Source organism: Archocentrus centrarchus, chromosome 10, assembly GCF_007364275.1.
Source record: "Archocentrus centrarchus isolate MPI-CPG fArcCen1 chromosome 10, fArcCen1, whole genome shotgun sequence".
In the NCBI taxonomy this organism is placed as follows: Eukaryota; Metazoa; Chordata; class Actinopteri; order Cichliformes; family Cichlidae; genus Archocentrus; species Archocentrus centrarchus.
Window position 1 is genome coordinate 25,860,291 of NC_044355.1, and position 1,076,143 is coordinate 26,936,433.

Consider the following 1,076,143-nt stretch of genomic DNA (forward strand, 5'->3'; position numbering starts at 1 on the left):
ATGTGCTGGATTTACAGAGACCATAAATAAACTGATTTTAAGTCTTTATAGCGCACGTGAAAATGAAAAACACAGAAACAGTGTGGTCTCTTGTTTGTAATGCACCACAAGGACTTAAAAAAATCACTTCAGTCTGGCGCTGTGTAAATGCAGCTATAGCCTGTGCACTGACACACACACACACACACACACACACACACACACACACACACACACACACACACACAGATGCCCTATTTACCTGCTTCACTTCCTCATTCACTCACACTGAATCATTCACAAGACACAAGAAACACTGTTTTCAGGAGTCACAGTCTGTACATTATTGTACACAAACATTATTGTTCGGTCAGGTAATGATTTTAAATAAGACTTCACAATAAGCTGTACACGTATACACACTAACAACACGACACAACAAATGCGGGGAAACGACTATAAGACGCCCGGCAGTTGATTTGATCTCATTAAGTGCTGTACAAAGTCACAGATATTTTTTTTTTTCTGACATCAGGGCAGAAAAGCCGATGTGAGATTTTCACCCTGTTTACTTGCTCTGCATGTGGGTGGGGGCTTAATTAGAGCCAAATCATACTGAATCTTGTAGTTTTTTCCCCCCAGTAAGTGTTTGACGCCTTAGTTGGTGGGTTACTATGGGAACTAGAACTGAGTGGAATTTCACAAAAGCGCCAAACCAGCGAGAGAAGAGCCAGACGGATGCTTTCTGTGATGGAAGAAAACCATCACAATCTGTAGGACCAGCAAACTGGGTGTTTGTTCTGGTAACTTACAGAACTGCAACTTGACCACGTACAAGCTCACAGGGCACTTTCAGATATTTTTAAAGCTTCATCTTATCATATTTGTAATTTTGTTTGCCATTTTATTTGGTCAGAGATCCTTATTTAAATGCATATATCTGCCGCTGTGTCCATTTTTAGGGAAAGATCGACACGGCTGTTAGTTTCCAGCACATGTAACATTCATAGAGCTTCACAACAGCCAGAAAAAGAACCAGTTCTAGTCATGAGCCCTTTTCTTATCCAGCTGTTCACCACTTCTGTCTGTTCTAACTATCAAGTAACAACAAAACCCAAATGTAGTGTGCGCTTTTTAGAAATTAAGGTTAATTGTGGCATAAAGGTCCTCCCTGAACTGCCAATAAATTAATTTTGGTATTATTGCAGATCACAAATAACAAGATCCCAAATAAACAAACCACCAGAGCATTACTGAAACTTTACATTCCTTGCTTTGCTGTTAATCAAACTATAAACTCAAGCTTCAGTAAATTGATATTTTGTAGTAAACTGAAATGCCATCACATCAGGCTGCAGTCACACTAGGGGGAAACGGTGGCTTGAGGCCAACCAGGCACATCGCTGCCTTTGAAACGGTTGCTTTGAAGACGGGGACCAGGTGTGCGGACGCTCACAGTCAGTTGTCATCTTCAAAACAACTTTGTTGCATCAAGATGGTGAAAAACGGCAATAAGACAGTCAGTCTGCTACCAGTTTGCGATTGACCGGGGTCAAGCTGTCAGTTACATGCAGTCTGTTTGTGATAATCCTGGGATTACTGGTGATAAATCGGTGAAAATCACAAATCTTTTGCCATCTGTTGCAAATCTGCTGCCATCTACATACACAAAAACTGACATTTACTACAGAATTTCATAGATTGGAAACAAATTCCTCCACAAATAGTCACACAGTTGCTGAAGGATGGTGATTTAACTGCAGAGTGACAGAGGTGCTCAGCAGCCTTGCTTTAATATGGGAATATAACCAGAAAACAACCAGCTGGCAACCATTTTAGTCGAGTCCCCCTGTTGCAAAGAGACATGTTGCAGATGAGTTGCGCAGACTGACTCAGATCGACTGCAATGTTTTGGCAGTCTGTCTGCACTTATAAATTAGATGGCAATCATTTGCAAACCCTTTCCAATCTGTCTGAGAGCGACTGCAGTCAGTCCAAGTTGGATTGCGACTGTTTGCCTCCCACCGGCAACCTGTGAGACTGCCTTGATCACCCAGAGGTTGAGTGTGGCAAAAAAAAAAATCAAAAATCAATGCAATCACTAAGCAACCACTGATTTTTTTTTTTCCTTGCCACAAAGAGGCTACAGGCCAAGTTTTCCCTCTAGTGTGACTGAGGCTTTAAGGATCTTTAAATGTAAAAAGTAGCAGTGTACTAACTTATAACTGTAATAACAACTCAGGCAAAAGTATGTTTCCCTGTGCATTAGACTGATTTTATACACAACACTAGCAGGTTCCAGCTTTTGGGCTGTTGTTGTTGAGGATTCCTCTTTAAAGACTGAAGATGGAGTGAAACAGAAGAAGTGCACTGAATTCAGCCTCCATTAATTCAGCTGTAGTGGTTGTAGCTGGGCCTCTTTACCAGTGTGGCCCTTAATTAATAGACTAGACTGGTACTTTTCCACTTGGATCAATATCAGCCGAAGGCTTTAATTCTAGTCCTCATCATCGACACATTTCTGGTCCACTGCCGGAGGAGACGACCCTCTGTTGAGCTCTTTCCCTCCGCTCAGCCTCACACCTATCCTTTGGAGACTGAACCCATCTTAGTAAAACCATTTTTTTCCTCTCGTCTTTTTTTCTGCTCAGGGAGATTAGGTTAGCAGCATGTACTGTCCCTTCAGGAGTTAAAGCTACAATCTCTCATATACTGTTGCTCCAAAAAAGCAGCATCAGCCAAATTGTTAATATGCTAATTTGTATTCTGTGGTTCACAGCTGAAATTTCCAAACTTAGTTACTGTTCACTCCTAATTACAGGTGATTTCAGCCCAATTAATCCACCTGGTGTGAGCCATTATATTAGCGTGCACGGTGTTGAGTCATTCAGAGGATCCCAGTGGGAACTGAAGCATCGTTCTGGGTTTCATCTCAATTGTTCCCCCCAGTTCTAGCTCCCGGCCCATTTGTTTTTTCTTATTCTTAATGTTGGCTCTGGTCCAGTCTTTACAGCAGGTGAGCCTCTATGCGGAGCCAGTGCAGTCCCTGCCTTACGTAGCGAACCAGCTCAGTCATGCTGCTCTGCTGACTCAACGGCTCCATCACTGAGTCCAGCTCCTGGAAGAAATCTACAGGAGGGAGAGAGACAGTGTTAGTTACTGCATCTGCTGCTGCTTGTGCTGAAACGAAACACAAAAAATACAGCTGGCATTTTTTCAGTGGAGCTGCAGGCAACATGGGGCAAAGGTCAGGCGAGTTTTTTATTCATAACTGGACCTTACTGTGGTTCCAGCACGTTCTACATGCCGTGAGTGCCTCCTGTTGAGTCAACAGAAGGCATGAAATGTATTTTTTTCTTTGAAAGATGAGCTGTAATTTTTTTTTTCACCCCAAAGGGAATTTATGTGGCCTGGAAATGCATATACAAAGTAAAAATATTAAAGCACAGTATACAGTTCTCTGCAAAGATATTAAGCGCTTGAACGATCACTTCCCCAGACACAGATCAAGTTTAGGGGCGTCCACACAGGAAGCCGTTCATTCATAGTAACCTGTATTAACCACTCCCTCTTATGTCAATCAGTGATATCTTTCACTCTGATTGGTAGTTGCTTCAAACGCACGTCTCTGAATTAAGAAAAATTTAACTCAGGACTGAATTTGTGTTATTTCGGTTTTGCAGTTATTTCACCAGCTGTCGGTCTAACTCATCACCGGTCACCTCAAATTGTTTTGTTGTTTTTCTTCAGACTAGCTTTAACACAATGATCTATTCAGACGTGGGTGAAAAAGAGGTCTAAATGAAAAATGATCCACACTGCACTCCAATAGGGTCATAACTTTTAAAATCACAAGATCAGCTGTCCCTGTTTGGGATGCTTCATTGATCTTTGTGACTTTAATGGAAACCATAATTTACAAAAGGAACATAATGTCATATCATGAGGTATTCAATAAGAAATCAATAGCATTTACTTTGCATGCCTGTCACTTTGATCTACGCTCAGGTTTAAAAGCTTTTATGTTGCTTAATGAGTGCTGTCAGGTGGGTGTTTAAATGCCTCCAGAGCATCGGTCTGACTATTGCAGAAGAGAAGACAGCAGTTCAGTACAAGTGAAACCTGCTTTAGAAGAAACTGACAGCAACAACAGATTTTTGGGGAGTGCGGTGCAGGAACACTACAGCCCCCCACCCACCCAAAAAAAAAAAACCCAGTTAACACTGACACTGTTTCCAGATGTTAGAAATATGAACTCATGGCCATGACAGTAAATATTCTGCAGTATGTCGGCGCTGATCTGGAAACACATCCATCGTATGCTGTCTCGTGTACCTTGGCTCTCAGCAGCCAGCCTGTCAGCCGTCTCCCAGTGTTCGTAGCTCCGCAGGATGTTGTTTGTGATGTTAACGTGACTGGCAGCCATGTGGTGAATCCGCTGGGGGATAGCAACGCTGCCCGATGACCCCGGCGCACCTCCGGATCCTCCTCCTGCTCCGCCTCCATTGCTGGCTGGGGAAGGGCTTAGTGACAGAGGAGATGGGGTCCCATTGACCCTGAAAATATGGAAATACAGTAAGCCCCAGTAATGTCATGGGAATTAAACAGGGAGCCCCTGCTGGAGCACTTTTTAGATTTGTTTTCAGTTTTTACCCCAGTTTAGTAATCATAGAATGTCTGTGTGTTTGTGTGTGCAGTTTTTATGTTGAGTTAAGGAGTCAAAAAGTCACCAGGTTCTGCTCTTAACTCAAGTTACATGTGATTTGTAGCTGCTGTATTTCTTCCTTGTACGATGAAGTAGTGAAGCAGTTTTGCCACAGACAGCATAAAAGGTGAATGTAGCCACTGTGACATCACCACAGTGAAGTCCTGCTATGAAGGCTTGAGCTGGAGATTTTCTCCTTCACCATCTCAGTGTTTTAAAAGCAGCTGTAATGAGTTTAATCGCGAAAGCCACGACACTGATTGCCCAATGGCACGCAGGATAATCCAGCCTTCTGACACTAATAAAGACCACAAATTTGAAAATAAAATTATACAATAATTTCCAAAATTATTTTTTTTAACGCTATAATAAAAGAAACTCTTGTGCCTCCAATGGTGTAGTGGTTAACACATTCAGTTGGTAAGGGAAAAGCTGCTGGTTTGATTCCAGCCATGGGGGGGGGGTATCTTGCATATAACTGCCAAATCAAACATAAGGAGCTACCTGTTGTGGCAAGGGAGCAGCTGATAGTAGCTTAGCTATAATATTGGAAACTGGTGCCTGAGTCCATAAAGTTATCTGGAAAGTGTTCACTGACGTCTACACAATCAGAAACTGTTTTGTAACCAGAGGAGACGCCTCCTGCTGGCCATTAGATTGAAATCACCTCACTTGTCAGGCCTAAAAGCTACATCCATCTTTTATACTGCGTATAAGTTTTGCAGGAAAAACACAAGTACAATGTGGAATGTGAAATATGTCATATTACAGAAGGCAGCCGGGAATAAGAAGCAACCTACTTGCAACATTAGTGACAATGAGATTTTTAAGGCTGCTCTTATTATTATTTTTCTGGTCATTTGTTGTCAGTGTGCTGTTTATAGCTTGTTCCACTGCCCGCAGAGCAGCATTATCATTGATTTGCAGCTGTGCTGCTGGTCACCAGATGAATGTATGTCTAAGATGCTTTCTCCCTTTAGCTCTGCGATCACCACCTCCAAATGAAAGTCTGACTTTTTTATCTGCTCGTTGTTAATGCTGAGTGCTGAAAACAGCTGTCTGAAAACATTATTTCTGAGAGAGCTCAGACTAAACCAAATCATTGTTTAAGGGTGGCCTCACGTCCAAAACGACGACCTGAAAGATTCAAGCAGGACATTTCAGACACACAGTAGGTCCATGTTTTGCTTCTGTACACCATGATTTAATTAAAACAATCAAGATGTAATTGAAGTGAGGACTTTCAGCTTTAATTTAAGGAGTTTTACAAAAATTTTTAATTAACTGTTTGGGAGGAGATTGCGAACTTGTCCATGGTGTCTCCTGCTTCTCATCTTATAGCAGCTAGAACAGGCTTCAGCCCAACCGTGACCCTGAATTGGACAAGCGGATTTCCTAACTGATGGATGGCTGTTTAGGAATCACGGTCATTTTTATGGATAGTTCCTGATTTTCAGAGACTCAAAAGTAACTGGAGAATTGACTGATCTCAACCCAACAGAGCAGCTTATTTAGTTACTGAAGACAAAACTGAATGCAGAGACCCACAAACAAACTGCAGCTGAAGGAGGCTTTAAAGGCCCAGCAGAGCATCTCGAGGGAGGACACAGTATGTAGTGATGTCCAGGGGTTCTAGATATCAAGGATTTCATCCAAGTATTAAAAACAGTCCTTATATTTCAAATGATGTTATTTTGAAGCTCTGAAAATGGGGGACTATGTATGAAAATGTCTGTGATTCCTAAAACAGTTCATGAAAAACTCTTATTAAACCCCTTCAATTAAAGCTTCAGTCAGTTTGATTTCAAATCCACTTGGTTCACAGAGGCAAAAGCACTCCCCAAATTCTGTCCCATTTGTCTTCATATTTTGAATTTGAATTTTTCTATATAAATATTAAAAGCCAGATGATGGCGTCATTTTTTGAAGGTGGAGTTCCTTTTCCCAGTTAGGAAATCATTTCCAGCTACAATGACTTCCTTGCCACAATTATTGGGAGCAAACAAATTCACCAGAACAATATTGTTACAATAGCTACAGTACCTTAAAAAACAAAGACAGACATTTTTTTTGGTTAAAACTTTGTTCCTTGTGTGTTTTCCCTGTTTTTGGTACATGGGATTAACCTGTTGGGTAAAGGTCTCGTGGTGGTCGTAGGTTAACCAGCGAAATACTCCGTCTTCTGTTTTTCCATTTAAAGGTCAGTGGCAACCAGCAGCACACTGTGTTAACACTGTCAGCTAGTGCTGGATTATTTAAAATACTATTACAATAAGAATATTTTATTTATTTTAATATGAGGGTTAGCATAAATTCAGATACATCTTTTTTTTCATGCCCTTGAGTGAAGCTGTTTGAGTGAATGCATAAAGGAAGTGTGTTCATTGACTGTGGGTGAAAGCCTTTTACACCTCCTGTGATTCATGGTCAATGTAAATGTCTTTGGTAGTGCAGCACCAGCACTGTGGTTTAGAAATGGAGAGTAACAGCTTAATAAACAAGGACACAGTAATAATTATACTGCAGCACATTAACTGTGTAGGAAATCAGACTAACTGTCTTTTGTTTTTAGCTTTGGCATTAAAGGGAAATATAGAAAATGTGACAAAGGGCTACAGTTTCCTGGTGTTTTCTGTATAGTAACAGTAGATATATTAGTGCAAGCTGCTCCCCATCTTGCACAGCTGTGTGTGTGTGTGTGTGTGTGTGTGTGTGTGTGTGTGTGTTTGCTCTTGACATGATGTAATGTCTGTGATGTGGCCTTGACCCTTGCTAACCCACAACTTGTGCCTGACTCAGTGCCACACACACACACACACGCACGCACACTGAGCCCAGTCCTGCTGTTGTGCAGCGTCATAGCTGTCCAAACTCATTAGCTTCACATCCACAGCTCCTCCACGCCTCTCCTCCTCCATCCATCATCACTCCTTCCATCACTCCTTCTCGCCTAGCACCCGGCAGCCCCTCCAGTTCTTCTCCTTCTCACATCTACAACAAATCAATCCCTTTATTTGCTTCCTGAGGGTTTGTTTGAGCAAGTGGCTGTCAGGGGCGACATGGTATTCTGCAGCAGAGCTCCGGTGAATTATAAATTCTCAATTATCAAGGTGAATGGAGGGGAGCGATGCCGCGTGTGTGTATCTGTGTATGTATGTGTACTCACTTTCCATTGGTCCTCCAGGGAGAAGGTGCTTGGTGGGAACTCTTGGCTGAATTCTGAATCACAAAAACATAAATGTATTAAACCGTGTTGTTTACAGCTCACCAGCTGTAGAGGAAGAAGTCAGCTCATTCACTTAAGTAAAAATACAACAATACAAATACAGGAACAGTCCTACCTTCAAAAGACTGTAGTTCTAATATTATTAGCAAAATACCGGTAAAGTTTTACAGCTAAAAGTAGTTTCACTGACTAATAAAAGGAAGGAGAATGAAGAAAAAATGTAACAATATTTTGTATCTCACAAGCTTTTTGTGAAATAGTGGACAACTTGACCTCTTACAAATTAAACATCTGAGAAGCTTAGAAGATCTGTACTGTATTCAAGTTTTTTTTTACTATTAATCTTAATTTGAAAACCATGAGTACCTACAGATGTCTGATTAGGTAAGTACCAGAGAATGGAAAAACTTAAAATTGTACAAAAGTACAGTATTTGAGTAAATGCTCTTTCAGTAATTAATGCTTAACATCTTCTTTGTTTAATTCACACAAAGGTAAAAGCGTAAAAGGAAAAAAAAAACAGCTTCAGTGATGAAATGAACACTTTATGTTTTTGCTCATTTCTACAAAGACGTCTTTTTTCATCTGTCAGTTTCAGTTTCTTCTATTAACATCTCTTCTCTGTTTGCGTGTGTCTTTTTCTTTAAACAGAAATTTGAAGGAAATTGTGACGTAAAGTCACAATTCATGTTGATAATTTTAACGTATGTTTAGACTGACAAATATATTTTACTTCACTTTAACAATACTGCCAGAAACTATAATACACCAGATCTCTGTCTGTCTGTTTGTCTGCAAAATCCTCGCACACAATCAGGAGTTGAGCAACCAAACTCGGCACACGGGTACACCTTAGGCCCCTAGAGGTTCCTATCTACATCAAATGTTATGTCATCGCGTTGCCTGGTAACCACACACCAATGCTAAAATGACCCATTTGTAGCTTATGCACCTAAAACACCTGATAAACCACTGCATCATTTTAATTTCATGACATCCATCCATTCAATTTTTTTTTACTTTTCCAATTCAATAACATCTAATTTAGCAAATACTGAATATACCCATCTTTGATATCTCCGAATTGTGATGTTTAATTGTGCCTACATGTTTACATGACATCATTTGATGCATTCCCTGATGACGTCAAGTTTACTGTATTTAGAGACTATATCAAAAGTTTAACGTCAGATAACTGTATACATTTACTTAGGTCAATGGAAATCTAAGCCATATTATTGATATGTACAGGTAAACCATGAGGGATGGAAATATGCAACCATGATGAAAGTTAAGTTAGGAAATCGTTTGGGTATATGGGCGTATATTTGATCATACAAATTCTTGCATACCAATTTTTTATTACACACCTAATAGGGGTGTACAGTGTCTGCCTGATGAGTATAATAGTACACTTTTTTTTTTTTTACACAGTGGATGATGACATGGTCCCTTAAATCATACATAGATGTAAATAGATTTTGCAGCAAATGTAGCAAATTTGCTAACAGCACAAACAGAACAAACAATATTGTAGGATGGGCATGTACTAGTACTATATAGAATACATAAACATTATATATCGCATTCAACATAATTCAGTGAATAACTCAGCAAATGTAGTTGTTTTTCTCTTTACTTTATGCAACCAATGCAAGTTTCTAGTTCATGGATTATAAAATGAGCATCACAGACATTCTTTAAAAGAAGTGTTTTTGCCAAGCAAAAATCAAGAAAAATATACATTTATTTGTTAAGAAAAAATATCTTGGCTGTTCCTCCCTGAGGCTGGTTCTGTCTGAGGTTTCTTCCTGTTAAAAGAGAGTTTTTCCTTCCCACTGTTGTCAAGTGCTTTTCACAGGGGGTCGTCTGATTGTTGGGGATTACTCTCTATTATTGTAGGGTCTTTACCTCACAGTATGAAGCACCTTGAGGTGACTGCTGCTGTGATTTGTTGCTATACAAGTAAAATTGAATTGAAACTTCTGTTTTATGGATATTAAAATCAAAGCTATTTATATCCTGGGATCTGCCGTACATTGATTTGGCTGTACCATTTTATTCAATTGTTTATCAGCAATAGTATCAATCAGGGCAACACAGCTGTCATAACTCACAACAATATCACTGGTGACTGGTGAATTTTTGGGTAAACTTCCAAGAGTCATTTCTATGGTGGCTGGTTAACAAAAGTTATGGGATATGAAAAGTTTTTTTGTTTTGTTTTGTTTTTTTTTTTTTTACTTGTATTTTGATATTGTATTTCTTGTATTTCTTATCTTCTGTAATCCCTTCTATAATTTTCTAATTTACACTGGATGGTCCCCATATGAGATGTTCCACCTGAGCCCTGCACTCAGTTACCATATCCAGGATCTCTTTCCCTTATCTTGCTTCACTCACCCTAACATCAGCAATCATCTAAGTTTATTGTGAAAGTCAGGAACAGGAAGGAGCCCTTTTCAAACAGGCAAACCTGCTGTTTTTAGCTCCTTTTTGTGTTACCATCTGTAACTGTGACAATACATAATAGCTTGTTTCTCAAAACGTATAACTATCAAAATGTCAGACTGAACTGTTAAACTTAAATGATTTAAGTTTGAGGCAATTAATATGTTAAAGTCACATTTTCTAATCATGTAAAGGTATTTTGGATTGAAACCCTTCAGTAAAGCATTTGGCAAAGGCAAAGCTAATATGATGTGCGCCTTAGCTTAACTCCTGGACTTTAAATAGGTTGTAATGCTAGTCAGCTTCAAAAATGTAAAATCAACATTAATGTGTTGTGCAGATAAGTGTATTACAGAAGCGGTTAGACTGCTTTTTTTGTGCCATTTTCCTTTTAAAATGAACTGCTCCAACTTTATGTCAACACTTACTGTATGTACAAAGACTGCGCACACATGCACAGATAAACCCCCCCAGTCAGTCGCTCCCCAGAAATCCAATCCCATCAATGCAAATGCAGCACTGTGATAATGACATCCTCAGTAATTAATTAAACTAAACATAATTAATCAAAACAAGCACATTAAACCCTAACAATCCACTGTGATGATTGATGGAGCTAATTAATACATTAATATCAAAGAGAAAGAATGGAATTTAATAACGCCATGCAAAATTAATGCACAGGCACCATGAAAATGAATATGAAATGTATTTGAGGGATTGTAATTGGCTTTGTGTGTTTTTCGCACAGAGAGAGAGAGAGAGAGAGAGAGAGAGAGAGAGAGAGAGGAAATGGGATCTGTGTCCAAGTGTGTATGCGCGTGTGTGTTACCTTGAAGTACTCCATGAGCGACCGTGAGTACTTGACAGCGTGGTCTTTCTTCAGATGGAACATCCTCAGATACAGCAGAGACAGACAGCGGTTACTATGGAAACAAAGGCATTAGGAGGCAGATGAGTCCTCTGTATAAATTCCCTTTAAAGATCTATCCTCAATATTATTTTCAAGTCATCTGCACAGAATGCACCCAGACTTCAAACATGCCCCACAAATCCTTGAGGATTAGGAAGAACTTCAGTGAAAAAAGGATTGTGGGAAATGTATAATACTATGAATGGGAGGAAAAAAAAGAAAAAAAAAACAATGGTTGTGTTTTACAGGGAGCTCACATAGTCTCAAAAAAACAAAGATCGCTGTGGGTAAAAATATTAAAAAATATTTATCATTTATGATAGACTGGTAATGGGGTGTACTCCACCTTTTGCCCTGTGACAGCTGGGATGGGCTGTCACCGGGTTCTCTCATGGAAATCACTGCACGGGCTCAGGAGCACTTCCAGAAATCACTGTCTGTGAACACAGTTCACTGTACCATTCACAAACGCAGCTTAAAGCTCTATCAGGCAAAGAAGAAGCCATGACACCATCTAGAAACACTGCAGCCTTCTTTGGACCAAAACGCGTTTAAAATGGACTGAGGCAAAGTGGAAAACTGCTCTGTGGTCAGATGAAGATTTGAACTTTTTGTAAAACTTGGACGCCACAGTCCCCAGACTAAAGAGGAGAGTGGCCATTCGACTTGTTATCAGTGCTCAGTCCAAAAGCCTGCATCTTTGGTATGGGGTTGCATTAGTGCCTATGGAACTGGCAGCTTGCACATCTGGGAAGACACCATCACCCAAGTGGTGGAGAACCTGCTCCACTCCTCCTGGACTCAGAGGTTAAACACACACACACACACTGTGTGTGTTCATCCAACTTACTCCAGAATTCCTCTTTCTCTTCTGACATCCAACCTGTGGGGTACACCCACTGACAGCATTCAGCATCACCCCTTCAATTTCCAGCTTCACTATCATGATCCTGTCTGACAGTCTTCACCTCCAACATGAACAAACTCTTCCTTCAAGATTCCTCTTACTCCATTTCTCTTCCTATCCATGGTACAACAGCTTGAAATCCCATCCAATGCTCCTGGTCTTGCATCCTGTCTATCTGGTCTCCTACAAACACAATCTACGTTCCTTCTCTCTCAGCTCTCTCTCCCTTTACCAGTCATAGCCTCTACATTTAGAGTCCTTGCTCTCACCTCCACACTCCTGCCTTTCCTTCTCTCTCGCTGCCTCCTAAACACACCTTCCATCCTCCTCTTCCTTTACCTTCGGCCAACAGTAGCACAGTTTCCACAGGCACCCTGTTGGTCAACAGCACTGGAGGCGGTTGTTGTTACCCCGCTCCCAGATCAATCTGGTATGGAAATCTTCTTCTTTATGATCCGCACATTTGATTTGGTCAAGATTTTATGCTGGATGCCCTTCCTGATGCAACCCTCCCCATGTACCAAGGCTTGGGACTGATGCCTTGTTGTTGCTCCTCCAGTGCACCTGTTGTCACCTTCATTTACATAAGATTATGACCAAAATGATTATCACAATTATTTTGATCACTATTCAGATCATGATTATTTATCACAATTATTCTTTTATTTTAGTGACATTCGTTTTTTATCGCACTGTCAAAGATAAAACTGCTTTCACATCCATGTTGTGCCGCATTCCTGCTATTTTGATGTAGAAGTCTTTGCATCAAAATAGCAATTGGTCCTTCTCATTCACCTAAATACAGTCCATCTCTTAGATGAGGAAAACCTGTGCTTTCACCTTTACAGCGTGCTACGTTCCACCTTTACAGACAAGTAAGGTGTGAGTACATCCAGGAAACCTCAAGCAACGCATCACTGGGAACAGCCGTGATTGGCACATGCAGGCGTGTCATCAGGCAGTGATTTCCTTTTTGCTTCTGCTGGTCAAGTATGCATTTCCAGTATTGGGCGTTTAATGTTCATTTAATTGTGGGAAGCCAAAATCCTGATTGAGATTAAAATTCAACTGATTGTGCAGTCCTAATTTTAACTGCCCTTCTTTTTATACTGCAATGATCGCGTGTTGCCTTAAATCCTGCGCCTGCTGTATTTTGCACAAACACACATACACAGTGGAAGAGTATCGTACCACAGCACGGCCAGTTTCTTCTCAGAGATGGTGGCTGAATGGCTGGTGAAGTTCTTCAACCTCATGGCATACCTACAGTGAAGAGATACTCGTCACTCATCTGTGGATGTTTGTAGACATTTAGTAGAACCTGCAGTTAATGATGAATTCTTTCTGCTTACCAGCAGCCAACTGAAACCTTGTGAAGTGTTCTTAGCCAAAACAAAGTTAACTTTCTCTAACGCTGTGGGTGAATACGGTCCTCCTTCGGCCAACCCTCGCTGCTCAGCGGCACACTTCATCAGTCAAAATCCAATTCAACAGTCATGAATCGACTGAGAGTTACACCTTAACACTTTATTGATCCCTGAAGGAAAACTCCTGTCCTTTCCTCCTCTCGGGGAGTTCAGAGGTCAGAGCCACTGCAGCTGGTAACAAGTCAGTGTTTAGCTCAAGGACACTTCAGCAGAATGGATGAGTGCAGACAAGGAGATCTTGAACCTCAGCACTCCAATTAAAAGACTCTGTCCCGCTACACCACCCTTTCCTCAACATGCCAGCTTTCATACTTAGCAGTTATTAGTTACTCTCAGCCTGCTGTCTTAAAGTTACACTCAGCAGCTGCACACACCGGCAGCTATCGAAGGATGAAAACCTGCAGAGTTCCTGTTATGCAACAAATTACACCCATTAACATCTGTGCATGTCGGTGAGGCTACTGGAAAACAGTCCAGCTATCCAGATGCTAATTTAGTTTTTATTTAAAAAGCTTTGATTTTTGACAGGCAAAAAGGTGATTATACACCACCGCATAATATCACTAAAAGGTCCCATATTACATCCCTTTGCAACAAGTTAATATCCTCAGAATATATCTATCTATCAAGTTTCAGCTCAAAATACCTCACATAACCTTCACTGGGGTGTGTCCACTCAGCCTCTGTTCACAGGCTGCTTCAGTATCTGTAGCTTTAAAATGAGCTGCTGCTGGCCACACCCTATTACTTAACTGTCCTTCAGAAGTGATGTAAATAAAAATAATTAAAATGACAGAGTGCTGCGAGTTCACGATTCAGACTTGTGTGTCAGCCAATCCTGTCCTGACATCACAATGATGTGCAAACCAAGACAGATCTCTGAAAGGCTCTCAGCCTTTTCTACGGTAAAGGAAAGAAACCAGGGGAGGATTTTTCTCATAACTTTGTGAGTGTCTACATATACTGAGGAGGCCTTAAAAACAATGCAAAAGAGGATTTTGCGTACCGATTCTGCAAATACTGTTATATTTGTATAGTATACATATAACATGTAACTACTCCACCTCCACAATGGGGTATATATGGAGTTGCTGACTTGAGTAACTGCTAAATATATGTAAAAAAAAATGACAGACCAGTTTTAACCTTGTTAATTTAAACATCTGTTTTGACAGTGCACACCTTTTTAGATAAGGATGTCAGCAGCAGCATATCAGGCATGTGTATCTGTATTTAGTATATGAACACCAGTGAAGGAAATGTCTTATTTTGGCCTTATTTGTTATAATGTGCATGACTTTAACCTGTATGTTTTTTCTTTACAGATTTAGTCCTTTACACTCACAAATCCTGCATTCATATAAATCTACAGTGTCCTTGTATCGAGTAGTTCATCAGGAGCAGATTGGATCTGTAGTCCACATACAGTAAGAAAAAAGATCATTAATCACTATTGATTTGAATGCATTTTTCATATTAGATTTTAATAGATAGTGATGGTCATAGTTATGAAAAACTACTAACATTTTTTTGCAAGCAGCTGTTCTCAAAAACATTGGGTATCACCACATGGTGCAGTGCTCTGAATGAACCTTTTCCAAATAAAATCTCTTATCAGTTCTATTCTGCACATTTGTTAGGAAACTAGAGAGCATTTATTGGTCTTTTTCTGTCCATCCCTACCTGATTAGCTCCACAGTCTCAGAGTACATCGTATATGGTGATTTGGCCTCTAGTGGATCTCGCTCCATAGCATTTCCACACTCTATGAAAGAGAGCGCGCCGTCTGCGTAGTTCACCGCTTTACCAAATTTGTCCATCTGCAGGCAGAGGGTAAGAAAGGAAAGACAGAAACGGAGACAAATATGAAATGAAAAGGGATGCAACAGAGGAGGGAGAGAGAGCGAGGGAATGTGAATAAGCGACGTCTTGACAGCACCGTGGCAGCAGCACAGCAGTCTCTGAATAATCTCCCACTGAGATGCAAATCCCCCCAAAAAATCTGAGGAAAGAACTCGTAAACACGAGATAAATTCCATGTTAAATAAATCTCATTTCATTGTCTGAAGAGTGCGGGGGGGGGGGGGGGGGGGGGTTCTGATAATACTTTTGATATTGTATAATCTTGCAGACATCATCAGTCCTTGAATGCAATGTCCCTTTATGGTGCAATAAATAGCACAAATTATACAGTACGGTCCTTCATATGAAATAGATTTTCATTCTGCAGAGACTTACAGTGCAAACAATATTACAGTCTAGTCTGTAGATGCTAACACTGCGCGCTTTCTAATCATTTGTTGCTTTTACTGTCTGTCTGCCTCCCATGCTTTAGCACAGAGAGCTCAATGTGTGTGTCTACCTGTATCTTTGAGTCATCGATTTTCAGTGAGCCACACATCTTACCAATGCATCGGCTTTGTGCTTCAGTCTCTTGGCCTCCTGCATATAGTAGTCGGCACTGTGGACCCTGGAAACATAACAGTGGGGGGGGGGGGGGGGGGGCATAAAGAGCATGTCTGCACTGACATGTTATTTAACAAAGACTGAAAACAACACCCTGCATCATAGAGAGAGATTTACATAATCACTGACTACAAGTAGCTCGCAGTGAGCTACACACAGTCATCTACTTAGGTATACATACCTCAGGCTTAGTGTAACCTTAGTATAACAACAAAACACATTGTTTCATGAATAATGCAGAAGCCTTTTGGGACGAATATGTAAGGTGATGTATCATCTTTCTACATTAACGCATATCTGGACAAATGATAAGGCTGGAACAGCTTTCCCCATCACCATACACTAACAGGCCTAGTATCTGGCACTTTACTTGAAGTTACAGTAAACAGGGCAAGTTTTGCTACAACAGACATGAGAATAGAGGGTCCCATACCCGAGATCCAAATCATTTTCAGCCTAACCAAAAATAAGGTCATAATGTCCCCTCCTGTTCCTGAGTTATGGCGCTGATTAATGGTCAGAAAAGTGTGTTTGATTTATGGCCAAAAACATGTTCTGTGAGGTCACAATGACCTTAACCCTTGAGGGCCAAACAGAAATCACTATATCTGAAAGTTTGGGCCAAACTGGAAGAAATTTCCTCGAGGTGTTTCTGAGACATCAGATCCATGAGAATCAGAGGGAAAGACGAGCACTGCAGCTGCTCCCGCTGGCACGATAACAGACTTCCCAAGCAGGCCAGTTAATAGCTGCACTGCAATTAATTATTATCTGGTAATGACTTACAGTTAGGCCCATATATTTTTGGACATTTACAAATCCTTTATCAAAACATTTTCAAGTTACAGTTATTATAACAAATTTAACGTGCAGACTTTCAGTTCAAACTGGAAGGGGTTCAACAAAAATATTACATTAACATTGAGGAACTGCAGCATTTTTAAATAATCAGTCCCCTATTTGAGAGCCATGAATGTAATGTGGTTTAGCGTGGTCTTCTCTGAAAATGACATGATGTGGATGGGAGCGTAGGCTCCTCTAAATCCTGGATATACCTTTCAGCATTGATGGTGCCTTTCCAGATGTGCGAGATGTCAATTTAGATTCGTGTGAATGCGACACAGTTTTCCACTTCACCTCAGTCCAGAGAAGACGGTGACGTTTCTGGATCGTGTGGCTTCTTCTTTGGGTGACAGGGCTTCAGCCTGTGTTTGTGGATGGCACGGTGAACTGTGTTCACAGACAGTGATTTCTGGAAGTGTTTCTGAGCCTCTGTATTTGCTATTGTGAAGTCTCTGTTATAGACTTTGATAGGATTGCGCCTACCTCCTGGGGACTGTTCTTCATTTGGTTAATGCTGTTAAGGGGATTTTCTTTACTATGGAAAGAATCCTGTGATCACACACTAACAATGTCCACTTTGTATGTTGCCAAGCTCATGTGTGTGTTTTTAGTCAGAATGTTGATTTTGCCACTCTTAATGTTCCTGCTACTTGTCAGATGGATTTCTTTGTTTTTTTGCAGCCCGCTGATGGCCTGTTCACTAAGAGCTCCTTTAGTGCGTACAACGGGTTCACAGAAACACCTTCCAAAATAAAATGCCACACTTGCATCATTTCCAGGCCTCTGACCTGACACAAAAGTGTAACTTATATGTTTTGGTAAATAAATAAAATAACCATAAATAAAGTAATGAATTATTAAATGTGTGATTTGTTTTTTAACTTACGTGTCACTATACGACAGTTTTGGCCTGCGAGGTTCTGCAGGGTCCATCAGAGGTTCCGACCACACCTCCGAGTCTGAATGGATGTTGGTATGGTAACCGTCTCCACTGGGCTTCTCGCCATGGGAATCCATTTCCTGCAGTAGACGGTTATTGAATCTGTGCTTCTAATTGTATTAATTAACTTTATATTGGTGGCTTTCAGTGACCAGCTACTTAAACTTTAGTATTGCCTTCTCATTCACAGTGCTAGATTCACTTTGCAGCTGAATTACCCACAGCAGTCGTGATCTCGATGTTTTACTCAGTCACCCTTTCCTATAGTGCAGTGTCATAATCTACAATGATACATTATTAAAAGCTGACCACCAGGTCTGTATCCACAGGACTGTATGTACTGCAACATATAAGTAGCAGTGACCTTCCAGTAAGCACTTACATTGCCATTTCTCACATGCGATGACGCCTTTCCTTCACCTCTCCTGTGTCTGTGCGAGGAAGAGGAGGTGGAAGAGGAGGAGGCGGTGCAGGGCAACATCCCAGCGGCGCTGCCCTCCTGGCTGAGAGAGGAGCTGCCATCGCAGGCTCGTTTACGAGGGGGGTCATCAGACAGCGGGGACAGGAGAGGCGGGAGCAGCTTCTCGTCGTGCCTTCGAGACTGCTTCCTGGTCAGAGAGCTACTGAACACACACACACACGCGCAAACACACGCACAAAGCAGTCAAATTATTGGTTTACTTGCACAGATGCACTGAATGCTTGATGTTTTGTGTAGGATCTGTCCTATAATACTGGATTTTAAAACGAATCCTGCTCTTATGGGTTACTCATGGTATGCTATTCTTAACGTAGCGCTTCCTGACACTTTTACTCCAAAGACACAGACTGAGTGTAAGGGTCCTGAAGTCCTCATGCGGGACTGTTTGCTACTTTTTAAGAGAGTGAGACGCCAGGCTGCCCACTGTGATACAGAAACCACTCCTATGAATCTATGAGCTGCCCCGTCTCCCTAACCTCCACCCAGCACCCTTCAAAACTGCTGTTGGACTTTTCAAGGACTCCCCTTGTGTGTGTACATTCAATTTATTATTGGATTAAGGCTTGATAGTGGCACAAAGAAACACTTTTACACAAGACAGAATTTAGGGACTAATTAATAAATGTACCTTATGTTTAAATCTGTAGAGTCCGAATGATATTTTTCCTTCTAAAATTGTTGGAATTCTACCTTCCCCGGTAGCACGTCGATGATTATTCCCTCAGCTGCCTTATTGTAGCTCTTGTGACTCATGCTGTTTGCAGCACAACAGATAATATTTTTATGTTTTTCCTCTCCCTGGAAACTCTGGGGGTTTGATGCAGCGAGAAAGTTGCTGAGCTCGCAGAACAGGGCCCCAGGCACCGACATTAGTGATAATAGACAAAATCAGGGAGACAAAGACTAATTAGTTGCTGTGGAGTGTGTGTGCATGTGAAGCACGAGTGTGTGCTTTTGTGTCTGTGTACCGCATAATTGATGCGTCTGAGGCTGTTTGTGCGTATATATGCTAATTTGCGTGTAGTGGTGTGTGTCTATCTTTAAGTGGATGCTGATGTGTGTGCAGGCAAGCAGGTGAGAGCACTCAGAGTTCTTTTAAAGCCATAATAAGTTAACAAATTGAGAGCCTCTTAGAATAAAATGACCACAGTATATCTGCCAAATAATTTCCTCTGTAATGCATTTGCAGTGAATCAGTGAGAAGATTTATACTCCAACAGAAATTAGATTTCATTTTTTTTGGTCTGATACGGCATTCACATCAGTCTTTAAATCACTTTAAATCCTTTGTGATACAAATTAAGAACCAAACAGCAGAATACCATAACATGTTCTGATTTGACTTTTTCAGTTTGTTGGGTGGACAGGCGTCTCCTCCACACGGAGCAGGGAAAAGCAGGATATCAGCAGCTGCCTCGGTCCATGTTTGCAAGCGAGTAGGATCTCCGCAGTTACGTCAGTACTGTATCAAACTTATTATCTGACTTGAGCTCCTCTCAGACTTGCTCTCCTTTTTGATCATCTAACTGCATCTGTTGGCTTTACAGTATGTATGAATGAGCACACTGGCTACTTTTCCCTAAAAGCACCAGCAATCTTTTAAAGTCACATCTAAAGTAATGACATCTTTGTACTTTCAGTGTGACTTTGTGTTGCATCCTGTCACACCAAGAGCCAATCTCTGGAGCTGAAAAATGAAGCCAATGCAGAACTGGCAAAAGCTGCAGTTCCTCAGGGTGCCACTTGAGGCAGGCGGGGAAAGAGAGTCAATCCCAGAGGCTCCCGTGTTAAAATGCCAAACTTTACGGCATTAAAAAACATATTTAAAGCCTGGTACAAAGAATGGCTTTGGTCCTTCTGGATAGATGCCCCTTCACAACAACTCAGAGGGGTTCATTTTTTTATAATTCATCCACCTGAACAGCTGGATAAGGGGCGTGGCCTTGTTCACTGACACATGTCCAAACAAAGGCAGCTGGAGTGTATGCTAGGCCTCATCCACTACTACAGTCATTAAACTGGACCTCCTCACTGTGTGGCATAAGCATTTTTAATGAATTAGCTGACTAATATTACACTTTGGTGTGAGACATCTGCTTTCAGTCACTGTTCTACTGTTTCATGCTGCCCAAACTAATCTAATGCCACTTAAGAAGACACCTCAAGCCCTCATCTTTATGAAAAAAAAATGTAAGTCAAACTGTTTTTGTCTTGCACACATTAAATTACTGTATTTCAACATATAAACGAAAGACAAAGTCCATTTAAGTTCTAAGAGGCACACACGGACCTCTTCAAAATCACTGAACAGCTTTCATATATGCTGAGTCTCTCTGCTCTACAAATGTACATCCAAAGCAGACTGAGATGTTTATATAAAGTACAGGTTTACAGCAAAGCTCCTAGTGCAATGAACATAAAAGTCTATGACAGGTCAGATTAACTGAAAAATGTTAACAGAAGCCAAATTCACTCGAAGCTTTTGACACACCAGCAGCAGCATCACATGAGAAAGACGCTTGCAGGACTTCATTAATTACTAATGATAAATTACCCATGACACTGATACAGGATCTAGCAGCAAATGACACTGTGGCTTTTATTAAAGTTTACTGATGTGTGTATGGGTGCAGCCCCAAAAGTGAACATGTAGCCTCACTAACAATCAAAGCGGCTATTAAACTCCTACCTCAAGCATTTCATGCCACTTATTCTACTGCTTAATCTTGTGCACAGAAATACGGCGCCTCGTTTCATCGATGTGTCCCAGCGAATATTAATGCAGAAGTGTCATATTACTGACTGAGAGAATGCCTGTCAGTGAAACCAGCACAGTTATGTGTCCCATGTATGAAAAGGGCTTTAGAAATAAAGCCCGACCAATGTGGGATTTTTAAAAGCAACACACGCATTTGGTGATTTAAAAATGGCTAATATCGGGCGACATATCAGTGTCACAATCTGCGGGTTTTGTTGTGGGATTTTTTTTATTTTTTTTTTTAGGTTATTGATATTATTGGAAGTGTTCTGTGCCTAGTTTCATCTGTTGTTTGGTTTTGAGTTTTCAGTTCTGGTTATTCTACACCTGCGTCTTGTTGCCCTTCCGTGTCCCTGATTACCTCTTTGTGCATAAACTGCCCTCAGTCTTTGTTTCAGTGCATGTTAAGCCTCTCTGTAGTTTCTCACTGTGTAATCCTGGATTTCTGTTTGCTGTCTTTTGGGATTTTTTTGACTTTGTGTTTTGGATTCTTGTTCCGGACTTGGTTATTTTACTTTTGAGACCTTAGCATCATCTGTAAGAAATGGCTCTCTTGGTTAATCAGTCTACATTTGGGTCCTCAATCCAGCAGTCTGTGACAATCAGTGGAACTCTAAAAACATAAACCAAAAAAATGCACTACTGATATCAGTTTGTTGATCATTAGTCTGCAGCACATTAAACAGCATGTAAATGTAGCTGTAAAGGCCTCTCTGAGGCCACTGTACCACTGCTAACAAAACTGTGTGGCTATGTGAGTTACAGCAACGGTTTGTTTACTTTGATGCTTTTACCTGAGATTAATATTAGCAAGCTATGTCAAGCTTAAAGTCAACGTTGTTTGTTTTTTTAAACCTGGCTAAATCACTGTGGTAACAGGGAGCAGGTTATGTTCCAAGTTTCAGTGTAAAGTTGGCTGACTCTTTTATTTAGAGCCTGTTTTAAGTAAAATATAGATTCTCTGCTGAGGGAATAGGTCTTATATGTGCAAGCTGTTCAACCGTGCCTAAAACCGCTGAATGAAGAGCAAGCTCTGTGTCGAATTGTCACGGGAATGTGCGTGTATTAATTTGGTGATGCAGAAAATGAATAAATGTTATACTTGATTCTAATCTGGTGCTAAGTCCTTTTACACTGATGGAATTAAAGCTACTAGAACACAAACACACACCAAGAATACCTGTTTAATTAAAATGAAATTCACTTTGATCTCCCGACAAACTGAAGTGATTTCCACGCCTCCTTTATCAGGCTGCGGGGCAGTAAGCTTTAATGTTTAAATGTATTAAAGTGTCGGAGCGCTAATGTCCAGCTGTCACCTTAAAAATGAACAGCAGCACTGAGACCGTACTCAGCCATAAAATAATTAACTTCAGTTAAAAATTGTATTTTACTGCTCTGCATGCTAAATCACCAGATAAACAATTTTCTGCAGGATTAATCTCTTATCTTATTTGCAACAGTGTTGCACTTTACTTACTTTTAGGTTCTTTGTAGATTTTTAATCACCTTTTCTTTTTTTTCATCACCATCTGATAGTGTTTCTGGAGTAGGTGACACTCACAGGGATCGTTTTGTGCAGAAGAAAAGTCACATGACACGTGAAACTTGAACATCCATGCAGACTGAAGCCGAACACCCGGCTTAACTGAGAAAGTTGATCACCACCTTTGTGATACCCGTTATCTCTTACTGGGGTTTTAGGTTGTGTCAAACCAGCTAACCCAAAGAAAGCTTGGTTGCGTTGAACTTTGTTTCACTGTTTAGCCCTCACAGCTCAGCTTGCAAGCTGCTGTCATGTCCCTTCAATTAGCTGCTTCCTTTTTATAATAAAAAAAACCACACTAACAAGTGACCCAGTTAAAATGGCTTAAATTTGCTCAGCATCAAACGGTTCTTCTGACCCACTTTTTGTGTTATTGTTTCTCTTACACTGTAAAACTATTGTGTTACATGGACCACAACTGGGCCAATTTGGATCCAGTGATTTTAGTGTGTAAAAACAATTATTAGAAAACACGGGAGATTTTCCATCATTCCAAAAGGGAATGATTAAAAGTGATTTCAGTGCCTTTCCGGGGTGAAACCTCAGTCATATGTGGGCACTGCTTATTATCTGTTATCGAAATATGACCCAGCTGATTAAAAACAGGTAGGATGATAACTGTCAAAAGTCACAAGAAACTGCTAACTGGATCTGAGGCGGATGATCACATCAGCCAATTTAGAGCTTCCGCAAAAAGCCTCCCGGATGATAAACAGGCTGCGATGACTACACCGGTGTCACGGGTTCAACTCCAGGTCACTCCCTCTTTTTTGGGGGCACCTCTCGCTGCTGTGTGTGCTTTGATAACGCTGAGATGCTATAAAAATATTTCCTCTGTAGCTGTCATGTTGAGGCTTATTTATAGCGACAGCCCGCTTAGGCTGTTTTTTAATAATTCACACGGAAAGCCGAGATTCATGGTTTGTCATTCCCATGTCACCGTGTGAACTGAACTCGCCTGTCTAGTGGCTTCATTGCAACATTCAAATTTTTAAGCCTTCCTAAAAATACCCAGTCTCCAGTAAACTTGTCTGATTACCTCTACTAGTGTCTATGACAGTCACAGGAGGATGAGGAGTTTTGCAAGCATACAGGGAAGATTGAATCAGGGAAGGCAAAGCACAGCCTATTTCAGCCTTCTGGAATCTCTTGAATTTTCATTCACAACAAACATAAATATACCTATTTCCTGAGCTGACTTGGACATATTTTGCTAATGAAACAAGGCTTAACAGTGTTTCCACGACTTTGTTAGTCAGGAAGGAAACTGCTTTGCACAGGGGATTTGCAAATGATAACCACGTCATATGTTGTAGTAATTAAACTTGTTCTAGAGAGTTAAAGGTGTTTTGAGAGGGTTTTGAAACAAAAGGAGGCCTTTTTCTTTAACCTACGACCATCTGGGTTTTGGATTTGGTGTCCACCCCTGTTCTAATGGCGGATGCTCATGTTAAACAGGGCCAAAGTTTCAAATAATCAAAGCATTTCCCAAACACAGGATAAATAAAGTGTTTCTTATTCTGGGTACATAATGCTAGTGTGCTGAACTCCAGGTGTCAGACTGCTCTAAACATTTGGTTTCATACACTGTTTTTCTACTCTTGGCTCTTTATGATGTCAGTAAGAGCCGATGTCTCTAAAACGGTCATCTCAGGCACACAGCTCATGCTGTGAGTAGAGAAGCCCCACCCACCCGCTGTTTAAAATTGCTGTTTACGAGGAGCAGCCAATCAGAAGAAAGCTGGCTTAAAAGAACAGTTTGATTTCAGACAGTGGCTGAACTGAGGGGGGGGGGGGGGGTGCAAAGAGTTTAAGATGAATAAGATGAATAAGAATTATTTTGAAATGAAAACAGTCCAAAATTAAAAAATATGGAGCTGGAAATCTAATGAGATTTTATCAGCTGTGTAAGTACACGCAGGTAAAGACGTGAAAAAAATACTCTTGATTTCAATAAACTCCAGTGTAAGAAACTGAAAAAACTGAATGCTTCTGCTGATTTTTCAAGTCTGTGCAAATATCAGAGGCTCTGAATTTCTTTGAGATGAAAGATTCCTTCAGTATCTAATGACCATAAGAGCAAGACATTTCCTCTAAAGAAAGAATGTAGTGTTGCATGAGCCAGAGAGCCTAATGCTCGCTTTTATATCCAGCAGGCACGACTGCAGCAGTGCTCTGGTCTTCTCTGCAAAAAAGTTACAGATCAATTGCAATTGATTCAGAAGTCTGCTGATCAGGACCAGGAGAAGAGAGAGCACATTATACTTTTGTATCGCCTTTTGTATCGATTTTAACAAACTTTTACTTGTCTTTAAAGCACTACGTGGTCTCGCACCAACCTTCTTGTCTGCCGTACTTCTAATCTATGAAGCAGGGTGGTCCCTCAGGTCCTCTGGCAGGACTCTTTTATTTATTTTTTAAGAGCAGAAAAAAAAGTTTTGGTTTTTGTTCTGTAAGGTTTACTGCACTGACTGAGGACCTGAGGGCAACTCTTAACTGATGATGCAGCTTAAAGCCAACCTATGTTGCTATGCCTCTTTTTTTTTTTTTTTTCCTTATCTGATACGAGCTGTCGTATCAGATGTCGTATCAGTCTTTTGATTGGCTGCAGTTTGCAAACAGAAGCACTGAACAGTAGGTGGGTGGGACCAGAGCTGCGCTCTTGAGATGAACATATCGAGAATAGCCCCTCTCAGTGATGACATAACCAGGTGTATCATAACCAGGAGTAGAAAAAACTATCAGGAACAGAGGGCTCAGAGCGGTCTGCAGCCTGAGCTTTGGGCTCACAGGGATTACTTGTACATGTGCTAATCTCATTACTTGAAACTTTGGTCACACTTATATGAGCATCCACCATTGTAACAATGTATATATGACAGAAAATAAGAAAAAGCAAAATAGGATGATACTCTTGTGTTGCATTCTGATCTATTGAGGCTACTGTTAGTGGATTGGAAGCAGCACAATTAGTAACAACCCCTTGGACATCTGGCTTGTTGATAATGAGGGACTGATGCCAAAGCTTGATCTATGTACTGTTTCACACTTTCATTATAGTACAATCTCTTCTTCATCCCACTGAGTCCTTTCACTGAGCTAATCTGCTGGGTGGGTTGTGTGCACTGTTAATGCTTACTCTGTTGAGCTGTTCTTGTGGTTGTGTATTGGAGAGATGCAGGGTGGGAGGAGCAGACAGTCTTTGTCCAATCGCAGCTTCTTGTTGCAGTTCACTGATGAGTCTCCGTGGTCCGACTAGGAATAGAGAAACCAGAATTCACAGATGTGAAAAAAAGGAGTAAAATAAACAACAGAATGGTTAGGGAGTTTTCTATGTGAAAAATGCTGCTTCACACCTTGTGTTTCCTCTTGCTCTTGCTTGTGTGTTTCTCAGTTGGAACCACCATGTTTGCAGCTGCCTGCCTTCTGTGTTTACCTCCGTTCTCTCCTCTCTCTGTCCTCCCAGCCAGCCTGGGATTATTCTGCTCTTGCACAGGGGTGTTGTCCAGGACCCCCAGACCTTGGCATATCTTCTCTCTGTCCCTCGCTGTCGTCCTCTCTCTCTCCCCAAGTCCGAATCGTTCCCTGTCCTCTCTGTCCGTCTGCCTCTCTCTCTCTGTTAATCTGTCTCTGTCACCTTGCCTCTCTCTGTCCTGCGCTAATTGCTCATTTTCTTCCTCTTGTCTCTCCCCTTTCGTCAGCTTCTGTCTCTCCCTTAGCCCTGGCCACTCTCTCTCTTCCTGTTTCTGTCTTTCTCTCTCTGCCACACCTATCCTCTCCCTCTCCCCCTGTCTCTCTCTGTCTCTCCCCTCACTCCCGTCCCTTTCTGCAATTCCCACCCTTGATCTTTCCCCCACACCCTGGCCAGGCACCCTGCTGAGCAAACTTAGGTCAATTTTCACCCATAAACTCTGGATCTCATGGTATTCCCTCAAGGGGGAGAGAGGCACCTCATGTCCAAGATTGGAAGGTGGTGACATGGACTCCAGGTCTTTGGTCTGCCCTCCCAACCCTCCGGGATCAGGAACAGAAGTGCCAAATGAACCACTTATGTTGCTAATGCTCAGGGAGTTACAGCTACTACTGCTGCCATTATTACCACCGCCGATGCTACTATTACTACTGCTGCTGCTACCATTAGTGGGCACACTGCTACCATCTTTGACTCGAAGTCCCTTCCCTCCAAATGTTCCCAGACTCCCCACACCACCAGCAGAGCCAAGGCATGGGAGAAGAGGCGCGTGTATGTGCGTGTTGGACAGAGTCTGTGTGTTAATCGCAGAGCGTGTCGTCTGAGGCGGCAAAGCTGGGATTTTGATGGCTTCCTCTGTATCCGACTGGCATTCTGATGAAGAGGAGGAGGAATCCGTTTCGATGAATTCTCTGGACTTGGGTGTGATCCTGGTGCTGGGACCTCTGTGTTTCCGCTTATCCTGAAGAATATATAGAAATGAATTAAGATAATGACAGAATAATAGATCAAATGTGGCTGCAGGTGTGCAAAAAAAGCCACATATAAAACACACAAAGGAAGCTTTTAATCTTTTTGAAAAAAAATTATTCTTATATGCCATCCACTGATGCACTTTTACACCCCGACAAAAAAAAACAAAAAAACAAACCTGCTGTAGACAAACATTATAATCAAAAGCAAAGCACATACAGCGTATAACAAAATGTGATAATATCATGCAAATTAGGCAGCACAAGTTGCCAGCTTGTTCCACTAATCTGTGAAGCAAAATGAAACATGTTTGACTGTCTCGTTTTGAATGTCAGTGATATTCGCTGCACACGAGTCACACAGTTGAGCGCAGGCGGTCTGTTTGTCACATGCAAATTAAAAGATGCATCTCACATTTCCTATTTGAATTCTTTCGGAGATGCAACTGCACAGTTCAAAAAATAAAGTGCATCTCTACATCTTTAACATATGAGCAGTGATCAAAAAACTCGGGGCCAGTTCATAAAGTTGGCCAGTGTTCCCTTAAAGATCATCTTTTTATGCCACTCTGGACCACTTCCAGCAAAGCAGCAATTTTTTTCCTTAGCTTCCTGAAAGTCATGTCCCGACCACCTGCACTGTGAGCTTGGTGGTCCACAAACTTGTGCAGAGAAAAAAAAAAAAATCTGCAGAAAACAGAGAAAATGTCACAGCAGTGTTTTAACCGTGCAAACACAATAATCACTTAATATCACACAACTTGCAAAAATTGCCACCCTGCAACTTTTTTCACTTCCCCAAAATGAAAAATCAAGTTGAAGGATCATCATTTTGACATACTGACAGAGATCCCGCACTCACGGTGAGGCACTTGTGCAAAGGGAGCGATGCACGTAAAGCGGTCTGGAGGTACCAAAGAAGACGATCTTGAACATCAGCCAAATTTAAATCGGGTAAAGCTTTTGATTCCCAGAACTTTGTGATCATATAATAGATTGTTGAGAGTCCACTAAAGGAATCTGACGACCTGACGAGGAGGGTTGGTCTGACTGTGAAACCGCACACACTTGTTGGCTAAAGACTCGTGACTGACAACTTGTTAGCCAATAAGCCAATTTTCAATCATCATCTAGCAGCTTTCAAGTAGAGCAAAGGTTTTCGGTCCTTCTGCATTGGCTTTGTTTTTCTGTTCTGGAGACCGTGTCCATGTTTTATACTGTGTTTTTTCCTACAACTCACCCTCTGCTGGATATTAGATTCAAAGCTCCTCCACATTGTCTTCAGAAGATGCTCCTCTTTCTCATCATTACCTTGTGGACTCTGAGTATCAGTGAAACTTCAGTTTGGTGAAATTTAATTTTAGTTATTTAATTTTATGTTATTTGATGTTTACTGAGTGACTCAGGATTTTGTACCGTACACGGTGACACGGTCGTGTTAGATTCTGATGTTTTTTGTGCTATCAAAAGGTTTTTTTTTTTTTGTAGCTTTACAAAATTGTGATACTTTAATAAACTCATTTAATACATTCAGAAATCCATTAGCTTACACTGTGTATGCTGTCTACCTTTGAAAATGGAAACTATTTGAAAGGGCAGAATAACTTATCATTGCAGTTTTTATCCCCTTTTCTTACCTGAAATATTTTTCTTGATTATGTATTTGAAAGAATACGCAATATTCTATATTTTTACAGATGTATCAAAGTCCAAAGATGCGATAACCTCTTTACTCTGTGGATTTCAGCCTCAAGTCCGGTTTATTTCTCCCACCGAAAAAAATCTTTGTAAACAAGTCACACACATATACAGGTCATAAAATTAGAATATCATGAAAAGGTTGATTTATTTCAGTGATTCCATTCAAAAAGTGAAACTTGTATATAATATTCATTCACTACACACAGACTGATATATTTCAAATGTTAATTTCTTTTAATTTTGATGATTATAACTGACAACTATGAAAACCCCAAATTCAGTATCTCAGAAAGTTAGAATATTACTTAAGACCAATAAAAAAAAGGATTTTTAGAAATGTTGGCCAACTGAAAAGTATGAACATGAAAAGTATGAGCATGTACAGCACTCAGTACTTAGTTGAGGCTCCTTTTGCCTGAATTACTGCAGCAATGCGGCGTGGCATGGAGTCGATCAGTATGTGGCACTGCTCAGGTGTTATGAGAGCCCAGGATGCTCTGATAGTGGCCTTCAGCTCTTCTGAATTGTTGGATCTGGCGTATCACATCTTCCTCTTCACAATAGCCCATAGATTTTCTATGGGGTTAAGGTCAGGTGAGTTTGCTGGCCAATCAAGAACAGGGATACCATGGTCCTTAAAGCAGGTACTGGTAGCTTTGGCACTGTGTGCAGCTGCCAAGTCCTGTTGGAAAATGAAATCTGGATCTCCATAAAGTTGGTCAGCAGCAGGAAGCATGAAGTGCTCTAAAACTTCCTGAGTTGAACTTGGACCTCAGAAAACACAGTGGACCAACACCAGCAGATGACATGGCACCCCAAACCACCACTGACTGTGGAAACTTTACACTGGACCTCAAGCAACGTGGATTCTGTGCCTCTCCTCGCTTCCTCCAGACTCTGGGACCTTGATTTCCAAAGGAAATGCAAAATTGACTTTGATCAGAGGACATAACTTTGGAGCACTCAGCAGCAGTCCAGTCCTTTTTGTCTTTAGCCCAGGCGAGACGCTTCTGACGCCGTCTCTTGCTCAAGAGTGGCTTGACACGAGGACTGTGACAGCTGAAACCCATGTCTGCATACGTCTGTGTGTGGTGGTTCTTGAAGCACTGACTCCAGCTGCAGTCCACTCTCTGTGAATCTCCCCCCACATTTTTGAATATGTTTGTTCCACAGTCCTCTCCAGGGTGCGGTTATCCCTATTGCTTGTACACTTTTTTCTACCACATCTTTTCCTTCCCTTCACCGCTCTATTAATGTGCTTGGACACAGAGCTCTGAACAGCCAGCCTCTTTAGCAATGACCTTTTGTGTCTTGCCTGCCTTGTACAAGGTGTCAAAGGTCGTCTTTTGGACAACTGTCAAGTCAGCAGTCTTCCCCATGATTGTGTAGCCTACAGAACTAGACTGAGAGACCATTTAAAGGCCTTTGCAGGTGTTTTGAGTTAATTAGCTGATTAGAGTGTGGCACCAGGCGTCTTCAATATTGAACCTTTTCACAATATTCAAATTTTCTGAGACACTGAATTTGGGGTTTTCATTAGTTGTCAGTTATAATCATCAAAATTAAAAGAAATAAACATTTGAAATATATCAGTCTGTGTGTAATGAATAAAAATAATATACAAGTTTCACTTTTTGAATAGAATTACTGAAATACATCAACTTCTTCATGATATTCTAATTTTATGACCAGCACCTGTAGTTTATGGCTGAAGCAGCACTGCAGGGCACCATAGTTTCAACCAAACGTCACTCAAATAGGTTAAAAATGGTAAATTTGTTGGGGGATATTTTATGTTCTGGTTACAGCAGCAGAAATGCCAACCTATTTAATGTTTTGGGGGTTTTGGATAGCAGTGGTTGCAGTTTGAGTTTATGGGCTTTGGCCTTATAGGCAGTAGTCATTAGAAGGACTGATTGATGGTTTGGTGCTTTTGATTTTATCTAACAAACAGGGAAAAAAAATCCCCTTCTAGCTGTTTGTGTATCATCAGTTTAACTTTCTGACAAATCTTCTTCTTTCTTCTTGTGTGAATAATGTGTGCCAGCTGGCAGAAGCAGCCACAAACCCCTCAGTTCATTTTCATTTTTAGTGCTGCGTAGCTACACCTGCATCCCCCGGCCTTGTCTCGTTCCCAATCAAAACTGACCCTCTGATGTTGAATGCTTAATTTTAGACATGTACTGATCAATTATCCTCAACCGAAACAAAGGCGAGTGAGGAGCAGCACTGTGTGTGCAACAGCAACATGAGGAAGCAACTACAGAGGCAGACGCAGTGAAGAAAACACCACTAATGTTCCCAGTCTTCAGCATAAACCCACTCGCTTGGCAGACGCAGCCCTTTGGAAACGTTCCAATGCATGTTGCCATCTGCAAAATCCATTCTCAGTAAATGCCATGTAGTGTTTTGCTGAAAAAGAAGAAAGGGGGAAACTGTCCCTTGCACAGAGCTTATTTACTGTGCTGGCAAAAGCTTTTCCTTTCTTGAGCAAAAGTCCTCTGGCCTGTTTTCTGGATGGTTCACCTCCTCTCTCTGTTGACATTAGCTGTCTTGCCAGCTGCTCTGTGCAACTAAAGCTGGCAGAGGATGAAATGTTCTGACAGCACTTATAGCACAGGTTGCAGATGTTAGCACTCATCTTGATTTTCAGGTAATTTAAGAAAGGTTATATCTAGTTGTAAAACAGGGAAATTTTCAGCTGTGTACACTTGACAGGAGAGGCACCTCTATATGTAGACCATAAAATAGCGTATGAAGTACGACAGCCCGCTGGATTTAATCTCAAAACCGTTACACCATCACTCAGTGTGATTCTGTCTCACAGCTCGAGCTTTGATGTGCCTTTAAAGTGGACCTATTATGCTTTTCTATATTTTCTATCATATATAATGTTACAGTGGTGGATGCTCAAATTAACATGGCCAAAATTTCAAATAATGAGCTCAGAAGAGAGCCACACTCTCAGGCTTCAGCCTACTCAAACTGCTCAGTTTTGGGGTTTTCTACTCTGTACAATGTGAATGAAACAGGATGACCCTAATATGGGCCTCTCAGGCACACAGCTATGGCTGTGAGCACAGCAGCGCCACCCCTCACCCTGTTTGTAAGGGGCAGCCAATCAGAAGAAAGGTATCTTACAGAGAGGATTCCTGTATTGAAGGGATTTACTAAGACTTAATATAAAATAAAAGAGGATTATTTTGAAAATAAGCACATTAGGGCCTCTTTACGCTGATACACAGCAGGTAAAATCTTGCAGCGGGAATATGTGAAAAGATATTCCGATTTTTTTATTTTGTTTTCCTGAAGTCAATCATTGTTGAAAAAAGAAAAGCAGAGCATGCTGATAAGTAGGCATTAAATTATTAATCAAATGCATTCATTCTAAGTACTGTGTGAATGAATTAAAGTTTGGAGCTCTGAAAGGCTGTCGGGGTGCTTGAAGCTCAGACTGCTAATGAAGAGGTGGCAGTTGTCAGAGTCGGGCATGTCGTGGTGCCGGGTCACTTTGCTAAGTCTTCTCTGTGGGCTGTGACAGATGAGCTGCGGTTTGCTGGTTACTGCAGTTTTCCTTTTGTAACCTCGTTGTAACATCAGTGACAGCTGTTAGTGTGTTAGTTGTTAATTTGCCGGCGGATGAGCTTTACAAGAATCATTTCCACTAACTGACAGCGCAACAATGGAGAGGACATTTGATCTCAAAGCAAAACAAGTAATGACGTGAGGCAGCAGTGTCACAGAGATCAACAAAAATCAAAACATCAGAATCCTGAAAAAAAAAGGGGAACAAATGTTGACATGCTTTGTTCTTTAAAGAGCATCAGTGTATATTACTTTACAATCTTTGCATCATTGTTAAAGCCACATGAGGCCAACATTTAGCACCCTGAAATTATATTTCTGTTTAACCATTTAACTCCTGTTTTTGAACTTCTGCTACTTCATTAAGTACACCTTGCAAGTACTGGATCGGACCCCCTTTTGCACTCAGAACTGCCTTAATTCTTCATGGCATAAATTCAACAAGATGCTGGAAACTTTCCTCAGAGATTTTGGTCCATGATGACATGACAGCATCACACAATTACTTCAGATTTGTTAGCTGGTGCTCTATTAGACTGAGATCTGGTGACTTTAGAGGCCACCCGAGTACAGTGAACCTACTGTCATGTTCAAGAAACCAGTTTGAGATGATTTGAGCTTTATGAGATGGTGCATTATCCTGCTGGAAGCAGCCGTCAGAACATGGCCATAACGGGACGGACAAGGTCACAACAATACTCAGGTAGGCTGTGGTGTTTAAATGATGCTCAGCTGGTACTAAGGGGTCCAAAGTGTACCAAGAAAATATCCCCCACACCATTACACCACCAGGAACAGCCTGAACTGTTGATATATGGCAGGATGGATCCACGTTTTCATGTTGTTTACACAAAATTTTGACCCTATCATTTGAATGTGGCAGAAAAAATTGAGACTAACATTTTTAATATTTCCTGTTGTCCAATTTTGGTGAGCCTGTGCAAATTGTAGCCTCAGTTTCCCGTTCTTAGCTGACAGTAGTGGCACCCGGTGCGGTCTTCTGCTGCTGGAGCCCATCTGCTTCAAGATTCAACATGTTGTGTGTTCAGAGATGCTCTTCTGCATACCTTGGTTGTAATGTTTGGGTATTTTAGTAACTGTTGTTTTCCTATCAGCTCAAAGCAGTCTGAGCATCCTCCTCTGACCTCTGGAATCAATGAGGCATTTTCACCCAGGGGACTGCTGCTCAGTGGGTATTTTCTCTTTTTCAGACCACTTTCTGTAAACCTCAGAGATGGCTGTGGGAGAAAATCCCAGCAGATCAGCAGTTTCTGAAACATTCAGACCAGCCCGTCTGGCATCAACAACCACGCCTCATTCTGATGCTCAGTTTGAACTTCAGCAGGTTGTCTTGACCATGTCTACATACCTACATGCTGCCAAGTGACTGACAAATTAGACATCTGCATTAATGACCAGTTGAACAGGTGCACTTAACAAAGTGGCCAATAAGCGTATGAACTGTTGATCTTTTGCTGTTTTAATATAAATATGTAGCATTACATTTATTTACTTGTAAAAACCCAATTTTCCTTTTTCATCACTAAGCTTACAATAGCTGTGTATGTTCATCCACTTTTACTGGTCTACTTCCAGAAGCCTCTGGGTTAATCTGCTGTCAGCCTCAGGGGACAACAGCCAATATTTTTTCAGTACAGTTAGTGGATTCCAGGCTAAGACTTACTGCTGTGACCAGGTTTAGGTCACTGTTTACAAATGCAGATTAATTTTTAAAAGCCAACTAATAAAAAGCTAAATCACTGTCAGATGATAAAAGATTGTTTTGAGATTGCATCTCCGCACTGACTGTTTTACCTGCATGTAATCAAAGCTTCTTCAGAGGGAATTGGTCAGTTTAACTCAGACTAGAAGGGATTACAAACAGAAACCTTCTTTCTATTCTAGGGAGGAACCATATGAGTCGGTACATTTGCACACTGTTTAGTTGCATAAAGTGATAAGTATATGGCACAGTCTGATACATGTGCCAGACTTGTTGGTGAGCTGTATTCCACATGTTTGCAACCTTCCTGCAGTACACACACATACACACATATCCAACCCCTAAAACTAACCTGGTTCACACTGACAGCAGGTACTGGCAGTGGGGTTTGCTGTAGCACTGCTGGTGGAGTGGCTGTGTTATTGTTTGAGTTGGTAGCACTGCGAGGTTCTTTCCTTGGAGCTGTTTTCCCACTGGGAGGTTTACTTCGCGGCCTCGGGGGGTTCTGATGCTCCAGGGTAGGGGGAGGCAACAGGTCCTTGTCCCTCGCTGCAGGGCTAGTAGGAGAAAACACAATAAGAGGAAACCTCACTATTGGAATTAGATTCACCCTTGAGCAAGGCAGTGAAGCCCAAGCTACAAGATATGTGTTGACAAACAGTAGAAGATGATGTTTGCCATGGCTAGCTCCAGGGGGGTGAATGTGTGTTCAAATGAAAAAAAAACATGACAGCATGAAATAATTGAAAACAGCGTGCATTCAGTCAAACTTGTTTGGATGTAGGAAGCTTAAAATGGAAAGAAGGAAGGGAAGAGGTGAGTGAGAGAGAGGAAAATACAGAAAAGAAGAAAAAGAATCAATGTTTTTTTTTTCCTAATTAGGCTAACGTCACGCTGCGCACGGAGTTTGACATGGTTTCCACTCAATCTGAGCACTTTTCAACTCAGAGGGAGTGACAGTCTTCAGTGGCCAGCTGCCAAACAGCTCAGTGATCCACTGGCAGTGTTAAACGGGGTAGTAAGGTTCCTAACAGTAATTGTAATAGTTTTGCCAATAACAAGCACTGTGTCAGTTACAAGTCAGAAAATAGGCTCTGTTTGTTTTGTTCCTCATAGCATCAGGCTTAAGTTGAAATGATGAATGTGTACCATTGTCTTCTTTACACACTGCTTTACAGAGATGGTTAAGATGAAAATATCCTGCTCAATTTTATTGATTAAAAGAGCTATCATTATTGTCAGATGCACACAAGCCCTGTCCTTGTACATCGTGGCACTTTGCAGTATAAACCCAAAAGGCACGCTTGGATTTTTCACTGCAGCATTATAATTATTATGTCAACACATCAATCATTAAAGTCTTCCCGCTCATGCAGTATTTTATTTTGATGTAGATGATGCCACACTGATGATGCCACATTAGGATAAAATCAGAGCAGAGAGTGTGTGAGTTGTGCAAGAATGTAAGAAAATTCATGAAACTGAGGAAAAAGCCAAAACTTCTTCTTAAGACAGTTTTTGCAAAGTAATTGTTTTGTAGATAACTGGCTCTCTGAGGCATTCAGTCAGGAGGGGAAATTAAGAATTTTGTGATGTTCAATTTTAATCAATATATGTTTACCCTGATTTGGATAAGAGGAAGAAAATGGACCATTAGATTTTTAGACCCTCACTTTGACTTAGAAAAATTACATCTTCTTACACTATATTACAACATATGAACTCTAACAAATATTAAAGCCATATATGATATAAATACAGAGCCAGAGAATGAGTGAACTTGTGGCAAAAGCCAACTCTATAGCCAACAATTGCTGTTAACTGGTTTAGACTGGAAGTAAAAGAACCCTACTGAAATTTACACAAGTAAGTACCTACTGTACATACACTATATTGCATTCACTCACCCATCCAAATCATTGAATTCAGGTGTTCCAATCACTTCCATGGCCACAGGTGTATAAACCAAGCACCTACTGTAGGCATGCAGACTGCTTCTACATTTGTGAAAGAATGGGTCGCTCTCAGGAGCTCAGTGATTTCCAGCGTGGTACTGTGACAGGACGCCACCTGTGCAACAAGTCCAGTCGCGAAATTTCCTCTCTACTAAATATTCCACAGTCAGCTGTTAGTGGGATTAAGTGGAAGTGATTGGGAACGACAGCAACTCAGCCATAAAGGGGTAGACCACGTAAAATGACAAAGTGGGCGCACAGTGCACAGAGGTCACCAATTTGCTGCAGTCAATGTCTACAGACCTCCAAAACTTCATGTGGCCTTGTGTGATGAATCGCACTTGTTCATCTGGCAATCTGATGGATGAGTCTGGGTTTGGTAATTGCCAGGAGAACGGTACCTGTCTGACTGCATTGTCCCAAGTGTAAAGTTTGGTGGAGTGGGGGATTATGGTGTGGGGGTGTTTTTCAGGAGTTGGGCTCAGCCCCTTAGTTCCAGTGAAAGGAACTCTTAATTCGTCAGCACACCAAGACATTTTGGACTATTTGATGCTCTCAACTTTGTGGGAACAGTTTGGGGATGGTCACTTCCTGTTCCAACATGACTGCACACCAGCGCACAAAACAGGTCCATAAAGACATGGATGAGTGAGGTCGGTGTGGAAGAACTTGACTGGCCTGCACAGAGTCCTGACCTCAACCTGACAGAACACTTTGGGATGAATTAGAGCGGAGACTGTGAGCCAGGCCTTCTCATCCAACATCAGTGTCTGACCTCACAAATGTGCTTCTGGTCAAAAATTCCCATAAACACTCCTAAACCTTGTGGAATGCCTTCCCAGGAGAGTTGAAGCTGTTATAGCTGCAAAGGGTGGGCTGACATCATATTAAACCATATGGATTAAGAATGGGTGGTCACTCAAGTTCATATGTGTGTGAAGGCAGATGAGTGAATATGTTTGGCAATATAGTGTATACAGGACATAAAAGTTTAATAATGGGAGTCTCCCAATTAGGACACACTGTTAGATAAGCATGACTAAGCATTTGCAGCATTGTAGTTGCCTTTATTCTTGTCTATCTTAGAAACACTGATTGCAAGGTTATATTTTTACGAGTGTATAATGACAACAGCAATTACTAAACAACAAGCAATGACTAAGATAGTGAACAAAATGTTCACTATCTTAGAAATAAAATCGAAGCAGCTCATACTTCTAAATTCAGCTCCTTTATCCAAAATGCAAAGGAGCTGTCAGTTTCCTTCTTTCTTACCTGTGCTGATTTGCTCTGTTCCATGTCTGGTTCTGATTATCCTCCACGCTGTTTGACCTCTCTGTCCGTCTGGGCTGTTTCTTCCCTGTGGTGTTCCTCCTTGGGGTTGTGACCTCAGGCCCGGACAACAGGCCCAGCGACAGCCTCATCTTTGACCTCTGGCCCTCCCCTGAGGCCTTCTGGCTCAGCTTGGCCTTTGCCTTCTCTCTGCCTGGGCTGAAGAAAACGAAACATATTTTTATACATGGTTAAGACACATTTTTGATTCTGCAACTTACGATCAGTGTTTCATTCATTCTTTCATTCAGCAATGTTATCTGAAAAGTAACTTTAGCAATATTCTAAAGAAACCTACCAGAAAGCTGCTCTTGTGTCCTTGTGCTCAACTGTAGGTGCAGCTGGAACAGGGGTACTGTTCGATCCACAGGGCTTGGTTTTGGCAGCCGTACCCACTCCTGGTGCTTCATTGCCTGGAGAGAATGTCTCTGGACCCTGGGTGATGGAGCCTAAGCAGTGGACCATTTGACTAGAATAGGTATTTGTAACCAAACCAAAATGTGTTTATCTAGGCTATCTAGCACACCATGTGGTTACTCGTTGACAGAATGGCTTTAACCTTCCATATCTACTAACCTGTGCCATGATGTTCTTGTTGTGGGGGAACCAGGGGTTTGGTTTGAGCTTGGACCTTATTCAACCAGCTGTCCAACTGCCACTTGTTAGTTGAAGGAGGCTCGGGCTAGAGGAGGAAAAAACGAAACTATTTATTCTGTTTGTGCTGTAGAATTTTTTTTTGTGTGTGTTTGATGGCACAAGCTTATAAAACCAGGCGGTGTTGAGCCATTAAAATAATGTGATAAATAATGTCACAATTTGTTTTTTCTGCAGTTGGAGTTTTATGACTTTCAGAGCACTGCAGAGAGAGTGTGGGAAGAGAGCATTTAATGTACAGTCAGATTCACACTAAAGTGGGTAGCTGTGAATCAGGGAGAAGTGAAAGGGGTTCTGTCTCTTTACAAAATCTAAATAAAATTGGAGACATTGTCAAAGCTGGAGACATTCATGGCCCCAGTATTTGTTATTGGTGAGCTGTTGTTGAATGAAACTACATTCTTGTGCAAAAGTCTTGTGCTACCCTTCATTTCTTTTTATTTTGCTTTCAAGGAGCCAGACTTGTACCTGACCACTTTTTGATTGTTAATCCACTTAACACTGACCTATGATTCAATCAAGCATAAAAAAGGCACCTAACCAGTGTTGCGTCTACACATAACAGACAACTTAACAAAGAACCAGTTTTAAATTGTATCTTTAGGCATTTTGTTACTAGCAGCCTGTCAAAAAATAAATAATCTGTTCCCAGTTCTTTAGTTGAATCTAAAAACATGCCAAAGATAACACAGTTTGACAGACATAAAATTGTATTTTTAAACCAACAGGGTGATTCCCAAAGAGAAGGCTTGCTGTCAAGAAGCTATTCCTAAGGAAGGGAAAGAGGGAGAAAAGCCTGAGGTATGCCAAATTACACAAGAACTGGACTGAAAATCAGAGGCAACAGGTCTGTCTGTAAAACACAGTGGATGGTCTGTTTGGGTGCTGCTTCAGCCAGTGGTGTTGAAGAGCTCATCAAAATTATGGAAGTAGGAACGTAGAAACGTACCATCTACATTCCACGTAATTCCACGTTCATAACAGTGGATCAAACTACATTCAGAGTTTGACCTAACGTTTAATGCCATCTAGAAAGTGTGATTGTAGCAGCTTCATTTTTCAACATGACACTGATCCCAAACACAATGTAGCAAAAAATGCACAATAGAAGACTATCAGTCATGGATTGGTCTCCCCAGAGCCCAAACTTCAACATCACTGAAGCAGTGTGGGATCATGTTGACAGAGAACAGAACAAAAGGCAGCCAACATCCAAAGAAGAGCTCTGAATGTCCTTCAAGAAGCCTGGAGAACTGTTAGTGAAGAAATGACAAGAAAGCTGCCTCAGAGAGTTCAGGTTGCGTTGAAGCATAAAGGTGGTCCTACCAGATATTTACTTTCAAGCCCATTAGAATTGTATAAGCTGTGTTGTTGCCTTATATGTTGTATTTCCATGTACAATTGCACATTTCAATAAATTGCTGCACCTTTTCCCCATTTTCCTAGTAAAACATAAAGAAATTAGGGGTGACTCAAGACTTTTGCACATTACCATCTATGTTACAGAAAGCAAAGCCTTTCATGACTCATGTACCAGCTAATCGTTTAATTTTTTTTCACAATACATTAAACAAATTAGTAAATATAATATTGACTCATTCATATTATTTTCAAGATTTTAACAGTGGTTAGTATTTTCTCCCAACAAAAAATTAGTCTGTTTACTCAGTTGTTACCCACTGTGTGCACACAGTTACTAGGAAATATGCATAAATACACACAAACACACATACGCACACCCAGTTGTCATCCTACCTCTGGAGTGTTTGTGCGGGAGGCCTGATTATACTCGCTGTCACTGGAGCTGCTCTCAGACTCGTCGGTGTCAGACTCTGAGCTGCTTTCTGATTCACTGCTGCTCCCTGATGCACCACTAAAAAAGAAAGACAGACAGAATGGGGGGAAGATGGGAAGGGAGAATCAACATGTCACAGTGGAACAAAACAAAATCAGTTTCTCTAGATGCTGAGAAAGCACAGCGACGGACACTGTCACCGCTAATGAGGTTACACCAAAAAGTTTCAGCACCAAGTTTCACACTTTGCGGGACTAGACACGGATGTCCACTCTCTCCCTTGCTTTTTGATTGTTTTTTAAATGGTCCACCTGTCAGCACTGTCTGTCAGAAACATAAGAGAAGGAATTCAGATTGCAAACTCTGAACAGTGGATGGGTCTTTATGTAGATGTTCTACTTCATCTTCAATCTTCCATAATTTTAGGACAGGAAATCATTTTTTATCAATTATGCCATAAACATCTATATGTCCTCTTTCTTAAACCCCCAAAATGCAAATTTTTCCCCATCCAAATAACATGACATCCACTATATAGGGGGGAAGAGGGGGGGGGGCAAGATTTTAACTTTCTGGACTGACTTCATATTCTCCAGCTCAAGTCAGTTATGTCTGTTATTGATTAAAAATTTTGTACAGCCTAGAGAACTCCATCACCAAAGTCACCTTTCTACTGGAATGAACCCAAATCCTTCCATCTGTTTAAATCTAACTTTCAAAACTCAACTTCAGGAAGTAAATTAGCCCTAACTGGACTCGAATTTGAACAAGCACATTAAAAATGTATTAGAGGTGCCCTTCTTATGTAAATATACTTTAACTTAGAAATGTGCATGACATGTGTGGGAGCAAACAGGTTTTGTTCACTGCTGCTGGATGAAGCCCTACAGTGTTTACTGACTCATCCTGCCAGTTAGTCTCAATCAGTGTCAGGGTTGTTTCAAGTACCTGCTGGGTCGTGACTTTCTCTCTTGTTTGTAGTGCTTCTCTGGCTTTAGTGTCAAGACTGTAGCTCCCTGTCAGTCTGGTTTCAATGAGATGAGCTGTGAGCAGGGATGGTTGTTCCAATAAAGTGGTAAGTAGGCTGCTAGAAAACCATTATTTATATACTGAAGGCACATGTGTGATGGAGATCCATGCAAAATAAATAGGAAGAAAAATGCAATTTCCCTCTAAATGCAAATGTTTATGCTTTGTTTATAAGTCCAAGTCAGATTGTGGTGTTCTGTCAGGTGTCCTTTGGTGACCATGCAGGTGACACACCTGCTGTAGCAATTCTGGTTACTGAAAGATACAGTAACACTTATACAGGAATATCCGTATTTGGAAGTTTCTAGGGAATAAAAGGGAGTCCACACAGGAAGCAATTCGCTTGTTGCCCATTGCTTTGTCACCAGCGGCTGATAGATAATTGACATTCCAGGGTTCAGTTGCCTAAGTGACCTTTTAATATGTCAATCAGCTGTATTCTCAACTCAAAGATGAGAAAAGTTTAATTTGCACACTTCAGTGGTTATTTTGGCAATCGTCACTTAAAGTTGCTGAATGTCACCGACTTTCTATGGTCTTTGGTCACCCCATCACTTCCTTGAATCACATGCATGTTGAAGACTGACTTTTTTTTTTTAATTGGCTGATTGGTTTCATTCACACTTCCATTTTGGTTTTTGATGGTTGGGTTTATGAAAAGATTGTAGTTTGGGTTAAATAACACCCCTTAACAACATTAACCCTGAATGTAAACAAACAAACAAAAATACCAGCAGTTTTGGCAAAGCAGCAGAAAATGTGAATGGTTTGATAAGTTTTTGAAGATTTTCATGCCTAATAGTATTAATTACAAAATACACTACCCATAAAAAGTTAGGGATATTTGTCTTTTGGGTGAAATTTCAGGACCAGCCTAAAATGCATTCAAACCTTTACAGGTGAACTTAATGTGACCTTCTCTAAGCTTTTGAAGGCACATGTCCAACTGTTAAATGTTTCAGAACTTTTTGCACAAGTTGCTGTTCTCTAATGAAGAGCTTAACGGCAAAATTCACAACAGGTGTTTGATCCTCGAATTGACCAATAAATGTCCTGGTTCAGGAGAGAGCTTGGTCCGTATAGCCGGTAATAAGTCGGATTTGTTTCCTGTGGGTGTTGGACTCCGTCAGGGCTGCCCTTTGTCACCGATTCTGTTCATAATTTTTATGGACAGAATTTCTAGGCGTAGCCAGGTGGCGGAAGGCTTCTTCCTTGGTGGCCTCAGAGTCTCATCTCTGCTTTTTGCAGATGATGCGGTTCTGTTGGCTTCATCAGGGAGGGGCCTCCAGCTCGCAGTGGAACGGTTCGCAGCCGAGTGTGAAGCGGCTGGCATGAGAATCAGCACCTCTAAGTCTGAGGCCATGGTCCTCAGCCGGAAAAGGGTGGAGTGCCATCTCCGGCTCAGGAACGAGTTCTTGCCTCAAGTGGAGGAGTTTAAGTATCTCGGGGTCTTGTTCACGAGTGATGGGCGAAGGGAACGGGAGATCGACAGGCGGATCGGGGCTGCTTCTGCAGTGATGCGGACGCTGCACCGGTCCGTCGTGGTGAAGAGGGAGCTTAGCGTAAAAGCGAGTCTCTCGATTTACCGGTCGATCTACGTTCCTACCCTCACCTATGGTCACGAGCTTTGGGTAGTGACCGAAAGAATAAGATCGCGAATACAAGCGGCAGAAATGAGTTTCCTTCGAAGGGTGGCTGGCCTCTCCCTTAGAGATAAGGTGAGGAGTGCGGCCATGCGGGAGGGGCTCAGAGTAGAGCCGCTGCTCCTCCACATCGAAAGGAGCCAGTTGAGGTGGCTCGGGCATCTGATTAGGATGCCTCCTGGCCGCCTCCTGGGTGAGGTGTTCCGGGCATGTCCCACCGGGAAGAGGCCCCGTGGTAGACCCAGGACACGCTGGAGAGATTATGTATCTCGGCTGGCCTGGGAACGCCTTGGGGTCCCTCCGGATGAGCTGGAGGAGGTGGCTGGGGAGAGGGAAGCTTGGGCTTCTCTGCTTAGGCTTCTGCCCCCGCGACCCGGCCCCGGATAAGCGGAAGAAAATGGATGGATGGATGGATGGATGTCCTGGTTCAGTTAGAGCTGGTGTTTAAACAGTCGTCCTCATCATGAACCAGGACATTTATTGGAAAACTGTGCCTTTTCTGGCTTCCTCTTTGGTCACAATTGTTTCAGTTTCTTCAGCTGTACTTTCTCCTGCTTTCTTAGCAGTGCAGGCTTCTCTTGCAGCATCATCATCATTGCTTTCTCTGCTTCACCTGAAGGTAAGCCTGTTTGCTTATATAGAGAAATGGGCGTGTGTCAGTATGCAGACAGTATGCAGACTGCACAAGCCCATTGGTTGAGAATATTTTCATTTACTACATATGTATGTCAGTAAGAACAAAATCTGATGGTGTGCATGTTTCATAAATCTGACAGTAATTTTGGATACACACTTCTTTTTTTTTTTCCACACACATATTGGTAAATGAATGACTATTACTCCAAACTGCTAGGGTGATGCAGTGTAAAGCAATCTTTCTTATCAGTACGAAGGGTCTTGGATTGTTGTCTGTCTTGTTTTCTTTCTTTTTTCCTCCTCTACAGTAGTGTAACTAATTTCATCTCAATTTATTTGTCTGTTTTTTTCTCTCACTCAAACACTCATAAACAGTAACTTTTTTCTTTTCTCATTTTACATATGCCTTTGCATATAGACACACACCTCCACACATGCATGCACACATAGACACCTTCAAAATTCAACTACACAGTAAAGACACAGAGTAATATACAATCTACAATTACATGTTAACACCAATATATACTATAATATAGACAATAAAAAACAGACTATAACTGTCTTATTAATGTGTTTATTTTGAACAATAATAAAACATCACACATCATGATGGAAAAGGGGAAGTAATGAATCTCAGGCAAAGCTTCTTTTGTGTAAGCCTTCTATCGTTTCATAACACAGCATCTCACTTTTACTTTGGATCTATTGTTATTCAGGGAATTCACAGGTGGTGTATTTGAATACTTTCTTTCTTCCTCGTGCTTGTATATGTCCCTATTTTGCACAGCCATGGGAACAAAGCACCAGCCTTCACAACTTTCAAGACCACACAATATATGCACTCCTCATTTGTGTCATCAAGGAGGGGTTAACAAGACCTATCACCAAAGTAAATGCAAAGCAAAGCTCTGAAAGCAGATCTCCCTTCAGGATGTGTAACTTAATCCGTTTTTCTCTTCGCTTCATATTTTAAAACATTTCAGCTCTTTAAAAAAAAAAAAAAATCAAAGGAGTCGACCACTTTATAATTGATTTGCAAAATATTAAGCACCTGTCAGTGGGTAAAGTAAAACAGCTACTAATAAATGCATAAACACAGCATTTTGAACCTGTTCAATTGTCTCATCTTCTCTGGTGCTTCAGCTGGCCTTGTGTTCATCCATCCTTCCACAGAGCTTTAAATGGCCTCCTGGAGGCAACACACCCGCTCGTCCCAACTTAAGAATACACACAAACGCTCTCGCGCACACACAGAAATTGCAATTATGTGTAGTTCCCTTTGTGCATGTGAGAGTGTGCACGTAATTTCAGTTCAAGGCTGCCATCACAGCAGGCACCAATCTGTGTGAGCAGTCAAGCAGCAAATCCATCAACTGTTCCTCAGGCAACACACACACACACACACACACACACACACACACACACACACACACACACACACACACACACACACACACACACACACACACACACACACACACACACACACACAGTGACAGATACTGTATGAATGCAGTCTCTGTCCTGTTTTTCTTCTATCATTACTCATCTTTTCTCTGTCTCCCCGTCCCTCTCTTTCAGTTTCAATTAAATTTTCCCCTCACTTTGCTCTATTAGCATACCAGTTGAAACAATATTGGCAAAGCACTGCGTTAAACCCCTTGTATACATGTTTGTGTGTGTATGTGTGTTACCCTATGCACACCCTACATCATGCAATCTCTGCCAGTTGTGTGTTTGGAAGACATATTAAGGCAGCCTCAGAGACTATTTTTAACAAACCCAAGAAAACTAGGAGTACATGTTTTGGTTTTCTTTGCTGGAGCTTGGCTGGTGAATCAGCATCACAGTAACACAGGAAATGTATCAGGGATATGATTCCAATTATTCTTCTCTACATTCAGTTCTTTTCTCACATGTACTGTGATGGTAATATATATACTGCTTAATGCCAGTGCTGCTTAAATGTCATTTGATAACCTTTCCTACGCCTGGGGGAAATTTATTGATGAGGCCAAATGCTTTCAGGTAACAATTTGCTGTATTAATTCATCTTCTGTTAACCCCTGGTAGGCACCTGGAGACACTATAAACAAACTGCCATGCTGTCACCTTAAAAGCTTATACAGTGAATATGTGCAACACATTTAGCAAAAAGAAAGAGCATTCATCTGTGAATTTTGAGTCATAGTTCTACTTATTTGATTCATTTAAGTCCAATAATATTATATCTTTTATCACTATTGTTGGTCTCCACCAACTTGTGGCCAAAATATTTGGGTCAAGGGGCAACCTCCGGAGCTGAAAAATAATCCTGACACTGAAGGCAGCACTGTAGGTGCGACTTGAGGTTGGCTCCAAAGGGGAGTCAATCCGATAGTCTTGTGTTAAAATTTCTAACTTAAGAGCATCAAAAAGATGTTTACGGGCTGGTCTAAAAATTGGTTTAGGCCTCTATGGACAGTTTTCCCCATTGAGTTAGGGTCAATGCCACATTGATTGACAGGAGTCCCAACACAGGCAGCTAAAGTCAGCTAGGCCTCATTTATTACTTTGGCATAATAAACCTGACCTTTTTACCGTGTTTCTGCCTTTGGGGCATTTTTTTTAAATGAATTATCTGACTAATGTTGTTGTTTGCTGTGTAGTACAAACCATCCAAGTAGCTTCAGTTGATCTGAAGCTACTGTGCTTCAGTTTTGGTGAGTGAAATTCTAGTCCATTACTTCTAGTCCAATATGTGTTTCTCTATACTGCACTTGCACAATTTATGAATGTACCTTGCTAACCAGGCTAACTTGCATTAGCTGAAAAGTTAGCAATCCATCCATCCATCCATCCATCCATCCATCCATCACTCCATCCATGCTTCCATCCATCCATCCCTTCTAGCTACAAAAAAAGTAACATCGCAATTGCAAAAAAGATAATGTTGAATTTCCACTGTTAGCTACCCGAATGGATCGCTATTGCCACAGTTAGCCAGTGGCACGGCCACAACCTTATGGAAAGCCTTCTCAGAAGAGTTGAAACTGATCAAGAATGGGATGCCACTCAAGTTCCTATGTGTGTGAAGGCAGATGAGCAAATACTTTTGGCAATATAGTGTATTTACCACACTAGATTTCTTCATTCCTCCTGGCAGTCACTTCAGTTGCTTGTTTTCTTCATTAACTTGGCACTCAGCCAGTTTGTGTTACCAACAGTTATTACACCTGACATCACTACAAGTTGCTGAATTTCACTGACATTCAAAATTTTTTATTCGCCTCATCGCTGCAAGCCTCTGGGGGGATTGCAGAGTTCAGAGGGTGATAATTCTGTGAGTGTTCATGAAAAACTTGACAGATTAAAGTAGAACAAAAATCAAATATTTTAAATCTTTAAAAATAAAAAAGATCATTAATCATTAAGCGTTCCCTATAGTTCATGCTGTTGTCAGTATGTTCAGATTTCAGAGACAATCAATTTTTCTGTCACCACTGACCGCTGTTGTCCTACAATGTCATTTTTACATCTATAATGCTGATATAAGACTTAATGTTTCCAGGCTATGATTACAGTGCTTTTGTCACACTGCTACAGTTTTCATGTTTGCATTACTCATTCAGTCCGTGATTAAAAATCATCTCATTTGTCAACTGACAGAAGCAAAGATGACAAATAATTTCTGTTTCTAACTTCTTAAATATGAGGATTTGAAGGTTTTCTTTGCCACACAATTTAACACTAGTTCTTGGATTTTATAATTCGGGTTTGACAAAAAGAGACATTTGAAGATATTACCTATGAGAAGATTTGTGACAGTGCTTTTTACTATTCGCTGTCAATTCAGTTAGAAGAATTAATTGTAAAAAAGTCAATTACCATGAAAACTCTTGTTGCTGCTCCAATTATTATTATTTTTTAAATTATCTAATTTTGGGTTTTATACAGGTTGGCCCAATATCACTAATTAAAGCATACTATCTGTTTATGTTGGACTAGTAAGTGCTGTGTCTCTAAGATGCCTGATAAGCAAATATAATCTGGAATGTAATCTGACAAATGATGTTAACATTAACTGAGATCTGGCATTCCTTGAATCAGCATTGTCAAACATGGTTTCAGCTTTTATAGTGAACAGCCTGTTTATGCACAGATTACTGGAAGACTGAGGTAGAGATGCCAGACAGATGATGACAGCAGACATAACCTGGACTTCAGTCTAAGCCTACTTTTTATGTCCCTTATTGCCTTTAATGAGCTTTTGATGTGTAACTAAAGAGAACCAAGTGTGTGTGAGTCAGCGGCACATCTCTGTCGCAGGGGAGGCTCATTAATATTATTGATTCAAATCCAAAAGACCCAGACTGTGGCACAACTACAGTATGCTACTCTTTCTTCATCTAACAAATGGAAAACTTTCAGAGTGGACAAAAGAGGCTAAAATGAGGCTTGAATCAGTGCTGCATCAGGATGCCACCTAATGCCCTGATGAACTGTATCTCTGAACATGAGAGTGCCAAAAACAAAATCTTTCCTGCTTTTTCCTACTTGGCTGCTTTACATTTTCTACAAGTATTGCACTTAGAGGTTTGGGTCTGTTTTCACAGTAATTACGTCCAGTTGAAATAGATATTTTCAGGAACCTTCCAAGGAAATTATTAAGTTGTTATCATTCATGCATGTCTTTTACCCCTAATATTATATTATGCGCAAAATTTAAAAATATTGCAGTGGACATGACCTGTGTATCCTCAATGGCAGGTAGTAGTTTTTAGTCAAAAGCAGCTCATTTCAACAGGAGTACAATCACTATCTGTCTACCTGCTGTGTTTTTGCTCCATGAAAATAGGAGGTTGCTTTCACATAAAGCACCTTATTATTTAATGAGTGTCTACTTTCTGACTCTGGGAAACGACTCACTCTCCTCGGTGAGCAGCTAGCCCACAGTGTCGATCAGACATCTGGCAAGAAATCAAGGTGAGAACAAACATCAGCTGAGCATCCGCTGCATCGAAGCCGGCTGCTCTTGTTGTCATTAGTGCTGGAAAGTAAAGATTTCTAGGAGTGTGGGCTCCCCCTGCAGAATAATTTAAGTGTGCCTGGGTGGTTTATTTTTTAATTCTTTTTTTGTGTTGTTATTGGAAGTATACAAGAGGAAATGTCTCTTTTACACAAAAGAAACTGTGCATAGTGGACAAAATGGTGTAAAGGGCATTTAATGCATCTGATGGCCGCCTTTTTTTTACAGTGTTTTATTTCAGCCTGTCATTTGTCAAAAGAGAAAAACTGCCTGAGACGAGTTTATGTTCCCCACTCTGATGTGTTTGTCTCTTTTGTTTAAAGAGTGCCGAGTGAAGTTAAAGGAAGGCGCGAGTGTCTTTTACTCTCAATGGGATTTTCAGTTGAGTGCTCTCTAGCCTATTTTATTCTGGCAACATAAACAGTATGTGTTGGAGGGATGAGATGAAAGGAGATGAGTATGCGTGTGAAAGCATTACATCTGGCTTGCTTTCCTCCTCTCTCCTCAGGAATCAGCCATCAAGCCGTCAGAAATAAATTAATGCCGTTGTCGTTGCCAAATTAAAATGCGGCGCCAGCTGGTGCAGACTGACGGAGCAGCTTTTAAGTGGACGTTTCGTGTACATGTCTCAGATGTTTAGCTCAAGTTAAGACATAGAAACTTCATCCAGGAGTGCATTAGTACGTCTGATCGGATGACTTGATGGACATCGAGTTACTACTTTTTCCAAACATATTCCCCTTGTTGTCAGTTAGAAATGGTAAAACATATGTCAGTTTTCTGTGAGCAAGCTGGAGATTAACTCCCTATTATTGATATCCTGTTTCCCATATTACCTCAGTCATGTATTTATAATAACTCACCTCAGGGTACAGTATATTATACTGCTGTACATAAAGGCCTGACAGAGCATACGTTTCCTATATAAAAACTATCCTAAAGATAATTTCCTCTTCAGTGTTTCCAATTAGTGTTTCTGTCCTTTTTTTTTAATATCATAAGAATCAAACCTGTTTGCTCATTTAGGGCACAGAGGCTTCATTCTTTTTTTTTTTTTTTTGTGTATGCCTGTGTCAACGTTGCATAAGTAACACAGATAAGACTTACAAAATAGCCTTTGTCAGATCTTCAGGCTCCAGCAGAAGCTTTGCTGTCTGTTTATTTGTGTGATAAAATCACAAGCACAACAGGGGAAATGAAAGCCTTACAGCCTTGACAAAATGATCCGTTGGCTTGATATGTCCAGTGGGCCTCACAAGATCCACATGACACCCACACATTTAAAGGGCTGCAGCCTTTTAAATAGTGACTCGACCAAGTATTCATGGTTGGAACTATCAACAGGGTCAAGGGGGAGAACAGGGTGTAAGTAATTTCTGTTTTTTTTTTTTTTTTATTATATCAAAGAGACATGCAGAAAATATGTATATAGGTCGGGTCAGTCATGTTATCAGTAAAAAGAGCATGGCCTTAGTAAAAAAATGTTTAAAGCTTTGGCTCCTGAAGCACTTTGCTGCTTGAAATGTAACGTTAAGTTCATTTTGACCTTGAAACACACAAATTCTAAGTAACTTTTTCCGGAGCTTGCGAATCTGTCTCACTGTCCTCCTCAGCACTGGTACTGTGTTACAGCAAGCTACAGATCATGTTGGTCTTTTAGTTTGATGATGACGATGTGTTTCTGGGTCTGACCTGACTGGAAAAACACAACAGTGGTTTCAAAGGGGGTCAAAATGACAGCTGTTTACACAGGCAACCGCTTGTGGTTTTCTGAGTCAGTGCATGTAAAATGTCTGAGCATTTTAGAGCATGGGAACATTGTGAGTCTTTTTTTTTTAACTGCAGTTATTGTCTTTTCCTAGAATTTAAGCATATTTTAGCTACAGTAGATCTGATTAATTTTATATTACAGTGATCCCTCACCTATCGCGGGGGTTACGTTCCAGAGAGTATGTGAAGATCCGCGAAGTAGCGGCGTTATATTATGTATTTATTTTATTATTTAGTTATTTTTAAGGCTTTATAAACCCTTCTCACACTCCTATAAACCTTTCCCACTCTCTTACTACAACTTGAATGATGAAGATGATGAATTATGTAGCTGTGCAGTACTGACTCATAGTTTGACTTGAAGTAGCTTTCAACATGTTACAAATAGATTTAAGATTACTATTCAGATCAATTTGTGCTTAAGTTAACAATACTTTAGTTAAAATACGTATTTAGGTACACTATATTGCCAAACGTATTCACTCGTCTGCCTTCACACACAGATGAACTTGAGTGACCACCCATTCTTAATCCATGTGGTTTAATATGTTGTCAGCCCACCCTTTGCAGCTATAACAGCTTCAACTCTTCTGGGAAGGCTTTCCACAAGGTTTAGGAGTGTTTATGGGAATTTCTGACCATTCTTCCAGAAGCACATTTGTGAGGTCAGACACTGATGTTGGTTGAGAAGGCCTGGCTAACAGTCTCCACTCTAATTAATCCCAAAGTGTTCTGTCAGATGGAGAAGTGCGATTCATTACTACATAGAACATGTTTCCACTGATCTAGAGTCCAGTGGCAGCGTGCTTTACACCACTGCATCCAACGCTTTGCATTGGACTCGGTGATGTAAGGTTTGGATATAGCTGCTTGGCCATGAAGCTCTCTACGCACTGTTCTTGAGCTGATCTGAAGGCCACATGAAGTCTGGAGATCTGTAGAGATTGAATTTGAAGAAAATTGGTGACCTCTGCACACTATGCTCCTCAGTATCTGCTGTGAATTTACGTGGCCTACCACTTCATGGCTGAGTTGCTGTTGTTCCCAATTGCTTCCACTTTGTTATAATACCACTAACAGCTGACTATAACTGACCAAACACAAATTTCCTTACTAAGTTTATTATGGACCCTACTGACTTTTCTAGTGAATTGTAAATAATGTAATTCATTACTGTAATCATTTCAGTGGTATTTACTGTTCCTATCTTTACTGCCTGTACCTCAATTATGGGTAATTATAGGTAATTATGTATATGGCTAATTATATACTTTAATTATATATAGTGGTATTTATACCATCTTTTTCCTCATACACTGATTTTCAGAAAGGCGGTATTGTTTTCTTCTCCAACTGCATCTTTAACTCCTCCAGGGTCCATCACCATTACACTGTGCTGTGGACTTTGGACCCTGTCACCATTAATTAACCAGCAAGAATTGAACACAAGGAGGACAATCAAGAGACAATAGGCAGCTGCAGATATTGTTTTTTCATGTTCCAATTGCCTCTGCTGTAAAACTGAATTGATCAGCCTCTTTAGACAATAGAGTGGATGGCTTTGAGCCAGGCAGGCCACCACTCAGATAAACTGCTGCCAGCAGAGACACGATGTAACAGAGTGTGAAGGAAAATGGATCATGCTGAACAGGTAACTACAGGTTTTTAAAATAACAGAAAAAGGGAGTGAAAATATGCACAATTATAACAGTATTATGGGACTGTGAAGTGAAGATGTGAGGGCCATCTGGGCTCAGTTCATCTGTCATCTTATCATCTGCCTTCAGCTCACTGGTTCTGCCCTCCACTTGGCAGCGCTTCCTGCTGCACAGCTGGCTTTACAATCTCTCTCCATCTCCCTCTCAATCACGTGTGTGCACGCTCCAGCATGTGTGTGCTGGCATGTGTGCTTGTTTACCTTCCTCATGTCTGTGTAGGATATATAGTGCAATGTGACATGATTTATGAAATTATTGCTCTGTGCTGGGATCCCAAATGCATCTCTGACTCACTAACATGGCACAGTTTCCTAATAGTATCAGAAGCAGAGGAGTATAAGTCATATGATAATGATTGGAAATTCTAATTTTATGTGGATAGGAATATTATTAGTTTAGTGACAGTTAACTGACAACAATAAGACTCGATCAAACTAACATTAGGCTTAGGTGCTTGAGAAATTATGAATTCCAAATATGAAAAATAAAATATTTTGTTTTCACCTTTTCACGGGATCCAGCATTCAGGAATATGTGCATGTGCATCTGTGTATTTGTGGCTTGCGTGAGAGTTTGTCCGCCCGAGGCAGTCCTGAGGGGAAGGCTATAATAGGTTCCCATTTCTACATGCAGTATGTAGCTTAATGTTCCCTGGCAGCAGCAGGAGTGACAGTGTTTGAAAAGGTGTTTTTACATTTGAACTTGTGTCAAACTGCATGCTACTGCTTAACCTGTTTAACTCGTCAACTAATTGCATTACTTATCGCAATGTCAGCACACTCACATCTGATGAGTTACATTACAGGAGAAAATAAATGAGACTATTTAGATGTAAAGACTTTGTTTTAAGGTAATCACCAACACCACTCCTGGAAGAAGACCTGTATAGTATTTTTTTTAAATCATTGATTTCATTGGACCAAACCATGTTTCAGGAGTAAAAAATCACGAGTTTTAGAAAAAAAAAAATCCCTGCTCAAAACATGGTAATCTTAAAGCTGCAGTAGGCAGAAATTTAATAAAGATGAAAAAAAAAAAGTCAGAATTTAAAAATAACTCTTCTCATTCTGTTCTAAATAATTCCAGCGAGCACAGGCATTTACACCTGCCTCATATGCATTCATATAAGTCAATGGCTTTTGGCTTCAACACATAATTTGAACTCTCTTTGAGGAACGAGTCCTCTACTCAGTTTATTACACCAGTGTCTTACTTCCTATATGGATTTACCGCTCCTCATACCGCTCACTTGAGCTTTTTTTATAAGGCTGGCGATAGTCTCCCATCGAGGTTGAAATCTTCTGAAGCTTGAATGCAGAGCCCAGAGGTGTAGAACACCAGCTCCTCTAATATTACTTGAATGAGAATGTACTAAAAGGTTATGAATGTATGATTTTTTTTTCAATAGCAAACCTTATTAGTAATGACTTCTGTACTACTAGAGAGACCAAAACAGAAGGACCTTATAATACTTTAACTTTCTTATTCTATAGCTACAATGCTTGGTCAACGATTTTTCATCCTTGTCCATTGTATTATAAAATACTCCACAAAAGAGGAATGATTTACAGGTTTGAGACAAGAGTTGATAATCCAGATATATAAAATGTATCAATGTGCTGCCCTATTAATAGTCAGCCTAGCAAGAATGCTAGTTCACAGTTAGCAAGGTAGCTAGCTCTACAACCCTGTCCACAGATAAAATGAAATGCTCATTGCACTTTGTAGAAGCCGTTTGTTGCTGTTAGACAACCAGTTGCTTAGTTAACTCTCTAGTGTAAATAGACCTTACTACCAGCTTGGACCACTTCTTGCCTTCAGAACTACCTTAATTCTTAGTAGCATTCAGCACGTTGCTGGAAAGATTCCTCAGAGATTTTGGTCCATATTGATATCATAGAATCACATGGTTGCTGCAGATTTGTTAGCTGCACATTCATGATGTGAAACTCCCATTGCACCTCATCCCAAATCTTCTCTATTTGATTGAGATCTGGTCATTATGAAGGCCATCTGAGTACAGTGAACTCACTGTCATGTTTAAGACACCAGTTTGAGATGATTTGAGCTTTGTGACATGGTACGTCATCCTGCTGGAAGCAGCCATCAGAAGATGTGGTCATAAAGAGATGGACTCATCAGCAAAAATGCAGGCTGTGGCATTTGAACAATGTTCAGTTGGTACTAAGGGGTCACTATTACACCAGCAGCAGCCTGAACTGTTGATATACATGTAAGGCAGGATGGATGGACATGCTTTCATGTCGTTTACGCCAAATTTCGACCCTACCATCTGAATGTGGCAGGAGAAATTAAGACTCAGCAAATTAGGCATTTCTCCAATCTTCTGTGAGTCCGTGTGAATTGTAGCTCAGTTTCTCAGTCTTTACCCAGTGTGGTCTTCTGCTGCTGCAGCTTCAAGGTTCAATGTGTTATGCTTTTAGAGATGCTCCTCTGCAGACCTTGGTCTTTATTTCAGTTACTGTTGCCTTCCTATCAGCTCAAAGCAGTCTGGCCAGTTTCTGAAATACTCAGACCAGGCCATCTGGCACTAAAAGTAGTTACTTAAACAACCTTTCTTTCCCATTCTGATGCTCACTGTGAACTTCAGGAGGTCACCTCAACCATGTCTACATGCCTGAATGCATTAAGTTGCTGCCATGTTTTTGGCTGAGTTAAAAAGCTGTTAAAAACAGGTGTACCTAACAAAGTGGCTGGTGAGTGCATTCACCAGTCATGTCACTTAAGGTATTTCTTTACTCCTAGTAAAGCCACTAGTCTTACCTTTGAGATTCATTTATTTCAGTACTCAAATTCATACATAAGCATAGATGCTGCACCATGCTTGTGAGATGCATCTCTGCCACTGCTTCTTTGCTCAGGGGGTCTGAATGTGGGTTGAGAATTTTGTGCTGATATTTGATGTTCCAATTAACAAAATGCCAAAACTAAGCTACAGGGAGAAAGACTGCACAGGGTAGAAGCTGTTTTACAACTTTTACACTCTCATCTGTGTGTTTAATTTGATAGCGATTAGCAGTCTTTCTTTTAAATTGACTTAATTTTAAATGATTCTTCTTACACCGAGTTCAGTTAATGCTGTCTTATGTAATTTAAAATGTTTGCCTTTTTTTTTAAGTAATGTATCACTGAAAATGATGTTTGTAAATCAGCTCTGTAGCTGGATGTCTCACACACGTCTCCTGAGCAATCCCAGCCCATTCTTCTTTGGTGAATCTCTCAAGCTCCTCCAGTTTTGATGGTCTGGCGTGGACCTTGGTCTTCAGTCCACCCCACAGATTTTTCACAGGATTCAAGTCAGGGCTTTGTGCAGACCAGTCAATAACGTTCACTTTGGTCTTCTGGAGTTTGTTCTTTATATACGTCATTGTCGTGTTGGCAGACAAAGTGATGACTCAGATCCAGTTTTGCTGCTTCACATATCCTTCTTTCTTCATGATTCCTTCCACCTTGTTGAGATTCTCTGTCCCAGACACACTGAAGTGTCCGCACAGCATAATACTTCCACCACTGTGTTTCACTGTGGGGACGGCATTCTTTGGGTTGTACACCTCTCTTTTCTTTCTCCAAATATAAGCAGCATCTCTGTGGCCAACGGGCTCTATTTTAATCTCATCTGACCAAAGGACGTGCTTCCAGTATGCATAATCTTTTTCCAGGTTGTCCTCAGCATATTTCAGTCTGGCTTAAAGATGTCTCTTCTGCAGAAGTGGAGTTTTTCTTGGTCTGCAACCTCGCGGTGCAGGGCTCTAGTGATTGTCTTCTTTGAGACTACAACTTCAAACTTGGCTGAGTCATTCACTGGTATCTTGGCAGCTGTTCTGGGGTCTTTAGACACATCTGTCACTAGTTTTCTTTCCAAAGTCTATGAAATCTTTCACTTCCTACCTCTGCCAGGCTTGTTCTGTACTCTGTGGCTCTCTTTGAATTTACTGATGATATTTCTCACTCCAGTTCTTGACAATTGGAAACGATGTGATATCTTTGTATATCCATCTCCTGCTTTGTGAGCGTCAACACTTCTTTTTCTCAAGGCTAAATGGATTTGTTTTTGGCACAATGCTCTCTCATGTGACGCCTCAAACCCTTGCTGAAGTTTTTATGGTGTGTGTAAATTGGATAACCCTCAGTTTTAACGTGATTTAAATTTGAAGTTAAAACACATCGTTGCTCAGCAGTGGTTTATGCTATGGCTCAATAAAAAGCTCAGCTCTTTAGGAGGCTAATAATATTGACCCTGGTCTTTTTTTTTTTTTTTTTAATTAACTTATTGTGTGCAAATAGAAATAATTTATGCTTTCTAAAGAAAACTAGCTGAAAATTAAAATTAAAAATGTCTTGCTCTGTTAAAAAAGCACTTAGGAAAATTTTTACAAAAACTTGAATTAATTAATCCTTATCTGTATGTATTCCTAATTATAATTAAATTATGTGGTATTAAAATCTGCTTTACTGTGGTTACATATACAGTATATATATATATATATATATATATATATATATATATATATATATATATATATATATATATATATATATATATATATATATATATATATATATATATAAAAGCATGCACAGCCTCATAGATACAAGAGAAAGTGAGGTATTGCCTTGAAAATTTGATTCAAAAAACACAAATAAGACAGGCTGTTGGCTATAAATTGCTAATACTGCCCAGTCATACGTAAGGTCCTAATGCCAATATGTGACCCACTTGCCACTGGGACACAAACTACAATACTAGAGCAGTAAATTTAGATCAGAGTAATGAGTAATATCACAAACTAACCACCTCCTATTACCAGTTTTAATTCACTTTTTAGATAAATACATACATTTATACAAATGTGTTACTATGCAAAATTTAAACTGAATTCCTGTTATTACTGCAGCCCCCCCTGCAGTACCCACACTTTGGGAACCACTGCTGTATCATAAATATAGTTCCAGCCTTTGTAACAAATCAAAGTGCTTGATTGTAATGATATTATGAGTTATAATTGTGTACATACCCCTGCCTCCCTAGAGACCAGCCTCCCAGTGAGCAATATGGTGGCTGTGTTCAAGCATCGCTCTGATGAAAAACTGTCCAATGCGGCATCTGTGTTAATATATCTACAGGACACCCCTAATGGGCTAGATCGACTGACTAGCTTTACAATGTTTTCAGGTGAGTAATTAACAGTTAGGCCATCAGCTACAATGCATTAACACTATGTTTCTGTGCTTCTGGGGCTGCTTAACTTGGCTGTGCTGCATTCAGATGTTACCAGTGAAGTAACTGAAGCTAGTCATGTTCAGCCAATCATGTGAGTGTGTGCGAAGTATTTGAGAAGCTGTTACTGTTTTCTCCACATTCATCTCCTTTTCTTCTTGCCTTTGTATGTTAATGAATTTAAGACATAAAAACTGAGAACAATTATTACTTTTGTTTGTTTGTTTTTTCTTGTGTCAGAACATTTTAAGCTCAGAAGGTCACATGTTCACCTAATTATACCGCCCAGGGTGAATTTATGTCTGCTTGCATCTCATCCTGACTTTGTCTGTAATCACGAACCCTCTAAAATGTCCACTCTAAACACTTTAAGGATATAACAGGGTGAAAGAAAGGCAGCAGAGCAGCTAGCAGAGGAATTAGGAGGCCTCATTAACTAATAATAACTTAACTAAAGTTCTTCTTCCGGGTCAAAGCATTCTAATAAACTTCCTGTTGGTGTACACAGCACAGAACACACTGACTTGACAGCCTGTATGAGCAGCCTGTTTTCATTACTGCTCATGCAAGCACATCCATCATTGTTGAGGTTTACTGTATCAGCATATTGATTTGCCCATGTCTGAATAGGTTTGAGTTATTGCTGTCCCCAGTTATGAATACAGAGGACCTGTACATCAAACAGCTCTCAGTAAACATCCATTCAACACCATTCACAGTATCACTAACTAAAATAACATTAGGCTACCCACCCAGAACTACTCAAGTGCTATTACTATTAAAATAATCACAATAAAAAGACCAGTTCATATCACTGGGGGCAATTTTCTTCACCAGCGCGATGAAAGATGTGGATTGGATATAACGCACAAAACAGAAGCAGCTAGCAGAGATTGTAAAGATTACACAGCAGTAATAAAAGAATGATACAGTCTAATATACACTGTGGTGGGATGATAAGGTGGGTGGTTGTATGTGTGTGTGTGTGTGTGTGTGTGTGTGTGTGTGTGTGTGTGTGTGTGTGTGTGTGTGTGTGTGGAAGGGGGGTGCAGAATAACAATTGGTATGTGGGTAAGGCTGTCAGAGCAAGGATTAAAAAAAATGTGTGTCTGTGTGGATGGTGTGAGGGGTGTGGGTGAGACAGTGTGTGTTGCTTTTCCACGGGGGATATAGCCAGTGGATCGCTCGCAGCATCTCTAGTCCCAGCGTCTCTGCAGATATCTGTGAGTGTGTGTGTGTGTGTGTGTGTGTGTGTGTGTGTGTGTGTGTGGTGTTCAGTAGATTGGGCTGCAGAGTGAATGGGCTCATTAGCGGTAGCAGAGTAACACATGGCCTGGGGCACACACACACATACACACACACAGAGCACACTCTCTCTTTCTGTCTTGCTTAACTGTCTCTCTCTCTCTCTCACACACACACACACACACACACACACACACACACACACACACACACACACACACACACACACACACACACACACACAGAGTCACACTCCAGACTTGAATACTAATGCCCTCAAATTGTGAACACAACGAGCCTCATTTATAAAAGATTCTTATATTCTAATGCACCAGCTTGGGCTTCACAACACATTCCAAGCAAAAGATGAACTTATGAAAAATTGATCTTGGTGCCAAAATCAGCTGTTTACATGAATTCTTTCCAATGTTCTGTGATGTTACAAATGCAACTAACATTTTTTTGCTAATGATGAAGTAGGTGATATGTTCCCCCAAGATGTTAACACTTAGGAAGAAGACAAAACTGGGGAGCCCACACAGCCCTGAATGATAAATGGAAACATGTTTTTAAAAAATGGAAATAGGCTTTAACACCTCCAGAAAACATCACTGATGACAGTGTTTCATTTGCAGTGTCTCTGCCTATTAGGTATAGGTTTAATGAAGAATACCAATTAGTGGCAGCAAGAGAAGCTCATACTGTTTCCCACAATTAGATTAAATCAGATGACAAAATTAAAAAGCAAAACCAAAAAGTGTTGTTTTGTTGGCTAACAAAGTGCTTCAAATGTGAAAACAGAAATTTAATGGCTTGAAATAAAAAATGAAAAGATTGTAATAGTCTGTAAGAGACTGTTTTTGGAGCCATTCATCCACCCCAGCCTCCTGCCATTGGGAATTTTATTGCTCTGTAACTTCATCGCTTTACAGTACCTCCTCCTTTGCTCCCATTGTAATACAACCACTAGATGGCACTGTCACAATGAAAATAAGGGTTGGAATAGACTGCTTGCATAATGGTGGGAAGCGACCAGTGTCCAAACAGTCACGGTTCGACTCAGACTGTCTCCTCACTCTCAGACAAATTGGAAAAGGTTTGCTAATAACTGCCATCTAATTTATAAATGCAGACAGACTGCCAGCTCACTGCAATCAATCTGAATGCGATGGGTGCAACTCGTCTGCGACATGTCTCTTGGTCACTGGGGACACAACTCAGGTGGTTGCCAACTAGTAGTATTTTGGTTGTATCCCTATATGAAAGCTTGATGTAATTCATGCCACTTTTTATGGAGGAATTTCTGTTATAAATCTATGAGGTTCTGACTCGACTCTGAATGCAAGTAGCTGAATTATTACAGTTCAGCACCACATTATAACACACAGACTGCTTGTAGTTGCCAGCTTGACCCCATCCAATTTCAAACTGAGAGCAGACTGATAATAACCGATAACTGTCTTGACGCACCAAAGTCACTTTGAGGACGGCAACTGCGAGTGGTTGCACACCTCGTCCCTCCTTTCAAAGCAACCGTTTTAAAGTCAGTGACATCACAAGTACACTGAATATGGTCACAGTAATTTTGAAACACTTAGCTCAGGGTGCATTGGTTAGCTCTGCCACCTCACAGCAAGAAGCTTCAAACCTGCCGGCCAGCCGGGGCCTTTCTGTGTGTAGTTTGAACCCTGGGTTATCTCTCAGTTCAAAGACACGCATGTTAGGTTAACTAGTTATTCTAAATTGGCCATGATTGGGAACGGTTGTCTGTTTCTCTGACTGGCAACCTGTCCAGACTGTCCCCAGCTTCTCACCCTATGACAGCTGGGATATGCTCCAGACCCCCAATGGATGGATGGCTGTGCGACAGCAACCTTAGCAGGAGAAAAGCTGCTAAGGTTGGGAAAAAATAAAAGAGGAACAATGTGTTCACTGACTATGCAGCTTTTAAATCATTTTAGATTACACACTTAACCAGCAGAATTAACAATAAGCTGTTAATTTACTACAACATATCACAGGATTATTATTATTACTGATGCCTGATGTACAATAACAACTGGCAGAAATATACTGTAATTGTACTAATGCACATTACATTGCATTCCCATAACCCTGAATAAAAAAATCTAACAAAAAAAAAAAAATGCTTGAAAAGTCTGAAAGCAATGATAACAAGTGTCGTACACTCGAATGAACAACAGAGACATTTAAATGTTAAATGTGTGTTAAGCTGTAATGAGACCACATTTATTAAAAAGGGCCCGAGGAAATGTTACTCACTGACCTTCAAACATAATGCGCGCATGTATGTATACAGGATTTTATGTCTCCTGCTCTGAAGCATGATCTCCATGCAGAGACCCTGAAAAGTCTCTGCAATACAAATAGTGAGTCCAAAAGACATCTGCTGCCTAAATGCGAATGCTGGAGCTGAGCGAGCGAGTGCAGGCTGGTGACTCTCGTTATCAAGTGGACACCTGTCATCGCAGATGTTTTAGTGAATTAGAGCCGCAACACCTGCAGGAGCCTTAATAGCGACTGTATTTGCAATTAACCTCGAATACTACAAAAATAAAAACCAAACAATATCCCACTGAAACGCGGGACATTTACCGACCTAAGACCTAAGACGTGTAGACTCACGCTGAGGGTTATGTGAGCGGCTCTGGCTCTGCAGCCACAGTGACGTCTTTGACCTTAACAGCGCTTTCAAAAACAACTACAGAAAAAAAGAGAAGCACTGACCACAGCTACCTCAATTGCATGTTTCAGGGCAAAGAACATTTATTTATAGCTTGTTGTTTGGCTGATATTGAAAGTCACACACTCCATTAACCTCACACCCTCTGCCAAAGACAGGCTGGCTGCCACGCCATATAGAAGGATGATGTCCCGGCTACTTGACTTAATGCAGGCCATATGTGTATTTCACTTATTTCTCTCCAACAAAACAACAAGTTACATCTGACTATAGTCTGACTATAGCATAAAATTGCTCTCAGTGGCAGGTGAACACCTTGCATTACATATTACTTACACACTGTGAGTGCTTTTTTTTTTTTTGGTGAGGCTGAAAAGGGGCTTCAAGTGTAGTCCATTCAATATACGGAATTAAGATGAACAAATCACCACGTTACAAACATGGTGACTGGTAATTTGTCTCACCTCAGGGCTGTGCCTCTGGCTTTGGGCTTGTCTGACACCTGTCAAAAAAAGAGAGAAAAAATCAAAAGTTATGTTCACAGATTATGTTTGAATATCAAGACAGTAACGGCACAGAGGAGAACAGGAGTAAATCTGCACGATGTGCGTGCCACATGGTAACTGTTCCTGGCTTTACTCGCTGCCTGATTAATATTCTCATTAAGAAACAAATGAAGGCCCGTTCATTTTTTAAAAAGCCAGAGTCTGGCTCATACAGTTATTCCACACTCAGCAGTGAGGAGCAGTGTGCTTCTATCGATCATCTAATGGTTTGATTCCAATCAATCCTCGACAGTGTGGATTAATTGATCAGTGTCTTAATTTGATTAGATTAAATTGGATTAAATTACATTAGGCACTGTGTTAAAATAAATAAATAAATCAACCAAAATCGGCACTGTCGGTGTTACCGTGTATCAGCTTTTAATGAGCATCAAAAACAGCAGAGGTAATATGTGTCACAGTAAGTGAAAAAAATAGTAATCTTTGTTGTACAAATAGCTTAAAAAAAAAAAATAAATAAATATATATATATATATATATATATATATATATATATATATATATATATATATATATATATATATATATATATATATATAAAATATATATATATATATATATATATATATATATATATATATATATATATATATATATATAAAATGTATACAGGCTCTTCCTAAATATTTTACAGGAAAAAGCTACAAACTGAACTAATTAATACAACTTGAAGCCACAAGCTTCAAAATCTTATCACCTTCTTTGCCCAACTTCTCCTTTTCTCTGTCAGTTCTCCTCTCCTCCATTAGAGAAAGGACTTCCTGTCAGGAAAACCTCTCTATTTTCTCGTTATCTTCTCTTCCTTTATCCCCTCCTTTCCTTGCTTCCTCCCTGCCCTCTCTCTTCACCCCGAGCCTCTGCTCACGCCTTTATTTCTATTCATACTTTTCCTCTTTTCAGCAAAAGAATGGGGGGTGATTAAGTATGTCAGTGAAGCCTTTTCCTAACCTCCACCCTTCTCCCTCATCCTCTTTTCTTCCCTCTGACACCTCCCAGTCATTTTTTTTCGCATGACTACATCAATTAGAACGACAAAACAAAAACAGTAAACACAATTTTTTCAAATATCATCCATTAATTTCTCTTCAAGCACTGTAACCCAGCAATTACAATGAATTACTCAAATTACTCAAACAAAAACAGGACCTTTTCTTCCTTCTGGCTTGTTGTTCTTCCTCCACCCCTCTCTCTAGGAATAAGGTGATTAACTGGACCAGTGAAGTTTCTGATAGATCGATGCGGAGCTGCAGGCTAGAACAACAAACCTCCTCAGATCTTTGGCTTTGGGAGGCTTGCAGGGCTCAAGGAGAGGATCTATGTGTGAATATATTTAGCTGGCTGGTGGCTTTACTTGGATTTAAATAAAGAACAAACCAACCAGCATTTATTCACACAATCTCCTCTGTTACAACACGGCTGTAAGCATTGTTCCCGACAAAAAGGACAAGCTGTTTCACCAAAAGCAACACGATTCAGATCGTAAAGCTTTTCCAGACGTATATGATTATATTTCCAAAATCCTCTCTTCGCTCGCCTTTCTCGTGTGGGTGCGAGACATCTCAATGTTTCACAGCGGGGCCGGCAATACGGTTTTAACAAGGCTTTAAACACCCCCACACCAATTTAAACAGGAAGTGAACAATGAATTCTTTGCTTGTCTTGTACGGTGTCACTTTACTTTGCGTGAGACACTTTGTAAAGCATTTCTAACACCTGAACTCAGTTCAAAATCTTGAATTTATGATGCAACTCTTGCAACTAGGTTGCATTACTGAAAATACAGAAGCTACTGGATTTTCACAAGTGGAACACAAAGAGACCGTATAGCCTGCATTTTATCATCCTTCCCTCTGCTGCCAGCTGGATTTGACACAGTGAGTCCACTGCAGACTGTTCAGAAATACTATCAGTCTTTAATCTGTCCTATTACATAAACAACTATTTACGCCTCTTTTCTGTGTTAGTCTGATGTCTGTAATTCTAATCATGATTAGTAGACAACTAAGAAAATGAACAACTGTTTTTCTTTCTGATGTTCTGGCCAAGATAAGGATTCTGTTTACTCAGCTGCCTTTAAGCCCATGTAGTCACTCTAACACTTTCCATTTACTCGGTAACCTTTTGAACTCATTGATCGATGCATTTCTATACTTCTTATTTGTTTGTGCTGACGGTCTGGTTTGCTCTGACTCGTTGTAACGCGTTATCTCTATTTCAAGGTTCATTGGCAGCCTCTGCACTTTCCCTTTTTTTTTATTGGCCACATTCTGCTGCTCTTCTGCAGGAAGTCTACCAACCTCCGACAGTCACACTTTAAGTAGCACAGAGGCCATAACATTAGACAATCTGCTCTCTGAGATCACACCTATCATTACACCAACAATGAACAGTTGCATTTGCTAGTAAAAACTGGTGATTATACGGGCAAAAAAGCTACCAAGTCTAAAAATAAGCATATTGGTTGCAAAAAGAAACCCCAGGTTTGAGCTTTAATTAAAGTTGTACTGAAAGCAGTGTTTTGACACTCGATAAACATCCACTGTTCACTTCTTTCAGTTTTTCTTTATTTATGAAGCCACACAATTAAACCAACCAGGACTGTGATTTGAGGTCACTCTGTAACTATGTGCTTTAGATGATTAATAAGATGTTGCCAAAGGTCAGGCCTGCTCACTTCAGCACCAAGACACACGTTCCACACATGCAGACTACACAGACTTAAAGGCACCCTGAACACTGGTGTGCTTCTTTAGTCGTAAAACTCAACGCTAATTAATCCGATTTCTTTTGATATTTTGGTCTGCATTTGTATCTCTGTTTTCTGCTTAGCATATATTCAAATCCTTGAGTATTACTATGGTTTTTACTGGATTTCAGAACCAAATATAGATCAGTTGAGGGGAATAACACCAACAGTAGGACTCTGTATTCTGTAGCCTGCATGCTCCGTTTGCATTCTCCAGTGCATTCTGAGTTTCAAGCTAATCAGAAACCCATTCACAAAAACACTGCTTCATAGTACTAGTAGTAAATGCTTTACTTCCTTTAGCTACACTCTTACAATTTGTGACCCATTAAGAATACAGATGATATACAGATGCATTTTCCTAAATGCTGGTGAGACATCCTGCAAAGTAACGTTTTTGCCTGGTGGGATGTCATATTTTCATGACTGTATTAGGGCTATATGTGGTCCAATAAATCTCAGACCAAATCTGACTAGTCCCAGCCAAATTAAGAAGGCTGATCAGATTTAGCCTAGAAAACTATTGCCAGGGGTATCTGGTGCTTGGTGTCACCATTATCTTGTCGACATGATATATTATGTAGCAAAGTTTTTGTTGATGTAGTGGCTCAGTCACACTAGAGTAAAAACAGTTTGGCACCCAACTTTGTAATGATGAAAAACTGGTAGTTACCTGGTGATTACAACACCCTCAGCCTCTGGGCGACCACTTTCAATCACAAAGTGCCTGCACAGGTGTCCTGGTGGGAGGCAGCCTGTCTCCAAACTATCACGGTCCAACTCAAACTGACTGCAATCACTCTCAGACAGATTGGCAAAGGTTTGCTAATAACTTCCGTCTAATTTATAAACACAGATTACCAACATGCTGCATTCAGTATGTTGGGGTTCAGTATGTTGAACTGTACTGTAAGAAAGTGTTAGACACTGCTTAAAGGCATAGAAAAAGCCAATGGGTCCATTTACCTTTGATCACATTGTACATAAGCAATGTTGCAATAGTGGGAAATTATACATTCATGACATACTTTTTGAAAGTAAAAAAAAAGAAGTATAGCAGCTTAATCCTATTTGGATGTTCCAGTTTCAGCACTCTTTATGCTGCTCACTGCTGCAGCATTATGCAGTGAATAGGACACAACTGTTGTTAATGTTTTTCCTAACTCCTGTGAAGTTCCCACGGCGACAAACCAAACTGTCTGCTGCGTATGAACATAGGGTGTGCATCAAGTTGAAGTTAGTTCGGGTGCATGCAGTTCTTTTGACCTTTGCCAAGCAGTTCCCTAAGGCTCAAGGTTATAATCTTTAAACCTGATTTCATCCATAGCTTCATCCTAAAGCTCCGCAGCCAAAACCGATCTCCTCCAGGTGCATTTTCTTGAATGTAATGTTACAATGCCACGTAACATTACACAGCCTACACTTAACAAAGCCTGTCTGCATTCAGTATTTTCGTAGATACTCACAGTACAGCAGACTCGAGTATTTAAGCCTCCCCTTCTGCTAGACATTTTTACCAGCTGCAACTGTGCTTTTATACAGAGACAGAACTTTTAAGCCTGACTTTGCTCCGACCAAGGTGATCTGTCATCACGAGCTCGCAGAGAAAAAAGAGAGAAATACAGGCAGATAGAGACAAAGGACAGTCCTGCAGCGGTAATTGGGTTGCTGTTTTTCTGTCAGTTTCTAAAGTCATTAGGAACATCTCTCTCTCTTTTCTGCTCTCACTCATTTCCTCTCCTCTTTCCCCATCTCCCCCTTCCTCTGCTCTTTCTTTCAATTCCCTCCTCTCCTCCATCTCCTTTTGCTCTGTGCCAAAAACATATTCATCATACTCCTCTGCTGCCCTCACAGTGTTGTGCCACGGCATACTAATGACATTGTGCATCTGTTGTGTGTGTGTTTGTGTGTGTGTGCTAGAGAGAGAGAGAGAGAGAGACACGCACACACAGTGTCAGCATGTGTTTATATTTATGTGTTTGCTGGTGTAAATGCTTGCGAGGTGACGTCTGCATGAGTACACTGTATGTGCATGTCTGTATGTGCGTGTGTGCAAATGCGTCGTACATGCAAGTGTGTGTGTGTTTGATTATGAATGTGTGCATGTTGTGTTTCACTTCAGGCTAAGAAAGCTTGATAATACACCGTGCACTCATTTGCCATAAGCCTGTTAAGAGCATGCACGGAAAATGCCACCGAATTCATCCCAGCCTCTCTCGCTGTCTGCCGTCTGCTTTTCGTTGCCTCTCTCTCCATCTTTACCTCCCGTCTGCTTTGTTTTCAGCCTGCTTTGTCTCGCTCCCTCTAACTTATTCATTTCTTTTCATTCTTTCTCACCTCCCTCTCTGTTTATCTAAATCAATCCCAATGTCTGTCTTGCACAGAGACCGACAACAAAATAAAAATACAGGGAGAGCGAGAGACTGAATATATAGTGAAAACAGTCAGTCTTGTGTCCTGTTGGTATATACTAAATATGATTTCTATTTTTATATCACAATGCACATTAAAAAAATGTTCTTTTTTGATCTGTCTTTTGACTCATCAAATTTGTACAATCAAATATGATTTCAAATAATGACCTATTGTAGTCTTAAACCCACAGATTTAAGCGGGTACTTCTGGGATAAGCCACACAAAGAAAACAAACACACACACACACAAAAAGCACTCACACGCTGCTGCCTTTCCCCTAGCTCTTTTTAATTCTGTGGGGACAATATGTCAAACACCAATGGGAGACCGCAAAACCATTTGTGTTTGAAACTTTGCTGCATAAACAAAGTCCATGAGGGATGTTTTCAGCCCCTTTCAAGGTAACGTCTGTTTTCTTGTTTCATCTTAGAAAGGTTCAATTAATTCAAAGTGAGACAGGTTTTAGTTTTGTTGTTCTTAAGTAAAGGAAGGAAAAAAATCCCACTTTAATGTAAAGGCATTCAGACATTTTGATTAGTGCTTTGTTAAAACACCTTTGGCAGCACCGACAGCCTCAAGTCTTCTTCAAGCAGAGGATTCTGTTTCTCGTTATCTGACATTTCTTCTGGTGCCTTCTGGAAAAATTCCAGCTGACTGAACAGTGGCTTCACATTTCCCTTCTGTGACCTTCTAGAAGGCTCTCCCATCTCCACATCCCATCTGGATCTCATAGAACCAAGAACTGGGCTGTTGATTACCCCTCTGACCACGGTCAGATTACTCAGTTTTTCTGAGTAGTCAAATCTAAGGACACTGTTGATGGTTCCAAACTTCTTATGTTTGGCACATTATGCGTTCAGTGCTGCAGGAACGGATCTGTATTCTTCCCCAGGTCCACACCTTCACACAATCCTGTCCCGTCGGTCTAAAGATAATTCTCTCAAGCCCAAGAGTTGGTATTCACGCGTGCACACACACTCTCAGTTGTGACAACTTTAAGGTGTGTGCCTTTCCTAATTATGTCCAATCAATTTGATTTGGCACATTTAAGTGAGGCTTTAGAAGTATCTCAAGTACAGTTGACAGAGATAGGATGCACCAAATGTCATGCCAAAGGACCTGAATACTTATGTATAGATTTATTTCTGCTAAATTAACAAAATAGTCTGCAGTTTTTGGCACTTCTGCCTTGGCTTCTTTTTTTTTTTAGCCTTGGAGGTCGCTGCTTGGGTCAGAGGTGGCTTACTGTATATGACACGCAGGACTAACTATAGATCCCCCAAACAAGATTAGTTTCTAAGGTGGGATAAAGGTGGGAAACCAAAGCAAGCAGTCAGTTGTATGTGTCATATTTTATGCTGTCTATTGATTCTACTACTAGATCCTACTGATCCATGTATACAGTCATGTGAAAAAGGAAGTTTTCACAGGACTCTATGTAGTCCTGTGAAAACTGAATATACCCTATGATTCAGCAGATTGTAGAACCACTTTTTGCAGCAATAACTTGAAGTAATTATTTTCTGTCTGACTTTATCGGTGTCTTATATTGTTTTGGCCCACTCCTCTTTCCAGTGTTGCTTCAGTTCATTCAGGTTCGTGGGCATTCATTTATGCAGCGCTCCCACCACAGCACTTCAATCAGGTTGAGGTCTGGACTTTGACTGGGCCTCTGCAACACATCGATTCTTTTCTTTTTCTGCCATTCTGTTGGAAACTTGCTGCTTGGGATCATTGTCCTGTTGCATGACCCAGTTTCATCCACACTTTAGCTGTCAGACAGATGGCCACACATTTGACTCCAGAATACTTTGGTACACAGAGGAGTTCCTGTTCCAGGTCCTCTGGCTGCAAAACAAACCCAAATCATCAGCCCACCACCACCGTGCTTAACAGTTGGTACGAGGTGTTTGTGCTGATATACTGTATTTTGTTTTCTCTAAATGTGGTGCTGTGCTTCAAACAGCTGCACTTTGGTCTCGTCTGTCCAAAGGACATTGTTCCAGAGGTCTTGTGGTTTATTCAGATCCAGCTTCGCAAACTTAAGCTGTGCTGCCATGTTCTTTTCAGAGAGAAGAGGCATCCTCCTGGTAACCCTTCCAAAGAAGCCACACTTGTTCTGCATTTTTCTAATTGTACTGTCATGAACTTTAACATTTATCATGTACATATAGGTACATTATACTCTACAGCCCTGTGATTAGGAAGCCACTCACTGCAATTCTGAATGCACACTAAGTATCTGTAATTAACAGTGCTACTTTCAGTAAAATTACACAAACTTAAATCATTATAAATGACCTGCCATCATTTATAATTATAATATCTGCCATCATGGTTATTATACAATCAGAAGGCCAGTTAAAAGGGGATGAGAGGAATCGGTATCTTCATTAACAGAAAACATCTCACAGACTCTTTGATGAGCACTGGTATCTGTCTGCACAGTGGGGAGGGGGCAGCAGCACGACCCCCACTGACTGCTTTGAACTCATCTCTGGCATCATTAGCGCATGATGACAGTGATTAGAGGAGAAAGGGCCACCATGCCAATTTCCATACTGAAAAACAAGACAGGAAGAGCAGGACAACCGCACGGCTCATATGCAAAGTGCCCCAGAGTGACAAACCTGACCTCTTTAGTCAGTGAATACCGCATAAACACGCTGATACACCCCACAACAGGACACATCACTGCTCCAAGGTTTGTAAACATCAGGCCAATGATGGAGAAGGTGCTTCAAAGACTGACATTTTGACCTTTAATTACTACTCTTGGTGTTTTTTCGCCCCAGAATTAGTGTGCAGAGCCTCGTTTGTGCCACCAGAATGCTAACTGACCTACTGTATTTAATTACAAAGACTTAAATTGAACAATTTACAAAGCTGTTACAGAATGATGAATTAAATTAGCATCTAAATGATACATTACAAAACTTAAAATAAAACCCATTATAGCTTCTCAATCTGTCAGCAAATAATAAGTCACTGAATAAAGTATTTCTTTTCTCAGTGTCTGCTTGTTACTTGTCCATCGCACTTTTCTACATGTCTGTCTGGCTTTATTGCATTTTAAGGAAAAAAAACAATCTCACCAGAAAGCACATGTTCCTGCAGTTTTTGCTCACATCGCACATTTTCTTCAACATGAATTTGCAAAGTGTTACAAACATGATCAAAAAAGGCTTTAAGTGTTTAGAGAAAAATGCCAAGTTAAACTTACAGTTCTGCCGGTTTTATGTATGATAGTAACAATGTGTTAATGCTGCTCAGAAAAAGCAGTCTTAATGTATCAGTGGATTATTATAATATATATATATATATATATATATATATATATATATATATATATATAAGTCAGGTCACTCCAGTCCCTGAAAAATAGTTCCTAAAAGTATGGCGTAGTCACAAGGGGCATCTTTCCCACAGTTTTTATGTAGTAAAACTTGAGCCCTTCCATCCTAAACCCTGTACGACTCCAGTGTAAACATGTAACTGAAAGCCGGTTTTATAGTACTTTGACTTGTAGCTGTTTGTGACATACTTGAGTTGTTACTACAGTGAGCTGGTAACTTGCAATTAGATTTAGTCTTCCTTTGCTCTCTCCTCATTCCTGAGCATCACAGTGTAATTCACGCAGAATAAAATAACTTTGGGTGCCAGCACCTGTAAACAATTTACAGAGGTGCATACACCTCCTTCTGATTTTCATTTTATACTGCTCTTAAATATATTTATATCCTAAATAATAGAGTCTCACCAGATTCTCTGAGGATTGCTTCAATGAATTTTGCAATGAACAAATTGATTTTATCTCACTATCAGTCAACATATCAGCACACTATTAACTGCAGTGTCTGCAAATAGTCAGGAATTGATCTTCCCATCTCTTTTTCCCCTTTGTCCTGTTTTCTTTTCCTGTTTTTACTGTGAACTAATAAAGGAATACATTTGTTCTTAATGAGGGAATGCTTTTATCTGAATAAAAGATGAATCCAAGCTGTACCTTACTATAATGATTATATCTCTTCTCCTTAATAGGTGGGCCAATCTGAATGAAACTTTATGGCACACTCAGCGATTATTAACATCTATATGTTTTTTTTAAACAGATGTATCATATGTGCAAATTCTTTTCATATATATTGTGTTCATGTAATCATCCCCCAGCAAATGTGATGTTACATTTTCCATTTGCATTTGTTTCACGTGTCAAGTTCGCCACCCGTATGTATCTTAACGGTCCCAAAAATTTGTATCTGTGACGGAATTTCGTTCAAGTCATCACTAAAGAATTCAAAAACATGCCGTGGACATACTTATATACTAGTACAAGTATGATATAAACACATCTAAGTCTGAACTGAAGTCATAGTGAAAGTGACTTAAACGTGCTTTCTTTCTGACTGCCAGCAGGGGGCGACTCCTCAGGCTGCACAAAGAAGGTGGCTACATGGACCAGGGTTCTAGCCAGCGGTTGATTGCCCGGCGCTGCGCCATGCTGAGGTCATCTTGTGTTGGACTGAGAATTTCACCGGTTCGCTATCAAAACTTTTTGTGTAAATTACCAGAGTCTGATTTTTTTTTCTCTGGCTAGATCGTTGCGCTATAGTATTATTTCGCTGCAATTTGCAATCTACCATCGGGCACGGCCAGTGTCGCTCACAATGTGCGCAATCTCACGATGACCCTGTTCATGCTTGAATGGCGACCAGCGTGAACTCGAGGGGGAAGAAGTTGAAAAGGGGAGCTCAAAAGGATAATTTCGGGCTTCATATTAACTTGGGAGATCCTTTAAAAAACTTACATTTGTGATCCTAAGGACAGACACTGTCCTCTTCCCAAAAACTGCTGTAAAAATATTATGAAGTAATATTTTGTTCCACTTTAAATGATCTAGTCTTTTAGAACTACTTCAGCCTGACACATAGATACCAAATATTATATACTTTTTGAAAAATTTTAACCCTTTATAGGCCCATTTACTTACACAGTGCCACTGTGTTTTTATGGACAAAAACAAGAAAACTCAAATAATTTCCATAAAATGTATTTTGGGGACTACTGGATTATTATTTTTATTAGGCCCTCAGATGAGTCACTGATTGGCATTAACATTTTTTTTCATGCATTTTTTGCTTTTCTACAGTATCAAGTTTTGTGAAAAACTTACATTCGTGATCCTAAGGACAGACACTGTCCTCTACCCAAAAACTGTTGTAAAAATATTATAAAGTAATATTTTTCCACTTTAAATGATCCAGTCTTTTAAAACTACTTCAGCTTGAAATAAATATATCAAATGTTACATATATTTTTGGGTATTTTAACCAGTCAAAGGCCAGTATTCTTACATACTGCCACTTTTTTTTTTATCAAACATCCAAATAACTCAAATAATTTACATAAAATACATTTTACGGAGGAGAGGAACATGGCGGTGCAAATGTTGGCACTGTTGGCACACACCAAGAAGATAAGAAGGTCCTGGGTTCAAATCCGCCTGGGGCCTTACTAGGTGGAGTTTTCATGTTACATGTCTGTGTGGGTTCTCTTAGGGACTCCAGCTTCCTACCACAGTCCAAAGACATGCAATTTGTAGGGATAAGTCATTTGGTGATTCTGAATTGCCCATCGATGTGAATGGTTATCTGTCTCTCTGTCTTGGCCCTGTGACAGGCTGGTGACCTGTGCAGGGTGTACCCTCCCTCTCACTCTATGGCACACTATGGCAGCTGGGATAGGCTCCAGACCCTCTGTGACTTAGAATTGGATAAGTGGAAGCAAATGAACTGAATATTTGATTTTTATTAGGCCATGAGACGGTAAATGAGTGGCAGCAATATGTTTTTTCATGCATGTTTTTGTTTTTCCTGCAGTGACAAATAAAAAAAAAATCATACTTGAGGTTCTGAGGACAAAAAATGTCACCTTCTCAAAAACTGCTGTAAAAATATAGAGCAAAAGAGAAAGACGGTGAGAGACAGAGTGGGTGAGAGACAGACAGAGTGGGTGAGAGACAGACAGAGTGGGTGAGAGACAGACAGGGTGGGAGAGTGTAGAGCTATGTGTCTGTCTGATTGTGAGAGTCCAGCTAAGGTAAAGCGGAGACTGCAAATGGACAGACTGTGGTGGTCTTTGCATGTAAAATTCCCATATTTGCATGTAAAATTCACGCTTCTTCTTACTTCTACATTTACTGATGAGAGCGGGGCCTGCAGCAGCACCTTGTAGATTTGAGTTGATTCATTTTTTGACCTGTAAACACCATGCCATGTGCTGTAAAATCTTGTCATCTCCAAAAGGGCTAATCCTGCACTATTGTTCATGCTTATAGCCATGGCTGCAGTGCAGGTGCAGAATCTACCTGAGCAAGAACCAGAACAAAGTCCAATTTTGTTTTGGTTCTTGCTGCTGAGGCCTCTTTGAAGCACTGAAAGGTCCCTCATTGTTTATTATTCTTGAATTAGGTTTATAAAGCAGAATCTGGCATTCAAAGAGAAAAGACTTGAAGTTGGACATCACACACGTGCGCACACACACACACACACACACACACACACACACACACACACACACACACACATGTGCACATGCATGCCTGTGCACACACATACACGATGATCCAACATCAATAGTGACACACACTTATTATTTCGGGAGCAAGAAATCTTTGCAGAAAACAGTAAAAAGTGTGTAATTTTGATGCATGCATTGAATGGTAAAAAAGTAGCACCACCTGGTGGACAAATATAAAAATCAAAAATTCAAAGTCAGTAGTCCAAAATAAAATCTTAATGAAAAAGATTGCATTGGTTTATGTGAAGATAAATGTGTGATCAAAAATGCAATTTTCAATGGTTTTGAATGGGACATTTTGTGTCCTTAGCATAACGAGTGTGACTTTTTGAATTGCTAAGCTAATTTAGGCTATTTTTAAAAACTGATTTGACAGTTCTAAAATTTGTTGAAAATGATTACCCTTTGGCAAATTTGAGTTATGTTCAATCAGCACAGACAAAATGGCAGGCAAATTAAAAAAAAAAAAAAAAAAAACGCAAAATGTCCCCAAGATCTCCTGATTTAAAAATAAAATTCCAGGAGCTGTGAGAGGCCTTGCAGAAAAAATTCCCAGCAAAATGATGTCACCTCCTGTTATGTTTAGTCGCTTGCATTAAAAATGTGATAGTTCATGCTGACAACATCATGACAGATATTCTAACGTAGGAAGTGCAGTTAGCAGCTGATCGGATCGATAAAACATCTGGATTATAATGTTTTTGTTTCGTGCGCTTTTTACGTAATTTCTGCAAACCTATTGGCAGAAGGAAATGGCACTCTGGGACATGTTGAATGCATGATATATAACTCTTCTGGTTTATATGCAAAAAGAATTATCGCTGTATCGATTGAACTGTTCAGCATCACTGCGATTAGCAAGCGGGCGCAGCATTTAGCGTTTAACATTAGCAAGCTTATTAGCATTAGAAAGCTAATTTCTTCTGGCTAGAACCCGGTGGACTGGTACTTATACAGTGCTTTTCTACTCTAACAGAGCACTTTCACCTACAAGCTACAAACACCCATCCACACACACATTTTATACGTTCAAGCTTTTTCTGTGGTAGATGCATCTGGGGGGGCAGTTTGGGGTCTTGGTATCTTTCACATACAGTCCACAGTCAAAGCTAATGCAGTTTCAGCTAAAACCTCTCAGGTTTTACGGTTTCAAAATAATTTTTTAAAAAGTCACGTCTTTTTCCTGGTAAACAAGCACTTGGTAACATTTTTACAACCATCACTTCTTGTTTGTAAAAACAGTTATGTATCTATATTTTAAGCTACTGTAATACAAGACATTAAGTGACAAATGGAAGGAAAAATGAGGACGAATTATGCCTTCTGAAACACTGACTGACTTATTCTCGACAGATGAATGAATTAACAAATGTGACACATCCACAGCTGAATTTACTGTGTGTTATGTTAGTAGCTGAAACACTGAAGGACAGATGGAGGGGAAGCCGGAGTGAGGGATCATATGCAGTAACTGAATAAGAGGACGGACAGCAGAGGGAGCTCACCTGTTGTTCGGCCTCTTCCTCATCGCTGCTGATCTTCAGGTCATCCTCCAACATTCTGCACAGAGACAAAGAGACGTGTGTTATTGCAGCCATGACCTCCTGTCTGCTCGCATTAGGTCGGTTATGGCAAGTTGTGATCTGCAATTCCCTTTCAAGAGCCTTTTTGGTGAACGGATTAATTACACAGCAGAAAGCAGCAAGCTGGTGGTTCATGTTGGGGAATGAGGAAGCGGACATTCACTGCTAAAAACCTACCAGATGTTCAGCTTTTGGAGCTCGGGAAGAAAAGCCAGATTGTTTTTTCACCTGGAAACTTTCTGTCTGACAACTGCTGACCTACAGCCAAGAATTCCTTGGAAACAAGAGAGGAGGTGCTCAGCAGACATGGGACCTTCATCACGATTGTGCACTGATTTTTAAGAGGTTTCTAATTGGATAAAGAACCTGGTTGTTGCCCTGTTTCTCCTATCGGTTGTATTTGTTTTGCTCCCCTCATGCTAGAGATCAAATTCCAACAATACAGCTGCAATGAAAGAGATATATAAGGTGCAGTCGATAACATGACCTCCCTCACAGCATCACCTGCTCCTTACCACACAAATTATTCAGTATTTATGTGCTGTGGATTGGCAAGTTCCCATGTTTTATTGCTTTATATAAACCCTCCACACAAACTACTGTTATTTTAAGCTTGCACTGCTATTGTTATGACAGGAGAATCCCCTAAAGGGATTTTTACTGCCTCACGAACCACTCTTGTCAGTGCTTGCACCGCTAAAAAATACTCCCCAGTGTTGTGGTGTTTTCAGATGGGGCCGTATGAGTCGTGAATAACTGAAGCACAATAAGAAAAAGCTTTGCAGATAAGGGGCACAGTGCTGCACACGGCGATGATAGATATGTTTGAATGAATGAATAATGGATTCATATTTTATTTCATAAGAAGGGACAGATGGAGAGAGAGATAGTGAGTGAGATGGAGATGATAATGATGGGGAAGTGAAGGGGAGCGAGTGGTGGTGGTGGGGAGGCTGAAAGAGAGGGAGATGGAGCCTGAATAGAATGAGACAGAGAGAGAGAGAGGAAGGGGAGCATGGCAGGGAAATGAATAAAATGCACAAGAGAGAATAAGGAGGACAGACGCACTCAGATATAAATGAGTTATGGACTAAAGCATCCATGACATGCAGAGCTTAGAAAGCAGAACATCACATTTCAACTAGGTGCAGATGCTCTTAATTGCCTTTATAAAATTGAGTCTTTTTATTGCTAAAAGTACAGCACTACTAGAGCTCCATCACTTGAGGAAGTTTGTCTGAGGAGATATTAATAATTTCTAAAAGCAAAATCAAAGCCACACTCAGCTAATGACTAATTACTCAATACTCTGCCACGGAGAAGTTCAGATGTGCATCTGCTCAGACTGCAAAACAAAACGTACGCGCAGCTTCCAGGACAAACTCTGAAGCTGAACAAGCAGCTCGCAGCTTTTATTTTCCCAACGCTGCTTCCGTTCACCCATCTGCCTGGAACGCAGCAGAGCGTTCAGCAGCTGAAGAGCCAGATATTTCCCTCCGGAGTCGGTGGAGACCAAAACAGCGTGTAAAGTGAAAATGAGATGGTGTAAACAGACAACAGCATGCTAACTTGTTCACCATTTGTCAGAGTTAAGTTTACATCTTCTTGTGTTGCTACAAATGGGAAAAACTACAAATTTGATGCAGCATGTGGAAACCGAGGTGAAGTTTCCATGAATCGTAAACTTAAAGATGTCAAACTGGTGTTCACTCTTTCAATTACTGTGGTTTAGTAACCATGCAAATGGTAAAGACTCACTTGTACCATATTCGTAAATCATTAAACTTCTGATTAAAAAAAGGGGGTTTTACAAAAAACAGTTTATAGATCACAAACAAGCAGCTTTAAGAGGGGGGAAGTCACCACACCCCTAGACACGTGTGGCTGTGCCTTTGGGGGAAGCCGACAGGCTGGACAATTGATTTGGGGCACAATAAACTGTTCAACAAGCTACATTTTTTTTCAAAAACAGTTTTGAGAGGCACGGCAGACAGTCAAGTTATGAATAATAAACATAATAAACAGTAATAAACATTGGAAATCCTGGAAGGTCCAGCTGTTCTCGATGGTGTCTTTTCCTGTGCTGCATCACAAATGTAGGTTTAATAAAACAGCATTAGTTAGCACATTTTGTGGTCACCTGTTTCTTGGTAGTGAGCCTTTTATAACAGATTTGATCTTATAAATATTGCTTTATGGAGAGGAGGTCGGGGCTTCTCTGCTTAGGCTGCTGCCCCTGTGACCCGGCCACAGATAAACAGAAGAGGATGGATGGATGGATGGATGGATGGATGGATGGATATAGTGCTTTATTCTTTCTGTGGTACGCCACAGTTCAGTTAACTGCCTGCAGTTCAGTGTAGAGGTCAACTACTCATGATTAGTCAGTAGTTTATCTACATTTCGCAATAACTTACCAGTAGCTCAACTGTATTCATATTTCCATAGTGATTAAAGGAGATCATTTACTTTTTTGCCATTTTTTTGTGTAGCTATAACCACTGCAACTATAAACTAAATTTTGACACAGAGTTTGAATCAGTTTGTTTAAGCCAAACTTCAGTATCCCAGGTGTCAATTATTAATGTATTGATCACTTACTGTGCATGCAGCTGAACACATTCTTTAACAGATTTTTCAGCTCCACTGTCTCAAGGACAGACAGAAAATCTTTACCACCTCATACCACAACATCTGCATGCTTTTAGCCTTAAGTTTCTTATTGCTGCTGTAAAGTATTTCATATTATTATTATTATTGGCATTTAAAGAGCAAATGTTGAAGGAAGTTTTTGCATGCTGCAATACCACCACCTTGGACCCCAGTTTTAGAAAGGTAGCTGGGTGCTGCATACAAAAGCAAAGGTAACACTTCCTTCACTTTTCTCAATAGTAATGTGTGTGTGTGTGTGTGTGTGTGTGTGTGCCACTTAATTAAGTGGCATTTTTGTTGTGAGTTTTTGTGCATTACATTTTAGTTTACTTTAAAAAAAAAAAAGCCCTTTTTTGTGAACAAATGCAAGAACCAAGGTGCTGTCTGTGTTTCTGAGCCAGCAACACTCAAAAACTGACTTCACTAGTTTTTCATGCATTCAGTTAAATGAACAACATCTGATTGGATCACAGTGTCATGAAACTCTTGAAGCAGGATGGTATGATATGCTCCTTACTCACTGCTCTAATGACTATAATGAAACAGCAGAAATTTTTCCTATTGGGCATTAAGGTATTGTGCCTGTTGGAGAGGGATTACAGCTGGATGAGTTTTCAGTAAAGCCAGACATAGTAAACATTCAGCAAAGAATATAGCAATTAGCCTAAACAGCTCATTTACTCTTGAATAAGACGAGGTAGGCCTATTCATTATCGAGAACATTTTACGCCTGTTGAGCATCACAGTGAAAACAGAGAACGGCCTAATGGCGGCAGTAAACTAGGCATTGTTTTTAACCAGTAACAATTATTTCACCCTAATAAACAAAGCAGCATTTATGTTTGAATACAAGATGGGGGGAAAAAATTACACTGTGGAGTATACATGAGTGATCAGCAGGAATAGGCTTATCAGCTTTGAAAGCGTAGCGTAAAACAGCACAAAAGGCACTACAGTTCCCACAGACACCCTCCTAATGGAGATAGAATTAACTATTTAACTGCATATCCAAACTGGAGGAAATGAGAATTTACATTTTGAGCTGGAACTTTAATCAAACCATCCAGCTGAATTACCGCTAACTTACGAGACTGCCTTCACTTTTTCTTAAGTTGCAGGATTTTTGCATCATCTTCTGCCCATCAAGTCTTTCTTAAGAGTGTGCTTTTTGACACCATCCTCACCAAATACCCTCTACCCTTATTTAAACAAGTTTTTTAAAATAAAATTTATAAATAATGCATTGCACTTGACACTTAAAAACTCTCATTAGATGGAGTAAAACAGGAGTTGTGCTTCTTTATATGATATAGTATGACAGCAGACCAAAATCCTCTTCCTTAGTGAAATAACTTTAACAAGGAGAAAAGCATTTGCAGAGCAGCAAGCAATAAAACTCACAATTATTAATACTATCAAACTACGCACAGACATATTTACCCACTGTGGTTTTAATTTCTGTCCTTTAAAGTCTGAGCACAGTTTTTTCTGGATAAATAACCTTTGTGGTAAATTTATGCCTCCTGCATATTCTCACACAGCATACATACAAGTTACAGCATGAGTGGGTTTTTTTTTTTAAAAAACAAATACACATTTTTAGGAATTTCTTTAAAATTTAGACAGAGGTTGAAAATCAAGGAGGCTAATCTTAAGCTGGGGAGCATCAGTTTTGGAAAGCCAGTCTCAGTCAGTCAGTCAGATATTCCCCACTCCATCTCTTATAGCTGTCACACTGAGTAACTACATGGGTACTCAGTAGAGGACATACCTCGCCTGGTAAAGAATTTGTCATACAAAACCCTGAATCCAGATCGTGATCCAGATCACCACCAAAAGATAACCAATTGTTTTTTGTACCACCCCCAAAACTCCATATATTTTCATTGATATCCGTTCATATTTTCTGAGTTATCCTGCTGATAGACAAACAGACCAGCGTGACCAAAAACATAACCTCCCTTAACCTACTGGCGGGCAAGATAAAAATCGGACGGCAACCTTCTTGAGACTAGGAAAAATCAGTGGTTGCCCAGAGACTGCATTGAATTTTTTCACTTTCTGCAACTGACTGCAAGTACTTGCAGTGATCAGCTGGTTGCCCAGAGTTTGTGCATACAACAGCCTCGATCGCTTTCGATCAAAAGGCAATATGTCTCCAAACAATCAGGCAATCACAACTCTGACTGTAATCACTCTCAGACAGAGTAGCGTGGGCCGGTATGCTGGCTGTAATCTGGTTACTTTTTGCTCTATTATCACAGATTGCATGTAACAAACTGGCCAAGTTGAGCCAATTCAGTTTCAAACTGATAGGAGACTGATAACCAAGGTTATTATTGTTAACAGTAATAGCAGCGGTCTGCCGAGAAAGCAGCAGAGTCCCATATCTTTGAGTACGATAGCGAGATAGATAGAAGCGAGTGTCTTGTTGTGGATGATGAAAACATGTGCAGAACACTTCTCAAGCGGAACGAAACACCAACATCAAAGTCCACCTGAGAAGTAGTGCGCACAAGGCAGCTACAGAAACCCAAAGAGGGGAAAAATCCCAACCGGCACCGCATATAAAACACCGGCACACAACCACAAGGTAATTAACACACATAATCCAGCTATACAAGCATGAATGTGGACATAAATGGGGGGGTTGTGTACAGAGGCTACAAAGACCCAGCGCTGAAGTCTGATTAGCGGGCCTCTAACAAGCTAGCTCACTGAGCAGCTCCAAAACAGAAGCAGCTCTATATCTATCTAGCTGTATGGTTCTTCCACATGCTACTGAGGGCCCTGTTTGTTAAATTAATAAACTGCTATATCACAAATATGTCTCATTTCTTCAGACTTCCATGATCAATCCAATAAACGACACCAAACAAGAGTCAATAGCAGAATAAGCTGTTTGGCATTGGCAGAGAGGATTTGACAAGTTTTTCATGGATGCAAACCCACATACTCATCTCTGCTGCTCAACACACAAATGCAATTTGCTTACAACTGTGGCTCCATTGAAGGGGAAATAAACAGGCTTTCCAACAGTATAAGATTTATTGCGAAGAAGCATCGTTACAACGAAGAAATAATCAACCAAACACAAACTTCCTCACTTTTTGTGCTAAGTTTAAATGTTTAACATAAATTTTAACATTCGTTAAAAAGGAGCTTTCGGGATAATATATATTTTCACTCCTGACTCATTACTCACTGATATTTGGTCACCACCCCCTCTTGTCACATTTTAACTCCCTGTGTAGCCAATTAGTGTCATTTCCCATCATGTCAGGTACAAGTGCAAAATACAATTATTCCAGATGAGGAGGAACAGAAACCAACAAAAAGCTGCATAAAGAGGCAGGTAAGCTGGTAGTTGGTAATCTAATGACTTCCAACAAGAAGAGAGAGATGTCTGACTTAGATCATTTTTAGACTTTTATTTTCACTTCATTTTCTTTTTCCTTATGTGTCACTTTTTAGTTAGGTTTAGGGTCCTGTTTAATGACTCAAAGCAACAGATGAGCAGGTGCTAGCAGGTGGATTATCCAGGTAGATGAGTTAAAAGAGTTGTTGTGACTGGGGGGAAACTATCCATAGAGGGCAAAACCACTTTTGTACCAGGCTGTAAACATGCTTTTTTAATGCTATAAAGTGTTCAAATGCAAACCTTACCAAAATCCAAACAGGTAAAAGGAAAAGAAGAATCGCCCTGCATACTGTTGTCATGAAAGGGGAAATTAGTTGTTGAGATCAAAATAGCTTTTTTGTACCAGGCTGAAAACATGTCAATTTAATGTGTGAAGATGGTAGTCTACAGGGATTGATTCACTTCTGGAGCCAGCCTAAAGGGGTGTCTGGAGAAACTGCCATTTTTTCGCACTTTACGTTGGCTTGATGTTTCAGCCCCAGAGGTTGCCGCTTGGCTTGCGATGAGTTGTGAGATCCAGTGGTTTGATGTTACATAACATTTTGAGTGATGCTGCTGAAATATGAACGGCCTCAAATCCAGATCAAAGTAAAAACAGGACAGAGTTGCTAATGTTAGCCTGTACTATAATAGCTCTGATATGAATCCAGGAGCAGCTGCTATGTGACGTGATTTTTTTCAGCATGACCTCTACCCCCTCAAAACGGAGTTAGCTACTAAAATGCTACTTGGTTTGAGGCGTAAAGTTAGGTTAGGTTTTTACTGCAGGAAGTAAGCTGTTATAATGTAAGTTTAGCACCTTACATTATAACAAAACCACTCAGCTGAATCCTTTCTTTCTCAGTTGCTCTCGTGTTTTTGAATCATTAAGCTTGTTGTGATCAAACACAGTGCAAGTCGGGGTCATAAAGCGGCCTTACAAGTCGAGATTTGTGCCTTTCCATTCTCATCCTGCCGTACAGCTCAGTGAGTGATGTGGAGTGGGCTGCAGCCAGAGATGTTGCAATATGCTCCTGGCTCACGTTAAATTAATGTAGCTGCACTTTCCCGCTCTGATCCACACAATCTTTTTTTTTTTTTTTTCCTCCTACCACCAGTGAATTTCATCCAAGAGTCAAGTTTAATTTTACCTTGAGGCAAACGCAGCAGCAGCAGCAGGTCAGAAATTCTCAGTTTATGTGCGTGTGTGTGTGTGTGTGTGTGTGTGTGCCAGAGAAAGAGAGAGATATACTCACGACTTCTGTGGTGCAGTTGGTGGTTTAGCAGCAGGCTTGTTAGCTGATACAGTGCATCGCTCTGCAACACAACAGAGGACATTCAATCACTGTATCACAGTTTTGCATGTGTCAAGACTTGTGTCTGTGTGTGTTGATTAGTGTTTGACAGGAAGCCAAACTCACATCACTGTAGACTCGTAGTACTGTCACACTGGAAAATATGACACTCTGTTCCAGTGTGTGTGTGTGTTTTCTTTGCTTTGCTAACAGGATTTTGGGTAAAACAGTATGTAAATGTCCTTTTGCAATAAAAGTCAAACTGAGACACACTGACGAAAACTTGAAGAGATTATTTATTTTCCGAGTGGATATAAACAAGAGTTTGTGAACAGAATCCTTTTGCTGTATTTCATATTCCAGTCAGCCGTATTTCTTCTTTTCTTACACAGAGAGGTAAAACCTGCCAGTGGGGAAATGCTTCAGCTTTATATACAGCACAAATAACTCAAAACACTACAAGCTGGATTTAACAAAGAGCAACAACCTTAGAAAAGCTTTTCATGATCGGATCAACCCCGGGAGTCAGAACTGCGGTGAGTTCTACATACAGTCATGTGAAAAAGAAAGTTTTCGCAGGACTCTATTCAATCCTGTGAATAACTAAGCGCATCGCACGATTCAGCAGCTTGTAGAGCCACCTTTTGCAGCAATAACCCGAAGTAATCGTTTTCTCTGTGACTTTATTGGTGTCGTTGTGGAGGAATTTTGGCCCGCTCTTCTTTACAGCGTTGCTTCAGTTCATTGAGGTTTGCGGGTATGCATTCATGCACAGCTCTCTTAAGGTCCCACCACAGCAGGCTGAGGTCTGGACTTTGAGCCACTGTAAATCGAAGCTAATCTAGTAGAGTCTAAGAATAAAAATACAGAGCTGGAAATGAGCAAGGTCCATTTTAATGTTTCTTTAAGCTGCTTTGCAGCTGATTTTGCAGATACAAAGAAACACAAATGGTCTCAGCAGCTCTCTGTACCAACCTAAAAGGAATAGTTTGTAAAAATTGATTGCACTGTCCATTTAACAGCCCAAGCCACTTAATTATCAAAATTACCGCAAGAAAAGCCAGCAAATACACGCAGTTAAAAAGCTAAAACTAAGAAAATTTGGTACTTTCAGAGTTTTTCAGCTGAACTTCTATATTTATTCTACAGCAGAGTATTCCAGTTTTCTTAAGTGCACCCTGTGCTTTGAGTAGATTTATACAAAAACTGAAAAAAAAAACTTCTGTCAGAGTGAACGTTACACAGAGTGAAAAAGTACCAGCTGTCTAGATTTCAGTGTATATAAACTGCCCATGTAAGCTCAGGTGAAAGGACCTTTCCTGTGGGAAAGTGTTCTCAGCGCTCGTCGCCTAGCTTTGCCAAGGCTACGTAAATGGTTTATAATGCAGAGTAGATGCAGCCAGGCACCACCGAGAGGCAACCCATTTTCTTAATTTTAACAAAAACATTGTGGCAAAACTGTTTTTCTTCTCATCCTGATAATATGCTCAAAAACGCTGAATGCACTGGATGGCTAGCTAGACTCGTGTACAGAATGTACAGAATGTTCTGTGGCAATGGATCTTTATTGGGTATAGTGGTATGGTGTATTGCTTAATTCTGATGAACTAATTTACTAATGACTTGTTTTCTGTGTCTCAACCGCTGAAAAACCCACACAGAGACACAAACACAAGGGCCAAGAGGAGACCTGTGTTTTTGGTGATTTTGAAGAAGCAAAAGTGAAACTGAAAACTGTATTTAAGGTATTTTTCCTAACATCATTGCCATAAACCAGACGTGTTTTCCGTCTTTATATGGTATATTTATTAGGTCTTAGGACTGACATCTATTTAAACCTGGTACTGATATGCAATCTGCACCTGGATACACTGTCTACATAATCACATCTGATCTATGGGTGTCTGCATTAACACCTTGTATTAATTAGTGTCTCATTATTTCAAATCCATCTGGAATATGATCAGATCTAGGTATGTAAATGAGTTAGGCCGGGCTGGCTGACTTGTCAACAATACAGAACATCTCTTGTCAAAGGAAGCAAGGCCAGGTTACTTTTTGCAGCCTCCACCAAAAGGTTTTTGGGTATCTAATTGTAGTTGAGGCCTAAATTCACTAGCTGAAAGAAGCCTTTTTACCTCCCTTGCCCCTCACTTGAAGGCCTTTTTATCTAACTGGTTGCCCCTTGAGCAGCAGGTGGGTGGGGCTTCTCTTTTCTTAGCTAGAGCGGTGCTTAAGATGACCATATAAGGATATCCCCTCTTACTGAGATCATACAGAACCAAGTGTAGGAAAAAAAAACAAAAAACTACCAGACACAGAGCATTTAAATAAGTGTCACAAGCTTTTGATTCAAAGGGACTTTTTTTTTTTTTTTTTACATATGCTGACCTCATTATTTGAAGCTTTGGCCATGCTTAATATCCACTATCATAACTGTATTTATGTGACAGAAAACCATAATAGTTCCCCCTGAAACTGCTTCTGTATGAATACATTTTCAAGAAAAAAACTGCTGTTCAGTGGTATGCATGAAATTATATACACTGTGACAGAACCTTTTATGTGCATTGCCCTTCTCTAATGTGATGCTGTCAGTTCAAACACAAGCCCCCGATTATCTGTCTGCGCTCCACTCACCACTTAATCATGTTTGTTTGATTACTTGCTCAGATGAACCCAGAAAGATAAAAGCAAAGGTTTTTCTGACTAACTCCTGTGGCTATGATTTCATTTCAACGTCAGCTGCTTTCTCACATTTCTCCTGGGCGGTGTTGCCTTTAATGGCCTCGGCTGCATTAATTATCACAGAGCTTATACGTGCGTGTTTACGCTGGGAAACTTACTCTGGGTGTTGTAGCCTGAGGTCACATGCTGCGACTCCTGGAGAGAGGGAGAGAAGGAAAGAGAAAGCCAGAGGGAGATGAGTTGAATGAATAAACCAACAGATGTCATTATTGATTTCACAGCAATACAAGGATGCCATTACACACAATTCAGAGCTTCTCATCTCCCCGCGTCGACGCTCCACCTCATTCTTAAAACTCACTGTGACGCAGGATTAGTGTGACGCTGGAGGCTGAAAGCACCCCAACAGTCCTTCCTGATTCATTAACTACTCGGTCAGATTTACTGCCTCTGTGTTTAGGTCCTATTTCACCTGACATCAACACCAATGAGGTGCTTCACTTATTAAAGGTAATTCATAAAAGCAGAAGGCAGGGGGGGGGGCAAAAAAAACACCCCCTGCTGCTTCAGTCAGAATTGTTATTGCCATCTCTGAGATAAATGTTCAATACAGCATTGCTGGTTCTTTTAATGTGACAAATATTCCCACTATTTACATTACAGGGCACCATAAATCTTCCTTTTTTTGTAGCAGCAGGTGAAACTTTGAACATCTATCTTCTGAGCTCGTCAGTCTGCTTTTATTGTGCCTGCACAGTTATTTCTGAACTTCATTCCTCACACATAAACAGTATGGGTGAGAACACACAGTCATTTTCCTGAAACCTCTGGTGACGACATTTCTGTAAATGACGTTTATTTCCTTAAATCTTCACTGTTCCTGTTAAATACCCACTTAGTCTTCTTGTTTTTAATGAATCATTAAACGATTAAGTGGAAAAGCATTTATATGCTTGAAGTGGGTTGACTACTATTGTTTTTTAAAAGGAGGAGTCAGGTACAGCTTTCTAATAAGACATGCAGGCCTTTAAGCTTTACAGCGGCTTCAGTCTCAATGCAAAAGCCCTTTATTCCAATGGAACTGGAATTGCTCATGCTATGCAGATCTTCAACATATTTTTTATTTGATGCATGAATTTGTTCTGGTGATTGTGGGCTGTCTTGTCCTGTGAGAGAGGTCATGGAACTGGTGAGTCAAAAACAGAGGACGCTGTTGGTGCTTATTACTGCTCAACAAAGGAAGGAAGACCACGATGAGTCAGCGGTAGAAATTAGTCTTCTCAATAAAGTACTGACCTTTGTGTCCTGTTACTGACTGAGCTAACAAACGTGTTAACTGACAGTAAGAACAGACTGTAATAGCCAAGTCATTGTTGAGTGAATCAATTTGCATTAAGCCCCCAATTAGTTTTTTTAATACCTCTGAAATCTGCCTGGTTTACTGACATTACTTTATTTTCATTTACTTTCTTCCATTTAATTGTTTTGGCTTTTTAAGCCTTCTAATTTTCTTCATTGATTCACCATTTTATACACGGTGGCTCGTGAACGGCACCGGACGACAAAGTTGATGTCAAATTGAGGCCACGTCCGCTGTCGCTAGACACCATTTCTGACAATTTCTTGATTTTTGTAACCCGGCACGTTGTGCTGGGTTAAAGACACGAGTGTATGATCGTGTCAGTTTTTAATGATATATCAGGACAGAAGCTCAGAGATTCACAGATTATACAAAGAGAGGTGCTCCAGCAGTTTGAAAAGATGACACTTTGTGGAAAAAAAGCTGAAAAATACTCGGCTATGTCTTCTGCTCCTTCTTTATCAGCGCTGAGGTGGTGGTATTGTCTGAGTACTGACACCTACAGTATCGTTCAGGAGAATACTGCAGTGGTTGTCTGCGCCTTAAAGGCAAGCATAAGTAGAAGTGGCTTTGTGATGGCATTACCGGCGGCACGCGAGGCGATCAATGCTCAGAAGGCACAACGCTGAAGGTGAATGGTCTCTGGTTTGCATCACACTCTTTCACTGACGCTTAGCACGTGTTTGTAGACAATTCAGCATCTTCCATGCAAAATGCAGTAATCTGCTAGCAGCCACAGCAATCACTAGGAGGTTTTCAGGGCAGCACCGTATACCTCTTTGCACTTTCACTGACCATTTTCTGCGTGACCGAGGTTTTAGCAATCAATTTCACAGCGACTACCAACAACCACTCACAACCAGTTGGGGAAAACTCACGTTTCCCTTGTAAACAGTGATTGCTAGGCAGTTGGTAACTGGTTGCCAACCAGTCTCTAGACCTGGGGCCTAAATGTGAGGGTTGAATCCCGCATGAAATCTGTGCCAATTCAGACATGTACATCCATCCCCTTGGCAAGTAAGGGAGCAGCTTACATTTTATTTGTTCTGTTTTCTTGCATTTTATTCTGTCTTATCAGTAAAGCACTTTGACTAGCACTAATCTGCATGAAAGGTGCTATACAAATAAAGTCTGATTGATTTGCAGACGGATAACATGGAGTTCCCCTTCTTCCAATAAGGTTATTGCCAAATTCATCAAGTAAATAATGCACAGGTTTTACACCTGTATAATGATCAATGTCAATAAACAGTGCAGTGTTGATGTCAACATGTTAGAAATAAATATTAGAGTTTAGAGCAGTCAATATAGCCATTAAAAAGACAAAAATATAAAGAAAACTAAGCAGGAGGAAAAGAGGGGAGGAAAATCAACAATAGCCAAAGGTGATTTTTTTTTTTAATTAATGCCTTATAACTGATCTGAGGAATCGACAGATGATTTTAAACATGAATACATCCAATCCAGTGCAAATTGTTAAATCTATAGTGCCTGTTTAAATTTTCCTACCTAGGTGAATCAAGCATGCAGTATTTAACACAGTAATTTCATTGGCTGTCATTTGTGCCACTGTGCAGAATGAGTCAACGGTAATGTGATTCTATCACAGCAATCACCGCCGCAGTAAATTTGTGAATCAGAGCTAATGAGCAGACTGAAGATTTTCAGTGGCAGACTGCAGTTAGTGTCACTGTGCCCCACCAATAAGTGTCACAGTATAAGTAAAGGGTTTTTCCGATTGTGTCACATCTTTTTCCGCTACTCGCTGATTCATGCTCCAAAGTGTAAATGATCAAGGCCCAAGAACATGATAACATTTAAAGAAGCATGCATCAGCAGGCTTGTAATTCATTTAGTTTAAAGGTTTAAAGGTTTTTGATGTGGTAGAAAGAAAAGACATACTAACCTTGTTTGGGATGGGAAACTTGGTCTGATCAGCTTTCCCAGGAGTGTGTATGGCTGTTAGTGGAGGAGGCCAGGAATGGGTCATCTCCTGAACACACAAACATACATTTTTATTTTAAATGAATATTGATAAGCAGCATAAGGATTTCTGTCATTATAGCCAACTAAACACAGGACACACAGTAAATGTACGTTTGCACTTGTGCTGCATTCACCTGGTGAATAATCATGATGACTAAAGTTTAGCAAATTGGAGCAAAAGGGTTTGCTTATGCAACATCTTTGGTGCAGAGGAGTGGAGTCAGCATCCAGTCAAGGTTGTGCTGCACCAGCACCCATCGGGGTGGACTTTAGTGTAAGTTTTAGTATAAACTGGAAGGTACTTCGGGAGTTAGTGACCCACCAGGGATCAGTGTACTGAGAGTGAAGTAAGTGCAGAGTTGTTGAATTACCGAAATAAAAGCTGACTCCAGTCGGCCGCATTTCATCTGAGCCTCACGGCAGCAGCAGAAGCAGAAGCATCCCCTTTCAATTATTCTAATCACGCAGACTTCTCAGCTGAATTCCGATCTCAGTATGTAGAAGCATCAATTAGTTAACAAGATAAGCATATGTGCACGAGTGTGTGTGTGTGTGTGTGTGTGTGTGTGTGTGTGTGTGTCACAGCTTTATAATCTGTCAGGTACTGGCTGTTTTTATGTCTCACAAACACTGGAATGGAGGTGCACATATTGAGAAAATATGCTCACAAAGCAAAGGGATTATATGGAAAATTACCAGGTAGTTTTTCTTGCACCTAAAAGCTGAATTCTTTGTAAATAGGGTTTTAATGACTAATAACTTATCTGCAACACGCATTAATAATGTTTGGTAAAGTCATTAAATACACATCTTACGTGCTCACACAGCTGCCATACAGTGGGTCACTATGTCAAAGGGCGTGAATGTTCCCATCACGCACCTATCCACCCCCCCCCCCCCCCCCCCCAAAAAAAAATAAAAAAAACAGGTGGAGGACTTCTATTCATCAGATGACACATGAATCTGAGAGGAGGTATGAGTGTGTGTAAGGGTGTGTGTATACCTGAGTTACACATTACTGAGGATAATTGAGTATGAGTCTGTGTGTATGCGTTTTCCCTCTTTACAATCATAATGCACTTGGCCTGACGACATATGGTGTGTTGCTAGGTAACTGCTCTCTGACATCATTAACATCATTGACTCCATCCTTGAAGAGCTCCTGTGCTTTCACAGGCAGGACACCTGACTGCTCCTGAATCTGTGTTTATACGCGTCTGTCTGCGATACTACAGCCCCTGCACACGAGTAACTCAGTCTGTCGTAATTAAACACAGACGGCTTCCCAGTTATCATCAATCAGTCGTGTTCTCCATTATCTACATCTATTACACCTCAACACAAATGTGCAAAATGCACATTTATCCACCAGTGTCCTCTGAAAACACGAGCAGATCTCGCTCTCTCTTGCTTTTCTCTTTAAATACAAAAGCAACACAGGACATTCACTCTTGTTTTGGCTTTTTGAAACCAACATTTTACATGTATCACAAACTTTTTTTATTGCTATGTTTGAAAGGATTATAATGATAACCAACTATCACTAGCCGCCTGTGTATTGACTTTTAGGTGAGTGACGCTGGATGAATTTTATGTGCAAATCCTAAAGACCTGGATGGGCCACTAGCAACCAACACACTCTGCTAGTGGATGATCCAGGCTCGGTTTGTTATTTTCTAGCCTTGCCTCTTTCCACAATGACAAAAAAAAAAAAACAAAATCTGATGTGGTTTCAGACAGTAATATGCAAGTGAGTGCTAAGACTACTCAGAAGAAGGGACAGTTTTATCTAATGAAATCTGTCAAACCAAATTACATCAAATAACTTCATCAGCTAAGATTATGAACCATCATCATATTTTTGCACTGTAGAGTTAGGTCCATAGATTTTTTATAATGCTGCTTCTCTACACCACTACAGAGGATTTTAAATCAAACTATCAAGATGTGATTGAAGTGCAGACTTTCAGCTGTCTATATATAAATATGATTGTTTTGAATACTTGGATAAAAATCCTTTGCAGTCAGTGACTGCCTGAAGTCTTGAAACCATGAACATCACCACGGTTTTCTCAGCTTTTCCTCCCTTGAGATGCTCTGCCAGGCCTGTAGCGTGGCCACCTTCAGATGCTGCTTGTTTGTGAATCTTTCTGCATTAAGTTGTGTCTTAAGTGGCTGAAAAGCATGCTCCATGTTTGACAGATAATGTGGTGTGCTTCAGATCATGAGCTGTTTCTCTCCTCCTTATTTTTCACTTCCCATCATTCTGGTAGGCTACAAGTTAATCTTGAGTTCATCTTTGCAAGTAATTTTTTCAGGAACTGTGCGGTCTCTATTGGATAAGTCTAATCTCACCTTCCTGTTCTTGAGTGTAACCAGTGGTTTGCAGCTTGTTGTAAATGTATTGTAAATGTAACTGTATTTCTATTCACAAAGGCATCTCTTGATTGTAAACTTAGACCTACCTCCTCGAGTGTTCTTGAATTGGTTAGATGTTGTGAAGTTGTTTTTCTTAATCATGAGAATAATTCCATAATCATTCACTTTAGTTGTCCTTTTTGGCATTTCAGGCCTTTTGGTGTTGTTGAGTTGGCCGGTGTATTCATTCTTTCCAAGAATGTACCAGCTTTTTTTTTTTTTTTTTTTTATTTGGCTGCTCCTAAAGCTTCTCCTATCTCTCTCATGGGTTTATTTTGTCTCTTCAGCCTAGTGATGACCTCCCTCACTTCCATCTTGGCATCTCTTTGGACATCATATTGAGTTCCACTGAAATATATAATAAATACCAAATACTAAATACAGCAATCAGAATAAACTCTTATCTGCTACGAAATAATGAGTACAAGTCTTACTTGGCCATAAAACGGTTTATCAACGAATTGACTAATTACTTTTGAGCCTCTGAAAACAGGGAATTATGTATAAAAATGCATAAAAATCCCTAAACAGTTAATGCTAAATCTTTGTTAAGAATTAAAGCTCAAAGTCTTCACTTGAATCACATCTTGACTGTACAGAGGATAAACAACAACAAAAGTGTCCGAGAACACATCTAATTGTAAGTTACAGCAAGCTAGCTGGCCTTCTTGCCTAGCATCATTGCTAGTCAAATTGTATCTAAGTGGAAATGTTAGTTGGCTAGTTTGCTTAATTATTTCACCATCTAATTTGATGATACTAACTTATGTATATTTTAAGGTCAAATCCTATTTATCACAATCAATCATATAATGTCACAAAGCAATGTCTATAATAATAACCAAATAAGGGGGTGGTTAGCCAGCCACCTGAAAGTTATCTTTGTTGCCATGATACTCATGATACTTTTAGTTGTACATGATGAGAGACATACATGTTAAATGCGTGCTAGCACACAGAGTGCGGGTATCTATGCTAACTTTCAGCAACAGAATACTTACTGCAGTTCACTTAATGCCCACGGGTGGGCGTTAGACTGTCTTTAAACAGACAAAAGGTACAGAAAGCTTGTTAGTCATGCTTTTAATTTGCTTCTGACTCACTGTGGACATGTAACAACATTTTTGGTAGGAGCAAAAAGGGAAAATGCTTCCAACTAATTATAATCATGACATCTGTGAGATTAGTTCATGTTTTCTTATTGGCTAGTCAGACAGCTCAGACACAGCTGATTTACCTTTCAAAACAATTTACACAATTAATGACATTTTCAAATGTACATGAACTTCAACGAAACCTTAAAAATGTAATCCCAAACTAAAGGCTCTCATTCTATCATATTTACCATTCCTTGAATAGCAGTTAAGTGTAGCCTTGTTTATCTTCTTTTACCCGTGGTAAGAATAGTGTGATTTGCTTATAGTCAACTTTTTTGCTGTGTTAACGATCTTTGAATTTTAGATCATGTTTCTTGTTTATAGTGAACTTCGCACAAGTGCAAACATTAGCATGGATATGATACATTATGGTGCGCCTGTGGTTCAAACACTGTAAAAAGTCAATACTCCTCAGAAGGATTGACTTTACTGTACACAACACCTCTGATGCACACCGTTACCTTGAATTGTGTAAACATGCAAGACAACAATGTTCCTGTGACAAACATCTTGTAGCTGTGTGATTACAGAAAGAGAAAAATGAAGCACAGGCCCTCTGCTCCGATTCACCTCACCTCACATTTTGAACTCCTTGATCTTTCCACTTGACACAGCTAAAAACCACAGACTGAATTCAATAGCGCACCAATATTATCGACAAAGGCTTTTCATGCAGCTCACAGCAGCCTATCTGTCACACAGCCTGTTGACCAGCCTATTGATTTGTGGAGGGGAGAGAGAGAGGGGGTGAATGACAGCGGGCAGAGAGGAATGAAGGGGAAGACAGACGCTGAAGAAGAGCGAGTGAGAGCACAGCAAGTGCAAGAAAGGAGAGAGAAGCAAAAGCGGTAACTTGACATAAAGAAGTCAAAAGAGGTCCTTGTCCTAATCTTCTGACTGGCAGTGACGGAAGATTAGTGGGGAAACATTTTTGTTTTGACATCACTCCCAAGAAGAGACGGGAGAGAGAAACTGTGGAAAAAATGTGTTGCTTTGTGCGATTTTGATGACATGCAGCTAAGGGGAAAGAAAAAGCAAGTAAAGGAGAGGATAGGACTGTGGAAAAGATTTCTGCATGATGTCATCCAACAAAAACATTTAAAAAAGAAAACTTGTATAATCCTTAACCTGAGCCAACAGATTGCTTTCTTTTCTCCCTCTCTGCCTTGCATTCCCCTCTCTTTCTCCTGCTCTCTCTTTCCTCTGTCCTTTCTTTGCAAAATCAGACTCTCTGGAGAGGGACCAAGCGCCTTGTGAGCAAACAGAAAACAGCTGATAATCAGTGCAATTACTGTGTGTGTGTGTGTGTGTGTGTGTGTGTGTGTACCCAAGCAACGTACCCGCAAAATCTCCTCAACACAGCTGGAGTCGTTTGGTAGGCTGACCTGGAGAAAACAAAGGAAGACAGAGAGACTGACTTCAGCACTATTTATAGCGACGTTACATTGCATGGGAAACAGCGGGGATAGAGTTTTAAGCAACAAAAACAAATAAAGCAGCTCCATCCACACCACAATTACAACCGACCGCGGACTCGCACGGCACATGCTACGATGACACCTGTGGCTGATTTACCGCTCAAACTCAATAAGGAGAACTTTTGAAGCTTTTAAACTGATTTTAGAAAGAGATAAACAAACATTGCCTTCTCATTTATAGCTAGCAATACATTTGTTGGATTTTGGCTCTGGGGGGATTTTATCATCTATTGTTAGTCAGCCAATTTAGATAATATTTGGAAAATAAATAATCAATCTATCCCCACTGGTTAATACAGTATTATTCTTGCAGGGTATGGTAGTGCAGACCTAATGTAGCCCATGGTGCGTTGCGGCGTCATGTCTCCCCACAATCAATTCCACTAATATCATTATCCAGTATCACTTTCACTGTAGCTTCTCAAATTGTCTGGAAATTGTTGGGTGTAAGCAGTAAGGGTGGACTTAGTTTTTCATTTTCATTCTTCTGCATTTTTTCTTCGTTTTTGATGACTGAATAATGACGTTGTAATATGCTGTTCGTGTGATGGTGTATTTACCTCATTTTAAGGCCTGTTTTTTGATGAAGTCCTGATACGTGTCTTTTTACTGTGAGTGTAACTCTCACAGACAAAATAAACCGTCAACATGTCCAACTTCATGATGTTTCCTTAAATGGGTTAATTCATTATATTGTGAATTTTGAGGTGTATTGACTGCACACATTTTGACAGGAAGGCTGCATCACAACTCTGTGTCAAATTTTCAAAACAAAGTGATCATCTGCGTATCGTTCAAACAGCCTTGTTGCTGTAGGCCACCATTTTTAAGGAGCTGTTGACAGGACAACCCTAGCTACCACTGAGTTTCAGTATTTGTAAAATCACCCCGCTGCACAGAATTTATGACTCTTGACATGCGTAAAGTCTAGAGGCCAACCCGTGGGCCAAAACGTTATTGTGCACATGCACTGCGCTGCAAAAGAGCAAAGCGAGACCCCAGAGACAGAAAACTTTTTTAGCCAACATTTTTATCAGCAAGCACCATGTTTGAGTCCTGCACTCACAGCAATGAGTAGACACCACAAAAATACTCTGACTGCAGCCTTACTTTGGAGCATGTGCATTTGTATGGATCTTTGGTATGTATATAATCAAGTTGATTAATTATATTCTCTTTAGCCTTGAAAGGAAAACTCAGAACAAGTTTACTGCTCAATCTAAAAGTAGCTTTTGTTAGAAATCAACATTTTTAACTGTTTCTTTCTCTTATGAGTACTTATTTAAAAAAAAAAAACGAGTAGACACCATAAACAGACTTTTTAATTTCCAAGAAGTGCTTTTATAATTGCACACAAATTTATGCATGCAGAGAAATCCAAAGCTCTACATGCCTCTCATGTCTGGTTCTGGTTATTCCACCCTCTGTGGTTCAATCAAGGTCAAAGCATTCATACGTCTCCAAACATTAATTTAAAATTCTCTTATTGCAGATGTAATCTTTAGCGTGTGTTAATGCAGCTAGAGTCAAAACATTTGTGTACTGTTTGTCTTAGACTATGTAGTACATGTAATACTCTCCTCATTATAAGTGATTGATAAACTTGTGCATGGGGGCAGAGGAAAGACATTAAGAAAAATGAGTTATTTCAGTTTTAAAATTCATAAACAGCCATGAAATGCCTGTGGTTTGGACTGTGCCGTGTGAACCGCAGGGCCATTTCAGCTCCACAACTCACTGGACTGCCGGGAGGTTTGAGGAGAAAGAAAGAGGCTGTTTGAGCTTAGACATATGCACACTCTGATTAACCAGTTGAGCGGCTGCGCACTGCTAATCTGTGTTAACATGCGCCCTTGTCAATAAAGTCTTCCTTTGTTAACAGGAGTAATCTGCACTAAGCACTAAAGCAACATTACAACAGATGCCCGGGATATCCATTCAGACAGGTCCGGCGATTCAGAATGGTCACAGAAACCTAAATTTTTACTCATGTCAAACTACACAAACAAACAAAAAAAAAAAAAAAGTTTCTGTAGCTTGAAGTCTTTGCTTTTTAGGTCAGCCAGTTCATATTGCTGGTCGCACAAAACACTACTAAGAGTTTCTCTTCTGTTTATTCCAAACAAATTGTTATTGTCACTGGTGGAAAAACACAACTTTGTTTGCTAAAACCTAAAAGACACGAGAAAGAAAAAAATGTCCACTGCCAAATTATTGCCTCACCAACAGTAATTGAAAAGAAAATAAAGCAATTCGCCGGGTCAGATCTTGGCCTAGATCAGTCCAACAAACAGGCTCATTAAAGTAGAAAGAGTGTGAGGAACCGCAAGATGAAGGCAGAACGACTGAAAGGCTCAGAGACTCTGAGGCAAATTCTCTGTAAAGCTCCAACATATTACACCAACATAACCTCTGTTACACACCATTACTAACAGCACTAACACGGACAGAGGAGCAATTTAGTATAACCATGATGAGAAGGATGACATCATATTCAGCATTAAATCACTGCCTGTTAAAACAACAAAATGGACTCTGGCCAGAGAGACTGCCTGAGCTCACCAACGAAACATCCATGTTTTCTAGACTTGAGCCGTTGCTCTGCATCAGCCTATTAATTCAGCAGTTAGTCAAGAGGAAACCTGAGTGGGAGGGTGAAGATTTTTTTTGATGATTTTTCCTAAAAAAAAAAGTCCCAGAGTCACTTTTTTTGCCAAAGGAAATCTTACAGACTTCTTGATGATATAAAGCAGATGTGCTACTTTTGCATTGTGTGATAAAAAGCCAACACCTGCATTATTTAACTAATGAAACAACTTCAAAATTCAGACCTCGTGTGTTTGCCATTAGATGGCAAACACACGAGGTCTGAATTTACTCTAGCTTAGAAAGTAGACTCAAAACATCACTTGTGCCACAAACATGAAGCTGCTCACACTAGACTATGAAAAGGACAGAAACTTCTTTGCGACTACAAGTGGTTACCCAGTAACTGCACTGAATTTTATTGCACTCTGCAACTGATTCCAAGCAGCTGTGGTGACTCTTTTCGACTGCAAAGCAATTGCACAGATTGCCTGGTGGGAGGCAGTCTAATCTAATTTTTATACAAAGACAGATCGCCAATACGTTGCAATCAATCTGAGCCAGTTGACGATCATAACTAGTCTATGACATGACTAGTTGGCAGCTGGTTGTATTTTGGTTATATTACTGTAAAAGCAAGGTTGTCATTCTGGCATTAAAATCACTGTCCTGCAGGAACTATGTAACTATCTCTGAGGTTCTGGCTGGACTCTGAATGTAGTTAATGTGATTTGCAACAGACGGTAACAGATTTGCAGTTTTTACAGATATAGTAAATCGCCTTATTATCACAGACAGATTGCATGTAATTGCCAACTTGACTTAATTCAATCACAAATTGATCACAGATTGACTCCATCTTATTGCTGTTTTATTGCCGTCTCAACACACCAAAGTCACTCTGAAGACAACAAATGGCTGTGAGTGGTTGCGGACTTGGTCCCTGCCTTTAACCGACCATTTCAAAGGCAGCGAGATTGTAAGTTCATAACATACAGTCGCAATAATTTTGGTCGTGCAGCTGTCACCAACCACTGCTTTCCCTTGTGTGACTGTAGCATTATACGTGACTTCAAGCTAAATACACTAAGGGAGATTCCTGCAGAGGTGATTGTCATTTGCCTCAGATTGAGACTTCTCCTCACGCTGTATAATTTTGTTCTCAGTGCTGAATTTGTGCTCTGCTTAACACTCACCAGAAAAGACTAAACTTTGGGAAACATTTCTTCTAGCCAACTGATTAGAAGTCAGCCAAACTCCCTGAATGTGGGACCACCTCATCTTGCAAGCACTTAAAAAAAAAAAAATCGGACCAAGTAACACTGTTCTGAACAATTACATGTTTATTTTCCTAATACAAAGCAATTCATCACACACCATATGCCATTAGTGTGTGTGAACGGTAAGCTGTGATTCACTGATATTTTGGTCTCTTAAGGGCTCCTTAGAAAGCTGGCACAATCACCAGTTTCCCTGAAGTACACATTACAAATTGTAAGTTACAAAATTACAAAGTGTAAATCACTGTTATTGTCATTGCTTTGCATAAAACAAAATTATTGCCTATTTTTGAATACTCGCCTGACCTTACAAATTACACAGTTTAAACTGCTAATCATACATTGGATTATACATATACATACACAGAATACTAATTGTGAAACAGGACACAGGTGAGGGCAGGGCATAGTAGGAAACAATTAATGAGGGAACGAGGGAAAAGGCAGAAAGTACAGTAAAGGTGTACCTCGGCATTGGGAGTGATGGCTCTCCTGAGTTGACTGTGAAAAACAGGCTTTACTTTGCTCCAGTGAAGGTAAAATTTAGTCATCAATACAAACCCTGCAGCACATTTACAGATAGAGCCTGGTCACTGTGCTGTATTGCTTATTTAGTGAGTCATAAGACACAGATTACAAGTGCTGCATTTTTATTACTGTTTACGCAGACTGTTGCCACCATAGACTGGTGTGACTTCTCCAACTGAGGATTTCAGCTGAAAAGTCTCAAGTCTGGACTTCCTACTTCCCAATTCAAATGGAACGCAGCATAAATTCAAAATGAGACAGAAAACAAGCCTTCACAATAAAACAGGATGTGACCAAGAGACAACTAACACAAAGAAATATGAAGCCTAAGAAGAAGTCAGGGACAAGGATACACAGACGGCACATGAACGAGACACAAGAAAAACAGACTGGGTGACAGTGGGGAGACTATGATTCACAATTTAGCAACATATTTAAAATTCTTTGCTAAATTGATTACAAAATAATTTTACTTTGTTAGATATTAGTACTTGATATTCTCATTTACAGTACCAGTTAAAAGTTTGGACACACTCACCCAGTAAGTATATAATTATTTTCCTTTATTGTCTTTATTTTGATTTCAGATTATTTTTTTCCCCTTACTAAGATATTTGTTGTTATATTAGATTTTATTGAGCTATAAAGAAATTCTACTTATTTAAACCGCTTATTATATTTTTTGTTTATAAATGACCTGCTGTAACAATGAAATTTACGAAAACAGGAACCCAATACTTAATGCCACATATCACAAAATTTAAAGCTACTTGCCTAAACGAGGCTATTAAAATGCACAATAAAACACATGTGCAGCAGCTTAAAGCACAAAGTAAGGCAGTGAAACGGACACATTCAGTACCAAAACAGGGTGAAGGTGATCCCCTTATGCAACCAAACATGCTTCCTTGTGTTAGTTCCCTGACACTGTCACACTTGTCCTATTTGATGGATGCAAACAAGTGCATTTAAATGTGATTTTCTACATTGGAAAACACAGCTGAGAGACAAAAATGGAAACACTCATATGATTTCAGGCTCACTGGGTCTGTTTATGTCTGTCTCTATCCATCCCTCTATACATCTGAAAGGAGAGATCCTTTCATCACTTTAGCCATCCCTGTCCATCACTGCTGCTCACTGAAGTGCAGCGCTGGCACTGCCAGGGTTTGTTTCCTGTTTGCATTATGGGGCCCCAAACCAGATGTCATATTCTGTGTATTATCATAAATATACCATTTAATCATTTAAGGGAAGTCTATTCTAAGTCCACTGAATGGAGACAGGCTTTAATGGATTTTAATGGACAGGTCACTTACTTGTAAATGTGCACGTGTGTGTGTGTTTCCATAATTGATCTTATTGTGAGATCATGGTTAATGTCAAGGACTGAGAGATGGAGAGAGCATAAAAGAGAAGTGAAAGATGAGTGAGTGCTGCAGAGTGTGTCTGCAGGAGGAGGAAGGACAAAATCCAGAGAGAAAATAGATACCAAGAAAAATGAGAGTGAGAGAGATTCAGGGGGAAAATATAGCTGAGGTAATTACTGAGGCAGAAATCCTCTCTCTGAAATAGCTGCTCAGATAGATAGACATACACACACACACACACACACACACACAGACAAAATACCCACATCAGTCACAAAGATACATGTGGATACAAAAGCATACACATGGTCACATTTAAACACACAGTTACTAAAACATCATTGTCCAAAACTATTATAAATACAGTCTTAATTTATTGATCAATTTTTTTTTTAGCGTATCAGAGGTTATTAGAGGTCATCAAAATGTTGCATTCTGTGTCACCAAAAGTTCAAATCTTAACATATTTCAGTTCACTAGCATAAATATCCAATCGAAAAGTAAAATAAAATTGTTAAAGTTAGAAGATGTAAATATTCAGTATTTATGCTTGAAAGCTAACGCACAGTATAAGGATCACTTTGGCAATCTATTACACAAATGTCTATTTCAAATCTAAATTATACATCTACTATGATTATACTGCAAGCAAAGACTTGTTTTCTAATTCAGTTACAATCCGGCCAAAAAAAAAAGTCTGTCACCTCGTGCCTACAGAATACTCCTCCTTCTTGAAGAGCGCTTCAGACATTCTTCTTAAGAACAGATACATTTTCCAGTATATATTACATTAACCGCTTCCCGAAGCATCAATAGAAATGACATTTCTCTGAAAAGCATTCACACCATCTGCAAGGTGCAAAAATAACACTTGTCTGCTTGTCCCAAATGAACCGAGAGGAAGAAACACAAAGTCACACAGACTGATGGGCAGTTCAGGTCACTGCACCATCAGACGTAAGGACTTTACACTACACACACACACACACACAAGAAGAAAGAGCTGACAATGAGCATTATTAATTAGTTCCAACTGGAACTCGGCCTTGAATGGTGTATGTTTTAATGAAAAACTGCCAAAACACATACACACACCTCCTCTCCACTTTCTGATGTATTAGGGGAAATCTCTGCACTCTTGTGTTTCCACTGCTACCAAATACTCATGGATTAAATTTTTCCAACCACTTATCCCTCTATTATTCCTTATGATTGCTCTCTTCACATTACCCAGTGGATTTAATGCTGGTTTATACTCTATTTTGAATGAATGCTAAAAATCACAAGAACTCATATGGCTATTTAATTTTTGCAAGCAGTACAGGAAAAACACAAGACTGTACATAAAAGATGGACATAAGACCAAGAATCTTGAAACAGATGGACTACAGAAGCAGAAGACCACAGATAATAAAATGCATTGCTTTGCATCTGTCTGTATATATATATACATATATATATATATATATATATATATATATATATATATATATATATATATATATATATATATATATATATATATATATATATATATATATTAGGGATATGTCTGATTATTCGTCTAGACGACTAGTCGTTGCTATTGTTGCTAGTCGGTACCAGGCGTACTAGTCGGTTAGCCTAATTATTAAGGTTTTAATTAACCCAGTGCTGGTAAATGCTTGTCCTTAATGTTATGCAGCCATCTGCCACCAGATAGAGCTACATCGTTATAGAAAAATGCCATAAAGTGAGCTCACCTCCAAAGAAACACCCTTCCTTCCCTGTATTTCGGGTTTGTACAAAGATGCAAAAAAAACAACAGGACAAATGTGTTTGCGCCTTAAAAAAACTGACCACAGCAAAGAGTAGGAACCATGGGAGGAAAAAAACTGCCAGCATTTTATGTTTCTGTCAGCCGACGCTGCATGTAAAACACCGGGACACGACCGAAAAGTGAATAACACATGCAATGCACCTCCACAGGTATACGCGCTGCAACAACATCGGCCACTTACGTAGTAGCAGCTTAAGTCTGAATCGGAGTAAGCTGGAGGAGGAGGCTGGGTGAGAGGGAGGTCTGATGACTGATGTCGTCCCGGATATGAGGAAGAAAATGGATGGATGTGTGTATTGTATTGTTTTGATGCATGTCGTGAATTGCAGTGACGTGCATCGTTCATATTGCGCGGCGCAATGCGACACACTTTTAAGTCACAATTTTTTTGTTTTCGGATGTTATTTTCTCATATTCAGTGATGCGTGAACATCATTTGCAGTAACATGTTTTCATATATTCATATCAATTGATTTTATGTTTTTATTCTTTGTTGTTTGGAGGATAACATGCAGTGTTCATAATGCGCTGTGCCGCATAGTTAAGCAGCATTTAAAGTGCGTTTCATCACAGATCAGATCATCACAGATTTAGACAGCTTTTGACATTGTCAATTAAACAGGCATAACATTTAATTTGATATCTGAGTGTTTCTTAGTTTTAGACATTTATATATATATATATATATATATATATATATATATATATATATATATATATATATATATATATATATATATATATATATATATATATATATATATATATATATATATTTGCTTTGACAGGTTGTTCAATTCTGCTTCTCTTTAGGTTTTACACTTTGAAGTCTGAGTACCACACTCACCATAATTCTCAATGATGATGATAAAGTTAATATCAACATCCTATAAATGCTTTTGAATAGTGTCAGTATCATTAAAAAAAAAAAAACCTTGGTTTTAACCCAAATATAACATGAATTATGGCCCGATACTGTATTCTGATTTGCTGAATTGCTGCTTATTATATTAATTTGTCACATTTGCGAGGAGCCCATTTACACTTCACAAGCAGTCACCTATAAAATTACACAACAAACACATTTAATGTGATTCCATTCAAATGATTTTCTTTTCATATGCCTGTGTCTTTTCATGTTTCAAATCCACCAGAGTGTCTCGTTTCTTTTATACTGGAATTAAAAATCATTAAGAGGTAATTACAGTAATGTGTTTAAGACTGAACAAACAGGCTCCTCTCTCTGCATTGGTGTGTATATGTGTGTGTGTGTGCGCGCGTGAGAGAGTGCGATGAATGACTCAGTGTATGCATGTGGGAAGACAAATTATGAATTAATAAAAAACACCCCAAAACACACACAGTCTATTCATATTTACAATAACAGAGACAGTATCATTTGACTTGGAGATTGGCAGAAACAGAAGATGAAAGAGAGAAAAGAAGAAAGGATAATGAGGAGAGAAAAAGAAAGCCGGAGTCAAACAGAATCAAATCCGGAGCCTGATTAATGTAAACATGTTCTCCTGCACTGTCCTCTGAGGGCTATTAACACATCACCGCATATTTCTGCTTTATTTTAGAACTGTTTTCTCAGGATATTTTCTCAGAAAGATGAGAAAGGGGTTTACTTCATTGGCTAAATTACACAAAGTACCTCGCTCCATCCCCTAACGCAGCTCTACGAGGCCAAAATATGCCACAGAGGAGAAAACTGTTGCGCTGCTGTCACGGAAAATGCCAAAATCAAATGAAAGCTGTCTATCATCCAGTCAGCGCGATTGAACTTCTGAGTTGTGTATGGTTCAGGCTGAGGTCCAACAGGGTTTGGAAAATCTTCAAGGATTTTCTTTTTTTGGTCCACGGGCTTCTCGTTTATTCAGTTTCATCTGCTCCTTTTATCATCCATATTTCAGCTGTTTACAGAGCTGGAGTGACCGCCATCACTGGGATTACCAGCATGCTAGATAGATCACAAGCACTGCCCTCAGAGGAGACTGTGTGTGTGTGTGTGTGTGTGTTGGTTCAACAGTTGTGTGTGTGTGTGTTGGTTCAACAGTTGTGTGTGTGTGTGTGTGTGTGTGTGTGTGTGTGTGTGTGTGTGTGTGTGTGTGTGTGTGTGTGAGTCACTGATACATGTACATGTTTATGTATGAGTCAGCCTGCCTAATAATCTGAGGATTGGTGAGTACATACAAGTACAGTAGGTCTTTCACATCGTGTGCCCTCTTTATGCATTTATACTGACTTCACCTCTCATGTAAGAAAACAGGGTATTTTCTGGGTGTTGTACTTCTTTGGTATTCTCATAAAAACAGATATTTTTATAGGCTGCACAAGATGTCCTGTCCTGTTTCTGAAGTGGTTTCCACCGTCCCCGTATTATATCCATTACTGCCTCGTGTTGTGCTATCAGCCTTCTCGAGGCCATATCCTGGTAACGCTGTAATTGCAGGGAACACACTGAGTGTACAGATGGACAAAAAGAATTTTACTAAAAAAAATTTTTTAAAATGGCTTAAAGTTTCTATAAATGCTTTTTTCTTCATTACAACTGTCAGGATTTCAAGCCAGTGCAACCCATATCAATTTAAGCTGCCATTGTAAATTATTACAACCACTTTTCAAGCCAGCAGGGGGTGTTACTCAAAAGCAGAGCCTGAACAATACAAGCATTTAGACATTCATAATAAAAAGCGAAAAAAAAAATAAAATTAACAATATAATGCGTGCTTTGAGTACATCGCATTTGCCCTTGGCTCGACACACATATACACTGTTTTCACATCAGATTACATTTATTGTTTGATTGTCCAACAATTAAATATGTACAGCAGCATATTAGTCATTCAAAAAAAAAGATTTAGTTTTAGTCAAGTTTCATATTGCCTGGTTTTAATCTTGTGGCAGATTGGTGTACATAATGTATACACAAATATATGAGGAAAACAAGATGTACACAAATTCTAAATAAACAAAAGTCAGTGCAGGAAAGGCAGGGAGCTGATTTAAATAAGGGAAAACTTAAACTTTAATATAATGCTTTGTTTCTTTCTTTCTCACTGAAACATTCAATCACCCCATTAAACATTCCCAAAATTGTCTTTACCGTACCCACTGCATCATTGTAAACTCCAAAATCTCTGATTGGACTGAAAGACTGAGCAGGGCTTCTCTGCTTAGACCTCGGTAGTCGGCTCTTTTTCATTTCAAAAGTTTAACTACCAGACGTATGAAGTATCCAACTCCTCTCCTAATGAGGCTTAAAATACTTACTTTAGCATAAATTGGGACTTCAACCAAATAAAATAATAGTTTCCAAGTCTTCATTCTACAAATTTGTGAGTTGTTATATTAGTGCCTGTCCAATTTTTTCCTCTTGGATGACCCTAATATACAATAATGAATTATTTAAGGTAAGCTATAGCCAAACATTAAATGCCCATAAATTATACACCAATTGCACCTGTTTGTTAAGCTCTGATACTAATGAATCTTATCAAGCCTTTAGTATTTCCCAGTACTTCAACAGTAAGTGACCAGCTCACTGTTGAGGTGCACGATATCAGCTCTTTCTACATTGCAGTAACTGCTCCACTGACACTTTGGCAGTTGGTTACCTTGTTTCCTCCTGGCCACTGACGGATAATTATTTGATGATAAGAAAGATGTTTTTGTTCACAAGTGAGGAGACTTCTCTGGAGGTGATTTAAAAAGAAAGGAGTAGTGCAACAAATTAAGATTTGGAGCTCATTAATCAGTAACTGTGAATCAGGAGCTCAAGTAGAGAAAATAAGGAGTTAAAGTTAGCATGTTCTGGCTAAGGAGCATAGGTTGTGGAAAGCTAGTTTAACAAATATTAAACTTGATTAATTTGGAAACTGCTAGGGCTACGTGTATCACCATATCAAATTTAAACATCCATGCATCTACTTATGAACAAATGGGTGGCTGGATCTATCTCAGCTGTTATGGGTCAAGCGGCAGGCTACAACGCAGAGACTCATGCACACATTCATCATCTGAGATGCATGTCTTTGGGCTGTGATTACGATTACGGTAACGATATTATCACCACATCAATAAAACATTTTTAAAAAGAGAAATAATAACAGTAATGCTATCAGTCAAAGTCAGCCCTGCTTTTGTTTTTTCTGTTGCCTTTTTTGTCAGTGAATTAAACTCAAAATATTAAGTTCAATTCACACTTATTTATTAAATTATTTTCAGTGCATTATAGGTCCAGTGTTTAACTGTTAAATAACATGCTTCTCATTAAGCATACAGTTATTAGACCATTATCAGCTGCTGATAAAACTTAAGGATTTCTGGCTTCTTGTTTAGTTATACTCATACAATGATGCAAAAGTCTTGAGCCACTTCTCATATCTTTACATTTTGCTTCTGAAGAGGAAGACTTTCTTTTAATTTTATTTTTTATTAAAGTGGTCTTAAGCAGTGTTTTTCCAGGCTTTCTAAACGGCTGCTTTTTCATTCATTTTCACTCCGGTCCTTGTACCTGACCATTTTTAGAGGATTGTTTTTGTTGTGGTTTGTTAAGCCACTAATTGCTAACTAATTGCTACTAGCAACCTTGTGCAAAAACATTTGTTCCAGTTTCTTTAGTTGAACATGCCAAAGATAACACAGTCTGAAGGATAAAACTGTATTTCTGCACCAACAAAGTGATTCTTAAAGAGCACAAATTTGGTGTGTTTCAGCATGATGTGAAGTGTGCCCTTAAGAAATCTGAGGAAACTGGACAAGTGGAGGACAAAAGAAGCAGTGGCAGGTCTAAGAAAAACTATCCACAGCAGATAAACAGTATCTGAAAGCCATGTCACAATGAGTTGAATCTAATCTAATTTCAATAAAGTGCTGCTCCTATTTCCAGTTTTTCCCGGCAAAATATGAAGAAATGGGGGGGTGGCTCAAGACTCTTGCACAGTACTGTAATTTAAATGATTTCTGAAAATGATGAAAGCTCAGCTTAATTCAGAATCAGTACCAGGATTTCACTTCATTACAACTAGATCCACTAATTCTAAAATGAGATGGTAGCTATAAGTTGATGTTTTGGGATTCATACTAATAAATGAATTTGCTGGAGAAATTTTAATATGGCATTGCTGTAAAAGCACCAATGCAGTTTCTAATGTTAACGAGTGCTGTGTTCAGTGTATGTGATGCTGTCTGTGAAACCTTGTATATCAGGCATGCTTGGTTTACACATGTACAGAGCAGAGCCATCATAATTATTTTCCCTGTGCATTTTTATAGTTTAAACTATTAAATGAGAAGAATAAACCCGTTGACCACTGTGTTATTCTACAGTGTTCTTGAACTTCCACAATGGACATCCATCATGCTGCTAGCATTCCTCTGTTGCTGTTTACCACACAAACTGCCTCTTAGCTGGGACCACTACAAAGTCCCAGAGTTTACACTGTCACTTTGGAGCCCAGTAAGGTTACATTAAACTGCTGTACACATACATACATACATAAACTCATACTCGTGCACCAATTTTACCTTTTCCTCCTTCACCGTGTGTCTCTCATCTCTTGTTTTATTTGCTTTTCTTTAGCTCACTCTCTGCCCCTTCCCCTTTCTCTAAGTGCCCTTTTCTCTCAGCAATCTCCCTCTCCTCCTCTCTCTCTCCCTCCATCTCTCACCAAGCTGCGGAGAGGCTGATAAGGAGTTGATTTACCGTCCAATTAAATGTCGTCATTGAAACATTGCTTCAAATAAGCCTCACGTTTTCACACGGCGCTAATTGGCCTTCCACTAGCATGTTCATGTGTTGGATATATGTGAGTTTCTGAGTGTTGTGTGTGCGTTTAGTCCTTCTGTGTGCCCTATGTAATGTTTAGACAAGGAAATTCTGGCTATAGCTGTTCCTCACTTTAAAAGAGGGTCATTTTAAGTTCAAACTAAGGAGTATGAGAGGATGTTTCGTCTTTGTTGTTACCAACTGTCCGATCGAGCCAAGTACTGAATAATGCCTATATGCACAAAAGGGTTAATTAGAGCCCGACTGATTTATAGGCTGATATTAACTATTTGCCAATCTATCAGTATCGGCATTTAATGATGGCCAATAAGTGAAAATTTTATAAGGAAAGGAAAGACGGGGCAAACACCCTTCAACCAAGTTATGAGTGTTCACATTGGAGAGTTTGTCTACCAGAGGGCACTCTGCAGCTTCCCTGCTGGCAGCACTCGTTTTTGGAACCACACAAACACAACAGTCAGGCAGAGCATAATGGAGGAAGTACTATATTCCAAAGTACAGCTTTTCTCCAAGCTCTCTCTTCTGTTTTTCCTGTCACTCTATAAAATAAAATGTGAATCAAACAACTCCTGGTGAGTCAAGCTAGTCCTCCATTTCTGACTGCTGGCAGGGTCAGGAGTTTTCAGATGAAAATGGTAAGGTTTTGTTGCATTTTATTCTGTCATTTACACGACAACAGCGTTTTAAGTCCCTGAAAACAGCACAATTTGAAAAGGGGTTCCAGAGTGAAACCTTTCACTCCGTCTCTGTGTAAATGGCTAAAACGCTACTTTTTGAAAACGGGAGATACTGGCACACTATGGTTGCAACTCCTATACACACATCGCGAACTTGTGGCCTAGCATGGGATCTACAGCGTTTTCAACATCTTTTGAGGTTCCGTGTGAACGGTTTTCGTTTTTAAAATGTTTCCGTTGGAACGCGTTCCTTTTCGTTCTAGTGTAAACGGGGCTTCAGATGACAGGCATTCGCGACACAATGTCAAGCAAATTTATTGTCAGTGTTCTAATGGTTTGAACTCATGGAGACTGATACTGGTTGCTATTGCAGGGTGAGAATTGGCACCCATTCACATCCTTGCTTAGATTTTTGTTTATAATTGCAGCTTGCATACCTAAAAGCTCTACAAAGCTACTATTTTAGCTTTAAAACAAATGCTTTTTATTTTAGTCTTGCCACTTACAAAGTATTGATTCCAAACATCAGTTTCAGCAGTTTTTAGTCATTGTTATTAGCAGTATGCTGCTATTTGCTACCTGTTCCACACCAAACAGCAGCTAAAATAGTTAGCAACTACCTGGTGATGAGCCAAATATTTGGCTAGCAGTTAAGAAGCTACCTGACCTGAAAATACAACTTAAAAATGCAAATAAATAGAGTCAGCATGACCAAATTTTTTGAATGGCTAAACATGACTTTAAATGAATTTAATTGTTGCTTGGCATCTAAAAATAAGCAGATATTAGCAAGACAAACCATGTTTTATGCTGTTTATCCATTGCTCTGTTAAATGGTTCTTCTACCTTAAAAGCCAAAAAATGGCCACTAATATAGCTAAGTTTGCTTCTAACAAAAGTATTTGGTATTTACACACACACACACACACACACACACACATATATCATGTAACAAGTCCATCTTTCTTTCATACCCACAAAAAATTAGGTTTTATAGAATTTTAATAAATCCATGGCAAAGTGCTCTCAAAACTCATTTATCAAACATTTAACACTGACTTGGCCATTAAAGGGAGAGAGAGGGAGAGAGCAGAATAGATTGAAGAAGAGGAGCTATGATCAATGCCAGTGGACCATATAATTGCACCAAGAGTGGGTTAGCTGAAAACATTAGCCTTGTTTTCTGATGGATCACATCCTGGAGCCAGCTAGCCAAGCTAAACGCTTCAATCTGTATTAGTACAACCCAGACTCATCCATCTTAAGAAGCTGTGCCACTAAAATTAGCTGAAGTTTTCTACAGTTGATGAGCTGATACCAGAAAAAACACTCTAATGCCAGTTTAGAAGCAAGAATAACAGATGGTTGTTATTAACTTTTTTAAAGTACTTTAAACCTAACCAGTAACCTTCTACTGCATCCCCCTTTTTCCACCGGGTATTTCTAGCTTACTCTTAACCCTTTTCTAACAGCTCTTCTCTGTAAACGATTTCAGCAGTGTGGCAATAGTAACCACAACTTCAGCAGGTGAAGGGTTATTTCACTGTGCCTCTACACAACTGGCCACTTGGTGTGTCAGCGATCTTATTATCGTGCTTCATCGTTACACACTCATCCTCTATGTTAGGGCTCAGTATTTATTGGCTTCAATTTGCAGTGCGTGCTTTAAGGTCCTACACTCCCACGCAGGTGTTTTTAATTATTCTCACTGATTGGGCTTCTGCTGGTTGAAGATGGATCAGAGCATGGCTGAAAATGAGTGTATTCTGTCACCAAACTCCACAATAAGACTGGCAGTAGTTAAATTTATCCTGTACTGAGATGCAACTAGTGAACAGGGGAATAAGAAAGATGTCGACTAAAAGTGCTTTTGTTCAAAATAAATAATATCCACAGGAAAATACATTTCAACATATGTCGAAGGCTACTGCAGGGGCCCGGGTTCATGTCTGCCCCAGACCTTCTCCCTGCTTTCCTCTCTACTTTCTACTAAACTGTTATACCAAAAATGAGTCTTTAAAAAAAAAAAGAAATAGAGTAAGCATGACGTGGATGTTATCCTGCCTAGGATGGGAGTATCCTGTGGGTTTAGAGTCCATGGTATCCTTGTTACCTCCATCAAGGAGAATATGATTTTGGTAGCGTCCGTTCATCATTCTGTCTGTAAACACGATAGTTTGAAAAGTTTTGAATTAATTCTGATAAAACTTTGTAGGGGTGTACAGTGCAGTCGTGTTAACAATCCATTAAAATTTGGCTTACATCCACCAAGGTCTTCAAGGTCAACTTAGTGATTTATTGGTCATAAATTGACAAAAAAAAAAAAGCCTGATAACGTAGAAACTATGATTCTTACAAGTGTGGTGTGTGTTGTCAACATGAGCCTATCTCAGCTGTCATAGGGCAAGAGGCAGGTTACACCCTGGACAAGCTGCCAGCCTGTCGCAGGGCTAACACAGAGAGACAGAGAACCATTCCTACTCACATTCACAACCCCACTGAAAGGAATAATATATGGGGACTCTAAATATCACCTTACTTTGGACCTCTGACCTCTCCTTCAAGGTCAAATAAGGTTCATAAAATCTTTTATTTTTAAAAATCTGCTTAAAATTCTGCTGCCTTTGTTAGTATTGGCAACATTTAGGAAATGATACTGGTATATGATTCTACACATCACATTATAATTTGCATCCAAAAATGCCACATTTGACCTCTGACCTCACTCTTATATTTCACATCTGCCTTTGATTCAAGTGACCCCAAAATGTGTTTAAATCTTAAAAGAAAGGATTGTGAAGAGAAAGAGAATTAGCTGCCTACTTACAATATCATATAATAAACTCAGATTATGCTGCCCTAAAGTAAATTCTGCCCAGAGAGGCGGAGATTTGTGCTCTCGGAGTGCTTCTTGTTCTATTTTCCTTTTTTTTTTTTGCTTTTTAAATAAAAAAAAACTTATAAAACTATATTTCACACACAGTTACTCCCCCATACTCATACAAAAACATGTCCGCTATAACGTGTCCTCCCAGTAAAAATACAAATTACAAGTTAACACCTACAACTGTCAAAGTCTTGTCATTTGTTTTGCTTTATTCTGTACTTTTCTCTATCTCATCTCCTCTTTCCCTCTGACACCTTTTTTTTTTTAACCTCCTCACCTGCTGCAATATGTTTAAAACAAAGAAAGTACAAAAAGTACAGTTGTGTTTGCTCACAAAGAAGAGAAGAGGTGTATTTGATGCCAAACTAAAGATCTGTGTGGGTGGAGTCAAAGAAGCATTGTTTTTACAAAGTCTGATAAATGACAAGCTCTTAGCATTCAGCAGAAATGGAAATAACTCCTCTGCTGGCTTATTATGTAGCTCAGCGTTTAAGCTCACATGGCTAAAACAGAGTTGGTATTTGTGGAGGGCATATTTTGTCACAGTGAGTTCTGTATTTGTTTCATGGTGTTTACAGTTTTGTGTTTTGTGATTTAAAAAAAAAAATCTGTTTAGTTTCCAGAGTAAGTTTGCTCATTTCAGTTTAAAATGTGCATTTTTTTTTTCTTTTTTGTTTTTGTTGTTTTCAGTGTTAGTTTTAGTTTCCTCAGTTGGAATCTGAGGGTATTTGTCAGAGGAAAAAAAAAAGTTAACTATGTATTACAACACAAACAGCCCTTTGTGAGGGCAGCAGACACACAATCATGTAGACATTCTGATTCTCAATAAATGTGTCCTCCAGATCAAAAGGTTGTGTTGCCAAAAGCGATCAAAAACTAAACATTTCCTTTTTTTCCCTATTTTTCTTTCATTTAATTTTCAAAGTACACGTTACTATTTCTCTTAGTTTAATTTTTTTTATTCATTTCAGTTAACTAAAATGTTTTTTCAAACTATAATTACCTTGGTTTACAATTCAGTGGCCCCAGTTGTGTTTTACTTACCTTTGTGTTTGATTAGCACAGCTGTGACACTATGGGTGCGGTGGGTTGATGGGTACCCCCATGTCACAAATATAGGTCTGTTCATAATGAAGCAAAACTCTACTGTCTTGCTGATCCCTGTCAGGGGTAGGTCACTGCTTGTCACTAATGTTTCATCCAAGATAAAAGTCACGTGTAATGATCCCCTTTAATTTTCTGTGAATACGTTCATTTGAAAATGTTACGTTATTGTCAAAAACTCAGGTAAAATGTTGCTAAAGACACTGTTCGCCGCTTTATTTAAAGTAGTCTTGCATAATCTGGTGAAACAAAAAAAGAAAAGCACAGTTTTAAATTTCTAGATAAGAATTTTTATCAGTGTGTGTAGTGATGATATAAAAAAAAAGCAGTTGTGATATGAGGCATTTCTTTTACAGTCTGAACTTGAATGGTCAGTTACATTTTTCTTCTTTCAGCTGCTCCCTTTAGGGGCTGCCACAGCAGATCATCTGCCTCCATCTCACCCGATCCCCAGCATCCTCCTCTGTCACACCAACCCTCTGCATGTCCTCCTTCACTACATCCATGAACCGCCTCTGTGGGCTTCCTCTTTCCTGCCTGGCACCTCCATATTCAAAATCCTTTGCCTAGTATATCCGCTGTCCTTCCTGTGTACATTTGCAAATGGTCAGCTATATTATGTGACTTAATCACACAATTTATTGCCTTTTTTCACTAGCTCAGTGTCACTGTGCTCATAAAAGGACTTTTCTAACCTCTTTTTGAGCTGTTGGGCTACTACTTCTGTACAAACTGGCAATGTCTGCTCTTTAAAAGCCATTTTGTCCTCTCTGTCCTGCTAATATTACATCCATGTCTCAAGCCACAGCTACTCTATAGAGAGTAAAACCCACAATTAGAAGCCATAATATACAATTAGAGCCAGGTGATGTGAATACTGCATTGTCAGTCATTTGCATTAATACAATAGGTACAAAAGGTTTTCTCGGTCCTTAAGCAGAACTTTGATGTTCTCACTTCATTTCCTGAATAGCCAAAAAACTACTGACAGCATCATTCAGGTTTGGCGTGTGTTGGTGGGTGACCTGTAGCAAAGGTCTTGGCCCATTGTTAGTCTATCAGTAAGCCCTATTATCTCTGTTGTGAAGCTCTCGGTGCACTGCCTATGAGTAAACTAGCGTGTAATACTGCTTAAAAACAGCCTCTGGAACATTTAATTGAATGCCAGATGAAATAAATAATAATGGTAGAACTCCTCATGCTGTAGCTGCAGTGTGGAGTTACTGCTGTGGATGACATCTATATTATACGACAAGGGGAGGGAGATTCACTACTGAGATTAATTGTGAACAGAACACCTCCTACTCACACCCCCGCACTCTCTATCTCTTTCTCTCGCTGTCTCATGCACACACATTCAATGGCAACCCCCCCCCCCTTTTTATAAATACACACTCTGCTATATTAATGGAAAGAAAAGGGCTTTATATAGCCACACACGCACCTCTGTTTTAATTAGCGGAAAGAGGAAGCGCGCACACGCACACATACACACTTTGAGGCTGCAGTCTAGCGGGGACAAGAGGATGACTGACAGTTGTATGTGTGTGCATGTGCAGAGGCAAAATTCAAGCTGAGTGTATTTGATTTGTTCTGTTGGCAGGACGTGTTTGAGTGTGCGTGTTTGCGCTCGCTGTGTGTGTGGTCTCTCTGTGTGGGGTTCTCAGCATGATGTCTGCGTACTAACTAAATAAGTGCCTCTTGAGAGGAGGGGATGGAGGGTGGAAGGTGGAGGGGTCCTTGGCAGTACAATAGGGCATCAAATGTGTGTGTGTGTGTATTTCTCTATACATTTAAGTCTATCCATGAACAACCAAACACACACACACACACACACACATAATTCCTGGAGGACTAAATAAATCCCTCTTTGCAGGCAAAACAAATGGCATCTTTTCAGCTAAACATTTGTTCTAACTTTGAAGGGATGTTTTTCTTAGATTACTTACACACTTCTGATGAAGAATTACATTTGGAGGTTTTTGAGCTTTTGGCTGTAGGGAAAGGATAACAGCACGGTGGATATGGGGCTTCGCTTTAAAATGCAAAGATAGCATTTTAAAAATGTGCGACGCTTCCACCTCAGATTGTTTAATCTTCAGTAGAGAACAAAGACAAAGCAGTTTGTTTGAACCAGGATGCAAGTCCCTATCAGACATTCACTCCTTTTTAAAATCCAACAGCATCTGAAAGTGTCGGCTTTGTGTATGAACGCACACACTGTGGTCACTTTTCTGTATCACTTTCAACAGAGCACAGGTCTTAATGGATGCAGCCATATTAACAGAACAAAAAAAAAAAAAAAGCACTCCCAAGATGCATGTGTCTCTTACAGTGCAACCTGCTGAGAAAACTAACTTGTTGGAGTGCATTTGCGTTACCAAATATGATTCTGGTTGTTGCCGTTAGCCTGCACCTGCTGGTCACATTGTTCAGAGGCTGTGCAGCCTGCCGTACATCAACCTCTGATGGTATTGACTTTACCTCCCCGCTTTGTTCGTTGATATTGGTAGTGTCTCCCTCCGCCACACAACCAGGATCAAACTTGTTAATTTGCTCACAGCAACATCTTTGCAAACAAAAAGCTAACCGTGAGAGTGCTGCAGCTGTAGCACTCACTTCACTCTCCTCCTCAGCAGGCCTCATCTCTAGTGCTGTGGAGCTTTGCAGGTGCTTCTTCAAAATGGGAAGTAGAGCTCCTTTGTACACAAATAAATGCTTTCTACAACGTAAAGGCCATCCTTTCTGCCATCAAACCAGCTGACCCGACTGACACAGTCATATTGGATAAGTTCTATTGTGCAGCTGGAGTCAAAGGAGTCCGTTTGTCCCACAAAAGGAAAAAAAAGGAAATCTGACATCTGATTTCTGACTGAAGAAGTAACTAAATGACTGATTAATCGAATTGCAAAAGTGACACATTTATACTACTATATTATACTTCCCTGCTTTTGAGCTGCTCAGCTCATTAAAAAATATGATTGTTTTGAAGAATGCCCTAAACAGCAGAAAAAAAATAAAACTTTTGGCACAAGATAGCGTTCAGCCTCTCTTTCACAGCCTTACTCAAATTTATTGCTCCCAGAGTAATCTCATAAAAGCCTCAAAGCCAGTCTTTTAGGAGGAAAAAAACAGCTTTATATAGTAAAAGGGCAATTTCTGTAAAGAGTAAAGCTTGACCAGTACAGGATTTTTAAGACAATACCTCTAGCAATATTTGGTGATTTAAAAATCTGATATTCTGATATATCTGCTAATATTTTTTTCCTCTTTCAAACACATGAAACATGAACAGATTTCCCTTAGATTTGCTACGTGTAGCTATTTATTTACTCATTTATGCTCTTCTTGATCAGCTGGTTGTTGTGATTGTGTGCCAATAGGGCAGCGTTAATTTCCTTTTTTTCATGATGAAAACGAGACGATTACTAAATGAAAAAATACCTAAAAGGATGAAAATGATGATGAAATTAATTGACACTTTTGTCAACGAATGAAATACGAAAATGTTTGGCGTGGACGACATCCATTCAGAACTTATTTAATTTTGTGAAAGGCAGGGACAAGTTAAGACAACATCCAATCAAACGGACAGTTGCACAAATTTCCTCTAAACCCAGGAAGACCAAACTAGCCTGTGATTTGTCTTTACTTCTGATAGAACTAAGTTATGTAAAGAATGTCAGCAGGGAGAAAGAGAAGAGCCGATGTATGGACACATTTGTCCTTTGACGTTGTGACAAACAAAACCATGTGGGGCGACTATCTCGGGTAAAAACACGACAACATCTGCAAACCAGTCACCCAGATCTCCATGCAAAGGTAAGCATTTTAATGTCATGCAGGGTAAAGTGTTTTTCCCAGTTTAGTGTTTGTGTTTAGAGAAAATCTCCACACTGCGGTGGATTAGCCTTTCCTAATCTTAGTCCTGAACACTGCCCTGTACCTTTCAGAGCGTGTCCTGCTGTAAAACGCTCGTATTATCTCAGTAAGGTGGTGTTAATGATCAGGTGTGTGGGAAGCAGGTGAAGCTAATGTTAATATTATTAATAATATTCCATAACTTTTAATAAATGTTTAATTTTCTGTAAGTGTGTATAATGACTAATTCAAGGGAACTGAAGAAAAAGCATTTACATTTTACACCCTTTATAATTTAGTCGACTAAATCGACTAGATTTAGTCGATTATATTCTTAGGATAATTCATCGACTAAAACTAGACTAAAACTAAAACTATTCAGATGACTAAATTATGACTAAAAATAAATTACATTTTCATCAAAAGACTATGACTAAAACTAAATCAAAACTTGCTGTCAAAATTAACACTACAACAGGGAAACTACAGAGTGCCCACTGGTGGACAAACTATGCAATCTCAACACTCACAACTTGGTTGAAGGGTGTTTCTCCCATCTCTTCTTTACTTGTTTAATTTTCACTAACTGGCTTTTGTTAAATGCCAATGCTCATCAAATCACAAAGTAATGTCATCCCACAATCCTGCTTACGTCCTCAACACATGCTTTTTTTTTGTTCATGGTGCAGATGTCAGTGAAGTTGTGGTAGTGCAACTTAAGTATATACCTATCAAGCTAGTGCTGCGAAACAGGACAGAGAGTACGCAGGGTAACTTTGTTTAAAATGGCAGGTAATTTCAAATGCAGTGTTTCAAACAGATCAACACAAACAGACACACAAATTGTGCAGTTTGGATCGCAGTGTGTCTGCATGCTAAAGACATACATGGTCGAGACTGCATTCCCCAGGGAGAGAAACTGTTTTTAACATGTGTGTGATAACTTGACTCTCAGAGACAGAGAAAGATGTGAGAAAGAGAGGGCAGGAGAGGAAGATGGGAGATCATTTTTAAAGGAAGGACTGCTCAGCAAGTGACATGTGAGCAACTGGAAATTTAAAGCTTATGTGTAAAACTTTATTTATAGATTTTTTTTTTGATCAGACAGTGGATTTGTAGGTGTGTTGCTAAAGCTTCTTGTTGTTGTTAAAATCTTTAAAGACAAAGTGAATTATGATCATTTTGTGTTATTCAAATGGCATGAAAATGCTGGGCAGCATAGTGTAGTTCAGTGGAGGCTTAGTTTGCAGTGCTTTGACGCACATTGTTGGACTGGGGTAGGGCAGGCTGTGGTCTTCATGGTCACTGTTAGGTTACCATGGTTCTCAAACCCTAATCAACTACTTAAACTTGTCAAATTCCACCTTTTGTACTGGCTTCAGTGCTTATAATGCTTATATACTGTTGAATTCAATTGTCTAAATCGACAAAGAGCAATAAACAGCACATCTCAGCTGCTCACAGCCTTTAACCTAAGAAAAATAATGATACATTTTGTTTTTTGTTCCAGTGATGCTGAACTGCTACAGCCAATCTTAGGGTTCCCCCACCTGCCAAATCCCACTTTATCCCCTCTCTTCACATATAACCAAACTACGGGACAGACTGAGTTGAATGATCTTAATGAGGCAGTACCTACCACAGGAGCACTGACACCTGTGCAGGACTTGCTTGGATCTGGCTTGCAAACCTAAATTTGACTGAATTTAGATGAAACGATATTAGCCAAAGTGACAAATACAGGATAGTGTGGAGAAGAAATAAAATCAAGCACTAATCCCTTGTTCGTAATCTAATTGGATTACCACTTGAAAATGTATTAGTAGACAATGTTGGATGGCCCAAGCGATATCTTGACTTACATCTCCTTGTCTCTCTTTTCTCTTTCTGTATCTCGCTGCCTGCTAGGAGTACCATAAAATGTGTTAAAGGATAAGCTACATCTGGACAGGTTTCCCAGCAGAAATCTCTCAGCAGCATCACCGGTGCCACTGTTGGCCCTCATCCCGGATGCTGACAACCACAGAGCTATAAAATGAGCAGAGACCTATGTGACTTCACAGGTGAGCTGCGTGTGTTTACACTGCGACCACAAGCACTGCTGCAGCATTTCACACCACGGTGGCGATGACAAGTGAGCTCATGACACAAAAACACAAACTGCACGCTGGAGTCAGTCTATTTCCTTAATCAGAAGAGAACAACACCTCGAAGTTTGATGCATGCATTTCTCACTCCTCTCTCACCTATTTGCTTAAATCACTTTAGCTGTTTCTTCTGTTTATTCCAAACACATTCTTCACTGTGTTAGAAAACGTGTGAATGCTTCAGCGGCATCGACTGTAAGTGAACACTTCTTCCTTCCACCTTGACACGTCTTCTGTTGTCTCGTCAGGCTGGCCCCTTCGTTTTTTTTTTCCCCCCTTCTTTTTCCCCTGCTTTCCTTTCTTTTTCCTCTCCTCCTCATCCTCCCTTCTTCGTCTCTCTTGCCTCTCTATGCAGTTTAAGTCTAAATCAGGGGATTTGGGGGTGTTAAGAGCTGAGGTGTAAAACACCGGCTGGCTCTCTGTAAGCTCCTAAGAGGAGAAAATAATCCAACACAAAGTCTTTTTCTCAACAGCAGCTCTCCTCCCCCCTAATCACCCCATTAGCTACCTCTTCCTCTTCCTCTCCTCTCCTTTCCTCATGGCCTAATGCTGCCTTGTTAATAGTCAGTCATGGTTGTTTGACTGACTTTCTATGTGTTTGCTTCTTCCCATATTAATGTCCATTTAAATCATCAGTGATGCAGCCGCCTGCACAGGCAGGGAAAAAAAAAAAAAAATGACGTGGCATTCTGTTGTGATTGCAGGATGCCTTTTGTTCAATCAACCAATCACGCTTCATGTTTATTGATACCGAGCATTTCCATTGTGCAGAATGAGGCAGGGGTTCGTGCGTCGCTGCCAGCCTCCTGCAATATCAAGGAACGCTACACAAAACTCAAAAATGCGAAACAAATGGCAGCAAGAGAGACGGAGAAAGACGGTGCCATTTAATCGTCTATCTGCCATGTAATCTCTCTGATGCATTCTCCCGTTCACTCTCCCTTAGACTTAAATAACTGTTGCGCATAGAAAAGGAATGGAAAATGTTTCCTCTCACTTTCCTCCCTGGTCATATCCCCCACCCCTACCCCCACCCCACCCCCCTCTCTCCTTCTGGGCTGCTCTCTCTCCCATCTCTCTCATCTTCCTCCTCTCCTTTTCCACCCTCCTCCCTCTCTCTCTTCTTTATATTCATAGGATTTTAAAATGTCTGTAATGGCCCTGGTAGATCAAAACACTCCTTCTCCCACTGTGTGTATATGTCTGCGCGAGTCCACTTGTGTGTGTTTATGTGTATTTGTGTGTGTGTGTTTACGTGTATTTGTGTGTGCACGTGTGTGATTTGCATATCGTGGCTATGCTCTGATTGGCAAACTGGCAATGCAGAGCCCAGCGGGGCATTTTTTATTAAAAGGCCCAACCACACACACACACACACACACACAAACACATACACACACACACACAAACACATACACAAAGTTAGGAACAGCCACTGGCCTGTATCAGAACCTAATGAATAATACTAAAGAGCTAGCAACAGGGGTTCTCCATGTATTGTTCTGTAATGCGAAGAGCAATAAAGATTTTTTATTACCATATTTTTATGGACAACAGACATAAGCTGTTATGGAATAGTCAGATATTTTATTAGTCGTTTGGATCAGTTTTTTATTGTCCAGAAGAATGTTGCTTTGCAATTTATTATATTTTACTATTTAAGATATTTAAGGAATAGCTAAGATGCTTTTTTTTTTTTTTTACCCAAATAACACTGAAACACAGAGCATTCAGTAACATATCAGCAGTGTATCTGGGACAACATGAAAGTACATAGAAAGTGAAAATAAGCCAGATTAAAAAAAAAAAAAATCTCAGCTGAATATGATCAGACACTAAGTTCTGTGGTACATTATGTGAAGCTGTCTACAGACCTATAAGAGGTATAAAGGGTGATCCATGCACTACCACTGGAGCAATATAAAATAGCTTTTTTTTCTTGATAGTAGAGTCGGCAATCCACTTTATTTGGCACCATGTGGGCACATAAAAGAATGAATGTACTTGCAGAACTGGATCCAATGAAATAATATATTGAGACATAACGAACAAAAAAGTGCTGTGAGTGGTCTACTGAAATGTGGACTTTCACCTTTTTTCCGAAGCATAACAACTGTGTATCGTGACTAGGAGTCGTGAGACAGTCGTCTGTGGGCGCAGTTTAACACATCAGATTCAGATGCTCGCTCGGTCCCTGACCTACACAAAGTATTTATGTAGGTCCTTGCACTTTAATGTTATATCCACATCTGAGGCACCTTCTTATTCAACTCTTACTCATAAACTCAACTTTTTTGGAGTTTCTGTGGCATTTTCTCCTTTTCATGGAAAGCTAACACTAGCGCAATTTGACAATACTTGCGTGTGTCTGTACTAGCTTGCTCATTGTAGAGTGGGCAAGCCACATCAGTGAGCTGAAAGACACTTAAATGCTCTGTGAAGCCAAGGGAAACTGCAGAGTCAGGTCATAAATGCCTGTGACAACGTTCACATTATACATTTACCTTAAACAGCCATTTAACGCATTGTTAATATCAAATTTGAATCAGTAAAGCTTTAAAATAATGTTCCAACCAAAAAGCCGGCACAGTGCTGTTTAAAGTGAACAATAATAGTCCATGATTAGCATTTGTTCATAGAAAACTTCACATTATCCTCTTTAAGTCTGGATTATCAGATGGTCTAAACAGGCAACTGCCCCATATCCCCAGGGTCCCCCAAAGCCTGCACATTCACTGCCTGTCAGGTTTTGGTGAAATGATTAATTGAACCACTGGGAATTTACACCATTCAAGTGCATTGCAAATGAAGCAGCAGCATGACCGCAGGCTTATGTCAAATACCATTTTTTAAAAGCTTTTATTAACGGCTGCTATTTCTCAGTAAAGTTGCACTCAATCAAATTACCAAAAGTAAGAGTAATTATTAAATTTTATTCCACGTTGGTGTACCGATCACAGTTGGTTTAGTGGGAACTTTACACGCGGCTCTGCATTCCCCTAAATGTTTAGAGCCACAATCCTCTAATGATACATGATAAACAGTTTTAATCGCATGCACTAAAATGATTATTTTTTTATTAAGTCAGTATTCACAATTATAGTCTATTGTCTATTACAGCTTCTTGTATTTGACATTTTTATTTCACTTTGCTGCTGACAGCTATACAGACCTTTTCTTATAACCAAACACTTTTACAGTGTCAGTGCTACTTCCACTTAAACGGATCCAAATATTTCTTCCACCACTGCCCATAATTATTTCATTAGAATGTCACAGACTCTGGCTTTAAACTACGAATTTCAGTCTTGACTGTGTGAACCCACGACACTGGCTACATGCTACTGCTGACACTCTAAACCCCCTCTAAATCACTCCAGCAGAGGCTGTGGAGGCTGCTGTGAAAGTGCAGGGATTGACTGCCATGACCCCCCCCCGGTCAACGATCACTAGGAGCTCGCTGTGTGTTGAGCGCTCTAGCCTGCACCGACTTGAACTGCGGACCTCGGATTCGCGAGCCATGCGTGGCCAGAAAATTTCTGAATTAGCACAGCACTTTTATCTGACCGGCCTCTTGAAAAGTGTCTTATTTAAATGGTGTGAAGGAGGGAGGGGGGGGGGGGATTTACTTAGGGGCGAGATGACTGCACTCTGAGGGGCCATAATACACACCATCAGCCTATTATAGTGCCTGCAGAGATCATGGCGGCTAATCCAGTAAGCAGAGCTATAATGTTAATCCTCAGGGTAAACAGTTCATCTGAAATCATATTCTGTCTGTTATAAACAGCATCTTAGAATAACTAACTACTCATGTGGCATCCGCATTAATTCACCCAATATACTGTGTGTGTGTGTGTGTGTGTGTGTGTGTGTGTGTGTGTGTGTGTGTGTGTGTGTGTGTGTGTGTGTGTGTGTGTGCTCGCACTTAGAATAAAACACTCTGTGAAATGTTAAGTAATGCAGCCACGCACCTCTGCCTGTTTGAGCTGATTCTGGTTGTTGTATGTTGTCACACAACATGACACAGCACAGCACCTGCTACCCTGTAACAAACCTGACGGCGATCTCGGGTGTTAGGATCCTGCCGCAGAGGCAGGCCCAGGCTGCAGCCCTCTCTTCTCTGTGATCTCTCTTATCACGGGGCAGCTATTGCTGTGATGACACCCCAGCAGCGCCATCATGATGGGAGACCTCTCCCATGCTATTTGTCTTTAAGTATATTTCTCCCCAAGCACCCTCTTCTCTGTCTTACTGCAGCCACTCAAGGGTAGTTTGATTCATAGGACTGTGCTCTTTGTTTCTAGAAGATGATTTTATGATCGTTTTATTATCAGCACAAAGGGTGAATCGTTTCATCTTCCTTTTTTGCAGAGGCAATTAGGCGGCTTTATGAAAATCAAATAAATTAAAACGTTAAAAAGCTTCCAGTGAGTCACAGAGAAGCTTTGAAATCACATGACTGATACGGTATTGCTACTTTGCAGAGGGAAAAAGAAAAATACATAGCTACTGATGGAGCAAAAAGTTGTATTATATGTGTGTGTGTGTGTGTGTGTGTGTGTGTACATACTGGTATATGTCTCGGTCGCAAGTTGACAGGCAGCCTCAGGGAAAGAGGGGCCTGATGGGTATTATGCAAATGAAGCCAGCTGTTTGCTGCATTGGCAGACTCCTCATAACTCTCTTCTAGTTCTGCTGGAAGTGAGAAAATATTTTATCCCTGTATCCCCTCGTCACCACTTTCTCTTGCCTCTTCTTTATTTCCTCAGAGAAGGTATTTCTATATACTGTAATTTTATACACACCCTTCTCCCCACATTCCTCCATTACTCCCCTGCGTCTGCCTGGCTATCCATCTGCACTGTTACAGTAATGAATGTACAAACAGGGAAGGCTTCCTTAAGCATTTGTTGACTTCTGCAGTATAAGTAAAGTAAATTGCTCTGTGGCTTGGAATACATAGCTTACTGAAAAACAAACAAATAGTTTTTTAATGGCTACTTCTCGCATCTCTTCAGATACAGAAAGGGCCAGAAGTATTGGTGCCTTTTACTCACAACAACAACACCAACAACAACAACAAAAGTACAATTTTCTCTGAAATAAGGTGAAACTTCAGTTCGCTACTCTCTAATCTTTAGCAGACACTTTGCTTTTGATTTTTTTCAATGTGTAAGATGTGATTTTAAAAAATACAATAATGAAAATGTCATGGACAAATATAGTGGGGGGGGGGGGGGGGGGGGGGGGGGGGGGGGGCTTTTGTGGCACACCCCGTCGAGGCAATCACAGCAATCAAGTGCTTCTTGTAGAGAGACTTCTCAGCTTGATTCATCTTGAGCAAACTGCTCCATTTCTCTCATGTTTGATGGGTGGCAGATGGGCTTGTAGCCTTTAACTTGACTGTGCTTGACAATTATTTCTGTCCCTATCTTCAGGGACAGCTCCCCTTTAAAGTTTTCCCTCTTGTTTTTGGTTAAACTCTGTTCCAACAGGGTGGATTCACTCAAAAAGGTCGTAGGGCAAATTCTTAAAGAAGCCAAACCTGCAACAGTCCCGCGGCTTATAATTTAACCCAACCTTTTAATACCAGTATACACACAGTGCTATTAAAGTATTAGACTTTACTTTGGCAGCCTGCCCAAGTATATTAATGGGTGCCAAAATGTAATTGGCAGAACCTTGGTAGCATTTTTCATTTTAGGTTTTTCTTTTTTTTTTTGTTCAATCCAAGAAAATGACGAGATTCCTCAGTCAATGTACTTATAGACAATCCCCCCTCTTTTGTTTTTGAAAGTTCAAGGACAGCTAGCCCTGGCTGTACCCATCTTGTTTTTCCTTCTCATCAGGCTGCTGTGGTGGTCCTTTTCATCCACCTGCCTCTCCTGACACTCCAAAGGGGCGTCCACACAATAAGGGATTCTCAATTCAATTCAATTTTATTTATATAGCGCCAAATCACAACAAACATTCACCTCAGGTCACATTATATTGTAAGGTAAAGACCCTGCAATAATTACAGAGATAACCCAACAGTCAAAATGACCCCCTAAGCAAGCACTTGGCGACAGTGGGAAGGAAAAACTCCCTTTTAACAGGAAGAAACCTCCAGCAGAACCAGGCTCAGGGAGGGGCGGTCATCTGCTGCTACCAGTTGGGGGTGGGGGGGAAGAGACAGGACAAAAGACATGCTGTGGAAGAGAGCCAGACATTAATAAAACTACTGATTATGATGTTCTCTTCTCATGCGTGACTTTGTTGTTGACGGCTGGCCGCTAGTGGCCATTCAAGGTTCTGGTTGGCTACGTAACCCTCTAATGCATTCACTACCATGTTAGGTATCGGTCAACAGCATTCACTGGTAGTTGCTTCAGTGGGAACCTGACCACTTCACATATCTCGCCCAATGTTGACTTTCTGGTCTCTGGTTGCCACGTTGCTACTAGTTGCTTCCTGTGTAGTTGCTCCTTAACACCGACTGCAGCAGGCGACTGACTCCATATTCTTCTTTGGAGGTATGCTGTTAGCTGGAGGGCCACTCTAACCAAAACCTGCTGCAGGTGGAGAACTGAGAACTGGTACATGTGTCTCTGTGCTCTGGGACTTTTGTTGCCAAATGCACACTCGCAAGCACATACGCACAGACACACAAATGGACTCTAATTCTCTGGAAACACTGGATTAGCCTTTATGTTCACTCAGCTGATGTAATTCCATTTTATCCTGCATTTGGAACTCTGTTTTGGTCTCCACTCTTTAGCTGCTCCACTATATTCAGCAGCTAATCACCGACTCTGTCATCGATTTGTCTATCGCTGGAAAGCCAGTGTAATGTGGGTTTGTCACTGAAAGCAGCATGGTGGAAACTTAACTGGAGCAGTCAGATTGTTAAGTACAGCTTTAAAATATCCCTTTACTATAGAAAGGTGGCTCAGTGCTGTTCAGATTGGTTAAAAAAAAAAAAAAACTAGCTTCATGTAAACTACCACAGCTAAAACTTAATGTTGCAACAATAACCATTTCCACCCATAGGAGGGGGATTTTAGTGCAATGACTCCACAAGCATTTGCTAATAAATCAGCACAGCTGCTGCTGAATCGCACCGGCTTATCTTCCTCAAAGATGCTTAATGTAGCAAAATAATATGCAAATTGGCATATAACATCATCTGGCATCTTCCAGCAATACTTATAGCCACTTCCCCTCAGGCATCAGTAACACACACCAGTTTAACAACTTTAACACTAGAACCGCCAGTGGGGGTCATTTTGAGCCCCTGCTGCAGCAACAGCAGTGATGGGAAGGGAGTCATTGCTTGAAGAAGTTAAGTTAATAATTTTCATCTAATTGTTCTCATTCTAAGTAAGATTTGACAAAGTTTAAGTTTTAGGGGTTTTATTATTTTAAAATGATTTTGATTATTTCATTACTGATTGTAAAGGTTAATATATTTTAAAAATTGCTAATAAACAAAGGGTACAAAGGGTAACACATGCAGATAATTTAAAAAGTAGATTTTAAATAAATTTAAAGTAAATTTTGGATAGCGAGTCATATTTAGTTATGCTAAATTAAGGAAAGTATAATATACAGAGCGCTCGCTGTGAAACAGACTGAACTGGTCACATGCCTACATTTTAAAACTGACTTCACAGTTAGCTACAACACAACAAGAAACACATTTTAATACATCGATTATTGTAAAAGGACAACAGCGAACCTGCTTCATCCCACCCACATCTGTCTCCTCTTTCACCAGACCTCCCTCATCCACCGTCCACACTGCTCTGTCTCAGCCTGCAGCCCTCCTAAACGCTCCTGCTCAGGCCTGATCTGCTCTGGATTTCATTCTTTATTTGCTCGGATTAGTTCTCCACACTCTGGACTCTCTGCTCAGTTCAGCACAGCCAGCAACTCGCCCGGTTCTCCGCAGATCCAGTCACACACTCTGACCTGCTCTGCCCCGAATCAATAACCCATCAGTGATCCACTCAGCACTTTCAGGGTAACCATGCAGTTGTGCTGTGATGGTTGTGAAAACTTTATTTATTTATTTTTTAAACACAGAATATCTTGCCATTTGCATGTACTTGATAGCATCTTGAATCTTAAACTGCTTTAAACTCAGTGTGAAACAGCCATGACCCTTTTCAGCCACCCATTCAGCACAAGAGTATATTAAAGTAAGCGTTTTCTGCTGTGCAGAAACGAGCTCGTGTGCAAACATAAGAACTTTGACTGTAGTTTAGAGGGAGAGAGGCAGGGATGTCGTAGAAAGCCTATCAAAAGTCAGTTGAACCAGCTTCTCGGGCTGACATCAATTTTTATAAATGTGCATTCCCGCGTTCCTTTTATCAAGCGACTGCGTTATATAAAGGCAGAATCTTTTCATCCAAAAAGGCATAAATGAATGCATTCTCTGAGAGCAGAATTGATTTGGTTGGTGTTAGCCTCACAGTGATTACTGACTGGAGGTCTTAGTCTACCCTGCTTCTTATTTACCGCTACATTAGTGGTGAGGCGCTGCGTGCACCTCCACACACGCCTCACGGAAACACCACAGCAGGCCTTCAAATCAGTGTGAAATTACATCAGCTCTATACTTTGAACTACATGTAAATGAAAGTTGTCACAGTGCTGTTGGAAATGCCACCTGTCACCTCCATGTTTACCTTTTTGCGGTCTTGCTTGCAGGGCCTCACAAATATACTTGTATATCCACTTGACTTGAACATTGTTTACCTGAACAAGAATGCAGCGGAGACTGGAAGCAGCTGAACGTCACTAAAAGCACAGTGACAGCTTGAGTGGTTTTTGAGGAGAAAAGACAAGTCATTTCCAAATAAAATAGTAGTTTTTGTGTAAGACTATTGAAGCTGCTGAGACCAGGGATTACAAATAGTCGCTGAATGACTAAAGTTTTTTTTTTCAAAGGTGCTTTTAAATGAAAAGTCAATACAGTAGACTTTTCGGTTGATAGTGTTGACAAGAAGGCTTGATCTGTCAGCTAAAACAAACAACAACTATTAAAGCTGCAATAACCAATATTGAGAATATTCAGGAGCTAATGGCTCAGTCACATTACAGTAAAAATAGGACGGCAACCTCCTTGCAACTCAATGATTGTTTTTTGTGTTCGGTGGCCGATTGCAAGTAGTTGTGACAACAACAGTAAGTGATAACTCAGAAGTTGAGTGTGCAGCACCTTCAACCTCTAGGGCAGCCATATTGATTGCAAGGCGATTGCACAGGACGCCTGGTGGGAGGCAGCCTGCCTCGCGGTCAGACTCGGACTGTCAGCAGTCACTCTCAGGCAGATTGGTGAAGATTTCGAAATAACTGCTGTCTAATTTATAAACACAGACAGATTGCCACATTGGACTCAGTCTGAGTCAGTCAGCTACAACATGTCTCTGTGCAAAAAGGAACTTGAATCAGCTGGTTGCCAACTGGTTGTATTGTGGTTATATTCCTATAACTGAGCGCCTGTTATATACAAATATGCCACTATTTATGGAGGAATCTCTGAATTTCTGTTTCAGATCTATGAGATTCTGGCTGGACTCTGAATGTAAGTAGTTAATGTGAATTTCTGTGTATGTGGACAGCATTTGGGACATTTGGGATTTTCAGTGGTTTATCTCAGCTAATTGCCATTTATTTTCAGTTGTAATTGCCAACTCAGCCTCATTCACTTGCAAACTGACAGCAGACTGATTGCCGTTTTATCACCATCATGACACACCGAAGTTGCAACGACTGAATGAGTGGTCGCTGACATGCTCCACATCATTGACACAATCATTTCAGAGGTGGAAAATGGGATTGCAGCCTTTACCTTATTATCTCCCTGCTTATCTGGCTGGTTCTAAGTATTACTGGGACAACTCTCCATTTTCTCATTTTTTTGATGGTGGCGGTTCAAATCTGACACAGCAGAGTGGATTCCCTTTAAAGCTGCGTCCACACAGAGAGCGATTCGTTCTTTCATGCACCGTTTACTGGTGAACAATTTTAAAAGTTCAGTCACAGCTAATCAGCTAGCCCCAGCCCTTCTCATCTCACGTTTCCCTCCCAGCAGGCTTGACATTATGCTGTCGCGGTGGTCCTAGGTATCATTTAGCTGCCTCTGTAGAGAGTCAGACACATTTGGGATTGCAGCAGGTGATGGTGCAATTATGGCGGCAACTGTAATTATAATTATAATTGTAATTCCTGCTTCTAAAACTGAAGTCATTGTGCCCTACAAATTTTAGAAACGGTGTCTAACCAGATACTTACTCTGGATGGCATTACCTTGGCCTCCAGTAACACTGTGAGGAATCTTGGAGTCATTTTTGACCAGGATATGTTCTTCAATGCACATATTAAACAAATATGTCACCTCCTCTCTTCACTCTCTCTCTGTTTATTCATCTCTGGCTCTCTTAAACAGTGTGTCTTTTGTCCTGTCTCCCTCCCCTCTCCGCCAACCGGTCGTAGCAGATGACTGCCCCTCCCTGAGCCTGGTTCTGCCGGAGTTTCTTCCTGTTAAAAAGGAGTTTTTCCTTTCCACTGTCGCCTGAGTGCTAACTCACAGGGGGTTGTTTTGATTGTTGGGTTTTTTCTGTCTTAAAGCACCTTGAGGTGACTGTTGTGATTTGGTGCTTCGTGAGGTGGTTTAAAGCAGGTCGTAGGTTGTATCATTTGTTACGCAGCCTGTGAAGTTGGCCCAATGCATAGGTTTTATTAAACATGTAGGATTGCCTCTTGTTTATATGTAAATTTAACAAGCTTCCTATATTATCATCTTGGTTTGTAACCACTTACTTGTGACAGTTTGAATGTAGGCTTGTCTGTTGTAGTTTATTTCTCTAATGGAACAGCGAAGTGAGGTGGGACACATGCCACTGCTGTCAAAGTTGGCAGTCTTTATGCTCTGGAGCCAACACAGGTTGTAGTATTGATATAAACTTAGTATAAATGTTACTATTTAAGTCTAAACTGCTGTACTGCATGTATTGTGAATTGAAGTTTTGAGTGGTTTGTGTTATGTTATTGTTGACTTGATGCATTTGGCTGCTTGTTTATGTGATGAGGCTATAGTAGTAATCACTAAACATAACAATATCTCAAAGTGGATCAATCCAAAGTGAAACCATGCAGTGCCTCACTGTGAGCTGCTGACAACTAAATGCATGTGTATGCGACCAGAGGTAGATTTAAGCCTACTGTAACTGGAAAGATCAATAGCGTTATCACTCTGTCTGTCTCTCTCTCTCTCATACACACACACACACACACTTACACACAGTTAGTTGGGGATAAAGCACACTAATCAATAATTCTATAGTGCTAACAGAACACTTCCAAAGCAGTTTAAAGGCTTATTGCGCACACACAAAAAACACTCAACAACACAACTATGACTCTAAAATTAAGTATTTCCAACACATTCATTGCACCTGAACTAATTTGAAAACTATTACATGGAAAAATCAGTCATGTTGATTCACTCCTTAGGGATCTCTTTCAGTGGAGACACATTAGAAATTCTGGCATTACAATGTAGCTTAAGTTTCAGTTCATACATTCACTAATCAAAAGGTACCAAAATGGATATTTTTTTTCCCCTCTCGCTTGCTGGCATGAAACGAGCAGCAGGATTCTTCAAGTCTTTCATTTGCTTTCTGGTTCAGTCCTCTGATTTGCTGCTATTTTGCTGTTTAAGCTGCAGAACACATCCAATAACTCATCTAACCAGAACAAATACAGCGATGATAAGGTGCTGTAATCAGTCAGTCATTGTCTTTCTCTATCCCCTCTTTCCTCTTTCTGCCCACCCTCCTTCCCTCCCTCCTCCGCCCCACGTTTCTCATCATCAGTCCCCCCTTTTTCCTCTCATATCCCCCCCCCCCCAGTTCATATTGAGTTTGCATTCTCTTTCCAATAAACTCTCGTCAGGATAAATATGAGAGGAGTGGGAAAAAAAAAAAAAAAGGAACTAAACAGCAAGCAGGCGATAACGGAGCATCCATGGATGTGTGGGAGAAAACAAAGTGAAAGAAACCACTCATGGCCATGAATGTACTCGCTCACTCTCTCTCTCTCACCCACCATAAAGTGTCGAAAGTATATTTTAATTCCCTCCTTCTCTCCCGTCTCCCCCTGCTTTCTCCTTCTCTGTGCCATATGCTCAAAGCTCCATCTTGGGCTCATTTGCAGTGCGACACACACACACACACACACACACATACACATACACACACACACACCAGCTCTATCAAAGCACAGGAACAGCTGGCTTGCTCGATATGGATGACTACTCGCCTGTCAACTACTAGTTTCACAGTGCACAAACACACACACAAACACACACACACACACGCACATCATCATCATCAAGCCCAGATACTGTTTGCAGAAGGTGAGTGAGAGATTTTGGTTTTGTCAGACTCTTTAAAAAGGACAATTAGCCTGTGTGAATATTCACCGTGATATTATTTAAGAAAACATTACAGGGGACTGGAACGGAATCAGGAATTGCAAACACGCACTCGGGCCCGTGACATCAGAAGCAAAATGACAGTATGTGTCGCTGTTAACTGTCTCACACAGATGCTCATGAATAATTTTATGTGTCAAGTTAGGAGGGGTCTATTTTATTATACACTCTTCGGCATAAGTAATACTGCAGTATAGAGTCATTAAAGTGATAACTCATTTTACAATTAGTATCAGTATTTATCTAATACGTGATTAAAGGCAGGATTAAATGCAAACTTCTAAAACGGCATTGTATCCATATGATTTACTAGTCTTACATTTTTGTATGTGGCTACAAAGTTCAGCATACGCAGGACATCTTTTCCTCATCTGGCTTCACTTGTTCTAATAGCAGTCACACAAAGGTGGTTATTAAAGCTGTAAATTTTCCACAAAAAAAAAAAGGCAAATTTATGAGATTAAAGTGTCAAATTTTCAAGAGTAGCAGTAAATTTACAAGAGAAAAGGGCAAATTTAAATGATTAAAGATGCAAATTTATGATGAAAAAAGTGACTAATTTATGAGATTAAAGTAGTAAATTTACAAAAAAATATGTTTAGGGTTTGCTATAGCAAATAAGACCCTTTTACCTCTTTTGTTTAGGCTGTAAAAGCAGCAGAGTTAAAGGTAGCTGACTTGATTTTATATAATGTCAATATGTACCAATGCTGTGGTGTCCCATTTTAGGATTTCTTCACTATTTTAAATTTATACAGCAGTTAAATTCCTTTAAACTTGCTTGAAGCCAATGGAGGGGTAAACAGTTGCTTTACGAATCTACATTTCACATTGATCCTCTTCAGGCAGAGTAATTTCTGTTTCTAAACAGGTTTCTAAACAGGACAGACCCTTTTCATGCTAGTGCACTAAGATGCATGCAAGTCTTCCCAGAACAGTGACGCTAATTTTCCACAGAACTGAAACAGTGGTTTGTATGTGTTGGTCTGTTATAAGGAACATAACCTGCTCTAGAGCAGGTTAGGTATGCAGAATAAGTTACCATGAAGATGTACCTGGGTAAGGAGTGAAGCAACTTTGTAACTGTGAAAACCCTGGATTAAACCTGAGCCCCAAATTCTGCTCTGTAGTACAGATCTCACTTTTATATATTATGATAAGGGGTTACTTAAAGGGACTGAAATCCTATTTTCTCTTTCAGCTTTTTTGTCCTGTTGCTGCTGTTTTTACAAGTGATGTTCTGCATCCTTTTGTTGGAAAAGGTTGAGTTATCAACAAAATTTCAGTTGTAAGCATTGTGATCTCTTACATTTGGGATCATTTTATCTCATTTTTAATTACTTCAAAGCTCCTCAATGCTTTAAAATGGATATGGGTAACAAGTTACAGTAATTTTTCTCTTACCTCTCCTGTGTGGTTGAGACTCAGCTTGGGCAGTTTATTCTTCACATTTCCAGAGTTTCCTCCATAAGCCTGGCTGTTGTTAAATCCCTCTGTGGCCACTAGAGGGGGTTTAAGCTGGGGCGAGTCACTAGGCGCCTGGTCTTGCCCATCCATTGGTCGAACATATGCTGTAGGCTTCTGTTGCACAGCTATCGGCTTCCCTGACAGGCTACCAGGTGGGAAGGTGGGCGTGGTCAGTCCAGATGTGGGTGTGGTTAGACCTGGAGTGGGTGTTGTCAGAACTGATGTGGAGGCCAGCGGGGAGGAGGATGTACAGAGGTGGGAGCCTGTCTCGCTTTCAAATGGGGAGGATTTAAAATGTCCACCATTTTCTGTATTAGTGGAAGACTTGAAGTGGCCGCCATCCATGGCAGTAGATCGAAAATTGCCACCATCTGTAGAAGAGAAGGGAAAAGAAGACAACAATCAAAAGTAAAAACTAAGTAAAGACACACCTGTTACCGTACAATATTGCTTAACTCTCTGCTGGCAAAACATAATGAAGGTTGAATGCTGAAAACTCCCTCTCCCAGATGGATGTAGCCAATCATAATCAAAGCAAATTATGTGTTCCTCGGTGTTTCTGAAATCAAATGCAAGATGTGGTTATCATAGAATGCAGATGTTAATTTTCATGAATTCCCCCAAAAGGTGACAGAGTCTGTTTGTTGCTGAAATCATTCATTCAAATATTCATCCCATGGCTCAAGCAAATACAAAGAAACAGTTTTTGTTGAGTAACACCTACAGTTAAGGACTTTCTAACATACAGTTACTGGGGTTAGGTTAATTGGTCACTCTAAGTTGCCCATAGGTATGAATGTGAGCATGAATGGTAGTCTGTCTCTCTGTGTTGGCCCTGCGACAGGCTGGTGACCTGTACAGGGTGTACCCTGCCTCTCGCCCTATGTCAGCTTAGGCTCCAGCCCCCCCCCCCCCCCCCCCCCCCCCACGACCCTGAAAAGGATAAGCGGAAGAGAATGGATGGATGATGCTAAACCCAGCAGTGTAATAGCTGAGGTTAGTATAAAGAACGGAGTGAGGGGAAAATAAGTAGCATGACTCTGAACAAAGTTTTTTTTTTTTAAATCCAATTCTCAGCACTGCTTTGACCAGATAATACGATATAATAAGCCCCGGGGGTCTAAGTTGGCCTCCAGCCAGAACTAAGTAGTTTTTTTTTTGATAAACTCTACAACTATTAGCTAATGCAGCTTATTAGCCTACTTATTAGCCATTTTAGTCATAGCATATACAGTAACAGTTTGGAATAAATGTAAATAAGCTAAAAAAGGGAATAAAGAATCTGGTAAATGTCCACTAACTGAGCAATTAGCATCATAGTAGGTGGATAGTGTTATATTTATCAAGTTTAACAACTTTACAGCTGGAAAGCCTGCTTAGCATATGATAAGATGATATAGCCATGCTAGCAGGGAGAACCTTTCACAAAAAAAGTTAAACTAGTTAAATTTCTTCTTTGAAAGCTTTTTTTTTTTTATTCTTGACTTACCAGTGAGTGGATGGGTTTTGGCTGGGTGGGAAGAGTGCCTTCTAGAAGAAGAAGAGGAAGAGGAAGATGACGAGGAAGAAGAAGGGCTCGAATCTTCTTTTAGACCAAGTTCATCTTTGAGTGAGCTGAACAGCTCTTCGTGCCTCTGCTGCTCGTCCAGCAAAGACATTTTCCCTCTGCTGCTAGTAGCTCCTGCTGTGACCTGCCCCTGCCCATTCTGCCCTAACCCCAGAACAAGACCTGTCCCCTGGGTGCTCTGTCCATGGCCTCCCCGTGACCAGTCCATGGAGCCCCGGGACTTTTTGGAGTTCTGATGTGGGATCGCTGTTGATGATGATGTGGTTGAAGCAGGCGGTTGCATTGAAGCTGAAGAGGAAGAAGGTGCATTTCCTGTCTTCTTGTCCCCACCTGCCTCTGCTCCTCCTCCTCCTCCTGCTCCTCCTGCTCCACCTGTTCCTCCTCTCAGGGCTTCATTAAAAAGCTGGGATGGCTCCATGGTGGGTCTTTCTGTGGTTGAAGTGGTCGGGGTTTGCTGCAGGTTGCTGTTCGCTGTTGTTCCCTTGGGGATTCCCACCAAGTGGCTCTGGTTGGAATGGCTGGTTAACAGGTCTTTCATTTCTTCGTAGGAGCCCAGCGTGTTCTGGACACGATTGGCCAATGCATCACCTTTATTAGTCTGAGAGGAGAGAAGGAAGACAAAAAAAGACAAGGGGCAAGGGAGACACAGAAGAGTATTAATTAAGCCTTCCATTCTTCCTTTTTCTACAGGTTTGATGAAAAGCCCTCTTTACTCATCTGGAAAAGAATAGTGAGAGATGGATAGTGTGACCACTGACCAGACATCAGGATGAGATGATTAATTAAATACATGCCACCCTTAAGAGGGTCCAGTCCAGGCTGGAGTAGTAAAATTAATGGGGCAGGAATCATTATTAGCCTGACCCCAGATTCTCAGGCAATAATGGCATGGAGGACAGTGCAGGTTTTACTGATATATGAAGGTAAAGCTCCTTTAGCTACTACGTGGTAATACAGAGATGTTCCTCAGAATAGCTTAGCAGTACCTTTGGTGTCAGTCATTGACAGATTCTTTAATGATGAAACTACATGATTTGATCATCTGGCATTTTGAAAGGACAAGGGCAATCAGCAGTGGTTTCAGCACTTCTATTTTTGGAAACTGATTCTTGCAAAAAGTCAGGAGAGAGGAGGAGGGGGGGAAAAAGTGAAGGCCAGTAGATTTTTATCCCATCCATTGACATTTCCTTTTTCTACCAGAGTAACAAATTGTGTAGCAAATATTAATCATGAGCCAAGCCTGAATTATGCAAGATCTCCAGCCTATAATTTACGAGTGACATTTCATCATGAACTGCAGACAAATGATGAACAATGGAAACACTGAATGAGATCAATGTCAAATGTGGCCCCGTAATTTTATTGTACTGCAGTCTTGCGGTTTGCTCAACAGATTTTCTCAGGTAGTTGACAGCCTGCTCTCGACTAATCAGCCCTGTGCTGACATTAAAAGGCAGTGTTAAATAAATGTAAGGTTGAAACGTGAGAAAGAGGAAAGCTTTGATCTAATTTTCTAGCCAAGGTGAAATTCATTATTTATGAGTTTAGTTCTCCAAATAAAGCAAAGGTGAAAGCACTAGAAAGAGTATCACAGTGCAAAATGCACAAAAAAAATAAATATATATAATAATTATAGCAGTTGTGCAGATCTATGTGAGGTTTCCATATATCCTTTATTCTCCAAATGTACAGTAAGGCTCTTGGCTACGTGTTGGTGTGTCCATGTGGTTTTGTTTTTCCAATGCACACAGCCTCAGTCAATAACCACATAATACTGTAATAACATGCAATGATCCATGGAGAGGTCTTATTGCCGAAGAGGGAATTCTAAGTGCTCATACGCATGCGTGCGTGCGCGTGTGCATTAGCCACTTCACAACATCACAAATTAGTATAACACCACCCCAGTATTTGCTCTAATAGAGGGCCATGTAAGCACCATTTGATAATAAATTGCTATTTTGTGGTGCTTCTTTTCCCCAGTCATCATTGGTTTGACAGTTTATGAAGCAGGTAGAACCAAATCAGTTGTGTTTGTTTCTGGCCAGTCACATGGGCCAAAAATATTATTTAAAATATTGTGTAAAAGGTAAACTTCTGGATAGTTGTGATGAGGCGTTACAAATATGTACTTCACTATGAAAATTTATGAATAAGGTGGTAAACAAATATAAAACTAAAACATCTCTTTATAAAACATCTGTCAGTGTCTTCTGTTTTTATTGTCATCATCGTCATTTTTATTATTAAATACATTTTCTTAGTTTAATTTATTCATATATGTACATATATGTACTGAAGGTGTAATTAGTAAAGCTTCAGCCTACAACATTTCAGGCAGTAATTTGTGTTTTTTTTTATATATATATTTAATTAAATTCTTTGCTGTCATTTATATATTTTGGAGGTATTTTGTTTTTTTGGAGGGAGTTTTGCAGAAAATTATAAATGATCAAAAGAAAGATTGTTATCATCATTGTATTTGGTGTTAAAGCAGCATAACAGGCTGACAGCAAATCGAGACCTGATGGCTGCGTTACAGCAAAAGTCAAGGGATCACCAAAAATCATATTTTAAAAAACATATCTATGAAAAATTTCATATCAAGCCACCAAGTGGCTGCTAAGCTATTTCAGACAGAAATGGAGGACCAGCTGATGATTGACCAATACAGGAATCTCTGGGTGCCAGGGTGGCTCAGCAGTTGAGCGAACGACCACAGGTACTGTGTGGCCGTACATGTGGTCGTTCGCTCAACCGCGGGTTCGAGTCCCGACCTAGTTTCCATTTACTGCGCGTCTTTCCCCATCTCTCCTCCCGCTTTCCTGTCTCTCTCTACTGCACTGTCAAATAAAGCTGCAAAAGGCCCAATTAAAGAAAAATAAATAAATACAGGAATCTCTAGAACCAATCAGCCTGGCTAAAAACACCCAGCCCAGTTTCTCAGAACCAGACAAAAACAAACCCCAAGAAGGAAATCAGCACATAACAGCAGTTCAGAAGTCATAACCAACAAGTGTTGGCCATTTTGCTTCAGAAAATTACAATAAACATTATTTGTGTATTAAATTAGTCTAAAGCCTAATTGCATTGGGATATACTAATATGGCGATCTAATATAATTTAAGAAAGCTCACCACCACCCCCACTAAAACCACCACCATAATTACATTAATACAGTACTGACATAATTGCTGCTTTATTTATTATAACTGCAGCCATAACTATACCTGTGTTTAACTTTGACATATGCCTGTATGCAAAGGTCTGCTATTGACATTTTGTCGTCAAAGGATGTGTGAGCCTGCGTACACTGCAACTGTTTGTGCCCACACTTCTTTGTCTGTACAGTGACTACAGTACTAGTCTAAAGGGCCCATTACACCCTGCAAATAACGGCACATGCCAAAAGTGACGTAGCTTCTAGTCGTTCAAGGTGCACTTTCGTATCATTTCAGCCGGTCGTGCACCTCTCAATTTTTGTAACCTAGTCCGGGTGCCGCAGCTTGGTTGAAGATGCATGAACGATCGTGTTTTTTTTTAACCACGATTTCAGAAGCTCAGAGATGCTGCAACAGTTCTGCTTTTGACTTCTTCTACTAGCGTTGATCCAGAGGTTTTGTTTGAGTGGCGACACTCGTTCAGGAGAATACTGCAGTACCCGTGCCCTCAGCACCGGCATAAATGGTGACAGGGCTGTGGTGATGTCATTGTTTGCTCACAGCACAACCATAATGGGCTCATAATTGTGCAGAGTAGAAAGCAATATATTACGACAAGCACAGTTTCGGTGGTGTTCAGAGCTAGGTACTCTCAGCCACACTCTACAATAAAGCCAGATGAGCTTCCTAAAGTGCAGCTAAAACTATTTCAGATTTAATCAGCCTGCCATATTTTCGACTTTGCAGGTGAACGTCAGAAGCCATAAAAGACATCTGTAAAGGAGTGAAGGATTTGTGTGTACGCAACCAACAGAGACGCGCTTGCTTGCAGTTCACCAAAATACTAATGTGTAGCCCAATGATGACGGTGCTATGAGTAGCTAGAATACTGATTGGTTGAAAAGTTTAAAAAGGAAAGGGAAGAAGCGCGAGGATAGTGAGAATCACAGAAAACGGCTAACACTTCACTGCAACTTTACATGACTTCTGTGTTACACACAGGTTACACAAGGCTCTAAGTTAAGATCTTTAGCATCTAAGCTAACAGGTTTGCTTTGGGAAGGCTAGTCATGAGTTTAATACAACTAATTCTTATGATTCTGCGCATCACAAAAAAATGCCTACTCAAACCTGTGTGAATAGTAACATTCAGCTCTTCCTCACTTCACTGTCTCCTTTATTTTTACGCTCTAACAAAGCAGGAAAACCATGAAAATACCAAAATTAAACAGGGCAAAGAATCAAGCCTTATTTACAAAAAGATTCACACAAAAAGGACAGAATTGCATTCAAATAATCTTAACAGATGTAATTTCTGCATGTGCACACACACACACACACACACACACACATGCGCGCAAACACTACACACCGTGAAGTTAGCTGTGAATAAATTAGCCCATCTCTTCTCCATCTCAGGCTCATGAATAAAAGATCTGGTGGCTGAAGAGGAACAGAAAACACATTTACAGAGAGGCAAAATGGAAAACAGAGGAGAAGGAGAGGATGAATACCTATGTGTGCGTATGAATCTGTGTGTGTGTGTGTGTGTGTGCGAGTGTGTGTGTGTGTTAGCATGTGTATGAATAGATCATCCCAAATAGCTGCTAACGGCATAACACTCTTTAACAGGATTAGAAGAGGGATTAGCTAATAGCTGACAGAGAGAATGAATACTGGAGAGAGGGAGAGAGAAAAGACAGAGGCAGAGAGTGATGGACAAACTGGAGATGCACAGGTACAGAGAGACAACAGAGACTGATGGTGGATAAAAAAATTAAAAGTGAAGATGAGTGGGGCCTGGAATGATTCAAGTTCTACAAATTGTATATGTGATAATTATAAAGGGATGACATAGATCTATAGGCAGCACTTCAGTACATTCACAGACAGAGATGAAGTGCAGCAAGGTCATGTTGGCATTTATTAAGCCACTGAATTGTATGAAGTAAAGCCAGCATTAAAAAAAATGAAATGTTTGTGTGGTAAATAAATCAGAAGAAGAAAGCAGCAAATAGTGCCAAAGCAGTTTTTCAAGTTTAGCAGCAGACAAACTGAGGAAGGAGGAAAAAGATTATTTGGAAAGAACCGGCATATGAACCAATTAAACATTCTGTGGCCCAACCCCTATTATCTGAATTATAATGCCTTTCTTTATGGTCCCCCCTATTAATAACTGTATTTAATGAAAGACATATAACACCACTGCCCAGAGGCATAACACCAGGGACTAACAGAAGTTTTCCTAAACCCTACATATGCTCTGTGTGGATTCTTTTGCCAAAAAACAAAAGAAAAGTTATTCATTGTCTGGCATCAAAATTCCATGGATAGCAACAAGAATACCGAGGGAAGTTCACTCAGTTCTGCTTTATTAGCATCCATGCTTGTCCATCAGTGCAATAGCCTGGAAGTGGTGGAAAGTGGAAGATATGTGCATTGTGTTATTAAAAACAAACTGAGAAGCCATTTGTAAAAAATACCGCTTGATGTAATAGTCAAAAACTCCACGTGGTAGCTTTAACTATATGTCTATGGCTTTAACAACCAAATCACAAATGAGAAATTCTCCAGATTCTGTCACTGTGAAATGAGGAATTTAATGAATGTTTTAAGTGGACAAAGAAATGTTGACACTGAACATAATCAGGAGTTGTGTAGATATGTCCACATGCGCACTCTTGTTGGGTTACAGGACCGTGTTGTATTGTAAGGGTTCTGCCCTAACTGATCCATCCTGGACTGTTTGCAACTGTAGCAAAATCAAAGTCTCAATATAGTCATTTATTGTGCTTTTTTGGGTTTAACTTGCTAACTTACCTAACCTTTGATCATTACTGTAGTCATATCTCTATATTGATAATTATTGAATTATATCAAATTTTTCATACAAACTGCTTTCTATGATCGACCATAACCACTGATCATATAAAACAAAAACATTTCAGTTTGTTAACTTGGGATTCAAAGAACAACAATGAACATTTTTCACTATCTTCTGTCATTTTATCCATTTTAACTGTCTAATCTTTAGACAGTTACACTTCACCACAAGATGACCTGCCCTACAAAAATCCTGATTCTCTAACAATGATCTCACCATAACACAGCAGCTGTGCTGTGTTTTTATTGTCTATACAAAATGATCACTCAGAAGAAAAGTTAAGGGGTGTCCACGTCAGCTTCACTCTGATTGTTTATCGCTTCACTTTCTCAGCTCAAAGTTGAGAAAAGTTTAAATTGGGACCTGCCCACTTTGCCCCCTGTCATCACTTGCACTTGCTGAATGTCACTGACTTTCTGTGGTTATTTTGCCTAAAGCTACAGAAACCACAATGCAAGGCCATAAATTAAAAGTACCTCCAAAAAATACAAACAGGAAGGTGCAGACCAAGAAAGCACCTTTATTAAATTAATCAAACCACTATACCACTATACCTTTTAACAGGGGCGTAGGAATGAGTTTCCTATTGGAGGGGACCCATATCAGAAACCTGACAGATCCATAAAAAAAAAAATGCTATTTGATCTTTTACTTTTTTCTTTTTCAAATGTTTCTTGGAAAAATAGTGTTGTGCACAGCTATATTATTGCATAATTTACATATGTATATGTTTTATAATCGTAAGACATGGGCAAACTGGCTTGAGCACAGATAAATGTTACCAATGCATAGATAAATGTTACCAATGCATAGATAAATGTTGCCAGTGCATAGTTACCAGTGCATAGATAATTGTTACCAATTCATAGATAATTGTTACCAGTGCATAGACAAATGCTACCAATGCATAGATAATTGTTACCAGTGCATAGGCAAATATTACCAGTGCATAGATAATTGTTACAAATGCATTAATAATTGTTACCAACGCACACATAAATGTTACCAATGCATAGTTACCAATGCACAGATAAATGTTACCAGTGCACAGACAAATGTTACCAATGCACAGACAAATGTTACCAATGCACAGACAAATTTTACCAGTGCACAGACAAATGTTACCAGTGCACAGATAAATGTTACCAGTGCACAGACAAATGTTACCAATGCACAGACAAATGTTACCAGTGCACAGACAAATGTTACCAGTGCACAGATAATTGTTACCAATGCACAGACAAATGTTACCAGTGCACAGACAAATGTTACCAGTGCACAGATAAATGTTTCCAGTGCACAGACAAATGTTACCAATGCACAGACAAATGTTACCAATGTACAGACAAATGTTACCAGTGCACAGACAAATGTTACCAGTGCACAGATAAATGTTACCAGTGCACAGACAAATTTTACCAGTGCACAGACAAATGTTACCAGTGCACAGACAAATGTTACCAGTGCACAGATAAATGTTACCAATGCACAGATAAATGTTACAAATGTATAGATAATTGTTACCAGTGCACAGACAAATGTTACCAGTGCACAGACAAATGTTACCAGTGCACAGATAAATGTTACCAATGCACAGATAAATGTTACAAATGTATAGATAATTGTTACCAGTGCACAGATAATTGTTACCAGTGCACAGATAATTGTTACCAGTGCATAGACAAATGTTACCAGTGCACATGACTCTATGTTGTGCCTTCAAAATAAAAGCACGCGAGTTAAAGATTTCAAAATCAAGTATTTTTCTCCTCTTCTGTGTAATTTTTGGGTGGGACAAATGCGCCTGTCTCCAATATTGGAGGGGACACGTCCTCTCCGTCCCCCCTGTTTCCTATGCCTATGCCTTTTAAGTATTTACTGCAGACGGCAACATGCACGACTCTAACACCCATGGTTTCTAAAATCTCACCCTTCCCACAGACCAGCTCACAGTGATCTTTGCACTCTCCTCACACACAAATCTTGACCTCACCTCAGCACCATTAATTAGCTGGAAACAATTAGTTGGAGTGTGGAGGCAGTTAGGATTGGATTCATTATCCGAACAACCTCTCATTTGCTTTGCACTGCCCCCGAACCGCGAGCAGCGTCTTAGTGAGAAGACCTCGTGTCCTCTGAGTTCAGACGCAGCAGCAGTTAAACACATTCTGTCAGGATTCAAAGCCAGTCCGTCCCAAGGTCGATACACTTGGCAGCATAACCAAGTGTTGAAGTGCCCGGTGGTAGAAAATGAGAGTTAACAAACCAAAATCAATTTTATACACAGGGGCATTTGAATGGCCGTGGACTTCATGCATGGCTACTCCACTTTCTGCTAAAAAAAGAAACAAAAATGATGGCCTCTGAAGCGCCTCGGAGAGAACAGAGGCTCAGGCACAGGGATGTTAAACTTCAGGCCTCAGGGGACGGAGCACAGCTGAAAACTGTTATACTAAAAATGAATGGTGCAAAACATATTTAGATAATTGTTGATTAGCCCTATCAGTTCCTTTCAACTGATTGTTTCACATGAGGCTAAATCACTGAGCGGGGCTGCTTTAGAAGGGAGCGCCCCCTCCTCGCTGATTAAGATGTCATAAATTCACTCCATCCCCAGATGAATTTCTGGTGTCAGGTACATCCACTTCTCCTTCCATGGAGCTCAATCAAAAACTTAACAGCGAAGTATAAAACTGTCTCTTGAACAGCAATGAGGGAGCACTCAATGTGGAGAAAGCGGCACTCGGTGTGAACAATCACAGCTCAGCCGGGGTGTAGAGATGACTGCGTGCAGCTCGCGGACCCTAGTTTAGATCCTTCTGTTAGTTTTTTCAGTCGTAAAGTTGAAACGAATTGCTTTCTAATTTACATTTGTTAGAAGTGTTGATCTTTTCTCACTTTCTTAGAATATTTTGACATACAGAGCTGGAGCTCAAACATGTCGGAAGAATTATTGTTAGACTGTCTTAGCAACAAGTTTTGATTATTACATTTTCTTTTGAGAATATATATATATATATATATATATATATATAGACAAAACAAAAATGTCTGCACTGAGCTCATTGCAAACACTGCATCACGTGACCTCCCACTATCACATTTCCGGAGATGAATTTTACATTATTTGTGTTCCTCAAAACACATTTCCCAACATTATTTTCACCAGTCTGCTTTCATGTGTACTGATTCATGTCCATGTACACAAAGGTAAAGCAAGTCCACATTTAGGCCCCGTTTACACGAGAACTTGTTCAGGTGAAAACGATAAAGTTTTGATGCGTTTTGGCTTCTCGTTCACACAACAACGGCGTTTCGAATCCCTGAAAACGGCACAGTTTAAAAATGGGTTCCATTTCCAGCTCCATGTAAATGGTTAAAAGGCTACTTTAAAAAAAAAAAACAGGAGGTAGCCTACTTGCACATGCGTGCTATGATTGCAACTCCTACACACACACCGCCAACTTGTGGCCTGGCATAAGAACTACATCATTTTCAAGGTCTCGTGCGGTTTCCTGTGCCTGGTTTTTTTAAAACGTTTCCATCTGAATGCTACTTTTCAACAACAAAATGGAAAAAAAAAAAACCCACACCGTTTCCACTGGATGGTTCTTGTGTAAACGTGGCCTTAGAGGTTGGAAAGCCTGGTGACCCAAGACCCCAAATAAACATTATTTTCAGTTGTATCATTTTAAAATTCTTATTTATTAAAAATGTCACTTGATTATATTTAGGTTTTAACAACAACTTGATTAAGTTTAAGCATAAGAAACTATTATGTTAGGATAAGAAATAGCTTTGTTTTCTTGGTTTCCATGGCATGCTTCTGACAGGAAATCACACATGTGATTGGACTGCCCAACACCCTATCATAAACAAGCTTATGACACACAAAGTAATTATAAGCTTCCTAGTCCCCAAAACTGAACTGATTAAATATCAAAATTAATTTTCTTGTTTTTTTCATTGCCCATTTTTGACACAATGAAAGAAAAAGAAAAAAAGAAAAATGGTTAAAATGATATCCCAGAAAGTACAAATGAATAATGATCTCATTGTTAACCATCAGTTAACCTTACTAAATTGTTAACCTTACTTTATAGGGTTCTCCAAACAGGTTGAATCCAGTAGAGAACAGGTCCTCATCCTGTTGGACCTCCTGGTTCCTCCTCTCCCACTCTCTCCTCTTCAGAGCGCTGCGCTCTGACTCCAGATGACTGGAAAGGCACAAAGAGAAAAACTAGTTAGCATCCCCCCTCTGAGGCAACACATGGCCTGCCACAGTGGTTTTTAATGAGTATTGCTTACAAGCAGTATTTGGAGCTGCAAAGAGCATTGGCTGAAATTCTTTGTTCTGAATCGACCAGCGGGGAAGCTGGTAAAGGAAAATAACAGGCTAAGTCGTGTGATTGCATAGTGTGAAAATGTCCAAGTTCCACATAAGCGAGGAAGAAAGAAAAAAACTGGAGAAAGCCGAGCCCTGATATGAATCTTGAGGCAACAATAAAAAAAATGAGATAATTGTAAGTAAAAACTTTTTAAAACAAGTTGACATGGGAAGCTTCAAACCAAGTTCATGCAGTTTTCCTAAATATGATCACACTGAAATTAATATTCAGATAAAATGTTTGTACTAGCAGTTTTAAAAATGAGGATTGCGTTTTCCATCTCTCTGAGCAGCTCACAGAGCTTAAGTAGTTATTTTTACTTTGGACTTCTGAATGAATTGCAGTAGTCTTTGGCTTACTTTGCAAAGGCATGCTTGCTCTACAAACTCCCATAGAAATGCTTTCTAAAATCTAACATGTGTGACTCTGCTGTGCTGTTTGATTCAAAATGAAAACATCTGATCAGCCGAGGTGCACATATGTCAGAATTATTGAGGAATAGGCCTAGTGGAAAAATTACTGTCTTCTTTTAAAGTACATATTTATATATCTATACATTTAATGCAAAACTGCTAGAGTCTTTGAAATATGAATGAACTAGACCAGAGGTCCCCAACCCCTGGCCTGCGGACTGGTACCGGTCCATAGGTAATGTGGTACCGGGCCGCAGTTAAAGAATAAGTAACTTACATTATTTCCGTTTTACTTATTATCTGAACGATGTGCGCTCGATATCGCGGCTCTGCAGCTACTCTCCAGGTGAAATCAAAGCTTGTATTGGTGCGTGCTGGCTGACACTTAGTGAGGCCGGTCCCAGCCAACCCACAAGCTAGAAAAAAGAGTTGCAGAGAAACAAGTTCAGGGCTCACACTGATTCAGCGTTATGGTGAGTTGTATTTTTCATGTGCTTTATACAGTAAAAATCACCTAAGTCGAAGTTGCACAAATCAGACTTTTGCTCTAGTCAGATGGCTTCTGCAGGTCATGATTTTTTCCTAATGTTAATTACAATAAGTAATTACCTAAAGCTGATCATACAAGTTGGATATTCGCCTACCTCGGATGAAAAATTTGGTCCTATTCTAATACATTTCCAGTTAAATGTGATCGCATAAGTCGGATGAGTTTAGCGCTAAAAACCCTCCTCAGCTCCCGTCCGCACACTTCCATTCATAAGCTAGTTCATGCACAACTACACACACTAACAACGCCTGGAGATCGCTTTAGTGTCTATAACAGTTCATTTCACTGGAGACAATCATGGCAAGAGCAGGAGGCAAGCTAAGCTACAAACTCACACTTATGAGCAAAAATATGAGATTGTAAAATTTGAAGCGAAATTCAATATTAGACCTCAAACTGTTGGATATTTTGAAGAATTGGATTTTATCCAACTTACACACAAGATGGATTTTTTACACGTTGGATGTACTTCTATGGGCCCATTGTATTGTTTTATTATCATTTTAGATTTTAACTTTTATTGAGATGTGTGTCATGAATTGTAGAAAAATGAGCACCGTTCATAATGCGCAGCACAATGCGCCACACTTTTATGTCGCAGTGTGTTCGTTTTTCAAATGTTATCACATATTGTAACGATGTGTTAATATCGTTAAAATATGTAACACGTTTTCATATATTTAACCTCGGTTGATTTTAATTTTTTTTCTTCGTTGTCTGTTTGGAGTTTAATGTGCAGTGTTCATAATGCACGATGCCGCACAGTTAAGCAGCATTTAAAGTGCAATTCATTATTGACGAATGCGATTAATGGTTTCAGATTCCTTTGTTTAGACCCTTTTTCACACTGTCTATTAAATGGTGCTAAATTTTAACTTGATATAAGAGTGTTTCTTAGTTTTAGACTAGTTGGCTTAGTCGATTAAGAAATGAGTCGCCAGGAACATCCCTGCTGCAGAGGGCTGAATTCAAAGACCCCCTAAAAATCAAAGTGAGAAAATGATGCAGCAGGCTAGTTTACATTACTGAAATGTCATTGCAGCAACTCAGAATGGTCCTCAGTAATTTGGCCGCCAGTGCTTGTACATGCCTGACAACATCGGGGTATGCTCCTATTGAGATGATGGCTGGTGTCTTTGGGGGATCTCCTCCCAGATCTGGACCAGGGCATCTATGAGTTCCTGGACAGTCTGAGGTGTAACCTGGCAGCATCGTATGCATCAAAACATAATGTCCCAGAGGTGTTCGGTTGGATTTAGGGCCCACTAGAGGACATCGGGCCCTCAGGCCACCCTCATGAAGTCTGTTTCTGATTGTTTGGTCAGAGACATTTACACCAGTGGCCTGCTGGAGGTCATTTAGTAGGACGGTGCTCATTCTGTTCCTCTTTGTGCATAGGAGCAGATACTGGCCCTTCTGGTGGGTTAAGGACCTTCTATGGCACTGTCCAGCTCGCCTAGAGTACCTGTCTGTCTCCTAGAATCTCCTCTGAGACTGTGCTGGGAGACACTCAACTCAACTCAACTTTATTTATAAAGCACTTTAAAATCAAATGCAGTTCCCCAAAGTGCTGTACACAACTAAGAACAAACAAGTCAAAACACAGACATAAGATAAGGAAACAAAAAAACAAAAACATTTTATTCCTGAATAAAAATCAATAAAGCACCCCCCTACACACACCTCCACCCAAACATTTCCTGTAACCGTTTATCCACAAACACACCACACACTATCTATATACAATACTTTATTAATATACCACTTAGATACACCACAATCAGCATAGATTTATTTAATCTGGTTTTACAATGCCTCAGATGGAGATTTTGACATAATAATTACATAATTATGCTAAAAGATCCGCCAGCCAACATGTAACATTAAAGTAGGAATGCTGTACATCAAATGTCCTGCAGATATTAGTACTCCTAAATGGGCTTCGTGTGATCAGGCTTTGGTGAAGCAGTTGGCCGGAAAGATTCGACACATTCACGGGGCCTCATCACACCGTCACCAGGTATCGCCTCGTGCTACCAGCCGTGACACTGACCTGAGCCAAATGCAAAACTAGTGAAAAAGTCAGAAAAGCTGAGGAGGGAAAAATGTGAGTGGCCTCCACCTGTAAAACCAATCCTGTTTCGGGGGTTGTCTCATTGTTGTATCTCTAGAGCACCTGTTGTTAATTTCATCAACACCAAAGCAGCTGAAACTGATTAACAACCCCCTCTGCTGCTTAACTGATCACATCAATATCCCAGACGTTTAATTCACTAATTAATTAAGTGTCCCTTTATTTATTTATTTTTTGAGCAGTATATAATAATAATTATGATTATGCTTTGAGGAGGACAACACTGTTTTTCACATCCACCCCCCCTTTAGCCATACCCCTGACAGATATGTTACTCTACATGAATGTTTACCAAGAAATTGTTGTACAAATCACCCTAAAACGACACACTGTTGTTGTTTTTTTTAAGATTAAAAAAAAAAACGGCATCATTAGGTGCTTGAAGATGCATTTGCCAACTCTGGACAGAGCTGGAGCTGAATGTTCCCCCCACTGTCCAGCTGATGCTATGCTAATCCAATTATCTCCAGCCGCCTCCAGCTTAATACTTTCAAAGAAATCAAACAGTATTTCCAAAAACATTTAACTGCTCCTTTGTGCAGCCTGTGTTATATGTGTGAAAAGCTTTAGGGATGACTGCCGTCAACAACAATAAATAATACAATTAAATGAATGAAATTCTGAATGATGATCGTTATATACAGGCACAAGGCATAACACACACACACACACACAAAGACACTCACAAATAATGAAGGCATGAGAAGTAAATAATCTGCTTCTTCCACAGGATCAAGCAGAGCTCAAAAGCGCATCTTTTTTTTTTTTCAGTTTTCTATTTCGAGTGAGTTTAATGTCATGACGTAACATATGCTTTTAACTGGGGACTTTCATTCATGAGTGCATCCATTTTTAACACAGGTGGGCCCAGTGGGGATTTCGCTCCTAATCCAGGCAGCGTGTAAGAGATGCTATACCCACTGAAGCGCTTGAAAAGGACAGATACATTTATTTCCCACTACAGCATCTTTGGATGGATCCCAATCAAAATCAGCTTTTAATCTTCAAACGTTCCCGCAGTACACATCTTATAGTTATGATGATTTTCTGTGTGATTGCTTGGTTCTTGTGATTTAAAATATGAAAACATTTAAAAAAGGAGGCGGCTAACTGTAAACAGTGATAGAAATGAGCAGAATCAAAGGGGGTTTGGTTCTGTGGGGAACAAAGAGGGTGGTGAACCTCAGGTTTTTGGGACACTTTCCTTACATAACCATGTATTTTTAGCAAAAAAGGGAAAAAAAAATAATAAAATCTTTTGCTGCACAGTTACCAATTCGCTCTGCCCTCTTGAACTTTTTCAGTCACCAGCCTCCTCTGAGAATTCTACAAGCCGGCAGCCAAACACGAATCCCAGAGGCACAAAGTAATGTGTGAGAGTGTGTGAATACATGTTATGCATGAGGCTGTGGCCTGCTGACCCAGGAAAGGGCATCCTGTTTTACCACATCCACTGCAGAGAGATGAGACAGGCTGGCTAATTAGTGATCAACACAATTAAAAGAGACTTTCTCTTTTTCACTACCAGGCCTCGCCTTCAACATTTCATCTATCAGCAAGATGTGAGTGGGAGGGAGAAAGAGCAGAGAGGCAATGAGAGGAAAGAGAGAGGGAGGGGAAAAAAACAGAGACCCATGGGAGAGAAAAAGACCCAGTTTCAGGGCAACAGACAGTTTCTTTAAAAGGAAAGAAAAATAACAGAATGATGAAAGACAGAGTGGAGGGATGGGGAGAGGAAGGTAAGATAGGAAAAAGGGAGGAGCAAAAAGCAAGCTAGAGCAGTGGGAATTTTAGATAAAATGATTGACAGGTTAGGTGTGTATGTGTGTGTGTGTGTGGGGATGGTTGGAGGGGATGGAGAGACAGAAACGTACATAGATGTGATCATTGTGTGTGCTGGGACTGCTGGTTGACATGTACGTTCTCTGTCAGTGCAGAGGGATAACTGACAGAGCTGTCACTACAACAAACACACACGTATAGAGCGCGCGCACAAAAATACACAGGTCTGTGGTCCCACGTGACAGATCACTGTCTCTGTCTCCATCTGTCACACACTAGACATTCACACGAAGGGAATCGGGTCAGGCGAGGTAATTAACACATCCAGGATTTATTTCCCAGCATGTGGCAGGAGTATGGAACTACCTGTCATATACAGTACAGGTTAGCCTGCCATCGAGGCTTTTAATGGCTCACACCTCCTTTCTTCCTTACAGGCTGGTTGCAGTAGAGGTCATAACCCCCCACCCCACCCCCCTTTCCTTGAAGTACATGTAACACCTTAGTCATTATACACTCAAATACATTTTTCCCAGAGATGTTTTCTGTCATATTCTTGTCAAGGTGATACATGTCCGACTGTTATATCCATCCATCCATCCATCCATCCATCCATCCATCCATCCATCCATCCATCCATTCTCTTCCGCTTATCCGGGGCCGGGTCGCGGGGGCAGGAGCCTAAGCAAAGAAGCCCAGGCTTCCCTCTCCCCAGCCACCTCCTCCAGCTCATCCGGAGGGACCCCAAGGCGTTCCCAGGCCAGCCGAGAGATATAATCCCTCCAGCATGTCCTGGGTCTACCACGGGGCCTCTTCTGTTATATTTCTAATAAATTTGTTTTTCATGTATCATTTATAGTTAGCATATAAATGTTTGTGCATTGAACTATTTCATTACTTAGTAACTTAATTTCATAACTAGCAAGCTACGAGCATCATTAATCTGAGTTATAAAGTGTATTCAATTCAAGTTTATTTGTATAGCACCAAATCACAACAACAGTCGCCTCAAGGTGTTGTAATACAGCGAAAAACCCCCAACAATCAGATGACCCCCTATGATCAAGCACTTGGCGACAGCGGGAAGGAAAAACTCCCTTTTAACAGGAAGAAACCTCCAGCAGAACCGGGCTCAGGGAGGGGCAGTCAGCTGCTGTGACTGGTTGGGGCTGAGGGGAGAGAGACAGGACAAAAGACACACTGTGGAAGAAAGCCAGAGATTAATAATAACTAATAATTAAGTGCAAAGTAGTGTATAAACATATAGAGAGTGAAAAGAGGTGAATGAAGAAGAAACACTATAGTAGAAGAGGTTTCAGGGGGTTGTGTCTGAAAGGCTTTGTAAGATGTAGTTAATGTTGAAAAATGACCTATTTTAAACCTAACCAAGTAACTTTGCTGCCTTAATACAGTACTTCCCAAACTAAGGGGTGCGCCCCCTATAGGAGAGGCTCACAGCTGTAATGACAGCGTTCCAAGGCTAAAAAATGAAGTCTGTTCTGCACTGCAAGCAAGGCTTGGATAAGTTTGTAGAAAACCTGCCAGACAAACTCGAGGTGGATGACGACTCTAGAGTGACAATTACCAAAACAAAGTAAACTCTAAAATATGATGGATCAAACTGGATTCATCACAGTGGTTTCACACAGGATGTGAACCCTAGGCTCTCATGAGAAAGTCTTATAGGTGATCCATTCATCTCTTTAACCTCCTCTAGAAGCTGGTAAAAGTCTATACTAAAGGCAAACTTTTCCCACCAGTGGATGGCATTGACATGACCAGCAAAAGATGGCAGTGCTCATTTTTGTGATAATCCCAAGGTATAATTTTACTTTCCATATGTGTTAGTGTTTTCTGCTATCTAATTGATGATCTTTAACTCTCACTGCCCGCATAAAATACAAATAGTATATAATCCAACAGGCACATGAGAATACATGAGAAAGTCTTATGTCATTTCTCTGAAATATGGGTTCTTCAGTATGCCCAAAAATGGTTTTTATCCACTTTAGAAAAACACACACTGTTGTTTTTATTTATATTTCCTCCAAATTAAACTGTTAAAAATTCAAATTTCAGTTCAACTTTGAACTATCAATAGATTTTAGGTGACTCATCTGCATCTTTGTGTTCCCTGTTGGACTGCATCACACATCGATAGAACAGAGTTTACACTGCTCTGTTGTTGCTGCTGTCTGCACTTTAGATAAATAGCAGTCAAATACAGACTTTTCAAAGAATGAACTGAAGATAGGAAGAAAGAGCGGAAGAAAGAAGGATGGATGATGGGCATAGAGATTGATTGGATTGGTGGGGATTAATAGTGGTGGAGATATCAGCAGTGGGCATACTGTCGATGTTGATATTTTCTGTGAATGAAAATGTAGTGACGGCAGCTTTCTTTCCAACCGCTCCGATTTCCTTCCTTGCATGTGTGTGTGTGTGCATGTGTGTGCGTATGTGTGTGTCCTGAAGTAATGCTGATAGTCAGAGTAAGCTCTGGGAATTTAATCTCAGCAGAGCTATGCTGTGCTCCCCTGATAACTGAATGTATACAGACACACACACACAGACACATGTCTCTAACTGAGGCTCATCACCCTCTCATTTACTTTGACTGCTCAGATTTTTAGCATCGCTCTCTCCCTTCCTCAGCATTTTGCCATAGTGCCCTTTAGCAAGGAAGTGAACCTGCAACTCAGCAGGCTGTGGGAGCAGGCAGCAGCACAGAGGAAATGCACATTCCTGTCCTTGATAAGTGAAGGTTAATCACAGGACATACGGGGCTATGCAGCTGTAAGCAGTAATAGAATATATTAGATAAAGTTTGCTATTACACCAAATTTCACCATATGTTTAGATGGCAAAATTTGCATGGACTCATTCTTAAACAGAGATGTTTGGCTTTATTTATTATATTATGTTACTTAACATGGAACCCGTAGTTTAAATGCCAGTAAAAACTGAACACTGTTTCCAACCCACGGCACAGCAGCTGGAGCTGGTCGGTGGTTTGAGTTCAACAGGGGCTGAAGTTTCTGCGTTCTGTCATCAGTAGCAAGAAAGGCTCCAGTCTGCGAATGTCATCAGGAGACTTTCTGGGGGCTGCTTCATTGAAAATCAACTGGAGCCCGACTTTGCGGACTCATGCTGCATTTGCGTCTTATGGGAATATCTGTCAGAGCAGTTCAAGGCAACCATTTGGAAATATACTCTAACTCATTCGAAGCCATCGAGACATTTTGAGCAAAGCTCTCTGTACATTTCGGTCATGTGCAATCAGCTTTTCTCCAGTCAGTTTTGTCCAGATGCTGCTGTAGCATTTATAGTTCAGATCATATCCTCCCTTCCTTTAATTATGTTTTATGCATTGCATAGTATGTCTACAGCTAAAAGGGTACATTAATAAGATTCATTTGAAGCAGAACAAGAACAATACTGCACAGTGAATTCGTCACATAGAGTTAAAGTTAGGGTTGTGACACATGATGACTTAGACCTCAGGGGGTTAATGCTGGTCTGTAGGCTGCCTTTACACACTCCTTACTATTTCTCTGATGATTTGTTCAAGCTGATGCAACTTGCTTAAACTTACTCCACATGGTACATTTATTATTGTTGATTTAACCCTCTGAGGTCTAAGTCATCATCAGTACTGACCCTAAGCTATCAAATATAAAACTGATGTTTTTTAAAAAAATGTCTTGGGAATCAGGGGACAATCATTTTAACTGGCATGCATCAAAATCTAAACATTTTTTTCCTAAAAACTCCTTTTTTGCTTATCGCTCAAACATAGGGTCAGGGTTCGGGTTCCAGGGCTGAGGTTGGGGTCGTCAGTGACGAAGACGTAAATCTCAGACTTCATTACGATGGACGTTTTTAAGCAGGAGTTTCTCCCTCAGCAGCATCCCCATAGCATCTTGGTAGTTTGTTGCAACCAGTCCAGCTGCGAAAACTATTCTCTACACGCGAAAAATCTCTTGACAACGAGCGACTCTCATTGCTTCGCCCAGCTTGGTTGAACCAAACGTGGGAACTCTGGGAGCTTCAGCCTCAGCCGTGTGAATTCTGTAACAGAAGTGGGTGCTGGAGTTTTTTTTTTTTTTGTTCCAGAGAGTGTAAAATCCCCCTGTCACCTCACACAATGGAGCTTTGTTTGTGTTCACAAAAGTGTCGAACACGATGGCAAAACCGACGAGAGATTCTGTTTTTATTTTGCTTCAAAGTTTTAACCCACGCTTTTATCAGTGACACCTCTGCGAGTAATGAAGTCATTATGACAATTTGCTTTAAAATAAATCATCGTGCTAATCTATCGCTTCTAGAAATTAAATGGCAAGGATAATTATACCTTTAGCTGGAGTGGTGTTGTAAAATGCCCTTCATATTTTCATTCTTTGTATTTTATTTAACCTGCATTTAACCAGGCAGCTCAATTAGGAATAAACCCTTCACTGCGTTCGTGGCGTGTGTGTGGGAGACAGCGAGGGAATGAGGGGGTAGAACGAGTGTTTTGGAATGACAGGGAGAAGTGAGGGGGATAATGAGAGGAGGAGGAAGAGGAGGAGAGGGGGAAGGAGAGAGGAATAGCTGTCAGGCAGCAGACAAAAGCTTTGTTTGAAGTGTCAGTTCAACGACGCATTTGTGTGTGTGTGTGTGTGTGTGCGTGTGCGTGTGTGTTTTCAGGTTTGGGTGCTCATTCGGCATTAGACATCAGAGAAATATCAGCAGGCATTCCTGGAGAAACAGAGGAGAAGAAGAACATCCAGGATGCCATCAGTGTGAAAATGTACAGCTTTTAGGTTTGTGTATGTGGACAGATTGGAGGAAGGAGGCTATCAGAAATCACTTTATTGTGTTTCTGTGTGTGGTTGACATGAGAGCAGGTATTATAATGAGACACAGCCTTAAAACGCATTGTTACCTTCTGGTTTTGTTTTCATGCACATCACACGAATCCATGTATGTGACACTGATGGATAGATAATAGACTGAGAGCAAGGACGGAGCAGGAACAACAGAGGACCCTGCAGCTTTGTTCTTTTCCGCACAGGGGTACACAAATGTATAGAAATCACACATTATGTCAAGGAGTTCCTATTTACATATGTACACATTTTCACTGTGTTTCTTCCTTGTCTTGTGTTTGCACTTAGGAAAATAAACAAGTGCCGTCAAATCCGACGTTCTAATCATCTGTTTGTTTCAGAAACTGTGACAAAACCATCCGAGGCCAAAAAGCAAGTAATGCAGCTAAAACTGCATTAATGTCAATTTGACTACGAGTCCCACAGACTTCGTGTCACAGCTCATCATTTTAGGAGCCTCGCTGTGTTGCTGCCAAAATGAGTCTTTGTGGAGACAAAAATAAATATATAAATAAAGCTGTTGGTAAAATGGCTTCACGAGAAAGTTCTGGTAGAAAAACAGCAGCGACTTGATGCAACTCTCTGTTTGTATTTCACAGTGATGCTGAAGTTAGCGCTGCCGCCTCACGACAGCAAGGTTCCTGCTTTCAAGCCTGGTGCCTTTAAAAATCTGGTGCATGCTTGTGAATCAGTATAAAGACCAACTGTCACAGTCCGTGTTACATCCGTGAACCTCTGCGCCCTCTCTCCGGCACATTCTGAATGTAGACAAACAAAATCCACATTCACAGGCGAAAAGGTTCAAAGTATTTCAACCAGGAGACCCAGATTCATGTCCTGCACAGAGTCCTGTGAGTCTGGGTACTGTACTCCTAGCACAACATCATGATTTGGGTTCATATACACGCTTTCTTACCCACATGACCACAAGAGGTTGCCTTGCTGTACACCTGTTGTTTGAACGTCCTTCAAAAATCAAACATTATTGTCACTTAAACATCTTAAACGTCAACATATTTGACTGCTTCACGAGTGTCTTCATGACTTATTGAATTATGAGTACAGCTTGCACTGACTGAAGGGAAGAGCTGTGGTTTCAAAGAATTTATCGTTATTAATCCATTACAGTGCTTTGAGAGGGGGGTCTTTAAAATGACTGAGACTCAAAGTATCTGCCATCTCTCTAATAAACACAAGGAACTGCCGTGTGTGTTTGTCTGCTCTTCCCGTTTATCCAAAAGTGTTAATCGAATTTACTTTGGGTCACTGCCTGGGTACCTAAAAGGTGCATTTTAACTAAAGGTTTTTCTGATATGCTTTCACGATGCTTGGTGCCAGAGCTGCTTTGCTCGACTTTATTTTGTTTTACTAAGCAGCAGCAAATTGGCTGTTTTGCTATTAGCAGGCCTTTGTTATAAGGGGGCAGTGATGGCATGTTCACAATGCTTTTTGAACGTGCACACGCTCTGTTTAGTGAGTGCTTCATCATAGCTGCCCTCTTTTCAAAACAGCATTTTATGAATATTACAGCAAAAAGTGAAAAGTCTCTCCTGTGTTTTCCAGTCATTTATGGTCAAGCTCCTTTCAGACGAGTGAGGCGGTGCAAAACGAGGAGAAGATGGAGCTGATGACAACTCGTTAGTCTACTTTAAGTACATTAACAGCTTCTCATCATGCGCACTAGGGGTGTTGTCACCCCTGCCAACCACCTGCAGTCAACCTAGGGGAAACACTGGCATTACTAAAAAAAAAAAAAAAATTGTGCTAAACATTTTATCTTTCTTTTATCAACAGAAAAAGAATCCATATATGCATGTGGAATTGGTTAATTTGTTATTTATTTTTTGATCTGTCATTGTGAGCTTTCATTAGTCTTATGATCCTAAATTCTTGTCCACAAATAAACAGCAGCTGAACTGTTGGGCACAGATTCATGATTCCTTTTGGGAAATAACTGGGAATGAAGCTGTCATCCTTTGAATGAATCCATGCTTTAAAATTTTTGACAAAAGTTTAAATATTGTTTCGAGACACCCCCATGCTCCCATAGCACCTCTCACAGGATGCCCTGAGGGGCGCGGTCGAATGTCTTCTCCAAGTCCACAGAACACATGTAGACTGGATGGCCAAACTCCCACGCACACTCAGATATCCTGGAGAGGATAAAGAGCTGGTCTAGCGTTCTGCGACAAGGATGGCAACTGCACTGTTCCTCTTAAATCCGAGGTTGGACTAATGGACGAACTCTCCTTTCCAGGACCCTGGCATAGACCTTCCCGGGGAGGCTGAGGAGTGTAGTTGGAGCACACCTTCCGGTCTCCCTTCTCGAAGATGGGAACCACCACCCCAGTCTGCCAGTCCAGACACACCGCCCCAGTTCTCCATGCGACATTGCAAAAGCGTGTAAACCAGGGCTCTTCAACTCCAGGCCTCGAGAGCCGATGTCCTACAGGTTTTAGATGTGTCCCTGATCCAACACACCTGAATCAAGTGGCTGAATTACCTCCTCAGTATGCAGTCAAGTTCTCCAGAGTCCTGCTAATGACTTCTATATTTGACTCAGGTGTGTTGAAGCAGAGACACATCTAAAACCTGCAGGACACCGGCTCTCGAGGCCTGGAGTTGAAGATACCTGGTGTAAACCAAGGCAGCTCTACAACATCCAGAGCCTTCAGGAACTCAGGGTGAATTTCATCCACTCCAGGGGCCCTGCCAACAATAAGCTATTTAACCACCCCAGTGACCTCACCCCCAGTGATGGGCGAGTCATTACTGCCACACCCGAGTTTTTGCTTCAGCGCAGGGAAGCAACCCTCTCATCCACCAGTAAAAACTCCAACATACAGGCAGCAAGCCAAGTGGATACAAGAATACCCACCCAGCCCGCTGCCTCTCACTGAGGTCAACTCCAGACTGGAACAGAGTCCCGCCCCTCTCCAGGAGACTGGTTTCAGAGCACATGCAGTGCATTGAGGTGAGCTTGACTATATCTAGCCAGTATCTCTCAACCTCATGCAGCCAGGGCCTCCACCCTTAGCACCAACACACATTGCACCTGATCCCATGACACCTCCTGCGGGTGGTGGGCCTACAGGAGGGCGATCTATGTCTCCTCTTTGGGCTGCGCCCAGCCACCAGGCGCTCTCCCTTCAGCACCCTCCCTAGGCCTGGCTCCAGGGTGGGGCCATGGTAACCCTATCCTGGGCAGGGTAAACTGTTCCCTTGATCTTTCTCTCATAGATGTCACTGGAATTGCTCTTTGTCTGGCCCCTCACCCAGGACCAGTTTTCCTTGGCAGACCCTCCCAGGGGTCGCAAACCCCTGAACAACATAGCCACTGGGATCACTGGGACACACAAGCCCCTCCACCATGATAAGGTGGTGATTACCAGAGGGGTAAATACTGTTTCCAGAGATTCACAATACAGTTTTATACGGAGTTTCAAGTGGAATCACAGAGAATAGTAGTTTTCAGAACTATCAATTAAACCCAAATAAGAGTGGCCTGCCACTGCAGGGCCTGTGGATTTGGGATGTGTGTTTTTTCTAACTAGCACTGAATTAGTTTAAAATAAATTAGTATTTCCCCAGTGTGGGAGATGAAAAATCCCAAAACTTAAAAAGGTGCGTGCTTGGGTATTAAATGATGTCTCCATCACTGTAGGTACTCTAACATAATGGCTTTCTGGAGCCCAGTGAAACAAAAGATTAAAGAGAGAGAGAGGAAGGGAGAGAGGCCGAGAGCGAGCTGTTGAAGTGTGTGTGATACAATGAAAACAGGCCACTCAGGCACATTTCCGAGTGCAAACACTTTTGAGTAGAATCATTGTCAGAGCAAACACAGACTCTAGTGACTCTACAGGCCATTCTCACGCCATCTCATTTCACCTCTCTCTGACCGACACATCCCAGAATTCATTGTAAATATCCGAAAGGGCCTCTCGCTGCTCCCGGCACAATAATCAGATTCATGACAACACGGACTATTACGATGTAAAACGATTTGAATTATCTGACTTTATTTGTGCGAGAGAGATTTTAACAGTTTCCCGGTGTTAAAACACAGAAAGTGGTGATTTTGAAAAGGTTCGATTCTCTCCGGAGTCTTTTCATCTTGTTCCAACTGCACATCAGTGATGATGACCTATTCTTCTTTCAGAATACAAGAGGAGCATTGTCAAAGATGTGTGATAATTCACAGCTCGGCTGTGAAGATTCTTACTGTTTGCATTAATAATGGAACATGTACTCCTTTTATTAATCAGGTGCTGCTGAATAATGGCCAGATAAAATGCTGGAAAGGATTTTCACAGGTTTTGTAAAAAAGCACTGGTGCACTGGAAAGAGGTGTCTTTAAACAGGATTGATTAACCACACTTTACCTGTGGATTATTGTGATGCTGATCTATCCAACCGGCCAATTATGTCCACGGTGTACTTAGATGATTGGCAAGATTAGTAAATAAGCCAATATATCTTTGGAAAGCAGGGGTTATTTTTTTTTGTTTGTTTTTTTAAACTATTACAGCCCAATGAATGCATGTTGTTATCATCCTCTCTGACAGCCATGCTTCTGCAGCTAAACACAATAGATCTGACATCTAAGCTGCATGCAGCTGTGCCACCATGCCTTTCTCCTTGAAACCTTAAGTGAGGTTATTTGGCCTTACAGCAAACACGTTTGTATTCAAAATCTATATGTATATGTTTGTATTCACATCCTGTACCTACTGATTACACCAGAAGTGAGCGGCAAAGTTTTAGCTATTACAGTCTGAAAGTAAAAGAACCATAATATTCAGCAGCAAGGTGGTACTAATCAAATGCACTTGTTTAACTGATCATCTATAAAAGCAGACGTTTTGGCAGTTTGCTGTTCTGGAGCATTCAGGTGTGTGTTAATACAATGCCACAATCTTCCCAAGAGTGGACGTACCAGCAAATTCACCCTAAGATCAGACCGTGCAATGCTCAGACAAAAGGCAAAAAAAAAAAACTCAGTTTATGACAGTACAGTTAGAAAAAGACTGAATAAGTACGGCTTGTTTGGACGGGTTAGCAGGAGAAGCATCTTCTCTTTAAAAAGAACATGGCAGCATATGGCTCAGGTTTGCAACATTACCTCTGAACAAACCACAAGATCAATGACCCAGGCAAAGTGTTGCTGTGGTAGGACCTTAAGAGACCTGTGCATAAGTGAATGCCCACAAAACACAATGGACTGAAGCAATGGGCCAAAATCCCTCCACAACAAAGTGGAGGGATAACATTAAGTTATTGCTGCTAAAGATGGTTCTACAAGCTAATCTTCATGCAGTTATGGGGTGTACTTAATTTTTCACAAGACTATAAAGAGTCCAGTAAAAACTTTCTTTTTCAAATGACTGTATGTGACATTATGTCTGCCTTACTGAAACCAATCATCTATGGACTCAAATTTTTAAAAATACAAGAACGACAATACAAAATGTGAAAAAAAAAAAAGATTCTCACCAGGCTGCCTTAAAAGAAGTCAGACTGAAAACCAACAGAAATTCTCAGTTCAGCCCTTTTGCTGCTGCCCTAACTAATACTGTTGGACAGAAAATCTAAATCAAATATTTAACTTTACAAATAAACATTTAAATTGAAGATCAACTAATGATGACAATAACAGTTGCAGCTGTAACAGAAAACAAGTGAAACTAGCCAGAGGAGGGATCTGTGATCAACCCGTATTTTTATGGATCAAAAATATATTTTACATTCTAATTTCACTGAATTACCAGCAGTTATCAATAAATGATCATTAGTGACTCCTTCGCTGTATCTTCTGCAGGCTCACAATGAACTTTGATTACACCCAGAAGCTCTAATGTTTTGACACTACAGAGGGCTGCTTCCCATCATAAGATTTCAAGATTTCTTTCCGCTCTGCCTTTGATGTGCAACTCCCAAGCCTGCCTGAAGGGTGTTTTCATGTGGGAGCAGGCCCAGTGACTTCCAAATTGAACTGACTTCCAGAAAAATAAAAGCATGACATGAATCCTTGGGGGAGGTGGGGGGGGGATAAGTGCACAGTGGCAACAATGACACTGTGGTCCCAAACATTACAACATGCCACAACAATTATTAAAGGACACAAAAATCACTCATGATTGCCTCTTGAAAGGAAAACTGATTGTTTCCTGATTAGCCAGATCGACAATTAGCGCTTCCTTTATCTACTGATTTTCACCTGATAATGAGGGGTTAATAATTTAAGACTCTTTTTAAAAAAACAAGAAAATAAAATCACCCCTCCCTCAGCACACACACACACACACACACACACATATGTCCATAATAGTTAATCTGCACACTATTAGCTGATGAGAAAGAATTAATGTTTGCTAAATTAGTTAATTGGATAATGAATGAACACAGTTAACTACATCCTGCATTCTGTAAAATCAGAGTGAGAGACACAGCGAATGATCAGATAACAGGTTAGAGAGAAGGACAAAAGATGGGGGGAGCAGACCGAGACAGAGAGGAGAAGACAGCGAGAGGGAGAGTCAGACAGAGGCATCTGGTGACGTTAATGTTTGCCTCCAAATGCTCTGAGAGCTCAGCTCTGGAGACTTAGTGTGGCTAAAACAAACACGCACGCACACACACACACACACAGGATCCCTGGCCGTCTTTCTCAAAAACACTCATTAGGAGGTGTTCATGCGCTCAACCCCCCCCCCCCCCCCCAAAAAAAAAACAACCCAAAAAAACAACGGAATACACACTCCTGGCAAAAGCACACACACACACACACACACGCACACACACACACACGCACACACACACACGCACACACACACGCACTCACACAGCGATAAGAAAACAATGTTAGACAGGCAGTTTATCATGAGGGCAGGAAGAGACAGAGAAAGATTACAGACCATTCCCGTATTCACATGAACATAAACACTGTGTGTGTGTGTGTGTGTATGTGTGTGTGTGTGTGTGTGTGTGTGTGTGTGTGTGGTGGTGGAGGGGGGGGGGGGGGGGGGGGGGGGGGGGGGGGGGTCACGATTTCAAGAAAATGACTCAGAGGGAAATAGGTACATTTTGGGGAAATTAAATTTAAACCAGGTTAACATGAACTTCAGATCCATGTGTGTAATTGTCAAGAATGCACCATATACTACATATATATACGTGTGTGTGTGTGTGTCTGTGCATGTTTCGTGTGTGTCCATATCTAATGACATTATGTTTGTTAATATCTGTATCCTATAATCCCTACATTCCTGCATACATACACCCCCGTGTGTGTGTGTGTGTGTGTGCGTGTGTGTGTGTGTGTGCGTGTGTGTGTGTGTGTGTGTGTGTGTGTGTGTGTGTGTGTGTGGGCCTGTTAATTTGCACAGTGAACGCAGTGTTTAAGGCTGTTTATATGTTAATGAGATCTGTCATCTAAAACATAATAGCTTTACTAATGTAATCATGGCCATTATCACGCTTATGATCTCTGTCTCAGACATTAAGTGATGTCACATGCTTGTCAGTGGTGTTGGGACCCTCTGATGGTGTCTCAGGCACTTCTACAATGCATCGATCGTTCACACGCCGCTGACATTTCCCAAGCTTCCTGAGTCAAGGTATTATTGCAATTCATGAAATTTAATTGAAAAGACAGCCGTGTAATCCTCGCGCTTTCATCTTTCACATTTACGTGTACATACATGAGTGTGCCAGGGCTGTGGATATGTCATATGTCTTTAGCTCATAGATATGTACACTGATAAAAAATGCAGACAAGTTTAAAAAGAATATACAGCAAAGACTGACCTTTTACTGAACATATGCAAGCTTTGATATCCTTATGTAGTACTGTAGCACATCTGATAAAACTTATAAATATTACTGATAAAAACTAATGATTAAAATTATGTGCTGTAAGCATGACTATAGTAGATTTTAATTTCAGAGGCATTTTTCCTTTGCAGTGCCAGTGCACAGTTTTACTTCTGTCACTCAGAACGATGACTAACAGTTCTCTCTTTAATTTAAAAAGGTACCGGGAAACACACCTGCAGTGATTGCAGGAAGGCACAACCTGCTGGGTCATCAGTGAGGTGTGTTTCAGATTTTCAACTGTAAAAACACATATTTTAAGCTTGTTTTTTTTTTTTGGTGACATGAAAGCAGAATGGAATAGCATCTTTCAATATGGAAGTGTTTTATGATAGGCAGAGCAGACAGTCACCCTAAGCAGCTGCATTCCCTCACCAGCTTTGACAAAAAGCCAAACTTAGTCTTCCTGCTAAGTTTCCTTCTTACAAAAACATGAAATTGCATGTATTCCTAAACAGAGACTGTATATAAACAATGGATGCAACCCTTATGATGTCACTCATTGGTTTGTATACCAATTTTATGTTTTGTTTTTTTTGCGTTTTTGGCGACAACAGCCCCTATCAGCAGTGGAGAGAGACAGGAAATGGGGGAAAGACACAGGGGAAGACACGCGGGCAAATTGGCAACAGGCCGGGACCCGAACCCGCGCCTCCCACATCGCAATGCGGCACATGCACGTGGTCGCCAGCCTCACCACCAAGCCACCCAGGCGCCCCATGTTGTTGTTTTTTTAAACCAGACGTCACAACAAAAGGGTGATTTTGACCAAGAACCTGAGGTGTCAGGTATCAGTTCTACCCCCTACTGACCATTAGAAAGAAATGTAGTTTTAAAGCGCTTCTGCATTGGTTTCCCTTTTTCAAAGGTTAGTCCTATTTTTTCCTATACAGTCTATGGTCCTACACCTCAGCTTGCTAAACCAAGAGCACCAAAGAAAAATTCAGAAATGGAAAAGCTTTTACTGTTATCTAGTTAGCTAATTAGCAGGTAGCTTTAGAGTAGCCTACATTGCCTAAATCAGACTGAGTAGTTTTTAGGGAATATGTGTCCAGGAAAACAATATAATAAATTAACTGTTACAATTTGTCAAAATAGTTGCAAATATAGCTGGAATATTACTTGGACTCCACTTAGACGCTGATGTTCTTTCAGTTCAGTGGCACTACTAGCAACACACCATCTCCCCATTATGACACCTATTTCTATGTGTTGTTAACGTTAATTAAAACTACAAAAAAGGATGCTGAAATATGATTTTGTAGACACATAGAGACATTTAAATGTCGCTGTCATAACTGGACCTGTTCAAAGACTTTGTGATTTTTCTCTAATTTTGCTGACATCACTAGCGATGCCACCAGTACCAGTACTTACAATATCTTTCTGTATCAAAATTCTGGGAATGCACTGATACTTGCATTTTTTGTTTATTTGTTTGTTTTTACCGTAGGCAGGATATGTACCAATTCTTCCGGAACTGATGGGGGCAGCATATGCCTACGTGTTCTAGTCTTTCCTTACATGCTGAAGAAGAACAAGAAGGACACCTACAAAACTACACATGGAAGATGGCGAATTGTGCAGTTGCTGCAATAGCTCCAACCCAGCTTGTTTAAATGAAAAGCAGGTCGGATATGGAAGTACTTTGCATTATTATCCTGGAATAAATATTACCATTACCATAGTCTAAAATGTTTGCAATGGCTAATGTAAACACCTAAGCTAGTATAATGTAACTAACATTATACAGTACCTCATACTAAGGTTAGTAAGCTAATCAGCAACGGTCCTAACATTTAATTCTGTCTCCTATCAACAAAATATAATGTTAACATTTTAAATATAATAATTTATGTTTAAATAAATTGATTAGTCATTTTTTAACCATAGTATTACAATGGGTACTGAGAATTATGTAATTCTGCTAGTACTGATACCAACTATCGTATCATGATATTTAGCCTGTCGTAGCTAAACATGTCAAAGGTCTTTTTCTACCCATGATAACCCAACAATGGGACACATTAGCTTTTTAGAATCATTATTCCTGATACGGTGAGCATGTTGGGAAACAGCTGTCTGTTTACACACTTACTTGGATTCATGTCTCTCACTGCCTGGAAAACCTCCAATCTTCAGTCTGCTTTTGGCTCAGTTTCGTTCTTCACCAGCTTGTGGAAGAAAATAGCTTGTTTAGCTGCTAAATGCTTCACTGTATGAACTAGCCACTTGCTAACTTTGTCTGAAACCCAGACTGAATGAGATTGACCTATCACTTTGAAGTGGCGACTATTCAGCCTGTACTCTTCTCTGTAACTCCCCAAATTGGCATCATCATTTTTTCCTATTTGGTTTCATTTGAATGCTGTCCAAACTTAAATCTCTTTGCAAGGCAATAAAAACTAAAGCTGTCATTAAAATGCTACATACTTTGAGTTTTGTAGCATGGAAGCAATATGAAATAGCATCAATTGTCAGCTTGAGTGTAAATACTGATCCCAAGCTACCTTTGGCTATCACAGAATCTACTATATACCATCATTATGTACTAATGAACCACAACACAAAGACACAGAGTGCTTTTTCTTGTTTTATTGTAGTGCCAGCTAACCTTGCTTTATGGCACCTTGCAGAGTCAAATCTACCTGTTGTACAATAGGCTGACAACTTGAGAAAACACAAGAAATAATGAATGAGTAAAAGCCAATTATCTCCCTACAGTGGCATAAATAAACTATCATGCTGTTCTTACATGACCTCGTCTACTCTGCTGCAACACTCCGCCTGTCCTGCTTTTCCTTCAGCCGATCTCTCTCTTTCTCTGCGCGTGTGTGTCTGTATGCTTTTGCCTGCCAGCATGAACAAGCTGTACTGGACACACACAGATAAACACACACACACACACACACACACACACACACACACACACACACACACACACACACACACACACACTCACGACTGCCTGCCAGTTTGTATATGCACAAGATAGACGAAGGAGCAGCATGTGTTTGTGTGTGTGTGTCTCTGTGTGTGTGTCTGTGTGTGTGTGTGCATGCAAGTGTGTGTCTGAAAAAGATAATACAATTTTTGGGACTCCAGCAGCATTACCTCTTCTTCTATGTTGCTATGGTAACAAGCTCCGGACCAGAGAGTGAGAGCGAGAAAGATGGATAGAGAGACCCCCAAGGACACACACACACACACACACACACACACACACACACACACACACACTGCAAACATGCCTCCACACCACCTTCTTCTTCTTTTTCTTCTTCTTCTTCTTCTCTCTCTCGTCTTTCTCAGACAAAGGCTTTTCCAGCCAATTATCCATCCCCGGCACATGAAGGGTTAACAGCTGCTCGGTGTCTGTACCACAGAGATTTTACCTCGAGCCATTTGGTCTTGGCTGTAATCGCTGCACACTATTCTGTAGCGTTACACGTATGCCAGCTATGAGAAATAGCATTCTCTCATTGAGGGAAATTTTAATAACAGAGTTCCACCACAGACACGCACACATTAACACACTCTCTAACATATCAGCCACTGTGACATATAGTGACTAAACAACCTGCCACCTGCAGCTCTGGACTTCTGGTGACTTTGAATTAATGTCTGTCCACGATTTCATTTAGATGTATGCACTTTATTATTACTAGTATATCTTTGGCAAGTCAGTATATCACTTGATGAAATACCCTACATTCACTTGTGCTAGTAAAAAAAGCAATTTTGTATCAATATCAATCTGTCGTTATGGAAAATCAATACTGTAAAATTCATTGGTATGTTAGGATTAATAAAATATATGTGTGTTTATCATCATGATTACAGTAGCCTGATTCATTTTTGGAGCCAAATATTTTGCATAGATCTTACTAAACCATTATTTTAATTTGAAATTTAATAGGCTTAACCGACATGGATATTTAATAGACATTCACCTGCTCATTACAAACAGCCAGTGTTTTACTCGAGCTGTAAAACACTAGTGTAAAAATTTAATTGACTTTAACTGATTAAAATCAATTAAGGTCCATTTTAATTCATTTTAATTAAAATTCAATTCAGTGTTAATTTCAATTCAAAGCTGAATAGGAGGGAGTCTAATGTATCACATCACAAAGAAAACCTGACATTTTTAACTTCTCTAAATGTAAGTTCTGTTAAAGTCTATGGGCCATTGTTAAGAAAACTACATACAATACATACTGTAGTGTACAAGTCTATGTGCAGTATCTGCACATTATAAAAATACTTTTCCCTTTGTTCAAACCATAATGCTTTTTTTTTTGAGTAAGTGTTAAATTTTTGTAATGTTTTAATACCAGCATGAACTTTGTTTTTTAACCTCTAAAAACACTGACATGGTATAACCTCATAAGACTGATATGGCAGGCTGAGAGGTACGTATTTACACATCTGCGAGTATTAATATGGAGTTACGTTTCTGGACAACTGAAAATTGTAATTTTAATATTCTCTCTCCTTTAAACTCCATAGTCTCAACTATACAAATACAGTCTCTGAGCTGACACGATAAAGGCAGAACTGTAAAAGTGTCGTAAAAATGCAAAAAGGTGTTTGTAAAAATGCTCCATAAATGCTCCACTGCATAATTCACTATGGAGCCATCTCACCTTTCCACTCTCATGCCCACTGCACATGTCATTTCTTTATATTCTGCTAGGAAAATGGGAAACAGATGCAGCCATTTATTAAAATGTGCAAATATAGAAATATAGTAGATAAGGCAAAGACAAAGTTTGTACAATTCTAACCAGCTTGAATATCAATATTTGGTATGACCACCTTTATTCTCCAGCACAGACTCAGGTCAGCAGCTCTCAGGTCTTTGCTGGATCGTTTATCTTTGGCATTTTTCATAGATTCAATTAAAGAAATGGGAACAAATAATGTGTTTTTGTGACGTGCTGCTACTAACAAAGAAACAACTTAAAATGGGTCCTTTGCTAAGTTGTCTGTTATGAGTCGACGCAGCACTGGTCCATCCCTTGAGTTAGGTGGCTTTTTTATGCTTGAATGGTTTTGTTGCTCAAGACCACATGTTACTATATCGCTATACTTTTGTTTATGATCTACAGACAAGGAGGAGGCCACCCAAGTTTTTATGAATGCTGTCTAATGCATTTTTAATCCTTTCATCTAACCAAAATAAAAATAAAAATCTGCACTCATGATGGCAGTTGAGCAGTGTTTACACAGCCTGATTTCACACCTGAGTCTGCCACACAGATCTGATAGGATGCACTGGACTAAATGCAAAATAATACATCAGATCCTATCTAATATGAGTATACTGTATACTGTACCACAAAAATATGTAGTGATCTATGCGTCACTGCAATGGGAAAATAAGTCGAGGCTTTTATGGAGTGGCAGGACTGCTGTCATTTCAGTGGCACAAAGTAAAAGAAATGACCTTTTCTCTGAACTTTTATTTATTTTTTTATCCCCTACACCACAGAGTGTAATTTATACAGAAAAGTGCAGAGACATTTCAAAGATACAAACCTCTGTGAAGCACGCAGACCAGCTAGATTGACCAGCCAGCTGCTGTGAGTCAAATACAGACAGCTGTCAGGGATCTTCTGAGAGCACTTTAATCTCTCACTGCAGGTGTATGGAAATTTCTTGTCATTTATCTCGTCCCTGATAGCACTAACTTCAGCAGGTATGAGCTTCTTTAAGAGGCTACAGTACAAAGCCGGTGGCTTCGTGAACCCACTTCAGTGTGCTTACAGCTAAGACAGGCGGCGGTGACACAGGTGTGACCCCACTCATTCACTCAAATAAAAGCCAGACTGAGCTGCCGTTTGTTGACTTCTCAAGTGGTGGAAGTCTATTGTGCCTACAGCTCTTAGGCTGAATGTAAACCCTCAGCTGATCTGGTGGAGTCAGTCTTTTCTAACAGCGGGTCAGATGGACATTTTACACACTGTATCACTATCACATCTGTCACTACAGCAAACCCCCCCAGGGTTCTGTACTATCACCGGCACTGTTTACTTTGCATGCAGACGACTGCAGGAGCACAGACCCTGATATGTCGTCTGAAATACTGCGATGACACCGTAATCCTGAACGCATTTAAGAGGCTCCTGAGTGCCACTGGTGCTTTGGCTTCCTGGTGGAAAAGCAATCACCTCAATCTCAAAGTGTCTAAAACAAAAGGCATGGTTATTGAGCTCCTGCGTAACCTTACACTCCCATCAAATTTGACAATGGAAAGCAAGGCCATTCAGCAGAGATGAGTATAAGTACTTGAGCTGTATAACTGGCAATGGGCTCCACTTTTGAGAGCAACGATGAACAGATGCTCTTAAAATGCCAAAAGAGACTCTTCTTGAGAAAATGAAGATGTGTGTTATTGCAAAAGTCTCTGCCATGGGCCTTTTACAGATGTTTTACTGAGTGAATGTTGCGGTTTGACATCATAGCCTGGTTTGGATCTGTGTCTCAGCCCCAAACAGGGCTGTTAGTGGAAAAACCATCATCCGAGATCTGCCCAACTTCACAATGATTTACATGAAACGGGTCTTTGGAAAGTCTGAACAATACCTGCAGACTCGGACCACATGCTTCACATTAATTTTAAACTCCAGCCAGCGGGGGCGTGATTTTTAGAGCTGATGCAGCGGGGCCTGGCACAGTCTTCGACTGGGTCAACGTGTTCCAGTAATTCTGCCAACAATCACTATATGCTGGACACCTCAGCCAGTCAAATTTTGTCACGCCTTGTGAGCTGTGTAAGGAAAACTGAAGAACAGCAAGGGTTTATTGGGGACAAAATTCACTTTTTACCTACAACAACAAAAGAATTATTTTTGTCCCCTTTGCCGTGTTTTTCCTTGCGTGTGGTCTACTCCACGCTAACACAATAGCCCTGAGATTCTGAGAAATCCAGTTCAAACTAATTTGGAATAGCACGACAAAATAACATTAAAAATTTAAGGTGGTTTGGTGTTACTTATTTAGCACAGCTCACTAGTTTTCAATTTGTGCCAACGAAAGCTGACAGCTGAGTGAATTTCTTGAGGTACTGAGGACACTGTGAAGGATGGTGAATTTAAAGGAGTGGGGTTGACAGATTAAATAATAAAATAAGTTTTTTTTTCCACATAATTCAAAACTAGTTTGAAATTTAATTAAAGAGTGAAAGCTTCTTTTTTGGGGAAGGGGGGGCTGCTGTGTCCCACAAAAACAACACTGGGTCAAACATACATGGCATTGCAAACTGGCATTACCATCACAGCATTTTTTTCTATATTAATTTTATTAATAGCCTAATCTAATCTACGTTTCAGAAATAACTAAAATACTCATATAACATATATAAATATATGCCAACATATACATGTATATGTATATATACAGCAATTTATTGCATGTTTGTTGTGTTTGATTTAACTGTTAACTTCTGGAACAAAGCAATTTCCTTTATAACTAACTTTAAACTAGTTAAAAATTATAAATAAATCTTTATCTTATTTGTTTAGGTTAAGGCAAAAAAAATATATATTTGATTGAGTTCAAGATTATGTTCATAAAATCAAACTATTCAGTTAGCAGCAGGCAATAAAACTACTTGTTCCCAGTCAGGGTTCAAATACAGTTGCTCCAAGTTCAAAACTCGTAGTTTTGCCTGCAATGAAAACACAAATCATTTTGTCTCCATGCACACACACAAAAAAATGCTTTGCTTTTCCATCACAAGACTGCACTGGTCATTATCAAGTGGATGTTCCATAGTCAAATCTAGGACCAATAAAGCTGCCTTTGTTTCTGCATCAGACTTCACAGCTGCCTCCACGTAAGCAAAGTAAACTGTTACGTCTGCAGAGACCTGTTGGAGAAATCTACTGCTACAATAAAGACCTACTACAACCTCTTTAATTAGTTAACTACTATAACTAAAAATATAAGCAGTATAAATACAATAGCCATGCCAATAGCATTAAATCGCTTTAATTATGTACTGTAATTTACTTCAGAATCTTCCCACGCAAGTCGGGTTTGGAAGAGAAGTGCCTCAGTACAGGGCTCATAATGTGTTTCATTGACCTGAAGAAAAAAGCATCGAACAACAGAGTCGTTTTGGGGAGAAGAAAAGAAAAAAAAACCTTTAACAATAAAAAATAAATATGCTTTGAAGATTTGATATGTGACTATGCGCTGAGTTGAGGGCATGCCAACTTAGATATGTGACTCATCTCATCAAAAACATTTAAATGATAAATCGGAGGGGGGGGGCATCCATTCTTTGTTTTGTTTTCTCTTGCCTGTCTCCTGTACCTGTGGGCCCCGGGAAAAGGGCCTGACAGGACAGCCGTTGTTTTCTAGGTCAGCTCTTCCTGCATGGCAGACCATCAAGGCCACCCACGTACCTGGTCGCTACACTGGGGATATGATGTCTTAAGAAGCTTTGTTCTTCAGCAGATTCAGACAGACAAGGACTTTGTGTTCTGTCAGTGCGAAAACGTCAGACGGGACCTGGAATCTGTTTTCCGTTGTTTTCCCTTCACAGGCACAGGCTGGCTCGTGGTGATGCGGCGTTACACACTGACAGAGTGAGGTATGGGATATACCCCCCCCCACACACACACACACACACACACACTAGTCTAGAGTCAGACTGAGGGATCAGTTTGTCAATACAGTGGGCAAACACTGGAATACTACTAAAGTAGGGTATTGTCAAGGTAGTGTGATCCATCCAGACATCATGGAATTTGCCCACTTGAGACATACTTATAAGGGAAGCTCTTGAACTTTAAGGAATAACTGAACAGCATGAAAAATACCTTTATTTGCTTTCACTCCAAAAAAAAATATTGATACCAATCATATGGCTATCTGTTAAACCAGCAACACAATTTTTTGCTTTAACTTAATCACCATGAAGTAAATGTTGAAAGCTCACGCAGTAACTTTAGAATCGGTAACATTTAAGTTTCAGTTTCTTGATTTAGATTGATTGCAATGTGCTGGCAATCTGTCTGCATTATAAATTAGGCGGCAATTATTTGCAAACCTCCACCAATCTCAGTCAGACTGCAACTGTTTGGAGACAGGTTTCCTCCCACCACATGATCTGTGCAACCGCCTTGTGATCGGAAGTAATGTTGAGGTGAGGTTGGGGGTGTTACACGGTCAACCTCAAGGCCACCAATTGATTGCTGCAACTACTTGTGAAAAAGTTGTAAATGCAAAAAAATTCAATGCAATCACCTGGCAACCACTGGTTTTCCCAAGCTGCAAAGAGATTGTCCTTCTATTTTTTCTGTGACTGAGCCTTTAAGTATAAAGGGAGAACCAGGAAACAGTTAGCTTAGCACAACAACTAGAAACAAGGTGAAACCGACTTTTTATGTCCGTATGTCACTTAAGAATAAATCATGGCAGCACACTTTTTTTTAAATCACTGCTGTCAACTTTTCATCTTTGAGCAGCTGGCTAACCTTTTTTATGCTAAGCTAAGCTAAGCTAAATTACTTTTTCACTCTAGCTTTATATTTAAGAGAAAAATGTAATCTTAATATCAACATTCTGATCTAGACTGAAGACAGAAAGCAAATAAGAGATATTGCCAGAATGCTGAACTATGTCTTTAACTAATTCTCATACAACATTATTATTGAGCACCGTAACAGCAGAAATGATCAGATGCTGTGATTCTATTTTTAATATCTCTTGGTCTGCAGGGCCAGGCAATGGGCAACCCATCAGGTCTTGCCCAAGGACACTCTGACATGTGGACAGGAGGAGCAGGGGATCAGGCCGCCAACCCTGCGATTATTGCTCGACCTGCTCTATCACCTGGGCCGCAGGGCACAGCCGCCCCAAATAAATGTCATTCAGACAGGCCAGTCAACAAGTGAGCTGGCAAGAAGCAAGTATTCCACATATCTCAGGGGTTACCAAGGGGCTACAAAGCTGCAGTGAATCAGGCAGCTGCTAAACAACAGCCCTGGCCTTTTCAAGGAGCCAGCTATGAGCCGAGGCTTCTGAAGGAGCAGCGCAACAAGAGAAGAAGACAAAACAAGACTGATGGCTATTTTACTGAAAGTGAAACATGAACAATTCAGCCTTTTTCCTGCTACAAACAGCAGCAACACTGACAACTTATATTATTATTTATGACTTAAGAATAACTTATTGCTGATGGAGCACCAATTGCAACTAAAAATCCTCTGTGGAAAACTACCAAAAGATCTCACACACACACACGTGCGCACACACACACACACACACACACACACACACACACACACACACACACACACACACACACACACACACACACACACACACACACACAGGGACCTACTAGCAACTTCTGAAAACCCACAATGATAAAAAAGACAAAAAAAAAATCAGAAAGCAATTCCAGCTCCAGTCTCACCAGAGCACTTTGTAACATTACAGAAATCCCCTTTAGTCTCTAGAAATAGGAAAGTAGAACATTATCTCTGACTAAAATAACTAAAGCATGATATTGTGAAATAAATTAGGAAAATATTACAAATCCCCATGAAGCCAAAAGACTTCAGTCTGAAGGATTTACTCAGATAACACGGTGATTATACTCAGAGAACAAGAGTGATAGAGAAAGGAAACCTGAGAGAAACATATTAAGACAGAAAAATGAAAAAAGTCAATGAAGATAAAGAGCGAAGGAGGGAGCATTGAATTAACAGTGCGGGGGGGGGCAGTGGGAATTATGTGTTTATGTGTGAGACCTTGTGGGAGGTGGTCTTGGCGTTGGGCTTTGTGTTTATCTGTTATTTACAGTAGCATTAACAATTTGACCTGGTTTGCTTCTTTCTATCTTTTGTGGTTCGAGCCCCGCAGGGTCTGCGACTATTGTTTTTGCTCAGGTTTATTATCCTTATTATTTTCCTCCTGCTGTTTCACAGTTTCCCCCTGAGAACCTGTAAACTTGTGTATAACAACATATCTACTGATGTGCAAATGCTTCATAACAAACGATGCTTCTGTTTGCCTAATGGTGGCGCTAAAAATAACAGCCAGAGCCACAAATAGCAACTGCTGTAACTATTAATGGTTACTACTTAAATACTAATATACCAAATCACGCTCATGTCTTTTTCTATATTTCTAATGTTACAAACATATACAGGGACTGTAGTAAAAGTATGGGTGCATGCATTTTAATTTGTGGTAGATGTGTATCAACATTAAATATTATGCAGGAATAGTCCATTTAAAAAATGGACATACTGTAGAGGGTTCCTTTTCTTTATTAACCAGGAATCCTAAAGTTCAACCCCCTCCTCCACATCACAGTAATACAACTAAAAGACTAAAGACTAAGCCTGCAATTTGACTGAGTGTTACACTATGCCAGTGGTTGCCAAACTTGTTTTGCTTGTGGCAACTTAAAATGAAGCACAGACTACCTTACACCCTCCTTCACGGGCCTCAGAAGGGGCATTTCCACCAGCAAAAAGACCTTAAGCACAACTCTTGACAGTACAATTGGTGTATCTGTCTTAAAAGTGAAAAAAATTACAAATTCGACAAACATTTTTCTTACTTGATGTCTACATGGCTCTTGAACTCTGCTGGACAGAAAATAAATATTAGCAATAAGATGCTACAAGCTGGTACAGTATGTGAATAATATGCAGTCATCCATCTTGCTTGGCTATCCAAGATGTACATTTGGTGCAAAAGCTCCATTAGTATGAGGACACAGTGGTTCTACTGCAGGCTGGTGGAGATGCAAGCTAGCTGCAGAATAACACAACTGTTTCAGTGGTTCCTGAATGCAACCTGATCTAAAACCACAACTTAAATCAGGGACTGTTTGGACATTGTTGTCAGTGCAAACATGGAGGCCCAGTTCAGCCTAGCAGACAGTTGCCTGCTACAACGGTCTGATTCAGGTCATCTGTCAATCAAAGTAGCCGTGCCCTTACCTCCAATATCCAGTTAGATGAGTTATTACGAAATATATATATATATAAGCGACTCAGTCAATGGGAACTGACTCACTTTTGAGGCCAGCCTCAAGTGCCCATGAGAGGAACTACAGTTTTTGGCACATCTGCATTGGGTATATTTTTAGACCCAGAGGTTACTGCTAGCTATTTAACCAGTATCCATAGACAGTACAAAACATGGATGTAGCTTCCTGGTCAGAAAAATGAAACCAGTGCTTTAACCCTGCATTCAATCTGATGGCCACCAGATGGCGATTGTTGTTATTGCAAAAAGTCAGACACGCACTTCCTCATCATATCCATTTTTTTTTGCAACCAAGATGGCAATGGTGGAAACGCTCATCTCAAGGTTTAAAAGGAGGATTTCAGAAACCAGTGGGTGACTAGCTATCTCCATCTTTTATTCTCTCTACGCCAGTATCACACAATGAAAAAAGAAAAAGGTTGCAGGCCATGCACATTAACTATACTATAAGAATTACAACCTATTTCATTTATTCAGTCATTGTAATTTTTAAAGAGGTATCATATGATTGTTTTGTATTGGATGGATTCTATTCTGTAATATTTTGGACAGTAAAGAACCGTATCCATCAAACTTATCTCGGGAGACTAAGTTTAAAGATCTATAAATGGTTTTTCAACAAGAGGAAAATGAAAACAGCAAAACAGCAAACATTACAAAACTTCCTCCCTCTGCTCCAATCATCTTTTGAATAACAAAATAAAAGATACATGAGCGGGAACTAATGATAAGAACACATCAAAGAGATCTGAAAGGCAAACCTAGAAACAGCAGTGAAGAGATGTGGGATTATGGACAACAGTAAACACAAACAGTAGGACCAACTGAGTGTATATTTGTATATGTGCTCAAGGATAAAGCGAGTGAATCTCTGTCAGACACAAGCACCCAAGGCATGTGCACTGTGGCACGCACTTGGCTCTGCCTCTCCCTCGTCCTCGTTCTGTGAGTGAGAGCGTGAAGCTCAAAGGGGGACGAGGGCTGGAAAATAAGGAGCTGCTCGCGCTCTGGACAAAATGCATCAGGTCTAACGCCCCGCAGCTGAAAGATGTCCTGAGGCTACTTTTAAAAATCATGCTGATGGATCAAGCTTCGGCTGACTTCATCAGTCATCATTTGTGTGTGTGAGCCACACTTAATGAAACTAAAACACAGCAGACCATCAATTACGCAAAACAACACCTCAGGATCGATACACATTTAGACAGTCTGTGCGCGGTTAGGGACGTGCACGTACGGACACGCTTAATGCAAATGCACACACACACACACACACACACACGGTCAAACACAAGTCAGACAGACAGACACACACACACACACACATACTTAGCCTATTGATTGAGCTCCCTGTTAGCCATTTTCTCCACTAGCTGTATGGACAGACTGAAGGGTTACAGCTTGCAGTCTGTCCCCACTAAACCACTGCCATCTATCTACAGGTTAATGAGGCTCAACCAAGGTTATTTTTTTCTCTCTCATCTTTGCTGTGCTTAGCAGCAGCATCAGAACTACACACAGGCTACTCTGAGATCTTGACATCTCACTAGTTTCACTGGTTTCTGTAAACTCAGTGTCTGCAAGTAATGCAACAGGAACGTGTTTCAGACCAAAGATTCCACTGCATGAACGCTCTGAAAGATTCATTTCTAAGAATACTTAAACAATCTACATGGCTCTCATTAAAATTTACTACATGTGTATCCACTGCAGGAAACTTGATTTCTTTCATGTTCACAATGTACAATAACAGTCTTTCCCTGGTACAGGATTTATGGGACATTATGTCTGTCCAAATAGATAAATAAATCTGTTCAATATGTATATAAAAGATGGAAGCAACAGTAATGTCACCCACTGGTTAGCAATCATTCCTGTAATCATTCCTGTTATACTCCTTTGAAGTCTGCCTCCAGGGGCGCGTATTTAGTATGTTGTAATGTAAATCGTCTGTAGACGAGTTCGTGTGGTCACAAAACATAAGCAGGCACGCAGACGTCTGCACGGACCCTCACGCTCACCGTCTGATGACAAAATTTATGTCACTCTGACCCAAGCAGAATAATCAAGGCTTTAAGCTGAGCATTTTCAGCACTGCAGTCTAAGTGGTTTGGAACTGACAACCAAGGACTGAATCGTACTGAGAAATTGACAGACACTGCACAGTCAGTGGCTGGAGACTTGTTACACATACAGTAGAGTAAACACAGCCAGTATAAAAGATGGATGCAGGTACCCTGACTTCACTGGTTTCCGAAGTCACATTTGACACATTTGAGCATTTCCGCCGTTGCCATGTTGACTGCCTGACTGTGAAACCACTCGCTCATTGGCTAAGGACTTGTGACTGACAGGTCCTTGGCCAATGAGCAAGCAGAAAGTACCACAGAGAACCCTCCTTTTTGAAACCTGGTCTGACCAAGATTTACAAAATAGATTTATAATCCAAAATGAGTGACTATAAGAACCAGAAGAAGAAGAAGTTGGACAAGCAGAAGGGATACCGAGCGAGTTAACCTGTAGTCACATTTCTAGGGGCGTGCACATCATGTTATGGCGTAGATTGTGGCAAAGGGTTTTAGAGGGGTTTGTGGTTAAGATGTACCTATTGTATACATTTAACAAATAAGTATAAATCCTCATTAGTAGAGCCCATAATTTACAAATTGGGCATCATGATTTCATTGATGAGACTTGAAAAGCAGCTGACACCACAAACACATCAGGAAAGTGTTTACTGAGGTCATAGAGCAAGGGAGCCGAAGGGCTGTTGTCCCATGACTTTTATACTAGAGATTCCTTTTTTGCAACTACATAAGTTGCCCCCTGCTGGCCATTAGAAAAAATGCAGCTGCACTTCTGCATTGGGTTCACTTAATTTAATCCCAGAACTTTAGTCCATCTTTTATGTACAGCCAATAATCCCGTCTCTCAGTCTAGATTGGACACGCCTCTGTATCAAGACTTGAGTCATTATTGGTGTTAAAAGTGTGACTTTTAACATGAAAGTTTTGGTTTCATGCTTGGCGTATGTTTGAACTAAAATAGCACTAAGTTAAAATACATTGGTTGGGTATGTTGGTACTGTTGAGACGACACATGGTTGAGGAAGTCTGCTCTGAGGACACGAGATGAGATGAAAGTGAATTAGACAATGCTGTGCATTTACATTACATTACAGTAAAAATTCAATTGTTAGTTTTTTCCTGGACCTGTTCTGTGTCATTACATCCTGTACCCTTTGACCATCATGTTTTCACTTCATTTAGCTGAGTTTATTGGAGCGGCCAACCTGACTTATACTGGCACAGTACGAAAATGTTACACAACGTCGCAGCAGTGCAGTTTGCGACCACAGACAAAACAAATGCAAGTCTGTAAGGCTCCATTGTGACTTGCTTGTCTTGGCAGAAATGTTTGAATTTTGCTTGGGGTGAAATCTTCACAGATGACAAATGCAAACAAGTCTGCCGCACAGATGAAATTACTTTTAATACCAGTGTTCATGTGCTCGAAAAGCCGGGGACATTTCTATTGAGGGGGTACATGAGCATGTTTGGAAGTGTAGAAAAAAAAAAAATCAAGCACAACAAATGTTACATGCAGTCTGTTGTAAGACGTGCCCCAGTGTCAAATGTACAAAACAAATGAGATTTTTCTTTCTTTTCGAGCAGAGATGCAGCACCTTCAGAGCAGTTCCACTGAGGAGGAGATGTTACAGGGCAACACGGAAAGCAAATGCTAATGGCTATCACACAGGCACCCCATGAACCCAGCATGGGAGCCTGCCAAGGACTCCTAAACCACAGCTTGAAATCCACTAGGGTTTTACACACACACACACACACACACACACACAGTGCAGGCATACCAAGACACAACGCTAAAGCATGGGAAGCTCAGAGAGAGAACGAGATACACAAGCTCACACCTTCACACAGAAAATGGATCTCCGAGTCCTGCTGGCTTTCAGACAGACAAATCGTCTGTCTGCAGATAATGGAGCCTCAGAAGTGAGGATGAGGAGCCATCCTGAAATTCATATATTAAAAAAAGAGAACGAGAAAGACAGAAGAAGATATGTGTGAAGAAGAAAAAGTCAGAATGAAACAGGAGAGCGTAAAGAAGACATCTGGACAGAGTAATAGAGATAGGAGAGACTCAGACAGAGAGGGGGCATGTTAATTAGGGAGTAGGTTGATAACAAATGTATTAGCGGGCCTCTGAAGGAAGGCATACGGAGAGGCGAGGAGAGGAAGCGGGGTGAGAGAGATAGGAAAAGGTTAACAAAAAGAGGAAAGAGAGGGGAGACACCGAAGAGAAAGGCACAGAGAGACACGGGATAATTATGAATTAGTTGATAAAGAGGTAATAAATGTCCTGAAGGGGAGCAGGAGTGACAGAGGACACAGAGGCGCAATGAAGGAGAAAATGAAGACTGGGATCCGTTTGATAATAAACTTTGAGCACTGAATGAAAAGTTATTACCTCACTTATTTATTAGGTTTGATGGATAACACTTCCTGCTGGGAAATAAGTAGAGGAGCGCCCTTTGAAACGCTAAGATGGCTTTTTTTTTTTTTTTTGTTGCTAACACAGAAGCCACCTAGCATCACATCAAAATGGCTACAGTGCAGCAGAGCCCTTAGGGGAATGTTTTTCTCATTATTTTATTTGTCTTTCCTTACAGATATTTTGATATTGAACTAATATTGTTTGGACATCCATTTATTGAAAAATAGCTCCAAAATGAATGGTCGTGTTCATGAACGTCAAGTTTTTCTATAGTATGCTCATGGGAATATTTATGCTTCACACAGAGACATCATACCCAGACCTCTCACTCTTAAACACCAAATCTTATCCCACTGAACACACTGGCTAACGTGTTACTGATGTACACTCTCCAGGCTTAAATTGCCTACAATGGAAGTACAGAGGAACGAATTATATGCATTGTGAGAGTGCAGAGGCATGCACATATAAGCTCACCATGCAACGTATCATGAGACAGGGATAGAATTTACATCTAGATATCACTAGTCTGCACACATGGAGTAGGCATTGTGTGTCAGTCATCAGAAGATGGGTACACTAGTCATAAAGGGATGGACATGTCAGCAACAATGCTGTGGTGTTTAAATGATGCTCGGTTGGTACTGAGAGGCGTAAAGTGTGCCAAGAAAATATCCCCACAGCGTCACACCACCAGCAGCATCCAGAATCATTGATACCAGGCAGGGATGGATCACAACTCAGTTTTTATCATTCTAAGCAACTCTTCAGCTGCATTGGTCTTTGCCACACATAAACAATTTTAAATACAAAGTGCAATTTTTTGTGGGCACTTCCCAGAAGCTGTTAAGCAGCTGTTAAATATTATGCTGTATTAATTTAAGATATTTACTCAAAGAACTTAAATCTAAATATTAATATTTCTGTTCTTTCCCAAATCCCAAACCATTTAACTACTAATCCCGTTGGCGGTTCCCTTCTCTGGATAGCCCAAGGGACACCCAAACATACGCTCACAGTGAGCTGGTCTTTGGGGAGCGGAGTCCTCTCCTTCAGGGGAAATAAGAAAATGTCTTTATCTCAATGCTTGGTAGTCGTGATTTATTTAATGTAATGAACATAATGACACAAAAGGAATTATCATTGTGTAGTACAAGTTAATACATCGCCTTAACGTCCTCACTGCATAATGATACGGATTCTGGAAGCATCTGAGAAATTGTAGGGTTTGTTGCGAGTTTGTCTTTTTTCTTACTCATCTTTGGCATTTGCCAGGCATCACCTGTCAATCAAACAGTTTCTGCACAGCATTTTGCAGACTTCACCTGTCAATCAAAAAGTGCGAGTGGCATCTTTTTCTCCAGGTGTTCTCTTAGCGCGAGTTTTGTCCAGCCGTGCTGCTCACGCTAATTATTCCCCACTTTTTTTTTTTCCCCTCTTCTTCTTCAGGCTAAAATAATCGCAGACATCAAACATACCACTTCCTCGTCTCCGCAGGGGTTCCCCCTGAAAGAAGACATCGCCTGCATGACATTGCGTTTAAAGCAGTAAACAAAAAAGGTTTAACAAAGTGGCGACCAGCATAAAGCTGTGTGAACCAGTGAGAAAAAAATAGCAAAAGAGGTAGTTGTGTATGCTTAAGGCAATTTCAGAAAATTATCAATTTAACGCAACAGCGGTGCATGGCTGAACTAAATATACAGTCCGACCTGCATCCAAAATTAAAGCATTAAAATGGCACAGTGATAGATCTCATTATGAAACATCGGCTGTAGCAGTTCAGTGTCAGAAATACAGGCAGTGTGTCTTGATAAATGCATCATTAGGGGTGGTAGCAAATGTCTTCGGGGTTCTTGTGTTAACATTGCAGACCAATTACAATCAAATCAAACATGCAGGGACTGTCTTCCTGTGTTTCTCTGTCCCCCTTTTTTTATTTTTACTCTCTGTGTTTCTCTGGGCCTCCCTGCCTCTTTCTACTCGGTGTAAATAATGTAATTTGTCACAGACAGGCCTCCATGTAGGAGATGACCTTTCGAAACCTCACAGTAAATTGGCCCCGGCTAGCAAAGCTACGTCATTAGCCCTCTCCATCTCTGTCTTGCTCTCACTTCCTCTGTATCTCCCTGCTTTCAAATTCACTTTTATTACTTCTGTTTAATTTAAAATTCAGTGTTTAATCTACTGTCCTGTGAGGCTAACTAGCTCTCTCTGTCTGTCTCTCCTTCCCCGCTACGTCCCACAGTCACACACATAAAACCAAATCACAAAGGAACTGCCAGTGGGTCATTTTAAAGTCATATTAGGTCTCTCGTTTGTTTAATATACATTAAATGTATTATAAATTCATTCTTGCACCAGATCAGGCAAACTGCAAAAAAAAAAAAAAAAAAAAAGAAAGCTTTGGTCTGTATTGTGCACTGCACAGTTACAACTTCGCCTGTATTGTGTCCTGTATTATCAAATCGACAAATATATATCAGGATATAAGATGTACTGTCTAATCCTTTGACGTGCACTTTTTAAATGGCTGTAACTCTGTTACTGTTTGTGCTACAGAGAAAATTCCAACAGTTTTGGGAAGAAGAGAAAATGAGCGTTACAGAGATATTTGTTTGTCTGAACACAGACAGAAAAATCAGCTCCTCCTGGATTTCACCATGTGTGCGTGCCATTAGTGCAACTCCCCATTTTGGAATACAGAGAAAATTCAGATGGTTCCTGAAAGATGAAAATGATTTTTAAACTTCCACAGTCAAAATTACAGAATAAGTCCAGGTGGTCTGTACAATATTGGGTGTTTAAAGGGCTGAGAGAAAGCCTGCACAACCCTAGCTAAGCATCACGTCAACAGTTCTACTAAATTTAGTAACTGCATTACTGTTACAATTATGTTGTTATTTGCATTACAAAGGTTCTTCAGTTCTCTGCACACTGGGCAGGTGGAAAGAAAAAAAACATTTTTTTCCTGCACACTTGCGCCACAATCAGCTTTTAAAGCGTGGAGATATGCACATTACTTTGTATGCAGATTGTATACAAAACAATACATTTTGTTGTTAATATAAAAATAACCGATTATCATTATTTCAGCTGAAGCACGTGAAAGATATGTTAAATTATCCACTTACATGTTTGGAAAAATATCACACATAAATGCTAATGTACTAAGCTAACTAGCTAGCTTGGGATTACCAGCTAATAATCCCCAAACTAAAAGTCTTACCTGCTGCCTGCAGGACCTACATGTGGGTATCTCAGGACTTTCAGTCTTAGATAAAAATAAATTAAAATATCAGCCGGCTGTGTTTAAAGACGTGACTAACAATAAAAACAGCGTGTGCCTGCGTTTCGAGATTTTCCTCTCTGATGACACATTAATTACATCAGAAGAATCGATATTTGATATCTAATATCTAATTTTACGCTTAATGGTTCATTTAACTTTGCAAGTCTTCTCTTCAAAGCCATCAACAGCCCTCCGTTTTTTATTTAGGGAAAAGTAGCAGAGCTAGAACGAACTAGAATCAGCCAATTAAAACTGAGCGCCCACCCACACACTCCTGAGCTCAAACATGATAAAACACAGAGGGGATTTTTCTCTCTCTCTGCTTTCTGCCTAAATAAATAATAGGCCTACTCATTACAGGTGCAGAGCAGGCATGGGTTTACAGAAGTAGACCTGTGCCAGAAACATCACAACATTTTGCCATTTTCACCTTAATGATGTTGAACAAAATGAACCTGTTGAAACATTTAAGTTGAGAGGGCGAAAACACCCGACTAACGCACAGCCAGACGGGATTCCAGTGCGTCTGCGCAGACCTGGAAGTAAGTCGGCTTTCTGCCACCTTAAAATACTCGCACGGACAGACTTTTGGACAGACACAAAATAGGTATCAGCAGTATCACGAGTGCCAGCTACAGCAGAGAGCAGAGAACTACCAGAGCACTGGGTTCAAGGCAGACTGTGTGTACCTCCAAAGAAAGTGTGTGTGTGTGTGTGTGTGTGTGTGCGTGAGTGTGTGTGTGTGTGCGTGAGTGTGTGTTATCATTCCTCAGCACCATGCTCCTCTTGGCAGATGGCTCTGCCAACCCCGGGACCTGGGGGGTGTATTTGTGTGTGCATTGTCTTGGTATCTTGGGGGCACAAGGGCAGAAGCTACCTGGTGTTGGCTGCCAAGTCTCTTGCTCTCTGGTGCTCTCTCTTTTTCTAAAGCCTCCAAACACACACACACACACACACACACACACACACACACACTGATATGCTTTGCCCAGTCACGACTTTTATTGCATATGTGGTTGAATTTTGTTTTCAAGAAGGTACAACCATGTAAAACTGTGCCAAAAATACTGCAGATAGGGGTAGTAACATTTTGACTTTATGGATTATTAAAGGCATAATTCACCCCCAAATCAAATTTACATATTTTCCTCTGGCCTGTAATGTTTTTGTCCAACCAATAGCAGTGTGCAGCTAGCTAACATCTATTTCAACTGAGAGTGACACGATCAGTGGTTGTGTTATAAACTCTTCACTGACTCCCACACCTATAGAGGGATCTCTGTGTAAAGAAGTATATTGTGAGCAAATTTGCAAAATGAGGTTTGAAGAAATGACGCTGTCATTTCTGGTCGCACTGCCTCAGTGCTGGACTGACTGTGGAGGGACTCAGGTTAGTACACACAAAGAACCAGGTCAAAGGTAACGTGACTTCAGGCTAACAGGTGCATCTCGTGATCACATTTGGAAGAATCCAACACAAGAAGTGCAAATGGAGACTCTTTCAAAGCCACACCTCACAGCTCTGCTTTGAGATCCATCCATCCATCTACAAATTTCTCCAACACTGGGCTACTCCTGCAAAAACAATCTAGATGGATCTAAAAAAAATATCTAAATTTAACTTTGGGGTGAATCGTACCTTGAAGCTCATCATTTTAGTAATTAGAGCCTGAACACTCAAAGTGTGAAGGCCTTTTCTATCTGCTCTATTTAATATTATTATTATTCAGGCCAATGAATCATGTTTTTGAGGGCCTAAACATGCTCAAAAACTCATGAAAGGAAAGTGCCAGGCCTGGTGAAAATTTATGCATTTTATGAGTTTCACAAATGAGTGTAGAAAATGGCTCCATAGCGCCACCTATGAAAGTATTCCCAGCACATAGATTAAATTTGGTGTAACATCCCAAGACGTACAAAAAAGTCCATAGGAACCAAACCCAACAAGAAGTCCACTATTTTGATTTTATTCCATTTTACTTTTTCAAATTCGTCCTAGGGAAAGCTGCAAGTGTCCGTAGTGCCATGGCGAATTTCGATCATTTGCCACGGGACACGACATCGTCTATATGAAGCACAGATGGTCAAATCTGCTCCAGACAAGAGTTTGAGTCTGGAGACAACTATGTGCCAATATTAGGTCACATTCATAGCGCCACCTAGTGGCAACAGGAAATCAGCAGTAGGTTAACAATCATCATCCCAAGAGAACGAAATTTTCATTGGTGGGTCCACACGTTATATACAGCAGTATGACATGTAATTAGTGGGCATTCGCCAGCCCCACCTAGTGTGCAAGTAGGTGAATGATACAACACCTGAGTAGCCTCCTGGGCTTAGAAAATCCACGTGACCCCGCAGCATGGCTCAACCGCGGCACGCCAGAACGTACGTTATTATGACTCTGACCTTCAGATTAAATATGACTTTGTATGGTACTTTCTATATGTTGACAATACACACCACACTTGTAAGAATCATAGTTTTTGAGTTTTAAGGCTTTTTGTCAATTTTCAACCAATAAATCATCAAGTTTGACCTTAAAGACCTTGGTGGATGCAAGCCAGATTTTAATGGATTGTTAACAGGACCCCACTCTGCACACCTACAAAATTTTATCAGAATTAACTCAAAACTTTTTGAGCTATCGTGTTTACAGACAGAGTGACACGCATGCAAACGCTAACAAAAAACATAACCTCCTTGGTTGAGGTAATTGTTTCCTGCTATCATGACACATCATTCTGCTGCCTGAATTAGTGTTACAAAGCAAACACTATTTACTAATTCCAATAATTACTAATGAGAATTTCACAACAAATTAGAGAACGTTACTTCAAGCAAATACTTGATCAACTAATTAAACTAATTCTTAATTAGCTTTAACAACAAACTGGGGAATGTAATTTCAAGCAAGCTCTCCATTAACTAATCTGACCCAGTCCTAATTCACCTCTCCCAGCGAATAAATGAATATTATCTTTAGCAAATAGTGGGCTAATTAAATAAAGTCATTACTAAATAAATGGATACACTGTATGTTACCATGCACTTTATGTTGTGCTATGCCACAGTTTTCAGATATATGCAAAATTTCCAGATGGGTTTTGCTCTTCTGCTGTAAAGGTGATTCAAAAATTCCACCACAGCTTCCGTTATCTCTCCTCTGTGCATGGTCTGATAAAGAAACTAACACAAAACTCATCTTTCAAATGATATTAAAAAAAAAAAATGTGGCAATAAAAACACAGGTAAATATGAACATTAAGAGGTGGGAAACACTCTGAAGACAATGACTCTGCCAATAATAGAAGAGCAGCCACAGTACAACAGATCTGATCTCATGGGAGAGATCTGTTTCAGTTCTGAGCAGTTATGCTCAGCTTTATAGTCTAATTAACAGTTACGGGGCTTTTAGTATTGGCAATTGTGATTTTGGTGCAGTGTTAACAGGAAGCTGTGAAACTATCAGTTTATTTCATAAGATTCTTCACCTACGTGTTAACACTGTTTTTTTCAATAAAGATACTGCAGCTCAGAGAGATATATCTCAATGTAAGTACTTCGGCGGCACTCGTGAGTGACTTTTTACCGCAACGCATCGAGCCACTCACTGCCTTTTGGGTCTTACCGTCTGAGGCTTGTTGTGGTAATTTGTTGAGTGAACTCTCTTTATTTATGATAACTGATTTAAAAAGCCTTTAAAAATCCTCAACTGCACAGTCATCGAAATTATTTAATGATTAGATACAATCAAAAAAAAAAAAAGGTTGACTTTTGGGATTCATACTGTTTGTGCATTTTACTAAGCATGGTATCCTTTGGCCTAATTATCCGTGGCATCATACAAAATAGAGGCCAATAGTCTGCTTACACTGATAAAGATAAATGTTCTACTGAGGATTTTTATATCCCATCCAGATGGTTACTCTTAATTTTCTTATAAGACACTAAAGAAAGTGAGCAGATGGTTTAGCTCTTTATATGGAGCATGTGCAAACCTTAAAATGTCTTTGCTCCAGCCTCAACTGAGCCTCAGTTTACCTGCTAGTAAAGTTCCAACAGCTGACCTCTGTCTTTATACCAGTTCTGCAATGTGATAATGTAATTGGATTAAAGGCTCCATCAAATTAATAACAATTCTTAAGAATCTTGCATTAACTACTTTAATGAATGACGGCACTTGTACTCTAGATCGGTTCTTTTTTTCAAGGCTGTGAGATCTTTGAAGAGTAAAATAGAGTGGAAACTGTCAGCAGTGCAATGTACAATATCTGTTTATAGTTAGCAATGTGGTGCACTAAATCCTAAAAAAGCTAAGAAAATATTTCAAGTAGATTTGGAGATTCTGATTATTACTTCCTTGTTAAAATGTATATACAGCCACAAAGACACATCTGTATAATATTACATCAAAGTCTGCAGTGGATCACTGACAATTCCTCACAATTTACTCTTTGCTTCAGAAATGAAGTAAGACTTCTGGAATACATCAAATCCACACGAATCAGGCAAGACATTGTTTCCAAATGTGGAAACAATGTCTTAAAGCTGCTCTAATCAAACCTATTTGATCAGCAGTGCATTTTAATGACTCTGTGTATAGTGAAAATGTCAATTGTTTCCATGAGACCCACAAAGAAGTATCATTGCTGCAGCTCTATGGAGCATTAGAGTGTTTTTTACTTTTTTGGTTCGCTCGCTGCAACCATGATGCTTCTATGGCACCATTCAGTGGGTGGAGACCAAAAACAGAGTTAAAAGATACTAGACTGTAAGATACTGTTTTAGGCTTCAATGTGTATTTTTGACTATTTTCTAAAGGTTTCAGAATTTCAAGGAGACAACTAGCGATGCACTTCATCAGCTATATCTAATAAATATAAGCCCACACACACACAAAAAAACAGCATTTGTACCAGGCTCTCAATTTTAAATGTTTAATTCTGCTGTAAAGCTGGGACATTACTGGAGAACATTTTCTGGCAAATAAGTACTTTCACTTTTAATACTTCATGTGCAATTTACTAGCAATACAGTTTTATGTACATTATGTGTGTTTAAGGTGTTTTCATAGTGTGGTATTGCTACTTACTGTATACTAAAGAAACAGCTGTTAGTGAGTACAAATCTATCTGATAACCCATAGCCCAATCATTGTTAACATGTACATGTATAATGTATAAAAACAAACAATTCTTAGAAATTAATGCCTTTAATTAAAGCAAAAACATGTCTACAAAGTCATGTTTAGCAATGGATAAATTATGAAGTACATTACTACAAACAAGTTATGTTGATGTTGTGTTTAATGAACAAAAATAAATAAACTTCAGACTTTGTACAGTTTTTTATCTCCAATGTTTTTTTGTAATAATTTATACTGAATAATATAAATAATTAAGTAAATGTGATGAACCGTCTCTTAATGTAAGGAAAATTTTCTTTTCTTAATTTTATATATTTGTGTTTTGCCAAATCTTTGGATTTTGAACTGTAAGTTACGGTTGTGGGTTTGATGTGTATTTACTAGTTTTAAAGATTATTAATGAAATCAATGCAAAAAAATATTTGCAGCTTTACTTACGATTTATAACTGGATTTTTGTGTCTTCATAAAAGTGAGCAAAATTGGTAAAACATTTTCCAAAAAGCACAGTTGCCTTTTATAACCTTGAGATGCTTTTTCTTCATCTCTGTTTTTATTATCTTAGATTTTATGTGTTATTCTTGGCTTGCATAGATGTATTTCTCTTGTGTGAGCTTTGACTTAAAACACACAATAAAACTAAAAAGCAAAATGGATGCGTTGGTTTTTTTTTTTTCTTCTTTGTTTGTTTGTTTTTTTCAGCACCACAGACAGTCACTGTTTCCTCCCAGATGGAGTCCAGGTGATCTGGCTAGTTTTACCAGCTTCTTCACACCTGCTGACAGAGCTGGTGTTTTACAGCCCTGTGGGATAACTGTACTGCCAGTATGGGATAAAATGGATTTTTTTCCAGATAGAAGACTTCCTTCAGTGTTATCTGCTGTCAGGTTTGAAGCATTTGTTTGTGAATTCTTGGCAGTTTGGGAAGAGACACAGCTTTCTTTCGCAGCCTCTGAGTTGCTGATGATGTGGGTGTTAAGTATCATCAAGTGGAGCTGGTTTGGCAAGCCGAGGCCGATCACACAGCGAGGATGGAAATTTCTGTGTGTGATGAATGATTTTGCGCTTATTGAGCTTGCACGTGTGACTGAGCTGACTGAGAGCTTGGGAGGATTGACGGGCAGATTGAATACCAGACTGTGAGAATGAACATCAAATGCATTGACTCTGTCACCTCTTTTCCCCACAGATTCAATCACCCTTACTTGTGTGTTTTCAAGAGCTGGACCTGAATATTCAGTTTTTTGGATATTTGATGGCTTGGTAGATATTTGATCATCTACTGTGGGAATTTTTTTTTAATCTTATTCTTTTGGAATATAGTCTTCCTGACTGATCATCACACTTCACAAATCTAGCACCTTTATGGACAAACAGTTACTACTCCTCTACTGCCACACATGCACAAGGATTTACTCACAGCATCCTTGGCCAAGATATTGAACCCCCAAATTCCTCAGTTTGTGGTAACAAACAAATAGAATAAAATAGAATTTCTATCATCACTGTTATATGGATCAATCTGGATCTTACTGGGCAAGCAGGGTGAGCAGTGCTTGTCCAGTGAGATCTAAAAAGAGATATGAATTTAAACCTACCAAAGTGAAAGTTTCCTTGCATAGTGCCATCACCTTAGAAGCAGGCTTAAGCATTAGCCAATTAAATCTGTACCGACTGTCAATTTCATGGGCGTGCCTGCGTCCTGTTAACAAAGGTAGAACTTAGCAAGCCGGGAGGCCCACAGTTTTTTCTGTTTGTTTGGGCATGCACATTGTAGCCCATTATACAAGCTGCTGTTAACTGCTGTAACTCCTTTAGCGTGTTAGTAAGGGAAGGCTTGATGATGGAGAGACATCAACTCCTGCATAATAAAACATACAGTTGAACAGGCACAGAGTACAAGAGCATTTTCAGATTAGCATCTCTCTGAGAAATCACTTGGTTGACTTAATGTACTAAGTTTAACCAGTTGTTTTGCTAATACACCACCTTAATGTTTCATTAATATTTTTAATCCCCCTGTAGATATTGACAGTTAACAATGTCACACATTACTGAAGCCTTTTAATTCTGCTGTGATATTTTATTAATATACAGTATTGAATATGTTTTTTAATCAACTTATAGGCAAGTTTTTCTGAGCTCATCAACAGCTGTTTTTTAAATATATGGTGCCCCCACAGAACAGCCACTACAGACATATGATACATTACTGAAGATTAAACAGAATATAATGTATTTAAAATGACCTCATCTATATAATACTGATGGGGAACATTTTCTAATGAATGAGCACTTTTACTTTTAATATTTTATGTACAATTTGTGAATAATACAGTTTTATGGGCAGTGAGGGGGTTTCATAGTGTGGTATTGCTGCTTTTGCTAAAGGAATGGTTGTAAAATAATTCCTCCAGCACTCATCATTGTCAGCTAATGGTAAATATTTTGGTGGTAACTATAAAAGTAATATATGACAATTCTCCAGCCAGGAGGGAGCACAGAAATGTGAAGACATCCATGCAGAGTGCAGCAAGATGCACGAGGTTGTCAGCAATTTCTTTTTGCCTTTCTGTAAAAGTCACCGCAGGCCACTGACATATAGCAATACTCATTTTTTAGTCAATGCAGATATACCTGATAACACACGTCTAAGCCTTGATACAACTGAAAATGGAGATGCATAAAAAAATTCACCCCTGCAGAATTATTATGAACAGAGAAGTTATCTGTAAAGTTCAAAACCATCATTTGTAGCAGGTTATAAACATGTCTGATGGACATGGACTGACTTGCTTTTGGAGGCCACCTCAAGTGGCTTCATTTTACAGGCTTGTGGGGTTTCTAACTTTAAATGTAATTATTACATTAATTAATGCAAAGGACACATTCCTTCCCCAGCTGAAGATTCAAATATTTGGTCTTGATTACAACCATAGCGCCACTGTAAAAACAGAAAAATGGTATTTGGGACAGCTATGGTGTATTCCCCCTGAGTGGTCTGAAAATAGCACTTTGATTGCACCTTTGAACATTGTAATCCTTTTTTTTTTCTCCTAACATGGCAGCATTTAAATAACAATAATAAAAACGAATAATAATCGGTGTTTCTTCCCGCAGATGTGAACTTTTAGGCTCCAAAACACGCAGCTGGAAACTTATCATTCCATGCTGAGGATATGTGTAATCAATTCTCTAATTAACTACTTAAATGGTTCAACCAATCACCATCAGCGTCAATTAACATTCAAAGTGATCTCCCCCAGATTCCACTGCCATGATTAGCCAGCTACATGATGGGCAATTACAGTGAGGAGTACGCAATGTTCAATGCAAGCATATTACAATCATACAAAAGCCTTCAGATCTCCGAGCGAGAGAATGAAACAAGAGGCAAGATGGGAGGAGGAGGAGGGAGAAAGAGCAACAAAGAGGAGAAGAGATGAAAGGGTATTTCTTCAGGAGGAGGAGGAGGAGACCTACAGTGTTCGTTCAGATTTAACAAAGGCGTGGGGAGCTTCAAGATTGTTTTCTCTTTCTCGTCTTTTTTTTTTTTCCTTAAAGGGAAAATCTACTGTCAAACACCAGCCACACATCAATGGCGAGTGACAGACTTTTAACTCCAATCTGAGTGATTTTCATGGTTTCTATTGAAGGTGTGTGTCGTCTTTTATGCCTGTAAAATCCATTGTAAAATTTCAGGAGAAAGATCCATTTGAAAATAACTCTCCATTCTTCTTTTCATCTTCCAGTGGTGGTGTTATCCTTGTTATAATCTTGGACAGCTGAGTCCATTTGAACATTTATTAGCACTGAGTCCCCGGCAACATCAAAAGTAGCCTTTAGAGCTGTTGGTAAAAGACAATGGTTAAGAGAAGAAATTGGACAGGAAAAGCACAAAATTGGGCTGAATATGCTCCATTCTCAACCAAAATATATTTCATTTGTTTGCTCTGGGCCACATATGAAAAGTTGAATTAATTTTACTGTTTGTATTTGGTTAATTTAAGATGGTTTATATGTTTAAAGTGAGGAAAGCGTGGTGTTTGACCATGTCTAAAGGCAAATGCTCAAATGGCCACTGAAATGGTGCTGCTGTGCTCCCCTCCTCTGGCTAAATTGTATCTATTCCACAATCTTTCTTAAGCAAAATTAACTTAACCCATCTGAGGTCTAAGTCATTGGTGATGACCCCACTCCAACCCTAACCCTTCTAACTGACCTGGATCAAAACCTAGTCACATTTTCCAAAATGTTGGCTATCTCCCAAATACAGGACCTTAGACCTCAGAAAGTTAAAGTCTTCTACGGTTTGCCACCTGTTTGCTCATTTATAACTAATATAAGGGTGCTTGGGGGATTGTCAGTCTAAAAAGAAAAAAAAAATGGAGATGGGATATAGATCTCAGTTGCTGTTAGACAATCTGACATGCACTTTGTATGTGGTTTACTGAACCACCGTCAGGTTTGTGCTGTTGTGTTACCAGGAAGCTGCCACAGAGATTTGATTAAGTCTTTTAAACTCAATTTTGAATCATTGTGCCTTCCAAAATAACCCATTTGAACACTTCAGGTTTATTTCATGTGTCGTGCCTACTCATTTATTTATTTATTTTGAAGTGGCAAAAACATGGAGTCAGAATAAGGTTCGGCTTTAGGTCATTGTTCACGCCACAAAAAGAAAAGGTGCTGCAGTAAGACTTTTTCATGATATCAGGATGGATGATGCACTTCTATTGATGGGATAACATCGCTTGTTGCACTTATGATTAAACTAATTCATATGAATATTTTCTGAGCAGTTACCATTCTGTTGGCTATGATAGCTGTTAGGTGGGGGGTGATTGGAAAAATGGGGCAATTCTTGTCATATTTTTGCAGTTTTACTAATCACACTCGGTACTGGTAAAGGGCAATGACTGAACGGCGTCATGAGGAGTGCTTCCTTCCTTCCTGTTGTGTTGAGATTCTTATCAGTAAGACTAGTGAGTGTAATGAGGCAAAGACCTGATGTATGGCTGATGCTGAGTACTGTAGGAAAGGAGGACTATAGTAAGACTTTAGCAGGCGATAGGAGGCTAGTATAGCTTGTGCCATTCCCATCTTTTTTTTAATGTAGAGACTCCGAGGCGTCATGACTGCACACACACACACATTGCTGAATATATTGACAGTTGGCAGTTGTTTTGCTGACCACTGTCAGATTGGAACATTTGAATATATCACCCAGCCCTACAGTGAGAAACAGGAAATTAACTCCAGCTGACCAACACTGCAAATGAAATATACAGTTGACAAAACCTGGTACTTCAATACTACTTCTCATACATTAAAATCATCACTCACACTGTGGACCCCAATGCTCCATTTTTCGTCTTCTACAAACATAAAAGATTAGGATCACGTCTGACACGTTAATATAATTTTCTGCAGAATAAAGCATTTTTCTTCCAGCTTCATGCGACTCCCTCAAGGGCGCTTGGATGAGTCCAGACCCCTAGGGTGGCACCTGCTGGCTGTAATACACCCACAGACAGCTACAGCTACATAAACAGAGCTTGCGTGATGTTTGCAGAGCAAGACTATTTAAGTCTATATGAAGGAGAACCTTCTAGTTTAAATTCCCCGACTGACACGCTTTTACATCATCGGATTTCACCGTATCCCCATCAGTCTAACATCAGCTCCTTTTACTGTTCTGCCTTTTTTTTAAATTTCATGTATTTTCTTCATATTCTTTTCTGGCCTAAAAGCCTGTTTCAGTGTGAGCCCAATTTCCCATCAGGACCACCTGACAGCTCTGGCGTGATGGAGTGGTGGCAGGGGGAGGGTTACATGTGTAGACACCCCGAGCTTGTTGTTGTAGCCCTGAGCAGCTCCACTCCAGCAGCGGGGGGTTAAGTACCTTGCTCCAGGGCCCTTCCACGGTGGCTGCTGAGGGACAGCAGTGTGTGTCACTTTCCCCGCTCAGACTCTCCCTGCTGGAATACGCATTCAAAACAGCAGCGTGGTTGCCAAGTTATTGTGCTCCCTCTGTAATACATAGTTAAACTGGAAAGGCTGACTGTTATATAGACCTTCCTTCCCACAGTCCCCCTGACGTCTTTAGCACTATGTGAAAAAGAAACATGCAGGATGTAGTCAGACAGTTAATAATGTTTTAATATCAGTTGATATTTTTTATTATTTTTTATATGACATTCATCCATGAAGACATGAATGAAGCATGTAAACATTTCTGTCTGTATTGTGTCTGATCATGCACACGACTCTGTATCAGACTGCTGGATCAGAAAGTGCGGCACTTACAAAAATTCCAGGGTTGGTGATAAATGGCTGATTGAAAGGTGAAATTAACTACTTTGAATAAAAATCGCCACACAAATGCAGCTGGGGCTGTGGCCTCGACAGGAAGCTGCCCACCAGTACAACCTGAGCCTGACAAAGTATTCTGAAATATTCAAATTACCCCTCCATTACTTTCCACATACCCAATTTTTTGCACAAATGAGTGCTAGAATAAATTCCAAAGCATGCTGAGAAACCGAATTATGTTTAACTTCTTGCAGATTCCAGCCTCTCCATCATCTTTTAAACCCCCGAGCTTCTTTTGGGCCTCCATAGTGTTAAAAGCCTTAAAAAGCACTTCTCCCCATGTGGCTCTTTGTTCTTATGTCCTCTGCTGCATAGAAAATGACTTTACTGAGGACTGCAGGAGGACTAGAATCCAGAAGAATGGCTTTCATTATAGATGATAGTACCACTGATACTGATTAATACTTAAGTCTATAAGAGGTAAATACAGATTTAAGAGTTTTATAAGGAGGCAGCGTGGTGGTGCAGCGATTGGCCCTGTCACCTCACATAGAATTACACTGTATTTATGGAGTTGTGAGGCAGGGGTGAGCATCTACATGCATGTGTGTGAGCGTGAACATGCAAAATAAGGCACATCCATGCTTTCTAATTAATAATGCCACAAATAAGTTCCTCATTCCATGAAGGGATTTCAGTTCTAGCGTCTTGGACTTCAGCTGGCGATGGTAGTCCTTGTGCAGGCCTGCGGCCTTGATGAGCCCAGCAAGATCCCAGTTAAGATCTGGTGACCCTCCAGTTCAGAGTGGATCTCTAGAGCAGAACAATGAAGTGGAACGGGACCCCATCCGATCGTAGGACGAGAGACTCAAAAAAGCTGAATCACATCGAGGACTGCCACAACAGCAACCACCCCGTCCCGCTCGTATAGAAACACCATCCTCTGAGAACTGGATTTTCAAAATAAGAGCAAGCAGACTGTCCAGCAGTAAATCAACTGTTTTGGACGGATGAAAAAATAAAAATAAAAATAAATCACAAAATATACATGGTCAGTCTGCCCAAGTAAAGACCACATGTGTGCAAGAAGGTTCTGGGTTCAAACCCCCTGGTGGCCTGTTCTGCGTGTTCCCTCTATGCCTATGCAGATTTTTTTTTTCCAGGTGCTCTGGTTTCCACCAACACTGAAATCTAGGTTAGGTTAACTGGAGATTCTAAATTACAGTTGTGCTTAGGTTCTCTTTATGCTAACCCTGTGATGGATGGGTGACCTGTCCCTGATTTACACCTTTTCTTGCTCTTTGACAGCTGTGTGAGAGGACCCAGATGGATACCCCTTCAAGAAAATGGATGGATGGAGTTTTTAAAGCTCAGCTGAGATAGAGTTAATGGCATCCATAAACCTTCTGACAAGGTCCCCTTTTTTTATTGGCAAACTATAAAATTTGCTAAATGTATCCTGACATGAACTTGCTGTATACAGCGTTTCCTCTGATGCACAGGATAAGTTCATCAGAGTTAGCAGCCTCAGAAACTGCAAGTTAACAGCACCCCAGATAAGAGCCCACCTAAATACTTCACAGAGTTGAAGTAGCACACAGATCTCAACATCAACTGTTCACAGAAGACTGCGTGAACCTGGACTTGATGGTCGAATTGCTGCAAAGAAGCCACTTCTAAGGAAGAACAACAAGAGGAAGAGAATGGCCTAGGCCAAGGAACACAAAGAATGGACATTAGATCAGTGGAAATCTGTCCTTTGGTTTGATGAGTCCAAATTTGAGACTTTTGGTTCCAAATGCCATGTCTTTGTAAGACGCAGAAAAGGTGAGCGGATGGTTCCTACATGTGTAGTTCCCACAGTGAAGCATGGAGGAGGAAGTGTGATGTATGGGGGTGCTTTGCTGGTGACACTGTTGGCGATTTATTCAAAATCAAAGGCGAACTTAACCAGCATGGCTACCACAGTATTCTGCAGCGACATGCCATCACCATCTGGTTTGTGCTTAGTGGGACCATCATTTGTTTTCCAACAGGACGATGACCCCAAACACTCCTCCAAGCTATGTGAGGGCTATTTGACCAAGAAAGAGGGTGATGGAGCATCAGGTGACCTGGCCTCCACAATCACCTGATCCAAACCCAACTGAGATGGTTTGGGATGAGTTGGACCTCAGAGTGAAGGCAAAGCATCCAACAAGTGCTCAGCACCTCTGGGAACTCCTTAAAGACTGTTGGAAAACCATTTCAGGAGATTTCCTCATGAAGCTGAGTGAGAGAATGCTGAGAGTGTGCAAAGCTGTAATCAAAGCAAAAGGTGCCGACTTTGAAGAATCTAAAATTTAAAACATATTTTGGTTCGTTTAACACTTTTAATTTTACTACATGATTCCTTATGTGTTCCTTCATAGTCTGGATGACAGTATTAATTTAAAATGTAGGAAAATAAAATAAAAACATTAAATGAGAAGGTGTCCAAACTTTTGACCGGTACTGTAGATCAGCTGATCATGGGACATACTGATTTGACTGATGTTATTTTGCAGTGAGAGTGGATGGAACCAAACCCAATGAACTGTTCATCCTGTCTGTCAACTAATGACTAATCACTTCAGCTCTGAATCAACAAACAAACAAACGCACTCTAAGACAAAATAGAAAAGACTGAGTTCAGACCTCTCAGCACTGTCAGCATTACTGGATTTAAAGATGGAGCTCATCTACTTTAAGCATTTACTGTAATAACGACTTAGCAGCGATGCTCAATCAACACACCGAGCTGCCACTGAACTCTCACAAATCTGAACTTCCCTCGGTCGCTACGCCTCCATGAATGCGAGAGTGCACCTTTACACCTGTGCAGCACCAGGTGAGCCGAACTGAAATCTCACCAGGATGTGCGATTCTTTAAGGACCGAAATGTAACAGACACTAAACTGCCCAAACTTGTGAGGAGGCGGTTCATTCACACGTATCTGATTCCTGCGCTCTGGCGCACTCCCCGCTGTCCGCGCTCACCTTTACACCAAACAGTGTTTTTTTAATACCACAATGAAACAGTAAAAACCCGGCGTTGCGCTGCCTGCCTGTAGTGTGTGTGTGTGTGTGTGTGTGTAGGCTGCGTGTGCATGCCTCCCGGTTCATCTCCAGCAACAACGGCAGCTTTACGGTGACAAAGAAAGACGGTTTGCACGATTTCTCCGGGACTCAGTTTGGCTGCATCTCCAGAAAAAAAAAAAATACAATAACCTTTATTTATAAATCCCAAGAAGCATGTCCAGTCATTCCTCCACAATAAACACACATGCATTTAAACACACACACACACACAAGAATATAAAGCAGCGCGCACAGGACTTACCATGGTTGTTCAAGCTCCCAGTCTCTGAAAAAGTCGAATTCAAAGAAATCCATTGCCGCTCGGGCTGGTGGTGTTGGTGGTGGTGTTGGTGGTTAAAATCCAAAGCTGGTGCTACGTGGTTCTACATAGGCTACTGACACTGAGTGTGTGTGTGTGTGTGTGTGTGAGAGAGAGAGAGAGAGAGGGAGAGTAGACACAAGCTGCTGCCGCTGCCAGGAAGCTGCTACGTGGTCGAGGCAAGCTGACAGCCAGGCAAAGGTGGAGGGAGGGAGCGCGCACAGACACACACACACACACACACACACACACACACACACGCATGCTGAGGAAGACAAGTCACTGCAAAAATGTTCTTCATAACAAGCAGAGCTGTTTATATTCCACATTTGACCAAAATAAACGTGGGAACCAGTGACTTGACAGCAGCTGGAATGGTTTAAATGTCATGTAATTGTGCGAGGTGGCGACATGTGATCTTTTTAATCTTCATCTGGCAGGAAACCACACATGACACACCTCAGATCAGAAGATGTCCTGACACTTAGAAACTTGAGAATCTCCCTTCAAACACGACACATAAGATTTCTTTGAGTGTATCTTCGCACTCCTTGAAATGGAAAATTGCATTTGACTTTTCTCTGCTGTCAGGAGTCTTTGTGCAGATGGCCGTGCATAAACACACTGTGCACCATGAAGGGCTATAACCAGGATTTTAGAAATATTAGTGTTGTTAGCTAAGATCTGTGCATATTAATGCATTTAACTTAATTCACTTACATGTTCTGTAGATCTCAGTAAGCTACTTAGATCTAATAGTCTAGGATATCTTGAAGTTAATTAAAACTACTGAAACAGGCTCTCACAATGGACCTCACATAATTTGTGCTTTTATGTTGAGTGTAAAATTCCTGTAAGCTGGTTCCAAATTCCCCAGCTATACTGAGGACTTAACCTAATGACCTTATGACCTCTGTGTGAAAAAACAACAAATTCTTACAAACTGTGGTCCTGCCCAAGACCTCTTTCCCAAAGACTCAAGAAGGATTTTAGCAGAAGTCCTCATGAGTGATGCCAAGAAACCCGAAGCCTATGTTTTGGAGGAAAGCAAAAAGGACCGGTTTTTGATGCACGTCTGTTAGAATGGGTTTTTGTTCTCGGTCTTCTGGTTCCCCGTTTGTCAGAAACTTTAAATGACATAGTTTAATAACACAGGTTTAGGGTTGGGGTACCTCAGGGTTAAATGTGTCCAGTATATATCTGCAACTAGTTACAACTGAAAGACAGCACTGGATTGGCTGATTGGATTTATTGGTAAATGATCTGTTATTTACTAGATTTTGGAGAACATTTGTTGCCAGCAGAATCTGTGCAGTCTCGTTACGCCAAGCTACAGTACCAACTGTTATTTGGTGACTTGTGTAAGAAGGCTCTGACTCCTGAGCACACGGGAACTGTCATTATTTAAAAGTGTCATTTTAAGTGGTTTTTTTCGCCCTGATCTGCTGCGTGTGCTGCTTCATTAAAGTGTTTGATTCATTCTCACTGTGTGCAGCTAACATCGCCTCTGATGAATGATAAAGAAATGGCAAACCTGGACTTCAAAAAGCAAAACTTTCACTGCAAGTGCGTACAAGTTCACCTCCAGGTGGACAGAAATTGCCATTTGCTTGATGATGAGCAACACATTAGCTGTTCAGGGCACTGTGTGGTTATTCTCTGTTTTGTTTTTTTTTTCCTGCAGTCACCCTAAATATGAGTTTAGATGTCAACACAACTACTGCAATAAGCGAGAAATCCTCTGTCCACGTGGTCCAGGTGGGCTTTGAACCCCTCACAAAGCACTCTTGTGCCTTCTTTTAACCACCCCACCTTTGTTTCAGATGAGCAGAGGCAGTTTGGCGGCCCCGCCACCGTCCTCTCGCTCTTTCTCTGCGACACATGCCTGGTGGCACGTTTTACTGTTTACGCCTCGCTATGAATAATGATTGACCAGATGGTTGAAACTTCTCACTCAGCATGTGCCATAGCTGTAACTGTGGTTCTATTGTGACATCACTGTCCTCCCCTTAAAAAAAAAACAAAAAAAAAAACACAAAAACAACACAACAAAAAAAAAAAAAAGCTTGATGAAGGGGAAGTCCAAAGATGTTCTGCAGGCTGTGTGTTGACGATGGTGTGTCACTTTGTCTGTGTGTGTGTGTGTGTGTGTGTGTGTGTGTGTGTGTGTGTGTGTGTGTGTGTGTGTGAACATTTTGGTCTGGTCTGGGGCAACATGCCAACACTCGTCTGTATCACACTCGAAAAACAGTGGCAAAGAGAAGAGATGAAACCATGGAGGATGATGGGAAGAAGATACCGCTGTCCTTTAGCAACAGTACAAATGCTGTTTCATGACCTTGATCAAATCCAGATATTTCAACCTAAGAAAAAAAAAAAAAGAAGTCCAGACATCTCCAGACCTTAAAAACTCACATCAAAATTCAAACAATTCTCAAGGATTTTAAGCACCTGAAGGACCACTAGTTTGTGTGTGTGTGTGTGTGTGTGTGTGTGTGTCTGTGTGCATGCGTGTGAGAGAGAGAGAGAGAAACGCTGTCCAAAACTAGGTCAGACAGAGAGACAGAGAACGTCAGGAGTGACGGAGAGGAAAAGGATAAAAAGATAGAGCGCAATTTAAAAAAGCAATTGTAGGATGAGCTAATGGAGAATTAGATGATAAAGAGAGATGGATGAACGTGAAGAGAAAATGTAATTAAGGGCAAATCGAGCTTTTCTTCCCCACTCACGCCGGCGCTCCAGTACGCAGCCTTCACGAGAGGAGTGGCTGTTTGTTTAGAGATTTTAATTGTTTTTGTTCCTGTCTTTTGCAATATTGTTTGAAGCCACAGCCATGCCAGTAATTTATATTTAAATGATGGTACAGGGAGTTAGTCTTTCACACATGCACACACTGAGCTGAAAAGAAATACAAACTGATAAAATAGTCAGGAAGGACCAAGTTCTCTGCTTTGAGCTCATTATACTTGCTGTGTATCTTGCAGAAGTTGAGAAGTGCATGTCATGAATTTTCAATATGAGCCCAGGATTTTTTTTTTTTTTCTTTTGCTCCTCTCCCTCTCCCTCTGGAAGCAGGGAGCCAACACAGTGCCACAGCTCCCCCATGTGGCTCAAAGTAAGAATTACAGGTGGAAGACTGCATTGCTACTAGACATTCTCTCATAGCTCACACAGGCTTTGAAAAATTTTGAATTGTGGCTCACTTGGGAAAACTACGTTTTTAAAAAAGATCCAAATCAATACCATAATCAAAGGCAGCTTTTCTCTCAAGCAAGGAACTGGCTGGATCTGCCCTGCTGTGTTTGGTGGGCAACTCAGATGAGAGAAAAACTGGAGGTTTGAGCAGCCGACTAGCAGCCTGCAGGCTGCTGGTATCTCTGAGATGATTGATTTGTACATGATGCCTGACAAAAAATATAGTCATCTGGAAAAAAAGAAGTACAATCTCTTTCAATATTAAAGTATCAGGACATAAGAAGAAGAAAATCACCTTAGCAAGTCTTAAAATGAGGTAAATACAACTTCAGATGAACAACAACAGGACATATTGTTCTTTCTTCAACAAAAACTAAACCAAAATGCAGAAACTTTGTGTGAAAAACTGAGCACACCTTTATGGCTTCCATAGGATTTAAGAGGGTAAGTAGCAGCCAGGTGCTGCTAATCAAATGCACCGGATTGATCATTGAGCTGACCAGAAGTCCTCTGTAAAGGCTAATATGGGGCCCTCTGCCCAACAGCTAAAACTTGGCTCAAATTGGGTAATGCTACAAGACAACGATCCCAAGCATTATCCCGTTACCCCAAACCTCAATGGACTGAAACAGCAGAGTTTACACACACAAAGACTCTCCGTAGTATCAGAACTAAAGATACCCAACATCTGTGTCTGTCCAAACGATTTGATGCTATCATGAATGCTTTTAATGTTGTAGTAGAAGCAAGATAAAAAAAAAGAAAAATGAACGAGGGAAGTCAATATTCACTGAAACTAAACGTAATCACATCACTAAAGTCTCCCCCTCTAATTTACATGTAAATATAATCTGCTCATCTATTCAGAGGGAAAATAAAAGTGCTCATCAGATAAGGAGCCTGTTTTCATGTTTGGCTGCTATTCAGTGCAGTTCACTTCGTTTATGAAGGAACATTTAAAAAAATAAAAAGTTCTCAGCCCGTGAAGAAACAAGCAGTGACTGTTACACCGGCAAGCCTCTTGTGATAAATAAAAAATAATCACCTTGTTCATAAGCAGTAATAAATTCTTAATTTGAGTTTCCTTTATTTGCTTTCAGTGGATTTTTATGAGAAAACTTTAGAGGACTGTGGCTGTTGATTGTTTCATGATTTCTTTTGATTTTTTTTTTTTTTTTTTAATAGGCAGCTATTTAGGACACTTATCCTAAGTTTGAACTGTGTCTACATGATTTATAGTTATTCCTTGTCCCCTTTTAGAGCCAGCAGCAGAGCAGAACAGTTTGGCCTTGGTCCTTCATCGTCACTCTGCACAGTAGCTTCACAAGCAAGACTTTCATAATAACCTCTTTCCACACAGGGTGCATTTATATGGTTATTTCACTGAATGTCTATATTCAACTCAACTCAGTTAAAAAAAAAAAAGGCACCTATTCACAACAGTTGCAGCGTGTTATACTGTGACGTAAAGACCAGATGATCCCCCATGAACAGCATTTGTTGACGGTGGGAAGGAAGAACTCCACTTTGAACAGGAAGAGCCCTGCAGCAGAACCAGGCTCAGGGAGAGAAGAAGTCACTATTGCAGCATAACTGAAGGATCATTCAGGGTCACCTGATCCAGCTCTAACTGTACGCTTTATCAAAAAGGAAAGTTTTAAGCCTGATCTTAAAACGAGGGAGGGTGTCTGTGTCCCGAATCCAAACTGGGAGCTGGTTCTGCAGAAGAGCTGAAGAAAAAAAAGACTGCCAACAAAAACAAGTCAAACATCCTTACTGCTTCTATAGTAATTATGAGGGTAAGTAGCAGCTAGGTGCTGATGATTAATTGAGACTGCCAATGGTCAATGTGAGCAGTGATTGCGCTCCAGTCAAGGCGATTTGTTGTATGTGCACAAGCACATGCACACAGGTTCACGCCCCAACTTTTGTGCTACGTTGAAATGAATGTGTGTTAGGAGCAGTGAAAACAGGAGGATATCGCTGACTGTTGGTCATTTTTTTTATGCTAGAGTTTAATGTCACTTGCAGAGGCACTCCTTTATATTGTCTGCTGAACTTTTTTCCCCCCAGCAGGCATTTTTGTCAGTGAAACTCTGCTATATGTAGGAATGGCAGGTGAAAAGCGCAGGAAAACCAGGTGAGATATTTTTGCACAGGAAACCCCCCAAACTGGATTATATAGTAGAACTATAGGCCTAAGGTAAGTAAGTAAAGAGGCAGCAAATGTAATGATTTAGTACTGTTACAGCTGTAGAGCTTGTATTCACTAAATGTGGTTGGCTAAATCAATCAGTCTTGTATGGTAACATTAAATGTTTCCTCATGCTTGAAATGAGAAATAAACTCCTGGTGTGCATTTTTCTCTCTCACCCTTGTGTGCCAGCAGTGATACTATTGGCCATCGGCAATGCCAAAGGTGGAAAATAGGATAGTTGGACTATGGAGCAAATCACCCAACCCTACTACAGGACGAGCTACATCTGAGAAGCTATACGACTCACTTGGCATGTTAAAATTCATGACGGTACAATTTGAAAAAGACTGAGCCAGTGTGGCTGGGGATCGTCTGGAAGGGTTGCCAGAAGAAAGCCTCTTCTCTCTAAAAATAACATGGCAGCACAGCTTCAGCTTGCAAAGTTGCATCTGAACAAACCACAAGAAAAAAAAAACAGAAAAATGCCCTTTTTAAGAGATGAGACCAAAGTGTTGATATTTGACCATAATGTATAGTGCACTGTTTGGAGAAAACCAAATGCAGCACATCAGCGCAAACATCAAGCGCGGTGGTGGAGGAGGGATGATTTGGGTTTGTTTTGCAGCCACAGGACCTGAGCAGCTTACAGTCATTGAGTCAACCATGAGCTCCTCTGTTTACCAAAGTATTCTAGAGCAGAGGGCCCCAACCCCCGGGCCGCGGACCGGTACTGGTCCGAGGGTCCCCAGCAATGAAAGAATAAATAACTTACATTATTTCCATTTTATTTATTATGAGTCTGAATGATGTTTTATTTTGAAAAATGGGCGGATTCTCTCCATGACATCCATCTATGGCTGACTCTTTGACGCATGTCAATAAGCTTGTCTCGGACATGTGATTCGTTACCGCTAAAATTAAACCCACAAGCTTCACTGGTTCCAGTGCCTGTCTAACAAACTAGGTTGGTTGACCTGCATAATGCTTGCATAAATATTTGAGTGCTCAACTAGAGTAGAAAAGCGCTATATAAAAACTAGTCCATTTACCGTTTATATTTAGCAACACCGGGGATAGCAGTGAGGCTATCACAGTTTTTATGCAGTCGTATCATTTATTTTGTTGTATTTAATCACCACACCATTAAGGCCGGTCTGGGAAAATATTGTCTGACACTGAACCGGTCTGTGGTGCAAAAAAGATTGGGGACCACTGCCGTAGGGTCAAATGTGAGGCCGTCTGTCCAACAGCTAAAGCTTGGCTGAAATCGGGTCATGCAACAGGACAATGATCCCAAGCACAGCATCAGATCTACAACAGAACGGCCCAATCCAAGCCCAGACCTCAACCCAACTGAAACCAAAAATGTCAAATCTTAAACCTCTGATAAACTCACAGAGAAAATTATTATTTCAAGTCATTACTGCTAAAGATAATTTTACAAATAACTGTCTCATTGGATGTACTTAGTTCTTACAGGACTGCATAGAGTCCTGTGAAAACTCTTTTTCATGATTATGTGATTATACAACAGGCTACATTTGTAACCACTTAACCTCTACTAGGTAATTGGTGACCCATCTAGGGTTAGGGTCACATCAACCCTTTATAGTTTTTTTTCAAGAACCAAAAGGAAATTTTTTACAGAAAAAAACAGTGATGGCAAAATGGCTGAGACTTTGCTTGAAATATCAGTAAAAAAACAAACAAAATCCTAGATGGATCATTGGTGAACTGGTGGACGTTCAGCTTTAAGTACTTGAAAACCATTGCAGTTTAGGTTGCTTCCACTATGCATCCAATATTGCATTGCCACCAAGGACAAAATGGATCCTAGGAACACAAGGGCATGACTGGGCAAGGAAAAAATAAAGAGGATCCAGATTTAGTTTTGCCTGGTAGCTCTTGGTGGCCTTCCTCAGGCATCTGAAATGGTAGATACTGGAACACAACAATATGTGGAAAGCACTTAGCAAAAAAAAAAAAAGAAAGAAAGAAGAAAGCCTAATTGTTGGAGACAAGGGAAAGGAAGAAAGTAAAGGAACTGAAAGTGTGAACTGGAATTCACTCGTTCTAGCATAGCTTTTATTTCTGTATGAACTTTACCTTGAAACTGTTTCTCTGTGGTAACATTTCTGCAGCCCCTGAAAACAAGGACACAATCACATTACCCCCAAGCTAAGGTGCCCCATTTAAACCTTTATATTTTTACCCAGTGAAATTAAAAACAGCCGGAGCTAACTGAGGAAGATCGACCTTTATTTATTGAAACTGCTTGCATACAAAATATATTGCACTATAACCAGACATGTCAACCCAAACATCTTAAATGCTAGTAGTAGTATGTACAAAAGAAAAGAAAAATGCCCAAAAGTGCACACAAGGTTTTACAGCTTTTTTTTTTTTTTTTTTTTTTCTCTTGACTACCCTGGTTGAAGTATCTACAGATTCTCTGCGTGTCTTCACTTCCTGGCATAATATAGTTGAATAGCCAACAATGTGTCTAGATAGTATTTGCTTATGTTATATACATTCTGCAAATAAATGTCTGCTGACATGTGCTGTGGAATAGCAACCAACAACAATGACAATTTTAGGTTTTCTCTTTAGCTGGTTCCCCACGAACCATGCTGCAACCCTGACACAACCAACGGCTTAGTGAGGGATGCAAATGGTCACATGGGTTTGTATTACAGTTAAAAGGAGCAGAATTTTGGCTCCCCAGCTCTCTGCATTATCCTTGTGTGTTTGACACATATAGAAAGCCTGTATAAAGAGCATCTCTTTTGGCATGTCCAGTCAAAGATCAAGATTCGCGTACACGGTTGGATCCATACTTAAAGTCACGCGACCGCCTTTGTAAGTCAAAACAGTTGCTGCTGTAAGAATAAGAATCCACATCAAATGCACATCAAATCATTAACATCCCCCCTCTATCAACAAAAAAACAAGCTACCACCCGACAATCTGCCAGAAAATATCCTCAGCATAGCAACATTTCATAAGAAAAACTCTTTTACTTATATTGTCATATTTATGTCAACTGACAGTAAACTTTCAGTTATGCCATTTCTTTTTTTTTTTCCTGTAAAGCAGAAGTCTCCAGTGAAAAATTATTTCTGCTCTCTCTTATTTTAACAGTCTATTCGCAATGACAATGCTAAAAAGATCAAAAATGTCACAAGCAGACAAACCTCCAAACCCACAAGCTCACACAGAACACACAATTAGAAACTTCATGTGGGTTAACAGCATTTTTAGGGAGGCATTTTAAAACCCATCATTAAGATTTATACAGCTTGGTACTGGGGTGCCAAGTAACGTGTTGTAGTACTGTTCACATCCTTGCATTGTTCATAGGGTCCCGAGCAATTAAGTACCACTGAGGTGGACACAGTGAAGTTTCTTGTCTTAAACTTTTGTTTTATGGGATCTCAAATATTTCAGAAATCTAGATGATGGCCCATTCCTTGTGACCACATTTGCAGCATTTTCCACGCCTAGATACCATTTCCTAGTTTTTCTGCAATGACTCACAGGATACTCAGTTAGTTGTCTCTATTGCAAGTCACTTGAAAACCACAGAACTGGATAAAAATGTCACAACCAGTAAGTTATGGAGACTTGAAAGTAAAGGCTTCCTTAGTACCATTTCTCCAATGACCCCAAATGGTCAGCATGCAACAGTCCTTCACCCACTTTTTTTTTTTTTAAATGTACATTTTCCACAATAGTACAAGCCTTGGTTTAGAACTACACTTTGTTAGTAATGGCCCTAAAAAGGCAACTAAAGTACAAAAAAAGCCAACAAACTTAACTTCTGCCAAATGTAGTTTTTCACCCCTGCAGTTAAAAACCTCTACTCTGAACCTGGTGTTAGGAGGCACAATAAAATACACCAACAAGCAGGTTGAAGCTCAGACACAAACGCTGTCATTCATTGTCACTGGTGTGACAGTGTGAAAGTAGGACATCTGTAGACTCAGTACAAGGATTTTTTTTTTGTCAGTTCAGAGAGAATTGGCTCTTACAAGAAAAGTCTCACCTTTAACCTTATGAAAACTTTATACTGTTTAAAAAGAAAAAGAGATAAAGGGAATCCTAACAAAACTCTCCTTACTTATTTGGGTCTCTGTACATGGAAAGTTGACAAGTTCACTGGCTTTAAAATCAAAGGAAAATCCACAAATTAAAGGGAAAATCCACATTAAACATGGGCTACTTCAGTTACGGAAGGAAGCAAGCATTTACTAAAGCTGGTAGGTGCTTGTAGGTAGACCGATGTGTGCAAAAAAAACAAGAGGTGGTTAGCTTAGCATGGCATTAGGAATATATGCGGTAAACAGCAGACTTATGGCCACCCAGTAACAAGTTGTATCTAGTAAGTTGATTGAATATTTTTTAATTACAATCAAGCCAAAACCAGCATATTTTTACATTTCAGTTTGTCTTCAATAAGTCTTTGAACAACCAAAGTTATTTTATGCTGCGCTTAGCTAGGCTAATCACCTCTTAGCGGCACCCGTTAGCACACAAACATGATCATCTCATTATGTTTGAGCACCTTTCCCCCTGAATGCCTTTAATATGTTGGCAAATTGCTAATATCGGCTGATATATTGGCTCCGCTCTAGTTAGTTTAATCTCCACCCTTTATTAAATTTGTGGCTATCATTCAAAAGATTAACACTGGAAATGTCTGTCAATCTATCACGCGACTAAGACAAAACTCAGCCCTAACCCTACACGGTCCATCGGTGGACTAGTGGATGACCAGTCAAGTCAGTGTACACTTAAAACTTTATTTTACCCAACTGAACAGGTGTATAAATGATATATTTTGGATGGAGTAAATTAGGGAAACCCAATAAGCTTTGGGAGCGGAAACAAGTGGATACTTTTATTAAAAAAAAAGAAAAGCAACCAGCCAACTAACCTGTCCACTATACAATGCCACTGAAACAACTTATCTTTAAAATCAGACATCGGTCTCATCAGTCAAGCCTTCTGTATGTGGTTTCAATAATTCATTGTGGATTTTCCCTGTCTGGTTAAAAAAAACCAACAAAAAAACAGAAAACAAAACCTTCTTTTAGGGAAGTTGTGCAGAATTATGGACATCTCATTCTTAATGAAAGCTGTATGTGACTCAATCCTGCTTGGAGGATACTATTTTTCCACATATTGTTTATTATCAAGAGCTCTAGCATTTAACTGATATTAAACAGCAAAAAAAGAAAATATCAGGATAAGTGCACATTTGAAACAAAAGTACAAATCTTTTTCTCACACAAATAATGACATCATTATATACAGTATGCCTTCCTTCCTTCTTTTTCTAACCACCTTTTTTGTTTGTTTTTACAATACAAAGTAACTCCACACTCTTGATGGTCTACTGACAATATAGAGGTTACTTTTACTTGAGCCATTTGTCGATGCACTGCAGAAAATGCTTACAGAGAGAAAAAAGCAACATGGCTGCAGTGAAAGCAAAGGTTCTAACTTATTAGTGATAAGAGAAGCTGAGAGCCATAATACTTTTAGTAAAAGAAAAATGAACTTCTAAAGAAAGCCTGTTTCATGATTCATTACTCATGTTACGCAACAGTTTCCTGTGACGTCTCCTAAAACAAGGTAAAAGTTGCATTACTGTCTCTAAGGTGACGGCTGTCTCCTTCACTGACACAAGATGTTACTCATCGCTGGCTACGCTAGCTGAACTCAGGTCAAGGACAACTGAAAAAAAAAAAGAAAAAAAAAACAACTTAAACTTATCGTTTTAATGTGTCCAAATCTACTGAATATCTTTTAAGATCCAAAATAAAGATGTACATGCACCACAACACTCAAAAAGTACATGGACGTCTGTTAGAGAGAAGACCTGGCTCAACCCCTGAAATCTTATCAGTTCCTTTCACTCAGTTCGGTGAGAGACGGTGAAGTTGCACTGGGTCACACCATTTTGTCTTTCTTGGGGGGGGTTACAGAGAACATGCCTCTCTTTGGTGTGAAGCTACTCAAAGTCTCGAACTGCACATGCCTACAGAAGTAACTGAATCCATTTCAGAAATGGGCTGAACCAGGTCACAAGCTACAGGCTTACGTTTGTCAACTGTACAAGGTTACAACACCTTCAGTGTTCAGAGAGGATCAGGTGGTTAAAGAAGGCGGTTTCCTGACGTGCCAAATTCACCCGTCTCTTAAGCGGCCCTTAGACTTTAGAGGAAGCTCGAGATGCTCAGCATTGTCAGTGACGACCAAAGAGGACTTAATTACATCACTACAGGAGCAGCCATCTTTATACACCTGGTCCGTTATTAATGTCTCATCATCCCTGATTTACAAGTCTACATTGTGATAGTAGCCACAATTAAAAGGCACATGTTACAAAAAATATAGTTAAGGTTTCTCTGAGCATTCTAGTTTAGATTTAAATGGAGTTTCTCACCATGACTATTAAACCTATCAACATTCATCAGGTCACAGGTGACCCATCTAGGGTTAGGAACTAGATTTTAATAGCATTTTCACCTGTTTGGAAAACACTTTTAAGCCATTTTATTATTATTACTTTTACTATGTGGCTAAACACAACAAGCAAGGCAAAAATGAGGTAAGAGAAAGAACTAATGCCCATTTCCATCCACTCCTCTGAATAATAATTTTCTAATTTTCCTATTTGGCCCCATTAAAACCACCGCATGAAAGGAGGCGTTACAGGATGACAAAAATCAAGCGTTCCAATCAAACCTCAAATGGTGGAAATCATTTAAACACTCAGAGGTGATGGTCACCGAGTTTTGTTCATTCTGGGTAAATGCGGGCAAGCTAAGCTAAACTCAATGTGTGATGGCTCAAGCTTCATATTTATTGTATACTAATGAGAGTGGTATCAATTTCCTTATTGAATTTTAACCCTCTGAGGTCTGTTGTCGCTGCTGATGACCTGCCAGCTAACCTGCCAGTCCAGAAATTGCGCTAGGAGCTTAAGTGGTGAGAAGCTCTCGTAAAACGAGCCCACAAATGCACAGAGAAACCTTAAGAAGTGTTTTTTGTTGGTTTTCTTTTATATTGACTTTCACTTTATTCTAACTATCAGGTTCCTTTTCATCATAATAATCATAAATCCACAGGTACCTTTCTACACTAGCCTGTCTACAGCACAGCAATCACTTTGAATTTAAGACGACTGACAAGGTACATGATCTTAACAACCTTACTGCAACCTAAATTTGACTCTATTTGGATGTTGACGCTGTACCCAAGAATCCTTCGACTCAAAATATTTAGGAAGTCAGTAATTCACCGAGGTGTCAACTGAACAGCAGGTTACGACAACTCAAGAGCTTGAAGTTTGTCTTGCTCCTTTGTCTGAAAGCACGTGCTGGTTACACACAGTCTGAAGACAAACTGATGCTCCGTTTCTTTATATTGGTGCCTTAAAGAGTTTCAACTCAAGGCAGAAAAGCACAGAGCGAGGTCAGAAAACTGGCCTCGCTCTAGAACAAAATACCTCAGCAAGTCACAAAGTTAGACCTCCTCAAAAGAATTACAACTAATGTAAACAGCATCACCCATTCTACAGTGTGTCCTAAAGAAGGGGTGTTACACTGGGCTTGAACAGGCAGCATAAAAGGTTTTGATATGTTCAGGCCAAATTCAGAGAATGGAGGAGCATAAATCAAAGGCACAGAGATAAGAAAGACTTTTCCATCTACTTCATTGGCTGTGGATGGAAAAAGCTCTGTGATGGACTGGTGACCTTTGCCTCTCAAAGTCAGCTGGGATAAGCCCCCAGTCCCCAACACCCTGAATCAGAGAATTAGTTAAGAAAATAAATGGATGGAGCGTGACTGCTAGTATAGACAATTAGTTTAAGAAAACTTCAGAACCCTTCTCTGCTCTAAAATATAATAAAACAAAAACAAAATAGTTAAGTCAACTGGACAGGTCAGGAATAAGATCACCAAAAAGAATAAAACTTAGGCCAAATTTTTATTTTGTCAAGGAAAAACTCAACACTCTGTCACATCCTCTACAGTTACACTTGAAATACGTTTTTCATGGCAAAGTTAAATACAAAGATTCTCATAAATTACAAAAAAAAAAAAAAAAAAGTGGTGTGACAGGAGTTAGCTGCTGTAAAAGCATCCTGTTTGAAAGCAAAAGAAACTATTTTAACCGGCATCAAGCCAGATACAAGTGGAACGAGCCAAAGTACGCCTAGCTTGCAGCCTATACCCTTCACTGAAGAGGCTGAAAAGTCTGGTATAGGATGGTGATTCCTGCTGACAGCTCTTTACAGATGAGATGAATGGGTTCAGGGAGCTTAGTCCCCCACTGTGGCCGAACACCACTGCAGACATGTTGAGTCACGACTCAGTGTTTATGGCAGAATAACTGTAAACACCCATGAATAATGCATTTCTGGTCACTGTATGGGGGTGTGACCTGCTCACGTGGCAGGTGAATAATTTCTTTTAAAAAGGAGAGCAGTTCATGACATCATGTACCCTGACAAACACTCTTGGGAGCTGCTGTGTTTAAGCGGTTTATACGCGTCAGTGTGCCTCAGATTTATGCCTCTCCATTTGTACATCTTCTACGTTACTGAATCAGAATATCAAGGAAATAGGAAACAAAACACAGGTGACTATAGAGCTCATGCATCCCTGTTTGAATTTCATGTTGAAACATGGATGCTTTAAATGTAAAAAAAAAAAAAAAAAAAAGACTACATTAGAAAGAAAGAAAGGAAAAGAAAATCCATAAAGTGCCCTCTACAAACATCATCTTCCAGTCTGAATCCCTATAGGATTTTACGTCATTTGGATGACACGAAAACATTCCTGCCCCTTATTAAAGAGATGTTTTAAATTAACAGTTAACCTCAAACGTTTCTGTGGAAAATGCAGCTGATTTTCCCACAGAGACTCAAACTTGCTTCTCTGCTCAAAATAGTTATAAAGGAACTTTTGGGAGTTGGAGATTTCAGACCATCCAAAATAAAATTTAGAGTTGCTGCAAACACTGAAGCCACCTCCTAAAAGTGTGCTTTTCAGAGGAAGGGAACACGTATTTCATCCTGCCGTCTCCAGTGGCTGCACTACTTTGATTCCTGTCAGCCAATGATTTCCTTTTCTTTTGCCTCACTTCTTTAGTAGTAAACAAAACTCTGTGTAGTTGGTTTAGTGGGACAGGAGTATGTTTGGGGTTAATGATTGTGTGTAACATGAGTTTTAGTCTAATCCCTCCTCTTCTTTCCCTTTTTCACTGTTTCTTTTATCCAGAGAACGGGCAGGAGATCCAACACCAGTCAAGGACAGACCAGACTAGCAGATACCAGATCACCTGCAGCCTAAGACTTCACTACTGTAAACGCTTCGATGCTGATGGAAATATGTGTATTCGTGTGTTAGACAGAGACAGAAAAGAAAAAGCAGAGACTGAGACTCTACAACGGCTTGTGATGAGTTGCCTGTGTATGTGTGTCTAAGTGAGAAGGTCCTCCAGTGGGGTATCTACGACACTCCGTTCACCAGCGCGGGGGGAGCGTCCTGTTTGTCCTTCTTCATCCCTCGGTCCCTCGTGGGTCTCTGATGGTGATGGCGGGGCTGTCCCTCACCGCTGCCACTGATAACACCCTGGGATGAGGAAGGACCACCACCTCCTCCTCCTCCTCCTCGGCCGCCTGAGGAGTGCTGCACGCTACGCTCGTTGTTTCCATCCACACGGATCTGTGGGGTGGAAAACAGTAAGAGTCACACTGCACAGATAATCAAATGGTAAATGGAGTTAATGGACATGATAGCTTGCTGGTAAAATATGGTGTGAATAATTAACATCTATGTAAACCTTCTACTCAAAGCTGGGGAGAAGAATTTATGAGGACCAGACTCAGTAAAATGACTATTTCTCCGTCTATGAGCTGGGACGCTGTGAAATGAGTGAACAGCGGATTCTACTTTGTTCAGTCTTTTACTGTGTAGGAGTCAATGTTAGCTGGTCAGCTGTCTGATCTCTTGTCAACACAAACTGATAAAATAGAGAGTGAACTTCCACCTGTCTGTGCATGAAGTGATCATTAACACAGATGTCTGTACTTAGCTGAGGCGTCTGGTACAGACAGTCCATTAACAGCGGAAAAACTGATTTTATTTAGCAGGAACACTGCTATCCACCACAACGTTAGTGCCACTGACAGGTGAAGTGAATAACAGTGAGCTCCTCGTTAACACTGCTTTGGTCCTTGTCGTGAAATCCCCACCCACCTAAAAACTGATGCAGGTCGAGCACACCCAGCTACAGTAGTAGTGCCACCAATGGCTGAAGCTTCCCAAAGAGGACATTATGCCCCCACCACACTGCAAAAATGCCTGATGTACACAATAAAAAGACTAAAGCACTGACACAGCCTTCAGGCTCCCCACATCACAATTCATTATATAACCATTTCACTCCACAGAGACCACAGAACCAAAAGGGTTCCCTGCTGACATTGCGGTACCAGACACCACAGGACCACCTCAGAGGTCTCGTGTCCAAGCCCTTACTGGTCTGACTGGTGCTGGCAGCACGAGGACTTACACACACACACAAAAAAAAAAAAACCCTAAAAGCCTGTTTTCATCTGTAGTCCCTGAGTTCAGGTCAAGGGGCAACTCCTAGAGCTGAAAAATGAAGCAGTCAGAGTACCAAAAACTGCAGGTCCTCTACTGGTCACATGAGGCTGGCTCCAAAACAAGTGTTATAACATTATTCATTTACATGATTATTTTATTTTATATTATTTGTGAGGGACTGTGAATGGACTAGTTCTTATACAGAACTTTTCTACTATACTTGAGCGCTCAAAGCGCTTTATACATGTGTCGATTCAACCATTCACACACATTCATACAAGAACTTTTTTCTACGTAAGTACTTGGGGAGTAGGGTTTAATATTTTTCCCGAAAATGTTATGAATCAAACCCTGGGAAAAGATGAGCCATTTCCCGGGAATCCTGGGGAAAAGTTTTTTTTTTTTATTTTATTTTAATTAGGCCTTCTGTAGCCTGTGTCGGGCTTAACCTATTTTGATATTGTGTAGCTTTCCAGCTATGTCCTGTTATGCCCAGTAGGGGGCAACGTTGCCTTGATTAATGCAATAAAACCTACATCTCGGCATTCAAGTGCTCGAGCTATGCGGTGTTGTATAGTTCCTCAACACTCCCTTAACAAATATAATTTGAATATTCCTGCATTGTACATGGAATTATACCAAGCTATTTTACAACTGCTGGTGCAAAACAATACGGTTCATCTCCACACAGCACTGATAAAGGCTCAGCCACTTACGCTGTCGTGCACACGGTTCCACCAGTGGAACGCTGTAATAGTCATTGAAAAGTTAACTACTGTACTAAACTATAATATGGCATAACACAGGGCCTTGAGTAATGCACTACGACTTGGTCATTGCCATTCTGGCAACAACAAATTTATAACGCCGTGTCTGAGGGTTAATGTAGGTTCGTTGTGAATCGTCTTTTGAAAAACTGGCAAATCCTTATAGCCTAAAAAATATACATTTTATTCAAGTCCGTTTTAAAAGTGAAATATGTTAAAGTAATCTATTTCATGATACTTTCTTCACACATTAGGCCCGTATCCTAATTCCTGATTGTTAGTAAGCGGCTGCAAACGAGGAAAAGAAACACTCGAAGTTAAACAGATATTTCTTTATTGTTCAGGGCAGGCATATTTTATAGGCTATATAATGCGACTTTTTCCCGGTTTCCCGTCTTAACGTTTCCCGGGAAACGGGAAATGGTTCTGATCGCATTTCTCGGGAATCCCGGGTCCCGGGATTAAACCCTAATGGGGAGGGACTCGGGGTTCAAGGATACTTTGGTATGCAGACTGGAGCAGCCAGAAATCGAACCACAAACCTTCCGATTAGTAGATGACCTGCTCTACATCTGAGGATAGCAATGCCCTTACTGAGGAGACAAAATGGTTGGACAGCCTAGTCTGATACAGTTTTGGCCTCCGTGGATACTTTTCTCCTTCATAACTGGCCTGACTGCTTTCACTGACAGGCAGATTGAGCCAATCTGCAGCTGCTAGATTTCATCCATGACTGAGTTATTAAATTGGGCCCCTTCATTGTGTGTGTGCTCTTGGTGCCTCTTGGGGCAGATTAATAGATTAGCTGAATAAATTATGGCCTGCTGGGGGCTGAGGCCTTTCTTTATATAGTTTGCATTTCTCCCAGTGCCTGCATGGGTCCTGTCTAAGCTTCCCCCAACAGTCCAAAGACACATTAGGTTAATTTGTTAGCAATCCACCCTGTCATCCAAATACGGTAACTTTTGGTTCCAAAAAACCCCAACATGGCAACAGCCAGAAAGCTAACACAGAGCCTTTAAAATGCAAAGTCCAAAATGTCACTGTGGCTATATCCACCTTTTATACTGGCGATAGGCATAGATAACCAAATACTAACAGCCAGTTATACAAAAACTTTACAGTGTCAAGGGAAGAAAAAAAACAATATAAAACTATAAAACTAAAAGTACACAAAACCAAAGGGAGCATCACCTAAAGGATCAGCGCTGAAACAATACCACTACAAAACACTAGTACAAGAAATTTTCAACCAGACACTCCGTATTAACGATCACATTCAGTGCCTCTTAGCTCAGGGCCCAGGTGGACTCGAATCCAGGAGCTTCTTGCTCTGAGGCAATGGTGCTAACCACCACACCACCGTGCTGCAGAGAAGGTACACCCATATTTGTCACGCCCGGCAGAATCAGGAATCAAGCAGAAAGTTAAGTTAGGACTAAATATACTCCCACATGAGCAGAACAGAGTGGTTTATAAAGAGTCCAACATGATGTTCAGCGAGGACAGGCAGGACTGACTGTCTTACTTAGCTGTGGTTACGAGTGTCAAACAGAGGCAAAACCTGATATGCTGAAAATAGTACTGTTTACTATCTGTGTGTAAGCAAGATGGGTAACCAATACTTGCAGTAAAATTATTCAAAAATTGGCAGCAGTCTCATAATATTTACCAGTATACTGAAGAAGCTGTTTTATTGCAAAGGATAAGTAAGTCAGTAAGCAAGCATGACTTAAATATAAATACTCATTAGAGAGGGTTGCTTTGGGAAACAAATACTCAGTACAAACCAGCATCCATCTGCTTTTGGTAGTCACACCTAATACGGGCAGTGCTATGCAGGCAAAATGACCAGAAATGTTTTAGCAGAGACAGCATGTGGTTCAACTTTACTTTTACACACAGTCAGCCTCAAATTAAGGCTGCAACGATTCATCGAGTAACTCGAATAACTCGATTACAAAGAATCCTCTATGCAAAGTTTTTGCTTTGTGATTCATTTAATGCACGACTCTGTAAAGCTCACCACGTAAATGTGTTTAATAACTAAAAATGGACCTGTAGCAGAAATGCGTTTAGGAGCACGTGTATAAAAAGTATAATATTAGGCCCATGCAGTCCCCAGTTTTCTCAACAAAAAGACTGATAACACAACAGCATTAGTGACGATGCTGTTATAGTTTAACATGAAGCCATTATTGAGGCGGTGAGCCTCAGGTGGTGTAAAAGAAAACGTTTTTCTAGCGTCTGTAAACACCATTAAAAACTTTACTGGGAAAAAAACTGGAGGAGCCCTTCATCAAACCACCCGATCAACGCACTCCAATGTGGAAAAATACAAACTTTAGAGCAACTCCCATCATTTTTTTTTTTTTTCACAGTGAAAATCTACAGTAAGCCTACAGAAGTTAAACTAAGATATGCAGATGAACTGTTAACTTAGTCCGATATGATGTTTAAACCAGGCAGCCCACTGAAGGCAGCTGTCCTGCTTTATATGGCAGCAACACCTGCAGCAAGCAGGGGTGAGTCTAAAGGGGGCATGGGGTGTACTAGACCACATTTATTTCAAGGTTTTAGTAACATTATTTAGCAGATTTAGATTAATATTAATCTAAATAAGGCCCATTAATATAAAACTCTGAGTCACTGACCCTGTGCCATTAGGCTGGACACTGAATTATTATTAACATTAATTTTTAACATCTTCACCATCAGAATGTCTTTTCTGCAGCAGGAAACAAACCTCAGCTCTGACAGAGCGGTTATGCTTGCTTTTCTTCATTGCAGTCACCATGTTCCTTTAAAGGCTTACACCCACACATACTCATTCACTAGCACACTTATACAAGCAGACACACACAACGCATGCACGCACTAAAAAAATACACATGAACACACCAAATCTACCTCATTCAAGACATATCTTATGTGACTAATATGGCTTGTTGTGCGGTACAGACCATCCAAGAGGTTTGTGTTTTAGTTTTGGAGAGTGAAATTCCAGTGGGGTTTTTTTGGGGCTGATACTCGGAGCTAACAGCACCTTTGAAGTTGACAGACGTAGCTTGCTAATCAAGCTAGCTAGCATTAGCTGATGACCTTGTTCTCCACCCTTTTATGTAAAATAACATATCTGAAACAAATTGGTGTTAGGTCACTAAACAATAACTGTCAAGAAACTCATAATTACAAACATAAAAAGAGAAACTGCTGTAAAGTATCAATTAAAAGTTAGGTTTTTTTTTTTTTTTTTGGCTACATCGGCTTTATTTGCAGTGTAGACAGACAGGAAACGGGGGGAAGATACGGGGAAGACACACGGGCAAATCGGCGACCCCGCGCCGCCCGCACCGCAGGGTGGCATGTGTGTGTGGTCGCCCGCTCCACCACTGAGCTACCCGGGTGCCCCATTAAAATTTAGTTTTAAAGATCACAGGTAGCTCTTTTAAAGTACATACATGATGATTTAAGATTTGTACATTTCATCATCTTTTTACTACTATCTGTTTCTCCTTTTTGTCATCTACCTACTCCACCACTGCTCTCTCTCCTCCCTCATTTCTACCGCATCTTAAGTCTCATCTCCTGTATTGAAATCAGGGCTCTAATACAAAAACGTGCATAAACATATTTATTTATTCTCAATATTGTCCCAATTACTGATTTTCAGCAGATCCTCCTGTCTCCACAGCTGACAAGAGCAAGCTAAACAATAACAGCTGGTTATAGAAAAATGATGGAACGTGTTGTAGTTATTTAACCAGTTAACACTTGACTTCTTGATGTCCTATTTTTCTATTTAAAACCAGCATCTGTGTGACTGCTGAGGAGTGCTTCACAGATATTAAATTTTAAACGTGACAGTGAAGATAATTTATCAGCGGCCGTTTTTTCAATGTTACCTGCAGAGTGTCTTCTTGTCCTCTTGTCTTTGAGTCTCTAATGTGGCGAGGTCTTGCATCATTCCAATGCATGTCTTCACCTAAACCAAGAATAAAAATAACATGTTAGCAATCAAAAACATTCTATGTTGTACGGCCCCTTCGGTCTCAGTCAGGTGACCTACTTTTTTGCCAAGTAGCGACTTAAAAATAGGGTGAAATTTATGTACGTCCTAATTAGATTAAAGTCAAGAGAAACAGTTCCTTTCAAAATAAATAGTGATTGTTTTGAAAAGTAAACTCAATGAGAATTTATTTGCACAGGGAGTCTGCAGAGATCTCATTATGTGATTTATTTCTATTCTTCAAGGCATAATTTGATGAAAAGCATCTCAAAATATTATTTTGAGTCAAAACACACCCATTTCTCTCTCTTTATTCTTTTTCATTTTTTTATGACTTGAATGAAAATAAATTCCATTCATTATCTTCAAATTAACAGGAACATTTATCAAGCTTTTCCATTGATAATTTAGAAAACCACTGAATGAGATGAGACTCCTGTGAAAAGATCAAAGACAGCCAATGATAATTAACACCCACCTTTATATCCTCCCCCTCCTCTTCCTCTCCCTCCTCGTCCTCTTGGCCCTCCGCCGCCTGCTCTCTTCCTCCCATCTGTCCGTCTGGGCAGGGTCCCACCTCCTGTCATTAGCTCCTCGGTGGGGGCCAGCGACCAATCGCTGAGCTCGTCTCTGTGGTCCGACTCCGTCTCTGAAGCGTTGGATGCCTCAGAGTTGGTACCTGGGGGACCGAGGACAAAGTCAATCCTCATTTCAGCTGCCTCGGAAAGACAACACAGACTCAACCTGTGATTAATCGTTGTTTCATAATCAAATCCTCGCCTGGGGAAAAGTTTTTACTGAAATATCACACGTCCAAATACTTACTTCACTATGAAATGGGATCAAAGTGCACAAAAAAGGGAACTAACATCAATCTATGCCAGAGAATCTGCTCTTTTTCTTTGTCATTGTGCCTTTTACATCCAAACCAACCAATCACAGGAGATTTTCTCAGAGGTGAGCAGAGGCAGCAAAAGTACACATAATCTTCAATTAAGTAGAAGAACCTGTGTTAAAAGTTGAAATACTGATTAAAATCTTCATTCAAGTGAAAGTGAAAAAAGTACAGTCTCTGACATGTACTCAAAGTATAAAAATAAAAAGTAGCTCTTTGGAGGACATTTCTGCCAGCTGATGTGAGACTTCGCCTCCACACCTAAACATAAGACCCATCACCAATGGGGATATCCTCCTGTGATTCATGAAAATATAAAATAAATGTAGAAGTCAGGATAACATTACAGCCCAATTTCATAACAGACAACCCTTCAGCAGACATCTTATTACCTTGTGCAAAACTATTTTGCCCTAATTTGGAGGCCCTAAACTTTTATCCAAATACTTTTAGTCACCCCTGGATTAGTAAAGACATAATACATATCTTACATATCCCATTTCTGTGTAGGTTTTTCAGAAAAGACAAAAAAACTGAAGCAAACATTGAAAATATGATGATTTAGGCAAAAAATAAAACTTTTGTTAAAAAGCTTTGGCCATTATTTTAGGAGAGTGACAATATAATGCATTAATATCAGCAGATTATGTAGTACGGGTGCATTATGTAGTAATATTCCTGTACTCACATGAGTATAATGTGATGTGAATACCTTGTAAGTATGCTTTATATCTGGCTTACTGTTATAGATTATATAAATTATGACTTATGTAGTATTAAGATATGTAGTATACACCCTTGTACAAGAGTGCAGTAATGTGTTAAAACTAAAATAACGATCCTGTTTAAAAAAAACAGATATTTGTGTGAACATGTAGGGAGTAAAAGTAAAAAGTGGTCAGAAAATACTCGAGTAAGATACCTGAAAATTCTACTTAAGGACAGTAACAAAGCATTTGCACTTCGTTACTTTCCACCTCTGCAGTAGAGTGGCACTTGAGATGAGTACATGAGCCAATTTAGCTTACCCTTTACGTGTATGAATGCAGTAACTTTAATCAAACCTGAGGCAAAAGAAGCTCCTCCACCTCTCCGCCCCCGTCCACCTCTTCCTCCCCCTCCTGCATAGGGCTTCCCTCCTCCACCTCCTCGGCCCATCCCAAGCCCCATTCCGTTATCGAACACGTAGGTTTTGTCTTTAGGGTTTCGGGGCCCTGTCCCCCCTCCTCCGCTTCCACCTATCTGTCTCAGCTGCTCGTCAATCTGCAGACGCTCCAGACGCAACTGATCCACCTCCTGTGGACATGAAGAAACAAAAACATCACAGTATGTTAAAAATAACCGGCTCCGTTTTGGTCTCCACCACCTTCTGAAGAGGTCTCCCGTGTATCTTTACCTGATAAATTCCCAGCTTCACTCAACAAAACTAAACAGAGCACCAATAATACAACATAAAGCAGAGAAATCACAAGAAAACACCAACAGCAATGACCTCAACTTCACAAGTCAGTCTAGAGGAGAGACAAAAGCACTTGGAACAAACCACTTTGGAAAAAAAAGTGTAGCTAAGAGAAGTGGTGAAGAAGTGGTCGGACCAAATGTAAATCTGGTTTACATTTTCTTATGATTACTGCACTTTTTAAACTTGGTAAGGTTAACTGGTGCCAATTTTTTATACTTTCAGTCCCCAATAACTTTGCACAACACTGCACAAAATATTTATAGTTTCAAATAGTCGGTCAAAGGTGACATCACTGAGAACACAAACCTTAAGGTAGTTGAGATGATAGTCTAGTAGTACTGTTGCATTGGAGATGCTTTCCTTGGTTCCCACAAATACAAATGGCACCATTCCCTGTGGCAGAGATTCAGACAATGAAAGTTTAAATTCTCTTGCTGAATTAGCACCAGTGTATTTATTCTGATGAATTTTCATGCAGGAACATGAAGCAAGTCCCCCCCACCCACCCACACACACCCACACACCCTCACTAACCTCGTCAGCTGCTGCTGCTGCTGCCGCCGCCGCTGCCACTGATGTTTTTTTGTCGTTCTCAGGCTCAATACGGACCCGAACCACACCGGACTTATCAACCACCTCCTGAATTAGCTTGCCGTTCTTGCCAATCACCTTCCCTGCAGGAGCAAAAACATTATCAGCCACAGTCTGATAAACTTTATTTTATTTGAGGATTAATCCGATTTAAAGTTACCGCATGACTAATTTCGCTGTCTCAGTTGAGTGACTCTCACCTACTAAGTTCCGGGGAACTTTGATGACATCTTCGGAAAACTCCAAGAAACTCCTGGCGATACGGACAGCATCTTGGTCCTTCAATGTAAAACAAAGCAAGTGTAATGGAACTTCTGCCACCCCTTCCGCCCTTTTCCCCCATGCTCTACACTCTATTAACTCTATTAAATCTATAGCCACTTACCAGTACTGAAGACATGCTGGGTTAACGTACATATCAGCCTATCAGTTCATCTGTGCAACAGTAAAGCCCTCCTACCTCTCCGTATATGTGGAAGGTGCAGGTCTCTTCGTCCAGGTCTATGTTAGTGACTCCAGGAACTTTACGTGCTTGCTGAATGTTGGCCCCGTGAGTCCCAATGGCCAGCCCCATTAAATCATCCCGAACAGCAAACTGTTCATGAAACCGAGACGCCAGCTGTCTGGAACTCTGGAGAGATACACATAAAAAAAAAAAAAGCTTAAAATTTAATGAATGCCACAAAAGAGCAAACAGGATGTATGGGTTTACTGAAAAGAAATCCTTTAAAAACTCTCCACTCTCAGCTGCAAAATGATCCAATTACTCACACCGAGGCTGGAACTGTGTGTAACTTAGTGTTTTTCAACCAGTGTGCCGCGGCACACTAGTGTGCCGTGGGAGATCGTCAGGTGTGCCGTGGGAAATTATCCAGTTTCACCTAATATGCCACGAGTGTCTGTGCTGTAGTAGTGACTGGGAGCATAATCATGTAATACTCTTCCATATCACTAGACTAGATAGCAGCAGGTAGCGAATTGCATTGTACACAGAGACAAGAGAATTAAGCCGCGTTTCCATAAGGAACGACTCGCCATGATTTGACGGCATCTCCATTAGAATCAGGTACACTTTGCCGGTCCTTTTTCCGTACTCACTCACCCGAGGTTCTAAGCGATCCGAGGCGATACAAAAATGTGACACCGAGTACAGCATGCCACTGATTGGCCAGGGAGTGTGGTCACTAGCGGAGGCATGAGAGCGACTCCTTCACCAGAATCATTTTTAAAACCCCACAGCAAGAAACTGGAGGCACGAAAAGCATCGGTTGAATGCCCAGACCGACAGTTTGCAGTAGTAGTTTTGCAACATGAGAGCCATCTGAAATCCACACACAGCATAATTATTATAACCCTATACTGCCGGGCAATCGCCGCTGCTAGCTGAACAGCTGGTTAGCACAGAGCCTGAGGCGGCTGATCAAAGGAACTTTGAATTACCGTAATAACGCGACCTATCGGAAAAATTCAGTTTCTGAAAGCTGAGAAACTGCACTTCACAACCAACATAGGGTATTATTACAGTGTTATTACGGTAATTGTTGCCGTAAGTGGCACTTTTGAAGTACACTGAGCCAATTATGACATGTTCGGTGGTATAGGGTTATAGTTAACAATGATAACCTTCATCCATTAAAACACTGTACGGGGGACTTATACATGATGATGATATTAAACTGGCATTAGCTGTGAGCCTGCCTCTATTTCCATGTATTGTTGTGTTGTGTTATTCCTGGTAATAGAATGCTTTTGGACAGAATTAGAGTTTGCAAAACACTGAAGTTTTCTACTATAAGACCACATTGTTGTGGCATTTGTTATGTTCAAGCTGTGTTCTTGAAGTGGACATGTTACGTGCACTTTTTATTTGAAAGAAGATATATATTTTTTGTGTTTATTTGATTCCCATTTAAGACACTTTGATAAGAATGACTATATTGTTAATATAGGCTACAGAGTATCATTTTTTAACATTTTTGGCTGGTGGTGTGCCTTGTGATTTTTTTCAATGGAAAAAATGTACCTTGGCTCAAAAAAGGTTGAAGAACACTGGTGTAACCTACCTCCAGTTGTCTGCTGGCCTCTTCGTTCCTCAACATTAGAGACAGCTTGGTGCGGAGGCTCCTGAAGTGCATGTCGCTCATCATATTGGCCCGCTTTGTCGTGACCTCATTCACTGACTGTGAACGATCAAACATTGTACTCATTAAGGATATCACCAGCGAGGTGATGGTTTAATCCACGCATGGGTGCACTTCACTTCAAAGCTAGTCAATGCAAGGATCAATAGAAAATATGACGTGTATAAAATGTAGCTGGTTAAAAAGAAAACCACAGTTTGACGAACCAAAATGACCAGCTGCTTTTTCTCTGAGTCGTAGGTGACACTGAATGCTCCCACAGCCTTTTTGAAGTCTTTGTGTGCTGACTCCTTGGAGCACCTGGCAACGCAGAGTACATACAGTTTACTATAGTGGAACACACAAACAAGCCTGCGTTCATTTATACCCAATAAATAAATAATAAAACTGATCAACTTATGGATACATGTACAAACACCCGTGGTCTTTTGGGAATACAGGCTCATACACTATATTGCCAAAAGTATTCACTCACCCATCCAAATGTACATCATGTTTATATGTATATATTTATCCATTTATTTTATTTTTATACACTATTTTATTTTATTTGTTTATGTGTGGATTTTCTACAGTTTGGCACTGAAACAGGAGTGGGCTTCCAATCTCATTGTACATTCTGTATAATGACAAATAAAGGCATTCTATTCTATTCAAATCACTGAATTCAGGTGTTCCACTCACTTCCACGGCCACCGGTGTATAAAACAAGCATCTAGGCATGCAGACTGCTTCTGCAAACGTTTGTGAATGAATGGATGAATTCCAGCTCAGTGAATTCCAGCTCAGTGAACTCCAGCGTGGTACCATGATAGGATGATACCTGTGCAACAAGTCCAGTCGTAAAATTTCCTCTACTAAATTTTCCACAGTCAACTGTTAGTGGTATTATAACAAAGTGGAAGTGATTGGGAACAACATCAACTCAGCCATGAAGTGGTAGGCCACGTAAATGAGGTCACCAACTTTCTGCAGAGTCGATCACTGCAGACCCCCAAATTTCATGTGGTCTTCAGATTAACTCAAGAACAGTGCGTAGAGAGCTTCATAGAATGGGTTTCTATGGCCGAGCGGCTGCATCCAAGCCTTACATCACAAAGCGTAATGCAAAGTGTCAGATGCAGTGGTGTAAAACACGCCGCCACTGGACTCTAGAGCAGTGGAGACGTGTTCTCTGGGTTGATGAATCACGCTTCTCCATCTGGCAATCCGATGGATGAGTCTGGGTTTGGTGGTTGCCAGGATTACGGCACTTGTCTGACTGCATTGTGCCAAGTGTAAAGTTTGGTGGAGGGGGGGATTATGGTGTGGGGGTGTTTTTCAGGGGTTGGGCTCGGCCCCTTAGTTCCAGTGAAAGGAACTCTTAATGCTTCAGCATATCAAGACATTTTGGACAATTAATTGCTCCCAACATTGTGGGAACAGTTTGGGGATGGTCCCTTCCTGTTCCAACATGACTGTACACCAGTGCACAAAGCAGGTCCATAAAGACATGGATGAGTGAGTTTGGTGTGGAAGAACATGACTGGCCTGCACAGAGTCCTGACCCCAACCTGACAGAACACTTTGGGATGAATTAGAGCAGAGACTGTGAGCCAGGCCTTCTCGTCATTACAAACGCACTTCTGGAAGAATGGTCAAAGATTCCCATAAACACTCCTAAACCTTGTGGAAAGTCTTCCCAGAAGAGCTGAAGCTGTTATAGCTGCAAAGGGTGGGCCGACATCATACTAAACCCTATGGATTAGGAGTGAGATGACACTCAAGTTCATCTGTGTGTGAAGGCAGATGACTGAATACATTTGGCAGTATAGTGTAGTTAGCTTTGACGTCAGTTCCCCATGAGCTGTTATAGCTGCAAACAGTGGGTGACATCGTATTAAACCCTATAAATATGTGAAGGATGAAAAGTGAATACATTTGGCAATATAGTGTATATAAGCTGGAGCAAGTAAATTCTGACCATGTATCTGCTGAGGTTACATGGTCAGAATAGCATGTGTTTGTATACGTGTAAGTCAAACTTACATTTGCCGTAGATCTTCAGGTACATCCAGTCTGATCTTTATGAAGGTGGTTTTGGTGGCTGGTTTATTCGGGTTGACTGGCCGTAACCGCTCCAGTGTCACTATCTCATTTAATGTGGCTTCACATGCGGCATACTCTATTACATAAAACTGGAAACATAGACAAAGTATGAATGATCTAAAAGCAAAAGGTTTTTTTTTTTTTCCAAAAGTTTAAATAAGCAATACTGTTAATAAAAGAGTTTTCTTAAAAGAAAGAGTATGATGGTGGTAAGACAACAGAGGGAGAAACAGAGGGAAAGTTAAAGTGCAAAAAAGTCTGGAAGAAAAACGAAATACAATGAAAAAAAAAAAAAATCTGAGAGGTGAGACATGTGGGACATATAGCCTGAATTCAACCCATCAATCAGACATTCAGTTAATGTGTTGTTCAGGATTATAAAACCCAATCACATGCCATCAACATCAGTCACCAGATAAATTATGGTACACTTAGGTTGATTATCAGCACTGACCTCGATAAAAAGGATTTTATGAGCATTTTACATTTTTATGACTAGTGTAAAACACGCTCAGCAGAAGTGGCTATATTTAGCATTAATGACGGAAGCTGTGACATTAAAGCACTCAGGATGCAGCAAGTGTCAAGGCTGCGTTTTAGGCAAATTCAAGACGGTGGTTTTGTTGCAGTGCTGCTTGGCATGCCTTAAAAATGAACTGGAGTGTGCCTTACCTCCCCTTTGACCATGCGAACCTTGGCTAGCCACCATCCACATGGCTCTTTGTCATTTGCCCTGGAATAGACCTGACAGACATACATACACACAATTCATTTCAAAAAATGTTCCCATCTTTAAACAAAGATGATATGAGTCAACTGGCACAGTGAATCTTAATTTTTTTTTAAAAACACATCACTCTAATTTATCAATTATAGAACACATAATCAAAGACTACCTAAACAGCATCACTCTTTGCCAGCCATGCTGGATGTATCTGATTTTATTTTACACTGAAAGTTTAACTCAACTCACTCTGCAGGCTCCACGTTCACCCAAACTTATCCTGCTACACAGCTATACCAACTTTACTTTCCAAATCAACTATGTCAGATGGCAGGAATCATTTTCTGAACCTGTTCTGAGTATTTTAAAACAGACCTACCTCGACCTCATCGCTCTCATTGATCTCCTTGCAGAACCCTGTCGGTGGAGGAAAGCGCACATCCTGGAATGGGATCTGACGCTCCGGCTGCCAGCTAGGACAGAGAGGCAACAAACATACATAAAAAAATGTTTTATCTTTTGCCAGAGATATAACATATTGTTTGATTATTATATTTTACATTACTCACTTGTTTTCAAATGCTACAGTGACGGATCCTTCATGAACATCTTTTACAAAGGCCTACAAGAATCACAGAAGTGAATTAAGCTTTGACATATCTTTTAAATAGCCAGTACATAAGTCAAAACACTGGTATCAACCATGTAAAAGGGAACCAGCTCTAGTGCTCAAACTTGACCTAATCCCAGTGCTCCTAGCAATAAAACCACCTAAATAATTTCCTCTTCTGTAGTTTGAGCTTTGGGCTTGAGTCAGGTTAGGATCAGTCTCTCTCTCTCTCTCTGCGTCTACACATAGCCAATGTGTGTGTCATGTGCATCAAATACTGCAAGTAGGCCATGCGATGCCTAGAAGGAAAAGAGAGAGCTAGAAAGCCTTGCCAATGGGTTGCATTAGCCTGGCAAGCTAACAGTCAGTGGTGGATGAAATGAAGCACGAAAGGAGAGCTTCTCAAAACTCCCAAAGTTAAAAAAATAAAAATCCAAACCTTTCTTAACTTTCTAACAGGACTTCACTGACCTGTGGCCATGCCTAGGGTTATAACTGATTGAACAGCCTAGTTCAGGAAACAAGCTGAGACTTTAGTAGAAACACTCATCTTGCTAAAATGCAGATATGGCAGAGGGTGCATTAAGAGATATTGTAGTTGAATCTACTGGCAGTAGACTGCAACTGTTGTACTGCTGTTGAGATAACAATAAAAAAAGAGGAATGACTCGTGTACTATATCAGGTGCTATTTAGAAACAGCAAAATTAAGGTTCTCTTAAGTTATAACCTATCGGGACTTCTTCAAATGATTTATTGTAGAACCGTCAGCCACAATTATTTCTTTAGTATTATTGTCACTTGGCAGAAGAATGCACTCAGTTTATTTAATACGGTCATTTGAGTCAAGAGCATATTTTAAGTATTACTGTGCAGCCAGAAACAAGGGTATAATTTTCCAGTTCAACTATTTAGGTCACTCAGCATCCTCACAATAATTAAGTTCAAAATTGTGCATTCATCAACAAAGATTTTAATGGTTATTAACATTTAATCATGCATGTGACCTGCAGTAAGAAGCAACCCCCCCTATGTGCTGGGGGGGTGCTAACATCTAGCATCCTGGACAAGGCAACTGCTCTGAAAATAAGTCTCCTTTAAAGTGGACATATTATGCTTACAGGTCTATATTTTTTTTCTACTACAGTAGCTTAGCGTAATTCATAACTGAAAATAATCCCCATCTATTTTCTGCTGGGCACTGGTGCAGCAGTTCAGTTCATCCACTGTCTTTTAAAAAAAAAAAAAAAAAAAAAAGCTGTTTCAGCTCTACTACTATTAAGCCACCTGTCTTTTGATTGGCTGCCCCTTGCAAACAGGGGGTTTGAACAGCAGGTGGGTCGGGCTTCAGTCAGAACTGTGTGCCTAAGATGACCGTATTAGGGATATCTGCTCTGTGACACAATGAGCCAAGAGAACAACAAACTGTCTGAAACAGAGTGTCAGGGATTACTTGGACAGGTACTGATCTCATTATTTTTTAACCTTGGCTGTACATATGATAGACTAAAGGAAAAGCATAACTTGTCCCTTTAAACCTTCATGAACACACTGGGTATTTTCTGATGAGCAGAGAGACATATGCCAAAGTCGTCCTCTTACTGTGTATCTGCTTATACCTGTACTGTAAGTAGTAACACCTACAACAGCTGATTAAATCGATATACATATGGTATCACACACCATAATGGTGGAATACATATACTTGAAGATAGATGTCTGACTAATAACAGTACTGTGTGTACTCCTAGACTTACCCAGTGGGATTGATTTTTTCAAACTAGGATACTATCTAACAAATCTTCTGCCATTCACCTAATTTTTCATCATTGCACTTTGCCAATAAAACTTATCATTCAAGATAGAGTATCAGTCAAAGGTTTGGACACACCCATCCATTCATATGGTTCTGTACTTTGCTAACAATACTATTACAACTACTAAAACTATTTGTAATATCCAGTGGCACACCCAGCTAAAAGATGCAGCTGACACTGTGCCAGCTTTAAGTTTTCTAAAATCCGAGGAAAAGCCTCTTTATTCAGTAATATGTTTCAGTGAAGAAATCATTTACCTCTAAATTAAAACATACAAGCATTGAGTGTAGCATGAGAAGTCTACAGTTTACATGGCAACCACTGAGCTCAATGAAGGTCCTTAACCTGAATCAAGACCGATTACAACTTTTCTGTTTTCTGATGGCTGTACTGCACACTCACTCTATCCATACCCTTTGCATTAATGTGGCCACAACAAAACCAGAGACACTTGACATAGCAAACCACACAGCTCGCAATACAATGCATTATTTTACCTGGATCCTTTACCATAAGTCATTCTATTCTTGTACCCTTGAATTAAGCAGCAACCAAATGTAATACATTGCTGTTCTGTAGCCTGTGTTGTCCTATTGTACTGCTTATGTTATTTCCTCCTCCGTGACAGACGCAGGTCAGGGGATCACATTTATGATTATCCTACTTGTTGACTGATCCCCAAAATCTCTGCAGCCTTTACACAACAAAAAACACCTGCCTGCTACGGGCCCCATAAAGGTTATACAAACCAGCACCTAAGTTTGAGCCGTTATTCTGAATTAATTTACTTTGGAGGGGGGGGGACCAAAAACAACTCATGACTGATTTTTATGTTTACGAATCTACAACCAACCCCTGCACATCACTTTAGAGGTACCACCGGGTACGTCTCCTCAGCGTTACCAATAATGCTACACCAGCTTTACTGGTTAAACAATATTACCACTAATTGTTCCCTAATTTAAGCAGTACCGCTTATGTTAGAACCGCACCGAAGCGTTAGCTTTGTTTACAGGTTCCAGGTCCCGGTGGAGGTTGAGCAGATGCACCGAGGCCCGTATACAACACTGAGCTAGCCCCGTGACACAAATCCATGTTAGTTAGCCTTACTTTGTGTATAGCGTGCAAACGGAGGCCACAAAACTCAACAAAAGTTGCCAACTTACCTTATAAAAAGCCCCACTTGTCCCTCTTACTTCCACGACTAGTTCCTCCATGACGTAAGTTACTACAGCTCGCTAGCTAGCTAGGCGATGTCAGTAGCTAGCTAGCTAGCTGGCTAGCCTGACGCTAGCCAAGGTAGAGTTTGCTACCGTAGACTTCGCTAGCTAGCCAGAATACCCTGCCCACTGAATGCAAGAAGAGGCCACGGTAGCTGTGTGTGACCGTAATATTGCTTTCCAGTTTTGCACCGTCTTATGAATTTAGTTTCTTGCAGATTTGCAATTCCGACTCTATGAAGAAGACGAAGCAATTAGCTAGCCAGGTTAGCTCTCAGTAGCTAGTTATGTTAATGTTGTGTAATTAGTGGTGTAGCAGCTACTGCTGTTGCATCCCTCCATGTGACGTCTCCGTTTTCTTCCTCTACTGAAAACTCAGGCTGCTCACTGTCATCCGAGCCTATTGCTGCTCTCCACGGGTAATAAATAGGAATGCCGATTTAATATAGCAGAAAATAAATCAAAAATAAAAACTGTCTGTACTGCGGGGGACCACATTTGAGTTCTCAGAACAAATAAAAAATATATGAACAGCATAGGCGACCAGTCCCTCAGGGAAAACTGTATGTCCATATTTATCTAGCCACATTTCAGCCATTCCGCTTTTTTTCCGTACTTGTTTTTACAATGTGCATTCACAGAAATAAAGGCTGCCATCAGGTTTATTGGACAAATACTGATTATCTTCAGCTGACCCCTAGATTCTGTTTCCATGAGCTTTGGTTCCTTAGATCACCTCCCACTGTGGAAAACAAACTGACACTAAAGCCAGAGATTTCAGAACCTGGGACAGCGACCAAGGTGTTCTCATGAGATGTTTCACTGACATCGAGTGAATAATATGTAATATTTATATTTAGACCTTTTGACTCAGACTTACTCATTACTGCTGGTTTTTCCTGTCTCTTGAAAGCTGACACGCCAAAGCACATCATCCACTCCAAAATAGTTTTGCCTGAAAACCAGGTTAGGGCACATGCCTTTTTTGACTCCAGACATTTGTCAAAACATGGCATGGATAACTGTAAAGATTCAGTCACTTAAACATTTGAATGCTCCTTCATGAAGAGGCCTACAGAGTCAGTATTAAGAATCAAATAAAACCTTGTGTTTTACCTCTCTAAACCTCTCACTCTCTCAGCGCTCAGCAACACTCATCTGCTACATCCATTAATGGACATGTGATCTTCTTGAGAATTTACATTTTGTAGCCATCAGAAAAACAAAACAAAACAGAACTGCAACAGACCACATGTTAAGAGAGAGAGAGAGAGAGAAAGAAAAGATGCAGACAGACTACTGATAGAGTGAGATATGAGACAAAGAAGACAAAAATGGAAACTACTGGGAGTCAAAGAAATGCTGACAGTGACATATGAGATGGTCATAGCAGGCCTTAAAGGGGTAACCTATAGTGAGATTAACACAGAAATAGAATGAAAGGGCAGTAGAAACAGGGTGACACATGAAGGGTGAAATTGGATACAGGACAGAGAGCACGAGAACAGTTAAACAGACATGAAGTCTGGAGTTCTTGTGTGTGGGAGGAAAACACCGACTGCTTTAGTCAGTAAACAAGTGTATGGACAAGACAGTCATTTTACTGAAAATACAATGCTGTTAGCAGGAGCGCATAAGCTAAAGTCTAAAGAGAAATCTAACCTCTCAGTTGCAATAGGGTCAAAATAGGACGGCAACCTCCTTTTGACTAGGAAAAATTTGTGGCTTCCTGATGATTGTAGTGAAGAGGTTAAGAGTTTGAATGTAAAACACCCCCAACCTCTGGATGACCACTTTTGATTGCAGGATGATTGCACAAGGTCGCCTGGTGGGAGGCAACCTGTCTCCAAACAGGTCGGCTTGACTGCAATCAGTCTCAGACATATTGGCGAAGGTTTGCAAATAACTGCTGTCTAGTTCATAAACGCAGACAGATTGCCAACACACTGGAATACATCTCAGTCAGTCTGCGCTGACTAGTGCAAATTGTGTGCAATGTGACTCATCTGCTTGCTAGCTGGTTGCCTTCTGGTTATATTCCTATGCAAAAGCAAGGTTGCCAACCGCCTCCATCTTGCAGTAACTATGTCGCTATTTGTGCAGGAATTTCTGAATTTCTGTCTCTAATCTCTGAGGGTGCGACTGGACTCTGAATATGAATTTATGTAGATGGCCACAGATTTGCGATTTTTGCTGATCTATGAGAGTTAATCACCATATTATCAAAAACAGATTACATGACGCCATTCAATCACAAATCGACATTTCATCATGGTCTTGATACACCAAAGTCACTTTGAAGGTGGCAACTGAGTGTTCACAGACCTGGTTGCCATCTTTGAAGCAACCATTTCAGAGGCAACAAATTCATTGCCCGCAGTCGCAATATTTTTGTTGGTGCCACAGTCTCCAACCGCTGTTTTCCCAAGTGTATCTGCAAGATTCGTGGAGAATAACTGAACATAACCAACAAAGTTCAGAGTCAAGCAATGCTTCTTCAGCAGTTTTATCAGGAGTCCCTTCATGAGATTGTTACAATAACAATGTTACATATGAAACATATATACAGAAGAATCACACAGTCCAAAACAATCATAAACCAACAGGCAAAAACAATAATCATCTCAAATTTACAGGATCTAACAAAATTACAACACCATAAAATCAAGTAACACCACTCTTAAGGCTTTTGCAAAAGGAATGATTTGATTTTCTGGTTTTTAGTCTGACATTTTTGTAGTATTGATTAGATGGGGCACAGTGCCCCAATGACCCTGAATTTATCCTTACTGAACACCAAGACTGTTTTAGATAATAATGCCAAAATAACTGAATCTGCTTGTATGAAACAACAGGCATGTTATAATTTTTATTGAGGGGAAAGGTTCCGAAAAATTCTTTAAATCAGTGATAATTTAGCCAATAAGGAGCTGGATTGCTAGTATGCACTGCAAATAGCAACCAGCCTTGATCTGAACCAGGAACAGCTGAGTTGTGTTAGCACTGCAAGTACGTAATGCACAAAACCAATACCCTGATACCCTATAGGACTGCAACTACCATTATATTAATCATTAACTGAAGAAAGCTTTGTCCAGCAGGCCACAGTATATTCTGCTGGGACATTCACTGCAATGCTTAACCAATACACATACTTGAAACTTTTAAAGAACTAAAGAAAAACCTAAATTCACTTAAAAAGTAGTTAATTATTTGATTAACTAATAAACCATTTAACCTTGTTTAAATTTGCTATGTTCATGTTGTTCATTGATCACTGCGTGTTCCTAGAATGATGTATGCTACAGTGTATTTGATATTTATTGTTTTCACATACAGACTTTTTCAGATAAACAATAATACCAGACTAGATATCAAAACGCCAAGGCAACCCTTTAAGAGCAAAGATGGGTTATTAAAAATGACACAAATCAACTGCAAAAAAGTACAAATATATTAAAAAACATACTGTCAATACAGAGAAAAGGGAAGGCAAGCATACATTTGCAACTCTCCGACCTGGGAACAATGCACATTTTGCGATTTTAAGTGGTTAAAAAAGAAAATTTGTGTGTTTAGTAATGTTACATTTTCTAGTAAATGACACAAACTGCTGACTAAGTTCATTAACAGTGATATATATTTGGTTTATGATAATGAAAACAACCCAGTTATAGCTTCATTTTCTTTTTCATTCATTTGAAACCATATCAGATGCTGTTTTATTCAGATCTGCTTACAAAAATGCAGGCACATTCTTCTTTTTAACCACGTGTTTTTCTTCTCATTAGTTTCATAAAGTCGTCTCACTTGTCTCACACCGACCAGCCATCTTACGATAACCCGCTGGTGGACAGAACTGTCGATATTAAAAGATAAAAATTTAAAGGGTGAACAATCGATTTTATGTATTATGTGCTGGGATAACTCTCCAGCCATCAATCCTTAACAGAATAAGGGATTTAGAAAATGGATCAATTGATGCTATTCCAGTTTTTGTGTGTAGCTCTGCCCAGCTGTGGTTGAGCCTTCGGTCTGAGTGCCATTTATGGAGATCAAAATTTTAATCCTAATTTTTTTTAAAAAGTCACAGATTTGCCCATACAGTGAGAATGAACAGAGCTCCTCCTGCTATTTTACAGTAATGTCATTTGATAAATTTGTGACAACTCTTACTGATATACAGTACTGTGCAAGAGTACTGTGCACTCCTCATTTCTTTATATGTTGATAGGAAAATGGAAAATAGGTGCAGCAATTTATTGAAACGTGCAAAGAAAAATGGAAATACAGCATATAAGGCAAAAACAGAGTTAGTACAATTCTTACAGAGCTTGAAAGTCAATATTTGGTGTGACCACCTTTATTCTTCAACACAGCCTGAACTCTCTGAGGCAGCTTTTCTCTCATGTCTTTGAGTAGTCTTCAGTTCTCCAGGCTTCATGAAGGACACTCAAAGCTCTTCTTTGGATGTTGGCTGCCTTTTGTTCTGTTATTTCTCAGCATGATCCCACACTGCTTCAGTAATGTTGAGGTCCGGGCTCTGGGGAGGTCAGTCCATGACTATTCCACTGTGTGTTTTTCTATCCAGGTATGATTTTACTGCACTGACAGTGTGTTTGGGATCACTGTCATACTGAAAAATGAAGTTGATGCCAATCAGATGCTTGCGTACATACTGATGACATATTGAACCAAAAATTTTAAATTTGGATTCATCACTCCATCAGACTTGTTGCCACTGTTTTTAAGTCCAGTTCTTGTGTAATCTGACATACTTCAGCTGTTTCTCTCTGTTTCCCTTCCTTAGGAATGGCTTCCTGACAGCCACCTTTTCTGATGAGGCTTCAGAGGGCAGCAGATGGATCAATTGAAGGACCTGCATCAGGTCTTTGGTCTATTCTTCTTATTTCTTAAGGACATAACTTTCAGATATGGTTCATCTGCTGTAAATAGGTTTTTAGGCCTGGCACTTCTTTTTTCCTCTACTTGTCCAGGTTCCTCAAAACTTTTTAAAGACACACTGTACACCATGCTGAGATATGCCAAATTTCCAGCTAACAGCTCCTTGGGAATCACCTTGTTGGTGCAAAAAAAGAAAACTATTTTATACCTGTCAAACTGTGTTATCTTTGGCAGTTTTTTGTAGATTCAGTTAAAGAAATGGGAACAAATAATGTGTTTTTGTGACGGGCTGCTAGTAACAAAGTTCCTAAAGATACAATTTAAAACTGGTTCTTTGCTAACGTCTCTCTTATGTGTAGACACAACACTGGTTCATCTCTTGAGTTAGGTGCCTTTTTTTATGCTTGAATGATTCATAGGTCAGTGTTAAGTGGCTTAACAAACAAAAAAACACATTCCTCTGAAACTGGTCAGGTACAAGGAGTGAAACGAGTGGAAAAAGCAGCCAATGACCAAAGCAAATGACCTTCAGAAAACCCGGAGAACTATCGCGCAAGACCACATTAAAAATTTACAAGAAAGTCCGATTCCTTGGAACAAAAATATAAAGAAATGAGAGGTGGCTCAAGACTTTTGCGCAGTATATGGACAACAGTTAAAGATCACCAAAACACGGTACAGCTCAGGCAGCAGCTCTCCGGATTTACACAGTGTTTGAATTCAGCCTGTGGATGATTTAATTAGGACATCGGGCTGTCAGCTTGGAGGGAACGCCACTCTTAAATGCGCACTGATCTGAATTTTCTATACACGGCATCCAGACATATTAATAGCATCACAGAAGAGTAGGCTACAAGGTAAAACTGCTATATCAAACTGACATACATCACAGTTGGGATATTGGATTTGTGTCTTGTTACACAGATGCTTCATTGCTTAAACACTGAGTTATGTAGAGTGTGTTCCTTCACCCACAACTTACATGGGAGCTTCCTCGGTGTAAAGCAAAGTGCCACTCTGTGTGCTGTAAATATTAAATATGGCTTTCTACAGTGTCTCATGCTGCCACTTTCCATTACCTACACAGGGTTCACAGTTTTCTCTCCTTTATTTTCAGAGACCGGAGGCAGTGACGCTTCATCTAAGGCAACTAGAAGGCCTCTAGCTTGAAAAATACTTATCAGAGATTGTGGAATTGAATAAGAGAGAGTCAGCTGGTTATTTTTAGGACTTGATGTTTCTGCATTTGCATCCAATGGACAAAGCTAGCTTAGGCCACTGGGAAAACATGGAGAGGATACATTTACATCAGAAATGGATGAGAAAGAAGAGCCTTGCCTTCCCTTCTTTGTAGGAGAGTGCATTTCACCTGCATAAGGGTAAGAGGATCTCACAGCTTATAAATCAATAGTAAACACGCTGTCCGCCAACCTATAAATGGCCCGTTTGTAGGAAACATTCTTGCCAAGGTCTTTCTGCAGATCCTGCAGTCTTTTCCCCCTTCTTTTATCCACATTAACTCTGTCTAAGATGTGTATGCTCATCTTTTCCATTCATTTATAAGCTCACAATGATTTTAAAGCCTGCTTTTGAGGGCTTGTGATAGATGGCAGGAGGAAAAAACCGACCAATTCATCTCACAAATAATCCACTTAAGAGGTTGTCAAACATTTGGTTGGCTTGATTGGTTACAATGCTTGAAACATCTAGGCTACTTTTGCCTCAGTGGGTCATTAAAACTAATTTAGAGGCCGCTGTTTAGTGTTTAAGGCAGTAGAAATGGTGCTATCAGAACAAGGGTGGAAATGTGACAGAAAATTAAGTTTTGACAGCAAAAAAATAAATAATAAAATAAGCTCAAATATGTTGTTATGGATAATGGCCTTGGGAAACACCAAGCCAGGGCTGGTTAAGGGGAAAGCTTTGCATCGAGACTCTGTTGCTGACCTCGTAAGAAACTGGATTTACTCAGATTGTGTGTATACTGTCTGTGCAAATAAGTGGAAGAATTTCTAAACTGTACTGTGGTTGAAAAGGCAGCTTCATTTTTTTTTTTTTATGAATTGTTAATAAATGCATCACTTCTCAGTGCTGTTTTCCTTCTTTCAGGAAACAAGGATATTGATGATCTTTCAGTTCTTTGCACAAGCTTTAACCCCCTCTGCCCATCCACCTCTTCTTCAAAACACATTGCTCGTAATGTCAGCTTCAACCACCCCTAATCCTCCTCCTAAACTACAAATTTAAAAGACCCGCCCGCCCGCCCATCGTCTCCTCTTCCTTCTTCAAATGTAGAGTTACTCTCCTCTCTTCCCTTCTATTATGCCTCCCACTCCTCCTTTTCCTCAACAAGGACAATTACTCTTTGTCTCAGTCTCTTGTGTGAGGCGCACTCTCCCGTCCTCTCTCTCCACGTCTCTGTAGAGCAGCGACTTCTGAGCCTTCAGTCGGCAGGCCAGGGACATGAAGATCGAGTCGACGTTCTGACTTTCTCTCGGGTCCTTTGCTGACGTCTCGAACAGCAGCATGTTGTGGGCATCGGCAAACTTCAGCGCTGTGTTGGAGGGCACCTGGGAAAGCACCAGTGATTGGTTGTTTACCGGATGATGAATAAAGCCTTTAATCATGCTGCGAACCTCGGTTGCACACACCAACCTGTATTTGGTCCACAAGGTCACACTTGTTTCCCACCAGGACTCGAGGTACTGATGCAGACACCCGATGGCCATTGCACTCCTGGAACAGGAAGAAGGATACTGCTTTATAAACTTATGGCGCCACAACATCACACACATTCTGCCACACATTATGGTGCCAGAATATGTGTGAAGCCAGCACTCCCTGCAGTCAGTGGAAAGCATTTAGCATGCAAATTTTTGACAGAAACATTGTGCATAAGGGTAACACAATTTGCCACCTTGCAAAATGTCCCTGCTAAACTGTAGTTACCCCACCAGCAAATCTGAAGTCCGCTTTTAGCATGTAGACTTTTAGAACATGCTGATAGAACTACATCAAATTTACAAGGCAGTATTATTTTCATTTTAGGCATTCTGAATTGTTATAGCAGGAAAACAGGATAACTACACATTAACTATGACTCACTTTCACTAAAGAGTCCCAGGAAGCAGTGCCAGTGAGTCACAAAACTAAATAGAGCTGAATACAGCTGTTAATTAGTGTTATTACTTAAACCTGTTTTTGTTTACAACAACATCTCACAATGTCTCCTGTGAAAGAAAGCTATAATTACTGTACTTGTGAACATATTACACTTGTAGTGCTGCCATCCTAATACCACATTCATCTTTAATTGGCTCCAAATACTGCTACCAGTCAAAAGGAGCCAAAGCTGGAGTGTCAGCTCATTTTACTGTGCTTGTTCAGGAATACTAGGTGCCACATTGTCAGTGGGGTAAATAGTGAAAGTTATTATAGCAGTATCAGTGTGGTGTTACACACTGAAATTATTTCAGCCAGTGTGGACAGCACTGGCTGCTATTTGCTGCTTGCCAGTCTGCACCGGCATTTATATAACAGCCAACAAATGAAAACTAAAAAAAGTAAAGAAGGGAGAAACACCCTTCAACCACGTTATGAGCATCAACGTTTCATAGCTTGTCTACCAGAGGGCACACCGTAACTTCCTTTGGAATGCCACAAACAACAACAACCAGCTAATCCAAGCAGAGTTGGACAGAGTGTGAACAAGTAAATAAACAAAAACACATTAGGGAAATCTGTTTGTGTGTCTGAAAGAAAAAAATATTGGCAGACATATCAGAATATTGAATTTTGACATCACCAAATATTGGTATCAGTATCGGTCTTAAAAGTCCTGCACTGGTTGGTTTGATTCTTGTTTTACTTTCTGATTATTGTAGTTGCATTTTTGTTTTACAACCTGTGTTTTGATTCAAGTCCTGATTTTTATTAATGATAGTTTGGTCTTAGGAAAGACTTAGAAAAAGCAGAGAGCTCTGCAGAGAATATGACTGCACGTGATTTGGACGTTTCCTTTGGTTTTTGTTCCCTTTTTGGATTTGGTGAATGACTGACTTTCCATCTTGTGATGGAAACACCACAGTGTTAAACTGTGGATAATGAATAACCTTGGGGAAGGAGGGAATGCTGGAAAATGCTCACAGGGCTTATGGTGCCTGAAGGGGATAATTATATGATGCCTGGAAAACAGCCTCCTCTAGTCTCCACTGATATGTTCATTTTTACAGTGATTTTTACAGTGCAATGCCAACCTCTATCCAAGTCTGTAGGTTGCGGAAGGAAGCCATCTTGGTAACATCATACACAAAGACCACAGCGTGGACGTTACGGTAGTAGTGTTCCACCATGGATTTACGGAAGCGCTCCTGGCCTGCTGTGTCCCACACCTGCACCTGTACAGACAGACCAGTTAAGTTTATATGCAATTTGCAGATGCAGCTGGTCATTACAGATGGAGATAGCACTGACAAAAATGAAAAAGATAAATGGTGATCTCTTAGAACATAATAGTCACGTCAGCAGGAAACAGTGCAAAAATATTCCCGGCTATAAGGTCTCAGTAGAGGATGTATCAACAGCACAGTGCGTTTTTCTGCTTGATCATTAGCAGCAGCTTCAGGCAGTGTCTATATTATATATCTTAAAATAAACTCACATTGCAGGTTAGAAATAACTGGCAGCCTCTGGGCTTTTTAAAAAAAATGGAAACACATTAGTGCCAGAAACTGCAGTTCATCAAAATGAACATTTCAGGCTGGGTCCAAAAGTGTGTCAAGACTAGACTCCCATGTTTAAATATCCAGCAGAAATAAACATAATTACTGCCTAGTACAAAATATAGCTTTGTTCTCTTTAGCCCATTTCCTTATCCACGATAACTACAGTGGAATCTTAAAGACTTCAACTTCAACTGTATTACCGTTTAAATATGACCAAAGATAAATATACATATATACTATCCATAATTGCCACTCGAATAATACTTAATCAAGTGGCAATTCTTCTGAGTTGGGAAAATGAAGCCAATGTGGAAGTGACTAAAATGCTGCATTCTATCTAAAGGCCACCAGATGGCAGCAGCTGTGGTTGTAAAAAGACTTCTGGACCTATAGAAGTCTATGGGGAAAACATCTTTCTGTCTTGACCTCTGACCTCTCTTTCCTGAAGTGTTTATGGGCTCAGTCCCTTAATTGTGTCATGATTGTGTCTGAATAAGAGATAAAGTGTGTTTTATAAATCTTCATCATACCATTGCTTCAAAATGGAAGATTATGTGGTGTGAATCCACACGCTTGTTGGCTGATGAGCTGTCAGTCACAAGTTGCTAGCCAATGAGTGTGTGATTTCACAGTAAGACCCACTCTTCCTTCTCACATTGGGTTTTTTTGTTTTTTTTTTGCAACCAACATAGCAATAGCGTAAATGCTCAAGGTTTCAAAATTGGACTTTGAGTGAAGTCACGGTAGCTACATCCATCTTTTACACTGCCTATAATTGTATTTAAAGACACTCCAAGGAGTCACCTGTTTAATTTTTCCAATAAGTATTATCTGTTTTAAACTCTGGCCAAGCTAGCTAGCCAGCATTAGCTAGCATTAACTGAAAACTGAAACTTCATCCAAATATGGTTAAAAAATATCAGTGGCCAATATGCCAAATTTGAGGCTTCAATATAGAATTCATCAAACCATTAAGTGACGGCATGGCTACGTTCATCATTAATGTTTTCAAACAAAAATAAAGCATTCAAGCTGGCAGCCAATTTAACAGAGCAGCTAAAGAGCAGCTTTGGCCCCCAGCACTGTACTATACCACTGCTTCATAAAATAATTACCAGACTGTGATGCCAGATTTAACCTTATTACACAGCTGTAGAGCACCTGGAGCTGCTCTACAGCTGTGTTTGTTTTAACTGCATGGTGATGGTTTAAAATTAACCATCAGGACAAAGAAGAGGTCAGAAATTATTTTTCTTCTGTGTGATCAGTAGCACTTTGTATATGAACAGGGATTTCTCCCAACACTTAGTCCAGGCCTGCAGTGTAAAAAGGGCCAGACAATTATCTGCTATTACCATTTGAGAGGACTAGTGCTGCTACTCATCATTAGCTGAATGCTGCAGCAACACCAACCATAACATCAAAGCTCAGTGTTTGAAACATGCAAATTGATGTTATGAAAATGATTATAAGACATATCGAATTATGTATGCATTCAGAGGGAATTTCCATCTATTATAAATAAGTGACAGAGTGAGTAAAATCTAAACAAAGTGTTGTCAAAAGCTATGAAACATTTATTCAAGATGTCTCATGCACACATGAGAATAACTGTCTTGATTTTGACACCTCAGTCTACTTTTCTTTTTATAGGCCTGTGCATTGTTGTAAACATGCATGTTACTTATAATTACCTTCCAGAGGACTGGAAGGGAAAGGCGGGAAAGACGGAAGGGAAAGACGGTTAAATCCCTCTATACTTAATCTAACTTTGGAGTGAATTTTAATCATATATTAATCCTCTTATATCAAAGGTGTGAGTGAAATTTTGACTTGTGTTGATATAGAGTTGTATGACAGCATTTTTTCCCACTGCTCCAGAGTGGCCTAGTTTTTACTTTAATAATGGAAGAGTTCACTTTTACATAAAAATGCAGGATTTCAGCTTCATATCTCGGTTCCGGTGCTGAAGGCAAACTTGTGGGGCTCACTGACGGGCAAATCCTCTTTGGAGCAGAGTGAGAATTCTTCTTTAAGTTAAATGTTGGCAGCATCCTGACTTTGAATTGCCCTGAATTATCCAGTGGGATTACCAGTTAAATAGCAAAATGAATGATAATTTGACCAGTTGACCAAAACAATAGATAGGCCTTCCTTGATTGCTCTTTAAGTATATTAAGAAAACACAAATACATCTTTAGGGAGGGTGAAGACAATATCTGCTATTACAGCTGCTCGAGCAAATAGGTTTAATTACCTAAAGATGATTAATCTTTATTTAATGTCCCATTTCCATTCCCATTCCACCATCATTAACCAGCTTACAAAGCAGCAACAAAGCCAGAAGAAAGCAGATATTTTCACATTCTCACAACAATCATCGTACATTGTGGCAGGTGTTTTTGGGCAACGTTTCAATGATTCAGGCACACTGACCTAATACTACGTAATGCGACTGTGCGAGTGTGTTTGTGAGTCAGCGCTGGGGGCACCTGGAGTATGCAGACAGACTGATCTACTGAGGGAAAGAAGGGAGGGGAGCACATAAAGGTTACGCTCACTGACACAGCGGCTCTAATCTGCCCGACCTGCCAAGGTGTGTGAATTACACATCAGAGGAAGAAATCACAATTAAAAAAAGGAAGTCACAGACCAGCCAGATGAATGAGTAAGCAAATTAGTAACCCTCCACATATAGGCAAGGCCTAAAATCTTTGACCTGTTATTTGTCACGATACACGAGCCGGCCTGTTATTACACCGTGGTCTGATGCTGTGTTCGTTATGTCTGCCAAGACGCATTGCTCCAAAAATGAGCTTCAAAGTCATTAAATTTTAATTTCACAATCAGGGTAGCGTTACAGTATGGCCTACATTCATAATGGCTGTTGTATTTACTTTATGACTATTAAAACAGTCCGGCTAAGGGGCTTACTTCACACATTGTACCAACACTGGAATGTGTGGGTGTCTATTTGTGATGAATTAACAGATTAAGTGTTAACAATTTTATGTCAATTGGACGCAGCGACCCTGCAGAGCTGCTTTGTATTCCCCACGCAAATGAACGACACGAGACTGCTGGAGGTGGATGGATGCCTATTTACACATTTTGCAGCACCACAGTCTGTTATTTTATTTTATTTTTTTCAGCTAGAGTTTTGACAGTCTCATCCTAAGTGTCAGAGACTTTAAGAAATTTTGTATTCATAGTCAGATTTGTAAAAACACATGAATTTCTGTTCATGTTTCAAACTAGAAATCCACAAAAAGCCTTCTGAGCCATACAATAGAATTCATTACAGGCTACCTTTATCTTCCTGTGGCCTGTTGTTGACTACAAAGCCTGTGCTGGCAGGATTTCTTCAGCATATACTATAAATATGTTTTGAAATGATAAATATCTCCAGAGATATTCTAAAACGTTGCCTATTGTTTGAGAGTGTGAGGACAAAATGAAAGAACAGGCCCCCCTGTGTCATCCACTGGCAGCTGATCAGCAGAGAGAAGAGGAGGGGGGTGGGAGTGAGGGAGCATCACTGTTCAGCATCCAGCTCTCTCTGCTGCCTTTTACCTTGATAGTCTCCCCTTCGATCTCCACCACCTTCTCCCTGAAATCCACGCCGATGGTAGCCTCGGTCTTATCGGGGAAGCTGCCCCCCGTGAAGCGGAAGGTGAGGCAGGTCTTCCCCACGTTGGAGTCTCCGATGACGATGATCTTAAAGATCCGCGTCTGGATGCTCAGCTCCAGGGAGGAGGTGCTCAGATCCACGGAGGATGTGATGCTCGGGGCGGCATCGTTGCTGCTGCTGGCTCGGCTCCGGCTGGCTCTGTGTAAATCCATGGATGATGTCAGGATAGTGACATTGTCGTCCGCTCGGTGTTTTCGAGCCATCCCTCTTCCACAACCACCTCCTCCGCCGCCCGGAGCTCGGGTCTCCTCCTCCGGGCTATCGTTGGTCATTATACCGGAGGAGGCGATGCGGAAATCAGGGTGCGTGCGTCGAGAGGAGGATTGATAGACGTGAGAAGGGAGGGGAAAGGAGAAAAGAAGGAGGAGACCTGAGATGCAACAATCCCGACGATGCTCTCTTTCAGCAGCTGACCGGGGCCTTAAAGGGAGAAGCATTAAAACAATGAAATCAGGAAAGAGCCATTCAGATTCACAACACCTTCAGAGGCACACCCATTCACATTCACACCTGCAGTCAATTTAGAATCACCCGTCTAGCTAACACGCTTGTCTTTGGACTGTGAGAGGAAGCGGGGGTACTCGAGACCCATGCGGGAACATGCAGACTCCATGCAGGGGTCCAGCCGGCCCTTCTTGCTGTGTTAACCTCTGCACCACTCTGCAGTCCTCCTAATGTCAGTTTTTTTTGTGGGGCAATAATTTTGCCTTTTGACGCATATGTTTTGCTTTTTATACATTTGGATAGGATTTTTAATACAGGGGTAAAAGAGTACTTCCACCACCTTTGCATACTAGTGCTCCCCACTGGCCAACTGAAGTACTACAAAATAATCAAAATACTCAATAAAAACCTACAGGTCATTAGAAACACTAATGAGGGTCACAGTAAAGCTACCGACTTTACAGAATAAGTGTCATATCATTATGTAATTATACTGTAATCACATTGTAACATGATGTAAATTACATCAGAGCATCACAGCTTTGTTAGGGGCAGTAGTTCATCCCACCTTTACATTCCCATTCTGTTTATTATTGTAGTCCAGGAGCAGAACTCTCTGTAAGCTTGTTTTTCATATGAATTACTTGACAGCTAGATTCCACATAATATAAAAATTACAGTGCAAAATATGATGCAGTACATAAATACATACAATGTCTTTGTATAATTCAAGCATCTCCTTTCAGGGTGTAACAGAGAGAGAAAGTGAAAGAGATTTTCTCACCCTGTCTGTCGTCACATGAGCTCATCGACTAGTCACGACTGTCACATTCCATAAACCAACATGTTCGTAATGCAAAGGATTGCAGCGTTCCCAGATTCCAGGCATGATTTAAGTGAACAAGAAGAAAGTGCAATAAAGGGAACAACCCTTTCAAGTTGATATCAGATTTTCAGAGTGTAACTTACTTGCAGTGAAACAACTTAGTGCTCATTAAGGCTGTCACAATATCAGATTGTCACGAAGCATCACACACTCTATTTCATGTTAACACAACCTTAGTCCATCTCTGCACTAGTGTTCATTCTCTATAGAAAATTTGAATAACAATAACCATAATTTTACTGTCAGAATTTTCTCTACTCTTTGTGTTTTTTTCTGTTTTGGAAAATGTATGACCACCAAAATGCAAGCGAAATGTACAACGACAACTATGATAGCTATGGTTATACAGTAGCTCATGAAAATCAGAAATCCAGTACCTCAAATTATTAAAATTTTTAATTTCAAATTTGAGTAAATAACTATTCAGACAGTTTAAATACCGTGTATCTCATAGTCTACCTCAGTACGTGCAACCACAATCATGGGGAAGACAAATGTCCAGATGGTGACAACTGATACCCTCCACAAGCAGGCAGCCACAGAAGGTCATTGTTGAAAAGGCTGGCTGTTTGCAGACTGCTGTATTGAAGCATACAATGGAAAGTTGACTGGAAGGGGAAAATGTGGTAGGAAAAGGTGCACAAGCAACAGGGATGATCGCAGCTTTGAGAAGATTGTCAAGAAAAGCTGATTTGAGAACTTTGAAGAGCTTCACAAGGAATGGACATGAGGCTGGTGTCAGTTCATCAGGAGCCACCGTCCACAGGTGTCTTCAGCAACAGGGGCACAACTATTACATTCCCAATATAAAACCACTCTTGGAGCAGAGACACCAGAAGCATCTTTGCAGGGAAAAAGTAGAAAACAGTAACTGAACTGTTGTTCAGTGGTCCAAAGTCCTCTTTTCAGAAGAAAATTAATGTTGCATTTCATTTGGAAATCAAGGTCTTAGAGTCTGGAGTGGAGAAGCACAGAGTCCACAGAGTGTTTGAGTTGGGGTGCCATGTCATCTGCTGGTGTTGGTCCACTGTGTTTAATCAAGTCCAAAGTCAATGCAGCGATCTTCCAGATTTTAAAGCACTTCATGCTTCCATCTGTTGACAAGCTTTATCAGGAAGCCAATCTCCTTTTCCAGCAGCACTCAGCTGCAGCCCAGAGAGCCAAAGCTACTACCAAATGGAGGTACTTTTCAGAGTTGGAAATCTCTATAAGTAATTTTTTGATTGATCATCTGATCATGAGATACTGGATTTCTGATGTTTATTTACATATTTCACTTTATACATAACGAACAGAGAATATTTGAAAGGTTTGCAATTATGAACTTGTTTATGTTTTTAGATGCTCTGGTGTTAGTCTGGACCAAAGTTGTAGAGAAACAATCTTGCCATTCTTTCAGCCACACTGCTGGCACAGCTAAAGAACACACAGGATAAGATAGTTTTCCTGATCTCCAGTGTCATTATTCCCATGCATCCCTTGATTACACTGTCAATGATGCAAATTCCATGAAATAATTTTTTTTGTTATAAGGCATAACAAAAAGCTGATGCATAAATACTGATGCTTTGAAAAGAAATATGAGGACGATACAGAATCTGTTTCACTCACCGTCTGAAATAATGCTGGACAAGAAGGAGCTGCAGCGTGTTCGAGCTCCTGTGCTTCCATTTTGACTCACCCCAGCAGAAGCAGAAGCCAAGAAACACGCAGCCTTGTTCGCATGCGCGCACACCCGCTGTGTGTTGATATCAGACTGAAACGCAGACAGAATTACCAAACACTTGTCCTGTTTTCACTCTCTAAGTCAATGTCTTTCTTGCACACACAAACAGGCGTGACACTCTCTAGTTGAACAGCCCTTTGAGACACAGACGCAGTCTCTTCCTCTCAGACGTGCACATTCTCTCTTTCTCAAAGAGACAAACATAATCACTTTCTTACACACACACACACACACGTACGCGCAAAAAAAAAAAAAAAATCACTCCCAGTGTCAAACAATCCCAACGCTTCTGTCTGACAAAGCTCCCTTCATCCTCAGAATAAGGCCTGTTTGTCTGAAAGCGATGCTCAGTGGGACATTCACATTCTGGTGAGCCCAATTCAACAGTGAAATATAGCCCACATTTGCATAGATACACACATTTGGATACATGCATACAAACTAAATGACAATTTCATATATAGTTATGATATCCCATACATTTCTTCTCATTATTACTCAGTCTAAGTTGTTTTCCTCTACCGAGATTGATCAGAGTGTTTCAGTTTGTCCTTTCTCACTTAAGCTTCATGAGGAATTAAAAAAGATAAGAAGGGAAAAAGAGAGAAGGAAAATTCAGCGTTCAGCAGCTTTAAAATCTCAGTATCAGTTCTTACTTCTGTGGCATTAAACTTATTTCATACTTCAAGCGTTCTTACAGGATAATCTTGCCTTATATGTGTCTGTGTCTTTTATGGGGGAGGAAAGATTAAAGTGGGTGGCAGCCAGCCTTAGCTACCATCATTTCTTTTTTACCAGCATCAGCCCTCCATGTCCTCAAACTTTGTCCTGTCTCTCATAATCAACCCTACTACAGAGCCTTAAACACATAGTCAGAAATATGAATTATTTGCATACAAATAAACTGCGTATAGAGGGAGAAGATTCCAAACAATCTGCATGTGGGACAGAGTCCCTTTGGGTATACAGGACAGGTAGGTTCCAGCCTCCCAGTGAGCCTGAACAGGATAAGTGGAAGAGAATGGATGGATGGATGGCAACCTTCCCAGCTCCTTAAGTGAATACAACGAATGTGAAAGGAAGCTAAAGTTTAGTCTTATGTGAAACCTTCCTAATCCTTGCCTTTCTATCCTTAAAACTGTTATTTCCCTGTTGTCTAGAAATGATTTGGGTGTTTCTGGAATATATTCATCAAAAGCGTCAGTCTGACTGTGCTGACTTTCAAAAACTAAAGCCAATCAAAATGCGGGATGGGGCATTAAGGGATAATAATTCTGTGCTGAGCGACACCTGATGACCCCTAATTATGTAACAGCTCACAATAAACTATTTAGTACATGGGGTTATTTATTTAATATTACCAGTTCCTGTATGAAGAGAGAGTAATGGCTCAGTCACACTAGATCCTCCTTGTGTGGAGGTTGCTCAGTAATTGCGCTGCATTTTCTTGCATTCAGAAACCACTTGCAAGTAGTTGTGGTGATCACCTGGTCCCAAAGAGGATGAGCGTGCAACACCTTCAACCTGTGGGTGACCACTTTTGATCGCAAGGTGATTGCACAGGTTGCATTTAGGTTTTATGCTTGATTGAGAAAATATCACAACCTGTACCACAAAAACAAAAATATCAGTAGATAGTCTAATCCCAATAGAACAAAATCCTGGAGTTTCCAGATGGCACTTTCATAGCAACTGAGAAAATAATTTTGGTGAATATGTGCATATTTTATTTTTGAGAACTACTCTACTTACTGTTTCACCTTGGAGCGGTGATATAATTCAGGTTAAGTTTGAAATATATTAAGATGTCCCAGAAAGTTGATTCTGTTCATCTGGATGCAGCATTTTCAGTGGAAGATTCATTTGGTCACTCATTAAACTGGCTTCAGTCTGGGATTTTCATACTTGGATGATTGAGCATGCATCAAGACATACTAATACATACATGTTAAAATGCAACAATGTAGCAAATTTGTATATATATATTACAATTCTTGCAGCATTCATTCAGACAGTCAGCATACAAATTGCCTCATCTCTGCTTACTTCTAGCAGTTGTTGCATTAGGGTTAGTTTCTTGCATCAGACTAACTATTGCGCCATGTGGACAAAACAGCTTGGCCTCGCAAGACTGCTCACGTGAAATGGCCTCTTTTTCATTACTCTTGATTGTTTTGCTCTATTTAGATGGAACTAAAATCAATATATATGTTCAAGCTTTGTACCATAAAACTTTTTTTTAGATTCCTGAGCAAAAAAATATTTTAAAAATCTGATCATTTGAGACAGGATGACCTCAAAACTGAAAAATATGCATGTATTTAACATAATTATTTTCTGAGTTATATTTAGAGTACCATCTGGAAACTCCAGGATTTTGTTCCATTTGGATAGAACAATTTACTGATATTTTTGTTTTTGTGGTGCAATCTGTCATATTTGCTCAATCCAGCATGAAAGTTGAATGAAAAAAACATTTACTTCATTTTTGTGACTAAGAATTTGTTAAAAAGTATTCTACATGTTTTATTTTACAGTAATGTGAAATTCAACTATATACCATTCAGAAATTGTCACTAGATGTCTTTTGCAATGTAAAGTTTTTTATTACTATGTGGCCAAATATGGGACTCTACAGGAAAGCTTGACCACTTTTCAAAAATATATATTTTGATATGAATATATATGTAATATGTGTAGTTAAAATTGCACAACAACCATTATATATGCTCAAACATTGTACCATAAAACTTTTATGCAAAGTGGAGATGGTCGCGTTGAAGGCTCATGCTGATTTGAGATGGAATGACCTCTATGTGATTCTGCAGTTAAATTACCATCCTGCAGCAACTACAATGCACACCCACAAATTCTTTCTGGTTACACTACTAATTAGCATAAATGAGACAAAACGCAATGAATAAAACAAAGAAAAAAACAAAAAAAAAAACAACACAAAAACAAAAACGTGGATATTTTATTATTTACTTATAAATTATGTACTTACATATTTTCATGTGCACTGTTAATAGTTCACAACCAGCTTTGAACTATTCCTTCCCACCAATATCAACATGGATAAACGATACTGATACATACACTGAGTCATTTGCTCATAAACAATGTAGAGTAGCAAGAAGAGGTATTTGAATCCTTATAGAAAAGAGACATTGAAAGGTTATCATGTATGGGACTTAGCAAATGAGTAGAATAGTTTGTCAGTTCCACATGTTGGACTTATAGGTGTCCACTGTATACTGATGAAAGTTGCCTGAAATATCTACAGTAAAATCTACTCTTTTGTGTCATGAACAGTTCAATATTTATACAGCTGAAAACACTTTAATGGTAATTCTGCCAAAAATAAACAAACAAGCAATATGCTGATTGGGTACAGAAGGTAAAGAGCATGCTGTCCTGTGGCAACAAAGAATTGTTTAGGGAAGTAAAATTTTGCAAACTATAATGTTGTAAGGGTGATGAAATCACATCTATGGGAGTAATGCCCAGAAGACGAGCTCTCAACAGGACAAAAGGCACTTGTGAACATGTTTTTAGGGTCAACAGGTAGACTAAAAAAAAAAAAACAAGAAAAAAACTGCACTTACAAATCAGAAATAATGAATGTTCACTAACAAGGTTTCACTTGAAACCAAGCCAAGCTGTTAGTCAGCCAGCTTTAAATGTGCCTAGTCATGGACAGTATATTCAAAGCCTTTTGGAGAAAATCCTTATCCAGACCACTGTTGTGAGATATTCAGAACACAAATTATTGTAAAAGTCATTCAAACAACTTGTAGGTACGTAGATTTGAAATCTGTTCCGAGGGCATTTTTAGCGTTACATTTGTAAATACCAGAGTTCATGAGCACAGGGTTCTGTATGACCAGACTGCCCTCCTCTGTCATATGAATTCCTCCCTGTACTGTGTATCGGCTGTGTGGAACCAATGTGGTGCGTCCAGGTAATGTCCATGAAATGTCCGGCTTTGGAATACCAGTTGCAACACACTTTAACATCACGGGTGATCCCCTGTTCACCCTGGTGATGGATGTCATTGTACTGGTGATTCGTGGAGGGAACACCATCACAGTGACTGGGTAGGATAGTGCTGATGAGCCAAAAGAGTTGGAAGCTTTACAGATGTACGTTCCTTTGTCAAAGGTGGCCATCTGCCTGAGCTGGAGGGTCCCATTGGCAAAGAAAGATATACGGCCAATAGTTTGAGGTTTGTCCAAAACAACACCATTGGGCAGGGTCCAAGCGATTGATGCCTGCGGCCAGCCATCCACAGTGCAAGGCAAGTTGAGATTGAGGCCATAAGTGATCTTCATCCCACCTGGAAAAGTTAAATTATAACATGAAAATTTTAGTTCCTTTAGAACTTTCTTTCAGTTTCACCTCATATCTATACATCTAACCTGTTAGCAGAATCAGAAAGCAATCCAAGAGGAAACAAAAAAATGCAAAAACTCATCTACTAATTTAGACCAGTGTATTGATAAAACTAAAGAGATTTGTTTTATTGGTTTGAGACACAAAAACATACCTGTAGATCCTCTGATCACTGGCTTTCTGCCAGCTTCCAGGGCATAACGTTTCTCTGCTTGTCCTGCAACATTTTTTGCTAGGCACCGATACACTCCCTTATCAGCTGGAACTGGTTGAGAGATCCGCAGAGTTCCACTGCTTAAATAATGGATGAACCGCTGAAGTCTAGCACCAGGCATCAGCAATGTCCCGTTGGGTAGTACCCATGAAAACTCTGGGTTTGGCTTGCCACGAGCAGAGCACTCAAGAATCAGTTCTACTCCATCTTGCTTTATTGGTAAGATTTCAATATTGGGAACAGCAAAGGTAGGTTTCTCAGCTAATGAAGCCACATCTAATTCAACCAAAAGTGAGGCTTCACCGATATTGTTTTTTGCAAGACACATGTACCTCCCTTCATCGGTTTTCCTTAAGCCTCTCAGCTCCAAGCTTCCATTTTGGTGGACCTGAAAGCGACCGCCAAGGTAGGGTGTTGGGAGTGAGAGGCCATAAGGAGTAACCCACCAGACTCTTGGTTCAGGTTTTCCTTCCACTCTGCAATGCAGATGTGCTGTTTGGTAAGAAACACCCAAAACCTTTGTGGTACTCTTCCCTTTCATGCCGTTGATAAAGGGTTCCTGGGGTTCAGCTTCAACTTTTATGTTTTTGACATCATCACCAGCAGAATTTCGTGCCACACATGTATATATTCCTTCACTAGCCAGTGTCACTTTCTTTATAGCTAATATACCGCCATCCATAATCTGAAATTTGTCTGATGACGCTGGTATCACATCCGTTCTCGGTGAGATCCATATGATTCTAGGTGTAGGCTCACCTGTTGCCTCGCAACTCAGTTTGGCTGGCTCTCCCAGTTTTGCTGTCACTAGTGACTGTGATTTTAATCTAATTTTTGGAGCATTTGGCCCCACTTTGATGCTCACTTTTCGTTCATCTTTTCCCAGTTTGTTCTTGGCATAACAAGTGTAGTCACCCTCATCTTTTCTGTCCATCTGCTGGAGAAGTAAAGTTCCATTGCCAAACATAACATATCGGCGATTGCGGAGGCCGCTGTCATCTGATTGAAGGGCATTGTTGATTATTGTTCCATCTGGGAGACTCCAGGAAACTTCTGGATCAGGGAGGCCAGATGCCACACAGTCCACCTAGAATATGCGCAGGAGAAAAGCAAGTATATTAATGAATCTGGGTTGCATTTTTTTAGGAACAACTAATATTTTCAGCTAAGTAGGAAGAATTATGGATTATGGAAGAATCATGGCTAAAAGAAATAAAAGGGCAACATCAATCTGCTGTTTGACCTATCCTGACCCTGCTCAATAACAGCTTGAAAATCTTTATAATCCTTCCAATAGTTTCACAGTTTCTAACTAGAACTAAATCAAACAGACAGATGACAAAATAAAGGAAAAACCAGGGCATTGTAAAGTGAGGGTTTTGGGTCACCGTGTGCCTTCAAATCACCTAAAATGCACCTTAACATTGATTGATTGGTTGGCCAGCTATGCAAAGAAGTGTTAAGACAAACATGAAAGATTTCAAATGTACTTATTAGTTTTAATTCAGCACTTAGAGTTATATTTTTAAATGCATGTTTAAATGCATATTTGGTTCTTAAGGGCTGTCCACACAGGAAGCAACTAGCAGTGAGATGGTGAAACAACAGAAAATCAATGACATTCACCAAGTTCAAGCGATGATGGGCAAAATAACCATCGGCAACTTGAAGTGGTCAGTCCCAAGTTAAACTTTTCTTAACTTCAAGGTGAGCAATTGAAGCTACTGCCAATAAGAGTGAAAGATACAGATGATTGGCATATTACAAGGTTGCAAATACATTAGAGGGTTACCTAGGCAACTCAAGCCTGCATTGTTTGCTAGTGACCACCCATTAGCAACAAAGTGATGTGCAATGAGTGAATTGCTTCCTGTGCAGATGCCCCTTTAGACATAGACCATGGAATCCCAGTAACATTAGCTCCTATTCATCTATGTGTTACTGATCATGTAAAGTAATATTTAGATGCAGATGATTAGTGCTCACTGAAAAGCTAAAGCTTAGGTAACTGGTGAAATGGGGTCCAAGCCATGGACCCCATTTCACCAGAGTGCACCAGGATATGGTTTTGTTTTAGTCCTGGTGGATTATGCAACATGATATCCCAAAGCAGAGCCGCTGCACAGCATTTCTGCAAAGAGTGTGATGCAGGCACGGTTTCATCTCACGAGTTGGCATCTCCAAAATAGATACTGACTGACCAGGACAATTTGTTCATGTTTCGCACACTAAAGGAGCTGTACCAATTACTGGGTGTTAAGCCAGTTTGGACTACTGTATAGCATCCCAAGACAGACGAGCTGGTGGAGCGCCTAAGTAAGACCTTAAAGTCCATCATTCATAAGTTCTCTGTTGTTTGCAGTGCAGGAGGAGGCCCAGGCCTCCACAGGATTTTCTCCCTTTGAACTGCTGTTTTATAGAAAACCACGGGGGGCTGTTGAACCTAAGGAAAATTGGGAGCAAGGTCTGAGCCCTGATAAAAACGAAATTCAATACATCCTGGACCTGAGACCAAAGCTCCATACACTAGGGCGCCCGGGTGGCTTAGTGGTGAAGCCTTTACAACAGAGGGGCTAGACTTAGACGATTTACACTGGGAGATAAAGTACTTGTATTAGTCGCCTATTCCAGCTCAAAGTTACTCGCCAAGTGGCAAGGACCGTTTATGGTCACATAGCGTGGGGGGCGTTGATTAGGAAATGGTGTGTTTGCACAGGGGTGAAACCATACAAATATACCACCTCAACCTCCTCAAAGTATGGAGAGAGGCATGCTCTCTGGTGAGCATGGTGAAAGACAGATGAGTTGGGGCTGGAAGTGCCAAATTCAACCATTCCCACCTTGCTCTTTTGTAATAACCATCTCTCCCAGAGAGCAGATGTTGCTGCATTGCAACAGGTTTATGCAGATGGTTTATCCTCCCTGCCCGGTCACACCATGCTCATACAGCACCACTTTGAAACTCACCAAGGTGTGGCAGTGCATTCGCAGCTACCTGAACATAAAAGGCAAACAGTCCAGAAGGAATTGGCTGCTATACAGGACATGGGAGTTTTGGTAACCCATAGAGACCAGTTGGGATAGAAATATTCCATCAATCACATGAACTTTACACTTATTTGCAGCAACCATTTGCATTAATGGGACAAGTGGAGCAAATACAAATCATAACAGAGCATCAGATATCTTTACTATAGGGATCGAGTGTTCAGGGTTCTTTCAATGGGAAATTTCCTGAAATGACTGCTTTCTTGAAATGATAGACTCAAATAGGTAGTAAAATAAAATTAGTGTGCCATTTCAATGGTGCCCACAGAGTTCTTTTGGTATATATCCAGATTTGAGGTATTAAACACAAGTAAATACCTGGAAATTTTCTCCAAAGGTGATCCTGGTCTGTGCCGTCCTAACATGTTCGATTCTGGGAGGGGTCATTAAAACCTCCACCTGACAAAACAAATAAAGTATATTATTGTAAATCACAGCAAGCTTTGGTTCACATGGCTCTCCAATCAGCAATATCCTGGTGAATGCTCTGAAAATACACTTTTAAGTAGTTATCATTGACCCACCAGTTACTTTAGCTTTAGTCAGTCCAAAAAAAAAAAAAATCCTTTTTAACAGTGAGGACAGGCCCCATTTTTAATGGAAAGCATAGTTAGAAGCCTTGAACATTATCCTTGACAGTTATCAACAAGGAAGAGCTAAAATAACTAAAAGTTCTCTGCCAAAGGGTTTGCAACAAAATGAACAGGCCCCATGTCGTTATCTGACTTGTTCATACCTGGAAGAGCTCCATGTCCTCTCCATTGGGCCGCTGGAAGACACACAGATAACTTCCACCATCCAGCTCAGTTAGCTGAAGAATCCTCAGGGTCCCATTACGAAAAACTTTAATTGGTCTCTCTGGACTGGAGGCAGATGGGGGAGAGAAATGGCACTGAGATTAAAGCAGCCCAGTTTAAAGGCACCCTGAACCTTTTGATTAATCAATGATTTTGATAACGCTGTACTGGTTTATAAAATGGGACATTTCAGTTACCTGTATTGATGCTCCAGGATGGTTTTGGATGGCAGTTGCCAGATGGTCCCTCTTGTATATTCGGTAGACTCTGGACAGTGGAGGTAGACAGCAGAACCATACATCGCTGAGACAATGTGTTGACGAGATGGGGTAGCATGCCAGTGTGTTGGAGGAATGGGAAGAGGAGGAGGAGGCTGGCGAGAGAAGGAAGAGGAATCTGCTCTCACATCCAGCTGGATCGTTCGTTTGGCAATTCCCACAGCATTGCTGGCGAAACACTCATACCTGTGACAGACTGATAGCAGCTTAGTGACATCTCTTAAAAAACTCAAACAGTCCAAGAAGGACAGGAGAAGGAGGAGAACCATATATGAATCGAATGATAAATCTGTACTGCTTGGAACACACATATTTAAATTTAGAGTATTAAGACCTGCTAATAGCTGATTAATAAAAGTTATTTTTAAAGAATCCTGTGTGGAACATAAATCAGCAAATTACATGCCAATCGTAATGTCAGTGAGATTTAATTCAGTTTATAAGTCTTATAAAAGAGATTACTAGAGCCAAGTTAGCTGCATGTCCTTATTTAACCAGAACTTCAGACGATCATTTTGAAATAGTCTAAAAGAAATGCACATGTCTTACCTCCCACCATCAGATGGCAGAACATTCTTAATGAACAGCGTCCCATTGGGGAAGACAAACAGCCTGCGCCCCAGAAACTGTGACGGTTTGACATGGACACCTGCTGGGAGCATCCATTTGAGAGCAGGTGGCGGTTCGCCCTTCACAGAGCAGTGAACATACACACTTCTGCCTGGTTGGATAGAGATTTATTAGTTTAGAAGGTTTGTGATTCTATGAACATTTAAGCCACATCTTGAGGGAAACTAGGCATAGATAGCAATATGTTTTGTTGTGTGAATTAAAATTTCTGTTTCTGTATCTTACCTGGAGGAATGATCACACTATCCATTGCTCCTTCGCTTATGCTTGGAGGCAGAGCTGCTACGTGCAGATGATAAGTGATTGTATCTGCACCTGCTGCATTGCTTGCTATACATTTATAGGCCCCTTTGCTGGAAAAGTTAGCAGAATGAATGTGCAGGGTTCCATTCTGAAGCAGAGACATTGGAGAGAGGATAGTGTAAAGAGTCCCGGCATCACGAACAAATGTTTTGTCTGGGAGAATCCAGGAAGTTTGGGCTGGTGGTTTGCCAGAGGCCAGGCAGTCAAGAGTCACACTTTTTCCTAAGTAGACTGCTATCTCTGTGGACTTGGGTGGTTGAATCTTGGGTGCCTCAGTCTGGACAGCTAAGGTGATGACCATCCGATCTGATCCAAACCGGTTCTGGGCTGTGCAAAGGTACTGTCCTCGATCCTGAAGCTGGATATTTTTAATGACAAAAGTTCCATTTCTGAAGACTTCAAAACGGGGACCATGCTTGGTGTTAGCTGGGATGGTGGCACCTGAGGAAAGACCAAAACATGGAGACTTCTCAGAATTTCTACCACTGTTTTCTACCACTATCAGTCAAAAAGAATTTCAAATGGCCTAAAATTGAAGACTGATTTGACCAATCACATGAAAATGATGCACACAATAAATTTTGCCTCTAAGTTTTCTACCCTGTCTTACCTGTGGAGACTTTAGTCCATGCAATGTTGGGTTCAGGATTCCCTGTTGCTTTGCAGGGTAGGAACACATCGCTCTCTGCCAACACTGACACGCTTGCTGTGGTCACTGTGGTAATGCGAGATTTAGCCCCACCACCACCACCCCCAAACATCCATGGGAAAGGAGGGGCAGCTGTAGGACGGCGGGAGCTTAATCGTCCTGCTATTAAATTAATTATAGCATTAATTATCATAGTTAATTTGTAAGCAACACTTTTTATTATCTAGATCTTTCAAATGAGCATACCTCCAACAGGCCACCATCCTTCAGGAAAAGCCCCAAAGGTGGTGGGATGATAGGGAAGAGGGGTTGGGATGAAATCAGAGAATGATGAAGAAGGTTTAACAGGGTTTGGCAGCTGCAGGGTGCTTGTGTAAGAGGCAGTAGGCACTGCTGGTTTGGAGGTGTGAGGTCTATGTGGGGATGGATGATTAGGTTTAGGTGGGGTGGCGGGTGGAGGATTGTAGTAACTAGTACGTGGTTTTAGTGTAACCATCCTCCCTAGCTGAGTGATGCGATCAAGCTGGGCCTGGAAAAATCCAAACAAAGGACAATCCTTCATTATAATCATTAACATTTTTCAAATGGGCATAAATTCTATTTATAAGAAAAGTTTTTTAACTATCATGTATTTGCTACTAGCCAAACTGAGAAAAAGTCTGAAAGTGTCTTCTGAAACATTATCATACATGTTCCAAATGAAGTTTCCTCTTAGCTTTGTTTTTAGTTTAAAACAACCAAACCAGACTTTAGCTATGCAATGCATTATTTAACAGCAAGATGCTAACTTTGTGATGAATTTATTCACGTAGATTTTTTTTTTTTGAAGCTCTGACTATGGCAGCGGACATTAGCAATAGGAAACATGAACCATACTACCAACCTGTGAACGATAAGCTCATTACCATCGACTCAAAGAAGCTAAAAGCTCTCTGAGCTTCAGCGTTTGGGTAACATGTCCTCCAATCCGAATGGAAATATCAGTCGTTTGTTGCAAAATGACCATATGACTGTTTCCAAAATGAGCACTCCTACATGTGGCTTTGCATGCCACATCAGCATGGAGGTAGAACAGGTCATCTACCCAATAATCGGAAGGTTGGTGGTTCAACACCTGGCTGCTCCAATCTATATCCTAAAGTATCTCTGGGCAAAACAATGAAGTGCCTGTATAAAGTGATTTGAGTGCTTAAGTATAGTACAAAAGTGCTATATATGAATTAGGCTATTAAATGTTTGAGCTTTTCCTGTGGCATCGAATGCCATTTAGTCCCCACAGACTTTTCACAAATCTGAGAAAAAATCCATATTTACATATTTCTTTGGAATTTGCCTGGGAAAACCAGATAAGTTATTCACACATCCTTTTGTGTACAACTACTAGAGCTCGCTTAATTTTATTTAAAAACATAGGTACTGATTGTAAAATTTGCCTGCAAAAATGACCCATGAGGTCATTTTTTAAAAGGACAGGCTCCATTAGGGTGAGCAAAGAGAAACCTCACCAGACTACACAATTTCAACCCAATTATAGCGCGATCGGGACAACATAGGACATCTGTTCGTGTAGGAAATGAAAATGGGAACTGTGCTTGACAGTAAATTGTTTTATCTTGTGTAACATGAGATAATGATCTAAAAAAGGCACTACACCTGGGACACCTCACAACTTTGCAACAGAAAGAGTACCATGGTAGAATTTGTTTTGTCTTCCATGACAGTTCTGTCGTTATTGTGTGGTTGTCCAATATGAGCACAGAGTGCTCCGCCTGACATTGAGTGTTTTTTACCTCTCAGCTGTGTATAACACAAAGCTAAATGGAAATATTCTTGCCCAGTGAAGCTAACTTTGATGTGAAGTAACACTAGACCACCAGTATCATATGGACCACTTTGGTCACCATTGTCTGTTTACAGTCTTTTTCCAGATATCACTAGCAGGTCCTTCTTGATGGCAGCATGATTGATCGAGTAGAAATGTGTAGTCTATCATATCTTTCAGTCACACAAATCCAAAAATTTATAATTTCAGAATTGCTACTCTATCTAATAACCATTCAAAACCTAAATCACCATTCTTAGTAGCACAAAATTATGCTAGATTATAATTAGCTTTATAAATCTTTGGTCTTTTAGTACAACACTGTATGAATATGAACATGAATATACAAAAATCAGACAAAGGAGACCATGTGTCTCTTATGCCAGTTCCACAAGCCCCCGTTATACCTGTCTGTATCTGTTCCTCAGCCTTGTTAGAAACAGCTGATCTCTTGTATGGGTCATGCCATCCACATGATGATTTTGATGCTGTGACAGGTAGGTATTTGAGTAAGTGAATCCGATATTCCCCGCTTCCGAAACAGTAGGTGTGGGGTTGACTGTTTCAGCTGTGATTTCTGGTCGGTTGGTGACAAATGACCCATGAGCCCATGGATGCGGGAGGGCTGCAGGGTGTGACCCTAGGATTAAATCCATGAATTGCAAAAAAGCTTAAAATGACAGAATAACAGAAAAAGACAGTGTTACCTGTATGCCAATATAACAGTCCTGTGCTTTATTTTTTTTATCTCAACCTACAGCTTTTAGAGAGGAAATTATAGCAGAGCATCTTTATTTACCTTGCCTTGGATGAGGAAAAGCTCTTTGTCCTGGCCAGGAAGGATAGAGGGGATAATAATGATGACGATGATGTTGTAACGACCAGCTGGAAGTTGGAGGGACTCTAGGGGGTTGGAAATGCCTGCCTGGATTGATGTTACTCTGCCTTCCCGTGTTTCTATCTTGGTTTCCATGTGTAATCCTGTGGGTGGTAGTTTGTCCTCTTCCCTGGTTATTTTGATGAAGCCAGGGGTGAAGGGGCTCCATTATGGGGAAATTATTGATTTCAGGCTTTACAGTTGGTTTGTGTATCCATTTATCTTCACTTTGTGTGTCCTCATCTCTTGTTCTTCCTCTTGCTGAGTGTGATGTAAAGATGTTGGGGGATGACGTTTTTGCATGGGTTGGTGTTTTTTTTGCTGGTGCAGGTCGAGTGTTAGGTCTTGGTCTATGCTGTGTTGTTAACCTGATGATATCTTGTGTATTGTAGCTCTCTGTAACCAACTTTTCTTTTGTGTCTTTCTTACTGCCTTCTGGCTCTATTTGATATTTTTCTTGCTCATCCAGTGCTTTTAGAACCAGGTTTTTATTGTTGCTGCCATTTCCTTCATTTTGTTTTGTCATCTCTATTCTATTTATCTCAGGTTTGTCTAAGTCTGCAGTCCGTACTGCTGGATTATCTAATTTAGGAGTCATAATTGTTTTTGGATTAGGTAAATGATTTGTATTTGGGAAACTACCTACATGGGGACTTTCCTTAACTAAAGGAAAGGGGGTAATGTTAACATGAAGATCATGAGTGGTAATAAGGATTTCACTCTTTAAATCTTCTGTGGCATCCAAACTAGTCTTGTAATTATATTCATCATAGTATTCATCTTCCTCTGTCTGATACTCGGCAGATACAGTTTCATAGTTTTCCACTGTGGTAGGAACAATTGTTGCAGTTGTAGTAGTGGTAGTAGTAGTGGTAGTAGTAGTAGTAGTAGTGGTAGTTGTAGTAGTAGTTGTAGTGGGCATTGTCGTTGTTGGAGTGGTGGTTGTTGTTGTTGGGGGTAGAGTTGTTTGGGTCTTGTTTGATGAATGGTTGAGGGGGTTAAGATGTGGATGGATTCTTCTCAGTGGGGGGTTTCTGCGTCTGTAAGGGTGTTTTCTCTTGTTTGAACCACCAGAAACAAAGGTAGAGTTTCTTTTTCCCTCCTCTAAGTGCTTATTTTCAGGCTGTTCAACTGGCTGACGTTCAACTGTAGTCCTGGGAGAAGCGGGCTGCACAACCTGTGGCTGACTTTGCAATGGTTCAGAAAGTTTTTTCTCATCCCCTATTTGGTCTGTGTTTGAATGGACCTCAGTGTAGACTTTTGCATTAAAATGTGTTAAATCTATCCTGGTATCAGGAGGGGTAGTGGTGTGGTGTAAGTTATAAGTAGGAGTATTAACTGTAGTTGCAACTGTAGTTGTAGGTTTGGCTGTACTTGTTTGGATGGTTACAGTACTTGGCTCTTCAAGTGACTGCTCAGCGGGCAGAACAACACTTGGTTTAGCATTAGCTTTTGCCAGTATCTCTGCCCAACGATTTGGATCCAGTTCCTTAATGGATACATTGGGTTTTCTCTTTGAATCTTTTGTTCGTGTCCTTTTCAAAAAACCATTAGGATTCCTTTGCCTTGATCCTACCTTCTCAGGGAGCTGTGTAGAAAAAGGACGTACAATTTCTTGAAAACCTCCCCCTGAACCTTCTCCTCCCTCCAAACCATCTGTCAAAATTTGATGCTCTTTCACAGTTTGTACCGTAGACCTGTCAGAAGCCTTTTCTCCTGCGACTTCCACTATGTGAGTAAGCATGTCAACTCCGTACAGATTGGACGCCAAGCAGCTATATTCCCCTGCATCTTCTTGTGTCAGTCTCCTTACAAACAAAGTCCCATTCTCCATCACTTCTGCTCTTCTTGTCTGTTGTGTGGGGAGAAGGACTTGGTTTCTGGGTAGATACCATATAGTTTGACTGGGATGAACTGAGGTCACCTCACAACGAAGAGAGAAAGAGTTCCCTTTCTCAACTGTAATTTTCTCACCATTGAAAGCTGTTGGACTCAGTGAGCGTTCTTTGATAGTGAGTCTCAAAGATATCAAATCCACACCAGCTCTGGTTCTGACAATACAGTGGTAGAGGCCTGAGTCAGACAGTGTGGCATTCAAAATCACAAGCTGCCCTTTTTCAGAAATGTCTATTTTATCAGTTTTATCCTCCACAACTGACAAATCTGGAAGCATCCACTCCACTTTCACCTGTGGATCAGAAGCAATGACACTGCATTCCAAATTAACCTTTGAGCCTTCGAGAGCAGTCTGTACCCGTCCTGCTGTCCCTCTGCGAATTAGTGCCCAAGAAGAAGCAAAATCATTGTCATCTTCGACCCTATCCCTGTTGATGTCCTTTGTAATTAAAGTAGTAAAATCCATTACCAGTTTCTTGGTTGTTGTCTGCTTTCTGTTGAGCCTCAGAGTGACTCTGGGTTGAAGCAGCCAAGATGGTTCTGCTACCAAATACCCTTTTAATTCTGTGAAATATGGGGAGTTCTCATTTACAGCTTGTATATACTGGTAGGTTACTCTACTTGCATTTCCTCTCTGTTGACCTCTCTCCAAAATTGCAGGGGTTTCATAGTAATATGCAACCAGTTGCCACAGATTTTGCAATTTCTCTCGATCAATCTCACATTCAAGGACAGTCACCAGCGATACGTTGACAGATATGTCCCCAGGTGAACGCGGATTTACCGCCCACGTCATTGGTGAACTGTCTCCAGGATGGCGCACATCACATGCCACATGAGCACTGTTTCCATGGCTATCTGAGAGAACAATGGTCAAATGACCTAAAGGTTTTTCAAAGTCCCGGGTGTACGGAACATCAGGCTCTGCTTCTGATTCAGCCCACGCTGGATTGTCCCACTTTTTGAGGGGGGAGTGAAGAGTTGGTCGTTCACAGGTAAGCTTGTCTGGAGTTAACCCTAGAAAAAGGGTCCCATTCAGGTGCTGAGGTGAGGAACACGCTGGGCATATCTCTCTGGATCCACGTTCCTTCTTACACTTTATTACTCCTGGAAGAATGTGGAGGAGAGAAGAAGAGGGAGGGACGTTTAAGGGAAAGAAGAGTGAAAATCATGGGGTTGCAGACAAAATTGTATCTCTTTGTGAATCTAAGCTCAGTTTATTTATGCTCTGATATAGCTGAGGCAGTTAAAAACTCATGTTTTTTCATAAAATGGGTTACAAACACAATGAAATATTATCAGCTGGGCTGCCAATAACTATAGCTTGTACATAGGGCTGTTCTGTGAAAGTGCAATGCATGAATACTCAAGTAGAAAAAAACAGTAAAGAAAAAAAATGCTATATTTTTAGATTTCTAAAATTCTACTGTGATGAAATAGGACTAGGGCGTTCAGCTACGCTTCCTTACCTTCATGTGTGGAGCTCCATTCCATCAACCAGTGGAGCTGACAGTCACAGGTCCAAGCATTACCATGTAAAGAGAGGAGCTCAAGCCTGGGAGCTGTCTGCAGTGCTGTGGCAGGTAACTGCTCCAACAGATTGTCTGATAGATGTAAGTGTCTAAGGCAAAAACATTTACAGTTTCTTTGTTAAAGGTTTTCCAGAGTGACACAGACATTGGTATATTGTTGCATATGATGCAAATAAGGAAGAGAAAGAAATACTGTATTTGTACATTACCTACAGTACAAATTCTGTAGAAATAAATTACCCAAGTTACAGACAAGTAATAAGTTGCTACTATATAAAAGGATTTTCTGAGTAACACATATGTGATTGGCCTAGAAGCATGCATACATTGACTGGTGCAGTACTGGAAACCATGATATTACCATCACTTTGATTAGTAAAAGTACAGTAAATTCAATGCCAATATATCATAGAGAAAAACATCATGATTTTCACTTGTAAAAGTGAAAAAAACGTGACTAGCTTGTCCTCTTAACAACCTGAGGCATCTCACAAAGCAAAGCAGCGTAGAGTGAAAATGATAAAACTGAAATGGGGTAAAAGGGAAGTTAAAAGTCCAAAACATTCAAAATAGATTGGTAAAGTTTACTGGGCACTATCCTTGTCCACAGTATATGCTGGTAATGTGGGTACAAATGAATTTGTTAATCAAACTTTTGGAGGTTATCATCAGCTTCACTGGGAGCTGCAACCCCCTAAAAAAAGCGTCTTCTTATATTCAACATACAACACATAAAAACAGTGAAGAAAAATGCCACTTTTACTGCTACATTAAACTGCTAAAAAGAGCAACCAAGTGTGAGCAACTAACTGGTCTTGCTGGCCATGTTTGATCACAAAGCGATTGCACAGGTCATCTAGTAGAAGGCAACTTGTCTCCAAATAACTGTGGTCTGACTTGGACTGACTTCAAATAACTGCTGTCTAATTTATAACTGCGGACAAACTGCCAGCATATTGAAATCAATCTGAGTCAGTCTGCATTGATGAGTGCAGCTCATCTGTCCTGTCTTTGCAATAAGGTACTCGACTCAACTGATGGTCAACTAGTTGTATTCTGGTTATATTCCCATATTAAAGCAAGGTTTCCAAGTGTCCATTTGCAGTTAAATTACAGCAACTATGTCACTAGTAATCAAAGAGGTTCTGAATTTCCTTTTCAAGTCTGTGAGGCTCTGGTTGGACTCTGAATGGAAGTAGTTAATGTGAATTTCTCTGTATGGTAACAGATTCCCAATTTTCACAAAATCTTCAAGGTTAATTGCTATAATTATTATTAATTATTATCACAAATACATTGCATGTAATTGCCAACTTGATCCCATTCAATCACAAACTGATAGCAGACTGACTCCGTCTTATTGCTGTTTTATTACCATCTTGCCATCTAGGAAGTTCTCAGGAGAGAACCCCAGAGAGTGGTTATCCTCAGAGTCTGCAGAACTTCCTGAAAGATGTCTTATGTTTTAAGTTTACATTTATAATCCCTCATTCATCTTCTTGTCACAACATAAAAACCACCTGCCTAATATTGAATATTAGACAGTGCCACTAAAACAGCTGTGGCCATTTAAGGCATGGCTCCGTGGACTGGCATTGTTCTGAATGCTAGATTAGATTGGGATCCGGGAGTTTGGACTTGGACCTTGGCACCTTGGACTCTTTATCAGGCTCCTTGAGCCAGTTTCTGTGTTGCTATGGGTGTGCTTAGTCTGCAAAAATATTTAACTGAGTGGCACAATTCAGAGAAACATCCAAATGAATGCCATGGGCCAAGGTTTTCCAGTAGAGGATCAGCATTATTAGAGAGAGTATTATGAACCAGATTTTGAAAATCTCTACACCTGTGGTTATAATGACTTGGCTTATGCATATTAAAATAGATGTAAATAGATCATTCAAAAGTGCATAATCTATTATCTAGAGTGTATTATCTATTAAGTCAGTTTCAATTGCGAGATAAATATCCACTGTGGTTTTTGATATCTTACTTGAGTCCAGAGGTCCAAAAGTTTCCTAGCAGTGACACTGTTATGAAGGTATGCGGGTGGACCTCTTTGAGAAGGTTCCCCTCCAGCTGCAGGAGTTTTAAGGAGGTCAGGCCAGAAAAGGAGTATGGCTCTATAAATTCTATAAGGTTGTGGTCCAAATGGAGACGAATCAAAGCAACAAGACCCTCAAACAAACCAGGATTTATTGATGTTAACTTGTTGTAACTCAGCTTCAAGATCTGTAAAACAGTGAATGAGAGAACTGTATCAACCAGAAGCAGAGACAGAAGCACCAAAAACTTAAAAACACTGAAAAAAAATATCATGATATACAATGGATGGATGATGCTGCTATGGCACAAAAGCAATAAGGCAGCTGCAGTTGTGTCTCAGTCCAGCTGTCCAGAGTCCAGAGTGTCTCTTGTTTAATTCTGATGTAATGGCACGGATCATTGGTATGGTTAAAGGGTTAATTTAGATTTTAATTGGACCCAACAGGACTCACTCCATTTCTAGTCAAGCCATCAAAGAAAAGCTAATTACTGGCTTATACGTGATTTAAGCAGGGGAAGATCGAATTTGGCTCTGTTTGTGCGTACACTGTACACAGCTGTGTTAGCCAGCCCCACTGCTATTCATTTCTTTTACTGTAATCATTTTTTCACTATAATGTGTGTTTCCATAGAAGAAAAATTAATGTCACCAGCAGAGAGGGAAACACCATCTGATCTACTGTATGTGATGCAGAAGTAAACTTGGCTATTGAATTAAATTTCCACTTCTGACCTAATCAAGTTTGTTTTATTCCTAAATTGCTCCGGCAGTGGTTCTGAGGCAGATCTTGAGAAAGCAACACGTGCAAAGACTTAAACGAGTTTGACACAAATTAAAAGTGACACACTGGTTACCACGAATTCTTAGAGTTGAGTCCAATGAGTTTTTTAATGTCTATTAAGGATTAATAGATTAATGTCTGACTTCTCAGTCAGTAAAAAGCTGAATATAAGTTATATATAGCAGTTCCTTCTTTTTATACCAACACACACGGACACAAGCTATTTTCTTGGGGGTGCTATGACTTCAAGGGGGAGCTATAGCACCCCCTAGCGCCCCCCCCCCCCCCCCCCCCCCCCCCCGGCGCTGCCACTGAGTACAGTTCAAATACAAATGTATTGCACACAAAGAGATGAACTCTACCTGTAGTGATCTCAGGCTGTAAAATGCACCAGGGTGGACCGTGTTAATGTCGTTGCCATGCAACATGAGCATTTCCAGTTGTCGTAATGACCTGAATTCAGACCCCTCCACCTCCGTCAGGCTGTTATAACTGTTAGAGAAAACAGACAGGACCATGTAAACGACAGGTGAAAAGAATGAGGAGCAACCTCAGGCAACCTTTGACCTACAATGATTTTCTCCTTAAAGCCTCCCTATTTGTAAGTCAAAGGAAATGCATGTGCAGATTCAAGTGATGCAGCTTCTTTACAACTATCTGACATAGCACCGGTGTACAACAGGAAATAGCCCAGAATGTGTTTAGAAAATTAAAGTTGACACAGATTCTTGTATTTCTTTCCCTTCTTGTTAGCAGCAGGAAAGGTGCACAGCAGCAGTGTTCTGTGTGAATATGGCTATAATACATAATTAAACCAGCAATAAAAATACAAAGAATTCTTTGAAACGTTTCTTAGTATCTTCAGGGTTCAGTAGAGTACAGCAGCCACCCTGCTGATGGTCAAACTGATTGACAAGTACAGTATGCAACAGTGCATGCCAAGGCCAAAGATTAGTCACCAAAACTAAATCACTTTTGTCTGATGAGGAGCTGACAGTGTTTCAGTGTGTGCCAAACTACAGCCAGTGCAGTAATGTCTACAGTCCTGTAGCAAGTTCCTAAGTTATCCTTCCTCAACTGAATACATATGGAGGATTCTGTGTTTTGCATTTTTTACACCACCATAAAAGACATGATGGATGAAAGTCACCATCATTAATGCACAGATTTTGGTGAAGGTTTTCTCTTTGGTCACTGAACTTTGAATCCTGGCAGTGTCATTACAAAAAAAAAACTGCATACAATTACTTTAGTTGCTCATACACCGTAATGAAAGCTGTTGCATTCCTCCAGCATGGAGTTCCAAGAATTCACAGAATAGAATAAAAAAAAAAAAATAGAAACAACTATCATGCTATGTAGGCATTTTTATTGATTGGTTATAAGCTTGTCACAAAGCTTTGCTGTGCAAAACTTAGGTGGCCTTGGTTTTAGTGGGTATAGGTTAAAATAGTCAGTGCTTTCAATAATAGCTCAATATAGAGGTGGAGAAATAATGTAATCTAAAAACACTTCAGCATTTGCAGTTTATCCATGTTTTCAACATTTTGATACTAGATATGTACCCACATCCATTTTCTCCTACATGTATTCATACATGTGTACAATCACACACACACACACACACGCACACACACACACACGCGCACACACACAAATTAAACATGATTGAAGTGAAGAATAAGCAGAGGTCTTCACTATTTTCTTACCTTCTCATCTATGGTCAGTTGCCACACAAACTGGGCACACAGAACAGAGTCACCAAGTGCTGAGGCACATAAAAGGTATGTAAACGTCACCAAACCCTCTGCTGACTCCATAATTGCAGAGTTCCAAACCTCTGGCATTAACATCAGCACAAAAACTATGCGCTGGGAGCTTCATGGCATCGGTTTACATGGCCCAGCAGCTCTTTTAGGTGTAGTTTGCATGTGGCCCTGTACTCTTGTCCATACATCGCATGTTTTGTATGTGTAGTATTTCAACATTCATCAGAAAGAGTTACATTTTTAGCCCCACTTTGACTACACCAGCCTCAAGCATGTTGGACTGCTTGCTATTAGACGTCAACCTCCATCTTCTCACAGCTTTAAATCCCCGTGTACTACAGTAGCCCTCTGTAGGTGGTCCATGTCATTTACTAAACCGCTCTTTTGAAAGACAATGGAAACCAGCAGTTTTGCAGTTTTCTTTTGAATTCAGACTGCATCTCTCTAAGCCTACACTAAAGGAAAACAGGCCCCAGAGTCTGAATAAAACACCCAAACATGTCTGGTGTGAACATTTACCAAAAGCTTTGCACTAGAGTTAAAACCCCTGTACCCTATTTCCAGGGTGGTCCTGTGTTTGGAAAGTTAAAGTCTGTTTGCTCCCTAAAGGCTTGTGGTCCCCTTCCAAATGTCTTCTCTTGTAAAGTGTCCTGCTGAAGTTCCCTTTGTTCCTATTAGGACAGACACTGCCTCTGCCACACACAAAGCCATCAGGAATCAATACGGAATCATAAGCTTTTTTCACTCGTGCATTGCAGCCCTGTGTGTTTCTTGACGTTTCTTTGGAGAGCTGTAGCTGAATGTAGGAACAAACATCCGATTCAAGCCGACTGAACGTTAAACAAACGTTGCCATTCAAGCTCCCTAGTACAATGCCTTGTGAGAAAAGCACAGTTAATTTTTCCTATGAATTTTGAGTTAGACAGGTTAGTCACGTGGCCTGTTTCTTCATGATTTACTCAGGCAGCTCCTAAAACAGTCACCTAAACTAACTTGAACATTTCCAGTAGTGACAGCAGTTCCAACGCAGATTATTTATCAAAAGTTCATGGTTAAGCCTGGCTTTGTACTAAGCTACCAAGCGCAACATCAAACACGTAGTGGTTAAAGCGTTGATTATACTTTCCACATCTACGAATCTGTTAGGGTCCAGTTGGTTATGAGTGATGTAAATTTCATCATAAGACGGTGAACGCGAGGGTCCTTGAGGATGTCCACCAGTGTTGCCAGATCTCGCGATAGAAACAAGCAACCAGCTCTATGAAAACAAGCCCAAAATAAGCCCAACTGACTATTTTTAAAACTGAGGCTGCTTGTAAACAGCATAGCTCATTTCTTTGTTTTTTATCATTGTGTTTTGGAGCAGTGAAGCCCATGTTTCTTAGCCTCATAGAAGAGAAGGGTGCACAGTTTTTGTTTTTTTTAACACTTGCAAAATCTGAAGAGTACCTTTGATACGTCTCTCATCAGTACCGCAGCTACTTTCTGAGGTGTGTACGGGCATAATTTTAGCCCCCCACCCCCACCTTCTCAAGGTTTACCGTGTTCATGCCTGCGGATCTCACCTATTCATGGACTTATAGAGTTCTATCACAGCCTTTTATTTTCTATCAATCACAAACAAAAATATATATATATTTGTGTGTGACTAAGGGGGGGTGACAGGAGGAGGGGAGGTGAAGGAGCACAGGGGTGCCTAATCAGCGCTGTGCCTCTGTTAGTGATCATATCATATGCACAGCTGTTCAATACAGAAAATGCCGATTAGATAAATAATTTTGCCGCATATAACCCCCCTCTTGTGAGGCATCCCTATGCATTGCATATAGCCTACACCCACTTTTTGCACCACTGTCTCCCATCCGAGCTCGGATCCACTCTTTAAGTGCGCTCTCTTTCTCCCACTCTTTATTATAATTTTTCTGTATTTTCCCCACTTACTGGAGCTCATTCTTATCCTTCCTCCTCACTCTGGGCTGTTATGAGTGTTTGTTTGGGTGTGCGCCCGGTCAACACGGGCGGGAAGAATAAACAGGAAACGGGGGCTTGGAAGGGACAAACTACCTACCACTCGTCTATTGCTTCACTATGGGGCGTCGAAAGATAATCGAGTTTCAATCGTCAAGGCAAGCCCAAATAAGCATCTTGACGTTCAAAAACAAGCCCAAAAAACCGCAACCCGCGACTCACCAGATTTGCAAGCGACTTTAGAAAAAAACAAGCCCAAAGTCGCTTATAATGAGCGGACTTGGCAACACTGATGTCCACGTGTTTTTTGTGTCCGCAGACGATTTACATTACAACGCACCAACTACACATCAGCCCCCAGTGGTGACTACACAGCCCTACAGCTGTAAGTCCGCAATGGAGTATAATCGAGTTATGGCTAGTGAAATGATAACCATTTGAAGAAGATAAACAGATTTTTTTTTTTTTATAACTTCTGGTCCTTCATTTCAGACATCAAAAAAAGCATGCTCATTTTTAGCTTTCACAGACAGCTGTCCAACAGCTTACAGAGCTAAGCTAACATTAGCATTTCCATGGAAAACTGACTTTTCTTATTTCCAGCTGTTTTTATCTTTTTAATGATTTGATGAAATCGTACAGTACATGATATAATGTTCACCCAGTAAAAGAGTCAGCCCACTCTATACACATTTAATGCAGCAGTCATTTAGACCTGCGGTTGTAGGCAAACACAGGTGTTCCCAATCACATTAATGAGGTTAGATCCAGAGCCTTAATTAATGTAATTAGTAACACCTGTGTTTACCCACTGTTCCCTGTTAAACTTGAAAATGTGGACTCTTCAGCTGAAAGCTGCCTTGTTGTACATAGCTAAAGACCCAGCTCTTATAACAAGCAATGCTAAACTGGGGTCAGTTTAGCACAGAAGTTTGCTCTCTGCTCGTTTAAGGTTTGTGGTGAAATTGGAGTAAACAGAGTAACTAGCAGCTGTCTGGGCATAACTGAGAAGGTGATTTTTTTTTAAGGATTAGCTAAATTAAAAATCAGGTAAGATTTTCCTGGAACTTCCTGGAACCACCTATTGCTGCAGCTGTGAACAGTAGTGTAGCTACAATTCTGCTTTGCCAAGCAGTTTGCTATGTGAATATGTATTGTTTGGGGCCAAGACAATTAGACAAGGATGTGTGCTACATGCAAAACAGTGGCTGGGTGATTTTATTATTTTTTTCCTGCTGTGCTGGAGGGCAGTGAAAGCTCCATCCATAGTTCCCACATGGAAGCGATTAGGAGATTTACTTTAGTACCACATGCTGGTGCTAAGCCCTTATCTTCTGGGCTTAAAGCAGATGTTGTCAAATTAAAAGCACCATGGGCCACTTGCTGCCCGAGGTTTCCTTAGTTGATATGGCAGGTTGATAAGATGAATGCATGGTAATAATAATCCCACCTCTTGAGTCTAATTTCTCTGCAAGATCAATGGCTTTAAAAAAAAAAGCTGACATAAAAGAATAGTTGAAAAACTTTATTGTGACTTTAAAAAAGCATTTTGGTTTGCGGTGCAGCACTGATCATTTATTACCTAAAGGAAACAATTCTCTGACAAATCACCAACACTGCTTCATGTGTTTAGTTTTCTTCCCCTTGGACTAGCATTGATAAGCAGGTCTCAGTACGTCTTTGTGCATGCACATTTAAGTCTTACCCCAAGTTCAGCCTCTCTGTGTCTTTAGGAAAAGTTTTTGGGATGTTGGTGAGGTGTCTGAACGTACAGTGGACCTCTCTGACACCTGGACAGCTGCAGCTTCGCGGGCAGGACGGGGCAGTGTGGACAGGACTGATCTGGAGGAGGTTTGAAGGAAGAAATAAGAATCAAATGCAATTAAAGGAGGAGGGTAAGGGGTAAAAAAAGAGACGCAAGGAGGTATTAGAAAGAAGTGATCTCAGGCAAATATAGAAATTCAGAAGAGAGAGATAAGAGACATGACTCTTTCCAATTTAACCAACACAGTTTTGACGATATGAACATCTGATCACTGACCTCTATACATTTTTTTTCAATAACGTTTTACCATTTGCCACAGCAGTGATGAGACGAGCAGGGAAAGCCACGCTGTAGCCAGCCTGCAGGCGACCTTGGTGCACCACCACAGTGCCATGGCTGGATGGCTGTCTCACTGATCACGTCATGAACAGACCTGCAGGCAGAGATTTGTGTCAACAAAAAGACTTCTTGCAGATGGTAATGTAGAGGAAACCAGTAGATTATTTGGATGCCTACAGTAATGTGGAAAACAGTTTTCACAGGACTTTATAATCTCTATAAAAACAAGAGCTCCATCTCAGACTCTGCAGGCCTCAGTCAGTATGTTAGATGTTAAAGTTCATGACAGTTTCTCATTTTACATTTAGATTTCATTTGGGGCTTTGATGGAGCATGATGAAAGGCAAAAAAATTATCATAATATCTTGCAAATTAAATCACATCAATAAACATTTGCACAAGCCGAAGCTGACACAAGAGTGAGAGAGACAGAAGATGGAACTCTGGTTGCACTGATAGCATGAGCAGCACTGAGAAAGGAAATGAGACTTGTGAGATTTAAAAAAAAAAAAAAGAGTTGAGCGCAGCTTTTTTAATGCCAAACTGTTCACCCTCAGGACATACTGGATAAAACATACTGGAGAGGTTAGTGCACTTGTTTTAATCCTGTCTGTCTTCACTACACCTTTCCTCTGAGAACTCAGCAGACTGTAAATCCTCTCATATCCAGCCTAATCATGTTCAAAACAAGGGCTGTACTCAGCTGTAATATTTTGATCTCACCCTGTAGTAGCCCAAATAAGTAGAATAGGATAGAATACAATACAACAACCAGTGGAATGGAAAATAACAACTTAACACTGGAAACTTGTCAGCTTTAGCTTGCTGCAGTGCCAGGCGGTTTGGCAGTCATTACATTGTTTTAAATATTAACCTGCTCCTTTGAGAACATTACATACCAATTACATCCAATCACACATAACACACAGACACACACACATGCGCGAAATAGGAAGAGAACATTCACAGGTACACACATATTTTAAGTCATTTGAGGCCAGTTAAGGGTTTCTGGTTTCCACTTGTGTCTCTGTGCTCTCTCTCCTCACAGGCAGGCTGATTCATCTAACAGCTGCTTGTGTGCGCACATAAAGTGTGTTTTTGATAGGAGGCCCTACAATCTGATTTGTTATCATTGCGACAAGAATTTATGTACTTCTGATATCACTTTTCTTGCCCTCTCTCTCTCTCTTACACACACATACACACACACACACACACACACACACACTGTACTCTTGCTTGTTGGTCTTTTAGTTTAGTCCATGTGTCTAAGAAAACAGAATAATAGATAAGAATCATAATGATCATAATAGATAAGAAAAATAACATGTAGAGCTTTGCGGTCAAGGATGATATAACAGTGGCCACAATCATGTGTGACACTGGAAATATATATGGTTCACAATAAATGTCCACTATTGTCCATGCAGATTTAGTCATCCATTCTATGCTTTCAACGACATGTTAAAAGGACTCTTGTTGCAGTTTAGTGGCTGTTAAAAATATCTGTGCAGCAACTTCGTGTCATGAAATCATAAAAGCTAGATAGGCCGGTGAGACATGACCCAGTTGCATCGACAGCTCCTGCACAGATTTTTATAGTGCAGTAAAGGTGTCCGTGAGTCTCAGTCTCCACTGTGAATGGATATTGTGATCACAGGTGAGAGGAAGTTTTCTGCATGAAAACACTGAAAACAGAAAGGAGAAGCTGGGAAAGAGTGCAGTGGGAAGAAGAGTGTAAAAACAAAGATGAGAGGCTAAAGAAAGGGGGAAAAAATACAAAAGAGGAGAAGACAGTAAAATAAAAAATAAAAACAGAGGCATGAAAAAACACATGAGCAGATGAGAAAAGGGTTTCCCTGAACTATGAACCCATAAAGCACCTGTTCCTGGCTTTCTCCTGACAGAAATAAAGTGCACTATTCCCCCTAAAAGGGGCAAAGCACAAAATTGTCAGACCTGTTTCTTATCAATATCGCATGTTTCCTGGCAAATGTTTTTTTTTTTCCTTTTTTGTTTTTTTTCATACCGCTGCCAAAATGCATGATTCATTCCTTTATTTCTTTATATATGGCCATGCTGTCTTTCCATCGGTTCTTTTTATCTCCAGTGTACTTTTAAACAGCTTGAGTGAATGAACTCGGCAAATGTAAGATTTATATGCTGAAGGTGTATTTGTTTTACTGAAATATTGAATTATTGTAGCCTGATGCGGAGGTTTCACTGACAGTTATCAAAGATGCCTACCAGAGTAATCTCACTTAAAAAGAATATGAAATATAAAACAGAGAAGCAAAGAAAAAGATACTGTACGAAGGTCTGTGGTCAACATGAACCTAAACTTGGTTTTCTATTTAGGTTAGTGCTACGTTTTGCATATACTTCAGCACATGGATTATCCTTGTGTGGGCTGTGTTGGTTTAATGCATTGTGAAATAACTCTAATAGTACGCCACTTGCTGTGTCAAGTGACTTGTGACTTTTGCAAATCATATAAAGAGTTACTGGCTTTTTCAAACATGCTGCTGAGGCTTTGCAGACACGTGACCACTAACCATGTGATGTTAACTTGTCTGTCATTTTGAACATGTAACAATCGTGGTGACAGTGAGGAGTCAAGCGAATAAGGCCCCAATCACACAGGCCTAGAGACGGGTGCATGACCGTTTGGTCTGTTTCTCTTTAGTTTGGCTTTAAATGATAACAGCACATAATTCACATTTTTGTACACAAACATCTCCTTGCTAGTAAGTCCAGGAAAGATGTCCAGCCAACATTCTCAAAGAACGTTGAGCAGATGGTGAGAAAAAAATAGGTGACAATAGAATCTTTCCTTTTGGAGAAAGTCAGTGGACACTGGCTGTTTAGAAAGAATAGAAAGCCAAAGGTTATTCAACATCAAAATATTTGCTAGGCTCCTTCTTCTTTCCAGCTGTGTACTGCTGGTAGGTATCAAATCACGGTATCAGCAACTCTAGACACCATGGGTGGCCCATTGAGGAGAAGAATGATGCCAGTGCTGCATCTCCAAAATAGCAACACCAAGCTTTCGTTAGTATTAAAGGTCAATACATTCAAAGGTACTTGTAATATATCCAAGATGCACAAGGAACTGAAAAAGTATTTCGAGTTGCTTTTCTTATCGCAACCTACAATTTTGGTTGAACTGACATGGCTGCAACATTAATAGAGTTGGAGAGGCTCCCTGCTTTTCTGTGCAACTAAGCAACTGATAGTAGTTTACACAGTTTCCTGCCACAAGCAAGTCCTTAGAGCTCTCTCACAGCTTAAATTGTATTGCTAGTACCATTAGCCAGCCACTTAAGACTGATCAAAAGTCAAATCCCTCAAACCCAGTGTATTCCTTTAAGAATGCCGGCGTAAGGCCAATACATCTTTATGTCAAAAGCATTATGCTGAGGGCCAGCCAAGTCACAGCTGCGTTATTCAAGATAACACATGTTAGGAGAGGACTACAATATGATTCCCACATGTTTTCCATGCAGGTCTGTGGGCCTGTTATCATGTGCTACCCATATATCCTCATTCAGAAATCTCTCAACTGTTGCCACTGGATACAACCCTGTCTGCAGAAGGTCATCTAGCATGTGACAATTATGTTTTTTTTGTTTGTTTTTTTTTTTTAGCCTTATCAGCTCATTGGAGAAGAATCTGTAATTGAATTGAAATGTATTATACATCAGAGAAATGTAAGAGGGTACAAAGAGTCTGTGTTGGGTTTACATGTGACTCGTATGGTGTATGAAGGATGAGAAGAAAGTTCTCTTTTTTTATTGGTTGCTCAAAGTAGTTTAATTGGAGATTCCATTTGGGTTTTCGTTCCAAGTACTAGGTGTAAATCTCACAGTTTTAGCTTAATGTGTGGATGAAGAGAAGCTCAGGTGACTTTGAAGCTAATCTAAATGCTTTTGTTAAGTCTTTGTTGAGTGTAGCAGTCTTATTTCTGAAAGCTGGCCCTCATTATTCATCAAAACAGAGCCGTTTCTAATAAATACTAAACAGTGTGTTCATGTGGAGAGTTTATTTGCCTGAAGTGCCCATTTGTACCAATATGATTAAAATGCTTGTTGCCAAAGGACCCAGTTATAGTAAACAAACTTTGTCAGCAACAGACTGCATCTCACATAAGTCTGTCTTGCACATAGTAAATCAAGGATAAATATTTGTACATTCACATGCTCTTTGGACTATTTGGTTGGCTGTGGGCAAATTGCACATTTCATTCTGCACGAGTTAATAAACAGATGAATTACATTGGCACTGATCACATCCAAAGTCACTTTAAAACTATCATGTTTACTCTCATCATACAACTTCTAGTTTTCATACTTAGAAATTAAGACACTCAGCAGTTATGTTTCAAGCCTCTTCGTTGCTCTTCAGAAAATTGCAGTCAATTCATGTAAACTTCCATAACAGATGATGATTTTTAAATAGGAACTGCCAAATTAAACCGGAGCTCTGCATAGAAAACAGCTTCCTGAAACCTCAAACAACTGCATCTGGGAACATTTAACAAGTTTTCATTAGAAAAACCAGAAAAGACTCACCTGGAAATTCCTCTAGAAGAAGGAAAACATAAACTGTTTTAGTAGAAAGTAGACCCCCCCCAAAACAAAGTCCTTTGTTCTGGCTGCAGGGTGCAGAGTTTTACAGGAAAACCAGGTGTAAAAAAGGATCCAGTTGATGTTTGCTGATTTGTAAAGCCACCAAGGTCCCGAGGTCTGAGACGGAGGGAGCGAAAGAGGGGATGGAGCACTCTGTGTGTGTGTCTGTGTGTGTGGATTACTTTGACCCTCTGTTGGTCCCTAAGGCATCTGGATTTCAGATTAACTGCTTTTCCTTTTTCTCTCTGCCTTTCTGTAACTGTGCAGTCAGGAATGCTGCTTCTCCATACCCTTCTACACCTACGCTTCTTCCTTCACCTCCTCCATTCATCTCCTGTTCCACTCTCTCTTTAAGTCTTCCTCGCTCTCCCTCTCTGAGACTCCACTTCACACAGACAGTCCTGGTGGAAACACGATCACTTTCTTTGCCTTTTTTTTTTGCTGTTTTCTTTCCTTTTTGCTCCTCTGTGTCTCTTAGTTTTTTTTTACTCCTCTCTCTAAATCGACATTCTTTCTCTGTTCCCTCTCTGCCTGTTTTTCTCTTTACACCCTTTCACCTTTCAATTCTCATTCTCTAGCTTCCTCCCTTTCCTCCCCTCCTGAGGTATATTACAGGCATATTAACCAATTATCATAACCAGTCCACAGATATCGAGCCTGTGCCGGCGGCTACACACACACTGACTCTCTCTTTGCAGAACTTGGCAGGCATTCAGTGTTATTCATTTGATCTGCCTACATAAGATTTACAGTGAATAAAACAGGATGGGGACATTTTAACTGTTCAATTGCGCCTTAAGCCCCGATGCCGTATAAAATACCTGCTATTTTCTAACACTGTGCCATCATAACTGGGCTGTGTTGACACAGCAGTTTAGAAACATAAAGTCTGGGCTTTTCATAATATGACTGGGGTACACCTTGGCTAAACATGAATCTTAGACATGTTGTGTGGACTGCAATGGATTTGGTCTCATTGTTAGCATTTGGAAACATTTAAGCAACTGACCTGCTCGTGTGTAGCCAAACTCTGTCTATATGAATAGGCTTTTTGTTACACAGCCCTTTTGTTCTCGTGCCCCTCCTCTCATTTCACTTTTATGCCGTTTACTTCACCTAGCTTAGAGGGAGTTGAGGCCATTAATGTGAGGTTTACAAGTGCAAGCTGAAGCTTGTAAAACATTCGGAGAAAGCCTCTTGATATACTTTGGTTTCTCTTCTTTCTTTTCCCACTTCCATTCCTACATTGGGGGAAATTATCCCCGTTATCCTCAGAATTTCTCCTCCTGTCAGTGAGCTCAAATTTGAAAGCTTAACTCACATAGTAAAGTAATTACATTAAGAGTCAGTGGAGACAACACAACTAAGTCCTGCCCACACTGGAGGGGAAAACACTCACTTTATTCTGTGTGCACTTTCCTCGTCAATTCAGTCCGCTTGAAAAAACATTTGAAGAGGCAAATGAACAGGAGCATTGTGGGATTCTGAGTTTCCCAGGCCACATTTGTCTTATTCAGATTAAGCATTTTGACAAAGTTCTTCATCTCAGCTGTACAGGGGACAATATAACTTGCTTGTTTATTAATATTCAGTTAATGTACTGCTTCAGCCACTTTGAGTGACAGGTTTTTGCAGCACTTGGGGCTGTAGCTGCTAGCATTCTGGCACATGTCACCTCAGCTAATTCTAGTCACTGAACTGGGCCTCTGAATTGTGTTTGGTTTTCGTTAGTTTTGGTGCATTTTTATTGCATTTATAGTCCTGTGCAAGTAACTGTAATAACAGACTGTATCATTTATTCTTTTTTTAAAATTTTTGTATGTTCCTCAGCATGAATTAGCAGGTATCGACAATACCAGTGCTAGCAAGTCTGGTTAGCAAGATGCACTCTGCTGTCTCATCTAATTAGGGTAACTTCAACCTCCAAAAATCCAAGATGGTGAAGGCAGTGTGTAAAATTTTTATATGTACTGCACACACAAAAAAATTTAAAGAACACTTTAACATTTTAAAGAAAAAATTTAAAGAACACAACAGATATCACTGGGGAAAACTTCATGCTGCATAGCCATGAAATGAAAATGATCAACCTACGGAGAGCCTTCAATGACACCCCGAACATCAAAGTGAAAAAATGATGCGGCAGGCTTGTCCGTTCTGTCGAAATGTCAGTGCTGCAACTCAAAATGGTACTCAGTAGTTTGCATGGCCTTCTCGTGAATGTATGCATACCTGACGATGTCAGGGCTCCTAATGAGACAACGGATGGTGTGCTGGGGCATCTCCTCCCAAATCTGGACCAGGGCATCACTCAACTCCTGGATAGTTTGAGGTGCAATCTGGCAGCATGTGGATGGACCGAAACATAATGTCGCAGTGGTGTCCTATGGGATTTAGGTCAGGTGAGCATGGGTGCCAGTCAGTGGCAGGAACTGCCTGCAGCCTCTTGCCACATGAGGTTGGGCATTGTTGTGCACCAGGAGGAACCCAGGACCCACTGCACCAGTGTAGGGTCTGACAGTAGGTCCAAGGATTTCATCCCGATATCTAATGGCAGCCAAGGTGCCGTTGCCTAGCCTGTAGAGGTCTGTGCATCCCTCCATGGATATACCTCCTCAGACCATCACTGACCCACCACCAAACCGGTCATGCTGAACAATGTTACAGGCTGCATAACATTCTCTACAGCTTCTCCAAACCCTTTCACGTCTGTCACATGTGCTCAGGGTGAACCTGCTCTATCTGTGAAAAGCACAGGGTGCCAGTGATGAACCTACCAATTCTGGTATTTTAAGGTAAATGTCAATCAGACTCCACAGTGCCAGGCAGTGAGCACAGGGCCCACTAGAGGTTGTCAGGCCCTCAGGCCACCCTCATGAAGTCTGTTTCTGATTGCTTCGTCAGAGGCATTCACACAAGTGGCCTGTTGGAAATCATTTTGTGGCTCTGGCAGTGCACATCCTGTTCCTCCTTGAACAGAGGAGCAGATACTGGTCCTTCTGATCTTCTACGTCCCTGTCCAGCTCTCCTAGAGTAACTGCCTGTCTCCTGGAATCTCCTCCATGCTCTTGAAACTGTGCTGAGAGACACAGCAAACCTTCTGTCATTGGCACGTATTGAGGAGTTGGACTACCTCTGCAACCTCTGTAGGGTCTAGGTATCACCTCATGCTACCAGTAGTGACACCAACCCACAGCTAAATGCAAAACTAGTGAAAAAAACAGCCAGAAAAGACGAGGAGGGAAAAAATGTCAGTGGCCTCCACCTGTAAAACCATTCATGGGGCCGGGATGCTACAATTACAGGACACACCTTAGTTTAACATGTCCCTGTTATCAACTTATCTTTTCTAGGGGCAACATCCTTTTTGTTTAGGCCAGTTTTAATAGTTTGTTTTTTACAATAATTCTGTTGAACCACAACTCATAGCAATGTCTGACTTTCATTTGTTAATTTTCAGTAAATTTTATTTATTATTACTTTTGTCAGTTTCAAGTTATTTCAGTGAACACTGTGGGGTTTTCTTTCTTTAACAAAAGGGTACCAACAATTTTGTCCATATCTGTAGCTGTAATTTTACAGCCCTCTCCACTTTCTCCATTTTTCTATAAGCTGTACAGTTCATGTGTGCGCACACACGCACAGACATACAGCATTTCACTCATTAGCTTACTATACAAATGCTAGTGAGTGGTGCCAGTTCCTATTACCTAATACACAAAAATGCACAGTCATGCAGTTCAAGGTGGTCAGTAATAAATAATATAAATATAAATAATAAACTTTTTTTTTACAGGTATTACAGATGTGTGAGCATTCGCATGTACACGCATGCGATTTTTTTTCGGCTCATCTTCAACCATTGAAAATCTTTATTTACCAGTTGTGAGATATCCAGGGAGAAGCTTGTCTAACCGTGTCTGAATGTGATGTGTCTCACACCCACACATAAAACAATATCCAAAAAGAGCATCAGCTAAATACCATTTTCCCATTCGTGCCATTCGTTTTCTTTATTTATTGAGACTTTCAGCCAAAGAATCCAGATTAAAGCTCTGTTATTCTGTCTTAACCTTTGCATGATATTCTGGTGATCTCCTCCTCTGTTCTTATGGCAGTAATCTCCTAAGCTCTGAAGTTCTTTTTTGTCTGTTCTCTTTCTTTGTGTTTCACCTAAACACCTCCATATTTCTATAAGCCATCTTCCTTTTCTCTTTGTTTCTTTGCCCTGTATTACACTCCTGTAGACTGAGAAAGGGATCACATAGCATATCACTGTTGAAAAGAAGTCTCTAGTGTATTTGTTATAGCTTTAGTGGAGGGGAGGCTCCGCTCTAAATATTATCAGGTAGATTATTCACTTGTTGACTGTGGCTTAGCTGATGCTGTGATTCAGCTGCAGGGATCGAAACCAGTTTTTTTGTTATTATTATTTTAACTTTCCAGCTTCAGGGAAGGTGGAATTACAAGGAAAAAAAAATGCAGCTTATATAAGCATATATGGTGGGACAAAGTGATGTCAGATGTAAATTAATAGTAGGTGAATGAGAATATTCCATATTTAAAAACACCATCAAAAATACACATAGTACAGTGAGGAAAGATAACTGCAAAGAACTGAATATAATTTATGGGAGTTTGAGTAACAAAGTATTTGGTGATTAGACTCCAAAGCTACATGGCATATTGTCCTGTCTCTCTCTGCCCCTCCCTGAGCCTGGTTCTGCTGGAGGTTTCTTCCTGTTAAAAGGGAGTTTTTCCTTCCCACTGTCACCAAGTGCTGCTCATAGGGGGTCGTATATTTTACATATATACTAGAGGGCTAAATTCTCAGAACATTACAGGATATAGCTGTTTTTATCCTGCCGGCTTGACTAGTGCAAAGAGCAATGCATGCTAGAAAAATGCCATGGCATCATCTAGTTAGACAATGCCATCCTTACTGGCATGATACTAGAACAGCTGAAGACTCCATCAACAAGAGTTGCCTAAAGGTCAACTGTTCCTCTGCTGCTGTACCAAGTTAGAGAAGTCATGCAGAAAGGAGATTGTTAACCTCATGCAAAATGTCTTATATATACTGTACAATTCCAGGTTTTTTTCGAGGATTTCCAAGAAAGTTGCAACCCTGCAAAAACACCTCATCTTTCTTTAATTCTACCATTGAGTATGGGTGAGGTCAGGTTTCAGGGTGATCTGTTTGTGTCTCATGAGTTTGGTTTCCTTCCCGTCTCTCTCTTTACTATAATTCTTTTTCTGGTACCACTCGTGCCCACTTTCTTCCCGTTAACTTTCTCTGTGCATTATCTAGCCCAGCTGTGTTGATTTATCAGCAGGAAGCGAAGCACCTGTATGTCTCTCATCTTTTTCTCTCCAGCTCTTGTCACGCACTCGCTCTCTTCTCTCCTTTGCCAGCTTCTCCACGGAGCCAAGATTCCTTCAACTAGTGGGCCATAAAACACTTGCAGTGTGTTGCAAATGTCTTTTATTTTTGCCAGCTCAAGTTTCTGCTTTTTGAGAAAAATAACTATAATAACTATATTTTTAGGAGGAATGTTATAAGTTAGCATATTCTACATAGTCAGATACACAAGATACCTTGTGATATCTAACTCATTATTGATGATAAGTATCTTCCCCTATCAGAATATGTCATTTTTGCCTTTTGATAACTCCAGCCAACCCTAGAAAGGGTACTTACTCTTCACAGGGCTAAGATCAATGACACCTAATAAAGAAAAATTAGAAAAAGAAAAAAAAGTATTTGCGTCTTCCTTCCTTCATGGTTCAGTAGAAATCTGTCAAAACTCAATGGGTGAAATACTGTTTTGCTTGCTTCTCTGGGCAAACATTTCAAGTCTGTTGATACTCGAATCACTAACTTGTTGAAGATGGACAAGGCCCACTGCAAATCTCACCACACCCAGACGCTAAAAATTAGAAGTCAACAGAAACTGTGTTTTTAATGTTAAGACATTGTGCTTCAAATAGACTAAATTCTGCCAACCCAATTTCATTCTGTCCACTTGATCATGACAAAAATGTGTGAGCATTTTGGGGACTTACAAAATACATTTACATCGTTTCCTAATTGTTAATAGAAAGCTAATTCTGTCTCTATTAGGTTTTACAAGCTGCGTCGAATTTACATAATTTCCAGGTGCATCAAATGAATGCCTAGTAATACGAGTTAAAGTTGTATCAATTACATAAAAGTAAAGGTCCTGGTACAAATTCATTTTCATAAAAATCTCCTGAGGGAAATGGAGCTTCTCAAGATTTGTGAACACTTGCAAACTATAATTCAGCCGCGCCTGCTTCGACAGGTTTCTGTTTGTCTCATGAAGCTTGATATTCCTCAAGCATTAGTGGTTTATGATCAGGAGACCTTTTGGTGTAGCTAAGAGAATATCTCCATAAGTCAGATAAAAATAATCTTCAGTGAGCTGAGGTCACTTTTATTCTGTGCCCTGGAAACTGCTATTTACTTTTCACTGTGACACAACATTACTCCTTTCTCTTTTCATTTCTCCTGTTTTTTTTTTTTTTTTTTTTTTTGCATAGCCAAAATTTAATTTAACGGTAACCTGTCAAAATCTCAACTTTAATTTCTGCACTGCTACAGTCAGTAGTCAGGGTCAGAGTATTACAATTATGGGAATCAATAACACATTTGCATATCTCATAAGACATAATAAAGAATCTTACCATTGCTGGCAAAAATGAGAGTCAGGCATCAGCTCTGACTGCATCCAGAAACTTTTCTGGGACATTTTTAAGTGCTTATAAAGTGCAGCAAAACAACTTTCTAAAGTGTGTGCATGACATGTACTTTTTTTAAACTATACCTCCAATCAGCCTTCCAACACAACATATTAAAAAAAGCTCTAAATCACTTCTGTCTTATTATTATTATTTCATACACAGCCGCAGCTGTAAAACACCATGTACACATCTGTAATAGGATTTTTTTTTTTTTGGCACTTATTTTCATGGCAACAGTTGTCATGATTTCATAGCTCATTCATCAGTCAGTAAATACATGAATCTGTGTGTTGCATTGTTACAGTACATATGATGCAAGTTTTTACTGCCTGCATGCAGTGATTTACTGTTAGTGGGACAGCTGTGTATCCTTCATACTGTGTCCTAATGGTTTATGTTTCTTGGAATGGAAAATGTGGATGTTACAATTTTATTTTATTTTGGTCACATACCAAACAGGATCTCTTCTATGCATATTCTGCTTTGCTCTATAAAGTCCACACAAAACAGACATCTAATTTCTTTCTCTTCATAGTTTTTGTTTGTGAGAAAGGGCAAGGGTGTAACCCAGATGCCTCAGACAGCCTGCAGCTACCCGAGCTGGTGCTAAACTGCAGCAGAGGCTGATGGGAAGGCTGTTTGTTTTGCAGGTTAAAAATGGACCTGATACACTGATTTCCAGCTGCATAGCTTTATCGTTGGTTGCTACTCGAGAAGCTTTGCATGATTCTCATTGGAATATCATTCTTACATAGTTTTATCTTTATCCTGGGACCCTCCACTGTCTGAAACAAGCTGTTTTAGCCAGCCTCCATTTAATCCACCTAACTCTTTGCCCCTCACATTCATAACAGCAGGTGGGTGGAGCTGTCAGACCTGATCATATTGAGGATATCCCCTCTATATGATATTCATACAGAGACATGAGTAGAAAAAACTGAAACTAGAGCAGCCTGAAGCCTGAACGGTTGGCTCCCTGAGATTGATTACACCTTTTATTCACACAAAATAAAGAAAATAATAATAGGTTCATTTTAAATTGTTGGTCTTATAGCACTTGGTGAAAAGTTCACCAAAGTTAATGCAATTATCAGATATACACATGTAAACCTTATGGTGGAGCATATTTCAGCTGTTCTGCTAATTCATTTTGTTTGAACCAAGTGGTGGACAGATTCCACAGACACTGCCATTACCATGTGACTGTGTTTGATAAAATCTGATAGGTTAGTATTTCAGTGAAAGACACACCTCACATACAAGAAACATTTGGGTTTGCATTGTATTATAAACATACAGCACATGCATTTAAAATCAAAATGTACTAAATCATGTAATTACACTGAAACTGATGAAAAGGTTATATCAGAGACATTATATAAGGAAGAGTCACATCACTCAAAGGGTCTTGAATAGAAATGCTGGCCGGTGTCCCACCCCTGCCCCCAACCAGCATCTTAAACGGCAAACACATCAGTCGATCACACTGTAGACATTCACTGCCGTTTGGTGAAACTGCACATGTGGTTCTACAAATGCGGTTTCTCGTGACCTTTCAAAATAAAGAACATTCATTAAAATTGGGACTTTAAGAAACAATCAGATTCAATCCAGCAGTGCTGCTGAGTAGCAAAAGTAAATTCTAAGGGGAGGCTGGAAGGTTAACAGGATGGACCTGAGGAACTGGTATAGAGAATGAGTCCTGTTCCCTGTTTTACATTTATTGACCCTAACTGAGCACGATGAGAGCCACTTTGCTTTCTTGCTGTTGCTTGTGGAGGGTGGTGGTGGTGAAGAGATATGAATACATCTCCATGACTAATTCCAGTAAAAATTAAATCATTTTCTCATCATGTTCTTAATAGGCAACATTTCAAACAAGCCCTTGATGACTAAGACTGTTCGAGAACTGTTTGCTATCGAAACGTGTTGTTGGCTCTTCTGAGATCATGTAGCTTATGTGATGGGCCTGTTTGAAGATGCTAATATACTGGATTTGCAGGAGCACACACCCATCTTTTCAAACTTCAAAGCCAAACTTTGATGTGTTGGTGCTCTGATGAAGTGTAATAATTAACAATAAATAGACACCGGGGGAGTTGTGGTTCTTCTTTTTGTCATGAGGAACACAATGAAGAGACACTCAGGATGTGCAGGATGATGTCTACAGCTGGAAGCACACACCCTTCCTAAGCCTCTGTTACACTGTGCATGGACTCGTACTTTCTGTAGACTCACAGATTGGAGGAGCTGGGGACCAAACCAGCAACCTGTCCTTAGTTGGCAACTGGTTTCTAGGCCTGTGTGACTGCGCCCTAAATAAGACACTTTAAAGCAACAGCATCATTCTTCAAATGTACATTTAAGCTCACCTCGAAGTCACTTCAGTGTTTGAAACTTTGCCCTCAGTTTGCGGTCTGAAAAATCAAAAGCAGCTGTGTGTGCATGTAGTGCATTAAATGTGTCCAGGAAATGCAAACCATTTGAAACTGTAACAAGAAGGTGCTGACAGCTAAAGATTACACACCACTTCTTCCATTCCTTCAGTTCTGCAAGCAACCTTGAAGTATGCTGGATTTTGAAACACGTCACCCTGACATTCTTTGTGTACTAGAGAAAGAAACAGAGGAAGGAAACAACATTATGAACAAATTAGAACAAAATTTTTGTTGGCGTGGACGCAAGATTCTTCTCCTGATTAAAAAAACAAAACCAAACAAACATCCAGGACCTGTTTATATTGACCCAAATATAATCTTTTCATTCATGGATAAAATACAATTCAACTTTTAATATTTAGCTTTTGCTTTTTTCATTTTTTTTTTCTCTATCTCTTTGCAATTAAACTTAGATTTTTACATCTTATTTATAGTAGTCCAGGAAGTGTGTATTGTGTGTACTAAGTGTGCATTTGCGCATGTGTAGGTACAGGTAAGATGTCACCACTTTTAAACTGCTTCTCTGCATCACTGTTAACACCTTAGACCTCTGTATGTTGCCTATATTGCCATGGCGATAGCACATAGAGATGAGTTAGGGAGGGCACTATTTTGTTTGTGTGTGTGTGTGTGTGTGTGTGTGTATGAATGGGAGTGAGTGTGTGTGTGTGTGTGTCAACAAACAGGCACAGACAGATGCTTGACAGAACAGATTTGAACCCTGGGGCCAAAACAAGCAAGCTAAGGATGAAGCCACACACACACACACACACACACACACACACACACACACACACACACACACGGGAGACTTTCTTGCTATGCAAATGAAAATCTTGACAGACCTCAAACTCTGACAAGTGTGATGCAGTTATTAAAGTTTAAAAGATGTCAGATGGAATGATGTACAGGCTGCAGGATCAACAGTGGGTTATAATTCTGATCTATTTATAATTTGTATCCAAATAACACAAAAGAACAACTGCTGATGTCACAAGTTGGCAACACTGGTAAAATGCATTTTATTTTCATTCTGTCTGTCCCTCCTCCACCACACCCTCTGCGCCCCCCCCCCCCCCCCCCCCCCCCCCCCCACACACACACACACACACACCCTCTGCGCCCCCCCGCCCCAAGTGAACTCTGTGGATCAGGAGCTGCAGGAAAAATAAATAATCATGTCCATCATCTCATGGATTACTGGCTACCTGGCAGACAGGGTGCAGTATGTGACGCTGGGCAGTGCTTGTTCTGATTTGCTAATGTGCCATTCTTTCCTGCTCACCCTGTACACTTCAAACTTTCAGTACAACCCGGGGTCATGCTGTTTCCAGAAATATTCCGACTATTCTGCAGAGGTTGGATGTATAAGTGATGGGCATGAGTAGGAGTACAGGGCACTACTGGATGATTTTGTGGAGTGACCGGAAAGATGGTGATCAACTTCAGAAAGAAGAGGACGGCTGCATGACCCGTGTCTATCCTGGGACAGGATGTTGATGTGGTAGAGGAGTACAAGTACCTGGGTGTCCACATCAGCTGAACTAGGAGGCCAACACAGAGGCTACACAAAGGGGATGAGCAGACTCCATTTCCTAAGGGAGCCGAGATCCTTCATTGTGTGCAGCAAAATGATGTAGATTTTCTATTCGTCAGTTCTGGTGAGCCCAATGTACTTCACTATGGTAGAGAAGAGGTGACTGAACAAACTGTCCATCAAGGATAATCCTGACCACTCTCTGCACCACTTATTATTATTGGGACATGAAATACCAGTTAAAACTAGTTGTGTGGTTTTAAAAAAGGTTAATAAAGGTGAAATAAAAGAGCCCTTAAATAGTGCTTAAAGGTAAATTCTTCAAATTCTTAGTGATGGACACGGACAGACACAAATTATACACCTGTGCTGACCTGTGTTGAACCTACTGTAACTTGCAGCTTTAGCAATACATAATACATAAACTATTCAATCCGGAGCAGCACTGCCTTTTAGCTGCGGGCAGAAAAACATGGAGCGGGGAGGGAGACGGGGAGAGAGCGCGAGGAAGCAAACAAAGAGCAGAGAGAAAATCAAATGTACCTCCAGAAATTCCAACGCAAAACGGCCGACAAGCCAACACACATTCTGCAGAGTGAAGGTTTTAGTCGTGCCAGCCTCTCCAGCACGCCCCTTCAAAATCATGGGTGAACAGCTGTCTCCTTTCCCTCTTAAACGCACGTGGCTCACAGTGGCCTCATTCTTCTCGTGCGCTTTGAACTAAGTAAAACTAGTGTTGAATTCAGTATGTTTCAGCTAGGAGATTGACATATGTTACATCCAGGGCTTAAATTAGGATTTGGCAGGTGGGGTACCCTAAGATCAGGTGTAGTGATGTGGCGTGGGGGGAAAATAATTACTTAGAAATAAATCCCATGATAACTTGTTTTGTGAGCGTCAGTAGATTTTTTTGTGTGGACAGGCTGTGATCAGGCTGACCTGTCCTGTTACTCTCATGTTCACTGCTCTTTGTGTATTTAGCCAAGATGAGCGATATTGATGATTTTCAAAGCTAATATTAAAGGTAGAATGCAGTGAGTGAGTCTAATCAGCATAATCACCTTGAATATGAACGGATGTCTGCTACCCCTACATCCTAACACTGAACATGAACACCACAGCCTGCTGTGCATTACTGTCAACTTTACCACAATACTCCAAACTAACCTGTACTGTACTGTACTACTGTACTGTAAAGTTGGCTCTTTGACTCTGGAGTCTGTAGTGACTGACTTGCTTCTGGAGCAGCCTCAAGGGGCCACAAGAGGAACCACAGTTTTTGACACTTCGCTTCCCAGAAGTTGCTGCTTGGTCCTGAGCTGTGTTTGTGGTGGGGCTTATTGCTGGGAGTGGACGTGTGGCTTGGACTCCTACAGTCCTGCTGGATTAAGGCGAGCAATATCCATCTCACCTGTTTTAATCTTGTGATATATGTAGTTATTGCTGTTTGTACATGGTGATGACACATTTTGTGGAAACTGACTTTAGTAATGGTGACTCAATTGTAGCCATAATCCCAGTAAGCCATGACAATGAGCCAGCAGAGAGAATGCACAGCTAACTGGGCTGCTGTCTTTTAACCTGAGCCGTTAAACTAAAGTATCTGCTGTGAAAACGTTTAATACCTGACGTCATCAAACTGTACTAAACAGAATGATACGTGTGTGTGTTGGTGTGTACGCTACTGTACAGTCGCCCCAAAAGAGAAAAACATTAGAAAAGACTGACATTTAATTTAATTGATATAACTGAATTTTTTTTTTTTTTTAAATCAGTGAAAATAAGTTTTTTCTTTACTCACATCATCAATCAGCAATTAAATACACACACAAACATACATGCTGCTGGGATGTGCTGTCAGAGCTTTTAGGCACATCTGGTCTTGGTATCAAACACACACACACACACACACACACAGATTTTCATTCTTTACCAGGGAAAAAACTGGAGGAAAAGGGTGGAGAAAAAGCCAAAGACAGACGGGCATGAAGAAGTAAAGGAAAGGAGGAGGAAATGTCAGCGTGAGCATCTTTAAAAGACATTAAACTTTTAAAGCTTTTCAGTGTGTTTGCTTGTTACCTGTGTGCTGAATACAGGATACACAGCAGAAACATGTTCGCTTTGTAACCTCTGTTACCGTCCTTTCACTGCCACGTGTGTAGTCTGTTTTTTTAATCATTTTATGATCCACAGAAGCCCCAGCGAAATTCTTGTTCATTTTTAAATGAGCAGGTGTTCAAAAATTAAACCAGCGCCACTGTCAGCGCGTTGGTGCTGTTTTGAATTTATCCTCACGTAATTTTTCAGTAAACTTGCAGAGACATGCTGTCCTGCATGAATAGTAGATGCTCTTCAAGTCACCTGAATAGCAAAATAATCCTCTGAAAATAGCTCAGAGGTAAACATGAACTGCATTTAAATATGACACTGGACACTGACAGCACACGTCAGATTTTAACCAGTGGGGTATTTTAGTTAATGCCACTAATTAGACTAAAGAAAAGAAATTTGAAGTGCACTGTCAGATCAGAGCATGAATGGGACGAGTACTGGAATGTAATTAAGTACCTTAGACGTGTTGTATTGTTATACCATGGAGGAAAGCTTCTCATACAGCTATTTTTGATGACTACTTTGAGTCAAGGTCAAAACAGTACTTAAAGTGTTGGAGCAATGCTCCAGAAATCTTGTGTTCAGATGCAGCTGTGCAAAGTTAAGCTGTACTGCTGCACTGTTATGAACTTTAATATTTAACATGCTAACTGAGGCCTCTAGGGTGTGAGATGTAGCTCTTGTGTTTTTTTTTATAATTTCTCTGAGCACTGCATGGTCTGACCTCGGAGTGAATTTTCTGGGACGTCCAAATGCCCTAATAACCCATCCCAGACTGATGGGTAACAACAAAAGCTTCTCCAAGGTCACTGCTGATGTCTTTACACACACCTGAATGCCCCGGATCGGCAAACTGCCCCAACATCTGTTTTTAAAGAGGTGATCACACTTGCTGATGATCAATTAATTTCTAAGGACTCAGTAAGGGTGGACTTCACATGCTGCTTCTGCAGTTTAGCTTTGCTTCTGTTAAGTAATGATACGGTGTATGTCACATGTCACATTACGCAGTTCATCTGAGGTTGTATTTAGCTCATTTGAAGACCTGGTGTCACGTCCTGGGCTGTTTGCCCAGCATTTTGTGTTTGGTTTTTATTTTCCTGAGTTTCAGTCCCCAGTTTGTTTTGATGTCTTGTTCCCTTTGTCCCTGTCTCCCCTGTATCTATGGTCTTGTGTCTCCCAGTATTCTGTGTCAGGTCTGCGTCTCTGTTCCCTCGTCGTACTTCCTGTTTTATTTTGATAGTCGTCCAGCCCCTGTCTGTTGTATTCAGTTTGCTTCCCCTGGTCTCGTCTTAGTTATCAATGTCACCTGTGTTCCCACCTGTTTCCTCTTCCCTCATCAATCCTTTTGTGTATTTAAGTCCCATGTTTCACTGTCCGTTGTCGCGTCGTTGATGTTTCTGCGTCAAGTGTTCCCGTGCTGTGTCCCTCCCATGTTCCTCAGTGTTTCCCTTTTTGTCCTGGTTTTCTGTGCTGGTTTTGTTCCTGGTTCCATTCTGCACTACATCCAATAAAGTCTGTATTTTCCCCCCTACCTCGTCTGCCTTGGGGTCCCCTTCCTGCCCGTTACACAGCTGATCCGTGACACCGGGGCCCTATTCCAGGAAGCAGGTTTAGCTAAAAACACAGAAACTGTTTCAGACAGAGAGCTAACTTGAACTCTGAGTCAGTTACCACGGTAACAGACTCTGTGAACCTAACCTGCTCGCTGCCAGGTTTTGTCCAACAAACTCTGAGTGTCTCTGTGACTCCTCCCCTCCTGCTGCACCTGAACCACCTGTGTGACACTCCGATTCATTTCCTCCTTCATAAAGTTGCAGTCAGAGCCTCAGAGGAGCGAATTCATCTGCAGACGTTTATGTTTCTACAAGCACTGAAATCCCAGTTAGATGTTAGTTCGTTATTTTTGTACGTAACATGAAGCTTTTACAGTCGTTCACTCATCAACAGGCTGTAAGGACGGAGACAGCGATGATGTCATGGATTTATGATCAGTGCAGCTGCAGCTGTCAGACTGTCAGTCAGTTCCTCTGAAACATTTACTGTAGTTACTGTAGCATCACTGTTACATCACACTGATCTGGATGAAGCTTTACAAACAGAACACACTGATCAATGATCGGTCATTGGTCGTGCTGTAAAAGGTCACTGATGGAAAAATGTCTGGATCTTGGAGATGATGTGAATGTTTGAGTGAAGATGAGGCTGAAATGATTTTAAAACTTGAAAACTGAACTAAATGGATTTAAAGAGACTTAAATGTTGTCAACATTTTGAAAAAGTTACGGTTTCTGAAAGTATGAATCTCGACATATTTTTCAAAGAAAATCCCCTAAATCAGGGATCACAGACTCTAAAACAGATCAGTAAACCATATCCGAGTCCATCTGCACAGCAGGATGAGGATCATGGGTTCAGATCAGATCAGGCCCAGATCCAGTTCAGACTCCAGCCATTTTCCAGCCTCGTGCTTCCTCCCCTCCACTGTTGCCAACTTTTGAGCAACAAAACTCCCTGTGGGCTGTCTCAAAAATCCCATCACTGCACCTGTGGCCGCGAACGCTGCTATGCTTAATTGGGTAAAAAAAAAAAAATCATAATATTAAAAGGCTCTATGTAATGTGGGTCTAGACAAAAGGGCTCCTGTTTGCTGTGTGCAAAGCTTGCCACTTTGGTAAGTAACTACTAAAATACAACTCTGGATAGGATGGGAGCTAAAAAGTGTTTCTCACCAGAACATGGGATGATCTATTGTCTTGAAGTCAGTCCACAAAGAGAGGTAGGGTTTCCAGTGGGACTGTGAGGATGTGTACTCATACAGCAGAGCCAGCAGCAGGGGAACCCAACCTGAGGAGCTCTGCAGAGACGACTGCTCTGTGAAGAAAAACAATAAAGGACAGTTACAAACTGAGAGGTGAGCCAGGCGGCGTATTTGCAGCTTTCTAAGTCACCTTTTTCCAGCAAGGCAGAAACTTTGGTTGTTCCCTGATGGAGAAGAGCTGATCTAGGGATGGTGAACAAAACCTCCCCTTCCTCTATGTCTTCCTTAGCCAACATCCCATACTCTGCCACAGTCCCCTCTTTACCCACTAGATCTTAGTCCTGACCTAAAGTGTAGATGGTGCAGGATGCATTAACATACCTTACTGCTGAGCTCCGAGCTGACTCTGTCACACCACTGTACAAAGCTCTGCCGGGGGCTCAGCTCTGAACCATCCTCTACCTGGCAGCACAGGGGCCACATGCACAAAAATATCAGTGAAATGACGTGTTACCCAGTGGTAGCATGCACCTGGTTTCACTTTGTCTGCTCCCTAACATAGAGCCACGTGGTTAAAACTGTCCTTCATGCATTATTGTTAAGTAGTAAAGTGAGCTCTATCATCATTTTGAAACGGTGATCATTTTAAGTAGTAATGTGTGCTGTTACAGCTGCCAGGTGAGATACGACCACCTGAGGACAAGAACTCAGTGGATCGCCGTTTGCATGCACTGCATGATCTACACAGTAAACCCAGCATGCATCACTAGATGTTAAAGAAGAATACACGTAAACAGCTATATCAGCATCATCTTTGTTGGTTAAAAAAAAACTCTGTTAAAGAGTAACCTTGGCTCGTTTCGCTTCTGTTGCCATCCCGCAGAGGTACTCGCTCACATGGGACTTTATAAGCAGGCGCAGGCTAACGAACCACTGTTGCCAATGCCTCAGCAAGGAAAGTAGCTATTGGCTGTCCTAAAAGTCGTTATATGGCAGCATCACCTAATTTGCATAATTGGTTATTTGCATGTAGTTGCAATCGAGGCTGTAGGAGAGAGGATTAACATCTTTAGAGAGACAAAAAGTGAAGAAAAACACCTTAAATATGTTTAGAACTACTAGGGCTGGGGAATATGGACCAAAATAATATCTCAATATTTTGTACCTGAATGGTGATATAGATATATATCTTGATATTTTTTCTTCAGATGTCACACAGACACTTTTATTAACATTTAGCTGTAGATGTACATGAGAAATTGCTCAAAAATAAACTACTGGCATATTTAAATAATAATGCTCCTAAAATAAATTAATGCTTTTTTTCCCTCCATAACAAAAGACTCGCAGCCGTGCTATTAAAATGTAAACAGAAAAGATACAGAGCAAAAATAGCAAAAGGCTGATTATACTTTAAAAAGCCAGTCTGCAGCGAAGTAGACTTCACCAAAGTGCTTCCTCCTGTGTAAGAGAACAAACATGTAAACAGACTGAATGAACAAACTTCCATCCTTCAGTCAGCAGGATTTGTGAATCCATAGACATATATGCTGACATATATGCTGACATATCACAGCAACGAGCCCACCCGCTCAATGCGGCGCCGTATCCGCCACCTGCATTAAGAGGACACAGACAGACCCACTTCCGCTATTAAGGTCACGTGACTTACGGTACATACCAACAGCCAGGTACTCTTGGGGGTCCGGGCGATGCCAAAACGTCTGAACCAACGCAGTACGAAGGCTGTATGTACACAAAACACGGCGACATCGGAGGATTTCAGGTTAACAAAAAACTCTCCAAAAGTCGCCGACCTCACCGGGAAAACTCACTAAATTTGTCGCTAGTCGCTTTTTGGAAAATCTAGGGACAAAGTCGCCAAGTTGGCTCCCCTCTCCGCCCCCGCTGTCCCCGCTTGATGACGCACACGCCTCGGTGTTTACTATGGCGGCTGTCTGCTAATTGAAAGAAAAATGCGGGTTTTATAGCTGCAAGAACGAGAGGAGTTTTTTCGTGGAAAGTCCGGAGACGTTGCTTTCAGAATGACCAACAGAACATCTTACTTTTATGACCCAGACGTGGGGAACTTTCATTACGGTAAGTTTAGTTATCATAGTGAACCGGCCTACACAGGGAGCTGCTGCTAATGAAAGCTAGCTACATGCTAATGACTCCGAGGCTGTGCTTTATTTTTGGATTCTCGGGGCTGTTTTTATTTTGTTTTACTGCTGCACTTTAATACTTAGTGCGACTTGATTGTATATTCCATCTCGGCTTTGCTTACTGACAACTTTGCTCCGTTTATTGTAACATGTAACGTTATTGACACGTAGCTCTGTGTTTAATATCTGCCGGTTACAGCGTTATTGGGATGGCTCGGTATTTCCTGCGCTGTCTTAAACGGGTTACGGGGCGGTTTTTGTGACTGTTAACAGTAAATAAAGTAATGTGACTACAGTGATTTACGGTGCACTGTACAAATTCAAACTTTAGTGCTGTGAAAATATTCAGAGCACAAAATCTAAGGATTGTTCAAAACATGGAACACGCATGCTCAGAGGACATAGTGTGGGTGGGTGGGTGTGGGGGGGTGTGTGGGGTATTGCAAATGTGCTCAATGTGTTAACTTTTATAACAGCACATTGATCTGTGTTTCGCTTCCCTCATCTCCTTTGATATAAATTGTACCACAATATTTCTCTGGTTGTACCATATTATCCATAATATATACTATTTGGGTTTTTTTTTTTTAAACAGTTGTTGAGCTGATTAGTGTGGTCATGAAATGCAGGTCATATATTTTGATACCAGTCACTCTAATATGAGCACTGTAATGTAGTAACTGTGTGTTTCTTCTAGGTGCGGGCCACCCGATGAAGCCTCACCGTTTGTCTCTCACTCACAGTCTGGTCTTGCACTATGGACTCTACAAGAAAATGATGGTGAGTGAGTAGTACTGAGAGATGCTGTCACATGTTCACACTAGGCATGCACCGATCCATGTTTTTCACTTCTGATACCGATACAGATATCTGAGGCTTAGTATCGGACGATACCGATTCGATCTGATAAAGAAAAACAGTGCTGAATCGACTTAAAACATTTGTTTTTTTTAAACACAGACATAAATGTACTGAATTACAAATTTATTGAAAATGCTGCACCAGTACAGCACATTTAAACACACATAAAAATATGTAAAAACAACACAACTTGGATTTTTTAAGTCAGTGCAATTATGAGTATAACATCGAATGTAAAATAAATACAAAAGAACCTGAAACTGACAAAAACAATAGGTTCACAACTTTGGTCAAACATGAAAAAAAAAAAACTGCAAGAAACCTTTGAAATGGTTCAGGAATTCTAAATATAATTTAAAATAAATAAGGAGCGGAAATAAGAGGAAACAATAGCTTCATTAGCTTGGTTGACAGATATTTAAAATAAACAGCAGTCAGCTCTTTCCAATGGTTTAGTGCAATTGTGCCAATAGAAATTAAACATCCATTATAAAAGCAACTTAAACTAAACTAGCTTGTGAAGTTTTTGTTTAAACAAAAAAAATCAGATATAGTTGCTACTTGTCAATTTTTGTGTCAGTGACCTGATGAAGCAGATATTTCAGGCTTCTCAAGATCAGGCTTAAGCATCACTGGCAGGCTTTTGCTTAAGAAAGCTAGCATTTCTGCTCTCTCAGGTGTGAGTCTGTTTCGCTTCTCATCCAGGATGGTGGAGACTGTGCAGCTCATGGTCAGTAGAATAAGCAGACAGTGCTCGTTTCTGTTCAGACTCTCAACCATGTAGTAAGTGTTGTTCCACCTGGTTTTGACATTCTGCTGCAGGCGTTTAGGTTGCATGTTCATCTCGAGATGGATACCTTGCAGCTGTGAATATGCTAGAGGAAAATGTTTAAAGTGTCCAACAATCTGTCTCGCACATGCAACCGCATCACTGACCGCACGCTGTGACAGAAGTCCCTCGTTGATGACTAGCAGCATTGTATGTGCAACGCAGCCGAAGCTACGCGGCCCCGGGTTATCCACCGCTTTTCTCATATTGCTGGCGTTGTCCCTCAGAATCAGGATTTTGCTCAACGGAATTTGCCACTTGTCAAACATTTCCTTCAGGCTAGCTGCTATCGCTTCGCCTCACCCACGAAAGTTTGTTGCATTTAACATTGTACTGTGTGGCACAAAACTCTCACAAAACTTATCGATTTGACATCTTTTATCTCCTTCAATATGTGGTTGCACACTTTACCGTTCAGTTCAGGTAGTGCCGTCTCCGACAAATATTTTCGGCTTACCATGTCGTAGCCTGGTTCCAGGTGGTTAACTAGCAGCCGGAATCCCTTATCCCAAACAACTGAGAGCAGCTGCCCGTCCATGACACTGAAGTTCAGAAAAAGTTTCACATGGCGAGTTCGCTAGCGCATGATGTCACGCAGAGCATAAAGCATAGAATTAGACTGAATAGATCTGCCTTTATGGATCAGTCACATTGTCACTGATACCCGATCTAGAATTATTTTTTTTCAATATCGGGACCGATACCGATATTAATATCGGATCGGTGCATCTGTAGTTCACACAATAACAGTTTTTGTTTTTTTGTTTAAATGGAAACAAATGTTCTGTTTAGGTGTTCAAGCCCTACAAAGCATCTCAGCATGACATGTGTCGATTCCACTCTGAAGACTACATTGACTTCCTGCAGAAGGTCAGCCCCAATAACATGCAGGGCTTCACAAAGAGTCTCAATGCGTTTAATGTGGGAGATGACTGGTGAGTATTAACCTTTTTCATTAAGTTAGTTTTCATCAAGAAGAGGAAGCTAAATGAGTCACTGGGGCATTGAATATCTTGTATGCGTCATATGAAAAAGGTTTTTCACAGAACCTGACAAACCCATAACATAAATGTTTTGTGTGTGTGTGTTTCAGTCCTGTGTTTCCAGGGCTGTTTGAATTCTGCTCAAGATACACAGGAGCATCGTTACAGGGGGCTACACAGCTCAACCACAAGGTAACACACACAGGCACACCCAGCTGATGGTTTTTGGTGCTACAGAGAAAATTTATGGCAGTCAAGCAGTTTCCCTGTCAGAGACACTTTTATTTAAATGAGTGGTCTAGTTTGTTCTTTTTCTTCATGATTAAAGGGGGGAAATTAAATTTTCTTTTTTCACTAGCAGCAGTAGCATTGTTCCATTTTTTTGTGTGTTTGGGCTACTGTTTAGTTGGAAATAGGGGTGGGCGGTATAGGCTCAAAATTATATTATGATTTTTCAAGAAAATTTGCTATTAATTGCTAATTGATAGTTCTTACAATATAGAAAAAAATTACCAACTTTTTACTGATGCTTGAAGCAGTTATAAGTGTAAGTAAATGAAGGGCTTTTCCCATCCTTCGTTTCCAGTGAGTTACTGTCATTGATGACATACTGTCTAATTCAAAGAGTGAATTTATTGAAATTATGTGCTGCCAGCAGCAGCGTCGTAGTGCAAAAGTAGTGACACAGTATTATATCCAGTGAGACACCAGAAGTCAAGTTTACACTTCACACTACAGAAGTAGATGGTGGTAGCCTAGATAGTGGTTTCACTGGGATATTGGATGATTCTTAAAACCACTTTTAAAAAATTTACTGTGCGGAGCGAATCAGATGAGGAAATTACTGATGCAAAGCAGACGAGCGTCAGCTGCTACTTCAGTTGTCAGCAACTCATTAAAGGGTAGAGATTACACACATTTTAGCCTTGGGCTCTTCTAGAGTAGCTTTGCTTGATTTACAGTTTTAAAATACTGATTTTTGAACTGTAAATCAAGCATGTAACTGCATCAGTAATTTCCACGCACCGTTTGCTCTTCCTGTCATATGGTGTGCAACTAGTGAGTGCTTCAGAGATGCTCAGTGGAGTCATTTGTTTACTTTTGGGTTGCACATCAACAGCTGCTCGTATCTCCTCCTCCGTGGCCTAGCTGTACTCAGTTGCAAAGTATTGTTTTATTGGCGGTTGTTGAATTAGCTCCTTTCACCGTCCTCCATCAAAGGTATCATGCTGCCTATATGACAATATGAGACACAAAAATTTATACGAGTGTTATCGTGGACGAAACAATACGGCGCATAGTTGTAAATGTTAGCCCCTCTCTGCTCTTGGCTCTGAAAATGTGCATAATCTGCCTCCTTTATTGAGTTATTGGCAGCTGACAAACATCTGCTTTGCTCCTTACACACACACACACACACACACACACACACACACACACACACACACACACACACACACACACACACACACACGAAAGGAGAGAAACTAGATCATAAGTCCCTAAGGCCAACAGTGGAGGAAACATTGTGCCCTCAAATGTCTTGCTTTAAAAAGTTTTCTGAGAACTTTTAATTTTTTTTTGCCGTTTGTGCTTTAAAACTAAAATCATTACATTTTAATAAAGCTTCTGATTAGTTGTTTTGCCTTTCCGTTCCTTTAAAGTGGTAATAATCTTGCTAACTCCTTTGCAGTTAGTTTCTGACCTTTAACTGATGCTGACTCTGCTTTATTTTGCAGATCTGTGACATTGCCATCAACTGGGCCGGAGGGTTACATCATGCCAAAAAGTTTGAGGTTGGAACAAAGTCATATACATTGATGTGTGTCCTTTCTGCTAAGCTCATTAAAGTTTTGTCCCTTTGCCCTAAAATGGATCTTGTATCTCTGCAGGCGTCTGGGTTTTGCTACGTCAATGACATCGTCATCAGTATACTGGAGCTCCTCAAGTAAGATGACACTCCTGAGTAACTCTCGCCGTATCTTTATCATGTCTGTTTCTCTCGTCACAACTCTCCCACTCTGTGTTCGTTCAAGGTACCACCCAAGGGTTCTCTACATTGACATAGACATTCACCATGGCGATGGGGTCCAGGAAGCCTTTTACCTGACGGACCGAGTCATGACCGTTTCCTTTCACAAATACGGGAACTACTTTTTCCCAGGCACAGGTGAATGCAGCTTTAAGTATCTATGTCCACACAGTGTTGTTTAGATTTCAGTGCTGCGTATAATAACTGTGGCTGTCACTTAAGAATTGTAATTTTCTGTGTAATATTGACAGATAAAACATGGATGCATGGATTTGTGTCTGGTTTGCCTCAAGTGTATGTGGACCGTTTGTGCTTAGATGCATATTCAGCCCCAAAGGCAGGAAAAACCCTGAAATAGTCACATTTGTCAGCTGTATCAATAGATAATCAATTGATTTCTTTGTTGTTTACTCCAGTGTTCTCAAAGTGGGGTCTGTTATCCATAGCAGACCCTTCAAGTAACTTCCTCTAAAATCATAAAACTGTGATGTATCAGTAAAAAGGGAGTACATACAGATGGGACAATTTATGTAAATAAAACAAGCATATTGTGTTACTGTCTTTGAGAGAATATAATTTTTGGTAGGATTGGATTGGATGGTATTCAGCCATGTCCCTTGGGGATTCTGTGGGGAGTCAAGAGTATGGGGTATCTGTGGTTTGTGCATCTGACCAGGAAGCCTCCTGAGTGGCATCTAGATGTTCTGGGCATGTCCTACAGGGAGGAGGCTCCGGGCAAGATTCAGTGCATGGTGGCAAGATTATATCTGTGTCCCCCCCAGAGTAGCTGGAGGAGATGACCTGGGAGAGGGAAGTCTGGGCTTCTCTGCTGCTGATACTGCTGTCCCTGCGACCCGGACCCAGATAGGATGAATAGGATTGAAGTAGTGTTTGTTCATCTGGCTGTGGAATCATTAACTGGAATTAAATGTTCAAAAAATGAGAGAATTTCACAAGCAGTTCCTCCCTAGTAGGTAATCCATGTGCTTCCTGTAGGTGACATGTATGAGGTTGGGGCAGAGAGCGGCCGGTACTACTGCCTTAATGTTCCTCTCAGAGACGGCATCGATGACCAGAGTGAGTGCAAGAATATCATTACTGACACATTTAATCACACTTTGCTCTTGTTCTGCTGCTCTGTTTTGAGTATCATGTGAGCCTCAACGTGTGTGTTTCAGGCTACAGGCAGCTGTTCCAGCCTGTTATTAAACAGGTGGTTGATTATTACCAGCCGACCTGCATCGTCCTGCAGGTCAGTCAGTAGTTCTTCTCATCTGCTTCTGTATCATTTTAGTCTTTGTGTGTGTGTGTGTACTTCTGTGTAATCGTTTCACCTGGTGTGTCTCTCTCTGACTGCAGTGTGGCGCAGACTCTCTGGGCTGTGACAGGCTGGGCTGCTTCAACCTCAGTATACGAGGACACGGGTAAGAAACTCAAACGCACAGTTTCCTATTTGAATTCAAAAGTCTCGTTTTGAAATGGCCAGCACACGAGGGCTGATAAGTTGCAACATTATCCGTGTGTGTGTGTGTGTGTGTGTGTTGGCTTTCAGTGAGTGTGTGGAGTTTGTGAAGAGCTTTAAGATCCCTCTCCTGGTCCTGGGAGGAGGAGGATACACAGTAAGGAACGTGGCTCGCTGCTGGTCAGTCTCATGCACACCAACCATGACTGCAGCTTTAAGACCAGCTGCTGATGACTGCCTGATAAGAATAATTTGTGCTGTTCTGTGTTGTAGGACCTATGAGACATCACTGTTAGTGGATGAATCCATCAGTGAGGAGCTGCCTTACAGCGGTGAGCCATGCTTAGTATTTCTACCATTAAATATCAGCAGCTTTCAGCATGATGTTCTACCTTTTATAGGATGTTTTTATTTTATTATTTTTGTTCAGCGTGCTAAAATGAGCCTGAAAAATGCGTTTATTATAGTGGTTACTGTTGAGTGTTTTCAGTCCGTTTGTTCTTTAAAAAGAGCCACAAGGATAAATAAAGCAAAGGCTTAGCTAAAGGTTTGCTATAGATGAAGTGTTTAATGTGTGAAAGGACTATAGCTGTTTTCACATGTGAACTCTGGACAGTATCAGGAGAATCAGGTTTGTAAAGAGATCTGGCTTCATGTGGAAGTGTGACAAACCTGCATTCTACTTACTGGCCACCAGGGGGAGACCCCCGTGGTTTGGGCTCGATCACTAGTCTGAAACTTGGAAGTTAATTTTTGAAATTGTGGTTAGTGGAGTCAGAAAGGATGATTATCCAGGATATGCATGCATGTGCATATGTGGAGGAAAATAAGTAGAAATAAACGCAGCATCCTGTTTGTCTGATTTGGTTCCAGAGTATTTTGAGTACTTCGCTCCAGATTTCACATTGCACCCTGATGTCAGCACCAGGATAGAAAACCAGAACTCCCGGCAGGTAAAAAAAAAGTGTTCTTTTTCATTGGTCTAACGTGCACAGTAGAGATCCTGACCTATAGTTTTTCATGTGTTAAAATGGTCGTGGTTGGCTGACGTCTTCACCGTGTTCACGACCGCAGTATTTGGAGCAGATCCGTCAGACTGTGTTCGAGAACTTGAAGATGCTGAACCACGCACCCAGCGTTCAGATCCACGACGTCCCGTCCGACATGCTGAGCTACGAGCGCAACGACGAGCCCGACCCTGATGAGAGGGGAGCCGAAGAAAACTACACCAGGTCAGCACGAGTCAACAATACGCACATTTAAAAGATCAGCCTGCATGACTGTTTGGCTGAAGCTCACTGTTCACTGATGTGACTCCCACAGGCCCGAGGCAGCAAATGAATTCTATGACGGTGACCACGACAATGACAAAGAGAGCGACGTGGAAATTTGATGTTTTCAGCCACAGTAAAACAAAAACAATCCTGAAGCGTTTCTGGAAGGACTCGAAAGACTCTGAGAACGGACTCCTCTGCACTGCAGTCACCGAACCACGAGATATACCAGACATGCTGCTCTTTTCTCGTGCGTGTGTACTCCAGCAGTTTTGTTTAACTTTCATTTTTCTGCTTGTGATCTTCATGCTATTTTAATGAAATGTTTGGCTTCTCAAAGACCATGTGGTGCACAGCCTAAAATTTAGATGCATTGCATGCATCAGTCAGTCCATAGATTCAAGACCAGCTGGCTGGAGGCCAGATCGCATTGTGTGCGAGGCAAAAAACCCACAACACAAAGTTAGCTCCAGGTGGGAAGGGAAAAGGCACAAAGGATTTTTGATTTATTTTACGCATCAAGCAAATGTGAGAGTTCCTGCTTGGCAGCATTAGTCACACACAGGCCTGTTCAGAATCTCAAGTATACTGATTATTCACGTTACATTTCAAACTAGCATTATTCATGTGCCTTACAGCTCTGAAAAGTCGAGCGGGGCACTTTTACATCACTTTCTATTTCATCTGGATTTTTTTTTTCTTTTTGGGCAACATCTGTGTGCAAGAGCTGCCTGTGTTCTAATTTCTTTCCAGTTTCGCCTCCTTCCCATATCTGTTGCACAACTGCAGATGACTGTGGTGGTGAAGCCTGTCCTTCATCTGCGATCATGCTTTACAGATGTGAAGTTCTATTAGCGGTCTTTGTAGAAACATCTGCCAGCCCTCTTTTAGTCAAACAGCTTTTATGTGAATTTTGATATTGTCAGCAACTTGTTTTTAAATAAACTGACTCACCAATGTGTGATTGTCAAAAGTACTCTCCTCAGATTATCTGTAAGTTTCCTCTGCTGCCACCAGAGGGTGACGTGGTGACATTATTGAAATGAAATTGACCAAAAAAAAAAATACAGGCAAAAGACAAAGTCAAGGTCATATAGACTTTATTCCTCATTCATCCAGTGATATGTAGAAGTTCTCACAACAAACAGTACAGGAGAATATACACTGCAGATTTCAACTTAGTCTGGTGCTTTAAGTAAGCGTTAACCCCATCTGATCCACGTGCCTTAGTGATCAACTGAAGATTAGTGGATTAGAGAAGTACAAGGCAGTTGGAGTGATTTGGGTAAAATGAGCCCCACTACTTCAGCATTTATTCTCACACCTGGGGCTACATTTAAGGCAGTTTATCCAGACCCAGATCTCAGCTACACAGGACTGTCTCACAGAGCTGTGGCCACACAGGGTTAAATGCCAGATTTAATTTGCATGCAGATCTGGCAAAAAAAACCCCAAGTTTAATTTTTTGTGACATGAGCTCCAGGCTGGCAGTAGCAAGCAAGAAAATTTCTGATGGATTCATTCATTTTAAGGTCAGAAATGGAGAGTCAGGCTGGCATGCTGATACCCATTTGTATGCTCAACAGAAATAAATGTATTTAAAGAGGGGGAAAAAAAATTGGATTTTCTCCTCTGGAGTTAAAACATATCTGCACTGCAGATGTGATCAAATATAAATGTTTACAGTTCAGTCTGAACATTGCTTTGTGTGCAGAGCAGGTTTTACATTCAGGTATCAGAATGGCAGCCTGGTCTTTATACACATTTTCAGCCTTCTGCAGGTAAAGCGACAAAGTCCTAACACTGATAAATAAATAGCTTCAGTCACATACATATAGTGTACCATAAAGCAACTTTTCAAACAGAGATTAAACTCATACCACAGCTGAGAATCTGAGCAGTAACAAACATCTGATGAATTGGAAAAGTTTAAAACCAGATTTGACCGGTTAAAAAGCTTTACAGACAGCAGAGGCAGCAGTAATTTAAGGACAAACGCACACAAAATATAAGTAAAAGCTGCAGAAATGGAGTACAGGACACTTTCTCCTCACTGACAACCTTTCTACGGTGTACCCCGCCTCTCACCCTGTGACCACTGACAGCGCATAAAAGATGGACGTAGCTTTTAGCAGGTCTAAAAAGTGGAGCCAACACTTGGCTTTGGAGCTGCAGTCTTTGTAAGTGGACAGCAGGGGGCAGTAACGGTTAAAAAAAAGACTTCTGGTTATTTATTAGTGTATGGGAGAAAATGGCCCACAGCTTTCTTCCTTTGTGACCTCTAAACACTTTCCTGATGACGCAGCCTTTAGTTTCAGGTTACACTGAATAATGGAAATACGGTTATTATTCAAGTCAGAAAGGAGGAATGGCCAGGATATTGTTATTGGCTAACAACATATCAATCACAAGTTGTTAGCCATTGAGCATGCAGTGTGTTCAGTTTCAGTCTGATCTGCCCCTCCCTCTTCACATCTTGTTTCAAAACACCTGGACGGAGACATCGAACACAGCTCGAGGCTTCAAAAAAATGGACTTCATTAGTCAGTGGGTGATATCACAGCAGCTACGTCCATCTTTTTTTACAGTCTTTCTATGACAGCTGGAACACGTTCCAGGACTCCCACAACCCCGCGCTGGATAAGTGGTTAAGAACACGGATGGACAAAGGAGTGATAAGCAGACAGTTGTCAGGATTGATGTGTAGTGTGTGTGATATGTGGAGGCACTGCTGGATTGTGGGTAGAGCTGTTGGTTTCAGTTTTCTAATCTAGGCCATGGATGAGAGTTTAAAGGGTGCACAGCAGCACACGCACTATGCGCTGTTCACGTCAATGTACAAGTGTCCAGTTTGACTCAGCCTGCTTCTATCATAAATTTTGTATTAAGCGATGGAAAAAAAACTTGCTCTGGTTAAAATTTAAAAATATTAAGCATTAGTTTAAACATTCAGTACATGTTGTAATATATGGCCATGAGTCCTGCCATGAATGTGTCCTTTCAAAAATGGTTTCTGGACCACAGGAGATTGTGTTGCAGTAATGTGGCTGCCCATTGAGACCAAACCTGACAGCAGGGCAGCCTCTGCCACAGCATACCCAGCTCTATTAATACATCCATGACCGAGGAGCTGCATTCTGCTCTCAGCAGAATGCAGCTGAGACGGGACGGGAGGATGAAGAGGCAGAGAGAGAAAGCAGAGCAGAGGGGCTTACAGGCTCATCAAACAGCCAACAGACAGAAACAGAAGGGCGGAAACAGCTGTGACAAACAGCAGCACATGGACAATAACCAGTCCCAAACTCTCCAAATGGTTTTCTCAAAGTAACAAGTAAATCTCCAGTGTTGCATTGTAGCTATTTCATATACCCAAGTGTTGAAAAGATGACACATCAGCCAAAATGTTTGTTTTTTGAAGCTTACTGAATGTGTTGTGGATCCAAACTGCTCTGAGATGTGCACGCTGCGATGCTATTAGTTTCTGCCCTGATGTTAGAGTCAGAGGCTCCTCTCTTTACAGTTCTGATATGGTGGTTAGTGGAGGTCATGGGTCTACAGCTCTTCGCTCTCATACAGCGGGGCAGTGTGCTGGGCTGGGCTCTCCACTGTCAGAGCAGGAACGTGGCTCAGAGAGGACAGCAGCTTCAGAGTCTTTGAGCCGGCAGGCGCAGGTTTCATGGCAGGAGTTGTGCGGGCTGGTAGGGGCAGAGAGAAAGGAGTGATGGGTTCATATATTCCTTTAACAGGTTTGCAGCAAAGCCAGATGACTTCATTTTAAATCAAAGATAACATTAAATCAACCAAGTTTTTAAAGACAGCAGCGTAACACTGGGGCTGCCCCCCCAAGAGCAGCAACACATCTTACTGGTAGACTCAGGAAAAAAAATTCCTCTCATGCCAGGTGTCTGAAAATAACCCTTCTACCCTGCATGCCATACCACAGGATAGCACAGCATGGCTCAGAGCCAGATATGTGACTAGCACACACATGAAGGAACAATGGATCCACAGTGTTACACCTTCCCTTTTACCTTACCCACACTACTAGCTCATAATATTCTTCTAATAAAAGAAGGGGACATAGCCATTAACATCATCTGAATTAAAAAAAAAAATCTCTATAATACATCACTTACTGGACTTTATTTTTTCAATGTGTACAATAATGCCAGACTTTCTACCATGTAGCTACAGACCTGTGTCTTCATTACTCATTGCTGTACAGGAAAAAGAGGCTCAAACAGTTCAGATAACCTTCACATACATACACTATATTGCCAAAAGTATCCAGATCATTGAATTCAGGTGTTCCAATCACTTCCAGGGCCACAGGTGTATAAATCAAGCACCTAGGCATGCAGACTGCTTCTACAAACATCTGTGAAAGAATGGGTCGCTTTCAGGAGCTCAGTGAATTCCAGCGTGGTACCATGATAGGACTTGCTGAATAGATGGGATCCTGTTGGGAAATTTCCTCTCTACTAAATATTCCACAAAGTAGAAGTGAGTGGGAATGACAGCAACTCGGCCATGAAGTGGTAGGCCACATAAAATCACAGAGTGGGGTTCAGTGGATGCTGAGGAGCACAGTGCGCAGAGGTTGCCAACTTTCTGCAGAGTCAATTGCTACAGGCTTCCAAACTTCATGTGGCCTTCAGATTAATTCAAGAACAGTGCATAGAGAGCTTCATGGAATGGGTTTCCATGGCCGAGCAGCTGCGTCCAAGCCTTACATCACCAAGCACAATGCAAAGTGTCAGATGCTGTGGTGTAAAGCACGCTGCCACTGGACTCTAGGGCAGTGGAGACGTGTTCTCTGGAGTGATGAATCACACTTCTCCATCTGGCAATCTGATGGATGAGTCTGGATTTGGTGGTTGCCAGGAGAACAGTACTTGTCAGACTGCACTGTGCCAAGTGTAAAGTTTGGTGTGGGGGGGGGGGGGGTTGTTTTTCAGGAGCTGGGCTCGGCCCCTTAGTTCCAGTGAAAGGAACTGAATTGAACAGAAAAGACTAACAGGGCTGATCAAACAGGTTTGGTTAAATCCTCTGCACAATAAAGTGCTCGATGTAGTTAAGTTTACTTTATTTGGCTCATCGTGCCAGACACCCCTCCACCCCCCCAAAAAAAGAAAGTATTTCTTTATTTTATTTATATATATATATATATATATATTTATATATATATATATATATATATATATATATATATATATATATATATATATATATATATTTTTTTTTTTTTTTTAATGCAGCTCTTTGCTCCGAGGTTACTTGAATATATCTTAGTGAGTCGACAGTAGAATGACTGACTTAGTGAAAGCTGTACTTTCAGAAAATACATTTAACCCCTGTGATCACCAAGCAGCACCTTAACCCTGTGCAATCAGAATATGAGACATCTAACCTTTAGAAATTGTTCTCCCACACCATGGCATTCAGGGAACAATAAATAAGCACTTTGACACCTATAAAATACTGTTATTTAGAAAAAGTAATTAATTTTTCACATCAGTTGGGGTTAGAGTAGCCGGGGAACCTAACCAGATGTGATGTTTACAGACTGCCTAGTGCCTTCATTCATCTCAGTGCGCACAGGTAAATACTTGAAAATGGATTTTCATGGCTGCTAATTCCACTCCTGAATGCTTCTCAAAACCTCCTCGTTAAGAGGAGTCTGAGCTGTGGTTCAGAAATGGTGCTCTAAACTCACTGTCATGTTTGCTAATCAGGTAATCAGTGTTGCTTATGTGTATCAAGGACCTCTCAGCATAGCAGATGGCATTATGTGAAAGAGCAGAAACCTAATAGCTGTGTTGTATCTGCCTCCAGTGAGCTCTCCTCGCTCTATAGTTATCGTGTGGTAATTATAGAGTATTCTTCAGCAGGTCGGAGCCTCGTATGTTCATCAAGTTTCTGCTCGATCACACAACGCACCATTTGTTTGATGAGTTCCCAGGGACAGAGCAGGATTCATTGAGGCTCTGAGCACACAACGTTCTCCATCTGCTGTTTGATTTTACAGCCTGGGATTCTATGGTAACGAGCAGGCTATCTCACACGGCAGATAGCCGAGGCAGACCTCTCAAAGTTTATTTGCATATAGAAATGAACACACTTACTTCCTACATCCAGCCTGGCGTTGCATGTGGACATGCCAGCTTCATTAATGGCAGAGAGAGTGTACCAGCCAGCATCTGACTTCATCAGCCTCTCTATCAACAAGCACTGCCGGCCTGACCCGTCCTGGTACAGACTGTGGAGAAACAGTAAGAGAGACAGTAAAGTTAACGTATATTGGCCCGAGTGTAGTGGTCAAAGAGTGGATGCTCTGTATCATCACCTGCAGAGTGGAGTCTGAACTTTAGTTGACGCACCTCATTCTGTTGGGGTCGATGCGCAGCATGTCTTTATCTTTCTTCCAGAAGAGCTGCGGTGGAGGAGAAGCATCCACTTTACACTCTAACCTCACAGTGTCGCCCTCCAGAGCTCTGGAGTTCATCATCTTCTGAACAAAGGTGGGAGGACGGAGAACTTCCTGAGCTGCAGAGGAAAGAATAGGCTGCATGATGCACGTGACTGAATCCTGCCCCACAGTGAGGAAAAGAAAGGGACGGTATTTATTAATTCAGTCATAATCACGATGAAGAGTCACTGTGAGAACTCTTCTTCCAGCCTAAAAACAGAATATTTACCTATTACATTGAGCCTCATGGTAAATCTGCTCTCCCCGGCTCGGTTCCTGGCCACACACTCATACACACCAGCATGATGCACTGTGACAATCTCAATGATGAATGAATGCATCCCTTTCTCACACACCAGCATCTTGTGGTAGTCGTCCGGACGAATGGCTTTACCATCCAGATACCAGGAGACGTCGGGTGTTGGGAGGCCTCCCACCTGAAATGAAGACAATTGCAATTTTTCATGAAAAATATTTTATTCAAATTCATTTGTGTGGGTTCTAGTAAACATAAAAGTCCTTAATCTTAATGCAGGCACATGTGTATCAGGGATTCACCTTGAAGTCAATCCTACAGAAGCGTCCCTCCTCCACTGTGAGGTCCGGGGGGACCTGCAGGAAGCGAGGAGCGTAACATTTCTCCTGGATAGCCGATCCTTCGTTACCCCTCTCATCTGTCCTCGAGTGGTGCCTCCCCCTGCAGAGATTATTACTTATTTATAACCTCACTTTCAATGACTGAACTTTACAGTCCACTAGTGACCGCACACAAAAAAAAAAAAAAAAAAAAAAAAATCAACCACATTAACACCGACTCCTTTTCTGTTTCTGTCCACTGACATCACAAATATGCTATGAGGAACTTGAACCTCCTCTAATCCTTACTAGCAGGCAGCTGGAGTTAGGTTGCAAAAGAATTAATTGCTTGGCTTTTTCTTTAAATTGAAGCTTTAATGGCGGTAAAGTGTGTAATCTTGCAGCTTTGTTTTCAATCTTTTCTCTTGTTGCAATAATCTGCAATTAGAATGGGATGGTAGGAATCCCAGCACAGACTCTGCAAGCATGAAAGCAGGCTTTGACAAAACCAATAGTCCCAATGGGCATGGCCAATAAAAAAAACAAAAAAAAACAAAAACATGTTGGACAAGTTAAATGGTCAGGTACTGGCCATTAAACTAGCCAGCAGTATAATTAATGTGATTAAAAGTACTACTGTTTTATTTTTTTCCTTAGCCCACAGCAACTCCTCAGATGCAGGACAAACATCTCAAGGGGAAACCCCACATTCAAGGAAAGCTGGGTTTATCATTCTGTGCAGTACTGGTGTCTAAATTGTATTTACCATAGTCCACCCGTGTGTCTTCCTTCTGGTGAATCTGGCTGTAACAAAACACAGATCAATATTAACAGACAATCATACTGCAGGCTGAAAACTGACTCATACAGGTCAGCAGGATGGCAAAATAACAGCAGGGTAAATGTGAGTGTGTTTGTATGTGTGTGTTCTGACACAATAGTCCCATTGTCACTACTGAAAGAGGTTCATTCTCAGAAAGCAAGCTAGAAAAAGCCACTGACGTGTGTGTGTGTGCGCGCGTTTTTGTGTTTTTGTGCGTGCGAGTGAGAGAGAGAGAGAGAATAGATGGTGTAAAGCCCTGTGAGCTTTTTGACAGAACAATCCTACACACACACACACACACACGCGCACAGTGAACTGGTCAAAATGACAGTGTGAGGCCGCTCGCTGCGGCTGCTGATTACACTGCCAGGCCTTCTCAACTCTGGGGCTTGGGAGCCCATCAGGAGGCCCCGAGAGGGAAGCTGGCTCATTGCTCATCTATTCAAACCCAAATGACTGCATTAATGTGAGGTCTTCACTTAACAGCAAAATGAACGCTAATGGCTTCTGGAGCAGAGCCAACATAAACGTCAGCCCCGCAGCACCCATCAGTGCAATCTGAAACGCCCCCTTTGGACTGAAGAATTTTGGTAATAAATGAGACGCTCACTGACAAAATCAAAGTTGTACCTGGTCAAGTTGTGAGTCTGAAAGACTGTCTTGGTCAAACATGTAGGAAGTGTTGTCTGGACCCAACAGCCTACGAGCCATACGCTCCTCGTAAGACAGTTTCTGTGAAAATGAAGCTTCATGTTGGTAAATTTAAATCAATTACATCATTTTTAAGCAACACACAGAAAGTGTGCCATGAATATTCCTGTTAACTACTGTACTGTGTTCTGTTCATATAGACAGTGTGTGTGGTCTACACTCTGTGTGCTGGTGGGGGAGCACACCTGGCTGTTCCTCCTCCTGGCTTCCTTTGAGCGAAGCTTCTTTTCCAGGTCCTGAATCAGAGCGTCTTTGGAACCTTGAATGTCTTCGTCTGTGGAGCGAGACGAGGAGGGTCGAGGAGCTACAGCCTTCTTCAATATGGGTTTGGGGAGGCTGCGAGGAAGACAGGAGGGAGGGAGGATGAGAAATTAATTAAGCTAAACAGCTTTTTGTAAGACAGTGGTTGACCTGCAGTAGTTATTTTAAAATAAGGATTATTTGGAACTGTTAGTCATCCAAAAATACTATAGTCGAGTTCAAGAATTAAAAATATGGAGATGGAAATGAGCAGAAGAGGTCTCCTTTAACTGTTTTCATTGGACTGTACAGAGTCCTGTGAAAACTCTTTTCTGTATGACTGTACTGGTGTGGAAACCTATTTCCTCTTGTATGCACACTCGCCCATTTATTAGCATCTACTGTAGCTGAAACCAATACATCCTGCAATAAATTCTAAATAAGTTTTTGTTCAAACTTTGAGAGAAATGTTGATTCAACTTGATTTTGAAGGCCAAAGTTTTCACTGTCAAAATACCAGAAACACCAGTAAGTTTGTACCTGTGCATGCTAAATTGAGGTATCCTACAACTTACGTGCTTGGCGTCCCCTTATAGCTAGCAGGTAAGGAGACAACAGCAGGCTGTACCCGGTTCTGATTGCTGGGGGTGACAGGCTGCTGTAAAACAGAGGAGGGTGAGGAGGAAGGAGAGAGAGGGGAGTGTGGGAGGGAAGGAGACACTGGCAGAGGTTGTTGAGGGAGAGAGGATGAAGAAGGGGAGGTTCTCATAGGGAGGTGAGGGCTTGAGGGTGCAAGTGGGGAGCAGGAGGGGGAGGTAGAGGAGAAAGGATGGTTGGTGTTAGGAGATAGTTTGGAGGAGAAAGGGGAGGAGGAGGAGGGTAACACAGAGCACAGGTAAGCAGCAGATGCTGACATGGTGTCCTGGTTAGCAGGCAAGGTGGCGCTGCCAAGGCCCGTGGCACTGGGGATGCTAGGGGTGAGGGTGATGGTGGAGCGCATGGTGGTGCGGGGCAGAGATGAGGAGGCTGGGAAAGACGAGGAGGTTGTGGGGGTAGAGGGAATGAGCACGGGGCCTGTGGAGGAAAGGGCAGGTGCAGCAGAGGAAGCCGGGGTGGAGACAGGGGAGCTGAGGCTGGATGAAGACGGAGAACTCTTGGCTGTTCCGTTGGTCTGGAAGTGGATCTGTGGCGGAGCGGCTGACTGGGATTGGTTCTGACTGAGGTTCAGTAATTGAAACTGTGACTGGGTCTGTGACAAGGACTTCGACACTGACTGAGACTGGGAAAACGACTGACTTTGTGCGGACATGGTTTTAGTTTGACTCTGCGTCTCCAGAACATTTGGACTTTTCTGGGCACTGTTGAGGCTCTGCTGGGAGTTATTTTGGTTTTCCTGGGCCTCCTTCAGCACGCTGTCATAGCTGGGTGCCTGGAAGGCTGGTTGAGATTGAATAAAATGCCTTGGTCGCTCATAGTTGAAGGCGCTGGGAGGGAAGGCACTGGGAGTGAAGGTAGGCAGGTCTGACAGGTTCATGCTGTTACCTCCTGACTGGGAGGACTAGAAGGAAGAAGAAACTCAAATTTACAACTGAATCATGCAACATCTAACCGTGTAACGTGTAATCTTGCTGACAGACAGCCAGAACAGACTTTCCCGAGAGCAGAAATCCACAAGAAATGTTCTTACTGTGAAATTGAGCTTGCTTGGGGTGAACAGCTTGGGCGCTGGGGCTTTCTCCTTGGCTTGTGCCAGAGGGGGGGGTGAGGGTGGCGGAGTTGGGCTCGACGTACAGGCTCGAACGGTAACCTCTGGTGACCTTTGGCCCTCTGAGCTCAGGGCACACTCCTCCTCGCTGCGACCAAAGGGCTCTTCAGAGGACTGGTTGGCCAGCTGAGGCTCAGGGAAACTGACAGAAAGACAAACATGTCAGCTCTAGATTTAAGATTTAAATTACTAACAGGTTCTGGGATGAGAAAAAACAAAACAAAACAAAACAAAACAAAACAAAACAAAACAAAAAAAAGGTTCCTAAAAATTAAAGGTAACCCACAATAACCCCCTGATCTCTACATGCTCTTGGCATGAAAAGTTCTGGCTCCAAAATCCAACATGGAAGCAGCTGAAATGAATCGGGCATTATAGTTGCTATGTCCATCTTTTATATAGAGTTTATGGCACACACACAAGTTTTCCACAGCTATGCATATTCATGTGAAGAGGGTGGGACACCTTTGAAGTATATCTGAATAGTTTAAACAGTATTTTTTTTCCCCCTATTTGAAATGCCCATGTGTAAGAGCCATGTGTCAACTGGTGAACAGTATTTTTGTATCCAAAAAACAGACTGTCCAGTATGTTTCAATAAGACTGAAACTGAACGTGTGGAGCTGTTTAACGAGTGTAACAGACATCTGCTCCATTTCAGCCCACTCGGTGGTTTTCTTCCTGTAACACCAAGCCTGGCTGGACCTCTACTTTTCTACTAGGAAAGAATGCTGTTCCCATGACTACCACGAAGTCTGAGCTACGCAGGAGCATAATGACAAAAGCAGCCTCCCTCTCTTTACGCGCTCGCACACACTTCCTTACGTCCACACACTTCTCCTGGGGGCACGAGCTGGCCAGCCAGCATCAGCTGACCCACAGTCTGAAACCTTCAATCTGGATCAAAACCATCTGATAAGATGTATATTGGGAGATTTTGAAATTTTGTGTGGCCTACATGGATGGCTATATGTTGGATATGTGGTGGTACTCTACACACAGTTGTTCTTTTGTGACCCGTGGCCTAATTTTATACCAAATTTCACCGAGGTTTGTAAAAGACTTCCTGTAAATTTATGACAAGGATATAAAACTGCCTTTGGCAATGAGTAAATGTTAGCAGATATTAACTCTGAAGATGCACTGTTCACTCATTTAACCCTAGTGTTTCCCCTTAGGTTGCCTGCACTGAGGATGGTTGGAGGGAGCAGGGATTTTTTTTTTTTAAAGCTTAGTGATGACAGTGTTGCATCTAGCTGAGAGGTTAGCTAACAGGCTTGGACAGTATGGGCTTATCTGAGGGTGTTTCAAAATGTTGACATCATGAGTTTCAATTAAAAACAAAAACAAAACTCGAGATCAGTGAGCTGTACACAGTGGTGACTACAAGTAGTAACCTGAGTGTAAACTATTCAACTGTTTGGGAGTATTTTGCATGTTTTAAACAAACAGAATAATATCTGCTGACTTTTTGCCTCTAGAAAGAGTCTGACCGATCCAGGATTCTTGAGAAAAATACAGATATTTGAGGATTTAAAAAATCCGGTATTCGGATATGTAACATTGTGTAGCTGTTTACGCTCAGATCAGATCAGCTGATTGTTGTTTGTGGCATTCCAAACAGTTGCAAAGTGCTGTCTGCTGGACAAACTATGCAATTTTAACACTTCTGACAGTTGAAAGGTGTTTCTCCCATTTCTTCTGTGCTTTTTTACATTTTCATTTATTGCCTGTTATAAATTCTGATGCTGACAGATCAGCAAATAGCCGCCATCGACCAATAAATGGGTTAAGCTCTACTGGATGGTTCTGGCTAAAGAGGGTAACACTTCAAATTGCCAGTTTGCCATAACCATCCACACATCATCTCTATGGGTTTGTGTCCATTACAGAAGCAAATATTGTTGAATCCTCCAGCAAGAATCTATGGAAGACAAGAGTGCTGCCCTATACAGTTAAACAGAAATTTAAATATAGACTAACTTCTGTAAGAGTGAGAAAACACTGTGTTTAACGTCCACATACCAGTATGAAATACAGCTTTTACCAGAGCTGCAAAGAAAATCAGGGCGTTTTTCAGCCCAGAAAATCCCACGTGCCTGTCCCCTGTACATTTTTGCACCAGCTCAAGTACGCTGGAAAAACAAGAGAAATTAAAAAGTGCCAAATTTCAACAAACCTCCATGTACCGCCTGTAACTCAATTTTTTCACAGTCTTGTTAAATATACTCAAGTTATTGTACAAAGAAATCAGCTGATTCTGAAGGAGTCTGAGGCGGGAATCATTCTCAAATTTTATATGGGAGAACCCAAACTACCATTTCTGGTGTAAACATGCGAGGGCAGCAAACTGCAACCATTTAGTGGGCTAATCCCTATCATATCCACACAATTAGCATCATATACCTACAGCCCAGGGAACAATCAGGAAGCCATGGAAGAACAGACGCTGCTCAGGCCGACTGGTTAAATGTTCGTGCTTTGTATCAGTGGATACTAACTTGCCAGAGGTTGACTAAATTAGTAACAGTGCATTCAATGTGTTGATCCATATGTGTTGTAGTTTTGTGTGTGCTTTAAATGCTACTGTGTGAATGCATGATATATGTGCCTCTATGTGTGTGTTTGTGTGATTAAGTGGCCAAAGCTATATTAATCTTGGTATTTGGACATCAGCTGGCAGGTGCAGACACTTTACTGGTGACCCAACCCATTTAACACAGACAGACAGACACACACACACACACACACACACACACACACACACACACACACACACACACACACACACACACACACACACGAGAGATGATTGGCACTGTGGATACAAGCTGGCCAAGCTCCTGAGTCCTCTGCATGACTGACGCCAACAGAGGACTAATATGCAACTGCTCATTTATTCCATCACTTCCCCACCGCTGTTAAACACTTAAACAAAAAATGAAGAAAAATTATTTTACAGAAACCGAGTACACTAAAAAGTCACTCTTGGATATGCCAACTCCAAATAGACCATGCACATTGTCTCAAAGAAACACACCCATTCATTTTGAGCTTTTTAAACTGCTCTTTACCAGACCATAATAAGCAGACTGCGTCATCATTTATCTGCGACTGTTATTTTTATTGCAGGAAAAACCAACAGAAGCCTCTTGCACTTTAGATGATTCACTTCCTCCTTCTGACCAAATAATTCAATCAATAATCAGATAAACTTGAAGCTGGGCAAAGAACCTCAACGTGACCTTAATTGCCAGACCGCTGCCAACAGTTTCTGAACAACTGTTGTTGTGTAAACACAGAGGAAGGCTGGGGAGGGGGTTTCTGAAGGACACCAAACGCCATGGTTGCTCTTCACGTTACAGATGAGCTCATATCCCTGGACGCTCATAGAGACCGGACAGCCAAACATACTTCACACCGTGAAACGCTCACTCCATCTGAATGTGAACCAAAGATGCAAAAACCCTCAATATGCACCGACTGAGCAGCATCGGTGATCTGATGTTATTTTACTCTCCCGCCCGTTACTACACTTTGGTGCTGCAGCTTTTAATATATTTTAGTGAGAATTTATTTCTGGTGCATTAACCAAAACTTGAATGTCTGAGGGGAAAAAATGCCCAAACTTATACCCATACACAAATATTGGTGTAGTGAAAAGAAAAAAGAAAAAAAATCCTCCTACGGAGGATTATTATCTGAAAAATTGAGCATTTAGTTTACTGCCTGAAGGACAGAGCTGCCACTTCACTGATGAGCTCACAGCCCACCGTGAGGCACCTTGGCTCCAGCATGGACTCTGCTCCACAAACACAGCTGAGCAGTAATACAGAAATGAGAGCCTGAAATGAACTCCACAAAAGCATTAAATGTGGTTATATCATATTTTATTTAATTTTTAGCGGGGAAAAAGTGTCTCCTTAAATTAGCCGGAATAACTGTAACTACATTAAAAGCATAAAATCTTAATTTTTACAAAATGTGGCTTCTTTGGCTGTATTTTGGATAACAGGCTGCAGTGGGCCTAATTATTATATTCTCAACACATTTTTGTATGTGACGTGAACACTGTTTTGCACTTGCCTGTGAGTAAAACGTCTTAATTGGCTTAACTTTAATTATGACGTCTACCCCTGAAACCGCTCCAACCCCTAAATAGACTAATGTTCACTTTCCAAGCGCTCTAAACATAGTTTGACCTTATGAGGAGGACACAGCATTTCAGGTTCCCGCGCTATAAACTAATTAACCTGTTTAAACATTAAAGTAAAAGCAGGGAGCTAAAAGAGTTTGAGTCCAAAAAGTTACCCGCAGGCTGTAAACGCGTATCGCCGCAACCGGCGCAGAGACAAGCGGGGTCCTTTCTTACCTCGTTAAACGCTTCCACGCCGCTGTCCTTAAACCTGAGTGAAGCTGGACTGTCGCTGCGGGAGCAGATAGACCGCCCCCAAACTCCACCGAGGCACGACTGCAACAGGTGACAGCGCGCGCTCACGAGAAGTGCGCGAGGAGACGTGACCGCGCGTGCCCTGCAGGTTGTTTTAATTTTCCCGAAAGCTCTGCGTCATCACGTTTAATCCTCACAGAGCCCCCCCCCCCCACCAGTGACGTAGCCATTTCTGTTTATTAAGTGTATTTCTAAGTGTATTCGACGCGCTTTAAATCTCTTTTTCGGACGCAGATTTTTTGTCCTGATTAATTCTATCATAGTTGTTGCTTGTAAGTATTTAGTACAGACTTTAAAAGAAATAATGCAATAACACAGCAGCGGCCTCATGTGGATATAAAAGGAACTGCAGCTGTTTGCTTAAAGGAAATACCCACTAGTATATTAAAATAGAAAACCTTGTGAATAAATAAAAAAGAGGACGGGGTATTGTGTGTCCATGTACTCACTCTGCAACAGGGATGTCATCATCTGTAGTGTCGTCAGGCCACTCAGGAGGAGGGAGGTTCATACTGTCTGACAGCACAGGGGGAAAGTCTTTGCTCGTCCTGGAGGACAAAGTCTCCTGTTGGAACATGGCTTCTTCTTCTTGTCTGACAGAATAAGCATCCTGATGAACGGTCTCGACCTCCAGCTGCTCGTCCAGGTCTGCGTGGAGTGGGTGTAAGTAAGACAGTCACTCAGGTGAACTTGTAACTGAAACATTTATGGTATGCTTAGATGACATCTCACCGTCATAAACTTCCAGCACGGCTGAGCAGGAGACGGTGCCAAAGGCGTTGTGGACCACACATTTAAACAGGCCTGAGTCTTCAGGAAAGGCCTCAGTGATCACCAGCGTGCACAGCTCCTCTGCAGAGGTTAACACATCATCAGTAATCAACACCCTCCACTGAATGAACACCTTCAGATGCCAGTGGCTGAATTTCACACATGATCAAAGATGAACTGTTGCTGGTTATTACACAAACAGGCACATTATTAAATCAAGTGGAGCGTGTCTATTAAGGATGGAGGCCTTCTATTGTCTATAGAGCAATGCCAGTAGCTCTGTCACATAATAACATAAAACTCCCAGTGTTTCGCTTTCTTTTAGTGTGAAGAACTATGTTCTGAAACAGAACCACCCATTTATAAAAACAGGCGAGAAACAGCTTGAAATCTCTTAAGGAAAATAAATACAATTCCAACAAAATCCCTAATTTTTTCCAGTCGCATTACAAAGAACTACTATAATTATAAGATGGCTCTTTAGTTTATCTGTCTTACTGTACTTTGGTGTGGTACAGGAGGTAATGGCTTTATCATTGAGAAAGCTGGAAAACTGATGATTCAGACATGTGGCTCTGATCAAATTAACAGTTCAGTGACTCGCAGCATGTGATCCATGATTAACAACTTAACAGGAAGCACCAGGAAGCACCAGGCTTAATACAGTCAAAAAAAAATCAGCCCTTTTTCTTTGCAGTTGTAACAAACTATAAACTCCACTCCATAAACCATCCAGTGCGCCTAACTGGATCCAGGGCCGTATGTTTGACACCTCTGGTCTTAGAGGCTTAATTAAAACGTAGGAGTGAATATGGATTCACTGTAGAGATAAGCAACTTCACAGCTGGATAACCAGATTGTTGAGGTAGAAAAAAAGACGTCTCCAGCATTTCCCTCTTGCATCCACTTGGAGCCGCCAGTGTGTTAAGTTGCTGAGCGTTCTAAACCAGCAACTCCAAATCTACTTACCAGCATTTCACAGACATTAATAAAAATGAAAAGTAAAACAACAATGAAGAAACATCACTTTCAGTCATTTTAGAGGCTTTTTAAAACATATCTTACAATATCAAATATGCTCTACACTTTTCTTTAATGTTTTAATAGGATTAATGTTGAGTACTCACCCGGCACTGATGCAGAACTGGCCTCTGGAAAAAATAAGGACAGAGATGAGATATTTACGGGGGGGGGTATCTTTACAGATTCCTCAGCTGTGGGATTCAGATGTGTATTTCTGATCTTTAAGTTAAGCATGTGTCACTTCTTAGTCCTTTGATTTTGTTCTTAAAGTCACATCAGTCAGTCAAGTCCTGGTTACATGACACCACTGTCTCACATACACACACACACACACACACACACACATACTTACTCTTGCGAAGTATCCTAAAATCATCGGAGTCCAGGATTTGCTCATCCTCTCTGTACCACATAACCTGCAGGGGCGGCGTCCCCCTCAGTCTGCACTCCAGGACCACCAGCTGACCCTTCACTGTACACACATCATGGAGGCACTGGGAGAGGGAGCAGCGATGACGATGATGAAGAGAAGATTTCGCAATAGATGCATGTGGATATAAAATATTCATTAAGGTTTTCTGATTTTTGTGCTGCTGTGTATAAATACAGGTGTACACATTTATTCTACCTTAACAAATGTGGGAGCCACTCCGCTGCCTGAATACTGCTGGTTGTAGACGGGACTCTGAGGCTGGACAAATAACATAATATGGATTAATCGAATTTGTTAATTGATAATCATTTGGTATATTTATTTATTTATAAAAGCACGCTTTCAACATTACAGGACATTAAAAGTACATTTACTAATTTAAACAGTTTATTCCCATAATGAAACATACTTGTGCGTTTATCAAATGAGATGAAATGATTCATTGTAATTGGGTGTAATTACCCTCTGAGGACTGACGCACAGTGGCTGCACCAGGCTGGAGTGTCTCTGAGCGAGGAAAGTGGAGGAGGAGGAGGAGGAGGAGGTGGAGGAGCAGGAGGAGAGCTCATGAGTGGAGGACGCAGCAGCAGAGGTGGAGGAGGAGGAGGAGATGGTCAGAGACATGGTGCTTGTCTTCTTCTGCATCCTCTGGACTCTACACACCAGTAATGAAATGAATAAATCTGTGTTTTCTATCCGTTTTTGGGTGTGTTACTCAAGTTATGAGGACATAAATCTGTAAACAGACTCACTCTGTGGGGATTTCCCTTATTTTTGGAGACAACAGAGACAATGATCATTAGAATTTTAGAGTAAAGCTCTAAGTTAAAATTGCCTTCAGTTTAGGCAGACATTAGTTATGGTTCGTGAAAAGTGAACCATAAATGAAGTGTCCATGAAAAGAGGTGACGTCAGTGTTTGTGTGTGCAGGTCTAACTTACTGTGCCATGCTCCAGGAGGCAGTGACAGAGGTCCTGCAAGCACAAAGGGAGACTCTCAAACATGTTTTGCCTCAGTGTTGTAGAAATGAATGTCTGCAGGTAAAACTGAACACACACATTTAGTTTTACAAGTCATGTGCACAGGCTTTCAGCCACTGATTACCATGTAGGGATGGTAATCAAGAAAATCATATTTATCCACACATTTCTTTTTTTAATGTTGGTATGTTTTTCTGACAGCTCGAAACATCGATGTCAAACTTTTGCTTTGTTCTGCACGAGTCACATTCAAACCTCTTTTCTACTCTTTCTACACTGTGTCAACCATGAAGACAGTAACACTCTTGTGTTAATGCTGAAAAGATGTGCAGGCCTATAATCAAAACTGACGCTGGCTCTGCTCTCAGTAAAACTCTAACAGTTTGAATCCCTAGTTTTAAAAGCATCCATGGCCAGAAAAGTTCTCATATAAAGTTGGAGACAGAAGCTGCATGAGCCACGATTCAGAAAAGACACAGAGTAGGGGCTCAATTAAGACATGTGATAGGACTGTATGTCAAGTTAGGATTGTTGAACATGCACAAAGCCAACAGTGGGGGAAATAATAATTTGATCCCCTGCTGAATTTGTAAGTTTGTTCACTTACAAAGAAATAAACAGTCTCTAATTTTTTTTATGGTAGTTTCATTTTAATGGCGAGAGATAGAATATCAACCCAAATTCCAGAAAAAACCCACTTTAGATAAAAGTTTGCATATTATTGAGTGAAATAAGTATTTGATCCCCTACAACCCACAGACTGGCTGCGTGCACATGTGGCACACAGATTACAAGCAGTCAGTTACAGATACTCCTGATCTCAGCTTGTTATGTGTATAAAGCACACCTCTCCACCACCATGGGCAGGACCAAAGGGCTGTCAAAGGATGTCAGGGACAAGACTGTAGACCTGCACAAGGCTGGAACGGGCTACAAGACCAACAGCAAGAAGCTCCGTGAGAAGGTGACAACTGTTGGTGCGATTATTATAAAATGGAAGAAATAAAATAACCATCAATCGCCCTGAGCCTGGCACTCCATGCAAGACCGAGAGCTTGCCTCATGGGTGAGGATGATCACGAGAAGGTGGTGGCAGTCACCAAGAACACCACTACGCTGTAGTGGGTTGAAATCTTTCAGCACCTGCAAGGTCCCCCTGCTCAAGAAGGCACATGTACTGTCTTAAGTTTGCCAGTAAAGGTCAGATGAAACCAAAATCGAGTTCTTTGGCATCAACTAAACCCGTTGTGTTTGGAGGAAGAGAAATGCTGAGTATGACCAAAAGAACACCATCCCCACAGACAAGCGTGGAGGTGGAGCTTTGGGGCTGTTTTTCTGCAAAGGGTGGAGGACAACTTCACCGCATTGAGGGGCCAATGAATGGGGCCATGTGCTGTAAAATCTTGTATGAGAACCTCCTTCCCTCAGCCAGAACACTGATGATAGGTGATGGATGAGTCTTCCAGCATGACAATGACCCAAAACATACGGCCAAGGTAACAAAGGAGTGGCTAAAGAAGAAGCACATTAAGGTCATGGAGTGGCCTAGTCAGTCTCCAGACCTCAATCCTGCAGAAAATCTGTGGAGGGAGCCGAAGCTTTGAGTTACTGAGCAGCAGCCAAGAAACCTAAAGGATTCAGAGAGTTTCTGTAAAGAGGAGTGAACTAAAATCCCTCCTGAGATGTGTGCAAACCTGGTGACCAACTACAAGAGACGTCTTACTGCTGTGCTCACTAACAAGGGTTTCTCCACCAGGTACTAAGTCATGTTTTGCTTGGAGATCAAATACTTATTTCATTCAATGACATGCAAATCAATTTATAACTTTTATGTAATGTGTTTTTTTCTATATTACTTGTGGATATTCTGGATATTCTGTTCTATATTACAGACTGTTCATTTCTTTGTAAGTAAACAAACCTACGAATTCATCATGGGGATCAAATTATTATTTCTCCAGCTATACGTATTTGTAGTTTTAGTGTCAAGTGATTTTTAATACAAGTTTAAACCATAGACTGGATCAAAAATATGTGCCTTAAACCTGCATTCTTTCAAATGGGCAGCATGGTGAGAATTCTTTTACTGCAACAAGAAGTCCAGCTTTATTAAAGCCAATACAAAAATGAACCTACCTCTCAGTGGATTTACAATCTCAGTAAGCACTTGCCCAATAAGTTTATTATGCTCCAGTTTATAGAAAAACAGATGATAAGGCAGGGTATGATTTCAGATGTAGCCACTTTATAACTAACAAGCTGCTAACACATGAGTGTGCAGTGTCCTCTGTTTCACGGTCGCGTCCACCCCTCACTTCTGATACCTGGCTTAAAAAAAACACAAGCTAGTGACGGCCAAAACTCAAAGCTTCAAAACAGGATTTCAAAAACCAGTGGATGATCTCACAGCTAGCCAACAGCTGACTTTACAAACAACACTCTGTATGCCTTGGAGAATATAAAGTATGAATTTCAAATAATTTGCACCGGAAAGTAAAAATGGATCCATGTGGATCACTTTCTATGTACCAGGTCACTCTGCCTCCATCATAGTGTCACTTTGTTTGGTAACAGCATGGGATATCAGAGCTAACTGAAGGTATGTGGAAACTTTCACTGTTATACACCCAAAATACTGCCATAAATCTCAGCCTGCTGGCTTTGGTAGGCCTGTCTTGGGCTCAGGGAAGGAGCTGACTGAGGAGGTGAGGTTCAGGTTTCCAGGCTAAATTAAACTTTGCCACCTCCGAAGCACAGCAGAGACTGTCTTGTCTGAGCTGTGATAAATCTCAGCGTCTCCATTAAGAAGATGCAGAGGTAAATTAAGCTCCCCTTTACTCCAGATTTGTGTGTCATCTGCATTTAATCTGAGTTAGCTTCCAATTTGTGCTATTTGTGCTACGTAAGGGTCAGAGCAGTAAAATAAACACAGCCTAAACAACTGTCTAAATGAGAGGATCACAGCTTAAGAAAGAAGAAACAGCTACGGCATGCACGACATCCATGTGTACATCCAGTTTTCCCCTCACATAATCACTCCAAACAGGTGTGTGTGTGTGTGTGTGTGTGTGTGTGTGTACCGAAGCCCACTGCTGATACAACAGCAACTGCTGCTAAAACCTTTGTATCAATTGTCTCTCTTACATAACTGCAGAATTTATGGCAGCGACAACAGGCCGCATTCATGCAGTGCAACAAATCTGTTACCTGCCAAGCATTAGAGGGACAAGCAGAGGCAGCCAAGTTCAGCGATGTCCCCAACAAGGATAAAATGTTCATGTTATCAGACGAGAGTCTTTAAGTTTGGCAAATCAAAGACACGTTAAACAAAAATGATTTAAAATGAGTGACGTCCTTTATGATTTAGTGTAGGTGAAGTTCCAGAAGCATTAGACCCTACAGTTCCCATAATGCAACTTGCTAGTGTGTTTGCAGTCTACCCTCCATCCCTGGGTGTCCCATGTCCTATGTTGAGTGCCTGCAGATTATAAAATTTTTCTCAGTGTCTCAGACTGAGCTGAAAGCACTTCCAGGCTGACAGAGGATGTTAAAAAATGAATAGGAAATAAGGGCGAACAGCACCATTAGATTGTCCAGACGCTTATTACCAGTTTGCCTTTAGCAGCCCTCAAACAGGGGAGATGGTACCCATCTCAGAACCCCTGTTTCCCTGAAGCAATACCCAGTAAGCAATACACACACACACACACACACACACACCAAAAACCTACAATGGTACATGAAGGATCCATAAAATACCCACAAGGAAGCACCAAATCAAAAAGAAAAATCTTAATGATCATAAAAATCCATTAATACACAAGATACACCAAACTGCTACAAAGAACCACAAGAATCAGAACATGCAAGTTGATTCTGCCTTGTTCCTGTTGCATCCACAGTTACTCCTGAATATACCCAGTCATGAGGGAGTGTATTGCAGTCCCTGAATGATCCACTTCTATTTGCAAGCTGTTGTGGAAAGAAACACATTGTCCTATCAGATTTACACCACAAATAGCTCCAAACACACCTGCCTGCAGGGTTATATTTGCCTGTGTGGTGAGAAGCATTAATACAATATAATCTATATATAAATTCACACATTTTAGACCTACAGTAGGACCTGTGTGCTGCAGATTGTGCGCTACTCTGCACATTTGCATGTAATTTCTCAATGAGTCTTACTAATGCTTACAGCACATGGCCGCGTTTGCTTATTGATGTGTCAATGGAGAATCATGGCTGCTATTTTTAACATGTTGAGCCCGCTGCTTCTGTTCCCTGGGAAAGAGGGAAGATGGCTGCACTCTGTCTGAGCTCAGTATTCCAGTAAGTGGGTTTCCAGTGCACCTGTTCTCACCAGACAGGAGGAAGCCAGCCTTTGAAGATGAGTCACGGTGAGGATGTAAAGTGCTGAGAGTTAAGATATATGATTGGGGGAAAAGATGACACCAGAAGGTGATTCATTTTCCAACTGTTGCCATAGAAAACATCCTCCCACCTGTGTTATTAGCATTAATAATCTATTTCATACATCAGCAACATGTATAGATGGCGGTATCATTTACATTTATCAAAGCAAAATGAGCTGAATGAGATTCTGACAAACTGGGAACAAAGGAGCTTTCAGGAGGAAATAGAAGGAAATCGACACCTACCCACAATCAGCCTTTAAACACTGCACACAACACTTTCAGCCACTATGAGCTGTCAGCTGTGGGCAGATTTAGCACAGCAGTGGTGCATTAGAGCAGAAAAGCTGAATATAGTGGACCTTGTTGAAATCACTCAACAAAGCAACCTTTATATAAATCTGCAGGCTTTGACTGACAAAGTGAACTCCAAAATTGTGAAGTAATAAATCAGCCACTGAATGTAGGAAGCTAACAAAAGGCTAAATAACAGTCAAAAGGCACAATTCATACACGTGTGCTGTACACCACTGTGACAGACATAATACATCAGACATCTAGATTATCTCAGCAATGATTTATATTATACAAGAAATGTACATAAGGTATTTAATTAGCTCTAAACTACATACTGTAGTTCTTTCCAGGAAACATCTTGGTAATTATTATTAATCAATCATTTTTGCAGGTGTAGCTGGTTAGCATGCTAATACTTACAACTAGAATTCAACAAAAACTTCAGGTTTTTCATTTCAGCTGTATTTATACACCTCTCACCTCAAAACACTTTATATTGTGAGGTAAAGAGCCAACAGTATCAGAGAGAAAACCCCAACGACCAGCCAGTTGTTGCACTCCTGAAACTGGAATGCAGGTATTTGCAGGTATTTGTTCAAAAGCCAACATTTTTACTTGAGTCCCTTTGTTGCACTGTCCACTAGACTTTACCTTAATGTCATCTGACAGACAGGTCCTGTATATGCCTTCCTGTCCTCCCTGTTTGGACATACAGTACTGTGCAAATGTTTTGAACCACCCCTCATGGCTTTATATTTTGCTTCCAAGGAGCCAGACTTTCTTCTAATTTTTTAAAGTGGTCTTCATATGAAATGAAAATTTAAAAAAAAGATCAATTTTTTTTTTTAATGTCCATTTTGAAAACGGAAAAACAAATGACCAAAAAGTACACGGACCATAAAGGTGGTCATACCAAACATCAACTTTCAAACTTGTTAGATTTGTACGGTCTCTGTTTTGTATGGTTTTTCCATTTTTCTTTGCACATGTTTCAATAAATTGCTGCACCTCTTTTCCAGTTTCCTCATGTCCAAAATACATGACAGATGGCTCAAGACATTTGCACAGCATTGTAAAAGACAGCCTGGTTTTGTATAAACCTACTCTGGATGTCAAGACAACTTAACCTGTATAAATGAACGTGTTCCAATGTAAAAAAAGGAGCAGAGAAATTCCTCTGAGTGCGTTTTGAATTTTCTCAATTGCAGCACTCCAAAAACCCTCCTTACCCCCTCAACCTAACAACTCTCCAGTTCTCCTATCTCCTCAGCTCCACTGTGCAGAAGACCAATTTAGCGCAGACTGGGTCAGATGATCTCTCTTTCCACCAACCAGAGCCCAGTGGTTTAACAGTGTCATACAGGCATGCCAGACTTGTACTTTGAACCCCCCCAAAACACACACACACACACACACACACACACACACACACACACACACACACACACACACACACACACACAGCTCAAATTTGGATGGTATGTCTTATGTTGCCTCACACTGCAGGACATATAACTAACATGGTTCCTTTTTTATTTCTAGACTTTAAATTCTCCTTTTCATTTACTGCAGCAGGTTGGATAGTTGATAGTTATTGATAATTGATAGTTTGCACTAATGACCTATTGATTTACCTACAGGAATGCCAACTTACTTTTAAGAGACGAGCATTCTGCTAATCTAAGGACCCGTGACGAGATGCTCTCTTTTGATAGCACCTGTTTTGTAAAAGTAACTACAAAAGACAGTAGTATAACTGGTAGGTGAAGGCTGTCAGGAGAAGGTAGGTAGGTCAATAGATGAATAGGTATATAGGTAGGTCATGAGATAAGTAGGTAGGTTGGTAGGTAGATAACACCTTGAGGTGATAGATAGATAGATGGATGGATGGATGGATGGATGGATGGACGGATGGACGGACGATAGATAGATGGATGGACGGATGGACGGATGGACGGATAGACAGACAGACAGACAGACAGACAGATAGACAGATAGATAGATAGATAGATAGAGACACAGCATATAAATTTAGCTCCAGACAGATCATCCCAGCTGTCCTCTTCCTTCTGACTGTAAACTCGATCACTCCGGCACTGCCTGCAGTATCAATAGCATGCAGTATCAGGATCCCAGTGGCCATCGACCAACTGAATTACAGCATTTGATTATCTGATTACCTTGACTTTTGCTTTCTCTTCTCTCTACGAATCACAAGTAGCAGGGAGCTGGTCTTAAAGCATGGAGCTCCACCCTTGCCAAACGTTGCAACATGGATTCGTCTGTCAAAAGCTAATGATCGGATACGCAGGCTGGCTCGCACAATGGTAGGATTGTATTTTTAAGCTTCTAGCTTGATTTAGACAAGCATGTGTGAAACAGGCAGATCCACACCATCAACACAGTTTTAACCCATCTGTAGTGAACTTCTGCCAAAATGTCCCCATCCTTACCTGTCTCGTCTATCCCCAGCAGGCTAAAAACCAAGAACAACAACAAATATATTGATCCAGCAAGAAGATGATGATCCAAATGCTAAAAGCAAAACTGCTGTGTGACCGTGTGGCTGCCAGTCATGGCTTGGTCACTGGACGCGCCTTGCTTTGGGTGAGCTGACACACACATTTACACACAAATGGACAAGCAGGGGTTTGTGTGTGTGTGTGTGTTGAAGAGGTTGTGGTGGTGGAATGGGGTTAGGAGGGAATCTGAGGCTGAGGAGGGGGGTGAGAGGAGGCCAGGTGGGGTTCAGCTGGAGGGGTACGGAAGGAGCAAATTTAGAGTGGAGTGAAGTGTTAATTAATAGTCAAAGAGAATGGGGAAGCTCAAGTCTGCTCCAACTTGTGCTTTGTGTTTTTGTGCTAATGCACACAGCTAATGCCAGATCCAAATTACCACGGATAGCTGACAAACCACAAAGATATATTGTTCCATCTGAAATTACAAAAGGTGGCCAAAGCATCATGGCCGGACCAAACTTCATCCAAGAGTGAGAGGCAGGGGCCAGAAAACCTGCAACTGGTGCCAGTGAGTCTTCGGGAAGATACATGAGAACCAGAGAGTCAGACAGACAGAGTGAGACATGAATACACAACACACAAGCTCAGATCATCATCATATTTCACATAGGTGTAACTGATGCATGCCTAACCCTAACTCTGACAACCATAATGTAGCTGCAGTTGAAGTGTAAAGAACTGTGATTATTCTGAATAGTGCTGTAAATCCACTGTTAAGGCAAACTGTGAAGACGTTCAGATCATACTGGTGAAAAAGCAACTGAAAGAAAAAGCAATAACTGATCTGCTAGGTAAAGAAAACAGGTCTTCCAGAGCTGCAAAATTCATTTAAATGTGGGATGTTCTGAAGTTCTAGTTTATAAATAGTTATAACTTTATACTTTTTTCCTAACATGAATGGAAACCTGAATACTGTAAAATGGCCCGAATACCAGATTTAGCAGTGATTCTTCCACAGGAGTGCTGAAGCTCCAAGTGCATCACCAGTGTTTCCAACACCTCAGTAAGGAAAGCAGCTATTGGCTGTCCTATCACTATATGACCTCATCACTTAATTTGCATAATTGATCATTTGCATGTAGTTGTAATCGAGGCCATAGGAGAGACAATATGTGAGTAAAAAAAAAACCCCGAAATACGTTTAGAACTACAAATGAACTTTATGAAATAAAATTAAAACAAAAAAAAAAAGTGCATATGACCAGTGATTTATTTTAGTGCGACTGCATTTACGTTTACATCCCACTCTGTAAGCCAGGCCGTGATCAGCTCTGGCTTTATTTATGTGTGATTCATTTGCAGTGTGGATGTGGAGTGGAGTGTGGGTCTCTGCGCAGACTGCAGCTGTGAGACTAACTGCCTGTCAGTGTTTGGGATGGGGGAGGGGGGGGGGGGGGGCTCATGGCAGTGCCCGCTGCTCGCTGAGGACAGTAACTGCAGAATGATTGGTGCAGTCTGAATCAAATGGCTGAATTACCTCCTCAGTATGCAGTCAAGTTCTCCAGTCCTGCTAATGACTTCTATATGTGATTCAGGTGTGTTGAAGCAGAGACATATCTAAGACCTGAGTGTGACAAATATGCAAAAAAAAAAAAAAAAAATCAGGAAGGGGGCAAATACTTTTTCACAGGAATGTATAGGGCCAAGGCCCATCTGTTCATAACTTGCATGGACAGAACTTCTAAGCACAGCCAAGTGATGGTGGGTGCCAGGTTTGATGGTCTCAGGATCTCGTTTCTGCTTTTTGCAGATGATGTTGTCCTGTTGGCTTCACTGAGCCATGACCTCCAGCTAGCACCTGGGTGGTTTGCAGCTGAATGTGAAGCAACTGAGGTGAAAATTAGCACCTCCAAATCTGAGGCCATGGTCTGAGCCAGAAAAGGATGCAGTACCCACTCCAGGCTGGGAATAGATTGCTGCCCCAAGTGGAGGAATTTTGAATATCTTGGGGTCTTGTTCACAAGTGAGGGAGAGTAGAGCAGGGAGAGGGATTGGTGTGGCGTCAGCAGGAATGCGGCTGGTGTACTAGTGATGGGAAGTTTGGCTCTTTTCAGAGAGCCGGCGCTTTAGGCTCGGTTCCCAAAGAAGAGCCAACTCTTTCGGCTTCCAAATGGCTCTTATCATTTGCAGCCTCATATTTTAGCCCAAATAAGCAAAAAATGAATGGTTTGTGTGCTGAGACACCCTTTTGCCTTCAGTCTTTTTATGATAAACTTTATAATTGCTGTATTTTGTGCATTTGTCCTATAAAAAACATTTTAACACTTTAAATAAACTTTTAATGGAACACAGGACAATCACACTGACTTCTTTTGCTTTGTGTTGCAGTAGGTTGGGTTATAGTCGCAGTTTTGGGGAGGGCAGTGGATGCCGCAACAGTTGTTGCTGGTTTGGGACCAAACACCAGAGTCAGTAGATGGAGACCTAGCTTGCCCGCTGTCCTTCAACTGCACCAAGAGATGGACAGTTCTTATATGTTGGTGCAGGTTTGTGGTGGAACCTGCTCTCACTGTAATTTGCAATGATGGCACTCTGGCGCTGCTATTTCCAGTTTCCTTAAATTGGAGCTAAATGCTGCTTCTTTTACGGGTATCACTCACCTTCACGTCTCCTGCTGTCTTGCTGTCTGTACCTGGACTACGCCCACGCACGTTGGAACACGGGAACATCCATCTCCCCCTCTGCTTTGACATAATGGTATAATCTCATGCACCCCTGTGTGATTTGCTGCATGGTGTACCCATCAGTTCTGCCCCTGTCCTCAGGTTTGTGAGCAGAGCTAATGAGAAATTGGGGAGCCGCCTTTCATTCAATGGGAGTTGGCTCTTCTGATTCACTACCAAGCATCAGCTCTTAGATCCAGCTCTTTTGCGAACAAAACATCACTATGGTGTACTTGTCTGTTGTGGTGAAAAGAGTTGAGGATGAAAGTAAAGCTGCTGATTTACAGGTTGATCTATGTTCCTACCCTCACCTATGGACACAAGCAGTGGGCAATGACTGAAAGAACAAGATCACAGATACAAGCATCAGAAATGAGCTTCCTCAGAAGAGCTTCTCTCTCAGAGATAGGGTGAGGTGCTCAGTCATTCGGGAGGAACTCAGTAGTAGAGCTGCTCCTCTGTAATGAAAGGAGCCTGTTGAGGTGGTTTGGGCCCCTGTGGCCTTCTGGACTCCTCCTAGGTGAGGTTGTTCAGGCATGTTGTACTGGGTGAAGAGCCCAGGGCAGAACCAGCTGAGAAATTATATCTCTTGGCTGGCTTGGAAAAAATTAGAGACATCAGTATATAGAGTCATCATTAGAAAATGAGTGTGACAAAATGCTTCTGCTGCTCTTGTACCAACAAGGACAAACGCAGCATATTTTGTCACTTTGACAGATGCAGCGTGTTCAACAGAAAGAGAAATGACATTAATTGAAGGTTTCTCTGAATCAGTGCTGAAATCGGCCCACGAGTGGATTAAATCAAGTCATCATATCAGCGCAAACCATAAAAGCAAGAACCAAGACCATACTTTATTCAACATATTTATTGTGGTCTCACTGTCTTTTGCCGTTTTACATGGAAACACAAGTTAGTGTGCGTTCATATCAAAGCATGAGGGGTACAGTGTACAATGCATCAAACAAAGGTCCAGTGCAAAAATATACCAAAGTATCAAAAGAATGAACTTATAAATGATACAGGAGCAGAAATATTCTTAGATATTTAGCCATATAATATTTGGTCTTATATAATCTCAACACAACACAATTTGTCAGCCTTTGGAAAATCCCCCCCACCCCCCCTTCCCCAAAAAAAAAACAAAAAAACAAAAAAAAAAAAATCAGGAATGTAATTTTGCTTACTGATGAGTGATGCAACAAATGTCAATGTTTAATCTTAAAAGGCTACTGTATACAGTCACTGTCCCTTTCACATCCTCTTCCTCCTTCTCTTCATCACAACCAAAACAATCTTAACATATTAGGTATTATTTAAATAAATGAAGCCTCTTAGAGCCTCTTCCTTGTTCCTTCTATTAAGTGATACTTGACTAAAACCACCAACTACCTCCTCTAACTCGGTCCTTCCTTTCGTTGAAGCCTGAATTCTGCCTTTTAAAACACCAGTTTTCATCCCACTCTCCCACACATCACATCCACAGGCTGGAAAACAACAGCTGACACTTAACTAAATAATGCAAAACTGCAAACTGCTTTGTATTCAGTTTGTTTGTTTTTTTCCCCCCCTCTGTATCACGCTTCATCCCACTTCGCAACACAACTCGCAGAGATAACAGGTTTGGGCTAAATCTTTGGGTCTACTTCCATTAATTAAACCTCATTTTTAATTTGAAAAGCTGTGCAAATCTATTTGGTGCAATAAAGATGTGCAATCTCATGTGACAGGTCTCAGTGAATTTAACAAAAATAAAAAGAAAGAGAGCGTGGGAAGCTAAAGAGGCAGCCAGGAGTAGGAATGAGAAGCTAAAGATCGGCAAAAGATGCAGAGTGGATGAAAAGTGGCGGCCAGAGGAAATGTGTTGTGAAAAGTGAGAGAAAAGAGTTTGTGGGAGAGTTAAGGATGTGAGTCACCACAAGCCTGAAGCAGAATCTGTCATGTTTTTAACCAGTGGAAGGTGTAGGAGGAAGTGCACCGATCCCTCTCTCTCTCATTAGTGATACAGCTACAGTCCAGTGCTAAGCAACAGGGAGCAAAGAGTGGCAGCAGGCAGACACTCTGCTTCTAATAAGCCACAAAAATATCCCCATTCTCTAAAAGGGTAGCTTAAGATGACAAATGGATAAACCCGGATTAATTAAAAAAAACAAAACAAAACAAAAAAAACATCTTATTAGGTGTCACATTGGTCAGCTTGCAGAAGAGCCGGTTTCACATGCTGTTACTTGAAGCAGTCTGGAGAGCACGTTTTAACAGTCATTACAAGACTAGGCCATGTCATTAAAATTGCTTACTGTAATATAATTGCATATAAACATATCACTGCTGTTTACAGAGAAAATGTTTTAAATAGTGGACCATGAAGCTAAATCTGACTTTGCAACTGAATCAGTTTTGAATACAAGCGATAATTGTGGACCTATTCAGAAGCTGCTTAATAAATGGGTTAACTAATTTTAGGAATTAACTGGTTTACTTTCCAGCATGTACCCTACAGTTACTCGATGTCTATGACGGAGTGTGGCAGCAGGATGAACACAGGAGATACAGGCTGTTTGAGATTTTTTTTTTTTTTTTTTTTAAATAAGCTAGAGCTGAACAGAACCTACAGCAACTGTGGTAGCTACTCACGACCAGGTTTTGGTCTGCTCTCCTGTCTGGTTTGGACTCTTTAACGGCCAGGATCTTGCTCGGGAACCTGACCAAAGCTGTCTGTTCTGCATAGTCACCATTTCACAGCAGGCCTGACCACAAGTTAGCACAACAACTGTCCTTTAAACTGAAGCAGTAAGCTTCACGTATACAGTAGCCTACATCGACATGATTTTATGTTAACATTAGTATAACTTAGTATTGTGTATTTACTCTGATGTGCTTGCCAGAATTTATTTTGTCCAATTTTTATTTCAGTTGTTGACTGCAAATCAAAATAACATTTAAAGTGCCTAAAAATCTGAACCTATGTAAATATTAGCATAAGTCATGCTACGCATTGAAAACAAAGTTATGGCTTTCCTTTATGTGAAAACAGTAACTAATCTTGGTACTGCTAGACAAGCATTTTTTTTTTCTTAGCCATATAACAGCAACAATGTTAGCTAGGAACTTTAAGCTAGCTAGCTAATACTTATGGTACATTTAGGCTCTGTTAGCTAGCACCTCTTAGCCAGTTAATATTAGCTCACAATCCACTAAATTAATGTACAGTAGCCATGTTGAGCTATTTTGTCGGTTAAGTCAGGAAAACAATTTCTAGCCCCCTGAAACAAACACTAAGACGTGGTAAAAACTTGGCAATAAGACAGAAAATTCATCTTCCAGTTTAAAATATTCTCACAGAACCAGCTGCTGTATTTCTCACAAGTCTATAATAAAACTAAAACTAAAAGTATCAATGTATATAAAAACATTTGGCACAATTCTGATGACAACAAAATTCAAGAGTGTGCAGGATAATGTAAAACAAAAAGTTACCAGTTTAAGCAAAATCTCATACAGGAAAAAAAAAGTATGATCAAATGGATAAATATTCAAATTCACATTTGAAGGTAAGAAACATTTCTTTACCTTTACCGAACCAAATAATACTTAATGCATACATCTGTGCTATTTAATACATGAACACTAGCAACACTGACTTGCATATATTTTGTTGCAATGAAGCACAACATTTCAGGTCCGGGTGACTTTCCAGGCTGCTCTAAGTTTTTTTTTTTCCAACCTGATTCAGAAATCAAATCAAATAGTCAGTTGTGAATTATCTGTTAGAATCAAGAAAGCAAATACATCAAAGCCTTCATCTTTGGTTTCTTGCTTTGAAGCTCATTGAATAAATGACAAAGAGAATATTATATTTTCAGCTCAACTCATTGCATATCCTATGAGAGATCTTTCCTTCAAGTTGGTCTATCAAAAACTGGTCCCACACCGGGTAGTGTAACAAATACTGATATAATCTTTTCAGTACTGACAAGAGAATGGCTTTTGATGTAACATGTATAAGGTGGCCATTGTGCAAAACACCTGTCTTATACACACAATAAGAAAACCAACCAAAAAACAGAATTCGCATTTTGATCTTAGACGCTTCAGTCGCATTTGTAAGACCTGAACACGAGCCTTCAAACTCAGTCAGCAGCTCACATCCACAATCAAATACCTTGGCTGCAATGTGTTCTGTATGAACTCTGTTTTGGGATTGAGTTTCACATTCATAAGCCTGCAATCATGTACACATATGTCAAGATGGCGTGTCATAAAATATTTAGAAAACAGTGCATCTTACAGGATTATATACACATCAGAAGCTGTACAAAAAAAAAAAAAAAAAAAAAAAAAGAATTATACTTGCTTGGGATCTATATTTATCTACGTAATATATGCTGCACATTCAAATTGTGCCTTTTATGGTAAAGTGAATGGCTTTCGAGGTCCTTTGTAAGGAGAAATAAGACTAAAATGATGTGGTCCAGATCTGTGGTGGAGTGACAGCTCACACTGAGACCTGAGAAAAAGCACAGGTGAGGGGGCTGTCGTGGCAACATATATTCAGCCCATCTTAATCCAAACTATGCAAATATACCTAGAGATTTTTTTCCCCCATAACTAACAACTAATTTCTAGGCTAGAAAGGCTGACTTAATGCTCACTTTTAGAAATAATTCTTAACATTTGATAGTGCTATGTATTAAATAAAATAGTGATATGTATTTAATCCACTATAAAAGGAATCGGTACAGTAATATCATAGATTATTTGGGTTCTATCACTCTGATTAAATCTCACTTCAAGGACTTCATAAATACCGGAACAGTTCTGAGGTATTACAGATAATTAATACTGTTTGTGGATCTAAAACTGCTTGAAATAATTATGGCACTAGCAACAAAATACAGAACGACATAAAGCAGCCCACATTTCATCAGTTTTTGAAATGCCCAGGTGATGTACACAGAGCGAACAAGGCCACTGATAGACAACACACAAATTACGTGATGTTTACTCTCTGGGGTGCGCCAGAAGCATAATGAACCAAGTGTAATCACAGCTGGGCATTTTAAAACAAACACATGAATAATTGTTGTGCACATAGTTAATTAATAATTCCTAAAAAAAAAAAAATTCAGGAGCGATGAGCTGAATGAAGTGACTGCTGCGGAAGAACAACAAAACAGCAGCTCTGAAGCCAGGTGTTCACGTGAAATCCCCAAACAATCAACCAGGTGAAGCCCTCAGTTTTTCTTTTGGGTGAAATGACACATAAAATAAAAGATGCTGGCACAGCCGCTTGTACCTTTTAACATTTCTGTGGACGGGGGTGTGATGGCGGCGAACTAAAACTCTTGTTTTTGCTGAAAATCATGTCCAGATGTAAGTGCTGCTGCACCTGAAACAGCAAAGATCCACGCGTCAGTAGTCGAGGATGGAACGATGAGATTCAAGCTTTTTTCCTGCAGGCGGATTCACGATCAGCTTAATCATTCATCCTTATGGTTTAACATGATAATGACACGAGGCCGAGAAATGGATGAAGTAATCAAGCTGACTCTTGTATCCACTACTTCACGGAGGTCAACACAAGTCAGCACAAATCCAAAAAAGGCATCACCAGGATAACCCAAAGCAATGAAGGTGGACGCCCACCAGCCGATCTCAGAGTTAACAGGTCCGGTTGTTACCAGCTGAACAGCGAGTTCTGCCCAAGAGTCATGAAGTAAATCTGACTGCTGCCTCCCGACAGCACGGACGCGAAGAAAACCTGCAACAAGAGAGCGCTTTTAGGCACTTTAAGGAACTGTGTTAGAAGTTCAAGCATTCCCGTAAAATTTTGAATCTGACAGGGAATGCTTCTGTTTTTTATATGTAGAAATAAGCAGTATTTAACATGAGTCAAATGATTAAACTGTATTACAATACTGTATTACAATACAGGTTTACACAAAACTGGATTACTGGATGGATTCTGTAAAAAAAGTTAAAGCTATTTCATTGTATTCCAACTGCTGAGAGTTGCGTATAAAACTAAACCGGTGCGGATGAGGTGGAAAATGTGCTGCGGAGTTTTAAGTAAGTCAGTGTTCCTACCTTGTCATTCCTTTCACACAGGAACTTCAGTTTCTGGGCCTTTTTATGCATGAAAACTCCCTCCAGGTTCCCCGTGCTCGCTGACCTCAGCTCTATGGCCTTTTCTCCCCAACCCATCACCTGGTTAGACTGAAGGTAGGCTGCATGGGAGCGAGAAAGAGGTGCATGAGACAACAAGATCTAGATAAAACAAAGTTGAATGCTTATGACTAAATATTTCCCTGAAGTTTTCATTCCTTGATTCATTACTTGAATACTGCCTCATCTCCATGCCCCAATAAACCAACGCACACAGGCTGACTACCATCTTATTTTTAGCCCACCCTGTCCCAAATGTGTCTCCACAGAATCTGGTTCAGGTTAAGTTCTCAGTGTGCAGGACAGCTGCTGATTTATATCTAGCAAGGCAAACAGGAAATAACTACAGTTATATTAAGCAGTACCTGATTAATAATTTCAATTGTAGGTTTATGAATGTGTTGTTGTTAATGGTACATGCACACGGACACACTGTGTATAAAAATAGACCTTTATGGGTGTATTAAGCAATCTGTGTGAAGATGTGTGCGCCAAAGTTACCAACAGATGTAGGCATTTCCCCCCACTGCAGCACTGTATCCTTGGTGATGCGGCCGTAGGTGTCGATGTAGACGCCCTCGTCTTCGTAGCAGACCAGAACCTCGGTTCCAGCTTTGTTTGGCAAAATGATGACGGCGTGGGGACGGATGGAACCCTGGATCTGTAACGCAAACGCACCACACACACAAACATTATTTCAATCTTATTCTTTGAAAAAACAAACAAAATATTATAATTAATGTGAATTACATAAGACATAAAGGCAGTTCCTTCATGTTTAAATGTTATCTGATATATAATCACTGGTCCAAAGATTCAAAGACTACAGTTCAATTCTTGAAGCAACACAACTGCAATCAAGTAAATGTAAGAAAGTCATACGAGTGGTTATCTACTACACCGAGGACAACAACCTGCTTTTAAACACAGCCAAAACCAAGGAGCTTATTGTGAGCTTTAGGTGGAATTAAACTGACACCCATGGTCTTTTATAAAGGGGGAAGGTATGGAGAGGGTTTCAGACTCCCCCTTTTTTTGGGAGTCCATATAACAGAGGGCCTGACCTGAGGCACAAACACCAAGGAACTGACTAAGAAGGCCCAACAAAGACTTTACCACCTGAGGGTTCTCAGGAGTAATAACACTGCAGATAGACTGCAGGTGTCCTTCTATCGATGTTCTATAGAGATTATTATAACGTTCTGCCTGTGTCTGGTTCCCCAGCAGCATAAAAGAAAGCACTCCAGGGGGCCATAAAGGCTGCCCAGAAGTCTGTTGGCTGCCCTAAAGTCCCTGACTGAATTTGGTGGCACTGTGACAGAAGTGACCAAAACTCCCAGATACTAAGATTCTCATGTCGCTAACTGATCACCTGGAAAACCACTGGTCAGAAGAACAAATCAACAAATGTTTTTGCATAAAAGAAACTCTGCAAAAGTCATTTAACAGAGATTTCATCCAGCAACCAATATTTAAGATGAAATTTCAGGAGGAACTTCAAAATAAAAAACAGAGGTATTTAATTAAAAAGATCCGACACCATCTTTTCAATTTAATTTATATAATGCCACATCACAACAAACAGACACCTTAAGGAAGCATTTCTCCAGCCAGCACAGATACATTTCACCACTCAATTAATCAAACTTTATCTAAATTAACTCAGAAAAAAAGTCTTTCCACATCTTCAGCTCGGAAACATTTTTCTGATAGTGAGTTATCCGACAGTTCAGAAACATGTACCTATATAATATTTTAGTCTAGAAAATTTATTTCACTGACCTAGAGCCTAAACCTAGAAGTTTAGTTAACCAGTAGTTCAGAAAAACGTATATCAGTTCAGACATGTTCCTAATAGTCCAGCAGTTTAGGAAGTTTATCTAACCAGTTGTGAAACGCCTCATCTAAGATCCACTTTCCAATTTCTTATCCAGCTTGAGCCGTGATGTCACCGTGATGTCACCGGAGCGTTTGCTGTCCCCATTCAGAAACATTTTCCTAACAGTTCAGAAATACGTTTCTAATAGATCAAAAAGGTGTGTTGTGCCTCTTTCAGCAAACTAGTTATGAAATATTCCAACCACTCTATTACTGAAGTAGTTCTGAAAACATTCAGAGCTAAAAGAATTATTACAACTTTCTAAACATGAATATCAGACAAATATTAGTGTGAACAGTACAACAAAATCTGCCTGACTGAAAATCAGCTTGTATTTTAAAGGGAGCAATCAGGGATTAAGGTCTCGATTCCCTCAACAGAAAATGCCATTGAAACAAAAGTCCTCAATGAAGGAAAAAAGTTAGACTGTGCTCGGTGCCCGGATACAAACGCTGTGCTGCATGCTTAATACCTTACCAGAGTGTGAGCCACCACAATCCTGAGCATGAGAACAGGCATCCATAGACGCAACGCAATCTTAATCCTCTGCCTTGGAATCAGCATTGTTACATAGTTTGCAGGCAACAATAGGAGATGCTTGCATTTGTGTGTGTGTGTGTGTGTGTGTGTGTGTTGTGTGTGTACTTCTTTAAATGGGTGCGCGCATTGTGTGTGTGTGAGAGAGAGAGAGAGAGAGAGAGAGAGAGAGAGAGAGAGACTAAATGTTCGAGAGTTAGACTTAGCCTACAGGTGAACTGCTTTTAACAGCAATGAGAAAACAGGAATCAGTGTTTTGAGGTAATGTGTTTAACTGATTCTGTGTGGAGGTGTGTGCGTTTGTGTGGGAAGATGTACACATAAGAAGAGAAGGTGTATCTAAGTGAGTGTGTATCAGATAACAGCTATTGGGAAAAGCCCCAGGAGTGTGAAGGTTCCTCCAGTGTGCTCGAAGAAAGAGAAAGTGAGTGGGTTTGAAGGAGTCCTGGAGCTGCAGCTGAGCGTGTCTTGAGGAAAGCTTGACTGTGTATGTAAGAGAGAAAAAGAAAAAAGGGAAGAAGAGCAGAAATGATATCGAAGCAGCAGCAGCATAAGGCACCGGTGTAGTAGGCAGTTGTGAGCAGCCTTGCTTAATATACCACAGGAGGAGTGAGGAGAAAAAAAAATCTCAGTGGCAACAGCAGGTCAGGACACACACACACACACACACACACACACACACACACACACACACGCACACACACAGCTAATGATCGTAAGAGAAGGAGGACAGAAGGGGTGTATTTTTAGAGCTTATTTCCCTCTTCATGTGTCTCCAACTCCTTGCTTATAGAAAGTAGCACACTTTAGAGGTGGCAGGGGCACTGTGTGTGTGTGTTTGGGTCAGAAAAGACTCAGAGAAAACTCTGGAAGCTTTTAATCACTCTAATTAAACAAAGAACACACTTTTAGACCTGTATTAAAATTAATATGAAGTTAAAAATTAGTCTACAATCTAAATCAGAGCATTCTCGGGCTGAGCCTTTAAATGTGACTGAATAGTTTCAGAATGAGCCACAGAATGATTGTGGAATGGGTGCTAGTCTGAAAAATATAAAGAACATCTTTAAATAAACCATTAAACCAGAACAACCAGCCACCCACTCACACTCAGCACCATATGCAGCGCACAATAAATCAATCGACAGAATAAAATTAATGGAAATACTGATTATTCAAAGGATGCAACCAAAATGTTTCCAGTGTGAAGTTTAACAACTTTATTATATCCGCAGCCTCGGGCTTCTCCAGCTGTTGCTAAAAACATATTTAACTGGATGTGTCAGAATGTGAATATGACTCTGACTCACTCAAGCTACAGCAAGCTTTACATGCCCACATACAGCAGAGGAATCAAAAAAGATCACCTGCTCTCGCTCTAATTGTACCAGCAGTGGGCGATTTGTTCACAGTCACAGACACACGTTCATTTGCAACCTCTCTGACCGTGGGGAAAACTCAAAATGTACAGCGTTTGGTAAGTGAATAAAACACTAAAGTCGTCAGATTTTCATGGATCATATTACCAACAAACTCCAAACAGTACAGAAATACTGGGCATGCTGTATTTAGCCACCAAGTGCAGTTAGCATGTGTACTGTTTACTATATGTAAAGAAATTCACCAAAGACATCAATTTTAAATTTCAGGATCATTTGGGAATGAAACCTATAAAGAGTCAATACCAGCATATAATTAGACTCATGTTTAGCAGTTCTATCAAGAGTCAAAGGGTCCAATGTTGCCCACTGAACCTCTTTGCTGCAGAGAAGAAAGGATCACTTTTGGACTTTAACACTGAGTTTTGCTCCAGGAAGTGTTGTGTTGGGTCCAAGCTTAATCTTCTCGGAGCTGTGGCGATGCATTTCTCTGATGTACGACTGCAGCGTTTCTTTGCAAAGACAGTTAACTGATTAAATGTGGAAAATCTGAGAAATACTGTTGAAAATGCACCTGGGATAGCTCCAGTTCATCTGTTTTGTGAATGGGTGGTTCATTAAATGTGAATGTTTCTCAGATTGTACTTGTGCCTCATTACTTTATAAGACTTTTTTTTAATAGGTTATTATGCAATGGTCTTACTGGGACGACCCACATGAGATTAAATTGGGCTGTATGTGACCCACAAACTAAAATGAGTCTGGCACCCCTGCTGCAGATACTGTGGCTACAAGATATCCAGTCATGGTAAAAACCTAATTTAAAGACCCGCTAAGGCCCAGATGATTGAACGAGGGTGCACTTTCTTTTTTACCAAGCCTGTAACAGCTAGCTCAAATTAAAAATACACGAATGAGTAAAATCATAGTTATTTATGTAGTGACTTAAAACCATTCGTGCACAAAGGTTAGCAAGAAAAAAAAAAGAGCAAGTTCAGAGCACGTTAGAGACTTGATTTGCTTTTAATTGATATTATAAAACCAGACCTTTGAGAATGAAATGAAAGTCTTTTCCCCTTTTATCTGTAATAGTTAATAGTTCAATGCCAGTACTTTGATTTCACATGCAGCTGCTTTAGTGTCATTGCTCCGGTCAATCTCATTTTCAGGAGGTAGTTTTGAGCCAACATCTACCTCCTGAGCACCAAATGACAAACACCGTTGTCAACTAGCTGGTGAACTACAGAATTTAGCAGCTACAGAAGCAGCTGTTTGTTCAAGAACAACCAAAAGGAGTCTAAGGGAGAGTGAGATTTGGAGTTGATGCAAGTGTAAAACAGGTAAACTAGACTTAAGGTGCTAATGTTCTATGTTGTTGCACATGGAGAACCAATGAGGAAGAAATAAACTGGTAAATTTTGTACTGCCCTTTCATAAAGATGTCGAACATGTGAGAAACACATGAAAAGGAGAATGGCCACAACAAAAGCAGCTCCCTAAAAAGTTTCCCATAAAGGGACTTGCAATATAAACTAAGCTTTCTGTTAAGTCAAGCTGTGCTAATTCTTGGGAACATCAGGAATCAAACTCCTCCGGAGCCATAGAAGCATTACAAAACTCTCCAGACTCTCAAACCCTGTGGAGTTCCTCTTGTCAAAACATCCCATATTGCAACATCGGTTGAAAAATCTGCATACACGCATAAAAGATTTTTGAGAACAGCTTCACTCAATCAGTGTCTACAGATTTAATGAAAGTTCAAACACCATATGAGTCGGAGTCTGAACAGAAATGTGAACATGAGTCACAACAGTCTGCCATTAGCTCTACCTGCCCACAGAGAGAGAGAGAGAGAGAGAGAGCGCGATGATAGTTTGGTAAATGTAGAAAGAAAGAAGAGAAAATTTGGGAAAAATGAGCAAATGAACAATGGTACATTGGATGATAGAGTGACAGAGTGGGAGGAAGAAAAGAGAGAGAATAAAAGAGCAGTTTCTGACAGCCATCGACTGTGTGGGAGGACAGTGGAGGGAGAAAGAAAAGGGAAAACAGCAGAAATGGAGGAAAGCAGTGACTGACATCTGTAGACTGTGAGTGGGAGGAGGGCTATACTGAGATATATACTAAGAGATGAAAGGGAGTGAGGTGATATGGAGAGATTAAGGAGCTGATGGATAAAAAAGGCAGAGAGCTCCAGCTATAACCTCAGAGATCAGATATCTGCTTAGTCAAAGGTCTATATGTAAATATGTAAAACTCTCCCAATGACAATTACAGTGTGAATTTTAATATGAGCCAAATGGATGGTGCAGGATGGGGAAAACACTGCTCTGTGAAGTCTAAAGTAGGGATGACTGCCAGTAGTGACCTCAGGGATAATGTGCCACACTGAATGCACTGTATGAGTATGGTATTACAAACTTTACAAACTTACACAACCAGCTACTAAATTCTTCCATATCTCCTCCAAAACTATAAATCCACACCACTGAGTCCCTGATACCAGAAAGACACCTGGATCTGGATTTGTCATATGCTCTTAATGTCAAGATGACATCTTTCAGTTTTTCTGATTTTCTCTGTGGAGCTGTGATGAGAAAGATCCACATTTGCTGTAGCTCCAATGTTAAAAGACCCTTCCAAAAATCTGTACTTAGATCAAGATCAGCTCTAAAAGGTAATGATTTCCAAGATGGGCTAACCCCCACCGCTAGCAAAATTCCACAACTTTTTGAGTAATCGCACTAACAATCATGAACACACACACACACACACACACACACACACACACACACACACACACACACACACCCACACACACACACACACACACACAGACAAACCAAACCAACCACATAGCCTCCTTAGCTGAGGTAATGAGGCTCTGCTTAAAGAGTAGGAAGAATAGAGCAGATGCTTACATGTGTAGGCAAGTACAGGTCGTATGGTGTTCCAGAGTCTACGTCAATGGCGTGGAAACCAGACACGGAGCCATAGATCACCTTTAACCTTTGACCTTCCTCTACTGTCAGGTCAACAGACAGTGGCTTTTGAGGCAGAGATCTGAAGGACTGGGGAGACAGACACAATGATTAAGTTAGGATAATCTGCAAATTTGCCTAATCTAATCTAAAGTGGAACTGCTCCATTAATAAATAATACAGGACTGAGTCTAAAAACTGCCATCCTGAGATAATCCTGCTAATACTTCAGTAAGGTATATTTTTGGCCTTTCCAAAGGAGAAAACAGGCCAAAAAAAAAAAACATGACATCGTATATAAACGAAAGTAGCTCAGGCCGCAGAGGACAAATATAAATGGGCCACATCTCTGATGAGAGTCTGCGCTTATGAGACTCGTAGCCTCAATGTGTCCTCTCTGTGTACATTAAGTGTTCAGCTGTGGATGTGACACTACTGGAATTTGTTCTCATAACCTACCAAAGCTTTTTCCTGGATATTTACAGATGTCGTAGACAAAGTGTAGGCAACCTGTTAGTGGTAATTTAACTCCTACACATCTCAAACACCTTAGAAATGAGCACAGCTTGACCTGCTACTGGCATTAGTTAGTCTGCTAAAACCGCAGACAGTGTAAAAGATGGACACGGCTACAGTGTTGTCACTCATTGGTTAGTGAAGTCCCGTTATAAAACACTGAGCTGGGCCTTTTTGCTGTAGCCATCTTCACTTTTTAAAACTGGATGGGTCTGACTGAAACTATCAACACAACACTGCATGCTCATTGGATAATGTGTCAACACAATCCTCCTTTCTGACAATAATAATAACCATAATTTATAAAATAAACAAAAAAAAATTTTTCAGTATAACTTGAAAATAGTGACTGAGCCCATAAAATGTTTAATGAGGTTACAATAAACACTTTATGGGCTCACAAGAGCTCAGTCTTTTTTGCAGTTGTAGGAGTTGCCCTCTGCTGGTCACAGCAATCTAAGTAGTATTTTAGATATTTAACTTGCACTGGTCAGACAGACCAGCAAGTCCCTAATGTGACTAAACATTTTAACTTATATTGTAATATTTAAAGTATATATTACAATATAAGTTAAAATGTTTAGGGCAAAGTGCTCTAATGCTATTCTTGTTAACACTGGCACCATTTATCTTATTTAATCTTATTTGTTACCAACCTTAAAGGCCATGAATTTGTGGTAGGGTTTGGGGGCCCAGGCATACACCTCCACAGCATTCTTCAAAGCAATCACCAAGAACTTTATCTTCTCATAACGCACTAAGAAACAAAAACAAAGGGGAAGGTTAAAAATCTGATCGGACATATTCTACATGCAGCTCCTAAAGAGCGCTACATAACCAATAATTGTAACCTACAAGCTTTTTCGCTTTGGAAAAAAAGGGGTAAAAGTTGCCACTTATTTCTAGTGTGCTTACCGACTTTATAGTGTACACAGCCCTCTAAGTCGCCTACTGATGTCCAACCCTGTCTCTTCTCCACCTCTGGGTCATTATGGAGGATTTTATTCCTTAACCAGGACAAGTAGTAGAGACGCAGTTTGTTCTTTTTTCCTACATAAAGAGAGGGAAGGACGGAGGAAAGAGTGCAGATTGATCGTTCAGTATTGTACAATCAATATGTAAAGTACTGAACACAGCACTCTGTTCCTGTGTTCAGTTTTGACACTTGAACATGCAGCACATATACCTGATATAGTTATCAACACATTGAGCCCTTCAAGTACATCCATTTGTTGAAACCTTCGTCTGCTGATGAGCGAGTAGACCTTTCCCTGACCACTTCGATCCAGCAGCCACAGACCATTTTCTGTCCCCACCAACAGATTCACACCTGCACATGAAAACAGACACACAATTCAGCATAAACATAAAACGCCAAGCATCCATCTATTGACATTACATTTGTAAATCTATATAACTGTGTGAATTCCAAAGGAAACAATAAATAATGTGAACATTATGAACAAAGGGAGATTTCCACTGATACAAAACAAAGTCTCGTACCCCACAGACCAGCACACAGAACCTCAGCGTTGAACTTCTTCTTGTACTTTCGGATCTCTGGCGTGTCGCTCTGTGGTCGAATGTTGGTTGGGTTCACATTCACGACAGAGCCCTTTCTGTGGTTCTCTCTCTTGAGTGGCTCACCCTTAATGCCCGCTGAATGAATAAATGAATGAACATAAACCTCATAAACTAAGCGAACAAAGCAAATTGTAGTTCAGCTGCATGTACTCATGAATGAGAAGCATTCAGCACTCTCTGGTAGTTAGCTGTATATGTAAGTATGTGCATCCTGAATGTGCGTCCTTGTTTAATATCTACTCACTCGGGCTCTGTGGCGGTGATGATATGGGGATCAGTCTTGGATCAATGAAGGGCAGGAATGAGGAAGAAGATGATGTGGGGGTGTTTTTACCAGTAGGACTGCTGATATCCTGATGAGCACAATGACAAAGAAAGTGATTTTATATGATTATTTTCATTTTCTTTACGGTTTCATAAATCAGGAACTACAACTTTCCTCACCAACAGGTTTACATTTTATTACAACTATGGTAGTACAGTCTCAATATAATTACCTCATACCATCTTAATTGAAATGCACAGATGGTCAAACAAGCACAGTTATGTTAAATCATAATCTTTACTCATATCTGCAACTGTGCACCTGAACTGTGCCAATGCCTCCCTCTGGTGGATAATTATAACTAATGCAACCTATCAGCCATCCATTTTCTTCCTCTTACCCAATTCAGGGTCGTGGGGGGCTGGAGCGTATCCCAGCTGTCATAGGGATGAGAAGCAGGTTGCCAGTCTGTCACAAGACTTGCAACCTATGATACTTTATTCATACCCAAGGTTTTAATAATGATCCTAAATGCACAAAGGTTTCTATTAAGTACCTTATCTGTTTAGTTTTATTAACACAGTATTATTAAAAGGACACTGACACTGATCCAGCTGTAAATCCATTTGAAACCAGTGGCAGAATCAATGCTTTCCCGCCACGCACCTATTATGCTCACTTAAAAATCCACACTTTCATTCTTGGATGCTACTAAAGTAGCTTTGCATGATTCACTTCAGCCATATACACACTATTTCTGAACATGCACTTTGCTGTGGTGTAAACTGAATGATAAACTGGGATGGTAAGAAGTGACCCAAACCCCTGAGAAATCTCTGGTTTGTGTTTCTGCTGAACTTACATGTAGATCCTGGTGTGTGGGGGATCCGGGGGATGTGGGTGATCTCAAATAGCTGAGTTCATGTGCTCGGTGCTGCTGGCTCAATGCATTGTAGGTAGGACTAGAGGAAGAGGTTTTCTGCAGAAGGTCTGGTAGCAAGTAGGTGTCATCTGAACCCAACTGAGAAATCTATAGAGCAATCCCAGGAAAGGTAGTAACTTCAGTAATTGTTTGATAAATCAGACAGCAAGTTAAAGCTAAAGGAAGTCTTTGTATCACTGTGTGTGACAGTTTTTTTTTTTTTTTTTACACAGCTGAGCACAGAGCAAATTATTACGTGCTTTGCTCATGTTTCCTCAGTACCTGATTAAGATTGTGGTGAGGCTGCAGGACGATGCCATCAGGTATTCCTCTGAAGTATTTCCCTTTTCCGTTGGACATGCCAGACCTTGAAACATACTGATTTTAGACTACAGGTGCTGTATTTAGTAGTTAGAAACAAGATTGATGTGTCCTTCAGTTCAGTGGCAATAAAAACAAGATAGATTTACTTCCTGAGGTCAGAACTGGAACCTAATGAGATCTATTGATCCTGACTGTAACTTAAACTCACACAAAAGCATTACATTATAGCAATAATATGATTTGCTTTACAGACTGTTAAATGTAAACCAATGAGATATTTAGCTTTTCCCGGGTTTAGGGGTTAGCTGCTTGAATAAGTAATGCCACAGGACTTTAATCATGATAAAGAGACTTGAGTGTCATTTTTTCTCGGTAGTTCGCAGAAACATTTCTACACACATTCTTTCCCAGTAAATGCAGCAGAAGTATGAATAAGCACAGTGGTTTTTCACTAGAGTCTAAATATTAGTTTCACAGCTGGTACAAAAAAAAAAAAAAAAAAAAAAAATCTTGCAACAGATCAGATTTCATCACAGTGGTGTTTGGAAACACAATAATGTAATTATACTGAGGACGTGTTTTGTCACCTGTTTCGCTCTTCGTCATCACTGCTGCCAACTTCATCACTAGAAGAAGAGTATTCTGTGGCCTTGTGTAGCCGACCCAGAGCAGGTTTTACTCCCTGCAGGAGGGAAAGGAGGTGAGGAGCAATATGAGTAAGTGAGGTCAGGTGAATCAGAAAATCTGGAAAATCCTTGTGGTTAATGTGGTGGTACTGATGATGACTGCAAATTTCAAAATCAACGAGGAAGGGGAACTTTGGTGTCTTTTGGTGTTTTTCTAGTGTTATCAGCAAAACATACATTCAGATCTATCAGGCTGCATACAGGCTCCAAGAAGACAAACAAACAAACTTACTTGCATGTGCCCACTGGGCATGTTGTCTGTCTTCCTGTGCAGGTGTTGCTGCAGAACAGGACTTTCCAGCTTGAAGTAACCTAAGACAAACACACATACATTAGCAGCAGTAATGCACTGTGAGAGTAACATCTGGGTGATGGAAAGCAAAAACACTTTTAAGAGATTGTCATTGTGCCATAAAGCTCACACACTCTCCCAAATTTGGAGCTATTTAGAAGACGCTCCTTCCAGCTGCTCCCTCATTCACAAGGGGTCACGCTGCATGTTTCATGAGGCAGATTTTTATTTTTATTTTTTTGGATGCCCTTCCTGATGCAACCCCAAAGGGATTTGTATCTCTTCCCGGGATCAGAGTGGGGATCTTCTGCTTGTTAGGCGAATGTGTAAACCACTATTTAAACTGCAAGTTTCCCTGCATTACTGTCTGCTCTTTAAACCGCAGTATCCACCTGTATGTTTCAGGAGAATGTTTATTAATCACTCCATAATTTTGTATGCCGCATACTTGCGGGAAGTGATGGGCTTGGAGCCCAAGCTCTGACTATTCTGCTGCTGTAACACATCAGTTTAAATGTGAGTTCTCTGACTGAAATGCATGCATTTATTTATTATTTATTTATTTATTATTTTTTAGCTCCACCTGACAGAAATATCTGGCTGCTTTTGTTCCTTGGTATTCTACTAGCTCACCTCTTGGTGTCTAACTGGGGCTGTTTGGTGCTGGCTGGTGGTGTACTGTGGGCTTTTTAGAGCATTTCACTGAAAGCAGCATAAAACTTTAACAATGAAAAACTAAATCAACACAGCAAAGCAGGCTGTAAAACAAAAACAATAGGCTAAAAATAAAGCTATAAAGCCCTACTGAGGAACTGCAGAGTTTGGTGATAAGTCTTTGTTGTGCTGTCACTTCAAGCAACCCCGTAATAATTCCACAGATTCATTTGATTTATTGTAATCATGAAATAAAGACTAGAGCAGCTAAAATGGTGGTTACATTAGTGGATCTGGGATGGGTATCATGTTGTTCAAGAAGCTATTAGATGGCAGAAGACCGACTGTATTTACACACCGACTTTCAGACAGGGCTGCAGTTTTACTGTACACAGAAAAAAAAAAACGTTTGTTTTGTGGACCAAAACAGGAACAGACTCCTGTTTGTTCACCACATCACCACAGTTTCCGTCAATGGCGGAGCGTGAGAAAGAAGAAACTTTCTGTGAGACTCAGAAGTGTTCGTGGAAACTGCACAACCAACCGCATTGTCACACCATCTTTTAAGCCAAGGTATCAATAACAATTGACCCATTCAATAAATCAGTCGCTCCTTTTGATAACTGTTCATGTCAAAGTAGTAAGCAGTTTTCTCTCAGTTGCAGAATGAGCAGATGAAAGTTTTGTTTAACCACAGAGGAGCTATATGACTGTCTGGAAGAATGTCTGATCTGTGGCTTCGAACAAAGGAGGCTGAGGCCAGCAGCCAAACTGAGTGGGAGGCATCAAATGTTGTTTCCTTCCAACTGCACGCAGAGGGCAACTTTGAAATACTAAACATATTCTCCCCCTCCGTCTTCCTCTATCCCCTCTGTCTATCCCAGTAGAAGTGCGGCTTCCTTGCTGCCAACCACAGAGGACACACAAAGCACAACTTTGAAAAAGATGAGTTGGTTCTTCCTTTCTCCCTGGAGACACGGGTAGAGAGGGCAAGCTTTGAATATATCACTCTGTTGTTGTGCTTTCCATTGCAGTGAGTGTACTCTGTGTACTGCATGTGTCAACCCCTCCCCCCAACCTCTGCCAAACACACACGAGATCACATTCACATCAGTGCCACATCCGCGGGCGAACAAGGTTAGCAAACGGCTGCTAAGAACAGCAGCCAAACGTGAAGCAATCAAAAGAGAAGTGATTACAAAAATAACACCAGTACTTTTACAGCGTGAATCGTTCAGCTTTTAAAAGAAGGCACGATACGGCAGGACCGTGATCATTAGTGCACATTAAAAACTGAATTCCAAGAGCAAGCCAATGTGTTCTCTTACTCGCGAAGTAAGGAACCCAAACAATGAAGTCAGTCTCCAACTCACAGAGCCAGCTCATTAAAACTTTGCCTTGTTTCAATTCAGAGACCACCGGAGGTGATTTATCTACCCACTTTGTCCTTCCAGTGCTCAACAGCATATGACTGAGTTTAGTGAGGTGCTGAGTTCAGGTGTCACACACCTGGATGATTGCTGCTCATGGAGGAGCCTCCATGGGACATAGCTCGTGGACTCTTATCTGCTGCAGACACTGGACTGCCACTAGATGGAGAGAGACACACACAGATAGCATCACAGATGGAGAGTTAAAAACAGTAAGTGAGCACAGTCATGATCAACATTATACATAGAGATGTGTCCTAATCTTGAGTACATCCTTCACGCTGCCACTGCAACAACCCAAAACTAATCACTCAGCCTAAATGAATCTGATCTGGCTGTTCTCCGATGGTGGATGCCGACATACTGACTTAAGAGTGCGACAGAAACACTAACAATAAATCAGGCTGACTCTAAATGAAAAAGTAACAATAATATAGTTAAGAGTCACATGTTCTAATAAGGTATTAGAAGAAAAACAGCTTGCCCGGGTCAACAGAGGTTAAAAAAATGGTATGAAAATTCACATCCTTCAGAAGATAAATGCTATTTGTGCTTCTCTTGCTCCCAATTTAAAGACAGGCAGACACATTTTATCTCAGTGATGCTACGCTGCCCTCACGTACTTGCTGCTTCAGGCTTCTATATGAGATGAATATAAAATATTGAATCTCATATCATATATAATATTTTAGATATTATATAAAACATGACTTGCTAACCAGCAGAATAATGTGATCATAGCAGAACGGCTGGTAGGAAAATTCACAAGGTTTATTTTGATAGTGATGCATCACTGCTCAACAATGCTTTTCATTTGACACTAATTATTCTCAAGCTGACGGGCTGTATTGTAATTCTGGGGAACTGCATTAAACACCACGTGTGTCTATGGTGACTACTTCAAGAGTTCAGTTAATTGTTCAGCCATGTTGTAAGCAAATTAAATGAGTAGCTAGCAAGAAACCAAACTATGCAAAGTTTAGATTATGGCTAATGCTGATGCAATGCAGATGACTACTTGCACAACAAACGAGCAGAAACATTATTCCATGTCCAACCAATAGTCTCTGGTTTTACTAATTTTCTTTTTTTGCTTTTCTCCTATTTGGTTGCTTAGATGCTTAGTCACATGTCCTTATGTTTACTTGTCTGGAACTTAAGATGTAGCCCACAGTGGGTTTTTGTTTTGAGAACAAGAAACCAAAGTGAAACTGATCAGTGGGTTTAACACCTTTTGAGTTTCTGGAACTTCACTGTTACGTACAGGGGGAAAAAAAAGAGCGCCACCTTTCCTAGAGATGAATTTCTGTCTTTTATGACTGTTGGACTAGAAATCTGATAGTCTGTACGAATGCCACTCAAAACATACAACTTTCAATACAAAATTTGATACAAGTCAAATGCTGCACACATACCAAACCCATTGTGTCAGTACAGACTGAACTGTAATGATGCCCTACTAACATTTTGAATCAAGCATAGCTCAATGTAGCCTAAACAAAGAAGTGTTACCCTGTTTTATTATTGTGGAGGGTGCACTGCAAAATGTCAGCTATCTTGCTTTAGCACCCGCATGTTTGATAATGACTTGGTAACCAAGTACTGGTTCTTGAACACCCCCCCATGTGGACATCAAGCAGCAGTGCTCTACCTTGAAGCGGCCCTCTTGTGTCCCATCATCAGTTCCCTACAGTAATACTTTGAGGTGGTGCGCTCTGGGACCTGGAAGATGAAACAGCAAAAGAAGCAGATTTAATAAAAACACATGGATACAGAGATCCTGATTGCTCTTTTCACTTAAAAAAAAAAAAAAAAAAATCTGTCTAGCCAAGCTGGCTTACAGTTAATTCTAAAAAAGTTTTCTGTGGTTATGAAACCTTTACATTTATAATGCCTGAAAGGCTGCAGAGCAGAGTGCAATAAAATCTTTAATAAACCACAGGGAGACATTTATTACTGAGAAACTAATGAGACCATTTGGCTTTGCTATTTCATAACATTTCAGTGTTGCCCCTCTTAACACATCAAAGCCATGTTCAAATCATAGACTGTGGAAATATTGTCTGAATCAGAAGAATTTCTCCATCTTTTTTGGGTCTTTTTTAAAAATGTTGCAACCATGCAGTTGGCTACCTTTTAACCTCTCATTCTCTTGGGTCAAGTGACAAAGTCACAGAGAGGAAGACACACCCAGGAATGCAGGAAGAAAGCTGTGGAAATACCTATCATCCTTCTTACAAGCTGCCCACATCCTGCATCTGCAGCAGACACACACACACACACACACACACACCACCACCCCCAGTGTCTGTCACTTCCTGTGCTAGACATGTTAAAGACTATTTCAAAACCTTCAGTATGGATTGGTAAAAATGCCCTCAAAGTTTAAACATATTACTATTCAGGTGGTAAGTTATTTGAATCCAGGCAGTTGGAAAAGTCATTAATGCCTGACTCACACTGGAGTGTTGTGTGTGCCTTTAACGTAACATTTTCACAGCCACTCTTTTGTTTAAAACTGCTCAAGTCAACACACTGCAAGAGAGTGTATTGACTTATTAACTGCTCTCTCTATAAGCACCATATGGCCTCCTGTTAGATCAACAACATAACACAACAAACAGACAGCTTTACTGCAGCCCCCTCCTGTTTCTGTAGTAGTTATAAGTTGTTTCATCAACCCCATATGGCGTTCTGTTAGTAAATACACCTACTAGCATATTCTCTGTAAATTACTTAGCAGGGGAGCAGTGATATTAGCAGGTGATGTGAGGTAACTCTGACAAAGATGTTTTTAGTTAGGAGGGGAAGAAGGGACTGTGTCTTACCTATCTGATGCAAGCACAAAAGACTCTCATGCCACACACACCAGCGGCGCACCAACCTCGTGCTTAGTGCACCACTTCCTTAGACGGGTATGATCAGAATACAGGATGACAAACACACACACACACACACACACACACACACACACACACACATTGTGCTGTGCTCATGTGACTCAAGATAAAACAAAAACTTCCTCTTTTGGTGGCAGCCAGAAAAAACAAGCATGCATCACTTGAATTTATGTCTCGTTTATATCCATCAGCAAATCTGCCGGCACTGTGAGCTGTTAAGGAGCTAAAAAATAAAAAACAGATGATACTCACTTTAGGGGCAGTCTCCACAGAGTCCCAGAAGACGCTGTCAGTTGGGGACACCGGGGAAAACGGGGACAAAGGGGAGATGGCCATGTCTGACATAGAGCTGCTGTGAGGGGTGTCCCGACTCAAGCGAAGATTTTCATTCTGGGAGAAAAAAAAAAAATAGAACACTTTATGGAATAGAAACTTGTGGGAACAAATAGCATTTATGTGGCAAAAAAAAAAAAAAAAAAGACCATATCAGGCTTCAGTCACACCAGAGTAAAAGTAGGACGGCAACCTCTGAGTGACTAAGAATCACCAGAGGGTGAGAATTTTTTTGCTGTCTGGGACCAACCTCAAAAAGCTGTGGCAACCATCTGGTTGCCCAGAGGTTGAGGGTGCTGCACCCTCAACCTCTGATTGACCACTTTTTCGTCACAAGGTGATTGCACAAGTTGCTTGGTAGGAGGCAACCCCTTTGTCTGAATTGAACTGGCTGCAATCACTGTCAAACAGACTGGCGAAGGTTTGCAATTAATCACCATCTACTTTATAAATGCAGACACACTGCCAACACGTTGGCAGTGCAACTCGTCTGCTCCATCAAATCATGAAACACACAAACCTGAGTTTTGTGGCAGGCAATTCACTGTACATTGCCTAAATTTAACAGTGAAAAGCATGTCTTATTTTTCGCCTAATACATGTGCTCATTTATTTGGAATTAGAAGGAGACGTGCTCAGAAAGAGCGCCTAACTGGCACAGCTGGACGGCTCAAAGCTGTGAGCGCAGTGCCAGAACTTTGTCTCTGTCCTGTTGCTCTTTACTCAGTCCTCACTCTGAGCCCCACACATTCGTGCTCTGCAGTAACACCGGGATTTTACTGAAACTGAACTGAACTTAACCGAGCATCAGAGGGAGGGTTTTTAGTGATGTTTCTACACAGAAATCGGTACACAATGAAAACAGCTCTCCCTGTTGTTTCTCAGCAGTGCGCACACTTTGTTAGCACCCTCAGTAGGTGCTATTACACATCTGTCAAACTACAGCTATTAATGGGACTGAATGTTACGTCAGAGCGTTCCTCTTTAGACACAAAGCAACAGCACAAACAGTTTAAGATGTGCCATTTAACTTCAATATTTAATATGTCAAAATGCAACAGCACAAAATGCTGTCAGTTTGGAGAAATAATTAATATTACACTACAGGCGATTCCTAGGAAAACATTCAGCTTTGATGATTTTATTCTGCTTTCCTGCAGAGTGTCATCTGCAGCACATCACCCTTTCTCTTCATCCACATCTGTAAATCTCTATACAAAGAAGGAGGCGTCTTTTCCAATGTATTGAAATAAACAGCAGTCTTTTGGAGTTAAAGAGTTAATAAATACGTGAAACTTTTTGGCTCTAATATATTTTACAGCATCATCAACCACAAGTTCTGTGAATGACGGTCAGGTTGGGGTTGATCTTATCGGTCAGGAGTGCGGTTGCTCCTGTTTATCAGCCCATCACAGCTGCACCATCAGCTGTAAAGCCAACAAACCGTGCACGCAACATTTCTTCTGCTTTTTAACTGCAGGATGTGAGACACCAGCCCCGGTACATAGGTCCAATTCAGTTTTACACACTGCAGAAAAACACAGATGCATGGCACAGTAACAGTATCTTCATTAAGCTGTTACACATGGATTTTAGGTTTATATGGAGGAATAGTTTGTAGCAAAGCAACTCTCTGGATAAATCCTGCACTCCACCTGAGTTTCAGTTCTCTGGACCACACACACCGTTCCCAGCAAGTTCAAACAGAAGATTTCACCCTTATATCACAAACATATTGACTGCTCTTCAGCCTCCTCTCTTTTATCTGAACTGCCAGTGTTTTCAGAGAGAAACACATGTAAAGCCTGTACTTACACCGAGTACATTACTCGTGCCCTCATCTTTGAGATGCAAATTTACACTGGTCTTGGTAGAATGCTCCTTATTAATTAAATGAACTATTTATGTCTGTCTGTTTATAAATTATATATAAATTTGGCGCATTTAGATCTGGCCCAGTCCTTGACTGAGAGAGTCACACCTGATGTGTGGATTCTGCACGGTCCACTGGTGTGAGTCCACTGATGTGGCTCTGATACAGCAATACACATCTAATGTAGACGGCAACAGATTTGCAACAGACAGCAATAGCTTTGAGATTTATCACAGTTAATTGCAAACAGATTGCATGTAGTTGCCAACCTGACCCTGTCCAACTAAAAAACTGAGACTACTAATTACCATTTTATCCCCGTCTTGAAGCACCAAAGTCAGTTTGAAGACAGCAACTGACTGCCGGTGGTCTCGGACCTGGTCACAAACTTTGAAGCAACCATTTCAAAAGGCAAGGAGATTGCAAGTTGACTGCGCGAGGTTGCATCAATTTTGGTCACGCAGTCTCCAATCACCATTTTCCCTTAGTGTGACTGTAGCCTTACTCAAAATGCTAGCATTGCAAAATAGTGCGTGTGTGTACGAGTTATGCGACATAGCTGTTGTATACCTGGTTAAACTGAGCTCTCTGCATGGCTGGGGTACAAGGACTAGAGCTGCTTCCAGAGCCCAGCCTTGAGTGCATCTGGCTGGGAAGGCCAGCAGCTAAAAGCAACCTGGCTAAGTTTGATTCCTGGAAGTCCATCTAAAATATAAAACATACTGATTAGGACTGACTCATGTTTGTTCATGTCTGTTTCTAATTATACGAAGACAGGCGTGATCCTCTGGTTAGGCAGTTAATCTAAATGAGGTTAGAATGAAGGTTGTAATGTGTTTTGAATTTCTGATTGAGGTGTATGACATTTTGGAAGATGCCATTTCTGATACTGGGAAAATATATTCTAACTGACAACCATGGCATGATTATCCAATGGGCAAACTGGGCAAATACCCAGGGGCCCATGCATAATTATGCCCGGGGGTCTGTAGTTTGGGCATGGTGCACAATGCCAACTGACTAAAGGGACAAAAACACTGGTCTGTGCAGGCACCACAAACCATGTCAAAGAAAGGACAAATCAAACAGATTCCATGCCAACCTGCAAGCAAACCTTTTGCATTTATGGTTACAAATGGTCAACAAAAACTTCTTTAACTCACTTCAGAGTTTATTATCCTTAATAGTATATACTGAAACATGCAGTATAACATCTCAGAGGGGACCTATTGTGCTCATTTCCAGCACCACGTTTTCATTCTTGGACTCTACTAAAGTAACGGTGTGATTCATGTTATACTAGTGCCTTGGTTCAACTTCTACAGCTCTCCCTTTAAGCCAGCCCTATTTCTGAGTGGCTGCCCCTCACAAATAGAAGTCTTAAACAGGAGGTGGGGAAAGCCTCTTATATTATATTACACAGAGCCAAAGGCAGGAAAAAAGAAAACTCTAAAGCTGAGCATTTAAAGTACTCTGAAGATTGAGGTTTTTGACTCTTGTACATACGCTGATCTCATATTTTCAAACTTTGGCCATGTTTATATTAAAACATCCACCATTGTAACAGTAGAGATATGACAAAGGAAAAGCATATTACATTTTAAATACAAAGATCATTAAAAAGTATCGTATGTATGAAATTACAGAGATGTAAGTGGAGCAGTGGTAACGCATCAACTTCTGAGCCTCGCTATTTCAGTGCGTACAGGACGGCACTGTGGGAACACGTGACCGTAGTACTGGTCCTTTGCAACCTGTTGTCCTATTGGAGTCACTCTTAAACATTTTGACATGTTTTGAAATGAAGTTTGTGGCTTGTTCTAAATGTTCTAAATCACCATACAAAGCATGCATAATTAATGAAGTGAAAGAGAAACATAACAGAAGCAAATAAAATTAGTTTTTCAGCCACCACGGTCCTCTGACCAGCTGTCTGAACATGCTTTTCTGAATAACATCAGTGGTTTGTTATCTGTTCATGTTCCTTGTGTGGTTTAGCTTCTGTGACAAGAATAAAGGCCATAAACCACATGCTGTCACCGTGCACAGCCTGTCATCTGTCATTGTGCATTTACATGAAAAGAAACAAAACCAAAGCTGATAAAATCATCACAGCTTTGCAGAAGTTATATTAAACAACAAATAAAAAGTTTGCAGGATGTTTGCACAAGTGAGCAAGAAGAGAAAGCCTGAGAAAGTATAAAAAGACAAGACAATGTGGGGTGTAGAGGAGAAGGTACTAGGCTGAGGAAGGCAGGGTTTACCGCTGAGCTCTGACTGACTGCAGAGCGGCTGGGAGAGGCAGCAGCAGTAGCGGCAGCAGTAGCAGCTGTGTTCCCACTATTAGCTGTTAGCTTCTGGAGAGCTGCCACAGGCATTTCTCTTTGCCTCTGCCTCTCTTTCTCCCTGTGTCTGTGGTCGTGTTGCAGGGACAGGAGTTGGGTTTGGTCTTTGGGCAGGGTGCGATGGGATCTCCGGCCCGCAGAGGGCAGCTGATGCTGGGACTTGGCTTGCGGCTGTACCCGAGACTGCGAATGCTGGGCCTTATGCTGAAGCAGTTGGTTTGGAGCCACTGCTCTCTATGTAGCAAACAGGAAAAGCACAAATGCAAATTGACCGAGCCTGGAAGGGTCCTTATTAAATGGCATGTATACCTACTGTTTGCTAGAATATTAAAATATAACTCAATTACATAAACAAAATAGAAAAAATGTGCTTAAATATCAAACAATTTCTCACCATCTTTTTTCAGTTTAAGCAACTGTTGAGATGTGTTTTACATTAGCGAGATTATGAGATTATTTTACTGCCAAAAAAAGATCTTTTAATTTCTGATCTAGCAGCGTAGTATGTGAACAGATGCCCCACTAACATAAAAAGCTGATTTAACATAACTACCAGTTACATCTGGGCCAATCACCTTGTCTTCACTTAAATGTACGTATAGTTTTTGGTTGAATAATCCTTTTCTGATGTAATGCACTTTATTTGGATCATGTAATCTTTTTGAAAGGCCAAATTAATTAATATGCACAAGTCAAACTTAAGTTGAGAAATATAAAACTTCAGATTTAAATCACAGCTTGTGGTGAACAACTAAGGCAGAGATTTCTCCTCTTCTCTTATTTCATTAATAAAGTCCTTGACATAAAGACTGCTGTACATAAACTGGTTTACAAACTGTATGACAGTCACTTTTTATTTGAACTAACCAATGGTGCAATGGTCTTGTTCAGCAGTGAGTTGTACTAAAAGAAACTGAAGATTTTTCCAATCCAGTGTTAGCATCCCATTTCATATTGCACTGAATTTGGATACACCTAACTAACCAACTATATGGTTTGGTCCACTCTGATTCATGTATAACTGACTCAACAAACACAGTATATATATATCAGAGGGGCACAGGTCAATTTTGTGCATGTGGTAATGTGCACAAAATAACAAGAAATGTCATACTCTACAAGGAGGACACTTCCAGGCTCAACCCACACATATGGCACAGAAACCTGATATAGCAAAGACTGGACTATTGAGCTAGTTTCGACAAACACAAAAGATAAGCTGGCTTGATACACTTATCTAGTGCAAAACATGAATCAACATGAAAACTTTAATTACACAGCAAACAACAGCGATGGAAAGGAAGCTGTAAATGGATCTGATTTCTCCAGAGGAAATGCAATGAAAGCCAAATAAAGAGCCGATGTTGTTGTCAGCTCTGATTTCGTTCTGTACGGTGTGCTTGTTTGATTATTTACTTGGTTATTTTTTATTAAACATTAGCACTAGAAATTTTATATTTGCTGGAACACTAACTAAAAAAAAACATATTTTTTTCACAGAAAGATATGATGAATTTATGTCTCCTGGCCATATTTAAAGCTTAAGTCGACCAGCCTGCAGCAGTCTGTCAGATCGGTCAAAGTTACACAGTCTGCCTTTGGGTCTGATTTGCCCTGAGGCTAGCCACATTAAAACAAAGAAAATATTAAAGCATGAAATGTTATAGAGGTTTATTACAGAGAAGAGCAGCACAGGGGACATAAATAGTGTGAAGACTGCTGGTTTCAAAAAAGTGCTTCAATATTTATGCTGCATAACAACTGTGCTGCTGGAATGAAGAGAAAGGACCCAGTGTCCCGTCATTCTGCGCATTTGAGACAATAACATAGCTTCGAAATACTAACTGGCTGAGGTATTTGTCAGTGCTGCTGGAAACCACCTTCACTTTAACGCAGTTTTCTTGAGAATGAGGAAACAAAATGAAAGACGCACATTCAGATAACACTGCATACTTTCCTAATCTTGTTTAACTAAACTGCACTTTGCCCAAGGTAACACAGCAGGTTCCTTGAAAACAAGGCCTGCACACAGCAACATTTGAAAACACTGTCTGCCAAGTTCCCCATTTGAGAACCCTAAGAATATGAGACAGTGACAAAACATAGAAATAAACTATTGTGTAATACCCAAACCAGTCTATCACGTCTTAAGAGTAGTCATTTTCAGATCAACTGTTACAGAAATAATCTTTATACATTTTTCCACACCTAAACACTTCATGTTCCCAGCCAAGCTTCACCTCTCCTGCTCCACCTGCCTGCACGCTCTCTCTGCCTTCACCATCAGTCTGTTTCTGTCTGTCTGCTGGCACAGCTCGTCCTGCTCTAGCTTCCCCAACCCAGCCATCTCACCCACACCCAACTCCACGAGTACTCGAAATAGTCTTTTCTGAATCGATGCCATGCTGAGGTCTGTTTGTCTCGTATTTTAGAGTCTAGAAACTCATGCAACGCCTAAACAGATAAAACTGGCCAAAAAAGGAAAAATGATCATTTAAGATCCAAATAAAATAACAGCAGAAAGGTCAATCTAATTATTCCAGTTTTTTTTTTAGATACTGACACTTAATGCTATTTATCTACAGGCTATGGAGAACAAATCAAGAGGAAGTCTAATCACGCCACAGAATCATAACAATATTGGGACGTGGGAGAGAGTTAAAGAAGAAGATTAAGTGTATGAATAATGGAGAAATGACAGTGAAAATAACCATGTTTTGTGTGTGAAATCTCTACTGAGATTAGATAGCAACACCCTAAGACAAGTTAAAAGAGCTGCTGGAACTAAAAGAGGTCCCACGCTGTGAACAGAGGGACGACAGAGCCAGGGATGGATGGGAGGAGGACCCGACTGAGGATAGGAAGCATGCTGGGATCAGCGGAGAGAGAGAGATGGAGAGGAAAGCCTTTAAAACAAAAAGAGATAGCAAGCTGTGCTAAGCTTCAGCTTTTAAGCTTGCTCAGAACTGATGCTATCGGTACAGTGTATGTCAGTGATTTCTCTGAATTTCTACTGTAATCTCGCAGTAATGCTGAATTTAAAAACCTCTAATCTTTGATTGAGAACTTCACCAGTCCACCACCAGACATCCAAGCACGACTAAACTGCTCTGTCACTCTGTAAACTTCACTTCAAACATAAACTGCAGACTATCACTCTCCCTTCCCTGCTTCCCCCCTGTCCCTTATTTCTCATCACCTGCCTTCACTCGCACTTCTTTTTATCCTCCATTCACCTGCGAGACAAACAACAGCAGGCTAGTCTCTCTCTCTCTCTCTTTAGCCAAACAATTTCTTTGGCATTTCAGTCTTTGTGATGCAAAAAAAAAAAAAAAAAAAGTGTAATGCTGACAAGAGAATAAGGTTTGACACAAATATTGAAGCATTTCTACTTCAGAAGTCTCCACATCTCACATAATTAACCAGATTTAACCAAGGAAAACTCTAAAGCTCTAGAAGACGTATCTGAATGTCTTACAACGCGAACCAGACAGGTTTCAAGTTTATCATCAGATTACTGAAGAAAAAAAAAAAAAAAGAAGTTGACACAGTTTACACAAACACTGTTAAGTGATAAAAGATAAAAGACAATTAGGTCAAGGTTATAATACATATAACAGCAAAAACATGTAGAAATGATTAAAAAAAAAAAAGAACGAAAACACAAATATACTCTAGAAATGCACAAATCAAGGAAGGAAACAAGCAAATAAGGAAAAAAAGTAAAAGCAGTATGCTGTTAAGAATGCTAAGAATCAGCTCCCATTTGGAATATTTCAGGAGGATTTCCACGTGCTCTCACTCATCTGAAAGCGGACGAGTGAACGATGAGTAAATATAAAGTGAAGGATCGTTACCTGCTCTGCTGTGGAGTCCAGAGGCCTTACTGACACATCAGCACTCCGCTGTCTGCCTGCCTGATCCTGTTCAGGACACACACACACACACACACACACACACACACACACACACACACACACACAGTATTCCATCTCTTCAGTCACTTGTTATTTAACCCTAAGAATCAAATGTCAGATAAACATCTTTTTCATTCCACAATTATTGCACTCTTATAGATCTGTACAAGGACAGAAAAATAAACACACACACAGATTCACTTTAATTAGGATGCTCTAAGGTTTTGAAGAGGTGGGAACTAAAATATTCAGACTGTGCAAGATGGCATGAAGCTTTTAGCCGGCACCCTCAACTTTAAATATTTCATTATGACCTCATTTGAATTTCTCCTGCAAAAGGGAAAAAAAAAAAAAAAAGTAGCAAACTGTATATATATGTTTTTTACATTTGCAATGGTTAATCAAATCTACTTTATGTAAATATTTTCAGTGATTGCACCATTGCCTTTAAATTGTGTTCACTGGGCTTTGATCTGAAGGGTCACACTCAGCAGGGTTTAAGCTGAAACGGCAGCTTAATCTGATTACAAATCTTCCATAGCAAAAGTCTGCACGGCAAACTTTAACTGCTCTCTGAGCACTGATCCAAGGTGAGCATGCTCACAGATGCTCACCTCATCTGTGAGCAAATAATGGGTGTAAGGACACGTAAGGACATTAGAACATAATGCAAATGTTGCAGGGTGAGAACGGGGGCTTTGAATCTACAAACCAATTACAGCTATGTTAACAAGCAAGCACTAACAATTACACGTGTCATGAATCCCCCTTTGCAGCAAGAAGGAAGAGCAGAGGCAAAAGATTGTCTCTGAGGTAGAGTACTTGTGAAAATGTTGCCTGAAACACTGCAGGTGTGACAGATGTTACCACAGCTTCTGTGATGATTGCATCGATACCCATTTTAAGGAAAGGAAATCACCATTTTCTTTTGAAAGATTAGGATTTTATGCTTCTTTCCAGTTACAAGATAGCAGCTACTGTAATCCCCTGTCAATCCTGCTACACTGAAATCCACAGTGACACAATAGCAAAGTGACAATAATGAAAAACAGTAAACTACAGCAGTAGCTACAGTCTGCTACTCTTTGCCGCTGAGCAGCTCCACAAGTGGGGGTCTGAATTTGAACCCAAGTTCTCAGGTTTTATCGATTAAGTGTGTAGAAAATGATGGACATCACTCATTGTAACACTTTTGTAGTGGGCTCTATATAAGGTTATTAATGCTGTAAAATTGAACATTTTAAGATTGGACTCTGTGGGGTCTGACTCAATTTTCCAGCAAGCCTCAAGTGACTAAGGAAGTACTTTTTTTTTTTTTTTTTTTTTTTTTTTAAATACATCTGGAATTCATGCCTTCAAATTTCTCAGAGAAGTGAAAACGTCTGACTTATGACCATCTGGTGGTACTACAGTAGATGAAAGTCAACCTTGGGATCTCCATGTCAATAGAAATCAAAGGTATCATGCTGCTTTGTTCCAGATTTCACTGATAATCCATTTTACACTTGAGACATTTGCTTAATGCTCTGAGGTTTAAGCCATCATAGCTGGTAACCCCAACCCTAAAAATGTGAATAGTATTTAATGTGTGTCAGTTAGAAGGAGGATTTTCTTGTTTTCTGATTGCAAAGACTTGGGCAAAAACAATTTAATAAAAAAATAAATAAATAAATAATGAGATCTTCTGATTGCCTAGGGTTAAGAAAGGATTAGGGTTGTGGTTGTCAACGATTTAAGACAGTTAAATACAAACAATTAAGCTGTGCCAATTTTTGGTGATATGTGTGTTCAAAAGCAAGATTAAAGCTGTCTGTACAAAACTGCAAGCCAACCAATGAACACTGCTATTGCTAGAGCCATGCTGCATGACTGAAAATGTAGTGTCTGTTAATTACCGAGTATTAATGTAGTCACTTATCAAACTGGAGCCTGACCTGATCAGTATTGTAAGGACGGACACACAGACCTTAGACACAGTGCAAGTGTTATTATTTGAAAGAGTCTGATTTCCCTTCAAAGCATTTAGAGTGGCTTAGTTTAACAAAGTAATACTGTGTAACCACACCTTTAGAACCCCCTTCCCCGTCCAGTCGGAGAGGCAAAACTTGCGATCAATTTTAGAGTTTTAAGCCACTGACGCCGCAGTGAAATACATCATGCACAGCGTGCCCAATCAATCGATGTGTGAAATGATTGGGAGCGCTGCACCAGACATGTTATTCATCTGACATAATACAAGACATCACATCATGCGCTCACTGAACCTGTCGCATAATTAAATGCAGATGCATTAAAAGTTAATGAGGCAGCAGATAGATCCATTACACATGCTGACCTTAATGACTTTGAGGCAATCTGTGTGATCAGACTCATACGCACGTGCAGATACCTCCCTGCCACACGCACAAGCACACTAAACAGACTTATAATGTAAAATGAGACAGATATTAATGTCATCAAAATATAGTGTCTTCAACACGAAGAAATCCCAGTTACTAATCTGCTCTGTGGCGTTAATATACACCTATTGAAACCCACTGGTGTGTGGAATAGATTCATTAAGCTTGTGTCAAAATTAATGACTAAAAAATGAACTTCTAAAATGGTAAAAAGAGCTGTGTCTTTGCTTGAAATGACTGAAACTGGTAAAGATAGGTCACCCTGTCTCAGCATACTTTGTCAAATGTGTGCATACATATACACGTAGCTACAGTTGCTCCGTTACACAACTTCAGAGGAAAAGTCATTTTCAATTTCTCATAGATTTCTGTGATGTTACAGAATAAGTTTAAATGAGGTAAAACATTCTTACTGCAGCTTTGTGGGAGAGAAAAACCATCTTCACAGGAAAGCGCAAAAAAGACAAAAAAACAAAGAATTTTGGAACTCATTCAATCTCCAACTAATTTAAAAAAAAACTTTCAGCAGGGCTGTGAAATGCTAATTTCCACATATGAACCCCCTCTTTTATGTTTATGTAATTTCCCAAGATGCCACTTAAGCTGCACCCACTAACTAGAAGTCCTCATAAAGCTGAGAAGACTGCACCCAGGGCGCACTCCATCTCATACAGGTTTGTCTTGCCCTGTTCATAATTCTAAACTTCAGAGATTTGCCCTAAAAAACCAAAAAAAAAAAACCACAAAAAACAAAAAAAAAACTCTTTTCTGGTCCGTTACATCGAGGAAGGAATGTTTTTATCACCAGGTGACAAAGCCTGACAGGTGCAACCACTACATCAGTGCAGAGCACATCATCATCATCATCATCATCATCATCACAGCTTTAGTTTCTGAGGGAAAAAGTTTTTGACTCAGTGCTGCACCAAATATGGAAAGTGCACACACATATACACAGCCTCAGTGTTTCGTGCGCTCACCTGCCACGAGGTAATTCTTCCGACAGGTACCTCACAGACATTATGTAACTTTGCTCAAACTACAATCTAAAGACACGAGATGTTTTATTCATTAGTATTTGAGCTGTCTGAGAGGTCAGAGTAGTTTTGGTATCCAGGTCAGATTCCCACTCATTTTTACAGGTTCCAATCATTCAGACATGCACTTTCAACTCTTGTGTTGATGTCTGAAACACGGGGGGTTATTAAGGACATGTGCTGCAGTCACTCTACTGGGAAGACATTTCAGCAAGAAGTAACTTATCACTATGCAGCTCTACACTTTTGTTCCATCCCGACAGTCCTCATCAGCATCATTTCCATCTCAGTAGGCAGCTGTTTTTTGGCAAAAAAAGGGGGCTCTGTTTAATGCACTGTAGACTACTTATCCAGCACCAGGCAGCTGACAAAGTTAGCAGCTAGGTGATAAACACAGCAGAGCATTAAGCAGCTATGGAGCCTGATCTTCCCCTCAGGAGCTTTAATTAATCAGACAACCAAACACATGAATATGAAAGAAACAAAGTGACAATGTTGCTGCATGTATGCTTGCTGTTTCTGATCAGGTGGCTTTATTTAAAAAAAAAAAAAAATAATAAGAAGGAAAAAAAAAAAGAAAACTCATTTGACTGAAACCATTTTTTTTTTGGGGGGGGGGGGGGGCATCAGGTGAAGAACATGGTAAAGATACAAGGGCTTGGGGACATAATGTTCCAGCTGTTTGGTCAATTAACAAGCAGTTTTTAGATATGACTGATATAGATAACGGTAAAATCTGGAACTAACGAAGGGATCAATTTGCTTGTTTGCTTGTTTGAGCATAAAATGTCCCCTTTAAGGATATCATAATGCTACTGTGAAGCTCTTCTCCTGCCTTTGTCCTCAAAGACTCAGATTCCCCAAGTCATTCGATCCATACAAATATCCTGTTTTTTCCCCCCCAAAATGATAAGTTTACGTCCCTTCATGAAGTGTTGTTGAACAACAGTTTGACTCACTCAAAGTGTCTCAATATCACCTCAGTCAGCAGATGTGTACCTTCTAAGTCACAGTTTTAGAGTCATTATTAAACCAACTTGCATCCCAATCACTAAACCCTAGTGGCTTTTTGTTTAAAAATGCAAGGATTCTGTGCTTGTGGAAATTTACACATATTTACTTGGAAGTGGAACTCAAAATGTATGAATAAAAATGTAGGGATTACCACGCCCCAAACCACAAATAAGTAAAAAAAAAAAAAAAAAATCAGTCTTCACCTGTCTCCTGTCACTCCTATTGTTTCCCTCATCCAGTAAGAGCCTGTTGTCGTGGAGCTGAGACTCCTCCCCAAAGAAGACCTCCTGGAGCTCTCCCCACTGAAAGGCACAGTCTGTCAGCTGCCGCCTCTGCTGCTGGAAACAGCAAAAAGAATACATTTAAAAAAAATAAAATTAAAAATAAAAAAAAATCAACTTGCAAACAAATGTAACTATTACTCAAAAATTTAGGCTTTATGCTGACATTGTTAACAAGTGTACTTTGCAGTAAAACTACAGGTCTTTGATCATTTGTAATGATCACAGTTAAAGGTATTTGACTCAATATTTGGAAGATGACACTAAAGCCAGCCAGTGAAATACAATATTCCCTCTTATTAACCTGTCAATGCTGAGTGAATACTGTGGAAGTTACAGTAAATACAGTACTTACATCCTCTAACTTTTGCCGTTGCTCTTGCTGCTGTTGGATCCTCTTCTGTCTGTCAGCCAGGATCTGCTGCTTGTATCGTTCCTGTTCCACCAACTGCTGCCTGTGCTGCTGTAACGCCTGGATGTGAAATAAAGTGTGACCACAGTCAAAACAAAACTATAAAAACCAAAAAGTTATATTTGATTTGATCCGGAGTCGTGCGACCTGCTGTTCTAACCCTGATGTGATGCTAAAGGTTAACCGATAAGTTTGAAATAGTTCCGAATTTTCCTTTTGGTGAGGACTCAACTGCTCAGAATAATAAAAATGACAAATTCTTCCATTTGTTTGTGGATCTGTAAGAAATGCTAATAGAACATGAGCACTTAGTAATATGAGAGCTGATGACAGCATTTTAATACAATTTGCAAGGATGTGGACAAAACCCACCTGTTGTCTCTGCTGACCTCCACCGCCTCCTCCGCGACCTCCGTCTCTGCTGCCTTCGTGATCTTCTGTCTGCAAACGAAGGAACTCCCGCCTCAGCGTCCATTCGCCGGGAACATTCACTATGGAGCTGATGGCGAGGGAAAGGGAGAGACACGCAGTGTTAAGTGATGTGCAAGTGACGTGCTCAAGTTAAGTTGAGGACGAAGGGAAAGTGGGCACGGCGACACACACATTAAGCTCATTCTAGGAGTGAGTGCTCAGCGTGCAGCGCCATCTGCCATTTGAGGTCCAGGGACAGCAACAGAGAGGACAGTGCATCTGTCCACGGACTTAAAAATATATGCATGCCCTGCAGTCATTCATTAGCAATGTATGTAATTTAAGCAAAGATATGAAAAACACTGATAAATTACAGGGATAATATTTCTATGAAAAACTATTGAAGTAACTGAGTGGCGCTTTTATTTCTGCTGCAACTTTATCACACATGCTCAGACCAAATTCTTTTAACATACACAAAAATATTTTCCCTGGTGTGACAAAGCATTTACCTGGGCTCTCCTTCCTCTTCTGTGACCTCGTCATCCTCTTCCTCACTGCCACTGTACTCATACTCTGGACCCTCTGGGAAAGAGAAGGACAGAGAGAGGGGGGGGGGGGTGTATTTAATTATTTAAATGTCTTAGATGCAGACTATTAAATAACTACTTTGTAGTGGATATATTGATGTCACATGGTGATGTCTGAATGTGGGTACGCACAAAAACTATATGCACACATTTTTCCACATGGAAACTGAAGAATGTGCGCACACTTCAGACCATGCAGAGCAAGTCAAGCCCAAAGTGGTGGAGAGTAAAAAGCACAATTTAACCTTTAACCAAACAGCTGATTTCACAGCTGCTTTTTGTTTTCTGTTTACAAATACACACACGCACACACCTGCATTAATATGTCCAGTTTACCAAATTATTTGGCAACTGATTTAGTGGGTACTGAACCTTATTAGACTTTATCTTCTCTTTATCTTTGGTAATTGCGGGTGCTATAAATTGCTGTAGCTACAAGAAATAACCCGCTCTGCTGTAAGCTGATGTCCTTTACAGCACTGATAGCCTCGTTCCCCTTTTTTCTTCAGCTTATTCTTCTTGTGAGTCCACAAATGAAACTTAAAAATAAAACCGTTTCTTTTTGCTACTTCTCAATGAGTATCTTAGTTTCACATTTGGTTAAATTGTGCTTCTTCTTCACCTTTCTTTTCACTGCCATTTCAAATAACTTGAGGTACAAACAATGCTCATTTGTGCATCACATTGTATAGTGATCATTTCTGCCTTTGTGCCAATCTTTTATGCATTTGGCTCCAGACAGAGAATTTAAGAACGTCTCTGATGAGTCCGTCTCTGCACCATCCGTACCCTGAACTGTACTATCTACTGTAAAGTGACGCATTAGAAATGTGATGTGCTCATGGGTGGTGCCTTGGGTGAATGCTTCTGATGTGTCAGCACTGGGGTGGGAATTCTCATCTGTGTTCCTGGCTTTGTGAGCAAGCCGCTATTTCAATAAAATTTCCTACCATGCCCTACCCTCTTCCTCCTTCATCGTCTACGGCCAGTAGCAATTTTGTCATTATCAAAGCCACACAAAAGCATAGTGTGGGCAAAGTTGTTCAACGAGAAATGAAAGAGGCTTCTTTTGTGGGAGCCTTAAGGAGCAGAGTTTTATGCTGTAGTAGATTTCAGGACAGTAATGCTCACCCATCTTAAAAGGTGTCTCTCCTTTACACATACACCTTCTATCAAGGGACACATTGACACATGTATGCATGAGCATACAGTAGGTAGGAAATGTTTAAAAATGAGGTTATTCCAATTGTAATCTTTTCACCATTTGATGCAGTTTTCATTGTGTCCATAGCACTAAAATAAAGCACTCTTCCAAGGGGGTGCATGAAGATGGGCCCAGTAAGCTTACTATAACAACATTTGGCCACCATATGGTGTCATAGGAGCTTGGGCTAACTTGAACATTAACTTGACACACCATATGTTGCCATTAACAAGCCAAAAGGTAACACAACACAGGTGCTTTTGCTTAAAGCAGAAAAGAAAAGGGCAGGCTGACAGAACCTACTTTTGTTAACAGACAGAGGAAGCCCATATTACATGGCTGTGATGTCATGTTTGAAAGGTTTTGGCTCATTTACGACTTTCTGAGTCAAAGGAGCTGCAAGACAGAGGAATAATTTGAGGGTTAAGGCCTAGTTTTTCTGACTGAAAAGTAGGACTTTTTTTTTTTTTTTTTTTTAATTTCTTTTTGGAGTGATTCATCTTCCAAAACATAGACCATCTTTGTCCAAACTAAACTCTTGGGTATGATGAATGACACATCCTCTTTGCATCATATCCCAGACCATTGATTTTTCTTTTTTTCTTTTTTCCTTGCAGCACTGAGTTGTTTTTTTTTTTTTCCCCTCCACTAATACTACCAGCATTTCATTACTGTGAAGGGGCATAGGGGAACGCAAACACACACGCACACACACACACATGCGGTCTTACACACACACACACACACACAACACATACAGCATGCAGAAAGCCTACCAGTCATTAGAGTGTTTTTATAAGCTAACAGCAGATTAGAACCAGATGGTGGTTCTGTTTCCTCCTTCCTTCCCCTCAGCTTCTCTCGCTCTCTCTTTCAGTTTCCCAAATGAAGAAAAATAAACCTAACAGACATTATAAGGATTACTTACACTGTCTGAATACTGACATCAGAGCAAAGGCAAGAGAGAAGTCATAAATATCTCTATCTCTCCTGACCATTTTTCTCACTGTCTGACTGCACTTGTTGGCATCAGTGATTCAGCACATACAACTCACCCAGCATAAGATGAGAATAAACTATTTTCACACTACATTTCTTGCAGCTTTCCCCCCATGCGCTACACATTCCTAATTTGGTGTTTTTTGTCTGTTTCTATGCCTTTTGTTCCCCTTGTCTGCACTTCATTTCTGTCTCTGTTGTGTGAGACGATGTTCCAAGAGAATGCAGCAGAAAAGGAAAGCAAAGGTCAGCCATAGACTTCCCTTTGGCCTGACCCAGCATTCCCCTACTGCTGCTCTCTTGCTTCTCTTTGTCTGCCTCACTGTCACTGTTAGTATCAGAAAATATTTTCATAAGCTTTGGCACAATGAATGAAGATACAGCATGGCAGAATATATGCAAAAGTACCAATTGGCAACCAAATGAAACATTTCCATAAACAGCATGCTGGAAATGAGGTGAAATGCTGTGTTTGTCTGAGCAAAACAGCTGCTGCTGCCATGAGAGCAGCTGGTACTCTCTCAACTCAAGTGTGCAGAGTGGGTCGTTCTTTATCCACCACGACTGGGTTCAAAGCCAGACAATACAGTGAATTTTTAAAAACGCACTGATAAATTCATTGAGGCATTTTACTTTGAAAATCTCTGATATTTTAACACACCTGAAAGGCCTTTTTAACGGTGATACGATGACATCACTGCCTAAATCTGGTTGGTCAGTCTGTTCAGGCATTCTGCACTTTTCTTTCCTTTGTGTTACATGGAGCTAAACTATGAACCTTGTAGAGTATAACTCATGTTATTTTTTTGTAACTACTATTTACAGATGTCCTTTAAAAGTTAATTTTGAAAAGAGTACAGTTAATATGGCTAAATTCACCAAACGTGTGATTGTGCCTGCTCATCCAAACTACATAAGTGAGTTACAAAAGAAATTTGTCACAGGAAATCAAAGAAAAAATATGGCAACTGTGTCAATATGGAAGGTTTCCAACACTTTGTTGAATCTATGCCACAAAGAATAGCAAGATGTATCTAATAAAGTGGCCAGTGAGTGTATTTGTGAGGGATAAATTGAAGGTTACGAGGCTCAAAAATGTATTAATGTCAGTGTATGTCCTGTTTGTATTTGTGTGCCCCTACACTTCCACACAGAGTGGAGCAGGCAGCAGTCACTACTACTTTTAGACAAAATATGAGAGCTGCTCGTCATAATGACCTAAAACTTGGCACTGCATATACTCAGGTAAATACATGTGCCAAGGTTCAAACTGGACCAGATAAACAGCTGTTAAGATCAGATGGACAGAAAGAATTTTTCCGAGCTATAAGTAAAACGTGGCCACTTTATGATATGTCCGTTTACATGAAGTAGCCAATAAACAGCAAAAACTCCTCTACGTTCTGCCAGCTTATTCTAGTCTTTTCCTTTAAGGAAAATGGCTAATAGCCCATTTATGGCTTATGCCTTTATTGCACCTATTTGCCCTGACCTTTCTCTCGCTTCTTCCTGGTTCGGTCCAGGTGATCTTTGAGCATGATGCGAACTTGTCTCTCGTTAGCCAGGTCTTTGATGAAGGCGTGCCTCAGCAGGACATCTGTGGTGGGTCGATGCAGATGGTTCTTGATTAGGCAGCTATCAACGAACGACAAGAAACGCTTCGACCTGCAACGTGCAGAGGAAACACAGACAAACGTGACCATAAAAACCAGTGAAACCCTACAATGAACTGTAATGTGTATGTATTTCAGGTGTGTGACTTAAACTCTCTTTTTTTTTTTAAATGAAAGCATTTAAAGCAGGTTTGATAACAAGCACACTGACATAATAAAGTCCCATTTAACCTCTTCAACATTTTTGTGAATAAATGTAATTCTTTAAATCTATAATCACTAATTTAAAGATTTATTATTTCAGAACTGCTAACGCCCAACATAATTTTAAGCTGCAGTCTGCATTTTAACTGGCCAGCTGTGTTACAGAGGTCAGCTTTAAAGCACTCTGTGGTCAACAGAAGCAGCCAATAAATAACATTGAGTTGAGAAATGGTAAGTGTGTTAAACGCGAAGCAATTTCACACACGTAACCTATGAACACACAACACCTGTTGGACACAAGTTGAAGCAGCAGAAGCAATTTTATTGGCTAAAGTGCATATTATGAAAGTGTGTTCACAAAGCTGTTTTACTCACTTACTTACAGTCTGTTATCTAATTAACATTTGATCTATTAAGGGAACAACAGCATAGAGTAAAACACAAATTAAGCTACAATCTAAAAGAATGTGAACAGATATAAACAACATAAAAATAGCAAATTCAATGAATTGCATAACACTCCACACAACTCTCAAATAAGGATTTCAGCTCACCTTGAGTATGCAAGCTAGAGCTCTCCAAGCACTACTCTACCATGGAAAATCCGAACCAAAAAAAAAAAGAAAAATGAGTCCACGTTGAGCTTTCAAGGTGATATCTACCTACAGAAGAGCTCTACGATCAGAGACGTGTGCTCTCTGGACTCTAAACTCACGAAAACCAGAGAAGGAATACGTGGTGCTGCTTTATTTTGCTGCCTCAGGGAGGACCGGAAGTAAACAGATGGGAAAACAGTGCACCCCAAACCATTGGCACTATTAAAAGCTGTCCTAAGACAGACAGTTTTTGATGACATTAATACTGAATGAAAGACAGCATGAGTTCAACCAAGAGTTCAAAAGAGCCTATCCATTATATATGGAAAAGAAAGTGGCCGATAATCAAACTCTAATTAGCATTAAAGACACAACAATACACCCACTAGCGTTTTTTTTTCTCTTTTCTTTAAATTTATGTTGGCATGCCTGTTACTGTAAACCTTTTCTGCATGAGGAGAGAGTGCTTGAATATCTTTTATCTCATGCATGAAACCCACAACAAAGACCACTCAGAAGCCCTCAGAAGAGAAAACCTAAACAGTGCTGTCTACATCCTGTTGCATGTTTATGTGTGTGTATGTGTGAGTGTGTGTTCACAGGCTTACCATTTCTTTGATTTAAGTTTGGGTGGAGGGTTTCGAGGAATCAAAAACAGCGCTCTCATCGGATGCATGTCACACAGAGCTACGAAGGGTCCGGAGAGAGAGGAAGACAGAGTCATGTTAGTGACACAGGCACGGGAAGAAGAGAGAGTAAAATAAATGAGCAGTGGAAATGAGAAGGGAAAGACGCACAATGAAGTGTAAAAACAGTTCAGCATATCAATTAATCATGTGCATATGTGTAAAAGTATTTTTAAACTTACGGGGGGCTCCTTCCGCCATCTCTAAAGCGGTGATGCCTAAAGACCAGAGGTCACTCTAAAAACAAGAGGGCCAGGAAAGCGTTAAGACTGCAGCACGCACAAAGCCTAGCATGAGCACTCATCATTAACTTTGGATGCCATCTTTATATTATTGTATTTAATTAGTAAAACAGCGTAGTGCGTAGAGGTCCAGGAATTACAGAAACTGTTTCTGGACTTGAAGCCGAAATTGTTGCATTCCACAAACGGATCTGCTGATTTCATTCAATGATGGATACAGGATTTGAAAACTTAATATCATATTGCTCAGGATGTTTCTGTGAAATGGGATACAGCTAATCAGTCAGTCAGGGACCTGAAACGTTTTCATGAAGATTTTGGATGAAGTTTACATCATAAAAAAGATTTTGGACTGTGCTAGAAAGATGCTGTCACTGTGGTGAATTTCTTTTATGAATATTTATGGAAACTGTCTGTTGAATATAGGGTTATGCAGAATTACTTCTGACTGCTCTAATCCTGCTGCTGGTCTGATTGCTGATGCCGAGCCAATTTTGCCTTGGTGTATTTTGAGAACCAGCCCACATGTGAAAGGTAGGAGGACTGAGTGTTACAGCACTTTATACAGCAGAATCATGGTGGACGCAATCTGCAGGCCATTTCACTGAATCATCAGTGAATTTCTTACATTAGCCCCCGACATAGCCACTGAAATCAGTGGTTCAAGCTTTGCGTCCCAGCACTATCATTCTTTTTTTTCCCTCTAGTAGAAATGTGTTGAACTGGTTCTAGACTGGGAATCAACGTGTGTTGGTGGAAAAGAGGAATCAGTCAGGTATTAGTTACAACAAACTAGGTATAAATTTGTCTAATAGACACATCACAGATGGAACAAAATCCAGCTGAACAAAACACATGGCAAGATAAATTCTTTCTACGAATTATATGGTTGAGGAAGTTCTTTGCATAGTTCAGAACAATAACATAAAGTAGCAGGCTGTCAGAACCAAAAAAGTGCCACACGAGCTATGGAAAACTGTATTATTCCCCGCCATAGCCACTGACATCAGTGGTTCAAACTTTGGCAAACCGTACATGTTTTTTTCTTTTTGTGACTGGAGTGTGTACATGACAGGACGTTTTGTGTTCATTTTCTAACACCTATTCTGAACTTCCTAAATCATTCCCCTGGTAAATTCCCAAAAAATTAAAGCAAGCCAACCCTGAAATCAATAAAAACTAAACTGAAACAAGCAAATTCACTCTGGGAACCAAATTAACTAAACTGGATTGAAAGCAAAAGCAATAACAACACCGCAGATGTTTGAAGCTCGATTGTCCGTCTCACATGCATGTGGCAGAACAGATATCCCTTGTGGTTGATGACCTACACTCAACATAATGCCTCAGCATTACAGTGTAAGACAACCACAGTAACATCAGTGCTGCTTCAGTCATGACGCGTTCCTTACATCTGGATTTTATTAGCTATGAGGTGACTGAAATTTAGTTCATCTTCATCTGTCATTTCCATGTTGTAACATTAAAATATTATCATTTCAAGTTTTTTTTGTTTTTATCAGAAGATCAAGCCATAGTCTGCATTAGATTATACTAAAGACAACAAAAGGTTCATCATACTGAATCCACCTTAAGCTGCTGGAAACTGCCTTAATTCTCGCTTAAAAGAAACGTGTGGGTTTCTGTGAAATTAGGTACCCTATAGTCATATGTAGCTTCAGGGTTCTCGTCACAGGCGATGACCTCTGGAGCCATCCAATAGGGAGTACCGATGAAAGTGTTCCTTCGACCGATCGTCTTATCTAGCTGGGCCGACACTCCAAAGTCAACTGCAGCATTAAAAAAAAAAGTTTCACATATGAAAAAAAACCAAAAAACAGCCACAATCTTTGCTTCTTTAACATTTTTGTGTATGTGTGTGTGTATGAATATGACTGTGTGATTGTTCTGCCTGGGGTTATGCGAGCCTGAGCAACCACAGTGCTGGTGTCAGTGTGCCATACCTAGTTTGACTTCAGCATTCTCTGTGAGCAAAACATTTTGTCCCTTAATGTCTCTGTGAATCACATGATGGGAGTGAAGATGGGAAAGACCCTGGAAGACAAATACGCACACACATAAAAACTCCCATACACACAGAGTCAGATGACCATCATCACTATAAATATGAAGTGGCAAACACTGCCCTCAGACAGCAGTTGTATCATGTGTCCATTCTGAAGGATTGCTGAATGGAGAGTGCGATTTATTCCAACTTTGTTACACCGCTTTAACCTTCAAACACATTTCTAGACATCCTTACTTTAAACAGAGTGTGCGGCCTGGTAACGCAGGCTACCAGTCAGTGGCATGGTTTTATTGTGTGTGTGTGTGCGTCACTGTGTGTGTTTGTATTCTCGCTTCTTCAAAGTGGGTTAAATAAACAGAGGAAGTAAGTCTTATTTCAGACAATGACTTCACCACAGTGTCTGTGTGTATCTCTGCGTGCGTGTTGTGATGTTGAAACAATGGGGAGACAGCATGGCTGACAGCAGTAGAGAAAACACTGGCGACAGTCCAGAGCCCTTTGTCTCTTAAGTTTTTTTACAACTAAATAAAATGAAAAAAAAATTCAGCTCAGTTCCATTTTTGTCGCAGATAACGGCAACATCGAGGACACCGGGGCCGATATAAGTTGATGCTTGTGTATGTTTCTGAGTAGAGCGACAAACACCAACGCAGAAAACAGAGCAAACATCCCAGAGCCTTTCTCAGGACCTTGTGATCTCTCATAATGATAACCATAACATTTTACAGACATGTGTTTTAAACTGGCCTTTTAAGTATATAACTGAAAAAATAAATCCCTCTGAGTCACTGTGGGAAAACATGACAGAGAATAAATCCCTGAACGTACGGAAGTATCAGTGTCAGTTCAGCTGCTCTTTGATGTTTTGGCAAAGAATCGCTAAAAGCGGCCATCGTGTTTCTGATACACCAGCAGCAACTCGCTTAACTGTGAAGTTTGCATCCACAAACAGACCACTGCTGCTGTTTGCTCACCGACACCGAAACAGCACGTCAGCACGTCAAGTTCACTGGCCGTTCTTTGTTTTTACTGTCTGTGTTATAAGTTCACGCAGTTAGCTGACGATCGACAAATGGCATCGCTGCATTGCCCAGGAATTTAAAGAAAATTAAAACTTTCAACTGGTAACTTATAAAGGTAAAAAAAAAAAAAATTAAAGTCCCAAAAAACAAACTTTTTTTCCCCGTTGTGTGTTGGATCTTACCCTTAGCACCTCCCGGCAGATGTAAGCTATCCAGTCTTCTTTCAAACAATTTCCTTTAGTTTTCTTCACCAAGTCTGTCACAGAGCCAGCTCCACAATACTCCATCACTAACTATATGGGGCAGAATTGAACAAAATAATAATAAAAATGGTAGAAGCATGTGGTATTTGATACAGGAAACCTAAAAGAACAGTTATTTTTACTCAATAGCAAACAGAAAACTGGTTTACAAACCCAGAGTTGATGGTCCTGTCCTGCAGGGCCCTTTTTAATGAAGGCACCATAATAAGTAGCGATATTTCTATGGTGGGAGTAACTCTTCAACATGTTGATCTCCAGCTTTATCTCCTCTTCTTCCTCCTAAACAGAACAGGAACAGACAGAATCAAACTACATAAGAAAACAAAAATATGACTTTAAATGTACTGGAATTTGAATGAATTTGAAGAAATTAATGAAAGGCAGCATATTATAATGTTGTGATGCTTCTGAAAAGTCATAAAAATCATCCAGGCTTTTATAAACATGGGACACTTCTGCCTTAAACTGCGCCCGGTTTATTTAAAAAGTTTCAAAGGTGTCACTGAATGTAAAAGCTTTTTATTCCAAGAGTCAGACAGCGCAAACACATACACATCCAGGCAGATAGCTTCTTGAATCAGACTGTGTTATAACCTTTAGATGATCTTTCAGCCAGCTACTGGACCTTAACTCAACTACTCCCATCTCACAACAAAACAGCTAGGGTTGGTCGCTGTTATGCAGCAAAGGACAAAAAAAAAGGAAAGAGGAAACAGAGTGCGGCATTTTCTGTTTTCTTGCTATAAATCCAGGAAATGACTTGTGACTTCTCCAATTCACTGAACCCCTAAATCTACTCTGGACTTGGAGGAGAGCAGAAGAGAAGAGGAGAGCACGCTGGGGGAGCTGGATGTGGTTGTTAATCAGAAAAGTGGAAACAACAGAGAGCTTCTCACAGTTGTTGCACTCCCTTAAATCTTCACAGGACGGGAGAAAAATGACAAGGCACAGTTAGAACTTTCACCTCCATCTGAAACACAAAGCCTTCTGCCTACGACTGTGTTGTGTTTGAGTGTTGAGTGTGTGTGGCTCGGTAAGAAGGCAGATAATGGCTAAGCACTTCCTGCTGTCACATCCACACAAAGAAACTACGACAGTTGGAACAATCTTTAAAGTCAGACCAATCTGTAAAGTGATTTATTCAGGCACTACATAAACTATAAATGAAACTGCTTAAATCAGATTTGCACTTGACTTCTTTTTCTAGGGGTGTTCTAACAAGGTTCAGAAATGGAGAAAAATGGCCACACTAAACTCTCCATTTTGGCTGCACTACTGGACAAGAAGCCAAAATCCAAAGATATTCACTCATCTGTCACATAAAGCAAAGGTTACCAAGACAGAAGCTGAATAATGTTGGATTTAAAAAAAACAAAAAACACCCAACTTAACAGCAACAAAAGTCTAAAGCCCTGTACTTAGCTAAATACTAACATAAGCATAATAACGCACTCACTATTAACACTGCTATCATAACCGCACAGATAAACTGTATACAAAAGACGCAGCTGCTTTGACTGACAGGTATACAGACAGAGGCAGCTGTAGCTACTAGCTGCCTGCTAGGCTTCACCTCTGCTAATCCAAGTCACTGGACTGGACTTCTTCACTATATTTGTTATGCTGGTGCCTTCTGAAGCATTTTTGCAGTTTTGGTTAGTGAAATTCTAATATTTTATTAGTCTGGTACTTAGCACTCCCTAATAGGCATCTGTGTCTGTGTGTTATACCTGTACAGCTTATAAATGCAGCTTTCAAACCTACCTTACTTTGCTAGTTTTTGCTGATAACTTAAGATCGAGACGGCCACAAAATGAGGAGTCCAGAAACCAGTGGCTGGTATCATGATGGCTGCATCCATCATTATATAGAGTGTGTGTGGACGCAACCTGTTCGCTACATTATTACAGAGACATGCACTCACACTCTGTACACTGTATGTGTTAGCATACAGAAATACACTGACACAAACTGCTTGCAAGAACTTCTTGTACTACAGTGTGTGTAAATAGCCTCCAAACCAGAAGAAAAACAGGTCATCTAGATGCAAAATCCTCAGAGGACTCATAACAAAGGCAGTCATGTATAATTTACATTAACAGCATGATAATCCATTGGTTCTGGTAGTGTTGAATTTAATTACACTAACGTTCCACTTTAAAGGAGATGTCATGCATGTTATGATGTTCTGTCAGTTATATACTGTGTAATGCGCTCTGCCATCCATCTCCAGAGTCTAAAACTTGTAAATATGTTTGGACAATTCAAGCATCGGGCTTCAGCCTGCTCTGAAGGCCTCATTAGCCTTTGCTGTTTATGATGTTGCTCAGGCTGTTCGAACATGAATGGATGTATTTGAGGAGCTAACAGTTTGAGTATAGAACATGAAAGAAAAAAAAAGGGAGGTGCAGAATAAAGGTCAGGTAGATAAAGACAAGTAAAGATTATTTCTGAGCTCAGATAATATGCAAGAGTTGCACCAGAATAAAAATATAGATGCATCCCCTTTACACCAAAGGCGATGTTAGAATGGGATGTATACCCTCAGAGTAGTAATGTAAGGAACTTTTACCTCTGTGACCTCCATGACTTTGATAGCTGCCAGCTGACCTGTCTTGACATGACGGCCCTGTTGGAAAACAACAAAGAATGAGACAAGTTCACAGCAGATTTAAGTGAACATACTGTAGAGATTCTGTTAAACATTCTCCACGAGTTCATATTTCTTAAATCACAAGTGCAGCTGTGCAAACTGGAAAGACAGGCAGCAACTGGATCGTAATATAAAAGATTAGGCTCTAAACGTTTGACGATTTGTTCTCAAGACTACAGCAACTGTCCCACGCTGGAATCTATAATCAAGACGAACACTCGCAAAGCATTCTCTCTCTCTCTCTCTTTCGCTCTGTAACACACACATTACAACATCTTCTGAGTGAATACTTGGACTGTGATATAATTCTCAATATTCATGGACACGGGAAAGTCCATCTAATTTCATTTTCTCTTGAGATCCACACTCAGAAAAAAACACGACATGACATGAGAGAGAGAGACAGAGACTAAGTCAGAATGGAGGACCAGAGCTGTAAAGTGCAGTCAGGTGAAAAAGGGAAAATTGAAAACCATGTCATGACTCAGAAAGCTGACAAGATACTAGAGTAGCTACTCTATAGGCCTTTAAGCTGTGATGTATGACAGTTCTGAGTGTGTGCAGTGTATGTGTCTGAAATAGACCAGCAGACATGACAAACTCAGCTTTATTCAATCAGTCAGCAGTCAGTATTCATATAGAGACACAAAGTCAGAGAAACTCTGAGACTAAAATGAGGGGAGAGTTTAAAATTAACAAATATGTGCCTATTCATCTTTTTTTTTGCTTTTTCCTCTGCAGCAAATTCTTCGAAACACTTCTGGGCCTTTTCCAAAAACAGATTATTCACATGAACAAATGCTCCCTGAGCTACACAGCAGGACCCGGAGGACAGCAGGGTGTTGAAACATGTGTGTCTAAATCGACCATTTCCACATCTGAGAAGTTTTCAGGACTTTGCAACAATGACAACATAAACACATCAGTCATAATCCAGCTGAATGATGGGTGGTGTATTTCTTAATATTACACTGGTATATTTTGCAGCTTTGTGTGTTCTGCATTTAAAGTCGGTCTGTTTCCCTTTGTGAATAGAAGAGAGAAGTCATTCAACTGAAATGGCATGAATGACACTTACCAAACCAAACTGAACTAAAAAGTATTGACAAATGTGTGGTTTTTAACACGAAAGGTCGACTTTTTTCACAAGTAGCACTGAGTTTACTTTTATTGGATGAGTTACTAAAAATACCATCCACTTGGAGTGTATCCACCTCTTGCTGCTCCAGCATATTTTTGATTATATCTCGAGAAAACAGAATTCAAACATGGGAAGTGGCTGGATTTCTTGGCTGAGCATGGTAAATAACAAATGGCAAGTTTAGAGAATATTTATTGTCACAGAAAATAGATTGTGTTGTACATTGTGTTCTACATGATTTGTGCTGGAAGTGCAGAAAGTTAATGAGAAACAACTACCAATGTGATGGCAAAACCTGGGTTAGCTGCAGGGATATTCACTATAGACAATGTATTTTAGAAGTTTTACCATGAAGGATACATTTGTTTTTTCACTAAAGCATACAACGACTGATCAGCATAGAAGAAACCAAGAAAACAACCAACTATAGACAAGAGAGAATCTTAGAGAGATTGTCTCCATCCATGACAAAGTTTGCATTTGATATGGTGCTGCATGGTTTTAATGACATATGAACAGTGATACTAAGAAAGCTGTATATGGTGGGGTGGAATGATAACCGATTAGTTTTTTAAGACCAGTGGCATCCTATAACTTGGTTCACAATACAGTTTGTTGAAGGGTTACTCAGCAAGCCCAGCAGTCGTGAAACAGACCCTTTTCAGCTGACAGTCTGTCACTTTACTGAATATGAGCTGTGATGTGAAGCTTGCTGGGCCCCCTTCATCGTGTCCCGAAGTAGAGGACATTGTCTCCATAATTGCAAAGAACTGTGGCATACACTCAGCCGCTAGCCTGACCATAATAAATAAGGAAATGGCCTTCCTATCCCATCAGACGTGATGGTGTCTGCTTGCTGCCACCACAGCAAACAAATGTGAAATGTTTTACTCTCAACTGATCTACTTACTTATTAAAAATATGTCACACACACACACACACACACACACACAAAAGGGTCTGTGCGCTCTATCAGAATTAATTGGAGAAAGTTTTTGTTTTTTTTTTAAACAGTGAACACCAATGAATCACACACACACTCACTCATGCACATGCACATTACAATGTTGTAAAGTGATAGGGATCAAATAAATCCAGACACAAATGAGTGTCTCTGGTCTGGTAGTGTCTCTTGTTCTTCATTACAGACACAGACAAACACACAGTGACAGAATAAGGGAACACTACAAATATTGTGTCAGTGAAAAGGTTACTATAATATATTCATGCATATGCTAATCAGATACAAGCGAGACATTTATAATACAGACAGCATGGGGACAAATGAGACAAACACCCCTGCTGCAGCTCTCTGCTAGTCTATCTTTTTGTCTCACCCTTGCTTCTATGCAAATCTCTGTCGCTCTCAGTCTCACTCATCACCCTCTTTGGATCTGTCCCATGCAATAGCAAAATGTTGGTTACATATGTGCATGTGTGCAAGATTAATTAGTCAATATAAAAGATGGATGTAGCTTCCAGTTCAGAAAAGTGAAGCCAGTGCAGCAGAAGTGCCTTAAACCTGCATTCTTTTCCATGGCCAGCAGGAGACGACTCTTCTGGCTGCAAAAGGACTTCAGGTCTTACAGAAGTTTAGGAGAAAACGGTCCACTTTCCTGATGGTTTTATAGGCTCAATCACCAAGGGAGGTGTGACAGGTGACAGCAAAAAAAATGCTCAACTCAAGGCTTCATAATGGGACTTAAAGGGGACATATCATGCAAAATCCACTTTTTTAGCCCTTAAATACATTTTTTGTGTACTATGAGTGTCTAGGAGTGCAGAAAATTTTAATTTATTCTCTCCCGGTGCTGCGTAGATATCTTTATATTCTTTTTGGGTCATATTTTTCAGTCTGTTCAGTTTTCTCTATTCCCTATTATGTTTTCTTATCTATTACATCACAGTATTTTCTGTGGAACTGCTAAACAGGTCATGGACATCTGGCTAACCAATTTCCTGAATCCGCCTTTTTTTTCTTGCAGCGATTTTGTAGTCCAAGTTCAGTTATGCTGAAGTTGCAAGTAGACAAGTCAAAATGTTTGGTTGTTGGGTGTATTAACGTACACAATTCCTTACATCGCCCCGCGGCATCAGAGCCTCTGTGAAGTGCCTGTTTCTATGCCAGTAGATAATCGTATCGCTGCTATCAAACTACAAAAATGGCCGAAAGGGTGGAGTGGAATGCTCTGCGACCTGGAGGGGGGCGGGGCGTGAAAAGTCTCATTCACATTTAAAACACACCAAAACGAGCTGCTCTAAGACGTGCCTCAGAACAGGTGTAAACGAGGGGTCCATGGAGCTACAATGAGGAAATTCAGACGAAAGCATTGCAGTTTTACTTTATACAGACCACAAGTGAATGATTTACATATGAAAAGGAAGGATTTAAAAGCATGATATGTCCCCTTTAATTAACCAAGGGTGGCTACATCCACCTTTTATTCTGTCTGTGGATGTAACTGTGTGTATCTGTGTGAGAATAGAGGAATTCTAACCTTAGGATGAGGACATTTTTCACTTCATCTAGCCATTTAAAGACTTAAAGAGATTAGAGTCAGGTTAGGGTCAGGGTAGGAGTAATATCTGTTCACAGATATCTGTACCTGAATATGCAGAATCTTTCTGTAAGTGACAAGATTTTTGGTACTGGAAGTTTCTGGATTTTTGGTACTGGAAGTCACCAATCATATTTGAGGGGACTTTGCCTACAGGTGAAAAATGTTGGCAGAGAGCTAAAGAAGAACATACATACATTTTCAAACTTCCACTATCATTTGAAAATCATTTAGCTTTTTGTTTGCTTTTTAACATTTATCTGCATTCATAGTTGGTCTGTAACCAACAGCCACCACACAGAACCAAAAATCATGGCCTGCAGTTTCCCCTGGTCTGCAGCACCGCAGGCACACACTGATCAGCCACAACATTAACACCAAGTGCCCATCCTTATGTGTTACCAAAACAGCTCTGCTCCACAGGGTCATGATTCTTTGGGGTGGCAGAGTTGTTTGTGATACATTTTGGAGGAAGCTGAGTGAGACAATAACCTTAAACTACTGGATTACATTTTGCGCACACAACTGTATCATACAGACACAGGATTTGCACTTAATGTGTTATCGACTACCAGTTATCGCTATTCTCACTACTAGCTAGCCACTGTGCTAGCACAAACCAGGGTCTTCCATATCAGGGTTCTAGCCAGAGGTTGATCACCGGGCTGAGAATTTCAGCAGTTAGCTACCAGAACAGATCGCTATCATAACAGTTAGCTAGCACCGCAGCTATTAGCATGAAATGGCTAATTCTTATTCAGTGATATTGATAAAGTACTATAATTTGTTTGGTTTAAAGCCAAAGGATTGCTGGCTTCCCTTGCCACATTTCTCGCTAACGAGAGTTCATCAAAAGTAAGACTTCAGCCTTGTCTGATTGTTCAGTGAAATATTTTGGGCAACGTCTATCACCCAGCTCGGTAATATGGTTATGAATACACGGTTGAACTTGCATGTATATTAGATTATGTTCATTTTGCTATAGCAATAAGCCATTTTTGTTTTTATATTAAAATCCCCTTTGAGGTTGCGTCAGGAGGGGTAAAACTGCCAAATCCCACATGTAGAGCTGCCCGCTGTGGCGACACCTTGTTGCAAGGGAGCAGCCCAGACTGGCATCATCATTCACATGGGAGTTTGATTAGCTGACAATACAGAGTCAAATGAGCTGTAGCGCTTTCAATATATGGAGTGTAAAACTCAACAAAAGGTCAATTTAAATGTTATACAAGAAGAACTGAGAAAATCAACCAGCTCCTCTTGAGGTCCACAACTGTTGCATGTACAAGGGGCTTGGGAATCCACAGCAAAAACACAAGTTCATACAAAGAACTAATGAAAAAGAATCATCTTAGTAGGTTTCTAAAGTCTGGGAAAATGGCCCTACTGTAACTGACAGCATTACATTCATTACATATTCTTTAACTGAAAGCCTGCATTGTAAATTTGAGGTGGATGGTGAGAGACGAGGGTAGGACCAGGCAAGCAAGATGAAATATGGGAATTTCAGGATTGAGACATTTAAGTTTTTTCATACTGAGTGACTGTTCGAGTCTATAATCCTGATTTCTCCATTTATTTTATTTTTTTTAACAAATTTTGCCATTGCTCCAAGTTCACTGCTGAATCACTGGTGTATTTTTAATTATAATTTTGGCATTTAGAAAGTATAGTGAGGAGCCCAGATACTTTAGTGGATGTTATAACAAATGGGCTTGCTCTCACTGCTCTGGGTTGCATGGGTAATCAGCACAAGCTGTAGCTCTAACCCTCATGGGGGGGGCTTGCTTTTCTCTTCTCGCTCTAATCTTCATTGCTCTCTCTCCCCCTCTTCCTTCCTCCCCTCCTCTCTGTCTCTCTGCCTTTCACCTCTGCCTTCCTTCCTTTGCCCTCACTCACTTTCCTCTCTCTTTCCTCTCCATTTTTACCTTTGTCTCTCATGCTCTCTGTTTCACCACTAACAAACCCAGTATATTCATTTCTGCTTGTCTATCTCCATCTGTGTCAGCTTACACCTTCACCCACCAACACCTACATATGAAACTAACTCTTTATTTTGAAAGCTAATATAATGAAGAAGAAATTGCTCGTAGTTGTGTAGAGGCAGAAAGTGTTGAACTGAGGGAAGGGATGAGTTTGCTTTTAACACAGACTGACAGTTGGTCTAAATCCACATATGGACATAACTCTGGTCAGCAGATCTCATCATGAGCAATACAGGAATGATGATATGTGAATAACAAAAAGGGAAGCAATGCTATAGAAACTTGAAAGACTTGAGGAAGTGTAAGTGATTCACTCAAAATTGTACTACTGCCAGCTGTTTAAGGGTTTCAACATAGAGTCACCAAGGATTGCAGAGATGCTCGAGAGAAGCTTTCTTTGACCTGTCGCAAATGTAATTAACATTCATTTATGTACTTTCTAAGATAATTTTAGATTGACATTTTTGCTTTGTATTACTCATGTGATTACCAAGACTCACACATGTGGGCCAGTTACACACAAACATTTTGACCAAGAAGTCTAGTTTAAATTAGTCACAGTAACTATAATAGTGGCATATTTGCACATTGTAAATTACAAAGCTACAATAATAGCATCAAGGTACAGCAGTCACTCTAGTCAGTGTTACTAAGGGAAAATTTTGTTCCGTCAGCAGTGTTCAGAGGTCCTTTAGTGGGATTTGACATTTTCACAGTGTAACACACACACACACACACACACACACACACACACACACACACACACACACACACACACACACACACACACGACTCTATAGCAGTGGCTTGCAGAGAAGGGAAGTTCCTTTTGCAAACAGGGAAACGCCCTGTGCGTGTGTGAATGATGTGTAATATGGTGAATAAGAAGCATGCACCAAGAATGTCCAACACAGCATGTTAATGTGTTTATATTTCAATGTAACCATGCATCACCCATTTTTTTTTCTATCAAGCAACTTCTTGCTTTTTAGCATTAAATAAACCTCTGCTGTCTCTTAATATTTTGTTGTATTTTTTACACCTCCAGGCCAGGTAAACTATCAAAAGTTGTTATTATATATATTAGTTGTTATTTCACATTTCCTAAGAAGCTAAGGCCGTAAGACTGTCAGGGTAGGATTTCTTCATCGTAACACATTCTGATAACATGAAACTTCTATAGCACATAATACACCCTTTAATGGTTATATGCCCTCTGAACACACTGTACACCAATTTTCCACCTCCTTTTCTTCTGACTGGCTGTCCTTTGCAAAATGAACATTTCAGCAAGAGGAAGGTGGGGTTTCTATGCTCACAGCCTGAACTTGGTGCCTGAGATGCCCATATTAGGAACATCTGCTATCATCATCATATAGAGCCAGTAAAAAAATTGAGTGTTTAGGGTGTTTAGGCCTATCCATAACGTGACCTCAGCTAAAACCATTGTAACAATATTATTTATTTATTTTATATATATTATATATATATATATTTTATATATATTATATATATATATATATAATATATATAATATATAATATATATATATATATATTATATATATTATATAATATATATATAATATATATATAATATATATATATATAATATATATATAATATATATATATAATATATATATATATAATATATATACTATTCTATAATATATATATAATACTATATATATATATATATATATATATATATATATATATATATGACAGAACGAAATAATAAGCAGCCTTTAATCACTGCAGATTTGGGAAGGTCTCAAATGTTGGTGAAGTCTGATCGTCTTGTTGAGGCCACTTTTCTTTTGGACTGCAGGAACATTTTGAAACTGTCCCTGCATTTATACTGCAGGCACTGGGTCACTGCAAGGTACTGTTCATTGATCTGCCAAAAACCATATGGGTGCACTGTGCAGCACTGTGTCACAGATTGGTCAAACACGCATTTAACTCCTATTATTGGTATCGTGCAAATGGGTCACATCTTCGTTTTCAATCATCTTCACATCTACACTTTTCCTTTCCAACATCCATACAAGGATGCTCACACAGACCAGTGAAGATACTGGACTTCTTATATTTGGGTATTGGCTTGTTTTTAATCTGTTATCACTCTAACATCTCTAATTATCACATTTCTTAAGATGTGGTTGAACACAAAGGCAAGAGCATTGAAGTTTCTTTAAGGTCCTAAGTAGTTCCTGGCCTCTGTTCCTGAAGCAATTTGGATGAAAAGGCCTGATTGCCTCCAGGCCACTCTGCTCTCCATCCTTTCGAGTTGTGTCTGTCGTTGCACGTCTGAAAATTCCATCTGCTGACCAGGAGTTTTTTCCACTCAATTAAAACAAATAATTAGGATAATTCAGGCACACAATGCTGCAGTGTCAGTTCCAGTGGACACCAGGGTTTGATTGACATGATATCAGATGTCTAACTGACACCTGCCGGATCAAACATAAAATCTGTACTTGAGTTATGCTACAATTTAGTAATTAATCAATTCCTGATGACACACATCAACTGTAAGGCCTCAGTTTAGAGTAGAAATGATTGGGAACTTAAACTATTTCACCAATCAACAGAGTGGATAAGGTGGCTGCTAACAGCAACAACAAACTGCACATAAAAACACCGTCATGCTGGCTCCTGTTCCTCTTCTACCTCTTCAAACTCTCCCATTTGGCACTATTTGTTCTAGGACTTTTCACATCCTGTCACAGCTAACCTGTGTCCTCATTTACTTTTCCTCTAGCAGAGATCAACTGATTCATGTTGACTACAGAGAAAAGCTATTCACTAGTAATATGTATTCAAGCAATTTCTTCTAATACAGATTCCTGTCTACCTGAAAATGTTCACTTTGGTTTTCTAGATATGTGGTACAGATTTGTGTTAACATGTAACTGCATTATCTTGTATTCTATAATAATTAAATTCAAGTTATATTTAACTGCGACTGTATATTATACACTCCATTCCGTAGATTAACACACTGTGACAGCCCTGAATATGATCCTGGAACGATGTATGTAAGAAGGCAAATATCCAAATCAGAAGGAGTAGAGATCAAATAGCCTTCACCCAGCCAGCTCTTTCATACAAAGTCCATCAATGTGTTTTGATTCAGATACTTCTTATTGCTCTTCCGCATAGTACACACCAAGCACAATACCTGCTTACTTGCACAGTGTGTGGATTTGACAGGGTAGTGAAACAAAGAACAACTTCAGGCAATACTTGCATCTGCTTCTCCCAACATTGCTTTGTGTTCTTGTGCCAAAATAAACACATGACACTAGTCTTAAGGCCTTGACACACTGGACGTGTAAATTTCATGCGCTAAAAATATTTTTTGTACTCGCCTGTTCTTAATGCAGCCGCTCACACCGACCATGTCATTTCACAGGACGAATTTGTGGCATTTTTTTGGACCAAGTTAAATTTTTCTGACTTTCACAAGCAAATAAACTAATCTGACCAATCAGAACACTGCATTTAGCAACATGTGAGCTCATAGCTCAAAATGCACACCGATGTACTGAATATACAGTGATGGGGGAATCGGTAAAATTGGACTATTTTTCCTCAGACACGTAGCTACACACTGCTTTGGGTCAGTCAGCTCTCTGCCTCCTCAGATGTGATCTCAACTCTGCCAGCAAGAGCTCAAACTATCCCACCAACGTCCTGATAAGATGCGCGAAAGCGGTCGTGATGCAGCTTCAGCACCGGGATTAAAACATGAAACTCTCCCTGGCACTGTTTTCTCATGAGTGGGATGAACCCAGAACATCTGTTTCTTCCTTCTCTTGTTTAGAAACATCAGGACCTCATTATATCATCACTTGACGATGACTGCATTTTTTTTTTTTCTCCACAGTGTGTTTTATGAGGGCGATTTATTCACAAAAATGCATTGCGTCCGGTGTGTATGTAGGTTAGACGACAAGTTTGCATCCAAAAGATTCGGAAATTTGTGTCATTTTTACGCAACGCATCTGGTGTTTAAAGGCCTTTAAACTGACTCAATCAGAGCAAGATAACAGTATTGAGATATGACTAGCATTGAATAATACTGATAACTCACACATATACACACTGAGAATGCAATGTAAGAAATAAATACATAATTCCTCCTTTTTTGCCATTTTAAATGTATTTTTGCTTCTACAGCTATGATTCATAAATGATGGTCTTTCAATTTTATTGAGAATCGCTGTATTGTGATACAGCATCATTGTGGGGAATGTCTGGTGATGTTATAATGAGTTACTGTGTGATTATCCTACAGTGCGATTTAGAGCTGAAAAAAAAAAAAAAAACGTGATTAATCAATCAATCAGTCTATTGAGCAAAAAAGCATGCAGATGGCTGCCCCTCCCTGAGCCTTGTTGTATCTTCCTGTTAAACAGGAGTTCTTCCTTCCCACCGTCACCATGTGCAGCTCATGTGGCATCATCTGATCGTTGGGGTTTCCTCTTTAATATTAACTGAAATTAACTGAATTTAATAATAGTGACTTTAAATGCCAAATAATAACTGGTCTTTTGTCTGTGGTGCTCAGTAATATCTAATTGAGGGGATTTCTATTCATCCAACAATGCCAAAGTATGCACCTGTATGAAATGACACATAAATAAACAAAGGAAAAGCCCAGATGCACTTTCAGCACTCAGGTCAATCCACAAGCAAGTGCTTTTTTAAAGGGCCGTGTGTGTGTGTGTGTGTGTGTGTGTGCGTGCGTGTGCGTGTGTGCGTGTGTGTGTGTGAGAGTGAGTGAGTGAGAGCGAGCGAGAGAGAGAGTGCGAGTGTGAGAGAGAGATGCCATTTATTGTTCTCTAGGCCATTTTGCTTTCTTGGCTTCTCACGATGAGACTCAGTGTACATGGAAAGTGTACATGGGAAAACAGATACTGTAGGCACAGCCTCAATATTGTCTGACTGGTTGCCTGTTAGAACTTCACACTATCATTATTATTTTGCCCACAGCAAAGCTTATAAACCACAGTAGAGTACTGGCAGACTGAGTCCATTACATGTATTATTATAGGCATGAAAATGCCTGTAACAGACAAAAAAAATGGTTAGAAACATGTAGAGGGACAGCCAATTAACTCTTTAAACAACTCTAAACAAGTGATTCTTAACACAGAGCCAAGTACCATTAGAGAACAGTACACAGGAAGATACTCCTTAAAAGAGATTGCACCACCTTGAATCATTAGAATAATTGCTGTAAGTCACTCTGACTAAAACGGCTCACAGTGGATCCATATTTGGTATTCTTCCCAAGGGTGAAATTTGTGATTTTCTTCCCGTGTGCAAAGCCAAAAGAGGCCTTACTGTCCTGTGCATCTCTTGCAACATTTCCTCTTTCAGGAAATCAAGTGGCAAACAAGGCACACACCCATGCGCATACCACACAGATATGCACACCTCTGAGAACTCACCATAGGCTACGTTAATCCTTTAGCCCAAAACTCTTAACATCTGCCTTAATTAAAACTCTTACTTTAAAAGCTTTTGGGAGAACCTAAAGCCTGCTTCTACTGAAACTGTTGCACCTGCTGTACATGTAACCTGTTCTTCAAATACAACATTATTCCTTTTGACATTGGATTAAAGCAGTCCTTGTTTCTGCTGTCTGTCCCGTGACATACTCCATGGTTCTGGACTGTAACTGCTAATCCTGGGTGAGCTCTGTATTGTAGCCTTCACCTGGTACTGTTTGTTATTTCTCCACAAACCGACCCCACCTAAACGGTCTGTACCACAATAATCATTCACCCAGGAAGGCCTCAGTTGTTAAAGCTCAAAGATGAAATGAATCCACAAAGGTGTTGTAAACAGCGTGGCTGGTAAAGCATCAGTTTATGTGGTTTAGCAAACACATGTGAAAACAGAACACAACCAGCTGCAAAACCTAAATAGGACTGTGCACCTCCTGCAACCACAAACCACTCACTCACACATATATAAACAGATACTGTGATAAGGAAGTGAGCCCCACCCAGGGCCTTTAAAAGATGCTCTAGTTGCATTTGCGTATGTGTATGTTTGTGTGTGCGTGTGCGTGTGTGGGTGGGTGGGTGTGTGAGCTGCAGGATATTTCAGTATACAAAAATCTCTTTTTTTTTTTCTTCCTAATTAACTGGAAGCAGCAATGGTAGGTTTTACCAAAAATGACGTACTAGAACTATAATACCATGAGTCTGCACATGTTAGCGGCTGCTAGATGTTGCAAGCTCTGGTGTTAGCTTGTAAGCCAAAAGACAACAAGAGTAAGCTACTGTTGCTGCCATTTAAACAATGTTTAGATTTAAAGCACTGCATATGACACTTAAATGCACCTGGTGATGTTCCAATTTGCAGCAGTGCAGCAAAGCATTATGGAAGCACTCACCTTGTACACCTGACCGTAGGTTCCATTGCCAACGACCTCAACCAGCTCAAAGATCCCTGCTGGATCCTAAAAATAAAAAAAATTACACAGTGAAAAAAAAAAGCAAGCACCTTTGTTCTCACATGAAGCAATGTAGTGTAGTATAGAAAATGCTAAATTTCAGTACAGTCACACTGCAACAGGCTCACGCAAAGCAAAACTATGACCAATAGTTTCATGTGCTCAGTGCTGAGGGTGAGATGGAGAGGAACAATGCAGAGTTATGCTTGGAAGAGGACTGAGGAAGCAGGACTGCAAATGTAGATGGGAATTTGAGCTACAAACAAGACTGCACCAATATATATCAGAACAATATCAGCACAGCTGCTACTGGAGGGTATTTACTAACGTTTATCAGTCATATCCTATCAAATTTACGGTTTGATGAAGAATGTAAAAAACAAACAAACAAAAAAAACACTCAAGTTCGGTTTCTTTGTTTCCCTTGCAAAAATGAGGAATAAAGACAGCAAACACAGAACAGTGACAGTGGCCACATGTGGTTTATGGTTAGGTCATGACTTGAGTGGCTACAGAAATATCATCACCTAATGTGATGTAAAAAGTTTGTTTGCAGTCACACTGGCAAACAACTAAACAAACCAGTCCCCAACTCCAAAAGTAAAGCAGCATAAGACCACTGTAAACTAACAACTAAATGTTACAGTCAGCAGGAAACAAACCACACGCTCCTGAACTGCATCTTAAACAACAGATACACTCTGATTATTGTTGCACTGTTACATATTAACTTTTCAGCAAGTCTACACCGGGGAAAATCTTGTGTAAACACTGCAGCTTGTAAAGTTAACACCAAACAGGACACACAGAACACACGACACGCTATATTTTGCACACCAAGTTAACACACACCAAATTTGTGTAAAGTGAACAACAGTGAGTATATGGACCGTTAGACGAATCACAAAAAAACAATCACTGTCTGACTACTCAGCTGTCGCTTGAAACAACCGTTAAGTTTCGAGCAACACCCACCACATCCTGCAATGTTTACCTAAACGTTGTAAAAAAGAAAAGAAGAAGAAAACAGCGTTTCTTTACTTACTCTTAAAGCAGCGAGGTCTATACTGTCCAAACTTCGAGTGGTGTTTTCTCTCGACATTTCTGTCAGAAACTTTGTTTAAGTGTTGATATCTGTAAACAAGACATGGACGGTCAGAGCTGCCCTCCCAGCGTTACACACTAACGGGCTTTTCTCCCGTCGGGTCCATTCTGAAGTTTAGTGACTGTGCAAAGCTAGTCACCGACAAACACGCCACTTCCGGACATACCTTTCAGAATAAATGCCTTTCTCGGCGGACTGATTTTTCTTTTTTGTAAATACAATTAAGCCTTTATTTCCAGTTTGTTGAACGCAGATAAAACATATTATAGGTCTGTTCTGAATAGTTCATATTTACAATATGCTACATTTATAATTATGTCAGCTCCAAATCTAACTCTTACAACACGGTGGTGGTTTGTGGTTTTATTGACTGTTTCAGTTTTCCTGACACCAATGAGACCTAGAATAAACTTGGCTCACTAGTAACAACTCATCTATTTAAAGTGACATAGTGAATCCTCTTATTACAACATTTTCTGCATATTATTAGTCAGTTTATTTAATGTATTAGTACTTTAACTCACTCTTGAACCTTGAAAGATTGATACACCTAGTAATTCATCCAGAAGCTGCACAGCCAATAGCCACAGACCATTTTCATAGCACATGTTTTGAGATGTAATCATGAGAGCAGCACAGGCACAAATAATAATACTAATTATTGCTGGGGGACAAGCTGGCTCACTGTCATTGCCATTAATTACGCTTGTGTTGATTTTGGTAAAGTAGTAGCTGCTGGCAATAATGTTACTACACTTGGGACTTCCTACACTTGTCTTTAAAGTGTGATGAAATTGCAATTGAGAAATAATTCAATACAAAGTTCAAATTCAAATTTCCCTTTAAAAAGGAAAAAATATTTATTTTAAAGTGAAATATATGATAGGTGCCCATGCTGTAAAAAAAAAAAAAAAAAATTCTGAAACTGGTGAAATAAACTGTGAACCTTTTTCTTCTGCTGCTGAAAACATGAAAACATGAAAAGTGTTATACAGTACTGTGCAAAAGTCTTGAGCCACATCTCAAATCTCTATATTTTACTAGGAAAATGAGAAATAGGTGCAGTTTTTTTTTTTAACATACATGTGCAAACATACCTAAAAAAAAAAAAACAGTATATGACTTTCTTAAGCTGCTTTCACACTGGCAGCAACATGGCTGCCTTTGGGTCTGTTCTCTGTCAAGATGATCCCCTCACTGTTTCAATAATGTTGAGGTTCCGGGTCTGGGGAGGCCAATCCATGACTGATAGTGTTTTTCACACTGATAGTGTTCCATTGTGTGTTTTTCTACCCAGGTATGCTTTCACTGCATTGGCAGAGTGTTTGGGATCACTGGCACATGCTGAAAAATGAAGCACAGTTGTGTATACTTAAAATATGACTGCTGACATTTTCATTCATCATGAAAAATATATCCCTCTACAATATTTAGTCACTTTAAAAAATATATTTGTGATTTTAGGCGTAAAAACGTTTTGGAGCAACGGTGCTTTACATTCCAGTCTCCTGACTGAACCAGTTATTTACTGTCAGGATGGTGAAATAAGGGTCATTATGTGGTGAGAAACCGTGTATGTGTATGTGGTGGGCAGAAACAGAAAGACTACGCCAGAGTTCTGTGTAAGAGAATGAGAGATGGCAAGTGACTCTCCTGCATCCTCTGTATGTGTGTTTGTGTGTGTTGGTGAATGTGACAAATTAAGGATTTAGAGAAAGGGGATGGAGTGGATGGCTGTGAGTGTGTAATGTGTGTGTCACAGTGAAGAATGGTCTCTCTGTGGTCTCACACAGTGGCCCTCTTCACACCAGGGTCAGCTGCCTGCACACACACACACACACACACACACACACACACACACACACACACACACACACACACACACACACACACACACACACACACACACACAGATTTCAGGACGTGCATCCAACTTAAACAAGACATTCTGTGAAACAACTGAATAAGAAAATTCCAGAATGATAGAGGTTGATTGTCTGTCTCTCTCCCTCCATACAACCACCACATCTTTGTGTGTGTGTGTCTGCATATTTAAAAACAGTTAACATATTTGGTATACTATGTCAAGGCGAAGTTGACATTCCACTTCCCGAGAGCACATATGCGAATGCCCGCACCAGCAGTTGGGGAAATAATAATTTGATCCCCGGCTGAATTTGTTAGTTTGCTCACTTACAAATAAAATGAACAGTCTCTAATTGTTGTGGTAGTTTCATTTTAATTCATTTCATTTCAATTTTATTTATGTAGCGTGAAATCACAACAAAAACTGGCCTCTATATAAAGGTGCTTTATATTGTAAGGTAAAGACCATACAATAATTACAGAGAAAACCCAACAGTCAAAACAACCCCCTATGAGCAAGCACTTGGTGACAGTGGGAATGAAAAACTCCCTTTTAACAGGAAGAAACCTCTGACAGAACCAGGCTTAGAGAGGGGCAGTCATCTGCTGTGACCAGTTGTGTCTGAGGGGAGAGTTTAGTGGAGAGAGACAGAATATCAATCAAAAATACAGAAAACCCCCCAAAAAACATTACATACAAGTTAAAATAAGTATTTGATCCCCTACAACCCAGCCAGAATTCTAGCTCCCACTGTCAGGATGCTGTGCCGTTGTTGCACAGGTGCTCTCTCCATCTCCTTTTCCTCCAGGAGGCAGGTGTTATGGAGTTCCTCCTCCCCTTGTGGGCAATCTGCAATTGTGCGGTAATGACCTCCAGCCTGTTTATTGTCAAGAGAATTTTGTGCTTTGTGCTCATGTCTTTGTTTGTGTCCAGTGGCTACTAGTGAGAAGAAGCTTTCCATTCAATCGGTGAACCCATGGGTCGAAGCTTCGTGGTGCTTCATTTGCTCTACTGCGCCATAGTGGACAGTCACTGTAAAACAGGCAGAGTGACGATAATCAGAAAGTGGCTTTGGTGCGTGAAGCTTTGAACAGAATAAATTAATGATTTTTGTGATGGCAATAAATAAAACCTGAACTAACTCACATGGTGTCTCTCTTTATGATACAATGGTGGGGTCAAGAGGGAAAGTGGAACTAAACTGGGGAGAGGGTTGTGATGTGAATGTGATTGTGTTACTTGGTTTGTAACTGTGCTCATGTCACTAGGGACACATTATTTATTCATTTTATTTATAAATAACAGCTTTGCCACCGTGCTGGGCTTCAGGCGGTTTCTTTTGTTTGAAATGATTTCTACTACTTTAGAAAATACCCTTTCACAGGGCACAGATGAAGCTGGAGCAATAATTTATTACTATGCGCACACATTAAACAGCTCAAAATGAGGGGAAAATCTCATTTTTCCAGCTGGTTCCGTCACCAAAAAAGAAACCGCTCAAATGGACACAAAATGTGAGGGGGGGGGGGGGGGGGGGGGGGTCCACTGCGTTTTGCTGCCCCTTATTTTGAATCGCACTCCGAACCCACGAATCGTTTCCTGAATCAGTCACGTGGTACGGCCTGCTTGCGAGGTTTCGAACGTCACTACACGGCTCGTGGCTCATGAGATAGAGTGGGTCACCCACTAATCGGAAGGTTGGCGGTTCAATTCCTGACTGCTCGGGCTGCATGTCGAAGTATCCTCGGGCAAGATACTGAACCCCAAGTTGCTCTCCTACGCAAGCGTTGGAGTATGAATGTGTTAGACAGTAAGCACTTAGCTTTGCTGCATAAGGAAGTGCTTGTATGAATGGGTAAATGCAAACATGCTATGGCAGGCCGTTTTAACATGAAATCCGTTTGTCTGACTATCCGTAATTACATTTCAGACATCTAAAACTGCATTTTGACTATCCAGAATGGTAATTTAAGATCTCCGCAATTACATTCTGACTAGTAAGAATAATAATTCAAGATATCTTCAATTACATTTTGACGAGTCAAAATTCCTTTCAAGATATCTCAAATGACATCACCGGATTCGTCATTTGACCGCGGTCAAGTGAGCCGCCAATTCTGAGCCGCGGTCAAGCCAGCCGCAGATCAGCCGCCGCTTAAATTTTCTTGCGCTTCTACCCTAAGCTTTATGGTAATGCTCGTCTTTCGTTGCCAATTTCTGTACAGCGGAACAAAAATAACCTGTAGTTGCTTTTGATTAATATATGTGTTCGCGTTCTGTAAAACACTATGACATATAACAATCACATTTATTAAATTATGGATTTTAAGACAAAGTTGTGGTGTGTGTGTGTTTTGGCGAAATTAAGACAAGTACAGCCCCAGAAGTCCTTTTTTTTTTTTTTTCCTCTCGGCAAAGATGTGTTCCTTTAGTCGTGTGAAACTTGATTTCATTACAGATTTATTCAAGTCTTCCTCATGGCCTGCACAGCTGATTTTGCAGAAATCTGCGACAGGCTCCAGCCTGACAACCCATTAAAGCTTATCATTGATAGCTGACATTTTTTGTATATTCAGCTTCTGCCTTATCCACTCTACCTGGGTGTGAAATTTCATCTAAGGCTAGTTAAGGACTCCACTTAAATTACATAACAAATCTGCACAAAATTCACCAAGGTTTGTTAAATATGGAAAATATCAAAATAAATAAATTCATAAAAAATCAGTATAGGAAGCTGACGCAGAAATCTCAACAGATTATCAGTCTGCCTGACCCCCTCTGCATGTGGACCCAGTTTCATCACAAATAACTGCAGGAATCCACAGTAATCAAGCGACAAATACACTCATATTCACCCAGGTCCATGTAATATCGAAAATATATTAAAAAATTCATAAAAAATCAGCATAGGAAGCTGACGTGGAAATCTCAACAGATTATCACTCTGCCTAACCCCCTCTGCATGTGGACCCAGTTTCATCACAAATAACTGCAGGAATCCACAGTAATCAGGCGACAAATACACTCATTTTCACCCAGGTCCATGTAATATCGAAAATATCAAAATAAAAAAATTCATAAAAAATCAGCATAGGAAGCTGACGTGGAAATCTCAACAGATTATCACTCTGCCTGACCCCCTCTGCATGTGGACCCAGTTTCATCACAAATAACTGCAGGAATCCACAGTAATCAGGCGACAAATACACTCATATTCACCCAGGTCCATGTAATATCGAAAATATATTAAAAAATTCATAAAAAATCAGTATAGGAAGCTGACACAGAAATCTCAACAGATTATCACTCTGCCTGACCCCCTCTGCATGTGGACCCAGTTTCATCACAAATAACTGCAGGAATCCACAGTAATCAGGTGACAAATCCACTCATTTTCACCCAGGTCCATTTAATATCGAAAATATCAAAATTAAAAAATTCATAAAAATCAGCATAGGAAGCTGACGTGGAAATCTCAACAGATTATCACTCTGCCTGACCCCCTCTGCATGTGGACCCAGTTTCATCACAAATAACTGCAGGAATCCACACATATCAGGTGACAAATCCACTCATATTCACCCAGGTCCATGTAATATGGAAAATATCAAAATTAAAAAATTCATAAAAAATCAGCATAGGAAGCTGACGAGGAAATCTCAACAGATTATCACTCTGCCTGACCCCCTCTGCATGTGGACCCAGTTTCATCACAAATAACTGCAGGAATCCACACATATCAGGTGACAAATCCACTCATATTCACCCAGGTCCATGTAATATCGAAAATATATTAAAAAATTCATAAAAAATCAGCATAGGAAGCTGACGTGGAAATCTCAACAGATTATCACTCTGCCTAACCCCCTCTGCATGTGGACCCAGTTTCATCACAAATAACTGCAGGAATCCACAGTAATCAGGCGACAAATACACTCATTTTCACCCAGGTCCATTTAATATCGAAAATATCAAAATTAAAAAATTCATAAAAAATCAGCATAGGAAGCTGACGAGGAAATCTCAACAGATTATCACTCTGGCTGACCCCCTCTGCATGTGGACCCAGTTTCATCACAAATAACTGCAGGAATCCACAGTAATCAGGCGACAAATACACTCATTTTCACCCAGGTCCATTTAATATGGAAAATATCAAAATTAAAAAATTCATAAAAAATCAGCATAGGAAGCTGACGAGGAAATCTCAACAGATTATCACTCTGCCTGACCCCCTCTGCATGTGGACCCAGTTTCATCACAAATAACTGCAGGAATCCACACATATCAGGTGACAAATCCACTCATATTCACCCAGGTCCATGTAATATCGAAAATATATTAAAAAATTCATAAAAAATCAGCATAGGAAGCTGACGTGGAAATCTCAACAGATTATCACTCTGGCTGACCCCCTCTGCATGTGGACCCAGTTTCATCACAAATAACTGCAGGAATCCACAGTAATCAGAGGACAAATACACTCATTTTCACCCAGGTCCATTTAATATGGAAAATATCAAAATTAAAAAATTCATAAAAAATCAGCATAGGAAGCTGACGTGGAAATCTCAACAGATTATCACTCTGCCTGACCCCCTCTGCATGTGGACCCGGTTTCATCACAAATAACTGTAGGAATCCACCGTAATCAGGCGACAAATCCACTCATATTCACCCAGGTCCATGTAATATGGAAAATATATAAAAAAATTCATAAAAAATCAGCATAGGAAGCTGACGCAGAAATCTCAACAGATTATCAGTCTGCTTGACCCCCTCTGCATGTGGACCCAGTTTCATCACAAATAACTGCAGGAATCCACAGTAATCAGGCGACAAATACACTCATTTTCACCCAGGTCCATTTAATATCGAAAATATCAAAATTAAAAAATTCATAAAAAATCAGCATAGGAAGCTGACGAGGAAATCTCAACAGATTATCACTCTGCCTGACCCCCTCTGCATGTGGACCCAGTTTCATCACAAATAACTGCAGGAATCCACCGTAATCAGGCGACAAATCCACTCATATTCACCCAGGTCCATGTAATATGGAAAATATATTAAAAAATTCATAAAAAATCAGCATAGGAAGCTGACGAGGAAATCTCAACAGATTCCCACTCTGGCTCTTAGTTTCATTTCAAACCACTTCCAGTACATATTACCTGATAACAGATGTTGCAATCGTGCTCACATCACAGTATGCTAAACTGTAGCTACATGACATTTTGTTTTTAATTTTCTTAATTCAAGTGAAAGGTTGAACGCCTTTTTTCCCATAATTACCTTTGGTTTTTGCTTTTTATATTCTCAATGTTTAAAATTATTTTTTAAAAACTGTAAAGTATATGAAGCTCTCCATTGGTGTGACCTGCGTAGACAAGTGAGTAACTCAGAGGACCTTTATTTAATAGCACAACTCAATTTATTATCTCACTAATTAAAATAAAATACTGATATCTGTCTGTGTTATCCCTGTGACAGGCTGGCAACCTGTAAAGGATGTACCCTGTCTCTTGCCGTATGTAGCTGGGATAAGCTCCAGCCCCCCTTCGAATCTGAATAGGATAAGCAAAAGAGAATGGATGGATGGAATGATGGATAGCGGTATTGCAAAGATTAGATAATTTGTGACAGTGGCGCAGTGGCTAGGTGCTCGCCTTGCATGCTGAGGATTGCCGGTTCGAGCAACTGTCTCTGCGCTGGGTTGTGTTCATGGGCAAGACACTTAAACCACATAGCATAACGCTAGCGCCGGTCTCTGGCTGCATGACTGCAGAAGCTCGTCTCTGCATGAGTGATCTGGAATGATTATTTCCTTGTGTGCCTTGCGTGCACAATGAGTTGAATCTAACATCTAACTCTCTGTTCATGCAACACTTAATTGAGAAAATACAGCCATTGCCTATTCAAAAGCATAACTTCATTATTTTAAAGTACATTGGAATAATATCAAAAGATAAACACATTTTTTTCACTTAACTTTAATAAAAAATTTCCTCTAAAAATGTCCAATATAAAAGTGAAACCTAACAAACACAATTTAAGGCTCAATGTAGAACACTTAATGAAAATATTTTGAACAGTAAGTGTTCAATTATTCCAACATTTTAATTCCTCATAATTGAAATAAATAATATTTCTTCCAATGTGTGATAAACATTTTTTGTAGTTATATACAGATATTAACAGTAATAGAAACCAGTATTCAAAATACTCAAAAATCCTGACAGTAATAATAATTGTAAACATTTTCACAGAAACTTTTATGTCTTACCTTTTCTACATTTTCTAAATACAGAAAAACAAATCCTCTAACTCTCTAAGAAGTTGTTACTATTCACACAGAGAGCAGTCCCATTCGCCAGCCTCTGCTTTCTGAAACTGCTCTGTATTCATCTGGAGGCACTCTATGTGAAACCACCTGGAACAGCTGTCACACTGGATCTGTATATGTGATGAAACAAACAAGAAATGCAATGTCAAATTTCAGTTTATTTAGATAAACTTTTCTTTCAAATTCATTTATCTGAATATATGGCATTACTGGGTGTGTCTCTATAATGACTTCCTTATTGTAACACATTCAGAAGCTAAGTGAAGGTGACTTTCCCTGTGCACATGCATCCATCCATTCACTTCTGTTTATCCTGTTCACGGTCACGGGGGGGTGGGGGCGGGCTGGAGCCTATCAAAGCTGACATACGGCAAGAGGCAGGGTACAACCTGTACAGGTCGCCAACCTGTCGCAGGGCCAACACAGAGAGACAGACAACCATCCACACTCACATTCACACCATTGGGCAATTTAGAGTGACCAATTAACCTAGCCCCAATCATAATCATGGAGAAATAATTATTTCATAATTACCTTATAGTCCTCTGCAATGATGTTTGAGTCATCCACATCAACAGTCCCCCTCTGACGCATGAGAATTTTTAGGTTTCTGAGGTGTTTTGCCACTCCCGGTCCACTGCATGGGCTTTGAAATACAACTGATGCACTTTGAATGACATTGTCCATGTCTGTCAGTGTAGATGAACATGCCAAGAGTCCGATGATGTGCATCCCAAATTTGTAATATTTTGGAATGCTACAAACATTTAAAAAAAAAACAAAAAAAAAAAAAAACATATAGATATTGTTAATTAAATTCATACATAAATTTTACTTACTTTTATCTATTTTGAAAATCACTAGCAAGATAAACAAAAAAACTAAAATTCATAATGCAGAATGGCCACCAAAAAAACCGAATCGACAGATGCGGCAAACTGTGCTAAATAAATGTTTCACAGGCACTGGAAAACCAAGTAAATTTAAACAGAGATGCAGCATGACACATTGAAGAACTGTGCCAAAAATTGCCTTTAAGAAAAATCTATTTTGGAGAAGTGCTCAAACAATAATAAATTTAAGATCGCTGTAATAAACCTATAAAATGTAAACGTGAAGGATCTTAAATCGGAATAACAAAAGAAATAAGGAAAACAACATCACCTAGCAGACATGAAGAACTGTCAACAAGATACAAAATAACACTATTTCACTGTAGTAATAGTCTTAGGCATTAAAAAGTATGCTTGAAAATGAACAGAAATCCAGTTTATGAAGTGAGACATATAACACATTAAAACAGTTGGATAATTAAAACAGAAACTGACACTCATGAACAGTTGCAGAATCACAAAAAAAAGATATTGTACATATTGTTTTACAAACAATATGTACAAATCATAAAAATTTAAATAAAACCTACAAACACAAAGAAGGCTGAAACAGACATACCTCTTTTTGCAAAGATCCTTTGCATTTTTCATGATATGGCTTAAGCATCGGTGCAGAATGGGTAGATCAAACTTGTCTGTACCAATCTGTCCAGTGATTACTTTGAAGTACTTTTCCAGAAGTTCCTCCAAAGTGGCTCTGCAGAATGTCACTGACAGTGACTGCAAAAGTACAAGTGATCCATCGCATATCATCATCACTGGCCTTCGGTCTGCACGTTTGCCATACATCCGTTTCAGTTCTGTTTGCAGAGCTTGTAGAAAGTATGTTACTGAGGCTGTGGTGTGGTCACAAGTTACATAGGTTGCTATTGGTAGTGGCGATGATCCTATGCATGGATTCCGGACTATTACTTCATAGACATAGTATGGCGCACTGGAAGCACTGTCTTTACGGATAATGCTTCCAGTGGCATCAAAATAAACAATGTCCTCCTTGCATCTCTGGTAGAATACTGCAAGTGTTTTTTTGGACCACAACATTATCCCTTTAGGATGCATTAGGACTCTTTGCAGGACTTCATTTTCCAGGCCTTGCTGTCTGTCAATCAAAAGTTGCAGACTGGCCATCTCATTTGAATGATGTCTCTTTTGTTGTCTTTGTGACCATGAAATGGTTTTAAGCACATCTTTCGATGGTGCCTCATCCCTGCAACCTGACTCGAATACTTTTTCTTGGATGTCCTGAAGAGACTCTAAGTACATACTTCTAGGTAATTTATTTTCAAGTTTGTCCGCTATTAGCTTTCTGGACTTAGCACGCACTGGTCTTGTCTTGATTTCTTTAGTGCTATGGCACACTTCGCCTCCGTCAAAAACAAGTTTGGCCTGCAATGTTTTCTCATCTTGGACCTCCACATTCACAGTCACAGGACAATTGTCAAAACGGCAATATGCCATACAGGAGAACACAGGGGCCATACTCCTGGAATGAATGGTTTTCACCCTGTGCCTCTTAAATCCAAAGCTGCAGAACGGATGAACTGTCTGTATACCGTTGGATATAACATTAGTCCATTCCAGACTTTGGAAAAGCCTCCCTTTCTGTGTTTTTTTAAGGTCCTCCCAGTACTTCTTTTAATGTTAATACTGGGATATAACTTGCCTTTCCAAATATGGAAAACATGGAGGTCCTGCAATAATAAGAAATATTATGAAAAAACAATCATTTGTATGTGTAAATCCCCTAAATATATTTACAACACCATACAACCTACTGTGCTATTTCCATACCATTTTTTTTTATTATACATTTCTCCTAATACAATTTCAGATTTTTTTCATGATCTATGGAGTGTGCGTGGGGGACACATACGGAACATACACTAGCCATTGCTCTATTCCAACAATACCCATGCAAGCTAATTATTAGGAACTTTGCCTACATAGTAAGAGTAGTCTATTCATGTAATTAGATATCTTTAAACTAAAAAAAACTATGTGTATATACATGGCTGTTTCAGTGACGTGCAGTCAGGGCAGGCAGGTGAGGCAGTGCCATCATGACTAGTAAAATACTAACAGTGATAATACAAAATACATTTGAATGCTTGACTGTTTTATAAAACTGTGTTCTGATTTATTTCAACACTGTAATGGTCAAAATAGTGGAATTTACGCATCGCCTGTTGAAATACATGAAATAAATGCAGGGTGAGCCAGTGCAGTACTGTGGCTCACCTCTGGTGGCGCTGTGTCACATACAGTAAATGAAGCAGGCGGCTGGCGAATGCCCATTGCTGTCTATCTTTACTACGCCAATATCCACGTTTAATGACACTTGTGCTGCACATGCTGATGTTCCACAGTCTGGCTAATATACTGAATGAAGGTGTGTGACATGTTTATTCTTTGTGATGGGTCATAAATGCACGGTGAAAATACACAGGGGGAGGCATAAAGTACCCTGCCGCACCGATGGGGACCAGTATTTTGCAGTGCATGCATCACAGTGAGAAAGATAGGCGCATTCACTTAATCTTCAAATAAAGTTGAGATAATACTTGTTTTTTAAATGTCTTTACAAAGAGAGCCCACCCCCCAACAAAGAAAAAAGTCTAACCTTATTAAATATTTTTTCTTGCCATCATTGTTGAACAGTATGTAGTACATTAAAGCACAATTAATTCGTAACTTAATTTAAATAGAAATATAAGATTCTATTTTGGGTTCATATATGTGAACATCTGATTCCAGACAGTGCCTCACCCGTCAGAAACCTCAACGTACGTCACTGGGCTGTTTGTTCCTAAAACGATACAAACGCTAATACATAATCATATAACATTCATTGCTTACCTTATCTGTCTTTTTGTGCTGGCCATGACTGTTGCTGAAGGACAATTTTTTGAACAGTCTTGTGGTTTACAAACTTACCTAGTTACATTAAAATTCTGTACGTTGTAAATTTCGTGCATGCATCTCACTGCCACCGCAATTAATTGCCAATCAGTCAATGCCCCAGAGGCGGGAACTAGCTACAAAGTAAGTGGTCACATGATGTCACTGGACACTTTACGTAAAAACAAACCTGGTCATGACATATTCATTATACTTCACATAGATTAATTTAAAACAATACTTAGCTTTAAAATTGAAATATTTAAGGAAAGTTCTGTTATCACTGACTATTGTTACAGTTGAAATTATTATTTACCATACCAGCTTTATACATTAACAAAGTACTTTATACATTGCTATGCAAAACTGTGTGTCTAATGGTAATATTTTGATTATTGATAGTTATGGAAATCGGTGAAGCAACCAATATAAAAAAAAAATCACAGTACTTTTCAAAAAACAAGTATACAACAGAAAGTGGTGCACGCACACAGTAAAAATACATATGCATCCCTTGACTACACCCTCCCATCGTACCTCTGTCCGTACACCTGGACATCTGAGCAGGCAACAAGGACCACTCATATAGTTTTGACTTTAGGAGTAAAAAGAGGAAAATGTAATCCAAAAAAAAAAAATTTGAAACCCTTGAGATAAAACAGTGAAATAAATATATCATAATAATATATATGATATATAAGTAAAAGCAAATTTTAAAAACAAATACGGTGAAATAACCAAAACACATTGGTATACTGTAATAGGAGTATGGAAATTTACCAGTAAATTAATGCCTAGTGACTGGTATACAAAGCATGAACACATTACCATAGGCCTGTCATCCATTCACAGACTCCATGTCCATGTAAAAATATATGTTATTGCATACTTTCAAAGGTATACACAGCCTGGCACATTTGTATGTGTTTAAGGTGCTTCACAGTGACACCCCTGTAAGAGCTTTGAGGTCATCTAACCAGCTGCTCATACAGAGGCCTAAAACTACATTAAAACAGAGAGGAGATCTAGCTTTTGCAGCAGCAGCAGCACAAATACTATGGAACAATATACATATTCATATCTGCACAGCTCAGACGATACACACATTTTAATCTTTACTGGAAACACATCTGTTTTTCTTGGCATTTGGCTGCAGTGGACCATCCATGTAGACCAATCCATTTTTTGGTATTTAAAAAAATATATATATATATTTTTGATTATTTGTTGTCCATGGATGTTGTGTTTATTAGAGTGTAGTTCCTGGGGCTGTACATTGAAATGTGCAGCACTTTGATTAATGTTGTTGTTTTAAATTTGTTATATGAACAAACTTGACTGGACTTGACATAAAAAAAAATTAAAAGAAAAAAAACACCTCAAGGAAAGATATACCATGATTTGGATTTAAAAACTGCCAACATTCTCAGCAGTCTTAGCGCAAAAAGTGGGTATGCATTACATGCAATCATAGGGACGTCACACACAAGGGAGTGCGCCAAAGCGATGAGGGCAAATTGTGTCTCCAGTCGGCATTTTCAGTATTTAACAGCTGTGCATATGGTATGATCAATAAAAGAGGCATGAAGCTGATTAGGCGCTCCTTTGGTCCTTCACCTCCCCTCCTCCTGTCCCCCCACCCCCCCAACACACACACACACACACACACACACACACACACACACACACACACACACACACACACACACACACACACACACACAAAAGCAGTCATTTGACATTGAAGGCCAGGACAGCAATTGAAATGAAGCATCTATGTCAATTTCTATTTAAGAAAAGTCTATACAAATCCTCACACATGAACACAGTAAGCCTTAAGAGGCTGTATGTGTGTGTGTGTCTGTGTGTGTGTGTGTGAGCGCGAGTGCAGATGAGTTTTAGGGGGGTGGCGCAGGGGCAGGGACGCACCTAGAAAGGTATCCACAGACCCCTCAGAAAGTATATAGCTGCAATCCTCTCAGCAGTCATCAGGTCATAGACTTTTAATAAACAAGGAACAAAAGACATAAAAGATTCAACTCCATTATTTTTGGTTAGTGTTAGAATCAGAATCAGAATGTGTTGGGGTCAGGCAGAGTGATAATCTGTTGAGATTTCCTCGTCAGCTTCCTATGCTGATTTTTTATGAATTTTTTAATATATTTTCCATATTACATGGACCTGGGTGAATATGAGTGTATTTGTCGCCTGATTACTGTGGATTCCTGCAGTTATTTGTGATGAAACTGGGTCCACATGCAGAGGGGGTCAAGCAGAGTGATAATCTGTTGAGATTTCCTCGTCAGCTTCCTATGCTGATTTTTTATGAATTTTTTAATATATTTTCCATATTACATGGACCTGGGTGAATATGAGTGTATTTGTCGCCTGATTACTGTGGATTCCTGCAGTTATTTGTGATGAAACTGGGTCCACATGCAGAGGGGGTCAAGCAGAGTGATAATCTGTTGAGATTTCCTCGTCAGCTTCCTATGCTGATTTTTATGAATTTTTTAATATATTTTCCATATTACATGGACCTGGGTGAATATGAGTGGATTTGTCGCCTGATTACGGTGGATTCCTACAGTTATTTGTGATGAAACCGGGTCCACATGCAGAGGGGGTCAGGCAGAGTGATAATCTGTTGAGATTTCCACGTCAGCTTCCTATGCTGATTTTTTATGAATTTTTTAATTTTGATATTTTCCATATTACATGGACCTGGGTGAATATGAGTGTATTTGTCGCCTGATTACTGTGGATTCCTGCAGTTATTTGTGATGAAACTGGGTCCACATGCAGAGGGGGTCAGGCAGAGTGATAATCTGTTGAGATTTCCACGTCAGCTTCCTATGCTGATTTTTTATGAATTTTTTAATATATTTTCGATATTACATGGACCTGGGTGAATATGAGTGGATTTGTCACCTGATATGTGTGGATTCCTGCAGTTATTTGTGATGAAACCGGGTCCACATGCAGAGGGGGTCAGGCAGAGTGATAATCTGTTGAGATTTCCACGTCAGCTTCCTATGCTGATTTTTTATGAATTTTTTAATTTTGATATTTTCCATATTACATGGACCTGGGTGAATATGAATGTATTTGTCGCCTGATTACTGTGGATTCCTGCAGTTATTTGTGATGAAACTGGGTCCACATGCAGAGGGGGTCAGGCAGAGTGATAATCTGTTGAGATTTCCACGTCAGCTTCCTATGCTGATTTTTTATGAATTTTTTAATATATTTTCGATATTACATGGACCTGGGTGAAAATGAGTGTATTTGTCGCCTGATTACTGTGGATTCCTGCAGTTATTTGTGATGAAACTGGGTCCACATGCAGAGGGGGTTAGGCAGAGTGATAATCTGTTGAGATTTCCACGTCAGCTTCCTATGCTGATTTTTTATGAATTTTTTAATATATTTTCCATATTACATGGACCTGGGTGAATATGAGTGGATTTGTCACCTGATATGTGTGGATTCCTGCAGTTATTTGTGATGAAACTGGGTCCACATGCAGAGGGGGTCAGGCAGAGTGATAATCTGTTGAGATTTCCTCGTAAGCTTCCTATGCTGATTTTTTATGAATTTTTTAATTTTGATATTTTCCATATTACATGGACCTGGGTGAATATGAGTGGATTTGTCACCTGATATGTGTGGATTCCTGCAGTTATTTGTGATGAAACTGGGTCCACATGCAGAGGGGGTCAGGCAGAGTGATAATCTGTTGAGATTTCTGTGTCAGCTTCCTATACTGATTTTTTATGAATTTTTTAATATATTTTCGATATTACATGGACCTGGGTGAATATGAGTGGATTTGTCACCTGATATGTGTGGATTCCTGCAGTTATTTGTGATGAAACTGGGTCCACATGCAGAGGGGGTTAGGCAGAGTGATAATCTGTTGAGATTTCCACGTCAGCTTCCTATGCTGATTTTTATGAATTTTTTAATTTTGATATTTTCGATATTAAATGGACCTGGGTGAAAATGAGTGGATTTGTCACCTGATTACTGTGGATTCCTGCAGTTATTTGTGATGAAACTGGGTCCACATGCAGAGGGGGTTAGGCAGAGTGATAATCTGTTGAGATTTCCACGTCAGCTTCCTATACTGATTTTTTATGAATTTTTTAATATATTTTCGATATTACATGGACCTGGGTGAATATGAGTGTATTTGTCGCCTGATTACTGTGGATTCCTGCAGTTATTTGTGATGAAACTGGGTCCACATGCAGAGGGGGTCAGGCAGAGTGATAATCTGTTGAGATTTCCACGTCAGCTTCCTATGCTGATTTTTTATGAATTTTTTTATTTTGATATTTTCGATATTACATGGACCTGGGTGAAAATGAGTGTATTTGTCGCCTGATTACTGTGGATTCCTGCAGTTATTTGTGATGAAACTGGGTCCACATGCAGAGGGGGTTAGGCAGAGTGATAATCTGTTGAGATTTCCACGTCAGCTTCCTATGCTGATTTTTTATGAATTTTTTAATATATTTTCGATATTACATGGACCTGGGTGAATATGAGTGTATTTGTCGCTTGATTACTGTGGATTCCTGCAGTTATTTGTGATGAAACTGGGTCCACATGCAGAGGGGGTCAGGCAGACTGATAATCTGTTGAGATTTCTGCGTCAGCTTCCTATACTGATTTTTTATGAATTTATTTATTTTGATATTTTCCATATTTAACAAACCTTGGTGAATTTTGTGCAGATTTGTTATGTAATTTAAGTGGAGTCCTTAACTAGCCTTAGATGAAATTTCACACCCAGGTAGAGTGGATAAGGCAGAAGCTGAATATACAAAAAATGTCAGCTATCAATGATAAGCTTTAATGGGTTGTCAGGCTGGAGCCTGTCGCAGATTTCTGCAAAATCAGCTGTGCAGGCCATGAGGAAGACTTGAATAAATCTGTAATGAAATCAAGTTTCACACGACTAAAGGAACACATCTTTGCCGAGAGAAAAAAAAAAAAAAAAGGACTTCTGGGGCTGTACTTCTCTTAATTTCGCCAAAACACACACACACACCACAACTTTGTCTTAAAATCCATAATTTAATAAATGTGATTGTTATATGTCATAGTGTTTTACAGAACGCGAACACATATATTAATCAAAAGCAACTACAGGTTATTTTTGTTCCGCTGTACAGAAATTGGCAACGAAAGACGAGCATTACCATAAAGCTTAGGGTAGAAGCGCAAGAAAATTTAAGCGGCGGCTGATCTGCGGCTGGCTTGACCGCGGCTCAGAATTGGCGGCTCACTTGACCGCGGTGTCATTTGACGGGTCACACATCCGTAATTACAATTTAAGATATCTAAAACGTAATTGTGACTAGTCACAATTAAATTTTTAGATATCTGAATTAAGAGCTTGTACCGAGCTGTCCAAACAATTGCCTGTAGTGTAGAATTTCAGGAGGCCGCAATGGCGCTGGCCATTGTGGGCAAAATTGTAAGAAAATGCCACAATATAGAAAGAGCTCTTCAGTATGGGGTGGGACCACAGTCACCAAGAACATCATTGCTAACACACTTATTTAATGGATTGAAGTTTTTCAGCACCTGCAAGGTCCCCCACTCAAGAAGGCACATGTACAGGCCTGTCTTCAGCTTGTCTGAACATCTAATTGATTCAGAGAAGGCTCTGGAGAAAGTGCTATGGTCAGATGAAACCAAAATCGAGCTCTTTGGCATTAATTAATTAATTTACACTTATACATTGTACAAAAAGGACTGTGCATATATACATATAATGACAACTATTTAAAAAAAATTTTTTTTTTTGCACTCACAAGTTTCATATGTGTATAGATTTAGATGTGTTTATAGTCAAATTATCTCTTTAGTCTTTATATTTTTATGCCTTAGTGTATGTTATTGTGTTTTTGGTTTACTCGTCTAAATGAAACGGTTGCAGCTGTAACAACAGAAATTTCCCTCTGGGATCAATAAAGTATTCTGATTCTGATTCTGATTAACTTGTCCTGTCATGTTTGGAGGAAGAGAAATGCTGAGTATGACCCAAAGAACACCATCCCCACAGACAAGCATGGAGGTGGACACATTATGCTTGTTTTTCTGCAAAGGGTACAGGACGACTTCATTGCATTGAGGGGCCAATGGACGGGGCCATGAACTGTAAAATCGTAGACAAGAGCATCCTTCTCTCAGCCAGAATACTGACGATGGGTCTTCCAGTATGGCAATGACCCAAAACATACCACCAAGGCAAGAAGAAGATTGGCCCTAGCCAGTCTCCAGAAAATCTGTGGAGGGAGCTGAAGCTTCGAACTGCCAAGTGGCAGCAAAGAAAACTGAAGGATTCAGAGAGTTTCTGTAAAGAGGAGTGGACCAAAAATCCCTCCTGAGATGTGTGCAAACCTGGTGACCAACTACAAGAAACATCTTACTGCTGTGCTCACTAACAAGGGTTTCTCCACCAAGCATTAAGTCATGTTTTGCTTGGGGATCAAATACTTAATTCAGTCAATGACATGCAAATCAATTTATAATTTTTATGTAGTGTTTTTTTCTTCTGTTTTTTTTTTTTTGGTTGATATTCTGTCTCTCTCCATTAAGTGAGCAAACTTACAAATTATTATTTCCCCAACTGTATGTGTGTGAATACAGCAGTGTGGTGTGTCAATATGTGTGTCAGATATTTCTCTCAGTTCCTCAGAAATAAAGAGAAGAGCATTTTATTATAACAAATCTTCACACAAACATACATTCGCCGCCACTTTGTAAAGTACACCTGTTCAACTAGTTGTTTTTAAAAAAATATCTAATCAGCCAATCATATGGCAGCAACTGTATACATTTAGTCATGTAGACACGGTCAAGATGATCTAAAAAAGATGATCAAACTGAACATGAGAATGGGGAAGGAAGGTGATTTAAGTGACTTTGAAAATGGTATGGTTGTTGGTGCCAGACAGGCTGGAGTATTTCAAAAAATGATAATTGTGGGGTTTTCCCACACAGCCATCTCTAGGGTTTACAGAGAGTGGTCCAAAGAAGGACTCACAAGTATCCAGTGAGTGGAAATTCTCTGAGCAAAAATGCCATGTTGATGCCAGAGGTCAGAGGAGAGTGGCTGAATCGCTTCGAACTGGAGAGACGCCGAGATTCAAAAGTAGCCAATGGTATGCCGCTCCGGGAGTTGTGGAATATGCTGGTGCTGCAACGATCTGATGCATTTTGTGGGTCAGCCTCATCAGCTGCACTCCCTTCCAAAAGTATTGGAACAGTGAGGCCAATCCCTTTATTTTTGCTGTAGACTGGAAACATTTGGGTTTGACATTAAAAGATGAACATGAGACAAAGGAGCAACATCTCAGCTTTTATTCCCAGGCATTTACATCTGGATCTGATACACACTTCAGAAGATAGCCCCTTCTGTCTGAAGCCACCCATTTGTCTTGTGAGCAAAAGTTTTGAAACAGATAAAATAGATTAAAGTGAGTAAGACTTCATAGTTAGCTGCAAATCCTTTGCTTGCAGAAACTGCATCAAGCCTGTGACCCACTGACATCACTAAACAATTTGCATTCTTCTTTTGTGATGCTTTTCCAGCTTTCACTGCAGCCTTCAGTCCCTTCAGTCTCCTCTTTCGCAGGTAAAATGCTCTATAGGGTTTAAGTCTGGAGACGGACAAGGCCGGTCTAAAACCTTCCACTTCCTGTCCCCGATGACCTCTTTTGTAGTTTTGTGTGTTTTGGGCCATTATGCTGAATGATGAAGGATCTCCCAGTCAGTTTGGTTGCAGCTTTCTTTACACTGACAGACAAAATGTTTCTGTTGACTTCTGAGTTCATTGCACTGCTGCCATCATGCGTGACATCATCAATGAAGATTAATGAGCCCGTCCCAGAAGAAGCCACACAAGCCCAAACCATGACGTTACCTCCACTGTGTTTCACAGATATGTTGCAGTACTTTTGGAGGGGAGTGTACTACCACACTGTTAACAGCTTGTTTGTACACAGGAAACAAGTTTATGTTGGCTTTTGTCTCACTCTGCATGTCTGCAAACATGCCAGGAGGGGGAACTAAAAGATCTTTTTTTTACACTGTATATGATTTAGGGCTACCCAGACATTTCTCTCAGGAATCAGGACCACTTAAAGTTTGCCTTCTTGTGCATTTGAGTACAAAATAATGTGGTAAAAGTTACTTTTTCAACAGCTTATGTATTGAATAAAGCACAGACTATGTGGGCAGTTTCCAAACCATTGTCCTTTATTAATCAAATAAAATGTAAATAAAATGGTCACCTGCTGCTGTTGGCTGGTCAGCCCCTGCTCTCAGACGATCGAGCGGTGTTCTCCAGTGGTCAGCCACTTACCATGTTAGAGAAGCAGTGGCTGCACGGCTTCTGGATGACAAATTCCTGGAGTTTCTCACCAAGAGGCTGGAGGAAGAGTCACAGAGGACAGCAGCAGTATAAAAATGCAGTGTTTAGCTTAGAGCCGCGCTCTTATGGGGAGGGAAGTACAGGCAGCTGGCTGGGAAGGCCTGTGTCTCCCTGAACAAGATTGCCCACATGTACAGTACATGTGATATCTTCTGATTCTTTAATATATTAAATGTTATAATTTTTTTAAATTAAAGTGTTTTAGGTGTCTTCCTTCACAAATAAAAACCATGCACTGACAAGTCACCACTAAATATGAAATGAAGACTTTGAAAAAGAATGACCATTGTTTGAAATGTGTGTTTCCTCCCAGGTTGTTGGTGCCCCACCTGCCATGACCCTGTGCCCCACACTTGGAGAGACATTGATTTAAACTAGCATATTCATCCTGTTGTTCCAGGTCTCTGTAAGGCAGAATAAATCAATATGTTGATCGATTTCTTTTCTAATTTACTGTAAATGGACAAAAATAAGAAAAGCCTACCTTAAATTAAACTGATTTTTTTTTTTGTAAAGTACTGTCACAGATCATACAGTCCTCAGTGGGAGCAACTTGGGGTTCAGAATTGTGCCCAAGGATACTTTGGCATGCAGATTGGAGCAGCCAGGAATCAAACCACCAACCTTTCAATTAGTAGATGACCTACTCTACCTCCTGAGCCACACATCACACATCACACGTCACCAAAATTTGGAATTTAGTTTGAGTCTGTTGAGTCTTATTTTTAATCTTTTTACCTTATGAACAGAATTATAATGTTTCAGAGTAAAATTGCAGTCAAATGATTAATTAAATAGTGAATCAATCAATGATTAAATAACTGAATAAATCAGACGATTAGATTATTAATAATTGAATTAAATTAATAATTGGCAGTTGACTCAAAACTCTAAATAGTAGTTGATTAAATGATTAATTAATACTTGAATCAAACAATGTATAATCAGTAGTTGAATTAATATGATCAAAATAGTGATTGAATTAAAATAACTAACTAGTAGCTGAAGCAAATAATAGACAATTAAATAATACATTAGACAGAGAGCGACAGATAGATAGTGCCAGACTAACTTCAGGCCTTTTGGGCTATATGTTTATCTTAGAATAGAATAGAATAGAATAGAATGCCGTTATTGTCATTATACAGGATGTACAATGAGATTGGAGATTTTTTTTATGAGATTTTATTATCTTATTTATGACCTTCTTGGTCTCGGAGAAGAATATGTTTATCTTATCCTTAAAGGTTTTGCCAAAACATTCACATCTGTGTCTAAGGAGGGAAGGGTGTGTGTAGGTCATCGCATGCTGTTGCTAAGGAGAATAAAACTACCAGGTCATGATTAGTTACATGTGAGGGAGGAAGGCAATGTGTTTCTTTTATGGAGCTTTTATTGCTGATTGGAGAAGCTTGTGCCATGATGCCAGAACCAACCACTGGACGAGCCAATCTGAGAAGGCCAAGTTTAAACCACGGCTCTCTCTCCATCTGTTTTTGAATTGATAGTGCTTGTAAGGTTGCTGTAAGGCAGTGGGTCTCAAATCCAGACCTTGTAGCTCAGTGTCCTGCAGGTTTTAGATGTGTCTCTGCTTGAACAGACCTGAGTCAAATATAGAAGTCATTAGCAGGACTCTGGAGAACTTGACTGCAGACTGAGGAGGTAATTCAGCCATTTGACTCAGGTGTGTTGGATCAGGGACACATCTAAAACCTGCAGGACACTGGACCTCGGGGCCTGGATTTGAGAATCACTGAGCTAGAGCAAAACAATAGGAAAACTGGGACCAAATGCTAGCATGCAATAGACAATCTGGCAGAGAACTAAGGCTAAACCCACAGCTTAAATACACAAGGGAGCCAAGTAGACACAGGTGAAACACATTAGAGCAGAGCAGGTAATCACACAAGGGGAAATGCAAGAGGGGGGGGCGGCTTAAAACAAGAGACGAAGGTGAGTAAAAACTCACACGCACACACAGCAGACACCCGTCTGACATACTGCTGCACGGTGTGGTTCACGAGCTGCGCAGCAGAGGACAGAATGGACTTAGACTCTGTTGACATTTTTTAAAAAGAAACTGAAGACCCACATGTGCAGACTGGCTTTTATTTAATTCCACTATTCCATTTTAAATGTTTCATTTTATTATGTATTGTAAAGCACTTTGTGAACTTTGTTCTTGTAACAGTTCTTACAACAGTTCGTCCAGCAGGATGCTGTACCATGTCACAAATCTCAAATCATCTCAAACAAGTTTCTTACGCATGACAGTGAGTTCACTGATGGCCTCCACAGTCAGCAGATCTCAATGCAATAGAGCACTTTTGGGATGTGGTGGAATGAGAGATTCACATCATGGATGTGCAACCAACAAATCTGCGGCAACTCTGTGATGCTGTCATGTCAGTATGGACCAAAATCTCTGAGGAAGGTTTCCAGCACCTTGTTGAACCTGTGCCACGAAGAATTAAAGTAGTTCTGAAGTAAAATGGGGTCCAACAAAGTACAAGCAAGGTGTACCTAATGAAGTGGCTGGTGAGTGTACAGTACATTGTTAATAGGGCCATATGGTGTTTTGGTGAAACAAGCAGTGACCACCCTGGTTGAGTATTTCTGCTTAGAACTGCAACAACAGTAACAAGAAAGTGAAAGTCTATTTAACACTGGCAATATATGATTAGCTTTGTGATATCATTGTATCATTTCTGAAATGGGAGAGGTACATAAATTACATTGCATGCATTCAGATAAATTAATGTTACACATCATTTACTCTTTACCTTTTTGTTTTAAAACGATACACTGCATTAATATTTAAATCTACTCTCTGGAGAGGGTAATATGACGCATTGCTTGTTACTTCACTTTGTGTTTCTCCTGAACACTCCCTGAGATCTCTGGCGGCTGGTCCACTCAGGCACAGCGGGTTGTTCTATTTTCTGAGACAAGAGGGTGATAAAAATATTATAAAAAGCAAAACAAAATAACAACTGATTGAAATAAATGTCCCCTTACCAATCAACCCAGAATATACAACTACTTTTAAACATATAACAAAAAATGACATTTTATTTAAGACACATAGTCAATAATCAGCTTGCTGGAGCAGACCCAGCAGTTAAACCAATGGAAAATGTTTGTTTTTTTTGGTGTACTGATTGGACTTCTTTTAGCTTTACAAGTTCCAAAGAAGATAACTACCTTTTCTTCCGTCCTGCTCTTATGCTAGAGTCATGGTAAAAAACCATGCCCTCTTTAAATTGTGAAGTTTTACATACCAGGACATAATAAAAATAATCTCAGATAAACTCCAAAACATGACAAATTATACAGTGTCATTTATTCAACAAAAAGTTGATGGAGAAGCAGTGCATGAAAAAGCAAGTACACCCGTACTGCTTCCATAGGAATTAAGGGGGTAAGCAGCAGCCGGGCTCTGATAATCAAATGTACTTGATCAACTATTCATCACAAAGTGTGAGCACCTCTATAAAAGCAGATGTTTTGGCAGTTTGCTAGTCTGGAGCATTCAGGTGCGTGTGTTAACACAACACCAAGGAGGGAAGACATCAGCAATGACCTTGAAGCATTTGTAGCGGTCCATCAATCTCGGAAGGTTTATTTCCAAACAAATTTGGGTCAAAAGTCCATCATTCTACAGTCAGAAAGATTATTCATGACAGCTGCCGATCAACCCAGGAGTGGACATCCCAGCACATTCACCCCAAGGTCAGACGGTGCAGTGCCTCAGAGAAACGATTAAAAACCCAAAGAGCTCCATGTCAGACTCTGCAGGCCTCAGTCAGCATGTTAAATGTTCAGGTCATGACAGCATGATTAGGAAAAGACTGAGCAAGTATGGCTTCTTTGGAAGGGTTGCAGAGAGAAAGCCTTTTATCTTTAAAATACATGGCAGCACAGCTTAGGTTTACAAAATTGCATCCGAACAAAACACAAGACCAAAATGGAAATGTTTGGCCATAATGCACAGTGCCACATTTGGTGAAAACCAAACACAGCACGTCAGCAAAAACACCTCATAACAACTGTGCAGCACAGTGATGGAGGGGTGATGATTTGGGCTTATTTTGCAGCCACAGGACCTGGGCGGCCTGCAGCCACTGAGTCCACCATAAACTCCTCTGTATACCAAAGTATTCTAGAGTCAAATGTGAGGCCGTCTGTCTGACAGCCAAAGCTCAGATGAAACTGGGTCATGCAACAGGACAATGATCCCAAACACACCAGCAACAGAATGGCTGAAAAAGAAAAGAATCGAGGTGTTGCAATGGCCCAGTCAAAGTCCAAACCTCAACCTGATTACAATAAGTGGAGGGACCTTAAGAGAGCTGTGCATAAACAAATGCTCGCAAGCCTCCAATGAACTGAAGCTGTAAAGAAGAGTGGATCAGCATATTATTTATATTTCTGATCTCTTTACTAAAGTCAAAAATGTATTTCTCATCAGGTTTATTTATTTTTCCATTTAACTATTGAACTCCAAATTTGTATCTGCAGTAGTCATTTTATATAGTATCATTATTGTAGCATGGATGATTACCATAAAGAGTTTCTGTGAGATATCAAATACACAATGATATCTTCACATCTGTACCATTTAAAGGGCCAGTTCATCCATTTACCAAAGCTGAGTATATACTGGATGCTGACCAGCTTCAAATACATTCATAATTGAACTAATGTTTAAAATCACAATCTTCCTGGCAGTTGAAATCAGTGTGTTTTGTATTTTCGTTTGCATCAAGGAAAAAATTTTCATCATAAAAAAAGAACTAACCTGTAAAGGCTTTCAGCTTTGCATCGCAGCATTCAGTCAGCACAAAATTCATGTCATATCAGTTTATATGATCTCAAATACAGCTAGAGAAATTAATAAACTGAATGTGGACATGTGGAGATATGGAGCACTGGAAAGTGAGGATAAGGCTCTCTGAGACCTGCTGTTCAGGCTGGCTTGCCTTTGCATTAATTTGGCATGCTGCTGCACCTCTGGTGGAATTGTGATGAACAATGTCCAGTTTCCCTGCTGGCGGATTCCTGGTGACTTTTTCTCATTGCCGCTACCTGGGCTACCACCTTTACCACCACACCCTTATAATAATATATGAACACAAATGCACATTTTATCTGCATTTTTCACAGGGAGGAGTCTCAGGCCATTGTTTATGGGAGTTTGATGATGTGCAAAGTTTACTTTTTTGATCCTTTAAAACTGATTTTTTTTTCCAATCATCAGTTAAACCAAATTTCTGACAGGCAGTTTAATGTTTTACTACAAACTACATTTTATTCACTTGCATGCCACAAGAGAGCGCTGTTTCTTATGCTCCTTGAAGCGTGGCTGACAAAGGAAAACAACCCACCACTTACACCACTGTCACTGAGCACAGAGAACCAAAATACTGAAAACACACGAGAGCCGTCCGTTCATTGTGTTTTGGTGCCATTTTTGCTGTGACTTACACTCACATTGCTAGTGAGTGACAAAGGCTTTGTGGTTTCCTGTCCAAACATGCATCTAGTTGAAAAAGTTAGAAGAGTGGGAGTTGAAACTAACTTACAAGTATTGTAATGATTAGATACTTCTATCAATTTGTCTTTAATCTCCAACATACCAGAGGTGATGCACAGGATTAAATAAAATTGGAAACAAGCCACAGAAGCAGAGGTTGTCTTTTTGTAATCGAGTGATTTGAGTTATATGATGAATTGTCTGAGAGTACTTAAATTGAAACAAACACAGCTGCGTTAATTTAAGCTGAACTTGTATGGAATAATTGAATGATCAGTGTAATTATCTTAACTGCCCTTTTTCCCCTGTAAAATTTCCATTTTTTTGCTGTGAACTTGTAAGCTACAAAAGGAAGTAAAAAGCATACCTCTCTTCTAAAAACTACACTAAACTGATCTGTGCAATCATTGCAAAAGGATTTAATTACAAAAACTGTTTGTAAGGCACAGGCTCAAGTCTTGGGCAATGAGTGATGAGCCATTCAAACATGACCATAATTTTTACGGTGGTTTTATGGTTTCCTGTACAGACGTACGTCTAGTCGAAGAAGTGAGAAGACGGAAGGCTGAATCTAACTCATGATTAAAGACAAACACATGTTAACATCCTAGAGTGGGAACTTTAAAGTCTTGATCTTATTCCAGTAGAAAAGGTGTGGATATATATATATATATATATATATATATATATATATATATATATATATATATATATATATATATATATAGAATTAGAAAGACCCTGTTCAGGCTAAAAGCTCCCTGAAAAGTCTTCAGCTGATCCAAAATACTGCAGCTATAGTACTGACAGGGACTAGAAAGAGAGAGCAGATTTCTCCCATATTGGCTTCTCTTCATTGGCTCCCTGTTAAATCTAGAATAGAATTTAAAATCCTTCTCCTCACATACAAGGTCTTGAATAATCAGGCCTCATCTTATCATAAAGACCTCATAGTACCATATCTTTCCTTTTTGATAAAGCTTATAGTTAGGGCTGGATCAGGTGACAGAATGGTTGTCTGTCTCTCTGTGTTAGCCCTGTGATAGGCTGGTGATGTGCACAGGGTGTACCATGCCTCTTGCCCTGTGATAGCTGGGATAGGCTCCACCTTCCTGTTCTAATGTCTGGCCTTCCTCCTTGTCATCTCCTGACTGCTCTAGGTCTGATTCCCCTTCCACAATTTTGAGTAAACTCTTTTCTGCCTCACCCCCCTGCTGTCCACTACAAAGGACACAAAGGAATAAAAATTTTGTTTTGGAAGGAGTAAAATTACAATAGATTTCTGAAAGTTCAGAATCAGAAATAATTTATTGATCCCAGAGGGAAATTTCAGTCGTTACAGCTGCAACTATTTATCATATAGAAAGAATAAACACTAATAATTTAAATAATTTTAAATCAAAATCACTCAAATAATATAAAAACCAAAAAGATAGTATATACACTGAAATTCTTATGACTGTGAATCATATCTGCAAAGCAATATTATCATTTAATCATTTATATGGCCATAAAATGTGGAAGCTGCAATTCCCTTCATTTTGAAAAGGAATTCCATGCACTCTGTTATCCCAACTCTTTTTTTCTTAGCATTTTACTTCATTTATTTTTATTTGGATGTTTAGTCCATCCATCCAGCCATTCACTTCCGCTTATCCTGTTCAGGGTCGCGGGGGGGGGGAGGGCTGGAGCCTATCCCAGCTGACAGAGGGTGAGAGGCAGGGTACACCCTGGACAGGTCGCCAGCCTGTCACAGGGCCAACACAGAGAGACAGACAACATCCACACTCACATTCACGCTCTCATTCACACCTATGGGTAATTTAGAGTAGCCAATTAACCTAATCCCAGTAAATGTCTTTGGACTGTGGGAGGAAACCGGAGTACCCGGAGGAAACCCACGGAGACACGGGGAGAACATGCAAACTCCCCACAGAGAGAGAGGGAGGGGCCAAGGTGGAATTGAACCCAGGCCTTCCTAATGGTACTGTATTCTAACTGTGAGGCAGCAGTGCTGACCACTGTGGCACCCTGGCTGTTTAGTCACTTAGCTTTTTAAAATTCACCTTATTTTATCTTGTTACATTGTATTTATTTAGCTATTCTACATTATTGAGGCTATCTAATGTTTTGGGTGCTGTAACACAGGAATTTCCTCAACTTTTGGGATAAAATATTTATAGTTCTACCACATTTAAAATTTGCTGTGCATTTTGTTTGGCCACAATGTCACAAACCTACACTGCCCCTAGTAAAAAAAAAAAAAAAAAAAAAAAAAAATGTACAGTTATATTTATAATTAGCTAGATACAAATCACATTTGACATTTCACAGAGTATTAAGAATTGTAAACATATTTCTCAACACATTTTAAATCTAAATTCAGCAGGACGAAATAAGATAAAGGACATCATGGCAGCATTTCTGATAACTAATCTAAGCAGTTTCAATTCACAAAAATATTGAAAAATCAACGCACACTGTGTGTAGATTTCCTTACAATGACAACTGCCTAAAGTTAAAATTGTTATAGCTGACTTTACTTCATAGTGGCACAAATTATATGAAGGCCAGTGAATATACTCACCCCATCAGCTGAAGTTTTTATCTTGTTTACTTGAGATTTACTTGACCCTGAGGTTGCTGTCCACAGGTTTAAAGGCCATGATACATGGAAGCTTGAACTGTAGATGATCAAAGTCCCAATCATTAAGAACACCAACCAAGACCACAAGCATCTTCTAAATTTCATCCGAGGAGTCTTTTTACCGCAAAGGAGGTAAAGTGGTATGTAACAACACTTCAGAAGCACTTAGCTGTTCATTGCTGGGTTAAAATGAGGAAACTCTTTTCACAGCGGACACGTGCCACCATTTTTCACGCTGGAATACCTGCTGCGTGCTCTTTATTGAATTTTGTTGCAGATTTTTCAAAATTTGGTACGTAAGTAGTTGATTATCTTATATTTTAGGTTGAAGTGGTCTGTTTTCATTTAATTTGAAAGAAAAAACTGTAGTTTCAGCAATGGGCTACATGTTCTTTAGTTAGGTAAGTGTAGAGGTAATTCTAACTAAATCTCTCTTTATAATCCAGGTGTCTTAACTTGATGTTGTTCTTACATTCACTGGAATTCATTATGTTTCTTGCTAGACTTTAATCTCATTTTGTCAGAACAAGTCTGCTAGTTTTAATTGATGGTTGCCTTACAGCTTCATGTTTACTGTTGTCTCAGCTTGTAGACTGGTCAGCTCTGACTAGCTTTAAAAACAATTATTTTTAAATTCCTGGATGCATTTTACATAAGTCAACAGTCTCTCATACAACAATCGCTCTATCACCTGAAGCCTGCTGCTCCTATGTGAGAAGGTTATGGCATGTTGCAAATTTCATTAGGGCCGCAACTATTGATTATTTTAGTAATTGAGTATTCTATCGATTATTCCATCGATTACTCGAGTAATTGGATAAGAAAAACTTTTTCTGTATTAACAGTTCATCTGCATATTTTAACTTCCATACTGCAGTTTTTCCCTGTGTGAAACAAACAGGGTGGATGGAGCAGCTACAAAGTTCTCTTTTCTTCACTTGATGATCAGGTGGTTGATGAAGGACCTCCAGCTGTTTCCCAGTAAACAGTTAATGGTGTGTAGCCAGGTGAAATTGGAAGCGATTAAATAGAGGGTTAAACAGCCCCACCTGGTGGAGCATTGTTGTCATTCTCACTGAAGCTGGTTAGTCTCGCGAGAATGCGGAAATCCCGCGAGATTTCAGATCGAGGCTAGAGGCCAGACTAATGTCCCGTACGCCATCAGATCGCCGCAAAGCTGCTTGAGAAACCGATTGTTTGCCGCACGGTGTGGAAAAGCCAGAGCAGTGGAGCAGCGTAAGTGACCAAAGGCACAACATATACGTGTGATCCAGCGTGCATGGTGTGTGTGCTATTTTCAGAGACTGAGCTTATGTTTGCTCTTGCTGGTTTCAGAGGGGAGAAATCCAGTGATAGGCTGAGGTGGTGTGTTATAGCACAGGCTGACCACTGGAGTCAGAGTAAGTCACCGACTATTTCCTGGTGTTATGATGTGAAGTGTTATGTACTGTTTTGCTGTAAAACACTGTTTAGATTAACTTTATTGAGGGTATAGAGTTTAGTCGTGTTGTAATATTGTGAATGTGTTTGATTGTTTTATTCCTTTTCTTCTTGTCTTTGTTTTCCTTATCAGAAAAGTGAGGCCACTGCTGTTGTCTGTATAGGGAATCTGATTTGTACACAGTAGGAAAGCTTAGGCCTCCATTTTGTTTTCAATCTGCAGCCGTTGATCAGTTCTGTGTCCATGAGCGGTGTTGAGACTGGAGGAGGCAGGGGCACAGTGTATTGTTAAAGTTGAGACATTTGTTAATTAACCTCAAAACAAAGAATTAACGCTGTTCTTATTCTTTATTATGAGTTCAGTCGGGGAATAAAGACCCATTTTAAATTTTATTTGGTGTCAGTCCTGTCCTTTGCTGACCGGGCCACAGGTGGTTACAGGGGAAAAAGCTTCTTTTGGACGCTAGAAAAACATTTACTTCCGCTCCACCTGAGCTCACCGTCACTATAACGGCTCCATTTCTTTGCGCTTGTGCAGACAAACTGCACGTAAAACAGCTGACTGGTGCTGCTGTGTTATCAGTGTTTATGTTGAAAAACTGGGGGCTGAGTGAGCATAGTAATGCTGCTTGTAATGCTTTGTATTTCAGACAGTAGATGTTTCCAAGATGGCGCCACTGTGTACGGCCTGCCGTCAGCTGTTCTGTGTATTGTTTGCTGTCGCTCTGTTCCTGGTAGTCATCTGCCCAGATGTCTCCGCTTTGATCACCTACGATCGGCAGACACTTCTAAACCTCCAGTTTGTTTTGGTACCAGCATATACTGTAAAGAAAAACTCAACGATTTTTCCTCCACACCTATCGGATGTACCTGAGAATTTGCGCCGGCTGCCCAGTGCTCCGGTCCCCAACAAACGCCAGAGGAGACGCGGAAAGCGGGGAGGTATCGCGGTGCGGGTCAAAACTTACCTGAGACTCCTAGGTTTATTTGTTCATTACCCCCTGGATGGTGGTCTTTGCCGCCTCAAGGTTGTTGGGCTGCCTGTGGATTTCGGGCATCGCTGGATCAGGCCGATTGTCCCACCTGTCATCCTGGAGACTCGGCCTCCCTCGTCCTGGCGCAGGATGCGGGATCGTGGAGGCGGCGTAAACCATGCTAACCTTCGCCTGTTGAAGCGGGCCCCGGCCTCAGCTAACAAGGATCTGGTCATCCGAATGGCCCTACTAAATGCTAGATCGTTAGCCAACAAAACTTTCCTTCTCAATGACTTTTTCATCGCACAGCAGTTGGATTTTATGTTTGTGACTGAGACGTGGCTTCATGCTGGTGAGTCTGCACCTTTTTCCGAACTTTTACCTCCCGGCTGTTCTTTCTTCAGCTCCCCGCGGATCTCTGGAAAAGGTGGAGGACTTGCTTCAATATTTAAATGCAGTTTTCGCTGTCGTCAGGTCTCGGCAGACCTGTACGCCAGCTTTGAACTGCAGCTGTTGGAGATAAACTCTTCCCCCTCGGTGCTCTGCACGGTGATTTACCGACCACCGAAGTGCACGAAGGACTTCATCGGTGACTTTGCTGACTTGCTGACGGGTCTCATACTAAAATATGACCGTATTTTAATTGTTGGCGACTTTAATATTCATGTGTGTTGTGAGAGTGGTCCACTGGTTAAAGAATTTGCCTCGCTTATTGACTCTTTTAACTTAACACAACTCGTGTGTGGTCCCACTCATGAAAAAGGTCACACACTGGATCTGGTGCTGTCTTATGGACTTAGAGTCTGCATCACAGGGATACGTGACTGTGGTATATCGGACCATTTTCCTGTTTTATTTACAGCAGCGCTCCCCAGCTCTGGGATAAATAGAGTATCCTCTACACGTCGTGTGCGCTTGGTTAACTCTTCATGCGCTGCTGATTTTGCAGCTGCTTTTAAAAACTCTGACTTAAGCAATTTGGATTTTTGCTTGAGCCTGAATACCGAGGACTTCACTAACTCTTTTATATCTGCTTGCACTGCTGTACTGGACTGTATTGCCCCTTTTACAACCAAACGCACCAAACCTTCCTCCCAGCCCTGGCTGGATGAGACAACCCGCGCTCTCAGACGTGAGTGCAGACGCGCTGAGAGAAGGTGGAAAAAGGATAAGCTCCATGTCTCCTTAGAAATCCTGCGTAACTGTTTATTGAAATACCAGAAAGCAGTAAAATATGCAAAGTCTGCTTATTTCTCTAACATTGTTTCAGGTAACAGTCACAGGCCTCATTTTCTTTTTAGTGTTTTTAATTCACTCGCTGATCCTTGCTGTAATGTGAACCAAGCGAAGGTCTGTCCTGCACTGTGCGAAAACTTTAAGAAATTTTTTGTGGAAAAAATTTCTGCCCTCAGGCCTTCATCACCTCAGGCTGAAACAGACTCATCTGCACCTCCTCCCAGCAGAGCTGTCTTTGAGCAGTTTGAGCCTGTCACACTCTCCACACTAAAGGAGGTGATTCAAAATATGAGACCTGTAAACTCTCCCACAGACTGTGTTCCGTCTCGCCTTTTTAAAGAGGCTTTTGATTCAGTGGGACCAACTAACCTTGCTCTGATTAACAGTGCGCTTGCATCTGGTTGTGTTCCAGCTGCCTTTAAACATGCAGTTGTACAGCCTCTAATCAAGAAGAAGAACCTTGACCCTGATGTTCTTTCAAATTACAGACCAATTTCTAAATTACCATTTTTATCCAAGGTTCTTGAAAAAGTTGTTTTTAAGCAACTTCAAGCATTTTTAAGTGAACATGGAATGTGGGAAAAGTTTCAGTCAGGTTTTAGAATGCGTCACAGCACAGAGACGGCTCTTTTAAGAGTTTTTAACGATCTGCTTTTAACTGTGGACTCTGGTAGTCCTGCAGTTTTAGTACTTCTAGATCTGTCAGCTGCCTTTGACACTGTGGACCACGAGATCCTTCTATCCCGCCTAGAACATGAAATTGGCATTAAAGGCACGGTTCTGACTTGGTTCAGATCTTATCTTACTGATAGAAGTTTCTCTGTCCATCTAGGAAACTGTTTTTCTACCACAGCAAAGCTTTCTTGTGGAGTGCCTCAGGGGTCCATTCTGGGCCCAATTCTTTTCTCATTGTATATGTTGCCTCTAGGGTCGATTTTTAGGAAACATAATATTTGTTTCCACTGTTTTGCTGACGACATCCAGGTGTATATGCCCATCAAACTGAACAGCAGAGATCCATGGGAACCCCTGCTGAACTGTCTAAGTGACATCAAGTCCTGGATGAGAAACAATTTCCTAAATCTTAATGAAAGCAAAACCGAGGTCATATGCTTTGGTAAATTTGACCCCTCAAGCTACTCCTCTGGCACTCCGAGTCATTTGGCTCCTCACTGTCGTGATGCTGTGAAAAATCTGGGTGTCATTTTAGATAGTAGTTTTAAAATGGAGAAGCAAATAAGTGCTGTTACCAAAATCAGTTTTTACCAACTCAGAGTCATTGCCAAGGTAAAACCTTATCTCCCGCAGCAGGACCTGGAAAAAGTTATTCATGCTTTTATTACTTCCCGCCTGGACTACTGTAATTCTCTGTACTTTGGCATAGATCAATCATCTGTGCGCCGCCTGCAGGTAGTCCAGAATGCGGCAGCTCGTCTTTTAACCGGTTTAAAAAAGCATGAACACATTACCCCAGTCCTGTCATCCCTTCACTGGCTCCCTGTCCGTTTTAGAATCGATTTTAAGATTTTATTGCTTACTTTTAAAGCCTTAAACGGACTGGCACCTTTGTATCTGTCTGAGCTGCTTCACTGTCACACCCCTGTAAGAGCTCTGAGGTCATCGAACCAGCTGCTCTTACAGAGGCCTAAAACTAGACTAAAACAGAGAGGTGATCGAGCTTTTGCAGCAGCAGCACCAAAGCTATGGAACGATCTACCTCTCCATATCCGCACAGCTCAGACGATACACACATTTAAATCTCTATTAAAAACACATTTCTTTTCCTTGGCATTTGGCTACAGTGCTACCTCCTTTTAGATGATTGTTTTATGGTATTTTATGGTACTTGTTTTAAACGTTTTAATTTTTAATTTTCTTATGTTATTTATTGTTCTTAATTTTTTATTTATCCATCCATCCATCCATCCATCCATCCATCCATTTTCTTCCGCTTATCCGGGGCCGGGTCGCGGGGGCAGAAGCCTAAGCAGAGAAGCCCAAGCTTCCCTCTCCCCAGCCACCTCCTCCAGCTCATCCGGAGGGACCCCAAGGCGTTCCCAGGCCAGCCGAGATACACAATCTCTCCAGCGTGTCCTGGGTCTACCACGGGGCCTCCTCCCGGTGGGACATGCCCGGAACACCTCACCCAGGAGGCGGCCAGGAGGCATCCTAATCAGATGCCCGAGCCACCTCAACTGGCTCCTTTCGATGTGGAGGAGCAGCGGCTCTACTCTGAGCCCCTCCCGGATGGCCGCACTCCTCACCTTATCTCTAAGGGAGAGGCCAGCCACCCTTCGAAGGAAACTCATTTCTGCCGCTTGTATTCGCGATCTTATTCTTTCGGTCACTACCCAAAGCTCGTGACCATAGGTGAGGGTAGGAACGTAGATCGACCGGTAAATCGAGAGCCTCGCTTTTACGCTAAGCTCCCTCTTCACCACGACGGACCGGTGCAGCGTCCGCATCACTGCAGAAGCAGCCCCGATCCGCCTGTCGATCTCCCGTTCCCTTCTCCCATCACTCGTGAACAAGACCCCGAGATACTTAAACTCCTCCACTTGAGGCAAGAACTCGTTCCTGAGCCGGAGATGGCACTCCACCCTTTTCCGGCTGAGGACCATGGCCTCAGACTTAGAGGTGCTGATTCTCATGCCAGCCGCTTCACACTCGGCTGCGAACCGTTCCACTGCGAGCTGGAGGCCCCCCCGTGATGAAGCCAACAGAACCGCATCATCTGCAAAAAGCAGAGATGTGACTCTGAGGCCACCAAGGAAGAAGCCTTCCGCCACCTGGCTACGCCTAGAAATTCTGTCCATAAAAATTATGAACAGAATCGGTGACAAAGGGCAGCCCTGACGGAGTCCAACACCCACAGGAAACAAATCCGACTTATTACCGGCTATACGGACCAAGCTCTCACTGTGGTTGTACAAGGACTGAATGGCCCGCAACAATGGGCCAGACACCCCATACTCCCGCAGAACCTCCCAAAGAACACCCCGAGGAACACGGTCGAATGCCTTCTCCAAGTCCACAAAGCACATGTAGACTGGTTGGGCAAACTCCCACGCACACTCGAATATCCTTGAGAGGATAAAGAGCTGGTCCAGCGTTCCACGACCAGGACGAAAACCGCATTGTTCCTCCTGAATCCGAGGTTCGACTAACGGACGCACCCTCCTTTCCAGCACCCTGGCATAGACCTTACCGGGGAGGCTGAGGAGTGTGATCCCCCGAAAGTTGGAGCACACCCTCCGGTCTCCCTTCTTAAAGATGGGGACCACCACCCCGGTCTGCCAATCCAATGGCACTGCCCCAGATCTCCACGCGATGTTGCAGAGGCGTGTCAACCAAGACAGCCCTACAACATCCAGAGCCTTCAGGAACTCAGGGCGAATCTCGTCCACCCCAGGGGCTCTGCCACCAAGGAGTTGTTTAACTACCTCAGTGACCTCACCCCCAGTGATGGTCAAGTCATCCCCCTCATCCCCAGACTCTGCTTCCACTACAGAAGGCGTGTCAGTGGGATTCAGAAGGTCCTCGAAGTATTCCTTCCACCGTCTGACTATAGCCTCAGTTGAAGTCAGCAGCACCCCCCCCGCACTATAAACAGTGTGAGTGAAGCACTGCTTTCCCCTCCTGAGTCGCCTGACGGTTTGCCAGAATCGCTTCGATGCCGTCCGAAAGTCTTTTTCCATAGCCTCACCGAACTCCTCCCACACCCGAGTTTTTGCTTTGGCCACTACCCGAGCTGCATTCCGCTTGGCCTGTCGATACCTGTCAGCTGCGTCCGGAGTCCCACAGGCTAACCAAGCCCGATAGGACTCTTTCTTCAGCTTGATGGCTCCCTTCACCTCCGGTGACCACCATCTGGTTCGGGGGTTACCACCACGACAGGCACCAACCACCTTGCAGCCACAGCTCTGAGCAGCAGCCTCAACAATGGAGGTGCGGAACATGGTCCATTCGGACTCAATGTCCTCAGCCTCCCTCGGAATGCTGTCGAAGTTCTGCCGGAGGTGGGAGTTGAAGATCTCCCGGACTGGGGCTTCTGCCAGGCGTTCCCAGCGCACCCTCACAATACGTTTAGGTGTGCCAGGTCTGTCCAGCATCTTCCCCCGCCACCTGATCCAACTCACCACCAGGTGGTGATCAGTTGACAGCTCAGCTCCTCTCTTCACCCGAGTGTCCAGAACATACGGCCGCAGATCTGATGATACGATTACAAAATCGATCATCGACCTGCGACCTAGGGTGTCCTGGTGCCATGTGCACTTATGGACATCCTTATGTTCGAACATGGTGTTCGTTATGGACAAACTGTGGTTTGCACAGAAGTCCAATAACAAAACACCATTCGGGTTCAGATCGGGCAGGCCGTTCCTCCCAATCACGCCCCTCCAGGTCTCACTGTCATTGCCCACGTGAGCGTTGAAGTCTCCCAGCAAGACTATGGAGTCACCAGATGGAGCACTCTCCAGCACCCCACCCAGCAACTCCAAAAAGGGTGGGTACCCTGAACTGTCATTCGGCGCATAAGCGCAAACAACAGTCAGGACCCGTTCCCCAGCCCGAAGGCGCAGGGAAACTACCCTCTCGTCCACCGGTGAAAACTCCGACGTACAGGCAGCAAGCCGGGGGGATACAAGAATACCCACCCCAGCTCGCCGCCTCTCACCGAGGGCAACTCCAGACTGGAACAGAGTCCAGCCCTTCTCCAGGAGACTGGTTCCAGAGCCCAGGCCATGCGTTGAGGTGAGCCCAACTATGTCTAGCTGGTATCTCTCAACCTCACGCACTAGCTCAGGCTCCTTCCCCACCAGAGAGGTGACATTCCATGTCCCAACAGCCAGTTTCGATAGCCGGGGATCGGTCCGCCAGGGCCTCCGCCCTCGGCCACCGCCCGACACACATTGCACCCGACCCCTACGACACCTCCTGCGGGTGGTGGGCCTGCACCACCCGCAGGAGGGTTATTTTATTATTGTATTTATTTATTTATATATTTTTATTTTTATTTAGTATAGTCCTTGGGGTTACAGATCTTGTACAGCACTTTGGTCAACGTCGTTGTTTTAAATGTGCTTTATAAATAAACTTGACTTGACTTGACTTGACTTGTATTCACCAGTATTCTCCCAAATATGTTTCTACTGCAGGTCTATATTTAGTCACTAATCAGGGATTAAAGTATAAAAAATATTTTGACGGCTAAGGAGTCCTTCCGGTACCAAACAATCGCTAGTGCTAATGGTGGCGCTCGCTAGCAAACTGCAGTTATAGTGTTCCGTTCTGGAAGCTGAAGTAGAGGAAAAAAATAACATCTGAAATTCTCAGCACAGCGAGCACATCACACAAACACGGTAGAGAGCGGTGGAGGCGTGAAAAAACATGTCAGCAATGATCCACTTAGTGTTAAAGGGAATTTGTTGCAGCGACAGAGAACTTATAGAATCTGAGTTTTTTTTTTTCTAACTCCTGATCCCCACTCCATTCCAGTAGGTGGCGGTCATGCAGCTCTAAGCTGGTTTGGTCAACCACAAACCCACAAGAAGAAGACGATGCTGACAGGGAACTGGAATGCAACTAATATGGGTGAAACCAAACGCTATTTAATGGATTGGATTGCATTTTTTATTCCTTCCCGATATCCGATCCAGTAATTTAGGTCAGGATTGGACCGATACTGAATATTGGATCAGCGCGTCCCTAGTAATAATATGAAAAGAAAGATATGCCCATGAGGCAAAACCAGTTAGTAATAGTAGCTAAACTATTTGTAACAGTATGAACCTGGTAGAAATAAGAAAGCACTGTGTGTACATTTGAATTTTTATAATTTTTTATATAGGTGTGAAATGGTAATAACCTTATAATATTAAGGTAATATTGTCCAGTGTTTTAGCATATTAGGATAGCATTATATTATAATGGGAGTCTATTTCCCAGCTGTCATCGGGTTAAAGGTGGACACCCTGGACAGGTCGACAGTCTGTTGCAGGGCTAACACAGAGAAACAGGCAACCATTCACATTCACTCCTGTGAGCAGTTTAGGATCACCAATTAATCTGTGACTGTGAGAGGAAGCCGGAGTAGCCAGAGAGAGCCCACGCAGGCACAGATACAACATGCAAGCTCAACACAGAAAGCCCCTGGCTTGTCACCTGGTCACCACAACAAGCCCAGGGCCTTGTTGTGGTGACCAGGTGACAAGGTTGTGGTTGCCACAGATGATCATAATGGTTTTTAATTTGATTGTTTCTGTGGTTTTATATATATAAAAAAAAAACTTCACAAGAAACAGGTTCTACTTTCTTTATTTTGCAGCTGGAGACATGCCACCGATACTAACTTGTAACGTTTTGTCCTTCATTACAATATAAATATATGCAAATTGTCTAATTTTAATTTTAATCTTTACAAAATGTCAAATTTAATCAAAAATATGATTTTGGCAGTAAAATAACAGCTTAATCCAAATATCCTTACAAACACAAGATTTATAAAATTTAGCATGCTTATAAATGGATAAAATGATTTTTGTGGCCTTACTTGAAGCTCTGAAGTATTAATTTAGGCCGTATATACAGTACCAGTTAAAAGTTTGGACACAAAACTCCAGAGAGATCTAGTCTCTAGTCTCCAAAGAGTATCAGGTCCCGAAGAGTCTCTGTTGCTGTTGTCAGCCTCCAGCCTTGTCGACACCAGACCCCGGGGTGTCTGGTGCATCTTTGTTGCTGCCTGCGCCCTGTCCAGCCTTCTGGTGGGTTCCATCCATTCTTCCACTATTGACCTCTGGTCATGCCACTGTAGGGTCACAGTTGGTTATGCGCCCAGCCTCCTGAAGTGCTTCACCTTCACCGCTGGCTTGCTTCCTGAGTCTCTGTCTGTGCCTCTAGCCATGAGGCTAGCCTCCAGAGTTCGTCTGTTTCTGCCACTGGCCTCCTGGCTGGCTTCCTGAACTGCTTCGTCTCTGCCGCTGACCACCTGGTCGACCTCCAGAGTTGCTCCGCCTCGGCCATTAGGCTCCTGGTTGGGCCCAAGAACTGCTTGGTTTATCCTGTCTTTGCCCATGGCTGGGTAGAACCCCAGAACAGTTTTCTTTTGTTTGTTTGGACTTTGCTGCTTCTGCTTTCTTTGTTCTGTTTTGGATTATCTGCCAAGTTCTGCTGTTTGAAGGATTTTTGTTGTTGAACTCTGCAATAAAGCCATTTTACGTTTATGTCTGTCTGCTGAGTCCTGCAGTCAGGTCCTAATTTTACCTGCCAAACTGCCTGACCTGACATTTGATATAACATTTTTCTTTCTTTTACAATTCTCAGCAAAACAACATCATTGCCCCTCATTTAACTGTATGTTAGAGTGAGTCCTGTCTTGACCACTCTTTTGCCTAATTTAACATTTTAGGCATTAAGAATGTAAATGTTGGTTTCAGCTCAAAACACGTTCATATATACACGGATCTTGGGTGAGGTGTTCTGGGCATGTCCTACCAGGAGGAGGTCAAACGGGCACACCCAGGACACACTAGAGAGATTATATCTCTCGGCTGGATTATTCCAAAAGATTAGTCAATTTTTTAATGTCTATGTAACGCTTTTGTACAGTTTAGTGTGGAGCAGGGTTATTATAGTTAACGAAAACGAACGAAATAACGAAAACTGAAATTGAAAAAACATTGTCGTTAACTGAAATAAATAAAAACTATAATTAAAAGGAAAAAACGATAACTAATTAAAACTGAATTGTGAGTTTACAAAACTAACTAAAACTAACTGAAATTATCGATAAACTGACTTTCATTTACTTGTTTTTTTGGGGGTTTTTTTAAGCCTTGTGGATTGATATGAAATCATTGTTTCCGCTCTCCGAGTTTAAGCTGGGAGCGCCACAGGACAACTGTGTGAGTGCGCATGTGCGTGCGCTCACCGCGCTGGTCCGCAAAGTAATGGCTGCGGTCTGCCGAGTCCCGTATGGAGGTTCTTTGAGTACAAACACCTGCACACGACCACAAGGTAATTAACACACACAATCCAGCTACACAAGCATAAATGCGGACATGAGGTCGGCAACTTCTGTAGGTTGTGTACAGAGGCCGCAAAGACCCTGCAGGTTTAATTAGCGAGCATCTAACCAAGCTAGCTCCAAAACAGAAGCAGCTTCAGGTGGTGAGAACATCAGGATGCAGATGGATTTGAGCTTTGACTCCTTCAAAGAGTTTGTTTTTGTTTAACACCACATGTAGGCGTTATTAATCTGCTGCACTGATGCTGAAGTTTATTGTGGAGTTTATTGTAGAATTTATTGAGTTTGGGAGTTCATGTTTTTCTTTGTTTCTCCCTGGTTATGCTCATGTGTGTCCTTAATATTACACAAATTTAGCATGTCTTGTGAACAGTTGGTTGTTGACTATATTTCTTTAAACTGTATCTTTTGTCAAGTTTTCATTACACAATAGTCACTTTTGCGCCTTGAATCTTGCACCTGATTAGGTATGAAAATACTAAAACTAATACTGAAACTAACTGAAACTAACTAAAACTAAGCATGAAACCAAAAATAAAAACTAATAAAAACGAGCAAAACCACTCTGAAAACTAATTAAAACTAACTGAATTAGAGAAAAAAAAGTAAAAACTAACTAAAACTAAACTATAATGTAAAATCCAAAACTATTATAACCCTGGTGTGGAGTCATCATTTTGATAAGGTTGCATCAAGTTTGTCCATGTTTTGTCATGTATACACTGCTTTGTTCTTTAAGGAAAATTAGAATGAAACTACAATTTCATGAAGGAGTTCCTTTGAAGTTTTTATTTTAGTACATGTAAAAAGCATAAATTTGTTCATGCATCCTGTTTATATGCAGTTCTTACTTTAAAAAATTACCAGAGGTGTTTCCTGGTAATCACCTCGTGTCTTGAAATTTGCTTTAATAGATTATTAACTTGGTAGTCAAGCGAAACAGGCAGTTTTGCATTTTGCTGCTTATATTATTGCTGTTGCTACCATGATATTATTTGGATATTACCTGTTTATTATTAGGCAGGTAAGTGAGTGCAACTTGCAAATTTCCACATTATTATCACCTCGTTACCCCACTCTTACCACATTATTACTGAGCTGTAATAGAAAGTACCCATAAAACTTCAGCCCCACTAACAGCCACAGAAAATCACTTCAGTGACGCACATGACAGCATCATTATGTAAAATGTATCACTAAACACAGGTTAATGCCAACATTCTTTATTAGCTGTTTAGTTTACAATGTAGAGCTGTAAAGCAGTAGGCAAAAAAAGAACAAGCCAGAAGAAAATGCACCTAAAAATGACTTGTATATCCACAGGTTTCTGGAAGAGCACACGTAGGCTGCCATGACAGACTGCTACTTCCGCTGTTCGGTTTTATACTTCCGGTTACCCAAAGTTAGAGCCAGAGTTAATGACAAAATTCGGTTACTTTGTGCTGTAACAGGCGGCTTTATTAGTTGGAACATGAGCTCGGATTCAACTTGTGCTGTTGTCGGTTGTCACTACATCAGTCTGTACATTTTTTCAAATTATTTTATTCTGTAAATTTGTTCTTTTACCCCCAAATTATACTACCCAGTTGCACATCCTATTACCGTATTTTTTCTTTATGTTTTAAGTTTTCCTTTAATGTACAGCCTCTTATTTTTTTACGTTATTTTATTTATAGTGTGACACTACAGTATACAGCCTACACAAAGCTTAAGCAATGCCTGCCTTCATGTAAACACGTAGCAGTTAGCAAGATGACAGCTGCGTGTCTCCCCGATCACAGCTTTCAGCCAGTCCAGTGTTTCTGTTTCAGTGATCTGAACACTCTGATATCCAGATAATTGATATACCTTCCACAGAATCGCTGCAGCATCACTACATGATTTCCCTAATCAGCGATACAGGAACAGCTGACTGTCTCCACCACTCCACTTTCCCTTAGCATGACCCATTCTAAGCGCTTAGCTTGGCCGATGTGCTGGCTCGGCTCTACAGCTGCTTTAAGGAAAACAACGTTGCCTTGTTTGTTCGGCATTACTTTATTGATTTTATTGCTTTGAAGGTAATCTGCTGCTCTTAATTACGTGATTCCTCGCCATCAACACCTTCGGAAAAAACAAGGTAACTGATAATGTCGATGTAGCTGACTTCGGGCCATAATTTCATGTCATTTACACAAGTGATGGGTGAGGCACTGTTAGCTCGCTGCTTTTTAAAACATCCTTGCAATGTATCCACCTCCAATGTGGTACCATTTAGGCCAAGTAAAAGAAACTGCAGTGTCAAAATGTTTAAATGAACGGCAAGTGTGTAAGCCCGCAACCGTAAACAACAGCGCAAACAGTAGTAAACTACCGGTTTCCGCTATGAATTATGGGTAGTGGCGCGAAGTCAGGAATACTGTGGATACATAAATGAATAATAATATTAATACATACCAACCTTTTGCTGAGTGGCTGTTAAATGTTGTCATTTGGCCACAAGTGAATGATTAAAATTTGAATTTTAAAAGAAATCACCTCTGCCTTTGGTCGGGTTTTCCAGGGCAGGTTTACTATTGTAAAATGGAATTATGAGAGTGAAGAATTACAGTAGTAAGTCCATATCATCCCACAGTCCTTTGCCATTTATAGTAAATTACTGTATAAAACTATTGCACTATTTAAACCTATTGCAACAGTATAATACTGTTGGTATTACAGTATAACACTGTTGGTTTTACAGTATAATACTGTTGGTATTACAGTATAAAACTGTTCAAATGACAGAAATCGTTATAGTGTTGGATTATTCGGGAGGTCATTGTAAGGTCAGCTAAAACTGTGTTATGAGTCTCAGGTTCAGTGACAAGATACTTTAACTTAAAACTTCAGTGAATAAACACAAGTTTGTGTTCTGTGTGTGTTGGTTGAGGAGAGCTCACCCACCCTCTCCCATCCTTCCTACAGAAGTCTTTTTATTCTGAGCCAGGTGTTAATCCAGGTATCATCTTATTGTCTTACTGTCACCCTCATTAACCTGCTCTCTCCCGTCTCTGGTTTGTCCTCAGTGCTGATTGGTTGTTGATGGATTACAGCACGATGTAAGCCCAGAGAAGGTGGAACCTGGGGTTCAGCTACGGGCATCCTAGCCTTAGGCCCCGTTTCCACGATGCCCTTTCCACTGGAAACGGTGTCGTTTTGATGCGTTTCAGCCTTCCGTTTACACGATAGCGTTTCAGAAAGGATTTGTGTTTACACGATGACACGTGAAACGATGAAAACGATGTAGTTCCCATGCCAGGCCACAAGTTGTCGTTGGTTTTCTCTTTGCAAAGCCTGTTTACGCAAGACGCGCATGCGTGGAGGGACACAGTAGGAAGCGCGGCAAATTGTTCATTACTTACAAAACGGCCAATGTGAGAGGTTTTGTGTGGACTGACGATGAGGTTGGATCACTGGTGCTGTCAGGGTGCGGGGTGAGTGGTGTGGCTCTGTGTGTCCTTTTCCTCTCGCTGTAGGCTGGGCCGTTTGTGGCTGGGCGGAGCAGGCGGCTGTCCTCGGTTGGTTGTCGCACCGGATGCTCATCCATCAGTGATTCTTTTGCTTTTAAGACCTGCTGAATCCTCCAGTCCTCGCCGGAGTGTTGTTTACCTGCATGACCTCGGACGACGCTTTTTGACCCTCCCAGCCTGCCTGTCCCCCCGGACCACTGCGCCCGCATTACTCACCTCACCTCCCTGGGACTATACTTATCAAGCATTCTAGTAAGCTATTCCACTCATCTCCTTCTCCTGTCGTTACTTAAGACCACTTATCCCTGTCAGGCTCGCTAATCGTTATTTTCCTCTTTTTAGACTTACTTCCCGGTGACCCATGCTTGTCGTGAACGCCGCCTGTGACAAATCCTGCACGCGCTCCGTAGAGACCTTGCATATTCAGCTGTTTGCCTTTTGTAAATAAAACCTTTCCACGTTTGTTGTGACACTTGGCTACCGAGTCTGCACACAACGCTGAATTACAAAACGGTAACCGGCTTGCGTTCTCGTGTAAACGCAAGCCGGTGCATTTCTGAAACGCACCACTCTGGACCCCGTTTCCGAAACACATCGTTTTCACTCCGTTGTCGTGTAAACGGAAGGGCGAAACGCATCAAAACGATGGCGTTTTCATTTTGAAACGGTGTCGTGTAAAAGGGGCCTTATTCTCCTCCTCCCACTAGATCTCCATCGGCATGGCCTTTCTGTTGCTCATGCAGCTTTGTTTATTGTGTGTAGTTTGAGGGAGTTACTGGCATGACTGTTTTAGGTTTTGGTTTTCATTACTGTGAATGCTGCAAAGCATTCACAGTATTGTTCTTGTACTCCAAAAACCTTCGGTCGCTAAAAACTCAAGCAGCGTTTGGGCTACAGACACCGTTCAGGTATCAAAACGTTCAGCCTGTTCTGGAGATTTGTGCTATTACTTTTCTTTTTTGTAACCTTTATACTTTTTAAGATATTGAACTTTTTATAATCTTCATTTTTTGCCATTCAAAATGAATGGGGAAGTTTCAAATCCTTTTCAAATCCTTTCAGGTTTTAAAAGCTAATAACTTCAGCATACTTTCAGCTAGAGAAACCATTTAAGCTTTAAAATGAAGCCAAGCCTTTCAGCTATTCAGCTTTTACTTGGTGTTTCAAAATCTTTTACGGTTTAAGCACAGTGAGCGTTTAAGTTTAAGGTGTTTTTTCAGCCGTTTCAGAGTTTATAATGGTTGTGTATTGCGTTTGCTAGAGTGGGAGCCTGATTGAGTGAGAGACTTCAAAACTTTCAGGTGGAAATTTATTTTTAAACTGCCGCTGTGTCCACACTCTTTGCGCTACAGCCATCATTTTATGCTCAAAATGTAGAGCTGCTTCTCTACTTTCAAACAATGTGTCTCTAAACCCTGTCAAATGTACACTTTTTAAACTGTAAGGCTTCAAACAGAGAGAGTACCTTCCAACTCCTCCATTAGTCTCCATAGTAATTTCAGAGAGGTGATTTTCTCCAAAGCAGAAATGAGCACCTTTTTAAAACTGCTCCCACGACCACACTTTTGAGCCCAGGAAAATAAAAATTACACCACTGTTTAGAGCAGGTCCTTGTGACGCTCACAGTTCAAAAATGATTTTGATAGGAGCTACGTTTTTTGACTTAGAAGCTGTTATTTGACAGGTGCGCCGAGGCAAATTTGACAGAGTGCATGCATCTCAGCAGGTAAGCAGTGCACCTGGCAGGTCTTTTCAATTGGAGCATTTACAAGCATTTAGCTTGGCAGAGCTCTCCAATATGTATGCTTGCAAACCTCACTGCTTCTGTGACACTACTGTTGGCTCAGTGGTAGAAAAGGGACCATGAATGCACAAGAAGCAGACAGAGCAGGTTCAAGTCCCGCTTTACTCCAAACTTTAAAAATTTTCCATTGAACATTCATTCACCAGCTTAAACTCTTTCAGCCAGATGTAAGCTCTTTGGAGCATTTCCTGGCATTTCAGCTAGAGACACCATTTGAGCTTTAAAATAAAGCCAAGCCTTTCAGCTATCCACTGTTCAGCAGTTCAGCTATTCAGCAATTCAGCAGTTCAGCAGTTGAAGCTCATCCAGCAAATAAAGTTTCAGCTCTTTGAAGCATTTCTTGGCATTTCAGCTGCAATCTTTCAGCTTGCAGCATTCACAGTGCATTTTCTTCAGGAAATGCTTTTTCTAGTTAGTTTAGTTTTTTTGCTCCCATGTCTTTTGTTTCTATTTGTCTGTTTTTGCGTAACCATGTTTTTGTTATTAAAAGCTTGTAGAGTGACAGCTGTTTGCTGCATTTCATATACTGGGTTCCTTTGAGTCATTAATTTAGGGACCGTAACACCAGGCAATGTATTTTTGTTCTAATGTGCACTGTTGATGTACAGACTGAATGACAATAAAAGTCCATCTATCTATCTGGTCATTACCAGATGTGCTGTATTTATTAGTGTTTAGAGAACATCAACAAGCATCCATTAGCAGAGTTAGTACAACCACAAACTGAACTGTTCTTATTGTAAGTGCACAAAATATATAGGCATAATGCCATCTACTAATAGCCCTAATGGTATTTATACAGCAGTTAATCAGCAGAATAAAAAAGACATGTAAAATCATGTAACACACTTCTCACAATTAGCTCTGAATGAAAATGGGTCCAAACTAAAAGCTGTCTGCAGATGATTTCTGTATCTGTCAGCCTGGCTATCTTTAGAGTTTGGTATAGAACGGAAACCAACGTTATGTGGTTAGCAGTCTTGCCATCCCATCATTGCTTGTAAGCTGAGGGTTTCCTGGCTAAAACTGGCATGCATTGAAATGGACTGTTACACATTTATGAAAGCATTAAGTATTAACACCCACATGAAAGAATTAATCTGTCAAAGGAAATTTATTTGATACAGTTGCAAACATTTTGCATAGTTTATTTCAACAAAAATGTTTTTCCCAAATGTGTTTGTCACCTAATATTCTTTTCATATCTGTATATGGTAACAAAACTAACTGACTGACTAACAAATACATAAACAAGAAGCGCTCTGAGAGCACAAACCTCCGCCAAGGCAGCTCACTCTCTGGACAGTATTTACTTTTAGGGAATAGTATTGTATTTTGTATATATTCATTATTTCTTTGTTCTTTTTAAATGTACTTTAAGAAGTTTTTAGTTCAGTAAAAACGACATGAAAGATGTTTAATTTGATTACACAAACGTATACTGTAGGAGAAGGTAATGGATAATAGGGACTGATTTGAAAATAAGTGGACATGAATAACCTGAGCTTATTATATGATATTATATATACAGTGTATTTCTAACTAGGAAGCTCGGTTTCTTTCTCTTAACAATATTTTCTTTAAATATATAAACACATTTTTTTTCCCTTTTTTTGGCCACAGCAGCTTTTCTATCTAGTGGAGATAAACATGAAATGGGGGAAAGACAAGTGGGCAGATCAGTGATAGCCTGGGACTCAAACCTACACCACCCACACTGCAACGCGGCATATGCATGTGGTCACCTGCTCCACCACTGAGCTACCTGAGTGCCTAATATAAACACGGTTTGAGGTGAACTTGAACAAAAGGCAGATGTGATGGCTGCACAGCTGTGTAGCTAGTCTATACTTTGTAATTATTGTTTGGTCTTTACCTTACAATATAAAACACCTTGAGGAGACTGTTTGTTGTGATTTGGCGCCATATAAGTGAAACCGAATTAAATTGCATTGAACTGAACTGAACTGGCTCGTGACATAATTCAGTGGGAAGATAATATTTTAAATATTTTAATATTTTCATTTAAAAAATGTAATTACATTAAAAGGTAACAGAATGAAAAAGTAGATAAATGTTAAAAAAGTTAAAAGTAAATAAACATAACCCAGTTATTTTAGTAACATTATTACTATAATATTTTTAAGGGTTTCAAGGCATCATACCAACACCAGCTACAGAACAATATTTGCTGTTCCTTTAAATACCCCAGTAGATGTTACAGTCGCTAATCAAGAATGATAGAGTTGTACATTGCTACTCAAGATGTTAAGTGGCTCTGCTGTACCAAGTCTGACTAATCCATTCCATGGCTGGACGTGATGTCCTACAAATGAAAGCTTCTTTCCATTTGAGAAGCAGAGTGAGCCTTCAGTCTAACTGCGCCACACACAGCAGCATATTTGAGGCAAAATTAAAAATTAGACTTATGCTTTGGAGACTGAGTTCTCCACCAATTTTGGCAGATGAGGAACTCACTTTCAGGTTAGTGCACACACAGGCATGCAGCTGTTCATGGTATTCAGCAGACGTGCCTTTGTGGTCTGTGTGTGTTGCACAAATAGGCTGGTTCAGTGTTAGCAGGTCCAGACAGATGCTGCTATGTCATGTCCTGACAAGCCTTGAAGATGTTCAGATACACCGTTGAGGAACTTTTAGAGACTGCTGGTTGACTTAACATGCACTCGCAGTCCCCCTCACTGTGTGCCCAAACCCAAATAACTGATACTTATTGAAAAACAGGTTTTCCATGTAAATGTGTGTGTGAGAGAGAGTGAATGCCTGTGTCTGTCATAAGAAGTACCTAATAATGAGGGTGAGAACCCTACTTTAAACATGCAGCAGTATGTCCTGTTGTAAAGGAAGCACGTCCTTCAAATGTTATACTGATCTGTACCCTGCTCTCCTGAAGTATTGGACAAAGTAGATTTCTAGTGGTTCTTACCTCCTAAACGTATTAGTGAGTTGTTTTTTTTTTCTGTTTTACTTTAAATCCCATCACAGTGCAGAATTTGCTGTTTTAAGAGTTTTTACTAACCCTTTATGCATTGTTGATGTTGGGGACTGTTCTGTAATCGTGTTACTGGATCTCAGTGGTGCATTTGACACAGTGGATCACAACATTTTGATCTCACATCTTGAACAATGTGTTGGTATTTACGGCCCTAAAATAGTTCAAGTCTTATCTTGCCAATGCTGATGGTCTTTTCCCATCAGCATTGGCATCTGCTCTACTAACTCTGCCTCTTTAACCTGTGGAGTGCAGGTTCCACGCTGGGTCCAATTCTGTTGTCACTCTATTTACTACCACTCGAGTATGTACTTGCAAACATTGTATTGCTTACCACTTCTTCTATGATGACACCCAGATATGACTGCCACTTAATCTGACACTAACTCCTCTGCAGATTCCTTAACCTGCTCTTTATCATGGTAAAACTTCTCTCTCACGAAATTTCCTTACCCTTAATGAAAACAGAAATTAAATTTGAGTGATTCATCCCACTCACTGACAATTACACATCAATAAATCTTTCATATTTTGGGTCCCAGGCGTCATCATCTTAAAACTTAGGTAGCGAATATCAGTGTGATTTTTAATTCATGTCTTAAGTTAGTATTTTTAATATGTTTTTTTCATTATTTGCATTGTTTTAAGTGTTTCTAGATAGTTTTACTTGCTGTGCAGTTCTTTGGTCAACATCTGCTGCATTTAAATGTGATGTATAAATAAACACACTTGACTGTCTCACCTCTTTAATTGAATAAAAGCCATAAAAAGCCAAGATTTCTCAGTGTAATTCAGCACTTCTTGCAAAATGATCCAATATGAAAGTTTGTGCCACTGATTAGAGTGCTATAGTTCTTCCGGACCAGGGGGAGGACTTTAATGTGAATCAGTTGCATTGCCTTGATGAGCTCAGATGACTGAGCAGTTTGAATTGAAAAATCTTTCTACGACCCAGTCATCCTGGTAGTTTTGGTGGTTGAAAAGCTTCTACAGGGTGTACAGAATGAAACATTTAATTTATGGTTTATTCTGTGGGAACGGTGAGAGATTTTCTGTCAGGGGAAGATGCCTACACACTACACAAACCAGTGAAAATCAATTTTTACCCAAAATAGAGTTTTTGTAATGAGACTTTTGAATCAATTTCAAGTAGACTTGTGTGATATGCAAACCTTAGGTAAGCACGACTGATTTAATTACACATTACACAAAATATATTTAGTAGAAAAACTGGTCTTCAAAATTTAAAAGCTGGATTGAGGGCAGTGAGCTTAAAACCCTGAACAAAAGTGTGAATCCTCCCCAAGTTCGACATTAAAAGGACTGTAGAGTTCTATGTGACATTCAGAAATAACGCAAGATCCAGCTACTGCGTTGACCTGGCCCAGCAACTTTCATATTGGATCACAGGAGGGGCCTGGGAGGTGGCTTTGAGTGAGATTTCATATCCGTGTACCTCGTTTAATATACCCAATAGCTGTGTCCAAATTCAGGGGCTGCATCCTTTGATGGACCCAGCCTACATAGACCAGGTCCTTCGAAGTCCACAAAGACCAGAAGTGAGTGGCTGTGAAATTTGGACGGTCTAGCCTTTATAACTCTATGACCCACCCTTGCCTCAGCGTAGCTCCTGCTGCTTAGCAAACATGACAGTGTGAAGAGTAGCTGTGGAAAATAAGGCATTAAAACGGAGCCTTTGCTGTTTGTTTTTCTTCTGTTTGGAAAAGAAGGCCACATTTGTCGGAGCCTTCATATTTGGACAGCCTTCATCATAACCCTCGCTATGATGTAATCGGCCTACAAATGAGGCCTTCGAAGGATCCGGCCCCTGAATTTGGACACAGGTATATTTTGAATGAAGGAGAAAACCCTCATTGCATAAGAGACCATCAGAAGGTGCTAAACAATGTTTACTCTGACTTGAATCAACTAAGAGTGGAACTGGAGTTGTTTCTCCGTAAACTGTCCAGCAGACAGTGTTTATAATCTTTATTGCTAAAGTGACAGTGTGGGTCTGCAGCTGGTAGATGACACTTTCGCTCCTCTGCTGCAGGTTAAAATAGAAGGTACATACACCGATATAATCGCACAAAGTTTTAACAATCCTGATTACTTACCAGCGGTGAAAAATCACGTTGTTGTTATCCATCTCAGGTTGTATTTGTCTAATTTTAAGACTTGGTAAGGATTAGATCATTTTTTTAAATATATATCTTGATATGAGAAACCTTCGAACTGACAGAGGGTGTACTTTCTTTTTACCACACTGTAAACCCAGATTTTGATTCCACTTAAAAATATTGAGTTCATATTACTTAAAATTACCTAGAATGTGAACATTACTTGTTAATGCTGAGTAGACTGTACTTTTTGATGGTCTATCTTATTGTAATTATGTGTTTCAGTTCAAACAATATCAAGTTTGCACCTGCTAAAGATCTAGTTTATACCAGTTTTAACAGACTGGCTTAATGCATAGCTGCATGGTGGCATGATGGTTAGCAGTGCTACCTCCCAGGTATAATGCCATCTAGAAGGTCTGGGTTCAATTCCGGCTTGGCCCAGGCCTCTCGCTGTTTGGAATAGTAGACATTTGGTGTTTTTGTTCACAACCCTCTCTCGTATAGTTTTTTATTGTTCCATGGACAAATGTTATTTGTAAATGTTAATGTACCAGCATTCAGCAGGGTTGAGTTTTAGCATGTTTATTTACCAAATTTAAACAGACACAGTTCAACACTGTAAAAAATATTTGTGTTACTGGGCAGCATAGTGGCATGGTGGTTAGCACTGCTGCCTCACAACTAGAATAGCTATCTGATAGTCTGGGTTCAATTAGCCCAGGACTCTTGCTGTGTGGAGTTTGTATGTTCTCCCTGTGTCTGTATGGGTTTCCTCCCACAATCTGAAGACATGCAGTTACTGGGGTTAGGTTAATTGAGTTAAATGAACTGTTTCATTACTTAAAAAATTTAAGGCAATGAGTTACCTTGGTTTTTTTAAGTAGATTCAACTTATCCGGGTTTACAGTGCATGACTGAACATCTAGTTGAAGAAGTCTAAAAACAGCTAAGGACAAGTACTTGTAGTGCTCTTGAACATTTCTCACCAATATTGCAAAACACATCTTTGTTTGAGAATCAGCATTCCAGAACATCCTCCACAGAAAAATACAAAAACACAAAACAATATCATCTTTGGAAAGGTCACTATGTTGGTAAGGCAAGTGTGTTTGTAAAGCACAGGCTCAAGTGTTTAGCATCCACTTTGTACTTGAGCATGATAAGACTCCCATACATCCAAAAGCTGCTTAGAGTTTTGTAGCAGTGTTACAATGACAGAGGTCCAGTAACAGTTGCCTGTGTATAATGGCTTCCAAGACCTAAACAAATCACCATTAGGAGGATCTGTCACTGGGATACCCAGATATCTCATGCACATACCCACATACACATCTTCAATGTAAACAGCTCTGACATGTACAGATGCCTCCAGTATTTTCCTGGGTAAATCCAGTGAGAACACGTAGCCCAGTCCAATGACATAAGGTGGATAGGTCGACTCAGGGAAGACAGAAACAGGCATAAACCACTTTGAGTTTCTGTCTCGAAGAACAGAAGCACCCCTTATCACGTTTCCTGTCATGTAGAGATGTTGTGGGGCCTTCAAAAGCATACTGACAAGGTTGCGGACATTGAGGAAGGTGTCCGAATCAATCTTCATGGCGTAGGAGGTGCTGGGGCAATGAGAGCTGAGCCATTCAAACATGACCATTGTTTTTATGGTGAGGTTATTGTAGCTGTCCAAGAAGTCACTCTGGAGAATGTCATGATGGGTCTGGCTTTCACCTAACAGCTGAGAAAGTGAAATGGAAATTTAAAGGAGCAATCAACTAATTAATTAAAAAAAATCTCAAGTCAGCTACCAACTGTTAGACTGTGTATTCCTGATAATAACAAGAACAGAGGTTTGCCAAAAGTTCACCTCAACAAACCCCTGGGCTGAATCCACTTACCTGCTCCTCAATGTGCTCTGCTCCATTTCCTTGTTTGGTCAGCCCCAGCACGAAGTAATGGCTGACCACTTTGTCCAGCACTTTTGTTTCTTTCCCCCATGTTTTGCGGATTATGTCGCGAGCCTCTCTGTTGTAGGGTTCAATTGGGATCATAAGAACCAAGAATGGGCTTTCCTGGTGACATCTGTTTGGCTCATCCAATATGAAATGGTACTTGTGTGGGTATGTCACAGTACACTGCAATGAATAATGAGATGGCAGAGATGGTGAAACCTGTGTTTTTTTGAATACTGTACTTAACTGTAACCGATTAAGTGATTTTCTTGTTAACTTGTAAATCTCAATATGACCTTCAGATCAAAATATAAAATATCTATAATCTTTAAGTTGTATTTAGACAAAACTTAATCTTTTATTTGCACACATGTGATTACTTGGGTCTTTGTGCAGTCTGTTATACCATTAGTTTCCATTAGTATCTACTTACTGCGGGCCAACTCAACTTGGCACGACTTGCCATGGTCTTGTTTTGTTTCCATTGCAATTGAATACCACCTCAGTGTGGGTGGAGTCGATATAGCAATGTGGGCAGTAGTCTCTTGACATAATTTGTATGAGACGCAAAACACAACACAACAATGGATGGGATAGAGGCAAGCTAACATAGTTAATGCCAGTTTACTATTGTCATTATGCATAAGTCCCCTGTACAATTTTTTATTGAATGAAGGTTATCATTATTAAGTATAACCCTATACCTCTGAACATGTCATACTTCATACATACATGTCATGTAATTCATGCCGCCGTTCACGTACTTGTGGCAACAATTACTGTAATAACCCTATGTTGGGAGTGAAGCGCAGTTTCTCAGCTTTCAGAAACCATTTGAATTTTTCCGATCGGACAAACGGTCAAGTTCCTTTGATAAGCCCCCTCAGCGCTTGGTGCTGTCCACGGCTAGTAGAGGCAGGTAATAAGTGCTTCAGCGGCGATCGCCCGGCAGCATAGGGTTAAAATATGTATTTTCTGTGTGCGTTTCAAATGTTGCAAAACTACCGCTGCAATCTGTTGGTCTGGGCACTCAGCCGAGCCTTCCTGTGCTTTGCGTGCCTCCATTTTCTTGCTGTCAGGTTTTAAAAATGGTGCAGTTGATTGTGGTGAAGGAATCGCTCTCACGATTCAACTAGTGACGACACTCCCTGGCCAATCAGTGGCATGCTGTTCTTCCGCGTCACATTTTTGGATTGCTTCGGATCACTTGGAACCCCAGCTGAGTGGATACTAAAAAAGTACCTGGTACCTGGTACTAATGGAAATACCTACAAACCGTGCTGAGTCGAGTTGAGCCGCGATGAGTAGGTACTAAGGGAAACGCAGCGTTAGAAAGCCAGTTTGTCAAATGTACATGTAGTAGGTTGAAATGTGGTTGAAATGTCTTACAATTATAAACTCTTACATAGACATACTTATATCTTGTATAGCTGCTTTGCTAACATTATCCAGTGATAGCATTAAAGTAATAAATAAAATAGTTAACAGAAACTTTGTTCCAGAGACAGTCTAAACAACAGAACACATTAGTTGCTAGTGACATGAGAAAATTACAGTTTCTACACAGAAGACCAAAACATATCCTCATTCAGAGGTGAAAGATGTGGTTGTTGTTTAAGTCAAAAACATGTTTGTACCAAGTTTTAACCAGGAGATCATAGTTTGTAACCAGTTTTAAGCACACACTAAAAGTACTTAGTGAAGTTTAGAAAAATGGAATGATTTGGGTTAAATAAGCCCACGTGTAAGAAGGCAAACTTCACCCATCTGCATCGGGTATCCACTCATTTTCTTTGTTGGCAGGAGTCGTGAAGTCTGACACTTAGTTGCATGAATGCAAGGTCACCTGTAACAAGCTTTTTTAAACCCCCTTCAAAAAGTGGTTGTTCTTTTGGTGAGTTTACTAAGGACAGAACACTAAAAACACTCAAAGTTCAAAATGCACAAAGCAGGCCTTTCTGTGATCTTACAGCTGAATATAACAACATTTCAGTATCATTAATGCATTAACATTAGAAACTTCTCTTATTCTGTGCTCTATACTTTCTATATTTTCCTGGTCATCTCCAGTTTTATCCAGCTCACCTGTGATGTACAGTAGAAATGAAAAGATCCTTCTTTTAGATTCTTTATTTATCCTAGCTATGATCAGTTACTCATTCTCACATGGTCAAGTGTCTCTATATGTCGCTATAGTTCAACTACTTCTCAAAATGACAACAAAAGACTCCATTTTGAATAACTTGTGAGTAATACTGTATCGAAACTCCCCTTCTACTACTTGCCGAAGGCCTTGGAGAAACCATTCCTGAGCATATCACAGATTATGTCAATTATATTCGTTTGAGTTTGAATCCAGTACGTTTTTGGATTCTTCCATCAGTTAACAGAGTGTTTCCACGTTCCCAAAGCCATGAGGGCATGAGGGAGGAAACAAACAAGTGAAAAAACTGAGGGCTTAAACACACACGCAAGGTAATCAGGGAGAAAGGACACAGCTGGGGAAAACAGGACACAGGTGAACAGACTCAACCTAACAAGACAAGGGGAAGCAAAACTAAACACAATGCGCACGGGAAAAGAGCTAGCAAAATAAAACAAGGACAGAAACACAGACTTGACATAGAGAACACAATGAATTAAACTATAACCAAGAGCAAAACTAAGGTAACTAAACTAAGAAGGCCTGAGGATACAAGACTCAAATGTCCCTCAGACATTGCCAGAACAGAAATGATAAATGCACAAATTAGTTTTTCAGCATCACGCTAGGGAAGGATGTTTCTAATTTTAGAGTTATGGGCAAATGCAAGAAAGCAGTCCTATTTGTTTAATATGTGCATTAAAGGACATATCCTGGTCAAAAAAAAGGATTTCTCACAGTGTTCCTGGCAGCCAAGGTAATGCCATCCAGAGTAAGTATCTGGTTCGACTGCATTTTTTTTTTCCGGTCACAGTGGCTTTTTCTGTTAAGTGGAGATAGATGGGGGTGGGGGGTGCAGGGGAAGACCCGCAGGCAAATAAGCGACAGGCCTGACTCGAACCTGTGCTGCCACACTGCAATGCAGTATATGCATGTGGGCGCCTGCTCCACCACTGAGCCACCCAGGCACTCTAGATCCCATCTTTCTTTTTTGTGGTTTGTGGGGCTGAGTAAAAGTACAAGAAAAGTTTTATATTTTGAATTTAGAAGCAGGAGATAAGAGGTCATCCAGGTCTTTATGTCTTTAACACTTTCCTGCAGTTTAACTAATTGATGTGTGTCATCTGGCTTCATGGTTAGATAAAGCTGGGTATCATCTGCATAAAAATGAAAATGTATGCAATGCTTTCTGATAATACTGCCTAAGGGAAGCATATATAGTCTGAATAGAACTGGTCCCAGCATAGAACCCTTTGGAACTCCATAATTGTGCGAAAAAGAAAATGTGTTTATGTGAACAAATTGTAGTCGATTAGATAAATATGATTCAAACTACTGCAGAGCAGTATCTTTAAAACCTACTGTATGGCAAGCTCTAATCTCTGTAATAAAATGTTATGGTCAACAGTATCAAAAGCTGCACTGAGGTCCAACAGGACAAGAACAGAGATGAGTCTACTGAGAGAGACCATGAGAAGATCATTTGTAACCTTCACTAATGCTGTTTCTGTACTGTGAATTCTGAAACCTGACTGAAACTCTTCAAATAAACTGTTCCTCTGCAGGTGATCAGTTAGCTGTTTTACAGCTACTCTTTCAAGGATTTTTGAGAGAAAAGGAAGGTTGGAGATTGGCCTATAATTAGCTAAGACAGCTGGGTCAGTGATGGCTTTTTAAGTATTGGTTTAATTACTGCCACCTTAAAGGTCTGTGGCACATAGCTATTAATAAAGACAGATTGACCATATTTAAGATGGAAGAATTAATTAATGGTAGGACTTTGTTGAGCAGTCTAGTAGGAATGGGATCTAATAAACATGTTGATGATTTGGAGGAAGTAACTATTGAAGTTAACTCCGAAAGATCAACTGGAGAGAGAGGATCTAAACAAATACCAGCTGTACTGAAAGCAGCTGAACATAATGACATGTCTGTGAGATGGTTATGAATCCTTTTTTCCTCTAATGATTACAATTTTATTTGTGAAGAAATTCATGAAGTCATTACTAGTTAAAGTGAAAGGCTGCATCTGTTACAGGTGCTGTAACACAGTTATTTTTACAACTTTTGGGATAAAGTATTTTAAAAAAGTATGTCTTATCTTCTTATATATAACTTGTTAAATATGTCAAATGATTTTCTGTTGACTTTGGATGGAGTCCAGCCACATCCAAAATTTGCTTTTTGAGCACACCATTTGAGGAAATGAGAGAAACCGACACTGTTGCTAGTAAAATTTTATAATTAGCTAAACACAGATCTTATTTCACAGAGTGGCATTTCAACATCTGATTGTTAAGCAGCTTGTCTTCAAAAAAATTTTGAAGATAGCCTCTAATGTGTTTTAGTTCTAAAAAGCATTGAAAAAAACCAAAGCACTGTGTAACCCTGATTTCTGGTTGAGGTAGCGTTCTCCGGTCTCTCTCCTTCTCGGGCGGTGGGTGTATGGCGGGTTACAATTGATCTTAAAAATGATCTTCTATAATAAACACCAACTCGGCAGGACAGTGTGAACTCAACTTTTACTCGATCGTCACTCCGACGCACAACAACACGGAAAAACCCAATGTTGCACCAAAAACAGTCCCACCGTAAACAGTACAAGGTAGGAACTAAAATTACTTGTCACAAGGTTCAATAATAACTAACTTAAATGTTACAAATAAAATTATAAGATGAGGCAAATGATAATTAATTATATAATAAACTCAATTAGGTAAAATCATGAATATTTCAAAACTTAATATGCAACACAAATTTATATTCTAAACCACACAAATTAAATGTGACCAAAAATAAATACGTGCCATAACTAAGGTTACAGTCTTGCCTTGCTTTGAGTAGAAATGTCCTCATTTCAGTAAGATGTGTACAAAATAATATAAATGAAGCCTTGTGAAACTAGGCTAATATGCCTCAGAACAAATAAGTCAGCAACATACAAAAAGTGAAATCAGAAATGCACAAAATAATGCTTAGTAAAACAGCAGTAAGTTATATGGAAACAGTTATAACACGAAACCCCAGCACTAGGGCTGCAACGATTCATCGATTAACTCGATTAAATCGATTCTAAAAATTTATCGACACAAATTTACTGTGTCGATGCTTCGTTTAAACTCTGCAGCGCTCAGCTGTCTCGGTGTAAGCGGCGCTCCTCACTAGCATTAGCAGCATTAGTGCTGACGTTTTTTTGTGGGTTTATTGGGGGCTGGCAAACCAACATAGAACTGCATTACCGCCACCTACTGGACTGGAGTGTGAATCACTCACGTATACACAAGCACACATTCTAAAAAGCTCTCCGTCGCTGCGATGGATTTCATTTAACACAGAGTGGATCATCACTAGAGTTGCCACCTGTCTCGTAAAATACAGAACCCCGTATGTTACGGGACTCCGTGGAATATGGCTCCGTAACATGCCGTGTTCCGTACTTTACGGGACGGGTGGCAACTGTCGCTGACATGCATTTCCACGCCTCCACTGCTCTCTGTGTGTCTGTGTGTGTTGTGCTCGCTGAGAATTTCAGCTGCTATTTTTGTCTTTACTTCAGCTGTAGCTACCAGAACTGGTTTGCTAGCGAGCGCGGGCCATTAGCACTAGCGATGGTTCGGTACCGGAAGGCCCGCCCCCCAGGACCGAGGGGCTCCTTCAAAATATTTTTTATACTTTAATCCCTTATTAGTGACTAAATATAGACCTGCAGTAGAAACGTATTTTCGAGAATGCTTGTGAATACAAAGCATTACACCATTACTCACACATGCGCTATGGCTCCCGCAGCCACTAGTTTTTCAAAACACTCATAGCAGGCAGCGGTTTTAACTGCGCAAGTGCAAAGAGGCGAAGCTGTGACGGTGAGCTCAAGTAGTGAAAAAGGAAACGTTTTTCCAGCGTCCAAAACAGCAGCTTTTTCTTTTAGTAACCACCATTAAATCTGTGAAACAGCTGGAGGTCCTTCATCAAGCACCTGATCAGCAAGTGTTAAGGTGAAGAAAAGAGAACTTTGTAGCTGCTCCATTCACCGCTGTTTGTTCACATGGCGAGAAACTGCATTACGGAAGTTAAAATATGCAGATAAACTGTTAATAAAAAAAAGTATTTCTTATCCGATTACTCGATTAATCGCTGGAATAATCGATAGAATACTCGATTACTAAAATAATCGTTTTATGCAGCCCTACCCAGCACACAAACAATAGAAACAGTAAGGGCTGTGGAACAGCAGTCCATTATGTGACAAAGTCTCTGTATTTGAGTGGTCGTCTTATCTGGCGTCCACTGCGGGACGTGACGTGGGTAGATGAAGGGAGTCCGGTGGAGTCAGTGCGACACATGGTGAGAGAGGAGGAAGAAGGGGAAGGGCTAGGAAGGTTGGAGAGGGTGGAGCACTGTGAAGAGGAGCACTGTGAAGAGGAGCACGTAGGGACTGTGTCCCAGCTCTACAAGGGACATGCGGAGGTGTGGGAGGGTGGAATGGCAAGGCTCCTGACAGAGCAGTGAAAGGTGGAGATGAGACAGGGGATGGATTCACATGAGTTGGCTTTAGGCCTGCCTGTCTGTCACCAGGGGCAACTGGCAAGGTACCCTTGTAAGATGTCAGTCTGTTATGGTGTACAATCCATGTCCGTGAGCATGTGTTCCTTGGGTTAGTGATCTTATAGGTAACACCGGGTTGTCCATCTGTGCTCATTGTTTGTAGAATCACAAAGGGCCCCTTCCATTTGGGAGCAAGCTTATTCATCCGTTGTGCAGGATCATCCAGGAGAACAAGGTCACCTGGGTGATGAGGGTGAAAAGCAACTTTCTTGTCATACTGCATCTTTTGATGTTGTTTGGTTACAGCAGAGTTGTGGGCCGCATTTCTGAAGGCATGTGACAAGTGTGTGGCAAGGTGAGTAGCATAAGCTTCTGGTGTACCTGGTGTGGAAGAGGTCACTGCAGGACTACAGTTTAGCATCACATCAAGGGGTAAGTTAGGCTCTCGTCCATGTACAAGAAAAAAAGGGGTAAATCCGGTGCTTGAATGAACACTTGAATTGTAGGCAAGCTCTACTTGTGGCAAATACATATCCCATTCACTGTCACATTGTGATATGTACTTGGCAAGTTGATCTTTCAGTGTCCTGTTCAGTCTTTCCACCATGCCATCTGACTGTGCGTGGTATGGGGATGTGCGTGTTTTGTAAATGCCAAGTAAGTTGCAAAGATGTTTGATGAGGTCTGACTCAAACTGTCTGCCTTGGTCAGTGTGAATTGACTCTGGTAAACCATGTTGTCTTATATAGTCCTCAAAAATGCATTTTGCCACTGTAGTAGCACGCTGATCCTTCAGTGGGAAAAGGTTGACATAACGTGTGAAATAGTCCATTATCACTAAGACGTACCTGTTGCCATGTGAAGTAACAGGGAGCTCAGTAATGTCTGCAGCAACCTTCTGAAAAGGTCTCTCTGCTTGGATTGGCTGCAGAGGGGCTCTCTCATGAGGAGTGGGAGAGCTTCGTGTTTGACAGGGCAAACACTCAGCACAAAACTTGTTGATGTCACGGGTCATGTATGGCCAATAGCAAATGCGTCTGGCTCTTTGAAGAGTGCATTCTGCACTCAGATGACCACTGAATTGATTCCCATGCAACCCAGCCAAAGCTGTGGGGATAAGAGTTGATGGCAAGACAACTTGAAAGGTTGCTGGTGTGTGAGGGCTCTCTTTGACTTTCCTGCAAAGGATGCCATGTCGAATCGTTAATTTGAGAAATTCATGCCAGAGCTTTCTTAGTATGGGAGAGGAATGTTTCAGATGACCAATAGGTGGTCTATGTGATATGGATTCCAGCCATGCAGTAACAGTACTGAGACACTCATCAGCATGTTGTTGTTTTTGTAGCTCACTTAAGTCAACTGACAGGGTATGGCCAATTTCCGCATTAACTGTGGCCGCACTGTCATCTGTGCCTCTTTTTTCTGAAGTATGTCTTTTTGTGGCACTGATGGCTGAAATGACACACTGAACAGCTTTGTTGTGCATTTTAGTGTCAGGACACCTGGACATGGCATCCGCATTGGCATGTTGTTTACCTTCTCGGTGTAGAATGTGGTAGTCATACACATCCAGCTCCAGTATCCAGCGACTACGTCTGCCAGTAGGATCGTTATCCACTGGAGTTTTCTTTAGACTGAGGAGGGGCTTATGATCCGTGACCACAGTGAATGAACTACCAGAAAGGAAGTGTTTGAAATGTCTCACAGACCAAACAACTGCCCAAAGTTCACGGTCAAAGGTGGACCATTTCTTTTCAGAGGGAGTGAGTGTGTGGCTTGCATAAGCAATAACACGTTCCTTATTGTCCTGTCTTTGTGCCAGCACAGAGCCAATTCCATTCTGTGAAGCATCCGTGTACAGCAAGAAAGGCTGTGTGAAGATGGGGTGTGCCACAATTGGTGGGTTAGTGAGAGCATATTTCAGTGACTGAAAAGCATCCTCACATTCAATAGTTCAGCTGAATATTGCTCCTTTGTGTGTCAATGTGTGAAGTGGAGCAGCAATGACTGAAAAGTTTTTGACAAATCTACGGTAGTAGGAACATAGTCCAATGAATGATCTCACCTCCGTAGTTGTCCTGGGTGTCGGCCATCCATGAACCTTTTCAAGGTTCCTTGCATCAGGTTGGAGTCCTTGACTGGAGATCACATGTCCAAGGAAAGTTACTTGTGTTCGGGCAAGTTGGCACTTTCTAGCCTTCAGCTTGAGACCAGCTGAGCGAAATCGGCTGAAGACTTCTCCAAGACTCTGTAGGTGATCTGCAAAAGAGCGACTGAACACAAGAACGTCATCTAAGTAAATCAAGCATTCCTTCCAGTGTAGGCCAAGGAGCACCAGCTCCATCAGTCTTTGAAAGGTTGGTGCGGCATTAGTCAAACCCATAGGCATGACCTTGAACTGGTAAAGAGCACTGCCAGTGTTGAATGCTGTTTTCTCCTTATCCTGTGGGTCAAGCTCAACCTGCCAATATCCACTAGATAAGTCCATTGTGCTGAACCAACAAGCACCTGACAGGCTGTCAAGAGCATCTGCCGGGCGTGGCAGGGGGTAGGAGTCTTTAATGGTGGCTGCATTTAGCTTCCTGTAATAAATACAGAATCTGTAGCTGCCATCTTTTTTCCTCACGAGAACGACGGGAAGACCAGGGGCTACAACTTTCCTCAATGATATCACGTGAAAGGAGCTGCTGAACTTGCCTGTCTATTTCTGCTCTGATGTTAGGTGATGTACTGTAGGCCCTTTGTTTAATGGGTGTAGTATTACCTGTCCTGATATTGTGTCTGACTATGTCTGTGCGTCCATAATCTTGGTTGTGAACGCTAAAAACATCACTATATGACAACAGTAAAGCCTTTAGCTGCTGACCTTGTTCATCTGAAAGTGCTGACTGACTGAGATCAACATCTGGTAATGACTGCTGAGGAAAGGGTTCTGTTGTGGTGTTAACTGCGGCTACATTACCTTCTACTATGCTATAGTTATCCTCACTGTCTTTGCCAAGTGGATGGAAATCACCAAGTCTAGTGTCACATGGAACTTGAAGGTCCGCATTAGTCGGATTCATTACTCTGACATAGGTCAATCCTGCTTGTACAGGTGGAAGCGTACGTGCTGCTAAAAGACCTTGAAAACTGGGTGGACCGGGCTCTAAGATGCCTGTGTATTCAGCTTCAAAATCAGAAACACCAATAGTTGGCTGAACCTTGGCTAAAACAGTCATCTGTGACATAGCAGGAACTACTACTGGAGACAAGGTAACAGCACAGCAGCTCAGGGGAGCAGTCTCAGTAGTGCACAAGAGGGGAACACTAGCACGATTCCCTACTTTGAAAATCTTTTCTCTCACGTCCAAAACTGCGTGATGAGAGAGCCTAAAGTCCCAGCCTAGGATCACTGGCTGTGTGATATTTCTGACCACTTGCACTGTGTGACTAAATACCTCATTGCCTAATCTGATGGTGATAGGAAGTGTGCCTAAATTGTCCAAATATTCACCAGTTACTGACCTAGGGAAAAGTTCAGAGCGTTGAATCACTTTTGTTCTCAGAGAGGGGATAGACATTCTAAAATCTTCACTAATGAGTGATATGTCTGACCCTGTGTCTAAATAGACTTTAGTGGCAATGTTCTCAATGACTGCAGTCACATAGTGTGGGGAGTTTTAGTAGCTGGTTGCAGCATCTGTTGAGGGGCCTCAGTATTGGTAGCAGCAGACACTTGGCCCTCAGCATCTGCTACCACTCTTTTCCCTGGTAGGAAGGGTCTTCATGAAAGCTCACGTGCTGCCTTCCTTCCCTGTGTTGTTGGTGTCTTTCTCTAACAAAGTGAGTAGAGTGAGAGTCACTCCTGGGGCCACCTGAATCATAAGGGGAAGGATGCCGGCAAGAGTTATTATGGGGTGGACACCTTGCATTGGTGTGATCAGGGGAGCAACGTCTATCTGGTATGTACTGCTTGAAATGTTCCTGACTGTGGGAGGAATGGTAGTCACGTCGGTGAGGTGGAGAAGGCGGGGGACTAGGTGAATAATGTCTGTCACGTATGTCAGAAAGGTATCTAGGATAGGGACAGTCACTGTGTGATCTGATAGATCTGTGATAGCTGGGTGTGGCAGAGAAAAGACTACGGTCAGGAGAGACAGATGGAGAGCGACGATACTGTTCTCGGCCACGCTCAGCTCTTTGTTCATCTGGGTGACCATACTTGTGGTTGGGGGCCCCAGTTTGGGAACCATGTCGTCTGGAAGGGTAGTTATAAAGTTGTCCTAGCTGAGAAACTTCGAGCCTGAGTGCATGAACATCTTGTGAGAGCTGCTTAACAGCATCAATTAGTCCAGCAGATGAATCTGAGTGCGAGTTTCCATGTTTGGTGGACACCATAGCTGAATATGCCTCATCTCGAGGGGTAGGAGGAATAGCATAAAGTGCAGTTGCAGGTGGGGGAATAAGCTTTAAAGCTTCCTGTGCACGCTCCCATTTACATGCAACTTCCAAAGCTTTTTCCAATGTAGCTGCACCATGCTCATGACATTTGGCTCGAAGCACTGGATCCAAACCAGCAACAAACCTTCTAAATCGTTCCATTGCAATAGCTGACTCACCATAATCAGGGAATGCCTCTATGCCTTTCTGCAGCATACACCTCTAAAGGTTCTTTAGGCAAGTGCTGTCAAGCATTCACAAAAGTCTGGAAGTGTAACAGGAATTCTTTCCTGCCAAAAACTTCATTTAGCTTAGCTGCACATTTCTCATAATCACGCTGCACATCCGGTGATAAAGAAAGCCAGTATGCCAGTGCGTCTCCACTTAGACGTGTGGGAAGTATGGTGGCGATATCTAACTGTTGTCCATCTGCACATGCTTTAACAGCAAGCTCCAATTTGGTTTTCCATAACGAAAAACTTTCTTTGTCCTTACCATCACCATTGAAATATGGGGGAAGATCCACTCTGTAATGAACCACAGTCTTTGAGTCTCGCTGAGTATTGCTGCGCACGCTGTCATCATCAGGGAAGGGCTTGTTGTCCTCAACGTGGTCCGTTAACGACTGCAGCGACATGTCTTTAACACTGTCCAACTAAAACGGCCAGGCGGAAAAAACTATCGGTGTCAATCTGCAGTATAGATAGTGTCCATAAAATTGTCCCATGCAGGACGGTGAAAGAAAAAAAAACTCACAGATCGTCTGTGCATCTTGCAGCGGTTCCCGACAGGTCCGACTCGGTGTAAGTCAGCTGACTGCCTTGGCTAATTAATACGAAGATGAAGGAAAAACACCGCTGCCGCCAGTCTGTAACTCTGATTTCTGGTTGAGGTAGCGTTCTCCGGTCTCTCTCCTTCTCGGGCGGTGGGTGTATGGCGGGTTACAATTGATCTTAAAAATGATCTTCTATAATAAACACCAACTCGGCAGGACAGTGTGAACTCAACTTTTACTCGATCGTCACTCCGACGCACAACAACACGGAAAAACCCAATGTTGCACCAAAAACAGTCCCACCGTAAACAGTACAAGGTAGGAACTAAAATTACTTGTCACAAGGTTCAATAATAACTAACTTAAATGTTACACATAAAATTATAAGATGAGGCAATGATAATTAATTATATAATAAACTCAATTAGGTAAAATCATGAATATTTCAAAACTTAATATGCAACACAAATTTATATTCTAAACCACACAAATTAAATGTGACCAAAAATAAATACGTGCCATAACTAAGGTTACACACCGCATGTGTGGATTTCTGCAAAATAGCACAGTTTATATTGAAGCCAGTAAATAAACTTACCCTGTCAAATGAAGTAGTCACACTGTTGTTACTTGACCCTGATGTTGCTGTCCACAGGTTTATTGGCCATGATACTTGGAGGGTTGAGCTGTAGATAATTAAAGTCCCGGTCATGAGGAACACCACCAGAGACCACAAGCAGCTTCTAAATTTGCAGCTGTTGCAATTACTGCAAAGAAGTCAAAGTGACATTAAAATCCTTGATAGTACTTCAGAAGAACTTAGCAGGCCAATGCTGGATGAACTAAGGAAACATTTTCTTTTCTCAGCATAATGTGGGCATTAGCTGTGTTAATGTATTCATAAGTTTACAGTGAAAATAAGCTTTAATTAGTAATGCCAGTACAACTGCTAACTGAGCAAGTCTTACTGTAAGGACACACAGAGTGCGCGCACATTTCTTCTACTATTGGCTTTAATGGTAGGGGAGAGTGGGGTAAGTTGAACCAGTGGTTCAATTCAGTTTAACCACTGGTTCAGCTTACCCCTGCCAAAAGCCAGTAACTGTCAGCCATATTTTTTTTCACATTGCAGAAGAGCTATTATGCTAAGAATGTATAAAAATTCACCACAAAACGAGAAATAAAATTTCCACACCGGAGTTTTAAAATCCAGAATTAAAATTTTTTAAGCACTTAAATGAAATCAGACAGTGGTTCATTTTTTGTTTTTCGTTTGTTTTTGACAAATTAAAAAAACGAGGTAATCACGAAACAAGTCATTTTCTGATTTTTGTTTTCTAATTCCTAAACGAAAATCCATTGGCCACAAAGTACACAGACCATTTACACCCTCACCTTAAAGTTATTGTTTATCAGTGGTAAATAAAAGAAAATCAAACCATACTCAGCTGGTTTTGTGTTGTTTCAGGTAACCTAAATTTAAATGGCTTTGTCTGGAATTTATTTAGGCCCAAGCCAACCGAAGGGTCGGCGAGGAGCCTATAGTGATTGTAAGGGGGTGGCGGTGCAAAAATGGGGGCGGTCGCATGGGACGCGGTGTCAAGTGACCCCGGACCTCATGGGGATGTGCGCCAGGTCGAGACGTTTCCGAAAAGGTATGTATGAGGGTGACTGGAAAAGCGCATAATTGGAATTGTTAGAGTTCGTCATTTTTCTTTTACTTTATTAGGCCCGAGCCAACCGAAGGGTCGGCGAGGAGCCTATAGTGATTGTAAAGGGGGGGTGGGGCGGTGCATAAATGGGGGCGGTCACATGGGACGCGGTCGCAAGTGACCCCGGACCTCATGGGGACGTGCGTCATGTCGAGACGTTTCCGAAAAGGTATATATGAGGGTGACTGGAAAAGCGGAATATTGGATTTGTTAGCGTTAGTCATTATTATTCCGCTTCTTCTTCTTTTTCTTTCTGCCAGTTTGACCTCAAATTTGACCCCCTGAACATATACGAAAACTCACCATTTTTGCTACAGAGGCCAGGTCTGGCGAAAAATTTATTTTTTTAATGTCGCCAAGAGCAAGCTCCAAAAGGGGGCTCCATGGCGCCCCCGGAAAAGTCAATTTTTCGGCTTCCTATGGGAAAGGCCAAGATCAACTTTGACGTAGAACCACGAAATTCGCGTCACGCACAGATCATGCCAAGACGAGCAAAAAATCCTCTTGGAGCACCCCCACTCAACAAACAGGAAGTCAGCCATCTTGGCCTGAACTTTGACCTTTTCCAAGTCAGCGATTTTCCACGCCTCGTATTTTAAACATCTCCTCCTAGGGCGTTAAACCTACAGTCACCAAAATTGCTCAGATTATGCTGAATAACAAAAGTTATTCAGGGTTTTGTAGAATATTAAACGGTCTTCTCACAAAGGGGCGCTAAACTTGGCCTTCGTTTTGGCCTTTTTTACCCTCACCTTTTCTGTCATCACTCGTAAATGCTTTGCCCGATTTCTCCCAAACTTTAATAACTTCTGTACAGACACACCACGAATCCATAAATGGAGAAACAATGGCAATTCCTGCAATAGCGCCCCCTATATAACTAAACCAAAATTTACATGGAGCTCCAAAATTTTAGTTACTCCTATAATTATGAAATTTGGTTTACACATTCTGTATATGACCCTGATCAAAAAAGTCAATAAGACCCATGCCTCATTTTGCACCCCGCGCCCGTGACCACACCCCCAATTCCCCATTCATTTTCAATGGAAAACCTAACATTTCTGCATGAGAACCTTTATTCACGTCTTTTGAGCTGTATATTGACCACAAACATTTACAGTGAAGTCCATGATGATGTTACAATACAGAGGGGCGTGGCCCTGGCCCCTGCCGCCATGGCGTGCTTAGATCCTTCGCCATGACATTTCGATTGCCTCTCATTCTCATATACTTTGTCCGATTACCCTCAAACTTCACAAATGTGATAAGGACCCACCCCTGAACACATACACATTACATTATTGAATGTAGATATAGCGCCACCTAGTGGAAAGAGGAAGTTGCTCTAATTCAAACACTCATTGTCCAATCTGCACCAAACTTCACAAGTGTGATAAGGACCCATCCCTGCACACATCCAGGTGACAATGAATGACAAGCACAGCGCCACCTACTGGAAACAGGAAGTTGCTCTAATTCAAACACTCATTGTCCAAACTACACCAAACTTCACAAGTCTGATAAGGACCCACCCCTGCACACATCCATATGACATTGAATGACAGTGACAGCGCCACCTATTGGAAACAGGAAGTTGCTCTAACTTAAACACTCCTTGTCCAAACTGCACCAAACTTCACAAGTGTGAAAAGGATCCACTCCTGAACACATGCACGACATTATTGAATGCCAGTTGCAGCGCCACCTACTGGAAAGGCGTGCAATAACAGCTGTAACTCGGGTTTTACATTCAGCACTCGCGCAGGGTTTGGCGGGCGCGCAGGCAGCGAGGGCCTTTAACGCCGCTTGCGGCTTTAATTTATTTATTTTTTAATGTCAATTTTAATACTGGAAAAAATACACGGGGTCACTTTACCCTGTGAACTCGTTCAACTTACCCCGTGCCTGGGGCAAACTGAGCCACTGGAAAACTTTTTTTTGTGATGTCATATTTCCAAAGCTATTTGTTATAGACTCATTCTTAAAATTTAATTTGTTAGAAAACAATACAAATTATAAATTGATGTTTTCATTTTGTCTATAGAACCAAAAAAGTAAAAAGTGGCTCATCTTACCCCACGCTCCTCTATATATACAACGACTTATCAATATAAAGCAATATGAGTTTATTTATTTAATTTCCCTGTCTTAATTTCATCAGTACAATACCAAGCAGAAATTCCCAAAGCTGATCACCCCTCTCTTTGAGTTGGTTCTAGAACTGAAACTGAGTTTGTTTGAGTGACGTTGCCCCACAAGACCGCGTTCACGTTTCATTGCCTGTAAGGGTTTCCTGAGTTGAACTAGCAGATACTAGCAATGGATTGGTTTAGACTGATAAAAACAAAGTATCAACTCTCATGTGGAAGAGTGCAAAGAATATGTATCATTTTGCTAAAATACAGAGAATGTTTGCATCCATGCGCTTGATTCCACCAGAACTTTTCATATACATAGAAACAATCACAACAGAAACTAAAACAAACAAATGGCAACAGCTTATTCCAAATTCTGTTACATTTGTTGCAGTCGCTTCAAATGAGAAACAGAATTTTGAGGTGGCCCGTTTCATATTTAAGGCTGTATATAACACAGGGATAAGCAGAGACATGCTGCTGTGTTTGACAGTTCATATTTGACTAGCTGGCTTATGAATACCAAGCTTAGGTCACAGTCAAAAAAATCTGTATAAGTTATATGGTGCATATTTAGAAGAAATAATTTTAATCCTTCATATTTTTTGAAATACATGATTAATAAATGCAAAATTCAAAAGATTAACTGGGAAGAAAGTTTTTTAAAAAAAATATGGTTTAATTTTTTTACTTAAAAGAAATATAATTACACGAAAAGTTAATACGAAAAAAAGGCAAAGTAGATAATTGTTAAGTGAAAGGTAAATAAACACGTCAGTAGCTTTACTAATATTATTACTTTGTAAAATAAAGCCTTTCTAGACATTATAGCATTGCCATTATTACAGAATGATACCTGATATTCCTTTTAATAATTTTAGGAATTATGTATTTGTGCATCGCTGCTCAAGACATTAATTGGCTGTAATATTTCTGACTTGACTTCGTATAAATAAAAACTTTTCCACTTAAGAACCACAGTGAGCCAGTGTCATACTTTCACATCAATACATTTGCAGTAAAAGCAGAAATTAGTCCTACCCTTTGAAAATTGAGTTTTCCGGCATTTTTCAGCCAGTGAAGAACGATTTCTTCAATCAGCTTCAATACGTTAATGCACAGGTAATAGATCAGAATGGTTTATGTTGATGGTCTGCTGCACTGCACTGTGGTTTGTAGTGTCTGTTGCTTAACTAGGGCACACTTCCTTGTTGGCAGGCGCAGACATACTGTTCTGCTCTGAAGAATACATATGATGTATTAATAAGCAGTAAGGATTATCATAGCAACAGTTAGTTATGCCTTCAAGAAGCATTTAGAGGTGCTGTTGCATTTTAAGTAGAAATCCACACAACATAGATTCTTACTCAGTTTGAATCTGTGCTACACTGAAAAAAGCAACTTGTTCCAATCAGACATTTCATAGCACCCATTTAGTTAATGTCAACAGCTGTGCTTCCTTCATATGAAAATAGGTTAGGTTTAGGTAATATAATAATATGAAATATAGTTATACAATATAAAATTGTTTAGTTTTATTTTGTTGGATATAGTATACCTAAAATGTGTTGTGCTGTGATCTGTATGAACTGGTATCCTGGTAACCAAGGCTGACTGTACCATCTTATCATGAACATTATCATTAACTGCTACCACAGTATTCTCTGGCAGCCCCTTCCCTCCCCTCAGTAGTGCTCTCCAGGCTTTAAATGTGCTACTTGCTTTGCTGAGGTGTTCACAGTCCTATCCTACTCTAGCTCTTTCTGTTTTCCTGCTAAAGGTAGTGCCCGTAAAACGGCTGCATGACCTCAGACACCTGTCTCCCCTGTTTGCTCTGTTGTTTGTATTTCTTGGATGGGTGTTAAATATTAATTAAATAAACTCTGCTATCAGTGGGATCAGTGCATGAGAGTTTACTGCATAAGAGAAACTAGTGGTCACCCCAGCAGCTGAGAGCAGCTTCAATTTCTAGACTGTAATTCTTTTGTGTTTTTAGGAGGGGGGAGGGTCATATATGAGAGCACATCACTTCTGATGTTAGCTGCACTATTAAAAGAGAGGATTATAATACTCTTTGTGGGCCATTGTTGTTGATACCCTGTTGATTTTCCCTTCTCTGGTCTGTAACTCTGAGCTGCACTCAGAGTTACAGACCACGGTTAACCACGGCAGTGTTTTTAGTGTCATTGCCAGTTTGTTTGCTGGGGTGTTTCACAGAACTGTACTCTATTTGTTCATTGTTCAGCTCTACAAGCCAGATGTGACATTAACGTGCACCACTGTACCGCGACGCTTCCATGTTCTGCGTGGTGATGACCTTCATTAATGTCTGCGACACTGGTACATTTTCATAGATGCATCTTAAGAGTTGTGGCAACATTTCCTTTTGATTTGCAGGTAAAACAGCATGAAATATCTTTCTGGCTCTTTAATTGAACCTTTTTTAAAATCTATTTTTTTAAAATTTGTTGCCATGGATTTCTGAAGCACTCAAATAGCATGAGCAAGACTTCCATTTGCATGGTTTTTATGCGGGTGACCATGGTTATGCAGTAACCATGGTCTTACCATGGTTACTGCATAAAAACTATAGTTAACCATAGTGGATTTTGTAAGGGTGGTTTGTAAGGGTGGTTTGTAAGGGTGATTTTGTAAGGGTGGTTTTAACAAGTAAATAAGAATCCTGTTCAAGTAAATACAACTAAGGAATTTTTGCATTAATTGTTCAAAATAGTAACTCTGAGAAGTCGTTTCTAACTTGAGTACATCTGATTTAAAATATTAAGTAGTTGACACTTTTTATTTTGTTACTTAATCTTGAGTAAACTACACTAAAAAAATCCTGCAAGATATATTTCCTGTTCAACATTTGAGGTGGTTTGCATGCTTTTTCTTAGTAAAGTTAACTAATTATCACTGTCACTGCTCTAGACTGCTGTTCTTAACATCTCGTACTGAAGAGGAAGAGGTTTTTTGTTTTTTTATGACTAGTTTAAAACCACAGCTTGTTCTTAACTTTAAAGGAAGTTTTTTTGACAGCTTTACAGCCGAACATACCAAAAATGTGACAATCGTCTTTCACTTTTGAATACAGCTGGACTTAAACAGGAAATAGAAACCTGATAACCACAGTCGAGACTGAGAATGTCTGTGAGAATGTGCAACCTTTTTGCTACTCTTGGCATCTGTTCCTGCTGTGGTAATGAATGCTGGTTTAGCAATCAACAATCTGAATGCAACATTGAAGCATGTCCAAACATAAAGCACTTCAAACAAAAGTGTACATATGTGTGGTGTTCCTGAGATACAAAGAAGAGCATGATGTTGAATTTCAGGGATTTGCTACTTCATGCTTGTTCAGATTTGTTGATTAATGTTCCAAAACTGGAGATACCTGGCTTTGATGTGTGGATGTAAAGTTATGAAGTTGTAGAAACAAATATGGTAATTTGTATTTTATGTAGTGTATACAGTATATTCTGTGTAATTAGAAATATGTCTATTGTTTTTCTTGAGGATTATATCAATGAGGAAGCTCAAAAAATATTTTCATCCATCCATCCAACCATCCAGCCATCCATCCATTTTCCATAAATTACATTCTGTAAATTGTTTGCAGGATCAAAATCAACTAAAAAAAAAAAACCCAAAACAAAACAAGATGTACTTTTGTACTCGTCTTCCACTGTGGGACATGAGCTTTATGCAGCAGGTAAAATAAGCACTGAACACGTCACCAATTTTCTTAGTAAATCCAGTTTTAAAGGTGCTGTTGTTGTGAAAATCTCACCAGATGTTGGTAACAACCCATCCAATCCACACATGCAAAGAAATCAAACCATATATATCCATAAATTAAGTTACGTGTAATAATGAGCAATGGCACATGGGAAAAGTATTGTTCACTCTTACTGAAATGTATTTAATACTTTGTACAAAAGCCTTCGTTGGTGATCATGGCTTTAAGACGCCTCTTGTATGGAGAAACTAGTCTCATGCATTGCTCAGATGGGACTTTGGCCCATTCTTCCATACAAATTCTCTGAAACCAATCGAGTTTCCTTTGCTGTGTGTTTGGGATCATTGTTTTACTGAAACGTCCACCCTCGTTTCATCTTTATCATCCTGGTAGATGGAAGCAGATTTTAATGAAGACTTAATCAAATTCTTCCATCAATTATATGAAGTGTCCCAGTGCCATATGCTGAAAAACAGCCCCACACCATGATGTTACCACCTCCAAACTTTGTTGTTGGTGTGGTATGCAGGTTTTTTGGCATCCAGAGAGTTCAGTTTTGGTCTTATCTGACCAGACTATTGTCTCCCAGTGTTTCACAGGCTTGTCTAAGTGTTATTCAGCAAACTTTAAATGCACTTCAACATGCTTTTTCTTCAGCAATGGAGTCTTGCGTGGTGAACAGGCCATGACAGTTGAATGCATTACTCATTGTTTTCTTTGAAACAGTTGTACCTGCTGATTTCAGGTCTTTCTGTAGCTCTCCTGCCAAGTGGTCCTTGGCTCTTGGGGAACTTTTCTGATAATTCATTTCACTCCTCTGACTGAAATCTTGCACCTGGTCGTGGTTGGTTCATGGTGAAATGATGTTCTTTCCACTTCTGGGGATTATGGCCCCAACAGTGCTCACTGGAACCTTCAGCAGTTTAGAAATGCTTCTGTAACTAAAGCATCAGTATGTTTTGCAACAATAAGGTTGTGAAGGTCTTGAGATAGCTCACTGGTTTTACACATCATATATGTTTCTCGTGTGACACCTAAGTAATGGGAACCTTTTTATAGACCATCAGTTGGGACTGAACTGGCTGATATTAATATTAAAGGTGTTGATGGGATTCATATTCTGTGCTCCCACACAGGATTTTGATCTTGCTATTAGCCTTTAAACAGCCTACCTGGAGGTGCTCGAGTTAGAAACGCTCATCTGTGTTGAATCACCGGCAAACAGCTAATGCCATTTAGACATGGAGATGTGCAAGCTACAGATGACACAGTGAGGAACAAAAACTAATCTGTACCTATAGATACCTACAGGCATAGAGCTACTCCTGATTGCTCAAATGCTTTGCAAAAAGTTGTTCCTATTTTCACTGTGGTGAAAATAGTGGTACTGCTGAATATTTGGTGACTGTATGGTGGTAAAGTCAAATGGGAAAAATGATAAATGACTAAGAACACTGAGCAGCTGACTTCCTCAATACATACAACTCTATTCTAAGCAAACTGTTTTGTATAGAAATAACTTTTCACATTTTGTTTGGTCTAGGACAGTGGTTCACAAAGTGTGGCCCACCAGGGGGCCGCCATAATAACAGGAATTCAGTTTTAAATTACTCACAAGTATGCATAGTTAGATATTTATATAAATGTATTTATTTATATAAAAAATGGGGCATGGGATTTTCTGGCTGCAGCACTCGTGACTTTGGGAACCACTGTTCTAGGCTAATAAAACACTGTAGACATATGTTTTTAAAGACGACCACACTAAATGACCGGATGCATACACAATACAGGTTGTAAGATGTTTGTATCTAAGTATGGATCTGTGAGACTGAAGGATGACTGTCACTATTGTTTGTGACAGTAGATCATAGTGATCATAAGATAGCTTTCCATCTGCCTACTCTCAAGACATGATGTAAAAAAAAGCCATGGTCATGGTGTGATTGAAGGGCAGGTGCATTCAGGCATCTGTTTGGCACCATTTATCACCGGTGAAGTCACATGTGAAACACTCGTCTCTGTCTGACCAACCTACCCTAATTGTAGGAACCAGTCACAGCAGAGCAACCCTCAAGCAGGTCTAACCTAACATCAGTGCCTGTAAGCTGTGAATGTTGATTGGTCTGGGTCCAACAAACTGCATTCAACAACATGCAGGACTCCATGCAAATCACAGCAGGCTGATGTCATGGTGGATAACTAGCCTAGCTAAAGCACTTAAACAATTGGTATAAAAAACTTTTCTAAAAAGAAAAATGAGGAAGGCATGAGGCCTAGGAGAGGTGAGATGATGTGAAGAAGGAGTTGCCTCCTGTTGCTGCTGCAGAGACAGGGCATGCCTCAGATACACGCTGAGGTCGGTGAATGAGAGTCTCTCGGTGCTTCTAAAGCATTTATTGTCATAAATAAGGGGTGCCATCTCTCACACACTAGCCAGAGATTCACACACTTCTCAAGATTTGTTACATGTCCATTTTCTAATGCAGCTGAAAAACAAATTCATTACTCATAGCTGAGTGAAAATCCAGCAGATTTCAGGGTTGGGGTAAGCCCCCGATGTTTCCAGATGCTAGCAATGCCCTGACTGGGCGTTTGCTGGGGGTACGAAAGCTCCGCTCCTGAACACCAGCCCCTCCCTAAAAGCTGCTGTAATTTTCGGGGTGCTTTAAAACCCTGCTTGCTGCAGGCCTGTTGGACAGTTGCCCTCATTGAAACAGTGTGCTCAGCCCCATGCTGCACATCCCAAGAATCTGGATGAAGAATCTAGTGCCTGGGCACTACAGGCAAATGAATTAGCTCATGCCTTGCAGCATTGGACAGAAAACTCTGTGAGAGCCATATTTCCCCGTGACAAAAGACAGTTGGTGACACAGCCTCACCCACATTATGTGCCAGTTGTGAGTGAGCTGACCGTCACTAATAACTGCAGCACAGTTATTAGGAAATCTAAATGGCTGTTGGAGAAGAGGAAAAAGGCACGACAAGTGCAATTTAAAGAAAATGATTGAGTGGGAGGAGCAACAGTTAGAGGAAAAGAAAGCTGGTAATAAATAATTGTGCAGTCAGGGAAAAATAAAGGAAAGAAAACAGTTGAACAAGTCAGACAAGAGTCAGTCCAAAAATCTATAAAACAACTCATATAAGTTTTATTTGCTCGCAGTTAAATTATTTCAACCAATATATCCAAAGAATAATCAAAGAAATAATCAGAAATGAAAGGACAACCACTAGACTGTATATTGCCATTGAATATAACAACTCAAATAATTAATTATTGTATCAAACAACCTCAAATATCCAGGATTCATTGGTTCTAATAAGACAATGACAGTAGCTTTGTGTAAATTCAAAACATTATCCACTTTGCTTAAATATTATGTTAATAATCTTGTTTTTTTGTTTGTTTTTTTTTTTTTTTTAAAGCTCACAAAGAAGAATGTGGTCTGATTCAGCTTGGAGTACAGCTTTTTATGCAGTGAAGCCCCCTTTGGCTGACTGGTAGTGGTCAGGTTCAAAAGATCAGTCCGTTAGCAGGGTCGTACTGCCGTAAGACATCCATCCATCGATGAAAAGAGAAACAGAACAAAGGCAAAAAGTGGCTGTGTGGAGCCAACCCGGAGCACACTTAATGTGAGTGTTAACAGAAACTGTAGGGAACAAATCACTGTCATGTATAGGTCTATACAGAGGTTATGGAAGCTGTACAAAGATTATTGTAACAAACAGACAGTAAAAACAAAGCCTGGTAAAAATTCTCAACAACCTTCTAAAAGCCTTAAATAAAATGTGACAAAAATAAATAATAAAAATGTTTTTGGAGGGACACCTCCTTTTTTCCCTTTATCGGTTTTTAATCATTATATCATGGCCAGACAGAAAACAAATATAATCTATCAACATAGGATGTTTTAACCCTCCATATTAAAAGAGGCTTCGACAAATGGTTGTGTCATTTACTCTTTTATCTATGTTTTGCTTGATTACTTTTTTCATCTAAATGGGTGGTCATGCAAATAGAAAAAAGCCAAGTCCCTTATGATTTTAGCTCAGAGTTCATCTCTTGGTGTTGGACTGGTAGGTTTCCAGTCTTCTAAAGTACACCTAGCTCAAGTAAGAACTATCCTTTCAGCCAACTAGTCTAAACAACTGGCTAGTTTCCACCTGTCTGTGCTTTCTCGGTAATTAAGTAGTTTCAGCCATCACCGTGTTTTTTCTCGCTTTTCTTTCTCAAGTCAACCAGTTCAGCTTCTGAGCGCCAAACCAGGCGGCTAGCTGGCTGTAGAGCAGTATTTCAAGAGGTTGACTAGTTGATTTAAGGTGGTCTGGTATTCCAAAATCATTGCTTGATGTCTGCTTTGCCACCTAGTCAACAGGTAGATGAGAACTCACATTAAGTAGATCGATTGGCATTCTGAGATTACGCTACGTTTTGTTGTTCAGTAGACTGATCTTTCCGAGCTGACAAGTCAACTGGTTTTCACAACAGCTGGTTTGTTAGCAGACTTAAGAGATGCTGCTTTTGTGCTCCAGGGTCTAAATTGGCAGCTTGCTGAACAAATAGAGCACTATAGTCTGTGGATACCCACCATTTAAGTACCTAGGATCACTTCATTACCTTTTCTTAAGTCCATGCATTTATTCCTGTCGACAAACTCAGCACGACCAGTCAGGAACTTGCCGGCATGACAAGGACACACGGTCATGCCAACATTGCACATTCCAGCTGGTGTCAGGCTGTTACCAGTTAATAGGTCCAAAACCAGAGTGCAATTCCTTTTATGATCCCATTCTGGAAGCAGATTGCAGCCACTACACCCAGCTAGTGTAAAGCCGAGCCGTATGCAGTCTTTCACCAGTCTTTTGTTCACAGCTGGGATAAATTGGCCCAGAAGCAGTCAATAGGCAGTCCAACGCCAAGTCTGCACACAGTCCAAGAACATGATGAAAACCAGTCGACCCACAAGTCTACACAAAGCCAGCGAAAAGCAGTCTGTAAACTGGTCTGTAATCCAGTACCAGCTGAGAAGTCCGTCTACCAGATGTCAGAGCTTAGTTCTCTGCTGGTGAGGGGAACAAACGTGCTGTTCAGGTGGAGTTCTGGCTTCTTCCCAAGGGTATTGCTCTGTTGCACCTGGGAAACACACAGCGCCACAGTGATTAGCAGTAACCTTGCTCACATTGTAATTGCTAGCAAAAAGCTACGGGTGCTTCATTCTATAGTATGAAGAACTATTGCATGCCAATATTGTGCCATGACTTAAATATAACAACTATACTGCAGTTTATTTCCCAGTCTGTTAGAATAAGTATATGTTTTCAAGCTGATATGATGATATGAAGATACTGTTTTCTTTCTATATTCTCTTTTATTCAAACAGACCTCTTGTTCCCCAGTGAACTGCTCTGAACCCCTGGGGAGAAGAGAGGATTTATTTTTATTGTGTTTAAGCTCTGAATACATGCAAACAAATAACAGCAAGCACATTTTTTTTAGAAAAGGATACACTGTGCAGATGTTGGATGCTGGGGACTAACTAGGAACATCATGAATGTAAGTGGCTCAGTCTTTTCTCCCACCTGTCCATTCAGCAGTGTCATAGGGATATTGCAATAGACATGGCGCCCCCCGGGGCCCAGAGTGGAGAACTGCACTGTAGAGGGAGGTGGAAGGGGAGGTGAGGGCTGTGGTGGAAGCTGGAACTCGTAGCTGCGGCAGAAATGCCGCATTTGGGCTGCTGTAGCAGTGTGACCCCCTCCCAGTGGTAAGGTCATCTGGTTGTAGTCAGGGATCTCTGTTGCCAAGGCAACCTGTGTGTAAAAGACAGGAGTTTCTGGTAACTTTCATCAGCTTCAGTATTATTATTACAAGAGGGAACTCAACACAATAAGTTCATCCTGAAAATACTATTTTTAGACGTCCTTTAGTTTCTTTGTGAACTATGAACAGAAGCTCATTGTAAAACATAAACTCTGCAATGTGTTCAAAAATAAACCAGGATGGGTTTTCGCTTTTTTTTTTTTCAAAATGGGCTTTAACTGAGAAAAAAGTGAAATCCCTGGATTCACGCTGAAATCAATTAAAAGTTTTAAACAACTGAAACAAACTTTGTAGTCCAAACTGGATATTTGAAAAGACAGCAGTGGAAACATGAGCACTGCGGAAACAGCCAGAACATAGCATGATATATTATGAGAGATGGCCATGAGCTGCAATATCAAAGATGGTGGTAGAGGAATAACTTCTGTGGGGAAAAGCTTTTAAAACTTTATTTTGTGACAAAGTCAGCAAACCTGCTTTTATACATGCAATGTTTATGTCCTGCTGACCATTGGAATCAGTGTAAATAAAGCATAAAAATAATCCAAATTTCTCAGTGTGGGATCATGTTGACAGAGAATAGAACAAAAGGCAGCCAACATCCAAAGAAGAGCTTTGAATGTGCTTCAAGAAGTCGGGAGAACTGTTCCTGAAGACTGCTTAAGGAAATGACAAGGAAGCTGCCTAAAGGCTGTGTTGAAACCTAAAGGTGGTCATACCAAATATTGACTTTGAAACCCACTAGAACTGTACAGGCTCTGTTTTTACTTCATATACTGTATTTTCATCTATGTTGGATGCATGTTTCAGTAAATCGCTGCACCTATTTCCCATTTTTCTTGCAGAATATAAATAAAAGGATGGCTCAAGACTTTTGCACAATGTTGTGTAATATAATAATAATATAAAACCAAGTATTGCTGCATAAGCCATATTTACCCCCCCCCCCCCCCCGACCCATCCCTTAAAATGTTTAAATATAACTGTACACCACTTGCTGCAGCTCAGAGTGTACTTGTTCATCCTTGACTCTGCTCAACGCTCTTAAACGATTCTAAGGTTTACGACGACGAGTGGCATTATTAATATAATTCAACGAGATCCAACCTGGGAACAGATCCAGAAAAAAAGAACAAGTTGAGCAGAAGTTGTTGCATTAAAACTCTAATGTGTTTAAAACCCGTCCACTGACCTGATGATGTCCATGTCGACTCTCATTAGGGGGCGCCAGGGAGGCAGAAGTGGTTGTCATGGCAATGGTGGAGACTGTGGTCTGCAGGTCACCAAAGAGGCCCTGTTCCCCAGAATCCATCACCTGTATAAAAAAATATATAGTTGGAAAAGAAAGATCCATCCATCCATCCATCCATCCAGTTTCTTCCACTTCCCAGCTTTTTGAATCTGTTCAAGTTTGAGTTTAAATCATGTGTGATTTTTGTCATTGTTGCAAAATCATATTGTGGTATTTTGAGTAGCATAATATAAACATTGGTGCAACAAATAATTAGACAGACACACACACTTTATCACTGTCCAGACTCTGTGGTATCAATTATCAGGCTACAGGAGGACATTAAGGTGGTATCACCCCACTGGTGTGGTTGTTAGTATTCTCTGTGTATCATTATTCTTCTGTAAAAAAGCAGCAGGGAAACATTTATTTGCTAATCAGGGCACACGCCACCTGAGGCGTTAACACGTCGTAAGCATGTACACAATTTGCTTTGCTGTGATTCCCATTTTAATACATTACCTGTGTTTAGCAGACATTTTAAAGGCCATCTGTCTGTTTGAATATGTGCACCCAAGGGAAGAGTACATCTCAGTTTATTTTTTGGCTCCTAGATATGAAATGAACATTAATACTGTAGCTATAAACTAAGGTGCCTGAGTTTAAGGATTTCTGTAAAGATGCATAAACAAATTCATATGCTTTGTTATTTTCGCTCACGCTTGGATTGTAGAATTGCTTTTAGTGGGTTTTGTTTGTGATTCATAAATCAGGTGCTGGAGTGCAGGCTATACCAATGTCTGAATTATATAGAAAGATAAAATATAAGGGAAAAAAGTAGTAGTGTACCTGGCGTCTGGACAGTGTCTCTCTGCGTTTAGCAGGCATCTCATAGACCACCTGCTTCCAAAACTTCGATGACAGCTCATTGCTCTTAGGACCCCTCCACTTGATGATGGATAAAACCTGAAGAAACAAGAAGAGAAATCAAAAACTTTTTTTTTTTTTTAACCATTCTGGCTAGTGATAATGAAACCCTTCAGATCACCACCTTAAACTCTCCATCCCCTCATTCACCCTCCTTTCTATATACCTTGATGGTATGTTTAAGTGCTTCCACCTCTTGATAGTTGATGACATTTTTCAGGTCTGCACACTCTATCATGATCACCTAGACGTACAGGAACACAAAGAGATTTCTGAGTAGAGAAACTTCCCCACCAAAACCCTGAATGTGGAATAAGATGTTAGATGTCTGACTTTCAGATTCTTTCCCTTTTACTTCCAAAGCCATACCTTGATCTCTCCGGTAACAAGCATGGAGTGGAGGCGTGTCTCTATCTGGAAGATGCTCCAGCCTCTTTTGGCGACAAACTCCGGAGTTAAAACGATGATCAGGCGTCTGCTCTGCTCCACGCTACGAGCCAAGTCCTCGATGTAGGCTGGGAGAGACGCATATGGAGAGATAGTGGAATGAATACAGAGAAGAAAAGACAAGTCAAAATGGGTAACTAAATGAAATTAAGATGGAATTGATTTTTCTTTCCATTCTATTATTACTGAAAAGTTTGAATGAAAATCCACATGATGGCACAATAACAAGTTTCCAAGTTAGATTCTGTTGTGAGCCAAAACAGAACTGACATAAATGGAGGGTAATAAGCTTTTTGCTCTTAATATTGTCAGTGCTGAACTAATCCTGTAATAGTCATGCACTTCTTTCTCCAGAATTACTGAGAGCTTTTAATTCTTGCTGGATTACAGGGGAAGCTACGACAGCTTTGAGAAAAACATGAAGCAGGTGGCGAGAAGTGAATTTGCATTCCAGTATGTAAGGTAAACATCTTGCACAGTAACATCTTGTACTTGCTCCCGCTTCCCGCATCCTTCAGGTTAATTTGTCCACATACTCCCGGAGTGACTGACAGGCCGATGCAACGGAAGCGACAGAAATGCTTGCGCAAGAGCTTCGGCTCTGACACGGCACAGCGGAGTCAGCTCTCAAATGGGGATCAGAGTTGTGCTGATCCACCATCATCAGTTGTTACTTATAACTTAGTGAGGAATATGCGAGGTTGACGAGGAGAAGTGTCAGGTGATGGGAAGTGAAGGGTGGGTTAATACGAGGTGAAGCCACTGTATGCTTCAGTGTTAGCGGCACCTCCACGCCAAACCCAGTGAAGACGCATCTTGACAAACGACCTGATCTCGGTGTGTTTTTGCAACTCTGAAATTGCTCATTACTTCTCAAATTTGTAGTTACAGAAAATGTCTGAAAACTTTGTGTTCTGGGAACAACACCCCCCCCCCCCCCCCCCCCCCCCCCACCACCACCATCTAAATGCCTCACTCTTTCTCCATCTCTTCCACTGCTAACTGAATTAATGACAGACTCTCCAACAACACATTGCAATTTCACGCTCAATTTGAGGGGCACAAATAGTACAGAATATCCCCAAATTCATTCCCTTTCTTTCTGTTTCTCTGCTTTTCCTTTTTGCCTCTCTTTTTATTTTCCTCTCACATTAACACCTCCCTGCCTCCCTCTTGCCCTTGACTGCTTCCTGCTCCCCATTTGTGAGGATTATGTAAATCAATTAATAAAATAACACCAGCTAACGACCCCGTACCCACCTCTTTCTGTTCCTGTTATTTATTTCTCGCTCTCCTGTTCATTTCGGAGGGTTAAGTGGAGTGGATAATTGAATGGTGTGTTTTAGGTCGCGTTGCTACGCTGCTCTTTCAGTGGCTTTGGTTACCAATGGAAATGCTCCTCTTTGTAATGCACTCAGTCAGTACAGACATTATTAAACATAGAAAAAGTTATGTGTAAAATATGCACAGTGGATATTTGTTTTTAGGATGCTTTCAGGGCAAACGGAAGAAACAAACCTCACCTTAGGATAAATATGGCTTTTTCATCTGGGGGTGCGTCGGGAAGGGGCATAATTTTAGCTAAGGGCAGATTACACAGTGCACGGCTATTCATTAGGAACCATACTTAAGTAAACATGTATTTTAGGAGAAAATGTTAAATAATCCAAAGAACACACATTAGCTTGTTCCTTTTGTGGCACATTATGCAGTTATTTCTGTCAGCGTATATGTTTTGGTTTGTTTTTGAAGTTTTTAGGACAAGGAGACGTGTGAGTTTGGTACCTAAATGCTAATACGCAGCAAATAATGCTCTATATTTTGTTTCATGCATTAGACCTCAGAGACCTCAGAGACTTCTGAATCAGTTTTAGAGAGTTTTCAGTACCGAGCTGTTATATCACATTTTTACCACATGTTCAGTTTTTGCTTTTTAACGTTTTTAATGCTTCATTCTGTCTTTTACAGAGTAACTATTGCATCCACAAACACACCATCTACTGTATCTACTCTTATGACACTTTCCTATTTAGCATCATGAAAATGTATCGTCTTAAAATGCTGTTTGGTCATTTCATCACCAAATGCAGTAAATTTTGCATCTGATTGTTGCAAATGCAAGATTTGTCTCACACGTGGTCGCTGAGAAGACAAAAAAAATAACAAATGTGTGTATGGGCTTTTCCACCACCTACGATTGATTCAGCATTGATGACATTTATGCCATTACGCCATCTTAAAATTTTAAGATGGTGTGTGCCTCTGTGCATGTGGCAGGACGTTTTTGTGTACCAGGTTTGACCACTGACAGATTATAGCAATAACAGCCATATTTTCTCCTCCAGCTGGAAAGAGTGACACAGAACCACAGAAATGATGACAAACTGTGAGTGGATGCAAGCATGCATGCGTGTGTGTTTCTGTGTATTACCCACAGTGTATTCTCCCTGTAAAGGACATCTACATATCTGTAGGTGATATCTGCTGTGCTGAGAAAGCCACAGACTGTGTGTGTGTGTGTGTGTGTGTGTGTGTGTGTGTGTTTGCTTGTGGAAAGAAAAAGAAATTGCACTAAGGCATGAGGTACATGTGATGTACACCTGAGAGCTGACACAGATATGTGTGTGGCTGTAAGTGTGTTATGATGAAGATCCACATATGTTCTTATTTATTCTGACAGAGAGATGAATTCTGGGTAGTGGGGATTAGAGTTACATAGAGTGTGTGTGTGTGTGTGTGTGTGTGTGTGTGTGTGTGTGTGTGTGTGTGTGTGTGTGTGTGTGTGTGTGTCTAGGTAGATACACAGATTGATACTTACTACTGCTGGGTATTAAATCTCTGTCTGGTATAAACAGCTTGTATCCATAATGTTTCTCCAAAACATCCGGTAAGATCTCCAAAGCAAATATTTCCTCATCACTGCTCGTCCTGTTGGGAGAAGGAATAACAAATATGGCTCCAAATTCAAAATCAGATAAAGGACAGAAAATCTGCACCTTCTGGTGGCTGCAAATACATTTAATGGGCTAATACAAAAACCGGCACACAGGTGGAAAAATTGAAGAAGAACCCATCATAAGTTCCTCAGTTACACAGATGTGGGGCCACAAGAAAAGCTTCACTGATCCTCAGTACTGATTTTCCAAGTCTGTTAAAGTCCACTGGAGAGATGGAGCGCCATATTCACTCAAAGCCTCACGTTCCCTCATTTGATGTTTTGATGATGGATGGATGTGACTACAGAGACTACAGCAGGTTGTTTAATGAGTCCCAACCAGAGTACTAAAGAACTGCAGTAAAAGAAGACTGTATATAAAAGATGCCTGCAGCCACCATAATACCACCTGCTGGCTACTGAAGCATTTCCTGTTGCCATTTTAGCTTTAGGTATCCAGACATGACAAAAGAGAGAAGATCTGACTGAGACATTGAGGGAAGATTTATATGATAAAGATTATTAATCACAGCTGTGGTCCACCCAAAAGAATACCTCTCATTATCATCATTTTTGACTCCAACGGGGACCACAATTTATAAAATGAACATAATGTTTTAAATTTGGCTTGAAACTAGCCACTGAGCCCATGAACCCCTCGGGGAAAGTGATTAGTGAGGACAGGTCAGAAGTTGGTTTTTCATAGACTTCCATCAAAGCAAATTTCTTTTTGCGGATGACAGAGTGAGCTCCCCCTGCTGCTCATTAGAAAGAATGCAGGATTAAAGCACTTCTGCATCACCTTCATGTTTCTAATCCAGTATCTATGCCAAGTGCACCAAAGACGAGCAGAGCTGTTCTAAGGCTGCAAAAAAATTGGGGTGACTGTGGCTCAGGAGGTAGAGCGGGTAGTCCACTAATTGGAAGGTTGGTGCTTTGGTCTCCGTTTTTTCCAGTGTGCATGCTAATGTCCTGCTTGGGTGAGATACTAAGTTACCTCTGATGCATCAGTCAGAATGTGTGTAATTGTTGGATAAAGCACTTAAGTTTTGGAAAAGTGCTCGTATGAACATGTGTATGATTGGGTGAATGAGTCCATTTACCACTGATTGGATTTCAACACAACAAACCACGATATTTATATATTTCCAAAAGAAACCTCCCTTTACGTTTAGTATCTAAAATGTTTGCACAGTATTGCACATACAGCATGCACCAAAGAACCTGACCTGCCCAGAGAGTCGAGGTCCACTTTAGTATAGGACAGATAGGCATCATACTCCTTATTATCTGGAGAGAGTGAGAGACATACAGACAGAGCATAGGACAGTAACTAACAGTATGTGGAAGGTGCCGATGTGACAAAGCAAACAACAATTTATTCCTTCCCTCTCATTCTGTGAGTACAGTACTTCATACAGTATAAATATTTGCAGTTTCTCTGCAGGAAGGTCACCGGTTCCTGAATGTGGACACTTTCTGATCATTAATACATGTAGACTTAATGAGAAAACAGCAATTCATCTTTTGGGCTTGTGAATGCCCTGCTGAGAAAATCCAGCTGCTTTAGAACCTTAACTTGAAATCAATACTTTTAAATCAATACTACAAACTCATCTCTTTGTAATTTTCCTTTTGGCTATTTCACTCCGTTTTGTTTGGGTCACTATTGTGCATTTCTTTGTTGGTTTATCTTTCTAAAGTGCTGCAAAAGCAGCTCCTTATTCCATCACAACAGATGAAAAAAACAAACATTTTATTTGCTCTGCTGTTGTTTCCATTCATTGCCTTCTCTGAATTCACTGTAAACTTGTGTATCTTACTTTTACTCTGCTGTTCTCCATGTTTGTAGTTCTCTGCTGATACCCCTTTGCGCTCTGATCCCCCGTCTGACCCCTTCTGCTGTGAGAGTGTGCTGAAGTGAAAAAGTGAGCACTCCAAAGAGCTTACCGTCTTCAGTTTCATCACTCCCAAAGTGTCTCCTGTAGCAGAGCATGATCTCCAGGTTGTAACATTTATAAAGCGCGGTTAGGACTCCCAGCAGCAGCAATATGACCCCGAGGCCTCCGGCTAACTCCAGACGGTACATATCTGCCAGACATATACAGCAACACATTTAGGAGTCATCAGTCTGCTTTGAGGAATACTAACTGATGTAAGAACAAAATCATTTTTTTCCAATAACTCAGAGTTTGTTTTTTTTATTTAGATATTATTTTTTTTGAGCCATTTGACAACAATCTTACTTCAATTATCTCCAGATTGGCACATTTTCTAAATCGGCAGTGAAGCCGGGAACTCATTTACTCACACAAATACACGCACAAGCAGAACTGCTGATATCAGCTTCTCATTCTCTGATGAATCACAGCTGCATTTAGAAACATTATTAAATAAACGCAAGTAAAGCACAGAAAACTGCATGAATGAAGCACGAAAAGAGAGAACCTACGCTGAACCAGACACGTTAACACAACTTTCACAAAATCAGCTGGCTGTCTATTTAATTCGGAACTAATAAATTAACACTTGTTTGCCTCATTTGCTCAGTAATTCTCTTTGCACTTCAGGTCAGAGGTGAGAGACTGAATGAATATCTCGACTGAAAGCCAGCACTGAAAAGCTTTGCTAACTGCTCCACTATAAGCTGAATATAAGTAGCACGACTTCAGCAGCCGGTTCAGTGCAGTCATGTAGCTGAGGTAGGGCTGAGGCAGAGAGCTGGCCACACACATACAGATGCCAAAAGCTTTGTGTCTTGGTCAGCTGAGACCGTAGCCTTTGAGTTTTTCCATAATGCAGAAGTCCTTCCATGAGGAGAACTGAGCTGGCTGTGAAAGAATTAGGTCAAAGTTAGGACGTTCACAACAATGAGTAAGTTGAGTAAGCACATTGTCCAAGGACTCGGTCTTTGACTTTGGGCTGGTCCGTGGTGAATTATCATGTAACCACTTTACATTCATTAGATTTCCCACCAACAGACTAAAAGCTACAAACTAAAAGCATTTTGATCTTTGGACATTGTAAAAAAAAAAAAAAGAATTGTGTGCAGCATGTAGTGATTCAAGTTAGGTGACAGAGATGGTTACATACTATATAATTCACTGTATATACTGTACACCCTTATACAGAGTAAGGGACCACTGCTGCTGCTTTGGTAGTTGTAGCTTAACGTTGAATTTTCACTCTGGCTGCCAGAGAAGCTTTCAGGCAGTTTTTATTTGCAGTTTGCTTAGGTTTAGACGACAGCCTACTTAGGAAAAGGTCACTTTTCCAAAAACACTAACCATGTTTGAGCCAGTCTGGCACAAAGCAGTGAAGGCTAATCTCTCCAGTGATGTTTTTGATGGGGTCACAGTCACACAGCAGATGCAGTGCCTTTTTCATCCCTTTTCACAGCAATATTGAATTTGTGATAGCTGCAGACAAAAACACTTGAAGGTTACATTTTTTTTTTTCTTTCAGAATTGTTTTCAGATAAGAACCTTCACTTGTTCGACAGTGAAGGCTCACAGGATGGTTTGGCAAGTGTGCATAGGGAAAATAATCCCACCTTCGATATAGACAAGATTCACTTTTCCCACACTCTTGGAAACTTCCTGTCTCCCACGCAGTGGCTGTGATGGCTGTAAGCAGTTATCAGCTCAAATGTTACAGTTTGCATATATGTTTTGTTGCAATTTTCACTGGTTGCAATTTGTTGTTTTGTTAGTGTCAACATAGTAACCACACGGTATCCCTGTATTTCACTGAACTGCAGACTACAAAGAAAGCTGCATCACAAAGTGCACTGACTTGATTAAGAGAGACAGATGAAATCATATCAGCATTTCAGGCACACGCATGTGATCTGAGACTCTGTGTGTGTGTGTGTGTGTGTGTGTGTGTGTGTGTGTGTGTGTGTGTGTGTGTGTGTATACTATCAAGGCAATATGAGTGTATGGGAGATTAATGGAATATGGCTGGTGAGTGACACCGTGGGAAATATGATCCATTGCTGTCCCTGCTCCACACACACACACACACACACACACACACACACACACACACACACACACACACACACACACATACAAAGTAATTGTAGAGGATAAGGGATTCTGTTTTTAAAATTTAACATAAAGTAGATAAACAATCTTGCCAAATAATCAATGCAGTATACATGGAATTATTTTATCTAAACAAAAGTCCCTAATTAATATTCTATTGATATGATTAATATTGCTGTCAGGTGACTCTTCAGTATTAGTTTGTCATCATAATTATGAAGCCAACATAGCTGTCTGGGAACACAACACCACCTATTGGTCCAAACTGTCAGATACAATTGGCAAAAGTGTCGTCCTATTATCATGTCTGAGATTCATATGCTCGGTTTTTATTCTTCTGCATTTTTAAACGATACATACATGCATGCATGTAAAGTAAGAGCTATCCGGCAATTTACAACATGAAGATCTAAAGTGAGAACATGTTATTAACTGTTAAAAAGGTCAGAGAAGAAGAAGAGAATATATTATGTTTCGGTTTACACAGTGAGCAGAATATTAGAAAATTTAAACAGTGCTCATTTTTAGCAGCCTAGAATGATAAGCACCATGGGTCAGTTTTATGCTGAGGGTAATAACATGTCTCCAGCCTGTGTTAAAAAGCTCTTACTGTTTAACTACCAGTACTGTACAAAAGTCTTTAACCAACCCTCATTTCTTCATATTTTGCCTCCAATGAGCCAGAGTTTCTTGTCATTATTTAAAAGTGGTCTTGAGCAGTAGTTCTGCTGGCTTTCTGATGGTCTATCAAACACTGTATGTGTTTGGTAAACCACATACAGTGACCCATGAATTATTCAAGAACCAATAAATGTTATTTTTAAGCACTTTGTTACTATGTAGCATATGTGTTACTAACATAATTTGTTTCTATTTCTTTAGATGAATCTACAAAAAAAAGGCCCATGATAACACAAATTGACTGGGATAAAATAGTATTTTTTGGCATACAATGGGATTCCCTTGGCATATCTCGGCATGGGTACAGTCAAAAATCAGTGGCAACAGGTCTCAGAATAAATCCAAATGTGACATTTTTGGTTCAAACTGTTGTCAGTATGTATGGAGGAGGTCAGGACACGGTGGAGGCTCTCCTATAATTTGAGGTTGTTTTCACCAGTGATGTTGGGGACCATCTGGACAGTGTTTGATTGGCACCAACTTCATTTTTTTCAATATGACAATGATCCAAAACACACTGCCAATGCAGTAAAAGCATACATGGATGGAAAAACACACAATGAACCATTATCAGTCATGGATTGGCCTCCCCAGAGCCTGAATCTCAAAGTTACTGAAACGGTGTGGGACCATTGCAATAGAAGAGAACAAAAACGGAGCCAACATCCAAAAGAAGTTTTTGAATGTCCTCCAAGAAGCCTTGAGAACTGTTCCTGAAGACTAAGACTGAAGTTTGTTAGAACTGTCAGCCTCTGTTTGTGCAGTGTATAGTGTATACTATATTTTTTCCATGTGTGTTTCAATAATCTTATTAATACTTTTGCACAGTGCTGTAGTAACGTACAATTTGTAAAGAGTACAACATTAAAAGCTTCTTGATTATGTTACCAGGAACGAATAACTAGAATAGAAAACTCCTTGACAGTGGTAAAATACATACTGAGGTTATTTATAATAGAATTGCAAGCGGTGTTTTCTTGATTTTGGGGGATAGTCATGCTTTTTTTGCGGGTGCATGACAAAAATAATGGCTACTTTTGAGGATAAATTAATAAAACACAAGGCCTGCTCTTAAACCTGGTTGAAATACTGGTGCTGTTCATCTCTGAAGTAATCTCCCACAATGCAGCTTTCTTCTTATTCACCACTACAGTATATAATCCACCTGAAATTACCACATTTCACCAGTAGACGTCTCTCCAACTCTTCTTCTCTCACTAGCCACTCTACCTCCACTAGATACACTTCATAGTAGACAGAGCAGGGACAGCAGTGAGTGGGGTGGGGTGGGGGGGTGGTCTGAGAGCGGGAAGAAAAATAGTGAAATTTCACTAATTGCCAAATATTTGCTCTACAGTAAAGTTAACTCACACTGCTTCCATTAGTAATGAGACACATTTAGAAACCTCTGCTTCTATCTCCTGCCCCCATCCATATCTATCCCTATCTCCTCCCCCTGTGTTCCTCTCTACAGTATGTTTGCCCCCCTCCACACACACACACACACACACACACACACACACACACACACACACACACACACACACACACACAAACACTCTGCCACCACTGCCTCCCCTTCATCTATCTTTCTCAGATATTTTCCATTAGTAATGAGTCACTTGCTGCCGTCTCCTGATATCAGTGCACGGGAAAATGGGTGCAGAATTTTGAAGTTGAATTTTAAGCATGCTATTTACTTCTTAGGCATAGAAAGAAGAGGCAATTGTGTTGGTGGCAGTGTCTGCATGTAAGGAGAGGAATATGAGAAAAGACATTTTTTATGGGATTTTTACAGGAGTTTTCAGCCTGTCATGTTCTTCCTCTGGCTTCACGACCAAACACCGGGGCACTGAAAGTTCATTCACATCCGCAGCCGTTTCTTTCTCTCTCCCTGTTTGCTTTTAATTTCATTCATCTGGCTAGGAATGCTTTTAGCATTTGCTGCCAACATAATATGTCAAAAAACATTTATTAATAGCAAAAATAGTCTGAATATTGGTCTCCCAACACACCATCTGTCTCATTCTTCAGTTTGGACCCACAATGGGAGGGTGAAATGCTTAAAGATTCAATCCTTATGTTCCCTCTAGAATGAGTAGAGACTAAAATAACATAAGTATGTAGTAAGCAGTGGGACTACAATCCTTTAAAGGACATTGACCTCGGTGCTATGTCCTGACAGATGTTTTGCGCTACAGTCTCTTCCTAGTTTTGTTTCCACTGTTCGCATAGACTGTATATAAAAGATGGCTTTTGTTTGCAGTCAGAAGTTAAAAAAAAAAAAAAAAAAAAAGCTCCAAAACTCAAACACAGTGAAGAGGTCCAGTTCAGGGACTCCATTCAAGTAGAAAGACATCAGCTACAGCCATGTGTCAGCGTACCTGTCAGTCACAGTGGCCACACTGAAGAGTGTGGTAAAAAAAAAATAAAGATGTATAATGCCATGACAACGGGATAAACATCATAAAGACAGGATCAAAAACTTCAGAATGAATACTGTAGAGAAAAAAAAAGTTCTCCAAGTGGAGACATGATATCATATAAAATTTTTAAAAGGGACTGACGGGAATGTTTGGGGTGTTTGTCACCCTTCCTTATCCTAAATCCATGTTCACTACTGCCAAACTGGATCCTGTACTGAGCCCGAACAAACCTGTGAATGACATTTGAGAAACTAAGTCCTTGTCTTTCCAGAGTCCCCATCTGTCCTCCAGTTTGTCATTTTCTCTCAATCCTTCTCCTGAACTTTCCGCCATCTCCCTCCCTCCATTTTTCTTTCTAGTAAGACTCTCGTCATGGTGGCTGAAGGCAGCTCTTTATGCTCTGTCAGTTACAATAAGCAGATGTGTGTGGTGTGTGTGTGCGTGTGTGTGTGTGTGTACTGTAGGTGCGTGTGTCCGTGTGAGTGCATGCGTGCAACATAGACGCATCAACCCATTACCTTGGGTCACTGCAGAGTGAGAGCACACCCTAATTCAATCACACACACTCAGTGCATGAAATCAAGCTTTGATAACTCGCGCTAACTTAAGATAACTTGTGCTTTGTTTAGGCTGTCATGTTGAGTTCTGGCACCCAAATGTGACCTCATGAGCTTCAAGGCTTCGGGCAGGAGGCTCTGGAACAGTCAGCTCGGTTAGTGAACTTTTAAATAGCCTTGACTTGAAGTGGGAATTATAAATAACATCACTGATTCGCATGTGTTTTGTTTTTTTTCAGTTGTAAGGATGATACCGACTGTAGAAACAGTTCTGTTTTTCTTCTTCAAACTTTAGTTGAGCTCAGTGCATATGTAATGCATCACTACAGCTGTTTCAGCATTTGGCTGCATGGTTGGGAAATTAACTCTTCCAGTATGACATATTTTTTTAAAGACCAGGCAGTGCAATTTATTGCTGAAAGGTTTAAACACTCCCTTAGACTCACTGATTTAGTTTTAGCGATGATTAATCTTTGGTCTCTTCTATCATAATTGGAAAATACAGTGCGATTAGATGTAAAACCCCAAAATTTTATCATGCAATTTATTCAGTATTAACGCCCCCAATTGGTCAAATAATGAAACTACAGACTGAGCTGTCGTTGAATCAGCAGTAGTGAGTGATTCAGTAACAGTGCGTGCAAAATGAATATAATTTATATATAAAAAATAAAAATAAAACCCCTAAAAGTTACTCATTATTTCATACCTTTTATACAAGAAATGTAGCTCAAAGTGCTTTACAACAAAATGTAATTAATGTAACACAGTGTAACTCAGAATTGAAAATGAAACCTACTTTATAAGATAATAATATTAAAATAAGGTCAAAATAAAGACAAAAGTATAAAAAAAAGTAAAGAAAAAAGAGTAAAGAGTAAACAAAATAAATTACTGTAGGTTAATATTTGTATTTGTTTAGAACTGAAACTTCCTGTTGTTCATTTTCACACAAGCATCCAGCTGCTAAGTGCAACAGAGCTCACATGACATAAAAAAAAGACTCCAGCTCTGATTTTCTTTCGGGTGTTTTTGTGAAGCTCCAGCAGAAGAAGATGGAAGCGTAAACAAGGGCGTTAGCTTTGTCGCAGCCCAGTGGGGGCTTTGTATGTAGAAGAAAGACCTCAAAATAAATTCAAAACGTTACAGGAAGCCAGTGCAGAGTAGCAAAAAATAGCCTAATGGTCTCTCTGTTTTTAGTTGTGGTTAATAGCTGAGCTGCAGAGTTTTATATAAACTGAAGTCTGAAGTCGTTATTATTTGCGAGACCAGGAAAAAGAGGACTGCAGTAATCTGTCCGCTTGAACAAAGGCGCCGGTCATTTTTATGCATGCTTTTTATTCAGAAGTGGTTATTAATGTTGCTGTTATACAAGTCGACCCCAAGACTCGGATTTAATTTCCGCATATTGTTAAACAGCAACTCTCTGCGACTTTTGAGGCCAACTCATCAGACTTCAGCTCTGTCCTTGTTTAACGCGGAGGAGGACACGGAAAGATGCAGTTTCATCTCATTTAAATACGCAGTCACGGAGTACTAGAGTGACCTAGGAGGACAGGAATTATGACCTTTTTTCCATTAGAGTTTAATCTGGGGATGGTGATTAATTTTGCTGGAGTTAAAAACTTCCCAGCAGGTGATGAGTTATATGGGATAAAAGCTTCCTTCTTGAAGTATACGGTGAGCTAAATCCAGGTTATAAATGTTATCTTTGGTTCGCTTTCTTTCAATCCTGAGTGATTACAGAGGAGCAGATATGAATGAGGAGAAGCTCAAAGAAGGAGTTTACAGCTGAGATGTAGATAGTGCAGAAAGGCTGCGTACCAATATTACACCAGACTGAGAATCCCTTCAACCGCATTTCAAACTGGTTGTGCATTTACAGCGAAACGATCGGCTCCTGCAGCAGAGCTGACAAGAACGCTTTTAACATGTAGATATCCCTACTTCAAGCTCTACACTGGTGTGTATGTGTGTGTGTGTGTGTGTGTGTGTGTGTTAAGAGAATGCTTTTAAACAATCCCATTACACTTAATGCCTCCCATGAGGTATGTGTGTATGTTTTTGTATATGCAGCAGTTTTGACACACACACACACACACACACACACACACACACACACACACACACACACACACACACACACACACAGAATATGTCAAAACCTTGAACACAAACAAGTGCATGTGTACACGCGCAGTTTCCTGTAGGTAATTACAGTGTTAAATAATGAGGGCCCTACAGTTCTCATCCTGACCCCCTCTAGAGGTGTGTGTCTGTGTGATCTTGTGTGCGAGCGCATGTGTGTGTGTGTGTGTGTGTGTGAGTCCCTGGGGTGCTAGTTAAGTATAGTAAGATAGATTTGACACCCAAGGCATTCAGCAGGAGTCAGAGGGAGAGAGAGAAAGGCCTGTTTTTAGTCCACCACCCTCTCTGTGTGTCTCTTCTTTTAGGTTTCTCCTCACTTCATCTCTCCCAATCCTCTCAGTCACCCCTCACCTTCCCAATCTCTATCTCTCTGTCTGCATCTATTACCGCTCCCTTATTCTCTATTTTCCTGCACCATTCAGCCGCCCGCTGTGTTTCACTGCCTGTTTATCTCTTTAAACATTTCTCCAATTTTGCCTGTCCTTGCCTTACATACATTGATTTCATATAGTGGCCATTCAGGGAAACCTCTTTTCTTCTGATAGATGAGGTAACACAGACAATTCATTGCCTCCTCCAGGGGTGCTTTACTATTCTAAGATGTTTCTTTGGGCTTTGGCCTCTGACACAAACGGGCCCATTCTCACTAATAATCAGACAGCAGCACTGCTGCAGATGTTTTACAGAAGGAGATGTGCCTTACATGCATATTTCAACTGAATATTAAAATCACTATGACTTCTGTTTCTGGAACTCACCTGTCGATCGGTGGGTTTGGACCACGTGAAGATGAAGTCTGAGCTTGAATTACAGGTGGCACTCCCTTTTCGAACACCCAAATATTTGAAGTTTAGACGGGATTTGCATTTATTAATGGCTGCACTTATGTAAAGTATTTATTATCTCAGAAGCTGTTCACATCCACAAATATTAGGCCATAAAGGCACTGAGTTGGAGGGGTATTCCTTGTTAAAAGAATCATAACGAGAGGTAACTCGAGCAGACATGGTTTTATATTTAGCAAGCCAGAGGAAAAAAACAAACCAAAAAAAAAGAAAAAAAAAGAAAAGGAAGTTCAGCCCCGGGGTGAACGCACCATAAAAGACATATCTAGTCACAAAGCCATATTTTGCTGTTGATAAATATTCCTTTAGTATTTAATTTACTTAATAAAAAACTCACTTGTTTGCTGTCTTGCTGAGAGTTAGATTGGAAGGTCATCTGGTTTAATTATGGAATTAGAGGGGGTTAGGGTGGTTGCCTGGTTCTGTCTGACTGAACCTTTTTACAAATAACCAAACACGGTGCTGATGAGTAAGTATTAGAGGATAGTGGGCAGAACCCTGAGCCTGGCTCGCTGTTGCACTGCTTTAATGCTTTCAAACTGTATGTTCAGCTCTGTCAAGTTAACATGGCTTCAAGGAGAATGAAATATTATTAAAAATAAAAATCCAAAACCTTACTAAGGTGAGCTTGTTCTACCCAATAGAATTTATACTTCCTCAGCTTCTTTTATAATAGAAAACAAATTACTGGGGTGCCTCAAGGCTCCATCCTGAGCTCTATTTCATACTCCCCTGTCCTCCTTTTTAAAGCATAAATTGTATCAAAGTAGAAAACACACTAGAAAATAAAAAAGCAGAATCTTACTAAAGAAACCTCGATCTTACTAACAGAATCTACTCTAAGCTCAAGTTCTTTTTGTAACAGAAAGCAGATTTTGTGGTGCCTCTTGGCTCAATCCTATATACACTGTCCTCTTATATAAAGCACAAACTGAGTTGTTACTTAAATGCGAGGTGATTATTTATTTGATACTTGTTGATGGCTTCTCTTAGTGTAAGCAAGCAGAACGTATAGAAAACAAACGGTTGCTTTGATGGTGGATTGACTGAAGATTTAATAATTAATAATAAAAGATCAATAAAAAACGTTATAACAGACGTAACAAAAAAAAATTTTAATTATGAGGGAAGTAAAGAGAAAGGTCTACCTTTCTTTTGCAGTATAGCGCTACCGCTGCTGCTCCCTATGTGGTTCTCTACATGACAGGTATAGTTGGCCAAATCTGCCTCCTCCACGGCATCAAACGTTAAGGACACCTGCACTTCCTTCTCTCCTAAATGCTCCCTCAAGATCCTGGAAAAAGGAACAGACAGTCAGTAGTTACACAAGGCAGTGATATTAAATCTTTTATTCTGATTTGCTGTCATACACTTAAGCAAGCAGAGCAGAAACTTGGAATTTCTTTTCACTCAAACTGCCTCAAGAGGGAAGTAAACATATGTACATTTTAAAGACTGGAGAAGCTCCTTGTTTCCCAGTCTATTCCATTAAGGCTGAAGAAGCACAAGGAACATGGCACTATAGAGCAGAGTATATAGGGCAGATTAAAAAAAAGGAAAAGGAAAGAAATGAGGGCAGGGGCAGCAAGGAGGCATGTCTAGAAAACACTGGCGACAGCTGGAAAAGGCTCACTCCTTATGGTGAGGTCATACTCCTTTAAAGCCTGTGAGGAAGAGGAAATGGAGGAGGAGAGTGAACTGATGTGAGGGTCACAGAGTGCACCTTTAAACCTGGTGCGGTTCAGCCATAACCAGTGAGATCTTAGATCAGACTGACTGTGCTGAGACGGCAGATTCAGAGCGGTCAGTATGGCTGGCTAATTTTTACCATTTATGTGATTATGTTAATGGATCCCAGTTTCATGTAACTGACACTGTTATACATTTATATAATTTATTTTTTATTTATAATTGAATATTTTGAAAACAATTATTATTTGGTAGCTAATTTTATTTTATTTTACTTTATTTTAAAACACATGAAAAATCTTAAAAAAAAAAAAAAAAGCACTGCGATCTATGAAAAACTGTTCTAGCTGATATTAAACTTTTAATTACAAGACAATGCTGCTGTGGTTGCAGCTGTTACTGCAGCTATGCCTGGCTTTTTATTCAAACACATTATGTCATTTACAGTCATATCTGTGGTGGATTTAGCTCATTAAGAATAACTAGCTGGCTGACATCTTGTTTCTGTCAGAGTCTTTAGAAAAAGGGAAACAGGGAAACAGAGGGAATGAAAAGAGAAGGTACAAATCAAAAAGTCTGTGTCCTCAAAAACTGAATAAGAGTTTTCAAGAATGAGACCGAACTGAGAAAAGATAAGAAGAAATGTCGCACCATTAACATTACTTTAATCTATACAGAGGTTATAGCATTAATTAATTAATGTCTCAAACAGGTATGTACGGTGGCCCTGAGAGGTCAAATGTACTGCAACTTAAGAAAACACCAGCAAGCAGAAAAACGCTGCAAAAGCTCACAAAACACAACAGAAGTGGTTTTGGGGAGACGACAGCGTGACGGAACAGCAGTGGAGGTGACTGAAGCCGAAAGATGCGAAGGATCGCACTGAGACGCGCTTCAAAGAAGCGGCAGGTTTGTCGGTGCCGTGAGGAAGAAGAAAATGCAAAGTCATGTGTGCTCTAATCACATGATTCATATGATACTGTTGATATATGTTTGCTATTAGTTGTTTACCGCAGCTATTCTGTCAGGTTATCGTCTTCCCTAATTCAAGCCCACTGTGTTTTGTGCGCTTTTGCAGCATTTTTCTATTTGCCGGTATTTGCAGTGCATTTGACCTCTCAGAGCCACTGTAGGAATGCCTCGCCCCATTCAGGACATAACAACATAGCTAGGTAACAATGATGCTCATGCTTGGCCTAGCAGATAACTAGTTAGCCAGGCATATTCACATTAGTGGCTAACATCATGTAGACATGTTGTACATAAATTGCTTATTATCTTTTTTTTTTTGGAAAGTCAATCAAAAATGTAAACAAACAAACAAAAACCCCTCCATGCTCTTTGGTGTCTGTATGCACCACTTCATGTGGAGAAATCCAGTTGTGTGCAAAATTGTAGACCTTAGAAAACTGTGGAGGCTGCGATTGGACAATTACTGTATGAGTGATGAGTTTAGCAAACACCCCCAAAAGATCTGTTAACAAAATCTTTCAGTGGTTCACGAGGAAGATAATTATCTTGTGAAGTTAACCCCTCATCAGCTTTTAATAGAAATTGAAGCTTGAAGCTTGGAGAAAATTGACCAACATTATTCTTACATTAAGCTGTCATCACAGTCCAAGAAAAACGATTTCGCCACATGGTGAATTATATTTAATGACTATATTGCAATAATTGGTGTGTTATAAGCTCTTTTACACATTTCCTTTTATATATGTATGCGACTGTAACTTCAAGTATGGAAGTCAAACAAATCCTGCACAAAATAAAACAATAGCATCAGATTACTAAAGAAAAGGAAACACGAATTAAAGTAATAGTCTTGATGTTTAGCCTGTCTTATGTTAGTTACACTTTGGGGTGGGTTGGTTTAAATTTCTAGTAATTGGCCCAGCCGCACTAACAGGCAGCAGGATTTTGGAAATAATGAGCATATCCCGTGCAGAATCAGCACTCTTGCCAGAAGACAGACGAGATGGGGTACAGAATTTTGTTATCCTTCCTCTGTACAGTATGTGCTGCATTGACTCAGTGCACAGTACAGTAATCCAGACCGGCCAAATTCTAATACATAGAGGGGTTGAACCACATGGGAGTTGGCACAGTCCAACCATGACGAGCTGAGATGAGACATTGTGTAGTATTTTCCTGCAGCTTTGTTTGCAATTCACCACAGAAATGTACTGTATCCGTCACTTGGGGCTTTTATCAAAGTGGCTGCATGCAAAGAAAATTGACACGCACACTTTTAGCACAGGAAATCCCTGTGGGAATTGAACCTCTAACCTCCTAAATATTCACCTTTTCCTCTTGCCTTGTGGCACCAGGGGAACAGAAAAGAGTAGTGAACTCTGAATACAGGTTAATAATGATGGATAACGTTACAGAAAGGGTTACGAGATTCAAAATGTCAAATGTCCCTGAAGACACACACCCAATGACTACTATGATCTCCGTATGTGCATTTTTTTTCTTGCTCTATGTGTCAGAGGTTTTCAGTGTGTGCATCACTTTGATGTCTCCTAGGACAGTGCCTAGGTCTCTGTCAAAAGAAGTGACTTGCTAAAATACTCAATTTGAAACACATCACTTCTCTGCTTTTTTCTCACCTTCCAGCCAATCGCTATCTACATCCGCCATCTTCTTTCTTTCTCCTCTTTCTGTCCTCCAGCAACTGAACAGGGAATCCTTTAAAGGTACGTTTCAAAATAAAAGTCACAGTTGAAAGCACAAAGCAAAATTTTCTCCTCACAATCTGCAAATCTTGCTGCACGTCTTGGTAAACTCGAGACCATCGTCTTTTTTCCCACCAGGAAAGCCAACTTAGTATCCCTGACCCTTTTCTGACCGCATTCACCCGGAAGTTCAGCTGCATTACGTGTACCCCGAAGTTCGGCACTCTGTTCGTGCTCATCATTTGCATCATCTTTGTCTCCGCTTCTCTTGCTGTTCTGATGATTTCCAGCTCTACATATATCCTGTCATCTCTTTCCAATCACTCACAGCCACTCACGGCAGATGGCTCCCCCTCCTTACGCCTGGCTCTGTTTGAGGCCTCTTCTTGTTAAAAGGGAGTTCTTCCTCCCCACAAATGTCAAGCGCTTGCTCATAGGGGGTCGTCTGATCATCTGGGTTCTCTCTCAAATAATAAAGTGTTGTGAAGTGGCGCTATATAAATAAAACTGAACACATATCTACCACAGCTCCCTTCAACCTAATTAACCAACTCACCGAATGGAAGGAAGCCAAGTTTGTTTAACTGAACTCAGATCTGAGAAGATCATCACTACAAAAATCACACACGGTGCTCTTTATCGCTTACCCCCCCCAATATCCGGAGGCTTCGACTGATGTTTTACTGTATCGTTCATTCAAAAACAAAATACATCACAACAACTGCATTTTTCCTTTAACAATAAATACTTCTGTGCAACTGTAATATATTTTCTTTTAGTGTTTTATTTGATACAGACATTTAAGATAGCTAGAAGGGGAAGATGGGTGGGATGGCATGCAGCAAAGGGCCTAGGGCAGAACTGAATCCAGGTAGCTGCAGGAAGAAATAAGCCTTCAGTGCATGGGCCTCACAGACCATTAAGGGAATAGGGGGAATAGGATAAGGCCGGCAATACTTCTGACTGTTAATAACGTCTGATTCCTTCACTCTGCATGTGGTTCTTGGCCAAATTTTCCTAAAACTGCAATCTCAAAAGTCTTTGCTGGCACTTGCTGGAACAACTCCCAGGTTCCCAATCCTACAACATTTCTGTTCCTGTCAATACAGTGCCCTCCTCCTTCTGCACCTCACTGAACGTCTACACTGAAGTGCAGCGATAAAACAGGTCAGACCTCTGATACACTGACTCTACAAGACCGCTGAACGTGCCCTGTTGTTCAGCATCTGGTAACAAGATGTTTGCAGTAGATCATTCAGTCTTCTAAGCTGCAAGCTGGAGCCACTGTGGATCAAACAACTTGCTCCTGTATTATTGATGCTTTGTCCCTCCTCAGACCACTGTGCACATCACTGCCGACAGGAATCATATTACAAGCCCGGCTGTTTCAAGCTGTTTTCCCCATTTTCACTGCAGACATAAACTTTTGAACTTTAAAAATTTTTTTTTTTTTTTAAAAAAGCTGCTTTTCTCCTTCTTTAGCACAAAGTCTGGGCCTCAAGAAAAATAAAATCAGCCTATAAAACAAAATATAGCATAAAATCCTCTTTAATGATGTAGCTGCAAACTCTTAAACACTGAAACAGAGAGACAGCAGTTGGACTGGACAACAGATGTGAATTTCAAGCAGGTTAAAAAAAAAAGTCGCTCTGCATCAGTAGACATATGGGCTAGGGCTGCCTTCAAGTGAAAATGTGAAGCAAGCACTGGCCCAAGTGGAAATACTGTAATTACCAATTCATTGCACATGAACGAACCGCGGACTGTGATAGCTGAGTTGCAGAAACGTGAAGAAGCCGGACAGCAGTGAAGCTGAGCTCAGCCAACAGCTGGAGTAAAACTGATGATGCTGCTCATATATACTTTGTTGCCTATGTTTAATGAATGTTCTAACCAAAAATAGTTAAACGACTTAGAATATGTATTTACATTTCCACCCCCAAAGAGATGCAGGGTTTCACAAAGAAAAGCACTTGAGTTTTTCTCTACAAGCTTGTCACACTCTCCGAGTGCTGCGGGAGGTGAGTGTGTCAGTAAGGGAGCAGGCCTTGGTAATTATAGGTATTTGCATTATCATGGAGGCTACAAGACTGTGTTTGACACTATGCAAACAGACATAGACGAAGTCCTCAGGCCAGTGCTGCAGCAAGATGTGGGGAAGGGAGCTTAAAGTGGACAGATTAATGGGCATCACAGCAGGAGTCAACCTGCTGGAGTGCGATTGTCGAACTTGGAATAGCAGTATGATTGGATCAGAGGTGGCCAGAGGACTGGACTGAAAGATTGAGAACTCATCAGGCAAAGGTTAATTTAATACTACGGGGCATGATTAGTTTCCAGTTTAAACACTGTTACTCATGTACCGCGCTGCTCTCTACAACACCATTTCCCCAGGAGTGAACATTTTCAGAGGGCAGGTGGTGGATTAGCAGTCACAGATACATTCTTGAAGCACAGAACCTGGGTTCAAGTCCCGGATCAGTAAACAGCTCTGCTGCTGAAGTGTCCTCCAGCAAGACACTGAAGGTCACCCAGCTGTAGCTGACCTGTGACCTCCCCACGAAGGGAAGAGGGCAATAGGATTTGCCTTTAGGGGAGATAAACATTCATATTATTATTGCTGTGCTCAGCTGATAACATAAAATGTGAAGGCTCTTTGAGCGGAAGAGAACATTTTGTCTCAAGTTTACTTTAAAGCACTTTCTAATATTCAGAGCTTTGATTACCTCCAGCTCAGAGTACATAAGGGCATCAGTGTGTCAGTTAAAACTGGAATAAAACTGTGTTGCAGTTCTAACATTTTAGATTACACACTACATTACTACACTTCTTTAAGATGACGTGGAGGAGAAGTATTGCTCTAAAGGGAGCAGTCTGAATAACAACCTGTATAGAGAAAAAAAACAAAAACAATAAAGCACACATTGTAGTGATCATAGATGGTACATTAATCAATGACAGAGTCTTTCTAAACTGCCACCAACTGAGTGCAACTAGTGCACTTAAGGAAAACCTAACAGGCTTTTCCTTCTCACACCATTTGTTATTATGGGCATCTAACTGTAATAAAGCTGCACAGAAGGGGAAAAGGCTCCGAGTGGCCCGATCATATCACATTTGTTAGTTACATTTATTTTTGAGAGTAAATGAAGGCAGAAGCAAAACTACAGCGCAACACGTTTTTCTGTGTCGTCTGTACTACAGCTGTCAGAAACGTTCACCTGACAAAATGTTTGTCTGTGTCAGTGCAACAATAGTCACACATGTAAACAAAATTTTAGCTCAAATGGAACAAGTATGAGAAACAGAGCAGGTGCTCGCTGAATTTGCAGTCACTTGCATTTTTACCTCAGGGTAGAACTAATCTGCCTAAATTTCAAACCCCATTAGACCTAAAAACGTAGCGGTTACTGCAGTGCATCAACATGAACTCAGGTATTAATGGCACATTTATTTAGCTTGAAAGCTGTTGTTAAGAGCAGGTGATGTAGATCTACATAAGCAGCTACAACAGAAGCAGCTAACTCCACGCACAAATTAAATATTATGATTCATGAGTCTGCAGCACTCCGGCGCAAGAGTATTAACAGGTGAGTTACAAAGTCAGTGTGGATTTGTCTGCTCTAATCCTGCCTACCGTATCCCATCTCCCCTTCAAAGACCACGTCCATTGCCTTTCAGAGGCTAATTTATTTACAGCAAAGACCACCGCCGTGCTGCCGGCTGTTTGGATGCACTGGGAAAGTCTGACTGAGCGTCCTGTGATCTCCACTAAGATTCTAGACATTTTCAGCCTTTATAAAGTAACTTACTAATTTCTTCACTTCACAGAGTGAAAGAGGGCAAACGCTTTGAAACCTGATGAGTTAAGTGAGCATTGAAAAGAAGAAAAGAAAACAGAAAAGCAGTGTGGTGTTTTATAGCGCTCTACATTTCCGTTACAGTTACACCAAGAGACATTATAAGAGGCACTCGAAGATTTCTCAACAGAGAGAAATCTGTGTATCTGTGGCCCCTAAAGATCTATTCAACAGCTGTAAACATATTAATAAAGATGTAGCAGCAGCTGCACTGATGCACGTGCATAGTACGGGTTCCTGACAGTTTCTGTTGTGTAATGTCAGGCATGTTTCTATTTTTGTTGTCTTAGTAACGTTGTACACAAGTAAACTTAAAACAGAGAAAAAAACAACAAAAAAACTACAATGTGATTTGTTCTCTGTGCTCTGGTGGGATGTGATTAAGATGCTGATCGTGTTGGTACTTTGGATTCAACAATAATTAAGCCATATTATTATGTATAAGATAGCAAGTATAACATGCAGGGAAAAAAAAAGATTTTAAGCAAAGTTAGCAAAACCTTTAAGCCGATTTGTATTTTTATTTTTGTAGATTTCATCTGTGTTTATATATATTATATACAGTTTTTATGTCCTAGTGGCCACTGAATTTATTCTTGAGGCTGGTTCTTCATTCATTTAGAAAGCAGCTTCCAGAAAAAGAAACAAAACAAAACAAAGAAATCAATCAAAGAAAAAACTGTCTAAATATTGAATGTTAATGATCACTGGGACATAAAAAAACTGCTGCACCAGTCAAACTCGGTAAAACAAACAAACAGAACAACAACAACAACAAAAAACTTAATAAATCTGGTATCTTTTCCCAAAAATAAAATTCAAAATTTTTCCACCTTTACACACAGGTTTTTACTGTACACTTAGTGCAATAACATGATTGGCTGATATGCTTCCAATTTCAGCTGCTGATTGGCTGATATGCAGGGGGTGTAACAAGTCATGTCTCTTGTTACACCCCAAGCACCAAAGCCCTGGCCCACTGCAGAAAGCAACATAGTGGGAGAGACCATTATCATCACCCACCTCCCAACGGAAGAGCTGAGCTCATTTAACTGATATTTATGCTTTCAACTTTATCTTTTAGAGATTTTGAAGATAAACTGATTTAAATGTAATTAATAGATTTTAGACAGAATTCTCTTTCCTCACACCGTGTGTGTGCATGTGTGTGTGTGCGTGTGTGTGCGTGTGTGGCAATCTAAATCCTCTGATGGTTACCATAGTGATCCAGCAGGTTGTTCTAATGATATTTGATGCCCCGCAGACAATCAGGCTTTTCCCAATAGAGTCCAATGTAATTGGTCCCAATAGGGGAGAAAATGAATTCAATTTAACTTTATTATTAGTATTCATAATTTTTTTTAGAAAAGTTGAGAAGAAAGCTGTCAGAAAACCGTCTATAAGTCATAAATCACGAGAGACCAAATTAGATCCTGACAGTGTGAGGAGCGCAGCTGGAGTCAAGACTATTCAGAAATTAATTAACAATAGAAACCTGTAAACTTGAGAGAGTGTAATTGATACTGTCTTGCAGTAGATGTATTTAGAAGTTATTTACCCCCACCCTCAGGACACTGATTCAGGTCAATTTTGAATATGTGACTGAATCAATGCTTCTATAGACACTGGTTTACTTACTTGACTTCACTTTCTTTAATATGTCCTGCTAGTTCTTCAACATATTTTTCTCCTTTGGTCCAGTGGATGCTGGGCTTTCTGTTTTCTCCGCTGTAGCCAAAAAAGGCCTTGCAGTCCAAACTGAGAGGCATACCTGCAACAGACAGCACAGCAATGTTAGACACCACGCTGTGCCGTACAGAAGACATATTTGCTCTGTTCTGCAGCTAAATCTCTAAACCAGCTGCAGTCCAGGCTGAAGGCAAAACACACATTAAAGACGACACCGTCATTTCACTGAAACTGAAAGTCGAGCGCAGAAGGAGTCATTAAACAAAGTTGGCACATTTTGGGATATTTCCTAACTCATTTCTGCAAAGACGTGTCCGGATGATAGCGGGAAGGCTGCCGCCACAGGGAGCCAGTGCAGAAAACTACGCAAGGTGTGTAGCGGGGTGCCTGCAGGGTCCTTTTGAAATGAGAACCTGAAATAATTGCTGCCTCCTCCTGGTGACAGTAATATCACTTTAAAGAGAAGTGAGAGAAAACATTTCTGGAATCATGAGAGGAAAAAAAGAAACACTAGGTACAATACTGCCATGTATCATAAGCTGCAACACTGCCAACCTTTCACCTGAATAAATGAGTCTGTGGCGAGAGGAGACGTACACTGAAAATTTAGTGTTAGGTGGTGCAAAGTGAGGCAAACACGTCTGCACAAGCAGAAGATTTCTTATCTTACATCGTTAATATATGCTTGTCCCCAAAATCTACAAATTTACTGCATAAATCTGCAGAGAGGAGAGGGGAATGGAGAGAGGCAAGATCAGACCCGGGTACCGTGCCCAGGTCACATCCGGCCCTTTGGTTGTCCCTGATCGGTCCATGTGAGGCCAATGGGAAATTAGCACATAAGTATACATCATGCAGTTTGTTCCATGTCAACCACCAAACACTCACTGATAAACTGCCCATCAGAGAAAGGCTTACAGCTTTTTTTTTTTGCAAGTTTGTGGGAAGTCATAATCCAACTTTGTTGCTTTTCTTTTGAAGAAAGAGTTTGCTCTCCCCAAAAGATGAATGTAGGGTTTTTAAAGAGACATAGACTTCTAGGTTTTTATTTACTGAAGTCAGAGATAAAGCTGTGTACTTAGTTTGTGGAGAGCAGATTGCCATGTTTGAGGATTACAATGTCGCCATTATGAGACTCAAAGCATTATGATGCAGAGTGGTCCTCAGGCCACCCTCATGAAGTCTGTTTCTGATTGTTTGGTCAGAGACATTGACACCAGTGGCTGCTGGAGTTCATTTTGTAGCTCTGGCAGTGCTCATCCTGGTCTGCCTTGCACAAAGGAGCAGCTATCAGTCCTGTTAATGGGTTAAAGACCTCCAGAGTAACTGCCTGCCTCCTGGAATCTCCTCCATGCTCTTGAGACTGTGTTGGGAGACACAACAAACCTTTTGGCAATGGCACCTATTGATGTGCCATCCTGGAGGAGTTGGACTACCTGTGCAACCCCTGTAGGGTCCAGGAATGGCCTCATGCCACCAGTAGTAACACTGACCCTAGCCAAATGCAACACTAGTGGAAAAACAGCCAGAAAAGATGAGGAGGGAAAAAATGTCAGCAGCCTCGACCTGTAAAACCATCCCCGTTCTGGGGGTTGTCTCATTGTTGCCCCTCTAGTGCAATTTGTTGTTACCCGGGGCTAGAGGAGTATTAGATGAAATCATTAAAGCACACACACACAGCTTTCACACTCTTGCAACATACTACATGGTACAAGTTTAAATTCTAGCAATTAAATTCTAGCTGCTCTTATACATCGAGACAGGAATGCCATCTATAGGAATTACTGGCTATGCAGCTTATGCACCATGTCATGGTCAACATTCTGACCTGACCCGTGACATCCTACAGGGAAAACAGAACAACACAACATAGCATACTGTTAATACATTTTGAGACAATGAGTACTGCTATTTAATTCAATTGCAGCAGAGGCTGCTCCCCTTAATGAATGCAAACTTGAAGCTGAGACAAACATCGGTACTCAGTGCTGGGCATTTCAGTATTAGACATGATGCCAGACTTCGATGGTCTTGCAAAGAGAAATATCAGTCTCAGTTGTTCCCATTAGACTAAATGACGCACAGTTTCTTGACACATGGTGTCATTCATAGTAATACATTCCTGCATAAGACAATCTGTTTGTTCATAAATAGTAAATATTGGCCCAATCTTTTATTCATTTGTTGTTTCAACTCTGTAGTGTTTAGGGGATTAAAGTCTGAAATAGCCACAGAAGCAATGACAGAACAGAAAATGATTTGGGCCAATTCATATTCAGGAGGATGACTATAGTGTTATGTTAGTTTTATGTCTAATTGATTTAAAATCCACTGTAGTGGTGTACAAAGGCAACATTGGATGGATGGATGAGCAAAAACTTTTGAACCTAACTGTATTTATGTTTAGCGCTCATACCAGCATCAGTGAATATAAAACATTAACAATACTAAACAATCAAGATGCGATTGAACCGCAAACTTTCAGCTTTAAATCAAAGGAGTCGACAAAAGTACTGCAGTAACTGAGTAGTAATTACAGCCATTTTTAGACATCTTTCACTTTTTTATGCATAGATAGAGTTCTTGCAACTTAATTTGTGCGAGACACATATGATTTTAAAGCCTTGAAACTCCAGAACTCCATATTCAACAGATGCCAATCAGTACCTGTAATGTAGTGCCGCTGGAAGAATCAACAATACTAGGAAAGCACACACACAAGCACACATATATGGGCAGACAGTATCCACACACACTCATGTAAGACCTTGAAACCCCCATCACTCTATGATTACAGCTATCAGTGGTGATGATGGAGTATTAATGAGCATTCTAATGAGCGCTACCTCGTTAGGCAGTCAATTAGCAGATAATTATGATAGACCTCGGTATTATCATAATGATAGCTCTGTCAGCGCAGTCAAGAACCAACACTGAATGTTAACATTCTGTGTATATCTGTGTGTTTGTTGTCAGCTTTCACTGAAAGTTAACACTTTACGTGGTGTTTTTATGAGGAGTGAGTAGGAAATGCAGGTGCTTCTGTGAAAGCTTTCAGAGGTAATTATCTTTTTCAAAAGAAACTCAAAGAGCAGCAAAAGTAAGAAAAAAAAATCTTCACAAACTGGTTACAGGTTGAATAAACATGAGGTTTTCTCCAGCCGGTCAATGCAAAATGCGACTGTTTTCATATGGAAATGTCTTCGTGTTTGGTGTCACTGCTTATTTTGATTGATGGAAAAGTGGAGGGAAAGGAGACAGAAGGCTTTGACTTCTGTCAGTCTCAAAATTATAATTTCTAACAAACTAAGAGAAAAAGTGGCCACTGAAGCCTCACGTCTTGCATGCGTGTGTGTTGGTGGGCTCCTGGTGGGCTTGTGGGGGGATTTGTTTACCTTTGAGCTGAGTGAGACATCAGCCTATCAGTACAGGCATATAAAAACACACATACTTCAGAAATCAGTTAAAAATGAAAAAAACAAACAAACAAAAAAACAGCCTAGAGTCAAATTAGTTTAGCTTGATTGTGTGTGTGTGTGTGTGTGTGTGTGTGTGTGTGTGTGTGTGTGTGTGTGTGTGCGTGTTTGTGCGAGTAAGTAGGTGCGTGTATTTGAGCGCTGCAGTAATTGATTAGCACCCTGAGGGTGTGTTTGTGTTCTCAGCATGTTCTGGTGATTAAAATCATCAACTTTGTTTGCACTTGTGTGCCATGAGGGTGTGTGTAGGTGTACGGGAGTGATTTTGTGTGTGTGCATCTCTCCAGTAAATAGAAATACGGGCCCTGAAATCCAGCGTGCATTTAATACAGCTGAGTCATGTCATCATTTCTATTTGTGGCTGTGGCAGCAGGGTGTTTGTAAGAAGCTGAGAAAAAAATGGGGGCTGGTGCGGTATTGTTATCATTAGCATCAAAGAAAGATTGACAGGAATTTTCTCAAGTTGGTGCATCACCATTTCACACTGCTGCTCAGTGCGATCACAACTACATTCCATTTTCTTTGGTGTGACAAACACAGGAAGAGCCCTCCCCGATCACAAGTGAGTTTGCAAACAGAAGTCACGTGACCGCGAAGTCAAATTCAATCTGATTTCACCTCTTTGTATCTTTATTTTAGCCCGACAGCCTTGTCTGTACTCCTCAGCGTAGAATCTCTGGCGTTCATAGATGCACATAAAGAAGCAGCTGAAAATGAGCATCAGTCCAGACTGTGTTTCGCCCCTTGGTTCATTTTTTTAATGCCGCTATCCGAGCATAAGGAGCGGCTGGTTATCAGACATCAACATCTGTTTCCCTCGGCCCGTAAAGCCTTGTGTGTTTTGAGGTAGTTGTGGTTCATACCACATTCAAACAGCGAAAAGTTGCCATTGTTCTTTATTTATTATACTGCATTTCTTCATTTCAGACAGATCTAAACAAATGAACAAATTAATTTCATCTTGAAGGGAAGAAAACTGCTCTGAATATGAATGCTGTGGGGATGCAGTTAGCATCCTCATCAGGATAGCTTCTGCATGACAAGTAAATTGTTGACCATGTTATTGTTGACCCTTATCCCCTCGGGAGACCACTTTCGATTTCAAGGCGGTTGCACAGGTTGCCTGGTGGGATGCAACTTGTGCAACCACTAAGCACCTGTCTCCAAACAATCACAGTCTGACTCAGACTGACTGCAATCACACTGCATCAGATTGGTGAGGGTTTGTAAATAATTGCCTTCTAATTTATAAAGGCAAACAGATTGCTAACAAGTTGCAATCAGTGGAAATCAGCCTGCACCAATGAGCGCAACACTTCTGTACTGTGCCAATTCGCAATAAAAGTCTCAACTCAACTCAACTCGACTCATTGCATTCTGGTTATGTCTAGTGTCTCTGTCATTTCACAGTTAAATTGCTGTCCTGCAGCTACTAACTTGTTATTTTGGAGGATTTTTTGAATTTCTCTTTCAAATCTACGAGGTTCTAGCTGGACTCTGAATGTAAGTAGTTAATGTAAACCCTCTGTGTACAGTACCAGTCAAATGTTTGTACACACTCACCTGGGTGAGCGTCACCAATTTATCACAGGTAATCTCTGCATGAACTAATCACCCCATGAATTAGCTGTGATTACCCACATTTGTTGGAAAGCTAAGTCACTAGACACACCGAGGCCACAATCTAAAGAAACTCAAGAACAGATGAGAAAGAAAATCATTGATATCTATCAGTCTGGAAAGGTTCACAAAGCCATTTCTAAGGTTTTAGGACTCCAACAAACCATGGTGAAAGCCTTTACCCACAAGAGTGGCCAACCTACCAAATTTACTCAAAGAGCACACTGACGAGTCATCAAGGAGGTCTTGAAAGAACCTAGAACAACATCTAGAGAACTGCAGGGCTCACTTGCCCCAGCTAAGGTCAGAGTTCATGATTTTACAGTAAGAAAGAGACTGGGCAAAAATGGCATCCATGGGAGAGCTCCAAGGAGAAAACCACTGCTGACCTAAAAGAACAGAAAGGCTCATCTTACATTTGCCAAAAATCATCTTGATGATACCCAAATCTTTTGGGAAAATATTCTGTGGACTGACGAGAGAAAAGCTGAACTTTTTGGAAGGTTTGAGTCCTGTTACATCTGGTGTAAAACTAACACACCATTTCATAAAATAACATCATACCAACAGTCAAACATTGTGGTGGTAGTGTGATGGTGTGAGGCTGCTTTTTCGGGACCTGGACAACTCGCCGTAATTGGTGGAACCATGAATTCTGCTCTCTACCAGAAAATCCTGAAGGAGAATGTCAGCCCATCAGTTCGTGCTCTGAAACTCAAGCACACTTGGGTTATGCAGCAAGTATGATCTGAAACACACCAGCAAGATTGAGGTGCTTTGGCATGACCTTAAACAGGCCATTCATGCTGGAAAACCCGCCAATGTGAAGACTCACTGCCAGTTATCGCAAATGCTTGATTGCAGTTCCTGCTGCCAAGGGTGGCACAACCAGTTATTAGGTTTAGGGGGTAATTACTTTTTCAAACAGGGCCAAGTAGGCTTTTTTTTTTTTTTTTTTTAACCTTAATAAATGAAATCATCATTTGAAAACTGCGTTTGTATTTCCTCAGGTTGTCTTTGTGTAAGAGAAACTTTTGGCTGCTTCCTTGTCACAAAGGGTAGCCACAGCAGGCAGCTCCACATGTTTGATTTGACAGTGTTTTACACCAAATACCCTTCCTGACACAACCCCAAAGGGGATTTGTGTCTCCTGCTGGAATTGAAGCACCAACGTTTTGCTTGCCAAGCGAATGTGTTAACCATAAAGGCACATAGTGTCAGGTCTGTTTAAATATGAATGTTGCTGTTTCCCCGTGTTTGCTGTATGTATAAATAGCCCTTGTTTGTTTTAAGTTGACATTTAAAATCAGTCTCAAATCAACAATAGAGTTACCTAACACCAGCCTGTTCTGAATTATGTCATTTGTCGTGACAGCAATATCCCAGATTCCAGGAGGAACTGGATTGTGATGCCAGTAATATTTCATACAGATGAAACGTGTGACAAAGGGACATGATAAGATGGGAAATTCATAGAAATCTGGTCTCTCTTGCTTACTTCTTGTAACTCTTATAGCTGGTATTCACATCATTAGTCTGTTTCACTTGTCACTCTTTGGGGTTTCCTGTTCTCTCTTTGCTTTTAACTTTTTTTTTTATCACTAAAATAAATTCTCACTCAAATCTCCTTGTCTCCTAGCCTTTTCTCTCTGTGTATCAGGATTTTTTCCTCCCTTTACACAATCCCTCAGTCTTTTCATTTGCTCGCTCTCCCTCTTTCGTTCCTTTTATAGAAACCTTTCACCTGCAGTGTGACATATGTATAAGTTGCTTTCTGCGTGTGGACAAATGCATATTTTATTATGTAAATTCAGATAATTTTTATTCACCTTATGCGAGAACTGTAGCAAAGAGTGCAACAGGGAAAATAATCAAAGCACTTCTGAAATAGTTTTAGATAATGAGATTATTTTTCTGGGCAACACACCAACACGATGTGTATGTGGAAAGGAAACGACAAAAGTGCAGAAAACATTCAGGTAAAGGATTGTACGAGAGAGAAGTAGGACAACGCTTAACGAGGGAAATGAATCACACACACACACACACACACACACACACACACACACACACACACACACACACACACACACACACACACACACACACACACACACACACACACACACACACACACACACAAACTAAGAGAATCCCTCATCACTTGACAAGTATGTATGGCAAAAGAAAAAAAATCACTTAAAAGACCCAGAATTACTTTGACTGTGATATATTTCATATCTCCCGTCATCTATGATTCACCCCTTCATTAAACCTTGGCCTACTTAACACCAAGATTAATGTTAAATACATCCTATTGGATTGAATTGTCCCTTTTCCCTGGATATTTATGGCTGTCAGGGGAAACGTGGCTGTGTTTCAGAGCAGACGGATACATTTCGATTAACTTGTTGGATAAAATTAGTCCAAGATTTTTATGCACTGATTAATTCAGCAGTTTCTACTATGGCTGGTTTCTAAGAGTGGAGACAGACCAAAGGAACAGTTCGATAAAATTATATAGAACCAACACGAGTGGTAATTCTAACACTCCTATGATGGTGGTCGTCCTGTACACAAAAAGCACACGAAAAAACAAATTAGCCAATCATGCGATGTGATCATCAGCCAATGGGATGTGATGTGATGGTTTCAGTCACTAATTTCAAGTTGTATTGACTATGACATGACAGTGTTGTACAATTATGCCAACATGAAGCATGGAGGGCCATCCTGGCCAAGTTCTTGTATGCTTATATCTTACACCAGGTAGACAGTCAACATATTCTTCTCCATCCACCCTCTACATGCTGCTTTTTTCCAAACCCAGCAGATGTTGCAGCAAAGACCCTAGCCGCTTCTGACAGCTAGCCACAGTCAGACAAGGCTTGCATAAGCACATTGTTTAATTCTGGCAGCAGCATGCTCCAGTGACACTGATTTAACCAACGCACTGATTCTTTCCACATAAATCTTGCGTCTGTGCTAGAGAGTTAAAAAAAAAAAAAAATGCTGCAAGAACTGCACACGGCTGGAAAAACACTCATACTCTTAACAAGTCCAGACAGCTCCTCTGGAGCCAGATTGTACTCTGGCCTTAATTTAGGGGCACCAATTGTCAAATATTGCTAAAAAGTCTTGTCACATACCACTAGCTCTTATTGTAGAGGTCTGGACCTTCAGGGGCCTACAGTAGCCTACATTTGTGAAGCAGTGAGAAGACGGAGGTGACAGGAAGGACATAAATACTGGATATACAAATACTGTATTTGTATATTTGATGGGCACTGTGCATAATCTACAGGGAATATGCACTGTAGCTAAGAGCTAATTATCATCTCTAGTCCCAGGTTAGGGGCCACTGATAACACACAGCATAAAATGAATCTGTCTAAAGGAAAGAAGAAAGGTGCTGAAGGGAATACCGTTTAGGTGCATGGATGAATCCCAGACAGCTGAACCTTGTTGAAAATATTTTCCCACGCAGAAGACATTATTATAGGCTTATATATACCATATCCTTCTCTTATCATTTTATGGTTATATTCACTTATATTCCAAGGCATTTGCCCATCATTTATGCAGTTCACTCAGACTGGAGAACCTTTTGTGCATCCAGGTCTTGACCGTGCTCTGCCAATCACGACATATATTCAAAATTACTCTGAGCTAAATATATCTTAGATGGTAACACTAAACAAATAAAAAAAAGATGAGCATGATGAAATTCTTCCTAAAAGTTATTTAAATATGTACTTTAGTGCAGACTGAGATCATCTTCACATCACATGTCACACATTCTCGAGTAAAAGAGAAAGTCATCCAGAACTCAAACATAGACTTCACATCTGCTTGTCACTCCCTGTTTCTCTCTTACACACACACACACACACACACACACACACACACACACACACACACACACACACACACACACACACACACACACACACACACACTTTATGAGGAATGATCCATCAAAGTCCATCTGTTCATTTCAAAGCACACACAGTGTAAGACCTTAAGGTGATTTTGAAATGCTGTGGGTGTGTAAGTGTGTCTGTGTGTGTGTGTGTGTGTGTGTGTGTGTGTAGACCAGGTATGGGGTGTGTGGGGGTTGTCTTGGTAACAGCTGAGTTTTGGGTCTTGGGCTCCAAGGGAACGCAGCTGCACATGGCAACACAGATGGTGCATCAGACACATGCGCATGCACATGCACACACACACACAGACAGCACGTAAGCTGAATGCTCACATACGGAAATGCATGCGCGCGCGCGCGCGCACTCACACACACACACACACACACACACACACACACACACACACACACACACACACACACACACACACACACACACACACACACACACACACAGCCACGTGTAAGTAAGTAGGCAGCTCAGCTGTAACCTGGGAGGCTGTTCATGCTTTCATTTAGTCTATTTCCAGACATCCTGCCTCTAACAAATTATTCCATTTTAATTTTAAATCCTTTCTATTTTTAGGGAAGCTGTATGCAGCGCCTACTCTCCTCAGAAACCCCATCCTTTGTGCCAGCTACAGTTTTAGGGGAAGTCAGTACTTAGTTTGTTGCCAAGCGGTCATTGCTGTGATTTTTGGATGCTGCATTTCCTTCTGCATCCTTTTGTCACTTATACTTTGTCCAATACTGTGGCATCATTTTCATTACTTATCAAATCGTTGCATCATTGTATACGTATTCAAGAATTTTCAAATAAACTGTGTACAGCAAAGATTAGTGTGAAGTAATAATTTAACAAAAAAAAAAGCACTTTTACTTTGTTGCTGACAGTTGGATGCAGCAGTCGATATCACGCTCATGTCTGAGTGGGAGCTATGTGTCGATTAGCTTAGCTTAGGGGAAAAAAAAATGAGAGCTGGGAGAAAAAGCTATGGCTCTGTCCAAAGTTTTAAAGCTTATTTCAATCCATATCTCTAAAGTTTACACTGGTTCATTCAGGGAACAAACAAAAATTTTAAAACAACTGCTTCTGTTTCATGGTTTAATGTGTTGTGAGATGCTTTTCTGCATATCGTGGTTGTAATGAAAGGTTATTTCAGTTATTGTTGGTTTCCGATCAGCTTGAAGCAGGCGGGCCATTCTCCTCTGACCTCTGGCATCAACAAGGCATTTTCACCCGGCGAACTGCTGCTCACTGGATTTTGTCTTTTCTGGGGACCATTCTCTGTGAACCCCAGAGACAGTTGTGTGGCAAAATCCCATTAGATGAGCAGTTTCTGAAATACTCAGCCCAGCTGCCATGTGATTGGCTGATTAGATATTTGCATCAATGAGATGAAGACTTGCACAGACGTACCTAACAAAGTGTCTGGAGAGTGTATACTACGTATTCATAGACTTAAAGTATATAATGCAGATATTAAATTGGCACTTTTTATGCACTTTAGCTGGTGTCTGTTTATTAAAAACATAAAAAATAGGGAAGCATCCTAGGTTTCTCCTTTTTTGTCTCCAATTAATTATCACAAGGGTACCATTCTTGACGTTATGAATGGGATTCAGAAGCTACAACAGTAAAATGCTGTTTATATCCAAGTGCATCAGTGTTAAGAGTGTTTGGGGATTCTTTTTTTTTTTTGGATGTTATTTTGAACATAATCTATGTTTAATTAACATGATACAGTATCTTCAACAGATGGTATCAGAGTGCAGAGACTAAACTAATTTAGTTTTACATGTACCACTCATACATTTTTAGAACGCACAAATCAGCTTATATCACCAACTGTCTTTAGTGTGTCTTTTAATGGGCTGGTCCTGATGGGATTTGAGCCTATTAAAGCCCTTTTATATGCTGAAATACTCATGCACATGTATGCCCTCTCACACACCGACTGTTCTATTTAATACGGCAGCTGCAAAAACAAACTGTTTCTTTTTAAATCATAATTGCAATGAAACGTTTGAACTATTAATGGAAAGTCAGAGAAAGGTAAACAAGAAAATCAATCCAAAAGTTCACAAGCTAATGAAAGTATTTTAAGTAATTTCACAATAATTCTTCTCTTTTTTTTTATTGATGGAAGTCCATATTTAACATGCTTCCAGTCATATGGAACCCTTTGAAAAGCCCTGCAGATTTTCAATATAATTTGACATTACACTTCTTCAGGAGAAACTGAATATTATTTGATAAATATGAGCTGCAGAATCATTCCTTGAAACGCAAAGGCCCAATTTCCTGTCTAACAGGAAATGAGGCTGCCACAAAGTTGGAAAGAGTCATATTTGATTATTGTGAATAAACTAAATATTTTTCTCTCTTCATATCTGACTTTATCACTCTTCCTTGTCTTCAGCATCCTCCTCTTCTCAATTCATCCCCACAAACACACACTCTCGCTCACATAGTCATATCACATAAGGTGATTCCCGCAGAATTAATAACTCTCCCGGGAAAGTAATAAAGGGAAATCCAGCCTCCTTCTTTGTCCATATTTGGCCATTTTCTGACAGCTCTAATTAACCAAGTCCTTTATGCGTCTATACCTGACATTTGATTAGCTGGGGGGCTGGCCTCGTTAAGAACGGTTTTAAATTAACAGATGAAATTAGATTGGAGATTACATCAGATAAGCTTGACAAGGTTAATTAAATGACCAGCCACAAGGGGAGTGTGTTAAATCCAACATCATCAACAGATTCAGAGCTGATATAGTTTGCTCCCTGATTCCAAATCACAGCAAAGTACAAAAAGTTAGGACTGTCACATATAAACAAAAACACAACGCAAATTAATGATACCTTAGGACTGGAAAAGTTGTGTAAGTTGTGAATTTGTGTAAAACAGCTGGAACCTGTGCAAATTTCAAAGGGCAGCATCTGTGATGGTATGGGGATACCTCAGTACACATGGGAATGGTGTGGCTTTGGAGCTACATTGGCTGCCATCCAGGTAGCATTTTCTGGAGGGCAGAACACAGCAAACTGGAATGTATTTCAGCAGCTACAGTATGTAGTCGAAGGGTTAAAGTGGGCTTCCTCCAGTCCAGACCTGTCACCCATAACAAACATTTAGCACTCTGTGAAATGAAAAATGCAACAAACCAGACCCCAAACTGTTGAGCAGAATGTGATCGTCAAAAAGTTTAACGAGCACTGTGCAAAGAACCGGTAATGCAACGCTTTCCCAGCTTATGACACCAGCTGTCAGCCGCCTACAATCCAATATGAAATCCATTCCCAGGCGCTTCAGCCCCCACTCACACCCCAGTAGGTTGCATGATAGGGTGGGGCAAGGTCTCACAGTGGTTTTGCCCAAAACCCCTGGTGATAATGACCCACACCTTTTTTCACACCTTGGCTCATGTGATGACGCACATGATTAATAGTGGGGTCAATGACCACGTCCAAAGGGGACAGGCCACACTAGGGTTTAAAAATTTGGGACTCTCCACCATTTGGTTTTAGAACTAAAGGAGCCTCTTGGTTAAGAAGTGAAACACCTCCAAAAAAGAAAAAAAATCGAAGAAGATCCATTTCGCAACATGTGTTGCTGGCATGAGAGCTGAAATGATCAAATATTTTTTCAGAAAAATCCCCAAAGTTTTTCAGTTTCTTATCACGTTAACAAGTTTATTGCAACTTAATTAACATTGATCAGAGTTTCCTTGTAATAATTAAGTAGGCGGGATTTCCACACTGTTTTATCCAAAGGTCTGCCTGGAAGAAGGAGGAGGCACATTGAGGTCTTTTGAATCATTTGTCCATCTTGAGTTTAGGCAGTTTGCTTCATATCGAGCCAGAAGAAACGTCACATCTATGTGTGAAAGCCTGCAGTCCAACTCAGGTACATCCCAAGCCACCAGTGGAAATAAGGACAGAAAAGATGAATAAAAATGATAATAGGAATGAACAGATGGTTTTAGCCTTTGGGGTGGTTGGCTGTGAGCTGAATAAAGAAACAAGAATCAGTAGGGGAAGTAAAATAAAGGATAGAGGAAAGAAAAAGCAAGTAAACCCACATGAGGTTAGGTGTACTAATAGTTTTGGTCTCAGTGGTGAAAGTGTGTGTGTGTTGGGGGATTTTCGTGACAGAACTGGGTGGGAGGTGATGGCTGACTGACAGCTGTTACCCGAGAGTCCCAAAACATTCAAGAGTGTTCTACTTCTCTAGTTTAGAGCCAGCGGTTAACAAAGTAAACTAAACGAGGACGGTGCTGAAAATTAAATTTGGTCCCTGATTTGTTTGACTCATTTGTGGTTTGAACAGCTGTAGGCCTTCAAATGACTGGACACATTTAATTTTGTGCATGGTTTTAGGCTGCAGCTATCGTAGCATTCCCAGCTGAGCAGATCCACACAGACTAGAGAGAAAGTTTGGTTTGTTGGTGTAAAGGGGGCGTTATTATGCTCATTTCCACCTCCGTTTTAGCTCCAGGATTTGATTCTTGGACTAGAGAAGCTATACATTATCTTTACTTCAAAATAATACATATTCATATTATACTCAGCCATGATGTAGTTCATTTACTATCTGAAAAAAGCCACTTTAACTCCTCTTTTAGGTCACCCTTCATTTTCTTCTGATTGGCTGCCTGATTGGTTTGAACAGCAGGTGGGTGAAGCTGTTGTGCACAGAGATTACTGCTACATTGTCATTTCAATATTTGAAATTTGGGCAGTGTCTAATATGAGCATGCTCCAATGTAAGATTAGATACATATGACCTATATTAAAGAAAGGCATTATAGTTTCATTGTAATAGACTTGCAACCTGTCCAGGGTGTACCCTGAATTTTACCCTATGTCAGCTGGGATAGGCTCCTGCCCCCCAAGACCATGAGTTGGATAAGTGGTTAAGAAATACCATATCAATAATAAATAGCATGAAAATGCTGCCCTAAATTCTAAGGTCCCAGTTGCCTTAACTTCATCAATCATGAAGTCCTCTAAAATAGAGAATGTATTCCCTGTAATTGACCTCCAAAATGACACCTACTGTATAATATGAGCTTTTTCTGACCCGAGTTTGCCATGGCAGGACACCTTTATTTGTCTGTGTCAAATAAACTTGAACCCTCTGCTATGGTTGAGGTTTTGTTAGGTTTAGGACAAAAAATATCTTGGATAATGTGAAGAAGGGGTGTTGTTTGGATATCATTACCTATCACTAATGCTGGAATTATCTCTGCATCTCTAGATAACCCTTGGCATCCTACAGCGAAGATGATGACACTGCATAGTCTTGGGAACATGCTGTGACAGCCTTTATGTCAATCAACCTGATTTGCTGGTTTAACTCCTGTTGAGAAATAGATCTGACACAAAGAGGTGGAAAAAAAAAAAGATAAACATTACACAAATAAATAAATGTTACACGAATCAGAACACACTCATTAGCAGTGTCACAACAGATAGACTTTTCTCCATCAGTTCAGTGTCAGTGCAGCCCGCTGTGGCAGTGTCAGTACTGACCTAATGTTCACTCTTGTCACAGTCTCTTATTGGTTGTTGTTGGGCTAATATGAACTGCCAGCATTATTTGAGAGCCAAACTCACAGTACAAGCGGTGCAAAAAGAAAACAGTGTCATCTTCACTCTCCAACTGTTGCATTAGCCATTATTCTGATGCGAATCAAATTATGAGAGGGCACAGCTACGATGTGATGGCTAAGTGTCGGCAGAGGTAAGGAGATCATTATGTAAATGGATGATACAATAAAAAATAAAAGTTAGCACGAAATAAACGTATCCAAAAGATTCAGAAGTCAGAAAAAGAAATGAATAAACTCAGCATTAAAATTTCACACATTATTTATGTTCATGTGCTGCAGTAGGCATATCTTGCTGCCACTCTGGTCGTGTCCATGTCAAAGTTTTACATTTTGTTCGTCCATCCATCCACCTTCACCTGCAACCTCTGTGCTGTTTGCAGACAGTAGCATTCATGCAGTGGTTAAAAATGTTCAAGTAGTGTTACATCAGTCTCAGCTATAAAACAATGCTTTCAGAGGCGGCAACCGCCATAAAAGATGGCTGAGTGTCTACCAGGTGAGTAGTCAGTCATTTTTCTCAGGGTGATTTTCACTCAGTATCCACGGGCATTTAGAATCCTTGTGGGAGAAAATTGTAAGCATGCTGTTTGGTTTTAGCCGTGCTCATAACTAGCCACGTTTGTGAGCTCTTTTATTCGACTCAATGAATCAGATACACCAGGAGAGAGGTGCTAAGAAAATAGCTGCAGGTCTTTTGGAAATTACCTTCTTACTGCTTTCACCTCTGATTATGGACGGAAAAGGTGTGAATTCCCTTATTTCTGTTTGGGTGGAAATAAAAACAAAAAAGCACAATTTGGCCTTTTTTAAAAAAATTTCTTTGGCTATGTTGTATTTTCTGGGCAGTAGAAATTGCAAGTTTGTAATCATTGATGCTCTTGTGTGACCCCAGCTTACATTATCAACCCAGAGTGCATTACACATTTTTAAAACAATGAAAAAATGTTTAACAGTGTGCTTTAGTAGCTACTGCATATTAAGGGCTCATTTTAAAGTAGCACAAAGAAGTTCTTCTAATGCCACTTGAGGGAGAGAGTCAATCCACATAGACGCTCATGTTGAAATGCCACCTTAATAACACATTTACAGCTGGTAAAGAAAAAGAGTTTTGGTCTGTATAGCTAATTTCCCCCTTTATAAAAAAATTTGAGGAAAAAAGTCTGGTTGTGTAGTAGGATAAGTCTGTGCCACACTTTTAATTTTTATGTTACTTAGCAGTTATTTAGCAGGTATGTGTGCTTGTTCATTGCACCCCTAGACAGTTTATGAATGCAGCTTGCTGTCTCAGCATGCTACTGTTAGGTAATAATTTCACCCAACATTATTTGTGTCTTACTTCATACGAGGCTCCAAAACAAAACAAAACAAATCAAAAAACAAAACAGAGCAGTAATACGGAGGCTTCGAAATGTCTCGTTTACAAAAAAGACCCAAGCTTTAATGCTTGTGTAGCGGTAACTCCACGAGCATTCCTGTCCTTCAAAGCTGTCAAAAACATGCTGTGTATCACTATCTTAAGGTCATAAAAACCCATTTTAGGGCCAGTAAGATGACCGCTTTGCCTATTGTGGCGGGAGCGTGAGCGTAAGAGCCCTCTTGACCTCCATTACACATCTAAAAGTGATAGAAACAAACTATTCCACTTAAGATTCCTCTATGAGTTCTCTCCTCTTGCTCTTGCTCCCACAGCTGTTAAAGGTGTGAAAATGTTAAGAGGGATTAAAAAAAAAAGAAAAAAAAAGAGTGCTGCCCTTTGAGAGCGTGCACACACAGGCCAACAAAATGAAGCCACAGACATGCGGATAATGTAATAAATCAATGCACTGACACAGAGACAGAAGAATATGTGATTACATTGCTAGAATAAAGGAAAAAATATGTATCTGTAATGTAAAACAAGGACTGCTGTCATCTTTCATTTTATTGTCTGTGTCTAGCATACAGTGATTTCTTTCTCTCTCTTTCTTTCCCTTGTGTAACATTAGCCATAGGGAGCTTCATCCTTTTTCTTCCAGAAAGCACAACAAGGAAATATTGCTAAACCAAATTTAATTAGATAAGGGTTGGCTTTTGTTAGGGTATGAAAACTCATATTGTAAATGAGCGGCTTTTCCTAAATGAATAAATAATTGTGTCTGAGTGTGTGCTCCATCATGATCAGGACCTATGGGTCGGAATTCACCCATAACCAATGAAAGTCAATGTATTTGAGAAACTCTCTAGGGGAGGTTGAAGATAATGCATGAGTAATGAGTAACAAATACACCACACAATATGTTCAAAGCTTTGTTTATGCATTAATTGCATTAGCTCATTTGCAATTGTTTTCTCCACAGCTGAATAAACATTGCAAAAAACCCAGAAACAAAAAAAAAAAAAAGGTTTTCTCTAAAAACTGTTATCCCGAAAAGAACTTTACAAAGCCAGAAGCATATTTTTAGGTCTGTAAAGCACTTTGTGGCTCACTTAGCGTATGGCCAACATACAGTATTAAATCTGTAAGCAAGACTAGCGCGTAAACAAAGTGCATTTGTAGGGGAATATGTAATGGTGATATCGATTATTCTATTAGCTAATGTAAAGTGCTCTGCTGGAATACCTATGCAGTACTGAAGTTTGTTAAAAACTTTGTTTAGTGTTCCATTACTATACCATCTCTGGGTAAAAATAATCTCCCAAATGACCATCTCAGTAGATCAACAGTGTAAAATTTCATATAAAGTACCAGTGGCACTGATAATGTGACAGAATCTGTAAAGTGATAAATGACAACAGTCCTTATTAGCAGAGAATGCTGCAGGAAACCCTTCATAGGGGGAGAATACTTTTGACTTTTCTGCACATTATACTTCATTTTGCTCAACATAAACCTGCTGCATCCCATACATGTCAAAGAGCTCAGGTCTCAGGATGCTATAACAAATATGAACATGTGACGTTAACACGGGCAGCACGGTGGCATGGTGGTTAGCACTGCTGCCTCACAGCAAAAAGGTCCTAGGTTTGATTCCACGGGGTTTTTCTGTGTGGTTTTCTCCAGGTACTCCGGTTTCCTCCCACAGTCCAAAGACATGCAGCTACTGGGGTTGGTGATACTAAATTGCCCATAGGTGTGAATGTGAGTGTTAATGGTTGTCTGTCTCTTTGTGTTAGCCCTGCGACAGGCTGGTGACCTGTACAGGGTGTACCCTGCCTCTTGCCCTATGTCTGCTGGGATAGGCTCCAGCCCCCCCGTGACCCTGAACAGGCTAAGTGGAAAAGAATGGCTAGATGGACATTAACATGTCCAAAGGCCATCTTAGAAGTGGAGTGGACTGATCAGAAATCCATTATGATTATCATATTAACTTATTGTTTTAATAATGATTTAATAATAATTTAAATTATTAATAATTTACTTGATGACTGGACATTTGTAGCCTAGAATTGTTGCTGAAAACTTTGGATCCAGTCAGTATTATCTGAACCAACTGGCTGTCACTCCTGGGACACCTGGCTTTTTGTTGTTATTTCTCAGTACGCACAAGATGTCCTTTGTCATTGGTTGGATCAGCACAAAATGCACAGTGAAGATTTAATAAGTGGGTGTTCATTATTTTCTAAACATCAAATTACACCAATATAGGGGTAACAGGTGTTCTTGATGCCAAAAAGAGCCATTACTGAAAGTAATACAGCCATCATTGATGAAGCTCTATGAAATATTACTATTTAAGTGACTGCATCTGTTTGATATATCGAATATCAGTCATATACTGTCAAATCCATTATAGCCAGATACATCAGATATAGATACACGGCTGTAGATCAACTTTGTTCAAACAGAAAGAGACAGGAAACATTTCAGGTTTTGCAAGTTTTTCACCTTTTCCTCCACATTCGGTTTGGTTTGTCATCCTTAAATGGGGTAACGTTTGGAACGGTAATGACAATGACAGATATGAACCACAATTTGATACACAGATAGAGTTTAAGCACACCTCCAACATGTAAAGCAGTAGACACTGTAGGTACTGTAGACACTGCATGGTAGAATTCCAGTCTCACTCACACTCCAGTCATTAATTCTTTCAGTTTCATTCACACATATCATACACACACAGTAGTATAGTTTAGGTGGATTTTCAAAGGGGATTTGTACTTAATAAAAATCCAATTCTGACTCCACAGGATCCTTATCCCACTGAGAGAGTGAGGGTTTGAAGAAGATAGAGGAGGAGTGGAAATACAGCAGCAGAATTAATTGGACAGTGATGGAGACACAGAGATGACTGTGTGGCAAACAGCGAGGGCTTCTTTTCTCCGGACAGCTTCTGAACTAATATATGAAAATAAAAGCTTCTTCAAAACACTCTCATTAGTTTAATAATGTTTATATGTCTTAACCTTACAGTTAGAGTTTCACTACTGAAAACAGCAGTGGATTCATCAGAAAAACATCCATCCATCCATCCATCCATCCATCTCAGTTGGACATGCCTGAAAAACCTCACCTAGAAGGTCTTCAGGAGATATCCAAGTGAGATACCCAGACATTCATCAGGGCATTATTGCTCTCTTGTATTCACAATCCTATTCTTTCAATCACTACAAACAGTTCACCATAGGCAAAGGTAAGAATGTACATTGAGCAGTAAATCAATACAGTCACCTTCGCATCCAGCTTTCTTCTCACCACAACATACCAGCACAGTTTCCGCATTACTACAGATGCACCCACTGCTTTGTTACCTCACTCAGGAGTAAGATACTTGAACTCCTCCACTTGGGGAAGCTAAACATCCCTAACCCAGAGATGCTGCTCCACCCTTTTCTGAATGAGAACCATCATCTCAGACTCGGAGGTGCTAATTTGCAGCTACTTGGCGGCAAACTGCCCCAACAAGGGCTGGAGGTCAATGCTCGGTGAAGCCAGAAGGACAAAAATAGTCCACTTAACCAGAAACTTCAGCCTATTAGCTGTGCCTAGAAATTCTGTACATAAATATTGTGAACATTATTCAGCACATCAGCTTGCATAGCTGTTTTTGGTTGATCTAATTTATATAGTGCAGCACTGCCTGATTATGGTAACAAAAACTGGCTGCTCCAATGTCTATGTGCCACTGAAATGACAAAAAGTCAGACTATAAAAAATAAACTGGGTGTCGCAGGGCTAACATGTAGAGACGGACAACCACTCATACAGGTGACTTAGAATCACCAGTTAACCTAACCCCACTAACTTCATGTCATTGGACTGTGGGAAGAAGCCAGAGTACCCAGAGAGAACCCACACAGGAGAACATGCAAACACAGAACAGCTGCAGGGTGGATTCAAACCCAGGACCTTCTTGTTGTGAGGCAACAGTGCTAACCACTGCTCCACCATGCTGACATTTGACGATGGTGTAATTTTTATGTTCTTTTGGCATGTGTACACAAGTGCCAAATTTATTAAATTAAAGCTGAAAGTCATTTTCAATCATATTTAAAATCCACTGTGGTCCCGTAGAGGCAGAATTAAAAAAAAAAAAAGATCTAATATATAATCAGGCTTTTCCAGCCAAACTCCCTCCAACTTAGTGAGCTGCTGCATTTCCATTGGCACTCCCAGATTGTCATCCACCCTTCCTCCGTTATGTTTAATGCTCCCGCCATTTCCCATTTTATTTTTATATAAAGGGTTGAATGTGTGTTCATAAGCGCCTTATACAGACCTGATATAATACCTCTATCTTTGAACCATCTTTAAACAGGTCCAACAGCTGTTTGCTTGATTTTTTATTTTTATTTTATCTCTGACAAAATATCTCATCTGTAAACATTGACAGAAATCCCATGCTTTAGTGAATATTTGTCTTTGATTATTTTAAAACTTAATAGTGTGTTTCCCTTCATTATCTTACATAAGGCTGTCAGTGCTTTATATGTCCATTCCTTAAATCTTGGGTCTAATTTATTTGGGGCAAATTGTGTATCATATGTACACCACTTAAGAATCACTATATCCTCTTCTAATTTGTATTTTGCTATTATTGTCTTCCATATTTTAAAGGGTTAACTTAGATAATTTAATCACACCTTACCAGAAATCTCATTATAAAGGTAACTTTCCAGCTTGTTGGATAAACTGTGGAAGCATGAATGCTAATCACTATCATATAGTTTGGGACTGTCAAACAATTAAAACATACTGGAAGGGAATATATAATGCAATCCGAGACAGTCACCTGCCTTTGGAAAGTAAAGTTTTATTTGTTGGACTGGTACCTGAAGGATGGCCAAAAAGAGACAAATATCTGTTAGTATTTTGTTAGCAGAAGGCAAAAAGGCTCTCACCAAAAAATATCCAGCTTTTGAGAACGCTGCAAGTCACACATGTTAACTCTGCATGGTGAGTGGACTTCTTTTATGATTTGAGGCTGTTATATTTTGTTGAACAAAAAAGGTTTGGAAATGTTTTAAAATGCTAACCTTAATTTTTTTAGTCCATCCATCCATCCATCCATCCATCCATCCATCCATCCATCCGCTTATCTGGGGCCGGGTCGCCATCCCTCCCTCTCCTCAGCCACCTCTTTCAGCTTATCCAGGGGGAACACTGAGGTGTTCTTTCTGAACTAAGCTCCGTTACATGCATTATTACCAGGTTGTTAGTCTTGCCACTGAAAACTATAAATCAGTGAGGTTTCAGGTTTAAGTGTGCAACTAGAAGCAGCCGACATGCAACGTATTTTAAATCATAAAACCATCAAGCAAAAACCATGTCAAATATGATCTTTAAACCATAAGCTATTGTTCCATTTAAATCTCTTCAAATCAACTTGACATATTTGGCTAAAATAACAGAAAGAAGAGTAAAAACTTAACCTTCAAAATTTGTGGTGTACCTATGTTTATCTATATTATGCTGCCTCCTATTCTTGTAAAGTTACTCTTAGCCTAAAGGCACGAACTCATATTTATGTAATTCAATAAACAGACAAACTGACTTGAAAGAGGCAACTTGAAAGCATCCCCCTGTGATTTTATATAAATGAATGTTGTTGTGAATAATGAATATTTACAGCCTCCAGGCATCAAATTATGCAATAATTAATTGAAGTTAATGTCACACTGTTGCCTCTCTGTGTAATGATGTTAAATAACCAGTACACTTGATTTTCAATCAATCAGAGTGTCTGTCTCACATCAGAGATCAAGGGGCAGAGTTAAATGCAGAGCAACAGCTTTGGGGCCTGAGGCTTTAAGGTATTTGCTTTCTAAAATGCAGCTTTGAAGTCACATCAACTGACTCAAGTCAATGTGCCAGCCAAAAGAAAAAAGGAAGATTCCAAAGATGCCGTTTGGGTTTCAAATACTTGTCCCTGAAGCTTGACAGGTGGCTCTTCAAAGTGGGAGGCTTTCCCCTTCAGAGAAGACATGTGACTTCACAGCAAAGTAATTTACCTTTTTGTCTTTAGAAACATTTCAAACGTCTTCACTCCACGATCCACTTCTCAACTCTATGATGAGGCACATGCACAGTACTTAGAACATACCTGAATCCCACATTCCTCTCCTCCTAACAGCTTGAAAATTATGGAAGTACAACATTTGATGATTTGCAGTAGTACTATTTTAACACCTGGCATAATCAAGACTAATTACACTAGATGATGATGATGATGATGAAATACAAATGTCTCCAGCATAAAAACAGTCCTCCAAAATACAGTCTGCCTTTGTTGTCCAAAAAAAAAAAACCCTCAGTCAAAAATATGTTTTAAAGTTGCTTTAATTGCCTTCTTAATATTAACAGTGGCTCAAATGACTAGTGAAGGTCACACAGGCCTAGAGACCGGTTGGCAAGCATCTGGCGAACACTGGTGCTAGGAAAAAAGGTGTATTCCCTGATTGGGTTGAAAGTGGTTGCTGGAAGTTGCTAGTGTGAAATTGGTCAGAAAGAGGTATCCGGTGCTGCACTGAAACCCTCATGACTGCTTTGGTCACGAGAAGGTAACAGGTTTCCATGGCCACCCGTAGTTTGTATGGAAGTTGCCAACTTATCTGCAAACAGTTGCAAACAAGTCAAACAGCAAACTGACTGAAAAAGTCAGTTATTTCTTAGGACGTCTGCTACAGCTACTTTAAAAGCTAATATAGTGTGACTACAGTTTATTAAACTGTCCATACTTATTATAATGTCCAAACTGAGAGGAAATGGTAATAAAATCAATGAATGACATGATGAGATTTCAACTTATATTTCCTCAATACCTCTTATGTAAATAATACTATATTTTTGTTGGTGTTCTACTGACAAACAAGCAATTATCACCATGTATTAGCTTTATCTCCACGCAACATATAATTATAATATTGCAGGTTTAATAGCAGTTGGAGACTGGATCTTTCACTCATTCTGAGAGCAAAACAAGAAAAACTATTTAACGCTCTGTATTTAGATTAAATACTGCTTCATACAGGAAAACACCCAGCACAGAACGCTTTAAACACACACACACACACACACACACACACACACACACACACACACACACACACACACACACACACACACACACACACACACACACACACACAGGCTTAATCAGTATTTGACCTTGGGCAAGAATACAGATGGCTCAGTTTTCTACCTGACTGTCCTCTATGCCAGCGACTTAAACCTGTGACCTTGCAGCCTACTTCTGCTTTTCTTTCAGTTTCTTTTCTTTTGCTTATAAAAACAGAGTGAAACACGTGTTTTGACCATCTCACCTCCGCCGCAGACATTTCTCACCCTCTGTGTTTTCTCTCTCTCGCTTCCCCTCTCTGCAAGTCCCTCCTTCTCCATCAAGGTGGCAAACAAAAGCCGATTACCATATTCATGAGTCCCTCAGATGACAAATGAAAGCAGGAGAAAAAGAAAGAGCAAAATCCATTCTTTATCGTGCTTCCATCGCATATTGATCATCCTTTCAACGGCAATTATTTTCTCAATCCCCGTGATGCTCTCACTCCTTCACAACTTCTATTTTCACTAGTTTCTCTCTCTTGTCTGTCAAAAGCGCGTTTAGATCGAGGCACCAGGAGAGAACTGTCTGTGTGTATTTGTGAGTTAGCGCATTACGACAGCTAAACACCTTGCACTAGCTTATGCATTGTGATATAGTGTGTGTCAAGTGTGTGTTGTGAGCGAATGGAGAATTTGGTGAAGACAGTGTGTTTATGACTTGACCACAACAAAGAGGCAACTCATACTCCACAATGTAATCCAATTACTGGTGTTTGTGCGTACTCATCTAGCAACAAATGTATAGTAGTACCTTTATGTAGCAGCAGAGATGATAGTGCTGTGAAGGAAAACTTTCAGTTTTCTGGCTTCGCTTACCCCAACACTGGCATTTAGGCTAAGTGCTCACACGAAGGTCACTCCCTGAGTCAATCTAGATATGAGGCGTTCACATGAAAAGGGTCAGAACCCCAGGTTTACTGATATTACAAATAAAGAGCAAACTATAATATTATAAAAACAATAAAGAGGTTAAACACATAATGCAGGCCAGAAGCAACATGAGTGTGTGTGGAAAAGGGTTAAAGAGCACTGCTCTGTAGATACTTTTGTCAAACTGCAGAAGTGCTTCATAGAAAAGTCTGTTTGACCCGACAGAAAGCAACTGAAAATGGCAACTGTGTGTAATTAGCCTTAATCAGTGTCATGAAACCCAGTTAACCCTAAATTATCTGCCAAATCCTTCTTTGTAGCACAGGTCTCAGGTCAGCCAACCAAGGCCAAGGAGCAGCACTTTAACCAACTAGGCAACATTATTCTGTTTGTGTCATGGCGCTGTATTTTTATGTATTAGTGTTTCTGTTTTCTCTTGTGCTTTCCAGTCTGCGTGTGGTCTTCTCTTGCCCTCCTGTTTTATTTTGGGTTTTTTTCCTTACGCAGCTTCTTTTTTTGTTTTTTATTGCTTCCTCTTCCATCATTGTTGACTGTCCTGATTGTGTCCACGTGTTCCACATTAGTTCCTCACAATCATGCAAGTATTAAAAACAATACTTATATTTGAAATCATGTTAGTTTGTCCAATTACTTTTGAACCTCTGGAAATAGGGGACTGTGCATAAAAATGGCTGTAAATCCAAAACGTTTAATGCAATATTTTTGTTAAACCCCTTGAATTAAAGCTGACAGTCTGCACTTCAATCAGATCTTGATTGTTTAATGTTGACTTTGACTGACTTCACACTGTGCCATGTCTGCACTGTTAGTTTACCCTACTATTCTGTCTCCTCTTGCTTCTGAATTATTTGCTTTGCTTTGTACTTTGTTCCATTCAACAAATTTGATTTTGTTTATTTATTTATTTTTTGGACTTCATTTCAACCCAGGGTTTCCTTCAGTTGTTTCCCCGCACCTGTACTGTCATCAGAATAACTCATTTTTGCTGCCTGCCTCTGTCCCGCTGGTATCTTGTGTTTCTGTCCTCCTTTTGAACTGTCTACAAAACATGGAGGGGCAGTAAAGTTTTTATGCTCAGCAAAAAAAAAAAAGTCCAAGGAAGCTGATGTTCTGATGTGAAAGTGCATCTACACATCACTCATGCTGGCAGGAGTGTAGTGACAGGCAGAGGAGGAAGGATCAGTTCTTATCACATAAAACCTTTATGTCCTGTTAGCCCGTTCAGATTGGTACTGGAGGTTTGTGCTCTTGACTAACCCACTTTTTTTTTTTTTTTTGTTTCTGAACATTTTCGTTAGTATTACTGACGTGTTTGTGGCTCAGGGGTCTTTGGATGGGCTGCTGGCTCCCTGCTTCTCTCAACATCTGTATTAAAAAGCCCGGCCACGGCAGAGACACTTTGAGGGAGTCAGTCAAGCAAATATTTAATCCACAGATCTAACTTATTAGCCTATTTAATTGTTTTAATTTTAATGCAATTTAATCTGAAGCAGTTCTATGTGAAACGCTCTGCAAAATACAACTTTGACCAGACTCTCATTAATCTTATTTTAACTTGCTGATTGGAGTTCTCTTTTCTTTTGTTCAGTATCAGAAACACGAGATTCTCGTGAACATTCATGTAGTTACTTTTCTCCTTTCCTTATTCCTTTTTCATCGATGTTTATTCCCCAGTTTTTCACTTTGATTTTCTTCTTTCTTTTGATTCACACCAAACACTACATTTTATTCACACTACACACCAAACTCCTCATTTTATCACTCCTTATCTCTTCCTTGGTTGTTCCATTGTTTCTACCGTGTCCTCATTTTCCTTCTTTTTTCTGTTATCTCTTTTTAAACTTTAAATTTTCTCCTTCCATTACCAGCTCTTTTCTTATTTTTCCAAGTTTTAATGCCTTTACAAATCTTTACGAGATCATTCAACACTTTGGTTGTGTTTGCAGTTGTTCACCATCCTAAGCCATGGAATTCAGCGCGGAATAACACAGCACAGAGACTCCAGTGGATGAATATGTGAAATATTAAGACCTTTCTTGCATTCGCTTCATCCCATTCTTACCTCACATTATCTCTCTGTGACAGTCTGAAAGGGAATATTGATATGACGCTTCAGCATTAAAAGGATTTGGAAAAAGGCTGAATGAGGTGAATGAGAGAAAGACAAAAGGACAGTTAGAGATATAGAGAGTGTGATGGGTGGAAGATAGACAGGAAGGATGGAAGGAAAGTGAGATAGAGGCAGACAGCACGCAGAGGGAGGGGGACAGAGGGAGACAGACGTGGAGAGATAAATACGATGGAGGAAGAAAAAGACAGACGGAGAAAGAGAGACAAGACAGGCAGGAGAAATAAAAAGAAGAAAGCTTTCCTCCTTATCTTAGCCTGCCTTTCACAGCACAGCTCACAGTGGCATCTAATACGACTCTATGTGTGAATGTATCAGAGAGCACGACTTGTTTGTGTGGTGGTGTTGTCTAAACTCGGCTAATGAAAATGAAATGAAAATGTCAGTCTGTGTAATACATTTGGTGAATGTGTGTTTGTATTTGACTTCCATGTGGCTAATTAATCTGCATAATGCCAAAAAGACACAGTTTGTGTGCCTGTGTGTGTGTTTAGGTGATTTCCATGAAGGCTATTTAGTCTTCTATTTAGTGCTTGGTGTGTCATTAGCAAATGAACATCACCAGCTGAGGTCTAATTGAAGGACAAATTACAGTGCAAAACACTGAGAGTGGCAGTAAAAAACACAAGCATGCTCCCGGTCATGCTCCTGACCTTTGGGCTTGGACACCTTACCATTAATAACTGCTTTTTGGTCTCTGGATCACAGCTGGAGACCCGGCTCTCATCACCAGTGATGATCCCTGACATGAAGATTGGGTCAGTTTGACACAAGTTGATGATTTAAAAGTGGCAGCAGTACTGGAAGTGCAGGACCACGAAGGGGAAATGGGCCAAATTTAAACCAGCATATGTTTCTTTTTTCCTTATTTCTTCTTTAATGGGCAGATCCACAGAACTATATACTGTATATATATATATATATATATATATATATATATATATATATATATATATATATATATATATATATATATATATATATATATATATATATATATATATATATATATACATACACAGTATGTACTTTGTATATGTGCTGTATGTGGGGATTAGGGAATATTTAAGAATAATATTAAGAATATTTTGGTCTACTTTCTTTTGTGCTAGGATTCAGTTACCTATCTTGGAACTAAGACTGAACAGAGGGAAACAGGCAGCTATGTTCTGTCTATGGTAACTAAAGCTACCTGCTGGCCCTCTCAAAATCACTGATTAACAAACTCTCTGGGAACACTGCTGAGCAGTGAGGCACCTTTGGCATAATGTTAACACTCTATTGCAACTACTAGAAGCCTCAAGCAGCCTCGTTCTCATGTAGCATCAATGGAAGTGCCACAAAAAAACCTGCTGCTTTAAACTGCAAAGTCACTCTGAGTTATTTATTGATTTAATTTACTCGGTCCAGTAGCTTAAAGCATCGTGTCACTTGGATTATATTGTCCAGTAGCTGGGTATTTGGTGCCAGCTTGAGTTCAGCTGACACCATCAGTCTTTCAATCAGATCAAAAACACAGGACTTTTTCTTATTTCGCCTTTGTGTGTGTGAGTAAAGAGTAACTTTCATAGAGATGAAGAGGACTGTCATCTAGGAACACAATATAAGGGTTTTGGGAACACGTCCATGGTTATGTGCTTGGAGATTTTCTTGTCACCCTAAGTCACAGTAAGGTTGCAAAGCAACCAGCAGATATACCAGTAAGATGCTGCTCCATGTTATAATATCCAAATTCAAGATTAGATGCAGCTCATTTAGCCCAAATGTTGAGTTACAGCAACCAAAAATAAATAGAAAAGCAATCTAGATTATGTAGGAGACCTCTGGTGGTCAATAATGGTGAATAAGTGCATGTAAGTCTCCAACGGAGACATTCTTCAGTCAATGTTGTAGAACTGCAAGGTAAGAACTTCTCTGCGGGCAGCAGAAAAAAAACCCAGCAAGTTTCACTGTCACAGTGACCAGACTAGAGAGAGATTGTTTATTTCCACTTCCACCAGTCAAAGTAAATCAGGCAGTAAATAATAGCCTTAAATCAATTAGATGGCCCAAAATGTCTCAACAGCAACTTAGCCCAAACTGATGGAACAGAAACGAAGCACAACAATGTTACACTAATCTATTCACAGTAGCACGAGGCACAGATGATACATTTTAAAGGTTGTGTTTGGAGCCATCCTGGTCACCTGGATAGATACACTTTGCTGTAAATGACAAGAGAAAAGAATCAGGATGGATGCTGTTTGGGTGGATACCTGAGAAATATGGACTGACAGACAACAGAAACAATTAGCTGAGCTTCACCAGCTTTAAATGTGACTGACATCTAGATCTGAGACCAGTGGTTAAAAAAATTATTAAATTAAATGATGAACCTTAATTTGTTGAGCTTGCGATGAACAGAAAACACATTTTACAGTGTTAAACTGTGTTTCATTTATGAAGTCATATCACAGCACCCCAATTTCTGCAACACTGGTCTTATACTCACATTAATTTTCACTCTTTAGTCTCTGTTTGCTTGTATGCTTTGTCAATTTCATTCCCGTTACGCTGGGAAAAAATAATGGAAACTGATTGCTTCGTAAATGTTCAGTTAAATATGCCTCGCTTAAGGGGAAAAAAATGAAAATGTTCTTTATAACTTCCAATTTTAATACATTTCTGATTGATAAAAGACTGGCAGTTTGGAAACAGTTGAAGAGTTTAATTGGCAACAAAACTGGCAGAAAATGTATTAAGAAATAGAATCTCTGAATCTGCTTAAAAAAGCAGATACATATGTTATTGCTTGGACTCCATCCAAGGTCTGCAGTAAATCTTCCAATAACTTATTTATTCTCATCTTTTTTTTACACGATAAGGTTCCTCATCCTTGGCAGTAGAACTTCACATTTATTACAAACCTGCACATCCTGAGTCAGGATTCATTTCCAGGATACGTGTATAACTCCTCAAGCACTGTTAGCTTTTCTGATTTTACTTTTGATTTCTTTTAATACTTATATCATAAATCTATTATTCTTTTTGTCGGCTTATTGCCTCTAGATCACATCAGCATAATAGCAGGAAGTGTAATGAATTGTATTTGTAACCCACAGCATAGGAAGCAGCACAGGAAGTGGGACGGCAGAGAGAAGAAAACACTAAATGAAACAAATATTAAAAGTAACAGAAAGTGAAGGTACCGCTGATTAAATGAGACAGAAAGAATAAATGGATGAAAAGAAGCAAAAATGAATGAGTGAAAGAGTATGTAAAGGAAGGGTGGAGAGAGAAGAGGGCAGGAAAGAAGAAAATGAGCAACATAACTGTGGCTGCTGATGTAAATCTCCCCCAGGTTAAAACAAGATGATAATTAAAAGTGTACCACAGGGTCACACTGTGGCTGTGTGTATGAGAGAGGATGAGAGCATGGATGTGTGCGTGTGTCTTACCATGTCGCCTTTGTTGCTGCAAGAGTGTGTGTGTGTGTGTGTGTGTGTTTGAGTGCGTGTGTGTGTGTGTGTGTGTGGGTGGGTGTGTGTGTGTGTGTGTGGTGGGGGTGAGAATGCAGTGCCCATTAAAAGGTGTCCCTGCTGCAATCAGTGTACAGAGGCCTTAGGGCCTATTTGTTACTACATCAATCTGGAGTTAATGGAAACACACAAATGCACAGACTTGCATGCACACGTTTCTGCCTACAGTGCTAACATTGTCAGAAAGACCGCCAAACGGCAGGACACACACGTGCATGACAGATTTATACACTTAAACATGTGCGTGCACACACACACACACAGGAGGCTGGGAATGAAAGCAGCCAACAGGGCCAACCTCAGAGCACAGCGCACACTGATTGGTACACAAGCAAATCTTAATGAGATCCTTTCAGTGCTGAAATTCTTTCAATCGTTTCATTTTTCTTTCGTAGTGTTTTTTAACCTCACTTGTCTTGTTTTTGCACGAACAGCTCACAGATTTTTGTTCACGGTCCTGTTAGACGCCAGATTTCCTCTCGCTTTCATTACATCGCCGCAGTAACGGCACTTAAATGTCATTTTTGAGGTTGATATAAGTTGCCAATCCAAACAAACTTTTACTCTAAATCTGAAAATCATCCACTGAAGATGAGTCAAAGTGAAAGGACAAAATTTTAAAATGTCATGGCTCTGACTGTCTGCCAGGTCGCATCAGTAGATAAGGCAGCGCTGCAGTGAGTGCCGTGTGGGTGCTGCAAATATTTAAGCGCAAAGTAAATTGGTTTGAGAACATATCTGCACATAAGTCATTGTTAATCGTTGACTGGGGGAGATAAAAGAACAAAAATGCAGCAGGACTGCAATGGATAAAGTGCACACTGACAGAGAGCAGGAGGCCAGGAGAGCTCACGGAGCCACCGTCTCTGTGTTATCTCACATGAGACTCTAAATCTCTGCCAGTCGCTGGGCTGCTGTTCTGTGGTCAAGCCTGACCTCTAACCTTCCTACAGATGGAGGCAATGACCCTTCAGGCTTCAGTAAAGCATCCTTTTGCAAAGCCCCCAAGAGCATTTACAGTGGCCTCAGTCTGATTCACAAACCAGGCTACATCCATTTAAAGATATACAGCCGGTGCAAAAGACACAATATAAAGCAAGTTAGTCAACACAGACTGAAATGCATATTGGAAATTTCTCAAGTTATGATTTATGACAAAGGACAAATTCTAATGCCAAAGTACCGTTCCCTTTATGCAGGGGTACAGGAAGTAAGAGCAGAAGTCAAGATGATGGATGGGCTGTTGGGCAGCATCTCATCACAGACCTGCAAATAATGCTCCCCTTTCTCATTAACCTCACCCACTTAACTCCACTGAGGTGACCCAAACTATTTTTTATTTGTTCCTGTTTTTCTTTAAAAAAAACAATCACTCCTGAATGTAAATCTTGCAGAATCATGTCCTGTCAGCATTTATCTGCTTTCATCAAAATGTATCTCACAGGTGTCTACCAAAGGACACCTGTTAACACATCGAGTACATTTCCATCTTTAGAGTTCACATGTGCCTGAAAGGTCACGGTGAAGTGAAACTGATGACTAAAATGAAGTGCCCCGATGAAGCGATTCATTCCATGAAGAAACACCAAAGTGATGAGCTCTTTGCACCAAGACTGGAGACACCATTCAAAAAATAAGGAGGATTACCGCTTGAAGCCAAGAATAAAGAAATAGAGAGCAACTGCTGATCCTTACCAAGTGTGACTTCTATCACTGTGTCTTGTCTGTCTGGGGGGAAAAGGACCTTGGGAGGTTGTGTGGTCTGGAGAGCTGAAAGAGACAAAAGACAAAAAGAGAGGAAAGGGGGAAGAGTCAATTATTAGAAGTGTGTTAGGCTTTGAAGAAGTTTGCTCCACTGGACATAATGGACATCATCATCATCATCATCATCATCATCATCATCATCATCAGCAGCAGCAGCATCAGCAGCAGCAAATCTTAAACATCTCAAATTTAAAGGGAACCTTCATTCTACATTACAGTGTTGATACCTGGAAAAAGCACGGCTGTACTGTAGGTATGGAGGCCAAAAGTGCAGTGTTTTGTTAGCAAAAGCCCAGAGGGAGAGCTGACCTTTGCCCCATCAATTGATCACTGGCCTGGAGCATCACAGAGCCAAATATAGAGAACAGAGCTCCTCAACTGTCGCACCAACTAGATGCTGCCTCAGTCACAGGAGCAACTCACAATGCAACTTTTCTCACCTAATGATGCCTTGCTGTCACTGTGCAGGTGAACCTGTTGGCGAACTGCCTTTGTACTCTGATGACCAGCAACACTCTCTGCTTCCACCCGTACCACCTTTCCATTTTACGTACCTCACTGGCTCTGAAAACCAATGCGCTGTGCTGCCTGACACATTTCCCCTCACCAAGTGTCTAACAATCCTCAGTACTCCCATTGGTCTTTAAAAGCCTGGCCTGTACCACATGCAATTTAATCTGTGTCTGAGGTCACAGAGGTGGTTTCAGGAGTCAACTAAGCATCCAACTAAGCATTGTGATCATTAAAAACGGCAAACTGCTGTGCAAGGTCTTGGCCCAGGTGAGACTGAAAAAAACAAAACCAAAAAAAAAAAAAAAAAAAAAAATCTGTTTTAGAATAAATAAAAAAACTAAAAAAACAAAAACAAACATCAGCCAGCCGACCGTTGGTGTTTTTAAGTTTTTTAGATTCTGGTGTTTTTTTTTCTTTTCTTTTCTGCAGCTTTATCTAACCTTTATTTTATTGCCAAATGTTTGGTGGTGGGTGATGTGCTCAAGCAGAAAAATAAAGATCGCAACTGTTATGTGTGAAAATCCACACTTGGTTCGCTTGATCATTTTATTTATTTATTTTTTTAGCATCCGTGAGACGCAAACAACTGCAACAACAAAGCTGAGTCTTAATATCAGAAGTATGGATTCAAAGAGGTGCTCGCACACCTGCAGCAGCTTAATTACTTTGACTTTTAGTGAAACTTAGTAGATAGTTTCCCCGTGGTGGATTAAATGCTCTTTTTCAATGTGACAGGAGCATTCTACATGGATTCTTTTTCTTTTCTTTTCTTTTCTTTTCTTTTCTTTTCTTTTCTTTTCTTTTCTTTTCTTTTCTTTTCTTTTCTTTTCTTTTCTTTTTTTTCTTCGTACACGTCTACTTCAGCCTTTCCCCTCAATAACACTCAATCTCGCTATCATTCTATCGCTGTGTTTCTGTGACAAGACTGATAGTTTCATTTGCATTCTGAAGGTGCCGCTGTGCCCTTTTAAGATTAATGAGACAACTCTTCACCTGGACCCACTCTTGTTCTTTCCTGTTCTCAGTTCCACTCTTCCCTTACTTTCCTCTCCTCTTTTCACAGTTTTCCCATAATTTTCCGATACATATGTATATGATCGCCACACAGCTCCTTTCCTTATTAACAATTTTGCTTCTTCATGGGTTACTGTGTTGAAAATTTCATGGCTCAGAATTTCATTCATGTGATAGAAACTATGGAGAGGGCACTTTGGCTGAGTTTAAATAGGTGTATTTACCTGCATCCACGTGGGATTTTGGTGATTATGGTGAACATGCCTGCCTCAAAGCTGTATGTGTTTATGTGCGATAAATTCTCCTTTTGAAGATAATATTGCCGTAATCTCCCATTCGAAGTTTGGGCTTTGCTTTCCGCTGTCATACAGTTAGAGAATCAATGGTGCGTGCATCCAGGCTGTGTCTAAGTCCAATTCTCTATAAAAAAAGAGGAAAAAATTGTCTATGTGAGTCTGTGAGTCCATGCTAACCTGAATTAAAATCAAACTATCAAAAGGTCTACACCAAGTAGTTGATAATGACGGGATTGCTGTTTACTTCTCGCACTCAGAGTCATAGAAACACATCAGCAGGAATTAAAGATCCCTGAACTTTTTTAAAATAGCTGTTGGTGTTGAAAAATCACAGGACACTATTGATGCAGAAGCTGTGTTTTGTCTGTGCCTACATGTGTGCTAGGCTGGTGCCAAAAGAGGAATCACATGATTGATTTTAGCCGCACAGTCCCAAGGAGCAGTGATTCACAATGACTCATTACAGGAAACCAGAAGACTCTTTGGTTTGGTTCTTCTTCACCATCTAAGAAGCAATGAATACATTAAAAATTCATACAGCACAACAACAGCGTGGCGTTTTATAATCCATTGTAACTCACTGCTTTGTGACTGCGTTACGTTTGGATCAATGGTGAAATGGAGTGCGTGGAGTGGATGTGTGAGGACACAAAGAGAGAAGTGAAGCACTTGTTTCAGGAGCAAAGAGGACCCGCTGACTGCATATGCGTCGTTTATTCTGCTGCAGAGTGTCGAAAATAAATGTAAATTTAAGTCATCAGCGGGTGCTATGCAAGTAGTGTACATGTGGTTTATCACAACTAAAAAACAGCTGCTGCTGGAAATGAGGTTATTTAGAACAGAACTGGGGGGCTGGAAAACCAAACAATGATCAAAAATAGACAGAATAGTGTTGGATTGCAATACTCTGCTTATTTGACAATATGCACAACCGCTTTCCTGTGATATGCAGCAATTTGATCTGCTGAATGAATGCTGAATATGAAATTAGGGCCGTTTCCTCTGCTTATTGGAGCGGATTGGCACTTTTCTAATCTCACTGACAGCTCAAAGTGCTTTTTAGCCACATTTGACCAATATATTCATAAAGAACTTTATTCTGTGCCCTTTGTCTACCTTTCATTCACAACCAGAACCAATTTAGAATCACTGCTGAATCTAACATGCAATATTTGGGGATTTTGACAGTAAACTGGAGGAACCCAGAGGAAAGCCCCGCAGGCACAGCGAGAACACGCAAACCCAGAGCCTGCATGCTGTGAGGTGACTGCACTAACTGCACAACTGACTACTTGTTATTCTTAGGACTGCTTCACAAGTCAGATACAGGATGTTGTTTAAATGTTGACATGCCTACAACTATCAAAACTCTTCTTATTGCTTGTCATGTCTATAAGATGGCTGAAATTTGTAAAAAAAAAAAAAAATATCCAGCACAGTTTAACAAAGTGCAACAGGAGTTGTGACTCGCCTAAACAGAAGCAGTAGCTACTGGCAGATCCCCTGTTTTGAGCAAGAGGACCTGAGGGTCGTTTTGGCTCTAGCAGTAACAGCAGCAAACAGAGATGGGGTGATGGAGCTCTCAGAATTCAGGCATCAATCCCAACAGTGTCGTCGCTCACACAGATAGCGTGAGCTCGTGGGTGAGATGCACACGAGTGAGTGCATGTGATATTGTGACAGCCCTAACTAACTGAATTATCAATCTGCTGGTTTGTTCTCCAGCCTGAGTTATTGATTCAGTCAATTTTTGTTTGTATTTCTTTGTTTTCTAATCTTAGTATAGCCGTTTTAGTAGAGTTGTGTATCAATGCATCGTACCGACCATATGACTTTTCATTTCTTTTCTCATTTGTCAGATAAAGCCAGCAACTTCCTAATTTTGTACCCCAACTAAACAAAAACTAATTACAGATCAGATCAGATCACAAGGACTCAAATGGCAGCTGTGTCAGTGCAGCGCTGCTTCAGCTGCTCTTTGGGTTCCAAATGAGATTTGACCTTTTACAGTCACAGAGTTCACTGCAGTCCGGCACATTTGGTCAGGCAGAGCAATAATCACACGCCAGACCACAGCAGGCAAAGTTTGTTTTAGAGCTCATGACTTTCTGCTATCGTTCCAGAGGATAAGTTTTCATAACTTCAAGGTAGCTGAGTGTGTGTGTGTATGCATGTCATCAGATATGACGATGCTTGAGGGCCAGAAAGTTGAGAGTCACCGACTAGTCTGTGATTTAAGAAGACTTTGAGAATAAGAATCATCCAGCTCTGATCATTTTAGGCGCTCACATGGATTAAAACACTCTTTTACTGCAGTCCGTCTTCACAGATGGAATAAAAACAGTTTTTGTGGTCAAACTTAACGTGAACTTTTACTCTATTTTGAAATTTTAAGACATCACGATTCTCAACACAGCAGTCGTTCCTGTTAGCATTTAAAATAATATTACAATTATAGTGCCATTTTCTCAGCACAGTGGTAATTATTCCTTCTGTCTGGCCCATAATGTTTTGGATTGCAAATGGACCGACCTCAGCATTTCAAGGGTCACGGGATTTTAACCTTTTGCTTCTTTCTGTCTAGGGAAATATTTTTTGCTTCTGTTCATGGCAAGTCACAACAAAGAAAAAGAAAAAAAAAATAGAAACCACGAGCGGTAGAAAGGCACCCTGCGAGGGTTCTTGACACTAACTTTATATTTAGCGCTTCTCAAAAATAAAGATTTGAGATCTAATAAATGTGTCATTTTTGTTCCTCATTACATGTTTGCAAAGCTGATCATGCATCTTTGGTCGTCCTTCATTTTTCTGGTGCTTCTGCCACAAACCAGGTCTGTAAATTTAACAGGCCTCAGGTGTTATTTCACTGTGTCAGACACATTTTAATCAACAATTTGGTCCATTCATCTATTTTCTTCCGCTTATGCATAAGTGGATTTGGTAAAGAAAAAAAAAAATCAGATTAGAGTCACTGTTTGGTTTACCCAACAGAAAGGACCTGGGTTTGGAAAGGGCCCCAAATAACCTTAATGGATGTTGTTACACCATCTGCCCAGCAGTTTGTTTGCAAATTGAAGGCGGTGCTCATTTAGACATCAAATAATTTCAGGGTCAGACGGCACTAAAAATCTCTCTTATTTTCTCAACTTTCATGTCTGGGTTACTGAACATTAACTGGCTGTGAATTTCTGATAACTTTGCTCAAATGCCACTAATCTGTGGTATCTGAGCAAAATATATATTCCTATATTACATACAAAGTAGTACAAAATTATTATATATTCAGCTGAAGTATAAAAACCTCCACGCTATACGAAAAGATTTGAATAAACACATATTTCAGCTTGGACTGACCCACTCTGTCATGCCTCCTCTTCTGAAAAGGCAACAGGAAAAAAAAAAAAGGCGTACATTTTGTGCATAATCAGATTCTACATTGTGTATATCAAATTGATTTGACCTTTTGGGGAATTATAAAATGTCCAAGCTGGGAATGGGCAGAGACGCAGGAGACATTTAGGCTCAGTGTGGATACATTTAGGTTGTATGTCATGCCCTATTCACAGTAAACTGAAATATTACTGGGATTGTTTTTTAACTAAATGATTATAAAGTTTTATAAAGGGGAAAGACACCTGGTATTTCTCCTCCACTCATTTCAAAGGCAGCTTGCACCTGACAAATACTCCATATTTCATCAAGGAAAGGAAATTAATGCTAATAGAAATGAAAAGTAAACTAAAATGAAACATTTTAAACAGTGAAAAATTAAAACTGGGATGATGAATAAAAGAAAAATACTCAAAAAAAACTATTTGTGAATTATTTGTGTTGTCTAAATGGATGGAGTTTAACTTTCAGAGAGAAACAGAGTGTGTGCGCTTGTGTGTTCATATGTGCGGGCATGCTTTACATTCAGAGTTAATGTTGTGAATGTAGGCCAAATATGAAAGCACCAACTGATATGCAAATATGCTTGTGTGGGTGTGTGAGCACGTTAGTGAAAAATGAGTGTGAATTTCCATGCATATGCATGGATTTATTTATTTGCGCGTGTGTCTGAGTGTTCATGTGAGTCACACACTGCAATTTACGTCAGTAACGTTTGCAGGTTTGTTCACTTGACAGTTATGCTCAACACAAACAAAGACATCAGATTCATAATGACGTAGTCAGCTCTGGTGCTTCATCATGAGCTGCTAACACAGGAGGTAAACACACACACAAAGAGAAAATGGACTTAATGCTATTAAAATCTTGAATATTAAATTCAGTTTCAATCAGTTAGATGTCATAAGGCCTTACATTGGAAGCAGTGATTACATGTCTGCAGTGATTTCATGTGAGCATCTCATTATTATTATCTTCATTTTTTAAGTGAATCCAATAAAAAATGATTAGATTTAAAGTAAATTTTTGGATCCCCTTGTCCTCCAGATTCAACACGGTGCTGGAAACATTCCTCAGAGATTTTGGTTCATACTGACACGAGAGCGTCACAGAGTTGCTGCAGATATGTCAGCTGCACGTCCACGATGTGACTCTCCTTTTGCACCACTTCCCAAAAGTGCTCCACTGGATTGAGATCTGGTGACTGTGGAGACCAGCTGAGTGCAGTGAACTCATTGTCATGTTCAGGAAACCAGTTTGAGATGATCTGAGCTTTGTGACATGGTGTGTTATCCTGCTGGACGCAGCCATCAGAAGATGCACTGTGGTAATAAAGGGACGGAGGGCGGGGCCTAATGGAAGAGGGGCCCTAATGTGATTGGTCAATTTGATGGACAGTTCAGGTTACTGCGTTAAACCGAGTTACATTATGGCAGCAACATGAGCGCTGTTTTAAACTCTGTTTGTTTGTAATTTGGAAAATAAAGTTTGCAGAATCAGTTATTGTTTTCTGTGTAGCAGCGGAAACACTGACAACGGTCACTGAATCACTTTAATGCTGAATAAATCTTTAAAACCAGAGGATTTAAAGACAAGTTCTGAAGCCTCGGCACTCCTGTCCCATTAACCTGTGGTACAATATTATATGCCCTTAATGATTAAAAAAAATAAAAAAATCATCATAACGAGGAGCACAGATCATTTCTAAGAAAAAGGAAAAATTGTATTTGTAGTCAGCTGAGTAAACTGAATTTCCCAAAATGTGAACAAATATAAAACGTGCTTTTGTTGCTGGCATATGGTTACACAGTGAAACACAGCAGTACACATCTGGCTGCAGAGCTCCACTCACTGTGGGTTCAGGCTCCACTCTAATAGTTCATCCAGATAATATTACAGGTTCTGTGAACAGGCGGTCTGTGGAGTGGACAGGAGAAGAGGATGTGACATGCTGTCGTTGTACAACACAACATGACAACAATAAATAGCTCATTTGTCTGATCTGTACTAGAGTTTATGTAAATCTAAAGGGTTTTATAGCGATATTACAGACCATCCTTGTACCTGCTGTGTGGTAGTTAGGATCATTTTTTAATGTATTGTGGTTATCTCTGAGCAGCTGACCAGCAGATTAACTTTAGTTATGTCTCTTGTATCCATCACTCTGGTAACCTGCCCTGGATCTGCAGATCACAGGAAAACACCACACATTTAATTTATACTGCCAAAGGTATTCGCTCGCCTGCCTTCACACACAGATGAACTTGAGTGACATCTCATTCTTAATCCACAGGGTTTAATATGATGCTGACCCACCCTTTGCAACTATAACAGCTTCAATTCTTCTTGGAAGGCTTTCCACAAGGTTTAGGAGTGTTTATGGGAACTTTTGAACATTTGTGAGGTCAGACACTGATGTTAATTCTAATTCATCCCAAAGGTGTTCTATCAGGTTGAGGTCAGGACTCTGTGCAGGCCAGTCAAGTTCTTCCACACCAAACTGGCTCATCCATGTCTTTATGGACCTGCTTTGTGCCCTGGTGTGCGGTCATGTTGGAACAGGAAGGGTCCATCCCCGAACTACAGCTGTTCTTCTACTGTACACTGGTGGGTGCGCTGATTTATCACCAGCTTCACTTTAATACTGAAAAAAAAATCTTAAAAGCTGAAGAATTCGGAGGCACGTTTCATCCAGTCACGGTCCGTCCAGTTACATGTGTTTGCTGCAGACTCAACATTTTGTTGGCAGGTTTAAATGTCTGTATTTTGGCCAAATTTATAATTGTTAGATCCCGATGCACACTTTCTTTCCAGATCCTTGTTATGAGTTTTTTTTTTTTTTTTTAATCATTAAAGGCATGTAATATTGTACAACAGATTAAAAAGACAGGAGTGCAGAGACTTCAGAACTATTTCCACTACACAGAAAAGAGCAACTGTTGATAGTTAATTTGGCAAACTTTATTTTCCAAATTGTAAACATACACGGTTTAAATCAGCACTTATGTTACTGCCATGCAGCAAAAGCCCCAATTTACCACAACATTCATGCCCATGATGTGTGTATGTAAACTTCTGGCCGTAACTGTATGTCCAGACTTCTGTGTTCTATAGTATTGTGGTACTATACTCAGATTACATTTTTCTGTAGCACAGTACTGTAACAAATTGGATAGAAGGACAAAAACAAACACCTCCAGTGCTGTTGTAGAAACTGTGCTACTGTTGGCCAAATACAAAGGAAAAGGAGAGGAAGGCATGTTCAGAGGCAGGGGGAGAGAAGGAAAGGCAGGAGTGTGGAGGTGAGAGTAGGGATGTTAAATGTAGGGACTATGACTGGTAAAATGAGAGAGCTGGAGATGGAGAGAAGGAATATATTCTGTGTGCAGGAGACCAGGTGGAAGGGAAGCAAGGCCAAGAACATTGGAGGTGGATTCAGTCTGTAGGATGTATTTAGAAATCGCGAAAGCGAGTGAAGGCAGAGGCACGAATTAAATGGTGGAATTTGAAGAAGGAAGAATATTTATGAGGAAGGAGTTGAGTCAGGCTCTTGGTGGTAGGGAAGCATTCCCCGATAACAGAGAAAGCACAGCTGAAATGGTGAGGGAAAGTAACTGTATCCTCTTTACAGAGGACAAGGAGACTTGGTGAGGGAAAAAATACAGAAATATTTTAAAAGGAACAGGCTAGCAATAAAAAAGTGGGATGTTCAGGGAAAGTAAGAAAGTAGACAGTAGTACTGGCAGGCTAGGCGTGCAGCAAAGAGAGAGGTGGCAATGGCAAAGGAAAATGCTTATAGTTAGGTGTTAGACTGGACACTAAGAAAGGGGAAAAGGACATGTATTGAATGACTAGGCAGAGAGATCAAGCTGGAAAGGATGTGCAGCAGGTTAGGGCAGTTAAGGATAGAGTACTAATGTACTAATGAGTGAGGAGAGTGTGTGTAGAAAGTGGAGTATTTTTTTTTTGGAGCTCGTGAATGAAGAAATTGAAAGAGAGAGGACAGTTAGAGAAACAGGAAGTGCAGAGGATTAGTAATGAGGAACTGAGGACAGCTATGAAGAGTGAAAAGGTAGTTGGCCCTGATAACATACCTGTGGAGGTACACTGATAAAAATATCCTGCCCTATCTACATAATAAAATTAAGGCAACTATTTGCACAATTTATTTATGTTGATCAAGCAAGACTGTTCTGTGTTTAAAGTACTTACTTATTTTTTTACATGAAATATAAAATCCAAGTAAAGTGAACTTAATTTTGTCAAGTAGATCAAGCAAAATTAAACTTTTCTATAAATCACTCAAATTTTTCAATGTAGTAAATTAAATTAGCAAGTAAAAGCAACTTTATTTCATTATGTAGATCAAACAAATAAACGTTTGTATAAATTACTTCATTTTGTTAAATGTATTTAATGATTTTGTATTTAATGAAGTAGAAATAACTTGATTTTTGCATGTGTGGCACCTGGGTGTAGATGGAGGTAGAGAAATAGATGCCCCCCCATTTAATTTTTACTCTATAAAAAGGACACATTTGCTTGGGACAAATACTATTGCTCTTTTTGTTACTGTCAAATCATCTAAATGTGTGTTTTGGGTTGATATGTAGTTCCGCCAGCAGGGGGTGCTTGGTGCCTAACGCATTAGCAGCTGACGGCCAGAAGAAGAAGGCTAGTCAGTTGTAATGGCAGACTTTACACCGAGTGCGCTCCGAGAGTAAACCTTTCTCTGTATTTCCACAGGTAAGCTGGTTGTAAACAACACTTAAATGATAGACAACAGTAGCAATAGATCATAAATGCCCAGTAGTGTCAAAGAGATCGAGCTAAAGAGTAGATCTTAAGGTTTGTGTCTGGTAGGATCAAATCGCCACACTGTTATTGTAAAATGGCGGATGCGCGTCCGTGGCGACCGCGGCGATTAATCAGACGAGTGTTTGTTTGTGAAAGCTAAAATGATGAGAGTAAACTGTCAAAGGAAGCAGATGTCTAGCACAGAAGCATGAGTGGCTGGCGAAGAGTATGTTGGACAGAGTGAGTGTGTCAGGATAATGAGATGACATCAGAGCTAAGTGTAAAGCTAAGCTAAAGCACCAAGTGGTGGCTGTGTAGTAGTACAGACCCAGTTACTGAGTCGTGATTAAAGTCTATGGACTCTATATGCTTGTTATGTGTTTTAAAGCAAGGATTTATATTTTGTTTGTGTTTGCTAAAGTTTAACATGCCTGAAGTTTGTTTTAAGAAGAGTTAATACAATATAACAGTGTGTTTTGAGTTCTTAAAAGAATTTGTTTATTATGTGAATTTATAGGCAGCACGGTGGCGCAGTGGTTAGCACTGCTGCCTCACAGATAGAATACCATCTGGAAGGCCTGGGTTCGATTCCACCTTGGCCCAGGCCTCTCCCTCTCTCTGTGTGGAGTTTGCATGTTCTCCCCGTGCTTGCGTGGGTTTCCTCCGGGTACTCCGGTTTCCTCCCACATTCCAAAGACATGCACTTACTGGGGTTAGGTTAATTGGCTAATCTAAATTGCCCATAGGTGTGAATGTGAGTGTGAAAGGTTGTTCGTCTTTCTGTGTTGGCCCTGTGACAGGCTGGCGACCTGTTCAGGGTGTACCCTGCCTCTCGCCCTATGACAGCTGGGATAGGCTCCAGCCCCCCCGCGACCCTGAACAGGATAAGCGGAAGCGAATGGATGGATGGATGGATGGATGTGAATTTATAAAGTTATGTGTAAAACTGTGGCTACAGATACACCAGTATGGTGATCAGAGAGACTGTCCAGAAGTAATATGGTTTGTGTTTAACAGTATTACTGTAACATGTTATGCATAAGAAGCTGACAGCAGAAGAAGAAGGCTAGTCAGTTGTAATGGCAGACTTTACACCGAGTGCGCTCCGAGAGTAAACCTTTCTCTGTATTTCCACAGTGTCTGGAAAAAAATAAATATGTTGCACGGGATCTGACTAGGCCCATCATTTCCGTCTGTGCTACACATGTACATGTAAAGCAAAACTATTAGGTAAATGGACTAGTTCTTATATAGTGCTTTTCTACTCTGTCTGAGCACTCATACAACACTTTTACATTTACCAATTCACACAAGCACTTCCATGAGTTATTGTCTAAAGTTCACACACATTCATGCTCCAATGCTTGCGTCGGAGAGCAACTTGGGGTTCAGTATCTTGCCCAAGGATACTTTGGCATGCAGCCAAAGGCAGCCAGGAATCGAACCGCTGACCTTCCGATCAGTACAGTAGGTGACCTGCTCTACCTCCTGAGCTACAGCTAATCTCATTTGTATTCATATATATTTTTTTAGATATCTAAAATTAAAATTTATTGAATTAATAACAGATTGAACACAAATACAGATTCTATTCAATAGAATCTGTATTAAGAGTTTTAAAGTAGCATTTCATATTGAACATGTATTCAATCTTATCTGAATTGCATGCCTGATAATGACAAAAACTTCATAAGCAAAGGAGTGATACTGGGGGCAAAAAGTACTTCTCATGTCAGAAATGATCACTTTTTTGTGCCACTTGTTTTATTTTGAATATGCAAATATGTGAACAACACACCAAAAAAACAGAAATTTTGTTTCCCCTAGAAGTGCCAGACCGATTGACAAAGATGTGTAGTATGAAAGCAAAAAGAGGGTTAACAACCAAAAAGAGGAAAGACTTCCAAGCCATCGGGATCTTTTTTCTGTGTCAGATTAGAAACACATACTGCAGCAAATCAAAACAGCACGTATATAAAAAAAAGATGCTTTTTCCCCAAACTTTCTCCTATCAAAGGACCACAAATCATTTGAATCTTCTAGAAACATTTGACAAGTAAAACAAGAGGCAACAGAGTAAAGAACTGTTGACTCGTGTGTTCAGTTCTGCTCCCCGGCTTCATGAGTTCCATGAATCAAGTAGCTAGCTCAAGCTTTTATACAAAATACAAGCTAAATAAAAGCACTGAGATTAAAGTGGTTTCCACAGGTAGAACAGAGGAAACATAAAATACAACCAATCAGGCTCAAAAACAACTGTGAGCAGAAACAAGGTCTGTCGCAGTTTATTGCAAACATTTAATAATTCTATTAAACATTGTACATGGAGCAATGATTGTTAAAAAAAAGAAACTATGTGTGTGTGTGTGTGTTTGTGTGTGTGTGTGTGTGTGTGTGTGTGTGTGTGTGTGTGTGTGTGTGTGTGTGTGTGTGTGTGTGTGTGTGAAGTACATACACAATTTAAGTCCATTTTGCATTGGCAGAGAAAATGTATTTACAAAAGGCATATCAGTTGCATTGCAATATTAACCTACATTTCTCAGGGTTTACAACTTAAGAAGACATCCATGTAGATGTCATTATAGAAATGATCGAGCCTCTGTCTCATTGAGAGGATAAGCTCCTCATCCCCTTCAAGTCCATGCAGCGACTCGCAAATCCCTGGTAGTGGACATGTTTCTCCCTGCTGGCCATGATGTGAGGATCTGGAAGAGGACCTGCAAAGTGAGATATGTCAATTTCAACATAGATTTAACCTTTCATACTATGACAGTCACACTAATCACCTCCCTGTACATGTTTGTAACTCTTTTAATAGTTAGTTTAAGCTGCTGCAAATTTTAATGGTGAAATTTGATTATAAATTGGCAAAGATAATATACAAGGCATATAAGGAAAGCAATACCTACTATTCACACTTGTGTTTATCTTAGAAATGCATTACCATCTTTAAATAGCTGGGGGCTCTCATATATATATATATATAAAATGTTGCAACCATGTTGCAACACTGGTCTATACTATAAGGACCTAATCAAGATTAGAGCCTAAAGACGTTCTATTTGCAAAGCAGAAAGGTCACGTAATGTTAGCTAGCTAACAAATTGACTAATGCTATCCTAGCATATTACTTAACAGGTAGAAAAAGACAAAACCACGTACCTCCATGACATTCAATGAATAATTTGTAGCCTTTTCCAGTTTTGAACGTGTTGTCTGCATGTCATAGTATATCCTAAAACCGTATTTGTGGCAAATGTATTAGACTCTGTAAACTCCATCCACCGGAAGTAAAGATCTCCAGAATCGAGGCCAAACGGAAGTTGTGTAACGTCATGTGAAAAGGATCTACACCAAATGAACAACGCAGATGAAACGCAGTAAAGATAACTAGATTATTTTGTGTTGTGTGGATGAACTTAAAAAGATTGGCTCCTAGTACTTGAACAATTCATTTTCTGAAAAAACTTATAATGTCTTGTGTCTTGAACAAATGTTTTTGACCTCATTACTATGTATATTTGTGTAAAAATACTCACTTGATTTTTTATTGTTGATTTCACAGATTCACTTATGTTAAATTTACTTCACCGCAGAATCATTTTTATCAGTGTATGGACACATCTAGGAGAGAGGGCAGTGGACTTAATCTTAGAGACTGAGAAGATGTGGAAGGAATGTAGTGGTACGGTATTGATGGAGAAGATAGAGAAGGTCAGAGGAAGCTTCACTGTTTCTTTGTGGATCTAGAGAAAGAACCTGATAGGGTACCAAGAGAGGAACTGTGGTACTACATGAGGAAGTCAGGCGGGGCAGATTATGTGAGGCTGGTGCAGGACATGTACAGTATGAGGACAGTGAGACAACAGCGAGGTGCACAGTAGGCAGATGAGTTCAAGGTGGGGAAGGGATTACATCAGGGATTGACTCTGAGCCCATTCTTGTTTGCAGTGGCGATGGACAGGCTAACAGCTGAGCTCAGGCAGGAGTCTCTACAGACTGTTTACAGACGACATTGTGATCTATAGTGAGAGAAGGAAGCAGGTGGAAGAGAATCTGAAGAGGTGGAGGTATGCTCTGGAGAGAAGAGGAACGAAAACCAAGTTAGAGAGGCAAGGCTGAGGTGATTTGGACATGTGCAGAGTAGACACAGTGGATATACTAGAAGACAGAGCTCCTGGGCAGGAGGAAAAGAGGAAGACCACAGAGAAGATTCATGGATGTAAAGGAGGATACGAAGATGGTTGGTGTAACAGAGAAGGATGCTAGGAATAGGGTGAGATGGAGGTGCAGCTGAAATATGAAGAAGATGATTTGGGACAAACACATTCTTTTCTTAACCTTAATCAGAGGGCTTTTGCTGCTTATGCCTTATCGCTGACACAACGGTGGCTGTGTTTCTTGTATGCCTACAATCCACTCCCACACAGTTCATAAAATTAGTATTAGGTGTTAGATTAATTTGAAACAAAATGTTGCTTTTTAAGAAAATTGAGCCAACAATTCTGTGGCAACAACAATGTAACTGAGGCAGCAAGTTATACGATGCCTCAATTTGTATAAGACAGGGTTGCAGTCCTCTTTGGTAAGCATTATGTTTCCTATGCTAACACATTAGCACACCTCACTGTTAAACAACATGTTTATATGAATGAACAAATTAGCTGGTTTGCCTAAACATGTTGCACTCCTTCAAGTGTTGTTCTAACCATGCACATCCTCAGACCTGTGTAAAAATTCTCTGAGAAAATGTGAAGCGTGAATCATCATCAGGATTGGGGAAAAAAAAAAAAAAAAAAAAGCCTCGCAGTAACAGAAAGCTGAATCACAGCAGCGGTGATGCAAGTTCAGCTTTATTGTAATGTCACTATGATTATCTGCTGCTGTGTGAAATATACACAGGCCAATTTCTGATGCAACAGCCACTCTTTGGAGACAGCCCGAGGACGGAGGACGCAGTGTAAAGCAAGTGTGTGTGTGAGATCGATGGGCTTTAATGTGACCCTGGTGCAAGTACTGAGGTGAGAGATGCATATTCATTGTAGATCCTTATCACAGATACCATCTGCTCAGGAGCAGTGCCACACTGGAGGGACACCCTGATGGAGGAAACAAACGCTCTCCCTTAACGCCGCACATTGAGCTGAATGATTAAAGGCATAAATTAAAAATGAAGGGCTCTGGAGGGGAGACAGGAGGTTGCGGATGAAAAAGAAAAACACAGACGAGCTTGGATACGACGGGTACTAGACGAACAATTTTAACTGGACAAAACACAGTGACTAGTGTAGACGATGTAATCCTACATTTCTACATCTTATGAAAACAGGCCGGCTAGGCTTTTGGCTTAAGAGCAGAAATTTTTAACATGAAATGACAGGATATTCAGTTCGACTCCATTTTATTTATATAGTGTGTGAACAGTTTTGCAGTATCAGAACTACTTAGAGATACATAAATATGAAGAAATATTGTAAATTGGAAAAAAATACAAACAAAACTGTTTGTGGCTTCCTAAACTTGCTGAATAACTTTTGCAGGGAACTTAAATACTTATATTCTATTTTTCACTAACGAACTCAGGTTCAGAAATGCCGTGAAATGTATCCTCTTATTTAAAATCTAATTGCAACAGGCATTAATGCAGTTACTGCAACTGAAGCCTGCCGGTGAGTCTCGGTTGAAGGTAAAATTCTCTTCTGAGGATAACAATGAAAGGCCCATTAGATTGTGACCCCAGACATCTCTTGTGGCTAAAACGATACCTGAGAACTGCGAGAGCAGAAGAAATAATGTGATCATTGAAAAAGAAAGAATCCCGAAGACTAAGAACATAACACTGAGACAGATAATGAGCAAGAATAGCAAGAAACTATCGACAAGCACAGCTGGCTACTACCACTCAGTTTGAAACACATATATGTGTGTGTGTGTGTGTGTGTGTGTGTGCCTCTGTGTGTGTGTGTGTGTGAGAGAGAGCAAAGGAGGAAGTGTAGTTAGTGATTCTAATTAGTTGATTCAAATCAGTTAAGGGACTGCTACCTAACTGCCGCCGGTCCCACCGACAGCATGGATGGGAACGCACACTATTTCCATCATAGGGGCTGGAGGGGACTCAACCACCCATGGAGATTAAGCTAATTATCTTTCTGCGATCTGTAGGCTCAAGTACGCTCTCTCTGTCTCACAAAGGCTCATATTAAGCAGGCTGAAAAACTGTCAAGATGCCAAAGAGGAAAGAAATCAACTTCTAACAGACATACAATAAAAAGCAGTCAAGTAGGAGTCAACTAAACCGTAGAAAAGAAAAGAAAATAACAACTGAATAGTTTATATAAGGAAATCACAAATAGCTGGTAGAAGGCTGCACGTTCACACTGTGGATAAATAGATATTCTCATTGCTGCAAAATGTATATACATTTTGAGTCCAGTCCAATAGTCTTTCTGCTTGGTGACAAAACACACAGACAAAGCTGTGCATTTGTATATATATATAATTTATATATAATTGTGTGCATCATAGTGTATCAGCCAAGACAATAACATTGCTATTACGCCCTCAGTTTCCCCAGCTGCTATATATCCTGATTATTACTGATTAAATTATAGAAAAAAATATGAAAAGACCCGAGTTTAAATAAACCACAATGATTCTTAAATAATGAGTACATTGGTGTTGTGTCCTACCTTGTTAGGGAGAGTTTACATTTTCCCAGTAATTAGATTATTATGTAATTTGGCCTTTTCTACATGACTTCTACAGTAGATACCTACAGGTAAAATAGTTTATCTAATGAGCACATGCTAGTTTGAGAATGTAATTCCACCTTAAAAATCCAAACAGATGAACAGCATCCGACTCTAAAGTTCAACGTAAAAGTTTGGTATGACCATTTTTCTGTCCCGTGTGCAACTGGAAAAATTCACATTATGACGTACAAAAAAGTAAAAATACTGCGTACAGCTACACCGAGCAGCTAACAGACTGATTACTGTGATGATTGTAGATAACAGTGCGATTGTGATGGCAGGCATTAGTCTGTGGATGCATTAATGCTGATGAAAATAAAAGCACATTTATTTTTTCATAACAACATTCAGTCGTTAAGATTACATCCATAACTAACCATCTTTCCATGGTCTTTTCCACTTATACAGTAGTGGCACTAACGCTGCACCATTATCTGTGTGCAGATGTTCAGACAATGTCTTTCCAAATGATGGTATTTGTGTTTTTTGTACTTTGAGCAGCCTTGACCTACAAAAGGTCCTTGTACAACTTTTTAAAAAGGTGATTTTAGGCCAAAGTGTTGATTATAATGACAAACACATTTATGACATTGAACAACCGAGGTCTCTCTCTTACTCTGTGTGTGTGTGCGTGTGTGTGTGTTTGAGTATGTGTGTAAGTGCATCTGCAGAGGGGTGATAAGACCTTTAATAATGAGCTTGTTCATTCCGTCATCAGTCAATGCTCTGTCACTCTCTAGGCCGTATTCAGCCATTAATGCGTTTTTCATTTTTATACACGTAGACATTAACAGGGATGGGAAGAGAGAGAGAGAGCAAATGAACATTGAAAATGGTGAGTGGGGTCGAGACAGTGACAAAATCTTTTTTCTCTCTCACATATTTTGTCAGCAGAGAGGTCACACCTAATCATTAAACTGTGCATTTGCATACCACCCGCAGACTCTTGGTGACTCATAAAGCATGTTGCAATCAGCTGCAATTTCTGATTTTAATTCAAACTAATTTAACCGCTTCCTGATGTTTGGTTCACTAATTGTCATTGTTTTCAGGGGTTTATTGAAACAAGCAGTTTGACAAATTGGGAGATAACAGAATCTATATGGCTACTGTCTAACACAGACACACACAGTCATGTTTCTATCCCACCAAAGGACTTTCACTCAGTAGAAATCTGAACCTTACTACGACTTGCTTTGCTGTAGCTTTAATGTTAATCTAACTGTTCCCTTACCTACCAAAGTAAAACATGTCTACCACATCCATACCATTAAATGCTCTTTCACATCAGTTAATCTGGCATAACTGTGTTCCAAAGACAGGAAAAAATGCACAAAAACACAAAGTGAGAAGGGACACGTTTCATTGGCATATATATTCAGCATGTAAAATCAATGTTGGGGATTAGGATGTATTGATCTGAATATAAAAACTGAATATTATAAGCCACTATTGATGTCACCAGGGCATAAATAGAATATGAATACCATTATGTATGAAAATCAATGTTACTGGTGCAGGCAGCTTTTAAATAATGTTTTCTTTTTGTCTTTAGCTCCACCAACTAGCCAACCTTTTTGGTGGATCTAAATGTGTCTATGATTTTATTTTTGTTAACCAAGTGCTACAAATGATAAAATTTTAATTTAAGTTGTGATATGAAGATATGAAGGATCATACCTATGCTCAAGCCTCATCTCCTTAACTGAAGTCAGGGCTCTAACACACAAAAATGTGTATAAACATGCTTATTGATTCATGATATTGTTGCAGTTACTTCTCGTCAGCAGATAAGACATGCGACCCCCCCGTCTCCAGACAACAGATGATGACCCGACTAAACAACAGCTGGTTATAAGCTACCATTATGCCAACTAATGTTAGGCTCAAGCAGGGGTGAAAGTAAGCCAGTACGGTCCGGTACTGCGTACCGCTAAAAGAGTCTGCGCCGGCACGCAGTCCCTGGACGAGGGGGAGCGGCTGTCTGCTGTAAAGCCGTCATTCAGAACCAGTCACGGCTGCATTTTGGGTCATAATAGATCCACTAGCAATAAGCAGTCTAAAGCACGACTTAATCAGTTAATAAATAGCTTTTTTTCTCTCATTTCAAATTGTTTCTTAAGTGTTTGTGCTATGCTGGAGCTTCAATTCTCTAGCTTCTCTCCCCTCGGCGCTCGCGGCTTTTGTCAATAGCCAGCCTTTAAAACGTTCACCACTATGTTTAATGTCTGACTTCTCATTACAAAATATCCCAATTAAAAGCAAAGAATAACATGAAACACTAATTGTGTTTCATGTTATTCTGCTCAGTTTCAACAACACAGCACAGCTCGAAAACGCTGCTCATGACCGGAGATTTCATTTGTGCTACACGAGAACGCATTTACCTCCAAAACACAGTGGTTGCCAAAGGGACTGAGGTTTGAGAAAGTCTGGTGAATAATTCTTTCTAGAAGATTTGTATTGTGCACAGAGCCAGAATGCATGAAGGCGGTCATCAGTTCTGTTAGTGTACAGTGTGTGCAAACATCTCAGTTCTTTAACAATTGAAAAAATATATTCCACGTTGTCAAGTGCTTCTAATTTCTGCCTTATACAGGTAGGCAACAGTAAAGTAAAGTTAAAAAAAAAAAAATATATATATATATACACACACACACACACACACACACACACAGACGATTTTTGTCATAGTACCAGCAAGAATTTAAAACTACTTTCACCCCTGGGTTCAAGTGTCCTAAAACTCCCTCTTTCACTCTGATAAACAGTTTGATTACATTGTCACACCATATTCGCTAAGCGTCTGAGTCCAACAATGTCCGATCCACTTCAAAGAAAGTTTCACTAACACTGGCTAACAGCAGCTAACAGCGGCAAACAGCAGCTAAAAGTGGCACAGTGCTTAAGAGCAGAAAAGTTCAGGATATCCTCAACAACTCAATCTACAATCTACTGACATCTAGCAGTGAGATTGGACTGATTGTAACTTTAAATCTGCATGAATGTTTTTGGTCACTAGGGGGCAGCAGAGCAAGCTGTAAACAAATTGGCAGTATTTTGAAGTTGTCAAACTTTTAGCAAGCTGGGGTGTGATCTGGAGCATATTTTTCCCCTTTGGCTATCTAAGGAATTTAAGTGCCGCATTCCCTGTTTTAGCTCTGCTTTTCTCTCTAAGAGAAACGTATTACATTTTAACTACTGTATTACTCCATTAAGTTCACTACCTACTGTACCTAAAGCTTGAAAAGTTTTCAGAAGAACCTCAAAGGCTCTTAGTGGATGCTTAAATGGAAACTCCCCCACCTACACACTGATACCTTACAGTTCACAAAGGTGGTTGGTAGTGATCCCGTTATGTTTAGAGAGCTCTTAGGCTGGCCGGGCTCCAAAATGTCAACACCCACAACTCCTGAGGTCATTTTGTGAAGAGCCCTGAGGAAGCACTGAGGGCCTCCTACAAACACACATAACAAACACACAACCTGCTGCTGTCCCCATCTGCTGAAAGTACACACACACACACTGCCTCGGTTACAGAGGGGGGGGGTTTGAACTCTGTCCAAGTGGTTCTAGCTGTGTTTACTGCTGCTGATGTTTGAATACTTTTCATTAAAGGCTTGTGTGTTACACTGTGCAGATTCAAACCAGCACTGCAGTACCAACAAATCCTTTTATGTAGGCTTGAGCTAACGCCAAAAACAAATTGTCTAAATGAGTGGTTATGCCCTCAAACGAAGAGACCCATGTGGGAGTCACCATGCTGACAAGCAAGGTTGACGCTCTTGGCTTTGAAGGCTCCGGTAATCTAAAATGGAAAGTGATGCTAGAAATGATCCTGTGCCATAAGGAAGACATAAAATATCAACCAAAAGACTTGTGCAGTTAAATTTACAGCGTGTGATATGAAATCCAAAATGATGGCTAGAGATTTGATGGGAAACTGCTGCTTCATTAGTCATCTTGTCATTGGGAATTTACCGTTTCTGGAAATTATTCTGGGAAATTGGGTAAATATTGCTTTTGCATTGCTGCATTTCTGACACAACCGCGCACTCACCGTGCTGGTTTCAGGCACGTAAAATCTCTATCACCAACCTTGAGACTCTGAGCATAATATGAATGTATTAGATGTGATTTTCCCTCCTATTACCAGTTGTTGAGGGTCATGGAACACAGGAAACCAACAACAAAGAATAACTGGTAATACACTGTGTCAGCTGTCAGCATTTGCACAGTAAAATAAGACAGAAGAGACTTTGAAAGATACTTCTGGAGTGGAGACCAGTTCCCCTTGGTTTTCATCTTCACATCATACAGCGGATGAGTCACAGACACTCAAACACTCATCTCCAGGAGTGCTTACACAGGTATAAAAAGTGCTGTATGAAATATTCAGGGAAGTGTTGTGTTTAGACTCCAGATAAAATGAGTGCCTTCTTCTTCTTCGGCACTATAAATGCTCTAATAAAGCGAAGGTTCACTATGCTTCTCAACAAATTCTGTTATTTCAAACAGCTGTGACAGCTGTTTCCATGGGGAGAAATTGGATGAGTTGAAGTGCCTCTCATTATGGTTGTGTGTGTGTGTACATGTCCCTTAAATGAAATGGTGCTCGGGTCATTTCAGAGAGTCACTTAACCAGACCAGGAACCCATCAGACTGAAATACAGGGAGAAACATACTCATCTGTGCAGCCACAGACTCTGAATCACTTTTAGCACTTCTTTGCAATATTGACCTTATTCATCGATGTCAAATAATATGAAATTCAAAAACATGCCACCATCACCTCTGCTTTAAAATGATATTCATACACACCTGTTTTAATTGCATCTTCTTCACTAAGCTCTTTTTCCTGTTTTGCTGCTTCTAATTGTACCTAATCAGCTTCTACTTTCAGTTCTATATTACTAATTTGAAAGAGTAACTTTCCATAACATTAATCAGATTACTGCCTAAAACTGAAGCTGTAAATCTGGGGCTTTGCGTAGCTGCAGTGCAGCATTGTTTTCTTCAGCTCAGTCTGTAGATTTGTAGTTGGTGTATTATTGTATTTGTGGTTTGTTCACTTTTATTCTAAACTAAGTAAAAATATCACCTTCACAGTATGTACATCGATATGCCTGTCAATAAAGTTTTTACTGATTGGTGCTTATTTCCTCAGTTCTTTAAAACATGTTCTGTATACTGTGGATGCTGTTATGAGCGGTTAAGAAAACTTAGCACCCATATAGCAGGTGCACTGTTTATAGTGGTTAATACTTTAGTGTCTACAAATGAACCAAAGCAGGAAGATGTTGCCTGTGCATCTGGTAGCTTTTCAGTAATGGTGCGTTCGGATTTCCCCACTTGGAAAGTCAGAGCACCCCCACCGACCCCCCCAAGTTAACAACCTGCTGTGTCCCATGTGCATTTTACCAAGATGCTGCACTTTAGTCACTGCAATAAATTCTGCCTGATAACAAAATCCATTCAGTAATAACATTTTGTGCAAAACAATTTTGGAAAAATGAGTTTTAAGTAGGGAAGATACATTTGTTAGAGGCGAGGCTGCTGTGCTTTGCCTCTGCATATTTTTACAGTTGCCAGTGCAAATCATGCTAATGTTGTCACATGTGTAACGCTGCATGTTTGCATCCTTTCTCAAACATTTGACAAATCAACACACCCTCATACCCTAACACCACATATGAATGTTTGCAGAAAAACACAAGTGAACTTTTGCAGATTCAAAGACCATTACGATTACAGCAACCATTTCAGTATAATGTTCCTTTTCAGTAGCTGTGCGGTTCAGTTTAGCTACCAAATCTACTTGGTTAGTTGTAATAGAAGATCATGGTTTGAGTTAAAATGATCATACAAACCGTGGAGGCAAACTTCTACAGTTTGTCACCGGCTCCTCCTCTATTTTGTTGGTGGAGAGGATGAGAAGAAGTTTGTCATCTAAAGGATCAACAGTGAATACAGCAGCAAGGATTTTACATGCTTTTATCCATATAAAAGGATTACTACATAAACAGCAGCCATTAACAATCAACCAGCTGTTGTGGTCAGGCATCAATAAATGGATGACAAAAGTTGGTAGTTTGAGAATAGACAGTTGTAACTGACTCTTTCTTTCTTTCTTTCTTTCTTCTTTCTTTCTTTCTTCTTTCTTTCTTTCTTTCTTTCTTTCTTTCTTTCTTTCTTTCTTTCTTTCTTTCTTTCTTTCTTTCTTTCTTTCTTTCTTTCTTTCTTACTTACTTACTTACTGACTGTCAGAAATGGCCATTCTTTGCATCAACCCTTGGCAGTGTTGAGCTGCTCATGTGTCTGCGTGAAGTGGCAGGCTAATTTGTTTTTGAATTATTTTCAACAAGCACAAAGCAAATAATCTGAGCCTGAGCAGAGAAGGCATGAGGTTCGGGGCAAGGTAAGCTGTCAAATCCAAACACAAGCAGGTATAAACTTCATCTTTATGGTGCTTAAAATTCACAAAGATAACGATGTCAGAACTGTCAGAAAGGAGAGCTTCTTCTATTAAAGAAAAAAACCATACCTGCCATTATTGACAACAGTAAGTACAAAACAATATCATCTGAATATGGTTGATTTCAACAGATTGATTAAATGGTTGCAATATTTCTCATCTTAAAGAAGAAATCTACCAGCTTGCCCACCACTTCAGTCTTTAATTTGTCTGACTGCATTGAGGAATTACAATAAGTAGAAACTTTTATTCTAAAGTGCAGCATGTGCAACATGTTCAAGATGAGGTCATGACTCATAGTTGGTTCACATGAATCGTTAATAGAAATCTCCAGATAATTAGCATGAGCAGTCAGTAGCTAAGCCAGTCTATGCTGACGATGCCACCTGTAATGTAAATTAGCTTACACAGTAGCTTCTAAAAACTGTCTAACCTTAGAGTCATTACATGGCACATCCTCCCACATCTGCCCGCATGGCCAAGAAACATAAATTTGAAAGATTTTAAGTCTTCAAGGAAGAAACAGCTGATGTGCAAAAGAGAGGTTTTATGAAAATGTAAAACAAAACAAAACAGGCAAATAAAGTCTCTAAAACAATATGAAAGAATTACTACTGAGGAAGTGAGAAACTGATGACGGTGCTCTTCATAATGGAATTGAATGGTGTGTATGTATATGTGTGTGTGGTCTCAAAAATAAGGAGTGTAAAACACAGAGAAAATATTCATTGCTTAGCCGAGGGGTGTAAGATTTGTGTTTGCAAAGGACTGGAAAATATAATGATGTCTGTTTCATATTCACTTATCTGTATGCTCAGAGAAAGAAAGAAATGGAGAGTGTGGGACAGATGCTACAGGGAGAAAACAGTTACATAAAAAAAGAGACAGAGGCAAGACACAGACAAATAATGTAACAATATTCATCACTAACAAACAGAAATAATGAAAGTGTTTTTATAAAAGGCTCTAAGCTGGTGTAACACAGGCTCTGGCAGCTATGTTGGATGGCCTTAACTCATTGAAACAACAGCTGAGTAAAAGACACAATGGCTGGACATTAATTCACCGGCCACTTCATTAGTTACACCTTGGTGCTACCAGGTTGGACCCCCAGTTGCTTTCAGAAATGCCTCAGTTCTTCGTGGCACAGATTCAACAAGCCCCTGGAAACATTCCTCAGAGATTTGGGTCGATACTGACATGATAGCATTATGCAGTTCCTGTAGATTTGTTACCTGCAAATGTGTTACATGTGAATATCCTGTCCCACCACACCGCAAAGGTGATGGGATGGACATGGTCAGCAACAATATTCTGGTAGGCTGTAGTGTTTAAACAATGATCACTTGGTACTAACGCCATTATAGCACCAGCAACAGCCTGAACAGGATGGATCCATGCTTTCATATTTAATTACACCAAATTCTGAGACTGCCACGACTCATCAGATCACGCAACATTTGCCAATCTTCTATTGTTCAGTTTTAATGAGCCAGTGTTGCCTCAGTTTCTTGCTTTTACCTGATAGAAGTGGCACCTGGTGGGGCCTTTTGCTGCTGTAGCCCATCTGCTACAATGTTCGACATGTTGCATGTTCAGAGATGCTCTTCTGCATCTCTTATTTGAGTCAGTGCTGCCTTCCTATCAACTCCAATTCTCCCCAGAGAACTGCTGCTCACTGGATATTTTCTCTTTTTCAGACTGTACTCTGTAAACCTTAGATATGCCTGTGTGGGTAAATCCCAGTAGATCAGCAGTTTCTGAAATACTCAGACCAGCCCGTCTGGCACCAACGTCCACGCCACATTCAATATCACTTAAATCGCCTTTCTTTCCCATTCAGATGTTCGGTCAGGTCACCCTGACCATGTCGTAACTGCAATGGATTGCTTCCATGTGACTGGCTAATTAGATCATTTATGTTAACTAGCTTAAGTAACTTATGTTACAGCTCCGTAGTGCCTGAGTTCCAACAGTAGAATGATGGAATCTTAGGGGGGTAATAATGTGCCATCCTCACACTGTACTAACACAAACCAAAATAGGAACATATCAAAGAGGACGCAATTTCCTTACTGCAACATCTGCAGTTGGTTCTCTGCCTAAGTGGGACATGCTAGCAAAAACCAAACAAACAAAAAACAAGATTGTTTAGGACTCATCTCGACTGCCTTTGAGGTACAAGACACTTGAGATTATGTTTTGCTTTCATACAACCTCAGAGAGAGACATGATGAGGACAAAAGATGGCTCTTTGTCAAGCTTTATATTCTGCCTTTAGGGTGCCAATTTTCACCACGGTCCGGTGAACAGGGATGATGATGTTGCTGAGGAAATGAAGTGACAGGCTGTACGCTGATCATTCCAACATCCCATTAGCACCAGAAAAACCTCCCTGCCGGATTTTGCCTCAGTGGATTAACTCTAAAGCGAGCCTCTTCTCTGGGGCTCGGTCCCACTGTTGCCCCAAAGCTCCAGGACAAGGACGTCTGAAGACCATTATGATGTCTGAGAGGGGTGCTGGTACTCAGCAGGAGAAGCAGGACTTGTTTGCTCAGGCTTTGTGTGGCTGCTGTCCTCAGGACTGCTGCAGTGTGTTCACTAGTAATGAGGCCTTGAGCCTAATGAAGCTTCACTCTGACCCCGTACTCAGCATTCTACTCGATGCACGATAAATATCTAAAATATCAACTATAAACTTGACTACATGATATATTTTAATAGAATAAAAAACAAAAACTGAGTTTTTAGAACAAAGTTATGGTGGGAAATTACACATAAGATTTAATTATTTGATTTATTCAACTACATGCGAAACTGGTTTTAGTGCAGTTGCATCTAGAGTGACACAACTTAAACTTAAGCTACTGATATGAATCTATTTTTTACCCACATAAATTACATTAGGGTTAGGATTTTAACCTTTACCCCCATCAGAAAACATCACGATCACACGTGTGTGTGTGTGTGTATTTGTGCTGAATAATAAGGAAAACTCAAAAGTCAAATCAGTGTTACAGTGTGTTTTCTTTTTTTTTCTGTTTGTCTGTGATTGTTTCACTTTGCCTCTTTGGTTAACAAAAGCAGAGCAAAGAAAATCTCATTTGCAGCTAAAGTGCAAAAATACTTTAGCCTTATTCCACTGCAGTGTTTCTACATCCAGTACTGAGGTTTGCCAGTTTCCAAAAGTTTGTGTGTTGTGGGTTTCAGGCTTCACATTTTGTCTGGCTTATCTGCCTTTTACCTTTTACACTGTTGACTTGTAATTGTGCCACACAAAGTTTGAGTTGACTTTACTGGCTGGAAAACAGGTAAAACTTTGCCATGGCCTAATATACAAGTGGCACTGAGACACAGTCTTTTGAGCTACTGGCTTCCACCCAGTGTTTGTATTGTCTTTACACAGAGGCCAAACCTGGCTGGAGTGTAACTGAGCCAAAGTCATCCACAGTCTGCTCAAAGCTAACCACCACCGCATCAGATAATGAGTGGACTTTTTTCCCCTTCTCTTTCACAATTATATAGCGGCTCATTCATGTCATGTCTGAATTAATATTTCCATCCTTATCAACTAGCAATAGATAGTGTGCCATCTAGTATATTCAAATTTGTGCTATGAGAAACCAAATGCTGAAAGTCACCGTGTCAGTGGTCTTTTGCTTTTGCGATATATGGGCTCATTATTTTCAAATCCTGCTGCTGGCTGGTTTGGATCAATGAGTATCCAAACCAAACCTGACCATCAAACAGCTAACCTGCCAGACTGAACTCACCTAACGGAGCCAAACACGTCCCGCCTGTTTTATTACCATCTTAATATTATCAAAGTTCTTTTGGCAATAAATATTGTTCAGATATGGATACATATTGAATCCATTTGAAGACAATAAACAAGAAAACCTGAGTCATACTATGTGAACGTGTATGCATTTATGGTCAGAATTACCTGTTTACTCAATACAATGCAGTGTGTGTGTGTGTGTGTGTGTGTGTGTGTGTGTGTGTGTGTGTGTGTGTTTGCTAATACTGACTCAGCACTGAAGGTGCACGTTATAGATCCTGTCAATGAAAAACACAACTCACAAACACAGACACACACCCTTAAAAGTGCATCCCTCTGTTGCTTGGAAGCTCTTCTTCCAGTCAACACTGGGATGCGACTAAATATCTCTTGACACACAGTGTGTTGATACAAATAATGTGTGAGTTAAAGTGTGTGAAACTTGGCTTTACAACCTGCAACAGCGAGGCTTGGAAATCTACCTGGATACTATAATGAGACCACAAGAGGGCTGACCTTTTAACCAAGTCAGCATATGGCATATGACGCCTGTCTGTCTGTCCATGTCTAGCTCTGTCACACGAAGCAGAGTAGCAAGTGTGTGTGTGTGTGTGTGCGCGTGTGAGGGATCTTGTCTTTCTGCAAAATTTCCTCACAGTAACAGCAAAGAATGAAGCAAATTTTCATCAAAGCTCAGAAACAGGATTCAGCACTTCCAGGAATCTAAAGATCTTAACATGTCAGTCTTTCTTATGAATGAAATTCACAGCGTTCCTCATAAACCTGTTTGTCTGCATGCGCTTGTGCACAAGTGACAAGTACAAAAGGTACCAATTATGAGGCAATCTGCCAAATGGAGCATATTGCAAATCTGTGTGTATACATGCGTACGCGTGTGTGTCTTTGAGGTGCCCCAGAGGTATCAAATATTAGCAGACATGCCAAATTGAACATATTGCAGATTAGGGAGGTGGAGGGGGTCTGAGCGATCATTTGGCAACAGTGTGCCTCCATCACCACCAGGGGAACGGATAGCAAAGATGTTCAGCTCTCAACAAAAGAGAAAAGTAACACACAAACTCACCTCTGTAGTTCATCTTCAGAGTTTGGTGGAGCCGGTTTATTTCTGACCGTACGTTTTATTACCAGGTTTAGAGACCCATATTTTATGTGAATTTAGATCAATGTACTTAATTTAAATTATTGCATTTAACTGAATTTATACTGGCTTACTTGAATACAATTATTGATTCGTACTTGATTTCTCTAACCACAGAACAGTTGTGCAGTGGCAAGTACTGGAGTGTTAATGTGCTCATTATTTCATTATTTTTTTGTGTGTAAATTTAGATTTTTGTAAATGTGTGAAATGGTTTCCAGTGTTTTTGGTTTAGCTAATCATAGGCCTGAGATTACCTAAATCAGCCTAGATCAGCTAAATTTATGATCAACAGTAGATTGAGATTCAGTAAAAAGATACACTGAACCTTGAAGCAGATATATACAGTATAGATACTGAAGGGTACTTTATGGTAAGTTTCAATAATGCATAATGAACCTGTCCAATGCTGCCAAATGCTGGAGGTGTTGGGTATTTTGTAAAACAGCAGATCTGATAGGTTCAGGGACAGGCTCAATGTGTTTGCCTGTGTTTCAAATAGAGATAAAAATACAAGACCCTTTTACACAGGTTGGCTGTGTATCAGTACAAAATGGAAATGTTAAACATGAGCAAATTTGCATGATGCCTGATGATTTACAGGATACAGTAAAAGCTTTGTAATGCCCAACCCAGAAGGTAACTCCATCAATACAACAGCACTGTATTACAGGGTAATGGGAAAGAATATGAATCACAACTTCTTGACAAGGAAATCTCCATTTCAGCCTCAAGCTAGCTCAGATAACCTTTCCTGTACAAATGCGCACATAAATGCTAATGTATAGTTTTAATAGAGCATTATCTTGGCTTTAAGTTCTTACATTCCTATGCTGAACATTTAGGCTGCCTATTAATACACTTTAATAGGGGTCAATGCCACTGTGCCAAGGAAAAATGCACTCGTAGCTGCAGATGCTCAGATTTTCCTCTCTCAGATCTAATACTGTGCAGGCGCACACATGTACACACAGTATTTTGTGGTGCTTTAGTAGTGACTGATTTAGGTTAAAAAAAAAGTAATTAACTCATATTAACCCAAACCAAACTGTCCCTTAACATAATGTGTGTTTGCATGCTTACTGTATGTGCACATGGCATATTGTGCTTATACTGTACCTATGAGTATGTAAAAGGACATATGAAAGGAGTATATGAAAGGATATACTCAGTGTTTGTGTACTCACACTGCTACATTTGTGGTGGTGGGTGTTCCTCTCTGAGTTCTGTGTGTGTGTGTGTGTGTGTGTGTGTCCTTCCTCAAGTGTGTGGATAAATTAATAACATTTTTTTTTTTTTGTCAGGGTCTATTGGGAAATTAGTGTTACAATATTAAGTATGATAGCCCTGAAGGGCTTTTCCATTATTACTTAACACTGTTTGGAGAGTAGACAGCCTGAGTGTGTTTACACGGGGCAACGAGGCTAAATGTTGCTCAAAGAAAGGAAAAGAGAAAATAAGAAAGAAGAGAGAGAGAAAGTTAAATGGTCATTCAGTCAGGCAGTCTGTCAGCCAGTCAGTCAGTAAAGCTGTCACTCTCTGACAGTGTGAAACAGAGCACATTACAGCAGCAGAGGCAGAGTTTGTTGATCTCAGTGAATCAGATCTCAGCTGGCGTCTGGCTGTTTGCTGCCTGCTGTCAGTCACTTTTCCCAAACACAACAGCTTATTTTCCTGTGCTCTGCAGCGATGGCAGACATGGAGACAGGAAAAAGAGGCAGGCTTACACACTGTCCAGAGTTCATCAATCAAACAGCGGTGTTTTGCATTACTGGCTGAATCTCAAGGCTGTGTGGAGGCCATATGAAGATAGTGCTGGAGTGAATTTCAAAAAGGTATTGATGCAGCGGTGCATATTTTTGCAAGAAAATAGACCACTACCAGACTTTAACTCTAAGGAGGATGCACTAGAAAATCTCTAGAAAGAACAAGTTTAAAGCAGCATCATCTCTGACCCCCCCCCCCCCCCCCCATTTTATTAGTAGGAATCAGGTTGAGGAAAAGGGATTTTTAAAATGTATTCTAAATTTCTAGCCATGAAAACAGCTTCTTTTTCTTATGCATATTTAGTTAGTTCCTGTTGGAATCCAGTAACCTGTACTTTGCTCATTTATCCTAACTCCAAGCAATATGTTTAACACACGCAATGACTCATCTGTAGATCTGATTTCTGGGAACAGCTCAGATCTACAGGGTAGAGAAAAGAGAGGGAAAAAAAAGAAAGAGAAACAGCATAATGAACATGCTAAAACTAAAACTAATTCAAAGTAGACTTGTTCAGCTTTTTATCAATGTGTTCATATAGTAAGCCATATACATCTTACAGTTCTGTGCAGTTACTTAAGGTGGTGATCACAAAAACCTGCACATCTAAGAGGCCTTTGTCTGTGTCAGCAAATCCCATGAAAAGCCCAACAAAATGTTTGTTCTTCTCCAAGTGTTGGTCTGATTGATTAAAGGACCTCCTTAAACAGCTGAACTCTGTGAGCAAACAATTACACAGAGAACAACTGCACATTTCCAGGGGACTGTTTTGATCCGTGGATTAATGCCGATAAGACTCACGATGAAAGTATTCAACATAAAATATGATGTGTGCGCTCGTGGTGTTGAAGGAAATGATGAAGCAGGGCAGAAGTGAGGCACATGAATAAGACATATATCAGGCAATGAAATGCATCAATTCATGAGAAAAAGAAAAGAGCAGCTCACTTATCCATGAAATGCAAATCAATATAAAGCAAGACTGCCTCAATAGCAAGCACAAAGGGGTAGTACAGCTGTCATATAATTGGAAGGGCGGGGGATTTCCATGAGTGATGGGTTAAATTTAGAGACTGAGTTTCACTTTATATATATGTATGTGACAAATAAAGTTCTTCTAATTATAAAATACCTGGTTTCTCCCGCTTTTGGTTTGAGTACTGAAGAAGCCTTTCAGATGATGTGAAAAGTCTTGAAGAAACTTAAAGAAGTCCAGTCGCCTTTTTCAAGCTCCAGAGACTATTTACACTACTGTCAGCAGCCTTTGTCCAAGACACTGAACTCTTTTCACTTTTCTGTAGAGGGCAGTGTTGATGGAAGCTTCGTCAGTCAATCAGTTACTCAGCCTCTTAGTAATAAACAAACAGCTGGTCAGTGACTCAGTGATTTAGCAATTAAGTCAATTAGTCAGTCTCTCATTTTATCAGCTTGTCAGTCATTGACTGAAGCATTCAGTCAGTCAGTCAGTCCATTTACCAAATCCATTTTCATCAGTGTAATTATTGTAGCGTCTTTACCTTACAATATGCTGTATAAATAAAATCAAACTGAATTGAATCTTCTACATGAATGTTTTCTTCTCAGCAGTGCTAATCATATCAATGTCCTGAATCTTGCTTTAGCAGCTAAAGAGAACAAAATGCTAACAAGTGACCACCAGCAGAGACAGAACAGGATGAAAGACTGAAGCAAGGAAGCGTTTTTTTTTTGTTTTGTTTTTTTTCCCTGTCCTGGTGTTCATACTGGGAGAAATAAAGAGAGACAAGTGGAACAAAGAAAAAAAAATTCATGTCAAAAGAGCATCACGAAATCTGACATGCGCACTCTGAAGATGGATGGTAATGCATTTTTTAATCTGAACATCACACTGCTAAAGACTAGAAAACAGCCTCTAAATGACACAGACGCACAGCGCTGGCGCTGGCAGGGGGCGCGTATTGGAAACAACTTGAGGCATTTTTTTTCTCCTCTTATTTAGCTGAGGCCACCCAAGGCGACACACACACACACACACACACACACACACACACACACACACACACACACACACACACACACACACACACACACACACACACACAGTAATTCGCACACTCTTATTTAGTAAAAGCCACCTAGGGCGAGACTTCTACATAACATCTGTCCAACATTTATCTACCCTGACGCAGCCTCTCAGTAAGAGACAGATGAGATGGAAGATGAGGTGAGAGAGGAAGATGATGCAGAATGAGGGAAAAAAACGAGGACGGAGGGAAAAGAAAAGGTAAAGGAAATGATGGAAGAAGAGAAAGAAGGAAGGACGTGGATGAAAAAACGAGAAAAAAATTAAAAAGAGAAAAAAGGAACGACGAGAGAGAGAAACAAGGAAGTAAGAGTTGAGGAAGTAAGAAAACAGAGAAAAAAAAAGAGACTGTTGAGATTTGGTTAAAACACTAAAAACTGACTGTCCTCTTGCAGCCAGTTTATATAAAACCTTCTTTCTCCCTCAAATAATGAATTTCTTGCTCTGCTAGTTTGGAAACAAGCTTTTTATTCTAATTCCTGGAAAAATCTCACAGTATATTTTCCAAGAGGTTTACTCTGTATTTTAAAGAAAGCGTTTTTCTTCTTAGTTTTCTGTGATTTGTGTTATTATTTATAGCAGAGTTTACAGTAAATTCACCTTGAAGGATTAAGAAAGAAACTTACAGTTTATTTTTCAGGTCTGTGCTTCATATGAAGGCTCAGACAAAACATTAAATCGTCTGTGGCATTTGGCACAGCTTGTTTGGACAGAAGGATTGTAGGATTGTTGGTAAACTGCCTCAGAACAGGAAGGCCGCTGTGCTACTACCGAGGTTGAAATAAAATGAGTATTATGATATTAAGATAATAAATTAATATATCTGTTTGTGGAGCTGGGAGGCAGTCTGTGGGAGGACTTGTTTGCTGTTGGTCGGGAAAATCTTGGCTGTTCAGTTAACTCTTTTCTGAGATCATGCACACTCTTAAAACCTGAAGATAAAGCATCAGTTACATGATTGCTCAGATCCTTAATTACACTCTATAATCTAAGTGGAAGTTCAGCTCAAAATTGAATGCACATATTTTCCTTCTTGCCTCTGGGTGGGGTAAAATGGAGCCATTTAAAAAAAAAAGGTAGATTGACTTATAACTAATAAATATGAGACAGGAATAAAACATAACACACAAAGTCAGGATGGTGCCTATTAGCTGAAACTGCAGCTCTGTGCTTGATTAAAATAGATAAATGTGAGATTAAAATGCATATCAGACAAAACACTAAGTATTCTAGTATAATCATGAAACTGGATTTTTTTATTATTATTCTTTTGAACAGCATGAACATCTGGAGAAGACTTACATTTTACTCTCAAATGTACCCTCACTGGCCACAAGGTAAACCCTTGCTACAGTAGTAATGGGTTAAACCCCCCTGCCTTCAAAAATGCCTTAAATGTTCATGGTACAGATTCAGCAAGGTGCTGGAAACTCAGAGATTTTGGTCCACATTAACATGATCATGTCACACAGTTGCTGCAGATTTGTTGGCTGCATATCCATGATCCCAGTCTCAGATTCCACCACATCCCAAAGGTGCTAACTGATTGAGATCTGGTGCCTTTGGCGGTCAATTGAGTACAGGAAACTCAGTGTGTTATCCTGCTGGAAGCAGCCATCAGAAAATGGGTAGACTGGGGTCATAAATGGACAGACATGGTCAGCAACAATACTCAGGTAGGTTGTTGCATTTAAATGATGCTCAGTTGTACTTAGGGGCCAAAAATATCCACCACACCATTACACCACCAGCAGCCTGAACCACTGATACTATAAAGCAGGATGGATCCATGCTTTCATGTTGTTAACACCAAATTCTGACCCCACCATCCAGATGTTGCAGCAGAAACTGGACCAGGAAAAGTTTTCTATTGTCTGATTTTGAAGTACCTGTGTGAATTGTAGTTCAGGACATGTGAAATGTGCAGGTTGCCGTGACCAGATATATCCATCCATCCAGTTTATTCTGCTTATCCAGGGCCGGGTCGTGGGGGCAGCAGCCTAAGCAGAGGGCTCCGGACCTCCCTCTCCCCAGCCACCTCCTCCAGCTCGTCCAGGGGAGCCCCAAGGCGTTCCCAGGCCAGTCGAGAGATATAATCTCTCCAATGTGTCTTCTCCCTGGTAGGACATTCCTGGAGCACCTCACCCAAGAGGTGCTCAGGAGGCATTCTAATCAGCTCAACTGGCTCCTTTCGATGTGGAGGAGCAGAGGCTCTACTTTGAGCCCCTCCTGAATGGCTGCACTATCTCTAAGGGAGAGACCAGCCACCCTTCAGCGGTAGCTCATTTCTGCCACTTGTATTCGCGATCTCATTCTTTCGGTCACTCCCCAAAGCTCATGACCATAGGTGAGGGTAGGGATGTAGATCGATCAGTAAATCGACAGCTTCGCTTTCATACTCAGCTCCCTCTTTTCCACGAGAGATTGGTGCAGCATCCGCATCACTGCAGAAGCAGCTCTGATCCGTCTGTCAATCTCCCGCTCCCTTCTGCCGTCACGTGTGAACAAGACACTGAGATACTTAAACTCCTCCACCTGGGGCAGCAACTCGTCCCTGAGTGGGCACTCCACCCTTAGAAGTGCTGATTCTCATGCCAGCCGCTTCACACTCAGCTGAACCTTTCCACTGTGAGCTGGAGGCCACCACCTGATGATGCCAAGAGGACCACAGCATCTGCAAAAAGCAGAGATGAGACTCTGAGGCCACCAAGGTGGAAGCCTTCCGCCACTTGGCTACGCCTAGAAATTCTGTCCATAAAAATTATGAACAGAAACGCTGACAACGAGCAGCCCTGGTGAAGTCCAACACCCACAGGAAACAATTCCGATTTATTGCCGGCAATACGGACCAAGCTCTCACTGTGGTTGTACAGGGACTGAATCGCCTGCAACAACGTTAGATATATTTATGGAAAAGTCTATTCAAAGTAGAGGAAAAACAAGCAGCTGAGACAGTTTAAAAGCTGGTGTCTAAACTGAGGGGAAACATGTACATGTAGAAGAAGAGCTCCTGCCTCTTCTTCTACTGTTATTATGTGCCGTAAGAGTTCCAGTGGTAAAAATGTTCAGTATTAAATATAATGTCACTCGGGGCCGGCGGTAGCATAGGACAAGGGTGGGCTCAGCCCACCCAAATCTGATTCTTGCCCACCCAATCAAAATCTCCCATATCGCCTGCGGGCAGCGAATGGTGCTGCCATCAAGCTACGCCTACAATAGTTTTTATTTTCCACACTTTGACTTTCTCACACGCTTTCGTCATGCATTCATGGTTCGAGACCAGCTAGTTTGCGGGGCCGGAACTGAACCTGTTTTTTGGCCGAGCACCGAGTGTTTCGGCGGTGGAAAACCCGCCTCATGGTTCAAATTACAGCACGGGCTCCGGAACCCTGTTGGTGGGAAAGAGGCCTGATTCAGGGCTGCACCCCCTCGTTTCGTGCTTTTCCTTAATCTGATTCACACTCTAATTTCCATGTTAATATTTTTACTTCTTTTTACCATGAGCATGTATCGCGTCTATCAGTAAATCTAGCACTGGGGTATCCCCAACAGCTCCCGTCCCGCTGCTGCCCGTGCTGAAATATCTCCCCCTGAGCGGGTTACCTGCTCCGTCTCCTCCTCTGTCCGATCAGCAGACAATCTACCGACTAGTTTCTCTGCATGTAATAGCACAAGCACCCCTGATGCTAGTCCTACTCTAGCTACATCCCCAGACCCAAAGCAGGTCCTTCCTCTGGCCATTTCAGCGCCAGGTCCTACCGTTGCGGACCTGAATAGCACTGTGCCCACACCAGGGTTATTATAGTTAATGAAAACGAACGAAATAACAAAAACTAAAATTGAAAAAACATTGTCATTAACTGAAATAAATAAAGGCTACAATTAAAAGGAAAGAACGATAACTAACTAAAACTGTATTGTGAGTTTAAAAAACTAACTAAAACTAACTGAAATTATTGTAGATTGATCATTTTTCCGCTCTCCGAGTTTAAGCTGGGAGCGCCGTCGGGCAGCTGTGTGTGTGCGTGAGCACGAGAAAGCGGCAGAGTCGCTCTGAAGCCACCGGGTTCAGAGCGGGTCCACGCTGCCGCAACGCTGTGATGAACCTGTTCAGTTCTTGTGCGTTTCCGTCTACTTTATCAGCGAGAGAATAACAATCAGGAATAATAATCAAAGCATCAGTATAAGGACTCACAAATGTCAGCAAATTCCTGGAGGGAGACTGCTGTCGGAATGGACGTGAGGAAATGAAGGAAGTGGAAAAACAGGGACAAATATGTTTGCAGCCAAAAAACTGAGCACAAAGAGGGAGGACCAAAAAAAGTCCCAGCTGGCACCGCAGCACACAAGGTAATTAACACACACAACACACACAGCTACACAAGCATAAATGCGGATATGAGGTCGGACACTTCCGTAGGTTGTGTACAGAGGCTGCAAAGACCCTGCGAGTCTAATCAGCGAGCATCTAACCAAGCTAACAGAAGCAGCTTTGAGTGGTGGAGAACATCAGGATGCAGCTGGATTTGAGCTTTGACTCCTTCAAAGAGTTTGTTTTTGTCAAACACCACATGTAGCTGTTGTTAATCTACTGCACTGACACTGGAGTTTATTGGGAGTTTATTGTAGAATTTATTGAGTTTGGGAGTTCATGTTTTTCTTTGTTTCTCCCTGTTGATGTTCATGTGTGTCCTAATTATTACACATTTAGCATGTAGTGCTGCTGTCTTGTGAACCGTTGGTTGTTGAATATATTTCTTTATGGTATCTTTGTTGAGTTTTTATTACACAATAGTCACTTTTGTGCATTGAATCTTGCACCTGACAAAGTGTGAAAATACTAAAACTAATACTGAAACTAACGAAACTAAACTAAAACTAAGCATTAAACCTAAAATAAAAACTAATAAAAAACAAGCAAAACCACTCTGAAAACTAATGAAAACTAACTGAATTAGAGAGAAAAAAAAAGTAAAAACTAACTAAAACTAAACAATAATGTAAAAATCTAAAACTATTATAACCCTGGCCCACACAGCCAGTACTAGCTAACCATCGTGCCTTCGCCAATACTCCGCTCATTCAGCCCAGTGTGGTACCGCACTAGACCTCGGCTGGAATACTCTGTGGCTCAGGACACATGTTTCTGCTTCCTGAATGAATTTGTCACAAAGTTTGCCCAAAAAAAAAACAGAAGAATGATTCTGTAGTTTTTCACATTTTGCATTTTTTGCAGTTGCTGTTCTCTTTCTGTTGTACTGTTGTATAATAAAAAAAAGAAAACAAAAATAATTTAAAAAAAAAAGTATATTCCAGCCACAGAAGGTCACAAATCTGTGCACTTTTTGTGATGTCCCAAACCCAGATAAATAGAGAGGGTATATGTATATCTTTGTGCCTACTAGGGCTGTATTCAACTCCCAAAAAACAAACAAATATAGCCTAATATTTTGTGTCATATTATATATATACTTGCCCACCTACATTTTCAGTCTGCCCACCCAATTACAGTGGGCTAGAACCGGGCCGGATGTCACTTATTCATGGCTTCATGGTGCAACAGTTTTTTGTAGAAAAAAATATTCTAGTTCACACATAAGGTTCTTTCTACCACAGCAAGATGAAAAGGGGAAAACTAAAGTTGTGCATGGTTGCTAAGATACATCTTACCCCACTCTCTTGAATAAAAGCAAACTAAATGGCACTTATTTTCTGGAGCACAATGCACCACAAACTTTCTGAGTAATGTCAGTAAGGAGTCACGGTTTCCAACAGGAAACATTTCTGCTGAGTTTTTCAAATTAAGAAAAAAGAAAAAAAGTATTTCTTGGTTCTTTGATCACCACACTGTAAGATCTACTCTATTCCAGGTAAAAGCAGATATTGCAGTGCACGGCAGGAGGTAGAGTGGGTTTCAATCCCCAGCCAGTTCAATTCAGTTCAATTCAATTTTATTTATATAGTACCAAAGTACAACAACCGTTTCCTCAAGGAGCTTATATTGTAAGGTAAAGTCCATACAATAAGACAGAGAGAACGCAACAATCAAACTACCCCCATGAGTTAGCACATGGTGACAGTGGGAAGGAAAAACTCCCTTTTAACAGGAAGAAACGTCTGGCAGAACCAGGCTCAGGGAGGGGCAGTCATCTGTTGTGACTGGTTGGGGGTGAGGAGAGGGAGACAGGATGAAAGACAAACTGTGGAAGAGAGACAGAGATTAATAATAACTATTGATTAAATGCAGAGTGGTGTACAAACACATAGAGTGAAAAGAGGTGAGTGAAGAAGAAACATTCAGTGCAAGCCACAGGTTAAAATGATGGTCAGTATATGAATGTGTTTGAATATTCAACTTCAATATTTGTGCATTATCACAGCTGAATTGTGAACTGCAACTACAACACAGAAAGTTGGTTGGGCAGCCCTGTGATAGCCTGGTGACTTGTCCAGGGTGCACCACGCCTCTCACCCAGTGACAGTTGGGATAAGCTCCAGCCCCCTGAACTGGATAAGAAAAAGAAAATGAATGGATGGATGGATGGATGGACGGATGGATGGATGGTAGGTATCAGGAAACAGTCACTTGTTTGCATTTTTACAAATCTAGCAATTTAATTAGTAAGGAAGTCCAGGATTTTATCATTTTTCCCTTTGTTTGGTGTCCTAGGGCTACTTAGAGGAAATATCTGGCTTGCTCGCCTCCAGACACTCAGTCCTGAGCGAGTATGGAATAGCTACATCTTGTGTTTGGAGCTTGTAAGAAGCTGACAGCCAAAACACTGATTCAAATGAGATGAATGCCTTTGTATTACATTTTGGCAGTGCACATAAATTGTGCGCTGTAGAACTGTACAAGTTTTAAATACAGTCATTTCTACCAAAGCTATTTGATCTCACATTTGATGAGCATAAGGAATGACCCATTAATCTAACTTAGTAACAGACCTACCTTGCAGTGAAAAGTGGCTCTAGGATGGGACTGCACTGTACTTCATGCTTGTGCTATTTCTTTTTTTTTCTAAGCAGTTAAAGTAAATGTGTAAAGTTTCTGTATGTGTTGAAGTAATTATGCACCTTTACTAAAATAAAAACACAAGCAAGTGTTATGTTGCCCACCCACATTCATAGAAAAACTCATTAACACAGTTGAAAATGCTTAATAATACTGATATAAATTCCAGTGTCTGAGTGTAACCTTTGAAGACTGTCTTCTCTTTCAAAACGAATAATAAAACCAAGCCAGAGGCCCAGCTAGCTCTTTATGCTGACACTTATTAATGCAATATGCTACCCTGGATTTAGCACACTCTTAAACACACATGACACTTTGTATATCACACACAGTCAGGGAGGCCAGTTTCTAAAATGTCACAAGCTTGTGTGGCTTTTTGTTTGCATGAGTGTGTGTTTATCTATAATTTAACTCTATTTTCTCATATCACTTATTCAATATTTCAGCAGCTTGTTTTGTGTACGGGCCAGATGTGTATAATTAACCAATAAATTCTCTTGTTTTGTTAATTAGATGTGTGACCAGCTGTTATTTAAAAGCCTGTATGTTATGTGTAGCCACTCTTTATATCACTGACATATATCAAATGAACATACAGTCACGTGAAAAAGAAACACTTTGTGATTCAGTAGCTTGTAGAACCACCTTTAGCAGCAATAAGTTGAAGTAATTGTTCTCTGTCTGACTTTCTCAGTCTCTCACATTGTTGTAGAGGAATTTTGGCCCACTCTTCTTTACAATGTTGCTTTACTTTAGTGAGGTTTATGAGCATTCATTATGGACTCTCTCTTAAAGTCCAGCCACAGCATTGCAGTTGGGTTGAAGTCTGGACTTTGACTGGGCAATGGCGGCACCTTGATTCTTCTCTGTTTCAGACATTCTGTTGTAAATTTGTCACTGTGCCTATGATCACCGCTTTAGCTGATGGCCTCACATCTGGAACATTTTGGTCTACAGAAGAGTTTATTGAGTGTAAGGCGCCCAAAATCAGCACTCCTCCACCACCGTGCCTGGCAGTTGGTATGAGGTGTTTGTGCTGATATGCTGCACCATCATGGCACCATGGCACCATCACCTATGGCCTAACATCTCTACTTTGGTCTCGTCTGTCCAAAAGACATTGTTTCAGAAGCTTTGGCTTGTTCAGCTGCAGCTTTCCAAACCTAAGCTGTCCTGCAATGTTCTTTTTAGAGATTAGAGGTTTTCTCCTGCTAACCCTTCCTAACAAGCCATACTTCTTCAGTCTTTTTCTAATTGTACTGTCATGAACTTTAAAGTTTAACATGTTAACTGAGGCCCTTCTAGTCTGAGATGTAACTCTTGGGTTTTTTTGCAGCATTACACGGTCTGACCTTGGACTGAATTTGCTGGAACATCCACTTCTGGGAAGGCTGAATGTGGCATTGTGTTAACACACCTGAACGCTCCAGACCAGCAAACAGCCGAAACATCTGCTGTTATAGCGTTGCTTACACTTAATCAAGTGCATTTACTTGGTAGCACCTGGGTGCTACTTACCTCGCAAAAATGCCTCAGTTTTAGGTTTTTATAAGTTTTCTTTTTACTGTTTGAAGTGAAATGTAAGGTTTAGATTAGTCACAAACCATTGGATCCTCATTTTACACAGCAGTTTTGTACTTTGTTCTGCCTGACTTACAGATGGACAAAGAAGAAATGTGTTATAATGTGGTGGCCGTCCACAATTCATCAAACCGTAGTTACAGACACAGGATTGGAGCGGTCTGAAAAAACTGTATGAGAGAATCAGCAAAGGAGGCTGAGGTGCAGCTGTACTGAATGAAAGCTGGACGTGAAACTTACTTGTTTACATGTGCTGCAGATGGTGATATAAAGGGGTGGAGCCAAGAGCTGGCCAGGGGTGGCCATGGCAACCGCACCATGCCTGGGCACCCTGTACAGCTAATGCTGAAGTCTGTTAAGACTTTACGGGTTCTTCCACATTAATTTTTTTAACCTTTGAACTGAGGGTATGTGAAAAGACTATTACATATGAATCCTCAAGATGTGCTACAGCAATTTGTGATGCAGGCAAAAAAAACAAAAAAAAAAACACGAGACACCTGGTCCGAGCCTGGTGACCACTGCGAAAATTGTTCAGCTCTGGTGACAATATAAATAAAATGGAGCCATTTACTGCATAGCTACTGGTCCACATTGGTTCCACTGGTTCACTGTTTTTGTATTTCTGATGTTTTCTTAATGTACTATTAATCTGTAGTTTTTTCTTAAAGACTTTATTATTTTTCCTCCCTGTGTTTTCATTTTTATTTTGTATTCCACATACATAATGCATTTCATTCATATTTTTTTCTTAAATTTCACTTTCTCCATCTTTGGTCCCTTAGTTGTGGTTTGGTTCCTTGGTTCCTGTCACGATTAATATTTATAAATTTTATTATTTTTTGCTTTTCCTTGTGCATTTTTTTTTATTTTAATTTTTAAGAATATTATTTTAAATTTATTTACCTTTTACTTATCTATTTTGTAAGTGGTTGTCATGCTCTCTATTTTTCTTTTATGGCCATTGCACTGCTTACTGTATTTTTATATGCTTGGATTGTTAATGTAGCTGCTTGGCTGAAAAACCCTTTGAGTCACGTGCTTTACTGTAGTTTTTTTTTTTTATGTACTATAGAACAAGTGACTTGATATAAGAAGACTTGTGGAGGAAGTTGTTATAGAGTTACAGAGGTGTGAGTGGTCAAAGGGTACTCACAGGTTATCCAAGTTATCCAAACTTATACCAATGGTTTCATTGGTCCTACTACGCCCGAGCCTTTCTGGAGACATGAACACGTCAAATTTCTAAATTTGGACCCATTAACATTTTCACCACAGCAGAAATAATGAGATAACAGAAGGAGGATGGATTTAGCCCCATATTGGCTTAGATTTAATTCGGCTTCCTTTCCTTTCTGTTCTCTAGCTTTTATAGAAACTGTCAACTTGAATTTAGTTATTTATAAGACTGATAAAATCATGTATGGGTCTACTTTAATTACATTCAATTACACAGCTCATATCACTTACTTTGAGCAGTCACATTGGCAAAAATAAAGGTTTATTCAGTCTGAGTGTTAACATTTATTACTTGACAAAAAAAAAAAGTGTGTACGGGGTGAGCAGATGTTAAAACCAGCTCTAGAGAGAAGCAGCAGCTGAAAGGACTTCATCGTATCTGACAATGAAACAAAGCACTGACGCTCCCAAATAAACTGATTACTCAATGTTATGTTTTCTGGTATCCTCATAGTGGACTAAAAAAAAAAGAAGAAAATCAGTGTGTGAAATTAAGAGAAGAGAATGGATGGATGGGATGGAAACCAAAAGAAGAAAAAAAACCTTGAGTTTAGAAGCAGTATAACTGTGTACTGTGTACAACACACTGTACTTTGTACGGGAATACTGGCTGTGTCAGATAAACAGCTGCCTCTGTCTCTGCTGTGTTTGTTGTGTTGCTCGTCAAAGTTCTAACATATCGACGCTGATTGTGCTGACAGTTTATTGAATAGATGTCAGAATTTCTCACTGGCTGTGTCTGGGATGCTGATTGAAAACAACATGTGGATGAGTGCAGGTGGACATGCACACATGTACCTGCTCTCTTTCAGGCTGCTCTTCTATATGGCTTTCTTTTGTTCGCTTTCGCCTCTTATTATTCGTTCTCTCTCGAATCTGAGCAGCATGGATCAATACATGCCGAGGAGTGACACAGAGAAATAAGAAACACTGATAAGACACACACACACGCACACCCACACAAAATCATTCAGTTGTATACATCAGTGTGGGTAGATGCACAAACATGACGATAATTGTTATCATATAAATAGGCCATATTGTGGACAAGATGGTAACAGATGTGACTATTGAAATCATTTTTCAAATGCAGGGGTGCAAATCAGTGTGTACTACAGGCTGCTGGTAGCATGTCTGTAGACAAACACTTAGCCACCCTAACATTGTTAGCTTTGTATGACTTTATATTCATTCAGACAGCTTTAGCATCCTATCTAAATGCGTGGAGGAGCAAGGGTTCCCGACAGAGCAGAAGTAGCATACCACCATATCAGAAGAACTTATGATCAGCAGCTTGCATATTACCTTTCAGTTCAGTGTCTTATACTGTAGACTGTTTGTTTTAAAGGGATTCAACATTTTATGACTACAGTTAATAAACAATAGGATGCTGGTCATCAGTAGAGTCTTAGCTCTTCTAATCTTAATAGAGAGTTATTTCAAGAATGCACCATTTATATGTTCATGTAGCTTGATTCTAATAATAATTCAACACCAATGCAGAATTTGTTCATTCATATTAGTGTTTTTAGGTGGAGCTGCGAACAACCTTAATATACAGTTATGCTAAAAAGAATGTTTTCACAGTGCTCAAACATTTAATGTGCTAACTGAGACCTATAGAGTCTGAGATGTAGCTCTTGGTGTTTTTCACACTTTCTCAGGAGTGCTGAAAGTCCAAGACAGCACAATTAGAAAAAGACTGAATAAGTATGGCTTATCTGGAAGGGTCTCCAGTCTCTTCTCTCAAAAAACAAAATAAAACAAAGCAGCACAGCTTAGGTTTGCAAAGCTGCATGTAGATCAATTAATTTCTTTTTTTACCTTAATTTTCTTATTTTTATACACCACTGCTCAAAAGTTTGGGATCAGTTGGAAATTCTTTCATTTTCCATGGAAACACACATAGAATTAGTCTGAATAGGTAACATAACGGGTAACATGGTGATGTGGTGGTTAACACTGTTGCCTCACAGCTAGAAGGTCTGGGTTCAAATCCGCCCGGGCCTTTCTGTGTGGAGTTTACTTGTTCTCCCCGTGTTTGTGTTGGTTTCCTCCGGGTATTCCAGTTTCCTCCCACAGTCCAAAGACATCAAAAACCTCAGCAACTGCAGACCTTAGATTTTCAAGCTGTCAATTTTTCAATGTAATCTGAGGAGATTTCACCTCATGCTTCCTGGAGCATCTCCCACAAGATGGATTGGTTTGATGGAATCTTCCTACATATCGTGCAGTCGAGATACTCTCACAACAGCTCAATAAGGTTCAGATTCAGAGACTGTGCTGGCCACTCTATTGCAGTCAGAATTCTGGTTGGCTGCTTATTCTTTAAATAGGATAAAACTGTCCACAGGGAATGTCATGGTGTTTATCTTGTGATAGCTTTCTTTCTTCAAGGTCCCTTCCACTCTGTACAAATCTCCTATTTTACTACTTCCAAAGCACCACTAGACCATCATGCTGTCTCCACCATACCTGACTGAGCACTGGTTCTTGCGTCTTTTAATTTTTCTGTGTCTCACAAATGCTCTTCTGTTTGATCTAAATACCTCAGACTTGGACTCATATGTCCGCAGCACCTTTTTCCAGTCTTCCAGTGTGCTCTTTCTCAGTCTTTTCCTTTTATTGGCCAGTCTGAAATGTGACTTTTTCTTGGCAATTCTGCCATGAAGTCCAGCATCCTGAAGTTGTGTCTTCACTGTTGATGTTGACACTTGTGTTTGATGGATGCTATTTAATGCAGCTGCCAGCTGGCGACCTGTGAGTCATCTTTGCCTTACTCAGATATTTGTCTTGCACAGTTGTGCATCGGGGTCTCCCCCTCCTCTTTTTTGTCCTTGTTAAAGCCAGTTTGTGCTGCTCTCTGAAGGGAGTATTTAACAGCATGGTAAGTTTCCTTGCAATTTCTCACATTGAATAGCCTTCTTTTCTGAAAACAAGAATAGACTAATGGGTCTCTAAAGAAAGTTCTTTGTTACTGGCCATTTTGAGCCTGTAAACAAACAACTGCTGATGGTTCAAATACTAAATTAACCTAAGGAATGATATTCTGCCTTTTTTCCTCCCTCATTCATACAACAGTTTTCAGCTGTGCTACTAATCAATTGGCCTTATAAAATGATTAACTTGGATTAGCAGCCATACCAGGAGATCACTGCAGAGGACTGCCAGGCTTTGGTGACGGGCCTCTATGCAAAAATGTAAATCGTTCTTTAAAAGGCATATGATTAATTTTAATTGTTTGAGAAATGGATAAAATTGTTTGTGAATTGCAAATTGCAAATGTATTTTTCTTATGGGCAAAAATCATGCTGGACATCCATACTGATCTGGACTGGGTAAGGTGTTAGGAATGAAAGGGTGTCACATCATTTGAATCAAAGTGGAAAAAAAATGATGCGGCAGGTTAGTCCATTTTACCAAAATTTAATTGTGGCAACTTAATGTGGTACTCAGTTTGTTTGGCATCCATGCCTGACAATATCAGGACAGGCACCTAATGAGAAAATGGATGGTGCCCTGTGGGATCTCCTCCCAGATCTGGACCAGGGCATCATTGAGCTGTCTGAGGTACAACCTGGTAGCATCAGAAGGACCAAAACATAATGTCACAGAGGTGTTCTATTGGATTTAGGTCAGGGAAACGTAGGGACCAGTGGTATCAATTCCTTCATCCTCCAGGAACTGCCTACATACTGTTGCCACATGAGGCCGGGCCATGTCATGCACCAGGAGGAACCCAGGATCCACTGCATCAGTGTAGGGTCTGGCAAGGATTTCATCTTGATATCTAATGGCAGTCAGAATGATGTTGCCTAGCCTTTAGAGGTCTGTGCGTCCCTCCATGGATATGCCTCCTCAGACCATCACTGACCCACCAATAAACCATGCTGAACAATGTTACAGGCAGCATAAAGTTCTCCACAGCTTCTCCAGGCCCTTTCACATCTGTGACATGTGCACAAGGTGAATCTGCTCTCATCTGTGAAAAGCACAGGGCACCAGTGGTGGAGCTGCCAATTCTGGTATTCTATGGCAAATGCCAATCGTGCTGGGCAGTGAGCACAGGGCCCACTAGAGGACATCAGACCCTCTGACCCTCAGGCCACCCTCATGAAGTCTGTTGGTCAGAGACATTTATACCAGTGGCCTGCTGGAGGTTATTCTGTAGCTCTGGCAGTGCTCATCCTGTTCCTCCTTGCACAAAGGAGCAGATACCTGTCCTGCTGATGGGTTAAGGACCTTCTACAGCCCTGTCCAGCTCTCCTAGAGTAACTGCCTGTCTCCTGGAATCTCCTCCATCCTCTTGAGACTGTGCAAACCTTCTGGTAATGGCTCATATTGATGTGCCATCCTACCTGTGCAACCTCTGTAGGGTCCAGGTATCACCACATGCTACCAGTGGTGACACTGACCCTAACCAAATGCAAAAAAAAAAAAAAAAAACAGCCAGAAAAGATGAGGAGGGAAACAATTTCAGTGGCCTCTACCTGTAAAACACCAAACACCTGTTAAGACCAAATCAGCTGAAACTGATTAACAACCCCTCTCTGCTACTTAACTGATCAGATCAATATCCCAGAAGTTTAATTGACTCAATACGCTGATTAAAAAGCGATTAAAAAGTTTAATTTATCTGAGCAGTGTATAGCATATTGTGGCTGGAGTGGCTGAACACTGTCAGTGGCATGAAATTACACAGAGATGACACCTGTCTTGTCATAGTGAGAGAAGCACACATTACTAAAAGCATTAACAACTGTGCTGTCGGTTCATTTGTTCTAGGATGCCATGACAATGTGACAGTAAGCTAGAGCGCATAATGTACAGATGGACGTTTACTTTTAGGCAGTACCACCGTTGTAATAAAGATATTATCAGGCATTCATGTTTTATTTAAATCTGCTTCATCACTGATAAATAAAACTGTGACTTTTCCTACTAAGAATGTACATATCAAATGCAACATCAACCTGTTTCAGTTCTGTTAAAGCCGCACGGAGGATCCAATCAGTTCCTTTGATGTTCTGATGATGTACTGTTGCTGGCGACACCCTTAATTGCAGCTCCATTCTCTTCTCAATATGCCATAATGCTCATCTGCTCTTCATTTAACTCTACCTCTGATTAGGCTTGAGAGGAGATGGAGGGGCGGAGGGAAAGAAAGGAAAACATGAATGTAGTGAAGTAGTGAGCAGCGAGGAAAAAGAGAAGGAGAAGAAAGACAAGAAGTAGACACTGTGTCTGTGTCTCTTGTTGGTTTAATGATTTATGTGGCGAGGAACCTCATCCTAGTAAAAAATAGCACTACCCTTGTAGTAACAATGTGCTCTGCGTCATGCAACAGCCTGTTAAATAACAAGCGCTTTGGAGGCTGGAAAGGTAGATTGAAAAATAATAGAGAGGGAAAGAGAGATAGATGATCATGAAAAGGAGAGAAAGAGAAAGAATAGTCTATTCAAATAACAGAGTCTGAGTCAAGCAATAGCAAATCAAATAACAACAGACGCACAAATAGTGTTGTTATACAAAATCAAAGCAAGTATCTGATTTGAAAAGCATTTCACAGTCTAAAATTGCTGTGATACTGTAAATAGTAATAATAATTAGTGATGTTGTCCAGTACATTTGACTGACTGATACACCACAATACTGTTTCATTCTGGATCCTGCCTTGGGACACAAATCTCACATAAGGAAATAAAAAGATAATATTTCCCCTCATTGAGCTTGAACATTATAGCAGCCATTTGTCTGTAATTCATTGTGCATGTGAAGGAAATCAAGCATGTGGTCAATAAGTAATGGAAAGGACACAAGCTGTGATAGGCTTCCATTGCACCTCTTTAAGGGCATCTTTTATTCTCAGTGGAATAAAATGCTCCAAGAATCATTCCACTGAGAATTTCTCTATGAGATTGGAATGTCTGGAATTAATATTCAGTTTGTTAATGTAATGTATGTTGAATATAAGAAGAGCAACTTGAGGCTCAAAAGTGTGTGAGAGAGAATGAATCAGGCAAAAGTAGCGAGAGTTACTTGTAATTGTCTCTAATTAATTGATGTTTCATTAATCACATTCTCATCTACCCTGATGTCTCACTCTGTGGTCCAAGACAATGGGCAGGGAGTGGGTGGAGGGTGTATGTCAGGAGCAAACAGGGTGTTGTGTAGCAGCAGTTAATGAAAAGGGTGGTTATCAAGGCAAACAGGCTTCATTAAGCCCAGTGTAATGACCTGTGTCACATTTCATCTCATCCTTGCGCTCACTCTGTGTCTCTTGGCTCTCTTTTCTCTGTACTTCCTTTCACTTAGCGCACAGCACTTAAAGGAAAATTACACTGAAATTACATTGTGAGCTGTTCTCCCTTTGAACGCACCGCTGTGGAAAAACAAAAAAATGATGTCTTAAAATATTACAGCCTTGTGAGGTTGTATTTATATGTCAGCAGGCAACTTCTGCTTTCAAACTGTGTAAATACAACCCACCAAAAACATCTCGTCAGCTCCATAGAGCTGATTATACACTGATGAGACAAACCATTATGACCACCTGCCTAATAGGCTGTTGGTCACCAAAAAATGCTCTAATTCAATTCACCCTCTACGGGATAACTGAAGGTGTGCCTGGCGCCATAATGGGAGCAGCCAATCGTTTAAGTTCTGCAAGGCTGGAGGGATTTTCTTCCAGCACATCCCTTAACACCCTGTTGCCACCTCCTCAGACCACTGGTCCTCAACATTGCTGATCAGGAGCACATCTCCTTCCTTTTGGACATTCTCTAAGCCAATTCTCTGCTCATGAAAACCTGACCCTTGTCAAAGTTTGCTCAGGCCTTTATATCTATGCATTTCTCCTGCATCCAGACAGCTGTTCACTTTTAATTTATTTATATCCCAGATGCGGTCGGGCACTGTTGTTGAGAAAATAATCAGCAGCGTTTATGATCCAAATCATAGCGACCACACAGATTACGTGAGTCTGAGAATAATGCATTTGAAATACTGAAGATAACCCCAGCTAAAAACACAGTCAGGGTGGGACAGACAGCCAGGAAAGGAGTGAAAAAGAACAAAAGCAGGAGATTAAAAAAACATGAGAAAAAGAGGAAGCAACTAAAAGACAAAGAACTTATGTTATTAAACATGCAGACAAAGACAAGAAAAACTCGTAAGTAGAAATGTGACCAAGTACAACAAAATGTAACAATTACATCCCAAACTTCAAAAAGGTTGGTAGTTTGATACTGTATCTGGATTTGCAGTATAAAGAGGGGAAAAGTATAAGAGCAGTTCCCGCCTTGTTATCACTGCCCCCATTGGAGATCTCTTGACAAGTCATTTAGCTCCTAACAGTTGGGGTTTAACTGCTCGTGGAGCGTTGCCATTTTCCTTTGAAGTAAAATGTATCCATACTGCAACCTTGAACAAATCAAGTTACTGATTTTCTCATCTTCAAGTTTTAATTGGAGCGCCAATAAAATCATGTAAAACGATCCTATTTGAAACATTTGCATGAGCAGATAAAGAACATGTGCAGGATTTCAGTGAATCACACAAAGAGGGGCGATGCAGAAGGATTTGCAGGGAAGGGAGTACATTAATATTCAAAGGGAGGGAAGTCACTGTAGGTCAGACTGTCTGGCCAAATCAGGTCTGATGCTCAAAATCACAGAACAAAGATAGAAAACGTGCAGAGATATGCACTCTGTGTGTTCATATCTCCAAAAAAGGCAAACCACACACACAGTGCCAGAGAACACATGATGATATTTGTCTGGCTGAAGTGGAAATAACCTTCTCAGAGAGATTCTCCTGTCCTGTCTCCCTTGTTACAAAGATACAAATTACTCTGAGTCAGATTACATACAGCACAAAAGAAATTCAGGTCGCTAAAAGGTTACACTGGCATGCTTTATAATAAATTTAGTTCCACTTTTGTTGCCATTGCCTCTTTCCTTTCCAATCTTTGATTGTATCTCTTTTTATGACTTCCCCATCTATTGTTTCATTTGCTCACAGTGGACTTTTCCTTAGTATTATTATTATTATTATTATACACACGCACGCACACACACACACACACACACACACACACACACACACACACACACACACACACACACACACACACACACACACACACACACACACACACACACACACACACATGGCCCAGACAAACTGCTGATAAACCAAGCATTAGAATAAGGAAGAAAGGTGATTTAAGTGACTTTGAATATGACAGGGTTGCTGGGTTTTCCCCACACAAACATTTCTAGGGTTTACAGAAAATGATGCAGAAAAGAGAAAATATCCAGTGAGCAGCAGTTCTCTGGGGGAAAATGCCTCGCGTGATGCCAGAGGTCAGAGGAGAATGGCTAGACTGCTTGGAGCTAACAGGAAGACAAGAGTAACTCAAATAACCACTCATTACAACCAAGGTATGCAGAAGAGCATCAACAAGTCAAAACTCGAAGTGGATGGGCTGCTAGCAGAAGACCACACCAGACGCCAGTCCTGCAGGATCCATCCTACAGTTCAGGCTGGTGGCGATGGTGTAATGGTGTAATGGTGTGGGGGATATTTTCTTGGAACAATTTAGGCCTCTTAGTACAAATTGAGCATCACGACCTACCTGAGTATTGTTGCTTACCATGTTTCTTAAACATGACTGTGAGTTACCTGCACTCAAATGGCCTCAGCAGAGCTCCTTTGAGATGTGGCGGAACAGGTGATCGTGGATACGTACAGTAGCCAACAAATCTGAAGCAACGGTGTGATGCTGTCATGTCAATATGGACCAAACTGAGAAATGTTTCCAGCAACTTGTTGAATCAGTTCTGAAGGTAAAAGGGGGCCCAATCCAGTACTGTCTGTATGATGTCACTGAGAGTGGCTATCCTTAATATGGTCACCTCAGGCACATTAGAATGGGGAAGAAAGGTGATTTAAGTGACTTTGGAGCACTTAAATCACTATTTATCTTTTGTTGTTGTTGTTGTTCCACATTTAAACATGAACTGTGTACACAGTAGTACTAATAACACAACACAAGGCATGATATTGTTAAACTTGGCCTATAAACCATCCAATATTGCACACTATACCTGCAACACCTTAGAAAATGAAGATGGCCCAAAGAGTAGTAAAATCAATTGTTTCTGAATACAGTGCATGCATGAGGAACAAGAAACAGGAGAGGAGCAATGTGGAGGAAAGTGTTGAAGATAGAGAAGAAGCAAAAAGTCAGACAGCCACAAAAGGAGACACACGACTAAGACTAAGAGACTCTTTTCTATCTAAAGGGAGAAAGGCTGGAAGAACCAGCGGAAATGTATGAAAGTGCAGAAAACAGGTGGAAAGGCACTGGAAGGAAAAAAGAAAGGATGTAGAGAATAGGAGAAGGTGGATGAAATGAAACAATATGAACGGCCCCTAACAAGAGAAATTGCAAACTGCTGTGAGTTGGTAACAGCTCTGAAATACTGAGAGAAAAATAAAATTCAGTCCATTTCAATTTTCCCTTTTTATTAATAATTGTTTCTGGGTTGTGGATAATGAAATAAAAAAAAGAGGAAATGGAATGAATAATTACTATTTTTGGAAGACTTTATGGATTTAATATTAGGCTATTTATTTTATGAATACACTTAATGATTCTGGATGGAATACTCACTACAGTCTTAGTAAGAACTATGGTGTGAAGGTGGGTGTCCAGAGCTCTTATACTTTGAATATAACCCCCTGGTGGGCTCTTAAAGATTACTGTATACCATCAGTTACTAATGAAGTCATGTTATGCTACATATAGAGACCGGGCATTCCCTCTTCCACCCGAACAGGACCAGAGATGAGATGACTTATTACAAAGCAGATTTTTCCTACTATTCCTCACAGGAAAAACCACAGATGGCTCTAATTACGTTAACATTATCTCTGTTTTATTTAGGTCTCCCAGTAAGCCATGGTGATCAGGCCTGGAGCACCTGAATGAATGGAATGCAAATAATCAATGCTATCCATTAGACCTGTCCTTATTTCTGGTAGGTGTGTCAAAGACGTGCAGCAGAAAAGCCCCATATGCTGCCCCCACCCCCCCACCCCATGTGAGGTCAGTGTATAGAGGCTGCCATCACAGTACAGAACTAATGTAAAGTCAGCAGACAGTGTGAGTGAAATAGTTTTGGCCAATTCACTTTGAAGACATATTCCTAAATGTGGTTTCCACTTTCCACTCCTACACATTTCTCTGGACAGCATGCTCATGTATTTACAGTACAGGTTTTTTTTTTTCAATGTGATAAGTTTAACCATTTTAACCATTTTAAAGGGGTGGCATAAAATTCAAGGAAATGCGCTATTAGCGGTTAGACTACATTTAGTATAGAAGCTGGACATCGTCACTGTGTTGTCACCCGATGTGAAGTCTTAACATTAGCGACCATGTTTGCTTTTTGGAAGCAGAAGTACCCATATCTGGATGAAATGGTCCCAAGGATATTTTGGCATGCTGACTGGAACAGCCAGGGATCGAACCGCCAACCAGTAAGTGACCTCCTGTACCTGACAACTTAACAGCTACTGTAAGTTGTCAGCTACCGCTTGCTGACTGAACAGGTGTACAGACAATTATATCTCTTAATTAGTGCTAAGTAACAGGCTGATAAAAATCTAGAATTTGACTCAGTAAACTAGATCACAGACTTGTTTGATGAGCTGTAACCATGAAGCAACACATGCCATGCAACTCCATTAAAATGCTGTAAATGGAAAAACAGCACAAACACAGTCTGGAGGCTCAATTCACTTCAGTGCAGTTCCAAGCTTGATGGTTACCACTTTATTACACCTGCACAGTTTAAGGATGCATCTTGCTAACAAAGCTTGCAAATGTTAGCACTCAAACTTGTCATCCAAATATGGTTACTATTTTCTCCAAAAAACTGAGGCCGAGGCTTTAAAATGTGGAGTCAAGAAACCAGGGCAAGAATGAATGATTATTCTTGGGACTGAAGTAATACTCCTTAATATTAACTTAAGAAGTGATAATGCCCTGTGGCACCTTCACCTTATGAAGGAGTTTGGAAATATTTAAGTTGCGCTCTTATGTAGCACAGTGGTGTGGTGGTTAGCCCTGTTGCCTTAGAGTGAGAAGGTCCTGGTTTGACTCCACCTTGGTGCAGGTCTTTCTGTGAGACGCTAGCTTGGGTTTTTTCTGGGTACTCTGGCATCCTCACAGAGACCAAAGACATACAATTAGTGGGGTTAGGTTAACTGGAGACTCTAAATTGCTCATAGGTGTGAATGGTTGACAGACTGATGACCTGTCCAGGTTGTACCCTGCCTCTTGCCGTCTGGCACCTGGGCTAGGCCCCAGCCCCCCACAACCCTGACTTTGGATAAGCAGAAAAAATGGATTACTTTTACATAAGACTTATTTTTAAAAGTATGTTAGTGTTAGCTCTCTTCTTGGTAAACACATTTTATTCACTACATAGAATAGAATAGAATAGAATGCCTTTATTGTCATTATACAGGCTGTACAATGAGGTTGCTTTTCTCTGAAAGAGGAAACAGATGAGGAGATGTCCTGCCTCTCACAGATGAAAATGCTATGGACAATGTTAGTCACATCTACCCAGGCCAAACAAAGTTTCTTACTGATGTCCCAGTGTGGGCAACCTGATGGAAACCAATTTGCATAATCGCTCCATTTTTTCCGCCCTTAACTTGCTTTTTTTTTTTCTTCCATTTTTCATATATTTTTTCTTCCTCTTGTCTTTTGTTGTTGTTTTTCTTCGCCTGCCTCTGTCAGAGGTATCGATGTGTGAGACACAGAAGGGTCTGCATCTTAAGGTGGTCTAATGCAATTAGCTTGACCACTGGGTTTTCTGTGTGTGTGTGTGTGTGTGTGTGTGTGTGTGTGTGTGTGTGTGTGTGTGTGTGTGTGTGTGTGTGTGTGTGTGTGTGTGTGTGTGTGTGTGTGTGTGTGTGAGGGAGAGAGAGAGAGAGAGAGAGAGGGAAAGGCAGACACTCAGAGCCAAAGTTAACATCCATGGTGTTTCGAGTCTTTTTTCTAAGGAAGTGTGTGTGTAGGTAAAGAACATGTGTTTTCGCCTTTCTTCAGCAACAGTGGACAAATTAATCTTGTACATACAAGTGTGTGTATACATAATGAAGCTCTTCACTCCCTTATTTTCCAGACCAGTGACTGAATCACGTTGAATCATGTTTCAAGTGGAAAAAAACAAAGGGTATCAAGTCACTTCAACTAAATGCACTCAGATGCATTATTCTGATAGAAGTTTGCACACACACCAGAAAGCCTATAAATACATTTCAGTCTCCAACACATACATTTTAACTAAAAAAGTCTACTATGTTCCCTCAGTTAATTCAGTATAAAATCAGAATCTGTCTTTCTACACCTGAGACTAATAAACTAAACATTAAATCTCACAAGGGCAAGCTGAGTGGAAGTGGACTAGCATGCCCATGTGCTGATGTCACCTCAAACATCATCCAAAAACACATCAAAAGCACACAAACCTACTTATTTGTCTCTTTGGGATGTGTGCGGTACATGTAGGCTCACGTGACACTGAAATTTTTCAACGGTCTTTAAGAAATTAGAAGGTTAGTTGGCTAGCTCATGGTGCAGCATTTCATTTGTTCAAACATCGATCTGATGGATGTGGATGAAGCAGACGATCCACGGTCCCTCTGATGAAATCTACTGACTTATAGGATCCTCCGACTTTTCCTTTCACACCCTTAGGTTGATATGTTTGCATGAAAACTATTTCTACAGACATCTAGGCAGCTCAGATAATAAACCTTAATGATTAAAGTGATCCTCTGATTTTTCCTCTAGTGCCACCATGTGGTTATCATTTTTGGATGTGACCAATTATTGTTAAATGTAAATATTTGCATCAGATATAAAAGTAGGGTGATTTTGACCCCAGAAGACAAACCTGAATAACATTATGAAAGTAATAAAGAAGGTGATGTGCTAACTATTAAAACACCCCAAAACCATTAGCTACTTTTGGCTCCATTGCTATAAGGGGTCACCACTCCAGGTAGCTCCACATGGTTGACTTTGCAGAGTTGTGTTATTGGGTGGAATTGAACCAGCAACTTTTTCCTTGTTAAGTGAATGTGCTAACCACTATACCACTGGGTGTGCTCGTTATAAGTATATCCTAACTATAAGTTGCATTAGATGACCATAATGTAAATAATCATCCATGTATAATTATTTACTGTTTTTGTTTTATTTTTTTGAAAGAATTTTTTAAATTAAAATTTCAGTCGTTTATTTAAACAAGGTTACAGAAACAAAAATGATTCTCTAACTTGGTACTTTTCAAAAAGTCCTGAAAAACATCAGTGAAGAAGTCTGAATTTGAAGAATTCTGTTTACAACTTCATCATCCTACTGTTTTTACTGTTTTTATTTAATAAAAACACTCAGCGCCTTTGCTATTGCTAACATAAATTTGCATCATTATGGGATTATTATTGTAGGTAGTTGGAGGACAGATTTTAAAAACATTAATCACTGTCATTGTGTGTGTGTGTGTGTGTGTGTGTGTGTCTTTTAAACAAGCACATTTCAGGTATAATAATCCTTTTAAAGTGCAAACAAAGGTAAAAGATGTATTTATGCAGTTTGTGTCAAAACACCAGAGCTGCTCTGTATGAACTGAACTATGAGTTGTGGGCTGTGACCCTGGCAGACCCACAAGTGAATGATTTTGTTTCTCGTTATAATAAAACAATTCTGTGGGTAATATAAACATACTGTAAAGAAAACCACACACACACACACATATAGGCACTTCAAGCATAGGCACTGGTCTGCTTTTTTATAATATGAATTTGATATAATGTAGGACAAAGATAATGTTTACTACTTGAAAATATACTTAACTGCAATGAGATCATCTAAGAAAGTCTTCAAAGGAAAGATTTTAGTTCATCACATTGTTTAAAATGCCAAATATGTGATATGACCCATTAAAGCAGAAGGAATTCTAACTGCTGTCTATTGGCAGCAAAGGAAAAATGAAGCCACACTGGGAGGGAGCCACACGTCACTACTGGGAGGAGGCTGAGGTAGTCAGATTTTCTAAATACTAGCGTGTGAAACCCAGTGTCATGAAAAAGCGTGTAATATCCACTCCAGGAAATCGTGTGGATGTCACAAAGTTGCAGTAACTTGCACGACCACCATGGTGTGATTTTTTCTTAAAATAGCAACAAGCTAGATGGCTGATGTGTATTTAAAACTGGCCTCCATACACAATGCATGCTATCTTTTGCTGTTGTTAAATAATATTTGTAATGTAGTACAGAAAGTTGTTTGCAGGAAATGGGGCAGTGTGCGGGTCTGACGTCGTTTTTGAAACCCTTTCTAATCATCACCACAGACTGAAGCTTCCTACCATTGTGTATTTGAGATGGTTAAAAAATAATTTAAAACACATAAGCAGCACAAAAAGGCCAACACAAACCATTACCCACTAAAGCGCACACATTACAAACCCCAGAAGTGTTTGATGTGTGTATTTTTGCTGTTGGACCTTCAGTTATTTGCTGGATCCCAAAACGGTGTCATTAAAACTGAAAACCCTCGATTAAGAGGCAACGCTGGGCTTTGTGGGTGGTATGACTTATTTCATGTGTTTAATTTTTATTATTACTATTTACCGCTGTTCCTCCATCCATCAAACTTAATTACAGTGTTCAGCGTTTCAGAAATTTTCTCTCTAAAATCGAACGTTAACCATCTTCGCACCTTCAGTGTGAATTTTCACACAACCCTCTTAGTTTGTCCTCTCTTATTGAGATGCTGTTTCACGTCATTACAACCAACAATCATCACGATAATTCTCCCTGTGGAAAACAATTCAATAGCTCTATTTTAATTTCCAACTTGTTAATTACACCAAAGCAAGTATTTTTTTTTTTTTTTTTTTGTATCAACATGTGTGATATCTTCTGGTTAGAGATGAGTGTTTTGAATTCTCTGTGTTATGTAACTGCTGAAATTGCCTGATTGCCTGTAATCACCTTTGAGAAATGTTTTTATAACAATACTTAGAATTAAAATTTTCCTGGTTAAATACAATGACGTTATTATAAAATGGTCTCTTGTTCCCCACAGAGTTGTCGCAGTTGGAGCTTTTTAGTGTAAGAAGTTCTTTATTTTGCAGTAAAGCAGGATTTTTATTATTTTTTTTTTAATTTCCATTTAATTTAAAAGAAAATGCTCAGTCATCTGTGTCACTGCCTGGAGAGGAAAGCTAAAGGCACCTTGATGAAATGACATTTTGACAAATGCAACTGTGCCCTGAGCCTAAGTACAGTGAGCTGGTCTGGGAATGCAAACTCAAATGATGGAGGCTTTAATTGGCTTCATGTATCTTTTTTAATATTACAGCAAATAAGCCGTGAGCTCTAACTTTTAAATAAATGAATTCTTCCTCACAATCAGCTCAAAAACAACAGTGAAATATTCTGTTCTTAAGCTTGTTTGTGCATTTCCCCTGCATCTACTGCCGTCCCTATGTCTCCCCTTCAATTTACATTGTAATTTCATGTTAACAGGAAGTGCGCCTGTGCCTGTGTGCACATATGTGTGTGTGTGTGTGTGTGTGTGTGTGTGTGTGTGTGTGTGTGTGTGTGTGTGTGTGTGTGTGCACTAACTTCATCAAGCCCTTCTGTCTTTGGAGAACACAGCCAATTTCACAGTGAATTAGAAGGTGAATATCTAACTAGGTCACAAACCTGTACCACATACAGAAAACAGTCGTGCAGGCATAAACAATACTGTTTGAGTACACAGTACGTATGTATTTCTGTGTGCACACATACACAATTTCACAACAAATAGTGTGCTGAATTGAGAAAAACTGAGAGACCAGTGGCGCAGCAGGATGAGGAAAATAAAAGAACTGAAATTAATAAAGAGATTGAAGACAAAAGACACGAATGAAAGCTACAGAGACAAAGAGAAATTTAGGAAGAGTAAAGAGACACCAACGAGGGGAGAGCAGTAACAGATGTGCACAAGGTGAGATAAAAAGGAAAGAAAGACTTTTTCAGTGTGTCCTGTGTCCTACAGTGCATTAGTGTGTGTTTGGAAGGGGAAGTAATTTTGCTTTAGACATAACATTATTCCAGTGAGGTTACAAATATTTTGCGCCACAATAAATTACCTCTCTTTCTCTTTCTCTGACTCTGTCTTTGTTTCTCCCTCTCCTCGTCCTTCTCCCTCACACACAAAGATGTACCTCAATACAGAAATCCTCTGCAGTTAAATTTAGCCTGAATGCTGTGTACTTTGCTAACACACATTTTACTTTGCAATGCCGCTGAAATATGGATGAGTCTTTTTTGAAAAATGGCTATGCACGGGAAGAGGGCGAGGAAAAGAAGAAAACAGAGAGAGGCTGGGTTTAAAATATAGCACTTATTTAGATGAGCAAATGTTAAAAGATTAGCTTAGAGACTTATCTTAGAGCATGAAATAAAAATAAAGGACAAGTTACACAGAACACTGTAAAAATGCTCAAAATATGTTACATACAGTAAATGCTACGACTAGCACAAGTAGATAACAAGGAGATGTAAGTACTGTGACAGACCCTACCTCTCGCCCTATATGACAGCTGGGATAGACTACAGGCACACACACACACACACACACACACTGCTAAAAAACATACACACACATACTGTCCGAATATATTAAAAAAAAAGTCACCACATTGATTTAACAAAGCATCGGACAATTACTGCAGTGATTAAAGTAGCAGCAGGTTATTAAACCCTAACAGAGGCAGAGAGTAGTTTCTCATTTCTTAAATAAACATGTCAGAAGACATATCTCATTGTTGTGGAAAAGATGTTACTCAATTTCAGAGGGATCAAATTATTGAAAGTAAGAGAATTTCCACATACACAATGTGAAGACAACTCAAGAGACTGGGACTAAGGCTAAAAGAAAAAAGGCTTCAGTTTGTAATGAGCATAAAGTCAGGGGTGGGGGCCCTGGCTTTCTGATACCTGGCTGCTGAGGCTGCCTATTGGGACATGGGTCATCACCTCTCTCATGGTGAAGGAAGGATGGGGGGAGGATGCCAGAGGGTGTGCTGGGAGCATCTGGCAGAGGTCTTGGTCTGTGAGATCTTCAACTCCTACCTCCAGCAGAACTTCCACAGTATACCAAGGGAGGCTGGGGACACGGAGTCCGAATGGACCATGCTCTGCACCTCAATTGTTGAGGCATGAGGTCATTAAAAACAGTGACCTGTTCCCCCAGGAGCCAGTTGGCAGGACCCCTGGGGTGTATGAGATTCACCCTGAGTTCCTAAAGGGCCTGTTTATTGTAGGGCTGTCTTGGTTGACACATCTATGCAATGTTGCATGGAGATCTGGGATGGTGCCTCTGGAATTGCAGACTGGGGTGGTGGTTGCCATCTTGAAGGGGAACCAGAGGGTGCTCCAGTTATCGGAGGATTACACTCCTCAGCCTCTGGAGAGTCTGTCTGTTAGTTGAACCTTGGATTCAAAAGGTACAATGCAGTTTTCGTCCTGGTTGTGGACTTTAGCCTTTGTCAGGGCTACCCCTTGTCACCGATTCTGTTCATAATTTTTCTAGGGGTAGCCAAGTGGGAATAGACTTCCACCTGCCTCAGGATCTTGCAGAGTATGAAGTAGCGGGAATGAGAATTACCACCTCCAAATCTGAGGCCATGGATCTCAGCAGGGAAAGGGTGCCAACGCCAGGTCAGGGACGGGTTGCTGCACCGAGTGGAGGAGTCTTAAGAATCTCTGGGTCTTGTTAATGAGTGAGGAGAGAGGGAAGAGGGAGATTGACAGATGAATTGGTCCAGCGTCTGGAGCGCTGTGGACACTGTACAGGTCCGTTGTGGTACAGAGAGCAGAGCAGAAGCTGTAGATTTACTAGTCAAACTACATCCCTACCATCAACTACATTTGTGCTCATGGGCTCTGGGTAATGACCGAAAAAATTAGATTGTGGAAATTAGTTTTCTCCAAAGGCTGGCTGGGCTCAGGGTGAGAAGTTCAGTCATTCAGAGAAGAGAGCCGCTACTCCTCCTCATTAGGAGGAGTAGGATTAGGATGACTCCCGGGTGCCTCCTGGGCAAGGTGTTTCAGACACATCCTACCGGGAGCAGTCCCCGGGGCAGACCCAGGAAACACTGGAGAGATTATATCACTTGGCTGGCCTGGAAACGGCTAGGTGTTCCCTGGATGAGCTGGGGGAGGTGGTGGGGGAGAGGGAGGTCTGGGCTTCTCTGCTCACCTGTGACTTAACCCCAGATAAGCACTCAAAAATGGATGGATGGCTGGATGGTGATTTGTTTTTCTTTTTTGTATACAGTGTATATATACTGTAACTGAATCAGGAGAATTAGATTTGGCCAGTCATCACAAATTAGAGTGTTTCTTTCTTTATTTTTGCATCACGTAATACTGATTGTGGTGCTGTCAGTAAAGTCCTATAATCTTTCTAATGCCAGTGTTCATTTGAAATCAACAATGTGCAAATGCTAAAAATAAAACAGTGCTTGTAATTTTGTCATGGGGAAATAGTTGTGATCTGTCACAAATGTGGGTTACATGATAATATTGCCCTTGATTTGCTTTCATTGTCAATTTCAAAACAGTTGTCCACATGTATTGATTTTCTCTTTGTATCAAAAACATGAGCACATAAGCAGCATCAGATACACTGTAATTTTGTTTATATGTGCGCACGCACACACACACACACACACACATAGCTGTGGTGTGGTAGCTAGCAGATTGCCCTTGAAGGCAGCTCAGGGCTGTTGGAGCTCTTCACCGTGGGACTTGACAGATATAAAAAACAAATTAGAGAATTCAGCCTGCTATATCTTTCCCTCTGTCTGCCTGCAGAAACATCCTTTCAAAAATTGTATTTCACTTCCTCCATGAATCTCTCACTGTATCATTTGAGGGAGTAACATAAGTCCTTTGAATAATCATGTAAAAGAGATTGAGTTGTAGACAGCTTTATGTCAGATGGTTTGTTACGCTCGGGTCTTATTAAACCTTTCTTTTTTTTGGTTATCTAAATCACATTTAAGTCATCAAGGCTTCAAAATATTTTGAAGTTCTCACACACACACACACACACACACACACACACACACACACACACACACACACACACACACACACACACACACACACGTGTGTAATTACAGTGACACCGTTTATTATTATAATTAAATGTGACTTTCAAGCAAAAGCTTCCAACATATATATTTGATACATATTATGTAGGCCTATAACACCCTGCAGCGCTCTTTTTCTATGCATTATTAGTCTATTTTTAATCAACAGGCTACAGACATGTAACACTCTAAGTCTGTACATAGCAGTACTTTGAACTAAATGCTAAGCAATGTTAACGGTGCTAAAATGCTTAAAATAAAAATACCAATGTGCATATTTACCATCTCTGCTAGCATGTTAGCATGCTAACATTTACATCTATCCCAGCTGTCATAAGGTAACCAAGAGGGTACATCTTGGGCAGGTTGCCTTATCTGAGCGTTTTGATTTTATAAAACAGTAAAGTATAGGCTGCATCTGACATCTTTACAAATTGTTTCAGTGTTCTATTGCACATTTATACAGTCATAAAAAAAACTGTTTTACATCAAACATACTTCAAGAGATAGATGCTAGTTTCTATTCTTTTGTTAAGCTATAATTACTGCATTTATCCGACACCTGGTTATTACTGTTGTTTATTTTTTGCTGTTTTTTTTCCTTCTTGTAATTTCCCTTCTTCTTGTTATTTGTCACTGCTCTCTCTTTATGCTCCATTGACCCTGAGTTATCCCTGATCTGACCTGGTCAGATTTGTTCTACCCAGCGGACGGTGCATTTGCTTCATCTGTTTCTCTATGGGTATGTATTTCCCTAAGCTTTAGTGTGTGTGCAAGCCCCTAAGACAGCAGCTATAATACTATGACTGTCTACTCTGTGATATGTACAGATCACACACACACACACACACACACACACGCACACACACACACACACACACACACACACACACACACACACACACACACACACACACACACACACACACACACACACGAGATGCAAGACATTCAGCTTTTCTATAGTGAGAACCAATCTGTGACATCATTGGCATGTCAGGTCTTTAACTTTATCCTCGATAAACATAAAAATTATATGTTTATCCTCCTGAGACCCGAGCTCCTGTTTGCGATGCATTTTCAATTTCTCCTAGATGTTTGTGATTAGATGGACCTGAAATGTATATATACTAAGCTTCCTCTTTGAACAGGAAATTGTATTTTGTTACATGGTTGTTACATACTTTTGTGAGAAAAAAAAGATGTCCTCAGATGTGGACACTGAGATTATTATTATTAGACACTGAGGAGTGTATATATATATATATATATATATATATATATATATATATATATATATATATATATACACACACACACATAAAACTTTGGTCACTCATGACCAATTTAGTATTGACACAGTCAACCCTCATGAATCCCTCATCCTCAATCTCCAGGTGTAATAAAGGGGCACTGGCATACAGCACCCTGCTTCAATGCAATATGTACAGCAGATAGCATACACATGCTATCTGACTTAACTAATTAAAGGTATTACTAATACCATTCAATTAACTGATTATAATGACAACTGTTTTTATGTGCTTTCTATCACCCATAATACACCCACAGAATATGCATATTAAGTGGTGCACTTTAATTACACCAGCTGCAGTTTTTCATTTTTTACTTTTTCACATATAGCCACATACAGTATGTGCTCTGGTATGGCATATGAAATTTTATGGTTCTCATATTATAATAAGCTACTCTTCCAACATTTTTTATTATTAGTAGCTTGACACGTTGAAAGAGTGTCATGGGCCCAGAGAGGCAATGTTTGCATTTAGTTGTTTTTTTTTATTCTCCTCAACTGCAGGCGCTACTTATGTCAGAGCAGCAGTATATTCTGATACACTTCTCATGCTCACAGACAGTATTTCTTCATAATTGGGTCTTGCTTATGTAAGAACATTCTTACTTATATAGCCCAATGTCACAATTTCAGAGTTCCTGACAGAGCTTTCCGATCTGTACAGTAAACCATCCGGCACTTTCTGTCCTTGGACACTCGGTCCTAACCACAGTTTTCCATTCCCCTCTTAACATATGGATGTGGATTTGTACTGGCAACAAATTGAAATATGCGCACTGGTTGAGTTACTGTAAGCTAATGCTTGTGGTGAGCTTTTTTTAACCTAACAATTAAAATTAGAGTTAAATTCATACTTTACCAAACTGCTTATATTTATAGGTAGGTCTCCAATGACAATCTGCTCACTCCTTCTTTGAATTTAATATAATACACTATTGAATTGTAACCGCTTCTGTCCTAATGTTAATTATAATTTCTAAGAAACTACACTGACAAGTGAGTAGTTACAAACCACTATAATGCAAAGTAATCCCAAATGTTACAGTCTGCCAAGGATATTCCGGGGCAAATAAGAGAATCATGTCCCTTTCTTCATAAAGTGTACACTTTTTTCGGGTACAGCAATTAATCACAAAAGTTAAATATTTGAAAAGTAAGAGAAAGGAGCTTTAGATGACATGCACTGAGAGTGTAAGATTTAAAACATCTTATTGCTTTTTTTTTTTTTTCTCTGAGAATTTCCAACAGCTCATTTCCTCAACACCTCACTGGTTTGCTGGAATCAACATCGTAGCGAAAAGCTGATCTGCAGGCTTTCCCAGACTCTTTACTTTAATCTCCATTTTATGTTGAAAGCATGATGAGAAAGCCTGTTGCCAAGAGACACAGACCCACCTACAGGATCAAGGACAGAGATGTTTAGCCAAGGCTTGGCACACATTGACAGATGTCTTGGGGGCTTGTTTCACTCAACATTAATTACACTGGAAGTGTACAGTTGCAGATACTGATTTAGAAGAAGCCTCGAAATCCAGATCCAGATAGACGATGTTGCTTCTCACATGCTGAAGAATCATTACATAAATCTTACACAAATGTGCAGCTTGTCACATACGCTATGAATTTAAGTGCACAAACTTGCAGTAGGTCATGAGCAATGGCTTGGAATGGCCGGAAAATCGTCCCCAGAGGCAGAGAGAAATAGTCATAGATATAAACACAGATGAATAAAAAGTAGTAAGTGTCAAAGAGATAGTCTAACCTCCTAAACAGGGCAAGATAAATGGGTCCGATAGCAGTTGGCGTGTGCAGCATGCAGCTGACACATATATAAACCCACTAAAGCTTCATGCTCATATTGCATCACTGAATTTGTCTATCCCCATATGTTAGTCTGCTTCCCTGCTCATTTAGGTAACTTATCTGATGAGGACAAAAAGTAAAACAAAACAGCTGGTAAAATCTAAAAAAACACGCAACGTTAGCTGCCATGAAACTTAATAAAAAAAAAAAGTTTTCATGAACAATTAGAGTCTTCCAGCAAGGCCCTCCAGGACTGTCTTATAAGAAATCTGCATCACAGTTATTAAATCTGATAACGCACATTACTACTGTATGTGCATTCAGAATGATGAAGTAGCATGTTTTACGTAACATATTTTGCATATTTTACTTTTCCTCTTGGAGCATGAGCTATACCCTCATCCTCTTTTAAGAAATAAGCTCAGTTTCCTGACTAAACTTTAGTCAATTAACTTAGTTATTTTTAACAAACTGCATTATGTTAGCAATAAGTTTAGGTGATGGATGTGTTTTTTTTCTTCTGAACTTATTTCATATTTCCCTGAAATATTTCATAACCTCACAGTACACCTTGCATTCCCCCCCGATCCATAGAGAAAACCTGAGCTGTCTTATGGTACATCAGGTGGGGTTACAGAGGAACACTGTAATGACTCAGCATCTGTCTGGAGACACCAAAGACCTGCAGAGCTCCTCTGTTCTAAGTTTGGGAAAAAGACCTGACGTAGTTAGCATGCCTTCTCTGCCATAGTCTGTGAGAGTGACAAAGGGAGAGGAATGAGCAATGTTGCTGCAATGAGGAATGTTGCAGCTTTAAGAACTGGCCACAGACAATAAAGTCTAGGTTAAAGGATTACAAACTCATTTTTATTATATGTGATTCTTTCTTTTTTTTCAGTTTATCAGTGGGCACTCTCTGTGTCAAGAAGTGAATAAATAAAAATGAAAGGACATGCACCCTTTTAATAGGATGGCTCCCGGAGTGGACAGGTCCTTTACATCAACCCATAATGCTGCACTCTGTTCTCCTCGGCTGAGCTTGCTGCAATAAATGCTTCTGTGCAAGACATTTCCTGAACGCTCTTTCTGCATGAGGGAACCTGGTCTCACAAGAATACTGCAACAATATAGCACTATGTCTTATATAGACCATCCCTGGTTGTGACCACAGTCAGACCACTCTTAGATGTGGCTGGCTCAGGGCTGATAGACAAAAATCTAGAGAAGCTGAACAAAGCTATTTTACCTTTCTGTCTACACTGTGTTATTAGGATATATAGTAATGCGCGAAAGTCTTGAGGCACCCCTTGTTTATTTATATTTTGCTAGGAACATGGGAAATAGATGCAGTGATTCACTGAAATGTGAAAAAATATCTAGAAATACATTAGCCCAAAACAGAGCCTGTGCAGTTCTATCAAGCTTGCAAAATCAGTATTTGGTATGTCCACCTTTGGCGAATAGTAGATGGCTCAGCTGAAGGGCCAGATGCATCTGTCAGGTCTTTGCAGGACTTTTTCTTATTTTTTAAGGAGATGACTTTCAGATGCTGTTCATCTGCTGCGGATTAGGCCTGCTACTTCTTCCTTTGTCCTCCACTTCCCCAGTTTCCTCCCATTTTTTAAGGACACACACTGCACACCATGCCAACATATGCCATGTTTTCAGTGCAAAATACGATTTTATGCCTGTTAAACTGTTATCTTTGGCATTTTTCAAATGTTCAACTATTGCCACTAAGTGCTTGCTCATAGGGGTCCATCCAATTGTTGGGTTTTTTTCTGCATTATTGTTGGGTATTTACCTTACAATAAAGAGCACCTTGTGGTGGCTGTATAAATAAAATGTAATTGGATTAAGGGATGTATAGATCTCCCACCAAAGCCTTTTGGGGGCCCTGCATGAGGTGAAAATTCATCTGTCAGAAAATTCATTTGTCAGAAGACAAAATGATAAACTGCCCTCTAACCTTTTTTTTAAATTTAATATCCTCCTTGTTGTATGCCTTATTTTGGTTTTGGACAACATATCATACAGAGGAATTTTTTAACTTCCTATGTTTAACATATCTTCCATCTTTTAAACTCTGGCAATGTAACACAGCTCTGCATGCTGGAGGAAAAAGAATCATATCTTACTTTACTTTTAGGCACTGTTTACCAAAACCTAAGATATGGTCCAACAGGACAACTCATCAAAGGGTGCAACAGAAACCATCCCCTTCAACAGCAGCAAACAGAAGAAATGCAGTAGTGATTAATTCCTTGAAACATAGAGAGGTGCCTGTTCATTTCAACCCTACATTACAAGAGGAAACTGCACACCTGAACCATCAAAATAAGTGTGAGACGCAAAGAGACTGAATTTGGTTCTACAAAATCATCACTGTTTTTTTTTTTTCATGTGTATATGCGTGTCAGAATGCAAATAATATCCCAGTGTGTGAAGCAATGGCAGTATATAGAGAATCTTGTATTAGGAATATGTGTTATGACAAAATTAGCACAGTATGTTGCTCATAGAGACTGACAGCATATGTCACACGGCACAACAACAAAACACAAGCAGGACTGCACACACACACACTCAAGGAGTGCAACCCTGCTTCCAAAACACTTGCTCACACACATAACAAAAGTGCAGATGGACGTAAGCTTAAAGTCATAACAGCACAGAGCAGATGTTACTGAGTAAAAGTTAAGTCAAAAGCCACTGAAGCTTGAAATATTCTATGTTTAATCAGGGAATAAGACAAATAGACCAAATACAAGTATACAAAATGATACCAGGAATGTACTCAGTTGTTTTAGGGCAGATTTGAAATGTGCATTCAAAGAAACTTTAAAAGTGCTGTAGTAATGATGAATGATGTATTGCTGAGTCTAGGGATCTGTCAAAGTAATGGATGCTCTAGAGTCACCGAGGGATCCGTTGTATATTAAAAGGAAGCAGAGTACATATTCTGACCATATTTTAAGTCCACTTACTTTGTCTGATGGTAGTCAGCTGACCCAAAATCCACTGAGTGGAGTGGTAATTCATCAATTCTACAATTCTTTAAAAAAAAAACATGTAAAAGAAAGTATATCCAGTAGAATCCCAAATACGTACTATGTATTCCTGACCCAACAGGCACAAAGTGCCTTTCCAGTCACATGCTGGCATTGCCAAGCAGTAGTTGGCAGAGCTCATCTGATATATAGCCCTGCCCATCCCATCCATTATTTCCTCTACATCCATATTCAATATTCCACATTGCTCTCGATTATTTCTCATCCACTACTGCTCGTTTCACTTGTGATGCTCCACCATGCTTAGGTCCACTGCTGTTTTCTATTTGCTGGGGGCAATTTGTGAAGACAAAAATATATTATGCTGTTGACATCAACAATCAGTGACAGTCAAAAGATTGTCCATTTTTATGGCTGATGACAACACATCAGATATTATATTATTGGGTTTGGCCAGCTCCAGAAAATCCAATATCAGTACATTTTAGCCTGTGGGTAGATATATTATATGTCCATCCTCTTAATTCTGACCTCAATTTTGATGCTCAGTTAAAAATAATTGTCCAGTTCTGCTTTCTCTACAGAAAGCATCCAAATTGAAAGATTCCTTTTGTCTTCTGCTGATTCCATTTGAACTGCTGCACCTCGTTTATTCATGTTCTCACTCCCACTTGCACTTTGTCCAGAATGGGGGCTTTTAATAATCTCAAGGAAACAAACTCACAACTAAGTGAAATGGCCCAATTAAATCTGCAATACACATAATTTTCAAGCCATTTCATTTTCATGTGCTGCAGTCTGGTGTTCCTTCCACCCGACACCATGGAGATACTCAACAAATCACCTTTATACAGGTTTGCAGAAATCACAAAGCGCACACAACAAAAACATTATAATCCCGGTGTTTTATCGATCAGATCAGCTGCTAACAGCATTTCCAATGTTGGAATATCCGTCTTTACGTTGTCAGCATGAACTATCACATTTATAATGCAAGCTCCTAACTAAGAATAACAATAAATGACATCATTTTGCTGCAAACTGTAGTTTTTTTTTTTTTTTCTCCAAAGTCTCTCACGGCTCCTGGGATTTTTATGTTTAACCCTTTATGACCTATAATAGAAAATGTCCGTCAGACCATATCTTTACATTTCTGCATGCTGTCGTACCATCTTGTGGAATATTTCAACTCACTATACATCAACAGAATCTTCATAACCCCAATTATAATAATATGTATGAAAGAAATCCATAGTAACTACAGAAAGTAGCTAAAATGTGCACTAACCCACAAAGAAATTGAGAGTCATTTTTTGTATCTACATATTATGCTAGATACAGAAATGCCATAGCTGTACATGCTAATGAAAATGGTAAAGCGGATGGAGTATGTTTTGTTGTTGGTGGTTTTTGTGGGAGTTCTGCAAACCTGTCAGAGGAAAGATACAGCGCTCTGGCACACGCTGAATTCATGATATCTAAGTGTAAATCCTCTGGTTTTAAAGGGCTACTAGGAATCCCAAAATTGTCATTTGAGCTTTCTGTTCCCTCTTCTTCCCCCTCACGTTCACGCTGGTCCCCATTTTGCTTTCTGTTCCCCCCGCAAAATCAAGCGTAAACAGGACCATTGCATGAAAAAGTGATCAGTAAACCAGAAATGGTCCTTTTCAAACGTGTTGGTTTCTGGGTAAGCCGCAATTTTTATGCATGTTATCTTTCTGTAGGGATGACTGTAGCTCAGGATGTGGAGCAGGTCATCTACTAATTGGAAGGTTGGTGGATCAATTCCTGGCTGCTCCAGTCTGCTTGCCAAAGTATCCTTGGGCAAGATACTGAACTGTGTTCACTCGAGTGTGATTGCTAGATAGAAAGCAATTAGGTGTATACAAAAGGTGCTAGTGTGAATGAGACATATTGTATTTAATGCTACTCTTTCAGTGCTCGAGTAGAATAGAAAAGAATTCTAGTTTGTGCTTCTCTTTGTTCAGTGGTTAGTTCTTGGTGTTCCATGTAAAATGCAGGCAATCTGCTAGCAAACCAATCAGTTTTAGGTGCAGCAGCCTCTTTGTGACCAATTTCATCCAGAGACAACCAGCAGCCTCCAGCAACTACTTGCCAACTGGTTAGGAATACACATTTTTCCCTAGGTTGCCAGTGGGTTGCAGATCGATCTCTAGAACCACACCCCATCTCCAGCCATGCATTGTTTCCTACCTGTGACTTTGAGTTGCGTTGTCCTTCGCACCAATCGGGATCCATACTGTAATTCACAGGTGTAATTTCCGCTGTCTCCTTCCTCTATCTCAGGTATCCAGATATGTGTGGTATTAACAATGACGGAGCTTCTCCATTCAACCCGCTCACACTCCTAAAAGGAGACATAAGCAGAATAGATTCAGTTACAACAGTCAACAAGTGACTTATAATTTATTTTTTTTATTTGTGTTTGTGCCATACCTTGTACCAAGTCATTTGTGGTTGTTTATATGGAGCCAAATAGTCTTCTATATCAGGACAGTTGATCATTTTGCTGTGGGTTAACTCAGCTTTTTCCAGATAGCGGATTTTGCTACTGAAGCATTTCCCCTCGTCGCTCTCCTCCACCGTCATTGACATGGACACTTTCATGCAGTATGTTGAGTTCCTGAATAGATTACAAACACAACATGGTAAAATGTGTTCTGAATCAAAATACCTTAAAGACTTCTTTCTCAGAGTTGCTGAGAGAAGAGGTCAGTTGACATCTCAAAAATAACACATTTATGCAGTCTGTATTTCTAAGGCATGTCAAGCACCATGAAATCAGTCTGAGTGGGTTTGTTTTCAGCTGATTTCTTTTTTCAACCAAAAGCTAACTACAACAGAGACATGAGTCATTCCACCATTTGTCCTCAAAGAGTCTAGTAGCTATTTTTTTGGTGAGATTACAGGTTAGACCCTTTGACACAGTTCTGGTTATGTTTGGTGAAATGATAGGTCATTTGATACCACAGCTTTCCATTGACACCAATCAAGGAGCTGCCATGAAAAGCGTCACCATTCACTTGCTCATCAGAAATTGTTGGGTTTCTGTCTTACAGTGAGCTGAGAAAACTGTCGTTGAGAGTTGTGTCATACAAATAAAATACACTTTAATCAAAATCAGGCTCTTTAAAGGAAAGATTTTAGATAATATAGCCAGAATGGCATCACTCCATTATAGCTTATAACATATTTTGTCCAAAGTCAGCCCTCATCCCAGTTTTAGATTAAACTGTCAGGATTCGTCTGTGACAACAAAGAGTAAATGGTGGTATTTGGTGTTACTGAATGACAAACAGAAACAAATGAAGACAACATATCAGTCCTTGTCATTACTGAATTTCTACTGTCAAGCAAAGAACAAAACCAGCGAACTGCGTCAGCTTTCTGCTAAAGAAAACAGTCACGTCAGTCAAGAATTGAAGACGAGCAGAGACAGAGCTGCCACATTTAGAGCCCACAAGTGGATTATTGTTTAAAGCCTTGATTATTTAATATCAAGCAACACGACAAATATTTACACCTGTAACTGTAGCAGTAAGCCCCTGATTTGTCTCTTTTAGAATGATATTTTTTGGTTCTCTGTGCAGATATTTCAGTAAGGTATGAAAGGTGACCAGAGCCTGTGATTAATGATTAAGATGATGAATTTCCTTCACCTGACATGGCATATTATATGACTAATGGGCTTGAATTCCAGACACTTTTTAAAAAACTTATTATCAAATAGCCCATGTAGTGCCAAAGCACAGTAGACAAAGCTGACAATGACTGTATACAAATGTTCTGCTGAGTGTTGACTCAAAAATTACTGCTTGCAGTTTTTTTTTCAAGAGACTTTATTCAGATCCAGAACACCCCTGCAAATGTTAAATTGTATCTTTGTGACAACAATACTGGGGAGCAGCCTTGCTAAAGCTACATTTTGATTAGCACACGAAAGACGCTGCTTATAATGTGAGCACACAGAACGCTATTCACATTTAGCATCTTGTAGATACTTGTCTTGGTTTTCAAAAACCGCCCTAGTTGTTTTTTGTGAACATGCTCTAAAAATCCCAGTGGAAGCCTCTTCAATACAGCGAGCAATAATGAACCTGTCAAACTGCATGCCATGCAAACTGGAAATGGAGAATGTTCACAAGTTGTGCCCTACCTCTCTGCAACGCAATTACAAAGAGGTTTTTGGTCACACACCCTCTTTTTGTAACTTTTTGTAACTGCTTGCTGTCACCCAGTGACAGTAAGCCACCTCCTGTAACCTCTCACCTACCAGTATGGGATTACACATTTTTCCGTTGCCAGGAGCTCTTAAGGCCTGTGTGACTGAGGTATTAACAGCTAGCATGTAGTGTATATAGTGCAGCATTTAACATAAAGAGCTTGATAGTTGTTGGGCTTTTAACCAGAGCTTAGGACAAAAATGCAGAGACAGTGGCTCTGTAGAAATAGACAGGGTGAGAACACATGATATTAGAGACAGGGGGATACAAAAGAAAGAGGAAGGGAAGGAAGAGGATGACATTAGAAATAACTGAAATGTAATAGAAGCCAGAGGGACCACAACAACTTGCTGCTCTGCCTCAAAGGGATAAAAAGCCACCCACTTCATAGATTTTAAACACAAATACAATGTTTCTCAACCCGGGCATGAAGCTCTGTTAGGTTTACTCCTGCCCTGTCTTTTCACACCTGCTGCAATTAGCATGCAGCTCCCTATTGCAGCAGACGTGCAAAACCAGAGCTGAAGCAATTACCTAGAAGACAGGTAGGCTCTATGGACTGTGTTGATAAAATGGGTGTTATTTGAGTTAGCAAGACATTGGAGGTTACAGCTCACAGTACACACTGCCGTCATAATGCCACGTGTGACAGTGTGTCCTTGAGCCAAATTTTCTAATGAAATAAAACGAACAAACTTTGAAGTTTGTTTTCACGTGTATGATGCAATGTGCTTTCAACATCATTTTGGATTTGAAGTCTTAATGTCTGCTCAAGGTGATTGTAATTGTTTGTGTGTGTGTGTGTGTGTGTGTGTGTGTGTGTGCAGACTTTGCTATGCGTGTTCTCCAAAGTTCACCTCCAGACACAAAACAGCACATTGATCTCTCAGTCTTGCTCCCTCATGCACCCCCCCAACACACACACACACACACACACACACACACACACACACACACACACACACACACACACACACACACACACACACACACACACTCATTGTCCCCTAACCACAACCTCTCATCTAAGTGGATCTAAACCACTTATCCCATCAATGCCCTGTGTGTGTGTGTGCATGTGTGTGTGTGTGTGTGTGTTGGTGTGTATGTGCGCGCGCACGCATCTTTCAGGGGACCCTGGATTTTTGTCATTGACCTAACCAAGACCACTGAGCATTGAACTAGAGACCTGGAAAGCTTTTTATCCATCCATCCCTCCATTTTTTTTCTACTCCTCATCAATCTGTCTCCAGCCTGCAGCATCTTGTTTTCTCCTCCAATGATTCAGTTACCTTATCCCATACGCTTCTCTGACTTTCTGTTTCACTCTGTCTTTTTCTTTTATACACATAGAATTCGCTTTTATGAACCCTTCTTATTTGTTTCTATCTATTTTCACTTTAATATTACAGTGTATCACAAAAGTGAGTACACCCTCACATTTCTGCAGATATTTAAGTATATCTTTTCATTGGACAACACTGACAAAATGACACTTTGACACAATGAAAAGTAGTCTGTGTGCAGCTTATATAACAGTGTAAATTTATTCTTCCCTCAAAATAACTCAATATACAGCCATTAATGTCTAAACCAGCGGCAACAAAAGTGAGTACACCCCTAAGAGACTACACCCGTAAATGTCCAAATTGAGCACTGCTTGTCATTTCCCCTCCAAAATGTCATGTGACTCGTTAGTGTTACTAGGTCTCAGGTGTGCATAAGGAGCAGGTGTGTTTTGTAGTACAGCTCTCACACTCTCTCATACTGGTCACTGAAAGTTCCAACATGGCACCGCATGGCAAAGAACTCTCTGAGGATCTTAAAAGATGAATTGTTGCTCTACATGAAGACTGTAAAATAAGCTGCACACAGACTACTTTTCATTGTGTCAAAGTGTCATTTTGTCAGTGTTGTCCCATGAAAAGATATACTTAAATATATTAGAATATGTATTAAATATATTAGAAACTGAGTTAAGAATCACTGTGCTTCACAGTATTTAAAAATCTGTCCTTTTCATTATTATTTTTTAATACTGACAAAACACTGCATTTGCTCTTTTTAATCTAGTAACCTGACACAGAAATATGGGTAAATTTATTATCTTGATGTTTAGTAGTGCACAAAGCAGGCTGCCAGAGGTCAAGCATGATCCAGCAAATGGAGAATCAGCCAGGCAATCTGATGATGGGTGGATGAAGCGAGATTATTCCTGCACAGAGGCATTTTTATGTTCCCCAACGAGCCAAAGGAAAATCACCAGAACTGAAAAAAAAAAAAAAAAAAAAAAAAAATATATATATATATATATATATATATATATATATATATATATATATATATATATATATATATATATTTATCACATTTTGTTACTTGGGCTTTCATTTACTCAGTCGTTATTAGACCTTTTTGGAAATGGTCAGAAATAAGATTTCTGTCTAATGGAGTAAAAACGGGTTTTTGTCTTCACTGTGTGTGATCTGATCTTTTCTGTGGAACCAGCTCCAAGTTTGGATCTGACAGACAGACACCATCTCTTCTTTTAAGATTAGGCTTAAAACTTTCCTTTTTTGATAAAACTCATAGTTAGGGTTGGACCCTGAACCCCCCCCCCCCCCCCCCCCCCCCCCCCCCCCCCTAGTTACGCTGCAATAGGCAACTGAATTGAACTGAAGTGAATTGATCATTCTTAGGCACGTTGTCCTCTCCTCCAAGGCCCATTACGAACGAGGACATGCAGAACATCTACAGTATTTCTACATGTAGCATGGCCACTGGAAGAACTGACTGAGATATCATGTACAGCTGGTATCAACAGCATTTAACTATTTCAGCATTCCTTGACATATGTGATATACAGTATATGTAACAGTGACAGTAAATATATAACAAGGAAATATCAGGCTGAGTGGTAACGTTGCTTTATATGTAATAATGGGACATTGTACGCCCACATCACCTATGAGGTAAAGGTATGTGAATAATGTGCTTCAAGAACCTGAATTGTTTGTTACCTTCAGTTTAATGTAATCTGAATGTTTAGCTGCTCATCCCAAAACACAGAGTATTAATCCTATTTTACACTTTAGACTTTGTCTGACCTCTGCTTTAAATTATTCAAAAAAAAAAAAAAAGCTTCTTCAGTTGAAGGTAAGTTGAATTAGTTTATATGTCCTGAAGAAGAAAGCGCATGACAGCAGTTGTGGTTTCTTTTTTACAGACCAACACCAGGCAGAAGCCAATGCGCTTGTTCACGCCACTTCAGAAAACTGTTCCATCCTTACATCACGTGCTGAGGAGTCAGAGCCACAGGCTGTATGTATTGATGCATATAGAAACACTTTCCAAAGCACAAAGGGATTTTATGCTAAAACTGTCTTTAATCTTGTAACTTTGATGATTTAATTCCATACATTCATGCCAGTAATGCATATTGGCTTGATATGAACTGAAATGGGAAAACTGATGCAGCGCTGCCCTCCGCTCTCTCTCTCTCTCTCGGCTTTGTCAAAGAGTCTCCCCCATCCTCTGAAAGAAGATAGAAAATGTCCAAAAACTGGAAGCCTGGCACTAACCTATTAAAAACATCATCTATGTAAAGAAGAATGCATTATGCATATCTCACTGTAAACATGATGATTCAATTAGACTGCGATGCAAATGCTGTGTCAGAAGCATTTAGCACATGCTGTGCACCTCTTATGAATGCAAATTGTTTGTACATGTGTGGGTGTGTATTCATATCTGGTGCTATGTGAATACATTTAAATTCCATTGTTAGTGAAACGCCCCTGAAGTTAAAGACACTCGACTATTTAATGTGCTACAAGCCAGAGCTGCACATGTTTTTGGTTTTGCTGTACCCACGAAAAAGTCATTGCAGCAAAAATTATGAAGTTATCATGATGTTGGAAATTAGATATTCAGGGGATAGTCATTTTTTCCATTGCCATTTATCTGCAGGGCAAATAAGTAATATCCAACTCTGAATATGCTGTATTTGGAAGCACATGCACTGCACTATGAAATGAATATCCAACACATTCAGGCTAACCTCATTTTACACTTACCACGTCTAATTAAAATGTGTTTGTGGCCTTTGTTTAAGAAATCTAGGAAATGACCAATTAAAGCAGAAGTGAATGAAACAGAATAAAGGACGGGGCTGAGCCAAAAACAATAAAATAATAGCATATCTTCCCAAACATGTATAGTCATGCCTTGGGAAGATTAACCATCTATCTATCTATCTATCTATCTATCTATCTATCTATCTATCTATCTATCTATCTATCTATCTATCTATCTATCTAATATCCTTTACAGTAGATATATAATGCAAAGGACACACTACAGCTCAGTAAGAAAATTCCTGAAATGATTTATTTTTTACACTAAATATTACTAAATAATTCCTGTTAATGGGAGAGCCCTTATGATAGCCGTTAATGTGAATATCTGTCATGAGTTGAGAAGAGACCGTTTTTGGTGGACTTTATTAAGGAGACATGAAAATTGCTTCAAGACACAGAAAAGAGAAAAAAAATTGAAATACTGAATAACAGAAGCAATATAGTGCTACAGATTAGATTCCAGGAGATGGTATTTAAGGTTCATCTAGATGTTATTAGAGATATGTTTGCATTTCATAGCCTCAGGTCATTTCATTGTTATGAGATGTGCACACTTTGCAGGTCCACAAAGCGCCAATAAGACCACTGGTGTTTATCGGGATCATTTTTGGGACGCACGATCACACTGTTGGCAGCCTAATTTGTTTTTGACATATTAACTACACCTGGGCGTGCCACTGTCTGTAGGTATTTAAGTCTTAGTGTGTGACTTGAAGATGCTGACAGGATTATTTTATCCAAACAAAGAAAGGCATTACCTCTTAGCTTAAAGGGTCAGTTCACTGCATTAGCTAAACCAAAATCTCTCATCAATTTGACGTGTTTTTAGTAAAGTTTGCACTGCGCAGTCTCGGGATGAGGATGAAGTGCAATTAAAGGAACTGTTTGATGTTTGGGAATGCCGTTTTTTTTTTTTTTTGCTGTTTCTTCACCATTTCCAGGCTACCTAAACCAAGAAACTGCTTTATCATTTTATCCTCATCATTTTCATACGCACACATTGTCATGAATGGTTTTACCCAAAGACACTTTGATATGTGGATATGGGGCAAAAGGTCAACCCTCGAGCTCCACAGATAGCAGACCCTTCCACCACATTTAACATACCATCCATGGGTGATGAGCTTCACGTTCAGCATGTAGTACATTCCTATATCACTCTCAGAAATACAGCAGTTAAGTGTGTTTAAATTTTAAAATAAAAATTGTAAATTTTTAACCACAATTTTAGTCTTGTTGAAACTGATGTGAAACTAAAGGTGACCTATGATGCTAATTTCCAAAGCCATACATTTTATTCTTGAATTCACAGTTCAGAATCCTTATTATCTATCTCACTGGGCCTTGGTGCAGCTCCTAAGTTCATGCTTTGTCCAAAAAAGGTTCCCTATTCCCCTCTCAAAACCAAACAAAAGCTTTAAAGGTGTTCAAGGTTTCTGTGGTTACAGCCAGAGTTGTGTACCTGTGATGCTCATATGAGGGATATCCACTCTCTGTGACACATGGAACCAAAGGTAGACAAAAAGTATCTGAAACCAAACAAAAATAAACATGTACATACACAGATCTCATTATTTGAAACTTTGGTTTTCTTTATAACATGGATTCTCCACATACTGTAACAGTATGTATGAAAAGCTACTTTCTGCTGCTCCCTTACTCACAAGGGGACACCACAGTAGCAGCCCCGCAGTGGGCTTGGCAGATATTCACACCGGATGCCCTTCCTGATACAACCCCCAAGGGATTTGGGTCTCCTCCCAGGACTTAACTGGACAATCTTTCACGTGTCAGGCGAGTGTGTAAACCACTACACTATGGAGCCACTACTGCAACAGCATGCATATGGCCGAAAATGAGAAAACACATAAAAAGGTCCCTCTAACTACATTTTCTCGCTTGTGATTTTCTAAATGTGTGTCCTTTGCCGCTCCATGCAGGCCTTTTGTAACAAACCTGTTTTGGCAAACATGCCTTACAAATAAATTTGGCCTGACTTGACAATTTAACGCCAGTAAAATCTGTCCAGCAAAGCTGCCTCCTGTCTTATTGGCAATGAATGAGGTGAAAAAAGAGATTTAAAAGGTGAAAGGGAAGATTTGTGGCTGCCGTTTTGCATCTAATGTGATTAGCTGACTTTCATGACACTTTTGTTACCAGCAAGTTCCTACATTAAGCTCAAATCTGGTAAACACAGACAGTGCTTGTGTGTGTGTGTGTGTGTGTGTGTACTCATTGTCTGCCGAGTGTGGCTTGTTATTTTGTATCATGGCAAAGAAAAGTGTACAGTTGGTCGCCTTTATTTGGATTGGTAGACAGCTATGAATAAAACATGGGATTTCACTTTTGCACATGTGGGGATGTGTGTTTTTATGACTCCCTATGTGCATGCATTAAACCAAATGAGGAATGCGCTGTCATGCTGAAACAGATACCAGGTGTGAGCCCAATGCTTCTTTCAACTTGAAATACAGCTGACAAATCTGCTGCAAATAAAACAACTTCTGACTGTATTACAGCATGAAAAATGACAGTTTACAAATTCAAAATTATGCACTGAATTCTGTACTGCTTTTTTTTTTTTTCTAACTGAGTGAGTTAGTTTTCCCACCACAGCACAGTTATGATAAGATTTGATGTTCATGTTGCATGTATGGGTCTGAGGCTATGATACTGGCAGAGGGACAGCACATGTTTTGAGGCTAGAATGATTTTTTTTTTTTTATTGTTACACTCTGATCTTAATTTGAAGGGACTGCCGTACATCTGTCAGAGGGTGCATAATCACTTCTAAAGGGTCCTCAAGCAAGGCAGCATCACTTCTACAACTGCAGGCTCACTGCACTTTGGCTGACTGCTAATATTTCATATTTGTGTGGAGTTTGTGTTTGTTATTGTTGTGGATCGCTCTCCCCCAAAAAACACACAAATTCCAATTACATAAAATGCTAAATGAGCCATTAATGAATCTCCAAATCAAATTGTAATCCACCATATCCAACTCGTCAATAAATCAGGCGCACCCTTCCTGCAATTACCCTCCTATGATCAGGGCAGGCTGCTGGAGGGTGCTTTGAATTATGGAGCTAATAGAGGGGGCTGTATCCTGGCCAGCAGGCAGCGTGTTTATACCTGGACGGAGCTGCAGATTAATTTGACTATCAATCTAACTAACAGGCAGAGAGAGAGAAAGCATCGACACCGCTGCATGCTGAGACACACACACACACACACACACACACACACACACACACACACACACACACACACACACACACACACACACACACACACACACACACACACACACACGCACACACACACACACGTGTGAAGGCATTTCTGTGCATGCAGGTACCTGAATTCACATGGTTATATATGGATACATACATTACAAGAACCTGCATTTTAATGAGGGCTTACATTTTCTGTGCAGGAATTGTTCAATGCATGAGTTTTTTTTTTTTTATAATGACACCCTATATGAAAATACATTTGCAATTTTTAACTCACAGCTTCTTCATTAATAAGAGTGGATGCAAATGTGAGTCAGTTTTAATGATTACAAGTCCTTAGGTCCTTTTAAGTCATTTTATGATTAAAAAAAAAATCTACAATGCATCAAAATGAACTGGAACCTCATTAAAAACTCATTTCACTCTGATAATTACACTTGCTAAACAGAAGACACAAACATGCTCTCAGAGAGACACGCAGTAGCCTGTGTCGGCTCACTGACACAGAAAAATTGTTCAAGGCGGCAATCACTCTGCACAGTGTTTGTTCCATGTTGGCCTTGTGTGTGCACCGCGCCTGTGTGTGTTTAAGTAAAGCTACGAGGTTTTCATGCTGTCCTTTCAGTGTTAGTGTGTGTGTGTGTGTGTGTGGATGTTTTGGTGCTAATATTCTTTGATATGAAAGGTCAGCAGTCCCTACTTGTGAAGCACATATCAATACCTGTCAGTACTGATAAGCAACAATCTTACCTTTGTCCCATATCAGAAAGTTATATCAGAAAAAAATAAACAGATTTTAATCATCACTATATTGTTTCTATACACAGCATGCACCACTGGCACATGATTACAATGTTTAATTTAATTGTTTGTTTTTTACTTTCCTTGGTTGATTTTTGGACTTGCACTCACCCGTGAAAAACATCTTACTGACACTTTTTGTACTCCACAATGTTCGATTTCCTTTGTAGCACAGATTTATTTAACAAAATCCATCATAACCACAAGTCCAATGTGAGCTGAAATACCAACACAGCTTAAAAAAACAGATTGCAACGCATTATTTCATTTCATGACATCAGTCTTGAGCTTTGGGGCTGTGGAAGATCTTTGCATACACTTTGCATTCTCACCAGTGCTGTTTACTGTAACAACAGGGCTGGATTATAGATTCACATGTTCCAACTCACTACAATTAAGAAATTCCACAAATGTATTTGAGCAAATCTGTTCACTAACAAACAGAAAGGAAAACATTTGCACACTAGCAAAGAATGATGAAGCGACTTTTTTTTAAAAAACACTGCAGTTCCTGTAGGTTGTAAATAAGTGGTGAAATAAAAACTACAACTATAATTACTATAGTGTGAGGATTAGTTTGTGTTACAGACCCAGCATGAGAGCCAATGTGTGTTTGAGCTGTGTCTGCAGTGCCCTATCCAAGGTGACTCTACTCAGTGTGTGTGTGTGTGCTTATATACTTTATTTGTGTGCAGAATTAAGTCCATTTATCCCTAGGCATGTTTAGAAAATGAGGTTGTTGTGCAAATTTGATTTTATGATTATTCATGTGATGGACTGATCATGGTCATATTCATGTTCTTATATTTGTGTGTGTGTGTGTGTGTGTGTGTGTGTGTGTGTGTGTGTGTTCTGTGCTTTATTCAAATGTACTTCATTAGAGTTAACATTGCAGTAATATATTTCCTGCAGTATGTATATTTCTCTCTCTTTTCTTTTTTAAAAAACATAACTGTTAATTCGCTTAATTAACACTTAAGCACTTTTTTCTTCTATTAGTGCTTCACACTGCTTCACAGTTTTTTCAATGATCAACAGGTGGCGGTAATGCACCCTTCATGATACACACTCACTTTTGCTGACTAACTGAATACAAACCAAACTTTACTGTGACTCTTTAATTGCAGCAACGTCAACCTTTGACAGTGAATTACAGTATTAATTTAGACTGGGTTAAATGTTAGGATAGAGGAAGACTTTTTATATCTCCAGTAAATCAACAAGCTGATGGTTGTCCGATGCCTCAGGGCAGTACAGTATGTTGGGCTTTTGGGGAATTACAACGGAAACAAAGACTCATAGATTTGATTCTACTATTTTTTTTTCTTCCATAAGCTAAAACAGTATGTTTGCTTTATCTTGTCTCCCAGCTAAGGTCAGTCATAAATAAAAGGCTGATGTAACTGGCAAGGTAATGCATAAGTCTAAGATTACTTTTTGCATTTAAAACACTACACTGCATGCTGATGGTAATGCAGTTGTGCCACACCGTTCAGCTTTTGTCTTCAGTAACCTGCAGGAGCTCAAAACTAGCTAGAGTTCCTCAAATTTTATATCCAGTGCCAACCTGAAGGGGCCGATGCACGCAACTGTCCTTTATTTAGCCAGGCCTGCAGCCAGCCCAAAACAGCTCAGTGACTCACTTTATCTTAAAGCCTTCTTATTCACTTTCAGCAGATGAATGACAAGTTGTCCTTAACATCACTAATAGGCAAGAAAATTTTAAATTTTCTTTTCCAGTACATATCTGGGGGGGGTGATTAGGTCATTTTTTTTTTTTTTAAAGGCCTACCACTTCCACAGGAAAAATACAACTATAGTTTCTCTCGCTCTCTCAAAACAACAATACACATTTTTCCTGCACCTCATGTGCAGTTTGCGCCAGGCAATTCTGCGTGGTCACATGGGTGAGGCATGACCCGTATTGCACTTCTTTTTTACTTTGCTTAAGAAATTTACATGTAGAATACCAGTGGGCTACAAAGGCTGATTCACATGGACTATCTTAAGATAACAGTGCTCTACTTCCAGGGGCTGAAATCATGCTCAGTAAGCCTGAGCATGATGATTTCAGTGTGTGACTTTGCAGTTCATAGTCTGAGAGTTCTTGAAGGACGCACAGGCAAGAACTGTGAGGATCAGACTTCAACTTTTCCTTTACAGAGTTGTGTTTCCAACACTGGAACAGTGGCTTGGTTTTCACACTTCCTCCTCTGTCCTTCTTTTCACCCCGTCTTGGCCCCGTCCTCCATATATCTACCAAGTCACACTGTATTTCAGAGCACCTTAAAGCCCCTTCAACATCAAAGTGTCAAAACCAAGGCTTTACCTCTTTTCTTGTACTTTTTTCAAAAGTCTGGCCGGGGCAGCAGGCATTGGCTCAACATGGCATGCACTGGCACATGTTAGCCCATATTGGCAAATGACTGGTGCCGACTCAGTGGCTGCCAAGTCACTGAGGCCTGCCAAAGAAACTTCAAATGTCCGTTCTCCCCTTCTCTGCACCTATTTCGCTCTCCACTCCTCTCCGTTTCACTTTGTTACTGCCATTGTCATTTTAACTTCCTCTCCCTCTCTGCCTCTCTCTCTCTTCATGTCTTTATTTCTTCCTCTTTCCAGTCACTGTCTTTATCTCCTGCTTGGAGTCTGGTAATCTGATGAAGAGAAAGGTTAAACATTTGGCTGGCATTAGAAAACACCCTTGTGACAACTTTGTGTGTTTCTTGTGTGTGTGCCCATAGAGTGTAAGCTTTATCCTCTAATGCAAAGAGAGACAGGTGGTTCAGCTTATCACAGGGGAATAGCTGAGAGAGAGAGAGAGAGAGAGCGCGGCAGAGAGATGTGCACATAAAGAGGGAAAAAAAAAATGCAAATGAGAATCCGGTCTTTTATTTGACTTCACCAGCAACCGCAAATAGGTGAAAGTGGTTGATGGAATGTGAAATAGGGTAATGGTGGTGAAATTTCAGCAGGAAAAACAGCAATTTATTTTGTGCAGTCAACCACCCATTAGCTATGCCATCAGGAAAAAAAAATATGTCAAAAAATGTTGGCAAAATTACCTTCTGCCTTCCAAAATTACACATTTTAGTGTTTACTGATCTGCCACCTTAATGAATTAAAGTTTGTTAAAGAGTTAAAGAAAGTTGTCATGTTTAAGGAAAACTTACACAGGCACTTGGCCGCAGACGGGTTTACAGCCATGGGCTCCATTGTTAAAATCAGACAGATTGCGTTCCCACTTATTCGCCCTGAACTCGTCTCTGAGGGTTTCTTTTATTTTTTTGCAGACTACAAAAAGCGGTCTGTCAGGAGAAATGTCAACACGAGCCCTTTTTTTTGTCTCGATAGTTCAGCCCCGTCTCCTTGAGATTATGTTCATATGATTTGAATAAAATATTCACTGACAACTTAAAATGTCAGTGTTGTGTTTCACATTTCATCTGCTGTCCAGAAATATTTAATGTTGCAATATTTATATCTAGTCACACATGGCAAGGAAAGTATGATTTAATTAACAGCATTCCTTAGTGAAAAAGTAACACACAAACTGTGGTCCAGGGAACTTGAACATACAGTTGTGTGTATTGCAAGATTTCATATGAGAAACCTCTTTTCAGTATCAAACTCATACATTTTCACCAGGCCGGCATACAGCCTGAGTTTTGACAGTAGACATCCGCACAGTTACAGTTCACATTTATGGATAATTTGGTAAAAACAAAACAAAACTTCTGAAAGCATAAGACCATTTTAATTCCATGACTGTCACATCTAATTTATAATCACAAAACATCCATTATGCATGGTATATTTTGTTGTCGTCATGTTTTCTAGCACCCACCTATAAATGGGCCAAGATGCACGAGTACTATAGTCAGCAGCTAAACAATTAACCGATCCTTTTTTCACATTGGTGTAAATTTTGCATCACATGGACAAAAAACACACAAATAACCAGCAACCAAGTTATCAGCGTCAATGCTGTGAGCACTTTGCTGAAAATGGATGTATATGCAAATAGTCACAATATACTAAGAGGTTTGCGTTTATTTTTCTTTTAGAATGTAAATGCAAAATAAGGTAACAAATAGCAAATTAACTCTTTTTAAAAAAAAAACACACACAATACCCACTCTTCACTCTAAAGGGCAACCACTGTTTGCTTTCTGTGTGGTTGTACACAAGCTGCAGTAAACATGAGTTCTGTGTTTGATCATCACCAATGCATAGCACTGCAATAGTAGCAGTTCTAATAGTTGATGGGTCATCAGAGAGTTTACTCCTATAGCATGGACTTTGAATAATGTCTGATCAGCAGCCTGATAGACAGGTAACAGCCAAAGACAGCAAGCGTGTTGTCAGCAAATCCAGGCGGCCCTACAGCCAATCCAATATTCAACCAGAAATGCAATCAGAAATTCAGAGCACTGGCCAAACTTGTCAGTCATTCGGTTAAAATGCCAGCTAGGCAATCTGCCTGTCACTGTGCCGACCAGCCGACCCACTGATGACCCTACCTAGCCAATCGTCCTACCCTGCCAAGATGTCACCAAATGAAACAACCTCTCATCTGCCTAACTGCTCAGCCAGCCAACTACAATTTACAAACTTTTTACCTCAAAGGCCTGCCAGCCAGCTTTTCAACCAGCCTAGTTACTCATTTTCCCAGAGAACACATTGCATTTCCATTTAATGTGGTGTGTTGAAGTGAAGAATGGGCAAAGCCAGAGGCATGAAATCTTTCATCTCATGCTACCTCGTTCACTATCTAACACTTATTTTGTTCATTCGGAGTCGTCCTCTCCATCATTTTGTCCTCTGTCATTCTCATTCTTCACCTTCATCTGTGTGTAAGTGTGTGTGTGTGTCTCCATCTACTTCTTGATTTCTTTTCTGTCTCAGTATGAGAGAAAACCGAGTGTTGCAGGATAGAGGTTTGCTGCAATGTCTTTCCTGCAGCGTTACAGCCACAAAGGTAAAGTGAGACCTATTGCTGGGTGTATCAATTTCTTTCTACATGATGTCTGTGTGTATGTGTATGTGACTGTGTGTTTGTGTGTGCCATAGTCCTAATCATAGTGTGCGTATGGAGGGTCTTGGGCAGTCGCTGCATGCTCTCTCTCCCTACTGAGGTCCTTATACCTGCAGAGAAAATGGATTTTTGCTTTTCTTTTCTCCTCTACTCATTTCTCCATCTCTTCCAACTCTCTCCCTCATCTCTCTGTATAATTCCATCTTCCCTCTATCAACCTTCCTCTGTTTTTCTCTCCGTGTATTTGCCCTCTCTCCCCACCCCTCCAATTTAACTACTTTCTCCTTGACTCTGTCTTTACCCTCTTTTTCTTTCCCACCCACCTGCTTTCATTTCTTCTGCCTTCTCCCTGTGCACATCTCTCTTTTTCTAAGTCATGTCTTGGACAATGCTATTTTCCAGTTACTGTCTCCCGAGAAGGAATGTCACTCCACTTTTGTTCTCCTATACTTTTTTTTTAACAGTGTCTTTAGGTCGCTCCTCATTGTGGCTCATGCAAACCCACCCGCTACAACACACACAAGGGATCTGCAGTAGTTTATAAATCAACAGGTAAAAGACAGACATGAAGCATCTGAAGTGCATGGGGTGTTGAAAGGAGCTTCAGTAAACCTTTATACCCCAGGATAAAGTTTGTGAACCTTCTTCTATATTTTTGCATAAATATGACCTGTTATAGTAATTAATTCAAGTGTGAAATTTATCAGAATTTCTGTCAATAGGATGACACAAGTAGTTGTAAATGTGAATGATGATCTTCCTCTGTGTGTTGGCCCTGGGTGCACCCCACTTCTTGCCCTCAGACAATTGGGGCTTCCCACAACCCTGAACTAAGTAAGCAGATCAGAGAATGGACGGAGGGGGAAATAATTATTTGATCCCCTGCTGAGTTTGTAAGTTTGCTCACTTACAAAGAAATTAACAGTTTTTTTTTGATAGCTTAGTTTTAATGGAGAGAGACAGAATATCAACCAAAAATCCAGGAAATTTCATGAACATATTCCATCCATCCATCCATCCATCCATCCATCCATCCATTTTCTTCTGCTTATCCGGGGTCGGGTCGTGGGGGCAGCAGCCTAAGCAGAGAAGCCCAGACCTCAGATACTCCTGATCTCAACTTGTTATGTATATAAAGGACACCTGTACACAAAATCTGTTGTTTCCATTCCAAACTTTCATAGAACATCAGGGACAAGATTGTAGACCAGCATAAGGCTGTAGTGGGCTAAAGATCATGAGCAAGAAGCTTGGTGAAAAGATGAGAACTGTTGTTGCAATTATTTGGAAATAGAAGAAATATAAATTGACCAGCTGCCCTCAGTCTGGAAGTCCATGCAAGATCTTACCTCATGGGGTAGGGATGGTCATGAGAAAGGTGGTGGATCAGCCCAGAACTACATAGATGTAGATCATGTTAGTGATCTGAAGACAGTTAGGACCACAGTCACCAAGAACAGTGTTGGTAACACACTACGCTGTAATGGCTTGAAATCTTGCAGCACCTGCAAGGTCCCCCTGTTGTAGAAGGCATGTGTACAGGCCCACCTTGAGTTTGCCAGTGAACATCTAAATGATTCAGAGAAGGTTTGGGAGGAAGTGCTGTGGTCAGATGAAACCAAAATCAACGAAACCTGTCGTGTTTTTTGGAAGAGAAATGCTGCGTATGACCCAAAGAACACCATCCCCACAGACAAGCACAGAGGTGGAAACATGATGCTTTGGGGCTGTTTTTCTGCAAAGGGTGGAGGACAACTTCACCACACTGAGGGGCCAATAGACAGGGCCATGTGCTGTAAAATCTTATATGAGAACCTCCTTCCCTCAGCCAGAACACTGAAGATGGGTCATGGATGAGTTTTACTGAATGACAATGACCCATAACATATGAATAAGTTAACAAAGGACTGGCTAAAGAAGAAGCACATTAAGGTCATGGAGTGGCCTAGCCAGTCTCCACACCTCAATCTTATAGGAAATCTGTGAGCTGTAGCTTTGAGTTACTGAGCAGCAGCAGCCAAGAAACCTAAAGGATTCAGAGAGTTTCTGTAAAGAGGAGTGAACCAAAATCCCTCCTGAGATGTGTGCAAACCTGGTGACCCACTACAAGAAACATCTTACTGCTGTGCTCACTAACAAGGGTTTCTCCACCAAGTACCAAGTCATGTTTTGCTTGGGGATCAAATACTTATTTCACTCAATTACATTCAATTTATAACTTTTATGTAATGTGCCTTTATTTTGGGGTTGCTATCCTGTCTCTCTCCATTAAAATGAAACCATAAAATTAGAGAATGTTAATGTCTTTGCAAATGAACAAACTTACAAATTCAGCAGGGGGTCAAATAATTATTTCTCCCATTGTATGTGATGACAATTAGATGTGAAGAATAGGGATCTATTAAAGTGTCTGTGCGATGAGTAACTCCAAACCATATGTTTAGGGAACTAAATTATGACATGACAAAGTAACATTTCTGGAGGCTTCACAAAAAGATTTGTTGATGCTCTTCAGGATGGAAAAGGTCAGAGAACGAATTCTAAAGAGTTTTGACAGGTACAAATGAAAGAAATTCATATCCTCTAGAGCAGAAGTCATCCAACAAAGATCACTCCAAGAGCAAAGTATGTCATATTGTGAGCATTCATAAAGGAACCCAAATAAATTACATTTTTTTGGCTAATGGATGTTACTAAATCCACCAAGAGAATACTGACTGCCAATGTGTGCTGCAAAGAGAAAGCCACTGGTCTCCACAAAGAACACTACTGTCTATCTATAATCTGCTAAAGCTCACGAATACAAACCAGAACACTGTTTTCTAGATGGGTGAGACCAAAGAGAAACTTTTTTGTTGTTGTTTTAAATGAGAAATTCTGGGTGGAAAAAAAAACTATGGTGCAATCCAGCATGAGAAGCTCATCCTATATTTAAACTAGAAGCACTCAGAGATCGCAAACCTCCGCCAAGGCCATAGGGTCACTGATGCTGTAATACGTGTATCTAAATACTGTGAAATAATTTTTCATCTTTCCCAGACAACAATAACCCCTTATCCCGCAATAGTGAAGAATCCTTAAAAAAATTCCTGGATCCAGATCGTGATCCGGATCACCGCCAAAATTTAATCACTTCTTCCTCTTGTCATTTCAAACCACTCCACATAATTTCATCGAAATCCATTCATAACTTTTGGAGTAATCCTGCTGACAAACAAACAAACAGACAGACAAACAAACCAACGCGACCGAAAACATAACCTCCTTGGCGGAGGTAAATATGGTGGTGGCAGTATCAGTGGTTTGGGCCTGTTTTAAGAAATATGATAGAAGTACAAGCAGTTCGTGGGAGGTGATGCATCCCAGAGCTGAAAGTGTTCTGTGCATTAGACTAAAATTCCTGCAACACATACCAGACATTTTTAGTTTAACTGCAGTTATTAATGGTCGCAGCAGATGCAGAAAGCAGGTTCACATACCTTTTTGCCCTGACAGATATGTAATATTGAATTATTTTCTGGTTGCCCGTTCATCCATCCATTTTCTGTCACTTATCCATTTAAGCCGTCTAAGCAGAGATGCCCAGACTTCCCTCTTCCCATCCACTTCCTCCATCTCTTCTGGGGGGACAAAGAGGTGTTTCAGAGCCTGGGTCTGCCCTCGGGTGTCCTCCCAGTTGGACATGCTTGAAACACTCGCCTAGAAGGTGTCCAGGAGGCATCCTAGTCAAATGCCCAGACTGCCTTACCTGGGTCCTCTCGATGTAGAGGAGTGGCAGCTCTGCGCTGAGCCTTTTCTGAATGACTGAGCTCTTCACGCTATCACTAAAGGAGAGCCCAGACACCCTCTGGAGGAAACTCATTTTCGCAGCTTTGTTTGCTTTAACTTGTTTAACTGGGTTTTCAGAAAACTAAATTATTAGGCCATATTTATGCAGAAATACTGAAATTTTTCTTGCAATTGTACAACCTCGAACAAGCTGGAATGGTATAACCAGCAGTCAAACAGCTGGGGGGGGAAAAAAGAACTAATTTCAGGACATTTGTAATTAAATTTGATTGGCTTGTTATTTGTGGCAGAGAACAACACACCAAACCTGAAGCTCAAACTCAGGGAGAATGAGGTCAGCCTGGTGTAATTATTCATTTATTTATTGTACGTAAATGAAAAGAAAAAGTTGTGAAATAATATATCAAATCCTTTTATACTGATATGTCATAACCTTTTACATTTATATATGCAAGCCTAGTAACACAGTTATCATGTATACAGCAACATTTTGATTCAATTAGAGGAGGTTTTCCAGTTTTTTTCAGTATCCCTTTATTTTTAGCTCTGTCTATCGTTGATAAATCCTCCTCTCAGTTCAGCAGGTCATCACTAAGTTTGTGTGTCTGTTGTCTGTTTGATGACGAGCTATTGAACAGCGGCGTTTTCTCTCCGCAGCAGCTGTGAGAATGAACCTCAGCAGTGAAGCTGTGAGCTTGACAATTAAGCAATGAAACTGAAACCATGGAAGCAGCACATTTAGGTGACAGTTCACAAAAGATGCATCATTCACACTGTCACATTGTTTCCACACATTCATCTAATAAATTGCTAAAATAATTTTAGGCACTTCAGCAAAAACTACAAACACGCAATGCAGCCAGCTGCAAAGCTCGGGGCAGGCTCAGGACATATTCTATGAATTAAAGAAGGCCTGCCTCTTTGAAGAGGTTATAAAAAAGGATCACCGTGGAGTGTGAATGCCAATTATTTTGCCTTAGGCCAACAGAGTGTGATCTTGTATTTGAGAATTCGACTTAGAGTTTTCCCTTTTTAAAACAAGACAGGACAAGTAGTTCGAGAGATTTATTTATTTTTTTTCCCATCACAGAATTTTTCTTTTCTTGTATCTTGTATTTGGACCTGTTCCTGTGTGAACTCATGAGAAGATCACATTATGCCAGTGAGAATTGTCTGGGAAAGAAAAGACACCCTTTTGCTATGAACTGGGCCAACAAGCACAACACCGTTACATTTGCTATTCGAAAACATATTTTCACAACCCACAGGATCCCCTCACTGTGGGGATTAAGAGTTCAGGTTTTTGCTTTAATTTGTCACCAGTCTGGATATACAGTGCACTGCGGCACATCACAGCAATAGAGGCAGAGCAGCAACAGAGAAACCCGAAAGGAAAACAAAAAAAGTTTCATCGAAAGGCTCGCTGTTTTCCCCTTGACGGTCTCTGTCACGGCTTGTTAATTCACTAAAGATGATATAGATATCTTATCACACACATCTATCTCCGCTGACAAGCACAAGGTTTAGAGAGATTAATGGAGGGATGGTTTATTGAGAGAAAGGAGGGCTATAGATGAATGGTTAAATGTACAGAGTAAAAGAAAAATTAGGATAGAGAGACTAATATAAACAGGTTTCTTATTCATATACAGAACCATTCAAGATCGCCCATTCACATGAATGAGCATCCAAACTTTTGACTAGTTCTACTATCTAGTACAAGGTGGTGAGTTAATGGGATGTTTACCTCTGCATTTCTAAACCTTCTATAATCCACTCTGTACATCTGTCAGCTCTGGCTAACACGACAACGTATTCCAGTAAGAAGCAGCAATTAGAAGCTGCAAGTAATCAAGCCAACACAGACTGCACAAAGGCAGCACCATAAGCATGTGTCACTACTCTATAACATACTAAAAACATAGAATATGTGCCAGGTGTGTTAGATTAGTGCTGCACACAAATACTATACATTGATAAAGTAGCTGTTAATTCTGTTAATTAGTATTTATCAGCCGTACATTATCATGAAAAATAATATGAGTATACCCAGATCACTGAATTCAAATGCTTCAATCAACTCTTTTCATTAACAGATACCAAACTAATAACTAAAGCTCTGATCATAGCTTGACAGAAGTCTCCAATGTAAATCCAACTGTAATAAACACAATGAAATGTTGTCTTACATTAAAGAACTACCTGTCATTTCTGTCCACCAACTTATTAAAGCGCTTTCACCAAACCGGGAACTCCAGAGCTGAAAAAGTGGCTGACTTCAGACGTGAGCTTCTGCAGACTTCCGTGTTAAAATGTCTAACTTAGCAGCAAAAAAGGCTTTGGCCTCTTCAAAACGACTTTAAGGTGGATGATTTTCTTTTCAAGTGCATCAACAATTTTGACGCTGTTACGGCTTAAAGTTAGGAGTGTATCCCTCTGATTGACAGGTGTGCCAAAGCAAGCAGCTGCAGCCATCGGTTAAGCCTCACCGTCACCATTTCAAGTCGCTGAGCTGGACCTTTAGACTGTGTTTGAATTACCTGAAAAGTCATATGCATACAGGTTATGGATGAACCTGATTATGGTTGCATGCATATGATTGGCAGCCAAAATGCTAACACAGAGGCTTCAAAATGAGGACAAAACCTATGGGTGACGTCACAGTGGCTACATCTGCCCTTTATACCAGTCCATGCACTTACCAGCAAACTAAAACTGATATTTCCTTCATGTATTAAACAATCTCCACTGCAGATTTCAGGAACAGCTAAATCGCTCTCATTTCTTCTGCCACTTCTGCCTGTCAGCGCTGCTGTTGTTGGGCCATGCCATTTAAACTTGTAAATAAAGAAACAAAGAAAGAAAATAAAAGAAAGAAACTAACAAGAGGAGCCTACAGTACAGCTCCTCTTTGCACAGCAACGGTGTTTGGCCTAACAGAGCATGCAGACAATAATTCTGCTTACTTAAACTGCTGCGTTAAACTGACAGGTTAAAAAAAAAAAACAGTTATATAATGAGAAGATTTAATTCATTTCAATTTTATTTATATAGCGCCAAATCACAGACCCTACAATAATTACAGAGAAAACCCAACGGTCAAAACAACCCCCTATGAAGAAGCACTTGGTGACAGTGGGAAGGAAAAACTCCCTTTTAACAGGAAGAAGCCTCCAGCAGAACCAGGATCAGGGAGGGGCAGTCAGCTGCCATGACCGGTTGGGGCTGAGGTGAGAAAGAGAGGACAAAAGGCATGCTGTGGAGGACCACAGATTAATAGCATCTTCCTTCATTGCCCATATGTTGTTCAAAATCTGATTTTTTTTGTGTGTGTTTATTCTTTAAATGTGATGCACTCTAAAATCACGTTACCATGGCAAACAATAGACAGTGACTGTACATGACAGGCTACATATCACAACTTCTTTATAATAGCAACAAAAACACATGTGAGATCAAGGGCAATGAGCACATTTGGAAGTACAGTTTCTCTTGCTCCCTTGTTGCTTTTTCTGCACATAGTTACATATTCTAGATACAACCTTCTAGCAATGTAATAGGATCCAGTTGGAGGCTCCCCATTAGGATAGGAGGTGCTGTGCGTCTTTGTGCGTGTGTGTCTCTGTGTGTATGTGCGTGCTAATAAGAAACCCGGAGACAATGACAGACACCAAGCCCTAATTAGGTTGTCATGCTGAAAGAGCAAGGGAAAGACAGGAAGAGAGAGGGAGAGAGGCAGAGAGAGAGAGGGAGTGGAAGAGAGAGCTTATTAAGGAGGATAGGTGTCAAGTTCTGGCAGGAAAAGGAGGTGGGAGGAGAGCAAAGGAGGGGGAGGATGAGGGTGATGAAGGGGTAGAAGGAATCGGGTGCTGATGGGGGGGGGGGGAACAGGAGTGGGAATGGGAGAGTGGAATGGTGCATGGAGCAGTGAGGGAAGAGAAACAGGTGGTTGAGGAGAAAGAGGTGTAGAGGACAGAAGCTGCTGGCGAGATGAAGGGAAAGCAGATTAGGTGTGGGAGGGAAAAAACAACTAGGAAGGGGAAGGAGATGAGAAAAAAAGATGCAAAGGGAAAGGAGAAAGCTGAGGTAGTGAGGGTATCAGATGCAGAGGAGGAAGACAAGCCGGATCAAGCACAAAGCAGGGACAGTGATTCTTGGAATAAAATAAGAGGAGAGATGTGCCGGTGGTGCAACCAAAGCTTCCTGGCTTTTTTTTTTCAAGCAAAGCGCTGGTTAATTGCACGGCAACACTGCAATAAAAGTTAGAAGCATAAGCACTCAGATATTTCAAAGGTTAGTAAAAAAAAAAACCCCACCAGTTTAGTGTTAGACCACATCTCATGGTCTGTATCAGCACATTAAGCTCAGTTGTCATGATATACTATATATATTTCAAAGCTTTAGAATTCACAGTTTCTCTCATCTTCTGCCAGATGTGGTTGAACTCGTGCTTTTTCTTCATCTTCTGTTTTTCTGTGTCACTTCCATTTTTCCACACTGTCAAAGTCCCTATATTTGCAATTTTGACGTCAAAAAAAAAAAAAAAAATCTTTCCCCCAACCTTTTTTTTTTCTTCTTCTCAGTCTATCCCTGGCTGACTTTCTACAGAAGTCCAAAGAGCTGTGATTGTGCCACTCCAGCCTCCATTTTCCTCAACAGCCTGCTGTTTGATATAATTCACTTTTAAACAAGACCTCTTGAACGCTCTTTATTAATGTAATTTATTTTTACATTTTGCAATTTATAAGTGTAACTTATCAAAGTAATGTATGTGATAATACAGATGAGCTCATGGGCATTTGCTAACCAAATATTTATATTTTAAAGGGAGCATGTTTAATTTCCTTCATTATGCAGATGCACACCATCTACTAGCAGGTAAACAGGACTATACGCCTTGTTGTAGGGTCAACTAATGCACGCACACACTGGTACAACCAGTACAGTACACTGCCACTACACATTTATGCATGAACACATATTTCTAGGCCAGGCCAGTTTCTGATGTGGTGCCAACTGTCATATTGTAAACTTTCAGTTGAATAAACTGGCAGTATTCCATGTAACTGGCATCATCTCACACACACACGCCCATGCACACACACATACTCACCTGCAGGGTATAAAACAAATGTTTTGATATCGCAAACAGACTTTGGAAAATGAAGCAAGAACAAAAATCCTGGCGTGCTACTGACTGACTAACATTTGAAATAAAATAAAATAGCAGCTTAAAAAAAAAATGATGATTAGAATGAATAAGTTACCACTCATCTATGTTTTGAAATAATGAATATTATTTCTTTTCATTCAGACACACAATAATGCTGCTTCTTGCCCTTGCTATGCAAATGGACCACATGCGTAGAGGTGGAACAGTCGGAGTCAGAAATCTATTCCCAGTTTGTTCCCGTGTGATGAAATCAACAATACAGAGGCGACCTCATGAACCCTGCTGGAGGTCAGACTCGGGCCAAAAGTATTATACTTGCATGCTGCTGAAATTCTTAGTGTGTTTGTCTCATGAAGCAAATGTGTCGGGGCTGGAAGTGAAACTTCAAGTCTGTGTTTTGTTCAGTATGTTCACTCTGACCTAGCTCCCGTCTGGGGAGAGGAGCTGTGTTTATGCGATATTCACAAACAATGCACCCATCTGAACCAGAAATAATTCAGAATCCTGCTTCCTAAAAGAAACTAGGTTGTAGTTATTTTACTTCAGGCTTGATGCATGGCAGTGCCAAGATACTGGCCAGAAGGAGCTCAGACAGGCCTATGCATTGATATGTACTCCCATTACCTTAGAACACAGGTGTAGGATCCACTGTCTTCCAACTCAGCAGATCGGAACCAGATGGAGTCGTCTTCTTTACTCAGCCTGTGACCTGAGAAGATGATGGGCTCCTAAAGGATACAATAAATAGAAGTTATAGATTCTATTATAACAGTATACTTGTAGTATGTACTAATGGAACTAATGACTTCCTCAGGGCATTGTGGCTGCTATAAAAAAAACAGCACGTTATATATTTTACAGGTCTAAATGCATCAGGTCTCGCCTTACTGCTCAGACAGAATCCATGCTGTTCATAATTTGAGATATTTTTGAATGTACAGAAGCTCATGGAAGCACAGTATGATTTACCAGACAACACAAAAACAACAAGAAGCACAAACCTCCTCCAGGGCAGCTCACTCTCTGGGCAGTATTTACTTTTAAGGGAATAGTTTTGTATTTTGGATATATTCATTTTGTTTTCTTTGCTCTTTTTAAACATAATTTAAGAAGCTTGTAGTGCAGCAAACATCAGATAAGGGCAGCATGACAGATGTTTGATTACACAAACATTATGTAGGATAATGCACCCAAAACCTTTCGAGCTATCATCTTTACAGGCAGAGTGACACACATGCACACACACAAACTACCAAAGACATAACCTCCTCGATGCAGGTAATAAGTAGTTATACGGTGAACCAGACTACTCGCTTTATTCTTAAAATACTTTCTAGCCTTCGATTTGGAAATACTGTATTGATCAAAGACCTGGAGTACTTCCATTTACCAAATGGCGTTTTGAATCTAATGTATAATTATAATATTAGACAATCAATATACCTATATATACAAATATATACTTAGTACAAACCTTTACTTACACAGTAATACCAGCTGGCAGGGCTAATTACACTTCAGAGAGAGAAGTCAAACTATTCTTTAAAAAAAACCAAAACACTTAAGTTCTTTCATCCTGATTCAAAGTTACTTTATTTTATTTAACTTCATTATTTACTGTTACCTTCATGCAATGTATTACGGGGGAAAAAAAAAAGGTAACATGATACATAACAACAGCCAATAGCAAGCTGTGGCCCAGATAACCTATAAATGAATGTTTCAACCAACTAGATGGTATACCCAGCTTATTTTTCTGATAAAATCAGCAAAATCTTTTTTCTTTATTCAAATGAGTAAAAATCACAGCTGTTAGTTTGGAAATTCATTTGGAAATCCAGGCGCAAATTTGAAAACCTCTCCCTGTTGCTGCAACATGGCCTAAAGCTGCAGCACAGACAGCTGTGACACTGGTATCTGCTAGGCCTCACCTGCACTAAATAGTGTGTTGGTGCCTTTTAGAGCTTTCATATTGAATTATCTGACAAAAAACTGTTGCTGTGTGGTACATGAGGTGTATGAGGTAATGCTACAGAGCTCTGAATCAGAGCTACAAAATGTGCAGGACATGGTAAAGGTTTTTTTTTTTTCTTTTTATGTCCATTTAATATTTTCTTTCTCGAACCGTACCAAACTTACTTCACGACCTTTCTTCCCTGCCTCCTCTTTTCTCGCCACATCAATTGCAGTTTAGCCGAGTCACGCTCACCTCTGCGTCTCCTTCGTTCTTGTACCAAATGAGGCGCAGCTTGGCGTTGGTGGCCATGGTGTAGTTGGTTCGGATGTAGCTGTAGAACAAGGCACATTTGACTCGAACGGGCTCACCGGCCAAAACGTGGTATTTCTTCAGATCCAGCGACCAGTCGATGCATCCATCCACTGCGAGGAGTAACAAAGACAAGAGAAATACTGAGGACATTATGCACTGAACAGATTTCTAATACTGCAGGAGAGAGAAACACTGAGTGAAACCCAAACGTGTTAGAAAGCAAAAGATGAACATACAGCAAAATAAAGCAACTTATAAGGCTCACTCACCTCAGGCTTTATATAAGATATCTTTATATGAGTTGAAAAAATAGTTTTATAACTTACAGAAAAATGCTTGACCGGGGAAAGAAAGAGAGTGTGAGTGACAGAGATATTGTTTTATCTTGTTTCTTTGGCAATATTATTCTTTACCTTCAAGGCAATAAAATATTGAATGTAAATTTTTGAGCGGGTCTGTTTTTGTTTGCCAGTTTTTTCTTGGGGGGGTTGGGGTTTTTTTTGGAGGGGGTATTGAAAGAGTTACAAAGAGAAAATGTTACATTTTTTTTTTCATAAATGTTGAAAGTACAAACAGAGGGGGCGACAGAAATAAAAAGGCCAAACACATTTGATCTTCTTTTGATTTCATTCTTACAACCAAATATTTGTCTTTGCTGTGATTTATAAATTACTTTTTTCCCATACAAGGCATTCCTTCAATAAATGCAGAAAAGGTGTGAGAGATGCAGCAACAGAAATTCAGAATATGAAAGGCAGAGGACGAGGTCACGACCAAATGAATAGATGAAAGGGGAAGGGTGCTGCAGCAGTGCTGGGGGTGAGCCCAGGTCAAGCAGAACAAACAGAAAACAAGTTGTAGATGGAAGACAAGTATGAGAGAAAGAGACGCAAGAGGTCAACACAAAAAATGACAAAGAGCTCGCTCAAATGGACTTCCCTCCTCCTTCCTCCCTTTTGCCTATCCTCTTCCTCACTGCACCTTCTATTTTTCCCCCTTTCCTCTCTGTCCCTCGTTTCTCTCACTTCTTTTTTCTCCTTATGGTCTGAGCCTCAGATAGATGTGCTCTGTTTTAACTGTCACCCGCAGGCACTTGCCACAAGTCCTTCCCTCTGAATTACAGCCTGAAGCCTGCAGCAATAAAGCCTCTGGATCTGTCATCCATTTCAAAATACCTCCTCTGTCTCTCATCCTTACTGTTCCCCTCTTGTTTGTTAGTGTTGTCATAAATAATGTGTGTATGCTAGATGGATTAGAACAGATAATGAGGTCAGAATTTGGTATAAGATAAGATAAGATAAGATAAGATAAGATAAGATAAGATAAGATAAGATAAGATAAGATAAGATAAGATAAGATAAGATAAGATAAGATAAGATAAGATAAGATATCCTGTATTATCCTGTATTTGGCCCACATTGTGGGAAATTTATGTTGTTGTAAACAGCAAAGGATCAGCAGAACACTCAGTACAAAAACAAGAATAAATAATATCTAAAATCTGATAGGAAAATACTAAAATCTCTAAACATTTATATACATTTAGTAAAAATTTGATTATTGCACTTTTATTGCATTTGTTGTTAATTGCACATAAACATTATTGCACTTGTTGTTTAGCAATGTGTGATGAGCAGGGAGTCATGACTCATTCATGGTGACATATTAACAGGTAAACCTTTACACTGTTGTCTACCAGACAAACACTGGAAACCACATTACACATCCACAAGAACCAAACTTTAATATAACTGAAATAACAATGACAACACTAAACTAAGGATATGTAGTTAAACATTAATATTGCCATAGATGTTTACACATGCCAGAAGTGTTCTGTGTAAAATTATTAAATGAACTGAATGAGTCTGCAAAGCTATACTCCTCAGTAACTGAGCAAAACATACAGTTAACTGACTCTGCATAAGCAAACATCCAAAGCTAGCTATGTGAAAAGCTACATTTCCCCAAATACCAACTGCACATGTGGACAGGGCCCAAGTTAAATGTACTTATTTAATTTAAATAAGGACATTGTTGACATTAAGAGTGAAGTAGACTGAACATGCGACAAAGTTTTAAGTATACTGAACCTTTGAACATTTATGTAAAAATACATATTTTTTGCACTTTTTGCCTAGAAACAGTTAATAGTGAAAACTAAAGTCGTCCTCTTATGCCACTTTTCTAAAGTGGCATATTTATGCCACTTTATGCCATGATATATGATATTTTTATCATGGCATTTATGATATTTATGCCACTTTTCTAAAGTGGCATAAATATCAAAGTAACCCTGAAGTTAACATATTTGTCAAGGGTACTGTGTAGTACCACAAGTTCCATTAATACAGACAATAAAACAGTCTAGTCTAACTCCAACTTACTTGTGATACAATGTATCTCAGATCCAACATAAAATTGAATTCAAATACAAACAGACAGCTTTCCCAGCAGCTTGTCATAACAGCACATTAAAAATTTATGGCTTACTGGGGCATTAGCTGGCGCTGGGCCATTGTTAGCAAAATTTGCCTTACCTGTGTTTTTGGGAAATAGAATGCAGGTTGTGGATCGTTACAGTGGCTAACACTATAAGTCAATGTAAACATGTGTCAGGTGTAATTTGTGTTGAGTTAAGTCACTACCAAAGATTTAAAGACTTTATATGCACCAGTTTGCTGTTTGAATTTACAGCCACACACTTAACTGGTACATTTAAAGATTTAGCAATATGCATTAAGTCATATACTGGCAGGGGAGATTTAGCATCTCTGCACACACACACTGATGCACGGACACATGGCAGATTTGTTACACTTACAATCACTCTTTCAAATTAGTACTCATCCTCGTCTCCCACTGCACATGCACCAACAGGAGTCATTTAATCAGTCACGAGGTTGACAGACAGTCATAAAAACTGTGCCGATCTGTCACGAAACACACAGATTCACACGCTAAAACATGATTTTTGCATGCAAGAGGGTAAAAAAAGAATTAAAAATTTGTGAGCGTGTGTGTGTGCATGTGCATGCAAATGTGTGTGTGTGTGTGTAAAAGAATTAAGTAATGAATTGGCTAGTCAGACTCGGTGGTTGGAAATTAATGAGCTGACACAAACTGAAGATGTTAGTTTAGTCTGCTCAACACCTAACACGCGTGAGAGCGCGCGCACACACACACACACACACACACACACACACACACACACACACACACACACACACACACACACACACACACACACACACACACACACACACACACACACACAGGATGTATCCAGGGCATCATGTTAATAGAAAATCACATTAGTTTGGTCTACTGGGCTAATGCCTTTTGTTTTAGACAATGTTTAACACAGGTCACACATAGTAGCACACACAGACACACAAACACATATTCACACACTAGACAGCATTAGAAAGATGGGACCATATGTAGCTTCAGGTCATAACCAAAGCAAACTTTCAATAATTCATTCATCTTAGCTTGTGTGTGTGTGGTAATCTGTTTGTGTGTGTTTAAGCATGCATGGGTGTGTATATATATATACATATATATATATATATATATATATATATATATATATATATATATATATATATATATATATATATATATATATATATATATATGCATAAACTGCATGTGTGTGTATGGGGGAGTGCAGCTGCGTGTCTGTAGACATATTAAATGTGTGGGCGAGGTGTTAGCATGGGCAGATATATCATTCCCGTCAGTTCTATCTGCATACGGATGCTCCCAAACGGCAGAATGAAAATAACCCTGAATAAATGGCAAAGTTTCAGAGTTTGGAAAAGTGCAGAGACTTCTGGGCAAACACACACACACACACACACACACACACACACACGCACACACACAACACAGAGTCACAACCCCATTCAGGCTGTACTTTTTTCCCTTTGGCTATTATGATTGTGTTCACCAAAAATAAATAAAAAAGACAATGGAACATATTCAAAATATTTTGATCTGAAATAAATTGCAGTAGGTTAGTTTGCCATGAATAATATGAGAAAATTTTTTAGTACTTCAAACTTACTTTAGCATCTCAGCTCATTCTGCCAGCTTTGATCTTATTCTGCAAGATTTTAACACTTTGACTTACTAGGAAATGCAGTGAACGTGAAAGTTGAGCATTTTTGTGGAGAACTTTCTTGTGAAATGAGTCCCAGGAGGAAAACCTGCAGACTCATTTATCATAACTCAAACATTATGTTTGTTACCCAAAGAACTGTAGCTGCCCTGGAAATGGCCGGAGACTGCAGTCGCTGCCTTTGATAATAATTATCTTAAACCTGCAGTTACAAAATTTTCACCCGCTGATTTCATCTGGAAATGCTATCAAGGCCGTGAAGCAAATCCTGTATTTTGCTTTACAGTGTTATTTTTAACTTCAGTTTGATTCACTTAATTCTAACATGGTATGTCCAACTCAGAAGAGACCCAAGGGCAGACCCAGGGCAGGCTGGGTCTTTTCTAGTTTGGGTGGGGGAGAGTGGTGATGGATGGATGTTATGAGTGTTGAGGTTAAAGCTGCTGTTATCTTCACTGTTTGCCAAAACCATTTTTTTTTCAACATCTCATGTTTTAATATGACAGTAAAGGAGGAAGAGGCAAAAAAAAAATAGTGGCTTTAAATACTGAGGACAAAACACAGAAACAGTAACATAACTAGTCAAGTTGTTGGAATTTGCAAAAGGGGAGGAGTTTAGCAGACCTCAGAGATATTTTTTTTTCCTTGTCTGCAGGTAAGAGGATGTCTCTCACTTCACACTGGAGGTGACAAAAGTTTCACTGTGATGCAAATGATGTGTGCCATCAAGCAACAAGCAGTAAAACGGGAAAAGCAAAAATGCTTCACCTTAACGTCCTCCTACAGCTAAGGAAAATACAAAACACATTATTTTAAAGGATTATTTTTATGTTAGCATTCTCAAAATATTTTCTGCCCGTTATTCATTCTAAGAGGACAATAGAGTTCACACTCTTGACATGGAGAAGGCTGCTGAAAATCATGGTCTGTGGGGGCTGGGATAGCTGTGTGGTAGCTCATTGAGGCCCCGTTTACCCGAGAATGAAGTTTTGATGCGTCTCAGCTTCCTGTTTACATGAGAACGGCGTTTCCAGTTCCTGAAAACGAACTTTGTTCCAGAGCGAAGCATTTTCAAAACGCTTTGAACCTGGCACATGCACACTATGAGTGCGACTCCTATACCCACCCTGCCAGCTAGTGGCCCGGCAATTGGAACTACAGTGTTTTCAACGTCCTGCGTTTCAGTGTGAGATTATTTCTTAAAACATTTCCATCTGAACACATTACTTTTCGAATAACAAAACTGGTAAAACCGCACTGTTTCCACTGGATAGTTCTCGTGTAAATGGGGCCAAAGTGTGGAGACCGGGCTGAATGTTAATACCGTGTCAATTCTCTCCTATCCGTCAGAACGTGCAGCTTTTGCACCTGTAAAAAAATAAATAAGTAGTTACTGCAGTATTATGCTGGGCACTATTTTGCAGGAAATGTATCTGTTGCATTTGGAGTGTCCCTTTCACAGTGCAACATTTTCAGAAAAGAGTATTAAAATGAATCACACAAAGGTGAGATATACTAAGAATAGTGGCAGACAACTTAGTGCATTGAGTAATGCTGAAAGGAAGCATGCATAACTGTGATTGTTGCTGCTATGACTGTTAATTCATTTGGAAAGCCAGCACATCAGTGGCACAGGAGGATTCCCTGTAGTTGTAAGCGTAGGGCCAACGCTTTGTGTCCCTCTCCTACAGCAGCTTTTCACTGAGGCCTCATCCTAAATGTTCAGAACAGAGCCCCTATTTTTAGAGCAGAATACACACTCACATACATTATTGTTGCATAATCCAGTGCTCTCTGTCGGACTTGCCCTCTTGTATCACATCTAAAATGCACACTTCTCTGACCCAGCAGTAATTAATTCCCGTTTAAATTTCGATTTTACTTTTTGTTTAAAATCATTTTAGGCTTTCACGTTCAGGAACATTAGTCAGCAATAATCATCGAGTGCAAGCATCACTTTCTTCTGCTTTGCTTTCTCGGTGTGTACAACCTCTACTTTATTTGCTGCAAGGAAATATCTACATCAGGTTTTTCAGAAACGTTCAACATTATGATTCTGTTATAGAACCCCTGAACAAATATAAAATGTGATCATACAGCAGTCATACTCATCTCACAGCCCGCGTCCAAATCCGGCCCACGATTGGCTGCTGACCGGCCCACAGCCATTTCTTATAATCACTCAAAATTAAAATAATTCACACAACTTTTGCCTTTGATCATGGAGCTGCATGTAGAAGGAGTCCTCTGAATCATTAGTTTGTACACGGCCCTTTAGGTCCTAATGACTGGGGCCATAAAGGGAGTGAACAGTTTGCGCAGGTCAAGAATCACAACTGATCTGCACAGAAAACGATGTGTATACTTGAATGAATATTGCAATGCTGGCAAAAATGAGTGAGGTTAGTACGTGAAGAAAAGCTGACATTGAAAACAAACAGTTTAGTAACAAATGGACAGATGAGTTTGCCTTCATTTTACCACCTCATGCCAACGCAAAACTGTTGTGTTTAATTTGCCAAACGACAGTTGCTGTATGCAAAATCGCTAATATTGTGCGCCATTCCGAAACAAAACATGCTAGCTTCAGTGCAGCTTTCCCAGTTGGTAACACTGCATGAAAAGACAAGACGGCAGCCTTGAAGGCATCTTATTCTACCACATCAACAATCTTGATGATTATGACTCCTGCTGCTGAAAGAGCCACCACTGCTTTGCTGCATGTAACTTGGGAGTTGGTTAAAAAGAGCAAGCCATTTGTGGGTGCTGAGCTTGTGAAAGTGTGCACTTTGGGAATCATGGAGGAGTTTTTTTACCAGTGGCAAACACAAAGATGACACAGTTAACCGTGTGAAGCTCTGCGATTCAACAGCGGCACAGAGACTGGAAACTTTGTATGAGGACAGTTTTTCAACTTTACTTGCGGAACTGAAGTGTGTGGATGTTGATAGTTGTGACCAAGTCTACAGGTACTGCACAGGCATCTGTGTTTGTGAGATATTTTAACAGGGAGCTTTTCAAAGAGGAGCTGCTGTGCCTCTTACCCCTCAAGAGCAACACAACAGGTGAGGCCATGTACAGGTCTATGAAAGGTTTCTTTGATAACAATTCTCTGGAGCTTGATAAAATCAACCTCCTTGTAACTGACAGTGGAACATCTATGATAGGATGAGTCAAAAAGCAACAAAAGCAGATGAGTTGTCTCACTTGATGCAAGATCAGGAATTTGTGGCTCTGGTTGCATTTCTGTGACATCCCTAGTCGCTTGAACCATCTTAACCTGCAGCTCTAAGGCGGGGATGCAAATGTGGGCGAGCTCTTTGAAAAAGTGAGTGCTTTTCAGACAACCTTGGGCATATTCCTGGCAAACATAGAGGGAAAAATATTTGACTTCCCTACTCTGCATGATGTTCCTACTAATGGGACTGTGCTGTCATGAATGGTAACAAGTTGGCATCTTCCATGCAAACTAGAGGTGACTGCAGTAATCACAAAGAGGTTTTTGGGTACAGCACCCCTTTTTGATCTAAGGTCTGTGTGACTGAGGCCTTACTGAATTCCACAAATTGGTATTGCTATCCATGGTGCTGAACTCCATAGTTTAGATAGGAGTAGATGTGGGGTGTTTTATTGGTTCTTTTTTCTATTTTGTGACTATTATTTGGATTGCATTTGGAAGGTTGTAGTGTTATTTTAAAGTGAACACACCAAAGATCTTCTGTTTTTCCTCTCTACTCCAGTCTTTGCTGAGGTGCCATAAGTGCGTCATTTTGTGAGTCATGTTACCTTGGAATCCCCCCCGCTCCCCCCAACTTAATTTTATTCATAATTAAAAAAAAAAATCCTATAATGGCTACAAAATAAATAAATAAAAAAAGACTAGAGCCCATCATGTTGATGTTCTGACACATGAGTAAGCTACTACTCGTGGATTATTCCAGCACTCATCTCCAAACCCAGCCTTCATTTTGATCTCAACTTCACAAACGGTAAAGATTAATGATTGTATCTTGCATGCTTATGAGTCCATAAGCTTTGACAAAATCTGTCCAGAGATGGATTGATAAACCTATAAACACCTGCCAGATTTTTCTTTTTTCACAATAACACACATACACAACATGCACACAATACCAGCTACATTAGCAGAGCAGGTATTAATTACGGCAAAAAACTATACATGGAGGTGCCTTTCACTTTGGGGTTTCTGAAAATGGTGCAATACCTGCAGTAGTCATCTTATACTGATCCTGAGGTTTTTTCCTACTAGACACCAGAGAAAACTATATAAGTGCTTTTATAAACTGTCAGCAGGTTGAATCATTCTTTTATTGTCATTTTTTGTACTTACTCTATAAGTTGCAATTTTCCTCACAGACTGCACATGAATACAGTCTAACAATAATACTGAAAATAGTGAGCATGTATGTTTTATTCTATTTAATAGCTGGAGGAGTGTGAGTTATGTAGTTTGTGCTGGGAGCAGAGCATTTAGTCCAGGCCTGTCACTCAAACATAAAGCCCCTCAGAGCCTCCAGCCTGTCTGCACGCCTCCCACAATCCCCTGCAATACCACTACAGCTGCTGCCATAATAATAGCTTGACCTGACCCACCCAAACATGCGCGCGCGCGCACACACACACACACACACACACACACACACACACACACACACACACACACACACACACACACACAGACACACACAGACACACACACACACACAGGTAATGAGCCCCATATTCATAAACACCTGTTTGTGAACACACACACACACACACACACACACACACACACACACACACACACACACACACACACACACACACACACACAAAAACCAGAATGAAGTCAGACACACACACACACACGCACGCACACATAGGAACATGCTCACACAAGTCTATCACCACTGGAGGGCAATTTACACCCTGGGTGAGAAAAAAACAAAAAAAAAAGGAGAAAAGAAACAAGATAACAGAGAGAGAGAGAGAGAGAGAGAGAGAGAGAAGGTGAGAGAACAAGATTAGAATGAGAAAGAGCGAGGGAGAGAAACAGAGACAGAGTGTACCTGCCATTTGGCCCAGTGGTTTGTGCTGATGTTCAATTTCAGCGCACAGCCAACTTGATGGTTACTTATTTTCTCTGAACACATTTTATGAGAATAGGCTTTAGCCTAGATAGAGCTTTATATGTATGCCTCGAGGACATACTGTATTTGTGTGTGCGTGCGCAAGAAAGCGAGGAGAAGCATGACAAGGCGAGTGGCTGCCATTTTCAAAATGACTTCTCAAAATAAGTCGCACTCTCACTCAAACTATGAATCGATTCTTCACACAAACACGTACACGCCCATATGCATTTATGTATGGGTATAACTTTGAGGTCATTCACATATATGATCCATTACGAGCCACTTACCTTGAACTCAACCATCAAACTAAGGGCCTAACAACAGCCCTCACCTGTACTGTAACTTAAAACCAATTCAAATTTTAACACTTTAAAGGTGTCCTCAAAATTTTCCCTCTTCAGTGGGTTAAAACTCAAACTGATTCTCATGGTGTTAGCTGGGCAACAACACAAAGACACATCCATACACGCACAAACTAAAGCAATCTATTTTGTGAGCTGTATGAATATGGTAATGCATGTGTGGGTTATGGCCTTCATTCACTGCAATGGAGTTACAACCGCATCTATCAGCATACAGGCCTTGTAGTGCTACAGCACGTTCACACACACACACACACACGCACGCACACGCACACACACACACACACACACATATATATATATATATATACACAACTGACTCCCACAGTAAAAGGCTCAACCTCATATTAACAGACACACAATTCCACACACATGCATTGGGCTGAATAAATGGAGTTGACCACAATCTGCCCTCTCTCTAATGCTACCAAACAGACTGAAATTTATTCACTCTCACAAGAGAAAATACACAGACACAGAGACACATACACACAAGAACAAAGCAAAGAAAAATGTGATATGTATTGATAACAAAACTGCTGTTGTGAAAACTGAAAACATTATCTAAGTTAACCTGTGTATTGTCTCTTTCTTCTTACATATAAGGTCTTGAATAATCATGCTCCACCTTATCTTAAAGACCTCATAGTACCGTATCACCCCAATAGAGCACCTCACTCTCAGACTGCTGGCGTACTTGTGGATACTCAGGCTCTGGTTATACAAGAACATTTTCAGATGAAAACAGCAAAGTTTTGATGTGTTTCGGACTCCCGTTTAAATGAGAATGGCGTGAAAAAAAATACTTCTTCGAAACACTGGTCTCCATTTCCCCAATTTTCTTTGGGATTAATAAAGTATCTATCTAAACGGGCAAAAACGCTACTTTTTGAAAATGGGGGCCACTGGCACATGCGCACTAGGGTTGCGGGTCCTATATCAACACCGCCAACTTGTGGCCTGGCAATGGGAACTGCAGCTTTTTAAACGTCTTGTGTTTCCATGTAAACGAGGATCGTTACTGAAACGTTTCCATCTGAATGTGCTACTTTTCGAAAACGAAAATGGCAAAATGATACCGTTGCCACTGAAATTGTTCTCATGTGAACGGAGCCTTAAGAGCAGAATGGGAGGCAGAGCCTTCAGCTTTCAGGCCTCTCTTCTGTGGAACCAGCGCCCAGTTTGGATTCAGGAGACAGACACCCTCTCTGTTTTTAAGATTAGGCTTAAAACTTTCCTTTTTGATAAAGCTTATACAGTGGCTTGCAAAAGTATTCATGCCCCTTGAACTTTTCCATATTTTGTCACATTACAACCACAAACATAAATATATTTCACTGGAATTTAATGTGAAAGACCAACACAAAGTGGTATACAATTGTGAAGTGGAAAGAAAATTATACATGATCCAAAACATTTTTTACAAATAAAAAACTGAAAAGTGCGGTGTGCAAAAGTATTCAGCCCCCCTGAGTCAATACTTTGCAGAAACATATTTTGCTGCAATTACAGCTGCAAGTCCTTTAGTGTATGTCTCCACCAGCTTTGCACATCTAGTGACTGAAATTTTTGCCCATTCTTCTTTGCAAAACAGCTCAAGCTCAGTCAGATTAGATGGAGAGCGTTTGTGAACAGCAGTTTTCAGATCTTCACAAATTCTCGATTGGGTTTAGGTCTGGACTTTGACTGGGCCATTCTAACACATGAATATGTTTGGTTTTAAACCATTCCATTGTAGCCCTGGCTTTATATTTAGGGTCGTTGTCATGCTGGAAGGTGAACCTCCACCCCAGTCTCAAGTCTTTTGCAGACTCCAACAGGTTTTCTTCCAAGATCGCCCTGTATTTGGCTCCATCCATCTTCCCATCAACTCTGACCAACTTCCCTGTCCCTGCTGAAGAGAAGCAGCCCCAGAGCAGGATGCTGCCACCACCATATTTGACAGTGGGATGGTGTGTTCAGCGTGATGTGCAGTGCTAATTCTCTGCCACACACAGCTTTTTGCATTTTGGCCAAAAAGTTCAATTTTGGTCTCATCTGACCAAAGCACCTTGTTCCACATGTTTGCTGTGTCTCCAACATGGCTTCTGGCAAACTGCAAACGAGACCTTTTATGGTTTTCTTTTAACAATGGCTTTCTTCTTGCCACTCTTCCATAAAGACCACATTTGTGCAGTGCACGACTAATAGTTGTCCTGTGGACAGATTTCCCCACCTGAGCTGTGGATCTCTGCATTTCGTCCAGAGTCACCGTGGGCCTCTTGGCTGCATCTCTGATCAGTGCTCTCCTTGTTCGGCCTGTAAGTTTAGGTGGACGGCCTTGTCTTGGTAGGTTTACAGTTGTGCCATACTCTTTCCATTTCTGGATAATGGATTGAACAGTGCTCCGTGAGATGTTCATGATGCTGTTTACTCCCCAATGTTCTCTTAACCAACCTCTGAGGCCGTCATGGAGCAGCTGTATTGGTACTGAGATTAGATTACACACAGGTGGACTCTTTTTAGTCATTAGCAGTCATCAGGCAACTTCTGAATGCAATTGGTTACACTCAGAGAAAAGGAGGCTGAATACTTTTGCACACCGCACTTTTCAGTTTTTTATTTGTAAAAAATGTTTTGAATCATGTATAATTTTCTTTCCACTTCACAATTGTATACCACTTTGTGCTGGTCTTTCACATTAAATTCCAGTGAAATATATTTATGTTTGTGGTTGTAATGTGAAAAAATATGGAAAAGTTCAAGGGGTATGAATACTTTTGCAAGCCACTGTAGTTAGGGCTGGATCAAATGACCCTGAGCCCTCCCTTAGTTATGCTGCAATAGGCCTAGGCTGCTGGGGGGTTCCCATGATGCACTGTGTATTTCTTTTTCATTCACCACTTTTCACTCTCTATGTGTTTATACCCCAGTCTGCATTTAATCATTAGTTATTATTAATCTCTGGCTCTCTTCCAAAGTGTGTCTTTTGTAGATGACTGCCCCTCCCTGAGCCTGGTTCTGCTGGAGGTTTCTTCCTGTTAAAGGGGAGATTTTCCTTCCTACTGTCGCTAACTGCTGCTCATAGGGGTCGTTTTGACTGTTGGGTAATTATTGTAGGATCTTTACCTTACAATATAAAGCGCCTTGAGGCAACTGTTTGTTGTGATTTATATATAAATAAAATTGAATTGAATTGAATTGCACTGATGAATGAAGCATGTGTGGTTGAGTGGATGGTGGATTTTGTTGTAATAATGGTAATAACAAACCCTGATGTGACTGGCAGAATAACATCAATTTCACAAAATATTAATAAATAATACATTCAGAAGACCCAGCTGACTTATTTAGCTTGTACTTAAAAATGCTCTTAAGTTGTCTTCATAAAGCTATTTAAGATATCTATATTCATCTAATAAGTGGATTAATGCTTCTGCCACTCGACAGAAAGATTACTACTAGGAGCAGTACAGCAGCACACTGACGCATTCATTTCTACATCACTTAAAGTAGATGCAATCAAATCAGACGCTAAAGCCTGCGTTCAGTTGTATTTGACCTAAAACAGATTGCAGTAAAGCACTGACATCGTCTCACCATAAATCAATACAGTGAGAGCCATTACTGTATAATCTGTGAATTACAGTAAGAATGAACTTCAGTAAAATACTCTTATGGTAGGAAAAATTCTTATAGTTCAAAGGCTGGATTTATTGCAACCTTGCAATGAATCTTGAATTTAAGCATTTTACTTCACTTATCGGATGTATTTCATTTGATGTGACTCTTGGTCTGATCTTATTTCAAAGCAAAGCCAACTTTCTACTGTTGCTTGGTGAAGCTGCAGAACAGCTGGACTCAGGCTAAATTTAGATGAGCAATGATACTCAATTTAAAATGTTATCTAAATTCATTGTCTGTATCCAGATGACTTTTCCTGAATGAGGGAAAATTCATGCAATCCATACATACATGTGAAAAAATTAATAATAAATAAATCAGTCCTACAATTTGAAAGATCACCTAACTTGACCTCTTTCGCAATTAAATAAGGTGGACGAAAGCTTCACTTACAGTAAGGAAGCCCATACAGCAGCAGTGTAAGCAGCAAGAACATGCCTGACCACTTGCCTGACCACTGTGCACTTTTTGAGAAAAAAGGCAGTTTCTGTGGAACATGGTAGATTTTACATACTGATATCAGATCACATTGGTAGCACAATCGAGATCATTGCAATCTTTTTAAATTAATTTTTTAACCATGCGTACATGCAAAGACCCATATTAACCACTGTACATGTTCAGAGCACCTTTAATTGGTGCGGAGTTCTCTTTTCCTTCCTTTTCCAGTTTGGTAATTTGGTTAAACTGAAATAGGTCGAACCACTTCAAAGTCCATTTGTGTTTTGTGCTCTAAACACACTCTCACACACACACACACACACACACACACACACACACACACACACACACACACACACACACACACACACACACGCACACACACACACACACACACACGTCGTGCCCCACTTTTGCCTGCTTCTAGATGGAAGCATTCATATGACAGCCTGAGCTTTATAGGTACTAACAAATTACTGAAGGTATAGTGTAGTAAAATTCTGCTACAATTATAAACTGACTGGTTTATTAAATAGAAACGACGTTCCCATCTCAGTGAAAAGCTGTATTGCATTAGTAAACTGACAACATCTGTTTTCTCCCAAAAGAAGCTTTTGCTTTGAACTGCTTTGGACTTTCCTATCACCAAATGGTCAGAGTGCCCTGTAACAGATTGCACTATCTTAAAGAGGAGGGGAAATGTGATTTGATTGGTCAGGCTGGAGGCAAGACTCTTTTCCATTTCCAGCTGAGTTACAGTTCTGCCATGGGCTTGTTGACACGGTCACTGCTTGTGCCATGTGCGGCCCATTCTTGGAAATAAAACAGAGTGTAGTCTGAAATTTCTTCAGAATGTTGACTTGAGTTTTGCAAATCAGGTCACAAAACAGAAAGATAAGTAAGCCCGTAAGAAAAAAAGACAAATAATTTGAGAAAACATAAAGAGCAAATAATGAATGGGCAGCACGAGGAAACGCTGAGGATGAAGGGGAAGTTTTGCTGGGAACTACTTAATGAGAAGTAATGAGTCCCATTTCTCTGGGAAGTAGAACACATTGGCCTTCCTATTAACTATAATGACTCTAGAGGAGGTATATATGGATAGATGAAGGGATGGAGAGGTGGAAGTATAGAGGGAAGATGGAGAGGAAACACAAAGGAAGCACCTGTGGATGACAGATAAAGGATCTTATCAGGAAAGATAATAAGAAGGTAGGTAATGTTTCCTTATCAAGCTACTTCTTATTGAATAATGACGGCAGAAACAAAAGGTAAAAAAAGGAGGAAGATGAGAAAAAGAAGATAGTTTGTAGCATCTGCAACGCAGATAAATCAATGCCAAATTACATGTGGTAGCTTAGCATAATTACACCAATAAATGAGATCAGGGTTGGGATGATTGATGAGATATCTCACAGTAGAGGTAATGTTAGTGACCATACTTCCCATTAAAAAAAAAACAGCTACCAGTGCAATCCACTCACTCTTGATGTCCTACAGTCAGCCATTCTGTCTGCTATGCATGGAGGCTGTTATGGAGGAAAATCATTACCCTCTTATTGATGTGTGTAGAAATCTACGTTTATAAAACGGAAAATCCAAAGTTGAGAAAGAAAGGAACATGTCAGGATGCTATGGGAGGAATTCCACATTCAATATTCAGTCTCATTAAGTGAACTGGAAATCAGATTCCCAAATCATAACTGTGAAAATTACAAAAAATATTTTTTTAAGTTGGAAAAATGTCAAAAACACCTTCAAAGGAAGAGACAGAGAAGAGACACGGAGACGGTAAAAGCTAGAGGAACAGAACATGACAATATACAGAAAGGAAATGCAAATAGACCCAACAAACTAGAAAACACGTGGGTGATCAGATCAATAGAAAATCATACAAAAGAAATGTTTTGAGCAAGATGAAAGAGGCAAAGTGGGGATGGAAAAGCAGGCGGTGATGTTAAAAATGAAAGAAAAAGGCAATGAAAGTAAAAGCAGCATGTTGGAAACCATCAATTACCTGCATCCAAGTTGCAATGTACAGATGTCAACTGTTTCCACATAATTTTATGGATCTCTCTGTGTTCACCGCCGTGTTGCTCGTATCGCATTTCTGTTTGCTGTATCATTTCATAATTTGGTGTCACAACGGCCCACTTTCCCCTTGTTGATCATTAAAATCCAATCTAATCTTGGCTGGCTGTGCAGGCTCATGAGCAGGAAAGGGGTGATCCATTTCATGTTTATTCAGAAAGTGATTGTTTTTATTACTTTTTGATCTCACTCACTGCTGTATCTCAGGGTTAATGAAAAGTCCCCAGTGTCTTTATCAGGATGATAACCTTTTTAAAGCTGCAGGATGAAGAAGGTGGTCTGTGTGCTTTTAGATTTCAGAAACTAGAGAAAAGAAGAATATTAGTTGTTTTCTTTACTGTAATTAGTATTAAATAATTAATATTATTATTACCTTTATTTTACCATGAAGTCCCACGGAGACCCGGTCAAGATGGCAGCCATATAAAGTCCAAAACCACCTATGCTTAAACTTCCACATCACATATATAATCTACCTTTATCATCTAATGCTCTGATGCATGACATCTATACCTGTTTTTCTCAAATCTGGCCATTCACTGTCAATATCATCACCAGTCACACAACATACTTATGATACTTACAGTGGGTAATGTGTCCCACATGGACTCTTTGTTTCAGTGTCAGATACAGGTTATCAAGATTTCATGTCTTTTGTTGATAGCCTGTATCTGAAAAGGCAAGGCAATACTTTACCTTAAAGGAATTAACGGCCATGCCAGCAACTACTTGCAGCCTTTTATGTCAATCATGGTTCTTTGGACGTAGCATGCTAATGAGTCCCCTCTCTCTGACATCTGCTGTGGCAGATATCACCCTCGGGTAGCGGTGTAGAATGGTAAAGGTGTGCCAGAGAGGAAATAAAAACTTGCCAATTCCTAAAACTTAAACCCTCCGGTGACCATTAAACGTACGCACGTACATGAACGTGCAAATTTTATGTTCAGTTTATTTAGCACACATTCACAAACCAGCCTCGATCACACGGTAAACACAGAGAAACAGTACTTTTTATTTGAAGTAAGTAAAGTAAGTAAGTAAAATTTTGAAGTAAACTTATATATTATATAAGTTTCATCAAGATTGAACCCAGTCGTTGAGGACCTACATACGCGATGATCATTCTAGTATGTTGGTGACATGATTGGAGTAGCAAAACTTGACATGGTAAGTTATTTTAAATTATTATGCTGGAACATAAACCCTAAATGCAATGTAGTGCTACATTAAGAGAATGAATCATCTGATCTCCTGTATCTTATGTCTCCTTCACAACTCATCCCAAAACAATATGCTGTTGTGTGATGGTGAGTGATGGCTGCATGTTTTCATCCCGCTACCTTCAAGGTCTAACTTCTTTTTGGGTCACTCTTCAGTTTTAGGCTCTTTGGCTCTCTGTGGCCTAGATTCACCACAGTCTGTGGGAGAGGGAACATAAATGTGAAATCGCGTAACAATGAAATCCCTGCTATTCTTTTCTGAGACATGCTCAGCGTATGCATCCAGCCCTAAACAGCTTCAATCACGCTTCATAAGACATTATACGCGTCCATCATATTGACAGACATTTCCACGTGTTTGAATAAAGGAGAATTTAAAATGCGATGTTTGATTATTGCCAGGATGCAAATGTTTGGAGTACCCCATCAAAACAACACACACTGGAGGATTCAGCTTTGAATGGATTTTAGTAAAGTCTCCTCTATGCAGAACCAAACAACTTTCAAGCTCTGAAAGCGCCGTTCTCTGTCAAACTGCTTCTTTGTGCTGTTGTGTGAATTTATATATACACATCTCTGGCCCCGCTCCATTTGTCACTGTGTCGATGGAGCGTGCGGCACAGTCGCTGCTGCATTTGTCAGTTCTCTCGTGTGTTACACACACACACACCTCCACACACGCAGAGTCCCCTTTGCTCTCCTCCTGCCCGCCATTAATAAAGAGAAGTAGCTGCACACCTGTTCGCTGACAGCACCCTGCAGAGTGACAGAGGGGGAGATGGGCAAAAGTCTGACAAGGATTTTTAAAAAAGTAAAGGAAGGTGGGTTTTAGTGAGATTTCATTGTTTAGAATCACTTATTAAAGCAAAGGCTCCATCAGACATTCACTAAATAGTTCACTGTTCAACCACAGCTCACACAGTGTGTGCTCCTCTTCATCCCTGGCTTCCAGAATCAGACATATTGTTGTACGCCAAACTCCCTTTATACATTTATAAATCTTCATATTTTAAAACTTTCACTACTTAATGTCAGAGTCTTTCTAAATGACGTACAGTTTCATCTCAGGAGGAAGATTTCCTACATGAGATTTAAACCTCTTGTTTTGTTTTTAGCTTTTCTGTGTTGAACAGAGCTCTCACAGATGAGCTTTAGGGGCAGCAAAGTTCTTTTGGTGAACACCTTTTCCCTCGGTTTTGCCTCTCATACCAGCTGCAGTTTCCCAAATGGAACTTCTGCATTTACTCTGTACTGCTCAATTTTCACTGTATTTTGATTTATAGTTAATATGTGAAAATGACTAGAACTGTGTCTATTAAAAAATACAGCTGAGAAATACTTTTAGTTAAAATGCAGTCAAGGGATGCAATTACTAGGGAAAGTGATTTTAAGTACTATTTGTGCATTAATAATACAAAAGCTTTTTTTTTTTCTTTTTTTTGGCTAACCTTTCATATTCAAACAATAAAAACAAATGGCATTGCAAGAGGAAATCTAATAGATGTTTGATTGATTGTGAGAGGTCTCAGGTTCAAATCCTGGTCGAGCCCCCTGTTATGCCCCCCTGTAACCCCTACCCTCCTTGCAGTGGCAGTGCAAGAGTCTCTGATTGCTGATTGTCTACGCCTGATGAGGTGTGGCTAAAGGCATGCCTGAGGTCAGCTTGTGGAAAATGTCATTTCTTGCCAGACCTCATCATGCTCTGGTGTCATTCTCCACTTTATGTTCTGGCTTTTGACATTGTATATATTTTACTATACTATACTATACTGTACTATACTATACTACACTGCTATTTTCTCAGCACATGCCTGGTACAATTTGGCAACAGTTGTTGGTGAACATAGGAGCTAAAGAGACAGAGATTTCCCTTGGGAACTAGTGGAGACCACAACAGAGCAAAAAGAAGAGCTATTATTATGAAATGTTTACTGGAGCAAATGGTTGCCTATCTCTCCATGTTAGCCCTGCGACAGGCTGGCCAGGGTGTACCCTGCTTCACACCTTATGGCAGCTGGGATAGGCTCCGGCCCCCCATGACCCTGAAGTAGTAGAGTAGAAGAAGATGGATGGATGGATGTTTAGTGGACATAATAAATCATGTTCCTCACAGCCTCACTAAATGCTCATGGAACCTAAACTCTCATGTTTGCCATGTTCATGTTCTTTTGGAGTCCAATCCCAGTGACATGTTCATGACAAAAATGTGATGGGACTTTAGCTTTGTGGCAATCTACTTTTCCATTGTGAAAAGAATCAGAAAATGCTGAGATGCAAATCATGACCAACAATACTCAGATAGGCTGTGGCACTAAAACACGATTGGTTTAAAAATAACCTATTATTATTATTCTTTTTCTATCTGTTACAGCAGTGGATGCTTGTTAAATATGGCCAAAGTTTCAAACTATGAAATAATGTTTAAATCCCTCTGAGCCAAAAACTCTGACTTTAGACTGCTCTAAAAGCTTGGGTTAGACAGTTTTCTAGTACTCTTGGGTGTCAGTAATTGCTTGCAGGTATGCCATCATCTCAGGCATGCAGCTACAGGACCTCCACCAACCGTTGTACACCTTTAGTTTCTAAAGGGTAGACAGTCAGCTGACCAACAGGAGAACTAAAGGGATGAACCAAGGCCTCATATAACATAAAAAATCATGCAAAGCTGCTCTATTAAAGTCTAAGAATACATTATGGAGCTGGAAATGAGCTTAAAAAAAGCTTCAGCATCAGGCTGCCCTAAACCAGAACTAATGCAGATGAGCAGTTTTATGAATACTAAAAGGAGACAGCATAGAACCAACAATTGTGTAACATTCAAAGTCAGACTGTATCTGCAGGACTGTATGAATTGCGCTCATAAATGATGGGTTATGTAGACACAGGTTATGGCTGCAACTTGATTAAGTAGAATGGGATCCAAAAACAGTAGAGGACTCGGCAACCTTCAGCAAAAGAGAAAAAAAGGACAACTCTCTAACAGACTCTCTAAGGCATAACAAGGGGGCAGTGGTGCAGTGAGAGAAAATGATGCTTTATGAAAACCAGTACAAAAAAAACAAAACAAAACACAAAAAAATAGCAACAACAACAACAAAAAAAAAAAAAAAAAAAAAATCTTCATTTTTACTCCTGTGACATGCGGCTGTCAGATTCCTGGCACTTTCCACCTCCCTCCACCTTTCTGTTTTTCTTTCAGTTCCCAAATCTGTTCACTGTATCTGCGCCTCACTCCACCTACTGTACCCACCTATCTCTCTCTCTCTCCAAAAATCACTTTTTCTTCCCATCTCTGTGTGTGTCACTCAGCCTCTATACTGAATATTTTAAATGAACCACAGTGGAGCTGCGCAGTTTGATGGTGAAACTGCTGAACAGCAGCAGAAACAGGCTCAGCGCATGTCTTAATCTGATGCAACCATACAGCACATATCAGCTGTCAGCACCTTTAAATACAAATCTAAACAAAACAGAAGTAGAAAGAGGTAAATTGTTATTGAAAGTGTCAGATCAACCCTACGGTTGAAGTAGAGAAAACTCTGGAAACTGAGAAATAACCTCAGGGGAAACTGTGCTGTGTGCTCTCTCGGTAAAGGTCACAGCGAAGGCCACAGGGTTTATTTTCCTGGACAGAAAGAGGTGAAGAGTGTAGGAAAGAGATATTGGATGGAAATATTGTGAGAAAGAGGAAGAGAGGTTAGTTGAGAAGGACCCGAAACACATCAAGGTATTTTTGTGAAGTTGGAAACTACTGCTGTGCCTGTGTGTGTGTGTGTGTGTGTGTGTGTGTGTGTGTGTGTGTGTGTGTGTGTGTGTGTGTGTGTGTGCTTCTAACCGAGACCCTCTGCAAGATGCTGAAACTGTGCAAAACAAATTCTGTCAGTGAATTTAAAAATACTTACTTGAACAAGTTATCTGAAAACAGCAGAGAAGAAAAATGTGTGCACAAAACTTACTGTACCTAAAGATAAATTTGGCAGCGTTAGCTGACGGTGGGATTCCTGTGCAAGTATGTTTATGCCAGTCCTTCTGAAGTGGACATACAGGAGCGGTATACTGTGCCACCAAACCTGGCACCTTCACCCTTGTCCGGGTCACCTTGATTACCTGCTGCTACCCCAACAGCCCCCCCACACTCACACACATATATAGCAGACATGGAGGTTATGTCAACTTCTCCATCCTTACACAGATGTAATTTTTGAAGAACTTGCAAGTGTTTTTTGTTTTATGCAGTTTGAGACTTCTAATATTCTACAGAATTGATTTTAAAATACTCTTACTTGTGCATAAACTCCTAAATGGCCAGTGCTCCTCACAGAGGAAAAATAAGGGAAGCTTATGCACCCAAACTCTGGAATAGCCCACCTCAACATACTAGAGAAGCAAACTCTACAGATAATTTCAAAAAACTCTTAAAAACACACATATTTAAATCTGCCTTTTAACTGCTTCCACTCAATAATAATACATCTGTACAGCTGTAGCAATATTTAGCAATCTGGCAGATTTGTATGTATGTGTGGGTGTATATGTATGTAAGTATTTCTGATGAGTTCCTTATTTGTTTAAATGTTTGTTTCAACATGTAACTGACTTGAACCTCTATATGTGATGTTGGGCTATGCAAATAAAAATTGAATTGACAGAGAACAAAATAAAAGGCAGCCAACATCCAAAAACGTGCTCTGAATGTCCTTCAAGAAGCCAGGAGAAAGATTCCTGAAGACGACTTAAAGAAATGACAATAAAGCTGTTGTTCAGTAAAGGTGGTCATACCAAATATTGACTTCCAAGCTCATTAGAACTGCACAAACTGTATTTCCATGTATGTTTGCAGATATTTCTGTAAATTGCTGCAGCTATTTCCCATTTTCCTAGTAAAATCTAAAGAAAGGATGGGGGGGGGGGGGTCTATAGGTAAGACTCTTTTTGTTGCAATGGAGTTCATATAACTAAATTTTTAGCCTAATTGTGCAACGGACCTATAATTACATTCTACCACTGCTCATTGTCATGTCATCAAATGGGAAATTCACTCTGCACATAGCACTGATAGTTTATCTCACATAGATCAAATCATCAATGGTCCATGAACAGCACAGTCGCTGCATTTTGTTCAGCTGCACAAATCATTGTTACTTAATGAAGTGCATGTAATTAACAGTGCAAATATTTAATAACTCACGCGCTCATTACGGGGATCATGTTTGTCTGCACGTGTTTTTGATTTAATTAATATGACAAGTGATCTAATTAAAGAAGCCGGGTGAGGGACGTCTGAATTGGGGGGGGTGCCATGGGGTTCAGAGGATGTCTTATGGATATTTCAATGAAACCACCTTGTATTTCAAGGATTAAAGAAGCAGGATTGGAGGAGCTTTCACATAAATAAATAAAGAGTTAAACATAATCACAGTCAGTCTGATTAATTTACTTGCCTCGACTTTCTGCTCTCATCTTTATCTCTTTAAATTTAAATTTGACATTTGCTGTCAAACTTAATAATCTCCTATGATTTGAAGCTGCTAGGAGATCCATCCACCAGCTTGTGAGAGTGCAGCTAGCTTTACTCTGGAATGTTTCCAAAGCATTTTTTCTTAAGGGCACACTTTCTGTCAAGTTGCTGGCTTATATCACATCCTTTGAAAACACTGCAGGGGCAGAAGTGACTTGTTTGCAACTAAAGATTCTGATTCATTACTGAATGCTCATGAATTTGTGCTTGAATTGCTGTTCAAATAGAAATATTTGTGTTTAGACTAAGACTTTATTTTAACAACGAACCAAATGTACCAAGAAAGAAAGAAAGAAATAGAAAAACAGACAATGTTAGCAAGTAGCTAGTGAATATATATATATATATATATATATATATATATATATATATATATATATATAAAACGGGGAAGATGACAACTTAATATTGGGCTTGCAATCAACAGCAAAATCAGCTGTTTGGCATTAGCAAAGTTTTTCATGGGGGTAACCCACAAACTCAACACTGCTGCTCAACCAACAACTGCATTTTTCCTTATAACTGTGGCTCCATTTAAAGGGAAATAAACAGTATAAGATTTATTGCCAGGAAACATTGTTACAACAAAGAAACAATCAACCAAACACAAATTTCTGTACTTTTTTGCTACTTTAAGTTGATATTCTTTACTTTCATCTGTCTCAGTCTGAAAGCATTGTTTTCTTACAGTTTCAAAGTTAAACTGATCCACTACATGTACACATCCACATGTGGATGTTCTCGTGCACACCTGTTCCTCCTACTCACTGCGAAGACCTGACGATGGGAAGTGCAGCCCTAATTACTGCAGATTCCCAGTGGATGTTCAGACCAGTTTACACTGATCACAATCAATTACACTCACCTCCCTCTCTGCTGCCACAACAAGTCCCCCTCTCTGTCTCTGTCAGTGTGTTCGCACTGTTTTAGTACAGAATCCTTTTTGTTTAGAACATTTCGTTTCTTAAATTGGGACATTCAGACAAGGAAACAACTGTTTCCAAATAGTCACCATTCATACACACACACGCATTATTTCCAATAAACACACATTTATATATCAAGGATGCATCCAGAACCTATTAAGTGACACTTCTGCATGCTTGTGTGGCGAGACCCTACACTAAAAAACAGCATTAGCATGTGCATGGGGACCCAAGTTTATTTTTTCTTTAGTCAGTGTGAAATTTATTAAACAATGACAGCAAAGTAATTGTTGAAAATATAGGTTTATGCTTTGAAGTGGACCTATGGTGCTCATTTCAAGGTTTTTAAAAATGTTTTATTTGATTTTAATCTTAAGACAACGTTCTCCTCATTGGCCTCTTGTAAAAATGGGGTTTGAAAAAAGGGTGGGTGGGGCTTCTGTGCTCATGAGCTGTGTGCACGAGATGACCATACTAAGCATATCCTCTCTTTCTGACTTCATAAAGATCTAACAGTACAAAGAACCGTTGGAAATAACGAGTGCTTTTGGGTTCTGGGATTACTTCCTTATTCAAAAAAATTGACCAGCTGCTGCAGATTTGTCATCTGCGCATCCATGATGCCACTCGTGGTATCATGGAAGCTATGCTAACCACCCAAACTAAAAGTGCATCACTCCTGTTACTAATGTGTTCAAACAAAGAAGAGAACCAACTATATGAACATGAGTGGGCAGTGGGAAAAGCTAAGCCTGCCCCAGAACAAATACTTCTGTCCAACTTGCTTATGGCTTTTAATAGAATCAGCACAGTTCAAACTATGACTAAAATACTGTCTCAGAAAAGGCACAGAAAGTGGTGGTTAAGACAGAAACAGAGCACTCAAAATAAAATCAAAGCTCTCACTGAATGGAATCTGTTGCTGACAACTGCTTTAAATGCAACATAAAGTGAGTTTATTCATAGATCAGCTGGGCTGGGTGCCTCTCCAAAAAAGGGCTTAGTGCTGTAAGAAAGACTGGCACTGGGGTTGCTGTGGCCAAATGCAGTCAAGGGTCTGCAGAAGAAGAAGATCAAACTATAATGTGATATTTAAAAAGTTAAATATGTGACCACACAAAAGACCAGAAGGGCTTTGGTGCACAATAACTGACTTGTTAACAAAACAAGTGGGATATTCAAGTCATAAAGCGCTTCAATACATCACTAAGCATTGTGCTGCATTGTGCAGCGTTCACAGTTTCATCCACAAAAACATGTGTCTCAAATAGTTTAAGGTTCTGTTTAAGTGTCTACACAAAACACAACAAAAGGACAAAAAATCTAGAGCATGTTTTGGCCATGTCCTGTTTTCTGGCACTTACAAGATGATGTGTTTGTGTTTGTGGTTGCAGGCAGCTTTTTAGGTGTTCAGGGAAATGCATTAGCAGTAAATTCGCACATCTCAGTGCGTCATCTAGCCCCTGTTTGGACTACTGGTCAGACCCATCACAGACCTTTCAGGAGCTGATGAACACCAGGAGGCTCCATCCTGACCAATAAACAAATAAAGGCGAGCAAACATGGTCAGTGATGGACCTCAAGGCTGAATAAATCACACACACAAACAGAAAAGAGTGCCACAAATGTATGCTATACTGAAGTGTCCAAGGAAAAATGTCTCTGTGGTGCACACACTGTTTGATTGGCGGATGATCTGTGGGAAGCCATGAAAAAGTGCCTAATGAAATATCATAATTATGCTAATCAGGCTGAGGTCCAAAAAGCATTAAAACCCCCCAATTACTTTGAGGTTTGAACAGAAGTGTTCAATATTTTTCAGCAGTTTTTGGCACCTTCAGCCTTGAGTCTGGCTCCGCTGCTGTAAATGGCTGTCACTGTGCCTGTCAATCTTAATAATGCAAAGAGGGAGGCAGACCTAGCCAGACAGCTGAGAGAGTTTATAATATTGTGTGTCACAGTGGTCAGAAATAGGCTGTTATAATGGTCGGGCGAATGGGTGTCCAATACGCTGCTGATTAACAGACAGAATGTGTCACGAAATGTCCTGCACTCGGAGGGGGGGGGGGGGGGGGGCAGGAAAAGACAATGAGAGGGAAAGAAATGAAAATGGAGGGGGGGTAAATAAAGGTTGAGAGATGTATGGCTTCTCACAAAGACGAGGGTAGGGAGTGAAGAGAGGAAATGGGAGATGACAGAGAAAGGTGCTTTCTTAGAAAGACAGATGAGAAGATAGGGAAGAGTGGCAGGAGGAAAGACAGAGTGAGCGGGAGGAAGGGGGTGTGAGAAAGAAGCAAGACAGAGAGGGAGCGACAGCTTGTCCTAACGGTGAGCTGTGAAAAGTAGCAAGTTGTCCAAGGACATTTATGCTCCAAAACACAGAAAAAGTTCATAGGGGCTGTTAAAAAATTAAAATCCACCTTCATCAAGTCTGTAATTAGAATTTTTTTTTTTACTTGCATTTATTAGTTGTGATTCAGCAGAAGTGTTTTCCATCATTCTTACAGACCTTAACTCTCAGATGTAGCGAAACTGATAAAGAAATGCATCACTTTCGCATTTGGTGTAGTTTTAACCACTAAAATGTTCAGATTGATCCTAAAATGATGCCTGCCAGGGGAAAACACATCGTCCTATTCTTTTTAGACAGCCGTGCCACTTTCAGACCCCAGCGGTCTTAGTGAGATACTGAAAAAGCACTTTCCCCAACATTAAAATTGTGTTTTTCTCCATGTGACATGGTATAAGGTGCAATCAGAGATTTTTGGTGCAGGTTGTTTGTTGAAAACATGTCATTTTGCCAAGTTGGTGGTTATATTCTCAGCTCTGAGCGACAAGAAAAAAAAAACTGTGATTCTGGACACAGACACCAATCTCAAAACGAGTAGCCCTGTTTCTGTGGACATTTCACATGTATCTGCGAGATCACATTATTATACTCAAGATAATGCCTTTGCCACCATAAGGATATGATTTAATAGTCATATAGCAGAAAAAATCTTGTAAATAGATGAGAATGATTTAGCTACTGCAAAAGAATTATTTCTTTAAGTCACTTTGGGGTCAAAGAGCCATGCTGCCACACAATGCTCTTCTAAATATACTTAAATCATTATGAACATTAATTATTTATGTTTTTTTTTATTACCACTTGGGGAGAGCAGAAACACATTATAAATAAAACACTGACCTTTCACTGTATTACACTGTTAGTAGAAAACAGTAAGCAGAAATCAGTGATTTGGAGTCCTTCTGGACACATGTTGGATGTAAATTGTGAATCCAAGTAGAGAAAAAAATTTGTTTTCTGTGACTGGTTGTGAGCAGTTAGTGGCAGTCACTGTGAAATCCATTGCTAAAATCTGAGTCACAGGCCTAGAAGTTGGACAGTGACCCATCGTAACCACCTGTCGCTAGGGGAAAGTGTTTATTCTGCAACCGGTTGCAGAGTGGTTGCTGGAGGTTGCTGGCAGACACTACCATGGTTACAAAGAGGTATACAGTGCTGCATTGAAAACCTCCTTGTGATTGCTTTGGTTGCAAGCAGGTTCCTGAGTTACCAGTAGTTTGCATGGAAAACTTGTCCGCAAACACTCGCAAACTACTTGCAATGTGGTAGTGAAAGTGGAAAAACTTGCCCATGTGTCTTCCCCTGTATCCTTCACCCATTTCCTGCTGCGACAAAAAAAATAAATAAAAAACATTATTACACTTCCATAAAATGGAGAATGTTTACCTTTAAAGTAAAAATTGTGTCTTTTGAAATGTGATGGTTGCAGCTGTAAGGCGCAACTTTTGCTCAAAGGCAAGCATTCTGATTTTGGTTTGTGACTTTTTATAGTTTTACTGCGACTGTTTGCAGTTTTTGCCATGCAAACTAGGGGTGGCTGCAGCAATCTGCGAGCAACCAAAGCAAACACAAGGAGGTTTTTGGTACAGTCAGATATCAGTCCGTGATTTTACGCACTGATATCTGGCAGCCAACCAGTTGGGAAATACACATACTTCCCTAGTGCCCAGTGGGCTAGTTTGTTCAATACTTCAAGATGTTTGTATATAACTTTGTTTTTGTCACTAAATCCATATTATAAAATACATTTATTACCTGAGGTTTGTCTGAATTACCAGTACTGTGTAAAAGTCTTGAGCATCGCTCATTAAGGAGAAAAAGGTAGCCACCTTCTTGACAGCCACCCTCCATTGAGAATATTTATGGAAGGTTTCATCTACTGTGGATTAGCTGAAGGACCAGATGCATCTCTTGGGTCTTGTGTCAGCTCTTAGCTGGGTGTTTTCCTATTTCTTAAGGACAGACTTTCAGATACTGTTCATTTTCTGTAGATAGTTTTTTTTTGGGCCTGGCACCTTCTCCACTTGTCCAGTTTCCTGAAAAATTTTAAGGCCATCCTGCACACCGTGCTGAGATATGAAAAAATTCTGGCTACTAGCTCTTTGGGAATCACAAAGAGCTATGGGAAATCAAACTGTGTTAAGACAAAACTGTTCAAAACTGAACTGTGTTCAAAAACTTTGAAGGACCTTCAAAAATACTAGAGAACTATTGCCTAAGACCTCTTTAAAACAAACAAACAAACAAACAAACAAAAAACTACAAGACAGCCTGTCTCCTCGGAAGCAAAATAGAAAGAAAAGAGGGGTGGCTCAAGACTTTTGCACAGTGCTGTATCCCTCTTCTCATTAAGACTCCGACCCTTAAACCCCTCCGTTCAATGTCACCTAAAAATTGTCTTCTGCAGCCAAAATCAGCGAAATTCACTTTGGTAAAGTTGTGTTTTCATACACATCATTAGGCTGCAGTGTGGAACATCAGGGAACAAACTCTTTCAGATGACAGGCTCCTCACTAGCTACCAACTTCTATATGAAAGACACAACATGACATTTCAAGTAGAACTCTGTTACTTTGTTTGGCACAGGTCTTAAAATGAGGGGGGGGGGGCATTATTGGTGGAGGAAAATGTAGTGGAAATACAAGGAGCAAAAGAGCTGAAGATATATCGAGAAAGAAAGAGAGAAGGAAAGGAGCGGGAGTGATTCTCTTTCTGCTTCTGAAGGACAGAGGAAGAGTTGCAGACATTGCACTTCCCATCAGATAGGAAAAGAGCCAGTCATCAAGGTTTAGGCTCAATGTATGTGTGCGTGCATTCACAAGGAAAGAAAAGTGTGTGTTGCTGGGTGTATGGGTACGGTATGTGGCACTACCTCCGCATGTGTAGGATGTCATTCCGCTTCGATATGGAAGATTTACCGTGTGCGCCATGTGTAAGATGGAAGCTGTCGAATCAGTGCTGACACACAGCAAGTATATTTTGAATAATTTATGAATGTGTAAGATCAGATCTGCAAAATGGTGGATTCTGCAGAGAAATTAGAGCGCAAACGAGGAGTGTGGAACATGTTAAACTCTGAGATGCTGTCAAGGTCAGGAGAAGCATACCTGGATGAACTGACAGTATATAAAGTGAGATCATGTCATATGTCAGCTTAAAGTAAGTTTCATTGTTATGTCTGGACAGGAAATGGATGGAAGCAAGTGAAAAAGGCCCACGTGTACGATGCTTTGTTCACCATTTATGGAAGCATGGACGGCTCGCTCTGTATTCCTAATAATCTTCTCAGCGGTGAGCAAGTACAGGCAGGCAGCATGGCTAATGTTAGCCATCTTAATCAAAATGGTATTAAAGTCAATATTCTTTAACAGTGATGGCAGGTTTTCTGCAAGTAAACATCTTCAATCACAATTCTGAGCTGTAAATATCCTCCAGTGTTTGAAAAAGTTTCAGAGCTGTTGAGCAGTGAGATGTTTGACTGAGAGTGAGCATATGTGTGTGTGTGTGTGTGTGTGTGAATATTTTAACCATCTCAATAGCAGACTGGATGTAGCAGAGCTGAACGATGCCAAATTCTATGGCACAGCCCGTGGGACAAGCTCTCCACACACACACACGCATGCACACACATAAACGACACGCTGCCATATGGGATGTTGGTCCAACTTAAACATCCATCTTGACTGACATCTCCTCCCCAGCGTGTGTGTCTGTGTGTGTGGGACTGTATGTGTGTTGACAGCAAGAGGAAAGAAACCAAGAATGAGCAGATTGAAATGGTGGGCTGAGGCCAAAGAGAGAAAGTTGGGTATTAAGGGGGATGGGAGTTCTGAGGTCAAAATATCATAACTTTAGTTTTTTCATAACTCTCTTACTTTGGGAGCGCCTCATTTACTCCTTCCTGCACACCAGGTGGATCTAAGGACATTTGGGAACAAACCCACTGGTTCCAGGTGGGTGGGGGGCGGGGGGGGCACAATCAAATGCAGCTTAAGAAACTCAGGAAACACATTTGCAGCACATTGAATTTAAGATTTTAGCAGGAAAAAAAAAAAATTCCTGTACTTTAGCTCATATTTATGTCGATGTTTTTGCATGTAGGAAACAAACAATCAAGAAATTATACACTTTTAATACTCAGTAACTTTAAAAAAAGACTTTCCTGAAGAGTTTACATTCTCTTTAATACAATGTAGCATTTTCATTTTGTAAACTATGGAATCATTTTGGCTGCCTTCTGAATAATAAGTCACCAGCATATTAGTATGAAGTCTTTCTCAGTGTCTCAGCCCTCATGCAACAAGTCAGGCTAGTTGTCACTAAAATGATGACCTGGGATGTTTCCAGGGTTTTTAAAAATGGAGCTGCACAAGAGGGACCAAAAACAAAGCACGGGGGCTCACAGGAAATCAGAATATTTGGTCAAAAATAAAATCAATATAGAAGATTGGCATAGAAAACAGTGGGCAAGATTTTTAGGCTCATGTGCAGGCCCGTATCATATTGAGAATTGGTTACATTAATGTAAATTTACATTCTGTGTTGGACAAGTGTTTTACAATATATTTACACAATTTACTTAAGTAAACTCTTTTCTATAAAGCCTGTGGAAACATTTACCCTGAACTATCTGGTTAAATCATGTTGACACTCATTAAAAGACCAAAAATAGTCAATTCAGTTGCTATGTTACCACGTGGCCAAATAAAGATGTACCCTATGGTACTTGCTGTAATTTGTTTCATCTTTTTTTAATCTGTTCATTTTTCTACTTCTTCACACCAAAACTGTCTTTCCATTGGTCCCAAAGAAAGTACTGTACTTCATTATTTTTACCTCCCAGAGTTAATAAAAAGTCAAAAGTTCCTTAGAGATAAAATAAGCTGCAATCTTTCAGACACTGAGAATTGAGATTAAACATAAGGGGCTGTCACAGAGGGCACAGTAATGGCACCACTGCACTCTAAAACCCAATATTTCCAAAACTTGCAGTCAAAGTTCAGTTTGGGTAAAGTTGTGCACTGTGATGACCACTCAGCCAATAGAAACAAGGTATCTGGGAGATATATAAAGCAAGACAGAGGCTAAGATACTGTTGTGTATTTAAATTCACTGTATTATACTACACAAGTCTGCATTTGTACTGAGAACACCACCTATTTGGCTCTGACCTTGGCAGGCCCCTCGAGCAGGGCAGTGAAGCACTGCTCACGCCACATCATGTGTAAAAGCCCCTTTAGACAACCTGTGAGGCAAATATACGCATATGCTGCTGAAGTTATCTTTTGCACGGTATGGCCAGTTTTCACTGAAAACAAATTTACAGTAAATATCTTTAAACAAGACATGTCTTCAGCAGGGCCATCGACTAGTCAGGTTGTACTTTGCACAACTTTGAGCTAAATGCTAACGCAACAGCTGCTTAGCTTAGGCTGCTGACACATAAAGATGCTAATCACAAATCTGCTCTCTCTTTCTGAGCGCCTGTAAAACCTTAAACATGCCATCTATACTGGTCCATTTCCTGTCTGACTTTTGGATTAACTTGATTATACTACAAACTATTACAATCTTTATCTCTCCAAACTGAATGCATCCTGAGAGCAAATAATTCAGAAAATAAAAACCCACTTGTAGTTTAAGTGTTTGAATTTTTTTTTTTTTTTTGAACAAAGAGCCCTGAAGCATTTTTTTTAGTTGAAAGGAGCTTTTAATCCCCAAGTTGCCTAGTTAGATCAGGGATAAAACCAAGACACACTCATCTTTAGAAAATATCTTCCCTTACAAAATATCAATAAACCATCTCATGGTTCAGCACCGGAGCAACAAGATATAATCGGACAGCTGAGATTACTATCACACACACTCTCCCCTATGGCTACAACATAATACAGAGAAGATAAAATTAATCTAAAACAGAAAGAAGAGGGAGGAAGAGAAGGGGGATGAAGTGGAAGGGGAGGTTTGTGGAGGAGAGAATATGGGGGAATTCAAGGAGATGAGGACAGTGGAAAGCAGAACATAAGCAGAGGGAAAAAAGGAACAGAAGAGGGGGAGCTGAAAGAAATGGGGAAATGAGTAAAAAAAAAGGCTAAAGAAATGCTGCTAGGTGATAGAAAAAGATAGGAAAACAAATGAGAGAAGGGTAGGAGGAGAAGACAAGAAGAAAGAAGAAAAACATGAACAAGAAGAAGAAAAGAGGACTTCCCATTTACACTCTTAATTGGTTTATGAGAAGCAGAAAATCTGCTTAGTCCCATGAAATGCTAGGGGCTGACGACAACCTTGTACATCCAAAAAGTCACGTCTTTATATTGGTACCCATGTACTACATACACACGCACGGGGGGTTGAACATGGCACTACAGCTTAAAACCAAATCTTGTCTGGGAGCAAATATAACTTCATTGAGGGAAAGAATTAAATACCTGCACAAACACAATTGTGTATCTACAGTACTGTACATATGGAAGTATGGATACTAAGCAGCACACATACAAATGCATACACACTAAGTCCACACAGGAAGAGCTCTGTGGTTTCCCAAATTAGGAGTGAACTCTGCTTAGATACAGTAGCACTCACTCACCCTAACCACAGCAACACACTCACTGAATCCTCAGGTGCACCATAAATCCTCACTTGTCAGCAGGATTTGTTTTAATCAGGCAAATAGGTCAGCTGAGGATGCTTGTGTTCCTGAATGAGCATGTACTTTGTGTGTCTTTGTTTGGATGCAAGGCCGAAAAAAAAGAGTTATGTAAAGGATTGCAGACACTAGGAAATTCTAATATCGCTGGATGCTGCGTTACTGCAGCAGTGGTTTATCCTCTGTAAGGAACACAATTTTGATTCGCCTGCCCCGTTGATCTCACAAGGGAGCACGACACATTAGAGTGTGTATCAGAAAATCATTACACGAGGAATCGTTATACAACATTTTGAGAAATGGTGTCGACTTTAACAGCATAAAGACAATTTAACTCCAGCCAAACTAGTCTCACCCACCGGATACGGTGTGCTTGTATAAGCCTAGCCACCGGCCACATGTTACCATTTTCAAAATCCCCTTTGTCATTGTGGTTGCTTCCTGTAGTGAATGGGATTTTTAAAAAAAGGTAACAACTGTGTCAATGACAGTGTTGCGTGAAATACATAGCCAGTGGTAGGCTTATACCTAGCCTATATCTGGTGACTATGTTCCCCTTACACAATTTTGCAGGCACACTATTGCTGCATCCAGAGCTTTGTGACTTTGTGACAAGTAAACTGTGATGGTTTTAACTTTAATTTCTTTTGAAAATTCCCCTCCAGGATTTTAGGGTCTGATATTGCCCTAATGATCATATATCCAATCACTTCTTGAGAGGAGTTTCACAAAACTTTTGGAAAAGATGTCAAAAAGACATTAAAGAAAACTTTGCTAGACATTTGATCAAAATAGAGAGTTGGTTAAACGTGAAAGGTAAAAAGCTCTCACATTTTGATATCTAGATAAATATGTCCCTATGTGTGTGAATTTGATTGACAAGTGAAACAAGGATCAGATAAAAAGAATTAGTTAGAAATAAGTCACATAATAATTTGTTTTGTGGTTTTTCTTTGTGTACAAGCTGTGGTCATCTCCTAGCTGATATTCACTGCTGTTGCCAACTTAATTCAAAAAGCCGACATAAGCAGATGTTACACAATCTATATGGCTGATTTCCAGACACTGTAAATCCAGTATAAAATACAGAATTCAATGAATGAATCTAATCAGCAACATTAAATTTAAATTTATGTCTGCTACCCTTGACGTAACCTCAAAATTAACCATGAACACCACAGCTGCTCCGTGGTCCAACATAGTACATTTCACCAAAATACTGCAAAATAACCAGTTTAGTCTGTAATAATTTGCACCAAACAGTATTCTCATGCAACCTTCAAATCACTCAAAACGTATTATATTCAGTTTAATCATATGAGTTGTTTTATATATTCTGAATAAAATATGAGTTCTTGAAATCATTACATTCTGCTTTTATTCACATTTTACACAACATCCCAACTTTTTTGAAATTGAGAATCCAACTTAAAAACTCTAAAACGAGGTATGATATTGCAAGTTAGCTTTAAAATTTCCAGTTTATCAAACGTCACTCGCTGAACAGTTCACAGCTTTGAAAATAATCTCTAATCTTCCTCTCCTGTCCTCTCTTTACACCGTCGTCCTTTTGTGAGTGTCTCACATTAATGCTTTTTTAAAAAAAAAAATGTCCCTCTGGGAAATACAGCAGCTGCACATTTAGCTAGCAGACACACTGTGTGAAAAACGGCACAGCAGCACTTTGTTTCTGATGATGTTCGTCGAGCTGATTGAAAAGTTACATCTGAAACGACCTGCCGTTTAAAATCGTCGCTCTGTTTACGCTCACTCCTCTTCTGTGGCACGAGCAAATGCAACTTTGGAGCCTGCATCACAGGGCCGAAAAGAAAAAGAGGGATGCGTTTGGGAATTTCCTAGTACTGGGCAAAGTATCTCCACTCTGTCAGCTGGAAGCAATTCTAGACTACAGCACAATGAAAAGTTAGCTCACACAGTACAGTGTATTAGTTCACCAATCAGATTTAATTACTCATTTATTAAAGGTGCCAGATTGCCGTTCCAGAACGTTCCGGCCCATTTTAACCCTTGGCAAAGAGGAAATTACGGAGGTATTATGACTACAAACAGCGTGTGAGAAGTTGTGGTGGAAATAATAAAGTCACAGCTTGCACAGTAGAACATTTGGAACTTCTTACAGGGCAAAGTTTTTTGGACTTTTTATTAGACTTTTTAAAGACTTTTATTTTGTGAAGTCACACATTGACAGCAGTCCTTACTATTAGGTAAAATATGAGGAAACGCAGCTCTAAAGCTGTTGGATAATGATTGAAATTGTTGAAATATACACTTCAGAATTATTTATAAAGAATAGTGTTGCCACATTATAACAAACACTCCACAGAATCGATGGTTATTAATGTATTTGCTCAGGTGTGAGAATCCTTTAAAATGCCACTGGTTATTTCGCAGCATTCATTTGCGATCTCGCTCCCTGGCTGCTGTATACTTTTCTGCTTGGTCTAAATAAAATAAAAGTTTAACCGAAAGACACTTTAAGATACAAAATCAAATCATTAAAACTCTTTCTGCCTTTGTTTTTCTCTTCTCTTCATCTCTTCTTGTTTCCCTCCCATTTTCCCTCACTGGCCTCAGCTCTGTGTTGACATTATTGCCATCATTAATTGTGGCCCCGTCTGCGATTCCGCACGCGCGTGTGCACGCGCAAATGTGTATCACTGTCCCTGCAGTCAGCTTGAATCACTGCAGGAAACCCAGTTACAGTCACCAATTAGAGGCCACACGCGAATGTATGCCACACACACACACACTATTAGTGGGCTTTGTAACTAATGGCTTCCCAATATGTGACCATCAAAACAACATTTTTCATTCAACAATCCATCTCATGACATTTCCTCTTTTTTTTTTTATCTATAATGTTCGTCTGTCTTGCACCCTTTGTTTTTTTTTGATTTTTCAGACTGTGAGGAGCCAATTACCATCCAGGGGTCTTCGAGCTCCTTCCTTCCTGTCTCCTGTTGACTGGCTAGGAGCTGACCAATCAAAGGTCTCATGGGGGTCAAATTTTCCACCAGAACAGGGTGACAAATAGCCTGGTAGCACTTTCATTAGGTTATTTCATGTGTTATCAAATCACAACACATTTTTAGTTTTGAATTTAACCTGAGCCCAAAGTATTTCACATAATGCTGTAAAATGACACTTGAAAGGTATAAATTTCTTTCACAATTACATAATATCACAGCAGTAGGTAACTGCTACAGTCTGTTTGTCACTCAAAATATCTCTCAAGTACCAAATACCTTCAGCCCACTGCCCCTAACAACATCCCCAGCGTGTTCAACAGAGCTTTGTTCATCTGCTTTCTCCAAGTGGCCAACATTTATATATTTTTAAATAAATATTTACCCGGCTCTGCATGATCACTGTGTCTAAATGCTCTGTTAATGAATCCCTTTACATGCTCTTAAGCTCTAATACTTAATCACATATTTGATAGCCAGAAATTGACCTATTTTGAGAAAATAACTGTTGTTTTATTTTATTGCAAACACAAAATATTTGGGCTTCAGAGTGTCAGACATAAAATCTGAAAATTACTGTATCCAAACCCTAAAACTTTCACACCCACAGCAAACTGATTTATCACAGCTTTTGGTGAATGAATATGAAAAGAAAAGATTTGCTGCTGCAATGTCTTCCCACCAAAATGACAGAAAATCACACTGCTCTGATATGAACCGATGATTTTAATGTGATGAAGTCCTTGAAACAGTCACCTCCTGCAACATCTGCGATTCACGCCTCTGATTTTGGCTCATGTCTCTAACAAACTGGGAAGTGCCAGAGAAGACCTTTTAGTTTTCTGCTATTGACACCTTCTTTGTGTCCATGTACTGTACCTTCTTTGTATGCTGGAGAGAAGCTTAACTAACCAAGTGAAACCTCGAATCCAAGAGCCCCGCTGCTTTAAAAAGATGGATTTCAGCTGTAGCTGCATTTGTAAGTTAATATACCTGGTGCGTGGTCACAAAAGCATCTCCCCCTGAGTGCCTGTGCCCTAAATCTCCTCTGTGTATCCATGCACATTCATGTTATACCACAGCAGTCTATGACTAACTGAGTGAAAAGTTCCATTTGGGCTCCATCCAGAGCCTGCACAGGAGTGTCTCACATATACTTCAAGCACAGAGAGATGTTCTCACCCGGCGTCTCCAGCCAGAGACTGCAATCCTTTGCAGCACCGGGGCAGATCTGACTGGGTTAGAACACAGGGATACTGAGGCCTGAGGCCAAACTGAGTGGGAGGCATCAGAGCTTCTTCCTCCTAACTACACACAGAGGGCAACTGAACTACACAAGCTCTTCCCTCACATCCTGCACACTTTTTCTGTGTCTAGCTTTCTTCACAGTACCTCTTTCTGCCTCACTTTCTTAATCTATACATTTTTTTTTCCCTTATTTGCGTCAGTACTCTATTTCTTTAAATACTCGTCTCTCTACTGCTAAAGATACCTCCTCCCAGAGACAGAGACGAAGGTTTGAAATAGATTTCTTTGCAACTTCCAGTGATGCGCTTTCCACCTCGTCTCCTTTTCCAATTCATGTATTCTGTAGGAAGGTCTGCACTTTCTGCATTTTTCATTGAACCTGGGACCTCTCTCTGCACAGCCATTCTGGGAGGTGAAATATGTGAACTATTCTACAGAGATACATTATAGTGCTCTTTGCATATTCTTGATTGGTAGAGTTTCACAGCTGTTCCTCTTTCCTAAAAACTCTAAGCTGTGCACGCACCAAGCTCGTTTTTTTTCTGGCTACATCAAACCTGTAACTGATATCTAACATTGCACTTCAAACATTATAAATCATAACCTGATATCTCTCTTTGAAAATTAAAGAGAACCTTTATTGGAGGAAGACTGCACTACACAAAAGTCTATGGTAAAATGCATCCATTTCTCATCAGAGATTCTAGCTAGCCACACAGTGCACGCCCATCCAAGTTGAATAATATATTGCATTTGATGTTCACAAACCTGGAAAATTCTGACACAGTTTCAATAATTTCTTTGTTCATCTCTGTGGTTGTGACTGGAGCATTGTTAATTCCATGTTGACTAAAGCCCATTTTGCACATGACTAGCATTAGTGAACTGTATTGTTTCAGATGTTGTCTGTGGTCTTAATGAATCTGCCATTTAGGTCATCTGCAAAGTCAAAATTTCACTGCAAATTATCTACCAGATTTCAGCAAGTACAGAAGTCCCAAAGCCATTAGTGGAAATTCCCAGGATCAGTCGACATGACTATCAAATGGGCCCTTCTGCATTACACAGCATGTATATATTCACTATGTTTAGTTAACTTTGGACTGATTATTAAAGTTCCCCTATATGTTTAAATCATATCTTGTGTACCAAAGCCTTCAACTTTCATTCATGCAGTTTAAATTTTCCTTATGAACTGGATTTTAGCTGTACATATTTACTCCATCATGTTACACGGATAAAAAAGAGGCACTTCTGTGAAACGTTTTGATTGTGGGAGTCATGGTGGGAAATATATTGCTTGTACTTTCTGACCTTGCTCTCTGTCATTTGCACAAATCTGCTGATGTCAACTATGTAACAATTTTCTTTTAGGCAGAGTTTGTGAGTACAGCTGCGTTATAAATGATCTTTACTAAGTCAGAGCGCAAAACAAACAAACAGGAAGGAGAAATGAGAGCAGGATGAGCACACCACCAGGAGTTTGGATATAAATAAAAGCGCTTGGTTGGTATGGTGACCCTAGCCAGTGAGTCTGTGAGGCCCTGAGGTTAACAGGCTTGTTCCATACTTCTGGACATTATAGTTGTCTATGTGTTACTTTAGCAAGGCTAAAAGCGTTTTGGGCTTGTGGTACCCTACTTGAAGAAGATGTTGTGAGTTTATGACATGAGCTTAAATAAATGTGTCCATTCTCGTGACCTCTGACTGTGGCTGAATCCCATGCAAACTGGCATCTTGGTGATCTGCCTTTTCTTTGTGTTTTTTTGCTGCTGCTACTCTACACGAAGATCCATCTGCAGAAATTGCGGTGAAATCCATTACAAGATCCAACTCTCAAAGGATGGTGGGATGGATAAATAGCAGCATTCAGTGAGGATGCCGACTTTCAACAGGCTCAACAGTTGTGTCACAGTCTATAAATAGTAATGCCAGTTCTGCAGCTGGTGACTTGAAATCTCTTTGCTTTTCCCATGAGAATGCACCACAGGAAACAGATTTTTTTTATTATTAAGAATGGAGTCAATCCTGATATAAGCTCTATAAGCCCAAGAGGCTCACCAAGTCTATTAAAGATAAAATCAGACTGACTTTGGGTACCTGATTTCTCCAATTTGGTTTCTTCTAATGAGAATGGCCTGAGTCTAAGTTCCTACTAAGACTGTGAAATTCATCTAAATTGGCTCAATCCTTAAATCTCCTACTTTTCCTCTTAACTCTTACTTCTTAGCGCCATCATTCCTCTGATAGAAAGACAAATAAAAGACCAACAATGATTGACGCAGAGAGAAAGACGGATAAATGGATAGTGATGGAAAGATACTAAAAGTGAGAGAAAATGGTAGAAAAAACGAGATTATAGTGGAGGAGAATGATGGCACTACAATTGTAAGGAATGATTGGGGGGGTTGTGTGTGTGGGTGCATGCATGCAGAGGTTATGTTAGGGCTATGGACAGCATTGTGAAAAGGACGATTGGTGTTAAATTGGGGTGAAAAGAGGCTTAGGTAGAGCCACAGAGACTGAGCGAGCGAGAGAGAGAAAGCAAAGGAGAGATGGTCACCCTTCACTCCACACATGGATTAGAGGCTATAGAGACATTGACAGTCTCAAAACCTGGCTTACACCGCTAAAGCCCAGCAGACACACACGCATAGCAGCAACTTGAAATATGTCAGTCCTAACAGCTCCAGTACATCCAGCGATGGAGAGAATAAGAATGCTCCTCTGTTTGGCTGTCAACACTTTTTTTTTTTCTGTTTTGCTGAGATTTATCAGCTGGACTTATGGGTCCCAAAACATTTGCACACTTTGAGAATAGCCAGATTGGCAATATTCACCACATCTATCACAACAAAAGTTTCATGGCACTTTTCTTTTCTAATCCACAATGGCTTTGCATGTATGCTGAGTCATGACTCCTTTTGAAAGAGGATCCCAAAGTGACAGTTTATCAAACAAAGAAGCAACTTCAAAAAGTACAGAATGACTTTATTAGCTTGTTGTAAGTTTGTCGACTTGTCTCGACTAACACTTTTACTAAAGCTTTATAGATGAGTTAATTCATTAAAAAAAATAAAAATGCATTCTCTAATAATTATATCAACAGATCCAACTTACAACCCTAGAAAGGTTTATTATTAGGAAGGGGTACATAATGTAGTAACATACATGTTACTACTATGTTACTATGTTACTTTGAGCCAGTTCCTTCTGTGCTACTGTGGTTAAGAGTTCTTCTATTCTACTCTAATTGTCTGAAGATGTTGCCCATCTATATTAAGAGTGTATCTGTACATTAATATGACCTGCATGCTGTTGATGATTTGTCTCAGAATGGAAGGGTTAGAAGTTAGTAGATTTGTTTTGTAGAGTGTGTGTTAAAAGTCAGTTTAGACCTTTTCTAAATGCACTGCAGACGGAGAGAGAAGCAAACAGAGAAGGGAGGAAGTGCTCTCACTCTAAATGAGTTTAGCTAATTAACATTGTCATTGTTTGAATGGAAAAGACAATTTCCAGAGAATTACATGATAATGCGCCTGTGATGATTATCTCTTAAGCTAACCCTGGGCCAAATATAATGATTTTTTTTTTTTCTGGAGTTGATTTATTGCGACAGCCATTTATTGATTTCAGGGCAGGTGGCGAGATAAATGTCATGATTGTGTGAGTAATAATATCAAGTGCTTGATATATTATTGGGTTTCTAATCATTAACTAAAGAACTTCAATTTGAGCTAATATTTGTTTCCATTGATATAAAACCATAAAAACAGTACTTTTTCATTGGGCATACTGCTGAAAAACATGAAACATCAGGTCCTTTTTGTCTGATTTCCAGCCCTTTTGGATTTTCAGAGGAGCTATTACCATAATTATTGCCACTGGTCCATGAAACAAAGGCCATATTTATAACTTTTATATCCCAAAGAGAAGCCAGCATTAAATATTTGCGAAAGAGTAAAGCATATTTTGCGAAATAGCCGTTTCACCTGCGTGCCAATGTTTATGTGTAATAAACACTGTTTGAAGGCACAGTTTACAGGGGTCTCTGTTCTTTGACTGGGCACAAAGTCTTCACAAGCAATTGTTCTGTACAGTTTCAGCAGGAGCACCTGAATGTTTCAATCCTTTATGCTCAGCTTTTTGTGAGACCGTGAAACAAGTGTAATTACTGCATTATAGTGCATCATAATTAACATACTGCTTCATTGGGTGTGTAAATAGGGGAGAGGGGAAAATGGTAAAAAAAAACTCTCAGTAATGCAGTTAAATATCACTGCACACACACACACACACACACACACAGGAACTGTTACATTTAAAATGATGAAATGAAAAAAAAAAAACACTGGTGATTTTTTTTAATGCACTAACCCCACGCTGATCCTACTTAATTTCTTTGAAGAATGTCCGATATATCATATTTTGATTATTATTAATCTACTACTTTGAGTCGTGGCAGCTTTTTAGTAAATTGCTTACTGTGCACACGCCAGCTAAATTGCTGCACTGCTTGCTGCTGTTTGTATCACCATTTTTATCAGCTGTGGGTGATAAAACTTTGTTAACAAACACGTTTCACGCTTCTTTGTTTTCAGACACGTCGTGCTTTGTGAGACCACAGCTTACTGGCTTCAGCATTGATTGGACAGCCATCAAGTCTGGCTCGTCCTTCTTGGCACTGACTCCGCTCTCATTAATAAGCCACTCATTACCAATTATTTGAACTGTGTTCACTATTAAAGCACTGAAAATGCTCTTCACAATTGTGGGAAGGTGGTTGGAATGTAGATTTGTGCCTATCTCCCCACCCAGCAATAGAGTCACAGCTTAATTTTGCTCCTACTGTGTTTCAGGCCCTGATTGCAGTCTATTACTTCATGCATTGTTCCTTTGAACTTAAAGATGGGACATTTTCGCCCTCATTACACTTTTTTGTTTTTGTGTCTTTGGCTTCTGCTGATGTTCTTTTAAACCTTCTATTTTATCCCCATTTCCATCCACTAAAAATCAAAGACCCCACTGATCTGTAATCATTTCTTTGCATAGTATCAAAATGTTGCATGTGCAAATACACAACTCAGTATCTTCAGCTCAGACCTCACACTTATCATTTCTCTCTTTTTTTCCCCCTCACAATCTCACCCTCTCATTCCGTGACTACATGTTTATTCAGAAACACAAATTGGTTCTTCAAAAACACAATCTCTCCTCTGAAAAATATTTAGGTCAGTCTTTAGAAAGCGCTGCTACCACAGCTGGCATGAAAGGAGTTTCTTCTGCACTCTTCAACACATGCTGTGCTGGTATTTTGCTACTTTATCTGTAGCATACAGTTCTGTAGTTCAGTCTGCAAATAAATCAGCCGAAAAGGCCTCAGTACACCAGAAAGTGGCACAGCAACATTTGCCCAGGCATCACTGCAAAATACTTAGTTCTGGAAGTCTGGTGATAAAGACTTTTATTTAAGTACTAATACTAAATTAATAGCAATTTGGGTGAGCCAACCTTTTAAATAGTTCATTAGATGATGAGCTATGGTATATTGAAAAGGAGAAAAGTCCCAGATGAAGTCTCATAATGCACTAATACTCTCCAAAAATAATTAACAATAGCAGCTCTACATCTACTGACTGTAGCTGACAGCACCTTTAATTACTTTATTTATATTTGAAAAAAAAACATTGCCAGTTAGTGTGGAATAATAAATTAACTGCAGCAACTTATGATTCCATAATATGTGTTGTTATTGTTATATGTAAGTCAGGGCTAAGCAAAAGCCTAAGCAAGTAATCCGGGGTTGTTGAGACATTAAAGCAAGATATGTCTTTTATTTATATATATATATATATATATATATATATATATATATATATATATATATATATATATATATATATATATATATATATATATATATATATATCGGTCAGGCTCTCGCAGGTGCAACTTAAAGCTTTCACTGCAGCATACCTTTAGTAATCACGCGGTTCTGTCCCTTAAGTTTAAGATGCTTCATTATATCGCAAAGAAAGGCCGACTCACACAGCCACCTTTCACCCCGGAGCCCTGCTGAGACTTTTCCTTCACTTTCTATGAACTGACAGATTTCCTCAGGCAGCTCATCGCACCTGTGTGTGATAAGGCACGCCACTAAATTCAGAAGCTATTTCCTCCAGAAAGACCGAAACTGTCGGTGATTTAAACCTTTGCCTCTTATAAAGTTCACTGTCTGTGTTACAGTGCTGATGACACGTTCTGTCTTCAGGACTTTGCTGCGCAGTGTTTCCTGGTGTGTGACGCAGTGATGCGCTGTCAGCTCACCTGTGCAGGTCTCCCTCTGCATCTTCCCGCACATCGCAGGCGGGGAAAAGAAGCACAGTTTACCTCCGATGTCAGCGACGTCCTCTGCTCCCACCTGTTTGGAAAATCCCTGTTTTCCACTTTTCATTCGGCCATTTTTGGGGGTCAGGCTAGCTTAGATGTCGCTGTAAAAAGTGATGAGCGATCTTTTTTAATCACTGACGATCACTGATCAATGTGTCATTGACAATGCGGGAAAACGGGTTAGTGTAAAGGTTTTGGCCTGCGTGGCATCTGTTGCAGTGCATTGTGGGATTTGTAGTATAAATGGTGGGAGCGCTATTTACCCACAAACCATTAATAATAGCCATATGAAATTATCCCCGTGGGCCTTGAGTTTGACACATGAACTGATGAATGAAGTTCCAGCAGTGCCACATGTGTAAATGTGCACAAGTGTTGCTAAGACATTCATATGGATCTTGTTATTGTATGAAAGTTATTAATATGTAATGGCCTCAGAGGAAAAACTCTTGAAAAATGAAGTTGTAGGCAATAAATAAAACTTCTGGTCAAACCGTAGTTCCATTCATTATTGCTGTGTCTTTTTAATCTCACCTGGTATGGACTCTGTCTTCATTGCAGTAAAGTTGTGTTTTTAATACTAGAGATATTTGTAGAAGAAAATTAATTAAGCAAAACGCAGCGTAGTCTACTGAAAACAAATTTTACATGCTCAAGTCTATCAAGCCACACGGGCTGCGTAGTTGGTCGACTACGTCCTATGAGCAGAGAAACCCTGTTTAATCCACTTTTTTTCATTAAAACGAGGCGTCCTCTTTCTTGACATGACCTTTGTCTCTGTACGCCAACCTTTCCTCTTGAGTAATTCAACAGAGGAGGTTAAACAAAAGTGAATGGTGCTCCTTGTCATGGACTCTCTGTTCCTTTAGAGACAGCCATTGTCAAACTGTCACTGGAGCAAATTTATATGTCCTTGCAGGAAAGCCCTATGATGGGTTTGATTCCACTGGAAATAAAGGACTTCCCTGTGAAAGCTCTTAGCTTTAAAGGACCAGTGCATGGGATTTAATGGCTCCTAGTATTAAAACCAATCTTTTCATGGATAAGGAAGCCTAACAAGACATAGGTCAATACCGACCTGCTAACATCAGAGATAGTAACAGAAGGCTAACACAAGAGGAAGGTTAAGTTTTCACAATTATTATATAATAATAAGTGCACATGTTGAGTGCTCAGAGTTGAAAAGAAGCACTACATCTAAAAAAAAAAAGAGACTGAAGTAGCCTTTAAGGAATTAAGTCAGAAAATTAGATAATTTGTGTGAACTTGAAAAAATTGGGGGACAGTTGCGAAATGTCACTCTGCTAAACCGCAGTGGGAAGATATTAACATTTGGACCTATGACATTTTAATGGAGTGGACAGGGGAGATAATTTGGGACGGAACATATTGTTGTTCATTACTGGGCCTCCCTCTGTGAGACACATGCACACACATACACGTACGCTCACCATGTACATGCCTCTGTGTGTGTGTGTGTGTGTGTGTGTGTGTGTGTGTGTGTGTGTGTGTGTGTGCTTGTTCAGCAGTCACTTGCTCTAGTGTGCATCTGTAAGAAATGATTGATACATGTAACAGGCAGGTCTCTCTTTCTCATTTGTGTCTTCTCACTGAGTGTGTGTGCGTGCGTGTTTTGCTGTATGTGTGATAGATATGTGCGAGTGCAGAGGTCTTAGTGTATTTGTCCAGACTCCATTAAACACCTGTTCACTGGTCTAATGCGTATGGCCCTGTGGCCTCAGGCTGCTGCAGTAGCACAGCAGCAGTAAACATCCTGTAGAAACTCAAACTGTCATAAAAGCACCATTAAGATATTATTTTCAGTGATACGAGGTTTCGCATACTGTAAGGACAAAAATGAAACAAAAGAGATACTGAGGAGTGATTGTTGTCTCTAGGTTTTGAAGTTGTGTTGTGTTAGAGGACACCAAAGCACTATGTTTACAACCTGCCTACTGTGAGACACAACCAGTTTTATAACAACAAACCGCGGCAGTTTGGTCATCCTCGAGGACCGCAAGGTAAGTACAGTCATCTAACACTAATGTCTGCGTGCTTCCTTTAGCCCATATGACAATAATTCCCTTTAAATGGCACTTTAATCAAAGAATGGGCCATTTACAATGGATGGTTTTCTAGTTACAGCTCGTAATGTAGGAAAATGTTTGTTTGAAGGAGCTTGTGGAGGAGGCTCTTTGATTCGTCTCAATGTCTCTGCACACAGTTCATGGTGAGCTGTGGCACAAGAGCCCTGTTGAATGACTATGTTGCTATTGCTGTGCTGACACTGTATTTCTACTATTTAACAATGAATAACTGAAAGATAAAATGTCTGTTGTAGTGACAATGAAGTGTGTGTGTGGGTGGGGTGGGGGTGGGGGTGGGTTTTACAGCCATGCTATCGATCAAAATAAATATCAGCCAATGAGGCAACTACAAGTTATGGCTTGGGCAGATGGTCATGTGGGACACAAATACAGTAGCCATGTGGGCTTATTGCTCAGCTCATCCCATCTTATTTAAAATGTCTGTAATATGTTTTATAATAATACTGTGGTTGCACTGGAAAGTGTCAGATTACAGCAACTGAAAATGCGCAGCTGTAACTCTGCAGTATTAGTCCTTATGTGGTACCCACGTGAAAATAAAACAAAATAAAATTCCCAGCTGTCATAGGGGGAGAGTTAAGGTATGCAAACTCCACATCCAAAAGCCCAGCTGTGGATTCAAACCTAGGACCTTCTTGCTTTGAGGCAACAGTGCTAACCACTGCACCGCTATGAAACCCAGCCTATTTATTCAATTAATTTAGCTCCAGAGATTACCCTAATTAACAGCATAAACTCCACAGTCATAAGTCATGTAGGCTACCTTTGTAGATTAATTTTGGGGGCTCCAGCAAAGCCTCTGTCACCACACTGGTGCAAGTTGGGAATATAGAATTTTTCTAGTCTGTGTTTAGAGCATAAGCACATCAGTATTAAGTAGATACCAGTAAAAAAAATCAGAAGAAATCGTGTGGTTAGTTACCAAAGCTGAACACCATTAGGCACAAATGAGTGGCAAGATTTCCTCATTTAATTGAAGTGAAACTTTATGGTTGTCTCCTTTTTTCTTCCTTCTCCTGTTTATTATTTTTTTTATTGTTTGTTTGTTTGTATTATACTTGATCAACCAAACATTTGGGACATTCACTCTATATCTTTTCAGAACCCATCTATCCACATGTCCACACTTTCTTCAGAAACATACATAAAACCACTGCTTGCATCCCTTCCACTTAGACCCTCACAGATGCACTGCTACAAGTGCCTGGACTCACCCTAACAAGCTACCTGTTGTCTCTTCTAATTCTGTGAAGCACGGTGCTAATGGCCTCAACATCAGCCACTGACATGACCGTCACCATGATAACCTGAGCGCTACAGCACCACTTAACAGTAACATTAGGTCTGACAGTGGCTGTCTATGCAAACGACACGTATAACACTGATTGTCATAACCTTAATGAAACCGTGTGACAGCCATGTTGGGGCTCGGCAGTGAATATCAACCTGCTATTCGCTGTTAATTGTATGGGGAGCACTTTAATAAGCCCAGAGGGTGTCAGCCAAGTCAGTTATCATATGGATAATGTTCCCTGCATCCACATCTCTGTCATGGCTGTCAGTGCAATCAAATTAGTATGACTGAAGCACTTAGAATTTACATCAGTATGGGTTATAGCCCACTAGTCTAACTGTAGTACTTTACATTTATGGAAGCAGTAATGATCGCTCAGCATCCATTATCTCTCTCCCTGACTCTTTTCTGGCTGTGACTCTTTTCTCTCCATCTTTCCGCCTCCTCCCAAACTTCTTTTATTCTCCATCTTTCCGTGTTTACTTGTATACCTGTCTGCCCTCTTCTTCTGTCCATTTTAATTATGTGTAATCATTGATTCAGTGCAGCTTTGTCATTATATTGTGATTACAGAACCTGCAGCTGTCAGTCTACACACACACACACACACACACACACACACACACACACACACACACACTGTAGTGGAGCCCTAATGAAGTGTCAGCAGTCTGGTGGCAATGGAACCCAAACAAATGAAAAGTGTATACACACACACACACACACACACACACACGCACACACGTCAAAAGGCACTCCTCTTCCAGCTAATAACATGTCACTACTGCTGACACTGCACTATCTACTTAACCACCACTGCTTGAATGCATCTGTGTTGTGTGTGTTGTGTGTGTGCGCGTGTGCACATGTGAGACATGAGGTTAGAGTGACACAGATATACTGGGTGCATGTGTGTTTTTGTGTGTTTTGACAGGAGTGAATTAAGTTGGCCATTGTGAGCTCGCACTGAAATGGCTTTTATTGTAATCAAAAGGTGCTGATGTCGAAGCTGTAAGCAAGAAGGTTCAGTAATTCATGCTTTCCTTTGCAAGCCTTCCCTTCCCTCAGACACCAATTAAAAAAAAAAACAAAAAAACCTTTGAGAAGTACTGATGTGTTAAGTGACCCGTGCATTTGCAAAATTCAAGCCTGAAAGCATGAATTAGCTTAAGGTAATTACTCCCATCATAGTTATTGATGCATAATTTAACCAAATGATTCTCAAGATGCACTCAGTAATTGTGAGCAGTGGAAGGCAAAAATGAGGTAACTGAGATTAAAGGGAGACATAACTCATACATCTTATAAAGCAATGCCAGTAATTTCCAGCAATCTTTAGAAATCTGGCTACAACAAACGATGGGGTGCTTTCACTTCACTGTGTTTTCGTGTGTGGAGGCCCTGTATGGATGTCCTTGTATCTATCATCATGGAGATGATGAACCTCATTCAGATCATTCCACTGATCTACGACTGCTGGTTGCAATATTCCTCCATAGGCAGAAGATAGCAAGCTGATGAATGCAAATGTAAACTAATTTTAAAACGCGCATAGAAATGACACACAGTATGTTTTTAGGCAAATGCACGCTGAATGCATTTATTCATTTATGAGGAAACTCCAGAAAGCACCTTTAAGTTTTCTATCCTTACTTGTTTTCCTGTACACTGATCTGTACATCCTTCCCTGATTCAGGATGGGTTTATTTCTACTAAAAATAAGAGTCCACTGTGGAACTTTGAAATTTGTCTCGGATTAAATTAGTCCCTTAAATTTCACTGTATTTGGAAAAGCATCGTCCCATTCTGAATTCTAAAACTGGATAAAGTAAACACTGGTTGACAGGACAGACAGCTCCGGAAAGTATCTGTTTTGCAATGGCTACATTTTTCATCATGACACTGATCCCAAGCACACTGCCAAAAAAAACCCAAAACAAACCCCAAAATAATGGAACACTATCATGGTTTGGCTTGGATTTACTTGTCAAGTACATCAGTCTGTTCTAGTAAGTAATAAGTATAGTACAGTATAGTGAAGTTAAAGATCTAACACACTGTCTACAATAAGTAAATAGATGCGGTCTTGAATGAAAACTCTGATCCACAGCCTGAAACTCATGTGCCGCGCGCTCTGAGCCCGATGCTCTGTGAACCTTCCTTCCAGCATTTAGACAGAAAATATGTGCTAAAGAATTTTGTTCATTTTGGTGCAGTGCAAAAGACGAATGTGAAAATAGCTAGAAATATTTGCTAGTGACACTCAACGTGAGATGCCGGTGAGGTGCGGGGGCATTATGCAGGTCCAAGCAAATTTTATTCCATGAAAAAGAAGTCTTGTAAATAAATTCACAAAAGATTCACACCAGAATTGATAACTTTACCGCAGAAGCATTCATTAACGGGTGTGTTTCAAGACCAGCATGAGTAAACTCATTTGGTTGAATTTCTGTGGTATTTTTGACACATATTTGCAGTTCATAGTCTTCTGTCTTGCTTCATGTGTCAACAAGAATCTTGTTTTCAACAACAGGCATTCGATCACAAACGATACCTGTAAAAGAAAACCCAGAATATGTTGAGCTGAGCCGATAATCAGTGCTGATTAAAGTTGGTTATACTTGTGTAATTAAATGACAGGAAAATTAAAATGCCCTCACCAAACAAATACAATGAAAAACTCTGTGTGTGTGTGTGTGTGTGTGTCTGTTCACGGCACATCAGAGTCATCATTAGCAAAAAATATTGAGTCACACAGGTGTGTGTAGAACATAGATGAAAATGTTAAAAAAATGCTACCATCATTATCCAGGTAAACACACACACACACACACACACACACACACACACACACACACACACACACACACACACACACACACACACACACACACACACACACACACACACTCAGTGTTTTTGAGTTGTTTGTCTGTGTGGCTGTGGCAGATGGTCTAAATTATACAGCTGAGGAGACAGTGAAAATCACTCAGAGGCGGTGAGCTTTTCTCCTCTTTAACTTCCTGTCTGTCTTCTTGACTGCCTGTTTCTGTCATCTCTAAATCTGCCTCGCTCTTCTTCAGCCACGAGGATACAACTGCTTACTGTCCACTGCATTGTTAACACTGGGGTCTCATTGATTGTTTCACTGTAAAATACACCGCCAAGCACTTTATGAGGAACACCTGTACACCTTCTTATTCCTGCAACTATCTAATCAGAAAATCATGCGGCTGCAGTGCCATGCATGAAAACCCTGGAGATGCAGATCTGCGGCTTCAGTGACTTTGATTGTTGATGTGTTATCTGATGTCCTGAGATTTTAATGCACAATTGTCTCTGAACTCAAAAAAATGATAGCAAAATTGTTCTGCCCATTTCAGACTAAACGGCTACAATAACTCATCGTATAACCAGTCTTTATGACTGTGGTGAGTACTAAACTGCCTCTTTTGAGGCGGATTAGTGACAACTGCAAACAATCACTTTGGTTTTCAGTCCTGTCAGCAAAGAATAAAAATTCACATTGGAAGTGATTCGCTCATCGTGGATCACTTTGAAGCATTCTCGTATTTACTACCAGGCCATGTGTCAGTCAATGGTATCCTGCATTGTCATTTGTAGTCGCTTCAGTAGCTTGCCTGGGAAAAATTGATCTCGGATCCCACCAACTTTGTGTCACCAGCAGCTGTTTCACTCGTAGTCGTCTGAAGTTTCTGAATTCTCTTGACATTCTATGATCTCTGGTTGTCACATCACTGTCAGTTACTTCCAGTGTGGGCGCAGCTTTCGGCTGCAGTGGGGGCAGGCTTTCTAAATCTCCATTTATGCTGAAGATGAAGATGGTAGAATTTGGGATCAACAGCATGAATTCGTGGATTCAAACCTGCCTTTCTATGCCATGCAGCAAAGCACAAGTAGTCTCAAATTGTTGTGACACTGACTTCAGTCGCCTCCTCAGTCACTAGCTTTGATTCCACATGGTAGAATGGGCAGTTAGCTGGATGCAGAACTGGTGTAATATAATCATGTCAACACAGGCCTCAAAGGAATTTAAGAACCAATGAATTAACTATTAATGAAGAAGTCAACGTCAGCCATGAGCATCTGAAATATATGATTTTGAACTGGAGTTTGGCCACTGTGGTCTGTGTTTTTTAGTGCTAAGTAGGCAATGCAGGGCTGAACTGGTGCTGGTGAGAACCAGCACCAAGCTAAATGGTGAAATCCCTGTTGTGCTAAGGCAATAATTATTTACAGATTCATCATACAAGCACATATTGTTTTTGATTCACTGTAATTATGAAAAAAATCATTGTTTCAATCATTGTTTCAGGGAACAAGAAAGGAAGCCCAGGAGCTCAGCTTCACCACATGTGTTGTTCATGTGGCAGTTACTTTTAAACTGTTTGATCAGCTACAATTTTGTTCAGTAATATGCATCACAAAATCATTTAAAAAAATGAAATGTATTTATCACAAAGGTATTTATTGAGGACTTGTCACAGGAGCATAGTGTCAAAATGTAAATAGCGACATCTACTGTGTCCCCAATCATTTAGATACACAAAGTGATAATGCATTTCTAACTGCATGCGTAGCACTTGATTGTTGTCGATGTTATCAGAAATGTCTGAACTTGTGTAGTGATATGCACAAACTTTCACATCAGTATTTTTGCCATCAGTCTTTTTCTGGCTGCTCATTTTCAGCAAAATATGGATTTCACATCAGCAGCTGAATAAGAGGCAAAATAATAGATTTGGTTATTCACTCATTTCTTCATGTTTTCTTACTATCATCTGCGTTGGTTTTGAAATTACATACACTGATCTCACATCAACACAATATCTGCAGGGTCCAAAGGTATGGAAAACTCATTAGAGCTTAGAGGGTTTGCTCTAAGCTGTGATGCTCTTTTTCATCAATCTCTGGTTATCTTGACTGATGATGAAATGAATTCAATATCATATATGAATTTCAGCCAGTGAATACTGATGCTTGGCAAACACGCATATTTCATGCATGTGGAAATATTTAAGGTGTACAAAGTAAATTAAAATAAAATAAAAATACGTGTATGTCTCCTCTGAGATTAGCTAATTAAATCTGCATTATGGTCAAAATAAGAAAAAGATGAGGAGAAATTATTTTAATTTATTATTTAAATGAATGAAGTCTGTGATTAGTGAATCTGCTGCGTAGACTCTAGCTCTTTGTTGAGGACTCAAGTGCAGGACGCCGGAGACAGATGTACAAACATGAAGCAAGTGTTTATTGCTGATTGTTAAAAAAAAAAACATTTTTTTAACCTCTGAAAGCACGATGAACAAAAAAAAAACCAGGCAATCCAAAACTCCAAAAAGCACATGGAACACGAAACTAGAAACACAGTGACTACACAAGTGTGGAAATGCAGCACACATAACACAACGTGCATATAACACAACATAATACAAAAGGACATGAAGCAGGCAAAATAAGAAAAAACACACAAGGAACCAAATCTATATTCACTGGCCACATCATGAGGTAAACCTGCTCAGCTGCTTATTAATGCGGTTATGTAATCAGTCGATCACACGGCAGCAACTCAATGCAGTCATGTAGACAATGGTCACAGCAACCTGCTGACATTCAAATGAGCATCAGAGCGAGGAAGAAAGGTGATTTAAGTGACTTTGAATGTGGTGGTTGGTGTCAGACAAGCATTTCAGAAACTGATCTACTGAGATGAACTCGAATAACCACGTCATAACCAAGGTACGCAGAAGAGCACCTCTGAATGCACAACACATCGTCCCTTTAAGCAGATGAGCTGTAGCGGTAGAAGACCACACCCAGTGCCACGAAACTGAGGCTACAATTCTCTTGGGCTCACTGAAATTGGACAACAGGAAAATGTCTGGTCTGATGAGTTTCACAACATGGAAACATGAATCCATCCTGCCTGTGAATGGTCCAGGCTGCTGCTGATGGTGCAATGGTGTGGGGGATGTTTTCTTAGCACACTTTGGGCCCCTTAGTACCAGCTGGGCATAGTTTAAACACCACAACCTATCTGAGTATTGTTGCTGACCAAGTGAGTTCACTGCACTCAAACGGCCTCCACAGTCACTATTTCAATCCAGTAGAGCACCTTTGGGATGTGGTAGAATGAGAGATTGATATCTGTGTGTGTCATACGACCAGCTCTGTCTTCATCTGACAGCAAACCAGGAAGAAATCAAATAACAAAATGATGACAATAAACTGCATAATCGGTATTTTTAAGACATCCCATGTAAAGCCTTAAAATGAGACTATTTCTGGCTTTTTAGGGACTCCATTCACTCTATTGTGAATCTATGGTGAATTTGTTTATATTTCTGCTGATATGAAGTCACCAAATAAACACATTCTATACAAGATATACTGTGTAATACTCACTGATTGATCGCCTGATTTTGCCATTACTGCAGGTATCAGAGTTCAACAGAACACATTTGCAGGGACAGCGAGAGCAGATATTTGAGGGTTGATTACGGTCAGCGGTCGCCTCTTGCAGCAGATGAAGGCAGCATATCTGAATGTGGAAACCATTCACTCTCAGAGGGCTGGGGTGACATTGGTTATGACACAGGCTTAAACATGATTTTTTTTTTTTTTTTTTTTTCCTCTCAAATATTCACAGCTGTTTATGGCCATGCTGGGAAACCCTCAGCGGCATTGCTAGCTACTTTGAGAGCTTTACTATTGGAATCTATGAATTTTGCTTTGGAAACTGATCAAATGTGTCTTGTATTGGGAATTTTAAATCCTTCATCTTTTTAAAATTTTGGACAGGAAACATGCAGAATGCAACAAAGATAGCAGAAACCGACGGCTTGGCCCCGGTTGAGGATTTAGATTTGATAGAGGAAGGAACATGAACTGAAGCAAGACTAGTGAGGCTTATAAAAAAAGTTCGTGATTTTGGTCATCTAAAACTGTTTTAGATTCTACAGGATCTCCTGATTATATTTCTTTGCAGAAGTTGTTTAGAAGTAAAATCATTTCCATACATCACAGCTTAATGTGCAGGTAGAGAATCATAGGTCACTTAATGTTCGCCTCCACTTTTTATTTTTTTTTTTATTTTTATTTTTATTTTTTTTTTTTTTTTTTTTATTTTTTTTAAATATTTTAAAATTTTTAATTTTTTTTTTTTTTTTTTTTTTAAAAAAAAAAAAAAAAAAAATGTTCGCCTCCACATCTCTGCTTCTCTTTTTATATCCTTCTCGTTACTTCACTTGTTTGTTTTTTATTTAGCATTTTTTTTCTTTTATGTGTCATTCTTGCCAATTCGCTTCACCACATATTTTATTCTCTCTTTATTGCCTCGCTTCATCCTCCCGTTCTACTTTTCATCTCGCTGTGTCTGCAATTATGTTCCTGGTGGTGGATCTTTAAGTGCACGGGGAGACTCGCGCAGACACAGGTGAATAATCGTCACTTCCGACAACAGCACACTTATCCAATTGATGAACAGATATAGCGTATTTATGCTCTCAAAACTTCGCAACCGCTCACATTGCCGCTCTGTTAGACCCTGTCAGGATATGTAAGGACAGCCATAATTGCAGAATCTAAACTGCTGGAATTCATTAAAGAGATGTGGGGACAGGATAGGAATCATTGGTTGGGGAGATCAGGTAAACACTCCAAGGCTGGAAGAAAGAAACAAACAGAGGATCTGGTTTTCCCTCATTTTTGGTCTTCATCTTTTCAGCTTTCAGGCTTCTCTGGTCAACAAGCTGAAGTAATTATTTTCTTTTCTCCTTGAGACTTTTTAATACACAACTCTGACTGACAATTGGAAATGCTAACGCCTTGATGCCTGTGCCATCATCGCTTTGAGGGGGTTCTGTTGTTGTTGTTATTCTTCTTTGCTCTTTCAAATTCAGCCGCCAGAGAAAACTAACTTCACATCTGAGGTATATCTTTGTTCTGACAGGGTTTCATTTTTGTTACAGAGCAGGTCTACATGTTTCCCATTAAGCTACTTAATATCTTTGTAAATATGTTATCTTTATATGACTGTATTACTGACACTGTACAGTAGTAATAGGGTGCTTGAATTACTTTGCTTGACATCAGAAAGAACTCTCTCGTGGAGTTAACTCGATATTACTTGTTGAGTTGACTAGTTCAAAGTCTTCATCTGAATGTACAAAATGTCACTCAGTTTAGAGTTTATGAAAGATGATGGCTTTTAGTTCATGTGAAAACAGTTTTCATGCATGAATCCTTTAATGTGCATGATTACCCTAGAATAATCATACCTTCTGTCCTTTTGGAAGCTATACCGCGTGCGCACGTGTGTGTGTAATATGCAAGCTGGGGACAGGAAATCGCCAAATTAATGGAATTTTTGCTGGCAGGCCGGACAGGCAGAAGCTAACGCAGGATTATGAACACAAATGTTCACCTGAACCTCTAATTAGATTTCAGCTATTTCTGTGTGAAGGATGGTACATAGGGAAGCACAGAGAGAGGGCGAGAAATGTAAAGCATTTTTGAGACGCTGCATGGCAAGAGAGACGTTTTAGCTTCTTACTAATGAGCATTATAATTGTCAATCAACTCAAAATTCCTAAAAGAAGACTGCATAACAAATTCTAGTTTTAGTCTTCAACATATGGAATTTATACTTCAGTGTTATGTAAAAGAGGTATTTAATAAGAAATGGGGTGCATCACGTGTCCAGCATATAGACTGCACCGGCCCCTTTTTGTTCCAATCACTGGAACTGAGGACGTGCTACAGAGATTTGATGAGTTCTGTCGCCTTGTTTCAAGCAGTCTGGCGTGTTTTGTGTGTGATTCAGTGAAGGTAAACACAATAAATGGTCATGCATTATGGCAAAGAGCTGCAGTAATATTAGCAACAGGTCTGCAAGCCGCTTACTGCAATCTTTAACAACAAATAAACTTTAATTCTATTACAGTTAATTACTGTTGTTGCAGTCTGCAATAATACTTCACAAAGAAAAAACTCAAAAAGCAAAAAAAGTGTCTTATTGCTGAATTAATTAACTGCAGCAGAATTACAGATAAGCTATTTATTATGGAAGAAAATAATTTTGAGGTTCAAAAAATGTTAAATTGTATTAATATAAAATAGGTTTCACGGAAATAAAGAAGATTTATATATATATATATATACAGACCCATTCCAAAAAATTAGTATATTATGGAAAAGTTGATTAATTTCCATAATTCCATTTAAAAAGTTAAACTTTCATAGATTATAGATTCAGGGCCCACAATTTGAACGATTTCAAGTATTTATTTGTTTATTTTTACATAATTTTGGCTTCCAGCTCATAAAACCCAAGAAAACATGATTTCAAAAAATTAGAATACTGTGGAAAAATCAGCCCAAATTTATATATATATATATATAAGGCTTTATAGACAGACAACATGAGAATAACACATATTAATTAATAGATTAATAGATTAATAGATAAATCCAGACTGATTTACAGATGTTTCTACTTTAATCACAACGCAAAAGCAAAAAATAAATATTTCAATAATAATAATCTATGTCTCAAGCATTGCTGTTATTGCTGAGCGTGGGCTTTACGTATTTTGTTTGTTGAGGAAATGACAGCAGACTGACACTGACAGAAACAAACGTGGTTCTGACATCTGTTCTCAGTGCAAATGCTAATTTATTATTATTCAGTCAAATATCAGCTATTTGCTTTGCACTGTATCTTGTGAATGAACATCCCACACTTGTTCATTGTGCACGGTGCACTCTGTACTTGGCATTTTGTGGTGCCACAAAAAAAAAAAAAATTAATAATAATAATATGCTCCTAAATATTTGGCCTCACGAATGCTTCAAAATGAATTGTTGCTGTAAAATGTCATTTTTTATCACTGTAGCAATCAGTAATCAGCCAAGATTCTTAGTGGTGTGACAAACAGGTAGAAGCGGTATAAACAAACAGGTCTGATGATGCTGTTTCTCCTCTGAAAAATAAAACTGAACAAGTTGGAAATTTGTAGCTTCTGCCTTCAGATTTAATGCAACATCATTACTTAGAGCAGGAAGTGAAAATATTGCCTTCATTTCCTTTCTTTTTCTGTCTGCCTCGCTACCTTTATTCAGTGCCTTTGCTTTACTATCTATTTATTTCCATCTCTCATTTTTTTTCTTCCCCCAGTAATTTATTTGAAATTGTGTAATGGAGGCTTCGCAGACATAAAACCACCAACATTTAAATGAAAAAAGAAAACAAAAAACTTGTAAACAAGATAACAGTTTTCATTTTTCTGAGTCAAGATGGAAAGTGTCTTTCCACCGTGTCTTTTTCATCTCCTCTTTTTCCCCCTCTCTCACCGTTTCAGATGGTTTATCCTGATAAACCCAAATCTGACCAGAGGTGCAAGCGGATTTCTTGACGCTGTTACAGATGATGCATTTATGACCGTGTTTACATGTTAACAGCCACAAAGATAGCTTTTATTCATAAATTTGACCTCCTCTTTGAATTAAATAAAAACTGACATTTTGCAGACCTGACTTAACAGATGCCTCCTTGTCTAGATCACAGACCCTCTGTTCATCTGAGCACAGAGTGTCTGTTTCAGTGGATCTACAGTATGTCGGAACAAAGCCTTGTTAGCAGAGGGAGCTCCACGGGGATCCCCATTATCTACAGTTTTAATTTTCCCTGTAGCTTAATGAACTCTAGATTAAAAGTCTCAGCAGAGTCTTCTTAAATATGCTGATGACATGTTTTCAATGGGCCTTTTACAAAAGGATTTGGGTGAAAATGGGATATAAAACTAGGAGAGACCAGAGCAAAGTCCAAAAGACATCAGTGAACACAGAGAAAATCTTATTTGAAATGCTATGAAGCAGCTGCATTTTACATGCTGTTTGAAACCTCAGGGTTAAAGGAGTGATTTAAAAATCCATGCTAATGTTAGCAGTCTGATCCACTGATGGTACCGGATGTCTTGTTGCTGGATATTTAGTTGTAAAATATATGTGATCTACTTACTGGCCACTCGATGAAAGCTGCTTTGCACTGTATTTTGGATAAAAGCCTCAATCCTACATATCTTATTAAGTCAGTTATTGAACTGCCAACACAGCTTTTGTTTGGAGATTTTGCACACAATCTAACGATACTGTCTGCATTATGAGATTATGAAACAATGCAGAGTTATAGCAGGGAAACTTTTCACCATATCCATCATCTTGTCTAGCTATACTTCTTTAACAGAGTGAAAAAATGGTTAATGCTGTACTTCATGCGTGAATCCCAAATATCTGCATCAAACTTTGTAACTATCTATTTGGTAGATTTTGAACATTTTTATAATAAGAGAAAAAACTGACCTGCTAATGAAGGGAGGGGAAAGGGGATCACCAGTGAAAAGAGGGGGCACCAAGTAGAAAATCAGGACTTAAGCACCAAGTAGCTTTCATGGTTATAAATATCAAGCCTTAAAGTAACAATGTAAACACTGCAGACTAAAGAAAGCAGATTGTGGCAGAATTCCAGGGTAAAAATGCTCCCACCATTCCGTGAGTTAATTCTCATTACCATAAATATTTCTCCCAGCACTGCTTCGTCTTCTTTGGGAGGTTCAAAAAGTTAAATAAACTGTATTTGCAGGACTATGTGGCTATGATTAACCCAACACAAATAAAATATAATTAAATGAAAAATGAAGTCATACAAATGTCCTCACCAATTTCTATTAGGATGTATTTTACCATTGTCATTCACTCTTTAATAAAACGTATCATCACTGCGAAAATGTCCCACCCCTTACTGCTGAAAACATTTCCCCATTACTCTGTCCTTCTTCTTGCCCTTGTGTATCAAAATCACCTTCAGGCAAATGGAAAGCAATTTGCTGATGCAGTTGACTGATCTCCAGCAATGCCGACCGTCCCACCATGGTGTTTTCACTTTACTGTTTTAAAACCACAAAATGACGCCCGCTTTAGTCACCCTGAGTTCAGCAGTATGTGCCCACCACAGTGTTTATTCCCCTGATGAGAAACTGATACACTTATGACTACCTGTCTGGATGAACTTACTGACTGTGGGTGTCTGATAATAGGCCAGGATGAAGAGATGCCCAGAGAGATGGGGGGGCAGAGGCAAAAAGATGTAGGGAGGTAGGGAATAAAGAGAAATGTGTGCAGTGGGTTGCTAATGATCCATCCCTCTACCTCCTTAGTTTCCTGTTTTCTCTTCATGGTGAAGGGCAGAGAGGGGACAGGGCTGCTGTCCTCACACAGGTCGGGGACAGCAACCCACTAATTTTCTCCCCCCTTTAGCCATTGCAACATTCGGGCACAAAGCAAGTTTCCATCCAACTGCCAGGCAGACTTGAAGTGAACTCTGACACTGCTTACACTCTAATATACACAGAAAAGGCTATACAAGCAATGATGGGTGTACAGTAGTCATCTTAAGAAGCTGTGATGGCTAGACACAACAACAGCCTATGTCTCGGCCTTTATTTAACCCCAAAAACTTTTGCACCTGAAGCAAATGTTTTTCTTTTTGCAGTTGAAATTTGCTTTTCATTCTGCCAATTCACGGTATTAGCATTTACATAAATGCACTTGGATGGAAACCCCAGCAGACTGTGTGGTGTGGTATCACAGTGCTGCTGAGAAATATGGCGCAGATTGAGTCATTACAATACCTGAGTAAACTCCTGGAGCAGGAAAGGCTTGGCTGGAGGGAAATTATTTATCTTAAGCAAGCAAAAGAGAGAACATCGGCAGATACAAACATACACAGCACTTTATAATTTGACATGTACCTCTTTTCCTCTGTATAAAGCTGATGCATTACAGCATGCTTTTCATTTGAACTGAAGTGATATTCTCCAGATCATAGCTACTGCCAAGTACCACAAGAAGCATTAACACAAAGAATCTATGTAGACTACAGGGTGGAGGTCTAATTTTATAACCATAACCCCCAACAATTCCCATACCTTAACTATATCATAACCATACTTTTTGGTCATTACCCATTATGGCCTCATTAACTCGTTAGGAGGCAACAATTAGGCTCCTGCTGTAGCCATGTACCCATTAACCACACATCATGGGAACTTTTTACAGAGATGCAGCCAGTACTCTAAATGATACACCCCTCATTTTCCCCACACTATTTAACAATATATGCTATTGACACAGGTATAACATGTTTTCTCACATAATCCCAATGTAAAGCCAGAGGATTAGCTAATAATATAGGACCCCTCTATATGGGTCAGATTTCCAAATGAATTTGGTGTTACAGAGAGAAGCCTGGGCTGTAGAAGCCTCTGTCTTTCAGATTCAGCCAACAACCACAATCTTTTAACAGTAACCTTACCATGAAAGTAATGCACAAACATTGTAGCAATAATTATACTGAAAACTATTGTTAAAGCACTTAACAGTCTTGGTGAGTAAAATTCTCGTAGCTTATCGGTTTCTTATTTCAGTTTACGGATGCAGCATGCTAATCAACATGCTAACATTAGCTAAATCAAAATGTTTTGCCACCAGTTTGGTGACATCGAGGTGGCTACTTCCATCTTTACATAGAAGCCATGATTTCAGTGAGATTGCAGCCGTTCAAACCTTGGTATAGATTTTAGCTGTTTAGACCATCTGCATGGTTTCACTCACATTTTACCATTTCTTAAAGCACAAATGGTAAAATGTCACCGGAGGCGTCTTTTACATGGAGCCCCCCCCCCCCCCCCCCCCCCCATTTTAATTCCAATTAGATCAATGGAGCCACCAGCTTTGTAAATGCCTCTGAGCACATAGCAGTACTGTGACTGGAGGGATTTCGTGTAGGCAATGAAGGACAACTGGCAGCTGCTACTTTTGTGCTACTTAGAAAAGGTGTTATTCTTATTTTCTCCACCTAATCCTCATGATGCAGCTAACCTGAAAATATTACTGTTCATCCTTGATATCCTTAATATGGTGCGGTGCATAGGCAAAGCTGTAGCAAATTAATGAGGGAAGTTTGGTGAGTCGATGTTAAATCGCTAATGTTAATCAGCAGATCTGACACTGTAAGTCTTTTACACACAGATAAACATTAGAAACTATGTAATAATTCAGTTACAGGCTTGTATTCATTTTGGACCGGACAACAGACAAATTACAACATTGGATACTTGGATATCAGTAGACACTCCATCTTTTATCGATGCATGTTGACCTTATGCTGAATTCTTCATTAACCATTAATCTGTGCATCCCTGATTATTCATCAGTCAATCATCCATCATCATCATCCATCCACCCCGAATAAACTAATTCAGACACTGGATCGGTTGTCCATTCATCAGTTAGCCAGTCAATTACCCATCCATCCATCCAGTCAGCGAGTGCCGAGTCTGGTTGAAACAGCCAGTCGGATCAGGTCATATGAGTAATGAAGAGGAAGAGACAGATTCACAGAAAACTGTGGAGTCATGACCCACATATCATCCATCTCTGACTCACTTTATGGCTCCAGTCAAATTTCTTTCTCCACTTGCCGGCCGCTCTTTTTTCACAGCCCCCACTGTTTAAACCCTTGACTCATCTTTTCACAGATGCTGGCCTCTCAGGGGACAAAAATTATTGTGGATGACTGTGTTTTGTTTTCTCCCCTCTTTCTTCATCTGGGTTTTATTGACTATTTTCCTGACAATACTCATGAGGGCTCATCATAGACAAACTCCTCAGTTATAAATCATGGATTATGTATTAATAATGGCTAAACAGTATTGGTTTTCAATTTGGACTTCAATTTGTGATCTAATATTGCTCATGTTGAATTTATTATTCTATTGTACTGAAGTTTTAATAGTCACAAATTTATACATAAAAACAAAACAAGTGATGCTCCTCACTTCTGTGGAGGCTGCTCTCTACCCTCCGGCCGACTGGTGTTCTTTCGCAGTTCTGCTTTGAATCTTTCCCCAAGTGTAGTAAGCAGAAGTTCTAGCATAGTACATCTTCCACAGTGTAGCATAATGCTCTAGAATTAGAACAGCAAAGAAAAATAATAACACAAAAATAATACAGCATCATGAAGTGTAGACTTTTGCGTTTCCTGTAAGGGCCCTTATAGTCCCTTGTGCGCCGGACTGTAGGTTGTTGAGAAGAAGGAGAGGGGAGAACAGCAGCTATGCAGGTGAAAAGGGCCCTTGACTTGGGTAGTTGCCTTACGGAGATACAGTTGAGTATGTATGTACACTAGAAATACACTCAAAAAGTTACAAAGGCCTAGCTGTGGTTACACAACTACAATACTTCTCAAGTGAACAGCAGACAAACTGGGGGCTAAATCTGGCAGCTGCTGCTTGTGTAACTGGCAAAAAGAAACACCACTGGCCTGAAGAAAACCTTTGCTTCCAGTTTTCCTCAGCCCAACTATCCACTGTGAACAGAGAGCAGATTTCAGAGTTTATTTTTACACTGTGTGTGTTCAGATCTTTATGCTTTCATGCACATTTTATGCTGAAATCTCTCTACACGCACACTTATTAAATTCAGCTAATGCAGGTGATAGGTTATACTTTTGCAGTGAATAGTCTGAGTCTTAAGTTGAAAATTTGCCAGTCTAGTTCAGACATGTATAATAACAGCATGGAAGAGGACTTAATGTTAAAGACATTTTTAGACAGCAGCATCTATGTGGATTAAAATAAAAAAAACAAGGTAGGTTGATGTTAGTACTTTTCATTAGAGCTGAGAGTTCCTATGATAGAGGAGAGCTGAAGTTTTTTCAGGTGCAAAGCAATGCGGTTATGAACTTTTTTTGGGGGGGTTGCAATGCTCACTCATGCCAGAGCACACAACCTGAGAGATGCATTTGACCCTTTATTTGCTCCATCTACCGTTTGCTGAAGCCTTATCAGAAATGGCCTCAGTGGAAAGGTGGCTTTCAAGAAGCCACTGTTAAGAAATGGAAACACAGAGAAAAGGCTGAGCTATGCCAAATTACACCAGCGCTGGACTGAAAATCTGTGTGAACTTTTTGGTTCAAATTTCATTGTCAGTACGTATGGAGGAGGTCAGGAGAAAGGAACAACAGGGAGAAACCCCCAACTACTTACAAGAAATTACAAGAAAGTTTGTCCAAGAAAGTTCAGGCTGTGTCGAAGAACAAAGGTGACCATACCAAACCTACACTTTCAAGTTTGTTAGAAACGTACAAAGTCTGTTATGCCTTCTATATTGTATTTCCATGTATATTTTGCTGCTTTCAGAAATCACTAAACCTATTTTCCCATTTTCCTGCTGGCTCATATCCATTTAGGTGCTTTGGGTATTTCACTTTTATTTTCACCATTACTCAGTGGCCAGGTTTAGCAACCAAAAAAATGCCTGATTAGGTTTGGGTTAAAACATCCCCATTGCCACCATTCATCATGTAGAGGGCTGGGAGTGAAACTCATTGTACTATTGCCATAACCTGCTGTGTAACAAAAACTGAAGCTAAAGGACACCCTGTGCATATTTGTTCGATAGAATGGCAGTATTTGACGCTCTGGGATGGTAACAAGCTGTACACTTATTTAGACGTATATTTTCATGCAGTTATTATCGTTACGTTGTTCTCGCTGCACAGAATAGGACTCAGTGATGGTGCTGCTGGGGCACGCAAGTTAGTTTGCATGAACATAAATAATTAAATCCTTCTCCTTCATCTTAGAGTTCAACTTAATGCTCATATATTTCTGCCATAAATAAAGAAATAATTATGCAACAGAAACAGATTTAGACAGATTTTAGAGGATTGGAGGGGTAAACAAATTCACATAGTGGTGGGCTTTAAACACATGCATGCATATTAAAATAAAAACTTTCCACACATGCATATAGTCCCTTGGATGCTGTTTATATGTGTTGCACTGAAGCTGGTGTTCAGAAGTTTTTGACATGGAACGCAACAAGATTTTTAAGATATGTACCGTACCACACCCACAAACAGTGAGTGTTTATTTTCACTCAGCTGCGAGAATGTGCTCTTTATTGCTAAGAGCATATGCCTGTGCAAGTGTGTGTGTGTGTGTGTGTGTGAATAGCTGGCATATTTATTCAAAAGTTCTAACTGCAGTTGATTTTTGCTGCACACACACAAAAGCCTGAAGCTTTGCTAATGATCTGCTGTGTAACTGAATCCAACAGTGCTACATTTACTGTCTTCATATTTTGGAGAAGACGGGGCTTTTCTAGGGTTCTGTCCAGAGCATGATGCAATGACATGCTAAGAGATAACACACACATACAGTACACACGCAATTTTTTTAGGGGATAACACATGGTGTACATCCAGGCACTGAAAGCACCAAAAATGACTCACCTATGCTGGCAACAAGGGCACACAAACACTGGGACACAAAAATCTCCACACATACACAGTTAGATAAATGGCCTGCTGACAGATGTGAAGCAAAGTTGATGAAGGAGGCTGTTTGTTCTCAGACAGAAAGTGCAGCACATAACAGACAAGAGAAAGAAAGTAATGAGAAAGATGACAAGAGAAACTATCACATCATCAAAACGGCTGGTTCCTGCGAATCAAAAAGAAAATAGGCCTTAATTTTAAGTTAATGGTGACTTATTGAGCATTGTTCCAAGGATGTAAACAGGTTTCATGAGATTTGACTGAATACATGTTGTTTTACAGCCATAGGACATGATCTATCAGCTGAAATTAAAACATACTGCTGCTTGTGCGAGACTCTTTGTGTCTCGTACAAGCAGCAAGTTGAAGATATCCAGTGACTGTCAGCATAAATATACATACTCTAAATTCAAACAATATTTCAGCCTCAGTCAGGGTATCCAAAAATCAGCCGTCAAGTAAGGAAATCTTGCACTAACATGCACTGGCTTTTGATTACCACAGAACATCAGCTGTTTGGCACTTTTCCAGTAGACAATTATCACTCAAAATAGCATATCATGCTTATTTTTTTTTAGTCAGATACAGCTTCTCTGACAAACACAAAGTATGTCTGCCACAGATTTATATGCTACATGTTTGCAACCTATAAAACAAATATTTCTGTGCTTACAGCACTGAATTGCAGACATGTAGATTTTAATTACACTCTTTCCAGGATCCAGTAAAAAAATGAAGGGGTCAGTATGCTTCAAACAAAGTGCATGTTTTCTATTAGAAACTCACTCATGTTCAATGTCAGGTAGCCTCGTGTGGAGGCAATGACTTCTGATGTATTCATAGACCTAAAAGACCATAAAAAATTGACATACCCTCTGCTCTGGAAAGTGAAGCCAATACAGGAGTTCCTTAAACACATGTTCTCATAAGAGGTTTGGTTGAAACGAATAGAAACATATGCTCTTATATCATAGGGGCATGCCATGGCACTACTAATTGCACACAAGCATATACTGTACATGCCTTTACAGTACTCTACATTAATTGGTGCTGTGTTCTAAGTTTAAAAGTTTTTGTTGTCTGTTTTCTGGTGCATATAGTATCAGGAGTGATTTGTTACAGAAGGATGAAAGAGTGAAAGGAAAGATTTACCAGACAGTACTGAGACCTGCTGTGATGTATGGTTTGAAGATGGTGGCACTGACGAAGAGTCAGAAGGCAGAGCAGAGTTAAAGATGTTAAAATTTTTATTGAGAGTGACCAGGATGGACAGGATTAGTAATGAGTACATCACAGAGACAGCTCAGGTTGAGTGGTTTAGAGACAAAGTTAGAGAGATGAGATGGTTTGGACATGTGCAGAGGAGGGATAGAGGATATACTGGACAAAGGATGTCGAAGAGGGAGCTGCAAGGCAGGAGGAAAAGAGGAAGACCACAGAGAAGATTCGTGGATGCAGTGAAAGAAGACATGCAGAGGGAGGAAAAGGGGAGGTGGAGGCAAATTATCTGCAGTGGTGACCCTAAAAGGGCCTTTTTCCTGTTCTCAATTTCAATGATTATACTGTGTAAAATATCAGATAAATCCTTCACATTTCATTTTTGTATCTGAATGCTTATTATTCTACATTAGCCTGTATTTTTTGCACAACTGTTTTCCAAAGTCAGAAGGTTTTGATAGAAGTATAAAATCTTTTGATGTCAAAGTCTTAAAACAAAGATGCAAGATTTTGAAGTGACTGGCTGACTGCATGGTTTGATACATGCAAAAGGTTTTGATTGTTCTGGAAAAACTGTAAAACTCTGAGAGGGATTTAAAAAAAAAATTTCATCCACCAGGATGCTTTGATTAACACATGTCCCAACGCAGGCAGCTGGAACCCACTGGTGTCTGAGTGGCGTCATCCACTACTTCACGTCATTAAACTGGACCTCTTCACAGTGGTCGTGATGCTGGTGCTGAAAAATGAAGCTGTTGCACTGCATGGTGAAGCAAAAATCTGATGGTATTTTTCTGTGTTCATAATTCCATCAATTTTGACAAAATCTCCAACATCACTGGCTGAAATCCAGCTCCAAACCATGACAGAGCCTCCACTGTTGTAGCTCTCTCCTGACCTCGTCTGTACATATTAATGAAGATGCGAACCAAATTTTTCACATTTGGACTCATCACTCCATCAGATTTATTTTCAGTTCCATTCTTCACTTCTTCACCTACCTCAGTCTTTTTTCTTTGTTCTCCACCTTTGTCCACCCAAAGAAAAACTTTAAAAAACCTTCAGAAAGCCTTGGGAACTAATGCTCAAGACCACTTTTAAAAAACTACAAGACAGTCTGGCTCCTTGGAAGCAAAATATAAAGGAATGGGAACTGGCTCAGAACTTTTGCACAGTACTGTATATCCCATCCATGGTCATGCTATTCAGGTCTCAAAGAAGAGATAGCATGAAACTGTGCACTGTCTTCTTCATTTGTATGAAATTAGTATACACAAATTACAAATTTTTACAAATTAGTATGAAAGCAAGCAATTAATGCCTTTAAAGAGAGAACAGCAACAAACACGTTTTTGCTTACATGTGGTTTTAGTGTCACCTGCATATCCGGGAAACCTCCCCACCTCAGGGGAAGCTTGCAAACTCCAGTGGATTGGCATTAAACCTTTTGCGCAAACAATAACTTTCGAAAGGTGGGAATGAATTTGCAGACTTATATGAGTTTTTGTTAGTGGGCACATGAGAAAACATTTCTGAAATTTGCATCAGTGGTTGTTATTTGATCTTTTGTTATTTATTTATTTTTAAACCAAATGTTCTCTGCAAAAATAATCGAGAAGTGTAACACACTGTACTCGTGGGGCCTTTTTGGATAAACAATTTGGCAATTAGTATTTAGCAGACAAAGGTCTTTAATTCGCACTCATGTAATATTAACATTTTCTTAAATTGTGTTAGGTGTGACCTCAAGGAAATGTTGACATCAGTACCAACATGGGTTGTATTTGACTCTGAGTACAGAAAATGCCTTATCTGTTATCAGTTCTTTTCTAACATACTTTTTCCTGGCAACATGAGACAGACTGGCACAGAAAAGCAAGAAAAAAAGAAATACTTTGTGCCTGCTGAGGGAAAAAAAAAGAGGTGAGAAGGAAATGGAAAAAGCCTCTGGGGGACAAAAAGGAGAAAAAATGAAGATGAGAAAGAATGAACATTCACATGGAGGAAAAAAGAGATGGATTAAATGTGAAAGGGAACAAAGGACAAAGAAAAAAAACTGCAGAAAGCAACAGTTTCACAGGCTGCTGTGGTGACTTTGCTTGAGTCTTATCATGAAATTCTGTTACATTAAGGAAAAAGATGCAAGCATTTAACCTTTGTTTGGTAAATCTTGCTTTTCTGACTTCCCTTCTGTTCATTGCATATTTTTTTTAACTCTGTCTCTCTCATATAGGCACACAATGATGTCCTGTAACATTTATAATAGAAGTCAGAGTTCATCCTTCCCTGAGGATTAAATTATGACCTCTCTCTCTCATCTGCTCCATTTCTTTTTTCAACTCTTTCACTCCCATTCCCTCCATGCTTTATTGATCAGTCCTATGATTCTTTAATCAGTCATGACCTTTTCTCTTCTCCCAAAAGTATAAAACACATTAACCATTTAAACCAGTTATGAACCCTCAAATATCACGACTCATGGTTCTGGGTTCAGATTTTCCAATTTTTCTATGCAGTAGTATTGGCCTCTCAGCCCTGTAAAAGTCATACAGTGGTAATATTACTTGAAAAATTACAATATTACTGAGCTTACTTCAAGACCAGGGACTGTTAACATCAGCACCAACATGGTACTGATGTTGTATTTGACTGAATACAGAAAACTATTTTGCCAAAAGTATTATTTTGCTAAAAGTATTCACTCACCCATCCAAATCATTGAATTCAGGTATTCCAGTCACTTCCATGGCCACAGGTAAACCAAGCACTTAGGCATGCAGACTGCTTCTACAAGCATTAGTGAAATAATGGGTCGCTCTCAGGAGCTCAGTGAATTCTAGCGTGGTACAGTGGTAGGACGCCACCTGTGCAACAAGTCTAGTCATAAAATTTCCTTTCTACTAAATATTCCACAGTCACCTGTTAGTGGTTACAACAAAGTAGAACGAATGGGAATGACAGCAACTCAGCCACTAAGTGGTAGGCCACATAAAATGATAGAGTGGGGTCAACAGATCCTGAGGCACAGACAGTACCGGTCATTCAAACCTTACATCACCAAGTGCGATGCAAAGCATTGGATGCAGTGGTGTAAAGCACACCGCCACTGGACTCTAGAAGTGAAAACGTGTGCTCTAGAGTGACGAATCCTACTTCTCCATTTGGCGATCCGATGGATGAGTCTGGGTTTGGCGGTTGCCAGGAGAACGGCAGTTGTCTGACTGCATTGTGGCAAGTGTGAAGTTTCGTAGTGGAGGGATTATGGAGTGCTGGGTTCGGCCCCTTAGTTCCAGTGAAAGGAACTCTTAATGTTTCAGCATACCAAGACATTTTGGACAATTTTATGCTGTCAACTTTGTGGGAACAGTTTGGGGATGGCTCCTTCCTGTTCCAACATGACTGCACACCAGTGCACAAAGCAAGGACCATAAAGACATGGATGAGCCAGTCTGCAGTGGAAGAACTTAACTTGTCATCACCTGATAGAACCTTTTCACTCTAGTTCATCCCAAAGGTGTTCTATCACCTTTGGGATGAACTAGAGTGAAAACTGTGAGCCAGACCTTCTTGTCCAACATCAGTCTCTGACCTCACAAATGCGCTTCTGGAAGAATGGTCAAAAATTCCCGTAAACACTCCTAAACCTTGTGGAAAGCCTTCCCAGAAGAGTTGACGCTGTTATAGCTGCAAAGGGTGGGCCGACATCATATTAATGAAGAATGGGATGTCACTCGTTTGCAAGTTCATATATGCACGTGAAGGCAAACACGCAAATACTGTGCTTTTGGAAATATAGTGTTATTGGTTATTTTCTAACATACCTTTTCCTGGCAATATGAGACATATGACACTTCCTTTTTCTTTGCATATATGAAAATGTCACTTTATTACAGCTGAGTGTTAGAGTATTTTTGTACAGTAGTTTCTCTTTTTCTTTCAATTTATTTTAAGATTGTGTTACTGTAACACAATGATGGGGCCAATCAAACATTTAAACTAGATTTTCAAACCACTACAGGCAAAACTACAGATGTGTGTTTGGCTTCCTCCTGCAGTGCAAAGATTTTAGGTTCACTGGTGATTTTAAATTGGTGATGGTTGTGGTTATAAGTCTAAATGGATGTCTGTCTCTCTGGGTCTCTCAAACAGTGTCATCTAGAAATGGCTCCAGTCATCCCTGACTCGAGAAAAAAGAAAGCCACATTAGGAATCTGAACCTTATTTGTCCAACCAAACTGCACACATTATCCTTTAAGGTTCAAGTCTTGATTCAGTTCTGCTCTCTCTGGGTACATACCACAGTACTGCCCATTGGCTCCATTATTCTGCTCTAATATCTCTTGTTACGCTGACGACACACAGCTGTATATCTTTGAATTTTAAACCTGGCTTCTCCTCTCATTTGAAAACTTCATTGAAGTTTTAGTTCAGACAGGTGATAAAGTCAAGCTCAGCTGCAATCTCAGCAGATCAGCTGATCTCAGTGCCAGCACACATAAGCCGATGGCTCACCTTTTACCCTTCTGGCAAATCTCATTTTGGGTGTACTTTTAAGTCCCTCTAGCTTGCCTACATTTGCTGCTTCCTCTGCAAGCTGCTTTGCAATCCACCTCCACCTCAGTTCATCTGATGCATACTGAATATCATATCTGCTGTCACTGATGCCACCTCTGTCCTGTTATGCCACCTTGCTACTGTTCCCTGCTGCCATCATCAAGAGAAATGCTCTTATGTTTTTCATGGCTGCACCTGTAAAGTCGGAGAGCTCCCAGGAGAGAGCCCCATCACCAAATATAATTCATAAAATAATCTTCTTTTGATTGTGGACCCGACTAAAATGCTAAGTATAGTTTTGCAATTAAAGAAAATAATTTTTGAACAAGGTTCTGCAAATTTTGAATTTTATGAGAACAGTTTGGATAATTATTACACATTTGTTTCATCATTATATTAAATGTGGGAATCAGTGGGATTTTATTAAACTCTGCTTTGCTGTGCTCAGGTCAGACTTATTCTGAGAGTTGCAAATAAATTCAAGATAAACTATGTATAAAATTAAACAAAACCATGAATGTTCTGGTCTCCAGTATATTTTAGCCTTTGGTGCTTTGTATTTTTCATTTCTCACTTGATGCCTAAATGAAATTAAAGCAAGTAGAGAACTGTGTGAGATCTGCCCACAGCCAGCATCAGTAGAGGGATAAAAAGAAAGCTATAGATTTGCTCATAGCCTGTATCCCCTCCCTCTTTCTTACCAAATCGTATTTGACACTACCCTGCATATCCCTTAGTATGTGTATACTTGAACCCCACTCAGTCCCACATTAATTATAATCAGATTGGTTATTGATTTCACACACACACTGTGAGCATTGATCCAGCTTTGCAGTCTGGTAGAGGGTCATGAAACATTTGCTCTGGAGGCACAGAAAAACCAGAGGTATAGAGAGAAGGAAAGCCATTTTAATTATTGCTTAGTATATGTCGTATCAATGATTTTACAACCATGTATAATGACCTTTTGCTGAAAAACCTGCAATGGAATTTTAATTCCTTTGTACTTAAAAAAAAAAAAACATCAGCCAAGGAGACATTTTAACAGAATCTTTAAATGCCATGTTCAGTGTCAGAGTGCTCAACAAGTATTAACACATTTAGTTCATATAAGGAACCTAAAAATGACCAATTTATGTTTATATTTATGTTTATACCGTGTAAATTGTTAAGACAGGACATTTAGATGACTGAAAAACTACCACAAGAACTAATACACACACACACATATATACTTTAGTATTTTGTGTATTTTCTTATGTTTTAATGTTGTGTCTTCCTAAATACTAAATAAGTGTTTCATTTAGTTCTGTAGAAATTCAGTCATCTTTTGGCTCTGTGTTTTAACAGCTCTTGTTACCACTCAAGCTGGAAGCAGAGAACTAATCATTATGACTCACTTTGACAGGCACTAGTCATGTTGCACACATAAGTAGTCATGGTGAGAACAGTGGGGGAGATGAATCTGCACTGTATAATTTCAGCAGTTTATACCCCAAAGGCTAGCTGTTTACGGTTTCTATTTTTTTTTTTTTCACTCAAATAACACAGTTGTAGTAGAAAACGACTGGCAGAAAGTTTTTAGGCGTTTAGCCTTTAATAGATTTACAGTGTGTGTGCTGAATAAATGCCAGAAGGAAAACGAGAGAAAGGGAATGGACTGAAACACGGTACACTTCAGCTCTAAGGTTGATGCAAAATAACAGCATGATGCACTGAGTGTTTCTTTTAATTCACGTCTTCTACTGTGTTTATACCCCACTCTGCATTTAATCATTAGTTATTATTGATCTCTGGCTCTCATCCACAGAATGCCTTTTGTCCTGTCTCTCTTCCCTCACCCCCAACTGGTAGCAGCAGATTCCTGCCCCTCCCTGAGCCTGGTTCTGCTGGAGGTTTCTTCCTGTTAAAAGGGAGTTCTTCCTTCCCACTGTCACCAAGAGCTTGCTCATAGGGGGTCGTTTTAACTGTTGGGGTTTCCCTCTAATTATTGTAGGGTCTTTGCCTTACAATATAAAGTGTCTTGATGCTACTGTTGTGATTTGGCGCTATATAAATAAAACTGAAACTGAATAGCTAGAATGGTGAATGGTTCTTTTTCCTTATGCAAAAACACAATGCTCATTCAGTTTAAAGAAGCGTTAATCTCCAGCTAAAAGAAAAAAAAATGTTTTCAGTATAGTTACATGGTCTTAACTATCTTGGTACTGGAGATGTTTTTAATGTAATATACTTTCATTCTTGTGGAATTGTTAGTATAATGATGTGTTTATATACCTATATGTCTGTCTATTATACTCATAGACAGAACATGTACCATGTGAAATCCCTCATTTTCAGTATATGCTGACTGAGACTGATCACTCACAGGAGCTTACATGTTATGCTAACTCTCTACTCTACATTTGGCCCATGTGACAGGGACTGGATAATGACACCTGTAGAAGCTCCACCACACTACAGTCTTTCCCCTCAGTCTCTCATATGGTTTGGCTTTGGTTGCTGCTTCTCACTCTACCAGCACTGGACCCAGTGGCTCAGATTGTCACAGCTCAGCATCATCACAGTCCCCCGTCACACTAATGCGCGTTTCATTGGATTTCGGAGCGGAAACACGCTCCAGCTCAGAAGAGCATTTGTCACGAGGTGCCTCGTGATTCTTTATCGCGTTTATTTTTTTTCTGGCCTGAGTATCACGGAGCAGCTCCTGCCTCACACACCCATGCCCCTTCTATATTCCTCCTTACCTCACACTCTTTTTAGCACTTGCACTTTAATAATAACAAAGTATCTGACTTGATAGCATGATAGGATCAGCAAACTTGTGTTTGTTTATTTTCCCTACATAATTCATATTAAATTATTAATTTATCCACTTTTTTCACTCCATATGCTGACCTTAGTCAATTGCACACTAACTGCACTGACTCTATGCTCCACTAGAGGGCCCAGCCCACAGTTTGAGAACTGTGGGCTGGGCCTGCTCTGCAATTAGCTGTTTCTTGTGAGGCATTATGATGCTCACCACCTATACAGCTCATCATTTATCCATCTTGCAACACATTTTCACTGTTCACTCATCCTGCGACTGAAAAATGTTCCCTTGTGCTTGCAGTATGGATTAAACTGACAGTTTCAGTCACAATGGACAGGAAAGTTTCCAAAAGCTCATTTTCTGAGTGCAACCCAAAATGAAGAAATCCAAGTGGGAAATACTTCAATCCAAAGGCTCTCCAGATTGCGCCTTTAAAGACTAACAGCCATTTCACTGAGAATACAGCCGTGTATATGTGAGTGGGATGAGACAGCAATAAACAGAACAGCTTGATGGCCTTCTAGTCTTGGCAAGGCCTCCATTCATCTACATCTTTTTTCATAAGTTCACAGCTTGACTCTGATTTCTGCCTCATTACACTGTGAACAGAGAGAATAGGCTTGTCTGTGTGTGCGTGTGTGTGTGTGTGTGTGTGTGTGTGTGTGCATGTGTGTGATTACTGTCTCTGTTTCCAAGGAGCGATTCTCCCCAGCAATCGAAGCAGACACACACATTTGCACACGCACGCAGACATTCAGATGCGCAAACACCCTCACGACGAGTGAAAAGCATACACACACGGGAGCTCATACTTACACAGAGTAACACACGTTCACTCTTCCTCACGTGCGCATACTCAAGAAAAGGCATGACTGAAGAATCACAGAGGAGGTCAACATTAGTTCAGCATTTAGATGAAAGAAATGGTCACTCCTTTTAAAGAAACTGCTTTTGCTTCCTTTTACGCACAACTGGGCAGCAGGAAGGCCACGAGGAGAAGAGAAAAGCTTGAGTAAAAGGGCGTGAGAGAAGAAGGATAAAGGTAATAAGAAAGGCAGTAAGGGAGCCATAGAGAGATACTATTAAAGGAGAGGTAAAGCATCTGACAGATGGAGAAATGGAGAGGGTTGGTCAATCTGTTTTGCTCATTTGATCTCATTAAGCTTCAAAGGAATCTAACAATTAGCTTATCTAAATAAATGCATTAGCCCATCCAGCAGGACTGCACACACACACACACACACACACACACACACACACACACACACACACACACACACACACACACACACACACACATAGAAATGTTATCCCTGCTCAACCCCAATCTATTTTCTCTATTCATTTCAGTCTCCCCTCCACTGAGGCATGATGTTTTCCATTGTTTTACACAGTGTGTGTGTGTCTGTGGGTGTGCACAGACATCCTGGTGATCGCGTTCGGAAATCTACACCGGAACAATCTATGCATGAAAAAAGTCAGAAATCCTCTGATGAACCCATTTCCAATAGAAAGGCAAAACGCTGTGGAAATGTTTTAACATGTTAACATCATCATATACAAGTCCACATTTTTGTGATGTAATAAGGTGCCAACTCGGGTACCATTGCCCTTAAAACATAGAAGCACTATTTTTGTGTCATCTTTAACTCCCATTCTACCGTGTGCCAGCCTGCAGCTGTGTGGGGATTTTCAACATGAGTAGAGATACCACATTGTGACTTGCAGAATTATGTTTTTGCAAGAGGACACATATTAATCAACTGCTTCTTAATATTACCATTGGTTTGAACATAAAGTGAACCAACATTTTGCTGTGAGGTTATATTATTCCACTTGCTGCGGCCAATAATGTTAAGCTGGGAGCTTTATGTATGTTAACAAGCAAGAGTGTGACATGACAAAGTGTCATATCAGCAAGGTCAAAGCCTGGTTTTAAAGTCAGCTTTTATAAAGACTTGTCTTTAGACTGGACTTTGTGCTAATGGGCAAACCAAACATAGGCCAAGTCTTAACACTGATTATTATGTTACTGTGGCTATTGCACTGATATACATAACAGTCTCCAGCTGTCTTTTTTTGTCATTTAAGAAAGGCCACTGTCTCTGACACTGAATTGAGCTGAAGTGAAAGAATATCTCACCCAGTGTTCAATTTGAAAGTGGTGTAAGGAAAAAGGGAAATTACCTTCTGAGCAAGACTAAGCAAGGGCTGTCTGTACAACTCGATGCCCGACAACTTTCTGTGTATAAAAACATTTTGTATACTATATTTTAACATATTTGATTAATATTATCACAATAATCAATCAGGAATAAAAAACTGATATTTTGTAATATTTGACATTTTTACCCCCAAATCACCTCAAACACTCTGGCCGGTGTTCATCTCTGTAAGTGTTGGCTTGCAGTGCTGGGTGTGACGAGTCGACATCTATTTACTCTGGAAGAGGCTGTAAAACTGTGTTAACAGAGTCCAATATGGGTTGATGACTCAATGACGCTCATTTCTGACCAATGACAGTGATGAGTTCCTGAATATATCCTAAACCTTTCTGTTGGTAAGCATTGCTGTTACTTGCCGTTAGCCGGTGTATCAAAACCTTCATCTATCCATCTTCAAGCCTAAATTTTGACTTGTCCTTCAGTAGATATGTATAAGATATGCGCCTAGTCTTAGCAAGAAGACAGTTTAAGCTGGGTTAGTATGACTGGTGTTATCTATAAGGTTGGAATTATAACTGACTTAAGATCTGTTGCAAGCTAAATAGGAGAAACTGACTGTCTAACCTGCATGTATAGGGTTGTGTTAGCATAGGAGATAGCGTAGCTTGTCTAATGCATTTTTTTTTAGTAGCGCATCAATTTAGCGACCAGAAAATGGTCTCTGAAACCCCCAACTAATGGTTTGCAGTTAGCAGGTTATCTTCTGCACCACAAGCTCTGTTCTATTAAATCGACCAGTGAATGTAGTGAGGTATTTAGCAGCAGAAGACAGAGCTCACAATGGAATCAGCTGCATGTGTACACTATACTGTCTCATAGAAATGCTCTTAAATTCAAAGCTAAAGTTGCGGTGGAAGCTATAACAAAAGTTTAGCTATCTGGACAAGAGTATCAAATGTGTTGGACCTCTAGGTGTACTTGTGGTTGTCAGAACGGTGCTTCCAGTAACCAACAGCGATGTAACAGTATACTGCCACAACCCAACATGCACTTGTACATCCCTGCAGAAGAAAAGAGAAGCTAACCTGAACCATTGGCACCCAGAAAAAGAAGAAGAAATGCAGCTGGCTTTATTTTAATTTCTTTATTTTCTTTTTTCATTTGTTCACCATCTTCCTCTGTGACCCAGTTAAATATCTTTAGCTGAAGGGGTAAAGACTTTTCAATCATAACCCACTATCAAAATAAAAGGCAGATTAGAATAGATAACCAGAGGCTTTGTTGTGAGCTTATAGTTAAATATGGATCCATGCTTGAATAAATCCCAGATGCATGTCATGTACAGCACTTGGCAAATGTTTTAGGCCCTTTAAATATCATGCAATACCATTGGAGACCTTTTAGGAAGAGTTACCTTTTTGTACCTAAAACTTACACAGTGTGCATCACCTACATGTAAGTGTCTATTTCTTTCTTTGCTTCTAGTCTTCAGGCTGAGTGCTGAGCTGACCATGCATCTGGCCTGCACACACAAGGTTATCTGGGTCATCTGCTCACCTCAGGGTTGAGTACGTGAACATCATGTCTAAGAAACAAATCTGAGTTGTGAATATTAAAGCAAAACAGAATGTAGCATAATGGCAGTGAGACAGTCTAGTCTGTGTTTAAATGTCACTTGCCTGTGAGGCCTGCCATCTTCTTAGTACTCAGTAAGGTACATGCATGGTTTTTATCTACTCTGTCCTCTGTTTAAGTAAAAAAACAGCAAAAGTCAAAGCCAGTCTCTAGTTAAGCCTGGAGAACAGTGTGTAAGTTCTGTTATCTCATTGTGTTTCAAATAGTTCAGACAAATTGTCCATATCAAAGCTTATCTGCAGTTATTTCTAAAATTGTTGTTCCCAATTATTTGAGATTGATTTTAAGATGCAATAGTAAAATATTCTTGTAATAGCTTGGCACTGTCAAAAATAATATCATGAGCCAAAAATATTATGTGGCTACAAACTGAGCGAGGTTATGGTTGTAGATCAAGCCCCCTGTAATTGCTGAAATAAAGACAGAAAGAAAGAACAAACAAACAAGCAACCGGGCTATATTTGCTATAGATATTGATATTTGATAGAGCTGAACTTAGAAACTCTTCCTTTCAGGATCATAAAAATGGAACTTTGCTACTTTTTTTGAAACATCTTGTCAAACTCGATATTAAAATTTACACCTTTTCTATTGTACTGCCTGAGTGCATTCACTCTATTCATGTTTTTTCTTTTTCTGCCGTATTCAAACCTTTAAAAGAAATTTTAACCTTGATGTGGTTGATTTATACAGAAATCTGATCTCACATATATCATGACAGTTTGGTCCATCCTGCATGGTGTGATGTTCTTATGACAACCACAATAATCGCTTTCACCGTCCTGTACTGAGATTCTCACGACATCTTGAGTTGATGTTAAAATTTTTCATCACATGACTGAGGTGAAAAGGGACCAAACGTTATGTCATTTACTGTAGATTCATTTAAGCTCCACTAATTATAGAGGCGTCTCATCAGGTTGATTCAAGTGTTATGCGGTTTTAAAGGAAAATATGAGAAAGCGAAATCCTTTTAAGAAACTCTGCTGCTTGTTGAGATTCAAGTGGAGAAACAAGGATGTCCCTTAGAGGCTTCCCTCTCAGTATTTTACCACTTTAGCATCACGCTGAAAATTTCCACACATTTATGTGAGTGAGTGCTCAAGTGCAGTTTTGACCCATTTATATATATACAGTATATATATATGTGTGTGTGTGTGTGTGTGTGTGTGTGTGTGTGTGTGTGTGTGTGTGTGTGTGTGTTTCATAGTTTCTGATGTATTTAATTAGAGTCATATGTAAAGAGGATCACACATGTTGTCTCCATTGTCATGTCCGTTGGCATACAGGACAGGCAAATGCAAGCTGAAAAACATGCACACATTCAGGTTTATTTAAAAAAAAAATTTGTAATGGAAATTTCATAAATAACTAACTGAATAAATAAAAGAATGAGTGATCAGCAAAATTTTAACCACACATCACAAAACTTTGGTTATGTTTGGAATTGTTATTTCTTTGTTTTGGTTTGATTTTAAATTCTAAATATATATGATCATTTTAATCCCGGCAACATGTTTAAAAAAAAGTTGAAACAGAGGACAATAAAATATGGGAAAATTTGTATAATGCTACAAAATCAAAAGAATAACAAAACAAAGAATCCCTGAGACTCTTTCAGAAGTAAAAATGCAGGATAGGTTCTTATGGCATGAGTAACTAACACTGTGAATATACCAGACTGTATATACAGGATTTACATCAACATATTTCCATGCAATTAACATTTCAGGATCAGGTGCAAAGTAACATGTTACTGTAATCATATTACATTTTTCAGTAAGGAAGTGATATAATGCAAAGGCAGTGATGCGCACTCAGGCTTGTTGGACTATAACCTCCATCTCTACCTGTACATATTTCTACAGCAGAATTGCAGTGATGATTGCTTTGAAGTCTCTTTATACTGTACCAGTTTTGAACTTTGTTTTGTGGTGTGTGGACTTTGTGTTCATTCTTCATCAGTAAAAGAAAGCTCACATGCGTGCTCTGTAGGATAGAGATGTGTGTCAGTGTGTAAGGCTGTAGCTTAAGCTTTGCTATTAACTGGTAATTACATGACAATGCATTTCAGACCGTGTTAAGGAGCAACACAAAAGTAATGCAACCAACAGTGTAGAAAATTACTTTCTCTGAGGAGTAATTAGGTGCCATTGCATGCATTACTGTAAAACATAACAAGTACACTGATGACACTGCTTGGGATAGCTGTGCTTTTTTTTTTTTAACAAGACAACCAAAACTACATTCTGCATATACAGTATGTTCAAAGAGAAAAGCTTCAGGGTGCCAAATTGAACTGAATGTATTTCAGACCTGTCTCCTGTTAAAACTTTAGGCATATTATGACGTTAAAAATATGTCAGGAGGAGAACCTAAACTTTTGACCAGCTGAAATATATTTTAAAAAAAGCTTTAAAATACAGCAATTTGTTAAAAAAAGTGATGAAATATGGTGGTAAATACCTATACCACTGTCCCCTTTTGAAATATGGAGTTAGCATCAAATTCCCTACTACAGTACTGCATAATTAAACAGAGGTTTTAAATTATTTACAAATCTGTTTGCATTCTATTTTTATCTACATTTCAAACATTGTTCCAACTTTTCTGTAAATGTGGTTGAACAGTTTTTAGATAACAGTGCTGCACACGTGTGACATTTTACAGAGTCTGAGAAAAGGCAGCTGTAGATGATAATATGGGTTCAAGGAGAACACAAAGCAACCTTTAGAGGCAGTGTAATTGCTTGTAGAGTCAATGAAAATGTTTCTTGTGACACTCGTGCTCCAGATTCCACAAAAAAAAAATAAATAAATAAAAAATGGCTAGTTAACTACAGCTAACATTGATAAAGGTTATACCTTGGCTGTTTCAGCTATGTGGATATCTGGATATCTCAGCCAGGATATCCATCTCTCTGTTAGAGATGCTTTCATATGGGTCAGCTTTGGTTACTGTTTAGTCAATAGAAGCTTCACATATTGTAAAGACATTGTGTTCACATACTGTAAAGCCATTAGCAGGTGTAGCTAATGTTATGGTACTTCATATTAATTATGAGCACTGAAAAAAACATCCACTTGCAGACAACAATTTGGCAATATTAAATTGCCCTGTGAAGGCTGTAAAAGGATGTGTAGAAACACAACGCAGACAAATATCAAAGACTTCAATATTAGAAAGCAAGCGGGAAATGAACACTGAGAGAATGATACAAACCTAAGAGGGTTAAGAGTGTGTCTTTGTAGTACTTGTTTGAGCTGTGTGGTTATATCTGTAAGATTGGCATGTCAGCTGTCAAGAGCCCAGGGTGATAAACATTGTACTGTACGCTGAGCATTATTTCATGCAGGTATTTCAAGGTGACATAAAAAATATGTGGTGCACCGAGTGCTGCAGCGTCTCCTGTAATCTCACCTAAAATATCAATTATCCTCTCAAAGTAAAATCCAGTTTTCAGACACGCTGCAATGCTGTGATTTGAAAGACGTTTAAGGATTAACTGTACAATAAAAAGACAACATATCAAGAGTGAGAAAAAGTGTTGCTTTTTGAAATCAGATGAAATCACCAAAATCAAAACATTACTGAAAGTGTGCAGCATTTTCCCATCTTTCCTTTGATTCTTTCAAATTTTTTTTTTTTTCAGTGAAGTGAAGTTGCAACAGCAGACTTCACTTAGTAACAACACAATGCTGCTTAAGGTTGACGTCACAATGTCAAGAGCTCCAGGTACATCAGGCATTAGTGTGTTATCCTGACCTAAAGACCATCATCAACACATTAAAAATATGTAATACAGTGGATGTGAAAACACAGCTGTTTTTATAGCCAGTAGCAGTTTCAGTGTCTCGTTAAAGAAGGGTAGGTCACGTGCTATTCTATGTAAAAATTTGTTCCACCCTGATATCTGATATTCCTTACTCCTCATTCACAAACACATCTGGTCGATGAGATGTTACAGTGTAGTTAATGGCAGGAGACTCATTACTGATCCCTAACAGAGCACGGGCAGCATAAAAATATAAGAATACAGTTAGAAAAAGATTTAAAATGCTTGCGCATACACATGGCTCCACACACAAACAAGCTGACGCCGGTCTTGGTGTGTTCATTACTGAGAGAGGTTAACACGCTGTACTTCCAGGGTCACTTTAACCTTCCACGTTAATTAAAGAAATCTCACTCTAAAAGTGTTTTTTTTTTTCTCGTTCTACACTAGAAAATGTATCTGGGAATAAAAAGCACTTCTACATTGAACACAGTGTCCCAAAAAGCTGCTCTGGTAAAAGAAAAACTTTAAATACCACTCAAATTTCACTCAAGCATAAACTATACCACCACTGCATGCCACATTTTAACAGTTATGCATTGTGTACTGTTTTTTTTTTTTTTTTTTCTTTCCTATCCTGACATTTAACTCCTGTTATCCAGCCGAGCATATGGCTGTCATTGTTATGTTTAGTCTTCTTTTGAAATACATTTAGGTGTCCATTTGGATTTCTTCAGCTCTGCTGCACATTTACAATTCTTTCTTTTTTTTTCTAGAGTTGTTGGAATTGTTTTGTATATGCAAATATGTCTTTGATCCACATCCATGAGGGGTTTAATTAAACAGTCACACAGACTGACCCTTCATTTTAATCGCATCCAATAGATTGGTTGACTAAAAAGACTAAATCTTCTACGCTGAAAAAAAATCTATTTTACACAGCAGATTTTATGTCTTCTTATGTTTTGTACATCCTTGATTCCTCTCCTCATGCCCACTCCTTGTCACTTAATCCCTCCTTGTCTTATTTCTTTTTCTTTTTTTTTGATGTTATTGTAATCATCCCAACACTGTCCTGATGTAAATGAAGGATTGCCGCTTGCATACTTCTGCCAACCAGTCAGGTTGCAGATCACATGCAGACTTATGTAATATGTCAGCACTTTAAAGGAATGCAGCAAAATGTATTCATGCACAGCCAATCAAGCAGATTCTAGTAGACAGTGCTTAAAATATGGACGTTGCTGAAAAGAAAGCTGCAAATTCTGCAACGTGGATGTGTCATCCAAATATTTAACCTGACACAAGGCAGCTATGCAGTCACCATGGTTTCATGGACACCAATGACAAACGCCCCCCCAATTCAGTCGCTGAGTAAATGTAAAACGGGCCACAATCCCACCTTCTGAGGTAGGACATGAATAAAAGCCAGAAAAAGACCTCATCATTGTATTCTGTTGAATGTTCATCTGATTTTATTTTCTGATTTTATTTTTATTGACTAGTTCAACCAGCTGTCATAAAGTGAAAGGCGGAGTACACCCTAGACAACTCGTCAGTCTAATGGTAGGGCTAGAACAGAGAGACAGACAACCATTCACAAATATGACCAATTTAGAATCACTAATTAGCCTAACCCCATGCATGTCTTTGACTGTGGGAAGAAGCTGGAGTACCCACAGTCCACACAAGCACAGGGAGAACATGCGCAGAAAGTGGTGACTTTGAGACAGCGCTGGTTAAAGTAGAGCAGAAGAGGAGTTCAGTTTCAGTTACAGCAGTGGTTTTCAAATAAAAGGGCAAGAATCACAACGCACATCTGTTTTCATTCATTCTCGACAAACCCAGCAAAAGTTCTCCTTTTGACTGTATTCTGGACAGCCTTAGATGTACCATGACCCCCGTTATTATTTTATGCCAAAATATTGCAACTCTACTGGCATATTACTACCATACCTACCTCACCTCATCAGATGCTTTCTTACAATCCAACAAGTTGTGTTGTTGCCTTTGTTTCCAATCTTTAACCTCCTGAAGTCAACTTTTTCTCAGAGCGGATGTTTTGTGCCTCTTTTGCTTGTTTAGCATTAGCTAAATTCTAGCAACAGCTGACACACCTGGTCCAGACAAATACAAACGACAGGTACCTTTTGTGGCAAGTTTTCTATTTTGTGTAGGTAGTGCACCATCTTTACTGGTGGCTAGTTGCAGTTTGCTTCAAAGAAAAAAGTGACCAGGGACTTTTGATGTGTCACTCTCTTCTAATTCACACCATCCAGTATATGCAAGAATAAACTGAGTTTCTTTTGACAATTTTTTTATTATAATTTTATTATCACAAAATCCAATGTCACAGCTGGACTTTTCTCACAGCTCGCCATTTGGGAACTACTGAGCTACAGAACAGCACCCTGGAGAGACAAGAGGTTGTTGCTCAAGGACACTTCAACAGGAGGGATGCTCGCCAGTACCAGTGCTTGAACCAAGGTTCTTAATTACATGCTACGCTCTAACAGTTCCCTGCACTTCAACTGTCAAGCTCTACTCTGTCCTTTTCTGTAGTCACTCAGTTGGTGCTCTTCATGCAGATCCAGTTACAGCACACGTAGGAGCTGCCTATGCTTTAGCTCCTTGATCAGCAGCAGTGCAGGCAGTCAAAAGCGAGAAGGCCTGAGGTGACTGTGGTATGATCCTGTCAGAGCATCTGAAAAGGATAGTTTGGTTTTGCTCACTCTAGGCAACTCACTATTTTAACCCTTTCCATAAGCATCTCATTTACATCCTCTCATTTTCGCCTTCTCTCTTCTATTTTATTACATCTTTTCCTGTTCCACCTCTCTTCTCAAATGCTCCTTCCTTTCATTTCTTCCTTCCTTTTTCTCTCTCTTAATCATTGTGTATTTGTTTTGAAGTGAAATGAGTGTATTTGATGGGAAGCTGAATAGAAGAGGTGGAGGAGGAGAGGATGTGGGGACTGTGGGAAGATGGCAGCTCCTATATATAGCGGTGAGCGTGGGTAGACACCGTATTGACAGGAAAGACGCAACGATTTCTATCCAAAGCAATGCAAAGGGAGAGAGAGAGAGAGAGAGAGAGAGAGAGGGATAATGAGCCAGAGAGTGAGGGGGGTTGAAAAAGAGACAAACTGTGTTATTTGTGTCATTTTGTGTGTGTCACAGTGACAAAAACAGCGAGAAGAGCAATATATTATCAGTAACACAAGCCAATTCAAGCAAACATGCGAGTGCTAAAGTTTCAAGGCCAGACAGAGCAGGAAGTACATTTTTAAACAGCCCCAGACCCCTGAGGTCTAAATATGCAGCCAAGCATTTTCAAATTCACAAAGTTCACTTCAAATTCCCGTCAAGATTGTTATTGTCTGCGATTATTATTGTCTGCGATTATTTGAAAAATAACAGGTCATTTCTGAGCCAGGACCGGCCTGGAGTGAGGTCAAACGAGCCCAAATGAGGGTTCCTTTTCCGGAGGGTGATAAAATCACGTTGCTACCATGACCTGGATGACTGAGAATCTACACACTCATAAATTAAAGGAAGTTCTTCGATGTTTTGTTGGCACTTACTGATGTTAGAAACTTATCAACCCATATATATGGAAAAATAAGCGAGTAGAGAACTTTAACAAACAAAAAGAAATCCGCATTTTACGTGTCCTGTTTTACCGCTGAGCTAACAATACAATAAGGTAGCGAATGCTACTCTAATAGCCTCTACAAGGTGCTACTTATCCCTGATTTTTCACCAATCCAAGTTAATAATTAAAACAATGCGATGAACTAAAGTTATAACCAAATGATTATTATGTACCTCCTAGCAAGAGCCGACTCTGTGGTTATCATACATAGGTGCAGTCATCTAAGGCTAAATCAATCTGAGACAAAGAGACCCTTAATCCTATTTTAAATCAGCTACAGGACAATCCTTATTAAAATGTCTGCTAAGGGCAAAGCAGGACAAAGTGAGGTTTCTCACAAAGCACAAATGGAGCGAACTACTGACTGCATTTACCTTCATTTTAATGAAATGAGGGAAAAGCGATCAAATAGGACATAAGTTGTAGTTAACAGGGATGAAGGGGATAAAAGAAATAGGTTCTCAACTGGATTTTAAGGGGGTCATTGTGAGTATGGTGCTCTGGCTCAAAGACTGTTTCTGCCACATTTGGTTTAACTAGTTTCATACTTTCTATTAAATGTGTTGACGCATAAATAAAAAGAGGCAGACATCTTAAATAGAGGGACAAAAGTTCTGTGGACATGTGAATGTTATTCTAACAAATCCAACAAACCAGTCCCAACTATTTGATTTAGTATCACCCCAGATGCTAAATAGCAAAAAATCCAATTCAATTTTAAATGTCAAAAGCTTTTCAAAAAGATTGGCTGTAACGTATTTTTAAAAAATTACTCAGTTCTTCTTATTTGGTTTGTCTTTGGAATTTGGTGTGACTTGAAACATTGAATGTACAACACACAAAAATAAAAAACCACTGAACAGCAGCACATTTCACTCAGTCTGGCTATATCAGAGAGAAAGGAAGAGAATTAACTCGTTATTAATTACAATTCAATAGCAAAATAATAGCAAAGTCTATAGCATAAAATGGTGTGGACCTGAATCCTGAATAATTTAAGCAGTTAAGTGAAGAGAAAAAGTTAAAGCTGGAGAAAGTTAGATGCATGTACAGCATTTTTCTAACTATTATCAGCTGTAGGTGACCTTTATACAAACAAGCATCACTGTTTGTATCACCTTACTGTTTTCTGGCAAAGCAAGTATGACTTTGGAAATGCACTGCACTTGGCAATTCTCACTGAGGTTAAAGTGGCCTATTGTTGTTTACTCACATTATATATACAAAAAAAAAAAAAAATTAGAAAAAAAGGAACATTCTGGAGCCTTTCCTTGGTCAAATAACATTAGCTTGTTTAATATTAGAACACACAGATGCACCGGTTGTGTCAATTTTTTACAGCATTTCTAACAAACTAGCTGTTCAAGGAGTATTTGATGTTCCCCAAATTCTTGGCATGACTTCGTGTGTGTTATTTTAAAAAGATTTAACTCTATCGACTGTTTTGCAGCAGCCCCTCATTTACTTTCCTAACGCTCTGAAGTGCCGATCCTTCCTCTCCTTCCAGGGCCTCATAGATTGGCACCAATATTATAACATCACTTTTTTCTCTTCTTTTATACTTCATTTCCCTTTTTCTCCTTTAAGCTTTTTCCCTTACCCTTGTGTCTGTTGCCATACCCCATCTACTCCCCATTACGCCTCATTCAGCCCTGCTTCCCTTACCCTCTACTCTCTCAGTTTCCTCTTAAATCGTTTGCTTCCTTCATTTCACCTTGGTGCCATTCAATGAAGCCTTATTTCTACAGCAGCAGTAAATGTAATGGTATGTGTAACATCAGTAATATGAATGCAAAGATAATATAAGTAAAACCAGCAATAAGTAAGGTAGGACAAAAAAAAAAAGGATACAAGAGCAAAGTGAACAAAGTGAAGAGATAAATGCCAAAGTAATAATAAATCAAGGAACAATAATAGTTTTATGGCATTGTGTGCGTGTGCGTGTAAATTTCTGTCTGCCAGTTCACTGGTTATTGTTGTTCTGCTCTCACTGGGGAGCGGGGAAGGGGCACAGCTCTTAATTTCCTTGACTTTAATTGCATTCACAAAGTCCTGCTCCCCACTTCAGTGGAGCCCTGAAACAGCGCTAGTGTGAAAGTCGGACAGTAATTCACGCTAAAATGTTAGACCCTTTAAAAACATCCCAGGTTCCAGTGTGACTGGTTGAATTTCTCACCCTCGGGCCCTGGCTTACTCTGTCTTGTTTGGAGAAAGACCACAAGCAACTGTGAGAGCTGTTTGTTCAGCCTGTGGTGTATTTTCTTTAGCTTTAACCCATCTAATCAGTGGCACTGAAGACCTTACTGGAGCTACAGAAATCAGTTGGATCAGGCATGCAAAACGGTCACATTCATTTTCTTCTGTCCGGTGGCTGGAACACCATGTTTCTTCCAGCGTATGCACAATCAATGCATTCCTCTCATGGGGACAGTTATGGTTATTAAGTAATCAATAATACTATTCCCATTAAAGCTATTTTGGAATCAATGCTGCATTCAGGTTACAGCTATAAACTAATCTATACCATTAATAATCCAATCAACGAGTGTATAATCTCTGGAGATGAGACTTGTCTCAGAGCAGCGTTGCATTAACCACAGCACTGATAATAAAGTGAAGGTGTGTATCATTCTCTTCCTAACTTGTCACTATGTGCAGAATCCACAAGGGGCAGATGTGTGCAGCTGTTCTTTACTGGGATCGATAAATGAAACATTAAAACAAAGAACACATTTTTAAGATTTTCCTTTTTTGCTGTAATGTACTCTGAGGTGACAAATATACACAAACACATGCACTGTGGGCCTGAAATTGTTCAGAAGTCAGATCAGCCAATAATGCAGTTTGTTGTTTTGCCAATAAAGTTAAAAACTTTAAATTCATAGTGTCATACAAGGAGCAGGTTAAGCATGTTAATGTGAGGGAAGGAAAGTGGATCATTAATGAAGGACCTACAACCAAAACACAAGAGAAACAGTTTTGTGAAAGTTTCCCGTCTCACTTCTTCTTGTAGCCGAGGATGTCAACCTGCAGTCCTAAAGCAGAGTTAGTTATCTGTTGGAAGAATTTGGTTGATGGTCGAAGGCACTTGAACATCAGATATCCACCAACAGAAAACTTTGACTATTTCAAAAGAGCGTTGGACCTGAATTAGAGACTGCAGTAATGTTCATTGCATTGAGTCTGAGAAGGCTATGGAGTCAAGGTATCTGTTAATGGAGTGGAGAAGCACTTGTAAAACATATTGCAGGTGCCATGTTCAGTCTAAACTGTCTTCTTCCAACAACACACACACACACACACACACACACACACACACACACACACACACACACACACACACACACACACACACATACACACACACACACACAAAACAAAAACTGATGACATGCCAGATAGCACAGAGGCTATTTTGGACTATTAAGCCTTCTTCTACTTTTTCACTGAAGCTCTGTGTTTAATCTATGAATGACTGAATCTCTCTCTAGATTTTTGAAGGTAACTGCAACCAGCACCAGACCAAAAAAATTGAAGACAGTCTGAATCAGTGTTAGGACTGTGTGAGCACTGATGCATTCACTGAAATGCATTTAAACAGTGCTGTAAAGGCTTAGCTTAGGGGAAGAAGTGAATGAACAACTTAATCAGCGATTATGAATCTTTGAAGAGAACTGAATGAAGTGATTTTGAATAAACAAAATGATTCATGATTGCCTCGTCTGCTTTGCCCCTGTGAAAACTTTAGGATGCTTGACAGGTGACGCAGCCACTGGAATATGGGGTGTTTGCTAGTGGGATTTGTAGTGCTTAGGACTATAATCTGTCAATTAAATTCGTCAACACACCAGGAGTGACACAAGAATGACTTTCTTTTAAGCATCAGCTTTAGGGAGCAAGTCAATACTGTTTAAAATGCAATGAAACCCAGAACACTATAGACTTGTTAGGGTGGTACTCCCACAGCAAGCAAGAACCAGTTGTCCTCCAAAACAGTAAAACTTTCCCATGCCCGGCAGCTCAGTTAAAAACCATTTACATCAAAAGATCTAATCCGGCTTAGCACAGGCAATCGAAATGCCACAGATATGCAATCTAAAGGTATTTACAGCCTGCCAAGATACTAAAACTTCAAATAGCAAACACTTAAGTGACACAAGTGTATTCTATTGAGGTTCTCTTTGCAGCTTTATCATCCTTTTTCCTGCACAAAAGCTCCCCAAGCTGTTGCAATAAAAAAATAATAGCTGCTTGTTAAGAGCCTCCTGATAGCTGCAGCTATGTTGAATGTGTGCATACACCAGCTGGAGGAACATGGAGCCAAAATACAACCTGTCCACCTTTGGCACGGGCTAATCAAACTTGCAGATATCTTTTAATCAGCTGGTGTCTTTGTGTTCTCACCGCAGTTAAACAACAACATCTCAATCTAGAGGTCGAGAAAAGCTTTTTGATAGAGCAAGTTTCTCCACTCTCACAGACAGACAGTGATGCTACCCTTCAGGTACAGTGTGTTCTTTATCGAAACAGACAATTATCTAACTAGGAGAGGTAGGTCTGTGCCTGTGCAGGAAGCAACAGTGCCTCATACCTTCAGATATGCGCCAGTCGGGAAGCAGAACAAAAGACATACACACATATACACACACATAAACAATAAAGTAGGTCTAGGCTGTGTTAGGTCAGTGCAGCAAAGCAAAGCTAATGGATGCAGACAATAGGTGTGTGTGTTTGTGCATGAGACAGAGAATGTGTGTATTTCTTTGTGTGTGTAAGCCATATGCAGACAGACTGTGTGTGCGTTTGAATTGCTTAAGGCCGAGTATGACCCTGACCTCAGCATGTGAATAGCTACTGTGACCTGAGATGCAGTCAGGTGTGTGTGTGTGTGTGTGTGTGTGTGTGTGTGTGTGTGTGCGCGCGCGCGCGCGCATGTGTGTGTGTGAGCATTTAGGAACATGACTACCTAGAAATACAGCAGGGCTTAAGACCTAAAAGACAGATAAGTAATAGAAATCTTGAAGAAAAGCCAGTATGAATTCTCAGTCTGAGCTACACTGGACAACATTATGAGCTAAATACTGTGTCACAGCTTGGACAGAATTTGTCATACTTGGCAGTCTGGGCTACATCCACAGATTGGAGGGATTAGGATACTGGCGATGTATTATTTTGTACCATCTTGTTCCTATTAGATGCAAAAACCCATAGTAAAGTAACTGCATGTGAAATCTTAAGAAAATGTAGGTTTCTTTATAGTACTTAGACGCTCCAAAGTGTTTAAGTGTTTTTTAGTCAATAAATAAATAAAATAAAATAAACCCCCAGATTCTATAGCACTGGTTGTAACCAAAGCCGAGCTTTTTAGACAGAAAGAAACAAATTTATGGTCCTCTAACATGTTTGCTTCTTGGGCTAATTTCTGTGATTTGTGGAGAAAGAACTAAAAACAAATGCTAATTATCAATGTATATAAAAGCTTGCACACTTTCAAGCTGAGATAGAGCAGCTCCTCCTCTTCTTCATCAGCAGTTTGTGTAGAGATTTTAACAATTACGCTTAATGTGAATGACTTGCAGTAGGTTTAAATTAAATTACAGATAACGGCATTAGGGCATCCTTTTTTTCCCCCATCCTGAAAAGGTCTGCTCTACAATACTGTGTACAGCTGTTTGTACACTCACCAACAGAATGTGTAAGGACCACTGTCCAAGGTGCTGAATGAAATGCAGGAACTATCCACTGTACTTAGATTTCTCAAGGCAATGTAATCTGCACTGAGGCAGTGCAGATTACATTGCTGGTGTATAAATAAAAATACACAGTGAACACAGGTAGAAATGATGAAAAAGCAGCAGTAGCTTGGTTTATAAATCTTGAGTTGCAGTATGCAGAAGAGACCAACAAGTCCTCCAGCTCAATAAGAAGTGCAAGTAAGGTGGGAGGAGAGGTGGTGGTGTAACAGACATGCAGAATTTGATTTGCTTTCATTTTAACTTCCTAAAAAAGTGCATGGTTGTTGTTATGAAAAGCTAGCATTAAATTACAGATGAAACAGTGTTAAACAAATATTAGACAGCTTCATTTTCTAGACCTTAAGATGATGATAGTTTGCACATGCACTGGCAAAAGAATGGACAAAATTAAAATGGCAAAAGCCAGAATATCTGGTTTTTTACTCTGAAGTTGTTGAGAATGGGTTCACGTGCTGCTACACCATTAGCTTACTGAGGCTGCAGAACAGAATGAAGAGTACTGTCGCAAACTGCAGTTCAAGAGTCTGAGTCTGTCCAAGTGATAAGAAGTCTTTATAGCATGATTTTATATGATTCATGTTTTTAAGAAAATGTGGGCCCTCCTTTGGCATTCACCCACAACATAATGGAGCTACAACTTTTGCTGATTTTGGAGGAATTTTCTAAGTTTTCCTTTTAAGAAGATGGGGGCTCAGTTGAGATTGTCTGCTACTTGGCTACTTTATGAGTGCACTGTATGAGTGCACTGTGTATTTGGTTCTTCAGTCTTGTCTTTTTCCAGTTGTCAAAAAACAGTATGACAATGTCAGAAATACAAAGCTTAATGTCATGGACGGCCTCACAGAGGTTAAATCTGTCTTTTATATACAGTCGGTGGCATTTTCGTTAAAACATCTCTCCCTGTAAATGTCCAAGCTTTTCCAAAGTTCATGCCCTTAGTTTTGTAAGGCAGGATTTGTTCTAAATACAGTAAATCCCCAAGCAATGATGACATCTCTGTGATATCACTGGGGTTATTTTCTCAGGAAATCTCCTTGACAGCCATTGAAAGTTACAGCACAACTAATTTTGTTGCCTGGTTAATATTTTGTACGATCAGTAAAATTATCTTGATGTTTGAAATGATAAAAGTAGTCTTTTATACCTGTTAATCTTCTTTCGCTTGGGTAAAATCATGCTACAGCGGCATTACTTTGTCATGACTGGGATTTGTTCTATGCAGTCTCTCTCCCTTGACAACAACATAATCCTAACCTCAAAAAGCATCTCTCACTGCCCCGAGATGATACAAAAACACATCTGACAGCTTAAAAGCGACATCAGAGATGAGTGTTACGTATGTAATGTACGTAATTAGACCCTATCGAAGCTAAACAGACTGTCGTAACGATGTGGATCCTTTGGTGCATTATTCAATATGACAGAGACCCACAGATGCAAAGAGAGGAGAAGCAGGAAAAAAAGAAAGCAAAGAGGACAGAAATAGAGGAACAGAAAATGGATACAACATTGTGACTCATGAAAGGAAAAGACAGAGGAAACATCCAGAGAGAGAGAAAAGGGGGGCCTCCAAATGCCGTTAAAACGAAACCAGCTAAATGAGCTGATTATATAAATAAGCTTTGAAATTTGAGAGGAAAACACAGAGAGAGGGGTGAGTGAGGAAGTGAAAGCCCAGAGGGAAGGAGACAGCCATGGATAAAAGAATGGAGAGGAGTGGGTAAATTCGTTTTGAGGTTTGAAATTAAAACAGCTAAATGATCCGATTAGCTAAACAAATCCGGCATTTGGAGTTGGACACCAGCAAATTCAAAAGCAGAAGTGGTACTGGAGGAGCAGGAAGAGGAGGGGAGTAAGGGTAGGCAGCAAGACACATCAAATTAAAAGCAACAAAATGAGCTGATTTTCCTAAACAACCTCAGAGATTTGCAATGCTAATTATTATGAGAGAGATCTGCACGCCACTACAATCAACTTAAAGTATTGTAATGCATGAAAATCAGCAGGCAAACTTAGCGGCTCAACACAAATATGGCCAGAATCCACAAGAGCTTTTACATAGGTTTTACATAGGTTCAAAGGCTTTTGGGCAAGGTTTAAAGCTGTCAGCTGTGGCAAAGCTCCAGACTAAAGCGAAAATGTAAATGCAACACAAGAGGTAAGGGCTTTCTGTGAAAGCAACCATGAATCAATTAAAAAAGCATCAAGTCTAATAAATTTGAACCTGACAAGCTTTCCATATAAACCCCAACCTCTTGTCAGCATACACACTTTTTCGTTCCTTAGAGATGTACATGGCTTGAAACTCATGTATATACAGCATACACCCTCCGCAATGTGCACACACTCAATACCAAACCCACAGACCAAAGGTCTCATTTAAATGCATCCATCAGGTCATATTGGTCAGCATGTCCACAAGTATCTGCTTGGCAAATACGTGCATGAATACTTTCTAAACCTTAATTCATTAGCAGAGGAATGACTTGTCAGTTTGCCTTAGGAAAAGTATAACAGTAATGACGTGTGGCTTTGATGAGAAAGACAACCTTAAATATTCAATGTGTAACATGCCTGTTTGTGCACATTTAAACTGACAGTTTTAACAGGTGATTCTCTGAGCAGTGAAAGAAGAACTGAGAAGTTGGTTTATTTAAAATTTGTTAGAATAAATAAATAAATAAACCCAGTATGGCAAACACACTAGTTTTCCCTCAATTACATTTTTGTTTGATTAAATTTCATTTAGTCTTCAGTACTTTTTACTGCAGGCAGAGCCTATTTCTTTGTGAAGTTACCCTGATGGATAATGTGTGTGAGACACAGGTCCAGTGTTGTGGGAAGTGAGGGATGCCCCTTTGCTTGGTGTGTGAGTGACAGCAACATTAACAGCGTGTAGTCTGAGCCCTGTCGAAGTATATGCCAACATGAGTAACCGCAGCAGCTGAAAATGTGTCTTAGATAGCCCAGTTATTAGTAAGGCAGTTATTGACCACTTTTACGGTGTATTCAGTGCCCCAGTAAAGGACTAAATGTCCTGTCCAGTGCAACTACATTTCTCTACATTTATTTTTTTTTAACTTCCATCGAGCTGGCCTGAGCAGAAAAGCTAGTTACCTTCTATAAGCCATGCTAAAGTAAGGGCACTTACCTTTATCTGGAGGTCTCCACAGATCTGGTGATACAACACTTGTAAAACACGATTTCTTAGAAGCTGATTGTGTTTTTTTGGAAGGAAAAATCAAAAAACTAGTTATTCAAGTAATGTTGGGAGGCAATATTTGCCTATATATTTGCCTTATGAGCAATATTTGGTAATATATAATATGGAAGAGTAAAAGTAATTATTTTGACTAAATGAAGAATATATATATATATATATATATATATATATATATATATATATATATATATATATATATATATATATATAAAATGCATTTGCTTTTGTTAATCTTGAGTACATTTCTGATTAAACAGCATAGTCTGATCTCTGTATAACAGTTAGACAGCCCAGGTTACCGTGCATCTCATTTACATGAGTTCTGTAAGATATTTGTAACGTACAACATTTTGAGCTACATGTAACTAATTTATTTATATAGTTTCTTTTTCTTTATCGTCTCAATTGCTAGTTTCAAGTTTTACTGAATAAACATATTGTTTATTTTATAAATTATGGCCACCATTAGTAACCACAAGGATGATAAAGCTGAGTATTTTTAGATCTCAGTCACACAGGCCTAGACACCAGTGGGCAACCATCTGGCAACACTGGTCGTGAGTATTTTTATAAGTATTTCCTCCAACAACTTGTTGGAGGTTGCTGGCAGTCACTAGCATGAAATTGGTTGCAAAGAGGCACACTATACTTTACTGGACTGGATTGCTTTGGTGGATGCAGACCGCCACGGTCATCAGTAGCTGCACAGAAGATGCAGACTTCCAAACCAGTAAGGCTTGAACTTTCCAAACTACTCGCCAAGCAGCAATGAAACTGTGAAAAGTGTCATGCAAACTGGAAACGGAGAACATTCGCTTTCAAAGTAAAAGCTGCACCCCTTGAAATGTGTTGGTTGGCTTTGCAAGGTGAGACTTTGTGCATCTAATCCTTACAATCTATGTTGTATGTGCATGCATGAGACAAAATATACTTGGCATTTAAACAGAATTAATTCTATAAGTTAGCACATAAACACTGGGAAATCAAGAATGTAACTTAAACTACATGTGCAAATGCAAATCAGAACACTACAGGTCTCAGATTTTAACACAGCTGATTGTAGCTGCAGGGTTGGACTTGCAATCTTCTACTTATCTGCCCTATAAGTGATATTTCAGTGATTTTTCCCAGTAATGGAAACTCATCCATAATAGGAACATAATCTCAAATCTTAATCATAAGCTGTCATCTGAATTGAATAAACACATAACAAATAACACAGGGGGAGCCTTCCTTAAGTTCCAACTGTTACAATAAAGCTGCGATGTCCTCCACTACCAAGCGACGTCCAACCAATGGGGGGGAACGACTGAGCTCATATAAAACTTTTAGTCAGCTGTAGTTCCAATAAAGGAAGTGCTGAGCAAGCAATAATCCAGATTTTATTTACAGTGCCACAGCTGAAATGGTTGATTCTGACAGAATTATTATATTATAAGCTTATTGTCAGCAAATCTTCCAAAATAATCCATCCTCTTAAACTGATTTTTTTATGTTTATTTTTTGACATTTGTGTTACCTCTTATTCAGAAAGTGCAGCGCATGGGAAAAAGAGCAAGGGAACGACATAAAGTAAAGGCTCAATCACACAGAATTTGAACCAGGGACCTAATGCCTGATTTTTCTGCCATCTTTGAAACACTGAAGCTTTCTTAAAACCAAGACAGGGCTTCCATGTGAAAAAAAAAGTAGATTAAAGGTATTTATTCCAAACATGTACCAACCAGAGTAGAATTTTCTTCATCAGTTAGTACTTACTTCTACGCCACACATTTTCCTGACAGTCAAAAAACATCATGCTTTGCACTTGACTGTGAAGTTGCACTCATGCTGCTGCTGCTGCTACAGCAGCTTTCATGATTTGTGTGCATGTGTGTGTGTTTGCTTCTTTCAACTTGGCATCCTCCGCTTTTTAACTTGTTCCATTTGAAAGGGGGTCCACTCTTCACTTGCATTTTAAATGATTTTTAAAGTGAAAGAGCAGCTTGTACTCTGTGTGTGTGAGCACTAATAATTTGATAAGGGTAAGAACATCTTGTCTACCTTTGTGGTTCCGAGTGTAGGCACGCAGATGTGTGTGGCCTCCTCTCTCCACCGATTTTTCCCTGACAGCTAAAAACACCTTTAGTGAATAAAACATCTGGTATAAAAGACTCGGTACATAATGGTATCTGACGGGCCCAACAACCAGTAAGGCTTGAACTTCAGATGGCTGCTGGCAGGTTTGCAGGTTGTGCAGGGGGGGGGGGGGGGGGGGGGGGGGGGGGGGATTACATATAGTGACAGACCAGAGGATGTAAAGTATACTTCTTTTAGTCACTAAGGAAATGGCTTCTCCCACATGCAGCGAAAGCAACAACAAACTTCTGTGTGACATTAGCATGCCATTAGTTTCAGTGAACACACAGTTTGGCACATAAAAGCTAATATTCCTCTAGAGTCCTGCACAAGCTAATCTGTTTACGTATGAATTTTCATATCCCAGTTATACATAAATACACCAAATATTATTACCATGCAAACAAGGCTTAAGCCGGGGGTGAGAACAAACAGCAAATGGGAGGAGGTGTAAACACGCCTCAGTATTTAAAACAGCTCTTCCCCATCTATCTTGTTCAGGTTCATCAGAATTGGGAAGGTTGTTATGGGATGGGCGGAGGGGTGCTCAGATGCAGCTTGTTTTTGTTTTTGGTGGAAATAATCTATCTTGACTTTGGAAGCCGCACTCTAGTCAGTGAGGTCGATCACTGCAGACTAAAACATGTGCAAGTTATTTAAATAGAGCAGGCAATCTTTGTGTGTACATATGTGGTTTCTTCTTGACAGCTAAAAACACCTTTAATGAATAAAACAGCATTTTTGATGCTTCATGACATAATCCCATCTGAAGGTCCCAACCACCAGTAGCGCTTCTATTTATTCATTTATTTATTTTCTCTGGTGATGGACGTAAATGGCAAGAAATTCATCATCCATTGGAAATCCAAACATTCCAGAATACTGTGATAGAGGGTTCATGCTGAGGATGTTCGATTGTAAATAATTATATCTCATTTTTCTTGGGTTTCGTGTGACACTTATGCAGTTGTTGCCTCTCCCACAGCACCTGAAAGCACCGTGTGAGAGAAAAAGAGAGGTTTATGAGGCTTTGAGGTGAAATCATGTCAAACCAAGTGAAAGGCTTCTTATAAGCCCCATTCCGGCACTACAATTGACTGCTTGTGTGCGCGCTCTAAAAATACACAAACTCAGCAAGGCACTTTTGTCTTGTGTCACTCTTCTGGAAATAGCTTGAAGGGTGGGGCGGGAGGAGAGCATGCTGGTGTAGGGAATGGATGGATATGTGAATGAGAAGTGGGAGGAGACACAGAAAGAGAGAGAGAAAGAGTGAAAGCAAACGTATATATAAAACATGGAAGGGAGGGACAGGGGAGAGCAAAGATAGAAACAAAAGATAGTGAGAGAGCCTTTGGCCTCTTCTAGTTCTTCTTGTTTTGGAGTGGTCTAATGGCTGCCGCAAAACACACACACACACACACACACACACACACACACACACAGACTCCTTGGACTAGACAATTCACTGTGAGGAAATGTTGCTTTAACACACCAACTGGACACAAACAGCATGTGAAAATGGCAAAATAACACAAAGATTCTGTGGTCTGGCATGATTTTATAAGCACACCATAGCAGATACAGTAGTAGTAAACGCCACTCAAATTAAGACATTAAAATACTCTTTGATCCAGTGAACAATCCGATCGTGAAACACAAGGTTTCATTCTATGCCAAGATTTTTTTTTTTTGTTTTTGTTGGCACCCAGGGAAGGCCAAATCTGTAAAGAGATGTTGTATTATATTAATGAATATAATATTAAGTTTGAAATACCAGAGAAGAGTTGATTTTTTTTGTAATCTTTACTTTATTCATCCTTGTCAAAACCTGAAATCTGACCACTTAGGTGTAGATGTGCTAGTGCCTGAAGTGCCTAATGTAGCCTTAAGGCTCTAGCCTCAAGCAGAGATGTAGGTAACAGAAGTCCATTAAGGCCTCAGTCACATGGGCCTAGAGATCAGTCGGTGATCGACCAGGGGACCTCCACTCCCTAGAGAAAAACCTGTATTGTCACCTGGTTGGCGAGCGGCTGTTAGACGTTGCTGGTTATCACTATGTGAAATTGGTCACAAAGAGGGTTCCAGATCAAAAACCTCTTTGTGATTTATCACTAGCAGACAGCTGCAGTCGCTCATGGTTTGCATGGAAGACACCGACTTGTCTGCAAACTTGTGCTACTACTCGTGAAGCAGAAAAAAAAAAAAAAAAAAAAAGTCATGCCTTTTGAAACATGTTGGTTTCAATGGTTTTACTTTGAAAGCGCAGGTCTCCATTTCCAGATTGCATCACACTTTTCAGTTTCACTTGATGAGCAGCTGATACGTTTTTACAGACAAGTTGGTGTCTGCCATGCAATCTATGGGCGAGTACGGCAACCTGTGAAGTCACAAGGAGGTTTTCAGTGCAGCACTGCATACCTCTAATTTCATCTAGCAGCCACTCACCAACTGGCTGGAGTATACAGATTTTTTTTCCTAGCAAAGTGTGGTTGCCAGGGGCTCACTGACCAGTCTGTCCTAAGCTGACCTCTATCTAACTCCAAACCTCTGACTCAAGTGAGAGTGACACATAAATTTTATCCCACTTTGTACAGAAAGGCTTTATAGCAATTGAATATCCTGAATTATAATCCTTAAGATTTTCATGAAATTGTATCCTTTTTATAGAGGGGTATATATGGTTGGAATTATTTTCAGTCCTTTGACACCGTGTAATCTTCTCATTAGAAAATGGATTCCATCTTTTAGTGATGGACCCACCATTTCTCTAAGATTTCTTAACAATTCATGCATTTGATCTTATATTGCAGTTTGAAATTTTATCTTGATTGACTGGACAGCCACAGTGGTTACTGCTGCCTCTCCTACAGTTATATCAAATATATTTTAAGTTGAAGACATATCAAACATCTACTGCTGCTTAAAAAAAACAAAAAAAACAAAAAAACATTAAATTAGTGACACCTAAAGTGACCACTTGGGGTTACCAATGACTAAAATGTTATAATCTGAAATATTCCTGCAGCTTGAATGTAGTTCCATTTGAACTAAGCCCAAATACAAATAACAAAAAACAGGGAACTGGAGAGTTTAATGGCCAGGGAAAACCCAGGTGGTCGGCTCAGCCAAGGAGCAGACTAGTGGAGCAGTTCAGGGAGCAAAATACGAGGCCAGCGGAGGAAGCAAACCACTTCAGAAGGAAGAAGCAACTCTGGGGACCAGCCAGGAGGCCCAACAGCAGACAAAAAGCAACTCAGAAACAACAGGACACCTCAAGAGGCCCTCGGGTGGTGTGGCTGGAGGCTGACACCGGCGGAGGTGTTAAACAGGAGGCCAGACATGGCATCAGCAGCGGCAAAGAAGAAGCTCATCAGGAGGCTGGCCATGACATCAGCAACAGCAAAAACAACAGAACACCTTTGGTGGTTTAGCTGAGAGCCAACGATAGCGATGAAGGCTTAGCAGAAGACTGGCAATGACGGAAGCAGCAGAAACCCACAGGAGACACAGGACCCACAGGTTTGAGCTCTAGTGATGCAGAGACCACATGCTCTGGTTCAGGTGACACGTGACACAGGGCCCATGGGCAGGCAACATTGAGGTGGAGATGAGGGAGAGAGCAAGCCCACGAGCCTGTATTTGCTCCCTCAACTCAATTAAGGAACTGCCCCCCCAAAAAAGAGATCTTGGAAAACTAGAGAGGTTGAGGATTCTTCCCAATTATTTTATCTATGGCATTCAGCCCGACTGACAGTCTTTAAGTCTGGGGACCTGAAGATGAGGTTGAGGATTCTGTGCAATCTACCCAGTTCCTTACTGTACTCCACCAAACTGCTGTCAGTGCTGGTTGCTTTCCTCTATCAAGGATGGGCTGTGCGGCAGGTGGACTTGGAGGACAAGCCATAAACTCAAAAACATTTATTGCTGAGCACATAGTAAATAGAAAATAAAGCATACCAGGAGCAAATATTTCAAAACTAAGACACTTCTAGGTAAACATGCTACAAGGAAGGACATAGGACAAAGAGAGACGGAGACAATAAACACAACACAGGAAAACAAGAGGATGGGAAACAGGTGAGAACACAGCTGGGAATAACTAACATAATGAGTAGGGAGGAAGTTAAACTAGACACAAAATACAAAGAAGAACAGGAAGAGAGCCACAACTGAATAGGGAGACAAGATTAACTTGACACAAAGCACAAAAGATAAATACAGAGATGAAGACTGAGCCAGACACGGAAACACAAGGGAGGCAGGAATAAACAGGGATACAAGGAACAAACCAACATGACACAAGAACAGAACTAGATGTGAAACTGAAACCTGAAAATGTAAATTATACAGAATACAGGCACATAATCAAAACCCTAAGCATCCCAAAAAACTCAAAGCTCTCGGCCCAACACCCAGGGACCATGACACATTATTTCCTATGAGGAGTGAGATAGATATTTGCATGGCTAGATCCCACTAGAGCCAAGAGAGAAAATATGATTCTGTGTAATTTGGATGAAACAACTCTTGCAGTGCAGGTTACAGAGGCATTAGAACGATGCTGAACAGTGCTCCTATCTTTGGTGGCTTACCTTTTGCTGACAGATGACTGTCCGTTATTGTTCAGCCTGAATTTTTGCTCATCGCTCTATTAGATGTTTTGAGAACTGCGAGGCAAGTAAATTCTACTATCAAATAAATGGCAGTTGTGACACTGAGACGGCAGCAGATCACACATTAACTGTAACTTTTGGCTGTTCAGACAAAATATCAGATACACAGACTGGATTGTGCTTACTGTTCTGCTACTCTCCTACTCAATATTAGCAGGGCCACACTTTGTAAGAGTAATGCGTGTTGAAGTAGTAAATTGTAACAACATGCCAGTTTGACTGACCTCTCTAACGCCTCCACCCACTGGAAGTTAACTTCCTATCCATTCCTCACAGAGATGAGAGATGTAGAGTCTTAATACTGGACAGACCAATAGATAGCTCCATAAAGACAGAGAGGTTTTCAGGCCAGACCAGAGTGTGTATGTGTGTGTCTCAGATGGTGGCAGCTAAGGTGGGGGGGGCTTCCCATGGTCAGACAGGGTTTATGAACCTATAAAGTCTTCGGGGATAAAAGTCACACAATGCTGTGAGGTTAAATGGCAAACGGAAAGAAGGAAGGAAAGAAAGGAACGCGGGAGAGAAAAGCTATGAGGTTCATAAAGAGAGAAGATAGAGTAGGATGGAGTCCTCTTTCTCTGCAGACTTTTCTGCTTTTGTTTCTACTTTGGTTAAAAGCCCGTTCCTCCACCCATTTCTTAAAAGTCCTTATGTAATCACCAACTACCATTTATGTCTGAGTGTTTCTGTTCACTGTGATTTTCAGATCAGGCTGAATTTTTGCCAACTGTATGCTGTAGGTACAATAATAATTTAATTCAATTTTATTTTATTTATATACCACCGAATCACAACAAATAGTCATCTCAAGGTGCTTTATGTTGTAAAGTAAAGACTCTACAATAATTACAGAGAAAACCTAACCATCAAAACGACCCCCTATGAGCAAGCACTTGGAGACACTGGGAAGAAAAAATTCCCTTTTAATAGGAAGAAAGCTCCAGCAGGCTTTCAGGTTTGGGAATGCTCATGTGGTAACAGAGACAATCGGTTTGAAACCACCTGTATTAAATGTTTTGTTGACACCCATTGACCCCTACAACCTTTAACATCACTGAGCTAGGCACCCGGGTGGCTTAGTGGTGAAGCTGACGACCACATGCGTATGCCACGTGTTGTGGTGCGGGCGGCGCGGGTTCAAGTCTCGGCCTGTCGCCAATTTGTCCGTGTATCTTCCCCCCATTTCCTGTCTCTCTCCACTGCTAACAAAAGCCACTGTGGCCAAAAAATGCTAAAAGAAAAAAAACCCATCAGTGAGCTAGAGATTCTGGGACTGATAGTCTCAGTTTTAAATCTACATGTGAATCTTTTAATCTTTAATCACAACTATTGACCAGCCCAACTCATCCAAATCTTAAATCTTTAAATGAGATTTTAAGCATTTCTATGAGCGAGCTTTCTTTCATGACTTCCAGACCTATGAATGAGAAGAATCTACCCTATTACTGATGTAGAACTGCGTTTATCAAAATTATAGATAAGTAAGTGTCCAGGATGACAAAAAGGAGACGAGGAGGCAAAACTGTTAAAGTATTAATGGTTTAACAAAAAGAGACGGACAGGCTGCAATCACCTTCAAAACACAGGTGTTAGTCACCAAGTCAACATCACTAACACGCCCTCCTCTCCACTGAGCAGCCACAACACAGCGCGCACGTGCACACACACAAGCTGCATCACAAAGGCTCTCACTGACCATCTCCAGCTCTGAAACACTCCTCTCTCTGGCCTTAAGTACACTGGCTTAATTGCTGAGTTGGGTCAGCTGTAAAAAAAGGGGTGGCACCTAAGGTGGGAGAAAGAGCAAACCACACCCATTAGGTCACAAATCACAGCAGGCCCTGCTAGGGCCGCAACACTGCCTTTGATTTTGTTCAGTCCCATCTAAGACAGCTTCAGCTGCTGGTAAATGCAGGCAAATCCAAGTTTAGTAGCCATTCAAGAGGCTTTGCTTTTATAAAAATTACTGTTGCTGCTAGAGGAAGTTTTCACAGTGCAATGTTATAATGGACTGTATAGGCTCATGTTTTGTCTGGCAATAGTCTTGACAAGTTATGCATATATTTCTGTGTTCATTCACCAGTAATTTATTTACTTATTTTTGGTTATTTGTTGGTGTAGGAGAATTTCTGTTTTTTGTATCAAAATAGGTTCCACATGTATACATTTTCTGCATTAAAAAATGCGGTATATGACAGCGGAGCAGACTTTTAAAAGCCTCCTTATGCAGACTTCATGCTAAGCTGGATTCTAGCGCTACGTACGTAAAGGCACCGATGCAAGGGGAAACCTTGTGCATATGTACTTTTTACTGGGAACGTAACTGAAAAGCAGGCATATTTAGGAATGGTAGAATGACCAATTTGTGCTCTATTTTGAGCCACATGTTATTAGACACATTCTGTGGACAAGTGAAAATTATATCGTCTAGTTTAATAAAAACAAAACACTATAACGTGGCACCATGATTTTTTTTTTTTTTTGGTCAAATTAGGATCCCAGAATGTGAAAGTGGCAGTCTGCAAGGAAGGAAAAACTAAAAATAAAGAAACCGCTGGTCACTGAATTCACTGCTTCAACCGATTAACAAAGCTTGTGTGGTTTTAATTACTGATGATACATTTCACCATCAAGATCCTGGCTCCTGACTCAGTTGCTCAAACACAAGAACTAGCAAACAACATCATTAGCAAAAGCCGTATCAACAACCCAGACAGAGTCAGCGCTCAGCTTCTCATTTATATTCAGGACACAGGTGGAGGACAGCAGCCTGACACTGTGGGGGTGTAACACACAAACACAAACACACACACACACGCACACGCACACCTACACACACACACACACACACACACACACACACACACACACACACACACACACACACACACACACACACACACACACACACACACACACACACACCATGACTCCCTTTCTCCTTGAACCCCGTTTCTAAGTCCTGCTTTCATCAAAATACCACAGCAACAGCTCACGGTTTCGTGGTTTTTCAGTCACCCTGCTTTAAAGTACAGTATTCTGCTCTCTGTGTACATGCACATGAGCTGTCTGGACCCTAATTAACACCAGATATGGTGAGAAGCACTTCACAGGGTTTTCTCTTTTTTATGTGTATTTGTGTTTTTCTTTTTGACTCACTCAGCATTTTATAAGAACAGTGCTATCTATCTGTCTGTCTGTCTATCGACAGTATCTGTCTATCTATCTATCTATCTATCTATCTATCTATCTATCTATCTATCTATCTATTGTAAGGTGTAAAAAGAAAGGAAAATAAAGCCTGAAGTGAACACCATATATTGTGTCTATGAATTGTGGGGACCGAGTACAGACATTCTGTCACACCCCCTAAACCTAATAACTGGTTGTGCCACCCTTAGCAGCAAGAAACTGCAATCAAGCATTTGTGTTACCTGGCAGTGAGTCTTTCATATCACTGTGGAAGAATTTTGGCCCACTCTTCTTTGCACAGTTGTTTCAATTCAGCCACACTGGAGGGTTTATGAGCATGAGCGGCCTGTTTAAGGTCATGCCAAAGCATCTCAATCGGATTAAAGTCCAGACTTTGACGGATCATTGTTCTGCTGCATAACCCAAGTGTGCTTCAGCTTCAGGGCATGAACTGATGGCCTTCAGGATTTTCTGGTAGTGAGCAGAATTCATGGTTCCATCAACGGCAAGTTGTCCTGAAGCAGCAGAGCAGCCCCAGACCATCACACTATCACCCCTATAGTATGTTTGACTGTTGGTCTTCTGAGAAGTTGTGTTAGTTTTATGCAGATGTAACGGGACTCAAACCTTCCAAAACTTTCAGCTTCTGTCTCATCAGTCCACAGAATATTTACCCCAGAGTTTTGGCGATCATCAAGATGTTTTATTTATTTTTAATTTTTTTGCAAATAAGAGGTGAGCCTTTGTGTTCGTTTTGGTCAGTAATGGTTTTTCACCTTCAATGCCATTTTTTTCTCTTTCTTACTGTTGAATCATGAATACTGACCTTAACTGAGTAAGCCTGTGCAAAAAGTGTGGCAGTGAAACTGAACTCAGCTTTAGAAAAAATGTGGTCAATCACAGTTGATTCATGATATAATAAGCTGGGGCAATTCTTTTTTCACATAGAGCCAGGTGGGTTTTGGTACCTTTTCCCTTATTCATCCATCCTGCTGTAAACTGTATGCCTACACAGTATCAATTTCTAGTTACATGATGATGGGGGAGCATGGTGGCACAGTGGTTAGCACTGTTGCCTCACAGCTGGAAGGAATCCACCTTGGCCCGGGCCTTTCTGTGTGGAGTTTGCATGTTCTCCCTGTGTTAGGCCTGCAGCAGACTGGTGACCTGTACAGGGTGTACCCTGCCTCTCGTCCTATGACAGCTGGGATAGGCTCCAGCCCCCCCCCCGCGAACCTGAACAGGATAAGTGGAAGAGAATGGATGGATTATTATTATTATCATTCCTGATTTAATTTTTGAAAAAAGAAATACGGAAAAAAATATGACTTTTTAATGATCTTTTGATTCAATTCAGTTGAATCTTATTTATGTAGCGCCGAATCAGAACAAAAAGGCGCCTCCGGGCACTTTCGGGCATTACGTTTTTTCAGATTTCAGTCTAACAGGTTAAGAGTTTCACTGGTTTATTAATAAACTGTAAAGGTAACTGTAGGTAGGGACAGCAGAATAATAGTGAGTGTGAAACAGCCATTCTTTTTCATTCATTTTGAGTACACTTTAAGTATGTTTCTGAACACATGGCCCCAGATGAAGAATACAACAGAACACTAGTCAACATAATAATTTCCCTGAGCTTTTTGCTTGACACGGTACTGAAAAAAAAAAATGTAACAAACAGCACTGTTGCATTGCAACATATATTTTTTTAAAATTTTCCCCTCTGGGCATGATGAAAATTTGACTAAAACTGGGTAACTGCTTCACTGAGTTATTGTAAGCCTCCGTCTCTTAGCTGTACAACTTTCATCCTTTCACTTCCTGCTTCTCTGTCATTTTCTTTCCCCGGTCTCACCCCCCCCCCCCCCCCCCCCCCCCCCCCCCCCCCGCCTCCTCCCCTCCAGCCCTTCCTCCCTCCGGACAGTGAAAGCTCTTCCATCTCCCTGAAGGTCTACTGTCAAATACCCGCTTACCTCGGCACTCTGGGTTGATGTGTGCGAGTGTGTGTGTGTGTGTGTGCATGTGTGTGTGTGTGTGTATCCCTAGAGTGTCTGCACCGACCAGCCCGGCACACCACTGCATCTGTGGGATTTTACAGTTTTACTCGACTCTGTCTACGGGGAACATGAGGATGAGAGGGCAGGCACAGAACTAACTGTATGTTTGAATGAGTGCACACACATACATGCACATGTATGGGACTGTGTAAGCAAGTGAACTAAAGAGAGCACTTAGCTAAACAGAATACACAAGTTTAAAAAGTCTGGTGCAATCCCCTATGCGGAGAGAAAGGTCATTAAAGCAAGCAAATGTCAAGACTACCAGGATTAGTTCATCTATAATGAATGAAGTCAGCGCTGTTCAATGTGAGTATCATTGCAAAAGTGTAGACAAGAGTTAAGCATACTGTTTTCTTAAGGAGTAATTATACTTTGCACGTCTGTGAGTCCATTAGGGTCCACTCAGGTCAGAGCAATTGAAATTACGTCATCAGACAGGGAGCACGGGGTTGTGCGGACATTGGTGTGTGCCTCTCTGTTTTTTGTAACTGCATGGACTTGTCTCTGGAGAACTTAAATCACAATGATAAACTCCAGACAGCAGACCTAAAAGAAATATAACAGAAATCACTGCTTGGCCATCGGGTCTCCAGCTGCCCATATCTGGAGTAGAGTATATCACAGATTTAGGGCTGCGGTATGCTACGCAATCTGTGCATCAAAATTAGAAAATTAAAATCCAATAATATACAAATTATATACTGCTATACATTAATGACTGCCAAAAAAATAAGAATATTAAAGCAGAAATTAACAAATTTTGCTCCTCCAATTTGCATAAACACAGTGACTGACTTCTTGATTTGCACTATGTGATGAGTGCATGGATATACTGTGTTGAGGAAGGAAGTTCCAGTTGAGCTATCTGAGATGCGTCATTGCAGAAAATTAAAAAAATGCCACAGTGAGCAGGAACCTGTAAATGGGCTTTAAAAGATTTCAAAACAAGTAAATAAAATGTAAAATAATTAATTCAGCTGTAATTTGGGGGTCAGGTTAATTGGTGAGTGTAAATTGGATGGATAAACAATAATAAACTAAAATCTAAATATAATAATATTTAAAACATTTGTTAGACAAACAGGTGGCTGAGGGAATATTTTGCATTACTGAATACTTTGCGTTACAAATATGAGGAAAGTTTCAATGTTACTGCAGCAGACTTTTTCTGAAACTATTGTTGAGGGTGGAACCTCAATCATATCACTTGCAATGAATGATAAAAAGCAGGATGTAGCACAGATTAGCAAACAGATGCAGTGCATACAGTACAGTCATTCCCACAGCCCTGACTCTGTCTGTGTTTATGTGTGGGAGTATTCTGAGCAGGTTTCCTTTCACAATGTAGGTCACTGATTTACTACAAAATCTTTGACCCTCATTGCAATCACAAACAACACAGCAATTAACTGAATTGCATTTAGTGGATATTAAGCTGAATAATGGGGGAAGGACTACGTTAAAACCTTTGTAGATTTTTATATTATGTTAAAAGTAAGATCACTTCTTAAAGCTAATCTTAGAGCTAAGCATGTAATGAGTGTCTGGACATGATGCTGCTGCGTCCCCTGTGGCTTTCTGCTCCAAGACAAACTGTATCTAACAGTCCAGACTGTCTCCAGTGAACGTGGCCGGATTAACTCATGAGGGCACAGCGAGCCAAAAATGAACTACATGCCCCCACTGAACACACAGTCTTTTTGTATGCACCCTTTCACCTTCAAGAAACTCACTAAGTTCAGTTCACTCAGTAGATTTCACATGGCAGCTGGAGTATTACAGGTCCGCTCTGTCACTTGGTAATTTGATTAAACTCAGATTTGGTTGTTTGCCCACTTTGTTAAGCTGAGATAAAGCATTGCCAGCATCTAGAACTCATCCCCCTTGTCACAGTTGATCTCATACTAACCCCTCCAGATTTTTTGGCATTCAAAGTAGAAATGCACTCAAATGGAATACCAAACAGTCACTGCATCACAACACCAAGCAAAGTAAAATAATGCACAGAGCCGTGCATTTCCACAGTGTCAGCAATAAACACTTCATTGTTTGTGTTACAAAAACTTTATTTCCCACCTACTTTGCTGAAGAAAATGCAGATAGTAAATTCAGCATCCTCTCTCACAGTCATATGTATTAATTCATCCATGGGAGACACCAAGTGGCTAGCCAGTCTTTTTACTGTTGTCTAATCAAAGCTCCACCGTCACACTCCTCTGCTGTTGGCCACTGAGCAGTTCCATTGCAGCAGGATAAAACTGCCAGTGTAACAATGCCTTTAGGGCTGTGATGCTTTTAGAAACTAGGTTGAAGGAGTTACTCATAATTTGGCCTTTGGAGCACTGAATTATGAAATGGGATAGCTCATTTAACCTGTCTAAAGACAAAGTAGAACGAAAGAAGCATAAGATCACCACAGATGACATGCTGTTTTCAATTATTTTAACACTGCCAGGCTACATAAGAAAGCGGCATGCTCGTTAAGAGCAGCATTTAAAAGAAGCATCATGGTATTTGATGTAAAGATGTTTGGAGGGAGAAAAAAAAAAAAGGAAAAAAAGAAAGGGCTCACACTGACTCAGTGTTTTGCCTGGGGGGCACAACAGAACACCAGGCCCAGTTTTGTGCTTCTGTTTCATGCTAGCATTAAAAACACAGCTTGCTTCCCACCGCACAAATAAAAACAGATAGCATGCTAGCATGCTAACAACCAGCCATGAAAGGAACACAGATTAACATGCCAGCCATTAGCTATTCATATTTAAAATAGTGCTAAAAAAAAATACTGTAGGTCGCATCATAGTTTAAAAACAGCTCCCTGGCCTAAGGTTGTTGGCAACAAATAGATGAGAGGACAATGTGAGCTGCAATGGTGCCATCATGTATTTTAATAGGTGAACTGAGCAATGTAGGAAAGAAGAAATAGGAGCTGTGGTGGAGGCAAGAACATGCCAGGACAGATTCTTGATGCCACCTGACAACAATATCAACAACATATATAATGAAATCTGCGGACAACAGGTCAAAAAATAAATAAACGCCAAGTTTTTGCTAAAGAGCTGATTACATAATGTGACATGTCTGGCTAACATAGCGCGATAGCTCAGAAATGTAAAAAAATTACACTTTTTCATCTATCTTTTCAGTAATAATGTTTGTCTAACTAGAAACATCTGCGTATTTCGAGTCTATACAACAAGCTGATCAAGTAGAGCAATTCTACTTCCTATTAATCTTAGTGTACAGAAATTATTATTGATACATTCTAGACATTTAAGCCAACACATTTTTTCTTGCTATATATGATAATGTGTCCAAATTTCAACAAACAAAACAAAACAAAACTAGCATTGTGCGAATGCACGCCAGTCAGACTTTAAGAGTTTACAACAGGACACTTGCCAGTTTCCAGATGATACAGCAGCTAGATGTTAAAAGTATAGCTAAACTACATGTTTAAAAGATCTATTTAGTGTACATTACACTAGAGACTTATCACAAAACCATTTTTATATCTTAACTACAAGTGCTGAAGGAACAAGAGTGAATAGCTAACTAATAGAGTAAAGCTAGTAAGCTAATAATACTGTAGGTAAGCCGATCAACTATGGTGGCCACTGTAGCTACTATGAATAAATAAAAAATAAAAAAAATAAAAAACCTTGCTTTCAAACTCAAATATATGCAAAATCTATCTCATGTGCTGGTTATATTCATCTGCATCAGTGCATAATTTCTGATAAAACCTTTTGCATAAAGGTTTATTCACACACAGAAACACGCATACATGCAAAGAGTTCCTCCACACCCACAAGGTCCACGCCTGGGTAAAGTTGCTGTCTCAGCAGAGTTGTCTGACAGCAGCACGAAGATGATGAGGTCAGAGGTTTGGGGGCGGAGTTTGATCCTGATTGGTAAAGACAGGCCTGACAGAATCTCTACCAGTCAACCAGCCTCCCACTAGACTTAGTGGGTTCATATCTGTGTGTGTGTGCGTGTGTGTGTGTGTGTGTGTGTGTGTGTGTGTGTGTGTGTGTGTGTATGTGTGTGTGTGTGTGTGTGTGTGTAGCAGAGACAAGGAGAGATAATGTTTCAGAATGAATGCATGTGTCTTTCAGCAGCTTCCTGGTTTTTCATGTCTGTGTATTTTTCATGCCTTGGACATATCACAGTAAGGGGGTTAAACTGACAAACACTCGAAAGATGTCTGACATGTTCATACAGTATATGAGTATATGTGTGTGTGCAGAACCACACTGTGTGTTTTGGGGAGATAAACCAAAACTGACACAGAATAGAGCCAGAGATAGTTTGACAAGAGATTGTGTCAATCTTTAAGGAGACGCTATCTTCCCTTAGGACTGACAGTTCCTCTCTGTCAGGAAAACACACACTCGTAAGGTTTTGGCTCTGTCCAAATATTTCTAATGTAACCCATATAGGGATTTTTTTTTTTTATTTGGGTGGGTGGGGTTGTTCCCACATGTTGAAACCTTTAAATACAAGTGCAAATTTTCACGTCACAATAAAATAAATTCATTTGAAAGCATGTGTGTGGCTCCAATAAGTAATGAAGACCAACCATTGAGTCTCGACTGGCTTCTAGATTTCTCGTCTCCTGAGATGACCCATTTTGTTTTCGAATATTTACGTGCATGAGGAAGATATCACTAAATTAACAAGCAATTAAGGCCAAATTAAACCAAAGAACACCCAACAGAAAAGAAAACATTAAAAATCATTCTAAGAATTTCACGCCAATGTATCTAACAGCTCCTGATGAATGAGCAGTGGTGCTGACACAACTACAAATACACCCTTCACTCAATCACACATCTACATTCAAACACAATAGCAACCGCTGCCCTACATGAGGAGCAGCATCGGTACATGCGCTTCTCGTGTTTGTGTGTCCCTGTGTGTGCGTAAGTGCTGACACAGGTCTGTATAATTCATTAGATGGATATCGGTTTGCCCTAATGCTGACCTCTTCTTCTGGGGTCACACGCAAAAACGGTGTGCTCATTGGTTTGACACAGTCACAACTGTCGCCCACTGATCACATGTCTGTCCTCGTGCGTACATGTTTGCGTGTGTGAAGGCTGGTTCGCACAGAGCTAACACAGGAGTGCTCTGGTCTCAGCAGATCAATGCTGTTATTTAAATAATGTGGAGCCCACATGAAATCGTGCACTCTCTGCTTATAATTCCCCTTTATTCCCCATCCTCCCATCCTTCTTCTTTCTGCCATGCATGCCATTCCATCTCTATCTTTCTACTCTCTTCACCTTTCTTTCCATTTCTAATAGTACTCTACTCTATGATTCACCATCTTATCGCTCGTATTTTGCCTCCTCTTCTACCACTTTTTTCTATATGCTCTCCACTTTTTTCGCTTCTTCTCATCGCTTCTTCCCCCCTTTCCCTCTCCAAGCTTCTTTTTTCTCTTTTCCAGTGACAGCTTGTGGGTAATTGGTTCATGTATAAAAGGGATTCATTTGCATAATCACCTAATGATATGCTTCACACATGTATACGATATGTCAGATCACAGGCTAACCTCTGAGTGGGTTATAGCCTGTGATCTGAGTGAGGAAATGCTTTATGAGACTGCAAATTAAAAGAATGTGAAATGATTTCAGTCCTTGCTGTAAATGTGGTGGAGGTTAGAGATGTAGAAACCTCACTTTTTAGATACAAATGTTACTGATGAGGGTAATGAAAGGGGTAATGAAAAAAATATCATCAATTACTCATCAAAAATTACACAATTATTTAATGTACTGACGCTACCAGCAGTGACCACACATAGCACACTAGAAGCTCCATACATCTACTGTTTTTCCCAACACGTTCTCACCCCACATCTCCCCATTACAAGTCCAGCAGCACGTCTCATCGGTGCCCTGATGGACCTGCAGTGGCAAGATAACAGCTTCCTTTTAGAGACCCACAAGGTCTGCGTTAGTAAGGGTAGGATTCCAGAGGCATAAACTGCCAGGTTTTCAGGCTGGAGAAGGTGGGTTACATCCAGTTTGGACCTTTTCTTCCCACCACTTACAGTACTGATTTGTTTTGCTTTTGAATATTTTTTTTTTTACTTTCAGTTGCTTTTTAGGCTGAGACACTGAAAACTAGGCTTCTTGGTTAGGTTTAAGAAACGATGGTTTTCAAACACAAGGACAACTGTGCTCGGTGACAAATGACGAGTTAGGAGTGATAAGATTCCTTTCACTAATGTCATACCCCATGCCTGAGGGCGCAGACATCAAATGACACCTTAGCTTTAACAGAACGCACCAAGTGACACTCCAGGGATGAGAATGAGCTTTTTTTTTTCCCAGTATGTGAGTATGTGGACCCAGAGTAGCACCTTGCACTGAAAACTCTTGTATCAAAAATATTCTTGCCTTCATGCCCCCGTATTCACTCAGCTCTGCTTCATTAACGTACTGAATCAAAAACGTGCAATCCCAGCAACTCTGTCTCACTGCTCTGTTAAAACTTTGCAGTACAACAAGACATAAGAAAAATTTGAAGCGCAGTTAGAAAATGACTTCACTCAGATGACGTTTTCACAACCTGGCTGCAAATTTTATTACAGACTCTCGGGAATAAAAGCACACAGAGCCGTGTCTCATTACGTGGCTGCATTTTCTCCACTTCGAAGCATCTAAAGATCATAAGAGATTTGATAAGTGTGAATGACAAAATGAAATATACCGTGGTGAAAATGACTAATATACCTTTTGTGCATGCTTTACAATTGGAAAGGAAAAAAGTGTAATAACCCACTTCAGGATACTGTCGGACTAAACGATATTCATAGCACATATAATCAAGCGAACACCCAGTGAACAATGAAAATGAAGTGAGAAATTGTTACTTTTATATGTTCCATTTTCTCCTACCTACAGTTTGTCTATAAAAAAATCATTCTTATATGCCTGTATGGAAGCTTAGACTGCTGTCAGTTTTATGAGCATGCCAGATGTAAATTTATTCCTTCAATAAAGGTTCACATAACTATTTAAGCAATAAGGTATAATTGTGACTATTAGGTTTAGGAGCCATCAACTGGGTGGATGTTCATCGTAAAAGACTCCACCACATGCCGTTATGCTGCAGGTAAGTGTTAACATTTCTTAAATTAATTAATCTTCAGGTTTACAGATTGTCAGGAAACCAGAAAGCTACTGGCAAGAATGCACATCCAAAGCCATAACTTTTTGATAAAAGCCACCTGCGTCACAAAAAATATGTGCAAGATGTTCTTTGGATTTGGCACCAAGATGCTATGCGTGGCAAAATTGAATGAAGAGAGTTGACTATCCTGTTTTGAAGATCAACATCTGCATATGAAGGCAGACGTGGTGGCAGATGCATAAATTACAAGTTAAAGCAGGGGTTCATGTCCTGTCTGGGAACCGCAGGCTCTATAGAAAGAATTAAAGTAGCTGCTGTCGCATCACGCGTTGGTTTCTGGACTTTGCATTTTGAAGTCTCAACGTTAACATATTGAACTCCAAAGTGCTGGTTGGTTGGAGGCAGAAGTTCCTGCAGTTGGCTATCAGAGGAGGCTAGCAATCATTCAAACACTGAATGGGTGCAATGCACAGAGATATACATATCAGCTATAAACATGCTTTTATTGCTGTTTTGTTGGGTATTTAAAGTAGGTACATATGGAGATTGCCTTTAAAGGTGGCTTATAATGGCTCCAATTCAGCGGCACTTCCTTATCATCTTCCTTTTTCAGCCCCAAAAGTTGCTGCTTGGTTGAAACTTTGAGTTTTACAGTTTGTTTCGCTTTGTTTTCACCTGAAAAGGTTTGCTTTCACTTCCTGCTGGGGAACATATACTGTAGGCACCAAAGTACTTTTTTTTTTTCTTTGAGTCCCTCACAACATAAACTCTGCACATTAAATAAAACATACTCTAGGGTACCCAGTGCTGTGTGTGTAATTACTGATGAAAAAAATGTACAAGTCAGCTGATAAGGATGTTGCAAAATAATCACAAAAAGCCAGAAATCTCTTAATTGAGTGCCCATTATACAGTGAACAGTAAAAAAAAAAACAAAAAAAAACAGGGGTGGTGATTTTGGTTGTAGCCTCAGAGAAAGTCTGATTCTGCTGCTGTTCTTCAACATACGCAGCGAGTGGGTTCATATAACAATGCTGTCATTAAAACCAAGGGCATGATTGTAATGTCACTGGGCATTCTGTGATGAAGTTAGTCTGTACATGTGAGTTTATCCACGCACCCGCTCTCGCCCTGGAGGAGCAAGGAGAGGAAAAGCTGAATGCTGAAGTGCACAGCCAGTCTGCTGTGATGTGACCAGAGTTGATAGGGGTCCATTAGTGAGGACGTCATGAGGTCTGGACAAGAGTCGCCCACAGACAGACAGCAGTCAATGCTACTCAGCGTCATATGTGACAAAATAAACAACACAACCTGCACTTTGACACAATTCATCATTCCAGAGTGGAAAACTAAAGAACTGAAAGGGTGGAGCGCCACACTGTAACGGTCAGTTTCACTGCATGCTGCACGATATTCACACTGCCAGGGTTCTGGACTTGATTCCCATAGTCACTAAACCTCCTGTGTCACTTTTGATAAGCCTCTAGCAAATCTGGGAAGATAATCTGGGAAGATAATCTGGGAAGACGTGTCAAGTTGGGAATTTATTATATTCATGTAAACACATCAGGAAACACAGCTAAGTGTTAGTGGAGAGGAGAACAAATATAATTTTATTCTTAGCTGATAGCAAGAAGAAAAAGACCTCTTTTAGTCACAGGGAGGTGGATTAGAAAGGTAGATTAATTCTTGGAAAAAACATAGAGATAATACACAACTAAGACATGTAAGACCATTTTACTGTTGATTTTCATTGTGATCTTTGTAGATTTGTGCATATAACAGTGTGTGCGTGCATGCGTGCATGCGTGCGCAATGGTCACTGTATGTGATTCTGTGTCTTCTATAAGTAGGAGTGATACTTCTTTCTAGTTTGGTCTCTAATGCTCATTAAAAATTAAAAACATTTATTTCTATATGTGAAATGTAAAAACTATTTCCTTTGAAGTTAGTCATTTATGTTTTACCTACTTATTTTCATACTCATTATACAGTGGATTTGTATTGATTTTTCAGTGTAGCATGTGGTTAAATACATACAAATCTATGTTACCTTTTAACATAAATAAAAAGATCTATTTATCTACATGCACAGAATTCCACCATCTCCTTCATTAATTTAATGTACACTTATTTCCCACAATTTCCCAAAAATTCTTCTCTGATTTTTGTCCTTAGTCTTTTCATGTAATCTCAGACCGTTTCCACCTGTTGCTGAACTTCTTTTCTCTCTGTCATCTAAAGATAAATTGCAACGTTTGATGTCTTTATATTTAGCTTGTTGCCAAGCAAATTTTGGTATCAATCAGAGTTGTGAGTTTGGGACCAATAAGACACAATGATGAACACAAATATAAACATTTAAAATGTCCCAAACCTTTGTATGATACTGTTTCAGCTGTGATATCAAAGACACGTGGAGCATGAATATATCCGCTTGCCCGCTCAGAGCAAATCAAACGACAACAAGGGTAAAACACATTGTGCTTAAATCACACATCCCCATGTAAAAAATAAAGCTGCATGTTACTGCCCTTTATGATCAACACAACTCAGGAGCTTTTCATTGTAAAGCAGAGGGTACTGGTGTGTTATTGGACAAAATGTGATTGGTTTTGGTATTATGAGAAAGCATTAGGATTTCTACAAAAGAGCCTGGCCGTCCTGCTGACGACAGTGTGACGGGATGTTTTTTTCCACCTCACCCACCCTCAACCCACTTGCTCCCTGGTAGGTTATCAAACCATAGTATAACAGCTTTTAGATTTCTGCCTGAGGCTTAAAGGAAATGGGAAGAGAGCCACAGCAGCTACTTTTGACCAAAATAGCTCTATTATTTCATCCATTTGTAAGAAACAACCCCGCCAAAGATGAAAGCAAAAAGTCACTTTGCAAATATCAAAAGAGCAACATATACATCTATATCAAGTGCAGATGAGTGGTCAGTTGTCATAAAAATATATGTTTGCTAGGTGACTCATTCCCAAAGCAAGTGGGCATGACATCTGTCGTATGAAAAAAGAGCAATATGTGTGATGCTTTGCCCTAACAATAACTTCTGTTTGTCTTCTGCCACTGTCACACAATGCTTGAAAAATTACATGGTTCAATAGAGCGTTTGTGACCCTAATTAAAGAGAAGTCTGGATGTACGTGTTGTTTGGTCTTTCAAAGTCTTTCAAACTTTGTGAAAAACATCACCAACTGCAAAGTCATTAGAGAGAGTATGAGGAACATTGCCAGCGGTGCCATATATATATATATATATATATATATATATATATATATATATATATATATATATATATATATATATATATATGAAAAGACCTCCACGGGATCTTTAGTTGTGAAGCTACATAACTAAAGAGCCTCTAAAAGGTAATAAATTGTTCCAAAGTTCGGTCATTGTTAGGAATGTGTAGACAGTTTGGTACACAAAATATTGTAATAATAACATAAAGATAACTGACTCAGTTCAGCTCATCTACAGCATTACTCTTAGTGGTAAATCACAATGTTGCTGTAACCCACTGCTTTCTGCATATGAAGGGAATTTGTTTGTGTGCGAGTCGACACATTCAGAAACATACGTGTGCTGCCATAAAAAAGCTAAACTTCAGTGCACACTGACATGCAACAGGTAACATTTTAGACTTCTCTAAAACCTTTGAGATCCATCATCGTTTTGAACTGTTCTCTAAAAGGCCCGTTCTCCTGCAGTGGCAGACTGTGTACGTCTCATGGGGTCAGTCTGAAATACAGATATCATCTGTTCCCTGCTCTAATTTAAGCCCCATACCTTCAGGTCAGGTTAGGGCACACTCCCTCTCTCCCTGTCCTTTCCCCCATCAAACTCACTCTTTTTTTACCCTTTTTTTTTTTTATATTATTACTGTGTTGGCTGAGCTCAGTGACATCAAAACCTACTGTGTCATTGTGCTTAGAGTTTCCTCCCAGAGAGACCCTGTGTTTTTTTTTACAGTTTCATCATTTGTCATTAAGACTCAAACCTAGACTAAAAGTCTTAGTCAGGTCAGATAAACTTCACATTGTCATGTACTAGGTACCTCTTTAATGTACCCAGTACATGTGAAACATCTGCTCTCCTTGTGTTTCACTGTTTAAGGACATGTCACAGTAGTAACGAGGGATAAGTAAACGTGTTAAATAAGGAAATGTGAGAGAAGCTTGTTTAATACCGGAGATGGACTTGGCCAACCTGAAGCTTTGACCCCCAAACCTTCTTACTGCAAAGCAACAGTGCTACCCACCAAACTGTGCCACTCTAACCTGAAAGTGAAAAATAAAATGATAAGTCACAATAAACCAAAGTAATGATATACAAGTTACAATATTAATATCAGCTGTTAGTGGTTGGGTGCCAAAAGATGATATTTAAAAAGGTTCACTGTTGTCCACAGCCTTGGATAAACTATGTTAAATCTTCTGTTACTGACGCTTGTTTGCTGCCATGCTGTGACATGCCCATTCAGACTCACAGCCACTATTATCTTGACTCATGCGGAGGTGAATTAATTTGGCCTTTCCTGCAAACCCCACTGGCACTCTAGGTGTTAGCATGATGGGCAACGTGATTCTGTTAGATAGTGAGCGGTTCTGTCCAGGGCTTCCAAACTTTGTCATCCTGTAGACAAATCATACAGTGGGTAATTTCTTATTGCATCCCAACAGCCTCCATATGAGGACATTTACTGTTATTAGTCTTCACTTCAGGATAATTGGATTAGAACAAAAAAAGTTATCGACTAAAAGGTTTGTGTCCTTACATCACAGATTGCGCAGACAGCCGCAGAACCTCCATTTCCTCAAGCGGTTTTCCCTTTCATTAGGTCACCATTTTTTATTTATTTATTTGGTTGTTCTTAATGACTTGCTAAAGAGCCTTAACAGCGTTTGTTAGCATTGTTTTCATTTTGATCAGAGAGAAGCTCATATAACTCATCATATCACCAATTCATCTTGAAACAAATATTAAAACAAAATAATAAAAAAAGTTAATAAAAGTTTATCTAACAGAGCTTATTATGTGATTCACCTCATTGGACACAGTCACAAAGGCTTTTAGGCTTCTAAGCATTGACAAATCTGAATTGATTAATTTATGCCAATAAAAAAAAAAAAAAAATCTAAGCTGGTGTTTTTACAGGGCATATTGAAACAGGACACGTCCTTCCAAATCCACTGCTGCAAACTACAAATCCACTATAACACCACAGGCTGCACATTTTTCCTGCAGTTTGTATCGACCACATCTATGCAAACTTGTAATATCTAGGAATACAGCAGTGAAGTGTTCTCCTCATTTCTGCTATCCAGGCACGTCTCATGCATACGCTCTATCAACAGCACTGCTTATCGGACAGATGTATGGATCTGTTCTGACAGCTGACATTAACATAACCACTGACCCTAAGAGTTTTCTACCTCTCATGCATTTCTATTATCTGATCTGTTTTGTTTTGGTTTTTTTTTTCCTTTTTCTTGTTTTGTGGAGCAGTGTCCATCAATAGCTCTGACTTTTAACATCTGTTTTCTAACCGAGTGATGTGGAAAACAGCATTGTGCAGAGATTTTGTTGATGCTTAGTCGTGTGTTCAAAGATTCGGAGTTCAAGCTCATCTTTCGCCTCTTTGGAAGCAATAACATGTTTTTTTTTGTTGTTTTTTTTTCCCCAGATTACAAAACACAAAAACAATACAAAATATTGCTGGACATCACGCTAGATCATGCCAGTGCTGTGCAGCTGCTTAAGAAAGATGTCTTGAAAGACGCCCATTTTCATAAAGCTTGTAATCCATGCTGTTATTACCAATCCATGGGATTAGTGATTTATCTGCTATAAACTATTCTGTCAGACAACAAATAATCCACAATATGTCTCCCAAAAAAATTTGATGCATAGATATATGCAAAGGACAGCAGATATTTAATGAATATGCTACAGTAGTTGTTGCTCCATTGTGTGCCTAAGGGTTAGAAATTCTAGCATGGCTTCTGAGTAGAGGCTAATAGTCAATGCATGAGTCAGTGAGCCCACTCATTCACACACTGAGTAAAACTCCAGATATTGTAATGCACGAACTGCATGTGTGAACAGAGCCAGTTGCCAGGTCATGTTGAAAATAATACAACCAGCAGGAAAATGATCGACTTCGTCTATGTGCTACTATATGTAACCCACATACTACTGATCGGTATGAATGGGCCCTGAGTTCGTATTCAACGACATTAATTACTTAACCACTATAACATCACACACTCTACAATTGGAATTAACAATACCACACTTTAATTAGAAAACCACCAAAAACACACTTAAATCAATATTTCAGTTCTTTCAGGTCAATTAACGGTTCAAATATACATGTATCCCCACACACCACAGTCCCAAATAATGTTATTAAACAAAACAAACCCGTTGCAGGCCTGATTCGGAGCTCGGGTACGGTGAGACCAGAAACTATGCGGTCCTTTCACTCAATTAGAGCCAAAATAAAATAATAAGCCAACAGTACCTTTTTCCAATATGGCGGTGCAAACGTTCAGTCCACGTTGTCCCACACAGGCAAGAAGCACAGGGAATACCCGTCTGGTCGCCGTTTCCCACTTGGCCAGAGGAACTCTGAACTATAGGTAGCTCAGAGCGCTATCTGGGATCCTCTTTTGTCTGTGTGCGGTAAGAGTCAGCTGAGTCCTGTAGCGATTAGCCGGGCTAGCCAACCGCAGCTTTCAGACGATCAGCACGGCTAATTTCCGCTCGATTATCCAGCGAGCAAACCACGACTTTCAAGTCCAAACACTTACAGGCGTAGGCTGCGCCAAATTAAACTGTCCTCCTTCCGTCCACCTGGCCGATGTCCGAACACGGAGTACCAGTTTAACTCTCCATAAAACTTTCACTTTTTCAGTCAAAGTCTAGCGCACCTCTCTTCTCGGGTCTCTCTTTTTCCTTCTCCCTCGCGCACACTCACACCACCTCCAATCAGCAGCCAGTACAGAAACAGGTGACTAAAATGAAACACTAGATTGGCTTTCCTTCACAACAAATGAAATAAACAAATAAAATAGAATATTTATGGCAAATTAATTATCTTAACACCTTAACATTTGAAATTTTAACATTCACATAAATGCATTTAACCACATTCAATCAACTTATTTATGTCCATTTCCTACAGGGCTACACCCTCCCCCATCAACACGTCTGATGTCCTCAGCAGACTAACATCTTAAGTAACTTAATGAACTGCATGGTAACAGGAAATGGGTAAAGTGTTTAACATTAGCTGTCTTTTTAGCCCTTTCCAATCTGTATCACAATACCTCTGTGTACAATAGTCAATGGTTGATCTCGAGATTTTCCTGGTTTATCGTAGGTCAACCTTACTACTGGTTTCACTGACCTTTTGGGCCTAGTCCTCTTTGTAGGTAGTCTTGAGCCAGGGCTACTAGACTGTCTTACACCTTCATCACTGTTCGAACCATCGTCAGGCTCAGTGCTGGCTTCATGGTCAGTGTCACGGTCAGAGTCTACAGGAGAATGATCTGGTCGGTCAGAGTAGTTGTCACTCAGTGGAATGCAGTCTCCCACCTGTTCCCCTCTACTCACAGTGTCATCCCTCCTCTGAACCATTTTCTCAAAATAAGTCCTATAGGGTCTAGATGGCAAACCACCCTCAAAATCAGATGACTCACTTGAACTCACCCCTTCACTTTGTATGGAATGATGGGTGCTAACCCTCTCAGGCCGCTTCTGGCTGTCTAATCTCTTTGCTCGCTTATTGGATGCATCCTGCGAGTACTCCATCATTGGGATTCGCACTAAGTCTCCTATAGGAAGAAGATTATCCCTATGTAATGTCCTGACTCTGTCCTTGCCATTCTGGGATTTTACTTTGTAGACCGGCAAGTTTGGCATTCGGGCCACAACAACATAGGGAACGTCACACCAGCGATTCTCAAGCTTGTGTTTCCCTTTTATTCCAAGATTTCTCACCAACACTCTGTCACCTGGCTCTAGAGTCTGGGCCACAAGTCTCTTGTCATAAGTCCTCTTGTTTCTCAAGTGCGACTTGCCAGAGGCTTCTGCAGCCAGCTCATAAGCCTTCTGCAAATCCTCCTTCAGTTTGGTGACATAGGAAGAGTGCTGATGTTCTGCCCTTTCATTTAGATGTGTCCCAAAACACACATCCACTGGAAGTCCAGCTTCTCTTCCAAACATCAAGAAGTACGGCGAATATCCGGTAGCATCACATTTAGTGCTGTTATAAGCGTGCACAAGATGTGTAACATACTGACTCCATTGCCGCTTCTTTTCCTGCTTTAGAGTCCCTAGCATTGACAACAAGGTCCTGTTAAATCGTTCGGGCTGAGGATCACCCTGAGGATGGTACGGAGTAGTCCGCGACTTCCGTATGCCAAGGATTTTCAGCATTTCCTTAATGAGTCTCGACTCAAAGTCTCGTCCCTGATCTGAATGAATCCGGGCTGGCAAACCGTAGTGCACAAAATACTTCTCCACCAAAACCTTGGCGACTGTGAGAGCCTTCTGGTTTTTGGTTGGAAATGCTTGGGCATATCTTGTGAAATGGTCTGTGATCACTAGCACATTACTTATTCCTTTGGAGTCAGGCTCCATGGACAGGAAATCAATACAGACCAACTCCATCGGCCCTGTGCTGACTATTTGGTGCAGTGGTGCCACTCTTTGGCATGGAGTTTTCCTCAAGAGGCACTCTCCACAGTTTTTTATGTAGTGTTCTGCCTCGACAGACATCTTGGGCCAGAAGAATCTGCTTCGGAGCATATCAACTGTCCTTTCCACGCCCATATGACCTAAGTCATCATGCATGGATTTCAGCACCACAGCTCTGAATTCAGCAGGTAGCACCAGTTGGTAAGTCTTTTCTCCTGCACGACTTATACTCAGTCGGTGAAGGAGTCTGTCTTTCATAATCAACTTTCCCATTTCTCGTTTCATGGCAAGTAAGTCTGGATTTGTCTTGATCTCATCTGGCCATCTGCCACTCTTTATGGCCTCAATGGTTGGTCTTATTACAGGATCTTGTTCCTGTGCTGCCATTAGCTCAGGCTTGGACAATTGCCTCAGATTGTTCAACTCCAAGTTTGTAGAAAAGGTGTAAGCATCAGGCACACAATCTGGATGGGCTCCAAGCTGCTGCGCGTATCTTGGTGAGTCCTCAGGAGAATTAAGGCCACCAACTCTCTGGCAAATAGACTTAACACTCTCCTGAGAGATGTTTCGCATTTCTGTCTTCCTTTCTCCTGGCTCCATCCGGGACAACAGATCAGCATCAATGTTGTTTCTGCCAGGTCGGTAAACAATGTCAAAGTCATACACTGACAAATCTGACAACCATCTATGTCCTGTCGCATTGAGTTTTGCTGACGTAAGGACATAGGTTAGCGGGTTGTTATCAGTGTACACTGTAAAGCGGACTCCATAGAGATAATCGTGGAATTTCTCAACCACGGCCCACTTAAGAGAGAGAAATTCAAGCTGATGGATGGGATAATTCTTTTCTGATGAACTGAGTTTACGGCTGGCAAATGCAACCGGCCAAAGCCCTTCAGGATGCTCTTGATACAAAACTGCACCAAGACCTGACAGGCTAGCATCCACATGCAGCACATATGGCTTACTAGGGTCGGCAAAGGCTAGAACTGGTGCATTCGTGAGGCAGGTTTTAATAGCTTCAAATGCCTCGGTGCACACTTGATCCCATCTGTCTCCAAAGGGATCCCTCTCATCCAAATAGGCATGATTCTGCCCTGTCTTGGGTCTCCTTCCCCTCTGAGTTGGGGCGTACCCTTTAGTGAGGTCTGTCAAAGGGCGGACAATAGCTGAGTAATTGTGGATAAACCTCCGATAGTATCCACAAAACCCTAGAAATGATCGCAAGGTCTTAAGGTTGTGTGGCCTGGGCCAGTTCACGACAGCCTCCACTTTGCCGGGGTCGGCTGCGACACCTTCTGCTGACACTATGTGACCCACATACTTGACTTGCGTCTGACAGAACTGACATTTGTCAAGTGAAACCTTGAGTCCTGCCTCGTTGAGTCTGTCCAACACTTTCAGGAGTCTCTCTTCGTGCTCCTCTAGTGTTTTCCCAAACACTATTAAGTCGTCCAGGTAAACTAGTACCTGGAGCAAGTTCATGTCACCGACGACCCTCTCCATCAACCTTTGGAAGGTCGCAGGAGCTCCAGTGATGCCTTGAGGCATCCGCTCAAACTGATAGAAACCTAGCGGACATATGAAAGCGGTTTTCTCTTTGTCCTCCTCCTTCATGGCTATCTGGTAGTAGCCACTCCTTAAGTCCAGGACGGAAAACCATTTGCTTCCAGATAGACAATCCAGAACTTCATCAATCCGGGGGGTTGTGTATTGATCAGGCACAGTGCGGCTGTTGAGTGTGCGGTAATCAATGCACATTCTGACTTCTCCGTTTTTCTTTCGAACAATGACAATTGGAGAGGCATAAGGACTCCTAGACTCCTTAATTATGCCTGCTGCCAATAACCTCTGTATGTGACGACGCACATCATCAATATCAGCTGGAGCAATGCGTCTGGACCGCTCACGAAATGGTCGCGGGTCTGACAGACGAATTGTATGCTCTACATCTCTGGCTAACCCCACATCAAATTCATGAGAAGAGAATACATCGGCCCTTTCAGACAATTTCTGACGGAGCCTGGCTTTCCACTCCTCTGGAACAGGAGATGAGCCAAAGTTGATAAGACTGATGTCAAATCCCTCAGACACCAGCTGTTGTTCTGACACGGTTGTAACAACATCAGTCGTGCACAGACAGCCTAAGGTGGTGCCAGCTGGAATCGTTATGTCTTTAAGTGACTCGTTTTGCAGAAGAACTGTGAACTGGTTAGCATCCACAGCATTGCTTGGGATTGTCATGGACTGTAACAATACACCAGCGGGAAGAGGGTTGGTAGAAGAAGCTTCTACCATCAAGATCTCATGAGGCAAGGGCTGTTTTAGCTCAACTTTACAGGTTGCTTTACAGCTGCTCCCTGCAGGTAGCACAAGAGAACCAGGACCCTGCCACTTGACACACCCTACTTCATCATCATCTTCTTCCTCAGGGCAAGCACTGTGCACCATCAAGGGTGAAACAGACACACCTGAGGTACCCTCACAGAGCTGGGCTAGCCTCTTGGGAAGGTTGGCACTGGCATTGGTTCCTAAAATCACTGGAGTCTGGTCAGGGCCTGGGGGGTCAGGACATATCAGTGCTAGGACTGACATAGTGGTTGGTGCTCCCACTACTTTCTTTGGAAACTCTATGTCCACCACCACATAGCCACGATATGGGTAGCTTGAATCACTCAATCCCCAAATGTTTAGCCGACTCACAGGGTGAATAGGGATATCTGATAGGTATCTCTGGTACCAAGACTCAAAGATTATGCTGACTCTTGAGCCGCTGTCTAATAATGCCTTACACAGGTGCCCATTGACTTTCAGTGGCTCTAAAGATGGTGGCCCAATCAGGCCTTCTGGAAGCCCATGGGACTCCAACACGTCCACTGCACTTTTCCTAACTGTACCAGCCACTTCTTCGGGGATGGTTTTACCTGTAGCTGGTTGGGGTTTACCCCTGGTTTTCTTGAGAACTCCAAGGAGTCTCTGAATAACCTTGCTCTGGTTCTCAGGCTTGTTACACTTTGGCGCTATGTGGCCATTTTCCCCACAGCGGTAACAAAAGCGTTCTTCTGAGTCAGGTGACTGCCTGGCTGATGGAGTCCCCACCGCCATCACAGCTGGAGAAGCTCCTGCCTGACAGGACAGCCGTGTACCTACTTTCTTTTGCAACTGCTTCACTTGTTTCTTTAGGGCAACCACTTCAGGGTCCACATTATTCTCTGAAGCTAGCTCTCTGCTATCCAACTGCTTTTCACCCTTCTCTGTTTCTGCAGGAGAATGGGTAGCAAGTGCTGCAAACATGGCTTTTACTTCTTTGAGTTCTGCTTTCAGGCTCTGTATCTCAGATTGCCTGTTGTCAGCTTGTGGCTTAACTTGAACCGAGCTCACTGAGCGGTTCAGCTTAACTCTGGAAGCTTCATATTCTTCCTCTATGCGAATTTCTCGCAGTAGTTCAAGGAAGGTTGGGGGTTTGGTCCTCCTCTCTCTAAGACGGAGGTTAATTAGCATTAAGTCAGCATCTACTGCACCTTTAAGTAGCTGCTCAACACGTGCGGTGTCCATACTGTTAACTGGGATACCACCTCTTTGTACAACTTTTGTCAAAGCACGCTCTAACCTGCGGAGAAAATCAGACAACTTTTCCCCAGGTTGTTGCTGCAACAGTCTAAAGGCAAAATACAAGTCATCTCCGGACTCTGCCAGTCCAAAGGCACTCTCTAACGCCTCTAAACATCCTTCAGGGGTCACATCCGGATCAGATAAACGCACTGCTTTTATCACATCTAACGCTGGCCCCTTTAAACTCTCTATGACTCTCCTCCTTTTTTCTTTTGGAGAGCCAGGACTCTCTTCGACCAGCAGGTATGCTTGCTCTAACCAGTGGTCAAATTGTTCCTCACCGGCTGGGGTGGGGATGTTACCTGAAAAAATTCTCAGGCGTCGGTGTCCTGCATTCTCTGGGGACGGTTTAACTGTTTTGTCCAGCAGGTCACCAACAGCACGCAAGATGGACTCAGTAGGAGACACTGGCTGTGATCCAGCCAATAAAGCTTGCACATCCTCGGCAGACTTTCCTTCAGCCTCCAACAGAGCTTTCAGTTTACCAGCAAAATCTTCCTCAACCCCAGGAGTTTCAGCTACTACACAAATTGGCCATGCTGTCAATCCATCGGGAGAGCGAACTTCTTTTGGGACTGCTGAGTCAGTCACTTTTTGTCGACACTCACAAAGCACTAACACTTGATTGTCTGTGTCACTTAGCATTCGTCCTCTGACTCTTACGCGCCCAAGACACTTGATAGTCTGTAGTGCATCTTCTATCTGCGCAATCTCTGTGTGCTCTGGAACTACAGTCAGTAACGCATGATTTTCATCTAATGTCTCTCCACTACACCAGTTCTTCAATCTGGTCACTAGGTTGGTATCCATGTCAAAGATCCTCTATTAACATTCCCTCATGTAATACAGTTAGAAACTCAATACATTTTTTTTTGTTTTTTTTGTTTTTATACACATCAAATATAACACAATCCCAGCGGTGCCTCCATTTATGTAACCCACATACTACTGATCGGTATGAATGGGCCCTGAGTTCGTATTCAACGACATTAATTACTTAACCACTATAACATCACACACTCTACAATTGGAATTAACAATACCACACTTTAATTAGAAAACCACCAAAAACACACTTAAATCAATATTTCAGTTCTTTCAGGTCAATTAACGGTTCAAATATACATGTATCCCCACACACCACAGTCCCAAATAATGTTATTAAACAAAACAAACCCGTTGCAGGCCTGATTCGGAGCTCGGGTACGGTGAGACCAGAAACTTTGCGGTCCTTTCACTCAATTAGAGCCAAAATAAAATAATAAGCCAACAGTACCTTTTTCCAATATGGCGGTGCAAACGTTCAGTCCACGTTGTCCCACACAGGCAAGAAGCACAGGGAATACCCGTCTGGTCGCCGTTTCCCACGTGGCCAGAGGAACTCTGAACTATAGGTAGCTCAGAGCGCTATCTGGGATCCTCTTTTGTCTGTGTGCGGTAAGAGTCAGCTGAGTCCTGTAGCGATTAGCCGGGCTAGCCAACCGCAGCTTTCAGACGATCAGCACGGCTAATTTCCGCTCGATTATCCAGCGAGCAAACCACGACTTTCAAGTCCAAACACTTACAGGCGTAGGCTGCGCCAAATTAAACTGTCCTCCTTCCGTCCACCTGGCCGATGTCCGAACACGGAGTACCAGTTTAACTCTCCATAAAACTTTCACTTTTTCAGTCAAAGTCTAGCGCACCTCTCTTCTCGGGTCTCTCTTTTTCCTTCTCCCTCGCGCACACTCACACCACCTCCAATCAGCAGCCAGTACAGAAACAGGTGACTAAAATGAAACACTAGATTGGCTTTCCTTCACAACAAATGAAATAAACAAATAAAATAGAATATTTATGGCAAATTAATTATCTTAACACCTTAACATTTGAAATTTTAACATTCACATAAATGCATTTAACCACATTCAATCAACTTATTTATGTCCATTTCCTACAGGGCTACATATACTACAGGAAAGCTTTGTTATGCAATGCTGTGATGAGATTTAACACGGATGTGGGTTTGACCATAACTAATATAGAAATGCAGTTGATACTGTTCATAAGTTCCGTTTTTTTTACAATATAACAAACGTAAAGGAATTGTGTTTATTTTGGTCATACTTGATGCTAACACTGGATTGTCTGAAGTTGGAAGTCTGTTAGTACATAAACAAAAGACCCACTATATTATTCATTTATTATTAGTCATTCGTGAAGTATCAATTTTTTGTCATTACTTTGCAAATGTAGCGTTTCCTCTCATGTAGACTTGGTTAAGAAGATAAACAAGACCGCATACTAACCACCCAAAATGGCATTACAGTAAACAATCTAATTTACAGTGCAGCAGGTTTGTATCACATCGCCTCAAGAGATCTAGGTTAAACATTTACATCAACGCTTCATGCAAGAGATGTTCTCATCTTACACAACAAATCATTTATTACTCCTAACTTTTTTATTACTTCCCTCTATTTCCAGTCTCAACTCAATCAACCCCAAGGAAATGCCTAGATGTTGCATGACAAGACCCTGTGTTCCTGTTGAAAACCAAGACTTCTGCTTCAAAATCACAACTGTGTGTATTGCAGTGCAGCAGTTGTTGCATGCCAAAGGCGTTGCATGTTGTGGCTAACAAAGCATGCATGAGTGAATGAGCTATTGTGTTGTGGTTTTTACAACCAGCCTTTAGAGTGGCCTGAATAATTTCAGTTCTTCCTTTGCAATATATAAAGAATCTCTCTCTGTCTGCAGATGGATTTGTGTCCAGATATATTTTTTAATCCAAGGATCCATAGTTACACATGCATCTATAGTCCAAAATAACAAAACAGCTTTGATACTGTATGTGAGGCTATTGCAGTTATTTTCCCATCAGTTTGTAAGAATAACACAACCAATCCCTTTTTCATATTGAAATGAGATGAGCAATCCCCAGTGCTGCAGTGAAACAGCAGTATACTACCTAGAAAGAAGATATTTTCTCCATCAGGAACATTGTTTTTCTCTTACGCTCCTGCATTCTCCCTGTTTAGTCCAACTGATGTACACTGCAGTCTGCGCAGCTTTGGTGAAGAGTTAGACAGTAGCAGATGGTACGAGTCAGAGCGTATTACTCCTTCAGAGAGTTCAGAGGTAGCACTCTTCCCTGTGTCAGCTATGGAGACTTCTCAGCTGTTTTACTTTGACTTGACCGCCGCACCAGAATCACATTTAAATTCTGTACTGAGATATTTAAGGCTTTTAGATGAGAATTGTCTGCTAGCTACCTAACATTATAAGTTTGCCAGTTAATAACACTATGATGACCTTTATTGTTATTTTTATGAGATCAACCAGTAGAGAAAAAAAAGGCAAACTGCATTTGCACACATGAGCTGTGAGCACTGTTTAAAGAAGTAAATTCAGATTTTACTGTATGATATGTTTAATAATGAGGCCAAACATTTAATGGCACTTAAATTTCTAAATGTGAGAAGAATCTATATTATTTAACTACTGGTATTCAGTACAAAACCAACTTAAGCAAACAACTTTTTTTTCTACTTTGCCTCCAGGCTGCAGTGAGGCCATAACCCTATCCAGTACCGTAAGTGGGCAGAGTTGGATGTCTATTTTTCCTGTAAAGTCTTGGGAAAGAGTGGGGTTGGATAACACTGGGAGGACTGAACATCCAACTGTACCACATGTCTGACATTGCTTGTATATGCAGCAGTTGTTTAAGCATTTGCTTTAGCCTTCAGTTTGTTCACTTCAGCACAAATGCGAGGCCTGGCTGTGGTCTCGTGACAGTGTCCTGGCTGTGCTTTGTTGCAGTGCGTGTCAGTTTCTGTGATGATAGCCAGCTGAGATCAATGACATCACTGTTAAACTGTCTCAAGAGACCTTGATATGATACATGGGCCTCGCTGCGTGTGCATGCATGCGTGTGTACACGTTTGCAGTAGTGTGTGCGCACGGGTTTGTGCAAAGGCTAATTCATAATGATGACAGGAAATATTTCATCATATATTCACACTCAGTCATCTTTACCAAACAGCAGGGATGAGAGAGAGGGGCCGAAAAGAAGCGACGGGAAAGAGGTAGAGTGGCGATAGATTGAAGGAGATGAAGGTAGAGCGAGACAAACGCAGACGGGAAAGGAAACCGGAAGATGAAGCACACAGGGAGAGGTGAGATGAGCATGCTAATTCAACTCTATCACAACTGTGTCTTGAGGAATAACGAGCACATTTATTTTGTGCCACTCATCTCACGCCAACAGTTACAGCACATGTATTATTTGTCACATCTCCTCATTTGTTAAGTCACAGAGAGCCTGTCCAAGCTGAAGGTAGGCAGATGTCTGACATGTGGTTTGTTTTATGCAATATGGTAAACAGATATTGTAGTTTTCTTTGATTTCTTATGACTAGTGTAACTCCAACTGTCTAAAAGTAAAAGAATAGTCCCTCATCATTTCAAATTCAGCATTTTTTACTGAAAATTTGCCAGTTTTCATATTATAGACAGCATTACATTACTGTCATATAAGTCTATTCAACTGAGTTTTATTTATATAGCACCAAATCACAACAGTCATGTTTTTTAGATTGTAAGTTAAAGACCCAACAATCAGATGACCCCATGTGAGCAAGCTCTTAATATTTTGAAAATTAAATATACTTTCATCTCAGTCACAGTAGTCAACAAATGTCATCCTCAATATCTAGAGAATAAAGGTCAGGTCTTTTGGAAAAAGTATCATGATTTGTCCACTAGTTCCTTGGCAATATTCATACTGCAGAAGTTACTGGCAGAAGTTACTGGCAGCAGCCGTTCATTGCTGTGGATTGACAATGGACCAACGGATTTGTTGATAGAGCCAGACTTGCTGCTTTTCCCGAATTCCACTCCTCGTCATCACCTCCAGTGTCAAGCTTCACCTCACTCTCAGAATATAAATAATTAGATTTTCTAAAAATTGGACTTGGGCAGCACGGTGGCATAGTGGTTAGCACTGCTGCCTCACAGTTAGAATACCATCTGGAAGGCCTGGGTTCGATTCCACCTTGGCCCAGGCCTCTCCCTCTCTCTGTGTGGAGTTTGCATGTTCTCCCCGTGCTTGCGTGGGTTTCCTCCGGGTACTCCGGTTTCCTCCCACATTCCAAAGACATGCACTTACTGGGGTTAGGTTAATTGGCTAATCTAAATTGCCCATAGGTGTGAATGAGAGCATGAATGTGAGTGTGAAAGGTTGTCTGTCCCTCTGTGTTAGCCCTGCAACAGGCTGGCGACCTGTTCAGGGTGTACCCTGCCTCTCGCCCTATGACAGCTGGGATAGGCTCCAGCCCCCCCGCGACCCTTAACAGGATGTGCGGAAGCGAATGGATGGATGGATGGATGGATGGAAAAATTGGACTTTCTAAGCAAGCTGTGTTGCTGACCAACAGAAAATAAACACTTAATACACTTTATTAATGCTTATTAACATTTATTAACACTTAATATATTAATTAATACCAAATGGTTCAAACATAGCGCTTTTCTTCTTTCACTGGTGTATATGATAAATCTTGAAGCCCTTTCTTTTAAACACATTTGAAAAATAAGAACTCAGAAAGAATTACACATCCATACAGTACTTACCAGATGATGAACCCAAAAGGTAACAGAGAATTTAACAGCCACTGTTCCAACTCCTTACTGTGGAACATGGGCTTTAGGTAATCATAAACAAATCAGAGGGCAGAAACAAGCAGCAGGGATGAGGACACTCGATGGGGCAGCTGGTCATGGTCTGTGGAAAAGACTGAAGAGCTCAGCAATTTGGGAGAAGCTCAGTTATCAGGCCACTGCTAGATCATGCTGAGAGGAGTCATATAGGTGGGTTTGTGTTACAGGCAGGGATGGCTGGGGGCCGACTCTGGGGCAGACCCAGGATATGCTAGAGGGCTTACATCACCTATCTCCCTTTTTATGCTCTGCTTGCTGTTTTCCCACTGACCCTGACCAGAATAAGTGACTAGAAGATGGATGAATGGATGGATGAATGGGAGGAAAGCGGCATTAACATTGTGCCAGAAAAGTTCAATTAAATAGTCCAAACTTTATATTGCAGGTACAAAATAATTAACTGAAGGTGCATAATGTCCCAACTGCTGAACGTGTTATTTATTGCACAGTCACTTTGAGCTCTCACTGTGATGGACTGGTTGCATACTGAAATCTGTGAGTGTGTCTGCAGCAGAATAAGTGCCATAGCAGTTCTGTTTATTCAGTAATAGTTTACACGATCACAGCATGGCAGTTAACTACGCACACTCACTGTGACTGATGTTGTGCTGTTTGTGTAGATCTGTGCATGAGAAAGAGAAGGTGCAGAGAGTTTAGAATGCATGATGCTTGCTTCCGATTTATGTAATGTGGTTCACTTGTAGCTTACTGATTTACAAATTACAAATAATCCTTTAGCTGTTATTATCACTGCTGTTGGTGCATCTATGAAAATGCATTCATCCTACTTGCTCGTTTATTCTCTGAGCTTACTCCGCTGCAGTTTAAAGAGCCGTGCCTGATAAGTACCAGCTGAACTAAGCAGCAATTCAAAGTTTCTTCCAAGGTTGAGTAATTAGGTCCTAAAACCCCAAACCACTTCCACAAAATCATCTTAAGTCTAGAATTCCTGGTTGTGAATTTTGCCATCTGTATTTTTCTGATAATTATAAGTAAAAATGTCAGATTACAGTTTTTTCTCAAGCGCTTTGGCACAGTTCTCACAGCAGGAACATCATCCTCAGCACTCTTAATGCAGTTCTTAAAATAGTTAAAGCATTTTTCATAACACAGACTCACCTGAGTAAAAAAGACACTACGAGAGTCGAGACTTTTTTCACATATGTCAAAACATGAAAAATCAGCATATAAAAGCATATAGACATGATCAAGACAGCCTGCTGAAGTTCAAACTGAACACCAGGAAGAAAGGTGAGTGAAAGTGGCGCGGTTGTTGGAGTTGTTGGAGTGTTTCAGAAACTGTTGACCTAGGGTTTACAGAGGATGGGAAAAAATCCAGTGAGCAGCAGTTTTCTGGGTGAAAATGCCTTGTTGACGTCAAAGGTCAGAGGACAATGGGCCTACTACTTCGAGTGGATAGGAAGGCAACAGTAACTCAATCAACCACTCATTACAAACAAGGTATGCAGAGGAGCACCACTGAAAGCACAGCACAGATGAACTACACACTGGGGGTCATTCCAGTCAGCTAAGAACAGGAAACATAGGCTACATTTTGCACTGACTCACCAAAATTGGAGAACAGAAGATTGTAAAATGCTATACTCCAATGGCCTCCACAGTCACCAGATCTCAGTCCAGGAGAGCATCCTTGGGATGTGTTTGAAAGGGAAATTTTGATGAGCAGCTGACAATTCTGCAGCAACTATGTGATGCTATCATGTTAATATAGAAATGGCATGTTAATCTCTGCAATATTTCCAGCACCTTGTTGTATCTATGCCACAAAGCTCTGAAGACAAAAGGGAGTCAACCCAGTATTAAGGATGTGTGTGTGTGTGTGTGTGTGTGTGTGTGACAGTATAAATGAAATGAGCAATCTAGAGTTGATAATGCTATATGGCTCTCCATTCTTTCATTTCATATTAAGTTCAAGTATTTTTTATACTGAGGATAAATTCATTAAGTAGTTTTTTTTAACATTATATGACAATATGGCAAATATTTTATTTACACCTACATTTAAAGCCAAATTGTTCTTCAGGAGCTCAACCTGATCAGCCATAAGCTTACCACAAAGCATATTTTAAAGTCTAATTATTTGACTTGGGCAGAACTGCTCACTCAAATAAAGTGAAACATCAAGTACTGCAGCAAAATCAGCTTGGAAATAAATCAAAAGTTGGTGCTCATCAAGGGCTCAAACTCATTTAACTTACATAGTTTTCTTCAATTTGCAATGAATTTATACTAATGGGCTGTATTTCAGACAAAACTGATGAGTAAATGTTCTTTAAAAGAGGAGTAAGCTGAATTAATTTCCACCACATTCATGTCACTGCTTATTAGGTTGAGATCTGAGTAGCAGCATGAGCCCAGCTTTGAAAGACAGTTTAATGTGTTCAGAGAAAGCATGAACTACATTCAAACTAATCTGGATCCATGCAAATAATTCAGTCCAGTGCTTGTACTGCACATTGTCAGATATACGGTGGGTGGAAATCATCATTTGAGTCCCTGCTGAATTTGCTGTTTGCTGACTTACAAAGAAATGAACAGTCTCTAATTTTTATGGTAGTTTCATTTTAAAATAGAACATCAACCACAATTTTTTTGTATAAAAAAAAAAAAAATGAAAAGAAAAGAAAAGAAAAAAAAAACATTACACAAGAGTTATCAATTGATTTGCATGTCATTGAATGAAATAAGTATTTGTTCTGCAAAACATAACTTAGTACTTTGTGGAGAAACCCTTTGTTAGCAAGTGCAGTGGTAAGATGTTTCTTGTAGTTGGTCACCAGGTTTGCACACATCTCAGGAGGGATTTTGGTTCACTCCTCTTTACAGAAACTCTCTGAATCCTTTAGGTTTCTTGGCTGCTGCTGCTCGGTAACTCAAAGCTTCAGCTCACAGATTTTCTATAAGACTGAGGTCTGAAGACTGGCTGGGCCACTCCATGACCTTAATGTGCTTCTTCTTTAGGAACTCCTTTGTTACCTTGGCCGTATGCTTTGGGTCATTGTCATTCTGTAAGACTCATCCACAACCCATCTTCAGTGTTCTGGCTGAGGGAAGGAAGTTCTCATACAAGATTTTACAGCACATGGCCCCGTCCATTGGCCCCTCAATGCGGTGAAGTTGTCCTGCACCCTTTGCAGAATAACAGCCCCAAAGCTCCACCTGCATGCTTGTTTGCAGACGCCGGGTTTAGTTGATGCCAAAGACCTCGATTTTGGTTTCATCTGACCACAGCACTTCCTCCCAGGCCTTCTCTGAATCATTTAGATGTTCACTGGCAAACGTAAGATGGTACATGTGCCTTCTTGAGCAGGGGACCTTGTGGGTGCTACATAATTTAAATCCATTACAGTGTAGTGTGTTAGCAATGGTGTTCTTGGTGAGTGTGGTCCCAACTGCCTTCAGATCATTAACCAGCTGTGTAGTTTTTTGGCTGATCCACCACCTTTTTCAGTCTCCCCCCATGAGGGAAGATCAAGCATGGAGCTCCAGATGGAGGGCGATTGATAGTCATTTTATGTTTCTCTCATTTCCTAATAATCGCAGCAGCAGTTGTTTGACGTTGTGACAAACAAAACGTTGTGTAAACCATGTGGGGCGACTATCTCGGGTAAAAACACGACAAATCTTAAACAACATCTGCAAACCAGTCACCCAGATCTCCATGCAAAGGTAAGCATTTTAATGTCATGCAGGGTAAAGTGTTTTTCCCAGTTTAGCGTTTGTGTTTAGAGAAAATACCCACACCGTGGTGGAATGAAACTGAAACTGAAATGCCCAATCAATTGAGGCAAGAAAATTGTCTTTTGGGACACAAACAGCAAAAAAAAAAAAAAGAGTCCAGCACCCTTTTTAGGGTCAGTGATGCAGCAATTCTGATTCAATCTTGTGTATGGATATAATTTGTCCCAATTATGTGGTATATTGATTGGATGTAATGACAGGGGATTTGTCAAGGCATGACCCCAAACCAAGGACACACACACACACACATTCACATACACACAAGTCTATTCTATAGATGACAGTAATGAAAACTTCCAGGATGACATTAAGTGATTATTTCTTAGACATCAGATCTGCACTGTTACACATTTCAGTAGGCTTTACAGGCACCTGTTAAGCCTTAACACTCTTGGACATTTGCTAGTCCACCCAAAGTAGACTGGTACTTAAACCAAGATAACCTCATCATCTGTTAATTTATTCATTTCATTCAAGATGTTCTCTTACATCTCTTACATCTGTGTACTATATTACAAATGAAATGTTAGCAAACAAAAACAATTATTTCAACCCAACGTGTGCTTTGATCTGCCGTATTTCTGCACATATGACATTAACAAAAGCCTGCTGTTCAATCCTGAATTCACTTTTCCAGTAATTCTGACACCTTATGAATGCAATTTTAATCATACTAGCTCTCTCTGACATGTGTTGTTTGCTCAGTTTGGCACTTTGAATTGATCACTCTGCATTTTTTTAAAAAAAACGAAGCATTTAAACCAAGCTACTCAGCTAGTGAGCTTATTACTTGGTTAGCCAGTGAAGCAGTAACTAATCTGTCTTACCTCCTTTTTCAATAGTATCCATTTTGGCCCCTTTAGATTTCCGTTGCTCCAAACTGTAGCACAGTCAACTATAGCGTTTCCACTTCAAATGATTGAATTAAAATCTAATGGATTCCATTAAGGCCAGCTTTCCTTGTTCCTAGTGCATGTTCACTATCTGTTATGGCTCAGTGGGACGTGTGATGGAACTGGGCCATTGGTAAATGTAATTTGTTTCACCTGCGCTCGTCCTGCTAAGACACGTGGAAAAATTACTGTCCTTTAAAGAGACATATTAGTCAACAATAAAGATTCCTACATTTACCAAGACTAAAAGTGAAATGAAGCATCTCTAGTTTCTATCATCCTTTTTTTTTCATGTTTTCAGGAATGATTTAGTTCTTGGTCTCCCTCTACATATAAAAATGTGTATAAAAAAATTGTGTTCGTGTGTGTGTGTGTGTGTGTGTGTGTGTGTGTGTGTGTGTGTGTGTGTGTGTGTGTGTGTGTGTGTGTGTGTTTGAGCAGCACAAACCAGCATGGTTGAAGGGGTCAGCAGACGTGGAGTCTGCTATCGCTGCAGCATGTCAAGCATGGTGGTGGGTACATAGAAGATATTTCACAGGTGAATACACTCTCAAACACACACACACACGCACACACACACACACACACAGAAATGTGAAGGGTGGGAGAGAAAGGGAAACGGGTGGAAGAATTTCATTCCTCATGTAAAAATCAGCAATGGCTTTCTTTCGGTAATCGACAGCATGTTGGGTTGAGAATCTCCAGACAGTTAGGTGCCAGTTCTGCATGGCTGCTTCCCAATTGGAATACTATTACAGTCAAACCACACGCATGAAGGTGCATACACCAACATCGGCCTATTTACAGGTCATGACAAACATGTCTGTAATGGCAACGTGTCTGTAACGAACATACGTGCACACAGGTATGTGGGTCCGTGCACCTTTGCTACTACACACTAACAGATGAGTGGAGAGCTCATCACTTTCTGTTCTGTCCCTCTCTCTCTGTTAGTGTCAACAGTCCCACTACAGTCGTCTTTCACCGTCAGTCATTCGATCTCTCGTTCTGTCCTTTTAATGTCAGCAGCAACGGCTCAACTTTTTATTTTCCCCTTCTTACACCCGGACAAGAGGCAGATGAGATGGGGTCACCGTGATTTGTTTCACCCGCCATCCCACTGACGGAGTTGGTTTGATTTGTAACGCACTCTGACCCTCTGTCCCCGCAATAGAGCGCATTTGATTTGTGAAGCGCTCTGTCTCTCTGTCTCGCTGCAGTTGTGCGTTTGATTTGTGGCGCTCTTCGGTCCTCTTGGGTTGGGAAGAGTTGGACATAAACATGAGGCTTTGTGTACTGCAGTAACCAAGCCTCTCATTTTGTTTTCCCCACTGAGAGCAGGACAGACCTTAAGAGACTTAAACTGCTTTCTGCCTTTCTACCTTCCCGATCTTCAACATTTGCATACGCCGTTCCAACAGCTGACATTTGGATGACAAACTAACATTGCTTGGCGTCGCACTCCAGTCCATGAATTAGATTTACTCTGCTTATAAAAGACAATGGCTGCTAAATGCCATATCTCTCTGTGACTGAGGGTGTGTGTATGTGTGTGTGCACACAGTCTGGTTGTTGTCTATAATTGCGCCTTTCTGTCCAGCGTATGTCTCTGCAAGAAAATGAAAATGCCAATCTTTTATTTTTATTTTTTTTATTCCCACGCTTTCCAACCTTATTTTTTCTTTTTTCTTCTTAGAGAAAACATGCAGACTTGTAAGCATTTTCTTGCAGCTAGCAAATATTGCACTTATTTACCAACCGTGCTCATTCACCATGACCTTTAATGAGAGAAAAAGACAGTGATGATCTAATGAGGAGGACAAGGTGGCACCTCAGAGATGGAGGGAAAAGATGAAGAGGGTCAGAGGAGATGGTATGATTTATGCCTTGTGTGAGGAAGTGTATGTGTGTGTGTGTGTGTGTGTTGTGTATGTCATTCAGCACATTTTCAGTCTCTGGCATTTAGCTGCCAAACTGACCATCACATTCTCTTTAACTCCACCTGCTTAAGAGATTATTAGAGTCCTGGAACTGGATTGCTGAGAGCACCTTGACTGACTGATTAGGTAATCCTATTTTTTCAGGGAATTAACTATCTGTTCCTCAATTACAATGTACAGAAATGCATTGTTAAAAAATAATAACATAAAAACACACCAAAGACGGTCAAACTCACTTCAAAAATGTGGACAGCTCGAGTAGAGAAGGCAACAGTGGGCACAAAGGATACATTGTCTCTAATATCAAAAATCACTTATTTCTCCTGTGAGTCTGTTTAAATCCACTCTCACAATACAAGAAGCTCTGAACATAATCTGGGCTTAGCTTAACTTTGGTCCATCGATTGTTAGATAGCTTTAAAAAAAAAATTTTATATATATATATATATATATATTTTTTTTTTTTTTTATATATATATATATATATATATATATATATATATATATATACACTGCTCAAAAAAATTTAAGGAACATTTTGAAAACACATTAGATCTCAATGGGAAAGAATCATGCTGGACATCTATACTGATATGGACTGTGTAATGTGTTAGGAATGAAAGGATGCTACATCATTTTATGGAAATGAAAACTATCAACCTACAGAGGGCTGAATTCAAAGACATCACGAAAATGAAAAATGAAAATGAAAACAATGATGCAGCAGGCTAGAATATTTTGCTGAAATTTCATTGCAGCAACGCAAAATGGTACTCAGTAGTTTGTATGGCCTCCACATACATGTATGCATGACAACACCAGGGCATGCTCCTAATAACACGATGAATGATATTCTGCGGAATCTCCTCCCAGATCTGGACAAGGACAGTCTGAGGTCCAACCTGTTGGATGAATTGAAAAATAACGTTTCAGTGGTGTTGTGTTGGATTTAATTTAGGTGAGGATGGGGGGGCAGTCAGTGGTATTAATTCTATCCTCCAAGAACTGCCTGCATACTCTCACCACATGAGGCATTGTTGTGAGGAACCCAGGAACCCACCGCACCAGTGTAGGGTCTGACAATGGGCCCAAGGATTTCATCACGATACTTAATTGCTGTCAGGGTGCTGTTGACTAGCCTGTAGAGGTCTGTGTGTCCCTCCATGGATATGCATCCCCAGACCATCACCGACCCACCACCAAACCGGTCATGATGAGCAGCATAACGTTCTCCAAGGCTTCTCCAGACCTATTTACGTCTGTCACATGTGCTCAGAATGAACCTGCTCTCCTCTGTGAAAAGCCAGTGGTGGATGTCCCAATTCTGGTATTCAATGATAATTTCCACGGTGCCAGGCAGTGAGCACAGGACCCACTAGAGGACTCTGGGCTCTGGATGATATAAATGAAATATACATTTCTGAAAATGCATAATTTTTAATACAAAAGGCATAGCACGAGCAGCCTGTTAGCAGCAGCAGCAGCTATTTCACCTGTAGTCGCACAGGATGCTTTCAGTACAGGCAACCTGCTTTTTAACAGTGCTCAGCATTTAATTCAGAATCCCTGTAATATACAGGTAATGCTTAAACTACACTTGAGCGGCCCCATTTATAATGGCACAAAACAGAGCCAGGGAGACGAGTACGTTACTTCCCACCCAAAAGTGAGGATCAATAAACAACCTTTATGAGGGAAGGTGCCCCTTCTGCACAAAAGTTCTGACCTATTGGCAGGACCAGTTTGGAGGCTGGGGACATTGGTGATGCAGGTGAGGCGCTGAGTTAAAGCCTCAACACAGCTTCAGATACGTGATTATAAGTGCAAAAAAAGTGAAGGTGTAAGTACAGATATGCACACCATTTAACAAATGAGACCTCACATCTTAAACCACTACATGGTTTAAAAATGATGCGTGCATGTTGGTCACTTGGTACATGCTTGTAGTCTGAGGTCTTATAACTGTTTCCCTGCTATCTGTATCAAACGGCAACAGCTTTGTTATCTGTAAATTACATTAATTGAATAAGGGAGCAGCCAAAAGTAGCTTCTTCTGTGCCTCTCTACCTTATTTATCCAGAGCTTGTATTTAATTTGTCACCCACGTCTATGTGCTCGATATTTCGAGTGTCTGAAAAAGCACTAGTTGACTGTTCTGTTTGTCCATCTGCTCAGCTCATGACAAAGAGAACAACATCAGATGGTGTTTTTCTGTTTCTCCTGCACAAAACACTCAACCATAAAAATAACATATACACTATGTGAACTTGACCCCAGCCAGAAACTGACAGAAAATATGAACCCAGTGCGAAAACAAATGAATCAATCCACTCCTTCCTGCTGATATTAAACACGCTCCCTTTGATGGACGTCTTCACAGAGAGACGTGCATCATTGTGTGGCAAGCAATGCGACCCTTTGCAGTGTTTTCTCTTGTTTAATCTGCAATGAATATGCTGGTAAATGTTTGTGCTTTGCAATTAGGAGGGTATGCGCTCCAAGCAACCCATAGTGTGAAAACAGCTTTTCCTAATTAACATCTTGCATCGATCCTGCACTGGCACCAGAAGAATAAATGTATCTAGTACATGCGGGTGTGCACATGTGAATGTGCCTCACAGATATAATGTTACTGCTGGCCCTAACGGGCTCGCTTCGGCAGGACACAGAATGTCACACGCGTGCACACGCAAGCACACACACATAGCCATACAGGGATAATTAGCAGGTGTGAATAGAGGGTATTGGGCAGGAAGTGGCAGAGGGAGAAAGCGAGAGAGGGCGACTGAAAAAGAGAAAGAGAGAGAGATGGAGAGGTAATTGGTGCACCTGTCTGCAAAGGAAAAGACAGCTCTACACACACACACACACACACAAAGTGTCTTTGTGTATGGTTTCACAGAAAAAGTTGGCTGCTGAAAACATATAGAATGTTAGCAAAGCAGTTGGCTGCCACTAACAGCGGCGGCTCACTCTGCACACACACAGATACATGTAGACCAAGACAGTGACATGCTTGCCTGGATGTATACTGAAGGAAAAAAATGTGTGTGTGCGTGTGTGTGTGTGCCTGCAGCCTCTTTAGTTGTGTAGAGCCTGGTAGAAAAAATGTGAAAGACAGACCTCATAGTGTACGACTGTGATATTTTGCCATGAGGATTAAGAACAAAAGTTAATTTGTTCTTCCTTTAGTGTCTGCACTAGAAGGTCAGGTGTCAAGGTTGAAAAAAATCACATTCAGTGTCGCGGCTCCGTGGTTGTGACTCGGAGATTAAATACAGTCTGATGGTGAAAAATGAAAAGTCAACCAAACACTTAGGGGCTATAAATTCATCCTGGCTGGAATGTGAACATCCATTTCAGCTAAGTTTGAGAATTTTCACTAAAATTAAATACTAGCTTCATGTGTTGCAATAGAGGGAAAGTTAGGATATACTGTCTGGCCAATATAAGCAAAAGAATGCCACGACAACCCACTGAGTAGTTGTTGAGACATTTTAATGAGGACCAATATGATGATCAACTACTCTGTTTTTTCTTGTGATCCAGTTCTTTAGGGATCAGTATGAGATGTGATCAAAAAGTTCTGAGAACAGGTCCATCAGAATGAAGGTGTTCAAGGTCTTTGTCATATGCAGGTCATGTATGGCATCTTTTTAGCTGCTATATTTGGATTCCCCAGTTCATCTCCTCATTAACTTGTATCTTTGCGATGCTTGACTGTAAAAAAAGGCAAAGCTGCAGTGAGGCATGTCTGGTGCGTGGCTCAGATGGTGAGGGAAGATTTTTTTTGTTTTTTGTTTATTTGTTTGTTTGTTTGGCCCTGAAAAATCTTCATTGTCATTGTGCTCTGAAAGATGGTACGATGGCACTCACTACAGTTCCTCTGAATGTTCGCTCATAGACACCTCTGAATGTTGCAGTCAAATTCTGCATTAAACTAACCCGCTGAAAGGAATAAAAGGATGACATAAAGGATGACATTCGTTTCGTTTTTCATTCCTCACCTGATGTGCTGCCTTCAGGCATGGAAAATGTGGATCCTTTAGCTGAAAAGAGCTGGAAAAAAAATGAGGTCCAAAGAAAAAGGACTTTCAGAGACCAATCTAAAAACAGTGGCCGCGCTAGCTCGACATGCCCAAGATGATAACACTGACTGTGAGATTGGCCAAATTTAAATCGGCTAAGGCTTTTGATTGTTGTGGGTCTATTCTGATAATGTTTTAACAACACATTGTATGTCTGATATCCTTTGGGAAATCTTGTTCTGGGTGTGGTCCGAGGTTTTTCCAACAGAAGAACTTTTAGGGTTAATCCCATAACCTGTACCAAACTAAGAGATGGGCTCACATTCCCTGGGTACATTCCTGCCTTGAAGCTTTGCGTTAAAAGAAAATTTGACACAAAGATGGACCTTAGAGACCAATCTTTGTATGTTCCAGTGAAGATTTTATAGGTATTGATAGGCTGGACTTAAATGCATGTTAAATTAATTTCCATTGGATGGATGGATGGATTTTACATTGTACTTATACAACAAATTACATGGAATATTTACATGTAATGGGCATGAATATTTTTTGAGTATATAGTACAGTAAGATTGAAATCAAAGGTATGAATAAAGGTGTGTGGACCACTTTTTTAAATAAACCCTTGAAGTGTTTCAAAGCTTGCAGCCACATACTCATTCATTAAAGCATGTAACACTCATGAGCTTCATTATCTATTAAAATGCTCGTTGAATATCCTCACACACAGACACGTGAAACTATTTTCCTTTTTCGTGACTTTTGCTGGAATGTATGGATGGGCAGTTTCCAGTTTATGGGATGCCATGGATTAAATACTGAGTTACATCTATGTGTTACATCAGTACATCTAGCATCTTTCTGTCAGTGATACTGAGGTTGTTTTTAATTAGATGTATGCTCTGGGACACAATAATGACTACTAGTAGTTTGTTAGTTAGTAAATAGCTGTGTCCTCACTTTGATTAACACCAAGGTAACCTTCAAATATCTTCAAGTCTGCCATGGATTTAGTCTTAGAGGTATACATGAAAAATTTGAGTTAAGCCAGAAGGAAGGAAGGAAGGACAATGATCTGCAGTGTGAGTAGAAAAGGGTAAGACAAAGACAAAGTGTTCCTCCCACACTGTTACATGTGCATGTGTGTAGGGTATGTGTATTTGTGTGGGTGTGTCCTCATAGAATTGTTCTCACTCCCAGCATGAGTGTGATCTGGATCCAAGGTTTCCGCTAAAATCTGCCAGGCTGTGGGCCAAACATTGTGTTTCACACCAGACATAATCAAACACACTCACATGCACGCACACACCTCAAAAAAAAAATCTTCCATTTGACTGTTAGATGTACTCAGCTCTGACCGAATGTAACCGAGTGTGACTGAGCACACACTGTGCATGTGTGAAAGTGTGAGAGGGAACACGCACCTACCTGACTGTACAATTTTCTCAGCGCATAGTGTGTTACAGCCATATCCATGCGTTCACACGTGTGTGAGGGCGCCATCCGTTACAGACTTCAAAGGGATACAACTTACTGAGCTGACTTTATTGTTTCCATGCTGCATCCAAGCATACACACACACACACACACACACACACACGCTCATATGCTACACACCCAAGCACACAAATATGCAGCAACAGAAGCCTTTGAATAAGTATTAAAGACTGTGCAAACATGCACACACGCACTCACACAGAGATCCAAAAGTATCTTTGTTTTTGGTTTCACAGCAAAAGTTGGCTGCTGAAAACATATAGAACGTTAGCGAAGCAGTTGGCCGCCACTACCAGCGACGCCTCACTCTGCAGTCTTTTATTCTATGCTTAGAAAATTTGGAAGGGATAATTTTCACTTCTGTAACTTCAAGCAGAAATTAAAGAGTAACTTTTAAAGCAATTCTATTATGTTATTAACATTTTGATCTACCCACTTCTGCCTTCCTGGCAGTTGGTAACAGCATCTGTTTTTGCAATAAAGTTCCTTTTGACAGGTTTACGTTTGCAACTTGAGATGTAATGAACACCTGGGTTTGAATACAGGCTTGGACCTTTTTGTGTGTCGTTTGCATGTTCTCCCCATATCTGCGTGGGTTCTCTCCAGGTACTTCCAGTCCAAAGACACGCATGGGGTTAGGCTAATTGGTTATTCTAAACTGGCCAGAGGTGTAATTGTGAACGTGGACCGTGGTTTGTCTCTCTGTGTTAGCCCTGCGATAGATTGGTGGCCTGTCTAGGATGCACCCTGCCGCTCACCCCATGGCAGCTGGGATAGGCTCCTGCACCCCTGTGGCACTGAATTGGATAAAAATGGATGGACAGATAAACGGAGAAAACAGTCAATGTCTACTAATCACTGCTAAACACAAAGTACAGCTGAGGTTAAAAAAAAAAAAAAATAGGTAGTATTCAGTAAATACAAAAGAAAAAAACTGCAGGTTAGTCCTTTGAAGAATTTTATTCCAGCTTGAGAATAAAAACTCTTTAAAAAAGTGGCATAGAACTGGAGTATTATCCAGTAGAGGTGTATGATAAATAAACCATGCTCCAGGATGTGTATGCTGACATATGCAATGAAACACAACTGACCAGCATTCATTACAATCCATCTAGAAGTTGTTAAGCTATGTTACTGAACCTCATGGTGGTACTAGAGAAGCAATCAGGGAAGCAGAAAAGTGACCAGAACTGATTTTTTTTTTTCAAAATGTAAATATCCGTGACAAGCTCCATCTTTTTCCAATCTACATGTTTAGACTTAGATTTGACACGCTTATGCAAAATTTGCATGCCAGACGAACTGACAAAGGCTTCAGTCATTAGGATCAATCATCCGGGGACTCTGAATGTCTGTACAAGAGTTCATATAATCCATTCAAGATGTGCTGAGAGTTCTCAGTCTGCTCCAAACTGGCAGAACAGCCACCAGACAAGCCCATCCCCAAAGCTGTGCCGCTGCTTGCATGCTAATTATATAGCTGCTTAAATTGTCCCCCCCCCCCAAAAAACTCTCTGCTGCTATTGCTTCTTTATGAAGTATTTATGAAGTATGCTTAGAGCAGCTCACCAACGACCCAAATTTAAACATCTGTTTTGCATGTTTAACTGCTTGTGCCGATTATGATAACATCTGATCAACAACCGCGAATTAAAAGAAGCTTTAACTGTGGGTTCAAGTTGCAGAATAGATCAGCATGGCTCTGTTACAATGCGTTGAGCAGATTAACTTCTATCTCACTTTCAGCTGTATACCCTGATTATTTTTTGTGGAACACGTTGATTTCTTCCCCAAAATGTAAATCTTATCAGAGATCCATGAAATTACCATGGTAACAAAGCTTCAGTTATATCCAACATCGAAACAGCAATAGTATAAGTCTAGCCATTTTTAAAAGAGTTGTTTAACTACTGTTAAAACACATGGGATTTCACTTAAAATTTCACTTTCACTTAAAATATACAAGGTGCATGTGTGGGAAAGGTTAGAAGGTTGCCTTAAAATGCATCCATCAAATGTTTAAATCATACAAACACACACATTAGGTGTTAGGATTCCCCTTGTAACAAATTGACTTTGAATGTGAATCTGGCAGTAGACAAATCATTCTGCGTATATATATGAATGTATGCGTGTGTGTATGCAAGCATTAGTGCTTCCATGCTACTCTGTGGGTATTTGTGCGCGTGTGTAGTCCATGCCAGAATATTGTGAAACAAAGACTTATTGTCTTCCCCATAAATTTATATGCATCCAATTTATCTTGTACTGGAGCTCTTTGTGTGTGTGTGTGTGTGTGTGTGTGTGTGTGTGTGTGTGTGTGTGTGTGTGTGTGTGTGTGTGTGTCTGTGGGATAAGCTACTGGCATATGTTAAACTGCAGATGAATTAGGTTACCTCCACACAGAGCATTATGCTTCCCTAAGTGAAATAAAGTAGGGATACAAATTAGCTGTGGTGAGTGTATTGTAGTCTGGTCAAATTCAACAGGATTTTGTTTGAATTATTAAAACGAGACTGCCAACTGAATCCACCTTTAAAGTTATTTAGCCACTTGCTAGTGTGTTGTGACACTTTCAGTAGCAACTTTGAATCTTGAGTTGTGCAATTTGTCCACCCACCTCCCACTCTCAGTGTTATCCAAGTTGAGATAGGAGTAGCCAGGAAGGTTGTAAGATATGTCAGGACGACAAAGTAATGCTCTCTGCCTGGGTTTTTCTGAGGGACAACAATTCTTCCAGTCTCTCTGCTGCGTCCATTAAGTGTCCAAACAGCTAACTGTCCACCACCTTTGCAGATAATAATGACAAATCATCAGCTTACTTCCTTTCAGTATCCCGTATAGAAAAATCTATATAAATCAGCTGTTTTTGCAGGAGCTCCATCACTCATTGGACTCAAAATAAAAGACAATTTTTCCTCTATCCCTGTACACACCGCTGATGACTTATTTCCCACAGCTTGGTTTCTTAAAGGCACCGCATTTGGTTTGTATAGAAAACTGCCAACTCTGCACACTCCACTGGCTGATGTGCTGAAGCAGGCGGGGTATTAGAGGTGTTTCTGGAAGACGCTTAGAATAAATATCCACGAACTGCAGTTTAATTCAATGAAACAGATTTGCAACATTAGCCCATGGGCTGTGGTTTTGTCTAAGCTCAATGCTTTATCAAGTGTTTTTAAGAAATCAATATAGTCCAATCTTTTATTTGTAACAAACCAGCTGTAATGGAGAGAATCTTTTGTTTGCAATGAAATTATTACAACCCTGCACTGAGCTTTGTTTCCCTTTCTATTCTCTAAGCCTGCATTTGTAAGTTTGATTGACTGTTAATGCTCTTGTTGCTCTTGTTATGCTGTTTGCGCACATTTCCATTTTTGTGGGAGAAATATAAGCACACAGAGAAGCAGCATAGGGTAACGTCTAGCTAGCTCTGGCAACATATTAACATACATAGATTTTTGATAATCAACATTAATATAGGCAGCTTCTATTAAGTCCTCGCCTCAATGTCAAGAAAGTTGCTAACTTAACCCAAAGATTATAAAATTTGGCTTTCAGGGTGTGCCGAGCACACAGATGTTGGAATGTTCTTGGATCATTTTGCAAACAGCAAAAATTCACCCTGGATAGAAAGTCCTCTGTGTTTTAGATTGTTTCATATCAGTGTTTTTGCTTGCATAAGGGTAGCCAGTAGGACTAGCTTGCAATTCCATGTAAGTGCACTCATTGTGGACCTATATGTATATGAGTACACACTCTCAGTGCTGACCATATACTGTATGCAAGAGAGGTTTAAAATATCCTCCTCAGTTCTCTAATGGATCTGTAGAGGTGTACTTCACACCGATACCATGGATGAATACACGCAGATACAGTATATGAGGTCTCAGTGGTATGAACAGCTTCCATTTTTAACTCAGACTGTACTCCGTCTCTGACTCTGTACTAGAACTACTCATAGCACGACTCATGCCTTTAACGGCAGCTCTTGTGCCCAGAATTGGCATCTAGACTAAAATTCTTCATAAGTTTTCAGTGATTACTTTGTATGCTCACACATGTACACTTGACTTATGAGTTTTTACCAACAAGCACAGAAAGATACATTGTACAGTGTAACCCTTGAATAAGTTAGAGGGCTCTTCTGACAAGTTATTTATGGCCTTAGAATTGAAATGGTTACACAGTTTCAAGTTTAACACTGAGATATCTGCAGATAACGTGCAGCATACTTCTATAAAAGCTCATTCTGCCTGCTTCTGAGTCTTTGCAGCTAAAAAATAAACAAACAAACAAGCAAAAAACCTATAAGATTCTGCAGCACTTTGCTTAACATCACATTTAGTCCAAGAGGAAAAAATGCACTTTGCAATTGATAAACATTCATATTCTTTCTGCTCCGCTGTGCATTCTCCAGATAGCAAATGTTGGTTTCCCCATTAAAACAAAATGCTTTGCATTTCTTATCATTGTCAATATTTTGGCTTCTTTTAATAACTGCTCTCAGTGACGTACGCTAAGAACCTAAAGCTGCGCAATGCCTGCAGCACTCAGGAGAGAGTTGCTTTGAGCAGACAGAGAGATGGATATCCTTCTGAGGAGCTGGTGGGAACCAAACAAGAATTTAAAGGAAAGTGATTATTTGACAAATAAAGTCAGTGCTAATCATTCACCAGATTTGCTGGATATGTTTGTTTTTTTGTTTTGTTTTTTTTTAAAAAAAAACGCTTTCTCAAAACTTAGTACAACAATATTAATTTGTGTTTACAGACATAATTTTGTCTAACAGCAACACTCCTTTTTAACCTTTATTGTTATAAAAGTGGTATAAACAATATGAATATATGAAAGCTGCTTGAAATGTAAAAATGCTACAGTGTTGACACTTTTTCAGCCCTTCGGCTGTGATTTTGCCTCCTTCACTTCCTGCCACACACCACCTCCCATATCATCTGTGCCTGCTGGCCTCTTAACTCCAACAATATGTGGCCACAATCTGCCTTCAGTTTGACAATCTCATTTAGCTTCAGGCATACCGAAACTAAACTGATGTAGTGGGTGTTGTGGCTGCCCTTTTAAATAGTTCTCTTTGTAATGACATTTCATATCAAAGTAAATTTGATGTTCCATTATACATCCCAGGAGTGATTGTGGGGAAAGAGCAAATGCATAAATGTAAATGCTTTGGTATCTAGTGCTAACTGGTGATTTTCCTCCAGTTCGAGTCATTTGCTTAACCTGTTAAAAATAAGCTGCATTTAGTGGGTGGATGTTCTGCTGTGAGGCTCCACATACTGTAAGCATGCATAAAACAGCATCTTTGTTTTTCATAAACTCAAAACTAGTGAATTCTCAGAAGGATTACTCCCGCGGCATTTCACAGGAAGTTAAACCACTGGCTGAAAAGCAGCCCAAAAAAACAACAGAGGCTCCGCCACATTTTACAGATGGTTGTAGACACTCTCTCCTGGCCTCCTCTATACATACTGATGATTTGAACCACAACTTTCAAATTTGGATTCATCACTCCATCAGACCTGTTGCCACTGATTGTCAGTCCAGCTTTTGTGGCTTCCCTCTGCCTTTTCTCCCTGTTTCCCTTCCTTGAGAATGGCTTCTTGACAGCCACCCTTCCACTGAGACCATTTCAATACTACATGGATGTCTGAAGGGCCAGGTGCATCTCTCCTGTGTCAGGTCATTCTTTTCCTATTTCTTAAGGACATGACTTTCAGCATGCCGAGAGATGCCAATGACAGTGTCCAAAGAAAAACCCTGAAAGACCTTCAGAAAGCCTGGAGGACTGTTGCTCAAGAGCACTTTAAAAAAAATTACAAGAAATTCTGGATCCCTGAAAGCAAAACATAAAGAAATGTGAGGTGGAACAAGACTTTTGCAAGGTATTGGAATAACTTGTCTTCAGTTATCATTAATTTATCATTGTATTCATTAAAATCAGAGTAAAACTGTTTGCATTCATTCATCCAAATATTCACATTTAAATTTTTTTAGACTTGTGATTGTAAAACTCCTAAGATGACTTTTAAGGAAACAGGACCAGGGTGCACTGAAACATGAAGGCGGCACATTCAGATTCCCTCAGATTAAAGAATGGACCTTATCTCTCTCTCCCTCTAAAACACTGGAGGGGAGAGAAAAATGTGACCTTAATATTTTTACCTCTTTTCTCTGACCAAGATTTATATGCCAAAATAACACTTTGCAGGCTGTCAAAATGACCTTAGGTTTGAATGTGTCTTTAACTGGTCTGGTGTGCATGTGTGTGTGTATGTGTTCGTGAGCATGAACTGTTTGGCACCAAAGGAACACCTACTCCCTCAGGCTCTTTGCCTTTTTCTGTCCCTCTCTCTCTTTCTTTTCCCATTCATTTCCATCAGTCAATAACTTCACACCTCGTCACACGCTCTCTGCAACTTTCATTGACATTTTCTAATTTTCTTCATTCCTTTCCCCTGCCAGAGTTTGAATTCTTGTCTCACTTTCTCATCTCTCCCAGCTGGAGCAATGTTTCTATTTCTTTGGCTTTCACTCTCCATTAACAGCAGGGGGTTAAACTCTGTTCACAGTTTTCAGTGATGTCTGACTCTTATTCCCTTCTCATAGCTGGAGGCTGCATTTCAAAACTGCCATGCTTCGGCGCCTGTGTGTAAGCATGTCGATGGCATGGTCGTGGTCATGAGGCGTAGCCAAATTTAAATAGTTTATAGGCGTGTACATGTGTGAGCCACTTTGCAACGTGTGTGTTAGTTTGTGATTTTTTTTTTCACACATTAATTCTCATGCCCTCATCCTCCCATTCTGTCTGTGTGTGCACTCATCCCTATGACACAGAACAAGATTGCACTTTTAATGACTTCTTGTACCTGTGTGGCGACTGTGTCAGACAGCTCACTGCATGTTCTTCAGATTTCTGATCTTTCTTAGATTTTTGTAGATGGGTACGATGTCCAAATCTCTTTTGATGCCACGGTGTGACATTTCATTTTATAGCGACAAGCATTCCTGCTGCGCTCTGCTACCTCCATCGCTTGAAAATGAAATAATACAGGTAAGAAAAACCTTTGAAATCCATTAAAGTCTATACCTGTGCAGTGTTGTTATTCTCTTTCTTGCAAAACTGTACAGTGATGTACACTAATGTGGAGTGCCACTGGGATTCAAATAGGAAACTGGAAGAAAAGGGGGTTTTTGACAGCAGCCAAAACGATCAAGGAAGCGTCTTGAAAGAGAAGAAATAATCAGTCACCCAAAGCGCACACATGCAATAACATATTTTAAGTTTAAGCATCTCAGCAAGGGGTCATATTCCAAAATGCTGCAGAGACTCTAAGAATGCATGTACATGTACTGGCTTTGTATAGTTACAAAAACGCTATTCATTAAAATATATTTGCAAAAATGTTCAATAAAATGAATAACATTAGTTTTTTTTTGTTTTGTTTTGTTTTGTTTTCCTACAGTAATGCCATTTGGAAAAAAGAATGCATGTGTTAATAACTGCAGGCACATAAAAATTTATATGGCTAGGTCTACTCAGCTCTCACCACCAAAAGCCAAAAGTTTTCATGATTTGAGAGGCCTGGTGGAACTACGAGGGTTCAGTGACTCTGATTTATGGTGGTAACCCCAAAATTATGAAGGAACTGTAACCTTGATATAGGATTTTTCCATAAAGACAAATGGAAATATTGGCAATATTCTAGTTCAGTGGGAACAAAAATAATGGATGATTTCCTCTAGCAAGTGGAAGAAAAATATGGATTGCCAATGTTCCTTTATTTAGAAAAGCAACTGGATAACTAATCCAAACAGGTATTAAAGTAGCTCCCCAGTGTGACATATCTGAGTCGTGGTGTGAAAAGCCAAAGGTCTAAAACATCTCACTAAAATTCAAATAATAAAAGGATTTAAAAGATCCCCAGGTTTCACACACACGTCATTTGTAATGTCATGCTGACATCACTTGTGTCAGCATGATTTTATTTTCTGCAAGGGGCTAACAGTAGGAAAAAACACAGGTGACAACAAGCTTTTGTGACACTAATGTTTCTCTTGCTATCAGAAATAAAATGAGGCGCTGTCAACATTCCTTAAAGATTTTGGTCCACGTTAACTTTATAACATTACACGCTGACCGGAGATTTGTCGGCTGCGCATCCGTGATGTGAGAATCTCCCTTTCCACCACATCCCAGAGATCTGGTGACTGTGGGGCCTTTTTTGAGTACAGTGAACTCACTGCCTTGTTCAAGAAACCAATTTGACGATTTGAGTTTTGTGATTTGCTGGAAGCAGCCATCAGAAGATGGGTACACTGTGGTCATAAAGGAATGGTCAGCAACAATACTCAGTCGGTACTCAGACAATGCTCAGTTGGTACTAAGGGGCCCAAAACATGCCAAAAAATAACCAGAGCCCTAAACCATTGATACAAGGCAGGATGGATCCATGCTTTCATGTTGCCTGTCATCTGAATGCTGCAGCAAAAATCAAGTAACAAGTGTTTTGTTTTATTTATTTATTTTTTTTATTTTTTTTATTATTAAATTACTGTTGCCTTCCTATAAGCTTAAAAAAGTCTGGCCAAGAGTTGTGCTCAGTAACACACTCAGTGAGTGTAGTAAGCCTGTTTTTAGTGCTATACAAAAGAAAAGGCAGTTATAGTGTAACTCTTCTGGGAACTACAACAGGCCATTATAACAAGAGAAGTGGCAAGCAGTCAGAACCCAAATAAATGTGCAGTTCTAGACCATCTATTGTGACGTGACTATGAGAATCAGTCTGCACTTATTTCCTTTCTAATTACACTCATTTGAATTCTCACATCTTTATTTTGGTACATTGTGAGTCTTTAATACAGTTTTGTTTAATGTCCCTGAACTTTTTTCTCTACATTGTCTCAGAATTCTTTCTTTTTCCTGTTCCCTTTGAGTTCTTACATCCCTGTTATATTCAGTGCTGTAGCTTCGACTTCCTCCAGTTAAAACAACCACAGCCTTTTCCCAGTGTGATGATAAAATAGTTCACACTTCAATGGTGTTCCTTTTTTTTTCACTTTCTGTATTTTTGATGATATTATTTGTTTTTTGTTTTGATTTGTGCGTTTTTGTTTTTGTGGATGTTCTTTGGATCAGATGGCCTGCGTGCAGGTTTTTTTCTTGGAGTTTGGGTTCTGTTGATTAAAGGCAGTTTTCTCTTCAGTTTCAGATTACAGTGGTAATAACAACTGACACTGCTAAATGATGATATTGATTTTTGTATTGCTTCTTTTGATGGTCTTTGTAACTGAAATCATTTAAACGACTGTCCCTTCACTTTTGTTCTCCAGGGTTCTCAACTGTTCCTCATGTTTTTCTTGAAGTTTGCTTCAGTCCCAAATAACTGAATATGCAGATGAAATATAAAATGGAGTAAACTATCTGACAGCTGCTTCTACTCAGGCAAATAAAAAAGCTTTGTAAAAATTTTGTGAAGCAATATTTTTAAAGATCCTGACTTTTAGGAATAATTCATCATTTGGTGCGGTATACTAATGAACATATCTGCAGTGATTCAAAGCTGAGGAGTGCATAGCATTACCATTACGAGATGGGCCATTACAAAGTCAAACACTTCAGCTTATTAATTCAGTTAACCTCACTCACCCAAACACTTAGCAGCTCATCCACATCTTGTTAATGGTGTCAATATATTATTGGTGTCAAACCCATAAAACAAATCACAGATACCTGCACTGAGAGCTCACCTTTTTTTTTTTTTTTTTTGAAAGCTTGAATCAAAGTAGTTTCCATAAATTATTTAACTTGAAATGTTTTCTCCTGCTCGATGTTATTACTTCTTTCTAGGATTTCCTTTTTTCCCCCTCGTGTTCTCCTTTTATGTGGACTGTGCTTTTGTGTTTGATATTTGCATGCTGAGCAAAATCTAAACCGAGTCCAATTATGTGCACAGGTGTGTGCCTTAACAACCCTCTGAGCAGATATAAAGACCTGCTGACCGTTCCTCTGTGTTGCCACGGCGGTCTAATTAATCAGATTAATTGAATGCTGTTGATCAATAGCCAACAGGGGTGTAGAATCTACTAAGTTAATATGTTTCTCATCAACTGGAGTTACAGCAGGGGTGATTTAATGTGAGCCAAATAATGGCTGAATGAAAGGAGCCCTGAAAGGACTTTGATTTGATAAAATAGTCGTCCAGCAGCATGGTAATGAATCATCCTAGAAAATGCCTGCTTGGCTTTCTTCTGTTTTTCAAGATAAAACCTGGAGGACAAAATTCTGTCATGTTTAAATGAACATTTTCACCGACTCTGTGCAGTCCTGTGAAAAACTAAGTACACCCCATGACTCAATAGCTTGTAGAACCGCCTTTAGCAGCAATAACTTGAAGTGATCGTTTCTGTGTGACTTAATCGGTCTCCTAATTTTGTCCCACTCTTCTTTACACTCTTCTTTGAGGTTTGTGAGCATTTGTTTAAACACAGGTCTCTTAAGGTCTGGACTTGGCTGGAGGTCTGGACTTTCACTGGGCCATTTTCACAGTAGATTTGCTGGTGTGCTTAAAATCATTATAATGTTACATGACCCAGTTTAGCCTTAGCTGAGGGACCGATAACCTCGAATACAAAGGTGGTCAACTGTAAAGTGCCCAGGTCCTGTTTCCAGAAAACAAGCCCAAATCATCACCCCTCCACCACTATGTTTGGTTTTTGCCAAACATGGCGCTGTGCATTATGGCCAAACATCTCCATTTTAGTCTCATCTTTCCAAAGAACATTGTTCCAGAAGTCTTGTGGTTTGTTCAGATGTAACTCTGCAGAACCATGTTGCCACGTTCTTTTAAGAGAGAAGATGCTTTCTCCTGGCAACTCTTCCAAACTTGTTCACTCTTTTTCTAATTGGACTTTAACAACATGATAACTGACGTCTGCAGAGTCTGAGATGTAACTCTTGGGTTTTTTTGCAATTGCACAGTCTGACCTTGGAGTAATTTTGCTGGGAAGATTGTAGCATTGTGCTAACACATACCTGAATGCTCCAGAGCAGCAAACTGCCAAAATGTCTGCTTTTATAGAGGTGGTCACACTTACTGATGGTCAGCTAATCAAGTGCATTTGCTTGGTAGCACCCGTCGGCTACTTTCACGCTTAACTGCTACGGGAGCAATAAGGGTGTACTTTTTTAGAGAACTGCATATTTGTTACTTTCAGGTGCTGCAAGCATGTTTTTACATCATTGTTGTGGTAATTATAGATATGTGTGCTATAAACAAATCAGATCATGATCGAGAAGATTAGTGATTAGTGTTAAATAAGTGATGCTGCTTAGTGTAACCAAGGTGGTGTTGTTAGTCATCTTTTACTGCTGTCCTAAATTGCTGTATTCTCTTTTGCTTCATTCAAGACAATCAACATTGTGGGTTTTTTTAAACATCTGTTTGCTGCTCTTTCCAAAAAGCAAACAAACTTTGGCCTGTTTTAATTTTATTTTTGTACTGAGATCAGTACTTACCATGTCGTCCTCACTGACCATATTTTCCACTAAATATAACCAAGATAGGCACAGTTATGGGGCTGTCAAAGAAAAAAATCTTTTAATAATACTTCTATATAGTACTGGAGTACTGTGGAAGAGTTCTCACCAGTCTTGGGAATGTTTTAATGTGTATCAGCACATTGGTTTGGTTTTACTGCTCCTCAGTTTTATTCTTTTGGTCCTCCTTTTCAGCCAACTGTACACTTTCTGCCCAGCAACAAACTGCAGATGTTAGCCAGTATAGCTGGAGAAAACAGCTAAAGAGCCTTCAGGAGTTGTTGAAGACCAAAAATAAGGAAAAGAAAAGAAAAAAACAAACAAACATATATGATCAAATTATTTCAGTTATTTTGTTTATAGCATTTTTTTCTGTTCCCAACTAGTCTCCCAATCCACCCACCCATTAAAAAAAAAATCAATGAATTAAGAATGTATACTCTTACACAATTAAGTCTAGACCAGCGAAAGGTCTACAGTAAGTTGCAAATATCCTATGGCTTCGAGACGTTTTCAAATTTTATTTGCATATTTGGTAGCTGAGGACAGTGAATGAACAGCGAGTGGAGTGTGCTTTAGTGTCAGTTACTGTACAGAGGGGCCACAAGATGATGCTTAAAAACAGTGGGAGGAGTGTTTGGCAGTAGAACAATTGGGGGTAGAGAATGACCTTTGAGGGTCTAAGAGTTTGTGTGGGCATGTGGGTCTGTTACAAACATCCACACAGGACACCGTCTCAGTTTAGCAGCCTGTGGCCAAGTCATAGCAAGAATGGCATTCAAACCACTGTGCTGCAAACAACACAAATTCTCCCTTAAACACTAGACATATGAATCTACATTAAGACTGTCCATCATTTTAATTGTGTGTTACTCTGGGTTGTCTGGTGTAGAAGTGTTTATGTTTGCAATGAGGTATTTGAACCATTTTTGTGCAAAGTTGCACCACAGAGATATGAAGAGTACATACACAGAAAGGCAAAGAGAGACAGATTTGAAGAGTAATTTCTTAAGTCTGAATGAGATTTGTGATAAAATGTCATTAGAAATATGAGTAAAAGAGTACAAAAAGAGTACACACTCACGATAGAATGATAACCTCGAACCCTCCCCCATTCAAACACAAACAAACACACACCACTATTCTTTTAAAGGATAAGAGCTCCTTGAAAACTCAATTAGACTGGGGGGCGAAACCTACCAAATACACACTCACAAACTCACAAAAGCACACACACACACACACACACACACACCTAAGCCAGTGTTTTAGCTCTGTAACCTGCAGCTATTTCCAGTGTTAAATGGACTCTGGGGTTTCTGATGAAAAAAGCTTGTACTATGGCATGTACCTAATTGCACTGCTTCGGTGTGCGTGTGTGCATGCTTTTAATGGTGCAAACTCCTCTCTCAACACACACACACGAGGTCTATGAATGGAGAAGCTCATTAAGATAACATACTGTACTGATTTCTAATGATTTAAAATACTCCATGGCTTGGTTTTTAAAAAATTTAAACCACCTTCATGAAAACACAACCAAACAGAACACTCAGGTCCCCAATTTTGGGCACTTTCCCCCCCGAAAAAAACTTGCTAGTTGTATAGATTTAGCTGTACAAAATGTATTGAAGTTTTACATTTTAACTTCATTCCAACCTTAGGAGCAATAATCAAACAGGTATTACTGGTGCAAACTTTCTAATCTGACCAAATAAACTCATAGCACTTAAAAGTCTTTTTGGTTGTGTTACTGGCATTATGCTAGTGTGTGTTTTTACTATTTGCAAGAGTCGAGTAAAATCAGATGCAGATAGCTTTTCTAATACAGCTTAGACATTATTGTGATGAGCTATTCTGCCGGCAGTTTGTTGAAATATTTAGTTTGTTTCAGCAAGCTGGAAATATTGTCTCCAGAGATTCATAATATCTCACACTCAAACTGAAATGCCACAAATGTTGGTTAAAAGTTAGCTCATGTTAGCAAAAATGTCAACATTGTGGAAAAGGAGTAAACTAATTATTCCAATCAACACCCCAAGAGCACAGTACTGAACCTTTTATAATTTTATAATAAGTCTGATATCGCCAGCACCAAGCAGCAAGCAGAAGAGAAACCTAGCTAGTGATTACCTACAACAACAACTGCTACACCACATACAGTAACTCTCTATTAAAAAAATGTTTTACATTTTAGTTTGTTTAAGCAGCTGTTTGAGCTTGGCACAGGACGAGGCTAACATTTTTCTTTTGCCTTCACTGTTTCTTTCTGTCTTGAAAAATCAGTCATGCATGTGGCATGTAAGATTTTTGGTTGACCACATTTCACTTGTGTTAGTGCAGAAGTATTTGCACGATCAGGTCAGAGAGCATGTTGCGATGGACTGAATCTTTCGTTGTGTTGTTGGGGATGTAGCTATCTAATTGGATAAAACTTTACTATAACTGTGAATTTTTGTTCTCTCCATCAGGCAACACACACAGCACAGAAAGGATTGCAGGATCTGGCAACCATCTGGCAACAACTGATCGCAAGGGAAAAATGTGTTTTCCCCGACTGGTTGCGAGTGGTTGCCGGAGGTTGTTGGCAGTCACTGTGAAATCAACTCCTAAAGCCCCGTGCAGGCAGGCCTAGAGATGGGTCAGTGACCCCCCCCCCCCCCCCCCCCCCCCTCCCCCCTTGTAACCATAGGTCACTTGGGAAAAGAAAGTATTCGGTGTAATCGGCGGACATGACTGAATCTAACCGAGTTCCAGTTGTCTAGATAACCCTCTAATTTACCACCCACTCGTATGTCAATCAACAGTATCTTTCACTGTCATGAGTAATCATGTCAATCACCCACCATGAGTTTGAGAAAAGTTTTACTGGGGTACCCACACACGTCATGTTTCCACTGGTTATTCTGCCCATCATCAGCTGAAGTTGCTGAATGCCACTGACTTTCTATGATCGCTTGTTGCCACATTGCTTCCTGCGCGTTCCCCTTAAATCACACACTTCTATGCTAATTCTCAATGAGAACACCATCAAGTCAATTTGGACAGGCCATGACCGGCACAATTGAGGAGAAACACGAAATACAGGAATTAAGCAAGAGTTTGTGTGCGTGTGTATTTTAAGCCCCTCATTCTGGTCGCCTCTGTGGGTCAGTAGTTATTAACCCCCAGACAGTCACCTTGACGCACTCCTCTCACACACAAAGAAACAATTGCACACCCACACACCAAGAAAAAGAACTGACCCATTCGTATGCGTGCGCACACACTCACCTCCTTTAAAAACTCTCTCAGACACATACCCACCATATTTATCAGTCCGCTGTGACCCAGGCCTCCACTTGAATTGGCACGAAGTGCTAATCCTAATATTGGATTATCAGACAGTCAGAGATTATCCCCTCATTTTAAGATTAGCAGCTTAGTTCAGATTAGTCCATTTAAAGTGACACTTAAAGGTTATCACATCATTGCCGAGGGAAATTATTTTGTCTGTGAGGTTTCTGTATGGTCCATTTCAAAAGAACAAGATACACACACACACATACGCCCTTATAGTGAGGACGGATTAAGAGCATAATTGAATCTAATTGGGCAAAACCATCTCTTAATACTTGAATAACAACAAGATAAAGGTAAAGAGTTGCTAAAGCCGTATGCGGGGATGTGCGAGTTTAACATATTAAGTACTCTAAAAGAACCTGTCACTTTACAAGATATCAGCCGCAGAAGAGTTTGCAAAGTTGGACAATCAAAGAGAAATACGGATTTTCACTTGATTTGTATAAAATGATTTAATGCAGTTCATGGTTGTTGCTGAGATAATCTCCTGAAAGAGACAATAACAGCTGACAATGAACTAAACTCCTAACAATGCGGTGGAGTGATGGATTTTAGTCTACAGACTGCCGAGTATCTCTGTGTGTCTTTATCTGTGTTTCCTCACTTTCTTCCTTTTCATTCAAGTGGTATTGCATATCATCCTTTCTTCTTTCTCTTCAGTTGTTTGTCATTTATTTCAAATCATCTGCGTCGTCTTCTTCCTGATTTTTCACTTTTTCAAATCCTCTCTCTCTCCTTTGGTAGATCGATATAGGCTAATTGCTGCGGAGCATCGGCGACTTCAGTCTCCTTTTCCCTGGAGTGCCTAATTAAGACCATCAAACTTGCTCCTCCTCGTGTGTGTGTGTGTGTGTGTGTGTATGTGTGTGTGTGTGTGTGTGTGTGTGTGTGCGTGTGTGTGTGTGTGTGTGTGTGTGTGTGTGTGTGTGTGTGTGTGTGCGCAGACCTTTGTTATTGTTTTTAACGTTCTTTTTTTTTTTTGCACTTGAAACACTCGAACGCCTCTATTTAATCATAACAGGAAACTGTTCTGTTGCTTATAATTTTGATCATCATTTTGACCCATCACAGTTTCTCTCCTCTTAATACTGTTGCTCTTCTTTTGTCAGACCTTCACCCATAAACATACAACTCAAAGAGAAAAAGAGGCAAGAGGTAAAAGTGGGAGAGAGAGAGGACGTGGAGTTAAGAAGCAATAAGAATGAGATTAAGTTAAGAAACATTTTTACTCCACAGTCTGTGTGTGGACATATACCAACTGTACAAGGTTACCTCAGGAGAACAAAAGGAGAGTAAAAAGAGGGACTCACTCACTTTACTACTATATGTAGGTGTGTTTCCAGCGGCATTTTTAATATTTTAATCTCTGTGCTGAGTCATGCTGCTCTACAGATGCCACAACTTATCAACGCACTCATTCAACATTTTGTTGCCATTAAGTCTGTTGCATGTGAACAGCAGGATCATCGAGTGGGTGGAGTCTTGTTTAACTGACAGTTTACAGTGTATCAGAGAGAATGCTGCAATGTCATCTCCTATTATTGCCAACACTGCAACCAAACAAGCTCTCCATTTTTATTTAGTCTCTAAATAAATTATTGTTTATCTTCTACCAGTTTTATAAACTAAGAAAAAAAAAGAAAATCAACAAATCATCAAGTGGTGACTGTACTGAAGTTGCAAATCAATATAAATAGTGGCCAAGACATCTCAACGGAATCAAACATAAGTTATATTTACTGGAGAAGATTGGAGCGATTATACAATATGTAGAAGCTGTGACATTTGGGGATGGATCACCACGCTGGTTCTTCTTCTTTAATTGCTCATATCAGCAAAATATTCTAATTTTCTGCTTTATTCTTTGGTATTTTTCACTGTCTGTGCTCAATAAGAACAAACTCAAGAAGTCAGATGAGAAAGGTCAGACTAGTAGGAGCTGACATTAAAGGTTACAGCATCACAGTTGCACACATTATTATTCCTTGCAACTGTGGTGAGCAGAAATCATCTCAGAAACGTGTTGGACATAGAGGCATATTTGTTGCTACAGCACAGGACCACATCCAATCCGACCAAGAGAACACTTTGGGGATGTGGTGGAATGAAAGCTTGGCTGATACATGAAAGAAAAATGTGACATAATCCAAAAATCTCAGCAGAATGGTTCCAGTGTCTTGAGGTAACCGTGCCTTCAGTCTTACCTGTGTCCAGTCATCCTGGTGGGCACTAAACACGAAGTGAGTCATATTATTTAATATCCCTACGGTCATGAAAAAGCAAGTTTTCACAGGACTCTATCCTTAAGAAAGCTGTGCATTAATGAATGCCCGCAAACCTCAATGAACTAAAGCTATGTTGTAAAGAGGGCGCTGGTTTGTTTTGCTCCTCCTTCTCTCTCCAAGCTAGGAAACTATGCAAAGCACCCCCCCCCCCCCCCCCCCCCCCCCCCCCCCCCCCCCCGCCGCCCCACCCTTTGGAGTGGTGGAGGCCTTGAGCCTTCCTGCTCTTCATCCGGAACACCTGTCTACCTCATCAATCTCTGTACAAAAGGACCAGCTGCTGTATCCAGTCTCAGTCAGATAGTCTTCCTCTTTTGAGTGGTAATCAGGCCAAACCTAGCCTCCTTGTGACTCTCCTGTGTACCTATCCTAACGTTGTTCTCCTTGTTCCCAGTTCCTCCTTTGCTGGCTGAAGAGCTCTCCCTTACCTTCTGCAGTCATCTGTCAAGCAAGCTGGTTCATGCACTCAAACTCGCCTTGGATCATTCCTCACTCATCCTTTGACTGCCTGCCTGCCCACCCTCCAATGGTAACCTTCCCTGGACGCAAGCCAACGTCCTCCCCCTCTCTTTGGAAATCCACTCTCTCTCTGTTACTTCAAGTAAGCCTGTTCATTCCCAGTTCTTGTGTGCAACTGTCGCTCTCTGTGGATTCTGTGGACCCTGGATTATCACCTGTCTCCTCTCTCCCAGTAGACGTTCCCCTCCAGATCTGTGAGAAAAGCCTGAGCTTCTCTCGAGGCCTCTCAGTATCACCCTCATTCACTCATGTGTAAATAAAGACTGAAACTCCAATTTGAGCCTTTCTCGGTTCTGCATTTGTGTCCGTTTTAGATCATTGACCTTGTAGCCTTGACAAGTTATTGCTGCTGAAAGTGTTTGCTACAAGCTGCTGAATGATGGGATCTACTTTTGTACATTTTTCACTGGACTATATAAGAGTCCTGTTTTTGCATGTCTTTATGTGGGGTAGATTTATTTGAGAGCGATGGTCATAGTAAAATAATCTGAGGGGTAAAAGTAAAAATGGCAGCTGATATTACAATAACAAGGAATATTTCCAAAAATTACAGTAAAGATTTCTTTCTTCTGAGAAGCTGAACATAACCTTCAGTCACAATCTGTGACCTCCTGTCCTTCTCCCCAATCTGCCACGCTCTCTCTCTCTCCCAGCTCTTAGTTTTCTACCTAAACAGACCAGAACATCAACAAGTTATTCATGAGAAGAGCCCAAGTCACTGCTAGGACGTCCTCTATTAAAACCATCAAAGCTTTTGACACATTGCATAAGAAGAAACAGCATCATTAGTGGTGTGCAGCCTAAATGTCCAATTATCCAGCAGTAGCCTGAGGAAACACTTTCATGAAAGCCTGTATCAGGAATCTGAACTGTAGCTGCAGCTTATGTCCAGTAGCTCTGTGTGTGTGTGTGTGTATGTGTGTGTGTGTGTGTGTGTGTGGGGGGGGGGGGGGGGGGTAGAGTGTTTAGGCCTATCATTTCTTAACACTTGTCAATTTCATTGGAAAATAATTAAATAGTTACATATAAGCTTTTTAAAAGCTGCTTTAAAAATTAGTCTCTTTTTCACGCACCTTTCTCAGCTCACGAGTCACTCATTTGATCCAATTTTAACTTTGATTGTTGTTTTTCAGGCTTCTTTCAATCTAGCTTAGAGGATTTACTCGTTCATTATGTGAAACACAGCGCTGCGTAAACCTAATATCCTTTAATTTTAATAGAGTGCAGAAAATATAAAAGTTAAACAGCATTTCCAAACGTTTATACTTGTAAGCTGCCTGGACCTGATCGAGCAAATACAAAGTGACATCGAGTAAAGACAGAGGTGAACACGGAATTTGACAGAAGGTGGAGATGGCTGAGCAAGGGGATGAAGAAGAGCAAGAGATGAAGGAGGAGCGAGGAATGAGTGGAGATATAAACCAGCAGCAGCTGTTTCCAGCCCATTAAAATGTAATTAAGGAGAACCTCATTACAGAGAAAGACAGAGAGAGCGATGGGGAGATGGAGAAATAAACTGTTTTCTGCTGTCTACTTTATCACTCATCTGGACAGAAAACCATCAGTTTATTTCTCGTAAACACTTTGAAAGGAAAAAAAAGAAAAAAAGAAATCCCAAGTGCTGTCTGGTTCTGTGATGCTAATTAGATTTGAGCAGATCGTTTGGCAGAAAAGACATAATGTTCTGAATCCAGTTTGGCACTTGAAAAGATTAATAATCCTCCTTCCCAGTCAATCAGTCTTTTTCCAAAGTGTGGGATTTCTGTTTTTCTTTTCGTCTGCCAAACAGCACCCGCTCCGAAAGGAAAACAGCAGGGGCAGACTTTGGAGTTAGTTTCACTGGATCTCAATGTGTTACTTTACTCAGTGAGAGAGGTTGTGACTTTCAAATGTACATCAATGTTGATTGATAGTAAATTAGACTGGATTTGTGTCTGTAAGTGACCTTTTGTGAGTTTTCTCTTTAGCTTGTGTCCAGACCTGCTGTTTTGTGTCTTATTTTTCCTGATCCTGACTGCGCAGCAACACTGAGGGTTAAAAACGGATGGCAAGAACATCCATGCTTTATATTGCGTGAATACTTTTTTCACACTTGATAACTTTATTCTATTTGTAATGAACTTGTTATATGGTGAGAATTCACAGGTTTTTTTTAAAAAAAACTATTTCCTTAAAAAAATCAAACAAGGTTCAAGCCAATGGAACCTTTTGGAGAACAATGTCCCATCATCTCTTTAGTGGTGTTTGTTTTGGCTCTAAGAAGGTCCTCGATAACAGCCCAGCTGCTTTTTAATAGTGCAGAGGCTAGAAGTCATAAAAGTTACAAGAGTTATAAAACTCTGTAAACATCTCCAGAAGAAACAACAAATATTTTTGGTCAACAGGTCAGGAATGTGATTGGGTATAAAAATATCATCTTAGAGAGGCAGAGTTTCTCAGAAGTAAAGCTGGGCAGAGGTTCACCATTCTCCAAAAAAAAAACTGCATCAACAAACTGTGGAACAATTTCAGAAAAATGTTCCTTAACATAAAAATTGCAAAGACTTTGAATATCTCATCATCTACAGTACATAATATCATCAAAAGATTCAGAGAATCTGGAGAAATCTCTGTGTATGAGGGAAAATGGTGAAAATCAATACTGGATATTATAGAATATGGGTTGTGCGTGTTTAATTGTCATAAAGTATAAAAGTATGATGAAAACCAGATGGACAATATTACCTGTTAATTCTTTAGAAATCGTTACATCTTTGCCAGCAGTATACAACTGTAATTCCAAATAATACATTAAATCAAACCTTTCCTGTCATTCAATAATTTGGAACATTTAGTACACTCTTATTCTTCCTTCCCTTTACTGGCTTCCACTTTAAAATTCTATTATTAACTTATAAATCTCTACATGGTCAGGCTCCTGCTTAGACAGCAGAGCTACTGAGACCTTATCACGGCGGTCAGCCTCTCCAATCTTCTGATCAGGGTCTCCTCACTGTCCACGCTCTTATTTTAACCCCTTAACTGGCAGCAAAAAAATCACCTGACAAAAACTACATAACACCCTCTGGTTATTATTGGCTCTGAACAACCCATTTCATAGCCTATTAACTGGCTGCGTCTGGTCCGCCGGCCGAATGAAGTGCATTTATATGGCAGGCTAGACCCGCCCATTTTGACTGACACCTCATTCGGCCAATCATGTTAAGAAATGGGTTTCCCAGAGCCAATAATACTCAGAGGGCGTCACGTAGCTTTGTCAGGTGATTTGGTGCAGCCAGTTACATGATTGGCCGAATGACGTGTCAATAAAAATGGGAGGGTCTAGCCTGCCATATAAAAGGGACTACAAACGGCCCGTCACCGGGCCCTTGCCAGTTAAGGGGTTAAAACCAGAGGCAATCACGCACCTAAACTTTGGGACAGCCTTCCTCAGCCTATAAGGTTGACTGAATCTGTGGTTTGTTTTCTAAAAACCTTTTCTCCCATTCATTTTAGCCATAACCTAAATCTAATGTCTGTATGGAAGCGTGTATGTTGGAACGAATGTAAGACTGTGTGTTGATTATGTGCCACATTATGAAGCAATTTTTAACAGTGTTTTATTATTAGTAGTAGTAGTAGTAATAGTATTAATTAAACAAATTTAGAGTCAAATTTGGAATAAAATTCATTGAAGTGTTGCTAACACTGACGCTCATGATGGCAGCACGAAAAGAAGACAGCCTCAAATTTAATCAGAAAGCAAAACGCACTGCTCCAGGCTCCATTTGGGTTAATGTTGCAAACTAGATTACAAGGTAAGAATAAAAGCTGTATATTAAATTAACAATTAGGTAAGATCTTCATAACAATAAGTCAGTAAAGCCATGGTGCTGTATCTTCTGCCCAGTGTTTTGTGTTTTTGGTCATTCAAGTTCTGTTATTGTTGTTAAATATCTTCAGTTTGTTTCTTATTTTGCTCATGGCTTACATTTTCATCTTTGTGTCTTTCAGCTTAGGTTGTTCTTACTTCTGGCCACTATGAGTTCAGTATTCTAATTCATTTTCTCTTCATGATTTTATTCTCAGTCCTGCGTCTCTAATTTCCATTTGTAGTTAGTGCCCTGATCTTGTTTTTCCTGCCCTCCTGTGTTCTGGGTCAAATCCGCGAGTTCAGTTTCTCCTTATTAGGGCCCGAGCACGAACTGTGCGAAGGCCCTATTGTAATTGCTTCGTTTATTATTATTATTATTTTTTTTTTTTTTTATTATTATTAGGGCCCGAGCACGAACTGTGCGAAGGCCCTATTGTAATTGCTTCGTTTATTATTATTATTATTATTATTATTAGGGCCCGAGCACGAACTGTGCGAAGGCCCTATTGTAATTGCTTCGTTTATTATTATTATTATTTTTTTTTTTTTTTTTTTTTTTTTTTTTTTATTATTCAGGCAAATGAATTGGCTTTTTGGGGGCTTTATCATATTCAAAAACTCATGAAACTTTGCACATGCGTCACACCTGGTGAAAATTTAAGTATTTTAATGGGCTCGGGCAAGGGCGCGCCCAAATGGCTCGCTAGCGCCCCCTAAACTGGAGCCCCACCGCTGTGTTTCACGTACATGAATGAAACTTCATACACATGTATATCATGTCCAGGCGCACAAAAAATCCTCTTGGAGCCATGCCCTAAACCCAACAGGAAGTCCGCCATTTTGAATAAATTATGCAAATTTGGCGATTTGCAGCCCTCACACTTTTTCTTATAACTCAGAGGTTTTAGACGTTATCATCTTCATATTTGGTTTGTCTAACCTACACCCCCAGGGGAATCTAAATCTCGAAAATGGTGAGTTTTTGCCAAGGGGGAGGGGTCCTTATGCCCCTTTGAACTTTGATCATTCGCCATGAAATTTTGATTGCCTCTCATTCATACCTACATGATCCAATGTGCATCAAACTTCTCCAGTAGGATGAGGGTGCCCCCCTGAACACATACATATGACAATATTTAATATCAGTCGCAGCGCCACCTAGTGGGAACAGGAAATGTCATATTTTACACTTGGAGGTCCAGCTCCAAGGTGGTTTAGCAGAACCATCTCAAATTTCACCTGGAAAGCCTTAAGAAGTTGGACTTACTGTGTTTTCAAAACTGTGACTTTTTGACAAAAGGGCGTGACCCTTATGGGACGGCAAAGTTCGATGATTCGCCATGAACACAAAAATGGCTGTAACTCAAAGCCAACTTGCCCAATCTGGCTCAAACTTCAGTGGTGTGATAAGCACCCTGCCCTGAACACACTCATATGCATAAAGTCCATAAACGGTAGAGCGCCGCCTAGTGGCAGCTCGGAATATCTTAAAATAGCAAGTTTTTTGAGTAGCCCCGGAGCTACGTTTTATCTACATGTATGAAAATGTACAGGCTCATGTAACATACTAAGACGTACAAAAAAGTCTCTTGGACCCATACCCCAAACCCTACAGGAAGTCGGCCATCTTCAATTGAAGGTGTCAATTTTTGCGATTTCCACGCCTGCTATTTGAACGAACTTGTCCTAGGGCATTTGACCCAGTGAGACCAAATTTGCTCCACATCATCTAGACAAGTAGCCCATCAAATATTGTGGAAATCTTTAAAAAATATTAAATGGCCTTATCACACCAGGCCATTGAAGTTGGCCTTCGTTTTTCTCCCTCACCACCAAAATTGTTTGTGCACTTGTTCGCACATGCTTTGTCTGATCAGGCTGAAAATTTAATCACTCATGTACACACCCAGGCTGAATCCATAACTACAGATTCAAGACTGTAGGCGCAATAGCGCCCCCTACAGAAGCAAATGAAAATTTGTATGACGTCCACATAATTAGTTTTGCTCTGAAATGCATGAAACTATCTTTCACCATTCCTTACGAAATCCTCATCAATTTGATAAGCCTCCTGCCCTGAACACATTGATATGCATAAAGTCCATAAATGTTACAGCGCCACCTACTGGCAGCTTGAAATATCATAAAATAGCATGTTTTTTAGCTAGCCCCAGAGCTACATTATATCTACAGCTCTGAAATTCTGCACACTCATGTAACATCCTAAGACGTACAAAAAAGTCTCTTGGAGCCATACTGGAAACCCTACAGGAAGTCCAGCATCTTCAATTGAAAGTGTCAGTTTTTGTCAATTTTTGCCATTTTCAGGCCTGCTATTTGAATGAACTCCTCCTAGGGCATTTCAGCCAGTGAGACCAAATTGGCTCCAGATCATCTAGACAAACAGCCCATCAAATATTGTGGAAATCTTGACAAAATATTAAATGGTGTTGTCACACCAAGCCATTGAAGTTGGCTTTCATTTTTCTCAATGGCGACCAAAATTGTTTGGGCACGTGTTCGTACATGCTTTGCCCGATCTGCCTGAAAATGTAATCACTCATGTACACAGCCACTCTGAACCCATAACTATGGATTCAAGGCTATACGTAGCTGCAAGAGCGCCCCCTACAGAAGCAAATGAAATTTTGTATAGCATCCACAAACTTAGTTTCTCGGAAATGTATGAAAATGTGTTTCAACATTCTTGACATCATCCTGATCAAAACAGTCTATCAGACCCATGCCCTATTTTGCATGCTGGAGCCGTGACCCCACCCCCAAATATTCCATTGCGTCTATGCCGAGAGCAAAAGATATCTTTTCCTAAAAAGAATTCAACTTTCTACAGACCTTCTGTACACCATCACGATCACAAGACCTCCAAGTGCGGCACGGGTCGACGAGCGCCACGGGTCGACGCGCAGGGAGTGCGAGGGCCCGATATCACCGCTTGCGGTTTTAATTATTATTATTAGGGCCCGAGCACGAACTGTGCGAAGGCCCTATTGTAATTGCTTCGTTTATTATTATTATTATTATTATTAGGGCCCGAGCACGAACTGTGCGAAGGCCCTATTGTAATTGCTTCGTTTATTATTATTATTTTTTTTTTTTTATTATTCAGGCAAATGAATTGGCTTTTTGGGGGCTTTATCATATTCAAAAACTCATGAAACTTTGCACATGCGTCACACCTGGTGAAAATTTAAGTATTTTAATGGGCTCGGGCAAGGGCGCGCCCAAATGGCTCGCTAGCGCCCCCTAAACTGGAGCCCCACCGCTGTGTTTCACGTACATGAATGAAACTTCATACACATGTATATCATGTCCAGGCGCACAAAAAATCCTCTTGGAGCCATGCCCTAAACCCAACAGGAAGTCCGCCATTTTGAATTAATTATGCAAATTTGGCGATTTGCAGCCCTCACACTTTTTCTAATAACTCAGAGGTTTTAGACGTTATCATCTTCATATTTGGTTTGTCTAACCTACACCCCCAGGGGAATCTAAATCTCGAAAATGGTGAGTTTTTGCCAAGGGGGAGGGGTCCTTATGCCCCTTTGAACTTTGATCATTCGCCATGAAATTTTGATTGCCTCTCATTCATACCTACATGATCCAATGTGCATCAAACTTCTCCAGTAGGATGAGGGTGCCCCCCTGAACACATACATATGACAATATTTAATATCAGTCGCAGCGCCACCTAGTGGGAACAGGAAATGTCATATTTTACACTTGGAGGTCCAGCTCCAAGGTGGTTTAGCAGAACCATCTCAAATTTCACCTGGAAAGCCTTAAGAAGTTGGACTTACTGTGTTTTCAAAACTGTGAGTTTTTGACAAAAGGGCGTGACCCTTATGGGACGGCAAAGTTCGATGATTCGCCATGAACACAAAAATGGCTGTAACTCAAAGCCAACTTGCCCAATCTGGCTCAAACTTCAGTGGTGTGATAAGCATGCTGCCCTGAACACACTCATATGCATAAAGTCCATAAACGTTAGAGCGCCGCCTAGTGGCAGCTCGGAATATCTTAAAATAGCAAGTTTTTTGAGTAGCCCCGGAGCTACGTTTTATCTACATGTATGAAAATGTACATGCTCATGTAACATACTAAGACGTACAAAAAAGTCTCTTGGACCCATACCCCAAACCCTACAGGAAGTCGGCCATCTTCAATTGAAGGTGTCAATTTTTGCGATTTCCACGCCTGCTATTTGAACGAACTTGTCCTAGGGCATTTCACCCAGTGACACCAAATTGGCTCCAGATCATCTACACAAGTAGCCCATCAAAAGTTATTCAGGGTTTTGTAGAATATTGAACGGTGTTGCCATGGCAACCCTCTGAATTTGGACTTTTTTCAATTTCAAATTCACAGAGATTCTAAACATCAGCCCCTGGGCTGTGCTTTCTCTATGTACCTGAAAATGTGCCTGCTGATGTAAGATGCTAACATCTACAAAAAAGTCTCTTGGACCGATAGCCGAAACACAACAGGAAGTCAGCCACGTTCACTTTAAAGTGTCATTTTTGCAGCATTTTTCGCCTTTTCCAGGCCTTTTTGCCTCAACTCCTCCTAGGGCATTTGACCCAGTGAGACCAAAATGGCTCCAGATCATCCACACAAGTAGCCCATCAAAAGATATTCATGGTTTTGTAGAATATTGAACGGTGTTGCCGTAGCAACCCTCTGAATTTGGACTTTTTTTCCATTTCAGGCCCAGATAGGTTCTAAACATCAGCCCCAGGGCAGTGCTTGGTCTGTGTACCTGAAATCGTGCATGCTGAAGTAACATCCTAAGACGTACAAAAAAGTCTCTTGGACCGATAGCCGAAATCCAACAGGAAGCCTGACATGTTCTAATTAAGGTGTCATTTTTGCAGCATTTCTCACATTTTTCAGGCCTGCTATTTGAATCATCTTCTACTACAGCTTTTCATCCAGTCACACCAAAATGGCTCCAGATCATCTACACAAGTAGCCCATCAAAAGATATTCATGGTTTTGTAGAATATTGAACGCTGTTGCCGTAGCAACCCTCTAAATGTGGGATTTTACTCATATACCACAGTGCACCAAATTGTTACATCTCTGACATACATTGTCCGATCTGCCTCAAACTTCACAGGCTTAATGGGAGGGTAAGGGAGACTGGACACACCCCTCTATCAGCTTTGTTTCACACTCATAACGCCACCTAGTGGCAACAGGAAATCAGTAGGACACTGATACTCATCATCCTATGGTCATTACAGTTTCATTGATGGCTGCAGGCATTACATAGAGCATTGTGACATATTAATTAGTGGGCACTCACCGACGCCACCTAGTGGAAGCGGGAGACGATCGACGCGAAGTACGGCTAGCCTGCTGAGCCGTCAGCAGCCGGGTGAGCCAGCTACTCTCTCGTCTGCGAGAACCTCCGAGCGCGGTTCGGCTGGAGCGTGCCACGGGTCGACGCGCGGCTTGGCTGGAGCGCGCCAGGGGTCGACGCGCGCCGGGTGCGAGGGCCCGCTCATCGCCGCTTGCGGCTTTAATTATTATTATTATTATTATTATTCAGGCAAATGAATTGGCTTTTTGGGGGCTTTATCATATTCAAAAACTCATGAAACTTTGCACATGCGTCACACCTGGTGAAAATTTAAGTATTTTAATGGGCTCGGGCAAGGGCGCGCCCAAATGGCTCGCTAGCGCCCCCTAAACTGGAGCCCCACCGCTGTGTTTCACGTACATGAATGAAACTTCATACACATGTATATCATGTCCAGGCGCACAAAAAATCCTCTTGGAGCCATGCCCTAAACCCAACAGGAAGTCCGCCATTTTGAATTAATTATGCAAATTTGGCGATTTGCAGCCCTCACACTTTTTCTAATAACTCAGAGGTTTTAGACGTTATCATCTTCATATTTGGTTTGTCTAACCTACACCCCCAGGGGAATCTAAATCTCGAAAATGGTGAGTTTTTGCCAAGGGGGAGGGGTCCTTATGCCCCTTTGAACTTTGATCATTCGCCATGAAATTTTGATTGCCTCTCATTCATACCTACATGATCCAATGTGCATCAAACTTCTCCAGTAGGATGAGGGTGCCCCCCTGAACACATACATATGACAATATTTAATATCAGTCGCAGCGCCACCTAGTGGGAACAGGAAATGTCATATTTTACACTTGGAGGTCCAGCTCCAAGGTGGTTTAGCAGAACCATCTCAAATTTCACCTGGAAAGCCTTAAGAAGTTGGACTTACTGTGTTTTCAAAACTGTGAGTTTTTGACAAAAGGGCGTGACCCTTATGGGACGGCAAAGTTCGATGATTCGCCATGAACACAAAAATGGCTGTAACTCAAAGCCAACTTGCCCAATCTGGCTCAAACTTCAGTGGTGTGATAAGCATGCTGCCCTGAACACACTCATATGCATAAAGTCCATAAACGTTAGAGCGCCGCCTAGTGGCAGCTCGGAATATCTTAAAATAGCAAGTTTTTTGAGTAGCCCCGGAGCTACGTTTTATCTACATGTATGAAAATGTACATGCTCATGTAACATACTAAGACGTACAAAAAAGTCTCTTGGACCCATACCCTAAACCCTACAGGAAGTCGGCCATCTTCAATTGAAGGTGTCAATTTTTGCGATTTCCACGCCTGCTATTTGAACGAACTTGTCCTAGGGCATTTCACCCAGTGACACCAAATTGGCTCCAGATCATCTACACAAGTAGCCCATCAAAAGTTATTCAGGGTTTTGTAGAATATTGAACGGTGTTGCCATGGCAACCCTCTGAATTTGGACTTTTTTCAATTTCAAATTCACAGAGATTCTAAACATCAGCCCCTGGGCAGTGCTTTCTCTATGTACCTGAAAATGTGCCTGCTGATGTAAGATGCTAACATCTACAAAAAACTCTCTTGGACCGATAGCCCAAACCCAACAGGAAGTCAGCCACGTTACTTTAAAGTGTCATTTTTGCAGCATTTTTCGCCTTTTTCAGGCCTTTTTGCCTCAACTCCTCCTAGGGCATTTGACCCAGTGAGACCAAAATGGCTCCAGATCATCCACACAAGTAGCCCATCAAAAGATATTCATGGTTTTGTAGAATATTGAACGGTGTTGCCGTAGCAACCCTCTGAATTTGGACTTTTTTTCCATTTCAGGCCCAGATAGGTTCTAAACATCAGCCCCAGGGCAGTGCTTGGTCTGTGTACCTGAAATCGTGCATGCTGAAGTAACATCCTAAGACGTACAAAAAAGTCTCTTGGACCGATAGCCGAAATCCAACAGGAAGCCTGACATGTTCTAATTAAGGTGTCATTTTTGCAGCATTTTTCACATTTTTCAGGCCTGCTATTTGAATCATCTTCTACTACAGCTTTTCATCCAGTCACACCAAAATGGCTCCAGATCATCTACACAAGTAGCCCATCAAAAGATATTCATGGTTTTGTAGAATATTGAACGGTGTTGCCGTAGCAACCCTCTAAATGTGGGATTTTACTCATATACCACAGTGCACCAAATTGTTACATCTCTGACATACATTGTCCGATCTGCCTCAAACTTCACAGGCTTAATGGGAGGGTAAGGGAGACCGGACACACCCCTCTATCAGCTTTGTTTCACACTCATAACGCCACCTAGTGGCAACAGGAAATCAGTAGGACACTGATACTCATCATCCTATGGTCATTACAGTTTCATTGATGGCTGCAGGCATTACATAGAGCATTGTGACATATTAATTAGTGGGCACTCACCGACGCCACCTAGTGGAAGCGGGAGACGATCGACGCGAAGTACGGCTAGCCTGCTGAGCCGTCAGCAGCCGGGTGAGCCAGCTACTCTCTCGTCTGCGAGAACCTCCGAGCGCGGTTCGGCTGGAGCGTGCCACGGGTCGACGCGCGGCTTGGCTGGAGCGCGCCAGGGGTCGACGCGCGCCGGGTGCGAGGGCCCGCTCATCGCCGCTTGCGGCTTTAATTATTATTATTATTATTCAGGCAAATGAATTGGCTTTTTGGGGGCTTTATCATATTCAAAAACTCATGAAACTTTGCACATGCGTCACACCTGGTGAAAATTTAAGTATTTTAATGGGCTCGGGCAAGGGCGCGCCCAAATGGCTCGCTAGCGCCCCCTAAACTGGAGCCCCACCGCTGTGTTTCACGTACATGAATGAAACTTCATACACATGTATATCATGTCCAGGCGCACAAAAAATCCTCTTGGAGCCATGCCCTAAACCCAACAGGAAGTCCGCCATTTTGAATTAATTATGCAAATTTGGCGATTTGCAGCCCTCACACTTTTTCTAATAACTCAGAGGTTTTAGACGTTATCATCTTCATATTTGGTTTGTCTAACCTACACCCCCAGGGGAATCTAAATCTCGAAAATGGTGAGTTTTTGCCAAGGGGGAGGGGTCCTTATGCCCCTTTGAACTTTGATCATTCGCCATGAAATTTTGATTGCCTCTCATTCATACCTACATGATCCAATGTGCATCAAACTTCTCCAGTAGGATGAGGGTGCCCCCCTGAACACATACATATGACAATATTTAATATCAGTCGCAGCGCCACCTAGTGGGAACAGGAAATGTCATATTTTACACTTGGAGGTCCAGCTCCAAGGTGGTTTAGCAGAACCATCTCAAATTTCACCTGGAAAGCCTTAAGAAGTTGGACTTACTGTGTTTTCAAAACTGTGAGTTTTTGACAAAAGGGCGTGACCCTTATGGGACGGCAAAGTTCGATGATTCGCCATGAACACAAAAATGGCTGTAACTCAAAGCCAACTTGCCCAATCTGGCTCAAACTTCAGTGGTGTGATAAGCATGCTGCCCTGAACACACTCATATGCATAAAGTCCATAAACGTTAGAGCGCCGCCTAGTGGCAGCTCGGAATATCTTAAAATAGCAAGTTTTTTGAGTAGCCCCGGAGCTACGTTTTATCTACATGTATGAAAATGTACATGCTCATGTAACATACTAAGACGTACAAAAAAGTCTCTTGGACCCATACCCTAAACCCTACAGGAAGTCGGCCATCTTCAATTGAAGGTGTCAATTTTTGCGATTTCCACGCCTGCTATTTGAACGAACTTGTCCTAGGGCATTTCACCCAGTGACACCAAATTGGCTCCAGATCATCTACACAAGTAGCCCATCAAAAGTTATTCAGGGTTTTGTAGAATATTGAACGGTGTTGCCATGGCAACCCTCTGAATTTGGACTTTTTTCAATTTCAAATTCACAGAGATTCTAAACATCAGCCCCTGGGCTGTGCTTTCTCTATGTACCTGAAAATGTGCCTGCTGATGTAAGATGCTAACATCTACAAAAAACTCTCTTGGACCGATAGCCCAAACCCAACAGGAAGTCAGCCACGTTTACTTTAAAGTGTCATTTTTGCAGCATTTTTCGCCTTTTTCAGGCCTTTTTGCCTCAACTCCTCCTAGGGCATTTGACCCAGTGAGACCAAAATGGCTCCAGATCATCCACACAAGTAGCCCATCAAAAGATATTCATGGTTTTGTAGAATATTGAACGGTGTTGCCGTAGCAACCCTCTGAATTTGGACTTTTTTTCCATTTCAGGCCCAGATAGGTTCTAAACATCAGCCCCAGGGCAGTGCTTGGTCTGTGTACCTGAAATCGTGCATGCTGAAGTAACATCCTAACACGTACAAAAAAGTCTCTTGGACCGATAGCCGAAATCCAACAGGAAGCCTGACATGTTCTAATTAAGGTGTCATTTTTGCAGCATTTTTCACATTTTTCAGGCCTGCTATTTGAATCATCTTCTACTACAGCTTTTCATCCAGTCACACCAAAATGGCTCCAGATCATCTACACAAGTAGCCCATCAAAAGATATTCATGGTTTTGTAGAATATTGAACGGTGTTGCCGTAGCAACCCTCTAAATGTGGGATTTTACTCATATACCACAGTGCACCAAATTGTTACATCTCTGACATACATTGTCCGATCTGCCTCAAACTTCACAGGCTTAATGGGAGGGTAAGGGAGACCGGACACACCCCTCTATCAGCTTTGTTTCACACTCATAACGCCACCTAGTGGCAACAGGAAATCAGTAGGACACTGATACTCATCATCCTATGGTCATTACAGTTTCATTGATGGCTGCAGGCATTACATAGAGCATTGTGACATATTAATTAGTGGGCACTCACCGACGCCACCTAGTGGAAGCGGGAGACGATCGACGCGAAGTACGGCTAGCCTGCTGAGCCGTCAGCAGCCGGGTGAGCCAGCTACTCTCTCGTCTGCGAGAACCTCCGAGCGCGGTTCGGCTGGAGCGTGCCACGGGTCGACGCGCGGCTTGGCTGGAGCGCGCCAGGGGTCGACGCGCGCCGGGTGCGAGGGCCCGCTCATCGCCGCTTGCGGCTTTAATTAGGGCCCGAGCACGAACTGTGCGAAGGCCCTATTGTAATTGCTTCGTTTATTATTATTATTTTTTTTTTTTTTTTTTTTTTATTATTATTATTATTATTCAGGCAAATGAATTGGCTTTTTGGGGGCTTTATCATATTCAAAACTCATGAAACTTTGCACATGCGTCACACCTGGTGAAAATTTAAGTATTTTAATGGGCTCGGGCAAGGGCGCGCCCAAATGGCTCGCTAGCGCCCCCTAAACTGGAGCCCCACCGCTGTGTTTCACGTACATGAATGAAACTTCATACACATGTATATCATGTCCAGGCGCACAAAAAATCCTCTTGGAGCCATGCCCTAAACCCAACAGGAAGTCCGCCATTTTGAATTAATTATGCAAATTTGGCGATTTGCAGCCCTCACACTTTTTCTAATAACTCAGAGGTTTTAGACGTTATCATCTTCATATTTGGTTTGTCTAACCTACACCCCCAGGGGAATCTAAATCTCGAAAATGGTGAGTTTTTGCCAAGGGGGAGGGGTCCTTATGCCCCTTTGAACTTTGATCATTCGCCATGAAATTTTGATTGCCTCTCATTCATACCTACATGATCCAATGTGCATCAAACTTCTCCAGTAGGATGAGGGTGCCCCCCTGAACACATACATATGACAATATTTAATATCAGTCGCAGCGCCACCTAGTGGGAACAGGAAATGTCATATTTTACACTTGGAGGTCCAGCTCCAAGGTGGTTTAGCAGAACCATCTCAAATTTCACCTGGAAAGCCTTAAGAAGTTGGACTTACTGTGTTTTCAAAACTGTGAGTTTTTGACAAAAGGGCGTGACCCTTATGGGACGGCAAAGTTCGATGATTCGCCATGAACACAAAAATGGCTGTAACTCAAAGCCAACTTGCCCAATCTGGCTCAAACTTCAGTGGTGTGATAAGCATGCTGCCCTGAACACACTTCATATGCATAAAGTCCATAAACGTTAGAGCGCCGCCTAGTGGCAGCTCGGAATATCTTAAAATAGCATGTTTTTTGAGTAGCCCCGGAGCTACGTTTTATCTACATGTATGAAAATGTACAGGCTCATGTAACATACTAAGACGTACAAAAAAGTCTCTTGGACCCATACCCCAAACCCTACAGGAAGTCGGCCATCTTCAATTGAAGGTGTCAATTTTTGCGATTTCCACGCCTGCTATTTGAACGAACTCGTCCTAGGGCATTTCACCCACTGACACCAAATTGGCTCCAGATCATCTACACAAGTAGCCCATCAAATATTGTGGAAATCTTTACAAAATATTAAACGGCCTTGTCACACCAGGCCATTAAATTTGGCCTTTGTTTTTCTCCCTCACCACCAAAATTGTTTGTGCACTTGTTCGCACATGCTTTGTCTGATCAGGCTGAAAATTTAATCACTCATGTACACACCCAGGCTGAATCCATAACTACAGATTCAAGACTGTAGGCGCAATAGCGCCCCCTACAGAAGCAAATGAAAATTTGTATGACCGTCCACAGAATTAGTTTTGCTCTGAAATACATGAAATATCTTTCACCATTCCTTACAAAATCCTCATCTATTTGATAAGCCTCCTGCCCTGAACACATTGATATGCATAAAGTCCATAAACGTTAGAGCGCCCCCTACTGGCAGCTTTAAATATCATAATATACCATGTTTTTTAGCTAGCCCCTGAGTTACATTTTATCTACAGCTCTGAAATTTTGCACACTCATGTAACATCCTAAGACATACAAAAAAGTCTCTTGGAGCCATACTCCAAACCCTACAGGAAGTCCAGCATCTTCAATTGAAAGTGTCAATTTTTGCCATTTTCAGGCCTGCTATTTGAATGAACTCCTCCTAGGGCATTTCACCCAGTGAGACCAAATTGGCTCCACATCATCTAGACAAACAGCCCATCAAAAAAGTCAATCAGACCCATGCCCTATTTTGCATGCTGGAGCCGTGACCACACCCCCAAATATTCCATTGCGTCTATGCCGAGAGCAAAAGATACCTTTTCCTATAAAAGAATTCAACTTTCTAGAGACCCATCACGATCACAAAACCTCCGAGTGCGGCACGGGTCGACGAGCGCCACAGGTCGACGCGCGCGGAGTGCGAGGGCCCGATATCACCGCTTGCGGTTTTAATTAGGGCCCGAGCACGAACTGTGCGAAGGCCCTATTGTAATTGCTTCGTTTATTATTATTATTATTTTATTATTCAGGCAAATGAATTGGCTTTTTGGGGGCTTTATCATATTCAAAAACTCATGAAACTTTGCACATGCGTCACACCTGGTGAAAATTTAAGTATTTTAATGGGCTCGGGCAAGGGCGCGCCCAAATGGCTCGCTAGCGCCCCCTAAACTGGAGCCCCACCGCTGTGTTTCACGTACATGAATGAAACTTCATACACATGTATATCATGTCCAGGCGCACAAAAAATCCTCTTGGAGCCATGCCCTAAACCCAACAGGAAGTCCGCCATTTTGAATTAATTATGCAAATTTGGCGATTTGCAGCCCTCACACTTTTTCTAATAACTCAGAGGTTTTAGACGTTATCATCTTCATATTTGGTTTGTCTAACCTACACCCCCAGGGGAATCTAAATCTCGAAAATGGTGAGTTTTTGCCAAGGGGGAGGGGTCCTTATGCCCCTTTGAACTTTGATCATTCGCCATGAAATTTTGATTGCCTCTCATTCATACCTACATGATCCAATGTGCATCAAACTTCTCCAGTAGGATGAGGGTGCCCCCCTGAACACATACATATGACAATATTTAATATCAGTCGCAGCGCCACCTAGTGGGAACAGGAAATGTCATATTTTACACTTGGAGGTCCAGCTCCAAGGTGGTTTAGCAGAACCATCTCAAATTTCACCTGGAAAGCCTTAAGAAGTTGGACTTACTGTGTTTTCAAAACTGTGACTTTTTGACAAAAGGGCGTGACCCTTATGGGACGGCAAAGTTCGATGATTCGCCATGAACACAAAAATGGCTGTAACTCAAAGCCAACTTGCCCAATCTGGCTCAAACTTCAGTGGTGTGATAAGCACCCTGTCCCTGAACACACTTCATATGCATAAAGTCCATAAACGTTAGAGCGCCGCCTAGTGGCAGCTCGGAATATCTTAAAATAGCAATGTTTTTTGAGTAGCCCCGGAGCTACGTTTTATCTACATGTATGAAAATGTACAGGCTCATGTAACATACTAAGACGTACAAAAAAGTCTCTTGGACCCATACCCCAAACCCTACAGGAAGTCGGCCATCTTCAATTGAAGGTGTCAATTTTTGCGATTTCCACGCCTGCTATTTGAACGAACTCGTCCTAGGGCATTTCACCCACTGACACCAAATTGGCTCCAGATCATCTACACAAGTAGCCCATCAAATATTGTGGAAATCTTTACAAAATATTAAACGGCCTTGTCACACCAGGCCATTAAATTTGGCCTTTGTTTTTCTCCCTCACCACCAAAATTGTTTGTGCACTTGTTCGCACATGCTTTGTCTGATCAGGCTGAAAATTTAATCACTCATGTACACACCCAGGCTGAATCCATAACTACAGATTCAAGACTGTAGGCGCAATAGCGCCCCCTACAGAAGCAAATGAAAATTTGTATGACCGTCCACAGAATTAGTTTTGCTCTGAAATACATGAAATATCTTTCACCATTCCTTACAAAATCCTCATCTATTTGATAAGCCTCCTGCCCTGAACACATTGATATGCATAAAGTCCATAAACGTTAGAGCGCCCCCTACTGGCAGCTTTAAATATCATAATATACCATGTTTTTTAGCTAGCCCCTGAGTTACATTTTATCTACAGCTCTGAAATTTTGCACACTCATGTAACATCCTAAGACATACAAAAAAGTCTCTTGGAGCCATACTCCAAACCCTACAGGAAGTCCAGCATCTTCAATTGAAAGTGTCAATTTTTGCCATTTTCAGGCCTGCTATTTGAATGAACTCCTCCTAGGGCATTTCACCCAGTGAGACCAAATTGGCTCCACATCATCTAGACAAACAGCCCATCAAAAAAGTCAATCAGACCCATGCCCTATTTTGCATGCTGGAGCCGTGACCACACCCCCAAATATTCCATTGCGTCTATGCCGAGAGCAAAAGATACCTTTTCCTATAAAAGAATTCAACTTTCTAGAGACCCATCACGATCACAAAACCTCCGAGTGCGGCACGGGTCGACGAGCGCCACAGGTCGAGGCGCGCGGAGTGCGAGGGCCCGATATCACCGCTTGCGGTTTTAATTATTATTATTATTATTATTCAGGCAAATGAATTGGCTTTTTGGGGGCTTTATCATATTCAAAAACTCATGAAACTTTGCACATGCGTCACACCTGGTGAAAATTTAAGTATTTTAATGGGCTCGGGCAAGGGCGCGCCCAAATGGCTCGCTAGCGCCCCCTAAACTGGAGCCCCACCGCTGTGTTTCACGTACATGAATGAAACTTCATACACATGTATATCATGTCCAGGCGCACAAAAAATCCTCTTGGAGCCATGCCCTAAACCCAACAGGAAGTCCGCCATTTTGAATTAATTATGCAAATTTGGCGATTTGCAGCCCTCACACTTTTTCTAATAACTCAGAGGTTTTAGACGTTATCATCTTCATATTTGGTTTGTCTAACCTACACCCCCAGGGGAATCTAAATCTCGAAAATGGTGAGTTTTTGCCAAGGGGGAGGGGTCCTTATGCCCCTTTGAACTTTGATCATTCGCCATGAAATTTTGATTGCCTCTCATTCATACCTACATGATCCAATGTGCATCAAACTTCTCCAGTAGGATGAGGGTGCCCCCCTGAACACATACATATGACAATATTTAATATCAGGCGCAGCGCCACCTAGTGGGAACAGGAAATGTCATATTTTACACTTGGAGGTCCAGCTCCAAGGTGGTTTAGCAGAACCATCTCAAATTTCACCTGGAAAGCCTTAAGAAGTTGGACTTACTGTGTTTTCAAAACTGTGAGTTTTTGACAAAAGGGCGTGACCCTTATGGGACGGCAAAGTTCGATGATTCGCCATGAACACAAAAATGGCTGTAACTCAAAGCCAACTTGCCCAATCTGGCTCAAACTTCAGTGGTGTGATAAGCATGCTGCCCTGCACACACTCATATGCATAAAGTCCATAAACGTTAGAGCGCCGCCTAGTGGCAGCTCGGAATATCTTAAAATAGCAAGTTTTTTGAGTAGCCCCGGAGCTACGTTTTATCTACATGTATGAAAATGTACATGCTCATGTAACATACTAAGACGTACAAAAAAGTCTCTTGGACCCATACCCTAAACCCTACAGGAAGTCGGCCATCTTCAATTGAAGGTGTCAATTTTTGCGATTTCCACGCCTGCTATTTGAACGAACTTGTCCTAGGGCATTTCACCCAGTGACACCAAATTGGCTCCAGATCATCTACACAAGTAGCCCATCAAAAGTTATTCAGGGTTTTGTAGAATATTGAACGGTGTTGCCATGGCAACCCTCTGAATTTGGACTTTTTTCAATTTCAAATTCACAGAGATTCTAAACATCAGCCCCTGGGCTGTGCTTTCTCTATGTACCTGAAAATGTGCCTGCTGATGTAAGATGCTAACATCTACAAAAAACTCTCTTGGACCGATAGCCCAAACCCAACAGGAAGTCAGCCACGTTTACTTTAAAGTGTCATTTTTGCAGCATTTTTCGCCTTTTTCAGGCCTTTTTGCCTCAACTCCTCCTAGGGCATTTGACCCAGTGAGACCAAAATGGCTCCAGATCATCCACACAAGTAGCCCATCAAAAGATATTCATGGTTTTGTAGAATATTGAACGGTGTTGCCGTAGCAACCCTCTGAATTTGGACTTTTTTTCCATTTCAGGCCCAGATAGGTTCTAAACATCAGCCCCAGGGCAGTGCTTGGTCTGTGTACCTGAAATCGTGCATGCTGAAGTAACATCCTAACACGTACAAAAAAGTCTCTTGGACCGATAGCCGAAATCCAACAGGAAGCCTGACATGTTCTAATTAAGGTGTCATTTTTGCAGCATTTTTCACATTTTTCAGGCCTGCTATTTGAATCATCTTCTACTACAGCTTTTCATCCAGTCACACCAAAATGGCTCCAGATCATCTACACAAGTAGCCCATCAAAAGATATTCATGGTTTTGTAGAATATTGAACGGTGTTGCCGTAGCAACCCTCTAAATGTGGGATTTTACTCATATACCACAGTGCACCAAATTGTTACATCTCTGACATACATTGTCCGATCTGCCTCAAACTTCACAGGCTTAATGGGAGGGTAAGGGAGACCGGACACACCCCTCTATCAGCTTTGTTTCACACTCATAACGCCACCTAGTGGCAACAGGAAATCAGTAGGACACTGATACTCATCATCCTATGGTCATTACAGTTTCATTGATGGCTGCAGGCATTACATAGAGCATTGTGACATATTAATTAGTGGGCACTCACCGACGCCACCTAGTGGAAGCGGGAGACGATCGACGCGAAGTACGGCTAGCCTGCTGAGCCGTCAGCAGCCGGGTGAGCCAGCTACTCTCTCGTCTGCGAGAACCTCCGAGCGCGGTTCGGCTGGAGCGTGCCACGGGTCGACGCGCGGCTTGGCTGGAGCGCGCCAGGGGTCGACGCGCGCCGGGTGCGAGGGCCCGCTCATCGCCGCTTGCGGCTTTAATTATTATTATTATTATTATTCAGGCAAATGAATTGGCTTTTTGGGGGCTTTATCATATTCAAAAACTCATGAAACTTTGCACATGCGTCACACCTGGTGAAAATTTAAGTATTTTAATGGGCTCGGGCAAGGGCGCGCCCAAATGGCTCGCTAGCGCCCCCTAAACTGGAGCCCCACCGCTGTGTTTCACGTACATGAATGAAACTTCATACACATGTATATCATGTCCAGGCGCACAAAAAATCCTCTTGGAGCCATGCCCTAAACCCAACAGGAAGTCCGCCATTTTGAATTAATTATGCAAATTTGGCGATTTGCAGCCCTCACACTTTTTCTAATAACTCAGAGGTTTTAGATGTTATCATCTTCATATTTGGTTTGTCTAACCTACACCCCCAGGGGAATCTAAATCTCGAAAATGGTGAGTTTTTGCCAAGGGGGAGGGGTCCTTATGCCCCTTTGAACTTTGATCATTCGCCATGAAATTTTGATTGCCTCTCATTCATACCTACATGATCCAATGTGCATCAAACTTCTCCAGTAGGATGAGGGTGCCCCCCTGAACACATACATATGACAATATTTAATATCAGTCGCAGCGCCACCTAGTGGGAACAGGAAATGTCATATTTTACACTTGGAGGTCCAGCTCCAAGGTGGTTTAGCAGAACCATCTCAAATTTCACCTGGAAAGCCTTAAGAAGTTGGACTTACTGTGTTTTCAAAACTGTGACTTTTTGACAAAAGGGCGTGACCCTTATGGGACGGCAAAGTTCGATGATTCGCCATGAACACAAAAATGGCTGTAACTCAAAGCCAACTTACCCAATCTGGCTCAAACTTCAGTGGTGTGATAAGCATGCTGCCCTGAACACATTCATATGCATAAAGTCCATAAACGTTAGAGCGCCGCCTAGTGGCAGCTCGGAATATCTTAAAATAGCATGTTTTTTGAGTAGCCCCGGAGCTACGTTTTATCTACATGTATGAAAATGTACAGGCTCATGTAACATACTAAGACGTACAAAAAAGTCTCTTGGACCCATACCCCAAACCCTACAGGAAGTCGGCCATCTTCAATTGAAGGTGTCAATTTTTGCGATTTCCACGCCTGCTATTTGAACGAACTCGTCCTAGGGCATTTCACCCACTGACACCAAATTGGCTCCAGATCATCTACACAAGTAGCCCATCAAATATTGTGGAAATCTTTACAAAATATTAAACGGCCTTGTCACACCAGGCCATTAAATTTGGCCTTTGTTTTTCTCCCTCACCACCACAATTGTTTGTGCACTTGTTCGCACATGCTTTGTCTGATCAGGCTGAAAATTTAATCACTCATGTACACACCCAGGCTGAATCCATAACTACAGATTCAAGACTGTAGGCGCAATAGCGCCACCTACAGAAGCAAATGAAAATTTGTATGACCGTCCACAGAATTAGTTTTGCTCTGAAATACATGAAATATCTTTCACCATTCCTTACAAAATCCTCATCTATTTGATAAGCCTCCTGCCCTGAACACATTGATATGCATAAAGTCCATAAACGTTAGAGCGCCCCCTACTGGCAGCTTTAAATATCATAATATACCATGTTTTTTAGCTAGCCCCTGAGTTACATTTTATCTACAGCTCTGAAATTTTGCACACTCATGTAACATCCTAAGACATACAAAAAAGTCTCTTGGAGCCATACTCCAAACCCTACAGGAAGTCCAGCATCTTCAATTGAAAGTGTCAATTTTTGCCATTTTCAGGCCTGCTATTTGAATGAACTCCTCCTAGGGCATTTCACCCAGTGAGACCAAATTGGCTCCACATCATCTAGACAAACAGCCCATCAAAAAAGTCAATCAGACCCATGCCCTATTTTGCATGCTGGAGCCGTGCCCACACCCCCAAATATTCCATTGCGTCTATGCCGAGAGCAAAAGATACCTTTTCCTATAAAAGAATTCAACTTTCTAGAGACCCATCACGATCACAAAACCTCCGAGTGCGGCACGGGTCGACGAGCGCCACAGGTCGACGCGCGCGGAGTGCGAGGGCCCGATATCACCGCTTGCGGTTTTAATTTTACTTTGTTATCCTTTTATCTCCTGTGCTTTGTAGTTATTTTTCCATCCCTTGTCCCGTTTTCTCAGTTCGGTTCAGCTGTCTGTTTGTACTCATCACCTTGTGTTTTTATCCCGTCAGTTTGTCTTAGCTCTTTGTTGCATCCTCCTCCCTTATTCCTCATGCTTGTGTGTGTCCCTGCTCTGTATTTCCCTAGCTTTTGGATTCCTGATTCCTGGCCAGCATATGTTTTGTGTTTTGTTGGAGTTCAGCATTGAAGCTGTTTTTTTTTTTTTGTTTTTTTTAGTTTATTCCTGTCTGCCTGTTCTGCATTTGGGTCCAAATCTGTTTATGACAAGTAAGCAGCATTTTTTTTTCTAAAGAATCTCAACTGTAACAAGATGAAAAAGAAACTAAACACAACATCTTAGTCATTGTAATACGTGTCCAGTTCAAATGAATGTTCGGTCCTTAACCTTCTAAAAATGGTGGTGGGTGCTTTAAATAAGAGAAGAAGGATGTGCAGGAACCTCAAAGGAGGAAGTGATTAAACACACAATCCACTTTAGAGATGATCACAATAAAAACAGTTTAACACTTAAAGCACTGAATTCTTGAATTTAGTTTAGACAGTATTAAACTGACGTTTCCTGCCTAAGTAAACACTGAGGCAATTCAAAAAGGCCAAGGCTGTCTCCATGACTCTGTGGCAACAATATTTCTTGTTCACAATGACAAAAGAAAAATCAGTTGCAGACAAAGGAAGTCTGCTTTTAGTATTTCTGTTGTCCTCTTAAGGGGCACACCATCACTTTCATGGACAACAAAGTATAAAGGTAATGAGCTACACTAGAAAGGAATGAAGATAGACTTCACTTTAACTCTGATGCTTAATGTAATCTATCACAACATATCGGTTTTAGATGTAATACAATAACACACCAAAGTCCAGTTATGACTGAACCCAAAGCTTAAAGTCAACTTTCTACTGTGATTGCTTGAAATGTGAAAAACAGATTGACATCAGTTTACTTATTGTAAATTACTTGGCTTATTAAATACATAGCCAGGAAAGGCAAATGGGTGGTTTAGTTCAGATATCAGTTGCTGGCTTCAGCATCTGGCTCCCCTGGCCTCTTAGCAGTCTATTCTTGGCACACACTCTAACCCATAAGTATTTATCAGACAGCACGCTGTGAAACGGTACTTAAAAAAGTATTAAGGTTCAGTATACAGTCCAGTTCCTTCAGAGAAAGGCCTCCGTGAATGGCCTTTCTCATACTGCACATACAGGTGACAAATGAATAGAAGATCAACATTTGAGGTTGGGCAACATTGTCTTTGAGAGGCGTTGGGCCACCTTGTGCAACCAGAAAAGTCTTGGTACACCTTGATTCAACAAGTATGTATTAATTTGGTGGGACAGAACATGTTTTACATCATTCAGTCAAATCACTGGTCCCTCACAAATGGATCCACAGTCATCCAGGAGTAAACTATTCCTATCAGGATAGAAATATTTTGTCATAGGATAAAGATGATCACAACAACTTTGGACTGATTTGCAGTGACCCTTCCCTCTAAGGTGACAAGTGGACAAAAACCATGTGAGCAAAATGCTCCCCACAGCATAGAAGAGCCACGAGATCCTGACTGTAGAGGTCACGGGTTCAAATCTGTCATGTTAGTATGTAGTAATACACACAGGTGCAAATAAATAAAACAAAATGCACACACACAGACACACCTACACACACACACACACACACACAAAAACACACACACAGACTTAGTGCTCTTATACAATCAAGATGAGTGGGGGATGAGTGGGAGATGATGCTGGAGGCAGGACTCAGATAAACTGGAAACTGAGTGTGTGTGTGTGTGTGTGTGTGTGTGTGTGTGTGTGTGTGTGTGTGTGTGTGTGTGTGTGTGTGTGTGTGTGTGCCGGCGTACATGCGTGCAGAAGAGTGCATGTGTGCGTGCGTGTATGCATCTGTCTAATAACTAGGGCAGAGCAGTCTTGGGGGTATTAGTGTTTTTTAATTGAAAAATGGTCAGAAGGGAAAAGCAGCTCATATTAAACAAGACAGCACTTACACACACCCACACACGAAGTACACAAAGGGGTAAACACTATTTATCCTGATATATACACTTCAAATTAGGACATATATTAAATGTACTACGTGCAAGTATTAGGTGACAGAACAATTACACACACACTACATTGGACTACTGATAACATACTGAGTCATAATGAAACTAAGGTTATTTCCTCAGTGTTAATTTCCTTTATTATTAGCTGACAGTTTAGACCAGGGGTGGGCAAACTACGGCCTGTGGGCCACACCTGGCCTGTTGGTCTTTTTAATCCAACCCACCAAAGATTGGTACAGAATTGCCCAAATCAAATCATATCATAATTATGACTCATGTCAAGGATTCTGAGAATTGCTACAACAAAACTAACACCAGACGTCGATGCACTGGCAAAAACAACACTGTTCCCACTAAAAGTAAATGTAAGTATTAACACTGTAATGCCTTTTTCTATGTTTATGTTTGATATGTATGCATCTGGTGCTGCCCCGACCCCTCTGTCAAATTTCAAAAAGTCAACGTGGCCCCAAGAGCCAAAAAGTTTGCCCACCTCTGGTTTAGACAGTCTTTGTAGAGGCTGACTTTAACCCTGTGCTGTGAGTAGCCTCAGCTACATGAATGTCAATTCTGCTTTAGTTGCCAGGTGTGGATACTGTAAAGAAAACAAAAGAAATGAGTTCTAATGAATTGTTTTGCAGCTTTGTTAAACAGACACAAAGTGAAAGCAGTACATTTAACAGAAAAGAAGCAGCAGCCCTCCATCAGTGTCAACACAATATGCATTCAGGAACAGTATCGCTGCATAGGTCACCTGTGTTTTGGCAGCACTTAGAGGCCAAAACACAATTACTATAAGTGCATGCCTACACTGGAAGAAAATAGACTTGAGGACTCTTGGACATGTTTATCCACGTAAAGCAAGAGTGAAATACAAACCCTCATGAGCACAAACACCACCTGTTTAGACAAGCTGTTATGTTCAGTATATATATTAAAAAATTTCTCAGAACAGCATTACATTTCTCATTAAATTTCAAACGCTAGTGGGAAATTTTACTATATATGAATTCAAGCTGGGGTAAAACTTGTAGGTTTGTCATGACTGTCTATGGTCTTCTAAAGGTATTGCACCTGTAAATCGAGCATGTTTTGGTTTGCAGCAAGCGCAACACAGACATATTTCCACCTTGAGCCAAAAAAAACGCTAAAAGGCTGTATATTGCTGACTAATAGCTGTGGGCTTGCTGCTAAGTACTATCTTCCATCACATTGTGTGTTTGTTTGTTCTGTTATTAATATCTTTTAAAAATGCACATACTTATTGGCATCTTTCGCTTGTACCCATGCACTTGTGCACATGTGTACTCGTGTGTTTACTTTAGCTCCTGGCAAATACGAATGTGTGTTTTCTACATTTCACCTAAATCCAAGGTATCTTGCTAAAAAATTGCCTCGCCAACTGTTTGTCAATGAGTGTGCGTTGCCCAAGGAGGAAAAAAGTGCTTCAAAGAGCACAGGAAGCCTTGATTAAGGAAGTATCTAATCCGAACTGAAGACCAGCAACAGTCTGATGCTGCCTGGGAGGCCCTGACACAAGGAAGGAGAAAATAGCCAGGAAACAGCTTAATACAGACACATACACACAGTGAGGCACATCCATCTCAGTGCACCACCTCATAGCAATAATTCTCTTGAACTGCAGCTTGAGCAAGGTTAGACTGCACTCTGACTGGCTGGACACACATAAGCCAAAATGCAAACACAATGTGTAACTGTCAGCAGAAGCCTGGCCTACAATCGCCTATCACCTATTCCTCCTCTAATAATGACGAGTTCATCAACCTGAGAGGGAGCGTGTATTCCACTGTGCTTCCATATATATATATAATGGGAGAGCAGAAGAACAGAGATGTATTCAGCTTAGCTTGAACCATGGATTTTTTTTTTACACTGTTCTCCTCGCACCTCAAAAAGAAAATGCTTGCCATCTGCTTGTCAAACAGATTTTTTAAACATAGACCAAAAAAAATAAAACCACACCAGTCCATGTATTACTGTGACATCTTCAAGAGATTATCCCTAAATTGAGTTGGACTTTAATCCTACTTATAAGGGTGTTTAAATATAAGTGAAGCTATCAGGCTACCTGTTTGCTAGACTTTAGGGCAGTTAATGGCAACTAATTACCTACTTGACAAACTGAGGAACATAAGAGACTGATTGACTAGTCTGACGGTAAGAAAACACTTAAAATTGATCACAAACTAATGGATGGTGTTCAACATTGTCTGTACAAATATTCTGTGTGTATTTAGGAGCCATTTGAAACACGTTCTTCAATATTCAAACTGTATTTTAAATGATTGTATTTCTATTTATTTCACTGTTATTTCAGCTGCTGTTCTGTCTGAAAGGGATGCATCTATAGATCGTCATATGTTTTATGAGCCATATTTGACAAGTTTATACATTTTTCAGCCAATTATGACACAAATACTGTGTCATTTAACACAGCTTAAACTGCCACTTCATTTTATTGTTGGTCCCCAAAATCTGCAAGGCTTATGACTTCTTGGTGACGCCTTTCCCTGATAGCATAGCATTAGGCAGGCTAACCACCAGTGGAAAATATTAAAAAGCCTTCCCTGCTTTCTTCACATGTTCTGGGTAAAAGCCAAAATTCAGAAAAGTGCGCATCCTGCAGAGCCAGACAAAATGTGAGACATTGTCTCAATATGTGGGACGGGGGGACAAAGGATAGAAATGCTTAGCAGTTCCAGATAAAGAGGGGCATCTGGTCATCCTATCTGGAGCACAGATGAATGAAGAGAGCCATACAGAGAACTGACAATTTTTTTTACCCAGAGGACAATGTTTTGTATTTGCCAATAAAACAAGAGAAAAAAAAAAAATCCCCTAGCACAAGAATTGTGGACAACACGACCCCAACTACAAACATGGGCGGTTTTATAGTTTAAAAAAAAATGTCCCCAGTGCTTATAAAATAGCTTTTATTTCCATGATGTCATCCCTGTGTAAATGCGACCCATGGGACACTATGATTGAAATCTTCCAAGTCAGCTTGTGCAGAATAAGCTCAGCTGACTCGCTTGTCTTATGTAGAAGCATTTAATGAAGCTGGCCTGAGGAATAAAAAACAGCAATAAAAGCTGACCTGTAAAACCGCTCTCCCATTCTAACAGCGCTTATTCATTCTCAATCTGCACTCATACACCCATCGCCATGAGGTTTAACACAGCATGTACAACAATGCTTAGAATAGCTTAAAATAGTTAGTCCTCAGTGTCACGGACACAGACAAATGCTGAGTCATTCTTACATATAGTCTAAGGTAAAGAACAGTGAGGAGTGACTAGCAAGTGTCCTTTGCAAGACCCCAGCTCAGAGTGGCCCCTGGAGATTCCACCTTTAAAAAAAAAAAATCCTTCACAGTGCATTGGGTCGAACAACACGGAAGAAAACCTGAGGCTAGAAAACTGTTTTAGTGCTCATATGCCAGATGGGCAATTTTTATTCAAGTGAGCTGGAGAAATCTTTGAGTTAGGTATCCAGTTCTCCTTAATGCATATATGCTCTGGAGCCCAGCTGAATCTGTAGCAGGGCAGCTTTCAGAAGCTCCCGGATTGGAACCAAGCAAGCTCACTGAAGTTGAGCCCCTAAATGGAAGCTGAGCTTGAATGGAGGGACCACTATAGCACAAATGAGGAAATTTTTTGAGTTGCCAAAGATGAAACTTAGAAGAAAGATGCTCCGATGTTTATTACAACCAAAATGTTAACGTTTTGATACAAACCTAAAAGCTTACCTTAAATTAGACCATGAGCCATGATTTTATCGTAAACCTGAACAAAGTCTTAAAAAAAATTCAAATATAACTGAACCATTTATAATAGTTTTGGAAGGGAAATGGTGTCCTCCTGATATTCCAATCAGAAAACATCTAGACGAACATTTTTTATTGGTTTTGTTTTGTTTAGTTTTCTTTAATTTAGCCAACTTGTTGGCTAAATGCTGCAAACTTTACTATGCACTGGACATCGGCGACTCGGTGAACTTTGACAGTGTCAGGGTGTTGGGCTAGTGTGGGGTTTTATTCAGGTGACAAGATGGGTGGGACTGGTCTCCTCCGGGGCAGACAGAGTCACACCTGTGAGTAGTCTGCTCATTGGTGGCTGGATATTTAAGGACCAGTCGTAGCAGTCATGATCCACCAGTTCGTTCGTCCTCCGTGGTGAAGCTCGGGCTTTTTCTGTTCTCTGCTCTCACCCTTAGTGTGTCTGATCTGAGTTTTTGTTCTTTCCCAGGAGTCCGTTGGAGGAGCTCAGCTCACCGTTCCCCGGATTTACCACCATCTGTCTCTCTAGCTGGCCCTTACCTCTTACCACCCCACTGCCTTCTCCTGCCTGCCCACTCTCCATCAATGCCCAGCAACTCGCCTCAGATTCTCCACCTGCCTTCTGGACTCGCCTTCCAAGCTCAGCTTGTTCACACTCCAAGTAAGGTTACTAATATTCCTGACCCCTGACCCCTTTTCGCCTCTACCTGGCTCCGTAGTAATTGTCTGCTCTCTCTCCGCAGGCACCACTCCTGCTCCTAGCATACATTCAGACCAGGTCTCGGCATCCCTGGTAGCTTCCCCCTTCCCTCATTTTCACTGTAAATAAAAGCACTCTGAGCGTCACTAATAGCAGTTGTCTATCTCGGTCTGTCAAGACAGTGTCTTTTTGGTTTTGACTCTTATGCCATTTCATTACCACAGCCTGCATGAACATATAGGCAGAAACATCTGTTCTGGATGCTCCAAGGCTGGTTGGATTGGTTGTACCTTTTGCACATCATTTTAGGGTCTCAGTAAGTTTTGCCCACCTGCTTTGGCCAGCTTAGTTGTATCAACAAATCACCGATTGTCCAGCGCACATACTAAATTGTACATGCACGCTAGAAAGCAAACAAACAAACAAAGAATGACGACATAAAGAAAAGCTGTTGCTTACGATGGACATGTTCGAGAGAACTGGAAGACTGAGGATGTCTTTATGGCTTGTAAAGACAGGCCTGTGTTTGCACATGAGATGGTAACTTTTGTCAAGGACTAGAATCTGCACCATGATTTTGAATCCACAAACCAGCAAAAATATAAAGGCAATGACAGGAAACGGAGACAGAAAGTCACGAAACTGAAAAACAAAATTTCTTCAAGCCAAATTTCAAAGCTGTGATTGCAAGTTTCATGACAACGAGGCAAAGAGGTGAGTCTGGATTTTTGAAGATGCTGCGAAGTTTATTAGCAAATTTGTTTATTTTTTATTTCATGTCATCGTTTGTTTTATTTTATTAAATGCCCCCCACTGCCGGTAGATGTCATATTTAGGCCTGTGGAACAAGATGTTGGTGTATTGTAGCCATCACTGCAATCACTGTAAAACATTATTTTGCATGAGTCATGGCTAAGCAACATTTTGATGTCCTGTTGTCCTGCTGTCTGTGTACATTAGACCCAGCTGTACTTGAGAAGGCTCTGTGGGACATGCCTTTTACACTCAGTCCAAGCCAGGACAATTCAAGCCATGTCAATAAACTGCATAGGGCCTTGTCGTTCATGTGATTCTCATTTCCCAGTTTGGTTATTAGTGAAACTGAATGTCACACAGCTAAATCCAAAACAATGTCAGTTACAGCAGTAATTAAAACAATAATGACGGCCTTTTATAATATTTTTATAATATTTTTATTTTCATTTAGAGAGTTTGATTTTCTGTTACATGGCACTGAACAGGAGTGGCCCTCCAATCTCATTGTACATCCTGTATAATGACAATAAAGGCATTCTATTCTATTCTCTTCTATTCTATTCTATTCTATTCTTTCATTAGTAAAGTACTGTACAGTTATTCTGTTACAGCATGACAAAAAGTTTCTAAAACCTTGTGCCTCTTGGTCTCTACAGTAGTAATATATGATGATGCTCTTCTTTAAGTGTATCAGGGAATGTGTGTCTAAATTCTGGACGCAGTGGTGAATGTGCGTTGTTTCTATTTTTGCAGAAATTATTGGCGCTCCAGCTCTACAAAGCCAAACTTTTTTTGTTTGTTTAATTTGTATTAGATATTTCAAATGTGCCATATGGAGACAGTGTTTTATACAAAATCATTTTTAGTCTATTACACAATGAATGGCTTTCATAACATCCAAGTACGGAGGAGTGAAGAGTCTCACTTCCAGTTGCTCAAGCTGAATTTAGCTCCTAAACTTGCCTCTTCCCTGCCCCAAGAACAGTTCCCTCCATATAAGCCATAAACACTCTATACTGAAGCCTCTTATGTCTTTTTTCTCGTATGCAATGACTCTTCAGTGGCTGTTTGGGAGCAACTGTGATTCCTGAGACGTTATCGTCTGTTGAGCTTTGTCTTCAACAATCAGAGGGGTTCATGTCAGCTGCAGTTTTCTGTGGCTGGGCCCTATATGTATTGTTAAATCTGTTTGAAAATCACTCTATACTCTCTGCTACATGTGATCTCCACCTCTTTCAACCGACCAACCTCTTCAGTCTCACTTTCCCCAAGTCCCTCGGCATATCAACAACAGCCCTGCAATACGGGAAAACCGAGAAGAAAGAAGAATTTGTTTGTGCACACATGTGAGTGTGTGTGTCACTGTGAACACATGTGGGTATACAGATAGATTGCAAGACAGAGTGTAGAACCACAGAGAAAGAGATTGCAATGTGTATGGAGACACTAAGATCACATTTCAGCTAATAGTTTTCCAATCTTTCTTTCTCGGGCACCAGTTTAGTCAGCTCAGTGTGTATGTGCACACATACACGCGTGCAATATAGCATACCATGCATCTATGTGAATGTGTATTCCGCTACAGTGAACACGATAGCTTTTGCTGATATCTCTATTACGCTTCCAATCTCCAGCTGTTGTCATCTGTGAAAAGTTATCTGTTCTTCCGTCGCCACTTCTCTGGGTGTATGGCTGCACCTTCTTCACACACACAGGCAGCAATACAATATAAACCAGGGACTTTTGGGACAGCAGTGTGATTACATACATATTTAGATAAAGTAAAGGTTGAGGTTGATTAAAAAATAAATAAATACCATGATGTACCTGTGAGGACACTTAGGAAATAGCCAAAAGCTTCAAAGAAATGGGGGGGGTCCTAAAAGTGTAAGTTTGATTTTTAAGTTAATCTGAACTTTGTCTTAAAGTTGTGTTCCAAGCAGAATTGGCAAGAAGATATAGACTCAGCAGGTGGAACTGGAAATGCTGTGGGTGGTAAAAGCTGCTGGTTCTAACTTGGCTAACAGGCAAACATTGTTCTATAAGTAGAAAATTAGACTTCCTTTTATAAAACATTTTTAACTTCTACCCTTGTTTATGCAGAATTTCTACCAGTAGTCCCATGACTTAGATTTGAGTCATGAATCTGGTGACTTTAGAAAACTGGACACTAAATTCACTACCAACAGCTTGCGACTTTACTTGGACTTTACTGTTCCCTCAGCCAAGGAAAAGTACAGATTGTACTTGGGTCTCTGAATTTTGGTTAGGTTTCAATTTTGGTGAATTACTGTAGGAGAAATCCAAATGGAAAGGGAAACAGTTTATTTTTCATGCAACTGGACCCATGCACATCGGTGCTACGCTCAAGATTCTAAAAGGGCATTAAATTTGGAGAGGCACATTTTGCACAGAAAGGCACTGGATTTAACCTGCGACTTGTTATGTGACTCGTAATTTGATCGAGGACTTACAGACAAGATCTGAGGCTTCTTTGAGATTTTGTGTAACTGTTGGGGTTTTCAGTGGATTTAGGGTGGATGTGTCCCCTTGTGTCGAGGTGCAGGAAGAACTCCCATTCCCTTTTTATTCTGCTGGTATGAAAACAGTGTGTTATGCAAATGCAAACTTCCTGCTTGGAAGTATTAAGACCAATATAATAGACACTTTCAAGTTAAAGAGTGACGTGTTATGGCTGTTGTGTTATACAGACTCCCAGACTCCTGCGTTAAAATGCTCAACTTTAGCACTGAAATGAACATGTTTGCAACTTAGTACAAAAACCAGTCGTGGGCTCTAAAGCTGATTTGGAGAATATTTTGGGAATTTTGTTAGGCTTAAACTTTGAGGCTTGGACGCTTTTATCGACAGGTGTGCAGACACAGGCTATATCTATAACTATATCGAACTCCTCAGGTTAAAATAATTGAGCCTGAGCTGAACAGAGTATTTCATTTACTGAAAAGTGAAAGACTTAATGGGTGACATTTAATAGCGGGATTGAAATAAAATACAGTTTTATGTAATAAAATTTATGATTAAATTAAGATTTACCTTGATGGGACTTTTTCCTTGCCTCACTAGAACCTACATTACCAATCCATTCGTTAGCGTACAACGGGGACAATAATTATTAAACCATTTTAAAAGCCAGCACATTGCTACATATATCAAACAGCTTTTTCATCACTTTCTAGGCAACAACAATTACTGGCTGTGTTACAAACTAAAAGCATTTCTGAGATATTTGTACCCTCCACCCTGACTTTAAAAGACCATAATATAGCCTCATTAACAGTCGGGGTCTTTAGGCTAAGGAGGCTGTAATAGACAGTGACGGTATATATTACTGGTCTGCTGCTTTTCATTATGCAGCTAATGATTCCCTGTCAAGTTCTATTGAAAATGAACGAGGGGCAAAGAAAGAGAGTGGGAGGGCAGAGACGGGAAGACACAAAAGAGCGAAAGAGAAAGAGAGCGAGAGAGGATGATAACATCAAAATCATGACCAACATTGTTCAGTACCCTTAAAATCCAAGACTCCATTAATTCTAAAAGTGTTGAAATTAAAAACAATATTGTCGTTTATTTGTTTGTTGATTTGGCCAAAGTATAAAGCAAAGGTACTGTGAGATGAGTTGAATTCATTTTACAGCATCTTTGCCTGGACAAAATCTGCGATACCCCCGTGAAGTGGTGATGTTTCAAATAAGCCGTCGTCCTCCTTTAGTGCCACAAGTGTATTCACGTGACATTCATCCTTTATAAATGGAGAAAAGTACCATCTGGTATCATTGTGTGCACCACACTGAACACAGAGAAAAAACAGAGTGAAAAAAAAAGAAAAGAAGAAAAATTATTGTAAAGCTTTGTCAACATAAATGTTTGAGGATGACCAACGAACAGCTTCATGTTCCTTTGATCACAAGTGTCCACCTTATCAACAAGGTTAAGGTCCGTGGGACCACCGCCAACCGCCCTGGATGTGAGCACAAGAGGAAAATTGAGCCAAGATTAAAAAGAAAGGTTCAAATAGTAGAAAAAAAAAATACATTAAAACTTCAAAACTGATACAGGCTCATTCCTAAGATCAAGGTACAACAGTGTCCTGGTTAATCCATACATTCTTTCTTGAATCGAAGAGCCTGGAAGGCAAAAATCTGCTTTTCTACATTGGAATTCAAATTTCATACAAATTATTTCATTTTGCCGCCAGTCTGTTTCAATTAAAAAGTGCCCCTGCTGACCAAAGTCCTGATGTTCTTGGTACACGTAACCAACACTAAATTCTCTGAGGGTCTCTGAGGATAATTTGCACTATTAATTTGGATTTGGTTCTTGTATCGGGTTTTCTTGCTTCTGGAACATAACCTGGGAGCTCACCTTCAGAAGAATGTATGAGCTAAGTGTGGTTCCAGTATCTTACAGGTAAAAATAAAAAATTGAAGGTTTAGCTGTTCATAGCATAATCACACAATTTCTAACTAGCTGCGGGCTGCTATTTTCACACTTTCATTTCAATTTTATTTTGAATTTTCTCTCGGTGTCAGGTTTAGCCACCAAAACTACATGGTTAGGTTTGGCATAAATCTGCATGGACACCTTTTGGAAAACAGCATAGTACACCCACAGTACACCAAATACGCACTTTCACAACATTATCATTTTACACAATATTTCTGCAATGTGAAAAAAGCTTTTCCTTGAATAACATGGCCGTGTGTGTGTCCCACAACAATGACATAACAAGCAGAGCAAACCCCATGTACAACCCCAGTTCTAGAAAAGTTGGGACGCTGTATTAAATGTCGATAAAAACAGAGTGCATAGAATAAACCATAGGCTCAGGAATGCTTCCAGGTTCACTGTTCACTGAGGCAAATCGGAAAACTGTTCCCTGGTCAGGCAAACCAAAACATGACCTCCGCATCCTCTGGACTAGAGAGGGACCATCCAGCTTGTTATGAGCACTCAGTTCAAAAACCTGCATATACGGGGTTGCATTGGTGCCTATGGAAATGGCAGCTTGTACATATGGAAAAGCACCATCACTGCTGAAAGGTGTAATACAGCTTTTTAGAACAACATATGCTACCATCCTCCCAGGTCTTTTTCAGGGAAGGCCTTGCATATTTCAGAGAGACGATGCTAAACTGCAGATTGCAGCTGTTACAAAAGCACAGCTTCATAGTAGGAGAGTCCAGGTGCTGAACTGGCCTGCCTGCAGTCCAGACCTTTCACTAATTGAATGTATTTGGCACATCATGAAACAAAAAAGGATGAAGAAGAGGACTCAGGACTGTTGTGCAGCTAGAAGAAAAGGGGATGCTACACAGTGGTAAACATGACTTTATTCCAAATGTTTTGAAACAAGTTGCTGCCATTAAATTCAAAATGAACTTTTTTCTCTTTTTTTTTAAATGGCACAATTTAAACATTGGAGATGTTTTCTGTTTTCTTTTGTGAATAAAATATGAGCTTATGAGATTTGAAAATTATTTATCCATACTTGACAACCATCCTGACTTTTTGGAATTTGGGATTGAGTCTATCAGACTCCAAATAATGTTGAAAAAAGGGCACTGAGTGCGTTAAAATATGATGCCAACACATCTTGGCAAAGTGTCAGTAAGTGATGACTTGGAGCGAGGAGGCGTGGCTTCTTTAGAGTTTAGTGTAGGACTCTGTTTAAGACTCCTGTGGGAAAAAAATTTATTTGTAAAGGTATTACAAGATTAGTTTAATCTTTTATATAGCATTTAGCAACAGCCATGGGCATTGCAGTGGAGCCAACATGGCAGTTTGTGGCACTGTAAAACAGCCCAAGTTCCATTATCTAGAGCTCTGCTTTGGTGTTAATAGGGAGAGTATATCATTCAGTCTAATTAGAATGCCAATAGCAAGCTTCCCCAAGTGAATATACTTGCTACACATGCTAACACACACATGCATTAATGCACACATAAGACCCACATTATTCACTGGTAATTACAATGTCAATACACAGCTACATGGCAGTGTGGCCGCACACTATAGCCATCATTTATACACGGACACTCACACTATCCTTTAATTGCCCTTCATTCAAATGCTTTAGCACTTATTTTCTCACACACAGTCCCACTTGTGCATTCGTCCATTCAGACTCCCTATGGAGTCAATCTGCCATACTCTTACCACCCCCGTACTGTGTTCCTATGCACATAAACACACACACACATGTACATATAGGCTCTCATGCAAGGTCACAGACTTTGTAGCAGGTTCATCATTACCACATATCGCTCTCTGTCTCATCCCTGGAGACTGGCACATTGAAAAGCCATTTACACTACTGTTTACCTACAGCGCTTACTCTGATCTTTTCTCCCTCTTTCTTTCTGGTTCTTGCTCTCTCTTTGCCTTCAGTTTATCATCTTCATTCTTCCTTATCCTTTACTTTTTGATGCCATTTACCATGCCGGCTCTAATGCGCCTTCTGATTTCACTCTCTGGACAGTCTATTATAGTAATCACTTCTCTGTGATTTAACCCAGTAAAGAAACAAGAGGGCAATGAAATTAGCAATGGAATGGAGACAAATGGGACTAAAACATAGAGGCGTGAATATACAGGCCATTATCTGCTATTTGTTCTTCATTCAGTCTAATTTAAACTGAGATAGGTTTCGCCATTACTGAGAAAAGGAAATCTCTTACCATACTTACTGTGGTGTCATGAGAGCGCCTAGCTGCTTTACACAATGTGGCATTTTATGTTTTCGTGTTCTATAACAGTGTAATTGTATTCTCTTACTGGTCAATATCTGTTTTCAGTCTTCAATACGTTGCCTTAGCATAAATCCATGCCATCATTGTTTTTAGTAGGAAAAATAATACTGTACAAATCTAAAATCTGTGACGTGTATGTACATGTTCATTACTATTTTAAATGGGAGAGAAGGTAAAAATGTTTTTAATACATTGTTAAACAATAACATACTGGAAAACCTTTTATTATTTCCCAAAGTCTGTTTCATACAAAGCTACACCATCTGTGTTTAGTGTGTGTGTGTGTGTGTGTGTGTGTGTGCGCGCGCGCGCACTACACAAGCTCTGTGTGTAATTCTCTTTCACTGGCTGATTACAGCCTGACTTCATCATATAACATATCACGAATCTGTGTGTGTTTGTGTGCAGGCCACATGTAAAATCAGGATAAAGACTATTTTAGCAAACACTTGGAGTTTGTGTGTGTGTGCATGTGTGTGTGCGTGTGTGTGTGTGTGTGTGTGTGTGTGTGTGTGTGTGTGTGTGTGTGTGTGTGTGTGTGTGTGTGTGTGTGTGTGTTGACAGTGATTAATTTTGACAAGAGGCCCAAGGGAAACAGACTATATGCAGCCCCTATTAATTACCAGCATAACTCGCACATACACAGCTAGGATGCGCAGAAAGATGCAAGAATGCCCAAAAATATTCTAGCTATGTCACACCAGCAGAACAGTGCAGACACACACACACACACACACACACATAGAAATAGGATTATTAATTCCTCACATTATATTATAGCTTTCCTCTCCTTTATCCTTTCTTTACTGATCACTGATGTCTTTGGTTTCTCCTGTTTTGGCATTCATGCTACTGATTATTCTATTCTTAAATTCTGAATATGCTGTTTGTATGACTGTAAGCTTTGCATCCAGGTCTTCGTATAAGCAAATCATCACTTGGCAGCCATCTTGGTAATATCTCTGGGCAATTGACTTTCTAATTCTAATTTCTCAGTCACAGCAGACTAAAAATAGGACAGCAACCTCCTTGCAATGAGTAAAAATTATTGGATGGCCAGTGACTTAATTTATTTTATTTTATTTTTTGCATTTGGTGACCAATTGCAAGTAGTTATGGTGACCAGCTGGTTACCACAGGTCGTCTGGTGAGAGGCAGCCTGTGTCCAAAGAGCGATGGTCTGACTCGGACTGACTGCAGTCACTCTCAGACAGATTTGCAAATAATTGTCTAATTTGTAAACACAGACAGATTGCCAACACACTGCAATGAATCTGAGTCACTCTGCTTCAATGAGTGCATATTGTCTGCAATGCCACTAGCTGTATTCCGGTTATATTCCCATATAAAAGCAAGTTTGATAACTGCCTATGTCTCCACAAATGGTGATGAAGTCCTGCACCGTTTGTGGTAAAACGTATGTATTTATCCACTGAGTTGATGTGACGAGTGAAGGCTTCTACTTCTTGGGTTTTGATTTTGACCCAGGTGTCATCTACATATCTGTACCAGTGGCTAGGTGCCTTCCCTTTGAAAGAACCAAGAGCTTTACTTTCCACTTCCTCCGTTTTACCAGGGAGGACACCAGAGATAACAAGTTACCATTCCTGGACTGTGCGGTGCTTATCGAGGAAGATGGAAGCCTCAACATTGAAGTTTACCAGAAGCCCACACACACAGACCAGTATCTCCTCTTTGACTCCCACCACCCTCTGGAACACAAACTTGGGGTGATCAGGACCCTACAACACCGTGCGGAAAGTGTTCCCTCTAAGGCAGAAGGGAAGCATAAGGAACACACACACATTAAGAAAGCCCTCAAAACATGCGGTTACCCCAACTGGGCCTTCATCAAATCAGCTAAGATGCACAGGAATGAAGGCCAAACACAAACTACAGAGAATGGGAAGGACAAGAGGAACAACATTGTCATCCCATATGTGTCAGGCTTGTCAGAGAAACTCAGAAGAATTTTCTCCAAGCATGACATCTCAGTATACTTCAAACCAAGTCACACCCTAAGACAAAAACTGGTGCATCCCAAGGACAAACCCGCCAAACACAAGATCAGCGATGTAGTGTATGCTGTTCAGTGCAGTGAAGAGTGCTCGGACCTCTACATTGGTGAAACCAAACAGCCTCTTCACAAACGAATGGCACAACATAGAAGAGCCACCTCGACAGGACAAGATTCAGCAGTACATCTGCATCTGAAGGAAAAAGGGCACTCTTTTGAGGATGCCAATGTCCACATTTTGGACAGGGAAAACAGATGGTTTGAAAGAGGAGTGAAAGAAGCCATCTATGTCCACTGTGAACAACCATCATTGAACAGAGGAGGTGGATTACGTCACCAACTTTCCCCCGCTTACAGTGCTGTCCTGAGCTCCCTTCCCAGACGTCTCAACCCCCATTCACACCTTTGTTCCAGTGACCTCAATAGGCCACAGGAAACAATGGAGCGGAGTCCTAAATTGGTTTCAACTGAAACCACTGATTAAATATGACCCACGCCCCCTTCACACCTGGGCACATGTGTTCAAGCACATGATCAATAGAGGGTCATAACCACCTCCAGGGGACTACGCCCACAGGGGTTTAAATACCTGGGTCTCTCCACCATTTGGTTGAGAACTGAAGAAGCCTTTCGGATGAGAGGTGAAACGTCTTCAAGAAACAAAAAGAAGTCCAGTCGCCTTTTTCAAGCTCCAGAGACTGAGGTCTCCAACCACTGTTTTCCCTAGTGTGACTGCAGCATAAATGAAGAGGGAGAGAGACATTAATTTCAGTGATCAGTGGCTCAGAAAAAGTACATGTAACAAATCATCATTTAAGCTTATGTTTATGTTTGGTGACTTTTGCCTGAAAGAAGGTTTGAAAAAATGTTCTTCACCTGTTATATTTGGAAAATGGACTGATACTTATGCAGCACCTTTCTACTCAATTTGAGCACTCAAAGCCTTTGCGTGATTCACCCAATCACACACACATTCATACAGTGCTTTTATCTACACCTAAGCACTTTTTTCTAACATCCAAACACACACTTATGCTCCGATGGATGCATTGGGGTCAACTTAGGGTTTAGTATCTTGCCCAGGAATACTTCGACATGACAAGTGGATTCAGTTAGTGGCCTTTCTCTGGCAGCTGCATTGAGGAAAATAGATTTCACAGGTACACTGACTACATTTTTACTGCAGGAATGAGTTGATATGCCTGCGGCCACATAGTTGAAGCTGTCGTGAACATCTGCCGTACACATATTAATTCAACAACATGATTTGCTCATGGTTGTGGTCATGACAATTTGCATATTATTGATGATGAAACTGAGCCCATGGCCCAATGTTAATCAATGGTGCTGGTTTCGGGCACTGCGCGACTGTATTGTTCATAAGGTTGGGGAGGCCTGCAGTCAGCTGAGAGTGAAGAAGTCACTTGGATGAGTGACCACACATTTTTCCCACTCAAGAGGATCTGCAAATTTGTCCACCAAGTGAGAAGAGATCACTCCTTTTTAATATGTGAAAATGTAATGTGCATTTCATATAAAAAAAAAAACGGTGTAAAATTTTAGGGAGTAAAAAAACCCAGACAAAGCAACTTTTGTGTTTCAACAATAAAACCTTAGCTATAGACTTATATAGACTGCATATTACACTATTACTCACATATTCTTGCTGCCACTATCTGGTTTGCCCCAGACACTGCCACACAATAATAAGCACACTGAACCAACATGGAGCGGAGTGCCTTAACCAGCAATTAATAAACAGAAGAGACAAAAAAAAAGTCAAGCAAAGGAAAAAAACAAGTATGGAAATAAAAAGGAAAGACAAAGAGAAAGGAAGAGACGAGGGAGTGGGGTGGTGAGGAAGAGCAGAAAGGAGAGAAGAAGGAGACAGAGAAAATCTAACACGTAGTCCTTGCTGTCAGCCAGTGTGTAATTAAGTTCTGCACTCTGTCACCATCGTTCTGTAGAACTGGTAATTTAGCTGGGCCTGAGCCAGGAGAGCAGATCAGAGGAGGGGAGAGCAGGGACAGCAGGACAGAAGAGAGGAGGGAGAGAGTGAAGGGGAAGTGGTGAGGGTGGAGGAAGAGGGGACGAGTTAGAAGTTTTATCGAGGAAGATGACTCAAGAGAAGTTAGGAAGAAAATGGTGAAAGAACGGTAAGGCGGGGGGGGGGGGGGGGGGGGGGGGGGGGGGGGCAGAAAAACACTAAAATGTGGGCAGAGGTGACAGAAACTGAAGGGAAAGAGGAGAGGAGCAAGGAGTACAAAGCTGCAGATAAGTGAATAGAAAACTAGATTTTCCATCTGGTTTGCACGGCCAGACTGTCAGCTGGCTGCTAACATTCCTTTAAGATTTAAAGAGTTGCCGGGTCAGTCTGCTTGGTGGCTTCAGCCTCAGGATTTAGAAGAGTGGATCATTTAAGTACAAGAAATCAGGTTGTTCGTGGTTGAGATGTAGAGTTTTGCTTTACAGTGACCATGTCAGTCGTTGTCAGTCAGTTCATGAAACTAATCAATCTGTCTTTAGACTTTTAAAGGATGAAACGCCATTTGGAGGTTGGTAGGTTTGGTGGTGGAAAGAATCCTTTTGCCATCCAAACCAGAGACCCAAACCTGAGCCATGTAGTGTTAAGACAACTTAAAAACATAAAAACAAAGAAAACCAATAAAAATCAAATTGTTATTTATTAGGCAAACAACAAACTCAGATTTTCAAACCCAAATTTGAGCCGGCACACTGAACTTCTCTGAGGAGTCAGGAATCAATTGAAAATAACATTTAGCCACTAAAACAATGCTTCTGTTCAGGAATGCAAGTAAATGACTGTAATTTGGCATCTTAATGAAAAATAATAATGTGCTTTACTATTTTTTTTTTTTTTTGTAAAATAGTACATTTGTAAATTCATGGATAATAACAGAAATAATTATAATAATAATAGAAATATTTTAGCATTAAAAATATAATTTTGATTAAAGAGCATACTGGAGAATTAACTATTACAGAATGATAAAAGGTGATTTTGGTAATTACCAATCCTGGTAATTTAGGGCAGCTTAAGGGCTGAGAAATTTCTAACTGGCATACACGCACATACACACACACACACACACACACACACACACACACACACACACACACACACACACACACACACACACACACACACACACACACACACACACACACGCACATACACACACACACACACACACACACACACATTCATTTACTTGTGTCTGGACAACCAAATATAATAGCAGCTGAGATCAGCATTATAAAGGTGGTTTGGCAACCCTGAGGTTTGCCTGTGTCTGGTTCTGCCTGCATTTTGACATGACATTATGTTGAAGTGTTTAGCAGTTGCAGATATGGTGTAAATGAAAGCATTTGATGATGCAGGAAATGGTTGGAATGGGAACTAATGCATGACATGTTCAGAAAAAGTTAGGATATTACACAGCGGTCTCTGGAGCTTGAAAAAGGCGACTGGACTTCTTTTTGTTTCTTGAAGACGTTTCACCTCTCATCCGAAAGGCTTCTTCAGTTCTCAACCAAATGGTGGAGAGACCCAGGTATTTAAACCCCTGTGGGCGTAGTCCCCTGGAGGTGGTTATGACCCTCTATTGATCATGTGCGTGAACACATGTGCCCAGGTGTGAAGAGGGCGTGGGTCATATTTAATCAGTGGTTTCAGTTGAAACCAATTTAGGACTCCGCTCCATTGTTTCCTGTGGCCTATTGAGGTCACTGGAACAAAGGTGTGAATGGGGGTTGAGACGTCTGGGAAGGGAGCTCAGGACAGCACTGTAAGCGGGGGAAAGTTGGTGACGTAATCCACCTCCTCTGTTCAATGATGGTTGTTCACAGTGGACATAGATGGCTTCTTTCACTCCTCTTTCAAACCATCTGTTTTCCCTGTCCAAAATGTGAACATTGGCATCCTCAAAAGAGTGCCCTTTTTCCTTCAGATGCAGATGTACTGCTGAATCTTGTCCTGTCGAGGTGGCTCTTCTATGTTGTGCCATTCGTTTGTGAAGAGGCTGTTTGGTTTCACCAATGTAGAGGTCCGAGCACTCTTCACTGCACTGAACAGCATACACTACATCGCTGATCTTGTGTTTGGCGGGTTTGTCCTTGGGATGCACCAGTTTTTGTCTTAGGGTGTGACTTGGTTTGAAGTATACTGAGATGTCATGCTTGGAGAAAATTCTTCTGAGTTTCTCTGACAAGCCTGACACATATGGGATGACAATGTTGTTCCTCTTGTCCTTCCCATTCTCTGTAGTTTGTGTTTGGCCTTCATTCCTGTGCATCTTAGCTGATTTGATGAAGGCCCAGTTGGGGTAACCGCATTCATGCGGTTACCCCAACAACATTGTCATCCCATATGTGTCGGGCTTGTCAGAGAAACTCAGAAGAATTTTCGCTTACAGTGCTGTCCTGAGCTCCCTTCCCAGACGTCTCAACCCCCATTCACACCTTTGTTCCAGTGACCTCAATAGGCCACAGGAAACAATGGAGCGGAGTCCTAAATTGGTTTCAACTGAAACCACTGATTAAATATGACCCACGCCCTCTTCACACCTGGGCACATGTGTTCACGCACATGATCAATAGAGGGTCATAACCACCTCCAGGGGACTACGCCCACAGGGGTTTAAATACCTGGGTCTCTCCACCATTTGGTTGAGAACTGAAGAAGCTTTTCGGATGAGAGGTGAAACGTCTTCAAGAAACAAAAAGAAGTCCAGTCGCCTTTTTCAAGCTCCAGAGACTACTATGACCTGGATGACTGAGAATCTACACAGAGATATTACACAGCCTCTCCCGTTTCATTAGAACCAGGTTTATATTTTTACCGTTTAAAATTCAAGTGTATTTACTTGAACACCTATGCCAGGTCTTGCTTGGATTTATGCTGCAGTCATGTTGCTATTTGTGTGCCCTATAAGTACATTCAAGGCCATATGTGTGTGTGTGTGTGTGTGTGTGTGTGTGTGTGTGTGTGTGTGTGTGTGTGTGTGTGTGTGTGTGTGTGTGTGTGTGTGTGTGTGTGTGTGTGTGTGTGTCTGTTTAAATATAGGTGTGCATGCAGAATGGAACCCTTAGGTGTACAGAGTCAAAGTGGTGTCAGCCTTTATCAATATTTGACTGCAGAACCAGCGAATGGATGAATCTTTAATATGACCTTGGAGCACAACAAAGACAAGGTGAAGATATGAGGGGCGCAGTGGCGTTGGGTGGGGAAAACACTGAGAGCCACAAAGGGGAGATGTGAATTTAAACTCTTAGTTTTAACTGAACTTTTACTTCATTTTCACCGTTTTACTTGTCAAAATGACCATTTCTCCCAAAAAGCCAACTGGACAATGACAAAGAAAGAATTAAAACAGAGAGAGACAAAATGGGCAGAAGAAGAAAAGTCTAAAGAATAATTGGGTAGAAGTATAAGTTCAAAGCTTTATAAATCTCTCTGTTAATTATTGCATCTATCTATCTATCTATCTATCTATCTATCTATCTATCTATCTATCTATCTATCTATCTATCTATCTATCTATCTATCTATCTATCTATCTATCTATCTATCTATCTATCTATCTATCTATCTATCTATCTATCTATCTATCTATCTATCTATCCTTTAAACACCTTGAACAGGCCTCTAGGAAAGCTGCAACCACCAAGTACCTGCTGAGAATAAGGCAAGTCCTGAATGGGGAAGAAAAAGATCCAGGCAATCAACACCTACGCCCTGCCAGCCCTGCTGGAATAATAAGCTGGCCAAAGGAGGAGATAGAACCCAATGGCATCAAGACAAGAAAGCTCCTTACCATGCATGGAGGGTTCACCCCAAATCCAGCGCCCTGAGACTGTACGCTAAGCGGAAGGAAGGAGGCTGAGGACTATTGAGTGTCAGAATCACTATCCAACAACAAAGATCCATGAATACTTCAGGAAGATGGCCACAAAGGATCATGTGCTTAGTGAGTACCTCAGGCAGCAGAAACCCGAGAAAGAAGAGGAGGAAGAACAGGAACCATCATGAAAGAATAGGCCTCTGCATGGAATGTACCACCGGCAGATAGAAGAAGTGGCTGATACTGAAAAAATCCTACCAATGGCTGGACAAAGCTGGGCTGAAAGACAGAACAGAGGCATTAATCATGGTAGCGCAGGAGCAAGCTCTGAGCACAAGATCGATAGAGGCTGGAGTCTGCCACACCAGGCAAGACCCCAGGTGCAGGCTATGCAGAGACGCCCCTGAGACAATCCAGCATGTAACAGCAGGCTGCAAGATGCCAGCAGGCAGAGCATACATGGAACACCATAATCAAGTGGCAACATCAGGATGAAAGAACACGAGAAGCTCAAGAAATACCAAGGGCTCAGAGAAGAGCTAGAGAGGATATGGAAAACGACGTTATCAGTTGTCCCCATGATAACTGGAACACTCGGGGCAGTGACCCCCAAACTGAGAGAATGGCTCCAGCAGATTCCAGGAACAACACCTGAGATATTTGTCCAGAAGAGCGCAATACTGGGAACAGCTAAGATACTGTGCAGCACCCTCGAGCTCCCATGCCTCTGATAGAGGATCTGAGCTTGGAGGACAGAGACCACCCACAGGGCAAGTGGGGAATTTTTTTATGGATGGACGGACGGTCGGACAGACAGACAGACAAACAGATAGAACATGCTCTGCTGAACATGCTGCACTATGTAACCACACACAGCCAATCTTTAAAAGAGCATCACCACTGAAATAGCGGGAGAAGTTTTGGAAAACTATTTTCATGAATCAATAGTTTGTGGTGCAAAGTGCTGGAGCAGGATGTGCGGCTGGCTTTCGGTTATATTTTGGGGGTTTTATAACTATAGTACACCTGGAAACAATTTTGGAATTACATTATCTGTGTATGTGGAGGGGGTTGGAATCAGTCACCAATCAAAGCAGCTCTCTTCCCTCCCCTGTGCCACATGGCAAACAGACACAGGCTCTGCCACAAAAGCTTCTCCTGAGAGAAAACCGATGCCCTTGTTCAAGAAAACTGTGAAAACAGCACAAGCTCTATTGTGGGAGGAGATAACACATTTGGTTATCATATTGCTCTAGTCCAAAAAAGATCTGTTGTCAAACACATATAATGCAGTGAGATTTAAAGTACTGCAGTGAGACAAAGTGCACAGATGTTAACAGATTTGTTAATCTTAAGTCTTTTTTCTGGAAACAATTTTCTACAGTCATTTTAGCTCAGTAATATTATGTATAAATACAAGGCATAATACAGCTTTAAATGACATTTAAAGACAATTTTTAAAAAAATATGTACTCTACAGAGAAAGAATCCATACACAACCACACAAAAGCCACGCAAAGAGCCTGATATCTTTGGTTGAAGAAGGGCAACTAAGAGGCAAATTCATGTGTGTGTCTGTCTGTATGGGAAAAAAGTGAGCGAAAGAGATGAAGAGAGATGGCAAGAGCATTGTGGTTATTGTGTGAGCATAAACACACACACACACACACACACACACACACACACACACACACACACACACACACACACACACACACACACACACACACACACACACACACATACAGACACGCACAGGCACAGCTGAAAGCTAAGTGGAGAAAAGTCAAGTGGATGTGTTTCTCTGACAAAGCCACTCGTCTTAATTAGTCATGCCGTGGAGAGGTGCTGAGGTAGGAGTGTGGTAGGAGTGCTGAGGTAAACACAGAAAACATGTTTATGCTAAATATCATGTTGTTGATAATCATACATAAAAAATTATGCACTTTTTCATATCTATACTCAACCAGTGGGTAACTAAGTAAATTTACACAAATACTGCGCCTAAATTCAGTGCTGCAGTACTTGAGTATCTCCACAGTAACAAGAGTAAAGGTCAAACCAGCAGTCTCTGATACTTTTTCATTGCAGCCCCAAAATGCTGCTTTTTGGGGGGCATAATCAGATGTACATGAATTGTTGGCAGATTTTGTTTAACTAATCTGTTTTCAATATTTGTTGCAAAATACTTTCTATTACTGTTCTTCACACCAACCAAAGCTAAGAGAGAAGTTTGAAAACTGAAGGCAGATTGTAGAAGGACCTTTTCTACCTCTTACATTAATCTTGTGGTCTTTTACATCCTTGAGTCACGATTTATGATATTTTTATTTTTACTTTCCTTTCGGAGTTCTTGAAAAAAGAATTGTACTTTTGCTGTGGTACATTTACAATGATTTTATTTGTATTGATTTATTTTACTTAAGAGAGTATGCATGCCCATCTTACAAACAAATTTACTTCAAACCTTATTACAGTCATCATTTAAAGTGTTTCACTTTCAGACTAGAACCTTCAGATACTTCACAATACTTCATTTGCACTTCAAGTCACTTTACTCATAGCTTAATTCATCTTCCTCGTCTCCATTAAAATTCTATTTGAGCTCGTCTTGGTTTACCCAAGGTTGAGTCTGTTCAAGTCAAGTGGTGGTAATGAGCTTGAAGCTGTTGGAAACTGTCAAAGTATCAAAATACATCAACAGTTACAAAATGTTATATGGGCTTCAGTTTCTACAGCTTTTACAGGAGGTTTACTGACTTACCTACACATGGGTGAGCTCATTTATATATTGCCCGTCTTATATTTGGATAGAAAGCATCAGGATCCACCTCCCAAAGCTGTTTGAGCATTCAAACTTCAATCCATTTCTGATGCTTCTTGAATACCCAAGACGCACAGTATATAAACTGATGCATGCAACATTTAAGTCAGGGAAAGAACCAAGGAAAACTGGCCAACCAGTGCCTATTATGCCTGTCTGTGCCTATTATGATGCAGCTTGCTATGGCTGACCACCACTGGACCTTGTGCACAATAACTGATGCTGCAGTGTTCTATAAAAACAGGCAATTTCTGCAAATTTCCACCATATTATAATACCCAGACGACACCTGGCCTTCACTGACAGATCACAGCAGAAATGAGCAGCCACTGTTCATTTTTGCTGCTCATTAGACGTGTGGAGTGAGCTGACTGTTATGTCATTTTATTTAATCATACCAAAATATGTGAAGCTGAAGACGTCTGCAAACATTAAAATGTAGATTATTTTTAAAACCTTTATCCTACTGGTTTCACTGAAAAGACTAATGAGTCATTACATTTGACATTGTCAATACTTCAGCTAATTGGTGAATGTTTACACATTCATTTGTCTGCTTACTGAGATCAAGTTAAAATAAAAATGATATCACGCTGTAACTTATTTGTTACTCATTGCATCTCTGCACCATTCAGCATTTCAAGCTAACAGTACTGTTTATGACTCTCTTCAGCTGTTGTAGTGGAATAATAAATGCTCTGTGTCTGCCTGCACTCTCCAGAATGGTGAATAAGTCATTAGAATTTTTCTGCCTACACAAGTGGCGATGAAATTCACATTGCTTCTAAAACAACCACATGGGGGGAAAGATTAAGTTGCATTTTACCAGACACTGTTATGTGATATTACACTTTCCACAACTTTTTAATTATTTCTAAATTGTTTATGCACAGATTTTGGTACAGATGCTTCACAGTTCTTTCACAGATTAGATCCAAAACAGTCCATCACAGATCTCCAGTCTACATATTAACTGGCACACGCCAGCAAGATCACATTTCACTCTACTGGCTTTTTCTCATTGGCTCCCAGTTAGCATTATAAAAAATAAAAAATTTTTTTATTGTTTGTTTGTTTGTTTTTAAGTCATTTTATGGGTCAGCATCACAGGTGTAACAACTGCAGAAAAGGCCAACAAAAAATATCTGCTCTGGAGCTTATAACAGCCCCATATCTGAGCACACTATCTCACATTCACATTCCCTCACTCTTACACACACACACACACACACACACACACATACACACACACACACACAGCGTAAATGCACATATAACAATAATAACTAATATTACTAGCATCATTGATCAGCACCATGGACAGCTACAGTGGGAACAGACATTTATTAAAGCTTGTGCTATAAACTCACACCGTCTTCTTCAACTAGGGTACCACAAGAGCCCCAAACAGATGCAGCCTTGCTAAAGTGCCATAAAGTCAACTGTAATGTCTATAAGCATGGGCCTCTCCTACCACCTCGAGCACCCCCACCCCCCCTTAAAAGTGTGCACCTCCTTGCTTCACACTGAGGTCTGCTGAGCACACACTCCTGGTTGTCCTTAATTGTGGTAGCTTGCCTCTTCACATCAAAGAAAGCTACTTTCAGCTGCTCCCTTGTCACAGGAGGTCACCACAGCAGGTTTGATTTGGCAGACTTTGACATTGGATGGCATTCCTGACACAAACCCAAAGGCTTTATGTCTCCAGCTGGAATCAAAACAGCAACCTTTTGCTTGCCAAGTAAACGTGTTAACCACTACACTGTGAAGCTCCTGCCTCATCACAGCAAAAGCTCATCAACACTGGACACTTTTTAAAGAAAACACATTTTTCTTTGTTTAGTTGCTTTTAAACTGGACTGAGTTTTGATTTGATTTTACTTTTGTTGTTTTATGTCATTGTTCTTTTATCTGTAGTGCATTTTGGTTAAATGCGTTTAGAATTGATTTCACTTGATTACCTTTAGGAGCAAGCTGAAAGGTTAAGAAGGCTAGAGGAGGATTTTCTGGCAACCTAAAACGTTCTCTTATAACTGTGCAACTGATGCTTAAAGCATGCATAAGTGATTTATTCAACTCAAATGAACCCATTCATTACAGCTAATAAAGTAAATGGGACAATATGAGCAAGTGGTAGCATTTCGTTTTTCTGTCTCTTTTCATAGAAGTCTCTGTTTTACAGAGTTTGACATTCATCTTCATTGTGCAGCAAAGTCGATCACAGCCAAGTGTGAAAACCAAGTGTGTCAACATTTTACTGTGGAAAAAGTGTCTGCAGCAGAAGTTAAAACTCTGCTCAACTACAGATCCTTCCAATGCAAAATCCGCTGCAGTATGCATTCAGAGAAAACAGCACGTGTATGAGTCTGCATGATGTGTGTTTGGTCCCTTTTTTAATCTCACTTAAAACCAGTCAACACACAACTGCAGTGCTTTCTGTACAACGCAGATATGTTACACACCAAAATGAAGTAGCACTCTCTGTCTCACACACACCAGCACACATATAAAATGCTGTATCCGGTTATCTTTGCTCTGCTTTGCATGCTAGCAGTTCATTTGAGATTAGACCATACTGAGATCTAATCGCTCTTTGATCTCAGGTTTTAGCTGCACCAGAAAACATGCACATACACATTCACACACGCATTCAAGGGCATTCAGTCAGCCCGACCCGCACAAACAAACATTCACTCACTTGCAACACTGCAAAACATTTGTATCTGCAATTCATAAAGCGGCGAGCCATACAAAGTCCTTAAAGAGTATTATGATGAATGAGAATGGACTTAAGAGATGTGGAAAAATAAAGATGAAGTGTAAGACATAAGGAGTACAAACAGTAAGGTTTTTCTCTTTCTTTCTTGGAATAAGCACATAAAATCCATCTAATTCCAAAACAAGGAAGGCAATATAGCTCATACAAATAGAGCCGGTATCATCTTTCTGTTTGCCATCTTGGTTAATTTTGTCCCATGATAACATGTGGCCTTTACTAAGAGAGATTAAGACAGAGAAAAATGTATAATGAAGAGAGGAGGATGCTAATGACCAGTGTTCAAGTTAACACATTAGGGCATATAATGTGTGCCACTGTGTAAGTGTGACATGGTGCAAGACTCTGCAGCTGTGTCTGTGTGTCTGTGTATGTTTTGTGGCTTTGGTGTGTATACACGGGTGCGTGCTACAGTATGTGCAAAATTCTGCTTGAATGAAAACAGTACATGTGAATGCTTGTGTGTATGCAGCTGCACAAAATGTGCCTTTATGACTTCCAGGCATTATTTCCAGCATTGTCATGCCTGTGCAGCAACTGTCGAGCTCATTAGCACTTTCAGTGAAAAAGGCTAATCTAAGAAACAGTTCTGCCCGTGTATAAATGCAGTTACTTCAACATCATTAGCTGCACTGTGATATTTTCTTTACAATTCAGCATATCTGCTGTGTAAAAGAAAGCAGCCATGTACCTGAATATGTATTTTTAGAAATAAAAGTGCACATGGATGAAAAAGCAAGGTCACTGAAAAGTTGAATATGAAAATGAATCATACATACAGTACTCCTGAGGCTCTGCCAGAATGAGCCTGGTAGAAAAAGAGCACAGGAGTAAAAGTAAGAAATGGGGAAAAAAAATGAAGAAGGTAAAGATTTAAAGATAATAAACTGGAAATGTAACCAAGGAAGGCATTAAAATGCAAAAATGTGCCATGATGACTCAGCTTTTAGGTGAGCTGAAATAATTTTTTCAAAATTTTTAAGTATATAATTAGGTCCATAAGTATTTGGACGGTGACACAGCATCCCAGTAGATTTCAAATCAAACATTTTTTTAAGTGTTGAAGTGCAGCCTTTCAACTTTATTTCAGGAGTCTGACAAGAATTTTATATTGGGGCGTTACCCTCATTTTTATACATAGTCCCCATTTTTCAGACGCTCAGAGGAAATTGGACAAACTAAGTTATCAATAAAAATAAGGACTATTTTTAATAATTCAGTGAACATTTTTTCCAGTCAATGACTGCCTGAAATCTAGAACCTATGGACTCACCAAATGCTGCATTTCCTCCCTTGTGATGCTCTGCTAGGCCTTTACTGCAGCCACCTTCAGCTGCTTGTTTGTGGGTCTCTCTGCCTTCAGACACTTTGGGTTAAGACCAGGTGACTGACGTGGCCATCCAAGAACATCACATTTTTTTTGCCTTGAGAAACTCCCAGGTTGCTTTTGCAGTGTGCTGTGAGTCATTATCCATTTGCTCTGTGAAGCGCCAGTCAATCAGTTTTGCAGCATTTGGCTGAATCTGAGCACAGAGTACAGCCCTGTACGCGTCACACTTCATCCTGCTGCTTCCAAAACAAACTCAAAATATAATCCTTCGTTTAAGGAAAATCAACTGCAGAAATCTTAATAATTCTGATGACAGTGGCAGAGTGCATCAGTCCAAAGTCTCCCATACTGTAGGTACTGTTGATTGCAAAGGTCATAGCATGTGAATCACATCATCTGTGTCCTCTTCCATTTTTCAGGATCCAGTTTAAAATTTTCACCCTCACATACAGAGCACGTCATGCTCAGGCTTTCGCATATGTGGAAGATCTCCTTCACCATCACTCTTCATGTCTCTCAAATATGCTAAAAATTTCTTGTCTGTACAACACACCTACTTAAGGCTCCATGATGATCAAGCTTGTCAGGCAGTGGTTCCTGACCTGTGGATTGCTCTACATGCCCACATCACTAAGATTGCTCATTCAGTGGATGCTATTAAAAATCCCCTTACAGTGACATAAAAGCAGGCCTGGTGCATCCATGTTTTGAGCATTTTTAAATCTTTACATTTGCACTTATATTCTTTGTGAATTCAGTATATTACGTGTATACACATGTTTATCTTATCTTTACCTCTTAAATTTTTTGTATAGCTTTATTTAGGAGTGGATGCAGCTAAGGAAGGTTGGTAGTTTGATGCCTGGCTGCTCTAGTGTGCATGCCAGAGTGCCCTTAGACAAGATACCAAACCCTGAGTTGCTGCTGATGCGTTCATTAGAGTATGATTATCAGCTTAATTTTGGTGCTCAGATGAAATACCTCTGGATACTCTTTGAAATATCTAAAAAAAAAAACAATCAAATCAGCAAAATGCTGAAAAAGGTAATCAGACTATAAATGTAACATAAATAAATTCAGTCTTAGTTTATTCATACAGAGCTTTGAAGATGTACAGCTACATAAACTCGCCAAAGTCAAAGAGAACAGAACTTTTATCAGATTCATAGATTTTCATAGCATAGACTTTCAGATAAATAAGGAATGATTGAACTGTAGGATCAAATACTGAAATGACTGAGAAGTGGGAGCAAAATGCTGAAATATTTCAACCAAATGATATATTAAATGTATGCTGCAGCAAGAAGTGAGGAGCATGAAGTCTGTACAGCAGAATAAACAAGATTACAAGGGTGAGAAAGGCTTGCAAGGGAAGATTAGAACCTTCTTAAGCCTTCAAGCTTAATGAATACCTCAAATTGTGAGTAACTGAAGAACACCCTCATAATTACCCCCCCCCCCCAAATAATCACTTGGCTTCCTAATCCCCATACAATTTTTTTTAAACAATGTTCTGTATCAAATGATTATTGTTTTCCTTTTGTTTTTTATGATTAGATACTTTTTTCAGTGACATCATTATTACACATGTCAGTGTTCTAATTTTGATTTGACCTTGTGATGGCACTGCTGCCTCAACGCTACAGCACCTAAAGTCAGACACAGTAATATAGAAGTTTGTCCATCTGGCCTATTGTAACAGTAACGTGTAGATGCTGCAGGTCATTGCAGGTTTAATTCAGAGCAGCTTTTTCCTTGATAACATTTCTGCAGTTGAAGATTCAGCTGACGCTGAAGAATAGTTCTTTTTGATATTCACGAATCAGGTCATTTAAAAACACAATAGCCAAATACACTCAGTTAAGAGCCTTAGTAAGGAACTCAAATACATACCTGTTACCTTATCTGCTTTGTCTGTGCTCCAAAAAGTATTTTGTTTTGTTTTAACATTACCAAAATTTCAAAATCACGCTCCTTCATAGCAAACAGTGTCATTGAGCTGCTGCACAGTAACCCAAGCGAGCGGCTGTAATCTGTGATGGCCATGTTGACTCAATGAGAAGTTACAGCAGACTTTGTGCAAGCTAAGAAAGGAAAAGAATGAAATTAGTCTACACTGAGAAAAAATAATGAATTCAAAATCTGTGTTATTTCTAAATCTGCTCTGTAAAAGGTTACAAAAAGATGATATTTTAAATCCCAGTAGAGAGCTGAAGTGTGTAATGCTTGTCTCTTCACATAAGGATTACTTGTTTAGTTTCTCTCTATTTTGACCTCATTTTCTTCATATTGTATCGGCTGCGCTGTGTGTATGTAGCTGATCCTGTAGCCTGTTGACTGCAAATTGTAATAATCAGTCTTTAAACTGCAACTTCCTTTCAGAGTGTCCCAGATGGATGGTTGCCAACATGTTTGTGCTCTATCAGCTGGCAGGAAGCTGTCCATCAATTTCTCCTCTACTTTTCTGTTTATATAATGTTGGGAGTGAAAAATCTTCTTGTCAGCAAATACCAAGCCTGCTGAAGCATTCTCAGCCAAGGACTGAACCTGAGCACCTTGAGTGCTGATGATGCATATACTAACTGACACCTGACCTCTCCGTGGCAGTCAGGTGTCAGCTTCTGTAGATGAGGATTTAACTTCAGTTCAGTCAGGACCAATATCATCAAAAGAAGATTGTTATTTCCAGCTGCAATAATTTATATTTGGCAGAATGGTTTTTTTCTGGGTTCTGAGCATGACCGCAACAAATATGACAATGTTTAACTCACATACACCGTGAAAGGAAGTGCTGGGGTGGAGGTGGGTTGCAAAGTGGCTTGCAGATATGTAGGAGCAGTTTAAATGTGCACGCTATGCAGGCCGTCAGCTGACGTGGGAATCTGCTGAGATCAGCTAATCTGCTGGATTGGGGCTGAGGATGGGGATGGGGATGACTTGATGGACTGCAACTATGCTCAATTAGGCAAGGCTTTCCCTATAAGGATCACAAAGTATCGCATTGCATTTGTCCAACAGTATTTATTATCTATGTGCTGATCTGTATAAAAATTATTTTGAAGTATGTGATCACCTACCACCAGCCTCCTCTCTGTTGTCTCCAATCTCAATTTGTCTCCCTTTACTGCAGCAGGTGCTACATCAGAGCCATGCAGCACAGCGGGGGAGACCAACACAAGGAAATGGTAGTTCCCATCCATATGGTGTCCAGTTATACACACACACACACACAAACAGCGAGAGAGAAACAATCTCTAACAGACTATCTTTGGCCAACTGTAGCTCTCGCCCACATAAATGTCCGCTTGGCTCTGCTCTGATCGCATAATTGCTCTGTGCACACCTCTCCCACTCGCACACACGCACAGAAGTAGAGCACACATCCATAGAGCATACACTGAAGCACACTCAGGGAGTTCATACACACATACTCTGAAAACCTGGATATATACAGCACGCGCGCACGCACGCACACACACAAAAAGTCACCATTTGGTATGGCAAGAAGTGGACTGTTCGAGCACACATGCCTGCAAGCGTGCACACTCACATACATGGCAAATACCAAACAAAAACTCCCACCAACTCACCTACCCACACACAGTCAGCAGGCTGTAGAGCGAGTGTGCCAAAGACTGACGTGGAGAGAAAACGAGAATGTAACTGACTACTTTCACTCTCTTAATGCCATCTTCACTGAGTTTCATTTTCATAAAGAAACAAATGTTAAGAATTCGTGGTATTTCTTTATTTGCTGTTGTCCAAAAATTCCATAAATTCCATACACTGGAAGAAGGACTTTATGTGGATCTCAGGGTGGCCTGGAAAGCATTTTGGCAAGCATCGTTTCAGCTTAACTCTCAGTGACTGGCTGCCAGCTGCAGGGTCTGTTCTGTAGATGACCCTGACCTTTGAGCACCTTTTAGAGAAAATCAACCTTGGTCGGGATGGGGGGGGGGGGGGGGGGGGGGGGGGGGGGGGGGTTCCCGACGAGAAGGAATCTTATTACTCATGCAATTTTTATCATCTCCTGCATTTTTCTATCCTCGTTTCCTTTCAGCTTCATCATTTTAAACTATGCAACTGAGGTAAAAATGAAAAAAATGAAAATGATAAGAAGAAACACCTGAGTGGATAGGTATTTGACATTATTTTAAAGTGAATGTTGAGCATACAGTGTGTAATTATAGTAGTGTAATAACAATACCACCTTCTTCACCGTGCAATTCTGTCTTCCACCAGGTAAAAAATCTCCAGGAAAATGATGCTGCGTGCAATATTCCATCAAGCATATCAAGAAGCTACAAACCACAATTTTGTTATTCTTGCAGTGGTTGGGTGAAGTGCTGTAATGCAATTCTCAGATGCTGAGTGTGTGTAATTACAAAGAATCTCCAAAGTATTGTTATGGCTACCCTCAAATTCCCTTGACTAAACCACCAGGACCAACACTCTCATAAGCAAGCAAAACAGTGTGACGGGATTACATTAAAGGGGAATCAATTCTAACTGGATTGTAATAATTAGATGACCTGAGTTTGCTAAAAATCGCTGGGTAATTTTCTGTGTTTTTATCACTTTCAGGACCTGGCAGGAGTGTGTGACAATAAAATTACAGATGCTGAAGGTAATATTTATAATTAAAGATTCCCTAAGTGTAGCACTGCAGATGAAGTGTTCTGTTCAAGCACAAAGGCAGCATGAAAGGGAATCAAAACGCTATGCAGCTCACCTCTAGGTCACACGTGACGTACTGTGCAAAAGTCTGGAGTCACTCTTGACTTCTTTATATATTTTGTTAGGAAAATGGGAGACATAAATGGAAATACAGTACATAATCCAAAAACAGAGTTTGTACAAATAACGAGCTTGAAAGTCAATATTGGTTCATCAGCACAGGATTGAACTCTCTTTCTTCTAATTTCTTTAAGTAGTCTTCAGGAATAGTTCTCCAGGCTTCTTGAAGGACATTCAAAGCTCTTCTTTGGATGTTGCCTGCTTCAATAATTTTGCGGTCCGGGCTCTGGGGAGGCCAGTCCATGACTGATAGTGTTCCATTGTGTGTTTTTCTATCCAGATGTGCATTGGCAGTGTGTTTGGGATCATTGTCATACTGAAAAATGAGGCTGTTGCCAGTCAGATGCTTTCCAGATGGTATTACATGTTGGTTCAAAATCTGGCAGTACTTTTCTCTGTTCATAATTCCATCAATTTTGACAAGATCTCCAACACCACTGGCTGAAATGCAGTCCAAACCATGACAGAGCCTCCACCGTGTTTTGGAGATACACTCACTGTTGTACCGCTCTCCTGGCCTCCTCCATACATATTAATGACAATTTGAACCAAAAATTTCACATTTTGATCTATCACTACATAAGACCTGTTATTATTGATTTTCAGTCCAGTTCTTGTGTAAATTGACATACCTCTGGCTTTTCCCCCTGTTTCCCTTCCTAAAGAATGGCTCCTTGACAGCCACCCTTCAATTGAGACCATTTCTGATCAGGCTTTAGCAAACAGTAGATGGATCAACTGAAGGGCCAGATGCATCTCTCAGGTCCTGCGACAGGTTTTTGCTAATTTTTTTCTCATTTTTTAAAGACATGACTTTCATATACTGTTTCATCTGCTGTAGACAGTTTTCAGACCTGCCACTTCTTGTTTTGTCCTCCACTTGTCCAGTTTCCTAATTTTTTTTTAAGAACACTAGGGTTTAATCCCGGGATCCGGGATTCCCGGGAAATGCGATCAGAACCATTTCCCGTTTCCCGGGAAACGTTAGACGGGAAACCGGGAAAAAAGTTGCGCGCGTCGATTTGACTTTCAGAAAGAAAAGAAAGCTTCAGAATGTTAAATTTAAGGAAATATTGAGAGAAGGGTTCGTTTAATGCGAAAAGCATTACTCTTCATTTCAGGCACGTTCAGCCTCCGTTTAAGACTGGCTTCAGCCTTCATCTCAAGCGTTTTAATAGAGGTATTACACAGTTGTACTTTTTTCCTCTTTAATTTGTTGAAATCGTAGGCAATGTGTTTACCCTAAGGTATTTTGTATTATATAATTTTATATTATTATATATTGTTATATTGCATTATATAGCCTATAAAATATGCCTGCCCTGAACAATAAAGAAATATCTGTGTAACTTCGAGTGTTTCTTTTCCTCGTTTGCAGCCGCTTACTAACAATCATGAATTAGGATGTGGGCCTAATGTGTGAAGAAATTATCATGAAATAGATTGCTTTAACATATTTCACTTTTAAAATGGAGTTGAGTAAAATGTATATTTTTTAGGCTATAAGGATTGGCCAGTTTTTCAATAGACGATTCACAGCGAACCTACTTTAACCCTCAGACACGGTGTTATAAATTTGTTGTTGCCAGAATGGCAATGATCAAGTCGTAGTGCATTACTCAAGGCCCTGTGTTATGCCATATTATAGTGTAGTACGGTAGTTAACTTTTCAATGACTATTACAGCGTTCCACTGGTGGAACCGTGTGCACGACAGCGTAAGTGGCTGAGCCTTTATCAGTGCTGTGTGGAGATGAACCGTATTGTTTTGCACCAGCAGTTGTAAAATAGCTTGGTATAATTCCATGTACAATGGAGGAATATTCGAATTATATTTGTTAAGGGAGTGTTGAGGAACGATACAACACCGCATAGCTCGAGCACTCGAATGCAGAGATGTAGGTTTTATTGCATTAATCAAGCCGACGTTACCCCCTACTGGGCATAACAGGACATAGCTGGAAAGCTACCTCTACAATATCACAATAGGTTAAGGCCGACACAGGCTACAGAAGGCCTAATTAAAATAAATAAATAAATAAACTTTTTCCCGGGATTCGAAAATGACATGATTTGATTCATGTCATTTTCGGGAAAAATATTAAACCCTAAAGAACACACAGCACAGTATACACAGTATGCCAAGTTTTAAGCTAGCAGCTCTTTGGGAATCACCTTGTTGGTGCGTGAATGCTGTTTTATATCTGTCACACTGTGTTATCTGACATTTTTCATACTGTAGATTCAGTTAAGGAAATGGGACCAAAGGATGTGTTGTTGTAAAAGCCTGCAACAAAGTGCCTAAAGATAGAATTTAAAACGTATTCTTTGCTAAGCTGTCTGACACAGCACTGGTTCATCTTTTAACTTAGGTGCCTTTTTTTATGCTTGAATGATTCATAGGTCAGTGTTAAGTGGTTAAACCAAAAAAAATTCCTCTCAATATGGTCGGGTACAGGGACTGAACTAAAAATGAGTGAAAAAGCAGTCAATGTCCAAAGAAAAACTGAAAGTCCTTCAGAAAGCCTGGAGAACTATTTCCCATAACCAAAGGCCTGGCTCCTTAGAAGCAAAACATAGAAAAATAAGGGCTGACTCAAAACCTTTGCACAGAACTGTACTAAGATTATCATACAGTATAATACAAAATTATTGATGCCATACATCAATGACCCAATCAAACCCCTTCTGTCAAGGTGATCGGCGAGACACAACAAATCGATTATGAATAAAAGACTATCAGCAGATCTGTCATCACATAGCCTGCCGATACACAAATGAGCACAGCAGCAACAACAATGACAGCAGCGATCATTACACCCCCCTCAGCAGAAAAGGAGAGGGATGGAAATGGAGAAACAGCCATTCTGAGCTCTGAGATAGAGTTTGGAGAGGAGTGTTATCTGAGAAAGGCAGAGGTGGTGATTGTGGAAGAGAAAAAAAACAGCTTGAGCAAAGTAGAAGCGAGTATCCATTGCATCAACTTAAGAGATGTCAATGTATCAGAAAGGACGAGAGCAAAGAAAATTGCTGGGGAACATTGAGAGACACCCTGTATTTGACAGCAAAAAGGAGACTAAGAGTGAGGTGGAGTATAATGAGAAAAGACAAGAGGTAGCATTATCGCAAGAAGACTGAAGAGTGCTGGCAGTGAAAGAGGATGGCAGTGAAACAAAGAAAGAAAAACAAAGGGAATATCAGTAAGCAACAATAAGCTCCAAAAATAAAAAGCCCGAGAACGTTCGAGAGAGAGAGGCTCGTTTTCAACAAAGGAGAGTGCACCACAAGACCGCAAATACTAACGCTCTTCATCCTACCTGAGTTCCTCTTGGAGATGTACTTGACGTCGTCACAGGCTCCTGAGGCGAGGAGGAGGAGGAGGAGGAAGAGGAGAGATAAAGTCTTCATCTCTCTGTTCTCCACTGGCACCTTTGGGAAACAGGACAGAGTGCAAAGAATAAGAGACAGCACAGGATATCACATTTAAACCTGGCAATAACAAGCAGTCAGTGTAACTGCGATGTTACTGTACAGATTAGACAGATTAATAGCTGAAGCAACATATGAATATATAAGATGAGTTGCTTATAATTTCATCCTGTCACCAAGGTTTGTATAGTCCAGCTGTGTGGCACGCCTCTTTTGTACTCTATAGGTAAAACACTTCCAGAAAGTATACACCTTTAAATTTTCAGTAATAGCTCCTCCAGCAAACCTCATCTCTCTTTCGTCCTCTGTCCTCCACATGCATTTCAGGAACTGAGACATCCTACAGCATGACATACTGAGACAGATTTCTGGGTAACAAGTGGGAGGACTGGGAAGACAAGGAGGCATGAATTTGAGAAATAAGAAAAGTTTCTAGTTTTTGTCTGTCTTTGTTTTGTCTCTGCTGGCCAGACTTACATTTGCAGTCTGTGTGACTGCAAAATCCTCATTTGATGCTAAAAAGCTACTGTTGGGTGTCACTAAAGAGTTACGGCATCCTTGTGGCATATGTATTTGTAGGAGTTTTCAAGAACATAATTGTGGGAGGAGAGTATTTAAATGCATCACACAAATGTGAGTTACTAAGGTTTGTGCCACACAATTTACTGCAAATTGAATTTAACATCTTATTTTGCTCCTGATGTGGCTGTTATATGTGGTTGTTAACTAGGAGTGTTAATTTATTTGGAATGAGCGGGAGAGAGCCTGTCAGAATGAGTTCATAATTGGTGCGGATGGATGACTCAAAGCTGTGAGCGTGGTGCCTAAGTTTTGGCTCTGCCTTGAGCGAGTCATCACCCCAACCGTTTAGAACACAGACCTCCATTTTTCTGCTCATCAATAATAACTGTGTTTTAATCATCATTAAGCCTAAACATGTACTAAAATCAGTAAGGCCAATAACATCAGTCCAGTCCTAATGCATGTTGGCCAGGGGTCAGTTTAAGGTCCACTCAAGCAATTTACCTGCCACATTTAAAGAGAGCAACAATAAAAAAAGAGACACTGTTTCTAGTCTCCTGCTTCCTCTATAGGCTACATGACATGATTTTGAATGGCTGTAGGTGGAATACAAAAAAGTTGGGGTAGTCATAAAAAATACACATGTGGGTCAATATACTGAAGAAAGAAAGTTTTATTACTACTATGACAAGAAGATAAACAGAAAAAAAAAAAAGATTCACACTGACGTGAAACACAGATTTGGTGCATTTTCTAAAACATAATTATTCTACTGAAAAATCAAAATACTGAAACCAAGTCAGATTTGCATATGGGCTATGGATCACTTTGATAGCACACATGACATTGCTTTCTGTGTTTTCACAAACTGTAGCAACCTACCACATACAGAGTAAATGAAGGTAAGATTGAAACAGAAGATTAGCCAGCAGTCATTCTGTTGTGCTTTTTATACATGTGATACTAAAATGTAACTGAATCTCCATCATGAGTCCTGTTTGAAATCACGTGAACAATAAGGCAGCTGATGATAAGACGTGGAATAGTGTTGATATGTGTGCCATTATAACTTGCTTTTGAGTGATGGGATAAGATCTAAAACCAGAAGAACAAAGCCAAAAGAACACATGTAAGATGAAGAGTGTGTGTGTGTGTGTGTGTGTGTGTGTGTGTGTGTGTGTGTGTGTGTGTGTGTGTGTGTGTGTGTGTGTGTGTGTGTGTGCCAGTTAGAAATTTCTCAACCCTACTTCATTTTGTATGATACAATTTTTAAAAAGAGAAAGTCTAAAAAAAAAATCTGTATTTGGATAATGATTTAGAAGAACACAAATCATACAAAAACATGCAATATTCTTTTCTTCCAGAAAACATTTTGGCATATTTGTCACAACAGGAAGAGCACAGGTGCATCTAATAACGCTAATGATGGCTATGTTCTATGGAGTGTTCCAATAAGCCGGCTCTAACAGTACCAGGGCGAGCTACTGAAACAACTAACTGAACTGGAGTGGTACCATTATTATGAACATTGCTGCACCTGTGTTGAACAAGTAAAAATGGCCGCTTCTGTAACATTGTTGCTTCTGGTCAAACATTGTACTGCTTGGGGGAACTAATTTATTCAGTTAGTATTCATTTAAAAGCCAAAAGATGGAATTAATGAACATTTTAAATTTATGCAAATGTAAAACTGTGCTCCTAATAAATAATGAAAGCAGCAATTCTCCTAACACTGTATGAATTTTCTGTACTTTCTGGTGGTTTTAGAAAAAGTCAGGTTCTTTTTATCCACATCAACTCTTATTTTATTTCAAATTTACACACTGAGTAGCTTAAAGTTTGGTGTCCATTACATTCCATGTTTCAAATTGTTTCATTTGGTCCACTACACGTTATGTCTGTTCTGTTATGCCAGTCATACACTGTTGGAGCAGTACTGTGTTGGAGACCCCAACCAAAAAAGACAGCGACGTTGTGAAGTGAATTTGCGATCTCATTGCCTTGCAGATGATTGCTACAAAGACAGGGATCAGGTCTGCAACCACTTGCAGTCAGTTGGTGAGTTACTTTTGTGGATCAAGATGACGATCATCAGAGTCAGATGGAATCAGCCTGTTGTCACTCTGCTATCAGTTTGCAATTGAATGGAATCAAGTTGGCAATTACATGTGATGCATTTGTGATAATATGGAAATTAACTGTGATGAACTAGCCAAAATTACATCTGTTGTCATCTTTTGCAAATCTGTTGCCATCTACATACACAGAAATTCACATTAAACAAAAATTCACATTAACTACTTACATTCACAGTCTAGCCAGATCCTCGTGGATTTTAAAAAGAGAAATTCCTCCACAAATAGTGACACAGTTGCTGCAGGACAGTGATTTAACCTACTCAGAAACCTTGCATTTATATAGAAAAATAACTGGAATACAACTTGCATTGATTGCAACTCAGACTGCAATTATTTGCAAACCTTTGTCAATCTGTCTGAGAGTGACTGCAGTCAGTCTACTGTAAGTTGGACTTGTCTGGAGACAGGTCCTCTCCCACCAGGTGATCTGCACCTTGCAATCAATAGTGGTCGCCCAGAAGTTGAGGGGGTTGTTTGCTCAGCCTCAGGGTGACCATTTGGTCACCACAACTACTTGCAATTGGTCTCAGACAGGAAAAAACTTCACTACAATCACTAGGTAACCACCTATTATTCCTAGTCACAACGAGGTTGCCATCTGTTTTTACTCTAGTGTGATTGAGCCATGAATTTCGAAATTCATGAGTTCTTACCACCATGCTTACATTAATTGGAATCATTCTGAACCAACAGGCTTGTATAATATGTATACAATAAACATATTATCTATATACTTCCCCACCCCTTTCTCCTTCACTTGGTGGCAAATGTGTTTACCTCTTTCACTGGGAGGTAAACACATTTGCCACCAAGTGAAGAAGAAACTGATGATAATATTGCAAGAAAGAAGTCTGCGCCTCTGAGGCAAGAAAGCAGGAAAAGATACAAGTTTAAAGAAACTGAAACAACTGTCTCCAAAGAGGAAAACGAGTTGTAACTTTCCAATGTGTTTAGTCAGAGCCACATCTAAAATATTTGTGAATTATTAACAAATTCGGGTACAAAAATATGGATAAATTGCATGAAACATTTGTACGCTTAACTTACATGCAGATTTGTCTGTACACACTGTTCGTAAATGTGGGCCATTGTGTTTTTAGATAGAAAGAACAGCAAGAAACTCACACAAAGAATGGATTATACTGCATTTCAGTGTTTTCATCCATCTGAGCTAATATTTCAGCAGCTAAAATGAATGATGGAGCAGTGGAAGCTATTTTACTATTATTTCCTGTCTTTAAAACACTGGCTGTAATACGTGAAGTGGTTGCCAATATGCACAAGAATCTGAAAGATTTCATCAGGGTACTGAGCACTTCTTAAAACCACAGTAGCACCATATTTGTGGTTTTTGTAATCAAAACCATACAACTCATAACACTGTATTACTTAAGACTTCTGTACACGCATGTGAGGCACAGACCTCGAAGAATTTTAGGTATAAATTTTCAGCTTCCTGACCTTGCTCAAGTCAAGAAGAAGCACAAAAAATTGTTTGGTTATGCTGTAACATAACAGATAAGCTCAAATGATCTCAATTGAGTCTTCAGGTAAAGACGGAAGAGAGAAGACACTCACTGACAAGTAACTGTGAAAAATCTTAAATGTGAGTCAGTGAGAAGTATTTGTGAGGTTTTTCTGGTAAAGAACAAACTTAAAAAGAAAGAGACAAGATGTGCCAATAGAGCTTGGCATCAAGGTGCTGCATTTCTGAAACATAAACACACGTTGGAGGATGACATTTATCTTTGCCTTCCCAAAGAAGAATATAAGAGAGTCAGCTGCAGAAAATACCTGAAGCTGGTCGATCCTGCTAAAGGACACTTCAGCAAACAAAACTAATGTCAAAGCCTGACAGTTAAGGACACATTTGATGAGTATAATTTAATATATAATAGCACACACCACATACCAAAAATATGATATTATGACATTTCTTATTAATATCTCACTACTTTAGGCTCATTTTGTTTTTTTAATATCTAAACATTTTAAGCTTTACATGAGAACCGCCAAAGTTAGGGCTAAATTTAAGTCAGGAATTCGGTCATTATTCAAGGCTTGGCTTTTTGTTCATGCACAATTTCATTACAACAGCAAAGAGATACAATAAAAGACTGGTTTGAAAAACCCAGGACTAGGACATATTAAACAGACATGGCACAAAGATGTTTTAGACTTTAGTTACTTACGAACAGGCATTGTAGCATTAACGACATGGAAGAGTAGGCTATGAGGGCTTTGTTCATTCTCTGACCATTTTAGTTGCAAAAACAGAGGCCTAGTGCAATTGCTATAGGCTACTTGTTTGTGTGTGTGTATGTATGAAGGTTTTTCTCATCTGTAGAAGAATGTAGAGGAGATACCTTTAAATAAAAAGCTTATAAATGAATTAATCACAAAATTCCTGCCACCATCACTCATGGTTTATTAACGCAAACTAGGCTGAGCATTTCACTCGAGCTTTGGATTTTGTGTGCTTTTAGTCTTTGACAAGCCAAAAACTAAAAGGGGAATATTATGAGAAATTGATTTAACAGTACAGTGGTCCCTCAGTTCATTTATTGCAGCTTCACTGAATCGCAGATTTTTTTTAAAAAAATATTACTAACTCTGTTTTGCAGAGTCTCACTATATTGCGGGATTTTGCAGTATATAGGTATTTCTGTAACACCCCATAACTATGTTCATCACTGGACGAAGAGATAAGTTACGCCTACGCCTTTAGTGGAAATGGAAGTTATAGGTGTGACTGATCCGGGATCGAAGATGCTGCTCCACCTTCATCAGTACTGCACAGCTAGATTATTCATTATCTTTATCATTCAAGTTGTGGTAAGAGGGTGAGAAAGGTTTATAGGAGTGTGGGGAGGATTTATAAAGCCTTAAAATATAGATAAATAATAAAATAAATATATAATAAATACAATGCAGCTACTTCGCGGATTTTCACCCATCGCGGGGGTCTCTGGAACGTAACTCCCGAGATAGGTGAGGGATCACAGTATTTGCTACAATCTTACCTAAATTATAAACCACAGCTCAAACTCCACACAAACTGATTCTTCTGCAGAGATAAGTGCTACTATTTGCATCCTGTAAAAAGAACTGACAAATCCAGCGTTAGCTTCTGAGCATTTTTCTGCATTGTTTCACGACTCTGTAGCAAGTAGTTGTCGAGTGTTTGCAGACATGTCGACATCTTCCATACAAACGCCAAATGACTGCAGCAACCTGCCACGAACCAAAGAAATCCCATGGAGGTTTTCAGTGCAGTAGAGCATACGTCTTAATGATGGATTTTCCCTACTGGCAGCAAGCAACCTTCTGCAACTGCTCACCAATTGATCAGGGAATAGACATTTTTCCCAAGTGACCAGGAGTTACTACATGTTCTTTAAGCCTGTGTCATGGAAATATTTTGTCATTTTCTGTGTATTTGTAACAAAGCAAACTTCTTGAAAACTGGTTGTCATGGTGATGATTTTTAATTGTGTGTAGACCTTCCACAGACTTCCACAGACTAATGAGCATAGGAAGCGTGGTTCCCCCTGAACATTATGGATACCACAATGATATATCTTTCAAATAAAGAGCAGATACAGGTGATCACTTAGGTAAAACCAGGAGGTTGTTTATAGATTTAAGGAACATTAAAAGGAAAAGAGAGAGAAAGACAGACCAGTAGACAAAGTAGGAACTGTAATAATTTTATCCTGTATAATTTCATAAGTTACTGCCTCACTGAAGCTAACAGATAGTGCATCTTTTTCTTTTTTTTTCCCTCACATAAACATTAAGCTAACCTTCTTTGAATCATAGAGGGTGCAGTCTTCCCACAACACTCTTATTCTCATGTAGGCCCCCCATCACCAAACACTGAGCTCTCTTTATCTTGTCCTCTCCATCACCCCCCCCCCCCCCCCCCCCCACACACACACACACACACACACACACACACTGCCTCACATCTGTCCCATACATTCACATACACCAAGGTCAGTTTCTCTCTCTTGCAGCTCTTTCACACATGAACCCTGACATATTTGTTCAGGCAGGAGCTCATTTTCAAGTGGGATCCACCGTGAATGCAAGCACATCACAGTAGCAAGGATGAGAAGAGGGTACAGGTATTTAAACAAAGCCCTTGTGACAAAGAGAACAATTATACCATAAATAGGTGAAGAAAAGGAAAGAGAAAAAAGAAATTAATGAACAAAGTAGATGTCAGGTCAGGGTTAAAGTATAAGTGAGCTCTATTAGTGCGCAAACAGAGAGGAGACAGTGCAGTGCAGAATAAACACTATTAAAGCATGACAATCCCCCATATCTCTCATCCTCTCTGTTGCTTTGCTTTTCTGTCTGTCTCCCATTATGACATCTGAACACTTGAGCCAGGGAACCTCTAAGCAGGGTTAGCATCTGTGTATAATGCAGAGGCTCACACTACATGCATCCAGGCAGGCTGCATGTTAAACATGCTTTTTTAGGGATAGAATGTGTGGCTTCAGGTAAGTGTTTTCAAGCACCCAAATTCTGTGTTTGCTTAAAGGAGATGGGAATATTTTGTGCAAAAGCAAGAGGGGTATAATCATTAAATCTTATCTCACACAGCCAATTAAAATTTTTCTTTTTAATGAAAAATTCTCCCAGATTTGTTGTTTTTTTCGCAAGAGTGTGTGTGTGTGTGTGTGTGTGTGTTTGTGAGAGAGAGAGTTTAATTAAATTATAACTGTGAACACTATGTGATGTCTCTGGGTTTTTGACCCAGCTTTTCTATGTTTGGACTTTTGAACTCAGGTTTTATTTATGTTCTGAGTCTGGAATTATGGTTCTAGGGTTTGATGTTCTGTTTAGTATTTTTATTCTCAGGCCTTTGTAGTTTTGATTATCTACATTCTGCTCTGGGTCATATTTATTTCCTTGTTTCAGTTATTATGCTTTCCCTGTGTTCCATGTCCAGTTAAGTCTTCCCCGGTGTTATTGTGCTTCCTCAGTGTGTCTGCTTCCCTGGGTTCTGTCAAGTCTGCATTTCTGCCATGTCTAGTCATTTCCTGTTTTATTTTGCTAGTCCCTTGCAGTGTGAGCATTGTGTAGAATTTTGCTTCCCTTGTCTTGTTAGGCCCCTTGTTCACACGAGAACGATCCAGCGGAAGCGGTGTCGTTTTTCCGTTTCCATTTAACGTGTTCAGATGTAAACGTTTTAATAAAAACGATCTCCGTTCACACGGAAATGCAAGATATTGAAAATGCTGCAGTTCCCATTACCAAGCCACAAGTTGGTTGTGTGGGTATAGCAGTCACAACCATAGTGCGTCTGTGCCAGTCTTGAAGTGTTTTGAAAAAGCTCCACTCTGGAACCCAGTTTCAAAAAGTATCGTTTTCAGGGACTGGAAACACCTTTCTTGTGTAAACAGGAGGCCAAAGCGTATCAAACCTTTGTCGTTTTCACCTTAAAACATTCTCGTGTAAACGGGGCCATAGTCTCCTTCTGTTCACCTGTGTCTTTTTCTCCCCAGCTGTCTCCACTTCTCCTAATTACCTGGTGTACGTATTTAAACCCTCAGTTTTCTTCAGTTCCGTGTCACATCCTCGTCATTGGTTTCCTGTGTGCGCCGTGTTTTTCAAGTTTTTGCTACATTTATGTAGTTCTGGCTCTCAGCCAGCCCAGTTTCTGTTTTGTACCTTCCCCTGTAAGATTCAGCAAATGGAGCTGTGAATTCTGAGTTGAAGTTGTGTCTCTGGAGTCCTGCGTTGGGGTCCAATCCTGACTGCCACACACACATTACATGACTCAATATGCAAATCCTTATTAACTTAAAAGTAATAGATTGGAAAGCATGACAATACACACATGCAGACTTCCACCCCCAAGCCCACCCCACATCCACAAACACATACACACACACACACACACACACACACAGATAAGAGGCTATTCTTGTCCCAAACAGACTAGTGTTAAGCCATTAGGCCGCTTCAGCCACACATCCAATATTAAAGACAGCCTCCAGCCCTGTTCTGTCACACTATCTATCTCTCCCAAACTGCATGAGTCATGCTGTTTTGGTTACAGAGGCAGTCTGTGTTTTACATGGAAACATAAGCCGCCTCGTCATCATTATGAAAGATTTGATATCCGTCCTTTTAATCTCTGCTAGAGGAGGTGTAATTGGTTTCAGTCTGGTGTCACGCACTCTTATGGGAGTCTGTTACACTTTTTCAGGTTTTGCATACAGTGTGCCGTTTTATATACAGCTTCCAAATAATTGTTTTAGTGCAAGAAAGCAATTACATGTGTAAAAAAAAAAAAACTTCTACAATAATCACACAAAGCAAACTAGAACATATATTTCATATTTTATATTGAACACATCGTGGGTCATGGGAAATGTAATTTCAGTTCTCTGCCTGTTTTGTACATTCGGCAATTGACAATAAAAGTTGAGTTGAGTTAAATAGACTTTAGTAAGTAGCCATTTTGCTAAAGTGTCCTTGAGCAAAGGAATTTATTCACTGGCACAGAAGTTTCAGGATTAGATTTCAGCTGTTGTGTGTGACCCAGACTCAGACTGAAATTTTATGGCATCCCTTGGAGATCTCTGAAAGCAGGAATAGCACAAAAAACAAAAGGAATGTAAATAAAAGTGAAGACAGAACAAGCAGCTGGCTCACCGCTGTTATTAGCTCCCAACAATAAACCTTAGCATGGATCTGCACATCAGATCTGGTTCATTTAAAGCAACTGACGTTTTATTTTTAAACAATCCACAGTAAACCAGATTTGATTTAACACCTATTGTAATTTTACAGAGTGCTGCATACAGGTGTCAGCAGGTATTTTTTTAGTCACGATTCCTTTGTAATGCACAGGTTTGTAAGTATTTGCAATAATGTGTTATTTATACCATGAAAGCAGGATGTCAGTCAATATGACCAAGATGATCCAGCCTTCATGATGAGAACCAGGTTACAAGAGTTAGATCTATGACTAACTAGAGAAAAACTGAAAGAGCTTATTTCAGCAGGTGACGTTTTGGTCAATATATGGCATGTGTTTACATTTGTTTGAACAAATTATGTGTCCTAAATCATTCCAACAGTTCCAAGTGTTAACAAGGTGGAAGGACTGGTGGAGTCCCCAGAAATGTTTGCATGTTCTCCTGAGTATAAGAGAACATGAACCACAGATACCCAGAAAGGTCCTCGCCAGACCAGTGAGGTGACTGCTAACCACTGCACCGTAGTGCTGCTCTTGTGCATTCACAGGAGCAAACCGTCTTGTTCTGTCGGTCACTCCATGCTGTCATGGAAGGCAAATTAATACAAATGCATTTCCCTTTAATTGCTGTTGCAGTTATTAATAATGAAGCAATTGAAAAACCAAAGATTTATCGAGTGATTTCCTAACAGAGCAGAAAATCCGAGAGCTCTGAGGGACAGTTGAGCGAAATAGATCATGAATGTTCCTTATCAACATTAGCTTTTTATGAGGATGTATAAAATGCTTAGATGGTGCAAAGTGAAGTTTTTGCATTATTTAAATGCATGTCAAATACTATTTGATTATAATTAAAGCAGTAATTACAGCAAGGCCCATGAAAACACGATACTGCCATTATGTTAATGTGATGAAAGTTTAATTATATTACCACTGCTGCTTATCATAATTAAGATCATGAACATATAATTCGCACAGGTTTTTACATACACGAAGAACATATACTCACAAATTACATTCATTTTATGATGCTACGTGGAGCTAGGGATTAACCACAATCTGCACTGAGTCAGCTCAGGTACTGCTTCTGGCCACCTTCTGTCACTCACAAATGCTTTTAGGATACATTCTAGTTGACAAACTCCCTACATCCATCCAACTGCAGCAGGATGAGGCGTGAAAGGTATGACCGTTCCATCTGCAGTCCCTAATTTGAGAGATGTGGTGCACAGTCATCAAGCCCTGTGCAATTATGCACGCCTCTTATAATGTGAGTACCTTGATTAAATCTTGCACAAGCAGCACTAGGCTCTCTCCACAAAAAAAAAAAAAAAAGGCACAGAAACATCTGTGGCTTGTGTTTGCTTCTGCAAACTGCTTGGTTATAACTCGGCAAGCTTTTCTAAACTTAGAACAGGATGAAACTGTCAGAAGCATCACTTTCTGAACACAGGTTATACATAATTTAAAACAAAAAACACAAAACTGCAAACACCATGTTGATATGTGATCAGTACTTCATAATGATTTTCACCAGTTAGTTTTAGAGGCTTCTCAGACTTGGCTGGAATCATACTGCAGCATGTGATCACAGTCTTTCTAATTTAACAGAACTATGTTTAAATCAAAGATTCCAAACACTGAAGAAGATCCTAGAAGTGAACATTATAAGTTGCACGACTTGAGATTTAATAATCTGAATGCATTTCTTTTCAAATTAAACTCCTTTAATTTCTCCTTTAAATTCTTTTCTTAAAGCTTTTGATGCGTCACTGCCACCAACTGAATCACTACAGTGATATAAGTGTTGACAAATAGGTATCAATATTTGTGTGCGGTTTTGTGAAGACAATAATAATTAAAAATAAATAAGTAAAATAAAAACAACAAAAATCCCTGAAATCTGCTCATTACTCATTATTGTATTATCTAGTGTTTCTAGATAGTTTTCTCAGTTTGTTGTTTAGATGTTCTGTTTAGTTTCCCTTCCTGTTGTTTCTTTGTGAACGTCTGATCCCCTTTGTGAAGTTTCCTGTGTTAGGTCTACGTGTGTTTTTTTCACTTCCTGTTTTTATTTTGGTAGTCTTGTGCTCCTTGTGTTTTGTGTTGTGTTTTACTTCCTGTTATTAGTCTCATTCATTTCACCTGTTGTTCCCAGATGTTTCCACTCACCCCTCGTTTCCTCTGTGTATTTAAGTCTCAGTGTTGTTTAGTTCTGTGTTTGAGTCCTTGTCATCTTTATGTCTGTGTTTGACATTCCTGCTGTGTCCTTTGTGGTTTCAGGTTTTTGTTGTGTAGCTGGCTTCTGTCCAGATCCTATTTAAGTTAAAACTTTGTTAATAAATCTATCAGTATCAGTAAAGTATAAAGTAAAGTAAAGTATCAGTCCTGCTCTCGCCTGTGTCCTGCTCTGAGGTCCTCCCTGCGTAGTTAGCCACAGGAGCTCTGACAATTATAGTGATTGTAGTGGTCAAAAACTCTGCAGGGTGCCTTTAATGTGATATCAATTTCAGCCTCGTCTCTTAGATGACCTTAGGTGACATTTTGTTATGTTCACCCCTCTTTTATCAAAAGCTACAATAGTATTTACTACAGTCTTGAACTGACTACAATACATATGCAGTTTTAGTGATGTAAAGATCTACATCAAGTGCTCTAGAGTAAGAAATGCTCCATATATGGAAATCACTTTCATCTAGGGACAAAGATGGATTGAACTCCTTGAAGTGTCCTCTTAAAAAGCTTTAAAAGTAAAAAGGCAGGACACATCTGGTCAGCAACAATGCTTCCAGGTTGCACAGTGTAGCACAACTGTTGGGGCTAATCAGACCCGATGCAAGCCAAGAAAACATTTCCCACATCATTACCCCACCAGCAGCTTGTACATTTGACAGCAGGAAGGTTGGAATCATTTATGCAGTTTCTGCCAATTTATGACCCAATCATCGCCATGTACCTACAGAAAGACCAGGCAGCATCACTCTAGTCTTTTCTCAGTGGATAAGGATCATGTAGTCATATGTATCCTCTCATATCAAACTAACAGAACTGGAGGCCAGCATCATCTTTTGCTGCTGGAACACTTTCACTTCAAGGTCTGACAGCTGCATTTTTTGCTCATCACTGTCGGGTTGTTTTATTTGTACTCTCTCTTGCCACTCTCTCTACTTTATCAGCATAGCAAGTTTTGCCCTCAGGCCTGCAAATGCTTATCATGCCAATCCCTGGAAATTCCAAACATTACAGAGCAAGAATGGCAGCTATTTCTGGGATTCTGACACCAGTAAAGGCCTTCAGAATCACATAAGTCATATTCCTTGGTAAATTAAACTCTTCACTCTGTTGGAAGGGACAGAGCATAAAATAGAGTATGAGGTTCTAACAATCCAGGATTTATAGAAAAAAAATTCTAGTTTGAGTGTTGTTGATTTTTATTATAGAGGGAATTTTGCAGATACTACCTGTACTACACCCTACCTGTCTGTGATTTTTGTCCCACATGCAGTTTGGTATCTCACTTTAGTCAAGCAGTTATGTCTTTTGCATCTCACCTGTCTTGTGCTTGTGTTAGCAATCAGCCTCTCTGACTTCCTTGTAATGTTTTGAAATTTTTGACAGGTAATAATAAAAAAAAGACTGGATGGAAAGCATTATATTAACTTTACTGTGTTTCAATTCAGTTTTATTTATATAGGGCCACATCACAACATCAGTTGCCTCAAGGTGCTTTATATTGTAAGGTACAGACCCTACACTAATACAGAGAAAACTCCAACAATCAGACAACCCCTATGGGCATGCACTAGGCGACAGTGGAAGGAAAAACTCCCTTTTAACAGGAAGAAACCTCCGGCAGAACCAGGGTCAGGGAGGGGCAGTCATCTGCCATGACTGGGTCGGGGCTGAGGGGAGGGAGCCACAAGTAAACCAGCAGTCTGAGAGCCAAGGGCTCTATTGGAGCGATATGGTACTAGATGGGACCGGATTATGCAAGGATTTTAAATTCAATCCTGGATTTAACAGAGAGACAATGAAGAGAAGCCAGTATGGGAGAAATCTGCTCTCTTTCTAGGTGCCAGTCTCTCACTGCAGCATTTTGGATCAGCTGAAGGCTTTTCACAGAACTTTTAGGACAACCTGATAATAACGAATTACAATAGTCCAACCTAGAAGTAATAAATGCATGAACAAGTTTTTCAGCATCAGTCTGAGGAAGGATTTTTTTTGAATTTTAGTGATATTGTGCAAATGCAAGAAAGTAGTCCAATAGATTTATTTAAAATGTGCACTGAAGGACATATCCTGGTCAAAAATGATTCCAAGATTTCTCACAGTGTTACTGGAGGCCAAAGTAATGCCATCCATAGTAAGTATCTGGTTAGACACCATGTTTCTAAGGTTTGTAGGACCGAGTCCAATAAATTTAGTTGTATCTGAATTTAGAAGCAGGAAATTAGAGGTCATTCTTTATGTCTTTAAGATGTTCCTGCAGTTTAACTAATTGATGTGTGTCATCTGGCTTCATGGATAGATAAAGCTGAGTATCATTTGCATAACAATGAAAACTGATGCAATGCTTTCAAATAATACTGCCTAAGGGAAGCATGTATAATGTAAATAAAAATGGTCATAGCACAGAACCCTGTGGAACTCCATAATTAGCCTTGGTGTGAGAAAAAGATTTACATAAACAAATTGAAGTTTGTCAGATAAATGATTCAAACCAGTGCAGTGCAGTACCTTTAATACCTATAGTATGCTCTAATCTCTGTAATAAAATGTTATGGTCAACAGTATCAAACACTGCACTGAGGTCCAGCAGCACAAGCAAAGAGATGAGTCCACTGTCAGAGGCCATAAGATCACTTGTAACCTTCACTAATGCTGTTTCTGCACTGTGATGAATTCTGAACCCTGACTGAATCTCTCCAAATAAACCGTTCCTCTGCAGATGATCAGTTAGCTGTTTTACAACTACTCTTTCAATATTTTTTAGATAAAAAGAAGGTTGGAGATTGATCTATAATTAGCTCAGACAGCTGGGTCAAATAATGGCTTTTTAAGAAATGGTTTAATTACTGCCACCTTAAAGGTCTGTGTTACATAGCCCAATATGATCAATTGATTATATTGAAGAGTAGCTACTGCAGATGAATGTCTGTCTCTCCAGTATGTTTCTTGCACTGACATTAGACATTTGGCAGTTTTTGTCATGACATACTAAGTTGTCATCACCCATTTAATTTGTACAATATATCACAAAAAAATGATTTATTTTTTCTTTTTTTTTTCTCCATTTTATCCTTTAGTCAGTTTCTGGTGGTTAGACTTGCCAGTATGATACTGTTCTTTTATTGTGTACCTACTGTAATCTGCATGAACACTTTCTTATGGTAAAATATGAGGAAATTGTTACTCAACTTGTGGCTTTTCTCTGATTCACCTGACACAAACATAAACTGAAGATGCTTTCAAAATGTCAGTTTTTATTGCTCTGTTAAATAAAAGCTGCAGTAAATATCCTATATGACTCCAGTCGCATTTAAAGCAGCAGCCGTTCTCTTCTGCAGTTTCAGTGTCTTCTGTTTGTGTAATCTCAGGCTAAGTTCATAATGTTAAAATCAGGGCTCTGTTGAATAACCATAGAGTCTGTTGCAGGACTCATTCTTCATGTGACTGATGATAGTTCTGACTGGATGACTGAGCTGATTGTCAGCCACTCATTGCCCCTTCTCCAGATTCAGAATCAGACCACCAGAATGTGCTCACTGATTATATTTGTTGGTGTTCTAACAACTTCAACAAAAATGTCGAGTATATAAAAACCAAGGGCCTGAATGGTTTTAGAGATGCAGTCAGAGTAAATCACATATAATGCAAAGGTGGAATAAGTTATATCATGAAAAGGCTTAGGGAATATTTTCTGTGAACACCTCTGATGAGAATTTGATGTAAAATCTGAGGTTATTTGTTAAGCTGGTGCAACAGAGAATTCACTTCTTCTACAAGCCTAACTCCTTTTCCATCAGTTCTGTCATTCTCTGTCACTTTTATCAATCTTTTATTAAGTCTCCTGAGTTTTTCTTTTATCTACTAGTTTCACAGCCTTACAGGGAGCCTGATCTGCATTGTTAAAACATGTTCTAAGATCATCAGAGTAAAACAAAAAGATAAGCGGAAGAAAATGGATACATGGGTGGAATTCCTTCTGCAGTCTTTACTACTACAGGCTGTATAAGAAGCTTTCAGTGCTGCATTTTTTTTTAGGTAATTTTGACCTTTTGTCATTTGATTTTTCATTGCCAATTAATATGTGAGTATAGACTGTTCCAAATTTTATTCCACATTTAGATTTATTTCAAATTTAGCTTACTTGTTTGTTCCTTGTGTTCACCACTGTGTTTTGAGTACAACTAGCTGCTTCAAAGAAATTGTCCCAAGTGAGATTGATGAAGTTCTTTGTTCTTCAGTATTGTATATTGTATTGCCATGATGCAGAATGAATTTGGGACTGATCAGAGACCTCTTTGATGGTACTGCATGAATCTACACTTCAAAAGTGCTACAAAGTCGTACAGCTGAGATGTTTTTTTGTTTGTTTGTATACTTGTTTGTTTTATTATATATCATATTATATAGCAACTATATGGAAAAACAATGTCTCAAAGACTGCGCTCTGTTATAATTGCCAGTTTTAAACATTCCAAACTTCACCATCATTATTATTATTATTATTATTATTAGCAAACTGGGGTAAGCAAATAATAAATTTTACAATTTTTGCAAAAGCATGTACTTGTACTTTATATGCATACAAAGCTTTGAACAGCTTTTAAAACAAATGAAAACAATGCATCATAAAACTAAAACACAAAGGCATTAACAATGTATAAAGCTGAGGGGAACTGCTGTCAATCAATCATTTTTAAACTCTTTCACCAGCCCTTTCAAATTCCACCAGGTTATTTCTGGTTTTATTGTTGAAATCTAGATATTGTTGGGTACAGCTTCAAATCTCTTTCTTCTTCTTCTGCTTATCCATTTTAGGGTCACAAGAGCTTATCCCAGCTATCTCAGGGCAATGGGCAGCGTACAACTTGGACAGGCTGGCAGTCTTTCGCAGGGCTAACACAGACATTTATACCCATGGCCAATTTAGAATCACTAGTTAATTTAACATACACGTCTTTGAGGGGAACCAGGAGCATCCGGAGAAAACTCGCACAGGCTCAGGAAGAACATGAAAACTCCATTGTGAAAGAAGATTTAAACCCGGGACACCCTTACTGTGAAGAAACAGTGCTAACCACTACACCACTGAGCCACCCAGCTCTTAAGCAATGCAGTTTAAAATCAGTTTACAATTTAAATGTAACAATAATTAAAGAGTTATTTAATGAAGACATTAAAAGCACTTGACTTTGTACAAGACAGGTTTCCTGTCCTTTTTTTCCCCCTGGAAAAAAATGCACATCTAGTTGTTAGCTAATCCTCAAGCAGTGTTTTCTAGTTTTCAAGCTAAAAGTCAATAAAAATATGAAAAATTGAGCGTGAATTTGCTGCCACAAATGTCTTCGATGAGCCACTAAGAAGAAGAAAAACTTCCCAATCAGAGTTTAAAGTCTCTCCTCACATGATGAATAAGCTCCACATTTGGATAGTAGTTACTGTTTTGCATGTGTAACTACTACTGCACATTTTGTAATTTAAATTAGTGAATAAATTGTGTCGGGAGTATCTTGAGATCTTTATGAATCAATTCAAACTGAGACTTGCCTACAATTTATGTAAACATGAGGCTCAATCCACTTCTCATGGTTATTAATACAGGGCTTATGGTACCAGAGGAGGCAGCTGCCTTTTAGTCAACACACTGGGAACAAGAGGGTAGGAAAGGGACAGTAAATAATAAATTAGTATAAATATTTACAAATTATTTTCAACTGGGGAAGAAGAGAAGGGCTCTTGCTTTGATACAAAGGAATTTACTGCAAAACTAAATGTCTGTTATGATGCCTGATTGTTCTCTCAGAGAGGGTGTAAGGTTGCAGGACAGAAACACATACGCCTGAATGCACGGTCCCACACATGCACTGCACAGGGTGTGTGCTAATGAATGCAGCGCCACCTGTTCAGTGAATGATCTAATTGCTCTCAGCAGATCCCCATTTCCTCACTATTGCGCTGTTTAACAGCACCATTTAGCAGGTAAGAAAGGTTGCCTGCAGAGAGGCACCCTCTCTGTCACACCTCTACCAATTTAACATTTAGCGGCACCTCCCGTTTTTTTTTTCACACGGGGGAGGGACTGAGGGGAGTAGACATGTAGAAAAAAGAAACTAAAAGGTGTGTATGAGAGAAAATAAAAAGAAAAAAGGTTGAAGAAATGAGGTTAGGATGGAGTTGAAAAAGTCATGTGTTCAGCAGAGACTGTCAGCCCGATTAAACAACCTGAATGCACATGCAAATACACCTGGTGTATCTGTAAAGCACTGGTGTATAAGATGCACATAAGGTACATACACACAGACAAATGAATGAGATTTCAGCTGATTTATGGTCGGGGGGGTGTTTTTCTTATCAATAAATAAAATAATCAGCACGGCTATCCTGCTAACAAGTATTGCTGGCGTCTTCAAAGCTTGACTGATTCACCATAGAGCTCCATTGTGGAAAATGATTAAAAATACATTGATAAGCCACACTGTAACACTTTGACTGCAGAATCTTACAAAGACATTAAAAGTGATGTTATTAGTCTGTGAAGTTGTTTTTAATGCCCATATGTTATTTGTAATGAAGAATCACATCGACTCGTCCAACGTTTTTGCTCACTGATACATTTTTATTGGTTTTAGGATGTGATTGGAGAAGAGGAATTTGGATAAACAAACACATATTTGTTAGTGAGATCTATAGAAAAAAGTTAACTGTGTGACTGCCTTACATACACTCTTGTGAAAAACTGAGTACACTTCATAATTCAGTAACAGCAATAACTTGAAGTAATCATTTGATTTTATCTTCACAGTCTTGCTGGTGTGCTTGGGATCATTTTCTCATTACATGACTGAATTTTAGCCAAGCTTTAGATTTTGGACTGATGGCCTCATATCTGACTCAAGAATATACAGAGGAGTTTATAGTCGACTCCAAAGTGCCCTGGTCCTGTGCCTGCAAAACGAGCCCAAATCTTTACCCCTCCACCACCGTGCTTGACAGTTGGTATGAGGCCTTTGTGCTGATGTGCAATGTTTGTTTTGGCACTGTGGATTATGTCTTAATAATTCCACTTTGGTCTGGTCTGTCCAAATGTATGCTCCAGACCAGCAAAGCTGCCAAAACATCTGCTTTTATAGCTGTGATTACACTTGCCAATGACCAATTAATCAGATGCATTCGATTGCTTAACCTCTTAATTCCTATAGATGCAGTAAGGGTGTACTCAGGCCCATTTAGAGTGCACAGAGAGTCCTGTGAAAACTTTCTTTTTCACATGACTGTATATGTGTTACAGCTACAATATACAGTGCTAAAGTCACTAGAATATATGATTTATGTGCATATGTGTATGTTTGCTATCAAAATAAAAAACCTTAGTAGCAAATTATTCAACATATTTGGAATACTGTTTGTTTTCTTGAGTGTCCATGTCCCTATTTTCTTAGGCAACTCAAAGCTCTTCTTTAAGGCCAGCGGATGACAATATCTACTGGTTTTTCAGCTACCTGGGGCACAGGACAGATACACTGCTCTCCAGTGTCAGAGTATGTATATTCTTCTGCCCGCATGACTTAAGTATAAAGGCCTTGACACACATATTTTCAGGTTTCAACTAGTTGGAAGCCGTTAAGAAAGCAGTTAAGAAAATGGATGGATGAACACAGATGGATAAATGACTGGTAATGTAGTTTCTTCGTGAAATATGATGAGTCTAAAGCAACAACGAGACAATTAGGAGCTACAGTAGTCAGGTTCAGTAGCAGCATGTTCCTCTGTAGCCACATCAATTCCTTTATTAGGCTCACAGAGTCTGTATAATCTAAAATGACAGTAACAAGTAGTTGTGTTTTTTTCTTCACGGTATCCCACAATCCTCCCCAAAATAGCACCAGGCCAAGACAGGCTTCTTCATGTACACAAATACCACTGGACCTGTCCAAGACTGTAGGAATAACATGCTGCAGCTCCTTGCTAACCTTCCCTGATAACTCTGACATTTGGATGTTTGACATTTTTCACTTTATACTCAAACTGAAAGCAGACTTTGCCCTTTGTATGCAGGGTGTCTTGTCATCACGGATCAAAAACAGTTCACGGTATGGTGTAATTTCCAAAATGCACAGTTGTTCCAAATAAATGGCAAATCAAGCACATTTGGCATATAAACTTAACATTTTCTGTCAGAATGTGTATCTTTGCCAATATTGCCTGTCTACTGCTTTCTTAAAGAAACAGAAGAAAATGATACCAACATAATTATACAGCTTTGATAAGGTGCTGCAGAAATTCCCATGTGGCTATTACCAGTTTCTTCCTTCAAAGCAAAACCCAGGTCGACATAATGACAGCACATGAAAACATACAAATCAGCGATACACAGCATCTTTCCATGTTTTGACATGAAATGTCTCAGCAAAATGCCAATGACCATGGAAATGCCAAACAGTGTTTCCATGAAATCAAGGAAAACGTCCGCGTGTTTATCACAGGTGCACATACTGTATAATTACAGGATCACTTACACTCTTCTTTGCAGAACCACAGTACATGTTGCAGTGAAAGCGTTTTTATGTTAACAAGAAGTGCCTCTTTACAGCATTCTTGTTTCGACAACATGGTTTATGTAGAGCTGTGAGGTCATATGTTCACTGAAAAGTATTTGGCTATGAATAACTGTGGCTGCCTTATGTAAATATCTCATATCCATATTGTAATTATACCATCAATCAGAGCCAAGCTGGGATCAGAGTGATACAATATGGGCTGTCAAAGCCGAATGCAGCCCCTCTCTCCTCCCTCTCTCTCTCTCTCTCTCTCTCTTCCCTCCTTTGCTGTCTCTCTCTCATTTCACCTTCAATATTTTCATCTTCCATCTTTCCCTCCTACTGTCTTTCTCTCTCCAGGAAACCACACACTCTCCTTTTATCCCTATTTTTCTCCCACGGGTCACACCAACACCACAGCTTCCAGAGAAAATACCAAAAATTCACCAGCAATGTAAAAAGCCAGTATTCAAACAAAGGTAACAAATAACAGGACCAAACAGGAGCCATTATCAGACCTACTTTTAATTTAAATCTCTGATTCAATACCAACAAAACCTCCTAAAGATGTTTCACATTAAGATTAATGTGTGGATATGTGAAAATTTTATACTTCTCTTCTACCAGGTCACATTTATGTTTTTAAGCAGTTATTTAAAAAGCTGAGCTTTAGAATATTTACACTTTACAATATAATAAACAATTCAATTCAATTTTATCTATAGCACCAAATCACAACAGTTGCCTCAGTAGGCTTTATATTGTAAGGTAAAGACTCTACAATAATACAGAGAAATCAATAATATAGATAGAAATGTTTAAAGGTACTGTATACTATACTGTCGATACTGTAGATTAAAATATTTATAGTAAAATAGTTTAATGTTAAGTTTTGTCTAGTAATAATTAAACCATTTAAAATAAAGTTATTGAAGAGGACACATAAGAAGAAGAAAATAAAAGCTTTAGTTAATATTTAGAATGAAAGAAATTACAGTACATTAAAGAATTTTTGTAATATTTTGAGAATCTTTCCCTAACCTAGCCTCCTCCATATCTCTCTCCTTCTCTCTCCAGATACTTGCTGTCAGGTTGGAAGTAGGGTGCTGTCTGCCTGTCCACCCACACAAAGCACCAGCCACGCTGATTCGACCCACCACTGACAACCACACACACACATGCACGCACACACACGTACATGCTACACACATCATACACAGGAAGAGGCAAGGAAACACACATTAAGCACAGATACAGTCTCCTTAAAACGCTGTATGAATATACAGAAGACACATCCAGTGCTGTGTTTGTGTAGGCAGATGTGAAGGATCTGCAAAGAAAAAAGAGATCAAAGGGGTTTCTCTCTTAAAAGTAGAAAGCTTTGTATACTGTATGTGTGCATATTGATTTTTCTTAGCTTCTGATATAAGTTTAAGACATTCCAAAAGTTGTACTAGAATAAAAAATTTAAAAAAAATTCTCACACAGCAGTTTTGTGTTGCTTTTACCCTAGATAGCTTACACTTGAATGTATATATATATATATATATAAATATATATATATATATATATTTTTTTTTTTTTTTTTTTTTTTTTTTTTTTCTTCAAACAAATATATCCAAGCTATCCAAACCTACCTGGCCCTGGGTGAAAGTAATTGCCCCTAAACTTAATAACTGGTTGTGCCACCCTTGGCAGCAAGAACTGCAATCAAGTGTCTGTGATAACTGGCTTTCACATCACATCACTGTGGAGGAATTTTGGTCCACTCTTCTTTGCAGAACTGTTTTAATTCAGCCACTTTGGAGGGTTTTCCAGCATGAACGCCCTGTTTGAGGTCATGCCAATGCACCTCAATAGGATCAAAGTTGCAGGATCAGCAACAACATCTTTACTGAAGATCCAGCCGTCTGCTACAAAAGTCTTTACATCTACAAATGCAGCATAATATAAATTTACTTTTGCCGCCCTTTGTGCAGTTATCCAAACAGTCACTTATAGGAGAGCAGAAAAATGCATAAAAACATTTTAACAACATGTAAGTGATCAGAATGGGACTTCCAGGGAGTGATCCAAGAATATTAGCACTGTTGGGAGAAATGCACACAAAGATGGGCAGAGTTACCGAAATCAAGCTATAGAATGAAGTTAAAATGTAATTCCCAATAACGGTGGAACTTCACAGACAACAGTTTCAGCTAACCCACAATGATGTAAAAAAAACAAAACAAAAACAACCCAACCTCCCAGTATGTTACATTCATAGCAGCTACAATTTCACCACTCTTCACAACTATAGTAAGAACAAAAGCATCTATAACAACCAGGCTGATGGGCTGCATCACCTTCCACTCCTGCCAAAAAAAAACAGAAATCTGTGAGCACAGCCTTACCAAAACTGTACACAATAAACTGGAAAAATATAACTTAATGACTTTAAATATTTGATGGCAGCATAACAATGTGGTGTCAACAGCATAGAATCCATAGACCTATACTGCCTTGTGTTAAATATCTATACTGGAAGTGGTGGTGTGAAGCTGTGGGGGATGTTTTTATGATCAATTTTGATCCCTTACAGTGTTTTGAATGCAGCAGCCTGAGAGTTGCTGCTGACAATATCCATGTCTTCATGGTCATTTACCATCTTCTGATGACTCTGCTGCTCAAACTTCTTCAGTTGGATCCATTAGAAGATCTTCGGGATATAGTAGAACAGTCAATTGGTAATATGAAATCAGAAGAAATGGTGTAATGTAATCATGTGAATGGCGAGCAGAATCTCAGAAGAGTGGTGAAGCGTTTGTGGGTACACACCTGCAGTAATTGTACATCCAGTAATTAAGCTTTTACCCAGCAATGTGATCAGGTTGCACCCATCTATGTTAGAGTGTTCAGTCTGTTAATGTTCCTGTTTTCATATGATCACGGTCATCACCGCATTAGAATGAGTATACCTTTGTGTTTGGAACCATCGATACATTTAGCTCAGCCTGAGTCTGTCTGCTGTTCATTAAACATCTAAAACAAGTCGCTGAAATGAAACCCTACACAACAAATGAAAGCAAACCCCTCGACACAAAAATCTTCCCCTTTGCCATCATACCACGATGAAATAACAAAACAAATATGAATGAGAAACTTCAGGCTGACGCCTGGGGAAATTACTCATTACGAGTGTGTTTTTGTGCTTTGAAAATTAGCATAAGCCAGTGTGATGTGATCAAAGAAAGTGTGTGTTCAGTGTGAGATGTGACAGACTGCCACACTCGCAAATTTCTGTACACACTCTGTTAATGTGGTGAGAGTCATGCCAAAGACAGATCCACAAAAATAGGATATTAACAGTATATATGTATGGTGTTCATATTCATAATGCTGCATATACCTTTGCCTCAGACAGAGGACACCAAAACCAGAAGCATCAATATTCCCAGAGAAATGTCTGTGGTCAATTTTTGTGCTTGCATTCAAGTTCTTACATTTGCTTCACTCCTGTCTTTTAAACAATCAGAAATTGATGCAATTTGAGCTGAATAGCAATGCTGGTTCTACAGTAGCCTCTGTTCCAAGAAAACTGATGAAAATGGTGTAAAATAAAATTGATACATGTGCTCAGAAACCAGCTGCAGGGGAGCGACTTTTCTTCTTCTCCAAGTCTTTTAAAAACAGACCAGAAAAAAAAAGACAAAAAAGTAATATTTAACTACTGTTTTTTAATATTTCTAATGTTTTATGAGCTCATCCGTACTATGATATTAGAATGATCAAATTAGAAAGACATACATTATGCTCACACCACTATATTAAGAGTAAGAGTACATTTAGGAGTATGAAATCCTACGGTATTAGGACTAAACCATAATCAAATCCATGAACCCAAGAAAATCTCATGTCAAAGCCCAATTTATTATACATGATTTTGTCAGTGCACAGAAATGTAAACCCTCACACAACCAGTTTAACTGCCATGTCAGCAGGCTGTGCTAACCAATGTGTGGTTAGTTGTAGCAGTACAGCAGAGGTACATCATTAGACATGCCACATGTGTACACAACTATTATGTTTTAACAATGCTTTTCCACAAGGTTTACTTTTCTGCAAGTCACACAAACTTGTGTGTCTTTTGCTTTCCCTCAAGTTTGTTGAAAAATTACTGTAGAGCACAGTATGGTACATTCATCCAGCCAGTAAATTCCGTGTCATTTTACATATTAACATGCTCTCATATTCTTCCTACTTGGTTTGCAAATGTAGGAGTTGTCACATTGTGAGAATTTAGTCCTAAATTTGTGTTTGAATGTTGCTGCTGGTCAGCAAAGCTCTAAATCCTCTGTTGACGTGTCTCGCAGTCCTCGCGGTCTCGCAGGACCGCTGTTTTTGGAATGCCGCCTAAAGATTTTACCATGTTTCGGTCACGACTGTCAACTTTCATCTCAGCCAAAAATCGCACAGTGTGAGGGGACTTTTACAGATCTGTCATCAATGCTGTTAGCTTCTCCCGGCATGTGAAGCTGAAATGTGAGATGAGAAAAAGGTTACTGTTTTCAAAAAGAACAGAACAGACAAAGAGAGCGGGCTAAAAACAGAGATAATAGTTCTCTGATATCAGCCGACTCTTTTCACAACAGATTTATAGACTTGTTGTTGTGGCTGTAATCTAAAAACCCTTTTTTTTCTGTGTTGGAAACTCACAGTCTCAACAAAGTTTTAGTTGGCTTAAACCGACAGTATTTGCAGATACTTATACTTGGCACCCTTGTAAACTGAGACGAGTCTCTACACTTGTTTTTAAGATATTTCCCTGCTTAAGTCCAGCATCAAAAGCTGTCATAGTTGTACTTTGCACAGAGGAGAACTCTGAACAGCTGTACAATTATTCTCTCTTCGAGTATTCCTATCCCGCCTACTTTTTATAGCTCCAGCTTTTTCTCTTTTGCCTTTCAAATGTGCATGCAGCCGAAGTGAATTAATGAGAACAGAGTGAAATTTTCATCTTTCGTATTCTCCTGTCAACAATGCAACAAACTTTCTGCTGGAAAAGCCCTCTCTGTGAATACTGCAAAAATTCAAAGGACAAAACAGAGTGCGTGACAGCATATAGAAGTGCTCGCATTTTCTTTCAAGTGCTCCAAAGGCTAAAACAGGAGTGTATTTTTAGGGGAAAACCCCATTTACTGCTTTTAAATGGGGAAACAGAACAACACAAAATGCCACAGTTGCTAGTTTGAAAACTCCCCCCTCCCCTCAATCATTTGAAGCTGTTGTGCTGATGTTTGCTCATCCAATATTTATTTGAGGCATTTTTCAAACACCTGCGAGAAGAATTGAGAGTGAAATCACAACAGATGAACACGCCACCTCTTGTGAACTGCTGACTTTGACTTGTTGTAGAGGTACCAGGCAGACAAAAGTGTGCTCTGAAGCATTTCCAGGTGAGCTCGTTTCTCCATCTTCTCGTGCTAGCTTGCCGATTTCTATGCAGACTTGCAGCTTTTATATTCATCATGATTTTGAGGCAGCCATTTTGCACCACTTTTTTGCATTTATTTAGTCTTATTTAGGATGCAGCATGGCCACAGGCAGAGATGCAATCACAACTATTACACACACACACACACACACACACACACAGGCGCAGTATGTTTTGAGTTGCACAAATCAGAGGCTAACTCAGCAGTCAATATTCTTCCTCTGAGTGTTAAAAGTCGATCAATAAAGAAATGATGGCAAAGGGCTGTTCATGCAGAACTTAAAAGGAGAATGCCACACAATTCCAGCCCTCTAATGTCTTTCCTGTGCCTTAGAAAAACTCAATTACTCTTACAGCTATAAGCCACTCAGAGTTGGCCTTCTAAACTGCAAAACCACCCTCCACAAAGTAGCTGAGGAGTCCCAAGTGAGGTTTCAGCACACACGAGCAGCAGTGGAAACACAGAGCTAACCAACCACTGAACCGCCTAGCCACATGAAAAAGAAAGCAGCTGTGTCCAGGTTAGGGTCCTACAGTGAACTACAATCACATTAAAAACTGTTTGAAATGCCAAATAATGAAAATTAGTTGAGGGGGTTTTAACAATGAGGGGAACTAATTAATGATAAAAGTTTTAAAAAGGAAAGTGTTCTTATACATTTATATCTACACAACACACAGACCTACTTTCCAAAATACTTGTGAATAGCCTAATAAATGCTAAATTCTGTCTTCTTTAAATTCACATTTATGTCCATAGGTAGATAGTTATAGCTATGACTCACCCATTCTGGGAACCCATCAGCCATAGTGAACCAATGTTTCCTGTTCTTTTAAATAAAGCTTAAGAAAAGCTAATGAAAACTTAAGCTATCAATCAGACAGCTGTCAGTGGTATCATGACTGTATTTTGAAAAATTGAGACCCTCTATTGCGCTTCGTACACACTTTTTACCTGCATGCAACCAAGGTTTAATACGCTGCTTAAAGAGTCTACATATACATGCATATCATGTGCAGTCTTCTAGCTTAAGCACCTTATAAGAAGACTTTTAGCAAGTTCATCTTAGCTAAGACTAAAAATGCTCAGGGATGGAAGAGGTGCTTCCTCCTCTGCAAGATTTATTGCTAAGACCCAACAAACTGGATATAGTGAAAGCAGACTGAAACATTATAAACAAAGACTTCACTTCTATTTTTAACAGAATTTGAAGGTGACCCTGGTGAGTATATCAATAAATCCAGTATAAGGGGTACAATGTGCTGCTTTGTCTTTTCATGAATTCTAACCACCCAAAAAATGTGTTCAGTCTCAGGTCATTTGGTTGTGAGCGATAATCTAAATCTTCACAAATGGTCCGTGGAAATGTACTGATTTTACCACAGATTTGATCAGCAACTTAAGGCTGTAGGATGGTGAATGTCTATGACTCACTCTTGACACGTCAAGACGCTTGTCTCGTTCATGTGAAATTAAACCCACAAGCTTCACTGGTTCCCGTGCCACTCTAACAATCTAGGTTGGTTGACCTACATAATGCTCGTATTAAATGCTTCGAGTGCTCAGCTAGAGTAGAAAAGCACTATATAGGAACTAGTCCATTTACCATTTATATTTAGCAACACCGGGGATAGCAGTAAGGCAGACCCAGCCAAGTGTTATGCTGACACACTCCGGCACACGACACAGCGGCTCTGCAGTCACTCTCTATGCAAAATCAAAGCTTCCTGTTACTGTAGGGATTCTGACAGGGGTGTGTGTCGGCCAATCCCAGCCAACCCACAAGCTAACAAAAATGAGCTGACGAGGAACAAACTCGGGGCTCACGCTGATTCAACGTTACGATGATTTTTCATGCACTTTATATTTGTTTTTGCAGTGTATCTTATTTTGAAGGCATGTTTAAACATTACCATGGTGACCGTTGATGGCAGAGAGGATGCTACTCATGTGGCGCAATGTTACGAGGACGGTGCTGATAAAGTTGCATGCGACCTCACAGTGGATTCAAGTTTGTTATTATATTTAGAAAATATCACAGTTTTGATGATGGCTGTATCATTTATTTTGTTGTATTTATCCGCCACACCTTAAAGGCTGGTCCGTGAGATTATTGTCTAACATTAAACTGGTCCGTGGCACAAAAAAGGTTGGGGACCGCTGCTATAAAGGACTGTGATGCACACATCCAGCCTGACACATCAGTTGTTTTGTTCAATGAAAACTGAGTTAAATGTAAGTTATTTTTAGAAATGGCAAACCACCTACAAAAAGGAGCCGAGAGCCTGTTTGACAAGGTCGGCTGTTTGTTTCCATTCTCCTCTTTATAACAATGTACTGCATTGGTCCACCACCCTTCTCCCCCTCCTCAGCCTAACCCCCAGTTATGGCATTAATGTACAATTCAACAATGCACTATGAGTTGTGCATTTAGCAGGTATTTTACAGCCACTCGCTACATGACTTCAGCAGTCAGATTTGATAAAACTGAGCATTTACCACTGTCTCCCCTGGCCACTAACAAAAGGAGAGATTTGTCTCGTTCCTTTATCTGTAATGTCACGTCAATGTACAGCCTCCTAGTGACTGAACTGGAAAAGATGGTGGAGCCGACTGTATGGAAGAACCTGTGGGGATTTTTTGGGGATCAGGGCACATTGTAATGACAGCGAGAGCCAAAAAAGCCCAGCTTCCGCTCCTGGTGCCAAACCTGAGGTATCAGCTACTGAAGGTTGAGAGGAAATTCACATTTGGTTCAGTCGAGACTGGAAGCCATCTAGGTTCCCTGAATTTAATTCTGCAAGATCTACACTCACATACACACATACAAGTAATGCAAAAGAGGCACAAACTCAGAAATCCACACACAAGGCTTCTATGTCAGGTTCAGATTATTGTGTTGTCTGGCTGCAGGTAGAAAGTGACCTTCTGGCTGACGATGAGAGGAAAAGAAACAGAGCAACTGACAGATGAAAAAAAAGAGGAAGGGAGTGATTCTAGTTTAGCCGAGGGGCAAAATATCATCACCACATACAGACAATATCTCATTTACAGTTCTGTGATAGCAGGAGTAAAGTCATTCGTGATTGTAAGAAAGTTCAGTAAGTACTGGAGTGAACCTGTGATGTATACAGGGACATGGTTGTGGCTTGTTTTTTGGGGGTTTTTTTTTGCTTATTTTACTATGGTGCTCACAATATAGTTCATAAAGTCTGTGTCTGTGCCCAGCATTATTTTGTCAGATGGAGAAAGGAGGCTGCGTATGAGAAAATTAAAACACCAACAACAACAGGTTAATACTCATTTCCAGAGGATTATATCCACAAAAAAAAGTCAGTTCATGAAATTACAGTAGGGTTACTGTCCTTGAAACACCAGAGGGCCTTTAATTTGAAATGGATATGGGAAGCTTTTCCACTTCCATTTTCACCTTCAAGAAATGCACTGGCCAGCTCAGCAACACCAAAATGCTTGAAGACCACAGAAGACGGCTGAAGTGGAGGATCACAGAGTTCTTTCCTTGGTTACTTCTTCATTGGTTGGTTATTCTTTTCTTGGGTATTCAGGGTGTTTGTAGCCCAACCTGAGTACCCAAATATTTTACACTGAATGACTGAAGGAAAAAAATCCAATTTACAAATTAATCCAAAATTAGATTCCTTGCAGGACAGAAGAATGTGTGTAAGTGGTTGGACAGTAGATACAATGATACTGCATTATATTAAACACACAGTGAAACCTGGCAGTGGGAATATTCAAGTCTCACTGTGTTTTGCTAATGCTAAAGTTGGACGCTAGCACCAAATGAGCAACCTGATGAAAAAGAAGTGGCAGAGCATTCCTCAAGAACTATTTGAAAATCAAAAATTTCCTCCATATTCCATAGTCAACTGACCTCAATCTATTAGTATAATAATGAGGGACTTACAAAGCCAGACATTCCTAACATCACAGGAGCTCTTTCGAACACTGTCAGATCACGCTGGAATAACATGGGCTATTAACCTCCTCAAGCTATAAATAACAGAGATTTCAAGAATTTTCACTGAAATATTCATGCTAATATTATTGTTTTTAACGAGAATAAAATGTATTAAATTGGCAACAAATGCTAAATAGGAATATCTTCGCCAGTGATCCTTCTGATGATTTGTGGAACCCACTGTGTACAGAACTGTGCAAATGTCTCGAGCCACCCCTCATTTCTTTTTATTTTGCTAGGAAAATGGCAAATATGTGCAAACATATGTGGAAATACAATTCATTTGGTTATTCTCAATAGATTCATAGTGTTAAGTAGCTTAACAAAAAACAAGGGCAAGACTTTTGCAAAGTACTGTATACCAACAGACTAGGTAACTTACTGACTTACAATAAGCCAGCGTAGAAACGCTCGTCTCTGCTATTTACCACCGTCCCCCATCTCCTTATGGAAACCCAGAAAAAGCCCTGTAAGTGTTTACACACCAAATTCAGATGGAGAGTTTCTTTTACTTGCACTGCCAAGAGCTTGAGGACATTTAACTCACCATGCTAAAGAAATGAACTCTAAAAACACACAGCGACTGCTGAGTTCACAGTACCGATAAGCCTCGAGATATTTCTGCTAGCATGACATGATCATATGACACACAAGCCGAGCACACTAAAAACACAGCTGTTAAACACACTAAACACACACGCATCAGATCAAAAGCTATTTGCTCAACCGACAACCTCGAGTATTTCCTGGAGTCTGTTTAGTGGACTGAGGTCAGATACACATTCAAATGTATACAAAAGGGCACAGAGGAGTAGGCACGCACATTCACCCAATTAAGTGTGGATGTGAGGCCATTCATAAACACACACACACAAACACACAGAGGTTAAGTGTGGACTGTGATGAGATGAGTAATCAGTAGTGTCAGATAGCTTGTCTGCCAGGAGGAGAGGAGAAGGGAGGAGTGTGTGGCTGCACCTCCTCTTGCTCCTTTCCTTCATTTCTCTTAGTACTCCTCCTGTTGTGTCAAAGGAGGGGAATAGAGTAGAACACTGTTCCCCCCCAAGGTGACAGAACAGAGAGAAGCTTCTGCCTGGATATCATGCCTCCTCCCCACTCTCGCCTCCTTTCTCTGAGGTTCCATCTGAGAAGCATTTGGCCAATCGCTCCCTCATCTGTATTCAGAAAAGAAAGATGAGGAGGAGAGAGCTCAGGGTGCATTTGATGCACAACAGTGTATATGAGGCCATCGCATCTAAACTTTGGGCTAATGTGATATGCGAGATTGAGCAACAAATGCTGAATATATCCACAACATGACATTATGGTAAAGAGTCAGATGACAAAAGCATTTAGAGCCTGGAAGTGTTGAGTTGGATAATCACAAGGAAAAAAACCCTCAGCACTAGCATGAGCTAGTGCTAGTGTGTCTGTACTCTTCCAGAGCTGCCTCTTTGTTTACTTAATTTGACCTAATTTGCAGCATCCTTTAAAAGAGTCTGCTGTAAATTATAGAAAAAGCACATGTATGTAATGTAAAATGTGTTGCTATGGTCCCATCTGACTGCAGTCGACTCAGCCCTACAGAGCATCCTGACGTATGCTCAATAATCCAGGTAAGGAAATCCCAGAAAGTTGATTCAGTTCATCTGGGTGCAGCATTTTCAGTGGGAGAAACGATTAATGCTCATCCACGTGACTTCTTCAGTTTTAGCTAACTGCAGGTTTACCAACTATCACCATGTGATGGCAACTGTGATTAACTGGCATCTGCAGATCAGTGAACATGAAATGGATCATGGCTCACTGTTGTGCAATGCTGCTGATTGTTTCACAACTTCACTGTTTATAAGGTTGAGGAACCTGCAGTCTCGTGAGACTAAAGAATTCACTTGGATGAGTGATGAAACGTTTCTCCCAATGAGATGAATTGAGTCATTTTCTGGGGCCCCTACAGAGTTTTTTAGCATATTTTAGCCAAATGTTTTCGCTTTCGTGGACCTGCACTGCACTGTACATGTTTAAGTCTTTTTTTAAACCCACTTCTACCCACCAAGCACCAAAAAGCAGCAGATAAAGAGCTAGAGGAGTTGGTGGAGACCAAAACTGAGCTAAAAGAGAATTCTGGGCCTACTTACTTTCAGGCCATGCTTTTAAAAAAACAACATTATAGAGGGCGTCTAACTAGACATAATCTAATCCACAAGTAGAAGCCTATCTTATCTGCTTTTAGGGACATTGGATATATCAAGTTGTGATCACGTGATCATCTCTGTTCTCTGAATATTTTTCCTGTAAAAGTAAACATTTAAACTTTGTTCTGTTGATAGCAGTTATGTGAGTAAAGATGAAATGTAGCCTCTCCATGTGATCTCAGGAAACCCTTGTTTTTGGACCTCTTCCCCTAGCTGCTAACTTTAGCAGGTATAATTAGTTTTGAGTGTAAGTAAGATTCAGTGCAGTTCAGTCTTGTCCTAATTTGATGGTTTCTTATGCCAAAAAATATTATGATCAGTTAAAATTTTCAAAAGAGAATTTGAACCACTTTTGACCTTTCACATAAATTACTTAGATTTATTACATTTGCATTAATTGTGAGCCAAGCTTTGCAAATCCCTGTAGCGTTAATAGCATTCAGCATTTTGTTTTCACTGCTTCCTCTTCCCTCCCTCTATCATGGTCATTTTCTGGCCAGAGGTAAAATGGACTCTCTGGTTTCTCCTCACTGAGCTCTTAGTGTAAGATACATATTTAATCAGTGTTTTATTTCATGCTGCTTCTAGCTACAGGTTATGAACATTAATCAGTGAGTGAGTTTATGAGTTTAGATTGCCTTCAGAGCACACTTTGAAACCCAAAGCTGAAAACATTTAGTTAGGGAGCCAGAGTCAATAAAGATTCGGTTAATTCAGATTATTATTATTGTTTTTAGCAGTTTCAATATTTGGTCCCTTTAAGTGTCGGGCTCCTGCAGCTGCTAGTCTGCTGGATTATTTGTGTTAGTTGCATTAAAATGTTTGTTGAAAAAAAACATCAACACTACAATCTGTCAAATATTATGAGTTGATGTTTGATTATTTGGACCAAAAGTCTGCCCAAGAAGTCATTTAAATTCTATTATTTTATTTATATGTTAGCACTAATCAGAAGGGATCTGTGTCTCTGTGATGCACCCATAAATCCACCCTGTCAGCCAAATATGATAACTTCTGACTCCAAAATAGCCACTGTGTTATCTTTTATATAAAGTTTATAACATTCTCTTTATTTTTTGCAACATTCACAACAGTTTTAAATGCACCATCAATTCATTTATACCACTTATAACACAGAAAATAATTTCATTTAAAAAAAAAAAGACAAATGAGTGGATGGCGTAAGGGACGGTGGGAAAACTGGAGCCTGAAAGATGGCGGAAGGGGAGCAGCAGGAATGCGATGAGTGGTTTATATTTTTTTTTTTTTTTTTTTTTATCATCGGCACTCTCACTCTTGCCCCTTAAAATTCCAGTGCATGCATTTTTAATTTCTACAGATAGCAATAAAATAGACCTAAAGGTTCAGAGAAAAAGACAAATGGGCGTAATGGGAGGGAATGATGTCCCAAAAAAAGGAAAGCAAACAAGAAAAATGGAGCAGAAGGAGTGTTTAGAGGTGGAAAGAAAACAAAGCAAATAGTGTTGATATACAAGTGAGAAAGAGAGAAGAAAGGACAGAGGGAGGTATGGGAGAAGCCGCAGGTATTATACAGTAATGCCAAAAGGACAAAAGCAGAAAAGGGCAGATAAAAAGTGGACAAAAATGGGAAGGAGTGATGAGGGTAAAATAATGAAACAGAGGAAGGAGAAGAAGAAAGAGCTCTGACAGGAAGTCAAATAAAGAGCGAGAAAGTGAGTATTGATGGGAGAAGAAAGAGAGCTTTTTCTGTCAGAGTAACCAGCAACTGCTGAGTTGGTTGGAGCTCCAGAGTAACACACAAACACACACACACACACCATCTGTGGCAAAAATAGGCAGGCAGATGCCCACATTTTTTCTGTTCGGTACCCCATTCAGGGTCTCCCCTAGATGTTTTTCAGCTACTTGTTTGGAGCACCTGAGGTACAAAGAAACACCCCTGCTGACATAAACTCCTCAAAATAGGAAATTGTTTTAGGACAGAGGTCACCGCTGAACACAAAACAGACTTCCCATCCCCATGTGAGAAGGAGAAAAGCCTGAAAATATTAAGAGAAACAAACTGGATCACGGGGTTACCACTGCAGAGATGCAAGCAAAGACGATTTGTTGTGTAATAAATACTGCATTTAGTAAAACAGATGTGGAAAATACTTAGTAGTAATGTCTAGTAAACCAGCCAATTACAGAAACAGCTACGACTTTGTTGTTAAAGTCATGGGTGACTTTTACTGTTTCTGCTGCAGTTTCCCTTTCAGTTTGTTGGAGAGCTCTTGTTCAAAAGCAAATTTGTGGTTTAAGAAAGCAATTCATGTAAAACAACATGGCTTCTATAGCAGAGCCATGAATTTCAGGGTATCGTTAGGTACCTAAAAGGCAACGAAGTCAGGGAAACCCCCCTTGTGATTACCTGCCTTTCTTTCATCTGTATATATCTGTATATATTGCACTTGCTTTATTATTTATTTATTTTTATTTTCTACTTTTACTTTCCTAATATACTAGTTCTTAAATTTTATTTTAACTTAGTTGCTTATTTCAATTGTTTGTAAAGCAGTCGCAAGTAAGAATTTCATTGCTCAGCATAACCACAGTGTTTTGCGGTGTACATGACAATAAACTTCTTGAATCTTGAATCTTGAATCTTGGAAAGTAGTTATTTTCTACTGAGGCCTTGTTCCAAAAAAAAAAAAAAAAATGAGAAATGTTTCTTTTACAACATAGGACAATACCTAGACAGTTTTAGTGCCACCTCTGCTATCCATGATCCAACCCTGCACCATTCAGCAGGGTATTGTATTCCGATGCAATCCTATTGACTAGGCAGCCTGGTTCTATTACTAAGAGGAGCAATGTGATAATCTGGGTAAAGAGAAATGGATTTCTCCTTAAAATGCTCACCGCTCTGCGAGGGCTGGCAAAAGGAGGAGGAGGTAGAGCATCATAAAAATGAAAGAGAAAGGATTAGTGAGTGAGTGTGGAAGGCAATGCAAGAAGGACAGAGAGATATCAGGGGAGAGAAATAAAGAGAAAGAGAGAGAAAACGACCAGAGACTGGGACTCATTTACACCTATGCCAGAGGAAAAAAAGGGGGCAAATCGATGGCTATTGCTCAGCATTCACCACAGCATCAGTCACTTGATTGCTAGTCAGTCTAGATTACAGAAAGGAGTTTACAATTACTTCACTATAGACCAAACTGGATGCACACAAACACATGCACACACACACACACCCACAGAGCCGCTGAGTCACTCAAGCTTCTTGGGGCTAATTTTAATCAACAGTTTTCATTGTACCCTATTTTTGATATTAAATTGTCTTATTAGTATCAAGTTAATCTTGTCAGACACTGATCCAAACAAGCCATAGTCACCTATAGCAGTAAACATTTTAACAGCCGCTGTTTACTTATAGCAAAGGCCAGACAGCTGCTGAGACAGCCATTCTATCATCCAGGCCCATATGTCTTTGGGTGTACTCACACTAGGCACGGTTGCTGTAACCATGCCCAAGCACGACTGTCCACCCTCCACACTCCCCTACCGGCCTGTACTCTTACTGTGTCCAACGATCCGAGCCCGAGTACGCTTCACTTTGTCTCAGCATCTCAAATCCACTCTCTCATGCTTGCTCTCTCTTTCTGAATGCACAAACGTGCTTTTGAAAATCACTCTTGCACAGTATAATCATCATCATCATGATTTCATGCATTTTGTGGCTTAATTGTGACAGTTTTTGGAAACAGTCAGACTGTCCTCTCACATGGCTTATAGATTTGTTGGTCACTTTAACACTGCGATTTTCATGGAGGCAGCTGTCATGGAGAAAGGGTCGGAATTCCTGGCTTGACGGCTGTTAACAACCACTCTGCTTGCATGCAGTAAGTGCTTACAAATACAAATAAATTTAAGAATGCTAATACAAGCAAAATCCTTTTCATAGCCACTGGCTTTGAGATTGTATTGGGGGGATCTTTCATTCGCTCTCCACGTGGACTGATTAATTGCAAGCAACCAAAGTCTGCTCAAATATGACTTCAGACCACATGTGGAAATTAGGATACTTTAGGTACCAAAAATCTTTTGTCCCCTGTCTGCATATTCATATGCAAATACAGTATCTGTGTATAGAAACCCAGCTAGTGACCTCGTTTTCTAGTCATTTTGTCACCTTGAGTCATCTGTTCATTCATCAAATGAACAAATGACTCAAGACTCATAGTCGTGCCAACAAGTCAGACAAGTCAACTAAGCACTCATCTGATCAGCTAGTTAGATAAAAAAAATCACTAAGCTGGCCTAGTCAGAGTTGCCCACTGTGTGACCTTGTAGTTCCAGTCATTTGGCCAAACGTCACAGAGAACTAACCAGTCTGTCTCATACAATCATCTTAGTCAGCTACACTGATGTTCATCCACCAACTTACACATTAGGGTAATTAGGTCTATGAGGATATGTATCAGATGACAACATAAAAAAGGTCTATTGTTTCATATTATGATCCTTTATTTCATGTTGCGAAATACACTGTTTACAGCAATATTTTTTCAGCATTAAGATGATGGTTTGCAATCTTACATGGCACCACACAGGCAGAAATGTGAATATCAACAGGGCGAGTGAATGTGAGACAGAGCTGAACAGGACCAGCCAAGACAAATCGATGAGTTTGTTCCTAAACGAGGGGCTACCTCTGTAGAAAGGAAGCACGGTCTGATGCAGACCAAAAAACCGTACTTTGCAAATCCTGCTGCACACCAGTCCCCACAACAGGCTCAAAACACAAATCTGTTCAAGCACCTACACAAGGAAAGCATATCGAGAGAGTTTAAAAGTGAGAAGCACAAAAGAACCATCAGGTGCTCAAAGTAAACCCCACAGGCAAATATTAGAAGTACAATATTTACATTTGGTATTTTATATACTAATTTTTTACAGTGACCCTGTAGTCATTTGCTCCTACATTCTTAGTTAAAACATTTACCCAGAAGTTCTAAATATAAGGAGAAAAATAATCACATATGAATGAGTACTAACTGGTGATGGCTGAGAAAGCTGTAGTGATAGATGTAGCCATATCAAGTGACAGGAACATCTGGAAGGAAAACAAAAAACTTGGGAAATACCAAGGGCTGAGAGAAGAGCAAGAGAGGATGTGGAAGGTGAAGGCAACACTCGGGGCAGTGACCCCCAAACTGGGACAAAATATATATTTGTATATATATATATTAAAGTTCTTAGTTTTACACTAACCAGGAGCAGCAAATTAAATTAAATGATAGGAGCACCGTTTTGCACATTCATGTCACACATAATAATTATGCTTATGAACATTTCTTTTCTATTTCTTTTGTGAAATATATGAATTAAAAAGAGAGCAAGCAAGACAGAGACGTCGCTGAACCCCTGCAGTGTCTGTATGAGTACGCTCGTGGTCAGGGGAAAGTGTATGGTCTGTGTCTTGAGTTTGTGTGCGTGTGTGTGTGTGGTGAGAAGGGACACAATATGGCACCATTAAGCCACTTCTAATAACATCACATTCAGCATGGAGCCTCTAAGACCACAGTGGTCCCTGTGCAGGCCTGACTGAATGTTTCTGTGTAGGCATCTTCATTTTGTAAATGCCTTTGTGTAGGTGTGTTTTGTAGCTGTGCCTATCTATAGGGCCGTATGTATAGTAAATAATGCATTCACTTTTAGTGTCTTCTCAGCTCAAAGGCTTTTAAGAGCAGAGAACTGACAACCTCAAACATCACAATAAATCAACATAAAAATAATACTGTAACTCCACTGATAATGATCAAGAAATGTATTTAATTCAGTGCTGCTTACAGTGACATTCTGGAATCATTGGTAAAAAAAAAGCTTAAAAAAAACCATCAGCGTTTCTGTTATGGGCAGCAAAGAAATGGCTTTATTTCAGGTTAATATCAAATCTTTTTCTGCTTAAGGGTAATAATGAAAGTAAATGAAGGTTAGGGTTAGCAAAGTAAAATGTTCACTTTCTCATTAAATTGTCTGTTTTCTTCCAGCGGGCATGAGTACGTCACAAAGCTGTGAAATAATAAAGAAATGTCTGTGCTGACAAGCACAGTCAAATGAATTTAACCTGATCCCAGAAACTAGCATTTGCCATGTGGCATCAGGAAATTACTTTCATTAATACAGGGGAGTGTTCTCATCAGTCACAAACCTATTTCAGTTATAATCCACCATAAGTTAGGTTTGCAGCGTTTCATGTGTGTTATGTGGGTGGGATTTGTTTATTTTGTCCTTTTCACATTATTCAGCATGACACCGTACAGTATTTTACAGGTTGACATCACAAGTGAGCAACTTTAGATGGAAATCTGCTTTCTTCTGAGACCCAGAAAGGATACATGGATTATGAGGAAAATATAAATTACTTCTGTAGAATGGAGTGCATGCAGATGTATTTTCAAGATGTCAGATATGTATATTTAACCTACAGCATCCACATTGATTGCTGTTTTAATGAGCTAAAGTAGAGTAGATTCGCACATGTATGCTACTTTTTTTTTTTAAAGAATAATTAAATGAGAAAGTAGTACAACAAACAGAAAGTGGAGAGGTATTGTTGTACATGTCATGTTTCATAAACACAAACTCTCCTCCTCCCATTCTACTTTTAGAAACTCTAGGAACCACAAGTAAGCCTGCAGTCTGAGAATGAAGTGCTCTGTTAGGATAATAAGGTACTGTGAGGTCTTTAAGTTGTTGAACATTTTATATGTGAGGAGAAAGATTTTGAATTAAATTCCAAATTTAATAGAATTGAATTCAGATGAAAAGAAGCTAATATGGAAGAAATATGGTCTCTCTTTCTAGTACCAGTCAGTACTCTCACTGCAGTGTTCTGGATCAAGTGAAGGCTTGACCATAATGAATGACAGTAGTAGCCTAGAAGTAATCAATGCATGAAATAGCTTTTCAGCATCACTCTGCTACTGGATGTTTCTAATTTTAGCAACATTCCGCAAATGACTGGAGGCAGTCCCACATATTTGTTTAATGTGTGTGTTGAAGGATCAAAAATGACTTTAAGCTTTCTCACAGTGTTACTGGAAGTCAAGGTAATGCCATCTAAAGTACGTATCTTGTTAGATACCGTCCATCCATCTATGTTCTTATGCTTATCTGGGGCTAGGTCATGGGGGCAGCACCCTAAGCAGAAAAACCCAGACCTCCCTCTCCCCACCCACCTCCTCCAGCTTATCCAGGAGAACACTGAGGTGTTCCCAGGCAAGCCAAAAGATATAATCTCCCCAGCATGTCCTGGGCCTGCCCCGGGACCTCCTCCCAGTAGGACATGCTTGGAAAACCTCAGCAACTATACACTCTGTGAGTAGAGCACTGCTTTCCTCTCCTGAGTTGCCTGACAGTTTGCCAGAATTGCTTCAAGGCAGTCTGAAAGTCTTTTTCCACACCGAATTTCTTCCACACCTGAATTTTTGCTTCAGTCTCTGCCTGAGCCAGGTACAGCTAGGCCTGCCAGTACCCATCAGCTGCCTCTGAGGTCCCACGGGCTAATCAAAACCAATTCTTTAGCTTGATGTCTCCCTTAACCTCCGGTGTCCACCATCTGGTTGGGGATTACCACCAAAACAGGTACCAACAACCATGTAGCCGCAACTCCATGCAGCAGCCTCAACAATGGAGGTGTGGAAAATGGTACATAAAGACTCAATGTCCTCAACTTCCTTCGGAATGCTGTTGAAGTTCTGCCAGAGGTGGGAAGATATTGTGAACCAGGGGTCTCTGCCAGGCATTCCCACTGCTCTTTCGCTATACATTTAAGTGTGCCTGATCTAACTCACTACCAGATGGTCATCAGTTGACAGCTCATCTCTTCACTCCACCAGAGTGTCCAGAACATACAGCCGTAGATCTGATGATATGATTACAAAATCAATCAGCAACCTGTAAACTAGGGTGTCCTGGTGCCACATGGACTTATGGGCATCCTTATGTTCAAACATGGTGTTTGTTATGAACAAACTGTGGTTTGCACAGAAGTCCAATAACAGAACACCCCTTAGGTTCAGATCAGGCTGGCCATTCTTCCCAATCACGCCAACTCCAGGTCTCACCGTCATTGCCCATGTGAGTGCTGAAGTCTCGTAGTAGGAGTCACCCTCGAGCACCCCACCTAGTGACTCCAAGAAGACTGTCATTTGTAAGCGCAAACAACAGTCAAGACCCGTTCCCTGGCCTGAAGATGCAGAGAAGCGACCCTCTCATCCACCTGTGAAAACTCCAATGGACAGACAACAAGCCAAGGGGATACAAGAATACCCACCCAAGCCCATCGCCTCTCACCGAGGGCAACTCCAGATTGAAACATAGTCGAGCCCCTCTCCAGGAGACTGGTTCCAAAGCCGAGGCCGTGCATTGAGGTGGCTTCAACTATATATAGCCAGTATCTCTTAACCTCGCGCCCTCCTTCCCCAACAAAGAGGTGACATTCCATATCCCTGTAGCCACCACTTCTTGGTGGCAGGGCCCCTGGTGTGGATGAGATTTGCCCTGAGTTCCTTAAGGCTCTGGATGTTGTAGGGCTCTGCAACATTGCATGGAGATCTGGGGCAGTGCCACTAGATTAGCAGTCTGCCATGGTGGTTCCCATCTTCAAAAAGGGGGACCAGAAGGTGTGCTCCAATTTTCAGGGCATTACACTCCTCAGCCTCCCCGGGAAGGTCTATGCCAGGTGCTGGAAAGGAGAGTTTGTCTGTTAGCTCATTAAGATTCAAGAGGAACAAAGTGATTTTCATCCTGGTTGTGGAACGCTGAACCAGCTCTTTATCCTCTCAAGGATATTTGAGTGTGTGTGGGAGTTTCCCATCCAGTATATATGTGTTTTGTGGACCTAGAGAAGGCATTCGAATGTATCCCTTGGGGTATCCTAAGGGGGTTGCTGTGGGGATATGGGAACTCTGGATTTAGTCCCTGTACAACTGCAATGAGCCATAGCTAAGTGGCTGAAGGCTTCTGCCTAGGTGGCCTCAGAATCTTATCTCTGCTTTCTGTGGATCATGTTGTTCTGTTGGCTTCATCAGGTGGTGGTCTCCAGCTCGCACTGGAGTAGTTTGCAGCTGAGTGTGAAGCGGCAGGTATGAGAATTAGCACATCTAAGTTTGAGGCCATAGTGCTCAACCTGAAGAGGGTGGAATGCCGACTCCAGGTCAGTGACAATTTTCTACCCCAAGTGGAGGGTCTTCCCCCATGTGCTGCTTGTATGCAGATTTGACCCCAAGTTCACTCATGCAAGTTAGGCAGTGTTTCTGTATTAGCTGTTTGCTCTAAGAGCTATGGGAGAGCCGTGAAAGACAACCAAAGTCACTTTTCTCCAAAGACAGCATCATAAATTCTTTTGAAATTGTCCCTCTCAAAATGTCAAAAGTAAGGCATTAGTAACTTATTCAGTGAATCATATTAATTTTGTTTATTTTAATTCACTTTATATTTCCATTTGCATGGCTGCAATATTGTATTTTTTCAAACAGGTTGAGGGCATTTGCTCTGTGGAACATAACTGCCCACCCATCCTGTTTGCTGCAGCATTATTAAAGGGACCTTTCATCTGCTGCCTTAAATAATGCCATCATATGTATAGTTTTTAATTTCCTCAGTTGAACGTGGCTTTCCACGTGGTGCATTAAATTCTTCAACTTTAGTTTCCCTTTTTCAGTTGTGGTTGAGCATTGTAACTTTGTGAATTTATTACATTCCACCACTAACACCTCCAATTCAGCTGCAGAAAATTTCTCTGTTTGCTGTGTCAGTTTGTACTCTACAGCCATGCTGTGACTTTAACCTACATTTAAATTATGTTTGACAGACAACAAATACTAAGCTACCCTGTGTTGTTGTCCTGCCTAAGAATTACCAAGTGTGTTTGTTTGCAACTCAAAACTAATTTGTGGTGTTTTGGGGAGATTGTGTTAGTTATTATTGAAATTAATTGGTTATTGAATGTTTTATTTTTTTATATAAAAACTTAGTAGACCATCCACAAAACCTAATCCCAATGTTGCATTTTTGTAATTACAACCTCATGCTAATGCCCCACTTATCAAATCTGTCCCTTAAGTTTAGTTTATGGTCACAACACTGGTTGATGTCTGCGCCAACTGTGACATGACTACAGTCCCTTTGCCATTTATACTGGTGCTGCAGTATATACTGGCCCGCTCAGGCACGCCAGACTCATTGATGAACAATGGGAGTCACCACTCAGAAAAAAAACCTTTGTATCAGCACCAGTACTGGAGAAGAAGGTCAAATAAGAAAGCAAGTTATTTTCAAAGTTTTCTCCAAAAGGTCTCATTGATGTTGTTTGACTTACTTAATTAGTATGCAAGCACTTAGTTATGACAAAAAAATTATCCAAAAAGAGAAGCAAGTGCACACAAGTGAATTTAACCTCTGAAAGATTTTATTAGCTTCTGAAGTAATAAGAGAACAGCAAAATATAATATGGAGGAAAATAGAGACATTAGCAGATGAAACAGGGAATCGACTAGCGGTCACTTAGTACTGTGACTTCATAAACCGTCACACTTCCATATGGAAACACCATATGTCCTCATCAATACAACATCCTAATCCATAATGCATACCCACACACTATCTGCAAAATGACACAAGCAGCAGAAAACTGTAACACACACATGGACACCAAGGCAGAACAGACACATACACACAGCATGCACAAACACATAAGCAAACTCACACACAGTTTAGTTGGTGTAATGACCCATTTGGCATTGAGCAGCATCTGTTTAGCAAATGAAGACTTGTAGTAGGGATGTTAGTAATTTTCTCCCTGACACAGTGAGCAAACAGGGAAGGCAAGATCCTCTTTAGCACTTACAACCAATGGGCTATCCTGTTTCAGTATGGTGTTGTCATGCTTCTCTATCCTCCTATTTTCCTCTCTCGTAACTATCTACTTGACGCTGCCATACACGGAATCAGTCTTTTTTTTTTTAAAACCTGATGCAAAAATGGCACACACAAAAAAAAATAATAAAAACTAGAAGGACACTCAGTAGAGCGCAAACCTCACCCACCCCAAATTTTCTATGTGCAGACAGTACGCTGCAATAGATAGCACCCAGTGCTGTCAGACTCAATCATAAATAATTTTCAGCATTCTGGATGATTAGATCATTAGATCCAGAATCCTCCTTTGATCATAAACAAACTTTGCTATAAAACAAAACATATGATCATGTTGCACCCTAATTCTTTTTAGAGGATTCTGACTTATCTGCATAAGGTTAGATGCAAATATATGAATATTATCCCTGTCTAATTTTTAAAAATTCCTGGATCAGATCGTGATCGAGATCATCACCAAAATTTAATCAGTTGCTCCTTGTACTACCCCCAACAACTCCAGAAATTTTGATCAAAATCCATTCATAATTCTCCAAGTTTGTCATGGTCCGGGGTCCTTTGGACCCTGTGTGTTTTTGGTTTGACAAAGCTATCCTGCTAAGAGACAAACAGACAGACTAAAGCTACCGAAAAACATAACCTCCCTCCACCTATCGGTGGGCGAGGTAATTAAAAATACTAAAAATAATAGCAATAATCATTTTAAAGCAGCTTTACAGCAAAATAGAAAACATTTTCCTGAATTATCTTTTCTGTCGTGTTGCTTTTATATGTTCCCTTCCCCTTCGTGCTCTTCTTGAGGGATGATCTGGCGATGACAGCCTGTACTTTCTGCTATGTCATTATCAGACAGGAGCCAGTCTGAAGAGAATGATGGCAACTTCCAGCTGAGAGAAAAAGGCTCTAGAGATTTCATTTTCATCATTACAAAGTTAAAAACATAAAGAACATACTGTATGAGCAAAGGTAATGATGTGTATCCAGCAGATGAGCAGGGCAAGGATCCTTTTAATAAATGTAAACCACATATAATCCATTTGCCCCTAATGGTTCATGCCTAAAACTACTGCTGTGGAGAGCACATTATTATTTACCACAAGTTTGCAGTGGCATTATAATTTACTATTCTTTTTTTTTCTGTCATATTATCTCTTGCAGTTTCACTTGGAAAATCCACTTGTATCTCAGGAATCAGTTAAGGCTGACAAGAAGATAGTATTGAGGAAACAAAGAAACCTTAAAACCAACAATATCTGCATTTTCTTACAAAATTCTTACAGGTAAAATATAAAGGTATACTCTTATGAATGGAATGAGAAGTATATAGTATTTCAAAATGATCTAGCATCTGTTTGAGATCATTTGATCTTTGTGATATCTTTGTGTTCATAATTTTCCGAGTTATCCTGCTAACAGACAAGCAGACAGACCAACGCGACCAAAAACATAACCTCCCTCCACCACAGTGTACACTGTGGGCATAACAGAATGGACATGGTCAACAATAGGTAGTTCTTGAAAGAATGCTCAGTTGGTATTGAAGGCCCCAAAGTGTGCCAAGAAAATATCCTCCACAGCATTACACCGCCAGCAGCCTGAACTGCTGATACAAGGCAGGATGGCTTCATGCTTTCGTGTTATTTGCAACAAATTCTGATCCTACCATCAGAATTTTGCATCAGAAATTGAGCCTCATCAAAGCAGATTTCTCCAATCTTCTGTTGTTCAATTTTTGGTGAGTCAGTGCAAATTTTAGCCTCAGTTTCCTGTTCTTAGCTGACAGACGTGGCATCCAGCATCGTCTTCTGTTACTGCATCCTATCTGCTTCAGTGTTTGATGCTGTTGGGTGTTCAGAGATGCTCTTCTGCATCTCTTGTTACAGCCTCGGTTGTAACAAGAGCTGCAGAAGTTATAACGAGTGGTTATTTGAGTTGCTGTTGCCTTCCTATCAGCTCAAAGGAGTCTGGTGATTCTACTCTAGGCTTGTTTTGCCCCACTCCCACACCCTTGAGGTTTCACATATATGAACAAGTGAAAGAGGGCAAGCAAGGTCATAATTGCTTGCCATGCTGCATGTAGTTCAAACACTCCTTTATAGTGGAATGGGTCAGAGATCGATGCTATACTAAATGCACTTTTAATTGGCATCATTGTGTAAGCTGTACTTTGACCCTGGCACAACACATTCAGACATATAGGAAGTTAGATGCTGGTAAACAATTAATTTTCACGCAAATATACACACGTTAAATGTGTGCACACCCAACTAACTGTAAAGGCAGCCTGCCAAAACTTAAGCAATGCTTAGTGTATCTGTGTTTGTTGGTTGCTGTGCTGGTGCTGTAGCTTCTAGACCTTTGGACCTGCTCAACCTTTCAACTAGATGTCAGCTAAGGTCACACACTGGCAATAATGAGAATGAGAAGGTAGGAGTGAAAAGTAGGCAGCAAGGTAAAAGATAGATGGAAGAGAGGGGAAAAAAAAAGAAAAGGCTGAAAAGGCTTGGGGTCAGGAAAGAGCGAACCAAGGGGGAAAGAGCAATGAAATAAGAGTTGGGTGAAAGAAGCTGAACAGAAAAGGAGTCTAAATGGTGATATGATTTATCGCCTGCACACACACTGGCAGTAGTCCTGATCCTCACAGTGTTTCACTCTCTCTGACTGTATCACTCCTAACAGTCCTGCTGTCCTCCCTTCAAATATATCAAATTTGTAAATGTTAAAACAAATCTTAAAAAAAAAAAAATCTAAATTCTATTTAACTGAACAAAAACACGATTGCAGATTTTCATTTTGCATATTACAGTTTGTATCCCTTAAAACCTACATTGCCCCGTAAACCCTGTTTTAAAACTCACAGCAGTGAAGACTCATTTTAACTCAACAGCTTGAGTTTTAACTTTGGAAATGCTTCAAGTTTCAGTGGGAAGTAAGGAACGAAGATCCTAGCACTTTACATGATGATGGAGGTTTGTTCATTAAAGCAGGTCCTGCATCCGACTTCTGTGGATTGCACACACAAATAATATGTGCAGGTCCACAAATCCTGTGACTGTAAGTAATGCATTCTTGAACTAATAATTTGCATTTGTTCTTGTTTTATATTCTTCCTGTTTGTGCAGAATATTCCCTACTTTCCTCCACAGGGCTAAGTATCCATGGTGGTTCAAATATTGCTGTTGCTATGGATGCGATCCTCGCTTCAGCTCCATGTATAAGATTTGTCTTGTCTGTTTTCCTATCATATCATCCCTTATCTTAAATCTGATGAGACACTTGTGGGCAAAATTGGTGTCTAGAGCTGTCTTTCCCTCTCATTTAGTAATATACTATGGTGCAAGCCAATCCTTTTTAATCAATTTACAACAGCGTTTATGATGAAATGTACAATAGCATTTAGGAAAAAATCCTGGGTGGGGAGGGGGGTTGGAACTGACTACCCAGTACCTCAGTAATTGATTTGGGGGGGCATTTTTTATTATATCTATAATAATTGAATTGTCTGAAAAAATCAGTTGGGTGATTGACCTTTGAAAAAGTAGTGGAGGCTTTCTGATGCAAAATGGTTTATACCACCTCACGCTCGGATAACACACACAACACAATTAATTTATTCTATCAAGGTGAGTGCTAATGCGCACTGGGAGTTCTGCCTCTCACCCCGAAAGCAAACTCGGGATATCAAAAAAGAAACAAAGGAGAAGGCAAGAAAGAAAACTGAGGGAAGTCAGCTGTTAAATTTCTTTCAAAAGAAAAGTGATCAGAGCACAGCTAACAGGTTAAGAGTGGTTTCGCTATCAGCAGTTGTTAAACACAATGAGCAAAAGTCAGATTCAACACTGTATCTTTCAAAATGACCCAGCACAACGTAACACCATGAAGCACATGGCCTTTAATTCCAGATTCCAGAAACAGCCAGAGAAAGTGAAGCTGCAGCAGATCGCTCCCCAAATGATGTGGCACAAGGTGAGCTCATACAGTGGGAAATGAAAGTAATCATTTGTATCAATAGCAGTTTCAACTGAAAGCTTAGCAAGTGGCATTCAGCTTTATTGTATGTTTGACCAACTGATGTAACTATGTTACTCTGAGGAAGTCAATGTGTTTCAGGCTGGTGAAATAGCATTTAAAATACTATACTGCTTCTTAATTTTAAAAAAGAAAGAAAAAGAAAAACATTTGTGTGCAGTCACTTATATGGCAATAGATACATTTATTTAGTTTTTGCTAGTTCTAATGAAACACAATCAGGCAGCACAACAAAATACCTGTCTACACTTTTGCAAATGTTTTGATGTAATCACCCAGTACCCAGTAATTAGACTGCCAAATATGACATCTGTAACCTTTGTGCTCAGTAACATCAAAAGGAACAAAAAATGATTATTGCATGTCATATCACTGTACGTATCATAAAGCAAATTCAATCTAATGTATTTTAACATAATATTAGATCTGTTTAACCATAGTACTGTAATTTTAGTGTTAAATTATTCATAAATATAAAAGGATTTGGACTTATATTTAAACTTTAGCAAATATAAAGATAATTGCATTATTTACAATTAGTATGATGTGTCTTGATGATCGTGTTTGACCTCGGATGTACCTTAACACCAGAAAGGTTAAAAAATGTATATTACAGGGTGTATGATTCATTCTTGTAGAGGAGTCTGTCTGTGTTGCGGATGGTAAGCAAGAAGATGTGGTTGAAGATGATGGAAGTGAAAGGAAAGAGGAAAATGAAGGTTGCCCTGAGGGTGGCGGAAAGGATGAGGAGAGGGTAGAGAGTGTCACAAAAATGTTAGAACATTCAGATTGCATTTTAAGCTTTCTTTTACCATGGACATCATAAATAATAAAAATGAAGAAGGTAATGCATCTAAATTTCATTACTCCAAGCAAAACTCATTTAAGGGTAACCATAAATTAATAGCTCATCCTGTAGACTACAGAATGGTAAGAAATGAAAGTCAAAATGTGAGGAGATTTCAAACTGTGCAGACTTATGGATATGTCTTAGATTTTTATTAACTATGGCATATGAATAGTTCATTGTTGGCTACTCTAAACCACTACAGATTGTTGTAAATCACTGTCACCTCAATTATTTGTTTAAACAACAAAAGATTTGTGTTTAAACAAATAATTTAAACACAAAAGATTTGTGAGATATGGATTCTATTCATTTTTAATTGTATAGAGCCAAATCACAATAACTGTTGCCTCAAGGTGCTTATATATATATATATATATATATATATATATATATATATATATATATATATATATATATATATATATATATAGGCCCAGGGAGTGGGGCAGCCATCTGCTGCAACCGGTTGGGGGATGAGGAGAAAGAGAGGAGAGCAGAGGGAGACGGGAAAAAAGGCAAACTATGGGAGAGAGCCAGAGTTTAAAATGAAATACTAATGATTAAATGCAGAGTGGTGTATAAATACATGGAGAGTGAAAAAGAGGTGAGTGAAGAAGAAATGCTTAGTGTATCATGGGAAACTTCCAGCAGCCTAGGCCTAAAGGATGGTTCAGGGTCATCTGATCCAGCCCTAACTATAAGCTTTATCAAAAAGGAAAGTTTTAAGCCTAATATTAAAATAGAGCCAAGCCAAGCCAACTTTATTTATGTAGCACTTTTAAACAGCAAGTGTTGACTAAAGTGCTTGATATTAAGAACAAAATAAAATAAAAATACAAAAGCCATTGATACAAAAACAGAGGGTGTCTGTCTCCTGAATCCAAGCTGGAAGCTGGTTCCACAGAAGAGGGGCCTGAAAGCTGAAGGCTCTGCCTCCCATTCTACTCTTAAGTATCCTAGGAACCACAAGCAAGCCAGCAGTCTGAGACCAAAGTGGTCTATTTGGGTGATACGGTACTATGAGGTCTCTAACATATAATGAAGAATGATTTTTCAAGATCTTCTATGTGAAGAGAAGGATTTTAAATTCCATTCTAGATTTAACAGGGAGCCAATGAAGAGAAGCCAATATGGGAGAAATCTGCTCTCTCTTTCTCGTCCCTGTCAGAACTCTGGCTGCAGCATTTTGGATCAGCTGAAAACATTTTAAGGAACTTCTAGAACAATATCATAACAAGTCTCTGGAGCTTGAAAAAAGGGCGACTGGACTTCTTTTTGTTTCTTGAAGACGTTTCACCTCTCACCCCAAAAGGCTTCTTCAGCTCTCAAACCAAATGGTGGAGAGATCAGACTGTCACATTTTGACAATTTGTTATCATATTCACATCAGGTAATATGTTACCTGCAATGACCATTAAACTAATTTCAGTTTTCCAGTTTAACAAACTAACTCCCCTTTAAGGTCACCCAAAAGCCACATTATTTTCTTTTCTGCATTTTCTTTTTGTCCTTTCCTTTGTTTCGTTAACCCAATAGCTTTGCTCTCTTTTTTTTTCTTTTCAGAGCTTATAAAAAATGCTATTTGTAATCACACTGATTTCAGCATGTCCCTCCAACTCTCTTCCCCACCCCTTACTCCCCTGTCATCTGCTCCCTTTGTCTCTTCCTCTCGTCTCGTACAATGTTAAGCTGTCGTAAATCAACGTCCCAGCATGTTTCTCTGATAACACAAGACATTTATGAATAATAAATGGATGCTCTCCCTCTTCCTATTACTTATTGACATCTTATGTCATACTAGAATAAATGAAGGGGATAAAAAGGACTGGTAGGCTGTCAGTGTGATCATATCATATTCCCCTTTTGTAAGTATGCGTTTGTTTTATTTTCAAGTAACTTTCTATTCGACCACCAACTGTAGAATTTTTCTAGCTTGTTTTGGAGAAACTGGAATAAAGAAAAAGAGCTGAGGAACACTATGATATATTACGCATTAATAGAAATACCAGATTTTTCCTTTATATTTGTCCTCTCATTTGACAGTACATTTCAGCACACTTGATAAAGAATAAATAAAGACATTAACAGCACCTGAACAGCAAGACTGGCTTGTTTTTGCCTATACTAGCATTCTAGGAAGAATGACATATATAATAAAGGGACTAGCATGATAATATGATCTATTTTTTTATGCGTTGTGGCTATCATTATTGCAGTGAGGTTGTCAGATACCATAAAAATGGCATCACTGACTTAGTGCCTGTTTAATATTCTCTTCTTTTCAGTGTCTGACCTACAGTAATTTCTGTAAGGGAATATATTATCACATGCAGCTTCATCCACTGGTCAAACTATGATAGACAGTGAGTTTAATAATGAATGAATGACAACAAATGACCTCAGCTTGAGGTTTTAAATGATCACAATATTTTTTTATGCCCTTCTATGGATTGAGTGGTATTTTAAAAATGTGTTTTCAGTCCCATTGCCATAGGTGTATGAAAACAAGCACATAGCCATGCAGTCTGCCTTTTCAAACAGATATGACAGTATAGGTCATTCTAAAGAGAATAGCACTGTAAAAGGATGCCACTGTTGCAATAAGTCAGTTCATTATGTTTCATATTATTGCAAAGTGGACGTGTTTAGCAACTCAGTCACTCAACGAAGCCATGCGTAAAGTTACAGAGCGGGGTCACTGAGAGCCGAGGCACATGGTGCATAAAAGTTGCCGTCTTGCTGACTCAGAATTTTTAATACTCCCTCAATTCGGAATTCCAATTCAGAAAGTCGGAGCAGCCCCGTCAACTCTAATTTAATCTAAGATGGCAGCAGTGCTCATAAACATTAGTAAAACAGTACAACTTGCAGTCTGTGCTGCCACTGTTGTGTATTTGTGACTGTGTCTGTGAACGTGCTGTAGTTCTGTTTTTAAGTGCAAAAAAACAAGCATTGTGCTGTATTGCTAGCGACGCATGAATGGTTCTACCCTGCTAATGAGCAAAACAAATCCTTGTTTTTCCTTTTTTTTTTTCCAACTGAAACCCACTCAGCTGGGGAGTGACATCACTCCCAGCTCCAACATCCAGCTCCTGAGGGAAATGGAACGCATCATCAGGAGAGACCCACCAGAGCTTATTTACATCTGATCAGCTCTATTAGTGGACCTGCAGCACTCCAGTCATCACCTGTCAACTGCTGCTAAATGTTGCTGAAAATGAACAGTGGTCAATTTTCTGTGTGAACGCATCTTAACCTGCAGCATTATACAAGAAAGAAAGAAAGAAAGAAAGAAACTCATGGCTGTCCAATGCAAACCCCAGACTACGATGTTTTTCCCGTGATGATGTTGATGACAGTGGTGCTACTTTTTAATGATGCGATGACACCTTTGCAAAGAGATGAAGGGTTGTATTTTGGTTGATGATCTAACCTGACATCACAGAGAGATTCATCATTTATGTGACAAGCTCTCTCACACATTGCTAATCTGTACTACATCAACCAAGACCCAGTTTCAACTGAGAATCACTTTTTTTGATATCTGACAAATGTGCTTGACAGTTAGATACCAGTGTAGTCATAATGTAGTCATAATGTGACTGCATTATGACTACATTATATATCAAAAATGTATTTGTCACATTTTTAATAACTAGAAGGACACTCAGCAGAGCACATACCTCGCCCACCTCAAATGTGCTGTGCCACCAAAACAGATCGCCCTTCAAAATGAAACAGGAAGTGAACTGAAAGTAAGCTATAATAATAATAATAAACTAGAAGCACTTAGAGAGCACAAACCTCCGCCAAGGCCATAGGGTCACTGACGCTGTAATACATGTATCTAAATACTGTGAAATAATCTTTCATCTTTCCCAGACAACAATAACCCCTTATCCCGCAATAGCGAAGAATCCTTCAAAAAATTCCTGGATCCAGATCATGATCCGGATCACCACCAAAATTTAATCACTTCTTCCTCTTGTCATTTCCAACCACTCCACAAAATTTCATCGAAATCCGTTCATAACTTCTGGAGTAATCCTGCTGACAAACAAACAGACAAACAAAACAACGCGCCCAAAAACATAACCTCCTTGGCGGAGGTAATAAATATAATACATAAATAAATCCAGATGAAACACTGGGATGACAGAGGAAACACAGGAGGCACAAAAGTACAAAGAAAAATAAAAACTGAGGATAGTAACCAGAAGTCAAGGATCAACACAAAGCCATACAGTAACAATACTGAATCCATTTCTTTTATGCGACAATGTATGTTAATGCCTGCTGTTCATGGCAAACAAAATGGGAGTCTATTATCAAAGACCAGACACTGACAGCAACAGGTAAAATATTTACCAATCAAGAAATGTGCGATGCTCTATAGGAAGGGGAGCTGTCCCTGGTACTGTAGGTAAGTGGCGTCACTGCATTCTAAACAAACTAGCAGGTTTAAAGCATAGACATTACTGGTGGTTATTTTTTTGCCCAGTGATGGATTGGAGACCTGTCCAGTGCGTGCATGTTAGCAGGGATGGGTTCCAAACCTCCAGTGACCCTGAGTTGGATAAGTGGTTCAGAAAATGCATGGATGGATATATAATATATATAATTTCCACAGTACTATTGTTACAGGGCAGCTGCAGATATTTGGAGATATTTTTACTCCAGCAAACTCCTATAATTTCTTTGATTCTATGTAACAGACATTTTATGAGGTTTTTCTTTTTGAAAAATTAATGCATACATTTAATAATTTATTTTCTAGCACAACTCTCAACCTTACAGAGGCGTCGCTGGATGCTTTAGAAGCCAGCGAGCGGCTCTTCTACTGAAGTCACCATGCTCCACAACAACATGGAGTGTTCTGAGTCCGTGTTGTCAAACACAACATATTCTACTTTTTGACAAGAGTATGGACTGTGCAACAGTGTAAAACTCATTAAGTAATCCATTTCTAAAGCTCGCCCCTCTTCAGAAGGGAACAGTGCCAACTCATTTTGTGCTGCAGACTCAGTGAAATAAACAGAGACAGAAGAAAATAGAACAACTGTTGCATTTCACAAGGCCAAATCCCTGAGCATGAGTAGACTAGATGAGCTTCAGGACAGAACTTGACATTATGTTTTATTTCAATAACAATGCCTCTGCAAAGTCGACTGCCTTGGCAATATCTCCCGGTGGAAAACACACAAACATACACGCTAAAACAAACAACACGATGTGTCTCTTTGCTTTCATGCATAGTTAATCGACACGAATTAATTCCCCAACCTTAAATCATAAAACCCTTAGCATGAATTTAACATAAACCCATAACCTTAAAAAGGTTTAAATGAGTTTCCTGCTTCTTTCATTAGTTTCCATATGTGCAGGAAACACATAATCACACACACGCAGTTAATTTTCTCTGATATTCCCACTGCTTACCATTTAAAACCTGCTCTATTGACACTACAATGCCCCACTGGGGCCACTAAGAAATAATCTGAAGGCAAGATTTATTGCACACACAGACACACACACAAACATAAACGCATGCGTACATGTGCACACACATATATACCTAGCAGTGCTTATCATGCAAACAGAACCTCTCTCGATCATACATACGCTTTTTCCTGTTTCACACAGGGACACACGCGGGGAAATACAGTGAAGTGCAATATTAGTGTTGTATATACACACAAACACACACACACACACACACACACACACACACACACACACACACACACACACACACACGGTTGCAGGGGCGAAGGAACCTATTTAAATGCTAAGTAAGCGGTCTCTCCCTTTTGGGGCTATGCGATTATACAGCCGATCTCATAAGCAATGCTTCACAACTGGATTTGCACATGTAGAACTTAATTACAAGCGGCCTCGCTCCTTTCTGTGTGTTGTATTCATGGGAGTGTATCTATTGAGAAAGGTGGGATTGAAGCTATTACCTCGCTCTGCGGTGTGCGCGTGTGCGTGTGTTTGTAAAGCCAATCTATCAGCAGTTTAGCCAAGATTAATGTTTACATAAACAGGTTTGGGCTCAGTTGCCAGTTTCTCTTTCTTAAGTCTCTCCCGGCCTCTCTCCCTCTCTCTCTCCCTCCCTCCCTCCTTCTCATCACTTCCAGGAAGTTTTTGTTTCAGTGTGTGTCAATCTGGTGCTGACAGATGTACACAGTCACAGGTACTTTGCTTTATGAATGAGTTTGAGGGAGATAAAAAAAAAAATACAGTAAATAAAAACTTACAGAAGAAAATCAGATTTCCCTGTTTTCCCATCCCCTCTAGACCACAAAATTAGGAATGAGTGCTGAAAAACAACCTGGAGTCCTGAAACAAATGATTCAGCCGTTCACTTTGCTTTCGCTGATTAGCAAAATTCTGCTTCCTAAGTTGCTAAACTAAGATTATTAACATAAACATTTTACCTCATCAACATTAGCATATTGTCACTGTGAGCATGTTAGCATGCTGGCATTAGCATTTAACTGCTTGCCCAAGTCCCAATCACAGAGATGCTAGTATGGCTGTAGACCCCCTACTCTTGTAAATGGAGCTCACTAATAATATATAATAACAACAGCAAAGTGCCAGCCAGCTTTATGTGTGTCTGTGTGAGTATCTCTGATAATGTAGAAGTAGTGAATTTAAAGGGAATTGAGGAGTTTAATAGCCTGTGGGAAAAAGCCCTTACAGATCCTGGCAGCACCATATTGTTTGCTGAGGGCAGACGGGTGAGTAGTTTGTGTGAGGGGTGTGAGCCCTCTCTGACAATGCTGCTGGCTCTGCTCAAGCAGAATGCCTAAAAAAAAAAAAAAAAGTCCTGAATGGTTGGGAAAAGTGTTGCATTGATGTTTTTATGGCTATCCCCAGCTCTCTCTGTAGTAAAGTTCCTTCCCTGATGAGTAACACACACTTACTTTGATTGTAAGGATGACTTAAGGAGGAAACCACGCATATGCCGAGCAAATTCTGTATGCAATTAGATTCATGTGTTCTTGGACAGTGCCACAGTTTTTTCCTCTCTACACAAAAATAGTGGATTTTAAATCAAGTCATTGGGTTTAACACAAGCGGCCACTTTTATACATAGTGCACCATTTTCAGGGGTTCAAAAGTAACTGGACAACTGAGTAACAAGCAGTTTGATGGGCAGGTGAGCCCTGTTCCCTCATTATTCCATGAAAAAATAAAGGAGGAAAAATATCTGTAGCTGATTCCAAATGTTGTTCTTGTATGTGGTAGCTGTTCACTGAAACTCTAAATATGAGGTCCAAAGAGATGCCAGTACAGTTCAGTGAAGGAGGCCATCATTAAGCTGAAAAAAACAGAAAAAAATCTGTAAAAATCAGAGAGATATAAAAAAAACTTTAAGAGTGACCAAATAAACAGACTGGTACATTCCTAAACAGAGGGAATGCCCTGGTGAGCTCAGAAGCACCAAAAGCCCTGAAAGACTACAGAAGATAAATAAAGTGGGTGACAGCTGAATTATTTTCCTGGTTAAGAAAAACTCTTCACAGAAACGAACCAAGTCAAGAACATTCCAGAGGCAGACGGTGTATCATTGTCAAAATCCACAAAGAAGACCTTCATGAATGGAAATACAGAGTATTTATAACAAGGTGCAAACCACTGCTTACATTCCCATGTCCAAGGCTTCTAGTCCCCTGGCAGTCATTAGGTGCAAACAATTTTCATCCAAGTATTAAAAACGATCCTTATATTTAAAATTATATTAGTTTGTCCAGTTAATTCTGAGCCTTTGGGAGACTGTGTAAAAAAATGACAGTTAATGCAATACTTTTATTTAACCCCTTGAATTAAAGCTGAAAGTCTGCACTTCAGTGTACAGATGCAACATTACAAAGATCACACCATTTTTGCATTCAATGTGACTGCACTTTTAGTGCTAATAGAGCGATATCGCTTCAATATCTTCAGTATGTCACATGTTTGGGGGCTGGTACAGCCTGTCCGTTATTATTCCATTTGACTCAATCAACTTCAAATCCAAATTCATTAAGAATTTAAAAAATAGTGGGTAGCGAAAAGCACTACTGGCTAAATTAAATCAAACCTCGTGGCTAAAACAACAATTTTCTTGTTTAACTTTTGATGGCATTATATAGTTAAATATTTTGTCCTCTGCACTGACACACGGGTATTGCTCACAAGGTTATCAACAATTTCAGTACAGTACACTGCCCACTACATGACCTCAATAATAAACATCTTCTGACAACATTAATGAGAACAAATAATTAAAAAATAATGGTCAAATTTATGGCAGTGCATTTCTGGGTGCTACAACCTACACCTGCTTATCCTCTGCTGGGATCCTGGTGGCCAGAGGCTGTCCTGGTGCATACTGCTCACAGGGCTACCACCTACATCATTTACTAACCAAATCTTCTTGTCTGTACTGTGGGAGAAACGTGGAGCTTTTAACCATGTAAACCTTACATAAAGTTTAATGCATTGCCTTTAAAAAAAAACCTAAAACAGTCAGTTGACACTCTAACTATTCCAGTAAAGGTAATATTATACACATGCTGCTCTGATAACATTGAGTTAGTCTTTTGTTTTAAAAGCCCTTAAATCATGCTCAGCACGGTAAGAGATGCACATTCAGTCCTGTAATCTGATCTGAGAAATGTTAACCACCCCCAAAAATCAAAATCTGGCTACCAAAACACAAAGAGCAGCTCTTGGCATAAAAAGAGACAATTTGAACTGTATAGCTTCATTCAGACCGTCTGAGTCACCAGAGCTCATGCCAGTGTGGACACACTGGCCAAGGAGGAGGTGCAGCTTAGCATTATAATGTTCCAGCTGCAGCCACCACAGTGTGGCTACGCAGCTTTTTTTTTTTTTTTTTTTTAATTGTATTTCCTTCTAACTGCTACTTGTAGCAGCCTCTACCTAAACTTAAATTCAGAGATCCATATTTCTTAAGTTGCCGAAAACTGTAACACTCATAAATCCTTTTGATAGTTTGCAATCTGGCCAAGTGAAACTAGAAATGTGTTGTGTCTCCCGCCTTCTCTCCATTAATAAAGCCATGGCTGCTATGAAGAGAGGGTGACGGAGATAAATGGAGGGTGAGAAGAAGGAAAGCGCGGGGGAGGGAAAGAAAAGAGAGCTCAAGAGCAGGACACTCGGGGATGGAAGAAGCATCCATTGTTTCTTATTTTCACTGGTGCACAGTTTTGTTGAGCTGAGGGGAATGAAAACGAAGTGTCCCAGAGGACAGAAAGGTTAACCTGTCGCTTTAAAGCCTGCATGCACTCATACACATTTATACACAGACTAGTACGCTTCTGAATGTCTTGTGCATTATAATCAGCAAGAAATGTGTAAGAATTTTACAAGCATAGATTTTAAAAAAATACATAAATAAATAAGCTGTCTAAAACTCTACCAAAAAAAAAATAATATGAAACCACAGGAACCTGCAGTGTGATATTTAAAGAAGCATATCAAATATATATACATATATATACCAAAGCTCTGTAATTACATGCAACAGCAGTGATAAAACTGAATGTGGGTCTTGATTTCTGCATAAGTAAATATACTTATACTGGCACTTAGCAGGCTGTGACTGTGTTGTGCCTGTTGGCTTGAATTGCTCCACTGTTGATTTGAAGCTTTTCAGACTGGCTGTGGCATGTATAATCCCTGTTGATTTAAATTTAGTTGTAGCTCTCTTTGATCACAGCCAGGCCTTGACACCTTTAATTGAAACAGCTAAGTAGAAGCTTGTGTAAGGTCTGCCTGCAAACATGGCCCTGTTCAGTCCAGGTGATAATCATTATCGCCACACAGAAACCACTGTTGTTAGAGGATGATAAGATTACTGATCAAAAGTTGTGCGACCTGCGAGCCTTAATGTAGTGCAACCAGTTCAGCTGCTGGAAGGAAAGAACACCAGAGGTCTGCCTGCACTCAGGATTTTGGAACGCGCAATAGCTTCACCAGAAAACACACTTCATGTCAGGGTCTAAAACAGGGTTGGCCCACCATATGCAGGTTTGTATTACAACCAGTGAAATCAGGGAGCAATAACACGCATGGCTTACTCTTCTTCACTTAGAGAGCAGAGCCCGTATATTTGGCCCAACATATTTTTGCCCATTTTACAACAATTTACATACAATTTTACAAAAGCCCATAGTTAGAAAATCCCCTTTCAACCAAAAGTGGCTTGAAACACTTTCACAACTCAATCACCTTCACCCTCCCACTACAGCCTTCAACTCTGAATAGAGTACATTTATGGCTGTTATATTACTTAAGAGTATGTTTTTAAAAAGCCCTCATCTTCAGTGGGAGGAGTGGAGGAGTAGCCTACCCCAGCTGTCATAGGGTGAGAGGCAGGGTACACCCTGTACAGGTCACCAGCCTGTCACAGGGCTAACAAGGAGAGACAGGCAACCTTTCACACTCACATTCACACCTGTGGGCAATTTAGAATCACCAACTAACCTAACCCCACTAACTGCACGTCTTTGGACTGCAGGAGGAAGCTGGAGTACCCGGAGAAAACCCACGCAAACACAGGGAGAACATGCAAACTCCACACAGAAAGGCCCAGCCAGATGACGGATTCTAACCAGAGACCTTCTTGCTGTGAGGCAACAGTGTTAACCACTGTGCCACCGTGCTGCCCCAGCCCACAACTTAGTCCGGAAAAACACTGACCAGCATCTGCAGTGATGTGGACAGATGGATGTAGTGAGATCAGATCTTTTCTGGAAGATTAAACATTTTCCAAAATGCTCCCACTTGTCTTAATTTTTTTCTTAATTTATTTATTTTGTTTATAAGTTCTATGGAAATAAAAGATAATAAACCAAACTTTATTTATAAAGGAAATTTTAAAATAAATATAACCCATTTAACGGGACAATTTAAACAAATCAAGTTGAATTTGGCAAGGCAACATTGTTTAAAGCATAAATATTTGACTTTTTCATGTATTTTGTTTGATAAAGTAATTAAACTGTCTGTGTTTGCTGTGAAACAAACAATACATCCAGGAAAGGAGTGTATCATAGCTACAGCAAAGTTTTCTCCTTCTATCAAATCCTTCAAAAGAAAACCACTGGCAATCTTTCTTTCTTTTACATTTTCACAATACTATTTAATTTTATTTATTACAGAGGCAGCCCTTCTGAAAATACCACACAGAGGTCAGTTTTGTTGGTGTGTGGACTTTCCTCAGTTCTGGACACAGAGCAGTTGAGGACTGTGATTAGTAAATCTGCATCAATGCAGATTCAGTTTTGGAGAGCTTTACAAACTGCTCCCAATTAAGGCTAGGTGCTTTGAAATGGCTCTTAATGTAGAAAACCTTTCAAAATAAGGATGGGGTAAGGTTAAGGCTACGAATTTTGGAAAGCACATCTTCCTGTATTTTCTACATAAAAGAAAGTGCTACTTTTTGGGAGAAAACATCACTAAATAAATGCATAAATGTTATATTTCGACAGTATTTCTGCAGTAGTAAATGAACAAGTTGTAGTTCTCATATGTCCAGACATCTTTGACTGCACCATTTACTCACAACTGCATTAAGCTTAACACACCAGCTGAGTGATTACACTTTCTGCTTCAAAGCTCAGGCGCCGATGAAGTCTGAAAATTCTTTGGAACATGAATGACGGCAACGTCAAACATCTAAAGTACCAGTAAAATATGTAAAGTACAGTTATTCACTGGAGACACAGGAGAGCTCTGCAGGGTGCTCAAACAGATGCCACGAGCTTAATAACAGCCTTACTATTCCTTTAAAATTGTGTGTGTAACGAAGTAGAATCAGCAGATAAACATGTCGAATCAGTTCTGCAGGAAGCTGATCTTTGCCATATTATGGCTGCTGCTTTAGCAGGCTGGAGCTGCACTGTTGCTGCTGTGTACACTATTCCTCTATTTGATCAGAATCCATAGGGATTGGCCTGTCAGACCATGTTAAGTCAACTAAGGGGAGGCTACACACACTAGTAGATGTGCTGAAGGCTGAACTGGAAAGTCACAGTGAGAAGAACGAGGAGGAGGAGGAGGAGGAGAGAGGGTGTAGATGATAAGGGAAATTAAATAACACACATAAAGGGATGAAAAGGGTAGGAAATAGTTCTACCTCCTATTCTTTATATTTTTTATGTTATTTCACTTACACATGCAGCATTTACAACCACTATACAGAATTCAAATTCAGCTGAAGTGAGAGACTTGACAACTAGGAGAAATATCAGGGTGCGGGAAAGTGAATAGTAGAAATACAGAGTGAGGGAGAGAGGATGATGCTGGCAGCAAAGATAAAATAGACCAGAGGTAGGAGGGTGAGAAAAAGAAGCAGTGAGCACTTGTAGAATTGTGGAAACATAACCTACAGTCTTCAAAATGATCTTTGTAAAAGTGATGAATTTGCCTTTAAAATAAGTTGATGCATCTGTTTATTAATGTGATGATATACTTTACCTCCTTTGCTGTGGATAAGTCTTTTTGACTGACCACTAAAAAGGTAAATGAATACTGAATATAACAGTCACTTCACTCAAATACAGTTGAGCAGAAAACTGTCACAGATTTTTAAAAAATACTCCCATTAAAGGCTTCAAAACTGTCTGTCTCAGGTCAACTCATGGCACTGTTAAGGTAGGATGATGTCACAGATTCAATGCAGATCATTGACCTCAAAAGTTACCAAATTTGCCAGAAGCATTTAATAGAACTTCCATGATTATTTTAATAGCACTGATTTTCCTCATCTTGTTAACACCTTGCCAAACATCAGCCATCTCTACAATGACTGGCCCTGTGAACATTGTCGTGATCATGGCATGCATCACACCAACCAACCATTACTGAGAGGAGCTCACTTTTGCTATGGTTCTGTTCAAATTGTCATATTTGAATAAATCAGCAGCTCAGGCATATTTACCTTGTCTTCCTAAGTAAGTGGATTGGCCCAGAATTATGTTGATAAGGGCTGTTCGAATTTAATTAAATTTAAATGCAAAATGCTTCAGTGCTTTCCTTATTACCTCCTATAGCATAAAAGATATAATGGACCATCCTTTATGAAAAGAGGTAATGCTGTCCCATAATTCAGAACAGTGCACCATATGACTGGCCACGAAAACAAAATGATTATCATAACTGACAACTAATGAATAATATCATATAAATTACTGCTGGCATTGCCTTATGCTATGGCTTCCTTGCGTGCTCACTGCATATGTTTTGACCTTTCAGTAGTTTGCAAACCCAGACCCTTAAATATTATACTACTGAAGTGAAATCAACTTATTATCAAATTGATACCTTTGTGAAAAACTTTGTAATGCGTGTTTAGGGAAAAGAAAAAGTGCTCTATAAGTTTTACAACAATTTACAAACTGTATTAAAATGGTCAGTGAAGTTAAGGTACAGTGTGCATGCTAGATGTCAATAGATTGCAGATAACTGCATTTCCCTCCCAATTGAAGTGCATAATCCTAGCTACAGTAGCCACTGTTCCAATATACTGGTGTCACGTCTTTTTACTCTAGGGGAGGCCGTAAAACTTTGTGAAAGGAGTCTGATACGAGTGGATGAGTGAGTGAAGCTCACTTCTGACAGAGGACAGAGATACTGAGGTGAGCTATTGAGGATATCCTGAACTTTTCTGTTTTTGCTGCTGTTTTTGCTGCTGTTAGCCGACATGAGTGAATCTTTCTTGGAAGGGGATCTAAGAATGTTGGACTTGGACTCTTAGCAAGTTCAATTCAATTCAATTTTATTTATATAACACCAAATCACAACAGTCGCCTCCAGGCGCTATATAGTTTAAGATAAAGATGCTACAATAATTACAGAGAATAAACTCTCATACGATGTGAAATTGTAATCAAACTGTTTATCGAAGGGAAAGTGTGATTCTTAGCACACTTGAGCCCAACATTAGCTGGCATAATGTTAGCTTAATACCAACTGTAGTTGTTGTTTAGCCAGCTCATTAACATTTTTGGGCATTGTTGTATTGCTAGCCTTCATATTAATAAAGCTGACTTCAGTCATCAGTGCTGAAAGCCTTAATAAAAGCATAAATTTAACTTAATCACTTCAGGAATTGGGAATAAATGAGTAAATGGGTAAACACTTTGTGTTTGGAAGAGTCTAATCTTTTGTTAAAAATCACACCGTTTTTAATCAAAAGCTTTTGACAGGCTCATCCACATTTACAGGGCGAAGCATCTAAGTAAGAGCAATTAGATTCCCTCGTGGTTGTCTTTTCCTAAATCCGAATGAATTCTCTTTCAAGTCTTTCATTGACCTCAAGGTGAAGAAAGTGTATCTAAGAAGTATGTGACATTTTTAACTATTCCGCTACAACCTATGCTTTTATTTATAGGAAGGGGCACCTCTACAACCCAGAATGATGTCATCTCCTTAATGGAGCAAATGGTAGGAGTAGCTAGCACAGAGGTTCACTTACTCCCTCCAAGCCTGAAGTGAGAGGTATTACTAAGTTTGTTCTCTAAAGACAAAACAGACTGCTGGTGTGTTATTACTTCAGTCAGTTGTTTTTTTTTTTTGTTTTTGTATTAATAATTGTGACTTAGACAAGAACGCAGAATTCAGAATGCCTGGTAATTCCATTTTTTTTTTTTTTTTACTGGTGGCACATGTGAGCATGCTCCAGCCTTGCTAATCTGAGCAACGGGGCCGGCTCCTGTCACTGCTACTGTGTGTTTCTGTTTGATGGGATGGGATTTACCACTACACTCACATCAACGCCATCACCATCATTCAGTGAACACAGACACACACACACACACACGGAGTGAACAAACATCGAAACAATTATAATAATATATTAGTGTTTTGTGTGATCCAACTGCTGTGTTTAACCCCAATGGATCTTTTATCATTTACACTGAAGAGAAACATTAGAAATTCATGAAGTGATGAACACACACACACACACACTTTCTATTTCTGCTGCAACCCTATTTAACCATATCCCTATTTATAGGAGACGGGGAATGATGTAACATGAATAAAGACAATCATTTTTGTCCCAGTTCTTTAGAGTAAATGCCTTCAAGCTACACATGGAGTCTCTTGGAATTCCCCAAATTTATTGCCTGAATTGCAAAGTACTTGCTGCTTGCTCAGGATTCATGCATTCAAGGCTTAACTATAAACTCTTTAACACAAAAATGTAAAGCTTTTGTGGTGCTCGTTGTGACAACTAAATCTCTTTTCTAGTGAGCGTTCACGGTTAAAGTCTATTACTTGTTTAGACAGAGGGGTTTAAATGCAGGAAGGTGTTTATGTTCCACCAGAACAAATGAAACCTGAAAAAGCCCACTAGCAAAATGAAATACTGTGGTGTTGCTCAGGTGCCAAGATTTCTTTAACTTTTTCACATGCAAGACAAAGAAGAAAAATGTGGTCTCACTCTGGGATCCAGTCTCATTAAAGCAAATTGGCTCTTTTGTCATGTGACGCCACGCAAGAAAGAGGCTTGTGACCAAAAAGGCTTGTGGTTGGGCAGAAGGTATGTTGACCCATAAAAAATATCTATGTCAGTTTTTAAAGGTTTTTATAGTTCTGTTGAGGTTAGTTAGGGAAAGTCTGAGCTACCACATCCAACAGCACTTTGAGGTCATCACGTGGAGCAAACCAACATTCAGTGAGAACATCTTGATTTAAACCCTCACGTCAGCAGGCCCCCACCCTGCTGATGAGTAAGACTGTGAGTCACTGAATCTTTATCAGCTGTAGGGTGCCATTCTGAGCTGAGGCTGACCTCCAGAGACATGTGAAATGACCTACCAGCAACATAATAGTTTCATAACAATGTGCTTTACTATTATTCATAGTAGCAGAAGTGGATGTAGTGCTAGAGGTAGCAGCTTTGAATCCCTGCTCTGATTTGCAGTTTTGCAGTTTGCTTGTGCCTATGGGTAGATGTTGAGTTCTCTGGAGTGAGAAGTTCAATTTAACCTTACCCAAACCCTCCTAGCATGGCACATGGTAAGTGAGCCATAATGCATCGTGCTGGCATCTGTGATTCTGTATGCATGATATCTTATACTTACAGCACACAGGTGGAGAAATGATCTGATTAGATTTTGGAGGACCTTGCTGTATAAATTTGCAAATTAATAAGGAAACATGTAAAGTTTGAATTGATAGTGCATATTTATTATTTAAAGACAACTATGCTCACATGGAAAATTATGTCTAATGCACTAACTGGGCTAATGAATAAGAAACTGTTACATCTTAAATACACGACAGGTGCAGAGTGCTTTGGCGCTTGTCTTGATCTAGAACTTTGAATATGTCCACTCCACCAACTTAACTGATTTCTCCAGGATGCTGACGTTAAACAGTGGATTCTCAGTTTAAAAATAACAGTTGTTCTTATAAGCACAGTGGGAAGAGTTAACAATTAGCCATTAGCACCACGAGTAGGATCAACATTGGTGTCAAGCTGCTGTCAATTGCTATCAAGCTGTGCACCACAACAGGGATATTTCAAATAACTAGTGCTTACTGGTTTTTTGGCATTCTGTGAGCATGTTGTACATGAGTGTTGATGAAATGACAGAGTGAATGCAGTGGTAGACCGAAGATATCTGTCTGATATCAGGTGAGTTTGTGATACATTGTTACAGTTTTTATACAAAAACTTTTGTTGAAATTCTCAAAGTTGAACTATTTTATATATATTTAGAGCAAGTTTGGCTTATACACTCACTGGCTACTTCTTTAGGTACACCTGTTCTATAAGACAAATATCAAATCAACCAATCACATGGCAGCAACCCAATACATTTAGTCAGGTAGATATGGTTGAGGTGACGTGCTGAAGTTCAACCTGAGCATTAGATTTGGGAAGAAAGGTGATTTAAGTGCCTTTGAACATGGCACAGTTGTTGGTGCCAGACAGACTGGCCTATTTCTGAAACTGCTGATCTACACAATCATCTCCAGGGTTTAGAGAGAGTGGCTGGAAAAAGAAAATATCCAGTGAGCAGTTCTCTGAGTAAAAAAGCCTTGTTGATGTCAGAGGTTAGAGGAGAATGGCCAGACTGCTTTGAGCAACAGTAACTCAAATAGCCACTAAATAACCAACCAATATATATAGAAGAGCATCTCTGAGCAGACAACATGACAAACCTTGAAGCAGATGGGCTACAGAAGACCAGAGGACCACACCAGGTGCTACTCCTGTCAGCTAAGAACAGGAAACTAAGGCTGCAAGTCGCACAATGGCTGCTTCCAGCAGGGTAAACATGCCATGTCAAAAAGCTCAAATCATCTCAAACTGGTTTCTTGAACATGACCATGAGTTCATTGTACTCAAATGGCCTCCACAGTGACCAGATCTTAACCAAATAGAGCACCTTTGGCATGTGATGGAACAGGACATTTGCATGATGAATTTTTAGCCACATCTGCAGCAACTGTGTGATGGTATCATGACAATATGGACCAACATCTCTGAGAAATGTTTCCAGCACTTTGTTGAATCTGTGACAAAGAATTAAGAAAGCTCTGAATGCAAAAGATGGCCCGACCTGGTGGTAGCAAGGTGTGCCTAATAAAGTGTATAATATTTAACTGAATATGCATTCAAATGCAAAAATCAATAGATAGATAGATAGATAGATAGATAGATAGATAGATAGATAGATAGATAGATAGATAGATAGATAGATAGATAGATAGATAGATAGATAGATAGATAGATAGAAAAATGAGACAAGATGAGTTATTTTTAAGGAGTTCTACTGTACCTAGAATATGCAAATGCCCATAGGCTATATGTCATTTCCCACTTCTCATCTCAAAAAACTGGCTTTCTGTTTTTCATATATTCAATAAACAATTAACCACCAGCCATAATGTATTACTGCCTCTTGCCAGCATCCCATTAAACAAGTTCTTTCATATGACACAAAATAGGCTCCCTGATCATTTTATCTTGCATGAGATTAAATTATGCTGGAGTTTCACTGAAGAATAAGGATTCCCACATTTCATGACAATACTTTGATCAAAAGTGCTCTTTGAAATGCTGCAATACAAAAGTCATAATACTATCACACATGCCATGCGGCATACAACTGATCAGAGGGTGCTATGTAAAACAGAAGACACACATGCAGAGCAGAGAACAACGGAGCTCCAGAGAAACCAAGTTTCATGAAGTGGGTACAAAGAAAGAGCATTTAATGAAATAATTCCATGAGACTTCAGCTGGACCCTTTAAATCCTTGACTCATTTTTCCCCCTGAGAAACTCGAGCACCCCAAATTCAGTTTTGACCGACTCCACTGCTTTAAGGTCAAAGTGAGACCCTTAGGTTGTCTCTGTTCCCACAGCAGTCCAGGATGAGAATTGAACAACTGTGAACAACTTTATGATAGTTAATACATTTTCAGTAAGTTTCATGACTGACACTGGAAATGCTATCTGCAGCACTAGGTCCAGCTCACCCAGCCTAACTAAGGCCCTAACTCACACTCACTCTAAACACCTTTCAGCTTGCACACCTTGATCTCACACTTGTTCTGAATACAGAAAGGACTACGTTCATAGCATTCTGCACCTCTGCCTGCAGCTCTGCCTTTCCTGCAATTAAAACTCTGAACAGCACATGCAACGCAAAGTCTTCATGTAGAGAATGAATGAACAGTGAAGATACTCTACATTGTTATGCTGCCCAAACAAAACTGCAAAAAAAGAATACATGGACTTGACTTTACGGTTCAGAAGAAACCATCTTCTATTGGTATTCATTCATGAAGCTCTTCTGCATAAGCTGCTGAACTACTTGCTTCTCCTCTCCCATTTAGAGCTGCAATTCAAAATCCAGGAACAACCTAACTTTATACATCCCACATGTATGCACTAACCTCACTAGAAGTGGCTTCATGTCCTCTACACATTCAAATGGAAATAACTTCAAATTGTCCTCAAACTAATGCTGACTGCGTGAATGGTTTTTGTCCTCAGGTCTCCCTCATAAAGGAGAGTTTTATTTACTTGAGGCTGCCTGATTAAATAAAAATGTAATAAATCCAGCAAATATCAACCCCGCCTGTGAAAATGAGTGACATTTCTATATAGTGAATCTAAATCGCTTTCCCAGTTATCTTTAAATGTAATGAAATCGCAGAATTACATTCAGAGGTAACATTTGTGAGCACCTTCAAATCGCTCAGCCCACACCCAAGGCTGGGGCTGAAGTGTGGTTGGTTAAAGTTGGGGAAAGATCATGAATTTGATTAAATGTAAGTAAAAAAAAAAAAAAAAAAGGAAAACATAGTGTATCTTAAGTTTTTCTGTATTCAATCAGGTAAAAAATTACCTAAATACAGCCATAAAATCAGATGTGGAATCATTAGGTAAACAGTACAAAAAATGTCCATCAAAGGATGTTTTGAGGTTTAGTTTAAAGCTGCACAGAGGTGGCTCCCACAGTAGATTGAGGTGACTTTCACTAAAACGCACGCGCTGATGTTTATGTCACAGAATATAATGTTTCATACCCAAACAACAGGCCTAAACCGATGGTAAGTAACACCGGCAAGTTTCTTTTTGTCTTGAAGAAGATCCTTCCTCGCTGCTGTTCAGGAAACTGTTTGGAAATAACTCATGAAGTTTTAAATCGTAATTTTTTTCAAGCTTCTATCTGAAGATGATGCATAAATGTACGGCAATGCAGCTTATAGTGCTTCAACTTCATCCTCCTATATCTGTCTCCCTTTCTTTCCCTCTCTCTCATTCATCCTGCTGTCGTCCCAGCCAATCTTCTTCCTCTCATATATTTTCAGCATCTCTTCGTACCTCATCATCCCGTCCACAATTTATGGATCTCTCTCTCCTCTCTCTTCTCTTCTTGCTTCATGTCTTTAAATCTGTCCTCTCTTCTTAATTCACTGCATTCCTCTTCTCTCCTTATGCAAGTCTCCTTCCTCCTCAGCTCTTTCTTGTATACATTTATCTCTTATTAAGTAACTGAATATCTATTATTTTAGCTCAGTGTTAAAAGACTTGACCTTTTTTCCCACTTTGGTAGAGTTTATTACAAGGATTCAATATACAAAAGGTGACAAACTGAATTAGTTTCCCACAGAACAATTAAAACGTAAAAAATAGCTTCAATTCCCTCTGAACTTTACTCTTCATCTCCTCCTCCCCCTTTCTCAACACCCTTCTTTTCTGCTCCTCTTCCCCTGCTCACCTTTCTATGTTTCCACCCACGGTGAGAGGATTCTTCTCTCATTACATCCTTTCTTTTCTCTTTTCTGTTTATAATTTTTCTGTTATTGTTATCTCTGGATTTTGAGGGCAGCTGAATACATTAAGTGAAGCATCAAAGTGAAGTGCAGTTGTCAGGTACCTTTGTCATTTTTATGGCTGTACATAGTAGTGAACTGTTAACGACTAAGAAAAAGGCTTTTCACCCCGCAGATCCATGCAGGGTCGAATGTGTTATTAAAATAGATTTCAAATGTCTACAGCATCATTGGGCTTCATTACTGCTACATCAAATTTGGAAAAGCTGCAGTTGAGCCAGACTCAACAGGTTCAAATACATCAGTTTATGGCTTATATTTCATCTCCAGTTTGCAGTTATGGTTGGATGAAAAGAAAGCAAGAAGTTTCTCTGATCTCACTGTGTCCTGATGATGGGGATAAGAACACACGATGATGCTTTTGAAAAATCTCCCAAGTCCTTCTAATCCACACAGCCCGAGGTTGTTCAGCTTTGCTTTACAATTGTGAAGTTGTTGCCAAAAAGTGCAGAAAATTTACATGTGATGAAGTCTGTATAAATAGCTTCCAGCTTCAGGCACGTTACTAGTGGCTTGTCTTCTTACTTTCAACTTTTTAAGAATCATTTCTGCTACAAGCCAAAATGTTATGTTTAGTGTTACAGTCGGGGTTGAGTGAGATGATATCATTAAAAAATGGCATGCAAAAAGCAAAATATGGATTGTGATAACTCCTGAAAAGACACAAATGTGTGTGTTTTTTGTTTTTGTTTGTTTCTTATAATAGTTTGTCCTGTTTGTGACTCCTCAGATTCATCATGCAGTGTATAAATGCAGCCGCAAGCTTTGTAACACTTTTACCTTTCTCTGACAGAAACAAAACGCTCCAATCAGCGTTTTATTCTTCCATCGGATGGATGTATTAAGGTCAAGTCACCTCCACTTAAGACAAGATGGTTTGGAAAAAGACTTAATGTGGCAGAGCCTCCACACAAACACAGTGAAAGTATGCAGGGAGGAGGTACAGGGGCCAGACTGGAACTGGGCCTCCAAGTGTTGTTGATAAAGAGACATTTGTCCTCCAGAATTCTTGAATCACCTCATTTTAGATGATTTAAGAGTCAAAGAGTTCAAATAATATTAAATAGTATCCATAATATCACAAGAGAAGTATAGATAGATAGATAGATAGATAGATAGATAGATAGATAGATAGATAGATAGATAGATAGATAGATAGATAGATAGATAGATAGATAGATAGATAGATAGATAGATAGATAGATTTGGATCATCACTACTCATTACTTTTCATCTATAATAATATTATCAGTCACAAGGACCATTCACTGTATAATGAGGACTTTTACTTTGACAGTTTCTCTTGCTTTTGCTGGAGCGTTATTACACATTAATGCACTGTAATGGCTCTGAGTACTTTCTGTTTCCTCTCTTTCTTGCTCATCTCCGCATCCCTGCTGTAAATTACCCCCACTCCCTTCTCCATCCCAGTAATAGATGGCTGATGTTGGTCAGTGTGACAGAGTCGTTCTGCTGCCAGTTCATCTACCTACTGATCAGATCTATATGACATCAGCTTCACATAATAAATCAACACACACACACCTGCCGTTTCTGGTGAACCCTCGGCCTCCTTCCAGTCCGACGATTGATGCGCACCTTATTGCTAAACGGCCATGATTAAACCCCACACATCCCACACCAGGTCTGTGTACGTAGGGTGTGCGTGAAAGCCCTGCTGGTGCATTGTAATGCACACACATACACAATTAGAATACACATCTACTCTGTCTTCCTTTTTCCTCTCACAGAAACTGTTAGAACCATAAACTCACACTTTCCGTCACTGCCTTCTGGCACTACACATGCATTACACACACACACACACACACACACACACACACACACACACACACACACACACACACACACACACACACACACACACACACACACACACACACACTCTTTCTCTGTTCATGCTCACACTGAGAGAGAAACGAGAGGGAGGGATAGGGAGTGAGAAAGCACCTGCTTGGCTGTAAAGCACTCAGACAAACGGCGTCTGTGTTTGGGAAGACTTGAACAAATGGGAAAATTATACAGTGGAACCTAAACAGCACTATTTCACCCAAAGGTGCACCACCGCTAGCAGCTGAAGAGAAGATCTGGAGCATATCCACTGATTTTTTTATTTTTTTTTTTATTCTTCTAGTTTGTTTGTTTGTAATGTCTATATTTGTAAAATTTTAACTACAGGGATAAGAGCATGTAATGAGCGTAACTGAGCAGAAGGATATATGAACAGACACTAAAATGGACACTTTATGACCATAAAGACCCAAAGAGAAAAAACAATTACAAAGACGAACATACAGACCACTGCCTGAAGATTATACAAATATACCAAAAAATAGCAAAGAGATAGAAAAGAAAAAGAACTACTGACGATTGCAAAGAGAAGAAGAGGCTATTTTGTTTTCTGCCTCATCATAAGACAAATAGGCTCGAATCTGAGTTCAGAATGAGCAATATTGTCTGCATTTATGCTGACTCTTAGGTGTCTTTATATCGCACTACAACTCTGGCTGAGAGTCTCCCTGATCTTCCCCGGAGGAAACGCGTTTCACCCGTGATGCCCAGCTTTTAGCGCTCTCGTGTTATTTCATACTCCCACGTGTGCTTTGATGCATGAATAACAGGCAGCCTGTTGGCCTTACAGTTAATTTAATCGAAGTGTCAAAGAATTAATTTTTATCGAATCAAAATGATATTTTTTTTCCTTGGTTTCTAACTAACGAATGGATGCGCATTCCAATAAACGGCACGCAAGTGTTCTCTATCCCTTTCTCGTGCGTAAAAATGCTCCCTGCCACTGGGTCTCTCACCTCAAACACACACACACACACACCCGAGAACCCAGTGTGCGCACACTCACAGCGGAGCGAGGCGCTGACTCTCTCTCTCGCTCTCTCTCTCTCGCTCGCTCGCTCGCTCTCTTACACACCGCATAATGCACACACAGCCCGAGAAGTAAACTCATCACCCATGCGCGCACACACGCGTTAAATCGGAGCGTGACATCCTCTTACCTGGTGTTTCAGAGGAACTAATCCTGAATCCAAACAGATGACGGAATCTTGACCAGACACAAATGTTTTTTAAAAAAATGTTGAAATAATCCCACCACCGGCTCTCTTTTCTCCTCTCCAAAGTGACGGGACGGTATAAGCGTAAATAAGCAGCGGAAGAAGGTCGTTTCTTCTTCTTCTCTGCCCTAAAATGAGACTTAGAACCTCAGACAGACAGCCTTTCGGGCTGTGAAAGGAATGAAATCCCTTTCCTCTTCTCCCCTTCCTCCTCCAAGATGTTGGTAGGGTAAAGTCTCATCCAATTAATCGCAGTTAGGCATCCCCTCCTCTCTCTATCTTTCTTTTCCTCTCCTCCGCCCTCCGTGTATCCCTTCTTTCAGGATGGGATGGAAGACAAAGACAAGCAGGTAGACCTCTGTGTTCAGTTTTTCTCTGACTCTGTCCGGGCAATGGTGTGGAAGAGTCGCTCTACTTTGCGCAGCCAAAAATAACTTCCAATTTCCAAACTGGAATCCCGAGAAGCGCTGGCACTCAAATAATCTCTGTTAAATTCTTACAATATTCATTCTGTGGAGCTGTAGTAGAAATTACGGGTGTATATTTGTCCTTGTTTCACTTTGTGGGGGGGTTTCTGTCCCTGTAATATTTCTACAGTGGATTTAACGCGTCCGCAGCAGTTACTGTGTGCCCCCGAAACGTTGAGGTACTTAATATTTTATCATTTATGATCTCTCCAAAAGTCATGTATAATTCCTAATAGAAGAGATGTGCTTTATGTAAGGTTAATTGGAAGTTGTACTGCCATATACTCGAAGGGAATTGACAGGAAATTTAGCCATAATGATCAAGTAATAATCAGCTTTGTAGGTTGAAAGCTTCAATATGTTGATTAATTAATTAATCGATCCAGAAAGGTTGCTGGTTTTATGCCAAAAGAAGCGGGCTGCAGTGCATCGTTCACCTTTCTTCTCAAATGCTCCACAACTCAAAGTTTGTCTGTTAAAAATCTCCAGCAGTCAATCAACCAATCTATCAGCTGATCAATAAAAGCAATTAGTCCATACTCAAACAGCGGTCGATCACTTACAATACAATAATACAAGGAAAGGTTTCCGCCTTCCCCTAATTCACCCAAAAAGATGTTTTTAAAAATAAGAGCTTGCTCGTGTTCTCCATTTCTCTGCCATCTCCTCTTTGCTGTTCCCTTCTTCTTCTTCTTCTTCTTCTTTTGTTTTTTACTTTTCTTCCTCTCCAGGAATATGTCCCTTTACAGGTCAGAGTGGTAAACCTCCCTTCTCTTCCCTGGACGCGGTCCTGGAATGTGCTTTGCTGCCAAAATTACCAAAAAAGTCCACTTGAAATGACTTTTGGAAATCCTTTTTGTAGCGCTGGCAGAAAGGGAAGAGGGGGGGACGCGCGAAGCTTTCAGCCGCTCCTTTTGGGTTGTACTCCAACCCGATAAAGGGAGAAGAGGAGAGGGGGGAGAGGGGAGCAGGATCTCCTCCCTTTTAGCTACAGAATGGACAGAACGGTGGAGAGACCAGAGAAAGAGGAGACTGGAAGGAGGAAAGTGTCCGCTCCTGTGATTAAACCACAGAGGAGAAACCCCACTTTTGGTTCGGTGGCTGAAACAAGTAGAGAGAACACAGCAGATGCGCCTCTTTTCTCCCCTCTTCCAGACAGAAAATACTTACCCTGCTCATTCGTTTCCCTCAGATACTTTACCACCTGCCCAGGGAAAGACAGATAAGAGACATAAAATCTGCCATTTCTCGCGGAGGCTTTTATCCAAAGTGCCTTAAGAGAGTCCACAAGAGAGCGCAGAGAAGCCAGAGAGGGGGGGAGCGAGAGAGAGAGAGAGAGAGCTGTAGGCATAGGAAAAATTAAAGAAATATCCTTGTTTCTGTGTGTGTTGATATTTAAACCCGTGTCCAGATATCAGATAGTTTACTGTAGTCGGTAAAGGAGGATTTGTATTGTTGGAGATGAGACACTGATAGAAATGAATGGGATAGACTGGCGGCTGCTTCACCGGGCTGCTCTCTTTCCCCATGTGAACGGCGCTGGTAGTGCTGTTCCTTCAGCACTACCAGACGCAGCGCACACACCAACACACCCACAGTGACAAACAGAAAGAAAGGGACGGAGATGCCCAGATTTTCAGTTATTAAACTGTAGCTGGATTTTAAAGTTTTTTTCTTTGTGCTTTTTCTTTCAGTTTTTATTTTTTATTTTTTTTTCCTGGGTGTTTGTGAGTGGGTGAGAGTGCATTTTAACACCATAGATTTTTATTAAAGTGAACAGATTAAAATAAATAAAGGGGTAAAAGGATAAAGTTTAACAAGAAAAATATTAAAGGAAGATGAGTAACTGAGGGAGTGCAGAGTAAAGATATGCAAGTGTTGCTGCTGGGGTTTTGTTTTGTCAGGATGGTGAACAGTGCCACATTGTTGCCCCCTTTTGGCCATGGAGAGAAATTATCTGAAGGGGCGAAAAAAAAAAACATTAAATGGATAGAAGGAGGGAAGATGCTTAGTAAAATCAGGTGTCAGATTTCATGAGTTTGTAATTTTTTTTTTTTGTTTTTTTTTTACTTGTAATACTCTTCAAGAATGCCACACAGTATATACCTTTTTACTCCAGCTTTTTTACCTGGAGATTATGCTTTACATCAGGGATCCTCAAATCCAGGCCTCAAGGTCCGGTGTCCTGCAACTTTTAGATGTGTCTCTGCTTCAACACACCTGAGTCAAATATAGAAATCATTAGCAGGCCTCTGGAGAACTTGACTGCATACCGAGGAGGTAATTCAGCCATTTAATTCAGGTGTGTTGGATCAGGGACACATCTAAAACCTGCAGGACACCAGACCTGGAGGCCTGGATTTGGGGATCCCTGTTTTACATTATGAAAGAAACTCCTTCATTAAGTTCATGTTTAAATAGTTAATAACCATTTTGCTCAGGTTATGGAGTTCAAGTGTCATGGCTAAAAGAAACTATGACTGCATTTAAACCTGCGAATGGCAGCCTCCAAATGTTACCTGGCTGGCTGGACTGGGTTCATGAGCAGAAATTACAGGGATGAGAGGGGGATTGCCTGGATCCTGTTTTCTATGACAAACAGTCCCCTCTGCAAAGCATCACTGTTAATGTAATAATCTGATAGGCACTGAAACTCTTGAGCTAATAGTTCATTGTCTTTCAACACCTTTGCTTTGAAAATATTTAGGAATTTAAAACAAAGGCTGAGTCAGCTGCTCATTGTTCAGATATTTCTGATAAACTGGCCTTATTTTAAAAAAAATCCTGGAAATATCTTTGTCTGGTCAAAGGAGTTGTGCAAAGGAACACAACAAACAGGATGTGGCATTAGAATGCATGCGTAACATAGAGGAGACACATGCCAAAATAAAAGAGACAACATACATAAAGAATAACTACATCCTGTCTTCATTAAAAATGTGCTTTTGGGAAGTCTTGCAAACAGTACAGCTGTAGCTGTGGCAGCGAGTATAATGAGAATTCATTACTTCATGAGTCCAGCATACCATAAAATAAGTCACAGTGAAGGGAGGGAGATACATAGAATGAATTCTCCACATCGAAGACTGTGCTGTACATTTCTGAGGCTAAAATGTGCCAAAGCCTGCAGTTACAGTGGGTTGTAGAGGCAGTATTGTAAAATCATGCAAATTGAAAATGATTAAATATTAAGGGACATTAAGAGAGACGATTCTTTTGTGCACTGAGGAGAGGCTTAGTAAAGCTTGTTATTTTGACTGAAAGCTCGTGTAAGGAGGATGATGGTGTGGACAGGTGATCTGGGGCACTGCAGACCATCCCAGAATGGAAAGCTTTGGAACAGATGGTTAACTAGATGTTTAGGGTCACTGGCAATCCTTGCTGCCCTTTTCCTCACCCTGGTGTCATGCAGTTCCTAGATGGAATGCAGCAGACAGGCAGCAAGCCACTCAGCAGTGCGGAAAATATGCTGGACCTTGTCCCTGGAAAAGGAGACTGTCTGTTTTAACTGGGGTGGACGGTGTGAGGATTTACGCTGCACAATCACATATTAGTCTATGTGTACTTTCTCTAAAAAGTCTTTTTTTTTTTGCTTTCTCTAAAAATTGATTAAAAAAACAAGGCTTTGTTGATAGGGGTGTTCAAAATGAGCATAAATTGCTTACCCCCTACTTTATAAATTTTACTTTTCTTTTGCGGCCTTTTAAACACTTCATTCTGCAGTAATACTTAAGGTAGAGAAGGCTACTTGACATTTTGTAGTGGCTAAAATATATTTTGCCCAGGAAGGGTAAACAAATGGTTTTCCACTAAATTCTCTTTTCTATTCAGTTTATAATTACTGCTTAGGCACAGACGACACAGTGACAGCCACAGGCTCCACCCATTATTCACCCAGCAACAGGAAGAAGGTTCCAATGATGAGACTCGACTTTTTCCCAGTTAAGCACTGCACATACTCAAGTCCCCAAAATGAGTGATTTTGAAGTAGATTTAAGCAAATCTAGGCAAAGAACACACACACACACACACACACACACGCACATATATACAGAGATTCCTCCATATTTTAGAGAGATTTATAAGCATGCTGTGTGTGTATGGTTTGGAAAACAGTAGGCTCATTTATGACGCACAAAGTAAATACTTCCAGTAACATAAATCAAGAAGTAAAATGGGGCGATAAAATTAAATTAATGACTAAATACACCAAAGAAAGGAAACTATGGAATGTTTTGTTTTGCTGTCGTTGTCTTTTCTGATATTTTGTTAATGTTTTGTGAGAAAAATCCACTGATATCATTTGACTAGGATATTGCACGGCATAACGTGTTTAACGGCTTCACCAACTATGAGGCACATTTGAAAGAAAGGAATTGATGAATACAGACGTTCACTTTGAGGAGTGACTCTGTGGGAAGTGTTTTCATCCCATTTAAAGTTGTCAGTGAAGGTTTTCTTTGAAAATTGGAATGGCTCAATTGGCTCGACAGTTGAGCTCTTGATCTCGGGGGGAATGTGAGAAGACCTGTGGCTTCACACACAAATCAGCTCCAAGACTTGAGTGCTTAGCAGTTGGGCTCCAAAGGCAGTCTTTGGCAAATACCAAAGAGACACCCACTCTATAGTGATGATGCAGTCACTGCACTCTCAGACAGCGTCTAGGGCCTGCTTTCAAACTGAAGTGTAGATATGTCTGTCTGCCTTCAGCACTGTTACGTTGGAACCATCTGGGCCTTGAATAAAAGCCATGACAAGTGATGGGACTGAACCTTTATTGGTTGAGTAAATGAGGCTCCTCTGTATTTTGTATTCTCTCCCATAGAGGGAGGGGAATTCATTCCTCCACTGGCCATGAATCAAAACTGTAGCGTTGTGATGTTTGGTTTTCATTCTTATTATCTGTCCTCATAGTAGGCATGCCGTGCCATTACCTTTGCCTGAGGAGGGATGCACACAGACGCAAAAATGACTGAAGCAAACTCAGAGTGAGCAAAATGGCTTGCAGAGAAGAAGCAGCATATCCAGTGTGAGATAGCTGAGTCGTGATTTGAGGCACAACTGTACAGCATTTGTTTTTGGTATTAAAACAAAATCTCCTCCCTTTTGTGTCAGTTCTGACTTGTGTACCACCATCACAGTTCGTCTGAATCAGCATAAAATTCTGCAGCTCAGAGTTAAGACAGAACCAGTTTTCCCTAGAAATAAACTGCTGAAGTGATGCCATTGTTAGTCCTGGTCAGCATTGCTAATTTATTCATTTTGTATGAACACTGGAGAGCATACTCTGGGAAGGACAGCAGAGAAACTTCCGTCTCCTCCAGCAGTGATGCACTTCGGTCTGTTTTCTCCTTCTCAGGGCTCCAATTATTCAGATCTGGGGGAAAGAATCTGCATCTCATCAGCAGCTGTTGGTTAAAATATCCAAGGGAGAGCTCATAAGTGTGGGTAAAAGCCACCAGTCAGTGTGGACTAGTGTTCAGGAAGAAGAAATATTATGACCATCAGTGTACCCATCTTCTGATGGAGGCTTCCAGCAGGATAACACACCATGTCCAAAAAGCTCAAATCATCTCAAACTGGTTTCTTGATCTTGACAGTGAGTTCACTGCACTCAGATGGCCTCCACAGTCACCAGATCCCAATCTAACAGAGTACTTTTAGGATGTGGTGGAACAGGAGATTCATGGATGTGCTGCTAACAAATCTGCAGCAACTGTGTGACACTATCATGTCAATATGGACCTTGTTGAAGAATTAAAAATTAAGGCATTTCTTACCACAAAATGGGGGCCAGACCGCACCTAATAAAGTACCTGATAAAGTGGGTGATTGTGATTGTGTTAAATTAGCTAAATCAGAGACTCACACACAACAAGTCACAAAAAGTCAAATGAAAAGCACTGCGGGTCATAAATGTTAAAAATAACATATTCTGTTTTATTAAAATGCCACATGAGAGCCACTGCATTGTTTGCTGCTGTTTGTACATCTCTTTAATCACCTTTCAAGACAATAATCTAACCAAATAAAAGTGTAAAAGATACTGCAGAATAATAAATAATTCTAATAATGTTTCAAAAACCAACCACTCACTCTGTCATTTTATGTTTTAATCTCTACAGGACAGAAAACAGCATACAGTGGTTTGCAAACGTTTGGGCACCCCTGATAATTTTCATGATTTTCCTTTATAAATCATTGGTTGTTCAGATCAGCAATTTCAGTTAAATATATCATATAGCAGATGAACACAGTGATATTTGAGAAGTGAAATGAAGTTTATAGGACTTACAGAAAGTGTGCAATAATTATTTAAACATAATTAGGCAGGTGCTTAAGTTTGGGCACCCTTGTAGTTTTATTGATTTGAATACCTTTAGCACTAATTAATGGAACATAAAATTTGTTTTGTGAGCTTACTGACCCTTAACCTACATACACAGGTGAATCCAAATATGAGAAAGGGTTAAGGTGGCCAATTGCAAGTGTTTCTCCTCTTAGATGTTAGATTTAACTCATTGTCATTGTGCGCACAAGGCACACAATGAAATGATGGTTCCAGATCACTCATCCAGAGACGAGCATCTGCGGTCATGCAGCCAGAGACCGGCGCTATCGTTAGGCAATGTGGTTTTAAGTGTCTTGCCCAAGGACACAGGTGCAGGGACAGGGGCTTGAACCTGCAACCTTTCGGCTGCAAGGCGAGCACCTACCACTGCACCACTGCCACTCTTTGCATCTTCTCTGAAGAGTGGCAACATGGCAGCCTCAAAACAACTCTGAAATGAGTTGAAAACAAAGCTTGTTCAGTATCATGTTTTAGGGGAAGGATCCAAAAAGCTCTCTCAGAGATTTCAGCTGTCAGTTTCCACTGTGAGGAACATAGTGAGGAAATGGAAGCCCACAGGCACAGTTCTAGTTAAGGCCCGAAGTGGCAGGCCAAGAAAAATCTCAGATAGGCAGAGGCGAAGGATGGTGAGAACAGTCATAGTCAACCCACAGAGCAGCTCCAAAGACCTACAACATCATCTTGCTGCAGATGGTGTCACTGTGCATCGTTCAACTATTCAGCGCACTTTGCATAAGGAGAGGCTGTGTGGGAGAGTAATGCAGAAGAAGCCTTTTCTGTGCACACGCCACAAACAGAGTCACTTGAGGTCTGCTAAAGCACATTTGGACAAGCCAGCTTCATTTTGGAATAAGGTGCTGTGGACTGATGAAACTAAAATTGAGTTATTTGGACATAACAAGGGGCGGTATGCATGGTGGAAAAAGAAAACAGCATTCCAAGACGACACTTGCTACCCACAGTAAAATTTGGTGGTGGTTCCATTATGCTGTGGCGCTGTGTGGCCAGTGCAGGTACTGGGAATCTTGTTAAAGTTGAGGGTCGCATGGATTCCAGTCAATATCAGCAGATTCTTGAGAACAATGTTCAAGAATCAGTGACAAAGTTGAAGTTGCGCAGGGGCTGGATACTTCAACAAGACAACGACCCTAAACACTGTTTAAAATCTACTGAGGCATTCATGCAGAGTAACAAGTACAACATCCTGGAACGGCCATCTCAGTCCCCAGACCTGAATATTATTGGAAATCTGTGGTGTGATTTAAAGCGGGCTGTCCATGCTCAGAAACCATCAAACCTGACTGAACTGGAGATGTTTTGTAAAGAAGAATGCTCCAAAATACCTTCAACCAGAATCCAGACTCTCATTGGAAGCTAAAGGAAGCGTTTAGGGGCTGTTATTTCTGCAAAAGGAGGATCTACTAAATATTGATGTCATTTTTCTGTTGGGGTGCCCAAACTTATGCACCTGCCTAATTTTGTTTAAATAATTATTGCACACTTTCTGTAAATCCCATAAACTTCATTTCACTTCTCAAACATCACTGTGTCTGTCTGCTGCATGGTATATTTAACTGAAATTGCTGATCCGAACAACCAATGATTTATAAAGGAAAATCATGAAAATTATCAGGGGTCCCCAAATTTTTGCATACCACTGTAACATTGTCCACACAGCTTACAGAACAGACACCAGAATCCTGACCCAATAACCACATTAATCTTTTGGTAAATTATCTTTAGTAAATCAAAAAAAAAGAGGAAAAAAAGGTCAAAAGCAAAGAACAATCTGATGTGATGTTATTTGGTAGACACCAAGAGAGTCACAGTGATGTAGAAAAATATACCTATTATCTCTGATGGGTTTTTTGATAGACTTTTGTTTTTACAGTAAGTATTGCTGCCATTTTTTCTCCATTCTGTGTATTTATACCTGCATCCCAACAGTTACATCCTTAACTGCAAGAGCAAAGCTGTCTTATGGATCACTGGCTGATGAGAATGCAGACTTTTTGTTTTAATTACAGTATTTTATCATGGCATCATGAGATAAGCAATGACGAGGCGTGATATGCAGGGTTCTGCAACACTAGATGTATTAAAAAGCCAGAGGTAGATTTCATCCAAATTTGGGACTTAGCATTAGTAAGCTAGCTGGCTACTTTTAATAAATTCTACAAGTAACAGTCATCCTTTCAGCTGAGGTAAAGAGCTCCACTGCTGTTTACTTAAAAGAGGCTTTAACTTATTGTATTTTTTTTATTTGAATTTCAAAAAGAAGACATCAAATTTATCATGGTCCAGGGCAGGTGGCCCAGTGTTTTTGTTATCTTTTGTATTGGTCCTCAGTTTGTTATTTCTAGTTCCTTGTGTTTCCACGTGTCAGGTCTGTGTCCTTGTTCCCCCGTCTGACTTCCTGTTTTATTTTGATAGTCTTCTGGTCTCTGTCTGTCATGTTCAGTTTTGCTTCCCTTGGTCTTTTCATTATGATTAGTATTTCCTGTGTTCCCAGCGGTTCCCACTCCCCTCGTTATCCTCTCGTGTATTTAGGTCCAGTGTTTTCTCATTCTGTTGTCGCGTTGTCGTCATTTGCTGTTGTGTCCCTTCTGTGTTTTGCCTTAGTTTTCGGAATTCAAGTCAAGTTATTCATCCATTTTTCTGAGTTTGCTGCTGCTTCTGTCCAGCCCCGCCGTCTGTCCTGGTCACGCCAAATAAAAGGTGAATTGACATTTTACCTCAGTCTTTTATATCCTGCGTTGGGGTCCACTTCCTGCCTGCCACACAGCTGTTACATCACAAAACTATTTCCCAGAAACATTCTTTCTTTGGTATATGTTAATTATAATGTGCAAAAATATCAAAGTGAATTTCAGGATATGTTTCTAAGCAGCCTCAGAGATTGTTGGACTACACACACAAATGCTAAATATGCACACTTGCTGCCTATATTTAAAAACATTATAATTATATTTCTATAGGTGGCTGCCCAATTAGTAATTGACACTATTAAAACTGAGAGGCAGACGGGGTTTCAGTTAGAGGCATGGAAAAGGAGAAGGGGGATGAGGAAGAAGAATGATACAAATTATGAAGAGGAAAGAAAGGACGAGACGGGTTAAAGGCTAAACAGACATTTGAAAGACTTTAATTGCTCTCTCTAACAGTGGTCAACCTTCTGCCACACACCGAAACACACACACACACGCATATGCACTGAAATTTGTCACACTGATACAGATGGATGGAGTGCATGCGTATGAGTTCATATGTTTATCATATTCGTGACCACACTGACCAGTTTTTGCTGGGAATGATGGGGGCTTAGTGCTCTAAATGCTCATTCATCGTGTGTGTGTGTGTGTGTGTGTGTGTGTGTGTGTGTGTGTGTGTGTGTGTGTGTGTGTGTGTGTGTGTGTGTGTGTGTGTGTTCATCACTTCCTAGGGCATCGTTTAGAACAAACACTACAATCAAACTCCTCTAGGAAAGGTTTGACAACCTCACTGTTAAAGTGATCCATCTATCAGCATCAGCTCCGATGGCAGAACATTCCCCCAACTTGGTCACAGACCACGACTGTCACAACAGATTTGAATAGTGCAGCGGATTCATGACCATTGTCTATTCATGCTGCCATGCTGTGCAGGCAGCAGGCTAAGCAGGGAAGTCCAGATGTCCCTCTCCACAGTAACATCTTCCAGCTTGTGGGGATCCTGAGGTGTGGATTAGATATATAATCGCTCCAGTGTGCTAGGTTTGTGCAAGGATCTCCTACCAGCTCCTACCAGGAGAACCTCCGGTGGAAGGCAGCTAATATGCATCCTTATGGGGTGTCTAATCCAGCTATACACTTCCTTTGAGCTTCCTTTGGATGTCTAAGCAAGTTCACCTAGACTCTCTTTTTTACCAGGATTCACCATGTTACATGTCAAAGGAATTCTAATCCATTTTGGAATTACAATCTTTTCTGTTTTCATACACATTTAGTAAAAAATAATGAATGCAGATATCTTTTTGGAACCTTCTTTCAAGATACTGAGAGCATGTTTTACTTTGTAGAAATGTTGTTGTCAGCCCAGCATACTTGAGTTATTTCTATATTGGTCTAGTCCATGCCAGTTAATTTGTGTCTGGTGACGGCATTCGTGTTGTAGATGTGTAAAATACATTCATCCTTTAATTGTACTACAGCTGTAATTTGTAGATTGATACATGGGAAGCAAGAATCTGAAAAAAAAATATTAAATACCCAAAATGAAATCCTGGTTTTTGCAGGTTTTGTGTTTGGCATATTGACTGTCAGTATTGGCAGTGAGGAACCTCCTTTCATAAAACCCAGATGGATTTGTTACAAGAGTGAAATTCTTCCAACAGATGCTCCCTCTCATGTTTGACTGACACCCTCTGTATTATATTTGACATATCCTGGACTGTTGCCATGTACACTACCTTATAGGGAAATTAGATTGTAAATGATATAGACCAGAGAAGCATGCTGTCTAAAATTATCAGGGACTGCAGGTGTCTTTGTGTCAACTATTAGAAGCCTGTCCTAAATGTGTATGTTGATGATGATCTATTATCTAGCAGCATGAGATTGATGAACAACTTCCCAACAGTGATGTGACTGTACAATGTGTTTGTGTTTACTATGTAAGTAAGTACTATGTTATTGCTTAATTTTCACATTATGGTTTCTTGGAGAAAGTCCTTCATCATTTCAGACCCCCATGTTTGATTTGCCTTGTAATTACATGTAATTACTACACAATTTCAATGTCACGGTAAATGTTAAATTCAATAAAAAAACTAATTTAAGTGTTACTTCATTACTGAGCATGTGAGTTAATGTTGTTTTTCAAGATAGACAAAAGTCCCATAAACCCAAAACCCGATTAAGATTTTTTTTTTTCTGTCTGCACCTTACCAACCCTTACAGGGGAGTTATACTTTTCCTCATTTTCTTGCATATATTTTGTGTTACGGTGAGCATGAGTCAATTTAAAACAAAGTATTGCCACATTGTACAGTGGTGTTATTTAAAAAAAAAATAAATAAAAACGCTCTGTAACAGTTTTCAAAGCCATAGCAAATTATGCCTTCCTGCTAATATGGCAGCCAGATCAGAAAACATTTAATGTTGCCATTCTACGGGGCATATTTTACCAGTTAATTAGGACAACTTGTTGGATTCTTCATTTTCTAATTTGTTTTTCAAAATTTTTTAAAATTTTACATCTTGAAGATTATTCTTTTCCTCTGTGGTGTCTCTTTGCTTGGGTTCTGGCATCAGAATCCACACATACATACAAAAATACACACAGTCTCCTGATCAAAGCACAGCCATATGTCCGGAACCTCATGATGAATATGAGAACTGACAGACGATTAGACAGCTGATTAGCTCTACACTGAACACTGTGTGTGTGTGTGTGTGTGTGTGTGTGTGTGTGTGTGTGTGTGTGTGTGTGTGTGTGTGTGTGTGTGTGTGTGTGTGTGTGTGTGTGTGTGCATGCGTAGGAAGGTGTGTGAACATCCATCTGTGTGTGCTCCCACTGTAGTCAGCAGCTGACGGAGCAAATTTCAGTCAATATCCAAAAAATGCCCAAAATGTTCCTTTTTCTCCATCATTTAGGCATTAGCATGCCCCCCCCCCCCCCCCCCCCCTCCCACCCTCCAGTGCCCGAGGAGCCGGAGATCAACAGAGTCACTTCCATTTGCCTTTTACTTGTATGAAAGGAAATATTTGCAAATGGTTGCAATCGTTCTGTTATAAAATGGAGAGATTACTACAGGAATCCCTTCAAACGAGACGCTAAAACTGTGTCAGAATATGTGAGTTCATTGTATAAGCTCCCACTTATTTATCTATTTCAAAGTTCTTTTGAACAGTTGTATGTAAGAACTATTTCTTGGCAAACAACAGTTTTTCCATTCAGTAGCCTCTTTGTCTAGAGTGTAGGTTGCAAGATACCATTGGTTGACACAATTTTTGTAAGATTACTATGACAACAAGCCTGTAATAATGCACTGTAGCCAACTGTTTGCCAAGAAATGGCGATCATCATCATCTGTTTGTGTACTGAATAAACAAAGAAGATCAAATGTGCTGAAAGTGAAGCTTATGTGATTGTTCAGCAGGCTGATATTGTCTTCTATTGTCCCGCCACTTTTCAGAGTGAATAGGCTTTTGCTACTGAGAATTGCTACTGCATTTTCCTTGTCTGTGTTTCCCCTTTCCTGGCAATTCACCTCATTTTAATATTGCTGTAGCTGTCCAATTCTTCTTTCTAAGTTCCTTGAGTGAGTCCTGGTCACCGTGCTTTAAATATCACTGCAATGCTCTTATTGTGCCTTTCAGTGTTGCTTAAATGCAATTGTGCAGTGATGTCAGAATCTGTCCTGCTCTGCACATTTATTGCAACCATTTCATCAATTACATTTTTGCGATTAAATTCTGAGTATTGCAAATGTCTTTGAGAGTTACCCTGAAGATACTGTTTGTAACACTTTTTCTTTGGGAAACAACAGATGAAGTTACTCTGCAACTCTCAGGTATGAGAGGCCCCATATATCATAACTTTGTTCAGCTTGTCTGACAGCAGACACCGCCATCACCTCCACTCCTCAGTCCCAGCTTCCATCAATCTCTGCAGCTCTACAAGAATCCTCCTCAACTGACTGACTAACCTGATTCCAAACCACATAAAGATTCAAGAGGTTTACAAAGTCTATGCCAGCTTAAGGTCAGCAGAAAGAAGAAAACCTTTTTTTTTTTCCACAGCATTCCTCTTGTAGTAGTAGTAGTAGTAGTAGCAGTTGTAATAATATAACTCCAAAGGAAGTTTTATTCTAGCAGTGGGCAGTATAATAGCTAAAAGCCATTCGGCTCTGACTCTCGCTTTTCAAGAGCAGTAGGCACTGCTGAACAAGTTGAGACTGATCTTCTATTATTGTTAGCCAGCAATCAGCAAGCACTTACTTCCCCACCATTATGGTCATGGAACATGTTTGGGCCCAAGGCTGGTTCTCCAATATACATCCAACCACCATCTCACTGTCATTTGCCTTGCAATGTTAAGTCTCATATCCACTCAGACAGGTAACAAATAATTCGGTTGAATTCATTTTATTCTTTGTAAATCAAACCTGACTGACTGTCATTCTGTTGGTTCAAAATCCCTCAGACCTCAGGCCTCATGGTAAGTCTGAAAATAACTGATGAGGACTTCTTGTTTTCTGCTGATGTTCCTAATAACCACTTTTTTTTCCTCAGGTTATCCTGTTCCTCCTGCTCTTTTTTATGGAGCACCTTCATCTTCTTTCTCCCTTCTGTAGCTCTCACAGTTTTTACATACAGCATGTGATGTTATAGTGCAGAGCTAGTTTTATGTATGCCCTTATAAGCTGAAGCTTCTTTGCTATATTGAGAATGCTTTGGTTCTTGGAGTAACTTGTCCTGTAATTGCCCCATTAAGTCCTCTCTCATTGCTGGACTCTAATTGTGAAAAATGTTTTTACTGAAGCTGAGTTTAAATCAATACATTTTGCTTTCTTTTGTTATCTCCATTATTGCATTTTAGAAGTCTTGGTAGGTATATTTTTTATTTTTGAAACGCTTTGCCACCGGTTGTCAACCGTTAACGGCTGTTCTGCAGATAGCAATAGTAGATATTAGTACAACATGAGCTGCTGGAAAGAAACAAAATGTTCCCTCCACTTTACCAGCATTAAGTTTTCATCTGAACAGCTAAAACCATGAAGACACAATTGTGAGACATTGTGAGGGCAATTTTTCAGCAAATGTATGTCTATAAAATGGGTTTTGAGATGCCGGGATGGTAATAACCTGCAGTGTTTTGAATAATGTGACACATTTATCCCTATATATGACAAATTTGGAGATACCTGGACCCTCGCATAAAGCTTCCTGCAAAACACTTTCTATGCAATGAAAAACTGCTGTTGAGATGCAGGAACTTGAGCAATTTACTTGATCACAGCTATTTTCACTGCAAATTCACAATGTTGCCTTACAAAATGAAATTTCAGCAATTCTTGTTAGAGAAACAGAAAATATATTAATACTGTAGAGCCTTTCTAATTCAGCCTCAGTCTGTTTGATTTCAGTTTAAACACGTATCATTGGTCTGCGGTGAATGATGCTAGAGAGCTTTCGTCTGCTTGGGTTATTGCTTGAGGTAATTTTGACTCATTCCTGGGCAACTTTATAGTTTCTCCTACACCTAATAAGCAGTTAAGTAAAGCTTTGACTCACAGACAGTGACATTTAAGCCTGGGAGCTCCTAAAGTACCACAGAGTTTATGCTACAGTTATTACTCATATTTCCACTTCTTTAGGCTTCAGCTTACAAAGGATGCAACAATGACACGATCCCCTCTGTGAACGAGCATGTGCAAACAAAAACACAGTCCAAGCAAGCCCACTTTCTATGAATACATTAATTTCTTTTTAATTACTAAAGATTAAAAAGGAGTTGTTTAATAGACAGTAAAGTCAAAACCACTCAGAAATCTCCTCCCTTTGCTTCTCTGTTTTATCGTCTGAAAGAATGACTTCTGTCAAAAAATGTGTTGTTCTGTCCTCAGGCTTTGTCTGCATGTTCTCTGTGTGTTAACACACTCTTACACCTGTCAGCGCTTTACTTGTGTCTCAGTGCAAACACATGCATTTTGAATGTGAATAAATACTCTATATCAGTATCCCACTCACTTGGACTTGCTGCTTCTTGCATCCCATTTCTCTTTTATATGAGCTTTTGCGCTTGGAATTGGTACTGTGTGATCTTGGCATGCACTGGCAGGCACGTCACATCCTGTACAGACATAATGTCTCTCTCCCAATCCTCCTCTCTCACTCTCTCGCACACTCTCTGCATGTTCCTGGCATGCACAGGCGGAGGCGTCACTTCTGCTTTGCGAGGGAGCAGGATTGTGCGAGTGTGCATGTGTTGTTTTTTTTTATGTGTTTGTGTGCCTTTGTACACATATTTGTCTTTTTGTTTTGTGTTAAGTGTTTGAGGCATTTAGGCATGTGAGAACACCATCAATTTTCTTCTGGCCCAGTCTGGCTCCTGGCCAGAACACATGTTTGAAAAACATTAGACCATGCAGACATGGTTAAAATTGTAGAAAAAAAATTTGAACCCTACCACCTCCACCTGCCACGTCCAGCTCTGCCTCCTGTCTTTTGTCAGTGCCACCGTCTCCAAACCAGACATAATAGCAGATCTCTCCAACAAACCTTGCAAACCTTCCATTTCACTCTTGCTGCTATCTTTCTTTCTTAATTCAATTAAATTTTATTTATATAGTGCCAAATCACAACAAACAGCCACCTTAAGACACTTTATATTGTAAGGTAAAGACCCTACACTTGCGCAGAGAAAATCCCAGCAATCAGATGACTCTCTATGAGGAAGCACTTTGTGACAGTGGGAAGGAAAAACTTCCTTTTAACAGGAAGAAACCTCCATCAGAACCAGGCTCAGGGAGGGGCAGCCATCTGCTGTGACCAGTTCTGGCTGAGGGGAGAGAGACAGGACAAAGGGCACACTGTGGAAAAGAACCAGAGATCAAATCACCCCTGACACTCATCTCCACCTACTCCACCCTGCATGCACTCGCTTTTTCACCTCTCTTGTGCACTGTCCATTGCTTTGGATGGTTGATCCCAGGCATTTAAACTCCACCTTTACTGTCTCTACTAGATGCACATTCATCTTTTCACCTGCCTCTCATTCATTTACATATTCTGTCTTGCTTCTACTGATTTACATTCCTCTTCTCTCCAGTGCATACCTCCACCTCCCCAGGCACTCTTCCACCTGCTCCTTTCTCTCACTACAGATCACAGTGTTATATACAAACATCTTAGCCCATCATAGACCTCATCTGTCAGCCTATCCAGCACCACTGCAAACAAGAAGGAGATCAGTCAGTCCGTGATGTAATCCCATCCCCACCTTGAACTCATTTGTCACTCCTACCATACACCTCACCACTGCCTCGCTGTCCTCATACATGTGCTGCACCACCCTCACATACTTCTCTGCCACTCCTGACTGCCTCATCAAGTACCATAGTTCCTCTCTTGGTACCCTATCATATTCTTTTTCTAGATAAACAAAGACACAATGAAGTTCCTTCTGATCGTCTCTATACCTCTCCATCAACACTTTGAAAGAAAACATCCCAACTGTAGTGCTCTTTCTCTGAATGAAACCATACTGCTGCTCACTGATCCTCACTTCTCTTCTTAACCTAGCTTCAACAACCCTTTCCCATAGCTTCATGGTATGGCTCATCAGCTTTATCCCTCTGTAGTTGCTACAGCTCTGCACATCACTGTTCTTGAAAGTCGGCACCAGTACACATCTCCATTTCTCAGGCATCCACTCAAGATTGTGTTAAACAGTCTGGTCAAAAACTCCACTGCCCTCTCTCCTAAACATCTCCATACCTCCACAAGTATGTTATCTGCGCCAACCACCTTTCCACTCTTCATCCTCTTCATAGCTGCCCTCACTTCCTCCTTACTAATACTCTGCACTTCCTAATTCACTAACTGTTCCGTCTTCCTTTCTCTCTCATTTTTCTTCATTCACGAGCTCCTCAATGTACTCTATTCCATTTTCTCAGCAAGTAATGGTAATTATAATTATTATTTAATGATGTTGCTGTAATCTATTAGCAATCAATATTTAAGGATACCCTACACTTGGAGTGTGCTGAAAAAATACATTCAAATAAGGTCTTGATAATATTTTGCTAGAATTTGGATTGCATTATCAATAGGCCAGATCAGTATTTAGTCCAAATATGCCAAATACTTTGGGTTATGGCAAAATACTAGCAGCAGTACTCTCACCCTAAGCTTTGTGTTTAATGCTGTTTAGTTAATTTTTCATTCTTGCTTTTGCGCATAGATCATGTTCATCTGGGAAACAACAGCACGGGGTTATCAAATATATTTGTTGGTCATAAACACTAACAGGCCTTTTACCTCACCACCCAGCCACATGTTGTAGTACTGCCCATTAAACAAAGTCTATCTATAATGTGCACTCTGGTATAAAATACAATAGCTGGCAGACATCACACCTTTGAATGGTTCAAAGGTGTCCTCCTGTCAGAGATAATCACTGACTCTGCTTTATTGACTCTGCACATGAATCCTGAGGGCCTGGGCCGATTACCAATTTATGCAAGTTTGTGTATGTGGCAAGTCTTTCTGACAACAAAAATTGCTCGTACACATTACAAAAAGCTGTTTAGTGATCCGCACTTCATAATGTGAAGCAAATGTGACATTAATGTATAAGCAATCATTTTCAAAAACTATCATCTGACTGGAGATTCATTGTCAGTTTCAGGAAGCTCACTCACTCTTGACCAACCTTCTAGACTTACCGCCTTCTGAAGAGTTCATATGAAAAAACACAATTGCAAAGTTTCTGAGCTTTACAGGCTGATCTTCTAAACCTTTTGAGTATCACTGGGAGCTCGTACCTGATTTTTTTTAAACTGAAGCTATACTGTGACATAATCTCATTTTGTGAAAATTTTGTACTCATTTGAGTGGATGCCTTAGAGTGGGACTTAACCATCTCCTACATGCTGCCATCTGTCAAACACTTACTGAAGTACCTTTGTAGTGATTTGCAGTGGCATAAATTTTTTTATGCTGTCAGACGACTTCTGCAGCTTTACCAACTGCTTTCTGAGCTGAAGCGTTGGTGGATTTCCAAGTAATTTCCTTATTTGAAATAACTGTCAGGTCAAACAACAATTCATCTGGCTCATTGCTTTCTGGAGGGACACCAAACAGATGATGTGACTGGCTGTGCCCCAAAGAAACTGAAGGGCAGATGGCCAGTCACTAACCTTTTAGTTAATATCGATCAACCCTCATTTAGATAAATGCAGTTCTAATGTATATACACGTGGACATACACACACATTTCCCACACATCAAAATTTTCTCTCTACTATTTTTGAACACACACATGCACACACACTTGGCTGGCTCTTTAAGATCTATTTAACACATTCTAAGTGTACCACACTTGGCTCAGTTTAGGAGAGAACAGACAGACACTAAAGGAGAGTGTTTAGAGCCAAAATGACCCCTGGATGCACAGAACATCTGGGATACAGCAAACTGATTAGGCAAACTAACAGAGCTGATGACTGTGAACATTAAGAACTGGCCAGGCAATGCTGACCTGTTATTTAATATTGCTCGATTCATTATCAGAATGGTATCAAGTATCAAAATGGAACTAAAAGGTTGAAGTGGCCTTCATATTCAACAGGGCTTAAAGTTCCAGTTTTATCAAGGTCACATGAAACTAATCCCTGTGAGTAAAAACCTCTTGGACATCTACTCTTGGATCTGTAACATGTCAAGAAGAACATATATCCTTAATATGCTTATCTCAGCACAGGCTGTGAACACAGAAGCCTCACCCAACTGCAGTTCAAACCTTCTCATTGAGTGGAGCAGCCAATCAGAAGAAAAGTGGCTTAAAGGGAGGACGGCTTTAAAAGAAGCTAAAGGAGCTAAAGCAGCTTGTTTCAAAGAATGGCTGCGCTGAAGGACTGCAGCGGGGCCATTATAGGATAAATAAGAATTATTTTGAACTGAAGTCATTCAAAGATGGAAAATACCAATAATAGTAATAATATGGAGTCAAAAATTAGCAAAATATGGCCCCTTTAATATAATTTTGTGAATGACGCTGAGAAGAGATTACACTTTGCCAACTATATCACCACTGTCCACTGACACTAGGAACTAGAACCACAAGCTGCATCTAGAAGCTGTATCTACACAGAAAGTGTCATAGCTGTATATCTGTAGCTGTAGATCTGCCTTTTTAATTAACCTTGCTGTCTACTGCTTGTTAAGGCTCACTGTGTATTTTTCACACTTTAAAGTCTACTTTGCTGTGTTTGACATGCATAATTACAGTGACTGCTGGGCTCTGGGGTGAGGAAATGAAGCTGCTTTACACCTCAGCAGTATAACTGAACACCTGTACCTGATACACATGGAGTTGCTGCTCACACTACACGTTCTGTATACACACAATGTAGTACATGTGTATGAGATGAACTTAATTTAGTCTTTTAAGTATATGCCTACTGCCTCTAATGAACTTAATAAGTAAATACTCTTTGCAGATTTTTAGAAAAGGGCACAAGATTGAAAGTAAATCCTTTTACTACCACAGGGGTCAAGGTCACCAGTGACCCCTGTGGTAGCAAAAGGGTAAACATCCAGTGTAGACATTGTGACCTATAGTGGTATGGTATTCCTCAATCTACTGGAGTTGGAGTCACGCACTTGGGAAACTGATCCAATAGTCATGCATTTTGTTTTTTTACAGTCTGTAAATATAACTCCACATGGCACCTTTAATACAGAAGTCCACTATCTTGGGTTTATAAATTCACATTAACTAACATTGAACTCTAGTGTATTGTGACATTCATTTAGTCAGCTGTTGATTGAAATAGTTCTTTCAGAGCTGCAGGGTCAGACCACCAATACTCCCCATCATAGGAGAGTATGATTGTTCCACGATTTTTTTTTTTTTTTAAGTGTAACTTTGGTCTTATTTTTAAAAAGTCTGCTCTGTATTATACTATGAACATATGAGAAAGTCTTTAAGATCAAAATACTGTGTCATGGTCCTGGGCTGTTGCCCTGCATTTTGTGTTTTTTGTTCTTTAATATTCTGTTTTATGTATTATGTTGTTTCATATTGGGGTCCTGGTTTGGATTCCTGGGTTTTTGGCTTATTTTTTGGTTGTGGATGTTTGTATCTCAGGTTGAACAGATGTTGTGTTTTTTAAACCTTTTATTTATTGATTTTTTTAATATTACAAAACAAACAAATAGTAGTACAATTAACATAATTTACATTAAATATAATCCCCAAAGAAGGTAAGTATAAATAATAAAATAGAGAGCAAATACACAACACACATAGCCCCTTTCCTCTGACAATATAAGTCAGCTGTTCCAGTACAATATCAGACGCCATTTCCTTTACCCACATATGATTTGAGGGAACATCCATTTTTTTCCAGTACAGAGATATTAATCAGCAGGCCTGCAAGAGTCCAAAATCAGTCACTTTTAATTGTCTAGAACTAAAAACACAGTTCTTTGGATATATACCCAACACACATATTTTTGGCTCAACAGGTACATTTACTCCAACAATCTTAGACAAAATTTGCATGACTGATTTCCAGTATTGCTGTAATTTTGGACACTCCCATACACAGTGAAAGAGATTACCTTTTCCATCTAAACATTTGCTGCAGTTATCTGGGATATTAGAAAACCAATGATTCAATTTAACTGGAGTTATATAGGTTCTCATCAACCACTTATACTGAAGGAGTTTCATTCTTGTATTAATTGATTGCTTTTGGGCTTTTAAACATACAGTTTCCCAGTCTGTCTCCTGTTTCTCCTCATAAATATCAGATCTCCATGCATCCAACCTATCGGTGGTAGATTCTTTATCATATGTTAATAAAGCAGCATAGAATAAAGAAATATAACCTCTAGATTTTGCAATGTAATGTTCTCTAGGTGTGACAGTGGTGGTTTGGATTCAATCTGCTTGTATCTTGACATAATGAAGTGTTTAACTTGTAAATGTTTATAAAAATGTTTCTTTGGAATGTTATATGTTTGGCATAATTGTTCAAATGTAAGAAAGTTACCATCCTTGTAAAGGTCTGCCAATTTTTGTACACCTTTATCTGCCCAGATTTTGAAAGCCCCATCGGCTCTTCCCGCCTTAAAAAATGTATCACCCCAAATAGGTGAAAAGTGAGAGATAGGAGGAGTATCTCCCATATACTGATGTGCCCTATACCAAATATCAATTGTATTTTTTTAAAAAGGGTTTTTTGTCATTTTCTTTAAATTTTTTGGGCTTGCAGAATATAAATACTGATTTAATTGAAGATTTGTTACTGATATTTGCTCAATGTTTGTCCATGCTGGGGGTGTCTCATTTGAAAAATAATACAGTACATAGCTGTGCAGGGCTGCACAGACCAATAATACAGTTTAAGATCAGGGAGTTGTAATCCCCCTCTCTCATATGGCAGATATAACAAACAAAGTCTTAGTCTAGGTTTTTTATTATTCCAGATGATCTATTGAAAGTACAGTTTAACTCATCAAAAAATAGTTTTGGAACAGGCAAAGATAGTGATTGAAACAGGTATAAAAATTTTGGTAGGATGTTTATTTTGATTATATTAATACAGCCAATCATTGAAATGGGCATCGTCATCCATTTACTTAGAGACTCCTTCACTTCACTAATCAGAGGATCATAGTTTGTTGATGTAATGTCGTTCCAAATATTAAAGGACTGTTGGCATCACTACCAGCTAGTGGTGAAAGATGCCAAACAGGGGCACTTGTCTAGCATCATTCTGCGTAACTGTCACAAGCCTCGTGTATTATTTAATATTATTGATAATGTTTTAAACACCCGTCAGTATACTGGCATTGAGCCTTCACCTGAGACTTGTGAGAAATTCTGCAATTTTTTTGTGGATAAGGTGAACAGTGTTAGAGCTCATATATTATCCCCAGCCTTTGACCCCTCAGTCTCTGTTCATTGCTCTACTGCTTTGTACCAGTTTGAGCCTGTCACTCTGTCTGTCTTATGTGAGACTGTTGGTCACCTGAAACCCTCAGGCTCTCTGACTGACACTATCCCACCTCGACTTTTTAAGGAGGTTATTTCTGTCCTAGGCCCACTTGTCCTGGCTCTCATTAACTACTGGTGTGGTTCCTAAAGTTTTTAAATGTGCAACAATTCAACCACTGATCAAAAAACCTGGTCTTGATCCCTTTGTTTTATCCAATTATAGGCCCATTTCTAAGTTGTTTTTAGCCAATTGAAAGCCTTCCTAGATGACAATAATATCCTTGAGGTCTTTCAATCTGGCTTTAAACCTCTCCATAGTACTGAATCTGCATTGCTGAGGGTTTTTAATGATATCCTTTTAGCTACAGATGCAGGAGACTACGTGGTTTTACTTCTCTTAGATTTGACAGCCGCCTTTGACACTGTGGATCATAGTATTTTAATTTCTCGTTTAGAGCAGTATGTGGGTTTCCAAGGCACTGTCTTAGAGTGGCTTAGGTCATATTTGTCTTTTTATGTTAACCTAGGCGATTTTAGATTATCCCCTGCTCCTTTGTCGTGTGGGGTGCCACAGGGTTTGATACTTGGACCTCTGTTGTTTTCTTTATATCTACTCCCCCTCGGCTCCATCCTCAGAAGGCATAAAATTGCTTTTCATTGCTATGCGGATGATACACAGATTTATATGCCCCTAAACCACAAGGAAGCCAACTCTGTACAGATTCTAATTAAAAGTGTCTTGATGAAATTAAATCTTGGATGGCTCTAAACTTTCTGAATTTTAATGACAAAAAGACGGAGGTGATTGTTTTTGGCCCTAGTACCACTGGTGGATTTCCTCCCGTGGACCTGGGTCCATTATCACAATATGTTAAGCCGTCTGTCACAAATTTGGGTTTTATGATGGATGAGAGTTTTAAGTTGGAGGGCCAGATCAGTGCAGATGTGAGATCTAGTTTCTTTCATTTGAGGCAGCTGGCGAAGATAAAAAATATTTTATCATAAAAACACTTTGAAGTAGTGATTCATGCCTTTATCACAACTAGGCTGGATTATTGCAATGCATTGTATGTCAGTGTTAGCCAGTCTTCCCTATCTCGTCTACAGCTGGTTCAAAACGGGATCACGGAGGAGGGAGCATATTACTCCTGTTTTATCCTCACTGCACTGGCTGCCCGTCCATTTTAGAGTCCATTTTAAAATTATTTTATTTGTTTTTAAGTCATTACATGGCCTTGCCCCACCTTATCTCTCCGAGTTGCTGCACTTGCATATTCCTTCCCGGTCACTCAGATCAGCTGAACAACTGCACCTTGATGTGCCGAGGACACAGCGGAGGCTCAGAGGAGACAGAGCCTTTGCTGTGGCAGCTCCTAGACTCTGGAATTCGCTGCCATTGGGCATTAAACAGGCCTCGTCATTGGCCAGTTTTAAATCTGCTCTTAAGACATATCTTTTTCATTTGGCCTTTGACTAGTATGAGCTGCTGTTTTATTTTGTTTTTATTTTCTTATTCTTTTTAGGATAAACTGTGTATTTTATTGTTTTTATTTATTAATTTTATTCTATTTATGTATGCATTTATTTATTTAGTTATTTTTTTTAATTACATTTTAAAATTTTATCTTCTCTTGTCCTGATATGTTTTATGTACAGCACTTTGGTCAGTGGTTACTGTTTTTAAAGTGCTTTAAAAATAAACTTGGCTTGGCTTGGCTTGGCTAATGATTTTAATATCTGAAGTGATTTTAACACCAAGATACACAAATCCATCTTTTGCGTTGATAAATGGGGTTTGTATAACTGGATTTAGCCTTTCATCTTTATTTAGAAACAGTATGGAAGATTTTGAGTCATTTATACTATAGCAGGAAAACCGGCCAAATAGCTCCATTTGTTGCATTAAGTTTGGTATGCTAATGGACAACCTTGTTAGAAAAACTATCAGATCGTCAGCATACAGGGCCATACTATGCTGTTGATCTCCCAGCTGAATACCAAATAAATTAGTTTGCATTCTAATAGTCATTGCTAAGGATTCTACAGCCAAAATAAATAACATTGGAGACAATGGGCAACCCTGGCGTGTAGAACGATCCAGTGTGAAAGGTCTAGAGATTATGTTGTTTGTTAAAACACTGGCTTCTGGATTTGTATACAGAAGCTTAACCCATTTAAGAAAGTTACTTCCAAATCCATATCTCGGTAGAACATTAAATAAATGTGACCACTCTGTTCTGTCAAAGGCCTGCCGAGCATCAAGTAATAGTAAAGCTGTATCCTTAGCATCAAATTTCTCATAGATTATGTTTAGAACTCTTCTTATGTTATGAAATCCTTGACGTTTTGGTACAAAGCCATTTTGACCATTATGATCTAAAAGTGAGATATAGGGGTCTAATCTTTTTGCTAAAACTTTACAATGTATTTTAGTGTCAGCCCCCATCAAGCTTATTGGTCTAAATGATGAGCATTCTGCAGGAGGTTTACCAGGTTTTAATATCAAAGTGATCATTGCCTGGGAGAGCTTCATTTTTAAACGCTTCTTCATTCATATTAAAAAGTGGAACTATTAATTTTTCCTTGAAAAATTTGTAAAATTCAATTGGAAGGCCATCTGGCCCAGGAGCTTTGCCACTGTTAATTTTTTTAATGGCCTGTGATATTTCTTCATTTGTTAAATTTTTATCCAACTCCTGTTTTATGTCTTCTGCGAGTGTCTGGAACTGAAGTTGGTCCAAGAATACATTTCGTTCTTCAGAAATATAGGGATATTCTGATTTGTATAACGTTTCATAAAATTGTCTAAAACTATCATTAATATCAGATGGATCTACCATTATCCTCCCCAAGGAAGTCTTTATACTATTGATATCTCGTTCACTCTGTATTCTCTTAATTCTCCATGCCAAGAGTTTCCCCGCTTTCTCTCCTTGGTCATAATAAGATTGCTTTAACCACATTAGGCTTTTTGCTTCATCAGTAGACAATTTATTATATTCAATTCTCATACGTAACAGTTCACTTTACTTTATGTCATCGTTAGTATTTATATCTAACTCCAAAGATTTATCAGAATCAGAATCAGAATACTTTATTGATCCCAGAGGGAAATTTCTGTTGTTGCAGCTGCAACTGTTTCATTTAAATGAATAAAACCAAAACAAAATAACATACACTAATGGCATAAAAATATAAAAACTAAAGAGATAATTTGGCTATATACACATCTAAATCTATACACATATAAAACTTGTGAGTGCAGTGTCTGTGACAGTAGACATAATCTGGAGTATACTTAAGTATTTATATCTGTTTTGCATATGTACATAATAAAATAGGTGTCATTATATATATGTACAGTCTTTTTTAATGTATAAGTGTATGTCCAATGTATATGGACAATTTTATGTACAATTGCAGGCACACATACCAAATGAATACTGATAAATGAATGACACTGGTGAACCACAGTGTCACCTATTAAGGGAGGAGTTATAGAGTCTGATGGCCACAGGTAGAAATGACCTCCTGTGACGCGCTGTGGTGCATTTTGGTGGGATGAGTCTTGCACTGAATGTGCTCCTGTGTCCCATCACTGTGTTGTAGAATGGGTGGGAGCCATTGTCCATAATGGCCTGCAGCTTAACCCCTTAACTGGCAGCAAATAAAATCACCTGAAACAACTACATAACACCCTCTGGTTATTATTGGCTCTGAACAACCCATTTCATAGCCTATTAATCGGCTGCGTCTGGTCCGCGGGCCGAATGAAGTGCATTTATATGGCAGGCTAGACCCGCCCATTTTGACTGACACCTCATTCGGCCAATCATGTTAAGAAATGGGTTTCCCAGAGCCAATAATACTCAGAGGGCGTCACGTAGCTTTGTCAGGTGATTTGGTGCAGCCAGTTACATGATTGGCCGAATGACGTGTCAATAAAAATGGGAGGGTCTAGCCTGCCATATAAAAGGGACTACAAACGGCCCGTCACCGGGCCCTTGCCAGTTAAGGGGTTAAACAGCATCCTCCTCTCCGACACTGCCATAAGTGAATCCAGCTCCACTCCCACCACATCACTGCCTTTGTTGATCAGTTTATTGAGTCTGTTGGCATCTGCCACCCTCAGCCTGCTGCCCCAGCATGCAACAGCATAGAGGATGGCACTCGCCACCACAGACTCATAGAAGATCCTGAGCATAGTCCAGCAGATGTTGAAGGACCTCAGGCGTCTCAGAAAATAGAGACAACTTTGGCCCTTCCTGTATAGTGCATCAGTGTTCTTAGCCCAGTCCAGTTTGTTGTCAATGTGTACTCCCAGATATTTGTAGTCCTCTACGGTGTCCACACTGACTCCCCCCCGATGGACATAGGGGCCACCGGTGCCTTGTCTTTCCTCAAGTCCACCACCAGTTCCTTTGTCTTTGTCACGTTGAGCTCTAGATGGTTCCACTTGCACCATGTGACAAAGTCCTTCACCATCATCCTGTACTCGTCCTCATCACTCCTGCTGATACATCCAACTATTGCAGTCATCAGAAAACTTCTGAAGATGGCAGGTCTCTGAGCAGTAGCTGAAGTCTGTGGTGTAGAGGATGAAGAGGAAGGGAGAGAGGACAGTTCCCTGTGGGGCTCCAGTGTTGCCAACTACACTGTTAAACACAGTGCTGCAGCCGTACATACTGTCGTCTGCCAGTCAGGTAGTCAACAATCCAGGACACAAGGGGGGCATCTACCTGCATCGCTGTCAACTTATCACCCAGAAGAGCAGGCTGAATGGTGTTGAATGCACTTGAGAAGTCAAAGAACATGACCCTCACAGTGCTGGCCGGCTTATCCAGGTGAGCGTAGACTCGGTTTAGCAGGTAGATAATGGCGTCCTCAACTCCCAGGCGGGGCTGGTAGGCGAACTGGAGGGGGTCCAGAAATGACTGGACCATGGGCCGGAGCTGATGCAGGATGAGCCTCTCTATGGTCTTCATTACGTGGGAAGTCAGTGCCACTGACCTGTAATCCTTGACGTCACTGGGTCGCGGCATCTTCGGGACAGGAACGATGCAAGATGTCTTCCACATCACAGGGACCCTCTGAAGATTCAGGCTCATGCTGAAGACATGGTGCAGTACTTCACAAAGCTGAGGGGCACAGGCTTTAAGCACCCTGGGGGAGACCCCATCAGGGCCTGCAGCCTTGTTTGTGTGGAGTCTCTTTAGTTGTCTTCTCACCTGGTCAGCAGTGAGACTAACTGTAGAGGTGACGGGTGGGGGAGGGGTGGAGACGTCAAGAGGGCCATCACAGGAAGGATTTATTCTGTTTATCCAGGATTTCCATTTGTTTTTTTTTGTTGTTGTTGTTGTTGCTTATTCTTTGTGCTTGAATAACTAAGAATTTCATCCCAAATATAAGATGTTCAGTGTTTAATGTGTGTTTAGCGTTTACCCTCTGTCCTTGTCAAGTTCTTGTGTCTTAGCTTTGGTCTGTGTTTCCTGTTTTATTTTGGCATGTCTTGGTCCTTGTGCTTTGGGTTTAGTTTTGTTTTCTGTGTTTCCCTCCCAGCTGTTTCCCATTGTCTCATTACCTAGTGTGTGCATATTGTCTGTGTTCTTGTCAGTTCCTTGTCAGGTTGTTGTCGGTCCATCTCCTGTGTGGTGGTGTGTTTGTTTATTCCACATCTTGCCAAGAAGAATCTGTGTTCAGGACTCTAGCCAGTAAGGATTATGCCTTTTTGTTTTTGGTCTCAACAATAAAAGACATTTTACTTTACGTCCACTTACGGACTCCTGCTTTGGGGTCCTGTTCTGCCTGTCACACCACCCGACATGACACATTGCAAATCTTCTCACAATCACAAACCACTGGGTGAACATCCAAATGCCACTTTTAAAAACATTCACTGCTGCGGTTACCTCGGAAGGTTATTGCACCTTTAAATTTTACTCACTGAGATTTTCAGACAGCCCACAGTAGATTTAAGTTTAAACACAGAAAACAGCCTTATATTGGGGTGCTCGATTACACATAATAGACGGTGGACCTTCCACCCACTCAGTGAAACGCTGGTGAGAGAGAGAGAAATGGTGTTTCGGGAGACAGAGTGGCAGAGGTGGCAACTTGAGCTCACAGCAAAATTCATAGGCGGAGGAACATAAAATGGTTGATATCCTCAGTCTGTTTTGAATAACACAGTGGGGGTCAAAGCATCCTATTTTGAGCATTCAACCTTCTCCCCACAGGTATAAAGATGGAAAAGCACATAGAAGAGAAGTTGCGGGTGACAGAACAAAAGAAAGATATAGAAGAGGATGTAAAAGGTAGAGAAGGAGGGTGAAATTGAGAGGGGATAGTAGGAGAGAGCCGGACAGAGGGCACAGAAAAGGAGCAAGATAATAGAGAGCAGGACAGAATGATAGAGAGAAAAGATAGGCAGGGTACTGTGACAGAGAGGGAGAAAGGGCAAGTACAGTGAGTACCTCAAAAGGTTGCACAGGGACAGATGGCTTCAGGATGAGACAGCCTTTGCAAACTTTCCAAGTGCTTTCCTCTTGGTAGAAGATGTGCTACCTAATGCTAGTTTGTCCCCTTCCTGTTTTCTTTCCAGTCTGTGACACCAAACACAAAAAACAAAGGAACGCTTCACCATGTTGTTCCTGAAAAGGAGGGTTCCTTTTGGTCAGCCGGGCATTTATTACTTTGATTTTGGTCAGTCAGACTTACAATTAGTCAGTCAGCAGGTATTTTAAATCACTGAACTGGGATGTGAAAACAATTATTTTACTTCCTGAGAGTATGGCAGGGGGGGTGCCAGTTCAGAGTTTAAACCTTTCAAGACATTTGGCCTGTTTGTGAGACAAAATTGGATTTACCAAACTTTGGTAGCCTGAAGCTAATGAGCTCGAGGCACCGTTCTCTCAAAGGGAAAAGAGGCTTATCATGTGCTAACCTATTCATTCTTGATTTTCCAATTTTCTGTGGACATGAGAGGAATAAGGAAATAAAACTGTTTTACTGGTGATTGGACAAAGATTGGAAAAAATCTATTAGGACCTTTTTTTCATTTCTACAGGTTTAAACATGGCCTCATCACAGTTTAACCGCTCCCCAAGCTTTTAGCCAAATGCAGCTTTCAGCCCTTTTCTGGGATAGCAAGACTACTCTGTGCACAACACTTCTGTTTCCTGCCACAGAAAATTTGTGCCTAATGAATTCCAAGAATTTCCTAGCCTAAGTGACCTCATCTCATCACATACAGATGCTTTGTCAGGAACCCCCTCTTGTCATATTTTAATACAAGGGATACCATTTAAGCGCAACTCCCAACATTATTCATCCTTGGTTTCCACAGTCATGTTCTGTGTCATCACCAGTGAGGCGCTGAACTCTATCAGATGCTAAAAATTGCACTAAGATGGTGCTCATTAGAACGTGATGCTGACAGTGCACGGTCAAGCAGCAGTATGTGATAGTTTAGCAGTGGGAATAGGTCGGACAGAGAGGAGAAACAACTCTATTCATCTTTGCCTTTTTATTCCTCTTCCCTTTTTTTCCTGTTGCAACTCCTCATTAAAAACAAGAAATCATCAGACCAGTTTTAGATGACAGTGGCTTTACAAGAAGCCTTTTTTTTTTGCCTTTGGAATGGTGTTAATCTTCTTTTGGATTTCTCCATGTCTCCTTACCAACACACATCCAAACATCAAATGCTGACACTTTCAAAAACACCACAGCTGAGTCAACACATCACATCTGGTTTACTTCTTGTGTTTTGTTAGCGTGGTTGTTTTGTTACTTAGACTATTTGACAGAAAGGCAATCACTATGTGGGCGACTCAAATATCTCCATTAGTATTCAGGAAACCACAGCCACACAGTTGTTCACTCTGTGAGTCCGTCAGTTGGTATTCAGCCTCTTCCTGATGCTGATGGGATCTGAGAATCTCCAGTTCAGTCTTATCGTTGGCATCAGCAGCCTCTCCTGTGGGTCCAGTCCTGCGCTGTTACCACCCCCCCGCCTTTTACCTCTAAACTTACTTTATCTCATCTCTCTGTGTTGACATCAGCAGTCTGTCCTGTCCTCTCTGCTTCTTTCTGATTCCATTTAGAAACCCTCTTCAGCACTGCGCTAAAACCCATTACTGATCAACACACACACATACATGCAAACACAGCCACACAGCCAGCAGATAGAAAGGTGCGGACACAGATGTACAAATGCAAGCAAACGCACAGATACCACAGATATACTAAGGAGGCAAGATAAACCTGACATCACACACATAATACTTGGTATATGGTTATATATACCACCATGTGGGTCTGCAGTGTTTGGTGACAGTCCTCCTCCTTCCACTTGCCATACTGTCATTCCTCATTGCTCTCCCTTTTCACTTCCTGTCTATCTTTGTCCTTGTCATCACACAGGCAATAAGTCATGTGCAGGTGAGTGTTGTGCATGAGTGTGTTTGTGTGTCCTGCTAGGAGGTTATTCTGAGATGCCAGAGAATTGAGAGATAGTGATCTCAGTCAATCTAATGGAGGGCCCCACACACACACACACACACACACGTGCGCACGCACGCACACACACACACTTTCTCCGAACCAATTTAATCCATTTAGGGAGCATACTCTGTATTTGAGGGACATACAAGTACCTTGGGATAGGATTTAGGAAATACCCTTATCTTACAGTGTGTGTGTCCTTGTGTCTTTACAGTAACCCTGTCTTTGTTCTGACTTCACTAACCTGCATGGCTGATTTCATCAACCCCGATAGTCCTCATATATCAAGAAATCTTGCTCTTGTCCCTCTGCTGTGTGAGTTGTTTTCATTGATGCTTCCATGTCAGTGATCTGTGCATTGGTATGGATGTCTTTACAAAAAGTAAAATGCAGTATCACTTCTTAGGAAAAAGGGCTGGCAGTATTACTTTTTCACTTTTCTTCTTTATGAGAGAAGCTTAAAGTAATAACCTGCAATTTCTACTTCTTCTCTCTGTCTTTATACCATACAATAGTGATTTAACCTTTATCCACTTCATGAAAGCCGTGTTTGTTGTTTAGACACCCATTAGGTGGTTCATTTTTCCCAGAAAATCCTCTGCAGCACTGTAAGTGATTTATTTTACCTTTAGAGGAGTAAAAATACCAGCCTGTTTGGAAGAAACATAATTTAGCAGTAAAAAAAAAAAAAAAGAAGAAGCTAAAGCACAGCGGCTGCTTTCAAATTTTATGAGGCTGTCCCACAATTAAGAAATGCCTCAAAGGCTACAAGAAAATAAGAAAGATAATAAGATATGTAACTGGAAAGTTTCAAAATGATGCATGTTAATTTACAGTATTAGGGAGACAAGACAAAGATAAGAGTGATAGAATTTATTGGAGTTGATCCAAAAGCCAAGAATCAACTTGGCAGTAATTGCACTTCAGTGGTCAGTGGCTTTCAAGCAAGTAGACTGAAGTGACAGTGTTGCAAATAGCCAGGGAAGAATTAGGAAACAGATGAACCATGGCTGTGGGCTAAAAAACAAATACTAAGGCTGGACCACAAATGAAGACAGTCAGAAGTGGGGAAGGTAAAGGCTAAGATGAGGAAAGAATCTGGAAACAGCCCAAAATAGGTATAAAGCAAGTAAATTCATGAATATTCTGAACATACACTTTGTCAGGCCCAGCCATGACAGGACACCAGGTAACCCATGGTCTGTAGGACTCGAGAGACCTCAGTGAACAACCCAGACCATCTGACCTCCTTCCAGTCACAGACTTACTGCAGACATCTGTAGTAGACATCTAAAAAGCACATAATTATGTAACCGACTGTCAATAGAGAATGGAGGTAATTAGGGAAAAAAGCAAAACTGAACTCAAAAGATTTAACCTTTTCAGGACACTTGCCTGAAATGACATTGACCCAAGAACAAACATTAGTCTGACCAAACAGATCTGAGATCCTGGGAGGAGATTAGGCCCAATACTCTTCAAACATGGGAAGTAATAGAGTCATATATCTGGCCTGGTTCTATCACAAATGAAAAGGCTGGTTCCCTTCCAACTAAAGCATATGGTCTTCTAGGGTAAATGTAATATTCACTAGCTCCTTTGATGTCTAAACTGCTGCATAATGAGAGGGCACACCACAACTGCTAGGTCAAGCTGAATCAGAATTAAGGGAACATGATGTTAGGCCTTGGCTGCCTAAGCGGTCCAAAAAAAACTGAGCTCAGGATGAGAGGGACTGACTAGGAATGGGGTCGGTACTGCTGATCAAATGTTCCATTATGCAGCTGCTTACTATGTCAGAGTCAATGTGTGAGAGACATTATAAAAGTCAATGAGACCAATTTTTAAAAATAAACTGTTCTCTAGCTGTAACAGAAAACTTTAGTGAACTCTGGACACTGTGCTACACTCAAAAACATTCCAATGGAATCTAATTATACTACCAGCAGAGATTTTTTTTTTTTAAATGCTGTAAGCTGTCTGAAACATGTATTAAACACATATGTGATGTGTGTTTAATAACCTGTCTAAATTTTTATAAATAATAAAATATCTATGATAGTCTATCTGTGTAGCATTCATTTTGTTGCCTGCCATAAGATACAGTTCTTTGTTCTGGATTTACTTCAGACACAAAATTTAGAATTTTCAATTTAAATTTTTGATCGAATTCTCCACTTGTTGCACTCCACTTCTATTAGTCTGATATTTCCTTTATTTCCTGGACCAATCACATAGATGTAAATATCCATCTCATTTGACAAAACTTGACAAAATGGTTGGTCCCTACTTTGGTGCTGATTAGGTAATTGTTAGACCTCTAGCTGCACTCATTGGACTGATGATGACTGTTTAGTGTCACAAAGACTAATCAGTCAGTTTGGTGAAGTGGAGGAGTTCAAAGTTCTAGATCGGGGTAATCTCTATTTTCCAAATCAAACAGAAGCATTAACCTTAAATTCATGAGATCAACTGCAAGCAGCTGGGAGTAATTCAGACCCTGAAGAACAAATGAGAATAATGTCATGTAGGAAGACCCGGGACCTACAGTCATGTGAAAAAGAAAGTAAATCCCATGATTCAGTAGTTTATAGACTCACCTCTAGCAGTATTAACTTCACATAGATGTTTTCTGTGTGACTTTATCAAACTCTCACATTGTTGGAATTTTGTCCACTCTTTTTCACAACGTTGCTTCAGTTCATTGAAATGCTGTGGTGCACCTTAGGAGAGCTGTGCACAAATGCTGCAAACCTCAATGGGGTTGAGGTCTGGACTTTAGGTGGGCCATTGCATCTTGAGTCTTTCCCCTTTTTTTATCCATTCTGTTGTGGATCTGCTGCTGTACTTGGAATCTTTGTCATGTTATATGCCATTAATTGGGCAATAATTTCAGCTGTCAGGGCCTCACATTTGACTCTAGAATACTTTGTACACAAAGTGGTTCATGGTGGACTAAATAGCTGCAAGGTGCCCAAGTTCTGTGGTGGTAAAACAAGCCTAAATTAGATCCAAACCTAAACTGTGCTGCCATTTTGTTTTTAGAGAGGCTTCCTCTTGGCATTTTTCTAATTTACTGTCATGATCTTTAACAATTAACATGCTAACTAAGCCCTTCAGGGTTTGGAATGTAGCTCTTAAGTTTTCTGCAATTTCTGTGCGCATTGCATGGTCTGACCTTGGGATGAATTTCATTCATTCCTGCTATGATTGTGTCATTGTGTTAAAATTCACCCGAAAGCTCCAAACCAGCAAACTGCCAAAACTTCTGCTTCCAAGTGCATTTCATTAGCAACACCTGACTGCTACTCACCCTCTTAATTCCTATGGAGTGTGCTTTTCACAGGACTGCATAGAGTTCTCTGAAAACTTTCTTTTCCACATGACTGTATTATGTCTATCTAGGAGCTCCACTGTGTCAATGAGAAACAAAGTTGTGATAACTTACTAAACCAAAACAAAACGAATGTTTTACAACCCGTTCAAGAAATCTGCATCACTAGACTGACTTCTTAGAATTGTTTAGCTTTAAGCTTTTATGCTGGGTTAGTATGTACTCACAATGAACATTTGTCCTGTTTCCTTGTTCACTGATCCATGGGACAATCAGTGTGCAGTCACAGAGATGATGCTGCCATTAGATCTGTGTGTTAGGTCTGTGAGTCTGAGGTTCATTCCTTTCTTTTGAAGGTCACCGTTCAGTCTTCTGCACCAGAGGTTCTTACGACTCCACCAGGACTCATAGGCAAGTCATGAGAAGGTTAAACTCAGTCACAGAATTATTCTGGAGAAGTAAGGGTGAAAGGTAAGCACAAGTTTATTATAGATATTTATTTGTAGTGGGTCTGGTGCAGTGGAGTGTGATAAAGCCAAAAAAAAAGGAGAAAACTTCAAATTTTAATTGAAAAATAATTCAGTTTCCCATTGTTTATTCCTATGTCAACATCAAGTAATTAAAATAATTTTATTCCTCCAGGTCTTGTGATATCCTATCTATTTTTCTGTGTTAGCTTTTTCCAACTTGGCATTTAAGCCATTATTCAGCCTTCAAAGTGAAGCCTAGGATAGTATCTTTAGAATAACAGATTTGCTTTACACTAACTCATATGGTTTGTGAATAAATTAAATTAATTAAAAAAATATATGGGCAAATTCATTCCTTCTTCTTCTTTCAGATGCTCCCTTTAGGCATCGTCACAGCAGATCATCTGCCTCCATCTCACCCCATCCCTAGCATCCTCTTCTGTCACACCAATGTTCTCCTTCACTACATCCATGACCCTCCCCTGAAGTCTTCCTCTTTGACTCCTGCTTGGCAGCTCCATATTCAAAATCCACAATCCCTCCTCTGTACATGTCCACGCCATCTCAACCTTGCCTCTCTAACTTTGTCTCCAAAACGCTGAGCCTGAGCTGTCCCTCTGATGTACTCATTTCCAATCATGTCCATCTTGGTCACTCCTAACAAAAACTTCACTATCTTCAGTTGTGCCACCTCCAGCTCTGCCTCCTGTCTTTTTGTCAGTGCCACCATCTCCAAATTATACATCATAGCAGGTCTCACTACCATCTTATAAATCCTCCTTTTGCTCTATCTTGCTATCCTTCTGTTACAAATCACCCCTGACACTCATCTCCACCCACTCCATCCTGCCTGCATTCTGTTGCTTTGGATGGTTGACCCCAGGTATTTAAACTCATCTACCTTCACTACCTCTACTCCTTGCATATGTTCCTTTTCACCTGCCTCCCTCTCATTCACACATGCATTCTATCCTGCTTCTACTGACTTTCATTCCTCTTCTCTCTAGTTCAGTTCAGTTCAGTTCAATTCAATTTTATTTATATAGCGCCAAATCACAACAAACAGTCGCCTCAAGGCACTTTGTATTGTGGGTAAAGACCCTGCAATAATACAGAGAAAACCCAACAGTCAAAACGACCCCCTATGAGCAGCACTTGGCGACAGTAGGAAGGAAAAACTCCCTTTTAACAGGAAGAAACCTCCAGCAGAACCAGGCTCAGGGAGGGGCAGTCATCTGCCGCGACCGGTTGGGCTGAGGGGAGAGAAAAGACATGCTGTGGAAGAGAGCCAGAGATTAATATCAATTAATGATTAAATGCAGAGTGGAGTATAAACAAAGTAAATAAGGTGAATGAAAAGAAACAGTGCATTATGGGAACCCTCCGGAAGCCAGGCCTATAGCAGCATAACTAAGGGATGGTTCAGGGTCAACTGATCCAGCCCTAACTATAAGCTTGAACCAAAAGGAAAGTTTTAAGCCTAATCTTAAAAATAGAGAGGGTGTCTGTCTCCCGAATCCAAGCTGTGAGCTGGTTCCACAGAAGAGGGGCCTGAAAGCTGAAGGCTCTGCCTCCCATTCTACTCTTAAGTATCCTAGGAACCACAAGTAAGCCAGCAGTCTGAGAGCGAAGTGCTCTATTGGGGTGATGTGGGACTATGAGGTCTTTGAGATAAGATGGGGCCTGATTATTCAAGACCTTGTATGTGAGGAGAAGGATTTTAAATTCTATTCTAGATTTAACAGGGACCCAATGGAGAGAAGCCAATATGGGAGAAATCTGCTCTCTCTTTCTAGTCCCTGTCAGTACTCTAGCTGCAGCATTTTGGATCAGCTGAAGGCTTTTCAGGAAGCTTTTAGGACAGCCTGATAATAACGAATTACAGTGCATACATCCACTTCTCTCTTCCACGTGCTCCCGTCTCTCACTATAGATGACAATGTCATCTGCAAACAGTCCACAGAGACTCCTACCTGACCTCATCTGTCAGCCTGTTCATCACCGCTGCAAACAAGAAGGGGCTCAGAGTCAATCCCTGATGTAATCCCATCCCCACCTTGAACCCATCTGTTACTCCTACTGCACACCTTACTGCTGTCTCGCTGTCCTCATAGTATCTCAGTTCCTCTCTTTGCATCCTATAATACACTATCTTTAGATCCACAAAGACACAGTAAAGCGCCTTCTGACCTTCTCTATACTTCTCCATCAACACTCTCAAAGGAAACGTCACATCTGTACTGCGCTTTCTCAGCATGAAGCTATAATGCTGCTCACTGATCATCACCTCTCCTCTCAACATACAGCAGCTTCAGCAACTCTTTCCCACAGTTTCATTGTGTGGCTCATCAACTTGGTTCCTCTATAGTTACTACAACTCTGCACATCACTGTTCTTGAAAATCAGTACCAGAACACTTCTAAATTCCTCAGGCATGGGTACATGGGTATAGTGATTACAACACAAACCACAGCTCTACTGATCTAAATTAATTTACAGTATTTTTTTTTTCTTTTTACTTTTTATGTAACACACGTTGATCTTTCAGCTCACATCATGTGGCTTGTTTCCTCTTGACACTTTTTCAGTGTCATTAAATCAACCACTGTGGACTTGCATATTTGTAGCTTTTTGTAGATATATTTTTGCTCATGTCTGCATTAGCTCCTCTAACCCTCTCATGGAGGAAAGTTGATGATTTGAGGATAGTTCCCTCTGCACCACTTACAGCTAAAAGCACACACTAGAAAAAGTGAAAAATATGGACATGTTTTTAACTCGCAGCACCATCCACTGTAACTAGGCCTTGCTATTATGCTCACCTTGCACTCTGGTCCCAAAATCCTTTTTTCAGAAAGCACACAGAAATGTCAGTTTGGGACATAAAATGCATTTAACTCAAAAATGTTTTAAATTTAAAAACAAGCTGCTTTAAAAGTTTTTATGCATTGTATTTCTAAACCTCTGCATCCACTCTATGTGGCATTCAGGTGGTTAGAGTGATCCAATGTTTTGACCTAACTGGATAGTTTTAAAAGTTTTTCCCTGATGTCATCTTAAAGGTCATAAAAAACCATGAAGACTGGTTCAGTAGACTAACACAACAGCACATACAGAACAGTGCTGAACTATAATATTCTCAATAGCTTTTGATTCAGGGTAAAATAGCCTGCTGTGGTTTATTACTTTTTACAGTGTGTGAGCCATGTTCTACTGAATAGTCAAGTACAGAAATCCACTTACCCATCAACTGGAGTTTTATTACATAGTCAGCATCTTTAGGTACACCTATTTCTGTTTCACACACACACACACTTCCTCTCTGACACACTCACTCCATTTCTCTCCCTACACGTCTCTCTCTCTCTCTCTATCCTTTCCTTCCCCCTTTCATTCACTGCTGTGAATCCTCCAACTCTATCGCCCTCTTTCTCTCTCTACAGGGCCTCAGTTTTTCTTTTCATTGCTAGCTCAGCTGTCCAGCAGGGTGACTTGCTGTTTTAGCTACCGGCTCACTTTGCTTCGTCATCCATTTTCTAGTTTTCTTCCCCTTCATATTTATTAAGCCTTCTGACTGACCTTAAGCATGAATTTAAACGCAGTGCCAGCCAGCGAGGTTAGAGAGATAAGTCTGTGTGTCCGCTTTACAGCAAGCCATTAGACGACTGAAAGAAAAAAAGGAAGAGGCAGAAAGGAGCAGAGAGTTCCATTTCATTCTAAAAGAGCACTGAAATCATTAAAACCTTCAAAGTCATTCTTGCATGTTTTACTGAAACACTGAGCCCACAGAGGTTAAAGGATAAAGGGTGTAAAAGGATAAAACAACCATCCAGTGTTTTTTTTTTTTTGACTTGTAAGCGCCTGCCAACAACATGAATGAGTTGGTATGTGAGCAATTTGCTGTCAGGATTTTCTATAATGCTAAATATAGCAAAAATAAATTAGCATGAAATCTCTCTGATCTCTGGCACTATCAGCATTTAGGCTCAGAGGTTAAGGATGAAAATGAAAATGAATGATATAGTCCATGTTATATTCTATGCCTCAAACTTTGTACTTCCATAAGTACACTGGCTATTTTGAGTACATAACTGTGTTCAGCCTGACATACACAGGCAGTGCATTGAGTAGTGAGAAGGTACAGTATGCTAGTCAAAATGACGGCAACGTTAAAGCTAGCAAGCTAACAGCAGCAGAGCAGGCATTGACATTTCATATTTTGTGGCAATGTTTGGTGTTTATTCTGCTTAACTTGCCATCTTCATTGTATGTGTGGTCAGAGGTCTGACATGCAACTGTTTGTAAAATGCAGGTTCTACAGTGTCAGTTGTGAAATGGGACATCTGTCATTTCGTCCTGATAAGTGCAAAACTTATAATGTTTGATTTTAGACAAAACTGTCCTGTCAAAAATTATGTACCATGCTAGTGAGTACAGTGTGTACAGAGTAGGCCTGCAACTATCGATTATTTTAGTAATCGAGTATTCTATCGATTATTCCATTGATTAATCAAGTAATCGGATAAGAAATACTTTTGTCTTATCAACAGTTCATCTGCATAATTTAACTAGATTTACTGCAGATTTTCCGCTGTGTGAAGCAAACATGAGTTACAAAGTTCTCTTTTCTTCAGTCAACACTTGCTGATCAGATGAAGGGCTCCTCCAGCTGTTTCCCAGTCAGTGTTGCCAACTTAGCAACTTTGTTGCTAGATTTAGCAACTTCTCAGACCCCTCAGACCAGCCCAAGTGACTTTTTCCGGTGACGTCGGCAATCACATCCCACATAAGTGTTTTTGTTAAATTTGATATTCTAACATTAAATTGACAAAGCTCCTCAGTACCAAACGAATGTCTGGGGGATTTTCCCGTTGGTACTGAACGATCGCCAGTGTTAATGGCGGTGTCCGCTAGCAAACTGTGGCGATCTGTTCCTGTAGCTACAGCTGAAATTCTCAGCACAGTGAGCACAACACACACACACACACACGGGTGTAGAGAGCAGTGGAGGTGTGGAAAAACGTGTCAGCGACAACACGCTGTGTTAAAGGTCGTTTTTTCCAAATGACAGAAATCCATCGCAGTGATGGAGAATTGTAATGCTGCTAATGTGGATGAAACCCCGCTTACACAGAGACACCTGAGCACTGCAGAGTTTAAATGAAGCATCGAAGCATCAAATTTGTGTCGAGGATTTTTTTTATAATTGAATCATTCGAATTACTCGAGGATTTGTTGCAGCCCAAGTACAGAGTGTCCTACATTTTCTGAAATCATTCAGAAATCTGGTGATTTGCATGAAAGCTCTGTGGTGCCAAAACATCAGAAAGTATGATACATTATTAGTGTAGTTCATAAACAGTATAAAACATGGAACTTTTGGGTTGGAAAAATTAAGCCAATTTGCCTGCATTTTTTCTGAAGGCCACCAGATGGCGATAGCTGTGGTTGCAAAACAACTTCCAGTCTTTGGAAAAGCAGTTTCCTCTCTTGACCTCTGTAAACACTTCTGAGTTTACAGGATCATTCACTCATTTTGGTCATACCAAATAAAAAAAGTAAGCCTGTTTTGTAAATCTTGGTCTTGGTGTTTCAAAACTGCGTACCTGTAGTGTGCACAACTTATCTCAATTCGTTAGCCAAGAAAGTGTGGATTCCCAGTCAGACCTGCTCCTACTCGTTACATCTGCTTTTTTGCAGCCAAGACGGCAATGGTGAAAACGTTAATCTCAACTTCATAAATCAGTGGGTAACAGCACAGTAGCTACATTCATCTTTTTTACTGTATTTCTGCTGCAGGTCCCATACTCTTTATAGCACCTTTCTCACCTGACAGCTATGTGGTAGGCTATGTCTCTGTGTTTAGTCTCGTGCTTCTCCAAAAACTGTCTGTGATTCAGTGCTCTTGCATATTGTATACTAATCACTCCCTGTCATGGTCCTTTAAATGGACCGCATTGCTGTTAGCTCCTCCAGAATCTCAAACTCTTTCACTAACCCACATTCAAAGATGAGCAACCAGGCTGTGCCATAGACATCACAGCTCTCACCCAGAGCCAAGCAGAAAAAGTCAAACTTGTCCACTTATTTTTTCAACTGAAGCTCCAGATTTCCACAGTGTCCGTGATCCATCTTGCTACGGTTCGCCTGGAGTGGAGTTGCTGATCGCTACACTTTGTGTTGTCACAGAAAGTGCTGGTGGATTCTTTGTCAGAGGCCTTCCTGTCATAGATTTCTGGTACAGTATTTATCCTTTTGCACTGCATATTTGATTATTCCACTCTGTAGTAAGCAAGTGTTTCTATTATAGGCTGTATTGTAGCTGGTGAAGCTCCGTACTGGCCATTCTTCAAATCAGGCAATCGCCGTGTGACTGTTAGGTAACTTTGGCTTGTCATGCTGTGGGTTATATTCCAGTCACTAGTATTTTAATGTTAACATAACCTTTATTGTCTATTATAGGGAGTTTGGGCCTGGGTAGGTGGCTGATTGCTTTATCGCAGCACTACCACTACTGCTCTGGACTACATTGCAGAAATGCTGCTGCTTTGCCTTCCCTTTTTAAAGCGTTTTATTCATTTTTATCCATTCCCACTGTGGCCAAGCTGGTCTTTTATTGCTTTTATGGTAACTTTCTGGGTCGCACCTGAAAGAAGAAAACAAAATATTCCCATCCCAAGCATTCGCTGAGCATTGGTATTATAGTCAGTTAATTCATTTTAATTTAAAGATTATTTGTTTACTCTGTCCTGTGTATTTGATTTGAGTGAGTTGTTTTGAATTTTTTTTTTTTTTTGGTGTATGTTACGTAACTGGAAGGAGGCTTTTGCTAACTACAGAGCCAGTGTATTCTGCAGCAGGGTTAACCACACAGTATATTGAAGTATTGTTTTGTATTTAATAGTAATCTTGTGTTTTGTTTTATTCAGGAGCTGAAGGCCTAACATGGAGGTGACTGGGTGGTGGGATCTGCTTCTGTGTGCAGTGGCCATTTACGTATTGTTTTGGTGTGAGTTGCACTTTAGTGTTTGTGTATGTATGTGTGTGCATGTGCATGTGCATGTAGGGGATGCGATGCATGTGTGAGGTGGTGATTCTTTCAGCCCTTCTCTTCAGGCATCCCATTTGCCCACTGGCAGCTCTAAGTTAATTTAAAACATATGTGTGGTTGGTTTTTTTTGTTTTGTCAATAAACAATTTCTTTTGACTTGAACTGCGTCTCCGTCTGAGGTATAACGAACCTGAATGTCTTTTTGGTAATTGCTACAATTTTCGAACTAGAGATTCCCAGGGTGGCGTTGTTTTTGCAGCTTTGCTAATAAAGGTTCTGGTGTCTGTTCCCGCTCTGCTTTAGTCAAGGTCTTGCATTTGTCTGCATGTCTCATTTCATGATAGTGATTCAAATTGCAATCCTTAAATGTACCAATCTACTCTCAGCAAACTAAGCACACGTCTTTACCACTAAATCAGTTTATAACTCTATTGTAATGTGTTTTTGCGTGATTTCTGGTTATAATGTTTTTCTCTTTCCATTAAAATGAAACTGCCATGAAAATTAGAGACTGTTCATTTCTTTGCAAGTGAGCAAACCTAAAAATTCAGCAGGAGATCAAAAAATAAATTCCCCCCACTGTACCTGCTTCCAGATTTGGAGCACAGTTACCTTTAGTGTTTGTGCAATAAAATATTGCAGTTATTTGATTTTATTTTCTAAGTTATACTGGGTGGACATCATACTTGGTTTCAGAATCAAGAATTATTAATGTTTTTAGTAATATTACACCTAATTGCAAAAGTCGCCTTTACTTCGTAAGCTTCTATCTGCCACTTTTTCTGGCAGTCAGATGGCAGGAGCAGGCCAGACCTATCATCAGATTCAGACAAATCCATTTAGACATGTGTTACTTTAAGGTTCCAAAAGGGATTAAAGTTGACCTCGATGAGAGTGTGATGAAAGCCACATTTGGTGACCCACGTTGCGCTCACTTTAGATCTGTAAATGAGTTGAAGATTTAAAAAAAAAATCTTCAAAGAAAAATGCATGACATGCCACCTAGTGTATAAGCCTACGTGTGATGACCCTGCCATGCCTCAGCCCTTATATATAAGAATGCGCTAACGTAGCACATGCACGATTTATCTGAACTGAAATGATTTCACAAAAACACTCTCTCACATGCTCACTGTGCTGCACAGAGATGCAGTATTAGACACGCACACCTTTTTTAGTCCTATAGGTCTAGTTTTGCATTCATGATCAAGTGCCTGAGGAAGTACATGTGTAGATTAATGGCTCTTCTTTGAAAAGACCTACTGTAATAGTATGCAGAATCTATGCAATCAGACTTTCTTTTAAAGGGAAAGTGTATATATTTCACTTTAGCAAGTGTAGACATTTCCCAAAAATTGAGCAATTGTTAGTGTGCAACAAACTGATTGGCCACTTTTGGTTGGCTCTAAAATCCCCCATGTTAACGTACCCAATCTTACAGCAGAAATAATGTTTACAGTGTTCTGCAAACTTTTTAGGTGTCTGTCTGCTAGGCATCACCACAGCTAAGTGAAGTCACTGGACTGAACTGTACCTCTTAACCCCATCTGTGGCAGTGGGGGCTTTTTTGGAATTATCTAATTATATAGTGTGGCTAATTAGTCCTTGAAGGACATCCAAAGCTCTTTTTTGCATCTTCGCTGCCTTTTGTTCCGTTCTCTGTCACAATGATCCCACTCTGCTTCAGTAATGTTGAGGTCCGAGCTCTGCAGACTGTGACTGTTCCATTGTATGTTTTCAAGTATGCTTTCACCGCGCTATCAAGCTGAAAAATTAAGCTGTTGCCAATCAGATGCTTTCCAGATCATGTTGCATGGTGGCTTAAATTCTGACAGTACTTCTCTGTGTTCAGAATTCCATCATATTTAACAGCCTCAAACTATGATGGATCCTCCTCCGTGTTTCACAGATGGCTGTACACACTCACTGTACCCCTCTCCTGACCTCCTCCATACATACAATGATTTGAACCAAAAGTTTCAAATTTGGATTCATCACTACATCAGACCTGTTCCCACTGATTTTCAGTCCTGCACACCATGTCAACATATTCCAAGTTTTTCCCTAATACTGTAGCATTTCTGGAATCGCCTTGTTGATCCATATATATATATATATATATTATTTCTGCCTGTCTGTTCTTCTGGGCATTTTTCATAATATTCAGTAAAAGAAATAGGAATAAGTGATGTACTTTTGTAAGAAGCTGCTAGTAACAGTGTCTAATGATACTATTTCAAATTTGCTCTCAGCGAAGTTGCCTGTTATGGTTAGACATACTAACTCTAGTTCATCCCTTGTGTTAGAAACCTTTATCATGCGTCAATGGTCCATAGGTCAGGGTTAAGTGGCTTAACAAACAAAAAAAAAACATTCTGAAAATTGTCAGGTAAAAGGACTGGACTCAAAAAAGTCACTCAAGGCCAGTTGAAGTTGTGTGTATTAGTTAAACATAAATACAGTTTTTAATAGTCCAAATCAAATGTGGCAGTCATGTGAATAGACAGCTCAAGGATCTATACTGTACTGAAAGTTTGTGCTAACACTCATCCTTGAAGTTCATGCAGCTGGAATGGTCAGTGAATACATCATCACAGATATATGAGGAAATGAATGAATTTGCACAGGTATTAGCACATCAACACTGAGTGATGAACACATAATATTTCACAAAAGAAAAAGCTTTTTCCTACTCCTCCTACTCGTTGATACACACACACACACACACACACACACACACACACGCACAAACACACACACACATACACAAAGTAATATTTCACTTACAATAGTGAACTGGGGCTCTTATTAAACCTCTCCCTTTAACTTCAACAGATAAGAAGCTGCTTTATTAAATGCCTTCCTATTCAGGCTGCCATTGATTCATTTTAGGAGGCATTTCAAAAAATCTATTTCCCTACCCCACACACTCCTGCAGCTTAGTAAGACTTTGACTCCTGATCTGTTCTTTCTCTCATTTTTTATTTTTTTTTTTTTTGATTGATTGTTCAGCACTTTCCCCATTTCCTCTGCCACATTTGTCCGAGCAAAGCTTTTTGTAAAAAGTGTAAAGAGAAGCATGCCATTAAGGGCTATGTGTGGGAATGTAATATGGTAATTATAGAACTATATTTCATTTGTAAAGCTGTGTAACTCAGCTACTATGTGTGCATGTGTGTGTGTCTGTCATTTCATGGTTCTATTATCAAATTCTCATCTCATTTCTTTTTGGGGTTTTTTTGTTTTTTTTTATGTGTCATAGGCAGCTATACATACTTTGCAGTAGATGTGGTATATTTATTTATTTATTTTAGTACTTTCTTGAGTCCTGGAAGTGTCTGTTAGTTGGATACTTTCATACTATCCTGACATTTTACTGTGCAGAGGATGTGTGTTCAACCCCGTCATGTCTCTGCATGTCATGTTTTATATCATTTGGCATGTCATCTTTTCCTACTTGTTAGACATGTTGTATAAAGTGCTTTGAGTGCTCAAAGTATAGTAGAAAAGCTCTATATAAGAACCAGTCCATTTAGCATTTAGTGGAAAGGAAAAGAGCCGCAGTCACAGTGGCAGAGTTCACACCGGGGTGATGCTGTCAAAGCTGCAGTTTTGTTTGTTTATTAAATAACTCACAGTACAGTAATGCTGACGCTTTAATCGGTAACTATTAAATCATCCCCAGTATGTCTGTAGTTCACTCCACTGTGTGGAATTTGTGGTTCAGCGTAGCTCTCCACCATGTGCTCCTGTTTCAGAAAAAAAACTTCCTGTATAAAGGGATAAACGAGCCAATAACCGTCTTGTTTAAAGGGGAGACACCCGGCTGTGCCAGTGTCCATGGGTTACATCTATTCGACTTATGACCACTTGCTCATGCAAATGCCACAAAAATAAAGGTTATGATCTGAAAAACCTTTTCACAAAGTGTCATTCAGTTTTAATTGAGCATCTTCTCTGCTCTGTGCAGCTGAAAATAAAAGCTCTTCTACAAACCAGCATTTCTCTCCTGAATCTTCATCTATCACCACTACACACAAGCAATCCACTGATAAGTGGCTAATCTGGTATGGTACATTATCCTTTTTTAACAGAGGTTAAGGGGCATTTCCATAAGTAGGAAAAATTTAATGTCTGGTTAAATAATACAGAAAGACATATGTGAAAAACACAGATTTATTTTTTAATTTAAGACAGTACACTGTACTGGATTTTTATTTTGGTATATTGCACCTTCTAGAAAACTGCATGTTTCAGATTTTTATAAATGGTGCATTTCTCTGGATTGCTGAGTTTGATCAAGTGGCTAGTGGGGAATAATTGCTTCTCTACATTCACTTTCAAATCCAGCAGAAGTCATAGTTTTCTCAAAGCCTTCCACATAATTAATTATACATACCACAAACTACCTCCACCTGTTCTTGAGAACTGCTGTGATTTACCCATCAAAATGTCTCTGTTCTCACTGTGTGTGTGTAGATTAGTTCAGTTTCATCTGCCACCACAGCAGTGGCAGCTGTGCTTGAAACTTTAAAAAAGTAAACAGATTTGTCTGTGTTCCTGCACTAATGTTCCAAGTCTAAATGACGCATGTTATCACAATCAGTTTGTTGGGTGAGGAGCAATTTCATACCGGCTGCAGGTACGCCGTAATGGGCATCTGTCTTAATATTTCAGCCTTGTGAAGCTATTAAGGAGTGATGATTTGTTCATCCTGTGTCTATCAGTAGAACATGTGGGGCATTTCTTAATATTATTAATATTACTTTAGTGTATGTTTCTCAAACTTGAAAATTTTTCACATTTTTTAAAAATAATTTTCCATATTAATTAAGTGTTGTTTTAAATTCACCCCCCGCCCACCCCCTTTTCATCTCTAAAGTGCATTTTGCATAGTGTACTTCTGGACTGCAGTGTCTTTATATTGCATGTATGAAGATGTGGGAGAGCTGGTGTGAAAGATGAGATGGTTAAAGTGTTGCTGGGGTACAGGTAGACTCAGCCTAAGAATAATTATGAAGCAATATCTATGCAGACCATTTCTTATAAAGATATGCTGTGCACTTTGAAAAGAACAGATAAAGAAAAAACTGACTAAAAGTGGCAAAACATTGAAAAATAAGAGAAAAGATGTGGGTTTGTCACTGTGAGTGACAGAGAATTATCACTAGACTGCTGTTACCTTCAGTTCTACTGTGCTCTTTATTGCCTTTCAGCTCATTGTTTTTGTTTTACTGTGTTTTTCACCAGTGGTTCTCTTTCATATGATTTGCATGAAATGACCGGATAAGAACACACAGGGCAACACATCTTTGTAGTCCTTCTTCTGGATATTGCATCTTCTTTCCCAGCTGTCCTTGACCTCGTGATGTTTTCCATTAAAGTCAGGGTAAAGTGAGTAGGAAAAGGAAGTAGGAAGGCTATTCAACTGCAGCCTTTCATTTTCTTCTTTCTCAGCTTCTTTACACTTTAGACTTCATTACACTTCTATAAATACTCTTCACTTAACTCCATATCACGTTTTTATTTATTTATTTATTCGCTTTCTGTAGTCCTAAATTTAACTTTGGTATCTCTTTAAACAGAAAATTAAGCTCGCCACCTAACAGGATCTAAGCCGATAATCAAAACCTGCTCATTTTGTTGCCAGTCAACTTTTGTTGCTCTCTGCCTGCAGTGCTGAAACCCACATGTGCTCTCCATTGGCTTTGATCACAGGTGAAGAACAAGGAAGCACAAGCACTGTGTGGGCCACTGGTGATCTAAATGAAAGCAGCACAAAGGAGAGCTGAGAGACTTATTATATCTGGAGAATTATGAAACCAAAAACATGTTATGTAGTCATTTTTACAGAATGACAATTGTATTCATAATTTTCAATTTATTAAATATTTTTCTTCATTTGGCTCATGGCTTAATGTCGAGGTCAGGTGGGTTCTTCAGTATAAAATGTAGCTAGCCATCTGAGATGCCATCTACCCTCCTGCTTCTTCATTCTTAGTGACAGGAGCATTTGGTGGAACACTAATTGCATCTCTTCGGGATATGTGGGTGGATTAGAAGCAGGTGATTCCATTTCTCATACTCCGAGAGATAAAGTTAATCATGCTTTCTGGGTTTTGACATCAATAATAAGTCACATCATTAACTGTAACTTTTGCTAAGCCATGTTTGAATCCAGTCCTGAACTAACAGACTCCCTAAATGACTTCCTGTCATTGTACAACAGTTGCAGAGTCTGAATTGAAACAACAGCATTGAATGTGTGCATCACAACAACCCTTATATAAGATATTTTACATAGAAAGTGGCTTTAAAACATGACCCCAAGAAACTTTTAAAACAACACACAACTTACCTGCGTGCACAAAGATGTAGCAAACATGTGCTATAGTGCTCCACAACTGCTCTCTTTCCTGAATAGTGCATTTTCTTGTGATCAGCTTCAGGTAAACACATCTCTGCAGTTTTAGTCTTTCAGTTCTTTGTTTTCATTTTATACTTAGGATGTATGATTTAAGATGTACATTCAGATAAGTTTTGTATGTTCTGATTTAACAGAAGGAACCACCAATTTTTTCTCAAATGACATTAGAAGTCAACTCTGCTGCAGTACTGGTTGGATTGGTATAGTTGGGTTTTCTAGCATAAGGACTTGGTACTATTAAAATAGATTCTATCTGCCATGAATGTAAGCCACTCAGAGCTGTTTCTACCTTTTAATTGTGTAATTACCAACCTATTACAACAACCTTTAAAGCCTGCAGGGGGTGATACTCATTAAGTGGGCTATAGCTTTACGCCCTTGACTTCAAATGGCACCTTTGATGACATATGCTACATACATTCACATACTCACAAACCTCCCAGATGAGTACATACTTTGAAGTACAACGTGCTTCTCCCACTCATTCATCCTCCGTTGCTTAGCAAGGATCTCTTTGTAGCTCCCCTAACAACTCTTCTAAAGGCTTTTCCTCTCCCTCAAACACCTATGCTCTGCCAACAGACTCTCCATGCATACATCCCTCCATCCAACTTCAAATCCACTGCCTGTTTTATACAGCCTGTTTTCCCTCTTCATTTTGTCCTCAGCTTGGCAATTCTCTCTATCTGCATTTCTTTTGTCATCCTGATCCTTTGTGTTCTACCTGTTTTCATTTTCTAAAGGTTGTCAGTTCACACGATTTCTTCTTGTTCCTTCTCTGTCACCCATTCTTTAGCCTTTTCATATTTCTTCACTCGCGTCATTTATTTCCACATCCTTCCCATTCATTCCTAAATATCCATCTCCTCTTTTCTCTTCATTACCCTCTTCCAAGTCCACTCATCTTCAATGTTCTCCTCAAGTCTATCTGTCTAATCCTAATTTTCTTTTGAAGCACTCCTCTGCCGTTTCCATCTCCTGTCTTTTCACCACTCTGATTTCCACAAGCTTCATCTTAACATGAGGGCAGGCTCGACATCTTTAAGACATCCAGCAAACTGATCAGAGGTCGTGGCTCTTTAAAACGCTTTCCAAAACTCTCAGTGCTGGTGTGACAGGTATTTGATACATTGGTGGCAAAATCTCTTGTTAGCATTCATTAACATTGTTAGAACAAGTCAACAGGGACCAAAACCAATTCTCATCACAACCAAATTGGATTGCTTCTAATTTCATCATGCGCTTTCTACTTTTGGGCATCCTGGTGCAGGTCTCACCTTGCCACATTAAAACATTGCATACAGATCGGACTGTCAGGTTTGTCTGTTCTTCATGCAACACAACTAAAGTGGTACTTCAGCTAAATGAGTGAGAGCAAGAGATTCAGACTTTTTAAAATGAAATAATACATGGTACTTTGTGCAAATGAATTCCTCTGCTAAGAAACACAAACTTAATCACTTTAAGTCACTCAGGGATTTTGCTGCAACAGCACAGAAGTGCAGAAAGTTCATATTGAAATGTGATTAGATGCATTGATAACAATTTAGTCAGATAGCTTTCACAAGTCAGAAATTATTTATTACAACATAGCATAGTTAGGATTTGGTGCCCAGACAATGAGGTCAACACTCCTTCCAAATATGTTACATGTAGAATTTGGGGAGTGGTGAGTATATACACCCCCAGAAGCTGCAGGTTGATGCTGGGGTTGTGGCCGGGAAATTCTTCAGTCTAAATACTAAATACGCAAATTGGGAGAATGTGTTTGATATACACTATATTGCCAAAAGTATTCGCTCTTCTGCCTTCACATGCATAAGAATTTGACATCCCAGTCTTAATCCATAGGGTTTAATATGATCTTGGCCCACCCTTTGCAGCTATTACAACTTCAACTCTTCTGAGAATTTTGGACCATTCTTCCAGAAGTACATTTGTGAGTTCAGACAGTGATGTTGGACAAGAAGGCCTGGCTCACAGTCTCTGCTCTAATTCATCCCAAAGGTGTTCTGTGGGGTTGAGGTCAGGACTCTGTGCAGGCCAGTCAAGTTCCACACCAAACTGGCTCATCCATGTCTTCATGGACCTCCATCCATCCATCCATTCACTTCCGCTTATCCAGTTCAGGGTCGCGGGGGGGCTGGAGCCTATCCCAGCCGACAGAGGGCCCTGTACAGGTCGCCAGCCTGTCGCAGGGCCATCACTGAGAGACAGACAACATCCACACTCCCATTCATGCTCTCATTCACACCTATGGGTAATTTAGAGTTTCCAGTTAATCTAACCCCAGTAAGTGCATGTCTTTGGACTGTGGGAGGAAACAGGAGTGCCCGGAGAAAACCCACACAGACACGAGGAGAACATGCAAACTCCACACAGAGAGAGAGGGCGGGGCCTGGGCAAAGGTGGAATCAAACCCAGGCCTTCCAGATGGTATTCTAACTGTGAGGCAGCAGTGCTAACCACCCCGCCACCGGTCTTCATGGACCTGATCCAGCTGGTATGCTGAAGCATTAAGAGTTCCTGTCACTGGAACTAAGGGGCTGAGCCCAACTCCTGAAAAACAACCCCACACCATAATCCCCCCTCCAACAAACTTTACACTTGACACAAAGCAGTCAGACAATTCTCCTGGCAACCACCAAACCCATACTTGTCCATTGGATTGCCACATGAGAAGTGTGATTCGTCACTCCAGAGAACACGTCTCCACTGGTCTAAAGTCCAGTGCCAGTGTGCTTTACACCAGTGCATCCAACGCTTTGCAGTTGGTGATGAAAGCCTTGGATGCAGCTGCTCCCCATGTTTTTGCGGGTTTTCTCTGCATCCTCTAGCTTCCTCCCATACTCCAAAGACATGCAGTTAGTGAGGTTAGGTTAACTGGTGATTCTAAATTGCCCATAGGTGTGAATGGTTGTTTGTCTCTCTGTGTTAACCCTGTCACCGGCTGATGACCTGTCCAGGGTGTACCCTGCCTCTCGCCCTATGACACCCGGGCTAGACTCCAGCCAGTTTCACAATCAATGACTGACAGGTGCCTTCTCTGACTGGATGAATGCCTGTCTTGTCTGCCTGGTCGTGGATGTCAAACCTAAGCAATGGTGGATTTATTTGTAAACTCTTGTATTCCTGATGTCTCATATTGCAAAGTCAGTCTAGTGAAAGGAGTTTCTGCAAGACTGAGTTTAAAAGATGTGGGACTGTAGAGCCAATCAAGTACCTAATCAAGGTAGACCCAGGCTACCTTGATTAGGCCTTAGATTGAGTTTATGGTCACTATTGTTGCCCTTGTGAATGGAAGTAAACGTGATGTCAGAGCCGAGACCCAATTTGGCATCATTTCAACTTGTCGTGCACCCCTTGATTTTGTAAAGTGGTGCATGCAGCAGCCAGATTTGAGACATGAGTGTACAAGTAGGTTAGTCTTTACCAGCATTTCAATAATATATAAATCAATTTAGGAGCACAGAGGTTCCCAGAGGGAGATTGCTGCATTAGCTGGAAAATATGAGACTTTCTACTAAAAAAAAGCTGTAGATAGAAAAACCTCAGTAATCATTTAATTTCCTGTTTAAAATTCCTCCTATACCAGTGCTGATGCCATGATTCTGCTGAGTTGAGACACCTATCATCTAGAAGAAGACTGCAGAGAGTTCAACATGCCTCAAGTGGAGCTGTAAAAGGGCTGTGCTGACATTACAGTTAATCCAAGTAACGACCAACAGCTTTAGGTTCAGATCTACTCTGAAACTACAAACGTAACTACTGAACAATGCACTGCTTATCTGTTAGCTCCAGTGCTGCTGTTCTGTGGCTATGCTGCACAGCTGTAATTCCTCTCTGAAATAAGCTACACACAGCAAAGTAAACCGAGGAAACGATTACAACGAGTAAGACGAGGAAAGATTCAGACGCTCAGTTGCATAGTGTATTTACAAGAGTCAAAATCTCATTCAACACATGCTTTGATGCAATGCTCCTGACTATCCCAGCTGTCATTAATAAACCAGCTAATGTAACACAACATTTCCCTTTTCCTATTTGACTCAGCAACAGTAGCTTATGTTTAATGCAGCGGAAAGAGATTAATAGGAACTGCTCCACATAGTATACATTCCTGTGTTGACTTGCTAAATATGGAAGAAAGCCATGCATGTTAAACAGGTTTCTCATAAATGGAGCATTGTTTTAGCTAAATTGTTTTGATCATATAATTAGGCTTATGTAAACACACACATATACACTTCAAACCAGATTACTTGTATAATAAAAGAGAAAATAAAGCCTGTGCAGCGAAATCACAGTCAGGAAAAAAGAAGCGAGGATACAGAGTGAAGAAGGAAAGAAAAGAAAGTCAGGGAAATACTGGATATTGGAGGCGCAGGAGATCTCTCTCTGTGACTAATTCTCTGCTGATCTCTTAGTCTCCCCCTCATTTAGAAAAGACCTGCTCACTCCCCCTCTTTCTCTCTCTCCCTGACACACACCCACACATGCACATACACACTCACAATACACTGCATACACCCACTCCCAATTCCTCTTTTTCTCTTGCACACACACTTTGTCTTACACACACACACACACACACACACACACACACACACACACACACACACACACACACACAAAAAAAAAAAAAAAGCGGAATCGCCCGGAGTGCATGCAGCCCACACTGTTTCCTGTGTGTGGATAAACCTACACACACACACTCACACAAAGTGAGATCTGAGACAGAGGGAAAAATTATATTTTGTCTTTTGATCCAAAGCCGTTTGATTTTCTCCGCCTCGCTTGCACAGCCACTTAGCAGCTGTACACTTGTATAACCAGTCTGTGCCGTTTTGTACTTACAGCGTTGGATTTCTTTTAGTGTGCTTTATGTTCTTAGAAGCCTTTTAGTTGTGAACATTTCTTAATGTCATGGATCCAAGCACTTGATTCCAGTATTAGGCCCCTGCTTGAGGAAATTTTTTTTCCCCCAGGGGTGCGCACAGACAACTGTCCATGCTGTACACAGAGTGATAACAGTGCTGAGTTAAGCATAAGATGACTTGCAGTGAGTAATTGGGCTCAAGGCCATATTCTGGTTAAAGCCTTATTTGTTTTTAAACTGTTTAGATTTCTTTTTGATACCATGCAGCTGTGCATTCCTGATGTCAAAAGTCAACCTGTTAAAGGAATATTTTGTCCATGGCTGAAAAGTAGTAGGCTAAGATATAAAGAGCTTGTAGTGACCCCAGCATTGATCTATGACTCATTCAAACATCTACAGTGACTGGACAACTGGAAAAAGCTGCAACCTAAATTCCAAAGAACTTTGATAACGTGTGGCATTTTTAAAAAATAGAACTGGGTCTCATTAATAGTCTCTGGAGGGCCAAAGGACCCAGGTTTTAAAAACCACTGGCCTAACTACTCCAGCCCTAAACCCTCAAGGCTTTGACAGCCTCACTATGTTGGCTTCTGTTTTAATAATCCCTGGAAGGCCATAGATTCTGAGTTTCAAAAAACTAATGGTGTAACTATTCAGGCCTCAAATCTTTTACACAGTGACTACGCTGGTTTCTCTTTGAAGTGTGAGAAGGGTGTATAAAATTAAAGTGGGGTGGTGTACCATAGGTGCAGAATAAAATCAAAACATTACTTTAATAAGACAAAGCAACATTTTCCTCTCACAAATGTCAAATTTCTAACCAATTACAGTACTGCACAAAATCTTAAGCCTCATTTCTTTATAGTTTGCTGGAAAGGGGAAATAAGGTCAGTGTTAAATGGCTTAACACTGACCTTTTCTTGGGTACTGAGTTTGAAATTCTAGCATCGTGACAAAACTACAATCCATATGATATTGTAATAGATTAGCAGAGTGTTGCTTCCAGCCCCTGTTTAGGAAATGCTCCTTGGTTTCCTGCTAAAAAGGGAAATATGGAACATGTTCACCTGGTGTCAAGTTCCACTTTAAGCAGCACATGACGTGAAGGACAGTTTGGACTAAAATGAATTAGATTCAAGCAGTTTTTTTGAAATATCAAATTAAATAATGGCAACAAGGTGTTTGCTATGATTAATTGCATCTAAGATGGATTAAACCTAATTCTAGCATTGCTTTTTAATGATTCCAAACCAAGTTTCAGTGCAAAAATTTTAGTAAAATCTGTGTACTTTGGGTCTGCTGTATCCACTTGAACCAGTATGGGAGCGTGTTCCCATCATCAATAATTTTTTTCACAGTCAGATAATGCAACGCCTTCCCTCAAAAACATACCATTGGCCTCACGCAGACATGTCCTGTATCTGATATATTAGGAAGGAAGCTATGGTTTTTCAAGCTTTATTAGCCTGCCATCCCCTATCTCTAGACTGTAGAAGCAGAAAGAGAGAGCAGGGGTAGAGGGGTTGTTTTTGAAAATGTTTTGGACTTTTCAGGCTGAAGGCAACATGATCTACTCTAACCACTAGGTGCAAAGTACAGTGCTGTGGAAAAGTATTCACCCCATAATGATTTGTTTGTTTCTTTGTTTTTGTCAGACTTACACATTTCACATCATCAAACAAATTAGAAAATTAGACAAAGATAACCTGAGTAAATACAAAATACAGTTTTTCAAATGATGATTTCATTTATTAAGAAAAAAGTTATCCAAACCTGCCTGGCCCTAGGTGAAAAAGTAATTCTTTCCATTCCCATAGCCCTTGCTTTTCAGTGAAGTAGGCTAAAAGATCTAAAAAAAAAAAAAAAAAAAAAACTCTCAAGAACAGATGAGAATCAAAGTTACTGACAACTGTCATTGTAAAGGGCCATTTTTGAAGCTTTGGGACTCCAGAAAATCACACTGAGTGCCTTTATCCACAAATGGAGAAAACTTGGAACAGTGGTGAACATTCCCAGGAGTGGCCAGCCTACCAAAATTACTCCAAGAACCCAGCAACAACTCATCCAGGAGGTCACAAATGAACCCAGTACAACATCTAAAGAACTGCAGGCCTCACTTGCCTCAGTTCAGGTCACTGTTTATGATTCAACAATAAGAAAGAGGCTGAGCACAAGCGGTACCGTGGGAGAGCTCCCAACAAAGAACACACAGGCTCGTCTCACATTTTCCAAAAAACATCTTGATGATCCCCAAGACCTTTGAGAAAATATTCTGTGGACTGATGAGACAAAAGTCAAACTTTTTGGAAGGTTTGTGCCCTGTTACGCCTGATGTAAAACTAACACTGCACTTTATTATAAAAGAACATCACACCAACAGTCAAACATGCTGAGGTAGTGTGATGGTCTGGGGCTACCGTAATTGACAGAACCATGAATTCTACCAGAAAGGCCTGAAGGGGAATGTCCAGCCATCAGTTCTTGCCCTAAAGCTCACTTGGGTTATGCAGCAGGACAAAAGAATGTTCTGGAATGGTCAAAGTCTCAACTTAAATCCAATTGAGATGCTTTGGCATGACTTTTAAGAGGCCATTCATGCTTGTAAAAATGATCCAATGTGGCTGAATTAAAACAATTCTGCAATGAAGAGTGGGCCAAAATTCCTCCACATCATTTAAAAAAATGTATTTTTTAAATTTATTTTGTAAAATATTAAAATTAGTTTGATAACATGCAACGTGTAATTGTGACAAATGTGCAAAAAAAAAATCAGGAAGAGGCAGATACTTTTTTACAGCACTATATATTTGATTAGCACATTATTTCAATTTAGAAATGTTGTTTACACATATTCCCTACCTTCAGCAAGCTACCTATTAAAATGAAGATCTGACATGCCTGCTTGGAAGAAATGTGTTCACAACATGAGGAAGTTCTCTTTAAGTGTCATATAAGTTAAATTAATTTGAACTCTGGACATTGATACAGGCTTGCTGAGTAGTGCAATTTGCGTGTTGCATGACGCAACCCTTTGGAAATAAAAGATTTCAGCGTGCAGTGCTGTTTCAAATTGTGTCTGAAAGTCCCTTGTCTGCTTCATTGATCTTTTATTTGGCTTTTTGGTCTTTACGACTTAGACTCGATGACCCCAACCAGTGGTTCTGAAATACCCAAATTGTGCAGTGCATTGATAAATCCATGGTGCTGTCCATGGTGCTAAATTAGCAAACTGATCTATGATTGCATCTTTTTTCTTGTTGTTTTTCCTTTTGTCCTGTCTCCTGTTAGATTTTTATAATATTCTCAATATTATAATATTCTATAATCAGATAATATTCTTTAGCTATTCATTTCAATTAAATTTATTTATATAGCGCCAAATCACACCAGTCACCTCAAGGCATGTTATATTGTAAGACAAAGACCCTACAATAATAGAGAAAAAACCCCAACAATCAAAGCAACTCCCAGAGAGCAATCACTTGGCAACAGCAGGAAGGAAAAACTCCCTTTTAACAGGAAGAAACCTCCAGCAGAACCAGGCTCAGAGAGGCACAGTCATCTGCTGTGACCGGTTGGGGCTGAGGGAAGAGACAGGACAAAAGACATGCTGTGGAAGAGAGCCAGAGATTAATAATAACTAATGATTAAATGCAGAATGGTGTATAAACACACAAAGAGTGCAAAGATGTCAATGAATAAGAAACACTCAGTGCATCATGTCAACCCCCCAGTAGCCTAGGCCTATTGCAGCATAACTAAGGGAGCTTTTGGAATAACCTGATCCAGCCCTAACTATAAGCTTGATAAATAAGAAAAGTTTTAAGCTTCATCTTAAAAATAGAGAGGGTGTCTGTCTCCCAAATCCAAACTGGAAGCTGGTTCCACAGAAGAGGGGCCTGAAAGCTGAAGGCTCTGCCTCCCATTCTACTCTTAAGTATCCTAGGAACCACAAATAAGCCAGCAGTCAGAGAGAAGTGCTCTGTTGGGGTGATATGGTACTATGAGGTCTTTAAGATAAGATAGAGCCTGCTTATTCAAGACCTCGTATGTGAGAACAAGGATTTTGAATTCAATTCTGGTCTAAAAGGGAGCCAATGAAGAGAAGCCAATATGGGAGAAATCTGCTCTCTCTTTCTAGTCCCTGTCAGTACTCTAGCTGCAGCATTTTGGATCAGCTGAAGGCTTTTCAGGAAGCTTTTAGGACAGCCTGATAATAATGAATTACAATAGTCCAGCCTAGAAGCAACAGATTCATTAACTAGCTTTTCAGCATCACTCTGAGAGAGCCTGTTTCTAATTTTAGAAATATTGCACAAATGCAAAAAAGCAGTCCTACGTATTTGTTTAATATGTGCATTGAAGGACATATCCTGGTCAAAAATGACTCCAAGATTCCTCACAGTGTTACTGGAGGCCAAAGTAATGCCATCTAGAGTAAGATACTGTGTTTCTGAGATTTTTTGGGCCAAGTACAAGAACTTCAGTTTTATCTGAATTTAGAAGCAGGAAAAGTAGAGGTTATCCAGTTCGTTATGTAGGACATTCCTGCAGTATAACTAATTGGTGTATTTCATCTGGCTTCATGGATAGATAAAGAGGGGTATCATCCACAAAGCAATGAAAATGTATGCTACGCCTTCTAATAATACTGCCTAAGGGCATGTAGAATGTAAATAGAACTGGACCTAGCACAGAACCCTGTGGAACTCCATAATTAACGTTAGTGTGTGAAGAAGACTCCCCATTTACATGAACAAATTGGAGTCTATTAGATAAATATGATTTAAACCACTGCAGCGCAGTACCATTAATACCTATGGCATGCTCTGATCTCTGTAATAAAAATATTATGGTCAGAGCTGGAAAGTAATAAAGTACAAATACTTCTACTTAAGTAGAATTTTCAGCTATCTGTACTTTACTTAAGTATTTATTTTTCTGACAACTTTTTACTTTACTTTACTTTACTCCCTTCATTTTTACACAAATATTTGTAGTTTCTACTTACATTTTTCCAAACAGGCTTTACTTTAGGTTTAACTCATCTTGGTGATGTTTTTATTTCAAACATCAAACCAATCTGAGCATAAGTGGAGGAACAATAACACGTAAGAGACAATTGTTTTGGCTTATTCGTCCCCGGGGCTTATTGCATACACAGATTTGAAAAAGGCAAAACAATATAATTTATGCATCACTTAAAGTGCTGTGCTCAGCGATTAAAGTGGAGCCAGAATGATCGGAACATTTTTGGTCCATTCAGCTCAACAAATATCAATAAATACACAAAATGTTAGTGTGCAGTTTGTCACACAGTGTGTCTGCTACATTGAAATAAAGTTTGTATTCTCATAATAATATTGATAATAATGGAAGATAATATTATTTTATTATTATTTTTTTAATGTAGCACAAGGTTCAGTTATCTTTGCACAAAAATAGCTGATAGAAACATCCTCCAAAGAGCTACATTTACTTTCTTACTTTAAGTACATTTCAGAGCCTGTACTTTTTCATTTTTGCGTGAGTAAAGAAGTTGAATCAGTACTTCAGCTTCTCCCAGAGTATTTTTTAACACAAGAATTTGTACTTCTACTTAAGTACAGAATGTCTGTACTTTTGCCACCTCTGATTATAGCCAACACAGAGATGAGTCCACTGTCAGAGGCCAGTAGCTATGTATAGAATATAGCAGTGTATAGAATATAAACTCTATACTAGACTATAGTATACTATACTTTATATTAATACTATTCTGTTGTACAGAATATACTTTACAGTATGGTGCCACCTTCATCTGACAAGTAGTAGTTCTGTTTTATTTATTTATATGCATATTATGCAGCAATGTTGGTGTTGTGAAAGGAATCCAGCCTAGACCAAACCACCACAAATACTAAATATTTTAATGGGAACATACAATATGTGATGGCGCAGGTAATGTGAGTGAGAAAATCTAAAGTAAAGTTGCTATGTCTTTGACGCATTTTTAAAATTGTCCACATTGAGTAAAAGAGCATGACCGAACAAATTACTGATTTAGTCAAATAGTGGTTTTATTAAATGAAAGTTATAAAATGAAGAACCAGACTAATGAACATATTTCTCTTGGTTTGGTATTTCTCTCGAAGCTCTCTCATAACACCTTTTTTTTTGAGGGGGGGTATATGTCCTTCTCTCTCCACATTCACTGTCTCTCAATCCTTCCCACTCCCATTTCTCCATCTCGACCTCCTCCTCTAAATGAAGCTGTTTATGTAACAGTAGAATTGTAATGCGACAAGCAGACGCTTTACCAAATTTACATAATATGATCAAACATGCTCTGTTTTGGTGAAAGTCTGTGCATGTGTGAGAGAGAGACTATATTACACATTTGGTATTTAAAAGCAGAAGACAGGTGTGTATCAAAGCAGTCTCCATTACTTGATCAAAATGCATTTTTTAAGTTAGTAATTAAAAGAGAAACAGAGCAGGTTCAGAAAAAAATACAGACCAGGTGAAAGTTAATGCGATTAGCAAGGACAATCAGACAGAGAGCACAGGGGGCTGATGGTAACATCAAACAGCTGAGTGTGTAGGTTATTGGGTCAGGTGCTGAGCTTTGGCAGGAACTTCAATAGAGTCAGCTCATGGATAGAGGAGGTTAGTGTAACGACAACACAAATAAATCAGAAAAACTGCCGTTAGACTTAAAAAAAAGGGATGAGAGAAAAAGATGCAGCAGCTGTCACCACGATACTATATGGGTAGCCATTTGAGTAAGGACCAGTTTGAGCTTCAGACCACTAGAATGAGGATGTTTTGGCCATCCTGTCAAGGAGCGATGAAAAACTGTAGTAAATACATCAGCAGAATCTGAGACTGACTCTGGGGACTAATTAGGGACAAGACACAGTAGGGGAAGAAGACACAGGTGAAAGTAATTAATAGGTGAAAACAATCAGCGCAGTCATAAAGGGAGGAGGTGAAACTACATGAAAGAAAAGCAACTTTCAAAGTAAAACAGGAAATAAACAAAAGATAACTGACACCAGAGATTAACCTAAATTAGCACAGGAGGCACAGACACTGCAAAGGCTATAATAAGTAGAAGTAATACAGACATTTTACAAGGAGACTCAAAATCACAAAAACTGAAACCAATCACAAGAATGACAAATCAAAACAAATCCGAAGAGGAATCCAAAACTCCAAAGTCACACCAAACCTGGGGACCATGACATGTCCTCACTTTTAAAAGGCCTTAGAGTGAAGTGATGGTTAGGGTAATGGCTCAGTCATACGAGTCAAAAAAATCAGTGGTTGTAGTGAATTTCTTTGCATTCAGTAACTAATTGCAAGTATTCGGGGCGACCAACTTCAGTTCCAAGGCAACCTTTCTCAAAATAATCACAGCCTGACTCAGACTGACTACAGTCAGTAACTGCTGTCTAACTTATAAATGTAGACAGGTTGCCAACACCTTGCAATCAATCTGAGTTAGTCTGCACCGATGGGCACTGTTAGTCTGTGAAGTGTCTCTTTGCAATAGGGAACTTGACTCAACTGGTTGGGGTGTTATTCCTATCTAAAAGCAAGGTTGTTGAGCACCATTTTGCTTTCAAATCTTGCAGCAACTATTTACAGAAGAATCTATGATTCACATCTACGAGGTTCTGAATGGACTCTGTAAACAGTTAATGTGAATTTCTGTCTAATGTGAATGTCTCTGTATGTAGACAGCAACAGATTGGCAATTTTCACTGATTTATCAGTTAGTCGTGGTATTGTCATAAACAGATTGCGCGTATTTGCTAATTTGACCCAATTAAATCGCAAAGTGATAGCAGACTGATAGCAGACTGACTCCATCTAACTGCCACTTTATCTCTGTCTGGACACACAAAGTCGCTTTGAAGATGGCAACTGACTGTGAGTGGTCACGGACCCAGCCCCCATCTTTGAAGCAACCATTTCAAAGGCAACAAGATCACAAGTTAATTGCACATGGTCACAGTAATTTTGGTCTTGCCATGGCCTCCAACCACAGCTTTCTCTAGTGTGACTGTAGCATAAGGGCTTGGTACTCAGCCGGGGTGGTTAAGGGTGTACTCACACTAGGCAGGGTTGTGCTTTGCTCTAGCACAATTGCAGACACTAAATGTCTACAATCATCACTGAATGTCACGAAGACAACTAAGGTGACATCTGTGGGCGGACGGTAGTACTCATGTTAATGTTAATAATTACATTTTATAGTGAAGACATGTAAGTTTGTGTGACATGAATGTAATTTAACTCAATGTCTTGGAAGCAGTGATGGAAGCATGACTGCCTGTTTATGCATGTGTAAAACAAATTCTCCAGCACAATTTTTCAACTACACACAACCAGCTGTACAGGATTGCATGTGTGCTTCGTGTGTGTGTATGTGTACATTTCATCGCTTGTATATATGGATATTAATCACACTGTCCCAACCCCGAGGCATGATTTTATCTCCAGAGCACTAATTGCCGATTAACAGACTTTACTCAGTACAGCAGAACAAACAATGCCCCGAGCAACAGATTTTAAAAACCTGCATATTCAGGTGAAGCATTAAGAAACTGGGAGTAAGAAAACCTTTTTCAAAGGTTTTTAAGAATCTCATAAACTGTATTGTACTTTAATCAAAACGGCCTCAAATGTGTATAAATTTGCGAGAATCACTTTTAAAATACTAATATATATTTTTAGACTTAACAAATTGGTTATTTGGGAAAACTATATACTTTTAGTAAAAGAAAAAGATTAAAGGGCATTAAAAATATATGGTTTTTATAATGGTAATGCATTTTTACTTTTTCTTTCATGGGCTTAAATCATTAAAAAAAATAACAGCAATGTGAAATATGCCAAATTTTAAGCACCCTCCTACTTGTAAAGTGTTAGAAGTTCATTAACTCATTACAGCAGGTCACAAAATCCTCACCTCTTCACAGTTTCTGAGCTAAAATGTTTATGTGGAAATAATCCTCAGCCAGTTGCTAATCTAAGCAACTGGCTGAGGATTTAAATGAAGCTAATTGAGGCCCACAAAGCAGAGCATAACTATAAAAAGATATCAAAGAGTTTCCAGTTTTCAGTTCTCACATTTTGAAATAACATTTATAAATGGGAGTCAAGCCAAGATCTGTAAAAGTCTTCTGCTACTTTTCAGGCAGAAAGCCAAGCAAAGCCTCAGTATGACTCCAGAGGATCTACTGGAAGGTTTATCGGACATGTGAATGTTGATGCATAGCTCTGCACTGCACTGATGCACAGCAGAGTCTATATTAGTCATCAAAGGCAGACTTTACCTGCAAATGCTTCACCAGTGTCAACGTTTGAAGTCTGCAAAGCAACATCTGGACAAACCAAAATCATTTTGGAAACAAGTGCTGTGGGCAGATAAAGCTGAAATTGAGCTTTTTCACTACAACCACCATTTTTTATTTTATTTTATTTTATTTTATTTTATTTTGTGGAGGGGGGCGCGGGAGAGGAGCAGCATTTGATTAAAAGAACATTTTTGCAACTGTGAAGCATGAAGGTGGAAATTTGAACGGTTAGTGAAAAAAAAACGGATTGATTGGATTCCACTAAATACCAACAAATTCCAGATGCAAAAATCTCATGCAGTCAATTAAGAAAATGAAACAGAAAAGAGGCTTTCATATTGAATGAGGATCTAAACCTTAAGCAATCCTTAAAATCCACCATGAACTAAAAGAAAAACAGATTGAAGCTTCTGAAGTGGCCCAGCAGTCCCAAAGTCCCCTGAGGTGATGCATTTGTTTTGTTTTTTATCTTGAGCAACACAACTGTACGTTACTGAAGTAAGCCCATTATGAAACAAAGGGGGGTGGAGCAGTGATTAGCACTGTTGCACCACAGCAAGAAGGTCTTGGGTTTGATTCCACTATTTGTGTGGAGTTTGCATGTTCTCCCTGCACCTGTGTGAGTTCTCTCTGGGTATTCCAGCTTCCTCCCACAGTCCAAAAACATGTGGGGTTAATTAGTGCGGTTTGGTTAACTGGTGATTCTAAATTGCCCATAGGTGTAAAAGTGAGTGTGAATGTTTGTCTGGCTCCCTGTGTTAGCCCTGGGGGCTGGTCGGCAACCTCTCCAGGGTGTACCTGCCTCTCACCCTATGGCACCTGGGATAGGCTCCAGCACCCATGTGACCCTGAAGTGGACAGATGGATGAATGAATGGATAATAAAGACTGAGCTTGTATGCAAGCAAACAGAGAACAACTATGAAAATGTGAATAGATGTGTAGGCGACAGTTTGTACATCAGTATTTATCTCTTGTTTGTTAAAAAGAAATTCTACCCTTACACGCAGAAAAATGATGAGCAATGAATACAAAGTGTCCTAGACCCAAAATCATTCATCGTTAGTAAGTACAGCACTCTCACAGACACACAAACCATTTTCAGCACACAGTTCTCATGGGACATCCTTAATGGAGAACATTTATGATCCAACAGAGACCACTTTTTCCTGAATTGATGTGCTGGATATGTGAGCCAAATGTAATGTCATTTTATCCTGTAGCTGATGTAGCAGTTAAAGTTGAGACTGTTCAACTGGTTTTAAAGCCCGGTCCCATACGCTCAGAAAATAAAGTTCTTTATTGTGCCTTTAGAGGTAAAATGACTTGCACCGGCTGATTATAGCGGATCTTAATGTAATGATACAAAACTGTACCTTGATTTTTTTTTTTTTTTTTGGCCACAGCAGCTTTTATCGGCAGTGGAGGAAGACAGGAAATGGGGGAAAGATAACATGGGAAGACACGTGGGCAATTTGGCGACAGGCCGGGACTCAAACCTGCGCCGCTCGCACTGCAATGCGGCATATGTATGTGGTCACTGGCTTCACCACTAAGCCACCCGGGCACCACACAAAAATGTACCTTTTTAAAAAAAAAAAAAAAAGTGCCAGATTAAATTAATCTATTTAAGATATCCACCAGAATCCACCAGGCACAGGGAAAACAAGGGCTCCATGAAGGTCTGAATCCAGAACTTTCTTGCTGTGAAGCAACTCGATTAATTCAGTTTCTTGCCTAAGTTCCAAAACATAAATAATCAGAGTCAAATGTTACTAAACCATGCTGTGAAATGAATAATGAGGAGAATAAGGAATGAATAAGGTTCAAATCTGTGCTTGAATTGGGCTGAATTGCAACAATAGTAGAACTCACAGTTATACCCCTGTCTGTGGCAGGTAACTTTTTAACAAATGTTAAAATTATTTTGACAAACATTAATATGATATTTAATAATACTTAATACTGGTTTATAATTTGTATACATTTTTAATGTTAATAAATCTATAAACATTATCTGGATGTTGATATATTACAAGATTTAGACAGATATTATAAACTGATGTTTAGAAATATGTGCATAAATCTTAGTTTAATAAACTTACAGACAGTGTCATCAATACTTTTATGACATAATATGAATAATAGCATTACTAATAATTAAAAGCAGTAAAATAACTATTTATTAAGGTTTTAATGCTCCATCAATTTATCATATTATTAGCAATTGTATTCTAAACACAGCCATCCATCCATCCATCCATCCATCCATCCATCCATCCGTTATTTTCTTCTGCTTATCCTTGTAATTTTAATAGCAAAAAATTCCAGGACAACTGGGAAAACTTAGTTCTTAGTTACTTCTGCTGAAGACAATAAATGAATGAAAACTCTGGAACTAGCAAGTAAATGAGATTTGATGACTTTGTCAGCTACACCTTAAAGTGGTGTCAGCAATTAATTTTTCCATTCCTAATCTATGGAAGTCTAAGCATTTTGCAATTCCAAAATATGGATTCATAGCAGACCTTGGAGCATTTGCTGTAGAGTAGCTCACAAATTAGCAAAAAAAAAAAGAAGAAAATATCTTTTAGTATTCACAAACTTGATAGACTCTTATTAATCAGACTATTTTCTTAAACCAAATGCAATTACTGCTGGATTATTATTCCAGTTATGAATCTTTCAGCAACATTATGCATATTTTTGATTTGTATTTTTTTATTTAGTCACTCATTTTTTTTTTAACAGCTCTAACACAGAGACAGTTACTCACATTAAGACCGGGAAGTTGACTGGTGTGCCCCGGTGCATTTCGGGTCAGAGGGCTTTTCTCCAGGGCACGTCAGTGGTGTTGTTCCCTTATCATATTAATATGCCAAGGATCGAGCCAGCAGTGGCAAAAGCCCGCTTTTCTAAGCTTAAGGCATTTACATCATAGCCAGCGTTTCAGCATTCAGCAGTTACATCTTTGTAACTAAGCATCAAGAAGTTCAGTAGAGGAAAATATCTTCAGGGCAAAAAGGTTGAGAAACCCTGCAGTTGAACATCATATATAACACACGGTACAATCATAGAGCAGGTTATTTTTTTCAATTTTGGGCTTCACCTCATATCAGACCAAGGCTGGCTGAATCTGTTCTATTGAAGAGGTGAAATAAAGCAGTGCTCAGGAGTCTACATACCGAGGTTTCAACAATCTTATGAATCTATTGTAAGCCGCTGTCACAGGCGTCAGAAACAAAAAAGGGACACTGCAGCAAGGAGGCCTTCAGGAGGCCTTTTAGACCTCACCAAGCACCACCTAGCAAGCGTTAAATAAACTATATAATCTGCAGTTACAATAAAAGTTTCCCAGACTTAGTATGTTTGATTCAAAGGTTTCTTTAAAGTGCCAGTAGCCTCCCCTTGGTGATATAAAAATACTCATTGTGTGTGACTAAGTCCACAGACAAAAGCTCTTGCAGGTTAGTCTAGACTCTAAAATGAACATGCCCTTAGCAACTGTCACATCTAGAAGGAAGCTGTTGTTAACCAAAGTGTCCTCATTAAGTATTCTCGGGGTTGGCCAAAGAGGGTGCTGATGAGAAAGCAGCTTTGAAAAGTAAGCAGTTGGGTATACAGTACTGGAGTATGTGTGTCCTCCGTGGCAGCATCGTGATAACAGCCAGAGGACACATTATACAGAATGTTTCAACTGGGTAAACTCAGTTAGGTTTTCCTTGTTGTGTTACCAAACATTTCTTTTTCTTTTTTTGCACATTCTTGATTTATTCAGTTTGGGTTTTCTGTCATATTGGGCGACGGTCATCAAAAACTAGGGCAGCCCAAAACTTTCGGTGTTTAGGGAATCATATGTGTTTTGTGGTTGCTGCCAGTCGTTCCAAGTTGGAATATGTTTCTTGTGGAAATCATGAGTTTTGACATTTTACGTGATATAAGAAGCTGAAAGCTCTGGATACTAAAATGAAAAAGGAAAATGGTGCACTGTGCAGTTAGTGACTTTACTGTATATATATTTATATATCACAGGTTTCAGTGCAGCTGAACACAAGTTCACCTGAAGTTCTTTTACCTCTGACTCTGTCTGCAGTTCTGTGTTCTCATAGCCCACGACTTTCCACCCACCATTTCACCCAATTTGGCTTTTAAAAAGCTTCATATTCTCTATGAAAAGTGCCTAAATGAGAAAGGCAATTTGATTTTTTTTTTTTTTTTTTCTTTTCGATGAACCTTTCAATTTTTGTACAGTCACGTGTAGGAAACTGGAACCTTTTTTATTTTAATTCAAGTGGTGAAATCTGAGGTTAAGAAAATGCTTGTGGGGGTGAGAAAGAGGCATGATGTCTGCAGAGAGACAAAGAGATGGACTTATTTGGGCTTGCTGAAAACTTAAGCTAAAGTTAAAGTCATTCCTCCTCTATGTGGGTCCCTTCTAGGTTATAAAAAGTAGTGACAGATATACTGAATTACTCTCTCTCTCCCTTTACTCTTTTCTTAATTTACTATTTCCCTCAGTCAGTCTGCCTCTTCTACCTGCCTACACCCTCTCCTCCTTTCTCCACTCCCTCCATCACCTTCTTCCCTTGGTCCCTCTGCTCCCTCCCTCACTCCCCAAATCTCCATCCATCCATCCATCCCTTCCTGCTTCCCTGCCTCCCTCTCATCTCTCTTTATCCCTCTCAAAGGGAAATATCATAGAGAATTTGGCAGGTACTCCAAAGATAGAGAGTGGGCCGAGAGAGAACGAGAGAGAAACACAGAGCAGAAGAGAGCGAGAGAGCGAGAGAGCATTAGAGCGAAAAGAGAGGTAAGGAGAGGAGGAGAGGCAGAACAAAAACCCTCTCACATCTAATTTTCAGATGGAGGTTTCTGTTTGCTGTGAATAATTTATCACCGCCGCTCTCTTCGGCATGTTCTGCATCTGATAGACATGTTTATTTAATGCTGATGTCCATTAAATATGTAAAGAAAAAAAGAACACACTGGTTGTTTAAAATTTGCGGATATAAATTATCACTGTTGAGAATACATAACTCCTCCTGCCACGTTTGTCTGCAGGCAGATAAAAAAAAAAAAACATCACAATATCAGTGCTGCACTTCACTGGTGCCTGCAAGGAGCGCTCCACAGGGAGTTCAAAGGTCATGGATGGCAGCACTGCAGCCTGTGGGGGTTATTTAACTTGCTGAAGGAAACACAAGCAAAGGGAGACTGATCTCAGTTCCTTTGATTACAGAAACTGCATTTCTAAGAAGCATATTAGCCTAAAGCCAAATACAATGGTGGCTGGCTAAGGGGCTTCTATAATTGTGGATATATGAACCAGTTCCAGCTGCAGTCAGTAGCTGCAGTTTGGTGCCCCCTGTTGAAAAGCTTCTTTCACTGGCCTTTATTCCTATAATGGCTGTTATCACCAGGGCCACAGAGGCAAAAGATTGTGAAGTGTGGTAAAATATACTGTTATAATAATATGGAGTGTGATCACGGTGACTAGCAAAACACACAGGATGCCACAATGCCAATTCAGTCTCAGTGGGGTGGCTGTGAGGTGAAGCAGGTCATCTACTAATTGGAAGGTTGGTGGTTTGATCCCCGGCTGCTCCAGTCTGCATGCCTTGACTGAGTTGCTCCTGATGCGTTCATGGGAGTGTAAATGTTGGATAGAAAGCGCTTAGATGTAGAATGTGCTTGTATGAATGTGTATGTGAATTAGACACGTTTTATAAAGCGCTTTGAGTGCTCGTGTAGCACTATAAAGCACTATATAGGAGCCAGTTCATCTGATTCAGGTTTATACCCATTTTGGGGTAAACGTAAGGATCGTATCACAATGTGGGACAGGCGGCCGTGGGATAGTTCTCCTTTTTACACTAGCTTCATCTTCTAGTTGTCATTCCATCTGTGACATAATGATGCAGATTTCACTGATCAACTAATTGGTGCTTTTGGCTTTAGGTTGTGACCTTTGGAGTGGGTGTAAAATGGCTGCAGTCTGTGAGTCATTTTAATGGAAGGTTCCAAATTTGTATGTTGAATTTTGTTGGATTCATGGAAAACTATAAGTTACATTTTAACAGTTTTTCTCCCTTTTCAGAACTCTTTGTCTTTTATGCATCTTCAGTTTCTATCAGCATCAGCCACTTTCTTTTGTTTTGATGTGTTAGGACCTTGTAACCTTCTCAGTGCTCTCCTGCATATTATCCTCATTACTTTCTGTTCATTCAATGGAAAGGCAAAAAAAAAGCTTCTTTAAGAAAATCACAGCAGGCTTGCGCTTCCTCTTTGAAGCTTGATTCACTTGTCTACTTCCTGATAGCCAGACTCTTTCCTGCATGTGTAAACACTCAGCAATCCTATTAATACAGGCCTGTCAATCACTGCTTCAAATGTAAAAATGACTGGAATTATATTCATTTCAAAGTTTATTCAATCAAACTGGGAAAACTTTTTGAATTGCCGGTGACTGGTTGCATATGTAAATTATAGAAAAACAATGCTCCGCTTCCCTTTTTTCATAAAAATGTATTCTTGTTACACAAAATTGAGGCGCAAGTATTCCATTTGTTCTGAAGCTGTGAAAGGTTTGATGCATCTGTAATGTACACTGCACAAAATTCATCTGTTAAAGTGTCTCATGTAAATGTGAAAATCATAAGCAATATCACAAAAAATGGAAAAGTTGCATTGGCAAAATCTAACAAGTGCGCTAAGTAGCTTCTCTTTTCTTTTTCTTTTTTTAGCTTGGTTTTAATACAAAATAATGATGTTTTCTCTAAAGTAATCAAACTCTGTGCAGCCTTGAGAAACACTGAAATTCACATTAAGCTGTCACATGCTGTGCTCACATGAATGCTTTAGGATATTTGAGAATGAATAAATGACTCCATTTCACTAAGCCTGCAACACAATTTCAACAGTTTCAGAAGCTGCGTTTTCTCCAAAGTGGCTGTACTCCAATAACAAAAATTGCATTCAGCTCATCATTTCACTTCTGATGAAAATGGAACTGTTTTTCCATACATGAGTGATTTTCAACCTGAGGCTCAGAACCCCCACACAAGGGGTCAAAGGATGAACTGAGTATCATATGAAGCATGTGCTTCCAATTTTAGAATTCTCTGTGAAATAACCTTTAACTCCTCGGGCTGCAGTGCAACAAGCTAAGGGCTCATAAGGTCCTTGCATTGTTCAAGGGTCAAAGGTAAAACAGTAAGAAGCTCAGAGTTCTTTCTCCATCAAATATCAAAGGAAATCAGTAGGGACTGAACCACTGCTTTTGAACCTCTCACTCCTCTACATGGTTTAATAGGATTGTCAAATTTAACTTATGTATTTTGTGAGTTTTCCCAGATCATGGAGGCCTGAAAAAAGTTGAGTCTGATTGAGCCTGCTGAAGCAAAATAACCTGTGCAGGCCTTTTGCTTGCTGACTGTGCAGATACATACTGTGTTTCCTTTTAGAGAGCAGATATAGTGGGCTGGGGGCATATATGAAGCTCTGTGAATATTTGAAGGTAAGAATAGGATGACCACGCCCTCTGCAACATGTAAGTTAAAATATTTTCATTGATAGCTAGGTGATGTTCCATTAAAAAGAAAAGTACCTATATTGTATATATTTTTGTCTCCTGAACAATTATTTCTGCACAAGGTCTAACTCGTAATTTTCATAAACATTATCTGAATGAATGTGCACTTGAAAAATTGCACATTTACTCACTTATAAGTCTACTTATGGTTATGCCTATAGTTAAAGAATCCATCCGTCTATCTATTTTCATGAGCTTATCCAGTTCAGAGTTGCTGTGGTGCTGGAGCCCAGCTGTCATTGGGTGAGAGGTTGGGTACACCATGGACAGGTCAGCAATGTGTCCCAGCGTTAACACAGAGAGACAGACAACCATTCATGCTCGCATTCATACCCACAGCCAATTTAGAATCACCAATTAACCTAACCCATGCGTGTCTTTGTAATGTGGGAGGAAGCTGAAGTACCTGGAGAGAACACATGCAGTTACAAAAGGGACAATGAAAACTCCACAGCAGAGCCTTTCTATGTGGAATGCCTAGAAAAATATCAAGAAAAATGGTTTTATTTGGGGTTTGTCACTTTTAGGCTTTTATCTACAAAACAGGGTAATTATTACTCAGTTTTAAGATCATCACCAGGATTTTCTCCCAAGAGAGCTATAGCAGGCATTATATAGCTGTTTTCATAGCCTCAGTAGTACTTTTATTTATGAATAAACTTCTATTAGATAGGTGTAAAGAATGCATTACCTATTTTATTTATTACAATATGCACCAGTTCCCCTTTACATAAGAGTTAGACAATGTAATGTTTTCACTATTCACTGATCATTTATTATCCCCCAGGCCAGCTGTGCCAGAAGGCTTCCCATTATATCATAATCTTGAACATATTCTCTTGAACTCCTTGTAAATTTCTTCAGAATTGTCACAAATGTTTACTTGGAGTCATAGATGAACTGATTATAAAACAGTCAAGTCAAGTTCACTGTGACCTCCTGTTCGTCTCAATATTCGGCGTCTGATATCTCAAGAATGGCAGAGAAAAAATTTTTAAAAATCTAACTTGTGCACCCAATTCTTGTTTTTTTAAAGTCATTAAAGATCTATGCTGTAATTCCACCCTGGAAAAAGGGCAGTTCAAAGAAATCATTAAAAAAACAAAAACAAAATTACCATGATATCCATGCCCATGATGAGTGTATGCAAACTGCTCCCACACAACTGTGTGTTCAATTGGAGTCAAAGATGAACTGATTAGAATTTAGTAGTCAAAGGTCACTCTGACATCACTCTGTGTTTTTGGCAATAACTCCAACATCTAAAATAAATGAATAATAAACACTATAATTTACAGGGACAGAAGTGGAGATTTTGGCACTATTTACATAAGAAAGTGTAAAGTATAATGTCTGGTTGATGGAGACATGCTGCTATAGGGCAGTATTTTCAATTCCATTATGGCAAGGAAAAATCAAATTAAAATTAAAACCGCAAGCGGTGATATCGGGCCCTCGCACTCCGCGCGCGTCGACCTGTGGCGCTCGTCGACCCGTGCCGCACTCGGAGGTTTTGTGATCGTGATGGGTCTCTAGAAAGTTGAATTCTTTTATAGGAAAAGGTATCTTTTGCTCTCGGCATAGACGCAATGGAATATTTGGGGGTGTGGTCACGGCTCCAGCATGCAAAATAGGGCATGGGTCTGATTGACTTTTTTGATGGGCTGTTTGTCTAGATGATGTGGAGCCAATTTGGTCTCACTGGGTGAAATGCCCTAGGAGGAGTTCATTCAAATAGCAGGCCTGAAAATGGCAAAAATTGACACTTTCAATTGAAGATGCTGGACTTCCTGTAGGGTTTGGAGTATGGCTCCAAGAGACTTTTTTGTATGTCTTAGGATGTTACATGAGTGTGCAAAATTTCAGAGCTGTAGATAAAATGTAACTCAGGGGCTAGCTAAAAAACATGGTATTTTATGATATTTAAAGCTGCCAGTAGGGGGCGCTCTAACGTTTATGGACTTTATGCATATCAATGTGTTCAGGGCAGGAGGCTTATCAAATAGATGAGGATTTTGTAAGGAATGGTGAAAGATATTTCATGTATTTCAGAGCAAAACTAATTCTGTGGACGGTCATACAAATTTTCATTTGCTTCTGTAGGGGGCGCTATTGCGCCTACAGTCTTGAATCTGTAGTTATGGATTCAGCCTGGGTGTGTACATGAGTGATTAAATTTTCAGCCTGATCAGACAAAGCATGTGCGAACAAGTGCACAAACAATTTTGGTGGTGAGGGAGAAAAACAAAGGCCAAATTTAATGGCCTGGTGTGACAAGGCCGTTTAATATTTTGTAAAGATTTCCACAATATTTGATGGGCTACTTGTGTAGATGATCTGGAGCCAATTTGGTGTCAGTGGGTGAAATGCCCTAGGACGAGTTCGTTCAAATAGCAGGCGTGGAAATCGCAAAAATTGACACCTTCAATTGAAGATGGCCGACTTCCTGTAGGGTTTGGGGTATGGGTCCAAGAGACTTTTTTGTACGTCTTAGTATGTTACATGAGCCTGTACATTTTCATACATGTAGATAAAACGTAGCTCCGGGGCTACTCAAAAAACATGCTATTTTAAGATATTCCGAGCTGCCACTAGGCGGCGCTCTAACGTTTATGGACTTTATGCATATGAATGTGTTCAGGGCAGCATGCTTATCACACCACTGAAGTTTGAGCCAGATTGGGCAAGTTGGCTTTGAGTTACAGCCATTTTTGTGTTCATGGCGAATCATCGAACTTTGCCGTCCCATAAGGGTCATGCCCTTTTGTCAAAAACTCACAGTTTTGAAAACACAGTAAGTCCAACTTCTTAAGGCTTTCCAGGTGAAATTTGAGATGGTTCTGCTAAACCACCTTGGAGCTGGACCTCCAAGTGTAAAATATGACATTTCCTGTTCCCACTAGGTGGCGCTGCGACTGATATTAAATATTGTCATATGTATGTGTTCAGGGGGGCACCCTCATCCTACTGGAGAAGTTTGATGCACATTGGATCATGTAGGTATGAATGAGAGGCAATCAAAATTTCATGGCGAATGATCAAAGTTCAAAGGGGCATAAGGACCCCTCCCCCTTGGCAAAAACTCACCATTTTCGAGATTTAGATTCCCCTGGGGGTGCAAATCGCCAAATTTGCATAATTAATTCAAAATAGCGGACTTCCTGTTGGGTTTAGGGCATGGCTCCAAGAGGATTTTTTGTGCGCCTAGACATGATATACATGTGTATGAAGTTTCATTCATGTACGTGAAACACAGCGGTGGGGCTCCAGTTTAGGGGGCGCTAGCGAGCCATTTGGGCGCGCCCTTGCCCGAGCCCATTAAAATACTTAAATTTTCACCAGGTGTGACGCATGTGCAAAGTTTCATGAGTTTTTGAATATGATAAAGCCCCCAAAAAGCCAATTCATTTGCCTGAATAATAATAATAAAAAAAAATAAAAAAATAATAATAATAATAATAATAATAATAAACGAAGCAATTACAATAGGGCCTTCGCACAGTTCGTGCTCGGGCCCTAACAAGCAATGTACCTCTAGACCATTTTCAGCTGCTCTTTTTGCACCTGGAAGTCACTCTCACCACTTGTACCATACTTGCACATCTATCCACATTTTTAATATGGATTTTAAAGGTCCACACATCAGCTTGTCTTTCAAACTAACTCGTGTCAAACATCATCAATAGTGATGAGGGCTCTGGCCGTGACCCAGAGACCAAACAGCAGTTTACAGAGGAATGCTTCACACTATCCAAAACACGAATGCAGCCAGGAGCATGTTCTTATTTTTTGCTACATTCACTGCATCATGTGCCATGAATTTATCCCAGCAGAGTGGGGCTGTCAGTGCAGAGTTCTACTGGAAATACCTGAAGTGTCTGAAAAAAACTTTCATGGCAGAAACAAATGAAACTGTGGTTTTGGATAGTGTGAAAATGCATCTTCATTCACCACCATTCCCTACTATGTAGATTTGGCCACAACTCCAGAATTTATATACTAATTATGACAAAATTTATAAAAGGTTGACATGAAAGTTATTCAAAGGTCATGTCTGGATAGACTTTACTGGTTAGCGGTGGTACATCACCGTGAGTTGTTAATTCTCATCTGAATCAGTTACTAAGGAAAAACAATACAGTGAGAATTTAGATAAGAGCAAGCGCAGATCCAGTATACAGAGTATACAGGGCGTTTGAAGAGCTGTTTACTCTGCAATATGCTGTCTGAGAAAATTGGCTTCATGTCGATATACAGCTACAGACTGGATCCCCGAGGAGCTGACCATCGTAAATCTTGATCATTTTAGAAATCATCAGTCTTGTGCTTGAATAGTTTTCTCTAATGATGATTTTACTATTATTGTCATTGCGCTCAATAATGTTATAGTGGTCGTCTTTGAGTTGGTCTTTTTATCTGGTGTCCTTGTTGTTTGTGTACTGTATATGGCTTTGTGATATCCTGTACCAAAGGACCAGTTAACAGAGAAAATGAGAAACATCCATCACGCTCACGCACACAAACACACACACACACACACACAATGTGAAAACAAACAGTGGCTTAAAAGTTTGTGGACACGTGGATCACAATCATAAACAACCTTACTATGATGCAGTTGAACAATGACTTGACTGTGTCTGCTCACAAAGAGATTTGTGAGCAGACAAAAATCTGGGTGATTTTCATGCACAAGTGATACAAAGTGAGTATGTGTGTGAATGTTTCTCTACCATTTACCATAAATTACTGAGTGCTGTAAACATCTCAGTGTGTGTGTGTGTGTGTGTGTGTGATCACGTGTTTTGTGCACGGCTGTGCTCTTGGCATGGCATGCCGAACGCTGTAAGCCCATTTCCCAAAGCAGGATTTGATATACAAAACGCCATCCAAGCACTTCCTGGAGCTCATCCAATGAAATGGTCCAGCAGCATAGAAACGGTCCTCTATTGGCTGTAAAGCAGGAAGAACTAGTTTATCAGGAGAGAGTGACTTGTGACAGCTTTATTGTCCAAAGCATCCCTGGATGGTAGGATTATAGAGGACATGAGAGGGGAGAGAAGAGAGTGAGAAAGTAGAGACAAAGAGAGAATCTGAGAGGTTAGAGTCCAGATTATAATCATGTATGTTTTGACAAGCTGAGCATTTTTATAAGTCACATCAGTAAAGGATTTCAGATAGTAAGTCCATCATCTATGTGATCTGCAAACCAATTCCAAAAATATTCCAACACTATGTAAAATTTCAATAAAACAGAATGCAATGATTTACAAATCTCATAAACCCAGATTTTATTCACAATAGAAAATAGAAAACATATCAAAGATATCAACATGTTGCTCTAAAACCCATATACGCCTTTCAGCACTGATGGTGCCTTTCCAGATGTGCCAATATGGCTTCTTCTTTGCATGATTTAATCTGCGCTTGTGGATGGCACAGCAAACTGTGCTCACAGATATGATTTCTGGAAGTGTTTCTGAGCAGGTGCAGTGATTTCCATGACACAATCATGCCCGTTTAAAACGCAGTGCCACCCGAGGGCCCGAAGACCACAATATTGATGTTTCTGTCTTGTGCGCAGAGATTTCACCAGATTCTCTGAATATATTGATGATCTTATATACTGCAGATGATGAGATATTCAGACTCTTCACAGTTTTATGTTGAGGAACATTATTCTGAAATTGTTCCTCAACTTGTAGATACAGTTTTTGCAGATTAGTGATCCTCTGCCTATCTTTACATCTGAGAAACTCTGCCTTCAAGATGCTCCTTTTATACCCAGTCATGTTACTGACCTGTTGCCAGTTAACCTAATTAGATGCAAAATGTTCCTCCAACTGTTTGTTGTTTGTAAGTAAGTACCTCTTACTTTTCAAGCCTTTTGTTCCCCCATCCCAACTATTTTGAGATGCATTGCTGCCACCAAATTCAAAATGAGCTAATATTTTTCATGTAATATGTAAGACTAACGACCATTTCAAAATTCCCTATGAAACCTGGCTAATCATTTTAAAAGACAGAATGAAGGCAAATATGGCAAAAAGTAAGCTAGCATTATGGAAGACAGATACTGCAAAGAAGTCAATATTTGTATTACACATATAAGAAGGATGTGTAAGTTTGCTGTATTCTAAGCCTGTTCGCTGAACTCAAATACTTTGTTTAAATGCATATTAATTATTTTTTCTGGGAGAAGGCATTTGGGACGAGGACTAACAGACACGTTATCTTAAGACCACCTGTGATAAATGAATACATTTAACAGTGAATTTATGAAGTTGCTGCACCTTCACAGTGCTCTGCCTTTGAAGGGAGTCACTGATAGACTACTCTTTTATATGTATTGTGTTTAAAGTGTTTGGAGTAACTAGGATTGTCTTTCAGCAAACCATCTACAGCTGCATAATTATGATCAGCACAATCCAATAATTTACTCAAGTGGAAACAAAAGCTTTGGTGAGATAGTGGGAAGATGTGACTATTGATAGCCTCTGCATTCAGAAATTTCAGCTCAGTAGGACGGCTAATAAGATGCAACAGATGTCACAGTAAAAATATAATTGATTCCTTTTATTAATTTCAACAGTTTACAAGAGAAAGCTCAGTTGGACATTAAATAGCATCTAAAACATTTCAAACCAGACTTATATACAGTACATTTGCACCCTGGATCCTGAACTTACATTAGCACGAGTCAAGCATATTTTAACTAGGCAATAGAGCTTAACTAATACACTGTCTGCACCTTGCTCTGGTTGAAAGAATGAAACAAACACAGGACAATTTATAGCCACAACACGCATTACAGCCTCTAATGAAATCTCTCCTTCCTCCCCCCTAAACATGAGGAAAATACAAAATTGATTGAAAAATAAATACACACCGGGCAGCAAAATAAATACACCACGCTGCACGGATCTATATGTGTATGATGTCTAACATCATTCTGAGCTCTTCATACAGTAACTGATCTGGCAGTGTGTAGCCTGCTAATGCTTGTTTGTCTGGAACTCAGTCCAGGGGACAGCTGGGAGTTCACATCTGTCAATAAAACCACTCCAATTATGGCTGCAGTGCACTCAGTCATTTCTTATGTTTGCATCCTGTCTTGGATGTTTATCCAAAATCACATAAACTGTTTGTTTTTGTGTTTTTGTTGTTGTTTGGTTTCATTTTTTTTTTTACATTCAGCTTCAGACTGAGGAATGGGAATGTTTTCTTGAATGCTTTGGGTGAGGTGATAAGTACAGTATATATACAACACCATCTCATTAATTACTCCTTGCTGGTACCAGGTGTGACCCCCTTTTTGCCTTCAGATCTGCTTTAATTCTTCATGGCACAAATTCAACAAGGTGCTGCAAACATGGGACAGGGCATATTATCCTGCTGGAAGGAAACATCAGAAGATGTGTCATAAACCTGTCATAAAGGAATGGACTTGGTCAGCGTTTAAATACCACAGGTAGGCTGTGATACTTAAACAGTGCTTATTTGGTACTAAGGGGCCCAAAGTGTGGCAAAGAAATCTCCCCCACACCTTTACATCACCACTACCAGCCTGAACTATTGATACAAGGCAGGATGAATCCAGTCTTTCAAGTTGTTCACAAATTCTGACCCCATCCAAATTTCACAGCAGAAATCAAGACTGACCAGACCAGACAACATTTTTCCAATCTTCTGTTGTCCAGTGTTGCTGAGCTCATGTGAACTGTAGCCTCAGTTTCTCTTTTTAGGACCTTTCTCTCAAATTCTAGAGATGGCTGTGATCCCAGTAGATCAGCTGTTTCTGAAATACTCAGACCAGCCTGTCTGACACCAACAACCACGCCACAATCAAGGTCACTTAAATCACCCTTTTTCCTCATTCTGATGCTCAGCTTGAACCAAGTTGTCTTGATCAAGTCTACATGTCTAAACACACCAGCTTCCTGTCTTTTATTGGCTGATGAGATAGTAACGGTAACAAGCAGCTGGACAGGTGCAACTAATGAAGTATATATTACTGCTGCACCACTCAAAATGAAATATCTTTTGGCTCAGATGTGGTCAAAAATGATCTCAAAAGCAGGAGAAGTCCCTCAAAATGAGACCACTGTGACAACATCTGAGGCGTCACTGATGCTGTCACAATATGTGCATGTGTTGTTAATTTTTCTCAGCAGCAGGCACTGCACTGGTGAGAAAATAAAGGTAGGGAGTAAAAAGGGACCATTTGGTGACTGTGGGTTCAGGATAAGCTGCTTCCCTGCCCCACGAGGAAGCTTGTTTATAGTATTTGTAAGCTGCTCTTGAATGTATTCATGTTCATTAACATTCTGTTGTGCATTGTTTTACTACTACTGCTATTACTATTACCAAATAGGAACATAAAATATAAAACTATGAGAACAGAGTAGATTGGAGAGCAGAAAGATAAATGAACCACTGTAAAAGAAGAACTGATATTGCCACACCGGTCTCTAAATCACAAGTAATGTGCCTGCTCACAGTTAAGCATCTGCTTAAATGCTGCAAAAGCAAATTTAAAGGGTCTGTTATGCTCACTCTCAACACAATTTCTTTAATTTAATAGAGCAGCTTTGATTTATAGTTCAAAATAATTGTTATTAATCTTATACTGGGCTTTGATGCAGGCCTTCAGTTCATCTACTGTCTACAAAGGAGCTCCACTCCCTTTAACCTTCTTTTGGACCAACTTTCTTCTGATTGGCTGGCCCTCACAAACAAAAATGCTGCTGAGGATGTGGGACTGTTTTATGCTTACAGTTAGATTTGTGTGCCTGAGGTGACCATATTAAGAATATACTCTCTCTATGATGAGCCAAGAATTTAAATTCCAAGTGCAGACCAAAAAAAGTGCCTGAAACTGAAAATTTCAAGCAGTCTGAAGCCTGAGTTTTTGGCCCAGACCGCATTTAATAAAACATCCATGACTGTAACAGTATGTATTTGACAAAAAATAAGGAAAAGTACAAGAGGTCCACTTCAGCTATTTGGGGTTATTTAATAATCCTATAAGTGTAAAGCCTCAGGCCTTTCTGGGGATCAGAACAAAACAATACACACTCTACAGTTAAGACACCAAATCTTATCAGCTCGCTCAGGCAGACAGATGATCACACAAAGAGCACCTGAGGAAAAAACGGGTGGGTTTTCTGAAACTGCACAGCGTGCACCATCGAACACATAATGTGCCTCTGACTACTACAATGCATTACTAAGAAATAAAAAAAATAACACACTGTGTTGCAGACAGGAGAGTTCAATGAGGATCAAGACAGGAACAAAAACCCTGCAGATGCACATGTGAGGGAGGGAATGGAGAAGAAACACTGTGGGGACAGATAATACAAAGAACATTTTGGCAGAGGGGGCTGGAGCCCAGTTGCTCCTGGATGTTACATTACCCACGCTATAGATCTGGCTTCAAACAATTGCCTGCAGGTGAAAAGCAAAGCAAGAAAGGAAAAGAGTGCTTTGCTTAATTTTCATTGGATTCTATACATGGAAAATAAGGTTTAGAACTTATACGGAATTTGGAACAGATTTGGTTTTGCTGACCTTTCTTTCTATATTGAATAACTAACCACATATCCTATTATTTAACCTTTCATACTATAGTGTTTATATGTTATACCCAAGGGCCTTCGACTTCTAGTCAATGGGTTGCTGTACTAAAGCGCTTGAAATATGTGACTCAAGGGTCCACAGCAGTTATGATAGGAAATTCCACTTCCATTCCCCTTTCCTCCCACATTTTCCTATCAGGTCTGCCATTCAAACCTCCAGGTCACATGCCTACTCTTGTCAAGACTCCAGCTGCCTCAATCTGCTGTTCATACATTTAAAAGCAGGCAGTCAGAAGATGTTTTTTTTTTTTTCCTCAGATGTCTGTGATGTGTAAATGCAGCACTAGCCTCTGAGGTAATCAGTTGTTTACTGCTAAGGAGCACACCTACACAAATTGTTGCATCATGATGCATTGTTATTATTCTTTGAGCAGTTTGTATCTTATATGTGACACAGAGACACTGCACAGTAGGGGCAAAGCTGCTAATATCTCCCATCTAAGACTGTGCACATCCAAAGGTTAAATGGCAGCACCTATGTATTGACTCCTGCACAATATGCTATGGGCCAGTGTTTGGCAACAAGAGAAAATTGAAAGACATTAATAGTTACATCCTGCTGTGAACTCCTAGCACAGTGATATTGGCCTCAGGCTTTAGTGTGTGTGTGTGTGTGTGTGTGTGTGTGTGTGTGTGTGTGTGTGTGTGTGTGTGTGTGTGTGTGTGTGTGTGTGTGTGTGTGTGTTGACCCTTGCCAGCAATAGTGAGTGTGTGTACACTAATCCTATTTCCCCACAGTGGGAATGAGAGGTCTTGCTGGAGACATGGTTATTGCTGGGACAAGATAAGGATGCAAGTTGCACACCCAGAAACACACTACTCACATATGCATACATACACAAAAGCAGCAGTACACAATAAGTAAACAGTGGGAAGCACACACACACACACACACACACACACACACACACACACACACTGCTCATTTTCATGATATAATATCATGATCATAATAACAATGCATATTAACACTCACTACTCCTCATGTTGGTTCCTTCCATTTAGCGTACAGTCTCAGGGTGCTGGATTTGGGGTGAAACCTTCTGTGCATGGTAAGGAGCTTTCTTGTCTTGATGTCAGTGGCTTCTATCTCCTCCTTTAGCCAGCTTGTTATCCCAGCAGAGTATCTGATGACCGCCAGACCACAGGTGTTGCCTGGATCTTGTTCTTCCCATTCAGCTGACACTGTAGGACTTGCCTTACTCTCTGCAGGTATTTGACATCTGCAGCTTTCCTAGCAGCCTCTTCATGGTTTCCATTTGCCTGTGGGATTTCCAAGGCACTTATAACTATACTCAATGTCTGCAGCGTTGACTTATGGTAGTGCAATAGCCTCCATTCTGACTACCTTCCCACTCTTTGTTTCAGTCCAACTAGACTTCTCCAGTCTGAATGACATTCCAATGTTGTTGCTGTAGATCCCAGTGGTGTGGATCACTGAATCAATGTCTCATTCACTCCTGACATACAGCTTGATGTCATCCATGTAGAGGATCTGACTGTGTGAATTCAAGCCTATGCAGAAAAGTAGTGGGGACAGACCATCTCCTTGGTAAATTCCACACATCAATTCAATTTAATTTTATTTATATAGCACCAAATCACAATAAACATCTCAAGGTGTTTTATACTGTAAGTTTAAGACCCTACAATAATTACAGATAATTAGTTTGTATTTGCTTCATAGTGGGACTTTATTTCTAAATTTCAGAGATTCATATAAAAAATGTCACATGTAACATTTAATGCCATTATAGTTGGGTAATTAAATTATTTTAAATCCTCTGAAATGTATGAGAGCTTAACATCAATAAGTAAATGTTTTAAACTGGTGCAAGGACATGCACAATACAAATAAGCACCAGTGGGAAGGCAGGAGAAAACTAAAACAAATGTATCTCACACAGAAAGAGAAACTGGGCTGTTTGAGAGCAGTTGGTGACCCCTGACCACAAGTTCAAATAGTTACTGAAACACAGTGACACATAAAAAGAAAGGGCAAAGAGAGAGATAAGGCTAACAACATCCAACCAGAGAATAATATTCTGAGTTTTATTCCTTTGCTTAGTGGTATTTCTCTTGAAAAATCTTAAGCTTAGTGGTGCCTTGTTATAATTTGTTAATAAAGCAATCTGCAACAGTTTTGCAAAGCAATATTGTCTCGCTGACAGGACGTTAAAATGAGAGCACACTCAAACAAACCAATGACTCATTATGTCTTGTATTATATGTGGGGCACATTGTTGTGCACAGACATTTTGGGGTCAGGTGTTCAAGCCAGAAAAGGGCACATTAGTGTGTATGTAAAAAAAACAAAAAATAAGTTGCACGCAGTAGCATACCTTTCACTTGTTTACATACTGATTTATTTCATCACCCATACGTTCATGCAGATGTCTATCAGATCAATTAAAGCTCTTGAAAGGTATGCGTAGCAGGTTGTGATGACAAGGAAAGTCGATGGAGGGGCCTGGGTGCATGGAGTCCAACAGAATTGTAAAAATACTATTGTACTATTGTACTATGGAGGCATTCACGGGCAGTAATTGTGTTTGAAGGCTTCTGATAATTCAGACTAGTCAGAGATGGTTATTTAACAGGTTATGACAATTGATTGGTGTATAGTACCTCTGGAAGTACTATTCGGGGGGCCGGATGGAGAGCTCTGGTGGGCCGGATGTGCCCCGCTGGCCGCCAGTTGATGCTCCCTGCATTTGTCCTGTCTCACGCCCCACAGCCCCAACCGGTCGCGATAGATGGCTGCCCCTCCCTGACCCTGGTTCTGCTGGAGGTTTTAGTGTCCATGTTCGCTGTGAGATCTGGGAGATGTTACAGACTGGCTGCAGTGAGCCTGGTGCTTCTTGCTGTGGTTCTGCTGATACTTGATATTGGCCTGAGAGTTCATACTAAGTCAGTTTGAGTATGCAGTGCACACAATCATTTTCACTGTCAAATAATTAGTTTGATTTTTGCTATTTAAAAAATCACTGTGTTAGAGCCCAGATAGCTGTCCAAAGCCAAAAATAAATGAATATAAATACAGTACCAGTGAAAAGTATGAACACACTGACCCGTGGGTAAGTGCATCCAAACCTTTGTCTGGTACTGTATATATATATATATATATATATATATATATATATATATATATATATATATATATATATATATATATATATATATATATATATATATATACCTGTGAAAAAAAGAGGCAAATTTTAAACATTTTAAACTGATAAACAGAATGATTCCATTTTGATTTACTGTCATTTAATATTTCAAGATAAAACAGTCAGATGATCTTTTGCTTTTGAGACTGCATTGTGCCTGGGCTCATATCACAGTAGACCTGGTGTACACAAAGATAATTAACGGTAATTAACGGTTTGTCTGAAAAAATATTCTTGTTGTTATGAGAAGTCATTTACATTAATAATTATTATTTGTTTTGTTTTTTTTATTCCTGTTTGAAAGCTTGAGGTTGAGCTCAGTAGTTCAGACTAAGATATAAACACATACCGTGGACCAGAATATGTACGTTTTGTTAAGCTGTAATCTTTACAGTGATTCTGCTGTAGAAACATGCACAGGTAGAATCGAAGGCTGCAGTGCTGCAAGACTGGCTGCTCGTCTCTGCCTCTGTTACCTGTTGAAGATCAGGTTCTGGCTGCTGGGCTGGGGGTAGTCAGCATGCGAAACTTGAGGAACAACACTGTGAGCACCAAGGTGTCCAAGAACTGTGGCAGTTTGGACATTGACGTTGACCAGGCACATGGCGATGTGGTGCTGTAAGAGGCCAAAAGGCCAAATGCTTACATACCACCTGGGTCTATCTGTGCATGTGCCTGGTAGTGGGTGAGATTTAGCATTATTTACTTCTTTCTATGGATGCATTTCAATTTTTTTTGTTAATAATGTTGCCGTTTCACTTATGTTTCTCCATACTTGCACAAACAGGTCACCTTCTACTCACAGAAAAGTGGATAACCAGCAACAAGGTACTATACTGCAGGGAGGGCTTGAGCTACAGGAAGCAAATGTACAGCATTTAGTTCCTACTGTGTGTGTGTGTGTGTGTGTGTGTGTGTGTGTGTGTGTGTGTGTGTGTGTGTGTGTGTGTGTGTGTGTGTGTGCGTGTGTGTGAGACATTCATGTGGATTCAGCTTTTCCTATTGTGTGTGTGCGTGTGTTGATGTGTAAGTGGTCACCATTTCTCTAATGGCCACTGAAATAACAGGGCTGGAACCCACAGCATGAGACATTAAGTACACACACACACACACACACACACACACACACACTGAAAGTGAAATCTCCCTTAAGGTTTAAAAAGTTTTCAAAGCTTGTAACTTTGAAGTAACACAATAAAGTATTAATTATAAACAAATACAAATCTGCTCAGAAATAATTTCTATATGTTTGCCATAAGTGTTAGATTATGTCTGATTGGCTGACTTCAGGCAGCTGTCAAGTTATCAGGTGATTACCTGAGGTGTTGATTTGTATAGTCTTAGGCCCTGTTTACAAGGGACAGAACCAGTGGAAACGGTGTCGTTATACCGTTTTCGAAAAGTAACACGTTCAAACGGAAACATTTCAAAAACTATCTCCGTTTACATGCATGCAAGACGTTGAAAACGCTATCGCTTTCACGCCATTCTCGTGTAAACAGGAGGCCGAAATGGATCAAAACAGTTTTCACCTGAAAATCTTACTGATCACGTTTACTTCCAGAAAAATTGGAACAGCACATCCTCCACCAATGCTGATGCCCTCAATTTTTGAAGAAAGTGATCTGGACCAGATTTTTTTTGTTCTTCTTCTTTGAGCCATGCTCTACCTTGACTTGATATCTCTTTGCATAATTTTACTGAAAGTTTTTATGTGAACCAGTGTACAGTGCCATGAAGTAGTGGTACCTATACATTTGCTCCTTTATCCCTATTGGCAAAACAGATGTGAAAGAGTTCTTGGACAAAGATCGTACCGGCAGTTAGGTTCAGTAAGTAGGATGCAATAATGGTAAGTTTTCAACCCCAACTCAAAGTGTGGCCACTGGAACTTTTTAAACATAGGCTTTTAAATGTTGTCTGATGGGACGTCATGGGACTAGCATACTGAAGCAATGAAAGGGATCTCAGCTCGGTTCAAGCAAGAATCTTGTATTGCTATGGATGTACTGAGTGAAAACCTCTTGTGCAGTGGCTTTGAGACAAGTTCAGGTGTGCCGTGGGGCTTGATTTGACAACTATATGTTATTGTTAAAATATGCACTGTCCTGTAAAAATAAAACTTTTCACAGGACTCTTAAGTCCTGTAAAAACTAATTACGCTCCATGATTGAGTAGCTTGTAGAACTACCTTTAGCAGCAATAACTCAAAGCAACTGTGGAGAAATTTTAGCTCACTCTTCTTTACGAGCTTGCTTCACGTCTTTGAAGCTTGCAGATGTTTATCTATAGTTCTCTTAAGGTCCCACCACAGCATTTCAATTGTGTTGAGGTCTAGACTTTGACTGAGCCATTGCAACATGCTGGTTGTTTTCTTTTGCAGCCATTCTGTTGTAGATTTGCTAGTGTGCTTGGGATCTTTATCCTTTTGCATAAGTGAATTTTGGCCAAGCTTTAGCTGTCAGTTTGTGTTTGGTTTTCACCACATGTAGTGCTGTGCATTATGTCCAAGTATCTAACCTTTGGTCTCAAAGGACATTCCATAAATTTTCTGGTTTATTCAGATGCAGCTTTGCAAAGCTAGGCTCTGCTGCCATGTTCTTTTTAGATAAAAGGCTTTCTCCTGGTAACTCTTCCATACAACCCATACTTGTTCAGTCTTTTTCTACTTGTACTGTCATGAAATTTGACATTTAACATGCTAAGTGAGGCCTGTAGAGTCTGAGAGTCCCTTTGGTGGGCCTTTGACACAAAAAGCCTGAAAACCACTTTAACTTTAAAAACAGCAGCATCCTTCCTTTAGACCTTTCACACTAAAATATTTCAGAATCGTCTAGGTGATGTTTTCAGAAGAAATCTTCTTATGGCTTTGGAGATGCCTTAATTTGTCCTCTGGCGTCACAGAGGATGTTGGGGAAATAAAATCTGACCTTAACTTTTTTTTTTTTTTTTGGCTTTATCATTAAGTGTACCATTTGCCAGTTTCTTAAAAATATCTGTTAGTAACTGGTGGCATGTTAACACACCAGATGGTGACCAGTGTAACTATGTAATCATCACCTGCTAAACACATAATGAATGATGGTTTACTTCGAAGGGTGTCGAGCTAACAGTAGCTTTGCTTAGCCATGGAAAACTGGCAGCGCCTTGCAGGTCACTGGCTGCAACTTTGCTACGCTGTCTGGGTTTCTCTATACCAATAAGACATTTGTGTATGCCATTTTATGCATTTTTTTTCACATCCTACAACAGGAGTTATTTAAAGCTCAGAATGTTTGAGGATTATTTTTCTACCACCAGACTTTTCCTGAAAAACCTGACAAACTGCTCTGTTTGTCAGTTTGTCAGAGTGTTAAACTGCCTGAATATCACAGCAGACATTAGTGGGGGACAACACTTAGTGGGGGACAGAGTGTAACAAATGTTTTAATAATGGAAAACCACATTTGCTTTGCTCATTATGAAAAGAGCAATACACTGTGGAGCCCTAAAGTCAAAAAATAATTTTTTTTTTTTAATTCAGTTCTATGTTCCCTTGTTGATGTTACAAAGCAACACTGGCAGATAGATGTTTCCCACAAACTGATGGTTAAAAATCCCTTAATAAAAATAAACAGGATGACTCCAACAGCGACGAGTGCCCCCGACTCCCAAATGGCAAACAAGGCATGTTTTATTATGTTGGTAAGTCAATATACTGATTATCACAACCGCACACTACAACAACAACACACCTTGACATAACAGTGTAAAGGTGGGCCAAGCTCTAAAATTTTATGTCCAGTGTTTAATGTCTTATGTCTGTGGCCTCTGATTTTTATTGTATGTTTGTGTGTGTTTGTCTAGTCAGTTGTGCATTAGTCAATAAGAGCAAGTGTGTGTTTGTGAAGCTGAGGCTTTGTTTAATGTCACTGTCTGTGCTGTAAATTGACCAACACCCAGAGATCCCCCCTTCCTCTCCAGGCTTTCTTGACTAATTAAAAATACTCTGCATTGGAGAATGGATTACTGAAAAGGGCACACAAACACACAAACACACACACATTTTAGCACTTTCAGTCATGGCATCTATGTGCACTGGCACTGAAACTTTCACACTGTGTCTTTGCACCAAACAAGTAAACGAATGCTGTTGGTGATGTTAAGGTAAATTGCTGCTGGGGCTTGAATGTAGACATGAATATTAGCATGAGCACATGTGTATGTGATGGGTGTGTGTTAGTGTTAGAGCATAATCAGCATAGATTGGGAGAGGGGAGAAATATGATTGTGTTGTGAGAGAAACTGTGTGTGTGTGTGTGTGTGTGTGTGTGTGTGTGTGTGTGTGTGTGTGTGTGTGTGTGTGTGTGTGTGTGTGTGTGTGTGTGTGTGTTCCTGTCAATTGACATTCAGAGGGTTCCCTCCCTCCTTCAGCCGGCCGTTTGGACCAATAAATCTCTACATATCCTCAGAGTTGAATGCTTTATTGAATGCCTGCTGCACCGCCAAAGGAAAACATCGGAAAGTGAGAGGGAGACCCAAATCTGAGTTGATAAAGGCTAGAGCTAAGTGGTGGGGAGAGTACTGCAGACAAGCTTTTCTCAAAATACTGGTCAATATCCTGGAATGGTCTGCAGGGTTATTTCATGGGGAGGCTCAACATGATGAGAGCACCACTGCTGTGATTTAATGAGTCGGGGGAAAGAGTCCCTTTTATCATTGGCCTCTCTGTTGAGCTATTGTGCTTCTGTCAAGCTTCTGCCAAGAATGAAACACTATTGGATTTAAATAGAGTTACCAGACGCTATGAGTAGCACTTTAACAGCAATAAATTACATTCATTTTGGGATGTTAGAATAATTACTGTATACAAACAGCTTCAAACACTAATGCCAAAGCCAGCTTTGACTGGTCTGCACTCTGATAAATGGGCCACATTGTCACTGAGTTGTCAGAGGTTAGATCATTAGATACACTGTATTCCCATAAGTATTTACTCACCCATCCAGATCATTGAATTCAGATGTTCTGATCACTTCCATGGCCACAGGTGTATAAATCAAGCACCTAGGCATGCAGACTGCTTCTACAAACATTTGTGAAAGAATGGGTCGCTCTCAGGTATTATAACAAAGTGGAAGTGATTGGGAATGACAGCAACTCAGTCACAAAGTGGTAGGCCACGTAAAATCACAGAGTGGGGTCAGTGGATGCTGAGGAGCATAGCGTGCAGAGGTCACCAACTTTCTGCAGAGACAATCACTGCAGACCTCCAAAGTTCATGTGGCCTTCAGATTAGCTTGAGAACAGTGTGTAGAGAACTTCATGGAATGGGTTTCCATGGCCGAACAGCTGCATCCAAGCCTTACATCACCAAGTGCAATGCAAAGCGTTGGATGCAGTGGTGTAAAGCACGCTGCCATGGTACTTGTTTGACTGCATTGTGCCAAGTGTCCTGCACAGAGTCCTGACCTCAACCCAACAGAACACCTTAGGGATGAATTAGAGTGGAGACTGTGAGCCAGGCCTTCTCGTCCAACATCAGTGTCTGACCTCACAAATTTTTTGACCATTCTTCCAGAATGGTCAAAAATTCCCTTAAACACTCCTAAACCCTGTGGAAAGCCTTCCCAGAAGAGTTGAAGCTGTTATAGCTGCAAAGGGTGGGCCAGCATCATATTAAACCCTATGGATTAAGAATGGGATGTCACTCAAATTCACTCAAATGCATGTGAAGGCAGATGAGCAAATACTTTTGGCAGTATAGCGTAGTTTAGATGTCATCATCCACAGTCAACTGTTACAAAAAAAGGCAGTAAAGTAAAAAAGTGTGGGTGAATAAAAATAATGAGTTGTGTGGCTTGTCCTATGAGTCACATATTGTTCACTGTTGATATAAATAAATACTGGCTTAATAGCAAAGCTTCAGATTTGTAATTATAAATTTTACTTCATGAGACATGATGCTTTATTTAAACATGGCACTTAATGCATATATCACTTTTTTTATTGAAATCTTCTACTAATGTTAGCATAATGTGCCACGCCTTATTCAGAGTATGTCTTCCTTTTTCTTCACCTTCTTCTGCCAGCTGTTCTCTTAAGGGGATGCCACAGCAGATCATCTGCCATCATCTATCCCTAGCATCCTCTGCTGGCGCACTAAGTCGCTGCATTTCCTCATTCATTACATCCATGAATCTTCTCTATGGTCTTCCTCTTTTCCTCCTGCCTGGCAGCTCTGTTTTCCACATCTTTTGGAAATATGCAGAGAAGGGATAGTTGGTATGGATAAACATCTGAACCTCGCCTCTCTAACTTTGTCTCCAAATCATCAATCTGAGCTGTCCCTCTGATGTACTCACTTCTAATCCTGCTCCTGCTGGTCACTCCCAAACAAACTCTTATTATCTTTAACTCTGCGTCCTCCAGCGCTACCTCCTGTTTTTTAGTGCCCCCATCTCAAAACCACTACCTTTCACTCTTCCTTCACCCCCTGACACTCATCTCCACCCACTCCACCCTGCCTGCACTCTCCGTTGCTTTGGATCATTGACCCCAGGTATTTAAAGTCATTTACCTTCATTGGCTCTACTCGCAACCTCGTCCTTCTAATTCATGCACATGTATTCTGTCTTGTTCCAACTTTCATTTCTCTTTTCTCCAGTGCATACCTCCACCTCTCCGGGCCCTTTTCCATCTGCTTCCTACTCTCACAACAGGTCGCAGTGTCCCAAATCCATCTGTCACATGTCCTGCATGACTCTTACATACTTCCTCATGCAGTACCAGTTCCTCTCTTGGTACTTTATGCTTTCTCTAAACCCACAAAGACCCAGTGAAGCTCCTTCTGACCTTCTCTATTCAAAGAATTCAAAAAGCTTTATTGTCATCCTTCTCATGTAAAACATGACAGAAAAGAAATTCAGATTCAGAGGTCCCTCCAGTGCAAGTCACAAAGAAACTATGTACAGTGTACATTTACAAATAAATCTAATAATCTAAGAAAACAGAATAAATATAGAAGCAGAGTTTCTATTGCACAACAATGTTGTCTGACTTTAGTGAGGAGCAGAGTTTGTGAGTCTGACAGCTTCAAGACACAAGCTGTTTCGCAGCCTGGTTGACCTCACTCTGGTGCTACATAATCTACGACCTGAAGGGAGTGGGAAGAACAGTCCGCTGGTGGGGTGGGTGGGGTTCCTGATTATGCCAGCAGTCCAGTTCCTGCATCTGCTGGCACAGATGTTTTCAGCAACAACAACAGAAGACGGCCAGAGTTTGTGTTCCAGGTGAGGGTGTTAGTGATGTGAATCCCCAGATGTTTAAAGAGCTCAGCCCAAGTGTGTCCAGCTTATGAACAAGTGTCAGTGGAATGACTGTTTTAAAGGCGGAGTTAAAGTCCAGGAAGAGCAGCCTGACATAGGAGTCCCTCCCCAGGTGGGTGAGAGCCAGATGGACTACCTCTGAGATGGCATCTGCAGTGCCATCTCTTTTTACATGCATGCTACTCCATTGGTCTCCATCAAAATGCTCAAAGCAAACATCACATCTGTAGTGGGAGTAAAATTCTACAATTATAGTTTTTGTCACTTTAAGTTGTTTTGTTGTTTTGTTTGTTTGTTTTTCATAAAACCAGAGGTACTATATACATTAACCCTTTATGACCTATAATAGAACAAGTCCACCAGACCATATCTTTACAATTATACATGCTGTAGTACCATCTTGTGGAATATTTCAACTTAATATACATCAAAAGAACCTGTAATATGTATGAAAGAAATCCATAGTAACTACAGAAAGTAGCTAAATTGTGCACTAACCCACAAAGAAATTGAAAATCATTTTTTGTATCTACATACGCTAGATACAGAAATGCCATAGCTGTACGTGCTAATGACAACGATAAAGCGCATGGAGCACGTTTTGTTGTTAGCGCTTTTTACGTGATTTCTGCAAACTCATTAGAGGAAGGATACAGCACTCTGGGACACGTTGAACTCCTGATATGTGAGTGTAAATTCTCTAGTTTCATATGCAAAAAGAATTATTGCTCTGTCGCATGTGGTTGTTAATTCGGCATTTAAAGACAGTTACACAATTGGGTCACAAAGGGCTACGTGTTTCAGTCCCACAGAGTACTGTGAATTAGACTGTGCATTGCTGCATTTAATGAGACACAAACTCAAAGAATGCAAACTTGTAAATAACTGGGTTTCTCACACAATGACTAGCTGTGCTTTAAAACTCATTTTAATGAACGAAGTCATTAAAAGTAAAATACAACAGATACAGAAATACGTAATTCATCAAGCCAGAGCTGCAGAAATTGTTCATTCAACCTTTTGTGTGTCATTGATCATGATGACATAGACTCTCCTGCCTCTGCTCTCAAGCCTCTTGATGCAATATATCATTCTGCACTCAGGTTCATAACTAGGGATGGCGATATATGTGCTATATGAGAAAGCTGGGCTGCAATCTCAGGCAATGAGAGGAGAGCAGCGGTGCATTTTCTCTATTGACAGAGCTCTCCATGGCAAGCTTGCTGTGTCTTACATGTCTTTTTTAAAACATACTATAAGAATGTTTGATCCTTGCAACAAACCCATTTCTTTTAAGCTGTTAAAAATACTGAATACTGATCAGTGCCAGTGCATGTTTTATTTGAATTTTTCTTGGCCTTTATATTTATGATTTTGTTTTTTGTGTAGATTGGAGGTGCTGAATAGAAAAAGTGGCCTGCAATTCCCGCTTCTCTACTGGCAGTGTTTTTTTCTTTTGTTTTTTTTCTTGGTGTGCAATGAAGCTCCATTTCCATGTCCTGTGAAAACAGTGCCTTTAGCACAGTGTTAGAATAACGTGCTGAGCAAGAAAGGTAAATCAATATTTACAGGATTATTACAAGAATGCATTCAGGTCGAAGCTTGAAGATTGTGCCAAATCTTTCAGAGGAAGTTTATATTTTTGCTTGCAACATTTTATGACACAGGCATCTCCTGATTGTTTCCGTATTAGCTGCAGACAGTCTCAGTCATTTGAACTGTTTTACTGCTGAAGCATTCAGTTAAAGCTCAAAACCAACTCTTATTTCAGGAAATGGGGATCATTCTACATAATCTGCATGCAATAACATGTCTATTTTTCTTAATCCAAACATGTTAAATTGCAGTCGCTTAAAGCAACGCATCTTTCATGTTTATAGAGTACGGAGACTAAATCAAAGCAATTACTGCTCATTATGTTTCAACTTTCTTGCAGTCTCACCTTTCATTTGCTCTCTGGCATGGTGTTGAAAACAAAGTCAGGCTTCCACTGACTGCATCTAGATAATGTAAATGTTATGCATTGCTCTACCCATGCAAACACTTGCATCTTTCCCACATTACTGGCAGCTTGATTTAAGCTCACAGATAGGTGCGAGGCTGTCGGGCACTGCTGGGCTCTCAGGGTTTTCCCACTGCTGTCGGCTCCCCTGCAGTTTAGCCTGGAACTGCAAAGAGGCCATCTGTCATCTGGGGCTGCAGGGAAGCGGTGTACAAGCTTTGGTGCTGAGGAGGCTTTGGATGAGCTGAAAGCAGTCTAAACAATTCCTCGTCTCTCCTGCAGGGGAAGAGCCAGTGGCAGCAGTGCATAGCATAAAGTGACAAGTCAGCAGGCAGAAAGAGAGCGAGCACTAAGCTGCGTGCAGTCTGACTGCACTACTGTGAAACCTCAGCCGTCTCTGTGTGAGAGTGCGGTCCGTGAACTAGCCTTAGGGGGAGTCATAGGGTGACCAATCGTTTGACACCGTTCAACCTGTGTACTCTGTGAAATGAGGTTGCCCACTAATCTGAACCCCCACCCCCCTCTCCCCCTCTCTTCTGCACACACTGATATACGCAGTGCTACAGGCTAATAGATCCAACTGAATTTCTTGTGGCTCCCTTTTCCTCCCTGTTTCTCCCAGAAATCACTGGCTCAGCCAAAGAATTTCAATGTACACTCTTAAAATGATGAAGAAAATAATAAAACCTGGACATCTGTGCTGCGTGTTCAGCAGCTAAGGTGAACAAATCCATAAACTGAGTACAAAGATAAACTCCTTTAAGTTACATTCAGAAAATGATATGAAATATGGGCCCTCTTACAGTCAGATTAAAGGGATAATTAGCTCCAAAATGCTCAGCTAATGTAATTTGTTATTCTCATATTACATTTATTAAAAGAAACAATTATTTATAAAACAATAAACAAGTAATTTAAACACTGCTCTGATACTCACTGTGTTAAGTGCTACCTGATTATAATTAGGATAGAGAGAGGCTGTATATTGTTAGATATTTTACATAATTAAACTTAACCAACAAAGATGAGTTGTAAATGGGCCGTTACATGACTGTTTCCATTCCATTAAGAACATCAACTGGAAAACACTTTTTTTTTGTTGGTTGACACCCGTGCTTGTCTTTAGCCGATGGGTAAATTAAACCTGCATTACATCACTCTCTTTGATCCTGTGATGTCAGGCTGTAATCAGTGGATCACACAGTTTTTAGTTATAGCAGGGAAACAGAACAATGACAGTAGCTAAATAAATGCAGTGTGTAGTAAGAATTACTTGCTAAAGACATTTTCTGGCTCACTGTGTTTCCTGTAAGCTCTCTACTCTTTGTCATAAATTTATAAAATGATGCAAAACTAACTCAGAATTTAGTTATGTTTGAATTCCACGTGCACAGTTTAAATAAGGCAGATTAGGTTTGAATCTTTTGCTGTTATCAGTTGACTTTGTTGCCTGCTTGTTGGTGCATATACCGCATAATATCATACAGAAAAACCAAACTCAAACCCATTATGCCCCCACAATAATTTGAGTTACGAGGAATCACACTTTTCTTGGGCAAACCAGCAGAATTCAGCTGAAAGCTTTGATCTTCTATTAACCTCTCAACTCCATTTCATTCATGAAAGTTCTGTAAAAACTAGCTGATATTACAGATGCCTCGGGGTAGCTTGGAACAAGTTTGCTAACTCAAGCTCCTCAAATTCTCTTTGTCTTTTCTGCTGTTACAAACACAGAATCTGTGATGATATTTCTTCAAATTAAATTCAGAAGTAGCTCGTGAAACATCTGCGCCTTCACCTTGGAGTATTTCACGTAATTGTGATTTTAATTGTTTTTTTTAAGACAACTTTCATCCTAAGTTTCCTTATTTCAAAGCAAATTTCCTGAGATATTAGCCTTTGCGGTTAAGTCTCTCATCATCATTTTTCTGCTTAATCAGAAAAAAAATGTTACCCTGTGTTGTAGCTTGGCTAGAAGGGAGGAAAAAAGGAAAACCAGAACCATCTGAATTGGCCAAGTGTTTGTGGTGAACAGCACTTTACACCTGGTGTTCAACAGACCATTAAACATTATTAACTGGCTCATAAGATCAAATTATCCCACAGGCAGCCAGAAGTGCACCAAGTTATTTTTTCTCTTTGTGCTCTTTAAACATTGCATGTTTTTTCCACATTTTTCCTCCAATGAGCAAGTGTACATTTTGTGTTCCAATGTGGAAAAGAAAAAGGATTTTTATGCAGAAATTCTGCTACATTTAACAAATCTGACTTTTAGACCTACGATCAATCCACAAGCTACTTACACTGAACCTTGAGTTCCATTTTACCTGTTTGAGTTGTCCAGACTAAAGGACGTTTGCAGTATCACATGCAGCTGCTTCCATTTTTCTGTTTCCGTGTAGCCTTGGAAGCGCCTTTGAATGCTTCATTTACTGTTTATTGCACCAGACAAAGGCTTGCCTCATGATTGTGTGTAATCTCCAAGATGGCGCCGACCCATGGTGACATGCCGCAGGTTGCTCTCCCTCAAAGGAAATCACCTGCCACTGCACATTTCCAGGTCAGCCGGGAGACAGTGAGGAGCTTGAAGTTTCTGGGTGTCATACTCACTGACTCCCTCTCCTGGTCCTTTACCTCAAGCTGCATCCTCAAAAAACCCACAAAATTAGACGAATGCTGCAGACAAATCAAGTATGTTACAATTGGAGAGACCTTTTTTTATTGGAATGTGTATAGTTAAGTACATGTGTGTGTGTGTGTGTGTGTGTGTGTGTGTGTGTGTGTGTGTGTGTGTGTGTGTGTGTGTGTGTGTACATGCATAAAGAAAATGGGGCTGGAAGTGGAGGAAATAAGATTAAAAAAAAAGGTCAGTTGGGGGCCATAAAAAAAAAACTTGGTGGCATGCATGTGGTATGAGGGGAAAAGAGACGGACAGCACCAGTAACAATGACAATAATTGGTATTAAACCAATAACATTTAAATGAGGATGATGTTCACCAGTGGAGACATAGACATATTTAAGAGTCCCTGTTGGACACAATTAGAGTAATGGCACAGGTTTCCATGAAAGTAATGTTATTTTTATGTGGTTCCAGGACTTTTCATTGAAATCAACACTTTACTAAGTACATACTTATGCTTGGTGAGGATTCTTGGATTTATAACAGTGTGACATGCTGAGTACCCCATTGTTCAGTGTATGAGTCAAACTCCCATATCTGATTTCCATGACACTCCAGGCAAAAGTCTTCTGTCTGTGCTGTCACTGTTGCAAGATGTGTAAATCAAATAATATATCAAGGGCAAACATTGGGCAGATGGTAGAACTTTTCCTTTAAAAGTGTATTTAACATTCAATTCAATTTTATTTATATAGCACCAAATCAAAACAGTCACCTCAAGGCACTTTATATTGTAAGGTAGAGAGCCTACAATAGTGCAGAGAAAACCCCAGCAATCAAATGAATCCTTATGAGCAAGCACTTGGTGATAGTGGTAAGGAAAACCTCCCTTTTAACAGGAAGAAACCTCCAGCAGTACCAGGCCCAGGGAGGGGCAGTCATCTGGTGTGACTATTTGGGAGTGGGGGGAGGCAGACTGGACAAAAGACACACTGAGCCAGAGAGAGCCAGAGATCAATAACAGCTAATGATTAAATGCAGACTGGGGTATAAACACAGAGTGAAAAGGGGTGAGTGAAGAAGAAACACTACTGAAACACTGCATAATGGGAAGCCCCCAGCAGGCTAGGCCTATTGCAGAATAACTATGGGAGGGTTCAGGGTCACCTGATCCAGCCCTAACTATAAGCTTTATTAAAAAGGAAAGTTTTAAAGTTCAGCCGGAGGTGGGAGTTGAAGATCTCCCAGACTGGGGTTTCTGCCAGGCATTGCTAGCGCACCCTCACAATACGTTTAGGTGCACCAGGTCTGTCCAGCATCTTCCCCCGCCACCTGATCCAACTCTGATGATACGATTACAAAATCGATCATTGACCTGCGACCTAGGGTGTCCTGGTGCCATGTGCACTTATGGACATCCTTATGTCCTCACGCACCTCTTCGGGCTGCAACCGGCCGAGCACCATGGGCTAATGCCCAGCCACCAAACACTCTCCCTCGAGCTCCCTCCCCAGGCCTGGCTCCAGGGTGGGGCTCCGGTAACCCTATCCCAGGCAGGGTAAACTATTCCTTCGTTGTTACAGACATAGGGATCTTCTGAACAGCTCTTTGTCTGGACTCTCACCCAGGACCAGTTTGCCATGGGAGACCCTACCAGGGGGACCAGCCCCCAGGCAACATAGCCCCTGGGATCACTGGGACACACAAACCCCTCAACCACGATAAGGTGGCGATTCACGGAGGAGATACACTTTATATTGTAGATTTAAATAATTGTTTTTAAGTTTATCTTTTGCTGAATAACTTAAACTCACTAGCCCAAAAGGAAAGATATTTTCTGTAAAGACAACAATTTACAATGCTAATATATGCAGATGATACAGTCTTTTACTCCTCAATGACAATAATCTCAGCAAGCTTTAATAACTGTCCCTAATTCTTGAATAGCTGAGTTCATGGTTTTGGCCATTTACTAGTAAAAGTACTGAAATATCCTCTATAAATAATAGAGCTGTTCAGGCTGATTTCCTTTCATTGCATAACAGGGTTAGCACCTAAAGCTTTAGAGAGGTAGGATCCTCACAGAAAATAGCCACAGTCAATCTGGAGGTGCACATGTTTACATATAGAAAATGTGCACTCTTCATTGCATTTTTGTTTTGTTTATTGCACTTCTTTCTCAAGTTGCTTGATGCTGACTGTGTAATCCTACAGAAAAAAATAAGATAATTTTGTGTAAAACTGATTTGATTGTGTAAAACTGTACCCTTAGGTCCCAGTCACATGGGACTAAGGGCACAGGTCACTCAGTGACCTGTGGGATTCCACCAATCACTAGGGAAAAATGTATATTCCCTGACTAGTTGGTGTGTGGTTGCTGGCAATTCTTAAGTATAATTGGTTGCAAAGAGGTATAGAGTGCTGTACCAAAAACCTCCTTGCAGCTGCTTTGGTTGCTAGCAGATTGTCGTAGTAGCCCATAGTTTGTAGTTGGCGAACGTTTGTGACTGCAAACACTCACAACTCACAACTATTCACTGAGTGGCAGTGAAACTGTGAAAAATGCAATGCAAAATGAGAATCTGAGACAATTTACCTTAAAAGTAAAGGTTGCACCTTTTGAAACATGTTAGTTCCAGGATAAGGTGAAGATGAACATCCTCCATTTCTGGTTTGCATCATATTTTTTCAAGTTTTCCTGCCACTCAGTGGTTAGTTAGCAAGTGTTTGAAAACAAGTCAGTGTCTTCCATGAAGTTATTTTTGGTGCAGCACCCTCTTTGCTACTAACCTCTGGAGCTTGAAAAAGGGGACTGGACTTAAAGTTTCTTGAAGACATTTCACCTCTCATTCAAAAGTTCAGTTCAATTCAGGCTTCTTCCACCTCCAGGGGACAACACCCACTGGGATTTAAATACCTGGGTCTCTCCACCCTTTGGTTTGAGAACTGAAGAAGCCTTTTGGATGAGAGGTGAACTGCCTTCAAGAAACTTAAAGTCCAGTCGACAGTTCCCAGTCAAGTTCCAGAGACTACTATGATCTGGATGATTGAGAACCTACACAAGTGACCAAGGAATATTCATTTTTTCCTAGCAACCAGAGGAGGTCAGTATCTAGTCTCTAGTCTTGTGTGACTGGGCCCTTAAATTCTACATTTCTTCTCTCTATTCTCCAGGGAACCTTTTAATCATACAGCATTAGGATTTATAAAATCTCTTCTCTGTGTCATGTACACATACTGTACACAAACACAAGAGGAGACTGCTTTGAAGCCAATGAAGCACCTAGAGTAGAACACTGTGACATCTGTTAAATTCATTAACTGAGAGTGAGACAAAGAAATGAAAGCAATGACAAGAATCTCATAGAAAATGATTCACGCCCTTAGAAACACCTTTCTGCTCTGTTGCAGGGTTTACAGTATGCTACATGCTTTTGTAAGCCTCTGTAATTAATACTTTGATTTGAAGAAAACCATGTTCGTACCATGAATGACTCATGACAATCAGCCCTGTTGTGCTGTTCTAAAAGGAGACCTCGTGGGGCTGAGTGTGAGTCACACTATAGGCCCTTTGGTGCAGCTCCATCTCCAGGCCTATTGAGCTTTAGCGTGAGTCACTACTGCATCATCGGAAATAGAAAGGCTTAGCAGAACACTGGTATTGCACAAAGCTCTAATCTCTAGTTTTATTATTTGCCAGCATATGAGAGCTGGATAATGTTTCTTCAAATGTTTCTCAACCCTTGTAACCATCTAAGTGGGATGATGAAAATTCACAATCTATTGTTTCCTTCACTTACAAGATGCTATTTTTTGGCAGTGACTTTGAACACACAGTATGTAACGCTTTACATCTTTTAACATAGAATACAAGCTAAAAGCATAAATCACAGCACAGATGAGATGGGAAAATGCACACATCCAGTAAGAGCTTGGTAGTATCTGTAAGAATACTGCAGTATTGCAGTGTATTTATATCTGAATATGTGTAATGTGACACAAGTCACTTGTGCATAGTGTATCATCACCTGACTCTGGAGTGACCCTAAATTATCTGGCGTATTTTAACATCTTTGAATTCATTATTTTGGTTTACACAACACAGTTTTAATCTAGTCCCCCCGTTCTCTTCAACCCTTTTCCAACACAAAAGCACCTACCTTCTGCATGTGTGCTATGTTTTTAATTGCAAGTAAAAACTTGGGTTTTTACTTGCAACTATAGACAGGTAGCCCTGTTTTGTCTGGTGAGCATGTTAGCAACAGAACAGTTCTCAGAGGCCTAAGAGTCAGTTTGGTCTCCCGTGAATGTTCAGCTACACCGGGGATATTTTGGCAAGCAAGGATGAGTTGACAGGTCTCTCTGAATCCATACATTTGACATGACTGTCACTTTTGACACAATAACCCAGATGTAACCGGGAGCCAGAAACAATGTCATCATGTCTCGCAGTGACGCAAATAGCAACTGTCTACCTGTTTCTCTACTGATAACATTGAGACAAGCTGCCTAGTGAAGTTTAAGGTATGAAAAAAGAAAAGGGAAAGGTTAAACAGCGAAGGATGGAAGAAAACCGAATGCTGAAACATGAGTTAAATATTTCCCATTAAAGGACCGGGTCATTGTATCTCTTTTTGCAGTAGCTTATTAATTTAAATCAATACTTGTAATATTCTCTGACACTTTGCATGCACTTGTTGCCTTTTTGAGGATATTTCTTTAAAACTCAATGCAGATTGCAAGAAGTAGCCTATATACATCTTCTAATCAAGATAACATCTCTAATAGAAGTGGCTGAATTCTAACTTGTTTGGCAATCCAGAAATCTGTCTACAAAAAGCCTTAATGAGGCTCATGAGGAAACTCGATCCATCTTTTTTCTTAACCACTTACTGAAGTAACGGTCAAAAGGGGCCTGAAGCCTGTCCGAGCTGCGACAGGGCAAGATGTAGGGTACTCCCCGGACAAGTCACGTGTATCACAGGCCTAACACAGAAACAGACAGACAGCGTTTCACATTCCAGTATCTGGAACTCTGTTTGTAGTTCTGCTGTTCATATGTGTAAATCCCAGATGATTAGTAGTGGATTTGAAGCTTAGATTAATGATTCAAATGTTTTAAACCACATTAAAATTGAATCACAAAGCACATGCAAAGAGACTGAATGAAGCAAAATGACACCTTCTACTGACCCATATAAAAGCCATTTAAAACTTTAAAAAGGATGTACCATCTTCAAAATATAACAATGCTCATTTCCACAACAGCTGTGGAACAAAATGCTGATGTTCTAAGTGCATAAATTAAAAATTACACATTGTACATAAATATGCAACAGTAGGAAGTGCAAAAACAGGGCCTGTAAAATACAAGGATGGGAGAAATGTGGAGAAAAAAGTCCAAAGGAGGTTATAACATGTTATTATCCATCCATCCATCCATTTTCTTCCCTTAGAGTTGAGCATAAGGGTCAGACACAGATGTTACACTGGCAATACTTCAGCAGGCACTTGTTGAAAATGATTTGTTCAGTTTCATCCGGTTTTTTAAAGGTAGGTACAAACTGATGGAGGTTTTTTCAGGTTGAGGTCAGCGTAATAGTAACACTGGCTAATGAAATTGTATTTCTTAAATGTTGGGGGGATGGGGGTAGGATTTTTCTATTTTTTTTTAACAGAGAACAGTATGCGACGTGAATAAAACTAGCATTTGGTCTTTAGGTTATCTTGGGTCATTTTGGTTATTTCATTATTAAGGCTGTGAACACAGAGTGACAGGAGGATACCAACAGGTTCCTGTAGCCAGTAGCTAAGCCTCACCTCAGCTAACCCATGTCACCAAACTGGACCTCTCAATGGCTTTTGTAACATTTCTATTGCAATTACATGAGAAATAATACAGCCTATCTACTTTGTGGTGCAGTTGTTTGTGAAAGAAAGAAAGAAAGAAAGAAAGAAAGAAAGAAAGAAAGAAAGAAAGAAAGAAAGAAAGAAAGAAAGAAAGAAAGAAAGAAAGAAAGAAAGAAAGAAAGAAAGAAAGAAAGAAATTACCTGTGGCTCCAATAAAAGAGGCATGGTGTGGTGACCATCTTTTATATACATATATATAAAATATATGCATGGACTATAAATAAGGACCAGATTTCTCACCTTGTCGCGTCACTTTAATTTCTTCTTGTTCCGGAGGATCCCAAGCAGTAAAGTGAATAAGTGAAAGGTTGACCCAATAAGATGACCACCAGTTGGATAAAGTATTTCTAGCTCTGGTTAAGTCTACCCTGGAAGAACCGTCTTCACTCATACAAGATTGCACAGTAATACTGCAGGCTGTCCTTAAAGGTCCCGCCACTCTGTGATGTATCCCAGAGTACATTATCAAACTACACAATTAAACTGATAGATAGAAAACACAAGAAAATGGACAGATATTTTACTTGCATTGTGCTTATTAATAAATGGATGTCTTCTAACCTTTAACTGTACAAAACATAATGTTTGTTAAGAGAGTGGTCTAAGGTCAGTACACCAACATGCTGCCCATCAGCAAAGCCCTGTCCAAAAGAGTTGCACATCACCACATCACTTCAAAATGAAAGGCAACACAGAACCTGTAGCACAGCCTGGTCCAAAGCATCTCACCAAGGGGTCAAGTCAGTTTAAGGGATAGTGGCTTGCGTGTGCCCATGCATGCTTGTATGCCGTCTCATCTTTCTATCTGAAGGGTTGAGGGTCATGTGAGGAGCTGAGAGACAAAGCACCTATCTCTCTTCTCCACCGGATCTCATCTAGTCTTGCAACTGTCTCTTTGTGGCTTATACACACAAACACACGCACACAACTCAGGTGTGATTAATCATTCAGTGGTGCTGCTGCAATATCGCACCGGTGGGTAGATGAACATAACCGTGTGTGTGTGTGTGTGTGTGTGTGTGTGTGTGTGTGTGTGTGTGTGTGTGTGTGTGTGTGAGACAGAGAGTAAGAGGATATGACAGCTCTGTGTCAGGAGCCTCTGCCTCTAAGGCCAGATTTATTTTATTCAGAAGCATGTTAGCTGACTGGTTTGTAGCCTGTAGTCTGAATCAATATGAGACAAGATGCACACACACACACAAACACACCAAACTGGAAAAGCCCAATATATAATATTGATGACTCTCATTTCTTCGATGGATTGTACAATGTAGCTTAGAATAGGCTACAATGTGTAAACTAATCTATTTGCATTTATGCATGGTGTGTATGTGGATGCCTTTGCATCCACTTTGTATGCCTGTGTATTTCTCTATCTCTCTTTCTCTCATGTACATACTTCTTATACTGCTTTGTGTACAGCACACCTGTACATCCTCAGAATCAGTGTACTGTAACTGTGTAGAAGACTGAAAGGTTTGCATGGCAAGACATGGAAGCTATATTATAATTCTTATGATATAATATAATTATATGAACTTCAATAAACTGTAATTCATTAAAAAGAAACAAAGAAGTGCAGAAAACACTGCAGGACATCCAGTACTGTCATGCTTGTATTTTCGCTTTCTTGTGGGAAGCTGAGGTTTGATTCCCTGCTGGAGAAGAGATCACTGTTTTTATGCAGTATCCCCATAGGAATCGTTAAAGTTTCATCTCCCTCACCTCAGTACCCTCACCCATACCTACAGTAAAATTTGGATGAGAAAATACATTCTGGACTGCAGCTCTACTGTGACAGTTTCAGGCTCTCCTGTGTGCAGCCCTTGACAACGAGTTGGGGGCGTGGGGCGGGGTGGGTAGACGTCAAAAGGTGTATTTATGGCTTGACAGCCAGCTGGTGAGGTTTGAGCTTGTCCTTCCATGTCTTCTCATCATCTAAGAAAAGTGAAACACATGAAGTAGCAAGAGAGCCTTTCCCCTTAATGCCACAGCTAGGACACACAGGTCTAATTTTATGCTTGAGTCCTTACCAGCGGAGAGAGTTATAGTTAGAGGTTACCGCTTGTGCAGAGTTTGACCAATTAAACTTTATTTTTACATGCCTGTCACCTGCAACAACCACAGCTCAAGTATGTGTCTGCACCATGTTTGTGAATACTTCTAAACTTTTGGTTAAATCGCTCACTGCACGTGCAAAGACAGAAAATGCAGCAAACAGAATTTAAATGAGACCTTTTAAAGATATAAGGAAACAAACTTATGATGCAATGTACACACATACTCAAAGGATAAAGACTGAATTGTAAGGAAAATCCTACTTATTGGAAATCTGAATACATAAAGCAAATAATCCAACAAATGCATTTCTTGAATACAGTTCTTATCTGCATTCATTCATAGATATTTGAATTAGCTTTATTTGAAGCACAATAGTATTTGTTGCTGAAGACGGGCACGAGAGAAAGGTAACAATCAGAATGATAACAGTTAAAACTCGGCAATTATACAACAAAAATCAAACTAACAGTTTAATAAAGGAACGGTTCAGCAGTGAGTGCTGGCATCACAGAACCTCCACCCCCTTTACCTGCACTCAGCATTGGCCTCTGTAGCAAGTTCTTTTAGCCTGTCTACAACCTTTGCTAATGCAACCATCTTTCCCAGTTTAATCCTGTATTTTAACCCTCTGTTAAAACACACACACACACACACACACACACACACACACACACACACACACACACACACACACACACACACACACGTCACTAATGATGGCCTAGACCTCAGACCTTATTTGCTGGTGACATTATTGTGAATATTACAGCATATTTTAACCATAAGTTTTGTGTGTTTGTCTAACATTCTTTACTTTGCCGGATCAACTATCAAACGCAGCGTACACACACTAAATACAACTTTAACCCATCTTTCACCACAACCTGGCAACACACAACACTATTCACAGGTGTGTGTTTCTCCCAGGTAATCGCTGCACAGGCAGGCAGACTCGTTAGATGCTAAATGAATTAGCTCACTAACTTAGCTGTTGTTTTACCACTTTGGCTCATTTTATTGCAAAGATACAGTAACACCAGTATCCAAAGTGTTAAGTGAAGCCGTATGTGCCAGAGGCAGCTGGTTACTTTGGTAAAGCTGGAAATCTATTCATTTGAGATTCCCAAATCAGTAACTCATAAGCAAACAACACATTTTTCCAAACATCCTAAATTAGACAAGAAATTATAACTGAGTTTCCATCAAAATGAGCCGTCCTCTGAGCTGGACAGGACCACAGTTGTGCAGGCATGACCTATAAAATGCAAACCTGAAAAAAAATAAATAAATAAAAAATAAAAAACAAAAACAAACACATGACAAAAATATTCAGGTTACACAATGTTGTGTCACCAAAACCATTTAACAAATCACTGGTCTCCCATTGGTTGCTTTTGTTTACTTGGGGGGACTTTTTTATTTGGATAAAGTATTCAGTCAGGTATGAAAGTGCCACATACAGGTGCTGGTCATAAAATTAGAATATCATGAACAAGAGACGGCGTCAGAAGCGTCTCGCCTGGGCTAAAGACAAAAAGGACTGGACTGCTGCTGAGTGCTCCAAAGTTATGTCCTCTGATCAAAGTCAATTTTGCATTTCCTTTGGAAATCAAGGTCCCAGAGTCTGGAGGAAGAAAGAAGAGGCACAGAATCCACATTGCTTGAGGTCCAGTGTAAAGTTTCCACAGTTAGTGATGGTTTGGGGTGCCATGTCATCTGCTGGTGTTGGTCCACTGTGTTTTCTGAGGTCGAAGGTCAAGACAGCCATCTACCAGGAAGTTTTAGAGCACTTCATGCTTCCTGCTGCTGACCAACTTTATGGAGATTCAGATTTCATTTTCCAACAGGACTTGGCAGCTGCACACAGTGCCAAAGCTACCAGTACCTGGTTTAAGGACCATGGTATCCCTGTTCTTAATTGGCCAGCAAACTCACCTGACCTTAACCCCATAGAAATCTATGGGCTATTGTGAAGAGGAAGATGTGATACGCCAGACCCAACAACTCAGAAGAGCTGAAGGCCACTATCAGAGCAACCTGGGCTCTCATAACACCTGAGCAGTGCCACAGACTGATCGACTCCATGCCACGCCGCACTGCTGCAGGAATCCAGGCAAAAGGAGCCCCAACTAAGTATTGAGTGCTGTACATGCTCATACTTTTCATGTTCATAATTTTAAGTTGTCCAACATTTCCAAAAATCCTCTTTTTGTATTGGTCTTTTTTTCTGAGATACTGAATTTTGGGTTTTCATTAGTTGTCAGTTATAATCATCAAAATTAAAAGAAATAAATATTTGAAATATATCAGTCTGTGTGTAATGAATGAATATAATATACAAGTTGCACTTTATGAAGATAATTACTGAAATAAATCAACTTTTTCATGATATTCTAATTTTATGACCAGCACCTGTAGAGCACCGCTTTTGCAAATCCCATGCCACAAATTCTCCCCAGTGGTCACTTGCAGTATTGCACAACAAAAGCTCCCGTTGCCACCAGCTTTATAAGACTGTCATTCCAGATCAGTCTGGCTGCCTGAAGTGCTTCAGTCATCAGAGAGGCTTCTTCAGTTATAAAAGGAATTGAATCCCAGGTATTTCACGTCCAGTAGGTTTGTCACCTTGAAGCTGGTCCCAACGTGCCCAGACATGTCAGGCCTGCTGATACCTTCATTACTGTGAATGCTGCAAAGCATTCATTACTGTGAATGCTGCAAAGCATTCACAGTATTGTTCTTGTACTCCAAAAACCTTCGGTCGCTAAAAACTCAAGCAGCGTTTGGGCTACAGACACCGTTCTGGTATCAAAACGTTCAGCCTGTTCTGGAGATATGTGCTATTACTTTTCTTTTTTGTAACCTTTATACTTTTTAAGATATTGAACTTTTTGTAATCTTCATTTTTGCCATTCAAAATGAATGGGGAAGTTTCAAATCCTTTTCAAATCCTTTCAGGCTTTAAAAGCTAATACTTCAGCATACCTTCAGCTAGAAAGACCATTTAAGCTTTAAAATGAAGCCAAGCCTTTCAGCTATTCAGCTATTACTTTTTGTAATGATATCTTTTATGGTTTTTGAACAGTTACAGTTTAAGCATAAGAAGGTTTTTTGCTCTTTTTAGCGTTTATGATGGGTGTGTATTGGGTCGTCTAGAGTGCGCATTCCAAAGGTTAGAGTGAGAGACTTCAAATTCTTCAGCTGAAAAATTTCTCTCTAAACTGCCGCTGTGTCCGCACTCTTCACTCTACAGCCATCATTTTATGATCAAAACGTAGCGCCGCTTCTCTACTTTCAAACAATGTGTCTCTCAGCCCTGAGAAATGTAAACTTTTTAAACTGTGAGGCTTCAAGCAGAGGGAGCACCCTCCAACTCCTCCATCTGCCTCTATAGTAATTTTCGGGAGACCAAAAAAAGAGCCCTTTTTTAAAACTGCTCCCATGACCACATTTTGAAAGCCAGGAAAATAAAAATTATACCATTGTTTAGAGCAGGGCCTTGTGACACTCACAGTTCAAAAATTATTTTGATAGATGCTACGGTTTTTGATTTATGAGCAGTTGTTCGGGAGGTGCGCCAATACAAATTCAACAGGGCTTTGCCACAAAGTGCATTTAAACAGTTACACAGCTGTTTTGAGTTGGCAGAACTAAATGTGTAGCAGCATTCTGATTGGCTCATAAGACTAAACTGATTGGTGGATTTATCTTCTGTATGCAAGCTGTTCAAAGTTGAGCTGTTTCTTGTTCTTTCATAACTTCAGCACCGTTTATGCTACAGAAACCGTTCTGGTATCAAAATGCTCAGCTTTTTCTGCAGATTTATGCTATTACTTTATGCCATTACGTTTAACAGCTGTTAAGCTGTTTAACACCTGTTCAGCATTATTAACACCTGTTCAGCATGTTTAACAGCTGTTCAGCATTTTTAACAGCTGTTTAGCATTTTTAACAGCTGTTCAGCATTTTTAACAGCTGTTCAGCATTATTAACAGCTGTTCAGCGGTTTAGCAGCTGTTCAGATTGTTTAACAGCTGTTCAGCATTTTTAACAGCTGTTCAGCATTATTAACAGCTGTTCAGCGGTTTAACAGCTGTTCAGCACCACTACACACACACACACACACACACACTGTTCAGCTTTTTAAACACCTGTTCAGCTTTTTAACACCTGTTCAGCAGTTTAGCAGCTGTTCAACATTTTTAACAGCTGTTCAACATTTTTAACAGCTGTTCAGCATTTTTAACAGCTGTTCAGCAGTTCAACAGTTCAGGTATTCAGCAGTTCAGCAATTCAGCAGTTCATTGAAGCTCATTCAGCAAATAAAGATTCAGCTGTTTGAAGCCTTTCTTGGCATTTCAGCTGCAATCTTTCAGCATGCAGCATTCACAGTGCATTTTCTTCAGGAAATGCTTTTTCTAGTTCTGATTTGTTCTGCTCCAGACTGTGCCAGATTGTTAATTCTTATTGCAGCTTCTGTGGCTGAGATGCACTATGTGCACCCACTGTGGAGATATGGCAAAGTTGAGCCCTTTGGCTAGAACATTCATTTCTGGATCTGATAGTGTGAGGTTTATTAGACTAATTTGTGCATCCTTTATCGAGCCTGAGACTGCAGCGCTATCCAGGATATGTCACTGTGTAGGATTTCTGAAAGCACTAAAAGTAGGTGTGCTGCATATTTTTCTTTGCATAGGTTAAAATTAATGTCTTGATTAGTAAGTCTCTTTATTTTAAGGTGGCACATAAAAAGCTAGTGCTGAAAGATCAGATGCTGCAGAGCTCTGTAAATGTCAAATGAGGGGACTATAACATGTAATATAAGCCGAAGAACTACACAGTTTAAAAAAATCACTGCATTTATATTGCAAGTCAGAACTGTAGACATGCTTCCTGAGCTGTGTAAGACCTACTTACATATATTTACTGCATCTAGATCATCTGTATTATTGAATATTCAATGTATAAGGTGAATATCAATAATCTGAGATTCAAATAGTTGTTAAACTGGGGAAGGATGATCTAATTTCTCAACAAAAAACCTTTAACCCCATTTCCTTTCCCCTTATATCTCCTCTCTTATCTTCACTGACTAAAGCACAGGGAAAAGACAGTTAGGGATCTAATTAAGGGAAATGGGATGCATCCGAGGTCTGCTAAATTAGTGCAAACCCTGGGAACACAATAGCCACGTTTATGGGAAAAAATACCAGAATGAGATGTATTTTCTTTATGCATCAAAAAGAATCATGTTAACTTTTAGTTTCTTGTGTCTCACTCTCAGATCTTACCATTTACAAATGGAAATGTCAAACATTTGAAGGATTTGGACAAGAACACCTTGTAAATAAAACAACACAACAGAGGGCAAAAACTACATAATGCCAAACAAGTGGTACTGTTCTCTGCACCTTAGCCAAAATGCCTATAAAGTATTAATGAAGACATGTCAATAAACCTGCTCACCATGAGGCATTTTGTCCTCAGGGCAAAATTTCACTTCTGCTACAAAAATAAAAGCAGTTGTTTTTGGTTGTACTGATTCTGAACGGAAAATTAGATTTGTGTCTCGTAAACTCAAGAGGACTGTAGGGCAGCAAGTGTGCAATCGGTTCTTGAAGCTGATGTGCTGTAAAAATGGGCATGTGTGAGATTGGGAGCAACTCTGAGGCCAGAGGCTACACGACTGGGAAGGATGGTACGTCTTGCAGAGTGTTCCTGGTATGCAGAAATTCACACATGCCAAAAGTAGTCCAATGGAGGACAACCAAACCATGGGTATCCAAAACACAATACCTTAATAATAACAATAAACATGTGAGTGTAAGATGGGGCAATGGGAGACGGTGGCCTAGTCTGATGAATCACATTTGCTTTCAAAGGCAGCAGGTTGGAAATGAGGCGAGCCAGATAAGGCGATGTGGTGCTCAAAGTAATGTTCTTCTGGGAAACTTTGCACCCCTTTGTGGCAACAGTTTGTACTGATGCCAGGATAACGTGCCCTCCCGCACAGCAGAAGTTGTTCAAGAATAGGTTAAGAAACTCGACTTGAACTTGAAAGTCACCTGATTTCAACTGAGCAATTCTCTGATTTAACCGAGTAGCTGCGTTTGTCGTGGTGATCGAACCTTTCAACTTATTCAGTTCAGACTGCATGAGTTTTAGATCTCCGATTCACCTCTCTGGCTGTAATTATGATTACATCAGTGCTTTCACAACAGCTAGTGTCAGAGAAGTCCAGAAATGGATGATATTCAACATGATGACGATGAAAAAACAAGCTACTCTACAGCTGTGTTGAAAAACTGAGACATGTGGCTTGGCTTATACAACATTAGTAGTGGATCAGCTGCCATGAAGCTAACATTAGCTAGCATTCATGTCAGTCCTGCATTACAGGACTTAAAGGATAAACTACTAAAGTCTTGATAACTGTTACCAGAGGACAGGTCTTGTAGTTCCTCACTTGGTCATAACTGTTTTTGAGGGACATGAGGGGGAACTGCAACATTTAAGAGGTGATGTTAATGTTGTTGCTGTTCATTGTATATCTGTCTAAAGTGATGTTTATCCTTTTCTGATTTTCTTTCTGGCTGAGAGACTCATAATGAATGCTTGATCACTTGTTATTTTTATACAGACAACTCTAGTGGGTGTTCTCAGCCAAAGAACATCTGAATTTGTGTTTTATTTAGATCATGTTGAGAGTTAAAATTATCTGGCAGAAGAGTTTGACATACCTCCAGTTCCAGAGGTTTTTTTTTCCCCCATTCTGTATTCCCCCATTTCAATGATATCATTTACCAGAAGGAGGCCGTGGGGCAGACCCAGGACACCCTGGAGAGATTATATCTCTCAACTCCCCTGGGAATGTCTCGGTGTCCCACTGGATGGGATGGATGGATGGATGGATGGATGGATGGATGGACAATGTTGTTGATTTTTGACATAGTGGAAATATTTAAATATCCAGTGATACTAATTGATACACCATCATCTCAGAGAAGAGTTCATCAAAAGGCAGAAGCAAATTTGAAACATTTTTTTTCCATTCGAGAGCAAAACACAACTTACCAAATTGTGTGAATAAAAAAGTCTTTGAAGTGTTTAATGATCTCTTTTGGGTCCTGATCACATTGAATAAGAGAAAAGGATACTGTACTGCGGTTTAATAGAATAGTCTCTCATTTTAACCTGAATTCATCAAAAGAACAATTCAACCATTAAATCTAAAATATATGAATATAAAGTATAATATAAAGTATATGCATCCTCATTTGGTATCATGAGCTGTATAAGAGTCCTCTCCTGGCGAGAAGGAAACTATCACAACCACACTATGTTAGCTTACTGAAAACAGTTTCACAACTTGGCAGGGCCATAGCGGGATGAACTTTTAACCCTGCAGTTATAAAGCTGACACTCAAACTGCCTCAGGCCACCATGGTGTATTGTACAGGACCAAAACCATCCACAACTTTCTGAGAACTCAGAATCTCAACGTGTGTGGGTTCACACTAGATTTTGTACATTGAAGCCGTTCTGTGTTCTGACACATATCTATTCTGTGACCCATACAGACTGGGTGTCTCTGTTTTGGTTTCTGCGTTGTGGTTTGTGCTGTGCTTTGTTCTGCAGGAGCTGACTGGAGACGTAAATGGCTGTATGAACTCCACCTGGGCGCAGTGAGCTTGGTTATAAAGGCTCCGTCCTTTCTTGCAGCAGGTCTCTCTTTTGCTCATTGCCCTGATTTGGAACCAGCTTCCTAAATTAGATCAACTCAGCAACAGCATGCATTCTTTAGTTGTTTTGCTTTCTACAGACTCTGCCACACAACCATGCACGCTTTACAATACTGACTTGCTGACAAACACGTTCTCTTTAATTATGCTCGCTAAAATAAATGATCCTTTACTCACCAGTTACTGTTTCATTCAGGCTCCCTCTGTTTTGTTGCAGCCTGTGGGCTAGATCCACCAGTATGGGCCAAATCAAGGAAAATGGTGGTTTATGAGAATTTTGACATTGTTAAACTGTACATGCCATGATTGTATTTTTGGTGGACTAAGAGGGACTGACAGGATTTGATCAGGTTCCCATGGAGACAGGCACCTGCTGGTCTTTGAATGGTCATGAGTGAATCTTGAAACAGTGAAATGGTGAAACAATATAGGAGTGATCATATGTTAGACAGAAGGAAAAGAGGTCATATAGAGGTCAGAGGCTAAGTACATTTATTTTCTAAAGTGGCAATCAGTGTGAAGTAGGTAAAGTGCTTGAAGTGTATGAAATTAAAGTGCATTGCTCCTGATGGATGACACTAATGATAACCAGCAAACCTAATTTTGACCACAAATCAAAGTCCAAACCTCCCGTTCCTGTCTCGTAATTGCAGACTAGAGTGACTCCTTATATCTGACATTTAAATTTGAAACTCCAGTTAGCACTGGTACATGCCAAATTGTCTATGAAGAGCTCTTCAGCACTATGAAAATGTGCTGTCTTGACACACAGTATTTGTAACCAGGAAATCCAGGAAGGACTGGAAAGTCTTTCCTTACAGCCTGCCATTCAGATGGCTTTGAACAATTAGTTGTCATCACAAGATTTAAGCTATTTATTTTACATGTGTAACCCAGATAAGCTTTTCAGGTTTTACAAAATATAATCTATATAAAGTTAAAATTTGTAAATTTAAAACATTTAATTATGTGAAAAGCCACCTAATGAAAGACTAAATCAACATAATTTCAAATATTAAAATACATAAATAAATCCTACTCCATGGGACTTTTTTTTTTTTGGAGCAATTAGCTAGTTTCCACGAGATTTGTTTTACATGAGAAACATTTTCGTAATGGTAAACGTTTGTTGCATTTTGGCCATTCATTTACACGACAACAGAGTTTTGAGTCCCTTAACATGATTTAAAAGAGTAATGTGTATTCTAATTGTTTGTGTTAACATGATGTACCAAGGTCTGGCTGAAGGACTGATGAAGTTATGCGATCGTAAGGTGTCTGTCCTCTGTCCGTCCAGCCATCCCTTTTCAGTTCACAATTGCTGCTCCTTTAAGAATGATGATTACTACTTTCTGTTCACAGAAATTGTGCTCAAGATTATATTTGTAGTTTTATAGGCATTTTTTCCATTTTCACAAGAATTGCTAGTTCCCCTAGCGTATTGGTCACCCCAACAATTAGACAATTCCCTATAAGTGAGCACTTGGCAGCCTTGGAAAGGAAAAACTCCCTTTCAACAGGAAGACACCTCCAGCAGAACCAGGCTCAGGGAGGGGCAGTCATCTGCCACGACCAACTGGGGGGGTGAGGGGAAAGTGAAAATTTAAAAGAAAAATCCCAAGGTGATATTTGTTGGATCAACTTAATTTTTCATTAAAAATACTAAGCTGGTGTAATCAGAATTAAATAAGTATCGGGTTTACAATGTGTATAATTTGAAGTTTGATGAAAATGGATAGCCTAGCAGAAGCAGCACTGGTAGACGTCTGATGAACAAAACAGCTTATTCTTGGTCTCAGACTGAATGTTGACCTCTTCATTGCTGTGCTTCAGTGTAGGAGGTAGGTATACAACTGGGTTCTGGACACTGCAGTCATTGTGTGGCCTTTTTGACAGCCAACAGAAAGGGTGCCAAGAGACCACAAGGTTTTGGTCTTCTGTGCAGGTGTCTCCGGCAGGTGTTTCAGCTTCTTTCAAAGAGGCCAGGGTCAAAGAAGGGATACCAGAGAACCTCCAAGGGTTTGATGCACTGATTGGAATCCAAGTGCAGCATCCATTTAATCAGCCTCATCAATGAATGCTGATCACTGATCTTCATTAACTGTTTATGGTCATCAAGCCTTTATGTATCTGGTTTCTTGTGGTTGGAATCCCCTCTGATATTCACAGTTTTTTTCAGACAAATCTCCATCGCTGTTCGCTGTAGTTTTCTTGTACGAAATAGAATTCAGTACCCATACCACAGTCTAGGACATAGTTTGGTAGCTGGCCCTGAGTGTGTTTGATGAACCTGAGAACATCATAGTCTATATTCCCAAGGTAGAGTGGCTGCCCCATAGCCAGCTCCACAGCTACCAGGCCCAGAGACCACATATTAATTGCTTCATTATGTGTAGCATTTCGTCTGGTGCCATGTGGTGGTCTGCACACAGACACCAGGAACCACTGTATGTATTGCGACATTTGGTTTCAAAACCAAAGCCACCCTCTCTGAGGAAAGCTTCTGCCTTTTAACACTTTCCCAGTGTGTTCTTTTAAAAAATGTCAAGCTCATCCGAGAGGAAGGGTGTTGTGTTCATTGACATGTGTGCGTTGGGAAATAATTTTTCAAAATTGCTTTGGTTGCAGTCAGGTCAAAGGTCTGGACTAAAAGAATGCCTCAAATCCAGGTCATATACAGTATATACAAAATTTCATCATTCTAAAATGAGTGTGTGTCTGTGCGCACACGTGCACGCATACATCTGCATGTTAATAAATTATTGCTAAAAAGAAGCCTAAATTTCCATGTATTTGTTTAAAGATTTTGGTACAAAGAAAGAAAGCAGCAGGAGTAATAAGTTGTTTGTTTTTGCCGCAGTGGGACTCTGAATGAAAAACAACATGCATAAGAGAATGCATACGCATCTAGAAGAATGCAAAAGGCCCCATGCTATGAACAAATAATCTTTGAGGTTTTTATTTCATATTGAAATAGCATTGTGACTGATGTGTAAATCACAGTGATAAAAAAAAAGTCTGTTTTGCTTACAGCCCCCATTTTGGGTGGTACATTAATTTGCCCTGTAGGAGGTCATCCATGTTTTTTGCTGTAGAGCAAACAGTTTGTAATTCTTATTACCTACACTGTTTCACTACAATCCTGACTTGGTGGATTCCAGGAGATAAGACATGTTTGTATTAGACCAACGGTTCCCAACCTGGGGTGCATGGACTCCTGTTTCCAGAAAGTGCTTGTAGACTGTAGAGCTTTTCAGCCTACTGGTGAATAGAAAATGTAACTTGGTTAAAGAGTCAATGCACAAAGTCACTACACATCACTATTCACTGTCAGAGTGGCCTCTGTAAAGTAGTACAAGAAATGACCATTTACTTAGCTGGAAAGCAAATTATGAAGTACTGTATCACAGTGCTTTCAGTTATCATCAGGAGTGCTCCCCTGCTGCATTTAATTAAAGCTGACTGAGTCAGTAACAATGATGACCAAGGACCGAGACAGACTGAACTAAAAATACAATCAGAACACAAATGTGTACCAAATACTCCAGTTAAAATCAGAGTGATTTAAACTAGAGTAGGGCACCGTAGCTCAGTGGTTAGCACCATTGCCTCACAGCAAGAAGAGTTCGAATCCACCTTGGTCAGGACCTTTCTGTGTGGTGTTTGCATGTTCTCCCTGTGTTTGCGTGGGTTTCTCCCACAACATGCACTCAGTGGGGTTTGGTTAATTGCGATTATAAATTGCCCATAGTGGTTGTCTTCTGCCCCATAACAGCTAGGATAGGCTCCTGGGGGTGACACATTTAGATACCCAAAGCTGCTGAGTTTATCAGTATGTTTTTTTTAGGGGAAAGTTACTGAAAGAGCTAAGTTTAAATACTGTTTTTATAATAACCTGTCATAACCCACTCATATTTGGAACATGACGGCCAGTGCGACTGAAGGGATAACTGAGCACATCTGATAGGCTCGTAGGAGGACATTGGACAGAAAAGTTTGGGTAGCAGAGCTTCAGACATTAATCCACTCCTTGTTAACTTCAGTAGAATGACATTTCCACTTGAATACCAGACACTACTGTATGTAATTTCTGTTTTGATGTACCTAAAAAAAAAAAGAAGTGGTTTGCCTTCATCACCTTTTCCTCTCTGAATCCCACTCTGTCTGCTGCTCTCAGTCTAATCACCATAATCTTATTGTTGCAAAAGTACTGCCTGGGCACTGAGGTCCAGACTGGTGTACCCTTTATTTTTGATTACTTGTAATTTCAGTGATGTTGAACTTTAAGCTCCCTCCATAGATTAGTCTTGACAAGAAATGTCTAAAGCACTTTTTTCCCCTTCTTCGTTTTCTACTTTCCAACTTTCTTCATCTCTCCTGCATCATTCTTCAATCTTCTCTCACTTTCCTTTTTTCTCTTGTCCTTATCTTTCCATCCACTGCTGAAGACTAATTATTGCTGCTCGGTGTCAGTATCTTTTTATATTATAAGCATTATCTTTTTCTCATCTCTCACACCTCTCCTCCTAACCTTTTACCCTCCTTTCCCCTTTCCTCCTCTTAAGTCATTTGCCTCTTTTTCTTTCGTCTGATCCCCCCCTTGCCTTTTTTGTATCTCCCCCGCCCTGCATCGCTTTTCCTCTCTCTACCTCCATTCAAGGTGATTAATTATTTCTGCCCTATGTGCTGTCCCCTCTCCGTTCTTTAAAAATCATTATCCAATCTTTTATTAACACCGTTTGGGCTTATCTTTGCTAAGCCATTAATAGCTTTGCTTTTTCTTTGCTGGAAAAATTAGGGCAATTGCTCTCTAGGCTATGTTTGAGAATCACTTAACTTGAATTTAAAACTTGGAGGGTTGAATTTGTGTTTCTTGTGGCCATCTAATCCCAAATGTTTTTGGAGTTTTTAAACTATAAATGTGCTCAGATATAGATTAACTTACTTTTACCCAGAGGGGAAATAACAGGGGGTGTTCAGTCACAGGGGCAATATCTTTCTTATTAAAACTGTATTAAGGAGACAAATGGAAGAATCCATCTTGACGGCTCATTTTTGAATACACTTTTATTTCTATGTGAATAAATATTCATTGTTTCTCTTGTTTCTGTTGAAAATCAGTGTTATGGATGTCATGCATGAAGGAAAACTAAGGTACCACTGATTAGATTATGATGAAACCTGCAGAAATGAGGCATTGCTACAGGGTATTTTCACTGTTACATTGACTGACACTGGCATTAACTTCCTGGGTGACCCTGAGGAGAACCATACAGCAAAGGAACATTATGCTTATTGCTTCTCATTTCCATCATTTTCATTTTACAGATTCCAAACACATGCTCAAAACTGGCTCAAAGCTTGACTGCATGTTGTATTTTTTTTAACAATGCAGTGCTGGAAATTAACTATTAGATGTGAATCATGCATAAAGATGATTTATGTGATTATTAGTTTTGAATAGAATAGAATGCCTTTATTTGTAATTATACAGAATGTACAGTGAGATTGGAATTATTGGAATAATAATTCTTATTTACATTTGATTTTCACATTCCTTAGTTCGTTAGGGTTTATTTTGTATAGTTGTCTATCTTATGTTCCTGGCCTTTTCTCTTGTGTCTCTTTCTGTGTCAAGTTTGAGTGTGTTCATCTGTGACTTCCTGTTTTACTGTGATAGCTGGTTGTCTTTTGTGTCTTGTGTCTAGTTTGACTTCCTCTGTCTCATTGTCTTGATTGTTTTCAGCTGTGTCTGGTCACCCTAGTGTTTCCATTTCCCCTGATTACCCCTTAGTGTGTCTGTGTGTATATATTTAGCCTTGTGACCCTTTGTCACTTGTTAGAGTGCTTGCAATCCTTCCCTGTGTGTTCCTGTGCCTGTGTTGTTGTGGATTCAGGTTTCCCTTTTGGACTTTATGTTTCATGGACTTTGCAAACAGCCTCAATAAACAGGCTCACTTTTTTGTCTAATCCAGTCTGTCTCCCGATTCTGCATTTGGGTTTTTAACCTGCAAATTATGACAGAAAAAAATGAAAGGAATATTAAAATCTCAAATTGTCATTCTTATATTAATATGGCATATGTGGTAATGTAGCCATAGCACCCCCTTCATAAATAATTGCATGGGGTTTTTTGCAATTAGCTTTGTCTCATAGTCAGAGGTATATAGTGCAGTAATACATTTAAACATGATAGGCTACGAATTTACGCCACAGTAGTCCTGTTAATGCTGCATCTTGCATTTTATATACATTAATTAAAATTTTGCTTAAGGCCAAATCAATGTGAATAACTGCTCACTTGCTTCAGTTGTATAAAGGTATAAAGGCTGTGGCAGTAATGGCATAAATAGCTATAAACCTATATACAAGCTGTCCTGTCTGATCAAAATCCTGCTCACTACTACATGAAAAATAATGTAATTCGGCCTCAGCAGTCAGACTTTAGGACTCCTTGTAGAACACAGTCTCACTCTTTGCAGATCTATCCAAGGATTTGGATTTTGTTGATCACAACATTTTTCAAATTTAATCTTATCAATCCACCTATCCATTATATACTGCTTATTCCGTTATGGGAGTGGGGACAACAGTTTAACCTACCCAGACCTCCTTCTCCCTCCAGCACTTACAAGGCTGAGCTTTTTCTGAGCCAGCTGAGAGGTCTAATCTATCCAGTGTGTCCTGGGATCTTCTCCTGGCTGGACATTACAATGCAACTTACCCAAAAGGCATTTGGCTACTTTTGCTATGACAAGTAGTTCCATGAGAATGACTGGGCTCCTGACCCTATCCCTAAGACTGAGCTTTTTGCAGGAAGCTTCACTTCCAGTACTTCTAACTGGAGTCCTGTTCTCTCAGTCACTAAATGTACATCAATCAACAGCTTTACCTTCAGGCTCTGCTCTCCTTCACCATAACAGACCAGTAAACTGTCCACATTGCTGCAGACACTGCACCAATTTGCTTATTAGGTTCCATCCTCCCCAACTCAAGAACAACTCAGTATTTGAAATCCTCCGCTTGAGGCCATACCTCATCCGTGTACCCTTTGTTGACCGGATACCGTGGCCTCAAGCTGGGAGGTGCTAATTCTCAGTCCTGCCCCTTCATACTCGGTTGCAATTCAAATTGATGACATAGGGCAGACCTAGAAATCCCCCTCACCGGGGTGCCACCATTGCTCACCTGGCTGAGCAGGCAACCTACATGCTGAAGGTTACTGCAGGGTCAGTACTCCACACTTTCTCCTTGCTTTTCTGTCAGCTCTCTGCACTATCATATCTAACATAGGCTAAAATGAACACCCACCTGGGATGAGTCTTTGGCAGGAAATGGAACCACACCCTCACGACAGCTATACAAGGACTGAAGAGCCCGTACCAATGGGCCCCACATACCATATTCCATTAATTAGAGGAGACCCAGTCCTTTGCATATTCTTTGAGAAGGTAAAGAGTTCATTCCACGTTATTCTTCCTACTAACAGCAGGATTCCTTTCCAGTATATTTGCATAGACTTTCCCAGGAGGCTTTTTTTTTTTATTACGTAAATAACTTCAGAACCGGTGGTAAAACAAAAAAAATAATTAACCCACTTATCACCAGACTGCATGTGATACATGAAATTCATTCAGATCAGTAATTTTTTTTTTTTTACCTCTTACAGTAGGATATAGAAAGAGGGCTTCTTAAAAATTCTAGGGTGTCTGCTTGAGCCAGTGTGTCTTACAGACTGCAGGGCCATGAATCAGACTTTCAAAGGGATTTTTAAATCGCAAAGGTCCCACTGTGTCACCTCCCAGAACACACCGCTGAGATGTGATTATCTCCTTTATCGTGGGACTGCTGGGTGTATGGAGAGCACTAGAGGATCCTTATCTCATGACACAGGAAAGGGAAAGTCTCAGCTCAGCTACCATTTCTGGAACCCAGAGTTCAAGCCTCAGTGCTCATCATGTCCAGCATCATACAGATTATGTAAAAATATGCAAAGATTTGTAGAAATGCAGCATGTAGTCATTTGTATTTGGTGCTGCTATGTCATCAAATAAAACCTTTATTGTATTTGAATTATATTTAGATTTTCTCCATGTGCATCATTCCAACTGTCCCAATGGATGACCTCCCTATAAATTTACTCTCCTTGGGGATTGCATTGCTCATCTTTTTGCTCTGATCCAGTAATCAGTGTAATGCCTGACAGATACTGTCATCAATTTACATTTTTCTATAACACAGTAATGCAATGCAATACTGTACTATAGATTCCAGTAATCATATTACAGTTACAGGTATTTGCATTGTGGTTGAATATTATATTATATATTATAACTTTTGAGGGGTGTATTTATTTCTCTTGGATGAAAGGATGAGAAGATGGTGGTAAAGGGCAAACTGTGCTCAGGCTGCTGATAACACAACATCAGCTCTTTGCAAACATCTGCACACACAGTATGCTAACACAAAGCTAGTAGTAAAGAACCCAGAATAATGTTAAAACTGAGTATTTGTCATCCCCAGCGCAGCAGCCAGAGCTTTCAACAGGTAACAGAAGCAGAGATGAGCAATCAGGCTTGCAGCATTAAGGCTTCATCTCTCTACCCACACCTGTTTCTAAAGTCGATTCACTGGGGCGATCGCTGTGAAGAACTCTTTAGGGTGGTTTGCAACTTCACTGTTGGCTTTGTGTTAATGTTTTAAGGCTAAAATGAAGATCCTGTGTGTATGTCCTTGTTAGGGTTAAGATTGGTGTCACTGGATAGGCATGTAGCCCAATTTTTATATCGTTAACTGGCACTTATATGACAATTTGTCTCAGGACATGTTACTGAGTAACAAAAAAGTAAAGCAATAAGAATAACAGAATAATAAGTTACTTTAAAAAAAGTCACGTCACATGCAAAACATGACTTTTTTGAGTAAAGACCCGAGAATCGGTCTGCTGTGGCACTCAAGTAATTTAAATGGATAAAGTTTCACCTTACAGTAACTGGTATCAGTGAGGTTGATTCATCACAGCCCATAAAGTCAAATATTTATATTCCTGCTGAATGGTTAAAGTTGAATTGCTGTGGTTTGCTGTTTTTTTTAACCTTTCTGAGGTTTTTTAGTCTTGTTTTGATTTATTTTTAATATGCATTATGCAAACTAAGTGCCCTCATAAGAATAAGACACACAAGGTAGTTTAGGTAGTTATTTTCTACTTTCTGCTTTGCTTTGTGTTTTTCTTTTCTTTTTTCTTTTCCAAAAAGCAATTCGGTGATCTTTCCCTGACTGTATTCTGCTCACAAAAAAGCAAAGTCAGTCGAGCACACAGTGATTTTACTGATGTCTCAAATACGTCAGTGTGCTGCTGATACAGATTAATTACTTTCCTGTTATGGGTTAGAATAATTTAAGCAGAACATTGTACAATAACATTTACTCTATTTAGCAGAGCTTGAGGATGAACAGATTTATCATTTATCAAGTAATTTCACAACATTTGGACCTCAAGGCTGGATGATGTTATTATGATGCTGCCTACTTGACTCAAATGTAAAACGTAGATGTTTACACTGCTTATTGTCTTGAGAAGCAGTCAGTGTGCACCTGTGTTAATGTTTACTGTAGGATCCACGACTCAATGACATCATAGTTACTGATCATGGTTTATAAAATTTTAAACATTTTTGCACCCGATGATGCGGAAATGTACAAATGTTCACTTAACTGGAGAAACATGACTCAGTAACCTTGCCACAGTACAAGTGTCTAGATCTCAATGACATTTCCAACTATGGCAGACATTTTAAGATAAAGTGTATTAACAGAAGCACCTCAAGCAAATTCATTTGCAGATTCTCTCTCTGTGTATGTATGTGTGTGTGTGTGTGTGTCCTAAGTGACCTCTGTGTGGGACTTCCTCTAGTGTCCACAGCATAATTAGATGGAGCTTAGACCATCTGCAATGCATCCATCACTGACACACAAACACACACACACACACACACACACACACACACACACACACCTCTGCGCCTACAATGAATGCAGAGAGAGAGAGGCCACAGTCCAGCTCTAATCAAGTCAACTCAGACATATCCAGGTTAGAGGAAATTAATATTTCCCGGATGCTGCTCTCACAGATTCTAACTCAGCAGCTCTCACCTGTCTAGAATGCTACGCCTCGAGACTTTTCTTAAATGTCAAGACAATCAATCTATAACCAACACATTGCATGGGTATAATGAAAGTATATGTTTTTTAATAATTCAGTGGGCAGGGCAAGACACAAATGCTGCCAGGGTAAAGGCTTCATTTCCCTTGGGTGTGTGGTGGGGAAACATGAGTACGCACAGTCCTGGCAGGCAGGTAAACATTCAAATAAAATTGTAAATGTTTCCTGAACAGCAAAAAGGAGAGTGGACTTTTAATATTAAAGGCTGCAAACAGGGTACACGTGCACTCATTGTGCCATATTTCATGCAGCATTTTGACCAGAAGCTGCGTATTAGTTTTCATCTTTGTGTACCCATCACCCGCCATTCAACTTCTTTTTACCAGCAACAAGAAAAGGGCCGGCAACAGTGGTAGCATTCCTTCTTGAGGTACATCAAGCCCTTGTAACGAGTAACCCCAGAGGGGAGCAGAGGGAGAGGGGTAAGCCTCGCACACTTGCCTGATCAGATTTAGGGTTGCAGGCACTTCCTAAATTAAGGTTCTCGTTACATTTGATAACCACTGTGAATAAATCTGTTTAGACTAAAGTGAAAAAAGCCACTCTCCACACCCCATAATTAGAGCTTCCCCAGAATCAGATATTTGTCATTTGAATCAGATTCAAACATTCACCGCAACTTTTTTGGAGCGCTGATATGTAATGCATATTACATTGGGCTGCCGTATGGATGGGTCAGAGTAACTAGGCCTGCAATTCTCGTGTATTTTTGTTCATTACAAGCTTTTTTAGCCAAATGTCTCCTTTACTCTACGTGTGTCAATGAATACAAATAATGTGCAATGCTCCATTTATTTAGCAGCATTCGCCTAAAATGTGTGTTGTTTTTAAACTGTCCTTTTCTTGGAATTTCAGCTGCCTGTCATCTGCCAATCAATACTACTATTAAAACCAGTTTGATCAGGAGAGACCAGGAAGGAGAAAGAATTCAAGACATTTAGCTAAAATTTTAGCAGCATTTCATAACTCAGTTTAGGAGATGGAGAGATAAGGTGGTCTGTGTCTGTTTTCAGCAGAAATGTTGCGTGAAGTTTGGTCAAGTGTGAGAAAAAAGATGTTATTTAGAAGTGATTCCCTAAATACCGGGACAAAAGCGTGGTGAGGATGTTGGAAAATGTGTTACAAAATTCAAGCAGAAGGCTGTCAGGACCCAGGGCTTTGGCTTTGTTGAGAGAAAAAAATTGGAGTAGTGATCTCCTGTTCAATTTCAAGTGTGTTGGTGTCAGTCTGGATGCTCCAAGTAGCCTTGAGAATGCTCTGCTGATGAGCTGCTACTGTATGTCTCTGGATGCCAGACATGATTGAGTTTGGTGCTGTAGCAGCTTCTCCTCCATTCAGCTGAGCTTCTCCCAGAAATGAGCATTTCTAAAGTCTTTTTTAGATGGCATTTATATATATATATATATATATATATATATATATATATATAAAAGCGGAAGTGTGTGTGGAATAGCCTGCTCAGTTGTGATGCCCAACCTAGAAGTTTGCTCTACGTCTTGCATGAAGTTATCTGACATCTTTTGCACACTGTGATGTGACGAAAGAAGGTTTGCAAGAAAGTTGTGCAGAAAAAAACACATTGCCACTGTGTATCATACGCCTTTAGGATGCTTCATCAACTGATTTCCTATACCAGTGTTCTTTGACACAAAGTCAACTGCAGTGGGTGAGGAGATTAAGCTGCTGGTAGCAGAAAAGAAGTGCTCCTACAGGAGAAAGTAAGGAGGGGAAAAAAGTGAGAGTGGTCTGGCTGCTGCCAGTAGGGCTGTTGATAGAAAATAATAGTCCTGGCAGATCTGACATACATCATTTAGTGGCACTGTGTTTTGGGCCTCAAGGCAGAAAAAAAATGAAAAAATGAACAGCAAATGGACAAGGTAAGTTAGGCATGGGCATTAAATAACAAGGATAACAGATCAGCTCATCTTGACCAAATAAAATCAGTCAAGCTGGTATAAATGTGGCCAGTAAATGTTCCCCCAGTGAATTAAAAGCTTCCATTAGTCCCACAGCTAACAACTGGAAGCAAAGAAATGCAAAAACATCATTTTAAGGGCAGAAGGTCATTGACATTTCAACAAGGCAGCAGTGAGATATTGTTGAAATGACTGCAAATCCAGTGTAAAGAAGTTACTTTGCAGATTTCACTGACTTAAGAATGATTTTCAATTGACTGGATGGCTGACACAACCGGACACGCCACACACTCCAGCGCAGTTACACACACGCTGTCTGTTTAATCACTCACATGCATACATGCGCTGTGACGGTAAGGCGAGGAGACATGTTTGTAGGCTTAAGGACAGGATAGTGACAGGTGTCTAAGAAGGAGGACAGCATTAAAAAAAAAAGCAGGAATGGGGAGTGTAAATACAGACAGACTCTGGCAGGAAAAAAGTATCAATGAGAGAGAGAGAAAAAAAGAAAGTGACAAGTGCCAAAGCAGTCACTAAATCAGCGGTTGATCCGCATGCCACGACACATTTCCATCCTAGCATTTCTACAGTATGGGTGTGTGTACTGTATGTCACCTCACATTTCTGTCCTTGTTAATGACGCTGGCAAAAAAGGAAGGCAGTTTTATGCCTTGACCTCGAACAGAGACAGATCTGCTGAAACCAAACCTTCATGTGTCCCTTAATATGAGTTTGCATGAAATAGGAAGCAAAATGTTTTCATTTTCCTACATATAGAGGAAGCTTGTGCAGTTAAGAGTAACATAAAATTATGAATTATGCTGTATCAGCAGTAGTTTTCATGCAAATCTATAGGTAAGGTACTGGAAGAGAGGGGAGAGCAAGAAAGAGTAGCCAAAACTTTTCCGTGAGGTAGAGCACTGAGCCAAGGTGTTCCACATCGATCTGCATACAGACAACAGCTCCTCAAAGACCCAGGAAATACACCCACACAAGCAGCAGGTTTGTCACAATATGAAAGAGGTCGTGCATAATGGTAAACCCATAAAATTTACTGTTTCCTAAATCAGAACCTGAACGTCACATCTCATGAACTTCGATACTTCCTTTTGTTGTAGCCCTTACAAACCAAAAGTACAAAGTAAGATATGACTGAATTATTCCTTTGACTTTTCATCTTATATTGCATGAGTGTGTCTTTCATCAGGAAGCAAAGCATTAAAGCAGGAATGATGCCATGCACTCGACACAGGTCTATCTTTGGCAAGGTTTTGGTGGCTGGATTTGATTAATTGGATTAGGGTTAGGGTTATCACCTATGATTACTTAGACCTCAGAGGGTTGGGCACTGATATAATGAATAATTATGTAATTCAGTATATTATGAAAAAAAATCCATGAGCTCTGGATTGTTTTATTCCAAGAAAGCCAGAGTGAAATGTGAGCGTGCAGAGCTGTACAGTACGGATTCTGTGTGTATATCACTCTGAAAAACAAAGTGCTGCAGAGTGCATTAAAACAATATAGTATTTCCCAATGTTCTATGCCGTAATCACCCTCAGGAATCATTTTTGCCTTTTTCCAAACCATTGAGCTATCTATTCCTGACAGCGAGCAGAAATACTAGAACACGTGACTTTTTAAAAATACCCCAAAGCAATGAATCCGTTAGGCAGCAACAAGGAGAAAATAGATTTCGTTCCCGTTCAGTACTTATGAGCATATTTAAAATAGTAAACAGTTAAATCCTATAAGACCCACATTTGAGGGCACACACTGAAGCCTGTTTACTTTTCCATGTGAACAGTGCTATATGTAAATAAATTTAGCCATCTAGATTCAGATACCGACATCAGGCATGCATACAAGCAGAGTTGCTCTAGCCATATCAGTATAGATCACAGCATGATTTTTTTCCCCATCTGATGTGTTCCTTTAACTTTTTAAAGCAGTGTAGTTAAATATACCTGGATATTTCATGCATACTAATAGAAATCCATTGAGCGTTTCCTATAATATCACCTCTGGGAAGCTTCTCCAATGAGTCGAGTATCATTGCTAGCACAGAACCCTGTGTAGCACCATAGTAACGTTTCTGTGCGATAAAGACTTCTCATTTATATGAACAAACTGAAATCTATCCGAACTGGATTTCCTTTAATATAAAACGTGTATTTGTCATAATGTGGACCCAAAATGCAGACTTGAAGATGAATTTGATAAACAGAAAACAAATCTTCATTTAGGTGAAGCAGAAAGTTCAGATGGCAAATTAAAACAAAGTCCAAAAATCCAAATGGGAAACAAACAGTACAACATGACAGAGAATATTAATAACAACTTAAAAACATGGGGTCAAAAAAAAAAAAAAAAACCAAGACCATGGCAGCATTCTAGTCTAGAGAGAGGTCATTTACAGTAAAAAATTAAATGGAGAGAGAAACTGAAAAATAATTAAGTAGAATTTTCAGAGCACTTCCTCTTGGAAATGTTTGGCCACACTGGCTGGATTGGATGGCAGGCGAAACACTAAAGGCCTTTGACCACCTTCCTGCTACTGAAAGTTTGTTTGAGGTATGAAAATCTGTTCAAATTACTGTTAATTCAAAAGACTTAATTGCTCAGGAAACACTGCATGAAACCTCTTAGGTTCTGTGTACTGACATCAATTAAGGACATAATGACTGTGCTAATAACTTGAGGTGCAGTTGATTGCACTGCCCTGTGTGGTGCTGTATTGTAACTGTAATTTCAAAAATGATTCATTCCCTTTTTTCAGGCTTAATGTCAACAGACCTGCAGTTCCATACATTCAAAGACCCAAAGATAACATAATAAAAAAAAGAAGTGTTTGCAAGTTATGCAAATCAATCTGAGAAAAGTTTGTAGCAAACTGCAGGAATCTTCAAATTGCATTTCTGGCTGATAAACAAGTAAAGACAACCAAAGCTGTAATCATAAAACTGTTGACATCACGAGTGTTTTTTGAAAAAGGGGGCAGAGCACAAATACCAGAGTTTCAAAGTGTTTCAGCTGAGTTTTTGAGTTATCTTGTGCACATCTGATGGAACAATGGGCCTCTGCGGTAATCGATATTTCTGTCCACACCTCCACCCTGCATGTCACACATTCTGCACGTGTGCATGTCACACCCTCGGCCACAAACAAAAGAGTCAATTAGGCAACAAACCATTTTTTTTTACATGTGTTATTACAGTCATTGCAAATGGAGCTCTGAGCACTTGCAGATGGCCAGTGACAAATCCAGTGGCCTGTGCTCAGTAATTTACCTGAAGGCCTCCTGCGTAGACACGCAGGCAGAACACACACTGCTGCTTTGTTAATGCACTGCTCATACTACAATCTCTCTGCAGACACGCTGTGAGACAGCTCCCAGTCAACTGTGTCTCTAGAAGTTGCAGAACTTTGACCCTAATAACTGCATATTGTAAATTTCAAGCCTTTTTTAAATTTTGATGATTATGAGTTATAGCTCATTAAAATCCAAAAATCCAGTATCTCTCATACAATACAATACAGAAATGTCCAAATTCTGAATTGCACGTTCAGTGTGTGGTTGGGGTTCCTTTACTACAATTACTGCATTAGTGTCATATTGTCTTCTACTCGTCTGAATTTTGGGGTCAGATGTTTCTCATCTTCCTCGTGACACATAGATTCTTTGTGGGGTTCATGTCAGGTTAGTTGGCAGACCAGTTAAGCACAGTAATAACATGGTCAGCAAATCATTTGCTAGTAGTTTTGGCACTGTGGGCAGGGGCAAAATGAAATCAGCATCTCCATAAAGCTTGGATGGGTCTGCTGACAAGCTTGGTAGGCAACTTTGCTGCCTCTTCACTCTCCATCCAGACTTTAGGACCGTAGTTTCCAAATAAAATGTAACATTTACTTCATTCTAAAAAGATGCCTCTGGGCCACTGAACAACAGTTCAGCTCTTTTCTTCCTTTGTCCAAGTAACATGCATGTAGCATTGCCTTTCAGGAATTCAACAGTTGTCCCTTTCCTGAAGACGTTCTTGAAGATATCTGGGTATGGTGGCTTTCGATGCACTGACACCAGCCACAGCGTGCTCCTTGTGAAGCTCTCCAAAAGTCTTGAATCAAGTTTTCTTGACGGTCTTCTCAGGGTTGTGATCATCCTTGTTGCTTGTGCACCTTTTCCTACCACACATTTCCCATCAAAGCAACTTTCCATTAATATACTTTGATCCAGCACTCTGCCTGTGGCTTACGGTCCTGATGGAGGGTGTTGATGATAATCATCTGGACAAGTTTAGATATTCAGATTTATGGAGATGCACTACTAGAGAACATTGGGAAAGTGTCATTTATACTTTTTTTATATTCCCAAATGCACTCTTGAATCTTAATGTATTAACTGATAAAATATTTGAATGTTCATCAAAGTTTGAGTGCAGACGAAGTCTTTTTTACACACAATTTCTGTGAAGCTCAATGTTGGCGGTACTCAAAGGCACAAAAAAAAGAAAAAAAAAAGCACAATAGTGAGGGCTGGCTAGTTCTTTTCAAATAACCAACTTTTTTTAATACCGACAAGAGCGGGCCTGGGATACCGAATCCAATATATCCTACCAAGAACCAGCATACTGGAAGTGTTACTTACAATATGGTGCTAGTCATCCCCTTCTTTCCAGCTGTGTCCTTTGAACTCTTTATTCTGTACTTGTCTGATGAAGGAACTGCAAAGGGTCGACGCTTAATGGAAGCTGAAGAGCGCACATAACTGAAAGGCCAGAGCCGCTACAAACTTTGACCATGATCGCCATGATGTCCACATGACGACCGTGTAACTTGAACTTTACAACCTTTTGGACCAATTAGTGTCACATCACTTCTGAAACCAAAGGTGTCCCCATGCTCAGCACACACCCACACACTGAAGCAGACAGGCATGGGTAAGGACACATGCACATTCATTCCCAACCCACGGCCCCATCTGTTGCATGGCCCCTGTCAACTAAATGTCACCTGATGACATCATATGCTTGTCAACCTTTGCCCTCTTGTCTATCCCTCTCTCTCACACACACGCTGCTCACACACGGTCTGACACAAGCAAAATCCTGTAGGTGACACCTCCTGCCCCGTCCTTTTTGTCTCCTCCACTCATCTTTCTTCCCTACTCTTGTCCTCACCCCTCCTTTCCCAATCATGATCATACTTCTCAACTTATTTTTCTCTCCTATCCAGGCCCCTTCTACTGTAGTCTGTAGTGGGCTCTCATATTGTCTTCATTTTGCCCCACTTTCAAGGCAATGTCTTGTCTGTTTACATTAGTAGTTTTTTGGCTGTTTAGCTTAAGTGACATGGAGGCATGTCATTATCTCTCCCATCACATACCCTTATACATATGCACATTCCTGTACATAGATCACAAACAATATGCTAGCACACTCACACATGCATATTAGTGCATAGAAACTGACGTGTCACACAGTTGCTGCAGATTTGTTGGCTGCACATCCATGATGTGAATCTCCCGTTCCACCGCATCCCAAAGGAGCTCTGTTGGAAGGAGATCTTTTGACTGTGGAAGCCAGTTTGAGTACAGAGAACTCATTGTCATGTTCTAGAAACCAGGTTGAGATGATTTGAACTTTGTGATGCGGTGTATTATCCTGCTGGAAGCAGCTATCAATACTCAAGTAGGTTTTAGCATTTAAACAATGTCCATTTGGTACTAACAGACCCAAAGTGTGCCAAGAAAATATCCCCACCACCACCAGCAGCAGCAGCTTGGTTTCATGGTTTCATGTTCTTTATGACAAATTGTGATCCTATGATCCAAATGAGGCAGCAGAAATTGAGACCCATCAGCTGGCATTGTTTTTCCAGTCTGTTGTTTAATTTTGGTGAGTTTGTGTGATTTGAAGCCTCAGTTTCCTGTTCCTAGCTGACAAGAGAGGCTCCTGGGGTGGTCTTCTGCTTCTGTAGTCCATCTACTTGGTTCGATGTGTTGTGCATTCAGAGATGCTCTTCTGCATACAGTGGTTGTAAAAAGTACTTATTTGAGTTACTGTTCCCTTCCTATCAAAGCAGTCCGATCATTCTCTTCTGATCTCTGGCATCAACAAGGCATTTCGACCCAGATAACTGCTGCTCACTTCATACTTTCTCTTTTTGAGGCCATTCTCTGTAAATCCTAGAGATGGTTGTGTGGGAAAATCCCAGTAGATCAACAGTTTCTGAAATACTCAGAGCAGCAGCCCATCTGCAACAAACACGACATGTTCACAGTCACTTAAACCACTTTTCTTCCCCATTCTGATGCTCAGTTTGAACATCAGCAGATGATCTTGAACACGTCTAAATGTGCTGAGTTCCTGCCATGTGACTGGCTGATTAGATATTGTATTAGCAAACACTCTAACAGGTATACCTAATGAAGTGACCAATTAGTGTATATATAGTAACATATATAGTACAACCAGACTTCTAATCCACAACATGGACCAGTCAACACCTGATATCCTCATGTACTGCAGAGAGTGTACATCTTCCACCTGCACTGGGGTGTTGATCTGCAGTGTCAGATCACTGCATATAGTGGTGGTGTCATTTCTGTACCTCTCTCCCCACTTCCATGATATGAGAATACCTTGGAAAACAGAGACTCAGAACCAGAAGATTGTCAGCAGACTTGAGGACAGCAACAAAGCTTGTATAAATCCTAAGTCACGGGGCCTCCTCTTCAGTAAGATCAAATAGATCTCGACTATGGCAAAGCTTTTCAATCAGCTCCCCATCATGGTTTAAGTCTGATGGACTTTTTCTGTCCCTAATAATTCTCTCCGGTCTAAAAAGCTGCTTGTTTTGAACTTGAAACGAGGAACAGAGAAAGTTGTGCTGTTTAAGTAATCACTATAGTAACAGCCTGGATTTATGCTGACTGGCTGTAGCTTCAGCCCAGTCCTAGCAAAGACAATGCTTAACCCTTTGATGGTACCACTGGCTTACCTGTGACGTTATGGTCACTGTGATGCTTGCATCATGTGCCAAATGTGACATCACCACAACCCCATCATCATTTATACTGGCACTTGAGGATGCATTGAACTCACAGCGGTCTCCTCCTGAATGATAGGTGCACCTATCACTTCATCAGCTCTGGTTTAATCTGGGAATCTCTGAATTCCCGAGCAGATATATGACTGAAGTGGGAGTAAAAACCGACATGATCGTGCTTTTTTTTTTGATAAAGCTTATAATTAGAGCTGGTTTAGGTGATCATCCTTTAATTCTAGAGCTGTAGACCCAGGCTGCTGGTGGATACACAAAAATACACCTTTGAGCACCTTTCCTCCCTTTCAGTCTTCATACATTTATATCCTTCTATTGCATGTCATCAACTTTTTGACTTCTCTCTCCCATAGTTTATGCTTTTTCTTCTCTGTCACAACAGGCTGGGGTTAGAGAAGAGCAAAGAGAGAAAAAAAATTATTACTGAGCCAAAGACACCTGCAGGAAGGCACAGGCAGCCACCCTCCCTGAGCCTGACTTCTCACTGTGGCCAAGAGCTGCTCCAAAGGGAATTTTTTCATTTTTTATTCCACACCACTGTAAGGTCTTGACATTACCATGTAAAGTGCCCTGAGATGGCATGCTATGATTAGGTGTTCTGTAAATAAAATAAAATTGGATTATACTGAATTGAAAAACTCAAGGATCTTTGGTGTTGAGGAGCAGCAGTTCTGACCTGGACCTCGTTCAGCTTTTAGCTTAGGGATGAGCTGGAAAACTAACTCCCGGCCTTATCATCAACATCAGAGCCCCACTGGTCAAAATTGTATCAGTGCAGCTTTAATATATAAGGGGTTTTGAAAGGTTGAAGTCATGCACAGAATATTTGGGAAGCACACACACACACACACACACACACCTCTACCTACTGCAGTTCTCTTTGACTACTGCAATTTAACTCTATACATCAGTCAGTCATCCCTTCCTCAAATAAAGCTAGAATCCTCGCTGATACCAAAAAAAGAGACTACATGTTCCCTTAATCAAGCACTTTATGGCACCGGGTTGTAGCCATGATTGGAAATAGAATACGGCCTAGAAATAAACTGATTTGACTACCGGCGTGTACAGAACATGGTTCATTTTTACAGATCGAGACGAGCTGTTGGAGCTGGTTAACGAGTATTCGCTGTGAGTCTGATCTGAAAAGAGACTCCTCTAATCTGCAATAGTCAGTTGATGAATGTATGATGACAAGCCTGTGCACATTTGGGCAGATTTTTTTTTTTTTTTAATGGCCTTTAGTTTGTTCCCAGCATTTCAAAGCTGAAAGCCCAGCAGCCAGGACTCTCAGGTGATTTTATAAAGAGACAAATCCTGGTGCTAGCTCATTAATATTGATTAGAGGGCTGATTTACAGACACTTTGGCGGCTCCCGGTGGGACTTCACAGGGATATGAGTACGATTTTATCGGACAGTTTTTAGAAGCTCTATGAAACAAGGGATGAAAAAATAAGTCTCTCTTTAACTGTCAGCAAAGAATATCACAACACTGTAGATCACAGATTAAAGGCCATATTAATGTTCACAAAATATGAATACAGCTGTGATGACAGTCATGCATTTTAAAATACAGTATTAAGATAATATTAAGCTTTTTGCACACTGCCAGACAAAAAATGACTCTAAGATAAGTGTGACTTTTTTAAAAGGGGCTCTGCTATGCTCATTTCCAGAACTATACTTTTATTCTTGGACTCGGCTAAAGTACTTCACATGATTTACAGTTCAGTTCTCTGGACCCAGGTGCAGCACCTCATGGGGAAAAAAAATCATGCTGGATATCCATACTGATATGGACTGGGTGTATGTGTAAGGAATGAAAGAATGCCACATTGTTTGATGGAAATTGAATAAAAATTATCAACCTACAGAGGGCTGAAGTCAACACCCCGACAAAGTAAAAAAAATGTTGCTGCAATGGAATTTCAGCAAAATGGACTAGCCTGCCATATCTCAAAATGGTACTCAGTAGTTTGCATGGCCCCCCATGGGGCATGCTCCTAATGAGATAACAGCTGGTGTGCTGGGGGATCTCCTCCCAGATCTGGACCAGGGCATCACTGAGCTCTTGAACAGTCTGAGGTCCAACCTGGCGGTGTCGGCTGGATTGAAACATAATGTCCCAGAGGTGTTCCACTGGATTTAGGTCAGTGTGGGTGCCAGTCAGTGGTATCAATTCCTTGTGCACCAGGAAAAACCCAGGACCCACTTCGCCAGCATAGGGTTTGACAATGGGTCCAAGGATTTCGTCCTGATACCTAATGCAGTCAGGGTGCCGTTGCCTAGCTTATAGAGGTCTGTGAGTCCCTCCATGGATATGCCTCCCCAGACCATCACTGACCCACCACCAAACTGATCATGCTGAATGTTAGAGGAGTTGAACTACCTGTGCAACATCTGTAGGGTCCAGGTATCGCCTCATGCTACCAGTAGTGATACTGACCCTAGCCAATGTAAAATTAGTGAAAGAAGCAGTCACAAAGAATGAGGAGGGGAAAAATGTCAGTGGCCTCCACCTGTAAAACCGTTCCTGTTTCAGGGGTTGTCTCATTGTTGCTCCTCTAGTGCACCTGTTGTTAATTTCATTAACACCAAAGCAGCTGAAACTGATCAACAACCCCCAATCAATGTAATGTAACTGACTTTTAATTCTTTTGAGCAGTTTATATATACATGTATGTGTCAGAAAATAAAGAAAATGTAATAGGTACACCGTCCACTTTATGAGGAAGCTTTATTCATTCACTCCTGCCGTTATTCAGGCCTGCAAAACTACAAATTATCTTCCAGAGCTTCAAACCAAAGCTGACACAGCTCCCGTCAGCTGCGTTAGTTGAACCACACAGAGTCTGAAACCTAATACAAGTTTAAGCTTTTAAATCAAGCTGAAATCGGCAATATAGCAGCACAATGTGCTATAAATAAAATTTATAATATCACCATGCCTTGTAAAATCTGTTCATACCAAGAATAAAAATTCTTGCCTTTCTATCTCTGCTGCCATAGCAACAACCCCCCCCCCCCCCCCCCCCCCCTTCTAGTGGGATAATGCACAAATAAAATAAAGGAATAATGATAGAAAGGAACTTTTCACAAATGCAAAATGCTAATGCAATATGCCCCAGCAGTGATTAAATCTAAAGGAGGAAAATGAGGTGCTATAAAAATTCACACAGCCACATACAGTATGAGGGAAGATTTCAGACAATGAGAACAATTGGCTTGAAAAACCTTCCCTCCTCCAAAGAGGGCAAACTGAGCACATGCCTCATCTTCCTCCACAATTCCTTGTTTTATACTCTCATGATTACACGTATCACAGCCAGAGCCGCCTGCTGCAATCACAGCCTGGTGCTGCTGGACTTTAAACAGCTCTGCAATCCCATAATCATCACTTTAGTTTTCTAATGTTACGGTGGTCACTGGATTCCATAAAATACTTAATATTCCCAGCTAACGATCGAAAGCAAACTGCACTGACACTACTGCTCAAAAGTTTGAGTTCACTTTAAAAAAAAAAAAAAAAAAAAACATGAACATAAAATATACCCAATCTTATTTCAAGCAGTCTGGTTATTTTTTAGCAGTTGGGCTCGTGTTTGCTTTCTGTGCAGATTTGGGAATCAGGAATGTTAGCAACTGTAGATGTCACTGCCATAGTTTACTTTGCACATAAAGCATTATGGTTTTTGTGTTCCTCATAGGCTTACACTGTCTATCCAGCGGTGTAGAAATAACCAAATCAAATCATTTTAAAAATATACTTTCCCATTATTTTTTCCCCGCACTAGAACACTTGTAGATGTGGTGCTGAGAAGATGGGATTTCTCCTGTCAGTCCAATTTATTCTGCAGCCAGTGTAACAAGAAGTTCTTGTCTGACTTCACAAACTTTTGAGGGATGCAGTAGCTACAGCCCAATTTTCATTGTACATCTTGAACCCAGAGCTTGTAGAAACCCCCAGGGACGGAGAATACATTTTGACGACATCCTTCTTACACCCAAATCTGAGCTTGAATAAACACAACAGATTAAAGTTTCATTGTGGCTCGCAGGGAAGCACAAATAGCCTCTTTCTCTTTGGCTCGCTCAGCAGGGAGAGAGAGACACAACAAAACAGACATGTGGTGGGAATGAAGATGGGATGAAAGGAAAAAAAGCATGAGAGACAACAAGAAGGACAGGTTAAGTGATAGATAATCATTGCTAAGAGGTTTGGTGAAGGAGCGAGAGAGAAGAAAAGAAAGAAACAGAGCAGATACAGCGGTGCACAGACAGACATAATTATCACTTAGCCGACAGATGGGAGGAGCTGAGATTTGCGGAGGCCAGCTGCATGCTGATTCACGATCTGTCTCATTTACTTTTTCACTTTTCTGACTCTTCCACTTTTCTCCGTTTTACAGACACTCCCAGCTCATCCTCACCTCTTGTGTTTTCCTCATTTCACATTCTGAAGTAAAGGTTTTTACTCTCTCTCTCTCAACATGGTAGACACTCATTTGTGAATGTCTAATAGACAGAGATAATTAGTTTGGAGAAGAGGAAGAGGAGCAATGAAAGAAGAGGAGGGAGAGGGAAAAAGTTTGAGGGAAAATAAGAGGAAGAGCGGGACACAGAAAGTCAGGGATGTCACATTTTTCACTTGCTTTAATTGGAGGGAAACTCATCAGTTATTGAAGGCTGTGTTCACAAGTGGGACAACCAAATGGCAACCGAACATATTGGACAGACTTTGCTTTTTTTAACTGTTTAATAAGGGAATAAATTATCTTTTCCCTTTTCCTTCTTCGTGTGCAGTGTCTCCAGTTTTGGTTTGAAATATTCTTGAAATGGGTTTCATTTCTAAAAGAATAAAGTGGTAGGAAGGCTTGATTGCCGCCATGCTGCATGTTTTGGAGCCAGGATTTGGCTAACTTGCACTCATATTGGGTGGAGTACTAGGTTATCAGCTGAGGCTCAAAACCTGGTCAGCAAACTGCAACTGATCAAAAGTGAAGCACCGACTTTTGGGGCCCTCTGAATAACTCAGCAGGTTCAATTATTTGTCAGATAATTAAGGGGTCTGACTCCGTGATTAGAATTGGTTGCAAAAGGAGTTTTAAATAAAAGTGAGAAAATGATCTTTTATTTCTTGAACTCAGTAAACATTTTCCTCTTTACTGGTTAACTTTATGGTTTCTACTTTAGAAGGCTACAAGTATTAGTATAAAATCTTCCTCTAACATAGTGTTCATTTTGTAAATTATGATTTCTTTATTAGTTTTAATAATATAACAAAAAATAAAGCAGGCTGTTATTTAGGGCATGGCTACCGTGTAACTGACGAGTGATTGCTGTCCCTGGTTTCTCAGTTGGCTCCATTGCTCACTCATAATGTCTGATTTCACAAAACCAAACTGCTCTATGGCCATATTTTATTTATTTATTTATTTTAATCCTTGCACACTGTTCTGGTCAGATTTGACCTGTTTTGACATTTGGGAGCAGCAAAAATACCCTAAATGTCATTCTTTTGGCCTGAAATTTGATGACCCAAAATACACAAAAATTGTAAATATTTTCATTTTTTATGCTGTTATACAGGTGCTACAAATTTTTGTACTGAGGCTCTTCTGGGTCAAATTCAACCCATATCTATTGAGATGGATTTTAGAGGCACCGGGGTTCCCATCTTCCTGCGAGACAGGAACTTGCTGGTCTTTGAATAAGGAGCAGAGGTCAACAGGTGCCTCGAGAAATGGTACCTTCACAGAAAGAAGGTCTGAAGCAGGGTGGAGGGATGGTGGAGCACCTTGTACTGTTGCCTCAAAGTAAGAAGGTTCTTGGTTCAAATCCCAGTTGGGGCCTTTCTGTATGGTTTGAAAGGCACCTGAGCTACCATTTCAGTGAGTGTGGGAAACACTAAAGGTTTCCTACTGCTTTGAATGTACAGAGAAGTTTGCAATAAGCAGGCTTTGTGTTCTAAGTGTTAATTCATATTGAATTGATGGTAGATAATAATTATGGTAGATAATTTTTTATGATACAGTAGTGAGGACAGTGTTAAACTGCTGTAATGGTTATACATGATTATAACAGTTCTAAGATGTTCTTGCCATTTCCACTTTCAATAAAATATAATTAAATAATTGTGGCTGATATGTTTTCATGTCTTAGGTAAAACTGTGTAATAGTAGATGTTTTTCTCCAAAAATGAGTGGCATAAAACCTCCAAAATACACGCTACCTGCTCTCTGAACATTAATTAATGATTAATCATCTATTTACTAATGTCAGAGAGGACTGAGCTGTGATGCTTATTATGAGGAAATTCTTGGACTCGAACCGTGCTGTGAGGGCATAGAAGATGAACAGAGTTTAAACAAATAAAAGCAGTAGTTCACAAACCAATGAGTGATGACACCGTGTCATCTTTGTACCTGTGGGTCTTTCTTTGAGGAAATGTGTATTCCATGATGAAGCTACAGCGTTCCTAAAGAGGACTAGTAAAATTACATCTTAGATATGATGCACGAGTCTTTATTACTGTGTTGTTTCACCCAAGTTGTGTCAAAGTGAACATCTCTATGATGCCTGCCTGACTACTAATGGAAAAAAGACTGCAACCATGGATGATTTGCTGTGTACAGAGCTGTAAATGCAACACCAGAAAGTAGTACACATCTCTACAGTGTTCTTCATGGTGAAACATTTAAAGTGGTGTACAATACCAACTATTTTTGTGGGTGTATGGCTATTTCACTTTGCTGCATATTGTTTTACTTTAAACTAATTTTTTAGAACAACATCATCTTCAATTAAGTTTGACTTCAGTCTATACTGCTCATTTTTAAGACAGATTTTTGCCATTTACACAGGAAAAGAGAAATCTCACGTGGTCTCCTCAAATTCCCATTGTTGTTTACCCTTAAAGTAACCACAGTGTAACCAGAGTAACATCATTAGCTATTACTACTGAATGCTTCTTTGACTCTAATGATTTCGTGTTCAAAATGGGGTGGTGTGTTGTGCTTTGGGCAACTAAAATGAATGAGGCTGGGGGAAAACATGGTCTTGATTAAATGTTAGATGGCACACAACATTCAATCTTCAGTGTCACAGTTATGTGCTGTGCGGCTGGGCTACAAGCCCAGTCATTAACCCCAGCCTCCTTCCAACTGCCAGTGCCAGTGAACATAGTCTGAGTGGCAGGTTTCCTCCAGAACATTTTTCAAATGCAAAACAGGGGCACTGGAACATCTATGGGAGATGAGACTGCAAAATAGCAGAAATCCAAAGCCAACCCAATAAAAAAATGAGATAAAAATGTTAATACTAAATATTTGTTTAAAAAATGACTGATATTCTGGGTAGCACCATCAGAATTTTGTCATGTACAACGGCACTTTCAAACGAGCACTATCTGGAGTGATTTTTGTCTTCTTTCCAGGAAGAAACTGATGTCTTTGTGTAGGAAGTGCAGACTTGCCAACACTGAATATTTTGCAGCGCAAACAAGCCACCAAGGCAAAATGATGTTAAATCAGCTTGGAAGGAGGCAACCAATGTGGTGAATAGCTGTTCTGGCTTCTCAGGAATTGCAGCCTAATGCAGGGAGATATTTAATGATAAGAAGAAGAGCCAAACAGAAGCTGGCAATAAACTGAAGAGACAGTTTGGTGACAGAAGGGATCATCAACAGCCAGAACCCATCAGCAAAAGATGCAGCTGCATCTCCTATCCCAAAACAGAGATTTCAGATGGATTGATGTGGCATTTCTGGTAGTGAAAAGCACAGTGTTAAAAAAAAAAAAAAAAAGGAAGGTTATAACGTGAAGCTTGTGTAGCAACAGCAGTCATAATTAATCCTTCCTCAATGTCGAGTGCAGTATAGCTTTAATAACTGCCTTATTATGTCCTCCACAGAGACAAGAGATTAAGGGATACTGAGCAACTTGCGTTTCGACGCGTCCCCGGCAAATCACGTGACATCTGAGGCCGCCATTTGTATTTGTCTGTTGCTCGGCGTTTGGCTCAGTGTGTTTTACATGAGCGTCCAAAGGTTTTCTGAATGTCTGCGGGAATGACCACCAAAGGTGCTCGATTTTGCAGTCCCATAAGTTACAGCAATAAGAGCAAGACTTCCATTGACCCCAGTAAGACAAAGAGGTGAGCATCAGTTCTGTGAGTCACTGAGTCTGTGTGGATGGTGATAAACTGGGTTCAATCTAATGATGAATGCAGAAAAACAAGGGTCAGTGAATCAGAATGGGTGTTTGTTGATTTCAGATGAATGTTTGAGAAACATTATTTAGACGCCATTCACAGAGTTACTCTGTTAGTTCAATGTATTATTTAATACTCAATACCCCCCCCAATACTGCAATACTAGTACTGATGTACCCTGCCTCTCTCTCTGTGACAGCTGGGATAGGCTCCGCCTCACCCCACACACCCCAGAGACACTAACATTTGAATAAGTGGTTAATAACATGGATGGATGGATATTAATACAACTTCATACAGACAGAGTCGGTAAACTTGTGTCAGGTCAGTGTCTCAAATTCAAAGTTTCTAAATTAAAAATAAGTCTAAAATAATGAAAATATTTTAAAAAGAGAGACAAAGTTGGACACACACACACACACATTTCCTGCTCTGTATCAGCTCTGGCTCCTTTTAATTATCTTAAACTTTATGCAGGTCACCCAGATCAGCCCCTGTCAGAAACAGACTGTTCTAGCTCCAGCAGCACCAGAGGCTGCAGAAAGAGATACAGACAGTGGACCCATTTCACCTCCCTGACTCATTATTTACACAAAATGTCAGCTTCCCAGATACTTTCATACATGTTTGAGAATGAATCTGAGATAAAATATCGTCACCCTCTTAAAATATTCGGCCCAAGTAACTTTTTAACAAAAGTTTAATTTTTGTCTAAATCATCATATTTTCAGTGTTTGGTTCCATTTTTTTTGTTTCTTTCTTTCTTTTTTCTGGAAAAACCTGAAAAAAAAACGGCTTTGGCCATTATTTTCAGAGGGTGACGACATGCAACAACAGCAACAACATATCTTTGCAATGGGACAACCTTTTGATAAAAGGATGCATTTGTATCAGTTAACCTCGTGTTTTGGTTCTTTGATCAGGTGCAGACCTGTGGCATCACAACAGTGCCTGAATGACAAAAATCACAAAGCAATCCCAAGCATATTATGTCCCCATATTATGGACAAAGTGAGCTCTGACAGTTTAATATAGTCCTGCCTCACAAATATGGTAGCTTGTCACAGTTGTTTCAGTTGTGTTCATGGGTATAAAATAGCACGAAGTAATAGAACTTCAGCTCACTCCAGAAATGTCGTCGCTGGTTTTTGTGCTGTTAGAAACTGCATTGAAAGCAGTCATGATTTTTGAGCGTACAACAAAGAACTATAATTATCCACAAACAGCAATCTGGTGTGCTGACACACTGGGAGCTAACACCCAAGCTTGAGGACTGTGTGAGAACAGTTGTACATGAAACAATGAGTGAGAAAAAATGTACGAACACTCATTTGATCGTCTGCTGCTGTGCATGAAGGTCACCCACAGGGTGGTGGTGGTGATGATGGCGGAGGTGCTTTAATGTAAGGGGCTGGAAGTGGGACAGCAGGTTATTTTCTCCCTTCCTTCCCTGCGTCTCATTTTTGGCTGCCTGTCTTAGCTAATCTTCATGGACTGCGGCTCCTTCAAGTGTCTCTCCATCTGATTGCGTGTGTGTGTGTTTTTTGCAAGGTCTTTCCATCTCTGATACTATGATACAGACTTTGTCGATATTTTTTTGTGAACTCTGCACCTTTCTCTGCCTCGTTCCTGCATTTGATCATGATCTGCATCATGAGTTGCGGCGATTGCAGTGGAAAAAAATAGAGTCAAAAGAACTTGTGTTGCTACACAACATGGAGGCAAAGTCCCCAGGGAGGAAAAATTGGTATTGAAGGGTTTTTTTTATTAAAAGTTAAACTAAAAGTCAAATAAGTAAATAAGTCAAACATTTAAATGATCAAACACATTCTTCTCCACAGAGCAGGATTAAGCGTCCACAATCACAAACCCAGCACACTACAAGGCCAAAGGCACTCTGGCGCTTAGGCTCTCCTCTCCCTGACCTTAAGTAATCCCTAGCTTAATTACTGAGTGGAGTCAACTGCAAAGGTCAGCACCTAAGGCAGGAGTGAGAGCAAAACACATCCACATGGACAAAATCACATTAAGCCTGCTAGGGCTGTAACACATGATGAGATGGATGGCATGCATGGCAGCATTCAGTAAGGAGCATTTTGCTGTGTTTTAACAGGCTCAGTAGTTACTGTGCAGTAGCCTTTTAATGGGAACATTGAGTCTGTAGCTGGCGACCACAAAAACAGAGGACGTGGGGGTTCCTGTGCAGATACGGCTCCTGAAATGTTTAACTGCCTCGCACTTATTAGCTCCCATTCACTTGTGAGTGAAGAACTGTTATTAAGAGGCTTGTGTCAGGTATTACAACAGAATGCAACCAGCGCATGTTAGATGGCGACTGTCCTGTCGATGTCTGCTTCCTTAAGAATGCCTCTGTGTTTCCCGCTAATGCCCAGGAATTTTAGAATTCATAAAACTCCCTTTGTACAAAACACCGTTAGTCTCTTTGGTCATTTATCATCCAAGAGAGTGCATATACATACATTATTGTGCAAAAGTCTTTGAGCTATCCCTTATTGCTTTGCATTTTGCTAGAAAAATGGGAAATAGGTTCAGCGATTTTTGAAATGTGCAAACATACATGGAAATACAGGATATGAGGCAAAACCAGAGTTTGTACAATTCTAACGAGCTTGAAAATCAATATTTGGTGTGACCACCTTTATTCTTCAGCACAGTCTGAACCCTCTCAGGCACCTTTCTTGTCTTTTCTTTAAGTAGTCTTCAGGAATCGTTCTCCAGTTCTTGAAGGTCATTCAAAGCTCTTCTTTGGATGTTGGCTGCCTTTTGTTCTGCTATACATGAACATGATCCCACGCTGCTTCAATAATGTTGAGATCCGGGCTCTGGTGAGGCCAATCCATGATTGATAGCGTTCCACTGTGTGCTTTTCTATCCAGGTATGCGTTTACTGAACTGTCAGTGTGTTTGGGATCATTGGCATGCAGTAAGGTGATGGTGGAGCAAAATCTGATGGTACTTTTCTACGTTCAGAATTCCATCAATTTGCACAAGATCTCCAACACCACTGGCTGAAATGCAGCCCCAAACCCTGACCGAGCCTCCACTGTGCTTTACAGATGGTTGTAGACACTCGCTCTCCCCTGACATCCTCTGTAAACAATGATTTTAACCAAGATGTTCAAATTTAGATTCATCACTTCCTCAGACCACTGATTTTCAGACCAGTTCTTGTGTATTCTGGCATACCTCAGCTTTTTATCCCTCTTTCCTTTCCCTAAAAATGGATTCTTGACAGCCACCCTTCCACTGAGATCATTTCTGATGAGACTTCAGCGAATAGTAGATGGAGTAAATGAAGGTCCAAATGCATCTCTCAGGTCCTCTGTCAAGTCTTGGCTGGCTTTTTTCCTATTTCCTAAGGACATGACTTTCAAATACTGTTCATCTGCTGTAAATAGCTTTTTAGCCAAGATATGCCACTTTTTTTGGCAAATAGCTCTTTGGGATTCACTTTTTTGGTGTGAAAATACTATTTTATGTCTGTCAAACTCTATCAATCTATTACCAAGTAACAGACACCAAGTAAGTGTTTAATTTACAAAAAAACACTAGATAAGAATTCTAAATGAGAAAACCTGAATAATCAGCCTAAACATCATGATCCCACCATAAAATATGCATCCTATACAGGACTGTAAAAAAAAATGTATTTGGTCTCATCCTGATTTCTTAGTTTTTTGCATATTTGTCGCATTTAAATGTTTCATCTCATCAATAAAAATTTAATATTAGACAAAAAATACCAGAGTAATTAAAATATATAGTTTTTAAATGATGATTTATTCATTAAGGGAAGAAAGCTATCCAAACCTGCCTGGCCCTGTATGAAAAAGTAATTGCCCCCTAAACCTAATAACTGGTTGTGCCACCCTTGGTAGCAAGAACTGCAATCAAGCATTTGCGATAACTGGCAATAAGTCGTTCACATCACACAGGAATCTTGGCATTGCAGAGTCTTCGAGCATGAAGGGCCTGTTTAAGGTCATACCAAAACATCTCAATCAGATTTAAGTCCAGACTTTGACTGGGCCACATTTAAGTGTGACAAATATGCAAAAAAAAAAAAAACAAAAAAACAAAGAAATCAGGGAGGAGGCAAATACTTTTTTCACAGCACTGTATACAAATGCTGCAATTAAAACATTTAACGTTCGCTATGAGGTATTTGCACATGCATCACTGATTCTTAGCGACGTGATGTTCACAGCACAGATGTATGAGCAGGAGAAGCATCGTGTCACTGTCATCGTTCCATTCTGTCTGGATAGATGTGTGTTCACGTGTGATCATGTGTGCCATGACCTGCTTTGTTCCCCACAAGACTTGCGTCATAGCACGACAAGTCGAGTTACACCACTGTGTAAGTGTGTCCTGACCTGTGTTGCTCTTCTGAGTTAGGCATGTGACGACTAGCAGGATGACAATTTCTGCGACAGATCTCGCGTGCGCGTGTGTGTGTGTGTGTTTTTCTTCAGATTCACCTCATTCTTTTCCAAGTCACTTTTTTAAGACCCTCCAATTACCTCTTTTTCCGTCCCATTTCCTGTTTTCTCTGGCCCTCTCCACATCAGGTGGTGAAACATCATGGCGCCCTTGTACAAAGAGCTCCCCATCCCCTCACCCTGCGCACGAGCATGTCTCTTATTCCTGCCTTCACGCCTGGCTGAGAATATTTTAGACCTCATTACGTCAGAGTGAAGTCAAGACAGAACAGTACCCCCACCAACGCAATTTCTCTCCCTGCTCCTCACACTGCCCCATAGGTGTCAACCACTTTGTGAAGCCACTGTTCTCCTAATCGGGTTGATTGCTACCTTCGTTCTCCCTCCCCTTTGAAGCGCACTGGGGGCGCCGATGATTCAGGTTGATGTCAGCTTGGAACCAAGAAGAACGGCTTTGTCTCTGTAATGAGGTGTGTGTGTGTGTGTGTGTGTGTGTGTGTGTGGGTGAATGCATACATGCTCGGGTGAAGGCTACTGTACAGTTTATTCATTTGTTTGTGACTGTTTTGGATGAGCACTTGTGCGATAAGAGCAATCTGTGTAAGTGCTTAAATGTAAATGTATCTGTGAATGTTAAAGTGAAGTTCCAGTGCAAGGGTGACAGATATTGTCTTTGTGACTGTGTGGATGTGTTGCTCTTGCAGCGTTTTCTGCTTTGTTCATCAACACACACAGTTTAAAAAAAATAACTGGACTGAAATTAGAATGCAGGATACCACTTCATGATTTTAACAAACCGAGCTATGAGTCAGCATCACTGTGTCCTGTTTCTCTGGATGTAGATGCTTCTAGGTGATGCATCATTGATTGCTCATTTCAGGAAACACACACAGAAGCCAATAATTACATAAAAGCATAAAAACACATTTACTACGGTTTTCGAGTTTTTTAGATTTCACCCCGCCAAGCCAACATACTCACATAGAGATGATACATTTTAACTTGTCTGTGTGTCTGATCTTTGATGGCAAACTCATTGCATGTGTCTGATTTGCAACCCACAAATCATTTTGTCAGCAAGTAGGATTTAGATTGGTAAAGTTACGCTTCAGAAAACTGCTTTTTCAGATGATTTTTGGTGCCTGTTCAGTTATGCAGCAACACACTTCATAGTGTAGCCCCAGATCTAATCACAATCAGATATCCTTTAAAAATACTGGCCAATACTGAGGCCCTTAGGACATGATCCTGTTAGTTTATTGGATGGCTGGTTAGGATGTAGATGCAGCTGTTCTGGTTGTGTCCCTTCATGAAACAGCCGTCTCCTGTGTGTGTCCATGTTTGACTCAGGAACAGTTCTACTGCATCTGTAAAGACTACAGCAGGGGTCAGGAACTGAGGTAAGCAAAGGGCCACACCATGAACTTGGTAGACATGAACTTGGCAGACATGATCTACTGTAAAATAATCCCTGTTTCCAAAATCATGAATTTTGTTTGGTGCCTATTCCAAATGTCAGTGGGTACAAAGGTGGGGTAGACCCTGGGAAGATCACCAGTTTATCACGAGACCAACACAGAAAGACAGGCAACCACTCACATTTATTAGAATCAGCAGTTAACATGTCTTTGAGTTTTGGGAGGAAATTGGAGCATGTGAACATGTGAACTCCACACAGAAGGGCTCCAGCTGCAGGTTTGAACCAGGAACCATCTTGCTGTAAGGCAAAGTGTGAACCACTGTAACACTGCGCCACCCTTTTATAATCATCAACTGTAATATTTACCAACAGAGTGCATACCTCTATTACTGCTTAATATTCTTGAACACAGTGCTCCCTTCAAATGCTTTTCTTCAGTCTAACATCTGTGTGCCTCCCAGTGCTCCCGTTACCACCGAGCTGCTCCATTCTTTCTGAAATTCCTCGCTGGAAAACTCCCTGCGTCGGCTCACCTGCCTGCCCAACCTCCTGCTTCTTCTCTAGAACAGGGAAATGGTTTCAGTTAAACACTGCAGTGAGCTCTATGATTATTTGGGAATAAAAAGCACACACAAAAAAAGAAATACAGTATGTCTTCACTGATGGCAACAGGTTGAAATCTTGTGCGAGACCATTAAAGCTCTGGCGGCACCAAATGTCAGTGACACCATATTTGATCTGTGAAGTGACATTAAAGTAGTGCTGTAGGGGTAACATGCTAAAAGCTTCTTTTTTATATATATATATATATATATATAAATAATGGGCAGGTCACTTGATGACATTCACCTTTTTTTTCTGTATTTTTTTTTTTTTTGCCTTTTTGCTTTTGCCTAGATTTTTGCCTTCATCATTCTGCTTCAAATCTGTTTTCATTACCCAGTGATAGTAGAGATGTTGCTGACAGGCACACATAGATAGCTGAACACAAGTGACAGCCATCACATGCAGCAACAGGAAGAGAAGGAAGATTTACATCCTTGGTTATTTGGTAGGTAGACATACTTTTATAATGAGAAAATAAGCTTTGTAATCTCAAGATAGCAAAAGATTGACAATAATAAGTTCATCTTAATGTCTCAAGAAAATAAAAGGGCAGATTTGTCAGCACAGTGAGATATCCATCCATCCATCCAGTTTCTTCCACTTATCCTTTTCAGGGGCTGGACCCTATCCCAGCTATCACAGTATCCAAATAAAGGTTAACAACCAATGATGAAGGTACTCTACAGGATAACACAAAAGAACTGAGCTGCGACATGTGAGGCAGTGTACAAAATCCAGGAACTTTCAATCCAGGCTGGAGGTCACGCACAGAAGGTCAGTCAGCACAGCAAACAACGCAGACAAAAGGCAAGGTCCAGAAAATATTGCAAAAGGTCATACGTGGAGAAATAAACTAGAAACTAAGAATGAAAAAAAGTATGAAAAATAAAAAAGTGCTACCCCCTAAGCAGGGACCCCCACCCCACCCTCCCCATGATGGAAGCACAGCGAGTCTCTCCAAAATACCCAACTCCCTGGATAGACAGGAAAATCATGATTACAAGTTGGCAACAAATAACTACATTACTTTCGCAAATTCAACAAATTCCTCTCTTTCACAGGAGAAAACCTGCTGATCGCTTCAGTAATTATCGTGCACTCAACACGCAGCAAAGCAAGGTTGGAAGTCCGGCCTCAGGAGAGCGCAAACGCAAGCTCCAGCTTTTTTTGGCACCAGTGGGCATGGTTTTGTAAATTCTTTCAACAATGGCAAATGTGGGTGCGCTCAATAATCTTTGAGAGGAGGAATGGTAGGACTGCATCTGGTGTTATAAGACTTCTGATTATTTCAGAGTACAATGCACAAAGAGAGTTCCACTCTCTCTGTTTCTGGCTTGAGATGTGTTTGTAGAAGGGAATTCCTACATTTTATCTCAAGCATCAAAAGTGCTTTCAATTGAACACTGTGAATAGTTTGGCTATTTCTTTGAATTTCTCAAAAAAACGAACATCTAAGAGCTTACTTTCTTCAATTTGTGTTCTTCCAGGAGGATGCCCACCTTGTGTCTGAAGGGTCGTCAGCAATAAAAAACATTCTCTCTAACTGCTGCAAATGCATCTCTTTGTGTTTTTCTTCTGGAATTCACATCTAGGAAGGCTCGAGAAAGCAGCATTTAAGTATACAAAAACAAAAAAACACCTGTAGTGCACACTTTACAGTCCTGAGAGCAAGGTTTCAGTGGCATCTCTCAGTGGCAAATCTGTTCCCTTTATGTCAATAGTTCAATCTAAAATAAATAAGAAAACTTTGCATGTAGTGGTAAAAAGTGTCTCGTTGGCAAGAGCTGCATAAAGTTTATTTTGTGGCTAAGATATGTCACGTGGCTTACCTGGTTTGTCAGGAGCACTTCAGTCAGGTGCACTTGTACCTGCATGTTCTCTGTGGACATGAAATACCAGGCTAAGAAATATATGTAAAAGCACAGAAAGGCCACACACAGGGTGTGTCTGTTTTGGGGATATTTCACATGAGGATTCAATGTGCAGACACAATAGGGACTGGAAGAGACGTCAATCAAGAGAGACAATATAGGGCACTGTATAGAGTGACAGGAGACGAACTCCAAAACTATTAAACCCAAAATTATGGAGACACAGCTAACACGGGAGCTAACACGGCAACCTGACAAAAGCTAAGGAACCCACATATCTATACAGTATTTTGTTTTTTGGCCTTTTAGCCACATGTAAACCTCATTTCAGGTCAGTGGAGCTTCTGAAAATCTCCTTCCAGTGTGAAGATGTGCAGAAACTCAGTTTCTGTGTTCACATGTGGTCAGGTTCAAAGGTGTCTGCCTTTATCTCCTTTTTAAAAAAAATAAATAAAAAAATCAGACTCTGTGTAGTGTTGTTTTTTTTTCAGCTTGTGATAATAAAATATTTTAACTTTGAGTTAAGCCCATTCGTGAGTTGAGAGAGAAAGCCATCATGAGTGGAGCTCTGATACCATGATTCAAGGAGAATGAAGAAGTGCCTCCATTTCAGTCCAGCTGGCTGAACATGAACACGTGATAGAAAACAGGAGGGAAGAAAGAGGTCATTTTAATCACATGAGATCATGACGATGTCATCATCATCATCATCATAGACAGTGTAAAAGTTTGATAAAAAACATATAACTATACAAATACAGTCTGCGGTCATCATTTACCCAACCTGAATTTTCATTAGATGAAGCAGGAATTCTACATTTTTAAATCTAATTATTCAGCTGCAACCTGACAAAATGCAGGAGACAGAAACCGAATCTGGAGCGACAGATGAGACACAGTTTACCTGTGATATTAGTTACCCAGATAGCAACAAGTGGTTTTTTATTGCTACAGATTGACCATTTCGTTTTATCAATAATTATTCTTTAAACATTTTATGTACTGGTCCACTGTAACAACTTCACTTTCACAGAAAAACTGCACTTTAATGTTTCCCAGTTTAACCTGATCTGACGTCAGCCTTCACTGATACACGACGACTCACTTACAGCCACGGCAGAGATGTGTTACTGTGTTACTGTTAAGAGTTAAATAATAGTCACTGTTTCACATGTAACTCAAAAAAATGCAGGGCAACTTTCCAAGTCTGTGACAAATATAAAGTTTTGTAAGAGAAGGCAAACGTGTCATAAGAAATGGCTTTTATGGAGCTGTTGGCTAGATTTATATATTTCAGTATCATTTTGGGATGATGAACCATTTAAAATAAGGAGATCATGTTGGGATAAAACAAGCTACTAAGAATAGATCTGGAAATTATCGGATCCCAGCTGCATTTTGGCCTGATCCACTCTGTGAGCCTCTTCCTTTTAGGATCCTTCCCACTGTGCAAGTGGACTCCAGTGCAGACCTGGTTTGCTGATCCCTTATGGAGCCTATGATAGCTTTGGGCAGATCCAGTTTGGCGTAGGTGCTATCTGGGTCGTCCGACTGGGAATGATTTAAGTGATTTTCAGTGGAAAGTATGACAGTATGAAATGTAATTAGAGTACAGACCATCTGCAGCTGCATTTAAAAAGTCACGTTAAAAGCAAAGTCTCAGACTCTTAAAGTTATTTCAGCCTCATCTTCACTTAAATATTCACATTAACCTCAAGATCCAACTGTGACGGGCATTTTTCCATCAGTGTGACTGATTCCAAAATGATTGATCACTGATCAGTTTGTTCTGTGTCTAAAGCTTCATGCAGGTACATGTGATTTAATTTGCTCCACAATGCGCTTGGATGGTGACTTTATGAACGAGCACATGAAACAGTCAGCTGGTTCAGGTGCAGCAGGGAGGGAGGGGTCAGCGAGCAGGTTTAGTTCACAGAGTGTGTTACCATGGTAACTGAGTCAGAGTTGAAGCTAACTCTCTTTCTGGAACAGAAATTTTAATGAGGCATTAAAATCTTGTATAACATAAAGTAGTAACTTATTAATCACAAGGTAGCCAGCCTCCTGAACAGCATTGTGAACATCACATTGTATTAAATAAGAACTACAGTAGCTGTTAATACCATAAAATCACTGGGAGACACAAACGATCAACTGTCATGATCATTTTAGATGTGGTCCTGGCACTGGTTGGGCTAGTTTGGTGTTAATATGGTCTCTGAAACTGGTATTGCTTTAGCAGGAAAGTATCTGAAGCCCCAGTTCATTTCTAATGTAAAGTCATTAAGAAGGCCATCATATAATGAGCAAAATCCTGCAGGTTAAATTTTGTTTATGCTTTAAACAGACAGGTCCAACAGCCAATACAACTGAAGTCTCTAAAGGAAAAAAATCATCATCATCATCATCGCTAATAAAATTAAAACCGTGGGGAGTTAAAACTAGAATCAACATTAAGTCTGTTTGGGACATACGGCACATGGTGACTGTCCACCAGCAAAAAAGAAACGGGCTGTAATGAAGTTAGAATGCCAAGCAAATGTCAATAAGCTGAAATATCACAGGCAAAGTTGAATTTGAGTTGATTATAAAAACAAACAGCCATGTGATCAAAGATGGCGTGTGATCTATTAGAGCACGGGCAGTTATTGGTCCCAGGAGTGGGGCCAGTGACCTGCGGTGTATTAATATGGATGAGGCTCATTCACTCTGGGTAGTTCTAATTCAGTCTCATTTGCACGCTTACACACATAAACAGACTCTCTCATCTATTTGTCTGTTCAGTTCCTTTTAAAGATTATTTGCCTCCCTCTTCCTCTCTTTGTGTTTTCCCTTGAGGAGCCTCAGAACAGCAGTACAACAGTTTATTATATCAGCGATGAAGATATTAATTTGTTCAAAGAGAAAGAATGAGTGAGAGCGCGGGGGGGAGGGGGAGCTCATTCATCATCTCTTCATCACTTCATCCTTTTTCTTTTTGTTTCTGTCCTCGCTTTTCTGCTTCGTGTCTCCTTATCTTTTCATTTTTATTCAGTTTAGAGAGATCCCAAGAGATGAAATGATGACTAGTTAGGAAACAAAAACATATAAATAATTAGAAATGCAGAGTTTTTATTCAAAATAAACAATGTTAAAGCTGTTATTCTGTTATTCACTTTACAACTAGGCCTGATAATGACTGAATTCTCTGATCTACTCACAATGACTTATAATTATGATTAATTAAGAGCTAGAATATGCATAAAATATGCACAAAGTCCCAAAGTAGATGAGTAAATAAAATATATACAATGCTGTTTAAAGAGACCTTAACAGGCCCTTTTCACACCAGGCATTTTGATTTGTCCTCATAGACAACATCAAAGAAAAGGCATTTTCACCATCACCATCTGGGTCTCAATGAAACACGTGACAAGAGGGGCGGGTCTGACAGTGGGCCTGCTCGGACTGTCAATCACAAATCCTTAGCCAATGAGCATGGACACTCCCACATTCTGAAGTATAGTATGACCAACCAAGATTTACTTTTTTTTTTCTTTAATTTGATATGACCTGAAATGAGTGACAGAGTTGCCAACTTAGCAACTTTGTCTCTAGTTTTAGTGACTTTTCAGACCCCACTAGTCCCTTTTTTTTCCAAAAAGCAACAAATCTAGAGACTTTTTTCCGGTGATTTTGGAGACCGCCGTGAAAGCCGAAATGCTCCCCTATCACCACCCAGACAGGTGTTTGTTGTCAAATACAGCATCCGTACCGGTTTTCCTCACACGACAATATCCTAGAGGGACACCCAATGCCGCTTTGGAAACCCAAGGCACCCCCCATGATTTCGTGACTTTCTAGCGACTTTTCTTACAGAGCAGTTGCCAACACTGGTGACACTGGCCCACAAACTCAGCAGGAAAATGTTCACAGAGGTACAGTCAGACTTCTATAGGACCAGAAGTTTTTTGCAACCACAACAACTGCGGCACTTCCACATTATGCTTGTAATTTAAGGAAAAACACAGTTAGCATTAACAGTTAGCACTTAGCATTAACCATACCTAACCACAAAACTGACATACAGTCACATATAGGCTACTGTATAAGTCTGCTGTAGCAAACATATTAACATAAAAATGTTTATTTGGAATTGTGTTTCTGTCAGTCTAACAAATGTTCTCTCTGGTTTGGTTTCCAGCAACTTCACAGACGCAATGTAGCAGACAACTACGCTAGCACCTCTTTGAGGCTACATTGACATTCCAGCTGGCTACATTATGGATTCCTGTGTGGTGTGGAAGATGACGTGCCTGGCCGTACTGTCAATGGAATACACACACATTTGGCTTATTGACACTGGGATTTCTCCAAATTGGACTTGGAGATACCTGGCTTGTCGTTGCAATTAAGGAAGTCTATGCAGCTGTCTGGCCTTGGTAAGGGTGCTTATGACGGGAATGCAGGAAGGTACAGACTCAAACTCAGACTCTGTGTATCTGGAGCTGATTCGGAGGGGTAAGATCTTGGAGATGTACGTATCTGTTTCTGCACGGCGAAGGAACGAACCAAGAAGATTCGGATGAATTGGATTTTTTCACCACAGAGAGGTGCCAGTAAGACTGAAGGCTGTCGACAAATTAATCAGTACCTAGTCTGTACCAAAACAAGTATTAGAATCAGGAATTTGGCTCCCTGGCGGCCTTGGACTGCCGCTTATCAAATTGTCTCCGGGATGTTTTGTAAATAGATGCTCTACGCCCTAGCTGTCCTGTCTTCTACTGACCTGTGTTGGACTGATCTCCCTGACCCAGCCGCTGATGAACTCTACATCTTATCAGAACTGTTAGCTGAGGAGGGAGTTTGAGTCAGCCCCACAGTGCACATGATCATCAGTGCTCTCATTTCCAGTTTGTGAAGTTATTCTAGTTCATGTCCTTTTAATGTGGGATGTGGAAACAACATACAACACGAATAGCTTTTTTCATAATGATAAATAATTTACCCAACTCAGAACTTAGCTTCTTCCAGAGGGGGCCTGGGAGGGGCTCGGAGTAGAGCCGCTACATGAAAAGGAGCCACTTGAGGTGTTTCAGGCATCTGACCAGGATGCCTCCTGACCGCCTCCTAGTTGAGGTGTTCTGGGCACGTTCGACCACCACAAGGAGGGCCCGGGGCAGACCCAGGACACACTGGAGAGATTACATCTCTAGGATGGCTTGAGAATGCCTTGATGTTTGGTTTTTAAAATATTTGGAGCAGTCAGCATCACATCACACTTTTCATGCCTGCCCTTTAAATAGATTTACAGTCGCCATGTGCTTTTCTATGTCCACCAGATGACTGTTATCTATTTCTGTCTACCTGCTAAGGCTGGAAACATATAACAAGCTGCATGGGGTTTAAAATAAAAAGCCCTTTTTTTGGTTGCGTAGGGTGAAGAGCTACAGAGATGAGTGATAACTGTCTGCAGGTTTGAAGAGACACCTTCATCAATACGTAGTCTTTAGTTGCCAGTTTAGAGGGCTGCAACCGTAAAAAAAAAAAAAAAAACTAATGCATTTGAATGCTACAGCCCTGTAATAAATGTTAATGTTCAGGTTTCATGAAACTAATTTTGGGAAGAGGTGATTCAGCTTTAAAGATTGTGCTGGGAGTGCTCGCACTACAACAATGACAGCAGGCTAGGTATTAGCCTCTCTGTAAAAGTGCTCCTTTTATAAAAGAGTTGTGCATTAAAGTTAATTTTGCCCTGTATGCATACTGCACATGTGCATGTTTGTGTACACCAGCACACACTTACATGCAAACCACAGTTGAGGGAGACAAATCACCTTTCTGGCCCGTCACCGCATGGGACAGCTCTTTGACAGAAGAACACAACACACAACAGTGCTGTGACACACACATATACATACCCCCCCGGCCCCTCACAAGATTCCCGGGTAGGGAGACAAGCGACAAGCTGTCAGTGTGAGAGGATCTCTTCTTAATTAGCAACCTATTCTGATGACAACAGACTAGGGTCAAACTGTGCCGGGCTGCGCCGAGTGTGTGTGGGTGCTAAGGAGCGTCGTTTGACTTCCCTCCTCCATGACACGTCTGAGAGCTGAAAACACTCGCTAATCACTTCTGAGGCACACACCCCCACCACCGTCACCAGTAAACTCACCCACGCACACACAGTTCATGATGCGTGTTGATGGATTGCACCCAGCGCAGGCTGTGTATAGCTGCTCTTCCCTTTTGTTTCTTGTTTGTTGAACAGATGCTTCATAATGACGCACACGCAGGCAAAACCTGGAGCTGCTCCATTTAAAATCAACAGGAAACAGCCTTTGTGGATTCACTGCATGTTCTCTTAAATGATGATTTGTTGCGATGAGTCTTTTATCCGCAGAAAAATTACTTCTTTTTTTTTTTTTTAAACCAATCAAATAAAATGAAGGAATAGTTCTAAGCCAGGAATAACCTTGATCTTTGTCCTGTCAGCTGTCTGACTCTTTGCTCTCTCTCCATCACATCAACAGCAGCTACATGCTACATTCAACCAGCTAAAGCTGAAGGCTGCAGATTGGCCCAGAGGCATATCTTTTAATTAATAACCATAAGGTTGAAGGGTGCACAGAAGGCAATTTTCCAGCTGTGTATCATGCTTTAAGTGGTTAAGTGCACATGATTTAATGATATCATTTTGTGCCTTCAGTGATATAAACTGTAGAAGAGGTCAGTTCTGCAAATGGATCATCTGTAGCTGGGCTTTAATCCAAGTACTTGAATTTGACAGGCTTGATGCAATGGCTACTTTGGATCGCATCTCTTTAAAAAGTCACATTACGCTGAGGCTGAAAAGTGGCGTTTCACTGCTTTCTCTCGGTGAGGGTTTCAAGTGTATTTCATCCCCGTTTGCGTGTGAACATGCACAATGAAAACAAAATGTGAGATGCATGCAATTCATTTATTGTATATGCACAATTGCATTTGCACATTGCTCACTGGTGAACCTCTGATGAAATCTTCAGGGCTGAAAAAACAGAAGGTCATCTAATGGCCACTCCATACCTGCTCCAAAGGTGAGGGACTCACCATAGACTCCCATGTTAAAAAGCCCAACTTAAACCATTAAAATCATGTTTAAATCCTGTAAAAAAAAAACCTTTGATCCATATAGCTAATTTTATCCTTTAGAACTCATCTAGGTGGATTTTGTTAAGGCCATTTTGACTGACATGTGTGCCAACATAGGCTGCTATAGCCAATGGTTGTCAGCTACATGTCAGCAAATTAGAGTCACTGAACTGGACCATTTTTAATGGAATTTCTGACAAATACTTTGGCCTGCTGTGTGGTAAAGATCCAAAAAGTTTGTGTTCCAGCTTTGGAAATTGAAAATCTACTCAGTGTTCTGAATGTTCTCAGTCTGTTACTGAGCACTAAAGAAGTTACAATTCAGAGATGTAGCTTTGCTAACCAAGCTTGTTAATCTTAGATGATAACTGAGCACCACCCTCTGATCTAAATATGGTGACTCCTGGCTCCAAAAAAGAACCAACAAGGCAGCTACTAAAATACTAATCAGGCTAAAAAATAATTGGATGGTGTCTCTGTGGTTATGTCTGTCTTTTATTTACAGTCCATGGAAAACTAACTTCTTAAACCTTTAAAGCTTTATAGGGTTAAGTCACAGTGGAATTCTTAGCTCTTGTAGAGCAAAGCTAAAATACTCCATGTGGTGCTGTGGAGCAGACCCAAATCTCACTGAGAGATATACAGGACAACTCATCCTGCTTGGGAGTGTCTTGGAATACCCCATGAGGACCTGGAAAGTGTTGCTGGGAAAAAGAATGTCTGGAGTACCCTGTTCGGCCTGCTGCCACTATAATCCCTATCTGGATGGATGGATGGATGGATGGATGGAGTTTTTTGACTCACACATGAAACACTTTGAGGTCAGCAGGAAACTCTGTTAGTTTAATAAGCAGACTGCAAGATTGACAGCAGTGTAAGAGAGCCTCATTTTTTCATTTAGATATGAGATTAAACTTATTTGGACCTTTCTTCGCTTGTCCATTACAGACTCTGGATTTTCAAAGGTTAATGTCCATGACCTGTCAAGCCAAACCTAAAAAAAATGAGTTGGTGCACACATTAAGCCTCTGTTATGCATGGCTATTGCTATTACAGGAGTGCTATAAAGGTTTTTTCTTTTTTTGGGAGGGGGGGGGGGTCATATTTAGACAGATTGAAATATGACTGGCTCTGGCTGTCACTATAGAATGAAAACAACTTGACCAATACTACATTTTCAAAAGGCTTTTTTTAATTTTCTGTCAGATGTAGCATATTTCAGGGGTCTTATTTATCAAGTAAACGGGTGGAAATAACCCTAATTCAGACATTTAAAAAAAAAAAAAAATTGAGGTTGGACAGCTTGACAGTTGGGTGGAAATGGTGCTGAAGTGCTGCCTGGCTGTCTCTCCTGCCAAAAAGCTGCCTGCCTGTGTCTCTGCATGTGCAGCCCTGCTAGTACTCCTGCCCCTTCTGCTACCATTATTTAAATACTTAACGCCATAAAGAGATACAGAATAAAAAGAACAGAATGGGGCCGTGAGGCTGCAGTAAAGAGCTCGTAATGGACTATAAAACAGCAGTAAAATCCACACACTTTACCTTTACAGTCCAAATGACACACACACACAGAAAAGCTGTATCTCTATTTGCCACAAATTGCCTCAGTCTGACACAGATCAAATGACGGTGATAAATAAACGCATATGCACCTGGACAATTGCATCGAATGATGACACAAAGGGAACTGCTGTCTATACAACATCTACCACTGTGTGTAACATTTGCTTCAAAAGTGATTTTCAGTCTGCTGGAAAATGTCAATAACTGTAATAAAGGAAAATAGAATTGAGGAATACAAATAGGAATAGATATTGAAGCAGACAACACACACACACACACACACACACACACACACACACACTCTCCAGCCTGGATACAAGTCTTTGACACTGTAGTTGGGGGATTTGTGTCCCAACAACACCCTGTATCATATTCACAGTCGAATTCATCCAGTGAGGCACAATGTGACCGCCCCCCCGGAGTCTGGGGTACGTACACTACTCAATTTTCAGACTGAACTCAGAACTTGTGAGAACTTTTGCAACTGGTGCAAAATAATTCAGCTTCATAAGGAAAACTGGTTTGTGTAGGTTTGAATGAAAACCTACACGTAACTACTCTGCTCTGATTAATATTGGACCCACATGCTGTTGATTTAATCCAAGCCTCACTGAACTGAAATATATGATCCCATTTTTTAAATGAGTTAGCCTGTTTTAGAATACTGCACGTGTTTAGTGACAGTATGCTAACATCATGACATTGTGAAAACACACACTCACACACGCACGCATCTCACATCGTGTACACTCGATATTTTGAGTGCGTAAGTGCATTCGTAGCATAAAAGATGGGAGTTGCCCATTTTGTCTCGAGTTCGTCATTTTGGCCTTCGCCGTCTCGGTTTCTGGAAACCAGGCATTCTCAGACTGAGAACTCAAAGCCTGTGTGAGCTCATATGGTAGCAGTTTATCCGCCATTGTGTATCCACGCCCTAAAGCATACCCTGCTGCATCATCTATGCAGCTTTTCTGGAGGCGAGGGAGGTCCGGGCCTCTCTGCTTAGACTTCTGTCCCAATGACCCCGAAAAAGGGACGGATAAACGGCCGGATGGAAAATCTACTCACCATGAACTTTTCTTGTTCTTGTAAAGAAGGGTCATCCTAGGAACCACAGTGTAGAGTATAGAGTATGGTCACAGTTAATCTCTGTATTATCACAAACAGATTGTATGTAATTGCCAACTTGACCCCGTGAAATCACAAACACAGACTAACACCAGTGCAATAAAGTCATTTTGAAGATGGCAACTGACCACGAGGGGTCGCAGGCCTAGTAACCATCTTCAAAGCAGCTGCACAGTTGCAGTAATTAAATTCACATCTTCACAGACTGGTTTTTCTGATAGCTCAGCATAAGGAAGCCACCATTTAAGAGGGATAATAAAAAGAGGGATAACAGGGGTGTAATATAACACACACTGACTCACAGCTCCCTTGAACCACAATAACAAAAAAAAGAAAAAAAATCACCATTTCTGTCACCTTCCTTCCTCATCTCTTGTCTCTGGGCTACAGGCTCAGCAGACTAAAACATGTCGCACATCATTCTGTCTCACAACTGTCCCATCAATCTCTGTTTCCCCCCACCTAAATAATATTAAAACAACCCCAGCACTGGAGTAGAAAGAGAGAGAAAAAAAACTCTGACTTGATTCAGGCCGCAGGCGAGACATCATAAAGTAGACGCCCTGGTTTCACAGTAATCTCTGTGCTTCTACCTGTAATCTGTACACTGAGACACAGGCTTGAAGCTGAATCTCTCCTGCGTTTCTGGAGGGGGAAAACTCAATTCTTATACTTTCCAGAGACAATGTGCGTATGTATGTGTGTGTGTGTGTGTGTGTGTGTGTGTGTGTGTGTGTGTGTGTGTGTGTGTGTGTGTGTGTGTGTGTGTGTGTGTGTGTGTGTGTGTGGCAAATCAAGTTGAAGGCACTTCAAGCTATTGTTCAATTAAAGACAGTTACTCCGTCTTCTTCTGTGTGGCGGCTCCCTCATTCTCATTCTGCGTCCCGCTCTCATTTCCTCTGTCCCTCTGTTACTCGGGGAGAAAGGGAAGGGAGGAGAGAAGAGGGTGGGTGGTTGTTAACCTTTATAGAGATGCCACTTTGTTGATTTTCCTCTGTGTTTCATCACACACTTCAACTAATTAAAGCCATCAAACACACACACACACACACACACACACACACAGAGCTACAGCCATTTCTCAGTCTGCTAATTAAAGCGTCTGTTTTTACCTGATCTCTACTTCAAATCCTTCCCTCCATCCCTCCATCACCACATCCTCCATTCAGCATAAGCTGTTGCACATTTAAATCAGCTGTTCTGTTTTTGCTGCTCGTGTCATTTTCCGTGCAGATGCAGAACTGAGGTTCAGGTTCATCGATGCATTGATCCTTCCACCCCCGCCTCGCTGTAACTCTCGCCCTCTCGTCCTTCTGCTGGTGAAGAAGCTCTGTCATCATTACAGTAACCTCCGCGTGGTTCAGCGGGCCCTTTTGGGATTTTCCCTCAAATTTGGACTCCTCACTTCTGCGGACCAGAATTACATTTTTTTTTTTTTTTTTTTTGCAAGAAAGGTGAATCAGAGTTCAGCAGAACATAACGTTCTGATGGTGGAAGTCTTTAAATTAAATTTTTTGATATCATGGGAATTTTTAGATAATTTAATACATGCAAAGAAATGATGAGTAAGTCAAACAAAGGTACTAAATGCTCTTAGAGATAAATCCTGCTAAATTCTTCCCAATGAACGCAGTGATTTCCCAGCTTTCATTAAAGTGCCCGGGCCACTTGACAAGCCAGCTTCCCCTCCAGTGGTTAATCAAAGGAGCAATATGATGAAAGAGGCTGTCAAATGTGAATGCTGACTCCCATAAAAATGGGCAAAACAAGAATGATAGTCCTGGTGTAGTTTTTAAATTCTAGAAGCAGCTGAAAATCTTAAAATTCAAAAACAAATTCTATCCCAACTGTGAGACAAGCGGTCTAAAGACTGGAAACTTAAGTTAAACTTAACACACCTCTGCAGACCCTGCAGGGCAGGTGATGGCTCACAGGGGCGCAACATGTAATATTCAGCTCCTGTCAGCTGGAGGGTAGCACAGACTGTATATAAAAGATGGACATAGCTTCCCAGTCTGAAAGGGAAGTCTATGCACACCGTAGCCAGCATTAAAGAAGAACATAATCACCATGACATCACTGATGGATCAGTCAGCTCCTGTCGTTGGTGTTTTCAAGGGCAGGGCGGATCTGACTGCGAAACCAAGGACACACTCACACTCACAACTTCTCATTGACAATCTCATAAACAAGATTTTAGCCAATGAGTGTACCGTGGATATCCTCCTTTCTCACTCTAATAATGACCATAATTCAGAAAATCAACTTCACAGGCCAGAAGTCTTTTTGCAGCCAGATGAGTTGCCCTCTGTTAGGCATTAAAATTGAATGAAGGTTTAACACAGTTCTAGGCTAGCTTCACTTTACAGACCCAGAATCCACGTCCGTATTTTTTACTTTCTGTGACACTTAAGTTCTGCTTTGGTTCAAGTGGCCAGCAGGGGGCGACTCCTGTGGTTGCAAAAAGACATCAGGTTGTGTGGCAGTCTGTAGGAGACCAGCTTCAGCTTCTTTGAGCCACACCCTCAGTAAACACTTCTGTGAAGTGTTTATGGTCTCAGATGCTAATTTCACAACTGTTTTGAATATGATACGGCGTATATTTTGTAAATTAGTGTTCAGAAGGACAACAAAGCAGAGTGGTCTTTAGGGCAGGCCTACCTTGTGGTTGAAGTCATTGCTTGTCACTGATCTGTGTTACACACCCTGCCCTGTGATGGTGAAGTTTTAGTGGTGACTGGAAGACCAAGATCACAGAAACACGCAGACGAAATGAATAACAGTCCAGACAGAGCTCAGTGTAAAACTGCTGCTCCTTGGAGTCTTAAAGTCTGATAAGGACACGTCCCAGGGCAGGCATTTCAAGAACATACAATCGGGAGGAGACCCCGAGACAGATCCAGACAACAAAGGAGGGATTACACATCCCATACGGCATGGGAACGCCTTGGGATCACCCAGGGAGAATTAAAAGGATGGAGCTGGCAATAAAGACCTTCTTTAGTCTAGTTCCTTGATGGCTTAAAAAGGTGATAAGAAATGGGTGGATGAAATGCTGTAGCATCGGTCACAGGTCAGAAGGTTAAGGTGTCTAATAAAACCTGGCTCAGCCCAAGCTTGGACTGAATTCAGTTTTGAAGGTTTTTGAAGGCTGAAAATCAGTCTGGCGGACAAAAATTGCGAGGTTAAGTACCACTCATACTGTAGACTTTATTTCCAAAGAGTTGCAGCCCTTTGCAGCTTTAACCTCTCTTATCTTCCTTTTTACCTCCCTCTCTTCCCCTTTTTAGGTGCAGCTGTAGTCCTCTGTGCGAAATAACAAAATTGTTTTGTTTTTTTTTTTTAATTTGGTTTGTTCAGATAGAAGGAAAATAACCTGTTTTTCATAGTCGGCTGCGCAACATGGTCGAAGCAAACCATCTTTTCTGTCAAAAATCCATAACTCTGCAGGATGTTCACTTCAACCAATCACAAAGCAAGAGTCTTGCCAGCGCTCCCCTGCATCTCCCCATGTCCCTCAACGATTTTTTTTCCCCTCTCCTGCAACACACACATACACACACCCTGCCGAGCAAGAGACTCGGGGTTGGCAGATGAGTAGCGCTGTCATTTGTCAGCTACATCCCTGAGGTAACATAAGGGATAGGCCGCGGAAGTGTGTATCCGCGTGTGTGAGTGCGTCGGCTAAATTGGGCGTAGCAGTGATGTTGTATGGAATGATCAAACAATTGATCCAAAAATTTAGTCCGATGCTTCCCGGCTTGAACTTGAGGAGTGATGGAGGGAGGAGGGGATGGGGATGACAAAGGAAGGAGAGGCAAGGAAACAAAGAAGTGAGTTTTTCAAATTCTGAAGGAGACACCGAGTGTGACACAGCACGGGCAGAGTTCGCAGTCTCAATCTGAATACATTTAAATATGTTCTCATCTTTTTAATCATACTCACTGTGCCCAGTGAAATGAGCCCAGTCTGGCTCATGTGTGTGAATATGTTATTTCGCAGTCTGAGGTTTATTCTTTGGAGAGAGACTTTTAACTTACACATGAACCAGTGTAATGCACTACTGCCATCCAGTGGTGGTCCAAGGGAATGGCTCATTTCCAGTAACAACTTTTAAATACATCCAAAATTAGATGCAAAATCTTCAAAAACATTACCCCCCCTAAAAACATTTGTGTTCAGTTTGAACTACGGCAGCACTCTTTCCTGAAACACTCAAATATAGAAGCACAGAGATCATTTGGGTCATTCATATCCACACATGCACACACTCTCATTGAAACTGCGGTGGGCAGTGCAGCCCTAATATCATCCATTACACAGTGATCTCCACTAACAGGGCACTTCAGTGGCAGGCTAATTCAAGAGACTGATTAGCATAAGTGAGCTATGGCTTTCATTAGCTTTATCAAGGATTCATAACGCTGACCAAAATGAATGGGATCCTCGGCACGCTGTCCGAGGCGAGCACTGAAGTCATTCATGCAGGCGGTGTTTTCCCTTCACTGATACTGACAAACACACACACACACTGTGAGACAGAGCAGGGGACGTGCTGTGTGGTCATTATGTTTTATATTATATAATTCATATAAACATACATAGACATTACATCATATATATTTTGAGGAAATAGAGGCCAGTATTGCCTGCAGTCCATGAAAGGCTTCGGTATAAATATGGTCAGTGTCGTTAGCTGTTGAGAACTTATGTCTGTCCCTTTTTACAAACAAACTTTTACTCACAATAGAATATAAAAAAAAAACAACGAATGTTTAAACTGAGAAAATGTACAATTTTAAGAAAAATATTAGCTCATTTTGAATTTGATGGCAGCAACACATCTCAAAACAAGTTGGCACAGGGCCATGCCTCCCACTGTGCAGCATCCCGTCTTCTTTTAACAATAGTCTGTAGACGTCTGGGAACTGAGAAGAGCAGCTGCTGGACTTTTGGACAGGAATGCTGTCCCGTTCTTGTCTGATAGCTGCTCAGCAGTCCTGGGTCGCCTTCTTACTTTCCAGTGGTGAAAGGTCTGGACTGAAGGCAGGCCAGCTCAGCACCTGGACTCTTCTACTGTGAAGCCATGCAGATGTAATAGAGTTTGCTGAACTATGCAACGCCTTCCCTGGAAAGACATCATCTGGATGGGCGCATGTTGCTCTAAAACTTGTATAAACCTTTCAGCACTGATGGTGATTTTCCAGATGTCCAAGCTGCCAATTCCAGAGGCACTGATGCACCCCCATATAATCAGAAATGCAGGCTTTGGAAGTGAGCTCTGATATCAAGCTGGATCATCCCTCTCCTCTTTAGATGGGGGGGGGACGCAGTGTCCAAGTTTTCCACTTGGCCTCAGTCCATTTTAAATAAGTTTTGGTACAGAGAAAACAGCAGTCTTTCTGGATCATGTTCACATATGAATCACGCCTGTTTTTAATGCAGTGCTGCCTGAGAGCCTGAAGATCACATCCAGTACTGATTTTTTGGCTTGTCCCTTGTGCGGAGATTTCTCCAGGTTCTCAGAATCTTTTGATGGCATTATGTACTTGCTGATGGTGAGATATTCATAGTCTTCACTATTATACATTGAGGAACATTATTCTGAAATTGTTCCATAATATGTAGACAGTGGTTTGCAGATCAGTGAAACCCTGCCCACCTTTACTTCTGAGAAACTGCCATCAGAGCGACTGATTTTACAGATAAAACTATGTTAAACACAACAGATACTGCAGACAGCTGTTTTTAACAGCAAAATCACTGCACAGTAGTTTAGTACTGTATGAAGCGTGTGCACTTTAAGCTCTCAGTGAGACTGGATCAGATCTACTAAAGGTTATTAATGAAGTTTAGCCTATTTGAAGCCTGAAATGAAAGCTGACAACAACAACAACAACAAAAAAAACTGTATAAATACTGTATAAATGATACTTATCAGTATCACGGCTCTATCTTTAAGACACAGGAGAATCTGACAGATCACAGTTGTTCTTCACTGAGTTCACATTTAGATGTCTTTAAAGGAGTTTCACTCTAATTCTTTCAGCTGCAGCCCAGGTGCTGTTTAATCATCTGACAGCAAGCAAAGAATACAAATAAAAGCAGAATCCAAATTTAGACTTAAACTACATGCAAATTAAATATTGAGGTCCACACAGAATGGGATCTTCCAGGAATGGTGGTCACTATGCAATGATTTCATACCCGTTGATCTCTAATTCTGCCAGGTTAGCTCTGCAGCTACCCTGACGATGTGCCCCAGTAAAAAGGGAACCTTCATAATACAGGAAATAAGTCCAAATCCTGGTCCAGAGTACGGGCCTCTGGACCTCTCAGCTGTGGTTGTGGTGCTGGTGCCTGCACAAACAGCCAACCCAACAAGTCTGTGTTCCAGATTCAGTGCATGAAATTCTTTTACATTTATGCTATTTAGCACTAAAGGAAGTGTGTGTGTGTGTGTGTCTGCTAAGCAGGCTTGCTGGTATTAGCTGATAAAGTTACTCTGAGTCACTTCTAGTTCAGTGTGAGGCTTCATGCATCACTTATATTTGGTGGAGACCAAAACAGAATTCAAATGGAGTGAAGAGTGACTCGACTGATCCAGGAAGCTGTATGTGAATGACAGTTGTTTACAGGTGACCCCACTGGCAGGAAAAGGTGTGTTTTAAGAAAGAAGGGGAAAAAAATAACTATTTAAGAGCTTCTTCATTAGGACAGCTGCACATGTACTTTATGTTCTGTTATAAATCAAGGGGACTTTTGAGAAGCAGGTTTTTTTTTTTTGGTCAAAATGAACTCACCAGTGTGCATGATGATGTCAAATCCAGATGAATATTATTTGCTGGACCTGTCTGTGTAACGCACACCCATGAGTTCAGTTTGACTGGCCTTGTTTGTTTGTTTTTTGTTTGTTTATTTAATGTCACAAAACAACCACATATTGATTTTATAGACAGCATATTGGACATTAATCTCAGCTGCCTCCAGGTTAGATGCTGACGGGGGAGGGAACGCCTTCCTGCTCTCGTGCGCTTTGGGTTGGGCTGCTAAGTTAAAGACCATAAAATTAGTTTGGAGCAATAAATTGTTCCAACCAACTGAAGGGATTTTTGCCTGGACAATCAATTTTTGGATGAAGTTACTAGCCATGCTATGTTGCTGCGGCCTTCCTGAGTCAGTGTAATGCTGAGTGGGATGCAGTGTGTGTGTGTGTGTGTGTGTGTATTTATATTGACACTGGGGTGTCTGGTTGAGTAATGGGGGCATAGCAGAGTTTAGATGGCTTCTATCCTCCTTCCTATCCAATGCTGGAGAAGGTCATCACTCATACAGACTGAGAGAGTGTGTGTGTGTGTGTGAGACTGTGAGGGGGGGTGACAGAGGTAGTACAGGAAGGATCGAGATGGTAGGGTGAGGGACAATGGATTCAGAATGAGTAACGATGAGACAGAGTGAGGCAGAAAATGTGTGCGCACTCAGACACGCAGGAAAGACCGTTTCTCATTTGGGATCCTAGAACCGCGGCCTTCAACCATCATCATACACAGAGCTGCGCGCTCCCATGGATCCGATCACTTTTTGGCACAACACCGGCACCGAGGAACCTTTTATATGGGCGCACGGTGGTGAGCTCCCAACAGAACCCCTGCAAACCTTTAACAAAGCACTCCAGTCTCTGCAATCAGTGCAGATATCCCCTCTCCCGTCTCTCACACACACACACACACGCACACACACACACACACACACAGTAACCACCCACTCTCACTGAATGCAGAGTTTAGTGGACAGATGAAAAAAAATTGTCTTTTGTGTGGTAATCCACATCTTGGATTCGTGCTTTGTGTGTCTGCTGCAAATTGTGTCCTAGCGGAGGAACGCGACATCCAGAACTTCAGTGGTAAACAGCTCTGGTTTGATGGAGTATTTTGTCAGAAAATCAAACCCAGAAGACAAATGATAAACAAACAGCTACAGGCTGCACAGCTTTATGTTGTTTGTTTTTTTCCTCTTGTTTTGGTTGGGGATATGATGTAGAGCATGGCTCTCGAGGGTCTTTAAAGATACAAAGAAAACATAATTAATTCTGGGAGGTCACGATGTTTGTGAGTCTGTTCTCACCAA

At 40.2% G+C, this 1,076,143-nt stretch overlaps 10 protein-coding genes and 2 long non-coding RNA genes across 15 annotated transcripts; 2 read left to right on the top strand and 10 right to left on the bottom strand.

Moving 5' to 3' along the window:
- Nucleotides 1-213: 213 nt before the first annotated feature.
- On the bottom strand, nt 214-195,585 carry aff2 (AF4/FMR2 family, member 2). Its single transcript, XM_030738522.1, has 26 exons — nt 195,430-195,585; nt 142,864-142,984; nt 132,645-133,320; nt 131,093-131,526; nt 93,011-93,055; nt 88,016-88,102; nt 84,908-84,944; nt 82,023-82,083; nt 74,637-74,691; nt 61,290-61,327; nt 39,791-39,908; nt 37,958-38,063; nt 37,680-37,830; nt 37,325-37,540; nt 34,447-34,651; nt 25,999-27,075; nt 25,782-25,897; nt 18,240-18,480; nt 17,804-17,937; nt 16,015-16,078; nt 15,292-15,428; nt 13,373-13,444; nt 11,194-11,287; nt 7,851-7,903; nt 4,315-4,535; nt 214-3,108 (listed from the first exon to the last, which is right to left on the bottom strand). Exons 1-26 carry the CDS (start codon nt 195,480-195,482, stop codon nt 2,987-2,989), a joined length of 4,734 nt encoding a protein of 1,577 aa, XP_030594382.1. The 5' UTR covers nt 195,483-195,585; the 3' UTR covers nt 214-2,986.
- Nucleotides 195,586-203,116: 7,531 nt separating this feature from the next.
- On the bottom strand, nt 203,117-228,179 carry fmr1 (fragile X messenger ribonucleoprotein 1). Of its 2 annotated transcripts, XM_030738776.1 has the most exons (15): nt 227,773-228,179; nt 224,750-224,802; nt 224,560-224,653; nt 224,129-224,200; nt 223,397-223,545; nt 221,575-221,668; nt 221,291-221,407; nt 219,688-219,858; nt 219,428-219,506; nt 219,171-219,310; nt 218,943-219,029; nt 218,239-218,470; nt 216,758-216,958; nt 216,176-216,255; nt 203,117-210,618 (listed from the first exon to the last, which is right to left on the bottom strand). In XM_030738776.1, the coding sequence occupies exons 1-15, from the start codon at nt 227,821-227,823 to the stop codon at nt 210,403-210,405; spliced, it is 1,836 nt and encodes a 611-aa protein (XP_030594636.1). In that variant the 5' UTR covers nt 227,824-228,179; the 3' UTR covers nt 203,117-210,402. The 2 variants fall into 2 exon arrangements, with proteins under 2 accessions (XP_030594636.1, XP_030594635.1); XM_030738775.1 differs by having other exon boundaries at nt 218,943-219,310.
- A 6,824-nt stretch (nt 228,180-235,003) lies between these two features.
- Nucleotides 235,004-244,157, bottom strand: rab33a (RAB33A, member RAS oncogene family). Its single transcript, XM_030739856.1, has 5 exons — nt 244,088-244,157; nt 241,029-241,566; nt 236,988-237,128; nt 235,387-235,467; nt 235,004-235,301 (listed from the first exon to the last, which is right to left on the bottom strand). The coding sequence occupies exons 2-5, from the start codon at nt 241,416-241,418 to the stop codon at nt 235,077-235,079; spliced, it is 837 nt and encodes a 278-aa protein (XP_030595716.1). The 5' UTR covers nt 241,419-241,566; nt 244,088-244,157; the 3' UTR covers nt 235,004-235,076.
- A 3,006-nt stretch (nt 244,158-247,163) lies between these two features.
- Nucleotides 247,164-274,009, bottom strand: LOC115786939 (matrix-remodeling-associated protein 5). The gene is made up of 17 exons (XM_030739459.1): nt 273,884-274,009; nt 269,278-269,403; nt 268,911-269,047; nt 263,831-263,960; nt 262,634-262,872; nt 260,581-260,732; nt 257,138-260,218; nt 256,746-256,978; nt 254,763-255,045; nt 254,478-254,678; nt 253,790-254,308; nt 253,484-253,655; nt 252,854-253,120; nt 252,596-252,722; nt 252,178-252,258; nt 248,752-249,898; nt 247,164-248,541 (listed from the first exon to the last, which is right to left on the bottom strand). Exons 2-17 carry the CDS (start codon nt 269,362-269,364, stop codon nt 247,988-247,990), a joined length of 7,410 nt encoding a protein of 2,469 aa, XP_030595319.1. The 5' UTR covers nt 269,365-269,403; nt 273,884-274,009; the 3' UTR covers nt 247,164-247,987.
- Nucleotides 274,010-281,899: 7,890 nt separating this feature from the next.
- LOC115787336 (uncharacterized) lies at nt 281,900-283,368 on the bottom strand. The gene is made up of 3 exons (XR_004020494.1): nt 283,233-283,368; nt 283,078-283,122; nt 281,900-282,257 (listed from the first exon to the last, which is right to left on the bottom strand). It is a non-coding gene; the product is annotated as an uncharacterized LOC115787336 (long non-coding RNA).
- Nucleotides 283,369-289,211: 5,843 nt separating this feature from the next.
- Nucleotides 289,212-290,493, bottom strand: LOC115787224 (N-lysine methyltransferase setd6-like). Its single transcript, XM_030739808.1, has 4 exons — nt 290,403-290,493; nt 289,744-290,015; nt 289,525-289,666; nt 289,212-289,362 (listed from the first exon to the last, which is right to left on the bottom strand). The coding sequence occupies exons 2-4, from the start codon at nt 289,847-289,849 to the stop codon at nt 289,212-289,214; spliced, it is 399 nt and encodes a 132-aa protein (XP_030595668.1). The 5' UTR covers nt 289,850-290,015; nt 290,403-290,493.
- Nucleotides 290,494-291,460: 967 nt separating this feature from the next.
- On the top strand, nt 291,461-300,118 carry hdac3 (histone deacetylase 3). The gene is made up of 15 exons (XM_030739065.1): nt 291,461-291,653; nt 292,416-292,498; nt 294,201-294,343; nt 294,502-294,583; nt 296,131-296,187; nt 296,284-296,339; nt 296,428-296,561; nt 297,420-297,500; nt 297,602-297,675; nt 297,783-297,847; nt 297,976-298,065; nt 298,159-298,217; nt 298,759-298,838; nt 298,960-299,117; nt 299,209-300,118. Exons 1-15 carry the CDS (start codon nt 291,599-291,601, stop codon nt 299,276-299,278), a joined length of 1,287 nt encoding a protein of 428 aa, XP_030594925.1. The 5' UTR covers nt 291,461-291,598; the 3' UTR covers nt 299,279-300,118.
- A 152-nt stretch (nt 300,119-300,270) lies between these two features.
- Nucleotides 300,271-317,387, bottom strand: myot (myotilin). Its single transcript, XM_030739066.1, has 18 exons — nt 317,362-317,387; nt 317,173-317,187; nt 316,883-317,075; nt 316,616-316,678; nt 316,340-316,481; nt 316,092-316,115; nt 314,926-315,045; nt 314,643-314,841; nt 309,666-309,885; nt 308,554-309,536; nt 307,924-308,074; nt 307,658-307,759; nt 306,971-307,008; nt 306,187-306,325; nt 305,858-306,065; nt 305,540-305,705; nt 305,285-305,418; nt 300,271-302,854 (listed from the first exon to the last, which is right to left on the bottom strand). Exons 1-18 carry the CDS (start codon nt 317,367-317,369, stop codon nt 302,712-302,714), a joined length of 3,048 nt encoding a protein of 1,015 aa, XP_030594926.1. The 5' UTR covers nt 317,370-317,387; the 3' UTR covers nt 300,271-302,711.
- Nucleotides 317,388-328,416: 11,029 nt separating this feature from the next.
- LOC115786662 (misshapen-like kinase 1) lies at nt 328,417-389,317 on the bottom strand. 3 transcript variants are annotated; one of them, XM_030738968.1, is made up of 33 exons: nt 389,140-389,317; nt 388,035-388,100; nt 375,851-375,907; nt 373,432-373,557; nt 373,198-373,308; nt 371,929-372,019; nt 371,624-371,754; nt 369,905-369,959; nt 369,645-369,723; nt 368,116-368,288; nt 364,343-364,415; nt 363,792-363,918; nt 363,363-363,479; nt 362,930-363,061; nt 358,217-358,282; nt 354,279-354,593; nt 352,585-352,719; nt 350,061-350,198; nt 348,560-348,630; nt 346,988-347,067; nt 344,765-344,844; nt 344,434-344,528; nt 343,805-343,889; nt 343,463-343,630; nt 342,580-342,688; nt 342,255-342,410; nt 341,938-342,081; nt 341,667-341,801; nt 341,408-341,508; nt 340,176-340,325; nt 333,961-334,120; nt 333,382-333,521; nt 328,417-333,055 (listed from the first exon to the last, which is right to left on the bottom strand). In XM_030738968.1, the coding sequence occupies exons 1-33, from the start codon at nt 389,194-389,196 to the stop codon at nt 332,972-332,974; spliced, it is 3,807 nt and encodes a 1,268-aa protein (XP_030594828.1). In that variant the 5' UTR covers nt 389,197-389,317; the 3' UTR covers nt 328,417-332,971. The 3 variants fall into 3 exon arrangements, with proteins under 3 accessions (XP_030594828.1, XP_030594827.1, XP_030594829.1); XM_030738967.1 differs by having other exon boundaries at nt 362,930-363,064; XM_030738969.1 differs by lacking the exon at nt 354,279-354,593 and having other exon boundaries at nt 362,930-363,064.
- A 29,528-nt stretch (nt 389,318-418,845) lies between these two features.
- On the top strand, nt 418,846-419,671 carry LOC115787420 (uncharacterized). The gene is made up of 2 exons (XR_004020500.1): nt 418,846-419,074; nt 419,174-419,671. It is a non-coding gene; the product is annotated as an uncharacterized LOC115787420 (long non-coding RNA).
- A 21,357-nt stretch (nt 419,672-441,028) lies between these two features.
- On the bottom strand, nt 441,029-458,771 carry LOC115787290 (beta-1,3-galactosyltransferase 2-like). The gene is made up of 4 exons (XM_030739919.1): nt 458,662-458,771; nt 454,369-454,537; nt 441,835-442,071; nt 441,029-441,674 (listed from the first exon to the last, which is right to left on the bottom strand). The coding sequence occupies exons 1-4, from the start codon at nt 458,685-458,687 to the stop codon at nt 441,075-441,077; spliced, it is 1,032 nt and encodes a 343-aa protein (XP_030595779.1). The 5' UTR covers nt 458,688-458,771; the 3' UTR covers nt 441,029-441,074.
- A 7,633-nt stretch (nt 458,772-466,404) lies between these two features.
- Nucleotides 466,405-913,577, bottom strand: il1rapl2 (interleukin 1 receptor accessory protein-like 2). The gene is made up of 19 exons (XM_030739324.1): nt 913,490-913,577; nt 840,683-840,794; nt 620,656-620,825; nt 619,071-619,174; nt 594,487-594,673; nt 594,244-594,397; nt 524,750-524,824; nt 493,289-493,421; nt 484,575-484,720; nt 474,671-474,811; nt 473,950-474,010; nt 472,604-472,713; nt 469,708-469,853; nt 469,505-469,582; nt 469,261-469,377; nt 468,373-468,495; nt 466,940-467,170; nt 466,743-466,773; nt 466,405-466,493 (listed from the first exon to the last, which is right to left on the bottom strand). The coding sequence occupies exons 1-19, from the start codon at nt 913,496-913,498 to the stop codon at nt 466,405-466,407; spliced, it is 2,217 nt and encodes a 738-aa protein (XP_030595184.1). The 5' UTR covers nt 913,499-913,577.
- Between the last annotated feature and the right edge of the window lie 162,566 nt (nt 913,578-1,076,143).

What these genes read in the sequence shown, in the direction of transcription:
- fmr1 (XM_030738775.1), bottom strand. Translation starts at nt 227,823, where the DNA reads ATGGAGGAACTAGTCGTGGAAGTAAGAGGGACAAGTGGGGCTTTTTAT. An exon ending in AGGCCAGCAGACAACTGGAG is followed by an intron (nt 219,859 to 221,290) that starts GTAGGTTACACC and finishes GTATCTCTCCAG; the next exon opens with AGTTCCAGACAGCTGGCGTC. An exon ending in AGGAGGGGGAGGATATAAAG is followed by an intron (nt 216,256 to 216,757) that starts GTGGGTGTTAAT and finishes TTCTTGGTTTAG; the next exon opens with GTGAAGACATGCATTGGAAT.
- LOC115786662 (XM_030738967.1), bottom strand. Translation starts at nt 389,196, where the DNA reads ATGTCGAGAGAAAACACCACTCGAAGTTTGGACAGTATAGACCTCGCT. An exon ending in GAAGAGGAAGGAGAGCCCAG is followed by an intron (nt 363,919 to 364,342) that starts GTAAATGCTTTG and finishes CCTCGCCATCAG; the next exon opens with CTCCATAGTGAATGTTCCCG. An exon ending in ATAGGAGTGACAGGAGACAG is followed by an intron (nt 358,283 to 362,929) that starts GTGAAGACTGAT and finishes TGTCCTGAACAG; the next exon opens with GATCAGGCAGGCAGACAGCG.
- rab33a (XM_030739856.1), bottom strand. Translation starts at nt 241,418, where the DNA reads ATGACCAACGATAGCCCGGAGGAGGAGACCCGAGCTCCGGGCGGCGGA. An exon ending in TCGAAGGGGAGACTATCAAG is followed by an intron (nt 237,129 to 241,028) that starts GTAAAAGGCAGC and finishes CTGTCTGTACAG; the next exon opens with GTGCAGGTGTGGGACACAGC. An exon ending in ACCTACAGACTTGGATAGAG is followed by an intron (nt 235,468 to 236,987) that starts GTTGGCATTGCA and finishes TTCCTGTTCCAG; the next exon opens with GAGTGCAATGGCCATCGGGT.
- LOC115786939 (XM_030739459.1), bottom strand. Translation starts at nt 269,364, where the DNA reads ATGGCACTGTGGTGGTGCACCAAGGTCGCCTGCAGGCTGGCTACAGCG. An exon ending in ATGGAGCTCCACACATGAAG is followed by an intron (nt 260,219 to 260,580) that starts GTAAGGAAGCGT and finishes ACATTCTTCCAG; the next exon opens with GAGTAATAAAGTGTAAGAAG. An exon ending in CCTTTGGAGAAAATTTCCAG is followed by an intron (nt 249,899 to 252,177) that starts GTATTTACTTGT and finishes CGCATATTCTAG; the next exon opens with GTGGACTGTGTGGCATCTGG.
- aff2 (XM_030738522.1), bottom strand. Translation starts at nt 195,482, where the DNA reads ATGGATTTCTTTGAATTCGACTTTTTCAGAGACTGGGAGCTTGAACAA. An exon ending in CTGCTGTCAGTGTGAACCAG is followed by an intron (nt 27,076 to 34,446) that starts GTTAGTTTTAGG and finishes TATATTCTTCAG; the next exon opens with GATAAGCGGAAACACAGAGG. An exon ending in CGCTCATGGAGTACTTCAAG is followed by an intron (nt 7,904 to 11,193) that starts GTAACACACACG and finishes TTTGTGATTCAG; the next exon opens with AATTCAGCCAAGAGTTCCCA.
- LOC115787224 (XM_030739808.1), bottom strand. Translation starts at nt 289,849, where the DNA reads ATGTTGGCTAAGGAAGACATAGAGGAAGGGGAGGTTTTGTTCACCATC. An exon ending in TTCTGCCTTGCTGGAAAAAG is followed by an intron (nt 289,667 to 289,743) that starts GTGACTTAGAAA and finishes TTTTCTTCACAG; the next exon opens with AGCAGTCGTCTCTGCAGAGC. An exon ending in ATAGATCATCCCATGTTCTG is followed by an intron (nt 289,363 to 289,524) that starts GTGAGAAACACT and finishes TACCCAATTAAG; the next exon opens with CATAGCAGCGTTCGCGGCCA.
- myot (XM_030739066.1), bottom strand. An exon ending in CAAGCAAGCTCAATTTCACA is followed by an intron (nt 309,537 to 309,665) that starts GTAAGAACATTT and finishes TCTTCCTTCTAG; the next exon opens with TCCTCCCAGTCAGGAGGTAA. An exon ending in TCTGTAGGATTGACTTCAAG is followed by an intron (nt 306,066 to 306,186) that starts GTGAATCCCTGA and finishes TCTTCATTTCAG; the next exon opens with GTGGGAGGCCTCCCAACACC.
- il1rapl2 (XM_030739324.1), bottom strand. An exon ending in CGCTATACTGCAAAAGAAAG is followed by an intron (nt 474,812 to 484,574) that starts GTAGACCTTTCT and finishes TATGTCTGGCAG; the next exon opens with ATATGTACCGTCTGGAGTTA. An exon ending in GACCTCGACTCTCTGGGCAG is followed by an intron (nt 472,714 to 473,949) that starts GTCAGGTTCTTT and finishes TTCTCCCAACAG; the next exon opens with GACGAGCAGTGATGAGGAAA.
- LOC115787290 (XM_030739919.1), bottom strand. Translation starts at nt 458,687, where the DNA reads ATGCCGGAAAACTCAATTTTCAAAGG. An exon ending in GAAAACTCAATTTTCAAAGG is followed by an intron (nt 454,538 to 458,661) that starts GTAGGACTAATT and finishes ACTTCTTTGCAG; the next exon opens with TAATTGCAACAGCTGCAAAT. An exon ending in CAGAGCACATTGAGGAGCAG is followed by an intron (nt 441,675 to 441,834) that starts GTAAGTGGATTC and finishes TCACTTTCTCAG; the next exon opens with CTGTTAGGTGAAAGCCAGAC.
- hdac3 (XM_030739065.1), top strand. Translation starts at nt 291,599, where the DNA reads ATGACCAACAGAACATCTTACTTTTATGACCCAGACGTGGGGAACTTT. An exon ending in CGACCTGCATCGTCCTGCAG is followed by an intron (nt 297,676 to 297,782) that starts GTCAGTCAGTAG and finishes CTCTGACTGCAG; the next exon opens with TGTGGCGCAGACTCTCTGGG. An exon ending in AAAACCAGAACTCCCGGCAG is followed by an intron (nt 298,839 to 298,959) that starts GTAAAAAAAAAG and finishes TCACGACCGCAG; the next exon opens with TATTTGGAGCAGATCCGTCA.